At 33.7% G+C, this 967696-nt stretch overlaps 53 protein-coding genes, 5 long non-coding RNA genes and 2 other non-coding genes across 98 annotated transcripts; 23 read left to right on the plus strand and 37 right to left on the minus strand.

Annotated features, from left to right (window-relative positions):
* Nucleotides 1–412: 412 nt before the first annotated feature.
* Nucleotides 413–6558, minus strand: LOC135833220 (RNA-binding protein 39-like). 3 transcript variants are annotated; one of them, XM_065346916.1, is made up of 11 exons: nt 6400–6558; nt 5973–6051; nt 5209–5282; nt 3339–4001; nt 3120–3246; nt 2931–3023; nt 2592–2858; nt 1688–1889; nt 1285–1420; nt 1008–1192; nt 413–916 (listed from the first exon to the last, which is right to left on the minus strand). In XM_065346916.1, the coding sequence occupies exons 2-11, from the start codon at nt 6036–6038 to the stop codon at nt 807–809; spliced, it is 1923 nt and encodes a 640-aa protein (XP_065202988.1). In that variant the 5' UTR covers nt 6039–6051; nt 6400–6558; the 3' UTR covers nt 413–806. The 3 variants fall into 3 exon arrangements, with proteins under 3 accessions (XP_065202988.1, XP_065202987.1, XP_065202985.1); XM_065346915.1 differs by lacking the exon at nt 6400–6558 and adding an exon at nt 6154–6298 and having other exon boundaries at nt 3339–3998; XM_065346913.1 differs by lacking the exon at nt 6400–6558 and adding an exon at nt 6154–6298.
* Nucleotides 6559–6941: 383 nt separating this feature from the next.
* On the plus strand, nt 6942–8600 carry LOC135833221 (mitochondrial ornithine transporter 1). Its single transcript, XM_065346917.1, has one exon. The coding sequence runs from the start codon at nt 7160–7162 to the stop codon at nt 8072–8074; it is 915 nt and encodes a 304-aa protein (XP_065202989.1). The 5' UTR covers nt 6942–7159; the 3' UTR covers nt 8075–8600.
* A 1240-nt stretch (nt 8601–9840) lies between these two features.
* Nucleotides 9841–22456, plus strand: LOC135833219 (juvenile hormone esterase-like). Of its 2 annotated transcripts, XM_065346911.1 has the most exons (12): nt 9841–10457; nt 10558–10719; nt 10986–11138; nt 15471–15624; nt 15730–15918; nt 16036–16226; nt 16368–16554; nt 18946–19059; nt 19282–19385; nt 20690–20840; nt 20940–21063; nt 21161–22456. In XM_065346911.1, the coding sequence occupies exons 1-12, from the start codon at nt 10185–10187 to the stop codon at nt 21387–21389; spliced, it is 2031 nt and encodes a 676-aa protein (XP_065202983.1). In that variant the 5' UTR covers nt 9841–10184; the 3' UTR covers nt 21390–22456. The 2 variants fall into 2 exon arrangements, with proteins under 2 accessions (XP_065202983.1, XP_065202984.1); XM_065346912.1 differs by lacking the exon at nt 10986–11138 and having other exon boundaries at nt 9845–10457.
* On the plus strand, nt 22292–22364 carry TRNAR-UCG (transfer RNA arginine (anticodon UCG)). Its single transcript has one exon. It is a non-coding gene; the product is annotated as a tRNA-Arg (tRNA).
* Nucleotides 22457–22641: 185 nt separating the features above from the next.
* Nucleotides 22642–22714, minus strand: TRNAR-UCG (transfer RNA arginine (anticodon UCG)). The gene has a single exon. It is a non-coding gene; the product is annotated as a tRNA-Arg (tRNA).
* A 4770-nt stretch (nt 22715–27484) lies between these two features.
* Nucleotides 27485–31127, plus strand: LOC135833222 (vesicle-fusing ATPase 1-like). 4 transcript variants are annotated; one of them, XM_065346918.1, is made up of 12 exons: nt 27485–27782; nt 27879–28098; nt 28335–28482; nt 28564–28845; nt 28918–29117; nt 29201–29425; nt 29502–29612; nt 29678–29866; nt 29965–30121; nt 30183–30516; nt 30609–30770; nt 30854–31127. In XM_065346918.1, the coding sequence occupies exons 1-12, from the start codon at nt 27664–27666 to the stop codon at nt 30972–30974; spliced, it is 2268 nt and encodes a 755-aa protein (XP_065202990.1). In that variant the 5' UTR covers nt 27485–27663; the 3' UTR covers nt 30975–31127. The 4 variants fall into 4 exon arrangements, with proteins under 4 accessions (XP_065202990.1, XP_065202992.1, XP_065202991.1 ...); XM_065346920.1 differs by having other exon boundaries at nt 27486–27782; nt 27879–28082; nt 28337–28482; XM_065346919.1 differs by having other exon boundaries at nt 27487–27782; nt 30198–30516.
* Nucleotides 31128–31914: 787 nt separating this feature from the next.
* LOC135833223 (RCC1 and BTB domain-containing protein 1-like) lies at nt 31915–36169 on the minus strand. The gene is made up of 11 exons (XM_065346922.1): nt 35646–36169; nt 35228–35377; nt 34956–35161; nt 34037–34183; nt 33454–33737; nt 33268–33365; nt 32997–33154; nt 32779–32903; nt 32556–32653; nt 32337–32467; nt 31915–32217 (listed from the first exon to the last, which is right to left on the minus strand). The coding sequence occupies exons 1-11, from the start codon at nt 35761–35763 to the stop codon at nt 32077–32079; spliced, it is 1656 nt and encodes a 551-aa protein (XP_065202994.1). The 5' UTR covers nt 35764–36169; the 3' UTR covers nt 31915–32076.
* Nucleotides 36170–39200: 3031 nt separating this feature from the next.
* LOC135833226 (RCC1 and BTB domain-containing protein 1-like) lies at nt 39201–41219 on the minus strand. The gene is made up of 5 exons (XM_065346924.1): nt 41066–41219; nt 40841–40965; nt 39973–40070; nt 39742–39872; nt 39201–39655 (listed from the first exon to the last, which is right to left on the minus strand). The coding sequence occupies exons 2-5, from the start codon at nt 40963–40965 to the stop codon at nt 39530–39532; spliced, it is 480 nt and encodes a 159-aa protein (XP_065202996.1). The 5' UTR covers nt 41066–41219; the 3' UTR covers nt 39201–39529.
* Nucleotides 41220–41282: 63 nt separating this feature from the next.
* LOC135833225 (RCC1 and BTB domain-containing protein 1-like) lies at nt 41283–43283 on the minus strand. The gene is made up of 5 exons (XM_065346923.1): nt 42918–43283; nt 42309–42744; nt 41906–42052; nt 41500–41783; nt 41283–41427 (listed from the first exon to the last, which is right to left on the minus strand). Exons 2-5 carry the CDS (start codon nt 42486–42488, stop codon nt 41313–41315), a joined length of 726 nt encoding a protein of 241 aa, XP_065202995.1. The 5' UTR covers nt 42489–42744; nt 42918–43283; the 3' UTR covers nt 41283–41312.
* A 611-nt stretch (nt 43284–43894) lies between these two features.
* On the minus strand, nt 43895–47171 carry LOC135833227 (RCC1 and BTB domain-containing protein 1-like). Of its 2 annotated transcripts, none has more exons than XM_065346925.1 (11): nt 46880–47171; nt 46536–46685; nt 46228–46433; nt 45979–46125; nt 45574–45857; nt 45307–45404; nt 45050–45207; nt 44801–44949; nt 44636–44733; nt 44409–44539; nt 43895–44312 (listed from the first exon to the last, which is right to left on the minus strand). In XM_065346925.1, exons 1-11 carry the CDS (start codon nt 46995–46997, stop codon nt 44169–44171), a joined length of 1683 nt encoding a protein of 560 aa, XP_065202997.1. In that variant the 5' UTR covers nt 46998–47171; the 3' UTR covers nt 43895–44168. The 2 variants fall into 2 exon arrangements, with proteins under 2 accessions (XP_065202997.1, XP_065202998.1); XM_065346926.1 differs by having other exon boundaries at nt 44825–44949; nt 46880–47170.
* Nucleotides 47172–49777: 2606 nt separating this feature from the next.
* Nucleotides 49778–51881, plus strand: LOC135833228 (uncharacterized). The gene is made up of 4 exons (XM_065346928.1): nt 49778–50736; nt 51050–51149; nt 51253–51357; nt 51438–51881. Exons 1-4 carry the CDS (start codon nt 49904–49906, stop codon nt 51642–51644), a joined length of 1245 nt encoding a protein of 414 aa, XP_065203000.1. The 5' UTR covers nt 49778–49903; the 3' UTR covers nt 51645–51881.
* A 1134-nt stretch (nt 51882–53015) lies between these two features.
* LOC135833229 (vesicular glutamate transporter 3-like) lies at nt 53016–56650 on the minus strand. Of its 5 annotated transcripts, none has more exons than XM_065346930.1 (12): nt 56494–56650; nt 56311–56420; nt 55952–56232; nt 55683–55875; nt 54739–54969; nt 54476–54650; nt 54256–54386; nt 54058–54178; nt 53831–53964; nt 53545–53687; nt 53253–53373; nt 53016–53184 (listed from the first exon to the last, which is right to left on the minus strand). In XM_065346930.1, the coding sequence occupies exons 3-12, from the start codon at nt 56110–56112 to the stop codon at nt 53017–53019; spliced, it is 1578 nt and encodes a 525-aa protein (XP_065203002.1). In that variant the 5' UTR covers nt 56113–56232; nt 56311–56420; nt 56494–56650; the 3' UTR covers nt 53016. The 5 variants fall into 5 exon arrangements, with proteins under 5 accessions (XP_065203002.1, XP_065203003.1, XP_065203001.1 ...); XM_065346931.1 differs by having other exon boundaries at nt 56311–56389; nt 56494–56621; XM_065346929.1 differs by having other exon boundaries at nt 56311–56614.
* Nucleotides 56651–56975: 325 nt separating this feature from the next.
* On the plus strand, nt 56976–60962 carry LOC135833230 (UDP-N-acetylmuramoyl-tripeptide--D-alanyl-D-alanine ligase-like). 2 transcript variants are annotated; one of them, XR_010556424.1, is made up of 3 exons: nt 56976–57117; nt 57219–59956; nt 60034–60962. XR_010556424.1 is itself a non-coding variant. In XM_065346934.1 (2 exons), the coding sequence occupies exons 1-2, from the start codon at nt 57078–57080 to the stop codon at nt 58688–58690; spliced, it is 1512 nt and encodes a 503-aa protein (XP_065203006.1). In that variant the 5' UTR covers nt 56976–57077; the 3' UTR covers nt 58691–60962. The 2 variants fall into 2 exon arrangements, 1 of the variants encoding a protein (XP_065203006.1); XM_065346934.1 differs by having other exon boundaries at nt 57219–60962.
* Nucleotides 60963–63225: 2263 nt separating this feature from the next.
* On the plus strand, nt 63226–65215 carry LOC135833231 (odorant receptor Or2-like). Its single transcript, XM_065346936.1, has 4 exons — nt 63226–64144; nt 64260–64359; nt 64438–64542; nt 64660–65215. Exons 1-4 carry the CDS (start codon nt 63321–63323, stop codon nt 64867–64869), a joined length of 1239 nt encoding a protein of 412 aa, XP_065203008.1. The 5' UTR covers nt 63226–63320; the 3' UTR covers nt 64870–65215.
* A 12538-nt stretch (nt 65216–77753) lies between these two features.
* LOC135833232 (uncharacterized) lies at nt 77754–82090 on the plus strand. The gene is made up of 4 exons (XR_010556425.1): nt 77754–78677; nt 78755–78854; nt 78941–79045; nt 79115–82090. It is a non-coding gene; the product is annotated as an uncharacterized LOC135833232 (long non-coding RNA).
* Nucleotides 82091–83986: 1896 nt separating this feature from the next.
* Nucleotides 83987–85876, plus strand: LOC135842405 (odorant receptor 4-like). The gene is made up of 4 exons (XM_065359856.1): nt 83987–84946; nt 85024–85123; nt 85204–85308; nt 85387–85876. Exons 1-4 carry the CDS (start codon nt 84117–84119, stop codon nt 85591–85593), a joined length of 1242 nt encoding a protein of 413 aa, XP_065215928.1. The 5' UTR covers nt 83987–84116; the 3' UTR covers nt 85594–85876.
* Nucleotides 85877–98696: 12820 nt separating this feature from the next.
* LOC135833233 (uncharacterized) lies at nt 98697–105501 on the plus strand. 2 transcript variants are annotated; one of them, XM_065346938.1, is made up of 7 exons: nt 98697–99725; nt 99849–99948; nt 100103–100207; nt 100305–102222; nt 102337–102436; nt 103266–103370; nt 103478–105501. In XM_065346938.1, exons 1-4 carry the CDS (start codon nt 98902–98904, stop codon nt 100512–100514), a joined length of 1239 nt encoding a protein of 412 aa, XP_065203010.1. In that variant the 5' UTR covers nt 98697–98901; the 3' UTR covers nt 100515–102222; nt 102337–102436; nt 103266–103370; nt 103478–105501. The 2 variants fall into 2 exon arrangements, with proteins under 2 accessions (XP_065203010.1, XP_065203009.1); XM_065346937.1 differs by lacking the exons at nt 98697–99725; nt 99849–99948; nt 100103–100207 and having other exon boundaries at nt 100511–102222.
* Nucleotides 105502–122435: 16934 nt separating this feature from the next.
* On the minus strand, nt 122436–133413 carry LOC135833234 (uncharacterized). Its single transcript, XM_065346939.1, has 9 exons — nt 133173–133413; nt 128801–128937; nt 128559–128658; nt 128364–128434; nt 128233–128268; nt 127636–127762; nt 123135–123220; nt 122994–123021; nt 122436–122901 (listed from the first exon to the last, which is right to left on the minus strand). Exons 1-9 carry the CDS (start codon nt 133243–133245, stop codon nt 122837–122839), a joined length of 723 nt encoding a protein of 240 aa, XP_065203011.1. The 5' UTR covers nt 133246–133413; the 3' UTR covers nt 122436–122836.
* Nucleotides 133414–157276: 23863 nt separating this feature from the next.
* Nucleotides 157277–160123, plus strand: LOC135842415 (uncharacterized). Of its 2 annotated transcripts, none has more exons than XR_010558126.1 (5): nt 157277–157426; nt 157985–158155; nt 158256–158441; nt 158551–158652; nt 159674–160123. It is a non-coding gene; the product is annotated as an uncharacterized LOC135842415 (long non-coding RNA). The 2 variants fall into 2 exon arrangements; XR_010558125.1 differs by lacking the exon at nt 157277–157426 and adding an exon at nt 157445–157627.
* A 17956-nt stretch (nt 160124–178079) lies between these two features.
* LOC135833236 (speckle-type POZ protein B-like) lies at nt 178080–180594 on the minus strand. The gene is made up of 2 exons (XM_065346940.1): nt 180377–180594; nt 178080–180046 (listed from the first exon to the last, which is right to left on the minus strand). The coding sequence occupies exons 1-2, from the start codon at nt 180431–180433 to the stop codon at nt 178982–178984; spliced, it is 1122 nt and encodes a 373-aa protein (XP_065203012.1). The 5' UTR covers nt 180434–180594; the 3' UTR covers nt 178080–178981.
* Nucleotides 180595–195946: 15352 nt separating this feature from the next.
* On the plus strand, nt 195947–775700 carry LOC135833255 (leucine-rich repeat neuronal protein 1-like). Of its 8 annotated transcripts, none has more exons than XM_065346965.1 (8): nt 195948–196412; nt 317497–317563; nt 377514–377531; nt 503792–503856; nt 590512–590569; nt 600362–600379; nt 658809–658876; nt 767947–775700. In XM_065346965.1, exon 8 carries the CDS (start codon nt 767953–767955, stop codon nt 769492–769494), a length of 1542 nt encoding a protein of 513 aa, XP_065203037.1. In that variant the 5' UTR covers nt 195948–196412; nt 317497–317563; nt 377514–377531; nt 503792–503856; nt 590512–590569; nt 600362–600379; nt 658809–658876; nt 767947–767952; the 3' UTR covers nt 769495–775700. The 8 variants fall into 8 exon arrangements, with proteins under 8 accessions (XP_065203035.1, XP_065203037.1, XP_065203036.1 ...); XM_065346964.1 differs by lacking the exon at nt 658809–658876 and adding an exon at nt 720832–720900; XM_065346963.1 differs by lacking the exon at nt 658809–658876 and having other exon boundaries at nt 195947–196412.
* Nucleotides 300576–302590, minus strand: LOC135833237 (putative odorant-binding protein A5). The gene is made up of 6 exons (XM_065346941.1): nt 302380–302590; nt 302206–302295; nt 302015–302135; nt 301656–301853; nt 301500–301584; nt 300576–301422 (listed from the first exon to the last, which is right to left on the minus strand). Exons 1-6 carry the CDS (start codon nt 302422–302424, stop codon nt 301170–301172), a joined length of 792 nt encoding a protein of 263 aa, XP_065203013.1. The 5' UTR covers nt 302425–302590; the 3' UTR covers nt 300576–301169.
* Nucleotides 302795–304191, minus strand: LOC135833238 (putative odorant-binding protein A5). Its single transcript, XM_065346942.1, has 6 exons — nt 304053–304191; nt 303865–303978; nt 303660–303780; nt 303411–303584; nt 303248–303323; nt 302795–303172 (listed from the first exon to the last, which is right to left on the minus strand). Exons 1-6 carry the CDS (start codon nt 304107–304109, stop codon nt 302896–302898), a joined length of 819 nt encoding a protein of 272 aa, XP_065203014.1. The 5' UTR covers nt 304110–304191; the 3' UTR covers nt 302795–302895.
* Nucleotides 305006–306584, minus strand: LOC135833240 (protein D3-like). Of its 2 annotated transcripts, none has more exons than XM_065346946.1 (7): nt 306445–306584; nt 306299–306371; nt 306073–306177; nt 305860–305992; nt 305599–305775; nt 305428–305521; nt 305006–305323 (listed from the first exon to the last, which is right to left on the minus strand). In XM_065346946.1, exons 2-7 carry the CDS (start codon nt 306350–306352, stop codon nt 305203–305205), a joined length of 684 nt encoding a protein of 227 aa, XP_065203018.1. In that variant the 5' UTR covers nt 306353–306371; nt 306445–306584; the 3' UTR covers nt 305006–305202. The 2 variants fall into 2 exon arrangements, with proteins under 2 accessions (XP_065203018.1, XP_065203017.1); XM_065346945.1 differs by having other exon boundaries at nt 306299–306375.
* Nucleotides 306701–309555, minus strand: LOC135833241 (putative odorant-binding protein A5). Of its 2 annotated transcripts, XR_010556426.1 has the most exons (11): nt 309413–309555; nt 309235–309336; nt 309011–309143; nt 308773–308943; nt 308596–308677; nt 307926–308427; nt 307763–307852; nt 307566–307698; nt 307287–307472; nt 307153–307216; nt 306701–307066 (listed from the first exon to the last, which is right to left on the minus strand). XR_010556426.1 is itself a non-coding variant. In XM_065346947.1 (6 exons), exons 1-6 carry the CDS (start codon nt 307968–307970, stop codon nt 306970–306972), a joined length of 615 nt encoding a protein of 204 aa, XP_065203019.1. In that variant the 5' UTR covers nt 307971–308068; the 3' UTR covers nt 306701–306969. The 2 variants fall into 2 exon arrangements, 1 of the variants encoding a protein (XP_065203019.1); XM_065346947.1 differs by lacking the exons at nt 308596–308677; nt 308773–308943; nt 309011–309143; nt 309235–309336; nt 309413–309555 and having other exon boundaries at nt 307926–308068.
* Nucleotides 309731–310467, minus strand: LOC135835492 (protein D2-like). The gene is made up of 4 exons (XM_065349763.1): nt 310359–310467; nt 310078–310254; nt 309918–309999; nt 309731–309839 (listed from the first exon to the last, which is right to left on the minus strand). Exons 1-4 carry the CDS (start codon nt 310465–310467, stop codon nt 309731–309733), a joined length of 477 nt encoding a protein of 158 aa, XP_065205835.1.
* LOC135833239 (phosphatidylethanolamine-binding protein 2-like) lies at nt 311296–312587 on the minus strand. Its single transcript, XM_065346944.1, has 6 exons — nt 312406–312587; nt 312209–312316; nt 312003–312138; nt 311715–311915; nt 311529–311616; nt 311296–311440 (listed from the first exon to the last, which is right to left on the minus strand). The coding sequence occupies exons 1-6, from the start codon at nt 312451–312453 to the stop codon at nt 311311–311313; spliced, it is 711 nt and encodes a 236-aa protein (XP_065203016.1). The 5' UTR covers nt 312454–312587; the 3' UTR covers nt 311296–311310.
* On the minus strand, nt 312798–316005 carry LOC135833242 (phosphatidylethanolamine-binding protein homolog F40A3.3-like). 2 transcript variants are annotated; one of them, XM_065346949.1, is made up of 10 exons: nt 315839–316005; nt 315665–315754; nt 315479–315599; nt 315208–315390; nt 315029–315110; nt 314138–314922; nt 313878–313982; nt 313676–313802; nt 313457–313591; nt 313286–313376 (listed from the first exon to the last, which is right to left on the minus strand). In XM_065346949.1, exons 1-6 carry the CDS (start codon nt 315890–315892, stop codon nt 314832–314834), a joined length of 621 nt encoding a protein of 206 aa, XP_065203021.1. In that variant the 5' UTR covers nt 315893–316005; the 3' UTR covers nt 313286–313376; nt 313457–313591; nt 313676–313802; nt 313878–313982; nt 314138–314831. The 2 variants fall into 2 exon arrangements, with proteins under 2 accessions (XP_065203020.1, XP_065203021.1); XM_065346948.1 differs by lacking the exons at nt 315029–315110; nt 315208–315390; nt 315479–315599; nt 315665–315754; nt 315839–316005 and adding an exon at nt 312798–313191 and having other exon boundaries at nt 314138–314294.
* On the minus strand, nt 378909–408988 carry LOC135833258 (odorant receptor 10a-like). 8 transcript variants are annotated; one of them, XR_010556430.1, is made up of 12 exons: nt 394532–395413; nt 393079–394437; nt 390325–392995; nt 389671–389770; nt 389463–389567; nt 386599–389381; nt 386403–386520; nt 386189–386293; nt 380110–386099; nt 379918–380017; nt 379698–379802; nt 378909–379615 (listed from the first exon to the last, which is right to left on the minus strand). XR_010556430.1 is itself a non-coding variant. In XM_065346974.1 (12 exons), the coding sequence occupies exons 1-3, from the start codon at nt 395359–395361 to the stop codon at nt 394055–394057; spliced, it is 1011 nt and encodes a 336-aa protein (XP_065203046.1). In that variant the 5' UTR covers nt 395362–395413; the 3' UTR covers nt 378909–379615; nt 379698–379802; nt 379918–380017; nt 380110–386099; nt 386189–386293; nt 386403–386520; nt 386599–389381; nt 389463–389567; nt 389671–392995; nt 393079–394054. The 8 variants fall into 8 exon arrangements, 5 of the variants coding, with proteins under 5 accessions (XP_065203046.1, XP_065203045.1, XP_065203042.1 ...); XR_010556432.1 differs by having other exon boundaries at nt 380110–385744; nt 385830–386099; nt 389671–392995; XR_010556431.1 differs by having other exon boundaries at nt 380110–385756; nt 385830–386099; nt 389671–392995.
* Nucleotides 439284–441353, plus strand: LOC135833243 (uncharacterized). The gene is made up of 4 exons (XR_010556427.1): nt 439284–440201; nt 440291–440390; nt 440497–440601; nt 440719–441353. It is a non-coding gene; the product is annotated as an uncharacterized LOC135833243 (long non-coding RNA).
* Nucleotides 461291–465335, minus strand: LOC135842422 (low-density lipoprotein receptor-related protein 8-like). Its single transcript, XM_065359879.1, has 10 exons — nt 464871–465335; nt 464558–464722; nt 464165–464243; nt 463539–463691; nt 463384–463434; nt 463031–463319; nt 462740–462896; nt 462407–462623; nt 462102–462284; nt 461291–461988 (listed from the first exon to the last, which is right to left on the minus strand). The coding sequence occupies exons 1-6, from the start codon at nt 464904–464906 to the stop codon at nt 463147–463149; spliced, it is 657 nt and encodes a 218-aa protein (XP_065215951.1). The 5' UTR covers nt 464907–465335; the 3' UTR covers nt 461291–461988; nt 462102–462284; nt 462407–462623; nt 462740–462896; nt 463031–463146.
* Nucleotides 601526–603650, minus strand: LOC135833256 (uncharacterized). Its single transcript, XM_065346969.1, has 4 exons — nt 602723–603650; nt 602531–602630; nt 602316–602420; nt 601526–602229 (listed from the first exon to the last, which is right to left on the minus strand). The coding sequence occupies exons 1-4, from the start codon at nt 603550–603552 to the stop codon at nt 602020–602022; spliced, it is 1245 nt and encodes a 414-aa protein (XP_065203041.1). The 5' UTR covers nt 603553–603650; the 3' UTR covers nt 601526–602019.
* A 12327-nt stretch (nt 775701–788027) lies between the features above and the next one.
* On the plus strand, nt 788028–789404 carry LOC135833245 (mitochondrial fission 1 protein-like). Its single transcript, XM_065346950.1, has 4 exons — nt 788028–788184; nt 788257–788472; nt 788579–788684; nt 788791–789404. Exons 1-4 carry the CDS (start codon nt 788137–788139, stop codon nt 788880–788882), a joined length of 462 nt encoding a protein of 153 aa, XP_065203022.1. The 5' UTR covers nt 788028–788136; the 3' UTR covers nt 788883–789404.
* A 2226-nt stretch (nt 789405–791630) lies between these two features.
* LOC135833246 (mitochondrial fission 1 protein-like) lies at nt 791631–792784 on the plus strand. Its single transcript, XM_065346951.1, has 4 exons — nt 791631–791807; nt 791978–792196; nt 792297–792402; nt 792481–792784. The coding sequence occupies exons 1-4, from the start codon at nt 791760–791762 to the stop codon at nt 792573–792575; spliced, it is 468 nt and encodes a 155-aa protein (XP_065203023.1). The 5' UTR covers nt 791631–791759; the 3' UTR covers nt 792576–792784.
* A 256-nt stretch (nt 792785–793040) lies between these two features.
* Nucleotides 793041–796862, plus strand: LOC135833247 (RNA polymerase II-associated protein 1). The gene is made up of 8 exons (XM_065346952.1): nt 793041–793263; nt 793339–793552; nt 793621–793769; nt 793835–794013; nt 794091–794252; nt 794322–794491; nt 794562–796429; nt 796502–796862. The coding sequence occupies exons 1-8, from the start codon at nt 793149–793151 to the stop codon at nt 796663–796665; spliced, it is 3021 nt and encodes a 1006-aa protein (XP_065203024.1). The 5' UTR covers nt 793041–793148; the 3' UTR covers nt 796666–796862.
* A 2150-nt stretch (nt 796863–799012) lies between these two features.
* On the minus strand, nt 799013–801415 carry LOC135833251 (protein FAM210B, mitochondrial-like). 3 transcript variants are annotated; one of them, XM_065346959.1, is made up of 5 exons: nt 801258–801415; nt 801114–801179; nt 800968–801039; nt 800699–800900; nt 799013–799330 (listed from the first exon to the last, which is right to left on the minus strand). In XM_065346959.1, exons 3-5 carry the CDS (start codon nt 801032–801034, stop codon nt 799117–799119), a joined length of 483 nt encoding a protein of 160 aa, XP_065203031.1. In that variant the 5' UTR covers nt 801035–801039; nt 801114–801179; nt 801258–801415; the 3' UTR covers nt 799013–799116. The 3 variants fall into 3 exon arrangements, with proteins under 3 accessions (XP_065203031.1, XP_065203030.1, XP_065203029.1); XM_065346958.1 differs by lacking the exons at nt 800968–801039; nt 801114–801179; nt 801258–801415 and adding an exon at nt 799934–800552 and having other exon boundaries at nt 799166–799330; nt 800699–800838; XM_065346957.1 differs by lacking the exons at nt 799013–799330; nt 800968–801039; nt 801114–801179; nt 801258–801415 and adding an exon at nt 799557–800552 and having other exon boundaries at nt 800699–800838.
* Nucleotides 801416–801597: 182 nt separating this feature from the next.
* LOC135833248 (zinc finger protein 91-like) lies at nt 801598–804618 on the plus strand. Its single transcript, XM_065346954.1, has 2 exons — nt 801598–801758; nt 801858–804618. The coding sequence occupies exon 2, from the start codon at nt 801867–801869 to the stop codon at nt 804537–804539; it is 2673 nt and encodes an 890-aa protein (XP_065203026.1). The 5' UTR covers nt 801598–801758; nt 801858–801866; the 3' UTR covers nt 804540–804618.
* An 876-nt stretch (nt 804619–805494) lies between these two features.
* On the minus strand, nt 805495–807617 carry LOC135833249 (kinetochore protein Nuf2-like). Its single transcript, XM_065346955.1, has 8 exons — nt 807265–807617; nt 807050–807194; nt 806769–806977; nt 806561–806707; nt 806255–806490; nt 805982–806173; nt 805745–805907; nt 805495–805671 (listed from the first exon to the last, which is right to left on the minus strand). Exons 1-8 carry the CDS (start codon nt 807445–807447, stop codon nt 805588–805590), a joined length of 1359 nt encoding a protein of 452 aa, XP_065203027.1. The 5' UTR covers nt 807448–807617; the 3' UTR covers nt 805495–805587.
* A 136-nt stretch (nt 807618–807753) lies between these two features.
* On the plus strand, nt 807754–810174 carry Nfs1 (Nfs1 cysteine desulfurase). The gene is made up of 10 exons (XM_065346956.1): nt 807754–808009; nt 808087–808190; nt 808264–808380; nt 808450–808587; nt 808671–808863; nt 808932–809066; nt 809157–809314; nt 809393–809664; nt 809752–809841; nt 809938–810174. The coding sequence occupies exons 1-10, from the start codon at nt 807925–807927 to the stop codon at nt 809999–810001; spliced, it is 1356 nt and encodes a 451-aa protein (XP_065203028.1). The 5' UTR covers nt 807754–807924; the 3' UTR covers nt 810002–810174.
* Nucleotides 810175–813254: 3080 nt separating this feature from the next.
* Nucleotides 813255–814829, minus strand: LOC135833252 (uncharacterized). Its single transcript, XM_065346960.1, has 7 exons — nt 814476–814829; nt 814289–814376; nt 814120–814172; nt 814005–814040; nt 813788–813905; nt 813604–813686; nt 813255–813510 (listed from the first exon to the last, which is right to left on the minus strand). Exons 1-7 carry the CDS (start codon nt 814527–814529, stop codon nt 813490–813492), a joined length of 453 nt encoding a protein of 150 aa, XP_065203032.1. The 5' UTR covers nt 814530–814829; the 3' UTR covers nt 813255–813489.
* Nucleotides 814830–815467: 638 nt separating this feature from the next.
* Nucleotides 815468–816779, minus strand: LOC135833253 (uncharacterized). Its single transcript, XR_010556428.1, has 4 exons — nt 816382–816779; nt 816231–816284; nt 815765–816099; nt 815468–815684 (listed from the first exon to the last, which is right to left on the minus strand). It is a non-coding gene; the product is annotated as an uncharacterized LOC135833253 (long non-coding RNA).
* Nucleotides 816780–838310: 21531 nt separating this feature from the next.
* On the minus strand, nt 838311–839952 carry LOC135833262 (uncharacterized). The gene is made up of 6 exons (XM_065346980.1): nt 839714–839952; nt 839541–839628; nt 839035–839087; nt 838897–838932; nt 838612–838729; nt 838311–838520 (listed from the first exon to the last, which is right to left on the minus strand). The coding sequence occupies exons 1-6, from the start codon at nt 839765–839767 to the stop codon at nt 838435–838437; spliced, it is 435 nt and encodes a 144-aa protein (XP_065203052.1). The 5' UTR covers nt 839768–839952; the 3' UTR covers nt 838311–838434.
* A 646-nt stretch (nt 839953–840598) lies between these two features.
* On the minus strand, nt 840599–843815 carry LOC135833261 (uncharacterized). Its single transcript, XM_065346979.1, has 7 exons — nt 843503–843815; nt 843329–843404; nt 843078–843130; nt 842963–842998; nt 842723–842840; nt 840930–841009; nt 840599–840787 (listed from the first exon to the last, which is right to left on the minus strand). Exons 1-7 carry the CDS (start codon nt 843554–843556, stop codon nt 840749–840751), a joined length of 456 nt encoding a protein of 151 aa, XP_065203051.1. The 5' UTR covers nt 843557–843815; the 3' UTR covers nt 840599–840748.
* A 912-nt stretch (nt 843816–844727) lies between these two features.
* Nucleotides 844728–849870, minus strand: LOC135833264 (uncharacterized). 2 transcript variants are annotated; one of them, XM_065346984.1, is made up of 11 exons: nt 849706–849870; nt 849484–849536; nt 849342–849380; nt 848964–849081; nt 848764–848853; nt 846136–848647; nt 845936–846012; nt 845788–845826; nt 845563–845683; nt 845373–845469; nt 844728–845148 (listed from the first exon to the last, which is right to left on the minus strand). In XM_065346984.1, the coding sequence occupies exons 1-6, from the start codon at nt 849788–849790 to the stop codon at nt 848607–848609; spliced, it is 426 nt and encodes a 141-aa protein (XP_065203056.1). In that variant the 5' UTR covers nt 849791–849870; the 3' UTR covers nt 844728–845148; nt 845373–845469; nt 845563–845683; nt 845788–845826; nt 845936–846012; nt 846136–848606. The 2 variants fall into 2 exon arrangements, with proteins under 2 accessions (XP_065203056.1, XP_065203055.1); XM_065346983.1 differs by lacking the exons at nt 848764–848853; nt 848964–849081; nt 849342–849380; nt 849484–849536; nt 849706–849870 and having other exon boundaries at nt 846136–846334.
* A 2244-nt stretch (nt 849871–852114) lies between these two features.
* LOC135833263 (uncharacterized) lies at nt 852115–853714 on the minus strand. The gene is made up of 7 exons (XM_065346981.1): nt 853515–853714; nt 853347–853425; nt 853115–853170; nt 852956–852991; nt 852734–852851; nt 852523–852600; nt 852115–852403 (listed from the first exon to the last, which is right to left on the minus strand). The coding sequence occupies exons 1-6, from the start codon at nt 853575–853577 to the stop codon at nt 852524–852526; spliced, it is 429 nt and encodes a 142-aa protein (XP_065203053.1). The 5' UTR covers nt 853578–853714; the 3' UTR covers nt 852115–852403; nt 852523.
* A 431-nt stretch (nt 853715–854145) lies between these two features.
* LOC135833260 (general odorant-binding protein 19d-like) lies at nt 854146–856326 on the minus strand. The gene is made up of 7 exons (XM_065346978.1): nt 856102–856326; nt 855941–856010; nt 855781–855833; nt 855637–855672; nt 854599–854716; nt 854437–854510; nt 854146–854339 (listed from the first exon to the last, which is right to left on the minus strand). Exons 1-7 carry the CDS (start codon nt 856156–856158, stop codon nt 854286–854288), a joined length of 462 nt encoding a protein of 153 aa, XP_065203050.1. The 5' UTR covers nt 856159–856326; the 3' UTR covers nt 854146–854285.
* Nucleotides 856327–856968: 642 nt separating this feature from the next.
* Nucleotides 856969–862602, minus strand: LOC135833259 (uncharacterized). Of its 3 annotated transcripts, XR_010556434.1 has the most exons (12): nt 862115–862602; nt 861924–861996; nt 860374–860426; nt 860217–860252; nt 859989–860130; nt 858628–859893; nt 858427–858496; nt 858177–858316; nt 857833–857885; nt 857692–857727; nt 857409–857544; nt 856969–857325 (listed from the first exon to the last, which is right to left on the minus strand). XR_010556434.1 is itself a non-coding variant. In XM_065346976.1 (6 exons), exons 1-6 carry the CDS (start codon nt 858694–858696, stop codon nt 857249–857251), a joined length of 441 nt encoding a protein of 146 aa, XP_065203048.1. In that variant the 5' UTR covers nt 858697–858946; the 3' UTR covers nt 856969–857248. The 3 variants fall into 3 exon arrangements, 1 of the variants encoding a protein (XP_065203048.1); XR_010556433.1 differs by lacking the exon at nt 858177–858316; XM_065346976.1 differs by lacking the exons at nt 858177–858316; nt 859989–860130; nt 860217–860252; ... (1 more) ...; nt 861924–861996; nt 862115–862602 and having other exon boundaries at nt 858628–858946.
* Nucleotides 862603–862875: 273 nt separating this feature from the next.
* Nucleotides 862876–869751, minus strand: LOC135833265 (uncharacterized). 2 transcript variants are annotated; one of them, XM_065346986.1, is made up of 11 exons: nt 869527–869751; nt 869329–869398; nt 867606–867658; nt 867448–867483; nt 867186–867327; nt 864684–866787; nt 864506–864578; nt 863675–863727; nt 863528–863563; nt 863281–863422; nt 862876–863153 (listed from the first exon to the last, which is right to left on the minus strand). In XM_065346986.1, exons 6-11 carry the CDS (start codon nt 864753–864755, stop codon nt 863068–863070), a joined length of 462 nt encoding a protein of 153 aa, XP_065203058.1. In that variant the 5' UTR covers nt 864756–866787; nt 867186–867327; nt 867448–867483; nt 867606–867658; nt 869329–869398; nt 869527–869751; the 3' UTR covers nt 862876–863067. The 2 variants fall into 2 exon arrangements, with proteins under 2 accessions (XP_065203058.1, XP_065203057.1); XM_065346985.1 differs by lacking the exons at nt 862876–863153; nt 863281–863422; nt 863528–863563; nt 863675–863727; nt 864506–864578 and having other exon boundaries at nt 865324–866787; nt 869527–869721.
* Nucleotides 869752–871415: 1664 nt separating this feature from the next.
* On the minus strand, nt 871416–873034 carry LOC135842432 (uncharacterized). The gene is made up of 6 exons (XM_065359892.1): nt 872726–873034; nt 872543–872615; nt 872357–872409; nt 872205–872240; nt 871812–871959; nt 871416–871738 (listed from the first exon to the last, which is right to left on the minus strand). Exons 1-6 carry the CDS (start codon nt 872810–872812, stop codon nt 871632–871634), a joined length of 504 nt encoding a protein of 167 aa, XP_065215964.1. The 5' UTR covers nt 872813–873034; the 3' UTR covers nt 871416–871631.
* Nucleotides 873035–874726: 1692 nt separating this feature from the next.
* On the plus strand, nt 874727–880103 carry LOC135833266 (uncharacterized). The gene is made up of 4 exons (XR_010556435.1): nt 874727–874934; nt 875254–875353; nt 875446–875623; nt 875701–880103. It is a non-coding gene; the product is annotated as an uncharacterized LOC135833266 (long non-coding RNA).
* Nucleotides 880104–882196: 2093 nt separating this feature from the next.
* LOC135833267 (uncharacterized) lies at nt 882197–890890 on the minus strand. 2 transcript variants are annotated; one of them, XM_065346988.1, is made up of 11 exons: nt 890666–890890; nt 886743–886815; nt 886589–886638; nt 886449–886484; nt 886162–886300; nt 883427–886071; nt 883264–883336; nt 883105–883157; nt 882946–882981; nt 882661–882799; nt 882197–882567 (listed from the first exon to the last, which is right to left on the minus strand). In XM_065346988.1, the coding sequence occupies exons 6-11, from the start codon at nt 883499–883501 to the stop codon at nt 882455–882457; spliced, it is 489 nt and encodes a 162-aa protein (XP_065203060.1). In that variant the 5' UTR covers nt 883502–886071; nt 886162–886300; nt 886449–886484; nt 886589–886638; nt 886743–886815; nt 890666–890890; the 3' UTR covers nt 882197–882454. The 2 variants fall into 2 exon arrangements, with proteins under 2 accessions (XP_065203060.1, XP_065203059.1); XM_065346987.1 differs by lacking the exons at nt 882197–882567; nt 882661–882799; nt 882946–882981; nt 883105–883157; nt 883264–883336 and having other exon boundaries at nt 883789–886071.
* A 5877-nt stretch (nt 890891–896767) lies between these two features.
* LOC135833268 (uncharacterized) lies at nt 896768–898844 on the minus strand. The gene is made up of 6 exons (XM_065346989.1): nt 898552–898844; nt 897864–897936; nt 897693–897745; nt 897543–897578; nt 897280–897418; nt 896768–897154 (listed from the first exon to the last, which is right to left on the minus strand). Exons 1-6 carry the CDS (start codon nt 898630–898632, stop codon nt 897030–897032), a joined length of 507 nt encoding a protein of 168 aa, XP_065203061.1. The 5' UTR covers nt 898633–898844; the 3' UTR covers nt 896768–897029.
* A 4992-nt stretch (nt 898845–903836) lies between these two features.
* On the minus strand, nt 903837–905257 carry LOC135833270 (uncharacterized). The gene is made up of 6 exons (XM_065346990.1): nt 905107–905257; nt 904931–905021; nt 904750–904802; nt 904598–904633; nt 904358–904496; nt 903837–904247 (listed from the first exon to the last, which is right to left on the minus strand). The coding sequence occupies exons 1-6, from the start codon at nt 905254–905256 to the stop codon at nt 904150–904152; spliced, it is 567 nt and encodes a 188-aa protein (XP_065203062.1). The 5' UTR covers nt 905257; the 3' UTR covers nt 903837–904149.
* Nucleotides 905258–908808: 3551 nt separating this feature from the next.
* LOC135842439 (uncharacterized) lies at nt 908809–910413 on the minus strand. The gene is made up of 6 exons (XM_065359906.1): nt 910233–910413; nt 910079–910157; nt 909604–909656; nt 909457–909492; nt 909216–909351; nt 908809–909097 (listed from the first exon to the last, which is right to left on the minus strand). Exons 1-6 carry the CDS (start codon nt 910356–910358, stop codon nt 908991–908993), a joined length of 537 nt encoding a protein of 178 aa, XP_065215978.1. The 5' UTR covers nt 910359–910413; the 3' UTR covers nt 908809–908990.
* A 12204-nt stretch (nt 910414–922617) lies between these two features.
* On the minus strand, nt 922618–924648 carry LOC135833271 (uncharacterized). The gene is made up of 6 exons (XM_065346991.1): nt 924382–924648; nt 924216–924285; nt 923399–923451; nt 923276–923311; nt 923059–923191; nt 922618–922936 (listed from the first exon to the last, which is right to left on the minus strand). The coding sequence occupies exons 1-6, from the start codon at nt 924532–924534 to the stop codon at nt 922830–922832; spliced, it is 552 nt and encodes a 183-aa protein (XP_065203063.1). The 5' UTR covers nt 924535–924648; the 3' UTR covers nt 922618–922829.
* Nucleotides 924649–927081: 2433 nt separating this feature from the next.
* On the minus strand, nt 927082–928964 carry LOC135833272 (uncharacterized). The gene is made up of 6 exons (XM_065346992.1): nt 928704–928964; nt 928521–928590; nt 928088–928140; nt 927891–927926; nt 927601–927733; nt 927082–927482 (listed from the first exon to the last, which is right to left on the minus strand). Exons 1-6 carry the CDS (start codon nt 928830–928832, stop codon nt 927370–927372), a joined length of 534 nt encoding a protein of 177 aa, XP_065203064.1. The 5' UTR covers nt 928833–928964; the 3' UTR covers nt 927082–927369.
* A 2671-nt stretch (nt 928965–931635) lies between these two features.
* On the plus strand, nt 931636–933073 carry LOC135833273 (uncharacterized). Its single transcript, XM_065346994.1, has 7 exons — nt 931636–931811; nt 931933–932002; nt 932092–932144; nt 932268–932303; nt 932427–932544; nt 932677–932747; nt 932841–933073. Exons 1-7 carry the CDS (start codon nt 931743–931745, stop codon nt 932901–932903), a joined length of 480 nt encoding a protein of 159 aa, XP_065203066.1. The 5' UTR covers nt 931636–931742; the 3' UTR covers nt 932904–933073.
* A 9035-nt stretch (nt 933074–942108) lies between these two features.
* On the plus strand, nt 942109–947921 carry LOC135833274 (vitellogenin receptor-like). The gene is made up of 6 exons (XM_065346995.1): nt 942109–942320; nt 942420–942504; nt 942604–942696; nt 942857–942973; nt 943085–943278; nt 943358–947921. The coding sequence occupies exons 1-6, from the start codon at nt 942261–942263 to the stop codon at nt 943481–943483; spliced, it is 675 nt and encodes a 224-aa protein (XP_065203067.1). The 5' UTR covers nt 942109–942260; the 3' UTR covers nt 943484–947921.
* A 3048-nt stretch (nt 947922–950969) lies between these two features.
* Nucleotides 950970–956544, plus strand: LOC135833275 (basement membrane proteoglycan-like). Its single transcript, XM_065346996.1, has 8 exons — nt 950970–951211; nt 951575–951647; nt 952887–952979; nt 953371–953496; nt 955232–955422; nt 955522–955756; nt 955838–956034; nt 956120–956544. The coding sequence occupies exons 1-8, from the start codon at nt 951134–951136 to the stop codon at nt 956240–956242; spliced, it is 1116 nt and encodes a 371-aa protein (XP_065203068.1). The 5' UTR covers nt 950970–951133; the 3' UTR covers nt 956243–956544.
* A 786-nt stretch (nt 956545–957330) lies between these two features.
* LOC135833276 (uncharacterized) lies at nt 957331–959491 on the plus strand. Its single transcript, XM_065346997.1, has 5 exons — nt 957331–957585; nt 957727–957934; nt 958090–958197; nt 958310–958509; nt 958602–959491. Exons 1-5 carry the CDS (start codon nt 957526–957528, stop codon nt 958689–958691), a joined length of 666 nt encoding a protein of 221 aa, XP_065203069.1. The 5' UTR covers nt 957331–957525; the 3' UTR covers nt 958692–959491.
* Nucleotides 959492–967696: the final 8205 nt, after the last annotated feature.

Genomic DNA, 967696 nt, shown 5'->3' on the forward strand with positions numbered 1-967696 from the left:
ACCTCTACCTACTCATTTTGTTTCATTTATGAAGACTGAATTATTTTAGGAGATATGCTCAAGTCGAAGCTCTTCATCAAGTATTCCATTACTTCACACAAACTGATTAACAATTTTGAGTAGGTATCACTAAAGGTCTCTTGTTTAGCAGAGCATTATGATTAATCCAACATAATTTCAAAACAAAAAAAATCCTAAAAAATCGTTCAGTCTTACACCATTGAATAAGAACTATGCACGATCACATCAAAACTTCCATAAAATTTATGTAAGATTCAGTCCATCTTCTCGTATCTCAACACAAATCATACTCGTAAAAATATCCGTCATATTATATTGCCTTTAAATAAATTTTAAATAAATACAAAGACATTTCGGTACATTCTGCACCAATGAAAAAAAAAAAAAAAAATTAGGTACACAACACTTTTATATAATATAAACACATCGTAGAATAATTTTTACATACATATTCTTATCGTAAATCCCGACGCAAGGTTACCAATATCAGTCCTATAGTATCCGTACTCATCTCTAACTCGACACCGTTAAAATTCTCAAAAACACAATACAGTGAATGACAAAGGGAAAAAAATAGTAAAACAACTTAAGCCCCAAAAAACGAATACAAACGTACAATTTCATTATCAATTTTCAATTACTTCCACTAATCAAAGATAGAAATGGGAAAAAGCTAATCGTTCGATTAAAGGTAATAATAAAAGTGCGTTCAAAAAGACGTAAATATCCAGTTTTATTTTGGAATGCACTCCATGAATTTGACTCAGTGTCGCCGAATATATACATCACACCGCTGCTTTCTTCGATTGCGCTAATAAAGTTGACGCTGTAATCGTTTCGGGGAATAAATTATGGTAATTTATAACAGGAACGTAGGCTGCTGTAATCACTCGACCTGTGATCAGAAATATTAACAAATTAATACAAATCTGATACACAAAAAGTGCATTATATTTTTTGAAGAAAATCTCGCTTAATCTACGTACCTCCGAACCAACGTCCATGAAGCGAATTGACCGCAGCTACGGCTGTCGTGATTGTTGGACATTTCACGTAAACGTTACCTTGTGGAGATGCTTTATCGACGAACACGTGTACGCATCCACCGTGCCTATTGCATTCTTCGATAACGTCATCTCTTATTTCAATATCCCAATTCTCTGCTGATTCGCTGTAAAATTAACAAGTTGTAAATTAACATTAAATATTGTCAAACGATACCACACCAGAAGTGTAAACTAAGGTAGGAAATTGAAAACTTACGCGTTCGGGTCGAACATATTTGCTAATAAAAAGCATTGTGTAGCTATCGGTGGGGCGGTTTGTTGAATAACCGGTGCAGGTTGAGGGTTCAAATTTAAAGCGCTTGCAGCCGCTGCCGGAATCTGCATACCAGTTCCTGGAAAAGTTATAACAACGATAAATAAACCATTTTCGAGGACAAATCTACGAGTACTACTTTATTTGAACCAAGTTTAATGTATTTTGAGTAATAATGTCTACGATCAAATCACGATACATCGACTAATCTTGCTCAATTACGCAAATTTTAATATAGCATTCTTTTCCGTCCCGAAAATGAATTAAACCATTATCGGGATACTTACAAATGCTTTCAACCACTTTATATTTACACTGAAGTTGAGATCAGAATGAGAAAATTTACCTTCAGCTAATTTATACATTAATTGCAGTCTTCCAGTAGCTCCTAAATCGATACCAGCTCGTTCATCCGTTTCGTCAATACCAGGCCCAGTTTGTACGAATTCGTGTCTGTCTGTAACATTATTTACTTTCATAGGTCTACCGGCTAATTCGAAACCGTTCATCTGTTCCAAAGCTTTTTTAGCATCCTCGGAATTATGATACTGTAAACAGAAAAAAAAAAAACGAAACGTAGAATCGAAAAGCAAGTACATACATTACAACTAAAAAAGGAACTTCACGAGTGTCAAGATAAACTTTAGGTTATTTGAACCACAAAATATGTAGCTGCCCAATCGCAAAGCTACGCATCCCACAAAGCTTCCTCAGGGGTCCAAAGATCTCAAAATTTCGATTTTTGGGCAATTCCGTCAATAAAAATATGAAAACATGTGCTTAAAATAGTGAAATGGCGATCCCCAAGGCATATCAAGCGTCAAAAATTCCTAGGGTCTATTTACTGTATTTCTTAGGGTCCTAAATTTTCAAAAAATTATTTAAAAATGTGATTGAGCAGCAACAAATTTGGGAATCGTTTTTCCTATCCATAAGTCTTCTTTCCTTTCCTGAAGTTTGGACGCAATTTTGAATCAACGCATCCGAAAAAATATTTTTTGGGCTCAAAATTTTCAAAAATTGCCCCAAAAAAATTCCCAAGACCAAAGTAAAAACTCGACCCACGAATACAAAAATTGATAAATGATATTGTCAATTACCAGTTCGTAGAAAAACAAACTATTCGTAAGCTTGCATTCAAAAATACCGTAATCATTTGCTTTGGCATTACTTTCCCACCGATATGCATATAATAATTTGCATATTGGCTTTACTGAATGCGGAAATTGTAAACATCTAGAGCAACTCACCGTTACAAAGCCATATCCTTTAGACCGTCCAGTTTCTGGATCACACATTAACATGATACTGTCAATTTTGCCGAATGGTTCGAATATGCCTCGTAACATGTCTTCTGTGATATTATAATGCAAAGAGCCAACATAGAGTCGTACAGGTCCAGGATGCGTTCGTGGCATCAGATTTGGCATCGTGTTTCCGATTCTATTCTTTTCTGCTTGAGTGGGTTGTACTATAATCGGAATACCTAATAATTTCTGGTTGTTTAGTCCTAAAGCCTGTGGAATAATGTTCAATTATTATACACGTAATACCAGAAATTGAGGAGATGAGAAGATTGAGGTACTTACCAAAGCAACAGATTCTGGATCTTTGAATTCGATATATGCTATGCCTTTAAACCGGCGGGTTTTATTACATGTAATTAATCTAACGTCTCTTACCTGTGGAAAAAACAAAATATTAGTCAAAATCGAACACATTCGCAGTTTCATATCGAAAATGGAAACGTAAAAACAGCTAAAGAATGTCGAGCTTACTTTGCCAACTGATGAGAAGAACTCTTCTAAATCTTTGGCTCGGATTTTTTGTGACAGTTGCATACAAAATATAGTCCTAGCATCTCTTTCCTCCGGTGTCAAATCGTCAGACATGGGAGGTGGTCTCCTACAATACACAAGAACATAATCCAATCATTAAGTCTCGATCAAGTTTACAATTTTCGAATAAATATTCATCTAGATGCAAAACAATACTACCTTGGATAAGGAGGATAAGGATCGCGTCTACCGGGTAACGAGATAGGAGTCAATGATTTCTTCCTTCGACGACGATCTCGGCTACGTGATCGCGATCGATGTTTGAAATTATGACGGTCACGATCTCTATCTCGATCAATACCTACAGGGGGACGTGGTGACCTGCTCCTATGACGAGATCTGCTACGTTTTGTACGGCTGAGATGACGAGGTGATTTGCTGCGATTCCTAGGAGATTTACTCCGCTTTTTAGGTGATTTGCTGCGATTCCTAGGAGATTTACTTCGCTTTTTAGGTGATTTGCTGCGATTCCTAGGAGATTTACTCCGCTTTTTAGGTGATTTGCTGCGATTCCTAGGAGATTTACTCCGCTTTTTAGGTGATTTGCTGCGATTCCTAGGAGATTTACTTCGCTTTTTAGGCGATTTACTCTTAAGGCGAGATGATTTGCTACGGTGACGGGATCGACTACGTTTTTTCGAACGACTTCGGTGTCTCGGTGATTTGCTACGATGACGAGATCTACTCCGGTGTCTGGTTTTGCTGCCGCGTCTTTCACGATCGCGATCGCGTGATCTATCTCGATGTTTACTTTTGCCACTACCGCCAGTGCTTCCATTGGCATCGCCTCCGGCACTGCCACCGCTACTGACTCCATTACTGCTGAAAAATTACGATTAGAATTAATAACTCGTATAACGAGACTTCATCGTCTGTTCTTCACTTCGTATCTAAGTTTTTGTACATTTGAAAGACGAAAAATTCGTCAAATCGAGTAACTAATTATCTATCTAACGATTAAAACAGAAGAAAAATGATGCAGATGGTTTAAGTTTTTTTTTCAACTGAGCACAATCATGTCGATGAACACCTGTAACGAAAAACACCTGAAAATACAACTAACATGGAACGTTGAGCGTATTCGACTTCGATTATCGGTTTCGCGAAACTCTCCTCAATTGTACCCTGCAAAAAGACTACTTGGCTGTTGAATGCTCTCTTTACACCAACTCAGTCCACAAATACTGCATTTCTTTGATAAGTACAACGAATATTCCTCTCACTCAGAGATACTATCAACATTTTCTCTTCATTACTCGACTCAAAGGACCAATATGTCAAATATGAGGCGAGCACGATGGCGAAAAGAATGAAGGGAACGAAACTTGGTAACAGGACTTCCGGAGAGAATGGAACAGAAAACATTCGAAAGATATTCGCTCCAATCTACGGTTAAAATCTTCAGTATCCCTCCAAACACTCTAATTTTTGCATCTCTCTCGCCAAATTTTTTTTCCACATCATTCAACAGCTCAAGCAACAGAAAATAAAAATCATAAAATCTTCTACGCGAACTCGGCTCATTAATCCAGCATCTAAAAAAAAAAGATAAAATCGTATCCTAACGTATGACCGATCGAAATCCTGCAAAACCACTGATTCGGGCCAAGAAGAGCGATCTGCAATATAAACGAAAAATTCAACGGATGACGCAATCACTTGTGCTCTCACTTACCTAAATTATTAGGTAAACCATCATGTTATTATTAGCTTCTTGGTGACTTTTCAGAAGGATTAATAACATTGAGGTAGAAAGGAAACCTATAATAAATAAAAAAATTTAATAACGGGGTTTTTTGGTTTTGGTTTTACATTACGACTGAACGCTGTCTCGAGCTGCGAATGCAGAACCCACTGCAATTACTTAACCTCGGTTAAAGCATGAATCTGTGCATACGAAAGGAACCATTAGAGAAGTTATAACGGAAGGTATTTTTTTTTTAAATTTCATTTATTGTCGAAGATATTCTCATTAACCGAATTCATTCTACTGAAAGAAAATAAAACCACGATATGCTCGTATTCTTACCTGAATTTATTATCTTCTGATTTATCGCCGTTTCTCTCTTCATCGTTAAAAGTAGGTTCAGATGGCGGCTGATGCTGTGTGACAAAAAAACAGCACCGAAAAAGAAAAAAAACATAGATTAGTGATCGATGAATAAATAAAATACTCAGAAATAATTAATTAACTTAATATAAACGAGACAGCCGATCCTTAATATGACGCGAGCGATCGGCAGTAACTTACCTTTTCGTAAATAATTAAAGTTAACTTCCACAAATGTCATAATAACACAGAACTTGTAACGTCTCAATACATTTATAGATAACGGATATGCTCTGCAAAGAGACACTAATATGTAATTCTAGTCAAAAACGTTTATACGTAATTGTATTACAATCCTATACACGCTGCTCGTACCATCCAAAAAATCAAGCCAGACTAATGATAATTTTGGAAAACATTTGTTACGCGAAAAATGATAAATTAACGCTTTTTTTCTCGTAAAATTGATTTTAAATAGCTAAAAAAATTAAGCAAATATATTTGTCTCCTTTCAGCGAAGCGAACCTACAACGAACTGATTCTTCGTATTCCTTTGACATCAATATGTCACGGAAGATCCAACGGAATTAAAAAGTATAGCATTATCTATAAAACCCAAATAGCACGATGTAAGAAACTTTGTACTCTAATTCACTAAAATAATCATGACTTTAGTACTTAAGATAGCCTGTTAGACATATTTTAGTAACATGCACATAATGTAACAGAATCACTGTAATTACCTCGCCGTTTACTTCTTTCTTGAAGGGAGCTTCTAGTAAAGCCTCGATATCGAAATCGTCGGCCATGTTTTCCACAATCCTGAAATATATAAAAACGATTTTAATGAACAGAATACACATTTATGTCATACGTTGAGATAAGCAAAGCTGTCGCAATATCACGACACTTCCCATAACATACATGAAATCGAATGTAATGAGCAATACTGTTCACTCTACCACGAAATTCTAGAGTAGAATTCGCGATGGTCAACTTCAATTATGATTCAATAAAACATCAAGCAGTGTATTAATTAATATTACAGAAGAAAATCATTTTTGCCCGACATCGCAGAAAATAAACAAATGCACATTTCCTGTGACGACGGACAGAACGATATCAATTATGTAATCGACCATGCAAACTCGCCTATCATTAAAAACGTACCTTAATGGATCGTAATGGGAATAAGCTCTTCTTTTAATTATTAAAACTAAATTAATGAGCTAACAATTCAAACATTTTTGTATAAAAAATAGAAAAAGTCTTCAATTTCCTCGTACAAAACATGGAGATGTACGATTATCTTGAAATAACCTTGAATTGTAAATAAACACGTATTTCTGAGTAATTTGATGAACAATTGTTTCATTTTTGACCAATGGGGTGCTGGCATTTGATCACGTGGCTGGGAAGTGAATTTTGTTTAAGAAGTGCTGTAAAAATGTCAATTTTCATTTTTATACCAATTAGCTGAATGGAAATTAATATAAATGTATTATAAATTCAGTTTATTTCATTTTAATTGATAAATTAACATCTAATGAGCTTTATTTTGTGCGTTTTCTTCAAAAATTCGATTCGCATAAGACAAATAAATGCCTTCGTAGTTCCTAGTACGAGGATATCGTCATAAAAAATGCCCGAACCAATAAAAATAGGTAAAAATGAATTTGACCTACTTGATCAGAATTTCTTATCTATCCTTGATAAAATGAAAAAAAATCTCGAAAAGGTGATGAAATGAAATGAAAATTTCACGTGCAATTAGCTTATCGTCTGCGCCAGTCTATCAAAAGATTAATTCATCTGAACATGAATTTAAAAGCGAACGTATCGAGTTTCAGATCATTCATAGTAAACAGTTCGTTGACGTGTGTTGTGTAATTTTCTTCACGTGAGCTTTTTAAACTTTAGTGTTATCACAATGGCAGAAAACGTTCGACGGTCAAAGTTTGTCGAAGGATTGATCGATTTCGCGGGTGGATCCCTCGGAGGAGTTGCTACGGTCTACGTCGGTCAACCTTTGGATACTGTAAAGGTGAAAATGCAAACATTTCCAAAGGTTTACAACGGTATGTTAGACTGTTTCGTAAAGACATACAGAAGCGAAGGCTTCATCAGAGGACTGTACGCCGGAACTGGTCCAGCCATAACGGCGAACGTTGCTGAAAATTCAGTATTATTTGCTTGCTACGGAGTTTGCCAAAAATTCATCGCTACCATTACCAATACGCCCGATGTGTCTCAACTTGGTACTTTATCAAATGCCACTGCCGGTTCACTGGCTTCCTTTTTCTCTGCATTTTCACTTTGCCCGACTGAACTCATCAAGGTGAAATTACAGTGTGCTCGTGAGGTTGCTACCATATCCGGTAACAAGATCGAAGTAACAGCTTCCAAATTGATTCGAGAGATCGTTCGACGGAATGGATTCTTCGGTCTGTTTCAAGGGTTACAATCTACGATCGTTAGAGAAATGCCCGGATATTTTGTATTTTTCGGCGCCTACGAAGGATGTCGAGAACTTCTCAAACCAGTCGGTAAAACCAAAGAAGATTGTAGTACTTTTTCTACGATCGTGGCCGGTGCAGCGAGCGGTATAGCTTTATGGTCGGTTATTTATCCCATTGATGTGGTGAAATCCAGAATTCAAGTTACCCACGAAGTTGGAAATACTAATTTATGGATGCATCTATTGAACATATCGCGCAAAGAAGGATTCATGTTTTTGTACAGTGGTCTGCAACCGACTTTGATTCGTACGATTCCAGCGTCTGCGGCTCTCTTTCTCACGTACGAGTGGACCAAGAAAATATTAAGCGAAATAATTCCATGTTGAACTCCAGTTATATTGTAGTTCCTACGTAGTAGTATCGTATTCGTAACTATCTTATGATCGCATGACAATATTAAGCAAACCGAAATTCGCTGGAAATAGTATGTGTCCATTTTAATTATCTCGAAGCCGCTGATTTTGACGAAATTGTACTCGACATTTTTCGTGTAATGGTACTCGATTATTTCTCGTACGTTTTAAATTTTTTTTTCGAAAAACCGTACGAGAATGAAGGGTCAATTTGAAATCTCTGTAGTATTTTTCGTTTTGATTTCTGCGTTGCTAGTCGTTGGGTTATGTTTTTGTGCAATTAATCAAATTTTAACTTCAAATCACCTTTTTTTTTTACAAACGGATATCAAATATGAATTTACTAAAATGATGTTCAGAATTTTTTATTTTTTCATATTTAAGTACCTTGTGTTTTGTTATTAATTTTTCTATGTTAATTATTATTCCGTGAATTGCGGATTTTATTAATTTAAAAAAAATCTGTGTTATTATGACTTAATACACATTTTATCAATTATTTTGCTCTTCTTGATTCTGATTCGTGTCGGTATTTGCATTTTAAATCGAGCTAGAACATTTTGATGTTTTGAGAGGAATGTGTGAACTAAGATTTCTCGTCTTGTTATCAATTGAAAGCTTTCAGACGATCGTCTGAGTTGTAAATCAATTCAATGAAGTACGACGTAGGGTTCTAATGAGAATAGAATGTGAGAATTGCAAGCATCCTTGGTACGTAATTACAAAAAAGGATGAGTATTTCAGGCAAACAAAAGCGACTGTCAACTTGATCCGATAGACGTAATAAATTCTTTCGAAAATCACTAACTACTTGAGTACCTATTTCAAAATTTTACATTTGATGTTACGTGCATGAGTTATTACTTATGCTATTGAATGTTATAATAATCGTCAATCTACGTTTTAGAATTTTCCAAGTCGAAAGTGATGAAAAATGATTTCACCAAATCTTAGAAGTCTATCGATGAAAAAATACAGAATTGAAATTTTAATTAAAATCACGTTTATGGTTTGGTGCCATCAAAATGAAAAATTTGTTGATTTTTTTTTTCATGTAGTAAGCACATATTTACCAAATATTGGGAAATTCCATTCCCTTTTCATCTTCCAAAATTTTGCCCTATGGTCATCGGTTGATATCGTAGTATAGTTCATCGTGTATATTTGTGTGACTATCATTAAAAATAAGGCAAAATTAGCATATTTGGCGCATTTCCAAACTACATATTTTTATACATTTTGCATCAAAATTTAGTTCCATCTTGCTTGGATGAGTAACCTTCGGGAAATTCTGAACAAACACACTGTCCTAACTATTCTGAAGTATTGTTAGGTACTTGAGGATATGCACAAAAATCTATGCATTTTTTTTTTTTTTTTTCATTTTTTTTTATTTCAGAACTGTTTGAAACTCAACTACCTAAATATAATACGAGTAGTTAAGATCAATCATCAAATAAGTCACAAGTTGAAGTAAATTATAACAAAACTAATCGCAGAAGTCAGAACCGAGCAACTTGAGAAATTTAATGAAAATTAATGGATGCTACTTCCTAGATACGTAATATTCAATCCTACCCGCATCATTCATTCATTTTTCTGTCTACACCTACAGGTAGGTGTATCACAAATAGATCATTATCTCTGTTACCAGACGTGTTTATCTTTCAAATTCTTAACTTCATAACTCGGTAATTCATCCTAAAAATAAATTCCCATGCAACATACGAGATTTATTTCATTACCTAATCTATACACGGTGTTGATATCGTTCAGTTTGTACAATTATGTACCTACGCCAATAATTAAGGTTTCATTCATTGGAAATTTGTCAAGTAATTACGAATGCTAATAGTGTATTTGTTTCTGGTGATTTAGACGTTGGTCTTATAACGCTATCCTGCTCGCATCTCGCATCTGTTCATGGTACCAAGGTTATTGATACGTATACGTATATCTTCTGTCCTTTCTCGACGGATTTTAATTCGACTTGCAAATCGAATAATAGAACTCACGGTTAATGATTTAAATAGTATTCTAAAAGCAACTATTCTAGTTCGGTTGTGATTTCCGCGTGATTGTGATGTACTTCGCGGCGAAGGCGACGGTCAAGTTGAATTACCTACGTCTAAGGTGGTTGTGTTATCTTGTGATTGTGTTGAACATCCCTCATCTAAATGGCTATATCAGTACTTGTGAACCTGTCATTTCTATGGATTCAGCACCGGTCGTACGAATCCCCGGAGGAGTTTCTTTTCGAGGTTCAGCTACGGTATCGTATTTGAAAAAACGTACCATATATCAGTACCTGGGTATACCTTATGCTCTACCTCCGATGGGTCCTTTAAGGTTCAAGGTAGTATTTTTTATTATTCGATACCTAAATGTATATGGGCTTAAAAGGGACCTGAAAACGTAATAGGTACTGAATGAAATATTCTATTTGCATAATATAGCCACCGGTGCCATTGAAAGAGTACGTTAAGGGTACCGAATACGATAATAAATATTTTAAACCGAAATGCCCTCAAATTGTTACCAGTGAAGATGACGATTACCTACAAAAACATTCTGACCAAGCTGAGGATTGTTTGTATCTCAATGTGTTTACTACCGCTGTAAGTATTTTATTATACCTACCTACTAGAATTCTGAGATCTTTAAAGCAATAGGTTTCACTCTTGCATATGTATAGAATGTTAAGCAGGTAGAAAGGACTGCTGTTTAATTCACCTTTAGGTACCTATCTACAAAAAATAAACTATATAAGAGATTAGATATATACACATTGAGTAGGTAAATGAAACGTGTTAAAAGCTGAAACGTGTTTACAGTGTTTACAAAAGGTGTACCTACATCAACATTATTTTTTTCTTCTTGTCAGGTACTCAGACATCCATCGTACAAACCACAATGTAGGTATGATGGTGAATTTTCAAATATTCTTCCACCGTCTGAATGTCAGGGATGCCTTACGGGGTGGCCCTCTGACTCGTTTCAAAATTTTGAATTCTGTGAAGGACACCCTACCTTGTCTGTAAGTTATTTCTTTTCACGACGGAATGTTTCCCAGTTTTACTTCCAAGACAATCTATAAACATGGGAAGAATCCTGTGCATGGAAATTTTACGATGGGTCGTCGATTTTTTTTTATTTTGCGTGATTGTAATTACATATATGTAAATCATTTAAACTTAACAAAAGACGTTAACCGATGAGGTGATGGCTTCTGTATGTGTAAACTTCCTGATCCCCGGGCCTTACAGACTGGCATGGATCTGTATACCCACCTGTTAAAATTTAAAAAAATACAAAATTTAATAATGTTTTTAAAAATTACCTATTGGGTTAAAACTAAATAAAAATTACCCTCAAAGCCCAAAAAATTCAGAAAACTGCGTTTATCGAAAATTCGCTGGATTCGGGAAGATCATATCAACGGATTCTTGGAACCAGTGAACACAGTTTTTTGTATGCTTTTCATCTTTTACTTTTCTTAGGCTCGAAGAGTTAACTAGGTACCTACCAAGAAATAAAAAGTTTGGATGTGTGAAATCTTAGACACGTTTACTTTAGATCAAATGTATTTGTTATTTTTTACCTACGTATCTGAAAAACCCTGTGAAATTCAAACTTCAGTTGGTATAAATACTTAATTGTACTTGATATTTTGTTTCATCCTGATTAAAATGAGTGGCTGGAACACTGTTTTGAGAGTCGTGTAAAACATGCTGGTCAGTTTTACAGATCACATCTTCAGGTGGTTCCTTTTCATTATACCTACCTACTTATTTTATACCAGCCCTGACTCTGAACAACTGCGCTTGGTTTCTTACTTGGGCCAGTACTCGTTATAATGTATACTTAGGTAGACCTTTTTCAAAATGATAGGTACATTTACTCTTCATCTTATAGAAATCCAATGTTTCACTATATGGCTTATTGCATAGGTAGGAAGTAAAAAAAAAAAAAAAAAAAAAATACGTTTTGAATTTGCAACACTGCAACAGAACTGCTGAACAAAGAATTAGGTGTGTCAGCACTTCGTGTTAAAATTAATATCCGTTACAATTTCGACAAATTTTACGTCACAGTCAGTAGTAGGTACCTAATTAACTTCCTCGAGTTATTTTTTTAAAATTATAGCCTCCCTTAATTAAGAGGAAACGGAAAAAAAAATGAATAGAAAATTAGGTATTGATTTCCTAATGTGATTTGATTCTATGAAAAAAATTTTGCTCAAGATTAATCTAGCTTCTTTTTCGAAAAATTACTCATGTTCAGAAATTACTTATCTGTGACGTCAGATATGTTAATCACGAATTTATTTACTACATACAAACTCGTACAGTAAGGTAGTTTAAAAAATTGCTGTTTGCTTTTTTTTTACCAATTCCTGCAAATTTTTATAGATGAGAGACGAGTTTGAATTTCTCAAAAAAATAATCCTTAAGTATCTGGTTATTTCATTTCTTTCTTTCTTTCTTTCTTAAAAAAGAAACTCTGCTTAAAAAATAATTGATCGATTTTATTCCAATTTTTCACCTGTATCTCGAGCAGTCATTTTAAAGGGTGGAGAGGAATCCCATTCCAAATGATAAAAGTTGTGTATAAAATTTGAAAGCAGTTGGTTAGGATTTGTAATAAATTTCAGGGATGAAAATCTAGCTAAAAGTTAGAAGTTGAAAGCTGAAAGCCAAGAAAATTGGAACTCTAAGCCTTAAAGCTAAAAGTTTTCATGTCTGAATAATGCATAGAAAAAAGCTTCGTTTTCTACAGCTCTTCTGTCAAGTTTTTTTTTTAAATTTAAGCTCAGAATAATTAACAAGATACCTAACATCAATTTGAAAAACTAATAAAATCTTAATTTTATTTTTCAATTTTCAACTTCCACTTTATATGTATGTAGATTTAAACTTAGTCATTGTGGTGCCCGTTTTAAGTATACGTAGTCATTGTGGTGCCCGGTTTTGCGCTTGTGGCGCCCAAATCGGGCACCACAAGGTCTTTTTATATAAAACGATGTAGAATTTGATGAAATGCACTCCAAGGTGAAAAAAAAATTTTTGAGGCAAGCACCACAAGTACCAAGTTTATATAACGGGCACCACTATGACTAAAAACTCCAAAAAAAAATAAACTGCTCCAAAACACCTTTATCATACATATATATATGATCCTCTATGTACGCGGGCACCACAATTACCATAAAAGACCCGGGCACCACAAGGTACTAGGTACGTGTATTCATATTCAACAATTTTCTCTTTTTTCGTGATTAAAAATCCTTTTCCTTTTCCAAGTTTTGAGTTAAAAAATCGTAGCCATAAGGTTAAATTTTTAAACCTGAAAGCTTAAAAGTATACGAGTAGGTACTTACTTTTACTTAGCTCGTAAAAGCAAAAAGTTACGAAGAACCCCATAAGCTGATTAGCTGAAGCTTTAGGTACCTACTCAAAAGTTGGACGTAAAAATCAAATAAGTTAAAATCCAAAATCAAAAGTCAACATTTTGGAAAATTTCACCTCTCCCTTCGAAAGTTTAGTTTCAAAATTCGAAAACAATTTTTTTGGATGAAGAAGGATAAGTTGCATGAAAAATTCAATGTTTTACGGATAAGAAAATCTATTTGAAACACTTTCAATATTTATGGATAGAATATAGAATTTTTCAGCTTTTACAGCGTCTATTTTTGAATTTTATTTTAATTTTAATATCCTTTCTTCCTTTTGACGTTTTTTAAGACCTTGTTGTAGATTTTATAGATAGGTGACTATGGAGGGGAGAGGGAACGGTTAATACAGGATAGGATTGAAAAGTTCACATTTATATTGCATAGTGCATGGTGCATTACTGAATTCATTTCTCAAAAAATCCCTCCTTCTCTTCCATCATCAGCAAAACACATGTTTGTTTGAGTCATTTTGAAAGAGTTTTTCCAAAATTGTGAAACGTGAATTCAGAAAATAGCTAGAAGCGCTTCAGAGAGGCTCGAATCTGCCTCGATCAGTTTAGAAATTCTGAAATATGGATACGAATTTCAAACATTAATAGGTAGCTTAGATTTGAATGTTCGAAATTTACTCAAATTAAAAAAAATAATGAAACTCAGCCTTTGTAATTTAGCACTGTGATGGTGCTTCATCGAAAAACTTTAAATTTTCGAATTTTTATTCATAAAAGAACTGTCAAAAGAAGTTATCGGATGATGCTCGAAATTTTTAGTAGGTACCATATTTTTATTAACGATGCAATTTTTTAAAGAACTCGCATCGATCATTTAAAAATGAGAAAGTGATGATAAAAATCACTCTTGACGACCTTCTAAATTTCTTTTGCATTTTTCTTTCAATGTCTGGCAATTTTATTCGAAACTTCTTAAGGCATTAAAAATTGAAAAAATTCTGATATCTGATGATTTTTTTTGGGGGGGAGGGGGACACGGCAATTAAAAATTTCATTCTGCCAAAGATCTTAGAAATGATAATTTTTATAGACCTTTTTTTCATTGTTTGTAAGTATCCAATCTCACGAGGGAATAAAATCTAGCGGAAAAATTAGTCTTCTTCTAACGAATTTCGCAAAATGAAAATGAAAACCTAGATTCAATTGTAGCAATAAACTCCAAAAATTGTGAATGATCTTTTTGAAGAAGCAAAATTTTGACAAATACATACCTACCTATCGTATAATACTCAGTGAGCCAAAAATTTCTGAAAAAACAATACTTACCTATGGTATAAAATTATCAATAGGTATTTTATCCAATGTTGTGTAGGTATTCGATTCTGTATGATTCATTGATTATTGATAGAGAAGCTCTGCATCAAACAAATATTTCGTATCTCATCGGAAAAAAATAAGATCTTAGGTTTTGATTGGATCTGTGTAGGTATGTTTCCCTTTCATGTAGGTAGATACCTATTTTCTATTTCCCTTGTATTGCATGATGTTCTGCGTAACTTCCTTCAGAACTACGAAGTGCACTGTGTAGTAAATAGTTTGTTTGTTAATAAGTAAATTCATCCTAAGAAAATACCTACGTAGACGAATTTCTTTATCATCACACCATACAATAGATTGAAGTTCAAATTAATCTCTATAAGTAAATGATTCGCGAGACGTATTAAATGATTCTATAATACATTTTACCTCGTTCAAAATACCTCTAAACCTTCATAGTCATTCCACTAAAACACGTCATTGTGCGATAATCGTTTAAATAACGATATCGTTATAAGTGCAATATTTATAACATAATCTTTATCTGGGTAACTGTCAAGTAGGTATTACATTAAATTAAAAACCCAAGTACATTTATCCACCCAAACCTCTTGAATAGTACAAATGATTAAAAAAAAACTTTCAGGAAAATGGCACCGAGCAAAAACCTCTTCTACCTGTCTTGATATACATACACGGTGGCGGATATTACCAGGGATCAGCTTTAGAATTCTGCCCAAATTATCTTTTAGATCATGATATAGTTTTGGTGACAGTACAATACAGATTGGGGCCCCTTGGTAGGTATAGGTAGGTAAGAGTCATTCGTCTCTTTGATGCTGATGTTAATTAGGGAATAAAAAATTTAAAAATAAACCATCGATTTTTTTTTATTTTTGTTGTAGGTTTTTTGAGTTTTGAAGATGAAAACGTCTCTGGAAATATGGGCTTGCTAGATCAACTCGAAGCTATCCAATGGGTCAATGAGAATATCAAATATTTCGGCGGCGATAACCAACGTGTTACGTTATCGGGTCAATCTAGCGGTGGCACATCAGTCTCGTTGATGTTATTCAGTCCTCTTGTACGACCAGGTATATTCGACATTCGTCGACACTACAAATATTATCTTTTCGATAAAATTGAGCTGGTCGATTTCGAATCACGAGCTGTAAAATGTAAACGTCTTAAGTAACATCCATGCGATATAGGTTTATTTCAACAGGTGATCATTCAAAGTGGCAACTTCTTCGGCGAATGGTCGATGGATTACAGCCCTAAAAATCACGCCATCGCGTACGCCAAATACGTGAATTGCACAGATACCGATACCAATAAGTTACTGGAATGTTTAATCAGTGTGCCGGCGTATCAGTTAATTAGAGCTAATTTGAAATATATGGTTAGATTTACACGAATATCTAATTAGAAAATTTTAATTAATTCGTCCGATCGCACGCCTATAACATACCCTCGTTTATTAAACGCGTGTTTAATCATGCGACGCTTACTTAAATACGTTTATTAATTTTTTAATACGTAGGGAGATCGGGTAACTTCTAAGCAGCAAGTCGTCAGAGAGATTGGTATCAATCATGCTACCATTCAACGAAACGGTTCCAGAATTTTTCTCAATGCTGATCCGCAATATCTTATGAAAAAAGGAAGATTTCAAAAATTACCTATTTTAACTGGGTTTACTAAAGATGAAGGATCTATGATAATACAAGGTACATTTATTCGAAAATTATAAGGATAATTGAATTTTTTAACTCGTTTTAAATGCTGTAAATAGGAAAAGAAAATTTGAAACTTCAAAAAAAAAAAACTCAAATGAAAAAAAAACTGAATTCAGTAGCTAGGTAGACAGTCTCTGACAACCAAACAAATTTGATCATCAATGAAAATTTCTAATAATTCTTTTCAAAATTGACAGAAATTGATCGTTTGAGAGAAATAGGTACCTACCTATTTCAATTGTCAGAACATTGTTAAATTAAAGGGGTCACAATAATCTTGAATACAAATTCAACTCGACTTGGTGAGTGCTAAGAAATCTTATCATGAGCCATTCCAAATTCTAATGGAATTTTTTTTTAACAGTCAAAGAATTCAAAAATCCACTTGAAGGTTTCAAAACGACTCGAAATCTTCACCATCAATTTAGGAGGCCGAAAAATAGGATGCAATCAGAACTCTATTTTACGACTCGTGTTGGTGTGTTTTAATTGGATTGAATTTTGATATTCTCTGATTCCATCTCTAATGAAACATTCAATTTTTCAATGTATCAATATTTTGAGGATGCCATTTTTTATGAATTTTAAAATGATTTCCCAACAATTGAAAAAATGTCTGAAAAATAATCTCACCTACCAATTTCAATTTTCAAAATTTTTGATTATTGTTAAAACTTTAAAATCCTCTAGAGTGAGTTCCAATTTTAAAAAATGAAAGAAAATCCAATGGATTTTGGCAGATTTAAAATTCACGATAATCTGCTAGGATAGTAGCTTTTGAAAATGGATTTTGGATTTTACACTTGAAGAGAGAAGGCTTCTGATGTTTTGAACGTTTGTAGTGGGGATCTAAAAAGTGTTTAAAAAAGATATTCAAAAAACGCCCAAAAACCAGATTTTCGAGAATCCGTGTAAAAAAAACAAATTTAACATGTACTTACATTGGACAATTGAAAAATTTGCAATCTTCTTGATTTTGATTCTATCCATATTTTTGAAAAAAAAATGTTTTTCATTTCATGCATTAAAATACTTTTTAGAACGCAGAAATTCTCTTTTTAATCCAATTTTTCAATTTGTAGACATCCCAATTTTTTAGTTTTGCAGGTGGTCTCCCCCCCCCCAAAAAAAAGCTAATGTAAAAAATATTACAAAATAAAATTATATTTTTTCATTCAATTTTCGGACAATTTCCTGTATGAATCGAAATCAAAAAATTGAAGACCATTGGCTTTTAGGTACCTAACAATTTTTTGATTTTATAGACCTCGCTTCCTCTCTTTTTATGAAAAATTAGTCACATTTTTTTGTTAAAAAATGAGGAAAATCCATTCAATCCTTTTTGTATATGTTATTAAATTTTGAAACATTTTCTGAATCGAAACTTTACCAGCAAAATCAAAAATATTGAACTTTTGTTATCCTCAACTTCTCAGTTTCTTGAATCTGGCAAATTTTGAAAATTGCAATTCGGTTCATGAATGATTGGTATTAAAGTGGGATCCATTCGAGGTATAAAAGTGATGCTTGAATGAATTAGCAACCCATTTTCGACTTTTTTGAGCTTTCGTAAATTCTGCAGTGGATTTTTAAATTCATCATTTTGCAGAAAAATCTCTTTAGAATAGCCCGAATGAGAAAACCTTATGAAGTACTTCCCCTTCTAAGGATTTCGATTAAAAGTGGTCTCAGTGGTAATTGTATCTGAGCCCCACACTTATGCTACCAAAATGTTAGCTGCCAGTTTTGAGTTCTATAAGCCTGCTATAAAATGCCTTACGTAAGTTAGAAATTTTAGAATTCAAATTCAAAAATTTCTACTTTTAGAGACTCTAAAAAAAAAAAAAAAAAAAAAAAAAAAAAACATAATAAACGCACTATTGTATTTCTTGAGTCAAAACATAAAATTGAAATAGCTAAAATGTACATATTCATTTTATTAACAGTCATTGTAATGCCAAAATTTGCATCTCTTATGTTCAAATTTGATTTATGAAAAATATTTTTTAAATTAATCCTTGGCCATTAAGCGCACATGTGGAACAGGATCTTCATTTTTGGGGGAAAAAACTACATTTATTACAAATTTGAAAATGAAAACATTTCGTGTTGCTCCTTTCATTTTTATGATAGGCGAAAAGTTGATTTTATTATGTTCATAAAAGTCATAAGTTCTCGGTTGGTCATTTTTGAAAATGACACGATTCTCTAAATGCATCACTTCTCAAATTTTTTAATCAAGGTATACTTATTCTATGATCATTTGCAGCAAATAAAAATGGGCTAGATAATATTTTGTACAAAACACATTTTGCGTGTTTTTTTTTTTTTTTTTTTTTTTCAATTTAAACATAATATTGAAATTTTATTTTCATTTTACAGCATTCGTCGAAAGAGTATTTGAATACAAATTTGGTCCAAAACTTGATCTCGTAACCGACGGCTTGATTCAGTACTTGAAGAATAATCTTTTCTACGACTATATTAAATTCATCGGTAAGTTAATATACTCGATGGTACCTTATTAACTTCTGCCATCGTTATCACCTTAATGAAAATTTCAATAAGTTCACCGCAAATTAAATCATCCTGAGGGATCAATCACGCATCGAACACTTTACAATTCATTCAAAATTATTAATCAATTTTCTCAACTTATTACTTATGCCTACTTAATTAAAATTTTCTCTATCTGAACTATTTCCTTGTATGTTACAGGCATAGAAGAAGATGATTATAGCCAATTTGAACTGGCAGAAGATACATATATACCGGACAATACCCGAAATCATTTCAACGATACAGTGCCAGGTTTAGTAGATGTAAGTTTTTTTCTCCAGCTTTCTCTTCCTCTCACTTCCCCAAAGTACAAATGAATAAAATATAAAATAAAATACAAAGTATACGTAGTTGCAAAATTTCGCCATTAGGTGTTTGGAAAAGGTAAACCAAAAGAAATTCCTCGCCCTGAGGTATCGTAGATAGAATAAAGTTTCATCAAAAATAAAAATTGTCCAGGTGTACGAGCGACCTTTATTATCACATTTGAGACTATTAAGTATGTTACTCGTATAATTAATTCAAGCGATATCCTGGGGTTAAAGTTGGTACAAAATTCATACTTGTAAGTACTCGTAAGTTATAAAAAGTGCAATTAAACGGAAGATTAAACCGTTGCTATGAAACGATAATAAACACAGAGGATTATCGCCTAAAATTAATAAGTAGATTTAACCGCATACGATTCGTGTAAGGTTAACGTGCTTTTTAACTTTGACTGATAAGAATCGCGCCATCATTGTTACATAACAAGATTTATAATCATCAGCTCATTGCCAAATTGCGGTTGGGAATAATTATGAAAGGCAAATTGAAGCTCTCATTGTTTTGGCTAAATAAATATACTTTGTGGCCAAAAGTTGAAAAAGTTTTTCGAACGTGATGTAGGTATATCTTTCTTTGTAATTAGAAACATATAGATTAGAACATGTACTTACTTCATTATTGGTATTTTTTTTTTTTATTCGTATCATTGTATCAATGATTAACGTTTTTATCTTTGTTGTTACCTACGTAGAGATATTGTCATTTCATTACTTGATTGAAAAGTGATGTTGATCTGAATAATTTTGTTTACTTAACATCAGCATTTACGCATTACCTACAGACAAAAATTAGCTCGAGTGGAAAGTTATAATCTAAAATTCTTTGGATATTTTTTTCATTCCAAGTATTTCTTCCGCTTATTTTTATATTAAAATTTCGACATGCTTTCGACAAGTGAAATTCTTAATTAATATACTAAATCATCAATCACACGAATCATGCATGGAACATTTTATTAGATTCAAAACAAATCATGCCGAAGCGTAATATGTATTAATATCAATCAAATAAGCGCAGTAATTAATTCTTCAATTTAAGATCTAATCGCGTGCCTATTTTTTAAATTAAATTCAAACATGATTTATCGGTTCAAAAAATATGAAAAATAATAATAAACAATCAATTAAATATTTTTGAAATCAAAACAAATAAATTAACAACACAAATGATGTTTCATTATAGACAACATCAGCTATACCTACATATATGTAAGTATGTACTAAAATGCTTATTTTTTCAGCTCGGAGGAGCAGCAGTAATGAAATCAATTACTTTGAAATTTGCTCGTTATGCGTATCAATATGCTCCAGTTTATTTGTACTCTTTCAATTATAGAGGTACCCAAACCAAATTAGGATATGGTATAACACCTAAACATATTTACTTCCATGGTATGTGAATGTGAAATTTAAAAAAAAAATACTTACTCGTACTTGTGGATGTCTCCAATTTTAATTCTAATGTTGTTCTATGTATTTGTTGATGAGCAGGAGTAGCACATTCAGATGACTTGATTTATCTATTTCCGGTCAAAAATCATATTCTAAATCATCATGAACAGAAAGTAGTAGATCATATGACTTCATTATGGGCTAGTTTTGTCATCAATGGAGGGTAATTTCTTTCTTTTTCTTCTTTTTTTTCCTTCAATAAATAATAAGTGAGTAAGTTGTATTAAATTTTATTCGTGCATTTTTTTTTTCTTCTTCAGAAAACTCGTCTCGACTCCTAGTTTGGATAAATGGCCAATCATGTCAACTTATACAGGACCATATTTACAAATAACAGAAGGTTTGAACGTACACGAGAATTTCTTGAGAGAATACAGAAATCATGTGAATGATCCTAAGTCAAGTGCAACATTATTAAAAGCAATCACCATTTATTTATATATTTTTTATTCAATTTGTTTTAGAATAGGAGAAAGATATATTTTCTAAGTTCAATTTTACTTTAAAATGTAATACGTATGTACAATTGTACGTAACAATAACTACCATTTCATCATTTTGTATCGAATAATTTCTTAAAAATTTAATTAAGTATTCATTTTGTTTGACGTCACTGCGAAATTGCAAGATAAAATCTTCGTTTCTAGACAAAATTAAAAATGTGAAAGTATTAAAAAATTGATTTTAAAAAATCACCACAAACTTTAGTGATCTCGTTAATTGGAAATTTCTAAGTATATCTGATTTTAATTATTTTTACTAGTTTTAATCATTATGATTTTTGTAATTTCAAGATTTGATTAATAAATTCGTGTTAATTTTGTTTGATGGGCGTATGAATATTTGATTTTGACTATACTCAAACTATAGGCTTAAATACATAAGTGGAATGTGATTTTTTTTAAAAATAATTTTAATTTGAAGGGTGCTAGTCTTACCAAAATATTATATATTTTTTCAACTGAGAAATATTTTAGAATTTTATTTACACACTAAAACGTTGTTCTTGTGCATGAAAAAAAGTTGTTAGGCATTCTTTGTTTAAAAATCTGGGCTTATTTTATTATTTTAAAATAATAAAACCAATAATTTGAAAATCCAATAACTCTACCAAGTGGCATATGGACAATTCCACCTTCATTAAACTGTTTAGAGTGTTTACATATATCTTACCCCTTTAAAAAATTTCAGTAACTTGATGAATACTAAAATTTTAATTCGATTGAACTACAAAAAAATTCTATAAAATAAAAAATCATTTATTCGTTTCAAATCAACGAAAATTATTCGAAAAATATACGTAATATTCCGTAGAACTGCTGTACTATTCAACAAGTAAGATACAAGCGCCTTTCAGTTTATAGCTAAGCAACCCGCTGTACTCGGTCGTTGACCATGTGGCCTAACGGATAAGGCGTCGGACTTCGAATCCGAAGATTGCAGGTTCGAATCCTGTCATGGTCGTTAAATTTTATATATTAATTTTATTTACAACGTTTACTTTATTATGATTCTATATTACTAGCCAACTTGTAAAATAAATCAATACAACGCAACCCCCTTATTTCTTCATATTATTTTACTTCGCAACGTAGGCGAATTCTACATTTAATCGACTTTATATTGAGACAATATCCATTTTGAGTGTTTCAAAAATTATTTTTCTAAAGGGATTAACATTTTGGGCGATATTAAATTATAATTTTCAAAAAAAAATATATAAAAAAAAATAAAAATTTATCGACCGTGACAGGACTCGAACCTGCAATCTTCGGATCCGAAGTCCGACGCCTTATCCGTTAGGCCACACGGTCTGATATACTAGGAGGTGGATTTCTGTCTACTTTACCGACTTGTTTGTTATGTAACAATGTAACGTTACTTTACATTGTTTCTTTCTTTACGTAATGTATATTTTTGCGCAAAATTTGATTATTCTTATATTATTTAGAACAATTGATCTGATTGATTTGCTCTCAATTCCTAAAAACGAGTTTAAAAAAAGATATTATTGAAAACAAAATCGACCTATGTTCGTGTTATTGAAATGTAGGTATGCAGATGCTTATTTCCAATATGATTGGTCATTCAGTTAGTACTTTACTTACTCGTGTGTTATTTTTCAGTGGTATTAAATATGTTGCACAATTTGTTCTTAGGCCTATTGGATATCAATTTTTATTACGATAGGTAGTTTTTTTCAATGTTTAAATAGGTACATCATTTTTTATCCTTAAAGATATTTTAAAAAACCTACCAAAAATTTTAAAAATGAAAAAAAAATTTTCAATTTGAGTAGGTACTTATTTGTTCAAAATATGTACTAAAAACAAATGATTGCATCCCCCCCCCAAGAAAAGCATACCTACCTAAGCGAAGAAAAAATGAGATTCTTAGTAGGTATGAACAATCAAAGTTGAATTATGAAAGTAAAAAAGAATTTTTAAAGATATACACTATATGGGTTTCAAGTTTTACATAATCCCCCCCCCCCTTTTTCAACATAAAACACTCAAAATTGCAATAAAAAACTTAAGCATTAAAAAAAATGTACCTATACGTAGTCATAGGTACATTAGATTGAAGCTGTTAAAGAGCCTTTCAGGGTAAGATAGTGAAATCCGCACGTCCTCCGATTTGGTTGAAGCTCGTCCAAAATGTTAGTTTGGATGTAAAACCATCTCAAAAAAAATTTTGAGCCGACCCCCCACCCCCACCCGAGAAATGTGCCCATACGTGCTCAAAATTCAAAATTCCCGTTCTCTGGAGGGGGTGGTCCAAATACTTTGAAACTTTCACAGAAAATAGTCACTAAGGAGGTGCGTGTGTTGAATTTTTTTCAAGAAGAAATTTCATATTTTAGGAGGTTTTTTTTGGGGGGGGGGTCAACATTTCAAAAATTCGTAGGAAAAAAATGGGGAGGGGGGTCTCTGCGAAATTTTCTCAGAAATTCAGTTACACCCTAAGGTATAACATATAATTTTCCCAAGGTTCCAAAGGGGGTGCAACATGGTCAAAAAAAATAAAGTTTGAAAAAAACATGTATCTCCAGTAATACCGCGCGTTTTGTCAACATTGTTCCACGACACCACCGTGGGAAAACTTCACCTATCGCGCGCTCTCAAAGAAAACTCTATTGAATTACCATATAGTTGCCATCAAAGGTTTTTTTGGTGAACATTTTCTAGAGTGGTGTGGTGAACAACAGAGCTATACTCACAAGGATTTTCAACCCCCTCCCTTCGTATTTACCCTTCAAAATTGTATTTTTCAACTAATTTTATACTTTTTACGTTTTTACAACAATGAAAATTGCGTGGTACAATATTTAAAACACGTTTTTTGGATGTATTTTTGACCCCTGAGTATATGTAATATTTTTTTCAAAATTTTTGTTTTGGTGCATCATGCTGAAAAATTGAAAAAATGTGCCATAGCGGAGGTATAAAATGATAATTTTGGAGGAATCAAATATGTATTAATGAATGTGGTGTCGTTTCTGCATGATTCGATACTGCTGAGCACCAATTATGACGTCAGATTTTCTGCTACACTAATCTAGCTCCTCCAGAGCATTTAGCCCCCCCCCCATCTCAATTTTTACTACATATTTTATGGCCTCCAGAGCGTCAGCCCCTTACGGAGAGGCTGGGTATGAGCAAAACGAAATCAGATGTCTGAATTTGGGTTTAGGTCTCTTGGAGACGACGCCAATTTTGTGAAAGTAACTCCGTTTCAAAAATAGTGGAAATTGAGGAAGGGGCTGAGGCTATGGAGGGGCCGGGTGAGTGTAAAACAAAATCAGACGCAATAATTTTGTGCTTGAGAGGTTCGAACCATATAAAAATGACACCAATATCATCAAAGTAGGTAACTTTATTTCAAAAATTTGTAGTAAAAATTGTGGTGGGGGCTGAAGGCTGTGGAGGGGCTAGATTAGCAGAAAACCTGACGAATCATGCAGAAACGACACATATTGTACCTCGCAATTTTCATTGTTAGAAAAAGCATAAAATCATTTGAAAAACACAATTTTGAAGGGTAAATACGAAGGGAGGGGGTTGAAAATTCTTGTAAGTATAGCTCTGTTGTTCACCACTCCACTCTAAAAAATATTCACCAAAACAACCTTTGATGGCAACTATGATATTTCAATAGAGTTTTAAAAAAAAATCCATGTTTGAGAGCGCGCGATAGGTGATGTTTTCCCACGGTGGTGTCGTGGAACAATGTTGACAAAACACGCGGCATTACTAGAGATACATGTTTTTTTTTCAAATTTTATTTTTTTTGACCATGTTGCACCCCCCTTTAGGACCTTGGGAAAATTATGTGTTTTACCTTAGGGTGTAACTGAATTTCTGAGAAAATTTCGCAGAGATCCCCCTCCCCATTTTTTTCTACAAATTTTTGAAATGTTGAATCCCCCCAAAAACCTCCTAAAATATGAAATTTTTTTTTGAAAAAAATTCCACACACGCACCTCCCTAGTGACTATTTTCTGTGAAAGTTTTAAAGTATTTGGACCACCCCCTCCAGAGAACGAGAATTTTGAATTTTGAGCACGTATGGGCACATTTCTCGGGTGGGGGTGGGGGAGGGTCGGCTCAAAAATTTTTTGGGATGGTTTAAAATCCAAACTAACATTTTGGGTGAGTTTCAACCAAATCGGAGAAAGTGCGGATTTCACTATCTTATCCTGAAGGCTCTTTCTATATTATAGGTTCTTCAGGTTCTTTTGGTTTAAAAGATTTTGAAAACATAGATCGAGGAACGGGGAATTTCTTTAATTCACAAACCTCGTCAAACCTTAGTAGGTACCTAGGTACTATCTACCAAACACTGTTCTGAAAGAGAACACAAACCTCAAATCGATGATTTAAAATACCAGTTTTTTACAATTCAATGTGAACTAATTTTATTAATTGAAACGACAATTTATTACTTCTACTCAAAACTCGAAAACATACTTAGGTACGACGACGTATAGGTAAGTGATACTATATTTACCCACCTATGATTTGAAAATTTCATTTCTCAGAAGAAAGGAGAAGATTACTGATAATTTTCTAGCGAAAACAAAAATGAAATGCAACCAATCTCATCTCATCGTACAATTAGGTGCCTACCTACGAGATACAGAAAATATTAGTTTTACTAAAAAAATACTAACAGTTTCAACCGGATGGAGGAGACAAAACATATTGCGATGTTTATCATGTAAAGACTAAACTTTGACAAAAGTCGGAGTAGCTTCGCTTCATTTTTCACATTTAACTAAAGGCCCATTAAATTTTTTCTATGGCACTTACGAACTCCAAATGCTTAATATTCTTACACTTTCGACCATCTCCAATGAGATATCGTCATTAGGTCGTTTTTTATCGCGTTTACAGACATCTCAAAATTTCTCAAGACAAACTTGTGTGAAGTCGAAATTCAAATCCGAGTGCAAATTCCAAAGTTCATTTTCCGGCCGAAAACAATACTTTCCTATACTTCGCTTCGTGCTCTTCGGAGATTAAAATAGTAAAAATAGGTAGGTAAATACCATAAATAAATAAAATATTTGCTGATCAAACAAGTTTTAGATTTTGAAAACCGAATTATGAGAGATAGAGATTCGTCGTAGCTTAAGAATTTCTTGCACAGTCGCCAGATTTACCGAATTGAGCAAAATCTTCAGACACAACTACGTTTGCCAATAAATTCATTCATCATTATGAATTCCATGCAGAATGTTTTTCAATCATGAAAATATATATATTTAAAGATAATTCATCTCAAATAGAAGTGCATAATATTATGAAGATACGTAGGTATAGCCTAATAAAATGATATACCTGTACCATATGGTTACCTTACTTTAAAATAGACGCAAAACTGGTGTTAGTCTTAATGGTGTTTGGTCTGAAACGTTTAATTAATTACTTAAATAAAATAATTAAGGTATCTTATACTCGTGCCGTATTAAAAATATTTTAATTCGAAAATATGGCTGAGAGATCGAGATTCCTGATGCTGAATTATACAGCAAAAGCTTGCATCTATTCCGATTTTCACATTTCAAAAAGTTTTAGTTTTTTGTAAAAAAAAAAAAAAATAATAATAATAAAAATAATAAAAAACTAGGCCTAAGCATTCTAGAAAAAAACTAATGATATTACGACAATTGGAAATTCAATCTTCTACAATTTTTCTCGACTTAATTTTCTTTAGTTTTTTTTTTCTATATGTACCTACCTATAGATATGATGCTTAGTTTTCGATTTTTTTATAAAAATAAATTAAAAGTTTTTGAAATGTGAAAATCGGAATACTAACTTTTGCGTCACTCACGTAGATGTAAGTAATTTATAGCTTAGCCTATTTAGTTTTAGAAAATTTAAGTCACTTTCGTTATTCTCGATTTTGGTTTCATTTCAGTTTCATAGGTAAGATTTCGATTTTTGAAAATAAAAATACAAAATCAGCAAATCTGTAGGTAGGTTAGAAACGAACACTGACAATTTGGCAACATTGTGTGTGTGTGTGCGTGTACTGTGTACGTGTCAAATGTGTAGTTGTGTAGCATGCGTACCCTGTACCCTACCGATCACAATGATCACATGAATAGTATAGAATTGCATCATGCAACTGATGCAACAGCTGAACAGCTGGGCTTGAGCTGGTTTGCTTTGATTTGATCAACTCACAAAAATGTATCCGTAGAAATTTAGTACTTATCTGTTTGTTAATTGTTTGGCATTTTAATTTAAATTTAATGATGAGTACTTCCGATTCATGTATTCGCACCATGAAAGTTGCACTCTGTCCATCTAATCCCTTATCGTTTACCAACATAGCAGCAGTAAATGAAAATGATTTCAATAGCAATGTCAAGTAAGTACTACTATAATCAGATACATGATGAAAGTTGAAATAGCTTATTGTAAGTGTTCTTACATATATTCACTTTTATATTTTGTTTCCTACTAGGTACATAAAAGTCAAAACGAATTCCGGTCCTCACTACGTTTTCACGGTTTGCGTGGATAAAAATGTTGTCAGAGGAACGATTGGCTTTTCTGAACCGCAAAGACAATGGGCTAAATTATCGATCACTCAGGATATTAAAGTAGAACCATGCAATGTATCAGAATGCTTATGTCTCATAGTAGTGGAAGCAGATTTTTACAAATTGTATGAAAAAATACCTACACCTATAATTTCGATGTGTGCTCAGTGTGCTCCTACAAAGTGACCCAAGCAAAAAAAAACTTTCGGTCTTATTTGTTGGTGCTATCGGGCGGGGATAGCGTTGAAGTATAAGACGAACGTTTTTTTTTCACCTAGGTCACTTTGCAGGTGCACTCCTCGTCAATTTATTATGATACTCGTATTATATTTAGGTACCTATATGTAATTATATTGAATGTTTTGTTTAATTTTCGCAGAACTACTATGGAGGCATATGATACCGATCAGATGGCGAAGGAATTTCTCGTGCAATTTTCTCGTATGGCATTCTCATGTGGACAACGATTTGTTTTTCAGTTCCAGAATAAAAAACTTCTATGGCTGACCGTGAAAAGTTTAGAAGGTATACCTATTACCTACATACCTGTCGAATTATCTTTTGTGCTGATGGTTGAATTTTATACTAATTGAATATTGATACTAGCTGCCGATCTGAATGCAATAAAAGCGGGCGAAGAATCCAAGCCTCGTCCTGTGGAGTTAGGATGCTGTCTCGCCAATACCATTATCCAGTTTGAAAAAGCAGAACGTTCTGGTATCAATTTGATAGGAAAATCGAAAGGCAAAGCTCTGCAGCAGTCCATCATTAGTCCAGATTGGGATTTCAATAAAATTGGAATCGGTGGTTTAGATAAAGAATTCAACGCTATTTTTAGGAGAGCTTTTGCATCCAGAATTTTTTCTCCCGAACTGATGGAACAGATAGGTAAAATACCTAGACCTCTTTTATAATGCTAAAAAAGTCTAAACCATCATATTTCATTCACGATATTTATAGGATGTAAACACGTCAAGGGTATATTGCTACATGGACCTCCAGGAAATGGTAAAACATTGATGGCTCGTCAAATTGGTAAAATGTTGAATGCTCGAGAACCAAAAATCGTGAATGGTCCTCAAATATTAGATAAATATGTTGGAGAATCTGAAGCAAATATTCGTCGATTGTTTGCGGACGCTGAAGAGGAAGAAAAAAGGGTAATTAATTAATTAATATTTTCGCCTCTTTATTTTCTTTTTTCTGGATAGAATTTTAACTAATAGACGCATTTCCATTTCAGGCTGGTCTCAATAGCGGTTTGCACATTATTATTTTCGATGAAATTGATGCTATCTGCAAAGCAAGAGGCTCTGTCGGTGGAAATACCGGTGTTCACGATACTGTTGTCAATCAATTATTGGCTAAGATCGATGGCATCGAGCAGCTTAATAATATTTTGATCATTGGAATGACAAACAGAAAAGATATGATTGACGAAGCTCTTCTTCGACCTGGTAGACTTGAAGTCTGTGCAATTTTGTATTACCTATGTTTTTCACCGCAATTCTAGATTTTACCTAATAAATTTTTGCGTAACTTAGGTTCAAATGGAAATCGGTTTACCTGATGAAAAAGGTCGCTATCAAATTTTACAAATTCATTCCGCCCTAATGTACGAGAATGAAAAAATTTCGGCCGATGTCAATTTGGAGGTCAGTTTGACATTATAATGATGAACGTTGTGTTTCGATGAATCATTTTAAACCATCGGTTTCAGGAATTAGCAGCCTTGACTAAAAATTTCAGCGGTGCTGAAATCGAAGGTTTAGTACGAGCTGCTCAATCAACTGCCATGAATCGTTTGATTAAAGCTTCTAATAAAGTCGAAGTCGATCCTGAAGCTACGAAAAAGTTGATAATTAAAAAAGATGATTTCTTACACGCATTAGAACATGACATCAAGCCTGTAAGGATGAATTCGTCTTCAATTTTTTCAAAAAATTTTAAACTAATGCAGTTGCGTTATGAATTGTGTAACACGATAAATATTCATGTGTTTTATAGGCTTTTGGTGCTGCTGCCGAGCAACTAGAACATTGTCTTGCTGGCGGAATTATTGTTTGGGGCAAACCTATAAGCTCAATCTTGACTGATGGAGATTTATTAATCAAACAGACTGAAGCTGCTGAAACATCTGGATTAGTTTCTGTTCTCATAGAAGGTATTTCAGTTTTGCGAGAAATTGATTTTTTCAAAGCGAGACTTAACTAAGCATAACACAGTTGTTTTTTTTTTAGGACCTCCAAATTCCGGGAAAACAGCATTGGCTGCGGAATTGGCCAAAAGATCGAATTTTCCATTTGTCAAAGTTTGTAGTTCGGAAGATATGGTCGGGTTTTCTGAATCGGCCAAATGTCTAAATATTCGTAAAGTTTTTGATGACGCCTATAAATCTCAATTAAGTTGCATATTAGTAGATGATATCGAAAGGTTACTTGATTACGGTCCTATAGGACCTCGTTACTCCAATTTAACTCTTCAGGCATTATTAGTTCTCTTGAAAAAACAACCTCCCAAAGGGAAAAAATTATTGGTTTTGTGTACGAGCAGTAGAAGGTAATTATTTATTATTTAGTTATGCCCAAAACCGTTTCTATTCGTGACAATAATCGACCTTGCATTAACTTTATTCTTTTCCTTATTCGCAGGCAAGTGTTGGAAGATATGGAAATGTTATCCGTTTTCTCATCTGTTTTGCATGTTCCTAATCTAAGTGATGCTGAGCATGTGAAAAAAGTACTTGAGCAGTCACATGTGTTCAATAAAAATGAAGTGACCCACATTATTAGGAATGAATTATGCAATCGAAAGTACGTTAAATTATAATAAAATACATCTTCCATAGTGCCCCATAATTATTAAAAAAGTATTTTATGCCATTTTTTCATTTCAGAATATTTGTGGGAATCAAAAAATTGTTATCGTTGATCGATATGGCTAGACAAGTAGTTGATGATGATTACAGAGTTCCCACATTCTTGACAAAATTAAAAGAAGCTGAAGCAGTACTTTAATCTTTAAAGTTGTTTTTTTTTTCATGCAATCTTACGTGTCCAAGCTGCAAAAAAGTTTTTTATAGTGCTTTTTTTTCTTGTTAGTTCAACATTCCTAATTATTAGTTTGATATTTTTTTTACCATTTTAATATATGTAGTACCATTATCGTTACTTTTTTTCAATTTTAATTGTAATAGGTAGGCTACATTATTTAACTAGAAAAATAATCTCATTTTTGACGAATTTTAAGGTTTATTTCTCGAGTAAAGCGATGGAAGTAAATCAATATGGTTGAAAATCGTTTGTTTTACTAGTTAAATAATACCTACATACACCTACAATCTAAATTTTATCTTATCTAATTTGTGGAAAGAAAACGCGTATTTTGATTACTCGAGAAAAGCATACCTACCTATATAAGCGAAAGAAAAATGAGCTTGTGAGTATGAACAATCTAAGCTGAATTTTGAAGGGAAAAAAATTTTTAAAGACATTATGGATTAAAGTTTTTTATATTATTCCCCCATCCACGGTTTTCAACATAAAACACTCAAAGTTTCAGTGAAAGTAAGCATTAAAAAAAAAAATGTAAGCATAGAATTAAATCTACTAGATAGTTGAAGTTGATGTTAAATTTCTGTTTGAAGGACCTTGGTTTAAAAAAATTCAAATTCGAGGTACGAAGAATTTTTTAAATTCACAAACCTTTGCAAAATCCAAATTGATGATTTAAAATGTCAGTTTTTCACAATTGAACGTGAACTACCTACTCGTAATTATGTTCATTGAAATGACAATTTTTCATTTCTAGGTACTCATAACTTGAAAACATATACTCAGGTGAGTATATGTTTACCCATTCGTGATTTTAAAATTTCATTTCTCACGAGAAAGGAGAAAATTTCTAGTCACTTACCTACTTACGAAAACAAAAATGAAAGTAACAATTATCGCCATCTTAATAGATAAATCCAGTTTTACTGAAAAAAAAAAAACTCGAACATTCAATAATTTCAACAAGATAGACATGACATCAAAAAACAAAAATAATACACTTCAAAAAATAAGTAGATAAGACCATAATAATACTGTAAATAAAATAGTCGCCATCAACCAAGTTTTAGGTTTTGAAAATGGAATTACGAGATGCTTCCTTTAAAATTTCTTGCACAGTTGCCAGATTTAATTGAGCGAAATCTTCAGACAAAACGACGTTCGCAAAATTATTCATTATGAATTCCATGCAGAATGTCTTTAAATCCTAAACATAGAAAGGTACATAGATTTAAAGATAACATCTCAAATAGAAGTGCATGGGCCTAAAATACATATGAAGCCACGTAGCATAATAAAATGATAAAAAATTATGTAGTTAGTTACTTCGAATCGCGATATTTTTGAAGTCGCATAGGATGATGATACGTTATCAACGTTGATGTTATTTCTTATCACTTTTTCACACATCTCTTCTAATTCTTCTTCGCAATAAACTCGAGCCAAATCGAACAATTCTGCAAATTAAAATAAGCACCTATGCAATCACCAATGCTGATATCAAATACCTACTTAAATACAAACCATATCTAAGAAAAAAATTACCAAAGGCAAAACAGAATGGCACATTTAAACTATCAGTGTAAAAATACTCAAGCAATGCTTTGTAAGCGACGTAGGTGCTTTCTTTAATTTCTAAAATCCTGCAGAGAAAAAATAAAATTGCGTGAGTATGGTACTCAGATATATGTTTATGTATTAGATAGGTAGGCAATAGGCATTGTACGTAGGTATTAATCATTAATTAAACGTAATAATTTTGGCTCACTTTTCTTCGTTTTCTTTCCATCCTTCTTTCAACATGCTTCTGAAATAATTACTGCGAATCCGTAACACAGCCTTATGCACTTTGATTTCTTTTCCTTCGACTAAAACAGTCAGATCGGACGTAATCTAGGAAGTAACATCATAATTTTAACTTCAATTAAACCACGTTACCTACCTAATTTTTTCCAGTTGAATTTAATGCATAAAAAAAATACCTACTTCATCTTCAAAAGAATGTCTAATATTTTCATAAATCTCAGATTTCTTTAAATTTTTCGAAGTTATGGGTCGAAAAGTGGCCACGTGGTTGCTGAAATGAACGAATACTTCATGTGGAGAGGTGAAATCAGTTACAAGCGGGGAAGAAATAAACTGTTCTGAAATTATATATACATACAGCATGAACTTTTAGAATAATATTTAAAAAAACGTGATTATCTAAAGGTTAATAAATTGTTGATATGCACTTATTGATATACTCATTACATACCTTTACATTCACCCCACATGAATATTCTGCAGTTTTCATCCATAGCGACTGATGTAGAACAAAAGACTGTTGCGAAGATATCGATCACTTTGTTGGTGCTAATATTTAAAAAATATTGGAACATAAAATTCAGATGAGCGAGCAAATAAAAAAAATTTACAAAAAATACTTCGAATAGGTACCTACCAAGCACTTCCATCATCTTCCAGAAATATAACTTCTTCGGGAGCGGGGGCAAAATAATCAAAATCGGCTCCACCAAGACCCAACTGCCCACAATCATTGTTTCCCCATGAATAAACTATACCAGCGTCACTCAGAACTAGAACATGATCACGTCCCGTAACAATTTTCTTGATGAAAACTCCGGTTAAATTTTGTACTTTTGAAGGGTCGTTATCGTCCACGTTCCCGCTTTCATTGGGGTTTCTCGCCAATATTCCATCAATGTTCACGCCCCAAGAATATACCTATCACAGAAACAAATTAAATGTAGGTAGAGATAAGTCCTAAGTAAGTAAAGTACCATTTTAAGTCTAGGTACAGTACAATGTTACAAAAATTAAGACGTCGGGTATTATTTTTTATTTACCCTAGGATGGTTAATTATTAAAAAAAAAAAATGACTTTATGTAAGGCTACATATTATGAGAAAATCACACTTTATCTAATTTTATCATTAATACATAATACCTACCTAACTAATTCTGTAATTTCATTAAATTCATCAAATAGACTTATACCTTTAGCAAACCAAATTTGTACTCACAGAGCCACTGCTTGTTAAAGCAAACGAAGCGTATTTTGAACAGGCTACCGAAATGATCTCTTCTCCTTTCAATTCACCTTCCACCACTGATTCTACACCCGGATTTGGTCGATTGTCCTCTGATGATCGTTTACCCCATTCGCAAACCTACGAAAATTTAAAACATAATTTGAATGATCGATAAAAATTAGGATAAAAGCTAGGTATGCATAATTCTTAGACTTTTTCCTGCTTCAAAAAATAGGTAGGTAGCTGGGACTAACTATAGGAAGATTAATAATTTATTATAATAGGTTGTCTATCACGTGAGTTGAATGAATTGATGGCTCATAAAACTGGAAATTTCGTAATTTTGAAAATTCACCAATTCATTTAAAAAGTTTGGATCATTCAAATGATGCCCCTCCTACCATGCTTAGTACTCGATAGGACGAAGAAAAAACGTAATCATGATAAATGACCCAATTATCTTCAAAATTGAAGAGGACGTAATCATGATGAATGACCCAATTATCTTCAAAATTGAAGAGGTGAACTTAGACCAGCATAGGCAAAGCACTTTCACAACGGAAAAGTCATCACCACGACAGAATCGTGAATTTCCGACAGTTAAAGTCGAGCTTACCCAGACAAAAAAAAAATTCATCGAAAATAATAAAAAGAATCTAAATAATTTTTGAAAGATGTACCTACCTAATATGAAAAATTTTGTTGAAAGGGAAAATAAAACAGCGAAAAAATGCTTGTCGTGATGATGCCCTTTTTTGTCGTACAAAAAATTACTCAACATTATTCAAAATAAGAGAATTTCCTGTTTATCGGAACACATAGGTATAACTCCTTCAATTAGTAAGATAAGGCAAGTACATATATATAGGTTTTACCTATCTAATAAACTGTACATACAGTGCTAGCTTACTTGATAGTTATCACACAGTACGACATTATAGGAATTACTACAGGCAATCTCGATAACTTTTCTATTAAATAAACTTCCAACAATCGAAGGACCATCGATATCATTAGGGTTCTTCGTGCCCAATTGGGAGAGTTCATCTTCGCCCCAATTGTAAACGACTCCTTCTTCAGTTAAAGCCATAATATGCCGTTCTCCGCAACTAAAATCTAAATTTGAAAATGCTACACGTAAGAATTGAATCAAAACAACGATTACTTGCATCGCATGCTTACATTTTACTTTTTTTCCACACAGTTGTTCCACTTTCCTAGGTTTGAAATCATATACCCATTCTGAATTACCCAACATATTACAGTTATTACTTCCGATGGCAAATACTTCGTCATTTTTAGTTACGTATATTGCTGACTGTCCTCGGTTACCTACACATAACACATATTAAGTATTTTGAATTTTTTAATTCCAAAAATCATGATAAGTATTGGCAATACCGTCATATATTTTGACACCTTTCTACGATAGGTATAGTAAGAACATAATTTTAGAACAGTAGGTAAATAAGAGAGTGAGAGGTGATTTTCATAACATTGAACATAACGAATAGATAGGTTTAGGTACCTGTCTTATCATACCGATCTACGTAAGGAAATTCGTTCTTATTCAAATGTAAGTATATGTCTAGCCACTTACCAAAAACTACCGCAACATGAATATTTTCAACGTCTTTTCTGCTAACAAAATGGAATACCGGCCACATTCTAACATCAACTTTATCTTTTCTACTAAACAATCGGGAATTCACTTCCATATCGAACTCTAATGCTCAATTTTTACGCGTATAAATTAAAATCTCGAACTTATCACTAATAAGTGAAATAACCAAGGCGTCAGTTAATTATTCACGTGAATCGACAGAATAGTAAAAAAGATGTACGTGTATACGTATGTTTAACACGGCGAACGATTAAAATAAAGGACATGAGTTCAACTACACATGACAGTCGCGAAACACGAATAAGTTCAACCAATATATAAGCACTTCAATATTTAAAACAACTTGGTACCTCTACCTACCTAGTACCTACCTATATTCATCTTACTTTCCACTTGCAAAGCGAAATCTGTAGATATCAGAGATATCGAAGACTCATTATTATCTACCCAATGCAATGAAAACACTATAAGTATTTTCATGTCTGAAACATTCGCAGATGGGTATAAAAGTAGTCACAAGATAGGCCAGTCAATGAATGCAAAAGTATATCTAGAGGTGAAGTTGATATAGCCGCACCTGATAATTCCTGAATGTTATTGTACATCTACTCATAGCTACCGATATAGGTTTCTTTTTTCAAACAATGCTTATGATTTTGTGACCTTTTCAGAAGAAAAGTGAAAAATCGAATATTCAAAATATCTTCCGGTGTGTACAGAACCTTCCTCCCACCCTCTCCATCATATAAAAAACCATGCAGTGATAATGCGTGACATTACTGCACCCTCCAATGATTTTATTTAAAATCAATGGGAAAGAGTCAAAGATTCACTTCTGTATTGTCATGCTTGGAATCCCGCAGTAATCACTAAAAACTGTCGAGAAGGCGCCCAATACGCACCAATCAATGTTCCAGTTCACATTTTTGACGCCTCCAGAACAATGTGAAATTACAAGATAAAATTGAAAACTTTCTAGAGGCTCTGAAATAGTGAAATTGGCAGTTTTTAAAGAGAGGGTGGAGGGTTGAATTGAAATAATTATCCACACTAGCTTGTTAATTTTTTTTTTCAAGATGTTTCGTTCAAGTTGAACGGTACTAAAGTAGTTCAAAAGAAAGTTTTCTATCTAGTACAGTCATTTTAGCAACATTTTTAGTCGAACCTCGGAAAAATTGGGGGAAAGCTGAATTTCACATTATTTGTTCAGATAGGTCTCTAAAACAACCCATCAAAAGTTGCACCCAGCAACTTGGCCGCTACCCCCGCAAGAGGTCATTAACCTTTGTCAATACAGGTTTTTCGGCTGTATCGCCTAAATTAAGGACCCAAGAGGAAAAATGTTCAAATAAAAATTGTTCTACGCTAAATTTCTTATCAGCATGACTAGTTCCTCTTTTCCCAAAATGGCGATTTCACCCTTATTGAGGAGGGGGTAAAGTTGTCAATTTTATGAAAATTGAAAAAAAAATGAAAATCGACAATGTAAAACGTGAACTTGATTCACAGTAGACTCGAAAATATTCTGACCAAAGTTGCACTCTGCAACTTGTCTGCGATCCCTGCAAGAGGTCATTAACCTTTGTCAATCTACGTTTTTCGGCTATATCGCCGAAATGAAGGGTCGGAGGGGAAAAAGTGATTGAACTGGAATTATTCTACGCCAAATTTCCTATGAACATGACCAATTCAGTTGAAATATATTTTTCAATTTTTGATGAATTTTTTAAAAATCAAATTTTGGCCAAAAATGAAGAAAAAAATCAAAATTTTATCAAATTGACGTAGATGGATGAAATTTAGGATATATCCTATTTTCGATCTGCCAAATCGATTAGAAACTATTTCAAACCATTTTGAGAAATTCTGGAGCCTCCAGCAGATTTTTGAACCGTGAAATTTCCACAAAATTTCATCAAAAGCAGCTGGAAAGCTGAAATTTATTCTGTAAACTAATTTCAATAGGCTAGGGAGTCGACTGCAAGTCGATTTAAAGTCGTGCTGGAGCCTCCAGCGACTTTTTGGAAATCACTGGAGTCTCCAGCAGATATTTCAATGCTTAAAATTTCCGTAAAATTTTACCAAACAGAGACACCCCATTTTTGACGTTATTCTGAGGTGGATCGCAGGCAGTTCTTTTGGAGCCTCCAGCATATTTTTAGAAACTTCTGTTTTTCTGAAAATGCCACGAAACCTGTCCGAATTAACTTTCGGCTTTCCAACTCCATTTGATGAAATTTTGTAGAAATTGCAATTTTCAGAAATGTAAAGAAGGCTCCAGTAATTTCCAAAAACTCACTGAAGGTTACAAAACGACTTGAAATCTACTTACAGTCGACTTCATAGTGTATTAAAATTAGTTTACAGAATGAATTTCGGCTTTTCAACTCCATTTGATGAAATTTTAAGTTTCAAAAATCTACTGGAGGCTCCAAGAATTTTCAAAAAGTTGCTGATAGTCACAAAATGGCTCAAACCTACCAGCAGTCGACTTGATAGCGTGTTTAAGTTGGATTGCAGCCAGTGGCGTAGCCAGGATTTTCTCAAGGAGGGGGCAAAGCCAGATTTTTAGGCATGAAAAATCGAAATGAGGGGTAATTTTCTGGAAATCTATTTGTGATGTGTGGTAATTTTATGAAAATGAAGGCAAAATTACTGCTCGAGCGAAGCGAGAGCGAAAATTTTTAGAAAAAATGGGTCCAAACAACGAAAAAACGTCCATTTTTGCATATTTTCTTTCAAATTTTTGCTCGCAAGGGGGGGCATGGCCCCCTTCGCCCCCCCCTTGGCTACGCCACTGATTGCAGCGTAAATTTCTTCTTTCCAACTTCATTTGATGACATATTGTGGGATATTTCAAGTTTCAAAAATGTGCTGGAGGCTCCAGAACTGCTCAAAACGGTTTGAAATAGTTTCCAATCGATTTGGCTGGTTGAAAATGGGGTATATCCCAAATTTCAGCTTTATTGCTCAATTTGGTATGATTTCGATTTTTTTCTCATTTTTGGCCTATAGGTAGATTTTCAAAAATTCACCGAAAATTAAAAAATATATTTCAACTGAACTGGTCATATGTACTTATAGGAAATTTAGCGTAGAACAATTTTTGTTTGAACATTTTTTTCTCTCGGGCCCTTCATTTCGGCGATACAGCCGAAAACCTGTATCGGCAAAGGTTAATGACCTCTTGAGGGGGTAGCGGTCAAGTTGCGGGGTGCAACTTTTGATGGGTTGTTTTATAGACCAACCTGAACAAATAATGTAAAATTCAGCTTTCCCCCAATTTTTCCGAGGTTCGACTAAAAATTTTGCTAAAATGACTGGACTAATATCTAAGAACTCAGCTTTTTTCTACCAACCAATCCTAGTTTCGCTACATCCGAGAGTTGTTTTCAAGTATGGAAAATTGAAAATCTGCAGCCTATTTATTTTTCGACGACTTTGTGTTTCTTTGAACAAGAAAAATAATACACTCAATAAGACAGTACGTTCAACACGAATTAATCTTGTTCGTTGAATAATGACAATTTATATCAATTCTACTCAATACTCAAAAATACATATGATTATCTGCCAAGTACCTATGTACAGTGACACAATAGGTACGTTAACGTTTATCTATGATTCAAGAATTTTATTTTTCAAGAAAAAACTTGGGATCACTTTTTTACGAAAACAAAAATGAGAAGTAGGTATAGGTACAGAAAAAAGTAAATTACTCAATATCTATGTCTGGTTTCAACATGATATACCATTAAAAACAGAAGTAAAATTTAAAACATAAATAAGTACTCCAAAAAAATGAGTACTGAAACAAATACAATATCCACTCAATGAAGTCTTAGGTTTTGAAAACCGAATTACGAGATGCGTGCTTCCTTTAGAATTTCTTGCACCGTTGTCAGATTTAATTGACCGAAATCTTCAGCCACAACAACGCTTGAAAAATTATTCTTTATGAATCCCATACAGAAAGTTTTTAAATCCTAAACATACATTCAAAAAGAAAAAACTCAAATAAAAGATGTACCTACATGATTATGAGAACACGTAATAAAATTATGTATCGTACTTCGAATCGCAACATTTTTGAAGTCGCATACGACGAGGATACGTTATCAACATTGATGTTATTTTTTATAACTTTCTCACACATCTCTTGCAATTCTTCTTCGCAATGCACTCGAGCCAAGTCGAGCAATTCTGTCATTTAAAAAAACATACAATATACAAAATTCTGGTTTTAAATAGGTACTTACTTATCATAAATAAGTAGGTACTAGGTGCTAAAAAAAAAAATTACCAAAGGCTGAACAAAATGGCACATTTAAAGTGTTAGTGTAAAAATATTCAACCAACGCTTTGTAAGCAACGTAGGTGCTTTCTTTAATTTCCAAAGTCCTGTAGGAGAAAGAAAAATGACAAAATTACGTGGTACCTATCTATATGTAAAATATGCTTACTTCGTAGTTCGTACCCACAGTGCCACCGACAAGAGCTCAAAAAGTCTGAGTAGGTATTTCAAAAGCATTTTGTGAACTTCATTTTTTAAAGAAAAAATTCAATCGCCAATTTTGAAATTTAAATGAAAAATTCATTTTTGAACAGAAAATGAAAACTAGATTTCGTTTTTGAAGAAAGTATGCAGGCTTTATTTTTGTGGAAAAATGCAACCTTCATCACCGAAGAAGAATAAATAAAAACTTCATTTTTGAACAGTAAATACATATAAGTAAGTGTAGGTACCTACTTACACAATCTTAATTAATTTTTGTAGAAAAACTGAAAAATTGTTTTTTTTTGGAGGGAAAAATACCTCATGAAATAAAAGCTATCAACTTTTTTTTCAAAGTTTCTTGTGAAACACATTAATTGAAAAAAAAACTTCTCTGCAAGAGCAAAAACCTTTCTCCAAAAATTATTTGTTGCAAAAAAAAAAAATTGTTTTTGAACTGAACTTTCAGAAATGGAGGAAATCTTCTTAGAGAATACTTGAAGAAAAATTCTGTTTTGTAAACTATTAATTTTCGATTTCATTTTTCGAAAAAAAGTATAGTTGTTTTGAAGGTGGGAGGGGGGAGCGTGAAATGGCCCTCGGCGGTATTACATGAACATGACTATTGACTACGTAAATATAATTCTTAATTAAAGATGTTACTTAATTGGCTCACTTTTCTTCGTTTTCTTTCCATCTTTCTGTCAACAAGCTTCTGAAATAATTACTACGAATCCGTAACACAGCCTTATGTACTTTGATTTCTTTTCCTTCGACTAAAATAGTGAGATCAGACGTCATCTGTAAAGTGACATTACATTTTGAATTTCAACAGTAGGTACAATTTTTTCTGCCAACTGATTTGAATACATCGCCTATTAGGTAAATAACTACTACCTACTTCATCTTCGAATGAATTTTTTATATAATCATACGTGTCCGTTTCTTTCAAATTTCTTGACGTTATGGGTTGAAAAGTGCCCCTACATTTGCTAAAATGAGCAAATATTTCATGAGGAGATGTAAAATCCGTAGCAATCGGGGACCAAATTCTCTCATCTGAAATCACAACATCAAATTTTAATTTTGAAAAACGTTATTTTTTAGTGGCCTATTGCCCATTATGCGCGTATCTATCAGTATACTCATCACATCTCACACATGCCTTTACAATCACCCCACATGAATATTTGGCAATTCTCATCCATCGCAACTGACGTAGAACACACGGGAACTGCGGCGATGTCGATCACTTTTTTGGTACTAAAAATATACATAGATCTAAGTCGAGATAAACGAGTCAATCAAGGAAAAAATCTCACTTCAAACACTTACCTAATTCTACCATCATCTCTCAAAAATTTCACATCTTTAGGAATGCTAGTAAAATACCCATCATCTAGTATACCATGACCCAAGTGCCCACATTCATTGCTTCCCCATGAATAGACCATACCATCGTGACTCAAAACTAGAACATGATCACGTCCCGTAACAATTTTCTTGATGAAAACTCCGGTTAAATTTTGTACTTCTGAAGGATCGTTATTGTCCACGTTGCCGTTTTCACTGTGGTTTCTCCCCAATATTCCACACCAGTTTGCGCCCCAAGAATAGACCTATCATAATAATAGACAAGTAGGTATAGGTAAGTAAGTGAACAACGTCTCAATCAGGGAGGTAATACCATTAAGAGTTGAACTCAATTGTAAGTATAGCTTATTTATACATTTTTACTCACACAGCCATTGCTTGTTAAAGCAAATGAAGCGTCCAATGAACAGGCTACCGAAATGACCTCTTTTCCTTTCAATTTTCCTTCCACCAATGATTCTACATTCGGATGCGGCCGACTGTCATTTCTTGATCGCTTACCCCATTCGTAAATCTACAAAAATTTAAAACAAATTTGAAAGATTAGACCCATGCATACTTAATTCTGGGATTTTTTCTGCTTCAAAACATAGGCAAATAATTATGCATTAGGTACATACATCAAGTCATTGACTGCAGGGACTTGGTCAATGGGTAAAGATGATGAGAATTTACAATTGGCATAAATTCATCAACTGTGTCCTATGAATACCTACCTCTACCTAATATCTACATATGTACCTATACATTTATCTAATGAGTGAACTTACTTGATGGTTATCACACAGTACGACATTATAGGAAGAACTACAGGCAATCTCGATAACTTTCCTATTGAATAAATTTCCAACAATCGAAGGACCAACAATGTTTTCAGTGGTCTTGGTACCCAATTGACCTAAATAATTACGGCCCCAATTGTAAACAATTCCTTCTTCCGTAAGAGCCATAATATGCTCATCTCCGTAACTAAAATCTAAATTTGAAAATGCTATAAAGTAAGAACTGAATCAATGTAACGATTTACCTACTTTTGCATTGCATGCTTAAATTTTATTTTTTTTCCACACAATTGTTCCACTTTTTGAGGTTTAAAATCATATTTCCAGTGTGAATTCCCAATACCAAACAATCTAAAACGATCATTGCCGATGGCAAATACTTCGTCTTTTGTAGTCACATATAATGCGTACTGCCCTTCGTCACCTATAGTATGTAATTACGTAAACAAATTTCAAATTACTAAAACATAAATAAATAAAAGAATGTAGCCTAAAGGACGATTGTCATCAAAATAAATAGAAAAATATGAATAAGTAGGTACTATGTACATATATGCACGTAGATGTGAATGAATTGAAGATACTGTACTCACTTACCATAAACTACCGCAACATGAATATTTCCAACATCTTCTCTGCTTAGAAAATGGAATACCGGCCAGATTTTAATATCAATTTTATCTTTTTTACTAAATAATCGTAAATTTGATTCCATGCTGAATACTCAGTCGCGATTTTCGAATATAGTCCACGAATAAATTATGTTGAACTTGGCACTAGTAAAATAACTGCCAGTTATCTGGTCAATCCACAGAACAGTACGAATACAATGTAAATGTTCAACATAAACGAGAAAATAAAGGACGTACAAAGTAACATAAGTACTGAACTGATAGTAATAACAGTTGCAGAACACGAATAGAACAACCCATTGAACGCTTAAATATTAAGAGACAACTGTGTCTGTCTACTGTCTACTGTCTACTAGGTACCTAACCTATCTTACTTTCAGCAGGAAAAGCAGAAATATGCAGATGCCGAGTACCTTAATCATCTCGTAATGTGTATGTAGGTAATATACATAATAAAAAAACACTTGGAATTTTCATGCCTGAAACATGCATGAATAGATTTTAGGTAAGTTGATGAACGTATACGTTGGAGTTGACAGCCGACAGATAATAATTCTTGATTGTTATTATGTGCAATATCAGTCAATGGATAGTTCGATGTTACCTACTCACCTTATTTTTCCACACACAATTTTTTGTACTTTACCGGTACTCTTAGTACCTTACCTGCCTCATAACCAGTGTAGAAAAAAATTCAAAAGCTAAAGTTCATATTTTTTTAATTTTTGGAAACTTCTTGAATTTAAAAAAAAAAAACTGTTTTTGTGGCGATTTGTCAACTATTTCATACACAATTTTTTTCAAACAAAATGAATCCGCATGAACTAATCACTCCCATTCAATCCCCTCTCCTACACGCACAAACTACATGGTTTAATAAGCAATGGAAGTGAGGTCTCGAACACCGTAAGAGAGTAACCTAACCAATAATAATACAACTCATATGATTGAAAATTTATCGTAATTTTCCTTTTTAAAAAGATAAAAAATAATGGTAATTTTACAATGAATCACACGATGAAGTTTTTTTTTTGAAGAAATAAGTACTAATTTTATTTCAACTACTTACCTAAACTAATATTAGGTACGTAAGTATAGGTACCTACCTACCTAAGTTGTAAAAAAAACGTAAAAATTAACACGATAATTAACTAAACGAAATAAACGCATTGTTATAAAAATAAAATGAAGTAAAAAAAATCACGTAAAGAACTCTTTAGGTTTTAAAAACTGGATAGGAACGAGATGCTGCATTCAGAATTTCTCGAACAGTGAGAAGATTCAATCGAGCAAAATCTTCAGATATGACAACGTTGGAAAAATTATTCATCATGAATTCCATACAGAACGTCTTCAAATCCTAAACAATGTTAATTCAAGAGTAAAATTTCGAATCGAATTAAAAATAAGCTCATATACATTATATAAATGAGAGTAAATAATAGAATTATCTTACATCAACTCTCATTGATTTCGCGGTAGCATACGATGAGGCCACGTTATCAATACTGATGTTATTTTTTATAACTTTTTCGCACATTTCTCGCAATTCTTCTTCACAATAGACACGAGCCAAGTCCAGTAATTCTAAAATGTTGATGAGTTAAGCGATGAGTGGCTTGAAATGGCTCATAAAATCATTAAAATTATGGTTAACTCAAAAAAAACTACTATGTAATTTACCGAAAGCAAAACTAAATGGCACATTCAAATCATCTGTGTAGAAATATTCGATCAGGGCTTTATAGGCGATGTAAGTGCTTTCTTTAATTTCCAAAACCCTGCGGAAAAAAAAGATATTGAAAATCAAGGTAAATATAAATATGAAAATCAATATGTTCTATCAACTTAGGGTATAAGTTTGCAGCGCACTCGTCTTCGTTTTCCTTCCATCCTTGTTTCAACATATTTTTGAAGTAATTACTGCGAATTCGCAATACAGCTTTATGCACTTTGATTTCTTTCCCTTCCACGAGAATAGTCAGATCCGATGTTGCCTAGAAAATAGCAAACAATTAGTACATAGGCAGGTACCTCACCTACCATTTTTTCTCACGTGAGTTCAATCGGAACTACATAGGTAGTAGGTATACTAACTTCATCTTCAAAAGCATTTTTGATATGTTTGTAAATCTTCGCCTTAGTTAAATTTTTCGAAGTAATAGGACGAAAAGTTCCGGTGTAATGGCTGAGGTTAACGAATATTTCCTGCAGAGAATTAAAATCAGTCGCGAGTGGAGAACAAATATTCTGACCTGAAATGATTGGAACAAATAACAAATTTCAAAATAATTTTGAAACAATATGAAAATGTCTATCCTTAATTATTCATTTGAACATTACACGTTTCATACCTTTGCATTGGCCCCAAATAAACAGCTGACAATTTTCATCCATTGCAACTGATGAACTGCAGAAGTGAGTAGCTGCGATATCGATGATTTTTCTGGTGCTACGAAACATAAGTAAATAACGTAAAATCTGATATCACTCGAGTGTGAGTAGATATAGGTAGGTAAGGTACATCGCATACGACATTCCCTACGCTTATTGTAGTAATTGTATCTTCTCACTAGCGAATTCAGAGAAAAACGTGTAATATCTACTTCAAAAATGCATACCTGACACTTCCATCACTTCGTAAAAATTCAATTTCTTCCGGAACAGAAGAAAAAACATCGCTCTTTATTTCTCCGTAGCCCAACTGCCCGCAATCATTTTTACCCCACGAATACACCACACCAGCATTACTCAAAACAAGAATGTGTTCTTGACCGGCTACAATTTTCTTGATGAAAACTCCTGTTAAGTTTGAGATCTTGGATGGATTGTTTTTCCCTTCATTGGTGCTTTCGTTGCAGTTTCGTCCCAATATTCCATGACTATCCAGACCCCATGAATACACCTATTACACAAATAAGTAGGTAAGCAAACAATACCGCAAAAATAGGACATTTGGCATCAATACGCATTTAAATTAATGTAGGTAAGTAGCTATTGTTTTCACTAGCAAAATATTTACTCACACAGCCATGACTTGATAAAGCAAATGAAGCGACTTTTGAACAAGCAACCGAAACAATTTCTTCGCCTTTCAGTTTACCTTCAACCAATGTTTCTACACTTGTATTTGAGCGATAGTCTTCCGTCGATCGTTTGCCCCATTCGTAAACCTAAGAAAATTTAGGTATATCAATCATAAATTATTACGATGATATCTATTTGTAAGGTACTTATGTAGGTAAGAGGTAGGTAGCTAGGTACCAACAACTTACCTGATAATTATCACACAATACAATGTTGTAGGAAGAACTACAGGCGATCTCGATAACTTTCTTATCGAATAAAGTTCCAACAACCGAAGGACCAATGGTATCATTAGGGTTCTTGGTACCCAACTGAGAAAAATCATTATTGCCCCAATTGTAAACGATTCCTTCTTCAGTTAGAGCCATAACATGATTATCACCGACAGTAAAATCTATCATACGTTCAAAAATCAATTAAACGAATAAAAATTGGAAATAAGTATTACATAAGGTAAATCAATGCAAAATTTTTCAATACATATCTAGTTACTCACATTTTATTTTTTTGCCGCATAGTGGTTCAACTTTTCGAGGTTTTAAATCGTCTTTCCATTCTGAATTTCCTAACATATGATACTCATTGGAACCCATGCCAAATACTTCGTCTTTCTGCGTTACATAGACTGCTGATCCTCCTCGATTTCCTGTGTACAATAATTCAATAAATTATCAGATTAGAAGCACATTCCACTTTTCGCAGGAAGAAGATAAAAATACGAGTACATATAAGTACATAAAATATGGAATACGGATCCGGCGACTTCAAATCAACTCGTCAAAAAAATCAAATCAGCACCTACTTAGGTACATAAACATAAAAATGTTTTCTGAATCTTACCGAACACCACTGCAACTTTGATATTTTCAATATCTTTTTTGCTAAAAAAGTGAAAAATCGGCCACATTTGAATGTCACTTTTATCAAGTCTGTAGAATAAATTTGGATTCGGCTCCATTTATAAACGTTTAGAACTTGAACTTAATATGTTTCAGAACCTAAATCACGATTCAATATTTCCTAATTTCCAACATTAAAACGCGGTTAATTAAAACACTTGAAGTACACAGTAACTATTCACTACTGCTGACACTGCACTGCTGTAGTTGTGAACTACCTTCTCCTTACGTCAAGTTCGTAGAAGAAAAAATACATCTATCTATTTATCGCTCTCGCATTTTTATTTTAAAAACGTGCTTGCGACGCATTTCTGTTATGTTATCGCCTTATCGCAAAAAAAAAAAAAACCGAGGTTCCAGGCATGCAGGAATCAATCAAACACACACATCGCAAAACGCTACACACCTTCGCGTCGGTATTTTATTTCAGCTACATACGTAGGAAGTTGTTTTAATTCTTGGAGGGCAAGCGATTAGTTTTCCATGATTTGCGTAGTCGCTATGCAAAGAGAAAAATAATTCTATAAAAAATTCTTCATCAGTGTTTTGAATCTACTGCATCTTTAGCATTTTTGAGAAAAAAACTACCCATGTCAAAATTTGGGGCCAAAATTTTTGAAAAAATAGGTAACGACGTAACAACTTTAAAATTGAAAATGAGATTGACTGCGCCTGCAGGAATAAGCTGGGATCTTCTAATCTGGTCATATTCTAATATTTTATATTGGTAGTTAGGTAGTAGGTAAGGTAGAGTACTTACAAATGGGAACCTCTCGAGGTGTTCGCCTCCTATTTGAACGAAATTATTGATTTTTAAAAAGAGCATTATCGAAAACCCTCATAAATTTTTCGAGTTTTGGTGAATTATTGAAAATTCAAGATTGACCATTTCCAGTGATTTATATGCTTTTAAAAAAATATATCATTGATATAATTATAATAAATGGCGGAAATCATGGTAGTGTGATGGGCGTAATTCTGAAATTTCAACTCTTCGGAACCAAATCTCTCTACTTTGAGCCATTCTAGAGTCTGCAATTCTGCATGTGCGAATTTCGACTTCTCCAAAATTTTAAAATTTATCTAGAAAATGTCGAAATTGATTTGGACAGCTTAAAATTGAGTTAGGGCTTATTCTCGATCCGTGCATGGAAAAGATTTATCCACATTTCAGCGAATTTACAGGAGGACACTCCAAGTGTGTGTGTGTGTGTGTTTTTTTTACGAAAATACATATTATATCAAGTGCCAATTGTAAATTGTACCAGAAAAATTTTTGAACCGATGAATGGAAGGGAATTAAAAAGACGTCCCCAAAACACACCACCAGTAAGAATTTTAAGATCTGAAATTCACGTTCAGATTTTCGTAGAGTTTTCATAAATTCAAATTTTGGTCTCATTTTTCTCATTAAAAAAAAATCAAAACCTTAGATTTCTACGTTAATTTCATTTGTAAATTTCAATTTTCTATTTTTCTCATAAGAAATGAGCCAAATTTGAATTTTCAAAAATTCACCAAAAATCGAAAAATAAATATCAGCGTTAGCTCTTGAAGTTTTTGTTGGTGTTGTAGGTGTGGGGCCCTCTTTAAATTCCTCTTTATCCGATTAAAAAAGTTTTGTGCCAGTTGGAATATTTCCGTTTGCAAGGAAAAAATTCATAAAATCAAAAATTCTCCGTTCTTAAGGAAATGCTTAACATTTGTTCGAGTGGCTGCGTCTTGTTTGTGACCAACTCTCCAATACGAATTTCACAATTTCGCGCATTGTAGAACCTTCAGTGCGATTTTCGATTTCTCCGGAATTTCAAAACTTGATATAAACATCAAGCTCACTCAGAAGTCAGGTCAGGACGGTCTGAATTAATGGTACCTACCTATCTACATTAATCAACCTTGTGTGTGCCCTCTTTTCGTAGGTAGGTACATACGTAGTACCTAAGTGTAATATTGATTTATGTGCCTACTTTAAAAAACTACTTATGTACATAGGTACTTGAGTAACACAAATTCAAATACATGTGTATTCTAGGCTCATGCAATGATTTTTTTATTAGGTAGATATAGGTACACTAAAAAATTTAATAAGGGTAAAAGTATAATTAGATACTTACAGGGGGCACAGAAAGTATTAGCACACCTCACAAAAATCGCAATTTTTCAAGCTGACATTATGAGCTCAAATTCTGAGATAGCTGAAAAAATGAGACTACCTATTTTATGGTACAAATTACTATCTATCTTTAACCGAATGAGATGACATTCAAAAAAATTCAAAAATAAAATTAGAGTTTTCCTTTTTTTTTCAAGCTTGCTCATCTTTTTTAGAGGATACCTACCGCGTTTCTAAGTATCAAAATTTTCCAATTTTGTAGTGAATTTGAATTTCATGAAAGTAATAACTGGAAATATATCACTTAACATCCCACAAAAACAACGCTCGAGGCATAATAGAAAAAAAACCAAGAGATACGAAAGTTACGAGTTGAAAAGTCACTCTTTTCGAGAAAAAATCAAGCAAAAACCAAAAAATGTTGATGAGAATCGTTCATTAAGATGACATCATGAAAAATAATTTTCACACTCTAAATAGTTAATACGGTAGAAATTTTCTTCCTTTTGTCTCAGATTAGGTTTCGACTCATTTCTCTCCTCTCCTCTATTTTTGAAAGACCATTTTTATTTCAAATAATCGATTTTTTTCAAAATCCAAATGGACTATATTTTTTCACTCCTCATTGTAAATTAAATTCGACCCTGAACTCATTTTTTTAAATTTTCCACTCATCTGGTTCTTTCCGTGTATTGTTCATAATTGATGCTAACAAACTAACCTCTACGCTTATTGGTTGCCTATTTCTATAATAAACCTGGGAAATAAATCGTATTCTAAAAATCATTCGTTGAATTGGTGGCGTTCTCGGTCTCTCAATACTGTTCAATTTTCTATACCTACCTAATCATCATGAATGTGCTGAACGATCTCGTGAAAATCGTGAACCAAATTCGTGGCAAAGAAAATCTTTTCGGATATCAGTCAACAACGGCGAACCAATTCCATCTAACTTTTTGTTTCATGGGAGAAATCTATCGAAGTCCTGTCTTTCATAAACATACCAAACTTGTCTGGTTTGTATGGCAACTTTGTGGACTAATTGTGGCTGTTTCTCAGATGGTGCTGTGTTTGATATACCGAGATAAAAAGGATGCTGCCGCGTTGTTATACAGCATGTTTGCTTTCATGTATGTTTTATATACACACATTGTAATGCCTTACATCTCAGTAATTCGACACAGCAGCAATTTACACGATGTGATTCGAATAGCCGATCGTATTATCACGAAAAGAAAAGTAAGAACACACGAACCAAGCAAAAAAATGAATTTAGGAAAACTACTAGTGCTTATTTTTTTATTCAATTTAGTTACTCTTTCGTTTTATATTGTACTTAGTTCACTGAGTGTGATACTATTTTATGAAGAGGAAAAAGTAAAAAACTATATCTACTACGACGTTTTTATTCCTAAACTAGATAAATATGGATCTTTGTCATTTTTTCTTATTTCTAATAACGTTATAAATTTAATTGCTATTTCTGTATTAGTATGCACTCCCATGGCACCATTTATTTTCGTATTTCTGTCTGTTATATTTCGTAATGAAATGCAACAAATTATCAATGACCTCAACTCACTTAGTGCAAATACTGACATGACTATTGAAACTTATAAAAATGTTGAACCGAAATTCAAACACATTCTTACAAAGTGTACACGCGACTTCCAGGTTGTTTGCAAGTAAGTTTGATGTTTTGCATACAGGGTGTTTCCTTCCACCGGGTAAGTAGGCAACTCATGTCGAGCACAACTATGTAGTATGTAGTATGTATGTTTGCCTGCCTTTTGGATTGAAGGAGCGAACGTATGCTCTCTTAAAATGAAATTTTTTCGGTGTTGGTTGGAAATTTCAATCTTGTTTAGTTGCTTAAGTCGAGAATCATGGTAACTGATAACTTACTCGGAGGAAGAAGGTGGGTCACCTATGAAACACCCTATGCTTTCATCGGCAATAAAATTCATCGAGATTGGTATAAATTCATCGTGTTTTCAGAATGTTTGAATGTTTTCGAGGTTTCTATGAAGATATGGCTGCTATCATATTACCAACTGTGCTTTACGTTGGGGTCACACATGCTTTTCTCTTTGTATCGGTGAGTGTTCATTCATAACAGTGTAAGTATACCTTTGAACTTTATTACGAGTGTGCAATATTCACTTATTTAGCTGATTTCTTTTTTCAATCATTTCGTACAGCCCGGTACCTCAACCACGGTCAGGCTGAGAGAAATAACTGTGTTCTTTGCAACTGTTCAACTGGTGTACATGTTATGTTGGACAGGAGAAATGGTGACTGAATCGGTACGTAGTGAAACTTCTCGTTTAAAAATAAAAACATGAAATTTTCTATTGAGGTGTTATAACTTTTTTCCACGATATAGGCACAAGCGGTATCTTTTGCTGTGTATTCTACTCCATGGTATTGGTCAACATCATTCCGTAAAGATGTTTACATACTTCTGTGCCAAACTCAAAGACCGATTACTGTAGTAGCACTAGGAACTTATCCTCTTTCATTGGCGACCTTCTTGCGTTTTATGAATATTATACAATCATCTGTGAATGTTTTAAGACAGATCACCTCATAATGAAATATCGTGCCTAAATATGTAGAATTTAGTGACATGATTTTGTGTAAGTATCTGCATAATGTTTAAGCTTTAGTTCAATGTACACATTATATGTATTAGGCCTATTAGATTAGCTGTTTTCATTTTTAAAATCAAGTAAGTATTATGATTATGAGAAATAGGTATGTAGGCACCTAGGAATGCAAATTTTATGTTACTTACCTACGTACCTAAATAAAATGTTAAGAAATGTCATTGTTGTATAAGATAAATACGAAGAAAACCAAACGTTTCAATCGGTGAATGGAAGAGACCAAATTGAAAAGAAACTAATGAATTACCTACTAGACTTTTGTAATAGGTACTTTTCCTCGAAAGAAAACAACAATAGGTAACAAGAACAAAATTTTATCAAGTTGGGCAAAAGTGTTCCATTCTCGACTCTCGAAATCGATCGATGGCGATCATCAGCCCTTTTGGGGCCCTCGGTGGTTTTTTTTGATGTTATGGTTTTCGCAAGAAGTTCCATGAGAAGGGCTAACTGACGCTCAGCATTTACAAAATTGAATCTACCCTTCTTTTTACCTCCATGGATTGATTTAGGTATGAATTTTTGAAAACAGTTTTTGCCAATCCAAATTAATTTAGGTTTACCGATACCCTGTAGTGTTTTTTTTTTTTTTTGAAAACAAGAAAGTCTAAAAACACGCTGCAGGCTCCAAAAATAAAATGAGCCGAAACTACCACAATTCGATTCGTGGTGAGCCAAAAACGAAGTAAACCACATTTCCATGTTCGATCACAATAATTGAGGAGCAATATTCCAAGACTCCCCTACGTCCACTTTTTGAAATTTTCCCTTAATCTGGTAAATTGGCTATTTAGGCGAGTGTAACACTTTATTTGGGCGGATTTATGATGTAGGAGTGTAGCTATTAGTTCATCCACCAGATACCGCTAAAAAAAATTCAATAAAAATGGACAAAGTGCGTTTTGGAACATTATTTTTTTTTAAATGCGATTTGAAAAAAATGGACTGAGAGCACTTTGGAATATCGCTCCTCAATTTAATAAATTTTCATGTTATTTTTCAATTTAAAAAAAATAAAATAAAATTCATCTTCAAAATTTAGTTGAATGATTTATTTTTAAATGCTCTTTCGATTTCTTAAGGTCATTTTAAACATTTTTTGAACCTATTTTGGACATTTCAAAGCCTTATGAGACCATACATTTGTTACTGAATTTTTTTTGAGGACCACCTCACGTTAAGTATAAGTCTTTATGCTAAAAAAAAAGGTAAGTACCTAGTTACCTACCTGATAGGTTCTTATTCGATTTTTAAAAATCTCTGTGTGCTAGAAACGCGGGTTGTAAGTGAATTTTAAAATCATTTTAAAAGTTGTTTATTTTGATTGCGTAAATTCACATTCGCTTCTTGAGGAACATTCACGGACCATGATTGCGGTTCGCTCGAACCGAATATTATATACACCGATGCAACGAATACTAAAATCCCTGATGACCACAGGAAACAAACGTACCATTCCTTCACGATCTGAAATAAAAGCAAAAGTTATACTTGTGAGTTAAACTTGACTTATGTCTTATAGATTAGATACTCACGTGGTTCTGAACCATGTATCCCACGAAGTTTTGCACCATTATGATACCGAAGGTTTGCCCGAATAGAACCATTCCAGAAATTAGACTCGTGTGATGAGGAGCCATGCTGACTTTGATTAATCTTTGTTATGAACATTAAAAATATATTATTTTTTTAACAAGGTACGTATATGGTGATGTCTTACTCTCTTAAGTCCTAATTGGATAAATGTATGATACCTATAGGTTTGTATAAATAGGTTAAGTATTGAACAAAATAAAGCTTGCTTTACACTCAACTGAATGAACTTACTCGCAAAGAATACGACTATATGAAATCATTCCATTGATCAATACAAGGCAAATCATTGATAAGACAAAATTATTTGCGATCACAATTAATGTGAAAAGAGTCGAAGAAATTAGAAACCCGACGCAAAGAATTATTTTGTGAATCTAAAACAATATATTTTCTTTTTAATTTTGTTTTTCGAGAGAAATTGTGGGTATAGGTACCTATTATCTAAAAACCACAGGACAACATATCAAATGTCTAATTTGAGAAAATTTAGGTATAGGTTAGGTAGGTAGGTAGTTACCTGAGAATCTCTTAATTTGCTCTTCTTTTGCCAATGACTCATTAATATTCCTGCGAGTGGTATTGTAAAAATGTTGGCTAAATTAGGAATCGATGAAATATACCCTACTAAATTCACATCCATTTGCACTGCATCTAAGTACATACATAAGAAATTAATTGAACACTTTGGTGTTTCATTTTTTAGTTCATCAGAATCACCAAAAATATGTACTCATCTTTACCTACCTTTAATGAATGAAGGGCTGTACCCTACCGTGAATGCGTTAGTCCAACCATAAGCGAAATTGCATAAGGTCAATGCCCAGAATGAAGATGTGAGTAAAATTGCTTTATATGGATTGCCGGTCTAAATTACAAGAATCAAGAGAATCAAATAGAAAAATAGATTGGCACAATTTAAAAATTGGTCGAATATTTACCCACATTTGAGGGAGAAACGTTCCCAGTTTCTTTTTTTATGTACAAGAGTTCTCTACGAGATATTCTTTTATCGTCGGCTGGATCATTTGGAACGAATATCAACCAAAGCAGGGACCAAATAAAACATAGGGTACCTGTTTGATGTGAATAAAATATATTTCAAGTGGAGCTGAGATTATTGAAAAAATAAATCAAAATCATAATTATACTTATGTACTCGTACCTGTGCTATAGAAAGCCATCGACCATCCCCAGCGATGCATGAGATAACCACATGAAATAAAGGTCAAGCCATTTCCAATATAGAAACCATTCATAACCAACGACACGCACGTGGATCTTTCTGGTTTTGGGATCCAATTAGCGAAAATTGTGGCACAGCTGGCGATGCTGAAACCCTGAAAATTCACGAAGAAATTTTTGGCGACTACCATTAAGATTGCATTTTAGATGATGTATTTTTAGGTAATGTTTGTAATATTGAACCTGAAAAAATCCCAGCAATCCTCGAAGTGCCAAGAAAACGTAAAAATTAACATAGAGACTGTATGGTGAAAAAATCAGTGCCACTCCACTCAGCATCATTGTTACACCTAACGTTGTCGAGCCTCCAAATTTTTGCGATATGATTCCGCCTAATGGAATGAATAAAGAACCATATGCGAACATATTTAGAACCAGACTAACGGTCATCGAGTTCCATTGGTATCTTGGGGGCTTGAGTGAAAAACAATTGGAAATAAGATATACTCACCTCGTATGTCAAGTCTTTAAATTACTAAATTCATTTTCTGATTTTTTAAAATGTTAATTAGGAAAGAGTTGAAAAATAACACCCATTTTGATTCAAAATTTTAGGAGGTAGAGTGCATTTCCGAATTTTTGTTGAATTCTTGAAAATCTAGGGGCCAAAAATCAAAATTTCACCGAACTGACAATATAAAGCTGAAATTATTGGTATGAACCCAATTATTTCCAACGGTTTCAACTCGTTTTGAGCAGTTTATTTGGAGTCTTCCAGCGAAATTTTTTAAAGTTGAAATTCTCACAAAATTTCACTTAACGAAGTTGAAAAGTCAATATTCACTTTTATATTTTGATTTCAACAGGCTGAGTCGATTACCTACTGGTGGTTTCCAGCTCTTCTGAACCTGAACCCCTCGATCCTTTTTGGAAATTCTAGACGTTCAAAAAGTGCCATAAAAACTGTACAATTAACATTAATTGGTTGAGGTACTCTACACATAAACACATAATCAGTTTGAATTTCCAATGGTAATCTGTGGAAATATTTTGGAATTTTTTTCGAACGTACCTAACTATCTTCGTAGTAAAATGCCCATTTTAGTTTTTCAACGGTACTTGGTAACTTCCTTCAGAGGTGCAATCACAAATAATTATGTGGGGATTAAATTCTTATCACATCTTACCTGTACGTCTTGTGATATGAAATTATTCGAATCATTAGTCGAATGCGAGTTCTTCGATACCATCTCAATTATCGCTATATTGGTTACTTGGCCCACTACTGCCATCATAATGTGACCAAAAAATAGTAAAATCAGTATGAAGAATCGTTTGGAGAACCATACAGAAGGTGCATCTAAAGTTTCTGGAGATTTCCTGGTGTGGGGACATGATTAAGTTAGGTAGGTGTTGTATTGTAGGTATACCTACCAATTGCAGATGAAAGTCTCACCTTTGAAGTTGCGATGACGTGAGGGGCGTTTCCTCTTGTAAATTACTCGTAGTATCTTCTTTGCTTTTGGGAGTAATCTTCAACAACGTCGTGTCTTCAGCTGCTGTGAGCTGCTTCATTAGAATGTGTTGTTGGCACATTGTATCAATTTCAACATTCATAATACATTTTTTTCGATAACTTTTGAACTACTGGTGATGAATAGAACGAAGCAACTGCAGAATTCTTGCTCTAACTTATGTATTAGGTACTATGTATCTATCTGTCTGTATTCTCTTGATCTATTTAGAAAAGAAGAATTTCGGTCAAGATGTGGTCAAATTTTGAATTTTTGAAGAAGATTTTACAGGATAACTTACCTAATACCTACTGCCAATGGAGTAAATTTTTTGTTAAGGTTCTGTCACCATTCTTTTGGTGGAAAAAGTTGATTCTTCTCTGTCGTGTTAACATTACACGAAAATGAAGGCTATGACATTATGACAAAACTACTCAAGGGCAAGTAAATCATAATTTATCTGCATATTTAGGTACATACTTACCTATTGAAATTTACAAGTTGTCGCCTTTAATGATGTAATATTTTATCACATTCGAGTACAAATTAAATATTCAACTTTGAATCCAAACGTAAGGCTTTTACTTTTATCGATTACGTCATCTCGTATGAAGGCAATTAAATTCGTATAAAATTATCAGCTTCCTTCTCAATGTTGCCACTCTTCAAATTCATATTCATCTTATTTACAATTGTGTTATGCTATTCGAGTAGGTACCTATTTCTGTCGATCATTCTTCACCCATGTTGATCGGCGCTTTTAAGGGAAGTAGTCAAAAATAATTTGAAAGTGGGAATAATTTTGTATGTAACTTGACGATGATTCCAATGACGGTAATTTTTAGAGTAGAAGATGGGATGGTGAAAAAAATGGGAAATTAGATTTCCCAAAAAATCAAAGTTGGTAAATAGATAGGTATTAGATATCGAAAATTTGTTTAAATAATTTTGTATCTACTCGTAGTAGGTATGAAATAATGTATCATCAAGATACGTATACCTATAGGTGACGATTTTATGTACCTATGTTTAGTTTTCTAATTTCACGAATACGAATCATTGACTCACATGTCTTCACAATTTCATTTCGTTGTTTGCATTTCATTAGGTACGTAAGAAATTAGAATTTTCAAACCAACTTTATTTTTTCATAGATTAGGCATTATTGACCAGTAAAGTACATTGTTCCTAAAATTTAACATCTTTCAGTTGCTGCACCGATACATGGATTCGTAAAGTCCTTGGAAAATGATTATCAAAAGACCAAAGAAAATAACCCAAGCAAAGTAGAAGCTTTGCACAGCCCAGCTACGTTTCAATGGAACGAAAAACATGCTGAAATCGCCACAAATGGTACAAAGACAGGCAACTGGAGCAGTACAAGAATTTCAATAGATTCCAAAAACATAAAAAAAGGTGATTTATTCGTAGCCCTCAAAGGAAGACATTTCGATGGTCATGATTTTTTAAACGAAGCATTCGCCAAAGGAGCTGTCGCCGCTATAGTCAGTGAACCCAAGAACACAAATTATCCTCTAGTTATTGTGGAAGACACACTACAAGCCTTACAGCATATGGCATCTTTCTGTATCAAACATATTCTCCTCGATACTAAAATTATCGCAGTTACTGGCAGTGTAGGAAAAACGACGACGAAAGATATGCTCCATTCAACATTATCACAATTCGGCGTATCTCATACAAATCGAGGTAATTTTAATAATCATATAGGATTACCTCTCACAATCCTTTCAGCTCCACGAAATTGCCAATACTTGGTTCTCGAGATGGGAATGAGTGAAAAAGGTGAAATACAAAGATTATCTGATATCAGCAAACCAGATATTGCAGTTATCACAAATATTGAACATGCTCATTCCGCAAATTTTCATTCATTATTTGATATAGCGAGAGCAAAATTGGAAATACTGTATGGTATAAAACCTAACGGTACCATCATATTAAATAAAGACAACCAATACTACGATTATTTATCCTCGCAATCCTATAAAAGTGGATTCAACGTAATGAGCTTCGGTAAACATCAAAATACCTGCACCATTCAGTTGCTAAATACAACAAGAAATGGTACCGGATTAAATTTCAAAGTGAAGTTACCCAATAATAAAATTACAAATTTATATCTCAAAGTTTTTGGAGAGCATTTTGTGTACTCTGCATTGGCCACTATTGCAGTTTTAGAAGCTTTGAAACTCGAATTACCTCAAAACGTATTTGAGGCTTTCAAGATACCAAATGGAAGAGGAAATATGCACAGCATTCAGTACGGAGATGAACATATTTTGCTGATTGATGATTCTTATAATGCGAATCCTGCCTCGATGAAAGCTGCTATAAAATCTTTAGACATGCATTCTGATGGAAGAAAAGTTGCAATACTTGGTGACATGTTGGAATTGGGCAATGAAAGAGTAAAGTTTCATACAGAGTTATATGACTGTGTAACGAAGACTAATGTGGATAAAGTTCATACAGTCGGCGAACTGATGTTGGAGCTACATAATTTATTACCAGAGGCAAAGAAAGGCTCGCATTTCAATAGTTCTCATCAAGTAGTGAGTAATTTGAGCGACATTATTCAAAATAATGACATAATTCTAGTCAAAGGTTCTCGAGGAATGAAAATGGAGCTCATAGTGAAGGCAATTTTATCTGTATGAGTAGTTTTTCAGGTAAGAATGTGCCACATTAAAATATGTACTTGGCTATAAATTTTTTGGGATGTAGATATCGATTATGATGATATTTTTCACTGATTTTTGACAAATTTTTGGAAATTCAAAAACTCGTTTTGCATGAGAAAAAAACAACAACAATAAACTTGGAATAAAATTTTATCAAGTTGGAGCCAGAAATGAAGTTAAGCACTGACAAAATTTAATTTACTATTCTTTACTTACCTTCTTGGATTGATTTAAGCCCAAATATTTTTTTGAAATCAGTTTTTGCCAATCCAAATTAATTCAGGTGCATCACATTGTAGTGGTAAGTAGTTTAAAGATTTTCACGTAGAAACACCCTTCAAACCAAATTTTTGCTGATGAGAAGTTTGACGCAAGGAAACTCCCTCCCCCCCCCCATCGAAAAGTGAAAAAAAGTTCGACATTTCTCTGAGAACTTCGCATTAGCTTCAACATGAGAAAACGTAGGTGGGATTGAAATTGATGTACAAAGAACAGAGACGAACTGGGGGAAAGTTTTTTTCTGGAGAAATCGAAAATCGTGCCGAAGGCTCTAGAAGATCCTGAAATAGTGAAATTCGAATTTTAGAGGGTAGATTTAAAAATCGTTGACTCAGCCAAATTTAAAAAAAAAATCCAATTAACAGAAAATTTGCGTTTTTAAAATTTTTTTCTGTTAGGTAAATATGTTGGTCAAAATACATAGGTATACTCGAAGTGTCTATCTGAAAATCGGTCTAAATGTGAATAAACTCGTGAATTGGTCGAGAATGAACCCTACGCCTCAATCATTTTTTTAAATTGTCACCTCCATTCCATTTCACTTTGATTTTTTCTCGACTCTGTCCAACGATTAGAGCTGTAAGTAGATTACTTTTTAAATTAAGTGAGCACCTACTTGATATAGTAAGATAAAATCTGCTTTCAGCTCGTTATCAAATATTTTTCTCTCTTCGATCTTTCCCTCCACCACAAATTACATTTCATAATTCCGTTTCATACCCACAAGTTCTCGTACTTGCACGATGATTGGAGTTGTAAATCAAGTACCTATATCTTCGGAATAGCAACGATAAAAATGTTCCACTAGACTGAACATGAGATACCTATTCATATGCTTTGGGTACCTATCTTTAATAAATTGAAATTTTGGTACCTAATTGAGTACCTAGATATGTAAGACATTGACAGATTGTTAGTAACTTTAAGTCAGTTTCATAGTAGTGACCAACGGCTATATCTATAGTATGTACCTATCTACGTCTTTTTATACCTATCTACAGAAAAGCTCACGTTTTCTACTTTAAATCTACTTTAAATAGGTATGAATTTTCATGCGGTCGTCATATTCTATTTCGGACTACAAACATATTTCGTGCATTTGCTGATTCCATTTCTCACCCTCTGTCATCAAGCTCATCCTATGAAGAAAAGATAGCTATAAATGTTGCACTGTGCAAAAAACCATCGTCATTCAATAAAATTTTTTGAATCCTTCGTGCCAATAGCATACTGTGAAGGTTACAGAAACCATTTTTATGTTCAGGTAAAAAACGAATCGTTTTATAAATTTCATCTACAGGGATGCAAAATCCTCCAATTACTCGTAAGCATGGAGAAAAAGGCTATAGCAAACTCACTCCGATTGAAAACACGACTGCATGAAACATTGCATCGTGAAGTAAAAATCGACTCGTAAGGAGAAAATAAATGGTATTCATTTTCAAGACGGATCGCATATTCTGACGAATATCTACAGGAAGATCTTACACAGCAACCTCATACAGAGATTAGAAATGCTTGCTAAACAATTAAGAAGTTAGGTACCTACATAAAACCACAGACTGATGACAAATACCCTCCAGTGGCTGATATGTTTGCCTAATCCATCCTAAAATATTGGAAAAAGATCACCTGCGTAGTTAAAACCGACCACACAGTCAACCTATAGCAAATCTGTATTACAACATTCCACCAAATGTCTTTGCGACTACAGATGACCTTGAGAAATTTGTGGGTTTGTACTAGACTCGATCGTAAGGAAAGTTCCACTGACCATTGGCGAAAAAAAAAAAACTAAAAGATTGAGTAAATCTTTCAGATCTGTATTCCTTGGATTGAAGTCAAGCAGAGGAGTAGTTTAGTATTACCTACCTATCTTACGCACTATTCAATTTCTAAAATCAGTATTAAATTAGTTCATTGTTTTTCGTTGTCGATTATTGAATAAAATAGATGTGTCTGATCATTCTTCCCTTTTTTGTTCTTGTGAAATGAGCATTCTTTAGGTTTAGGTAAGTTATTTATAGGCATTGCAGGATCACTTTTTGATTTTTTAATGTTTCATTGGTTTATTTTCTACATGAATTTTCCTTAGACTTTCCAGTTGTTGGAAAAACTGTCAAAGAAACGGAGAAAATGAGATTCCGCATTTTTCAAGTCAGAAAAAAATCCAAAAATCTGCTGGAAGATCTAAAACAGCTTGAAAGCCCCGTCAATTGATTTGAAAGGTCACAAATAAGATAGGTAATTAGGTATCTTACAAGGGACGTTTCCTAAACCCAAAGGATACAAACATTTTTGAACCGGACAAAAAAATCTGTATAAGTAGGTACTTGAGTACTTCAAACTATACCAAAATTTCAGGTGCTCAAATTAATTTTTCGAATTTTGGCGAATTTAAAAAAAAATAAATTTGAGCCAAAAATGCAAAAAATCAAAATTTTACCAAATTGACCTAAAATGCTTAAATTTGATTTTTACTCTTATTTTCAAATTCTCAAGGTAATTGGTGATGGTTTCAAACCGCTCTGAAGTCTCCAACGGAATTTTCGATCCTCTAGTTTTTGTAAAAAGGTGTCCAGTAGGGTGAAAATGAAATTCAGCACCATAGTATGGTAACTTGGATTTACATACCATCTTTGCCACCCATTCGGTCGATTTACCTAGGCAAATACTTTAATAAATCTCGTTGTGTCGTTTCGAATTCAAAGTTTTGTGAAAGGGTTATTTTAAAAAAAAAAAACCATTGCTTGCCAAAGTGCGAAAGAAAAAATCTGAAAGGTTAGTACCTTATTCTCGACATCTCAAATTAATTAGTGATGGTTTCGAACCGTTCTGAAACTTTCTGTAGTGGATTTAGATTTTTTCATATTTTCAAAAATAATCCCCGAAGAAAATATTGGATTTGAACTTGCACAAAAAGATTTTGAAAATATGTGCCTCAATCTATCGAAAGGGGCTACAAAAACGTTAAGTTGGTATATTGGTCGGAGTTTCAATTTTGTCGAAAAGTCGATGGTGAGTAAAAATGTTTTCGAATGAAAAAGGTTCGACTTCACTTATACGACACATATTTTCTCATCTATGTAATACATAATCCTGCAAAAAAGATGCATCTGTTATATTGTCATTCGTGCTAATAAAATTGCATAACCGGTTTGCCGCGTAAAACAATATCAGGTGGTGAATGAATTTCATTTCAAGCGTTTTTTTCGAAAACTGGCGAATACAAAAATCCGCTATGCCTATACAGCTCATATAAACGGTTCGCAACTATACCTAAGTAATGTAGATCAACTCAAGAGGTCGAAAATGGAGTTTCAAACCAATTTTCAGATTTCTTGGTCAATGAGGTGAAATTTTGATTTTTTTTTACAAATTTTGGTCGAACTTGAACTTTTACAAATTTTCCAAAAATTGAAAAATGATTTCAGCTCCTGAAATTTTGGCTGATGGTGTATTCTGGGGTCCTCTGGTAATACTAAATGTAAAATTGGACAAATATGATCTTGAGTAGATTTTTTTTTAAGTCCGTTAAAATCCATCTTTGATATATTCCTAAGGACCCGCGCTTGTGAATCAAAAATTTTTGTTCCACAGCTGGAATTTTTATGATCTGAGTTTGATTTCCTTTTGTGTTATTTACATAATAATACGTAAATGCTACGAATTTTCCCTGCTACATAATGTCACGTCCTTGCTACCCAGGAGTTTTACATGCTATTAATTTTCACGCTATGAATTTTCCTAGACCCTTCCATGCTTGTTGGTCAACATTTTTCAACCTTTTTAAATTTTTTTCGCGATCCATCTACATCCGAGTTAAATACTTAGATAAATTATTTGTTCACGTTGTTGTGTTTTTATTTCATCTTTTTTGCATTGATTTGACTTGAGTAAGTAGGTACTTATTATGTATTTGCGTTGTAAAGGCTACTATAGATTTCATGAATAACTGAGTAGGTACCTACATAGGTAGGTAATTATGTTCAATATCAAGGCCTCCACTTATTCTAGGTAAATATCGTAGATACGTTATGCTTACTCCAAGTAATTAAGTAGGTAGGTAGATATTTGAAAAGTGTACCTACTATTAATGTATCTATGTACTAAATTTGAATATTTGATGCTTTTTTTCTCGGCGTTTAAAATTTATAATCCGGAAAAGTAGGTACTTGTCCATACGCAAATTATGTGCAATACCCATAAATTAGGTCATTGTTGGTATTGCAAGCACCACAATAGCATAATAACCATTCCTAAAAACACTCATCAGTAGTCATTCGTTCGGTTTACTAGAAGTTTTTTGATCTACGTAATTAAAATTATGAACGTGGTGAACGATCTTGTAAAAATTATGAATCAAATTCGCGGCAAAGAGAATATCTTCGGGTACAAGTCGACCATAGCAAATCAATTCTATTTGGCCTACTGCTTCATGGGAGGAATCTACGTTAGCAAGAAATTTCACCGACATACCAAACTTGTTTGGTTTTCATGGACGCTTTCTATGGTTTTACTGTGTCTTTTTCAATTTGTATCCTATTTTTTGTACGGTGATAAGAAAGATATTGCGGCTCTGTTGTACGCTGTATTTGTATTCGTTGTCACTTTTTTCGCATGTTTTTTAGTACCTTATATCTCGGTGTTTCATTTTGACAAAAACTTACACGATGTGATCCAAATAGCCGATTATATTATTATTAAACATAATATTCACAAAAAGAGCACGGAATTATTAAAAAAACTGCTTCTGTATATTATTCTGTACGAGTGTTTAACTGCTTTCATATATTATTCGAGTTGTTTTCTGAGTGTAATATTTTTTTATGAAGAAGAAAAGGTTAAAAACCACAACTATTACTTTGTCTACGCACCAAAACTTGACCAATACGGATCTCCTCAACTTTTCGTAATTTATAATACCATCGCAGCTTTATGTTCTTTATCGATAGGTGTGAGTTATCCCATGATTTCATTTATGCTTATATTTTGCACAGTTATATTTCAAAATGGAATGCAACAAATTATAATTGACCTGAACTCACTGGATTCAAATAATGTTATGACCGTCGAAACTTATAATATCGTTGAGCCAAAATTCAAAAGCGCTATTATGAAATGTATACGCGATTTTCAAGTTGCTTGCAAGTAAGTTGACTATTTTGTATGGTACGTAGGTCTAGGTATTTAGGTACTTACCTACATAGGTACTTAAAACAAAGAGCGGTGTAATCTTGACATGAATTCATATCTACGTTTTCAGAATGATCGAATGTTTCAAAGGCTTTTATGAGAAATTGGCTGCAATTATGTTACCAACTGTGCTTTTATTTGAGATCACACATGCCTTTATCTTTCTATTGGTGAGTGAGACATTCATTCATTCATTCATTCATTCATTCCTTTGATCTATTGTTTTGTTTTTTAATTTTCAAAATCAGCCGGGTATCTCAACAGCAGTCAGACTACAGGAAATATTTATATTTTTTCCAACTATCCAACCGGTATTCCTGTTATGTTGGACAGGAGAAATTCTGGAAGAATCAGTAAGCGTTTAATAATTGGAGAGGGGGAGGGGGAGTTAATGTACGATGATAGAAACATGTAATGAAGTGTCACATTATTTTGTAATTTTAGAAAATTTTAATGATTTTTTTCAACAGGTACAGAAGTTATCTTTTGCTGTATACTCTACTCCATGGTATTGGTCGACATCGCTCCGCAAAGATGTTTATATATTTCTGTGCCAAACTCAAAGACCAATGACTGTAACAGCGCTAGGGGCATATCCACTTCGCTTGGCAACGTTTTTACGTTTTATGAATGTGATACAGTCGTCAGTCAACGTTTTACGAGCGATTATTTCGAAATGAAACATTGATACAGCGAGAGAAGTATAGGTATACCTCAACTGTTAGTCGCCAATCTGTTCGAGGGAAGGAAATACAAAAAAAGGCCTGCCTATGCCTCTACCGATTCTGTTTTTACCAATTCAGAAATTTTTGTTCCGGTTGGGATACTTTTCTTGTTAGGCTAAATCAAACATCACCGTTTTATGTTGATTTTTTCACTTAAATTTTCCATGGAAAGTCAAGTTGAACAAAATAAGAATAAAAAAAAAATGATCCAATGCGGAAATGAATATTATGTCAAAAAATAAACGAATTTTGTTACGATCATTTTTTTTCTTACTCTAAAATTTTATCATATAAATTGGTATTTTATAAGTTCCAAAATATGTTTAAATTGCAGAGTAAGAAAAAAAATGATCATATAACGAAATTTGTTCATTTTTTAACGTAGTACCTATTCATTTCCGGATGTATTTTTTTCATCGTGATTTTTTGAAATTCAAAATCATCGGTAGCCCTTTCAATTTGCAAGTTAGGCGAAAAGTCATGATAGGTAATTTTGTTCATTTTTTCAAAATACTACCGACCCCCATGGTCAAAATTGGATTTTGGCTCTTAGATTTTTAAAAAGTATTTCACCCCTTCAATTTTTAATATAGGCCACACCTCCACGTAACTTTTTTTCTTAGTCGTACCCGGATGTATCCAAATCTGAAATTTGTACCATCACTTCTCAAACACCCTGTAGGGAACTTACAACCAGAACATTCTGTATGAGCTCACTTTGTAGCATACAGAGTGTCTTAATTTTGAATTCGTCATTTTGCCCTCAACATGTTGTTTTCCTTTAAGAAATTCAACTTTGCTTCAGGGACCAAAATTTCTCTTTTTCCTAGACAATGTAAAAAAGTTAAATCACAATTTTTCAGATTTTTCGCGTACAGATATTTTTGTTTGATGATTTTTCAGGGAAAGTACACACCGTGTATGCAAGTTGATTCATTCGCATATGAAAGCTCTCTAAAAAAAAGTTTGGTGGCTCTAGCTACATTTCCATAGCTCGATTTGCCTGATTCTGCCTAAAATGCAAGAAACATTTGCCCTACATACCTACAGGGTGTCCCAAAAATCATGACACACGATTTTTCTTGAGAAATATAAGTGGAAAGGGTGCACTCTCGATTTATGATTGAACTGAAAACTTTAAAACGGATCCAATATGGGTAATTCACTTTTTAAACTGGTTTCCAAAGTTTTACATCTCAATTTTCCCCTGCCAGATGCACGATAAAAGTACATATATCTGGGTAATTCTCAAAAAAAAGGTCAATTTTGATATGCATAATTTTGAAAAACAAAAATCATTTTTTTTGGAAAATTTCAAGTGGGAATCATTTGTATAGGTGTCCCAGATCCCTTTTCTAGTGTTGGCCTCAATTCAATCTCTCCCACTGTGGGCCCTGACCCCCTTAAAACGGCGATAATGAGGATTCGACCCTCAGAGATGTGTAATATGTCGATTAATATGTTTTCGAGGCCACAGAGTTCGAATCCGGACTTACCTATTTTTTTGGTAGGGGTGGAGATGAGGCGTGGGGAGGGAGAAAATGTCAAATTTTGCTTGTATTATCGTGTAATATGTCGACTAGCGCGATAAAAGTACAGCTGTCTGAAATTTGGCCAAGTCGAAGGACAAATGAGCGCTAGACAAGCCGAAGGACAATCTCAACATTTTTTCGTTTCTAGCCTTACTTATGTACTAGACATTATTTGATTTTTAATACGTAATAAATGTTCACTTATCATGTACAATAACTTCCCTTTCTCAATTATCGTTTTTGGCGGGTTCATCAGGGTAGGTAAATAAGAACGCAAGCCGAAGGACACATTTTTTTCCACACATCAAAACTTTACGGATTAATACGATCAGAACGAACAGTTACGTAAGTTTTTAAAAAAACTATGCGGGATAACATTTCTATGGGAATAGTGAACCAGTGCAGCCATTCACCAGAAAAAAATGTTGGATTGGGAAGTCGGCAAAAATAATTATAAAAAACTGTGAGACAGTTTTCAAATGTGAAATGTGAGCTTCCTATGGACTTATTGGGATTGCAATTTGCACAATAATATACCTTAGTGTTCTATGATGATGAGAATGTGTCAATTTTTTCAACAAAAAAAAAGGATTTCATAACACTATAACTATATGTAACAGTTATTTTCGAAAACATGGGGCGAGACAGGCAAGTCGAAGGACATTTGGGGTATAAAATGGAATGTACACCAATGAAGGGGGGGGGCTGAACAGCTCAATACCAAGTGTAAAATGTGAGAGAAGTGAGGCTTGTATGGACCAAAAAAATGTATATATAAAATAAAACTAAAACCATTGAGAAATTTGCTGTGAACACAAAATTTACCACTTTTTGAGAATTACCCATCTATACTAAACAATAAAGCCCGAAAGCGGAGAAAAGCAAATATTTTGCGTCATAGGTACCTATCTACCTATCTGATTTTTTTTTTGAATTTTTACCCATTCAAAGAAAAACATTGAGAAAAAATTCGGAAAGTAATCAATTTGAAATTTCGACAAATTCTTCCCAATTTTTGTTTTAATTGGCAATAATGACAACGAATTTGGCACCTTCCCAAAACAGATTGGGTCTGGCTAGAGCAAAGAAACCATAATTTTCTGGAAAATGCCCCCTATTTGAGAATCAATCTCCCCCCCCCCTCCAGGAGCACTACCGGTACTGAACTCAAAATAAAGGTCTCCACTGAATTCGGTCAAAATTCTCCGACATTTTTTCCGCGATCCATTCTGATGCAAGTGCATAAGAATCGAATCCTTGCATATTGGGTTTAAAAGCCTTTTGAGATTATCGACATTTTTTCTTCGAATTTAATTTCTCTATAATTTAGTTAGTTAGGCAACCAAAGTAGGTACATAGGTACGAGTATTTCTAACCTCGTTCAGAAATACTCATTTTTAGAAAAGCATTACCGCTTTATTCCACGCGAAACGTGCTAAATGGATACGTCTGTTTATGAAAATTCAAAATATCCCCGAAAAAATACTTTTAAAAAGCAAAAAACCCGCCAAGTAAGAAAAAAAACTGCAAAAGTTGGTCATTGAAAAAAAAAACTAATAAGTTGGTAAAAATGTACCTCAAAAAAAAAAAAAAAAAAACAGAAACCTTCTGCTGAAAAAATAATGTGATATCAAACTACCGCCAAGCAATCATTTGTTTTAAAAAATCAATTTTTTCTGTCTGGGCTTTGAAAAATTTTAGGCGCATCAGTTTCAAAGATGTACTTTACAAAATCATATCAAAGTAAAAAGTGCTTTTAAATCATTGTAGGATAGAAACACTCAAATCCATCAGGTATTGAAAATGAATTTGAAAACCGGGCCGAAAAGTACCCGCCAAGCTTGGCCCGGTTTTCAGATTCATTTTCAATACCTGATGGATTTGAGTGTTTCTATCCTACAATGATTTAAAAGCACTTTTTACTTTGATATGATTTTGTAAAGTACATCTTTGAAACTGATGCGCCTAAAATTTTTCAAAGCCCAGACAGAAAAAATTGATTTTTTAAAACAAATGATTGCTTGGCGGTAGTTTGATATCACATTATTTTTTCAGCAGAAGGTTTCTGTTTTTTTTTTTTTTTTTTTGAGGTACATTTTTACCAACTTATTAGTTTTTTTTTTCAATGACCAACTTTTGCAGTTTTTTTTCTTACTTGGCGGGTTTTTTGCTTTTTAAAAGTATTTTTTCGGGGATATCAGTCGTTTTTTTTAAAAATTATATTTGCCTACCGATTTTTATTCAAAGATAGCAACTTTTGCAGTAATTTTTTTAGCTCGGTAGGTTTTTCGATTCTTAGAAGTATTATTTCTGAAGGATAAGTTATCAGTTGTTTTTTTTTTCCAAATGAATAAAAATATATTTTAAAAAAGCAAGAATAATTTCTGCATGATAGGGTATCTGTCATCTGTACACTGGTGAGTGGTGAATGGTACTTGTACAAGTAATCAGTGATGAAAAACTGAAACTGAAATGAAGAAATTGAAACAAAAACTGAAAACTGAAGTTGAAAGATGCAAAACTAAAATGGTTCTGCATAAATTGAACCCTTAAAACTATAATGATCATAAATTAAGAGGTAGGCCTATCATTCGTTATATTTACCTTTTGCGTGCCTTAATCGAAAATAAAATGGAGAATATCAAATTATTAAAAATGTTGACCTCTGCAAAGAAAAATTTATTCTCTCGCCAAATAGTTATAATGAAATAGTTATCAAAGTTGCAGAAGTAATCAATTTTAAAGTACCTAAGTTAGGAAGAGTTAACTTGAAGAATAAAAACAATTCATATTAACTAGATGATTAATCCCTTCAAAATTTACGAAATTTCAAAGAATTTATTTCCTAAACTTCGGCCACATCAAAGCAGAGTTGGGGCGATTCAGAATCTCTGAAATGAATCGTGAGGAATCGCAAGGGTCGAGATTCTGAATCCGATTCTGAATCCGATTCTTTTTGAAAAAGAATCGCATTTGAAAAGAATCGGATTCTTTTATTTTTCGCGAATCGCAATTTTAGAGGCTCTCGATTCTTTTCCAATTTGCGATTCTTTATATTTTTTTTTTCATTAAAAAGTGGTAGCCGGGGAGCCCACATAAGGATAAATTGCACCCCCCCCGTCGATCCTCTGGGACAACTTTTTTCTTAAAGGGGGAGTCCTAAGGAACATTTCTTGCCCTTGTACTCAAAAAAAAAAGTGGCCCTACTTACAAAATGGTGGCCATTTTGATTGACAGGTCAGCCGAAATCGCAGATTTTGCGTTCCAACATAGAGCTTGCTCAACATTTTTCAAACTGTACAAAGGCAGATCGAAAGATCAAGCAAAAATTTATCACCTATCAAAATTTCAAGTGCCAAAGTGCGTTTTTCGATTTTTGTTGAATTTTTGAAAATCAAATTTAGGCCAAAAATGTGGGAAAAAATCAAAATTTTACCAAATTGACCAAGAAAGCTGAAATTTGGGATATACCATATTTTCGACATGCCAAATCGATTGGAAACTGTTTCAAACCGTTTTGAGCAGTTCTGGAGCCTCCAGTAGATTTTTGAAACTCGTAATTCCCACAAAATTTCACCAAAATGGAGTTGGAAAGCTGAAATTTATTCTGCAAACTAATTTCAATACGCTACGAAGTCAACTGCAGGGAAATTTCAAGTGGTTTTGGAGCGTCCAGCGATTTTTTGAAAATTACTGGAGCCTCCAGTAGATTTTTGAAACTTTAAATGTTCACAAAATTTCATGAAATGGAGATGGAAAGCTGAAATTTACTCTGCGCTCCAATTTTAACACCCTCTGAAGACGACTTCAGGTAGGTTCAAATCATTTTGGAGCCTCCAGCGCCTTTTTGAAAATTACTGGAGCGTCCAGTAGATTTTGGAAACTTGAAATTCCCGCAACATTTTACCAAATGAAGTTGGCAAGCTAAAATTTACTTCGCAAACTAATTTCAATACGATATGAAGTCGACTACATGGTGGTTTCAAATGGTTTTTAATGGTTTTGAAGCTTTCAGCTACTTCTTGGAAATTTCAATTTTCCAAAAAACACCATAAGACCTCTCGAAAAGTGACTGGAAGCTCCAAAACGACTTGAAATCCACCAGCAGACGAGTTCGTAGCGTAGTAAAATTAGTTTGCAGAATGAATTTTGATTTTCTAGTTTCTACCTGCGTTTGATAAAATTTTTAGGAAATTTTAAAGTTTCAAAAATCTACTGGAGGCTCCAGTAATTTTCAAAAAATCGCTGGAGGCTCCAAAACCACTTGAAATTTCCCTGCAGTTGACTTCGTAGCGTATTGAAATTAGTTTGCAGAATAAATTTCAGCTTTCCAACTCCATTTTGGTGAAATTTTGTGGGAATTACGAGTTTCAAAAATCTACTGGAGGCTCCAGAACTGCTCAAAACGGTTTGAAACAGTTTCCAATCGATTTGGCATGTCGAAAATATGGTATATCCCAAATTTCAGCTTTCTTGGTCAATTTGGTAAAATTTTGATTTTTTCCCACATTTTTGGCCTAAATTTGATTTTCAAAAATTCAACAAAAATCGAAAAACGCACTTTGGCACTTAAAATTTTGGCAGGTGATAAATTTTTGCTTGATCTTTCGATCTACCTTTGTACAGTTTGAAAAATTCGCGTGTAGTTTATAGCACCTTTTTCGCACATTATCGTAAAAGGTGTTTTTTTTGATAACAGTTTGAAAAATGTTGAGCAAGTCCTATGTTGGAACGCAAAATCTGCGATTTCGGCTGAAGTAGGGCCACTTTTCTTTTGAGTACAAGGGCTAGAAATGTTCCTTAGGACTCCCCCTTTAAGAAAAAAGTTGTCCCGGAGGATCAACGGGGGGGGGGTGCAATTTATCCTTAAGTGGGCTCCCCGACTATGGGGGTGAGGCTGAAAAAAAGTCGCGGTATGTCACGATTTTTGAATCTCAAATTTTGGTAGACACCCTGAATTTGATTTTTTTTAAAGCCGATTTTCTTTCTTCAAAAGGTGTGAAAGAAAATTAAATTCTTTTGAATTTTTTTTTTGTAATTTTTCAAGTATTTTAATTTTTTTTCTTTGGTCTAGGTCTATGTTTGACTTTGTTTGACCTCTTAGTTTTAGTTTGGACTTCGGTTTCAAGTTTTATTTCTTGGTTTGGCACTTGGCAGTTGTGTTAACTCATAACTGTTAGTTCTTTCTTTGCTGTTTAAACTTGTAATGTATTATGATGTACTGTGCTAACTGCACTAAATAAAAATGAAAAATTTGATTCAATTTAAATGAAAGGGAACATACATAGAACACGGACCGTTTTATATTTATTTTATTTATTTACTGACGGAGTACTTAGTAAAATAAAACAGCGATAAAAGAATCGCAAAAAGAATCGCAATTCTCGCGATTCAGAATCGCGATTCCCACGATTCTGAATCGCGATTCTTGTACAAAAAGAATTGAAATTCTCAGAATCGGATTCTTTTTTCAGAAGAATCGCGGGCAAAAGAGTTCGATTCGATAAATCAAAGAATCGCCCCAGCTCTGCATCAAAGAGAGGAGTAACACTTCTGTGAAGTACAGGGTGGACAGAAATATCGGGTACCCCTAAAAAAGTTTTCTGCTAAATACTTTGGTTGGTCACAGTGAATGATAATAATGGTAGCACATGATTGGTTGTTAGACTGGAGAGATAACATTTCACCAATCATATGCATCTATTTCACGTTGCCAACCTATATTTTTAATGAAAAACTTTCTTAGGGGTACCCGATATTTCTGTCCACCCTGTATAGTGATTATAGGTATTACTATAGGCTCTATTGAAAACTACTCGTAGTTCGGTAAATTATTGGAAGAAATCAATAAGTGACTAGAAACGCACAAGATCATGTATTACAGTAACTGTACATAGAATAACGGAATGAGTCTGAAAATGAACAACTCAACTTTTACTTGTAATTTTTAAAAAAAGTTGACAAAAAATTAAAATCGCGGAAAAGCACAACATAAAAATGGGAAATAACAATGCGGGTACAACGATTACTCGTATCCAGGGCCGGCGGAAGTCCATGTGCAAGCGGGCGCTTGCACTGGGCGAAGATTTTCACCCGGTGCAACGCACCGGGCGAAGATTTCAAAACATGATCCTTTTTTTTGTATACAAATTTCAAAACAAATCAAAATCCCTCAAATTTAAAAAATATTTCAATTTAAAAAAAAAATAAATAGGCACAACATTTCCAAAAATAACCCTATTTCTTGCATACAAATTTCAAAACAAATCAAAATTCACTCCTCAAATTGAAATTATTTCAATTTTTAAAAAAAGTGAAAGTTTCATTTCTGTTGCATAAATTGCATAGCTGACCACTCTGTCATGTAAAGAAGGAGTAGGTAAAAAGAAAAGTAATATCCTGAATTTTGACAAAAAATTCGCGACGAAATTTACGGAGTGGGAGATTACTCAGAAAATGATGTCCCTTGTGTAAAAAAATACACAAGTTTTTATACAAACCCCCTCCCCCAAAAAAAGTCCAAAAACTGATACTTTTTTGATTATGTAATTAAATGCCCCTGTGTTTTCAAAAATTTGTTTTTTCTCAAAAATAATAAAATTTTAAACATTTTGGCGCTTTTAAACTGATGGCGAGAGAAAATAGATCACAATATTTTTTCAGAGTTCCAGTTTTCATCATTCTCTTCTTTTAAAAATCATTCAATTCTTGTTGAAAATTGACCCTGAGTTCCTGCCTATTGAATTTTTTCAAACTTGGAAAACCCTATTGAATGAAATCTAATCTATTGTGTAATTTTTTATATTTTTGCAACGTGCCTCATGCATACTTGAGAAAGTTGTGAAAAAATTGGACTGATCTCAAAAACCAATTTTGGAAGACGGGGAGTTTGAAGCTATATTTTGTATTAAATAATTCCAAAGTGGAAAAAAGTACAAAAAAATACAAAAAAACAGTGTTGATTAATGATCCAGAATCTGTATGGATTATGTTTCCAAACCAAAAACCTGATCATTTTCAGATCTTTTTCGAAAATTTATTAAAAATTGAGGGATCAATCGATTTTTTTCAGCTCAAAAATTCTGAAGTTCAATTCGAAATTTTGTTCAATCTACATCACAATTTGAAAAATCAAAACAATTGAAACATTTTCCGTTTTCTTTCCATGCTAGCTGTGTTTGTATAAAAAACGCCGTGGTACTGCTGCAATCTCACTTATTTTCCTTTCATCATAGCTAATTCAAGATTTTTTGTGCTTTTTGTTTACCCCCCCCCCCCCCACAAAGTGATTCACACTTTTCACCAAATTATGAACATTTAGATCTTGCACCGGGCGGGAAAATGAAAAAGTGCCGGCCCTGCTCGTATCTACATAATATTATGACTCGATCAACGATGAGACAACTCAATAAGCACATCAGAAATCTAGCTATTCTAACACGATGCTAATTTGATTCGTAATAAAGGATTAATAGATTAACACAGTTGGATATACCAAGTGATGAATTATTTTCTTCTTTGTCATCGACTACGTTAGAACGTTACGTTTTATGCTACTGCCTCTACTGAGGGCATTTTCTTTCAGTTTACTTTGCTCTTCAGCTTTTTGTAACATGAGCTGAGTCAATTCTAACTTCTAAGATAAGAATAATTCTTCTATACTATAGTTCACTTTTGCTGACATGAGTGATGATGTTTTGAGCCAACTTGTTTGGCGTAGGTATCTAGAACAATACAAATAGAATTGAACATAGTCGAATAAGAACACAGGTAAATGTGAAGCTGAGGTCTGAAGTTTACTTACTACTACTGTTAAGCTAATTCTAAAGGTACAGTTCTATCATTATTGAGATCAGTTCTATTGCCAACGATAACTATTAGGGCATTTAGACCAAAGTAACCCTTAGATTACTCACCGAATCAAGGCTATTTTGTTGTTAGTTAGATTTAACAAAATGACATGTTTCATACCAGCCTGAAAATAGAAGAAATAACGAAGGGTTAGAATGTGTTAGGGATTGGGACACTTCAAAACACAGTTACATAATAGATTTCAAGTTTCAGTGATCTTTACAATCCAGACTTGAAGAACTGATATATAGGAGTATTCCATAAGGTGGAATACAAGAATTTGACAAAATGATCGATAAAATAATTAACACTTACGGTTTCTTTTAGAGCTATTTCTTTCAATCCGCACGAACTGAGGTTTAGCTCTCTGTTCTTCAGTCTGTCCTTCAAATTATCAGCAACCATTTTTAATACTTTTAAGTATGATTATTAAACTGAAATCACGATTCACCAGATTCACAAAGGAATACTTCTTATCACTGTTTACTATTTCTGTTTGTTGGGGGGGGACTTCGTCCCCCCCACACCCCCCCTTGGGCTTCGCCCAACGCTTTCTCCTCCTTATCATTTCTCTCTACCGTACTGCCGTAAAATAACCACCGGAACTTTCCGTTGACAAGGCTACAGCCTCTTCAAATGAACGGATTTACCTGAAATTTTGTATAGTGGTAGTGTAAGTCATGTAGATGACCCTTTTTTATACTTCAACTAAAAATTTTTATTTTGTTTCTCGTTTTCCACTACTTTCTCATTTCTGTCACTGAAAAATCATGAAGGTAATTTCCGTTGTCAGGGCTACAGCCTCTCCTAATGAACCGATTTGCTTGAAATTTTGCACATTGATAGTGAATATGATGTAGATGATGCTTTTCTACGGTTTCACGAAAAATTTTCATTTTGGGGGTGTTTTTGGGGGGAGAGAAATTTTCAAATTGAGAAAAAGTGGGTCAAAAATAATTTTTTTTAAAATTTAACGTTGTATTTAGAAATAACTCGTTAATTTACACCAGTGTACAAAATTTGACTTGAATTGGTTCAGTAGTTTTTTGTTGACACGAAGATTTGTGATTTCAAAAATTACCCCAAAATGCTAACTTTGGGTACTCCAATCTACATATATTTTTACCGTAGAAAGTTTGTAAATATACCAAATTAAAGCTCTCGTTGATGTCAACAACATATCAAAAAATCAGAATCGTACGTTTTTTTATTCGCGAGAAATTGAACATCGAAAATACGCTTAGTTGTTCAGAGAATATAAGCAGTAAGTGGCCGGACTGTCATCACGTTTGGTATTATCGTTTTTTGTTTTTTTTTGTGTTCGTTTTTTTTTTCTTGCTTGGCGGGGCAGTCCGACCGGACTGCTTGATACCCACCACGTAGGCCTCGTAGCTTACAGAATGGACAATTGCACATGAATTGCAAACTTCATCTCATCTGTCTGCAACGAAATGCAACACACTTCACGTTTGAATTTTTTTTTCCAACTGGCATTGTTTAAAACTGACAGGCGTATACTATGTATATTACACGAATACACGAATATGTTTTTTTTTCTTTCTAAAATAAATAATTTGTACCATTAAACGAACGCAAGCGTTGCATGTTGGATACATTTCGCGAGCATGCATGGTAAGTATGCTTTTGAGTAATCTGTGTGTATAGATGCGCTATTTTAGAGAGATATCCTCGGGGATTATACGACATTTGTATATGGTACACGAGAAACACGAAAGTGTGTTGTCATTTATCATACGAAACCGTTTAAATCGTTTTATGATCTACAACTAAGCGGTCGTAAAGCTTATCACAAAAGTTGTTCTAGCAATACGAGCAGATTATTTTACAAATATTGTTCAAATATGCTGGAGGTTTTGTTTTATACCGCTAACGATCGAAGTACTGCAATTGCGAGGGTGAAGCGTAACAAGAGAGCCCAATAAAAATGCACACTACCTACCCTCAATATATCATATACTACATACGTAGACACAGCGTAAATATGTTTTACATTCTCGTATAATAAGAAAGAGGGAGAAACATTGAGAAGTGAAGGATTATCAAATTATAAATAGGATGTGGAAATTGACGCAATGTCGTCGATACTTCAATTCGATTAGAGAACGCAGTTGAATGAAAATATTTCAGAAGTTGACAAAACAGGAAAAATACACAAGAAAAGACGACAACGATATAAAAGTTGTCATTTTGGTGCTTTTGTATAAATGTATTGTTTGGTTAGATGGCCAAAAGGCTGAAAACGAGCCGAATGATGATAGGACCTCATTGCGCTTCAAGCCGACAAGTAACTTTTGAAACATTAGACACATTAACCGAACACATTAAAACGATTATATTCGAAATTCTCCTGGGAAATATTTATAATAAACTTTCGGTAAAAGGGTAACAGCGAATAAATAATTTATGAGATGTTAATGAAAGAATTTTTAATAACTTTCTTAGTCATTAATTTTAATAGTCGCGACTTTGTAGGTACTTTGAAAGTATGCTCTTATATTGGATAGCGTCAGGTGTTATCGCAGGGGTCAGACTATACGCTTAAATGTTCAAGTAAAACGTTATTCTCTTTGTGTATCATGGAGACCTGAACTACGCCTCCTGTTCCTCTTTCTTACCCACATCACTCGGGTAATTTTTAATCGGCGCGGTTTCAGGGCTAAGATGAAGGCTACGCTATAAATTTTACCTTATAACGCGGACACGACGAGGGTTCTTATTTCAGGTATTTGCACCTGCCCATTGCTCCGATCAATTTTTCGGTGGAAAAATTTCCCCGAAATTGCGTTGCGAATATTACAAGGTGAAATTCATTATTTAGTAAGATACAGATTCGAGCATTTCTGCAAATGAGTATAGGCGATAGCCGGTGGTATATTTTCAGTCTCTGAGGATTTGGAATCATATACTTACGTATTATTCGAAATTATACTTACCTACTTAATCGAATTTTTAGAAATCACAAAGATGAAAAAGTGCTGTTTTACTTCTTGAATCACCTATTATGAATTTTCAAAAGCTTTTCCCCTCGCTTTGACCTGGTCAATTTGTTACTTGCGGTCTTGAAAATTCAAATTTTTAAATAGTAAATAGGTAAACCCAAAAAAATCAAATAATTTTTTTTCTGTTTCTTGGAGCTTAAATTTTACAAAGCTTGAGAGCCAGTTGGGAATTTCAAAATTTCAAACCTCCCTCTCTTTGAGATAGTTCTTCGCAGCAACCTTGGCATGTAAGTAACCCAACTGTTCTGAATACACAATCACCATCCACAAATCAATGTACCTATTACCTAACCATAAAGCTACCATATTCTCCTAAATTTGAATATTTTATGATACCTATTAACGTAGGTAGGTACCATTAAAAATTTAAAATACTGTACCTAACTGCACTTTAATAAATGCATTTTAAATAATAGGCGCGTACTACCACAAAGTATCCACCAGTACTGAGAACAGCCATACCTACCTAAAAAAAAACAGCTAGTATTCATTTGGATTTACTACTATACTTCGACGATTGAAAATCATGAATGTGTTGAACGATATCGTGAAAATTGTGAATCAAATTCGTGGCAAAGAGAATATTTTTGGTTACAAATCTACAACGGCGAATCAGTTCTATTTAGTGTACTGTTTCTTGGGAGAAATCTATTTAAGCCCTAAGTTTCACAAGCACACAAAATTATTTTGGTTTTCATGGCAGTTATTTGGTATTTTAATTGGTATTTTTCAACTAATATCTTATTTATTGTGCGGTGATAAGAAAGATGTTGGAGCTCTGTTATACACTGTATTTACATTCCTGATTGTTTTCTCAGTATACTTACATTATAGTACCATATATCTCAGTGATTCGGTACCGCAAAAATATACACGAAGTGATCCAAATGGCAGATCGTTTAATTATGAAGAGAAAATCATCTATCCATAAACCAAGCAAAGAATTAAATTTGAAGAAATTGCTCTACTATCTTTCTGTATTCTATATATTTACTGGATTGATATTTGGTTTAATATGTAATTTGAACGTAGTATTTTTTTATGAAAAGGAAAAAGTTCAAAATTATAGTTACTACCTCGTCTATGTGCCAAAACTTGAACTATACGGATCTTTGCCATTTTTTCTCATCTTCAACGCCATAGTAGGCATAGCTGCGATTTCTGTTTTCACATGTTCTCTCATGATATCATTCATATTTATATTTTATACAGTCATATTTCACAATGAAATACTACAGATTGTCGCCGACTTGAACTTGATGAGCTCGAATACTTTGACAATGGAAACCTACAAACACATCGAATCAGAATTCAAAAACACCATTATTAAATGTGCAAAGAACTACCAAAACGCCATCAAGTAAGTAGGTATAATTATTTACGTGTTTGGTCGGTCAACAGAAATCTCAACTGATGATAAATTCATCTTGTTTTCAGAATGGTTGAATGTTTTCGAGGATTTTACGAAACGTTAGCAGCCCTTGTATTACCAGGTGCACTTTACCTTGAGATCACACACGCCTTTCTTTTCGTTTCAGTGAGTGTATCTAAGGCCTTTGTATTGTTTTGCATTTTTTTTTTCAAATAAATTTGTGCCTAAGATGTTTTTTTTTTAATTCATAGCCCAGCATCTCAAGCATAGTAAGACTGCGGGAACTATCTATTTTTCTCACATCAATTCAAGTAGTGTACGCGTTATGTTGGACAGGAGAAGTACTGAATGAATCGGTGATAAGAAATTGAAAGAAATACGTATACCTATTATATAAATAGTTTAAAAATATGGATTTTCAACAGGCGGAGGCATTATCCTTTGCTGTATATTCTACACCTTGGTATTGGTCCACATCACTTCGCAAAGATGTTTACATACTCCTGTGTCAAACTCAAAGACCAATTACTTCAACAACACTGGGAGCATATCCGCTTTGCTTGGCAACTTTTCTACGTTTCATGAATGTCATACAATCGTCCGTCAATGTTTTACGAACGATTAGCTCTGAATAATAAGATAAAGTAATCGTGGATTTAGTTCGTTCTACACATACCTAGGTTGTTATAAAAAGTATTATACATAGGTCAATTATTGGTTGTAAAATGTGAATTTTATAATTAACTTATATCGAACAATATGCACACTCTAGGAACACATTAATTTAATTTAGACTAGTATTGAAAGTGGTCGAACGAGCACTTTCTAATTTAATATTGGTAATCAAATAATCTGAATATTTTATGCATCTGCACATTTTCGAGTTTCACAAACGTCACTTGGGCCTATTTAAGTAATATGCAGAAGGAGCGCTAGGGTGCAATTTTATGTTTAGGTAAGCATTATGTATTGTATAGCATCATTAGGTATGAGTATAATAAGTACATACATATGTAGTTGAATCGGTGAGAACAGAAAGGGGCTAAGTCCCTTTTCGCAGTTTTCAGGAATAACAAAAAACTGATTTATTCGAAAATCTAAAATTTTTGGTAAACATGCTTCAGGTCATTGAAAGAGAACCCCAAGACACAATTTTTAGCACAGTTTCGAAAAAAAAAATATTCACGTGCGCCGGCGCTGTTGCTGCCTAAACAAATGGGACTTAGACCGTTTCTGCACTCAATCGCCAAAATTTCTCTTTAAGTTGCTCGGGCACGAATGGGGCTTGATTCTACATCTAAGTACAACACTTAGACTGCTATCTTGTTTAAATTGACCAAAAATCCCTCGAGGTGTAAAACTTTTTGCCAAGTTGTTAATTTTTGCGTATTTTTTCAGTACAGAGATGAACTTGAATTTCAAAAAATGGTCTTCTCGAAAATGTTTATTTTTCAAGGAATTCAAAAAATTTAACAAAAAAGTCATCACTGCAGATCCGCCCTTTTTATGCGCCCAAATACCACTTTCCCGACAGTTTTGCGGAAATCTGACATCACCAGTCGATCCGTCCTACTTTGAAACCCCTATATCCGTGAACATTTTTTTCCAAAAATGTGACTTGGTCCCTTTCTGTTCTCACTGATTCATTTATGGACAGATTTTCTTGTAATTTTGATAGGAACGCGTGAAATTACGCCTAGACAAATCTTTGCTATGAAAAGCTCAACTTGATTGTTCCAAAAAGCTACAATCCACAAAAAAATCTTTGGGAAAGAATTCTAACCCCCTGCCCTCCCTCTAAGGAAAGTTATTACAACTATGAAAATAGAGGTTGGAATTGAAAAATTATTTTAAATCTAGGTCGCTCCGCGACCTCAACGCCCTGCTCGCGCACTCGCTTCGCTCGTGCTGCTCGCCCTGGCCCTCGCTCCGCTCAGGCTTCTCACCCCTTCGGGGCTCGCTTTTTTGACAACTCAACTCATGCCCCTGCTCCTATATGCAAATCAGTTAAAATGTGTCAATAGCAAATTCTACTCTGGTTCTTAAGTACAATTTTTTAAAAATCAAATTTTTCAAGAAAAAAATTCTAGTTTGAACAATATTTTTAGGTATGAATTTCTAAAATGAATTAACGACATTTTTCCCCCTCAAAAAACGTACGTCTATATCCCAAGTATATAGAAACCCTACCAGTGGTGGCGTAGCTAAGAGAGGGACGTGACTTGAGCCATTACCCCCCCTCCCGCGTGTGAAAATTAGAAATATTGCATGCAATAATGAACCCTTTTCTTGTTTTTTGGGTACATTTCTTTCAAAAAATTTCCGCTGTTACTTCACTTGAGCAGTAATTGCACCTTCATTTCCATTAAATTTTTATACATTACGAAGGGTTTTCATAAAATTACCTCCAATTTCGATTTTTCATGCCTAAAAATCTGTTTTTGCTCTCCCCCCCCCCATTGAGGAAATTCTGGCTACACTGTATTGAACACTTCGCCTATCTTTACTTTTGACTTTTTCACAAACAATGTTCTACTAAACATTTCAATTTGTGTTGTTAGAATAAAATTCCAACCCCAAGTGCAGAACCTCCTCTCCTCATTATTTTAACAGACACTACATTCCAGTTAAAAAAAATTCTACTCTCCGCAGCCTCAACCCTCGGATCACGCCTTGGTATTGGTAAACATGATGCATTATATTTTACGGACCATCACAGCTCGCGCCCCGCAAACAAATGAAAATATTTCTTATAAAAATTCAAACGTCTTAATAAGGAACGTTAAAAAAAAAAGGTTGAAATCAGTTCAATAGAAAAGGCCAAGCTGGCGAACTATTTCAAGGTTTTTTTTCCCTCAAGAAATTGAAGGAACATTTTTGTTCCTTACATATACAACCCTGAAATGAAACCAGTTAGTGTAGTAGCTCCGCCCACAACGAAGCAATCGTAACAACGCGTTCAGTTGAAATGCTATTTTTATATCGTTTTTTTGACTTTTTGGACCTTTAATTTCAAAATTTTGTTTTCAAAATATTATTTGACATATCTACAGGGAAAAAGGAATCGATTAAAAAAAAAATCACGAAAAAAGGTTCATTGGGAGAGGCTGGGCGATTGGAAGTATGTTTTTTTCCAAAGATCTTTTAATATAGATAGATTAATAATAACATGCAGTATTAAAATTTATTGATATACCTAAATAGAGTAAATCCCCGCCATTCAATACATTACTCAATAATTTTAAGAATGAATGTACATTTTGAAAATGTGGTTCAGTTAAAAAAACAATTTGTAAAAATGATGCATTAACTGTCAATAGAGATAAGAAATAAAAAATTATTGAAAAAAATAATGATAATTAAAGTAACAAAATTTAATGATATATCTAGATAGAGTAAATCCCCGCCATTCAAATCATTACTCGAAAATTTGAGTATGAACTAAGATTTTTGAAAATGAAGTTTGACGAAAATGAAATATTTTATATAATTTAACTGAGAAATGTATACCTATGATTGAAAATGGTAATGTTTTAAGAAATTTGCAGTACCTAATATTGTACTGTCAAAAAAAAAAAGGGCGGACAAAACCACAAATTTCTTAAATTATAATTCATAATGAAAGGGAAATGATTTATTATGATGATTTAAAAAAAATTAGAAAAAGGTTTCATGAAGTTTTCTTCTCCTTCTAATTACTTATTAATTTTTGTTTGAAATGTTTTAAGGGTTTGTATTTGTTATCATTCACGTAAACTATGAGCCTATGAGGACGGCATATTAAATCATTCCTGTTAATAAAGTTTTTAAACAAAACAATGAGTGGCCATATTAGTTTCAAAACTCTCAAAACTGATTTCTCAGTTCAAAAGGCATTACATTTTGAACTTTTCAAGTGTTTTGAAATTTTCAAAAGTTTAAAAGTGAACTTTCAAATTGACAGTTTCAATTTCAAAATGGCTCTATAAGTGGAAGCTACCATTTATAATTCTGAAAAAATTTCCATAGCTGTACTTTTTGATGCTTTTTTGAAAAATACAATTTTCGAGATGGGATCTTTTAATGGAAAGGGAGCACCTCCTCCCCCAAATTTGGGGGAGACGTTTAGAAGAAAATCTGGGGCATGTGATACATCGAATTGTATGTTTTTGGTTACGCTGAACCCGAATATGATGTCAGATTTTTGATTAGATCCCATCCACGGCCCCAACATTTTTTTTTTTTAATTTTACCGGATTCAACGTCACCAAAAACATAAAATCATTCGATATATCACATGCCCCAGCTGTCTCCTGGATTTCAGGTTTGAGATGATTCCAAAATATCGATTTCATAACAGTAAAATACCAATTTAAAAATGAAAATTTGGAATAAAATATCCCATATATCGAAAAATGAAATGAATATTTCGAAAAAGCATCAAAAGGTACATCTATGGAAATTTTTCCAGAATTTTAAATGGTAGCTCCCACTTGCAGCGCCATTTTGAAATTTAAACTGTCAATTTAAAAGTTCAACTTTCAACTTTTGAAAATTTTAAAATACTTGAAAAGTTCAAAATGCAATGCCCTTTCGAACTGTGAAATCAGTTTTGATCAAAGTATCATATCTTTGGAGGCATGCGATGCTGAAGTTCAGTACCTCGAGACAATGTAAAAATTAATGAAGCCCCCCAGGCCACCCACCCCCTCCAAGGGGCTGAGATCAAACTGATCGTGGATTTCATACTTATTGGGTGGGTAGACATTGTAAAAAAAATGAGCGAAATCGATAGGCATGACTTTCAAAATTGCATTTTTTTGGTTGAGTTCGCATGAAATGACCCTAAAATATTATAGAGAATCGAAACATGCAGCCTGATTTTTTCTAAGATTATAGCATGAAGCTTTCATCGATAGTTTCATGCTTAAATAACGTTGGGATCCACCACAGAACTTTGGAAGTTTTTTTTCGATTTTTTTTTTGGATGTTGAAAAAGAAATGAGAACAGGCCTAAGTTGAAGGCGAAGAGGCATCGAGGTAATATTTTTGTCGTTTCGCACCGTAATAGTTGATGACCCGTCCTTCGGACGGGTAATATTTGCTTGTTACTAAATAAATGCATAATATGAATACGTAGATTAGATATCTACCCACATTAACCAACCTTTTCTGACTACACAATCACCACCCACAAATCAATGTACCTATTACCTAACCATAAAGTTACCATATTATTCTCCTTTTGAATATTTGATGATATTAACGTAGGTAGGTACCATTAAAAATTTAAAATCCTGTACCTAACTGCACATTAATAAATGCATTACAAATAATAGGCGGGTATTACCACAAAGTACCCACCAGTACTGAGAATCAGCCATACCTACTATCCAAAAAAAAAGCAGTATTCATTCGGATTTACTACTGATTCGACGATTGAAAATCATGAATGTGTTAAAAGATATCGTGAAAATTGTGAATCAAATTCGTGGCAAAGAGAATATTTTTGGTTACAAATCTACAACGGCGAATCAGTTCTATTTAGTGTACTGTTTCTTGGGAGAAATCTATTTTAGCCCTAAGTATCACAAGCACACAAAATTATTTTGTTTTTTATGGCAGTTTCTTGGTATTTTAATTGGTATTTTTCAACTAATATCTTATTTACTATACGGTGATAAGAAAGATGTTGCAGGTCTGTTATATACTGCATTTTCATTCATGATTATTTTCTTAGTATACATTATAGTACCATACATCTCAGTGATTCGCTATCGCAAAAATATACACGAAGTGATCCAAATGGCAGATCGTTTAATTATGAAGAGAAAATCATCTATCCATAAACCAAGCAATGAATTAAGTTTGAAGAAATTGCTCTACTATCTTTCTGTATTCTATGGATTTACCGGATTGATATTTGGTTTAATATGTAATTTGAACTTAGTACTTTTTTATGAAAAAGAAAAAGTTCAAAATTATAGTTACTACCTAGTATATGTGCCAAAACTTGACCTATACGGATCTTTGCCATTTTTTCTCATCTTCAACGCCATAGCAGGCATGGCTGCGATTTTTGTTTTCACATGTGCTCTCATGATGGCTTTCATATGTATATTTTACACCGTCATATTTCACAATGAAGTACAACAGATTGTCGCCGACTTGAACTTGATGAGCTCGAATACTTTGACAATGAAAACCTACAAACACATCGAATCAGAATTTAAAAACACCATTATTAAATGTGCAAAGAACTACCAAAACGCCATCAAGTAAGTAGGTATAATTATTTACGTGTTTGATCGGTCAACAGAAATCTCAACTGATGATAAATTCATCATGTTTTCAGAATGGTTGAATGTTTTCGAGGATTTTACGAAACGTTAGCAGCCCTTGTATTACCAGCTGCACTTTACCTTGAGATCACACACGCCTTTCTTTTCGTTTCAGTGAGTGTGTTTGTATGCTTTGCATTTTTTTTTTCTTCATAAGTTTGTGCCTAAAATGTTTTTTTTTTCATTCAATTTAGCCCAGAATCTCAAGTATAGTAAGATTACGGGAACTATCTGTTTTTCTCACATCAATTCTAGTAGTTTACGCGTTATGTTGGGCAGGAGAAGTACTGAATGAATCGGTGAGGTGATAAGAAATTGAAAGAAATACGTACCTATACCTATCAAATAAATATTTAAAAAATATGGATTTTCAACAGGCGGCGGCATTATCCTTTGCTGTATATTCTACACCTTGGTATTGGTCCACATCACTTCGCAAAGATGTTTATATACTCCTATGTCAAACTCAAAGACCAATTACTGCAAAAACACTGGGAGCATATCCGCTTTGCTTGGCAACTTTTCTACGTTTCATGAATATCATACAATCAGCCGTCAATGTTCTACGAAAGATTACCTCGTAATAAGAATAATAACTAATAAGATAACGTAGGTAATCGTGGATTCAATGCGTTCTACACATACCTGTAGGTTGTTATAAAAATTATAGGCCTATTATATGGCTGCAAAAAGTGAATTTTATAATGAAAACTTGGAATATCGGAAAACAAAACAGTGTAAAACCTAAAGTGAATGCACATTGATTGATAATAACAATTGTATTTAATTAATATGCACATTCTAGGAACACATTACCTAATTTAATTTAGCCTAATACAAATACATATTATACAGTAAATGGTCGAACGAGCACTTTCTAATTTAACATACTTAGTCAAATAGGTAATCTGAATATTTTATGTACCTATCACATTTTCGAGTTTCACAAACGTCCTACTGAGCAACTGAAAATTTGCAAATCGTTTATTTTTGGGTTACTTGGTGTTTCGAAAATATTTTCTTTGCAAATGTTTCACATTAATGACGACAATAAAATATTGAAATACCTATATCATTTTTGAAACTGACAATGAGGAAATCTTTTGGAACGCACTGATGCCAATAATTTGGATTTCGAAAAAATAGAGAAAAATCGTCAAAAATTTAGGAAATTTTGGCGATTTTTCGAAGTTGGCTATAATGAACAAAAAATGGCACCGCGCGTCTAAAAATATTTTTTCAGTTTTAGGAATGATATCTTTCAATATAAATGTACTTGGCATCATTTATGCGAAATGTTTGCGAAGAATCCCACTGAACACGAATATGAAGTTATATTTATACCTACAGTTGAACTCTTCTAAAGGCCACATTCGAGGCATTAGGTTCCCCAAAAATTGAATATCTTGTGAAAAATGCTTCATCATAGCCTGATAATGGCATGAATAGTGCTACAATGAAGCATTTTTCACCAATGACTCAATTTTTGGGCATCCCCCCCAATGTGACCCTTAGGAGGATCCAACTTCAAATCTAACTTCGTATTCATGTTCGGCGAGTTCGATTCATATGATGATGATACCCATATTGTAAATCTTCTTTCGAACCAAAATTGAGAGGAGGGGGTGCCTATGCATCCAAAATTGGAGTTTCAAGAAGGTTGTTTGGTTTTTTATTGTTTTTGGAGGCTCGCATACAAAATTGCAAAGTTATATTTATCACTAGCACGGTCATTCCGCATAAAGTGAGAAAATTCGATCTAAAATTTTTCAAATTTTGAAATTATTTTTTGGAAAATTTCTTTGCCAAAATTGTTAATGTTGGGTTGGTGGAGACCATTGAGCATGTTTCCAGAGCAGGAGCTCCACTATTAGGGGCGAGGGGCACTTTTTTCTACACGACGATGGACATGATTCACACGATGGTGGACATGTTTGACACTTTTTCAAATTATTTTTTGGAAAATGTTTTTGCCAAAATTGTTAATGTTGGGTTGGTGGAGACCATTGAGCATGTTTCCAGAGCAGGAGCTCCACTATTAGGGGCGAGGGGACTCTTTTTTTACACGACGACGACAGACGATGGACATGCTTGACACGACGAGAGCCATGTGATAGCAGATAAAACAAGCAATCTACGTCATGCGAATACTGGATGACTGTCAAGGTCAAAAATGTCTGTTGTTGTGTCAATCGGTCTTTTGTTGTGCCTAATTGCTTATTTAAAAAGCAGAAACGCAACGATGGACAAAAAATGTTGGCCATGCCTATGGACAAAATTTCTCTTTTTCAGTAATTAAGGGAGGGGATTTATTTTTTTTTCAAAAGTTGATAGCTTATTCAACTTGGTGTACTTGAATACACTTTTGGTATAAGTTATCAAAATTTTCTAATTGAGGAAGAAGGGTTAAAAATTACACATGACGAAGGAGGAAGGACATTTAGGTTCGGAATTTCTGGTTTTAGAGAAATTTATTGTTGTGGCGCGAGTCCCTCTCCCAATGACATTAAAAAAATACCTAGATCATGTAGCTATGATGAAAGGTAATCAGGATTGCCATATTAGAACTTCAAAAATGTGTATTAAATACACCGCATGGCCAAAACAAAATCGAGCATGACGATGGACAAATTAAGATAAAAACCATGCGACAGTTCTCTTAATTGGTTTTACTCACACTGAGGAACCTCAAAAAAATTTAAGATTCATTAAGTGAATATTCAACTTATATCTAATAGAATATTTCATTCATTTAAGTTGAACTTCAAATTAGTGGTCCAAAAACTGATAACATAGCAACTGAAACATGACCTGGGACACACAAGACGATGGACATTTCAGCTATATTTTTGATTGGAATGGAAAATGACCCACCCCCTCACGTGCCCAATCTGTACTAAAATGTAGGGGACAACGTCCCCTAATCATAGACCCCAAAAAAATTATTGTCACCCTTACAGTTGTGGAGCTATCCCATCTGGACACGATATTCTCACTTTACGCGGAATGACCCAGCAGTATCGCTTTTTTTGGTGATGTTGTGACACAAAATACACAATTTCAAGTGTTTTTCAAGTTCTTGAAAATAGCCCACCTGGATAACAAATTTTTTCAATGTCAATCAAGTACCTAAAGGATTCGTGCAGATATATTTTTGAAAGGAAAAAAATCCGTGTGCTTGAATTAGTTTGAATTTGCTTCTGTCAATAATTCAATATCTCCCTCCGCGGTGGCCAAAAAATGTTGAAAAAATTCACGTTGCTAGACTCATGTCTCCTCCATATATTTTGGGAGAATTCAAAATTTTTTATTCCAAACTCGTTAAATCATGGTTTTTTCCCCGAAAAAGGCGTTTTTTCCGCTACTGTGGGCAAGGTGCTGGGGTGGGGGAAATTTTTTTGGCTGCATCATTTTTTTCAAAAGAATATCGTTGGAAACAAATGGACAATGACGCATCAGTTCTATTTGGTATACTAACTGTTTCTTGGAAGAAATCTAGGTATTTTAGCCCAAGTTTCACGAGCTTACAAAATTATTTTGGTTTTTATGGCAGTTTTCTGGAATTTTAATTAGTAGGCTATTTTTCAACTAGGTGATATCTTATTTTATTACACGGCGATAAGAAAGATAGGTACATTTTTTCATTCACTTGTTTAACCTTTAAATTTTTGGTTTAATTTGTACCTACGTTGTAATTCGAGTGTAATACTTCTTCATGAAGAAGTAAAAGTAAAAAACTACAATTACTTACTACCTACCTGACCTGATTCATACGCCAGGACTCGATTTGAGGGGTGAAGAAGTAAATTTTTCGCGGTATTTAGAGAGGTCTAGACATATTTCACAGCCCTCATCTTCTTTCCTGTTTCAAAAAAATAAAAAAAAACTAGGACCAGGTACTTACAATTTTATGATACCCCTCAGCCCTAATTAACCACGAGAGAAATTGGTTCACCAAAAAAGCATATAACTCGATCGAGTGTTGTAATTCTTTTAAAAGTTCAACTCCCATTCGGCGTTTGAAAAGTTTAAGCAGCGATTTTCGGTGCCATAAAGCACACGGCTAAAGCTGCATAAGGTACGCCAGTCACACGTCCTTCTGGCACAAATGACTCAATTAACATATACAAACAAACGGTTTAACGGTTCGTTAAACGTAATCTCTTGCAGTGGTTTGTACACTACACATTTGTTGATTTTCGAAGCAGTTTGAATACGAAATTGCATTTGCAACGTTCAAAAATGAAATATTTCTTTGCATTAACCGAAACGAGCATAAATTTAATCAACGTTAAATTCGTTAACAGTAGCGCGACGTTTTGTACGAGTATGTTGTGAAAAATGTAACTACCGATATTTCGATGATAAATTTAATTACTGACCTTAATACTTTCGACGACGAGTTTCTCGTGTATTTGTTCTCTTTCTAGTCATCTTCGTCGTCTACAGGATAGGGGTTGAATTTATACGAGAGTTTTTTTTCTTCTTCTTTCCTCATCTTATATAGCGACCTTGTCGAATCATTGGAAATATTTCGACTTGGTCGTATTCGCCGCAAAATCCAAAGTACCAAATTAATAGCATCATTTCCTCAACTCTCACCATACATAAGAACTAGAACGATCTCGAAGACATATTCAAAATGATCCGTTATAAACGTTAAAAAACAATATAAGCTCGCAAAAGTCCAAAAAATAGTTGCAAAACAAAATTTCGGCCTAGTAAAAGTTTTTCGCCAACTTGTGTGCTGCTACTATTCGTAAAAAGCGGATGCGTTACATAACAAAAATGGCGTCTTAAAACTTTTACGTCTTCATTACTTCCTCCCGCAACGTTCGAGTTATTTTTTTCAATTTCCTAGCTTTTAATACACGACGACAACGGACGCGAGACGAGGACGTATAGATATTACCTCTCGCTCTGTTTCCGTGGCTTTGGTACTGATTAAAGATTTCATTTTAAATGCCCCTCATCGTCGACACTCGACGGCGACGACGTCTTATCGTCGTTGTCGCGTGAAAAATGACATCGAATGAAAAATTTCATATGCCTATAGCTGCCCTATAGGCCTACGCTAGGCGCGATACAAGTCATTAAAAAAATCTTGATTTATTGTCGTTTTTAATAAAAAGCGGATAAAGTTACCGAAAAGCCCGCGCAACAAAATGACATTGAAAAAATTTATGCAAATTTCCTCAACGGTGTATGGAAATTTCACCGTTAACACTTGAAAATTTTGCATAATGATACCGGTATTAAGTTCGTCTATTTTATGACAAAAGTTTACATTAATAAAAGCATATGTCGCCTATAATGGCACTTACAGGGATGAATAAAGCGAAAGTGCTATAGGGGTCGTGCCTCCCTTTTTTTTTATTTACTTACCTGGATGATGACGTTGGTAATTTCACCAGCTATTAAATCAAATTAGAGAGAGTGTCGTAATTCTTTATCGATGAAATAAGAAAATTTACGTTCTAACGAAGTACTAAATTGAATGATGGTACCTATAGGTATTTTGTATAATTTTTAATATGTAAGTACCTTCGTAATCAACAAAAAATTATGACGTATGAATGTTTGATAAAATTGTCAGAAAGATTTGATTCAAGTACTAAATTAAATTAAGACTCCAAACAAACTTATTTTTACAACTTCTCTCCCTTCTCTCTTAAAAAAACTCAGGAGATTGCAACCAGCAGAATATTTTTTTTAGTTTTAACAAAAAAATCTATAGGATCACACAAAATACATCTCATAGGTAGGTACTTATTTTAGTAAAATTTCAAGTGCCAGAATTTTTTTTACATTTTTTTATACTGGGCGTGTATAATTGCCAGGATTTTTACGCCCATGCAGTTTCGAGGGGTTAGTTAGATTTGGTTCGAAAGATTGATTTCTTTGATGAATTTAAGAATGTTTTCCATCTGTTTAAAGTTGTCAGGAATTGTAAGGTCAAGGTCTGAAATGTTTAAGGATTGGCGTTTTGTTTTGAGGGAGGGGCAATAGAATAGAAGGTGTTGAGAGGAGATTATCTTCAGAGTTACAGAATTGATAGGTGGGTGTAGGTGCCTTGGTGTGCAAATGGTTATGGGTTAATTTGGTGTGACCAATTCTGAGGCGGGTGATTATAATTTCTGCTGGTCTATTTAAGTATAGGTGATGAAGGTGTTTCCAAGGAAGGATTGATTTTTTGTGGGTAAATAGTTGTTTTTGAGTTCCATAGGTTTTGCCAGTTGGAGTTTTGGATGATTTTTAGAATATTCATAACGTCATCATTGGTTACAGAGAAAATTTTAGAGGGGGTAACAGTTGTTTTAGCTGACTCACCATCTACTGCCTGATTTCCTTCGATACCTACATGACTTGGGACAAACATAAATTTAATAATTTTATCAGTAGTCTGAAGTTTATAAATGATTTGATGGATCTTATGAACAAGTTGATGTTCTGAAAATTTGTTTTGGATTGATAGAAGAGCAGAGAGCGAGTCTGATTGAATTAAGGATTTTTTGTAAGGGCTGTTGGAGGTAGAGATCTTTTGTAGGCAGTGGAGTATGGCAGCAAGTTCTAAATTGAAAATTGAAGAATATTTATAAGCTGTGAAGTTGGTTATTCTACCATCAATAGAAAAAGCATAGCCTACATATTCAAACTCTTTTTTAGAGCCATTCTGTGAAGCATAAAATGAATTCATGATATTCTATTATGATCTTAATACATATTATTTTTATTTGATGAAACCAGATGGATACTCATTTTTTTGTATTGGGATAAGAATAGATTGAATTCTGGTAAAATTAATTCCCAGGGAGGAAATTTATTGTATTTGGAAGTGAGGTCTAATAGATTTACATGGTAATTTCTTAAAGAATTTTGGAGAATACAGGAGTGATTATCAGAATGGTTTGAAATACAGTAAAAGTCGCTTAATGTTATAACATTTGTCCCAGCCCAGTTTAATAACATTAACTGATTTATAACACAAACCGATTGAACAAAAAAGTGATTTTTTGCCAAAAATTGTTATATGGTCAATTTTTTACTAAATATGTAGTCATTGTACTAACATTTCCCAAAAATTTGCGAGAAAAAGTGTTAAAAAGATTTTAACCCGCCTCCCCCAACATTCAAAAATGGCATTGACAAACAAATTTTCCTGCGCCAGAACAAAATATGGTATGTCATTGGGATATCCAGAGAGGGTATGTAGAGGTTGCACCAATAATTTCCCATGTTGAGCATTTTGCCTACTTTTTTATTTTAAGGGGCAAACATTTTTTTAAAAATTTGGAATTTCCACATTTATCAATTTTTTATTTTTTTCAAATTAAAAAAAAAATTAAAAACAGGTGGAATCATTCTGACTCCTCACTGATAATTGTGTGCCCATGTCCAACATTGCTCGTGCACAGCAATTTATCTATCCTTTTAATTCAACTTATTAAAGGTGCAAAAAATTTCGAGCTTCTGGCCTGTACAAAAATTTTTCAAAAATTTCTGCCCCTTAAAATAAAAAAGTAGGCAACCTTCTCCACACGGCAAATGAACGGCAGAGCATACACGCATGTGTACCAGGAGCCGTTACTATCCTATCACTCATTTCTGCGGAGCAATCACACGAAGAAACCGGTTTGTGACATTTTTAACAATGTTGTGGTCGGTGGGTTAATATTACATAAAAATGGAAAAAACACTTAAAAATTATAACATTATCCGATGCTCTAATTACAATAACCGATGGAATTTCAATGTAATGAGATATAAAAGATCGGGACTGAACAGTTTTAATAACATAAAGCGATTTATAACATTAACTGTTATAATAATAAGCGACTTTTACTGTATTTTGAATTTGTTTTTTTATTAAAGTTCTGACTGGGTTTGTTGGATTTGTTGTTGCTGATGCAATGAATTTATTAGTAATATAGAAATTCCTGAAGTTTGGAGGGGGTTCACTAGCTTCACAGTAGATGCTATCTACAGGAGAGGATGGTAATGCTCCAATACATATAGGCGTAAGGCAGCATTTTGTATTACTTTAAGGATTGATAGGTTTTTATCTGATGTACTGATACATATGCTGGACAGCCATATTCTATTTTGCTTCTAATTAGAGATCTATATAACTGAAGTAAAAGGAATTTTGACTGGTTATATTTTGGATTTTTAATCACTTTCAATAGATTTACTGGGATTTTCATTAAGTTCTGTTTAGTGGATAAAAAGTGAGGTGTCCATTTGAGCTTACAGTCAAAAATCAATCCAAGGAATTTTGTAAGTATTTGATTTGAATTCAAGTTTTTTACCTTTGAAGGTTAGGGAAGGAAGATCGATTTTGTTCTGTCTAAAAAAAAAATGCAATGGGTTTTGATTTTCAATTTTTTTTTGGAAATTTTAAAAATTCATACGTAGGTACTATGGAAAAATTCAGAATGTGATAAAATTTACATAGAACGATGATGTTTGATTTAGCCTTACAAGAGAAGTATCCTAACCGGAACAAAAAATTTTAAACCAGTAAAACGAGAATTTATGGGGACAAAACAAGATTTGTATGCAAGAAAAATCGAAATTGGAGGTAATTTTTTGAAAATCTTTCATGATGTGTGATGATTTTATGAAAATGAAGGTTAAATTACTGCTCGAGCGGAGTGAGAACGAAAATTTTAAGAAAAAATGGTTCCAAAAAACGAAAAAACGTTAATTTTTGCATGTTTTATTTTAAAATTTCGTTCACAAGGGGAGGAGGGGGCGATGGCCCCCTTCATTACATTACTGATCTACGAGATGCAGCTAATATTTAATACAAAACATATAAATTTAAAAAAACGAAAAAAAGAATTGGAGAACAGTTCTTCAGCTTCAAAGTGGTGTGCTCACATTTCCACATAAGCCCATAGCCCTCTCAGCTTCACTCAACACTCAGAAATTGGCGAGTGTTTTCATGAAGAAATTTCCAGGTTTAATCCCCATCTACGAATGAGTCAAATGTACCCTCAATGGAGGAATAGATCAAAATGTTGAGTAAATATAGGCAGCATCTTGCCATCGTTAATGAATTGTAGCACGTTCAATAAAAATTCTAGAAATTGAAATCAACCAGCATCGCGACCTTGATTCATCCTACACTGTTTACGGTAGGTAGGTAATTATAGTTGAAAAAAGACGAAAAATCTCATCTTAAAGTAATTCAAGCTGAAAAAGCTAATTTCACGAAAATCGTTTCGATAATATGCTGGAGAAAAAGTAAAAAGAGAAGAAGCGAAAAAAAAAACACCAAAAATCGTCTCCTTAAAAAGTCTTTAACGCTGAATAATAGTAATTCGAAACTGTTTCTTTTATGGTGGACCGTTTTGGCGAAGAAGAAAAAAAAAGGATTCACCAACTTAATGACTAAAATTTACGGAAAAAACTAATTTCTGTAGATAAAAAAGAGCTATTTGGCTTTTAACTTTTAATTATTATTTCTTTTCGATTTAACGAACCACTTTTCTTCTAAATGATAAAAAAGCCGCAAAACTATTTTAATCTATTTTGATAAGAAATGGCCTCCGTAATGGAATAGAGAAAGCCATTTATAAATCAAAAGAAGAAATTGGATTTCCAACTGTCTACCTGATTCGTAAGCTGATTACAAACACAATTTACGACCTTGTTTTCGGGCAAGTGCCGCGTATTTTTTACACGTTTTAATTGCTTTATATCCCCGGTATTCGATAAATTGTTTTCTTATACTGTACCGAAACGTGTAAATGTTTCAATCTCTGGAGAAAAATGTAAATTTCCTATTTTTAGGTCAAACTTATTTTCCCTCCCTCGCAAAGTACATATACCTACTCGTGTCGCTTGCTTTGATTAATGTTTCCATGTTCGACAAAACAAATGCATGTTGAACGACCAACTCCAGCAAGCAATAAATATACCTCGATAAGTTTTTAATTTTTATCGTCAACTTTACGCAGAAAAATACCTTTCGTAATTTACCCTCGATGAAAAAAAAAAAAAAAATGAGCAGGAAAAATACGCAGAATTAACTCTACTGTAGCTAAAAATCAACCATATAGGTGGGTAGGAAAGGAACGAGGAAGTACTTCATCGATGCGAGTTTCCTTTTACCAGCACATATTACTAATTTTCTAAATGAAACAATAACCAACGTGTTAAACTTGGTAGGTACCTAGGTACCTACATAAAATTCATACTCGAGTTTGCTAAAACGTTAGAGTATTTTGTCACGTATTTGAAAATATCACGCCTTTGTTAATGTGGACATGGAACAAGTTTTGAGAAAATTTTTTAAAATTATACATTTACGTCACGTGAAATCTAAGTAACGATCTTCATATTATTTTTGTTTCACATGTTTCCAATCCTCTAAGCAATTGTTTCGAAAAAAAGTAGATGGCACTTTTGAAAGTAAAAAGATATTACCTTTGCTGTAATATCGTCGTATATACTTTACTACACTCTTGACGATTATTTTTACTTTTTTTTTCTTGTTCAGTTTATATTTTTTGCAACATTTTCTTCGGTCTTTCACGTGTACACCGAAGAATATCGAATTTTGCTCAAAAACAGAGAATCACTTTTACTCGATACCTAGTTACCTTCCTACTATTATTTTTTTCGAAGAGATATAATTTTAAATCTGTAACATAATTTTATTTTCGATTGAAGTAAGGTACCTATGCTTTGGTTGAGTTTCAGAAAGTATAAAATAGTCAAGTGAGTGGCTAAATTTTGTAAAAATGTAGTAAAATGTTCATTAATTCTTTCAATGAGGAGGTTACCCCCGAGAGAAGTGCCACGAAATGTTGCTGTCTTCCTCTCTCCAATAGAACCGATTTCATTTTTATAAAAAAAAAAGAAATTTACTAACCTGTATTATTAATTAAATATCCAAGTCAAACCTATCTCCAATATCAACATTACTAAATTTCTTTTTATCAATTCACCAATTAAAAAATTAATCCGAACTTGACCTCCAAGATCCAAAATGTTCCCTACCTATATATAAATTCGAATTCGATAAATTTCAAAAATAGAATTTTTTCCGCACTAAAAAAATCGATAACGAAGCAAAAAAAATACGACATTGCGAGCGATATCTCGTAAATAACTTAATACGACAAATATTTTCACTGCGATTTATTTATAGCTTCGCTTTTGCGTGTCTTATCTTTTAAAAAAGTTTCAATTTCACCAAAAAAGTAACCTATCCAAAAATCAAGCCACAATCTCCTTACACTCAATGCAGCTAGTATAAGGAAGCAAAGGAAAAAAATTAATGCCACCATAACCCGAATGGAAATACAGAGAACATGGTTATAAATACGACGTCAAAAGTTATCCCAAGAAAATACTATACTTTTTTATACCATTTGCCCAATTTATATTCAAACTACAATAAATCCCATCGCGATTCATTGAAAAATGATGTGCCACATTTAGCCGGAAATTTCGTTCTCGGAGGTTTTAATTTAAAATAATTGTTGTTTAATTATAACAAACACTGTTGGGAATAAGAACCGATACTTTGGTCGAGAAAATTAAACCAATAAAAGACAATATTCCAAGAGGTTATAGTTCATCTCGTTAAATTCAACACGTTTTAATAATAAGTATCATAACTTTACCGGAACGTTGATGAATCTACGATAAATTAATAAGAATTACTTCTGGGAATGTCGAGTGCTAAAGGTACCTACTCATTAAGGTCAGAATCGAAATTCGTATCCGCGAATGTATTTGTAGCTTAACGCTAGACGCCAAGTTGAAATTAATCTTATTCCAGCGCACAGATGATATCTTCCAAGAGTGTACAAAACACCCAAAAATAGGCGATCTGCAAATTTTTTATCATTCAGAAGGAGGTAGAGGCATTAAAATGGTCTTGGATTTTGATGGACACGGCCATTGGTTGACTCAGAATTCAAACTGGTGGACTAACTATATCTATTTATTTCAAACTCCATGTTAAAAATAGGAAGCGATTAAATAGAAAAGTTCATGATTTTTTAACAATTCTATTTTATTGAATGTTCTATAGCCTCTCAAGGTCACTAACTAACCTGTCTAGCTTCCCAAGGTCATCTGTGTGGCATGTTAAGGTTGTTGACCCGTCTGTCTGATCTCTTAAGGTCGTCTGTCTTCCTGTTTGGCCTTTAAAGATCATTGTCCCTTCTAAAGTGGCCTCTCAAGGTTGGTTGTCTGTCTATCTGACCTCTTAAGGTCATTGACCCAACTGTATGAAGGAGAAGACATTTATTTTTAAAGTGCTTACAACGCAATAATATTGCTTTCCAAGGTCGTATTTCTGTCTGTCTGACCTCGTAAGGTCATTGACCCAACAGTATGGCTTTCCAAGGTCGTATTTCTGTCTGTCTGTCTGACATGTTAAGGTTATTGACCTTCCTGTCTGGCCTTAAAAGGCCAATGACCGGTTTGAGTGGCCTCTCAAGGTGATAATGTCTGCCTGCTAGGCCTCTCGAGATCTCTGACCCACCTGTATACAACTTCTTCTGAAGGTCATTGACCTATCTGTTCACCTGTCGTACCTTTCGAAGTCACTGACCTACCTACGTGCTTGTCTGGTTGCCCAGAGTCGCCTGTCTGTCTGTCCAGCCTCTTAAGATCATTTACCCGTCTGTCAGGTTTCCCGGGGTCGCTTATCTATGTGTCTGGACTCTCAAGGTCACTATCCCAGCTATCTACTCTCTCAAGGTTGTCTGTCGCATACGGATGTTCTAAACTATGCGATGTTTAAAACAACAGCAAAAATTTATTGAATTTTAAGCAAAAAAATGTACCGATAAAAACAGCCTGTTTAAAACATATTATTTTTCTTACAGCAACTTGTTTTTTTTTTTCAAAATTAATTTTTCAGTCAGTTTTTGTAGGTATGTATTTTTTATTGGAAAAATGGGATTAAAAATAGAACATTTTCAGTGTTTTTCATTTTAAACAACAAAAAAAAAACAAAGAGCTTCTCCCCCGAACTCTGTACTGTTTGTCTGTCTGTCTGGCCTCTGAAAGTTATTGATACATCAGTCTGATTTCTCAGGGTAGTTTGTGTGCCTGTCTGGCCTCTTAGGACATTTGCCCGCATTTTTTTGCTCCTCTCTCAAATTTCGAATAAAGTCATGTATGTACCTGCTTTATAAGTATCAAAAATAGAAAAGGGTAAAACTGAATGTAAAATTGGACAAAATAAGATCCTGAGTTCAAAAAAATTCTAATGAAAAGCATCTTTGATTTATACCTACCTATGAGGACCCACTTGTGTAGCTAAAATTTTTGATCCACAAATGGCACTTTTATGGTCTGATTTTGATGTTTTTTTGTGTTATTTATAAAAATACATAATAAATGCTACAAATTTTCCCTTCTACGAATTTTTCTAGAACTATTTTTTCATGCTGTGGTGTTTTTACCTTTTTTTGCATTGATTTATTTCATGAGTATTAGTACCTACTCGTACCTACTTATATTTGCGTTGTAAAGGTTACTATAGATTTCATGAATAACTGAGCACATTCTCGTATGTTCAATATCAAGACCTCCAATTACTCTAAATATCCTACGTTATGCTCACTCCTTACTCTAAATGACTAGGTAGGTAGGTAGGCACTTTGAGTACCTAATGTATTAAATTTATTGAATATTTGATGTTTTTTTTCTGGGCATTTAAAATTTATAATTCAGAAAAGTACTTGCTAATACGCAAATTATGTGCAATGCCCATAAATTAGGTCATTGTTAGTACATATTGCAAGCATCAGAATTGCATATAACAATTCTTTAAAAAAAAAAACAACAAAAAAAACAGTAGGTAGTCATTGGTTATTATTCGGTTTACTGCAAGTTTTTCGATCTACGAAACTACAATTATGAATGTTGTGAACGATCTTGTAAAAATTATGAATCAAATTCGCGGCAAAGAGAATATCTTCGGGTACAAGTCGACCATAGCAAATCAATTCTATTTGGCCTACTGCTTCATGGGAGGAATCTACGATAGCACAAAGTTTCACCGGCATACCAAAATTGTTTGGTTTTCATGGACGCTTTCTATGGTTTTAATGTGTTCTTTTCAAATGGTATCCTATTTTTTGTTCAGTGATGAGAAAGATATTGTGGCTCTGTTGTACTTTGTATTTGTATTCATAGCTCCTTGTTTCTTATGTGTTGTACTACCTTATATCTCGGTGTTTTACTTTGGCAAAAACTTACACGATGTGATCCAAATAGCGGATTATATTATTATAAAACATAATATCCACAAAAAGAGCACGGAATCATTGAGAAAACTGCTTCTGTATCTTATTCTGTACCATTGTTCAACTCTTTCGATATATTATTCGAGTTGTTTTCTGAGTATAATATTGTTTTATGAAGAAGAAAAGGTTAAAAACTACAACTATTACTTCATCTATGCACCAAAACTTGACCAATACGGTTCTTTGCAATATTTCTTAATTTATAACGGTATGTCAGCTTTAATTTCTTTAGTGGTAGTCATTACGTATCCCATGATATCATTTATGCTTGTATTCTGCACGGTTGTATTTCAAGATGGAATACAACAAATTATAATCGACTTGAACTCACTGGATTCAAATAATGATATGACTGTTGAAACTTACAAAATCGTTGAACCAAAATTCAAATGCACCATCAAAAAATGTGTACGTGATTTTCAAGTTGCTTGCAAGTAAGTTGATTATTCTATATGGTAGGTTTCTAGGTACATAGTACATACTTAGTAGGTACTCATATAGGTACTTGAGAGAAAGGGCAATGTAATCTTGAGATAAATTCATACCTACGTTTTCAGAATGATCCAATGTTTCAGAGGTTTTTATGAAACATTAGCAGCAATTATATTACCAATTGTGCTATTATTTGAGATCACGCATGCCTTCATCTTTGTATTGGTGAGTGTAGGCCTACTTGTAAATAATCATTCATTCATTCATTCATTCATTCATTCATTCCCTTGATGAATTGTTAAATAATCATTCATTCATTCATTCATTCCTTTGATGAATTGTTTAGTTTTTTTTTTTTTTTTTTAATTTTTCATATCAGCCGGGTATCTCAACAGCAGTCAGACTCAGAGAAATAACTATATTTCTTCCAACTATCCAACCTGTATTCGTGTTATGTTGGGCAGGAGAAATTCTGGAAGAATCAGTAAGCTTTAATAATTATGAGCAGTTGACATATGATGTTAGAAACATGTAATGTGATGTCACATAATTTTAAAGAATTTTATTTCTTTTTTCAACAGGTACAGGCGCTATCTTTTGCTGTGTACTCTACTCCATGGTATTGGTCGACATCGTTGCGCAAAGATGTTTATGTATTTCTGTGCCAAACTCAAAGACCAATGACTGTAACAGCGTTAGGAGCGTATCCGCTTTGCTTGGCAACGTTTTTACGTTTTATGAATATGATACAGTCATCTGTCAACGTTTTACGAACGATTATCTCAAAATGAAACAATTCATCGAAGGAAGTACCTCAACGTTAGTCGCCGATCTGTTCGAGGGGTTGCCTAAGATTTATATCCTTAAGGGGTAACACTTGCGCTGTAAAAATCCAACCACAATTTGAAGTCTTCTTTCATAGCATCAAGGCGATTAACCAGTGGAAGGGGATATTCGCCATTTCTAAATCACATGAAGAAAGCAACTAATTGGACTCTGAAGAATGCTCACTTGACTTTTAGATCATCAATGATGACAAAATGAAAATGCACTTTGACGAGGGAGTAACTACGTACCATAAGTAATTAAAAGCATTCTCATTGCCAGTTGTTATGTCGCATATCGCAAAAGACAAATAATACTTATTGAACGAAGCAATAATTCTTTTCACATTAATATACACGGAAATTTCAATATAAATATTTACAACAAATTGCAGGCTATGGCTAATCATAAAGTGAGGTATGATGAAAAGCTAAGATCACGTATTCGTGCTAGCGCACTCTATTTATGTATATTTACATTGTAAAGGTTACTATAGATTTTATCAATATGTAAGAAAATAATTGAGTAGATATGTTCAATGTAAAGACCTCCAATTATGTACTCTTTAATATCAGACGTTATTCGTACCTACCTACTCTAAATTATTAACTAGACACATAAGTTCTTACTTTGAATAGAGTGCACTTACCTAATCTACTAAATTTAAATATTTGATGTTTTTTTTCTTCGAATTTGAAATTTATAATCTGAAAATATACTTCGCTCATAAATTAGGTCATTGTTGGCATCGCAAGCACCAGAATTGCATATAACAATTCCTAAAAACCAGTAGTTATTCAATCGGTTTACCAGAAGTTTTTTGATCTACGTAATTAAAATTATGAACGTGGTGAACGATCTTGTAAAAATTATGAATCAAATTCGCGGCAAAGAGAATATCTTCGGGTACAAGTCGACCATAGCAAATCAATTCTATTTGGCCTACTGCTTCATGGGAGGAATCTACATTAGCAAGGAGTTTCACCGACATACCAAAATTTTTTGGTTTTCATGGACGCTTTCTATGGTTTTACTGTGTCTTTTTCAATTGGTATCCTATCTTTTGTTCAGTGATGAGAAAGATATTGTGACTCTGTTGTACACTGTGTTTGTATTCATGGCTCCTTTTTTCGCTTGTATTGTAGTACCTTACATCTCGGTGTTTCGCTTTGGCAAAAACTTACACGATGTGATCCAAATAGCCGATTATGTTATTATTAATCATAATATCCACAAAAAGAGCACGGAATTATTGAAAAAACTGCTTCTGTATATTATTTTGTATGAGTGTTTAACTGCTTCCATTTTTTATTCGAGTTGTGCTCTGAGTGTAATATTTTTTTATGAAGAAGAAAAGGTTAAGAACTACAACTATTACTTTATCTATGCACCAAAACTTGACCAATATGGATCTCCGCAACTTTTCGTAATTTATAATACCATAGCAGCTTTATGTTCTTTATCGGTAGTAATTACGTATCCCATGATATCATTTCTGCTTGTATTTTGCACGGTGGTATTTCAAAACGGAATACAACAAATTATAATTGACTTGAACTCACTGGATTCAAATAATGATATGACCCTCGAAACTTACAAAATCGTTGAACAAAAATTCAAAAGAACCATCATAACCATCATAAAATGTGTACGTGATTTTCAAGTTGCTTGCAAGTAAGTTGATTATTCTGTACGGTAGGTCTCTATAGGTATACCTACGTACCAGATCTACTTAAAAGAAAAAACAATGTAATCCTGAGATAAATTCACACCTACTTACGTTTTCAGAATGATCGAATGTTTCAGAGGTTTTTATGAAACATTAGCTGCAATTATATTACCAACTGTGCTCTTCTTTGAGATCACTCATGCCTTCATCTTTGTATTGGTAAGTGTATAGGCCTACTTGTAATTGAGGAGTCGGCCTGCAAAGTGACCTAACTGCAAAAAATTGATTTTGAGATAAATGAGGAAAACGTGTCCTAGGAAATTGAAGTCACATTTTCGAAATCTGTTTTCGGGAATCGAAAGGGTCAACCTTCACTCACCTAATCACCTTTTCGTTTCTGAAAAATATGTACATGGGTTCGCTACAGGGTGCAACAAAAATGAAAAATGCTGCAGTTAGGTCACTTTACAGGCCACACATACGTGTTTTTTTTGTTTTTTAGAGATATGTATGCAATTTTCTCCGGTTTTTCATGGCGTATGTTATTCTTTATGAAAGCAAAGATTTATTCATTCATTCAAGATTTTTTTATGTACAGGAAGCTGGGTAGCTAAAACTAGAGTTGTGGCTTATTCTCAACTTACGATTTTACCATTTCGAATCACTCTGGAGCCTCCAGTGCGATTTTCGATGACTCCAAAATTTTTGAATTTCTTCAGAAGGGGTTAAAATTGATTTTGATTTCAACAAACAGTACCGTATGAAACACGTTTTCGGAAAATCGTAAAAATAAGGTCACTTTGCAGGCCACAGATTTAATTTCATCATTTTCTAGGGGTGGGGAAGAGGTGTTACGAGTGAAAATGGATGAAGGTGATATATTCCTTTTGTAGGGCATGTCCTAGACTATCAGATAGCGTTGCTATCTCAAAAATCATTTTTTTGCAGTTAGGTCACATTGCAGGCCGACTCCTCAATTGATCATTCATTCACTCCTTTGATGTTTTGTTCTTTTTTGTTTTTGTTTTTGTTTTTTTTTTCAAACCAGCCAGGTATCTCAACAGCAGTCAGACTAAGAGAAATATCTATATTTCTTCCAACTATTCAACCTGTATTCCTGTTATGTTGGACAGGAGAAATTCTGGAAGAATCGGTAAGCTTTTAATTATTGGAGAGGGGGAGGAACAGTTGACACATGATGTTAGAAACATGCATTGTGGTGTCACATAATTTTAGAGAATTTTATTGTTTTTTCAACAGGTACAGGCGCTATCTTTCGCTGTGTACTCTACTCCATGGTATTGGTCGACATCGTTGCGCAAAGATGTTTACATATTTCTGTGCCAAACGCAAAGACCAATGACTGTAACCGCGCTAGGAGCATATCCGCTTTGCTTGGCAACATTTTTACGTTTTACGAATGTGATACAGTCATCTGTCAACGTTTTACGAACGATTGCCTCAAAATGAAACAATACATCGAGGGAAGTACCTCAACTATTAGTCGCCAATCTGTTCTAGCGGTTGCGTACATCCGTATTTGGCTGGTTTGTCATAAGCCTGGTCCGGAAATTGAAAGTGCTACGGTGTAGGTAGGTGCACATTTTGGAAGAACCCAGTTTTGTCCATGGTTTCAGGTCCAAATTTTCAAGAAAAACAAAAAAGGTTTCTCTCACAAAATAGCCTATCTCTGAAACTGAAGGCTCTACATGCAAATCAATTTTCAAAGATTCCCAAGATTTTTACAAACTAAGTATGTAGATACTGTTTCCAGCTTTTTCTATTTCAAAGTTGTACAATCACGAAATGATATTTTTTGCTCATCTTGAATTGTTACACAGGTATTTACCTTAAAATTGACAGAAATTCAACTTTTGAAAATTTTTGAGAGAATAACCACAAAAAATTTATTCTATTCACAAAATATAGTTGCCCGTTTTGCCTTCAGTTTTAAAGATAAGCAATTTTGTCGAAGAATCTTTTTTGTTCGTCTCAAAAAATTATACCAGAATCCTATGGTCAAGAATTGGATTTTCGAAAATCCATACTTAGTCGCGGAGCCCGCATTAGGATCTATTGCCCCCCCCCCCCAAGATCAGGAAAAAATCTATCACCTGTCAAAATTTCGATTACCAAAGTGCTTTTTTCGATTCTTGGTGAATTTTTGAAAATCAAAAGGCCAAAAATGAGGGAAAAAGTCAACATTTTACCAAATTGACCAAGAAAGCTAAAATTTGGTATATACCCTATGTTTGACACGCCAAATCGATTGGAAACTGTTTCCAACCATTTTGAGCAATTCTGGAGCCTCTAGCAGATTTTTGAAAATCGAAATTCCCACAAAATTTCATCAAATGGAGTTGGAAAGCCGAAATTCATTCTGCAAACTAATGTCAATACACTATGAAGTCAACTGCGGGTGGATTTCAAGTCGCTTTTGAGCATCCAACGACTTTTTAAAAATTACAACTCCATTTGATGAAATCTGTGGGAATTTCAAGTTTTAAAAATCATCTGGAGGCTCCAGAACTGCTCAAAACGGTTGGAAACAGTTTCCAATCGATTTGGCGTATCAAAAATAGGGTACATCCCAAATTTTAGCTTTCTTGGTCAATTTGGTAAAATTTTGATTTTTTCCCTTATTTTTGGCTTAAAGATTTTCAGAAATTCACCAAAAATCGAAAAAAGCACTTTAGCACTTGAAATTTTTACAAGTGATAAATTTTTGTCTGATCTTTCGATCTACCTTTGAACGGTTTGAAGAATTTCGTACAAGTATTATGTTGGAACAGAAAATTTGCGATTTCGGCTGACCTGTCAATCAAAACGGCCGCCATTTTGTTAGTAGGGCCACCTTTTTTTTTTAGGACAAGGGCTAGCAATGTTCCTTAGGACTCCTCCATTAAGAAAAAATATGTCCTGGAGGATCGACCGGGGGGGGGGTGCAATAGATCATTATGCGATCCGACTAACTCCCCTGCCCCTTCAATTTCCACATTAGATTCATGTCAGAAAACCCGAATGTCTACTGCAAAATGCTTTTCCATGTGCATATAATAGGTTTAGGTACGTAGGCAAATTTTTGTGCTGATCGACGACTAGTTGAGGTACTTCCTCGTAATGATCAGTTGGAGCAAGTACATTAATTGGGAATTTCTATTTTTAAAAATGACATGCTATTTTGAAACTTTTTTAACGACACCTCTGTTAAAATGAAAACTTTAGGGCTGAAATATTTATTGTGTATCAACAAATATATCTTGTATACCTATCTAAGATCATAAGATGACTGTTTGTTTTCAATTTTTTGCTCATATTTTCTCAACATATTATTCAGTTTGTTTCAAATAATAGGTACCTACATATTTTCAAAACGCATACCTATTTACGGCATTCTGGATAGGCAACTTATTTCACTACATTTTTTTCAGACTTCACAAATTCCAAATCTAGCAAAATTATACCAAGATGACAACACTACCATACCTACTCACTTACACGATCTTTACTTATGTATTACGTCTAACTCAAGTTGGTATAATTTTATCGAAATATGCAAACGACGCTGCGCGCCGAGTCGCCTTCGTAATTGAATTTACCTTGCGGTATTACCAATTCGTGAAATATACCACGTTAAGGTACCTTTATAATTAAAGAAGGTTATTCGCTGGCAAAACAAACGATACGCGAAATATCAATGCTCACATACGCATTATCTGTTGTAATTAAAATGTGTAAAAGGGTTAAGTGGACTAACTTGGAAAGCGGATTAGCGAAAAGCGAAACGAAAGAGGCATGAAGCGAATGTTAAGCAGTAAAAGTAGCCGCAACAATAACCTAATAGCAAAAGAGGAAGGCTGACCGTAAAAGCAGTAGAAAAGCGTGACCCTTACGTAGTCCCAAAAGGCCTGTTTAGATATTTCTTGTATTCGCATATATATATACTCGTATAAGGGTTGGGTTGGGTTGCGCGGCCACTACAGTGACAAAGCTTGTTTTGAATAATTAAAGTCGGAGAACGGTAATTAAAGAGATTATTCCACGAAAGCAAAGGAGACCGGTATAGAGGCATCGGTTTCCCATGTTGGATGATAAGTTGCCGTGGATAACTTTACCTACGAGTAGAATGATATTCGCATCGGATCACGCCAAAATAGTGTAAACTCCATGTGTGTATCGTGTATGTGTGTCCTATACCTATTTATAAGCTGTTGTTTGCCGAATTAACTTAATTCTCTGGTGCCCTTCGCACGCGAGTGTGTTCATCGTCAAGTTATTCTTACCAGTGACTGAAACGGTGTTTTTAATGATTGAGGTGCTTGTTGCAAAAAAATGTCCGGTTTGTTTCTCAGCCCCAAGATGTATTGATTTGACGATCATTTGGTCTAAGCATTCAAGGAGAGGATGGTGGGGAGAAAATATGGTAAACTGAAGTATAAAAATAGTCTACAATGCTTAATAGTCCGGCATATGACAATAGGAGTAATTGCACGCCTCCCCGCCGATCCTCCGGGACAACTTTTTTCTTAAAGGGGACATCCTAAGGAACATTTTAAAGCAAACTTGCCAAAAAAAAAAGTTGGCCTTACTTACAAAATGGCGGCCGTTGTGATTGACAGGTCAGCCAAAATCGCAGATTTTGCGTTTTAACATAAGACTTGCACGAACTTTTTCAAACTTTACAAAGGTAGATCGAAAGATCATGCAAAAATTTATCACCTGTCAAAATTTCAATGCTAAAGTGGGTTTTTCGATTTTTGGTGAATTTTTGAAAATCGATTTTAGGCCAAAAAATATGAGGGAAAAAATTAAAATTTTACCAAATTGACCAAGAAAGCTGAAATTTGGGATATACCCTATTTTCGAAATGCCAAATCATTTGGAAACGGTTTAAACTCGTTTTGAGCAGTTCTGGAGCCTCCAGCAGATTTTTGAATCTCGAAATTCCCACAAAATTCCATCAAATTGGAGTTGTAAAGTTAAAATTTATTCTAAAAACTAATTTCAATACGCTACGAAGTACTGCAGGTGAATTTCAAGTCGTTTTGGATCCTCCAGCAGATTTTTGAAACTTTAAATTTTCACAAAATTTCATCAAATGGAGATGGAAAGCTGAAATTTACTCTACACTCCAATTTTAACGCCCTCTGAAAACGACTTCTGGTAAATTTCAAGTCATTTTAGAGCCTCCAATTATTTCTTGAAAATTACTGGAGCCTCCAGTAGATTTTTGAAACTTGAAATTTCCCCAAAATTTCATCAAACTAAGATGGAGAGTCAAAATTCATTCTGCAAACTAATTTCAATACGCTACGAAGTTGACTGCTGGTGAATTTCAAGTCGTTTTGGAGCCTCCAGCACCTTTTTGAAAGGTTGTATGACGTTTTTTTTGGAAAATTGAAATTTCCTATAAAAGTAGCTGGTAGCTTCAAAACCATATTTTGAAACCACCATGTAGTCTGCGAAGTAAATTTCAGCTTGCCAAACTCCATTTGATAAATTAATGTTGGGGTTCAAAAATCTACTGGAGGCTCCAGTAATTTTAAAAAAAAAAGTCTCTGGAGGTCCTAAAATGACTTGAACCCACCTAAAGTCGTCTTCAGAGAGTGTTAAAATTGGAGTGTATGAGTAAATTTCAGCTTTTCATCTCCATTTGATGAAATTTTGTGAAAATTTATAGATTCAAAAATCTGCTGGAGCCTCCAGTAATTTTCAAAAAAAGTCGCTGGAGGCCCTAAAATGACTAGAACCTACCTGAAGTCGTCTTCAGAGGGTGTTAAAATTGGAGTGTAGAGTAAATTTCAGCTTTCCATCTCCATTTGATGACATTTTGTGAAAATTTAAGGATTCAAAAATCCGCTGGAGCCATCAGTAATTTTCAAAGAAACTCGCTGGAGGCCCTAAAATTACTTGAACCCACCTGAAGTCGTCTTCAGAGGGTGTTAAAATTGGAGTGTAGAGTTAATTCCAGCTTTCCATCTGCATTTGATGAAATTTTGTGAAAATTTAAAGTTTCAAAAATCTGCTGGAGGATCCAAAACGACTTGAAATTCACCTGCAGTACTTCGTAGCGTATTGAAATTAGTTTTTAGAATAAATTTTAGCTTTACAACTCCAATTTGATGGAATCTTGTGGGAATTTCGAGATTCAAAAATCTGCTGGAGGCTCCAGAACTGCTCAAAACGGGTTGAAACCGTTTCCAATCGATTTGGCATGTCGAAAATAGGGTATATCTCAAATTTCAGCTTTCTTGGTCAATTTGGTAAAATTTTGATTTTTTCCCTCATTTTTGGCCTAAAATCGATTTTCAAAAATTCACCAAAAATCAAAAAACCCACTTTACCACTTGAAATTTTGACAGGTGATAAATTTTTGCATGATCTTTCGATCTACCTTTGTAAAGTTTGAAAAAGTTCGTGCAAGTCTTATGTTAAAACGCAAAATCTGCGATTTTGGCTGACCTGTCAAACACAACGGCCGCCATTTTGTAAGTAAGGCCAACTTTTTTTTTTGGCAAGTTTGCTTTAAAATGTTCCTTAGGATGTCCCCTTTAAGAAAAAAGTTGTCCCGGAGGATCGGCGGGGGGGGGGTGCAATTACTCCTATTGTCATATGCCGGACTATAAGTGACAAAAAGTGTTCAGTTGTTTGGCATTTTCGCAGCCCACAAAGATTCAGTTGATTATTTGTCGGCATGGGTCTTAGATCTATGTTTACAAGCAGCCAGTTGAATTTTTTGAACTGCGGAAATTCCAAACAGGTTCGATTTTAACTGTTTTTTTGCCTGATTTTTTTTTTCTTTTTTGGTTTTATTTTCTCATCAAAATCTGGAGCTGTAACTCAACTATTGCGAAATGCGAATCTTGGATAATTCAATTCAAAACTCCCGGTAGCTGGCAATGGTGTGAAATTAATGTGCATAATTCTTATATAGTTGATATAATTAAAGTCAGTAGCTATATGCAAAAAGTTCAAAAGGAATTTTATATAGTAGTACAAGTATAAAATAAAGAGCCGAATTAGATTTCGACAACGACGCTTTCAAATTTACACAAACGTCAACTTGTAAACTTTACTCGATACAAAATCCATTAAAAATTATCTCATACCTACCTACAAAGCGAGACGAAGAGAAGATAAAGAGCGAAATACAGGCTGGGAAATAGTGGAAGGGAAAAGGAACACAAAAACATTAAAAACGTTACCGTAGAAGGCAAATCATTACGAAGCTATATAGTTAGCGCGAGGCTTTTTAAAATCCTTGTTTTTTTTTTTTTTTTGAAAACCCCGTTCTAACTAAAATTAAGTCGTCTAAAAAAAAAAAAAAGACTCCACCAATGACGGCGACGACGAGAAAACAGAATGAAACAAGACGAGAAAGAACAAAGCGATGAAAACGATTCAAAAATCTAATAAAGCCGAAGAATAGTTAACGTTAAAAGTGGTCGATAAAAATGAAGATATGAATGGGTAGCGGTTTGAAAAATTGAAGGCGATATTTTAGTCGAAAGGGGAAAAAAGTAAGTAAATCGCGCGAATGTTTTTTGAGATAAAACGTTGAAAATTAAAGGTATCGGACACGTAAACGGTGGTACACGAAGAGTCGGAGAGAGCCTCGGTATCGTTTCTTGATATTCTTTAAAAAGCACTGATATCTACACTTGTGCATCAAAACGTAAACTTGTCCTTGGGGATTTATGGCAAGGTTCGGCTTGCAAACTACAAAAGTATCATCTTACTTTCACTTAGAATTTACTTTACGCTTCGTAAATATTGCTTTTATTTCTAATTTGTATCTTTCGTTGTAACTTACAATTTAGTTTGAAAGTTAAAAGCCAGCAGTACTTTGAAGCAGTTTTTAGTTTTTGTTCCTCTTTTTTGATAGCGGCGATGGAGCGGCGTGGGCGGCTGTGCTTTCATGGTAATTTTTTCATGTTCGTTGTGTTGTGTAATACGATATGTTCGAGTTTAATCTGAAAACCGAGATGAAAAATAGAGAGCAGGAATATAGCAGAGGAAAAAATAGGTACGAGGAATACTTAAGAGAATCAATATTATATACATAGGTACCTAAACCTATCTACGAGTCGACTGTCATGTTCAAAATGTCATAAGTTTCGCACAACATTGGTATTGTAGTTGAACCCGCTTTAGAAATCAGTTTAAAACTTTAATAATAATTCGTCGATTTGAGAATTCGATGTTAATGTCAGACTAAAATCATATCTGCTGAACGATACCAGACCTACTTATAGCATAGCATCATTGTATACATGGTGTCCAACAAAATGCCTGTCCTAATTTTGATACAGGTAGGCAAATATTTTATATTTAAGCTACAGAGTCATCGTTTTCTGATTTTTGTGCATTGCATCTCATTAGAATTACTGCAGAGGTCATAAATAGATAAGAATGGGCAAATTTTTTCCCAAGAGCTTAAGATCCCTGCCTCCCGGTTTTGGAGATACATTTATGCTCTTTTTTCTAAAATTAGACAGATATTATAAAAAAAATCTCAGCTCTATGAGAACCAGTTTCTTCTACTTTTCAGTAAATACGATGAGAGCCATCTTCATTAAATTTCACCCTCCCTCCCAAAATTTCCCATCTCAAAGTGTTGTTTATCCACTTTATTTATTTTTTTGTGGTCAGAGGCGTGACTAAGTGAAGTGATGTGTCAGGGGGAAGGGCGAAATTTTCACTACTTTTTTGCCATATTTACTCAACATTTTACCACAGACCCACCTTCGACCACACTAGCGCACTCTGACGGATCGGGGACTTGCCAATTGCTGTTTGGATTTTCAAATGTGAACTTCTGTTGATTACGGCTTCATCACTCCATTCTATTATAGTGTTTTCAATATTAATGTTTCTGGTAGAATTGCAGTGGTGTCTCAGCGTGAAGATTTTTGTAAGGTGCACTGGGGGAAGTTGGAATTCGGGGTAAGTTAGAAAACTTGCTCTAGCGTCTAGAGGTTTATATCTGGCGAAGTGCCACTAAAGGTGACTTGAGGGTACTACCCCTACTTCATCACGGCATAAAAATTTTCGCGATTCAGTTTCATTTTAGATGTCTTTGGTTCAATTGGATTTTGTTGTTGTTTTGAACTTATTTTGAATTTGGTCTAAAATACAGACTTTCTATTTCTTAGTTTTTCGCATATAGCGGACGAACCGTGCGTCCTAGTGAAAATTTGATGAGAGTGATCTCAAAGAGAATTAAATTCTCTACAATTTTGTCTATGTGCAATTTTTCTAGGACGCTCGGTTTGTTATCTACGCCTCTGCAAAGTTTAGCCTTTTCTGACTTCCCCCAATTGGGGTAAGTCAGGACAGTTTATATTTTATTCCACTGAGCGAAAGCTACTGTGTCAATCGCGCTCAAATTTTTACCATAGGTTAAGAACCCTTATGGGAACCTACATAATAAATTTGATCCATATTGGTTCATTAGAAGGAGAGTAACAGCTGGTCAAAGTTGAAATTGCAAAAAATCATTCTGACTTGCCCCGGTGCATCTTAACTGTTTTGTTTGGATTGAGTTCAAGTTTCCAGGATTTTAGCCAGAAGTTGCTGGTGTTGATACTTTGTTTGAGTTTGTCGATTGCACTGGAGTATAGACACTGGACCTGCGTATAAGACAACCAACTGGCAGCCATCTTGGCAAAATATCCTGAGTAACGCCAATTTATCCCACTGGGTGCTCTTGGCTGCGCTGTTGTCGAAATTCTTGAACAAAATACATGCAAAATATACAGCGCAGCCAAGAGCATCCAGCGGGAGAAATTGGCACTACACAAAATATCACCACCCTCCCTTTTCCCCATTGCCTGCAGATTGATGTACAGCGCAGCCAAGAGCACCCAGCGGGATAGATTGGCATTACTCAATTTTTCTTTACCGTTTCAGTTCCCCTCGGCCTGCAGTTGGTAGTCTTATTCCGCAGGTCCAGTGTCTATACACTGGAAAGATTATTACTTTGGGTGCATAAGCAGGTATCATCTGCAAATTGAAGAATTGAAGTTGTGATGTCGTTGCAGTAGATGTTGAAAAGTGTAGGGCTTAGAACCAGTGTTGTCAGCTTAAAACAGCACCATATGTTTAAAACGTTTCAAACAGTGTTTTAAACGTCGAGAAAAAAACAGACAGTGTTTAAAACAAAATTCTGTTTAAAATGTTTTTTTTGTTTTAAACAAGTTTTTTTTTCAACTCCAATCTCCTAAAAAAAACACGTTTTTTTTCAATTTCTCATTGAAAAAGTAGTAAAATTGAAGAAACTGAATTTTTAGATTTTTGTTCTTCTTCCTATGCTTTTTTTAAAGGCAAATTTTTAGGTTTTGATTTCAATTTTTGAATATTTATTGAGCCTTATAGCTATTTTATGACATCACATCTTAAAAGTTGATGACTGGATAACATATATATGAAAAACTGAATCCAAAACAAATGAATTTGTGTTAAAAATGTGTTTAAAACACATTTTAAACATGTTTAAAACACATTTAAAACGCATGAGAGTCCAACAGTTTAAAACCATGTTTTAAACAAAAAAAAAACCGTTTGTTTTGTCTTTAAAAAAAAAAAAAACGTTTTTTTCCAACACTGCTTAGAACAGCTCCTTGAGGTACGCCTCTGAAGATAGGTTTAGGGTCCAAAAGTGAATCGTTTATGCGAGTCTGGAAGTAGCGGTCTGATAAGAACAATGTGATGATATCAAATAAGTAACGAGGTACTTGAGTATTCTCCAATTTTTGTAGCAGACTGGAATGCCATATGAATCGCTGTGGCAGTGTATTATTTATTTTCAAAACCGAGGTTGATAATTTCGGTAAGACAATGGAGTTGGTGTGTTGTTGCTGTATGATTTCAAAAGCCAAACTGAAACTGTGGCAATATTTCATGTCTGTTGGTGTGATCAGTTAAGCGCTTCAAAATGATACGTTCTAGTAATTTTGAAAGTGAAGTCAATAGGCTGATTGGTCTATAGCTAGCAGGAGAAGTTGGATCAGGACTTTTTTTTGGGATTAAAACGATGATCGCTTTTTTCCATTCTTGTGGGAAATAGCCTTGTTTTAGACAAGCGTTGAAGATATCCCGGATTATTTGAATACAGCAGATTGACATGTTCTTGAGAAGTTGATTATTTATGTTATCCAGGCCAGGTGATTTTTTAGTTTTAAGTTTTTTAATTCGAAACTTGAGTTCAGAGATGTTGGTGAATTTGTAACGCAAACGCTGTGATGTTGCAGGTTGGATCACATAGTTGATGTGTTGAGTATGAGGTTTAAAGCAGTTTTCAAAATAGTCAGAAAATAGTTTGCATTTATCGCTGCCCCTATTTTTAAAAATATGAATGTGGCTCGAGGGGGGCGAGGCAAAAGCTCTTGAAAATTCACAATTCTTTATTTTTTCAGGACTTTAAGTATGTACCTAACTCTTATATGTACTTACAAAAAACAACCAATTTTGACAAAAATTACTGAAAATTTTGACTGGAATGCATTGGAGACACTTTTTTTTTGGAAAATTTCAACTAAAACAACAATCTATTTTAATGTCAGGAAGTCAATTTTTCTACTCTCTGATTTCAGTGAGAGAAACGAAATGAAAAATTATTTAAGGTGCACCGGGGGAAGTTGGAATTCGGGATAAGTTAGAAAGCTTGCTCTAGCGCCTAGAGGTTTATATCTGGTGAAGTGCCACTAAAGGTGACTTTAGGGTACTACCCCTACTTCATCACGGCATAAAAATTTTCGCGATTCAGTTTCATTTTAGATCTCTTTGGTTCAATTGTATTTTGTTGTTGTTTTAAACTTGTTTTGAATTTGGTCTAAAATACAGACTTTCTATTTCTTAGTTTTTCGCATATAGCGGACGAACCGTGCGTCCTAGTGAAAATTTGATGAGAGTGATCTCAAAGAGAATTAAATTCTCTACAATTTTGTTTTCATGCAATGTTTCTAGGACGCTCCGTTTGTGATCTACGCCTCTGCAAAGTTTAGCTTGTTCTGACTTCCCCCAATTGGGGGAAGTCAGAACAGTTTATATTTTATTCCACTGAGCGAAAGCTACTGTGTCAAACGCGCTCAAATTTTCACCATAGGTTAAGAACCCTTATGGGAACCTACATAATAAATCTGATCCATATTGGTTCATTAGAAGGGGAGTAACAGCTGGTCAAAGTTATGAAAAATCATTCTGACTTGCCCCGGTGCACCTTAAGCAAAACCCTATGATTTTTGGTAATTCTTTTATTTTCCCTGCTTACGCAATTTCTTCATAACTTTCTCAAATTTCCCAACTGGGTGATGATTCTTTGGGTGGGGGGAGGTGTTGAGAACCCTCCACGCCCTCCATTTTTTAGAACAAGCGTTTCTACATGTGTTTTCGACTCATAAAAAATATCAATCCAAAAAAAAATTAGGGTGGGCCGTATTCGAAAATTGAAAAAATGCGAGGGGTCAATTACTTTTGTAACAAAGTTTTCTATTTATGATGATAGGTAACTCACGTAATTTCAACTTATTGATGTATTTTGTATCGCATACAAATGATAATATAAAGGAAAAAATCATTCAAATTATTTCTACCCTTCTAAAAATCACCCTGGAGCTGTGCCTGACAATGAGTAAAATTCACTTTTGAATTTTTGGTTTAATTTAAAAAAAGAGGCAGCTATTCGAAAGAAAAAACATTTTTTATGATATAACCCCTCGATAAAAAACCACATCGAGTGGAATACAAACGATTTTTAAAAAAACGACACGATAGTAAACCATCTTTAAACTACTCGAACGACGTTTTATACTTATATTATTTACGGCGAACCAGCTATGCAATTCCTTCAACACCTTTCGATGCTTGTAGAGTAATGGAATACTGTATACATATAGCAAGTTGGTCGTCACCATCGCAGTCGTACGACTCGGTGCAATCGTTGTTAAAACGATATGATAGTTGAAGTCTAGGCACGTGACTTTCACCCAGGGCATAACAAAAGTATACTCGCAAACAAGGGGGAAAATATACGAATTCATTGCTTATGCTTACCCTCCAAAAACACATATGTACCTTATTCCTATACCATCACCTCGCACAAATTATAATATTGTATAAAAAGGGAGATGCGAATGGTGCGAGGCTCTTTCAGCAACATCGTTGGTACATCGTATTGTACTCGAGAATGGGTAGATACATTTATTGGTTAATTTTTGAAAATTTGCGGTCTGGTTAAACAGAACTCACCCTATACGTAAATTTTATACTCAGCTTGGATTATAAAAGGCAGAATTTTCATTTCGTGTAATAATGATTTGTACGTACAACGACGTTATTCCTCGATGTGGCTTTTTTCACTCTGCCTCTCTGGCGTATCTTACTCATACTTTATCATATATACGATTTACGAAGATGTATAACCGAACAACGAACATGCCCTGAAACGAGAAACTGACATAAACACTATAAATTTTGCGAATTACCAAAAATTCTTGTCTACTTTGGAAAACACTGTCAAACTACGGCAATGAGTACGTTACACGATACGGTAACTACGTGATCCGAACTACCAAAAACTGTTCAACGCCTTTAGGCGTAGTACCAGATAACACGGATCTTGTTTCAACGTTTACTGAACACACTATTTTACTCGAATCTTACGTTTTCTTCTTTTTGGGCTCGTGTTTTTTTACTTCTTCGATATTCGTTCATCAAGTTTTATATACTCGTACCTATACTATACTCGCTACGGTATAGGTATTATTATGGATAACATATCATAGGCAGAATTTGCCATGAATAAAAATGAAACACGTTCGTGTATTTTCCATCTCGCACCGCACCGTAGTCTTAATTTTTAACGTTTGTTTCTTTGTTATTTTCATTAGATCGTCGAGTCTACGCTACGTTGTTTGGAAATTTGCGACGAAGACGACGACGTAACGTTCGCGAATGCGGCAAACCATGCTATACCGTGTGTCATACATATATAGGTTGGTTATTATAACGAGTAAGTATTTTCAACAGTGTGAATACGTGCGAATTTTTTGCCATTAGGTACGTTTTTATATAATTTTATCGCGAGTATAGTTTTCGTGACAAAACGAAAGACGTCGTTTGTACTAATGAATAGTGGCACAGTTGAATCAAGTCGAAACGATGAGATTTTTTCGCAGACTTCGATGATTTGACTTTTTTTCACGAGCTTTATTCATCATTTTATATCAAGATAATACATACAATTTGAAGGGATGGGTCAACTTTATCGACACAATCACTGAAAGTTTGACAATACATAATGTATTTTGAGTTCAAGGGTGTACTTTAATGTGACTAATTAAAATGAAATAAAATTTCGTGATGTTCAAATATCTGACAAAAATATTTTTGAACCATTTTTGAAGGATTCTGAACGCAAAATTGAGTCATGATTTTTGACGTTTCTGAAAAAATGTCATACAACCTGCAGAAATGGGTTGAAGTTGGCAAAATATCAAAAATTACTATCAAAACTTTTTTTGAGCACTCCTGAAAAATTTTGAGCCAGTGACGAAACTTTACTTTTTGCTTGAGGGAAGGAGGGGGTGGAGGCCACAAAGTTGCCGACTCAATGTCCCCAAATCTTTCGACTTGATTTCCCCAAATTCCTCATTTGTTCCCAATTTTATTAAAACTTGCTGTGGTGGATTTAAGGGTTAGGGCACAGGTGGCAAATCGGAGAGAAATGCCCAAAATTGGGGAAAAAGTCCCATCGTAAAATTGTTCATGTGACACATCGTTTTTCAGGTTTTCTCGGGGGGGGGGGGGTACACAAATGCACCCCATTTTTACCAAAAATCCCCTTCATCTCTCTTAATGAGCTAAAACATTTATGGAAATCTTGAAAACGCTGGTACCTACCTACGTTGATTTAAGCAAGGTTTTGGAAGTTTTCTTTGTGATTGTTGTACAAGGAAATTTTAATCAGCCTGAGCGAAAGAATGGTGAAAGTGGGAAATTTTCTAATCCAAGAGACAAAAAAAAGTTATCTTTTGATATATGAACTTGGATTTTTCTGGATTTAAAATTTTATATTTCAGATTTGTATTGAAACTTTTCAAAATTTTCAATTTTGAAAATGAAAGGGTATGATTTATCGTTACGACAAAAAAGGGGGAAAGCACGACAAAAATAAGGAGTCTTAAGTGACAGAAAAAAATGAATTGCAAAATAACATTGATTTCATGGCCTCAAAAATTTATAACAAAATACCACAGGAGCTAAAAAATATAGTATCCAAAAAAATTTTTTTAAATAAACTCAAATATTGGCTACAGAGATATGCGTTCTACAGTGTTGAAGAAATGTTGCAGCTAGATTATTAAGTTGTTTTCCTACTGTAATTTTTATAATCTCTTGTTATTTAAACTTTTTTTTTTGTGTGCTATTTTATTTTAAACTTTCTATTGTTCTCACAAAAGAGTATTTCACTGTTTTTTCATGAGCTGTATCTCATAATATGTTTTTTTTGGTTTTGTGTTAATTTTCCCCTTTTTTTTCTCATTTTAAACTTATTTTCTCACAAAAGAGTATTTCTTAATATCTTGTATAATTTAATTACTTATCTGTATTTTTGATTCCCCCCCCCCCCCAGCAGTACCTACTGTGTTAATATTGTAATTAATACTATTGACATTGTAAATACAGCAAAAGCTGTCCACTGCAATAAACGATTTGATTTGATTTGAATACCATGGCCCAGAAAAACACGACAAAAAATTACTTCAATGACAGGCATTCTACATATATTGCATGGTAAAAAAATACCTTCAACGACCAATAATTTACACGACAACCGGATAAGCGAAATTCACAACACAATAATATCTAGGAACGACTAATTTTATGATTAAAAAAACTGTACAGGGTGCCCAGAAATATCGAGTATCCCTAAAAAAGTTTTCTACTAAAATACTTTGGTTGGTCACAGTGAATGATAATAATGATAGCGCATGATTGGTTGTTGGACTGGAGAGATAACATTCCACCAATCATATGCATCTATTTCATGTAGCCAACCTATATTTTTAATGAAAAACTTTCTTAGGGGTACTCGATATTTCTGGGCACCCTGTAATTCATACCTACCTACAATTAAAAAGAGACTACACCAACTGCACGTTTGAAATTGATGGAAAAAAAATTCCATCGCACCAATAACGCGCTTTTGTATTTAGCTGGCCTCCCAAGCTTGCGTTTTTGTTTGAAGGGAATGGATTTTGCCTGGGAGGGAGCCTGAACAAATTTCTGACAAATTTGCATTCCAAGTAAGTACAAACATGTTTACATGTTGTTTTTTTTCATGAAATAAGGGCATGCTGTCTTATCTATTTAGTTTACCTACCTATTAGAAATTCCACGGTAAATCTCCTTAAAATCCCTTTGTAAAACCCCATTTCTAAAACCTATACCACAGAGCGAATCAAGGGCAGATCTTCTGATAACTTTTCCAATCCAAGAGATTAAAAAACCTTATTTTTGACATGAGAAATTGATTTTTCTGGTTTTAAATGCTTTTCAGACATTTTAAATCCAAGCACAGTGAAAGCAAAAGCTTTTGAAACTTCATAGGTAGTTTATAGAAAGTAAAACAACATTTTTGAAGCGAGACTAAATAATTGAAACTTTACCGACTTTTTGCAAAATTGACAACTTGGAAGGGTCCATCGCCCACCTCCCAGTACCCTTCAAGTTTTGCTCCTGTTTTGAGCTCAAAATTTGGTCATGATTACTATAGGGATAGGATTTTTTATGTAAATGCATATTTTTTCTCGTTATACTTACTAGGTAGATAGCGCATATCCAAGTTATGTTTGAGATTCGTGAAATGCTGAATCCATACCTTAATGTATTTTCAAAGTTTAATTTTTTCGCAAAAAATTCGTAAAATCTTGAAAAATTTAAACGCATACGTACGAGACATCTGCAAATCTGAGGATATTTCACTTTACATTCGTCGTCGAAAAAAATGCAAATTATACCTACAATAAAACGTTATAGGTACTTAAATAGTCCAGTAAAAGAAACCGATTTAACGTCGATCAGCCTCGATAAAATTCCAAGGCAGTTTTCCGATACCTACGTACACCCTTTGGTTGCGAGAAATCAATATTTTTTAGAGAGCCTCGCACTTCACAAATGTTTGGTCATCATAGAGGTATCGTAAATTCATCCAGCGTATCTTTACTTTTTATCTCACAGTGGCGTAAAAAAAGGCTACGCATCGGTTTTCGTACGACAACGAGGACGATACGATGGGCCAAATGCAACAAAAAATCTTCAATTTAGCAGGTATCTACGTTATCTTTGACGCTGGGAGATTTGTCACCGGGGGAAAACGTATATATAACCCTATGGAAAAAGAGGTACCTAGGGAGTTTCACAAAACTCATGTCACATATTTCACACTCACACGAGGTTGTATGATACTCCATCACATACTGGAACTATAGTTTCAGAGAGGTGAGGTTAACGAAAGAAACTTTTCAACGTTATTTCTATTTAACAAAAGGCAATTTAAAAGTAATTAGAAAGCGCGGGCCGAGCCATAATTTAAATGAGATTTGAAACAAATGTGGCGTGGATACAACTGCGCTTCATCGGCGAGTTAAGCGTTTTCCTGTAGTTATGTGTCCCTATTAAAATGTACTTACTAACTCTCACTTTGCTTGTTGTTGCCTCTTTATTACGTCATTAACAGCACGACCAAAGTATACGTAATCTTTTCTAACCTTAAAAGTCACGTGCATCGCGACTCCATAAACACTTTATCAGCGCGGTAGAATTTTTCACTTGAAAAAAGATAAACATTTATTTGAAAAGTTTCGAAGTGCCACAAATCATCGGTTATGGTAATAATTTATTCAATGAGGATGAAGTTTATATTGTTTTCGAACTCGGTAGGTTATTAGGGGAGCTTTTGATCACTGAATGGTCAGTGATCGATTTCACTCATGTTTTTACAAAGACACGAGGACCCATTGGGATGCGCCATGAAAAATTTCCACTGCATTTCTGGTACCTAATTAAGATGAATCACGAAAAATAGTTGCAGGATTGTGTCTAAATTCAATACAAACCAGAAATTTTCATTTTGAGTTGGAAATCACCCAGAAAAACTTTTAGCTTCGAATGCAACCCAGGAAAGGAGATATTGGGTCCTCAGAGATTGTCTCGGATTTTCGATCCAACTGCCCTAATCGCTTCCGAGTGTCGAGGATTGAATTCTTGGCTGCTGAGGTTAATTACAACGCCTTCTGAAGCAATTTGAAATTGCTGGAGAAAAGCCAACTCTTGCTGGAAGCTTCAGATCGTCTCAAAAGTAGCCGCAATCGATTCAAGGGATCGAATTCAAAATATAAACCTATTCTTAGATTTTTGTTTTTGCATGTATTTACAATTTTTATAGGAAATTTGTACGTAGGTACCATAGGCTGTTTTCACTACCTATCTTCAAAAATTCGTGTAAAATCGAAATCAATTTCGACAGCTCAACTTTTGATTATGAAGTCTAGTTGGCTGATGATATGCTCTTTCAGTCATTTAATTTTTAGCTCAATCACCCAATCCAGTGTTGACGAATTGTAAAAGTCCCCATTGTAAGAAAGATCACTAGAATAAGTTACCAGGAAACCACAGCTGACTGCTTGCCAAGCATTCCTTGACAAAAATCCACCCAGTTAGCAAACAAAAGAATTCAACTAATGTTTCTCACGTCGTTGTTGTAAAATACAAACAGTATAGGTACCTATGTACCTACTTCGCCTTCAGCATTGTCACTACTAAAATTCATACACACAAGCTGGATGGAATGTCGAAAGAATTCGCAACTTCGACGTAAAACGCATAGTTTTCATTACCTCAAAGTTGTAGAAATAAAGTCTTCTCATCTTCGACGTTACATCTGCATCACGTACCGGTTAATTAGATCGTTTGTATCGCAAAAATTCATCGACGAAATCGCGATAATTACTTTAATTTTCAATTTCAGTCTCACAAACCTTCGATACAGCCCACTGCAACTTTGTTGATATCGTGTCGAAAACTTTTTTTTCTCCGATAACCCGCACCTATCTCTTACCCTCGAGCGTGAGGGTTCGAAAATAACGAAATTTTTCTCCTTTGTAAACCCACCAACGCGTACAATCACGTTCGTTTCTTTTTCGCACTAGTTTCCGCTAATTCCGACGCAAAGTTTTTTCCAAAACGTTATTTCGAAGCCGCTAAAACTTTTACACCGAATTGCCGGGGTTCGTTTTAATAAGAATTTGTTGATTTTACAGCATATTTTCGACGTGCAACTGTAGCTACGTAGATTTTAGGGTGTCGCGTGATCAACTTGATGAACAATGTTGGAAAAATGAAGAAATTTTCATCAACTGAGTTCTCACACGTGATTCATTTCTTATCGTGATTGAAGTTACAGATGACGAATTTGTGATTTTTTTTCTTTAGTATTTGTTTCGTTTTCCAAAAAATTGAGATTTTTCTTGAAAAAAAAAATATATATGTAATTATATATTTACAATTTATTATGACTCGAGGAAAATGAACATAAAAATGAATCAAAACAATAAATTATACTTGAATTGAAAAACAAAAGAAACTCGTGAAAGTTTTCGGACACATTAACCTATTAGAAACAAGTAAGTTCGTTATCTGCTTACATTTTAATGTACAAACTACTACGACCAATCTACCCAAATTCGAGTTGCAACCTCCGCCACCGTCGCTGCCATTTACTCTCCAACACCATCGACGAATGACCGAAACGTAACAGTACGAAGGAAGGTGCATACTCGTACATCCCCAAGTATTATTATTCAGATGGTCACTATCATGAGAAATTTAACGAACCGGAATTATTAACCCCTTTTGAACAGACATACTAACTAACTCTACACGTCGCGTCGCCGTCTACTTCGCCAGTTTTTCTAGCTTACCCTTTCATAATTTTGAAAATTTCCACCATCGGTTATAATTTCATTTGGAAATCACCTCGTACAAAGCTACTAGGTACTCGTATTTTATTCGTGTAAAATGAACGCGCTCTCTCGCGTCTTTCTACGTTAATTAATGTCGTAGTAACATGACAATAAAAACCTGTATCAGAAAGTAATATTACGAATAAGGAAATACCTACTAAAATCAGATAAAAACAAACACAACAAAGTGTAGGTACAAGTGTATAACAATGCCTTTATTGTGCACATAAACCAAACAACAACAAAAAGATACCAAATTTACTTCAATTTTTTTAATTAAAATTGTTGTATTGTTTGAGTTTCTTTGTTTTATAAAACATCAAACTTTTCGAAATAAGTATATTTGGAATGGTCCTCACTTCATCGTTGTTTTTCTGTTTTACGTAGGTTCCTATATCTACCTACAGACCGAATTACATTATGTTGCAATTTTCATAATTTACCCTTCGAAAGAAAAACTTTCAACCAAGATCTATATTTTTCTTACAACTTTTAATAAATATACAAAAAAACAAAAATAATAAATAAGGTAATTTTAAAAAATACAAACAGCGGCTTAAAAATAATTTCGTAAATCTAAAACAAAAAATCTAATTTATACTTTTCTTTTAGTCGCGTATTGTTGTTTCAAATTATTACGTAATTTGTTACATTTTTTACCTGTGAAAAAAATAATAAAGAGATGAATTAATTTTTTCGACTTGGAAAATCTCCTCAACCTATTTGATTCTATTTAAATTAAGAATACTTACTGTCTTTTTGTTCATTTTTTGGGCAGTTCTGCAAAAAAAAAAAAAAAAAAAAAATGAAAATGGATAAGTAAGTAATTTTAAGTAAATATAAGTATAGAAATGTAAATATCAGCGAATAGAACTGAAATAGTAAATATTTACCAGTTCGAATTCTCTCCATAGGCAATGTTGAAATTGAACTGCTATTGGATTGCATATAATTCCAGGCTCACTTTGCGGCCATTCAACTGTAAAAAATTTTTTTCGTAAATGTTATTAGTAGGTACCTAATTGACAATTTTCTGTTCAGGTATTAGAACTGTAGATATAATTGTAAATACTGCGTACTGAAATAAATTTCATGATTTCAAAAAATGAAAAAAATGAAAAAGTGGCCAAATAACAATTTTAAAATACCATTTGACTAAAAAAAGACAAAATTCATTAGATAAATGAATTAATTCGAAGGGTCAATTTAAACTTGTAAGCAGATGGTACTATCTTAGAATAGAAGAAGATGATTGAATCTGATTAAGTCTGGCCAGATCTGGTCAGATCCAATCAGGTCTGTGTCTTATCTCCGTTGTGTAGCTGCGGCAAAGATGAGAATGAGACAGCCGCTCATGTTTTACTAGTTTGTACACGATTCAAAGATGGACGTCCAGATCCTCCAATCGATGTCAGTGACACTGCTCACATCCACTATTGTCGTAAAGTAGTCCGATCACTGTGGACTCTTGAACGTAATCGATCTCATGTAATACCTCCTCCTAGATTATGATTAATTAAATATTGTCCCCTTGTTTATTCCCCATTGTATTATTTTTTTTTCTCGCCCTCCCCCTCCTGACCTAGATATAATTTTCGCTTCTTCATCATATTATTATCTATTTTATTGTAGTTAATGCGAATTCTTTACTATTTCTTGTTTGTTGTGTAGTTTGGTATGGTTTATGATAAGAACCAATAGGTATTCGTAAGTTGTTCCTTATATTGCACAATAAATTTCTCCCACCCCCTCGTGGGGAATGGGGACACTTTAAAAAAAAAAAAAAAGATCCAATCAGGTCTCTCCTAGTGGATCTGTTTGGCCTGAACAGATCTATTCGATCGAAACCTTGATTTGACTCGTCTGATAAGATCATAGTTAGGTTAAAGTGGATCCATAGAATGCCCAAAGCTAATCGCGTATTATGATCATTGATCTCTTTTTGTTATTTACCCATTTTTTTATTTTATTTTTTTCTAAAATGACTGACAGAAAGTTCGAAAAATCTAGGACCTGTCCCATTAAAGCCTTTTAGAATTCCATGATTGAAATCGAACAGACTTCCAGCCAACAACAGTAACTTATTCAAAATAATTTAAATTATCGAAGATGATGACGATATCGTAATGTCGTAAAATTTATTTTAAAACAATAAGTCAATAAATTTTGAAATTCTATAAAATTAGAGTTGGTCTTGTGAATGTTATCACAAAATCGCCCTCAAAACATCGTACGTAGTAATAATCAAAATGTTTAAAAACTGCTTAAAATTTTGTAAAAAATATTCTAATGCTGACTGAATTCAAATTCTAATGAAAAATTGTTTAAAATCTTCAAATTGAACCCTACAAAATTAATCAACGAAGTACATTTCTTTCAATTTATTATTTTTCTAGTTTTTGCATCAATTTAAGAAAATTTTGCATAATTTATTTGCAACTTTAGCCATTTTAAACAGCATTTTCTACTATTTTTGTGTCATGCAAAGGCAACTATGACGCTTTCAAAATAAACGTCGTGGAATTTACGATTTTTTTGACAGGATTTGATGGACCTATATCGAAAAAGTAAGTTGAAATTCAGAATCACCGTTTCTAAAAATCCAATAAACCACAGGTCACGTGAATTTCTCAATTTTTCTGATATTTGAGGTCCATTTTAAGGTATAGAGGCTTCGTGTCAAAAAAAATAAGTGAAAAATTGAAATTTGCGTTATATAACAAAGGATTTATACCACATCATTTTCATTCCCTCCCCAAATCGACCAAGTTTTTTTGATGGGGAGGAGGGGGCATTGGGGTGTGTTTTATTAGGGTATCAAAATCCTGGAATTGAACATCATATTTAATATGAAAAGACGTAGGCACATAGACCTGCCAAATTTTTCCAAGGGTAACCTCAAAAATTGAAAGTTGAGCTTTTGTAAAAAAAAATACTGCAACTTTGAATTCTCAAAATTCTCAAAGAACAATTTTGAACTTTTTTCCAATGCCTTTCAATACTATATAAACAGATTTACTCCAATTCCAACTGATTTCTATGCAAAGGACTCTCAATATCGATATTAAAGTGAAAAGTTGGAGCTGCAGAGTGAAAAATTATGGGATCCCATTCCACGTTCTCTCCACTCTCCGAGGGGTACAGGAAAAAATGATTGATTTTTTAATTTATCCAATGGGAAGAACTCATGAAAAATTTCGAACAAAATCTGAAAACCAAGGACAAAAATTCTAATATGAAATAGACGCGGAATAGCTTTTTAACGTTTTTACGGCAAACTGGTTATGCAATTTTATTAACACGAATGATACGAGTGCAGGAATTTAAGGAAAAACTTCGTTCCAAAACTATATTTTTCACCCATTACTGAACCCTGTTCAGGAGAACAATCTCAACCAACACTTCTCAATTTTCACCCCTCGAGGGAGGTGGAGAAGAGAGGGTAAAATAATCACGGTTCTACTCAGCAAGAGAAATTCATTTCAAATACATATTTTGCGCAAAATTGGAAGACTGAGACTGAAGCTAGAGAAGATTTTTTTTGAATAGTGGAATCAACAACGAAGCTTCCCAGGAGCAATTTGGTAAGAACTTTTTGAAGCTAAAATTTCAACGGCCCTAATTTTTTTTTAATTTTTTGAAAATTGCTAAAAGTCAACATTTTTTATTACAAATTGCCGATTTTTTTTTTTTGAAAATAATGTCGTATCCATTTTCTTATTTCCCAAATGTCTTTATTTGACTTTTTTAAAGAAGTACATATAATTTGTGGAGAGCAATTTTGTTGAAACAGATAAAAAGCATTCGAATTGGTTGAAATGGAAATTTTTAGGATTCGGTTTTCAGGAGAAGGCCGAAATTGATGAAATCAAGTTAAGCGATGATGAAAGAACATGAACCTATGTTTTTTTTTGTTTATTTAGACCAAAAATAATGACTTATTTGAAAAAAGTCTTCATTTCAGAATTTTTTTTGAGTCATACGTACTTCAGAACGATCCAAAACAATCAACATTGCTCGTCTACATGGGGTAGAAAAAAGCATTAAAATTTCATTTGATCCAGTTTTGGTGATTTTTGCAATTTTGAAAAAATGAAGGTTCTTGCGCGTTTATACCAAGATGTCAATTGATTGGAATATTTTTTTTAATTTTAATATTCTCCAGGAAAGGCAACTTTTAAACTCATCCTAAATGGGCAAGAATGCTCGGTAGTCAAATTTTTTCCAACTCAACAGGATAAAAAAACCTACAGGACTGTTTGTATGAATTTTTTTCAATTAAAAAAAATTAAAAATACTTCTTGTGAATATGACACTCCTAATTTCCGTGTCAAGGTTTTGAAGAAATTAAACAGTCTTCCAATTTTTGTTAGAAGAAATTTCTTTGATTTTAACATAATTTTGATGTGAATTCCAAAATGAGTAGGTATTCGCATTTTACTACTTGAATCGTGCACCTGCAGATGGATTTACCTACATACATCAGTGCAATACAAGTTGCTGTCTCTTTAGAACGAAGGATCCCGTAATCTATTAAAATACAGCATTAGGCAGTTGAGATAACATCGAACTTATGCTTTCCTCAATTAAAAAGCCGTAACCCCGAATAAAAAATTATTTTAATTACGATTTACGAGTATATTTAATGAATTATACAATCCCTGGCAACTTTTTGGGGGGTTTGTTTTCTCCGACTCTTACAGGTAAGTATATCAAAGATCGTCTTCATATCTCCCCCTAGCTCTGTACAACCTTTTTTTACCCATATATTTCCACCGTAAAGTGGAGTCTCCCTTTTGGAAAAATACCCTCCTTAACAATAATTCGTATACCACGAAAAAATAAATAAAACAAGAGCTTATCGCGTCCAGCGTCTCCAGTCGCATCACACCGTGTACTTTCTCAAACAACCAAGACCATCGAATGCAGAAATTCATACGAAAAGAAGAGAAAGTAAAAAGCACCGTCGTCATATAACGAAAAAAAAAAGGAGGCAGAAAGCAGATAGAGAAAAGGAAGCGTATAAGGTAACCCTTTTTCTTTGGCTTTTAAAGGGGGTGCATGGCTATACAGTATACACTGTCATAGGTTTTATTTTCTTATAAAAGTGCAGCTCGCTCTATTCTTTCACAACATTCAGTCAATTTTCCTGTGTGCTTTTTGCTTTTATTATTTTTTCTATTAGATGTTGTGACGTTTCCCCCAGTTTTCTTTGGCTATTATGCTTGATTGCTCGCCATTGTGAGGCTACGTTTCTACTTGTCGAGTTTAATAAAATCCACTGGCAAATGGACAGTAATACAAACGGCCCACTTACGTATTTTGCCATCGCGCTCGGCTCGCAGTCGTTACCAGTTAATACGAAAAATTTAGCTGAGAAAAAAAAATACTTACGATATTTTTCACTCAAACATTTCGGTACGGCTTTTTGGGCTAATTCTTTTTGCCAGTCTTCTTTGAATAAATCGTTATTCAAGTAGATTTTCATTTCGTTGACATTTAGATCACCGTCTGATGTTAGCTGTACGACAATAGAGGTTTTCATTAAAGTGGATATTCTATGTGGGTGACATTTTTTCTTTCGCATACAGGGTGTCCCAGAAATACGTACATAAGGTGGAGGTGGTGTAAAACTTGGATACAACTGAATGGCAGTATCGAAGTTAAGGAAGGAATTATTTGAACAGTCGGGCTTCATTTTGAACAAGATGAAGACTTGTGAACAAAATTTTACGAGTAAAAGTTCATTTTTTGAGAATTTTTTAAATTGAAAAAAAAAAACGATCTACTTATTGTGACAAATTTTCAAGTTTTCCTCAATTTTTTTCCGACGAAATGAGTCAATGGGAATAAATATTTGTACTTCATTTTAAGACTCAAACTCAAAAACAACATTTTTTGGCATTTTAGATCCCAAAGCAAATATTTAATATTTTCCTAGGACACCCTGTACAACTAAAGTGAAAATCGTCAAAAAAAATATTCGCTTACTATTTTACGTTTCTTTCCAACACATTCATACACGCACTGTAAACAAAAAAAAAACGTTCGTCAGAATATACCTACGTAGTGAAATCCTAAACCAGAAACCGAAACCCGAAAATACATCTTTTGCAACTTACATATTGTAATTTCTTCATCATTTTGTATTTCTCGCACGAGAATAAATTCGGCGCCTCTTGTAAAGGAAGATCTACACATATATGGAAAAAAAAGAAAGCAAAGGGGATAGAAAAAAATCAAATTCTATTCGTGTAGAATTTTAATGCAAAAAATACGCGAATTTGCTAGAAAAAAATATGTAGGGTATATCTTACCTTGTTTCAAACGTTCTGACACTTCTTCGTAACATGTTTTACCCAACGTTTTATTCTGATCTCCGAAATTCTTGAATAAATTAGTTTTACCGCAACATGACTGCAAATGCAAAAAAAACAACATAAAATGGTCGTTATTTAATCGTTTCAGTTTACCTATAGCATGTCACGTATTTTAATTGTCATATCTTCATTAGATTAAGGTATAGGTACTGTCTTATAAGATACCTAGGTATACGTACTTTTCTAGAATGCTGCTTGCATTTGAAATGTTCATCGTTTACAATTTCATTATCATCAAGAGGACTCCTTCTAGGCCTCATCAGAGGCCTATCTTTTTCTGACAAGTATTCATCTATCTCGGATTGGAGATGTTTAGCTATAATAAACAATACCAGATTCTTTACATATGAAAGTAGGTACGTATATCTATATAATATACCTATTAGTTACTCGTACATGCAAATCGTCTAAGCTTATTTTTATTTTCGTTTTTTATAGACTATTAAATGAATATTAACACGTATTGTAAACTTGAACGGATTTTGTTTTGTGTTTTCCTTATTTTTTTTTTTTTTTTTTTTTTCAGTGTAAAACTGGAATTACGTTCAAGTACAAAGATATTCGAATACGATATACCGTTACTTGAAATTATTACCGCTGTAAATCCGTGCCGTCCGATTTCACTCAACAGATAATACCACATGTTACCGCACCTTGACTTTAAAAAAACACTCGTTCCAGTTATTCCTCTCTTGTTTGTGCATCATACGAGTACAAAACAATCTGTATATTTAACGCGACTTTTAAGGTAATTTAGTCGTTTTAACGGATGATTTCCAATTCGTCGGAAATTATTTAAATTTTTACATTTTTGAATGTCTGTAGGTATATACCTACTTAGAGAGTTAGTCATCTTCTCATGAGTATACCTACTTAAGTTATTGAGCAAATAGAATTGAGTTTTGAAAAACGATTGGAATTTTTTATTTTTTTTTTTAAATTTGAGATTCTTTCGAACAAAATTGAATTATTACAACCTTATTAATCCTCTAAACTTCCATTGAAATTTCAAACCATCTAAAAAATAATTCAAAAAAGAATCCTACAAAAAAAAACTATTTCAAATTTTTTCAACAGTTAATTTAAAATTATGGATAAAATTGATATTCTTGTTTAAAAATTACGTCTGGTACTTGAGTCTCAGAAGATGAATGAATCGATAAAAGTAATTGATTTTTATTTTTAAATTTGTTTAGGTCAAAGTCATTAAGCCACAGTACGATAATTCCTCTTATCGTTCATTGAACATCTCAATAAAAATCATGAACGTAGGTCTAGGTACGTCACATCTTTTCATCGGAATTTACGATTTTAATTAATTAAAGTAAAGCTTTTCAATACTTTTGTAACGAACAATTGAAAATGGCAATATTGATAAGCAATTAAATAGGTATTAGGTAGGTACTGCGATGGAAAAAAGGCCTTGGTCAGTTTTTATTAAAATTTCAAAAAAGTTTCAATGTCGCCTATGCCACAGGAGATGACCGACCTTCATCATCGCGACAGTTGAATTAGGTAGGTACCTAACTTATAGTTTAGAAAAATATGCTTCAAGAACCTTCTCAATCAAAATTTCTAGCTGTCTTGATTAATTTTTCATTTTTTGGTAATTTTTCGAGAAAAATCAAGAATTTTTATCAAGTAAATGAATATTTTTTTCAAAAATATAATATTAGTTTTACCAATCTGAAGCCTCAAAATTTAGATAGAGGAAACAACAAATTTAATTTCTGCCCATTTTCAAGAATCTCCCTCTCCATCTTCCATCTCAGTGAATTTCATTCGAACACTCCTTGATTTGATTATTAAATCACCTTTTTTCAGCTCCTCATATTTTTGAGGAAATTTCCAAAACTCAGACATTTTTGTGAAACATCTGAATGTGTTTCAACTAATTAATTACAATAGTGGAGAAAATTTTGCCATCTATCTCAGCAGGCAATTAGTCAGTTTGACGATTGATTCTGATTATTATTCGTTTAAAAAATTACGCTTGAGATGCTTCACTAGAATTAGTTGCAACGATAAATTTTCAAGCTGAGGACTTCAAAATTATGTAGAAATTAGTGTTCCAACCCTCAAATCAATTTTTATGTCTCTGAAAATAGGAATGTTGAAAAGTGGGGAAAATCACAGGCTAATTTCGCTGAAGATTCATGACAGTCTGAAATGAAAACGATTACCTAATTTCGAGTTTGGAGAATTGATCTGAATAACCGAATTAGGTTGTTGAAGTTTTTGTCACAGAAGTTCTGAAACACCTTTCCAATAAATTTTCTTTTTAATTGAGGAATACTCCTCAAAATGCTCAGCTAGATTGGGCAAGAAATTAATTAGAATTCAAGATGCAATAAGAATAAGAATAGGTAAATGAAAAACAATGTTTTAAAAAAAACAGTGAAAATTGAAAATGTTTTCGTTCAAGAGAATAAAATGAAGTATAAGGAAGAAAAAATGGCTCAAATCAAAATTCCAGTACCTATTTCAATACCTAATTCTTAATGACACTTACATATTTGAAATGTCTAGGTACCTACGTACCTGTGTGAAAAAATATTCGAAGTTTTAGTTTGAGCAAAAGGAGTGTCCACATTGTCCAATTATAAGCCCCTGGGAAATCAGCAACTTCATTATCAAATTTGATGCTCGAATTTTCCAAAATTTTGATATTTTTAGAGTATTTGAAGGACTGGAAGATTTTGGTTTGAGGTAATTTACCCAATCGTAAATAAAATTTTAAAATTTGTCACTTAATATGCCTAAGCAAAAAACTCCTCAAGTGGTACTCTATATTTTGAACGAAACACAGCCTGGTCAAAAAAACATGTTTTGAAACCTAGAAAACTTTCTAAAATTTTGAAGTGCTGTTTTTACGACGATTTTTTAAAATTTTTACATCGTTTTTTTTTAAAATATAAACAAAGTGAACCAGTGAGAATACTTGGTTCAATGCCTTTCTCTCTTCTTTAAAAATCATCGATTTTAGGCCACTCTGAAACCTCCAGCGAGATTTAAAATTACCTACTCTAAAAGAGCCAAAATTGAATTTCATCACTTTGGTTAGTGCTTATTGGTAACCATCTCAAGAGCTTCGGATGGTCTCTGAAAATTCCAGGGGTTTCAGTTCAAAAGTGAATTTTTAAGTAGGTAAGTAAGTACCTAGCCATTTTTAAATTTCAGAAAAGGTTGAAAAAAAAAATCAAATTCTCAAAAGCTGTAGGGGATTTGGAATTTCTCGTGAAACTATAACGGTATCTCAATGAAAAAAATTTTTTCTCTGAAATTTCGAGATAACGACATGAAATGTTTGAGAGGTTGATTGAAACGCCAATCAAAGTTATGGATGGTACAGTCCATTTTTGGTCCCTCCAGGGAAATTTAAAAATAATTCTGGAGAAAACTAAAAGCTCGTTGAAGGCTACAAAATGACCTGAAATTGGCAGTTTTTGAAGTACCTAAACAGTGGTTGAATTGGAGTAATTATTTAACACTGGTTCATTTTGTTTTAAAAAAATGATAAATTTCATTAAAAAGTTTACCAATTGCCATAAAAACACAATAATTTATAAAAATTTACCAAGAGTTCAAAAATTGGTTTTAGCATCTAAAACTTTGAAATTTTTCTTCCAAAGAATTCCTAAAAACCCATAAATTCTCATTAGAAAAAAAAAAAAAAAAAAAAAAACATGACACCAAATTTGTTTGATTTGAAACCATCAAAATTGGCCAATATTTTTCTAGTAAATTGAAAATCAACCGGCAAGATTTCATTTCAATAAAATACTGATAGATCTTCATCACTCTATCTCCTTATAACTCTTCGAGCGATGCTCGTATCCGTAATTCTTAAAAAAGAAAACCAATCCTCGATGGTTGATAAAAAAATTTCAATATTCCTCCCTTTCACATCAAAAACTCCAGGTAAACTGCGGTAACCGAATCCCAATAATGGATTTGAAATTGCCACAAAAGCCACAAAACTGCACCAGCACCATGCACATCGACCAGCGATTGTTTCATTCAACCCTTCATAGAATATAAATTAATAACCGCGTTTTCGAAGCCGGCTAATTGTGAGCTTTTCAACGAGGTATCACTTAATATCACATCGTGGAGCGTAAAAGTGCCTCCATTTCGCCATATTTCACAGGGACGCCGGTACCAGGCGGTATCTGTAGAGTATGCTGCATTATACGAATGAAAAATGAACGTGCATTTTTACACAGGGAAAACTGATAATAGGTGTACGCGGTATTCTAAAGGGTTGCTTTTTTACAAAGCATAAATCTAAATTTTGAGAATTTATCGAAACTATGCGCAAAGACCAGAAGAGGGAAATACGCGTAGAAAGATTTATTCATGATTTTAAAAAATGAAAATTTCACCACGTTGAAAATATCATGTAGGTAGCATAAGAACTTGCCACAATGTGCATTATCGATAATAAACAATCGTCGCATAGAGTGAAACACACTGACACGAATTTAACATAGTTACGAGATTAGATGGTTGAAAAAAAATAGGAAAAGGTATGAATAATAATCAACTCACTAAATTCGGTATCTTCGAAACAATAGCTTAACGGAATACAAACTAATAACGCGGCTAAAAATAAACGCATCATTAAATTGTTTATACTTGCTACACTAAATACTCAACAGGTACGACTGAAGTGCGACGAACTCTTTCATTCTGTTATATACGAGCACAACACGGTCGTCATAACAAGCATCGAAGAAGGTATAAGGTTAGTTAGGTCACAAAATGCTTGTCTCATGACTTGGAGTAATAAAGTACAACAAATCGTTACACAGATTCGTACACACCGCAAATCCAGACCAGACCAATGTCGTCATCATTATTGTAATTATATTTATCACTCGGTTACACGCGTTTTGTGCAACCAAATCATCGTGTCTCGTCACAACTCTATAACTGTCCACTGGGTACTGGGTAGGTAGGTATTCTTCCGCCGGATCATGGTAGGATTGTAACGATGAGCATGTGTTTCTGTAGTTTTGGAATCATTGCGAGATAGACGATGCTCGTATATGTTAATAAATTCTCTCGTATCGCTGTGAAATGGTCACACCGTTACTCCAGCAGTAATATTGCATTATTTACAAATGCATACATGATCACAATGCAACTGCATACAAATAGGTATACTATAATGCCTACAGCTTGATTGGATTGCCGGAGTTTCGACCTAGATGTACATTTACATTCTGAAGATGTTCTCAAAGGGCTCGTGTTTGCCAATATTTTCAAATTGCTACCCTGTAAAACTATTAACATAATATCGTATGCTGTGGTTAGCTGTATATCGAGTCGACATTTGGCATGGAAAATATATCGCTGACCAGAATTTAATAAAAAATGTACGCGTTTGTGATATTCATCGAACACGAAAAAAATTTAGACATATGCAGATTGCAGGTATTGGTGTGATGCTTGAATTTTGCAGTAGATGGGGGTGGATAATGCATCATGTACAGTTGTACATGTACACTAATTAAGAAACTACCTACCTCAACAGTAAAAAAATCAAATTAAGCGGTCACATTTTTTTTGAGATCATTTTAATACCTATCCATGAAAGGTCTAAAAGATTGAATTTGAAAACTTTTTGTGCTGGTCTTCTTGAAATTAGGGTGGAGGAATCAACATAACATCGAAATTACACCGCCATAAAAACATTCCTGTTTGGTAATGTACTTAAAAAAAAAAAAATTTGGACACCTTTAAAATCAAATTTAAAATAGGTATAGCCTAAAAAACAAATTTCCTGAAAAAATGAAAATTTTATCGAATTAAGAAGGAAAACAGAAATTTGACTCCCACCACATTTTCAAACTTATGCAACTCCATTAGTGATGATTTTGTCTGGCTTCTTAAGCTCATTGAGGGTCACCAGTATGACTTCTCAAGGTCATTTGACAGACTGTCTGGACTCCCAAGGTCACTGACCCACCTGTCTAGCCTACCAAGGTTGTCGGTCTGTCGGTCTGTCTGTCTGTCTGTCTGTCTAGCATATGAAGGTCATTGACCCATCTGGCTGGCTACTCAAGGTCGTCTGCGCGTTTGTCCAACCTCTTAAGGTTATTGACCCGTCTGTCTGGTCTCTCAGCAATTATTAATTTCGTTTCAAGTTCTTATGAAGTCAGATTTGATGCTGCCAACTGCCCTAATTTCGGACACTAACAATTTTTTCAATTTTGCTTGATAGGAAATAATGCATAAAATAGTAGAGATACCATGTCAGTCTATCGTTTCAAAATCGCAAAAGAGTGGGACCGGAAAGATATACAATTTTTGCGATATTGAGAAATTAGATGTAGAACAGCATTCGTTCTCACCATTTTTGAGCTAGACTCAATACTTTTCGATATATTGGTCAAAAACCGATTTGGGGAGGGCTCAGATCCACAAAGGGGGAGAAGTGGACACAACATGCTAAAACTGGTTTTTGAAACTCGTATCAACATTCCATTCGACAATTTTACATTTTTTTAGTGCATTTCAATTCATCTCACGTGCGTATATAGGCAAATAACTGAATAGTGAAGGGGGAGGAGGGGCGGGGTGACATTGTGCTCCGCTCTGTACCTCAGAAAAACAAAGAAAATCGCCCCCCCTCGGTACCATTTTGGAACGATTGAAGGTATTACAATCAATATTAACCATCAACATTATGGCGTTATTCAATACCTCCTAGTCCTAATGTTCGAAGCACCGTAGGTCCACCCCCTCCCCCTTGGGGCTAGAAAATCGATCGATGGCTCATGTGATGGAAAATTTGATGTAGAAGAACATTAGTTTCAACCATTTTTGCGCTACAGTCAATATTTTTCGAAATTTTGGTCGAAACCCGATTTTGGGGGGCTAAGATCCACAATTTAGGGGAAAGCTCACCCCGGACAGTAGGGGACTCCTCGGTTTCGTTTTCAGGACATCAAAATGGACCAGTATACCAAAAATCAGCTTGCCACCTACATATTCACGATACCCCCTATTTTTTTGCTAAAGTTACTGGACTATTGTTACATCACGTTTTGTGACGTTCCAACCCCCTCAACTCGGCCCCTATCAATGCTAAGAAAAAAATGGCACATTTTTGAAATCGTCGTAAAATTTCGCAACTTTTTATCAGGACTTTTTTGATTTCTAAATTTATTTACTGACAATATTCGTTTAAATGCGTGACTTTAAAAATTTGGAATACAAAAGTTCAACTTTGGGAACTACTGAAATGTGGGGGTATCACTAAATGAGAACGGTCATGGGTATATATTTCAAGAGTGATCCAATACGAGTTATTTGAGACCACAAGCACGCCCCTACCCCTCTTTGGTTGGGATGTGTTGGCCAAAACAGATGACAACGTAGGTGCTCAATTTTCACAAATTTGGAAACCCCTGGATCGGTTTTGCAATTTGATCTCAAAAATGTAATGGTGGTTTCGGGGTCAGGAAATGATCCTCTTTCGAGGAAATATCGCGAAAATTGTATATCTTTCCGGTCCCATTGTTTTGATAATTTTCACTTTGGTACCCCTACTAAAAGTAAAAAAAGCAAATTACAATCATTGCATAATTTTTTTTTATTTTTATTTTTTTTGTAAAAAAAGAAAGTGCCCGAAAGTAGGGTGTCCAAAGGAGTTCATATCGGACATTTTCTGATTCGCAAAAAATTGACAAGATCACTAAAGATGTTTACAACTTGATACTGAAAAACGGTTCTCCTTTTGATATTCTGTTAGAATATGAATTGCTTACTTTGAAGCCACTTTTGAAAAACATCAAAAAAATGTCCGAAATAAGGACAGTTGGCAGTATCTGAAAGTCCATTTCAGTACGTGTTAAAATTTCAAAGTTTAGTCATTTTTTTAAATCAAATAAATTATACTTACTTACTATATATCTATTTTTTTTTCAAATTTTCAAAAGTCAGCGTGATAAAAATTTTGGACAGACCCCCCCCCCCCTCGGCCAAAAAACATATCCATGTCAAAATGTGGATTCAAGTCGACAGAAACGAATGTTGAAAATTCATGCTTAAATTAATCAAAAGTTGAGCTCTAAGTAGTTCGTACTGAGTTGGATTTTTATTTGAGTCCTTATGGAATTTTCTGAGAAAGAGCTCAAACACCAAAAATCCATTGGAGACTCCCGAACTGCTTAAAATTGTAATAGATTCCTAAAATTATACTTAGCAATCTGTAATCGACGACTTAGGAAAGCTAGAAAGACGGGTTAATGACCGAAAGAGGCCAGCGAAGATGACAGACAACCTTGAGACGCCAGAAAGACGGTCCAATGACCTTAAACGTCTGGACATGCAGTTAGGCGACCTTGAAAAGCCAGACAGATGGGCCAATGAATGGCCTCAAGCGGGCAGACAGATAGACGGTTTTGAGAAGCCAGACAGATGGGCCAATGTGACTTCAAGAGGCTAGACATGCAGTCAGGCTGTCAGATTGCCTTGAAAAGCCAGACAGACGGACCAATGACCTTAATAGGCCAGACAGACAGACAGACAGACAGACAGACAACCTTGAAAAGCCAGTCAGACAGGTCAATGACCTCAAGAGGTGGACATTTAGTCATTCGAGCTTGAAAATCTGATCCGACACGCCAATAACCTCAAGAGGCCGGACAATCAGGCAGATAGGCACTTACCTTGGAAAACCTGGCAGACTGGTCAATGACCTCAAGAGGCTGGGCAGGCAGATAGATGACTTTAAAAAGCCAGACAGATGGGTCAATGACCTCAAGAGGCTTTACAAGCAGCCAGACGACTTTGAGAAACCAGACAGATGGGTCAGTGACCCCAATAGGCCAGACAAGCAGACTGACAATTTTGAGAAGCCAAACAAACGGGTCGATGAGCTCGAGAGGCCAGATAGGCAGACAGAGGACCATGGAAAGCCTGAATGATCTCAAGAAGCTATTTTGAAAAATAATTCCATAAAATAATTATACTTCTAATGCAAATTAGTATATGTATTGTATTTATGCTTAAAAGCGGCGTCAAGGCTCAAATTTCTAAAATTTCAAGCGAACTCGTTATTTTTTCTCCGTCGTGTGGTACACACAATCTTAGATTCACTACAAAAATTCTTATCATTCGATCCTGATAGGTCAAATTTTGAAATTTTTTCCCAACTTAAGCTCTACCAAACCTTCTGGTCCTGTGAGGTTTCTGAACATGCCTACTAAAGAAACTGAAATCAACATAATAAATACGTAGTAAAATCATTGTAAAATCCTACAATACGCTTTTTACCAAAAAAATACATCGATCTGCTACCAAAAAGAGTAAAAAAAAAAAAATGCCTCGGAAAAGTTTAACGATAAACCATAATGACAAATGATGTAATAATGTCAGCTTAAGAACGGCTAATTTCGTTCAAATCAACTGGAGCGTTTGTTGTAAGAAAGAAAAAAAATTAATGACCAAACTTACTTAGCATAGTGGGTTAAATTTGGCGGTTTTCACAAACAACTTTTGGGCGATTTTTGCGACTATTTATGAGACTTATTAATGCAAATGAATAAATTATAATAAATGGATGCTTTTATCAAACTCAACTCGGTCATTTGGTTACTGGAGAAATTTTCTTATAACGGAAGAATTACCAGAGAAAGAGAAGAAAATACCATACGGATGTTGTACGAGTATCTTTGATTAATTATATGAGACTTGGTGAAACGATAAGTGTGGACTGAAGGACGCCCACAATGATGACACATTTTTTCATTTTTTTTTTTTTTTGCATGAAAAATAGGAATAAAAAAAGAACACGCGAGTTTTAATTAAAAATATCAGAATAAAAAAAAGGAAGCGAGATATGTGAACTAATGAATGAACAAATACGTATGGTGAGATGATAATAAAATCGAAACAGCTTTTTCTATCCAAGTTAATGACAACGTCGTGAACAGATATTACAATAAAGAATAAAAGTCGTGCGATTTTTCAAACAACTTTACCGATGATGAGAAAATTCTAAAAATATCGCAAACAGCATTCGGAAAATACGTAGAAAAACATCGATGTTGCTAACATAAACGTGGATGCTGGAAATACAAGCAAGCATGAAATTCGTTCGGGGCGAAATGTCAACTGCAACATATACCGTTTGCCTTGTACACAGAATCACAACACCACTGCCTACTACATCTTCTTCATAAGTTGGCTCTTTTGAGCGCGCAAGTGGTGTACCATTTATTCGTTGATTTTCTGGTTGCTTGAGTTCAGAAAATACTTGGGCGACGTCACATTTTTAACTTCGAATCAGCGGTTTTACAAATTGTAAATATCTTAGCCGACGCGTGAGTATTTCTCAGCGTTAAAAGTTTACCGAGAATTACTCGAACGTGATGTTTCGCAGGGTGCAAATTTTTTCCAAAACAAGCACTATATTTTTCGAGTCTGGGAGATTTGATTTTCCTCCGAACGTTCGCATTATTCAAGTACTTAGTAAGTGTAGGTAGTGCACATGTGTGCGTCTTGTTACCTATATTATTCGGATGGATTTCACGTATTAATTGATATCAATTATTATAATACCAATACCATTTGTATAAGTAGAATCTGCGATGATTAATTTGTTTATGGAAGTAACCGATAAATGTCGCTAATTAGGTTGAAGATTTTCTCTCGCTGCGGTTTTGTCGATTGGCCGCATTGTTAGTTAATGAGTCTTTAATATTCGCGTAGTACATATTTCCTTTCGCAGATACACTCTGTGTCGGACCGAAAAATATTGAGGAAAGTAGGTGTACGCGCAATACTTATTTGACAGTTTATTTATGCTGTAAGGTTATACTCGAGTAAGCCCGATTGCTTCAAGGAGACAGTTATATTTATTTGATCTTTGTATGACAAAAAGAAAAGAAAAAAAAGAAAAGAAAAAAAAAGAAAAGAAAAAAAAAGAAAAGAAAAGAAAGGATCAATGAGATCAACCTGCTATTTTAAATTTTGAAAATAAGGAATAGGTACCACTTCTTGAACAATCATAATGAGCTATTCTTTCTGAGTAGGTTTTTTTTTTTTTGGTGTAGACTTAATTATGAGTTTTTTAAAATAAAATATTTTAAGCCATTCAAGGGAAGACGGTTGTCTACGAGTAATATGAGATTTTGTAACTTGATTTGAAATATGACAAAAATAAAAAAAAATCAACATTTTCCGAAACCAAAACATCTTTCGTTCCCTTTTTTCCCAAAAAATTATTATCAAAATTTGAGAGGAAAGCCATAAACCTCTATAATTACCTAGATCCGATTAAGTTTGAATAGATCTACCTCGCTCAAAACCTTGATCTGATTATGTCTGATCAGTTTGAATTGGATCCGGAGAACGCTGAAGCGGATCAGACCAGAACAAATATGTACAATCCGATCAAAACCATGATCTGATTACAGGTAGATTGTCAGATCAACAAATCAAATCCGATCAAAAACCGGATCTGATCAAATCTAGTCGGAAACCAAAAATGCCCGGATCTAATCATCACACTCAATCAGGTCCCCCCTATTGCCCACACAACAATTGTCGACGTCGACATTTGCATTGACCATGTTTTTTCCAATATAATGATAGAATAGTGATCAATTAGTTATTTAGTAGAAATTTTCTGTCTGTAAAATAAGCCAGGTTAGCAAACATTTTTGAAATTTTCTCATTATTTCTGATACCTCGACATGTTGATGCAAAATTTTATGCTCAAAATTTAGGTACATGCACAACATATGTCGACCAATTTTTCAAAATTAAAATTTTGTTTTAGTGTTTAAAAGTTTACTAAACATTTTAAAATATCATCTTGTTCGAAGAGAAAAACAAATTTTTGATGGCATTTACAAAATTATTCATTTTTTCATAGTTTGTAGTTGTCGATGATATGTCAATGTGAAAGTTGATGGTCGACAAATACATCAACACCAACCTCGATTAAATAGACGATTTCAATGAAACGTCACAGTGACGTCACTTGACGGACAGCTGTGCTGTGATTGGTCGGTTTCATTATCAACAAACAAATTTGGCCCTCGATTAGTATTACGTTAAATGGGGAATTTAAAATCTATAAAGAAATATGGAAAACGCTTGTTAAATTCGGATTCTGCGTTGAAAAAGACCTTAATATCATATAACCTTTCTCCTAATTTCTTTATAGATTTTAAATTTCCCATTTAACGTAATGTTAATCGAGGGCCAAAAACGTTGTCAAAAGTGCTTTCGAACAATTGTCGTCACACCATTAGCCAATCACGTTGCAGCTGTCCGTCAAGTGACGTCATTGTGACGTTTCATTGAAATCGTCTATTTTCAAAGATTTCTCAAATTTTGAAAATGACGTTGATATTGTGGATGTACCTATTTGTTGATGTCAAATTTCACATTGACATGTTGGTCAATGCTGCTTTCAGCACGAGCAATGGCCACCTTTAAGAAGATCAGTTTTGGAAAAAAAATCCAATTTTTGAAATTAATTTTTCAACTCTTTCTTAGCAGGATATTGAAGAACAAATGTTGATCCATCCAGGCATCCACATACGTCACATTTGGATCCCACATGTTGATGCACATTTTGACCCTATGTTGGACCAATTGTCAACATGAATGTTGATCAACATTGGTCAACAATTACATCAACAATTGGATAGAAATAGGGTTGAAATTCACATCAACATGTGATGATGGCTTGGTTTAAATAGTACATAAGCCCAAAATTGTAAATTTTTCAGGAGAGCAAAAACACGTTTAAAACATATAGATGTTGTTATTTGCAGTTTTAAATTGCATTACAGTAAAAGCTCATTATAACACTTTCGGATATAACGCTGATTTCATTATAACACTGATTCCGTCCAGTCCCTTGTCATCCCCATTTAAACCAATGTAAAATTAATCACGATATAACGCTCATGAGCGATTATAATTCGCGTTTTAACGCTCTAAAATTCAGGAAAAATCACATTTTTTTCATAATTTTAGCAACAAAAACCCAATTTTTTGCAAAAAAAAAAGCTTACTCACGTGTAAAAAATCATCACTTTCTGAAAATTTTGGCCGCAACAACAGTTTTTTTTGCAATTTTTGTAGTATTGATTTTTAAAAAAGCAAAAAAAACTTTTATGGCAAAATTTTGCCAAAAATAATTTATATTATTATAGCAGACCTCAAAATCAAAGTAAAATTTCAGATTTTTCTATTTCCACCTGGAACAGTTGTTCAAATTCAAAATAAAGTTCTTGTTTCCACTTACTTTATACCACTTTTTTCACTTTAAAACGAGAATTTGCGGTATAACGCTAATCAGTGTTAAAATGAGACTTTTGGTTATAATGCGCTTTGGCTTATAACGCTCTTTTTTTCCGGTCCCTTGAAGAGCGTTATAACGAACTTTTACTGTATTATATTTTAGGGGTCTTAATGGTATGGCCTGATACTTTATAGGTTGATCAGTTATAAGTAGTTAATTACGTGCTTTTAAAGGACATATGTATAGGAGGTTTCTAAGCAAATTAAACGATAAATTAACCAAAAAAAAGTAACCTTGACCAAAAAAAATTTTGTAAGCATCACTAACTGTAGCCATAACCATAACCGTTTTCTGAGATCAAAATAAACTGTAACCATCTGGAAAAAATGGTTGAAAATCAAAAAAAAAATTGAAATTTCTATTTTTTTATTTCTCTTTATTTGCGGCTTTTTTCAATGTGATTTGAAATTCTAATTTACAAAATAATAAACAGATGAAATAAAAAAACGTGAATAGAACGTTCAATAAATTTGAAACTGGTTGCACCATACTCATTAAACTATTAAAGCTCAATCATAAATGATATTTTAGTGATAAGAGGTAATAAAGAATTGTTTCTTGAAAAGATTGTTGAATTTTGAATATAAATTTTGATAGAATAAAATTTATTTTCTTTAAGAAGTATCCACGTTTTTTAAAATTGTTTTTAAGTTGCTCTTATATGTATAGTAGGGCACGGGCAGGTCAAAAAAAAACGTAGGTCTCGGAATTTTCTGAAATTCACATATGTGGTTTCTTTTGAGTTGAAACCGCCCCAAAAAAATTTTTAGCCCCCTGTGGCACCATGGGGCTGAGCCACGTGGCCTCAAAGTGGGGCCATTTCAGCTAAAAATTCACGTTTTTCAGGTTTAAAGCTCCAAAACCGATTTTTAAAATTTACGGCTAGCACTCAATTTGTAGTGTTTGAGATGCTGAATCTCCCTGTGGAGTTCGTTTTTTTGTTTGGTGGTCCCTTACGTCGGCAACTTTTCGTTGAAAGTACAAAAATAGCTGATTTTAAGGTGTCAGGAAAACGTTTCCGCGAATTTATGCCAAAATGGTGTTTTATAGGGGGACATATCGATGTAGTAAGTTGTGTATGTAGTCGAGGGGTTAAATTTAGAATCATCAATATGCCCTCAGATCGCTGACAGGGCACATGATTCAAGTTTTATACAAGATTTTAGGATTTCATCAATTTGAAAATTTCATCAGATTGCTTCTATGTACCTACTTTTTTTCATGTTTTCAAAAAAAATTTCATTTCATTTTTAAAAAATTCAATTTTGAATGACATATGTATCTTGGAAGTAGACAAAACCTTTTTTGAAAAATGTGAAAATCATTCAAAAATATCAAAAAATGATGGTCCATCAAAAAACAACAAAAATTTGAGAAAATGTCTCATTCGCGTAAAATTTTGCACTGACTGCTTGGATTATTGAAGAGTACATACCTACCAAGAATTAATTGGAAATTCTCAAAATTGAATGATGATTTGTCAAAACTGCAGAAAGTGTCACAATACTTGTCAAAATTGAGCCAAAAACAGTTTTAATTTCCAAAATTCAAAAACAGAAAAAATGGAAAAAAACAATCAAAGGCCACAAAAATCCTTTTTCGATTCCACTTTAGGCATCGCGTTGATGCTTCTCAATTTATTTTTGATTTTTGTCGTTTTTTAATGGACCATCATTTTTTGATATTTTTGAATGATTTGCACATTTTTCAAAAAAGGTTTTGTCTACTTCCAAGATACATATGTCATTCAAAATTGAATTTTTTAAAAATGAAATGAAATTTTTTTTGAAAACATGAAAAAAAGTAGGTACATAGAAGCAATCTGATGAAATTTTCAAATTGATGAAATCCTAAAATCTTGTATAAAACTTGAATCATGTGCCCTGTCAGCGATCTGAGGGCATATTGATGATTCTAAATTTAACCCCTCGACTACATACACAACTTACTACATCGATATGTCCCCCTATAAAACACCATTTTGGCATAAATTCGCGGAAACGTTTTCCTGACACCTTAAAATCAGCTATTTTTGTACTTTCAACGAAAAGTTGCCGACGTAAGGGACCACCAAACAAAAAAACGAACTCCACAGGGAGATTCAGCATCTCAAACACTACAAATTGAGTGCTAGCCGTAAATTTTAAAAATCGGTTTTGGAGCTTTAAACCTGAAAAACGTGAATTTTTAGCTGAAATGGCCCCACTTTGAGGCCACGTGGCTCAGCCCCATGGTGCCACAGGGGGCTAAAAATTTTTTTGGGGCGGTTTCAACTCAAAAGAAACCACATAGTATGTGAATTTCAGAAAATTCCGAGACCTACGTTTTTTTTTCGACCCGCCCTAATGTATAGGCCTACTTAGGTAGTGTTGATGCAGTAATTTTTTACAATTTGAGAAATTTCTATCAAATTTAGCAAATAATTGTCTGTTCTGTGTCTGTCCGCAACTTTTTTACTCATATATTTTAGAAATACCTTTGAAAATGCAAGTAGGTACTTACTTTGGCCTATAATGTAAAGTAGGTAAGCGTGCTATGGATCGTAGGCTAATTACCTACAGATGCGTAAAGAATCAAGTTCTTTAGTTTGTTTATACGAGCTTAAAAGCTACCGTAAGGTAAGATATTTATTGAAAATCTGAATTTTAAATATAGGCTCAAGTATAAAAAGTTACGTTGACAAGATTTTAAAAATTGCAATGTCTAGTTTATAGATTTCATTCAACGTAAGCCGATGACTTGTTGTAAAATGAAATGAATGTGTTTTTTAAATACGAGTAGATGACGTATAATCAATCATTGTCACTTTTTTTCTTGATAGGTACTTCCGTTGAAGAGTTTTGAAAGAATTAAAAATTTTCTTTTAATAAATCTGCTCGCGAAAGGGTTAAAACAAAAGAATACGGCGTAGCGAACTTATATCGGATGACTTTATGAGATTGATGCGATTTTAAAAGTGCGTAATTTTTTCCAGTCTTGTTTTATTTTTGTAGCAGGCAAATGCAACGGCTGGTTTTTATGCAGTCCTATATCCGCAAAATGTTCCCGATGTCCGAGTGGTGATACTCGTGTTTAATATCGGTGTTGCGCAAACTATTAAAATGATGAATAACTTCAATATCATTGACCTTTTTTTTACGTGATGGCGGACCGTGCACTAGCGTTAGGATATTTGTTTGGAGAGTTTTTAAAAATGTGCGCGATTTAATTAACTTTGGTATATACAGTGTAGTTCCATTAAATGAGAAATACTTCTTTAACAGACTTTTTTTATTACCTTTCATAATAAGAAAGCTTTATAAACAATTAAGCTTATTAAAAACGAACCCTCGAGAAATTAAGAAGTGAACGTAAATGGAATAATTTATGGATATTTTTGTACGGACTTTGTTGTTTTAAAATTGAATTATTAGTTTTAAAGTCGGCTTTATTAAAGCTATTTAATTTTGTTTACAAACCAAAAACTCGGCGAAAATGGAAAGCACGGATATTATGTAGATTTATCAACTCACGGTTTTAAATAATTATTCGGAAACTGTGCTGAGAAATGGTTGTTGAACTCGTAATTTGTATTTGATGCTGCGGAGGTTTCCGATAACCATATATAAGTCGACAGTTGTCGAGATTCCTGCAGTTTTTGCCAAGATTTTCTTCGTGTTCGTTTTCATGGGTACCAACTTGCGTGAAATTATTTCACATAATTGCTGTATAATTTTTTTCATCCGACGATTTTAAATTGTTTGCTAAGCGTTTTGAGAAGGTAGGTAAATTTAATGAGAAAAGCTCTAAATTATTGCTCTGGTAAATTGTTGGAATTTTATTGGAATTCGCACCATTTCAGAAGAAGTGATATGATATTATTTTTGATCTGAAAGGTCAATTTGTAACCGTTGATAATTCTAAGTCTGAAAAACATTTTTCAAGTAGTGTGATCAAAAATTTGAAAAATACTCTTGCACGAGTGATACGACAGTGAGGCTGCCTATCATTTTTATAAGCCATGTAAAACCCCAGGAAAGGTGAAAAAAATCAAAAACGATTTTCTTGTATACTTCTAAATGTGTATAATAATATGATCAATTATTATCAATCATTACCAGAAAAAAAGTTTTTCAGCTTCCTGCAGGTTTTTGAGTCCCCCCCCCCCACTTCTAATCGAATGCCCCTCCAATTGACCAGAAAAGGTCAAGCTGGACCACCCTAGTATGTAGAACACCATATTTGACCCCCCCTCCTCCTCCACTCATCAACGTAGTCCAGTTTCCAAAAAGTTGAAAATGATCATGGCTCGTTGTTAATGAAGTATTTGAGATCACCGGATCAAATATGTACTTATCCATTCATTTTTTGAGGACATTTTCTCAAACCATTCTATTTTTTCAAGTTGAAAAAAAAAATGAAAATTCTGAAAATAATGATGTCATGTCGATTTTCCCTAATTCAACAGCTCTGAGTTCGAATATCTAGGTATATAGTCCGGCATATGACAATAGGAGTAATTGCACCCCCCCCCCGCCTATCCTCCGGGACAACTTTTTTCTTAAAGGGGACATCCTAAAGAACATTTTAAAGCAAACTTGCCAAAAAAAAAGTTGGCCTTACTTACAAAATGGCGGCCATTTTAATTGACAGGTCAGCCGAAATCGCAGATTTTGCGTTTTAACATGGGACTTGCACGAACTTTTTCAAACTTTACAAAGGTAGATAGAAAGATCATGCAAAAATTTATCACCTGTCAAAGATTTCGAGTGCTAAAGTGCGTTTTTCAATTTTTGGTAAATTTTTGAAAATCTAATCTAGAATAATGGAGATGGAACGCTGAAAATTACTCTATACTCCAATTTTAACACCTTCTGAAGACGATTTCTGGTGGATTTCAAGTCATTTTAGAGCCTCCAACGACTTTTTTGAAAATTACTGGAGCCTCCAGTAGATTTTTGAAACTTGAAATTTCCCCAAAATTTCATCAAACTAATATGGAGAATCGGAATTCATTCTGCAAACTAATTTTAATACGCTACGAAGTTGACTGCTGGTGAATTTCAAGTCGTTTTGGAGCCTCTAGCAACTTTTTGAAAAGTTGTACGGCGTTTTTTTGGAAAATTGAAATTTCCTAAAAGTAGCTGGAAGCTTCAAAACCATTTGAAACCACCATGTAGTGTGCTAAGTAAATTTCAGCTTGCCAATCTCCATTTGATAAATTAATGTTGGGGAAATTTCAAGTTTCAAAAATCTATTGGAGGCTCCAGTCATTTTCAAAAAAGTCGCTGGAGGCCCTAAAATGACTTGAACCCACCTGAAGTCATCTTCAGAGGGTGTTAAAATTGGAGTGTAGAGTAAATTTCAGCTTTCCATCTCCATTTGATGACATTTTGTGAAAATTTAAGGATTCAAAAATCTGCTGGAGCCACCAGTAATTTTCAAAGAAACTCGCTGGAGGCCCTAAAATTACTTGAACCCACCTAAAGTCGTCTTCAGAGGGTGTTAAAATTGGAGTGTAGAGTAAATTTCAGCTTTCCATCTCCATTTGATGAAATTTTGTGAAAATTTAAAGTTTCAAAAATCTGCTGAGTCGCTGGAGGCTTCAAAACGACTTGAAATTCACCTACAGTACTTCTTAGCGTACTGAAATTAGTTTTTAGAATAAATTTTAGCTTTACAACTCCAATTTGATGGAATTTTGTGTGAATTTCGAGATTCAAAAATCTTCTGGAGGCTCCAGAACTGCTCAAAACAGGTTGAAACCGTTTCCAATCGATTTGGCATGTCGAAAATAGGGTATATCCCAAATTTTAGCTTTCTTGGTCAATTTGGTAAAATTTTGATTTTTTCCCTCATTTTTGGCCTAAATTTGATTTTCAAAAATTCACCAAAAATCGAAAAACGCACTTTAGCACTTGAAATTTTGACAGGTGATAAATTTTTGCATGATCTTTCTATCTACCTTTGTAAAGTTTGAAAAAGTTCGTGCAAGTCCTATGTTAAAACGCAAAACCTGCGATTTCAGCTGACCTGTCAATCAAAATGGCCGCCATTTTGTAAGTAAGGCCAACTTTTTTTTTGGCAAGTTTGCTTTAAAATGTTCCTTAGGATGCCCCCTTTAAGAAAAAAGTTGTCCTGGAGGATCGGCGGGGGGGGGTGCAATTACTCCTATTGTCATATTCCGGACTAATATTTTTTTTCTCATTCGACCCTACGGTGTCCCTAGCCTTCTGTGTTGGACAAAGTGAGCGGGAGGGATACCTTTCTAGGCCTGAATATCACAAACAGTGTGCTCATTACTAAAAAAAACTTCTTTTAAAATGATGAAAAATCAATTTTTTAGCTGCACACATAAGAAGTGTATTCTGCATTCCATTATTCAAGTCGGCTCTCTTAAGATCCTACTCTCTGTTCGGAGACCTGAGGTGCAAATACACCTGTATTTGTGTTATGATTATAAGTATACTTTGTTAAATAAGCCTGACGTGCCTTTCAGTAGGTACATTACATACATAAACTCCAGTCGGTATGATACCTACTTCATAGCCTACCTATATATATGTACATAAGGAGACCGACATTTCACCGATTCGTCTCTGCTGCATGTCTGTACGGTTCATTAAAAAATGTAGGTTCCATGTGTTTATTATTCGGAGTAATTTTAATTAGTGTAAAATCGAATAAAAGAAACAGTTTTTGCGCTTTGCGCGTATTGTTAAAAGGGTCAGATTTCACTTCCATCAATGAACCATCGTTCCGAATGAATGATCGCGCGAGTGATGTAATATATACGTCAACGTTGTCGTCGCTCCCACCGTCGTCGTCGTCGTCGTCGCCGTCTAATAATATTAATTAACTGTTTCCGATAAAGATTTACTTGTGTCTTTAATTACCTCAAGTGAGCAGGTGCTTTGGTGTATGAGAAATTCGGTGATCGTGAACGACAAACGTTTCGTAAAAAAGGATTTACGTTTGCGAGCATTTTTTTATTACAGGTTCCAGCGTAAAATATTTCGGATTTACTCGTAGGTACAAGTAGCTAATTTGCAGACTCGAGAAGTTCTTATGACATAACCGCGAGCTCTCGTCAGTCACCTGCTACTTACTATGAGAACGAGTACAAATATCTTGGTTACGTTGAGCTTGACCAAAAGTCATCGTAAATCATATTCTGTCTTCTTTTTTTTTTTTTACCCCGGATTATGATGTAAATTATGTCAGCATGTGTACCTACTGGAATACGACCGACCGCGGTTAACTTGAACCGAAGCCAAACAAGATCAACAAACCTGAACTTGAGTACACATCGTGATGGTTTCATTGACATTGAAACAATACCGAACACCTGAACGTCACGCGATATAAACATAATGGGTGTGGTGGTTCTACAGAGAATTATCAAAAATACTCGTCGTCGTAGACGTACTTTTGTGGTATACCTGTAACTGTATAGGTTTGGCTCGAATAGAGACACATGGCGTTATAAATATCGATGATAATTTGGCCGTTAGTACGAGTACCACTGAAAAGTGGGCCAGGTCGTCGGGCTTAGGTTTCTTTAGAATTGAAAAAAAAAAAAACAGAAGAGGAAAAAAACCAAGTGTAAAAGCTATTTACCAACCTTGACAGGCCTGGAATGTTATTCACGATTAATTATTTTTAATTAGGTTTTTAAAAAATTTTTGCGCTCAGAGCTCAGATACTATGCTTTTTTTGCTAATTTGTATATACTTTTAACGTATAAAAAGATAGTTTTTAATTTTACTTTTTACGATATTATAAGCGAGTGAATTTTCATGCGCGTTAATTAGACGGATTACTCAGACGTAAAAATGTAGTCTGCACTTCTATCTACTCGAAACGCGAGCGAATTTTCCAAATAAAAAGAGTGGATTTTTTGAACGAATTATAAAGCTTTCTTCGGATTTAATTACATCGAAATGAGTGCAGCAAAAGTAGATCATAAATTTGTATAAGTACATTACATTATGTATAATGCAATGTCATTCGCCAGACTCAAGACAGCTCAAAAGAATTATTGATCGTTTGCCTTTTACATTCTTCTGTACCCTCCTACAGCCGACGTACCTAATACTTTTCTTGTTGGAACACGCGTTTTGTTTTTTGTAGGCATAAATTACAGCTAATGCAAGACTCACTGACGTAAATATTTAATTGCTCGGTGAGATTTTCAAATGTTTTTCAAAATAATTGCTCGAAATTTAGTCTAATATACAACCTAGGTTTTTTTTTCGTTTTCGAAAATTAAAAATGTGTGAAATTCTACGCACTTGATGCTTGTTGAAAGTTCATTTTTGTTGTCAAATTATTTAAATATCTCGCCAAACGTGTTCATGCTCGAACAAACGTATAAGTATGGAAATTGCTCGTTTTAAATATCGCTGAGTAATTCTTATTAATTTTTTTTTTCAACCAACTCTGTATGTTTTAACAGATGAACGATTGTGGCTGACTGAGAAAAGGAGGGCTTCTCGTTTCATTCATTATATAAATTTCAAGCTTGAGTGATATTGTGGCCAGCTATGAATTGTTATGCGAATTACAGTATTTACGATTCTTACGACTCGTTACCAATGTTCAGGGTTATGAAACGAGGTACCTACATTATCGGATAAAAGTAAACAATTTTTTGCAATTTTTTTCATTCGAATGGAATTGAGGTAGGTAGATGAGAGTAAGCTTTTTAGATGGTTTAGCCGGTTTAGGAATTTTAAAAGGTACCGAGCTCAGGTTCAGATTGCATAATCCGCCACGGTACAAAATACATACGATTGAAGTATGAATTTTAAAATTAGGCACAAATATTTTGGTTTTTGTGTTTCTTTCTTTCTTTCTTATTTTATTTTTTTCAACTCTTCCCATTCCAAATGATGTACTTGAATAATAAAATTTTGTTTGTAGCTGCAGAGGGACAAATATGGGTAAATCCCCTCTTCTAGGAGATGAAAACGTAACTTAGGTAAAAGGAAACTTCTTTGACTCTAGAATCTCTGTTTGGAATGAAACTGGATATTCCGATAGAGGACCTCTCCCCTCTCCCCCCCCAAGAAACAATTTTCAGCTACTGAAATCAATTTTTCAATTTTTGGCGAATTTTTGAAGTTTTTGTTCTACAAACAATGTTGTCTTTCATTTGTAGGGTCGAAACCGGCTATGTCCCAGGTCAACGCAGAATCTTAAAAATTTACCATTTTTTGGAACAGGACGAATTTCATCAAAACAGATCAGGTACCTAGGTGCTAAAGTAAAAAAAAAAAAAAAAAACATTTAAAAAATCCTCCTTTTCGAGGACCCATATACTGTACGTATCTCCGTTCCAAGGACACCTCTACAGCTAACAATTTTTCTACATAACTTTCAATTTCAATTCGTATTCAACAATTTTTAGATACTTCCATTTTTTTTCAAAAAATGTTCACTCGTGCCATTAAAAAAAAAAATTGGAAAAATTACGTTAAAAACAAAGTTTTAGGGAAAAGAAAACTAAAAGTAAAAACCAAACTGAAACTGAGAAAAATTGTTTTAACAAGTTGGTACCTATGCCTGAAAGTCAAACCAAAAATGAAAATGAAAAACTCTAAACACAACATCAGAATTGAAAAAAAAGTTTTTGAAATTCTGTCGTCAAAGACGTCGCTGAAGCTTTTGCCAAAACCTTCGCCAAAGCTTTCGCCAAAGCTTTCGCTAAAACCTTCGCTAAAACCAACGTCGAAGCCTTCGCCAAAGCCAAGGTCAGAATCTTCGCTAAATCCAACGCCGAAGCCGTCGCAAATTGAGAGTTGGGTTTTTTTGGTGTCCCTGAAAATATTGACTTCGTTTTCTTTTTTTGAATGAAAAATTCAAAAAATGCTAATTAAAATTTATTCTTCAAAATAAAAAAAAATACCTACTAATTTTTTTTGACAAGTTTGAAAATTTAAAAAAATGCGAAGTAGGTAATTACCTAGCTATGTAAGTAGGTACTTACATATACTAAATTTATTTTTTAAATTTTCAAAACTTAATTTGTACATACAATTATTTTTGAAAAACAGTACTTATTGGCTCAACACTTCAACTCTTCTTTTGACCAAGCAGTGACCATGTGCGTTGTGTAATCGATTTTCTACTTGGTGACTTTTAGTGAATCTGTTGTAGCAGTATCGAGCAATCAAACTCCAGAGCTGGGCCACTTTTGAAAATAAAACCACACTTCATCTGCCCCAAGAAAAGTTGGAGGGACAATGATGGAGACTTTACGTATCTCCAAATGTGAGGAGCCTACAAACAAAAATGTTGAACAGACTTTGAAGACCCAAATCCGAAACCAGGCTGAGGTATATTCGCTTTCAGCTCGTGTACTCTTTGAATTTTTTCTGCGAAAGTTCAACATTGAACTTTTCAAGAGTTTAATAGTAAGATTGAATTTTAAATTTATGTTATTCAAAACCGTGTAAAATTACATATTTCCTTCGAGTTCAATCAGACAGATCAGGCTTGAGATAAAGGATTCAAAATTTGAGCTCCCCTTTCCTTCAGAGATGGACATTTTGGTTGTAAACACAGCTCGAGCAAAATCGGAAAATTTTTTCGTCTTTTTTGGTTCCACTTGATGCAGAATAGATCCCATCAGTTTCAAATATGCCTATAATTTGTTTTAAAAAATTACATATCTGTATCAAGTATAAGTATTTGGGCAATTGAACGTATTAAAGCAATGTCTTCTCCTTAGGTAAGTATATATTTCCAAATGAACCACGTTTTGTGATCTTAAGGACACTCAATAAATGACCCAAAAATCTTCACAATCAAGATTGAACCAGGTACCTATCGGCTATCTATCAAAAAAAAGGTAAGTAACACTTTTAGACCCATTTTATAGTATCTTGATCTTAGACCTCACCTAAAAGTAAAAATTGAAAGACACTGATCAGGACTTAACAAACATTGTATACGTAAACTTAATACCTATATTCGAGGAAGTATTTTCAATGGGTACATGTCACCGTTGAGTCAGCTCATCAGCTCTTACATTTCACACCGAAACTGTACATTGTTCCGTACTCTGATACCTGCTAAGCTAGGTCACCTATACGTTCCATATTTACACTTGAACATAAAATAATAGACTTTAATACGAGACAATATAGCAAATAGGATACAACAACGCAGTCACGAACTCGGTATCTATCCGTATAATAATAATTTACCATCCATTCATCAGAATCGCAGAGCGCCTTTTACGTTGAAAAATTATACCCGTACGACTTCGTGCCCCCTCTCGGAGAAAAATTTTCCATCGGATACTTATTGTAGACAAAGCGCAACATTTTTCCACTTTCTTCGTAAAATTAAATAAAACGAACACGATTCACGGAGACCATATTACTCCTATATACGACGACGTTCTGCATTAAAATCATTAACCGAGACCCCTATTGTTAGACAGCTGTCATAATAGTTACAATCAAAATTTGAATTTCTCTTTCAGATAATAGAACAAAAATTACTCCGCTAGTTTTGTTTCAGCTGTTATATTTGTTTAATGTGTTTCAAACTTTATTCATAATGGAAGTTTGTAAATTTAATTAACATGATGTAATAATTGCACTATCTCGAATCGTTCGTCGCTCGGCGTATATACGAGTACGTTGTGCGAAATGTTTACCAAACAGTATTGATAAAAGCCAGACTTTCGAACCGATTCTAACCAGAGGTCTATACTTAAGGTTGTCCAAATAAAAACTTTCGTCGGAACTTGCTAAGATAAAATTTTATATACGTTTTAAGATCCTTCGTCTCTACTCTCGTTCTTTCCTTATTCCGTAACTTTGGTCTACATCGCTGTCGTCAACTTTAACGCGCGCATAAACGTACTCTCGTCTATATGAAAAGGTTATATACGAACGAATGAGATTTGTCTTTGGAAACTTTATACTTATGTACAATAAGCGGATACAAAGCATATCGTGCGTATTGGTATTCCAATGCTAACTGCAAGAAGAAACACACTTATACGAAATTATTTACAGAGATGATCAGGGTACCCCATATAGTTGGTATATGGCACTGGGAATTATGAAACATAGGCTATAATTTTATAGTACGTACGAGCACAAATTTATAAGGAAAATTTCGACGAAACTAGGAATTTTCCTTGACTAAGTTTCTCGTATACTTGTGGCATTTCGAGTGAAATTGGAAATTTTTACTATGAATATGAAAAACAACCATTAAAACGCAAGCAGGAAGTGTTTCGTCCACATTTGCAAAAGTAGGTAAATTCAACCAAAACTGAATTTACCAAGATTCAAGTCGAAAGTTGTGGAAAAGTAAATTCTCCAACAATCAATTCCACTTTATTAATGCATGCATGCATATTACATAGTTTGCCAACTCTGGAAAAGAAGGGATAAAGTCGTGAGATATTTATCTTGAGTTGATGCTTAAGGTGAGTGATCATTGCGGTAGTTATGATCAGCCAGAGTTTCGCAAAGTGAAATATCTAAATAAATGCTCAAAACGTGATAACTTTCAAAATTTTTCCTAAAAATTCCAAAAAAATACAATTTTTTTGGAATATTGAGGAAGGGGTTCAAAAAAAAGACAGATGAAGAAATTCCTTTTAAAAAATTTCAATTTACCAAAAATTACCTGCAACTCATACAAAATTACCAGTAATTTACCAAAGATTACCGATAATCTACCACAGATTACCGGTAATTTACCAAAGATTACCGGTAATTTACCAAAGATTACATGGTAACTTACCAAAAATAACCAGTTATTTACCAAACATTACCAGTAATTTACCACACATTACCAGTAATTTACCAAACATTACCAGCAATTCAACCGAAATTACCAATAATTGAACAAAAATTACCAGCGAGTTATCGAATATTACTAGTAATTTAGGTATCCAAAATTACCAATAATTCACCAAATATTACCAATAATTTCGTCTCAATTCACTGAGACAAACCCAATCATGCCAAAAAGAAGTTTTAAAAAAAGTCACATAGGCCTACGAGTACGAGGTATTAAACTCGCCATTGACGACATGAAATTAAAGTTTTTTCAAAAAAGGTCATTCTCTGTAAATTTCCAACTGATAATTGTTGGTAAATTGGAGATACTTACTGACAATTTTAGGTGAATTATACGAAATTGTCGGTAAATTATTGATAACTGTGTCATAATCATAGAAACCTACTGGTCATTTTTGGAAAACTACTGGCAATATTTGGAAAATTACTGGTGATATTTGGTAAATTTCTGGTAACTTTTGGTAATATACTGCCAATTTTGGGTAACTTTGGGTAAGCTACTGGTAATTTTTGGTAAATTAAATTACTGATCATTTTTTGTAAATTACTGGTAATTTTTTGTAAATTACTGGTAATTTTTGGTGAATAACTGGTAATTTTTGATGAATAACTGGTAATTTTTGGTAAATTACGGGTAATTTTTGGTAAATTGCTGGTAATTTTTAGTAAATTATTGGTAATTTTTGGTAAATTACTGTTAATTTTTGGTAAATTAAATTACTGGTAATTTTTGGTAAATTAAATTAAGGTAAAGTGGGGTAATTCCGATGGCAAAATTCAAAATTTCAGCTATTTCTCATTTTTTGGATTTCCTGTACATTTTGGGGCAAAAATGATGTAACAACTTTATTCCTACATCCTTCAGCTACACATTGACTACATTGAAGAATGATTTGTGCGGAGGCTTCATACATATAATTGAAAAAACATTTGGGAAGGTCAAGTTATCGGAATTACCCCATTTTTGGGGTAATTCCGATAACGAGTTTTATAAGGAAAGTAATTCTCCCGGGGTAATTCCGAGACAGTAATGTTGAAATATACCATTTATTGCATACTTAGGTTTTTATTTCATGTAAATTGAATCATTAGAACAAAAATTGAAAATTTTTTACAAATATGGATTTTTGAGGCATAATTTTTGAAAACTAGACCAACTAGAGAAAAATGCCCCGTTTTGAGGATTTTCGTTGATAATTTCGACCCCTCAAAACTATACTACATCAAAACAGAGAAAAAAACATTGCAGGGCAATTTTGCTGGGGCTATCGGAATTACCCCGCGGCATGAAAAATGATCGAAATGTTTAATAATTCAACACCACCAAAAAAATAATTATAAAAGCAAAATCAAAGGAGGTACTGACACTTCAACACCTATCCATCAAATTTCAACTTCTAAACAGAATTTTTCAACAAGTTTTGAATGGTAAAAACGAGTTTCAAAAATGCACTGTTTTTTGCGGCAAAGGTTTTGGGCATTCAGATTTTGAACACTGCACAGACTTGACAAAACGGAGCAGATGGACCATCTGACCATTAATGGGTGTAGGTTAGCACTATTACTACCTACTTTCTTCATCATTTGGGCCAAAATGTGTTTTGCAACAAAGCTAGGACTTGCTATCGGAATTACCCCATATCGGAATTACCCCACTTTACCTTACTGGTAATTTTTGGGAAATTAAATTACTGGTAATTTTTGGTAAATAACTGGTAATTTTTGTTAAATTACTGGTAATTTTTGGTAAATTACTGGTAATTTTTGGTAAATTACAATAATTTTGGCTCTCTCTTCTCCTCCAGCCTACCACTCTCGACATGGTGACAAATGTCACAAACCAGTTTCTTCCTGCAATCACTCCGCAGGCGATCGCTCCGCAGGAACGAGGGATAGGGTAATAACGACTCCTAGTACATGTGTGTATGTTTTGCCTTCTATTTGCGATGTTGAGAAGGTTGCCTACTTTTTTATTTTTAAACAATTTTTGTACAGGTCAGAAGCTTGAAATTTTTTGCTCCTCACATTGAAACGATTGGCAAATTGCTGTGCACAAGCAAGTTGGGCATGAACACACAATTGTCAGTGAGGAGTGAATTTGATTCAACCTGTTTTCAACTTTACAATAATAAAAGATCAATAAATGTGGAAATTACAATTTTTTTTCTAAAATGCTTGCCCCTTAAAATAAAAAAGTAGGCAAAATGCCCAACATGAAAAGTTAATGGTTCAACCTCTACGCATCCCCTCTAGATACCGCAATGCCATACCATAACTTATTTTGTTCTGGCACAGGAAAATTTATAAGTCGATGACATTTTTCATTTTGAATGTCGAGGGGGGTGGGCCAGCAACTGATAGAAATAATACATTGGTAACTTTCGTTTAAGATGTTAAGTGAGTCTTCCAGTAAACGTTTAAAGGAAACGATCTACGTATGTTTAAATGGTGATAACGAGAAGCCACAGTGCTTTAAACTGATAAATAAATTATTCACATCCTCTGTAGGTACCTATCATTAAACGTTCGGAATTCAGACCAAGTAATGACGAGCTGGAACATAAATGCGATAAAAATTTCAAAACAGCACAATGATCAAGTTACACAATTGAATACGAGGAAAAAATTGATGCTTTGTGATTCAGTGGGTATTTTGGGTAAGTAAGCATCAACTTATTAATTTTTTTATTCGAACTGATGTTGTGGTGTAATATGTATGATATGATAGGTATAAACGTGTGGTACATAATGGCATGCTCTACGTAAATGTTAACGTCGTATTTTGTAAATTTTTCGTCAAAATTTCACGTATCATTCGGGCATGTTGCTTTTTAGAGGATTTATCTGATGTAGAATAGGTATGTATAAGTCAAATTCAATCAAAGTTGTTGGATTTTTTTAAAGTGTTACATTAGGTATTTATATTAGAAACCGGAAATTTTTCCATTTATGGAATTTTCTCCTTTTTTATAGTAGGAATATTACGTATTTTAATGAGTTATTTTTTCTCTTCTTTACTTAGGTACCTATCTATCGAAAATTTTAAATGTGAGATATACAGTAGGCAAATGTGTTGATTTTAAAGTGAAAATTGGCATTTAATTAAGTAATTGCAGTAAACTTGAGTATATCAAGCGCTATATCCATTAGCAAAAAAAATACACCTTCCCTTAATTTTATTGTGGAATTTTACTAACCTATAAATTCATTTCTAGCACTTGTTTACAATACTCAAGCTAAGAATGAACACCTCTGGTGCTTCCGTACCTCCCCGTGGCCATATCGCCACAACTACATCAAGCACTAGAATGCAGATAAACCCGAAAATACATTTTGATTGCAATTATTTTTCAAAAATAGACGGTCAACTTAAATTTTTTGAAATAGTAAGTTGATAAAATGAAATTGTATTACGTATTTTTGCTCATTATTCATCTCTCAGGACATCAGTATATTACTCGCATACCTATTTGGTCATGTTTCCAGTTACTCAGTTGCGTAGTTTTATTTGTCATGACACAGACATACCCACGCGTATACGCGAGCGAAGGGTATGGATATGAAACATTGAGAGATCTGTGTGACTTTGTTATACTATGGAATACAATTTTCATTATTTTATACATGTTTCACGTTACTGAAAAGTTTCTTCAAATACCTTGGTTTATAATCGTAAGTGCCTAAATAATTTGTTTTGTGGCTTACCATTGTGGTGTCATAATAAAATTTAAAATTTCAGCAATACCTATCGCTTTTTATTGGATTTCAATTGTTTTTGCAGGAGCTTGTGAGTGCCGCATTTTTTGGAGTCTTGTATTTTCTTTGTGGACTGTTGTTTATCTCATATATGATGTATAGGCATTCTGGCAACACTGTGTTGTTGGTAAGTAATGTTTGTTCATATGTACATCAGATAAGATGTAAAGATTTAAAACGCGAAGCTCAATTAGGATTTTGACCAAATTCTTCACTTTGAGTTGGAAGTGAATCAGAAAAAATGTAAGCTTTGGAGGTGTCCTTGGAGGGAAGGTCGAGGTACTCACAGGAGAGGCATTTTCATAAAAATCGTGGTTTCTTCACTTTATCCTCTACCCAGCCTGTTTTAGGAGAAGTAACCCAATTCTAAAGTATTTGAGATTCTACGTCGACCAAGGCCATTGCCATCATTTAGGGTTCTATTGAACAGTTGAAAAATTGCAAATTTATTAGCCTATTTTTGAGTAAATTCGTGTTTTGAAAATAGTACATATTTCCTTCGTAAATATTTCGCATTAAGTAATTGTTCCAAAACCAAAACATCGAAATATTAGTATGTCATTTCTGAAATTGAGGAAGTATTTCGGATTGCATAATGTCAACTTCTTGATGATTATTGCCTTTTTAAAAAAAAAAAATCTAGAAAAATTGCCAAAAAATTAAGTACAGTAGGTGAGTGTCAATTTTTTTGATTTTTTGTAATTTTCGATAGTGACTAAAAAATTGGCACTACTGCTCTCCAAAATATTTTCACAGTTTCAGAAATTATATTCTACCATGTTAAGGTGCAATTAAAGCGTTATAATTTGGGCTAGAAATACATATTTTCAAAATATGAATTTACTCAGAAATAAGCGATTTGCAAATCACCTTCAGTAGAGCCCAACTAGTGGTTTTGGAACTACGTTTTGGAACTGGGCCATTTTTCCCCAAAAGAGGTTGGTAGGTGATGAAACGAAAAAACCAAAAGTGCCTCCACACTGAGGACACATAATCACCTCTCTAAGAGCACCACCGGAGCTTCAATTTTTTCTAAATGAATTTCAACTCAAAATGAAGGTCTCCATTGGTGAGAATCCTCCCACATTTTTTCCCCTATTCGCCTCGTGGAACATAATATTATTTTTGTCTAAAATTTTCAATTTCAGTTCATGACTGTTGTGCTGGCATCCATATTTATTTACGACGCTTACATAAAATTCCGATATGTGCAAGGAGGACAAATTTCGCTCGGCCGAATCTTCATTGAAAGTGCAGAGATTCATCAATCAGGATCTTGGTATTGAATGTTCTTTTTGGTTGCTCAACCACATCCGTAATTATTATTTTAATGGTACATACTAATGAAATATTTGTCTTCTGCAATCCATTCAAGTTTTTGTTTTGTTGTTTTACATTTTTTTTTAGTACGCAATTAGTTCGTATTAAAATCCTAAAATTTTCAAAAATGCTTCATTGTTTACTTCACGCAAAAAAAACAACTAAACTAAATGAATATTTTTTACCTTTGTGAGGTATTAAATTTATTTTTAAGTGAATAACTACTCACCTAATTTGATATTTTTACGTTTCATAAATCAAATTATACATAATTTTTATTCGGTATTTTTCTGCTCCAGTTTTTGTAACTTCATTTTTTAGTTTGTAACAATAATTGACCACTAATTTGATCTTCTATGTTCTAATTTTTCGAGAGTAAGATTTTATCGAATGAGTTTTTGATCACATTGTTTATTTTTTGTCATACTTAAAATTCATCTTCACCTGATTTTTTTCTTCGGAGCCTTTTCTCAGTCTCTTCAACTTAATAATTAGGCAAAAACTCACCAAACTTGCTCACGAAATCTCAAACCTCTTCATTATTTTAACAATGAAAACTAAATAATCCCCATTCTAAATGGAAAAAGCTCATAGCACCCACACTCACATAAAATTTCTATCATGTGTTCGCATACTCGTACTCGTCACAGATACAACTCGCAATAAAACCGTAAAAAAAAAAAATTCAAAACATGAAAAAACTCCGTGAACGGTGAAATAACATCTCAGCAACGACGACGTTAAAACGTGCGACTATATTTTTAAAAAATTCAACAAGCGAGTTGTAAAAATGATGCGTCACGTCGTTAAAAAAAATGCACTAAATCAAAGTTTTTATATTTTCAACGTAGGTAGAGTAAAGATAGCAGGCTATGTATATAAGTACGACGAATGAAAATTCTAAAGGAGAGAAAAAAAGTAGTAGTAGAAAAGACAACTCAAGTTTGTTTTCATTTTTATTGACGTTTTTAAAAATAAAAAGACTCTTTAGAAAACTTAAAAACCAGTCGAAATTAATGGGAAAAATTTCGTAAAAGTGCGAAATGGTGTAGGCAAAAAGGACGTGAAGAGTAACCCTTAACCGTATAATTAAATTGCGGTGGAAGATATTGGACGAGTGCCATTGGCACGTGTTCTCTTGGTACTTCGACAACAGAATGAAACCTCCGTCAATAGGAGAGATATCTCTTTACCATTTCACCGGCTAACTTAAATACTTTAATTGATTTGTGGACTGTTTTATTGAATTTTAATATTACGTTTCGCTTGTCAGCTTTTTCCAAAAGACTTACGTGTTCGATACAAATGCCACGAGTGTGTTTTGAAAACAAGGTGTAGGGTAAAGTTAGCGGTTTACATTGTATCGAAGCATTTAAGCGTTAATAAATCCTCGTCATATTATAACATCTTACTAGATAGGTACATGGTGTACATGAATGCGTTGAAATTTCAACCATACTAGTATGGAAAGCGTTTTAGAAACTTGGGTGCTGTACATAGTTTGCTTATATAACGCACCAAAACAACATCAGGTTGTTCATAAACGAGAGAATATTATATATTTACATGTGATATAGCTTATACCTATGTACTTCATAAACTAAACATATGTCTCACCCATTCAATGTCAACGTCTGAAAAATTTCGCACACTGGGTCTTTTTTCAAGTCATGGGTAATGAGTATGTTTCGTTACTCATTAACACGTTCATACATCTTTGCTTAAATACATTCATTCCACAGAGTATCCCACCTTAAGAGTATCTGCATTCTCCTTTCACCAGCGATGTAGGCAACCTATTTTTAGTTCGTGTATGCATATTTGCTTTTAGAAGAAATTGATATCCTTAAGTGACAAAATGCTGACGATCTTGACGTTCAATTAAGTGCAAAAAACTAATATTTGTACAATTAATACTCTGATTACCATTACCACACTTTTCGCGATAATGTTGGTCGAATTTTTCGAATTCACTTTTTATTGGGATTGAATTGAATTGTCCTAAATATTCAATCAAGCCTATTTCCGCAACAATTCATCTTACACGAAGAGTGATGAGAACTTTTTTGTCACCAATTTTATGTACATAAAACAATTTTTGTAATTACTATTTTTCTGGTGTGTGTCCGCACTTATTTCCAAATAAAAATATGAGAAACTGATTTTTGGGAAGGTTTTACCCCCTCCAAATCGGCCTCCCCCCACTATTCAAGAAAGTATTCCCTACATTTAAAAAAAAAAAGTCTCAGTTGTTAGGATTTTTTTGGTCAATCATGAAAAAGTTGTCTAGATTAACTAAACGAACATTAAAATGTCTAAAACGATCAAAACTTGATGACATATTTGTAGAGAAGGAAAACTGTCCCTATCGACTTGTTAACTGGGTCACCAGATAACCAGTTGATAGGTAAAATGAGGTGGTTTCGTTTTGAAGAGTGTGTGATACATTGTAAGTATTTGATTAATAAATCGTTTCTATATGCTTGATGACGAGTACATGTACTTACATAGTTTTATCGTTCGCGTATGTATGTACTTTCCTATTTTCAGTATGATAACATGACTGTGGATTTTTCATGTAGGTAAACTTTATTTTTTCGGAAATAGGCTATTGAATTTTTGTAATATTATTTCGTAAATATTCGATAATAATGGCGTTAGTTCTTTTTGGTACTCCTTTTTGAGGGTATGGTGTTGGTGGTATGGGTTATTTAGGTCTAATTAGGTGAGCTAGAAAAGAAGTAAACTTGATATATTTTCTGGCTATCCGAAGTTGGATCATGGATCCATATTTTGGTCTTTTTGGCTTGGGCCAGATTTGGACTACATACGTAGGTATAATAACTCAAAATTTGTGTAAAATCTTGCAAAAGTAACGTAAAACAAACAAATTCTTAAAACTGCATGAAAATGTTTCAAAATTCGGAAGAGTACAATATGCATATGTATTGTAAAAATTTGCTAAACTGATTTCTTAGTTAGGTACCTGAAAATTATCATAAATCGATGAAAAATCAACATTAAGTAATTTGGGAAAACTGTCAAAACATTTTGTTACACGAATAAAATTGTTGAATTCGCGATGAAATACCTCAAAATTTGAGCGAAATATCGCAGAAACCTCAATTGCATGAAGTACTCGTATCATGAAACAAAAGCAAAATCGACACAAAAATTGTGAAAAATCATCAAAAATCAATTAAATTTTGACAAAATTTGCAAAAATTACATATTATAACAAATTGAAAATGATCAAAAATTCATGAAAAATCTTGCGGAAATTGCATAAATTATTTAAAAAGAACCAAAGATTGACAAAATATCACCAAAATTTGAATAAAATTTGGCAAAACTTGAATTAAAGACCTTAAAATTACTTGAAAAATCATTTTGAAGTTGATATAGATAGATGTTTCAAAGTTCGAGTAAAATGGTAAAATGTGGCACAAATCAAAAATAATGTCATCTACTTAATGATAAAACCGACGGGAAAAAATGATTTTCGAATCAAAACTTCAAAAAAAGATCTGAATCCCGGATCCAATCACATTTTTCTACCAAATCATGATCTGAATCAAAAGAGCATGTCTTAAATCCCACAATACCCAACCAAAATTTCTAGTAGCCTAAGGTACTGAACTTTACTCTTGGATTTTTAGCAAATTTTTGAAAGTTCAAAAAAAAAAGAAGAAAACTATTGTAAGGGTAATTTTGAAAAATGTTCGTGAAATAAAAATTTTGGTGAGCAAAGCGAACCAATGTGAACGCTGAACGATTCTTTCTACTTTCAATTCTTCAACTCTAACGGTTTAGAAGTGAATCTTTACCAATTTTTAAACATCAGAAAAATTGAAAAAGGGGGGAGGGAGAAGGCCAAAAGCTCTCAAAAATTTTTGTTTTAAGAAGTAAAAAACCGGGTTTTTTCATCACAGGCCCTTCTTTTCCCGGGCCTTCCAGAAAACGCAGGCCTGCAGCTGGGCAAACTGTCCCCTTTGCTCTCCCTCGACGACTCTAATTTTTTTTTTTTTTGAAGAATTTGCTTTTTTCGATTTCTTTCTTGGGGAAATGTTTGTCTACCTAACAAAGTTTATTTTTTTCTGAAAACTGTTTTTAGTGAAATTTTTTCTCCAGAAACTTTTTCTCTGAAAACTCTTTGTTGGCGAATTTTTTCCTCGAAAACTTTTCTTTGGCGACTTTTTATCCAAATGAGATTTTTCTCCACACTGTTTACCTGACGATTTTTTTTCAATATTCCTCTGGTAACTTTTCCTCTAAAAAATTCTAGCAATATTTCTTCTAAAGAATTTTTTTAAAATGTATTTTCAAAAGAAGTTTCCTTCAGTGATTTTTTCTTCGGAAACTTACTGTTCCTCTTTAAATTTTTCTCTTTAGATTTTTCTGACGGAAAACTGGGAAAATTTATCCATGGGAATTTTTTTCCTGGAAAGTATTTCACTGTTGAATTGAGAAGTATTTTCAGTCGAATTTTTTTTTCTACAGACTTGAATTCCTCTCCTTGAAATTGTCAAATTTTACCGATTTCAAAATTGAAGTGAAATTTTTTAAAGTGCGTAACGACAACGATTACAAAACAACAAACTATTTTTCAGTACATCAGGCACTTGAATGTAAATTTGAAATTACATACCTATTTCCCTAAAATAATAGTTTCCAATCTATTCATTCATTTTCCATCATTGTTGCTAATTTTATAAAAATGCGGCGGGAAAAGCATCATTAGCTTACGTCATTTTTTCCTACAAGTTATACCAATTTAGATGATTTTTTTCACAAACACGGAACAATCACACCACTATACTAGTTGAAAATTTAATTTTGGAATACGTTATGTCTCCCGCATATCATATTTTTCCACTATAGAAAACTAATTGAAAATTTAATGAAGCAGTCGTGATCGAAAGCGTAGAGGTGAGCTCACATTTTCAGACAACTTAACGAGCCTAATGCAAAAATTTTCCATTAAAGATGAAAACTGTGTAGCTGGTTACCTGATGAGGAAATTTTTAGACAGCAAGAAATGTATACCATGATAGATGTAGTTTAATGTTAATGGAGCGGAAACGGTTAAGAACGCTAATGGTTAAACCAACGTTGAGTTTTTTCCAGTATGCTTTTTGTTTGTGTATATATTTTTTTAACCCAGACTTTATATTTATTTTTTTTAATATATATTTTTGTACACGGTATACGCTTCTTGGCGCAAAGAATTCTGGTCAGCAAAAATTACGTTAACTTGGTTTTCGTGTACATGCTGATTTATTAGAATTTTCCTTTTAATTTGTGCACTGTGGTGTATAACAGCTGAAAAAATATAACAGCTACGAGGTAACTAGAGGAGAAAACGTTACACTTTTTTTTTTAAACGATAAAATGGAATTTTAATGCTCCAGAAATTATATTTGTAATAAGTAATCTCTCCTACACAACGACGATGGTAATGATTTCCCCTTTCCTTCTTCTTCATCCTCTTTGAATCGAACCTTTGCAACGCGATTCCTCGCGGTAATCGGTTTATTTGTAATTTCAACATGTTTACAGTTCCATCATCGATAAAAAGAAATGTAAGTACTTAGTACTTACACATCTTGCTTATTCCCACGGCCATCAAAATGAAATAATAACGCTGCAGAGGGTAAAAGACGCCAATAATTTTTAGCCCTTCTTGGGAAGCTTTTTTCAACTTACATGTCATCGAAATATATTAATGGATTGCACTCCGAAGACATAGTTTGTGTAAGTTTAAGGGATGCGATTCTGTTAATGATGACTCCTTTGGGAATTGCTTACTCGTCGTATACGCAGCATCAGCTTTCCAGCCATGTTAAGAAGTTGAGGGTGCAGTTGTATGATGGTTTGTGAAAGTTTGGTGCGTACATCCAACTCCAGCAACAAGGTTCTTCGGCTAGGAATTAATTTATATAACGGGTTATTGCGACAGAAATAATCAAGTTTTTTTTCTTCCAACGCCTTTGGGAACATACGCATATTTACTCAGCATTTTCCATTAGGTAGGTACCCAAGAAGCAGTTTTCATAATGGATATATTAATTAAATGTTTGATTAATGTTTATTATAATATTTTTGAAACGGTTTTGTTTCTCCTTTGGGAGCAGGGGTGAGAGAAAAAATTGATATTAGCGACCTCTGTCTAAATAAAATACATTTTAAGCATTAGTTCACACGTGAAGTGAAATTTTTGCAGTATGTTATTTTGGTATTTTGATAACTTCTAACGTAAGAGAAAATGCGTCAGCTTGCGTTCTAAAAGGTCACATCCGTCATACAATGTGCTTTTTTTCGAGTAATTCTTTCCCATTGTCGGATCCGAACAATCGAAGGGAGGAGTGCGTGAGAGAGACAGAGAAAAAGAAAATTTCGCGTAATAGGGAACACTTTCCAAAATGTTATGATAAAAGACACTAGGACAGAAGTATAAACGACCTTTTTCTTCGAAATGTTGTTTAAAACGATATCGATTTTGAAAAAAGTATAAATCGACCAGTTTGTTTATTTTTCTTTTGAGTTTTTTCTTTCTTCTTTTTTTTTTTGGCGCTTTGTTTTTTAATAAAAACGAAAAGAAGTCTTTTAATAATGCTTACAGACTTCTTGATATGGTATTGTGTGGCTTGAAGATATTACATTCCACGTGTTGGTGCTTTTCTGCTCCTTTTCTCCATTTCTCCCTTTTTATCTGTTTCTTGGAGTGTTGTTTTCGAATTCATCGTAAGTTCAATCGAGAACGTATGTTTGTAGCATGTTGTTTGCGTCTTGAGAGATTTTTCCCAGCATTTTAGCTTTCAGATTCGAACGAGTATACAGTGAATGAATGAGTGACGCGGTCGATGACCGTGTTTTTTTTATTTGGGTGTGGATTCCATCGAGTGGAAAATTGTGGAAATATTTATTTTAAGAAATGCTTTCTTAAAAATGGTTATTTTTATTAATAAATTTCATAAATTCTTGAAACATCGTAAAGATAAACTGATTGAAATACCTACGAATGAAATTCCTCTCATGGTGTGACATGATGACCAGCTTTCCCCTGCCTCCTTCCTTCCTCTCAAAATCACGAAAATTAGGAATGTTTTAAAAATTGGGCTAGATAATCAGAGTTATCTAAAAGTAAATCGAAGGTATCTACTCGTTGCATGTACATACATTACTCGCCCTTTTAACCTTTCAAATGGCGACCAAAAGTACGTCCTTCGTGCGAATTATTTCATTTTATTAGCTACTTCACGGTGAATTTTTTTCCTCGTGGCAAAGTTTGAGGAAACTGCAACGCAATTGTATCTCTTCGGTGATTTAAATCGTCAGACGAGCATTTTCCAAAGTTTGGTGAAAAGTACCCTCCGCCTTATATACCACCATATACTTAGTATAAGCGGACAATTGGGGAAAAGAGTATGAAATATGTGTAAACAAGTAATAAGACTGTGGACGTATATACGAGTACTTTACTTACCTTCAAGTTACGAACCTTTTTCATTTTAAATTTTGTAGCTCTGTGCGATAAATTTTTTTCATTACATCAATTCATTCGTCGAGGCGAGTTTGTGTACTACGCGGTGGCAAAGTGTAGCTCGTTATGAGTACTTTTTACGACTAGATGAAAATCGTCGCTCATAAATCTCACCGAAAGTGAACTTCATTTGGGACGGTATTTCTTAAAAGATGAGATTAAAGGCGAGTGTATAGTATTAGAAAACAGGTCAATTATAGGTCGGTAAAAGAAAAGAGACTTCTTCTTATTTGAGTGAGATGGTGAAAAAAATAGCCTAGGACAATGTACGAGTACTATACGTACGCAATCTTATAGTTAATCCTTCGATACAACAAGAGGTTTTGATGAATTTTGTAGTATGGACGCGTAAAGCACACCATGTAGTGTAGTAAAATCCGCTATATATATTTTGTTCGAGCTGTTTTGAACGACGGTAATTTTTTTTCATGTGTTGGGTCAACGACGGTATAACTTGATAGAAGCTGGAGGAAAATAGTTAAATAAATTTTCGTTTGAGGGAAATAACTCTGAAAGATGGATAAGGGCGAGTTTGTCAAATTAAGCAAAAGTTGGGAAAAAAGTCATTTTATGACTAGATTACCGCACAAGAGAGGCAACCTTTTTTGAGTTCATTTTCTAACAAAACTTGAAGATCATTTAAAAACAAAAATTTTTTGTCAATGTAATTTTTTTCGTGTGGGCTCATGAAGATGAGTTATGGTAATTGAAAAAAAAAAATTTAAAAAGCTCCCACCAACACTAAAAAGTTGAAAAATCAGTTGAATCAACTTCCATAGGGAGTGGGGACAGTCTTTTTGAATATTAATCGTAAATAGCACGTAGAATGAGAAAAACTCACAGCTCACCTAGATCGACAATCACAAAGAGAAAATGGAATTTTTCAACTAAAAATTGCGATTCTCTCCAATTATACATACCTAACACCTTTACATCAGGAAATTTGTGAAAAAAATTTGGAAATCTGTAAGTTGTAGAACATTTTTTCTCAAACGATTAGATAGTGGAGAGGCGTGAAGTCAAAATGTCATTAGAAAATGTCTCATAATTTCGGTATAAATGATGCGAAATCAATTTATTTGAGCGTTGTTACATGAACTTTTGATCATTAATCAAGCGTTTTAAGATAAAATATCGCACAGATAATTGATCCCAGGTCCAAATGCCATTTTTTCTTTTTTTTTTATTAGACCCTCCTACTCCTTATTACAGCCATCCCCAGTTTTCCAAAAAACGGAAAAGGATCGAAAATATTGTTCGACATTTTTATTGTTTGTATGTGCTTCTCGGCTACAAAATATAAAATTCAAATTATTTTTTAATTACCTAATGTTTTTCTGTAAAAAATGGCTTTCATTTCAAAAAAAGTAAACATTGAAACGAAACTTTGATTTTATGAGCAATTGCTGGGTGTTGTGAGAAAATTGTGTGCGAACAAAATTTTGCATCGTTAAATTTGCCATCTGGGTCATTCCACGTCAGTTAGACCAAGAAGTGGTAGGGGGGGGGGGGTTCTGCGACTTTTTTGAAAATTTCTGTGGAAAGATCTTCCGAAGAGATGACCAATGGCGCAAATCGCAGCTCCCTCTAGCCCATTATGCTGAATAACATACAAATGAATGAGATAGCATTATTCTGTAAAGTTGATTTTTAAAAATTGAAAGTTTGCGAAAAAATGTGGTTTTTTGATTTGAACCATAAAAAAAAGTTTTGACTGGTGAAGTTGACCCATTTGACCACTATTTTTACATATCCGTTGAAAAAGTTGAAAAAACCCTTTCACTCAATGAAATGAACTCATCACAAAAAAATTAAAATTCGAAAAAATTGAATTTCCAATTCAAACATCAAAAAATGTTTAAATTTATTCAGTTGTCTTATTTTGACCTCTTTCCGACGTATTTCATGAAAAAGTTGATAAAAATTACACTCACAATAAAAAAATAAAAATTCGTTTATTTTTTGGATCTTTTCGAATTTTAATTTTTTTGTGATGAGTTCATTTTCATCGAGTGATAGGGTTTTTTCAACTTTTTCAACAGATACGTAAAAATAGGTGTCAAATGGGTCAACATCACCTATCAAAACTTTTTTTCATGTTTTAAATCAAAAAATCGCATTTTTTCGCAAACTTACAATTTTTTTAAATCAACTTCGCGACATCGTGCCATCCCAATCTTTTAATATGTTGTTCAGCATGAAAACTTGTCCGTAATATATTTTTTTCAAAATTTTTGAAAGTCGTAACGATATGAAAACTACGTTTCGAAACTTTTTGAGCTAATTTTTTGTACGAAAAAAAGTGACAACACTGACTTTTATGATATCACCAAACCCTCATAGAAAATCACTACTAGCGACTTCAAAAAATTACTAGCGTTTCTGAAAAAGTTACTAGTGATACCGAAAACGTTACTAACGCCTGTACTGACACTACTAGCGACCAATTCGACACTACTAGCGACCAGCTCAACACTACTAGCGACCAGCTCGACGCTACTAGCGATCAGCTCGACACTACTAGCGACCAGCTTGACGCTACCTAGCGACTGACTCGGCGCTACTAGCGATCAGCTTGGCGCTACTAGCGACTGTCTCAACATTACTAGTGAATGATTTAACGCTACTAATGACCAAGCCGACACTAGTAACGATTAAACTGACGCTACTAACAGCTATGGCAGGTACCTACAATTAGTGAAAAATGAAAATTAAAGAATTCCCAAAAACCATGTTTTTTTGCAAAATTGACTTCTCACATCACAAATAATGCGATTTTTTTACTTGAATTTTTTTTAAGAAGGGTCCTCTGCTGCATTTCAGTCAAACTACCAGAAATTCTCAATCTAAAACTCCCTTTTTTTCACCAAATATCTGGAAACAATCATTTAACATTTCAATTTTTTGCATATAGAAATAATTATATCCTGAAAAAATGAAGAATTGTCAATTGTCAAGAGCTTTTGTCATGGCTTGCTCAGTTGCTCGGGCCCCATTTATATTTTTAAAATTCGGAAAAGGAGGGGAGGGGAGAGGAACGGAAAAAAGTCCATGATTTTTGCAAATAAAGTCTAAATTCCAGTCGAAAAATGAAAAAAAAATCTAGGTACCAGCCCCCTCGGAGGGGGAGAGGAGGGGAGAGGAACGGAAAAAAGTCCATTTTTGCGAATAAAGCCTAAATTCCAGTCAAAAAATGAAAAAAAAAATTTCGAGGTACCAGCCCCCTCGGGGGGGACGAGGGTAAGGGGACGAGGAAGGGTCCATTTTCGCAAAGAAATATCGAATACGAGTGTATGATATCCATTTAATTTTTATCTAGAAATATCAACACGACACCAAAAACTCAGTTTTAATTTTGTAAAAAATCATCAAACTTGAAATTTTTTAAAGTCCAGAGTGCTAAAAAGTGCATATAAATGTTTCAAACACTTCATCTTCTAACTTCCCCAGTGGCCTAGTTGGTTAGGCAGGTGACTAGAGAGTTAGAGATTGCAGGTTCGAACCCCACCCCAGGCATGGATTTCTTTTTGATTTTCAAAATTTTTTTGGGGAGAATTCGTTGTTCTACATAGGAGGGTCTACGAGTAAATAGCTGCCATTAACATGATTTTGCCATGATTTTCAGTGCAAAATGCGCAAATTTGCGCGTGTCACTACTATTGACAAACGTTACTAGTCATTAGTAACGTCTGTCAGTAGTAGTGACACTACTTGCCGAAAAAGTTACTAGTGTTTTTTTTTAGTAATGACGCTAGTAGTGATTTTCTATGAGGGAAAAGCCTTTTAAAACCCCTATCTATGGGAAAGTGTTTCATTTTGGTAGGTATCGCGGTTATCGAGTAATCCACTGCTGAAATGGATGATATTTTAGGTTCACTGAAAACTTTGACACCCCTTGGCTGCCTTTAAAAATGGGCTAAAGGGCTGTGATTTGCGCCATTGGTCATCTCTTCGGAAGGTCTTTCCACAGGAAAAATTTCAAAAATATCGCCGAACCCCCTACCATTTCTTGGTCTAATTGCCGTGGAATGACCCATCTGTAATGTTTGTAAATATTTCATTCCTTCAATTCAACTCTCACACATTAGCTACTAGGTATAGGCACTAGTTTTGAGCCATTCTGAATTTCCTGGAGCTTCCAGCGATTTTTCAATGTTTTCCAGAAACTTGAAATCACTCTGGATACATATTATTTTGATTATTTCCCCTCATTTTTGACCCTAGTAAGTACCTATGTACTTACCTACTTATGTAGTTTGATTTTAAAAAATTCATCAAAAATTAAAGAAAGTGATGTTAAAACACGTCCCTTGTAAGTTGATACTCTAGATATTATTACCTAACCAGCAATGCCAATATGAAGGATCTACACCACTTCACTCCCTCTCAAAGTTTTGATCCAAAATAATTTCTAAAATGGATCAATCATTATCATCAAAAGTTTATTTTATGACGTCCGCATCTTGGCCTTCAACGTCAACAATCCAACAACAAAAATTTAATACACCTAATGATTTTAAAAAGACTTATTTGTCCTTCTTCTCTTCCCAACTGTAGACTAAAGTAAGTAAAATTCAATTTATGACTCTGAAAAAAGCCTCGAATGTGTGTTATGTGTATTATGACATGCAGTACGAGTACTTACGTTAGTTTCAATACCTTGACTTTCTCCAACTTTTTTCAAACCCAGAAAAGTGAATTTTCTTTAGTTCTCAGTTCAAGATTACAATTCAGAAATATTAACGAAATGAATTTAATCGAACGAGTTTTTGTAGTTTAAATTTTTAAAGATATTCACCATATCAACGTAAGTATTAATTTATTAAGCTGCGTGGCCTTTAATATGTTCGTTTATCGGAATTTGTTCTGAATTTTTATAGAGACACCAAATATGTGACCAGTTTGACGTCACGTGCTCATTTATCTCGTTCCAATGTCGTATCACTCCCAAAGGAATTAAGTTATACTTCATTAGCTGCTTCTCTGCTCCTCTTTACTCGCTAATAAAATATGTCAAGTTATCTATGTGTATGTACCTAATTAGCAAAATTTTAAAATTGTGTCAACTTATCTAATGAAATCTCAAGATTATAAGGCATGTCTTTTGATAGGACTTTTTTTTTTATTTCTATCCACATGGCCAAGTATTCGTAAGAGAGCTGACAAAGAAATTCCACATGTTTTGAGAGACAAATGAGAACTTAAATTTAGGATCAGAACAAGCACTCCACACGAAAATGGTAAAAAGACAGTCATAAAAAATGGTGATGTGTTAATAGAGGTACGGAGAGAGGGGGGATTCGAAAAAACATGAGTACAAGAAAATGAAAAAATTGAATGATAATTTGTTTACTTAAGGGAATGTCATGAAGTGTCCCCCGGGAATTTGGATGGAAAGTGGTCTCAGTATCAGCCCTTGGCCTATGTGCAACACCATTAAAATTTAGTTGCCAGTTTTAAGTTTGGCTCCCACAGTAATAATTAATTTAAATTTTCAAATTTTCAAAAATCGCTACCCCGACGCTTGGGTTTTTTCCACGGTGTTGTCGTGGGAAAATTCTGACTCACGCGCTTGCACAAGAGACTTCTTTCATTTTCCCATTCAACTAAATTTTTCATATTACATCTGTCAAGGATTATTCAAATTTTCACCGAAAAGAAAGAATTTGAATATTTTCGAAAAATATAATACAAAAAATTTACTTGAAATGGAAAATAAAACATGCTTCTTGGTCAAGCGCCTGAGTCAAAATTTTCCCACGAAAACACCGTGGGAAAAACCTGAGGGTCGGGGTATCAGTATTTGAAAATGTTTAAAATCAACATTTTACTGTGGGGGCTAAACTCAAAATTGGCAACTAAAATTTCAATGTATGTTACTTGGTGCAAGTGGTACCACTAAGCCCACTTCCCATCCAAATTCTTGGGGTACACTTTATGAGGTTCCTAGTCAGGTACTCGCATTTGTCACAGTTTGATTTTCAGAGCTGCAATTTCATAAACCATGATGCACTACATTTTCTCGGTCGATGCCTACTGAGATAGAATTAATTTGAACTTGAAACCACATTCCTGAACTTTTTTGAAAATCCTCAATGAAAGTATGAGTGGTTTATTGAAAATTAGCCTCAAAAGTGTTACTGAAGATGCACTTTCCAGTTTCCACAGTCGTAATCCTAAAAACTTTATAACTACAATATTATGATGTCCATTTTTTTGTGATTCTGAAACGATTAAACGGGCCAGCGATACCCTAACCCTCAAAATCCATCGACCCCATCTCGTCTATCCACCTACCTTCTGCGATCTCCAGGGACCCTACGTTGACAACTGATTTTACTCTATGAAACATGAAAGATGAATCGACGAAACACACACTCTCGAGTGATAACTATAATGAAAGAAAAATCGCGTGTATTACACGTCTACAAACACGTCTGTCAGACGGCTGGGGCTGGCAAACAATCAGCTGACGATGAGCAATAGCAGCAGCAAAATAGCGAGAGAGGGTGGTCGAGTCGCTCAATCAGCGGATAATGCAGCAGAGTGCAGTAACTCGTACACGATAAAAATGTTGCTACGACTGCGAGATTCCCCCAAGTATGGTATTAATTCTATAAAGGCGAAAATATCAGGTGGTGTCGGAAAACTCGGCTGTATGTACGTCCTACGTCAAAATGAAGAAGGCCATTGTCGGGAAACATGTTTACATTTCGTCTATCCTTTAGGGGATCGAGCCGCGGAGAGAGTAATTCGTAGGAAAAATACAAATACACGACGTGAAAGCGAAAAGCAACGTCTTTCTGACGTTAATTTGGCCGCAGCGTCGGGCTAGGGTGCCGGCAGGTTTTTTGTTCGGCGATAATTTTCATTATTCGGCGGTATATGGCTATCGTGGTATTATAGAAAAATGTTACTTTTCAAGCTGCATATATCAAATGGCGTTTAATTTAATAAAAAAAGGTTACCGTGTAAAAAATTATAATATCGTTTTAACCTAGCTGCCAGCTGGACGGACGGATTTGGCGTAAATACGTGCTTTAAATATATATTTTGTTTTTAATACCGCCACCGTTGTATACTTGGTCGCCCATCGTTCTGTATAGAAAGCTGTTGAAAATTATCTGTAAGCTGATTAATAAAATAACGATTTGCGATTATATGGTTTTCACGTTTTACCATCACTTCGTGTGTAACCAAAAACATACAACTGCAGCTATTCATTACGATTCGTTATAAGGTATATAGGTACTTTTTACTCGTATAAATTATGTATTTTCGGCACGAATCGTTTTCAAAAGTGATGAAGTCTCGCCCGAGCTTATTCGCGTTCTTCTTTTTCTTTTGTGAAGAAATATATTTCAAAAGAACTAGGTAGCTATCGTAATTTTTATCATTTACCAGTGTTTTTCCGCATTGGTAAAAGCTATTACCTGATAAAACACGCTATTTAAAAAGTCACGCGAAAGCGCCATCAAACAAAACAATGTGTCTGGGTAAACGCCCAAATTATACTCATTTAAAAAATTTTGCCCGCGCTTTTCTTCTTTTAATGTGACATTGCTTCTTCGCCCATGACAAATAAAAATAAATTAGCGAATTGCGAGCGAGTCTTGGAATTTACTATGTTTGTGTAGTACGATTGTACGTGTGGTGTTTTTCTCCTCATTGGAGTATGTTCGTATTTTTATTGAGAAAATTTTCTTAAGGAAGAATGTACCTAGGTTAATTTATTTAAAGAGACTGTAATGGCAAAGATGAAGTGTAGGTACTTATTGTTTAATTTTTACATAAAGAACTACGTTTTCGTATGTTTGTAAGGTACAGAATGTTAGTTCATCTCCAAGCTGTATATTGTGGTCGATTTTGATTTTCAAGAACTCGCCAAAAACCCAAAAATCAATTAGGGTAGCTGAAATTCCGATTATATGAATTTCAGACCATGATCTTTCCGAAAATGACAATTCCATCCTTAAAAATAATTTGGAAGATTTCAACACTTCGTTGACGGCTAAAATCTCAAAACTTTGGTTTTCATAACATTTGAGAAGAGAAATTGCAACAATATTAAAAAAAATAAATGTTGGCACAATCGGATGAAAATTTTAAGGCCGCATGGAAGAAGGAGGCAAAATGTCGTCTTTTTTATGGAGAATTGTTGGTGAAAAAATCACGAGAATGCTCTCATGGCACAATTGAAAATTTTTTAGAAGGTCTGGTGATCCTTGGCGTGGTGACTTCATGTGACAGATTCACCAGAGGTCACCAAGTGGAAATATCATCCTTTTTCCAGGTGAATTTATGATGAAGAAATCACCAGAATGTCCTCATGACCCTAGAAATTTATTTTGAATTTCTGTGGACTCTTTGGTGAATTCTGACGACTTCATGGTGGCAGATTCACCAGAAGTCATCAATGTTTTTTTTCTTTTTTATGGCAAATTGTTGATGAAGAAATCATCAGAATGTGCTCATGACCCTAGAAGTTTCTTTTGAATGTCTGATGACTCCTTGGTGAATTCTCGTGACTTCTTGGTGACAGATTCACCAGAAGTCACCAAGTAGTCACCAGAAATTCACCAAATGAGTTAATCGTAATTTTCAATGAGGAATTGTTGGTGAAAAAATCACTAAAATGACGACGTCTGGTGATCCTTGGTGAATTCTGGTGACTTCTTGGTGACGGATTTACCAGTGGATTTTTTGACTTTTTTTAGTTGGATTTATTATGAAAAAATCACCAGAATGTCCACATGACTGTAGGATTTTTTTAAAATGTCTGGTGGGTCTTTGGTTAATTCTGGTGACTTCATGGTGACGAATTCACCAGAAGTCCCCAAGGGTTTTTCTCCCTTTTTTATGGGGGAATTGTTGATGAAGAAATCGTCAGCATGTCCTCATGACCCTAGGAATTTTTTTTGAATGTCTGGTAACTCTTTGGTGAATTCTGGTGACTTCTTGATGACAGATTCTCCAGAAGTCACCAACCGGTTTTTCATCTTGCTTATTGCGAACTGTTGATGAAGAAATCATCAGAGTGTTCTCATGACCCTAGACATTTCTTTTGAATGTATGGTGACTCCTTAGTGAATGTCTGGTGACTTCTTGTTGTCAGATTCACCAGAAGTCACCAAATAGTCACCAAAAATTCACCAAGTGGGTTAATCGTCTTTTTCAATGGGGAATCGTTGGTGAAAAAATCACTAAAATGACCTCATGCCCTTTGAACATTTTTTAGAATGTCTGATGATCCTTGGTGAATTCTGGTGACTTCTTGGTGACAGATTCACCAGAAGTCATCAATTGATTTTTGACTTTTTTTAGGTGGATTTATTATGAAAAGATCACCAGAATGTCTTCATGACCCTAGGATTTTTTTTTGAATGTCAGGTGACTCTTTAGTGAATTCTTGTGACTTCATGGTGACGAATTCACCAGAAATAACGGAGTGAGTTTTTAACTTTTTTGTGGCGAATTTATGATGAAAAAATCACCATAATGTCCTCATGACCCTAGAAATTATTGTCGAAAGTCTGGTGACTCATTGGTGAGTTCTGGCGACTTCCTGGTGACAGATTCACCAGAAGTCACCAACTGAGTATTCAACTTTTTTTAATGTGAATTTATTATGAAAAAATCACCAGAATGTCCTCATGACCCTACAAATTTTTGTCGAAAGTCTGGTGAATCCTTCGTGAGTTCTGGTGAATTCTTGGTGACAGATTTATCAGAATACACCACGTGGTTTTTTTGTCATTTTTGAGGCGAATTGTTGGTGAAAAAACCACCAGAACGTCATCACTGCCCTAGAAAATTTTTTTGAATGGCTGGTGATTCCTTGGTGAATTCTGGTGACTTTTTGGTGATAGATTCATCATGAGTCACCAACTGGATTCATCGTCTTTTTCATGGCGAATTGTTGGTGAAAAAATCACGGGAATGACTTCATAGCCTTTGAAAAAAATTTTTAAATGTGTGGTGAGCCTTGATGAATTCTGGTGACTTCTTGGTGACTGATTCACCAGAAGTCACCAATTGAATTTTTGACTTTTTTTTAGGTGGATTTATTATGAAAAAATCATCAGAATGTCCTCATGACCCTAGGATTTTTTTTTGAATGTCAAGTGACTATTTGGTGAATTCTTGTGACTTCATGGTGACGAATTCACCAGAAGTAACGGAGTGAGTTTTTGACTTTTTTTCAGGTGAATTTATTATGAAAAAATCTCCAGAATATCCTCATGACGTCATGACCCTAGAACTTTTTTTTGAACGTCTGGTGACTCCTTGGTGAATTCTGGCGACTTCCTGATGACAGATTCGCCAGAATACACCACATGGTTTTTTTGTCATTTTTATGGCGAATTGTTGGTAAAAAAAAACACCCAAATGTCCTCACGGCCTTTGAAAACTTTTTAGAATGTCAGGTGACTTCTTGGTGAATGGAATGCTCTTCATTCATGGTTTCAAAATTTCCACATTGATTGGTAATAGTGAATTGCCGAATCAAATCAAATGAATTTATTTTTTGTGTCCCGCTTTCCCATTCGATCATCGAATGAAATAGGAAGTAGGCAAGATTACAAGTGATATCTTCATACCTAGATACAAAATTAGGTATGTTGAGTTAACCTTTGGCATGAAATACTTGGTGATTAGAAGAAAAAAATTAACAGAAATAACGTCAAATATTAAGTACCCGCCAGTCATCAAAAATATATTCATAAAAAAACACACGCAAAATTACAAGTATACGTATAATACAACTTACAAATAATGACGTATTTAGAAGGTCAGAAAATGAGAAAAAACTGACCAAGCTTGGAAAATTAAATAACCAATTGATAAACTAGGTCTTCAAAGATGAGGTAGGTAGAAATATTCGAGTCGAATTCTTGAATGATAACGAAAATCTTATAAATGAAAAAAGCACAAAAATTACTTATCTATTAAATGAGAGTATGTACATTACCTATATACATAGGGAACTTATGATTTTATGTGCTTAAATAGGTACATCAACAAATAAGCAATAAAGTACACTTATGTACACATATTTACGCCAATTCACAGGTAGCCTACTAAAAACTATACATTGGGTATGTTATCGCTATACGGTGCAAGGACACATCATAAAAATTCAATTGCATTGCTATAGCAAATGGCCAAATACTGCAAATAGAAAATTAATTCATCTCCATACATTACCAAAAAGATACATCAAATTAAAATTTCGCTCAACTGATTCATTTTCGAGGCTAGGATTTTTATGTCTTTAAAAGTACCTAGATAAAGTGGGATATTTATTTCTTTTCTTTTAAAAAAATCTCCTATTACTTCAAAACTGTCCTTGAGTTCTGCGAAAAAAGAATCTGAATTTTGATATGTACCCACAACGAATGTCTTTTAGAAAAATATTCTGGCCATTTTCACAACATATTACCAACGCATGTTTCGCATTTTTCAAGACATAAAAATGCCAGCCACTTTGCAATGGGAAGGGTGGAAGAGGGGGGAAGGAGATGTTGAAACATGACAAAGACAAACTTGAAAAATGATATAAATAAATATTACTCGGTGATTAACACTGATTTCATGACGAATTTTGATTGGTGGCGATTTCTTGACATACTTCGTGCACTAAATGAGGACTCGAGTTTATAACAGTTTTCCAACCATCTGTATTCGATATTTCGGTATATCTGGAAGCGACAAATCTGACGGTTTTAGCTTTCAATTCAGCTACGTTCCAATTATCGGCGAATATCAATATCTCCGAAACATTGTCGACAGTCAAAGCTTGAGACAAAGCCTGCACGCAAATTCTCTTCAAGCCTTCCAACTCGTATTTACACGCGGCGACTAATAACTCCTTGGCTAGCCTTTCCAAGTTTTGGCATTCTCCGACATAAATATATCTTAACATTTCGTTAACAACTTCTTCTTTCAGATCTCGAATAATAATGCGATGTTTGTGTTCGGGAGTTCTCTCAGTAGCTTGCAACATGCCGGCGAGAATGTTACTACGAACAGCTAAAATAGCCTTATGAGCAGGGAAGGATTTATCGTTCACCAAAACTACCACATCCGAGTAAGTATAATTTTTCAATAAGTACCCCAAGTCTCTTTTGAGTTCAGAGGGCGCGTTGAATTGATCGAAAAGTGCATTGTGTTCGTGTTTCACCAACGTGGCATTGGGTTCCGAAAACGTGATATTACACTGGATTTTTAATACATTGCAGAGCAAATTCATCTTGCGAATTTTCCTGTGAATACATATCCAACCTTTGCGAAAGTCGGTCGTGAGTGAATCTTGGAAAGGACCCAATTCTTTTTCACCGCAGCATATAACGTTGCCATCGTCATCTAGCATGGCAACTCTGGCTTTGGCCAATACTGTTTTTTCTTCGCATTCCGAAACCATATGCAATTGCAAATCGAAATCTTTGGGGCGAGGTGTAAATCGTAGCAACCATTTGATTTTAGGATTTGTTGGAGAAGAGAATTTAGGCGAATCTACTACATTTTCTCCGCCGACTTTGAGAAAATCCATATTCGTAATTGTCCAAACGAAGTGTACTTTATGAACAAGCACCGTACTATTACAATGAACTTTATTCGCAGTTATGTCATCTGATCGTGTCCATTCACAAAAACACTGTAGGAAGTAGAAAGAAAAAGTCAGATGGAATTATTAATTAATCGAAAACAAATTCTTATCTATCAAAAATTTAAAGAAATAGTCCATGCTGAGGAAATTTTCCATTCCGATCTTAATTATTTTTCGTAAATTTCCAACATTCAGTCTGCTTCATTTAGCATTTTTGGCATTTTTTCCTCCAAATTAAATCACGAAATTTTCTCATTTATTGCAAATATTTTTGCCTGTTATAGGCTTCAAAATGCCACGAATCGAGCTTCCACGTGTATTAATAGAAATATCAAGTAGGAAAAAAAATTAAAAATAGATATACCACATGTTACTTACTTTGCTTAAATCGAAGATAAAAATTAAAAATACCGTCCATAAATTGACAGAATTCATTATTCTAAAAAAATTTAAAACGAAATAATACTCAATAGAAACTAAACCGGACGTAATACCAGTAAAATGAGAACTATGAAAATTAAATGCCAGCCACACTACATTATACCCACAGCATTTGAACTTTAATTGCTTCCGATGATGAACTCGACAAATACTAATTGCGGTACTCTTAACTAAGTATCAAGTATAATTTGATATAATTTGATGTATCGATTGATTGCGAAAAGAATTTCCTAGATATACTACCTTGTTGCTTAAGAAAAAATGCTGAACAGATAGGAAACGCGTGATTAGGTATTAATTCGAAAGATAAAGGTTACGTATCAGACCCGGATCAGATTTTATCAATATTTTATAAAAAATCTTTCAGCTTCGAGGAAGGGAAATTTGCATGGCTATTTTGAGGGGAAAATTCAATGAATAATTTTTCGAATGTGTAGCTTCCGGGTTCACAAAAATTCACTAGGAAAAGACACATTCGGATTAAATTTAGCTGAATGATCAAATTACCTATTGAAAAGAATTCTAGGGATATTTGGATCTGTCAAATTACGTAGAACTATTTATAATTACCGATAAATCACTGAATCAATGGTAATCTACTATCTAGAAGGAAAAATTTTTTCGCGATTTTTATGTTATCTATTCCTACGTTTAGTGGTTAGTAGTACTGATAATGATACTTTGTATAAGCGGAAATTCGATTGAAAAATATCTATAAACAGGATGACTACGAATAGATTAATTTGAATGTTTGTAATTCCTAAAATTAGTTTGAATGGAAAATTTCGGTATTTTTTTTACCTGTGGGTCATTTTTCATCAAGCCATATGTTTTAATATTTTTGTCACATTTTCTCATTTTTTTTCGGCTTGGAATGGAGTTTTTTTTAGAAATTGTTTTTTTTTTTTGAAATTAAACTCACGTCACTATGTTTAGGGCTATAAAAAGTGGAACTAAATCAAGTACCTAAATTTTAAGATTACCGCACTTACAAAGTCATTTAAAAAAAATCAATTTCATTCGTGCTAAAATTCGATTTAGATTCTAAAAAATAAGAAAAAAAATCCAGAAAATCTGCGTTTACCTACTTGAAAGTTTCATAAATTAGGTTTGTGTTTTGTAAGTATTCTTCAAACAATTTCAACTCGTGAATTGATCGGTTAAATGAAAACTACACAATTGGGCATTCCGAAATTAAAAATCACTTTTAGGTAGATAAATTTCAAGAAAACCAACAACAACAATAATATAAAGCAGAAATGTCGTTCAATTCAACGAACACTCATACCAAATTACGTACATTGAGCCATTAAAACTAAACAAATTATTATTTCAAATTGAATGACGTCTTTTGATTAATATCACTGCCGTTGGCATGTTAATCTTTACTCAAATCTTGATTTCAGAAAAAACAAATTTTTGATAGTTAATCTCACATAATATGATTTCATTTGAAGAAAAATATAGATGAGAATAAATGGTATTTATACTTAATTTGAGTAACGGATTTCTCAATAAGCTCTCGTTTAAAGAACATGAGTTTACAGAATAATTTCATTGCTGACGATTAATTTGACAAACATTAAAAAAACATATTTCCGAAGTTCTTCTTAATTCACTATTATAACGATAAATTAATGCGTTGCAAAAAAAAATTAAATCAAGATGGCAGGTACCTAAAAGATCTTCGAATGAGTAGTCATAAGTTATCAATGAAGGTCAAAATCTATACCCTACACCTGATTTTGAAAATTCAATTTTTGAGACTGTTCTGAAAAATTCAAATTTTATTTCAGTGACTAGTAAAACCCTTAATTTTTCGTTTGGGCTGCTGAATTTTTTTTTTTCAGAAATGTTCTGTATCTATGGATCTCCTTGCACTGATTAAACCATTAAAAAATTCGAAATTCGAAAAAAATTCATGATCAAAAATTCAAATCTATAGATAGGTATGCTTTTGTCACTGAAATTACAAAAAAAAATTAGAGATTGCCACGACTTCAGACTTGAATACTTTGCTGTGTACAAATACAAAAACAGAAAGTTCACTTTGAGTGGAAGACTCCGAAAAATTTTGAGCCCACTTAGCCTAGGATTGGGTGAAGAGTTTTTATCTTGACGCCAATTCAGAGTTAGCATTTAGTCAATTCCAACCCCAAATTTGAAGATGCAGACAGAAACAAAACGCTATAAGTAGATGGACATTTACTACGAAATTTTATCATCTGAAAATTTTTCCAATATCCTCCTCCTTTTTAGGACTCCAAAGGAAAAACTCATCTACGCTGCAACTCGTAAAGAAAAATTTTTACATGACAACAAAAATGGAATGGAATGAGGTCAAATATAGCAAGGTTTTTAATTTTGAAAATTTTCATTTTTGGAATTTTTAAAATTCAAAAAAAAATATGGAAAAAATGAAATTTTTGACAATTTTTGTTTTTGATTTAGGAAAAATTCCATTTTTGACAAAATAAGCGCGAAAATTTTGAAAATTTGTCGAATTTTTAGTTTAGAATTTGAAGGGGAAATGAGATGTAAGCACCTCATATGTATTTGTTTAGAAGCACTTTTACACTGAATATTTCAAAATGAAATTTCATCTCTAAAGGCTGTTTTCTGACCAAATACCTACTCAAACATGCATCTCATATTCATGGTGAGAAGGCTGCCACCCTCTCAAATTTTCAAAACCATATTTTGTTTACGTAGGTTTTTGTCTTTTCTATTTTTCTTTAATTTTGCGATATTTATAACCATTATAATCAATTTTGTTGCAAGATGTACGTTTTTTAATCGATTCTTGCATAATTGAGGTCAATTTTTCGGGTATCTTATCAATTTTCAGTAACATTCGCATTTCCTGCTCTGGTTTTAAAATTATTCAACTTACCTACTTAGATTCGTTCAATAATGAGCACTTTTTCATGGTTCAAGTTAGGTACTACTGTATCATCCAATGAAATGAAACTGACAATTTCCAAACTGTCATTCTAATGTTTTTTTCAATCAATTTTTTCCTCACCCATAAAAAGAATTCCGAAGTAAGTAATTATCTACTCTAAAATTAATTTCACGTCGTTCCGTCAAACGAGTGTAAAGCAAAAAGAAGAAGAAAAACGCAAAAACATTCCAATTTCAAACGACAAGCCCGATGACAAGTGAAAATTTGTCGCCAAGTAATTTTAATTAATTTCAATCGACATTTCGTTTCCATAACGCGATTAATTGCGTTATATTACGATTTATTATATTTGGCGAATTATGACGTGTTCATATTCGTTGTGCTAAATATTACCGTTGTTAAAGTTAAATTGAAATTGATGGTTTTGCCAAAATTTCCATCGGAATTTCACATAAAAGGGATAAATTATTTCGCCAATTCAACTATAGGAAACATGGATCAAAAGAGATAGAGGTAATAACATCTCGTATAGGTGTAGGTACCTCTACCTATACAGTATATACGTTTGTGATAGGAATATTCTTGTATGTGGGAGTATTTCTTTAACATTTTACGCGATAGAATTGCATTCCTAACTATAGCGGAAGTGTTTGAGCGGATGATATGACTTGAAAAGATGTTATACCAATGTAAAATATATACACCTATTACCTATGTAGATATACTATGAGCTGTGTTATAGTAAATTCAGCTGTTGGAAAAAACCTCTGGCTGCAGTATAAGCTTTTTCATACACCAGTGCGAGTATAGGTAGGTATCTATATTTAAATATGGGTACTACAAAAGCACGTGCAATCTAAACAAGCCTAAGTGTATTCTACAACCGTCTGAACTAAAGTTTGCACGAGAAGATGTTCGAAAAGAAATACAACCTGTGATGGTAGCTCTTTCATAGATGCTCTCCGCTCTCGACGATTCTCTTCAACAACGATGGGATTTGGTTGAAGACGTTATTAAAAATTTAGTCTTAGAAAAAAAAACCTCATTCATGAGACTGTATACTTGAGTAGTGCTTTCTGGGTGTTCTTTTCAGAAACGTTAGTATATTATGGTATGATGGATTCGTTAACGTAGGTAATTTTCAACTGCGAGTAAGATCGTATGTAGGTATATACGAGTACATTATACATACTTGTATGTTTTGTGTAAAAATTTGTAAGGTGTATCAGGATGAGTTGGAATTTCCAATCTTTGGCTTAAAATTAAAATCGCGAAAAAAAATAATTACAAAGTACTGTGTATTCTATGTTTCAGGACTGTATGAAGTGTTTTTCCCAGTAATACAGCTACCTACCTATTAACCATACGTGGATGTAAGTAAAGTTGCAGAAGTTGCAGACCCTATTGAACTATTTTCAAAATTGAAGGAGCTATGATTGATTAAAAGGTTCAAAGTGCTTTAGCTCCTTCAATTTCGAACATAAAGATGACTTTTTTGGTGAAGCATTGAAAATCGTACAAGTTGAGTTGTATTTATTTTTTGCCCAAACTGAAAATTCAAGGAATTAGAGCATTTTAAAAAAACACTCACCAAATTTTTATGAACAAATTGAGTCACTTTTTTAGAACATTTTGTATAGCAATTGATCTGTTTATACAATCGAATCGAATCATTTACGAACGATTGGTGATTAAATAAATTGATTGATTTCTTGGTGAATCATTCGCAAACGGATCAATTAATTTACGATTGATTCGGTTTTTGTGAAACTATTGTATAGTTGATCTGTTTTCCAGCGAAGTGAATCGAATCAAATCATTCACAACCGATTGACGATTGAATAAATTGATTGATTTCTAGACGAATCACTCGCGAACAAATTGATTAATAGTTGGTAAATCATTCGCGAACGAATTGATTAATAGTTGGCGAATCATTCGCGAACGAGTTGAATAATTTTTAGTGAATCATTCGCGAACGAACTGATTTGTAAACCCAAGTGACTCGTTCGTGAACGAATCGATTCGTATAAGTGACTCATTCACGAACGATTCGATTCATTTACTCAACTTTTGGCGAATCATTCACGAACGAATTGAATAATTTTTGGTGAATCATTCGCGAACGAATTGATTCGTATAAGTGACTCGTTCGCGAACGAATCGATTCATTTCCTTAATTTTTTGTGAATCATTCACGAACAAATTTAACAATTTTTGCTGGTGAATCATTCGCGAACGAATCGATTCATTTCCTTAATTTTTTGTGAATCATTCACGAACAAATTTAACAATTTTTGCTGGTGAATCATTCGCGAACGAATTGATTTGTAGGCCATAAGTCACTCGTTCGCGAACGAATTGATTAATTGTAAACCTAAGTGGCTCGTTCGTGAACGAATCGATTCGTATCAAGTGACTCGTTCGCGAAAGAATCGATTCATTTACTCAAATTTTGGTGAATCATTCACAAACAAATTGAATAACTTTTGGTGAATCATTTGCGAACGAATTGATTCGTATAAGTGACTCGTTCGCGAACGAATCGATTCATTTACCTAATTTTTTGTGAATCATTCACGAACAAATTTAATAATTTTTGGTGAATCATTCGCGAACGAATTGAATGATTTTTGGTGAATCATTTGCGAACGAATTGATTCCTAAATTGAAGAATTGATCAATTCGTTCGCGAACAGTTAGATCCACTTGTTAATAAACAATTCGTTAGGAATTGGTGGAGGATTTGTGAGATTTCAAGTTCCATCGAAATCGGTTCAGCCAAAATTTCCATAAATCAATGCCCATATTAATGGAAAAAATAACCAAAAACAAAACAAAAACCATTCACGTTTTAAAAACCGAGAAAAAAGAAACTCATTCGAGGATAAAATTCAACAAGTGTAATGAAAGTTGTCGAATTTGTTGATTGGCGATTGTAAATGTGATAAACGGTTTCAGAAAAGTAGGTTTGCAGAAACCCAGCGAGGGAGGAATTGTTACGAACGAGTAAAACAAAGTTGCTAAAAATATCGTTACATCCCCGAAGGAAAATGAAAATTGGCGCTACTTCAATAAACTTGGCCAATGTCTTTCGTCTATCCGGGTCAATAAACTCTCTTGTCCAGTATACACCTACCTTAAACCAAACCAAACTTTGGAGCTCTTCTTGACGTTAAATTACGCAACGGGTGCGTAATTTATACGTGTGCCATAAGCGATGGTCTTTTTTCTGCTTCCTTTCGCTTCTCCTCGCATCCAGTCCCGAGATAGAAAAAAAATTACAACGGTGTGTAAGGGTAATTACGACGAGAAAATTTCACGCTCGCAGGAGTCAGTCGAGGAAAGAGAGAAAAACATAGCGAGGCTTGTAATTTAGTATTCTTGGGAAATAAATGATGGATTATTCGTATGTCTGGTTAACGATGGATTTTCAACGTTTGAAGCGCTACGAGTATGCGGCTATGCTGTACTATATAGGTGCGTGTTTAACGCTCGTTAAGGTTCGGCGGCGAGAGTAACACGAGGATCGGCCAGGAGAGGAGTGCGAAGCTATCTAAAACTAAATAGACTTCGCCGTCGTTCGCCCCTTGGTATACGTTTAGATAAGTTAGAGATAACCGGGCGTATCCATCTACTTAGCTTCGGTAAAGTTGTAAATTATAACCCGATAAAAAGCTCTGTCTTAGCTTTTGAAACTTCATTCATCTTCATCGCTCAAAAGACTTCATCCTTTGATCGTATCTGCTGCGTCTGTATTCTTTCCAAGACACCGATGGCTTACACTGCGATCTTCGTATCAACCCCACATTCCCACTTCTGATCCCCTTTTATACATATTATATTGGTAGTTAAAAATCAAACGCTTTAGTATTCAATAAATCTATTATGTTCGGTTTTAATTATTTTCAAACGTGGTGGCGAGAAATTACCCGCAAAGTATTCGAATTAAGATTATCAAAGCGATGAGAATATCCAACTATCGACTCGATTTTCTGAAACGTTCGAGTTTGCTCGAATAAGGTAAGTGATTATGAAAAGGTGTCGAGTAAAGGGTAGGTAGGTAATTAAGAGCTGAATTTTTACATTCGCGTTGAATTGATTTAAAACTCTTGGAATATTCTATATCAACTTGAACCAAAAATGAAGTCTGGTCAAACAATTTCCTTTGCTTTTTTTTTACCAGTTTCATTTGATGATTTACTAAAACTTCCTCCATTTTTTACGTGAATACTTGATAGCGAGAGAAGGAGCTTGTAATTTTTACACCTGTGGGTCATTCCACGTCAATTCAACCAAGAAGTAGTAAGGGGGTCGGCGATTTTTTTTTTTTGAAATTTTTCCTGCGGAAAGAATTTTTAAAGGGATGACCAATGGCGCAAATCGCTGCCCTCTAGCACTTTTTTAAAGGCTGCTAGGGGGGTGTCAAAGTTTACAGTGAACTTGAAGTATCATCCATTTTAGCAGTGGATTACTCGATAACCGCGATACCAACCAAAATGGAACTTTTTCTAATAGTTATGGGTTTTGAAAAGTTTTTTTGTGATATCATAAAAATCTGCAGTGTCGGCACTTGTTTTTGTACAAAAAATTAAAAATTAGTTTGAAAAGTTTCAAAACGTAGTTTTCATATCGTTTCGACTTTCAAAAATTATGAAAAAAAATATATTATGGACAACTTTTTATGCTGAATAACATATTTAAAAATTGGGATGGCGTTATTTTGTAAAGTCTGATAAGTATGAGGAAATATGCCTTCATCGCCTTAAAGATGGTTAAATGAATATATCCCTATGTACTGGAAGTAGGGTAACGTGAGAATTCTATTTATAGATCCGCGGCTCGTAGCTTGAAGGCTCCTGCATCAGATATCTAACCAGCAGCTTTACTTAGTTTTGGCTACTTGCAATGGCTGGTTGGTTCTCTGTCAACTTATAGATGCATAGGCAGGCAGCGGAGCTTTTCCCCTCCACCCCTCTTTCCTGTCTTAGCCCACTTCATTAAGTGGATAATTTGTGCTGACAACGTGATTTTATTCAAATTATGTCTAATTATCGCGGTACATTGCATATTCTGCAATCTTGCCAGCCATTGGAGAATATGTCTTGTAGAAAAGGTACTTCATGTAAGTAATACATTTCTGTCGATGTTGTCTATCATTGGGGATATCCACGAAAGAGGCAAAAAAAAACATACAGTGTCATTAGTAAGTATAATTAATTCCATTTCCATTAACATAATATTACTTCATCACTAATTAATAATTAATAAGCCTGCACTTATCATTATTATTAAGATCATTCTAGTTGGTAATGTGAGTCGTACAATAGAAGCCAGAGCTTGTATCTATTATAAAATAGTCTCGTAATTATTTTATATTTATTATCCCTTAAAGTGTACCTACTTTCTAATTGTTCTTTAATATCAATAAATCACATAACTAACACTTGTGTCGAATATGTGTATTGATTTGGTACTTTGGAATGATTTATGTGTAAAGTAGAAGGTATTTATTGAAACCTCTCCTATTATCTGAGTTATCCTTGGCAAGGTAATTATTCATTCCCTAAGTGCATGTAACATCTTTTACATGTTAAGCTCCGAGCACCAGAACAGCTGAGGCAACAGAAAGGCACGCAATCTGTTGCTGGTATCAAAAAGCTGTAACTGGTTGAGCAACTATAGGTAGCACTCATAGCAGTGATTACAGAACTCAGGGTTGTAAGAACCCGGCTAGCGATGTATGAGTTACTTTGTACATAGCATAGAAAGCAACGGGAAACTACTACGAGGAAGCTCAAAGCAATGGGAAACTACTACGAGGAAGCTCAAAACAACGTCGATTCCCCAGAATAATCGCAGTGGCAATAGGCATTCGCCTCACCCTGTTAGGGTACCACAAAAGTGCGTTTTCCAATGTCCTGTAAAGCACAAGGAACCACAACGACAAAGGAATAATTATTGGCTTATACACGTAAGTATGAATTAAAATAATTTCCCTCAGTCCCAATAATACCCCTCTCACTCTATCAAGTCAATTTAAAAAAATTGAAAGTTTGAGAAAAATTGTGATTTTTTGATTTAAACTTGAAAAAAATTTGACTGGTGAAGTTGACCCATTTGACCCCTATTTTTACATATACGCTGAAAAAGTTGAAAAAACTCATTTCACTCCATGAAATGTGTGATCTGTCACGAGAAAACCAACTTAGTGTCCAAAAAATCAATATCTTTTTTATGGTGGATATTAGTAGTACTTAGGGTGCTGAATCCGACTGTGGGGGTTGAAACGTTCGCGAACGATTCTCTTGACCCTAAATCTGAGGTCAAAAAAATAGAGCAACTACAGTAAAAATTGAAAAAAAAATTTTTTTGATTTTCTTGAAAGGTATGTTCTGGGGAGTCGAAATGCAAATTTTTGCTACAATCGGCTCACATTTGGAGGATTTGTGCCATATTTTGAAATTTGAGTAAGGCTTGAGTTGGAAAAATCAACTCTTCTCACCTTGAACAAATTTGTTAAGAAACGTGATAAATTTAATAATAATAACTTATTCTTCATTAAATAATTCATACTCGAGTAGTTTTTGCAACATTTTTGGCAAAAAATTCAAAAAAATCGAAAAAATTGATTTTAAGAAAATTTGGATTATTGGACTTGGCAACCTTAAATCTGATAATTCTGAAAAAAAAAAAATCGGGTAATGTTGGCAGTCATGGGGGCCAAAAGTGGTCCAAGTTTCATGGACCTACAGGACCTACAAATTTTAGATCGCCTAATACATAGACTCAAAACTTCAAATGCCCTTCCTGTAAAATGTACGTTTTGGACACTAGGTTGGTTTTCTCGTGACAGATCACAAATGAACTCATCACAAAAAATTCAAAATTTGAATAAAAATGTAAAAAATGAACGAATTTTAATTTTTTTTGCTATGAGTGTGATTTATATCATTTTATTCATGAAATACATCAGAAAGAGGTCAAAATAAGACAACTAAATAAATTTAAACTTTTTTTGATGCTTGGAATTGAAAATAGAATTTTTTCAAATTTTGATTTTGTGCCTGGACCCTGGAAAATATATTTTTCAGACCAACACCAAACGCACTCTATTACTCCATTTACTTGAAAAAATTTAAAAAAAAATTAAGCAACACTGCTTATTGAACGCACGCGACGTTTAATTTTATTTTACATCATCAAAACTGTGATAAATTTAGCGTTAAAAACTGCCCTCTCCTCCCTTCCAAGATCAATATCTTGTTTGAGACTGTTTAAGAGAAATAATAGGTACCTACTGGGGATAGGTTTACCTACCTTATCAGCCATCCTGCTGTATAGGTCGGTATATTTTACATCAATTATCCTATATAAAGAAAACAACGAGGTGATAAATTACACTTTAGGCGTGTCATTGACACCCTGTAATTATCATGCAGAATGAAATCCGCGTCCGCCAACTCGACGGAACGTTTGCAAAAACTAAACCATACCGAGCACCGCATCGTACTCTAGAGCGAATATAGGTATAGGTAAGCCGAATATCGAAAAAGCCAAATTACAGAATAAATACCAAACAAAAACTTTGGTAATTAGTAAATACGCTGGGATAATGATAAATGGCCGACGAAGCTAAGCAGGTGCTTAACGAAACGGTCGCGCGTTTTCAAATTACCTTTTCTCAAACTTATTCTTCGCCCGGGTTAGCCGGATTGTCATCGTGTAAAGAAGTATAAGAACTTTGCGGACTCGTGAATTTACCGGCAATTTATTTTTAATGACGTGTAGTTTTATTGTTTTAGCAGAGAATAACGACCGGTAGTTAGGTAAAGTTTGGTGAAACTCTTAAGAGTTGCCCTTCCGACGAGATGAGTCGAAAGAATCAAGAATTTTAGTGGCTAGTTCTTGATGATGGTGTTGCTGGGGGTGCTGGTGCATGGAATGCAAACGTGTGCAAGTGAGACGGTGAGGTGAAGGCCGAAGGGCAAGGTTGTTGGTTGTTTTGACTGGTGTATTTTTGGAGATGGTGAATTTTTATTTGGGTGTAGAGGGAGTTTTTAGAGGAAATGTTTGATAATGAATCAGAAGGAAATAAATGAGGGAAGAGTGAGAGGTTAAATTGGAAAAGAAAATAGTTATTCGACCTTTGGCAATGACCTTGAATTGGTGAAAATCAACATGTTACATCTCATTTTTATAATTTTTAAAATTTATTTTCAAAATAATTATGTAGTCTAGAATAGGTTACGAGGGAGGGAGGAGGATATTAGCATGACACATGTTTTATTCGTTGTGATTCTTTGGGACAGAAATCGTAAAAAAAGAAGAGGAAAAAGCTCCCATCCCTTGTCAAAAAAATATGAAATGATGACTATTTTACTATGTTTAATAATTTCAAAAAATCAATTCTTGAGCAATGAACTTGAAAAAATAACGTAATAAAAATGAATTTCACATTCAACTCGGTCTCCAACAGACGTTCGAGAACGAGTGTCAAAAAAAAATTAAATTAAATCAAATCTCTATTCAACTCTCCCTTTTTTTCACCAGCCCCTCTACAACTTGATCATTTTTAATATCAATCGTTTTACGAAACAAATTAAAAACCTACTTGAGCGCACCGATATAGCCACACCCCTGAATACTTGTGCGCGAGTAATTCACATTACGAAACATTTTACGAAAAATAATCCATCATAATACCACCGCATCGAATAAATCAAACATAAAATTCGCTCATCATAGGCGATATTTTAAGCTAACTACGACAAAATAAAATTCCAACAAGCCTTTCTACGTTAATGGCTCTCATTGCGGATCCAGCCGTTAATTGCGTTCCGCTGCATAGGCACACAGTGCGAAAATTGCATTGCTTCGAATGACCACCACCGTATTCGCCAAAGCAGGGATACCTTTCATTACTTTTTATTGTTCACAAAACGCTCGTTCATCCAGAACGCCCCTGGCTTGTTTCAAAAACTATACACCAACGTACATCAATTCTTAATCCATCCTATAATGCTTGTGTATTTATTCGTTTCATGAATCCGAATACATTCATAGTGATACTTATGCACTTGTAAATAATTCGCAGACAGTGTTTAATTTCACGTGTACCTATACATAGATATTATGTAGGTTTTTCATCCATCAAGCTTGCTGCATTTATACGTTTAGATATTCTTCTTCTACGAAATCCTATTCTACATCTGTCACTTAGGAAAATACATTTTTATAAATTCAGCATTGTATTCGAGAAAAAAATCTTCTCGAAATGAAATATAGTGTGTAGCTTTGTACCTACCTACAACTAATCCTATACGTATACTCGTAAATGTGTACCTCATCTCGACCTGCAGCTCATCTTCATTTTCGCGTTCTTTTTAACGTTTCCTAAATATATTCATGTGTACCTACAGCATCAACAGCTCCTTTTCACAACGACGTGAATTTCCTCGAAAATATTACATCTATACGCTAGACTTATATTCAAATACATAGAACACATATTCGGCGGCCAAATGCAACGTAAACAGATGCGTGATTGTATACGCAGTGGGCTGCCTCTTTTGCTAATTAAATATTTCTACGAAAAATTACTCGAATGTTTACGTTAGCTTTTTAATCAGTTCCAAGTATACAAATATGAAATTCATTATTTTGATTAGCCAAGGGTTGGCCTTCGCCTTCCTTCACTCAGCACCGTTCAATTACTCAAATGGAAATGCTGCAAAAGGGTCTGTAACGAAAATTCGATTCCAAATGTAGCCTATTCGACAAAATCATAGCTTCAAATTTCATATATGTATTACGTAAGGCGATGCTTCCCTTATAGGTACGAGCTTTGTTCGCTGTTTCCTCCATCTTCTTACGTCGTTCTGCTGGCTCGTAATTTTAATTTTTGTGTCGAGTAAGTTGTGAACATTTTTATGCGATTCGAATTTATGTAAAAATATGAAGCTAGATGTACCTATCTAGAGAAATTTCAGCCCCATAGTCTTTCAAAGATCTGACAATGAGTCTAGAGTCCTCAAAACTAGGTCATTCTTGAAGGGGGAAAACGTGTTTCTGACACCTGTGCAGAACTCCGAACTCCCCCCCCCCCCCGGCCGAAAAAAGAATACGTATAAGATTTGAATTTCTGAACCTTCCTGACATATTGACTTCGAATTCATCGTCACTTTAGTACTCTGCATTGAACGACGTACATACGTAGAATGGTGGATCGAAAACATTTCTATTTCTTGGCCAATTTCATGACACTTTTCACCAAAAAATACGTTTATCGAGGTGTTTTAGCCTCCTGACATTGAATCTAAATAGTACTGCTTTCTCGAAAAAAGAATTTTTGATGGTGAAAACAGTATTAATTTGATGAGAAATCGAAGTATTTGCAATTCACATGTGTATATCTTCAAGCTGCTCGTAGAAAACTAAAAGTGGAGCCGAATTTCAAAGCCAAAGGGTCGCAGAGTTTGAGAAAATCAAATCGCACCTCTTCAGGTGGATGATCAGGGTTCTACTCTGATAATAATACCCAAAAAGGAAAAATGACAAAAACACTTTTTTTTTACAGAAATAATCTTACATTTCGCCGGCACTACCAGTTTCAAAAAGGGAAGGAGGGCTCTTGAAGTGATGGAGAATCGTTGGAGCAAATTAGAGCATACAGTCCGAACGTTAGAGCAGCCCTCATTCTCCATTAAAAAAAAATTGGTTGGGCTGGCGAAATGATAGCCTTACCTATGCAGCTGAAATGAGCAAAAATTGTGTTAAAGAATGGAAGGTCGATAGAGCTGTTAAATAGCACTCAGTGTCGACGTTAAAGCACTTCCCTCTCCCCCCACTCAATTTTTAAACAAATCTTCGGGTAGGGCTAGTGAAATGGTAGCCCTACCAATACAGCCAAAATCTGAAATCTGTGAAAATAATCTTGAAGGATGCAGCGTGTCGGGACTCTTAAGGTCACTGACCTACCTCGCTAGCTTCCCAAGGTCGTCTGTCTAACTGTCTTTGAAATTTCGTAATTTAGAAGCCTTGCGAACTCCAAAAATTGATTTGATTTCATTCTTTGGAGACCATGGAATCTCCAAAAATTTCCATATGAATTCCGAAAAATTATTTCTATGTACTTTAGTGATTTGAAAGTCACGATAGATTCAAAAATTGATTGAAAATTCGGAAATTTGGAGGTCATACTAACTCCAAAAATCAGAATGGAATCTCGTGATTTGGAGGATTTTATTTCAAAAATGCACCAGAAATCAAATTACAAAAATTTGGCTAAAAATGAACTTTGGCATCTGGAATTTTGGTTATTCATTTTTTTGGGGGGGGGGGGCATTTGAGCTGGTAAATTTTTCACTACAATCTGTTACATGAAACGTCCATGTTGTTTTACTTTTCAAATTCATACCACCATTTGACTTTCAAAACTTTTAAATCCATCTAGGTGCATTTTTTCCCTTTCACGTCCAGAAAAGCTCACTGAATTGACAAGTACGGTTTGTTAAAATATATTCGTACATTGAATTTTATTGCAGTATCGAAGAATTCGGACAAGTAAAAGAATTAAGCAAGCTACCTATTTGAATTTTGATATAAGAATGTCTTGAACGTTCTATTGACACTGTTGAATTTGAAATTCTACTCAGTCCGTCTACAATCACACTACACTGCAATCTGGGTTGCAGCATCATCGAGGGAAAGGTAATGAACTACATAGACGTTCGATTGAAGTCTGAAACACCCTGCAAATAAACTATAAAAACATCATAGGAAAAAAAAACAAAAAAAACGTTCGATTTCCCGTAAACCAAAAATTCAAAAGCTAACAAAAAATAAAAAATTGTAAATACCGCAAGACCCTTGGTGGAAATTCTCGCTCATGAAAATTACCACGAAACCACGTCGATTTACCAGTTGGGAAATTGTATAGATGAGAAAAAATTCCACAACACTTTACCACATCGTAAAAGACTCGATGTATTTATTTAGCATTTCGTGTTGCAAAATCGTCACCTACCCTTCGAAGTAATTTAAACTTTTCATTCTATAATTCATTAAGTTCTCCGCGACCTCCGAGCACAGAAATCACATTAACTCTCTGATATCAAAAAACAGCTTTGCTACTTGTAAAAAAAAACGTCCCCATGCCATATCGAGTCCTTCACACTCGCACCCATACCAACCAAACGTGCAATCGTAACTTAATAGCTTTTTAATAGCGGTTAAAATTCAATATAAAATCATACGGCTGAATTTACTCGTTTTATTGCAATCGTAAAGGGTGAATCGTCATCTGTTCCTCAATTAAACTTATATTAATCGTTGCATGTTTTCCGAACACTTTGGTCTAATAAAAAGTTCCTACTCATTTTACGATAACTATATCGGTACATGATTTTTTTTTTGCTGAAATTTCCATTCCAATGCATCTTCGTCACATTCCCGTGAAAAAAATTTCTCGTAAAAAAACACAACGAGGATACCTTAATTGAAATTCCGACGCCTGCGCCATTCTAAATTTTCTTTTCGCAATCTTTGAATTCGGAAACAGAAGCTGAGCTTTCCCGTTTTCATCCCTACGAGTTAAATGTTAACTTGACGATTTTAGTACTGTTTATATGCACTGCTGCTCTCGAACGTGTATTCGCCGGCTCGAAAACATCGCGCCAAATTTCGTTTTTACGTAATTTTCTAAATCAACGAGGTAATTGTATGTACAATATTCGCGTTTACGAATTTAATTGGTCATGGTATAATTTGGCTAATACCACGTAGGTACGAGTGCGTTGTTTATTTTGTACCTATAATAATTTCATCGCGTACGTTATGTTGGTAGTATTTTTCAACTGAATCAAAACATTTTTTTTCCCTGTAATATTCACGTGTCAAATATGTTTGAATTTTTTTAAATCCATTATTAAATTGATACTTTTGATGAATAATCGATTTCTTATTCGAGTGAACTTTAAAAACTTTATTTGTATTGTAAATAAACATTGTGTTCGGTTCGTTCACTAAGCATCGCTGGACGTTTGGAAATTCGCTGTGAAATTGAAGGTAAGTGAGAAAATGTTTAATAATTTTAATCTGGAATGGGTGAAATTTTCATTAATATTAAGTCGAAAATTGTTAGAAAGAAAGGAAAAGACCTGTAAGCAAGAGTGTTGAACGAAATGTTTACATTCGCGTGACAACAGCTGATTGCCGGCTTATCAGCTGTAACAGGTTAGAACGTGAAAGATTCGGCAGGGTAGATAGAGATACTACAATTCATACGTCAAAAGGGTACAATTTATATTTACCATGAACTGATTTCACAATTGATAGGTGTATCAGTACCAACGAGTATCTATTATACCTATGTTATTTTTATCAATATTTTGATAATCATTTCTATATTTTTCAATTCGTCTCAAAAAGGCAATCTTAATCAAAAAGTAGGTATCGAAGTAGGGTCACTAGGTATATCTAATATGAATATGTGAGCTCAAAGATGAAATTTTTCAGCTGAAGCAAGTAATATTGTAAGGAAAGTGATAGAATTTTGAAATGTAAACTTTATGTGTATCTTGCTTGAAATATTTTTCAAAGAAATGTGATTGAAATAGAAAGTATGGAACATTGAAGAAAGTGTTATTAAATACATACATTGCCAGTGGTGAAAGAATCAGTAAATTTTCCCTCTATCTATTCATAGAAATTTCGGAGAAATCTTTAAAATAGGAATAAACAAATTTTTATTATAAAAAGTCTGGAAACTGCTGATGAAAATTAAAATACTAAAGGAGATGCGCCAAATTTTTATTGAACAATTTGGAAAGCTGAACATGCACTCATTTTTTCAGGGAACTGGAAGAAACTGAAAAATCAGCAGGCGTAAAAGATTTTAAAAAACAAAAAATTAAGAAAAATTAAAAAATGTATCAAACACTAGTATAGAATTTTTCATCAAAAAGTGATGAAATTGCAGTAAAAAAGAGTCAAATATTCAAAGAACAAAGTATCCCTTAAATTTTAAAAGTTCAATAAAATTCGTTATGATTCCAATAAAGTACGAGTAAGACATCGTTGAATCTCGTCAAAATTCATGAAACATAAATCTTTAAAATTATATGTAGGTGCTTCAGATCTTGTGTTTAGGTAATTAGCTTATTTTAAAATCATAAAAAGTGATAAGCGGTCGTAAAATCTAAAAGTCACTCAATAATTGAATTTTCAAAAAAAAAAAATTTTAAAAAAAGAAATTTAACTTGAATAAAATTTTTAAAAAATACTCCAAAAATTGATTGAAGTATTAGAAAACCGTTGAAAAACATGGAAAAATTCATTAAAAAGATGAAAAAGCTATGAAAATTACGTTAAAATTTAGAAGAAAGCTATAAAAGTAGAATAAAATTAGGTAAGTAAATTTTTTTTCAAAATGCAGAAGGAATTTATCAAGTTTCCGGAAAAACAATTGAAATCAAAATATAGAAATAAAACGCGATGAGAACGTAAAAATTTCAATAAATGTCCAGAAAAAATTGAAATTTTGAATTTTTTACCATAAAAGCCCTACCTACTTTATTTTTATTCTTTTGAGATCTTCAAAGAAAAATTGGAAGAAGTGGAAAAATGGTACCAGCAAAAAGCTGTTGAGCGTTTTTAGATGAATTTTTTAATTCAAAAAAATTCAATTCAATAAAAGAGTAGAAAAATGATATTGAAAAAAAAAGGTAGATAATTGAAACAAAAACTGACAGAGTTGGTTTTTCTCATTCGAAATATTGATAGAAATGATGATAAAAATGAGCACAATATTTTGAAATTTAAAAGGCTTTTATGAAGTTTATTTTGAAAAATTACCAATAGAGCGATCCTGTAATTATAAACATCCCCCCCCCCCAGGAAAAAAAACCATTTTACAAGTTCGAAAAAGTGGGGATGAGAATCTAATTACACGTAGCAACACATCATTGAATTTCGTAAAAATTCATGAAATATATCTCAAAAATTACGCATTTCAGATCAATTAATTAATCAATTTCAAAATGATAAAATTTGCAAAGACATAAAAATTGACGAAGAGTAGTAAAGATTATAAAAAATTGTTTGAAATTTGGTATAAAAAAAATGAAAAAAGCTGATAATTTCATGTTCCCAATTGAAATTCAACTTGAGGAAAAAATTGAAAAAATATGTAGCTCAAAAGTCGATTTGAAATGTGAAAAACTTCGCTGAGTTAACTTGAACAATATTGAAGATATTGTGAAAATTCATAACATATCTGCACAATCAAAGAAAGTAAAACGAAAAAATTTTGAAGTGAGAGAAAAATTTGTTAAAACGACGAAAAACTGTTGAAAATAACATAGAATTTGTAGAAAGGTCGCGAAAATGGAATAAAATACAAAATTGAATAAAGATGAACATCACAAAAACATGTTCAAAATATTGCAAAAATTTGCTGTAGGTTTGAAAAGTAACCGAAACTGCAACAAAAATCATTTTGAATGCAAGAAAACCTTTTAAATTGGCATAAAAATAGTTTTTGAAAAATATAAAATTAAATATTCAAAATGTGCAGGAGTCGTTGAGAGCCCATTCGAGCCCAGTGAAAATTTCATTTTGCACCCCTCTAAAATGAATCAATTTATGAAAAAATTGTTAAACATAAATTGATGAATTTTGAAAGTCAAATACCTCCACGACCCGACCTCTTCTTTGCTTCCCTTCTCGATAGCTCTGAAAATACTCGAAGAATTCTTCAAATTGATATAAAAATTATTAAAATGATGATTTTTATTGTTGACATGAAATTGAATGGAAATTGTAACAATTGCTTTTCATTACAGATAGTTTTTTTGAATGATTTTTTTTAAATGTCAAAAATTCTACAATTTAATGAGAAAAAAAGAACATTATAATGTGAAAATAAGCTTTTAGGAAGAAGCTTGTAGGTCCCTATCTGAATTACTTATTTGTTAAGTTATGTTACTATATTTTCTATCAATTTTTTTCTTAAAATGACAAATTCAATGATTTTCCTAATTGTTGACTAAGGACATTGATGAAAAATAAAACGTACCTTTCTAATTTTTTTAAAAGTAGGTACCAAATTCAAGTTGAATAAAATATGTATGAATACCAGTTAATCAACATGGAAAACTTTCAAATAGCCAAATAAATGTCTCAACTTGGTGGGTATCCTCCAAAACGACAAACTTTCGATAATTCACTAAGAATTGTTTTGTCCCCCTCCAAACTCTGTAATTCTCTTATTCAGACTTTTCATCATTTAAACATCCCTAAAACACAGACACCTCGTTAAAATGCCGAAAAAAATTCACGGTCACGAAGCTTTGAAAAACTTGTGCATTCGCGACTAAAATACCTAAATAAATTCGTGTAGGTATATAATGAAATTTAATGAGATTTACCATAATTTGGACAAAAAAACTTATCCATGGTCGAAGTTGGACTCGGGGAAAAATCATCAACAAACCTCGTAAACATTTCAACCAAAAAAAAAAGTTTGTCTAATTAAATTATGCAAATAAATACGCAAAAGCACCCAAAAAAATCCTCAGGGACCAGTTTTCTTATTACGTTCACTTTTTAATAGCGTTCATTAAAGGGGAGTTGATTTACATAATACACAGCGAGCATTTTTATACGCAAGTTATAATTATATCGTGGACGAATCTGTATCTCTATTTTGAAAAAAGAAAAGAAAAGAAAAGGGAGAATAAGCAAGAAAACTCAGGTGACCGAATAACTAATTTGCAAGGTAAACAGATTTAAAAGCAAGGTATAAATTCAAGTCACATGTATCGCAGCTTCGCCCGCACAACGGAAACGTGTTCATTGCTTTATCTAAACTAGAAGCTCGTTAATAACAAATTGATTTCACGATTATATGCAGATTCGGCTAAAGTAAATTATTCGAGTAACCGAGGTAAAATTCGAAGCCATTAACATGCACGCGAATCAGTTGTGTTTTGTATATGAACCCTTAAAGATATTCTCATCGTAATTTACGTTTCTCGACAACGAATATGGGTGATTAACGATCGTCCAATTACTAAAGTAAGACCTTCGAGGGTGTTGGAAAAATATACCGAAATGCTCCAGGATTTACCAGTAGGTAAGTATTCAAAACGTGTGTATAAAATCCTAAGGGCAAAAAGTTCCATTATCGTGTACCTATAAACTATACTCGTATGGGTATGGAGAATATTCAAAATTAGCCTGGGAATGAAAAGGAAAAAAAACACAGTACGATGGTTCAGAGTGCAAAAAACTATAGAGAATTTATTTTCGTTATAGGCGATTCGTCGATTCGGGATCATAATATACGAACTATTTTCAACTTTCGATTTAGATACAATACAAGGGAGTCGAGTCGAGGCTGCGAAATGCACACGTAGAATATATGAATACTTATGTATTATACGTATATGTATCCTTTGAGATCAATTTTTGGAAAACAACCAAAATTTCAACCCTTCCGGCATACAGCTTCCATTATTAAAACCCCTGTCAATAAATTTTCACGTTTTTTCCATTTTATAACGCCTTCTCGCATTATATTTTTTTGTTCTAACAAGTCAACTATGTATTTATGCAACGTGCTATAACTTTTCACTGGTAATACATATTTTACCATTTTTAACTTTTTAATAATAATTTTAGCCTGGTTTGATACGATGGTGTACCCATCCTTCTTGTGTGAAATTTTTCCTATTAAAAATTCTCCGAAGTAACGTCTCTCGTCTCGTCGTCTTATACGAATATATTTTCAGAAGGATGAATAAGGTGTGATAAAACAGTCTACGTAGTTGATGGGAAAATACTTTTGAAAAACTTGGAGCAGATTTCAAATTCTTGACTGAATAAAACTTTTTTTTTCGAATACACTGAATTTTATAGCCTTCAATTAAGTTAGGTATAAATATTTTGAAAAAAATAAAACTTTGTTGGATACAGAAGCTGTGAAGTTTAATTATATTGTTTGGCAGGCAGAGAAAAAAGAACTGCCTATAAAGACTTCTTTTTATATCCATCCTCATTAATGTTATTACTTTCCTTTCTTTTTTTTCTTTTTTTTTCGATAAGTGTGTCTATCTCGACGTAATCGTATTTGGGAGAAAAAAAGTTGTACAAGGATGTTGAAGCAGATGATTATATTTTAGTGGATCTATCGTTAGTCTGAAATGTTTCAGTTATTCACGATTAACTTGATGATTATTGGATGGTTAACTCAATGTTTTATGTATAAAATGGGTCCTGAAAGTACGAGGAGATATCTCGATGGCATCTAAAAATTAAATTTTTATCAGAAGAGCATGTAAAAATATTTAACTATTTCAAGCAGGATATCCTTGTGACCAATCAAAATTTAGTGCTCAACTCAAAAATATCGATAATTTTTTCCGTTAGTCTGGGAACAAAAATTTTTATTCTAAAAAATGGTGATCGTTTTTATGTATTTTTGAAATTCTGATAAAACATATTCACGCATTTGATCTAGCTTAAGATTGCTTCTAAAACTCAAAAATAAGGGCATTTCCAACTTCGACTTCAAAACTGAAATGATCCCACTCAAAAATTTGGAGTTTTTTGGTGAATTTTTGGGATTTCAACAGAACAAAGTATCCTTACGACCTGCGAAAAAATCATTGCCATTTTTTAGCTCATGCAAAATTTCAATGCATTTCAATACTTAGATGGTTTACAAGCATAGTTTCTATCCAAATCGCGGAAATTTTCGAAAAAATGCCATAAATTTTCAGGAACCCCAATTTGAAAAAAAACACGAATGGTGCATTTGAGGACCCGTTTAACCCATCTCAATACCCCTTTTTCAAAAAATTTCCCATTTTTAGCTCACAAATCAGTTGAATAAAATTTCGATTTAATTCACTTTTGCCCTAAAATTTAATTCTCTAAAATTCGGGAAACTGCTCAAGCACTAAAAATTAGAGCTACGAGCTAGTGTGGTATTTTATTGATTTGTGCAGCTGAACATTAGATTTTTATTCTTTTCGAGATGATCAACCTTGAAATCTTTCATTTCAGAAAATTCTAGTTGGATACCTTCAGGAAGTGTAATTCTCTGACGAAATTTAAAATTTAAAAATGCTATAAATGAGGGGTTCCATGGAAAAGAGGCCTTGGTCATTTTTTTCTGTTTTTCTGATTTTTACAATTCTGAATGTATTTAAAATTATTTTTTTAAATTAAGCCTAATTATTCCAACATATTCAGTGATATTGAAGTGTTCTTCAATGGAAAAAAAATATCAATTTACACAGATTCGCGATCACATTTTAAAAACTTGAGAAAAAATTAAAATCTGGTAAAAAATTTCAAGTTACCAAACGAGAAATTCTTAAAATCGTATTTTTGAGATCAATTTAAGTACTTTTGTGAGGAACTACCCAGAAAAATGTGGAGCCCTTTAACAAAGCTGAACCAAGGGTCCTAAAAATAGGGTCATTTTTGAAAAAAGTTGGTTCTTATTGCCATTTTTGGGTACTGTCACTTGTGCAGAACCTCGATCCCTCTTCCCTGAAAAGGTACGATTTGAATTTCCGAACTTCTTTGACCATGTGACTTTGAAATTAAATATCATTTTAACCCCCCCCCCCCCTCCATCTACATGAAGGTTCAGAGATCGAAAAGTTGTCGATTCCTCGCAACTTTCATGGCAGTTTTCAACCATTGAATTTATATTTTGGGAAACCCTAATGCTAGAATCGTGCTCAGCAAGTCAAAATATCCCCATAAACGCATTTTTACAATCATTCTGATGAAATGTTCAAAATTTAAGTATGATTATTTTTCATCTAATTTTAGTGGGTACATATTTTTGAAAAAATCAAACCAAAAAAATGAATTTGGATCATTTGAACGAAATGTAAAATCTGGATATTTCAACTTACAAGATGCAAACGCTGCATTAGCCTCCCTCCTCCCCCCCCTCTTAATGGCTGAGAAACACCATGAAATTGGTAAGAAATCGACTTTTCGTGATCCAACGTCTTGAAGGCTCTTTTAGAAGACTTCAGTGGTATTGCATTTTAAAGCCATGCAACGAATCAGGGAGGTTCGGATAATCAAATTACATTTTTTGAGGGTGGGGTGACCAGTCACTTTGTTTTTTTTTTTTTCTATCAAAAATAAACTCTACTTTGAGGAGGCCTGGAACTGCTCTGTGTCAGCTAGGGTGATCAACATTTTTTAGGGTAGTCATTTTTTCACTCCAACGCACCCCAATGCTACATTACACTTTCACTGAAAATGATGGATATTTTTCGTTTGAAAATGTGACTTTTAAATTTTCAAAATATTGTAAAAAATTAAAAAATTGACTAATTATTTGTAATTGGTTTGGTCATAGAGGCCAAGCCAGGAATATTAAAATATATACATATACCTACTTTTTAATTTGACTGGCTGTATATCTGGCACCAAGCAGTTCAAGAATCTCGCATATTAACAAGTAGGTACAGGAAAGAAAAGAAATTAAAGACTAAGAACAAGAATACATCGAATTCGTAAAAAAAATACACACCCACATCAAAAATTCAATCCATAAAATGTAAATGCTTTTTGTAGATAAGTACCTGCCATTTAGGTTCAATACAAAAAAAAAACAAATAGGTAGGTATGTCCATCGTTCTACATAATGCAGATTAACATTTTAAACGCATACAAATAAAGGTGTTAATTCGCTCTGATAATTTTTTATCGATTCATGCAGCCTACAGCCGGCTGAAAAAATTTCGCCCAGATTGCTGGTTAATTCGAAATACAAAAATGGCGTTTGTTTTGCTATTCTCGGATGTATTTTGAGTGCTCCTAAGTCGAAAGTCGCTTGTAAAAAGGGTAAATGGTGTCGATGTGTGTATATAGCAAGGCTGTGTGTTATAAAAGGAACCATAGATGCGTAAGCGAAAAGGAAATAACGTAGGAGTGGAGAGGTTGGGAAGGGCGAAAGTGTGGAATATTTTGAATTGTGATACCGACGATGATTCGAGAAACAGGGTGAGAATGACGATTGCTGCGTGTTATACTATTTCAAAATCCAATTCTCAGTACTGTAATAACGGAGGTACTCGTACAAGTATATGCAGTAAAAACGCACACGGCAGCCATGTCTTATGAGACTCGGCTTCTTTTTACTTTTATTCCAACGATAATGTAGGTGAATGAAAATTCTCGACTATAATAAAAACACTTCGTCTGTATCGAGACCTATTTCTACGTCGATTTGCAAACTAAATCGAGATGTTTGCTTTAGTAAAGATACCAGATTTCTCGTGTTGTGCAATAGTGAAGAAGAAAAATACTTGTGTGTGATCTCGAGTGCACGACTTACTGACTCGCGTTGTCTGTCTGAGAATACGCCCAGGAAATACGACGACCAAGACGATGAGGCGAGGTAAAGGGTATAGGGGAAGGGAAGCGAATATAAAAAAAATTATAATCCGCGTCGAAACTTTTAAACATGAGAAACAATTGGAAATTCTGCGAGAAGGCTTAAAATCAAACTTGAACTCAACTTTTTACAAGTAACAAACGGATTATCTGACGGAAGTGATACTGTATATACCGCAGTAGACTTATATCGATGTTGAACACGTGATAAGTTGTGCGTATAGCCTTAGCCTATCTCGGTGTGTTTGTATTTTTACTCTATCTGGTATGTTCTCTGGACAGTGGAAAATCGCTTGGTCGCAGTTTGTTTCAATTTCAGATTATTCTTTGTTAACTTTTTGCTTGGCCAGAAATTGAAAGTCCATTCTGTTTAAAACTTTTTTCTCCCTACTCAAATCCGTCAGATTTAACTTTGTTTTTTTTCTCCTGCCTGTTCGACGGTTTGTTGTTGATAACTTAATTCTTGCTCCTTCTATTGATTGCCTTGTAATTAAAGCGTTAAAAACTTTTTCATTAGATCTTGTTTTCAATTAGTTTCTATCAAACTTTAATACCGGCAAGGTAGTCTCTCTCTCTGTGCTCTTTTTTGTGTGCAGCGAAAAAAAAGCACAAACGTTGCTTTAAGGATCGTTCAATTTACCAACTTTTGATATTTTTTTAGTGTTTTTTTTAAAAATTTAATTCGAGATGAAAGTTACATTTTTTAGAAGAATTTTTGCTCAAATGTTGGATGTATTTTTTTATTTGACTGTAGGCTTATGTACAGTTGTACACGTTTGTTATATTTTTTCTCTTTCGTAAAAGGTATCATTATGTTCTGTTCTGTGTATAACATTTACCTACAAACTTGCCAAGTTTATTTTTGGAACGAATTGTATGCTGAAGATGAAGAGATATGGGAACAACATTTTCGAAATAAAAAATATTCTGAAGAATTATTAATATCTCGTGTTTTATAGGTAACATATACAGCTCAAGATTCGGTATTGGTACAAAATTGATTTTATATCCAAATCACTGATATGTACCTTGAAACAAAATTTAACGCCACATTTACAATCAGATGATTACAGTTTAGTCAGTTTAGTGTATTCTTGACACCATTTCGAAGCTTTTGATCAATATAAAATTGCGTAAGTTCACATTGAGCAGGCAGTATAATTATCAAAACATACGCTAATTTAATTACACTTATAGCCCATGCCCATGAACCTAATCACTCATTTGATTTAAGAAGGTTACTAGAATATCCAAAAGTTTTTCAGTTACTTATCAATTCGACAAGTGTAGTGGTTTACGAGTACCTACGCAGTGATTTTTAATAAAACATCGTAGGTAATTTAAAAAGTTGAAACCTAAAGTAACTTGATTCAAATTTTACAATCATGTTGATCCGTTCAGCGATCGTTTTAATGGTGATGATAATTCAATGCAATGCAGAAGATGACAAGATCGACCACACCAACAACTTTAAAAAATACAAGATCGGACACTTCAAGCTTTACAACTACTGGCATGAAGATTTCATGGTGGATAAAGTATCTCATCTGCTTAATAACGATGACTTAAATGGACACGGAACGACAGTGTACAATATTCCACTCAAATCTCATGACTCGTCTCCTGTTTACACATTCGACTACGAAACTGGATTAATGGCTGATCACGACTATTGGTATATTCGAGTATCGCATAATGGTTCCTATTGGCACACGAAAGAAAACTTCGTTTGTAATATTACCAAAGACGATGGTAACGGGACTACATCGTTGATTGTGGAAATGAATTTCAAAAGATTAGTAGTCGTACCTCCAAAATCTTCGGCATGTGTGACTCGGTTGTCGTAATTTGTATGTATTTTGCAAATATTTGTATGACATTAAATATTTACTTAGGTACTTCGAAGATTTTTTATTTCAAAAAGTGATTGTTTTAGTAAAAATTTGAAGTTTTTTTGATCAGTAAAATGAATTTCTGAAATCACAATTTTTACATTGCTCGATGTTCATAATAAGTATACATATGAGTATTTGCTTCGTTTTGATAAAATACGTTAGAATGCAAGATTAAAAGTATGTAGAGGTAAGCAATAAGCTTTGTAAAATATGAAACAGATTTATTTTCAGTTGATGTTCAACTCTCAAGCTCCTCATGCCGTAAAAGGGTTGAAAATTTCTTGAATCGCACTACGAAAAAACAGTAATGCATTTTGTAACAACTCCTACCTATTTATTTTTTTTTGTTTTTGTTTTAAACAACTTGAATAGATACGTAAAACACAAATAAAAATGTATAAAAATTTTAAAAATAAAAAAAATGAAAGTGAAATAAAGTATTTCAAAAATTAAGGTTTGAGATACTTGTAGAAAAGAAAAAAAGTATCAAATACATAGTAGGTAAGCCTACTGTTTTCATCCCACGTACGCATTTGAAAAAAATTGGTGCTCAAAAGGAAGTACCTCAACTGGCATATAAATTGTTGAACCTGAGAAAGCTAAATCGAAAGAGCGTACAAAAATACATCAACAGCCAACGTTTCATATGGTAAGGTGCATTTTTTTATTTTTGGTGAATTTTTAATAATCTATAGATCAGAAATAGGAAAACATGACTTGAGTAAATTGATCTAAAAAATTGAAATTTAGTATCTGCCCCCCCCCCCCCTCGAATCGTTTGAAATCGGGTCTGAACTGTTTTAAGCATGAGTAATTCTAAAGCTTCCAAAAGATTTTTGAAAATTGAAATTTCTACACAATTTTACCAAATGAAATGTGATGCTGAAATTTACTTCATGTGTGCTCTAATTTCAACATTTATTGAGTCGATTAAAGGTAATTTCGAGCAGTTCTAGAGCCTCCAGAAATAAAAATTATATTTTTTCTAAAAATATCAAAAAATCTTTTGGAATAAACTTTAGCATTTTTTTACACTTTTTGAAAAACTGAAATTTCCAAAATACGGCCAGTAGACTTTTCAGAACGATTTAAAACTACCTACTCCAAATCTACTCTTATAATGTTGAAATTAGGGTACGAGTACAAACAAGATTTCAGTTTTCCAACTTTATTGGATCCGTTTTATGGGAATTTTAACTTTTAAAAATCTGCTGAAGGCTCCATGAACTACTCAAAACAGCTCGAAACTGTCACCAATCGATGGAGGTGTGGTCGAAAATGAGGCATATGCCAAATTTCAGCTTTCCACGTGAATTTGATGAAATTTTGAAGTTTTCCCATTTTTGGTACAAATGTACTTACTTTCAAAATTCACCAAAAATCGAAAAACGTACTTTGGCATCTAAAATTTTGGCTGGTGATGTATTTACATGCTCTTTCGATTAATATTTTTTCAATTCAGAATTCTCGCAGAGAAAACTTCATGTACTTTTTTTTGCTTATTGCATTTTTATTTTTTCAAAAGAATCCAAGTTTGAATCTAAATACTGTAATTTTGCAAGTCATTTTTCTAGTCAGAATTTCTGATTATGTTGGTGCAAAATAATTACTAATTATTTTATCAATTATCAAACTACATATTTTGAACAATTTTATTCATACTCGTAGGTACAGGTACCTAATTTAAAAGACCATCATATAACTACTTATTTATTTAGAGGCTTACTCTAAATAAAAACAAAAAAAAATCTATGAATATTGAAAGAAGTGCGTTAAGCGAGAGGGTAAGTAATTATTCCAATTTATTCGTAAAGGTACTTCTACTTACCTACCAACACGAATCAATTTTTTTTTAGTTCAAAGCATTCCTCTCTAAATCACGTAGGTACCTACTTATTTCTAGGTTATACTCAAGTCTCGTAATCATGTTAATAAATTTGCATAACCAGTTTGCCGTAAATACGCACCTCTCTACCTACAGCAAGATTCGTAAGATATCTACATATGTACAATACTACAAATTGACTTGAACGTATACTTATGGTGCCAGATCCTCCTATTCAACTGAAAAAATTATAATCCCTTTTTGAGTTTACCAATAAGATAGGTACGTAACTAAGGTACCTACATTTTCTTACTGAGCTCGAGGGAAGTTATGGAGAGGTTTCAAAATTTTCCAACATTAATTGTGATTTGCCTATTGTAAAATTGTCAAATTCCAAAAGCTTATACTATTTCACAACTGCGGCTGGAGTAGGTACATTTATTTGTGAGATATTATTACATTGAAAAATTTGAAATAAGTAGTCAAATTTAAAAAACTCGAAGTTAAACGTTCAATCTGAAGGCTCAACTTTTCATGACAAACCCAATAGATAGGTAGTTGAAATCCACTGTTTGGGCGTTCAAAAAAATTACATAAAGTAGGTACCCACTATACATTTTTTTAGCCGTTTTTTAACAAACTAATTCTTACCTAGGAATTTCAGTATTCTTGGTGGGGGGGGGGGCACATTAATCTTTAGTTTTGATCAAAAATAAAAATAAAATGATGAAAACGAAATTACACATTATTTTTGCTAATGAATTAAAGACACCGAGTTCGACAATTTTCTTATTTTTCGATTCGATCCATCATATGTACTTATCCTCTTTGAATACCTATTCAATCGAAATTTGTTCTAAATTAATTTTTCAGCCAGCGTGCGTACGTCAATCGTGAATAGATATGAACTACATACATCTCAAGCCAAACGTATAATCTAGGATAAAAGTTCAATACTTTTTTGAAACATTTCCTCAATTTACTTGTGTAATTTTACACTTTAAGCAGTACACGGTACGAGTACCTAATTATCTAGTGATACGCTACATTAAAATTTACCAATCGCCTATGCACGCATCTATGTATAATTGTTCAATTCATTAAAAATGATATTTAAAGCTCGTAATATGTGCTTGAGTAGTAATTACGAAAATACCCAGAAATTCATCGGTTACTTATCAGTTCAAAGTGTAATGATTTTCACAACCTTTTTTATTAAAACGCCGAAATTAAAAACATTCGACACGTGTATCAAAAATAACTTTACCTGAATTTCACAATAATGTTGATCCATTTTGCTATCGTTTTGATTGTCGTGATAAATCAAGGCAATACAGAAGATCATGGAGTGGATTACACTTCCTGTAGATATCAAGTTGGACCCTCACAGTTTGTCAGCAACTAGCACGAAGATTTCATCGTGGCTAAATTTACTCATCTGCTTAACAATGATGCGAGAGATGGACATAGTAGAATAACATATTTTGTTTGATATTCCAGTAAGAGCCCAAATGCTGCAGCTGTTTTTGAATTTGACTACGAAACTGGGTATCTGGCTGCTTTTGATAATTGATACATTCGAGTATCACATAATGAAACTAGTTGGGATACGAAAGGAAACTTCATTTGCGATGTTGCTTAAGAGGATCGTAATGGCACTGTTTCGTTAATTGTGAATATATGGATTTCAAAGAAGTGGAAGTTGTATCACCTAAAGAATTTCGACTCTTTTCAAGTCTAATTAGTAATTACAATTACCTACTCATATTTTTTTTAAATTATTATTTTTTTTTAAATCGAAGACTGAATTATTTCAATGACTGAGTTTCTACATGGTTTTCAAAATCTTTTATACGTAGGTACCTACATCGTAATTTTCTATTATTTTTATAATTACCAAATATTCAAGCCATTTTTATGTTATTTGGAACAATTACTTATGTAACAGATTGCTTAAAATAAATTATCTATCTCTTTATTATTCATACTCATACCTAAAAAGTATAGATATTCGAAAAGATCGATCGTCTTTATTGTGATTCGTCGCTCGTCCGACTGCTTCTTTCATTAAAATAAAGTGCGCTATTTTAAATTCTATAGCAATTAATACTCAAACCAGGTTATAAAATAACAAAAATCGTCCTCTTAGATCGATTAATCACACTAAACTCATAAGTGCAACGTAAAGTCTATGAAGAATTTCCACAAAGGCTTCGACTAATAACCTTAATTTCAAATATCTACTTATTCAAAAACAATAAATTTCAGAATTTAAACAAATAAATTTTTCAACCAATTAAAGTGCATAAGCACGTTCGTTGAAAAAAGATTTCAAGCCAGACTCATAATCATATGGTAAAAGTTCAATGCCTTCTTGAAACATTTCCCGAATTTATTGAAATTAAAATTACGCATCTTTACACGTGTAGGAAGTGTAATATTATCAAACGATACGCTGCATTAAAATCACATCAAGCGCATTATGTAGGTACCTATCTATCTAATTGTTCGATTCATTAAGGAATACAGGCATTTATAAAAATCTTATAAAAATAAAGAGAATTCATAGACGTTTGTCATTTACTAAGTAATCAGTTCGAAGTTTAGTGACTTTTACTTTCACACTGTCTACCTACTTACATATTTTACTAGGTAGTGAAACACTAAAATTGAAAACATTCGAGTGTAAAAGTAACGTTATCAGATTCTGAATTTTATAATCATGTTGATCCGTTTCGGTTTCGCAATCGTTTTGATCGTCGCGTTGATTCAATGCAATGCAGATGAAGCTACAACCGAGAAAATGCCAATCAAATCCGGATTTAAGACTGGACACTTCCAGATTTTCAACAACTGGACCGAAGATTTAATAGTGGAAAGAGTTTCTCATTTTCCCAACGCCGATACAAGAAATGTCCATGGAACTTCATTGTTCGATATTCCAGTCAAAGCGCGTGGTTATTCTTCTATTTACGATTTCAACTACCAATTTGGATTGAACGCTTATGGTGATTATTGGTATATCCGAGTAGTGCATAATGGATCCATTTGCGATACAGATGTCGTCTATTGTAATATTTCCGACGATATTGATAACTCTACGGTTATGTTGAATTTGAATCTATCTCCGCAACAACTGCAAGTCGTTCTGCCGAATTCTCTGTCATGTAGCACTCAATTCCCAACATCGCCGCCATCGTGGTGAATTGTACATACCTATTACTTACCTGATTATTTTGCGAGTATGTGACTTAGATACGTATAATTTTATAAATTTATTTGCTTAACTTTGAAATTTTTTTATTTGAACTAAGTAATTTGAACGAGGATTTTTGTTTTAATCGAACAGTAAGATGATAGTTATTATAAATTTATTTGCTTGACTGTGAAGTTTTTTTATTTGAACTAATTTGAACGAGAATTTTTGTTTTAATCAAACAGATAAGATGATAGTTATTTTCGTTTATGTTTCCCCTCTTATCGGTTCTTTCAGAGGGAACTTGAACTTGAAAATTCATAAAATTTTTGACAAACGAAAAAACTCGTTTCAGAATTTCGATTTTTTTAAATTCTAAAATTGACTCATTAAACATGTACCTACTTCGGTAGACATCTACTTTGAAAAATTTGTTCGTAACTTTTTTTTTGCTTTTCTTTTTTTCAAATTTTTTTCAATTATGGTGGAAAAGATCGAAATTTTAATTCCTATGATATAAATTTCTTCACTTTTTATAAATCAAAAGTGATACACTTTCGAACCCATAGATTTAAAAGAGTCGTTCAAAGAAGAATAAAATCATCATTTCAAATCCAATTTTAATCTAGCAGAAATTTTCTTAACTCGACGTTTTCAAAATTTTTATCTTGCATGGAGCTAATTTACAATAAGCTTTTGCTAGACAGCTAGCCCAATTAAAATTTTAACACAATATAAAAATCAGAAAATCAGTTGAACTTGGATATTGAACATGTCTTGATGTGTTTTCATTTGATCAAAAGCTCATTTCAAGAATTTCCAAAACAAAACCTCAGGCAAAACTGCACACTCGAACCAAAAATTTAAAAAAGTGAGCTTTTTTGGAATTATTTGTAGAATTTTAATCAGAAGTATGTAATAATAAAATTTTGATCGAAGTGGAAAAGTGTACGATTTTGAAAATAACAATTTCTACGTTGGTATTAGTATTGCACATACGTAATACTTACTTCGTTTTACCATGATAAGTACGGTAAGAAATTAACAAAGGAATTTGTTGATCCTTCAATCATCGATTTTGCTCTGTTTTTCTACTAAAACGTGGAAACCTACAAAGTAAGTACCTCTCATTAAAATGTTAACTGCTTATACAAAAAATTAAAAATTTTACAGGGTTTTAAAATTTCCAAAATTATTTAAAAATGGCATGAACAGAACAAAAATTGAATGACTAGATTATTATCCTAAAAATGTCAACTTCTTGGTCACATTTAAATTACAATCATATTTAAAGGCTCTATTTTTACGTCAGTGAAGATAATAGGTAGATATTAGGTATTTTTTTATGGCAAAAAATTATTCAAAAAAATTATAAAAATGTCGAAAAATACTACTAATTTTTAGATCATGTTAAATATGGTCTTCAAAATTCGATAATAGAGAGAATATGATTGTAACAGCTCAAGTGATCAATTGGATAAGTATTTCGAAATTTTAGGATTTTTTTTTTTGGAAAAAAATCAGGTTAAAAAATACACCTTTTCTCATTCACGTCGAAAGTGGCTCCAAAAATGCGTCGATAATTGGAATATGGGTTGAATATACGATTTTCAGAGTTGTAGTGTTGTTCAATCGCACATTTCGAGAGTTTATGTCATTTTTGTTGTTGTTGAAAAGTGCCATTATTCTTGCCTTTGTCAAAATTGAACCTCCTAAATCTGATTGAAATTCAAAATTGTGGTCAGAAATACTTATGTTTTTTAGAATAACAGTAACTAGATAGTTACTTCATTTGTCATTAATTTATGAAGTAAGTAATTTTTGAACCATTTTGAAAAATTTGAATCTCTGTAAGATCTCAATTTTTCATTTAGGCAGCTGCTCTATGGGTACCCACTACCCAGGCTCTTGTAAACAGATGAGTGAATTTTAGAACTCGCTAAAATTCATCATTTTTTTTTCAAAGTCACGATTTACAAAAATAGTTGAACATTCTGTCTGATAAGAAGAGTAGCTACGAGTTGAGCATCAAAACATTCATCATAGAATCGATTACGATAGGAGAATTCATTTTCATAAAATAGGTTCTTTATCGTAATCGATTCTATGATGAATGTATTGATGCTCACTTATCAGACAGAAGATTTTTTGACAATTTTTTTAAATCACGACTTTGAAAAAAAAGTGATGGTCGATGGGTTTGAGCGGAAATATTAATACCTATCAACTATTGAGGTTCGAAGTTTACTTGAAATCTGTTTTTTAAGGAATTTGTACCCAAACTTACTCAAGTAATCTACTGATAAAAGTACAGGGTTTTTCTACGAAACATTTCTTGGTCATTTTAAAATTGAAACTGCGGAAGTTCAGGAGGGTAAGGTACTTAAGCATCAAGGTAACGTGCTAAATTTTTTATAAAAATAAAGACAAGATAAGGAATTTCGTCAGTTAGATTGTACTAATTCGAAGTCTAGTGTTGTTCTTCGGTGAAATACCGAAATAAAAAAATTTCACATCTTGAAATAAGTACTCATAGGTACCTACCTACCTAATTCAAATTTTATACCTATTTACGAGTATGTCGATTCGCGTAGCTATTGTTTTGTTGATCATTGCGGTAATTCAATATAATGCAAAAGGCGACGACGACGATTGCAGAATGAAGACCGCATACTTTCAGATTTTCAACAAATGGAATAACGATTTGATCGTGGATAAAGTTTCCCATCTGATTAACAACGATCCGACAAAATCATCCGCACTGGTATTGTACAATATTTCAATCAAAGCGCATGGGTTTTCTCCAGTTTACCAATTCGACTACGAAGTTGGATTGACCACCGACGACGATGAAGATTATTGGTATATTCAGGTGTCGCATAATGGATCCTCTTGGGATACGAATAAAACATTTGAGTGCAGTATCAGTGAAGATGATACTGACTTCACGATTGTATTATTCGTAGATATGGATTCCAAAAAATTAGTCGTTTCACCGACTATGACTTGGGCATGTTCTACTGAATTGTCTTAGGTAGATGATCTGTATTTTGCAACGTTCGATTATTACTTAGTATAAATTTATATCCTTCCTTAGAAGTTCAAACTTTTATTTCAACAAGTCTTTTAATCGGACAAATAGGTGAAATGTTCAATCAACTTTCTTTTTAAGCAATTCTATTGGATAAGTCATTGTTCTCCATTTAAGTTGTCGAAAATATGATGATACATGATGACAAAAAACAATTGTAAGTAAAATTACGTAGATACCTAGTTCAGAAAAATTCTTCTACGAAATTTGAAACTCACATTTCAAATTGACTAAAGCTGTGGGTCTCCAAAGTAGAATTTCGGGGGGGGGGCTGCATCGTACCAGTGTAGTTAACCCATGTTACGTGGAAAATAGAACACCCTCCTAAAAAGATGCGGTTTGTGTTTCTGTACCTCTCTCATGTAGGTAAAAAGATCCAAACCCTATTTCCTTTGCAAAGTTAGGTATGGTTTGTGTAATAAATCGGTGCTTTTGTTTCATAAGTGACTCCAACTTTGGAGATCCTAACACCTTCCACCTTCAATCTAGGGCTTTCAAATTTCGTATGAACGATTTCAAACTCAAGGTTAGCTACTTACTTTGTGGATTATTTGAGCCAAATCTAAGGCATAAGTATGTTTTTTTCAATCCATTCTAATATTCGTGTTGCAAATTGCATTTTTATGGTACCATTTTTTCTTCAAATTTTCAATCCACTTGTGGAATTTTCCACAATACATCGAATAATTCCAATTATTATCATTTCCAAATTATTTTTATCAAATCATTTTCGATAATAGCTTTTTTTCAAGCTATATTCGGAACAATACGTATAGTGACTAGAATCTGATTTTAGGTCAAACTTGTAATTTATGATGAAGGTTCAGTGCCTTTTTGAAACATTTCTTGAATTAGTTGAAATTAAAATTTCACAACTGTTCACGTGTAGATAGAATAATAAGTAGGCCATCGATACCATCCATGTGTGTCCCATTAAAATTACACCTATAACCTGTATGGCTCATTGTCTTTTCGATTGAAAGAGGTAATTAAGTCGCATATAAAAAATCACGAGAATACCCCAAAACTCACCAGTTCGATGTGAATGTACTGAACATTGAAGTTTTGTGATTCGCACAGTAACTCTTTTCTATAGTGATATCGAAATTTAGAAAATCTCGAGTCTAACGTATAAATTCATTCAAATCACACATTCTCAATCATGTCACTCGGTTTCGGATTACCAATCATTCTAATCGTCGCGATAATTCAGTGCAACGTAAAAGTTGAAGCAGATGAAGCAGCACCGTATAAAACTGGATACTTTCAGATTTACAACTACGAGGATTTTCCTATCTACGTAAACAAAGTATCTCATCTGATCCGTAATGATCAATCCAATACGCACGGAACAACCTTGTACGATATTCCAGTCAAAAGTGGAAGCTATTCTGACGTTTTCAAATTCGAATACCAAGTTCAACCAAGTGGATGGCAATGGGACTCCAGCTTCGATTACTGGTTCATAAGATTATCGTTGTACAACAGTGGATCCGTTTGGGAAACCAAAACCGATTTCTGGTGTAATATTCAGGAAGAAGACTACAAAACGGGCAACGGAACTGTAACTTTGTTCGTGAAATTGAATCCGGAAAAGAGATTAGCAGTCATACCACCGAAATCGGAAAGATGCTTGGCTTGGTTGTACGGGTACTGATTCGTTTGCAAGTACATTTTTTCATATGAGAATCACTTTTTCGCGTTTAATTTCGTAAAATTAATTTTTTTATCAATAATATATTATATATTAGTCGATGTTTTTGTAAAAATATCAGGAAAATTCTAAATGTTTACTAGCTTAAATTTTGAATCTTCAATATAATTTCAATATTTTTCTGTGTGAGTTTTCAATATTTCTTAGAAAAGTATCTACCTACCTAAATAAATACTTACTTAGATTATTCAATATTCATGTATACTGATATCAATATCTAATCTAAAATTAACTCATTAAATACTTATTCTTTGGTAAATATTTTGAAATATTTGTTCGTAATTTTTGTTTTTTTTTCTTTTTTTCAAATTTCTTCAATTATGGTGGAAAAGATCGAAATTTCAATTTCTATGATATAAATTTCTTCAAAAGTGATGCACTATTGAACCCACAGATTTAAAAAATTCGTTCAAAGAAGAATGAAATTATCATTTGAAATCCTATTTTAATCTTGCAGAAATTCTCTAAACTCGACGTTTTCAAATTTTCATCACCATGGAGCTAATTTACAATGAGCTTTTATTTGAATTGGGCTACAATATAAAAATCAGTTGAACTTGGATATTGAACAAGTCTTGATGAGTTTTGATTTGATCAAAAGCTCGTTTCAAGAATTTCCAAAACAAAACTCAGCCAAAACTGTACACACGAAACAAAAAATTAAAAAAGTGAGATTTTCTGGAATTATTTTTAGAATGTTAATCAAAAGCAATAATAAACTTTCGATCGAAGCGGAAAAGTGTACGACTTTGAAAACAACAAATTCTACGTCGGTATTAGTATTGCACATACCTATAGTAACTATAGGTACCTATCTGACTAGGGTAGTTTGTTTTGCCATGGTAAGTACGGTAAGAAATTAACAAAGAAATTTTTTGGTCTTTTAAACATCGATTTTGCTCTGTTTTTATACTAAAACGTAGAAACCTACAAAGTTAGTACCTCTCATTAAAATGGCAACTGCTTATACGAAGAATTTAAAGTTTTACAGGATTTTAAAATTTCCAAACTTATTAGAAAATGGCATGAACATAAATAAAAATCGAATGACCATATTATCATAAAAATGTTAACTTCTTGGTCATATTTGAATTACAATCAGATTTGAAGGCTCTATTTTTACGTAAGTGAAAAAAAAGTGGATAGTTAGTAAATATTTTTCGATGGCAAAAAATGTTTCAAAAAAACTAAAAATTTCGAAGAATACTATCAATTCTTAAATCACGTTAAAAATGGCTTTCAAAATTCGATAGTAGGGAAAAAGACTCATAATCTATGATAAAAGTTCAATGCCTTCTTGAAACATTTCCCGAATTTATTGAATTTAAAATTACGCAACTTCACACGTGTAGGAAGTGTAATTATCAAACGATACGCTGCATTAAAATTACATCAAGCGCATTATGTAGGTACCTATCTATCTAATTGTTCGATTCATTGAGGAATACAGGCATTTAAAAATCTTATAAAAATAAAGAGCATACGTAGACGTTTGTCATTTACTAAGTAATCAGTTCGAAGTTTAGAGACTTTTATTTTCACACTGTCTACCTACTTATTTTACTAGTAAAACACTAAAATTGAAAACATTCGAGTCAGGGTTGTTGTGATCCGGATCATTACGTGATCCGGATCATGATCCGGATCACATTTGAGTGATCTGTATCCGTGATCCGGATCATTTTCTGCAGTAGGAATCGTGATCCGTGATCCGGATCATTATTCCACAAGGATTCGTGATCTATGATCCGATTCAAAATTTTCCGCAGTCATTTTTTCACGGATCCTTTTTTTTCACCAGTAATGCTGCATTGCTGCATGTTTTTGCTTTGAAAATTCGATTTTATTAAAAATTAATGGAGTTGAACTCAATTTGTTGGATATTGATGTAGGTAAAATCGACGTAATGTCATTGGTTTTTCGCTAGGATGCCTAGTTTTTGATTTTTTGACAAAAAACCGCAAGTAAAACTTTTTGAAAATTATTTTTTGAAAAATTTGCACACTGTGTTTCATAAAAGTCAATCTGGAGGCGAAAGGAAGCGTCCTACGAAAAAATTACACATGACCAAAATTGTAGAGAATTAAATTTCCAATCGACATGATCTCATTAGTTTTTCTCTAGGATGCTTAGTTTTTGGTTTATTGACAAAAAACTAAAAATTTTTGAAATGTAAAAATTTCAGTTTTCAATTTCTGCAAATTTTCAAGCTGAGGCTGACTTTTTCCCACCCCTGTATAATGTGTTATTGCAAATTTTTTGAAAATAAAACGGAGACTATTCACGTTTTTGTTCAATCTTCAATTTAAAAAAACCAATTTAGTACCTAGTACAATTTCCTTGAAATGATCCGAAAAACGATCCGTGAAATTTGATCCGGATCACTTTTTTCTGGAGTGATTCGTGATTCGTGATCCGGATCACAATTTCCCGAAAGATCTTTGATCCGTGATCCGGATCACAAATTTCTCAATGATTCGTGATCCGTGATTCGGATCAAATTTCCGTGATCCGCAACAACCCTGATTCGAGTGTAAAGTAACGTAATCAGATTCTGAATTTTATAATCATGTTGATCCGTTTCGGTTTCGCAATCGTTTTGATCGTCGCGTTGATTCAATGCAATGCAAATGAAGCTACAACCGAGAAAATAATAAACTCCAGATTCAAGATTGGACACTTCCAAATTTTCAACAACTTCACCGTAGATTTAATAGTGGAAAGAGTTGATCATATTATGATCGGTGATGTAGCCCGAGCCCATGAAACGACATTGTACAATATTTCAGTCAAAGCGCGTAGTTTTTCTTCTATTTACGAATTCAAATACCGGTATGGAGCTGATGATGATTTTTGGTATATTCGAGTATCGCGTAATGAAACCAGATTCGATATACAACACATCAATTGTAAAATTTCCGACGATATTGGTAACTCTACGGTTATGTTAAATTTGAAAGAATATGTACGAGGATCACCGTTCCCTCGATGGAGTGAAATACTGGAAATCGTTCCGCCGAAATCTCCGTCATGTAAGGTTCCAATTCGATTTTTCTGATCGTGGTGAATTGTACATACCTATTGCCTACCTGATTATTTTACGAGTATGTGACTTAGATAAGTACGTACAATATTATAAATTTATTTGCTTGACTTTGAAGTTTTTTTATTTGAACTAATTTGAACGAGGATTTCTGTTTTAATCAAACAGATAAGGTGATAGTTATTTTCGTTTATTTTTCCCCTCTTATCGGTTCTTTCAGATGGAACTTGAACTTGAAAATTCAGAAGTTTTTGACAAATAAAAAAACGCGTTTCAGAATTTCGATTCTTTTTAAATTCTAAAATTAACTCATTAAATATGTACCTACTTCGGTAGACATCTACTTTAAAAAATTTGTTCGTAACTTTTTTTTTGCTTTTCTTTTTTTCAAAATTCTTCGATTATATGGTGGAAAAGATCGAAATTTTAATTCCTATGATATAAATTTCTTCACTTTTTATAAATTAAAAGTGATGCACTTTCGAACCCATAGATTTAAAAGAATCGTTCAAAGAAGAATAAAATCATCATTTCAAATCCAATTTTAATCTAGTTATCTTGCATGGAGCTAATTTACAATAAGCTTTTGCTAGACAACTAGCCCAATTAAAATTTTAACACAATATAGAAATTCGGAAAATCAGTTGAACTTGGATATATTGAACACGTCTTGATATGTTTTCATTGATCAAAAGCTCATTTCAAGAACTTCCAAAACAAAACCTCAGGCAAAACTGCACACTCGAAACAAAAATTTAAAAAAGTGAGATTTTTTGGAATGACTCGTATTTTTAGAATGTTAATCAGAAGTAATAATAAACTTTCGATCGAAGTGGAAAAGTGTACGAATTTGAAAACAAAAAATTCTACGTCGGTATTAGTATTCCACATACCTATAGTAACTATAGGTACCTACCTAACTAGGGTATGTATATTAAGTAGGGTAGGAAATTAACAAAGGAATTTTTTGGTCCTTCAAACATCGATTTTGCTCTGTTTTTCTACTAAAACGTAGAAACCTTCAAAGTAAGTACCTCTCATTAAAATGTCATACTGCTTATACGAAAAATTTAAAGTTTTACAAGGTTTTAAAATTTCTAAAATTATTGAAAATGGCATAAACATAAAAAAATCGAATTACCATTATTATGCTAAAATTTTTAACTTCTTGGTCACATTTGAATTACAATCAGATTTAAAGGCTCTATTTTTACGTAAGTGAAAATAATACGTGGATAGTAAGTATTTTTTGGTGGAAAAAAATGTTTCAAAAAAACTAAAAATGTCGAAGAATACTACTAATTTTTAAATTACGTTAAAAATGGCTTTCAAAATTCGATAATAGGGAGAATATGGTTGTAGCAGCTCAAGTGATCAATTAGATGAGTACTTTGAAATTTTAGAACTTTTTTTTGTAAAAAATTCAGGTAGAAAAAATACACTTTTTCTGATTTGTGTCGAAAGTGGCTCCCAAAATGCGTCGATAATTGGTATATGGGTTGAATGTAAGATTTTCAGACTTATAGTCGTTCAATCGCCTATTTTGAAATTTTATTTCATTTTTTTGTGGTTGTTAAAAGAATGTCATTATTTTCTACTTCGTAAAAAGTGAGCCTCTAAATCCGATTAAAATTCAAAATGTGGTCTTTAGCGGAAATATTAATATCAACTAATTGAGGTTCGAAGTTAACATGAAATCCATTTTTCAAGCAATTTGTACCCAAACTTACTCACGTAATCTACCTACTGATAAAAGTACAGGGTTTTTCTTCGAAACATTTCCTGGTCATTTTAAAATTGAAACTGCGGAAGTTCAGGAGGGTGAGGTAAGCATCAAGGCAACGTGCTAAAATTTTTATAAAAATAAAGACAAGATAAGGAATTTCGTTAGTTAGATTGTAATTCGAAGTGTGGTGTTGTTCTTTGGTTGAATACCGAAATTGAAAAATCTCACATTTTGAAGTGTGGTAGGTACTTTTTACGTATACTCAACTATGTCGATCCGCGTAGCTATTGTTTTGTTGATCATTGCGGTTATTCAATATAATGCAAAAGGCGACGACTGCAAAATGAAGACCGCATACTTTCAGATTTTCAACGACTGGAATAAGGATTTGGTAGTGGATAAAGTTTCTCATCTGCTTAACAATGATCCAACAAGGTCACACACATTGGTATTGTACAATATTTCAATCAACGCGCATGGTTATTCTCCTGTTTACCAATTTGACTACTAAGTTGGATTGACCTCTGATTACGATTATTGGTACATTCATGTGTCACATAATAGATGCTCTTGGAATACGAAAAAAAAGTTTTTGGTGCAATATCAGCGAAGATGATACTGAACTCACGACTACATTAATCGTAGATATGAATTCCAAAAAATTCGTAATTGCACCGCCCAAGTCTTCGGCATGTGCGACTAAATTGTCTTAGGCAGATAATTCGTATTTTGCTACATATATTCGTGATTATTACTTAGTACAAATTTATATTCTTCTTCAGAAGTTCTAGCTTTTATTTCAACGAGTAGATATTCGCCTTTTAATCAGACAGATAGGTGAAATGTTCATTCAACTTTCTTTTTAACCAGTTCCATTAGGCAAGCCATTGTTCCGTGTAAATTGTCGAAAATATGGCGAGGCACGATGAAAAAAAATAGTTGTAGGTGAAATTACGTAGGTACTTCAGAAAAATTCTTCTACGAAATTTGAAACTCATACTTCAAATTGTCTTAAGCTATGGTTCTCCATAGTAGAGCCTTTGGGGGGGGGGATGCATCTTAACAGTCTAGTAAACTCACAAAATTATTTTGGTTGAATCATTTTCAATAATAGCTGTTTTCAAGCAGTTCGGAATTATACGAGATTATTCATGATAAAAGTTCAGTGCCCTTTTTGAAACATTTCTCGAATTAGTTAAAATTAAAATTTCACAACTGTACATGTGCAGTTGGAATAATATAATTACGCCATCAATGCTATCTCGGTATACTCCATTAAACTTACATCTATAGCCTATATGGCTCTTTGTCTTGTCGATTGAAAGAGGTAATCAAGTCGCATATAAAAAATCACGAGAATACCCCAAAACTCACCAGTTCAATGTGAATGTACTGAACATTGAAGTGTAGTGATTCGCACAGTAACTCTTTTCTATAGTGATATTGAAACTTAGAAAATCTCGAGTCAAACGTAAATTCATTCAAATCACACATTCTTAATCATGTTACTCGGTTTCGGATTACCAATCATTCTAATCGTCGCGTTAATTCAGTGCAACGCAAAAGTTATTGAAGCAGACCATGCAGCACCATATATTACTGGATACTTTCAGATTTACAACTCCGAGGATTTTCCTATCTACGTAAACAAAGTATCTCATCTGATCCGTAATAATCAATCGAATACGCACGGAACGACCTTGTACGATATTCCAGTCAAAGCTGAAAGCTATTCTAACGTTTTCAAATTCGAATACCAAATTGAACTAAATGGGAGTGAATGGGCGGACGCCGGCTTCGATTATTGGTTCATAAGATTATCGTTATACAGTGGAACCGTTTGGGAAACCAGAACCGATTTCTGGTGTAATCTTGGAGATGAAGACTACAAAACGGACAACGGAACTGTAACATTATTGGTGAAATTGAAACCGGAAAAGAGATTCGTAGTTATACCGCCGAAATCAGAAAAATGCTTGGCTTGGTTGCACATTTTCTGATTTGTAGTTTGCAAGTATATTTTTTTTCACGTGATAACCATTTTTTCGCGTTTAATTTCGTAAAATCCTTTTTTTTTAAAAATAAATGATGTGTATATTTTATTAGTCGATTTTTTTTGTAAAAATATCAGGAAAATTCTAAAAGTTTACCTGCTAGTTTGAATTTTGATTTAATCTTCAAAACAATTTCAATTTTATTCCGTGAAAGTTTTCAATATTTCTTAGAAAACTGAAAAGAAGCTACCTACCTAACTAAATACTTATTTAGATTATTCATGTAAGTATACTGAATTACTGATGTCAATATCTAATCTACTGATTACACTCCTGGAAAAAGTAATTTCGTCTTGTTATTTTGTATTTTATTGCATTAAATTCTTTCGATCAAAAATTTTAATAAGGTTCTTGGAAGTGCAACAAATCCTCATCAGCCTTGATGTTTTGTTTTCAAAAATATAAAAAATTAAAGATTTTGAAACTAATGATCTGATCTTAAGAAAACATGGTTTAGAATTGACTTGACAAAGTACCCTATGTGTCCAATTGTCATGAGGATTAAAGGAAGTATTCAAAACATAATAAAAATTACGAGAATGTATTGAATGTTTATCAGTTTTATCACTATCAGTCGCTTATCAGTTCTACACGAGAAGAGTTGCGATTCACACTGTATTTTTTTATTTTTGAGTTCGATTCAAAAATCATGTTGTTAAGTTTGAGTTTACCAATAGTTTTGTTTTTTACAATCATTCAAAGCAATGCAGAAGATTACGAGGTCGATCACTCCAGCTACGGATACAAAACTGGATATTTTCAGATTTTCAATTACTGGCACGCAGATTTAATCGTGGATAAAGTATCTCATCTGGTTGGTAATGAAGCATTAAATGGACAAGGAACGACGTTATATGGTATTCCAATCAAAGCTCATGATTATTCTTCTGTTTACAAATTCTATTACAAAAGTGGATTGCTGGCTGGGTTTGATTATTGGTACATTAAAGTGTCGCAGGGAAGATCTACGTGGGATACGAAAAATAATTTTTGGTGTAATATTGATAAAGAAGATGGTAATGGAACTGTTTCGTTGATTATTAATATGGAGTCGAAAAAACTGGAAGTTGTGCCGCCAAAATCTTCACCTTGTAAGGTTCGGTTATCCTGATGATTTGTAAACTCAAGTTCATACTCTAATATTATACAATTTGTATAACTAAATTATTTACTTGGAAATTCGTTTATTTCAACGAGCATTTGCTTTTTCAATCAGACGTATAAAATATATGTTCATTCAACGTTTCTTTTTTATGTAGGTAAGGTAAGTACTTAATTAATTGGCACTTAGCAATTGAGTAGATTCAAATGAGAAATAGTATATTACACAACGAGGGCCGAAAAATCACTTTTTCTCCGAGTTTAATGAAGTAATTTTTCCTGAACGAGGGTGGAAAGTACTTATTTTTACATCCGAGCGATTCTCGCGAGGTTGAAAAAGTAGTACTTTTCACCCCTAGATAGGAAAAGTACTTTTCTTCCAAAATTAAAAAAAAACATAGGCAAAAAAAACGAAATTATTTTTAAGTTTACTTATGTACCTACTCAAGATCTAGAATTTTTTGGTCGATTACGCATTTTAATCTTTCTTGTTTCTGATGAAATATGTTGTTAAATTTAAATTTTTTTCAACTTCTCTAAAAGGAAACATTATTTTGTTATAGGTTCAAATTCTGAGATAACTGAAAAAAATAAACTATCTACAGGAAATTCAATTTTCAAAACACATTTCATCATCCAGATGTGTTTTTATTATTTTTTTCTAGTTTTGTTTTGTTTTTTTTTTTCAAATTAGTTTAGCTCGTTTAGTTTTGAAAATAACTCAAAATGTGCAGAACACTTTTTTCTTGAGAAACTTAATTTCCTACAAAGAATGATTCCTTGCACATTTGAGGCAACTATCTTCAAAACTGAAGGAAATAAGCAAGCTCGAAAAAAAAATCTCCAATAGCTTATTTTATCTTGATATTTTTGAAGTTGCCCACCTACCTCATACATACAATAAACTTGTTTTGGAGAACATAATTTCTTTCTTTTTTTTCAAAAAGTCGATCCAGGGTTTTCTGACAATAGAGGTAGAAATAACTCTTCAAAAAAATTCAACATAGAGCCCCATCTCAAATCTCAACAGTTTTTACATTTGAAAGATGGTGATTTTTAGTTGCTGGAGCCATTAGAGTGGCTTCATCAATCGGAAAACCAGCCTGATTCGCCAAAAACATGCCACTAGATACGTTACATTCTCATTTTCCCGCAAAATGTTGATATCAATGGTGATAAGATGCTCTCAAATGAACGTGTTGAAAGCTTTAGACTTCTAAACCTGCTCATGGTCAAAGTGGAACGTGTTTTTAAAAAAAAAATTTATTCTCAAAATGAACTTGTTTTATTCACCATTAATTTTCCATCCTCATTTTCAGTTTCAAAAATGTTGAAAATTTTGATCAAAGGTTAGTGTGTCTATCAGACAGATAAGTTCTTATCATATTTCGTTGAAAAATTTTTTATTGTCAGATACCTAACTATACTCGTACATGAGTCTATTCACTTTCGTCTATGCCTGAGTGAGTTTGAGAATTGAGAAATATCTCATTATTATAGATAATTTAATCATACAATCCCATTTTACGAGCCTGGTCGTTAAAATAATATTTTCTTCATCTTACCTATTTGGGTTTATCGACCCATACCTACACATACCTACACGTGTACCTTAAAAACGAAGATTGAATGATCAACGAATAATTTCTTATTTATTTAGAGCTCGTAAAAAATGAAATGATAAAAAATCCAACTCGTATCACTATAGCATGTTAAAGTTTCACGTGTAGGTATATTCGTTCCGAATTGGAAAATAGAATTACATTTGTGTTCAAACGTATATAGCGACATTAGACTACGATAATCGAAACACGTGGAAAACATGTTGGCATAAAAGACAAGACAAACCATACGAGCTGAAAAATTTGCCACAGGCTTCAACATACCATGTACGAAAGCTTCGAGCCAGAAAACCAAACCTCATATTTAGCTTTTTTTCACCACTTACGTATTCTACCAACGTTTTGGAATTTGCTTAAATAAAAAAAGCAGGAAATACGTACATAGACGCATTGTAAGAAAATCTCGTTCAAAAAATATACCATATTAATATTCGTTGAAAACAATTCCGAACCCTCAACGATGAGACAAAACCATGTTACAGAAAGAAGATTTGAATTACTCGGTTCGAATCTCAATCCTGATAAAAAATACTCGTATATTGCGGAGCTAATAAAGCTTGTAATTCGAGTCTGCCAGCCAAGGTGTAGAGGGTGAAGTGGAGTCGCAAACATGCAGAAAAACAAAGAAAACAGAAACTGTTAAAGCTTATTGAGCTTTTCTCTCTTGTTATGTGTGTAATGTACGATCTATGAATAACGCTGCAGTTTGCGATGGAATTTTTTTCTTTTTATTCTTACAGTTCGTATTTGCGGTTTGTTTATTCAGATTGCAACGTAGGATACGAGTATCGTTAGTGTACTACACGAAGAACATCGAACATTGTGTTTTTGCTCGAAATGTGGTTACAAAATATATAAACAAAGCTTAAAATGTTAATTGTTTCGTATCTTGTATATTATACAAAAGATAAGGGATCTTGGTTTTAAAAAATAACCCAATTCGAATCCGAATGATTTGATCGAATTGGTCAACACTACGGATATAAAACAATCGAATAACTTTACTATCGTACATGCTTTGTAATAAACACTTGTCCGAAAAATATGATACGAATTTCCCAGTACGTAGTAGGTACCTACATACCTACAACGTGGCGATATTTGTACACGTACGAGGCGACATTATAGTGTAAAAATAATGTTATTTATTACTACGTTTGACATATATGGCTTGTTACAAAGTAAAACTCCGTTGTATGGTAACATCTGCGTGTAAAAAGTACATTTTATTAAGGTACACAGTTCGTAAACGACTCGACACAAATTCGAAACTTCTTAAAGTTGTTTTTCAAATTTTCGTTGCATTGAAGAAAAAGTTTCGTTTCGAATAAGTAAAGCAAAAAAAAAAAAAAAAAGTGAGAAAGAGGATAAAACCTGCATTATGTCTTTTCTTGTTTTTTTTTTCTTCTAACAAAACTTAACACTTCGTGAAAGAACTCTCGCTTCGAACGTGCTCTTTAATAACGGTTTATTGCAATTTGGTCAAAATTTATAAGTGCTATTTGAGTAAATTTGCTGTTTGATTTAATACACGCTGAAACGAGCTTCTGGTGTGTGTCGGTGGCAAATGCAAAGTTCCTGTTGTTAGGGCTGGGGATTTTAACGCGTGCTAAATTTTACGAATGAGTTAAAATCGTCAACTTTTTTTTTCAGCATCGTGTAATGGCCTTTGAGATGGTGAAAATTTTAAATAGCGATCGTTTTCGAGCAGTTTAATACCTACGTTCCTTTTTTTGGCTTCATTTTTGCGTACGTAGAAAGAAAGAGGAATCTTCGTAGATAGGTACGTTTTTATCGTGGTATTTGTATCTTCTATCAATAAAGATTTTGGAGATGTGAATCAGTTTTTGACAATTTGATAGTATCCAAAAAGGGCGTTTAGTGGGAGGGAAAGATTTTCCTTCTCTATTTTCAAAAGTTGAATATCAGTGCAAGGATTTAAAAAAATTCTAGTGATATTTACCTCCCGGTTGGCAAAACGGCATTTTTTAGACAGTGCATCTGAATAGGGATCTGACTACATATCAGTCAGAATGTATTTTCTGACTGCCAAAACGGCAATATCTGACTGTGGTTCTGAGTGTGGATCTGACTAGTCAGATCCACGCTCAGATCTCCACTCAGTCTTCTGACGAGTCACCGCCATCTTGGAATTTCAAAAAAATACTTGTTTCTGATTGGTTGATTGTAGTCAGACTGCGAATCTGACTGTCAAAACGGCAATTTCTGACTGCAGAAATGATTAGTCAGACATCACCAGAAATGTGCCAATCGGGCTAGATTTTATGGTCAATATTTCATCCTCCCCTTTCCTTTTGTAGCTTCAAATTATTTTTTAAAATGTTTCCAGAAAGCTTGAAAAACTCACTTTTGGATTCCTCCCCCCTCGTCTTCCCTCTGCATTGATTTCTCATGTAACTCTTCCAAAAAAAAAAAATGACACTCCTATTATTTGAATCGTAACATGGCTAATATTGAGCTTGAATTTTCACAACTTTTAATTACACAATAGGCCATTGAATTCTGAAAAATCACTCGTAAAACCTTTTTTTTTAAGTTATTTTCTTTCAAAATTACGAAAAAAAAATCATTAAAAAATGTTGATAATTTTTTAGGGGGAAAATTTTTAAAAAAATATACATATTTGACAAAATTTCGATGAAAATAAACGTAACTGTTTCAATTATTTTTTACGTTATCTTACTTTCGTCAAATGTTGGACTTGTCTAAGACTTGGAGCATTTGCAAGATCTATTAGAGATCATGTTTTTGCAGAATTTTCCTGCATGAAGAGAAGGTGCAAAAATTACATGAGATAGGACTGAAAATCACATGCAAAAAATCACTTTGAAATTCAATGAAGAAATAAAATTGAAAACGATTTTTGTTTTCTGAAAAGTATGATTTTTTTGCCAAACCCTTAAAAGTAAACAAGTTCTCTTAAACCACGAATTCTCAAAAAAAAAAAAAAAAAAAACTGAAAAACCAAGATTAGTCAAACCAAAAATTTTTCTCCATAATGTTCAGAAATTTCAGTGCTTGAACTCTAGCATTCCGCAATTTTATAAAGAACCCAAACTAGATTGAAAAAGGTTTTTTAAAATTTCTGTTACCAGAAATTTAGGAGCTAAAGTTCATTCTTAAATTTTAGGAATCTTTTTTAAATTCAACTATTCAAAAATGGCGCTTTTCTGGCTTTTGTACAGTTCTGGAACCTCCATAACGTTTTCAATGCTCTCCAGAGATTTCAAATTGCTCCGAAGGGGCCAAAAATGAACTTAAGCACAAGTGGAACATTCGTTAATACTTACGTTGGAAAACCTCTCGTAACCGAACCCGAACCCGAACCCGAACCATTACCCTGAGATTTCAAGTTTGCGAGTAAAAAAGTAAATTTTCGACAGCAAAAATATTTCTATAAAAAATATCTAAGTACGTACGAATACGAAAAATTGAAATTTTATAGAAAAAAAGGACTATACCATCAGCAGCTTATTCTTTTATACATAGTTATCGTCTGTTGGCTCTATACATCCACCAGACTGAAATAGCAGTCAATTTTAGGCAAATCAGGAGCCTACAACGAAATTTAATTTTCACCAGCAACCTTAACCATTGTTCTGGAGGTGTTAAAAATTAATTTCCGCGCGTATTGTCGATGATTATTGGGCAGATACGTTGGCTTAAAAGAAATTTTCTTGATTTAAAAATTATTCAATTCAATGAGCAGCAGCACAAATCAAAGTTATGGGCGATAAAATTGATTTTTTGCCCTTCCAGAGCACCTAATTTGAATTTATTTTAAAAAAGTTAAAATAAATAGGTAGGTACCTACTTATCTGAAATTTCAAATTTAAAAAAATTCAATTAATATCCAAAGATGACTTTTAGCGTCCAAAATATTGGTTACAGAACTTTTAAAACATGTTTTTTTTTAAAATCTAGCTTGGTCTCGTTGAAATCAGAGCGTGTCAGTTTGAGAAATTCCAACATCAAAAATGGTGTCAATTTTTTAAAAAAAAAGTATTTTAAGTACTTGATTTTTGAACGTTTTAATAATTCAAAGCTTCTAGACATACTTCTGGCATTATTATATATTCACATATGAGACGACTTTTGAAAGGAAAAGCGCAAAATCACTCTGTTTTCATTGGGCTCAATGTCTCTGGCTCCATTCATTAAAAAAGATTTGGGCTGATGTTTCAAAATTCCAGACTTACGTCTCCAGTTCAATATCAGGTCATTCGTACAATCAATAATTTAATTTTAACTTTAAATTAATGAGCCGAAAAGAAGCCACCAGCAAGTATTTCATGTTTATGTATACTATATAGTTGAAACGCCTAGGGAATTATGAACTTTATGCACTAACTTCGAATATCGAATAGGTAGGTAAGCTTATTATTATTGTATTTACCACACAATCTATGAGATTAGGTTAGGAATAAGCTACAAGATGGGTCTAATTGTACTTTTTCTTCAAGATTTGGTGAAATTTAATGAATAAAATTGATGTGAAATGATCTTTAAAAAGCAGTGATAAAAATTAGAATCTTTCAAATGAATAATTATTCAAATAGGTACTTGTAGCTCCTCGTCTCTTTCGGAGAAGAATCTCTGTTTCAAAATATAGAAATAAAAATTGTAAAAAAATTCTAAGCGTAAAAATCGTTTTTTTTTTAAATTCGCGATCAGGTATGCTAATATTTTTTTATTATTATTTATTTATTTACCTACTTTAAATAGGTACCTATAAAGGACAGGTAGGTATGAAAAATGCCATATTTTACCCAGTTTGTATGTACGTAAGTATGTGTTTTTTTCAGATTGATTCTAAAAAAAATGTCGTGTTATCCAAACTAAAAAAAAGGTACTTTTTAATGAACGTTTCTCGCAAAAAAAAAAAAGAGGCAAAAGTAAGGATCATTCCAAAAAAACTAAAATCGATGAAAATACGTATCCATAACACTGAGTCTACTTTTAAAAATATGTATTTTTCAAAATTTCAAAAATAGAACAAAACGATTAAACTGAGAACAAAAATGACAGATCTTCCTTATAGCTTCTGTTACCTAAATTTAGAAGAAGTTAAAAATCGACCTATGCTATGAATGAATTTATTCCTCATTAAAATTATTAGAAAGCTGTATTATCTGAACGAGGAATGCAACAACAACGTACACTCTCAGCATAGAATTCGTGGTGATAACTTACAAATTAAAAATATTACGAAATCATCTACTTAATCGGTTTTTTAATGGTAAATATATTCTCTTTATTATCGAAAAAAATAATAGCCCATTCAAGATATCGAATCGTTTCGTCATAATTCCAATAATATCTCAAAATAGACCCTATTCCAATTCCAATTTCTTCCCAAAATAAACGATGAAACAATGCCCAATATCATAGAGGAGAGGAGATAGAGAAGTAAATAAGCAAAAGAGATGAATTTGAGTACTGGATCAATTTTATACTTTACATTTATACAACACACATCGCACCTCGGAGATCTAATACACACTACACAGCTGTATACTTATTAGGTAAGCATTGGCTCAGAAACGAAACCCATCTCATAAAGCAGCATTCTACACTGGAACTTATTCGATCGCAAAATTGAACTTTTACAAAAGCCTTTTTGCAATTTCTTTGATTCTCGAACTCGAAACGGCATCACCCTCTTATTACAATTGGACCGGGTCAACGACCGGCCAAAATGGCTAGTTTTATACTTTCAAGTACGTTGAAAAGGTTTTCTTACACAAAGGTTCACAAACGCGAATACGAACCAGAACATACGTTCGAGGTTATAAATTTCTCAAGTGTTGGTAAAAAATTTTACATTTCACGCATTCCATTGATTGCGATTAGGTCAGACAGCTGGAAATAAATCATAAACGCGTGTCAAAAGTCGCAAAAAGCTGGTAAAGCGAGGAGGACGGGTACGGTGGGCGGGGCGGCTCTCCAAAGGTAAATCAGCATAAGAAACCTTAGATATTACCAACAAATGAACCCACCACGTATACGTTTTGGAATTTTCCAAAGAATGCGTATAAGTACGTTTTAAAGCAGGAAATAATACAATTCTGCAAGGTTTCATCGCGAAATAATGTACAGCATTTCAGTTTTTAGTTGTAATATAAATTTATGACTGCGATAAATTATAAGAAGGACTCTTTACGCTTATGGTTTCGCAGCTTTGCAACGGCGCTTCCAACTTGGCCGCTTTAAAGCTTACCTAATGGTGTGCCCATCCTTATAAATCCGAAAAGTGTAGGGTGTTACGAAAGTGTTAAAAATTATACTGAAAATAAATAGTACGTTTTATGGTAGCGGAAAAATTGTTGAAATTGATTGAACCCGGTAATTTGTTCAACGCCGGAATTGTTTTTATCGCCATTCATTTCCTTTCTATGATAATATTATCGCGCGTGAATAATATTCTTACTGTGTTGTAATATACGATGAACGTATTTCCACCAAAAATAGTTCAAATATCAAGATAACACTTTGACTCGAAAAGTAATGTACCAAAATTAAAAAACACGTGAGAGATCATTCATCTGGAAATTTTTTTCACCAAACGCGTACACATAATTATTCTCCCCCTAGATATATTTTTTTTCAACGTTATTATCAGTACAATAATGAAGAAAAAATTAACCAATCTCGAGCATACGATATTATTACTCTCAGGCAAACACATATCATACGCAAGAATAATAATCAAAAAATAATGAACCATAAAGAAGCAGATGACGACGAATTTAGTGTATAACGAGAGAGTTCTTTCGTCGACAAAAAACTTCAAGTGTGTACTTCATTTCACCGCAATATTATGAACTTGGATGAGAAGAAGAAATACGAAACACGACGACGAAGACTTTCGAGAATCCTGAAGGAGGAAAAAATTGCACAATTTTCAACTCGTTGAGTACCTACCTACTTTTAACCTTAAACTTCACATAACCTTTGTGAAATTTTATTGACCATTACATAACTCGAGAAAATTAAATCAAGAAATAATTTTTTCCTTTGTATAGTCGAGTAAATGGAAAACACAGCAGAAGACATTTCACCCTATGGGCATTTTTCTAGTGAAAATACGAGTGTAACCAACCAACCGAAAATACGAGAAAAAACTCACTGTATAACGAAGTGGTGAAGTGTTGTTCTGAAATGGGTACGACGAAACATCGTCGTTGATTTTCCAACAACAATCACCGGTAGAAAACTCGCCTTTAATCGCGAATTAAACGCGTCTAGTAAAATATTAAAAGCTATCTTTGTCATCTTGACATTGACGCTTATTGTTTTCTATTTTTCGATCCAAATGTCGTAATGTGGACTGAAGTCTATTGTTTACTCTTCTGGTGTTTTTTTCTCTTCCTTTTTTTTTTTATTTTCAACGACAATTCAACAACTCGAAAAACGACTAGTACACAAAAAATTTAATGACTTGGTTCTGTTGGACGGTCTCGTGTATTTTTAGTGTGCGTAGCACACTATTGGTTTCGTTCCGAAAGTTGAAAAATTCTTTGGCTCGAATGTTCTCTTAGAGGAATGGGCCGATTTTTTTGAATCTTTCGTAGGTAGGTGAGGCATAACTTGAGGGAGGGAATGTCGTAATTATAATTGCAATTACTCAATTAGCTTCTTGAGTAATTGCAATTAATTACGAAAATTTGTACCAAAAAAAGAATAAAAAAGGGAAAAGGGCCATATCAAAAGGGAAGCCGACAAAAGCGAAGCCGACTTTAAATTTTCAAAATTGAACAATGAGAAAGGTATCAAAAGCGGCGCCGACAGTCAGTTAAATTTCTAAATTTATGTAACTCCACAGGGGTGATTTTTCGGAAATTAAACAAAGGGAAATGTTCTTACAACCCCATGCGGTGTTACATAAATTTGGAAATTTAACTGACTGTCGGCGCCGCTTTTGATACCTTTCTCATTGTTCAATTTTGAAAATTTAAAGTCGGCTTCGCTTTTGTCGGCTTCCCTTTTGATATGGCCTTTCCCTTTGTGTTCGCTTATCTGCCGGTTTTTATTGAATTGAGCGAACACAACGGGTGGTAAAAATTTAATTTTGAAGAGCATGTTGCGGCTCCACGTGGAGCTAAACTTTAAATTTTCAAAATTGAACAATGAGAAAGGTATCAAAAGGGAAGCCGACATCGGTTTTAAAATGTAACACTGCAGGGGTCCTAAAATATTCTTATCTACAGTGTTATCTTTCCCATTGTTCAATTTTAGACTAGATGCCGAAAGCAGGTGGTTACCCTTTCGGAATGAAAACCCACCAGTCATTTGTGAAACACCTGCAGGTGTTTCATTTACACACGTAGATGCTGAAAGCAGGTGGTTACCCTTTCAGAATCAAAACCTCCAGTCATTTGTGATTTTGCTGTGCTCCCAAGAGGTTCTCTCAATCTCTCAGTACTGCAGTGCTTATGCTTTCCTGATATATCGCGTTGTGCTCCGGAGCTTTCAGAATAGAATAGCATAGCATAGTGTATTCGGAATCGCGTTGTGCTTTTTTTTTCAAAATCGTGTTGTGCTTTTTTTTGAAATCGCGTTGTGCTTTTTTTTCAAAATCGAGTTTTTTTTAAAATCACGTTGTGCTTTTTTTTCAAAGTTCGCGTTGCGCTTCTTTTTTAAAATCGCGTTGTGCTTTTTTTTTCAAAATCGAGTTGTTTTTTTTAAAAATCACATTGTGCTTTTTTTTCAAAGTTCACGTTGCGCTTCTTTTTTAAAATCGCGTTGTGCTTTTTTTTAAAAATTGTGTTGTGCTTTTTTTTCGAAATCTAGTGCTTTTCAATTCCTAAAATTTGCATTGTGCTTTTTTTCTAAAATTCGCGTTGTTTTTTTATTTTGAAGTTCGCGTTGTGCTTTTTTTTCAAAATCGCGTTGTGCTTTTTTTTCGAAATTGTGTGGTGCTTTTTTTCGAAATTGCGTTGTGATTCTTTTTGAAGTTCACGTTGTGCTTTTTTTTTCAAAATCGCGTTGTGCTTTTTTTTAAAATCTCGTTGTGTTTTTTTTTCAAAATCGCGTTATGCTTTTTTTCCAAAATGGTGTGGTGCTTTTTTTCAAAATTTTGTTGTGCCTTGATTTTTGAAGTTCGCGTTGTGCTTTTTTTTCAAAGTTCGCGTTGCGCTTTTTTTTAAAAATCACGTTGTGCTTTTTTTTCAAAATTTGCGTTGTGTTTTTTTTTAAAAATCGCGTTGTGCTTTTTTTTTAAATCTCGTGGTGCTTTTTTTTTCAAAATTGCGTTATGCTTTTTTTCCAAAATGGTGTGGTGCTTTTTTTTCAAAATTTTGTTGTGCCTTTTTTTTGAAGTTCGCGTTGTGCTTTTTTTTCAAAGTTTGCGTTGGGCTTTTTTTTTAAAAATCACATTGTGCTTTTTTCCAAAATTCCCGTTGTGCTTTTTTTAAAAAAAAAATCGCGTTGTGCTTTTTTTCTAAAATTTGCGTTGTGCTTTTTTTCCTAAAATTTGCGTTGTGTTCTTTTTTTTGAAGTTCGCGTTGTGCTTTTTTTTCAAAATCGCGTTGTGCTTTGTTTTTAAAAAATCTCGTTGTGCTTTTTTTCCAAAATGGTGTGGTGCTTTTTTTCAAAATTTTGTTGTGCCTTTTTTTTCAAAGTTCGCGTTGCGCTTTTTTTTTAAAATCACGTGCTTTTTTTCCAAAATTTGCGTTGTTTTTTTTAAAAAAAAATCGCGTTGTGCTTTTTTTCTAAAATTCGCGTTGTGCTTTTTTTTTAAATCTCGTTGTGCTTTTTTTTTCAAAATCGCGTTATGCTTTTTTTCCAAAATCACGTGATGCTTTTTTTCCAAAATGGTGTGGTGCTTTTTTTCAAAATTTTGTTGTGCTTTTTTTTTCAAAGTTCGCGTTGCGCTTTTTTTTTAAATCACCTGCTTTTTTTCCAAAATTTGCGTTAGTTTTTTTTTAAAAAAAAAATCGCGTTGTGCTTTTTTTCTAAAATTCGCGTTGTGCTTTTTTTCCTAAAATTCGCGTTGTGTTCTTATTTTTTGAAGTTCTCGTCGTGCTTTTTTTTAAAAATCGCGTTGTGCTTCTTTTTCTGAAATTGCGTGATGCTTTTTTTTAAAATCGCGTTGTGCTTTTTTTTCAAAATCGCGTTGTGCGTTTTTTTTCAAAATCGCGCTGTGCTTTTTTTCCAAAATTTGCTTTGTGCTTTTTTTCAAAGTTCGCGTTGTGCTTTTTAAAATGAAAATCGCGTTGTTTTTTTTTTGAAATCGCATTGTGTTTTTTTCCAACGTTCGAGTTGTTTTTTTTCAACGTTCACATTGTGCTTTTTTTTCTGAAATTGTATTGTACTTTTTTTTCCAAAATTGCGTGGTGTTTTTTTTTCAAAATCGCGTTCAAAATCTCGTTGTGCTTTTTTTTTGAAATAGCGTTGTGCTTTTTTTCGAAATCTCGGTGTTTTTTTTTTTCCAAAAACCGCATTGTGCTTTTTTTTAAAAGTTGGCCTTGTGCTTTTTTCAGAATTCACGTTGAGCTTTTTTCAAAGTTTGCATTGTGCTTTTTTTTCAAAATCGCGTTGTGCTTTTTTTTCGAAGTCCTCATTGTGCTTTTTTTTGAAGTTCACGTTGTGCTTTTTTTCGAAAATCGTGTTGTGCTTTTTTTTTGAAATCGCGTTGTGCTCTTTTTCAAAGTTCGCTTTTTTTTCAAAATCGCGTTGTGCTTTTTTCCGAAATTGTGTTGTGCTTTTTTTCCAAAATTGCGTGGTGCTTTTTTTTCAAAATCGCGTTCAAAATCGCGTTGTGCTTTTTTTTTGAAGTTCGCGTTCTGTTTTTTTTTCAACATTTGCGTTGTGCTTTTTTTTCCGAAGTCGCATTGTGCTTTTTTTCAAAGTTGGCCTTGTGCTTTTTTGAGAATTCGCGTTGATCTTTTTTCAAAGTTCGCACTGTGCTTTTTTTCAAAATTGTGTTGTGCTTTTTTTTTCAAAATTGTGTTGTGCTTTTTTTTTCGAAATCGCGCTGTGCTTTTTTTAAACTAAAATTCGCGTTGTGCCTTTTTTCAAAATCGCGTTGTGCTTTTTTTAAATCATCATTGCGTTCTGCTTTCAAAATCCCAATTGCTTTTTTCCAAAGTTGCTTTGTGCTTTTTTTGAAAATCGTATTGTGCTTTTTTTCTCGAAATCACGTTGTGCGTTTTTTTTAAAATCATGATTGCGTTCTGCTTTCAAAATCCCAATCGCTTTTTTTCAAAGTTGCATTGTGCTTTTTTTGAAAATCGTGATGTGCTTTTTTTTCATAATCGTATTGTGATTTTTTTTAAAATCATGATTGCGTTCTGCTTTCAAAATTCCAATTGTTTTTTTTAAAAGTTGCGTTATGCTTTTTTTTCAAAATCGTATTTTGATTTTTTTCGGAATCTTGTTCTATTTTTGAAATTTGCGTTGTGATTTTTTTCTAAATCGCATTGTGCTTATTATTTTGAAGTCGCATTGTGCTTTTTTCGAAGTTGCGCCTTTTTTTGAAATTTTGTTATGCTTCTTTTCCAAAATTGCGTTGCGCTTTCCAAACTAAAGAAGCTACGCACACTGTTACAGCTGCGCTTGGCGCAGCTGTCTAGTTTTGTTTCAATTTCGCCCTTCTCTATGCGTCAGAAAGAATACTCCCACAGCGGAAAAGAAAACGTTCTTTAGAAATTTTACTCAAGCTGTGAGATATTTGGTATTTATTTTTTCAATTCGTTGATTAAACAAAAAAAAAAAAAATACAGAGAATTAGTGTCAGAAGTGTTATCTGTTATCAGGTTTCGTGATAAATCACTAACCTATTAATGGCATGATAAATCAAGACCAGCGTTTAATGTTTTTTTAATGTGGATCGCAATGCTGAGGGTTGGTTTATTTTCTACAAAATTTTGTATAGTCTTAATTAGGTAAATGAAAATTAACCAATACTTATTCATAATAAAAGCGGATACTATGCAGTAATGAGCTGGATTAATAGATAAACGATGAATAAGAATATTTTATTCAGCGAAATTTAAAATTAACGTTCTAGTTGACGTAGGTACTTATAACTAAAAGGCTGCATTATAGTATCAATAGATGTCAACATCCTCTATTCATGTTAATGGTTTACTCTCTGGGCTTAAGTAGGTAAGTATTGATTTTCATTTTTTTTTTTTTGGTAAATCGAGTAGATGCAGAATATATTTTTCAACTTCGAAAGAGTTTTTTGAAAAATTAGGGACAATGAAACCTACTGATTTTTTAATTTAACGAGTAGGTGCCTATTTAATAAGCTTTGATACAAATGAAAAGTTTAATATAGACTAGGTACTTACATTATGAATTCAATAGGTATCAATCAAATTGACAGTGAAACTTGAGAAATCGGAAATGGAATTGAGATTTGATGCAAGATGAACTGACCAAACTACACTAGTATCAATACCTCCTAAACCGGTCGCGTTATCGAAAAATTTTTTTCTCTGCTCTTTTTTTCATTCAACATTGTTTGTTTCTATGAAAATCAAAAATGAGGGATTGCATCAATGTCTTCATTAAAGAGAATAAAATTAAGTAGGTACCTGTTCAAAATTTTTTAATCCCTATTTTCTTTCTAAGAAGATAGGTAGTAGGTACCTCATGAACATCATAGAAAAAACTTCAAATGAAGGTAGGAATGAATAAAAATTGAAAAATTGACCAAGTGATGAATTTAATATTATGCTTTGCATACGTACCTAGATATTGAACGAACAGAATTTCATTTTAAAAAATAAAACATAAATTGAAAAAATAGTAAAAATTGGAAAATTTATTTCAATTTTAGGTATACCATGTTCGATACATTTTTCATGTTTTGTGAACGAAATCTTCCTTAGATTACGTTCTCATAATTGTACATTTTTAAATTACTTATGCTATTTTTCCAAAACTTATTGAGTAGAGGTAAGAATAAAAAAATCACGAGTTTTTCGAAAATATTCCCACATTGAGGCCTCATCTTATATGCATTAACATTCCATCCATGGATGCCTGTTAATCAACATTTTTGAACGTCTACCTACATCAAATGTGTCCAAAATCTTCTAATATTTTTTTTCGTCTCAATCTGGCTATTTATAGGTACCTACCTATGTACTAAAATATGATTCAAACTTGATTAAAAATCGAGGTTAAAAATTCGTTAAAAAATAATATTTTTCCAAGAAATTTGAACACTTTGAAACCATATTTATTTGATGTAAAATATACCATCTGTGACAGTAGGTAATTATGGGTGTCTTATTGGTGAATTTCCATTGAGCCTCAATTAAAATCAACAATGTAATAGCTTACACGTTCAAGTGCTTATCTGTAAAGCTACCTTACATAAAAACTGTGCCTAGGTGCACGTGCAATGTGAGATGATTATAATTTTCTAATTAATTGAATTAGGTTATTCAACTCCATCAACTCGTATAAAAGTAGAAATTTCAAAGAGTATTCGATATTGTACTTATCTAAGAACTCAAGATTAGTTCGACGTGAGTATTAACTATACCTAAATCGAAGAGTTGTAATTCACGCGATAATTGTTTTTGCGGTAAATCGAAATCGTAAGATATCCGAGTGCGAAATAATTTTTATCGAATTTTAAAATGATGTCCATGTCGATGTCGATTGTCTTTTGGATCGTGTTGATTATTCAGATGGTCCATCTCAATTCACAAAATCTCAGCGCCGTTTATATGCAGAGCAACTTGGGCATTCTCAACCCCTGGCCGAATCCGAATACGACTGAGTTCAATTTGTCGGATGTTATTGGATCCTATAGGATTTACAACAACTGGACTACTGATTTATTTGTGTTTGAAGTATCGCATCATTGTCATCTGCTTAGTGATGATTCCGTATATTATAATTCGACTGAGAAATATATAGTAATCAAACCCAACGATTATTCTGAAGAGTTCCAATTCCATTTACGGCCCAATAAGGACACTATGCGGGATTATTGGCATATTCGAGTTCGGTCACAAGATGGACGCGTGTTGGAGTCAAATGAATACTTTTGGTGTAACATTAATCCAGAGGATGAAGCTAGCCGTACTATATTACAGGTGACCTTAGATAATTTGTATGGTTATTTTGAAGTTATACCAACTAATTCTGATCGATGCAGACTTCAATTGAAATGAATTCTTTATACCATTGTTAATTTGCTATAGAGTTTTTTAAATGATGTCGTAAGATACTTTTTTTCTGTCAAAATTATTTGTAAATTATTACCGTCGTTTTAACGTACCTACCTATCTTACTCTTATAGTTCTAAGTGATTTTTTTTTCTGTTTTTGAACTTGAAAATTGTTTTAAACGCTCAATTCCTTTTTATAGAAAAATGTTTGCCGTTCAGAAGTAATTTTTGTCTTTTTATTAAAGAACAAAACTGTATTGTCTGGTTCTTTGGTTATAACATTTATGAATTGGTGAACAAAAATTTTACGTAAATACGTACATATTATATTTTTAACGTACTCAGTTCTAATTTTTCGTGTTTTTGATCTTGAAAACCTAGCTTGAATTTTAATTTTATCTTTAAGATTTTTTTGAATGTTTTTATTTTATTTTATTCGGTAATATTATTACGAGTGTTATTTTTTGTATGATGATTCTGTAATTCAACTTATCCATATTTTTATTAATAATACATATATTATATTTCTGAAAAAAGAAATTTCGTTTTTTGTTGTTTTTATCGTGGTAGAATTTCTTCATAAAGGGATTTCTTCATTAAGAGAATAGACTCGAATGGTGAACTTATTTTTTGGGATATTTCAAGTGAAAATGTGTAACAATTTGCATCGCGTGGATGTTACCTCAAAGGAATAAAAATTAGGCAACTTATTGAACACTCGATGAATAACTTCATCTGAAGAGTGATATTCCAAAACTCGCTTTGTCCATTTTTATCGAAGAGCGTTTTTCAGCGGTACCTGGTAGATGAAGTACTAACTTACATTCCTACATCATCAACCTACCAAAATGAGGTGTTAAACTCATCTAAATAGCCAATTCACTAAAAATGTTTAAAAAAATAATGTTCCAAAACGTGCTTTGTCCATTTTTATTGAAATTTTTTCAGCAGTATTTAGTGGATGAAGTGTATACCTACACTCCTACATCATAAATCCACCTAAATAAAGTGCTAAACTCACCTAAAAAACCAATTTACCCGTTTAAAGGGAAAGTGTTTTTCCTCTTTCCTGAAAAGTTGTGAAAATGGACAAAGCGAGTTTTGGAATATCACTCTTCATTCACCTTTGGATGAGTCAAGAATACGAATAGATTTCGTTTTAATTTTTTTCATTCAACGTCCTCGTCTTTTAGAAAAATTAAAGCTGTGTTACATGATTAAATAATGTTGCTCGAATTTGAGTTTTGTTGATATGGTGCCGTGGAACATTTGGTGTTACGAAAACGATGTAAACCAAAACCAAAAAAGTCAACTGTGATTAAAAACCTGAGAAACAAAAACAAAAACCAAAAACCAGCCCCTCCCTGTTCTTATTTTTACCACAATAATTTGAGGGAAAATACTATCATTTTGTGGTTTTTTTCATTTTTTTTTTTCAAGAACATCTGTAGGTTTTCACTCAGCAGTAACAAAAAGTCCGTGGTTTCCAAAGCTTGCTTTTATTCTATACAAGTACGTACTTGGGAATGAGAAAAGTAAGGTGAATAGTAATTTTATTTGAACATTTTTTATAATGTAAGTAGGTACTTACTTTTTAGAGGAAGGTATCCAAAATTTTGAGCAAATATTTGAGATATGATATTCCACAATGGCCTATGGGACATTTTTTCCCACTTCATTGACCTCTTTGTGGTTTTAAATACTCCAAAATCGTTTTTCATTCCCCTGAAAAAGTTAGAAAAATGGGCAGAGACCGTTTTGGAATATCGTGCCTCATTTAAATATTCAAAGGCCCATTTTCTATGCTAAAAAAATCTTCTATTTTTTTAAAAGTGAAAAATTGGTTTGTTTTTTACCTCCTGACGAGTCAATTGGAGACAATTTTAAGACCTTCTGAAGCCTCCAGTTGATGTTTAGGTTTCCCAATTTTGAGAAATTTCTTATTTAAAAAAAGACAAAACAGAATTCAACATTTTTTCAAAATTAGAACATTCTATAATCTTCATGAGGCTGTCGTAGGTACGGCTCGAAACTACCACCAACCAATCAATTGAAAACAAGATACAGACTAAATTTCAGCTTTCTACATTGATGCATTTTTGTACGACAAACTGCAAATTATTCATTGTTTAAAAAAAAAATCACAGGAGAAAATTTTAGATTTGGTGCACAGAAAGTTTGTGTCTAAATTGATCGAAAAAAAATTAAAAAATGTTCAATTTTACTTATTTTTTATAGAAGCAAAATTTCATTTTTGCCCTTTTTATTTTTAAAATTTTTCCAATTTGAAAATTTCAAGAAATCCTCTGGAGGAGGTTTCAAAATTAATTTGGGAAATTGAAAATAAGATAAAAGTAAATTAAAATTACAGCCTCCTATCTCAATTCTACTTGATAAATTGGCTTATATTTGAATTTTTAACAATTCAGGGTAGTCTACTGAAAAACTAAAAATGAAATTCAGCATCTAGAGTTTGGTTTAGGTGTAATTTTTGGAATTCTCAGTTTTCTTTTTTTAATATCCAAGAATTTTCCTGCTGTTTGAGACACCTGTCTCAGTGGGTAAATTTATATGTAACCTGTTGCCATAATTCCAACGATTTCTCTAAAAGTGGGAGGGGGAGAACTCACCTGTAGAGGATAATGCCTATACTTACTCAGGTACTTGGAAAGAGCCTCGTGATTGTGTCGCAACGTACTTTTTTTTCAGATGGACAGTTTCCAACTTTTTTCATCATTCTTTTATTTACTCAGCCAAAAAATGCGTTATTTTCAAATTTTTTCCAACTTTCTTTGATTTTACTAATTTTTTTATTTGTCTAAGAAATTTTAAAATCCTAGGTGATGAAAAGTGAAAATTGATTATGGGAGCCAACAATTAAAGAAAAAGGAAAAATACATACCACAAAAGTAATAAATTGAACACTGCTAAGATCTGATGGAAAGAGAAAAGTAAAAATTTTTAATTTTAAGCCTATTAAAGTCACATTAAAAATTACATTTCACTCTTTCAAAACACAAATTTTCTAAAACTCCATTTTTCACTAGCCTTACGTATTTGTACCTATCTGATTTCACCTCCACCTCCACAATTTTCATACTCCTCTCAACTACCTCAACTGAATTTTCAAAACATCCTCCTCCACATCCTAAAAACTTCACAGGTATTATAAAGCAAATATTCAAAGATCGCACAGTAACGATGATTTTTCACCCCTTCTTCGACGACGTCGTCGTTTCACTTTCGAAACATATTATGGCGTTAGGCGAAACACTGTATCGTCGTTATTTTTGCCTATGAAATTTTATATCGTTCCGCAGACCGCATCTGCTCCGGGAGTTTTAATTTATCGAGTAGTTTTGTGTGTGTATATAGAAGAACAGGATGAAGAGAGAAGGAGAACGCACGATGGCGTTAACTTTTTGCCAACTTCATGTTTCGCGCAAGAAATAAACAAACTTCGTAACAAATATTTACTATTCCAATAAAATTACCTCGAAAAACGCATTAAATTTTCAGCCGAAAATTTGCCAATTAAAGTGGCAACTTTCTTATCGGTCGACTTTGTTACATAATTACAAGTTTTGCCAACGAGCTTTTCACGTAGACTATACACCGTACCTACGATGAACAAAACCGGTGAAATAACTCGATAATGTTTTAAATAATATTATGGCCACGCGAAAGGCACGAGTTGAATTTTTTTTCGCTCGTTTTTCAAGATGAGATTTCTTAATCGCGCAGATGGACGACGAAAACGGATTTAATAATTTTCTCATTGTGCTACGCTACATTGTGTGCAATAAAGATATCAACGAAGATCTTTTCTCCAGAAGAATACCGTTTTAATAGACCAGATAACTACATACAAGTCTCGGACGATGTCAAATAAAAATAACTTTTTATTAGGTATCTTTTTTTCTCTTTCATTTTTTTTCTTCTTTCATTTAATACACTGTTCTTAAATCGTTATCCTTCGCTGTTAACTTTCACGATAAAAGAAAAGAAACATTATGAATATTCTGAAAACAAAATATACTCGTTAAAAAAGGGCTACGCTGAAATGATTTTCCTCGATACTAGACGAATGAGTTATTTCAAACACTACAAAGCTACTTGAAAGCTCGATAAAAAAATACCCGCGCCAAGAAAACCGACTATGATAATTTTTCATACACCTACGAGGAAAAAAGTAGCCTAATGGTTATAAAACACGAAAGATTTATAGAGCAACATATTCCACGTATACTTTTACCACGACGATCAAATAAATTAAAATATATTTGTTTTGTCAACTCGCAACAGGGTAGATTTTTCATCAAATTACTCGCCCTCCTACATTTTTCGCGTCCGCCAACGCCGCCGTTCAAATTATACGTCCAGTTCTCAACATATTAGCGAGGGTATTTTCTCCTGCTTCTTTTTTTTTATGACTTGAACGTACGTACGTAATACTCGATGTACAATATTTACTTAGGACATTGAAACCGTTACTTATACGATGAAATGTCAATTTCAAGTAAGCTATGATATGATTCGTTATCCATTTCGAGAAAAAAATCTGGTTTTTTGCAAAAAGAAATAATATGAACGACATTTTTGGACTTAGTAGCAGAAAGTACTTAACTTTTATTACTGCTCGATGAGATGTTGATTACTCGAAGAAGATTTTTTTTATCTCCATTTCAATGTAAAATATGCTTAAGGTTACTCACTTTTTCGTTATAATATTAAGGAAAAGAAGAAGAAGAAAAGTACCGGGAAGATTTTTACGCGCGATGACATTCGCAAAAAACAACAAAAATAACATTTAATGCGCCGCATTTTTTGATTAAATATCTCGCGAAGAAAGTTACACCAGCGAGAACTTCTTATTTTTCGCAAGTTTCTAACTTGTAAGTCGAGTTTTTATTGTTTCATTTTAATATTTTTTCACGAAATTAATAAGCTTACTGGGATTAGGATTCTGATTTTTTTGATGGAAACCTAGATTAGGATGGTTCTTATTTTGAAGATTTGTTTTTGTGTGTTCCCATTCCTTGAAGTTATTGAAATTGTTCAAAAAAATAATTCTCTACAGTGTTTTGATTTTTCGAGCAAAAACAATTGTGGCATGAACACTCCCCCCTCCCCCTCCTCGTTTAAAACATGAAAAAAATCCAAATCATTCTAAAAAATCATTTTTGCGCCAGATTTCTCCAGAAAACAATCTCCTGTCCAAAAATATCCTCCATGAATTTTTCCAAGTTAAGAAGGTTCCACACAGGGAAAGCAATGCTGATGAAGCCCCGAGGGAAGTTTCTTACAAAAAGAGAGTGATTCAAAAGACTTGGGACTCCTAAGTTTCCAAAAAAAAGAAAAAAAAAAGAAAAGTAAAACGTCTAAAAATACTCATGACTTTTCTCACTCATTGCAAGAAAATTTTCCAGTTTTGAAAAATTTTAAAGCACACTTTTTTTACACTTGGGTCCAAAGTGCCTATGAAAAATGTGTTGATAATCATAAAAATACCTAAGATGACGAATTTCGAAGATGTTTTGGACTTTTTAAAAAAGAAATGTGGGTTCTCTGTCCCCTCACTCATGTCAAAAGTGGTCCTCAAAATGAGTTGATTGTCATGCCTATTGCCTAGAAAGAGAATTTCCAAAGTTGTGTAGCTGCCTAAATAGCACATTTTTCGATTTTGAGGCTTTTATTGAAAAAATTTAGTTTCAGAAATATTGAACTTTTTTTCACTCATGCCAAAAGTGGCCCAGTAAAAACGAAGGAATATTTTCAGAGTTGTTGCTGTTCAATCGAACAATCGAGGTTTTTTAATAAATATTTGGGCTCATAAAATGGCATTCTCATGACGACAAAAGTGGGTGTAATACTCAAAACATGCTAAAATATCACCTAGAAAGAAAGTTTCCAAAATTTTAGCTGCCCATAAAAAGCATTAGGTATTCCAAAATTTTGAGTGTTTTTTTTTTTGAAAAAATCTTAGCTCAGAAATTATACATGTTTTTTCACCTATGTCGAAAGTGGTTCTCAAAACACGTCAACAACTGAAAAGTATGACCCAAAAGGAAGGTGTCCAGAGCTGTACATTGAGATTCGGTTAACTTATTGGAAAAAATTTGGTCCCTAAAATACACTTTTTCTGATTTATGTGCAATGTGATCCGCATAACGAGTTGGTAGTTTTGGAACATGCGGTTGAAATGCGATTCACAAAGTTTTATGTAACCAATTTTGAAAATTTCAAAAAAATTGAGCTTTCAAATGACTGTTTATGAATTCCTGAATCTCGAAACATATCATCAAGAAGGAAAATCTCACAGAAACAATATCTGAATTTACGCCCTTCTAATCCTGATTCTCCATTTTTCAAAATTGTAATTATTGATTTTTTTTAAATGAGCGAGAAAAAATCAAGAGGTAATGATTAGAATGAGTTGGATAAAAAAATTGGAATTTTAATGAAAAATAGGTAGGTATCCCTTGGCCCCACTTTTTTTTTGGAAATTCATATTTTAAATCAAATAAAGAAAATTATAAAAATCTTTCAAATCCGATAGAGGTAAAATTCACTACAACAAAATTTGAGATAAATCTTCTCACACATTAGATAGCCAAGCACTGACACAATCTCTACGTATTCGTAATAATTTAAAGTTACTGCTAAAATTAAATTTGAAAACAAAAAATGTTCTCTTTTAAAAATTCAATTACGTAACTAATTTCAATCCAAACATTCCCAACTTCGGTTCAGCATCATTCTGAATTCCTAATCCCCAAAGCTCAAAATTAAAGGCTAAATTCTCGTTAAAAAATTATAAATATTATTTAGCTAGACCGAAATACGAGATAAATGGCTACATAATTCAAAGGCCTGCTTCCTATACCGCGACTACAGCCACGCTTACATATACACGATGAGCCAAAAGTATACGTATAGAACAACATACGCTGCGCTGCTACTGCTAGCATTATTTTTTGTTCGTTTTTAATTTTGAAAATATATAAAAGATTATAAAAACAAGATCTAAATTAAACACTGTATCATGAAAACGAGACAGTTTTTTTCGCCATTCTAAACGGTCATTCTTCGCAACATTCTACGGTATTATTTTCGTTTCACTTTTGTAAATTGTTTCGCAATTGTTTTTAGCCGACGGGGCCAAGCATAAATTTAAAATAAAATTTACGATGCGTACAGCTATACGATTAAAATACCTCCCCCTCCAAACCCCAGCCCCCATGACCGGCGAATCGAAAAATGTTACAAAAGTTCCAAATCCTATAGGAAAATTCTTGCTACGGAATTAATATTTTCTCTAAATTATCCGACGAAATATTAACTAGCTATAGTCCTATAGTCCTACAGGATGTTCGATAAATTTCTATTTGACGAGGAAACGCGAATAATAATTCGCGGTTACATTTTTAAAATTTTTTATATTCATTTTAAGCCGAAGTATTTTTGCATGACTAAGGGGTTTTTAAAGACTTAACATTCGTTAAACATTATTATCTTTAATTTTCTGTTTTGTTTACTCGGTCACGCACACAAAACCTTGTTGGCTCGTTTAACCCTTTCGACTAAATTATGCCACGAGATTTACACCGCTCTGACACTGAATAAATCGAATAGATTTGCGAAATGGGACTTCTCTTTGAAAACCTACTCTATTCTACGACCTTGAAAATACGTAGAGTCTACAAAAAACAATACGAAACTTAAATTACTTTTCGTAACAGCTCAACGACCTTATTTGATGTTAAGGACAATTTCTTTTCTTCGAGCAAGCTCGTGTGGGAGAAGGTACGTAATTTTTTCCACATTCTGAATTTATATTTTGGAAAAAAATATCCCATCGATTTGAAAAAATAAGAAGCGAGGATTGCAATTATTTCAATTATTTGTTAGCAACGCAGCAACCTAAATAATGCAAGTGTATTGCTTTGCCTACCTTAGAATTTGAAGGAACAAAGTTGTAGGGTAGATTAAGGGTAGACTAACCTTTTGATGAAATTGATTTTAAAAAAATTAGGTAAGTAGGTAGCCTACATGTACTTACCAAATTCAAATGATTCGACTACTCGTACAAATTTTTTTCCGAGATTAAATCTGAAACAAAAAAGAAACAAAATGGATTTTTTTTTAAAAACAACCAAATGAACAAAAAATACATCTTAATAATGGTAGATATTTTTCGCATTTCTGAAAATTTTAATTTTGGAAAAAACCTACACTTTTCAATCTTTAGCTAAAGGTTATCTCTAAAACGAAATAATCTTGCCAGACAAATTACATCAGCAGCGAGATGAAAGATTAAAATTTTAAATGGTTCGGAGTTCCAGTGCAATTAAGAGTTTGATTCAAAAAAAACAGAAAATTTTTTGCTACAGATTTAAAGAAATTAAAAATCTGTTTCGGTATAAAATTTTTCAATTTACATTCGCTTAATAGAATTCGTCTTCAGATAATTTAAATTCTTTCGCGAGATGTTCCGAGTTGAAAAAAAATTCTATTAGTGAACATAGATTGGTATATTTTCACAAGCTTTTTGTTGTACATTAAAATTGAAACGAATCTTTTTGTAGAAAGATAGAAAAAATCATCAAATATTTTAACGATTCTCGAGTATGGAATATTCGCGAATTTCGCGATGATGAAATTCTTACGAGAGCATTGGCTCAAAAAATAGTAAGTGATTATTCATTACACGTTGTACGTACAATTATTTTTATAAAATATTCAGTCGGAATCATATATGCAAATGTTTCGAGTAGAAATTCTGCATGGAATAATTCGGAGAACACCAATTTCAAATACTATACGTAAGTATTATGAGGCAGGCAGAAGGCACTTTAATAAACGTACCTAAGATAACTTTTGCTATATCACTTTATTCATACAATTTCTCGATATATAATATGGTCTTTCTGCTTTCATACATTAGCTTTAATTCCATCTAACAGGCTAGAGAACTTTTACCTTTCATATAAGTAGCGTACGAAAGCCTAAAAGCCAAATTAATGGGTACACACAGCACCTCTCTTACCTACATAGTATCTTCATGTAACCTTGAAGAAATAAAGCAATTAGAATGTAGGTAGACCTGTTTTAATAGCATTCAAAGATCCGTAGATTTTCTTCTTTTTCCTTCCACTCGAATTTCATCAGTTTGCTTTTTGTAAAATTTTTACGTTCGGTTATCAGTACATTTAAATAAGTGTACCTCATTTTACGCACGTGTAAGCTGTTATAGCGAAAGCGAAACCGCTGAGGCTAAATTCTGTAGACTAGGTATAGTGTCTCTTTTTCGCCCTCTCGCATCTCTTCTTTAACTTTTATTAATACAGGTGGTATAATTCGCTGTAAAGTCAACAGGGAATTCTAGATTATAACAAAGGCTGTTAAAATGGAATTTGTGTTCGTTTAATATTGTACCAGAATGGAGGAGTTGAAATGTTTCGCGAGTGCTGTTTTTCAGAAATGGAAGCACTTTTCAATTATGAAATCATTTTTATGCTTAAATTTTTGGATTGATTTTTTTTCATAAAAATATTTAGAATTTGATTTTTATTATTCATGATTATGAATACTCGTATGGTGAAATTTACGAAGATTTTGACAGTTTAGAAAATTAAATTATTTTCGTGAACCTGCTCCCTTTTCTTTCTTAGGAAAAAATTCGATCTCAATCAAAACACCTTTTAGCAAGATGAAACGGGACCTTGGTTGAGATGGGTGAATAATCTCTCTATTCAGTGTTCAGATTTTGAAAATATTCGTACAAGAGAGATATCCCAAGCTAGACCGGAAGAACATGAAAAAATATCCCACCAGCCAAAATTTCAGTAGACAAAATTCTGAACCTTTCCTTCTCCCCCCACCATTTATTTTGAGCGGTTTTGGAGCTTCAAGTAAATTTTTGGAAATTGAAATTTTTACAAAATTTTACCCAATAAACTTGGAAATCTAATGTTTGGGTACTGAATTATAATTTTACAAAAAAAATCCAATGTCAGCCTGCTGAAAATATGGCTTGAATTAAATTCCAATTTTCCAATTCAGATGGGTGAAATTTTATGAAAATTCCAATTTCAAGATTTTCTGAAAGCTTCAAGAACTGCTCCAAATAACTCGAAGCAGATCCCACTTCACGAACAAGCCCCTTAAAGGCTGAAGTGCCTTTTTCGACTTTTGGTGTCGAATTTTTGAAAATCAAATTCTAGTCAAATAAGCAAAAAAATTAAAATTTCTTCAAATTTACCTAAAAAGTTTGGTATTATTGATCATTCGAATCGATTGAAAACAATAATTTTGAACCGTTTATTGAGCAGTTTTGGAGCTTTCTGCAGAGTTTTGAAAGTTCAAAGAAAAATATTCGAACTAATAATGAATGAAACAGTAAATTATTAATTGAAATTAACTAATCTGTATTGTATTTTTTCGTTTGTTTCAGGTGAGTAGGAAATTTCCATTTTCATCGTCAGAATAAGCACTCTAAAAATTTGTGTTTTCGTATGAGAATTGGTAAGTCATTTTGTGATTTTTATCTTTTATTCGATGAAGTTGGAATGCTAAAATATAATTCAAGCTCTAATTTCAAATTGCTGAGTTGATTGGAGATGGTTTCAAGCCGTTTTGGGGTCTCCGGCCATATTCTTGAAATTCTAGATTTTTAAAAAGTGTCATAAAAACCGCGCGATTTGTGCATGTTGGTGATCCACTTGATCGAGTACACACTATTTTCCTAGAGTGGGTTTCTGCCAGTTCGAAACCGCATATTTTCCCAACGATTTCATGATCGAAAATTTGAAAAATTTACTGTACATACCAGAAAAAAATATGAAATTCAATCATTGCCCTATTTTCAACCTGCTGAGTCGACTGGAGATGATATTAGCACATTTTGGAGCCTCCAGCAACTTTTTGGAAATGTAGCCTTAAAATCTGTTCAAATTAACTTTGTGAGTTACCTACTTGGCTTGGCCGATTATTCGCCACTTTTCAAGGACAGTTTTTATGATACTTTTTAAAAAAAATGAAATTCTAAACATATGACTGGAGACTCCAGAACGGCTTGAAACCACTTTCAGTTGGCTCATCATGTGGAAATTGTAGCAAAAACCGTATTCATTGAGTAACATTTTTCGAAAATTTCAAGTTACGAAAATCTACTCGAAGCTCTAGAACTGCTAAATGCCAAATTTCAGCTTTCACAGTCAATTTGATAAAAGTTGGATTCTTTGGCTTTTTCAATCCAAATTAATCGATTTTCAAAAATTCACCAAAAATCGAAAAAAGGAATTCCCTGAAATTGTCATTGGTGGTGTATTTCTGTACGTGTGTTTGATGTAGTTTTTTAGATGATTTACATTTTTTGCCAGATTGGAATACATACTTACCTCCCTTGTTGGATTTTTTAATTTTTCTATTTTCTTAACCATTTGATTTTAAAAAATTTCTCCAAAGCTTTAAAAATGAACTTGAATTTAGCACCAAGGTGAATAAATAACTTTGTAGCGAGAAGTGGTTTAATTTAGAATGAAAAACTCTTTCTTCTCAGGTAATTATTTATTAGTGCAAAGCTTTTCAAACAACAAGTGTTCATCATCAACAGGTTCTTGTTCTAAATTTAGCACCTAAAATATCTTTTTCTAGTAAGTACTTATTGATCGCGCTATCCAATCCGTTCATATAAATCTCAAGGAATTAAACAATGCTATCGCAAAAATCCTCGAAAACATCAGATGCGATTTAAACTAAATCGATACGTATCATATTATGTACTTGACAACTAACTTTTTCTCAGAATAGATGGGTTACCTGCATTACCATCATAAATAATCGCACCTACATGTGTATGCGCATAATCCATAAGCTCATCTATCACAAACATGCAGTTAAAAATAACTTTTATGATTGAACGTCATTGTAGGACGACTTCGTGAGTGCACTTCAGCCAAATAAAGTCTTAATCAGCCAGATTAACCAAATAATTTATAAAGAATCGCTCCAAAAAATGTACCTCAATGTTCATCTTCAGTCGATGAAAGTAATTTGAATTTCGGTCAGGTACACGTAGTGAAAAAACAAAAAAAAAAAAAAAACATTTTAAAATGTTGACAAAGTTTGCGTTCTTGTTGTTGTTTTGTGGCGCGTTAATCAATGCCAAAACTTTAGTGCAGCGAAAACCGTATCTTTCGGCGTCTGGAGGAGAACAAATTAAGCAAGAGACTGTGGATAGTTTTCCAGATTTATTTCAAGAATTGGAAAATGACAAACTACAGCCTAATGAATACGGGCCAGCAGATCAAAATCCAATTCCAACAGCTCCAATAAATCCACCGGATCTAACAACTCCAAATACTCCAGCATCTCCAAATGCTCCAAAAGCTGCAACAGCTCCAACATCTCCAGCATATCCAACATCTCCAGCATATCCAACATCTCCAACATCTCCAACATCTCCAACATCTCCAAATGCTCCAACACCTCCCGGACTGATTGCTGGTGCTAGAATTTTTCCACCACGTCCAACACGTTTTTACTAAAACGGATGTATTCAAAGTATGTACCTACACAACACTTTGTTGAATTAGCTCCTCGTTTCCACGAATAAATCTAACTACTTATCTATTTTTAAGCAATTAGTAAACATGAATTTGTAGAAATTATTTTCCAGACTCCCAATTGTCATTTAATAGTACCTACTACCTAGATATTGTAAAATATATTCAATGAGAGAATTGGCGTATAAGTATGTACAAGTACAATGTAGTAAATATATCCATACCTTCTTAGGCATAGGTAAGTACTTATCAGGAGTGGGATACAATATTTGACGAACCATTTTTACTCACACTGGTGTTAATATTTTTCTTTTCTTTTTTTCTGTCATTGATTTCGAATAGGCAACTAAACAATTTTTTACTTAATCAAAATTAACGGTGGGAAAAAACAAAGGATAAACAAAAGCAGCGATATAAAAAATAAATTAAAATTCTATCTACGATTTCCAAGTAAAATTTAAAAAAAAAACAAGAATTTTAAAATCATTTTATTGAAAAAAAAAAAATTAATCCAATAAAACACGAAATTGTTGATATGTTTGAAACGTGAATTACGAAACATCGCTATATTTTGAAGATTCGAATCATTTCTAATCATTAAATTCCAAAACTCTTGAAAAAATTATTCGAATCATAAATCGCAAATAAAAATAAACGATTCAAATCACACTCACTCTTGCTAATTATCTACCAATTTCGTATATTTTATCAAGTTTTATTACGCACCTAGACCTCCGTTCAAGAGGTACCCGGTTCAAACCCAGCTACAGAGGCAAGCTTGTGCGTGTAATTAAAAAATCGTTCGTGCAATTATCAACATTACACGCCAAGTACCGGGAGACTACCAGTTTAGCCGAGCTAACAGATAATGCACGCCATCTGTTAGCAGAATCAAAAAGCTGAAACTGGTTCGAGCGTCTATAGAGGTCAACACTGAGGAGCTCAGGGTCTCTAAACTACCCGGCTAGCTCCAAGGTGCTTGTGTAGATGTCACTAGAAAGCAACGGGAAACTACTAGTGGAAGCTCGAAACAACGTCGATTCCCCAGAATAATCGCAATGGCAATAGGCATTCGCCTCACCCTGTAAGGGTACCACAAAAATGCGATTTCCAATGTCCTGTAAAGGACAAGGAACCACGACGACGACGAGATAATTAAAAGTTACTCGTTGGTGTTTTAAATTTAATAAATATATCTATTTGCATTGAAAATATGAGAGAAACATGCACTTTTTTGTAGAGACGTACCTACAACATTTTCTACTAAGTATATCGTCGAGAATAAAGAAAATTCACAATCAGCCGAGTGTAGGTGCTGAGAAATTTCAATGCTAAGATTTCTAATCGAGTTATCTAAAGTTGGATAAGGCCAAGACGAGGTAGATTTAATTTTGTTAGAAAGCTTTGATTGGCTTTGCGACGACGACCGAACAGTGTGGCATGTCGGAGGCGTGCGTGTGTCGCGTCGTGTGCGGCACACATATGAAATGAATTTCGTTCTAATAAAAAGGAAATTCTCGAATGGGATATGGTATTAGAAGAAAGTCGTATTTAAGCTGCGAGCGTGATATTTTGCACACAATAAGCCAAAGTTGTAACTGCCGATTCCGATATTCCTTTTATTCGCTATAAACCGTCGTCGTCACCACCGCCGTTGTCGTCGTCGTTCACCGACGACGAAAGGATACAATTTAAAATAGGGCAATTCTTTCGTATATATACTTCTTAATCCTAAAAGCCAAGTATCATATTGCAAAATGCCAGCCGACTTTTTCGGACTATTGCAAAAATGGGTTTTCACAATGATATGCGTATCTCGATCGTTGATATACACATTTTACTATGCTCGTATATCGAAACATTACGTTTACGTATAAAGATGTCAATTTACCTAGATGTCGTTTATCGTTTTCGATGTAATCAAGTTTTATGAAATTGCACTGCCAACGACAGTTGTCGCCCGACACTTTACGCTTTTCGTGCAGAATAGCGTCGTTAATTTCCGCGCGTAAATGCAATCATCGTCACCGTACCCGACAAAACACGTTAGAACAAATTTTTAATTCCCTCGTGATAACGATACGCAGCAACCAGCAACCCGTTTTCTCCTTTCCATAAAAGCAGACGGTCAGCGTCAGGATACGCTTGCATTCGAGCGAATTTCCCTCCGATGAATTGCCAACTTAATGGTATAATCAGCGCGCTATTGTTTTCAATTCTGTTTTCGTTTGCATCGTTTCGCATGAGCTAGCAGTGCATCGTCGTCTAGCATGATATGTACGTGAGTTTTGTGGGGAAAAAATTCTGTTTTATTTTTCAAAGTACACCTTTATTATCCTGGGCATATGATGGAATTTATTTGTGAGTAGAATGTTGAGCTGTTTGAGGAGACTGGCTTACATGTTGGCGAAAAAATTTTCCTTGCAAATGGTTTCAGATACAGAGTTACAATAATCTGATTTTTAAAAAAAAAAAACTTCTCCATTATAATTCCTATGAATTAGTCTTTATTCCTCCCATGCAGCAAAGAAATTTTAAAATTTGTTGCCAAATTTGCTATGAATGTGAATTTTTTTTTACGAAAATTGGTTTTTTGGCATAGGGAGTGAGGGGTGGCAGTAAACGAAATGTTTTATTCAGCTTCAAAATTTTCTTTGGTTCACCAAGGACACCTTATATGAAAGATTTATCAACAGACTGAAAAATTTTCCCATGGGCCAAAATTATATCGAAAGAGCAAGCAAAAATACCTCACTATAGACAAAATTTTAGAGACTAAAATGAATTTTTCGATTTTTGTTGAATTTTTAAAAATAAAAGTTGAGATAAAACTGCGAAAAAATCAAATTTTACACAAATGCTATTTGATTTTTACACTAAGGTGGATCGCAAAAAAGAAATGTCGGAGATTCTGACCAAATTCAATTGATACCTTACTTTCATTTTAATTTTCAAGTCGTTCAAAAAATTTTTAGCTCCAGAGATGTCCCAGGAGGAGGGGGGGGTATGAGTCCTAAAACAAGGGTATTTTCGAAAAAATCGTGATATTTTGCATTGGTTCTCACACAATTTGTTTTGGGAAAGGGCTTTGTTCCGAAAGTAGTATTTTGAAATTCTAGGCCATTTTGGTCAAAATACAAGACCACTTTTGGGGTTCTACTGAGCGGTTAAAAATTTGCAAATCTCTTATTTCAGGGTAAATTTGTCTTCAGAAAAAAATGTTTCCTTAAATATTTCGCATTGATTATGAATGATCGAAGAGAATAATTTGATAAAGGGGGACATTTTGGAATACAGTGATTCGCTAAAAATTGAAAAATAGAATTAACAGGTATGTGAACGTTTTCTAGTGATGTATTTCTGTATGCTCTTTAGATTTTTCTGCATACGGTACGAAAAATGCTCTGCTAGTTGGAGTAACAAAGTGCCAAAGCGGGTCGTTTTTCCTTTTTTTTCTATTTGATGAAGCCCAGCGAAAAATCATGACCAAGTATATACTCGTAGGAACAATTCTAAATTTTTAGATCGATGTTTAACGCCCTCGTCAAAAGCTCAAAGATTTTGAAATTTAAAAATTTTCACATACGGAAATCAGTTTTATTTTATTAAATTTTTTTGTTCAAATTGTCTCTTGATATCTTAAGTACGAGTACTTTCGTATCATCACATTTAAACCACTAGAAAAGCTCAAAGTTCATTTCTGTCAAGGTCAGGAGTTCTCAAAATAGTTCTTTCTTATTTCCTTCGAAATAAATGTGATTATTTACCTGAACCCCTTAAAATCCCCCCCCCCGGAACATATGAAGATTTTTCAAATATTTCAAAGTTTGACTTTTTGCCAAGAGGATTCATTGGCCTAAAAACCTGAGGTCATTTGATCTAGGTATAATTTTTTGCAACGTGTAATACAACCAATTCTTAGATTACCAGCATGTAGTAATTGAATAATTATGCTGGCGATGAAATCTGCCCGATGTAAATTTTTAAAAAATGACGATTGAATTTTTATTCACTTTTAGCCTTTTGATTCGTTATTTAAAAATACCTTTGAGATATCAAAAAAATTTACAGTTGAAAAATTTGATTCCCTTTCTTTACCTTGCTACTTCTTATTTGTTGGAAAAATCATGATTTTCGCGCAGAAAATTCATAATTTATTACCAAGATAATCTTAAATTTTGAGATTAGTGTGTTGTACATACATAGAACAAAAATAAAGACCAACTTATGGAATTTTTTTCAATTTTTTTTTACGCTGCATTGCACTAAAAAGCTCTCTAAAAAATTTCAATTTCTGTTCACTTTGGACCTTCAGCATTTTGTTGAATTTTCCCCCCAAAATGTTGACCTTATAAGCGTTTCTAGTTTCTATTTGTATTTTTAGTAGCTAGCCTATTTTTTAAAAAAATTTTAGTCTCCAGCGTGATTTTCGATTTCTCTAAAATTTTTGAATTCCTAGCTCTGGTAGGTGGGCAAATTAATATACGAGTACACTTCTAAAAATTCAGTTGTGACACATTTCCAACCTGTCTAATGAGTTTATTCACATTCGAGCCGATTTCCAGAAGCATATCTCACTTGAAAAGTCTACTCAAATGTGGATTAACTCCTTAAACAACTCGATAATAAGCCACAGTCTCAATTTTTAACCACACAAATTGATTTCCACGGCTTTTGGAGAAATCCAGAAATCCTAGAGAAGCCAAAACTCATGCTAGGGGTTCCCAAATGGCCGTAACAATCCGATTCAGCATTTTTCATATTTTTTCTAGCTCAATTTGAAAAGATTTGATAGTATTGTGAAAGTGTAGGTGTACAGTTGTAGTAGGTACTAGGTAGTACTCTGCAGAACAACCGAGCTTTTTATTTTTATAAAAATAAAAATAGTTCTCTGGTTTAATCGAGGTTTCGATTACTTTTAATATCGACCATAGGAAATGTATTGAAAAGGAGAAAAAATATTCGAAGCTATTTTCTCTGATTACTGAACGATAAAGCAGCAAATGCTGGCGTACGGCGGGGCGAGAGAGAGAGGGGTTAAAAGACATGAAAATAATACGGATCCGGCAGCGGTAGAAAAGTGTTGAGTTCCAGCACGTTTTTTGAGAGATTTTTAATTTTCTTTATGTAGGTCGAATAACGAAAGAGTTCATCGATTTCACAGTTGAATAAATACTCGCACGTACAAATGAAGTAAAAGTTAAAGAAGCTGGAATTTCAATATTAAATTGTTTTTAACGTTAAATTAGAAATTTTCACGTTGATGTATCGGCGCGAAGAGCATGGGTTCAATGGATATACCTACTCGTATCATAGTGATTGAAATTTTTCATATGCCATAATTTTTTCCCCTCTTGTGTAATTTGGTGGAAGAGAGGGGAAAAACACAGAAATGAAGATGTGGTAAAAATAACATACAGGTATGTACTTTTGAAGTACTTTACACAAGCAGTATAGGTATTAGATGTACTATAAATAGAAAGCCCAGATTTAGAGCAGATTTACGCCTTTAGATAAGTTGGTTCTCTGGTATTATAACAGCGTATGTATACGTTCTAATTATGAAATTAAATCAAATTTATACTCGTTATACTTTGTTTCATATATACACGCGTGCTTAAAGGATGCTTATAATTTCTCAAGGGTCTTTTTATTATTACGCCAACGTGGAGCTTTTCAATCTTACACAACAACACTTAACAAATGAAAATAATCCTAATATACACATTCGTTAACGTTGGTAAAAGTACATACATATACGTATAGTGCTCTCTCTCTCACACACTCTTCACACTTGCACACCTTTATATGTATACGACCATCTGCATAAAGTACACCTTCATTCGCGAACAAAATAGGTACCTATGTGAAAAATTTTTACACGTGGAGTATCGTTATACCACACCGAAGAGAGAAGCTTGAACTTGAGATGATTTTCGCCTACTGGGTAGGTACATAGGTACCTATGTGTGGTATATCTATATAGATGGAGTGTGTGTACTGTACATGTACGTCGCTCGTATGGTACATGGTTATACGAGCTGCGAATGAAGCTCATTTGTACTCGTTACGTAAATCCGCCATTGACATAATGATTTACATGCTCGTATATACAGAACGGCGACGATGAAAGAAATCAATTTCCAACCCCTGTTCGATGAGAACGAGTTCAAGGTGTTGGTGGATTGATGAAGCAAAGTGAGCAGGGATGGTTCACGTGTAAAAGCGACAATGCGGCTCCTTCCCTAGGCTTTTGATTAGCGGATATTTTGTGGTCAGCTATCGCTTTGATTCACCCAAGTAGACTTTAAATTGCGGATGGTGAAACAATACGTAAAATACCGGGTGATGATGAAGGAGGTTTTGTTGAATTATCCCATTGACGAATAGTATGGCAATGGTGAGGAAACCCCATCGGTGTGAATTAGGTGATTTCTTTGTGCAGCATTTTCAATTTAGACAAGGTCCAATTCGACACTTGAAGGAATCATATGTACATAGAAGTAGGATGCTTTTGAGGGGCCAAATGTTTCAAAAAAATTTCCTAAGATCTCGAAATGTGTGATTGAACAGTAACAACTTTGAAAATCTCATCGTTTTTTTAATATGTACCACTTTTGACTCGAACAAGAAAAAGTGTAGGCTATTTTTTGACATTTAAGTTTTTCGAAAAATTTAGGCACCCAAAAAATACTGGATACCACTCATGCAAAAGTGACATGTGACTCAAAAAGGATGTTCAGGGTTATAACTGGTCATTCGATTTGTCATAAATTTACATACCTACCTCTGCCAATTTTCGACCATATTTGCAGAAAAATTTAAAATCCCAAATAAACCCCAAAACTTCTGTTTGGACATTTGAAAAATGGCGCCATTTTCCACCACCGAAACAATTAGGCAAGAATCCCCTCACCAATGATAAGCTTATTTTTAGTTCAAAACATCTCTCTAGGAACACTTTATCGTTCAAATTAGTTGAAAATAGGTGGCTTCCTAAGCCAATTGAAGATAGTAAAGACAAATTCAGCGGTGGGAGGGGGGGGGGTTACCAACCTATTTTTGAGATCTGGTCAACATTTTTGTGACGATTCCCTTCGATCAACTTTATTCTCGTAAAAAAAAACTGAAAACACGTTCATAATTGACAGGTTTTTCAGAAATATTACTACTAACGAGTGTAGGTACTTATTTTCTTGTTTTTCGTGTTGGGTCATTCCATGTCAATTCGACCAATGTTTTTGAGTCATGTCTTTCGATTTCGCTCAAATTTTTTTTACAACATCTACCCACCTAGGAAGTAAGAAACCCGCAATCAGTTTGGTCCCAGTCCCCTCAGAGGGCGAGTGGGGGCTCCATTATTTTCACATTGTCTCGAGGTACTCAACTTCAGCAGCGCATTCCTCCAAAACTATGATACTTTGATCAAAACTGATTTCACAGTTCGAAAGGGTACTGAATTTTGAACTTTTCAAGTGCATATTTTGAAATTTTAAAAATTTGAGAGTTGAACTTTCAAAGTGGAAGTTCAAAATTCAAAATAGCGCTGTAAGTGGGAGCTAACATTTAAAATTCTGAAAAAATTTCCATAGATGTACCTTTTGATGTTTTTTTGAAATATTTAAGTTTCGAGATGGGATCTCTTAATGGAGGGGGAGCACCCCACCACCAATTTGGGGCAAAACTTTCAAAAAAAAATCTGGGGCATGTGATGTATTGAATTGTATGTTTTTGGTAACGCTGAACACGAATATGTCGTTAGATTTTTGATTGGACCCCATCCACGGCCTCCAGCACCTCCCCAAATGGGGTAAAAGTTCAAAATGGGGTTTTTTCGTGCGACACATCAAATAATATGTTTTTGGTGACGCTGAACACAAATATGACATCAAATTTTTGGTTGGACCCATTCAGGACCCCCAGCACCTCCCCAATGGGGGTAACCTAAAAAAAAAATGGTTTCAATTGTGTGACACATGAAATAGTATGTTTTCGACATCGCTGAACACGAATATAGCAGTAGTTTTTCAAATTGACCTCACCCATGGCTCCCAGAACCTCCCTCAATTGGTAAAAGTCCAAAAAATTTGTTGGAGGCCAACGATGGGGTCCAACCAAAAATTTGATGTCATATTTGTGTTCAGCGTCACCAAAAACATACTATTTGATGTGTCGCACGAAAAACCCCTATTTTGAACTTTTACCCCATTTGGGGAGGTGCTAGGGGCCGTGGATGGGGTCCAATCAAAAATCTAACGACATATTCGTGTTCAGCGTTACCAAAAACATGCAATTCAATACATCACATGCCCCAATTTTTTTTCGAAAGTTTTGCCCCAAATTGTGGGTGGGGGTGCTCCCCTTACATTAAGAGATCCCATCCCGAAACTTAAATATTTCAAAAAAGCATCAAAAGGTATGTACATCTATGGAAATTTTTTCAGTATTTTAAATGATAGCTCCCTTGAAAGTTCAACTTTCAAATTTTTAAAATTTCAAAATATGTACTGGAAAAGTTCAAAATTCAATACCCTTTCGAACTGTGAAATCAGTTTTGATCAAAGTATCATAGTTTTGGAGGAATGCGCTGCTGAAGTTGAGTACCTCGAGACAATGTGAAAATAATGGAAGCCCCCCCCCCATCCGATTCCTGAGAGGGCTGGGACCAAACTGATTGCAGATTTCTTACTTCCTGGGTGGGTAGACATTGTAAAAAAAAATTGAGCGAAATCGAAAGATATGACTTTCAAAATTGCCTTTTTTTGGTCGAATTGACATTGAATGACCCTGTTATTAATTTAAAATGAGTGTGAAGTGTGAGGATGTTACAAGAAGCATAAATACTCTCATGACTCCTACATATCTAATATTTTTAATTAAATAGATCACTTTTCCATTTTCTTCAAAATTTCTAAAACATTTTAAAATTCTGCAACCTTTTTAAGAGACTTCATAATATTGAGTCAGAAATTCGACCCACATAAGTATAAAGCAATACAAACAACAAGATCATCACAAGATAATCAACACAAAAAATGCAGCGTTCAAACGTAGGTATACGTAATCCACCCATCGAGATTATTTTCATCATCATCTCAGCACTGCCTTTTTCACGTCCCTTACCCTCTAGACATTTTAATTCAATAATATGAAAAATTTTCGCGCTCCGTGCAACTCAACCCAATTACTCGGGTACCGTGAAACGAAGCAGTGTAAACAACAGTAAACAGAAAATAAATCGTACGCGAGTATTTCACATTTTAAACTTCTGCACTTCACAACTGCTTCATTTGTTTTGTTAGTCTTTCCGGCAACACTCGGTGGAGGCGGGCAAGAGCGCGAGACAAAAAAGTCTCAGATGTTTTGTAAAGACAACGAGCGCCGCGTAAAAGAAAAATGATAATCTCTAAAAGAGATATGAAATACAGTTAAATCCCCAAAGGCTATTATAAAGTAAAACGAGAAAAACTTGGCTTTAATACATTCCTTTTGCGAGAGACGTTCGAGCGACTATCCTCGCGTTACTTTTTTTTACACTTTTTTCCTAATTTTTTTTCTCCCTTTTTTTCTGGTAGAAATAAACAAAAATTACTCATACCGAATACAAGTTGAATATACGAGTACTTGAACGAACAAAAATGAAACCGAATGAATACGTCGGACATTTATCGTTTGAATAGAGAACAGATATATATATAAGCGAATACAAAACCAACTACATAAATACGTACTACCATCATCACCGCAGCGAGCGTTCTTTTTTGAAATTAAAAATAAAAAGAGAAGAAAAAAAATTGTAATTATTTGCAAAACACCGTATACAGTATACACAACTGGGAAAAAAATACTCATTGGGAAACCTCATCATCTGGTATACAAATATGATTCGTATGGTTTGTGTATCTTCATTGAAATCATTTTACACACTTGGAAAAAATTTCTTTCGGATGCAAGTTCATCTCTCTAGATCTTTTCATTACGATGATGCTAAATTAAAACCACCCTATCTCTTAATTATCGCGCGAAAAAAATACTCCCCACCTTGGTACCGAAGAAACGACATTATAAGCTTGAAAAATTTATTAAATTAGTAACGCTAAAATAAGTTTTGCAATTTGCGCCAAATCTCGTATATCGCCTTTCTGACCTACCAACTCCGTACATTTATCAATTTAATCATTGTTCATTAGACTGTAAGAATTAGGTACCTACGTCGAAACCTACACTAAAGTGTTAGGATGCCAACGGCGAAAATTTTTTCGCTGAAAAATAAGCACGTAACTTCAACAAGTTTAGGCGAAATTTCAAATTTTAATCTCGTATCTACAAGATGAAATTTCTTACGAGTAAGAAATGCCTAGCGAAGGTAAAAAGTTCACAGATGATAGATATCCAATTCAATGTTCGTCTTCACACACGTAGGTGGGTAATTAAAATAAAAGTTATGTGAATGTTTCAAAGCATTGAATTATGTACCTGCCTATTTACTTCTTTTCTGATTCTTTGTTTTCCAACCACTGTACCTACTAAGTTGATTTTCGAATAAAACATGCAATTTTTAATGTTTCGTTTTCGAATTCAACATCTCAGCTAGTTTATTTTTTATCGAAAAGAATATCGTATACTCAAGTAACATTTCGTTATCCTTATAACATGCGTGTTTTTTTCAAAAACATACGAGTACAATCAAAAAAATATCTTCTCAAATACAGCTACAAAAATCTTCAGACGAACTGTGTTCCTCTTAACTATATCAATTACCAATGAAAAATATTCTCATGTACAAATAGAAAAAAATAAATAAATAAACAAAAACAGGAAAAGAGAAAAATTTACATCACCGATGAAAAAAATTATAACTCACGCACTCAATCTTCGAATCCCACGCGATAAAAAATATTGAAGTTATTTGCAATACCTACTAACTACGTACTTACTTACTATGTCAGCAGAATTTTTCAAATATCGAGCTCATTTTCGAATTACAATTTTTTTCCACATTCGTTGGGTACCTAGTTGAATTTTTAATTTTGATTCTTCTGCATTTTTAGATGAGGCGGTGAAAGAATTCAAAGAACTTTGTAACCCAGTTAAATTAAAGAAAATATCACTGTAAACGTGAATTTAAGTGAAATGAAAATAAAAACTAATAATTTATTTCAATCGCAGATATCTAATCAGGTACCTGCTTAAATACATAGGTATTAGGAAAAAAAAAATATTAAAAACGAACTTGAAAAATATATAAAAAATAAGATTACTTGACATACTGAAGTTTGTATAATGATTAAGAAAATCTTTTTTAAAAAATTAAAAATATTTCGTAACAATCATCTACCAAGAAAAAATACCAAAATAATTAAAAAAAAAAAATTATGAAAAAGTTTTAAAAATACCTATGTTTAAAAAATAAATTACTAAACAAACTTAAAATAATTCCAAATGAATAGGTAGGTAGGTATTCATACCATTTATGAGGATAAAAATCAAATCAAATATTTTTTAAATCTGAATTTCAATTATTTTTACATCAAGTAAGGTATCCATTTATTAGGTACCAAAAAACAAATTCATTATTTAATGGATTCAATAATTTTCTGCTGGGTATTCTCAAATATTAACGAACAAAATTTCAAAAATGAGACTAAAAACTCGATACGTGATAACGTTAAAAACATTTGAAAAATTATTAACATTGTGCTGATTATGATGAGGTTCAAGTCAAACTTGAAGCAACAAAGACATTTGAGTGCCCTCAAATATTTCAATAAGAAACATAAAATCTCAAACAAATATTATACGAATCGATGAAAAAAATACATTTTCAATATTAGGTACCAAAGTAAGAATAATTATTACAAAATGGGGGAAAAAATAGTTCATGAAACCAATCATACGATGAAAATAATTTTTTAAAAGGTAAAAATTTTCAAATTATGAATACGTATTTGGCACGAGCCTTGTAATTATAAAAGATCAGATAATGTTGCAATAAAACTTCGTCTGATATTTCAACATCATCATTAACAAGGTGACCAGTCTTGTATCTCCGCTAAAATAAATCGTCTCATTACGAGAAATTTTTTGATTACAAAATTGAAGTAAGTAGGCACTCCAATTACATTTAGAAACTGAAATATTTTGAGACAAACTGAGAGGAAGGGGAGTTAAATGCTCTGAAAATTTTGAAAATGATAATTTCAGCAACTTATTTTGGACATTTTGGAGTTGTATCAACTTTATTGAATCAACAACCAGAAAAAAAATACAAAGAAAGCAAATTTCAGAGAATAATTTTAACTCACGGAATCCATTGAAGGCTTCATGAGGTTCAAAATTTTTGAAAACAGTAAAAATTTGTCTGATCGGACAATTTTTAGCTAGAAAATTGAAATAGATAATTATTTGAGAGCCACGTTAAATTGAGAGAGAAGGAGAGGGATTTGAAATGTCCCCAGAATTTGAAAAATCAGAACTTACTTCGTTCATTTCCAAAAGTTTTGCTATCACGTTGACTTTTCAGAAACGTTGAAAAAACATTGGGAGCATTAATTAAATCTCTTCCCAGTTTCACGTATTGCAAATCAAAGTATTTATTCAAAGTCAATTTATAAGTACTTAATTAAATCAAATCAAAGACTCTTGAATCCAGCAAATTTTCGTAGTTTTCAAAAATTTTAGGACGCAACCATACATTCAAGGAATGGATAAGTCAACATGGCAACAAAATGTTTAAACTAAACATCAATTTTAAAAATTATGGACCCTCTCGTCTTTAAGTTTAATTCATTCTAAGCCAAACAATTTTTAAGCCGGTATTTGCTTTAATTTTTCAGCAAACATTTTTAGATATCCTACTTAGAGAAATGTTTGCTACCTATTTTCAAAAATTTCAAAGCACGTAAAAATTTTATTTTTCAGCCAAAATTAACCGATTTATTAATAATCAATCAATTAAGTAGTGATCAAACGACCGAAATTTTCTGACTTTTCTCAGTTTTCCATAGACTAAGCATTTTATTGTTGAAAGATTCTCAATCCAGAATATTTATTAAAAAATGTCTGTCATTTTGAAAACGATTAGATAACCTAGTTTCTAGTGAATGAATTCTCAGCTGATCTTAAAAAAAGAAACACAAAGTGAACTTGTCGAACCTAATATTAATTACGACGACGCAATTGCCAATTCCACAACCAAGCAAAACATGACGATGATTTCGGCGGTTTAACCTCCAATTCTCCTGGATTCATTTTCACTACTAATGTAACAGTGCCGTTACTATCCTCTGGAGCTATATTACACCAAAAATTGTCTTTCGTATACCAAGTCTTTCCATCATAGGTTACTTTAATATACCAGTAATCGAAGCCAGCTTGCCATAGCCATCCATTTTGATAGTGGAATTGAAAAGTAGTGGAAACCTTACGTCCTGGGATTGCGAATTCGCCTAATGACGTACTGTGTTTATTTGATCGATCGTTACGGATCAGATGAGCTACTTCTTTAATTAATATAGGTTCATCGTTGTAGTTGACGATCTGAAAGTGTCCAATCTTGTACTCGGAACCAGCTGACACGACTCCATCATCTCTTACAGCGCATTGAATTACTATCGTGACAATCAACACGATTGGTAAGCTGAACAACATTATTTCGATGATTTGAAGAAATTACTTTACAGTTCACACTCGAGTTATTAAAAAAAAAAAAAAAAATCCGGTAAAATTACTGCGTATAAATCACAACACCTGTGTATCGTAAGTACAAGCGATACTCGCATCGAACTAAATGAGGCAACTGATAAACTTCGGTGTTCTCGTATAATTCGTTACATCAAATGTGATTTTTTTCATCAATCGACAAGACAAACATATAAATAAGGCTAATGAGTGTAATTATTTTAATTTAGCATACCATTAGATAATTAGTCTACCTAAATGTGAACGTATAAACTTGCGCAATTCTAATTTTAATCAGGTGAATGAAAGTTCCAAGAAGGTACGAGTATCACTATCAAATTGTTATCAGTTTGGTGTGAAAGCATACAGATTGGCTAAAAAATTGAACTTTTTTTGTTGCAGGAGGGAAAGATAAAATATTGACTGAAATAAATATTTGTATTTCATCCCAAAAAATCATTCTCAATTCATTTTCACTTTTTTGCAGGTGTAGGAAAAAATATACCTACCTACCAAGTACTTGCCCTACTAACCTACCTATCTATTTCCATTTTTTTCCCCTTCAAATTTTAAAAATACATATCTATATTCTTAATTATAATAAAACATGGATTTTTTTACGTGTAAAATTATTTACGCCACAACCACGCCAAACAATAACCAGATATTGGCGGATGAACCGTCAGTTTATCCTGATTTACGACTAATGCAACTGCAGACCCGGTATCATCCTTTGAAGCAATATTACACCAGAAATTGTTTTTTGATCTCCAAGTGGTTCCATTACACGTTATTTCGATATACCAGTAATCGAACCCAGCTTCCCAAACATATCCATTTTGGTACTGGAATTCGTAAACACGAGAACCACTATGAGATTTGAGTAGAACGTCGTTTATTACCGTGCCATGTCCATTCGTTGGATCATTACGAATCAGATGAGATACTCTATTAATGAATATATCATAATCTTCGTAGTTGAAAATTTGAAAGTATCCGGTTTTATATGGTGACTCGGTCCCTCCAACTTCTCCACTGCACTGAATTATCACAATAATTAAACCAATTGGTAGGCTGATCAACATGATTATTACGATTCGGATAAATTCACTTCACACTCTTAATGTTTCTTTTGATAAAAAAAAATACAGTGTAAATCACAACACTTTTGGGTACTCGCGTTGAACTGATATTCTCGTATATGACATAATCAGACAAACCATATGATGAACGTGAAATTCTTCTTCAATGTAAGATTAGATAATTATACTGCCCGCATGTATAAAATTACGCATTTCAATTTGAATCAATTCAGGAAATGTTTCAAGAAACCGTTAAAACTACATATTATCGTAGATTACAAGTTTGGTGTGTAATATATTTTCAGAGCATTCAGATTGGTTAAAAAATTTCGATTGATTTCTGAATGTTTAAAATCGAGGTTTATTGTTCAAAAATTCCTTTGGGTAAATAGTTCAATAACTGAGATAATGTAAAAAAAGATCTGACAACGTCATCGTATTGAATTTAGATCAAGTTACTCGTAAGTTGAAAAGTAAGAGGGTATATTGTTCAGATTAGGTGGTTAATTTAGAGAAGTGTTCTTCTCATTAAAGATCAATAGAAATAAAACAATTGAGAAAAAAACGATTTTTTTGAAACGAAAAGCCCTTTGGAATGAGGTAAATGATAACTTTGTAGTTCTACATATAACTTGGAACGTGATATATGCCTAACTGTCCTCTTCCTACATTACGTTGGATTGCGAGGAAAAATTTTTGGGGCAATTTGATCAAGCTCGGTGGAGACCTGCATTTTGAGTAGAAAGTCACTCAGAAAAAAGGAGGTGACCTTACATTGAAGATAAGTATGAGACCTCAAAAATGTACTGTTTTAGGAAAAATAGTCCAGTTCCAAAAGATGGTATGGTCATTACCATCAAAATCTAAGAGCACTTTTAGGGTTCTACTGAGTTGTTGAGAATTTGCAAATCGGTTATTGTTGGTTAAATTCGGAGTTTGGAAATTTTTCATTTTCAAATATTTCGCATTAATCAAGCCAAAACATCGAAAGATACATATTATCTTTTTTGAAACTGGGGGAATATTTTTGAACGCAGTGGTGTCAATTTTTTGGTCATTATTGCCAATTTTAAAAATGCAAAAAAATTGGAAAATTTCTAACTAATTTTCTCAATTTCTTTAAATTAGCAATAATGATCAAAAAATTGGCACCACTATACCTACTCCAAAAATTTCCCAGGATTCAGAAAGGATATCTTTTGATGTTTTAGCATAACTAAGTATACTAAATTGGAGTGAAATATTTGAAAAAAAAATTCAAAATACGAAATCATCAAAAAATAAGACATTTTAAATTTTCAAACACTCAGTAGAACCCTCCTAAAAGTGGTTCTGGATTTCGATGGCAATCGTCTAGGACGACGTAAAAATATATCAAATATCAACTATTTTTGGAAATTGGGCCATTTTTCGTTTTCCCAAAACAGTTATGGTAACAGCGAGAGCAAAAAACCCACGAGGCCGCAATTTTTTCTAAAATTTCATTTTTTTGAAGACTCGTGTCTTTCCTCCAAGGACCTCTGGAGCTAATTTTTCTGACTAACTTTCAACTTAAAATGAAGGTCTTCACTGATTTTGATCAAATTTCTCCAATATTTTTTTTATGATCCACCACAAACTTCATACTCATTCAAAGTAAAAAAGAACGATTCAAAATAGCTCAAAAAAGATTACTAGCCCCTACTCACAGAATTGTTCGATTTGGAAGAAATTGCAAAATTCTTCCGATGACAAAAAAATACACAAATTGAAAAATAAAGAACAAAAATTGAAAAAAAAAATTAAAGTCATATCATCCTATTATTAAAAACATGAATTACGTTTACAAAAATATAGATGAAATTGTAAACATAATTCCATTTAAGTAAGAGTACAGTACCTCTGCTTACCTAACAAACACTTGGAAAATAGGTATCTTACAATTTTAATTGAAAAGATTTTTTATAAAGCAATCAAAAACTTGATGAAAAAATAGTCATTTTTTTGGAAGTAAGTAATCTATGGAGAACATTTAGAAAAGTAAGATAAGTTAACCTATATGGAAACATTGTGAGATGCTGATACATACAAATTGAAGCCAACAAAATTGAAAAAATAAATAAGTTTTTGAAAATGAATTACGTAATGGAAAAAAATTGAAGAGCAAGAGCGACAAAATGATTCTTTTCAAGTGTATAAAAATATCAAGTTGAGGATTTTTTTAAAGAACGATAAAAAAATAGAAATTTAAACAAAAAATCGGAATTATAACATCATTATAGGTATAGTTATTATTATTTATTACCTATTCTGGGGCTAAAAGTGCAGGCTACCTTTTGCTTCCAAAAAATTTGTCAATGTGTTATAAAAAATATGATACAGTCATCCGATTCTTAAGGTCCTCAGTAACCAAATACTCTTCTTATTAAAAAACATAGATCCACAATCCGAAGATCCTTTTAGTCTAACTACAAGATCTTCGATTCTCAAGAATATCCTAATATGTGCGTCGTCCGATGCTCCAATATTACACCAGAAGCTGCTGCTTGTTAACAAGTTTTGTCCATTAACCGTTATATCAGCATACCAATAATCGAACCCAGCATTCCATCCGTTTTGGTACGATATTTCGTAAGCACCTGAAGCCGTATTGGATTTGATTGAAACATTCTGTATTTCCGTTCCGTGGCCATTTTTTGGATCATTAGCTACCAGATGAGTTAATTTATTCACGTAGATATCGTAGTCGTTGTAGTTAAAAATCTGAATGAACGCACGTTCATACGCTGAATCTGCTAATCCAATCATCATAACAATCACAACGACAGGTATGCGGATCAACATGATTATTGAATGGAAATAAACTAACTTCGCACCCAGGACACCCAGGTTTTCAAAATTTTGATTTACTAAAGTATTATTTATTACAAGTAAACCGAGTGAATCACGACACTTTCAACTTTTAAGTAGGAACATCTACATACACAACGTAAGTGTTCACGTTCAACTAACCGTATTCGATAAACTTCGAGAATAGGAATATTTCTCGTTATTTTTATATGAGAATGTTGAGAAATAGATCAATCTATAAGACAATTAGGCACATGGCCGCAGTTTCAATTTCTAATGTACCGTAGCTAATTACACTGACTACATTTGTAACCCAAAAACTGGCACAATTTTTATTTTTATTGCCTTAAGAATTGTTTCAAAAGGGCACTAAGCTATTACCACACGATACAGATATGTTTCACGTGGATTCTGATTTCAAAGTACATTTGTATTTGATTATTTGGGAGAAAGATTTTTTGAGCAAAGGATCAATCAAGTAATACCTACGAGTATCATCCATTGAACGTCTGACATCAATGACATCATACCGAATGCAAGTTCAGTGAGAAAGGGGAAAACTGCGAAACGAGGAAAAATATGTAATTAGGTTTGTAGATAATTTGATTACCTATATCGACAAAATTTTTCACATTTTTCTATTTTTAAAAAAAAGTCAAAACTAGCAAAATCATGTTAGGTAAATCACAGAAATCATTTCCAAATATTTAATTGAAAGATAGGTATCAAAAAATATGAACTATCTTTCGAAACTGGATCATTTTTAGTTTTCCCAAAACAGTTAGGATAACAGTGAGAGCAGCCACTATTTTTTAAATTTAAATTACTCTGTTTTGAAGACCTATTTCTTCCCTCCAAAGACACCTCTGGAGCTAAATTTTTCTGAGTAAGCAACTTTCAACTTGAAATGAAGATCTCCGCTGAATTCGATCTTTCTCCAAGATTTTTTTCATGATTCACTCCAAATTACTATCTCACTCAAAGTAAAAAAGAAACGATTCAAAAGAGGCTCAAAAAAAGATTACTAACTCCTACTTATAGATTTGTTCGATTTGGAAGAAATTTAAGTACCTATTCTTCCGATGACAAAAAAGAAATATACAAATTAAAAAATGAAGCACGAAAATTGAAAAAAATTATAGGTCATACATATAATATTATTTTAAAAAATGAATTGGGTTTACAAAAATACATATAAGTAGATGAAATTGTAAATATAATTAACAAAATCTTTCACTTTTATCTAACTTAGATTATAAGATTAAAAATGATGAAAGTTCAAACACTTAAAAAAATATGTTAAAATTTTAAATGAAAAGATTTTTTATAGAGCAAATAAAAACTTGATGAAAAATGAGTCATTTTTTAAAGAAAAGTTTTATCATAAATTGAATCATAGGAAAGTACATGATATGTTAATTTGCGAAAATATAAACCAAAAAAATTAATGTATGGAAAAACAAGTAAGATTCTGAAATACATAAATTGAAAAGATAAATAAGTTGTTGATACTGAATTACGTGATGGAAAAAAATTGAAAAGCCTGAGCAACAAAATGATTTTTTTCAAGTGCATAAAAATATTTAAGTTGAGGATTTTTTAATGAACGATGAAAAAGTTGAAATGTAAAGAAAATACCGGAATTACAAAATCATTATACGTACCTATTATTACGAGTATTTATTACCTATACTGCGGCTAAAGGTTCGATGGGCTACCTTTTGCTTCCGAAAAATTTGTCAATGTGTCATAAAAAAATAAGATACAGTCATCCAAAACTTAAATTTACAGTCTCCAGAAGCCAACTGTCCTTCTTATAAAACGCAGATCCACAAGACGAACCTCCATTAGGACCAACTTCAAGTTCTTTCTCGCTCAATTTTACCAGAATATGCGCATTGTCTTTTGCTCCAATATTACACCAGAAATGGTTTTGCGTTGCCAAGTGTACTCCTTTGATCGTTACTTCAGCATACCAGTAATCGTACCCAACATTCAAATCCCATCCGTTATGCTGGTACGACATTTCGTAAGCACCTGAAGCCGTATTGGATCTGACTGTAATATTCTTTATTTCCGTTTTGTGGCCATTCGATGGATCATTAGCTACCAGATGAGTTAATTTATGCACGTAGATATCGTAATCCTGCACGTTCATAATCTGAATAAATGCACGTTCATACGCCGAATCTGCTAATTGAATCATCATAATAATCACAACGACAGGTACGCGGATCAACATGATTAAAGAATTGGAATAAAATAAGTTCGCACTCGAGTTTTTTAAATTTCGAAGTACCAATGTATTATTTATTACTTTCAAAACAAACCGAGTTAATCACGACACTTTTAAGTAAGTATACAACGTAAAGTGCTCACATTCAACTAACACGTACTCGATAAACTTCGAGAATCGAATAATTTCTCGTTATTTTTATATGAGAATATTGACTCTCGTGGATCAATCTACAAATAAGACAATTCTAGGAACACAGATCGTAGTTTTAATTTTTAATGAACCGTACCTAATTGCACTGCCTACATTTGTAACTCAAAAACTGATACAATTTTAATTTTTATTACCTTAAGAATCGTTTCAAAAGGGCACTGAACTATTATCATACGTTATGAGTTTCACGTGGACTCTGATTTCAAAGTATGCATTTGATTAAAATTTAGGAGAAAGCTTTTCTGAGCAAAGGATCAATTAAATAATATCATCCATTGAACGTCTGACTTTCTGACATCATATCGAATGCAAGTTCAATGGGAAAGGGGAAAGCTGTGAACCGTGGAAGAATAAGTATTGGGGGAGACTGGTATGGTACACACTGAGGCGGGAAAGTTTATTTTGGGTCTAAGAATGATGGAAACTACTGAAGCAATTTTTTTCATGAATACACGATTGGAAAGAGAATTTTTTTCACTATCTTTGTGTATTTTTTTCGAATTTTTATTTTTTTTATTGTGATGTGTGGAAGCAAACGAAAAAAAAAAAATGTCTGACGAAAGTTTTACATACGAATTAACTCAAATAAAATGGCTACAAATCAGCACAATCATTTATTATAAAAACATTAATTGATTAAAATGACAAAATAGGAAAAAAATGCCAAAACAAAATTTTAAATCGCGAAAATTTCCATTTTAAAACTTAACGAACACCAAAATCTCAAAAATCATGGGAACCTTATGTAGCCAGCTAATCGTTTTGACTTTATGACCTCACAAGGTGGTAGAATCAAGAAATATCTTTTATATTGACTTTTTTTTTGGGGGGGGTGTTTATAATTATGTACAAGATTATTACACCCGTAAGGGGGGGGGGGTTAGATTTGGTTTGTGAGGTTGATGTTTTTTATTAGGGAGATGAATTTTTGTATTTCTGAGGATTCGTCAGGGATAGTAGGTGGGTTTTCTTTTATCTGTAGTGTAAGTCTGTTTTGTTTTAGTTGGGGACAGTTGGAAAGTATGTGTTGGATGGATGTGGGTTCGTTTCTGCAAAATTGGCATGAGGGTTTTGGTTCTTTTTGGTATAAGTGGTTGTGAGTAATTTTTGTGTGGCCTATTCTTAGTCTAGTAATCAGGATTTCTTCTTTTCTGTTCAGGTGGCCTAGATTTTTCCAGGGGAGAGTAGTTTTTTTATGTTGGAAGAGTTTGTTTGAAGTTTGTTGTGACCAAAAGTTCTGCCAGTTAGTAAATGTGTTGTGAGTGATTAGAGATTTAATGTCATCAGGAGTGAGAGTGGTAAGAGGGGAGGGGGTAGCGGCTGTTTTTGCTAATCTATCAACAGTTTCGTTTCCAGTGATACCTATGTGGCTGGGAACATACATGAAGCTAATTGAGTAATCATAATATTGGAGGTTAAAAAGGGACTTATGTATGTCTTGGACTATGGGATAGTCAGAAAAAATGTTTTGAATGGATAGCAGTGAACTTAGTGAGTCGCTTTGGATTAAGAATTTTTTATTTTCTGATTGAATGGAAATTATATCTATTAGGCAATGTTTTATGGCAGTGAGTTCAGCAGTAAAAATTGAGGCACAGTTGTGAATTTTGAAACTGAGAACTTTGTCATTAATTGAGTAAGCATAACCAGTATGAATATTAGAAATTTTTGAACCATCTGTGAAGCATAAGTTATACTCAGTATAGTTTGATAACAGTTCTAAGTAATGACTTGATTAATAATGGGGAGTGATCATGTTTTGGGTAGTTTCTTAAGTAAAATTCCATCTGTATAGGTTTGAACGACCAAGGGGGATAAGATATTGGTTGATGTATTTTTTTTCTTACAAACCATTTGAAAAATTATTCATTTCAGCATTGAAATGAGTGTCTCACTGTGTACTTTCATAGAATTTTTTTTCAAAATGGCCAAAAAAATTGAAAACTTTATGTATTGTGGATTTTTTTAAAAGGATATGAAAATAGATGCTTAGTAGGTACTTACTTTTAATCCACTTTTCAAAATTTCCGGATATTTTTTTCACCTAAAAAATATGAGTCAAAACCTATGAAAAAATTACTTTTGGTAAAAAAATCTCTCGATTATTTTTTCACCAAGGTTCCCATCACCCAAGGAGGTTCGTATTTGGCTCGATTATGGAGGTTCATTTTACAGTATTTTGAGTGTAATTACTTTGGAAAAAAAGAAAAAATCCCTTCGAGTTTTTTGCACTGACTCAATGTGTACCAGTCTCCCCCAATTAGGTTTGTAGATAATTTGATCATCGACAAAATCTTTCATTTTTTTCATCATTAAAAAAAACGTCAAAACTAGTAAAAACACATTAAACACAGAAATCATTTTCAAATTTTTAATTGAAAAGGTTTTCTAAAAATGTGATGAACAAGTAGGAAGTAAAATTATACAGATTACTTAATAGGTATACGTAAGTGTGCGTTCATAAAATGATCTGTAGAAGCATCTTAAAAATATTAAAAACATTCAGAAAAAATATTAAAAATTGAAACAAGAATTCAGTTAAAATTCAAACGATGAATAAACATTTGAAAATGAAAAAAAGATTATTCTAGAAATCAATTCACTTAAGTACGTCTAAAAATGGGGAAAAAATGTAATTAGTTTGTATAATTATAACAATAAAAATAATTCTTTTAAAGGGTGAAACCGTAAGTACATATATCTGAATGAAGTGTTTTTTTTTTTCATTTTATAAAGACTACGAAATATTAGAGTGATATTATTAGCTTTCAAAAAAACAATTAACTTTACTTAGACAGGTAGGTATCTAGGTATAATAAGTACACATGATATTATCTATTATTCATACATATTATATTAAATAGCGAAATGTCAGAAATTTATGCTTCGAAGGAGTCTATTTTCAACTTTTTGAAAAATTTGACGGAGCTTAAATTACCTTTCAGAAATATTGTGAAATTTTGGTCCACATTTCATTTCTTTTCCCTCTCTCAATAATATGGTTGTTCAAATGTGCTAAAATTCTGAAGAGAAAAACGACAATTTTGAAACATTTAGTGTTCTTGTTGTATAGGAGAGAGAGGTTAAATATTAATCAAAAAATTATTTTCAGCTCTTTTTTACTTTTTTATTGGATGTAAGTATAGGTAAAAAATATTAAAAATTTTGAAACTCTCAAGTAGGTATTTTCCAAAAACAAGAGGCTTTGAACAATTGAACACATTATACCTACTGATTTTTTTAAAAATTCAAATTTTTAGGATTATTTTTAAAATACCTATTCAACTGCAAGTTTTTCATAATGCTCCTTCAAATTTTAAGGAAAAATTGAACATCGACTCACCTACGGTGTCTGATGAATAAAATCTCTTCAGCTGTAGAATATCGACCGATGAGAAGAGAAAGTACTCTTGAGGATGAAAAACATATCATCTTATTTGATAGAAGTATCTATCTTGCCACAACCATACCAAGCAATACCCAGAGTGTGGTGGATAAACGACCATTTTACCCTTATTCACGCGTAATGCAACGGTTCCATTGTCATCGTTTTCCTCCATATTGCACCAAAAGTTGTTTTTTGATTTCATCGTATTCACGTAATCCGGGGTTTCATTATACGTAATTTTCACGAACCAATAATCGAAACCAGCTTGCCAAAACCATCCATTTTGAAACTGGAAATCGTAAGCAGGAGACGAAGATTTTGCTTTGAGCAGAATATTCTTTATTACCGTGCCATGTTCATTCCGTGGATCATTTCGAATCAGATGAGATACTTTATCTATATGAATATCGAAATCCTCGGCGTTGTCAATTCGAAACTTTCCTGTTTTATAAGGTGCTTCGGGCCAATTCCAGGGCCATGCTTCGGTACTGGCGCAATGAACTGCCGCAACAATCAAAATTATTCGTAAATTGATCAACATGATGCTGGAATTTGAGTAAAATTACAGCTTTTTTGATCCCGATGAAAGTTTTACAAGGAAAAAAACACTGAGTGAATCACAACACTTCTGTATAGGTACTTTTTATATTAAACGTCGATCTGATGAGTATGTAACTGACGAACTTCCGGAATGGCTAAGTTTTCATAGTTTTATTTATACCTACTTATGAGATTTAATTGCATTTATCATGCATCTATCAATCTATATACTGTACACGAGATAATTAGACACAAAGGCTGTACGTGTACGTGAAATTTTAATGTAGGTATCGTAATTTTAGGTAATTACTCGTACATTTGTCTTACAATATTTCAGGAAATTAGGAAAAACATTTGATTCATTTACTAGATAAGCACACGATAGGGAATAAATGAATTTAAAAAATTGTGATTGAGAGTTCAACGTCTTTTTAAAACATTTTCAAAGTTCGATTAGGTATTATTGAAGAATTACACAATGTTTTAGAACACGTGTAGGCACTAGGGAGATAATCTGATTACACTTGAGGAGTCGGCCTGCAAAGTGACCTAACTGCAAAAAAATGATTTTTGAGATAGCAACGCTATCTGATAGTTTAGGACATGCCCTACAAAAGGAATATATCACCTTCATCCAGTTTCACTCGTAACACCCCTTTTGCCCCCCTTGAAAATGATGAAATTAAAAGCATGGCCTGCAAAGTGACCTTATTTTTACGATTTTCCGAAAATGTGTTTCATAGGGTACTGTTTGTTGAAATCAAAATTAATTTTAACCCCTTCTGAAGAAATTCAAAAATTTTGGAGACATCGAAAATCGCACTGGAGGCTCCAGAGTGATTCGAAATGGTAAAATCGTAAGTTGAGAATAAGCCACAACTCCAGTTTTAGCTACCCAGCTTCCTGTACGTAAAAAAATCTTGAATGAATGAATAAATCTTTGCTTTCATAAAAAATAACATACGCAATGAAAAACCAGAGAAAATTGCGTACATATCACTAAAAAACTAAAAAAAAAACGTATGTGCGGCCTGCAAAGTGACCTAACTGCAGCATTTTTCATTTTTGTTGCACCCTGTAGCGAACCCGTGTTCATATTTTTCAGAAACGAAAAGGTGATTAAGTGAGTGAGGGTTGACCCTTTCGATTCCCGAAAACAGATTTCGAAAATGTGACTTCATTTTCCTAGGACACGTTTTTCCCATTTATCTCGAAATCAATTTTTTGCAGTTAGGTCACTTTGCAGGCCGACTCCTCACTTCATTCCATTCAAATTACTCCGACAGCCTATGTAATTGTCTTTTCCTCTTCTCAATTGAAAAAGATGGGAAATGAAATAGCGTAAGTATAAAAATTACGAGAATATTTCGAAAACTATGAGTTACCTACTTATTACTGATTGTGAGTTCGACGTGAGTAACTATAACTGCATTTTATTCTGAAGAGTTGTAATCTACACAGTAATTTTTTCAGTTGAACTTACACTAGAATTTAAAAAAATATTTCGTGAGATCGTACGTGTGAAGTAATTCTTTTCGAATTCTATATAATCATGTTGAAATTGTGGATCAGCCTACCAATCGTTTTGACCATTTTGATGTTAATTCGATGCGATGTGTACTATTATGATTTCGATACGATTGTATCCGCAGCTCCCGAATTATTCAAGACACGACACTTTCAGATTTTAAACTTCGAAAGAAATGATCCTGTCTTCATAAACAAAGTATCTCATCTTCATTTGGTTAGTAATGATTAGAGTGCGGATTTTTATGCACGAAAAATCTCAAATTATGCACATAATTTATGCATTGTAAAAGCTTGAAATATGTCATTTTTATGCATTTAAATGTTGAAAAATGCAAAATATGCACAATTGATATGGGTGTTGTTGGAAAGCATTTTCCAATCTGAGTACAATGGTAGGACTCATTTTTTGCATTTTCCAATTAAATTCTATAAAACACACAAAAAAAGGAAAAAAAAAATACAAACAGCATGTATTGAAAATCGTCATAAATTTGAAAAATCACAAAATTAGTTGTAAAAAATTTTCATTTTCATTTTTTTTTGTTTTGGCAGTCATTTCGATTCAAAAAAAAACTTGTAAAATGAAAATTTTAGTCGAAATTTTTAAAATATGCTGAAAATGGCCAAAATATGTCGTTTTATGCACATTTAATGCTAGAATTATGACGTTTTATGCATTTACAGCCAAAATATGCAAAATATGCACAATCAAATTGGGCTCATTTTACTCAAAATGTTCCGAATCACAAAGATCAATGCGATATGCGCAATTATCTCGTGCATATCAAAATATGCAAAAAATAAAAATCCGCACTCTAGTAATGATACATCAATGGCGCTAGAAACGACAATATGCAATGTTTCAATCGACGCCAACAGTGACTCTCCTGTTTACAATTTCAAATACCAAACTGAATGGGTAGGATTCGATTATTGGTATATGCAAATATCGTTTAATGGATCCATTTGGGATACGAAACATGATTTACACTGTGATATCGGTGCGATGGATGAAAATAATTCTATTGTTCCATTGATCATAAAAATGAATCCAGGAACGTGGGGTACGTTGACACTTATTCCGCCAGAATCTCCACCGTGTTTCACTTGGTTGTACTAATTTAAGGTACACCTACCTAATTACCTACCTACTTCACAAATAGTAATCTATAAATTTGAGTTATTTTACATTTTTTATACTCGATCAACTTTATACTTAATGTCCATTACACATTCACATAATTATTTAAATTGAATTTCTTTTATTTCATTCAACTTTTTTTCGTACCTACATAAAAATCTTCTCTTGACTGTTTTTTTTTTCTTCAAAATTTTCATTTTCGGATTGATTTAGGGTATATTTATAAACGATCTTCGAGATAATACTGAATTTCAATTTGGTCTTTTTCAATGGAAATTTTTTCGAAACTATAAAATTCAAAAAACCGCCTAAGGCTCTAGAATAGTCCAAAACCCACCAATTGATTTGAATTCGAGGGGCAAAAACAAGAGATAAACGAACTTTAAGCCTTTCCTTTGTCAATTTGATCAGATTTTGCGTTTTTTTTAATGGAAAATAATTCTTTAAATTTCTTGAAGACTGATCAAAAATCAAAAAATGAAATCCAACTTCTAAAATTTAGCCTGATGAGTGATGATGTACCTATTTTTGGAAGATTTTTTGATTTTTTTGCATCTGTTAAAAAAAAGTCCAATATCGATAGCTGGACATGAAGAAGTTCGCCGACATGGTCTTGAAAATAACACCGAAAATATTTTCACCTATGATTGTTGCTTTCTGGTTTAAAAAAAAAAAAAAAAAAAAAAAAAAAAACAGAAGGGGTTCCCTAAAAAAAAAAACGACCTATATGAATGTATAATGCTCGATAATGGTAACATGGGTATCGAATTATCATCGATTTTTGAAAATGCTGATTTCAATTGCATCAACCATTTTGCTTCTTTTGCCAAAAATAACCTCTTACAGGAGGTTCCAAAATTCAAAATTTTTCTAAAATGCAATATGGGAATCGAATTGTAGATTTTTGAGAACGCTGATTTTAATTTCATTAGCCATTGCCTCTCAGACCAAAAATGCCATCAAGGCGAGGAAAGAAGATACAGAATTCAAAAAATTGAAAATTCTAAATGCAATATAGTATAGGCACAGGTAAGTATTGAATTATACGAATTCTTCACCCTTAAAAATCTGGATTCAGATGTTCAAATTGTAATTTTTGAAAATTTTCAATAGGTATCGTAGTTCCCGCTTTGAAGCCCATTGTGAGGTTTGGGATCGAATGGTCTTCAAAATGAATTCTTTATTCTTAAAAATCTATAGGTAGGTATTTTCATTCCTACACAGTAATCATTAAAAATTTTCAATTTTGCACCTCCATTTTGGGGCTCATTTACAAAATGGTTTTCGAAAATAAAATCGGCATCATTAAGAACCCCCACATTAAAAGTTCTTGATTTCTTATGCGCAAAATGTTGAGTTTGTCCAGCTAAATTTTGCATCTGGATTACAATGATGGCATTGATGGCGTTATCTGGTGCAGTAGATCGTTCCAAAAGACATCGAGATAAACTTCATGCAACTGGAAATGTAATTCCAAGTCGAACAGAGCAAATGAACTGCCCATTTCTGTAGCAGATCACTCGAAACTTCCACAACTCTGTAAAGAAAAGAACTCTCAAAGCGGCTGTGACCATTTTTGAGCTTATTTGAAGCCACCAGTCAAATTGACTATTGTGATTTTCAAATGTAGAGCAATTATTTTAGCATGCTGCATGGTCGGCTGCGGTCTCTAAATGGGTACGAAGAAAGTAAAAATCGATTCATAGAGTCGACTATACACTACAGTGAGGTAATAGGTATATAGATTCTCATTTTTTCAAATTTCAATATTTTTCTCAACATTTTTTCGATGAATGAAGGAAAAATTTTGAAAATGTAAATAATGGGGATTTTTTATCATTTTTTTTCCACTTGAGGAGGTCAGAGGTCGAACATTTTTTCAACATGCAACTATTTCAAGACAACGAATACTCCAGATCCTGAATTTGAATCCTCAATTACTCTTCAGACTATACCCAGCAAGCTTCAACTCGTAATGCAATAAAGAGTTCATTGTTTTCTTTCAACATTTTCGAAGCCCAATTAAAATTGAAATTGCGTATATTTACAAGTGTACAAAGTGGAATTATCAGAAGTTACGCTACATTAAAATAACACTCGATATAGATAGGTAATAGCCTCTATAAGTATAGGTATCTGATTTTCTCTTCCATTGAAAACGATGATTAAATTTCTAGTAAAAATTACGAGAATACATCGAAATCGATAAGTTACTTGCTACTGAGTTCGACGTGTGTAATACATACGTGAAGTGTCGTGATTTTAAACACTACGTAATTTTTCCACGTTATACACCCGAGTCGAAAAAAAACTTGCGCGTGAAATCGTATTCGAATTCGATAATCATGTTGATCAGCTTACCAATCATTTTGATCTTATCGGTATTCGCCCAGCAATGCAAAGCAGAAGACAGATACTCGACTGGACAGTTCCAGATTCTCAACGATCGTAAATTTGATATCTTTGTGAATAAAGTATCTCATTTAGTCGACAATGATCCGTCAAATGGGCATGGAGCCATAATATCGAACATTACGATCAAAGGCAACGATGTTTCTCCTACTTACAAATTCGATTACCGAAGTATATGCCCAGACCAAGGAGGAACCGATTATTGGTATATTCAAGCGTCTTATAATGGATCGACCAGGAGCACGAGGGAAGATTTATATTGCAATATTGGTTCGATGGATGAAAACTCTACCGTTACGTTAAAATTGATTCTAAATCTAGGTAATATGGCTGTACTATCAATTCATCCGCCAAAATCTGTACCATGTTTTACCGTATTGTTCTGATTTGTAAATTGTGTATTTCGCAAACTCATGCATAACATTACACATCTAAGAATATTATTTGAAGTTATTTTTATTTCAATTAATAATAATATTTTGAATTAGACAATCATTCGGCATCTTTCTTACCCTTCACGAACTTCGAGTCAAATTTAAATCTACCTACCCATTTCAAGTTCATTCTTTTATCTGTAGACGAAAAAAAAATGCTAAATTTAAAAGCAACGTAAAAAGTAGCTCTATTATATAGATAAGAAATGATACCGATGGCATTTCAAGATCCATAAAATAGACTCTATGCAATGCTGCGTGCACATCTGCTAAAACTCGATACATTTTCCAACGCTGAGTCGAGAAACTCGCGGTAAAATAAAATGAAAAACCAAAACCGCCATATGCAAACGGTATAACAACTTTGAAGAGAAAAACTACTCGCGGGAAATTTTCCATAAAAATAAAATCACAAAGTCGTGAAAAATTCGCTCATCTCGGTTGCAAAAAAATACTATAATATGGAATAAAAATTTTCAAATTTTTATTTCAACATTATAATGAGATACGTGACTTTGGGACAATTCTTAAACACGTTTTATTTGCAACTTTGCTAATAAATAAACTCGTAAAATAACCGAAAGTTTTTCTTATTCGGTTTTATCGCGTTTACGCGCTAATTTACGATGTTTTTTTTTTCTTTTTTGTCTTCGATATTGAAATATGCATGCGAATGAACGCGGATGGTATATTAGTGTAACATGATGCCAATACAACTCGAGATAACATTTTACCCTCGTTTTCGGGTAACTTGATTCATTAATGTGTAGGGGTTGGGAAGAAATTCGCGATATGTAAGGTAGGTACGAGTATAATATATCTTTGACGTTGTAATTAGCATTTCAATTCCCATCAATGTAGCCTACCAACCCAGTGCCAAGCGTAATATTTGTGATAAGGCGTTCAACGTTTAATCATTCAGCTCGATTTCTAAACAAGTGCTACCCACGTGAACGAGTTGACTGGAATTTATAGGACCCCTGTGATAATTGAAATACCGCGAACTGAGTAGAATAAAATTTCAGCTAAGACGAGACGAAACGTCTGCGTGTTGTATTCTTAATTCTTCCAGATCGCGATAATTTTTCTTCAATTTCAGCAAGTTTATGGAAGCTGAACTTGGAAAGTCGTGGGCTGCGTTGGTGTTTGCTTTCGTCGTCGTCATCGACTCGTCATCGTGTAAAGTTATATTAAATTTTCGCTCGAATGGAGAACACGTTCGAATTTGAGAATTGCGAATAAATTGACATCTCGAGACGAGCTTTTTAATTGCATCAATGAAATTAGCGATTTGACTGAAATACTTTGTGATGGTGTAATGCACCACAATGTGTCGTGTAGTAGCAACATTGTTGAATTTTTGGTCACCGAAATCATTCTAATTGTTTAAATTCTTCCAAGATACGTTACGTATTTGTTTGTTTATACGTACGTTTAAAAACGGAAGTAGATATAAAGCAGTATGTTTCTTTGTCTCGTGCTCGTTTATTACAAATTAAGGTCTGTGCATTGTGCGGTGTAACTATATAGCGTCGAAAACGAGCCTCTAGTCAATTTACACCCCATGAGCCAAACAAGCCATTCGCATCTGTTTAATCATATATCATAAACCTTATATGTAGTACAACGTTTGCGTAGCAAAATTTAGGGGTGAATTTAATGTGTGACAGGGTTTGTCAATCTGCGGTTAAGTGCTAATGTTTGAAGGCTTTAAACTTTAAATTAACCTCGTTCACGGTTACGCCGAAATTAGCCGAGCGTCGTTTTAAATTTGTCTACGAGTAAAAAAATCCGAGCCCGAGCCTGCCGTCGTCTGCGTTACACGCTGTTGATTCGTACAAAAGTAAATAACTTGGCAGACGTGCCGGCAGCTTTTGTATGGAAAATTTTTCATGCATAGGAAAATATTTTTTTGTATTCGAGCCTTATTTTCCTTTCGCTCTTAACGTTTCGGTAATACAAACAGATACCTCTTCACAGTATACGAGAATAGAGCGCCGAAAAAAAAATTTTCACGGTTCATAATAAGGTCTTTTATCTTGCCTACCGTTATATTTCCGACTCGTTTTGTTGTAAAAATAAAATTATGCACAACTTATCGCCAGCTTCTTTTTTTCCTTTTTTTTTTATCAAGGTTTCGCAAATTTGCGCGATACCGCGTCGAGTTATATACTTTTCTCTTTCAAATGCCACGTCGTATTCCAATTTAATGATCGTCTATCAAACTTTGCGTTGAAAATTTATCGGCGAAAGAATTAACTTATTTTTGTCGCAGGCCTACGTAATATTTCTTCTAAAGAACATAATTTGTCGAGAAACGAAGAAAAGACATGCCTATCTGATCACTTTCAAGGCCCAATTATCCCATCGACGAGAGCTTTTGCCGTCAAATTTTCAAATTTCTCGTCAACTCGAATCAATTACATATAATCGATTTTTTTTCACCAAAATTAGCGGAAATTGATTCCAACAGATATTCGTCATGTTTACAGCATTTTTCCTGGTGTTTTTAATTCTTCCAGGAATTCCGATTTTCATCTAAAAAAACTTACACAATTGTAAAATGATATCCTCCCTTATGTTTTTGGGGTCGCAAAATACGAATTTGACAATATTTTTTTTTGGTAGGGGTACGGGGTAGGGGTGAGGGGGGTCAAAAATTCAAAATTTGGCCATAATGACGTGTGATATGTCGAAATGTTTGTTTTCGAGGGTGTAGATCACGAATCTGAAAATATTTTTTTCGTAGGGGTGAATGGTGGGGGATGAAGGGGGGTAGAACCGGTGAAAAATTCAAAATTCGATTATAATGATGTGTGATATGTCGAAATGTATACATAGTATGAATAATTCAACTGAAAGTAAGTACTTTCCATCAATTTACTGGATTTTAGTTTTTATACAGTAATTATAGAGATAAAACTCATCTTAAAACCCCGTTTTTCTCCTACTCGGCTGCATACATTGGAATAGAGCAAATTTTTGCACGTAGATGCTTGGGAAATTCCAGTGGCTGGTAATACTTGAGACAGTGTATTTCAAGATGTCAATTGCCATTTTTGACCGAAAGTGACCCAACGACCACCACAGTCGATTGTAGTGAAAAAGCATAGTGAATTTTGTTAAAAAGTTACAAATTTTTTCTTAATGGGACTTTAACGGCTCCCCAATAGAAAATTCTTCATCCTCCACCCTTCACCCCTTCTACACCCTCAAAAACGTACATTTTGACATATCACACATCATTATAGTCAACTTTTGAATTTTTCGCCGTTTTCACCCCTTCATCCCCCACCTTTCACATCTACGAAAAAAATATTGTCAGATTCGTGATCTACACCCTCGAAAACATACATTTCGACATATCACACATTATTATGGTCAAATTTTGAATTTTCCACCCTCTCCATCCCCCACCATTCACCCCTACGAAAAAATTGTTGTCAGATTCGTGATCTACACCCTCGAAAACATACATTTCGATATATCACACGTCATTATAATCGAATTTTCAATTGTTCACCGTTTTCACCCCCCCCCCCCCCTCTTCATCCCCCACCATTCACCCCTACGAAAAAAAATATTGTCAGATTCGTGATCTACACCCTCGAAAGCATACATTTTGACATATCACACGTCATTATGGTCAAATTTTGAATTTTTGACCCCCCACCCCCTCCCACCCCATACCCCTACAAAAAAATATTGTCAAATTCGTATTCTGCGACCCCAAAAACATAAGGAGGATATCATTTTACAATTGTTTTTGGGTTTATTGTAAGTTTTTGAATTACGCCCGTTTTGAGGGTGCTCACAGCCCACTGTGCTGCGTTCAGATCAGGGCTCGTAATCAATTCTTTTGAAAAAAATAACTTTAGGAAATGAAAAAGCTCGACAAACTAACCAAACAAGAGACAAAACACGAGATAAACATATTGAAGTAGAGAAAAAAAAAAAAAAACAGTTCCGGATTTATAAACAACTAAGCCTGGTAGAAAAGCAAAACTTTGGCAATTTTAGAAGAAGGACAGACCATTTAGCAGTTTTTGGCAAAAAGCATATGTAGGTAAGGTTACATTAAATCTTAAGAATTTTAATAAGACAATTGAGTATTGGCGAAAAATAATACTTTTTTGCAATTATTTCTGTTGAAAAAGTGACACTTTTAGACAATTTCCAGGAAATAGTAATCAAACTTTTTTGAATTTTCTGCAAAAAAAATTTGAGCAATTCTGCAGAAAAACAAAAATCTTTTTTTTCAATTTGCGAAAAAGCGATTTTTTTTTGACAATTATTGTTTGGAAAAAAGCAAGAATTGGACAATTTTTGTAAAAAACGAGAGTTCTTAGAAAATTATTGACGAAAAAAATCGGTATACTACTAAGTACTTTCTGGAAACTTCTGGCAAAAAGGAACTTTTGAGAAGTTATATGATAGGTAATATATAGGTATTTGACAATTTAAGCAAAAAGCAAGTCTTTTTGGTGATCATTGGCAATAAAATGATATTTTTCCCGAATAATTGTCGAAGGAAACAAGTGAAATTTTGAGAAATATTTTCAACTAAAAAAAAACGACAATTTGCAACTAGGTAACTATAGTTGCTGAAAAAACAAATTTTTGTCAAAATAAAATTTCGGCAATTTTACGCAGCAAAAAGCAGACTTTTTAGCGAAATTCTGATTTTTTTCATTTTTGGCTCAAGTTGGGATACCTGCCCCCCCCCTCCTCGTACCTAAGTAATAATTTAACATTAGAGGTGATTTCAAGTTCAAGTATGGGACATTGAGACACATTACGAGTTGAAGTGAGTTCAATATACAAGTATGACATTTATTTTCAATACGAAGGCATAATAAAAATAAAAATTTATACGATACGATTCCCTCGCCATATAAAAATTTATCGTCTACTTATAACTTTTTAATAGACCAGGATGGACTTACAAGGTTTCAACGAATAAAAAAAAGAACCGAGCTAATGGCAATCTTTCAATACGAATTATAACTGAATATAGCATCAACGAGATTCGCAAAGTGGACTTGTACATCTAATTTTATAAGATCGATTCTGCTAAAGTAGGTAATGGGAGTAGAACTTATGTCATTATAAAGTTTCAACTTCCATTACTCCATTTCTATAGGAACAATATTCTCTAAATTAGTAGTTTCGCTTAATTTTCGTTAATAAACTCTGCTTTAATATTGTAATAAGCGTCCCTAGAGAAGTACTTGGGATTCACTCAAGGAACAAGCTGTCGAATCTTCAACTATACGGAAATACGTATGGTTCGAAAGCAGAATAACTATAGGTACGTTTACGTCGTATCCATTTACGTAATATTTTTAAAAAAATTATTTTTCATCGATATTCGAGATGGGATTATTGTTTTTCGAAATACCATAACGAAAAATTTACAGCTGGTGAGCTGGATGTGAATCTAACCTTCAAAGTAATCGACCCTTATTTAATTTCGCAACTTCGTTTCCGATTTAAACAACGTAGGTAACGAGTAACGACAAATGGAAAATTTAACCGCGAACGTGGAATTCACGTATAGTTAAATCACATCTGGGCTGATTTCTAGAGTCTTGTTGACGAGTATTGTTTATTTTGTCGCAGCCTCGCAGCCTCTGGTAATGGTAATTGATTAAAATAGCGCACTAGACGGTTTAAATAAAGCAATCAATTCTGCATGGGAATAAAAATCAGCAACTTGAAAAAGGGTGCGATGTATTCGGCGGTGTGTATCTTTTAGCTGGACGATATATTATTTAGAATATCTACAAACTATATGTATGTAGGTGATAGGTGGTGGGTCTAGAGATATCCCCATGTAGTAGTATAAAATTTATACAATTTTAATAAGCAAACCTGACTACAAACCCTTACATGAATCGCGTACAGTTATTCTCTACGGAATTATACCGGATCATCGATCGTACTCGACGACGAAACGTAAATCAATTGTACACAAGGGAAACATATCGTACGGTGATAAATTCAACCCAACGAGTTAAAATTCCTGCTTGTTTTCTGCTGTTAAATCGAAAGCAAATCGCTACAAACTGAAAGGATACGATACGGTCATGAGTTATATTATTAGTGCAGTCTCGTAGGGAAATTCCGTACAATTTGAAGGTTAAAAACGATTTTATGATTGAATTGTAATCTAGGACGTATTTAGAACAAAATAAACCGGTATGCCATTTTTTTAAGGCTCCCCCTTCCAGAGGGTCCACCTTCCTTTCCGAAAAATTGTATCATCTTTGCACCTATATGGACTCTATCGAAAATTTTTTTAAAACGAAATTTGTACGTCTGAGTCTTGCTAACATTTCATTTGCTCTTATACAAAATCAAGTTAGGTCCGAATAAAACCCCAGAACTCAGTTCTTCGTGATTTTCAGCAAAACTACACCAAATAGAATTTCTTCCCTTCCCATTTTCCGAGAGTTACGATTGTTACGATTCAATCATAAAATCGCTTTTAACCTTCAAATCGCACGAAGCTTCTTTTTTTCCTTTTACGACTAACTACACTGTAGGTATATCAAGTTGCTACTCGATCAAATTGATGTTAAAATTAAATTTCACTTGGGAAAGCACATATTAAATGTTGCATTAAAGCTATAAAATTGATATCGATGTAATATTCGAATGAATTGATTATAGGTATGTGATTCATGCAGAAATAATCCCAATCAAAACAACGTAACGTACACATAGGTTTCGTAAATGAAAACACTTTCTATTAAAATTATTATTTTGTATCGTAGGTAACTCACCCTATAAAACAAAATCTTCCTTCTTCGGTATTATTTCATCGTATTTATGCAACTAATTACGTAGAACACGTATAGTATCCACTATTGTCATTTCACCTCCAACACGATGTTTTTCCATTTGACAGCTCTTGATAAGACAATTGACGACAATACAACATTTTTCCCGATTTCCATTTAAACACCGGTGCGGTGGTTTGCTGAAATGAAGATATACAGACGTTGTATTATATGATTCGATTTCCTATCATCAACTGCCCAACAAACACAATGTAATATATGCGAATGTTCGTCATTTAAAATGCATGAAATGTATCTCTCGCATCTTTTCAATCATATATTCTCATAATTTTAGTTAATCCGATGTCGACAGAGAAGGAAAAACTGTCAAAATCCCAATTACAATGAAATGAGACATCTGTCGATATCGCCATCAATAAATTCGAAACTACCCTAACAAAATGAGCTGCTTTGCTCAATAATTCATTCGCAATTAGTATTCCGCTAACACCCTTTTGTGGAAATGGGTTAAAATAACCAACCTCTCGACTTTTTCATTCGTCGCAGATCGCAGAATACTTACTAGGTTCTTTTTCCTCTTTTGCAGGGGCGGATGGGGCACTTCAAAGTTACCGGGATTTGGCGCCGGTACTGATGCGACGCAAGTTTTTTTGAGCTGATGATTGAAGGGGGGGGGGTTGATTCAGTTGATTGTGATGAAGCAATAAAATCATGTGCTCTTTTTTTGATTTTTTTTTACCTTGAATATATCTATTTTATCCAATGTTGTCATTTTGAGGGGGGGGGGAAACTCAAAAAGTTGCTGATTCTTTTTAAAATTTGAACAATTTGATTTTGACAAAATTGAAATGGGTGTAATAAGTATTAGATTTTATTTATTGAATTGAATTAGAATTTATATGCTCAATTAAGTCAACCTAAATAATACATATGTATTTGTAAAAGGATAAACAAAATTTTGAAAAATTCAAATAAGTTGAATAAAATAGGTATGAAACTGTGAACATTTTGCCAGAGCGGAGTGAGGGCGAAAATTTTGGAAAATCCAAACTTGAGAGGTGTAAACAATGTTATTTTTGTTACTGAACGTGCAAATTTTGTAGCAGATATAATCTTGGGTCTCATTTTCGAAATATAAACAAATTGGCCCGAGCGAAGCGAGGGCGAAAGCTTTTAAAATTCTCATTTCGAGATTCCTAAAAACGAAGTTTTTTAAATGCAAGGAGTTTGTTTTTTGGTTTTTTAAATTTTAGAATTAGAATGATTTTTTTTAGGAAGTTAATTTTGAAAAAGAAAAGAGAACAAGCTCGAGCGAGGGCGAAAGCTTTTGCAAATTCGTATTTCGAGGAGAGGCATAAAAACGATGATATTTTAATGTAAGGATGAAAAGTTTATTTTTCGGCTTCAAAACTCAAATTTTTTTTTTAAATTTTCATTTTGACTTTGAAAAAGAAAATAAAATAAGCCCGAGCGAAGCGAGGGCAAAAGCTTTAGAAAATGTATATGTTTCAAGAAGTAAAAAATAATGTTTTTCTTCTATCAGAGCTACACTTTCGGCGCTGCTGAGGCGCCGAATTCAAGTCGAAATCAGCGTCAAAATTGGCGCCGAAATCCAATTTTTACCGGGATTTTTCCCGGTTCCCCTTATGGCCCATCCGCCCCTGCTCTTTTGGTTTCGAATGTTGACTAGAAGGGTTGGAGTTATTATGAATTGGATTTGATTTGATCTGAAGTAGGAGACATCATTCATCATTGCGAACTGATATCCACTTTCCACTCACATCGTGAGTAAACACATTGAGTATACTCTTCAATAAGCCATCATATTTTCAATTTCGTTTAGAGATTCTCTGCAAAGTGAAATAAGAGTATGTTATTAACTGTTGAAAAAGTGAAGAATTTAATTCCATTTCTAGTTCAAAAGTTATACTTACACACATGATAAACATCCAAATTCCAAACCCATGCTGATAATTATTTCTAGATAGTAGATAGGTGACTGGATTTCCGGTGAGTCCGAATAAGTCCGGCTCCGGATCATGAATCAGAATCAGATTGAAAATCAGTTATCACGTGATCCCAATTTGACGTTAATGCTCTTTATTCTCAAAACAAATTAGATCAGAATCAGAATTGGAATTTTCAATTTTTTGCATTTAATCAGAAATTAACCAAACTTCAAAATTTTGTCGATGCCTAAATGACACTAAAAATGACACCACTGGCTAATAACAGTGTTACAATTTTCAAAATATCAAACTTACCCTGCAAAGTTCATTATCATGAAGAAACTATGAAGAAACTTTGATTGATTTGTTCGATTAATTAAGGCCAATTAATACGATAACAATAACAATATCATTACTAAGTTTCAGTAGTGAACAGATTATGAGAAAAATCAGAAAGCTCGATTTGAAGAACTAGCTGCAGCTGTAGGAAACATATTAACAATTAACGAACAATTAATAACGTTTATTATAAAAAAAATAACAAGGAATATAATTATTACATCTTAACGCTTCGAATATCATAACAAGAATACTCGTACATCACGTACACACGAGGAGAGAGACACAACGAGCGTAATTACCGGGAATTACCCGTGAGGTTTACCACACTCGGCCATTCTGCAGTATGTGTTGTCCTCAACACACCGATTCACGCACTTTTTACGAAATTTCGGCGAACGCAACTCCGGGGAAATGGTACAATTTTCCTCCGAAAAACAAAAACGACAATTATCGCGCTTATCACTAACAATAAACGATTTTTCCAGAACTGGTTTTCGCTTCCTTTTCCGATTACGAACACGAATTTCACTCTTTTCAGCAATTTTGCCGGCGTTTTCGACTCGAACGAAGTTGACAGACGTTTCAACGATGTTACACGGCGATTTTTCGGCACTAAACACGACACTATTTTCGTTTAACGACACACGATTCGCCTGTGTGATGATAAATTGATCTTTCCACTTGATCATCGCAACATTCGGGTTTTCGATCCAAGAACAGCCAATGACGAGAGGAACAGGTAACGCATTATCACGGAGGATTAGAATTTCCGTTTCGGGTACTGCCACACCATCGACTGAGACCGTACCTACGATTTTACCAAGTACTTCCGATCCGTTTTCCAAATTACCAACGCCGAAAATTCTCGTATTCGAAGGGGGTTGAATAGTTTCGCACAGGGTGACTGCAGTTGACGCTCGCATCACACATACGCTACTACCATTATCGATCAACGCTCCCGAAATCGTTTTTCCGTTGATAACAGCCGTTTTCACATATTTTTCACGATCAACACCTAACGCTGTATTGACCAGAAGGACGGATTCGGACTTTTTCGTTTCAGGATCAGGAACAACCGGTTTTTCGTTTTCACTTTCAGCAACGTCAGGTTTCGATTTACTAGATTCAAATTCACGAAGTCGTTTGCTCCAATCGGCAGCTTTCGAATAATCGTAAATACGTAGATAATTCGCCATATCTTCGGACTTAAACCCAGCACAAACAGCATTTTTCGATTCTGCAACGGATGCACCAACATCTTTAGCTAAACGCAGCTTATCGAAGATGTATTCGATTGATGATTCGTTATCTTGTTGACATCGCGCGGAGAAACGTTCCCACTTGTCAACCACGTTTCCATCATCTTCGCCAATAAACGTTTCCCAAAAACAACTTCGAAAATCGGACCACGATTTGATATCGTCCGCATTGAGTAGATACCAACTTTTGGCTGCTTTCGTAAGTAATCGCTTCGCAGTTTCCAGCTTTTGTAGGTTATTCCAACCACCGATCAGGCCTTGATTTTCGACGCTTTTCAACCATTCTTTTGCTTCAGTAGCAGACACCTCACCCGTAAACTTCGATATTTCCGGCAGTAGCACTGCGCTGCTAGCTGCTTGGACGATTTCGCTAACGGTATTCATTGAGAGGTCCACTTTCGATGGAGAAAAAGGTGGCGATTGATTTCGTTTCGTTTTGACCATGCTTTCGGCAGAAATCGCGAACAACACACAAAAACACACTTTCAATTATTCAAAATCAAAACACTTCGTTGACGCACATTCGACCACTTCTGAAATATGTAGGAAACATATTAACAATTAACGAACAATTAATAACGTTTATTATAAAAAAAATAACAAGGAATATAATTATTACATCTTAACGCTTCGAATATCATAACAAGAATACTCGTACATCACGTACACACGAGGAGAGAGACACAACGAGCGTAATTACCGGGAATTACCCGTGAGGTTTACCACAGCAGCTTCCGTTTCAAATTACATTTTCATTCTCAAAGATAGTCAACAATGAATCGTAATCACTTTTACTTTTTTTTTTTTTTTTTTTTTTTTCAGATGTAAAACAACTACTAGTAAACAGAGTTAACTGCGCGTGTTTATCTAAACTAAATTATCAATTAATTAGACTAATTATTAATTAATTAGTGTTTCGCGACTTGTGTTTTTCATTCGATAACTATGTGGTGCGATGTCAACGAGATTATGATGTTACAGAATTCGAAGTCTTGGGGAAAAGCCATCAGTACGGAACCAGTAAGTTGAGTAAGTGAATTGAAATGAAAATCATCATTCTAGCATGAAAATTTACTAAACGAGTAAAATAATATGTACAATAATTTCATTTCTGCGAACATTTCACTGTCCAATCCGCAGAGTCAGTTCACTAATTTCGAAGCATATCTACAATTCAAACAAAGTTGAAATCTCTCCATCGGTGTATGAGTTTGCAATTGTCATATTATTGTTGATGAAACCGAAGTGCGGTCGCCCTTAATGGTAATCTATTTAGCGTAGGTTAAATTATCTCTCGGGGATTACACATAACATACCTATAAGCATGAGAATAAATTTCGCCGATTCTTTCCACTTCTTGTGAAACGATGAAATGAAAATTGAAATTCTTATTACTGAAAATGTTGCAACAAATAAACGATCAGCAATGTAAGGAAATTGGTTTATCTGCTTTTCCGGCGAACACAATACAATGCTTTTTGTATATCTAAGTGGCATTCACTGTAAATTTATTTTTATGCAATGAGTAAAAAGCATCATTTAGTTTTTTGCTAATGCAAATTCGCAAAACCTTTCTACATCGTGGAGTTTGTTTTTGTTTCTGTAATGTATTGTAAAAATGGATTCTGATCGTCATTCGCGAATTCTCTCATGGAAAATTTGCTGTATCCGTCGCCATCAATTTGTATTCTGTACACAGACGTAGAGTTTATGAAGTTTTTCCCAATAAGTGTAATTCAGATCGCAGTTTGAATTGTAATTTTGTTAATTATCCCATGCAAAAAAATACGGTTGTACTAATAATACTTGAAATGTTCAAATTAATACTACCGGAAATAGTACCTCCTTCCAGTAGTATTAATTTGAGGATTTCAAGTACTATTTGTACTATTTTTTTGCATGGGTATGAAATTATCTTTACCAAATAACAGATTCGTTGGATTATTTTGACCAAGTACTTTTGCAAAATTAGATTTGAAATGTGGAATGAGATGTAATTCTAATTCTATTTAGGTAACCGATTGATGAGGGTTCCATCTTACCCTGCAGTTGCAGTGCTGAGATATGAAAGTATGAAAGGTGTTTGCATAAGACTCGACCTTAGTTCCTGGAAGTAGAATGACTAAGTTTCAAATTTAAGTGTGGATGTATTATACGATCAATTGGTATCATTTCGCACTTCCAATTCCAAGTCTGATGTTTGAGTTTGAGATACTCCAGATGTTGAATGTTGATGTTGAATCGAATGGGTACCTAAGATTTGAAGGAATTTTTCTCTTAGTTGAACGAACATTAAACAATAATGCGAACTATCAGCTTTTGTATTAATTTTTTTCTAGAAGATCTTCTGAAAAATATAGCTGTTACTTATTATCGCTGTAGTTGGTAAAACAATAAAAGTACGTTATGGCGAGCTGATTATTTGTGAATGCATCCCGTTACTGTTATCTTTTGTGTGATCATTCATTTGCATGCGAACAAGCGATAAAACAAAAGATGGACATTCTGCTTTTTCAGCCAAGTGAATTGTGAATTGATGGTATACGCCTGGAATTTGCAAACAGATTTCTTTAAATTTTTCTATTGTTGTATGAGGCTCTGTAGAATGTCTTCATCCATGAACCGGATTTTTTTTTGTTGGCAGTAGAACATTCCTTTTGAAAATAGCATGTACGTTCTGTAGATGAATATCTCATTTCCGCGGTGGATATGTGAACCACTCTTTAAGATAGTTTCGTCGGTATTATTGCCATGGACGATTTTTCAGGACATGCTTTTTCGTCTTCCAAGTGTTTTTTTCATCGATACTTTTCGTTTTATTTTTCTTCAAGGGAGCTAGTTCTTTTAAATTTTTTCAATTTATACCTACAACATTGAAACCAGCAAAAAAAGAAATTAGGTAGGTAGAGTTAAAAATACCTAGTGAAATGAATCATCTAATGCTATCATTATGATTGTATTAGTTGAGTCTTTTAATTACCTCAAATACCTCCCGAAATTATCAGTTTATCACTGGAGTGGTGCAATAAAACTTTTTTTTTTTCGGTATAAATATTCGTAGTATAAAATCAACATACCTTTAGATGAAATCAGGGTTGCTTCTAATACAGGGATGGAAATAAACGAAGACTGAATCTTTGGTCATGTATGTGATGTATTTTAGTTTACGTGGCTGTTGTTATTGATCTGAGATTCCATTAAAATTATATTATGAAATTTAAAATGGAATGCGGATATCGAATATTCGATATTAAAAATACCTACCTATATTATCAATTTCATGTTCGGCACGAATTTGAAGTTGCGAAGAAAAGTCGAAATATTTGTAACATTTAGCTTTCTAATCAAAAGAATGAATTAAGATGAAATCAAAAATCATGATTGATGAAAATTTTTTTTCAAGTTCAAAAATGTACAAATATGTAGTGTGACATATCAATTACCTCTAATTAAAGATCTCTGACAAGGGAACCCCTCGAGAAATTTGCCTTTGATTTCAACGGGACCGCAATTTATGAATAAAGTGTGGTCTGAAACTCCAATAACCAAAACTTCAGTTTGCCAAAATTTATGAGTTGATTTAATTTGATTTTGTAAAAATTCAAAATCGACATGTTTAGTTTTAGTTATTTTAACATTATTTGGGATAAAAATTCAAAAAAATTGTGATTAAATAATATTTTTATTGCGTGATTTTGATTGGATTTATTTTTCAAACTAGACTTCGTAAATCCTATCCCCTCTGTTCTCCCTATCCATATCAACCCACAGGAATTCTAAAAGAATTAAAGAATAGTCTGATTCATCATATGTATATCTTTAATTTCGATAGAATTTATCTGAAATATAAATTCATTTTATCGAACCAACCCTTCCCTTATCCTCTTCTGGCCTATAAATTGAGAAAAAAAATACAGAATTCGAGAAATTCTTCGCTGTACAATTTACAAATGAAATTGTCGTACGGAATGCTCTCAATAGAGAGACCAACACCTATACTATAGAAAACTACCTCGACGCCTTTGATCCGTTCTTTGTTGCTTTTTAATATAAAGGCTTTCGAGTGTTCTCGGTAACATTAAACCACCCTAATATTACACGATATAGGCTTTAAGTGGGCACTTGAGAAAGATTTTTCAAACGATATTGTCACTGAAATCACTTTTATAAGCTTTAGCAAGTTGTTTAAAAAGTATCACCTTTTAACAAACGTCTCTAAAGGAAATACGTAAAACTACTAACTATAGTTCGACTACCAAAGTATAGTAAATGCCTGTGGAAAATTTTATAGATTTTTTTTCCTTTCCAGAATCTAGTTACTCGGTTGAAATGAAATCCATTTCGAATTAGTAACGTTTCTGCGAATTGATCGACGACAACTACGACAACGTCGAGTCGACGAATAATTATGTAATCCGAAATTACGTGTTCGTGTTTGATAGAAACAGAACGTCTGGTTTTGTTTGCTCGTGGAACATGAATAGTTGTAGGTTGCCCATGAGAGTAGATTTTAAAAAGAGGAAAATTTGTGTAAATATTTCGAGCTTGATTTCAATTTAGTTTTTTTTTTGCTTTAGTTAACTCTGACAAAGGTTTTTTTGTTTTTTTCACTGGGATTGCATGCGACATTTACACAATATTCTCGTAGTATCTGTTTGAGTTTTAAACAATCTTCTTCGTAGGATGTTTTTAAAAATTCGCTACAGTTTTTATCGTTATCAGAAAATAGGCGGGTTAATCGAAAAAAAAAGAGAAAAATTGTACGCGAAAGCGAAAAAAATTCACCAAGCTGGCAGAAAAATCCTTCGCTAATCTTACATTCGGGTGTAAAATTTTAGTCTATGATACGCGGCGCGGCGCGTTTTATTACCCGAGTGGCTGAGAGAAGCCGTTAATGAAAAACAGAATCGAATTTAAATGGAACAGATAGCATGTTCTGGTTAACATAAAGAGCAGGATGTAGCTGCCATATATCAAAATACTAACGATAGGAGGGCATTTTATACCGTAAGGGGAAATTGCTAGCTTCTGCACTCAACACTTTCGCTTTTATACACCCTAATCGCGCCCTTGCAATCATTTCACTTACCCGCTCGCTGCCCTTTTCTTTCTTCATATCCGTTTTTATCACCTTCGCCCTTGTTTGATTATATTTTCATTCATTGTGCGAACGAGCGAGCGACGTGCGACCAAAACCGAACGATGAATTTTTACTTTGGATAGGTATTGCCGCGAAAGATACCATAGTTTTGGTTTTTCCGACAGATAAGACGAAAGACAATAAAAATTAACGGGTTCAAAGGGCGTATGGAAATGGAAAAATTTGCCGTGATTTTGTTATCTCGCTCCAAGGCTGGGTGTTTTTTTTTCACGTTTAAGAATTCGTCTGGGAATGTTTGGAATGAGATGGAAATTTCCAAGGTTTTTTTATACGTACTTATACTTCTTTCGAAAGAATCCGTAGGGTTGGAGATGTCGTCTGTCGTCGTATACACGAGCTCATCGACTTGATCATTATTTAATGAATCGTTCTGTTGAGCTGCGAATGTTTTCGGAATAGAAAATGTCGAATTATTTAGGAATAAGTGTTTATTTTAGAGCTTTGGAAAATAAAGAAGATGAGTAGGTATTGTTTTTTCAGATTTGTTTATGGCATTTCGCGAAAATCGAAGAGGAATTTTTGCGAACGTATTTGACTGACTCGTATTCGTATTATGCTTGATCTAAAAATTGGCAAGAAATTTCATTTCACTAGTGTATTGAATTATAAATGCTCACTAGATCTTCATCTGTGAAAAAATGAATTGCTTTAGGACGATGTTTTGTTTCATTCTTATAAGTTGTAAGATGCTGCTTTAGTTCGTTTAGTTTTGAAATAATTCAATTGTGTTGAGGTGGTCAAGATCGTATTCCAGAGCAAACCCGTGTATTCAATGTCAATTTTTCATATTTGAGGTCAATGACCGCCAACCTTTAATTAACCAGACTCTTTTTTCCCTTTTTTGGGAGAGGGGGGGGGTTGACCCTATTGTGGAATAACTTTTTGGATATTTTACTATCTGATTTCTCGTAAACTGTTTTTTTTTTACGGTGAATCAGAAGTACATACAATATAATCCGAAGCTAAAAACGGTGAATGACGAGATGATTAATTTATTCTGTAAAATCTAAGAAGCAAATTCGGATCCCGTTTTTGAAATAAAATTGATTATTACTCGGTCTTTTATCTAGTAACCCTGGTGGGCTGTACGCACAAAGTGTATCGCCTTCGTGTATCCTGCTTCTGGGAATATTTATGACTACCCATTGCTTCCAGTCTATTACCGTACCCTTTATTCGAATTTCGTTGTAGGTTGTGTGGTGTATTTCGATGTCGATGATGGCGGAATCACCTTACTCCCTTTTGCAAACCCTGAAAGAGAATTGAAAGATGTAGCATGTAAGGATAAGGAAGTCTGATGGATTCTTAATGCATTTTTATCGTTATTCAACCCATAGTTTAACCATAATAGTCTGGTAAATAAAGGAACAATATAGAAACAAATTCCATTTCTAATTTTTCACTTTTATTTTCGGATATGTACGATTGGTCTGGTGTTTTTTTTGTTGTTTTTTTTGGTAACTTATTTTGAAACTTGATGTAGCGTTGAAATTTCAATTTCAAGATGAGCTTTTGTTCAAATAAAAAACTTAATTTTTTATGCTGGCTCTTTTTGAAATTACTGCGAAAATCTTTTTAAGTAGCAAAGTTATGCTCAAAATAGAAAAGGTTCTGCATTTTCGGTTCTAAATTTCTTCATTATTTTTCCAATTCAAAAGAAAATTGAATGTGGTGCTAAGATAACTATGAAAGAACTTAATTTTTGAGAATGCCTTTTCATTTGTGGAGAGGGGAAAGGGGGCTCTGAGAAATATTCTCAAATATAAAGTATAGCTTTGATGAAAACTGCAAGGATTTGATTGGAAATTTATGTACTTTATTTTATTTTATTTTTATTTTTTGTACCTAAACTTAGTTTTGTTTTCGTCCAAAGCTCATGTTAGAATGTGCAACATATTTTCAGCTCATTTTTTATACCCTTTCAATTCAAGATTCAAAAAAGTAGTCAAGTACTTGTATCAAGTAATCTGGGGTCTGAGTTATGCACTTAGTATGTACTTAACCTGTCATATGAAAAGTCTAGCGGCGAGCTTTATCTGTTTTTCTTCCAACATACGTAAGGCTAATGTTGGCTTATTTCTGGTTAAAATATTTCATAACTGATTAATCACCCTGATTCAGAATATTTGTCCTAAATTCTATCGGGGAAGTAAAGTAACAAAAATAATACCGAAATGTTGAATTTATCATCTTTCTTTCTTTCAGCTGGGTATTAAATTTCAATCATCTCAAATGAGTCTAGACTTGAACAACATTCATGTTTAGGAAAAAATAGTACATATCAGCTTTGGGCAAATTTCTTGTCTGAAAAACTATTTTTCTATTTCTGTATGAGCAGAATTTCTCTGGAAGTAAAAATTTCATAGACGATAAAACGAAGTTCAAGTTGGTAAATGGAAATACGAATTTTCAGAGAAAAGATGATACCATATTTTCTCCGATTTGTCCTCTGAAGAAATAATCTGCTTCTTTAATATTGCAGTAAATCTTATGGGGAAAAAAATGTAAGTAAGTTAAGCTTACATTTACAAGGTGCAATTATTCGATAGGTACATTATCGCGAAAAAATCCGTAAATTTGGAACTCGTACTCTGTATTTTTAACCAATAATATTTTGTAGTACAGAGCTGTGCCAAATGTTGATATTTACGATGGCTGTGAATTAGTCTTTGAACTAAATTCACAATCATTGTTTTAGAAAAATGTGTACTTACTTATAGAAAAAGATATTCAGTTAAAATTATTTTTTAATGGTAGGTATGATTTTTTAAATACCTGCGAAAATGGTTCAATTCGAATAAAAAATAATAAGAACTGTTTATTAGGTACCTATTTTTACATTATTCACTTTAATCCTCGTAAAGTAGGTAGATTAGATACATGTGTGAAAGTGTGTAATTTTAGGATTTTATGCTTTACAATGCGAGTAGGTAATTAGGTTGGGTGGTTTTTTGGATTGTTTTATGATCAACGTTGATCATTACTTCCAAAGGCTTTAAAGTTCAGCTCGTAGACCTGTTGAATTTAATGAGCTGAAAAGCATTTTAGTCTACGTGTTTATACGATCTTAGCTTTGTCGAAATGATACTTTTATGTTTATGATTCTTTGATTAAAATTTTCATTACATGTCACACTTAATTGCATGAAACATTAAGCGATAGTACGTAAAAGAAAAAAATCGAGCAAATTACGATGACTTTTGTAAAACGAAGGGGTAAAATTATTTTTCAAGTACAACCTTCAATTGTCTGATTTTTTTACCGAACGTTTGGGTCATCTCACAAAATTTGGTAGGTAGGTATGCAATGCATTCTTAAAAGATCTTCATTTTCGTTCATTTTTAAGATGTCGTTCATAATTTCCTATGGCAAATTGTCACGAAGAAAACTTATTTCAAACTATAGGATTCAGCGTGATAAGTGTGACTCTTTCTAGCGAATCTTCTACTTTTTTTGTTGATTTCGGTTTCGGAGATCTTTTCAAATTGTTGATCACTTCGTAATCGGCGCTATTAAATTGAGAATCTTCTCTCACGTTGATTTCTCTATCAAAATAACTTGCAGCCAATGGATTTTCATCTTCAAAATAATAATCCAGCAAGTACGTCACCGTATTTATGAATATTGTATTTAAATCAGTCGAATTTCTGGAAAAATGACTTCAATAAATAAAATGAAAGTTCTTGAACTGAAGTTAATCTATCTGGGAAATTTGTAGACTTACTTATTTTTCAATAGTTTTGGATGAGGTTCGTCAAAATTACACTTTCCTTTTTCTTTGAAAACTAACAATATAAATCTTTCAGAACCTGCAAAACAATGTTTCTTTTATTGGCAGACATTGGAAAATTTCATATCGAAGTATTAAAAAAATGATTACACGTTGATTCCAGAATATGAATGGAAGGATTATAAACTTGTTTCGTATGCCCTTTATCTAAATTATTTCCTGGGATGTTTACTACCAACCAATGAAGCGATTTTCGAATTTTCGGTGGCTCGATGGTGGCCTCAGCCAGGGCAATGTGAGGTAAATATGGTCTTCTTATGTGTACCTCTTGCTTCCATGGTGTTACTCCTGTGTACACATTTGAAATTAGGTGATCAATTAATTCTTATTGAGAATGAATGAAAAAGTGACATGGCATATGTACAATATTTCTTCTTCTCTATATTTTTTGAGTCAATGAACTTCCTGTGATTAGGTGAATGTTCTTGAAACTGGATAAAGATTCTTACCTATCATCATAACTGTGTAGTAAGAATCCTTTTCAGAGGTCCAGTTCAATTTAGGTTGTTTGATGCATTGTCTTCCTGTTAGAGTTACACCTGGATCAATGTCTCCATGAGGAAAAGTTACCTAAACGAGAAGATGTAGTTACGATCTTCAGAATTTTACATTCATTGGATGTGGAGATAACTGAAAGTACCTGTAATAATTCTCTAGGGGGGCCACGTATTATATCTGGAATGACTTTTTGTTCTATCATTATTTCTGATATGTTTTTCGTACTATTAACCTATGACATAGTATTTACATCAATATTTTTGCTCAAGTTTTTACTATTGGAAAATCTCAAATTCATAATTCATAATTTACTTACTAATCTTCCTATAATCAACAACACGATCGTGATATAACGTAACATACTGAACTATTCTATCTGATATCTATTCAACTTGGAAAAAATTTAACCTAGGTATATTTTGATCGTATCTTTTCATCTTCTGTTGCATGAAGATGACGAAAAGAATTACTTACTCGTTTGAAAATCATCATTATCATGAGTTTTTTTTTTCGGAGTAAGAGACTACTCGACCAGAACTTGATTTAATTCGAAATTTTTTGATAGATAAAATATGAATTGTCTTCCCCTTCTCCTCTCATAGTGGAAAGTATGATTCTTTATGATTCTTTAACATGGTTTGAACTTTGAGGTAATTTTATAGCCCAAAATCTTCATTTAGGTTTATCTCGTTCAATGTGCAATTCGTCAACTATTTTAAATAATTCAGGCGTAATATCTAATTTTTATTTATTTTTTAAAAATCATACATTTTTAAATACTTTTGATAGTTATCATTTTTACAAATGTCGATTTCATAAGCATACAAATTTCTTATTCGAGTTGATCTGGGGAAAGGGTATAATTTTCCCAGCCAAATTTTTTTACTATTTTTTTATAATCTATTTCTGGTAAACCAGATAAATTAAAATAAGGCATGGTCGGTCTGGTGCTGCCATTGTACATAACATCATGCTCCCATCGCATAGAGCTCATCGTATGCCTAAAAGAGTCATCCCATTCTGTATGAAAACAGTTGACAGCCACGAGTTCAGTCAATTTGTACATCTTGACGAAATTTCTGAATGTGATTTCTTCTGGAAACGCTTTACTAGATATAAAAATAAAACATAAATTAGTGTTTTTCGTATAGGTACTCCACATAGAGTACTGAAAATAAACGTACTCTAAATGATCTCTTAATACATGGTACTTGTACTTGTACGGTTGTTTGTATACAAAGAACGTAAATTTTTCTCTCACTGTAAAAGACAAAATGCATGTGATTACTATTTATGCCTAATTTTGTGAAATTAACTTGCTCACATAAATGAAAAAAAAATACCCACTGTTATCCCTTATTGGATATCCTGGGTAAATGTAATCAGCCAGAGTATCTCCTGCTGAAACGTTACATCCTGGGACATTTATCATAACCCAGTTCTCCCATTCGATATCTTTCGGGTAAAGACGTTCTTCCAGGGGCATTATCGTTGGATGAAAAGGCAACCAGCGAGTCATACCTGAAATGAATTCGATTAAAATTTTTCTTTCAAATTTAGGCTATACCTAACCTATTTGAGAATGAATAAACTCACCACTCATGTATATTAAATAGTACGAATTATTATCTGCTGGCCATGTCATATTTGGCGGATGTGTAGTTAGATTACCGCGTAAAAGCTGTCCCGGAATTATGGTCTGATTTTCGTAAACCACCTATTGTATCGGAACATAATGATATCGAGTCAATTAAAGTGTAATGAACTTTGATGGGTTGAAAATGAAACACGATCTGCTTACTTTGCAAATTTCATCGGTAGATATATCGTCGACGAGCAACGGTATGGTTTCTTCATCTTTTAATACTTGTCGGATATCCACTTGTGATGGTTGACTAGATGATAGGTGTTTTCCCTGTTGGTAAATAAGTACGGTTATCGGATTGTTGAAGTGCAAGAGAGTTTTTCTTTAAAAAGTGAAATTCTTACCTTGCAATAAATTATGCAAAAAAAGAAAACACAATTGAAAATACTGATTTTAAGCATGTTTTGAGATGGTGGTGTATTACATCATTCATCTATTCAGAGTGTAATGAATTTCAGTCTTTCATTAGCGCTTAAATTAAAAAATTGATAGCACTATCAGCGAAATTAAATTAATTTATCGATAGAATGAATTTTTGCCTTGAGATTTTAATTCTCCTAAATTAAAAAGTCAGGAGTTGAAGAAATTTTTCCTGAATCCATTTCAGAAAATACAGTTTTTTCAACCTCCCCAACATCCAGAACTTGGATCATTATGGGTAATCAAAAACAAAAGTGGAAGTATCGGAAGAAAAATTGAGAGAATCGATGCGAGCATGAATTATTAAAAATCTGAAGCATAACCAACTTTCCATGTATGAGACAGGATTTAAAAAAATAATATGTTGCTTCCAGCCTGATTTTCCAATAAGTGCATTGCTTTTTATTAATTTTCACGCCAGGTGGTTCAAGCTAGATTCTTCCTTGCTTCCCTCGGATGGTCCCCTCACCTCATTTAGATAATTTGCTCCTTCCAGGGGAGACAGGTGAGTAGAAGTCAAAAAGTTGAAACTTCCTAAAAATTCATTTAAGGCACCCTCCAGATGTACATGCCAAATTTTAGCCTCCTAGGTTAATTTGGAGGGATGGGGAGCATGGCATGAATTTTAAAGGTCAAAAAAACAAGAAAATAACTGCGGTTTTCTCCCTTCCAAATTGCCTTAGGAGGCTGATAGTACCTTTGATTTCCTATCGATTGATTACTATTTTGACTTATTTGACCTATTTCCTCCTAGAAATTTGGGCATTAACGATTTTTGAGTCAATATGATTTCCACTCAAGCTTCTTCAATCCAACGCTAAACCAAGCCGAAATACCATAATGCTTCATGAAACAAAATAAATAATTATTGCGACAGTAAAAATATTTTATACAATTTATTGTTGATCTATGAAATCTTGAAAGTCATGTATTCGAGGTCTTCTTTTTTTCATTACATTATTACCTATTTTTATTTCTACGTTTAAAAGAAACTAATAAAAAAATATTTAATTTGCGATGAGTGTTTTTTTTGTGTTGCAAAACTGTTTAATTCGTTATTAGTAAATCAGGGTATTAGTTACTGATATTTTCTGGAACTGGCCCTGGCCCGTTTACGAGGAAAAAACTACCAGCCCAAGGATCGGTTTGTCGTTGCGTTTCAGCAAAATATCTTGCCAACTCAATCGAATGATAACTAGAAAAAAAAATTAATGATTTAAATTACCTGAGAACATGGGCATTGCAACTTGCAAGTGGGCCTACTTTCAAGTTTAATTTTAGTTATAATTTTATCCTTACTCGTCTTCACCCGAAGTATTGGTCATCATGAGATCTTGAAATTTCTCAAATTTCTCCGTTTGTTCGTAGATAAGAAATATGTAACAATCCGTCGCTAAAACAAAGTTTTTCAGTCTTGAGTCAGTCAGTTCGACGAATCATATTCAATTATTCAAAAAATTATTCTACTACCATTTTCCAGTGGTAAAGGTAGAGGTTCGTAAGCTGCTAGTTCATTGCCTTCATTGATATGTAAACCTGGTATATTGATCACGAGCCATTGTTCCCATTGTTGCATTAGCGGTCTTTCCGAAGTTTCAGCTTGAGATGAACCAGAAAACTCAACGTCTAAGTCATTCGGCGTCATACCTGTAAATTAGATATGGGAATTGCTTGATGTACTATAGGCTGATGATATTGAGAGAATCAAAAGATTAAATTACGTCTACAAACCAATCATGCAAAGTGTGTAATACGTTTTCTCACGGAATGACCAAGTCAGCTCGGGTTGTTTTTGTACAAAGTATTCGTCGAGGATGTCTCCTGCATTAATTTTCGTAAATACTCCTTCGATTGGGTAATAAATCTGTGAAATTAGTTATACCTACTTTGTATTCTTTGTTCTGAAATGATTGGGGTGTTTTATTATGTAGTATACGTACGTACGTCTATTTCATGTTTTGGAGCTCTAGGAGTAATCAGAGGGATGATTTGAGCTTCGGTCATTCTTTGTATGAAATCGCTGTCTGAGCATGTTGTTTTGAAATTGATCTACAAATATCAAAAATAATAGGTACCTACTGAATTTATTACCAAGAGATGAGGAAGCACGTTAAGTATTTGAATTAATTTGTAGAAAATAATTAAAAGGAATGAAAAAATGAAAATTTACCAGTATTGAGAAAATTATACAAATACGTCGAAAATGGCAATGGAACATCAACATGATAAAATATGTACTCTTCCTATCTTGAACAAATTAAGCCGAAATGAAATTTTTTAACCACGTAAACGAATTCTATTGAGAAATATTCTTACTAGTTTTTTTGATCCATTTGATTTTCGGTTTTTTGAGTCAAATGTTGATACTCTTGGTTTGTTTTTTGTCAAATCACAAGAAAAATTGGTCATTCAGGAATCATGCTGCACATTATTTTTATCGAGTTTATACAGTGAAGATTAATTAACGAATCAATTTCGAATCTAGATCAGAAGATGTGATAGTTTTTCGAATGATATCTACCTATTGCGTCGATTTTTCATGCTGAAAGAAAGTAAACATTTTCAGGAGTGATCCTCTTAACAAATTATGTATTGAATTTGACATGAAACGTTGAAAACTACATAAAGAAAATCCTTTCATTTGCTTCAAAATTTTGGTAACACTTATCAATAATTAACAAATAAATATTCAAAGTCAGTTTGGCATAGTCTTGAAAATTCGAGAAAAAAATGTCTCGTGAATGAGATGAACTCCTCTCCAATCCTTCAAAATGTCTAATATTCCAAATATTCGTCGGTGTATTCGTCCAATTAATCCAATCTGCCTCTAAAAATTCATTTTCAAGTATTCACGATGAAAAAATTTCCAGCCCAGGCATTACCCAAACGATATTTCTGCGTCAGTTCTTTTACACTGGGACTCCTCGGATATCGTTCTCTATTTTGGTATGAAAAATTAATTTGATAAGAGATTTTACTGGTTACTGCTTAATTTACAAATTATTCGAAATCGAAAAAACTAACTTTGGCTCCATTCTGTGATATTTTCGAGTTTGGTTGTATACAAGGAAGATCAGGTACTCGGTAACTGAGAAATTGTCAAAATTAGGAATGCGAGAATGATTGAAAACGAATCTGGTGTACCTTGATTTTCTAACCATTAAACATATCAATCAATACTGGTTTGTAAGCGAATAGTTCTTCTCCCAATTTGATATTATTTCCAGGTATGTTGATCACAGTCCAACATTCTTTATGGCGAGTGAGTATAGGTTCGGTAATCTCTATATTTGCCAATTCCTCGAACTCCTGTTGAAATCTTTTACGATCTACGAACGATATGCCTGCGAGTACAATACAAATCCAAATCTCAAAAAGAATGAAAAACTCTTGTATGAATGTAAAATTTGTAAAAATTTGTGAGCTTTTTTTCTTACCAGTCATGTACAGAGTGTAAAAAGTATCTTCTGAAGCAGGCCATTTCAATTTTGGTCGATATTTCAGATCGGTATAAAGAAGTGATTCGCCGCTTTTGATTTCTTTCCATGATTTACCAATATAATAAGCAAACTATAAATATCAATAAAATAGATGAAACTGGTTTTAATTAATTTTTAAACGAATAATTGCTTACTCGGCACAACTGACTCGGAGGAACTGGAATAATATCGGGGATGATCTTCAATTCTTCCAGTTTTTCGGTATAGTTACAAAGACAATAATGCTGAAAAATTGCGTAATTGTTAATTTTTAGAATTTATGGGAGAATGGTTGAATTTTCATAAGAAAATACCCACTGAAGCGCAGAAAAAAATTATGCAATTTGAAGTGATTCCAAACATTATGAAATGTTTTGACTAAATGCATCATGTGCCATCGCTGTCGTTATCATTCTGGTTGAAAAATAAAGATGATGTCCTTGATAATAGATGAAATTTATTGATATGTGTATGAATGATAGAAATGATTAATTTCATCTTTAATCGGTAAATTAGGTAACCCGAATCCTATATCACTGAAATGAATTAGGTTTCTCTCAAAAGGTACATTCTTATGAATTTTTGTCAAAAATGTCATGGGAAATTGGGTGTTTGAAAAATTTGTAATTTACTTGAATTTTATTTGAAAATTTATGAATACGGTTAATATCTAATAACTTTACAAATAATATATGATATCTGTAGATGAACATTTTTTCAAATAGCACATCTTAAATAGAAGAAATCGCCAGCCCATGGAGTTCCCAATTGAAACTGATTCATGAATGTGCGGATCAGTTGCGTATTTCCATATTCACTTCTGTTTAAAAAAAAAAAATCATTAATAAATCTTATAAAAATTTACTGATTTTTGTCTAGAACTATTCAATTTTTTGCTCATATGTACTTAGTTTTGCATTTTTTAGGTACTCAATTTTATTACCAATAATGTTATTATTTATAATACATGTATATTGTATATTCTTACCTCGATCCCATATTTTTGTCATACCTAATCGATTCATGGTATTCTGACTGCTCCCAAACGAAAAACATTACAAGATCTTGAGCTGTGAATTCATTTAAATCAAGAATTAGATAGGTAATTTACTTTGGCTATGTTTACTGTATCAATGAATGAAAATTCATGTTGAAAGCTGCTCACTTTTTGGAACAGGTGTTATCAAAGGTCGATAAGGTAGAAGCTCAGATCCGTTTAAAATTTTGATTCCAGGTATATTAACAACGATCCAATTTTCCCATTGAACGTGAGTTTGATTTCCCAACGAAGGCTTAAATTCTCTTTCACGTTCGACTAAGTAAATTGGCGCTCGAACTATGAAATAAATATGTTTGCCTATGTGAATGAGAAATGAAAAATTCCCGAAGCAAACAGTACATACCACTCATGAATAAAGTATACCATGTATTTTCTCGAATTGGCCATACTAATTGAGGTTCATGTTCAGTTTCGGTGTGTAAAAGGCTTTGGCCCGTTCTGACTTCTTGGACAGTTTTGTTGATTGGATATAAAATCTAATAAGTGTTGAGATGTTCTCAGAAAAGTTACTGAGGAATGAGGATCTTACGGAATTGTAATTGATTGAATACGATTTTTGCTACGTACTTGCAACTTATTTAAAGGTGCTTCTGAAATGAGATCTGGTATAATTTTGTGGTTGATCATTCTCTGCTTCAGATCTAGTGCATCGGTATGCAAAATAGTGTGCTGAAAAATTAGTTAGGTATATTTTCTATGAATTTGAATTCTTTCAAGAGTGATTTGATTACTGCTACTTACGTACCAAAATAATTAAAAGCTTTAAGGCACATGTTGATTTGAGTTCAAACATGACAAAATAATTGTTTTTTATGCTCTCGAGATTATTACTTACATCGAAATGAATATGCAAAGCTTATCAGATTTGCTTTGATAAATATCTACTTCGAGGTATTGATGAATTTCGTTGATAAAATTTTTATAATTTTTCAAGTATTTTTTGTAATGGCATCTTGGTAGGTATCCTTAATATTCAACATTGAAATGGTCTACAATAAATATTCAAGAACGTAGTTTATAGAAAAAAAAATTATGTACAATTTATTACATTTTCTAAAATGGACTACGATTGTGGAAATGGAGACAGAACGAAAAAATCTCCTGCCCATGGGTCGCCAAGTCGAAATTGCTTGGTGAATGTTTGAATCATATACCTGTCCCCGAATCGATTCCTGTAAATTGATTTGAACCATTAATACGAGATGAATCAATTTTAGATTCGTTTCCATTTTTCGAGAATTTCTACGTACCTATTTTCGATACCTCTGTCGTACTTGGGGTTCTCAAACTTTTCAGGCTGTTCCCAAATCCAAAATGATATACGATCGGTGGCTAAACAAATTATTCAAATTACAATCCAAGAAACACAATAAAATTGTAATGACGGATGAAATTTATCCTTATCCTTACTGTTTTTATATGGCACTGGTAAATGATAGTAAGATACTAGTTCCTCTCCAAAATCGACTTTACGACCGCTTCCAGGTATATTTACAACGACCCAGTTTTCCCATTGTTGATCTACTTGATCACCGAGTGACTCATCCCAACCTCTTTCCCAAGCGAGATCATAAATAGGAGCTAGACCTACGTACAAGATGATCAAAAATTAGGAAATTACAACTCATTTGGATCTTCGCCATTGCCTTGTTTCGTCCCGAGAGGAAAATAAAATTAATATACATACTTACCACCCATAAACAAAGCGTAAAATTTACCCTCACGAACTGGCCACTTTACAACTGGTTCTTTTTTGGTTACATTCGCGTAGACTGTTTCGCCGGTCTTGATTTCTATCATTTCACCCTCAACTGGGTAAAAAATCTAATGTCAAATGATTACTGAAAATGCTATAAAAAGTTTACTGGACTGAACTTGAAATAGAAATTATTGCTTACTCGACATTTGTGTTCTGGAGCCACTGGAACTATTCGAGGAACTATACCAAAATCTTTCATTTTTTGTTTGAAATCATCGCAGAGACCATTGTGGAGCTGAATGAATAATTTTATTTGGGTTTATGAAAATAGATATTTGTAAAGTTTTTCGATAAGTGATTAATACTTACAAAAAATGCTATAAAAATTAAGATTCTTCGTAAACTAGTCCAAAACATGATGGAAATCGTTACCTATTTTATTTACGCAGCACCGCAGGAGAAATGAGTATGTTTCTATCCGATTTTAAAATGTGAAGTTCATTGGGTAATTAATGATGTTCGATAATAAATTCTATTTTTTGGCTTCTCATTCTTCGGATATTAATTTCTCGTACGTTGGTTGAATCGAATTTAGTGCGCCTACTACCTATCTTTTTACCTATTTGTTTTGATTTTGCGACGTGGGAGTCTTTCAGTAAAAGTTATTGCTCTGTGATGATTTTTGAAGTCAAAAGTTCCCAATTCCCCCTTTCACCTCATTCTTTGAGTCATAGATGAATTGCTAATTTTTTTATGAAGAAATTTATCAGACTTCTTCCATAAGAGGATCTTCCAAAAATCCCAACTTGAGTAGAATTTCCATTCCCATTTTTTATAAAAATAATTTATGAAAATTCGATGCTCTGAAGATGTCATTTTTACATAATTATTATACATACCTAACAATAGTGTCAATTGAGAAATAAGAATAAAAAACAAATTATTTATTTACAATCATCTCTAAATTTGAAAAAGTTGACCTTCGCTGTGGTGAAGAAATCTGCTGCCCATGGATCACCTAAATTATACTTCTTGGCGAATTTTTCTATCGTATGAAATGGTCCAAAATCGTACCTATTTTCCACATAGAACATGAATTACATACATGTGTAAAAAAATTCCTTTTTTTCGACTATGCAGAAAATATTATTAAAATACTTACCCAGGATCGTCTTTTATTTCATCTGAGGCGAATTTCATCTTCTTTCGTCCTGGTTGACGGAAAACAACTATTGGGAAATATTCAGTGACTGCAACATAAAAATATCATTATTAAATGTATTTTATCTGCATAAATTGGTGTTGGTGAAATATTCAGCATACTAGATATTTTGGTGGATTTCCCTACCATTTTTTGGCGCTTTGCCAGGATGAATGTAATCGAACATGATGTTGCCACCATACACGTAATTTCTCTTCACGTTGATTACAATCCAATGCTCGATTTGCTGAATAGCGGGCGGTTCATCGGTTGTAGGAATGGGGTAATCAGGTGGTAACGTATCGCCATAAAAATCAAACTCTCGTTCAGGAACAGGTTCATGGACAGCTAAACATAGAACATGGGTTTTTTTGGAATAAGATTTTGCATAATTATTTGGAATAAATATGTTCAAACAGAAAAATCAGAACTCACAGCCCATATAAACAGTGTAATATTTTGTTGCGTTATCCCTGGGAAAGTCTAATCGAGGTTGATCTACAATTTCCCATCTTCTCAATGGTTCTCCGGTGATAACTTCTCGTTCTCGAGGTCCAATAGGGTAATAAATCTATCATTGAAATAAACTTTGAATCCTCATGAATCATATACTTAGATTCATAGATCCAACTTTTACGTACTTTTAATTTATGCTTTGGAGGCACTGGAATAAAATGTGGTATGATTTTGGCATCGATCATTTTCTGAGTCAATTCGGTTAAATCTTCTTCGCAAAAGCATATCTTCAACTGTAACAAGAGATATTATCATTTCACATGAAGGTTTATTTATTTGAGATTATTTTTTTTAAATTTTATATCCATTTACGAATACTTACAAACGTTACGAAAAATATCCAAAACTGTCGCCTGCAATTTCTCAACATCGTACAGGTGAATATTGTACACAAATAACACGTCTCAAACACATTTGTATGGTGTAGTGTCTTTCATGAATCAACTTAGAACCAAAATTTTACGTAGGTATTTTATTAATGAACGTAGTAGATAAAAAATGCCCATCACTCATCGTTGAATTTTTTGCACCGAATTTCATATCTCGTTTCCATTTTGATAATTTTAATGATTTTACTGACAAGTTTTATTAAGGAATTCATCCGTCAAGGTGATGCCAGCTTGAAATTTTCTTTTTTAAAGTTTCGGAAAAATACAAAATATTGAAATTTTTTCAATTTAAATGCATCGTTAGGGTATTAAGAAAGTAAATAAATTATTTGTTGGGGGTTCTTTTTAATATTTATTACTTTACAATGATGGATCATTCATGTTAAGTATATACAAAATTATGAAAAATAAAAATAAAATAGTTTGAACTTTCGCTTGCTGATAGGTACCTATTTCCAGATTGATCATCATTTTCAGAGAGTTTTCTGTCAACTATATGAGCAATTTTAAATGATGGTGAAAATTTATTCTTGAAATCGACGTGGAAATATTTTTATTTTTTTTATTCTGATGTTTCAACATAATATCGATTCTCGTTCTCCACTTTATGTTCTCATTCCCAGGTATTATTCACCCAAAAGAAATTCGCCTCGACTGCGGTCAATTTGTAATCCCTCGCGTAATTGGCCAGCTGCCAATAATCTTGGTGTTTGTATTTTCTGCAAATGTATTCAACATTTTAGAATAATACCAATTCGTTAAACCAGTACATATACAGCTTAATAATAAATCAATAAATATTTATCGTCTTACAGCTGGTGATAATCTTTCATCCTTTCAATATTAAGGAACGTGTGTTGTTTAAAAAGCCAAAAAGTATAACGATCGATGGTTCCATTTTTGGCTACAAGAATGAATACGTTTTGTTATATTTATGACGACAATATTGTATAAAATTTTCGAGAATATCAAGTGAAAATTTACGTCGGACTCTTTTTCCATATTCTGGTTGGTTCCATTTATAAACTACCGTTCCTTGGTCATACCTGTTGCCTGGTATATCGTAAATAAACCACGCTTCGGTCTCTAAACTGGCGCCCCAACTCCAATAAACGATACCTGCATTTGAGAGATTCGGAGGGAGTTTTTAGTAGGTGTTTTGAGAACTATAAATTCGTGCGAAGTATAAAAGATAATGATTACCTTGTACGAATAGAGTATAAAAAGTCCTATCACTTTCAGGTTCCCATTTTAATATCGGTATCGTGTCGTTGAATTGTTCGAATTTTAATTCATCGCCTGGGGTGAGTTCTCCATGAGGGAAGATGACCTATTTGAGATTAGTGGTTCATTTCATTTATTATAGCATCAAGTGTAGATAAATTTAATAATGAATCGAACATACTTTTAGAGTTTTTTTCGGAGCATAAGGAAAGAAATCCGGAACTATTTTAAATTCTCTGAGCTTCGTTTCTAAAAAATTGTCATCTTGAGGTAAACATCCCTGGAACTAAATTAGGGCATTTTAAGAGCTATGATGATCACATAAACATATGAATAAATTTTTCGAAATCGGATCTGTATTGTTTACTAATTTACTTGGACTGACTAAATTACAAATATTTTTGTTAACAAATGAAAAAAAATTGATCATGAAATACTTACACAACTTAAAACAAACAGCAAAGCTAAATTCTGGATGGTTTTAATATTCATAGCTGCTATTTTCATCTATGAAACGTATCATTTTTTTGAACTTATCTTTTGATCAACTTGAAATGAATGAAAAAAATCGACCAGTAGTATCAGTGAAGTTTTCTCAAATACCTGAAGAGATTATTCGCATATCTTTCTTTTAGGTCAATTAATTTTTTCAGAGGTGCATTTTTTAACATCAAAGTATTCTACAGAGTATGAGTAGGTCTAACTTTTAATTCAATATTTGTTCTATAATTTTTTTTTCTAATTTTTATTTTAATTTATACAATTAATTAGTTAAGGCATGTTTCGAATAAGTATCCAGGGGTTTTTGATCCAATCTCCCAGTTTTATTTAATTATTTTATGAACTAGAAAAGTATTCTATTCGTCATTCTGATTCTCAATTAATAAACATTGATAGGTACAGAATTGTCTTGATTTATTAAAATAACAATTGGAATATTGTGAACATTTGTTAAGTATTGTTGAAAAATTATAACACATTTTATATTCATTACAACAAGCTGAGTTTTTTCTTGAATATTCCAATGGCCTTTCTGATCCAGGTTCCGAACTTGAATTAATTTTAGTATGTTTCGATTTTACGTTTTTATATTTTACCGAACATTTAAAACAGTCATTTTGAAAAATATGATTTTTCAGATGTAAAAGAAATTTCCAAACAGAGGTTTACCTAAATTATACTCATCTTCAAATCTTGTCAAATTGTCTAAATCTGGAACATTATATCTGAAAAAATGTAATCACATAAATCGAGTGCCCAATTACGAGTATATTTCATTGCAGAAAAGATCCTAATTTAGATGTTCAAGTACTATGGCATCATTTTACTTACCCAGCCTCCTTCCATTCCACTTCTTTTACAGTGATATTACTCGTCGGTTGCTTATACAATAAAAATACAATTCTCTCTTTAGCTGCAACAATATCAATAACCATTAAATAACAGTTTAAATGACCTCAGCAATTAAATTTACACCTATAAGTTGATTGGAAAACAATCGAAATTAGTACCATTTTCGCCTAAAGGAGGTCCGGGAATTAAATACCAAACGATGGTGTTTCCTTTCGCTAAATCGTTTCCTGGGATATTAGTTACGACCCACATTTCGCCAGTGTTTGTTGGTGGTTCAGGTACAGTGACTGGATGTTTGGTATAAGGGTAAAGTAAAGTATCAGGATCGTATCTGTTTACACCTGTTGAAATTATCCCAGTACAAATTACCCAATAATACTTCGATTTTGATGAGTTTTTCGTAAAAATGGAATGAGAAAAAGTACATACTCGCCATGTATAAACAGTAGTGGGTATTTGGTTCCGCATCCCAGTGTACGGATGGAGCTTCTGATGTTTCATTTGACCACCAATAACTACCCGGTGTTACTTCTCCTTTCGGATATACAACCTGTTCAGTAATTAAGGCACATTTTAAAAAGGGTTGAGTGATTTTATAGGAAACTGTGAACTTACTTTTAGTAATTTTGCCGGTGGATAACGAATTAGCTCGGGGACGATGTTCTCTTGAATGAATAATTTGGCAATATCCACATCCTCGTTTGCCTTATTTTATTAGTAAAACGAAAAGTTACAAAGTAAATTAATTGATCTAATAGATGATTATAATGGTGGAAAGGATTAACTTACCACACTTATAAGAAGGTGAGAAACAATCAGACAGCATAAAAGTTTTGTGGACATTTTTAGCTTTTCATTTACCCATAGGTAGATTCATGATCTACGAATGTGAAAATCAGTGATAATCATCATCTTGATAATATGTACAGCGCTGCTTACGATTAATTCGCTCGTCACTTCGTGGTACTGATAAATTGTTAAGTACAATTTTTTCGTGGTGAATATTTCATACTGAAAATTTTGTGTAGCTGTATCGAAAACAGCTGATGAATTTTTAATTAAAATAGTAGAACTAAAAATTTTGTTCTTGCTTCAATATGCTCATTTTAAAACTCCTAAAAAAATTGTTGCTTAATTCCACCTCAAGGTGACTCGTTTGCAAGTCAAATGTACCTACATAACACAAATCAGCTAATGAACAAAATAATTAATTTCTTTGGAAAAAATTTCAATTTTTTCGTCAACTTTTTGCAAAAATGTACATATAGAATTTTATAACGCATTTCCTGCATGCATTCGAAAATCTATACTTAACAAAAGGAAAAACTTTTAAGACTCGAATATTATTATGCACATATTCGCGAAGAGAAATTCGCGTAGTCTGGGATTTCACTAAAGTCAATAAACTTGCCAGGCGCAGCTAGTGTGTGTTTACCGAAACGAATTATTATCAAGAGTAAAGTGCATCGCGAAATACTAGAATACGAATGAAAATTGTATTAAAATGCTTTTCACGTGAATTCCGTTAATGATCGAAGACGTACTTTCAAAAAATAAACACGAATTCGCGAACATCGAGTTTTACGAGTGTCGTACGCTGAAAGTTTCTCTCAAGTATTGAATTCGACGAATGACGGCAAAAAAAATCAACCCCGTAGACGAAATTTGATAACTAAATAACGGCAACAGAAATTAAATTCAATTCCAACGACGATATTAGCTCATAGGTACAAGCTGGCGGGTCCCATTTACTCCCCCTTTTTGCGCTGGTTCTTACTCGTATAACAATGTGTTTCGTTAAATGGGTCGTAAATGAGAAAAGTGCCACAGTATCAGTTTCATCAAATTAAACTTATTTTGTCGATGAAAGATGAAAAAATTAATCGAACCGATATTGTAATTTTTAAGTTAGCTTTTAGAGTGATGAAAAGTACCTGTTTAAAGAGTCTTTCTTCGAAACGAGGGCAAAGACGCGAGTGAATTTATAGTATCTCGGAAATCATGAAGTGAAAAAAAAGCACCGTTAAACTCGTTCGTGTTAGAGCGGAATTTCTTCTTTCTTGGCTGGTATTTTTAAAATTACAAGTTAAAAATTCGCGTTACCGACGAGTATAGAAGCAAAGAGAAAAATATAAGTTTCTATACTAAACTATAATCTACTCGTACGGATATTATATTTCTCTCAGAAGTTTTCGAATGCCAGTTAAAACTTTTAGGAGCCATTTTATTTAAAGTTCGAAAACAACTGACATATATCATTTATAGTGAGCTTTTCACACGTAAAAAGCACATGTGAAAAGTGTATATAATGGGTTTCGTCATTGCCTTTTATAAAATATTTTAAAATTGTGAAAAAATTTGTACTCGTTTTAATTTGCGCGAATTTTTACACCTTTAAAGTTTTGCAGAGAAAAAAAAACTTAAACAAGTTTCTTCTTGTGTTGCAGATTCGCACGTCGTTAACACGAACGCCACAGGAGCTGATGGTGGAATTTTACATCTAAGATTCTCAAAGTAAGTTTTAATGTTTACTTATGACTTGTTCTACAGTTTTACTCTTGGCGTGATTTTATTTGTCTTGTTGTCAAATTTTAATAAAGTTGGTTCGTTAAATTAAAACGAATCGGAGTGTTTCGAGTCTTTGTAAGTAACTTTTTTCATGGCCAACGACTGATTGCTAATTTATGAACTCATTTTCATGCTGCTGGTTTCTCATATGGTTTTGTTAGGGGTGGGGGGGGGGGGGTGTAATGGCGGTGTTTTCATGTTTTAAGATTTTCTGTTTGAATTTGTTGTGCAGTTGTGGTGATTGGACGTGTTTAGTTGTTTTTCTTTCAAATTTTGTAAATTTTCTCTTGTTGGTGACCAACTCGAGCTTACTTTTGAAAATTGCTTCTGAAGTAGGTATAAATTGAGTTGAACTTGAAAATATGCTTAATTCATTGACAGTATTTTTTTAAATGTTAACCTTAAAAGTTATCCCTACATATTTATATTATTTTGTGTCCTATAATACACCGTATGTCAATAAGATTTGTTCAAATGAAGTGGGGTAAATTTGGCTCAGAGCCTGATTTCTTGGAAATTAAACTATGATTGGCTTCTGATCATCATTCAAAGTTGAATTTTTTTATAACTAGAACATTTTTCCCCAAGAGAAGTTGATCTTCATTTGCGCAAAAAAATACATATGAAAGAGAAAATGCGGAAACTATGTTGGATTGTTGGTTCATGGGGCCGAAATTGAGGCTAAGTCTTGAGAATGAATGTCTTTTATACCTGCCTGGGGGACCACCAGTTATTACTCGAGCTAACAGATCATGCAATTGCACGCTACTATCTGTTTGCAGAATCAAAAAGCTAAAACTGGTTCGAGCGTCTATAGAGGTCAACACTTAGGAGCTCAGGGTCTCTAAACCAGAGCTGTGGGACCGAAACGATCCCGAAACCGGAACCGATTAAATCCCGATTCAAATCCGATCCCGAAACCAATCCCGAAACCGAAATCATTATTTTTCTTGATCCCAAAACCGAAAAAATCCCGAAACCGATATAATTTTGAACCCGAAACAATCCCGGAACCGAAACAAAATCATTTCGGTTTCGGGATTTCAATTTTCGCCTTTTTTCCGCGATTTTACTATGAAAAATGACCATTTTACATCATTTATCGTAAATTATTCAGATTACAATAAAAATTACTCGACGAATTCAGCAAAATATGCACTTAAAATGTTAAAATAATCACTCAATTAGATTTTTCACGTCAAAACCTGCCATTTTTTGGCCCCCTGCAAGGTCCATTAGTGAATTTGGGCTTAAAATTGGTTGAAATGAAAATCCCAAAACCGAAACCGATTCAACCCGGAACCGAAACAAATTTTTCAATCCCAAAACGAATCCTGAAACCGAAATAAAAATTTGAATAACAAATCCCGAAACGAATTCAAACCCGAAATGAAAAAATTTCAATCCCGAAACCGAAATCCAATCCCGAAATCGTTTTGGTCCCACAGCTCTGCTCTAAACAACCCGGCTAGCTCCAATGTGCTTATGTAGATGTCACTAGTAAGCAATTGGGAAACTACTAGTGGAAGCTCAAAAATAAATTTTCATGAAATATGTAATCAATGTGATAGAGGTAACACCAACATAAAGGATGTTAGCCCAAATACCCAATTCGGCATAATGGTACGCGTTGATTTGTACGTGATACCATCAAGCGGTTATACAACTTGATGATGATGATAGTCGAACCAATCTGGCTTTACAGTATTGCTCTTTGGGGCTGTGCCTCAAAATCAAATATTTTGATGATTCAAAGGTGCCAGAATATAATCATATGAACAATGGCTGGAGCACCCTGGTACAAACGACATGTTGATTTTCATGAGGATCTGAAAATCAGTTTTTTCAAGGAGATCAGCAGGCATGCCGAGTGGCACCAGAACAGTCTTCACAATCACTGAAACCTCAGCTCTATCCAACTTTTGGACAATTCGAACAATACAAGTAGGCTGAAGAGATTTAAGCCGTCCAACCTTCCAGCAAGAAGAATCATGTGATAAATTAAGCAGTTGAGCAGAGGTGGAATTATCGTTAGACGCTCTCAGCTGGACCTGGTGATTTAGTGATAAACGCCGATGGATGCCCAATGTGGCAGGGATCATGGGATTTGAAAAAAAAAGAGTTACTTTTGATGATGAAAGTGTCAATTACATTTCAGTGCATTGATCCAAAGTGTTGATAGGCATTTTTTATTTTAGAAAAGTTTTAGGGCATGAAAATAGATGTAAGTAAATTGCAAACTCATCAAAACTGATAAGAATTTTTAATTTTTTAAAAAGTATATTTGACATATGAGCGCCTCTATGGGAGGACTGTAGAGAAAAAATACTATTTCTAGAGACTCTGAAAAAAGAAACTCCTCAAAAAACTTTGTCAATTGATTAAAGTATTGTACGAGACAGAAGCTCAAATGCAAAAAATTCTGAATCGAATAAATAAAGCAGGACTGAAATATAGAATGAAAATAAATTCAGGCAAAACAAAAGTTATCAAGTTCACAAAGAATGATGACAAAATAGTGGCAATCAAGATGTGGTCACAAGAAATGGAAAATGTGAACAAATTTCAGACAGAGATCTTAATGAAATCAAGGCACAAGTATGGCTAGAACTGCAATCAACAACTTACACAAGAGTGTTTGGAAATTCATCAATGGACGGACCTGTGCCTCTGAAAGTGGATTATGCCTTGTTATGTATGGACAGTTTCAATGCATTCTTATGATACACGGACCATGAGTGCAGAATATCAAAAGAAAATTGCAGCTTTTCAAAAGATGGTGTTACTGAAGGCTACCAAAGATCTCCTGGAAAGACTTTGTGACCAACAAAACAGTCCTAACAAGAATAGAAGAAGAACAAGAAGTCATGAGAAAATGGTTAACATATTTTCATGCCAGTGGTATAGAGAAAGACACAGAGGAAAATGACAAGAAGAAAACATTTGTAGATAATGACCACCAACTCACCAGAAAACTCACCCTGCAACACCCTGAAAAACATTATCGTATGCTAGAAACCGAGTAATTTAGGCAAATTTATGATGCATGCAATTTCCTATTGAGGAGAGGTGACACCAGTTACAATGATGAAAATAATAAATTCTGAGATGAAAATCTGAATTTTTGATGAAATGAAGAACCGACTAGGTACTGATCCAGTTGTAGAAATGACCAATCAATATTCAAGCGATACGATTTGATTTACTTGATCTTCGCAGTTGGGGACTTTTTGAAAATCTAGAGTCTCCAAAGGATACCAGAATATTGAAATTAGGATGTACAGCAAATTTTGACTGTTCAACTTCACTGGGTGAAATTTTGTAAAAATATCAACATTCAAACATTTGCTTCAGGCTCCTGTTTTCAAACATTTCAAGGGGGTTCGAAAATATGTATGTACTAAATTTCATATTTCCAGATTAATGTGGTTTAGTTTTGATTTTTCCCCATTTTTGACCCAAATTATTGATATTCAAAAAATCATAAAATATTGAAAAATGCTCTTGAGCCGTTGAAATTTTTGTTGGTTATGTATTTGTGCATGTTCTTTCGATTTATGTAGCTTCATCGAGAGCAGAAATTTTGGAACAGTATGGGCGGAGGTGAAGGAGGAATGTGTTTCTTATTAAAAGTATTTTCCTGATTTTTATGCCTTGAAGTACCTAACATCAACACAATGTAAATATGATCAAGAGATATCCGCTGCTTTTTATCAAGTGAGAAAATAGGGCTCAGATTTAAAGACATTAATAACAGAAAAGATCGGTTTAAAGTTAACGGCGGCGTAAATATATATTACAATTGCCATTTTTGGGGCATTATACGAAGCAAAAAGGGTGTATAATTTAGGAGGCGATTCTTTATACGATTCGAGCAGCAGTAGGTACTTTCACGTTAGCTGTGATCCATCATCGCCGGAGTCTATAATTTGGGGTTTTTCTTTCTGCACGACCCTCGAAATGCAGCTTTTCGACTGGCTGAAAACCGAAAACGACTTGGGGCTCGTATAAACAACACAATAGAATGTAGCTGTAAAATGAAAATTGTAAAACGCCGAAAACAATAAAACTAAAAAGTGAAATACGTTGCAAGTTGTACGTAGAAGAGTAGGCAAAGGTACTCTCGTATAACACTATATGTAGGTAGTTATGGCAGAGAGAAGTTGAATTCCTTGCCATTCTACGGTGGTGTACATGGATGGAAACGATGTACGCACCTGCTCAAATAAATTACGCGATTGCTACGGGGATGTTTGTGTAAAACAGCGCATGTAAAGGTTATTCTAAAAGTGCACTTTGTGCTCTTGCATGAATATTCATCCGCGGCCTCGACAAGGCAAAACGCATATACACCAACTCGTTCTCGTTATATTTTACTGCACAAATCCGTCACGACTATACGACGAGCTGTATACCCAAGAGAGAGTAAGTGGAAATTTTCGCAGGAGTGCTGTTGAAGGTTTACTAAAATATGATTTTTCCTGACGCCGCAACGTGTCTGCGTGCAGATTTGTACCGCAGCCAGCAAAGTTACCAAACTATAATATTTCAAAGAGTTTGTACGATTATAAAGATGTGTATATCTAGCAATGGACGAATTTTTGGTAAATTTATCTGGTAATTACGCGGTTTTTATGCGCCATTTGGATTCGCTGCTGGCGCTGGTCGTTTCGATTACAACGCCGAAAATAAGCTGCGAAAAATTCGGCGAGGATAATTTTTCCATAAAGTACACGTGACACTCGATAAACCGGCGAAGAAAAATTTTTCAAATTATTTCTCGCCGGATTGCCAACTTTTGACGTAAGCCAGATGTTTTAATACGGCCCTATTTCTCCGGTTGTTGATTTTTTCCCACTAAATGATGAAATGAGGAAATCAAAACTGGCTTCGTGCCATTGTGGCGGGATTTTTTGCTCGAATTCGTTTTTCATATATGGCTGTACCTACTCGTATATATTTTGAAACGCGACACGATGTTTTTTTTCTCCATAAATGACGCAAGTCGAGCTTGATTATTGCTATTGTTTTTTAAGCGTGTGCGATTTTTGACGAAAACGTTTATCGTTTCGTCGATTCTTTTTTCCTGCTCCCTTGTTGAGCCAGAATGTATACGACAAGATGCATTTTATGGTACTTTTTTTAGTAGGTATTTTTTTTAGGCGAAGTTGAAGCTTTTTAATCACTCGTTCTATTTGTTTTAACGATTCGAGTGTTCTTGAAAGAGTTATTTTACGATTCAATACCTATCTGTCGAGCTATTGTCGGGTAATTTTAATACCTCGTGGACGGTGGAGTTTTTCAGAACGTCCGCTGGTTGAGAAATTTCAATTTTAATGTGAATCCTGTATGATCAATGGATCATTAGTGTTGTTAAGTGTGTTTCTGATATTTGATCAAGATAATATCCAGATCAAAATGAATCTAGAGTAACCAAATTTTGCGAGTTTGATCTAATGTGGCCAATTTTTTTTTAAAGTTTTAATAAAATACATATAATGTGTGTAAAATCAGCTTAGGTTAAATTTTACATTTTCCCCCTCTCTGGTTTAATCTTTCAAAATGATCTTTCATTTCCATATTTTACTGAGTATTGCTTGTTTTCAGATACTATTGCAACATGAAAACATTTTAAAAATAAAATAATAACAACAAAAAGCTGATAAAATGTTGACAAAATCTAATGAAATTTAGTGAAAGCTGCGCAAATCATCGTTGAAAAATGCTAAAAACAATAATCGATAAAATTACAGCGAATTGTCAAAATCGTATCAACATTTGCATAAGTATTGTTAAATCATGTTAGAAATTATGAAAAATCAATTTAAAAAAAGACATTAAAACCCTTTAAAAAATTATCAAAATCTGCTAAAATTAGCCCATTTGCAAGATTTGCATAAAATTCTGTTTAAATGACATAGGCATAAAAACGTTTTAAAAAACACTAAAATTACTGAAATCTACCAATAATTGGTAAAATTTAACAGAATTATTGTCAAAATTCAAAATGTTATGAAATTTAGCCAAATTTAGCAAAAATTGCTCAAAATGTTGTAGAAATGCGCTTTAAATAACATAAAATCAGCTGAAAAGCACTAAAATCATGAAACTTACGAATAATACTTAGATGAAATTAAAACAAAATTAATTGTACCTTTGTAAAAATTTACAGAAACATACATAGAGCTTCATCAAAACATACATACTAAATAGTATTGAAAATATCTTAAAAGAATTCAAATCATTAAAAATTACGATGAACTGATGAAATTTTAACAAATTTTCTATAGAACATGAAAAATTACCTATTGAATAATATTCTAAAAAATTGCATTAAAATTATTGAAAATTGCCAAATACGTATCAATATGACGTAATTAAACAGAAGCAATACTCCATTGAATGTTCAACTGATATTATCGGTATTGATGTTTAACAAAAATTCAAATATTAAAAAAAAATTATATAAGTAAGTAGGTAAATTGAAAAATTATCGTAATCAAGTTTAAATGAGTACATTTTTTTGCTTTTATTTTTATGTAGGTATTTTTTATCTTTCAATGAATACGAGTAAAAGCAGAAATCTGCTTTGAACAAAAATGTCGATTACCCTATACAGTGGTCAAATATGTAATAAACAAAATTTAAAAATTAATGAGAAAAACAATGTAAAGTGGGGGTAATAAGAGTAAAACAATATTGCAATTATTATTTAGTTTATTTTTTAATTAATCCTTTGATTTTTTTAGTTCAGTTGTGCACTTGAGTTAAAATAATTGGGTGTTGGAATTGACGAATTTACACGGAATTTCCACTAAATAAGATTGGATTTGATTGAGCCTTCTTGCTGATCAATTCCATAGTATGGTATAATCGCACAAATTGCACCTGTCTATCAATCGGATCATTAATTCATTTGTGTTGATAGATGAAGGATGGAATTGATAAGTACAGGAAAGAATATTTTAGGATAAGAACGAAATGATCTCTCCCTACCGAACATGTGTCTTGAATCGCTTCAAAGTTCAGATTGGTCTATTCATATCAACGATTGAACATTAGTAAACCACTTGTACAACATTGACGGTTGTAAACGACTCTGTGTTGAGTTTTATGTGAATTCCATCTACGAGACGGTTGTTTTTGTAATGATCTCTCCATGGGTTAAATTGAATTGAAACCCATATTTTTCAATAGTAAAATACTCTTCTATGGCGCTTCGATTATCACGTAAAATCTTCCATTTCAATCATTGGCTCAGGATACACTCTTGTGATGAAAATTGATTCATTTTTATGCACTTTTTAGCTTTGGTATTCAGCTAAAATACTTATTCTGTTTTGTGAACTGGTTGACATTTTGTTCATCGTTGGTACTTCTCAGCGGATATAGAATTTTTCCATGAAGAATTTCGATGCTTCATTGATATTGACACTGTTGGAATAGTAATTGAATTGAATTTGAATTCTTATTGGTTCATAGGCATTTCGATAGACGGAAAACTCAATTGAGATGAATCATTCGCATAGAAACAGATTTACTAACGAGGTGTTCTATGTATTGAAAGGAGTGATTTTAGAAAACATACGAAGTATTTGGACTTGATTGACTTGAGCAGAATAGGTTGGAGCTGGATTATGCAAAGAATTAGCTATATCGTTGAATTTAAATTATCATCATATTGACTGTGATATTGTTAGATTTTTACTCCATTGAATTTACTTCATTGTCGAGATCGATTGATTCAAATGGGATTAAATTCGAATTTTTAAAATATGCAATCTGTAGTTTAATCTTGATGAATCTGAAGCGTTGATGGTTTCAGATGAACTATTGATTGATTACCATCAAACTCCTAATAGTGGTGAATATCTCTTGCTCGATTGAATTTTCATTGGCGTGAAACAGTTAACGATGGGTTGATGATAGTGTATTAGCAGTATAGGCTTACTGGATGGGTGCTCGTAAATATCAGTAGAAACAATCTGATTTATCGTATTAAAGTACATAACATGTCATGGAAATGTTTTCTGACCAATTATTAAATTATATGTTCTAAGTAGGTACCTAGTTCTAATTGTAACCAAATTAATTTTATGTGTATTAGTTCTAATTCTTACGATACATATGTACCTTATACGTACATAGGTTGCAATAATACCTATCCATGTTGATTTACAAAATAAATAATCAGAAAGACGAGATTTAAATAGATGGGTTTGGGCACACTCAACAGATGTAAAAAAATGACCAAAACGTAGCAAAAAAATAAATAAACGATAGAATCCTTGAATACCTACTCGTAAAGATAAAAGCATCAACCTATAATTTTCAAGGGATTAACCTCGTAGGTATTAGGTATATACGAATTTTACATCAACTTCAACAAATATTCAATCTCAAGTCTGAATCGTATACCTTTTGTTATATCTATCTACTATTCTCGGTATATAAAAGTATACAACACGTGTGCGTCAATTTTTTATCATCTCGGAGCGTTAATTTAGGAAAAGAAATGTGGATAAATGTGTAGGAGCATGTTCGATGCACGCGAATACCGAACTATCGTAAGATGTCAATCCTGGTAAATGTAATTTTTGACTTTATAAAGAACATAAGCCTCTTTGTTTTTAGGATTTCCATAAAATTACCATGTTGAATAAAATTTTATAGGACAATAACTCGAGTCGTGTGTTTCACATTGCTGAAGAAAAAAAGCGAAAAAAATTTCGCCTTCGCCGGTTAACTTTCGAATGATATTAACAGTTTGAGTCAGAAACGATAACAGTTTAACGCGCGTGTGGGTATTCAACTGGTGGTGGGACTGTAACCTCTACAGTATCGTAGTACTTTGAGCTTCGAAGGAAAGAAAAAATAATAATAAATGAAGTTTGTCGTCTAAATGGCGGCGAATGTTTTCTGTGCATGAAATATTTGTTATTTTGTGGTCAGGCTATTTATAAAGCTTTACACTTGCGGATTAAATTTTGGCCAATTTGTATAAAACATTTTCACCGGCGTGGTGATTCGATTCGCAAAGGCGAACTGGGTAGGTAGGTCTCTAGCTAGAGTAGTGTAAAAAATACTCACTCGTACGAAGTCTTCAAGGTAATATATTTCAGGCTGAATTATAGGACTCGGGTGTATCCTTTTGGATGTATGGTGAAATCAAGTATATTATATAATTCTCGTACATATGGGTTCCCCTTTAAGTATACATGTACGATGTGTACCTTAGCATAGGGTAGAGACAGAGAGAGAGTGAGAGAGACTTTTCACATTTACTAAGTAAGATTCGTTTACCGGATTCTCGATTCGTTCAGGGATTTAGTCCACTGGGAGATTGTATATCATGTTAAAAGAGCTCGTGACGTAACGAATGTACATGCATCGGTAATTAGTTTATGTGTACGTTGTGTTAAACTCGCATATTGCTAGTTTCGTCGTGTCAAATTAACAGTTTTGCCGATAAATTTGCATAATTCACATGTCAGAACAAAAATCAGCTCGGAGGCATATGGTACACTACATGGTTTGGTTTACAGTCCACTGTATGGATATGTTTTGGTTACCTAGTCTATGTATTTGTAGTTGAATGGATTTTCATTATATCGCCAATAAATAATTCAAAGCTTTAGGTACCTACTCGTATACCTAGCTGGTACGATATTTTCAAAATGTTCTTTTTGATACGCGAATATTACGACGATGAAAATACTTATTATTATGGTGTCTCTTCGAGTAGTACTTTGCTTGATTACAGCGTATTCGAGGTATCTGAAAGACTATAATGCATAATGTTAGAAAAGGGGAGATTTGCTGAAATTTGTTGTCAAAGGGTCCCATCAAGTTTATCTTAATTTATTACTCGTATTTAGGGGTTGCTAGGGATAAGTGATTAAGTGCCTGTGAATTTTTTCTTAGTGGTGGATCATTACAATTTATTTTTTTTATCGCTGTGTGATTATATAGAAGAGGTTCAATTAAGCTGCATTTCAAGATGCAAAATTGTGTTGTAGAGTAAAGTATCGAACTCGGTCGTTTTCGTCTTTTTTTTTCAGTAAAATTATTCAATGTTTAAAGGATGATTAATATTTTCCCATGAAGTACTATTGGACGTACGAGTATTTTTGTTTGTTTGTTCGTTTTATAAAATCAAATGAGAGCTGGCTCGACAACTGTTCCTTTCGTACCCAAATTACGTGAACGCGAATCTCTTTCTTTGAACCAATATATACCCTGAACTCTTGCCTATGAAATGGCGGTTCATCAAGAAATTTGGTCAAAAAGAACCGCCACAATTTGAATTTTTCTAAAGCCATAGCCCATAAGTATTTTTTTTTCGGACGTGATTAATGATCCGTGACTCGAATCATTTTTTTAGACGTGATTCGCGATTCGTGATTCAAAACAGTTATTAATTTGTGAATCATTTTTCTTGCTCCTCGTTTTCTTCATTAGACGACTACGTACTTTTGACTTTTGCAGACTTTTGCAACAATTTTGAAATACTTACTTTATCAATTGTAAATTGGATATGTTCAAAGCAACTGTTGCTAAGTTGACTTCAATCTTTTTTAAAATTTCGTTATTTTTGGGCTTTTTAGTTATTTTTACGCTCATTTGACAGTTTTTATATTTTACGTAATTTTTACCAAATTGTATTCTACTGTGATAATATTCCATCAATTTCATTAGTCAAGTCAATGTTTTATAATTTACACAATTTCCAAGAAGTTTTCGAAAATTGTGTGATATTTTTTAAAAATTTCTGGTGATTTTGAATTGTTTTTGTGTTATTTCTTAATGCATTTAGACATAATAATGTGTTTATCGTTTGTCAGAAGTTCGATTTCGTAGATTTTTTAAAATTATTTTTAACAATTTTTAACGTCATGTGTATGAAATTTTTGCTGCCGGTAAATTTGAAGATTTCAGCAATTTTTATGCCAGTTGTACAGTTTTTCTGTGATATTTTGTTTTTGCACCAGTTTTTGAAATGTTGGTAGTATTTGATCAATTTTTTGTTATTATGTACCTATAATAATTCGTTAGATACATATTTTGGCATTTTTGGTATATTTTACTGAAATTTCAAGATGTATCATCAAACTAATCAAACTTCAGTGATTTACAACTATTTTCATGAGATCGTCAGAAATTTTCGAGTCATTTTTGTCAAGTCTGCTTAATTGTGCTGATTTTTCATTATAATTCATCACAATATTTTCGAATAACTTAATGTGAATTAATTTGACTCAAATTCCACAATATTGACAAATTTTCATCATTTTGATAGTAAGTAGGTATTTCATGAATTTTTAGTAATTTTATACCAATTTTTTTTTTATATTTGAGAATTATTGCGATGTTCAATCAATCTTCAATTCATTTCAGTCACTTACTTTTATGACATTTTAACGAATTTTTATGCAATTTTTGCAAAACGTTACTCAATTATGCTGATTTTTTGAATAAAGATAAAACCTTGATTTCTCAAATTGAAAGTTCATCTTTTTATTTCTCATTTTTTCAATTAATGAACTATTCTTTTCAATTTTGGAATTTTTTTATCTCATTGGCTTGGATTCAATCCAGCAGCATTGTCATCCTGCAGCTCTCTCCTTTGAAATAAGCGAGTAACTTTTGGCGTTTTTTGAGGAGTCAGATCCCAAAAAATGAATTATTTATATTCAAAATCCGCGAACCTAAATTAGTAAAAATTAAAACGTCACACGATATTTTGACAATTTTTTCAGAATTGGAGGAGCTGGAAGCGTTTTGTTTTACTTGATTGGTAAATCTTGTTAAATGTTCATGCATTAGGGGGGAGGGGGTCTATGTGTTCAAATCTAATGAATATTAGGATATTCGAACTCAAGTGCCTTCGAAAATCTAACAATAGATGATGCACCTCTCGCCATTTTTAGTGGAAATGGAACAGGGAAATTCAGGATGTTCGAATTTGAAAAAAGAAGTCAGTGAGTTTTGGTGAAAATTGTGAGCTGTTTCTGCCTTTTAAAATACTGAAGATTTGAGTTTGAAATTTTCTGAGATCGTAATCAATACGATGCTAATATGATCAAAAATTTCTAAATACTAGCTGTTTTTCAAAATTTTCAAAGTAGTTCTCAGTTTGTCTCAACTTTTCAGAAAATCTTGACACCTAATACCCTGAGGCTTGAGTACTGCCTCAGTACCCCCACCTCCTGCTTTATCCAGTCATTGAAACTGGTTTCAGCGTTTTCCGATCTTAAGGAAGTGTTCTTTTCATCAAATTCAAAAGCAAACAAAGTTACGTAGTCTTTATCGAGTTTTCACATAACCACCGCCGAAATATCGCTTTAAAAAAGTACCAGATAAAAATACGCTCGAATAGCGAATTTTCTTTTTCAGCCAGGGCTATATTTCGTATACGTTTTTTTCTCCCTTCTCTCATGATTGTTCTTAATCCTAAAGTTTTTAATACCAAGAGAAAAAGAAAGATATATGGAAGTGAAACGTGTGTTAAGAATCCAACGCAAGCAAAGATAACACCGGTGAAATGTGTCAGCCGAGTTAGATTGTCCGCTGTAATGATAAATTACATAAGAGATCTGCGGGCACTGGCAAAATATCCCGAAGATAAGGTAAAAACCTTCGTATTTCGGCGATGATGTATACTGTCCGTGTCCCATCGGACACGACGAGCTCGACTCGAGCTGCACCTTTGAAAAATAAATATTAACAGGGCCTATTCTAAGGTTTTTTTGGAGCTACACAATACCGACTGAAATTTTTTGAGATTCGTTTTAAAGGATATCTTCTCCCCCCCCCCCTCCCAAAAAAAAGAAAAAAAATCAATGCAAATTTTTCATATTTTTTTGAAAAAGAAAACTTTTTACTTTAAAAAATACGTGATGTTGTTTTATTTCGAAAAATTATTAAATTTTCGAAATCTTTTGCCCTAGCTTCGCTCGGGCCTTCAGACCTTTGTTTCTATTTTTGAAATTACCTACACATTATAATTTCCTGAAAACTATTGTTAAAATTTTTAAATGTTGAAGCTATGAAAATCAACTATTTGCATCAGCCATTTCACTTTTTAAATTTGTCAATTTTTTAAATTATTCTATTGTATGTACAATGTTTTAAAAATTTTCAACAATGAAACATTACCTTCAGAAATTTAATAGACATAACCCAATCAATACAGGGTTGGTACGGGTGCAAAATAACGAAACAGCAAAAAATTATTCTATGTAACTAAGAATAGCGAAAAAAAATGAGAGGATTCATTTGAAATTATACCAAAAAGTTTGAAATTTAACGTTGAAACTTTTATATTGAAAATCATTATTTGATAGGTTAAGTACTTCACAAATTGTGAGTTTTCTTAGTAAATCTTTTACCCTCACTTCGCAAAAATTATGTTCTGTCCTCTTTTTAAATTTTGTTTTCACAGGCCAAAAGCTGAAGAAAATCCACAAAAAGTATTTGAAAAATTTAAATTATTCAACATTTTTGCTTCCAACTCCTGGCTAAATAGCTTGAGAAATCCGGGGAAGGGGGGTACCTGGGGTAAAAATTTGAGAAAATCTGGCAAAAGAATAAGTTGAAAATATTTCAGTCTTACCCCCTCTCCCTGGAGCCATGTAACTAAAATTAACTCCCATGAACTAACTTTTGTAATTTCTAGCCATTTAGCCATTCTGAAACTTTCAGCGCAATTTTTGTTCCCCCCAGAAATATAATTTCAAAATTTCTCTTAATACGAAATATGTGGAAATCAATTTGGGAAGCTAAAAATTGTGGTCCATTTTCGGGTCTATTCAACAAGTTTGTCCACATTTAATTTCATTTTCAGGCAAGCACATCAAGGACGTTTTTTTCAACCAGTATTCTCCACTAATCAATTATTTAAAAAAAGGTTGGTTAAAAAAACGTACTGTGTGTGACTGTCTGAAATTCAGCTCAAATTTGGATAAACTCCTTTAATATGTAGATCAAAAATAAGCTGGTTTTTAGCTATTCAGCTCTTCAAATTTAAAAAAAAATGATGGATCGACATTATTGTAAAACTTGAAATAGGTCTAGACATACCTTTCCCCAAGACTCCTTCAAAAAAGCCTCAAAAGTTTTTTTTCTCCACAGAAATAGCTCATTAACAGTAGGAAGAGCGTTACAAAATTGTCTTTGGATTTGTTTTTTTATCATTAGAAGTGAAAAGAACTGGCCCATAAAAAAATTTCACATAACTCATGGCAATCACTAGGCTTTTTCTGAAAAAAATGGGGGTCCCCCTGAAAAATTTTTGGAACCCTCAAAGATTCTGCAATACCACATTTCCATCCTCTGGGTGGCACTGCTACTTAGTAATTTTTTCTACTACATTTATGTATCTATCTTTTACCTGATTATTTGTTTGATATCATTGTGCAGTTTATATGAAGTTACATGGGTCCCAAATTCGTTTTTTTTGCATTTGATGATTGATAACCGTTGTTGTTCATTATTTTATTATCTAGTAAATTTTTTTTTAAATTTGGATTCTGAATAATTTTTTTTTCAACTGCACAATTTTTTTTCCAACTGCACATCAATTTTTTGGAGCTACACAATATTGTTGGAACTACACGTTAGAATAGGCACTGTAAATATATACAGCCTAAGAAAAATACATCGCTACACTGGCCAAATGAAATAACTTTATATACGAGTATAGGTAGGTGTAGGTAACTACGCTCGGATTCGTTCATTTATGTGCTTCATACTTGTAAAAAATGAGCGAAAAATGAACAAACTCATCGCACATGGATCCGTAGGTATATCTACACGTATTAATACGACCATAAGAAAATACATCTTTACAATATCTGTGTATAACGGTTGTTAAAATAACAAAGTGAACCTCGAAGCCACCGCTATCCTGTTTTTGAATGGACTGTGTTAAGGTAATAGGAAAATAGTCAAATTTTCAAGTTACATGTAAATTTTTTGCACTCAAAAACATCAGTGGTGTCGTCGTATATTTTGAACGACAGAATCGATTCGTTGAATAAAAGTAAATGAAAAAAAAATTAGCGTAAAAATTCATTCATTATCTCACGTTGCATTTTAGCTGTGAGCATTTTTACAGCATGAAATTATTCTCTTCGTTGCTCACCTCACTCGTACTTTACGGAGCGCCAATCACCGACAGATTTTTCAATTTACATATAAAAAGGCAACCAAAAAAAAAAAAAAAAAAAAAAAAGAGGAAAAAGGAAACTAACGTGGCCCGTTCATAGCGAATTGAAAGAAGGGGGATGGTAGGGGACGTTGATACAGAAAACGCGTGCATTTTGGCAATATTCAAAGTAATCATTTTTTAAATTACAAATGTAAAATTCTTTCGTTCTTTCTTGAGCAACGACATCGTGTAAAGATGCAAATTTCATTTCCACAAATTGCAATAAGTATCTGCGAAAATGTTAACCAAAGTAAAATAAAAAATTCTAATACGAAATTCTTCTTACATAATCCGACGAATCGAATGTAAAGTATTACAATATAAAATATATTTATAAACGTACGCCGATATAAAACGTGACTGTTGTTGAATTTACATACTGCGCTTATACTTATACTATGTAGACGCGTATATATATGTATTTTTTTACTATATTACAATTTACAATAGCAAAAATCCCTTTATCTGTATGTGAAATATTTTATAAAATTGCTGACGAGGTATTTCGTTATGGAGACATTATTTTTTCACGAAAATTTAGTCTACCCGTGGAAAAAATATTCGATTGATATTCAACTTTATTTTAGTGTAGTGTAGAACCAGCTTCGGTTTGAGAATAAAAACGTGTGTAATGCATGTGTGGGTTTGTCATGGAGGATGTAGTTTTTTATTTTTTATTTAATCTAGAATTCGTCTTAAAATTAAATTTATTTTAATTCGTAGTTTCGATGGCATTACATTGAAATCAACAACAGAAGATTGAAAAGAGCAGTGACGTTGATCAATTTAGAAATTTGATGCGGTCCCTATCTTTTTTCAGATGAAATATTGCAAAAAAATACTTCATTTTAACCATTCCAACTTAAAATCAACCTCCTTTGTGCCATTTTAGAGTTTTGGGTAAGTTTTTTATTTTCTACAAGAGGTCAAAAATTAATTTTAGCTCTTGAAACATTGATTGGTGCATATCGGGGCCTTATCGATGGTTCTAGGATGTAAGGTTATCGCAAAATTGAAAGGTTTTCGGTTCAAAAGTGAATTTTTAGGTGATTTATTAGTGTAGGTGCTGGGCAAAATCTCATTTTTGAACTGGCACTTTTAGGATTTTGTGGTAACGTCTTAAAATGATCAACAGGATCTTCAATGAGCTTTATAACCAATGTTATTGATTCTCAAGTTCGTTTTTGATGCATCCAGAGCCGAAAATTCAAAACTTGTTGAAGGGTTCAGGAGGGTGCAGAAATTATGGTTTTTGGGTCTGATAGTCCCACTAATGCGACAGAAGATATCCAAACCAACGAGAATTCGAAATTCTTAGGGAAAATTGAAAACTCGTCAAGACTTTAAAATGGCCTAAAATCGGTTATTTTTGAGTTGGAAGGGTTGGAATACGAGGGTCATTTCAAAAATAATACACAGTGCACCCTGGAGGAGACCCTAATTCACATAATAATTCCAGTGAGTACTCATTTTGTAGCCTGAAGTCTCAGGAACACGATGGTGTATTCAGTTTTTTGATTCGACTTGAAGAAAAAAAATTGAACGCATGCAAAGTGGCTGAGAAATACCCTTCGGGTCACGTATGCAACAAGTCAAGCAACGTAGCGTTGTACAAAGAACGTTCTACTGCAAGATTTACACTCACCATTGCGTCGCATATGTGCTCAGTTTATGGTAAAAAGTCTCAGGAACACAATGGTGTGCTTACTTTTTCGGTACGACGCATGGAAAAAATTTTAAAGGAATTTGAATGGGCCAATGGAAATTTTTCAGTTCATGCTGGATGGACTAATGCACTTCGTGCTCTAGAGGCGAGACCAATTCTTGTATCGAGCAGCGTGTATGCTCATTTTGTAGTCTGAAGTCCCAGGAACACGGTGGTTAGGGTGCGGCCCAAAACAAAAGTTTGAAAAAATAAATTGGACTACCCGTAATTTTGTTCAATTCTGTATAAAAAAAATACCATTTGAACAGTTTTTCGAAAAATTGATATTTAGAGGTCGCTCAAAGCCCAGTTGTGCGGAACGAGGGTCGCGCGCGCGAGCACACTGCGTTCCACCACAGTACCGTGGACAACGCGACGTATCCTCTCGCGCTCAATGTTACGAACTTCTCTCAACAAGATTACCTAAGTACTGAAGGAAATATTTACGCATCATGTATATTTTTCAATTTTCTAAGCACAATATGAATTTCTGACACTTTGTGAAGAATAAATTATCGCCAGGAATTTTTATAACCGTTTTTTGTTTTCTGCGGATTTGAGGTATAAGATACTTACACAGAATAGTACCTAACTTGTAGGATATGTGCAACTTAATACTTTATTGGAAGAATGACACCATATACAATGTACATTAAAACTTGTAGCATCAAAATCACTAAGCATAAACGAAATTGGGGAAAAAAAGAACACCAAAATTTCGTTTAAAAGTTATTTAAAACGCGTTTTGAATACGTTTCATTTTTAACGGGTAAAAACGTTTCAAACAATTTTTTTCTTTTTAAAATATTTTTTTGTACAACCCTGACGTTAGGAAAAGATGAGCTAACGTATCATTCGTTGTGTAAAGTTATTGAAACGAGTTGTAACATTGAGCGCGACTGCGTGAGGCAGAACACGTCGCGTTGTCCACGGTACTATGGTGGAAATGTTGTAGGCTCGGGCGCGCGACCCTCGTTCCTCACAAATGGGCATTGAGCGACCTCTAAATATTCGTGGAAATCGCTCAAATTTTGGATTCTGTATTTTTACCATCTAAGGAAACTTTTTTGAGGTAGTGCCGTTGAAAATTTAAAAACAATTATTTTTTCATACAATTGGGCCGCACCCTAACGGTGGTGTATTTAGTTTTTCTGTACAACATGTTTGAAAAATTTTAGAGGAATTCGAAGTGACTGAGGCGTTTTTTTTATTGAAAATTCAACTTCACCAAGCTACACCACAATCATTTTGAGTTCGTTAAAAAAATGTTCACGCATCAAATAACAAAATTGAATACACCATCGTGTTCCTGAGACTTCAGACTACAAAATGAGCGCTCACGCAGCTCGGTACAAGAATTAGTCTTGCTACAAGACCGCAGTATACGGCACTCTACCCACCCTGACCCGAGACATTTTTCCCAGACACTTTGCATGCGTTCAACTTTTTTTCTTCAAGTCGAATCAAAAAACTGAATACACCATCGTGTTTCTGAGACTTCAGGCTACAAAATGAGTACTCTCTGGAATTATTATGTGAACTAGGGTTTCCTCCAGGGCGCACTGTGCATTATTTTTGAAATGACCCTCGTAATGTAATTATTCGCACTTGTTCGCTTAGTTTGAAAAATAAATAATTTGGGTATAAAAACTAAAAAATTAAATATTCGTCACTTTTTCAGCTTTTTAAAAATTGTTAAAAAATTTGACAAAAACTCAAAAATGAATTTGATTTTGTAAAGTTTTGCTTTGAAAATTTTAAAAACATGCAATTTCGATCTAGCTTACGTTCTAGTTTTGTAGAAATGGTCCCTTTAATGATTTTTCTGGGGAAAGGGGTCGTTTGTGAAGACAAGTGCAAATGAATGAGTTTTTTTTCTCATTCCTCAAAAAATGTTGAAAAATGGAAGCTGGAAAATGAAATGTCTGAGTAAAGCAAGGGTTGAAGAAAACGTTTTCAATTTGCACCTAATAATCGCCATTTTTCAAATTTTTAATTTAAAAAAGCTTGTCGTAAGAAAAAGATTTTCATTTTTTCTACTTTTTGCTCTAAAAAAATTCTAATTACATATTCAAGGTATCTAACAGGTAGTGAAAGTAGTGAATTTAGTCAAAAAGGTAGTGAAAAAATGAACAAATTCACTAATGCGATCATTTGTATCGTTTTTGTTTTTATAATAGGGATTTAACAAGACAACTGTCGCGCTCTAGGAAATTGTAGTAAAAAACACAGGAACTAACGAAATGTCCCGTTGTTATCAGCAATTTTCAACAATTTTCCTTCAATTTTCACAACAATACATTCCAATGTTTATTCGGGGACCTTTCATCAGCCAATCAGAAACAAGGCGACACTAGCGCGGCGCACCTCTGTCAAGTTCCTATTATTGACTGAATAATTTACAAAATACTCTATATACAAATTATCTTACAATTTCAATTTTTTTGAAAAAATTTACTTCGTTAAGTATCAATTTTTTTGTGTGTGGGAAGAGGGGGGGTCGAGTTGAGAGCTTTGTGAAAATTTGGTTAAAAAAAAAAAGGTACCTAGTGAAAATAGTAGTGATATAAAAAAAAAATCCGATAGATACCATGATCAAATTCTAGTAATTTTCAGTTTTTTTGGGAGGGGGAGGGGGGTCAATTTGACAAATTTTATGACACTTTTTGCAGTTTTGCCAAATTATTATTCAATTTTGAAAATTTAAGATTTAATTCTTGGTATGCAAAATTTAACCCAAACGAGAAATTTTCTCAAATTTTGATCGTTTGCTGATGGTTCATCAACTTTTGATATTTTTGAGTGATTTTTTACAATTGAAGCATGTGTTTCCAAAACGCACTAAGTCCAAAAAAATATTGATAAGAAATTCGTGGTACTTAGTACAATTTGAAAACCTAGAAATGGCCCGAATTGGCTGATTTTTTGATATGTTGTAGACAAGACCCTTGGGCATAACATATCAAAAAATCAGCCATTTTGGGCCGCAACTTTATGCTAGATGGCCTTGCAATCTCAGAATCTTTGAAAATGGACTTAGTGCGTTTTGGAAACACATGCTTCAATTTATAATGTTTTCTTTGTGAATGTGAATATTCATTACTGGCTCTTTATTAAACGTCGAGATCGTCAGAATTTTTACTTCATTGGCCTTCGACCATTATTATTTTATATATTATCTGTTAATTGAGCAATAATTTTATAACCGCAACTAATCCACCTCAATTTTTCTTTGTTTCAGGTGAGTACAAATTTCCTTCCAAAAAAGATACGTAGAATATGAGCTCGCGTATGAGATTAAGTGAGTAATTTTATAATTCTTATGAGAAAAGTTACTTAAGCCACTTCTACACCTGTGACCTTTTATTTTCAATGGCAAATCAAAAAAATAATTTCTAATCTCGGAATTTGAAAATCAGCTGAAATAATTGTCCATAAGGTTTTAATTAGGTGATCTGATTTTCAGAATACTGACTTGGAAATAGTAGATCAAATTTTTGAGTTCGCAAACGATTTTTATTTTTGAAAAATCAAACTTGGGTCGAAAATGAAAAAAATCAAAATTTTACCAAATAGACCAAGAGAGCTGAAATTTAATATTTGATTTCTGGTAAGAAACTAATCCTCAGTTCTAAAGGCGAAATCATCATCATCCATTGCAAATATGAAAATACAGTCAAGATTTTACGAATAACAATACGAATATCATCAACTCGTTAATCTTACCCCTGCAGAGCTCTCGGTACATGAAAACGTAGTCGTATAACTATGTACACTAAAACAGGAAAACGAATACAATGCGCCAGAAATGGTCGAAAAAAAAAGATAAAAGTTGGACTTAATCCTTTTAAAAAGTAGGGTGTTTCTTAACGTACAGCGTACAGTACACGTTTCCTCTTTCAAATAATACATTCATTCTTGTTTGGACAAATATTTACTTTTTGGAAATGCGTGTGCAGACTTGAGGGGCCACGATTTGCAATCTCCGGATATAGAAAAAGCTACAGATTATTTTAAATGAGAGAACTATTTAGGGGCGTTACTATACTCGCCAAGATGCCGAGTCAAACGTATATTTGAGCGCTAAAAACGTACACACAGTGGTGAAAAAAAGCGACATTTGCTGTCGTTGTTAATCACCGAAAAAAAGTTCGCCACGGTGTTACATTCGGTGTACGCCTTTGCTGTGTGCTTTCTAACCAGGGTGTATTTTTATTTCCAAAGTTGGCGGCTTTTTGCGTGAAACGTTTTACTCGTAGAGATATCTACGTGTACAATTTTGTCACTAAAGTCTTGACCTTGGCTCGGATTCGATGACGTTGAAATGTATCCCGGAAAACTCTACCAAGTTTTAAACGACGCGACGATGCATCGTTTCTTAATTTATAGTGATTATATAAGTCTTTTATTCGTATTTTCTGTTATTGCATGGTAGTCTACTTGTATTTCTGACCTAATTTTTTCATTTCCGTTGAAATAAAAGAGAGCAGTTCATTTGGTCGAAAGTTTTGGAACATTTTTTAAACCTTATACGATTAATGCGTATACGGAGAATTTTCAACAATTTTTTATACTCTGGTTAGACCGTTAAATTTTCTAGTTCGCTTTAATTTTAGGTGAAAATACAATTTTGTCGTGGAATGAAAATTTGTTGATGGTAACTTTTGGTCATAGATTTAAAGTTTTTGTCTTTGACAATTTTTTTACCTTATTTTTTGACGCAGGTTGGCTGTTAAGGGCTAAAACAGAGAATGTATTAACTTTTAGATTTGAAGAGTGATATTCCAAAACTCGCTTTGTCCATTTTCACAACTTTTCAGGAGAGAGGAAAAACAGTTTCCCTTTAAACGGGTAAATTGGCTTTTTAGGCGAGTTTAGCACCTTATTTGGGTGGATTTATGATGTAGGAGTGTAGGTATACATTTCATCCACTAAATACTGCTGAAAAAAATTTCAATAAAAATGGACAAAACGCGTTTTGGAACGTCATTTTTTTAAAATTTTTTAGTGAATTGGCTATTTAGGTGAATTTAACACCTCATTTTGGTAAGTTGATGATGTAGGAATGTGAGTTAATACTTCATCTACCAAGTACCACTGAAAACCCAACTTTGATAAAAATGGACAAAGCGAGTTTTGGAATATCACTCTTCATTTACTTTTTCATTTTTTTTTTTTTTTTTTTTTGGTTAGTTAAATCTCAGAATTTTTTTAAAAGAATAAATTAGGTAGGTAAGTTAATATTTAATGACAATATCAATGATAAATTTGATGAGAAAAATGTACCTATTTTTTGAAAAAAAATGCAACCAACCATTCAATCGAATCGATATAAAAAACAAGATAATAATATTGATTTTCACCCAAAAGCATATTCAGGATTTACAAGCTTTCCCCTCTTATAGGGAAAACTTTGTTCAATTTTCTTTATAATTTTTTCTTTTTTTTTTTAAAGGAAGAATTCGAGGTGAAATTTCATTTATACTGCACCACGTATTTTGGTACGAAAGTACATATAAAGTACACGCAGGCAACTGCGTATAAACATCGTTTAATCTTGTCCAAGGTGTAATTACACGTAGAAACACTTGGGAAGGCGAAATTCTTTCATATTAAAAATCATTTATCATTTTTACAGCGCATAAAAGCTATTCATCAAATACTAGTGAGAGTACGTTTCCTGGTTGGCAAGTATTTGCGAAAAACGAATTTAATGAAAGAATAATATTAAAAACGTTGAAAAAAAAAACTTATACACGTTTCTTGGGTAAAACGTAGACTAAAAAAGAGGGTGGAAAAGAGAAGGAAAAAGATTATTATATGGCCGGCGAAAACGAATTAATCCTCTTGCGCTTTTTTCTTTCCCTCAAATATTAGCAATTAAAATTGCTTTTTATGCATTATTCATTTACTTAAAAATGAAAGATGCTAATTATAAGTTCCAGTCGAGTTGAATTTTAAGATTGTTTTAACTGACGTCCATTTGGGTCGATTAAAAGTTTCACGACAGTTTATTTATTGTTAATGATGAATGTTGAAGAAGTAGGCGCATTAACCGGTGTGAAAGCAGTGGAGTTTTAAAGCCTTAGATAGACGAGGCTGCGTGAGGTTAGCCGAGTAAAGAAATCCTGTGAATTTAATGGGGATTTGAATACACACGAGATTGATGGTTTGAGGTTTTATGAAATTAAAAAGACTGGAAGTACAAAAGGAGAGAGCTTGAGGTTTTTGAAATTGGTGTTTCGAAGTCTAGAGCTTTTTAGGTATTGCTGTTCCAAAAGAAATATCCCTATTCTGATCGGAGGCTGGCATTAAGAGGGGTTTCCTCGTCAGAGTACATTTTTTTGGCGGGTTTGAAAGGTGCAGAACTGCTGATTGAAGATGCGAGAATATTACATTTATTATTGAGGAGCTCGAAATCGAAATACTCGTATCAAGGTGAGAGCTGAAGTTTTCAGAATGAAAAAATTGCTGACATTTTTTTTGTTACCTACCTATAAAGTATTTATAATGTAGGTACCTGCCTACTCATTCCACGAAATATAATTTTAAAAACAGAATCTTATCATTCCTGAGTGACATCAGCACCTTTAATTTTCATCGATATTTTAAAGAATCTTGAATGTAACGTTACAAATTGATTACTACTAATTTGAATGTATGGAAACCAATTCCGGAAGTCTAATTTGTAATTAATGATGGCAATTAGGATGTACTTTTTATATATTTTCATCGAACTGTGATTAAAATGAACTTGCGCATTACACAAGGCTAAGTACATGTACAAGTGCGTATCAAAAAAAGGTGAATTACCCATGAAAAATATACCTACACGTGTACTGCAATTAAAACTTTAATTTTCTAATCAATTGAAGTACCTACGTACTTAGATTCTCAAGTTCATATAAAAGTGCATCAGTTTCTTATTAATTGATTATTTAGTTCGCTGCGAGTAAATATATACTAAGGTGTTGTGATTTGCGTGTCCTTTCTTTCGTGAATATTTAGTCGAACAAGTGAGGAGTAATTTTATTCGAATATTAAAATGATATCGATTCTCTTCAAGACTGTTTTGATCGTTGCTGCGATGTTTCAACCCAATGCGGAAGCTTTCAATTGGAAGTTTTGGGAAAAGGAAGACCACATCAATGCAACCCTCAAGATCCACAACAACTGCGACGAAGATATATTCGTGGAGAAATTTTCTCATATACTTAGTAATGAAAAATACTCGACAACCAAAGAGAATTTTTCTGTCACAGCTCGCTCTGATTCCCAAGTGTTCAACTATCGTTACCAAACCGGACTCTTCGCAATGTGGGATTATTGGTACATTCAAGCGGTATTCAATGGAAGCGTTTACAAGACCAGAAGCAAGATTGGTTGTAATATTGGGTCAAAGGACTACGAAGGCACCACTGTGTTGAAGGTGACTATACAACCGGAAGATGTCCATTTTCAAGTTGTACCCCCTAAATCATCAGAATGTACCTTTAATTTATACCCGGATTCCAACGAACAGTGGGAAATTACTATGTATTCCATTCGAGCCTACAACAACGTTTTGTTCAGTTTGAAAAGAATGTTTCAATGGACCAAGACAGGATCTTTCATGATTCACAACAACTGCGGTACTGATTTATTCGTATCTGAAGTATCTCATCATTCTCATCGGCTGAGTGATGATTCCGTCTATGATGAAACGATTGAAAGAAATGTTACAATCAAAGCCTATGAATATTCCAAAAACTATAGTTTCGTTTTCCGAACTAATGAAGATTTGATGAGGGATTATTGGCATATTCGAGTTCGAGACCAAGATGGAAGTATGCTCCAGCTGCATCCAGATTTTTGGTGTAATGTTACTTCGAGCGAAGATGGTGACAGCACTACTGTATTACAGGTGACCTTGACTAATTATACTAAGGAATTTAGAGTTGTTCCGCCGTCTGATGCTGACCGATGCATCTCGAGATTAATTCGTAAACGTATTCATTTCAATGATTAATCATCTTTCGATATTTTCTTTCTTTTATCGCTCATCTAAATGCAGGTGTAGACATTTTGCGCGAGTTAAATATTCATTTGATTTGAAAATTATACAAAATATTATCATTTTGAGGTTTTTATTTCAACTTTTTTTTTCATTCGGTATTATCTACCTATTTAATTGTCTTTTTGTGTTTAAATATGTATTCGGAAAATTCTATTTTACCCGCGTAGCTAGAATTTTAATTCATGTTCGAAATTATTTTGAAGATCTTTTTGATTGTTTTTATTAATTTTATAGTTTCTGCGTCATGATCTGAAAACTGTTCATTATTTGTATAGGTATTTATGATTACTGATTTTTCGTATTTAATTACAAAAATAATTTTTAAATTTAATATATTATGTGTGTACCTAATTGATTTTTGTCATTCCTCCTCAAAATAATTTAAAGACCATTCTGAGTGTTTTTTATTTATGTTCATTATTATGACGACTAATTTTTCGAATTTAATTACAGAAATCCTTTTTCAATTTAATATTATCTGTCTTGTTGACTTTTGTCAAAATATTCAACAAAGTCTGATTTTTTCATAGGTAGCTTAAATTGTAATTCGGTCTTCGAAATTTTAAGATTTTTCTGAATGTTTTTATTTTTTAGAGGGGGGATAGTATGTATTTACTCTGTAAATTAGCTAATGTATATTGTTAATGCATGATAATAATCTACCTATTATATTTCTGAAAAAAGTGATTTCGTTTTATTTTTTTTTATTTGTGTGTTTTCATCGTATTTTTTGAAAATCCTTTCAATTAAACTTCGATTATTCTTTGAGATGGAACGAACTCTTCATCATTCATGCTTGCAGTTTTGGTATTGAAAAAAAATGAAAGATTTTGTTAGGAATTAAACTTTTTTTTTCGAATTAAAGTGTAAGTGGATATTTTCTAAAATTTGTACTGATTGTGAGTGTCAAACGAATGAGGAAATGAGGCAATTTCTCCTTGAACTCAAAGGTATAGAAATTAGGCAACTTATTAGACACTCGATAAAAAACTTCATCTTTATTTCTTGCAGTGCCCATGATGATATGCATACGTAGGTAGAGGTAGGTACGTACGCAGTACGGGTGACTCAAAAATACGAATAGATTACCCAATCACTCATAATCATTTTCTCGACATCTTCGTTTTTCATTTTTTATTTTTTCCATTCACGTTTTTCAGCAAGACTAAAACTGTGTGACATACTATATTTATGTTGTTTTAATTGTGATGAAAAATTTTGAATGACGAAAACGGTATATTTTGTGGTGGCGAATGGGAAAATAGGAATATGATTTTGTTTTTTCGATTCAGAGAACTCCTACGGAATTGGAAACCTCCTCCTCTTTCTGAATTTAAACAACGATTTCTGATGAAAAATGAAAAATGAGCGATATATTGATGAACATGTATGTATTTGAATGCGTACGTTATTACACTAGGATGCGTTTCGAAGAAAAATAATACCAAAAGATATTAGCCAAATTTGGTGAAGAGCTTCATTCCAAGTTGAAAGTACCTTCCCCCGAGAATATTTTAGGTTCAGATGTGTACCTAGAAGGGAGATTACGTCTACTCAGAGCAAAGCATTTTCTAAAAATTGTGTTTTTTTGTTTCGCTTTTGCATCAGTTCTGAAAAAATAGCCGATGTTTCAAGAGATGTTACCTATTCGTGATCCTGTGTAGATCTAGCAAAATTCATGACCACTTACAACATTCTACTGAGTGGTTAAACATTTGCCAATTTTTTTATTGGTTGGTAAATTCGTGTTTTAAAAATACTTTCTCCGAGAATATTACCCATTGAATTATACCGAATCATCAAATAATGACATTTTGAAGTTGATGAAATATTTTGGATACTAATGATACGTATTTTTTAATTCCCTATTCATAACTTGAAAAACTTGAAAAATTTCATACTTTTTATTGAGTGTTTCTAATTACTGGATTATTGCACCTTTGGTGAGGAGGTTTGTATAGACTTTGCTAGGTTATCCCTTATAGAAAAATTCTCAAAAATATAGTTATAGGCAGTATTAGCCTACTTGCATTTTTCAGTTTTACAACGAGATGATAAATTTCGAGAAATTTCTATTTTGGAAACTTGCGGAAACTTTTCAGAAAGTTTCTGAAAATTTTTACTTCTTCAAAATATGTGGTAGTAGTCTACAGTCCAAACACCAAAAAGTGCTCTAGAAACCGAAAAGAGTTGGCTTCTCTGAGGGACAAAAAAAAGAGTAGGCTTTTCATTAGTATAGTATTAGCATTCAAGAAAATGGACATTTCGGATTTTTTGGCCGGCACAATAGGGAGCTGGGGCCTCAAAACCCCCATTTTTCGAAGTTGGCCGGGGACAAAAATTTTTTTTTTAATTCGGTAGAGGACACTCTCCCGAGTATGGATATATATTTTTTTTGAGTGGGCGCCGGCACAATTGCGTTCCAGAGCCGTATAAAGGCAATTTTTTGCCAAATTTGGCACTTTTTCACTCAAAAACGACTCTGTGGAAGCAATATGGCCTTAGGGACAAAAAATACGCACCTACATGATTGCATCCACTTATCCCACGCTGATAGAGACCAACTTCGTGAAAAACGGTCGGCACAATGACTCGCAGTGAATTTTCAAAGTTACGCATCCGGGCCATTTCATCAAAAAAAATGGATGTATGACATTTTGACAACTTGACCGTGCGACCTATCAAAGTGGGTTAAAATTTCGCGAGAAACCCGAAAATCCCAAGGAAAATTTTTTTTGAGCATCTCATGAAAATTTTGAGCCAAAAAATTGTATGAATCATTTCTCAAGTGGGTACTTTCAGTCTGTTGTTACATGTGACCTATACGAAATGGTCAAAATTTTACGATATAACCGAAAATTTCAATGAAAATTTTTTTGAGTGTCTCATGAAAATTTTGAGCTAAAAAAAAGCATGGATCATTTTTCAAATATACATACTATCAGTCTGCTGTAACATGCGACCTATCAAAGTGGGTTAAAATTTTGCGAGAAAACCGAAAATCTCAATGAAAATTTTTTTTGAGCATCTCATGAAAATTTTGAGCTAAAAAATTGTATGAATCATTTCTCAAGTGGGTACTTTCAGTCTGTTGTAACATGTGACCTATACAAAATGCTTAAAATTTTGCGAGAAAATCGAAAATGTCAATGAAAATTTTTTTCGAGTGTCTCATGAAAATTTTGAGCTAAAAAAAGCATGGATCATTTTTCAAATATACATACTATCAGTCTGCTATAACATGCGACCTATCAATGTGGGTTAAAATTTTGCGAGAAAACCGAAAATCTCAATGAAAATTTTTTTTGTGCATCTCATGAAAATTTTGAGCCAAAAAATTGTATGAATCATTTTTCAAAGTAAGTACTATCAGTCTGTTGTAACAATAACATGCGACCTATGCAAATGGGTTAAAATTTTGCAAGATAATCAAAAATCTTGGTAAAAAATTTCTTGAGCCGTTCATGAAAATTTTGCGGTAAAAAAATTGTATGAATCATTTCTCAAGTTTTTTCAGTCTGTTGTAACATGCGACCTATGTGAAAGGGTTGAAATTTTGGGTAAAGTATAAGTAAAGATTTGGATAGATTTTTTTAAAAGGCTTATCTCAACAATCTTGAGCCTCAAAAATCTTATAAATTGTTCAGTATTTTCAATGAAATACTCTCAAGATCGTTTCAGTTTGGTAAACCCAACACAAAACAGACACAATCATTCTCACTACTTATGTAATCATGATAGGTACAAAACTAATGAAAAATTTACCAAAAAAAAAGAAAATCATATAGAAATTAATCATATTTTCCTTCTTATTCAATGCCATCCTCATCTTCGGCACAATCGTCGATGGCATTGACATCTTCATAATGCGACTCATGGGGCTCAACAACATTGTTGAGCCGTGCTTTCTATATAAATGAAAAAAAGAACTGTCCAAATCTTTGTATTTCACACGCAATTTTAACCCTTTCATATACCTACTTAAATCGTTACAACAGTTTGAAAGTACTTCAGAAATGATTCATATAATTTTTTTAGCTCAAAATTTTCATGAGACACTCAAAAAAAATTTTCATTGGCATTTTCGATTTTCTCGCAAAATTTTAAGCATTTTGTATAGGTCACATGTTACAACAGACTGAAAGTACCCACTTGAGAAATGATTCATACAATTTTTTAGCTCAAAATTTTCATGAGATGCTCAAAAAAAATTTTCATTGAGATTTTCGGTTTTCTCGCAAAATTTTAACCCACTTTGATAGGTCGCATGTTACAGCAGACTGATAGTATGTATATTTGAAAAATGATCCATGCTTTTTTTTAGCTCAAAATTTTCATGAGACACTCAAAAAAATTTTCATTGAAATTTTCGGTTATATCGTAAAATTTTGACCATTTTGTATAGGTCACATGTAACAACAGACTGAAAGTACCCACTTGAGAAATGATTCATACAATTTTTTGGCTCAAAATTTTCATGAGATGCTCAAAAAAAATTTTCCTTGGGATTTTCGGGTTTCTCGCGAAATTTTAACCCACTTTGATAGGTCGCACGGTCAAGTTGTCAAAATGTCATACATCCATTTTTTTTGATGAAATGGCCCGGATGCGTAACTTTGAAAATTCACTGCGAGTCATTGTGCCGACCGTTTTTCACGAAGTTGGTCTCTATCAGCGTGGGATAAGTGGATGCAATCATGTAGGTGCGTATTTTTTGTCCCTAAGGCCATATTGCTTCCACAGAGTCGTTTTTGAGTGAAAAAGTGCCAAATTTGGCAAAAAATTGCCTTTATACGGCTCTGGAACGCAATTGTGCCGGCGCCCACTCAAAAAAAATATATATCCATACTCGGGAGAGTGTCCTCTACCGAATTAAAAAAAAAAATTTTGTCCCCGGCCAACTTCGAAAAATGGGGGTTTTGTGGCCCCAGCTCCCTATTGTGCCGGCCAAAAAATCCGAAATGTCCATTTTCTTGAATGCTAATACTATACTAACGAAAAGCCTACTCTTTTTTCTGTCCCTAAAAATGGCCCACTCAAATGACACTTTTTCGCGCTTGGACTGTAGACTATAGGCCATACCTATTTTGGAGAAGTGTCAGTTTGAAAAGTCATTTATCAACTACAAAATTTATTATTGAGGAGCTCAAAATCGAAAAAGCTCAAGTTTTTAGAATGAAATAATTGCAGCCATTTTTTTTTGTTACCTACCTCCCAAGTATTTATAACGTAGGTATCTACCTACTCATTCCACGGAATGTAATTTTAAAAACAGAATCTTATCATCCCCGAGTGACATCAGAACCTTTAATTTTCATCGATAGGTACATATTTTGAAGAATCTCAAATGTAACGTTGCAAATTGATTACTACTAATTTAAATGTACGGAAACCAATTCCGGAAGTTTAATTTGTAATTAATGATGGCAATTAGCATGTATGTACTTTTTATGTATTTTCATCGAACTGTGATTTAAATGAACTTGTGCATTACGCAAAGCTAAGTACATATTGTACAAGTGCGTATCCAAAAAAGGTGAATTACCTATGAAAAATATACCTACACGTGTACTGCAATTAAAACTTTCATTTTCTAATCAATTGAAGTACCTAACCTATGTACTTTCACTGCGAGTAGTTGTGATTTGTGTGGCCTTTTCTTCGCGAATACTTAATCGTAAATCGTAATCGAAAGTAACGTTCGAGTGTGAAATAGAAATAATTTTATTCGAATTTTAAAATGATATCGGTTCTCTTCAAGACTGTTTTGATCGTTACTGCGATATTCCTACCCAAAGCGGAAGCTTTCGATTGGCAGTTTTGGGAATGGGATTATGAGCCCGTGAAGTTTTGGGAATGGGATTATGAGCCCGTGAAGTTTTGGAAAAACGAAGACTACTTCAAAGCAACCCTCCAGATCCACAACAACTGCGACAAAGACATATTCGTGGAAAGATTTTCTCATACTCTTAGTAATGAAAAATACTCGACGACCAAAGAGAATTTTACTGTCGAAGCTCACTCATATTCCCAAGTGTTCGACTTCTGGTACCAAATGGGACTCTTCGGCAGCTGGGACTATTGGTACATTCAAGTGGTTATCAATGGAACCGTTTACAAGGTCAGAAGCAATATTCGTTGTGATATTGGGTCAGAGGACATCAAAGGCATCACTCTATTGAGAGTGACTTTAGAAAAGGAAGATGCCCATTTTCAAGTTGTGCCGCCAGAAACCTCACAATGTACCTTCAATTTATACCCGGATTCCAGCACACGGTGGGAAATTGCTATGTATTCCAGTCGAGCCTTGAACAACGCTGTGTTCAGTTTGGCAACCTGGAAATCGCCCAAGAAGGGATTTTTCAGAATTCACAATAACTGCGATACTGATTTATTCGTGTCTGAAGTATCTCATCATTCTCATAGGGTGAGTGATGATTCCGTCTATAGTAATATAGGTGGAAGAAATGTTCCTATAATCAAAGCTCACGAATATTCCGAAAAGTACGAGTTCACTTACCGATTTGATGAAGATTTGATGAGAGATTATTGGTATATTCGAGTGCTAGACCTAGATGGAAGTATGCTCCAAGTGGGTCCAAATTTTTGGTGTAATGTTACTCGGAATGAAGATGCTGACAGCACTACTGTATTACAGGTGACCTTAACTAATTATACTAAGGAATTTAAAGTTATTCCGCCGTCTGAAGCTGAGTGCAGCACTACCCTTAGCAGCCACGAAAAATAATTTCCTGTGGATTCTACGATTTTTACACAATTCGACCAATAATAATTTTATTTTGAGAGGTTTTCACACCAATAATTCTTTAACGAATTCATTTCAAAGATTATTCATTTTTCGATATTTTCTTTCTTTCATCGCTCATCTACATAAATGCACCTGTAGAAATTTTGTGAGAATTAAATATTCATTTGATTTGAAAATTGTAAAAAATATTATTATTTTGAGGTTTTTATTTCTAATTTTTTTATTCGGTATAATTATTCACTTGTTTAATTGTCTTCTAATTTTTTTATTCGGTATAATTATCTACTTGTTTAATTGTCTCTTTGTGCTCAAATATTCGGAAAATTATATTTTACCTGTAGCTCGAATTTTAATACATGTACGAAATTAATTTAAAGATCTTTTTGAGTGTTTTTATTTATGTATTTTATACGTAGTTTCTGCATCATAATCTGAGAACTGTTCATTATTATATCTATGGTTACTAATTTTTTGAATTTAATTACAAAAATAATTTTTTGATTTAATTATTATGTATCTACCCTATCTAGTTTATTTTTGTCAAAATACTATTGAAAAAATTCTGATTTTCTCGTAGCTTGAATTTTAATTCATCTTCGAAATAAGTAATTTAAAGATTTTTTGAGTGTCTTTTTTTTATTCATCTTCATTATTATGATAACTAATTTTTTGAATTTAATTACAGAAATCATTTTTTAATTTAATATTATCTATCTAGTTGACTTTTGTCAAAATATTACCACAAATTCTGTTTTTTTTTTCGTAGCTTTTGAATTGTAATTCGGTCTTTGAACTTCTATAAATTAACTAATGTATATGGTTAATGATAATCTACCTATTATATTTCTGAAAAAAATTATTTCGTTTTATTTTATTTATTTTTTTTTTCATTTATGTGTTTTCGTCGTATTTTTGAAAATCCTTTCGGATATTCTTCGAGATAGAACGAGAACTCTCATCATTCACGCTTGCAATTTTGGTGAGAAAAATGAAAAAAAAAATGAAAGATTTTGTTAGGAATTGAGTTTTTTTTTTTTTTTTGCAATGAAGTTTAAGTGGTTGTTTAGTAGAATTTGTACAAATTGTGAGCGTCAAACGAATGAGGAAATGAAGCAATTTCTCCTTAAAGAGTAATGAATTTCTTTTTCGATTACTCGAGTGAAAGTACGAGTACGTAACAATTTGCATCATGTGGATATTATCTCAAAGGTATAAAAACTGGGCAACTTATTAGACACTCGATGGAAAACTTCATCTTTACCTCTACCTCTTCCAGTGTCCATAATAATATAGGTACATACGTACGCAATGGGTGACTCGAAAATACGAATAGATTACTTAATCACCCATAATCATCTTCTCGACATTTTCATTTTTGATTTTTTCTATCCAAAAAATCTCGTTTTTCACCAAGACTAAAAATAGTGTGACATATACTATGTTGTTTTAATTGTGTTTCGTTGGTCTTATGTGAAATTTTGTATTGCGCAGACGATGTATTTCGAGGTGGTAAATGGGAAAATAGAAATATGATTTTGTTTTTTCGATTCAGCGAAACTTTTAAGGAATTGGTAACCTCCTCCTCTTTCTGAATTTAAATAACGATTTCCGATGAAAAATGGGAAATGAACGATATTATTGATGAACATGTATTTGAATACGTACATTACTATCTACATTAGAATGAGTTTCGAAGAAAAATATCAAAAGATATTGGCCAAATTTGGTGGAGAGCTTCATTTTGAGTTGAAAGTACCTTCCCCCGAGAATATTTTAGCTTCAGATGTGTACCTAGAAAGGAGATATGGCCCCTCAGAAAGAAGCATTTTCCAAAAAATGTGTTTTTTTTTCGTTTTTGCATCTGTTTTGGAAAAATAGTCGATGTTTCAAAAGATGTTACCTATTCGTGATCCTGTGTGTCGATCTAACAAAATTCAAAACCAGTTCCAAGATTCTACTGAGGCGTTAAAAATTTGCTAATCGCTCATTGTTTGGTAAATTCGTGTTTTAAAAATACTTTCTCCGAGAATATTACCCATTGAATTATACCAAATCATCAAATAATGACATTTTGAAGTATTTTGGATAGCAATGATACGTATTTTTCAATTCACTATTTCTAACTTGAAAAACTTGAAAAAATTTTTATTGGGTTTGCTAGGTTATCCCTTATTGAAAAATACTCAAAATACAGTTATAGCCAATATTATTTGAAATTTTTCAGTTTTACAAAGAGATGATAAATTTCCAGAAGTTTATATTTTGGAAACTTTCACGATAACTTTTCAGAAACTTTCTGAAAATTTTCAATTCTTCAAAATATGAGGTAGCCGTACTTATTTTGAAAAAATGTCAGTTTAAAAAGTCATTTATCAACTACAACTTGTAAATTTTCAATTAAGTATTTTCAAATTTTTGAAATTTCCCTTCATTTTAAATAACTTTGTTTCTTGATTAAGGTGATGAGGTTTTTTTTATTTTGGAGGGGTTGTCTGGAATGAAGGGAGAGCTTTCGTCTCTTCGTAGAGATGATCGATTTAATTTATTCAGAAATGAATCTTTCTGATGTTTTGCCATAATTCACTCGTAATATCCTACCAGGAAATGTTTTCAAACTGTGAATTTTAAACTGCATGTAGTAGAACACTAAAAGTAGTTTTGAAATTCTGAAAGCAATTGGGCTTAGTCGACGCAGAATCTTAAATAGGTATACTTAAGCATTAGTACTATGTACATTTTTAAATTACTCAAGCTATTTTTCCAAAACTTATTGAGCAGAGGCAAGAGTAAAAAATTACGAGTTTTTCGAAAATATTCCCACATTGAGGCCCATATGTATGCAACAACATTCCATCCATGGATGACTGTTATTCAAAATTTTTGAACGTCAACCTACATCAAATTTGTCTAAAATCTTCTAATATTTTTTTTTTCATCTCAATATAGCTATTTATAGGTACCTACCTACTAAAATATGATTCAAACTTGATTAAAAATCGAGGTTAAAAATTTGTTAAAAAATAATATTTTTCCAAGAAATTTGAACACTTTGAAACCATATTTATTTGATGTAAAATATACCATCTGTGACAGTAGGTAATTATGGGTGTCTTATTGGTGAATTTCCATTGAGCCTCAGTTAAAATCAACAATGTAATAGCTTACACGCTCAAGTGCTTATCTGTAAAGCTACCTTACGTAAAAACTGTGCCTAGGTACACGTGCAATGTGAGATGATTATAATTTTCTAATTAATTGAATTAGGTTATTCAACTCCATCAACTCGTATAAAAGTAGAAATTTCAAAGAGTATTTGATATTGTATCTAATAACTCAAGATTAGTTCGACGTGAGTGTTAACTATACCTAAATCGAAGAGTTGTAATTCACGCGATAATTGTTTTTGCGGTAAATCGAAATCGTAAGATATCCGAGTGCGAAATAATTTTATTCGTATTTTGAAATGTCGTCGATGTCGATGTCGATCGTCTTTTGGATCGTGTTGATTATTCAGATGGTCCATCTCAATTCACAAAATCTCAGCGCCGTTTATATGCAGAGCAACTTGGGCATTCTCCGCCCCCGGCCGATACCGATTACGACCGAGAAACCTCGTTCCGATTTGTCGGATGTTATTGGATCCTATAGGATTTACAACAACTGGACTACTGATTTATTTGTGTTTGAAGTATCGCATCATTCTCATCTGCTTAGTAATGATTCCGCATATTATTATTCGACTGAGAAATATATAGAAATCAAACCCAATTGTTATTCTGAAGAGTTCCAATTCCGTTTACGGCCCAATAAGGACACTATGCGGGATTATTGGCATATTCGAGTTCGGTCACAAGAAGGACGCGTGTTGGAGTCAGATATAGACTTTTGGTGTAACATTAATCCAGAGGATGAAGCTAGCCGTACTCTATTAAAGGTGACCCTAGATAATTTGTATAATAATTTTGAAGTTATACCAACTAAGTCTGATCGATGCATAAATCAATTGAAATGAATTCTTTGTAATACCATTGTTAATTTGCTGTAGAGTTTTTTAAATGATTCCGTAAGATAGGTATTTCTTTTCTGTCAAAATTATTCGTAAATACCTATCGTCTTTTTAACTTACCTACTTATGTAGTTCTAAGTAATTTTTTTCTGTTTTTGAACTTGAAAATTTCCTTAAACGTTCAACTCCTTTAGTCCTTTTTATGGAAAAATTTTTGGCATTCAGAAGTAATTTTCGTCTTTTTATTAAAGAACAAAACTGTATTGTATGGTTCTTTGGTTATAACATTTATGAATTGGTGAACAAAAATTTTACGTAAATACGTACATATATATTTTTACCGTACTCAGTTCTAATTTTTCGTGTTTTTGATTTTGAAAACCTTGTTGAACGCTCCCACATTTTTCGAAAAAATTTGTAGAATTCAAGAGTAATTTTATTTGTTTATTAAGTACTGTCTGATTCGTTGATTAACTTTTCTGAATTGGTGAACAAGTAATATTATACCTACTCATGAATTTTATTCCCTAAAAAATTTGTATTTCATCTTTCAAAATCTGAAAAACTTTTAATTTTGGTCGTTTATATTGATTATCGTATTTTTAAATCACATTCATCTTATAATAACTACTTTTTCGTCTACTATTTAATCAAACAAGTAAAAATTCATTTTTTTTTTCAATTACTTTTATTTAGTTGGTGAACTTTTTTTTTAATATCGGAGAAGTTCAAATTTTTCCATAGCTTAAATTTTAATTTTATCTTTGAAATAATTTTAAGATTTTTTGAATGTTTTTATGTATTTTATTTTATTTGGTAATATTATTACGAGTGTTGTTTTTTGTATGGTGATTCTGTAATTCAACTTATCCATATTTTTATTAATAATACATAAATATTATATTTCTGAAAAAAGAAATTTCGTTTTTTGTTGATTTTATCGAGGTATAGAATTTCTTCATAAAGGGATTTCTTTATTAAGAGAATAGACTCGAGTGGTGAACTTCTTTTTTGGGGTATTTCAAGTGAAAATGTGTAACAATTTGCATCGCGTGGATGTTACCTCAAAGGCATAAAAATTAGGCAGCTTATTGAACACTCGATGAATAATTTCATCTTCACCTTTGGATGAGTCAAGAATACGAATAGATTTCGTTTTAATTTTTTTCATTCAACGTCCTCGTCTTTTAGAAAAATTAAAGCTGTGTTACATGATTAAATAATGTTGCTCGAATTTGAGTTTTGTTGGTATGGTGTCGTGGAGCATTTGGTGTTACGAAAACGATGTAGTTGAAGGTGGAAAATAGGAATATGGTTTTGTTTTTTCGATTGAGCCAAATCCCAAGTCTCTGGTAATCACCTCGTTTAGATCACAATTTCTAAGGAAAAAGAGCGATAATTTTATTGATTTGGATAGATTATGAAAAAAAAAATTGGGTGGATTTTGAGAAAATTCAGTGGAGACTGGAGACCTTTATTTTGAGTGGAAAGTTGCTAAAAAAATCTTAGCTCTGGTACTATCTCTGGAGAAGAGATATGGATTCTTCAGAAAAAGACATTCTTGAAAAAATCGTGGTATTTTTCGTTGTATCCCCTTCCAAATCTGCTTTGGAAAAATTGACCTCGTTCCAACAGATATTTTATTCGATATCATGCGTTGATTTAGATTGTTTCCGTCAAAATCCGAGACCATTTTTAGGATTCTACTGAGCAGTTGAAAATTTTAAAATCGCATATTTTCAGGTTAAGTCGTAATTTGAAAATATTTTCTTGTCGAATAGTACACGTTAGGCAATAATTATGTCAAAATATTGAAGGATATTTTTTCTCAAACTTGGAGAATATATTGGAATACAGAAGTATCAATTTTTTGAGCGTTCTTGCCAGTTTAAAAAAATCGAAAAATAGCCAAAAACTTATCAACTTATTTCGGTTTTTCGAAATTGACAATAATCACCAAAAAATAACTCAAAAAGGAGAGTTTTACTGTGGTTTTTTTTCTGATTCACTTTCAACTCAAAGAAATCGTCTGGTATTTTTTTGATTCTCAGTTTAGCCATTTTGCTTGGTACCTAAAATCGTTTCTATTGATTCATGATTTAAACTTAACAAAAAATCGAGGTTGAAAATTGGCCAAAAAGAGCAGTTCTTTAACCAATTTTGATGCTTTGGAACCATATTCATTCAACGTCAAACGTACAAGTCAATCCATGGTGGTAATTAGGCGTCTTATTGGTGAATTTCCATTGAACTTCGATTAAAATTATCATTGCACTAGCTTACACGATACACGCTCAGATGCTTATCTATAAAGCTACCTTACATAAAAACTATGTGACTACGTACACGTGCAATGTGAAATGAGAATGATTTTCTAATTAATTGAAGCAAGTTATTCAACTCATATGAAAGTACAAATACAAAGAGTATTCGATATTGTATCTAATTACTCGAGATACGAGTAAGTAAATTAGACGATGTAAGTTGTTATTGAAATGCCTTACAATGTGCATCGCGTGGATGTTACCTCAAAGGCATAAAAATTAGGCAACTTATCGAACACTCGATAAATAACTTCATTCTTATCTTCATCTTTGGATGAGTCAAGAATATGAATAGATTTCGTTTTCATTTTTTTCATCAGCAAGATTAGAGCTGTGTGACATGATAACAATAATGTTGATTGAATTTGTGTTTCGTTGATCTCGCAGGAATTTGGTGTTACAAAAATGATGTATTTGGAAGTGGTAAATAGAAAATAGGAATATGATTTTGTTTTTTCGATTAAGCCAACTCTTAAGGCCCTGATATAGGTAACCATGCACCTGTTCTTTTCTGAATTTAGTTCAAAATTTCCAACGAAAAATAGAGAATGTGCGATGGTGGACATATTTTTGAATGTACTAAACATAAATATGACTCAATTTTTTTGATTGAGTTGGATTCAAGGTCTCTCATAATTTTCCCCTCTCCATTTGGGTAAAAAAATCTCCGCATGAGACATGTGATGTATCGAGTGACGTGTTTTTGGAGGTGCTTAACACGAATACGATTTTAGTTTTTCAATTGAACCGATTCCATGGCACCCAACAATGTTTTAGACAATGTACGAGTATACGAATTACTGAATAATAAGCTCATTTTTATCAAGAGAAAAATTCGTGCGTAAATAGATCAATTATCCACCCATTCCTATTTCTTGCACTCCTCATTTCAGTGGAGCTGTTAACCTATTTTTGGTTCGATTACACGATAATTTGATTTGAACGTTGTGGAAAATATTTTTATTATCTGATAAGACGTTCTTTTTTCTGAGTTGATGTAATCTAACAGTATTAGCAATGTGTAAATTAGTTATGGGTGATCTCAGTTCAACTCAAAAATTCACCCAATTTTTTTTATAATACTTATTTTTCAAATGAATTATATATTTTTGACTGAAAGCCTTCAAAGGGTAGAGAATTTATTCGAAGATGATCAAGACTTCTCGTGAACTCCTCCTAGTATGACAACCAGGTATTTGAATACTTCAAAGTTTTTTTCAAAAAAACTGTTCCATTTCGTACCTGGCGCAGGCCAAAGCTCATAGAACTAAGTTAGTAAGTTATTATTTCATCGTCTCTAAAAGCAATGTATTTATGTGAGATTTTTCGAAGGGTGAAAAAAAAAATACCAACAAAAGATCCATTTTCGTCGGTTAAAGTATGAATTAAACCGAGTAAAGCGTATTTACGAAGCATGAGGGGGCAAAATAGGTGCAGCGAGTAGTGCAAATTCAAACGTACTAGTACGTGAAAAGCGAATTGCAAAACTGATTCTAAATAATGTTGAACGTTAACAAGTTCGAATGTTTTCAATAATTGTGAGACGTGTATGAAGAAGTTATTACAAAGGATATGCAAATAATATCGCACGTAAAAGCATAATTTCGTCATAATTCCGCGTATCGGTCTGGCTGTAATAACGCGATAAAACCTGCTTAAATGTTACACTCACCCTAGTGTTTATTCTATTCGCCAAAGTAGTACATCCTTGACTGGGTTTTATTAAATTTTTTCCTCATTTTAATATAATCAACGTTATTTCCAATGGAAATAAGGCGATATTTGCTAAATTCTAGTAATCTTTTCACATGATGTTCCTGGAAGTTCGACTTCACCTTACGTTTCCATTTCTGTTGGTAAAGCGTCTGCCTTATACTTATTATTGACCAAGCAAATTCATTTCTACTCGATCTAAAAGTTTTCCCATTGAAGAAAATACATTGTCGATGGAGTATTGTATATTTTGTATTGTTATGAATTTTCAAAATTTATCATCAAGGTTTTTACAGCTCGAAGCTAAGTGTAACCTACGTATTGTATTTATACAGATCGTGATGCTGGATACGTATTACGTAAGTATATAAAAATGACTTCGCCACAGTTTGTAAACACATACAAGGAACAATTCCCCAAGGTGCAAGTGGTAAATTGATTGTGAATAAGTTCACATAGACGTGTTTATTTTTTTCTTTTCTTATACATATCTCTGTGTAACCTACCCGAAGTTACAACGAGTAAAAAAACACATGTTCGATGAAAGATACGTAGATGTACATACGTGTGTTCACAATGTTCACATCATCAGCTCTTCGATATACAGTCAAAAGGATGTATTGTTAAAAATCAACCCAAAAGTTATCTTTCTTCGATTGTGAATTTTATCATTTTTTTATTTAAAAGTCAATGGGAAAAATTTTCGTTTTTGAATGCGACGTTAAACTCGTTCTTATCTGAACTAAAAATGTCACTCGAATTGGGTCATTTTTTATCATTTTTATTGTTGGGTTTTAAAGTTTGGGAAAGATAAGGCGATATATTCGAATGTGTGATGAGGTGATTTAAAGGGAATACTATGTACCATAATTAATTTGTTTTGTTGGAAATGAACGATTTGAGCTTTTTCAAAACTTCAATTTTCCGACATGATTCTTCTTTGAAAGCTCAACTTTTTTGTGATTTGGTCAAGTAGACAGGGTACCCTATTACACCCATTAAAGCAACTTGTTTTCATAACATGGGAACCTAGAGCACCTCCAAAGGACTAGTGGAGAAAAATGTGCTTTTACATGAAAATCCTAGCCCTGCTGAGTAGACTCGAATTTCATTTTATTCCAATATCATCTATGAATCGAAGCTCAAAACCACGTGAATATGCCTCCATCAAGTTAAATTTTTGTCACGAACTTATGGCTCGTTGGTGAGCCAATTTTGAAAATGAAATTGACCCAATTATTGTCCATTTGGCGGTTTTTTATTTCCCTCAAACTTAATCTTGCATGTTTACGACTACAGAAATCCTATTTTACACACAAGCAAGTTTCATAAAAAATTTCCCTTTCTTGGGAATTTTTTCCCTCTTGAAAAATCTATTCACGTTCGGTGAAAGCTTCAAAATATCTCATAATTAACATGCGGTAAAAGGTTGAATGAACTTGGAAAATATTAGGTACAACACTTTTTTTCTCCTAGAGAAAGAAAAGAAGGGGAAAAACTAGCAAAAATAAGAAATTTCTAAAAGAAGGCAAAAACTCATTAAAATGTATAATTGCGTTTAGAATAACCTTCCGCTGGGGTTGTATTGTTTATCAAAAAGTTGCTCCATTGTAGTTTTTTTTATTATTTTTGGAGTCTAATCAAAAGTTTATTTACTTATTATTAATATTTTTTTTTGGGTGAGGCATCAAAAACTTTTCGCATTTACGAGTATCTACCTACCTATTTCCTTATGCGACTCCTTTCTACTGTACTCATTCCAGGTACTCAGGCCACCTACACCTTTAATTTTTTATTGTCCTCATACAACGATTTATACCTACATAATGGGATAGTTAACGACCATAAATTCAAATTGAGTACCTTCCATCACTCTAGTACCGTGCTCAAGTGAGAAGGTGAAAACAAAACTTTGTAATAAAAGTATTTCAATTTACTTATATAAAATTTCAGAGGACGCATGGATATTTCGCTTTTACATATTTATTTTGTCCTTCAATGTTCATTGTTCATTTTCTATAAACATGAATTTTTGTAAACTTTTGCCCTCGCTTTGCTCGAGTGTGTTTGCTTTTCATTTCTTTTAAAATTAAAATTTTTAATTACGAACCCAATACTCAAATTCTAACATCATCATTAACAAACATCATTTTCGTCCCTCAAAATGGGAATTTTTGAAAGTTTTTGCCTTTCATTCGTTTAGGGCCCTGTGTTTTTTTTCAAATTCAACTTTTAAAAAAATATATCTACCTATCATTCAAATTTTAAGAAAGTTTGAGCCAAAAAACATACTTTTCACCAGAAAAAACTTTACTTCCCAAAACAAGCTTCTGCCCTCGCTTCTTTTCATTTTTAAAATTGAAGTTTTTAAAAACACATCATTTAAATTCTGAAATTCTGGATCAAAAGAAATAAAGAAATTGTTTTTCACCTATCCAAACCAGAATTTTCGAAAGCTTTTGCCTTCGCTTTACTCGAGCCAACCAAAAAAATCCCAGTTTGAAACTTCGATAAATTCAAAAATGAAAATAACAATTATTTTTTAATGAAACTAACCTAATGAGACTTGAGAGTATTACATACCGTACAGTATATCAATTGGCAAAATGGTCATTATGAAAAATTGGTATTTTTTCTCACATCAGTCAACACCTCCCCCCCCCTCCCACCAAAAACCTCCAGTTTTTTTCTTGTTAGGTTGGCTTATTTTTGTAAAATGGTGTAGTGGGAGAAAATTACGCCAGTGGGAGAAAAATATTATTTTCTGTCGCTTATGCTGGGAGAAAATTATTTCTCCAAAGTTCAGTCGCCGTAAGTGGGAGAAAAATATTCTGTCGCTTTAGTGATAGAATTTTTCTCAGTCGCCTAGGTAGGAACGTATTTTTCTGTCCCCTTGGTGACAGATTTTAGTGACCAATTATGAAGTAAACGACCATGCCGAGACTATTTTCCATCTCTACATTACAATTGACCAATTATATTCGAGAATTAATCGAATATTGCTGATCTTACGCGATTACAACTTCGTACTTCTGGTGGTGGCACCTAGTTTCCCACCACTTCCGCATCGGTGACCAATAGAAAACCAGTTTTACACGAATAACGCCGAATACGCACGGATATGACGTAATATTAGCGCCAGCCGCGTACCTTAGCGCCACCGGAAGTGTACGACGCGTGCGCTACTTATCCCACCCATTTCCGACCTGATTTTCGTCTAAACACGACTATAAAACGCCATGTAATGAGACAGATCGCCACTTCTCTCGACTTTGGTTGCGGAGAAATCATTGGTTCCTGTCTACCTGATCAACAGCTCTAGCCAATGCAGTCGTCAATGATGCCGCCGTTGCTGCCACTTGGGTCATCACTGGATGTGTTTTCAACTTTAACCGGAAGAGGTACACATCCGACCCAATGGAAGAAACTGGATTCAGCTCATGGGATAAAAGTTCCGGTGCATTGTTACTTCCATTCCTGTAAATACATGGCTAAATGGAAAAGGGATTAACGACTCCCCTATTATCGTCGCCATGGACGATAATTTAGACAATTTTGAGTCCTTTTTAGGAAATGATGGTAAATCTGGCGTCTGTCTCAGACTACCATCCAAACATGGCATAAATAAGCATTTTGATCCGCTTTTTATTTTCCTTTGTTTCCTAAATTTCTCATTATTGCATAAGTTACTTATTGGATAAGTCAAACAAAAAATTATTGGATAAGTAAACCCCAGCGATGCACATTCTGCCATTATTGGATAAGTTATTGGATAGGTCAAACACAAAAAAACACAAAAAGTCCACAAGACAACAATGAAAATTCTCAATTTTCCTCTATTTCCTATTTATTTCGTGTTACGAGTTTCTTTTATTTATTGACTTTTGTCTTATTGACTCATGGTAAGTAATAATATCAACAAGTAAATATTTTACCTCAATTCACCACCAAGTACCTAAGTAAATAATTACGTCATAAAAGGTTAATAATTCCATCATTAACCGAGGTAATTCAGCAACATCAAGGATTCGATCATTCAACTTTAACTTCATTTTTAACCATTAAAGATTGATAATCTCATCTGTAACCGAACGAATGTCCCAATTCAAGTGCATATTTGCACTTGAATGAACTCAAGTGTGTGTGTTTTCAGCTAGGTTCGACGCATATCTTTTACTATGTTGTGTCCCCACGTAAATATAAATAAATTTAAACTTCAGGAGGGAAACCCCCAACGTCCGCGATTCAATACGATCTTGAGATTGCTCTGAGCTAAGTCAACGAATCGCGAGTGATATTAATTACATCCACTCCAACCGCATCATTATTATTATTATTATTGAACCCAGAACCAGGAGAGTGCATGATAGGATATCCAGTAAGGCAAAGTAGATATAGGCCCATTAGTTTCAGCAGGTCGTGGATCGTCAGATCCTATATTTATCAAAAGAATTCAGAAAGATCAAAAATCTATTGGAGATTTTTGAAAGAGGCAATGAAAAAAATTATTTTTCCGCTTATGGTAGTTTTTGAATTTTTCCTGAAATTTATCCCCTCCGCAATGGAATAACTTACAAAATTAAAAAGAACAATTATTTTACAACTCGCGTTTGAGTATTTGAACCAGAGAAAAACAGCAGGAGAAAGATTCTATGGGAGGGAGGGGGAGGATAAAATTATGAGGGCCCCATTCGGTGCATACACCAGGCAATAACATGTACTAAAATAGTTATCCAGGATAGTTAGCAAAAACTGACCCATTTTTCTCTGAAAATGAGCAAAAACAAAAGGTACAGTATAGTGAAACGTCCTAAGCAATTTACGAATACAACTGTCTTCAAGAATAATGAACAAATGAATTATTTTCATCAACTGATGAAAGCTTTTTCGATTCGAACCAAAATCTAATTTTTTGAAAATAATACCTCTAAAATTTGGGACATTTTTTGGATTTTGTCAATTTTAGAACGATTAACTTTTGATTGAAGTAAAAAGTATTCTCAACTATTTTCGATTTAGCCGATTTTTTTGAATAAAAAAATCTAACATTAATTTCATTATTTTTTACTTGATTTTTAATAAAAGTTTGTGGACACTCTCTCCCCCGTACCCAACTTAATAATTCAAGTACCTAGAAATATTATTAATAAGAAAATGTATCTACTATCTACTTAGTACTTACTACTTACATCCAGATTTTAACAGTTATTTTAAATCGCGAACGAACAGTCTCCAAAACTTCGATAAGATAAGTACACAACACATTCAACTGTAACCAGTTTTATCATATTATGGAGCCTCGAACAGCATCGAATCAGAGGAAAGATCGAACTTTTTCGGGATTTCTCGATAAGGCTCGGAAATGTTCATCGCAGAGAAATGTAATTTTTTCGGGATTTCTCGGTATGACTCGGGAATTTAGACGTTGACTGGCCAATTCAGTAGATTTTCTACCGTTTTGCAGTAAAAAACTACTGCTTTTGAAAAGTCAAAATGTCGTGACTGCTAAGGAGTGAATTTTCACTGTTTCAAATTTAGAGAGAAAGAAGAAGTTTAGATGGTTAAATTATAGTGATTTTTTAATCCACCAACCAAGGGGAACTCATAAATGAATTTTCAATAAAGTCCTTCTTGATGTAAGTACTCTCTAAATTTGAAAGAGTGAAATTTCACTGCTTAGCAGTCACATTTTGCTTTTTTAAAAGCAGTAGTTTTTTACTGCAAAACAGTGAAAAATCTACTGAATTGGTCAGTAAAAATCATTTTGATTGATCATTTCAGTAGATTTTCTATTGTTTTGCAGTAAAAAACTACTGCTTTTAAAAAGGCAAAATGTCGTGACTGCTGAGTGCTAAGCAGTGAAATTTCACTGTTTCAAATTTAGAGAGTACATAGAATCACTCAGCTCCCATTTTATTGGCAAAAGATCACCAAAAAGAAACGTTATTTCACTCCTTTAATTGTATTGGCTTGAAACTGGTGTGATTTTACATAAAATAAGTCTTCTATATACTACTTTTTTCCAAATATTAATTCATTTCAGATTCACGTTGCGTATTCGACATTGTGCTTCTTAAATTATACCCACCGTCGTTATTTTTTTATCGACTTGATAAATCGAAGAAAATTATTCGTTCAAAAAAGCTGAAACTGCTTAATGCGGAGCATTTCGATGATAAGCTATATTTTTATAGAGTTGTTGTTTTTTTCGATCATCAGTTTATGGCGGGCTTTTTTTATTACTTCTTCGATACGCTCCCTTCGAAGATATTGTGAATATTGCTACAGGTCAAGGTACTAAAGTCATCGTTTTCGGACAATGCTTGCGATGCAACTGCCAAAAAGAATCATAAAGTACCCCACTCACCACCGTCGTCGTACGTGTGAGATTCTAAAAAGTAATAACATTTTCGTGCCATCATCGCCTATCTTGGCATTCCACTCAACGCATTTTTGGGGTGAAAGAAGCTAGAGCGATGGCGAAAGAAAAAAAAAACGAGCGAAATAAATGAAAAATGTCCGAAAAAAAAACAGCCTCCGTCGTCGTCGAGCATTGTATTATTTAAAAAGCTTCGAAAAAAACCTCACCATCATGCTAGAGAAGTAGTACAAAGTGCAACAGTAATAAAACTAAACGTTCGCAGTGAAAAGCATCAGCTTGCCATTTTCGTTATATTTTCGTAAAATTTATCACCTTTTTGCTGTGTTTAGTATTTCTGAAATATTACTCGCCCTTAATATCTTCCGCTCGCTGCTAGTTATGAAGTTTAAATAATGACTACAATATACATCATCGTCAACAGCTTTTTCAGTCTACTTTCATTGCCGAATATTTTTTACGATGAAAGTTTTAGTTTTGTAAGATTTGATGCTTTAAAAGTTTCGTATACTAGCTGGATATAGAGGTGGAGGAGGGGGGAGGGGAGGATTTTCGACGCAGTTGAGAAACTTTCAACGTTCTGCTATATCGGTATTATATTAGGTGAGGAGGAAATTAAAAATGGTCCGAGTTACGTGAGAAATTGTTTATCGAGCTGAAATTTGTTAGGCGCTTCGACGCGATTTAATTTCAACTTTATTTGACCTGCACATTTTGCCAGGGCAACTTTAGGCTTAAGTTATAGAAATTGACCCCTTTTCATAATTCCACACCAAGTTAATATAAAACAGACGCGGATACTGAGTTTCGCTCCCAGATGCAAGTTTATTCCACTTTTGTTATATCGATAATTAATTTCCAAACTTGCAACCGCTGCTGTAGATATGAAAGATTTCACCCTTGTTTCGAGCTCGAATTTCAAATGAACGACGACCGACGACGGGCGTTAATGTTTTTATCATTATGCCCAAGTATATCGTTGTATGTATCAAAAAAAAGCATCGTTGCGAGCTGCAGTACCTATTACCTAATTTTACACTATTTTGCCTGACTTTAAGAACTGAAAAACATGCCAATTTCTGACATTCAAGTAGACTTTAAGATCTTAATTCTCAGTCTCAAAAATTTGAAGAAAAAAAAAACGATGAATTGCTGAAATGATGTAAAATTTTTTAAGGACGACTTTCTAAAATTTCACCCAATTTCTTAAAACGCGGAGAATACTCATTCAAATGATTTTTAATTGAATCGAAATTTCTACATAAAATGGGTGTGAAGTCTCCTCTTCTAAGAATCATATAGGTATGTTTATTGCTCAAGTTGTCTTGCTCAAAATTTCAAATTTAAAAAGTGTCTGACGAAACGACTATTAGAAAGTCATTTCTGAAAGTTTGGTAGGTCTGAGTAACCTTACTTATAATAATTTCAGTAATTCATGTGTATTGTCAGAAAATCAATAGGTAAGCTTTTTTCTTACAAGTTTTTAAAGATCTGACATAATAGCCGAAAGTCGACAGGATTTTCCTCCCGAATTTTCAAAGATCTCTGATATATTGTCAAAAAGTCGAGAGTTCTTTTCCACCAGGTTTTCAAAAGCATCAGCTTTGTTCCAAGTTTTCAATAGTCAGCGTCTCTAAAATTTGATCGATTAATGTCGGAAAGTCAACTGAATTTTTCCCCAAGTTTTACGAAATATCATGGATCAGCGTCTTGCAGATTATGATCTTGAAAATTTTGGACCCCCCCCCCCCCCCGCCAACAAACATATCCATGTCAAAAATGGATTTGACCAAAACTAACAAAATCACTGTTTTCAATCTGATCAGTACCTAGAGACGATCGTGAAAAAAAATATGGGAGAATTTCGACCAAGTAAAGACTTTCAGTTGAAGGTTAGTTACTTGGAAAAATTTTTAGCTCCCGAAATGCCCCTGGAGGAAAAGTATTGGTCCTCAAAGTTGAGGCATTTTCAAATAAATTGTTTTTTTTTCTTCATTTTTTTGGTTCCTATATAACTAATTTTAAAAACTAAAAAAAAACAACCGACCCCAAAACTCACCAAATTTTTTCAGATTTTTGAAATTGGCAATGATGACTAAAAAAATTGGCACCACTGCATTCCAAAACATTCCTCCAGTTTCATAAATGATATCTTTCAGTATTTTGGCATAAGTGGTGTGAAATATTTGAGAAGAAAAAATTTTCAAAACGTGCCCGAATTCACTAAGCGATTTGCAAATTTTTAATTGCTTAGTAGAACTCTAAAAGTGGTCTTGGATTTTGATGACAAGGGTTTAGGTCGACGCAGAATCCCAAACACATCTTTCGAAACTGAGCCATTTTTTCCAAAATTGGTTGAGCTGAGGCTAGAGTGAAAAAATCACGATTTTTTCGAAAATGGTTTTTTTTTGAAAACTGTTATTTTTCCTTCAGAAGCTTCTCGGACATTAACATTTTTTTCTGAGTAACTTTCAACTCAGAATGAAGGTCTCTACTGAATTTGGTCGAAATTCTCCGAATTTTTTTTTTCGGTGTCCACTCGTTGAATCAGTTTTGATGCAATTCCACAAAGTTATATCAATTTTTAATCAGATTTGATCAAATTATTTTCTCATAGAACAGGATTGCGCATTTTAAAAAAAACTAAAAATAAAGACTGTATCAGTTATCCATTTAACGAAAAAATTTAATGACTATGTAGTTTAATACCTACCTATTATCATTATCAAAACCGGTCTAATTAGACCCAATTAGTGAAGGCATTTTACAGATGAAATTAGATCATGTATTTTTTTTGGATAATTTTCTTCTTGGACTTGGAACCTTCTATTTTTCGTTTAAGCAACTGAATATTTTTGGTATCTATCTCATTATGTAGATTCTTTTATTTTTATAAAACACAGGAAAAATAATGAGAAACCTCGTTCTGTTGCGAGCAAGTGTACCTAAAAATTATTTTGAGATATTATTCTGTATTGAAGGGTGATGAAATTTAGTTTTTGTAAGCTAAGAAAATCATATGCGAGAACAGCAGCTGGTCACAAGGCACTCTTATGACGATTAGCTCAGCTTCCTCGTACGCTCTTTCCATATTTATGAATCAGCTCATACGCAATATTGTACATGGGCTTCGAATTCGGGAATTTTCCCTTTAGCAAAAAAAAAAAAAAAATGATAATTACAAACGCTGAAAGGGTCGTGTAAATTGAGCTAGCAAAGGAGGAAAGTAGTAAAAAAAAACTCGGAACAGTTTATGAAGGGAAAAAATTCGGATAATTTTGTGTTTGTATTTGGTCGACCATAAATAAAAGTTTTCGTTTGTTGTACTGGTCGAGTGAGTGAGTATGGCAGGAGGAAGATAAGGGAGTGAAAAAAATTACATTTCGATAATTTCCTAGTCTGGGAATCACGCGCGATAACCTCGCTGCGACGAATTTGCTTCTTAAAATTAAAACGAGAACAGAATAAATAAACATTAGGTTCAACTAATTCATATAACGATATAGAATAGTGAAGCTGAAATTATAATTTCATTCTGGCGCCTTTGTTTCATTTTGTTTACGTTGGCGGCAATTATTTTCCAAACATAAAGCTGACAAAAAGTAGTTCGCGGTAATAACTGCAATTTATCGTTCGCTTTTGTCGTGCAAAATTATATATTTTTGCCTTTTTATTATGCTCATCATACCTAGAATCTGGGCTCGCTTATAATTTTATTTCGCCAGAAATAAGATTGTATTTATATCATAGCTGTTTCCGTTTCTTTCTCCTTTTTTTTTCGCTTTTTTTTATTCCTTTAACTATGTGGCTTCCATGTTTTAAAACTTTTCGAAGAAAATATTACCGGAATTGTCAGGAAAGAGGAACAGCTTTTACATAATGTTATCTTTTAAAGTTTACAATTTCATTAAGATAAACAGACTTTTTCGCGGTTTTTTATTTTTAAAAATGTTGCTGTTTTTTTTTCTCTGTAGGTATGTACAATGTTCACGAATCGACATTTCGTTAACTGATGTCGGTGTCTTTTTAGTGTTATAGAGTGCGAATTTCAGCCGGTAAATTTGTAATACGGATGTGAAACATACAAAAGCACTTTAAAATTTTCAAATAAATCAACTGTTTCGAATAGCAAATCTTCTTTTACTTTTCTTTGGCGCGTAATTCGTTCTATGTTTGGAGTTTGGTTCTGCGGTATGGTGGTTTTTCACGACACGAAACTAGTCTGCTTTTTGCTGCTGCCTTTTTCACTCATTTGTATATAGAGGTAGGTGGTTCTTTGTCTGAGATAGAGCTTGGACGAGAGACGACGATCTGTTTTAATTTAGCTAAGCTACACACACACCCCTGCTGCAGCCTTTTTTGTACAAAAAGTTTTTGCGAAATGGTAAAACGGGGTGATTTTAATTTACACGTGTCCAGTGGTCGTCTTCGGTGCCAGCGTATTGTTCGGTTTAATTCGAGCTGTCACTTGGCACGGGTTTACGAACGTTGTCCAAATGACCCTTTACAATCTCAGGTATTTTTTGATAGCCAATTTAGCTATGTTTTTGTTTGGGTTTGGGTTTGCTTTGAATTGTAAGACGTTTGTGTGAAGGCGTTGGTTAGCGAAATTTGAACGGAATTCGAGTTTGTGGTGAAACTGAAGCGATGGTTGGATTAGTGTTTGGATTTTATAAAATACGAGGTGATTCAGTTACAGGGTTGAGAGTCGTCCTATCTTAAATGCAGAGACATGTGGGAGGCAGGGCTGATATGTTTTTTTCTGACGTAGATTGAAAGTGATTCTTGAAAATGAAACGTGTTGGCAGTTGAATTATGAATCGAAATTTCGGAATTTTGAGCTGAAAAAAATGGGCTCCTAAAAGTGCCATTTAGTCGGAGGGCCCACATAAGTATCTACTGCACCACCCCCTCGGCAGGATCCTCCAGGACAACTTTTTTCTTAAAGGAGGAGTCCTGAGGAACATTTCTAGCCCTTGTCCTAAAAAAAAAGTGACCCTACTTACAAAATTACGGCCATTTTGATTGATAGGTCAGCCGAAATCGCAGATTTTGCGTTCCAACATTGGACTGGCATGAGATTTTTTAAACCGTGCAAAAGTAGATCGAAAGAGCAGGCAAATATTCATCACCTGTCAAACTTTCAAGTGCTAAAGTGCCTTTTTCGATTTTTGGTGAATTTTCAAAAATTAAGTTTTGGCCAAAAATGTGGGAAAAATCAAAATTTCACCAAATTGACCTAGAAAGCAGAAATTTGGGATATGCCCTATTTTCGACCTGCCAAATCGATTGAAAACTGTTTCAATCCGTTTTGAGCAGTTCTGGAGCCTCCAGCAGATTTTTGAGACTCGAAATTCCCGTAAAATTTCATCAAAATGGAGTTGGAAAGCCGAAATTTATTCAGCGAACTAATTTCAATACGCTACGAAGTCGACTGCAAGTGGATTTCAAGTCGTTTTGGAGCCTCCAGCGACTTTTGAAAATTACTGGAGCCTCCAGAAGATTTTTGAAACTTGAAATTTCCCCAAAATTTCATTAAATGGAGATAGAAAGCCGAAATTTACTTTTCACTCCAATTTTAACACCCTTTCTTTCGACTTGCGTGTGCAATTTCATGGTGATTTTGAAAAAATCAAATCTCCATAAAACCTTTAATTTTTGTTTGAGTTTGTTTGGGTGACTGAAATTTATCTGAGAAGCTTCCCTATGGGTTCTATGATTTGGTAAAAAAATTATCTAAATCGACGATTGAATGATTGAGAGACTCCCTTGCCCCATTTTGGGATCTATGTATTCACTTTGTGGTATTCTTTTCAACATTATGCATAAAATGTTATTTTGCTGGCTTGCATTTTCGTCTTATTCCTTCTCTTCTACAATAATCCAACCAAGAAAGTGAAACCAAGATGAAACGATTTTTTATTTTTACCCGCATGTCAAATACTCGTCGGATCGTAAAAATTTCATAGCCGGACGACAGTATCGGCGTAAATTTTAATCTCGACCTTCTTCAAACATAACGATAAAATGAAACGAAGAAAGAAAAAGACAAAGGAAAAAAATCCGTCCAGCCGTACTCTCGAGATTCACAAATAACTCGTTTAATGAATCCGTCGAGCGGTAAATTTTCAACACAAAAAATACATTTTGCGTAACTGAAATTTCAGTTTATATCTTTTCGGCGATATTTTCTCGTTTCGACGCGCAAGTGCGATGATAGTATTTTGTAAAAGTATATGAAAAATGAAACGATAAAAGAAGAAAATAAAGAGAAAAAAATTCCGAAGGTTTTGCAGTCGAATTTATTGAAAATACATGTGAATTCGGAATAACAAAACGCATCTAAATCAATTCGACGATACGTTTGGTAGTTCGTATACAGTCGTCGTACAAAAGCAGGCCTTTTTTCTTTCGTAGTTGAAATTCGTCTCGTTAACGATGAATCAAAAAACTGTAATCAAATTTGAAAACTCTGCAAATATGATGCCTTAAATCTAGAAATACATTTCGCTTTCTTTGTCGATATCGACGAACAATACCTATACTGGCAAGAGTAGGAGTAGAAACAAAGAAAACGAGTTTAACTTCCACTTGGAAAATTACCCTTTTAAGTTTTTCAAAAGCCAATACATAAAACTAAAGCGTACAAGATACGAAAACAGTTTGCAAAGTATATTTTGACACTAATGAGGTAAGTTTTCGCAATAGTTTATTTTTTTCGTTTTTGGTAATTTTTGTATATGTACAAGATGTTCAGCAAATTGTACCTACCTACGTATATAGCCTGTTCAGTCTCGGATGAGATTTTCTACTGGCAAAACGATTGATTTTTTTTCCACTCTAGTCAATGCTGGAATACCAATTTAAATATAGAAGTTTGTAGGATGAATAATGCAGATTTACGTTTTCAAGATGTTTTTACAAATAAATGAATATTCAAGTAGGACCGAAGAGTGGTACGTTTGGTTGTGAATTACAGAAGATATTTTACGACTACCCTATGACTAATCTGAAACAAACCCTTTTTATTAATTTTCTCGTCGTTAAGAAAACTAAAACCGGAAAAAAGCAGATAACTAAGAAGGAAATGGTTCAGGATGTCGGGGGTTAAGTGGAAATGTAATTTTGGCTTTTGCTAAAGTCGAGGCGAGGCGTTGCGCTGGTTGTGTTAGAAAATATAACCAAACTGCAACCGCTACTCAACGGTTATTAATATTTTAGACTGTACCGAAGGACGTGACCACCTTAAAAATGTACATGTTTGCAAGCATCCAAGATGAAGACAAAACTATCGAGAGAGAGAACGCAATTCCCAGCGTCTCGACTTGCGCTTGGCAACGATGTTTCGGGGGAGAAAAAAAGGAAGCCAACGGAGTCTGATCCTTTAGACTTTCGCACGGCTTGTATTTCACGCGAAAATAAGAATTCCGCTCAAGGGTACGATAAATAATGCAAATAACATTGGCCTAAATAACTAGCATGTTTTTACCAGACGAGTGATATGTTGTCCGTATAGCTTAACTCTGATCCCTGTGGTACAACCGTAGTTCAACGTTTACGAGAAATTTAGCGCTGAATTCGAGCGTTTCTTGTCGATACCGAACAAAAATAAATTTTATTACTCGCCAAAGTGTCAGGAAATTTATGTGAAATTTGAATGCTTCCGCGCTTTAAACGATATCTTCTTTTTGCAGAGTAAATATTCGCTGTTTTTATTGCGATTGCGAATAAGTGAACTTTGTTATATACGGATTAGCTATAGATCTAGGTGTATGGATTTCCCTCGAGTGATTACCTTACCTACAGACTCGTTCGTTTTATTCGTTCACACGTGAAAAACTATGCGATTTAATTAAGATGAGGGATTTTCTTATACAGGATGGTTTTCGTTGTTTTCGCGCGATATTTCGTCAATTGGTAGAACTGGCTGAGGAAAACTACGTTAAGGCTGTATTTAGTGCTCAGAAATGATTATCTGATGATCTCATTAGATTTGATCTTTCAGTGTATCCTTAGTTCTCTCCTCGCCCATTTTGAAAACATTTGGGAATTGAGGGACGTGGGAGATGAGTCATCTCCTCCATTTTTATACCAGGTTTTCCAATACCAGTGTGGAATGAGTTGAGTTATCGACTCTAAAATCTGAAGGTGCAAGATTAAGCTATTTCATCATTCTTATTGAATCTTTAAGGTTGCATAATTCCCAAACATACCTCTATTGCAGAAGAATTGAATGTTATGACGTTTTACCTATTGCAAAGTGGGCGTAGAGTCTTCTCTCCGAGGAAGGTTTTTAATCATGGATATGTTTTCTGCTTTGACTTACTTGAATTTTTTTAAAAGTTAGTTTTAGGTACCTACATGAACAAAAATCGTGAAAATTTCAGTGGGACTCCTTCCAACATTTCTAAATTTTTAAAAAATCTGACATACTTAATGTCAGAAAATCAGTGAATTTTTCCCCTAAATTTTCAAAAATTTCGCCGATTTTCTTCCAAAGTTTTTAGAACCTGTCATATAAAGTCGGCTAATTTTTTTTGTCAATTTTACAAAAGTTAGCATGACGAAGTTCTCAAGACACTAAATCAGAAAACCGATGAATTTTTTTCCCAAATTTTCAAAAAAATCGGCTCTTCTTCCACAGCTTCAAATTTATGTGTCACACGAATGAAACCATTTTTTTGACTTTTAGTGCCTTTGGGGAGGTACTGACTGCTGAAGGCCGTAGATGGGGCGCAATCAAAAAACTGATGTCATATTCGGTGAGAATAGGTATACTAATACTGAGCCATGAATCACACCGTTATGTTGGAATACCATTAGGATGCATTACCCATTTGTAAACCCTTACATCATTTGCCTATTTTTCCTTCACACCAATCACATTAAACATATTCGTTGGAAAATGATTTTACCTCGATACAGCAAGTCTCACGAATAAAGTCCGTAGAGCGAACGCCTGTAAATTTACTTACGAAATCGAAGTCTTAATGACAAGCAGAATTTTACATTAAGCCGTCAAAAAAATTATTATAAAAACGCTATGATATATTACTTGTATTTTCATAACCAGGTAACAAATACTCGATTATTATAAAATTGATTGCTTCTATATATTTTCAATTCGAGCAGAAAAGTAATTTTCCTGTTTGCTCACCTTAAACGTTGTTCCGCCTGTTCCTATGCTTTCGTCCTTTCTGAAATTCAAAATACGTCTGTGATTAATGACGAATTTCTCGACGAAATGTAATCGTTGCCATCGTTCAAAGGAATTCCCTCCTTCGAGTGAAAGTTTAAATGGAATTTCAAATGAAAATATGGGCTTTTCTTTCTCTCTTTTGCCACCTTCTATAACGAGTGCTGTTTGCAGGAAGGGGATACCTGTGATTTTGGTAGGAATATTTTAATTTATCGCTAGACAAGCAAAATTACCCGCCCTTCGGGCAGGCAATAGAATTTAATACGTGTATGTACTGAAGTAACCTTCAAATTTTTATGAAGATACTATGTGGTATATACCTACTGATGAAAGAAAATCTCGCAAAATACCATATACTCGTAGTTGCTGAGAAATTATAAAAAATTGATAATTTTTCACACTTTTTGGCTACATTGTAAAATTTGAGATTTCATCCTAAGGTCCATTTCTCTTGGACGAATTCCGGTTGACATTTGTGAAAATGAAGAGTGATATTCCAAAACTCGCTTTGTCCATTTTTATCCAAGTGGGTTTTTCAGCAGTACTTGGTAGATGAAGTAGTAACTCACATTCCTACATCATCAACCTACCAAAATGAGCTGTTAAACTCACCTAAATGGTCAATTCACTAAAATTTTAAAAAAAAATAATCTTCCAAAACGCGCTTTATCCATTTTTATTGAAATTTTTTTCAGCAGTATTTAGTGTATGAAGTGTAGGTATACCTACACTCCTACATCGTGAATCAACCCAAATAAAGTGCTAAACTCGCCTAAAAAGCCAATTTACCCGTTTAAAGGGAAACTGTTTTTCCTCTCTCCTGAAAAGTTGTGAAAATGGACAAAGCGAGTTTTGGAATATCACTCTTCAAATCCAAAGTCCAATCATCAGTCAAATTTTTGTGAACAAAATTCTTTTGGAATGCTCAAAAAAAGTTGTGCATTAGTAAATGTATCTGCGTGATTTTATTTTGAAATTTAAATTTTAACCCATTTTAATAGGTCCCTTGGAGATTTTTCAAAAATCTTGACACAATTTTGGGTCCAAAGTTCTTCAGAAACGCTTAAAAATATTTTCGTTGAATTTTTTATTTTCTTGTTTTCATCAAGATGTCTCACATGACACTGCTCAAAAAATCCCAAAAATCATGAACCTTTTCAACTTATTGATAGGTAAATCCTTCAAAAATGCTCCAAAAATATTTTGAATTTTTCGAGAAATTTCAAATTTTTCATTTCAACATTACATAGGAACTCATGCACAAATTAATGACACCCCTATGCCTGGGCGAGCGGTTGCCATTTTTTTTTTTTAATCCCAAAAAGTCCAGTGGACCATATCTATACCTTCCAACTTGAGTCTATGGTCAATCTTTCCAATCGGTGGGTTCAAGTCATTTTGTAGCCTCCATCGATTTTTAAAAAAAATTGTAGATCCTTCAGCAGATTTTTGAAATTTGAAATTTCCACAAAATTTCATCAAACGGATTTAGAAAGCCAAAATTCAATCTGCAAACTAATTTAAATACCCTGTGAAATCTAGTGCAAGTGCTTTCAACTCGTTTTTAAGCTTTTAGTTACTTTTTAGTCATTCAAGGTCAACATGAACGAAACAATAGGGGAAGTTCCAAATTTGTTAAATCTTGAAAATGTTTTGCCAGACTCGACAAAGTCGTTAAGTTTTGTAAATTTTTAGTCTCAATAAAGGGATTTATTTAGCAGAAAAAAATGTTTTTTTACTTCTCGAAATACAAAATTTTGAGAGCTTTTGCCCGAAATTTGATTGGGTCTTTTTGCTTAACTTATGTTTTTTTAAACTGAAATTTCTACAAAAAATCAGTCAAATTTGTAAGTCAAAAAATCGAATTCTTCCCATAATAAAAAAAAACATCGTTCTCTCAATCTCAACCATCAAAATGAAAATTTTCAAAAGTTTTTGGCCTCGCTATTCCTGGCTCAATTTGTTTGATGATTATATTTTTTGTACTTACAAAATGAAAATCAAAATTTTTTATAAGTCATAATAGGCTATGAATGTAACCTAATTACCCACATAGATATATCAAATTTTTAGTCTTAATAAAAGGATTAAATTGCCGACTTTTTTTGAATTTAAAGCACATTTTTGGCTCAGGCCTGTTCATTTTTTTGTTTTTTGTTTTTTTTTTCAAAATCAAACTTCGTAAAAATCTATTATTCATTCGAATTCAAGAAAATAGATAAATAAACTTCTCACATAGAAAATTTTTTTACAATTCTGAGAGCATTTGCCCTCATTTTGTTTGGGTCTTTTTGCTTTCGTTTTTTAAAACTGACTTTTCTATAATGAATCACTCAAATTTTGAAATTTTTTAGCCAAAAAAATGAAATTCTTCCCATAACAAAAACATTGTTCTTTCCATTATCAAAATTAAAATTTCCAAATTCCATCTTCCTATATGGGTAATTCTCAAAAAAAGGTAAAAATCGTGTACATGGCAAATTTCTCAAAGGTTTTAGCATGAAATTTTTTATTTTTTTTTTGGTCCATTCAAGGATCATCCCCCACACGTTTCACATATGGTATTGAGCTTTTTAGCCCCTCCTTTCATTGGTGTACATTCGATTTTATACCCCAAATGTCCTTCGACTTGGCTGTCACATGCCATGTTTTTGAAAATGAATGTTATAAAGTGTCATGAACTTCATTTTTTGGGGGGAAAATTGACACATTCTCATTATTATAGAACACGAAGGTCCATTATTGTGCAAATTGCAATTGGAATAAGTCCATAGGAAGCTCACATTTTACATTTGCAAACTGTCACACACTTTTTGCGCAAATTTTAGAGCAATTTTCAATTATTTTTGGTAGCTTCCCAATCCAACATTTTTTTCTGGCGAGTGGCTGCACTGGTTCACTGTCCTCATAAAAATGTTACCCCGCAATGTTATTTTCAAAACCTACGCAATGGCTCGTTCTGATTGTACTTGTCTCTGAAAATATGATATTTCGCAAAATCGGTGTCCTTCGGCTTGCCTTTTTATTTACCCTGATGAACCCGCCAAAAACGATAATTGAGAAAGGGAAGTTATTCTACATAATAAGTACACATTTATTACGTGTTAAAAATCGAATAATGTCCAGTAGGTAAGGCTAGAAACGAAAAAACGTCGAGATTGTCCTTCGACTTGTCCAGCGCCCATTTGTCCTTCGACTTGGCCAAATTTCAGACAGCTGTACTTTTATCGCGCTAGTCAACATATTACACGATAATACAAGCAATTTGACATTTTCTCCCTCCCCACACTTCACCTCTACCCCTACCAAAAAAATAAGTCCAGATTCGAACTCTGCGGCCTGAAAAACATAAATCGACATATTACACGATAATATAAGCAAAATTTGGCATTTTCTCCCTCCCCACACCTCCCCCTCCTCCTCTACAAAAAAAGTAACTCCAGATTCGAATTCTACGACCTCGAAAACATATCAATTGACATATTACACATCGATGAGGGTCGAATCCTAATTATCACAGTTTTAGGGGGGCTAGGGCCCACAGTGGGGGGATTGAATTGAGGCCAACACTAGAAAAGGGATCTGGGACACCTATACCAATGATTCCCACTTGAAATTTTCCAAAAAAATTATTTTTGTTTTTCAAAATTATGCACATCAAAATTGACCCTTTTTTTGAGAATTACCCATATACATGAGATGAGAGCAAGATTAGCATTTTATCTAGATCAAGGCAATTTGGCAATTTTTAATTCAAAATTCCCTTGATTTAAACTAATTTTATACTGGACATTCAAAAAAGTTAGACTATTCTGGATGTATTTATCAAATTTCTTGTAGAATGTTGTATATTTAAACTGATTTTATGCAAGGTGTAAAAATTTTAATGACAATCAAAAAAAAAATTAACATCGGGACATAATTATCAAATTTCATGTTTTGAAACTGATTTTTATGCAAGGAGTAAAAATTCCAAATTGACTAAGTGAAAAAAAAATTGGAGTTGAAGAAAAAAAAGATATAATTGGCCAATGAGTTCACCCCTACTTTTCGAATTTCTTCAGGAATAGATCCACCTTCAATCTCCTATTCGCAAAGTACCTATGTTAAAAATTGAAGCTTTGATGATTTTGTAAAATGCTTAGCAAATCGGAAATATTCGGCAGCGAAATGAAAGCTCAATGATATTCGTGACGTCATCAAAACTTTGAACCTTAATTACAGCTTTTTAAGGCCTATAATCGCGAAAAAAATTTCAGTGCAACCATCTACGCATCACGCTGAACATTTTGAGTATTTTTTCACAATTTTCCGTCCAGCCGTTTTGCAGTGATGGCGTTACAAAGAAAACACCACTTCAATTTATTAAGTAGATGTATTCTTAATAGTACTTACAATTTTTCTTATCGGTGTTATTATTAGCACTGTTTTCTCCCATATCGTGTTGTAGTTGTAATGTTGTACAGTATCGAGCTTTCGATATTATTTATCATTTAGACAGGCTCATTAATGACGATGTACTTATCTGTTACAGGGGTCCGATGTTGCCATGGTAAGCTTGTACTTTATTTCTGTTAATTATTTGGAATTTTCGACGTGTGGGTACGTGTGCAGGGGTAAGCTGATATCATTGTACTTATGAAATTAGTGTGTGAAAAAAATGTATAGATACCTACTTATCTTGAATTTAGATAAAAATTCCTGGCAAGGAAAGTTACTCTGTATTATGACGTGTGAGAAACAATATTTAAAAATTTCAAGCTTCTTTACTGTACAGTTAGCTGAGCTAGTAGCCTTTAAATGGGAGTCATTTTAGAAAAAATTGGGGTTGTATCTCGGTCACCCCTCTAAGATACCACTTTCAGCCCTCTATCAATGACTTGAAAATGAGTGAAATATAAAAATTGTAAAGTTGAACTACCTAAATTTACTACACTACCTACTTGAAATCAGGGTGGCATGAATCCGGTAGTAGACGTACAGAGTGTTACACTCGAATTACAAATTGAACCAAATCTCTTTATCACGAATTTGATTCGTAATTCTCACGATATTGTCCCATACATTCATAATTTTCAATCAAATCAAAACAATAAGCTCCGAGCTAATGAATCTGAATGAAAACTGATTCTAAAAGTATGATTTTTTTCTATTTTATAAGTAATATCTAAGTACATACATACTTACAATGGCCTTATTTATTTGAAATGAATTTGTTATCACGCAGTTATCCGGATTTAAAATTTTTAATATTACGTCAAGATCATCAAATATTTTAATTTAGGAGAATAATTCATTAGGAGTAATAGTAGGTACATATGTACATGAATATATTGATTTGTATCTGATGATTAACTAAAAAGTGTACTTTTTTTTATAGTCAATTGAAAACAATCTGAAATCTTCAATTTCTGCAACAAATTACTCAATACCTTTATTACACCCTGAAGTCGACCCTTCGAATCGATTGCCACTATTTTTCAGCCGATCTGGAACCTTCAGCAAAATTTGACTTCTCTCTAGCTACAAATTTCAAATCGCTCTGGAAAGTGATGTAATCGATTTCCCTTGTTAGTTAGCTTGTATGTAGATTACTTAGGCTACGGACATGACATGAGCGTTGAGCGTCAGCGTGAGCGTTTTCAAATTTTCAAAGTTCGTTTGACGCTCTCGCTGATGCTCAAATATCAAAATTTTTTGATATTTCTGAGCGTTGAGTGTCATCGCTCAGAAATATTCTCGTCAAAATCGTCTAACGTTAAAATTACGTTTTTTAAATTTTCGCCAACGCTCTCGCTAACGCTCAACGCTCATGTCGTGTCCGCAGCCTTACATCTGCTATTGTTCAATTTTTGGTCACGTTGAAAACAATATGATGAATGAATTCATCATCAGTTGAATGTTTTTCATGAAGTATCAAACAGATGAATACCTTGGCGTGTCGATAATGCTTAACACGATCGTTTATATGATGCATATGTTTCAAACAAATTTCGTCTTTATAAAATGTATTATGTGTTAAGTATACTTATAGGTACATAATGTTGCTACAACACATAATGCTTACGTAAGCATAATTTTGCGTCCTGGTGCTCCTTCTGCACATTATTTATTATAGCCCATGTGACGTTTGTGAAACTCGAAAATGTGATACAAAAAATACATATCGTATCCAGATTATTTCATTAGGTTAAATTAGAAAGTGCTCGTTCGACCATTAAATTGATGTGTTCCTACTTCCTAGAGCAAGCTTATTGTTAGATACTTAAAAGTTGATACCTATCAATCACTTTTTTGTTTTCGAGTACCAATTCTGAGTTTTCATCATAAAATTCACATTCTGCACTTTGCAGCCATACAGGCCTATAATTTATGTATTTATAATAACCTATGTGTAGAACGAACTGAGTCCATGATGACTTTATCTTATTTTGAAGTAATCGTTCGTAGAATATTAACGGACGATTGTATAACATTCATGAACCGTAAGAATGTTATCAAGCAAAGAGGATAAACTCCCAGCGCTCTTGCAGAGATTGGTCTTTGAGTTTGACACAGGAGTATGTAAACATCTTTACGCATTGATGTGCACCAATACCACGGTGTAGAATATACAGCAAAACTCAATGCCGCTGCCTGTTGGAAAATGAATTTTTGAAATGTCATTACATTACTGCGTATGTACTCACATACCTACTATTATAGGTACCTAACCTACCGAGTCGTCTATTATGTCTCCCGTCCAACATAGCACAAATACCCATTGAATCGTGCTAAGAAACACAGATAGTTCTCTCATTCTCACTGTGATTGAGATATTGGGCTAAAAAACATTTTGAATTAGTACATACGAGTACATTAAAAATAGAAATCAAATATGTAAATAATATTTATGTAATAGTACATAGGTAGATAAGATACTCTATGAGTACACTCACTGATATGAAGAAAAAAGCATGAGCGACCTGAATATAAAGCATACATGGCAATATAAAATCTGCTAATGCTTCATAAAATCCACGAAAACGTTCAATCATTCTGAAAGCGTAATGAATTCTTCATTAATTAAAATAATTTTCATTATTCTATGGAACAGTAAAGGTAATACATAAATACATAACCTTACATACTTGATAGCGCGTTGATAATCCTTGTCACATTTGATGATAGCGTTTTTGAATTTGGGTTGCATGCTTTTGTATGATTCAATTGTGATGGGATCTGAGCTCAGCGAATTTAGGTCTTCGATGATTTTTTGTATTTCATTGTGAAATAGAATACCGCAAAATGTAAAAATGAATGAGATCATGGGAAGGATTAAGTATAATAAAATAGAAGCTAAATTTGTCCCAATGCTAAAGATCAGGAAAAATGACAACGATCCGTATTGCTCGATTCTCGGTGGGTGAACGTGGTAGTAAATATGGTTTTTAACCTTTTCCTCTTCATAAAAAAGCAATACACTCACACAACAAATTAAACTATATACTGCAATAGTTAAACAGTTGTGTAGAACAATAAGCTTGATCCCTTTTCCCAAATTCAATTCCTTTTCCGTTTTATGGTCATCCAGTTTCCTTTTCATAATAATATGATCCGCTATTTGGATCGCATCGAGTAAATCACTGCGGTAGCGAATCACTGAGGTGTATGGTACTAGAACGTAGCAAAAGACAATAATCATGATTATGAATATCGTATATATGAACGCAGCTGCATCTTCGTTACCACCATAAAATAAATAGGATACTGGTTGAATACAGCCTGCCAAAAATCCAGAAATTTGCCATGAAAACAAAAATATTTTGGTGTGCCGGTGAAACGTAGTGCTGAAGTATACTTCTCCCAAGAAACAATACACCAAATAGAACTGATTCGCGATCGTCGATTTGTATCCGAAGATATTCTCTTTGCCACGAACTTGGTTCAAAATTTTCACGATATCTTTCAACACATTCATAATTTTCAATCGTCGGATTAGTATGTACCTATAGGTTGTAAATTTGAATGAATACTGATTTTTGTTAGGGATGACCCTTCTCAGTACCTTCCAGGGGGTAGATACTTTGTAAGTTACACGCACCTATTATTATTGTAATGTCTTTTTTAACATGCAATTACAGGATTTTAAATTTTTAATAATAGGTATACCTATGTTAAAGTCATCAATATTCAAACTTTACAAGTATATGGAGTAACTATGATAAAATATTATTATTACGTAGGAGGTATACTCGATAAGCAGGTTGGCAATTATTAGGTACTTATCCCAGCTAATTACATTTCACTTATACGATACCAGTATTACCCACGACAATCAATAATAAATTAACAAAGAGAGAACACAATTACATGTAAACAAATGTATTAAAAGGTTATATCACACAGATACAATAATCACTCGAAAATGCACAATTAATCGATAAATCTACACCACATACTCGAGCTCAAAAAGGGACACATAATACATGTTAAAAAATAAGCAAAATTCGCGTAAATATTGTTATCGTTTATTTTTGTCGTAATTACCTGTAAGGTAGAGTGGGGTAATTGCAAAAACGGGGTAATTGTAAAATTGTGACCTCATGCTAACAAATATCAATTTTCTGGTTGTGCCAACTAGGGGGTGTCGAAGCAACAACCTTTATCGACATATTCACCTGGTCACAACTCGCGGGGTTCAACTTGAAGTTCTGTAGCAAACACTTTTATCAAAACATGTTGAAACCACTCATAAGTAAAGTGAGAGGTGTTTTTTTTAAAAAATGCATGTGAAATAGAAAAAACTGTCGATTTATCTGGAATTTTCACGATTTAGGGTCATGAAGGATTGAAGTTTAAGAAAAAAAAAACACAAACGTGATTTTTTGGAAATTATTGGCAATTTTGTAAAATACTTACTTAACGAGAATTTAAGTCAAAAAGCAGCACTTTGAAAACTTTAGCAAAAATTATCTCATTTTATAAAAAGTAATCATGTGCCAAAAAACAACTTTTTCCCGCAATCTCTGATGATGTCCAAAATTTTTTGGAATTTTCTACAAAAAAAAAACCAACACTTTGTAGCCATTTCGCTGAAAAACGAAAATTTTGTTCATTTTTGAAAAAGCAAAACTTAGACAAATTTTTGTGAAGAGCAGGCATAAGGAGGGGTTCTTGGCCCAATTTCTGGTAAAACAGTGAAACATTTGTGTAATTCTTTAAAAAAAAGTCAAACTTTTCAAAGTTGAAAAAAAAATGAAATTTTCAATGAATTGAGCTAAAAAAGCGAGAGTTTTTGACAATTTCAGCCAAAAACTGGAAATAATGGTAGATATTATACTAATATTGGCAAAAAAATATATAGGTAATGCATTAATTTGTAAAATTTTTACTCCAGAAAATGGCAGAAAACGCGATTTTTGAATTTTTTAGGCTTACATAATACATGGCCCCGGTTAAAGCGAGGACAAAAGCTTTTGAAAATGTTGAATAGATAATTTAAGAAGCAAAACAGCACTTTTTTTTATACAATAACAATTTTGTTCGAGCGAAGGGCAGTTGAAATATTTTCATTTGTGTATAATGGGAGCATCGATCTGAAATTTTTCTGGACGACTTTTAATTTGAAATGAAGATCTCCGCACTGAATCTCGTAATAATTTTTTCTCTTTATTTTGATCATTTGAATTTATAAAAATAGATTACACGTAAATAACTTTAAATACGCACGGAGATTCTAAAAATTAAAAAGATAAGTTTTTTGATCATTTTCAAAAAGTGGTCGCTCTTCATTTTACCAGAATTTTTTCGTTCGAAAATTTCAAATGCCGAAGAAAACAAGAAAATGTTAACTAAAAATGAAGAAAAAAATAATTTTTTTCATCGTTTGAAAAGTGTAGGTACTTAGATACCCACTTTTTTTATCGCAAATTTTTGAAAAATTCCGAAGTCATCAACTTTTGCTATAAATTACTCATAACTTTCACTAAACCCTGACCACTATTTTTTAGCCCATCTGGTGCCTTCAGCAGAAGTTGACTTCTCTCCAGTAATTTCAAATCGTCCCTGAACGCGTTGTAATCAACTTCAATAGCTTGGAATTTATCTTACAATAATTTCGGCATTCCAAATCCATTAGAGCCGGTGAATCGCAAATCTGAGGTGACGAGTTGAAAAGTGTAATAAATAAGTTACTCGATGGCGCGGGTGTTTCGATAGTGCTTAACACATTATTATTAATAGTTTCATACAATTTCGTCTTTATGAATAGATATGTACCTAGGTGTTGTATTTAATTGCTACTAGGTACTCATAACACTGTAAGTACAGGTTTGCATACTGGTGCTTCTTCTGCATATTACTCGTAAGTCGTACTAGGTATACCTATTATAGGTAATAAAAGTGAAGTTTTTGAAACGTGAAAATGGTATTTAAAAAAATACTAAAATGACTGAATCTGAATATTTTAAGATAAAAAGTGCTCATATTATTATTCTTATGGCTAGATATACATACAAGTTATAGGTACTGTACAATCATTCAATCAAAGCACATTCACTATAGGTTTTACGCTTTTTGTTTTAAAATATCCCAAGTTTTTATAAAATACAAATTTTACAGCCATACCTATCATATGTATTATGAAGCAAAAAGGATAAGCTCCCAACTCTACAAACGAAGCTTAAAATATACAATTTCGTTTTTACTTTGTATTAACTTTTTTATCGCAAATTTTTAAAAAATTCCGAAATCATCAACTTTTGCTATAAATTACTCAAAACTTTCACTAAATCCTGAAGTCGACTCTTTGAATCGATTTCCATCATTTTTTAGCCAATCTGGAGCCTTCAACAAAAGTTGACGTCTCTCCAGTAATTTCAAATCGCCCCTGAACCCGTAGTAATCGCAATTTCAATACGAGGGTAATTCTCAAAAAAAAAGGTCAATTTTGATGTGCATAATTTTGAAAAATAAAAATCATTTTTTTGGAAAATTTCAAGTTGGAATCATTTGTATAGGTGCCCCAGATCCCTGTTCTAGTATTGGCCTCAATTCAATCCCCCCCCCCACTGTGGACCCCGGCCCCCCAAAACAGCGATAATTAGGATTCGACCCTCATCGATGTGTAATATGTCGATTGATATATTTTCGAGGTCGTAGAATTCGAATCTGGAGTTATTTTTTATGTAGAGGTGGAGGGTGAGGCGTGGGGAGGGGGAAATGTCAAATTTTGCTTATATCGTGTAATATGTCGATTCATGTTTTTCAGGCCGCAAAGTTCGAATCTGGACTTATTTTTTTGGTAGGGGTAGAGATGAGGTGTGGGGAGGGAGAAAATGCCAAATTTTGCTCGTATTATCGTATAATATGTCGACTAGCGCGATAAAAGTACAGCTGTCTGAAATTTGGGCAAGTCGAAGGACAAATGGGCGCTGGACAAGCCGAAGGACAATCTCAACGTTTTTTCGTTTCTAGCCTTACCTAATGGACATTATTCGAGTTTTAACACGTAATAAACGTGTACTTATCATGTAGAATAACTTCCCTTTCTTAATTATCGTTTTTGGCGGGCTCATCAGGGTAAATAAAAAGGCAAGCCGAAGGACACCGATTTTGCGAAATATCATATTTTCAGAGACAAGTACGATCAGAACGAGCCATTGCGTAGGTTTTGAAAATAACATTGCGGGGTAACGTTTTTATGAGGACAGTGAACCAGTGTAGCCACTCGCCAGAAAAAAATGTTGGATTGGGAAGCTATCAAAAATAATTGAAAATTGCTCTAAAATTTGCGCAAAAAGTGTGTGACAGTTTTCAAATGTGAAATGTGAGCGTCCTATGGACTTATTCCAATTGCAATTTGCACAATAATGGACCTTCGTGTTCTATGATAATGAGAATGTGTCAATTTTTCCCCAAAAAAATGAAGTTCATGACACTTTATAACATTCATTTTCAAAAACATGGCGTGTGACAGCCAAGTCGAAGGACATTTGGGGTATAAAATCGAATGTACACCAATGAAAGGAGGGGCTAAAAATCTGAATACCATATGTGAAATGTGTGGGAGATGATCCTTGAATGTACCAAAAAAATAAAATAAAAAATTTCATGCTAAAACCTTTGAGAAATTTGCCATGTACACGATTTTTACCTTTTTTTGAGAATTACCCACGAGTAGCTTGGAATTTAATCCTACAATAATTTTGGTATTTCAAATCCATTAGAGCCGGTGAATCGCAAATCTGAGGTGACGAGTTGATAAGTGTGAATAAATAACCGTACTCGATTGCGTTTCGATAGTGCTTAACACATTATTATTAATAGTTTCATACAATTTTGTCTGTATGAATAGATATCTAGGTATTGTACCTAATTGCTACTAGGTAGGTTCCTACTCATAACGTTGTAAATGCAGGTTTGTATATCTATTGGTGCTTTTTCTGCATATTATACCTACATATCTAATATCTATTATAACGAAAGTGACGTACAAACCTATTTGAACGTGGAAATGATATTCAAAAAATACTAAAATGACCTGATTTGAATATTTTAAGATAAAAAGGTGCTCATTTTACCATTCATAATAAGTTGTAGGTATACATCAACGTTATTTTGGAGTATTCATAATGACTAGATGCAAGTTATATAGGTACAATCATTCAATCAAAGCGCATTCACTGAAGGTTTTATGCTATTTGTCTTGAAATCTTTCGAGTTTTTATAAAATACAAATGCAGCCATATAATGTTGTCAAGCAAACAGGATAAGCTCCCAATTCTACAAATGAAACTTAAAATATACAATTTCATTTTTACTTTAAATTTAAAAATTACTATATTTATGCTAAACATAAATGATATACCTATTCCTCGAGTGTGCTGGCAAACGATAGTCAATATGCGATGTGCGTGCATTCATAGTATTATTTTGAAGTAATCTTTCGTAAAACATTGACGGACGATTGTATAACATTCATGAACTGTAAGAATGTTGCCAAGCAAAGAGGATAAACTCCCAGCGCTCTTGCAGAGATTGGTCTTTGAGTTTGACGCAGGAGTATGTAAACATCTTTACGCAACAATGTGGACCAGTACCACGGTGTAGAATATACAGCAAAACTCAATGCCTCTGCCTGTTGGAAAATGCATTTTTGAAATGTCATTACATTACTGCGTATGTACTCACATACCTACTATTATAGGTACCCTAAACCCTACCCACCGAGTCATCCAGCAAGCTTCCCGTCCAACATAGCACAAATACCCATTGAATCGTGCTAAGAAACACAGATAGTTCTCTCATTCTCACTGTGATTGAGATATTGGGCTAAAAAACATTTTAAATTAATACATACGAGTACATTAAATAGAAATCAAATAAATAATATTTATCTAATAGTACATAGGTAGATAAGATACTCTACGAGTACACTCACTGATACGAAGAAAAAAGCATGAGCGACCTGAATATAAAGCATACATGGCAATATAAAAGCTGCTAATGATTCATAAAATCCACGAAAACATTCAATCATTCTGAAAGCGTAAAGAATTCTTCATTAATTGAAATAATTTTCATTATTCTATGGAACAGTAAAGATAATATGTACATAAATACATAACCTCACATACTTGATAGCGCGTTGATAATCCTTGACACATTTGATGATAGCGTTTTTGAATTTGGGTTGCATGCTTTTGTATGACTCAATTGTGATGGGATCTGAGCTCAGCGAATTTAGGTCTTCGATGATTTTTTGTATTTCATTGTGAAATACAATACCGCAAAATGCAAAAATGAATGAGATCATGGGAAGGATTAAGAATAAAGAAGTAGCAGCTAAATTTGTCACAATGCTAAAGATCAGGAAAAATGACAACGATCCGTATTGCTCGATTCTTGGTGGGTGAACGTGGTAGTAAATATGGTTTTTAACCTTTTCCTCTTCATAAAAAAGCGATACACTCACACAACAAATTAAACTATATACTGAAATAGTTAAACAGTTGTATAGAACAATGTGCTTGATCCATTTTCCCAAATTCAATTCCTTTTCCGTTTTATGGCCATCCAGTTCCCTTTTCATAATAATATGATTCGCTATTTGGATCGCATCGAGTAAATCACTGCGGTAGCGAATCACTGAGGTGTATGGTACTAGAACGTAGCAAAATACAATAATCATGATTACGAATATCGTGTATAAGAACGCAGCTGCATCTTCGTTACCACCATAAAATAAATAAGATACTGGTTGAATACAGCCTGCCAAAAATCCAGAAATTTGCCACGAAAACAAAAATATTTTGGTGTGCCGATGAAACGTAGTGCTGAAGTATATTTCTCCTAAGAAACAATACACCAAATAGAACTGATTCGCGATCGTCGATTTGTATTCAAAGATATTCTGTTTGCCACGAATTTGGTTCACAATTTTCACGATATCATTCAACACATTCATAATTTTCAGTCTTATCGAAAAATTATATGTTCTGAGTAAGAGAATCCGAACAGATACTAGTTTGTAAGGTGCTTATGGTTGTTTCCAGTACTAGCAGTACTTTGGCCTTGTTTATGTGTAATGCATTTGTTAATGCGCAGTTATCAGGATTTTAAATGTTTAATTGTAAGTAAAAATCATGAAATATTTAAATTTAGGAGAATAATTTATTAAAAGTGGTATATTATATGTTGTATAGGTAGACTGGTAGAGGTACCTATTCAAGTATTCATATGCATTTATCTTGCTATATTCGAGGGCTACAGTTGCAAAAAAATATGTAGATATAGGAAGTGGGTCTGCATATATTACAATAAGTACCTTGGTGTAATAATTAATGTTACTATTAAGTTTATTAGCATTGATACATGATGGATTCCTGTCGTAATTATGTTGGTTATGCATCTAAGGATAAACGTGGTTATTCATGGCTCTAATCGCGAGAAAAAATTTTCATGGCTAGAGAAATTAGATTACAATCTAAGCTATCCGCATCTAAAATTTTCAAATTAATTCCAATTTTTAAAATTTCAAAATGCTCATATCTCAGGCAAAAAAAAATGCAAATCATCCATTTCCTCTACCTACCTAAAAAATGAACGGAAACATAAAACGATGACACAGACACATCCTTCAATTTTTGTTAGATTTGACATGAAATTTTCTAGTAAAAAAGCTATTTTTATGTTCCTTCAATTAACATTTTTAGGTACTTTTTTCGTATGTGGTTATTCAAGAACAATGATACTATGTACTATGTAGGTACATAATAAAAATTATGAAAAACTTGCCTAAGAGAGACGTAATGCAATTGGTAAAAACAATAGTGAACACTGCAAAGCTAAATCGAAAGACTATGCAAAAATATACTATGTACGTATCTACCAGTCAAAATTTGACGTTTGGTGAATTTTTGAAATTCATGTAAGTACATAGGAAATAAGAAATTAAAATTTTTATCAAATTGACCGAGAAAGCTAAAATTTGCACTGGTATTTCCAATTTTAGACTCGCTGAATCGATTAGAAATGGTTTCAAACCTTTTTGAGAAATTTTGTTGCCATCAGCAGATTTTTGAAAGTTGAAATTTTTTCCAAATCAAGTTAATTATCTACTCTAATTTCAACATGCTGAGTCGACCGGAGGTGGTTTCAAGCCTTTCTGGATTCTCGAATGACATTTTGGAAATTTTAGTGTGTGGTTTCAACCTAGCACATCTGATTTGAGAAATATGGTGGGTAATCTGTAATGTGGGTCACTGACAAGCCCAATCAAGAGCATATCGAGTTAAAGTCGATTTGGAAAGAATTTATGGCGTTTTTTTTTTTTTTGGAAAACTGGGATTTTCCAAAAATCGCTAAAGCCCCCAAAACGACTATAAACTACCGTCAATCGACTCTAAATGTAAGAAAAAAAGTGTTTAACAAGACCTAATCACGAGCCTGCATGCTTAAAGCTAATTTAAACCAATTTTAAGGCGTTTTTTGTAAAACTGGAATTTATAAAATGTTACTGGAGGCTGTTGAACGGCTTAGAATCACTTTCAATCGACTCAGACAACTCTACAAATTAAACTAGGTACCTACTTCAAATTTAAAAATGACTATTTATACTAAATAATGAATATGTTTCGTTAATGTGTTGGCAAACGATGATCAATGTGCATTCGCTTTCAGTAGTTTCAGTGTTTCGTGCTCGTGGGTATTATTTTGAAGTAATCGTTCGTAAAACATTGACGGATGATTGCACAACATTCATGAAACGTAAGAAAGTTGCCAAGCAAAGAGGATAAGCTCCCAGCGTTTCTGCGGAGATTGGTTTTTGAGTTTGACACATGAGTATGTAAACATCTTTGCGAAGTGAGGTGGACCAATACCAAGGTGCAGAATATACTGCAAAAGATAACGCCTCCGCCTGTTGAAAAGCAAACGAATCATGATTTTTATCCCAGTTTCAAAAAAACTCTTTATAGCTAGTTAGCAACCTAGTACCTACCGATTCATCAAGCATATCTCCCATCCAACACATCATGAATACCGGTTGTATTGTTGTGAGAAACGCTGATAATTCTCTTAGTCTTACTGTGATTGAGATGTTAGGCTATGAGTTGAATTTTTGGGAAAGAAAATTCATTAAATAGGTGTTGTTCACTTATGCAACACAAATGTGCAAAATATCGTATAGGTAAGTTAAGTACACTCACTGATACGAAGAGAAAGGCATGAGTGATCTCGAAGTAAAGTAGAGTTGGTAACAGAAAAGCTGCCAATGTTTCATAAAATCCTCGAAAACATTCGATCATTCTGAAAACGTGAAGAATTTTCGTCAGTTTAGTGTAGTCGATAAATTACTTGATAGCTTTCTAAAAGTCTAAATTTTGGTATGATGTTTTTGAATTTTCAATTCAGATCTCACAAATTTAAATGTGTAGGGGTATCTGTGGTCGCATCGGACAACGCGAGATGACTTTGTATTACGTTTGACTCTACCTAACGGCATTCCAGGTAGCTAAAAGCGGTTCTCGCGAGTACGATGCATTCACATCCACCCTCTACATACTATAGTGATACGTATATATTTAAAAATCGCTTTTTTTGTATATGTATCACGAAGTAGTACTGTAGTGAAGAATACTAGCCAATATACCTAAAATGAACCTTTTTTCTTATACAGTTTTCTGTAATGTGATTGGTTGAACAATCTACATTACAAAACAACGTTATCGAAAAAAGGTTACAGGCTAGCTTCTTTTCTATTGGTTAATAGAATTAAGGGTTTTTATATAAATATAAGCTGTATTCAGCTTAGAAACTAGTCTTGTAAATACCTACAACCAAATAACATCTCTCTTGTTAACCTGGTGTTTGTGTTGCTTTCTTGACTCGCATTCTCTCTCTCTCTTGCCTATTAAGGGACTGCTCAGCTCGTGGTTTTCATCACGTGGCGTGCAGAATAGCTCGTGGTTATCATCACGTGGCGTGCACGGGGTTTTCATTCCGGGCATAGTCTTTTAGGGCAATAGATCGGGGTTTTCATTCCGGTCCGCTCGGGGTACGTATTCTGGGCGTAACTAGGGAACCATTTGAGGAGTTAGGTTCGCGATAGTTCGCAGAAAAAGCGCGGACATAACGGACGACTCTCCGCGTTACAATTTAAGACCACATAGGTCGACCAGGGCCTCGGTAGGCATACCATTACCGAGAAAAGTAGTACTGTTACCGAGAAATGGTTAATGAATTGTTGTAGACTTGTATTTCATTTTGGAAAGCAACAGTGCAAAACATAAACATAAAAGACATTGCAATAAGCACCTACTTGATAGCGGTTTGATATTCTCTGGTACACTTAATTATGGTGTTCTTGAATTGATTGTGCATGTGTTTGTGAGACTCAGTAGTCATATTATTGGAGCTGAGCAAGTTGAGATCGTCGATGATTTGTTGGACTTCATTGTAGAATACAACAGTGCAAAATACCAACATATACAGCATCATTAGCCAGCTTATGAATAAAAAAGTAGATATTAAACGTGTTGCATTACTAAAGATGAAAAAAAATGGCAGCGATCCGTATTGTTCAAGTTTCGGCGCTGTAATGAGGTAGTACACATAGTTTTTAACTTTTTCCTCTTCGTAAAAAAATATCACACTGAAATCACAAATGAAACAATATGCTGAAAGGGTTAAAAAAGTGGATAAAAAAGTGTACTTGATCCATTTCCCCAAATTTAATTCGTCGCTTGGTTCACGGTTAGCTGATTTTCTGTTCATAACTATGCAATCAGCTGTTTGAATCGCATCGCGTAAATTTCCGCGGTAGCAAATCACTGATATGTATGGTATCAGGAAACACATTAGGAAGGCCATCGTAGACACTAATATAGTGTATATAAGTGCCAGTACATCGTTCTTATAGTCCAGTAAATAAGATACCAGTTGAACAATACCTCCTGAAAGTCCAAGAATCTGCCACAAAAACCAAATTATTTTAGTATGCCGGTGAAACTTGGTGCTGAAGTAGATTTCTCCCAAGAAGCAGTACACTAAATAGAATTGATTCGCGATCGTCGATTCGTATCCGAAGATATTCTCTATGCCACGAATTTGATTCGCAATTTTCACGATATCGTTGAACACATTCATAATTTTCAGTCGTATCGAAAAAATATGTTCCGACTCCGAGTAAATTGAACTGAATGAATATTTATTTTTGAGGTGTGGTTTTTTCGATACCTACTACATGGTACTTTGTGGGTAATATGTACTTACCTTCCTACGATAGCTTCATTTCGATGCATTTTTTAATGCGCAGTTATCTGGTTTTGAAATTTTAAATGATACGTCAATTTCATCAAAAGTCATCAAATATTTAAATTTAGGAAAATGCGCTTTCTTGAAATATTGGTAATACAGTGGCGTCGCGATAAGTGAAACCTCGATATGTGAAAAAACTCAATAAGTGAAATAAAAACCTCCTTCCCTTCACCTTGGACCAATTTTATGTGTAAATCAACCTCAATAAGTGAAAAAGCGCTACCTCGTTAACTGAAACTAGGATTTATCCCAAAATTATCGAGTTTACCTCTACAAGTGAAATGTTGTCTGCGTTTTACCTCTATAAGTGAAAATACCTCTTTAACTGAAAGGTACTGACTCGTTCAGCCTCTATAAGAAAAAAAAGAGCCTCAATGTTTTGCTAAAGTTAAATCGTTTCCAATGGATTATGTGTCAAACAAGAAGGTAAGGATGACCTGTGAGCTGTTTAAAGACTGACTGATCAAACTAAATTCAAAATTGATCACTGAAAATCGGAAAATTTTATTGTTCAATTCATGTTTTTCGTTTTTTTTATCCGAACTTCGATAAGTGAAAATTAACCAAAAAAAAAACTCCCTAACTGAAACCTTTGTATGTGAAAAACTCGATAAGTGAAACAAAAATTTTCTTCCCTTGAATTTTCACTTATCGCGACGCCACTGTAATAATAAAATTATATTTTCGACATCCGCTTGCTTGAAAGAATTCTTAAGATGTTTGAAGACATCAGAAAAGCGAAAAATTTGAATAAGAAACGTCAAGAGAAGTCTAAAATAATGCTCAAGCAGAACGAGGGCTAAATTTTTTTTGAGAAATTACGTTTAAAAAATAGAATAGTGGTTTTTTTTACAATTTTAGACATGATTTAAAAATTTTAGAAATGCCCAGAGGAGTAGAACCCCCATGCTCCCCTGGTCGCTTTGCTCCGGCTTATAAAAAGTTACATGTTAGTTGACTGTGTTGACAAAAAAATAATCCATTTGAGCGTTCATTTTCAGTTTATTATTTTGAAGCAATTGTTCGTAAAACATTGACGGACGATTGTACAACATTCATGAGTCGTAAAAAAGTTGCCAAGCAAAGAGGATAAACTCCAAGTGCTTTTCCAGAGACTGGTGTTTGAGTTTGACACAGAAATATATAAACATCTTTACGAAGTGACGTGGACCAATACCAAGGTGTGGAATAGACTGCAAAAGATACCGCATTTGCCTGTTGAAGAAAGCACCCCTTAAGTTCTCATTTTCTGCATCATGCTGTAGTACAAATATTGTTTTTAATTTATAGTTACCTACCGATTCATTTAGCATTTCTCCCGTCCAACATAATATGTATAGTACAGGGTGTTCCAGAATAACCTTTCACATTTGTTTTTTTTATTACTCTGAGAGAAAAATGTTTACAAAAATTCTTTTACAACCAAAATGAAGTAGAAATATGCCGTTTTTAGACCGTATATTTGAGTTTTCATTAAAAATGAAGTTTTAAAAATTTTTCCATCGAGATATTTTCCTTCATTTTTGACACATTCAACCAAACATTTTTTCAAATTATTGAACACTTCTCTTCCAATCAGTTGCGACTCATGAACCTAGAAGCTGTTTCAGAGTCCTAGATTTATCTCGATACACTTTTGACTTGGAATAACTCCATAAAAAAAAATCGCAGGCTGAAAAGTCAGGGGATCAAGGTGGCCATTAAATTTCTGGTTCAACACGTCGACCATAACAAAATTATTTGATGACCGAAGTGCTCACGCGCTAAACATATGTGTACATCCCTGGTAGTTCCAACATGTTGGAAGGAAGTAAGTAACTCTATTACATCGCGTCTGTCTTTTAGTTTGGAACAAGAAACTCGTTTAACATTTTGCCTTACCCCTCACCGTTACTGTTTCGTTAAACACACATGGTCCCACTATACCGAATTTAGCCACGCCCAACCAAACAGTCAACTTGGCGGAGGTTTAGATGTTTCTCAAGTATTATCAACTGATTCTTTGTACACTAGAAGCGCACATTCCAATTATTCACTTCACCATTTAGATAAAAATGAGCTTCGTTACTGATGAGTAAGGAGTAAAGAGTTACAGGAACCTTTATTTTTAAAAAAGGCCTTCACAGTAAAAGCACACTGTACAGCCATCTACTTCTCCAGGGCAAAAAATAACTATTGAAACATAATTCGGCATGCTTTGGCTACCTAGAACCGCCTTTACCATTCCCCTAGCTCCACTTGAACACAGATCAGTGGTTACCAAAATGTGAAAGGTTATTCTGGAACACCCTGTACTTGCATTGTTGTGAGAAGAACAGATAGTTCTCGAAGTCGTACTGTGTTTGAGATGTCAGGCTATGTAAAACGATATTTTAAAAACAAAAATCATTAAATGAGTAGCAGTAGATGGAAGGTAATGTCTATGTAAGGTAGAAATTATTCTAAGATGTCAATTCTATTCCCAAATAAACAATTTAAAAAAAAAAAAAAAAAAGGTATGTGCCTTCCGGGTAGGTATATTTCAAGTATATCTATGTACGTACTGCAGTACACTTACCGACACGAAAAGAAAAGCGCTTGTTATCTCAATGTTAAGTGCAGTTGGTAATATAAGGGCAGATAACGTTTCATAAAATCCTCGAAAACATTCGATCATTCTGAAAACGTGAATCATTTTTTATAAATAGAAATTATTTTTATTTCTGACACAGATTTAATATTCTATGAACCGGCGCAGTTGCGATAACTTACTTGATTGCGTTCTGAAAGTCTCTTGTACATTTAATTATAGTGTCTTTGAATTTTGGTTGAATAAGCTTGTAAGATTCAATAGTCATGGACTCGGAGCTTAGAAAATTTAAGTTTTCGGTGATTCGAAGCATTTCATTGTAAAATATAACAGTGCAGAACACCAATATAAATATCATCATGAGCCAGCCTGCGTACACAGCAAAAGCAGCAAAACCTACTACGGTGTTGAAGATTAGAAAAAATGGCAAAGATCCGTATAGGTCAAGTCTTGGCACATAGACGAGGTAGTAAACATGATTTTGAACTTTTTCTTCTTCGTAAAAAAGTACTATATTCAAATTACAAATCAAACAAAATATCAATCCAGTAAAGATATGGAATGCGGAGGTATATTTGAGCAATTTTCCAACATTTAATTCATCTTTTGGTTTATGGATTGGTGATTTTTTTCTCATTATTATGCGATCTGCTATTTGGATCGCGTTTTGTAAATCGCTGCGATAACGAATTACTGAGAAGTATGGTATTATAATGTGTGTTGCGAAAACAGTCAGAGTTATAAATGTTGTGTATAACAGAGCTGCGAAATCTTTCTTATCACCGTAAAATATGTAAGATACTTGTTGAAAAATAGCAACTAAAAGCCCAGAGATCTGCCACGAAAACATAAAAAATTTGGTGTGCCGATGAAACTTGGTGCTGAAGTAGATTTCTCCCATGAAGCAGTACACTAAATAAAATTGATTCGCGATCGTCGATTTGTATCCGAAGATATTCTCTTTGCCACGAATTTGATTCACAATTTTCACGATATCGTTAAACACATTCATAATCTTTCAGTCGTATCAAAAAATATGTTTCTAGTGAATGAATTGAATTCGAGTGAATAAATAGGCAGGTACTTATGTTTTAGGTATGCCCTTTTTTCAGTTCCAGCAGATGACCTTGTTTATTTGTACCCATTACATTTGTTAATGCGCAGTTGGGTATCTGGATTTTAAATTCGCAATGATAACTATGCTAAAATCATCAAAAATGATCAATTATTCAAATTTAGGAGAATATGAACGTTATGAGGTACCTAATACGTATTTGTATTGATTGGAAGGTAATGATTAAGTAGGTATGTATTCAGAAAATGTTGGGTAATACTCGTATCTACTAAAGTAGGTAGACGTACATATTTACATTTTACATGAATTTCCTTGGTAATATTTTAACAAGGTGATAAAGGTTTTTTCGATACAAGTAGGTACCTACTTTGTGAATGACATCTTACTACGATAGTCTCATTTATTTGTGATGCATGAGTATCTGTTAATGCGCAGAAATCTAGATTTTAAATTTTCAATGATGCGTCAAAATCATCAAAAATCATGAAATATTTAAATTCAGAAGAACACGCTTTCTCAAAATTTATAACGATATACTTATTTCCTAAAATATTGATTTAAAGGGAATGGCGATATATTTATAAGTGTATAATTCTCAAATTGAACCATTTTCTTGAGAATTGTATACCTCATACCCATCACAAATCAATTTTTGTAGCTTTTCATTACGTTTCCTGAACATTTTTCATGTTATATACCGAATTCCCACTCACGTAGGCTATTTTTATCTTCGAAATGGCAATATTAGTGCTGAATTGCACAATAAGTTGCATACGACTAGCATCGCAGGCGATTTATGCATACTGTTCTGGAGATCATGAAATGGTACCTAGATACTTATCTGAAATATCACTTTTGAAAATTTCAAAGCTGAAATTTGAACTGTTTAAAAAATATTCAACTTTTGTAAATAATCAAAATTCCATGCCTACATAGACGTACGTAGACGTACCTATACCAACTTTGAAAATTTGTAGCTGAAACCTTTCGAACTTGAATTTTTTATTTTTGTCAAACTTTTTGTGAAATAAGTACTTAGTATGTACATGTAGATAAATGTCTTCTGCTATAGGATACTGAAACGGAAGAAGAAGAAGAAGGAAAAGGGGGGGAGAGAGCTCCGAATACCTACATCAAAACTGTGGTCAATAAACAGAACATCCTTGACAAAAATGTCAAGTGATGTTGCATATATTGCATGTTTCTTGGCTCTGTTTCAATTAATAAGCGTACCTTTTTTTTTTTTTTTTTTTGATGGAAAAATGGAAGGAGTGACGAGGGGCGTTTTCTTTCATATTCTCAGGTTCTCATTACAGCTCTATTTGAATATTTTATTGAATTTTCGATGAAATCCGTTTGTGTTTAAAACTTATTTCAAGGAAAATGAAAAAGATTGTGGCTTTTCACAGAAGTTTTATAAATTAATACATTATACGCATCTATCTCATTAGAGTGGATCGCGAAACGAAAAGTTGTAAGACTGACCGAATCCAGTGAAAACCTTCATTTTGAGTTGAAAGCCACCCAGAAAGAATTCTGGCTATGGAGGTTACCGTGTGGAGGGGAGATATGGGTCTTCAGAAAGGGGACAGTTTCATGTTTTTAGAATTTTTTTATTATCAAATATTTCACATTAATAAAGCCAAAATGTGCAAAGATGTCATTTTTGAAACTGGAGAAATTAAAGGTGAAATATTTTGGAAAGCAGTGGTACCCATTTTTCCATCGTTATTGTCAATTTTAAAAAACTGAAAAAAAAACCATTTAGGTACTTACACTTACCTACTTCTCTTATTTTTTTGGTGAGTTTTCTCGAAATTTCGAATTTGGCTACAATGGCTAAAAAATTGACACCATTGTGTTTTTAAAAATATTTCTTTATTTTTAGAAATTCTATCTTTCTATGTTTTGAGAAAAAATTTTCAAACCACGATTTTACCCAAAAATAAGCGATTTGTAAATTTTCAACCGCTCAGATAGAATCCTAAAAGCTTGGATTTTGATGACGATGGCTTTGGTCGACGCAGAATCTCAAACTCTATCTTTTGGGACTGGTCCATTTTTCCTGAAATAGGTTAAGTAGGTAGGGGTTAGAGTGAGAAAAAAGTGACATTTTTTTTCTAAAATAAGGCCACTTAATACGTTGTAAAAATATTTTCCGAGTGACTTTCAACTCAAAATGAAGTTCTCCATTGAATTTTTCAAAATACTCCAAAATTGTACATATTTTTTGCGATCCACTCTAATATCGCATTTCTCTACCTATTCATCAATCATCACGAAACCAAATCAAGTGTGAGGATTGATTTAAGTGAAAATGGAATTTTGCAAAATCAACATGTAGTGATCTCTTCTTTTACCTCTCAACTAGAGAACTGAAGTTCTCTAAATTCGATTTTTAATTTTTGGTAAATTTTTGAACTAGCTTTTAAAAAAAAATTAAAATTGAAATTATTACTCTTGAGAAGAGCGTGACATTTTTGAAATGAAAATGTTCTTTGATGTCAAATTGATGAAAATACATTCTACTAATATCGTGCTCTCATGATTCGAACAAATTAGTTTTATCGTCTAGGGGGAGTTTGGTTCTGTAACTATTCAATTTTTTTTTCAAAATTTTCAGATCTAATGAAAAAACTTACCTTATTGAAGTGAAGGTTCGTGGAAAAACCAAAGTTTCAGCTGTGCAGATTAATTTTTCCATTCGATTTTCTCACAACTGAAGTGTCATGCACTTCATTTTTTCCCCATGTATTTCAAATGAAAGAAGTTATTGACTTCTTCACTTTAATGAACAATTAATATTACATATTATGCTTCTTGAAGAGTAATCAGTCGTTTTAAATACATATCTTCCTATACGAGTATGTTGCAATAATTCGAAGTTCAGTTATTCAATTCAATTCGAAGAGTCTTTATTGTGTAAAGTACATATATTTAGGTACATAATATACAAAAAATAAGATTACTATTACTTATATGCAACACTGTTTACATATTGGGGTCCTTATAAATGGACGAAGGCTTTACCCAGTTTTCCCCATTTCAGCCTGTCTTGCGCGACCCTATGAAAGATGTTATTCCTCAACAGGTTTGAGATATGTAGATGTACTATTCCTTCATCGCAACCGTTGCTTTCCCGCTCTTCATTCCCTAAAAGGTTGCTTAAGGTCAATTTTTTGCCCAGTTTTATCACTGTTTCCTTTCCAAATGTCCCGCCCAATCACATTTCAACTTTTTTATTACTTTGATTTCATCCAAATTTGACTTTTTAAATGAATTTTTTATGATTGAAGATTTTATTTTATCTATTCTTTTGATATTCAAAATTGAGCGTTCCATCAAATTTGTTTTCGTGTTTTCTTGTAATTGACCAAGTTTGCATAGCATTGCACAGCATTGCACACCATAGGTGACCGCAGAAGGTTCATTTATAGTGGCGGTAAGCTAGCAATAGAAAATTTCTACAGAAAATCGTGGAATTTTTTCAAACTCAATTTTAAGCACTTTTGAACCTTTAAACTTGTAAAATAATAACATTTCTTATAAATTCTGATGATTATTCACTTTAATAAAAAGTTTTCAATCTTCATCTCATTCATCACTTTTCTATGGAAAAGTTAAAAAATTTTGACTTTTCCATAGAAACGTAAAGAAATTCCACAGCCACTATAGGTAAATGCTTCCATAGGAACAAAGTGGTTTAACTTTTCTGTGGAAAAATTCCACGGCCACTATAAATGAACCTAGAGGCATTGAAAATTTCGTTCTTTGATTTTAAAAAAAAAATTATTATTATGTACTTATTTTGAGGTTATCTTTCTTAAAACATTGACAGATGACTGTATGACATTCATAAAACGTAAGAAAGTTGCCAAGCAAAGGGGATAAGCTCCTAGTGTTTCTGCTGCGATTGGTCTTTGAGTTTGACACATGAGTATGTAAACATTTTTGCGAAGTGATGTGCACCAATACCAAGGAGTAGAATATACTGCAAAAGATAACGCCTCCGCCTGTTGAAAAGCACACACGAGTCATGATTTTTATCCTAGTTACCTACCAAAAAAACATCATAGCTACCTACCGATTCATTAAGCATATCTCCCATCCAACACATCACAAATACCAGTTGAATTATTGCGAGAAATACAAGTAGCTCTCTTAGTCTTACAGTGATTGAAATGTTGGGCTGAAGTTGAATGATTAAGGAAGAAAAATCATAAGTTATCGGTGTTGATCACTCTTGGAACACAAATGTGCACAATATCGTACAAGTACACTCACCGATACGAAGAGAAAAGCATGCGTGATCTCAAAGTAAAGCAGAGTGGGTAATAGAAAAGCTGCCAATGTTTCATAAAATCCTCGAAAATTTCCGATCATTCTGAAAACGTAAAGAATATTAATTGTTACCCAATTGAAACTATCTTTGACAGATTTATACATCATAAAACAGTGTAGTCAATAAGGTTATGTACTTAATAGCTTTCTCTGAAAGTATCTTGTACTGATATTTTTAATTATGGTGTTTTTGAATTTTAAATTTAGGTCTTTGGCCTCACAAATTTAAATGGTTCTGTTGCATAATTTCATTTCATTTTGGAATATAACAGTGCAAAATTAGAACACAAAAGGCATTGCAATATTATATGTTTCCATACTAAACTTACTTTATAACGGTTTTGTAATCTCTGGCACATTTAATTATGGTGTTCTTGAATTGAGTTTGGATGTATTCGTAAGACTCGGCAGTAATATTATTCAAGCTGAGCAAGCTGAGGTCGTCAATGATTTGTTGAACTTCGTTGCAGAATACAACAGTGCAAAATACCAACATATATATGATCATGAGCCAGCTAATGTATAAAAAGGTACATACTAAACGTGTTACATTGCTAAAGATGAAAAAAAATGGCAGCGATCCGTATTTTTCAAGTTTTGGCGGAGTAACGAGGTAGTAAACATAGTTTTTAACTTTTTCCTCTTCATAAAAAAATATCACACTCAAGTCACAAATGAAATTATATGCTGCAAGAGTTGAAAATGTGAATAAAAAAATGTACTTGATCCATTTCCCCAAATTTAATTCGTCGCTTGGTTCACGATTTGCTGATTTTCTGTTCATAACTATGCGATCAGCTGTATGAATCGTATCGAGTAAATTTTCGCGATACCAAATTACTGATATGTACGGTGTTAAAAAACACATTAAGAAGGTCAACGTACACACGAGTATAGTGTATAAAAGTGCAAGCGCATCTTTCTTATAGTCCAATAAATAAGAAACCAGTTGAAGAATACCCATTGAAAGTCCACAAATCTGCCACAAAAACCAAATTATTTTGGTGTGCCGGTGAAACGTGGTGCTGAAGTAGATTTCTCCCAAGAAGCAGTACACTAAATACCTAGAACTGATTCGCGATCGTCGATTTGTATCCGAAGATATTCTCTTTGCCACGAATTTGATTCGCAATTTTCACGATATCGTTAAACACGTTCATAATTTTCAGTCGTCTCAATATGTTCCGAGTAAGTTGAACCGAATGAATACTTATTTTTAAGGTGTTGTTTTTTCGATACTAGTCCTTCGTGAGTAATACCTATTAGGTACCTTTCTATAGTAGCTTCGTTTAATTATTATGCATTTGTTAGTGCGCAGTTATCTGGATTTTAAATTTTTAATGATTCGTCAAGTCATAAAAAATCAACAAATATTTACCTAAAAATGTAGGAGAATAGCCTACGCTCTCTTGAAATATTGGTCATAGATTGAAAGGTAATGCGAGTACATTGGTCTGAGCCTCTGAGGGAAATGATTATGTACCTATTCAGGAAATGTTACATACTCGTATTATTATAGAATGTAAGTACAAGAACTTACGTGCGCATACTTTACATGGTCAGGGGGTCCATCTGAACACATTCCCGAAGAAAAAATTGATGTGCCAATTTTTTCCTTTTAGCCCCTGCTTTTTTGCGTTAATGACCGAATGATGAAGGCCGCACAAGATAAACATTTTGGCATGAAGGAGACAGCTCATGATCCAAAGCTATTATGAAACCTGTTATAAATAGGTACATATATGAGCAGCTGCCTGAATCGCGTCGAGTAAATCTCGGCGGTAGCAAATCACTGATAAGTATGGTATTAGAAAACACACTAAGAAGATCATTGTTGACTTGTACGTATAGAATAAAAGTACCTGTACATCTTCCCTATAGTCCAGTAAATAACATGCCAGTTGAAGAATGCCCAATGAAAGTCTACCAATCTGCCACAAAAACCAAATTATTTTGGTGTGCCGGTGAAACTTACAAGGGAGGTGCCTCGGGTGACATTCACTGATTCAACGATTCTTGCATCATTGGATAGAGGACATCAAACATAGTCTAACCCCAAATTTTCAGCTGCTGAAGATTTCACCATAGGCTAGTCTCATCATATGTACTGAAATGCCAAAATAATATGAGAGGTTTCAGTGTGCGACCTGCGCCGACTATTTTTGGCCAATTTTTCAAAATTGCCACGTGAAAATCGAAAAATCGCCCTGGAAGACTGAAATATGTATCAACTTCAGCAGCTGACAGATTTTGAGCCTACCTCTTTGAACCCCGCTAAAAAGCTTTTTACAGTTTATTATTATTAGTATCTGAAAGACCGCCATCCTACTAAATTTTGAGCTCAATAAAATTTTGCGCTGGTACTCAAAAATCCAATTTTTCAATTTTTCGTAATTTCGATATTTTGGGAACCCTTGAAAAACTAGAAAACTGCGATTTGCGCCAAACGTAACGGTTTGAGGTATCTATTTCACTATCTAGATGAAAAAGTTTAATAGGGCTTCCTGTATATTCGTTATTTTGAACCCTTTTTTTTAGAGCCCCCACTTTAGGCACCCCTAAAAAGGGTGTTTTATGCATATTTTTTCAAATAAATTGAAGAATTTACATTTGAAACAGTTGAGCATGAGCTATTTTGGGTAAAATTCTGAAATGTTACTCTTCGAAGAAACTTTTAAAATCGCGTTTTCACGATTTCAACGAAGTAGGTAAAATCTCGAAATTTGACCCAAAATAGCTCGTGCACAAATTGAAAACTATGTAGCCTTTTAAATAAATCTAGATTAAAATTATTATTTTATTTTCGAAATGAAAATGTTTTTTGATGTTAAATTGATCAAAATGTATTCTTTAAACTGATATCATACTCTCATAATTCAAAATAATTTGTTTTAGCGTCCAGGTAGGGAATTTGGTTAGTATCACTATTTTCAATTTTTTTCAAAATTTTCAGATCTAATGAAAAAAATTACCTACCTTATTGAAGTGAAGGTTCGTGGAAAACCAAACCTTCAGCTGTACAGATTAAATTTTCCACTCGATTCTCTCCCAACCAAAGTGTCATGTATTTCTTCTTTATTCAATTTCAAAATTAAGACGTGTTGAAAGAAGTTATTAACTTCTTTACCTTCAAGAACAATTATTATGTATGTATTATGCTTCTTGAGGAATAACGAGTCGTTTTAAATATCTACTTACCCGCCAAATTTTGAGACCTGCCAGTATCTTATTTACATGATCCTCGATAATTTTAAGGATCCTTTGAGTAGAAATATTTACAGGGCCTCCTACGATATTGAGCATAGCTGGTCGAGAATTTTCGTGCTGAAATGTAGGTTGGTGAGAGAAGAAAAGATGGAAAAGTTTCCCTCATGAAAGGAAAAAAATACATGATTCGCAGTTGTTAGGTATTCAGCTGCCTACTGTCTTAGCTATCTAGGAAGGTAACCTATTTTGTATGAATATGAAAAAAAATTGATTCTTGTTTCTTACCCTTCGCAAATTCTGATCTCGAGTGTTGCTCGTTAAAAAAGTTGGCTCGACGGTGGCATTGCTGCCTTTTGGAAGCCTTCCACGATATCTTGTTAGATGGGATATAAAATATATACCTAGTACATACATACGAGTGAGTATACCTGTATCAAGGCCACGATATACATACACATACGTGTGTCGTATATGTGTACGTAGCTTTTGCGGAAATCGAACTACGTAAGCATTTTAAAGTGCGCCTTTGCAACATCAGGTCTCAGCAGTGATTAAACTAGATAACAATAATTAGACTCGAGAGTCTCACATACCGTATACCTACCTACGTATACCTACGTATACCTACGTACACTTTAATTATAACTGGTAAAGCTCGCGATATACTCGTTGAGCGTGGAAAAAAAATCATATACAAAGTGGAACTTTATCAATAGGGTAATTTATCGTTGGAACTTTATTCAGAACATACGTTAACTCTGCAGGCTATAAACGCTAAGTTGACTAATTATAAGTTGATTGTACAGATATCGAATGAAATTAACGTTCTTATGGTATACATTAAGTATGAGAAATCGTATTGTATACGATAAAAGTTGGGGAGTAGGTAAGTATATACGAGAATAAATACGTCAAATTTATCACAACTCTGGAAGAGTTTAAGTTTATACGAGGGTGTTTTTTTTTTTAATATTTCGGTTGCAGCGATGGTTTGTAGAAGTGTTTATCTGGAAATTAAACGCGTTTACGTGATCTTGACGGTGGAATTTGGCGAAGCATGGTTTATTATAGGTGTATTTGTAGTACGACGTGCGATGCGGTTATATTTACGATAACGAAGCTCTTTCGAGGTAGTTAAAAATTTGGGAATCACCATTGTGTTCTTTTAAATTGAACTTCTTTCAAAGTACGGTAATAGGATACGGCATTAATGGATCCCACGAGTATTTACAATAATTGTTTTGCATTATATGAAAAGCGCGCTGCGCTGCGCGAAGCACCCCTGGTCCCCTGCCACCGTTGCTATCAATTTTGCATTTGTATTCAACGATCAACGTGACCTTTTCAGATGCGACATCACTGCGCTCCAGTGATTCTGGCGTTACTATTGCTATATCTGCTGCCTTTGCTATTGCTCTACGCTATGTAGTACGATTCCCCGTTTAATACTAATTCAGATGCGATGCATAAATTCGGCCAAATGTTAATTGTATAAAATGCGCGAACGAGTTAGCGATAGATATGGTGTTGCGAGTCGCTGATGCTCATCTTTTATCCTGTTCTAGCCAAATTACACGTTTATTTTACGTACATACATATACACACAAGTTCACCATTTCGTGGTTAAACTTGAAACTTTTAGTTTCTTTGTTAAGTTCATTTCTAATTTATAAAAGCTACCGTTCGACTAGACGCTCGTGCGAATCATGCGATAATTTAACAAAGTTTACACGTAGTATTTTGTATTGTACGTCTGCGTATGAATTTTCATTCTATGGTAGGTGATCATTTTATAACCTCTTTTTTAAAAAACCAGACTGATGCTTGATTTTGAAATGTACCTATACACTTTTGGGAACAATTGACACTTTCGGCTATAGATGCATTTTTTTATTTAAAAAATGTATGTACTTATTCAATAAAATATGAACATTTTCTGAATAATTCGAAAAAAGTGAAAAATTTTTGTTAAAAACGCAAGAAACAATGCATTTCTTGAAAATTCTGAATTGGATTTACGACCCAATATTAGTTCCTACAACTTGCAAGTTCTACGAGAAACATTTCAAAAAAAGGGCTTCCTTGAGAAATTTTTTAATCCTTCCTTCCTTCTTCATTGATATGTACTGTACTTATTTATCTATGTACTAAAGAGTGATACTGATCCTTATACCTAGTTGTACTTTATTAAGTAGATATCAGAAAATAATTCCCTGTTTTTTATTCTCCCTCAAGTCCATGAAAAGGTGGTCCGGGAGACCCCTAAAGTTGAAAAAAGATTGAAAACATGTAATGAATTATATTTATATAGAAAAATTACAATTTCCGCTATTGAACTCTTTCAAATAACCCCTTCTTCAAAAAAACCTCTCATGGTTTTCCAAGTAGTGTTGATCCTCGTATGAAAAAGAAAAGTCGACGCACGAATTTTAACATGAAAAGTTGTTCAACAAACAGAACAACATCTTAAATTTTCTTTGGATGGAAGGGGTAGAGGTTCAATATTATTAGTATCAATTTTTTCACCATTTTGAGAAAACATTTCGATTTTTGTTTTTTCAATTCAAATTTTGTTTGTACTCGTATCTTTTGCCCCAAATTTATCATCCCTTGAGAGAAAATTTTTAGAAATTTAAATTCCCAAAATAAGGGAAGAATAAATGGAAAATTTAAAAGTGTTCGATTTAAAATATGGAAAAACAAGACACTTTCCCAAGAATATCGCAATATTTTTCAGAAGAGGAAGTCTCGAAATTTTTGTTCCAAGATTTAAAAATCCGGGAAAAGGTAGTAGAAAGTGTCATCCACGGGATATTATGAAAAAAAAAGAAGAGAAAAGAGCAATCATTTATGTAGTGGTTTCACACAAATTTCGTGCTTATAAATACATACATATATAATTACATAAATAGGTAAGTATGTATTACCTATGTATTACACTCTTACCTAATATTGCTACAACTCGTAATGTTTATCTGAGCACAATTTTGCACCCGGGTGCTCCTTGTGCATATTACCTACTTACAAGTATAGCCTAAGTGACGTTTGTGAAACTTGAAAATGTGACAAAAAAATCAGGCTTCGTAACCGGTTTTTGACCATTAGGTAACTGTAACCTCAAATTAGCAGGTAAATTGACCGAAACATTAACCTTCCCTAAAAAATGTTTTTTGGAAATATCACCAACTAAAACCGTAATCTTTACTGTTTTCTGTGATCATAATGAACCGTAACCATAACCATAATCGAAAAAGTGCTGTTTTTCTTTTACTTTTCATCTGCAGTTGTAAGTGATTTGAAATTTTATTCGATAAAATGATTAAAAGATAAATTGAGAAAACGTGAATAGAAATTTCAAAAAATTTGAAACTAGCATAGCACTCATTACCTTATTAAAACTCAATCTTAACTGATATTTTATAGTAATAAGAGGTACCTAATAAAGAATTGTTTTTAGAAAACATTGGTTAAATTTTGAATTTAACGTTTACTAGTGTTTAAATTATTTTAACCTTGGCATTCAACTGAAAAAAATAATAATAATAATAATTTGCCGGATTTTTTTTGGTCAACAGGCCTGCAAAAATATCCAGCAGATTATTTGACTACCTATGTTAAATTAGAATGTTCATTTTCCCACTCTTATAATATTAAATTAATGTGTTCCTGAAGTATTCTTATTGGTAGATACAAGTTATCTTCAATCAATGTGTATTCACTTTAGGTTTTAGACTGTTTTGTTTTTAGATCATTCAAGTTTTCATGGTAAAATCCACAATTTGCAGTCATACCTACTTAGAATAATTTTTAAGGAACTGAGTCCATGATGACTTTATCTTATTTTGAAGTAATCGTTCGTAGAATATTAACCGACGATTGTATAACATTCATGAAACGTAAGAATGTTGCCAAGCGAAGAGGATAAACTCCCAGCGCTGTTGCAGAGATTGGTCTTTGAGTTTGACACAGGAGTATGTAAACATCTTTTCGCAACAATGTAGACCAGTACCAGGGTGTAGAATATACAGCAAAACTCAATGCCTCTACCTAGTGGAAAATGCATTATTAAAATTTCATTTAAAGTTACAACTTACTATTTGTACCGTTTCATAGATTTTTTTTTTTAGTCTTTTACGTTATATGTATTACATGTAGATAGGTACCTACCGAGTCATCTAGCATGCCTCCTGTCCAACATAGCACAAATACCCATTGAATTGTGGCAAGAAACACGGATAGTTCTCTCATTCTCACTGTGATTGAGATATTGGGCTAAAAAAAAAAAATGTTGAATAGGTATTACATAGATATGGAATGCAAGTAAACATCTATCTACTAGCTACTAGGTATGTATATAGATACGTATTACTCGAGTACACTCACTGATACAAAGAGAAAAGCATGAGTGATCTCAATAAAAAGTATACATGGTAATAAAAAAGCTGCTAATGTTTCATAAAATCCCCGAAAACATTCGATCATTCTGAAAACATAAAGAATTTTTCATTAATTAAAACTATTTCTATGTAATATTCTACGGAACAGTAAGAGTACCTATATAGTAGGTAAATGAATAATCCTACTTGATAGCGCTTTGATAATCCTTGACACATTTGATGATAGCGTTTTTGAATTTTGGTTGCATACATTTGTAAGATTCAATTGTGATGGGATCTGAGCTAAGCGAATTCAGGTCTTTGACGATTTCTTGTGTTTCATCATGAAATACAATACCGCAAAATACAAAAATGAATGAGATCATGGGAGCGATTAAGAATAAAGAAGAAGCAGCTGTAAGTGTTACAGTGCTAAAGATCAGGAAAAATGGCAACGATCCGTATTGCTCGATTTTTGGTGGGTGAACGTGATAGTAAATATGGTTTTTAACTTTTTCCTCTTCATAAAAAAGCAATACACTCACAAAACAAATTAAACAATATACTGAAAGCGTTAAACAGTTGTATAGAAAAATGTGTTTGATCCATTTTCCCAAATTCAATTCCTTTTCCGTTTTATGGCCATCCAGTTCCCTTTTCATAATAATATGATCCGCTATTTGGATCGCATCGAGTAAATCACTGCGGTAGCGAATCACTGAGGTGTATGGTACTAGAACGTAGCAAAAGACAATAATCATGATTACGAATATCGTGTATAAGAACGCAGATGCATCTTCGTTATCACCATAAAATAAATAAGATACTGGTTGAATACTGCCTGCCAAAAATCCAGAAATTTGCCATGAAAACAAAAATATTTTGGTGTGCCGGTGAAACGTAGTGCTGAAGTATATTTCCCCCAAGAAACAGTACACCAAATAGAACTGATTCGCGATCGTCGATTTGTATCCAAAGATATTCTCTTTGCCACGAATTTGATTCACAATTTTTACGATATCGTTCAACACATTCATAATTTTCCGTCTTTTCAAAAAATTAATAAGTTCCAAGTGAGAGAATCCGAATAGATACTGGTTTTTTAGGTGCCTATGGTTTTTTTCAGTACGAGCAGCTACAGTGGCCTTCGTAAATACATATCACCAAGAATCATGAAATATTTAAATTTAGGAAAATTACTTATAAGGAGGACATAATATATTAACCTTATGGATTTGTAGGTGATGCTTACGTGTTCAAAAAATGTTGGCTAGTACTCGAATACATAATTATTTATAGTATGTAGGTTTAGATACCTATTCCAATATTCATATGCATTTATTCGGCGATACATATTCACACGTCATAGTTACAATAAAATAAATACCTGTACCTTAAATCTAGGTAGTGGGTCTGTATACTTACAATAAGTCGGTATAATCGATATAACTATAAAGTTTTCCATCGTAAATTTTCAGACACAGATTTTTCTCTTCTCCGATTTCATCAAGAGTGCCCTAATCATGAAAATTTTGAATTGTATCACGAATCACGCAAAAACTCGCAAATGGTTTGCATTAAAGTAGAAGAAGTTGCCTATAGCGCTTCGGAGTGTAGGCAGAGTCGCGGACTGTGATGAACTTGTTTTCAGTGTGAGGACGAGAAGGTATTAGTGGGTGTGGCGTTATATCTTCAAAATTCTTTTATAAGAGAGTTTGAATTCTCTGATTTCCCAAACTAATTTTTAGAAAATAGTAAAACTCAAACTCCGAGTTTCTTTTTCAATTTTGGCAACAAATTTTAGGTTGGAGTTGCTTTTCTTAATTGAGAGTTCCCATTTTGAGCAAGTACTTTAAAAAAAAAAAGTTCCTTCAATGACAATTTTTATGTAGTTTTAAATTATTACCTACCTGATTCGCATTATAATAACATGTTTTAAAAGGTCAACAAGTTATCAATTTTTTAAAACTTCGATGGGAGCTTTGAAATTAAATTTTAACGCTATAAATAATTTTCGAAGTCGCAAGAAGGAAATTATTCGAGCTGTCTATTACCATCGATTTTAAACTGGGGTACAACTTTTGCGAGAAGAATGGTCTGTATCTGTAACCACTCAACCAAAATTGCAGATGCTTTAATTGATTTTTCAATTTTTGAACATGCAAAAATCGTGGTTTTCCAAACTTTTGATCTCTATTAGGTATTCTTAATGTATGTACTTTTTCAGCAAAAATTTAAAAAATCAATTCTGGAGCTCATATCGACTCCTCCAAACTGAATTCCTCCATTTCCCGTCATTCTGAAGCCTCGAGCGCGATTTTCGATTTCTCCAAATTGGAAATGAATTTTGACTGCTGCAAAATAGAGTTCCGGAAAAATGAAAATCAAAATTTTGCGTTCGTGGAGGAATTTTTGAAACTCGCAGGAATAACTGTCCTAACCAAATCAACCATTTCTCCCTGTCTCAGATCCAAATTTTTTCAGTAGCAATGCAAGACTTGAGAATTTTTGGCAATTTCTAGCGAAAAAAAAAAACAAAAAAAACCTAGACTTTGACAATATTTGGGAATTTTTGATAAAAGAAAAGCGAACCTTTTAGGCAATTATTGGAAAAAATTGAGATTTTTTCGTAATTATTTGCAAAAAACCATTACCTCGAAGCCTTCCTCGATTTTGATTTAACTAGATATTTTTGAGTTCGAGTGTGTGTGTGTGTTTTTTTTAGCTAGCAATTTTTGATTATTATACGCATTAACCCATTTTTCACAAAGGAAGTATGGCCAATAAAACACAAAATTCGATTGGAGGGGGAAGGAGCGGACCTCTACGTGCATGATTCTTTTGGTGCCAAAATACCAATTTTATACGTACATAATCATCTACAACATCTTCCCATTCGACTTTCAAAAATAAGGAGATTTCGAGAATTTGTGCCCTTGAGGATGAAGTTGAAAAAAATCGTATTTAAATTTGAATCGGTGGGTGCAGAAAGGGAACAAGTCCATTTTCGCACTTTTCAGGAATAACAAAAAAATGATTTATTTGAAAATCAAAAATTGTTGGTAAACATGCTTAAGGTCATTGAAAGAGGACCCCAAGACACAATTTTTAGCACTGTTTAGAAAAAAAAATATTCACGTGCGCCGGCGCTGTTGCTGCCTAAACAAATGGGACTTAGACCCTTTCTGCACCCAATCGACAACATTTTTTTTGAAATTGCTCGGGCACGAATGGGGCTTGATTCTACATCCTAAGTACATCATTTAGACTGCTATCTCGTTTAAATTGACCAAAAACCCCTTGAGTTCTAAGACTTTTTGCCGAAGTTGTTAATTTTTTCATCATTTTTCAGTTCAGAGATTAACTTAAATTTCAAAAAATGGTCTTCTCAAAAATGTTAGTTATGTTTCAAGGAATTTAAAAAATTTTACAAAAAAGTCATAAATGCGGATCCGCCCTTTTTCTGCGCCCAAATGCCACTTTCCCGGCAGTTTTGCGGAAATCTGACATCACCAGTCGATCCGCCGTACTTTGAAACCCCTATATCCGTGAAAAAAAAATTCCAAAAATGTGACTTGTTCCCTTTCTGCACCCACCGATTCATTTATGATTTACGTGTTTATATTTTCATGATCGAAGGCACCTTTTAACATTATTTTTAGCTCGAAAATTCAAAAATAAGAAATACTTGATCCATCTCGCTCGTAGCCAGTGTAATTTACCGGGTGTTCATAAGAAAGAGAAAGATTATTTATGAACGCTTGATTTGAGCCTCTTTTCTTCCTCTACATGAATGGCGCTATTCGCACTATACACATTGCATGCGACCTTCAAGTACTACCATCTTGTGCACTATTTGTATCCTACTGCGGATAATTTTTTGGACTATTAAACTCATTAGAACAGGATGTTTGGTTGCTTTTAATAGGTTTTTAAACCGTTGTTGTTTACGACTGCGCGTATATCTTGTTCGCTGTATACGATGTCGATTGGAAAATATTGATGTCCGCGCAATTGCCGCGCACTTAAAATGTATCCTATACTATCAGATCCATGGAGTGCATTTGTGCATAAGTATTTTACTTTTGTATTTATTAAAGCGTGTCAGAGAATGATACCTAATTTTGTGTAATAGGTAAATCGTCATTGTAGGTTATTTTCAATTTCGATTCGCTCGCTCAACCGCACACTTGAAGTTGTTGTTGGATAATGGGATTCGATTCTCTCTCTGTCTCTATTCTTTTTTTATTTTATTTATCGCTGAATTTTCAAATCGAAGCGTTTTGTAAAGAGATAGTGATGATTTGTAGCGTTTGTACGCTATTTTTACGCTCATACAGACGCCACGTTGAAGAAGCAATGAATAATTGAATGCATTATTGCGCAATTTGGATGCTGCTTAGGATCCATTCTGTGTGGTAACCAACAATAAAAGATATTTTACTGCGGTTCGTCGTTCGTGAAATTATCGAAATTTTTACGTATGGAGTGCACGTTGTCATTGATACTTACGATATCGTCGTTGTCGAATGGTTTGTGATATTTTTACGTTTTATTAGCGGTGTAATTTATCGATATTTTGAATGTATTTTTAAAGTGAAATGATCTTTATGAAGTATACAGTATTTTTTGTGACGGGAGGGGGAGGGGTTGAACGATGATTTTTTTTATTAATGAGTTTTGTAAATTGAAGTTTTCATCTACTCTTTCCAAGTCGTTCTTCAGAAAAATTGAGAGTACTCGTAGGTAACAGGGTGTCCACAAGACTGGAAAACCTGGAAAACCTGGAAAAGTCAGGGAATTTGATCGGTCTGGAAAAGTCAGGGAAAAGTCAGGGAATTTCGTAACTTTCACGCAAAATCCCTGGAATTTTGAAAAAACGATCAATTTCAAATTTTGGATAAGGAGGACCTGTGATGAAAGAAAAACGTTATTTTCTACTTCTCGAAAGACACATTTTCAAAAGCTTTTGCCCTCACTTCGCTCGGGCTTGTTTTCTTTTCTTTTTCGAAGGCAAGGTGAACATTTCTAGATAATAAAAATCAAGTTTTTAAACCAAAAAATGAACTCACAAAAAAAAACTTTTTATGCATCTCGAAATACAAATTTACAAGAGCTTTCGCCCTCGCTTGGGCCTGTTCTGTTTTCTTTGTCAAACTCAACTTCCTTCGAAAGAAACATCATTCAAATTCTAAAATTTTAAAAGCCAAAAAAAACTACTTGTCCTCACATGAAAAAACCTCGTTTTTAGGCATCTCGAAACGAAAATTTTCAGAAGCTTTCGCTAGAGCCTGTTCTCTTTTCTTTTTCCAAAGTAACTTCTTTAAAAAAAAACATCATCCCAATATTAATTCAAGAAACTAAAAACTCTTTGCATTAAAAAAATCTAGTTTTTAGACATCTTGAAATAAAATTTTTTTAAAGTTCTAGCCCTCGCTTCGCTCGGGCCAATTTGTTTCTCATTTTCAAATAAACAAATTTCATATTTTCAGGCCTTCAAAAATCCAAAAAACAAAAGAAAAATTTTTATAAGTCATAATTATAAATATTGTATAAATTGGTCAAAATTGATGCATATTTTATTCATTTTTAATTAAAAAAGTTAATAATCGAAGTTTAGCTGATTTTTATATGTAGGTATCTGAAAAAGTATCCAGTTCGAAGAGAAGCTTATGAAATAAAATATGAAATTGCACCCCCCCCCCCCAATTCCTCTTTAATTAAAGTGTAGGGTAAGCATAGAAAATAAAAAAAAATTGTCTGGAAAAATGAAAAAATTGGTCTGGAAAACCTGGAAAAGTCAGGGAAAATCATTACCAAAAATGAGTGGACACCCTGGTAATTTTTGATAACTGTGTTCTAATTGAAAGAATCCATTTTTTTTTTTTTTTTGAAAAGTTGAGAAGAGATTTCGTCAGTACTTTGAGTAAACTGATCTGATCAACACAGCAAACGCTTCCGGAAAGGGACGAGAAAATTGAAAATTTCCCCAACATTGTGTTTTGAAATTAAAATATTGACAAGAAATGAATTTTTACGCAGCAAAAGTACCCCTCACCGTGGGGTAAATTTAATAGGTAGCAATTTAAATAAATTTACGAACCCTTAGACAGAACTATAGCCTATACACTGCTATGTCTATGATCAATCGAAACCACCCCCGGAGTACCTTCGTATAAAGCGGTAACTTTGATACTTATAACGACAGACAGCTTCGAGATAAAAGCCAGAGATAACCCCATATCGCGCGACGATGATGGCGAATAAATTGATAGACGAAATATCCGACCATGGTCCCTGGTGTCTGCGAATGCAAATTCACCCTTCTGCGTTATTAGCCGCGTCTATTAAAAATTTAATGTGTCCGTTTCATAATTTCTTTTAATTATTCTGCGAGCTTGTTCAAACAATTAAGAGAATCCAGCTCTATTGTTTTCTTTCATTTTTAATGTCTTTTTGGCATTTTTTAGAAGGCAATTAATGCCTACAACATCGGAGTAGTTGGCGCGTAAAAATAAAGAGAGAAAAAAAAAGGGAAAGTATACGCAGAAATAATATGTAATGGATTTTATATACGGGGCGAAAGTGACGATGGCGTCGTACTAATCTGCTATCGTCTAAGGGTGCAAAACGATGATAATTTTGGTACTTTATAATTATCTAGATATACGTATAGCATAGCTACTTTTGATATTTCAATTTTCGTTAAATATCGTTCGAGTTAAAAACCTCGTAGAATGATTTTCTCGCAGGTATACGAGTACAATACAATGTTGTAATAAACCAATCACGCGTTGGAATTTTCCAACTCACCAAATACCAGGCGCGCAAATAAAGCACATTTTTTCGATAAGAACCTCTTACCCTGCCCTCCTTCCATACGTATAAATACCACGCACCTAACACTCAATTGCTCAATTTTTCAATTCAACGAAACGTGAATTGAAATTATAACCTTTTTTTTCATCTTTTGGCATTTGAACGGCGAATTTTCGCGGCTCGAGTCAAAACCATCTTTTTCGAACGATTCGGCGAAATATTCCGCTATTTTATTTACACTTTGTTTACCCCGTTTTATCATTAATATATCTCGGAAGCGAACTCTTCGCTGAAAAGAATTACAAATTTTGACGAAAATTATAGAGATTCTCTTCCTTTAACGTAGTAATTGCACGGAAAGGTTTTTTCGCTCCTTCTTCGCCCGGCGAGAAAGAGATACAGAGAGAAAGTATAGAGAAAAGAAGAAACTCGTTAGTGGTGCTGCTTTGTCATTATAGCTGAATTTTACCTCCCCGCTTGGTCTATACGCAGAAACAGATATAGCGGTTTTTTCCTAATACTTTGTATTTTTTTACGCGATAAAAGAAGAAATTATTTTTTAAAATATCGCAAAATATAACAACTTTTGGGAAAGTAAAAGTTTTGTGAATCTTTTTCATTCCACTGTGTTGTGTAATATAATGCGTAAGTACGTAATTCTAAACAGAAATTTATACCGGGGACGTTTTGAAAAAATTTTCTACTTTTTTTCTCATCGTGCTTAATTTTGAATAAAATTCGAGCCTTTGAAAAAAATTGTTTCGGCGTTTCCTTCTGTTTTTATTGTGTTTTTTCCCTTATTTTTCTTGCGAATTTAGCGTTCTAAATGAGAATTTTTTCGACTTTATCTTTTGTTTCGAAATGTATTATTTTTTTTTTGAGAACAATTTTTGCATCGTAGTTGTGAAATGTAATGTGCTTCTATCTGTTAATGTTTTCCACCGTATTTTTATCCATTTGATCCGGTTACGACTCAGTACATAAAATAATAAAAATAGCTATTAATACCCTTACAGTATTACACATTTTAAAAAGTGTTTGTAGGTTCATACTTATCAAAAAATTGAAAACATTTTTTCCTTGTGAAAAAGTTATCACATCAGTTTTACCATCTCAAATTTTTTCCTATGCTAGATAAAGCAGGGTATCTAACAGGTAGCGATAATAGTGATTTGGTCAATCAGGTAGTGAAAAACTGAAAAAATTCATCAGCTCAATGCCTTCATTTGTGTTGATTTATTAAATAATTTTTGATTGAAATTAAAAAATACTTTATAAAAAATTCCGTTAATAGATACCGTGATCAACTGCTGTAAATTTTCAATTATTTGGTGGGTGGAGGGGGGCCAATTTGACAAATTTTACTTCAATTTTGAGAATTTCCTATTAATTCTTGTTATTTTTCAATAATCTGAGCACTTGAGCAGTCTGAGCAAAATTTGACCCAAATGAGGTATTTTCTCAAATTTTGGTCGTTTTCTGATGGTTTGTCAATTTTTGATATTTTTGAGTGATTTTGACTATCAATTTTACAATTTTTATGATAGGTACCTACTTTCTTTGTGAATATTCATTTCTGGCTTTTTATTAAATGTCGAGATCGTCAGAATTTTTGCTTTGGCCTTCGACCATTATTATATCATTTATACTTATCTGTTGATTGATGAATAATTTTATAACTATAACTAATTCACCTTAATTTTTCTTTGTTTCAGGTGAGTACAAATTTCCTTCCAAAAATGATAGAATAAGTACGAACTCACGTATGAGAATAAGTAAGTAATTTTAGAATCCTTATGAGAAAAGTTGCATAAGTCACTTTTACACCTGTGTCTTTTTATTTTCAATGGCAAATCAATAAAAAAATCTAATTTCACGGAATTTGAAAATCAGCTGAAATAATCGTCCATCAGGTTTGAATTGAGGTGATCTGATTTCTCGAATACGAATTTGGAAACGGTAGATCAAATTGTTGAGTTCATAAACGATTTTGATTTTTTATGAATTTTCAAAATATATTAGTTAAACTTGGGTCAAAAATGGGAAAAATCAAAAATTTTACCAAATAGACCAATAAAGCTGAAATTTGGTGTGTGCTCTGTTTTTGACCCTCCAAATCGATTGAAAACGGGTTCGAACCATTTTGAGTGGTAGTTCTGGGGCAACCCAGCGGATTCTTGAAAATTGAAATTTTCACAACATCTTACCCAATTGAATTGTTGAAATGAAGTTCACTTAGCACCCCATTTTTAATATGCTGATTCGATTGGAGGAGGTTTCAAGCTGTTCTGGGGCCTTCGGATATGTTTTGGAAATTTCAGATTTTCTAAAAAGTGGTCTAAAAACCATCCAAATTAACTTTTGCGTCATTTTTGTTCAAAATACAGGGTATCTAACAGGTGGTGGTCATTTTTTTTGCGTGTGGGGAGGGGGAGGGGTCGAGCGGAGAACTGTCTAAAAAAATTTGGTTGAAGAAAGGTAGTGAAAAAGTAGTGATTTTTTCAAGAAAAAATTCTGTTAGTTATCATGCAAAGAGGAAAAGTATACGCTAAATTATGCTAGAAAGCAAAAAAGAAACATGATTTTATTTTACTAAATTTCTAAAGCTGTCTTAAGCAGCCTGAGTTAGTTTTCAAATTTTTTGATAATTTTTTGAGAGATCTGGTCAGATTTGGACATTCTATAGTTAAATCTAATCAAACTTTGGATCGGATTAGATCTGTTCAGACTAGATCAAGTCCAATAGGGGAACCCTGATTGGACGGATCGATTTTGATCTGACCAGATCTATTCAGATCAGCGTTTCAATTGGTATTGGATCTGAATGAAATTCAGCGTGATCCTTTTGATAATTTTGTGCACCAAACACTGGATTGATTTGTGAGTCAAAAATACGGGTTGTTGAACCAAAAATTAGGCTTATAGCAAGGTTAGATGGGTCTGTCTGAGCTTTACTGAATTTTTCAATTTTTTTGAAATTTGGTTTATTTGCGAGTAAGACTCCTGGTGTTTGGATTTAGTAATTGAAATCACGTTGATTTTTTCTTAAACCCTGAAATATGAATTTTTTATGAAAGATCTAATCGAAAATGAAAAAGTGAGCTGAATGATTGTAAAAAGTAAGTTATGCTCACTTCAAAGCTCTGTTTGGCTCGCTGAATGAGTTCGAGATTTCCAGTACGATTTTCTGAAAAGAACAGTTGATGAATTTTTCAATAAGTTATTTGATTTTTAGGCGACGTTTTTCATGAAAGATTTCAGATTTCAGAGGAGTGAAAAAAGAATTCTTCAAATTCAGCTAAATAATCGTGAAAAAGAATGAGAATCGAGGTACCTGATTTGATTCGTTGAACTCTAACATTCCATGAAGATTTTTTCGATCGAACGAGACAGTTCTTATAGAGCGGAAAGTGGTGTGTGAAACTCGGTTTTTTCATCATTTAGGTAGTTTTCGTTTTGAAAAATACTTAGTGCAACAGCGATAAATATCTTTAAAAATGTTTGCCAGAGCATATCAGGGAGCGTGAGAACTCATTTATAAAATTTAAAGGTCAATTTTGGTGACCAAAAAAACTATAAAAAACACTTTCAAAAAATTTGGAAACTTTTATACTGAGATTCTTCGATTAGATACCTGTCAAATTTCATACCATTTGATGAGACAATGTTCAAGATAGAGAAAAAAATATGAAAATTCTATTTTAGGTCACCCTTTTTTCCCGAGTGTTGTAGGTTTGTGACAATGGGCTCTAAAATTATCCCTTTTCCACCGTAAATAAAGAGCTGTAAAAAAAAAGTGAAAAAATTGACTTGTACCAATTCACTTTGGGAATTTTGGGTTTGAACGAGCAAAAACAGTTTTGAAAATTGGTGTCCAAGTAAATCGAAATGATCACAATCTTTTGTGACAATTTTTCAAAAATTTGCTAGGTACTCCTGATCGGCTTGATAGTTGAAGCTACCACCAATCAATTTGAAAGGTCGAAAATGGGACACAAAACTAATTTAATATCTCTATCTTTACCTATTTTATAATTTTTTCATTGTTTGTAGGTCACATTTTGAGTTTTTAAAAATTATCTAAAATTTAATAGAGGAAATTCAGCTCCTGAAATTTGGTCTGGTGGTACCCTATATTTCAAAATGATTTTTCGATTTGTCTTTGTTAGGTCCAAATATTTTTCTTGATTACTTGGTCAGCATACTCCCTCCTCTTTTTTGAAATTTGCTGTAGGTAGGAAAAACCCAGTTTCTCCGAGAAAAAAAATTGGTGAAAATTGACAAAAAATAGTATTCTTACACAATGATTTCAAGGAAGTGAGAAAAACTGTCTTTCAAGTGAGTCAATTGAGATTTATAATAAACAATTTGATTTTCTGCCCCAGAATCAAGGGTTCGTGTAGGTATGTTTGTAAGTTTCGGACACTTCATCCTTACTTTTAGCTACTTGTGGTCAACTTTTTGAATTATCTACACTACCAGTATTTCATTCAATTTTTCTTTTCTGGTGAAAACATTTTTCTCAATTAAAAAACAACAACTTTTATTTTTTTTCTGCAAACATATTTTACTAGCATTTTTCCTAGACTTTGAGGCAACATTGCTCCATATTATAAAACTACCCAGCACCTACTATTTTTTTCCAGCTTTTTCATAAGATACAAAAGTTTTCACATAGATTTTCTTTTCTCCCTCTCACTCGCTCAGCACACGAGCGAGGCAATTTAACAAAACATGCGAAAAAAAATGATAAGTTCATCAAACTCGATTTAAAACCTTGAGGAAAAGTTACACATACGATTTTTCTGTTCCGTATACATATAGCTGATTTATGACGAAAAGAAAAAAATTTAATCCGTCGAGAAAATTGAAATCGAGTAGGCTTTTTAGTTGCAAGGTTTTTTGTTATATTGAAAAGATTCGTGCCACCGAACGAACGCTCGCTTCCATAAATGAATGAACGCTGCTTAAATGAAATGTAAATTTATACAATAGTTTATGACGGTAAGAATGGTGCCGACCGATTTGTACATTATGTTGTGTATATATTAAAAGGCAGGGGGCCAATGCGACTTGTGTCAACGCCGTATGTTCAACAAAATATTAAGTTTTGCTTAACTGAAAACGCTTGTTTTTGTCGTTTACGCGTATACACAGAATATACGTAGGTAGCCTTATGGAAGAATTTTCGCCAGATACTCAGACTTTCGGATGAAATTTTCTGCATTTGGGTTTTCTTGTTTTAAACTTGACTCCTTGGACTGGCACTAAATCGAATTAAACGAAAAGAAAATTAAGGCTTATTTATTTATTTTTTTTTTGAAAAAGATGACTCGAACTTCACCAAGACTGCAGGAGTATAAAGTCAACCAAACTGGATAACTTTTGATCGAACAGGGGACTTTTGGGTTTGATGATGCGAATAAATAAGGAAAACTTATCGAAATGGAAAAACATAATGAAACAAATGTGACGTACTGATGGGTTAATTTTTCAAATTGCGGATTTTATGAAAAATTCCAGCTGCGGCTCGATGTAAAATCCAGCCGAATTGAAACAAACGCCAAATTTCCTATATCAGTTCAGTATAGTATACGAGTACCCTTGTAATGAGCTCATTAGCTGTGAATTTTCGCGCTACATATTTAACTGGATATTTGGTAAGCTATCGCGCTATCGGTTCATTCGTAAACGGATCAGCACGACGAGCAGGAAAAAATATAAGGTTAAATGATGTAGAAAAGCCTTTTTAAAGCTCAAAATTCCACTCTCTTAATGTAATATACTTGTACCTAGGGAAAAAAAGTCCTTGAATAGTTCGGCGAAGGAGTGACAAAGGGAAAAGAACAATGGAAATGGAAAAGTTCGAATGTGATGTACGAATTTGGGTGTAATAACAGCCTGCGGTCGAAAGCTGCAAACCGAATAGGCGCCTCAAGTATCGCCATTCTCATTCGTTTACTTTCGACCGCGTTATTCGTTTGAAAAGTTTCATTCCAAACAGCTGTACTTTCTCCGAAATAACCGCATAGAAAAGCAGTGGTTATTAAATTTTCATAAATATGTATTCAGAATTGCTTCTTGATCGTGTGTAGAGGGTGTGGTGTGCCGTGATCGTGCTTTAGTATAAGGAAAACTTGACCAAGAGAAGAACTCTAATGAAATAGAAACCCAATGCAACCCTCTATCAATTTACTTGTTATAGGTACGTGAAAAACATTCTAAAACAATTCGCATGTAGACACCAGACAGGTATAAGTAACGAAGTTATACGAAAAACCTCGCACGACAAAAGTCAAAAGACATTTAGTTATATTTTTATAGAATTGTTCCACCTCAAATGGTAAAAATTGTTCATTAAAATAGGAACGAAAGAACGCACACGATGCATAATTATTACGAAAAAGGTTTCGTTTTAAAGAACGATTCGCTAAAGTTGGCCAAGTACGAAATAAACTTTTCAACTGTGTGCAGTTTTCAGTCTCGCCTTCGAAATAAACTTTCATATTTGAAATTTTTCGCAAGAATGTTTAGAAAATGTTTTGTCATACTGTCTATTTCCATATTTAGTTCTCGCTTGCAAGCCGCCATCTCTCTTCCCTCCCCCCTTTTTTTTAGTAGGTACTTTTTATTTAGTAACGACAAAAGCATTCTTTGTGACGCTATTTGACGTTATTATTAAAATTGAAAGACTACGATTGCACCAGATATCTATACACTGTCTTTTTTCCTGCTTCGATGCAGTAAGATTTTTTTTCTTTGCTCAAAACGTAAAAAAATGCTGTCATTTTTTGAGAAATTGTCAAAGAAATTGATTTTCGAACAGTATATAGAGGTACCTAATCATGTCACTGGTTTAGAAAATGAAGTTCACTGCATTGTAAATACTCTTTTAACATGAATTATGGTTCGCTGTGAGGTTTTCTTTCGATGATGGGGGTATTTTAAATTTTTAATGCTGCCTTGTTGTCCTTGTTCGTGTGAAAAGAGAATATCAAGGGGTTTCCCCATTTTCTCCCCCCCCCCTCTAAATGTTTGAGGAACGTAGAAAATAGAAAAGTAGTTTCCGAGCTCAGAAACAGAGCCTGTGACAAAAACAAATTGATTCGAAGAATGCAGGCTTTGATTGAATCGTCTCAAAAATCAGGTAGGCTAAACAAAAACTTTGAAAAAAAAAATCTGAAAAGAAACAGGATACGTGCCAATTTTTTTAAATTTCAGTAGATTTCAGACCCTTTCCCTTCTTCCTCACAACTAACTTTGGATCTCAGATGTACCTCCTGGCTACTGTCTCGAGATTATTCATTTCAATTGTCAAGTAAATTGAACGAAATTTCACAGGTTTCCAAAATTTTGACGCCAATAAATCATTTGAATGGGTTCTGTGAAGTCAACATTACTCTCTGAGGTTTGCTTTCTTTGTATTTTTCTGATTTTGGGTCGAAAAAGTTGATAAATTTTTAAAATTTTTAGTACATTTACCCTCTCTCTACTTTTTCAATTTGTTTCAAGATCCTAAGACTCCAAAATAATAGATGTAGATACCTATTAATTTTTCAGTCAAAATAAATCTTGAAATGAAATGGTTTGGCTATCAGGAGAGATGAAATTCAAACTTTCAAAATAAGAGCCACCCTCATTCTTCTCTCTTGATCCCAGCTTCGTAAAACGCCCGACAAAACTTTTTGGAATAATGTGATAGAAATTGCTGCTGATGACTTCGAACAAAAATACCGCCCTTCCGCCCTCGTGTGTTGATGATATTTGAAAGAACCAGAAAATGAGAAAAATTGGACTGGAAAAGTGAGGATGGGCAGGGCTGAAACTTGGCTACATATAAACGAGTGCAAAGTGTGTGTAGTCACAACTGAAAATGAAATAAAAAAATAAAAAATAAAACAAAATCAAAAAAATAAGATAGATAACTAAAAAAAATTGACATTTCTGAAAGCAAAATCAGAAAATGAAATCAAAAACTGATAATGTTGAAAATGAAATCGAAAAATGTGAAAATGGAGCAAAAAACATTAAAGTACATATACATATTTAATTGAGAACTCTATTAAGATGTACACAGTATAGTCAGAAAGTTCCCGCAGTGAACCCATTACTCGAGAACTAATTGAGGTATCTTCAAAATTTTTTTTTATTATTCAACATAATACCCATTCTTTAAAATACACTCGCGAGATCATTCCAATAAACTTTGAATTACCCTCTGGAACGACAAATGTGAGATGCTGTTGAGTTGACGCGTCATCCCAACTTGGGTATCCAAAATTGAGGAAAATCTGGTGCCTTTCATAGTTAATTTCAACTTAGGGAGTAAAAAAAAGTTGCCCGGAGCCAGATTTGGTGAATAAAGCGGATGATCGATGGAGTTGACCTCCCTTTTAGCCAAATATTGACAAACGCAAAGGTGTACACGAGAGGGTGCATTATTGCGCGCAGCAAGAACCAATTGCCCAATTCCAGTAATTACGGTCTTATGCGACGAATTAAACAGTTTACATCGTAATTATAGAATTCCCCATTCACTGTCATATTCACAGGAACAAATTTATCATGAATAATGCCTTTATAATTGAAAAAAGAAATAAGCATTGTCTTTGTTTTTGATTTCACAACCTTCACTTTTTAATTTTTTTTTTGAAATTGATTGTACCAGCCATACACAGTCCTCTCTGACAAATTATCATCTCCATTCGCTTTTCTAACCAGCTTGACGGTTTCTGTATGAGTTTTGCGAAGTCGGACACAAAAATCAAAAGCAGAGCGCCATTCAAACTTTGTGGAACCTGTTTACATGAAAAATTACGATGACATGGAATAAAAACTTCACTCAGTAAAATCATCAGAAATGTTATTAAATATGCTCCGATTTTGAAAATTTTTTTTTCCTTGGATAGAGGAGACTTCAAGCTATTTAATACAACTTTTCCCTGATAGATAGCGTTGTTCATTCCCGAGTAATGGGTTCACTGCGGGAACTTTCTGACTATACTGTGTATCTGCCCAATTTCAAATTGAAAATTGAACACGAAAATTCCGGGGAAAAAATTTAAAAACTGAAAAGGAAAATGAAAATTCTGAGCATTAAAATAAAATTGAGAACTCATGATAAAAAAAATTAAAAACTAAAAATTATTCTGAACATGAAATTCAAAGATTTGGCGCATCAAATCAAAAGAAAAATTGAAAAATCTAAAACAAAAACATGTCGAAAGTGAAACGTAAAACTATGAAAATTGAGCGACAGTATTTCTCAAAATATAATTGAAAAATAAAAGTGAAAAAACCAAAATAATGATAAAAAACGATTATTGAAATCAAATAAACATCAAAGTGAAATTAAAAACTCTGAAAATGGAATAAAAAATTGAAAGTAAATCCGAAAATTCTGGAAATAAAATTAGAAACTAAATATTCTGGGAAAAAATCATCCAGAATCCAGATAAAAAATAATTGCTACAGCTCGTATGTACAATTGCAAACAGAATAGAAAAATTTATAAATTTTCTTCAAAGCGAGGTATTCTTTTCAGACGTACTGCTTATATGTACTTGATTCTCACGAAATAAATTTCTCAACAAATATCTCATACATCAGAATATCTCTATGTATTTTTGAAGCATTAAAATCATTCAAACCACTGATTGCCGTTAGAAACTAATTTTTCACAAAGAAGGGATGAGACGACGAGAAAAAAAATCGAATAAATTACGGATTTTTTTCGCACTTGTTTATAATTCAACATTAACCGTATCTCGTTGGATTCAGCGTTCGACCTATAATTTAGAATACATTTTATCGTTGGTCGTTGCGAGATTTAATTTTTAATGTTCGAAAAATGGTGAAACTCGCTTTTGAAAATTTTATTGCAATTCACATAGCTATGCTACCGAAAAGAAGGTTTAAGATTTTATTACGTCGACGGTTGGTGTTATTTTACAATAATTTTATTCATGGTTTGGGAATACAAAATATAGACTAGCATGTCAAATTTATAACGCCAAGCTGTAAAAATTATGAGATGATTGCTAAAACTAAAGAGATTTTTAAGTTGTTAAAAACTTGTGAAAAAAAATTTCCGTCGACATGTCAACATTTTGCTTATTTTTTTTTCTTCTTATTTTTATACTTATATAAAAAGAACCTAGTTTTTCTTACAATGGTTATTAAGAAGAAAAAACTTGGTTGAAATTTTCACGCTATATTCACTTACAGAAAATTAACTTGGGCGCATTGAAGCCTTTTAAGATACTAAATACTTTAATGAAATACGAGGAAATAAATTTTAATTACAAATTGAAGAAAAAAGACCGAAACTATTAATTATAAAAAGAGCAGTCGCCAAAGAAATGAACGAAGACAAAAGAACTTCGCGCAGATTCGGATTATTTAAACTTTTTTCCCAAAGTTTTCAAAGTAAGAAAACTTCTCTTTTTATTTTTTTGTTCGAAACCAATTTTCCATTACGATTAAAGTAATTTACTTCGAAGTAAATGAATTCATTAAAATATGTCCAATTATAATTTATTCGCTTTTTTCCCAAGACTTAAATCGCCATAGTATCAATTAAATTAACATTTTCAAATACCTATACTCTCGACAAATCAAATCGCAAGTAGGTAGTTCATCTTTTATACGTCCAAGTACCAGCTAAATTTCTAAATACAAAATTGGCAATAAGGGAAATTTTTGCAAGTTTGAAATTACTCTGCGCAGAATTCATAAGCATAATTTTAAATAAATTGGCAGATATTTTCACGTATTAGGTACTTCCATACGATATGCATATTTTAAAGTCTTTTTAAATTGGCAATTGGCGTATAGCGAAAAAGTTGTTAAAACAATGCACCCTAAAATGCTTTATAAGGGTGGCTGATTTCAAATTCCCTACTCTGTGGGAAACTTGAGCGTGAAAATAGTTTTTAAAAGATTAACGTAAAGGACGTTCTGGTTTTTTTTTCTCGTTGCTCCTTCTCCGCGTCCGATCAGCCTATGAAACGAGTTGGCAGCGTTTCTGTCAAAATTGACTCGCACGCAAGGATGCTTAACAAATGTCGCGCCAAACGGTCCGGCGACTTTTTATTTAACTTGATGGATATATCCCCTTTGAGTTGAACTTTTAAACGACTCAGCTGGGACGAAGTTTAGCGAGTGAAAACAAAACTGAAACCTTTGCAGGATATCCATACACACACTATAAGCAGTATACGTAGAATGGAGATGGAGGCTTCGGAGCAGTGTCCAATAGAAAATAACTTTTTCAAAGTCGATACAACACCCGACGGTCGATTAAAAACTTTTTATTTGATGAATTAGAATTCTTTTTGTTGGGTGTCACTCAGAAGTATACAGAAAACTTTACCGTCTTAAATTAGCTGCCAAATAAATCGCAGCAGCGAAAACAATTGGACTGTTCGTCGCGTTGAATTACGTTCTCTTAAAGTCGACTCGATAAAAATTTATCGCTTGAAAATAATTGATACAGATTCGCGGTGGAATTACTTTTAATTGAATATAGCGTCAAAGCCTCAGGTAAAAGGATACGCATGTCAGCTTCACACACGTACAATAATAAATTCGTTAATATTAATACACAAAACATATAGCCGTCAAACCGCCGATAAAGAATTATCCCATTGTGTTATACTCTAGTTTCATTTCCAAGTATATACACACCTTTGAAAGCTGAAGGAAAAAAACTACTGTCTGTGTATGTATCTTTACTTCATTCAGACATTTTGATGAACAGAAACACCCGTCAATTCTACTCCACAATATCGCGAAATAGGATTAAAAACCTTGGTTAACCTTGTGAAAATCGCGCGTATCTACTTAATGTAATATGAACATTATTATCCTACCAAGAATATTTCTCGCGTCATCCTTTGTTCCTTTTGCTTCATCTTGTATAAGGAAGCAAAGAAAAAAGATACACATAAAATAAGATAGCAAGTGCCAAAAACACGCAATAAGAAAAACATCTGGTTTGAGTGAGGGTTTCTTTTTTTACTATTATTATTATATCAAAGCAGCTTATTTTCTTTATATATTAGGTATGTTTCAATGAAGTCTATAAAATGCTCCTTGTGAAAAAATTAAAAGCTCCCAGACGGTACAGAGTATGTTTTTAGCGTTCGCTGGAATGTGAATGAAAGAGCCAAGAGGTTTCAGCATAATATGAAGCTGCATCGAACATTCAAGTATCAACATATCTTGTCAATCTTCGAGAAGGGAAGAAGGAAAGGGAAAATCATATAAAAACGTGTGTTGGTATTTTTGTCAATGGGAGATTGTTTCTTTAGAAAATTTTTAATTGTTTTCAAAAAATTAGTCACAGATTGTTTCAAAGGACCTTAAATTGTTTACATTCAATTTATTTCTCATTTTTTCATATCTGAGGTATTTAGAGTATTCGCACTACAATGACGTTTCATTGGCCATTTTTGACATGAGTGAGAAACAAAGTAAGTACATAGTCCATTTTTCAATATTTCAGGGCCATAAAAAACAATTTTCCTAATATTCCAGTCAAATGAGCTGAATTTTTGACCTAAAACCGTTCAAAAAATGGTAGTTGGTGATTTGCTTACTGAACAACATACTAACAGCTCTGCTCGCAGAAGGTGAGCTCCCTCCCCCCCACCCCAAAAAAAGTGGGCATTTCGCTCGTAACTTCACAAGAGTACATTGTACAAAAAAATGGTTATTTTCAAAAATGTTTCTGATTGAATTTTCTACTTGGGAGGTTCAATATTTTTTCAAAAAAACAAAAAAAAGGAAATTGAGCGATTTAAAGAAAAATATGAAATGAACAGTTTTTGTAATTTTTCAGAGTAAGGAGAAATGATTGGATATGGTCAAGTTTGAACAGATCAAATCCGATCAAAACTCTGATATGATTAGATCTGGTCAAATTTACTTATATCCAGAAAATGACCGAGTATGATGAGGTCTGATCAGATCTACTCGTAGCTCCAATCAGGTCTACCTTACTGGATCTGATTGGTCTGAAAAAGTTTAATTTGATCAAATTTTGATCTAATACTAGATCTGATTTAGCAAATCTAGCCTGGTTAAATTAGATCCATATAATGTCCAGATCTGATCAAATGCAATCATTTTCCGTTGAACTATTGCCTTTTTTTTCATCTGCATGATTTATTTTCAGAATTTTCGGTTTCATTTTCAGTTTTTGATTTGAAGCTTAGTTTTTCATTTCATCCATCAGAGACACACTCACTTGGTTTTCAAAATTTATGATTTGATTTGATTTTTAAAGTTTTTGATTTTATTTTTAGGTTTTCATTTAATTTTCAGAACTTTCATTTTTACTTTTAGTTTTTGATTTTATGTACTTTACAAAGAATAATATGATTTTAATTGTTTTCAACTACATACATTTTTCAGTTATCGATTTCATTTTCAGAATAATTGTCAGTTTGTAATTTTTTTATGATGAGTTCGCGATTTTATTTTATGTTTATTTTATGTTTCCATTCAATGTTCATTTGTTCATGTTAATTTTTTATAGCAAGTTTACGGTTTTATTTTTAACAGGTATTATGATTTTATTTCTTATTTTCATTTTTTTTTTAAATTTCATGATCAGAATTTCTGATTTCATTTTCATGTTTAATTTTTTGTTATGAGCTCTCAATTTTATACATAGATATATACTTGAAGTTTTCAATTTAATGCTCAGAATTTTAATTTTCCTTTTCATTTTTCAAATTTTATTTCCGGAGTTTTCGGTTCTATTTTCAATTTGAAATTACGTCTTTAGAGTTTACAATTAGATACGAGTACCTTTATGTGTTCTACTTCATTTTCAGATTTTATTGTTTCTCCATTTCATTCATCAGAGTTTTTGAATTGTTATTCAAATTTCAGATTTTGTCTTCATTTTTAAAGATTTTTGTTTCATCTTCAATTTGCAATTTCATTTTAAAAGTTTTTGATTTAAGTTTTAGTTTTTAATTTCACATGCAGAAATTTTGATTTCATTTTCAGGTTTCTATATTTTTGATTCGAAAGTTTCTGGATTCACTTGCACTTTTGTTTTTATTTTTGTATTTCAGAGATTTCGGTTTTCATTTTCGTTTTAAATTTTGAGAATTTTCAATTTCATTTTGGTTTTAATCTGTGCTCAGGTGATTTTATTTTAGAGTTTTCAATTTGATAGTGTTATTCTATTTGTAAGGTTTCTGGTTCAATTTTCAGAATTTTCAATTTCATTGCCAGCTTTTAATTTTAATTACTGATTCATTTTCTCATTTCACGATTTTTGTTTCGGTTTTTAGATGCATTTTTATAGAATTTGAACGACCTTGAGAGCACAGACAGGAAGACAAACGACCTTGAGAGGTCAAACAGACAGGTCGTGACCTTGAGTGGCAAAACAGACGAGCCAATTAAGTGCATTTGCACTCTTAAGGTCACTGACCTACCTGTCTAGCTTCATAAAGGGTATGTCTGGCGTCTAAGGTCAATGACCCGTATGTCCGAACTCAAAAGGTCGCTGACCCACATATCTAGCCACTCATGCTCGTCTGTCCGCCTGTCTGGCTTTTCAAGGTCATCTGTCTGTTTATCTGTCCTCTTCAGGTTATTGACCCGTCAGTCTGGCTTCCTAAGGCCGTATATGCGTCCGTCTGTCTGGCCTCTTAAGGTCATTAACCCGAGTGTCTGGACTATCACGATCACTGACCTACCTGTCTAGCCTCCTAAGGTCGTCTGTCTGCATGTTGAGGTCATTGACTCGCCAGTATGACTTCTTAAGGCCGTCTGTCCTGTTTAGGTCATTAGCCCGTTTAGTTTTTGGCGAATTTATCTATGTGCCATTTCACCCCGAACAAGTTATCTGTTTTCGAACGAATCATTAACCTATAAATTGATTCATTTTTCAGTGAATTGTTTGTGAGAGTATCAATTCATGTTAGAGAATCATTCATGAACGAATTGATAAATTTTTTTTAAAAAATCATTCGCGAATGAATAAATTTATTTTTAGTGAATGAATTCGTATTCATTTCGTTTGCGAATGATTCACAAAAAATTAATCAATTCGTTCGCTAATGATTCGCCAAAAATGAACTAATTCGTTCAGTGAATGGTTCACTAAAAATTAATTAATCCGTTCGCGAATGATTCACCCAGAAATCAATCGATTTGTTCAATAATCAATCGTTCGTAAATGATTCGATTCCCTTCGCTTGAAAACAGATCAATTCCTTTCCTACAAAAGTTTCCCAGATAGTGTATCAATTATTCGTTCGTAAAAAACCAAATCAATTCGTTCACGGATGATTCACTGGAAAACTTCATCAATTCGTCGAAGAAATTTTTCTAAAATGAAAACGGCTTCTATCAGCTAGTAAAAAAATTAATTCCAATAATGAGTGAAAAGGTATTATTTAAATGTAGGACTCTTCCTTTAGGCACTTCAAAACACACGTTGGTGCTTTTTTTGCAATTGAACCTACTGATAAATCCGATCGCGACTTTTTCTCCACGATTGAATTCAAAAAATCTGACCGAATAACAATTTCACGACAATAAATTCACTCTCTAATGATCTCTCTTGCTCTGTATGTACTTACATTGCTTGTTGAGAATTCTTATGCGCACGTTGCATTTACATTAAAGAAATTATTCCGTCTTCGCTGTAGAGACGAGAGATAGCTGATCGGCGATCGGCAATACTTGACTTACCTATAAATGCCACACCCGGACTTAATCGATGATCGATAAGGAACTTCAATCACAATATATCACGGTTTCGTAGTCATGTAAATAACGTAAAAAGCTGTACATTTTATCGTAACATGGCCATGCTAATCGACATAGTGTGTAACTTGCCAACGGTGATTATCATCGTCGTAACAACAATTTAACCCCTTTACCATTGTTAATCGTGTACATGTAAGACTTAGTTAAGAGTAAGAAAACATATACGCCGATACACTATCTTATTTTTAGATCACAATAAAATAAGTGTATATCTATCTGTACGTGAGCTCGTGGTATAAATTACGGATGCAAATATTTTACATCGTATTACAATATACGATATTGACCAAAAGGTACAAGGTGAATTTCAGAGAGCCTGAAAAGCTCTATAGGTAAATCGATTGATGAATTAAATACACCGCGATACCGATACGCGATGAAAATGAGAATAAAAAACGTGCTTTTTGAAACTCGTCGCGGTTTAATGGAGTGAAAACGTAATGTTTGAAATTTTGATACATGCGATGTTTTCAATAAACCAGTAAATATATCGATGATGGGAGAAATTACCCGGCTTATTCGACGAGCTTTCAACAAATAAAAGAACCTGGCGCGTAAATATAAAGATACGTTGGTATATATACGATGGCTGAATGACATGTATAGGCTGTAAATTTTCCAGGCACTTTTACCCAGCGGGAAAAACTTCCATCAAGTTTTTTTTTTATTTTTATTTTTTTACTTTTTCAACCGAGTGAAAATTTTTCCAAAGTTACACCGTGTGAATTTTTTGTTGCACTCTTTATCCAAATAACCCTTCTGGCAATCTGTTCCTAATTTTTAAAAAATTTCTCGCTATAGAGTTTGCTGCGGTATGCCGGAGTACATTTTATGGTGTTTTTCCTTTCTTTCTTTCTTTTTTTTTTTTGGTATTGTGTGTTTTTTTCCGGCTTTAAACTAGTACTCCAGTTACTTATAATACTATTTTTTACCATCCATTTTCATGGTATTTTTTTTCTCTCTGAAGTTTTCCAAAAAAAATGATGAAAGTTTAATTATTTAGTGACGTTTTAAAGCGTCGAACATTTGAAAAATTATCTTACTTTTTGCGGTAAGCCGAAGTAATTGACGAAGATAAAAATTTTTCCTTTTATAACAAAGTTCACGGCTACCCCGAGTCTCGAATTACGATCACGTACCAGGGTCGATTTTTCGTTCCACAATTAAAAACGAATAGACAAGTTGAACGAGGATTATGTCGCCTTGTGTTGTCACACGACTTTTATCGAGTTTTTTTCCTCGAGTTAACGTCTTCGTAGGGGTTTTGAATTCTACCAGCAGCATTTATACAATCGACTTTTTCGCGATCAAAATTTCAAGTATGAGGTTTGAAGGAGGGTTTTTCGAAATTTCAAATTGGGAATTTTTTCAAATGGACAAGAGTTTGTTTTTTTTCTCTGGAAAATTTTGCTTTGATAATTTTGTTTTTTAAAAATAATTTTTGTAATAAAATTTTTTTCCATAGCTTAAAAATACGGAGTTTTTGGTGCCGGGAGAGAGGGGAGACTTGCTAGAGATCTGTTCCTTTCATTTTTTGAATTATGAAGTTATACATTTCATCCCTTCCCCCATCATTTCATTAGAATATAATTTCGACCTCAATCTGCTCCAATTCTATTTTTAAAAAAGGTGCAAAATAATAAATACGCCGGCCAATTGCTTCTGCTTTGAACAGAAAAAACCAGTGCCAAGCAAAAAAACACGCTCCAGCAGTCGCATACTCGTACGAAAGTACTTACCACATCCTTAGAAGGAGAAAAAAATTACAAGTATATGGTATCGTATTGTTTGAAAATCCACAACGCATCGAAACAATCCTATTAGGTGTTATTGTTTTACGAAGGTATTAAAGCCTAAGTTGGTATTAAGTTGGTATCCATTAAGTCTATTGTGAAAACATTTGCCCTCGATTTGGACTCGCAGAATTTCTAAAGTGACTGTGGCCTTTTTTTGTGCAGCTTAAACTTTTACCACGTCTTTTATAAACTTTCCGCTCGACGTATTGTAATTTCCTCGCTATATAGCTGAAAAGCTCTTCCTTTTTTCTACGTCATTATTTCATTAGAACGTCATAGCGGGAATAAATTCGTCACGTGACTATTTCCTGCGTTGCGTTTCTTCCAATTTCGATAGATATCTTTTGACGTAAATTCGAGAAACACCGAAGGGAGCGAAAGAGACTGCGTCGAGCTGTCACCGAACGACGTTTATATGTCAAAAAACAAATTAACAGGAAATGTAGACAAATTTAAGGATACTTTGCTACCTTCTGGTGCAAAAGTATAGTACGAGTACTGTAGAGTTTTTGTTGTGGTACAATAATACGGCGCGGGTGCGGCTGTAACTAATTTATACGTCTCTTTTGATCTGTGTGCTATATAATAAACGCTTTCTACGTACACACGCTATTTTTATGGTTATAATTCCGCTTTGATTTATCATCGTGTGTGGAGGAAATGACTGTGGAATTGGAATCGCGATTGAGATTAAATTGAATGTTTCGTGTAAAAGTGCATATGTACAAAGGGTGTGCTGAAAGTGCTCTAAGTTGACCTCGTCCTCGTATAAGCTCTCTGAACCTTTGAGCAACAAAACGATACGATTTATTGAAATTTTATGTTTTTTCTTCTGAATTTTTATGGAATCAGACGATCAAAGATTTGTTTTTGAGTGATTTTTTTTTCTCTAGAAAACCTCTTAATCACTCAGTTACCGAAACTATAATATGTACATTGTACGAGGTAAGTACTTGCAAACAGAAAATTAATGGCTTGACGAGGTTTAATACCTATTTTGCAAAATGGCCCACTTCATCAAAAGATCCCATCTCTAAAATTGAATATTTCGAAAAAGCATCAAAAGGTACATGTATGGAAATTTTTTCAAAATTTTAAATGATAGTTCCCACTTACTGCGCCATTTTGAAATTTAAACTTTCAATTTAAAAATTTAACTTTCAACTTTTGAAAATTTAAAAATACTTGAAAAGTTTAAAATGTAATGCCCTTTCGAACTGTGAAATCAGTTTCGATCAAAGTATCATAGCTTTGAAGGTATGCACTGCTGAAGTTGAGTACCTCGAGACAATGTGAAAATAATTGAAGCTCCCCCCACCCACCCCCTGAGGGGACTGGGACCGAACTGATTGCGAGTTTCTTACCTATTTGGTGGGTAGACATTGCAAAAAAAAATTTTAGCGACATCGAAGGACATGATTCAAAAACGTTGGTCGAATTGAGGTGGAATGATCCTTCACGACTGCCATATTGACAAGTTTTTCGTCTGTTTTAGAGGGGTGGGGGGTTGAGATTTTCAAGCACACTTTTCAATTTATCGGTCTGTTTCGAAATCGTGATTCATTTTGTATGAATTCATTTTAATGTTGAGCTTATGGCAGGATCAAAATTTCCTATCTAGGGGTGAAAAGTACTACTTTTCCAACCTCGCGAGAATCGCTCGGATGTAAAAATAAGTACTTTACACCCTCGTTCAGGAAAAATTACTTCACTAAACTCGGAGAAAAAGTGATTTTGAACTCGTGTGAGTTGTTCCCCTCACTTCGTTCGGGTCACAAACCTCACCCTCGTCCAAAATCACTTTTTCGGCCCTCGTTGTGTAATATACTATTTCAACTGTAGAGGTTATGCGTTCTGTAGAGTGATTTGAAATGGCTGAAGAAGATTATATTTTTGCTGGAAAATCCGGATCGGTTCGTAGATAGTTGTAATCGATTTCCCTGGTCGATTTTCGTATACATGAACCGATTTTTAAATTATTTTCTCTAGATTTACTGTGGAAAATTTTTGTCGTTTAAAAATTCGTCTAAAAATCGAAAAATAAGCTTTGATAGCTCAGGATATGAGGTGTGAGTGGCATTCTCTTTCCGTGAACCAAACAGATGACTCAGAGTTGATGTGTCTAATTTAAATATTTGATGACTTTTTATGATTTTGACGTCGCATTGAAAGTTTAAAATCCTGATAACTGCGCATTTACAAATGCATTTCAAATAAACAAGGTCATTTTAAGTGCTACTAGTACTTAAAAGAACTATAGGTACCATAAAAACCAGTATTTATTCGAATTCTTTTACTCGGAAGTTGTTAAGTTTTCGATAAGACTGAAAATTATGAATGTATTGAAGGATGCCGTGAAAATTGTGAATCAAATTCGTGGCAAAGAGAATATCTTTGGATACAAATCGACGACCGCGAATCAGTTCTATTTGGTGTATTGTTTCTTGGGAGAAATTTACTACAGCACTACCTTTCACTGGCACACCAAACTATTTTGGTTTTTGTGGCAAAGTCTTGGAGTTGTGACTGGTTTTGTTCAACCAGTATCTTATATACTCGCATTTAACGATGGTAACCGAGATGCAGCTACCTTCTTATACACAATATTCGTCACTATCGTAATCATCTTTGTCAGCATTCAAATACCATACACCACATTGATTCGCTGGCGCAATGATGTACTCGATGCGATCCAAACAGCGGATCTTATTATTGTGAAAAGGGAATATGATGACCATAAAACGGAAAACGAATTGAATTTGGGAAACTGGATCATGAACATTTTTCTATACAACTGTTTCACTCTTTCAATTTTTTGTTTTGTTTGTTATGCGAGTGTATTGCTTTTTTATGAAGATGACAAAGTTAAAGCCCCTACTTACTACATCATTCATCCGCCAAAAATCGAGCAATACGGATCGTTGCCATTTTTCCTGATTTTTAGCAGTGTAGTAGCGTTATCTGCATCTTCTTTATTCTTATGCGTTCCCATAATTTCATTCGTTTTTGCAATTTGTGGTATTGTATATCACAATGAAATACAAAAGATTATTAATGACCTAAATTTGGTGAGTTCAGATGACATTACAATTGAATCTCACCAAAGCATTCAGCCGAAATTCAAAAACGCTATTATCAAATGTGTCAAAGATTATCAACGCGCTACCAAGTAAGTTATGTACCTAACTACCTTCACTGTTCCATAGAATATTTAAAAAAATTTCAATTAATGAAAAATTCTTCACATTTTTAGAATGATTGAAGCTTTTCGGGGATTTTATGAAACATTAGCCGCTTTCATATTGCCACGTACACTTTGTACTGAGATCACTCATGCTTTTCTCTTTGTATCAGTGAGTGTACTTGCATAATACACATATGTATATATGTAATAACTAGATAGATATTAATTTACATTCCTTATGTACCTATGTATTCCTATTTGAAATTGTTGTTTAGCCCGATACCTTAAACACAGTGAGAGTAAGAGAACTATCCGTGTTTCTCGTCGCTATTCAATTGGTATTTATGTTATGTTGGATGGGAGAAATGCTTGATGACTCGGTAGGTACCTACTTACCTAATATTTATAAAAGTCTGAAAAAAGTCTATGGTACGATACAAAAAATAAGGATGTAACCTTACACACGACATTTAAGAAATGCATTTTCCAACAGGTAGAGGCGTTGAGTTTTGCTGTATATTCTACACCCTGGTACTCGTTCACATTGTTGCGTAAAGATGTTTACATACTCATGTGTCATACTCAAAGACCAATCACCGCAAGCGCCCTGGGAGCGTATCCTCTTTGTTTGGCAGCATTTTTACGTTTCATGAATATTGTACAATCGTCCGTCAATATTCTACGAACTGTTACTTCAAAATAAGATATAAAGTCATCATGGATTCAGTTCCTGTATAATAAGTGTCAGTGGCGTTGCTAGACAATCTGAACAGGTGTGCCAATTTTCAAAACTATGAAACTAAGTTGTAAAATTTCCACCCCCCCCCCCTCAATTCTCATTCTGACCCAACAATGTTTTAAAAATTAAAGTAAGAAAAAGGATGTTGATGCATCAAGAAATGAAATTGAAATTATATCCACCCAAGAATAATTTTTGGTTCGAAATAAAATATTTTTTGTGAAGGAATGTAGGTAACTTTATAAGTAGACTACATAATTAAAGGAACAAGAAAACAGAAGAAAACTACAATTTACAACTTCGAATTTGATTAGCCTAGATTAATTTGTAAAAGTACTTTTTTTGGCAAATGAACAGGTGTGCCCATGCACACTGGGCACACAGGTTAGCGACGCCAGTGAATTTCATCATGAAAACTTGGAAATGCGTTAAAACAAAATGGTCTAAAAGTTAAAACCCAAAGTGGTTGCACATTGATTGATGATAATTCATAACTTTTATCTGACAATAAGAACACTCTAGGAACACATCAATTTGTACATATTATGAATGGTCAAATGAGCACTTTCTAATTTAACATAGTCAAATAATCTTGATATTTTTTGAATCGTAGTTTCGAGTATCAGAAATTATGTAGTCAAATAATCTGGAAACCTATATTTTTAAATCATATTTTCGAGTTTCACAAATGAGTGATATGCAAAAGGAGCACCAGGATGCAAAATTATGCGTATATAGGTAAACATCATGTGAAGGGCGGTTTTCCAAAAAGCAATAAGTTTTTTTTTTTTTTTTCTGGTATTCTTCGCAGCCACTGCCAGCTAGGCGGCATCTATCTGCGTCTCTGACTGGTAACGGGGTTGACGTTGTGCTAGGGCTCACTCCCGATGGAGTGAGGCCCTAGTGATGAATGATTCTGGATCATCTATAGTTGGCGAACTGGCAAATCTGCTGGTTTATCAAAAATTATTATTTCGAGATAAATGACGTTTTTAGTGCCCATTCCAAGGCGTGTGATGCACTTGGAGCATGCCACCTATCCTGCATGTTGTATTGGACCTACCTCAACACGTATGTGTTGGTTCAGGGGGGTTGGTTTCGTGGTGTAACTCAATTTTGCAGCGCTTCTGCGGCAGAAAAAGTAAACTGACTTATCGCCTTTTCGAAAAACGATTTTTCATGTTTTCATTTATATGATAGAATCAGTGTTGCAAATCGATGTAAGTCAACTCTAATTCACAATACAAAAGTATATGACCAAAAAAATCGATCACAAAAAATTTATCTGTATTTTTAACAAAAATTAAGTATTATAATACTATCAATTGAAAAAAAATCTTACCACTACTTTGGCAATAAAATAACCAAAAAAATTTTTGATTGAAAAAACATTTTTTACCTCCATTTTGGCAATAAAATAAAAATTAAGCATTACAGTACTATCGTTTGAAAAAAAAAGATTCTTGATTAAAACAAAAAGTCTTACCACTATTTTGGCAACAAAATTTCAAAAAAAAAAATTTACTGACCTTCATTTCAGTGATAAAATTGACAAAAATTAAGTATTTATCTACAGCACTATCATTAAAAAAAAATTTATCTGTATTTTGGCAATACAGGGTGCTCAGAAATATCGAGCATCCCTAAAAAAGTTTTCTACCAAAATACTTTGGTTGGTCACAGTGAATGATAATAATGATAGCACATGATTGGTTGTTGGACAGGAGAGATAACATTCCACCAATCATATGCATCTACATATTTCACGTTGCCAACCTATATTTTTAATGAAAAACTTTCTTAGGGGTGCTCGATATTTCTGGGCACCCTGTAAAATAAAAACAAAAATTAAGTAGGTACATATTACAGTACTATCTATTAAAAAAACAATGTTCATAGCTCTACTTTGGCTATAAAAGTAACGAAAACGAAGTAATCACGACTTATTGCGTTTTGGAAAAACGATTGCAATCCGCAACTTACAGAAAAGCTGGATTGCACGTAAATAAATAGGTATTTTGGGTACGTTAGGCATTAAATAGGTGAGATACAACCTATAGAACACGATGGCGTGAAAAACTCATTTTTCAAGAAAATTGACTTATTACCTTTACATAATAAGTACATGCATATTTTATAAATACAAAATTTGTAAGAAAACTATTATAAAATTGATTACATGTTAAGCACTATCGACACTCTATAATGAGTATGTAAGTTATTTATTTGTTTGATCTGTTGTTAAAAGTATTCAACTGATGACTGCTGACACCCACATACGTATTATTCGATACTTTTACATTACTTCACGACTGTCACATTGGCAAGTCTATTGACAAGTTTTTTGCCTGTTTTAGAGGAGGTAGGAAGGGGTTGAGATTTTCAAGTGTACTTTTCAATTTATCAGGAAATTGTGATTCTTTTGTCATTTGTCAGAATTAATTTGAATGTAGACTGTAGAGCTTATGACAGGATCCAATTTTCAACTGCAGAAGTTATGCCTTCTGTAGATCAATTTGATAGCTGGAGCGGGACTTATTCTAAAAATGTTTTGCAGTTACTCCAAGTATTTACTTAGGTCTAAAAATTATTGTGCCCACACCCCCTCTCCACTCTAAAAATCATAATCTGCTCGATAGAAAATTGAAAATACATATTATGTCATTCTTTTGAAAAATCAAAGTACAAATACTTTGTATCGATTTTATTAAAAATCTGTTTTCTTCCCTCCTCCCCCCTCCAAACTCCGAACCAGTCTTCAAACAATTTTTTGTATACGTGGAGGTAACCTTTCATTTACCTGAAACGTGCCTATTCGAAAAAGAAACAAAAAAGGTTCATTTGCAAAAATAGCCCCACTTTAAAATTGAAGTTGTTGAAAAGCAATTTTACTACATTTTTGAAAAAAAAATCCTCCAGGCTCCAGTTCATCTAAATTTTTGAAAAATGAAATTTTGACTTCGAAGGCAAATTCATGAGTAAATTTTTGAGTGATACAAAAAATGTTACTTTGAGAAATTGTCCATTTTTGACGTTGAAGGGGCTATTTTGGGGTGGTAAATTGCACAAATTTGGAGGTGCCTTGAAATATTCATTTCTGGAAGTACATAAAACTTTTTGAGAATGCTACTTCATAAGTTTAAGCATGCGTAGTTGCGAAAATGAAAGTGAAGAAGTGAGAAATCTGGCTAAGAATTGATGATAGCGAACTTTAAACGTGGTTATTCACATTAATTATAACCATTTATTGTAAGTATGCAGACCAACTACCTAGTTATGTACATCTATACATATATTTTTTCATAGCTATGGCCCTTGAATATCGCGAAATATACCTACTTAATGCATACAAATTACAAATACTCGAATAGGTACCTATAATACGTATTAATACGAGTACTAACCGATATTTTTTGAACACGTAATCATCACCTACAAATTAATTACTCCTAAGAAATAATTCTCCCAACTTAAATATTTGATGACTTTTTATGATTTCGACGTCGCTCGCATTAAAAATTTAAAATCTTGAAAACTGCGCTTTAACATGCATTTCAAATAAACAAGGTCATTGGAAGTGTTGCTAGTACTTAAAAGATCCATTGTTACCTTACAATCCAGTATCTATTTAATTCGCATTCTCTTACTCTTAAGTTATTAATTTTTCGATAGGACTGAAAATTATGAACGTGTTGAAGGATATCGTGAAAATTGCGAATCAAATTCGTGGCAAAGAGAATATCTTCGGATACAGATCGACTATCGCGAATCAGTTCTACTTGGTGTATTGTTTCTTGGGAGAAATATACTTCTGCACTGCGTTTCACTGGCACACTAAACTGCTTTGGTTTTCGTGGCAAATGGCTGGACTTCTGACAAATTGTATTCAACCAGTATCATATATATTTTTCGGTGGTAACAAAGGTGCAACTGCCTTCATATACACGATATTTATAATTATTGCAATTATCTTTGTCTTCATTCAACTACCATACATTACATTGATTCGCTGGCGCAATGATGTACTCGATGTGATCCAAACAGCGGATCTTATTATTGTGAAAAGGGAACTGGATGACCATAAAGCGGAAAACGAATTTAATTTGGGAAAATGGATCAAGCACATTTCTCTATACAACTTCTTAACTCTTTCAATTTTTTTTTTTTGGTTGTTACGTGAGTGTATTGTTTTTTTATGAAGAGGAAAAAGTTAAAAACCTTACTTACTACATCATTCAGCCGCCAAAAATCGAGCAATACGGATCGTTGTCATTTTTCCTGATTTATAGCAGTGTAGTAAATTTCACTATTTCTCCTCTTCTCTTATGCGTTCCCATAATTTCACTAATTTTTGCATATTGCGGCATTGTATTTCACAATGAAATACAAAAAATTATCGCAGACCTAAATTTGCTTAGTTCAGATTCCATGACAATTGAATCTTATCAAAGTGTTCAACCAAAATTCAAAAACACTATCCACAAATGTGTGAAATATTACCAACGCGCTACCCAGTAAGTTATGTACCTCTGCCTACTACCTTCACTGTTCCATAGAATATTAGAAATAACCTCAATTAATGAAAAATCTTTCACGTTTTTAGAATGATTGATGGTTTCCGCGGATTTTATCAAACATTAGCAGCTTTTATATTGCCACGCACACTTTATACTGAGATCACTCATGCTTTTCTCTTTGTATCAGTGAGTGTACTTGTATAATATGTACTTAGCGTGTACATAGTGCTAGATAAATATTTATTTATATTCCATATGTATGTACCTATTCCTATTTAAAATGGTTTTTCAGCCCGATATCTCATTCATGGTGAGAGTAAGAGAACTATCCGTGTTTCTCGTCGCAATTCAATTGGTATTTATGTTGTGTTGGATGGGAGACATGCTTGATGACTCGGTAGGTACATACTTATACCTATTTGTATTTATAGAAGACTGAAAAAATGCTATGTCCAATACAAACAATAAGGATGTAACCTTACACACGACATTAAAGAAATGCATTTTCCAACAGGTAGAGGCGTTGAGTTTTGCTGTATATTCTACACCTTGGTATTGGTCCACATCACTTCGCAAAGATGTCTACATACTCCTGTGTCAAACTCAAAAATTAATCTCTTCTAGCGCGCTCGGGGCTTATCCTCTTTGCTTGGCAACGTTCTTACGTTTCATGAATACTGTACACTCGTCCGTCAATATTCTACGAACGATTACTTCAAAATAAAATGAACTGATGAAGTAATCGTGGATTTAGTAGCTTAAAAATTGTAATTACTTGCAAAATGCGAATTTCATCAGGAAAACTTGAAAGACTTCAAAACAAAAGAGTCTAAAACCTAAAGTGAATGCACAATTGCACATTGATTAATGATAATAAATTAATAATTGGTAACTTGTTTCTACAATACTTAAGAACACTCTAAGGAACGCATTAATTTATATGTATTATGAATGGTCAAATGAGCACTTTCTAATTTAACATAGTCAAATAATCTTGATATTTTTTCTATCATATTTTCGAGTGTCACCAATGCTAGTGTAAGGTTAGGTAGCAGGATGCAAAATTATGCGTAGGTATAGGTGAACATTATGTGTTGCAGCAATATTAGGTACGAGAATAATAATAATACATATTTTATAAAGACAAAATTTGTATCAAAACTATCATTTAAAATAATTGTGTTAAGCACTATCGACAATTCAATGAGTAAGTGAGTTATTTATTTGTTTGATCTGTCGTGAAAAATATTCAACTGATGAAGAATTCATCATGTTTTCAAGGTGAAGAAAAGTTGAACAATACCTATTTTTCGAACTCTTGAAAAAAAAATACAATTTTCAACCCGTCGATTCTGGTACAATTCCCCAAATCCATTATCCCGACCGGACATTTACTCGAATACACTCATTTCCCTGAATCCCATTCTCTCGAAACCCATTTCCCCAATCCCACTTCCCTGAGTACGATGCCCCGAATCCCATTTACTCGAATCCGATCCCCCGAATTAAAATTACCCGAACGCCTCGTCTCCCGAATGATTTTTTTTTTCAATTCGTATAAATATTGACAAGCACTTCGTATTTTACTTATGTAGTCATAGCTTTTCCCTTCAAAATAAGTTCTTAAAAACTCCGGGTGCTTGATCCAAAAACTTGGACATTTTTCAAAAGTATGAGTGGGTTAAGAACCTATGCTATACTTTTTAGGTGAACGCATACAAATTGTTTCCATTGTTTTTTGATGTGTTTTTAGTACCTAGTTTTCCAGGTGTTGAGAATATCAAAAATTTTTCAAAAAAGGGCGTGAAGCCATGGCTTAATTTTTCCCTCATAATTTTTTTGGACCTTTTAAAATGAGCCTGTGTGGTTTTGTTTTTATCCTTTTTTTCAGAGTTATGGGAGAAAAATTTTGATCTGACAAGGGAACCTCTTGAGGTGTCACACTCCGATTTGAACGGGACCGCGATTTTTGGAAAGAGCATAGTCCAAAACCCCCAAAACCAAATTTTCAGCTGCCTAAGTTCATTTTTCAATTTTTGGCGAATTTTTGAAAATTCAAAATTGACTGTTTTTGGCGATTTATGCTTTTTAAAAAAAAATACGTACTTGATCAGTAAAAATGGTCAAAATAAGTCCCAAAACTAATATTAATTACCCAAATACAAATTTTACCATTTCCAACCATTCTGGTGCCTCCAGCGCGATTTTTCAATTTCTCCAGAATTTTGAATATGCTCCAGAAGGCGTGAATATGAAGTTGGACAGCTAAAAATCGAGTTGTAGGTATATTACACTCGACCTGTTTAACGAGTTTATCCACATTTGAGCCAATTTTGGAACTGACACCTCAAGAGTGGTTTTTTGACCAGCTTTTTTCAAAATTTAAAAATCAAAAAAATCAAAATATAACCGTTTGTGAGGAAGTTCTTGAAATTTTTGCGAATCGCTGTATTTATTGTTCAAGAACTAACCCCCCCCCCCCGGAGCGCAAATTTTACCATTTCCAGCCGTTTTGGAGCGAGAGTGACACCTCAAAAAGTACTCTTGAGGTGTCACTCTCAAAATCGGCTCAAATGTGGATAAACTCGTTAAACAGGTCGAGTGTAATATACAACTCGATTTTTTCTGATTTGGAGGGTGATTCACTGGTGAATTAGATGCGTTATTCACATTTATTCACCACGTACATAGCGAGGAAAAATAGCAATATTAAAAATTGTGTGCCTTATGCGGTTGGACGCAAATTTTGTGGAGGAGATATTTTAAAACTCACATAAAGATGTGACAAAATGTGTTAATCGCTTGAGTAAGTAATTATGTCAAAAAATAGCTGAAAGAATGCAGTTTCTGAAAATATATTAGTTTTTCACTTTATCTGATTTCTTCATTGAGAAAAAAAAGGGATCTTTACTTTTCTATGTACCAACCTTCAAACTCTTTTGTAAAAACTTTAGATACTTATCTGCCTTTTTTGTAAGAATTGTAATCAAGCTTCTATTGAAGTTCAATAAGGTTATCAAGAAATCTTGCTTTATTGGCCAAAATTGAAAATAATTTTACTTGCTTGTATGAACTGAAACTGTTGAAAGTTTAAAAACAAATTTTTTGGCAAAATTTTGGCATAAACGTTTTTTTTTTACTTTTTTCAAAATCATAACTGCAAAAATTGCAAAAAAAAACTTGTTGTTGAGGCCAAAATTTTCAGAAAGTGAGAACTTTTTATATGAAAGTAAGCTTTTTTGTCGCAAAAATTGGTTTTTTGGTGTCAAAATTATTAAAAAAATGTAATCTTTCCTAAATTTTAGAGTGGTAAAACGCGATTTATAATCGGTCATGAGCGGTATATCGCGATTAATTTTACATTGGTTTAACTAGAGGAAATCAGAGTTACAACAAAATCATGCGTTATAACCAAAAGCATTATAACGCGCTTTTACTATGTAATGAAATGTAGGTTTTTGAGAATGCTGGTTTTGAAAATGCTATCGATGTTTCATTGATGAATTGCCAACATGGAAAAATGAACTCAATAAGACTGTTCAAACGTATAGAATGCAACAGATGCTCTCATAATAAAGTAAATATCAGACTTTATGGCATTTTTTGAAAAACAGAAGTTTCTGAAAAACCGCTGGAGGTTTCAAAACGGCTTGAAATTGCCTGCAGTCGACTTTATAGCGCGGTGTATTGAAATTAGTTTGTAGAGTTAATTTTGGCTTATTAACTTCATTTGATAAAATTTTGTGGAAATTTCAAGATTAAAAATCTGCTGAAGGCGCCATCCACATGAATTTTCAAAAATTCGCTGGAGGCTCCAAAATGACTTGAACCCACCAGCAATCGACTTAGTACCACAAGCACACTTGGGTTTACAGCAGGGTTGTAGTGACAATTTTAGAGTGTTGTTAGTTGAAGAATTGGGTGCAGGTGTCTAACAGTGAGAATAAGTTAACTCTTCTGTAAACAAACTCGAATCAAGTTGAAGTGACGCGATGACGTATCAATACGAATTTTGGTATGCTAAAAAAATGGCCAACAATTTTTAATCACATTTAAACCGTGTTTAAGTTAAACTGAATTTAATCCCAACTACAGGCCCTTAATATGTAGTGTATTGAAATTAGTTTACAGAATGAATTTACGCTTCCCAACTACGTCTGATGAAATTTTTGGTAATTTCAAGTTTAAAAAATCTGCTGGAGACTCCCGATCTAAGGTGCACCGGGGAAGTTGGAATTTGGGGTAAGTTAGAAAACTTGCTCTAGCGCCTAGAGGTTTATATCTGGCGAAGTGCCACTAAAGGTGACTTGAGGGTACTACCCCTACTTCATCACGGCATAAAAATTTTCGCGATTCAGTTTCATTTTAGATGTCTTTGGTTCAATCGTATTTTGTTGTTGTTTTGAACTTGTTTTGAATTTGTTCTAAAATACAGACTTTCTATTTCTTAGTTTTTCGCATATAGCGGACGAACCGTGCGTCCTAGTGAAAATCTGATGAGAGTGATCTCAAAGAAAATTAAATTCTCTACAATTTTGTAGTTATGCAATTTTTCTAGGACGCTCCGTTTGTGATCTACGCCTCTGCAAAGTTTAGCCTGTTCTGACTTCCCCCAATTGGGGGAAGTCAGAACAGTTTATATTTTATTCCACTGAGCAAAAGCTACTGTGTCAATCGCGCTCAAATTTTCACCATGGGTCAAGAACCCTTATGGGAACCTACATAATAAATTTGATCCATATTGGTTCATTAGAAGGGGAGTAACAGCTGGTCAAAGTTGAAATTGCGAAAAATCATTCTGACTTGCCCCGGTGCACCTTACTTAAAACGGTTTTAAAGCCGTTTCCAATCCGTTTGGCTGGTCGAAAATAGGGTATAGGTATCTCAAATTTTAGCTTTCCAGGTCAAAACGGTGAAATTTTGATTTTTTTTTCATTTTTTGGATCTGCATTTGATTTTTGAAAATTCGCCAAAAATCGAAAAATGCACTTTAGCACTTGAAACTTTGGCTGGTGTTGAATTTGAGCAAATGAGCATGCTCTTTCGATCTAGCTTTGTACAGCTCAAAAAATTTCGTGCGAGTCATGTGTTGGAAACAAAAAACAAAATCTGTGATTTTGGCTGGCCAGCCAATGAAAATGGCCGCCATTTTGTTGGCTGCCGGACTAGATAGTTGAATTGTACCTAAATTTTAGAGAAGAAAAATCAATTTCGAAGATTTCATGTTTCTTCATCTCTAACCTGAGATTTCGATGATTGAATGAGGCTCGTACGAGTATACAAAACCAATCAGCGATATTTTTGGGACACCCTTTATACGTATGTATAGGCAGGCTGGGCGCCGCTGACTCGTTCATGCTTTCAATCTGACCCGGCCGCAACAGTGTAGAAAAATGAAAAAAAAAACTATGTAATCCACCCCTGCGGAGTACACCGTGAAAAATGTGATTTTAATTGGTATCGTCGAGAAGACGACGACGACCATGACTCGTTAATTTTTGGAACGAGCGAAAACTGCAACACGGAAATTAACGGTAAAATGGCACCCTCCGCCTACGCCTGCGCCCGTGCTCGTCAAGTGTGTATAAGAAACACAGATGTTGTTGCATTGTTTTATTAATAGGATAGCGCCCGAGCCGAAAAACGAGTAGGTACCATGTGGTGCAATTTTCTTTTTCCGCATACACATACTATAGATGACGACTGTATATGCTCTTACATGAGTATGCACGAAGCGTACAACGTACCTTGAAAGTGGATTCTTTTTGAAAAGACGTTCGCGATGGAGAAGGTAAAAGTAGAAGAGGAGGAGAGATAGAAGTAATTTCCATAGGTAAGATTTTTTCAAATGAATCGACGCAATTATTTGGCATTTTAGAGATGGATCGGTTCGTTAAAAACACATCGCGTAAATGTTTCAACTTCATTCGTTACAAATGGATGCCAATAATGGCGAAGATTTAAGAAAGAGAAAATGCCAAATTGGAAACGTGAATATACCGAAGTGCTTTCCCATTTACGCGAACGACCGACGACTGCGCTGGGAAGCGCAAAGAAGCGAAGCGGTGCGGACGCGGACGGGTTCGGAAAAATGAAATGCGAATTCAGACGGAAGGCCATAAAAAGGGATAAAAGAAAATGAAAATGTTTTCCCGAACTAGGTGACTCACAACGAGAAGCAGATAAGCGATAATGAAAGCTAAGTAAAGCTGAACAGGATATGATGTCACGGATTGAAGCTTCGACGACGACGACGGACGTAACGCGCTGAAGTGGGTGCCGAAGCGCGGCCCGAATAAAAGCATCGGTCCTTTTTTCCGGAACTGCGGGTATTTTCGTACACTTGGCAGAGAGATCGCGTGCATTTATTTTGATTTTAACGAGACCCCTATTCCGATAGATTTATCAATGATCCTTTTTTATTTATTTTCATCCAGGCTGAAGGCGTCTCGCGGAGACCATCGTACGCACGTGACCCCTGCGTCTAAAACGGCCGGAATTGCGCCCCTAATTGTTACATTGACAGAGCGTCTCGTCTCGCTTTACCTACCCTAGCTGTATAGTTTTTTTAACGCTTATTGTGTCTGAGGCTTATGCCACGCTGATTATAATACTCGTACAAGCCCGAGTGAAATTTGTTTTTCTACGTATATCTTCCTCCCTCCCCTCCTCCTCCTCCACCGGCCGACGACGCGACGTCGTAAATGCAAAGACGCGTGTTTTTAATAGGTTTATATTTCCCCTTGGGGTGTAAATAAATACATATCTTTGCTGTGGGGGATTTTCCTGATTGGTGTAAATGTGTAATCGAAGTCGGAGTTTTTTTACACTCCCTCAGACACTATACGCGTTATACATGTCGATGTAATTCTAAATGAGAGCCAATTTCATGCCGCTAATTGATACGTGAAATTCTCGTTCATGAGAGGAGAAGATTGTTGTTTGTTCGAAGTAGAAATAATTCGATGAATTTGTAATTGCGAGTGTTTTGAAATCAGTCGTTTCATTGTTGGGTGGAATCATCAAGGCGTGGTTGTGGAAAAATCTAAGAGTTGTCTCTAGTGCAAAGAAATCATCTAAAAATGATTGAAGAGAAATAAAATGGACACAAAAGAATAGAATTATGAATTTCATCACATTATAGTTCCTTCTGCATCAATGAAATATCTACGGGGGCTTAACTTATAAGGGAACTTTCACAACACATTAGTTTGGAGGTGGACGAGAAGAGTCCTTTAAATGTCCAAAAAAATACGAAATGTTTTTGACTTCATAGCGTATTGAAATTAATTTAAAGAATGAAGAATTTTGGCTTTCCATCGACATTTGGTGAAATGCGTGAATTAATTCAAGTTTAAAAAATCTAGTGCAGACTGTAGAACTGCTCGATTTGATAGGTCGAAGATAGGGTATATCCCAAATTTCAGCTTTCTCGATCAATTTGATAAAATTTCAATTTTTTTCTCATTTTTGGCCTAAATATTTTCAAAAACTCGCCAAAAATCGAAAAATGTACCTACTGAAGGACCTGAAATTTTGAATTTCGTACGAGTCATATGTTGAAAAGCGTCAACTACTTTTTTTTGGGCAATTTTGCTTTAAAATGTTCATTTGGATGTCCCTTTTAGAAAAAAGTTGTCTCAGCGGATCGGTGGGGGAGGGGTACAATATGATGTACCTTATATTATTATATACGTATGGTGGATTTTTTTTTTGTTTTTTCCCACTCCCGTCCCCTAAAGTTGTTACTTCAGAAGAGAAAATCACGCTATGAAATTTTCAGCCCCCTCGGTAAAAAAATAAGACGTGGTGCCGGTAGGCCCTCCAATTTTGTGTCAGACAACATTTTTAAAATTGCAAACTTTCCAGTTGATACCACTTGTAGCTCCTTATCTCCACCCAAGACTAACCTGTGAATTAGAGGGGAACAGGGGAGAGCTCTTATTTATACCTACATACTGGTGAAAAAATATTTGATGACGCGTGACGCCCTAATGTTGTCGGATTTCATGAGAAAATTTCTTCAATCACGTTAGTAAAAATAAGTCGTGCAAGGGAGCACCCCCCCCCCCCATCATATAATATAGTATAAGAAATCAGAAACATTGATATATTTCTACATTTTATTTATTTTTTTTACATTATAATCCTTAGATTTAGTCTATTTTCATTAGAAACATTTTGAATATTTTATGACCTCTCTAAATGATAAAAAAAAAAGGTGGAACTTGCCTCCTTCCTCGAAAGTTGAAAAAAGATGAATATTATTATCTACATTTTTTTCTTCCATATTTTTATCCTTGGATTTGGTCGATCTTCAGACTTCTAAGAACTTGTAGAAAAAGGACCAATTTCTGACATTTTGACTTTGAGAAACATTGAAGTGGACGTTTAGATCTTAAGTCTGACTTTCAAGAGCTTTTAATAAAATTATGTCAAATTTTCACAGAAGACTTATTGACGTTTTGACATCTTGTTAGTAATGTAAGACTTTTGAACACTTGGAAATAATCGTCAAGAATCCCTATCAATGAAATTCCATTTTTAGGTTTGAAGCAAAAAAATGTATCCATGACTTGAAACTATCTTTGCAGAGGAGACTTTACCTCCATTAAACATTTTTTTCAACTTTGGAGGTCTCTATATAGCTGGTTGGCATTATGGAGGGCGGGATGAGAAAAGGTTTTTCTGGAAAGAAGAATTACGAGTATCTAGAAGCATTTTGCTCACTTGCTCAGAGATGAAAAATTTTCAAATCATGTGTAGGTACCTATAGATATCAATTTTCATCTTTCTCAATATTTTTCAATTTTAGGGCCGTCTCATAAGAGGGGACCACTTTCGTTTGGAGGACCAAAGAGTGTTTTTCTTGAAAAAGTGGTTATTTAAAAGTAGGTACTCTGCTCAGAAATGAAACATTTTCAAAACATTTATACAGATATGGATTTTTCATTTTTTTGGTTGATTTTTCGACTTTGAGGGACTTTATAGGAAACCAACATGATTTGGGACACCGGGGAGGGGGGAGTTTTTCTTGAAAAAGTGCTTACCTATTCAGAAAGATTCTGAACAGAAATTGAGAATTTTCCAGAAAGGAGGAGTATCGATAAGGCCATTTTTTGGGCCCGCACAGTTATCGACTCGACCACTCTTAAAATGTTGTAATAAATATACCAAATACGAATCCGTGGTTAGTTGACCCAAAATGACCACTTTTTGGGCTCCAGGGGTTCCCAAAGTTGCGAATAAAGAGATAATTTTATAGGAACCACTGAGTATTATTTTTTAAAACTTTTTTAGCGTAATATATCTGTTTGAACCTAATAAACGTCATGCGAGATGATTTTTCTATTTTTGACCCTCGGGGGCAGAAATCGGGAGGTTTTGATTTTTTGAAAATTTTGGAACCACAATTTTGGACCTACCCCTTTGAGCCCCTCTAAAAAGCTTTTTACAATTGATTAGTATCTGAAAGACGTCCATCTTACCAAATTTTGAGCTCAATAAAATTTTGCGCTGGTACTCAAAAATCCAATTTTCCGATTTTTCGTGATTTGGATATTTTAGGAACCCCTGGAAAACTAGAAACCTGTGATTTGCGCCAAACGTAACGTTTTGAGGTATATATTTAATTATCCAAATGAAAAAGTTTAATTAAGCTCCCCGCATATTCGTAATTTTGAACCCTTATTTTAGAGTCCCCCACTTTACGCACCCCTAAGAAAAGGCGTTAATGCATATTTTTTCAAATAATTTGAAGAATTTACATTTGAAACACACTAGCAAGTACTCGATAATTTTTCATTTGATTTTTCCTGTAACTTTCAAAATTGAGCTATTTGTGGTCAAATTCTGACATTTTGACTTCGTTGAAATTGTGAAAACGTTATTTTCACGTCTTTTTGAAGAGTTAAATCTCAGAATTTGACCCAAAATAGCTCAATTTTGAATATTACAGGAAAAATCATATGAAAAACTATCGAGCACTTGCTACTGTGTTTCAAAAATAAATTCTTCAATTTATTTGAAAAAATGTACATAAACGCCTTTTTTAGGGGTGCCTAAAGTGGGGGGCTCTAAAAAAGGGGTTCAAAATTACGAATATACAGGGAGCCTAATTTAACTTTTTCATCGAGATTATCGAATATATAGCTTAAAGCGTTACGTTTGGCGCAAATCGCAGGTTTCTAGTTTTCCAGGGGTTCCCAAAATATCGAAATTACGAAAACTTGGAAAATTGGATTTTTTAGTACCAATGCAAAATTTTATTGAGCTCAAAATTTGGTAAGATGGACGTCTTTCGGATACTAATTAACTGTAGAAAGCTTTTTAGCGGGGCTCAAAGGGGTAGGTCCAAAATGGTGGTTCCAAAATTTTCAAAAAATTGAAACCCCCCAATTTTTGCCCCCGAGGGTCGAAAATGGAAAAATCACTTCGTACATATGACGTTTATCAGGTTCAAACAGATATATTATGCTGAAAAAGTTTTTGACAATAATACTCAGTGGTTCCTAAAATTCTTTACTTATTCCCAACTTTGGGAACCCCTGGAGCCCAAAAAGTGGTCATTTTGGGTCAACAAACCACGGATTCGTATTTGGGACATTTATTACAACATTTTAAGAGTAGTTGAGTCGATAACTGTCCGGGCCCAAAAAATGGCCTTATCGATACTCCTCCTTTCTACAGACGTCAATTTTTTATATTTTTTCTAAATTTGGGGGGGGGAGCTATGCAAGAGAGCCAACATTATTTGGGGGTCCAGCAATGATTTTTTCTTAAAAAGGGGGGTTTGCTGAACAATTCTAATATGGAAATGAGATATTTTATACATACGAATTTTTCCTAATTTTGATTTATGATCATTTTTTGTGATTTTTTTTTCAACTTTGAGGGGCTCCTTACTAGCGGGCCAATATGGTTTGAAGGGCAGGGGAAAGTTTTGTCTTGAAAAGAGGATTATTTGGAAAAATTCTGGCGCAGAAACACAAAATTTTCATGAATTGAACTTTTTTTGATTTTTTTTTGATTTTGTTTCAACTTAGGGAGCTACCGGCACTACTTTTTTACAAATAGGAGGAAAATTAAAATTAAAAAATGGGGAATTATTTTCTCACCCAAGGTAACAACTTGGGGGAGGGAGTGGAAAATTTTAACCTTACAAAATAAGGTACACCCTAAGGTGTAATTATTCCTTTTGTCATGGGTATGTCGAACTATAATCCTTTTGATTTTTGAGGGGTGAGAAGGTTGCAAAGGTGGTAAAATTTAAATGCTCCACATATTAAAGCTCATCTGAGCTCTTGAAGAGTTTAATTTCTTATCCTACCGTTCTGAGTTCACTATACAGCATTTTTTTGGACGAATTGAATCGAATATTCCTGTAAATGTATAGGTGGCTTTCCAGATCTTGAAAAGCTTTTGAAAAAAGTTACCATACGTTTTAGCTCAATAACTTATGACTAAAATTTGTACACAACCACCAGCCGTTGCTCACTATTCATCAAACTGAGTTAGAAATAATTTTTTTCAAATCGCACTTATCTTTCATTGCGTACATTCAGAGGTCGAAGGACACGCCGAATATAAACCTTTGTGAATACCGAAGACTTGAAAGTTTCGCGTCGTCGTAAATAAACGCCATTCGACGTACACGAGAATGAAAAAAAATCCGATAATATATGACGGTTTGAGGGTATATGACAAGAAGGATAAACAACTCGGGGGTAACTGAAATTGAAATTTCATTGGTTTTAAAAAATTTTTCAAACATACTCGTATCAATAAATCTCGGTTCGGGGTGTTGCTTTACAAATACGCATTCTTTTTAAAACAATGACACGATCGATTTAGCCGCAATCATTTTCCATTATATTCTTTAATCATATCATGATTTATGTTTAACAACGGTTCAAGGCACGCCAGCGCCATACCACCCTTTGCAAAAATACTATTAAAAAAATCGACCCCGACGCGAGATTTACCGTTTAATTTTGACGGCTGGTTTTTTTCCTGCAACGTTCGATTCGCGGCGGATCCAATCCAGTTTTCGGATACTTTACGAGTACATCGGTCTCGTCTCGGTTAAAAAGTCGGTTCTTAATTAGCGCGGTTAAAAATGTACCACCTACTGATTTCGCCATTTTACCGAAAACGAAAATATTACCTAAGAACGAATACCGTTACCGTCAGACTGTACAAAGGAGTAAAAAAAAGGGTCGTTCGCCGAGTGACAGATTTTTCCCCTACACAGTTTCGGTGATGGCTAAGGCATATATACGATCTTTGGCGTCAATCTGTGAAATGGCTCGAACGCGAAAGCGTTCTCATTTGATTTAGTTTATTGCAGCAGCATCTTGCAAACTTCTTAGCAGCTATTTTGTATTTTTACATTATAAAAAATTGACTACCATGCCGGCGATGTACATAAATTACCTATACCTACCTATCATTCTTCGCTAGATTATATTGATAAAAATGTAAAAAGCTTTTGATTAATTAGATGTCCTTTTCTTCCTGCTCTTTTTACATCCCTTTTCCTGTATCTTCTACGTGATGTAGTTTTACAAGACATCTAGCATCTCTTTACCCGTAATGGAAATCACATGGTGGAATATTGCTTGATCAGTGAATTTTTTTGCTTCCTTTTGAAGATATGATCTTTTGGCATCTCGCATCTCCCTTTCTATAATTTTAAGCGAGATAATTAATTTCGCGTCGTCGTTCTCAGTAACTTATTCCCTCGTGTACTGTGCTTCGTATGTAGGTAAAAGCAAAGAAAAGATGGTGGCAATTTTTTTCTATTTTAGAATATCGATGTTTATGTGACTTTCCAAGGTGCTAGATTGCCCTACCTATCCTATTATTGATTTGAAATAATCTAATTTGGCTGGAATTTTTTCGGCTCAGAAACTTTAGTTAGCTTTCTGTAGATGTTGGTCTGAAATATCAGAAACTGCGTACCTAATTTGTGTCATGTGACCTATCAAAATGAGCTATTTTTTCGCGAGAAATTCATAGTATATTACACAACGAGGGCCGAAAAAGTGATTTTTGACGAGGGTGAGGTTTGTGACCCGAACGAAGTGAGGGGAACAACTCACACGAGTTCAAAATCACTTTTTCTCCGAGTTTAATGAAGTAATTTTTCCTGAACGAGGGTGGAAAGTACTTATTTTTACATCCGAGCGATCCTCGCGAGGTTGGAAAAGTAGTACTTTTCAGCCCTAGATAGGAAAAATATTTTGATGAAAATGTTTTTTGAATATTTGAGAATTTTTAGTCTAAAATTGGGTCATGATTTTCGAGAGTTGAAAAATGGGCCAAGCATGCAAGCTACCTATTGAAATGAGTTACAATTTTAGGGAGTATTTTTAGAAAATGAAACATTTCCATAATATGAAGGGGAGCGAAAAAATAAGCAGGGGGTTCTAAAACCATTCCAAAGATGGAGACAAACTTGAAAATAATTGATAGATGATGGAAAAAACTTCATGAGGAATTACTTTCTTTCGATAGAAATTTTTGATTTTTTCCTGAAACTGGCCCATTGCGGTAGGTTGAAAAATCATGAACTAAGTTTGGTCATAAAATTCTTCGAAAGTACATACTCAAAAAAGGCTCTGCTTACAAATTCTGATTCTTTGTCAAAATTTGAGGTTGCTCGAAAAACAGTTTCGTGAAAATATTTGAATTTTGTTTGAAATTTTATCCCATTTTTATGAGTCACATGACACTTTTTTGAAAATTTCAAAATTTTGGGCTCATAATTCTTTGACGTATTTTTATAGGTCATTATATGTAGTACCTACTTTTTCAAAAATTCCAAAAATCGTGAGCTAATTTTCAGTTCAACACACTGTGATAAGACGCATGGCACTTTTTCGAAATTTTCAAAAATCATAATCAATTTTTTATACTCGCAAATTTAACAAATTTTTCTCAGTTTGTTTATGGATGATTTTGGTGAATCCGTCTTCATACTTTGACACAGTCTTCTTCATCGCTCAACACTCATAATTTTTGAAATCAAATAAATTCTTGCCAATTTGAAATTTTCCAACGATTTTCATAATAAGTATTTCTATCAGCCTATGCGATTCTTATTCCTATTACGTTGTCAGGGTAACTTCACTTCTCGGAAGCATATTTACACTTATTGCATGTAAATCTCACTTTTTGCCACTCCTTGTTGCTCAGATCGCCTGAGGTATGCCAGCTCTTCATTTCCTTTCGTTATCACGCCATCGAGGCGACTTAAATAAATGTTTATAATCCTTTTCGAGGAAATATCTTACAGTATACGTTGAATTAAAACACAACTAGGGGAGAAAATTTTTCACGAATGAAATTTACATACATGATGATCATCGTCATCGTATATTCTACCCCTAGTCTTATCAATCTAAGTTATACTTCCGTTCAACTAATAGACTATGCACGCAACACAGGGGAACAAATATTCTATTTCCTTTGTAAATTGAAAAATAATTTCGTCGTATTATGCAAAGTTGAAAAAAAAACGAGAGCTTTTTCCGAAAGAAAAATATTTACTCGCATAATTATTTTTGATATCGCATTGTTCAAACACACCTTGGCGGATTAAGTGAAAGATGGCGATAATACGATAGGATAGGGTGAATTAGAGTGAAAAAAAACTGCAGAAGAGGATAAAAATTAGCCACGTATAGGAAAACACGATGGAAAGACTATACGAGTTAAGGTAGTATATAATAAAGATATGACGATGCAATTTTCGTGAGCTTTAAATTAAAGCGACTGTGTATTTGAATATTTAATGATTCGATTAATTTTTTTTTTACTCTTGTTTGGCTATAGGTTGTCGTGGTATGGCCTAGTTTTATGTACATAGCACATAGCGACGATTTTATTTGCACTCGTCGACGACATATAAAGTGCACAATTTCCAAAACGATATGATAGATGCGAAATTTTTCATACGCTTATAGCGAAAAATATACCATCTATCCACTCAGCGACATAGTGTTTTACACTATATGTATACTTATTCGAAACAATATCAGTTCATTTGTCTATGCGGAATAATACGCTTTTTATATGCTGATGAAAATTCTCGTCACTTCCGTTTTCTCGCGTGTTGATTATGCTGTAGACGAAGAAGCCGGGATATGAATGTGAAATAAAGATATTCGCCAGGTTTTCAAAGCCAGCAAAACGTTGGTAAATTTCATTTTATAATATAAAACACGAGAGCCTTTTATTAAAACCGTATCTGGTAAAAGATAACGTAGCATATCTGCATACACCATATATACTTACTCGAGATGTGTACGTCTGGAAAATATCTCAGGTCCGACGTTATTTAATTAAATCATCTCACTACACGGCGTAAAATTTTAATTAAACATTTTTTAAAACTGTTGCTCGCGTAATTTCCCATCGTTTGAATGTCTTTTGATAATCAAAGAATTCAAACGAGGGTGATGGAGATTGGGAAGGGGAGGCAGACACATTCATGCAGATTAAGCAAAAGAGTTGAATTCTGTTCAAAACTGGTATGAGTCTGTACATGTAGCAACTCAAGACACCCGCGCTACCTAGAGTCCTTTATCGAAGAGAAATGCATCTAAAAATCACTCTTAATTTAATCACGTACTTACACATTTCGAAAAATTCTCAACTGGTTCCAATCTAACTTTAAATTCCAAATATGAATGAGTGATTGACCAGAAAGTTTCATTATCACAATTTCGTTCCAAAATTTTCTCTGTGAGATGAATTTATAAATTCGAAACATTTATTGTGAAGAAAATTTCACACAACTACGATGGCACTTCTTCAAAATCACAATTGATAATGAATTGGTGTCGCTCCATTCTTCTTGGAGTTGACATTTTGAGGGGAGGGGAGGGGGGATGATATTGATGAAAAAATAAATAAACAAACAAACAAACAAACAAGAAAAATTTTCAATCCACAAACTATTTTTAGAACAATTTTGAAAGTCACATCATCAAGACAAATAATGTTTGATATTTATAGAAAATGCTAAAAAATTGAGAAGGGTTTTAATGCTGAAAAAAAACCAGGAAAAATAAAATTTAGAAAAAATGTTTACTATTATTACTGTTAGAATGTTCCTTCTTTCATATTCTACATAAATTGGCAAATCGAATAAGATGATCAATTGAAATTATAACTAATCAGTATTTGTACCTTTTTTTTGTTTCAGGTGAGTACGAATTTTTGCTGTATACGAGCTAAGAATACCTAATCTATAAACTTATAATCGGTAAGTCATTTTTTGAGTTATGAAAGTATAGTTTTGAATGCTGCGATGAAAAAATTTAAGATTTTTGAAGCATTAATAAGATGAATAAATATTATCTAACAATACCTAAAAAGAGACCATTGTCAACTCGCCATCTCCGATTTGGCTGAAATTGAGCTCACTAACTTTTGCTGGAGGCTTCAGATCAAGTCGAAAATTATTGCAATCGATTTAGGATGCCAATTTCTAGATATGGTCGAAGTTTCGAACAGTTCTATCAAGAAATAGCTGCGGGGTACTGGAATTTTAAAAAGAATTTAGAATATTCAACTGTTTAAAAAATACACGTGTGAACTCGTCACCTCGAATGGATCCTTTGCCATAATTTTCATAGATTTTGGTTGCATTGGTAGAGCCACCATTTCACCAGCCTGAACCAAAGGTTTTTTAACCCACCCACCCCTGTCCACCTGAAAGTGGTAGGACTGGAGAAATTTATCTAGATAAAACCTTGCGTACCTATTTTGAGTATTCCTATTCCTGCAAATATTTTTAATATCTGAGACTCTGCCATCAACTATAACCGCAAATTAACCGGTAAATTAACCCAAAAAAATTAACCTTGACCAAAAAAATTTTTTTGGAAATATCACCAACTGTAAACGTAACCTTGACTGTTTTCTGAGATCAAAATGAACCGTAACCGTAACCATAACCGATTTTTTTTCTTTTTTGAAAAAAAAGGTTAAAAATCAAAAAAAATTGAGAAGTCCTGTTTTTCTTTTTCTTTTTATCTGAAATTTTAATCGAAAGATAAGATGAAAAAACGTGAATCGTAGAAAGTTTGAAAAATTTGAAATTGGTTGCATCGTACTCATTAAACTATTAGAGCTTGATCTTGAGGTAATGAAGAATTGTTTTGTTTCTTGAAAAGATCGTTGAATTTTGAATTCAAATTTTACTAGAATTTCAATTTTTAAACTGCAAGTGTAAGTTGAATGTACATATGTATTTGGTATCATTTTAGAGCTAAAATCCCCTCCCCCTCTCCTCTAAAAAAGAACCTCTCTTAGCTTAGCTTGCAATCTGATATTGTTCAAAATTGACTAAATTCTTTCGGAAATCTGACATTTTTTTCGGTTTTCAATTATTTCTACTTAATATAGTTTTTTCAATTATTTAAAATGACTTTTTTCCCTTTAATTTTCATTGAATTTTTTTGGGATTCTGGAAAAGTCCAGTTTCAGTTGATTTATTCTGAAAAAAATCGTTTTTCTCTGGTTTTGGAAAATAGGAAATTCAATTTTGAGAATATTTTGAATAAGTATTCAATGCTGTTTTTTTCAACTATTTTTTTGTTATGACTGACAGACATACAGGCATCTGAATATGTCATATTTCAACGTATGTTTTGGTCGTAGTTTTTTTTTATTCTGAAATTTTTTAAAAAATTAAACCGTGAACACCCAAAAATCTCTTCCTTCTCTTTGTTTTGGAAGATTGCAGAACGTTGTTGATTTTCCACTGAAAAAAACGATGCAAAAGCATCTGGATTTAAATGAATGGCATATTTGTAACAAAAACACCACAAAACGGACAGAAATCACTCCCTTCCACTCTTACCTCGTCACCTATAAGAAACGAGACTTTGGTAAACATCCCTATTCCTAATTGCTCGCTCGTACCTTGGTACATTCGTACGCAAGGCTCGAGACAAATGAAAGACACGTGATTACCAGACATTTACGCTCATTAAAGGTGAAATGGAATCGAAAAAAACACATGTCTGTGTCAGTGCCTTTGCCTTTTCCAAAGCATATGTTTTTTTCATCAGCACCCATACTACACCGACATAGCACGCAAACAAAGTAACCAAATTGTCATGGTTATACGCGTGAAATTCTCCACATTAATGCTGGATCATTGAGGAATGACGGCTGAGAAGTTATACTAAAAGAGTACTACACATACATACCTACATCTATAGGTCTATGATATAAATAAATACTTACACAAGAATAACCCCTGCCCACCTCTGTCGTCTCTGACACTCGTGCAAGGTATTTATTTGTAAGTTTATAATTCGGCGGCGGCTATATGCGGATATTTTCTATGACTAAGCTTCGTAATGAGTTACAAATTAGATTTGCATTCGCATAGAAATTTCATTTCCATGCGAAAAGAACCGCAGTCCGCAACTGACAAAATTGGCTTACTCTTTTGTTAACCGTATACATCTATGGATGCGATTGCAATTTTAACTTCCAGCAAACCATAGTTGTATAGCGTATAGCCCCCTGCTTGTCTTTTCTCATTACGTCCTGCCTTTTTACTTTAGGGGACGTTTAATTTCATCAAAAGCGCTTCTAGGTTTTTTTTCCTCTCTTAGTAGTATACACTCTTTCTCTTGTGGTCAGATCTTGGTGGTTTTATATTTCAAGGGTTGTTACGAGTACAGGGTGTTGGAAAAAAAAACCTCTCCTAGTTCGATTGGGGGAATTGCTACGCCGCGGGCCGCGCTGGTGCGGCCGAGTCGTTAATTTAATTTCGTATTTAAGGGCCGTTATAGTAAAGCCTTTTTTTTGGCTTTTGCATTTTTTCACATCATATTTTCGTGAAGAGCGTTGTGACGCGAATTTCAAGTTTGGCACGTGCCTTTCGACCAAGTTTCTTTTCTCCCGTTGCGTTGTTGTTGGTTTTCTGCAATTATATCTATTGCTATACTTGATGGTCTTCTGATTTTGCCAGCATTCGAATCAACGAGCTGTTCGAGTGCTATATAAATGACAAAAAAAGATACGGGATGGAAGGGTGTTGTGAAAAGATGCTATATTGTGAATTGCTTTTTATTTATCTGGAGAAGAGATATAATGGTGGGTTCTTCATTAGGCATACTTAATATCTTTTGATCTGGTGTGACTTCTGTTGGGTTGAATAAAGTGATCGTTCAATTGGTAGGTACTTTATCATTGGTCAGCGGAGGGTCACTTATTTGGACAACTTATGCGTTCTGGAAAATCAGGAAAAGTTTAGGAATTCTTGATTTCTTTTTTCAGTGGAGCTATTTTTTTCAATGCGAATTAGATTTATTTCATCAATTTCATAAAAGTACACCTTACGAGGAGGGGGGGGGATTTCGACTGGCAGAAAATTCTTGGACCGGACAAAGCTGAATCAAAAGAGCACCCAGAAAAACATCACAAGTCAAAATTCCAGATGTCAAAAAATATTTTCTAATTTTTAGTTTTCAAAATCAAACTTGATCTAAAAATTGGGAAAAATTAAAATTTTATCAAATTGACTTATAAGTTAGATAGCTTAAATACCCATTTTATTCGATCCTATAAGTCGATTGAAAGCAGTTTCGAATCGTTTTCAGTAGATCTGCAGCCTCCAGCAAATTTTTGTAAGTTGAAATTTCCATAAAATTTTATCGAATCCAGTTGGAAAATTAAAATTCATTTTACACCCTAATTTCAACATGTTGAGTTGATTGGAGATGGTTTGAAGCCGTTCTGGAGCCTCCAGCCATATTTTGGGAGTTTCAGATTTTCAAAAAGGGCCATAAAAACCGTTCAAATTAACACACATTTGTACTCGCAAGTAAAAACAGAAAACACCTAAAAAAAAAAACAAAAACAAAACTAAAAACATGATCTGTTGAAGTGGAAAATGTTGGAAATCGCATGAATAATCCAACATTCTTCTCAATCTGAATTTTATCTTGGAATTATTCAACATTTCTAGAAGAAAATTTTGCAAAAAAAACCTCGGAAAATGTGTGTTTTTTAAAAAAATATTTTGAACAAATCCTATTTCTATGGCCAAAATTCAGCAACCTTATTGTTACGAGACGAGTATTTAGAGGTGTCGCGTGTTTTTTTTGTTGGAGCCAGAAATGCGTGAAACTACATACCTACAGTCAACTCAATATATTGAAATTTGAATATAAAAAAAAATTTCAGCTTTCCAATTTCACTTGGTAAAATTTTAGATATTTCAAGTTGCAAAAATTTACAGTAAGTTCCAGATCAGCTCAGAATCATTGAAGATGCATTCACTCAATTTATGTAAGAAAAATCATTTAAAACTTGAGCGTAATGCTAACCTAAATTGTATAATAAATCCAACCATAAACCGTCGTCTTCGACCCAGACTTTTCCAAGATATTCAGGTTTAAAATCCTGCCCCTTTAATTTTCATCTTTAATAATTATACCTGTTATCTTTTTGTGATAAAGTTGTAAAAACTGAGCCAAATAAATGAAATTGATTGATTGTTTTCAATGGACTCTGAAGGTCAAAAATATAACACATGCCAAATTTCAGTTTCCCAAGTCGGTTCAGTAAAATTTCAATTTTTCCCTCGTTTCTTGTCCAAAATTGAGTTTTTAAAAATTCACCAGAAGTAATTGAAAAATGTACTTACTTTAGCAATTGAAATTTGGTCTAACGATGTTTTTTGTATGCGTTTTAACTTTATACCCAGTTCAAAAATTTTTCTGTTGGTTAGATACTTTCCTGTTTCTAGAGATTTTTTCTGGACTGAAAAAATTCCAATTCCAAAATTGTAATAATTTAAAAAGACAAATCAAACGAAAATTTTCAAAATTTCAAAATCACAACATTTTTTAAATGTAAGAAGTGGGCTCTCTTAACGATTAGGTATTGGAGCTGTCATTTAAGTTGCATATATCCAACGCCTGATTTACCATTATGTTCCAAACTTATTTTCACACGCATATTTTTTCCTTCGACTAATCGTTAGATATGCAATGTAACTTATTCAATTACTGAACTTTAAAGAATACTTCAAATAATTTCAAAAATTTGTTGACAAAATTAAAAAATATAATTTTATTTTATTAGAAATTAGTCGAAACTATTACAACGAATTTCTAAGCTAAAAACATGTTTGCTTAAAATTTTTAAAAACGTAAGGAAAAAATCTTAATGACTGTAGGTCTACTGCCATGAATAATTTTCAGACGTAGGAGAGGAGCGGTTGAGATATAGTATCTTAGAGTTACACAACAAAACGCTTAAAAATTAATAAAAAATTCTTTGAATGTACAACTTGAGTTACTTTTTGTACTGAAAATAGTCCAACGATAATGTCCTGTACAATGAATAAAAACCAGGTTGCACGAACTCCTTTGCTATGCATTTCTCTGTCGGATCAAGGTCTCCAAAATAGGGTTTTGCCTCCTCTCTCAAATACAAATAGGTATAATTTTAATATTCGAAAAGTTCAATTAAAATTCACTTACATTTTAGTACTCTTATGGTCGATTACGAGGTCGATTGAACGATACCTTCGTTTGAAATATTTAACTATAAATATAACAAAGATAAAAATAGCGTATAGAACGATGAGTATCAACCCTAGTATGGTTGCAGTTTCTTCACGCTTTTCCATTGAAATTTCTTCATAATTTGTATGGTTCAAACACGTATGATTCAAGATACCTCTGGACGAAGAAGGCCGAGTTAAACATAATCCAGTGCATGATAACATGCAAGGATTTCGGACCTGAGCAAGAATACAAAAAAAAATATATAATAATTTTTTGTTGTTGTTGTTGCAACATGTACAAAAAATAACTTAATGAATTGATTATAGATAGGTATCTGTAGATCTGTTACCTTAGTACGATATAGGAGTGGGTTATACACGACTAATTTATTTATAGCATCGTTCGACTTTATTGTTGAAGTTCTAGTTGTGTTTTCGATTCTTGAAATTTTTCTCTGTTGTTCATTTATGAAGAAAATATCTTCTTTGAAAATTGTGGCCGCATGAATGGGTGAATAAAATGACCAGTAAACCTGTAAAAATGATTTGTTGTTGTATTTTATGTTTCCTGCTTATTTCGATACCTTCTAATATTGCTATTGCTATATTCTTATGGTACATGAAGATAGATTGGTATAAGGAATTGGAAAATCACCTCTTGTTCATCTCCGTCAAAAGTTGCAGTTTTAATTTGTTGGCTGCCTTTGCAGTAAAAGTATAATTTTTCATTCAACTCGTCAACACTGATCAGTTCCAAGCTTTCACCATAAGAACGGATTAAACGTTTTTCATTCGATCCGTCCATCGAAGATTTCATCAAGTAGTGGTCGTAAGATTCTCCTACTTGTTGAGAAGAAATCCAAAACATCAACCTGTATCAATACAATATCTTGTTAGTTTTTTTCCCTCAAAAAATCCATGTGAGAAATAAAAAATCACGTGTGGATTACAAGTAGGTCTATGGTTGGTAGTGAAGTTCAAAACTTACCCCGATCTTGGAGCTAAACGAACCGAATTTATCGAGTCATGAGATTTCAATTGCTGACAAAGTCTACCGCAATTTGAACAAACCGATAAAGATGACGATGTCGTGAAGTAAACATTATTTGTGATATAATCGATGGAGATGGAAGTTATTTCGTCGTCTAAAAAAGATTAAAAGTGTGTGTAAAATGCTCGTAATACATAAATAGGTATTTAATATGTACATAAATCTAGGTTGAATGTGAAGTGCAAGGTTGGAGGATTGAAAAAAATTGAGGGAAAACCTTTAAATTACCTGATTTTATGATTTTGAACGTTTCATGCGAAATTAGCGAAAATCTGGAAATATATTTACGTGTCCTGATAGCGTCATCGCATTCGTGGTAGTCGTCGAATTCGTGGCCGCCGATGTCAAAAAACGTGTCCCATATATGTACTTTCATCAGTAGCGTAATAGACATAATCCCCAGCTGCAGTCAACGCTGTACAGTCATCGGCTATTTCTTTTATTATGAATTCTTCATTGGTGGAAATATGCATCGTTTTGATGGCTCTTTTTTCGATCGAATAAAACAGCTGGGTCACTGCGAAAAAATAAAAATTAGATTCTAGATGCATTGAAACAATTTGCGAATATATTTTCTGTACCTGCCGAATCAGATGCATTAAAACTATTTTCTGTATCTGCTAAATCTTCGTCTGCAAAAATTTACCATCGTTGTTTTGAAAACTCAATAATTAAACATACTCGAGTATGTACATAGAAAGTAAATTTTACTAAACGGTAGGTATAGGTACTTTACCTGAATTTAAGCAATTGTTGTCTTCATCAGAACAGTCGAAACAGTTACAAAAACCATCGCATTTGTTAATTTGATCGAGGCATCTTGAGTTATCGTGACATAGAAATTTTCCTTTGTCCGATGAACACTCTTCTATGTTATTAACTTCGTACCCTATGATCAAGAAATGAAAAAAATTGATGAATGGTGTCAAAATAATTACAAAAATATGAGTATTGGTCACTCAGTCACAGATTATGTTAAATTTTTTTTCTACCAGAACATAGAAAAAACCCATAGGATATTTTTTCAAAAAAAAAAATTAGCGACCCGAACCAAAAATTTTGTGTTTAGTAAGGTTTTAAATTTCCCAAAATTGTACAAAAAAATTGCGAATTCAATTGAAATGTGACCAGAAATGTGTTTTTCCCGTTTTCCGAGATGATAACTGATCATTTGATTCTTTTCAACGATTTAAGTGTGTAACTTTTGAACTGTTTTTGAAAATTTAAATTCTCGTAAGATCTTCATAATTATTTTTGATTGAACAGCTGAGTAAAATTTTTTTGGAGCTACCTTGTGGCTTCTCATGTTATGAAAAATGATCGTATCTATTATGACAATCATCAATGTATAATACTACTCACCAGTGTTACGAGGCTTTGAATCTTCACATTTTCCCCAAAAACCTCTTACTCGATGACGTTTGTGAGTCCACATATCTTTCTGTTGGGAAACAATAAAATTCAATGTTTGGACAAAAGCTATAAATATACAATACGAACATAGAGAAACAAAAGATGAGCTACAAAAAAAAAACACGCACTTTTCTTTCCAAATTCTCTCAAAAAGTTCAAACCTTTCAATTCAGTTAATATGCCAACTCGAACACACTCAAATCTTCACTTTAAAATACATATCTATATTTTTTAAACTTGAGGAAAAAAGTAAATGTAAGCAGTCTACTCATAGGGTATAAAAGCAAAAATTTTAGTACCTATTATTTCAGGTATCAAAGTCTAACTTTTATTAATAATTACCTGATTCCGGTTACATCCAGCAAATTTTTCATCATATCCTTCGGAGCAATCTTCGTTTCCATCGCATACTAATCGATCGCTGATGTAGGTTCCATCAGGGCAACGGAAAGTTCTGAAGGGATCATCATTGACGCAATGCACATCGATACAATGCACGTAGTACACCTGTGTGCAGATTCATTTATTATAATAGTTGATATCGATTAAATGACAAAGCTCAATCATGACATTAAAATCGATTCCCAGAGATGAGATCCATGCAGAATTAATAAATTATGTACTCGTACATTACAATGTCAAACTCAAAACTTACCCCTGTCAAAAATAAAAAAAGCAATTTCATATTCATATTGTACAGAACAATGCGTATATAATAAAAACTAATACACAAAGGCCTATGATACTTAAACCGGTCCAGAAAAATAACACTTCTTCACTGGGCATTTGAAAAATTTTAAACGAACAATAAATCGCATAAAACCGCGCACGGAAAAGTAGGTAGAAACTATTGAAGAAATCAAGTCAATCGTCAATCGATTACAACTTCAGCATGAAGAATAGCACTACGACCTGAATGAATCAACAACACAAAAACTAACATAGAACCCATAAAGATGAAATCACTACGGGGACTGGGCCTGGGGCACTGGATAAGTCGATGAAAATATCCAATCCAAATGGCTATTTAAAATGGTCGATGACGATGTCGATGATGTAATTTTATGATTATTGTGCTCTGGCTTCAGAATAATTATTGAAAGCTGATTGTGTTTTGTCTACGTTAGCGGGTTTTCGTTTGACTTCACCGTGCGATAAGAAATAAAAATAGCTTTTTAGGATCCGGTGTTCTTGTTGTTGTTGAATACCCTTGTAAGAGTATCAGTGATAGATGAAAAATAGAAAGAGAAAACGGAAACGATGACTTGATAAAAATCATCTGGTGCGAGTCCATATGTATGATTATTTATAATTCTGCATTAGGTATGCAGAAAATTGTCTAGACCAGACCTTCTAATGATAAGAAAGCCACGAGCAAGCAGATTGGAGTGCAGCAATAACTCAACAAGTGGTTGAAAACGAAGTAAAAGAAAACCGATAACTAATTACGTACACAGATGCCTTAAAATAGGAAAACTGAACTGGCCTGGCATCAGGGTTGGTTCTCTACGTGTAGACTATCTTTGTCTACATAGTCTAAGTTTGTCGCGTAATCTATGTAAACTTCATATAAAGTAGACTTCCTGTAGACTACGTGTAATGTATGTCAACTTCGAAGTTGTGTACTCCCAAATAATCTCTCTTCTTGCTAAAAATTGTCCTTTTTTGCAAAAAATTACCCTCACTTATTAATAAAAAATTGAAGAAAAAAAATCTTGTATTTTTGACAAAGATTGTGAAAAAGTATAATTTTTCTTACTAATAATTTACGATATCTACTTCTGCTAAAATTGTCAGTTTTGTTTTTTTCAAGTTTTCTTCTTTCCAAAAGTTGTCAAAAATAAAGTACTTACTTGCTTTTTTTTTTCAAAAATTGATGAAAATTCTTGTTTTTTCAGCCAAATTGCTAAAAATTTTCATTTTTTGCAAAAACTTTAAAAAGCTGTACTTACTTTTGTTAAAAATTGTTCAAAAGTTACATTTTTTTACCCATGAAATGCACAAAAATCTCGTTTTTCGAGAAAAATTAGGAAAATGCTGTGTTTTGCTAAAATTGTCAACTTTTGCTTTGTGAGAGATTCAAATTCTCGCTTTTCAGCTCGACAATATTGCTAAAGATTTTTGCTTTGTTTTCAAGAATTACCTATCCAGAAGTCATTTTTCTGCCAAAAATTGTCAAAAACTGAAAAGTATTGCTTTTTTGCCAAGTAGGGTAGGTATGTTTTTTTTACATAGATTCTCAAAAGTTAGTTTTTGGACATTTTTTGAATCTCGTTTTTGAACAATTTTTGGATTTTAACCACAAATTTTTAAAATCTTCTGCCAAAATCCATGTAAAAAAGGCTTTATTCTAAAACAGAAAACAGTCTTACTTCGTAGTTTACATAGTTTACATAGTCTACAATGTCTACGTGTAAACTATCATTGTCTACAGTAACATTGTTTACGCGTAGACAAAGCGTGTAAAGTAGACTATATAGTCTACTTGCCAACCCTGCCTGGCATACATTGATGTACCATAATGAATTTTTAAAGCCATTACTGCCATTAGATTCATTTTCACTTTTATGAGGAGGGAAGAGAGATCATGAGAAAATGTGATCTTCCGGCAAAAGAACATTTTACAACTCGTCCACTCTAATTTATTTGAAATTTTGTTCACTAATAACAGCATGTCGCACAGATCTTACTGTTAGAACCAAATTTTGAGCTGCTGAAGTTGATTTTTCGATTTATGGCGAATTTCTGAAAATGACAAGAATAGCTTATTGGTAGGTAGGTAGGTAGGTAGGTAACATAGGTGTATTTTCATTTTCTACAAAAAGAGTGAATATGAAGATGAAAACCTGGAAGTGATTTTTTCGAATCAATTTGAAGCCTCTAGCAAAAGTTGATTTCTCTCCGCAATTTCAAATCGCTTTAGAAGGTACCTATTGTAATCAGCTTTGACGGCTGATAATTTATTACTGTTGATTTCTGTCATGAGTTCAACATTCTGAATCGATTAGAGCAGACAAATATCAAATCCTACGTTACGTGTTAAAGAGTGTAAGCCTGCCTATTTTTTTTTTTTTTTTCATCAAGCTGAAAATCTCAAATTTAAAAAATATATTGCTGGAGAGAAATCAACTTTTGCTGGAAGTTTCAAATTGGCTCAAAAATAATGTCAATCGAATTGATGATTTTGAATTTTTTTTCAAATGAAAAAATTTACTTTTCAGCCTCGAATTTGCAATTTAATACGTGCCTTAGTCAAATCAAATTGTCGAATTTATGTCAGGATCAAATTTTTAGCCACCGAAGTTGGTTACAACGTCTCTTGGAGCGATTTGAAGTTGCTAGAGAGAAATACATTTTCGCTGGAGGCTCCAGATTGGCTCGAACATATGTCCTTTTTGAGACGAATCCATATGTGTACGTGCATCTAATAAGGTCCCACATTGTCGGTATGGAGTTATGGGCAGGGTGGTATATTAGACAAAATTTCTGATCGAATGAGACCTCACGGAGCCTTCCAAGTTCAAATCTCGCTGATTTATGCGGCTTTGAAGTTGAAATTTCAAAAAACATCGTTTTGAGAAAAATGCGTTTAAAGTTTTTGCAAAAATTTTCCTCTTTTAGATCGTTTTTTACCATTTTAACAGGAAAAACGCAACAATATAGCATCGATCATAATAAACAGCTCCAACCGGTCATGTTTCAAGGCAACGTAGTGCAAAGTGAAGCTAGAGTGGTAACACTGGCGCCTGCGCGAGTATCAGACTGGCTGCGCGACGGCAGGAAGGGAGTGTACAGTGTTCGCATTTCGTTTCATGGAATACGAACGGAAGGTCGAAGCGACTTGCGGTTTGCGGCATTTGAAAGAGCAGGGTTGACTCTATCAGAAACGTTGAAAATCCCAGAAACGTACAGTTTGACTTTCCTACGTAAAATCTACTATAACTCCGAAACTAAAACCGACAAAGTGGGACCTTCTTAGATGCACGTACACATATTGTTATTCTTCAGACCTTCCTCTATCATATGAGACCACCCTCACCTCACAAAGTCGAAAAATCAGTGAGATATCGCAATTTTAAAACTGCAAAGTCGATTAAAAATTTACTTTTTCAGAGATAATGGATTACTCATGGTCAATTTTGTGTTGTCAACCATTATTTACCTGGTTTAAATCCAAAAATTTGCTCAAAAACATTTTTAAATCAATAAAAAAAAATGGCCAAAAAAACTTGTCTTTTTTGTTTTTTTTTTGTTTACTCAACATGGCGATATTTTTTTTAGAGATAATGGGTTACTCATGGTCGATTTTGTGTTATCAACCATTATTTACCTGGTTTAAATCCAAAAATTTGCTCAAAAACATTTTTAAATCAAAAAAAAAAAGCTGGCCAATTTTTCGATTCAAAAAGGACATATAATTCGAAATGTTTGAGCGCTTACCTCTAACACATAGTTTCCTCCAGACTGACGGTGCATAGCATTTCATATATGCAGTTAGATAGTGGGAAAATAAGATAACATCGTCACCATGTTCAAATATGCACATTTCTAAACTTCACAAGCACTCAAACTTTCAAACAGTTTTTTCTCAAAATACAACTTTCACACATATGTCCTTCTTGCTATGACGTCTTCAATTTCGAGTGATTTTTTTGCGAAACCGGACGATTTTTTTCGACCGTTTTTTACTACGGTGGCAATCAAATTGCAGAGTCGTTTTTAGTGTAGAAATCGATTTTTAGATTTCTATCTTCATATTCACTCTGTTTCTTTGAAAATTAATAAGCCACTTTCACCATTTTTAAGAATTGCCCAAAAATGTATAAATCGACTTGGGCAGCTCAAAATTTGGTTCTAAGGTCTGAGTGACATAAGACATGTTCTTTCAGTGAGCCAAAGTTTAGCTCAATCGGAGTTGACCGGTTGTAAAGGCTAATAAGTTGGGTTTAACGTTTTTCGTGCCCCTCTCTCCCAAAAAGAATTAAAGAATATCCATATTTTGAATCAATTTTTATATGATGATGTATTTTCCAAAAGAAACATTTTGAGATTCGAGGTTTTTTAGGGGGGGGGGGGGATCCACTCGAAGAGCCAATATATTTTAGTATCGTGTCTTTTCGATTTCCTTTTATTACACATTTCTCGTTAAAAGGTGGCTGAAATTTTGCAAAAAAGTTGATAATGTGCTCGTCGATCTATTGTGATGTTCCAATTTTTTGGAAATTTTATAAACACTCAGTCTAAAGTTGATTTTTTATATGTACATTCCGATTTGTATTTGGAAAAAAATCGAAGCTCTTGTGATAAATTTATGCTAAAAATGCAGCACATTGATTTCATCTGGTCGATGGAAACGATTACAATTAAACAAAGCAAATACCGACCGCATCAATGACTCTGCAATCTAGCCACAAATACCTATTCGCCGTTACCTTTGACGGGATAAAATGTTGATTACTGGAAAGCTTTTATACACGACAGAGAAAATTTCGCGGCTTAATATCGTCGAGCACGCGTTCGGCTTTCGGGTCAAAGATGGCAGTGGGTATAGAAAGGACAAACGAAACGAACTCGACTCGAGTGCCGTATATTGCTTCCTTTTTTTGTTGATTCACCTCGTCTAGAATTTCACTAGACGTACAATTCAATTACAAAACTGTAGAAAAAGTTGGCGAAACTATTGTCATTAGGTGGAATGTATTTCTTAAATGTTTTCTATACGACGCCCGGGCCCAGGCAAAAGAACAGGAAGAATTCGTTGCTCGTAAAGATTTCAGCCCCCAGAGTAGATTTTTTTTTGCTCTCTACTCGAGTGTATCGGGTAAGACGTACGCGGAGAACGGCAAACTAAATAAAATAATACGGGTCCGGAAGTGAGAGAATGAAACGAAAGAAAAGAAATATTTTCACAATGGATGACAGACGACTTGTCAAACAAAATGTTAAACCGAAATACGCTTACCGTTTATAGTATAATGTAAGGGAGGTATACTGTGTATATGTACAGGGTGGATATAAAATCAAGTTAATCAGAACACAGTCGATGTTTTTAGTGCCATGTCAAAAAATTTGATCGATCGAGCTTCATTGCTCGTATCCCTTTATCGTATGTACGAGTAAGTACATATTTTTTAAACAACGAGTTTAGATTTAATCTAAATTGTACGTGGTACGTGATATGAAAAAACCCAATTGCACCTCCATCTCCCGTGAGAGGGTAAAAGAAGCTGAATTTTAATTCATCGACATGGTCGCGTTGTTCGATAATGCATAATGAATTATCCGGCGAAAAAAGAAGCAAACTTACTAGCACATCGAACACTATGCTCTCTAGGATTTTTACAATGCAGTTTGTTTTCACCCTCTTTACACTCGACTGTGGTTGCATCAGACAGGTACTTTGTCCTGGCACCATGCAAATCCCAAATCACGCCCATCAGCTGGTTACATTGTGGTTTCTCCTTTTTATTACGCTTATTCATCGACCTTTTCGTTGTATATACGATTTTCGCCGAAAACCCAACGATTGTTATTTTCACTATGGTCAACGGAGATATGTGTATAGTATACGCGGTATTCGATGTAAATTGTAAGAATTCGTGATCGTAAAATATGTACCTACTATGTATGTACGTTTGAGGAAGTGACCAATTATAATGAAATTTGATAATTTTTCTCTTTCTGTGGAGGATAACAAAGCCCACGTTGACATATGTCATCAATTCGTGGAACCAACTTTTTGTTCTCCTGTTTCGATTATTGCTGTTAAATGGTTTGAACTTCCTTTGCTGTGATAAGTTTGAGTAATATGGGTAAACCTCCAAATACACGTAACTGAGATTTTTCTCGTTTCATATGAAGTAATAGTGCTTCTTGTGGTTTCGTGTACCTATTGTGGTTAAATTTGAATTTTGTAAGTAAAATGTTGTGAAGGAACATAGTAAAGGAGATGAAAAGACCATTAGTGAATGTTGATGTTGCAAGTTCGAATGAAGGATATAGACTACGAGTCTAAAATGAAATAATGGTGTGATAAAAATTAAAAAATAATACCTATGTATATATTTGGGTGAATGGTAAAAAACAATAGGATGGATCACGAAAAAAAAATGTCGGAAGATTTTGACCAAATTCAGTAAGGGGATCTTTATTTTATACTGAAAGTCATCCAAAAAAAAATTGAGCTCAAGAGGTATCCCTGGAGAGAAGATTATGAGTTCTCCAAGATGGTATATTTTCGAAAAAATTATGCAATGGCGCATTGGGGGGGGGATATTTTGTATTTTGTAATTTGAAATATCGTTTTAATAAATATTGATTGATTGATTGACTGATTTTCGATCTAGTCCCAAGCCCAACCTGTTTAGAGAATAATGGCTGAATTTGAAGAGATCGTAAATATTTGAGATTCTACGTGATCGACCTCGAGTTTTCGACAGCTAAATTAAGGACCACTTTTATTGGCGCTCTACTGAGCGATTGAAAATTTGCAAATCGCTTACTTTTGGATAAATTCGTATTTCGAAATTTTTTTTTCTCAGATATTTGATACTAATTATGCCAAAATATCGAAAGATACCGTTCCTGAAACTAGGAAAATATTTTAGAACGCATCCAGTGGTGGCAATTTTTCGGTCATTATTGCCAAATTTTAAAACCCCGAAAAAATTGGGTGAGTTTTTGGCTACCTATTTTCTTGATTTTATGAAATTGGCAATAATGTGCCAAAACAATCATTTCTGAAATTGCAGGAATATTTTGAAATTCAGTGGTACCATTTTTAGTCACCATATTGCTAATTTCAAGAAATTAAGAAAAATGACCAAAAACAGAACTTATCAATTTTTTTCAAGTTTTTGAAATTGATAACAGTGACCATAAAATTGGCGTTAGCGTATTTCAAAACATTCCTTCAATTTCAGAAGTGATATTTTTCAATGTTTTAACAATATATTACCTAGGTATGGTACCTTCTTGATTAATGCGTAATATTCGACGAAAAAATATATTCAAAATACAAATTTATCCAAAAAGGCCAAAAATAATGATTTGTAAATTTTCAGTCACTCAGAAGAACCTAAAAAGTGGTCTTGGATTTTGATAGCAATGGCCTAGATCGGCGCAAAACCTCAAAAAGCATATTCCGAAACTGAACCATGCCCCCCCCCCAAAAAAAAAACGAGAAGGAGCTAGAGCGAAAACATCCCGATTCTTCTGAAAATTCTTTCTCTTTGGGGATCCTTATCTCTTCTCCAGAAACACCTTCAGGGCTTATATTTTTTCTTGCTGATTTTCAAACAAAAATTTATGTCTTTAGTGAATTTGGTCGAAATTCTGTGGCATTTTTTTTTCGTGGTTCATCTAAGTAAGTATGCATGCTCGATGATGATCCATTTTTTATTTAAAGTAAAAAAATTTTGAATGTTGAATGATTAAATAATTCTGTTTTTTTCTTATATCTTGAATTTTGATAATTTGGGCGAGGCGAACATTGATGAATAATTTGCGGGGGGGGGGTCACATTTTTTCGGTATGGTTTCTTTAATAGTGAAAATTTGCTTTATCTATTCAAAAAAATTTTGACTAAAAAACTGAAAAGAGAAAAGCAATCACGTTTGAGAAATGAGAGATTATGAATCTTGGCCTCTGTGGGACTGAATGAAGGAATAGACTGGAAGAAAATATCTAAGTCTATTGTAGCCATTATTGCATTTTGTCATTGTATGGGCTGCTTTGACTCTGTCTAGAAAATACACACATGAAAGAAATCTTAGAGAATGATTTTGACCTTGTAAGAATTCACTGAAGGAGGGGAAGGGAAGTTATGTCTTCTACAATTTTGGAAAACAGTGCAAATTTGTCTTATTGAAGAAATCTGTTTGCTGAGAATGAGAAAGGATGACAAAGAGACGAATGGGGCAGAAGGGAACTGCTGTGAATTGAAAAAAAAGAAGTTGAATACCTACTCCAAAATTTTTGAAAACTAAAAATTTGTCTTATTGAAGAGATTTTTTTTACTGAAAATATAAATTAATAACTTGGAAATAAAATAAATGAGGATTCGGGAACCTACAATACGTTGAAGGGAGGGGGGGGGGGAATTGAATGGTTGAAAATTTGGAAAATTGTTATTTTGTTCGTTTTAAAATTCAAACCAGAGATGAAAAAAAATTCAGAAAATACAAGATCAAAGAATGTAAATATGATCACAAAGTGTGCAAAAAGGGATGAAAACCCCTTCACGCCTCAAAATATGTATCTTTAATTAGAGAGTAGGTATGGTATTAATTTTAATTAAGTAACAACTCATTCAAAATAAAGGAATCTTCAATCAGGCGAATTTTCCTTGTTTTCAATATTTTTGAAGCTTACTATTCCCTCCCATAGCCCTTTTTGGAGCCGAAATTATTCTACGGAGCTTATTTCTTGCGACAGCAAAATATTTATAATCCAATGAAATACTGATTTTTAAAATTTTTGAAAAGTTCAATTCTGTTTTCCTCGCTTTCTCCGGAGTCCAGATCATTTATTGAAATTTCTTTGTGCAAAAAGCATGAATAGGTCTCCATACTCTCCATATTGATTTTTAAACTTTTTGAAGTCATTTTACCGCTACCTCAATCCATCGTTTCACATCTTTGATACCTCTCATATGTTTGGGCTCATTTCAAGTGACCACAACATAATCAAAAATGTGTAAAAATTAATAACTAATAAGGTACTGTTTTTTTGAACATTAAGACGTTTCAACTTACTCCTCTCCCTCCCTTCACGAAATCATCGCAAGTCCCTGGTGCTCCTCTCCCTCCCTTCACGAAATCATCGCATGTCCCTGGTGTTCCCACTACTTCTAGATTTTAAGTCTATTTTTTTAAAACGATTAAGTTCTTGAATTTCGCAATTTTGAATTTACGATTGAATATATTTTGAAACACGTAACTGCTCTTCTCAATGAATCCTTATGAATTGGCTCAGTTGGCTCGAAATTTTTCCTCGAATTTTTACGTTTTACAAGTCAACAAAATCGGAATTCATTCTTTTTTCAATTTTAATTTCAATTTTGAGGGGCTCTAAGCAGCACCCAGCCCAGATAACAAACCCCCTTCTGATTCAAAATACACCGTGATGGAGCAAGTGTGCTGTATTCGAGGTTTTCATCAGAGCATACTAATTCAATATTCTAATCTGAAATTTTCAGCATTCTATTTTTCAGCTAAACTGCATCAGTTTAACTATATTGGTTCAATTTTTTGAAATTCTTTCACCCTTCTTGAAATTTCTTTAACCTTGGCTGCCGGAAAATCCTCACTAAAGGCCCGAAGAATTATTATGAAAAAAAGTTTAAAATAAATTCAGTAGAAAGTCACGAAAATTTTGGCAAAACAAACAAAATATTCTGCGTAGGTAGGCAGTTAACTATTTCAAATAACTTGAGCATTTGTAAACAAATCAAGGATCGACGAACTTTCAAAAAACAACAGATTTACTATACCGTCATTTCGTGCCTGTTTTTCTTAAAAGTATTTTATAATTTCATCAAATTCCAACGCCAAATTCTAAAATAGGCAAATTTTCCATTATGTCGAAGTCCACGTGCGTCGTAATTGTGGGAAATACGATGATCGCAGATCTTGTCGTTTAAATTAGGCAATCCTTCGAATATATTTCATCGTCGGTTGAAATAACTTTTTTTTTTCTCCGTCTCAAAGGTGACACGACATAAGTACCAGTGAAGGTTTTGAAATTGAAATTAAATCCACGCGTATCCTCGTGCCAGCTTGAATAAATGTAAAATTCTACATTAGGCGTTCGTCAATGCGAAGAAATTCATTTTCTATCCTCGTGTCAAGTTCCCATCGAGTAGAAATAAGAAAACTTTCGATTTGTTGAAGATTTCATCCTTCGATACCTGCAAAATAAGAAAAAGCATTAAGTATGCATGAAAACAGATCATTGTACGTAAATTCGTTATACGCTACCTGTACAAATAAAGCTACGATTTGGATAATTTACGATCTGGATGGAATAAAAAAAAAAAATTAGAGGGTATAACTTATTGTTAAGTTGTATAATATCAAAATTAGATGGAAACTGGCTGCAGTGTAGGGGCTAAAATATGTTGAAAATGTGTCCTTCAGTATCAATTTTATGGAGAGAAAAAAAAAGAGTAATAAATTTTTTTAACAAAAGGAGATTCCTTTACGCAATATCGTTATTTTTATAGTCGAATAAAAATTCAAGAAAAAGAACGAGGTTTACCATTGAACATGGAAAAAACTCGCATTTCTTTAGCGTTAATTTTGAAATTTTAATACAGCTTGATTTTAGGATTAGCTTCGGAGCCAGTTGTGGGAATTTTCCGAATATCAGAACAATGTAATCGTAATAAGGTGGTAGATGCCCTTTTTTTTTTTGGTTCCGGTGTGTTTTGAAAAAAAAATAAAACATTTTTATCCGCGAATATTTGCATGTAAAATACGGCCGAATTTTCATCGAGTAATAAATAACAATAATAAAAAAAAGTTGGATATTTAAAAAAAAAACTGCTGCTCATATCCGGCATATATTTTTCTGTTCGGTACACTAACGTTATTAACGCCATTTTTGCCTGTTTTCTGTACTTGCAGCAGAGAAAAAAACCTTCATAGATCTTTATAATTTCAAACGGATAGAGTTCTTTTCCTTTTTACTCGTTAAATTCAGATAGATAATCTTCGCAGGATAATTTATCGTCCGTCTAATGAGGTGGATAAAACGTTACCCCCGTATTTTGCTGTGTTTATGTGAGTTATGGATATAAGTTGGGTATCTTTCTTTCTTAATCTCCCGATGTCCTTTTGTTTTATCCGTATTTTATTTTAGTCTTCTTTTTGTACTGTCTTCTTCTTCTATATACTATTTTTACCCTATATCAAGTTTAATATTAAGCTCAATTTCCTACTGGTGTTCCGTTTTTCGTAATTTATATAGCGATATAAAATGCTGCTGTATGGCGTGTGTAGCGTGAAAAACAACAGTTTTGAAATTACGAGCATTTATCAAGAAAATTTCTGTTCGACTTTTCTCCTGCTGTAGGTGCGAATTGCTCGGCTGCTGAGTTATCATTTTGGAGATGCTCAATTAGAAAAATCGGTTCGTTGACGCGTTGCATGTCGATCTGTGTTGTCATTTCATTGTAAATTGGTATATTGGATTTTTCTTTTCTCGTATATTTCGAGACTCGAGACTCGAGACGTGGCGTCGTTTATTAAAAAGCTTTTTTCGCTTTTCTTATATCACTATTGTATGTTATACTGGGGTAATTGATTGAGGTGTCTGGCAGTCCGCACGTGTTGCCCAAAAACCGATGCCTAGTCAATGGAAATTAAATTGTGCTTTTGTGTTGGCCTCAACAGCTATGGCAGCGTACTCATGTATAAGTACGTGGTAAATAAAAATTACGCGATATTTTTACCCTCTCGTACTTGTCGAAATCTCGTCGTATGAAAATAATGTTCTTAAGGGTTCGATGTGGTACTGACTGAGAGATTGTCGTCATGACAAAATGTAAATTTCTTTCCCACGTTCGACCCCGCAGATATATAAATAATGGCCTTGAGTTTTCTCCTCTTTTAAACTACCTACTTAGAAGAACTGATTTATCGTATAAACAATTGCGGAAAGTATAGTCGTATATCGTTCAATTTGACCAATGAGATTTTCCTGCAACTGTTCGAAAGGGAATTAAAAATACTCCGAGGTTTAATCTACTTACTCTTCTTTCTCGTGTAAATCCTCTTTCTTATAAGTTGAGATTGTTGTCTCGAGAATTCCAGTCGCCTAAATGTTCGATAATGTGTTATTAAGAGAAAATCTTCGCAAAGGATGGGGGAGAAAAGTCGATTCGAGCATTTGTCTGATGCCTTTCATAGACATATACCTACTTATTCGCGAATAAAACAGTAATAGAGATTCGTCGCTCTTTCATGAATTATTAAAGGGAAAATGGAGGAAGAAAAGGAAAGCAAAACGACGATTTTTTTTCTATTCTTTTTTCTACTTTTTTTTTACAGCAATGTAGAAGGTAGGTAAGTTGGTAGGTACCTATGTGGTGAATAGAAATTTCTTATTTTTTCCACTTCTTGGCGCCCTCTTTTTATATAAGGCGTATTTTTTGATTACATTATGCGCATCGACGGATTCAAATTAGGCAATATTAATGGTATCGACGTTTCGATTAAAACCTATTCCCAATGTTATTGAATTATGTATGTTTTTCTTGGTTCGCATTTAGAGTAATGAAGCTTTTCTTCGTTTTTTTTTCGCTTAAAATTGAGCGAGAAAAGATGGAACATGTGGTTGTGTTTTTTTATGCCAGATTTCTGTGAGTACTGTGTGGAAATTGTAATATTTACTGATGAAGGTGTTTTTACAGGAGTGCAGGTATTGTGGACAGAGCTGTGAAGAGAGAGGCAAAGGGTGTAATCTGTTTGAGAACCAGATTTCGTGGGAGGTCTTGAAAATTAAAAGGATTGAGATAAAGATTAAATTAAGTACGACTATCAATCTTTCAATTTATTGAATTTTCAAAATTCAATTTGATTTTTTTTGGGGGGGGAGGGGGGGTAAAAAAATGATCAAAGAATTTTTTTAATTTTGTTATCTTCTTTCAATAGGAATTTTTTTACAAGTTGATATTTGATGAGATGGAAGAAAAATAGAACAACGTGACATTTGTTTTTGGTTCGGTTCAGCTTTTCAGAACCACTTGAAAGTGCCAGGTTCTATTTCAATGAAATTTTCGGGCATCTAACAAAAATTGCTATATGGTTATTTTTTAATCAAAAACTGACTAAAATTCAAGTTGGCAAAAATTTACTGAATGTACATACATCTTTAGCATTTCATATCATACATTGCAAATTCAGATCTTTTGGCTCAATTTTGGTGAGCTGCAGAGTGTTCTAAATGCCTCTTTGGTCAATTTGGGGTGACTGAAGAGTCAAGGAAGAAAATGAGTTTCTTCTACCTTGAATGGGGCAGGAATGATTTGTTATGGTAAAAATTGGATATGTTGGTCACAATGAAGGTACTTACGAGTAAGTAATATTCAATTTCATGGTTACATTTTTGACCATTTTTATCGATTTGGGTGTTTATTATCAAGCAGCTCCTTGACTTCTACTTCAAGAATACAAATAATCAAAATGTATTGAACATCTTACTCAGTGATCTTCAAAAGCTTGACATTGATTCAATTATACTAATACCAGAAATCATCGATGTGGAACTGCGTGACATAGGTACATGATTGACTTGAAAATCAAATTTGATGAAGTCGCCAGAAATTTATTAGCACACTCCGGAGCAGACGATAACATTGAAGATACTGGATCCAACTTCAATGCAGTATATCGAAATATAAGAAACTTGCTAATTCTGAAAAAACATGGCCATCTTCAAGATTTAAAATTACCAAAACTCAATATACCCGAATGCAACGGCGATGATAAAGATTGGCTAAATTTTCAAAATGTCTACGTGAAGAACATCCACAATAATACCAAGATTCCACCTGAGAGAAAACACAGTTATTTGTCAACTCTATTAAAAGAAGGAGCTCTTGATTCAATCAGAAATTTAACCATCTCCGAATTAAATTACAAAAAGGAGTGGAACATCATCTTGTCACATTACAATGATCCAAAAAAGCAGTTTTCGACACATTTGAAATACATTCGCCATTGGATCAAAAAAAAAAATTATGCAAATTATGCATAAATCAATCATAAAATCGTTCAGAAATCAATTTTAAATGTGTATAAAATGGAATACTTTTATTATTGAGTCATTTAAAATCACCAGATAATCCCTTAAAATTCAAAAAAATCTATCATACAAAGTTTTTTTCATGAAATTCTTGCCTCGAATCAAATACCTCCCTCACCCCCCCCCCTACCACCCTAAAATTCTTTCCGTAGGAAAATTGTTACATGTAGAAGTAGGTATATGGAATTGTTCTTTGGAAAACTTTTTCCCTTAAAAAATATTTCCTCTATAAAATTTATTCCAAAAAAACCTATGTTGAGGTGACATTGTGGGTAACCCTGGCCCTCAAAAGAAGAAGAGGACAGATGGTATGAGCATCAAATTTCTAAGGCAGTGATTGACATTCTCAAAACTGTAAGTTTTGATGTTGGGATGAAACAGATTTCAGAATCAGAATCAGGTTCTTCGAAAAAATTAATTTGACATTCTATTTACGTTTTTTTAATAGGCATTTTGAATTTTTTTCACCACTTCTTCATCTCTTCATGAACCAACTTTTAAAAAATATTCTAGTAATGTAAATTGTGAAAAGTTGGTTCGTGATGAAATTTGCAATTGACTAATTCGTGTTTTTTTGTTTGTTTTTTTCAGGTGAGTATTTATTTTACTCAGTAAGAATAAGGCACGACAGAAATGAGTAAGTAATTTTTAAAATTTCTCAAATTACTGTTTCATTGATCGATGCATTTTAACGTTTTGTTATCTGGCTAACCTGACGTAAAAATGCCAAAGAAATAGGAAAATTCAATGCCTAGTTGGTATCAACTTTTTGTTGAAATATCAGTGAAACTGAAATCTTTCTCGGTCAATGATTTAAATTTTTTGGGGCATTGAAACTTTGCTAAACTTCTAAAAATCAGTTACAAAAACGCTAATCAGAATTTCCACCAGGACGAATTTTAATTTATCCATCTGTTCAGAAATCAGAAAAGATTATCTTAAAATTCTGAAAAGATCCATTATGAAATCGTTTTCTTCAGAAAGCCACTTGAAACTGTAAAATCATTTTTCCATTACCTATCAAGACATTCATCACTGTCACCGTTCAGAATTTTATGAGAATCTGCTAAAAATTTGAAAATTATTCAACTATTGGGCAGAAATCCTGCTGCACTTTATTTCCTGCATTCCACTCCACAATACGAGTACATATTTTCGTTAGCATCATTTTAAGATACTTTTCACCAGTTTCCTTTTTCATCTACTTTTCTTCATTTTGCTCATCATTCATTTAAAAAGCTCGAAGAAACAACCTCTGGTGAACTTTTTAATGCTTAAGTATGTGGTTAGAAAACATTTAAAGGTCATGAACTGCGAATTTTATACTTATAGCCGAAAAAGTACCCGCCAAAAGATGCCATTTGTTTTAAAATTTTTCATCAAACTAGCGAGTAAAGAACACATTCGCGCGAAACATTAGGAAACTTCGCACTTGTGTTCGTTTTCCCTCATCTGCTTCCTTTTTGGGGTTGTTGTGTAATCTCGACTAGTAAAATATACGAGCTTTGGCGTACTCTCTGGTTAAACGTTGGTAGATAAATTTCACGCTACTACGATGGTCGATGGAGCTGTCGCAGTGTCTGTCGGGTGTTGAAAATACGCTACATAAATGCGCGACACTTGACGGTAAAACTACCTCAAAATTACTTGCGCGAAGTAATTACAAAACAGTATTCAAATTAAGTGGCGAAACGACAACATAATCGCGCATTTATTAAGTCTTAAACGCAATACGGGAATTGGTTTAAAAAGTATTACCATAATATAAGTCGAAGCACGAGCTCGACGCTTTGAGGTGCGGTGCGGTGCGAAAAAGCGCGCAAACGTATACATAAGTTGCTAAAATCGTGAAAATGATGGAAAAATTTAAAACAAATACGCCGTTGGGAGACATGAAAAAGTAAATACAGTAAAAAGCACACGGGTTAACGTTTTTTTTTCTCTATACTCGTACGATGGAATACGAGCAGATATACTCGTACCTGTGCTTTTGGGCGCTACACCATATAAGAAGAATAAATTACATCGTGTAAGAAGCGATGGTCATTTTAGCTTTACTAGGTAGTAGGTTGCTAGGTACACTATATAAACTAGGTAGTAGGTACGTTATATGTATGGTTATACTGTGTGTATCACATATTATAGACGACATACGCTAGGTAATAGTTCCCTTAGGTAATATTCGACTCATTCGACTCTATTTCAAATAGAATTAGCGCATTATATATAAGGGTTTCTCAAAACTTATAAATTTTCAGATTTCGCGCCCGTGGTTTCCAAAATGTGATTTATTCGACGTGTATGTTTTTCCTTATGTGTGCCTGGTCCATTTATTTAGCATGTGTCCGGTGTTTGTATGTACTTGGCGTATACAAGGTGTCCTTTTTTTTGACCAGTGAGTTACACAGGGTGGCAAAAAGTACTCGAAAATTGTAAGTATGGAGACGTTTTTAAACTATTTATTTACAAATTTGAAGGGGCAACATTTTCAAAAATTTTTTTAGGTATAAGTATAATGGTATTTGCGGAAGATGCGCTCAAGGAAGCCAAGAAACGAGTCTATTACCCCTACCAGCGTACCAAATGGCCAAACAATTCTAAAGTTATTATTTGGTTAATTTAAAAAAAATATATTTTCAACGTTGCTCAAAAAAGCCAAGTTTTTTGCTAATATTTCAAAAAAGTTCTGTGTTTTCTATTCTGCTAACTTTGCCAATAAATCTGACTCTGTTTTACAAAAATCGTCATAAAAACACATAAGTCTTGCTTTTTTGGCGAAATTTCAAGAAAAAAACCAATTTTTCTACCAAAACAGCACAAAGGCCCCTTTTTTTGCCAAAACTGCGAGAAAATTGGTCCATGTTTTGTCAAAAATACACATTTGTTGAAATTGGCAAAAAGCAAGACTTTTTAGCAAAGTTCATAAAAAAGTTTCGCAACTTTGACCGAAGTAGATTTTTTTGAAATTTTGACCAAAATGTGAAATTTTTTTCAAATTTTTTTGAAATAATACAATATTATTAGGTATTGGATATTTTAGCTAGAAAAGCAGTTTTTGTGCTAAAATCGCGAAAAATGCGTGATCAATCGTTATATTATGCTTTATTGCGAAAATTAAAAAAATTTGTGCCTCATTTTGCTTAAGTTGTCAAAAGTCTGATTTTTTTGCCAAAACTGCAATAAAGAGTAACATTATGTACTTTTTGACAATGTTACAAAAAAAATTCTACGTTTTTGTCACAATTGCAAAAAATTGCTTTCTTTGGCTCAACAGCTGTCAAAAATTGTGTTAGTTTTTTTTTTGCCAAAATTACTTGAAAAATTGTTTTTTTTTTTTTGCAAAAATTTGCTAATACATATCTACTTAATCATGCTTTTTTATAAAAATTACAAGAAATGTTGCTTCATTCGGGTGAAATTGCCAAAAAATCTTTCTTTTTTTTCAAATCAAAATTTGAACAAAAAAATTTTGCAAAAAAAGTTCTACGTTTTTGTGAAAATTGCAAAAAAATTGCTTTCTCTGGCTCAACAGCTGTCAACAAGTTTGTTAATTTTTTTTTTTTGTTGCTAAAATTACCAAAAAAATTTTTTTTGGATAAAATTGCTTATACTTGGTCATGATTTTTTATATTAATTACAAGAAATGTGGCCTCATTCGGATCAAAAAATAGGCCCAAAAATCTTTCTTTTTCTCAAATCAAGATTTCAACAAAAAATTTTTGTCGAAATTTCAAAAAAAAAAGTTATACTTTTTTGCCAAAATTTCAATTAAAAAAGTCGTGCTTTTTTCTGAAAAATTACGAAAAAATATCTCTCTGCTTTTTACCTTACTTATTTGTGAAAAAAAATCTACTTTGTTTTGTAAAATTTACTAAAAATTCTAGGTAGGTATTTTCTAAAACGTTGATAAAAAGTTGTTTTTTTTGTAGGCAAAAATTGGATACAAATGCCCTGTTTTTTCTAAAATTGTCAGTAATCACTTTTTTGAACAAAAATTGCAAAGAATCTTGCCTTATTTTTACCAAAATTGTCAAAATTGAAGAAAAAAACCGTCACAAACTTGCTCAAATTTTGCTTTTTTGAAAAATTTAAAAAAAGTTCTGCTTTTTTGTGAAAATTGCAAGGGAGGTCTGCTGTTCTTCTTCCCTTTCAATAAAACATGGAGATTTTTCCATTTGAGAGTAAGAGTATTCGTATTTTTGTCAAAATTTTGGATTTTTTGTTAATTTTCTTCAAGTATTTTTATTTTTTTGTTTTTTTTTTTAAATTAAAAATACGTTGACCTCTGTTTTCCATTTCTGACTTTAAAACGTTCAAAATTTTTTGGTAATGATTCCTACCATTTTACAAAAATTACTAGAAAATATGTAGGTATGCCCACTTCTTTTTGGACAATGTTTCGGAGAATTGCTTCATTATTTCATTTTTACCAAACAATCCTTGGAATTTTCCATTTTTATTCTACCTTTTTAAAAAAAAAAAACATTCAAAGTCCTTTCCATTTTTTTCAAGTTTTTCATTTTTTTTTTTTTTTACAAAGTCCAGCTATCTAATAATTCACAATAACGTTTCCAAAGGCTCAATACCACCTCAGGAGGAAAACTGTGGGAGGAGGGGTAAATCGGAGTGTTCAATTTCAACGGTTAATGCCTTTCTAACAGTCATACACATGATCGAAACGAATTCTATTTCATAATTTGGAAAATTATTGAATGCAGATTTTTAAAAATTCAAAAAATTTTGAAATTTGAAAGTTGTTTTTTTTTTAATTAAGTATCTATAGAAAGTTAAAGCGTGAAAATTTGGCTATGATTGAAAATTTTTGGGACAAAAATGAAAAAAACAGTAAACTTCTAAGTTGGTTCAAAACACCGTATTTTCTTGAATAGAATGAGGAACTCTTTTGTAATTTTTCAAAAATCGAAACATCAACGTACCTAGGTAGTAGGTACCTAGATGACAAAAATATTGTATTGTTTTTTTTTTGCATATTTTTGGTTTCAATTTTAGTCTCAATTTTTAAACTAATTTTTGAGTATTTTGAAATTAAGCTACGTAAAGGAGGGGGGGGGTTGGAGCTCAGAAGTTCTCTGTTGTAGTTTTTCGAGAAATACCAAATTAGTCTCAAATCCTGCAATTTCGAAGATAGTCTATTTATTCGTATAATTTTTTCATCTTTATTGTGTTTCGTTTTATCAACTTACCAAACCAAACACGAACAAGGACACCTTGTATGCTCTAGGTCATTTGAAAAATTCGTTTGCGACGAGAATAAGTAAAGGAAAAAAAAGGTCGTATTTTCATTACCGCGCGTAGCCAAGTCAGCTATTAGATGTAGGCTTATGGTTTGACACGATGTGGTTTTTTTCATCTATTTTGCCGGATAAAGGAGGTGGGGGGGGGGGTGGGATAAAAACTCAATTAAATTAACATATTAAATAAAGCGACATTTTTCATTAAAATTTCGGCTTCGGCGTTACGTTTTCATCAGCAGCAAGATAACCGTATAGAAATCTGCGGTCGTGGGAGAGAAAAAAAATTAAATTTTACAAATGCCAAAACCAAGTATACCCATTAGCTTCGCGAGTAAATATTTAATTCGTGTAGTTGCGAGCTTACGTTGCACCAGCTCCCCTCCCCGCACACCCATGGCCAAAAAAACCGCGATGCTGGTACGATTGTAAAGTACTATGTAGAATGCGCATTTAAATAAGATTACGGTGGCCGACACCGCTACTACCATCATCACTACCGTAGCCTTATAGTAGACGAGAATAAGTACTTTGAAAATTACCGCATCGCGAGCTGAAATATAAATAAAATTGTATACGCTGCATTGTCGAGTAGGTAAAGGTATAGGTAATAGTGTTACAAGTGCTGAAAGAATGCATCGAATACATTTAAAATTTATCTTAATGGAAAATTCTCGTAACAGTAAATACCACGTTCTTAGGCATTTCACCTATGAGCTTGGAATTTACATGTCTACTTACCAGGCCATTTATTTGATCGGATTCCGTAACCTAAACACATAATGGTGTTAGCCGCGTGTCATCGATTCTTGAACGAAAAATACACATACGTCGAGACTCGACTACATCGTCAGCTTCGCCGGAGTATGAAAATTATTAATGAACTCGAGGCGCGTGTTTTCTTTCTATTTTTTTTCGCCATTTCTTTCACGCCATGAATATCAATTTAATTACTCGAATGAAAATATTTGTCAATTCAAATTACGTCATCAATTCGGCGATCCGCCCTTTATTTATACTTATACGCCGGAGAATAAATCAGTCAACGACAATGAGCAATTTTATAAAACGCGAGTTCTCCTTCGGGGCTTTTATGACATTTTAATAAGAGGGTTGCATCTTAGTTTTGTATTTCAACCGATGCGATGCGATCGAAACAAAAAGACCGAAAAGAGAAAAAAAACAACCTATACAAGTAGTTTTTCCTACATTTTCAAATGGGGTCGTTCCACGTTCCGTGAAATCTAGCTGGTGCAATAATTGTGCGAAGAAAGAAGAGCTTGATCAGAACATTTTCTTTTACGATTCGCATTTTATAAATACCTCTTATGAAAACGCTTAATCGCGATGGGCGTTACGCTGAGCGTTTCGGTTTCTATCGCTGGATACAGGGTGTTCGGTAAAGGTGTTGGAAGTGTGTGGTTTTTTCGAAAAGAGGCTTTTGAAACTGAAAGCAAGTGTGTGGTGTGATAAGGGATGGGTGATTTTTGACATGGAAATGAGTGAAAGTGGTGGGTTTTCAACCGAATGGGTGATTAACTGAGGAGGTGGAAGGCAAAGCAGAATGAGTCCAACTTTCCTTTTTTGTGGAAAAACGCGAAAAACTGCTGTGAAGCTCTGGGTCAACCAAATTCTCAAACTTGGTCTTAAATTAAAGTGCAGACTCAAAGTAATTAATCCCCCATATTTTGCACTTCGAAAAATTTGATGGAGAGGGTGCCATCAGGGGCAATTTTGTATCAACTTATCCTACTTTGCTTCAGTTCGATAGGTAATTTGTTTACGGATTTTCACCGGTTTAAAACTTACTACTTGGTGTTCTGAAACCTACACCACTGGATTCCTCGTTGAATAATTTTACTATATTTAACGTAAATCCATTTTCTATTATGGTCGAGGAATTATTTTACAGGTTAGATAAAAATAAACATAAAAGTAGCAAAAAAGGTGGACTTATTGCGTTATGACGCCAAATGACTTGGACTTGACTGCAATATGTCGCCGTTTCAATAGATGCTAACTCAAAAACGAAAAAAATGTACTTATCCTGCTTTGCTTTCCACCTCCTCAACTTCTGTGAGCTAAAGCTAAACTTGAGCAGGTGCCAGGTTCTTGATAAAAAAAAAATGAAAAATTATCATTTTTGTGTATTTTTACGTACGTTGATTGAAATTTCATTTTTTCCAAAAATTTTAACTTTGAAAGTCCAAACACGGCAAAGAATGACGAAAGAACATGTTTTTTTTGCAAGATTTTGATTTTTTTGTTCTCCAATTTTTGAACCACAAAAAATATACGAGTATGTTATACTTTAGAGTTCAACTAAATTTCTGAGAAAATTTCGCAAAGGGTACCCTCCTCGTTTTTTTTTTTTTACAAATCTTCACAAAATTTTGACCACCCCCTCTAAAAAAATCATAAGAAAAAAATTTCACACACGCATCTACATAATGGCCATTTTCTGTGAAAGTTTCAAAATTTTTGGAACCCCCACCTCGGAGAGCGGGAATTTTGAATTTTGAGCATGTATGTGCACATTTCTCGGGTTGGGGTTGGGATTAGTGTTGGGATGGGGGGTCGGCTCAACAATTTTTTGGTTTTTGGTATGGTTTTACATCCAAACTAACATTTTGGGGAGTTTCGACCAAATTGGAGATCGTGCTGATTTCATTATTTTATCCTGGAAGACTCTTTCAAAGGTTTGCAAAACCTATCTATACATTTTAAAAGACCAAATATGCAGTAAAATATTGTTTCAGACTTTGAAGAAAAAAAAATCTGTTGCAAAAATCAAAAGTAGATTCCTATACAGTCGTCTAATGAACAGAACGCGAAGCAAAAAAAAGGACTCGTGAACGTGATTTATGGCTCATAGGTAAGTTATGAATCACAAAATCTCGGCTGAAAAAAAATTATTCGAACACAAATCAGATCACAACATTTTTGATCCGAATTATGATAGTCAAATTCCCCAGTTTGCTTGTGCAAACCTAACCAAATTTTTAAGCATGACAAAATTTAATCAAGTTCTATTGTTTTGCCAATCCTTACAAAATTTTAAGTTTGACCAAACCTAATTTAAATTTGTTTCATTTGCAAATCTAGCTAAATTTTTGAGTTAAAACCTTGGTAAATTTGATCAAATTTTCAAGTTGAGTCAATCCTAGTCAAAATTTTATCATTTTATTTGCTCATTCTAACCAAATTTCCTAGTTCATCGCACCGAAACCGAATTTAAAGTTTCTACTTTTGCAAATCTCGTCACATTTACATTTTTTCAACTGGCCAAAATTTCCAAATTTTTTGCTTTTCAGTCAAACCTTATCCAACTTTTTTGCAATTGCAAACCTGAGGGAATTTTTGTGCTCAACTTTTCACATTTGCAAACCTGACCAATTTTTGATGTATGCCAAAACTCATTTGAATTTTTTGCTTTGAAACTCAACCAATTTTTGATCTTTTCCAAATCTCGTTTTTTTTTGCTTTTGCAAATTACCTACTTGATCAAATTTACGAATTGCTTGCTTTGTCAAACGTTACTAAATTTTCAGGTTAAACCAAAACTAATCTACATTTTTCCATAATTATTTAAGAAAAGTACGCTTCAGTAGGACCAATTTCAGAAATTATGATTCAATCTCTCTCCCCCTCCGAGTTTTCATATCAAAAATTGGAATCCTAATTTATTTAGGAAAATTGACCAGAGTGAAACGAAAGCAAAAGTTTTTAAAAATTGATATAGTTTAAGAAATATTACTTATATTTTTTTGAAGTGAAAAGCCTATTTGTGTGACCTTGACTCAAATTTAAAAGATTTGAACAGTAATTTTCTGAAAATTCCAATTTTGGAAATTATAGGTAAGCGAATTGGTTCGAACGAAGTGAAGACATCAACTCCACTCTTACTTGGACTGATCACATAGACTATTTAGCTGGGAAGCTATCATCAATAAATTATCTCCTTTGGCAATTAAAAGGTGTCACCAATGTGCAAACATTAAAAATGGCATATTATGGAATGTTCCAGTCTAATATGTCATATGGCTTAGTGTTTTGGGGCGGTAATGTCAGTCTTATGCAGAGAATTTTTGTAATACAAAAACGAGCAATAAGAATCATCTATCGAATGCAAGTCACAGAATCATGCAAGACTATCTTTCTTTCAAATGAAATTTTAACCCTACCCTGCTTATACATATATCTGATATCCCAAATTGTGAAGAAAGGCATAGTGAAATTACATACCCCTCAACACAGTCATTATACTAGAAATAGCCAACAACTACATAGCACACAATTCAGAACTAAATTTCACCAAGTTAGTATAGACTTCATGGCTGCAAAAATTTATAACAAAATCCCAACTGAAATTAAAATTATCAATTGCACAAAATTATTTTCTAAAACTCTGAAAAAATGGCTACTAAAAAAAGCATTTTACATTATTCAATAGATGAGTATATGGACACTGTTACATAACTGAGTACATTAGCAACTGAACTTTCAGCAACTACTTGTAATTTTGATTTATCATCTAGCGTCATTGTTTCTTTTTTTATTTTTATGTATAACCGATAATTTTTGGATGTTATGTGGTAAATAATTCTAAGAATCTTTATAAATGTACATGAAATCTCACTTTTTTTTTATAATGTATTGTTTTCTGATTCATGTAATTATGTTGTTTTTTTTCTTTTTTCTTTATTTCTTATTTGGTTCTATTATTTTCATTGAATGCGTCTATTTGGATATCTGTGCTGATCCTATGCCTGTAGGTGCTGTACATGGCGCATTTATTTCATTTTATTTCATGTTATTTAATTTCATTATTCATTCTTTTATGTATTGATTATTTCCTACACTGTTAGTACATAAGTCGACTTTGTAAATGCAGCAACGCTGTCTATTGCAAAAAATAAAGTTGAAAAAAAAAAAAGAACGAAAATGTGCGATTCGAGGAATTTAACTAGGTACCAACTTTATTTTTTATGCAAAAAGTTCATTTTTCTTACCTTGATTAAAAGTTTGAAAAAATGTCTCCCAAATGCATGATTAGTAATTTAAAAGAGAGAAAATCTATTTTGAAAATTCAAAAATGAAAAAATATCTATCAAATTTTGATTTAAGATTTTGATTTTGTTGGTCTCTTCAAAATCCAAATTTTATGAGTAACTTTTGTAGAAAACTTTTTAAAATGATGTAAATCGAGAAATAAAATTATGGATATTACCTACTTTTTTTTTATCAAAAAAGTTAATTTTGGTACTAGGTACTGGAATTTTTAAAAGTTTGAACATTGAACAATTAAACATCATTTTTTTAAAACTAGATGTCTACAGCAATTCATATGAAAGAAAATAATTTGGCCCAAATGAAGCAATAAGGCTCCGGTTTTTTGAAAAAGTTTCATTTTCTGGTAATTTTTATCACTCCTTTAGCATACCTGTTATTATGTTCACGCACCAAAAAAAAAAAAAAAAAAAAACAGACTCGTAATTCCTTTCACCTGCATCACGATACCGAATCTTGGCACCTTGTTAGCAATATATAGGTCTAACCTTTTTTGCGTTAATTTGTAACCTGTTATGGTATACTAGTACCTGCATCTGAAAGGTTTGTAAAGAAGAAGAAGACTGACGTATCTGCTTTAACTCTATGACTTTTCGTTGAAGTTGATTCTTTAATTGGAAAACACTTTGTGAAGTTTTCATCCTATTCCGGTATAGGATGTGCTCGCACACTTGAATGACGTGTTGAAAATTTAATAACGAAATTTTTAAAATCAGAGATAACGAGATATCGATTTTTGCATCCGTTTTAGAAACTAGGTTTGCAGATTAGAACACTGCGAAGGTTACTTACTGAAATATCTACCAAAGTGCAATTTTTTTTCATTCATTAAATTTTGACGAAAGATGAGTTTATAAAATTAAAAAGGGAATTCTAAATGTTTACACTAGATACGTACCTACTGTTAAAGCTAAATTTTTGTAAAAAGTCTGCTTTAAAGGTCTGCCTTTTCAAATTGCATTTTTTTTCTTCAAAATTTAATCCTTAGTCTGTTTAAAAGTTGTACAAAAACTCATCTAGAGTCACCTTCGTGGCCAAAAATTAATTTCGTAGCCTATTTTTTTCCCTCGCACGTGTTTTTATCTCGAATTTTATTCATTCGAAGGTTCTTTTAAAAGTCATTCAATCCCCAGACACCCTATCTAGTTTCAAATCACCAACGATGTTTTCATCTACGTTGAAAAATTGATTTTCAAAAAATTCCTCGAAAGATTCCCAATCGCAAGCAAACGAGAGAAAAAAAAGGTGAAGAACCCCAGACAAAACCCGAGTTAATAAAGTAAACTGCAACATCCCTTGGTTTTCTTGAATGTTTGTATGCCCAGAGGAGACCATACGCGACTTCCATAATTTATGCTGGTTTCCTTTAGGCTGTTAATTTTGCTAACATGCAGCCTTGCCAGTGTACCCTAATGCAGTGACACATAATAAATAAATTAACTACAGCGAGCAACTTGGCCGAATATTAAAACCACAACGGTGAAATACTCAAACATGTAAACTTTTGTTCATGCTATCGTATGCTCTTATATGTTACAACCGAGGAGAAAAAAAAATATCCGAAACAAAAGCGTCACGTAAAAATTCTCGGCTCGAAAATTAAATTTGTGTTCGGACCAGAGTACGACGATGAGGCGAATTCCAGGCAAAAAAAATTCTTTTACCGGCACCCTATTTGATACACTTTTGAAAACATTTAAAGCTCGAGAAGGGCGTGCAAGTGGATACAGTTACGGAAAATATATATACTTTTACTTTTACCGATGCTTTCAAACTATCAGACTTCAAACAATAGCTTAATGCATTGTTTTCTTAAAACACACGCCGTATTCTGTACTATTCATGCGTTGCTGCTGAAATTGTTGGATTTTCAAAACGATTTGTTTTTTACTTTAGTCGTTATATAATATGCTGCTTTGGGTAGTAAACGTGCATAGTACGAGCGTTTATAAAAAAAAAACCTGCAGCCTTTGTGTACTATGTAAAAGATCAAAAGCAATTTCATAACGTCAGCATGTCAGAAATTTCCTTCATCAAGTTTATCATAAGCGCTATTACTCGAATTAAATCAAAATTCTCGGTTTATGATTTTTTAAAGCGTCAAAATAATTTATGATCGAAGATGAGAGATGGTTTTAGGTGTACGGTGTACAACTTATACATGTTTGTAAAACGTGAGAATTGTTATAGGTACGTATACCTAATAAACGTTAAAAGTTGAAAATATAATCACTATATACACATACCGGGATATAAATTATTCATCCGACTAAATTACTTCAATTCGAGTAACCTGCCTGGGTATACCACGCGCGGTAATAAATTCATCGGTGATTTTTTTTCCTATAAGGTGGAAGGACGCGAGCGATGTCAGACAGCGCCACGTCTTTGTCTTGGTATTTTTGATGATTAAAAAATAAATTCCCAAATAACTTATAGGTATGTGGAAGGAAAATGGCAGCTTGGAGACCACCTACTTGAAAATGGACATGTAATCGTTTGTAAAATAATACGAGTGAGAATATACTTAAGTGATCTAAATTTTAATGAGTGTGAATTTTTCAACACCTTGAGTATCGCTGATGAGTAATATTTGGGTAAAAAAAGTCGCTGGAAGCTCCAAAACTACTTGAAATCCACCTGTAGTAATCTTCAACAGCATTAAAATTAGTTTTTGCAGAATAAAGCTCGGCCTTTCATTTGCATTTGATGAAATTTCATGGAAATTCAAGTTTCAAAAATCTGCCGGAGACTCCAGGAATTTTCAAAAAGTCGCTGGAAACTCCAAAATGGCTTGAACCCACCTGAAGTCGTCTTGAGAGTGCTAAAATCTCCATTTGATGAAATTTTGTGAAAATTTCAAGTTTCAAAAATCGACTGGAGGCTCCAGTAATTTTCAAAAAAACGCTGGAGGCTCCAAAACTACTTGAAATCCACTAGCAGTCGACTTCGTAGCGTATTGAAATTAGTTTGCAGAAAAAATTTCGGCTTTCCAACTCCATTTTGATGAAATTTCGTGGAAATTCAAGTTTCAAAAATCTGCTGGAGACTCCAGGAATTTTCAAAAAGTTGCTGGAAGCTCCAAAATGGCTTGAACCCACCTGAAGTCATTTTGAGAGAGTGCTAAAATCTCCATTTGATAAAATTTCAAGTTTCAAAAATCTACTGGAGGCTCCAGTAATTTTCAAAAAAACGCTGGATACTCGAAAACGACTTGAAATCTACCAGCAGTTGACTTCGTAGCGTATTGAAATTAGTTTGCAGAAAACATTTCGGCTTTCCAACTCCATTTTGATGAAATTTTGTGAAAATTTCAAGTTTCAAAAATCTGCTGGAGGCTCCAGAACTACTCTAAACGGTCTGAAACAGGTGTCAATCGATTAGGAAAATCGAAAATAGAGTATATCCCAAATTTCAGCTTTCTAGATCAATTTGGTAAGATTTTGATTTTTTCCCCTCATTTTTGGCCTAAATTTTTTTTTTTTTTTGACATTTTTTTATACTGGGCGTGTATAATTGCCAGGATTTTTACGCCCAGTTTCGAGGGGTTAGTCTAGATTTGGTTTGAAAGATTGATTTCTTTGATGTATTTAAGAATGTTTTCCATCTGTTTGATGTTGTCAGGAATTGTAGGGTTGAGGTCTGAAATGTTTAAGGATTGGCGTTTTGTTTTGAGGGAGGGACAGTAGAATAGAAGGTGTTGAGTGGAGATTATTTCAGAATTACAGAATTGACAGGTGGGTTTAGGAGCTTTGGTGTGATTTTCAAAAATTCTCCAAAAAATCGAAAAATGCACTTTAGCACTTGGAATTTTGACAGGTGATAAATTTTTGCCTGCACTTTCGATCTACCTTTGTACGGTTTAAAAAATTTCCGGAACGCAAAATCTGCGATTCCGGCTAACCTGTCAATCAAAATGGCCGCCATTTTGTGAGAAGGGTCATGTTTTTTTTAGGACAATGGGCTAGAAATGTTCCTTAGGACTCCCCCTTTAAGAAAAAAGATGTCTCGGAGGATCGGCAGGGGGTGCAATAGATCTTTATGCGCCCCCCCCCAACTGATTAAAACTTGTTCGGATGTTCAAAACATTTTTTTAAAAATTGACCAATTCTAACCAACCTCACATTACCTACTCCAGATTTAAACTATTTGAAGTTTATAATAGATAAAAGTTGACATAAAATTCACCAGGAAATCGTACAAAAAACTGCGAAAAATGATCCTGCATCAGCAGCGAACCTCTTCTCATAATATTTAATCGTTCAATCAAACAGAGAGTGCCCATACCCGACGACGAATTTTTCGGTAAACTGATGGTAAAAGGACGTTTTGATATAATATCGTCATTTTCTCTCCTCGAACTGGGCTATATCACATTTTGAAACTTTTAAGTAACCTTACCTAATACCTACGCTGAAACATTTAAGCTAAAAGGGTACACGAAAGTTTAGCCAAACATTACATAGTAAATTTATACCTGTTACGATATGCTTTTTATGCTCGGAAATTTTTGCTTATAATTTTCAACGATACAGCCAACAACAAGATAAAAATGGTAAAGTTTTCATCCACTGCATATAAAGATCAGCAAACCATCATAAAATCTGTTTAAGTACTCATAAAATCAATCATTACCAGGTTGTAATAACTACACCTATTTTCAACGTTTTACAACAATTCCATTTCCCCCCTTTAAACGTGGCACCCTTTCTTTTTGTTTATTACTTTATAACATCTTGGACGAAATTACTACAAGTTCAATAAACGATCATTTCGGAAATAAGCGCGAGTTTTTCAATTTAAGATGAATTTTTTTTCTTCACATATCGTCTCGTCCATATAGGTAGGTATAGGTATGTTGAGGTAATTACACATTCGACTTTTCTCGCAGGTATACCTTGAGTTAGTCTTTGGGTACACTTCGCATGGGCATAGAGATACGATAATAAAAATAATAAAAACCTGTTCTCCAACTTACCCAACGCAGGGTGAGAAGTCACGCATTTTGAAGTTTTTTTTTCCTCGTCTACTTTTTTATTTTTTAGGATACATGCGTGTAATAAAATAATTCGCTAATTTTAAGTACATTTATTTGGTAAATTTTTTCCTCGAGAACGCGATAGCAGGAAGTGATTGTGTTTTTTTCTCATTTTTTATACCGGGTCCCAAGCGTGTAGCTGAATTAGTATCTGCTATCTACAACATAGATATTTGGCATATTATGTTTTCTGGTCTACCGACGAAGGCAGATTAAGTGGAGGTGGTTGTGCACAAAATGGAGTAAACCAAGTAAACCGTAAAATAAAAGTTATAAAGAGGAGGGAACCATAGGTATTTAAATGAAAGCGAAACCATTTTGAATAAATTATCGTATATTATGCATACTTAAAAATGATGATATCTCGCAATTGTTTCCGACTATCTTTTACTATTTTTGGCGTTTAAAAAACAATTGAGCCTTGGTTGCGAGCTCGGGTGAAATTAGGTTCGAGGTTTTATCGATAATCTCTCATTATACGAAATTGTTTTAGGCCTGTGTATGGATAGGCGATTCTACTATATACTAACTGGATGGAATTCGTGCTGGCTAAATTTAGAAAATGATTGCCCTCAGCTTTTTTTTTAGCTGTGGCGGAATAGTGAGAGTAAAAGTTAACGATCGAATGAGGAGTTGTTTTTTTGTGATAGATTTATCTACTTAGTGTATTTATTTTATTTTTCTATTCGCAATCTTTCTAGATTCCTAGTTCCTTCCCTTTTTGCTTTCCTACTTTATCGATTGCTTGGGTGCCTAACGATGAATTTCGCTTAAAAACATCGATTAAAATTTAATCATAAAATTATTAAATGGATGCAAAACATTTTGAAAAAGGAAAAAAGCAACTTGTTACCCAAATAAAAAATTTAAAACAGTTTTTGGTTCAAAATTTCAAGCTTTTAAGAAAAATTTGCATTTTAAAAACAAACAAACATTTACACCAATGAAAAAATTGATATTTCAAGACAAAAAATTTTACATTTTAAAATCGCTGTATAGTAATAATATGAAAAAAGTCAACGGGTACTGGAAAAAAAACGTAAAAAATGAATGAAATTCAGGAGTAAAGGTAAGAAAAATTCATCAATATTTTCTTAAAGCATGGGGAAGAATCTTGAATGCTAGAACATTTTTCAATCCGAACAAAACTGAATCGAAAGAGGAAGTAAAAATACTTACATTATCTATCTGGGCCACAATTTCAGTTGCTAAAGTACGTACATTTTTCAATTTTTGATGAATTTTTGAAAACCAAATTTGGCCCAAAGATAAGAAAACTTGCAAATGTCGTCTGTCTGCTTGTCTAGCACCTTTTAAGGTACTTTACCCTTCTTTCCAGTTTTTCAAGGTCCTCTGTCTGCCTTTTGGGCCTCCCAAGGTTAATGATATTTGTGTCTAGCCCCTCAAGGTTATCTGCGTGCCCGTCTATATAGCTTCCCCAAGGGTTTCTGTCTGCTTGTTTGACCCCTCAAGGTCATTGATCCAGCTGTCTAGCCTCTCAAAGTCGTCGTCTGTCTGCCTGTCTGGCCTCTTAAGGTTATTAACCCGTCTCTCTGGCCTTTAAATGGCCTCTGTCTACTTGACGATCCTATCGAGGTCAATGACCTATCTGTCCAGCCTCTCAAGGTAGTCTGTCTGCCTATCTGACCTCTTAAGGTCATTGACCCGTCTGTCTGACTTCCCGGGATCGTCTGTCTGCCAGTTGGCCTTTCGAGGTCACTGACCTACCTGTCCAGCCTTTTATGGTCATTGACCTGTTTGTGTGGTCTTACAGGGTCAGGCCTCCCAAGGCTGCCTGCCCACTTGTCATGGCTACCTAAAGCTCCAAAATGCAAATTGAAAATTTTTAATTTAAAGGCCATGCAAGCTCCAAAAATAAATTTGAAATTTCGTAACTTGGAAGTATACATGCAAACCCAAATAATTGATCTGAAATTTAGTTATTTGAGAGCCACGTTAGCTCCAAGATTCGAATTGAGATTTCGTAAAGTTAGAGGCCATGGAAGCTCCAAAAATTGATTCGATTTTTTACAGTTTGGAGGCCACAGAGCTCCAAAATACAAATAATAAAATTTTTTAAACTGAAAGCCAATCTATGTCCCAAAAATCAATGTTAAACTCTGCAATTTAAAGGTAATGCAAACTTCGCAAAAATATTTGCTTTTTCATAGTGTAAAGGCCATGCAAGCTCCAATTCCAACTCAATTTTGAAAAATTGGCACTTTTTGCTTCCAGGTGACATTCACCGATTTCAACGATTCTTTCATCATTGGATAGAGGACATTGAACATAGCCTAACCCCAAATTTTCAGCTGCTGAAATATCAACTTCATCGGCTGAAAATTTCACCATGGGTTAGTCTCATCATATTTATTGAAATGCCGAAATAATATGAGAGGTTTCGGTATGCGACCTCCGCCGACTATTTTTGCCCAATTTTTCAAAATTGCCATGTGAAAATCGAAAAATCGCCCTGGAAGGCTGAAATATCAACTTCAGCAGCTGAAAATTTTGTGGTGGGCTATGTTCGATGCCCTCTATCCAATGGTGCAAGAATCATTGAAATCGGTGCATGTCACCTGGGGCGCTTCCCTTGTTAGTTGGGTTTTTAATCATTTATTGGTAGTGATAAAATTTTAAATTATTATACTCGTAGTAACAGAAAGAACCTGAATCTTCTACATGCATAGTTCTAGTAAAAAATAGATTTTTTAAAAATTATTGAAATTGAAAAATTGCTTGCTTGGCAGTTGAAGAGCTGAATTTTTTCACTAGCAAAGACATTTTGTTGATTTAAAGATAATTAAACTTTTTTTTGAATTCTTTTTTTGTAATTTTGAACACTTTTTGGATTTTTTTCTCACATCACTCGATAAATGGTCAAATTTTATGCCATTTTGAAGTATTCTCCAAAGAAATTATGGTTCTGATTTTAAAACAGGTATTTGCAGCCAGTAAAACTTACTTCAAAAAATTCATTCATTTTTGATCGACTTCGCATTTTTTTGGCGAAAATATTAAAGAACAAAAAACTGATAAAGAACAGATAGAAAATGAAATTTTTCGCGTTTTTGTTCTCGTTCTTTAAAAATTGATTTCGTGTTCTTTTCCTTTTGAAAATTGGTTTCACGTTTTCGTTTTTGTTCTTCAAAAAATGCCCCGTTCTTTTAAATTTTGTTCCGTTCTTTTAACACTGCTCAAAATGAAGATCCACCCAAAATTTGGTTAAAATCATCATGCATTTTAAAAACATGTTTACACTTATATTTTGAAAGCTTATCATTTTCAAAAATTTTTTCTTATTTTCAGCTAAGTTTGTTACTCGTTCAATTTTGAAAATATGGACAATTTTGGAGGAGAAACCCATTCACACTACATACTTATTTATATTTTTGAATTAATATTTTGTTTAGAAATTTCTATAAGAATTTGCGTTTCTAACTCATATTCATTTTAATGTTGATTACCAATTTTTAAACGGAAAAAAATTATAACACCGTGTCACCCGCATAATATTTTTAGCACAACACAGTCGAATAAATGAACCGTCTTAGTGACCACTGTAGGAGGAGGCATACGAACAGGAACGAAGAGAGGAAGAGAGAAAGATGTTGGCATAAAGGACGAGAATTGAAAAACAAAAAATGAATTATGTAGTTTTTCGGGCGAAATGAGATGTTAGTAAATGGCCCATGAAATAAGCCCGCGTCAACGTTTACAAAAGCAAGCAGTAAGCAGCAGCATTTCGCTTGGTTATGTTGGGAGGGTTCGGGTTGACAAGTTGGAGAAATTTGTTTGTCCGTATACAAGGTGGCGTCCACTAGACGTATACTCGGGGGCTACTTCAACAAATAGTTTTCCTGCCTTTGCTTAACATTCCGCGACAAAACAATTTATTGTTTTGTAAAATAATCTCCAGTTTCGCGTTTTGTTTTATTGTGTAACGTTTATTCGGCGGTATTTTCGTGTATCCTGATATTTTAACAGAATATTGCCAAAGAAGAAACGAAGAGAGAGAGAGTTAAATCTGTAAGGCGCGGTTATTTATAGAATAAACTTCCTTCTTCTCGAGTCCTTTTAATTTATACGACGTGTCCGAACGCCAAACCAGGAGATGGTGATGGCGGCGAGATGCGGAGAAATATGAATGAAACTTTAAAGTCTACATAGGTCGGCACGCGGCACGCAGCACGCAGCACGCGGCCTGCTGCGAGCTGCGATGCTTTTGCCTTTTATAATACTCGCGTATCTAACCGTGACTAACTCTAATGGTGTAAATTTTTTAACTAAAATTTAATCTTTCGACTCGGTGATAAAAACTTGGCGTCTATGTACGATGTACTACGAGCACGAGTACTTTACCTACCTCACGTGTAGCTAAATGTATACTTATACTATACGTATAAAGCTTGATAATTTATTTACGATTAATGTTGCTTATTACATTTACGTGCTTTGGCGAATTGTGTACATCTTTAACTGATTACCTTTACGTGATCATAACGACATTGTACGTAGAACGAATTACAAATCGGAGTCGGACTAAGTAATGTTGCCCAACTTGTAGGTATAATATTCTGTCACATCGTCTCCTAAATTCGATATATACCTCTAGACACCTGCTGAACCTACGCACAAGGCGATAATGACCCATTACACGTTCAACTTGCACTGAAATTTATACAGATTTAAAATTTCAGATTACGTGAAACATCTTGCCGAGGATTATGTTACCGTAATTACGTCCAAATACTTTAACGACCAGATAATGGCTGGTCTGATCGGTCGTACGCGCGAGTCTACAAAATAAAAAATATATAGAAAAAATCACCTGCGTTTCTTCCACAGCTCTTTTCACCTGCAGTCTCGTGTTCATAGAGATGGAGCAGGAGACCACATAAACTGAAACTTACTGAAGGGAAATTAATTACAAAATCGGTACGCTCGGTTTGTCTACATTAGAAAACGTTTTTTCCCCATCTCCCTTTACCTGGTCCTTAGTATGTTATCAACTTAATTATCCCTTAGAAAATCGAATGTTTTAAATATACACAGGTTTGTCCTCGTCCGCCTCCGCCCAACCCCTCCACGTGACTCTATTCTTATGGAAATTACATCCTAACGTGGATTACCCCTATTATACGGAATATTTTTCATCAATCAATCGCGAAATTACTATCTAATTTAATCGTCGTCGGTTTGTATTACCTGAAAACTCATCGTCCATTATGCGTAATTTTTTATTCAATAGAAATTACTCAATCTGGTAGATAAATGCTACGATACAGTATCCTTATTTAATGCAAAATAGATTACCTAGGTTGTAACTATAGCATAGTGTAGGTTTTTTTTTTTAGATAGGTAATCATGAGGTTTTCGTAGTCCATCTACATGTATTGCTCGTTGAATCACCTCCCTCGCCTTCTTTCCTGGCCCTTGTGTGAGTTGCGCTTCTTGGCAATATAGGAAATTAACACGGTTGTTTAAATATTTAATGTACGTAGTAGCATCGAATAGTTATACCTGCCATTATCTTATGCGTGAGAAAAATGCTAAAAATTTAATTATCAGCTTGATAAATGAACTATTTGCAATTAGGTATCATAAAAATAAAAAAACATTGAATTTCTTCGAATAAATTTCAATTTACCTAATGCAAGAATTATCGTAATTCGTACGAGTAATTTAGCTTCCATGTAGGTGTAGCTAGGTGATGAAAATTTAATAATACCTACTCGTAAATGTTTTTGTTCTACTGTCGTGACTTTTAACCTTGGCGAAGAAATTGAATGGTTTGAGAATTACGTGCAGATTGGCAGTTGGCGTTGGATGGCGCCATGATCAGTGATCTTGAAAAAAAAATTCGTTATATTCGTTTTGATGACTTTTTTAGTGTTTGGTAGAAAAATATGAGTAGAATGCAAGCAGATTTAATGAGGATGATTCGTTTTTGCTGTGAGTAATTTTTTTCGTTCATCAAATAGTATTTTGCACTTTTGGAATACGTACATAATTAACATTGAGTACACCTTAAAAAAAAGAAATTTTTCTTGAAAGGAAAATATTTCAATTGAGAAATTGAGGTTTGAGTTGCTCTATTTTATTCAAATGGATTTGGAGATGAAATGTTGCATTCTTCGGGGAAAATGTATGTTTAAAGTCAAAGTTATAGATGATGAAATTTCCAACAACTGAGGAATGATCCATTCGTTTACAGAGTGCTTGTTTGGTTTTTGAGTTATTCACAAAAAATAAAAATTTTTTCTCTTCCATTTTTCTGAACAATGTTCAATTTTTGCGTTAAAAAAATACATAAGGTTGGCTGCAAAATAAGTAAATTAATTGTTTCAATTTTGTTTTTGTTTTGGGGGGGGTGGGTTTATTTGTTACATTTGGCAATTCTAATTATTCGACAAATGAAAAATATTCAGCCTTTGGTACAGCAGAATAAAAGTTTGAATTTTACAAATAGGTACCTATCTAAAAATTACGACATTTTGATTTTTTTGTTCGAGTTGAACATTTGGTTTTTTTGTTTTGTTTCTCATGTTCAACAATACTGAAAAAGAGCAGGGGAGGGGACAAAGTTGACATTCGAACTCTCATCGAATGAATAAGTAATGATCGATGTGCCATTATTCTTTAACATGTTTTTTTTTTGAGTTTTGATGTTGAGATCTTATTTTGAAAATTATTTTGTTTGTTGATGAGAAAATACCGAAAGCTTAATTTTAGATCTCTTTGTCATTCTACTTGAAATCCTGCGAATAAATTCAGATGAAAATGAAATTTTGGTTATTTTATAAGATCGCTGGAAAGATTACTAAAAATAATTGGGATGAAATCGAAAGTGATGTGGATTGTGGGATGGGTTATCAAAATTATAAGAAATGACATAGACATAGAAATTTATTTTGAAAGTGCTTACAAACTACAATTTTGGTTTTATAAATCACTTATAATATTTTTGGAAAATTAAATAATCAGATGGAGTAATTTTGCTAGAATAATTTATTTGTTGGGATGGTAGAAAAAATGATTGAAAACTGTGATGGTAAAATATTGCTAAAATTGCATAATATCAATTTATCATGAAAATTACTCGAAGTTCGAAGAAAACTCATTGAGAATCTATATAGGAATCGTGAAGAGTGGCGGAAGAGCTCAGGTATGAATTGTAAGTTTTTTGAAAACCTCAACTCTTCAGAAAACTCAAAGCTGTACTCTATTACAAAATGAGTTTGAAAAATTCAGAGTCTTAGATTTTTTTTTCAAAAGTTTTCTAAAGAGTTCAAAAACTTTTTCACGTGAATTTTACTTACTTCATCTGGCCATTTCTTCAAGCAAAGTAGCTCGAGTAGCTGAAATGGTGCTCTTCAAAACTTAAAAAAATGTTGAAAAATTCTCAAGATGTAAATGGATGATAATATGCTTGTTTTAACCTTGTCCTTGACCTTGAAATGTCTCCCCTAAAAAACTATGGAAGGGAGGAAAGGCAAGAGTTGTTGTAATCTCTTTTCAAGCGAGAAGAGTCGAGAAAAAGTTTCGATTTTTTAAAAAGAAGAATTGAATTCAGAGTTCTACTTTTTTAATAAAGACGTGACGAGTTGGAAAATGGGCCATCTATAATTTTGTTGAAGAGTCTGCTCATCCCTAGAAGAGTCTTTCAAAATCATAAAAATTTATTTGAAAATTCGGTTAAAAGTTTTGATGTTTGGAATGATTGTTTTGGCCTCATTTCTGAGGATGACATTTTTTTTCGGTTTTATTATTGAAGCTGTGACAGCAACGTTTTAAGAACTTCTGTGCTGTTTTGTCAATTTTTTAAAAGCTTTTGTTAATTCTTCCAAAATTTGATGACGATTTTCACAAAGTTTTGAAAATTTTAATTACAATGACTGATGGGATACTTTTTTTTGTAAAATCCAATCTTTTCATTGACTTTTGACCCTATCGAATCACAAACAATTTCATTAAGAATTTGAGGAAGAAGAAGGGATTGAAATGCAGTTGTTTTTATTTTCGGACTTTGTGAAATGAGAGGGGATGATGCTTTTTGAAATATTTTCCAGTTCAAATAATACATACGCAATCATATTAAATCATCAAACTCCTTCATTGCGGAAAAATATGATTTTTTTTTGGGGGGGGGGAGGAAAGAAACAAAATATTTGATGAATAATTGAAATACATAGGAATAGGTACTTCGTATACTTTTGCCATAATTTGAGATTGAATTTTTTCAAAAATATTTTTTCCCATCAACATGAAAATGTGAAAAAGTAGGTATTTTTCGTTTATCACTGAAATGGGAGAAAAGGGAGCGTTGAAAAATTACCTCAATACATTTTTTTTGTGTATGATCTTTCTCACCTACTTGATATTAATGATTTTTTTTCAATGAAGGTGATTTCAAAAATCCTGAATACTGAAATTGAAATAATACCTATAATGTGAAATCAGGATAGAGATTCAGACAGGCTTGCGTTTTTATCTAATAGGACAGAAATGGACTGACTCCAATAAATATTTGATTTCTGTTTCTGAGAAAAAATCCAAAGATGCATTTTAATTACCATGCCTGAGAGAACTGCATCGTGCAAATAATTGAATTCAGATAAATGCAAATAGAAATAGGTACCTAATTCTGCAAAAAAAAAACTATAATATAAAAAATTTCAAATGAAGTCTATAGTTGTCGACGATGAAGCGTTGAAAGTACTAGCTTTAGCTAAATGATTAAATAAGAAAATCCAAAAAATACATCTTGATGCTATGCTAAAAAGCACGATATCTGTCTTCAGAGTTTCCTCGCTGTTGTTGGAATTGATTTTCATGTAACGACAAAAACAGTCTTATAGTACCTACTCTCGTATACAAAAATGGCGAAAAATTTAAATTTTAAATTCAGACGTTCGCTCAAGATGAAGACGGATTCGTATAAATCCGAAGGCGATAAGTATATACTCAAGGTGGAAATGCGAATGACCTTTTCCTTAACGTTATCGTCGTCCTACAGCTAGAGAGCTACGCATTACACGGAAGTCAGCCGATGGAATAATAAGCTGGTACCTTTTCTAGTATAGGTACCTAATGAAAATATAAGCCCAAACAAAGCCTAAAATTGTAATTACCAATTATCTAAATGCTTTACAATAGATTTGTGTTTTGAAGCCTACGCTTTATTCGTATACAGTATAAAGAGCCTAGATAACCACATCGCTCATATACGAGTATATATATTTGAGATGAAATAACGGAGGCGATAACAATGCCACCAGAGTCGCTGAGCATTTAAATCGACATACCTGAGCCTTATGTACGATAAAATCAATATAACAATTGCGCCACGTTCATAAATAAAAACACCACCGTACTAATGAATACGTATATATTTTCGTTTCACAGGATGAAATGGTCTTCATGAATACATCAAAGTGAGCCAGACTCAAAAAACCGGTCACCATTATCGAGTAAGTTTGAAATTTCAATTTAGAAGCACGCTTCTTCTCTTTTTTTTTTGTACCTGGTATCAAGAGAGGCGTGTTAATGTTACTTTTGATCGATAATACTGGTAATTCGTTAGATTATTCGTGGTAAAGCCATAAACGACGTAAAAAAAATCGAGTAATAGGAAAGAAAAAAAAAAAAAATCGAAAATGTCATTCCTATATCAAATATTGACTTGTGGGAATTGAAAGTTTTGATTTGTAAATTTAGGGTCATGAAGGTACCTACGTATTTTTTTCTTTTTCTCTTTTTTTTACTACAAATGAACCCTTCATTAGCATTTGAAATCTTGTGTGTGCTGCTTACTCAAGTGTGATATCTTTTGGCTGCTTCATTTGAACAGACAAAGCTTTTGGATTTTCGTTATATTCTTGGTTTTTTCCTTTTCTATCTCTCTCGACTTTTTTTTCGTGCAGTTCTGTTATTTTCATTTTTCAAAAAAAATAAAAAAATAATGATAAATAAAAGGAAAAACTGGAATAATTTTACTTTTTACTGAATTCGAAAGTATTACGTCAAACAGCGTCGGTGAAATTTGCCTTTTAGATTTTTGTTACTTTTTAAAATTTACAACGCTTGTTTAACTTTTGCAAAACAAAATAGTAGTTTTTTTCTTCTTCTTCTCTTTTGAAGACGGAGCAAAGGAGAGAGGTTGTTAAATTGGCGAAATATGTTTCACGAATGCGTAAAGCTGAGTTAATTAATGAACCTTCAGAGCTATAAATTTTTCATCTTTTCAACACGATGGCGGTTTTCACACGTTCGAGCGGAAGAAGTGAAATTATGGTATTTTTCACATAGATGGCAACAGAGAGAAGAAAGAACGCGAGACGCGCATCCTTAGAAACCTATCATTTTACAATTCTAATTATTCGCCCGGTAAAACAAGAACCTCCTTTCGAATGTAATTATAATTTGGCCTTTGTCGCTGTTCAAAATCTCTGTCGCCACATCACATAATAAATGACTACGTCTAATGGAGCTGCTCCCCCGATCTCCCCCTCCTGACTATTCACTCTTCATACAACTGTCGTACGTCAACGCGTGTTCATACATATACGCATGCAACTAATTTTTTAAAAATATATCTCGGAATCATCTTTCATGTTTTGTGGACAAGCCATCTATAAAAACTCCGGATGTGTGTGTCATCTTCGAAGGAGTTAATTGCCTAATGCCTATTAGGTTATAGGCATAGGTATCTAGTTCAGGGTGCGAAATGTTACCTTTTTTCTTCAACATCTTATTAGATTATTTAATACATCGCATCAGCTTTAATTACGAGAAAGAAAAAGCATACGAAGATGCGTACTAGAATTTGATTGTAAAGCTTTTCATTTTATTTATTTTTTTCCTTTAATTAATACCAAGAGCGAAAAACTTTCCCGAGTCGTAATTTTTTTCTGCTTTTATTTTTGTTGCGAAGTTGAACGTTGTTTTCCTTTTTTCTCACCTGAAATCCTATTACGTCAACTAAATAAAGCCGTAAACTTTTCATTTCTTTTTCAATTTAAATTTTTTCAAGTATTTTTCAAAATGCTTACCTTCGTATCGCGTGCACTTTTTCCCTTTTTTATCCACTCGCTATGAAATATTTTCCTGCAAATGTTTACTTTGCTGTAATTTTGTTTCAGTTTCCTGGATACTTACATATCTTTCTGTTTGCTCTGGTTTAGCTACCTACCTTCGTAAAATATGTATATTGAGTGTTTTTTTCCAACGTAGGTTTGTAAAAGAGACTTTGACTTTTTTGAAAAATTCTACAAGAATGTCTAGACACGGAGAAAAGTAAAAAAGAGGGTTAATTTCAATTTTTTTTTCAGCGTTTTTTTGCTGAGAAAGACTGCACGAGGCAAAATTTTAGTATTTTGTGATGGTGGATTTTATCTGAGGTGATGTTTAATTTTTTATATGAATTATAGAAGGTGCAAGTCGGGAAGGGGAAGGGAAGAGAAAGGAAATGAATATGGTGGTTAAAGTTGATGATTTGTTTGGGAAGAGATTTATTTTGTAGTGTGGATGTGAAAGAGGAAGCTGTTTGAGGAAGAGGTAGAATGTATTTTTTATGAGATTATGCTTGGAAACGTTTCGAGAAGTATCTCTTAACATACGAGTATGTAATTCTCAATTAGTTCATTATGATTTATTTTTCTAAAAAATCGAATTGATTTTATAAATTTTTTAAACATGAGAACTGAACGCGAATCGGAACAAAAACATTCAGGGCTCCAAACTGAAACCGAAACCCATATCATTTGGTGCAGCAGCCCTGAAAACATTACAGAAAAATTTTACTAAATGGATGTGAAAAAATTCAAACAATGTGATAGGCAGTCATTTCAGAATATTTCAAGAGTAACTTAATACAAAAAATACCTATCAAATTTTGAGGCTCAATAAAATTTTCCGCTGGTACTCAAAAATCCAATTTTCCAATTTTTCGTATTTTCGATATTTTGGGAATCCCTGGAAAACTGGAAACCTGCCATTTGCGCCAAACGTAACGTTTTGAAGTTCAATTATCTATATGAAAAAGTTCAATTAAGCTCTCTCCTTATGTTCGTAATTTTGAACTCTTCTTTTAGAGCCTCCCACTTTAGGAACCCCTAAACAAGGCGTTTATGCATATTTTTTCAAATAAATAATTGAAGAATTTACATGTGAAACACACTAGCAAGTGCTCGATAATTTTTCATTTGATTTTTCCTGTAATTTTCAAAATTGAGTTATTTTCGGTAAAATTCTGAGATTAAGTATAGGACTCTTCGAAAAAATGTTAGAGTCACGTTTTCACAATTCCAACGAAGTAAAATCTCAGAATTTCACCCAAAATAACTCAATTTGAAAGTTACTGAAAAAATTAAGTGAAAAATTATCGAGCACTTGCTAGTGCGTTTCAAATGTTAATTCTTCAATTTATTTGAAAAAATATGCATTAACGCTTTTTTAGGGGTGCCTAAAGTGGAGAAAGCTTAAAAAAAAGGGTTAAAATTTGTAAACCATGAAGGAAGATTGAAATTAAAATAAATTTAGGGAAATCGGATTTTTTTGTCCTCACAAATAATAAAATTTTCACTATAGCTTTAGGCCCTCGCTTCGCTCAAACAACAAAATGTCATCTTCTATTTTCGAATTCAATTTAGGTGTAATTATTTTTCAAAAGCCATGGAAAAAAGTTGTGAAAACATTGAATGTTTTTAGCATCTGAAAAAATTCCAAGTGGAAAAATGCTTTGATATGGAATTTTTTTCTGACAATCTCAAAAGTTATGGCAAAAGATGTGCACAAACCCTTTTGGCAATCTGTTTAAATGGAGAAGAAAGTACAGAATTATGATATCAATTTGCTCAATCACCAATTTTCTCGCTATTTCTTCTCGATAATTCTCTAAACTCGTATCCATTTTGAAGTAAAGTACTGTACATATAAGTCTTGAATGAAATTCGTATTTTGACGATTTCTTGAACTACCTTCTGTGTACCTACATTTAATAAATTTCATTTCCTTTTTTTCACGTCAATTTTGTAAAAACCTCCATAATTCCAGCTTGAATTCTAGGAAAAGGTTCAAGTTGTGTAGAGGCAGGGCATGGCATGGCAGGTCTTTTCGAAAATTAAAGCATCTTTTTTTACAGTAAAAATAAATCATTTTGAAATATCCTAGCACATTTTGTTCATTTCACTTATGTAATGTAGGTATATATACGAAGGCTTCTCAGGGTTTCGGTCGGATCAAGGTGTACCATTACACGGTTACATATGACGATCCACATATTCTGGGTACGTATAGAGCTGTCGAGGTACGGTGTGCAATGTTAAACCCTTTGAAATACTCCATTTGTAGGTAAGGTAGGTAACTCTACCTAACCTAAGTTGGAATATATACTTACGAAAGCGAGACGAACTAAGTAATTACGAACACACTACACTCGTATAGTATACTCGTATAGTATATAGCACAGTCTATTGCGCCAATAAAGAATACGCCGGCGAAAAATTCTCACTGTGGCTTAAATTTTCCACACCTCAGTCGTTGGAGGAATTCTGGGTATAGCAATAATTTTATGTAAAGAGCTGATACAGTAGTACACGTCCGGATAACTTAATGCCTTTTTTATCCAGTGCAATTTACGTTCGTATAATGGTTGGAAGTGTATAAGAGAGTGCGTGCCTTATACGCCGCCTCACTGTTATACGGGTTTTGACTGTCTTTGCTTCGCGTTTAATCCTGATTTATTTTCCGTACAATAAAGCAGTTGTGGATTGCGCTGAACCACGGTATTTCTTAAAACGATACCATCTTTGTTACGACTTCAATTTTGCTGACTCGTGCTAATCTGTTAGCTTTTATTTAAGCTCCTTTGAAAGTATAATTAATTAACATCTTTGCCTGCGAGTTATTTGTTTTAAATTTACCGTTTCGTAATTTAAAACTATTTTACACGTCGGTCGGACTCGAGCTTGAGGCTTTCCGATGAGCTATGCTAATGTCTTCAGTTCTTCACGTAGTACGCATGCGGTCGACGGTTGCGGGAAATTTTCCGACCGAAGGTTCTTCGTGTGATGATGTTTAAAATTTTGGATGAATTTTTTTCGTGCGGTGGTCAGGGCGTTGAATTAAAAAAAAAAGTTTTTTCGCTTCATTTTCTATGTACAAATGTTTCGTCTTTTTTTAAAACTTTTAGAGTCTTGTCTTGAGAACACTTCCTTGATCAGATTTTTTTAAAAATAATTCCTGGAACAACATTTTGATATGTTTTTGTTAGGGTAGGCATGTTATTCTAATTCTTGACCAATTTCTTAACCAATTTTTTGATTCCAAGTATCTTTAATTTTTATTGGTCACAGATATCGTATGTATTTCAATGCAAAATTATATTTTGTTGGAATGTAATTTTTCAACTTTCATCTATGGTGGGTGGAAGGGGTGAATGCTCAACACAGGAATGCATATTAGGGCGGGTCGAAAAAAAACGTAGGTCTCGGAATTTTCTGAAATTCACATATGTGGTTTCTTTTGAGTTGAAACCGCCCCAAAAAATTTTTTAGCCCCCCGCGGCACCATGGGGCTGAGCCACGTGGCCTCAAAGTGGGGCCATTTTAGCTAAAAATTCACGTTTTTCAGGTTTAAAGCTCCAAAACCGATTTTTAAAATTTACGGCTAGCACTCAATTTGTAGTGTTTGAGATGCTGAATCTCCCTGTGGAGTTCGTTTTTTTGTTCGGTGGTCCCTTACGTCGGCAACTTTTCGTTGAAAGTACAAAAATTGCTGATTTTAAGGTGTCACGAAAACGTTTTCGCGAATTTATGCCCAAATGGTGTTTTATAGGGGGACATATCGATGTAGTAAGTTGTGTATGTAGTCGAGGGGTTAAATTTAGAATCATCAATATGCCCTCAGATCGCTGACAGGGCACATGATTCAAGTTTTATACAAGATTTTAGGATTTCATCAATTCGAAAATTTCATCAGATTGCTTCTACCTACTTTTTTTCATGTTTTCAAAAAAAAAATCATTTCATTTTTAAAAAATTCAATTTTGAATGACATATGTATCTTGGAAATACCTACACAAGACCTTTTTTTGTAAAATGTGAAAATCATTCGAAAATATCGAAAAATGGTGGACCATTAAAAAACGACAAAAATCGAAAATGAATTGAGAAGCATCAACGCGATGCCTAAAGTGGAATCAAAAAAGGATTTTTGTGGTCTTTGATTGTTTTTTTTTTTTTCATTTTTTATGTTAATTTGTACTTTGAATTTTGGAAATTAAAACTGTTTTTTTGGCTCAATTTTGACAAGTATTGTCACACTTTCTGCAATTTTGACAAATCATCATTCAATTTTGAGAATTTCCAATTAATTCTTGGTAGGTATGTACTTTTCAATAATCTAAGCAGTCTGTGCAAGATTTTACCCAAATGAGACATTTTCTCAAATTTTTGTCGCTTTTTGATGGTCCACCATTTTTCGATATTTTCGAATGATTTTCACATTTTACAAAAAAAGGTCTTGTGTAGGTATTTCCAAGATACATATGTCATTCAAAATTGAATTTTTTAAAAATGAAATGATTTTTTTTTTGAAAACATGAAAAAAAGTAGGTAGAAGCAATCTGATGAAATTTTCGAATTGATGAAATCCTAAAATCTTGTATAAAACTTGAATCATGTGCCCTGTCAGCGATCTGAGGGCATATTGATGATTCTAAATTTAACCCCTCGACTACATACACAACTTACTACATCGATATGTCCCCCTATAAAACACCATTTGGGCATAAATTCGCGAAAACGTTTTCGTGACACCTTAAAATCAGCAATTTTTGTACTTTCAACGAAAAGTTGCCGACGTAAGGGACCACCGAACAAAAAAACGAACTCCACAGGGAGATTCAGCATCTCAAACACTACAAATTGAGTGCTAGCCGTAAATTTTAAAAATCGGTTTTGGAGCTTTAAACCTGAAAAACGTGAATTTTTAGCTAAAATGGCCCCACTTTGAGGCCACGTGGCTCAGCCCCATGGTGCCGCGGGGGGCTAAAAATTTTTTTGGGGCGGTTTCAACTCAAAAGAAACCACATATGTGAATTTCAGAAAATTCTGAGACCTACGTTTTTTTTCGACCCGCCCTAATGCATATTCAACTGCGCATTGATATCTTAACGAAATATCAAAATTGAGTACCTTAGAGTCAAACCCAGAATTCTCCACTTTTCACTATTTTGAGAAAAACGCAAAAAACTGATGGAAGGTGGGTATCAGTAGTAACAGGTTTCTGATCTCGTCTATATATGTGACGCAACGCGACAAAATCGACCTTCGAGCCGAAAACAAGTTTTTGAGTTATGGGGGGTTAAAGTTTTCAGTCCAGTTCTGCTCGTTTAGCGGAAGTGCTTGCGTTCTAATCAGGTTCTCCGGCTAAACTGAGCTAAACATAGTCTTGGATAACGTTTCTTGCCTGTTTTGTGTGAATATCACTGGGTAAAATGGTTATTTACATTGATACAGGGGGCTCAGTCGTGATTGCGCTCATTTTTTCAATTTTTCATTTTATTTTTTCATTATTTCAATTTTGAAATCGATCTGGAGGCGAAACAAAGCGTTCTACGAGAAAAATACATCGAGCAAAGTTGTAGAGAATTAAATTTCCAAAAACCTACAAGAGGTTTATTTTTCTCCTAAATGCATAGTTTTTCTGTTTTTCTCAAAAAACAGAAATTTTATGGTAATCATCATGAGGTTTTTGTTTTTTGAGAAAAACAGAAAAACTATGCATTTAGGAGAAAAATAAACCTCTTATAGGTTTTTGGAAATTTAATTCTCTACAACTTTGATCGATGTATTTTTCTCGTAGAACGCTTTGTTTCGCCTCCAGATCGATTTAAAAGTTGAAATAATGAAAAAATCAAAAAAAAATCAAAAAAATCAAAAAAATGAGCACACTTTTGACTGGATTACCATGTATTTGGAGCTATGCAAATCATAGGGACTTCTGGGTGGTTTTAAATGATTTTTGAATGTCCGAGTACCAAAAATCCGTCAAAAAGTGAAAAATAATTTTTTAGGTCCGAAGGTCGATTTTGTCCCGTTGCGTCACATATAGTGCTTCGGGTAACAATCGAATTGAAATTTTTTTTTTTTCAAGTCTTTCCATAGCAGTAATTCACGATACCATTTTGGAGAATTCTGGTTTTGACTCCAAGTTCGTAAAAAATGTCGAAAATACATGAAAATGCATGTTAAAATGAGGGATAATTCCAGATTCAAGTCTGTCGAAAGTATCTCAAGGTTGTTTACAGTCGACTGGAATGAAAACAAATTTTTTTTTGAAGTATTTTTTTCAAAGTTTGATTTGAACGGGGTACTTTGGACCCCCTAACCATCATGGTATCGGATGGGGTAAAATGTAGAATGGCAACTGATGCGTAACTACTAACTGTACCCAAAACGACCATAATCTCATTTTTGAAAATTTTGGACATTTTTCGGAGTTCGACTCGGACCCGGTACTTTGGACCCCCCCTGACTGCGTCATTGTGTCAGATAGGTAAAAACGGAGAATGGAAATCGATGCGTACCTACTAACTGTACCAAGAACAATCATAACCTCATTTTTGAAAAATTTGGAGAATTCTGAGTTTGACTCTAAGGTACTCAATTGTCGTACCCACTTTTATTTTATCAGGTGTTGTTACCTACTTCAATTTCCACTCATCCCCTCATTAAAAAAATTATATATAATACTCTAAAGTGGGGAAGGGGGAACTGAATCTAAATTTTTAATTACCCAAGTTCCTTTTAAGCACATAAAAAATATTTTTACCGAAAGTTTTTAAAATTGAGTCATTTTCAAGGTGACTTACTCAAAACTCCCTCCTCCATACTTTACAAAAAAAGACTACAATCCAATCCTCTTTTCAACGTTTTTTTGATATTCCAGAAATTATATCAATTTTTTTTCTCGTGAGGGACTTTCTTCGCATTTTGATAGGTTTTTGGAAATTCTGATTCTGATTTTAAAAACCGTTTGACCCCAAAGTTAAAAATGAGCCCTTTAGAGGGACGAGCTTGAAGTCTACAATTTTGAAAAATGGATTATGGTGTCAAAGTATAGGTTTTTGGGAAAATCAAACTCTCAGAAGAAGGGTTGGGGGCCAAAAATTTTGAAAAATGCGCAATATCTCCGGGTATTAAGATTCCTCCGGAGAGTCTGCGGGTTTGATTTTGAAGCCAATAAGCTGTTTTCACTGTCAAAATCAGCACCTTTGAAGATGACGATTTATACTTAATTCAACACCCATTTACTCGTAGTTCATTCAATGTTTGAAGTTTTTCTTTTTCTTTTGTGGGCCAATTTTTTTTTTTACAAAATAAAAAAGCAAAATATGTTTACAGAACCCTAAAAGTACATACTTTTTTGGAGTAGCGTATACAAATCATTTTTTTGCTTCACATTTTATTCCAGTTTGATGACATTTGATTAATTTTATTGGTAAACTTTGATAATCTACGCAATTTTCACAACATGTTGCTCAAATTCTGAGATATTTTAGTAAATTTTTTTAAATTTTCAATTGTTTTTATATCATTTTCAACAAATTTTAACGTTGTTTTGTGCAATGTTTGTCACATTTAGTTCAATATTACTGAAATTTCATCATTTTTTGTGAATTTTCAATAATATGAGTACAATTTTATGCAATAATTTTTGCTTAATTCAAGTAGGATTTATTACTGTTTGATGATTTTGATAGCATTAAATGCTGTTTTTGTGTGTTTTCATGTCATTTTTAACATATTTTCACAGTATTTTATGCAGATTTTGCTACATTTTACTAAAATTTCATCAATTTTTTGAACGGTTTTTGATATTTTGACATTGTTCTTTCATCATTTGAACGGGTTTTTTGTTATGTTTTCTGCAGTTTTTGTAGAATTTTGCTTGAATTTTACTGATTATTGGCAAGTTTAGATGATTTTAGTACTTTTTATTTGTTTTTACAATTTTAAACACATTTTGACAAAATCTTATGATTTTTGCCAAATTTTATCAAATTTTATCAGTTTTTGGTTATTTTTATAATGATTTTAATGCTCTATTCTTTTTCGTTTTCATGTCATTTTTTCATGTTTTTTACAATGCATTTATGCATATTTGGTTAGATTTTGATCAATTTTGCTGAAATTTCATCATTTTTGGTTCTTTAAAATTTTATGCAATTTTTACTAAACTTTTCAAATTTTTCCAAGATTTTATCAGGTTTTGGTAAGTTTTAATGATGCCATTTTTACATGTTGTAACAACGTTCCACTCAATGTTGTGTGAATTCTGTCAAATTTTGATGAAATTTCATCAGTTTTTGTCAATTTTCAATGTTTTAAAGGATATTTTCGTGCTTTTATATTTTAAGGGATTTTTTTCAAAACAATGTTTCATATGATTTTTGTCAAATTTCCCCTAATTTTACCAAAAGTTTATCAGTTTTTGGTGATTTGAAATTATTTCAATGTTTTTTGAAAATTTTTTTATGTCATTTGTACTTAACATGTTTTTTATAACTTTTTATGCATTTTTCTCCGACTTCCGCCAAATTTTGCTGTAATGTGTAGCTGCGTATCTACCAATATTTTTTCTGTTATTTTTAAGATTTTTTGTTTCTTCTGTTAAATGCATTTTTCTGTTTGAACTGAAATTCTCGGAGAAAATTTAAATCTTCAGAAATCTCATGTTGAAAAAAGTCCAGAAATTCTTTACCGTACTAAACAAGAATTTCTGTCCTTTTTATAGCTTCATCATTTTTTCATTTTTTCATAAATTTTTCGATATTTATCTAAACTTGCAAAAATTAACTAAAAATTGAGAAATCAATTCTTGAGCGGTTGAAAATTTATACATATGTTCTTCCTGAAGACTTAATATTTAGTCAATTTAAATGGAAGAGGGAGCCAAGAGGATTTGTGTACGTTTCTTTTAAAATAGATTCTTAACGATTATTAGACGAATTTTTCACTTTGGTACCAGGTACTAGGAATAGGTCCGTAATAGCTAGAAAGAGCAACAACACCACTTATTAAATTGATACCATCCTTGTATGTTTTTTTTTCGCATAACGTACCCTTTGATATTCGCAGTAACTTATTTTACTTACTATAGGAGCCTTTTGTAAATTTGGAATTTCAATACACACGATATGGTACACGATGAAAGTACCTACTCGATATTATGTATCATACGGTTGATCGAACCAAGAACCTATACTGCTCTTGTTAACTTTCTACGGTCTCGACATTCCGATCATATTGTGTATTAGCTTTCGTTTTCGATTAAGTACTTATACTCTAGGAAATTCATCTGTTTCGCTTTCTAATCTCGAGTGTAGAATTTTTCCTTCCTATTTGGCTAAAATTTAGACGGTATTTTGGTATCCAATAACGTCGGCTATCTAATTAAATTAACGACAGTTAGAAAAGACCAATTTCACAGCTAAAATTTTACACAAACGTAAACCATTTATCGATAATAGGTACCTACTCTTCCTTATAAGCCTATATTGTGTAATGTACACGCGAGATATATATGTATAAAAGTTCTCACTATAAAAACGTTTAAAGGCGGGTAATAATGAAGCAGCTTTTAGTGTTGTTCTAATTTTCTCAAATATTGCGCATCTTTGAGCGCGAGAAAAGTTACCAAAGGGAAGAAAAAACCCTATAGTAGTCAATAGAGGCTATTTAAAGTACCCCTTACGGTGTGGCTATTCCCTTTAGTGCGGTGTTGAGACTGGATGTTTCGATGATGGTTTTTAAGTAAATGGAAATAGCGGTCATCAAAATAATTTATTTTCCAACGATAAACAACCCCACTGCCCCGGATTGATAATGAAAAACAAGCCGGAAGAATGAAACGCGCCGAAGAAAGGTTGAAAGAAAAATAAAATTTTACAATGGAATCGAACACCGTTAGTTTAATCTGTTCGTAAAATATTTATGTATTTTAGTTTGTATATTGAACCGAGAGAGAGGTCTAGAAGAAAAACCAATATAAATACAAAATTTAACGTTTATATAGCCGCTCGCAATGAATTTAAAGCGAAAATTTTTTCAACGGGGGTTCTTCCGGTGATGAGCTTTGTTGTTTAGTACTTTGGAGGTTCGCTAGGTTTCCGTGTTGGGGGAGCAAATTATGTTGAAGACCGTAATAAGGTATCCAGCACAGTGGACCAAATCACAAAAAAGTTGGGATTTCAACGAATGGTCGTTTTGGACAATAAAAATTTTGAAAAAGCTCAAATCCAATTTTTTTCAAAAATAATTTAACAACATGAGTAAAAAATATTACTCAAAACCACTCTTTGAAAATATTTTTTAAAAATTAATAAGAAAAAAAAAGTCGTTATAACGATAGTAAAAAAGGTCATTTGGCATTTCTCAAGTTGAGCAAAACAAAAATTTAGGTGAGAACATTTTTCATCAAGTCATTATTTCTCTCTATTTATTATTTGAGAATTGTGGAAATTTTTCCTCATTTCCCCCTCCTTTATCGGGTTGTTTTCATTTTTTTTAATCCAGTTCGCCAGTAAAAATCATAAAATTATTTTTATTTCATCGAAATGAAAATAAAAATAAATAAAATGTACAAAATTGGCTCGATAATAACGTAAATTAAGTTGGGAAAATTGCATCTGTCAAAAATGCACATCTGGAAAACATCTCTATTTGCAGTATCGTGGATCACTGCACACGAATGATAATCATTGCGTTATTCCGCACCACTTTGCGATGGTTAGATTTACAGTAATAACCTTATAAAGGTCGTGTTTCAATGAAATAATAGAACAATAATGATGTTTCAATGTCTGCACAAAATTCTATGCTCCTATCACACAATAGTAATTACATTAACGAGTGAAATAGTAGCCTAAACGATTCATAATGTAATTTGGAATTTAACTCGAAGCGTAGCTGGTTTTAAAACATCCCACCGTATTTGGTACCATAGCCTAATGTTGTCGGCTCGAAAAATATACACTTTCAAAAAACGTCTCTTTATCCTTACGCATATAAGTCTAAAACCACTGTATAGCACTACCATCTTCACATCACTCCAAAGCTCCACATTCTACACATACACACCGAGTATGAAATGAGTATACGCAACCTAAAAAGAACAGATACTATAAAGTCTTACATGGAAAAACAGGGAGGAAAAAAAATACACCAATTCACTTTAATTCATCCCGTTAGCATTAGTCGTTCGAGTTTACTCGAGTGCTATTACTTGAACGGTGTATAGTGTGTAGCAAAAGATAGAAAAGTACTCAAGTAAAATAGAAATTATTATAGATAACAAATGCTGTAGCACAATATTTCGTAACGCGCGCGTAATAAAAACGAGTAATTACAAAAGGAATTTTATTAAATTGACGTGTTTTTTTTTTCGCTTTCGCATACAGACGACAATAAATTTACTATCTTTTCAAAAATAAATGAGTTGTAATAATTTAATGAAAAAACTTTAAAATATTACGTTACTTTACGGGTGTATAGTTTGGAGAAGGTTGACTGAGGGCAGGGGTGTAAAAAAGCTTTGTAAACGATGTTTCCATTATTTTTATTTTCTCCGTATTACACAGAGAAAAGAAATATAAATTAATTATTTGCAAAAACTTCTCATATTTATATATTTGACAGCTTGTTTCAATTACTGTTATGTCTTTGTGTGGATATACAGGGTGTCCTGTTAAATGTCCATCATGATCCAGATTCAGGTGTAATTAACAACAAACCGCTCGTGGATATTGAAATGCCTGCCCTTTTAGGCTTTTTGGAAGATTTGATTTTTTTCACTTTTTCTAGAATTCACAAAACTGCATGTCAAAAATTTACTTTTGAACTAGCACTTCTGGAATTTGAGGGTAACCACAAAAAAGGATCGAGATAGTGTCCATGTCCAATATGCAGCAACCATATTACTCTAACGGACGAAGGTCAAAATTGAGAATACGCGTTAATAGTCGGGGAGCCCGCTTAAGGATAAATTGCACTCCCCCCGTCGATCCCCCGGGACAACTTTTTTCTTAAAGGGGGAGTACTAATGGTAAGGAACATTGCTAGCCCTTGTACTCAACAAAAAAAGTGGCCCTATTTACAAAATGGCGGCCATTTTGATTGATAGGTCAGCCGAAATCGCAGATTTTGCGTTCCAACATAGGACTTGCACAACATTTTTTAAACTGTACAAAGGTAGATCGAAAGATCAAGCAAACATTTATCATCTGTCAAAATTTCAAGTGCTAAAGTGCGTTTTTCGATTTTTGGTGAATTTTTGAAAATCCAATTTTGGCCAAAAATGAGGGAAAAAATCAAAATTTTACCAAATTGATCAAGAAACGTGAAATTTGGGATATAACCTATTTTCGACATGCCAAATCGATTGGAAATAGTTTCAAACCGTTTTGAGCAGTTCTGGAGCCTCCAGCTGTTTTTTGGAACTCGAAATTTCCACAAAATTTCATCAAAATGGAGTTGGAAAGCTGAAATTTATTCTTCAAACTGATTTCAATACGCTACGAGGTCGACTGCAGGTGTATTTCAAGTCGTTTTGGAGCCTCCAGTGACCTTTTGAAAATTACTGGAGTCTCCAGTAGATTTTTGAGATCAGAAATTTCCCAAAATCCGAAATTCATTCTGCAAACTAATTTCAATACGTTACAAAGTCGACAGCAGGTGGATTTAAAATCGGTTTGGAGCCTCCGTCGACTTTTTGAAAATTACTGGAGCCTCCAGTAGATTTTTGAAACTGGAAATTTCCCAAAATTTCATCAAATGGAGATAGAAAGTCAAAATTCATTCTGCAAACTAATTTTAATACGCTACGAAGTCGTCTGCTGGTGGATTTCAAGTCGTTTTGGAGCCTTCATCCACTTTTTAAGAGGTCGTATGGTGTTTTTTGGAAAATTGAAATTCCCAAGAAGTAGCTGGAAGCTTCAAAACCATTTGAAACCATTTGAAACCACCATGTAGTAGACTTCATATCGTATTGAAATTAGTTTGCGAAGTAAATTTCAGTTTGCCAACTCCATTTGGTAAAATTTTTCGGGAATTTCAAGTTTTAAAAATCTGCTAGAGGCTCCAGTAATTTTAAAAAAGTCGATGGAGGCTCCAAAATGATTTGAACCCACCTGAAGTCGTCTTCAGAGGGTGTTAAAATTGGAGCGTAGAGTAAATTTCAGCTTTCCATCTCCATTTGATGAAATTTTGTGAAAATTTAAAGTTTCAAAAATCTGATGGAAGCTCCAGTAATTTTCAAAAAATCGATGGATGCTCCAAAACGACTTGAACCCCCCCCCCTGATGCTGACTTCTTAGCGTATTGAAATTAGGGTGCAGAATTAATTTCGGCTTTCCAACTCCATTTGATGAAATTTTGTGGGAATTTCGAGTTTCAAAAATCTGCTGGAGGCTCTAGAACTGCTCAAAATGGTTTTAAACAGTTTCCAATCGATTTGGCATGTCGAAAATAGGTTATATCCCAATTTTCAGCTTTCTTGGTCAATTTGATGAAATTTTGATTTTTTCCCCCTCATTTTGGCCTAAATTTGATTTTCAAAAATTCACCAAAAATCGAAAAAAGCACTTTAGCACTTGAAATTTTGACTAATGACAGATGTTTGCCTGATCTTTCAATCTACCTTTGTACGGTTTAAAAAAATTTCGTGCAAGTATTATGTTGGAACGCAAAATTTGCGATTTCGGCTTACCTGTCAATCAAAATGACCACCATTTTGTAATTAGGGCCACTTTTTTTTAGGACAAGGGCTAGCAATGTTCCTTAGGACTCCCCCTTTAAGAAAAAAGTTGTCCCGAAGGATCGACGGGGGGGGGGAGCAATTTATCCTTAAGTGGGTTCCCCGACTATAATTTTTCGCTTTTCCGCACGCAGTCTCTGGACATACGTTTTTCAAATACTTGAAGATTTTTTTTTTATAAGAGATGCAAGATTAGAATTTCACACGTCAATGTTTTGGTTTGCCAAAGTCTTCGAACATTCTTATATTATTTCTGAGGGAGGGGTCGGTCAATTTTTCGTTTTAAACAATTCAAAAATTCTTTCGAGCATATAAAATATGAGTATTTGTTAAATACACCAGTAAGTACAATCCAATTTTTTATTTTAGTCGTTCACTTCCAGGACACCCTGTACCTACATTCTTGTACTTAGATCATGAGGAAAAAATCATCATTGCAAATTAAATCTTGATATTATATAATTTCACTGACTTCATTATTTTCACTGTTTCATTTATAGGTAGGTATATTCTTTCAAATCTTACAAATGTTTCTTCGATACAAAAATTAAATCATCGTTAAACAAATCTCAATTAATTTTCATTCAGTTACGTAATAATCAAGTTCTGGTAGCAATATCTGTCCAATAAATTGAACCATTTCGACGAATAAATAATCAGAAAAGCCACAATACATCTGCGATGCCCTTCGGCCTCGCATATTATCCTTCTAATATTGATTCTAAACTGTATAATTGAATGAAAAAGAAGTAAAAAAATATATCAATTATTCAAATATGCTCGCTCGTTATAGCCACCTACTGCTACCACCTAGGCAAAAGTTGTTGGCATCGGTTAAGAACGATCGAATAAGAAAACAGGCACATGAGGCGCAGAAAAAGAGGAAAAAAAGACCAACACGTGAAAACGAACCACTAATTTTCAAGCCATCATTACTTACTCCTACCGCGATAAAACGCTCCCATTTAATTGACATGACCCGAAGGAACGTTTACAAGAAATCTGATTACCAACTCGATTACCTCTACGTTGATTGACCGGCGGCCAGAGTACCCGATTCATTTCATTGTTTCAACATGATCGACGAAAACATGCGCCCATTAAGGAAGATGTAGTTATCGCAGAAATCTCAGTGAGTGTCTCGCTTAATCCATCCGCGAGCTACCAAATTAACTCCCACTCGATGTATTAAGCATGTGTTTTTTTCAATACTTAAACTGGCTTGTTTCCCATTTCTTCCGAACAACGTTGCTTTAATTAAGATAATTAATAGGGAATGACACGGGCATGGGCATTTCGTACAGCGAGTAATTTTTACTACTCTCGAATGTCTCACAAGCCTATACATACATACTATAAACGACCGCAGCAGGTAGGTATTAAGGGAGGTAGAAATTTGGAAATTTGCTCTTAAATAAAACGACGTCGTCGTGTTTCTTATTGCTAAGGAAGGTCCTCTATATAGACGTGGCTGTATAATTACATAGGTACCAACTTACCGAGCCAATGATAAATCGAAGTCGTTTTTGAACTAGCGTATAAAAAGACACTTGCCGCCAAATACTGGCGACGAATTCTTGCGAGATATGTATGTGTGGTTTTAAACCGAATGTACTGTACGTTCGTACTTCGTAGTATATATAACGAGTATATTAATCTGACGGTGAGATGAGCTTAAGCATAGTCAATTTCGTTAACCTAATTTAAACTTGGATTATTATTCTGCGCTGGTAGTTTAAAAGGGAAAATTTATACAGTACTAAGTTAGCCCGAAAGTTTAAGTTACCAATGCGTTTGACAGTAACAATTTCAAATTTTCAACTTAGTCGATGTGACGAAGTCAAGTAGTTTTGCTAATGACATCAAACACACGGTAAACCAAAAGTAAACATTAATCTTGTCAATACTAATACGCCGACTTTACGCAAAAATTATCACCCCCGAGGCCCTAGGCCAACTTATCAAATTATCGTACTTGTTCGACTATTTTTTTCAAACATTTGCGTGATACCTACTTATTTTACGGAGAGAGCTGTCCTTTTCAAAAACCCTCACATTTTGAGTAGGTAAAATATCAGAAAATTACTCATGGTACATATTAAAAAAATAAATAAATAAATTTTTAACATTTTAACGAGGTTTTTTTGCCAGAAGAGCTTTCAAAAATAAGCCTCAGGCCGCGCCGTACTTCCTTCTGGTGCTGAATTCAATTTTTCAATTTTTGGAGAATTTCTGAAAATTTAAATTTGATTCATCTTCTATAGAAAATCAGGATTTTATCAAATTGGGGTAGGAAGCTGAATGGTTGTACTCACCCTTTTAAATTTTCAACTTACTTACTTGAAAAAATACCTACGTCTTTGTGAACCTTCCGATTAATTCATAGAAACGAACTGATCAAATCCAAAATCATTCAGCAACAATTTTCAGAAAGGAAAAATAATCGAATAGGTACACAAAGGCTAATATGATATCATCATCTGATATTGTCTGGATAACTTCTCGACTTGATAATTCCCACTTTTGTGATATTTTGAAGTTGAAAAGCAATTATTGAAATTCTTGGAAAAAATTGAAAATTTTCTGGAGATTCAGGAATGACCTAAAACTGCAAGTAATTTTCAAGGTGAGGGGGTGGGAAGATGGTTGGGTTGAAGTTGATTTATGAATTGTCTGTGTTGTAAAAAGTTGAGAGACCCAGACGTATGCTGAGGTGAACATTAAAGAATAGTTTTTTTTTTCGTAGAGCCCCAGGCCGCCGAGAGCCTATATAATTTAGTCCCATTTAGGTTTTTTGAGAGGGGGAAAGGGGATTTGAAAATTTACCGACTGATATTGGGGGAAAATACCAATTTTTCCAATTGATATCATATTCATATGACTCATAAAAATTTTCATTCTCGGATTTTCGGAAGCCCAATTGTGAATTTTTTAAATTTTAAAACAAGAAACAAATTGGCCCTTGCAAAACTTTTGAAAATTTGTATTTTAAGAAAACTAAAAACAATGTTTTTTTATGCAAGTAAGTAGGTACATAATAAGGATTTTTTGGATTGTAAAATTTTATAATTTGAAAGATTTTTTTTTTATGATATTTATTTTGAAAAAGTAAAGAGAACAGGCCCAAGTGAGGACGAGAGCTCTTGAAAATTTGTATTTCGAGATGCATAAAAACGATACGTTTTATACGAGAATGTTCATTTTTTCGCTTTGCAACTTCAAAAAAGATAAATGATATTTTTTTAGAAATTTCAATTTTGAAAAAGAAAAAAAAACATGTTTGAATGAAGCGAGGGCAAAAGCTTTTGAAAAATTGTGTTTTGGGAAGTAAAATAACATTTTTCTCTTTCATCACAGGCCCTTCTTTTCTGCCCACTTTGCCCCCCCCCCTCTTGATGGCCGTGGTAGAGCTCCATCTTGAGAGGAGGTTATGTGCTCCAAACAATTTTAATACAGCCAGCTTTGACATTCGTTTCATTAGAGAATTTAGTTGACTATAAAATTAGAGTAAATGAGTACTTCAATAATAATAAACGAACTAGAAGAGAAGGGAAAAGAAGAGAAAGGGAAGAGAATGTTCCAATTGTTTTAAACCCTTAAAATTGGACGGATCAAAAGTATTAAAAATGCCATAAAACAATTTTTTAAGTTTTCAAATACTTTACTTACAAAAACCTAAAAATGAATTCTATACCATCTAAAATTATGGATGTTTTCGGACATTCTCTTTCGATCTAACTTGCGGTTTAATTCAAGTTGGAGTGTGTTAGTTCAAATATGTAATTTCCTCGTGAGGTTCTAACAAAATTTAACAATGATGATGAAAATGATTCCGTTCCCCTCCCCTCCCTACCAATTTAGTGTAACTAGATTTGAAAAAAAATCGAGAAAATTCGAAGAAATCATTTCTCTGAAAGGCAAGATGTCCTGAGTGGATTAAAGTCATGTACTCGTAGCTTCGATGTACTCGAATCCATTACAGATTCACGTGCAAATGTTACAATTTTCTATTTGGTTTGTCGTTACTCGTTACCTACTGATATAGAAAAATAACACATGGAGGGATGAAAGTACGAGTACTCATACGTGCAAGAAACACAGGAGAAGAATTTTTTGCAACTTTTTTGCTGGGCGAAATCATAGAATTTAAGCTTCAATTGCAATAAAATTAGTAAATTGTTTGGAATTCTGGAACGCGCTGAACTTTGTATGGTTTCTGGCGAAGGAGAGAAAAGTACAAGACACAGAAGAAGTAGTCTACGTTACCTAGCAGAAATTGAAAGCGATGTACCGTAAAGTTAAGAAAACGAGATACCAGAAAACACTAAAGGCGAAATTCAACGGAGCTACTCAACCGATTTCACAGACACTTACCAGCTCTCTTCCAATACCAAAATGTATACGCCACAAACTTTTTTATTTTCCTCATTTTGTGCTTTTTTCTTTTCGAGGTTTTTTCGTTTTTCGTTCTTTATCCTTTTATCTTTTGGAATCGCTATTTCAGACAATTCCTTCGTTATGCTGGTCCGTTTTTCGTGCGATTATTCGCTCGTTTTTCTCTTTCTCTATCTTTCTCTGTCTTTTGCTCTCCTCTCATCTTTTATTTTATTTTTTTTTTCATACATTTATAAAGAATCTCGTTCTTTTTAACGAAACCGTCGAAACGGATAATTTGTTGTGACGTCGAGTGTTATATTTTAAAATAGATTATATCATGTACAAGTGCGCCGAGCGTTATATTATACACAACGTATATCTCAATTTCATCAACACTTGAACTTCACCAGTTCTTTAGCTACTTAGGTACTAGGTAGGTATAGTGTACTCTCGTACATCTGTGCCTTTCTGTTATCCATCGTGCAAGATACCGTTGCTCATGAATGTAACATTATTCTATATGGTATACGTTTTTATTCGTCAAAATTACAAATTATCTACATCTTGCGAATTATTCTCGAGGATTTTTCTGAAATTTTCGAGAAAAAAAACTCATTGAATGCATATGCGAAGGCGAGCTCCAATCCACGTGTCCCCTTTTCGTCTCTTCTGATGTCCATTATCTGTTCGCCGAATCAAACCTATAGCATGTGCTCGTCAACGTCTACTAGGAATTTTGGATTTTACGACAAACCGTGTAAAGAGAACCGAACCCAAGGACTATAAAAAAAAAACACAGGAAACGCTCCTGCGAGATAACGATTATCAACATTCGAAAATAAAGATGAGAAAAAAGGGATGAAGAGGATGTAATGGTTCACAATAGCCGAAACGAAAGACTTGATAAATTTGATATCCAACGTGTAGTATTGCGGAAAAAAATAGAGAGAGAGAAAAAGTACAAATACAAGTACCTGAGGTAATATTTGATATGCTATTTGGTCGATATCAATTCTCTGACTGGTTGGAAAATACGAAGTAAGGCGATGAAAAGAGAAATTCAACCATTACCATAAACTTACCCGAAGATTGAGAATTTTTATGTCGAAATGAAAAAAGAAACGAAAGAAGAGCAAAGAAACATGCTAGTTCAATTTGTAATGTTAATGAAGACGAAAAGTGATTTTTATTTCGAGACTGGACCGAAATAATATAAGCTTTTTTCAGGTATGATTTCGATAGCTCGAGGGTGAATTATTTCTTAAGATATCTTTTTCTGTTCTGTATTCTGTAAAATTTTCGAAACCATTTTTACGTCGGAATTTTCATTCGTGACAGGGTAGGTAACGAAGTGAAGAGTGTTCTTTCTATTTCTTTCGTTGTAAAACTGAACGTTGAAACTGTAATTTTTACGAATACGAGTTTTACCTACAAGTTTTTTTTCTTATGACGAATGTTTTTTTGACGTCTTTCCCCTTCTTTCTCTTTTTGGATGTTTAAGTTGGTTTCGATCAGCTATGTCAATTTTGTTTGTATTTTTTAGGCTACTGTGATGACTAATGAGCTCTTATGATGAAATGTTCTGTTTTTTGATCGTACACGATTTTGGACATTGGCACCATCTGCAATCTGCAAGTGCATCATTTGTATTTGTAAAATTTTATGTAGGTGATAATATTGATATCCAATCGTTTTTGCATAAATTTCTGGCTTGTACAATCTGGAAATGTTTTGAATAAACATCTCACGTTTTGCTCAATATTTTTTGTAAGTTAAAGTTTTTCATAAAAATTGAAAAAAATACTTTTTTTTCAAAAAATGTTCAACTTATGACTTCAAAAATGATATGTAAATATAGTAGATTCTAAGTCGATTTTCAGGTAAGGTTCAGAAATCGTGCATTTTAACGTTGAAAAGACATATTTTTAAAATCTAGCTTGGTTTCGTTCAAATCACTGGGTATCAGTCAACTTTTTGTGTGTAGGGGGAGGGATCGAGAGGAGAGCTTTTTGAAAATATAGTTGGAAAAGGTAGTGAAAAAGTAGTGACTTTTTCAACAACAAAAAATCTCTCACTAGATATGAGATACCATGATCAACTGGTGGGGGAGGGGGGGGGGTGTCAATTTTACAAATTTTATAACACATTCTGCAGTTTTGACAAATCATCATTCAATTTTGAGAATTTCCGATTAATTCTTGGTATTTTTCAATAATCTAAGCACTTACCTACGCAATCTGTGCAAAATTTTACCCAAATGGGACATTTTTTCCAATTTTTGTCGGTTTTTGATGGTCATGGTCTATCAAGTATTGATGTTTTTGGGTGATTCTCACAGTCAAATTTACAATTTTTATGATACTTTATTTGTGAATATTCATTTCTGGCTCTTTATTAAACATGGAGATCGTCAGAATTTTTACTTTGGCCTTCGACCATTATTATTTCATGTACTTATCATCTGTTGATTGACGAATAATTTTATAACAATAAACTAATCCACCATAATTTTTCTTTGTTTCAGGTAAGTACAAATTTTCTTCCAAAAATGATAGAAAACGAACTCGCGTATGAGAATAAGTAAGTAATTTTAGAATCCTTATGAATGAGAAAAATTACGTAAGTCACTTCTACACCTGTGAACTTTTATTTTCAATGGCAAATCAAAAAATATGTATATAATATCACGGAATTTGAAAATCTGCTGAAATAATTGTCCATCCGGTTTGAATCGAGGTGATCTGTTTTTCTGAATACGAATTTGGAAACAGTAGATCCAATTTTTGAGTTCACAAATGATTTTAATTCCTAATGAATTTTCAAAATATTAAATTTGGGTCAAAAATGGAAAAAATCAAAAATTTTACCAAATAGACCAAGAAAGCTGAAATTTGGCGTGTGCCCTGTTTTCGACCCCTCAAATCGATTGGAAACGGTTTCGAACCATTTTGAGTGGTAGTACTGGAGCACCTTAGCGGATTTTTGAAAATTAAAATTTACACAACATTTTACCTAATTGAGGTGTTGGGTGTTGAAAAGAAAATCGCTTAGTACCTACCCCATTTTTAATATGGCTGTTCCAGGGCCTTCGGATATGTCTTAGAAATTTCAGATTTTCTAAAAAGTGGTCTAAAAACCATCCAAATTGACTTGAGTGTCATTTTTTTCAAAATAAATACCTATGTACAATATGTATCTAACAAGTAGTGAAAATGTAGGGATTTTAAAAATGGGTAGTGAGAGTTGTGAAAAAGTTGTGAAGTTAGTTAAAAAGGTGTTGAAAAAATGGAAAAATTCAAACGGGCAACAAAAACCTTCAAATTATTGGAAAAATTGATTGAAATTAAGAAATTATAGTATCTACACATTTTCTTTCAGTTTCAATTTTTTTGAAAATTTGATTTTGTTAATTTCGCGTGTGTGTGTGTCAGAAGGGGAAGGAGGAGTGGAGAGCTTTCTAAAACTTTGATTGAAGATAGGTATATGGTATAGTGAAAAAAGTAGTGATATTTTCAACAAAAAATCTATTAGATACCATGTATAAGAATCATTGAATAGTTATACCTATCTGATTTATAAAATTCTGTACTTACTTTAAAACAAAAGAAATGAAAGTCCATTTTTATTTATTTTGAGATTTCTACATCATAGAAAAGATCTTAAAAACCTCTTTCTAATGATGTAAAAATCTCAAAATCTCAAAAAATGAACTTTCGTCCCTTTTGCTCTGGAGTACAGAATTCTTTCTGCAAAAATTTGATTAGAGGTACAAAACACTTCTCATTTGGAGGATTCTATGACGTCCCTCTTCTCTTTAATTCTCCTTTAGTGCAATAATTATGAGCCATGAATTGATTCTGGTCTCCTTCAGGCTTCAATCTTCCTTGTAACCTTACTTATCAAACTGAAGATCTATTTTTCTACTGCACTAATCCACGCACTGATCAGAAAATTTATTGAAAAATCTTCCAATTTTTGTACATTATTCAGGTCTGACTGCGTATAAAATATTTAGGTACACTTGTATAGAGTATTGTATGTACACAAGTGCAAATTTCATATTCCACTCGAGTGCCACAAACTCGTATCCTATCGCGCAATTTTCATCAACGATGCGAAACTTTTGCATTTAATGTTTGATTTTGAATTCATGTCTGAAAACAATTCGCCATTAATTGCTAGCGAATTACAATGAAGCTTCGGGTCGCGTATTCGATACAAAATGCATTTAAGTATATGTAACGCTCGAAAAGCTCGAATCGAATTTCTCTTAGGTACACTAATTGTACGCGATTAATTATTTTAAAGTAACAGCAAAAAGTATAATATTGTACTGGATAGACGACGGTCGTTCAATTAAAACTTTTAATAAAATAGCATGTGTATAATCGATCAACTACAAATATAACGAAGATCAAGCGCTTACGGGATATTAATTTATGCATCGAAATTAAGTACCATACTTTAACGATAAATCAATTCGCGGCGATAAATTAATATTTTGGTAAATTTTGGTAGTCATATTTGAATTAGATGTTGTACCTATATGCAGTTGGTTAGATATTTTAATAATGAATCGTCTACACGGCGTACACTCGTACAAGTAAATTGAACCCATCTACCTCTACCTTACCTATACAATAATTATTGTGGTAGGTAGCGAAATAGTCCCTAGACCACACACGTGTCGGTCGTTGAATTTACCATCTCGATGGAAAAAAATTATTTTTCGCTGGCTTCGTTGTGTTCGTATAATTATTCAACTCGATTCGATTCAAATTTGCGCAAACTTTTGTCTCGCAGGTACTTCTACATTGTTACCAGTCTATTTACTTTTTTATTGTTATTTACCTTACATACGTCAAATCTAGTATACCTATAGGTACTATGGAAGCTCGTGTCATTGGTTTTTGCTGCTGTATCGAAGGAAACCTTTTAAGCATATACGAAAAAGGATAACGTCGTATCTTTTTGCTATAGGACGTTTCATTTACATGGCATCCTTCAAAATTTAAACCGAATAATGCTCCGGTGAAGGAGAAAAAAAACACATTATGGCCGAATCGGTCTACCAAAATCGCATTTATATAGGATATGTTTGAGCGTTATCACGCGTTTTTTTTTCTAGTCTTCTTTTACCAACCACGTTGAAAGGGTAAAACAAAGTTCATAGAGATGCCCTCAGGCTAAAACAAAACTTATTTCAGAGAACCCCCATCAGTAATCCTTTGGGAAATAACGTCGAAACGTATTATTCACCCGATGTAATGAAGCTTCGTTTCAATCCAATTCTGCAACTATTTTTTCTGTATACTCATCTTTTTGTCGAATACTTTCGGTCGTATTTTTAAGCATGATCTCATTTTGAGGAAACATTGTCGAAAAACGAGTTTAAACGAAAGGAAATCTTCATTGAGAATTTTTTTCACATCAGTACGAATAGGTTCGAAATTTCGAACACAATTTCTGTATTTTTTCGTGGTTTTTGATGCATTTTCCAAAATCTTCCCTCCCCAGCAAAGTCTTGGAGGAAAGCTTTCTCTCGCTTCACCCTTCTCAGTTTCAAATCCTCGATGAAGTGGCAGACCTATAGATGAACAGAAACGGGAAAAATTACATTTAAATTGAGAAATGAAGTCAAATTTTTCATAATCTCTAATCCTTTTGCTTACTTAGGTTTGTTTTTTATTTTGAAAATAACTGCGCTGTAGTTCCGTTGAAGTGGAAATTCTCACACACGCGGCAAGTAGGTAGGTAGTAGGTACCTATATTAATTCGGAAAAGTGGAACATATGCAGTGGCAGTGTGTACCTACCAATCTCCAAATACGAGTAAGAGTTTCCTTCATCATACAAATATCTGAATACAGAGATTCACTATTGTAATATGTATTATCTAAGCACGTCGAACGTACTACAATTTCCTCAAACGAGAATTCTCACCACCATCTCACCGTCTCCTTAGTCCTTCTACACCCTGAACTGTGTCATTCGAAGTAAACAATTACTTACCTACCTAAATTTCAACACGTTTCAAATTATATAGTTTGGGTATTCGGTAAACAATTCGAACATCTAATTTGTCGTTAGGTAATAGTAAAGGACGCGCGCCATAAACGAGTGAAATTTTGTATACAAATTGATTAAAATAAAGATAAACATAAAGCGTCAATGTCTTTGTATGCGAGGAAATGCGATTCAACAATGTTTGCCCGCTTATACACACGAATTTACATCTGGAGCGCAATTACACGACAGTCAACATCAATTAAAACCTTCCGCATGAGCACGTAGTTTCGCTAATAATTAAGACATGGTATATTAATTCCTTATTTCCAAAGAAAGAAGAGCACAACTGTACAATCTCCCAGTTAAAGAGCAAACATCGTGCAACCACGTCTTGTTCAAGTCATTCGGGGTTCGTGTTGCAGAATTTCGAGGAAAAAATATCTCTTGCAATCTTCATCTTATTGTTAGTATATTGAAAGAATCCTGAGAAAAGCTTGTCTCGCCAGCCCTGGTTCTCTTGACTGATTTTGCTTAAATTTAAAAAAAAAGTTCCTTATAACATGTAGATATGTTATGAAAGATTAGGAATTCAAAATTTTTTAGTTTCTGCCTAAAAAATTAAAAATGCATTATTTTGAACTATCGTAACTTTGAGCTTTCATTTCGAGGCCGAATATTTCCCATCAGCTAAGAATTTTATTTATCATCAAATATGGAACAAATTGGTGACTTTTGGTGAGTCAGTCATCAAGAAATCACCAAAACATAGAAAATTCCTATTTGACTGTCTGGTGACTTTTTGGTGACAGGTTCATCAAGTAGGTAGTGACCATATGTGATCGATTTTGTACTTGGTGACTTTTAGTGAGTTAGTCACCAAGAAGTCACCAACACAGAAAATTCCTATTTGACTGTCTGGAGTGTCTGGTGACTTTTTGGAGACAGGTTCGGCAAGCAGTGATCATGTGATCTATTTTGTATTTGCTGACTATTGGTGAATCCTGGTGACTTTTGGTGAGCCATGTCACCAAAGAAGTCGCCAAAAAGTATGAAAATTGTTGCTTGACAGTCTGGCGACTTCTTGGTGAGTTGGTGTCACCAAGCAGTGATCAGTACTTTCTATCCACTCTTTTTTTTTTTATCAATCTTGTGTCGTGCTTATGAAAAACGACCCTAAATCTTCAGAAAATCACTGTTCATATTTATTGCAAATATGTGAATTGATATTTAAAATGATTTGATGGGAGAATCCCTGCACCTAGACTCCCCCAAGACTCAAAAATGGGTCAAGATGACCCCTTGGAAATGAAGCCAAATGTTACGTATAACATATTTTCACATTAACATTTTTTGAAAAACTAATTAAGTATAAATGTACTTTTTGCTGCACACTTATCTGCGAGTAGTACCTAAATTGATGTCAGTGATGAGTAATCGTTCAATCGATGTCTATTTTTTTTTTTATCAATTTTTGTTTTAATTCACTACTTCTGTGCAATAAATAAACCCAAAAATTTTATATTTTTAAGAAAAAAGTTGATGAATATTTTGTGTCAAGTTTTGACTAGGTATTCTCATTTCAACAAAAAATTGATTAAAATTTTTAAATTCAAAAAATCTATTGATTACAACAACACAAATACATACCTATACAACAATTTTGAATCAATTTTTACACCATTTTCTAATAATCGGCTTGAAATCAACTTCAACTTTTATGTGCTGAATTTATGTCTATTTTCAAGGCAAAATCAATATGTAAATATTTCACATCAAGATTTCACGTTTCCATCATTTTGACAAAAAAAAATCAATGAAGAGTAGATCAAACTTCTAATTTAAAAATTTATATTTTGCAACAATTTTGAATCAATTTTTGAAATTTTCATTTGAAAAAAAAATTGGCAAAAATTTGAATTATGACTTTTGGTAAAAATCAACCTTTGACCTATAGTTGACTTTAACTTCTGTATGCACAATTCATGTCTATCGTCGTCGTCGTCGTAGTCGCGCTCCTTTACAGGAGATAGCATAGACTTCCATCTATATCAGCCGGTTTCTAGCGTATCTGATAGTTTCTTTCAGGGTCTTACAGGGAGAGTTGGCCGGTGAGTTTGTTGTTAACATCTCCGATCGTTTCCTCCCTCTTGTAGTTCTTCCTTGAATTTTCCCCTGTACCTCTAGCATGAAAATACCGTTTTCTCGTATTTTATGAGCTAGATACTTTAGCTTTCTATTCTTTATATCTTCTACTACGACTTTCCGTTCCTCTCCTATTCTTGCTAATACTTCCTGGTTGGTAATGAAGTCCTTCCATGAGATCCGTAGTAACCTTCGATAGCACCACATCTTAAAAGCAGATATTTTCTTCTCGCATTCTGCACTCATGGTCCATGTTTCACAGGAATACTTCAGAACTGTCCATACGTAGCATCGCATAATTCTCTTCCTCAGAGCTAGACTCATAGTTCGATTTCCCAGCACATTGGCTAGGTTGTTGAAGGCGCTTTTTGCCATTCCAATCCGTGATTTAATTTCTTTATAATCTCTTCCATCATTATTTATCAGCGCTCCAAGGTATCTGAATTGATTTACATTTTCAATTTCTTGAGTTCCAATGTTGATTTTGACCTCCTTGAAGTCTCCTTTGGTAAATCTCATCACCTTGGTCTTGCCTGCATTTATTTTCATTCCATATTTTAATCCAGCACTGTTGATTTGGTCGATCATTTTCTGCATCTGCGCCTCTGTTTCAGCAAGGATCACTTTGTCGTCTGCGTAACTTATTTCATTTATTCTCTTGCCGTTGATCTTGAATCCCATTTTTTTGATTCGCGCTTCTATCATTATTTCTTCTGCGTACACGTTGAACAGCCCAGGTGAGAGGGGGCATCCTTGTCTCACACCTCTCTTTATACCACATCCATTCTCCTAGTACTCAGATCCAAACTTAATGTTTGCGCTCTGCTCCCAGTACAAGTTCTTGATTATCTGCAGGTCTTTGTCATCGATATTGTATTTCTTCAGGATCTCTCCAGCATCTTCTCATGGTTGACACGATCAAATGCTTTTTCATAATCGACGAAGCAAGCAATAATTTCCCTGTTTGCATTCAGTGCTCTTTGGATGATCACTTTCAGCAGGGCGATTGCGTCTCTCGTCCCTTTTTTTGCTACAAAGCCATATTGTGTTTCGCTTAAATTTTCATCTATCTTCTTTTCAATTCTGGCATTTATGATGGATAGTAGTAGCTTTAGAGCATGGCTCATTAATGCGATGGTTCTATATTCAGAGCATTTTTGCGAGTTGTTTTTCTTTGGTATTGGTACAAAATGTACTGCTTTGAAGTCCCTAGGCAGCGTGCCTTCATTGTGTATCTCATTTATAATCTTCAGCAGCTCCTTTTTGTACTCAGGTGTTAGATGTTTAATCAAGTCTACTGGTATGAGATCTTCCCCCACTGCTTTGTGGTTTCTGGCTCTCTTCACCGCATTTCTCAGCTCCCACATTTTGATTTGTGGTGCCTCCTCTGTGGATGAAAATTCCATTTGAGCCGGACGTGTGTCATCTCCATACAGTTCCTGTATGTAGCTGATCCAGACCGCTTCTGTTTCTTGATTGTTAACACAATACTTTCCATATTTTCTTCGCATGTATGCTATTCCACTAGGTTGTTGTCGCTAGAGGTAGTCTCTAGGTAGTAGCTCGGATCATCAAGAGGAGCCAGTCCCCGAGGACAGATGAGAAGGCGAAGACAACACCAGGGGTATTCTGCGCGACCACGTCATGTCTATAGAGAAAGAAAAATCAACGAACATTTGCAGTCAAGTTTCAGCTTTCAGCGAGAAATCGACCTAAAATCGATTTGAATTTTCATCATGAAATCGTTACCGATTGAAGTACCTACTATAATGTTGGAAGATTTAGAATCAAGTTTCCATCAATCTTGCATTTCGTTTAAAATTGTTGAAAACTATCAGTCGATTATTTTGAATATTTTGATACTTTTTGTCGATTCTCAAAATCGTCAAAAAAATGATCGAAAGTATCAGCCGATTTCTACTCGATCAAAACCCGACCTCGAACTGAAAGTCAAGTTAGTTTGTCGGATATGTGATCGATTTTGTACTTGGTGACTTTTGGACAGTGGTAAAAGGCGAGCAGCCCGAGCGAAGCGAGCGTGAGAGCCGAGGGTTGGTTGCTGCGGAGCAGCCTAGGGAGCAGAGCTCCCAAGTACCTATTTCTTGAAATTTAAAATAACATTTCAAATTTATGGATGTAAGATTTGAGTTTAAAAATTGATATTCTGAATACCAGAAAACAATTCGGAATCTTAACGAGATTCTTTATTATTTATTCCATTTCAAGGGTTATCGTAAACGCAGGTTTATGTGCGACTGAGAACTACAAAAAATATATTCAAGCAACATTGTAGAGTATGAAATTTCCCAGTTGGAAGCTTCTGTTCTTGATACACTAATTTTGAGTCAGAGTCAGGCATTTGCTATGAAGAATTTGATTTTTTTGATTATTTACTCTGGCGAAAATGAAAAATAACTATATTTTATCGGAAACATTAAGGATCTTATTCAATCTGTGAAGCATGAAATTCCCCATCATTCTGTATAATTAATCAAGTCTACTTTTGCCTATAAATATTTCGAGCAACGAGACTTAGGTACATAGTTCAAAAGCTCAGCTTTTATCCAAAAATATTTTTCTTTAATTTTTGTGACTTTTAAATTAATTTTTCATTTACGATTTCGAAACGAAAACTGCTGTGTTTTTATATGTAAGTATAACTACTTCAAGGAATAGGTAGATATTATTCCACGTTGGAAAATACTCGTAAATGGATTTCTGTTCGATCTTTTACAATGTACCATATTTTGCTCTTGGGGAAAATGATAGTCGAGTATTTTTTTCAACAAATGAAACACATTATGCTAGATGTCAATATTATACTTACGATGAGTTACGTATTGCATAAAATTTTATACATATACCTAAACTGCATGCCATATAAAATTCCATTTAGTTGACGCGACGACGTATGCATCTTATACATATAAATAGTATACGGAATATACACTGAAAAATATTTCGCAGCGCTGAATTTAATAATACTTGCAACGCGTAACTCGAGTTTTTTTTCCCAAAGCAACAAAAAAAAAATGTGAACAACGAGGGGTGTAAATAAAGAGAGTAAAAAAATGTATATCTTTTTTTAAACAGGGAGAAAAGAAAAGTCACTAAAAATCAATAAAAACTTATATCGCGAACCAAAAAGTAGTATACTGCGGAGCTCGCAAGTTATTTGAAACAACCAAGTTGGCGTTTCATAAGCACCCCACGAGTATGTAAGAATTTACCACTCTGATAATATGAAGTTTTGAAATTTTTTTAATATTCGCACCATTTAATTCGGTTTAGTAGGCGAAATTGAAATATACAAAACGTGCCGAAGTGTCAAACTTGTAAAAAAAATCTTTACGCGTGATTTTTTTCTTCTTCCCTCTCACTCACTATTTTCCAAAGTCTTTGGACAAATATACGACGACTCGACGACGTAAGATATTTGTACGAGTATGAGAGATGTCGATTATATTTGTATGATTCCGATATCGGTGTTGGCAAAATATTCGCTATAAGCCTAAAGTACTTACTCGTATTTCGCGATAAAAACGAAAATAATACGTGCCAAATTGTCAAATGATTTTTGGGGTTTTCCATTTTTCTTAAATTGTACGCTGCGCTTGCGAGGTATACCTATACTAATGCGACTAAAATGCGATTACGATGTGGACTAAAAAAAAAATCATTGCGAATGTAAATACGGTGGGAATTTTTTTATTATATATCAACGTATTGGCATGTGTTGTTTCGGTGTCGAGATTTTTTTTCATATTGGACTTGGAGGGTTATCTGTTGAAGTTCATTGACTTGGTGTAAATCTGAGCTTTATGCTGGCGTTATTCTATATGGTGAATATTAGTATTCAGATGTTTAGGCGGACAGTACTGTGTGCTAGCTTCTTGGATTTGGCAATTTCCCTTTATTAAATTCTCGATCGGATTTGCTATGTAATGTGTATGCATAATACATATATGTATGTAAGGAGAAGAAAATACGAGTACTCTATGAGTTTTTCGTTACCACAAAATATATCGGATTGTTGGCATTAAATTCTTTATTCGAGCATGAAGCGTATATAAAATTTATATCCGACCATAAATCCGTTTATTTTCGAGCGTTTTTATTAATATAATTCAAATGACGAGCGACGAGAAGTTTTTTGACATTTGTCGCGTGTTTTTCACCAGAGTTATTCGGGGTTCGAATGTATTGAGATTTTTTCAATGTGTTGATACTCGTCGAGTGCTTTCGAAACGAGTCGATTCTAAATTGAAAATGTATAAATTTTCTTCGAGTTTTTATTATCATTGTTATGCAATTTTTTATAATTTTCTAAATCCCGTTGGGAGGGAGGTTATTCTAAGTAGTTTCTTGAAAATTTCAAAATTTGATAATAAATCAAAATATCCGAACTGAAATAGGAGATGATGATAGGACTACCCTTGTTAAAAAGTGCCCACCCAAATTTCCGATTTGTATATGCTGATGATCTTTCTAAGAAGTGCAACCATAATGAATTCATTTCAACAGGGGTTCTCAGACACCGTAAAGGCAAAAGGTACCTTGAAATACGTGTCACTTACAGAGTGTCGCAGTCCTGCTTCCCCTACTTTTCTACTGCTTTTTTCGTGTGTCCTGCTATACTGCTTGTGACCTAATATTCCTTAAAATTGTCGAGAAAGTGTTGCTTTTTTGCCAAATTCAAAAGGTCTCATTTTTTGCTACCATTGCCTAGAAAGTCCAGTCTGTTGCCAAAAAGTTCTGTTTTTATTTTTGACGAAATTGATGAAAATTTGTACCCATTGCCCACATTTTCTGCAACAAGTTACCAAGAAAGTTTTAAAAGTCCTAATTTTTGTCACAGCTGTCAAAAAAAAAGTTTTTATATTCGCCAAAATTGCTCAATTAAGTCTCGTTTTTTGCCAAAACTACCTAGAAGTGCTTTTTTTTGGCGAGAATTGATAAAAAGCTGCACTCTTTTGTCAAAATTTCCGGGAAAACCCTGTTTTTATTTGACGAAATTGCTAAACAAAGTCGTGTTTTTCAAAACTAGATTGAATTAAGAAGTAGGTACCTACTATTTTTTAACAGGTACTGTTTTTGTCAAGATTGTCAAAATAAAGTCCTGCTTTTTTTTGCCAAAATTCCTTCAGAAGCTCTATTTTGACCAAGTTTGCCAGAAAAAAATAACCATTTTACCAAGTTTGTCAAGTCCAGTTGTTTTTCAAGACTGCTTGAAAAAAAACCTTTTTTTTTGTTGGAAAAATCGCCCCCCCCCAGATCTGTTTTTGCAAAAGTTGCCAAAAAGTCCCGTTTTTGCCAAGATTAATGAAAAAGTAATTTTTTTTAAGATTGTGTCAAAATTTCTTCAAAAGCTCTCTTTGACCAAGTTTGCCAGAAAAAATACTGTTTTGCCAAGTTTGTCAAGTCCTGTTCTTTTGCCAAGATTGCTTGAAAGAAAATCCTTTTTTTGGGAGAAATCGCATCCAAAGATCTGCTTTTGCCAAAGTTGTCAAAAAGTCGCGTTTCTGCCAAGATTAACAATTAATAAGATATATATTTTTTTAAAAGAATTGTCAAGATGAAGTAAGTTGTCACTAAATTTGTCCGGAAAATATCATTTTGCCATGTTTGTCAAATCCTGTTTTTTGGCAGGATTGCTCGAAGAAAATGATATTTTTTTTGTTGAAAAAATCCCGTCCAAAAGTCTGCTTTTGCCAAAATTATTAAAAAGTCCAGTTTTTGCCAAGATTAACAAAAAAGACATTTTTTTTCATGATTGTCAAAATGAAGTCCTGTTTTTTCTGCCAAAATTTCTTCGAATACTCTCTTTTGACCAAGTTTGCTAAAAAATACCATTTTGCCAAGTTTGTCAAGTCCTGTTTTTTTGCCAGGATTGCTTGAAAAAAATCCTTTTAAAAAAAATTCCCTCCGAAGTTCTGCTTTTGGCAAAGTTGTCAAAAAGTCCTGTTTTTACCAAGATTACCAAAACAAATCATTTTTTTTCAAGATTGTCAAAATAAAGTTCTGTTTTTTTTTTCAAAATTTCTTAAAAAGCTCTGTTTTGACCAAGTTTGTCGGAAAAATACCGGTTTTCCAAGTTTGTCAAATCCTGTTCTTCTGCCAAGATTGCTTGAAAAAATTCTTTTTTTTGTTTGTTGAGAAAGTCGTGTCCAAAAGTCTGCTTTTGTCAGTCCAGTTTTTGCCAAAATTAACTTAAAAGTCATTTTTTTCAAGATTGTCAAAATGAAGTCCTGTTTTCTTTGCCAAAATTTCTTCGAAAGCTCTGTTTTGACCAAGTTTGTCGGAAAAAATGCCTTTTTGCCAAGATTGCTTGAAAAAAACTTGTTATTTTTGGAAAAATTGCATCCAAAGGCCTGTTTTTGCTATGACTATCAAAAAGTTTCGTTTTTGCAAAATTAACAACAAAAGTAATTTTTTTAAGATCGTCAAAAAAGATACGTTTTTTTATCAAATTTACCAACCTACTACTTATTTTTTTGTCTCATGGTTTTTTTTTTAGTAAAACATTCAAGAAGCCCTAATTTTTGTCCTTTTTACTAGTTTCTTGCCAAAATTGTCGAAACTTTCCCAAAATTATCCGGGTCTTTCTTTTTAGCCAGAATTATCAAAAAAGTCTTTATTTTCTGTCAATGCAAAAATGTATCTACAAAAATGTTAATTTTTGCTTAAATTTCTGAAAAACGTCGTAGGTATTTTTTTTTTTTGAAAATCGAGAGTGAAGTTCAGTTTTTTGTTTTTTTTTTCATTTTTTCAATCAAACTTTGTAATTTTCCATTTTTTTTTTCTTTTATATTTTCAAAAATTTTCCCTATTTTTCCTAGTTTTTGTTAAAAATGGAAAAATGTTGACCTGAAATAATTCCGGCTTGAATAGGGAGTGTTTTTGAGTTGACAAAGTGAAAGGTGAAAACTGAAAAAAAAAATTAAAAATAATAAGGATCGTATCTTGCTTATATGTATTACAGAATATCTTTATTTCATACCAAACATATAGAATCAAACTTTTCTCAATAAATACAACTTAACGGCCGAAACGTTTACAAATACACGAGTGAAAAATACGATAAAAGCCTATTTGCTTTGTTTACCAATTATCATATCACATCGTACGCGCGCAACTTACTCGAATACAAAAGGAAAAAAAATGAAGGAAAATTTAATAACGATGTCGCCAATACACGTATATAAGCGTATTAAATAGAGAAAACTCGACGAAGAAATTTTTTAAAAGGGTTCAGAATCCAAATAAAAACGAAAACGATTCCGCACAAACGTATATATTTTGAAAATTTCTTCATTCGAGCGAAATATATCCCCTTTTTTAAATATTTCAGAATAGGAAAAAAAAAGAAAAAAGGAGAAAAAGCATTGATAAAGAACCTCCGTATGTTTACACAAAGCGAAAGCATCGCTGGCAAAAGAATATATTGAGATTTACGACTCGACGAATGCCCTTTCTACATACCTTATTTTCACTCTACACCACAAGTCGTATACTTTTTCATATTGATATAGTCGTGTATAGTCAAATGCGTAATCTATACCTTTATACTGCCACGTACAATGCCATCTTGTCCATTTTATAATAGAGAAGTTACAGAACATAAAAAATAAGCTAAGGGTGGTTTTACGTACCTACTGTATAATTACGTCAATGTTTTTGTACCTAGTCAAAGAAAAAAGTGCATTGGACGAAAGTTGTAATAAAATATTTACATCAGGCGTTACTACCTATACCTAACTGTATTTACTTGACAGTATAAGAAAAAAAATGAAGTTTATGTAGTAGGTCTGTAATGCAAGATTTATGACAATTAACAACGCATGCCTGAGCTTTTATGGTTAAAGTTGCATGTTTGCGAGAAAGGGGAATACCGAATGCAATTTTTGGTAGAGTTTTATTTACTCTTTTTTTTCAAAACATTGATTTTTTTCCCTCAAGAAACATTTCATCATGTCGGTAGGTAAGGTGAGTGTGCGTATATACCATACGAATGACGATCGTCTTCAATGTTCCCTTAATTGCATACAAAAACAACAAACCTCAGGAGAGTAGGATGAATTACATTCCCTCTTAATTTACGGGTAAAATAAACACATACCGTAATTTCCTGCTTGTTTAGACACGTTTCATAATTTCACTGCAGGCGGATCTGTGTCTCGACAATACATAACTGTAACTGCTGTTCGCTGTTTTCTGTGGAATATGTTCCATTGGTAGGTTTCATCGTTGTTTGTGAAAAATCGAGGTCTGAAAATTTAATTGAAATTATTTAGAGGGTTTTAACCATTGAACGAGCTGATTTCAATCCTACCTCTGGTTGAGGGGTAGAGAAAAGCAGGAATGAAATTCAGACCTGATTAGTGATTTAGAGTAAAATAACGCCGGGGTTTTCGATTTTTATCGAATTTCAATAAACTAGGTTGATATTCAGCTTAGAAAATTATACGAAAACCTTCACTCCATGTTAAATAAAGGGAATAAAATTGCATTGTGAGATGACAAATCGAAGATTATAATTGACAATTTTCTGCTTTGGTTTTGGTCGATCTAATGCTCATCTTTTTAATACTTATCCTTACGAGTGCAGAAAAACTGCAACCTCGAAAGTAGTAAACTTTTAATCATTGTTGCTGAAAGATCAAACAATAATTGATTAAATTTCTTACATAGTCTTTCATTTAATTACGCGTACTTTGAACTATAAAAATATACGCGAGTAAGTAAATAACGTAATAATTTCTTAGATCGTCTGAAGCATTTTCGTTTAATTTGATCTTTGTTCTTTGTGTGTGACGGCGCATCAGAAACTAAAAGAGAAAGAAAACGCTGCACTGTACCCCTTGAAAATGAAATTTTTTCGCCAACTTTCCGACTTCTTGGTATAATATAGTTACGTCTTACGTCCTGCCTGAGCTATATTGCAAAAAGCTGCCACACTGTACGCGGTCGACTTAATTAAACGTTTCGAATACTCGACTTCATTTACAAAAGCAAAATAAGTTTGCAAATATCGCTACGCGTGCGGCAAACTTTTCAAATCTGACATTTTAGAAAAGCGTCAATGAAATACCGCTCGCTTGTTTCCCAAAATCAAACATTTAATTGCGGTAAACCATCAACGCTTAACGCACGTGCTTGAATTTTATTTTACGTGACTTACATACCGTCCGTTTTATTCTCCAACGAACAGCTCTGGCTTCTCTCGTATTCCTCGACTTAACGCGAATACGAGGTATATAAGGCAGAAGGCGAGGCGCGAAACTTTCAAGAAAAACCCAACAATCCAACAGATTATTAAAGTCACGACGATACTTTACACGGCAGGGTAAATGCGTCTTTTACAAAATCTACAAGAATACAATACATATAGAACCTTAAACTCAATAGCAAACTGCTCCCGAGACAATTTTCAAACTACATTATATATTTCGCAACTTAAATTTTCAATTCTATTGGGTAATCAAAAATAAATGACGTTACTGCGCTCTTTCTTCCATTCGTTGCGTCTTAAAAGATTTTTATTATCAGTCTTCTAATTAACTGATAAACTGCTTATGTAATAATTCATCAATTGGGAAAACTCGCGACAAACAGCGAATATTTACTAGAACAATAATCAAAATAAGATTTCAACTCGTATATTTTTCAGGAAAGGGCATTCTTTTCTCGTTTTTTTCACTGTTCTTCCTGTGTTTAAAATTGTTCTAGGGAATTTTTAAATTTACATTTTATAAGTGTTCTCAACTCGTCATATTTTTCGTACTTTTTTTAAAACAGGAAAATGACTGGAGAAAGGGGAAAATCTCACTGATTTTTGGTATTCTGAAAATTTCACGAGGGTGTATTGAAAATATGAGTATTCTGGTTTTTGCTCGAGTCAAACTTTAATTCTCATGCGAGAAGATATCAGTGGAGGGGAGATATGAGTACTCAAAGAGGAAGCATTTTCGAAAGAATCTTGTTTTTTTTTTTGCTCTAGCCCTATATCTAACCTGTTCTGGGAAAAATTACAAATTTTCAACTGCCTAGTAAAATCTTAAAAGTGGTCTTGGATTTTGATGGGAATGATCTAGGTTGCTGTAGAATCTCAAATAGGTAGATATCTATGTACTATCTTTTGAAACACTTGACCATTTTCCCCAGAAACAGATTAGGGCTAGAGTGTAAAAACCAAGATTTTTTTGAAAATTTTCCTTCTTTGAGGACCCATATCTCCTGTCCAGGCACACCTCCGTTGCTTAACTTTTTTCTGAGTCACTGTCAACTCAAAATGAAGGTCTCTACTGAATTTGGTCAAAATCTTTTGACTTTTTCCCCCTCGCGATCCACCTTAATGATCCTAATAGTACTTGATCGGAGAAGCACGTTCAAGACAACACATCTCCAAAATTGATGAAAATTATGGATTTTTGATGTAGCCTTCAGGTTCACTTTGAGTATCTTTGAATTCGAGTGATTACTCATTTTGGAAATTGTGAATTTTTCTCGATTTTCTCCGAAGGATTATGTTGATTTCCAAAGCCAAATTTGCATATACAGGCGGAAACAAAAAGCCAAGTTGATAGTTTGCTGTAAAATTTTATCAGCGGAAAATGTTTTCGGTTGTTTTTTTTTTTCAATTTCTTCAAAAAACTCGCAAAGGAAAAATCGAATGCTTCAAAACACAAACTTTCAATCCATTTTTTCAACTACTTCGGCAGCTCACAATAAACATTTTTTACATCGCAACAAAATTGGAATAAAATGTGTTAAAATAATTCCGAGGTTTTCAGCATTGATTAACTTTAATTTTGGAATTTTAATTTAATAAGTTTCTGGGTTGATTGAAATAGAATTTTGTGTCAAGAGAAAAAACGCAAAGATTTTAAAAATTACTTAATTGAAATTTCGTTTTGGAATGTGAAAGAGAAATTGAGACGTTTCTTATTTCAATGTAAGAATTGAGAAAAACAATTAATTCCAAGAAGAAAATTATAAATAAAATTGAAAATTCAAATTCAAATTGTATTTCTCATTCAAGTTTAGGATTCTTTCTGAACTGAAAATTTTTTCAGATGAAAAATTCTGATGCTGCAACGAAACAACATCAGTTTTTATACTATTACTCGTATTACAGCTGAATTGATCACAATTCCAAAACGAAATTCGATAAAAATCGAGAACTCTGGCGTTATTTTGGGTCTCATAAAAAAAATTGAGAGAAACAATTGAAAAAATTTCTACTTGTAAAATTTTACTGCAAATTTCTATCAACTTGGCTTTTTGTTTCCCTCTGCATCTGTAAATTTGGCTTTGGAAGTCAACGTAATCTTTTGAAAAAAAATTGAGATTTTCCAAAATGAGTGATCACTATTAAAATTGAAGACGTCATAGCAAAAAGGACATATGTGTGAAAGTTGTATTTTGAGAAAAAACTGTTTGAAAGTTTGAGTGCTTGTGAAGTTTAGAAATGTGCATTTATTTGAACATGGTGACGATTTTATCTCATTTTCCCACTATCTAACTATATGAAATGCTATGCACCATCAGTCTGGAGGAAACTGTGTGTTAGCGGTAAGCGCTCAAACATTTCGAATTATATGTCCTTTTTGAAGCGAAAAATTGGCCAATTTTTTTTTTTGATTTAAAAATGTTTTTGAGCAAATTTTTGGATTTAAAACAGGTAAATAATGGTTGATAACACAAAATCGACCATGAGTAATCCATTATCTCTGAAAAAAGATCGCTATGTTGAGTAAAAAAAAAAAACAAAAAAGACAAGTTTTTTTGGCCAATTTTTTTTTATTGATTTAAAAATGTTTTTGAGCAAATTTTTGGATTTAAACCAGGTAAATAATGGTTGACAACACAAAATCGACCATGAGTAACCCATTATCTCTGAAAAAGTAAATTTTTAATCGACTTCACAGTTTTAAAATGGCGATATCTCACTGGTTTTTCGACTTTGTGAAGTGGGGGTGGTCTCATATGATAGAGGAAGGTCTGAAGAATAACAATATGGATTCGTCTCAAAAAGGACATATGTGTCATATATACCCCTTTTTGTTATGACGTCTTCAATTTATTTTTTTTTTCAAATATTAAGTATGATTTTTTTTCACAAAAAAAAATTCTTCAGATCAACTTCTCGCATGAAAATTCTTGAAATTTTTTAGTTGAACTTCTTCCAGTCTTAAAAGGAATAAAGCTGGAGAGTTGATTTTTTTTAAATCGAAAGTTCTCAACGAGTACTTTACAGGAAAAATATACCAAAGGCCCAATTTTGAGTTAAAGGGCTCCAAATTTCGGGTAGGGTAGTTCCAAGATTGACAGAAAAATTAGTTTTATCGTCTACCATTAGGTAGTTATGGTACACAAATTGCAGAAGTGGCAAAAAAGGGTGATTGAGAAAGCAGATTTTTATTAATTTTGAAAAATTCATCAAGAATGGTAATTTAATCAAAGAAGGAAAAACCCTTCCTATAGGAGTCAAAAATTTACTTTTTTGACATGATAATCTCAAATGTGTGACATTTCAGTGATTTTACTAAACTCTTTAAAAATTTTTGGTATTCCTCTTCTGTAGACAAATCTTGGGTTTTTGAGTCTATTAATGATCCTCAAAAACCAAATCTGCTCTTTTGAAAATCTCGTAGACCAAAGTCTTAGCTTCAATATTCCATTCTGAGTTTTTCTGGCCATAGGTGAGGTACATCTTATTTTTTATTTGGACCACAATTTGGCATCTAGGTACTGAAAAGGGCAGGTACCATGTACCTTGCATTACGTCTCAAATTGAAAACCATTTTTTTTTTGTGGAAGGGATGTAGTTGAAGCAAGCTTCAAGCAAGTGACCCTGGCAAATATAAGATACCTACTAAGATCTCTCACCAAACATTGCACTCCCCACCCCCACACACACCTCTCTGAAAAAAACCATTCACACCACCACTACAAGTTCCACTTGACACGTCCCTGGCAGATTAATACATTTCCACATTCATTTTTTTTTAAAACAAATATAAAACATACCTACAATCTTAAACTAGGACGGAAAGGAGCCTTTCATGAATCCTGATCAGGTTTGCAGCAGAGACAGTCAGGAGCAGGGGCCCCACTCAGTGGCTACCAACCAGGGGTGTCTTGCCTCCAGGCAGAGTTTGTTGGTAGGTACTGCTACAAAGGACACCATTGCACAATATTACCTAGAAAAGAGTATATGAAACACTTTGACATGTATTAGTTTCAGGCATGGTAGATATACAACTTAAATAGTAATATAGCACAACAATATTTATGTAGCACAAGGTGGATTCACAGGCTTTGGTTAGGCAAGGCACTCTTGTATGTATTTGAGGAGCTTGTAGTCGAACCATACATTATCCAAAATCCACTTTTTTCAGGAAACGCAAAAAACTAGGGACTGGTTCCATAAGGTTCCATTGCAACACTCCACTTTGAACACCTTTTTTCTCCCTGAAGGAGGTATTCTGGATCCGAGATGATGTGTTGTTTTAATAGCCCATGACAAATACTACCCAAAACGATATTTATCTCATTTTTTGCAAAAATGGATAATGTACGGTTCGACTCCAAGCTCCTCATTTGTCCTAGTCTGCCTTGCATCAATGAGTTGTCAAAAATGAGATAGAATAGATGGACGGTGAGTTCCAGCACCCTGTATCTGTAGGCCTCTGTTGCAGATCAGCCGCTAATTTGGCACAAGGATACACATGTCCCACGAGTAAAAGCAACACTTGTAGGCATGAATGCCTATCAATGTGTAGTCCAAACAGCCAGAGTATAACAGCAGCAGCACCAAACACTGCCCAGATAACAAAGATGATAAGGAAGGATGTAAACCCCACTATGACATCACGGTTGTAGTATGTGTGACAGCGCACATCAAAATCGAGCCGCATCACGAAGCTAACCTCTCATCTGATCTCACCCTCATCTTCCCAATCATAAAACATACCGCAGTCTAACTCTAATGAGGTTGATATTTCGAAATATATAACTTTCAAGGATAAATCCTAGCAGAACTTTTGAAGAAAGTCAAAAAAGGTTTTCTACCAGATTACTCCATCTCAATGATCAGTTCAACATGAATTTTGAAATTTCAAACTTTCAAACATTTATTTTATTTTATCATGATTTTGAGTTTTAATTCCAGTATTTTTAGAACGTGAACGAAGAGTTCTGTTGAAAAATAATCCATCTTCAAAATTACCAAAGTTAAAGGCAAAAAAGTAGGCAACTGGAACTTGTGGCTCACTTAAAAATTCAAGCTTATGGCTCCTTCAATTTCGTAAATAGGCCAAGTGTATTTCTGAATATATTTACTCATCGATGTGAAATACCTATCTCACACATCTTGAAATATTGTAGTGATCTCAAATTCTATGTATTTCAACCTAACCTCTTCGTTGGTGAAGGAAAAAACTTGAAAAGGCACCTCGCTCGTAAAGGAATTCAACGGTCAAAATCTCGTTGAATTAACATCCAGTGACTATGTTTATAACCAACCTTATCTATTGCAGTAGCAAAATATCTACTAGAAGAATGCGAAAAATCTCCAATAATTATCACACATACCTTGTTTCGCTTCTCGTTGACAAACTAACAATGTAGAATAGGATTAATTGCGGTTGTAATTGGTTGTTTTTTTCTTTTTTTCTTCATTTATAATTAGGATTAGAACGATAAACACCATTTATAATGGGTTATTTATACCATTTACCGGCGATGGCTGGCGGGTTCAGTATGGTAGTATATGGTTCACAACAACTCGTGGAGACTTTTTTTTCTTACAATATACTGTGAAACGACAAATTATATAAATGTTAAAAAACAAAGTGGGTACCAGTGTACAGTAAGTACAATATACTTATAAGTACACGTACGTGGTTAATTTATAGCATTTTGTAGAGAGTGTACTTCGGGTCTATAAACGAATTTAATTACATATTCCACGAACATTAGCGGTGGAAAAAAGGAAGTACTGGTACATAGTATTTGGAAAGTGAAATATTGGTATTTTTATCTTTTGGAATCGTTGATGTGGTATATCCCAGCTATTTTTGTATTTTGTGGGGTGCTAATTAAGATGTTGAATTTTTAGTGTTCCTACGAGGCATATTTAACATCACCATCTCGACTGGTTTTTTGTGGTTATTACCAAAGAGCACGCGATCATGCATGGTAAAAATAAAGCTATCAAAAATTCGCTCAACCGTTACCTGTTTTATGCGAGGCGAAAGCAATTAACGCAAACGTGATTAGATTGGTAATCTTAGGTGTATTGTTGCTGGTGCCAAACAGCCCTGCTAATGCTAATTTCAGCACAACGCTTTCGCCTCAAAAACTAATAACGAGAGCTTTATTAAATAGCCAACTTATTAAGCTAATCCGTATTACGGGGTTTTATTTGGAAACCGTAGTCGTTCCTCTACTTACCACTGCTTCTATAATATGGTGTATAGATTCGTTCGTGTATGTAGTTGTTGTAGTTAAACAAGCCCAAGTATAGGTATCCGGGTCCCTATAATTCCGCGAGAGTCCTGGGTCCAAAATTAAACATATAGTTTAACATGTTCCACGTTGGAGAAAAATAAAAAAAATACACGTTAGACCGAAAAGAAAGTACCTACTTCAAAAGATTTTTGAAATGTGAAATGTTGTACGAGCTATAATATATTTATACTTTCCGCTTTTGATACGAATGTATATAGGCTTTCTTTAATGTTATTCAGATTTTTGTAAAAAGAGAGCTGAAAAAAGCATTTTTTTTTTTTTTAATACGTCTCTACGTTAAAAAGGTTTTTTATGTTTCCATATTGGTGAAGTGCGTAGTGAAAAATTTTTCCACTGTAGTAAAAATAAGCGAAGGGAATACAGCTCTTCGTGTTCTGCAGTTGAGTATGTGAAAAAACTAATTTCTTTTACTAGCATCCAGAGCCAGTCGACGTAGTGTGAAAAAAAACTATATTTTATCATAACTCTGCTTATATTGTTGGATGTTGGTGTATCTTCATCTCTTGTGTTGATTGAGCTTGCAGATACCTGGCGTTATTTTCCTATCTATACATATAGAAAAAATGGTGCATATGAAAATACTGACGCCTGCCTTTTAAAAAGACGTTTGCTTTAAATTAGAATTAAACGCTATAAAGAAGCATGTAGCATTTATGATAATATGTTAATATCGGCGCTTATATCTACGTACTGTACAATGTGCATACATTTATACATACGCGAGTGAATTTAAAATGAATTGATGTTTCGATGAAACGTGCGCCAAAATGAAACACGATAACGAAACTCATTCAGTTTTGCCTTCTCTATTTTGCTATACCTACTATTCGTATTGATATAAAATTGCACTTATAGTGTAGATATATGTACTCGTATGTGCTGTGAGCACTGAGAAGTGAGGTAGGATAAACGAGGTATACCTATACTTATACTTACATATAAGGTACGTGAGGTTTAAAGGAATTATACATAAGGGAACAACAACAACAACGTTAGCAGGGTGTTTCACTTTTCATTTTTACTCTGTTATGCTGTTTGCCTATACATATTTTGCACCGATGCGATGCGAATACTGCCACGATATTCGGATCGTATCGTGTTACTTTATCAGCTGCAGAATGCATTGCCGATACGTGATCTCATTGCTTATGACGCGATTACTAGGTCACTAACTTTTGCTATATTACGGTATTAGCTACTATATTTAAAGCTTAAGTGTCTGATGCGAACCAGCCGGAGCGTGTGTTGGTTTAAAATTACACGAAATCGTTTGTTAATAAGAATAATTTCAGCGAGAGGGAGGAGCAGAGTAGGAGTGTAGGGGTGATTATAGTGGATATTGTCTGAGGGCAAGTTTTGCTCATATTTTCAAAAGTACTCGTATGGTGTGTGTAGTATTATAGGTACGTGATGTAGTATCATCGGAAAGTTGTGTATTTGGAAGATTGTTGAGAATATAATTTGAAGTGGAAGGAGATTGCACAAATTGTGTGGATGAGATAGGAAGTAATTTTGTGAAACAATTGAAGCTGCAATTTTAAATTAGGACGAACAAACTGAAATTTAGTACCTACTGTTATGTATAGGTTTTATTCTGAAGGAAGTTTTCAAACCGTCAAACGATTTTTTTTTTGACCGAAACAATTCGCAAGAAAAAGTATGCAAAATACCTAATGAAGCAGAGATTCAAGCCTTGAATTTCTTTTTTTGATTTTTGATGAATTTTTGAAAATTGTGGGTCAGTTTTTTATCCAGAAAAACAATTGATTGCTGGAGGCATATACCTAATTTTTAACTACTTACTTTTATAGATTTCAGAGAATTTTTGGAGTTTTTAATTCTCGAAAAATTCAACGAGAAGAGATCAAATAAAATTCAACGCTTTTAAACTCAAACTAATCATTCTGACGCCCACTTCAATTACAAGCGAATAAACTATTCAAAATTTCGTTTTTTCAGTTCAAATCCATGTTCTGATTGCATTTTAAATAACTAAAAATACATTAAAACTGCTCCAGAATGGTTAGAAACTATTTTAAAGAACTACAAATACATTAAAACGGCTCCAGAATGGTAAGAAACTGAGCACTGCCAATCGATTTAGAAGTGCTGAAATTGGAAAGACACTACCTAATTTTCAATTAAGCTTACCTGCCTCAATTTAATCCCATTTTGATTTTTGTGTGATGCAAAATCTGCCAAAATTGAATTGAATAATTTTCAATTTCCTACCTCAAATTTAAATCCCATTTTGATTTTTGTATCATACGAAGTCCGCAATGATTGAATTAATTTTTTTTTTAATTTGCAAAAAACCCAAAAAATTGAATTTAGCTGCTCATACTCGTATTTTTGCCTTGTAATGTATGTAGGTATCTTGAAATCCATTTTGAAAAGGTTTTCAAGCTCTCCCCTTTGACAAGGCTGGCCGAGATATGTATAACTTTTTGGCGGTTCTTACCCTTCTCCCCTCCCTTCCTACCTAGAGAAGAAATATAGGTGCCAACTAGAAGACATTTTTTGATCAGACAAAAATAATCTGGAGAACATGCAAAAATATAAAGCCACTAAGGGTCAGTATGAGCTTGTGGCTAAAATAGGAGCCTACTAAAAATGTTCACATTCAATCATCCCTCCCTCCTTTAAAGCAAGTTCTCTTTTTCCAAAAATTGAGGTCGAAAATGAAATGTTACAAAACAGAATTTTTCACAAGTTTTCTCTGAGAAGAAGTACGCCTCCTCCCAAAAAAAAAAAACAAAAATGAATTCTTCAACCCTTCAAAGTTGAGAACAAGAACAAATTTTGGTGGGGCTAGATGGACCTTTTGTGATACCAACAAAATGACCTCTTGAAATATCTGGCTTTTCTGGTGACTATTTCAGCAACAATCAACACCTGGTCAAATCAAATCAAATCAAATTTATTATTGTAAGGTACCACAAGCGGCATTTACATGGTCATTTACATCAATAGAGCCTACAGAGCAACTTTACAATGATTAACAATACAATAAAATGAAATGAATGATACATATAAAACAAAACAAAACAAAATGAAATGAAATAATAAATAAAGTAATAAATATAAAAAATAAAATAATTCAATAGAGGGTTATAGTTTGCCCAGGAACTCATCTACACAATAAAATGCCTCCTTAATTAGCCATTTTTGAAGGAATTTTTTAAATAACTTAGTATTATGGACATCTCTGATTTGAGGAGGGAGACAATTAAAGATTTTGACTGCCATAGTATCTATTCCTTCCCTGTTGACTTTAGTCCTCATCTGATCTGCAAAGATTGAGTTTATCCCTCGGGTATTATAGTTATGGGTCAGTACTAAAGGCTGAATAATATTCTTTTTTATCATTATTGATACCTGCAGTATATATAGGGATGGTGTTGTAATAATTTTTTCATCAATGAAGGTTTGTTTATAGGATTGGGTGGGGGCTAAGTTGAACATTGTCCTAATTATTCTCTTTTGGATAAGGAATATCCTATCTAGAAGGGTTTTATTTCCTCCCCAGAATGCAAGTCCATATGACATATTAGAGTAAAACAACCCATAGTAAACTACTTTTAGTGTAGCAATTGATGCTGTTTTTTTCAATTGATAGAGAAGGTAGTTGTAAGATGATAGTTTTTTTGTAAGCTTATCTACATGGCTAGTCCACTTCAAGTTAGTTTCTACAGTAATGCCCAAAAATTTTGCAGTTTCCCTGAATTCTGGTAAAGAGGAATTTCTAGGATTGTCCAAAGTGTGCTGTATGCCAGAGGTGAAGGGGACTACTACAGTTTTCTTTAGGTTCAGGGCCATTTTATTCATTTCAAACCATGAGGTGAGATCTAGTGATGGCAACGATCGATAGTTTTCACTATCGATAGTGTTTTCGAGTGAAAATTTCAATAGTTTTTACTATCGATAGTTTTTTCGGTAGTAACAAAATAAACTATTGATACTATCGATAGTTTTTTTGATAGTTTTCAATTTTCATTAAAAACTGATAATGGATGTGATGTGATTCCACGAGTTTGGAGGTTCATTATTACGTTTTTTATCTGAAAAAATCAAGGGACATCATTTTGAGAGAGAAAAAAAGAAACAATACTTTTTTTTATTGAAAAAATGAACAATAGCGATCCTTTTTTACAAAAATTTGGTTAAAAATTCAATAAAACATTGGATTTTCGATAGTTCGATAGCATCCAAAAACTATCGATAGTTTTTTCAATACTTTTAAAAAAAACTATCGGTCAAACTATCGATAGTTAAAAAAAACTATCGATACTATTGAAAAACTATCGATAGTTTGCCATCACTAGTGAGATCATTTAGTGCCTCTTTAAGGATAGAGAGTTGGTTATTTTTATCTACTTTCAGGAGAACAGTAGAATCATCTGCAAATAATGTTGAAGGGTAAGAGATACAATTGGGAAGATCGTTTATGTACGTTATAAAAAAGAATGGACCTAATATCGTTCCTTGGGGAACACCTTGTTTTGTTTCCAACTCATCTGAAAAAACAACTCCACTATCATCATTAATTTCAACTATTTGTAACCTATTGGCCAAGAAAGATTCAATCCATGAGAGTGCTACTCCCCTAATGCCATACCTCTCCAGTTTACCAATTAGGATATCATGAACTACACGATCAAAAGCTTTAGATAAGTCACAAAAGAGGGCCATTATCTGCTCATGATTATTGATTGAATGCAATACTTGATGAATTACATTATAAATGGCATCCATAGTATTCATATGTTTTCTGAAACCATATTGAGATGAATTAAAAATGTTGTTTTTTTCAAAGAATTCTAGCAACCTAGAGTACATGAGTTTCTCAAATATTTTAGAAAATACAGGTGAAATAGAGATTGGACGGTAATTACTAGGATTAAGGGAATCTCCACTCTTAAATATTGGTTTTACAAGTGAGATTTTCAATTCCTGAGGGAATATTCCAGTCACAATGGAATCATTGAACAGTTGTGCCAGAGTTGCTGATATAAAAGGGGCAGATAATTTTACCATTGATGGATTAAGCCCATAATAGTCAGCAGAATATGAGTTGAGTTTTTCATTTCCATCATAGTTTTGTACACCTCATATTCATCTGTTGGCCTAGCAAAGAAGGTCTCTTTAGAATTTCCCAATGAATAGAATGGGTGAGGGAATCAACACCTGGTCACTGCTCGGTGAATTTGTTTCCAATAAGTCACTGGACTGTCAAAATTTTTTTCAAGTGGCGAGGAGACATTCTGGTGTTTATTTTCACCAACAATTCGCCAAAAAAATGACAGAAACCTACATATGGTGACTCCCTAGTGATAGCTTCTGCTTCACCACCAAGTCAGAAATCAATTGGACGTGGTCACTGCTTGGTGAATCATCTGTCACCAAGAAATCACCAAACTATCAAAATTAAAATAAGAGTGGTTTCCCTCTAAACTTGACGAAAATTTGATTTATCCACCTACTTTCAAAAGACTCGTCTTTATAAACCATTTATTTTTTTTTGAATATGCAAAGATTTTGCTCAAAACATAAGTTACTTACCTACCTACCCATTTGTACTTTTTCACCCTTTTCTTGAATTATTAAAAATCTGAAATTTCTCAAAAATCAACGAAACTCGCTACATACAATATTTCTTTTTGCTGAAAATGATTGACTATTTTTTATTATCTCTGTTAGTCGATGGCTAATTGGACTTATTTACCTACCTTTCTACTTCTTTAATTTTTTATTTTTGAAAGAATATTATTTGATGTGAATTTGTATGTTTTTTGTTTCAGGTGAGTACAAATTTTCATCATAGAAGAATAATACGAATATGATATTATGTTGTATCCATGACGTATAAGAAGGAGAACAAGTTGGTAAGTCTTTTCATAATTTAAGGGAAAATCGTATCATAATTGACGAGACGAAGCATTATCTTTTGCATCATACTATTTTGTTGATCACACGAGTAGATCGAGTCAAAGCATGCGAGGAATGGGCTGGTGGCGAGCACAAGTTTCTGAATATTTTGTGGAGAAAATGGCGATTTGTTGAACAATTTACCTACATAAATACCTGAGGACAAATTACCTGTAGCGATTCTCAACTTCTCTTTCATTTCCTGGAGGGAGGAACAGAATGAGGAATAGAAGGAAGGAGTGGGTTTCCATGAAATTTTTCTCGGCATGTAAGTGAGTAAATAAAATTAGAGGCTAATTCGAGATTTTGAGTCTCTCTTGAGAAAACAGGGAAACAGTCCAGAATTTTTCGCTCCAAAGCCGCAAAAATACATTATTTTTTTTTAAATACACAAAATCTTTTTACTTCATTATTCCTTCTGTGCTTCTCTCGAACTTATTTTATAGTCAGCCTGATTTTTTTTTTTTTTTTTTTTTTTTTTTAGTTATTATTTATTATTCATTGAATTTTAAATTAATTTTTCTACCTTCTAGCTTCAAAAATATTTTTTTTTTAAATTAAAATTAATCCTTTAGACTATTGGACTAGAATTCACTATTCACTTACTGTTGAATGTATTTTAATATTAACCCCTAGTTTTTCTCTGTTTCAATTCAAGTTTATCCAATTCAAACAATTTTTTTTCTGAAAATTTTAAATCTCGATTGGTTAGAAAGCAGGTTTACGAATTACCAACCTATTCCTAGGTGTGCAATTTTTGCTGAATTCTCTTGACGTAATTTCAACCATGTATTCAAAAAAATAAATTTGAATTATCAAACCACAAGACTTTACACTTGCTACCTCTGATAGAGAATATTCAGAAATGAGAAATCTATGAATGCAGTTAGGTGTTGTTTGTTTTCTCTTGCTTCTAAGCCACAAACTAAAATGCCAAACTTTATGTAGGTAGGTAAGTTCAACAAATACCATAAATAATAAACCATTACAGTGTTTGTCTGGTATCTTGGAAATTGCACTCGTTGGCAAAGATTTTACCCCAAATTGTCAACTCGTTCTTCACCAACATGAATTTTTCAAACGATTAATTGAATAAAACCAACAACATAGAGCGGAATTTCGCCTTTATATGTCTGACTATAGAGCTCGAATGCTTCATCCACCTTTCGCGAGTTCACTTGTATTTTGTTTGCAGAATTGACTGGCGCGAGGTCTTTGAAAGTTAAATGATTTTTGCCAAGACTTGACACAGCTTGGAATTTTTTAACATGTTTTTAATTTATTTGGCTGACGATGTAATTCTCGTACTAAACAACTATCGTTGACTCGACAAACAGAATTAAAGTAAAATTTATCAAGTGTTGGTACAAATTCGAGATTTTAATGGAAAACGCTCGACAAAACGGTACTCGAAAATGTTGTTACCGATGGAAATAAATTAATCAAACAATTTTCCACAATTTCCAAGTATTACGAGTAATGTCGGTTAACTCGATTATACACAGGTATAGAGGTACTATAACCTCAATTATTTTGTTAAATTTTGACATGACCGACAACCTTTTTTAAATGATGGGAAAAAACACCGGTCGTGTTTCGCTATTTTAATTCCTAATTCGTATTAAGAATTATTACCTTTTGGTATTCGTGTGGTTTTTTTTTACGAGTCCATAAACTATTTAAGATTAAAGATCAGAATGAATATTCTTGATTAAGTATTGAACGAACACGCGGGTTAAAATGTTCATTACAATGTGGCATGCGAATATCCGAGTCAAACGTGTTACAATTTAGGTTCATCATTGTACTATCTTCGATCTGTCAAGGTCGATTTTATTTTGTAGAACGCGGTCATTCGATGTAACGGTTTGTTTGCGAATTTAGTTCGAGTTTTATTTTTGTGTACCGGAGGATTCAGTATTCTTTTGATGTAGAATCTGAAAAAAAATACCAAATTTCTCATCCAAAAAGGCCTTTTTAATGTTTTTTTAAAAGGGCCAGTTCTTTCTCAAATTTGACTCAAAATTTCAAAAAAAATTGGGGCTTGTGATATATCGATTGACATGTTTTTGAAGGTGTTAAATACGAATATGGGCTCAGTTTTTCGATTTGGCTCGTTCTAAGGCCTCTAGGACTCCTCTCAAGAGTGGGTGGAAGATCATGAAACAATCATTTGACATTCTGAAATTAGACGCGCACAGCGTTCTTTGATTTAAGCGCAATTATAACGTTGAAAAATTGAGTTATTTATAACATAAGGTATACTAAGGGGTATGCTCGACTAATTGATGATAAATCACGATGCATCTTTATTTACACGAGTAGGTAGGTAATTCAGTAATGCACCATGCATCATATATTCAAGTCGATGATTAAAGGAACTTATAAAGCGCGGTTAAAACGACTCGGAAAATATCTATGCTAATATTTAAACAACTTAATTTGAGTAAAAAAAAAAAAACTAAGAGAAAAAAAATTTACGGATAATTTAAACTTATATAACGAATCAAAAAAACATCAAACGATGAACGAAAAAGGAAGCAGAAATAAGAGAAATACATTAGACCATATTAACCGAAAAGACCTTCATTTGTCTCATTTTAAAGAAGAAGGTAACGGTTGAAAAATTTAGAAAAGCAACGAGAAAAAAGACGAACTACCGACGATTCAAAGTAGCATAAAATAAAGCGCTACCATTTTCGTTAACATTGCCGACTGTTACGGTATAAGCGAATGTTTTACTTTAACACAACCACCAAAATAAGGGGAATGACTTTGACAAACGCTAAGCGTAGTCTTTATTTATAAGAAAAAATCGCAACCATACGATGAGAAAACCAACAACTTATTACATATCAGATTTATTAGACTCGTTTTCTATTAAATTACTTTCTCGGGGATGCAAAGACAAACTGAATCGTTACCCGAAGAAATCGGTTTCCGCGTTTTCCTCCACCAAATGAAAATTATTTAAACGTTGCGCAGACGTTCGTACGAATTTTTACGTGTGTCGTAAATGATAAGTACATTAATCGTACCGATCTACTTAGTAGGTTTTTTTTTCTTATTTTGGTGTACGATAGTTTTTTCTGCTTTTTTTTTTCGTTGCAAGTATTATTCATCTGCGCGTAAAAGATATAAAAACGCTTTCATGAATATAAATGCAAAATACGCCATTTATCAAGAATTTATCTTAAGCGATCGGTCTTAAAGGTTCTAGCATTTATGAAATGTAGTAATATCGTCGGTATTAAAAATTCACTCCAAATAATAGTTTAGGAAATTTCATGCTACATTGATTTCGGATGCGCGTAAACAATCACTTTTGTAACTTTTTATCGAGTTCGTTTCTTTTTACGAGTATAATTCTATTTTTTCCCTTTATCTTTCATTTATTTTTGCTCTGTAAATGAACGAATGAACCAAAATGGCCTTAAAACTCGAATGAATTTGAAATTGAGCATAAATAGGATCTGGTTTGGTGGTAACGCGAAACTTGATAGTCTCTGCTAATTAAAAGTTCATCTGAAATGTGCTTTTATGTTTTTATGTGTGGCAGCTAGAAGGGGATAGATTTTCCTTTGAATGCTGATTGTGATTTTTAAGTTACATTGACACGTTTCAAAAATGGCCAATGTCCGCTGAGAGTCAAAAATTTGTAGGCTCAACTCCAATTGAAACTTGGGACTTGTGTGAACCGTTCCGTTTGATCTGAAGCGCCCCTCTATCGAATCTGTGTGAACGTATTCCGAGAAATAGCCTCAGAGAGAGGTATTCTCCATCAGATTAAATATTTATTCGCCAGGGGTGCGGTGATCCCCCTAGGTCAATGAGTAGTGCCCCCATTAAACTACCATTAGTGCCCCCCCTCATTTGACCCTCCCCTCATTTTTTCAAAATTCAAACCTCAAATTTTCCAATTTTCAGTCTCAATCTCAATATTACAATTTTTTAGGGATGCAAACCGGAATTTATAACCTGAACCGTAACCGGAATTGACCTGAAAATTCCCGGGGAAATAAGGTCAAGTTAGTAGATATAATTTAATTTTTCATTTTCTTTTCAATTTTTAAAATAAAATCAAAATTTTTCGGTATTTTTTTGTGCAAAACTTGAGAAAGTTGATGAATTTTTCATTTAAAGCAATTTTTATTTGGTTCGCATCCCTGCAATTTTTAAAAAAAATCAAAAAAAATGTTCAAATTATCAACAATTTTGAGTTTTTATTGCACAAACATTTTTTCGGTTGCCACACACTCAAATACGCACTGTAGTTCAAAAACATAAAACGTTTTAGCGTACACAAAACAACACGTCGAGATATTCTTACCTATTCAAAAAATAAATATTTTAATTTCATTTTTCGAATTAATCGATTTTTAAGGAAATAGCGAGGATTATTTTGATTGGGTGTAGGGGGGGGGGAGCACTCGTATTTAGGAGGTAGTTCAAATTTAGGGGGGCATTTACAACACTATTGTCTATAAGGAATGGGAGAAGTTGATCATTTTCCCCCTTTTTTAGAAATGTTGAAAAATAGGTAAAATTAGTTGTTATTTTTTGGTACCTAGGTATTATTATCGTTTTTTAAAATAGTTTGAAAATATATAAGTGATAAGGGGGGCTGTGAAGATTAGGGAGGCATCTACCTGTGCCTCATTTAGCAGATTCCTTAAGAGTGAGCTGTTCTTTCAGTAGTTCTTTTTTTCAAATTGTGAAACATTCATGACTTATTATAAAATCTCGTATTCCTTGAAACTGATTTATTTTAAGAAAACAGTGCGTGAGTCAGAAAAATTGAAGTAGGTAATTATTTTTCTGATATTGAACGTAGAAGATATTTTCCAAACTACTTAGAATTCTCAAAACATACCTATATCAATTTCATTTCAGGGACATTTTGAAATCCTGAGACAAAAGCATCTCGGAAGAAAAACCTCAAAAATCTTCAGCAAATACACTTACATGAATAAATCTTGCAATCAATAAATTGAAATCTCAAAACAAAAAAATTTTGAAACTTTGAAACTTTTGAGATGAAAAAAATGTCAAGGCAGAAAAATCATTAAAATACCGAGGAAAAATCGCGATATGAAAAAAATTGAAATCTTGAAATCTCAAGATCAAAGAAATCTTGACAGAAAAACCTTATAATCAACAATTTTTTTTTAATGTCGAATCTTTTTTCTATAAAAAAAAATCTTCAAGTCTCAAAATCAAAAAATTTTGATATCTTGAAACAAAAAAAAACAAAACAAAATCTCAAAATAAAAAAATAATTAGAAATTTTTTTTTTAAATCGATCTTCTGATTACAAAATTAAGACAAAAAAATTTTGGGTTGAAACCTCAAAAAAACCGTTGAGAGAAAATATTAAGGAGAAAAATTCTTGGAATCTTGAACGTTTTTAAGATCAAGCAAAACTTGAAAGAAAGTCAAGAAGAAAAAATTTTGAAATCTGAGTACAAAGGCATAAAAACCGTGAAATAATTTTCAAAAAACTTTAAATTTCAGGAGAGAAAATCTTGTGAGAGAAATTTTTAAACTGAAAAATATTAAAATTGAAAATCATGCGATCACAACCCCCCCTCTCCCCCAGAAAAAAAATGAAAAAATGTGGAATCTCTAGAAGAAAAAAATCTTGAAATCTTGAGATATGAATAAATCTTGATATTTTGAGAAAAAAACCCTAAAGGGCAAAAAATTCTTGAAATCTTGAAAGATTTTGAAATTATGAAAATCTTGGCCCCAAAAAAAATTGAGAGAAAAGTCTCGATATGAAAGAATATCAAAATCTTTGTGAGGCACAAAAACCGTGAAATAATTTTAAAAAACGTAAAATTTCAACATGAAAAAAAATTTTGGAGAAGAAAATCTTAAGATCAAAGATACGAAAAAATCGTACATAAGTATAGAATCTATAAACAAAAAAATCTTGAAACTTTGAAATATGAATATGAGTTTTGTTATCTTGAAAGATTTTAAAGATTTTGAAAATCTTGACCCCAAAAGATTTTGAGTGAAAAGTCGCGATGGAAAATGATCAAAATCTACAGAGACACAAAAATCTTGAAATCATTCAGAAAAAACATGAGATTTCAAAACCAAAAAAAATTCAAAAGAAAAACTCTTGTGTCAAAAATCTTGAGGTCAAGAACTTTAGGATCAGAAAAATGAAGAAAATCTTGCGAACCTCTGGGCAAAAACACACTGAAATTTCGGAAGTGAAAGTGGGAAAGAATGGCAGCGTTTATGAAAAACATTTTTATGAATAAGTGCCCCTGTCACCACATTTTTCACGATCATATCGATCAAACAGTCCAAATTCACTTTTTCCTTGAATTTTTTATATCTATACCTACTAAAATGTGTGAAAAAGTAAAATTTCGAAAATCAAAGTAATTTCGCCTACTAAATACAAATCTAGCCTTATGTTTCTTGTAAAACCTAAACACTCATTTTGAGCCATTTTTTTGTAATCATCTCTGGCGCTGGTGTTTTCAAAGTTCTTTAAAGAAAATAAAAATAAAAGTAGGTACACAAAATTGAGGGAAAATATCAAACATTTTGAAAATTGATGAAAATAGGTTTTTTGGAACTTTGAGACAAATTTTGTATAAGGTCCCCATCGCACCAAAAAATATAAATTTCATTTAGTTTTTTGTTGCGATATTTTAGTCGACGAAAGCGCCTCCTCCCTCCCAAATTCATCTTTTACTCCAGCCAAAAGCATTTCCATTTCGTAACCTTGAAAAATGAACACTCTATTTTTCCACAAAATCAGATTCATTTGAAATTCCATCCCATTCATAGGTTTTGAAATTGCTCGAAGAAATTTGTCGGCAGTGGAAAATATGTAAATGTTTATGGCATACTGCCGCACGTTTATAGATATACAAAAGAAATCTTCATAAAGCCATAAAATCAAGATAACTGGTACGCGGTATTCGTTTAAATGGCTTGATCAGTTGCGTGAATGAGGTTATAATTCGTGCGGCATAAAACGAGTTAGCAGTAGGTGTGATGTTAATAGTTAATAATTTACCGGATTATAATTCAAACGGCGAATAAATAAGTTGAAATAGGCATCATTTGCGATAATACATAATTCTCGTTTAAATAGGTGGCTACGGTTCGAGTAATTAACGCCATTTCGAGGTAGTAATTTTCTACAAACCGACGACGATGTTGGAAGTTTCGTTTCTCGAGTCTTTCAAAGCACTGATAGGCAAATCATATCGGCAACTCGAAGAACCATAAAGCATTATATTTTAAACGTAAAAATCCACCAACGCACGTTTTTTAAAGAAAATTTTTATCTCGATGAGATAGCTAAACTCGCCCAACATCGGCGCGGTGGCGTTTAACGATAGATGAAAATTACCCGGTGTCGAGACGCTCCCTCGCTTGTACACATAATGATGGATTGCGTCTCTCTCTCTTGTTATCGGGTGTTGGTGTTGCGGACGAACGCAAAATGACCAAAATAACATGGCCGATAATGATGGAAATTTGTAAAACGTTTTACACGCTTGTGCGAAAATGAAAAAATAAACGTTTTTGTTACCCTTTCGGTTTCCATTCTTGTGTCATCGTATCTCGTTTCATTCCGGCCAAACGACGTGATTAGAAGGATCCTCGGCTATGCGCCGCAACCATCCACATATTCCATTCTTCCGTCTCGAAATCCGTTTAAAAAACAATTTGAAAATGTCATCTTTATAGCCCTCCTGGTAAATTTCCGACTTTGCATCATTCCGCACTATAAACGTAGGGAAATTGACAGCAGGGTGAAAAAACCTGATGGTGTTCAAATGCCACCACATTTTCGCCGAAAGTTTCCTCCCGATAAGAACCGCACATTGAGCAGAACAGAAGTAAAAATACCTTCGCATAACTGTGGTTTAAAGCTGGTTTTAGATAATGTGTATGCAAAATAAAATGAAACCTTTTTTTCTCAACTAGTTTTTCGAGATAAATCAGACGAGAGCCTGCGTTTTTGTGGAATAAAAATAAACACTTTTTTCTTCTGAAGACTGCGTCATCGTAGCAAAATCTTGAGTACCTACTTACTTGGTGAAAAAAGCGAGAACTTTGTCTGATAAATTTTCCCATATATATGTATGTTTGCAAAGTGTACTCGGGCCAATTCACTAAAACACATTTTCCTCGGTAATGCCACGTCTTTGATACGTATGCAGACATGCTGATGGATTGTAGTCAATTTTTTTTCTAGCTACGTTTGTGATTTTTTTCTCCATTCGTATATACCAGGACATGAAATTCGTTTCGTTTTTTCCATGTACATACCTTAACTACATTCGTATAAAGGTACTCTGTATGTAGGTCTACGTGCAGCCATATCCAGCTGCAAATGTTTCCATGTAGACGTACAGACTCGACGAATAACGACATCAAGCGTCGTTGATTGAGTTAAATTCGACGTGAACGAAGACCGAAGTTCATTAATTCTCTCATCGTGTACTATCTTTCGTTTTGATTGATTTTTTTGCGATGTCATTTCATATGCTCTAAGGATAAATGTGATGGAGTTTTTTTTTGCTGTGCTACATGCTATACGAGATGACAGCTCATTTACTCTCTTCCCGATACATAGGTGAGGTAAAATTTGAATTAAAAAATTGTACTATCGACACGGTTGTTCCTCGACCCATCAGCCATCTGCACCGTGTACAGCTTTTAAATCAAAGTAAAACGATCAACTATTCCTAGGAGATAGTTACGCAGATACTATGAACCACGATGGTTGAATTTTTACTACACAAGTTGTAAATGACATTAGTTCACAGCGGTTAAGCTATCCAAAGTATCCGGCCACGAGCGAGTTTCTCAATAATTCCCCCAACTAGCGGAAAATGTTTGCTAATTATCACATTTCCGAGTTAACGACCTCAAGTTTTGCAGCTTTTTCGTGCTTTTAAAAAATACTTTTACTAGTTCATCTTGTGTCTTTTTTCTTTTTTTTTTATGTTCTGCTGCGAGTTCAGTTTACCTACCTCTGCAGTCTGCACAAATGAACCGAACCTCGCAGCTTCGAGCTCGTTTGGGTTGCATACGGTGCTCTTTTTTTTCTTTTGATCGCGTCGCGTATCCCCTGCCAATTTGTCTGTTTCACCTTACAACTCGGATAGTGGTGCTTTTTTTCGTTTTTTATTTCATTGGTCTGTTTCCTGTTTCTTCATTTCCTGGCGCGAATTTCGGGGGTTTTTATGAGTCTTTTTTTCCTTTTTTGTCCTTTTTTTGGTGGTTTTGATGGTAATCTTTTCGATTGGATCGATATTTTGACTGAAATACTCAAGTGACATTATCGCGAACGTATCTTGCGCGTAATTTTTATTATCGTATGGTAAGACATACGAAGAAATAGTTTTTGAATAAATTGCAGGCAATGGTGAAATTTTTCTTTTTCAATTTGAAGGGGAACCATGAAATCGTAGATTAGGGATGAGCTGTGTGCGTTTCACGATAAAAAGGTTCTCATTTTGAATAAAGGTTGATGTGATCTCGCATTTGACATGAAATCATAAATTTTAAATTCTTTTTTATTCCTTATGGTTACTCAACATTTAGGTAGGTACATATTAGATATTCAATTATTGAGTCCATTTAGCAAAAGGGGAAAAAAACTTAATATTCGTTCTCAATTTAATACCTAACACTTTTGGTCTCATTTCAAGATTTCGAGATTTTTTAAATTATTCTTTCGAGATTTCTTTGTTGTAAAATAATTTCAGGATTTTTTTTATTGCTAAGAATTTTCAGTCTTTGGACTTTTCTTCAAGGTTTCCTAATAATTCTATTTCAAGGTCATTTTTTCGAGGTTTATTTAAATCTCAAGATTTCAATATTGTTGTTGTTTTTTTTTGTCAGAAAATATTTTTTTCCCTCGAGACTTTTTTGATGTAGTAACTTTCCCTTTAAGATTTTTTTATAACAGAATCCTTCGATTTTTCTTTCAAGATATCAAGATTTGCTGCAGGCATCTCGTGAGGTGATCGACAGCGTGAAGGAGTCACTTATACGAATCAATTCGTTCGCGAATGATTCGTCAAAAATGATTCAATTCGCTCGTGAATGATTCACCAAAAATCACGTGAATGAATCAATTCGTAGTCACTTATACAAATCAATTCGTTCGCGAATGATTCGCCAAAAATGATTCAATTCGTTCGTGAATGATTCACCAAAAATCACGTAAATGAATCGATTCGTTCGCGAACGAGTCACTTATACAAATCAATTCGTTCGCGAATGATTTACTAAAAAATTATTCAATTCGTTCGCGAATGATTCACCAACAATTAATCAATTCGTTCGCGAATGATTCACTAAAAAAATTATTCAATTCGTTCGCTAATGATTCACTAAAAAATGATTCAATTCGTTCGTGAATGATTCACCAAAAATCGCGTAAATGAATCGATTAGTTCGCGAATGATTCACTAAAAAAATTATTCAATTCGTTCGCTAATGATTCACTAAAAAATTATTCAATTCGTTCGTGAATGATATTCACCAAAAATCACGTAAATGAATCAATTCGTTCGCGAACGAGTCACTTATACAAATCAATTCGTTCGCGAATGATTCACCAAAAAATAAAAATTATTCAATTCGTTCGCGAATGATTCACCAACAATTAATCAATTCGTTCGCGAATGATTCAACAACAAATTTATCAATTCGTTCGCGAGTGATTCACTAAAAAATTATTCAAATCGTTCGCGAATGATTCATCAACAATTGATCAATTCGTATTTCGTTCGCGAATGATTCACTAAAAGAATATTTAATTCGTTCGCGAATGATTCACTAAAAAAATCTTCAATTCGTTCGCTAATGATTCACTAGAAAATTATTCAAATTGTTCGCGAATGATTCACCAACAATTGATCAATTCGTTCGCGAATGATTCACTAAAAAAATTATTCACTTCGTTCGCGATTGATTCACCAACTATTAATCAATTCGTTCCTGAATGATATACTAAACATTTAATATTTCGTTCGCGAATGATTCACCTATAAATTAATCAATTTGTTCAATTGCCAGTCGGTCTCGGTTGTGAATGATTAGATTTGATTCGATTCATTTGGTTCGAAAACATACCAATTCCTATACATTAGTCTCACAAAAACTGAATCAATCGTAAATTAATTGATCCGTTTGCAAACGATTCGCCAGGAAATCAATCAATTTTTTTGATCAATAGCTATAAAAATGTTTCAAAAAAAGTGAATCAATTTGTTCGTAAAAGATTTTTATTTGAAGAAAAGTCGAGCTTCTCACGCATTTGCTTGAGTGTGGTTTATTACGTACCATACTTCTTTTTTAGGGGAACGCTACAATTCTCGAAAGTTGTAAGTTCATAATTTTTTGCACTCCCTCCCTACCCCAAACATCTAGAAAGAATTGATTTTCGCGATTAAAAATTCCTCTTTTGTTCCAAAATTGCCAAACAAAAGTTCTGTTTTTTGTATAATTCGCTTATAAGGTTCATTTCTTTTTTTTTTGGGGGGGGGGGCTAATTTTTCCAAGTCAAAAAGTGTCAATTTTTGGAAAAGTTGTCCAAAAGTGTCTATTTTTGAAGAAAAAATGTCAAAAAGCGTTACCTTTTATCAAAATAGTCAGACAATTTTCTATTGTGGTTTAACTATAGGAAACAAGAGATCACCTAAAATCATAATATTATGTTGAAGTTGTCATTCAAAAATGAGCAAAAATGATTTTTAAAAAACTATCACCTACAGCATATTGTTTGAAGCCAAAAAATTCGAATTTTTCAACTGAAAATTAAATTAAATGCGTAAAACGACAATTTTTCAGAAAATTAGTGTGGTACTTCAGAACGTTTATACACCCGAATATTTGCAACAGTACCACACCCTTTAGCAGAGGAGAAGGTCAGTCAAGTAGCAAAATCGTATTTAGGTAGGTATAATCAGGCTCGTATCGAACGCACTGTTACAACCTTTCATTAAGTTTTTATCACTGATATCTGCATCAAGTTGATAAAAAAAATTCTACATTACGAGACAACGGTGATGCTGTTTTCTTTTCTCTGTAGCATGGTACGTGCTACGTGCGATGCATCACTGATTTATGGCACAGCGCTTATATAGGCGATTGATGCGTAAACGACATATGAATTTCATCGTGCAGCATCGTTCGCCAACAACGTTTCAGCTTATAATTCATTAATTTTATTTATTTTTGACAGCTTTCTATTAAGCGTTCGTCTTACGAGGAAAAGTACGGCTGTATGAGAAGGGAGTCAGGGGAGTGGTGATTCGATGAGCGAGATCGGAACTATTATTTTCCTCATAATGCACACATACATACCGCAAACACGGACCGCACTCGCCAGGGGGGATGATACGTCTAGCGTTATGCCATTAGCTATATCGTATTACTTCGTTATACACTTCGTCATGATATATTACCATTAACCTATGACCAAGTTTTCCTACACAATATCTCCTACCTGAGAGCGTAATGATCCAGAAAAGGTGATTATAATGTAGCGCTGTGATTTTTTCCCCCCGCGCCGGTCTCTTTTCCTGCAACTCGTAAGTAAATGTACCAGGATGCCGAAAAAAATCCCGTGTTTGATAAATTTATCTAACCGTAAAGGCACGAAATAATATACACATACGTGCGCCAAACATTCGTCTTTTACATTAGAATATTTTTATGTTTGAACGATTGGGCTGGTTATGAGGGGGCTGGGGTTGGTACGAAGTATATTATCATGTATGGGATAGGAATCGAACTGGAACCAAGCCTAGGATATAGGATTGCGTTTAAGAGTGAAATTAATTTGTATTTTTATTCTTTTACGATCGCGTGTGTTGAATGATAAAATTATGTATTTGTCTGGTTATATTGGTAACTAAACGTTTTGGTTTGTAATTTATTCGAAAATTAAATCTAATATCGTGTCATTTTATTAGCACGAGACGTTCATCTTGGAATATCCATTTAAATCAGCCTGTAAAACTTAATTTCACTTCGACGTAGGTGAACTATTATTATCGTCAGATTTCAATTCGATATTTGCTCAATTTATAATAAGAATTAGTTACGTACATTCTTCGTGACTGAAATATTTAATAAACTCGCGCATTTTCGTAAATAACTATTTCTTCTTTATTTATTTGTAATTTTAAAATACGTTCTGAGTAATTTATCGTCTTGTTTCCGGCCTTCTCATATTTGTATTTTGGTTTAAATTACTCGAGAAATTTATTATTAAAGGAACCACCTGCGAGGTAATAATCTTTCAAATTTATTATCACTATGAAAGGCACGGCGAGCCGAGTTTACTCTAAATGTAGGTAGTAATAGGTGCTTCCTGAGGTATAAAATTTCAAACGAGATTAGCCGACTGCGAGGTTTACACGTTGATTTGCATTGACACCGTGTTCAAATTACTGCGACAATGAGGTAAAAAAGCTCCGTCCATCTGGCCACCTGCAGGTATAGGTTATTTATTAGAAATGAACTCCTTAAAAGACACATCAAGATTGCTGATTACACTTATTCTATTCATAAAATTTTACCGCACGTATTTGCAGCTCCGTCTGAATGGGCTTCAAGTATGTTACTAAATATGCATAATAAAAGTTTCGAAGTAAGTACAGCACTAATATTCTAAAATTGTTTTTTTTTTGTTCGTTCAATTTATGTTTTAATTTAAACGTTTTTGTGATTTTTCCCTTTTTAGGGGAAGAGTGGGGGGTTGAAATGCTCGAATTTTTTTGATTGTAAGTCAGCAATAAGTATTATTTTTCAAAGGAGGAGTATTGATAAGGACATTTTTTGGGCCCGCACAGTTATCGACTCGATCACTCTTAAAATGTTGTAATAAATATAGCAAATACGAATCCGTGGTTAGTTGACCCAAAACGACCACTTTTTGGGCTCCAGGGGTTCCCAAAGTTGCGAATAAAGAAATAATTTTAGGAACCACTGAGTATTATTTTCAAAAACTTTTTTAGCGTAATATATCTGTTTGAACCTGATAAACGTCATGCGAGATGATTTTTCTATTTTTGACCCTCGGAAGCAGAAATTGGAGGGTTTTGATTTTTTGAAAATTTTGGAACCACCATTTTGAACATACCCCTTCGAACCTCGCTAAAAAAAACTTTTGACAGTTTATTAGTATCCGAAAGACCTCCATCCTACCAAATTTTGAACTCAATAAAATTTTGCGCGGGTACTCAAAAATCCAATTTTCCGATTTTTTGTAATTTCGATATTTTGAGAACCCCTGGTAAGCTAGAAACCTGCGATTTGCGCCAAACGTAACGTTTTGAGGTACATATTCGATTATCTTGGTAAAAAAGTTTAATTAAGCTTCCTTTATATTCGAAATTTCGAACCCTTTTTTTGAAGCCCCCCACTTTAGGCACCCCTAAAAAAGGCGTTTATGCATATTTTTTCGAATAAATTGAAGAATTTATTTTTGATACACACTAGCAAGTGCTCGATAATTTTTCATATGATTTTTCCTGTAACATTCAAAATTGAGCTATTTGGGGTCAAATTCTGACATTTTTACTTCGTTGAAACGTTATTTTCACGTCTTTTCAAAGAGTTAAATCTCAGAATTTGACCCAAAACAGCTCAATTTTGAATGTTACAGGAAAAAATGGTGGTTCCAAAATTTTCAAAAAATTAACCCCCCCCCCCCCATTTCTGCACCCCAAGGATCGAAAATAGAAAAATCACCTAGCATAACGTTTATCAGGTTCAAACAGATAGGTATATTACGCTGAAAAAGTTTTTGAAAATCATACTCAGTGGTTCCTAAAATTCCTTTTTTATTCACAACTTTGGGAACCCCTGGAGCCCGAAAAAATTGTCATTTTGGGTCAATTAACCACGGATTCGTATTTGGGACATTTCCTACAACATTTTAAGAGTGGTTGAGTCGATAGCAGTCCGGGCCCAAAAATAGCCTCATATCTCCTCCTTTTTTCTGAAAATTTCAACAAGATCGTCTGTCCACCTTTACAGGCTAAGTCAGATTTGGTATTTTAAAGTCCATTGTAATTGTTGCGACCTTTGCAGTTGCAAATTCGCGAATTTTATTTTTAAATAAAAATGAAAATTTCGTTTTGACGTGAATTGTAAGGTAGAAATATTCGGCTGTAAAATTACGATTATTTTAGCGAATACAAGTGTATTTCGCCGATTCTCGCGATAATATTTACTGGCTTTGTCCAGTGTTAAAACATTGTTTTTTTGTCAAGTCATGTACTTGAAAACGAAAGTTCATTCCTTGTTTATTTTTCTGATGCAACGCATACATGTTGCAATTTTTGTAAAATATTTTTTTTGTAAATAAAAACGTAATTATTAACTTGTTAAACGCTTCCACTGCTCAATCCTTAAAATGGTAGCAGCCCGTAGGTTGTGAAAATTACGTTCCGCGCTCATTAATTTTGCGATTTGGTGAAATGTGAGTGAAAAACAATTTTTCGAAATTTTAATTTACGTAGTGTCGGAGGGCTACGCAAAATCGACATGTCTTCCGCGATTTATTCACGCCGCGCCGATTCGCCGATTCTTTTCTGAAAAGAATTTTTCGAAAAACGAAAAACATGTTAAAATTAAATTCCATTCGCGATGCCATTGAAATTGGTTATGATGTGACCAATGATGAAGATGTTGCAGACAATCTCTGTGATTGTCCAAATAGGCAACTTCGAGAGCCCAAAGAAAGGCATTGTAGTGAGCCTATGATTCTAAAAGGGTATATTTGTGAGCCCAGGCATTGTGAGCCTACAATTTTGAATATTACGAGCAACGATAACGAATTAGACTTTAATGATGACACTTTAAAATATAATTTAAAGGAGTCTGATTTATTGTACGATAACGAAGTGAATAAATACGTGTCATGTGATGACACAAGAAAGGAGACAACCTTTGATAAAAAATCAGAAACCAGTAAAGAATCTTTCATAGATTCTCCGACTGCTCCATGTGACAGTCAAAGTGCCTTGTGCAATGATAGAAGCGATAAATGTAACGAAACCGGTGTACTGACTACTCCTTGTGATGGTCGAAGTACTTTGAGTAACAAAGTAAATGCTGCGAGCAACGAAAACAATTTGTACGACGATAAGATGAAGATAACGAGTTCCCAAAGTGGTGATTTTTTAAATTTTTTAAATGGCATCCTCAGTTATGAAACGAATGGCGATTTTTCCGAATGTGATTTTTTAAATGGTAATTTTGACAAGAACGAATTTTACGAAGATGAAATACGACGAGAACGAGATGAAATGTTTAAGCGACGTGTAAGCGATTCCAACTACGAAACAAATGGTACAAATGGTGAATCCAACGAAACCAGCTACGAATATTACGGTGATTTGAAAGACGAAAATGGTCCAATTACGAGCAGCATCAGTGACAGAAATGATCAGAGTCCGAATACGAAAAGTGAAACAAATGCGACTAATACGGTGACGAATGTGGCGATGGTTACAGCTACGGTTAAAAGAGACCCAGACAAGAAACTGAGTACTTTGTGCCAAAATGAAAAGGTATCTGGTTTGCCAACAGGTATCTTAAAACTGAAAAATGAAACGAATGCTCATGGTAAAGTGAACTGTAATTATTTAGTGAATTCGAATCATAATTTATTACGCGATTTTGTATACGATTTAAATTTAGAAAACGGTTTTAAAAATACTCAATTCAAATCAAGTGATTTAAAATTGAATTTATTTAATAATAACGTAAATGTTTGCGAAAATAGAAATGGTTTTGTAGAAAGCTCCAACGTAGGGGCGGCATCAAACGTGAATAATTTTGATAATTGTTTGGTGAACGAAATTTTGAAAATTGACAAAGAACAAGATCATGTGATCAGTGTAGAAAGTGATACGAAAATGAAAAACGATGGTAGTAAAGGTGATCAAAACAGTTTGTTAAATGGTCTTGAATTCGAAATGACCACTGTTAATAATTGTGTAAAAACGAGAAAAGAAAATTGTGATCCAAATAAATTCACAACTGTGAATTATTTGAGTAACAATTCTAATAATTTATTATCAAGTGAGGATAAAATTGAAATGAACGATTCTGTGTATGGTAAAGATGTTGAAAGCTCCATTGAAAGCTCAGTAAATGCTAGAATAATTTTCGGGAATAATTTTGATTCAATTGAATCAAATATTCGCAAGGCGGATGGAAGAAAAATTCATTTGAATTTTTCTTCAATGATAAACGAAAGTAACCTGATGAAAAACGAACAATGTTTTGATGTAATGAATAATGATTTATTCTCAATGTCTTTTAAAATGGTTAGAGATGAATTCTCTCATAATGAGTACTCCTTTGGGGATACTAAAATGATTTTGATGTGTAAAAATACGAGCACAACATGTGCTAATTTTAAAATGCACAATTACATAATTGAACGTGAATTGAAAATTTTGTCAAACGGATTTAAACATGATATTTACGATTTCGCTGAATTAATTGATCAGATGATCATTCTGGTAACTCGGTTTTCATCAAGCTTAGCTTTGAGGAAATTCTCTATACTTATCAATTTTGAAAAAACAAACGATTTGAAAATGTACTCGATTTTCGGTAATGAGCTATCAAATGATACTCATTCATATGTACGAGAATTTGTAAAGAATGAAACGAATTTAGGTACTTACAGAATTTCAAAAGTGATCTGTGTTGATCACTCAATTATTGTTGATTTGATAAATGGTGATTTTGGTAAATGTGATCTAAAAGAGATTGAAATGTTCGTTGCTGTAATGATGATTAGAACCGAAGGAGATACTTGTTCACATGAACAATATCTCATAAAAGATTTATTTTGGAAATTTAAGTTACTTGATTATTCTGTGTTGACGATGAGTAGACTTACAGTAATTGATGTCGATTTTCCTAGTTCATTTGAACTATTCATTGAATGTATAAAACAATGCGATTATTTGGTGAATTTTTCATAACAGTAGTATTCGAAATTGGTTAATAAACGTGTACGTATTTTTAAATGATTTGTATTTTTATTAATTAACGAATTAATGATCAATTGTACGTTTTCGCGATCTTTTTGAGAAATTAGAATACTGATTGTTTATTTATTTACGAATACGTTATCACGCGCCTCTTGTTTAGTTACGATTTTGTGTTGCTAGATTTACATTCATGTGATTGTAAATCTGAGGGGCGGTGTTGCGACCTTTGCAGTTGCAAATTCGCGAATGTTATTTTTAAATAAAATTGAAAATTTCGTTTTGACGTGAATTGTAAGGTAGAAATATTTGGCTGTAAAATTACGATTATTTTAGCGAATACAAGTGTATTTCGCCGATTCTCGCGATAATATTTACTGGCTTTGTCCAGTGTTAAAACATTGTTTTTTTGTCAAGTCATGTACTTGAAAACGAAAGTTCATTCCTTGTTTATTTTTCTGATGCAACGCATACATGTTGCAATTTTTGTAAAATATTTTTTTGTAAATAAAAACGTAATTATTAACTTGTTAAACGCTTCCACTGCTCAATCCTTAAAAGTAATAACAGTAAAAATTTCAAAGATTATATTTTTTCAAGTGTCTTGAAAGTTTAGTATAATGTCTGTATTCTGTAATTGAATTGATTTTTTTCCAAGTTCTTAACAATCAGATCAAATACTGTAAAATTGGATAAATGCTCTAAACATAATAAATTGGTCTTGTTTTCAAGTGTTTCATAGTCTGATATACTTAAAATCAAAACGCCAGAAATTTGTCATTTTTTTTTCAAGTGTAACTTAATTACGAGGATTGTTCTCATATTTTTCCTAAATATTTAATAGTCAGGCATTATGTAGAATTTGACACTTTTTTCAAAATTCTGACCAAAATTAAATTCTGAAAAATGAACCCAAAAAGTTAAAAAATAGAATTTCACTGATTTGGCTTGATAGCATAAGTGTAATTTGTTGGACTTTGGATTTTTTCGGCTCAAAAAATCGTCTGCTGGTTGCGATATCTTATTTTGTTTTTTTGAGCATAGCACAGCAAAAAGATATTCGCTTAGAACGAAAAATATGTAGGTATGTACCTTCATGTCAATTTTCAACGCTTTTTGAGTAGTAAAATACATAGGTATTTTTCTTACCAAGGACGACCCTTTTTCATTTTGGTAGAAATTTTCTGCTGTAGTCAAATTTAGAATAAACGAGCCAGATTAGCCCAATTTTCTCTCTTTTCGCGATGATTCAACTGAATTTCAAATTTCCTTGTTTTGTACCTCAACATCCGAATCTTTTGAGAAAACTTAGATAGGTACTTATCTATAATCAAAACTTGAATTTTGAAAAATTAAGCAAAATACAAAGGTCAGTCAATAAGTTAGTTTTCCGCTCAAAAAAAGTATGAACTACAATGGAAGTCACATTTTTCACTTTTAGATAGGTACCCCCTTTTTCTTCTGTTCCAATGTTTCTCAGAATCACAAAAAAAAAAAACGAAAAAATTCTCGAAATTTTTCAATAATTGTGCAGAATTGGCCCGGTTGGCAAAACGGCATTTTTTAGACAGTGCATCTGAATAGGGATCTGACCACATATCAGTCAGAATGTATTTTCTGACTGCCAAAACGGCAATATCTGACTGTGGTTCTGAGTGTGGATCTGACTAGTCAGATCCACGCTCAGATCTCCACTCAGTCTTCTGACGAGTCACCGCCATCTTGGAATTTCAAAAAAATACTTGTTTCTGATTGGTTGATTGTAGTCAGACTGCGAATCTGACTGTCAAAACGGCAATTTCTGACTGCAGAAATGATTAGTCAGATATCACCAGAAATGCGCCAATCGGGGGTCGTTTTTGAATTAGGTATTCATCAGTGAAATGTGTCAAACTTTGATCATCTTACGTATATCTAAAGTTTTAGTTTTACCTACCTACTTACAATTAGTTAATAATGAATGGAAAGGGGGGAGGGGGGTAGCAAATTAATAATTTTTGTGCCGAGATATGCAAATTTTCCTGATATGGTAGATACACTATCTTTCTACTCCCCCCTCTGCGTCATATCGCCTCCCCAACGCCATTATTTCTGAGTCACACAGCACTGAAAAAAAAAGCCAAATGAGCTTCAGTTTACCCTACGCTAATACGTACTATGATTAGAAATCAATACGAAATCGGGTAAATTATTCTGCGAAGCAACCCTTAAATCCTGTAATGTATCCGCGTTTAGCTTGACCATATCACATCACATACGTAGTACCCCATACAGACTATTATGCATTATGCACATTAGGACAATTAAATGATATATACAGATAAACTAACTCGATATGCAAATCAACAAACATTTTTTGCACAAACGTGGTACAGGGTACAGCGAATGCGAATGGAAAATACGTTCCATCGTGAAAGTTTAATTCGGTACATTTCGAATCAAAAAAAGAGAAAAAGAAAAAAAGCCCTGCCATAAAATTAAAAATTTATCCCCCGATTCCATTAACGAAATGGCGCTGCCTGTTGTCTGATTTATTTACATGCACTGCTTGTTTAATGCGACCGCATATTTCCACGTAAAATATGGTCTTTTAAAAGACTGCCAATATATAGGCATTCGACCGTTGTGCAGATAATTTATTTCATTTAGTGTGATTTTTTTCCCGCAATACGTAAAGACGTATAGTGATTTGAATTTTTTTGATGTCGAAAAATTGATATAGTCTCGGTGGAATATCGTATTTATTAATTCGTCTTGAGCGTAAGTTAACGTATACTTTGGGAAAATGGACTGCGTTTTTTATTCTCTAGTTTTGAAATTTCGTACGAAAGTTGGTGAACTTAATGGATATTTGAGAATAATATAAACAACTTATTCGAGAAATAAGTAGAATATTCGTCGAAGATGGATGGGTTGTTTGGTACTACAAGAGGAAAAATACTCACATTGTAGCTTAGAAAATAATAGCAAATACTGAGATTGGTCTGGATGCGGCGATGGCGCTGGCGGCCGCCAAAAACGTTGATAATACGGCAGCTTTTATTTAATTTTGAGTTCATTTGCATAGAGTGGAAAATTCGCGCGCTATGTTGGAAAAGCATCGCATCTCTCGTTTCATATTGAGCATCCTAAGTACTACAGCCTTTTCGTAAAAGTATTTCCCAAGTCGTCGTCATCATCGTCGACCCAAAGATCTCGTTCTGATTAATATTCCTCGATAAAAAATTTTAATTAAAAGTGAAAAAGAAATTCGTATAGGTACGGTGTGGAGCTGTGGCTGTGGCTGCTGCGGTTGTTGGAGCAAAGTCAATGTAACCGATGCGAACTCTCGCTAACTTAATTACGCCTCGAGCCTTAAACATTGGTGGCATTATGAACAACGCCACCACCCCCTAAGGGGTAGTTTGATTGAAATGTTGCTTCCAATATAAGTGTAATAACTTGTATCAACGTTGGTTTCATAATTTATTTCGCTTTTATCAATTATTAATCCGCAATTTCGCGTACCCTAATCTATACGTTAACTTGTACATACGATAATCACGACAGGACGTCTTATATACAGTAGGTAACTTTTCTCTCACTGTGTACATAATGTTTTTTTTTTCGCTTCTTATTTCTTATTATTACTTATCTAAGAAAACCGCCAAAGGGGTATTTGCGCCTACGCTGCTGTGTTATGTAACAATGTAATAAATTCTCCAAACGTAAACATTGTGTGTACGTTTCGTTTTGAACACCTTGTATTGTTATACGCGCTGGTATACGAGTATCTTCGCAACGAGTATAACGAAATGGTTGCAATCTAAAGCTGTGTGTACTTGTGTCGCTTGCACTTAATGAATATTCAAAAGTTAGCCGTACGGTGCCAAAAGGGATGGCGGTATTTTGTTTCTATTATTTCGATGGTGCTTTTGGCCCTTTCAAGTTTTAACTATATTATATATTACGAATGTAAATTCGTACCGCTTCAAGGGAATCTGCCATAATTACCCACCATTACTGTTTATTGTAGTTATAGTTTCAGATAAAGAAATTCTAGCCCTTCTGCTTCCAACAGACAGGATTAGATAGACGTATAAGTACATATATACTCCTGTGCAGTAATTTTTTCCTCGATCGTATGTGCAAGCCTATGGATTAGTTTGACTTGACGGAAGTGAAGCTTTTTCGCAAATTATTTGTTTTTATCGTTGTCGAACTCTTTGAGGTGTGGGGAGAATTGAATTCTAGGTTGTGAAAAATCATACAAAATTATTTATATTTGTATTTTTTATCTAAAAAAAAAAGATGTCAAGTTTTGAACTGAACAAAGCTAAATCGAAAAAGCATGCAAAAATACTATATCAGCCAAAATTTCAGGAGCTAATAAAATGAATTTTTCGATTTTTGGTGAATTTATAAAAATCAAATCTGGACCAAAAAATGAATTAAAAAAATCAAGATTTCAACAAGTTGACCTAGAAAACGTGAAATTTGGTATGTGCCCTGTATTTGACTCTCCAAATTGAATGGAAACAGTTTCGAACCGTTTTGAACTTTTCTGGAGCCTCAAGCAAATTGCAAAGCTAAAAATTTACTTTATAGGTATACCTACTCTAATTTCAACATGACAAGTAAACTGAAAATGGTTTCTGATTTTTCCACATTTTTGGCTCAAATTTGATTTTTAAAAATAGGTATGCATCTTGAACAGTTTTCAAGATGCAAATCTTTTTGTTGAACATCGTGTAGGTTTGATACGAGGTTTGCGGAGGGGAGAGCGAGATAGACCTTCTTATGCACCTTTTTGGTCGCAAATTATAATGGATTTGCGGCTGTGATGATATGTACCCCTGTGCCTGTGGTGGCTCACTGAAGAGCCGTACAGGCTTCTGCGTCGTGGCTAACTTAATGGCCATAAGCAGGCTGAGGTCCTATCTCCATTGTGGCCAACTAAATGGCTGTACAGACTTCTGTGTGGTGGCCAGCTAAATAGCCAAACACAGGCTGCTTAATGCCTATCTTCTGTGGTGACCAACTGAATGGTCTTATGGACTTCCTTGTAATGGTCAACTAAATGGCCGACAAGGGAGACTGACTGTGAGTCACAAAAGGGACAAGAGTACTACAACAGTGAAATTTATTCCACCAAGTTTCTAACATAGACTAGTTTCTAAGCTGGATACAACTTATATTTATATAAAAACCCTTATTTCTATTGACCAATAAGTAGAGAAGAAGCTAGCCTGAAACCTTTTTTGATAACGTTTTGTAATGTAGATGGTTAAACCAATCACATTACAGAAAACTGTATAAGAAAAAAAGAGCAAGTTCAAAATGCATATGTATCACTGTACAATATGAGGGTGGATGTGGAATGCATCTAACTCCTCAAGAACCGCTTTCAGATACCTGGAGTTCTGTTAGGTCAAGTCAAGCGTAACACAAAAGGCTCTTGCTTGTTGGATGCAATCACACATACCCCTACAATCAAAATGATCCTACGTACAATAAATTATTACGATTTTTCATATCGCTACAGTCCTGCTAGTTCAGTATTACCAAACTTGGGATAAAATCTATGACAACAGAATTTTTTAATACAGTGGAAATTTGCTTATAATGAGATTGGTTAGTACAAGATTTCGGATACAACGAGCAAAATGCTCAGTCCCGAGCATAACGCCATTTAAACATGTACAATATGGTACCTGTTATAGAACGAGCTCATTTATAAATTATAACCAGGAATCCGGGTAGTATGAGCTGAAATTCTTGAAATTTGGTTTGTTTTATTGTTTTTTTTTTCCGCTTATAACAAGTGGTCATGCTGAAAACATTCTTTAAATCCCAAATTTCAGCTTTCATGGGTTAATTTAGTAAAATTTTGTAATTCAGACAGATCTTGTGGCATTTTTTGAAAAACAGAACTTTCTAAAAAGCTGCTGGAGGATCTAGAACTGCTCAAAACGATTCAAAACTGTTTCCAATCGATTTGACAAGTCAAAAATAGTAGTAAAATTGACAAATTTTTTTTGCTACATGTGTTACGAGCGTCATTTACAACGAGAATCTCTTTATATCCGGTTATTACAAGATACTCGTTATAAATACAAAACCTTTTAGTACGAGAGACCGGATACAACAAACAAAATATTGTCCGTCTAACATAGCTTGAGCTGAATTGTGTCAGTCGCATTTTATGGAAGCCAAAAAGGAATAACATAAGGGTTTCCCAAATTGATTTGCTCTTATCTTGATTTTTTTTCAATAAACTTTTTTCAGCCAATCAGCCATAAATAAACATGCAAAAAATACATAGCCAATAATTTTTACTTTCTAAAAAATTTTGAGAACCAAAAAAATTTGGAAAAATTCATGAAAAATTTGTTGGAATTCGGCTTATGCAAATGACACAATTCAGGTCAAGCTATGTTAGATGGACAATACCCGGTCCCTTGAATCTTGTTGTAAACGATTTCCACTGTATTTCAAAAAAGTGATAGGATTTTTATACAAAATTTATGACTTTTAAAGGATTTTTCTTCCTTTTGAAGGAAAATTAATTTCTTTGCGTTTCTAGGTCCAATTTTAACCTTAATAAAAAATAAATGAAAGTCCAAATAAATAAGTAAGTACATATATGACATGACGACGTGGCGCACAGACAATCTCAAGAGGTCAGACAGGCAGACAGGCAGACAGACGACCATGAGAGGCTACACAGGTGGGTCAGCGACCTTAAGAGGTTAGAAAGATAGGTCAGTGACCTTGAGAGGCCAGACCAGCAGATAGACAACCTTAGGAAGCCAGACAGGCTCGTAGACAGAATTGAGAAGCCTCAGACAGGCAGACAGATGCCCATGAGATGCTACACAGGTAGGTCAGTGACCTTAAGAAGCCCAGAAAGACAGGTCAATGATCTTAATGCGTCAGACAGATGGTCAGGTGATCTTTGAAGACCAGACACTTAAGGTAGCTCAGTGACGTTGCAAGTTTGGACACAAAGGTCAATGACCTTAAGAGGCCAGACAGACTTGTCAACAGGCTGAAAACCTTATCCAGATGATCAGACCAGACCAAACTTGATCAGATCAAATTATATAGATAGATGACTAACATCCCTACAGACACTCAGATTTGATCCGGATCAGACTGAAGACCTGGTTCGGATGATCATGTCTTATCGAGAATTGAGTCAACATTACCAAAAAAAAAAAAACAACACATATCCATGATTGAAACGGACTTGTGCTGATGATTGAATTCAAAATTATCGTTTACCACCTCGTGGTGCAAAAAGCAGATTGAAAATTTAAAAAAGAAAAAAATTGTCTTAAACCGATCTCATTAAGATCTCAATTTCTGCTACCCTGTAGTCTTCAGATAAACAGTTGAAATCATCGACTCGAAATAAGTGGTAATACCACGAAAAAAATCACCTTGGTTGCCCTATGCGGGGCCATCATTCATAAAAAAAAAAAAGATAGACAGAGATGAAAAAAGGTATATGAAAAGAAAGCAGACCGAAGACCGCGTGTAACGTGAATGCCAACACAAACTCAAAAGAGAAGAAATTAAACTTGAAAAGGATTCGAAATTAAAAGAAACGAATGCTTGAATAATTAACGTTTCAAGGATTAATTACAGATTGAAGACCTCGACGATTAAAAACTTGACGCTTAAAACGGTTTAATTAAAAACAATGAAATTGCGATAGTTTTTTCTCGTCTCATTCGCTCGGTCGTTTTGGATTTTCATTGCGTGTAGTATAGAAAAAAAATATTAATATGTAAAAAAAAAATCCATTACATTTATACGCAGTGTAACACATACATATACATATAGCGTACCTGTATAACGTATACGTGTCGTATACACCACGTAAAAGTGACAGATGTAGGTTTTATGGGGTCGTCATGCTGAGAAATTTTAATTTTAATAACTCTTCAGCTATACAATATTATGGAGTTGCAGGGAATTGAAAAATACCATACCACTCGCACTCGGAATCACAAAGTTTATCGAATACGGTTATATTAAGCTTGTCTAGGTGTAGTCGATATGCATCATAGACACTGAAATTCGTATTGTTCGCTGCGACATTTGTAAGTTGTTGGGCCACCCCACTAAATATTGCAGTAAGGCTGCTGAAGCCTACATTCCTGAAGATGGAAAATGCCTGGACTGTTCTTGGTATAATAAAGGCATCATTGACAGTAGACTTCCTAGGTACAGACTGCGACCTGACAATCATCCAACTCTTTCTTCCAACTGTGCCACATTCAGAGCCTTACAAAATCGTATTTTGAACTCGTACAAGCGCACAGTTGGAGGAGCTGCGAACAAACCTCAAAATGGTCAATAATTCTCATCGCTCCATCTTGAACAAACTTTTTGTTCTTCAAATTAATGCTAACCACGACTCACTCTGCACATCGCTTATACACAGATATGCTACTCACCATAAAGCCGACGTTGTTTTTATCTCAGACCCATATATATTCAACAACACAATTTCTTTCAATGGTTGGAACGTTTTATTGAAAGATCGCTCTGCGATACTTGTTCAAAGGAATTTACCGTATACACTAATAAATACCAACATGTCCAACATTGTAGCTGCTTCAATTCTCGGTACATTGTTCGTCTCAGTTTACGCTCCACCAGGATCCAAACCTAAAGATATTTCCTACCTTCGAAAAATATTTGATGAAATATCTCATCTAAGAGACAACTTTAACGGTCCCATGATCATCGGTGGGGACTTTAATGTCTACACAAATCGTAACTCTAATTATCGAACCAATGCCAGAGGCACTATTTTCGAAAATTTTATCGATGGTACCGAATTTCAACTCTTCAACGACTTCTCCCCAACGAGATACTGGGTCTATGATGGTAGACATCTAAATTCCGCTCCTGACATTACCTTTGGCAACCCGATCGTTTCAAACTGGCAAGTAAACCCAGACAATTTTTTTTCCGACCACCGTCTGATATCATTCAAGGTCACTGTTCCGTTGTTTAAAAACACTCAACCTGTTAGGCTAAAAATTGATCATGATAAGCTGTTACAACTTCTTGAGGAATTTGATTTTCCTCTCCTTCATAATAATGCATCTAACAATGAAATTGATACTTACTGCCAAAACCTCGCTACTCAACTCGCTGAAGTTACTTCTCGTGCATCTACTATATCAAAAACGGGTCCATTCATTAATTGGTGGACACCTGAGCTGGATGTATTGAAGAAATCCTTTCAACATATCGATCGTTTATGTCGCAGGAAAAACAACTCAGCTGTTGATCAACTTGTCTTCAACTCTTTCAGATGACATATACGCAAATTATATCGCACTGCCATTATCGCTGAAAAACTTCGTGCCTGGAAAGAGTTTATCTCTAACAAAAAGGCCTGGGGTATTGCGTATCGCTGTCTTGTTAAAAATAAACATCGCAAATCAATTGTTTCTGCAGTTGTTCTTGATAGAAAAGCCGAACTACTCGACAGCAAATTCCCTAATGATCCGGACCCTGCCGCCCTGGTCAACACTCCTATTGAAGGATCTTTTGGTCCCCCTCCATATATTTCTCAGGAAAATATTGCCTCCATTTTGAGAAAAACAAACAACCGCAGTTCACCTGGCATTGATGGCATCAATTATAAAACGGTAAAAGCCCTCCATCGATCTAATCCTGATATTCTTACCACGTTATATAATCAGTGTGTTGCCAATGGCCACTTCCCTAAACCGTGGAAAATCGGTAAAATTACATTTATCCCTAAACCAAATAAAGATTTGAACTCGTTTGAAGGATATCGTCCAATTACACTTTTATCTGCATTAGGTAAAACATTTGAACGACTTATCAAAGTCCAACTTGAGTTGTATCTTTCATTACACTATAGGCAATTCGGCTTTCGTGCCGGAAGAAGTTGAGAATTGGCAATACACCAACTTCTTCAACGAATCGACGAACTTAGAAATTTGGACAGTGTCAGACTCATCACACTCATTTCACTGGACATACACGGCGCGTTTGATCACGCAAGGTGGGCCGACATCATTGATGTTTTCAACCACTTAGCAATCCCTCATTTCATTATTGCACTTATTGCCTCCTACTTTTCCGATAGAGAAATCATCTTCGAAAATATACGCAAATGGATCAATCGAGGTTGCCCTCAGGGCTCCTCCTTAGGGCCAACCATGTGGAATGCAGACTTTGATGATATTATGCGTTTGATCCAAGAAATATTTGCTGACACCTTTTGCTACGCAGATGATACGATCAAATTATCGAATTCCTCAACAAGCGTGGACTTACCTTGAACACCACCAAGACTGAATATATTGTTATAGATTACGCTAAGAAGAAGATTAAAGTCAACTCTCCTATTAAACCATTATTCATTGGAAACCAAAAGATTCAACCATCATCGTCCATCAAGTACCTAGGGGTCATGTTGGATCCCACTAGATGCTGGCAGCCACATATAGATTACATAACTGCCAAATCTATGAAATATGTGCCTCTTTTACTGAACATTTGTAAAAACATAATCGGTTATTCAAACAAAGCTAGGCGTATTATGTGGTTCGGTACAGTTATTGCCACACTCAAATACTGTTCATCCCTGTTCTATCACCGTCTTTATTTACACGATAACCAACTGACTTTGCAAAAAATACGCAGAAAAATGGCCATTAACATCGCAAGACTCTATCGAACCAGCAGTGTCGAAGCCGCTGGAGTCATAGCCGGTATACCACCTCTGCATTTACACATAGCTGAGCGCAGCGTATTTTGGCTACTCAAAAATGGCTTGCCTGTGCATAATTTCTGCCATTTCCCTGTAGTGGAGTGGCCCGGAGGTAAAGGCTCTACATTACGTTCTACTCTTAATACTTGTACGAAGAACTCCTGGCAAAATATCTGGAATAAGGCTGAATGCAGTCAGTGGACTCATCATCTAATTTCAAACGTAACCAAAACTGTTCCGCTATCGGAAATCGACTTCTACCTAGGACAGGCCCTTAGTGGCCACGGAACGTTTCGTTATCTCCTCCATAAGTTTGGCCGATCAACTCATCCACATTGCGAATGTGGTGAACTGGAAAAACCTGAACACGTTTTTTTAAACCTGCCCCCTTCACGCTGCAGATCGCCCATACCTTCCGATTAATGTTTTGGATGTAAACCATCTAAAATACCTTCGCCAAACTGTAAAGAAAATGTGGAAAGCTGAAAATTCTCGACAAACAGGCCCAACATCTCAAATAAATCGATTATAACATTCAACTTATTATCTACATACATCATGTCATTAATCTGCTACTAGAATATATTACTGAGAAATCGAATTTATCATCCTATCTTGATTTGTTTATATTGTTCTTATGCTCTTATTCTACCCAAGCTATAATTGTATAAATTGTTACCTGTTCATTTTATTTTATTTTATTTTTCTCAACGTTTTCAATGTTCACGTAAATATGTTTATACATTGTCGAATTTATAAGGTTTTCCACTATGTATTTATCATCACATTTTGTATTTTAAATATGTTAAGCTGTCTATAAAGTAATATAGAGTTTTAACAAGTAGGCCAACTAGCGATGGGGAAATCACTATAACGATAACATTTCGTTTCGTCAACACCTGCAGCGCTAGTGAGTCATTTTACTCATGGTTTTATCACTATGCCATAAGTGTACATACAATTTTACGAGTTATAAATGCAATTTTGACAATTATTCTCGGATTTGGACGAACTTTTAAATGGTCTCAAATTAAAGACGACGAAATTCCGTGTCCATTGATGTTAAATTTATAACATTTCGCGCAAAAATAACGGTTCAATGAATGCTTCTATTTAGTTCTATTACCACTGTTTTCATACTATGTACGTCATCTTTAAACCAAAAATACTCGAAATTTTCATCGAACACATATGTATTTTAATATAGCAAAATGTTCACAACTTTATCATCTTTAAAATGGTTGTTTACCGAAAGCTGTATCTTTCACCATTCAAAAGTTTTCGAAGTTTGAATTTGCGAAAACTAGCTGCAAGAGGTAACTATTTATTGAACTTCAAACTAAAATTACTAAAAATTTTCATCGAACACAAAGGTATTTTAATATAGCAAAATGTTCAGAACTTTATCATTTTTGAAATGGTTGTTTACCGAAAGTTGTATCTGTCACCGTTCAAAAGTTTTCTAAGTTTGAAGTTGCGAAAACAAGCTGCAAGAGGTAAGTATTTATTAAACTTGGAACTAAAATTACTGAAAATTTTGATCGACCACCTAGGTATTTTAATATTGCAAAATGTTCGTAATTTTATCCTCTTTAAAATGATTGTTTACCGAAAGCTCTACATTTTATCGTTCAAAAGTTTTTGAAGATCAAAGTTGCGGGAAGTAGTCTCTGATCAACACTAAATGACATGATAATAACTAGGGCTAGGATTTTTAAGCGCTATCAAACACGTTTTAAGCGCTATAAAAAAGCATTAAAAACGTAAGAAAAAAGCAAAAAAAAGCACTATTGAATCCTACCATGTTACATATCAAAATGAAGGTTTTTTCAAACCCAGCAAGATACCTCCTTTAAATATATGTACAACATGAACCAAAATGAACGAAAAGAAGAAAATGAAAAAAAAAGGAAAAAACTGAAACTAAAAATTAGAAAAAAAATAAAATAAAATAAAAATTGAAAAATGAAAACTGAATCTGTTATTTTTCAGTTTTTTCTCCCTTGTTTTTTTAAACTGATCTTTTTTCATTTTCTTCAAAAATGTGCAAAAGTTGATAAATTTTTGTATTTTGGGAACTAATTTCTTCAATTTTACCAATTTTTACCAAAAATAGCGCTAACGACGAAAAAAAGCCCCAAAAAAGCAAAATTACTGCCTTTTTGGCCCAAAATAAGCATTTTTAAGCATTTACACCCAAAAAAAGCAAAAAAAAGCACTATCAACTTTGACCATTCGCCTCAGAATGGAATGAAACGCAAAGAAAATATATTTATGCCCTATAGGGTGTTGCTACAAAAAAAAAGCATTATCATAAAAATCCTAGCCCTAATAATAACAGTGATTATGATTACACAATTTGACCACTTTCCGCAACTTTGATCTTCGAAAACTTTTGAACGATAAAAGGTAGAGCTTTCGGTAAATAAACACTTCAAAGATGATAAAATTTAAATTACGAACATTTTGCAATATTAAAATAGGTACCTAGGTGTTCGATCAAAATTTTCAGTAATTTTAGTTCAAAGTTCAATAAATACTTACCTCTTGCAGTTGCAGCTTGTTCTCGCAACTTTGATCTTCGAGAAGTTTTGAACGGTGAAAGATACAGCTTTGGTTACACAACCAATTTAAAGATGATAAAGTTCTGAACATTTTGCTATATTAAAATACATATGTGTTCGATGAAAATTTCAAGTATTTTTGGTTTAAAGATGACGTACGTAGGATGAAAACATCGGTAAACAGAAGTATTCACTAATTAATCGTTATTTTTGCGCGAAATGTTATAAATTTAACATCAGTGGATACGGAATTTCATCGTCTTTAATTTGAAACTATATAAAAGTTCGCCCGAATCCGCGAATAATTGTCAAAATTGCATTAATAACACGTAAAATTGTATGTACACTTATGGCATACTGATAAAACCATGAGTAAAATGGCTCACTAGCGCTGCAGGTGTTGCCGAAACGAAATGTTATCGTTATAGACAGTTTTCATTTAAACGCCATAAGTGATGGGCTACTTGTGTCAACTCTATATTACTTTAGCTGTCTAGTTGCTATAAACCCCCCACGGTAAAGTGATTGTTCAGCAAATATTGAATAATATAACATTTTTGAAGGAAAAAAAAAAAAAAAAAAAGGTGTAGTCGATATTATGACGTTATGGCTGATGATTATACGGTGGATGTACCTATATTATTCTCGAAGCACAAATTATACTCTATGTATCTGTAACACTTGACACGCTAATCAATTAGTCATTATGACAAACGCGTCGTACAACTTATTGCCACATACTATATGATTTCTTCCAATAATATCGTGTCTACCGGTGCAATATTTAAGTCCGTGGTAAGCTTATTGACCTTACTTAGCACGAACTTCACCGTTGGGTTTCGCATACTTGTTATCAGCCAGTTAATAAATCTCGCGCAACTTGGTAAGCAATTTTAATGTACATAACACAGGTACGTATAGACGTACTAGAGATACCTACTAGGTACCTAGAGAGAATATCGTATACAACATTTGTTAGCAAAAAACTAACCTTATTGTGCACAGGTGTTTTTTTCCTACTTCTCTATAGTAAGTATCTACCGGCGAAACGTTATGCTAATATCGTTATACATAGGTAGACGATCTGGGTGCATATTTGTGAGACTCGGGTTGAAAATTATGTTTTATCGAGTCTGGATACTTACATATTAACGTCTTCATACGCTCGTTCGCCTATTATACTCGTAGTGCCTACGTACGATGCGTATGCGCTTGAAAAATGTCGCAACATTAATCTTGCTCTTTGAATTGTCCATTAATAATGCCAAATAATCGGCTATATGGAAGGTTCGGTACTTGGAATTGCTTTCGGGGATGGTTAAGATGGTCAGAAATTATGTAAAATGGGCTCTACGAATTTACGTATGTGTTTTCCCTCGATTTCCTGTATACCTGACGAGTAAATTATGATATCGAGGGGGAGGATGTTTTGTATTTTTTTGCCCTCGAGTGACAGAAAATATCACATGAGTCATGCTCGTATTTTTTAAATTAGAGCTATTTGCATTATTTCAGAACGTCGACGGACAAGGAATGAAGCAGAATTTTGGAAAATTGAGGGTATAGAAGTAAAAAGATGAATTTTGTGAGCACTTGGAAGTTTAACTGATTAAGTGGGTGGGAATTGGGCAAAAATGGGCTGGTTCCTCGGGGGGAGGGGGGTAAATGAAGAACTAGAAATTCCCAGCTGAGAATCATGAATTTTTCAAGTGGCTCCTAGTTGGCTAAAAAAAGTTCCCATGTTTTGGGGGAGGCGGGATGAATGAAGGGGAGACCCATCTAAGGTGGCATACTGTCCAAGATGGCATAGTGACAATACTCGAAAACTACATACAAACTGAAAAAAAAAGTTTTTCACTTAGAATGTTGTCAACGCTGTGAACGTTGAATCTCAGTTCGTGACAAATTTTTTAATGGTGAAAGTAGAAAAAAAACGACAAACAATATTTTGGGGGTTGTGATTTTTACATTGCTGCTACTTTGGAATGAGATATTGGTTCGAAAAATATTTTGTTGGAAAAAAGTGGTTGCAAATACAAAAAGTATAAGAAAAAAGGGTTGTAATGAGCTAATAGTTATAATTACATTACCTTATGTGCTTCTAATATCACTCTGAAATTATCAACATGTTTGGCCAAGATGGCATAGCATTTTTTGTCCAAGATACGAGGTCTGGCAATTAAGTTCCGGGAAGTGCTTCTGAGAGGTAGAGATACAACACTGGTGTGCTTGCAAACACATTGTTGTGTAGATTAGACCTTCCTTTAATACTGTTATAAGTTTCAAGTTGATCGGGTGAATTTTGCGGGATCTATAGCTGTTTAAAGTGAACACTGGTTTGTGTAGTCAATTTTGACTTATCCGAGTAAAGTTAACGATGAGTGTTATGGAGATTTCAAGGGGAATGGAGGTTGGTTCGGCTAATAGAGGTTTTCGAGTTGAAGAGTTTCGAGTTATCGAGGTTCCACTGTACCTATTTTTCTTCTTTTTTGAAAATTTTTTATAGGTTTATGCCATCTTATCCATACCCCTGTCCAAGATGGCATATTTGGAACTTTTTTTTAAAATGCAAATTACAGCTGTACTAAAAATGAGTAAAATTTAAAAACCAGGTGAGGAATTTGTAGCCAAATGTTCAAAGTTTCAGATAGTGTATTCATTTTTTCGGATAATTCATTATAGCGCCCTCCAGATTGCAAAATGTCCCCAAAATACCAATTTTGTGTAATAAAACGATGAGTTTTGAAATTGAAATAGGTAGGTAAGAGATTAAGTGACAATTTTTCTCTTCTAAACAGTCACATTTTTCATTTTTTATTTCAAAAAGAAAGCAAACAAGTTTGAGCAAAGCGAGGGCTAAAGCTTTCAAAAATTTGTATTTCGAGGAAAAACTCAATTTTTGTGGGAGGAGTTTGTTTTTTTTTGCTCTAAAATTTTAGAATTTGATTGATTTTTGGAACGGATTTGGTCTCAATAAATCTAATCCGGTCAAAATTTTGATTTGATCAGACCAGATCTGATTACTGATTAGGTATTAGATCCGTGAAATGTCCCTGATCAGATCTGACCAGATTTACTCATTTTCTTCAAAAAAGGACAGAATTTTCGGATTTGACTCCTCATCCTTATGGTTGCTCTCCCTAGTTGTTCACTTTTTTTTCAAAATGAGGAGGTTGGTAGGGGGAGGGGGGGGGCAAGCGAGGCCGAATATAAAAAAATAATAAATATTTGAGTATTCAACGTCATTTTCCTCGAAAATCCAACAAACGACGTGTCACAAGGGCTCTGATGTTGAAGGGAAAAAGGATGAGCCAATATTCGAATCCTGTGTCTGCGATTGCCAATTGATAATAATTTGTACTTGGAGGCTCTTATGACCTCACACGTGTTAAGATCCCATTTTGAAAATTAATTTGTCAAAAAGAAGGTAATGAAAAAGGCATCTACTGTAATTTTTAAAAATTTTTGAATGGCAACTTTAAAATTTTTACTCATTGGGAAAAATTTTCCGCTGTGAAAATTCAATTTTGTTTCCGTATAATTTTGAATCTTGCATCCATATATTTTTTAATTATTGGCACATCCAAGCCCTCTCCCTCTCCATCATCACTTCAGTTTTTTTCCTAGTGAAACTTACCCGGTTTGTATTCCTGGATCCTTGAAATGTGGCAAGTTATTACGCTACACCCTGTAGTTACTGATACCAGTATTGGGTTACCTAAGGTGTAAATTTTTATATCGAAATCCCAATGTAATTAAGGTGTTAGCTCGCACAGATGAAGATGTTTTGCACGCCTTAGGTCAACGTCGTACAATCGAGCGTAATGAAAGCATTGCCATTTGATGAGTTCGACGATCAATAGTTGACTTTGTTAGAGAAATACGCGAGTTGAGATAGGTATATACAGTCTGTATACCTCATCTATAGTACAGTACGTTCAAACGAAATAAATTGTTGCATTTAGAAAGTTTATAGTACTCTGTACTAATGTCTGCATTTTCTAAAGTAATCTTAACAGCGCGAGTGGTCGAACGTGGCAATCTTAATTTATTGTTGGAAACTTTAGCAGTATTCTTAGCATAAATTTACATTTATCGCGGACTATATCGGTTTCTAAATCAAGACGACCACTTCGCTTCTAATTTGCAAAATTAATAAAACATTTGAACAGTTTAATTGCTATATTTGTGAGAGAAGAAATCGTCTGCTTTCCAAGCTGTCCGCGTGTTTGTATCGGACTAGAGAGTAAATTTGCCAGTCTTTTCAATATATTTTTAATACATTTATCGAAGCGTAAAAAAAAGAGCTAAGAGCTCCCTAAATCTACACAGATTTTCATTTCCCGAAAAAAAATTAATTAACGCTTGTTTCCGCACATTTGCCCGTGCAAGGCAATATCCTGTTTCTTTAATTTTCGTCAACTTTCAACTTTTTCCCTCGGTCGCAAATTAAAATTTGTCTGAAATATGCTTTCTCATTTTTAATCGTAATTTCTTTTTCTTTTTTTTTACTCTCTTTCTTTCTGTATTTCGACGTCATTGCGAAAGTTTTATCTTATTTTGATAATTTATTTCGTCTTATCGCTTTACGCTAAATTACATTAACTTTTACACAAGTTGAAAGAAATTAAAAAATTTTATACGACGGTGATTTTTACAGTAATTTTTCCAGATGCCGTAGTAGTCGCGCAAAGGAAATGAAAACTTTGTGTTTTTTAACTTCACAGACGACGGATTCGCGTACAAATATCTGAGGACATTATTTAGTCTTTTTGTATAAAAATGTTTTAAAATAGGTTAAAATTGGGATGAGTTTTTTATTAAGAGTAAATGGACTTGATTTCTTGGCTTATGGTGATCTTTCGAGCATCCCCTTTGCCTTGCACATTAAATCCAAAATTTTTGCATGGGCCAACTATTTAACCCGGATGAGGGAACAGTCAGAAGTGATCATCGCTGATCAGAAAATCACCCATTAATTTACCCTATATTGTCAGATTGGAAGTTGATAATGGTGAATGATGCTGCAATCAGCCTAAATTATCATCAACCTTACTATCCATCTACTTATAATGAAACTTGATAATGTCTACTCCGTCGAAAATATACGAGGATTTGGGCTCTGTGAGCTCAGGAAACTCCAAGTGACACGATTTATCTGCGAATAACAAAATGCTTTGTGCACGCGTCTCACCACAACCGTAGCTCGCAGAATAATAACCTCGAAACAATTTAAAGTCCTGTAATTAATTTTTGAAAGGAGCTATTTATTAGATAAGGATAAGGCAATTGGAGTGAATTTTTCAGTCTCTGGTTCGTCGCTTGTACCAGTAATGTTTCACCAGGCAGCTATTAGGCAACTTGAAAGACGTGCGTGAGATAAGACTTTTCGTTCGCATTTGTAAAGAACGAACGAAACGTTCAACATTACCGTCGTCGTGGTAGAATTAGGGTTGAACAAATGCATCTTTAGATTCCCCCCATTGTCGAAATGGAAAACAGCTATAAAAACAATTAGACGAGCAGTTGCAACCGTAAAATTAATTTCTTTATCTAGATAAATAATCAAATTTAATTTAACCATTCGGCAAACGGTAATCCGCTGTGCATTTGTGTATCTATTGGTTTTACATTTTTTTTTTTGAGGTTTTTGTTTATTATTAATTCATCATTGAAGAGTATAAAAATAAAATGCAAATATTTTAAACTTTTATAATTCCTTGTTATTAATATATCCATTTGCATATTGGAATAATAAATTTTAATTTAATATTTATCACTCTAATACGGACATTCTTCGGTCTGGTCGTTCTCGTTGTCGTTGGACCAAGAAAAATGTACATTTAATGAAATTTTCCGAAAAAATGGAAAATAACGTTTATGTAAATGGGTGAAGAAGTTTTTAGAAATTAAATTATCCGCGCTGAAGACGCGTTATTGCCGGTTTTATTTAATTTTTATGTTTTTATTTTGTTTTTAGGTACAGGACGTGGAGTAAATTTCTTCGCTGGAAATTCCTGTTCAACGATATGATGAAGGTGAGTTGAATTTTTTTCTTTATTTTTTTACGTATTAGAATTTTGAAAGGACACGTTGACTTAGGTAGCAAGATAGCACGAAAATAGTATAAAAATTTCTTCAGAAAGCACGAAAATTTCTAAAAAAATTGGCGTCATTATCAGAACTGTCGTTGTTTCCAATTTTTATTAAATTCCCTCATTTCCACAGTACTTTTTGAATTATAAATTTTCAAAAGCTTTTTTACTCATTTCGCTTGAGCTGCTTTTTTCTTTTTTTCCAAATTATATTTAGACTATTATTTTCTAGAAAACTACATCCTTCAAATTTGAAACATTCAAGTCTAAATAACCGATTCTCGTGTGAGAAATAATGTTTTTTTGAATTATTTTTCGACTAGCGTCCCGTGTAAGCTAAAACTTGAAGCGCTAAAAACTTGGAGAATAAATCTTGTAACCTATTTTGCTTTTGTGTTGAGAAAAAATAATGCAATTAAGTAAAAAACGTACACACGTATTTTGTAACTTGAAAACTTAAAAATTCGATGAGAATAGAATCAAAATCAATTTGTTACGATACCTTATTAAAAATTGAAATTTCTTTTACTATTATGACGCAAAATGTGAAAAAATTATTTATAGGAAAATTTGTGATTTTAAAATTAATGAATTGTGTATCTTTTTCACTACTTATTTTAGCAACCAAGTTTTGAAATTCAACAATTTTTTGCAAATTCAACAGTTGGTTGCTAAATTGTAAAAAAGATGCGCAATTCATCCAAAATTGCAGATTTTCTTCCTCGTTTTCTCAATTTTTTTGCCATAATGGTTCTATTCAAGAAAATACCAAAAAAAAAAATTTCGAATTTCAAGTTTTCTTTTGCCCTTGCTTTACTTGTACCACTTGCCTTTTTTTTCAAATTTTTTGAAAAATGATTGTTCAAAAACAATGAGAAAGTTTTAGTAAATCTTCAGTAAGGAAAGAAATGTACCTAAATTTTTTAGGTCGTTGAGTCTTATAAATTCGAAAAAATAGTTCAAAAATCTCAAAAATGTCTTGATTCCAGATTTTAATGAACTATACGAATTCTTGTTGGAAGTTGCGTGATTTTTTTGACAGTTCTCTCGTTCTTTTGAATTGCAGGGGCGATGGGGCGTGGGGGCGTTTTGTCCCTCGCGCTTTAACAAGTAAAAAGTCGGCAAAATTAAGGAAAATTGAAAACAATTGAGAGAATCGGCAAAAAATCAAAAAAGTTGGCCAAAATTGAAAGAGTCAGCAAAACTTTAAATTAAAAAACTACATTACTGCATAATTTTACAAAAAAAAAAAATGTCTGATTTTGACTCATTCGATTAATATTCAGCCGATTTTAACCTTGCCGACATTGCTGAAATTTGCCAAGTTTGCCATTAATCGACAAAGTCTATAAATTTAGGAAATTTTCGATTTTAATAAAGAGACTTATTTGCCGATTTGCCGACTTTTTTGGCACTTGAATAGCACATTTTTGAGATGTTCAAGGTAGAATACCCAACTTTTAAAAATGTCGAATGTAATAATTACGAAATTGATTTCTTGTAAAAAAAATAATAAATTACATACTTGGTACCTACTTGAATTATAAATTTTCGAAAACTTCTGCTCTCGCTCCGCTCAGGCCTGTGGGTTTTTCTCTTTCAAAATCAAACTTTCAGAATCTACGAGTACTCGTATTATTCAAACTCAAAAAAATGTTTAAATCCAAAAATGAACTCTTCACATCGAAAATTTTTTTTTTTACTTCTCTAAACACGAAATTTTGAGAGCCTTTGCTCTCATTTCGTTCGGATTTTTTTTTTCAGACCTGAAATTCCTATTAAAAAAAGCATTCAAATTCTGAAATTTTGAAGCCAAAACAATCAATTTCCTTCCATAAAAAAACCATTGTTCTTTCACATATCAAAATACGAATTTTCAAAACGCTTTTTCCCTCGCTGTACTCTCGGGCTAATTTGTTGTTTTTTTCGCAAACCGAAAAAATGTCATGTTTGAGGCTTCCAAAAATTGAATTTTTGATAAGTCATTGGAAAAATTGTGTTCTAATCTTTTATTTTGCATTAAAAAACTCAAATTTTTATTTGGCAAAATTGGTATCTTTTTTCTTCAAAATATCAGTCGACAAATTTTCGGTTAGAAACCCCCCCCCCCCCTCCTCCTCGAAAAATGTTTAGTTTCTCCCCTGATGAAATGGGAAAAGAGAGGTGGGAGAAGAGGATGAATCTTAAAATCTTATGCACCTTCGTGGAGAAAAATATCAAAAAAATCTCCTCTTGCAATATTTTAATAATTTGAAGACACCTTGGAGACTTGATTTTTAGGAGGGGGGGTTAAATATGGGCAGATTTGACGATATTGACGTGGTTTGAAATTTCATTTTGGGGGAACGAAAAAAGCACAAAAAAGCTCGAATTTAGTTTACTGAATTTTATTAGACACCCGGAATTCTTATGGTGGATTGTGACAAAAAATGTTGCAGGATTTTGACCAAATTTAGCGGAGACCTTCATTTTGAGTTGAAAGACACTCAGAAAAATTGTTTGACTCCAGAGATGTTCCTGGAGGGGAGATAAAGGTCCTCAAAAAGGGAGACATTTTCATAAAAATCGTATTTTTTCACTCTAGCCCCTACCCAACCTGTTTTGGGAAATTGATTGGTTAAAAATTTGCAAATTGCTTATTTTTGGGTAAATTCTTGTTTTGAAAATGTGTTCTCCTCAAATTCGTATTTTGCATTTTTTCTGAAACTAGGAAAATATTTTGGAACGCAGTGGTGGAAATTTTTTGGCCATTGTAACCAATTTCAAAAAATCTACGAAATAATTGGTAAGTTTTTGGTAATTGTTCTTGATTTTGAAACTCATCAAATATAAATTCATTGCATCACGCTCCCATCGAATAAAATCATATCGAATGCATATGAATTACATCTCTTTCAAAAGTTCCACCCCATCTGCTGAAAAATATCTCTTCCAACACTATCAAGTCATTAACACATCGTAAATTAAAAATTTGTTTAGTCACGTGCTCGCGGCGGGTAATTCTCGACATTTCCGAACGCATCCGACCTAATGAGTAGAAAAGCGGAAAATTCACATTTGTATGACATGGTATGTGAGGCCAAACGTACGAACTACGAAGTACGGCGCTGCGAATGCAAATTAATTCACATCATTCGGCGAAAATTCACGCCTCACGCATCACCAGCACGTTGTGTAACAACATATGGCGGAACAGGCAATCAGGCTTTTCTTCGTTGGCATCTGCTTTCTGCTTTCTGCTATATCAAAGTCTCGACGATACAAAAGCTTCAATGTGCTACATTCAATAAGTCGATCGGTTAACCAAACCAAAACTATAAGGTTTAGATATAGTATTTCGAATTACTGCTTCAATCAGTCGAGTAAATAATATCTACCAAAAAAAAAAGAAAAACAAGCCATCAGCTATTCGCTGATTACAAGAGAGTTTTTGCTGTTTTCAAATTTATTTAAATGGATTTAATCGGAAATTCACAAAACAAAATACTAACTATAGACATCAATACGGTTCAAACTTTAAAATTTTTACACTTCCAATTTTTGTCGATTCATCAACATTTTCTTCTTTGTCGTCAAGTAACTCGTCCTCATCTACCGTTCCAGCCATTATAACATCGTAAATTTTTCGCTTATATGTATACGTTTTCTTTTTGTTGCTAGCATTGCACTGTTCTCGTAAGAATTTAAACATAGCTCCAGTATTTCCATTTTCTATATCCATTTGTTTTATTATGTCTAAGAAAGTGTTGCGCAGCTTCGTTTTTAAAGTAACATCGGTTATCTGGTTGTAATGAGACTTCAACAATTCAAACAGTGGATCGTCGTCACCTGAAAGTGGTTCTTTATGAACCACTGACAATAATTGAGTCATTATTGGCGACTTTTGGGTCTCTTCGACGTCATTTTGGAAAGTGGTTTCCAAAAATTCGAAGAACCCGGCATCAGAATTTTTTGCACATTGCTTAGCATTTTAATAATTAAAATGCTACGACGACGTTGACGACGACGACGACGTTGACGACGACGACGACGACGACGACGTTGACGACTATGAAAAAGTGATTACAATAGAGTTTTTTCGCGCTTCGCGCAAAAACTCTAAAAAGCAAAATTCCACCTTATTAACTACACTTTTAAGGGCACTTCCTTCGATGAATATTGAATATTCGAACAGTCGTCATATGTATTTCAGACATGAAAATTTAAACAACTCGCGTTGACGAAAAGCTCGCCATGCCAGGGTGAAATACGTAAGAAGAAGAATGTAAACAAATACAGCAAAGGATCTCTACAAATTATAATGCTCTGGTTAGTGAAAAAAAAAAGTTGGAAAACTACGTGTTATCAACAATATTAATCAATTCGGTATTATTATACTGGTTAAACGGAGGCGCAACGGTCACCGAGGCGAGAACCGGGTTAAAGGGAGAAGGAAAAAAAGGCTGGAAAAAACACAGTATAGCTTATTAAAGGCTACATGTCAGTGCGTGTAGCTTTTCTTTTATAACAAGCAAATTAAGCGTGTAACATGCAAATTCATGTATAAAACTAGCATGCAAATTCGTGCGCGCGCGTGTAAAATCCAAATGATGGATGTGAAGCGGGATTTTGTCGTGATAGCGTTTTCGTGTTTCGTGCCTAGGGCTTCGAAATTATCGTATTATTTTTATTTTCGTATGTATTTTTAATTCGAATGCTATAGTAGGTAGTAGGTACACACTACACATAGTACAACCAGAGAAAAATAAAAAGAAAGAAAATCGTTGGTATAATTCAAAAATAGGGGTGATTTTTCACAACGATTAAGCAACAGTTTATCGGTATTTCGTAGGTACCTACTACTGCGCTGGCTTGAGTTGAAAAACACAGTCTAGAAATCGAAAAAGAAAACGTCAGGTGTTTAGGTACCTACTGAAATGAGCTGGGAATCTCAATCTGGCGATGTAAGGACTTTTTCTGTATTTTATACCCAATATTATGCTATGCATTAATAAAGATGGTTTTAAAGGGTGTACACCCTCCCCCCTCAATATTGCAAAAATATTGACAATTCATTACTTGTTTTTTTTTTTCAATTTTTGAAGTTGTTAAATGGCTGATAAAATGATTTTTCTCGTGCTTAATTGCATTTTTGTTGAGCTTACTTTTGTTTGTCGTGATTTAAATACAACCCCCCTCTCCCACTTTCCCTTTCAAAAAACGGTGCCAAGTTGCATTTTATCAAATTAATTTTTGTTTGGGCTAATTTTGTTGAGCATAATTTTGTGAGGCTAGATTTTGTTAACAAATGCTCTTTGATTTTAAGAGACACTTGAATTTTTTTAGAAAATAAATTTTACCCTGGGATTTGAAAGCTTTATTTTCGCATTCTTTGAACGATTTTTATTCAACGTATAGACACCTTTTCTTTTCTGTCCTTCCTTGAAGTGCACAAAAAATCGTATCCTTTTCTTCATTCATTTAAATTTCAAATTGATCTCAAGAAAGGTACAAAATCTTTTATTTTGGTTTTCGAGTAAAAATCTATTCTACCGAAAAGATATATTTTCACGAAGTAGAGATAGCTATAAACTTTCGATTCGAGCGAAAGATGTTGCCAAACATGATATCTTAGTTGTAATGTACATAAGTAAGGTTCATATTTCCGGCGATATATTTCAATTATACGGTTTACAAGTCCGAAGCAATTGAAAACGACGATAATTTCCGACTTGAATAATAACATAGCGGTAAAGGTTTTCAATAGAAATACAATTAATCTAACGTGAAGTGAAGCCAATTCGTAAGTGAAATTGAATCAGTGCACTCTGTAGTGTGTCTTACTATTCGTACCTTTTGCCTTTTGGTATGTACTACCTACTCGGTACACGATATACCCGTATCATGGATGTAATTAACCGTTTACCAAATATAATTGCGATAAACTGAAGAACTCGAATGGCTAGCTCAGGTACCTGGACGAGTACCTAACGTACGAGTAATTATGTTGTGTGTAGATATATTGGCAAAATTGTTTTATTGGTTGCTGGGTATTTGGAATATTTATACTATGTACCTCTATAATAATGATAGTTGTGTTATTATCATTACCCTTTACAAGAGATATACACAGGTACGTCATGTAATACTTTTGACGATCTCCGAAAAAAGGAGTATTTGCCAAAATTGGTTGTTTTTGAAAATATAAACATTATGACCTGAAAAAATGAAGAATTTTGAATTTTCGAGAGGTTTTGCCCTCGCCTTGCTCGATGAGCTCCATTTGTATTTTTAAAACGATTATAATTTCCTGAAAACTATTGTTGAAATTTCTAAATATTGAAGCTATGAAAATCAACTTTTGACATCAGTTATTTCTCTTTTCGAATTATCAATTTTTTCAGAGATTTTGCTCTCGCTTTGTTCGGACAAATTTGAATTCAATTGAGCAATTTTTCAAAAATTTTCAACAATGCAAAATTCACTTAAGAAGAAATACAAGAAACCTAATCAAATCAATACTTAGGTACAGGGTTTGTACCAGTGCAACAAACAGCAAAATAACGAAAAAAGTGTGAAATTTTATCCAAAAATGCCAAAAACCACAAAATTTTGGTTTTATATTATTGAAAATGGTTTTTGGTACCTCACAAATTGTTCACTTCGCTCGGATGAAGTCAAAAATATTCTATTTTGTTTTTTTGGAATTTGATTTTCAAAGGCCAAAAAAACACGAAAAAATATCATCACTTTAACCCTCCCCCCCCCCCCCCCAAAAAAAGTCTCTCCAATGTATTCCAGTTAAAACTTCCAGAAAGTTCCAATTTCTGCTATATAGCCTATAATATCGAAAAAAGTTATATGTATTTTTCTATGAAAATTTAGAAACAATAACTTCTAATTTTGAAAATAATGGCGTGAAAAAATTGTTTCTCTCTTGATATTGATATCCAGAATCCATTTTTGACCGTTTTCAGTGATTTTATATTTAAATAATCACGATCTGAGAATAGTCCAGTTGGAAAGAAAACAAAATTCAAATGATTTTTTCCAAGGGAATTCATTTTTTGCAGAGACGGATTAACTGCAGTTCTCGCAATTTATATTCAATTGATTTCAAGCATAGGAATATATTTTTTTCAAAATTTTTTTTCTTATTGTAAGTTGTGATGAGTTTTTTTCAGCGATTAATTTTTGAAAGATGAACAAGAAATACAAATATTTTCACATGGTGGTGACATGTAGAATGACTCAAAACTGTCATCAAAGAATTCAAATACCCAATACAATTTTTACATTTTTTCAGAATATGTGGATGGATCGTTAGAAAAAAATTGGTTGAAAGTTCAAACTGACGGTAACAGATTTTGGAAAAGTGATGCAAACATGATTTTTTGCGGGGGTGGAGAGGGGGATTGGCGAAAATTTTACAAAAAATTAGTAAAATACGGGTAAGAAGAAGAAAAATGATGTGTGTGTGTGGGGGGATGTTGATTTTAAAATTTTTTTTCAATTATCAAGAAAAAGTTAGAACAATAGAGAGGGATCTGAATTGAAACAGAACAAACAGTCAATTATTAGATAGCATCATGCGTGAGTTTTTCAATTTGAATGATGAAATGCTGCCGAATTCTAAAAATTGCTGAACTCGTGTAAAATTGCTAAACATAATTTTTCTCTGTTTTGTTGAAAGGAGTTCGCGCAATATTATTATGATAAATCACCATTCACTGATGAATCTCAAGTGACAGAAAATTTTTGAGCCGGATGTGGACGATTTTTGGTGAATTTTTGAAGATTCAAATGCTATTTATTTTCCACGAAATGCTAAAGATATCACCAAAGGAGGAAGACAGTTAGAATTTGGCTTACTTATGCCCTATTTTCGACTTTCCAAATCGTCCGGTAATAGTGTCGAGGCGTACTGGAGCTTCCAGCAGATTTTTTAATTTTTTAGTTCTTGAAAAAAAAACAATCAAAAAATAGATTTGAATCTGAATTTGAATTTTAGTCGCGATTGAAAGATTCACATAGAAGATGAATCCAGGTTCCAAGGTGCTGGATTTCCTTCCTGCCTTTTTGTGGTAATTTTTCTAAATTTGCAATCTAAAGAAGGTCTGCTGAAGATTTAAAAAATAGCTGAAAACTAGAACTGGTCAATCTTGTGGGTCAAAAAAAACATCGAATTAATTTTTTGTGCCAATGAAATTTTTCATTTTTTCAAAAATGATCACTAGAAAAAATTTTGGATTTGAACCAGCAGGAACGGATCTTGAAACTTTGTGCTTAAATTGATCAGAAGGGTGACAAATGTGATAAATCTGAATGTACATATAAGTACTGAACTTCGTTTCAGTTCTTTTTAATGCCAACTGAAGACGTCATAGCAAAAAGATATGTGTGAAAGTTGTATTTTGAGAAAAACCTGTTTGAAAGTTTGAGTGCTTGTGAAGTTTAGAAATGTGCATATTTGAACATGGTGACGATTTTATCTTATTTTCCCACTATCTATAACTATATGAAATGCTATAGCTCTATCATCCTACGAAATAAGCATTGTGAGAATAGGTATACTAATACTGAGCCATGAATCACACCGTTATGTTGGAATACCATTAGGATGCATTACCCATTTGTAAACCCTTACATCATTTGCCTATTTTTCCTTCACACCAATCACATTTAACATATTCGTTGGAAAATGCTTTTACCTCGATACAGCAAGTCTCATGCCGGTTCCAGACTATGCGCGGTTCGCGTTTCGTGGTTCGCATTTTGAGATTCGTGAAGGATTCGCGATAAAAATGATGAAATACGAAACACCTCGAATTTGCACTCTACACACTATTCGTATTTCGTCGATATATGTACATTTGACAAGAACGAACTTGAAAATTCGTCAACGAATCGCGAATCCCTTTGACGATTCGTCTAAAAACCGCCCGGTCGAGAGATCGGGCGCGAAACGCGAAACGTGAAAAAACTGATTCGTGATGATTGCGAATCACCACGAACAGGTGCGAAATCTGATCTACACACTATTCGCAGTTCGCGATATATTCGCGAATCATGTTTTTTTCGTGGTGATTCGCGCATAGTCTGGAACCGGCATCACGAATAAAGTGCGTAGAGCGAACGCCTATAAATTTACTTACGAAATCGAAGTCTTAATGACAAGCAGAATTTTACATTAATCCGTCAAAAAAATTATTATAAAAACGCTATGATATATTACTTGTATTTTCATAACCAGGTAACAAATACTCGATTATTATAAAATTGATTGCTTCTATATATTTTCAATTCGAGCAGAAAAGTAATTTTCCTGTTTGCTCACCTTAAACGTTGTTCCGCCTGTTCCTATGCTTTCGTCCTTTCTGAAATTCAAAATACGTCTGTGATTAATGACGAATTTCTCGACGAAATGTAATCGTTGCCATCGTTCAAAGGAATTCCCTCCTTCGAGTGAAAGTTTAAATGGAATTTCAAATGAAAATATGGGTTTTTCTTTCTCTCTTTTGCCACCTTCTATAACGAGTGCTGTTTGCAGGAAGGGGATGCCTGTGATTTTGGTAGGAATATTTTAATTTATCGCTAGATGTATTCTTAATAGTACTTACAATTTTTCTTATCGGTGTTATTATTAGCACTGTTTTCTCCCATATCGTGTTGTAGTTGTAATTTTGTACAGTATCGAGCTATCGATATTTATCATTTAGACAGGCTCATTAATGACGATGTACTTATCTGTTACAGGGGTCCAATGTTGCCATGGTAAGCTTGTACTTCATTTCTGTTAATTATTTGGAATTTTCGACGTGTGGGTACGTGTGCAGGGGTAAGCTGATATCATTGTACTTATGAAATTAGTGTGTGAAAAAAATGTATAGATACCTACTTATCTTGAATTTAGATAAAAATTCCTGGCAAGGAAAGTTACTCTGTATTATGACGTGTGAGAAACAATATTTAAAAATTTCAAGCTTCTTTACTGTACAGTTAGCTGAGCTAGTAGCCTTTAAATGGGAGTCATTTTAGAAAAAATTGGGGTTGTATCTCGGTCACCCCTCTAAGATACCACTTTCAGCCCTCTATCAATGACTTGAAAATGAGTGAAATATAAAAATTGTAAAGTTGAACTACCTAAATTTACTACACTACCTACTTGAAATCAGGGTGGCATGAATCCGGTAGTAGACGTACAGAGTGTTACACTCGAATTACAAATTGAACCAAATCTCTTTATCACGAATTTGATTCGTAATTCTCACGATATTGTCCCATACATTCATAATTTTCAATCAAATCAAAACAATAAGCTCCGAGCTAATGAATCTGAATGAAAACTGATTCTAAAAGTATGATTTTTTTCTATTTTATAAGTAATATCTAAGTACATACATACTTACAATGGCCTTATTTATTTGAAATGAATTTGTTATCACGCAGTTATCCGGATTTAAAATTTTTAATATTACGTCAAGATCATCAAATATTTAAATTTAGGAGAATAATTCATTAGGAGTAATAGTAGGTACATATGTACATGAATATATTGATTTGTATCTGATGATTAACTAAAAAGTGTACTTTTTTTATACCTAGTCAATTGAAAAAAATCTGAAATCTTCAATTTTTGCTACAAATTACTCAATACTTTTATTACACCCTGAAGTCGACCCTTCGAATCGATTGCCACTATTTTCCAGACGATCTGGAACCTTCAGCAAAATTTGACTTCTCTCTAGCTACAAATTTCAAATCGCTCTGGAAAGTGATGTAATCGATTTCCCTTGTTAGTTAGCTTGTATGTAGATTACTTACATCTGCTATTGTTCAATTTTTGGTCACGTTGAAAACAATATGATGAATGAATTCATCATCAGTTGAATGTTTTTCATGAAGTATCAAACAGATGAATACCTTGGCGTGTCGATAATGCTTAACACGATCGTTTATATGATGCATATGTTTCAAACAAATTTCGTCTTTATAAAATGTAGTATGTGTTAAGTATACTTATAGGTACATAATGTTGCTACAACACATAATGCTTACGTAAGCATAATTTTGCGTCCTGGTGCTCCTTCTGCACATTATTTATTATAGCCCATGTGACGTTTGTGAAACTCGAAAATGTGATACAAAAAATACATATATCCAGATTATTTCATTAGGTTAAATTAGAAAGTGCTCGTTCGACCATTAAATTGATGTGTTCCTACTTCCTAGAGTAAGCTTATTGTTAGATACTTAAAAGTTGATACCTATCAATCACTTTTTTGTTTTCGAGTACCAATTCTGAGTTTTCATCATAAAATTCACATTCTGCACTTTGCAGCCATACAGGCCTATAATTTATGTATTTATAATAACCTATGTGTAGAACGAACTGAGTCCATGATGACTTTATCTTATTTTGAAGTAATCGTTCGTAGAATATTAACGGACGATTGTATAACATTCATGAACCGTAAGAATGTTATCAAGCAAAGAGGATAAACTCTCAGCGCTCTTGCAGAGATTGGTTTTTGAGTTCGACACAGGAGTATGTAAACATCTTTACGCAACAATGTGGACCAGTACCACGGTGTAGAATATACAGCAATACTCAATGCCTCTGCCTGTTGGAAAATGCATTTTTGAAATGTCATTACATTACTGCGTATATACCTACTCACATACCTACTATTATAGGTACCCTACCCACCGAGTCATCCAGCATGCTTCCCGCCCAACATAGCACAAATACCCATTGAATCGTGCTAAGAAACACAGATAGTTCTCTCATTCTCACTGTGATAGAGATATTGGGCTAAAAAACATTTTAAATTAGTACATACGAGTACATTAAAAATAGAAATCAAATAAATAATTTTATGTAATAGTACATAGGTAGATAAGATACTCTATGAGTACACTCACTGATATGAAGAAAAAAGCATGAGCGACCTGAATATAAAGCAAACATGGCAATATAACATCTGCTAATGATTCATAAAATCCACGAAAACGTTCAATCATTCTGAAAGCGTAAAGAATTCTTCATTAATTAAAATAATTTTCATTTTTCTATGGAACAGTAAAGGTAATACATAAATACATAACCTTACATACTTGATAGCGCAATGATAATCCTTGTCACATTTGATGATAGCGTTTTTGAATTTGGGTTGCATGCTTTTGTATGATTCAAATGTGATGGGATCTGAGCTAAGCGAATTTAGGTCTTCGATGATTTTTTGTATTTCATTGTGAAATAGAATACCGCAAAATCCAAGAATGAATGAGATCGTGGGAAGGGTTAAGTATAATGAAGAACCAGCTACATTTGTCACCATGGTAAAGGCCAGGAAAAATGACAACGATCCGTATTTCTCGACTCTCGGTGGATGAATGTGGTAGTAAATATGGTTTTTAACCTTTTCCTCTTCATAAAAAAGCGATACACTCACACCACAAATTGAAGTATATAGTAAAATAGTTAAACCGTTGTATAGAACAACCTGCATGATCCATTTTTCCAAATTCAATTCCTTTTCCGTTTTATGGTCATCCAGTTTCCTTTTCATAATAATATGATCCGCTATTTGGATCGCATCGAGTAAATCACTGCGGTAGCGAATCACTGAGATGTATGGTACTATAATGTAGCAAAAGACAATAATCATGATTATGAATATCGTATATATGAACGCAGCTGCATCTTCGTTACCACCAAAAAATAAATAAGATACTAGTTGAATACTGGCTACCGAAAATCCAAAAGATTGCCATAAACACAAAAATATTTTGGTGTGCCGGTGAAACATAGTGCTGAAGTATATTTCTCCCAAGAAACAATACACCAAATAGAACTGATTCGCGATCGTCGATTTGTATCCGAAGATATTCTCTTTGCCACGAACTTGGTTCACAATTTTCACGATATCTTTCAACACATTCATAATTTTCAATCGTCGGATTAGTATGTACCTATAGGTTGTAAATTTGAATGAATACTGATTTTTGTTAGGGATGACCCTTCTCAGTACCTTCCAGGGGGTAGATACTTTGTAAGTTACACGCACCTTCGCATGGCTTGTATTTCACGCGAAAATAAGAATTCCGCTCAAGGGTACGATAAATAATGCAAATAACATTGGCCTAAATAACTAGCATGTTTTTACCAGACGAGTGATATCAAATCAAATCAAATCAAATCATTTATTTTTGCAATGGGCAGCTATGCTGCATTTACAAAGTCAGCTTATAATTAAGTGAATGTACAGCATTTCAACTAATTACTCTAACATTTAAATTTAAATAAAATAAAAAAATTAAATAAAATAAAATAAATATAAGTGGATACGGTACGTATGTAAAAGGTAATGATACATGTTGGAGTCATTTACCATAACTTACTCCAGTTGTACCATCTCATCAATGCTGTAGAACGCATATCCCTGCAACCATTTTTTGAGTTTATTTTTGAACAGTTTACCAGATGTCAGAGATTTAAATTCCTGGGGGATTTTATTATATATTTTGGATGCCATAAAATCAACATTATTCTGCATATTTTTTGTTCTTAAATTTTCACTTATTGCCAAATTTCGATGTCTTGCATCATAGGTATGAGAAGGTGTCTTGAGTTCTATTGTTCTATTTTTTATCATAATACACATTTGCAATATGTACTCACATGGGACTGGTTCGTTTTATTCGTTCACTCGTGAAAAACTATGTGATTTAATTAAGATGAGGGATTTTCTTATACAGGATGGTTTTCGTTGTTTTCGCGCGATATTTCGTCAATTGGTAGAACTGGCTGAGGAAAACTACGTTAAGGCTGTATTTAGTGCTCAGAAATGATTATCTGATGATCTCATTAGATTTGATCTTTCAGTGTATCCTTAGTTCTCTCCTCGCCCATTTTGAAAACATTTGGGAATTGAGGGACGTGGGAGATGAATCATCTCCTCCATTTTTATACCAGGTTTTCCAATACCAGTGTGGAATGAGTTGAGTTATCGACTCTAAAATCTGAAGGTGCAAGATTAAGCTATTTCATCATTCTTATTGAATCTTTAAGGTTGCATAATTCCCAAACATACCTCTATTGCAGAAGAATTGAATGTTATGACGTTTTACCTATTGCAAAGTGGGCGTAGAGTCTTCTCTCCGAGGAAGGTTTTTAATCATGGATATGTTTTTTGCTTTGACTTACTTGAATTTTTTTAAAAGTTAGTTTTAGGTACCTACATGAACAAAAATCGTGAAAATTTCAGTGGGACTCCTTCCAACATTTCTAAATTTTTAAAAAATCTGACATACTTAGTGTCAGAAAATCAGTGAATTTTTCCCCTAAATTTTCAAAAATTTGGCCGATTTTCTTCCAAAGTTTTTAGAACCTGTCATATAAAGTCGGCTAATTTTTTTTGTCAATTTTACAAAAGTTAGCATGACGAAGTTCTCAAGACACTGAATCAGAAAACCGATGAATTTTTTCCCCAAATTTTCAAAAAAATCGGCTCTTCTTCCACAGCTTCAAATTTATGTGTCACACGAATGAAATCATTTTTTTGACTTTTAGTGCCTTTGGGGAGGTACTGACTGCTGAGGGCCGTAGATGGGGCGCAATCAAAAAACTGATGTCATATTCGTGTTCAGCGTCACCAAAAACATACAATTTGATATATCACATGCCCCAGATTTTTTTTTGAAAGTTTTGCCCAAATTTGGGGGAGGGGTGCTCCTTCTTCATTAAAAAATCCCATCTCTAAAATTGAATATTTCGAAAAAACATAAAAAGGTACATCTATGGAATTTTTTCAGAATTTTAAATAGTAGCTCCCACTTACAGCGCAATTTTGAAAGAATTTTCAATTTGAATGTTCAATTTTAAATTTTTGAAAATTTCAAAATACTTTAAAAATTTAAAATACAATGCCCTTTCGAATTGTGAAATCAGTTTAGATCAAAGTATCTTAACTTTGAATGCATGCGCTGCTGAAGTTGAGTATCTCGAAACCATGTGAAAATAATTGAAGCCCCCCCCACTTGCTCCCTGAGGGGGCTGGGACCAAACTGATTGCGGGTTTCTTACTTGTTGGATGGATAGACATTGTAAAAAAAAAAATTAAGCGAAATTGGAAGACATGAACATGACTTTCAAAATTTCATTTTTTTTGGTCGAATTGACGTCGAATGACCCTATACTTAGTACATACTTTGTCTCCATATAACTGTGTGTTAGCGGTAAGCGCTCAAACATTTCGAATTATATGTCCTTTTTGAAGCGAAAAATTGGCCGATTTTTTTTTGATTTAAAAATGTTTTTGAGCAAATTTTTGGATTTAAACCAGGTAAATAATGGTATGATAACACAAAATCGACCATGAGTAACCCATTATCTCTGAATCGATATGTTGAGTTTAAAAAAAAAAACAAAAAAGACAAGTTTTTTTGGCCAATTTTTTTTTATTGATTTAAAAATGTTTTTGAGCAAATTTTTGGATTTAAACCAGGTAAATAATGGTTGACAACACAAAATCGACCATGAGTTACCCATTATCTCTGAAAAAGTAAATTTTTAATCGACTTCGCAGTTTTAAAATGGCGATATCTCACTGGTTTTTCAACTTCGTGAAGTGGGGGTGGTCTCATATGATAGAGGAAGGTCTGAAGAATAACAATATGGATTCGTCTCAAAAAGGACATATGTGTCATATATACCCCTTTTTGTTATGACGTCTTCAACTTTTTTTTAACCGGAAAATGTCGAAGTCAGCAGGAGGTCACAGAACAACTCGAAACCATTTCCAATTCATTTTGGTCGTCAAAAATATCTCCAACTGATACAAATAAAATTTCAACTGCGCACCTCTCGTTGATTAAATTTTGAATTTCTCACGGAATCAAGTGAAATTCAGCTGAAACTTTACCTGAAACTATTTATATTTTTGGTTGCTCTTTTCGAAAGTTCAGAATTTTTTCTGTCTGTTGAAATGGATAGATAATCGTAGGAGTGTTTTTTCTCCCCGTCAGTTGGATTTACATTTTAGTTGAAAAATTACCCAAAGTTGAATTTGTAAAAATTATGAAATTTTTTGACAAAAAAGGAATGTCGAAAAACGTAGCACAAGAAAAATCTTCATTTTGAGCAGGAAAAATCCGTCCCCTTGTTCCTACTAAGTAAATGATCTCTTCGATTCTCCTCTTCATGATCATTGAACCTGAACCTGACACCAATCAACTCGAGCTTTGGCTTTCAACATCCCTGTTCTTTAATTTTACATTTTTTTTTCAAGTAAAAAAAATTCAGCCTATAGCCTCTCTCGCTCAAACTCCGCAGCTTATTCACTAGGTCATAAATCTTTGCGTAATTTTGATATAATATAATATTTAACCCGCGGATACACGAAACAATTTCACATACTGCCGCAACTTGTCATGTCCATTGTTTATATTGTAAAAAGAGAGAAAAAAAAGTCGTCGTTTTTATACCACGTGTATCAAAAACACGGAGTAAAAAAATGAGAAAAAAATATGAATAATTTAGCACGCGAAATGGTCGACTAATGCGGCACACATAGACAAAGCAATTCCCCAGATATTTTCCGTGTACTTTTTCATTTACTCTATTCGCAACAATGAATAACTTACTCCGGCTAAATGGACAGTTTCGTGTCGTTTTTTTTATGAATTTCGCCGAATACCGTACCGCGCCTTGGCTATATTTACAATGCTTACTAAGCGTAATTATTTTCCGTATCATTATCGCGTATATGTATGTGGAGGAGACCTACCTGAAAAAAAAATATACTGAAAACCAGCGGGGTGGCTCATTAAATATTTTTACTTTTAAAGCCTCGTTTTACATATAACGAACCGGTTAACGGACTGAATACGAGCGCAGTGTCCAGTGCAGAGCTCAGCGCATTTGCATCGGCCGTTTGATTTATAACGTTCGTACGTACAACTGACTAGGAGAATTTTATCAAGATCGGATAGCTCTGAGTTTCGCCGCGCTTCGCTCCATTTATCAATCAACGAATTACCAATCGGACGCGGTTTTTTTTCAACTTGCCCTTATCACCGCAACCGATCGACTTTAATATCCACGACTGTATACGTTATACAATTCGTGATAACATTTACATTGCCAGCTTCACTTCTGCAATGCTCTCGGATGCGCAAAAATTTTACACATTTTATTCCTTGCGTAGCGCGTATACTCTTATATGCGAGGTTATGGCCGATTTTCATCGAAAATAATTACCGGCTGGACCGATTCCCTTTATACCTTTAGTTTCAGATTGAATTTCGTATTCATGGTGTACTTTTTTTTTTCTTACGCATACTTTGGAGTAGTTGTGGCTAAGTCACGTCTGATGTTTGATCGCAAGTACTCTGTTGCTGCTCTTGCTGGAACATCAACTACATACTCGTACATCGTACATCGTACATAAGTGAAGTGAAGGTACATGAGGTAGAGGCGAGCTAGATGGAGAGCCTGGAGAAGTAAAAAATGCGTAATGAAATTAACGTGAGGTCAACGGATTTAAATCCACGAGGTAATTATCGGTAGACGGTAAATCATTTTGTATAAAAACATCATTACGCATTTACCTCAAACTATGATTCATGCGATAATAATTTCATCGTGCTCTTGTAGTCTTGCTTGATGCCTTATTACTGCCTATAAATAATGCTCACAGGTCACAACTATAGCTGTTACAAGGTGTCCTATCAAACGTTTGTCATAATCATACCTACGAGGAATTTTCAGATGTGGACCTGAATAATTTGAGAGAGCGTAGAAGTGATCTTAAATATCTCTAAAAATGGGGCACGTGATAAATTTTATTCATGTAGAAAAACGCGAAAAATGGCACAAAAATTATGTACATACATATTTGAAATTATATCAAATCGGGGTAAAGTTTTTAACTACCTATTATTAAAATTGATCAAAACGATTCAAAGTCATTTTAAAATATATGTATTCTTAAAAAAACATTCCTCAAACATTTCTTGAAATGTCGTAAAAATCGCTGGGAAATTTATGTCATTCATAATTTAGACTATAATCCATACACGAAAAAGTGCTCTAGAAGTTGATTTTGTATTTTTTTTTCGGGGACCAAAAAAATGCGCTGCCAAAATGAAGGTACTACCTGCCCCATTTGGAAAAGTGCAATTTTGAAATTTTTTCCCCGCACAACGAGGGGGTGGACCCTCAAAAAGGTGATTTTGGGGACATGGTCGGGACCGAAAAAACTCGACGGGGTTGTGTTGGGGGACTTCTCCCGATACCAAATATGTAATTTTTTTCCGTGAAACCCTGCACAACTGCATTCTATGGCACTTTGAATGCGATTTTTATGCATTTTTGGCCATTTTTGATGGTAAAATGGCTCTCATGTCTACGATATGGCTGAGGACCGAACAATTTCTTGGACGTTTGTTAGACGGGGCTATTTGAAGCCCAACTGCGCAAAAACGGTGAAAAAATACTTGCACAACGCGATTTTATGAGCACTAATAGGCTTGTTACCACTCCCCTGCCCCCCGAATTAAATAATGCATTGTGAATTCGATAATATCGATGCGACCCATCAAAATGGTATACAATTTCGCGCCGAACACAAAAATCGCAATCATTTTAAATTCTGACCCCCCGCGGTGGAGTTTTGCCCCCCAAACTGAATATAACGATGATATTGAACAAACTTTGTAATGGGAGAAAATGATCACATTTATGTCACCTATACTGGGAGAAAACTAACTGATTTCTCCCACTTATAGTGACAGAAAGCTGTTAGAAACCAGTCGTCTATACTGGGAGAAAACATTTTATGCCATCTTATACTGGGAGAAAAATATCATTTTTCTTGCGTCTATACTGGGAGAAAAAATCGACCTGAACTATACGTAATTATCGCGATTATTATACCACCTAAGTGGGAGAAATATTACGACATATCCGTCAGCTTATAAATGGGAGAAAAATACCAAGTATTTTTCTCATTTGATCGATGACAATTTTTTCAACCATTGAAATCATGCGACTTTAATGACCACTCATCTATAGATCGACCCGACCTGCCGCCCCGCATACCTACCTAATCGATCTTACCTATTTATTATCGAATATGACGCAACTTCCGGAAATGTTACTTCCGTAGATGATGCAATCGACTAAATATTACGTCATATTCTCGACTTCCTATTCGTTCCTTAATACTTCCGGGGGTAACGCTTAGCCAATCATAATTCATGGCGCGCGCACAACTTACCCTCTCTTTTTCCTAAAAATCACAATTTCCAAAGAAGTGATCCGAGTAACAACTCACTCACCTTTTAACTGTCGTTGAGAGAAATGCTCACCGTTTAACTCTCGTCGGTAAAAGTGTACGTTCTGGTTCGGTTGCTGTGTTAAGTACGAGTTCGATGTTCGTTTATGGGTTTGGGATTTGCTCCCAACCCAGTGGCCGTTCTATTTCAGTTCGTTTCGATGCCGTATTTTTCTAAGTGTCGCCTTTTCGACTTAGAAATATTTTCTATCTCTGGACTAGTAATGTTTCCAGTCTAGGTCAACTTGGCGACCTTTCATCTTATAATCATCTCATATGGACCAGCGAAATAACCCCCAGAACTGCATCGAGTCCGTAATTGAATAATAAAAAAAAAAACAACAATTTCTGCATGATAGGGTATCAATCTGTCATCTGTTCACTGGTGAATGGTACTTGTAATCAGTGATGAAAAACTGAAACTGAAATGAAGAAATTGAAACTAGAACTGAATACTGAGAAAGAAAGATGCAAAACTAAAACTGCAAAAAGCAAAACTAAGAAACCCCCTCCCTCCTCGATTCTCTCACTCCATAGCCTATAAATTATCTAATGATCCAGCAATAACACAGTTTCATCCAGCACTTAATTTTGTTCCTTTTAACTTTCAAGTAATCTCGATATTTAAGTGATTAGATACCTATTATTATTTACTATAGGCTCTGACGTTACACTTATGTTATATGTACTGTATGGATACTGAAAACTCTTTCAATAAATTATTGATAATAATCACGCGATAGTCGATAATTCATCTTCAAACAGACGAATAATTGGTAAAATGATGTAAATTTTGTACCTACTCTATGTGCGATAGTAAATTATACCACACCATCGACGAATATCATTGGTGGAAAAAAGCAATACCTAAGTAACTAGAAACGCACAAGATCATGTATTAGAATAACTGTACATAGAACAGAATGAGTCTGAAAATGAACAACTCGCCTTGTAATTTAAAAAAAAGTTGATGAAAAATTAAAATCGTGCAAAAGAACAACATAACAATAGGAAGTAAAAAAAATGTATTAAAATTGAAACAATGCGCGTACACACGCTCAATTACTGGCAATACGACTCGATCAACAATGAGACAAATCAATACATCACTACATCAGAAATCTAGCTATTCTAACACAATGCAAATTCGATCCTCAGATTCGTAATGAGGCATTTAACAGATTAACACAGTTGAATATGGTAAAGTACATTGATAAATAATAAAACTTACAAAATACTGACAAATTTTGGAATCTATAAATAGGAGAATGATGAATATCAATGCGATGGACTACCACAGCATTTTCTATGCTGTGATAAATTATTTTCTTCCTCATTATCGACTATTAGAACATTACGTGTAGGCTATGCCTCTACTGAGGGAGTTAAACTACTGAACCAATTCAAGTCAAATTTCGTACACCGGTGTAAATTAACGAGTCATTTCTAAATACAACGTCAGTTTTTTAAAAAAATTATTTTTGACCCACTTTTTCTCAATTTGAAAATTTCTCTCCCCCCAAAAACACCCCCAAAATGAAAATTTTTCGTGGTACCGTAGAAAAGCATCATCTACATCATATTCACTATCAATGTGCAAAATTTCAAGCAAATCGGTTCATTAGGAGAGGCTGTAGCCCTAACAACGGAAATTAGCGTCATGATTTTTCAGTGACAGAAATGAGAAAGTAGTGGAAAAGAAGAAACAAAATAAAAATTTTTAGTTGAAGTGTAAAAAAGGGTCATCTACATGACTTACACTACCACTATACAAAATTTCAAGTAAATCCGTTCATTTGAAGAGGCTGTAGCCTTGTCAATGGAAAGTTCCGGTGGTTATTTTACCGATTTACGGCAGTGCCGGTAGTGATAAATGATAAAAGGAGGAGAAAACAGTTTGGGCGAAGCCCAAGGGGGGGTGTGGGGGGGACGAAGTCCCCCCCCAACGAACAGAAACAGTAAACATTGCTGATAATTTAGTGATAAGAAGTATTCCTTCTTGAATCGTGAATTTAGTTGGTCACCGGTGATATATCAAATTGATCAAGAAAACACCCATTTCCATGTTTCCAAACTTTCGAAGCTTTGATTGCTGCTCTGAATCAAGTAAGTGATGAACATTTTTTAGCTTGAAAATTAAATTCTAATCATGTGATGATTTTCAGGCAAAATTCAACGAATAAGAATTGATGCCGATGGATGAAATGCTTGGAGAAAGTGACGATAACAATGAAATTCATCAGTCAAGAGAACTATTTGTACAAAACTACGTCATGGACAGAATATTAATTTTGAAGGTTGTATTACAGAATGTCAAATGGCGCAGTGCTTATGTATGATATTACGGATGAGGATTCTTTTTAAAAAGTAAGGTAATCCTAGTGATAAGCTAATATTTTGAAATCATACATTTGACTCAATTTACTTACGTACCTACAAGTCAAGAACTGGGTTAAAGAGTTGAAGAAAATGTTGGGCTAAGATATCTGCATAGTTATTGTTGGCATTAAAAGTGATCTTGATAAAGGTAGAACTGTAACTTTAGAATTAGCTGGACAGTAACTACAGTAAGTTAACTTCAGACCTCAGCTTCATGTTGAGCTGCATTTTTACTCATCTAATGTTCAATTCTATTTGTTCTAGATCTAGATACGCAAAACAAGTTGGCGCAAAACTTTATCTCATGTCAGCAAAACTAAACTGTGGTATAGAAGAATTCTTACGTTAGAATTGATTCAGCTCATGTTACAGTTACAAGAAGCCGAATAGCAAAGTAAACAGAACTGAGAGAAAACTCCCTCAGTAGAGGCGTAGCCTACACGTAATGTTCTAATAGTCGATAATGAGGAAGAAAATAATTTATCACAGCATAGAAAATGCTGTGGTAGTCCATCGCATTGATATTCATCATTCTCCTATTTATAGATTCCAAAATTTGTCAGTATTTTGTAAGTTTTATTATTTATCAATGTACTTTACCATATTCAACTGTGTTAATCTGTTAAATGCCTCATTACGAATCTGAGGATCGAATTTGCATTGTGTTAGAATAGCTAGATTTCTGATGTAGTGATGTATTGATTTGTCTCATTGTTGATCGAGTCGTATTGCCAGTAATTGAGCGTGTGTACGCGCATTGTTTCAATTTTAATACATTTTTTTTACTTCCTATTGTTATGTTGTTCTTTTGCACGATTTTAATTTTTCATCAACTTTTTTTTAAATTACAAGGCGAGTTGTTCATTTTCAGACTCATTCTGTTCTATGTACAGTTATTCTAATACATGATCTTGTGCGTTTCTAGTTACTTAGGTATTGCTTTTTTCCACCAATGATATTCGTCGATGGTGTGGTATCAGTGTTGCAAGAGTGGAGTAAGAGTAGGAGTAAGGAGTGCAAGGAGTGAGATTTTTTGAGGAGTATATGCTTGGAGTAGGAGCACTCCATGCTGTAGTGTGGAGCCATACTCCTATGCTGGAGTACTCCCACAGTTTCAAAAAGGAGTAGGAGTGGAGTTGGAGTGTTGCCAAATCAAAACTCCTTACTCCTCCTTTTTTTCCCAATTTTGTGACTAATTACATCAAAATGTTGCTGTTACTCGCGTTCGCGTATTTTTAATTCTTTTATTTGTTTATTTTACTTTTTTTCTCATTCGTTATCGCCAATGATACTATTTTATCAATTATTGATATACTTTTACCATCTTACATCTTTAATTCATGGATATAAACAATCACTCAATATCTGTAGAGTCAAAATTCCTGAAAAATAATGAAAAATGATAGGAGTAAGGAGTGGAGTAGGAGTGGAGTAAGAGTGTTGACAGTTCCTTTGGAGTGAGTAAGGAGTGGAGTATAATGAGTAAATTCTAAAACTAGGAGTGGAGAGTGGAGTTTGGAGTATGATGAAAATGCTTGGAGTAAAAACCACTCCTCCGGAGTGCTGAAACCGGCACTCTTGCAACACTGTGTGGTATAATTTACTATCGCACATAGAGTAGGTACAAAATTTACATCATTTTACCAATTATTCGTCTGTTTGAAGATGAATTATCGACTATCGCGTGATTATTATCAATAATTTATTGAAAGAGTTTTCAGTATCATGTTTGAACATGGATTTGAAAACTTGAACATGACCTATCAAAATGGTACAAAATTTCGCGCTGAGCTTGGAAATTGCAGTCATTTTTCACTTTGACCCCCTTGGTGGAGTTTTGCCCCCCTCCCTCCATAAAGTCAGAACATGGATTTGAAAACTTGGACGCAACCTATCAAAATGACATAAAATTTCGCGCTGAGCTCGAAAATTGGAATCAATTTTCATTTTAATCCCCTTCTCTCGCTCCTCATTTTTTTTGTTTGCATTTTTTGTATTTTTCATTTACTTTCTTTTTTTTGGTTTGTTTGTATTTTTTTCTCGTTTTTCATACCTATTTTGTATCTATTGATGTTGTTCCATTTTTCTTGTTTACCTATATTTTTTTCATCTTTCATTTTTTTTTCTTTCATTTTTTTTGCTTGCATTTTTTGTATTTTTCATTTACGTTCCTTTTTTTGGTTTGTTTGTATTTTTTTCTCGTTTTTCATACCTATTTTATATCTATTGATGTTGTTCCATTTTTCTTGTTTACCTATATTTTTTTCATCTTTCATTTTTTTTTTGCTTGCATTTTTTGTATTTTTCATTTACGTTCCAATTTTCTTATTCCTTTGTATTTTTTTTCTCATTCTTATATTTCTAGTTTTTTTTATTCATTTCATTTCGTTTTTTTTCATTTACATTTTTTGTATCTGTCATTGTTGTTCCATTTTTCTTGCTTGTATTATTTTTTCGTATTTCTTTTTTTCTTATTTCATCTGATTTATTTTCATGTATATTTTTTCAAGTTCTTATTTAACTGTTTTTTTTTTCATTTCATCTCCTTTTTTTCATTTACATTTTTTATATCTGTCATTGTTGTTCCATTTTTCTTGTTTTTCTTTTTTTATTATTTCATCTGATTTGTTTTCATTTTTTGTTCCAATTTTCTTATTTCTATTAGGAAAATAGGGTACGTTGAAATAATTCAACTAAGCATTGAGCAGTGGAAGCGTTTAACAAGTTTAATAACACCGTTTTTTTATTTACAAAAAAAAATATTTTACAAAAAATTGCAACATGAATACGTTGCATCAGAAAGACAAACAAGGAATGAACTTTCAGTTGCAAGTTCATGACTTTACAAAAAGGAATCTTTAGAACTGGACACAGCCAGTAAATATCGCGAGAATTTGGCGAAATACACTTGTATTCTCTAAAATAATGTAATTTTTACAGCCAAATATTTTTACCTAAATAATAGCGTCGGATCTAACTTTTATTTTTCTTAAAAATAAATATTTGCGAAATTTGTAACTGCAAAAATCGCAACACCGCCCCTCAGATTTACAATCACTTGAATGTAAAGCTGGCAACACAAAAAAAAATCATATCTAAACAAGAGGCGCGTGATAACATATTGTAAATAAACAAAATCAGTATTCTAAATTCTACAAAAGATTGTGAAAACGTACAATTGATCATTTATTCGTTGATTTGTAAAATATAAATTATTTAGAAATATGTACACGTTTATTAACCAATTTCGAATTCTATTGTTATAAAATATTCACATCGTTTTAATTGTTAAATCGTAATCAGAAAGAAAATTTGCACAAAGCAATTCTTTTCAAAAATACACTTGTAGGTAGGTATTTTGAACAAAAAAACTTTTGATTAGCAGTTCAAATGAACTACAGAAATCAAGAACAACTTCCGTAAGTCTAACTAGGTATCATCACAAACGTCACAAAATGATCGAGTACCTTAAATTTCCAAAATAGATCTTTGATGAGTTTTCGTTCACGTAAGTGAGTATCTCGTTGGGTTTTAATCATTGTAACATCAAACATTTCGATCTCTTTTAGATCGCATTTACCAAAAATACCATTTATCAAAACAAAAATCGAGTGATTAGCATGGATCACTCCTAAAATTCCGTAAGTACCAAAATTCATTTGAATTTTCCTTTTGTCTGTTTTACGAATATTTGATTCAATTGAATCAAAATTATTCACGAAATTTATTCTAGCATTTACCGCTGCTATGGTGGAGCTTTCAACAACTTTACAATACATCGAATCAGTGAATTTATTTGGATCACAATTTTCTTTTCTCGTTTTTACACAATTATCTCTAGTGGTCAGACCATTTAACAAATCGTGTTCATTGTTAACTTTCAAAATTTTGTTCACCAAACAGTAATTATCAAAATTATTCACTTTTGATACCGCCCCTATGTTGGAGCTTTCTACAAAACTATTTCTATTTTCGAGAACATTTACATTACCAAACAGATTCAATTTCAAATCAGATGATTTGAATTGAGTATTTTTGAAACCATTTCCTAAATTTACATTGTTTACATAATCGCGCAATAAATTATGGTTCGAATTCACACAATAAATTAAGTTCACCTTATTGTGACTTGAATCGTTTCCTCATACATCGAACTCTAAAATCTCTTTTCTAACGGAAGCAAAAGCGACATCGAAATCAATATCTTTTTCCCCCTCATCGATGGAGCTTTCATCATAGCTTAATACCACAATAACTACTGTAGTCCAGTAACTTTAGCAAAAAAACAGGGGCTATGGTGAATCTCTAGGTGGCAAGCTGATTTTTGGTATACTGGTCCATTTTGATGTCCTGAAAACGAATCCGAGGAGTCCCCTACTGTGCCGGGTGAGCTTTCCCCCAAATTGTGGATTTTAGCCACCCAAAATCGGTTTTTGGCAAACATCGAAAAATATTTACTCTAGCGCAAAAATGATTGAAGAATGTTGTTCTACGTCAAATTTCCGATCTATTGATATATCAACTGTCTTTCTCCCCCCCAAGGGGGGTGGAACTACAACCATTCAAAAAAGGGGGGTTTCCTGAAAAATACATAAAGGATATAGGCGCCTGAGGGAGGTGAAATGGTCCCCGAAAGCGTTCGAGTTGATATCAGCATGGAAGGTGGGTCCCATCGAGAAACTTCCGCGTGAAAAATTTCAGATCGGCACCACCTCCCCTTTTTGGGGAACCCCCCTTTTCTGTAATTTCAGTACCAATTTTCTCAGCCCCATTTCAACCGATTTTGAAAATTTTTCAGTATGTTATGTATATTCATAGTAGGTATCCTCACAAAAATTTTCAACCCCCCTCCCCTCATATTCACCCTTCAAAATGGTGTGAAAATGTGTCTTGGGGAGGGTTGGGGGTAAAATGGAAATTTCGGGGAAAATAACTAAGTATTAATGAGTAGGGTGTCGTTTTCTTATGATTCGATACCGCTGAGCACGAATATGACGTCAGATTTCTTGCTACACTCATCTAGCCCTCTCCACAGCACATAGCCCCCTCAATTTATACTATTGTTAAGAATAATGAAATGAGTTGAAAAACGCTATTTTGAGGAGTAAATATGAGGGGAGGGGGTTGAAAATTTTTTTGGGGATACCTACTATGAATATACATAACATACTGAAAAATTTTCAAAATCGGTTGAAATGGGGCTGAGAAAATTGGTACTAAAATTACAGAAAAGGGGGGTTCCCCAAAAAGGGGAGGTGGTGCCGATCTGAAATTTTTCACGCGGAAGTTTCTCGATGGGACCCACCTTCCATGCTGATATCAACTCGAACGCTTTCGGGGACCATTTCACCTCCCTCAGGCACCTATATCCTTTATGTATTTTTCAGGAAACCCCCCTTTTTTGAATGGTTGTAGTTCCACCCCCCTTGGGTGGAGAAAGCGAGTTGATATATCAATAGATCGGAAATTTGATGTAGAACAACATTCTTCAATCATTTATGCGCTAGAGTCAATATTTTTCGATATGTTGGTCAAAAACCGATTTTGGGGGGCTAAGATCCACAATTTGGGGGAAAGCTCACCCGGCACAGTAGGGGACTCCTCGGATTCGTTTTCAGGACATCAAAATGAACCGGTATACCAAAAATCAGCTTGCCACCTAGAGATTCACTATTCAATGCTAAAGTTACTGGACTACTGTAAGTTTTACGTAAACGTCTATCAAAATTTTGTCAAGTGATTCAATAATCAAAGTATTTATCCAAATAATATTCTCAAATTTTTTGATCTCAAAATTTAAAATTTTGAAATGGATTATTCCCAGAATTACATCACTGCTAATTCTTTCGACCAAAAAACGTTTTAAACGAGGTATACGATTGAAAACATTCAGTAATAAATTTCCGAAAATCAAAATACATTTTTCACCAACAATTACTTCAAATAAATATTCTAATTTTTTTCTTGTTTTCCAGAAACGATCGACAGGGTTTTTAACAAGATTTAAAATCAACGAAACGTTACTTGGGACCTGAGAAAAACTGTAGTAAACTACCGAAATATCACGAATTTTTGAGAATTCAACAGAATTCAATTCTGCGTTTACATCGCTTTTTCTAACCGTTGAAACCGTTTTTGAATTTTCATCAAATAAATTAATTATAAAATTACGTTTCCAAAATTTACACTTATCATTCGGGGGTAAAAAATCGAAAAATTCACTTTCGTTTTTAGCGTGAAAATTACTGTTACAATCTTGATTAAAATAATTACCGTTCATTTCTTGATTAAAAATTCGAAAATTATCCATATTCACCGTTTTACCACGTATGTTGCCGAAATTATCGTTCAATTTTCTTTTAAAAATTTTTGATTCGTTTAAAATGCAAAAATGATCGTCTGATGTTCGTTTTAAAAAAATATTCGATTTTCGTTTAAAAAGACCAATACCAACATTACCACAATAGTTTTCACTCTTTTCGGGAGGAACAATACTTGCGCCATCAATGAAATCGTCGTAGATTCTCGCGGAATTCGAATTATCATTATTGAAACAATCTTCGCCGTACCAAAAACTAAAATTCTGTCCTTTAGAAGAAAGATTGCCGTTTGTTTTCTCGTCGTTCTGCAAGTTCGAAAAAAGATTGTCGTTCGTTTTCTCACCGTTCTTACAAATGTCACAAAAAACTAACTCAGCGTTACCAATGTTGTCACAAAGACCAAAATCGCCATCACAAAGACTGCTCGAAAAATCACTGTTTTCAGCTGAAGATTCGTCATCGTGAACCGAATCTAAAAAATCGTTTACCACATCGTCGTCGTGAACCGAATTGGCCTTGGCATTGCTGCCGGAAAACTCGTTGATACGTACATCATCAGCATTCATGGCGGGAAACTCAACGTTATGTACGTCATCAGCATTTCTGCTAGAAAACTCATTACTGGTATACACATTGTCATTAGAAACGTTACCAAAATTGTTGAGATCGTCGTCGCTGCGGAAGCTCTCGTTTACTGCCTCACTACTCGTAAAATTGACAGAAAAATCGCGGTATTCATTCAAAAAATCACCTGATTCGCCGAATTCATCGCTCGCGTCGTCTTCATTACGAATTCGCAGTTGACAGTCCCAATAGATAGCGCTGCTACGAGCAATGAAACTAGGATAACATTTTTAATTACATGTATTCTTATGGGAGATTTGCGATTTTCAAAAATTAATTAAAAATCGTGTAATTATTGTAGGAGTGTAATTTTTACTTCAGATGAATGTTTAATTCTTCTACTTTTTGAGAAAATTTATAACAATTTCTTAAACATTGTTGTTCTTGTGAAAAAATTGCTTTGCACTTCCTATGTTTTTCAGCATTTCAGGATACAATAAACAATGCAAATACGTTGTAAATGCGGTGCAATTTTTTTACAAGAAAAACCATGTTTAAGAGATTGTAATAAATTTTCTCAAAAAGTAGAAGAATTAAACATTCATTTGAAGTAAAAATTACACTCCTACAATAATTACACGATTTTTAATTAATTTTTGAAAATCGCAAATCTCCCATAAGAATACATGTAACGAAAAATTATATCCTAGTTTCGTTGTAGTTCTGTTTCGACCGCTAGATGGCGACTACTTTGCTGTCAAGTGCGAATTAACATCGTTGCCTCGTATCCGATTTCCAAGGCTTCATGAACCGAACATACGCTTTTATTTGAAGCGTATTTCAACGCATTTTTCGAATCGCGAATTATTTTCTTGAGACGAGAACGGAGTGGATTACAGAACCACTCTCTGCTACCATATTAGGAAAATAGGGTACGTTGAAATAATTCAACTAAGCATTGAGCAGTGGAAGCGTTTAACAAGTTTAATAACACCGTTTTTTTATTTACAAAAAAAAATATTTTACAAAAAATTGCAACATGAATACGTTGCATCAGAAAGACAAACAAGGAATGAACTTTCAGTTGCAAGTTCATGACTTTGGACACAGCCAGTAAATATCGCGAGAATTTGGCGAAATACACTTGTATTCGCTAAAATAATGTAATTTTTACAGCCAAATATTTTTACCTAAATAATCGCGTCGGATCTAACTTTTATTTTTCTTAAAAATAAATATTCGCGAAATTTGTAACTGCAAAAATCGCAACAATTTCATTGTACATATTTTTTTCTCGTTCTTATTTTTCTGTTTTTTTTTCATTTCATCTCCTTTTTTCTTTTTTATATCTTCCATTTTTTTTGTTTTTTTTTCTTGTTTTTCTCATTTTTCTGTTTTTTCTTTCATTTTTGTATTTTTTTCCACCAATATTTTTTTTTATAAATCCTCATGTACAGACACTAGAGATGTGCACTTTTCAGAAAAGTAATTTTGGTGAAATGAAAAGTGAAAAGTTCATTGAAAAGTGTGAAAAGTTGTGAAAAGTGTGAAAAGTAAATCGTCTGAATCTCATATTAAAGCTCTCTGTAAGAGCTTCGAATTGATGTATTTTTTGACTATCTAAAACACACAAAAAAACAAAATCATTTTTTTCCACCTAATTAATCGAATAGTGGTAGTTTTGAGCCTTTCTAGAGCCTCTGACATTTTTGGGTTTTTCAGTTTTGAAAAAATGTTGTGAAAAATATCAAAAATGGGAACTAAATTGCGAAGGTGGAGGAGTGGAGAGAGTGAAACTTGATATTTGACTTCAGCAATGAGGTTAGTGATCTCTGATGAGTAAATTGATTGGTCACTCGCTTTTTTTTTAAAGTGAAAACTGAAAAGTGTAATGAAAAGTAGGAACTTTTCTTTTCAACTTTTCATTGAAAGAAAAGTACTTTTCACTTTTCACTTTTCACACTGCACATCTCTAACAGACACGTAATGTGCAAAGTGTTCATTTTCGTAGTTAGATTTATGGTCGGAGAGGGGGGCAAAACTCCACCGAGGGAGTGCAAATGAAAAATGAATGCAATTTTCGAGCTCAGCGCGAAATTGTATACCACTTTGATAGGTCATGTTCAAGTTTTCAAATCCATGTTCAAACATAGTCTTGAGAGGGGGGGGGGAGGAGGTGCAGATTGAATGAAAACTTTTGAAGCAAAAATATTCCCAAGCAACGAATATGAGATTCATTCTGATTGCGTACACATAAATCCTCAGTATCGACGTGTAATGTGCAAAGTTTGTTCAATATCATCGTTATATTCAGTTTGGGTGGCAAAACTCCACCGCGGGGGGTCAGAATTTAAAATGATTGCGATTTTTGTGTTCGGCGCGAAATTGTATACCATTTTGATGGGTCGCATCGATATTATCGAATTCACAATGCATTATTTAATTCGGGGGGGGGGGGGGGGCGGGGGAGTGGTAACAAGCCTATTAGTGCTCATAAAATCGCGTTGTGCAAGTATTTTTTCGCCGTTTTTGCGCAGTTGGGCTTCAAATAGCCCCGTCTAACAAACGTCCAAGAAATTGTTCGGTCCTCAGCCATATCGTAGACATGAGAGCCATTTTACCTTCAAAAATGGCCAAAAATGCATAAAAATCGCATTCAAAGTGCCATAGAATGCAGTTGTGCAGGGTTTCACGGAAAAAAAATACATATTTGGTATCGGGAGAAGTCCCCCAACACAACCCCGTCGAGTTTTTTCGGTCCCGACCATGTCCCCAAAATCACCTTTTTGAGGGTCCACTCCCTCGTTGTGCGGGGAAAAAATTTCAAAATTGCACTTTTCCAAATGGGGCAGGTAGTACCTTCATTTTGGCAGCGCATTTTTTTGGTCCCCGAAAAAAAAATACAAAATCAACTTCTAGAGCACTTTTTCGTGTATGGATTATAGTCTAGTAGCAGAAAGTTGGGACTTTCTGGCAGTTTTAACTGAAATGCATTGGGGAGACCTTTTTTTTTGGGTGGATGCAGGAACTTCAGAGAAGTCAATTTTTCTACTCTCCAACTTTGGTCGGAGAAAGGAAAAGGTCAATGATCTGGCCCAAGCTGCGAAAACTTTTGAAAATTCATAATTCAAGAAGTAAAAATCCATGGTTTTTGGTAATTCTTTGATTTTTTTCTGGTTGCACAATTTCTTCCAAACATTCCCGAATTTTTAAATTTTTTCCGACTCACCGAATTTTCCCCAAAAATTATCTGATTTAATTATACGTATGGTATGTAATAAAATTTGATTTTTCGTTTAAAATAAGTTTTTGGACCGAATGAGATTGTAAAATTGTCTTGTGACGTCGCATTTCAGATCCCTATGGTATTTTTAGGGGAAAAACTCTTCAAATGAAACATTTTCCTCCAAAATTTCTCGTGAAGTAAGGTCACACCTGATTCTTTTTTTTTTTTTTTTCGATTAGCCGATTCAAAGCATGGAATGGAAAATCAAAATTCCAACTGCAGCCTTTTTCAGCTGAAAATTTTAAATTTTCAAATTAGCTGAAAAAAGATCATCTCTCGAAGTCCGCAACTTTGTAGAATAAGATAATGAATGAATTTTTTCATCAAACGAGCACCATTTGATCGTACCTAATGTACCGAAGCATTAATGTTTTCCCATTGAATATTAATTCACCTTTTAAGTACGATGCGTTTTAATTTATTCGTACGTTTAATTTATGGTCGATCGGAACAATGCGTTTCTCTGTAGATCAGATTACCATCGTGATGTCTTAATTCATCCCGAGATGGATACGCGTATTACTGCTATAAGGCTGCCGCTGCTTGGCTGCGCGTCGCATCGACGAACCCATCTACCTATACACCCGTCCTTTGGTTTGGTCATTTGAATAATTGAAAGAGAGCGTGAGTTTTGATTTGAAACAGTTTTATTGCGGTATACGCATGTATGAGTATTGAAACAGCCGGTGTTTTTATTTACGACTCGGATACGCGTATGTACGAGTACGTAGTATCCACATTCACCACTATATCCACTATCCAGCATCCACTACACGTAAAATGAACTCCAGGTTTAATGAGAATGGAAACAGTGATTCGTTCGATGCTGCTTGTCGTACCAACAAAACATTTCATGCTGTTCTGTTGGTACTTCATCGCGTTACAGAACACTTTAGATTCGTATAACAATAATGTCATGGCAACTCGCTACAAGTGCTTTATTTCAAACGCAAACGAGTTATCATTTATTTGCAACAGCAAGATATACGTATCCGGTGCCTTTTGATGCACAACTGGATGCTGCTGGTCGATAATTCACTCTCGGAATTTTTTTTTAAAAAAAAACTTCGATTTGTAAAAAAAAAAATGCAACTCTCTAGTGAAAGAGAGAGTGAGTAATGTAGTAGGACAGGAAGACTGAAGAGGGTTTGTGCATTCCATGGCAGGTATTTTATTTGGGTTATAATGCACTTTTTGTGTGAAAAAAAAGAAATTTTTAGATGGATGAAACTTCTTGGCTAAAAAAAAAGAGAAAGACGCCGATGAATTCAAAAGATCAGCGTGATCTCTGTTGGATGTACACGTTTTGCAAATGTCCCGTTAGAATGCACCTGTTAATCTGCGAGTGAAAAGTAGAGTAAAGATGAACGTGAAGTAATTCGCGGTGGTCTAGGTGTGATGTGATTTATGGTTTGTCCTAAAGTCAACTTGAATGACGAAATTTTCCCTATAGGTGGTAAGTCGAAGATTCAGTTCGGTTTTCCAAGTGTTCAAAAGAGTGCAATTTTTTCCTTTTTATACCAATCAGATTCAGTGGCTTTCCCCTTCCCTCTTCTTTCCCTCGCGTTTATCCAGCTCCCTCCATAGATTTTTCCAACATTAACAAATCATTGACTACTCTTTGATACGTATTCGTAATTCAAGATCAAGATCAATGACCCGCACATCATCATATGTGTTTCCCAACATCGATCAAATTAAATCTCAAAGACTTGGGTTAAAATTTCCTCGAATAAGTCGGACGAAAACCTTGTAATTATGACCAAATCGATGTAAGAAAAAAAAACTAGCACTAAATCAACCAAATAGCGGGTGTAATCGTATAAAAATCTCATTTCCTGCCAAAATTCTGGAAAACTTATTACAGCTTGGCCTTTCACTCTAGTTTATGTATAAAGTTGTCAACTTGCGCTGCTGTAGTGGATAATTATCTTAGGAGGAGGCATTTCTTCCTACCTACGTAACCTACGTATGCAATAAGTCCTCTTAGACCGGAAACGAAGGAGGCAATTCGAAGACGAATGAAAAAAAATCCAAACCAGTCATCAACAAGTGACACAGCTCGTAAGCCAAGCTCGCGGTACGAAAACACAAACGACGAATCGAGTTTAATTAAAAAGTAGAGAAATGCACGATACGATACACGCAATGATAGTGAAATTTTTTTGGTCAGTTTAGGTGAAATGAGAATGAGAGCCGAGAGAAAAAGAAATACAGGTATAAAAAAAAAGCGTGCGTGTGTTGAAAAATGAACCACACATATAGGTATAGGGTATAGGTGGACTGGGGGAATCGGAATAAGAGCTATGTGGAAATACGTATAGGGGGCTGAGGGGTGGAAGAAGAAAGGGAAAAAAAGAGAACCGTCGTAAAAGCAAATAGCGTGGTCGATAATACTCTGGGTATACACGTTATCAGGGCTTATTTGAGCGCGATCGTTAAAGGTATACGAGTGTAAGGTACAAAAGGTGATACCCCGCTGACATTTTCTGGTCACCAATAAGCAAGTTCGCGTGCTTTTCGAACTTTGGCGATAAATCTTCGACTTTAGTTTCCCGTGTACTAGCTTTGGTCTAATTTTTAATTATTATTTCGCGCAAATAGCAACAACCTGGAGCCAACGAAATGCGAGGGTGTTGGGGTGAAGTGGGGAGAGGTGGTATGTAACTTTTTAAATCGTGATTTCGTTGATAAACTCGAAATAATAATCTGAAAATCGGTTTCTTTGATGGAGTTCATCTTCCCTCCTCCCCCATTCTCCACGAATTGATTGTGGCCATTTTCGAGACTGATCTGGAATAATATAGACAACAGTTTAATTTTTTCAGTGCTGATTTGGAGTTTCTCTAAAAAGCTAAAAATGCAGCTGAAAGAGGCACTTTTTCAAAACTTGAAATTTCATAGCTATCTCAAAACAATTCCAAAGTCGCTCATTTCGATTAAAAAAAATTCAAAACCACCTCGTACCCTTTCCCTTTTTCTTTATTCGACCACCAAATTCAACTACAACAATGAGGATGTCTTAAGCAAAAATAATTGGGTATGCTACAGAAAAAAAACTTTATCTGGAAGCTTCATATCGGCCGCAAAATGATCGCAATAAATTCGAAGGGTTCACTCTATTACGGTGGAAGTTAGTTATAAACCCACTTGATGACTTCTGGTGATATTTGTCACAAAGAAGTCACCAGAATTCACCAAGGAGTCAACAGTCATTCAAAAAAAACTTCTAGGGTCATGAGCACATTCTGGTGATTTTTTCATCATAAATCCGCCTAAAAAAAGTCAAAAACTCACTAGGTGACTTCAGAATCTGTCACCAAGAAGTCATCAGAATTCGCCGAGGAATCACCAGACACTCGAAAAAAATTTCAAGAGCCATGAGGACATTCTGGTGATTTCTTCATCAACATATCGCCATAAAAAGTACAATGAACCAACTTGCTGACTTCTGGTGAATCTGTCACCAAGAAGTCACCAGAATTCCCCACAGAGTCACCATACATTCAAAAAAAATGTCTAGTGTCATGATGACATTCTGGTGATTTTTTCATCACAGATTCGCCTTAAAAAAAAGTCAAAAAACCACTTGGTGACTTCTAGTGAATTTGTCACCAAAAAGTCACCCAAATTCACCAAGGAATCACCAGGGTTGGAAAAAATTTCAAGGGCCTTGAGGACATTCTTGTGACTTTTTCATCATAGATTCGCCTAAAAAACGTCAAAAAATCACTTGGTGAGTTCTGGTGAATCATGTCACCAAGAAGTCATCAGACATTTGAAAAAAATTTCAAGGGCCATGAGGACATTCTGGTGATTTCTTCGTCAACAATTCGCTATAAAAAAAAATACAAAAAACCCACTTGGTGACTTCTGGTTAATCTGGTGAATCTGTCACCAAGAAGTCACCAGACATTCAAAACAAATTTCTAGGGCCATGAAGACATTCTGGTGATTTTTTCATCACAGATTTAACATTAAAAAAGTCAAAAATCACTTGGTGACTTCTGGAGAATCGGTCACCAAAAAGTCACCAGAATTAACCGAGGAGTCACCAGACATTCGAAAAATAATTCAAAAGTCATGAGGACATTCTCGTAATTTTTTCACCAACAATTCACCATAAAAAAGACAATATTCGAGGACATTCTTGTGATTTTTTCATCATAGATTCACCTTTAAAAAAGTCAAAAAAATCACTTGGTGAGTTCTGGTGAATCGACCACCAAGAAGTCACCAGAATTCACCAAGGAAACACCAGCTATTTAAAAAAAATTTTCAAGGGCTTTTCTTCACCAACATTTTGCTATAAAAAGTAAAATGAACCCACTTGGTCACTTCTGATGAATCTGTCACCAAAAAGTCACCAGAATTCAAAAAGAAATCTGGGGTCATGAGGACATTCTGGTGATTTTTTCATCATAGATTACCCTAATAAAAGTCAAAAAACCACTTGGTGACTTCTGGTGAATGTGTCACCAAGAAGTCACCAGAATTTGTCGAGAAGTCACCAGACATTCGAAAAATTTTCATAGGCCATGAAGACATTCTCGTGATTTTTTCACCAACAATTCACCATAAAAAAGACAATATTCGAAGAATTTTGTTGCTTTTAAGCTGACCATGAGATACGGGATTTACTTGCTGTAATGGACCCACCAATTTTCGACAAAAGTCAGTTTTTGTTGAAAGTTGCAGATCGGATCTAAAATGATAGCAATCGATTTCAGGAATCTACATTTTTTCTTCCTCCTTTCCCATTCGTCTAGATTTTGGTGGCGCAGAACTTAGCAGATAGATGAAAAAACTGCAGTACTAAATCAAAAAGCACCCTGTTCAGAAGCTATCTCATCTACACGTTAGCATTTTGCTACCTGGGCATTTCCACAATCGACCCGAATAAAACACCGGTACAGCCAATCAAGCCCGCCAAACAAGGTTAGGCTAATACAACACACATTTTTAAAAAAAATCTCAACTCATAAATATCCTCGAATAGGTACAGTTATGTTTAACACCAACCTAAACGTGTATTGAAAAAATAAAAATCATTGTTATTTGGTTCACGATGAGTAATAAATCCTGTCAAGATTTACACTTTGATTGAGATTTCTATCTAAATTGATACTTGAAGACATCTCACCCCGTTCGAGTATTTCTTTTTCTTTTTTTTAATAGCTGTCTATCACGCATTGGTCCCGAGTCCGGGTATAGATCCATTATAAAAGAGTAGGTACACCTTCACAAATGTACACAAATATACCCCTGGTCCCTGGTTGTAATACTATACTCGTCTATACGTCTACACACACGTCCTAAAATACCAAAAACACGAAACGAAACATTTGTCGACATTGGTTGTTGAATTTCGATCAGAATTTTAGAGAGAGAGAATGAGAGAGAGAACGAGATGAACGAGGAGCACGACAACGAGAACCGTTGCGTTGTCATTCACCGAATACACAAAACTTTCGGACAGGTGGCGTCTAAAAAATTAGTAAGCCATACGATACTTTTGGCTTTGGTAGTTTTGTGATGTTTTTGGTTACACATTCAACATGTTTACGTATTCAGATAAAATACGGTTCTCGTCAAACTGTTCCATATTCATGGTCGATATAGTAATGTTAAACGTTTCAATGTACGAGCTGCGAAGTGAAGTTTTTGCCTCGTGCTTTTTTCCATCTCTTTCTCTCCGCTTCTAGCTCCTCTCCGATGTACCTACTCGTACATGGATTCTTTCACAGCACAAAGTGCAAATGTGTCGCAGGATTTGTTCGATACATATATTTTGCCGAAAGAAACCATGCTCCAAGTCGAAGAACACCGTACCTACGCAATTTTGCGACGCGAGAAGATTCCCCGAGAGAATTATCAACGGTTCGGAATTATGGGAATTGGGGTAAGAAAAACGTGATGTTTATCTTTGTTAGCTGTGTTTCGCTCTTCTCGCGCGACTCTCTTTTTTCTGCGCTTCTCGAATATAAAGGAATTATTCAACGAGTACCGTATACGAGTAAGCGAATTGTATGTGATTTGTGTGGTAAAAATGGATATGGTGGCTTTATACGGGATAATGAGCGATACATCGAGAGTCATTGACGATTCAATGGATATTCGCCAAACACGAAGGGAATTTTTTACCGCCACATAATTATTGGGTATAGCCAGTCCGAAGGACGCTGGAGAGAAAAAAAATGACTGCTGCATCTCTCGCACTCGCTCGCAAACGGATTTTATTTACGGGTTTGAAATACGTCCAAGTTGGACAATTTCCGGCCCTAATCGAAGTGTTTCAATGTAAATAGCATTTGCGGCTTTTAGCCGGACCAGCGCGGGCTCCGCAGCTTTTATACTTGTTTCAAAATGTTATATTGTCACGTCGAGCCTTTGGTCATTTAAAAGCCAAACACGTGCTTGGTTGGTTTCTCGGCGTAGAAAGAAGCATCCGCGTGCAGAGGTGAAATGTAATTAGAATGCACGTGCCAATGGTCCGACCGGAGAGAACGAAAGAATTTTCTCAAAACGAGAGCAAAATTTTCCGCAAGCACGTTTGTAATTAAAAAATAACAAATTTTATTATTTCGCAGCTTCGTGGCTGCAAAACAGCTCTGCTAAAATCTTCCGTCGACAATCTCCAAGGTAAGAGCGGTCGTCTAGATGCGAGATTTCAAACGATACTCTTGTGCGCGGCGGTTCATGTTTCGCGTATTTGCGAATAAACATGTCAACGTTACCAGAAAACGTGCTCGCAATAAATTCGCTCAATTAATGCGCAAGCTACTTTTGGTTATCTAATTGACGAAGTAAAATTACCTTGTGCTGTGCCGTGTATATATGTACGTACAATGGTGTTGTTTTGAGCAACGTGTACCACCGACGTTGTATTGCTCAAAGCATGTACTAATGGGCAGTATCATCCAATTTTCAGCTAGGGTACAGCTCCAAAGAGGGTCCAATCTCAAGTAAAAATCAACACCAACCGTTGTAAAACTCATTCAAAAATGACCTTGCGACGTATAAAAATGAAATGAAATATTTCGCGGAAATCAAATATTTCGATGGATATGTATTTTGGACATTTCTGTAGAATTTTGAGCTCAAAATTGAGTCTTGATTTTCTTAATTTTTGAAAAAGGGTCACGCGACCTATCAAAATGGGTTAAAATTAAGCGAGAAATTCAAATATTGTATTTGAAATGTTTTTTAAGTAGGTAGCTATACTTGGGTAGAAAAAAATTCTAGCTCAAAATTGAGTCGCGATTTTCGAAATTTAAAAAAAATTGTCGTGTAATTTGTCAAAATTGGTTGAAATTTTGCGAGAAATTCAAATATTTCCATCAAAAATTCATTTTGTATTTTTGAAGAAATTCCAAGTGTCAAGTAATTCATCAAAATCGGCCACGTAAAGTGAAAATTCAATGTTGTAATATATATTATCTTAAAAATTTCAAATGTCTGGAAGCAAAACAAACTCGTATCCGTATCCTTTTTTTCTATTTTCAGTTCAACTTGAAAAATTTACTCAGTTCTGAGTTCAAAATTCTTTTTAAAAAAACTTGATAGAAATTTCTGATTTTCTCCCGAAATTTCAACCCATTTTAATGAGTTGTAAGTCCTATGATATTTTTTCAAAAATTTCAGTAATCGAAAAACCAATTTTGAGATCAATTTTTTTTAATTCTAAAAAAAAAAAACGTACCTACTTTCTCACATTTTAGTCTTGTATATTTTCGAGAAACCAACTGAATTTTCGGCAACACTGAAATTCGGTTGGTATGTACTTTTCCAGTAAAGCATATACGAAAGTCTGTTTTCAGTATAACATCGACTATAAAAACCAAATTTCCCCATTTTTAGCTGATCTAGAATATTCCGTACATATAAGATCTTAATTTTTAGCCATTATTTTCAATTTTTTTTTTTTTTTTTTGAAGGCTTAAAAATGGATCAGACCTCCAGCGATTTTTCAATTTTCTCGAGAAATTCCAAATCGTTCTGGAGGAGTTAGAAATGAACTGATCAGACCAGATCAAATCCAATCATTTTCCTCTGGGTTTCCAAAAATTTTCGGTAATTTTTGCATCATTTTACACATTTTTTTATAACTTTTTTTTTCGAATTTCTCAACGACTGTTTCAAAGCAGTTTGCCAATATTCTGAACGAATTTCGTGAAAATAAGCTTGTCACGAATTCTTTCCCAGTTTTCATGACGAATCGTGACCTAAAATTCATTATCGACAGTTATTGATTCGGTCGCAAAAGATTCCCTCATAAACGACGAATCCTTTGAAAACAACTGAATAACTTGAAAATCAAATCATAGGTACGTATAATATGCAACACGACAATACAAAACGAAGCATAATTTAAGCTTCCAAGTGCCAATGAAAATTATGAATGATTCGTTCCTGAACGATTTTTCTCCTGCGAGCAAATCGTTCACGAACAAATGAATCTCTGAAAAAATCAAATTGTGAGTAGATGGAATGACGAAACTCGACAATTTTTATCTGATCATTAAAAACTCAATTCAATTCGTTCGCGAACGATTTTTCTGCTGTGAGCAAATCGTTCGCGAACGAATGAATCATTGAAAAATCAAATTGTGAATTGTGTGTAGATGACATGATAAAAGTTGACAATTTCAACCTCAACATAAAAAACTTGATTCAATTCGTTTGCGAACGATTTTTCTCCTCTGATCAAATCGTTCGCGAACGAATGAATCACTCTAAAATCAATTTTGTTGATCAGATGACGAACCTTGACAATTTTTATCCCATCATCAAAAACTGGATTCAATTCGTTCGCGAACGATTTTTTTTCTCCGAGCAAGTCGTTCGCGAACGAATGAATCGCTGAAAAATCAATGTAAACGACATGATGAAACTCAATCAAATCGGATGAAAGAATAGGTACCATGAAACATGACAAGTTGACAGTATACTAATCTACTTGTATGGACAAAAATAAGCTCATTTGGTATTGATTCGGTTGCGAACGATTTGCTCAGAGAAAGTAAATCGTTCGCGAACCAATGAATCACTAAAACATCGAAATTCGAATTTTAGTTAGATATAAGGGACGTTCCGAAAATTGGACGGTTTTTTCTCATAATCAAAAACTGGACTCAATTCGTTCGCGAACGATTTGTTCAGAATCTACGAATCATTCGAAAACAACTGAGTTATGACTAAATTAAATTCAGTGAAAGGGAACGTGGCAACATTTGCCTTTTTTGGGTGCAATTGCATCAATAAATTCCTGTTCGAATGACGGGATGAACACTGCTAGTTCTTTTTATAAAATTGTCCTACAATACATATGCATATACTGTAGGTACTTACCTACAAGAGATGAGATTGTTTAAAAATTTCATTTAAAAGTTTCTTTTTGAAACAAAATTAAAAAAGAAACGCTGAAGCCTGAATTCATCATCTCAAAACTCTTCTCCAAAAAAAAAACAACAACAACAACAACAACAACCTCGCGAATAAACAAATTAAAACGAAATATATCTTATATCTAAAGCTCACTAAGAAGAGGATGTTAATTCTTGCATAGGGAAATCCGCCTTTTCAATTACCTAGGTACGTACAAGTTCAAGTGCATCGTTTAATTAACGTTTAATTAAAATAATGAAACAGAATGATAAGAATTAAGAATAGTATATTGTACTAGGTGTATAATTCTTAATAAAAATGAAAAATAATCCGTTAGCCGGTTTAATCTTTCTAATGTGAGATTCTATTATTCAACTCGGTTAATGCTGCGAGAATAATCGAAGGAGAAGCTCGAATGCATTGTTCTAGGGAGCGAGTATATTTCTCAATGCTTTACTTTCTAAATAGGAATTAATTTAAAATTGATAATAGATTGTGACATTGTGTCATTGTATAGGCACGAGTGATGCAAAAAGCACCTATTTGATTTTTGGAAACCCTGTATAGCGAGGTAGATAAATCTGAGCATAATAACTTGCGATATTGTATTGGTAGAGGAGTGTAGAAATTCAAGGCGATCGTTGTCACCGTAGGCGACTATGGCAATCTTTCGTATTCTTTTATTAGACTTTTTTTTTCTGCCTCTCTTTCATTTCTACATTTTATTAAGCCATTCTTACGCCAAATAGATACACAAAAGCCAGTCTAAGGATGAAAATAACCATAATAAGTAAACTTTGGTTCATTTTTGATCTTTTAGGTCCCCTTTTTGCATAGTACTCTGGTCTGGCGCATCGGTTAAATCTGCCGGCCGTAGGCCGCAGGCGGCCGCGACTCGAAGGTACACATAATAAAATATGTCGTAGACGTCCGATCTGCTTTATATCAGCAGCAAGCAGCGTGCACCGTTTCGACATACACACGCGTTTCCCTCTCTATAGAGAGCTATACAACATTCGCTATTGTCAAAGGAAAGCAAGCGCAGGTAAAAACCATTGTTCGATTCAGGTCTGCCTGTGCCTATATGTATCTACCTCCGCATACTAATAGAGGTTTAACTACACGTTAACCGAACACCTGCCCGACTCGCATATGAGGTAGCTTTTTCACAAAATCGTATCGTAAAATCTACCTACACTTCCGAAATAAAGAGAAGAAAAAAACAACGAAAAAAAAAATAAAAGGAAAACGATTCGATTTCTAACCGCGATAACTGACTTTTTCCTCGTCGTAAGGTGTCACGAATTCGTATACACTTTAGATAGGTACCTAAGCTACGTATAGCGATTGCAAAATATAAAATTTCAAATTAGGTACACTAAGCGCCAGGAAATTACGATATAAATACTCCGGATAAAATGTAATTTAGATTTTCGTTTAGATAATCTAACTCGCTGCTAGTAATTTTCAAGCTCGACTCAAATCGCGACTAAATTTGCGACAAATTGTCATGTAAATTTAATCAGCGACTGGCATACTAAAAAACAACAAGGTGAATTAGTCTGCCAGACTTACTAATAATTTGTACCTCAATTTCGAGTACAAACCTTAAGTATGGTACCTTAACTCAAGGACTCTTGTATAGAAATTACAAATTGGGTAGAAAATTATTCGTACTCGGTGGTATAATAACCTCAGGATCAGCCTTGGAAAAAAGTACATTTAGAAGTGGAATATTTACGATATCAATTTCATACGAGTAAAATCTTTCTTTCGCTAAAAAGTTGGCATTCAGGTACAAATGGAATAGAAGTGTTTTTTGGCGAGGTGAAAATTCGAGAGGACGAGGTAGAGGGTAAAAATTAGCATAAAATTGATTGTTGACGAAAATTACAAAATTACAAAGTAATCTGGGTATTTATGGAACTTTTGGGTATAAGAGAAAATGAGACAAATTAAGAAAACTGGTGAATTCATCCAAAAAAAACCTTTACTGTATTTTGGTTTTTAAATAAAATCATCCTAATCTAGCTGTATTCATGCCCGCCCTCACATTGGCTGACCTACCAAAAAAATTCAAAAAGAAAAAAAATTTTAAAATCTATTGTAAAAAAAAATTAATTCTTTTGAAACATTTTTCATTTTTGAAAACAAAAACCAGCAAAAAATCGTCATTTGGTTGATCAAAATTTTCGATAAGTAATTTACCTTGAAATTTAAATCTCTGAAGTAAATTCTATTCAAAACAGAAACCTCATGAAAAAATTTCTATAGTTTGAAAAAAAATTGAACTTGGACCAACGAAATTTTATTAACTGAATGTATTTCACAAATTTTCTGCCTTCTCCTCCTTCTGTGTCTTCTTAGCCTCTGATTTAAAAAAAAAAAAATAATAAAAAAATAAGAATTACAAAAGTACATAAAAATAACTTATTCGAACTCAGCAACCTTGAATTAATTTGAAATCCTATGCCACATCTTAATCAATTAAGTACCTGACTATCTACCCTGTCTAATGTAGATCTCATTATTCGAAAAATGGGAGGAACATTCAAAAACATGTTGATACTTGACATTTTCAATTCTGAATTTCAGTTTTCAAATTTTGACAATTTTAAAAAAAAATAAATTCGGCTAATGAAAAAATGTGCATAATTTGATCGAAATAAAAAGCTGAAATTTAGTTCATCACAAATAACCGAAATTTCATGTATAAAACTTGGACACTGACGAAAAATAGAAAGTCCATTCCTTTTTTTTCAAATTTTGCCAATTAGATTGAATTTTGAACGATTGGGTGAGAACTCAGTTCAAATTTCTGAGTTTTATTCAGAAGTGAAAACAGTGTATAAAAAATACTCAATTTTCAAATTTTCAACAAAAGAATTTTAATTTTTAATAATCGATAATTTAAAAATGTTCAAAATGTACAAAATTTCAAAACAATTAATTTTTCAAATTGTCAAGTGATTGATGAAAATTATTGAAATTTTTCTTACTGCCTAATTCAATTCACTAAGGTAAGGTGGGGTAATTCCGATGGCAAAATTAAAAATTTTAGCAATTTCTCATTTTTTGGATTTCCTGTACATTTTGGGGCAAAAATGATGTAACAACTTTATTCCTACGTCCTTCAGCTACACATTGACTATATTGAAGAGTGATTTGTGTGAAGGCTTCATACATATAATTGAAAAAACATTTTGGAAGATTGAGTTATCAGAATTACCCTAAAAATGGGGTAATTCCGATAACGAGTTTTATAAGGAAAGTAATTCTCCCAGGGTAATTCCGAGCCAGTAATGTTGAAATATACCATTTATTGCATATTTAGGTTTTTATTTCATGTAAATTGAATCATTAGAACAAAAATTAAATTTTTTTTACAAATATGCATTTTCAAGGCATAATTTTTGAAAACTAGACCAATTAGAGAAAAATGCCCTGTTTTGAAGATTTTCTTTGATAATTTTGACCCCCTAAAACTATAATACATTAAAACAGAGAAAAAAACATTGCAGGATAATTTTGCTGGGGCTATCGGAATTACCCCGCGGCATGAAAAATGATCGACATGTTTAATAATTCAATGCCACCAAACAAATAATTATAAAAGCAAAATCAAAAGAGGTACTGACACTTTAACACGTATTCATCAAATATCAGCTTCTAAATAGAATTTTTCAACAAGTTTTGAACGTTAAAAACAAGTTTCAAAAGTGCACTGTTTTTTGCGGCAAAGGATTTGGGCATTCAGATTTTTAACACTGCACAGACTTGACAAAACAGAGCAGATGAACCATCTGATCATTAATGGGTGTAGGTTAGCACTAAAACTACCTATTTTCTTCATCACTTGTGCCAAAATGTGTTTTGCAACAAAGCTAGGGCTTGCTATCGGAATTACCCCATATCGGAATTACCCCACTTTACCTTACCTAATTGAATTCAATTTCTGAAATTTTCAGCCCTTCTGAAGCACTCAAAACAATTTTGCTTTTCTTCAAGAGCTTTCAAAAATTTCCAAAATTAATGAAAACCAATTTTGGGAATGAAAATTGTAACTGTAGTGCTTATAGTGCTCTTAATATCGATGTACCCACCTATTAAATTCATTTTTTGCAATATTTTTAATGATATGTATTATAGAAAATATAAATTTCTGGAGATCAACTTGAGCCTGTAGCTCTAGAACACTTTGAAATTCTGAAACTTGAATCTTGATTTTCCAGTTTAATACATATTACGTACTTAATACTTATACTGATTGAAATGTCATAAAATTCGATGTACCTACGTATAATTCAAAGTAGATATGGTATATTCCAAGTTTTTCTCAGAAGGTGTAACAATCCCCCTCCTCCCAAATTCGTTACAAAATTTCGGAAAAATCATTGAAAAATCACTATTATTTTTGGTCACTATATGTGTAGTAAACTTTTACAAACGTTCGTAATTTTAAATTCTTAATCCAGAAGTTTTGAAATCATATGGTCTCAATGAGAGAAATTTTATTTAAAAAATCAGGATTTAAAGTTCAAATCTTGTTGAAGCTAAAGAAGATTATTTGTAAAATATTTTGATTTTGAGACAGGAATCACTAAAAATCACGATCTGTAAAAATTAAAAAAAAGAATATAACAAATTTAAAAGTCACAAATTTCACGAGTATGTGGCTCTTCTTTTTTTTTGCAGGAGTTTTGGCTAAAAATCTTAATTAATCACATCCTTTTGTATTTCATTTTATTGATTCACAAGTTTAGTAAATTTAATGTCGATTTTTCATTAAAAACTTGAAGTTCTTCAATTCAAACCAAGGCATGTGTTTCTAAATTTTTTTTTTTTTTGGGGTGTTTATAATTACAAGATTATTACACCCGTAAGGGGGGGGGTTGTTTTTTGTCAATTTAACAATCTAGATGAAAAGATTGTAAAAAGAGGAAAATAAGATCTTTCAAAAATTTTTTTTTTGAAAATTCCTTTTGCTGTGTTGATTTGAAAACCACCCATATCTCCTCCCTTTGAGGGATTGAGGCAGAATATTTTTCAAGTTTTTTCAAATCTTCAGTTTTTCATTTCAATGAGTTAGAAATTCAATATTTGGCATTTTTTTCTCATTGAATAAATATACATTTAATGTTTCGTTTTAAAATTTTTGACACCTTGACTCAAGGGATACAACCCTTCTCCCCCCCCCCATCTTGCAATCTTAGTCAAATTCTGAAAAAAAAGTTTAAAATCCTTTGGGATACCGTTTTTTACATTTCCAATAGCTCTTATTCCGAATTTTTGCTTTTTATAAAAATACAGGCCACTTTAGCCTCCATAAATAAGTCCCGAACTACATTACATTTAAAAAATGAAAAATTCGTGTTACCCATTATTTTTTTAACCGTTATGAAGCTTTTCAAAATAATTATGTATTTTGTAAATTTACAAATTGTGATCTGTTGATCTCATTTTAATTAAAAAAAATAATTTTGCAATACACTAGGTGAATATTAGGTATTTTTTTTAGAAAAATAAAAAATGTGTGTGAGTTATGAGATGTACTGGCTATGGGCCTCCTTTCTCCCTCTTTTTTTGAGGGGGGGGGTCATTTGAAAGTTCTTTTTACATTTTTTTGTTCCTCGTTCATGCATTTTTAGGTCGTCTTCTTTAATCCATTCGTGTGTGAAAAAAAAATGGTGAGACTGAGATGTATCGAATTTTTACGAGTCAAGTTTAATCTCACACTATAAAAAATATTATTACAGATACATACTTTATCTTACTTAATGAAAAAAATCCAAGTTGAGTAAATATAAAAATCCCAATTCAGAAAAAAAATCTCGACACATCCAAATACATAATATACTTGCATAGATATATGTAGGTATAGGTAGTAACATACGAAGAGAACATCCGTATGAACAATAATAGAAAATAACATCATAAAAACGACAACACAGCAACATCTTTTCGTTGATAATCGGATTATTACACCGATGATGAAAAAAAAAAAATGAAAAATAAAATAAACACATCGTCGAATTTAATAAACATCTCGAAAAAAAAAACATTTATCTGGGATAATTAATCGACTTAGAAACCCTTTCGGGGGTATAAATTTTGACGGCACAGCGTCATACGACACGAGAGAAATATGATCTTGAGAAAAAGCATCCGACGATATTAATGGCGCTGTGGCGCTTGGCCTTCGGGGGTAGTTCTCGATTGAGAATCACTGACGGTTGCAAAGCAGAGACCGGTGTTTAAAAAGTCCGCGTTCGTCTGCTCGTAGCTATATCTCGTACTGTACGAGTATAAGGAGAATACGAATCACAATTCACAATGGCATTGTTATAGGTATAAACTTGCAATCAGAAATAAAATCCTCCCTTATTCAGAAATTTTCCAGCATGGCAAACATTTTGAAGAAAAGAAGTTAATTCTTTTGTCAGTTTTCGTTGCGTATTTCGCAGCTTCCAACTCTAACCAAATCTATCAATCTTCCACACCGTTTGACTTTGTAAAAACTATATCGCGATATAAATACTATTTTATTGAGTGTCGCTTTCGATAATAGAGTCAACGCGTTTGCTTAAATGATCACAAATGCTTTCGCGTTTTTATCGTTCACCTTATATACTTACACCTTTTACTACCTCTCTATAGCTACCTACTTTATATAGGTAGCTCTCTGCGAGTCGAATCATTCGTCTAGAATAATTTCACCAATTGAGATTTTATTACACGCCGTGGTGCCCGATTAATTACACGAGGTGGCGAACTGGAAACATCTGCTGGACTTGTAAAATGTAAAAGAGTACCTACGTCCTACCTATTCGTATAAAATCAACATATTTTTTAATCATTTATAGTCTACGGCAGTTTTTAAGTGAAATTGTTATTATACGTGTTATTAACCTCGTATAATATGTACAAAGGAATGCGTAATTCGTATCATAACAACAAATTATAACCTACCGAAGACTTGTACTCTAATGTTGAATTTTCTCAGTACTCGCAAAGAATAAACTAAACGTTCGACATTTAATATTAAAATAGGTAGAAATTACTCGTATTATACGCTTCGAATCAAATTAATACCAAAGTTTATGAAAGTAAGCTTATCAGGTATCAAGTTTGGCAGCTAAGGTATAATTTGTGATGGCTTAGACCGAACAAGGATTATAGTTTTAAGTACAATCTTTATAAAATCCTCTAATTGAACCGATAATTCGATATTTAATAGTGAATTTTTTCCTATAAAAACTTGATCTGTTCTGTAGGTATATAAATCTCCTCGTACAATGTTAACTTACTCATCGTATATTTTTATCCCATTTTCCAAGCATCTATTCTCATCATCTCAACAAAATCTATGTAGGTAATTAGCAGAGTGAAAAAAATAATATCAAAGATGACCTACATTAAAATTATTATACAAAGTTACGAGATCAGTGTCGTGAAATACTGCCTTATATTTGATAAAATATCAAGTTCGATTTTCACAACGTTGCTGAAGAGTGAGTGAAACTCAATGATCTATTGAAATAAAAAACATAATGAAATATGAGATTTCAGATATGGAAAACATGACAGAGAAAATTAACGTGATGACATAGACGTTCAGCAGTTTTTTCTTATATTTTGTACCATGCGAGTATATGAAATGGAGATGATACGAGAGATTATAATAAATTCAAGCAACCGATATTATCTCGAATACAAATCGAATAAAAATAAATAAAAAATCAAATTCGAATGATGAATATGTTCTTACTTCTTATATAAAAAAAAAGATCTAGACAAACGATACAAAAAAAAAAAAAAAAAAAAAAAAAAAGGGTATTCGAATTAGGTGTAATTTTTACGAGTTCATTTAGGTACAAAGTATCGCTGTTATAATGAGGTCTTTTTTTATTTCCATCATTTAAATGCGCGGTGTTTACTAGATGTGTAAAAAATTTGGCACAAGTTCAGGTGATAAGACGTGATATATTGATCGTAGATATCGTTTAATTTACACTAATTCGTTTGTAGTTCTTATTTAAATTAGTGTTACGTGCGTTGATGTGTCATGATTTTTATTTAATTTGTCTTCGAAGAAATTACTACACGAGTGCATAATTATTGAAATTTGTGTTAATTATTTGCGATTTTTTTTTGATTTAATTATATCTACTATTTTTCCCTCTTGATGGATTGTAAATCTATAAGACGAAGAATCAAGTTCACTGCTATCAAAGTTGTTATTATGTCGGTATTATTGAACGATGCGGTAACTGTTTAATTATACAAGTGCAAGTGTGTAAGTTAGGTAAATCGATAATTAACACCTTTTTTTCTCTTTATCGATTTATTAAAAGAATTCTTATTCTATTTGTAGCTGTAAAACATGAAAATTAATCGACAATCTTGTCGTATGTAAAAACTGGTTGTATGCTGTGTTAAGATCATCTAAGAAGAAATTATGTAACGACATTGTTACATTATTCAATTACAGAGATTTTCTTGTTGTAGAGACTGATAAAGAAATAATCAGTTTCGAATAAATGTCATTATTATACGTACTTATTTGTGTATGTTATGTGCATTGATAACTTGTATGTATACCTACCTGCTTAGATATGAGAAAAAAAAGTCGTGTGGGTATGTTTGTGTGGTTACACAAAGACAATCGTTTGACCACTTGGTTAATTGTTTATTGCGAAGTATGGGAAATGGAAATTCTTATTACTTACTAGTTGAAAACAAAAAAATGTGTGCAGCGGTGGTATATTTTAATTCCTGTAACAGAGGGGATGAAAACTTTCTTAATGGTTTCTTTTTTTCGTGATGTAAAATTATTTATTACCTTAAATTAAGAAAATAATTACCTCTGTTGCCATAATATCATATTATTTATTGCTTTGGGATTGGGAATCCCGTCGATGGGGGAGTACGAAAAATTGGTTTGAAGGAGAAAATGCATCTTTGTTTTGAGGGAAGTTGCAAAAAAAAAGTTGGTTTCGTGTAGGAGCTGTACGTAGGTAATGCACATTTCCCTGTTATCCTTTAATAAAAAAAAAAAAAAAAAAAAAAAAAAAAAAAAAAAAAAAAAAAACTAAACTTATTTCAATAACTGTTTTTTTTTTTTTTGGTGATTTGTGTTGTGTTCCCTACTTGAATGTTTTTTTTTTTTTTTTTTTTTTCAGAGCTTGTCATCCCAGAAAGCTTTTATCACCTTTTTCTAAACATAGGTACATATAAAAAAATTAGGCCTACTGAAAAAATTGTCGGTCGATTGAGAGCTCTTTCATGCACTTTTTCTTGTGAGAATAATTTCGTAAATTTTCTAGGTGTTCTTGTAATTTCCCCTTTCTCTCCAAGAGATAGGTAGTTCTGAAACTGAAAGAGACTAAAAAGTATAGTCGACACATATTTTTCGTGTTTTTAATTCGAAGCTGCGATCACTGTTCTGTTATCTCTATCTCTTATGCTTGTATTTGGTTATGACTTATGACTGATCTGATAAATTGAATTTTCTGTTACAGGTGAGTAAATACAAACAAGATTTCAATCTTTAAAGGTGGATTTTTTTCTGCATGTTACAAACTTCATGCGATGGCGTACATAGGCCTTTATTACAGGTAAAATTGCACTCATTTTATGAACTACCTATGTACTTATTCACGAACGAGAAAGAGGTTTAGAATTAAATGATTCAGATGAAACCTCTGTTAAAAGTGGTCTCTTCCCTGGTTGACGAGATTTACGAAGATAATTTTTTTTTAAGGAAAAAAAATACGATCAATTTTTTATAATTTTTTCATATCTCAATTTTTGTGGTGGGACGGAGGAGGGTGTAAAATGTAATTTATTTTAAGCTCGTTTTGACCCCTGATGGCTTTTTTTACACTTGTGAGGGTTCTTTACAGTGATTGTCTTTCAAGGCTCTCTGATATTTTTTTGCTATTGATAGGTACATTTGAGGAATTAAAATGGAAAAAATTGAATAAAATTTTCTGCAAAAAGTACAATTTTTATTTATAAAAGTAAAAAATTAAACAACTTTTTGCAAAAAAATTGTTTCTTTATTTTTACAATGTATTTTTTGTAGGCCCATACCTGTTTTCAAGTCACGATTTCATAGACGATTAACAATTTCCATTTTGAGAAAACCATGACCATCTGATATAAATGAAAATGGAGTGTATCAAAGAACTATTGCAAGATAGGGTCGAAGTGCAGAAATTGCCAAATTCCAACTAAGCTTGTGTTTAATAAAAATTGAAGTGGATTTTACATTATTTTCCTGACGAATTTGCAACTGACCAGTCAGATCAGTGGCTCCTAAAATTTCCAGAAAAAGTGTTGAAAACAAATTTCGTTGATATGAATCCATCTTTTCATCCTTGACTTGAAAAAATATTATTTTGTTCAGAAAAAATTTCAAAAAAAGGAAAAGTCTTGCATGTTCTATTCAGAATTTATATTTTTTTAAAAATATTTCTTTCTCCAAATGAAGTATCATCTCTGTTGCTTCATTTGTCAAGTTTTTTTTTTTCGAGAAATAAAATCTGATTTCTTGAAAATAATTTTAGGTGTTAAATTTTTTTTAATCACAAAAAAATTCATTAAATTTTACACAATGTCTTGTTTTCTGTAAAAAGTGGCCAAAAATCTGTCCTTTTACTAAAATTGCCAAAAAGTTTCGCTTCTTGCTAAAATTACTGCAAATTGTCGCTTTTTTGCAAAAAATTTCAAAAAGTTACAATTATTTTATTTCCAAAATTACCCAAAAATACTGTTTTTTTTTTGCCAGAAAATGTCGAAAAGGCATGCATTTTTACCAAAAAAATTAAAAAACGTAGTTTTTTCAACAAAAATTGCGAATAAATAGATTTTTAATTTTTTGTAAATATACATATATTAAGTAAGTACTTACTTACGTACTTCATGAAAATTTTGCTCTCATAAAAATTATAGCTTTTTAACAAAATGGACAAAAAGTCTCACTTTTTTAAGAAATGGCCCAAAAGTCTCGGGTTTTTGTCAGAAATGACCAAAAAGTGTCACATTGTACCGATACCTCTTTTTTTAAAAGTACTGATTTCTTGCTGAAAGAATCAAAGTCTTGCTTTTTGCCAAAAAAAAAAACTTGAAAATTTACAAAATAATTTGCTTATTAGGAAACTTGCTAAAAATTGTTTTTTTTTTTGCAAAAAATCCCAAAAAGTCTCGTCACATTTTTACTCAAAATTTGCAGAATACAAAGTCCAAACGTTTCAAAATTGAAAACCAGATCATTTCGAATGTTCTGTTTTGATCTGGTAATTTTCAATTTTGAAAAGTTGGAATATTTTGAAAATTTTGGGTAAAAACCGACGAGACTTTTTGGAATTTCTTGCAAAGAAACAATTTTAAACAAGTTATAGCTAAAAAGTAAAAATGTTTGTAAATTTATGAAAAAAGCAAGACTTTGATTCTTTTAGCAAAAAATCAGGATTTAAAAAAAAATATTGACAGAATGTGACACTTTATAGCCATTTCTGGCAAAAAAAAAAATAAGACTGGGGTCATTTTTGAAAAAAGTGAGACTTTTTAGCCATTTTGTTTTTAAAAAAAATGTTCTGTTTTTTTTTGGTAATTTTTTTCTACGTTAAAGTGATTTGCTAACATTTTCTCATTGTTTAGGTTACTTTCAATATATTTAGCTCAGGCTCTGTTAAATTCTGAAAAAATTTCTCTTATTCTTTGGTTTTGATCTTGATAAAACTCACCAAAAAAATCAAACTTGTTCAAGAAATGGAAAAAATGTTGTTGAAATCTCATTGAAATGACCCAAAATGTGTTGTTAAATTGATTTAATAGAACGACAATTACGTTACGCTCAAATTTGAAGTGGATCTGGGCTATTAGCTATTACGTACCTAATTCTTAAATTTTCAACTCACTCATTGGCAATTAATTTTTTCCACCTACAATTCCTACACTCTACACGATTCCTATTTCTACATCATCCCATCGAAGTAGCTATAATCTACAGGCTACTGTTCGACCTCATCTCATGTGCCTCTGAAATTAACTAGACCTTATCAAAACCATTCCGAATTAATACGGATGATAAACTCGGATTAATTGATTAAACTTGATAACTTCTTGGAAATTACGACTCGTCATCATCCTTATCGTTAAATCCACACTAAAAAAAAACCTGCGATGGAATTAATGAGGAAATTCGCATCAACGTGACATTTATGACTCATTGTTCAACGTCAACACTAGCAGTAGCATCCGAATCCGAATCCGAATCAAAATTCAAACACTGGAAGTGCAGAAAGAGTGTTAGATGAGACGCTTGTGTTGTGTCTCACATCTCGCTGCAATATTCACAATATTATTCGAACACGTAGTGTAGTGTAAAAAATTTTTCTTATTCAACTTCACCTGAACAGAATCCAGCACGTGCTTTTTATCGCATCGCGCGACAAACGAAAACGAAAAGGGTGAAGGAGTTACGGAACACCTCGTACTCCAAGACAATAGTAACCGGCGGCGTGATTTCAACGTCGTAGAGAGCGCCACGCGGCGCAGGAAAGCTGCGCCTTACCCCGCCACCTCGTCCCGCGCCCTACTATCGAGTTTTTATTTTACAATTTAGGTCTAGTAGCGAACGAGAACGCCGAGCTCGAAGATAAGTTGTCTGTACGGCGTCTTTGTCGGTTCACGTTTTGTGTACGAGAGTTTGTGCTTGTTATTTTCGTACGTAAAATATTCTAAAAAATATTTTTCGTAGTATCATTTTGTGTTATTTAATCTAGTTTTCGTCGAAGAAAAATAATTTTGCGAGTTTTTTCTCTCTTTTGTCGAGAAGCTAATTGCTTAATTTTCGAGTGTTACTTCGGTGATTCGATTCGTGTTGTGGTGTAAAGTGTTATCTTTGTTGTGCGAATATACCTCCGAAAGGTATATAAAATATTGCTCAAGTTTGATATTTTTTTACTCGAGTGTGTATGTTAAAATAGTGCTGATTCAGTGATTAGTTCTACGAGGCGATTAATGAATCGCCATTTTCCATGATTGAACGCAATGGGTGTCGGTTTTTTACACACAATTTCGCGGAATATTTATATGTAAGTATTTGGTATTCGATTTACTCTTTTTCTCGTCAGCTTCGTAAGAATCAGTCGAAAAATTCGTCTGAATGATGAATGAATTACTCGATACTCGTATTCGATGCGATGGTGGTGTAATTTTTAAACACACGAGCTCTTGAACTCGAATCCAACCGAATGTGTATATATCGTAGATTCGTCGAAAATCTAACTCTTATGATGAGCCAGCTACGCGGAAAATAACGCGGTTCGTGAAACAAGATCAAAAGTATTTTTTAACATCTGATTAGAGAAGTTGGGTTGCTTTTTCAGCAACGAAATGTAATTGAAATATTACGTTACGATGTAATTATTTTCGATGTAATCGTTTGAAGTTGGCTGTAATCCTTTTTTAACTCGATGAGAACAGAGAAAAGAGATGGTTTCTTTATTAGTAAAGTTTTCACCCCATTTTGCTATTTAGAGAGTTGTTTAGTAGGTAAGGTACATTGGCTTCTCGTGTACCTACTCTTGTATAGTACGAATAAGTTCATGTTACACATCTCAGCACGAATCTCCTCACAATAAAGTCTGCAGGTAGGCAAAATCTATGCGAACCAAAAAAGTCAAAGCTGAGAGCCAACGGCAAGTCGAATCATGAACGATCCAGCCGAGTTTTTATGTTGTATTTTATTCTCTAAAAAATGTACCTACTCTTGTACATTACATTACGAGATTACTCTTCTTATATAGTAGATAGGTACCTTCTGTATTAAGTATTAAAAAAGCGAGGTTACTCTTGTGTGGGCTTACTGTACGAAGTACGATGTCCCAGGTGCTGGGAAGCGCGATCGTCATCTCGTTGTACATTTCAGAATCATGTAGCTGGGTTTTATTTCGTGACAAAAGTTCAACAAAAGGTGTACTAGCTACCTGAGAATAAACATTGTTTATAAAAAAAGTGGTACTCGCCGGTACATCGTCCATTCTGCTGAGTCGTGGCTCTGGTTATTGCTCCTTAGTTCTTATAATAATGAATAATTTAAAAGATTCTTTGTTATCTTGGCGAATAAACGCCTATATGGGTAGTTTGTTTACATGCGTACCTGACTACGAGTATATTGGATTCGTTGTTGCTGTTGGGTTTTGTGTGGTTGAAATTCTTTACCGATGATTAGAGTATTAGTATTGAGGTGATGTTTGGTTATCTTGACACTTGACTCTTGACAGATAGGTGATATTATTGTGTAGTTGTGAATGTACTCGTAAAGATATCGGAGGCTTTCTTTCGCTATTGTTCGAGGTGGTCGTAATCTCGTTCAGGTTTTTTTCGTAGATTACTCAGGTGCTTTTAGAACTTGATTCGTTTGATAAAAATACCTACTTACTGCTTGTGTGAGTGAAATTCTACATTGTGCAAATCGTTAGGAATTTATTACTTGTATGAGATTATGACTATTTTTATCGACTATCGTTGTATAGAAATGTGTGATTTGAAGTCGAGAATGTTCGTTCAGTGGTACCCAGGTTCCCAATCCCATGCGACGAATGAAACGATATGTTGTGTAAAAAGACTGATTGAATTTTTTCTCTAATATTCTCTCTTGTTATAAAGTTTGAGCATTAAAAAAAACTCCATTTCATGCTCTCTGTACAACTTTCTTTTTTTCATCAGTTTATTATTATTGAAATGATTTCAGTACAGGATATTATTCTGAATAAAATTTGATCGAAGTAAACAGAAATAATCGGGTCATTCCTCGTCAATCCAACCAAGAAGTGGAAAGAGGGTTGGCGATTTTTTGAAATTTTTCCTATGGAAAGACCTTCTAAAGGGATGACCAATGGCGCAAATCGCAGCCCTCTAGACCTTTTTTGAAGGCTGCTAGGGGGTGTCAAAGTTTTCAGTGAACTTGAAATATCATCCATTTCAGCAGTGGATTACTCGATAACCGAGATACACCTACCAAAATGGAACTATTTCCAATAGTTAGAGGGTTTGAAAGGATTTTTGGTGATATCATAAAAATCAGTGTTGCCACTTTTTTCCGTATGAAAAATTAGCTCAAAAAGTTTCAAAATATAGTTTTCATATTGTTCTGACTCAAAAATTCTGAAAAAAATATATTATGGACATTGGACAACTTTTCATGTTATTGAACAACATATTAAAAAATTGGGATTACGTTATTCTGTAAAGTCGTTTTTAAAAAATGATTTAAAACATGAAAAAAAGTTTTGATTGGTGAAGTTGACTCATTTGACCCTTATTTTTACGTATCCGTTGAAATTCACTCAATGAAATGAACTCATCACAAAAAAATCAAAATTCGAAAAAATTCAATTTTCAGTTTCAAACATTAAAAGAAGTTTGAATTTATTCAGTTGCCTTATTTTGACCTCTTTCTGACGTATTTCATGAAACACTAATGAGTTTCCAATTATTTACAAATTTTTGAAATTTTCCTTCATTTCAATTTTATTAACAAGAATTTTTCAAAAATTGAACGATTTTCCTAAGATAATTTTCCCAATTTCCTCACCGTTTACAGTGACTTAAATTTCCTGGGTTTATGCTTTATGGATTTGAATGTTACCAGAAATTTTTCTCATCAATTTCCAGAAACTTTTCGTGGGAAATTTCTTATCATCTCTAGACTGAATTAACGTAGCAGTATGAATGAAAAAGTAAAGGCCGCTGCTACCGTCATATCTTGTTTCAAAGTTTGTCAAAGGAAGAAATGGGAAGAAAATATTTATGAATTGCTGTCTCTCAAACACTTACTAGGTAGGATAATGTTGATGATTTGAAAATGAATGATGCATAGGTAGTTGATTCTGTTTGAAGTGATTTCAAGCAATAAACAACATATTACTCGAAGAATTAATTCTTGTTATTGTTGAGACATTTTTCTATTTTATTTTTCAATCATTGATTTTTATTTCGTCTTAGAACATTTTGTGAATTTTTTTGTATCGCAAATATTCGAAATTCTGACATTAAGTTATAGGTATGTATATTAGCTGAAAAGTGTAATTCAAGTACAAAATTGTCATAACTTTTCAAATAATTTCAGATTGAAATTATCGTGATTTCTGAACAATAATTTTACAAGAAAGCTAAAAAAGTAAGCTTTTTTGAAAGAAATGAAAAATCATCAAAATTTTTAAATGTAAAATATTAAAGCTGTTTGTTATTGAAAATTCGGTATACTTATTGCGTTGCAAAAATGTCTACAAAAAGAGAAAAAAATTTAGTTGAAATTGAGAACCTTGTTTTTTGAATTTTTTAAAAACTTTTGTGATGCTTTTTTTCAATTTTCAACTTTTTGTCGATGAATTTTCAAATTGGTGGGTTTTTGAAATTTTTTTGATCTTTCTCGAATAAGAATTATGAGAAATAAATCAAGAAATCTGGCATACATTTTTGGAGCAACTCAGTGAAGATTTTGGCATAATATAGCATTTTAAATGAGTGGAAAAAGCTCAATCTTTTTTGTTAGACAGTCGAAAATTTTCAAAACCAACATAAGTTGGAGAAGATAGCAACGAAAATGTTAGCATAGAAAAATTTGGCATATTTTTTTGTATAATCTAGCATACTTTTTTCTTCAATAAAAAATTTTGAGATGCCATTGTGGAACGAAGTGCTTGAGAGAAAATGAAATTGCAGTTTAAAAATACAGATATTGCTCGATTTCGGCTTATTTTTCAGTAGACTGAAACCAGAATTTTGAATTTTATATAATTTTATGTATTCAAGAAAATTTGAAAAACTTCCACTTTGCTCGAATGACAAAGTATAATCTTAAATATTTATAATTTATAACCTGAAAAAAATACGAAAAAACATCACCTCGATTTTTTGGCATGTTAATCTTGAAAAGTTGTCCTTGGGGTAAATTTTTCAGAAGTTTTGAACATGAACACGATTATGAAAATACCCAAGTTTTGGTTTTTAGAAAGATGGCAACTCTGATCTTCAACTGCATATTTCCAAAAATCCCTTCTATAAGCTCAAAAATTGAAAAAATTCCAAATTTGAACCTTGTGGTTTTCAAGTTACTCAAAGGTAACCAAAAAGAACTGCTCCTAAAAGATTGGACTGACTACTTGAATTTTTTAGAGTGGGCTGGACTGGGAAATTTTCAGAAATAATTTTCTTCTTTACGTCATCCTTCTGTTTTATGAGTCTAAAAAATTACTAGGTATAGCAAAAGGTCTTTTTTAAAAAAAATTTGTACTCTACAATTTTTGTTCCAACTTTTATGTCATATCAGTGCAATTTGAAAAGTTATTTTCAAAAAACGAAAATACGGATATACTGGCCTTAAAGGGACTCTCAAAAGTGAAATACGTAAGATATGATTTTAGGGTAGTTTGAGAATTTTAATTTCACACGATGAAATTATGATTTGAACCAAGAATGACTTTAGATTAATTTACCCTCCCCTTCACTTCTCTCATTAAAGCACTAAGTATCCTTCTACAGCTTATTTAAAATCCATTTTCTCTCATGTTATTTCTGCTGTGAAAAAAAAACTCATTCGAATTGTGTACTCATCAACATCACCAAGTGAGCGATAAAAAGCGATTATTAAACGCTGCCTCGACGCGAGCCACAGTTCGAGTCGAAACCACCCCTTATAAAAACATCTCATCCGCAACAGAAAAGACCATCTAACGACATAACTTACGATCTGCAGAATCGGACTTGCGACGACCCAACTCTCGAAACATCTTTAATCAATCTGAACAGCTATTTCCGCATTTTCAGCGAACCGGATATTTACAAAAGGAAAAGCTCGATGGCGCGAATGGAAGGACGAACGTTGGAATTCATTTCGTTCGGTGGCAATATCTTGGCAGCATTTTCGTATCTACATATTTGAGACGACGAATCTGATTAAAAGTAAACACTAAACGCCGATCAACAGCCATTATGTTAATACTTTGAGCGTAGAATTTCGCCGTATAGTATGGTAAATACAGGGTATATGTATACGAGTAATCGAGTATATGTATAGCCATAAAAGCTAATCGAGAGGTCGTCTCGATGCAGAGTAGGAAAAAAAATCAAAGCTCACGTGCTCGTCTTAAAATCACTACTACAATTGCGTCATTACACGAATACGCGCGCGCTTTTACGCGGCAAACTTTTTAAACGAAAATTATACATTATTCATGGAGAGTGATTAACACAAAAGAGAACCGTAGAGTGTTGAAGTGAGATCGAGTAAAAAGAGAGAAAAAAAGATACAAACTTTAAAGTACCATTAGAAAAGTCATTAACGGTAGGGTTCCTTAAGTAGTTTCATTAAAAAGAGAAAAGCAACGAGGAATTTTTCGATGATACGAGTAAAGACTACATCGGGACAGACAGAGAGAGCGAGAGCCTTCATAACACACGTAATACCAACCAACTACCAAGGCAGCACATCTCCAGCACACAGGCCAAACTTTCGAGTATTAATAAATGTCGTCGTACGAATGAAATATTTATGTAATAAATTATCATCATTTTGTCCACCCGGCTTCTCCGGGGGTACTTATGTATCGAGATTCCGGGGGTCGAGTCGAGGAAAAAAATCGTATCATTTTTTTCAACACTTAGTATTCATTTTCATCTCTTCACTTTACCAAACACGATGTATTCCGAAGATATAATAGTTTACTCGTATACCACAATTTTTAATGCTTTTTTTTTCCTTCCTTAATTTCGGTCGTATTACGATATATCATTCGTCCGAGACAAAAATATTAAATGAAAATATCAACATTCGAAATGTAGTTTTGTCAGGCTCACAGCCAAATAATATTTCAGGTAAGGGCTGTAATAATAATTCTACGGCTTGACTTTACAAACTGGTAGGCCAAGGAAAGGGAAGTTAATAATTAATATGTACTTTTAAGGGAACTATTCGAACCGGAATTCGTATGGATTGTAATAGGATCAGAATACACCTTAATTTGTTACCTACTTACACTGAAACGATAGAGTTGATTTTTCGAGGTTTTTTGAGGATGGATAAGGGGGAGATTTTTGAATGCATGAAAAAAAATTGAGTGATGAATTTGCAGGCAAAGGAAACTAGATTTTTTGAAAAAGGTGTTGCAGGTTAAGATGATCGAATCGACCTATGGTGGGTTTTCAAACAAAACTGCACTTAAAAGGTCGACTGCGATGATAAATACAGGTCGATTCGATCAATTGAGGTGAAAAGTTCGTGTTTTCTTTTGGAAACATGTTCCTAATTTTGAAGATAGGGGAACCCATCTAATTTTTTCGTTTTTTCAAAATGATTTTTTGCTTACTTACAGAATTTCGAAATTTTTAAGCGCCCATTTTGTAATAAAGTATCAGAGGTACGGTCACTATTTTTCCGCAAAATATTTGTAATATCTTGAAAACCTTCCCCCGGGTTGAAAATATTACATAGAATGAAAGAATAGAATATCTATCTGGGTTCTGGGCCTTCATTTCAAAAAAAGGTGGGGTGGAGCAGGCAATTTCGACCGGAATTCAAAATAATTGATATGCCGTGTGACGTATCGATTGTTTGAGTTTTGGGAGTGCTGAGTCTGAATTTCATCTTGATTTTTTGATCTGGCCCTCCAAACGCCCCCTCCCTCTATGCACCTCAGTTTGGTTCGAAAACGAGAAAAATGAGAATGCTGTGTGTGTCATATTGCCTATTGTTTTTTTTAAAGGGGCTGATGCTAAGTCCGAACTGAGAGTACCAGATCGAAAAACTAGCTACAAATTGATATTTGAAGCTCTAGTTTGAATTATGTTCACGCAAATACATCGATTGCAATGTCTACTCTTCGTGGTTGAAAAATTGCATCCAAGTTATTCAAAAGAGTGCAGTCATACTTTCTTCATAGATTTCAAAAATTTTAAAAGCATGTAGAATTGATAGTGAGAAGCACAAACAGGGTGTCTTATCAGGTCGTGAAAGTCGCGAAAAAGTCGCAATTTTGAAAATAGGTCGCGAAAGTTGAGAAAAAGGTTGCGATTTTGAAAACAGATCGCGAAAGACGCGAAAAAAGTCGCGATTTTTTCCAAAAAAAATATCAAAAAGGTCGCTAAAAATCGTTCTGAATTAGATGAAGTTTCAATTTTTTTTTCATATTTCTTTAGTACGGATCATTTTTTCGTTGAAAAGGGGGGAGGGTGCTGGAATAAAGTTGCAAAAAAATGTCGCGAAAAGTTGCGATTTTTGGATTTGGTAGACACCTGGAAAAAGTGATAAGAGTCAAAGCTCATAAAATTCTAATATGTACTTTTTCCTTGGAGCATGCGATGCTTGAACAAAACGTGCTAATTTGGTATCAAGTATGAAGTTTAATTGTAAAAATATGATGCATGAAACTATGTACGCGTAATTTCTAGAATAGAGGAAGCAGATTGGGGAGAGAGATCATACATCACGCAAGGGAATCGCGCATCAACGACACAGGAATGTGAATGGTCAACTAAATACACACATAAAATTCGCATATGTCAAGGCAAGATGTTAAAAAAAAATCGGTCATATAGAGTGAAAATTTGCAGAGCTCTTTTACGTCTAGTACATATATTTCGGAGTGTATTTTAATCTATACAGCGAAGTGTATTAGTACGAACATTCGTACCTAAAACAGCGATATTTCGCACGCATAATAAAATTTTCGTTCATCGAACCATATTCTCTCCGGCTGGCAAATAGCTATCGGACGAAATAAAACATTAACGATGTCGAAACAAAGGCCAGAGGAGGTCTCGGGTCGTTGAAAATTTAGCCAAGTATTCGTCATCATGGTATTGGTATGTGTACATTTATATGAGGTAAAGGTAAACCTTGTACACATAGTAGTATACTAAAGTATACGATAATATACCTACCTACATACGAGTACACATATCGTATATAGGTATATCGAGAGATTTATAGGTTTATTTTTTTCGTAGGCTTTTAATAACAACACGCAGAGTAAAAAAACTCGCTGGCGCGTTCACACGAACGTGATTTATACGAACGAAACGAAAACATTTTTTTAACGTTTTTACAGTTGGTTATGTTTGCTTTTTTTTTATTTTTACTATTCTCGCTCTAGTCAAATTTCTAGTTTTGAGAAAATACGAACGAGAGTAATCTGTAGTATTGGTCATCGGATGTGCTTGTGTTTACCTGGTAAATCTATAGGTACGTGTCTAGTGGCCATGTAAAAATACTAAAATAATATCGAATTTGTAACGAAACGACCAGTTATCGAAGCGTGTGGAATTAACAACCTTGGCCAGAAAAATAAAAGGAAGCTGCAAGCTCGAGTTTGTATGTTGTATCCACGATATATATAACAAGACATCAAGCTTGGCTGGATATGGTCGCATTTATCTCTTATGCTCGGTGTGTGAGAAAATCTATACAGCTTTTTAGTTTGCTCTGCTCTGCCTTCTCTTCGTAGAGAAAAAACAACTCGGATACCTTAGATTTTGCTCATTTTCACGAGGAAAGTTTGTTTCGAGTTGGAAGTGTTCCATATAAATTGTTAGTACCTTGGTTGAAATGAAAATCAAGCTTGGAATCAAAAAACTGACCGCGGATTCGAACTCAGCATTCTCAAAAACGTACAGATTGATATGTCGCACGATATTCGTGATTTTTGGATTTTTTGCCTCTCCTCCCTCTTCGTTGTAGGCCATTTAGAGTGATTTTCTCATCTTCAAGACAGGAATAACCATACTTGCACAAAAACTTGCAGTAGGGTTGCTCAAAAAATACTCAAACGTATTTTAAATAGAGTTGTAAAATTTGGATTATTTTTCTTTCGAAAATAATCCCATTTTGAGAACCCACAACTTCACCTCACTTTGCCGAAATAAAATTATGTAAATTTCTAAGAAAGAATCTCATTTCAAAACGTACATCTGCGTGGAAAATGGTCAAAATCTACGATATTTTTCTTTCAACTTCACATAAAGATATTTTACTCGACGAACGTTAACGATATTCGTCATTTTTTAAAGCGTTCTCAGGTGGATCGAGGAAGGTTTGTTAATTACGGATGTTTGTGACAATGTAGAATGTAAATAGTGCCTACGTAACGTGCATGTGTACTTAAGCTCGTCTTATAGTGACGAGAAAGATGATGAAAAAGTTGTGCAAAATTTTCTAGGCCGTTTTTTGTTCGCTCGTGAATGTGTTGGTGAATTCCTGCGTTGTACAATGGGTTTAAAGATGGCGTTTTTACTTGGAAAATACTACGAGTACTAATACTGGTTCGTCGAGATGTGGAAATTACGGCGGCTTTGTTACTCGTAGGTATTCGGTGGCATATTCTCGTGGTATTTTTTCACGTAACTATCGCGACATATCTACGTGATAAAAATAACGGATAAGGATAAGCGTGTAGACGTCTTCGAAGTAGAGTAGAAGAGGACAGACGTGTCGTATAATTGCAATAATGAGCTGCCATTTATGTAGTGTTTTGAGTAGAAGTTGACGAACGACAGAGTTGATACGGAGACTGCAGATGGAAAGGAGCAGAGCTGGGGGTAGGGGTAGAATTAAATCAGGTATAATATGATATGAAATTAATATCTGCAGCACGTCAGTGTCGTATTAGTTTGGCCATAAACATCGTCGAACGGCGCTTATTGTAGGATTACCTATTACAAAGTATATACCTGTACGTGTAAGTTGACCCGTATGAGAGATTTGATTTTGATGGATGACGTATACCAAGGTGTGGTACAAGTTGGGTGATTGACGTTTATAATGAAGCTTTTCGGCGCATCTTATCGAGGTATACAGGGTGTCCTGTGGAAAGTTGAACGACTTTGTGAGTTGGAAATTTTTTTGTTAATTAGCTGTGTAATTTTGTTAAAGAGGAGGGAGGTGGGATTTCACGCGAATTTTTCAAAATTTAGGAAAGAAGAGCTGTTTTGTTATAAAATTCTGTGTTAATTTAGGTAAACAAATGATTTTCGAAAGTTTCATGTCTTTGAGTGAAAAGCAAAATGGAAGGACAAAAGGAAATTTTAGAAATTCTGCCTGAAACTGTGAAACATGAAAGTTCATCCTGTATAAAGGAAAATTTTCATTACATTTTGAAAAAAAAATGGCCAGAATATCCCAATATCTTGGTTGTTCTCAAAAAATGTTGGCTCTCCGGACGGTAAGAATCAAGTTATACCCAAAAATCCCAAAAGTTGGTTAAAAATATTTCCCGATTGTAGAAGGGAGGAATTAAAGTCTGGAAAATATTTCCAAATCTCGAGAATGGATTTTTTGAAATTGGGTAGGGTCCTGAAAAATTCTCAAAAAGTCGTGCAAAAAAACTTCATTTTACTTTGGAGATTTTTTTAGAAGCCTGTTGTTGAAAAAACAGAATATAATTGATGATGAAATTTGAACAATTTTTTTCTTATGGAAGGCCATGAAGGGAAAAGAAAAGTGAATTTTTATGAATTTCAGTCCAATTTTTATTCACGAATGATGAATAAAAATTCCAAAAAAAGTTGAATAGGGTTGGAAAGTGAACGTAACTTCAATTCTACCCTAACAAAGCATAAATTTCAAACGGCAAAGTATATTTTTCAATTTTTGAAGAATTTTTAAAAATTGAATCGAGCCAAAAATTCCAAAAAGTTGATAGTTTGCAGAATCGTTTTGAGAAGTTCTGGAGCCGTCAGCAGATTTTTGAAAGTTGGAAATTTCTACAAAATTTCCCTCAATGAAGTTGGATTGTGGAAAAGAGCATTTTTTAAGAACTGAAATTCCTCAAATAATACTGGAGGCTCCAGAATGACTTGAAACCCTCCTCCAATCAACTGAACGTGGTGAAATTAGGGTATAAAGAGGTTAGGTTAAATTTTGTAAGAATTATTTCAACTTTCAGAAATACTGGAGGCTCTAAAACTGTTCAAAACAGTTCGAAACTGTTTCCAATCGATTCTGTGGGTCGAAAATGAAATACGTATACTCGTACATGCAAAATTTCAGCTTTCCAGATCACTTTGGTAACATTTTGATTTTTTGACTTTCAGCACAAATTTTATTTTCAAAAATTCACCAAAAATTGAAAAATGCACTTACGAGCACCTTGTTCATTTTAAAAAGTTATGCCAGAAATCGTATACAAAAATTTTATTTTCGAAAATTTCAATCATTTCTTCTTCATTTTCTCAGAATTTTTAATCATATTGTGGAGTGGAGGGGGAGACGTGTGAGTAGCTTCAGAAAAATACCTACCCCATGCAAAACATTTTCGTATCTTCTATCTCGATGAATATTTTTAGCGAGAATTACCATTTTGGAGTAGCAGGTCATGTTGAAAAGCTCAAAAACTCCATGTTTTTCGGGCATTTCGTTGTACAGTTCGTTTTGTTTGCCTTGAAAAGTTACGCCTTATAAAATCGATATTATAAATATTTGGTTTTGTGAAATTTGCAAAACCATGACCTCTTGAAGTTTGAAAATAGTTGGAAATAAAATGTTTGTTTATCTAAAATATTTCCCCAGGACACCCTGTATAATATACGAGTGACTCGAGATACGAAGTATGTATATTATTGACGAAATACTTGTGAAGTTATTACGTGAAACACGTGTTGGATTGGAATGCAGATTAGCATCACGATGAATAAGACGAACATAAAGGTTGCCATGTTTTATGGATTTAAACCAGAGCAAAGTACATATACGATGGCTGGAGTGAAAAAAAAGGGTTGATTGGCAATGTTTACTTTCGAAACGTATATAAACGTTCGAGTTATGATTTCGAGGTACGTGATGGTGGTTGTTTTGTCTACTGCTGCGGCTGGAGCTTATTAAGGGAATTTTTGCCAAAAGAGTGGCCATTAAATGTCTTCAACACCTGTCTGGGTGTATTTGTGTTGTTATGGACGACGACGTGGGGCGATGATGGTATTTTGCTATGACAGATTTCGTTGTTGTTGTTGTTTTTTTTCACCTATAAACATCATCGGCACAGTTGAAGAAACGTATACGAGATATATGTAGTTTTCTGTGCGAGTACGTGTTTGTTGTGTATAAATAGGATTTTTAGCAATGCGTGGGTTTGTTGAGAAAACAAACGCTAAAGCTTATATGGAGTTCTTTTGTGAAAAATATTCTCTCGGGCAGTATATACCTCGTAGAGATATTAAAGTATTGTACCTCGTTCTCTTACTAGAAGAGGCGAACAAACGATTTAAATATCACCGCAGCCGCACACCGGATACAGGCAGCTCTCATTTCTTAAACGACGCTCAGGCTGAGCATTTTTGACACTGGCAGTGGCTGAGGCAATAGTGGTGGTGGCGCGATAACCCCGCATTTATTGCGTTTCATTGTTATCCGAAATACGAGCATTGAAAGAGTGGTTTTTATTGAAGAACAGATTTTTATACCTCGTACGTATTATTTGTCGTCGTACGTACTTGATTCAGCAGCCGGCAAATGTGCTGGTGTACTCTCGATCGAATATCGTACTCCGTACTCGTAAAAATGGGGATGAATGGGGATGGTGGTGGCCGCTGCACCGCGCCCAGAGAACAATGCACGATATAAGGGAAGTTACAAGTTGGGAATTTATAACCGAGTTTTATTTACGATGAAATTTGTATTACTGTAAAGTCGCAATTCTACTTGGCCCGACGCGACCCAGGCTACGTTGTGTATGGTTGGGTGATTTATCGTCGTCGAGTTGTGGTAGGCTGGTTTTATTTAGAAGAGGTGATTCGATCAATGCCCTTAATTAGACGATGCGATTGATACGATTTTTTAATCAACTGCTGTGATAAATACATACAATAAGAATTTAGCAGGGGTTCATCTGACATACGAGTATATGAGGCAGTTATCCGAGAATTGGCATTGTCATGCTTGGTGGACGATTCTAGTAGCTGCAGGTTTTCTTCTTTTTTTTTTTTGTCAAAAAAAAATGACTTGCCAGCTGTTCACTTGGAAAAAAACGTATCAATTTTCACAAAAATGGTAGTCATTTTATCCTCCCTTCGATTAGGTTTTCTTTTTTCCACCTTTTTCGTGAAAAGGTTAGTTTGATTACAATCTACGTATACTTTAAATTTCTCCCGCTGTCAGATAAACTCTCCAACTACTCTAGGATTTACGAAAAAAAAAGTCGGAGAAATGAAAAGGGAACCCTTTATCAAGTTGCAATTATCGCCCTCCTGGTGTCACAAAACGTGATTTTTCACCGAAAAGTGCATCGTATAGGAGAGATACTATTTCTGGCTATTGCCTTTTTATACTGAAGGATGTATCTTAAGTAGCAGGATGACTGTCGATTCAGTCTCTAAAATCGTTTATTGTGCCCGTATCTCCTTAAATACGAGTACGTCTAAATACGTCTTGCTGAAGAAAATGTAACTTATAGTTTCATGTTCAGTTCTAAACGTTTGCAACTTCTCAATGACCGAAAAAGTTTTTAAAATCAGTTCCACTTGAAACAATAATATCTTTCGTTGGAAAACTTTTCGAAAACAGGTGATTCGTCGTAAAAATGAATATTGACGTGTTTTAAGTCTGTGGAATGAAGTATGCGATGGAAGCAATTTTGTGTAGGGGTTCTCAAAAATAGCCATAACTTTATGTGGATATTAAGTAATATCAGTTCCAAAGTCAGACTGTATGAAAAAGTGATCAACTCAGAATATTTTTGTGAATCTTCCTCCCCCTCTCCCTCTCCCTCTCCCTCTCCGAAAAAATAGATACATTCATATTCCATATTTAATTTTGTTCTTCGGTATAATACTCGTATATGAGGAGGTTTTTATGTTTTACACCTTATTTATTGTAATTAGCAATATTAAGTAAAATATTAACAATTGATTTTCATTTTTTGTTTCAGGTGAGTACCGAATTTTCACTGCAAGAATTAAAGAACCCCTGTTACCTAAATATCTATATTCGAAATAAGTGAGTTATTTTTATGATTTCAAGATAACATTTTAGTTTGTCGATGAGAGGTACATACATGGAATTTTTACTCTTTTTTTTCAATTTTTTGCTCTCCTGAACGCTGAAATTGAAAAAAAAACGGTCACTTTTTAGGAAGAAAATGCCACTTTTTTTCTGAATATTGCTATAAAATTTTTTAGAAAAATGTAAATACGATGCCTGATGATTTTATGAAAAATTTTGTGAGAATTATGGTTTCCAAAAATTTGTTGGAAGCTCCCTAACCACACAGAACGATTCAAACCGTTTTCAATAGATTTTTAGGGTTAAAAATCGAGTAAATATGAGCAAAATTTCAGCTTTTTAGCTTCATTGTGTGAAATTTTCCGAGTGTTGTAGTTTTCAAAAAATTTGCTGGAGGCTCCATAACTACTTAGAACGGCTTCCAATCGATTTAGAGGGTCAAAAATACAGTTTTTGTTGAATTTTAGCATTCTGTATAGCTCAATTTAGTAAATATTTTTTGCATTTGGCCGAAATTTTGATTTTTTTTTAAAGGCCTTCAAAATTAGAAAAATAAACTTCAGTACCATGGAATTTTGTCTAGGAGGCTATTTTTGAATGTTTTTGTGTCGGTTTCAGCATTCGTGTTGTCAGAAGAAACTGCAATATTTTTTCGAGGGAGGGAAGGGGAAGATGAAACCAGAAAATTGGAATGAAAAATTATTAAATAATAGTCGAGAAATTCAATTTTGTAAATTCGGTGTAATTCCTGTTCAGTTTCTTGTCATTACAACTCACTTGTCAATTTCGCACTTTTTTCCATAGCATGTTTGGCCAGGCTCTTCATTTTCAAAAAATAAAAATTTTCAAAGACTTTAAAACGTAATAAATAACCAATTTTGAGTACCTTTCGGAGCCTGGTTTTAAAAAAATAGCAAAAGTAGTTAATTTAGTTCAACAGTAATTTTTGTCACTTGGCGTTAATAAAGCTTTAGGAGTTCGTTTCTGCAGAATCTATTTTTTTTCTTTCGTGAGGTTTTTTTAGTCCAGTTTTTGGTGCTATGATACTTATTTTCAAAATTTTTAGGTCACTCAAGTCACCCTCCGCTCTCCCAGCTCGTTTCAATGCCACAATTGGAATTCACCTCAATTTATTAATATAGAAAAATACATCAATTCTAAATGGAATGATTTTGCTACTAGAGACGATAAAATTCAAACTTTCAAGTCGAGAGCTAAGTATATTAACCCCCTCCCCCAACCCTACCTGGCTTTATAAATTCCTACCCAGCGGAAGTTTTTGGATTAGGTAGGTATTTGGCGATTTGAGATGTGGAAAATTGAAAAAATTGCTCTGGAAAAACTAAATAAAATCAACGATAATAATTTCACTCAAAGATTGGACCCTGGAAGAAAAGAAAATTTGTCAAACAGAAGTTCAAAAAAAATCCAAATTCGACCTTTTGAAATGAAAATTTTGAAGCTCGAAATCAGCGTACTTTTCAATTTCAATTTCTGATGAAATTTTCTCCAAATAATTTCCTCATTTTTTATCCTTTTATAGAAAAAAAAAAAAAAAAAATGGAACACTCAGGTGTTTTCCTTTTGTTCCTAATACGTCAGCAGGGTGTTGAAATAAACGAAAAAGAATACGAGAAACACGATAGCGGATAATTTTATACAAACACATTTAAACCCCTGTCACCTTTATAAGCGTTTGACCTTAATGACATTTAAGGTGATCGTTGACCCAACACATCTTAATCCGGAATGCTTACGTGTGACTGAGGCAACGCAGCATAGTGTAAGTACGACTACAACGACGACGACGACGTAAAGTTCATCAAACATCGCTTTTGCTATCGTAGCATATAGAAGTTAATTAGAAAATAACAATTTCGTCGTTGTACAAGCAGCCGATTATCAACAAGCTTTTCGCATAAGGAAGAGTGGCGCTGGCTCGGGCGCGGGTGTCGCGTCAGGACGACGCGAGAGCTTTTACGAATTTATGCAAATCTTCAAATTCCTACCAGCAAACGTAAATAACGACCGTTTTAAGCCTTTAAGTAATGACAAATTACAAAATAAACGTGAACTCTGAACTTGTTAACCTGCTATAGCATTTAACCGTGTACAACTCGTTTTCGAGTATTCTATCATAGGTATAGGCTGGTAGGTATTCTTTTCAGTTTCAGCGAAATCTGTCTACGTATAAAATGCTTTAATAGAAGAAGACGACGACGACGAGGCACCTTTAAAACAATACATACTCTTTCTGCACCGACGACTCGCGACGCGATAAGAATACGTAAAACGTTCGGTAAAAATTTGACTCAGCTCCGGTGCGAGAGCTCTCTCGTATTAAATATTAATCCGCGAATAGTCATTTTCATTTCAAAAGCCATCAGTTGACATTCTCACTCTATATATATACGTACAATACCTGCACGCATCGTTCAAAATTTCAACACCACTGCGCCTATATTACGTACAAATGTTTCCTTTTGCTTGCCTTTCCTGTGTACTCTTGTGCCTTTTTATCTCTAAAGTCTCGAGTCTCTGTATAGCTTGAAGCTCGATGCTCGAGAGCTCGCCTAGATACATAATTCAATTTCCACGCGTATATTGAAATCGAAATATCTTCAGCACCGTGATACCGCCTCCCCCCCTCTTCACCGCCACCACACCCCGCGACGTCAATTAAACAACACGCAAATTTGCTACACTCTTGGGAGTAGTATCTTCGAACATCCTTTAATTACCTTATTTCCGTTACGATTTTCTTCTTATATATATACGTAGTTATACCGATGCCGATGCCATGTACTATTTCAATATCGATCAAAATTATACGTACCCCGCTCCTCTCCTCGAACCCATCTGCCATCTCGGCTTCTGCCTTACGCAGCCTCTAACAAAACTCACGCTCGTAAATTGCCGCTACCCAATCAAGCGATAACTTCGATTCGGCGTAATTTATTACAACGAATAAGTTTAAAAAGCACTCAAAAGAAACCCCCGAGCAAAAGGACTATTTTGTAATTATTCGCATGACCTGTTTTCTTACTACCGCCACGTTATAAGGCCTTTTAATAATGGACCTATTAAATGCGGTTAAGCTGTATGTATACGCGCCTTACACTAGCACACGTAGTACTTGAAGAAGAAGAAAAAAATACCTATAAAATAACCCGAACCCGGCTCGTAGTTGTGGCTAAGTCGTTCGTATAGTAGTACTATAAGGGTACTTTGATATTCTATTTATCGATAACCTTCATTCGGTTACTAAATTTCTCACGTTATATACGTAGTTTTTCTTTCCTTATTTTTTAAACCTTTTTCCTCTTTTTTTAGTTTGAGAAAATATACTAAAAAGGAAGTCCGCTTCTTGAACCAGGAAAGCGAGAGTGAGAAGGGTATAGAATGAACATTTACTCTTCGTTAACCTACTCGTATACGAAATGAGAATATGTGATTGGTACGTTTTATGTGCCACTAAAGCTACAATTTATGATTTGAAAATTCCTACAGTGATGTTTGAAAGTTGAAGGTAAATTCTAAAAGGGGTAGGTTGAAAATGATGCAGAGAATTAGGAGAAAAATTTAAGAGAACCTAATTCAATAATCAATCGTTTGATTGAACTTTTTTTTTGCGGAGAGAAACGAATGCTGAATTTACAATCAAATTATGGAGTTTCACAACATCTCATAAAATTTTGAGCACACATGAATGACTCCTCTCTCCCACTCTCCTCCCTCCCGAACGTTTTAAACTGGCACTCGACGATTTGCGCGAAATGCAGCTAGATCGATAGAGCATGCCCTGAAACCCTCGAAACCTAAATTTTAGACGCTGATTCCCATTTTTGGATTTTTAGCAAATTTTTTCAAATTAAAAAAATTTAAAAGATCTATTTTTGTGCCAGGGATTGTACTCGGTTACTTTCTAAGTAACCAAGTTACTAAAGTTACTAATAGTAACTTTTGGTTACTTTCTAAAAATTTTGGTTACTAAAAGTTACTTTTTCCGAGTTTTTTCACAAATATCCTTTTTTTCTTCAAAATTTTACCCAGAACTCTTTTTCTTTTCATAAAAAATGATGTTGTTTTACCTCTCAGGAATTGTGAATTTTCGAAAGCTTTTGCCCTCACTTCGCTCGGGCTTTTCTTCATATTTCTATAAATATATGCATAATAATTTCCTGAAAAATTAAAAATTTTGAAAGCCAAGAAAATCAACTTTTTACTTACATCATCAGGAATGACGTTGTTTTACGTCTCATATTATCAATTTTCGTAGCTTTCGCCCTCGCTTCGCTCGGGCTTTTACTCATATTTTAAAAATAACAAATAGGTACCTAGGTATATGTAATTTTCTTAAAACTTTTAAAATTTGAAGTTTTTGAAGCCACGAAAATCAACTTCTTGCTTAAAAAATGAGGTTGTTTTATGTTTCGAATCATAAATTTTTCGCAGCTTTCGCCCTCGCTTTGCTCGGGCAGATATAAATTCTGCTGCTACAATTTTCAAACATTTCCTAAAATGGAAAAATCAACTCGACAAATTCCAAAAACATAATCTCATCAATATCTGACCAATTATTTGAAAAAATCTTGTTGTTGGGTGGGGGGGATGTGGTGGTAGAGTAAAAGTTGGGAGAATTTCAGTCTCCCCCCCCCCCCCCTCCAACACATCGCTTCATCACACCTCTGAAAATAAAATGTAGTAGTTTTGTATGGATCAGAGTTTTTCGGTCACTTCACCTCTATTTTTTGCATTGAAAATTTTTTTGGTCACTTTTTTGGTTACTTTTTGGTTACTTTTTCCTTTTTTGGTTACTAAAGTTACTTTTTTTGAGAAAAATTTGAGTACAATCCCTGTTGTGCCAATTTTTTGACGTTTATTTGACCAAGAAGTGGTAAGGGAGGGGAGTCGACGATTTTTTTGAAATTTTTCCTATGGAAAGACCTTCCTAAGGGATGACCAATGACGCAAATCGCAGCCCTCTAGCCCTTTTTTAGAGGCTACGAGGGGGTGTCAAAGTTTTCAGTGAACTTGAAATATCATCCATTTCAGAAGTGGATTACTCGATATCCGCGATACCTACCAAACTGGAATTTTTTCCAATAGTTAAGGGTTTCAAAAGGCTTTTTGGTGGTGTCATAAAAATCAGTGTTGCCACTTTTTTTCGTTGTAGTTTTCGTATCGTTCCAACTCTCAAAAATTCTGAAAAAAATATGGACAACTTTTCATGCTGAATAACATATTGGGATGGCGTTATTTCGTAAAGTCGATTTAAAAAATTGAAAGTTTGCGAAAAAAATTGGTGAAGTTGGCCCATGACCTCAATTTTTACGTATCCGTTGAAAAAGTTGAAAAGCCTATTTCACTCAATGAAATAAACTCATCTAAAAAAACTCAAAATTCGAAAAAATTCAATTTTCAATTCCAAACGTCAAAAAAAGTTTAAATTAATTCAGTTGTCTTATTTTGACCTCTTTCTGACGTATTTCATGAAAATTTGATAAAAATTACACTCATAGCAAAAAAATTAAAATTGGTCTTCTTTCCCTTCTTAAAAAATCATAAATATTCAAAAAATGTACCTACTGGTAAAATCCTGTTTTTTCATTTTGAAATTCTGTTAGACACCTTGCCCCCCCCCAGGCGCGGACTGGCCCTACCGGGATACCGGGAGTTTCCCGGTGGGCCCCTCCAAAAAAATGGGCCCTTCCAAAAAAATGGGCCCTTAGTATAGATGACGGGCCCTTTGGTGAAAGAAAGGCCCTTTCATATTTTGAAATTAGTTTATCTACTTTAAATGTGAGGATCAAAATCACTACTGTCTATAGCGATTAATTTGTAATTTACCTATATCTAAAACAACGCGGCCCGAACGTGTTGACACGCGACCCACTGTGGTTTCGTCGATTTAATATTGTTATGTGACGCTGAGGCCTGAGCGTGCTGACGGTACTAGGGGTGGTTTCGTGATAAACTCGTGGCAGGTGAGAGCGATCTCGGGCCTTTGGGCCCGCGAGAATAATCTCTGGTCCTGGGCCCCATGAGAGTAGCCTCGGGCCTGTACGCTTCGCAAGAGTAATCTCAGGCCCTTGTGCCCTGCGAGAGTAACATCAGTGCTCGGGCCTTTACACCTCGTGAGAGTAATTTCAAGCCCCTGGGCAACGCGAGATTGATCTGGGGTCCTTGGGGCCTGCAACAGTGAGAGGCCCAGAGCGAAAATCTCTATGGGCTCGTTTCAAAAGAAAAATCTTGATGTGCTAATTGTAAGCAGCAATGGGACAATTCGAATCGCGGGGCTGAATCGGGGGAGCGTCGCAATTCACCGATTTTTTTCTCTTTCAGTAGCATTTTTGTGATACATAGATAAGTATAAAATAAATGTTTTCATCAATTTTTCTTACCTCTGTTCCTCTTGAAAATAGAAAACACTAATTTTCAGCTATACTACAGCCATCAAAGTCGACTGCACGTAGATTTCAAGTTCAAGTCGCTTCGTAGCCTCCAGCGACTTTTTGAAAATTGTTAGAGCCTTCAGCAGATTTTTGAAACATGAAATTGGTGCTGAAGAAATTGTAGATCGGTTATGTCAAAACAGTGATGAATTCAGGGACGAAGCGAAGGGGGGCTAGGGAGGCAGCCTGCCCCCCCCCCCCGTGTTCCGCGAAAGTTGGGAAAAGTTGGAAAATTGTGAGAAGTACAAGAAAGTTGGGAAAATATAAAAATTCCGACAATAATTATTTTAGTTTTGGAGTTTTCAAATGTTGAAATTTTTTACAATCATCAAAGTTAAAACGTTCCCAACTTTTGAAGCCAACCCAGTTTCTAAATCTATGATTGTCCCAACTAAAATTCACATTTTTTTCAAAAATGTTTGCCCTCGCTTTGCTCGGGCAAAATTGTTGTGCCTTTTTACGTCAACATTACAATTGTTTTGCTTCTTGAAATTACAAATTTTGAAAATCTTTTACATACCCTCGCTTCGCTCGGGCCAATTTATTTTTTTTTTCAAGCTTGAAAATTTCAAGAAACTATTGATAAATTTCTTAAAAAGTTGAGATCAAAAAAACAGAATTTTTTCATGAAATTTGATATTGCTCTACTTTTTGAATTACAATTTTTCCAAAGCTTTTAGCCTCGATTCTCTCGACCCAATTTGATTCTCTTCTACCTACTAAGTTACAATTTCAAGAAACGTATGATTGAATTTGAAAAATATTGATACCAGAAAAACTGGATTTTTTAAATTAAAATTGATGTTCTACTTTTCCATTTCAAGTCACATATTTTCCAAAACTTTTGCCATTGCTTCACTCGGGCCAATTTAGTTCTTTTTTTCACTCTGAAGAATTTTACAAAACCACTGATAAAATTAAAAGAAAGTTGAGATCAGAAAAACCGAATTCTTACATTAAAATTGATATTATTCTACTTTGCGAACTACAAACTTTTCAAAGCTTTCGGCCTCGCTTCGCTCGGCCCAAATTGGTTCTCATCTGCAAAGTTACAATATTTTAAAAAATCTATGATTGAATTTGAAAAATGTTGAGATTAGAAAAACCGAATTAATTGGTGTTATTCTACTTTTTGAATCATACATTTTCCAAAACTTTTGCCCTCGCTTCGCTCGGGCCATTCAAAATACTGCTTTGAAAAATTTTAAGAAAGGTAGAGTGGGGTAATTGCAAAATTGTGACCTCATGCAAAAAAATATCAATTTTCTGGTTGTGCCAACTAAGGGGCGTCGAAGCAACAACCTTCACCGACCTATTCACCTGGTCACAACTTGCAGGGTTCAACTTGTCGCTCCGTAGCAAACACTATTGTCAAAGCATGTTGAAACCACTCATAAGTAAAGTGAGAGGTGTTTTTTTTAAAAATGCATGTAAAATAGAAAAAACTGTCGATTTATCTGGAATTTTCACGATTAGGGTCATGAAGGATTGAAATTTAAGGTAGGATATCGCAATTTGAAATTTTGTTTTTATTTTGGCCGTAAATCGCGTTTTTGCAATCACCCCCAAAAAAATCGACTCCGGGTAATTGCAAAAACAATTTTTTTTTTCATTTTTGCACTTACCACAAATATTTTTTTGCCCTAAATAACTTGAAAATGGTTCGAAATTACAAAAAAAAATAAACCTCCACGGTCACATGATCAGTTACACGTTAGAGAAATGATTAACAGTTTTACTGAATTTTAAAATTATTGCTCCTTTTTAATGTTTTACTAATATATTTGACGAAAAAGGTATTTCTATGACGAGTTTTTTACATAAAAAACATCAGAAATGATCAATAGTTGATTTTTTGTTCGTTTTAGCGAGTTTAGAAAAAAATAATTTTTCAACATTTTTTCACTCCCCTAAAAATTTGTTTGGGAAGTGGAAAAGTTTTCGAATTTTTTACCGAATCAAGACCACGAATACATCAAAAGTTAGCAAATGACACGTAGAATACACTGAGTGTGTTGAAAATGCAAAAAAATATAAAAATAAAAAAAATATCGCCCACTTTTGCATTTACCCCAACATGGGGTAAATGCAAAAGTCGATTTTCAAATTTTCAAATTGCAATTTTCTCCACGATTTGTGGACTAAATTGTACCAAAATTTTACCATTGATAGAGAAGCCCCTGAAGTATAAGTGGTACAGATTTTAGCTTCATCCATGCAATAAGTCTTCTCACAGCGCCCTCTCAAAGTGTCACTAATCAAAAAGTGCTTTGCAATTATCCCACTCTACCTAATATGAAAATTAAACAGAAAAATTCCGAAGTACTCATAATATTCAAAGCTTATAAAAAATGCAAATTTTTCATTTCTTTCGGAACAGAACCACTTGCTTTTCAAAATTTTTTAATATCAGAGTGTTCACCACGTTAAAATTTTGATTATAGTCGGCAAAGTGACAATTTTTTGGCTACAAAATGTCGTGTTACAATTCCCTCACTACTTGTAACTGAAATACCCTCTTTTTTCATCCAACTTGGGAATTTTCAGTCGAATAAGTTGGGAATTTTCAGTCAAATTAGTTGGGAATCTTAGATCTTTGCCCCCCCCCCAGCAAAACCACTTCGCTACGTCCCTGGATGAATTCGCACGAATTTTAGTATTATAATAATCATAGTACTTACGTTAGTATTGAGTGTTATTCAAATTATTTTATTTTTTATTTTATTTTTTTAAATACCTACAGAACAAACACGTTTTTTGTTGTTATTTTATTATGAAAAGCGCAATTTATCTAGAATCAAATTTTTGACATTTTTTCACCTAATATGTACGTCTACATACGGCCACACAACATTAATTAAAAAAACGGACCCTCAATTCTGGATTGGGCCCTAATTTTCATGATTTCCCGGTAGGCCTTTTTGACCCAGTCCGCGCCTGGCCCCCCCCCCTAAAATAACTAAAAATGAACTTTAGATTTTTATAATTCTCAGTAAAACACAATTTGAAATTTCTGGAGAAAATTGAAAACTCGTTGGAGGCTTCAGGGTGGCCTAAAAGTGCTGGTTTCCAAGTCGGAGATTAAACTGAAGTAATTCTTAAACTAGTTTGCTTTCCTAGGAGAAACTTGCAATTTTTGATACATTTCGTAAAATTTCTACAAAGTGTTGAAATTTTTTTTTGGGGGGGGAGGGGGTCATATTACTTTACCTTTCCAAATTTTCAAAACTTTTTTATGCAATTATTGGAACTTTTAGTATGTTGTTAACGTTTAGTAGACCATTAAGCACCGATATTCGTAAACGAAATCTCAACTGCAGCCATTTTTTCCTGGGTTAGGTCAGAAATCGAGCTTGTTTGATTGGGCTATTGTAAGAAAAATTTAATTTTTTTAAAACTAACCAATTTTCTCAGTAATAAAACGTGACTAACCACTACGGACGTAGCTTGAAATTTGAATCGTGCTACTTTTACGTAAGGTATCAAAATTCAAAATAAAATCCGCACCTCGCAAATTACCACGAAGAAAGAATAAAATTGCAGATAACCTGTTAACGTCGAGTTAGAGAGTATAACGACGATACGATATGCAGACTCGACGCTTGTCATGACCCTGCGCTAGGCGACCAAGATCGGTCGTTTGAAATACGTGATTGATTTGCTGTTTTGCGTAGCTCGCTACATTGACTGTGCAGCTTATTTATACACAATACGAATACATTCGACACTCGCACGTCATTGTGTCGCGGGTGCTATCCATCATTTAGTTGTTGTTTTTTTTTCCTCGATCGGAGAGAATTCTCTTCGGAATAGCTCTATTATTTCGTTCGTACATCCTTTCCACTTTTAATTTCTATGCCGACTTTGATCATAAATCAGTCAAAGAAGCAGTTCATTATAAATATACCAACCCCGATCACGAGTTTTTTCTCCATTTGTATCCCCTTTCCGCCTGATTGTGAAGAAAAAAAACTCACGTAAAGGTGTGCGAGAAAAGGTCACACTGTATACCTAGGCCGGAGAAAGCTATTCGAATGAAAAGAAAACAATTTCAAAAGGGTTAACACATCGCCAGCGTCCATTCTATACGTATACGATCCTGCTGCTTTTTGGAATACTGTCAAAAACGCGATAACTTTATGGTAGTATTTTTTTTCCTTCTCAGCACAAGACCATGTGAATGGAGCGAGTGAGGTGTTGGAGGGTAAAAAAGGAGCGAAGCACGCGAGACCGACGACGAATGAATTTCTACATCCAAACTGTAGCTCTCTGGGTTTTTGGTACGCGTTCGAGTGTTAACCGTCCGCACCGCGCTATTTTAGCGGTTAATAACTGAAATAGCTTTATGGTCGGTTTGTTAATTTATTACACACGAGGCAAATGCGGTCTGTACTCATATCTGACCGGCTCGACCAAAAGCTGAATATTTCGCCCGGTTTGAAAATTGTTACGTCGGTCTTCGGATTGTTGTAGCCGTCTACGTGAATGCGAATTGCGAATATAACAAAAGAAAACTCTCACTTTTGGCATCCGCGCCAACGTCCTTCACCCTCCAATGAAAATCTAAAGGCTATTTTCCGTTTTTCAAATACCTACCATACCGTAGAGATGGGAAAATCGAAGCAAAAAAATATACAGAGCTTGATACGAATCATGTCAAAATATATACGTACACATTACAGGCCGGACGATGTTTGGAAAACGTGACAAAACGAGTTTCAAAAATTTCGCCTTGATTTTCCTATTTTCACCCATATTCTTACGTAGGTATATAATACTTCTTATAAAAATAAACATACTTGTTTTTTCGAACATTTTAAAAATATACTCGTATTGACGGAAAAAGCTCTATCAAGTTTTATTTACCGAAAAATAAATATAAATAAAAGCCTGTATATCCTACATACGCCTACGTAATGACACGTGAATAAATATCCGAAGCCAAAGGTCACAAGGTTGCTAGGTGTGTTGACTGAATAAAATTTTCTTCGTTTGGAAATTCAATATGCGGAAAATTGTGAAATATTTATGAAAGGAAACGCGTATGTAATCCGCCGTTAACGAAAACTTCTTCAGGTCTGTCGCTTTATGACGTATTTTGAAAATTTCGTTTGAAAATCAAAACCTTTTGAACAGAAGCATAGGGGTTTGGAAAATTTTCCATTACGGTTTTTCTTGCTTGGATGTGAACTAACCGAGGATGAGATAAATTTATGAAAATATTGAATCGAGATTAAAGCTTGTAAATTCAATTGCTGGGCTTGATACACTTCTTATTGTCCAGAATTTCTGGGATTTTTTTGTCTGTTCTTCTTTTGCAGTGAAAGAAAATGATTACTCGAACTGCCATTTTTTTGCTCTCAAGATATTTTCTAATGAGACTAAAATCTCCTACGAATGGAAAAATTATTGAGATGATTTTATTACTTGTTACTTGTTTGGAAATTTCGTCATTTTAAATCCTATTAAGTCTTGGTATCTGATAGTGATGCCTTGTGCTGCTTTTTGCCAAAATTTTCTCTTTTTTCCTCCTTTTAGAATTTTGATTTTTACCACTCTCCTCCTCTGTCTTCTAGATTAAAAAACGCCCTGCCAAACTCCTATTTGTGGTGCTGCTTTTTAGTGTTTTGTTTTTTGAAATTTACATTTTTTTTCTGTTCGATAATTATGAGAAAAGTTTTTACATATCTGGTTGAAAAGTCATTCTGAATAAGTTTTAAAAATTTGAGGACTATGAAAAGTGTCCGACTTCAACTTGAACTACACTGCTGTTTTTGGAAAAAGCATGATCTGAAACTCATGATCCAAATTTCTGCTGGTAAAATTATTAAGTTTTTGATTTTTGGCGAATTTTTCAGAAAATTTAAAATTGGCCAATTTTTGAGGTTTCTGGTTTTCTTTTTAAAAACGTTGGTATTCTATTAATAAGAATGATGGAAACCAGTCTTTAAACTCATATTCACTCCGCTAAACTGAATTTCGCCATTTTCGTCAATTCTAGAGCCCCTAACACGATTTTTAATTTTTTCAGTATCTTTGGATTTCTTTAGAAGACGTGGAAATCAAAGAGCTGCTGAAACTCGATTTTTAACTGCCCAAATTAAATTCCCTGTCTGCTGGAGATATCGAGAACTGCGCTGGAGGCTCCAAAATGGCCGAAAATGATGATGCTCGTTTGGGAGAGTTAATAGGGCTGACTTTCATATTTTTTCTAAATGAGTAGGTAGGTCAAAAAATAATACAACAACATTAATAGGAAAAAATTGTTAATTTTTGTCAGCTTAAATTTTGGTTATTGGGAGGGGGGGGGTTCAGATCATATTGTTTTCAAAAATTGCATTCCCATTCAAAGCGAATAAGGGATGCATCTAGAATGGTTCCCTTGTGAATTAAGTTACTACAAAATTAGCGGATCTCTGTTTTTAAATGCAACTAATTTTCTTAAGTGTTTTTTAGGGGGAGGAGGTGACCCATGCTCAGGGGCCTTTTTTGAAATTTTTTGAAAGACCAAATGAGCATTATCACCTCCAAAACCCCCAAAAAATTCCAAATACCTGTCATGTAATGAGTTTTAGAATTTTCGGAGGAAATTAGCTTGTTTTTTTGTTTCCCCCTCCTTTCGCTGTATTAGGTTCCGCTCAGCTATCATTAATCTATTTAATCTGAATATTTTCAACTTGAGAAATTCGATTGGTTTTTTTCTCACGATAACAGGTTGAAAATATTAAAAGTAGAACGACCGATATCAATCAGCGCGGATCGGTTTTTCTTTGCGAAATCAATAAAACACATTATCTTGCAAAAATCTTAATCCAAAAATATATTCGTTATATTTTGAGAAAATTAATAGAATATTTTTGAGATGGCGGTTTATTGCTTTGTTGATATTGATTTCAAATTTTATCAATTATATCTGTATCAATGCGAAGATAATTCTAAAAGATAACCACTTCCTGATTACTCTGCATAACGATGAGAAATGTTACATATATAGGTATAGGTGTACCAAAATACCTATGTATTGGTAATTAATTGGAAAATGCATAAAATTCTCGTAATTGAGGCTGAAGTTTATCATGACGAAATCAGCGAATTGAATTTCGTAAGTTGTAGTGGCAAAGTTAGTGGGTTATCAAAATTCCTAACTTAGAAATGGGCATTAAGATAATAAAAACGATTAAGTGATTGTGGGACACGGCAGTGGCAATGCATGGTACAGTCTTATCGATGACTGTAGCCGCCAAAAACACTCGGTTGGCTAACTGGTTAGGTATGTGTACAATACAAATACACATATAGGTACATTACGTAGACGTACGACGAATTGAACAACTTCGTTACAAGGTAACGATTTAATTTGAAATCATTTCTGAAGTCGTTCTCACCATTTTTCGCTCAGTGGTTTAATTAGCTCGACGCTAATTTAACTCGGTTAAATGGTGAAAGAATTTTAATTGAATGTATTCCAAAGGCACCGAACGAGAAAAGGGTGAAATTGCTATCGCTCTCGAGACATAGGTAATTAACAACGAAATCATATTATTTTTTCAACATTGTGCGCAATAATGATATGTATCGAACCAGTTCATCACACATGTTCAACCTACGTATCGGTTGCATTTTTAAAAACCCCCTCAAATTGGCGAATTTCTTCCAAGTATCGTGCTGCGTTCTCGAGTATATGTTTTTGCATATCAGGAAGAGATCGCGAAATTTTTCAACTTGTTTGACAAGTGAAAAATTTTCCTACTGGGAACACGCTTTGGCGCTTATCATAATTGCGACGACCACGATGAACTGACCTTGATCCAAGGCCGGCCATTTATCTTCTTTTTTTTATTTTGGTCAAATTGTTACTGTTTGAGTACGGTTTTTTCTGGGGAGGAGGGAACTTTTCGTGTACTGTGAGCTTATACTCCTGCCATGCCAGTGCCAAATACGAAACGAATGATTTTATTACCGATATACATTTTGTAATTGCGTAATAACTGATTTTATCTTACGAAGTATTTACGATGATTATATGATATATTTGCCAAATGTATATACTCGTATATGTTATACGACCAACGAGTGCATAAAATGTTAGATAATAATATCCACAAGTATCGTATACTCGCGTGAATTTACCACCTAAGTCCTCTCGTGTCTGTCCATATGTTCTGGTCTATGTTATTCTATCCTACATGTGGCAATACAACCGACCGTATTATCAGTACTCTTCATACTTATACGGATATTGAAATTTATTAATATATTTTTTGCAACTCGTATAAACGCATCGTGATTAGAAAACTGAATCAATTCCGTATCTTCTTCTTCTTCTTTTCTGGGCTGCCGACATAATTCGTGTCACGATTTCCATATTAATGCTCTCAATAAAAGATCTCTATTGTAGAAACTTCACTTCATGTCGACCAGCATAAGAAAATCGATCGGATTGCAATTCGGCCCGTTTGAAGATGAGGTATACAGGTAACCGGTTAGATAAGATTGTGACTGCGCGAGCATAGTTTATGCATAATGCGGTCGGTTTAACCAAATCTGCATTCGAAGGTACACCTGACGCTGACGAACCTTCTCTGAGATCAAGCGATTAATTCAACGAAGAAGACGACGACGACGTTACGGTTCGATGAGCAATGAGCGCTCTTTAAGGTATTTTTCTTTTGATCGATGGATTTAATTGCCCCTAGGTCTCGTCGCCTTTGAGAATTCTCAAGTCAAGTTGTTATCGTCTTGCTAGACCATGGTAATACTCGTACGTCTGTACGAATAATGCGGCTGATTAATTTGGCCAGAAATTAAATTAGTTGGTATGGGAGTGCGGAGTATGTGATATTGTGTGAAGTGTAATTAAGGTTACGTTGAGTCAAATGATTAATGAAAAAGGTCATCGAATAATTTATGATTTGGTTTCTACAATGTTCGAAATTATTGGCGCAGATTGCAAAGATTTTGAGAATGCATAATTTTTTTTTCGGACTGCATAATGCATAAGGTGTAGTTTTTTGTCATATTGGTGGATTGGAAGAAAGACGTGAAATTTATTAGATTATCAGGTTTTTGAGAAGAGGATTTGCCAATTTAGAAATTATGCGGTTATTTTAATTAATTTGTGCAAAATACTTTACCTATTTTTTTCCATTTATTTAAATTCTAATAAAAAATGTGGATCTGAGATGTATCAAAAAGATCAGGGGACTTTTCATCGTCTCGTTTCAAAGTTGATGAAATTAATTCATAATACTTAATCTTTCTTAAAGTGGAAATTGAAGCTAATAAAATTGCTCATTGAAGCAGAAAGTGAGGGAATTTGAACTTAGAATTGGAAAATCAGAATGTTTGTTGCCTGAATAGATTATTTGTCCTGATTTTTACTCGTGTGTTCTGCCATCTTACTTTCGTCTTGATTTTTTCGTCAAAATTGATGAAAAAAGGTCATCATGTTATTTGCCAAGTTTGTAAAGAAATCTGATGTTTGTCAAGAAACTGGTCAAAAAAGTCTTGTTTTTTGTAAAAACTGTCAAATAAGTTCTGCTTTGGTCTTTACTGAAAAAATCCATTTTTGCTAAAATTGTCAAAATAGCCCGTTTTTATGCGAAAAGTTGTCTAAAAATATCGTTTTTTGCCAAAATTGTCAAATAAGTCCTGCTTTGACTGAATTTGTCGAAAATAAGTAAGTCCTAATTATGCCAAAATTGTCAGAAAAATTCAGTCTTTGGCTTTGCTAAAGTTGTCAATTTATGGAGTTTTGTTTCTGTGAAAAATTGTCTAAGGAATCAATTTTTTACCAAAATTGTCAAATACATAAATTTGAGGTTTTCCAAAGTTGTCGATATAAAGTCCCATTCTTTCAAAAAATTGTCAAAAAGTCTTGACTTTTGTCGAAATTATTCAAAAAGGTTCTGCTTGTTCGCCAAAATTATCAAAAAGTTATATTTTTTTTGCGTTGATCAAGCTTTGTAATTTTCCATGTATTTTTTCTGATATTTTTTCTGTTTTTTTCTGGCCTATTTGAAAAAAAACCTCGTGGAAAAATTTTGACTCTAATAAATTTAGATCATCCTCTTCCTGAAATTGAAACAATATCCTGCCAAAATTCCTGCCTCAGGCGACCATTTTGTTTAAATTTTCACTGTTCACTTTTTTTTTACAATTTTGTGTCTGATTTTCAGTGATGAATTGAAAAAAATTCAAGAAAAACATCACGATCGTTTTGAAAAATTTGAAAAGATAAATGGAAAAATGAGCAGGGCTAATAATTACTTTTAAAATTGCTTCGAACGAATGTCCAGTTCAACGTCACTAAACCTTGAGTTAAATTGTCAGACAAAAACCACCCAACTTTCTGCGACAAATTAGTGTATGGGTTCTGCAAAATTATCCAGCCAGATGCGAATTTTTCCCCCAAACGCTCCAAGGTCTGTGTCTGTCTCGTAGTTTCGATTTCATTTTGAATCGAGGGAAGCAAAAAATGTGCAAAAAAATTATCCGCCGAAGCCTTTTAATTTATCAATGCGAGAACGAGACCTAAAAATGGCCTCTAAATATTTTTCCTCGCGTTAAACTACGAAACTCGAATGTTTTATAATTGAAAAATTACTACAGTCGACAGTTTTTACCTTAAACAAGGTGGGCGTAAACATTTACGAAGAGCAATGTTGCTGTACATATGAGTAAAGCTCTGTAATACCTACAATCGCAGATAAATTTCGTCGATTCGTTTGGCAGATTTACATAAATCGAATTCGATTCCATTAAGTATGTTGAGATTATTGTCGATGTTTAAGTATATAGGTAACTAGTAAAGAGAAAAATTAATGAAATAATAATCGTTAGCGAAGGTTTTCCAATTATTCATCCAATAAATGTAGGTAGTTCAAGTTCATACGTACGAGTATAGGTATCTTTAGAAGACTTAATATCTCTGCTGCCTGCTTTGAGGGTTTTCCGTTTTCCTATCTTTTTTTTTTGGTTGCGAAATCCGAAGGCTGTGATGTGTGTGGTGGTTGGATGCCAAAGACTCTGCATGTTTCGCGATTATTACGTATGCTGGATGTAAGATTAATTGATGCCATCTTTATTAGAAATTCTGGCGTAAATATCGGAAGAGAATTTATACCTTGTTTGGGAAAAGAGCAGAAACACGTAAAGCTCTAGCACTTGAGCTGTATACTACGTATTGATCGAAAGAGGCAAACTCATTTGCCAATTTGAACCGACCAGTATGTAATTTATAGCCGTTTAACGATTCTCTCTCTATACAAATGCACTTTAAAAGGTAATCAATGGCGTACGATTCGTGGGTGATAAATCAATTTAGAATAGAAAATACCGGAAGTAACACGTATTCACGGGGCCAAATATATGTACTGTAAAGTGCTTGGCCTGCTTGTCGTCGTGTATGGATTTTCACACTCGCACACTCCTCGAGTCCCAAGTTCGTGTTCGCGCATTTCAAATATGTAATTTAAATCTAGATAACGCGATTCTTATATACACGAAACATTTACCAGCGGTCCTGTTCTCGCAATTGCCTATATGTACGATGATTATAAAGTAATGTACGCGAGTACATTGGCCAATTGTATGGATTGTATAGGCTATAGTAGAGGTACACTACCCTGTCTATGCTGTTGTATAATGGGTACGCGTTTTTTATATATTATTTACGTGTATAGTACCTATACACTGTATGTTATGTACTTGCTGGTGTACGCATATTACGTGCAAATAACAGAGGTAGGAAAAAAACCCTAATTGAATAATTTTATTCCGCGAACTTTAACTATGTGCTTAGATTACAATCGTTGATATTGAAATAATATCCTACACCGGACGAGCCATTAAACCTGCAAAATCGCGTTAATAATTGATAAGAAAAGCAACATTTTAAAATACATTGCTCGGCCGGACGAGCGGGTTTTAATTATACGCAGGCATACTATACCTTTAACTACCCTATGTAAGTATTTAAAGGTGAGAAACACGATCCATTACAATATACCTGGTACTACGAAGTAATTGAGAGAAAAAATTCCTAAAAAAGTTTTTGTGGCTAAAAATTTGCAAAAACTGGTCGTTTAAATTCTATTTCTCGCCCTCTCTTACCCCTAAGGCCATCGGTATGAATTTCATTATAGAGTGTTGTACCCTGAGAGTCGAATAAAGCGTGTGGTGTTCGAAATAAGTTCATATTATATTAAACTTTGTGATTTTATATTTTAATAGAAGTGCAATGAACATTTTAATAATTGATTTTTATGTTTTGTTTCAGGTGAGTATCGAATTTTCATCTTGAGAATCAAAGAATGTCCGTAAGATACGTGAAATAAGTGAGTTATTTTCGTGATTTTATGGGAAAATTTTAGTTTCATGACGAGGAAATGTGTATTCTGGATCCATTGAAAAAATGTTCAGAAATACCTCAGCGAAATTTTATAGTTGCTGAAACCTATTTTCTTAATTTTTGAGAATTTTTGAAAATCAGTAAATTTTCATCAAATGGGAAAAATTGAAAATTTGTACCTGATCGAGCTAAAAAGCAGAAATTCTAGCTTTGGCTTTCGAAAATATCGTTAAAGGTTTCAAAGCTCGACTTGAAATTATCATTCAGATACTGAATTTCAGCTGTGCAGTTTCATTATATTCAGAATTTTGTGCAACTTTTCATTTCCAAAAATTTGCTGGGAAGTCCATAGCTGCTCAAAACGACTCGAAACTTCTTCCAATCGATTTTGGGGGGGGGAGATTAGTTTCGTACTAAATTTCAGCTCTCTAGTTTCATTCAGTAAAATTTTGTAAGAATTGTAATTTCCACAAATTTACTGGAGGCTCCAGAACTGCACAATGGGGGGGGGGTGTCAAAAGTAGGGTAAATTATAAATTTCAGCTCTTTAGCTCATTGAGCAAAATTTCGTGACAATTTTAATTTCCAAAAAAAAAATCTGGAGGCTCCAGAGCTACAAAAAATCACTTAAAACTGCTTCCAATCGGACAATCGCAGCTCTCCAGCTTAATTTGGTAACATTTTGTGAGAATTGTAGTTTTCAAAATGTTGCTGAGGCTTCAAAAGTACACGAAATAACTCAAACCCCGCTTTCAATCATATTTAAAAATAAAAAAATGGGGTTTATGAAATTACATCACTTTAGCATGATTAATCAAAGTTTCAAAGTTTATCAACTTTGGCTCAAATTTGATTTTTAAGAATTCTTCAAAGTTGATGAAATGTGACTCAGTGCCAAAAATTTTGCTTTGTTCCGTAATTTTAAATGCTCTTTTAATTCAGCTTTTTTTTTTGTATCCGAAATTTTTCTGCTAGTTTGGATGTCTCCGTTGTCAAAAAAATACCTGTTGATTGATTTTCCGACACGGGGGGGGGGAGGGCTGATACTGTGTTAACAATAATTTCAAAAATTCACACCTTTACTCCTTCTTCATTTTATGAACTGGAATCTAGTGAATATTTGAGAATTTTTGAGATATTTCTCACATCGCTGAAAGTTTCGAACGGTACGAAGAAGCCACATGCGTTGTACCATGGCTGGAGAATTTTGGAAGCAGTTTATTGGGGTGCATTCGCGAAGTGTGAGGATGTTTGAAAACGCCATCTCAGCTTAATTTGTTCATTATACAGGGTGTTCCAGAATAACCTTTCACATTTTGGTGAGCACTGATCTGCGTTCAAATGGTGTTAGGGGAATGGTAAAAGCGGTTCCAGGTAGCCAACACATGCCGAATTATGTTTCAGTATTAATTTTTTACCATGGAGAAGTGGACGGCTGTGCAGCGCGCTTTTATTGTAAAGGCCTTTTTCAAAAATAATGACTCTTACATTAGTGCAATTCGTGCCTTCCGCAAACATTTTAAACTTACCGGTAAAAGTGAAGTGCCATCGAGGCCAACAGTGAAATTATGGGTAAAAAACTTCGAGAAAACCGCTCATGCTTGTAAAAATAAGCCTACAGGTCGGAAAAGATCAGTAAGAACGCCAGAAACAACGGACCGAGTAAGGCATTCAGTACAGACTACCCCTACCACTTCAATACGTAAACGAGCGTTAAATTTAAAAATCAAACCAACTTCTCTGCAACGAATTTTATCTGAAGACCTCAGTTTCCATCCATATAAGATTTTAATCATTCAAAAGTTACAAAAAACTGATTTTGTGAGAAGAAAATCATTTGCCGAGGATATGCTTACAAGAATTGATACTGGTGAGATTCCATTGAACTCGTTACTCTTTACTGATGAAGCTCATTTTTATCTAAACGGTGATGTGAATAAACAAAATATGCGCTACTGGTCGACAGAGAATCCGATGATAATACACGAGAAACCTCTACACTCCGCTAAGTTGACTGTTTGGATGGGCGTGGCTAAATTCGGTATAGTGGGACCGTATGTGTTTGATGAAACGGTGAACGGTGAGAGGTATCGCAAAATGTTAAACGAGTTTCTCATTCCTGAATTGAAACGCAGACACAAGTATAGAGTTACTTGGTTCCAACAGGATGGCGCTACCTGTCATTCCGCAACGGACACGATTTCTTTATTGCGTGAGCATTTTGGTCATCGAATAATTTCGCTGAACACAGAAATTTCATGGCCACCTCGATCCCCTGATTTTTCAGCATGTGATTTTTTTTTATGGGGTTACCTCAAGTCAAAAGTATATCAAGATGATCCTAGGACTCTGAAACAGCTCCTAGATAATATTATTCGTGAATCAAGACTGATTAGAAGAGAAATGCTCAACAAAGTGTTCAATAATTTTAAAAAACGTTTGGTCGATTGTGTCAAAAATGATGGAAAACATCTTGGTGGAATAATTTTTAAAACTTAATTTATAATGAAAACTCAAATATATGGTCTAAAAACGGCACATTTCTACTTCATTTTGGTTATAAAAAAATTTCCGTAACCATTTTTCTCTCAGAGCTACTAATAAAACAAAAGTGAAAGGTTATTCTGGAACACCCTGTACGTCTTGAATTAGAAATCCAGCTTGAAATTACTTTCAACCCTCTTATCGCGTGAAATTCCTCTTTACGATTTTACGTAAAATCAACCCCTAAGGAAATGCATCGCTATAGTCGGTATAACACAGGTATCTCCACCTACGTATTCGTGGAGGCGAGGTAGACCCGTAGAGGAAGCCAAAACTATCTTAAAAATTACCTCAAACGCCGTCATTTCGTTTTTCGAAGTTTTAATTGAGTTGAATTGCCAATGCTGGTCCCTCAAACAACCCTTTTGAGAAGTAGCATCTTTTTCGTCGCTCGGGCTAATTTTTCAAACGGTATTGTGAGAAATCTACTCGGAAGTAAATGACGAGGAATTTTCGGAGATCTACCTCTTTAAATCCTGGATAAAAGTTTTTTTCGCGTCGAAATTGAGTAGTTTAATTGGTTCGACGACGTAGAGGAGAAGCTCACAGATAGAATACGTATACTCGTCGTACGTAGAATGAAAGTAAGATTACATTGGGTATTTTGCTGCATTTAACGTTGGCAAATTGGTATAAACATTCTTGTAGATGGTGGAATACACACGCGCCAGAGAGTGTTTTCGCCATTCGGATAATTTCTTTTGGCAGATTCTGGGAACAGGCGAATGCTTACATCCCTTTTAATAGGTCCGTAGCGTAAAGACGCCTAAAATGAGCGAGCGAAAGAAAAATTACACGATAAGGGTGATAGTGCACATTCGAGAATGAGGAAGCAAAAATACCAGGCTGTGGCCGCATGTGCCAGAGAGAGAGTATACTAGCTAGATTTAGATGTGGAGCCAAAGCACCTCCACCATCCTCCCATCGTAGTCGTAACAGATGATAAGTTCCAAGGCCGATTTCATTAACGCGCTCCGCGTGTCCGCCCCCTTCTTACCCTTCATCTTCGTGGAAAAAAGCCCCAAAGATATATTATTAGTGCGGTTTTTAGGGATGCGGTTGCCGCCATCAACGGCAGTCGGCTCGGTTCCGAGTTTAATGCAATTATAGCCAAAACATCTTTAAGTTGGCCGAAATGGAAATGGCAATGGCGAGTGCAACGCAGGCTGCCAGGCCGATGCCGAATTGGGGTGATATGCTTTATATAATTTCCACCCAAGACCCAAGGTGTACCACACCGGTATAATAAATAAGAATTAGAAAATAATTTACGTTAAGGTAAACCTATAAGGTACCTTACGTTAGTCGTGCCATACTAGGTCCGGCTCCGGTGCGTTAAATTTAAATTTGCGCAGTCCGAAAGATGGCCGAAGTGAGAGGCTCACGAGCGAGGATAGTAATTAGCAGTATTTATTGTAGATTACCCGCAAGGTTGAAGAGATTAATTTTTAACTGGCTATTTTTCATTGCGGATTTGATGTAGGTACATTTTTTTCCCTTCTCATTTTTACGATCCGAAGCTGAACTGCTATATGGTGGTGGTTGAGGATTTAGCACGATGATGGAACGTGTATCGCACATTGTCTGAATTGTAATCAATCGAGAGTTAGAAAATTACTGCTATATATGAGCACGTTTCCATCTCGATACTTCTGTATTACGATACGAATACATACTGTAGATAATGCTGGTTCTACGAGTTTTTCCACATAACAGCCGAGTACAGTCTAGCAGGAAAAAAACACTGCTTCTCGTCTCGCCGTATAGTAGGTATATTTTGATGATAGAATTTTCATCGTGCGAAATGAGCTCCGCAGTATATCTAGACGAATGTGTGTTAGAGCAGGGTATAAAACTAATGTAATTTAGTATTGTACGACTGGAAAATGATGCGGCTTTTACTATTGTATAGAAAGGATTTTAAACCCGTGATGTTGAAAATAAAAGAAAATGGATTCGCCAGCCAAGTCGAGTTGAGCCTTTTTTCTTCGCGAGCTTCCCGTTCCGCTTTGTTAAACACTGAATTTTATTTCGCGATTGAAATTTTTAATGGATCCGAGTCGCTGTGTATATTCTTCTGTTGGCTGATGCTGGTTTTGTTTGAGAAGTGTTACTACTCGCGAGTGAAAAAACAACGATTAACGAGGCGGCGTCGTTTTCGCAGCTTTTCACTCGTCTGAACGTTGTGAATGTGCTGCGAGTGACTTTGTATTGGCTGTTTTCGGTTTAAACTCGTTTCGAGAGATTTTTTTCCCAGTGATGGGAATTTTTAAGGGGATCGTCACGAATTTTTTTTGAAGATTATAGATTATGGCTCAGGTGCGATTGAATAAAATTCAACGTGTTGGATTTTATCATTTTCGCTTGGAATAAATATCTCAAAAAAAAGTCTGTGGAGGGAGCAATCACTCATTATTTCAAGAGGGAGGAGGATTTCATACATCAAAAGGATATTCCCGGATGAAATAGGTAAAATTCCCCTGTCCTCGGATTTTTTAAATTTTGACGAAACATTTTTGGATGCTTTTATGAAAAATGTTGGTGTCAAACCCCCCCCCCCCTCATTCCCTTGCCCACAATGGCGAAAAACGCCTTTTTTGGGGGAAGGAAATCATATTTTAACGAGTTTTGCATGGAAATTTTGAATTCACTCAAAATGTATTAAAAAGACATGAGTCTGACAACGAGAATTTTTTCAAAATTTTTGCCCCCCCCCCTCGGAGGAGAGATATTTACGAAAGAAAATTTGAAACCGCCGTATCTTCAAACCTATTTCTGGTACACGAATTTTTTTTCTTTCAAAAATATATCTGTAATTGGTATTTTTTCAAATTTTTTCTCGAGGTGAGTCATCTTCAAAAACTCAAAAACACTCAAAATGGTGTTTTTTGTAACAGTACCACCAAAAAAAGCAATATTGCCAGTGACATAATTCTGCAATTCTGCAATTTTGCATTCGAGCCTCCAAAAACAATAGAAAATCAAACAATTTCTGGAAAACCCGATTTTGTGGCCATAGGTACCCCCCTCCCCCATTTTTGGGGCGAAAGAAGATTGACAATATGGGTATCGTTATCTTATGAATCAAACTCGCTGAATACGAATATGAAGTTAGATTTGCAGTTGGACCTTCCCAAGGGTCACATTGGGAGAGGAGATGCCCAAAAATTGAGTTTTTAGTGAAAAATGCTTCATTGTAGCACTATTTATGCCATAATCAGGAAGTTGCATGGCATAAAGTGTAATTTTACTTAATTTAGCAGAAACCGTCATTTTGTGTTGAAAGCTTAGGCTCGGAGATGCGGTGGTTTCAAATTTTCTTTTGTCAATATCTCTCGGGGGGGGGGGGGGTCAAAAAATGTTGAAAAAATTCTCCTTGCTATATACTCATATCTCCTCAATATATTTTGGGTGAATTAAAAATTGTTGATTCAAAACTCGTTGAAAAAAGTTTATTTTGCCATTGTGGGCAAGGAGGTGGGGTGGGGGAAATTATTTGGTTCCAATATTTTTTTAAGGCACCCATGAATGTTTCATCAAAATTTCAAAAATCCGAGGACAGGGGAATTTTACTTAATTTTACCCCTAAATACTCTTTGGTTCCTTTTCTTTTTTTCTTGAGCCATAAGTTTTCTCTCAAAAAAATTTTGTGATGAAAAATTTGAGTTTTTTTACGATTATTTTATAATTTTTGATTTTTTGAGCACCTCTCCCCCTTACTAGATCCGATTGTTATTATGATATTGAACGGTATTAAAGATCATCAACGAAATGAAGGAAAATGCTTTATTTTCGAAATTTCCTCTCTTCCTGTACCATTTTTTGCTGTTGAAATGGTGTTTAAAACATGTTACCATCTATAGCATTCGATTAAGTTTAGGTATAGCAGCGTAGTTCCGCGAAATTAATTGTCTTAGAATGATCGCTGTTCTCGCTGGTGAAGGTATCTCGCAGATGGCTTCGCGATTCTAGGTTATCGGTAGCATTGTAGGTACGTACGCTATTCATAGAGCGAGAAAATTGCTCTATCTTCTGTATAAGGCGTCACCTGAGGCTAAATTACGCTCGGTGTGGTATAGATAGATATAGGAGGATACAGTACACGTACTATACGTACTACATATTTCACAGGCACCGGCATCGTATTGGCACGACAATACACACTACACACCTTTGAATGAAGTTACCGAAAAACCTGCATGAATAATGTATATCGGAAATGACACACACGCGATCTGAAAAACGTATTCGTAAATCGTACTTAACACGCCGCCACCAGGTATGAGTATAAATACTTCTCTGTGGATATACGTACGTGTAATATGAATAATGAGAGGTGAAATTCTTACACATGTTAATGTAAGCGAGACGGGAGACGACGCGACGCCGACGACGGTGCTGTGGTAGCGACGTATTCGCGTAATTACGGAAACGACGACGAAGATTCTCGTTTCGAACAAAGTCGACTTGGGCTCGCGGGCGCGACGACGATTAAATTGTCGTCAACGCGAGCGTGTAGTAAATTAATTAAACGAACACCGTCGCTCATCTACTTAACGTAAAGTTTTCATTGTCATTAGAACATTATCAAGTTTTACTCGTACTACAACGAAATACCGATACACGCAACAATTTAAACGTCAATTGGTGGCCTGGTTTTTTTTTGCACGTGATTTCGTCCCCTGTGCCCGTCCGGTTTCATCCCTTGGGTGTAAGAATTGTACAGGTTGGTTCGATAATCAGCGCGAGAGTTGGGAAGGAGGGTAGCTCGGTGGTTGTACACGTGGATGAATGGGAATATTAATTTTTTAATCGAGCTTCGACAGGTTGTTGTTGTTGTTGCTGTAATTCGATGTGAAAAAGTTTTGAGGGTTTTTTTATTCGACGAGGATTTTTTTTTTTTGGTAGACCGGGAGTCGTTTGAAAGCAAATTATGAAATTGTTTTAGAATAATGAAAAATTTGATTGACGATTTAAACATTAATTTTTTTGTTTTTTGAATTCTCTCGTCTCTCATTTTTTCTGAGATGAGGGCTGGGAAGTTATTTAGGTGTCGAATTCAAGAATCTAGAAAGAGATTCGTTCTGAGCGGCCTCGAATTAACAGAAATGGACTCGTCATCATCACTTTTTACACAATTTTTTGATTTTTTCAACATTATTGGTGAGCTGGAGGAGCACTGAAAGGGCTGTGAGTTAATTAATTGATCGATTAATTTTCTTTTTTATTTCTCTCTCTCGTCAATTTTCACTTTTTTTTAATCATCAGAAAAAATCTACATCCGCCCAAAACGAGATGAATACCACACACGTGAAAAATTAATCACACGTCTTCGAATCTGTTTACAGAATCAGTCAGCTGTAATTCGGACGTCACATCGAACGTAATTTATTATCGTACGCGGAATTCGCTGTCGCGTAAATTTTCGCCCATTGAAACGAGTAAATTTTCAAATTATCATTTCAACCTGTCACCTGCGCAGTCCACGACTGGTTTACATTTTACTACCGGAATTCGTGTAGCATAAAATGAGCTGTTTTAGAATTCAAATTCAGATATCATAACATAATACACACTACATAGTGTACGAATCGAATACCCTTATACGTTAGATTCGCTGCACCTCTTCATTCTACTGTATAGACATATTCTCGATCTCGTTTATGTATATGTGCATTTTATACTCATACATGCGTGAAAAAAACCTCACCAGTGGGTATATAAATAATGGCAATTTGCAATATTCATGAATCAGCACGTACATCGCTATTTGCTGTGTAGTATGGAGCGAGTTGTGCGTACGTATACGTTTTTGCATATCGACAGAGTCGAGAAAAACATACCTACACTGAGTATCATATGAGTGAAATGAGAGGTCAGAAGGGGATACGATGAGAGGGTTTGCATAGCATAAATGTTTAACGTGTAGTATACTTTTAAGTAGAATGTGAATATTGCATTATCATAGCCTGTTTGATACATACTTACTAGAAGAAGACCGATAATTCATGAACGTGAGATTGCATGTTGAATATTAGCCTCGTTTCGCGTCTCGATACCTACTTGTAGCGTTATTTCTCACCTTATCGACCTCTTTTGATAGTGAGAAAAAAATAAAGCAGGGTTTATAGTATAGGTTTATCTTAGAGGAGAAGTTTTTGATCATTTCGTTGATATGTTTTTGGGGTTTAAATTTATGCTGAATGAATTAACGAATCATGAATGAAATAAGTACATACGTTCAAATGAATTAAATTCTTAAAATTAACCTGTAAAATATTTGTTTCTTATGAACCGGAATATACATAATTCAACTGAGGAAAAAATGGAAACTTACAATTTTTATCTCTTCTTAATTTTTATAGCGAAAGTATCGTTATTTTTTCATTTTTTGAAAAATTTGTGATAATGCAGAGGAAAAATAAATTCTTCTCGCCTCTTTCTCTGGGGGTATTCCAGAAATTAAATTCTTGAAATTTCATGTGCGATTCTGATGCTTCCTGGAAAGAAAAGAGAAAAGTTTAAAAATTGCAGTAAATAGGCTAATTACTTTTATCGACGAAAACAGCACTTTTTTAAAAACATTGCATCAAAGCAGATTTTTGAAAAACATCTCTGTCATGAATTTATGTTGAAAAATTAAATTTGTTTTTTTGTATCATTAAAAAAACGCTGAGAGTGAATATTTTTCACTACTAGTCTTTTCCACGAAAGGCATTTTGAGAGACATTTGACCTTTTGTAGAGAAAAATTGGCTACTTTTTGTTGATATTTTATCAGAAAATCGCTTATCTTAATAATGATTTTTGAGCAATTTTGTGTTTTAAACAATTTTTTGCTATTTTCACGTAACTTTAATGATATTTTGCATATTTGTATTTTTTTCTGCAAATTTTCTCCAAATTTTTTCACATTGATTGATGATGATGATTAATTACATAATATTTTGTGCTATTTTTGCGATTTTCACTTTTTTTTTTCAGAACTCTGAAAACATTTAATGAATTTTTGACTTTTTTCAGCACTGTTTCAGTTGGTTTTCACAATCATAAAATTTTTGTATAATTTTTCAAACAATATTTTGCAAATTTTTACGTAATTTTAATTACCTTTTTTTCTATTTTCTAAACTTGATTCTCTACTTTTTTCACTGAATTTTAAATTTGTTTTTGCTGATATAAAATTTTTTTGTGATATTTTCAGTTTTCTTTAGCTCAAAAATATCAACGATATTTTATCCAATTTTTAGGTGATTTTTAGAGCTTTTTTTGCCCATTTCAACAATTTTTTTCAGAACTATTGTCAAGTTATTTCAAGTTACTACATAGCTCGAATTTCTTGTTTGCACTTCTTTTTAAAATGCTAATAATTTTTTCAGTCACTTTTTACTTGATTTTCAACGTAAATTTCCAGCTGGAAAAATTTGAGTAGTCACAATTTTTTTTTTTTTTTTGAAGACTTTTTTATCAAGTTTTTTATTTTTTACTTGGAAAATCATAGTTTTAGTCTGGTATGGTTTGAAAAAAAAATCGCTATTTGGAGATTAGAAAAATTAGTGGCAGTTGGTTTTATTTTAATGGAGAATGATTTCTCGAGTTTTTTTTGGGAGGGAGGGGGTGGGGTAGAGGAGGTAGATAATGACATCAGCTCACGATTGCTTTTGGGTTCCTTCTAACTTTCTCAAAAAAGTAAAAAAAAAGTCCAGATCTCTTTAGCTTTTCTTTATAGATTTTTGAGCGAAATTTATATCTTTAATAATCCCCCAGTTTTCGACTTCACTGCTTATGGAAGTTCTCAAGCTACTCATACGAGTAGGTATTTACAATGAAAAACACGACTCAACATTTTCTAAAAGTTTGTGAGTTAGGTACTTTTTAAATCGTTTTATAGAAATTTTCGAAATCGAAACGAGTAATTTATTCGTTCTTTTTTATCAATGAATTGAACCACTGGTCTACTTATTGAAGGAAAATCAATAATGTCGAATGTCTATCTCAATTTCCTTTTCGGCATCGACTTCATCGACCATTTGGTCTGCAAAGGCCTCTCAAAAGTACCGACGAAGACTTTGGTGAAAACCTTCGATCACTTTTTTTTGATCTTTCCGTTCGAACACGTTTCAGCAAATGTTATATTGCATCTTTGTTGTGCCGGTATTAATGTGTATCTTTATAATTAAACATCGGCGCGAACCACGTTTGCCAACGATTTCTACACATTAATTTTCTACCCTGATAAGAATCTGCCTAGCCACAGGTATTTTCGCCTAATCTGCCACCTAAATCAAATTATAACAGAACGTCGGCGGCGATGGCCAGATCGGTTGGTCGATCCCCCCTACCCTTTCGCCATCCATCGCAATGAAATTGATTCCATCTCCCGAAAGGTTACTTCCACTTCCTTCAAAAGAAACAACAAAAATTAAACTTATCGCGTACCAACTGGCCAGCATCCAAGGAAATTTGTACATACTAGATCGGTGTACAATACCGAGCCATTTATTACATCACCTACACTGACCATAGCAAATAGCTGAGATAGAAACAGAGCTCGTTCGGCGCTCACCTCTCTCGTTCTCGTTTCCGACAAAGAAGCGGATCGAAAACAAAGGCTAATACAATGAACAAAATGCACCTTATATACAGCTTGAATGCGTTTTAAACGGTCACGTTCGACTTAAGATGAAATCTTTTTAAAACGAAATTCCCAAACAAAAGTCCACAATACAGGTTACCTTTTCTTTTTAAATGACTGTACGCGAATGGAGAGAAAAAAATAACACAACGAACGAATTGGAACGAAATCCATATAAAAGAGGTGTAAACCTGGTAGGTTATAGATGACTTCTATTACTTTTCAATACATCTGTTTGTAAAGGTAGGTGGTGAAATTAAAAGGGTAGAAAAAGCTACATTTTATATGTCGTCTAAAGGGATCGGTTTAAGTGATACGCGACGCTGAGGTGATTTTTTTCTCACATAAATGTCGAGAATAAAAGTCCACTGGAAAAATTTCATCGAGGGTGAAATTTTAAGGATTGAATTTTGTATGTTTTGCTACGTCGTCGTTGCTGATTTCAATGGCTGTGGTGATTATTTTATGCAATATTTTAAAGCTTGAACTACCTCGTGTAATTTTTTGGATTAATTTTGAGATTTTTTTGAATTTAATATTGTACGAAAGGTATGGAATTTTGAACATTTTGACGAAGTCGTAACTTATTTCCATTTTGCTGGCCGTGTCAAAGTGAAAAGTTGATTAAAAACATTCTTTATTCGCAGTTTATCGACTAATGTAAAAAGTAGGATACTAACTCCGTTCATTTTCACGTTTTATGTTCCTTATAATGACCCATTTTTTTTTCAAAAAAAAAAAACAACGTAAAAAAAGTACAATCACACGTTGTTATAGTAATAGTACATACAAAGATTTCGGAAAAAAGCTTAATTTCACCATTGGCACTCGTCAGATTTATTTGCACCCCGCTTTATGACATTTTTTTATGAACATGTTGTTCAAAAAAGGTATCTCGTTTGGTTTTAACAATTTTTAACACGATGAGAAATGAAATACTCCGTCAACTTTCAAACACCATGCGACATGATGGGTGAGAAATAGTCCGCGAGGGAGCAGGGGAGACAAAAAACACCGAAACAGTACGCTTCGATACGTTTTCATGTTAATTAAATCCCTTTACACTATTTTATTATGTTTTCTCTTTTATTACCTTTCACACCGCCAATTGCTAAATGCACGTTTGCATCTCTATTAAACCCTCTATTTAAATCACATTAATTAAATGATTTTTGAATTTGAAAAGAGCTTTATGTATTTATTTTGCTGTATAGATACTCGTAGATAGGTTTCTCTTTTTTTCTGTTTTTTTTTCTTTCTTTTTTTTTACAACACCGTATTGTTCACAAAACATACTGTTGAATTCATCCCGTCGTAGTTCAATAATCGTAAATTTTTTTTCTATTTCTATATCTTTCTTGGGTTCTCGCTTTAGGTTTCCTTTTTTTATAGGAATACTCTCGCACGTGTAAATTTTCGATACACGACGGACGTATTGTGTTCGAAGTATTTGTACTCTTTTTATCACAACTCTATACCTAGGTAGATTGGAGGTTGTTTAGGTCGGAAGACGATCTGAAAAGCAATATTGTTAACTCGTATTATTACAACAGTGTTGTAAAACCAGACAAAAAGTTTCGACTATTGGACCCATTGTATAGTGTACTTTGGATTTGGATTTTTTTCCATGTCGTGAGCTCGTCTATATTATATGGCAGTCAAGCCTCCTCTCCTCGACCTCTTCGTTCAGCTTGTGGCATTTATTTTGATGACACCTGATGGCTGATTCTAAACGATGAATTTTTCATAAATACGTATTTATTTGAAATTTAATACGACCAAGACGAGTTCCCTTCACAGAGCTGTCAATTAAAGATTTAATTGATACCTATTTCGAATACTGTAATATGTGGCTTTGAATGTGCTCACACGCGAAAATATACTTATAGTGTTAGCCAGCAACGTATCAGTATTCTAATTATATTGCCGCTTCGATTAATTATTTATTTATTGAATCGCCGATTACCGTTTGATACGTATTCTCTTTGAAGAACAATCGGAATTACATATTATGAAGAGTACAACAGGCGAATATTTGCATTTGAGAGAGCTCATGAATGGGTAAATTTTGACGTGATTTCTGACTATATTGATGAACGAAAGTGCCTGAATCGAAGGAAAATTCTGTAAAGAGTATTGAGATGTGAAAATTTTACGAAAAATTTAGCATGTTTTGTTCGTCTATGTTCAGAGGCAAATATTTCAAGTAATGAAGTCAGTTTTTTTGTCTTGATATCAATTCTGATTAGTTATGATGAGTTGAATTGTGAAAAGTTTAATTATAATTAACTAATCATTCATAAATTTTATTTTTTTGTTCCAGGTGAGTACGAATTTTCACTGTAAGAGTCATTGAATATGTAATCAAAAGTGAGAAACTTTATCAGTAAGTCATTTCAAAACATACTTTTTTTCTTGGAGGTTTATACCATACCAACCTCTCTTTTAACCCTCCTCCCCCAACTTACGAAAATGTCATTGACAAATAAATTTTCCTGCTCCAGAACGAAATATGGTATGGCATTGGGATACTCAGAGGGGGTGCGTAGAGGTTGCACCATTAATTTCTCATGTTGAGCATTTTGCCTACTTTTTTATTTTAAGGGGCAAACATTTTTTTTTAAATTTGTATTTTCTACATTTATCCATTCTTTATTTTTTTTAAATTAAAAAAAAATTAAAAACAGGTGGAATCATTTTGACTCCTCACTGACAATTGTGTGTACATGTCCAACTTGCTCGTGCACAGCAATTTGCCTATCCTTTTAATGTAACTTATTTAAGGGGGAAAAAATTTCGAGCTTCTGGCCTGTACAAAATTTAAAAAAAAAATTCTGCCCCTTAAAATAAAAAAGTAGGCAACCATCTCCACATGGCAAATGAACGGCAGAGTGTACGCACATGTGTACCAGGAGTCGTTACTACCCTATCCCTCGTTCCTGCGGAGCGATCGCAGGAAGAAACTGGTTTGTGACAATTGTCACCATGTTGGGGTCGGCGGGGAGGGGGGACACTGCCAAGCTGAATTTTTGATAAGAATCTTACGACTTTTTTTTTGTGATTCAACTATTCGATAATGCAGAATTTTTTCATGTTTGACAAAACTGCAAAAAAATTCCACTTTTTACGTGAGAATTGCAAAATTTGGACTGGAGTAAATTTTCAGTTTCAAAATAGGTTATCCAACTTCATGCTTAATTTTTCCTTTCCTAATTAAAAAATTGTATTTTCTGGTTCTGCTCTAATAATTTTTAAATTTTTTGAGATCTTCCAATTTTGACTGAAAAAAATTAAAATTTTGAGAGTTCATATTTTGAAAAAAATACTTGTTGTATAGTTCATATGGACGAAGTGGTTCTGAAGTTCAAGGTCAAATTCAAAAATTTTGCTGATTTTCTCACCAAATTGAGTCGTTGTAAAAATTAAGCCTTCAAAACTGAGTGAGGGCATTTTTCAGAGTAGTGATCCTATAATATCTACTAGATACGTTAAAATTGGAATTTTTGAGATGATGTGGAAGGGGAAGAGCTCTAAATTTTTTGGCCGAGCACCCATCAAGGGTTTCTTTTTGCTGTTAGTACGTAGAAAAATAGGTCAAACCCCGAATATAGCCGAGTTTCTCGATCTTATAGCTTGTTTCAAGGAGAACGCCATCTTTCCAAAAATCCAGTTAAGTATTTCCGGTGCGGAAAAAATTAGCTGAGTATTACTCGCGACACTTTTCGCGTTAAATTCTTTACGAAAAGCTTTCAACTTTACATCTTATACATAGGACGGGTCAGCGAGCCGAGTAATAACTCGCTTTTCGCTACAAAAGCACCTACGTAATATCAGCTAATAAAATTAACGAGCTTTTAAAAATTAATTATTTTCAAAGAAGCTATGCTTCTTACAACATTCTTTAATTTGAAGACTGTAATTCATCTCTAATAATATTTACTTTTGAGAAGAATTGAAAATTCGCCATTTACTCTTTGGCAGTGGTGAGGGCAGGGTCGACGGTGACGACGATAACGACGTCGCGTTTAACGTTGAATTAAATTTCTCTTTATTTCTGGAAGGAGCGTGGAAAAACGAATCATAATCGTAAGCGCCTTTTACACTTTGAAAATTACATTCAACATATACTCGCGTTGGAATTTCAACTTTATTAATTGTGTCTCGGGGTGACGTCGAGAAGAAACTATACACGATGGGGTGAGAAAGGGCTGGCAGGGAATCGCTAATACGTACATGGGGTATTACTACACATAATACTTACACATACTAAGTATATAAGAGTAATACGAGCGACGTAGTTATTTACTTAGTATGTGAATTTGTACATTTGCTGTGCCCGAAGGCTCAGCTCCACCAAATACACGGCCATGATACAAGGAGCTTTCTTATAAGTAAATGAAAAATTTAAAACGTTATCGTCTCTGATCCTGGCCCTTTTGTTGGTAAAACTCGAACCCTATACTTTGGCTAATTTATACAAACACACCCTCGTTTGGGAAAATTTTTCGCGCAGCCGGAGTTTTATCGCGTCGATGACCTCATCGTGTGTTCGTGTGTGTTGTTTTAATCATACCTATACGTGTACTTACGTGTACGTAGTACGTTGCATTGCATACACGTAAATAAATACTCAGGTCTGTGTTGCTGTGTTTGTGGCTATACTTAGTCTCGAGAGCTAGTTTATGCACGTAGTATATTAATTATCCGCAAAAATGATATCTGTCCGGGAAGTGATGGTGTGAAAAGATAACAATATGGGTGATTATTTTTACCACATGAGTGATATGTATAGGTTTAGTCATGAACAAGGGGTGAATTAAATGGGAGGAGGCAACCAAGTGGAAAATGAAAGCTGAGACGTACATTCGTTTAATGAATATGTGCTGAGCTTACTGTAGTCGGTGCTGATCATCGATATCGACTTGATTTTTTGAGCAGACCTTTCCCTAAATTGATTCAAAAATTTCTAAAAAACAATTTTTTTACGAGACACAGCGTTTGGAAAGAACTAATTCGTGAAAACTTTCCAGTTTCTCACCATAATTTTTAAAAAAATACATGAAATCAAATCGACTTTTGAGTCAAGTTGAAATTTATTCTCAACGTCCCTGAAAACCCAAGTAATCTGTTGTAATTTTTTTTTGTTTCCAGATCAAATTATAGGGTGCCTCAGGTGAGGATTGGGAGGGTCAGATCGAAAAACTAAGGCGATATTCGTATTCAGGTCCCGGAAAACTAACAAAAGATGTATCAATCGAGATGATTTACTGTTTTGTATTCTTCAAAAATACTGGAAAATCCTGTAACACTGGAAAAGTGAAAACTCAAGGTGTGAAATTTTGACCACTCTCCTCCTTCTTCAAAAAAAGTCGTGAAGTGTTTGCAGAATGTTTCGCTCATGAAATATTGAAATTGAGAAGGTATTTTTTTTGACACCACCTCGCTTTGAAAAAATGTTGAACTTCCCTCCCTCCTTCACCATGAAAAAGTCGTACAGTGCAGTCATCCTGCCAAAAGTCCTGCTTTTTCATTTTGAAATTTTGTTAAGCATACTTATTGAAAAAAATTCTAGAATGACTCTTTGGCTTCTCTACAATCTTCATTTTTCGATGATCTAAAATTTTTGTTTGGAAATTTTTTCTTAACTGCGTAATTTTAAAAGCCATGACCAAGAAACCAAAATTCGAACCCTTTTGAGTTCTCTAAAAGTTGGATTTAAAGAAAGGGAAAAAATGTTTTTTTTTTTTTGTAATTTTGACTGAAAAGCCTGTGCTAGAAATGAGAAAAGCACGCCTCTTTGTCAAATTTTTCAATTTTTTCTTTTCTTTTTTTGTTGCGGGGGGAGGGATGTCAAAATTTATGAAGGTCAAAAAATTGTCTTTTCTGAAGGACAGCTAGAAAAAAATATAAAAAAACTAAAAATTCTAGAAGAAGAAATGAATGAAATGGCCATTTCAAAGTTAGACTTGAACAAAGTAGGACTTTTACTTCTGAAGAAAAACAGAACTTTGAACAGGAATTTTTTCAATGTTTCAATTTGGGAGGGGGTACGAGGGAGAGCTCAAAAATTTTATGTTTTCAGCGAAGATTTGAAAAAATAAAAAGCATACATTTTTTGAAGATTTTGAGGCCTATCCTCCAGAGACTGGAAAAATATGTATTTTGTCATTATTATTTTCATGTTTTTTTTTCAATTCCTGGATTTTTTTATGGCTTGAAGTAAAAAGTCGAACTTTTTTTTCCAATCAAGAATAATTTGAAAAATGTCAATCAAATAGGGTTATTGTGTGATTGAAAATGTCATTTTTCAGAATTTTGCTCTCATTTCGTTTCTTTAGATTTTAGAGCCTTTGCTAAGCTTAAATAATTTTATTTTCACCTTCCAGTATTTCTGTTTAATTTTCTCTGGTTTTTACACCATAGAGAAAGTTTTCCACGAACTCATAATTATCGATGCAAAAGAGGTTTCAGAAGGTGGGCGTCATAAAGTGAAACGTGTATGAAATCTATTGAAAATTTCGCGAACTGGATTAACGGCGATAAAATTTTATAGCTTGTTAGAATTAAAAAACGAGGGCGTTTCAAAGTCCTGACTAGCATTTTTTTTTGTTGAAATTTTTCAATTTTTTTTTACCACGCTATATTTTTAATTACAACGTAACGTACGTATATTTCTCGCTTTGAACCCCCGAGTGAGTAAAAAGGGTAGAGGTACATAGCTTAACGTCATAATTGAAAAATTTTTCCATCTAGTTGTGAACCCATGTTGAACCTAACGATTTTAGGAAAAAATTTTAATATTACCTCTCCACCGTATATTTTTGCAGATTTACGTTAAACGAGGGAATTTTTAAACCGAAAAAAAAAATACATGTACTTGTATACCGGGTGAGAATCCGCATTGAAAAAAAAACATAGGAACGTATTTACGACGTAAAAGAAATCCATTATGAATGTATATTTTCGCACTTTGTTGGGATAAAAACGTATTTAAATATTATTACGAAATACCTAGCTGGTTGTTGTTTTTTTTTTTTACTACCATTCATTAACGAATATGACATACGAGCTGTAACTGTATGATGAGATATACTCGATGTATACGGTGTACTGCGAAGTACCAAGTATGGCGGTGTAGAGTGGTTAAAATGAGAAAATTTTAAACAGTTCATCGTGCTGGAACATTATGATATTTCAGCTGCCTGCATGGTGCTTGGTTTTGGTAGGTACATGGACTACGAGTATAGGTATATCTAGACACGAGTGGTAATAAGTTGCATAGAGAGCTGTAAAGAGCATTTTTATGTCACCGTAAGGTTTTAGAATTTTTTCTAATTTTCTTTCGTATGACATAAACCATCTAGGTAGGATAATTAACTTTACGCGACGAGCAGCTCTCGCTGTATAGGAGTAAATTAGTTAGATAAGTTATAAAATGGCCAAATACGCGTAAATTTCTCAAACTCTGGTACGAAATAAATTATTAAACGCGAATAGTTATAATATACGTAGGTAATTACGCTTACGTGGTGCCTACTGCAATATTTCCAATGAATTTAGTGCCACGGTTGGTGTTCATTTGGCGCGCTAATATGAGTAGTTGTGCCGCGGAGCGAAAAAAATATAGATATTAAGAGTGGATGGCGCGGTTAAGAATTATGTGCGCGAGATTTTCTTTTGGTTTTCGAAGAAAAATGAAATGAATTGGTCGGCTGTTTGTGCTGTTATTGCTGTATATGAAGGCAAATACTGTTTGTGGGACCGGTTTCCCCTGGACACTGGGAGACAGAGGCGTGTGTAATGGTTTAAGTGGAGTTTCATGTAAATTAGTTGTGCGCGTAGACCCTGCTCCGCCTGCCACCTCTTTTTACGATGTGCAGTATAATTTAACGTATATAGTATTATATTTCAATATAATAAGCTTTTGCATGTAAATTACTCATTACGTATGCGGCAGCATTTAAAAACGAATTAACTTAGTGGACGTGGTGGCAATGGCGGTGGATGGTGGCTGCAGCCGGCTGTTCTGCTGCAGTGTTTCGACGATTTGAAAATTTAATCAAATCGAATCAATCAAGTTGGCGCGATAATTAGGAATATGGTGTGCGATACGACGCCCTCGCTGAAATGGTCATTTTCGGCGGATTCGTCTACGTTATTGTACCTACAGTTAGTGCCGAAAATATTCGGTTTGAATTTAGCGTCATTGTTTTTCGTTGCCTGCTCGCGTAATTATAACGATCGGTCAAAAGTAATTAGTGATTCTGAAAGCTCAAATCTTCCTCTTTCAGAATCACTATTCACTTTTGCCCGTTTGTGCTTTTAACCGGGAGAAAAATGAATATTCGTAAAACAAGTCAAAAATAGGCGTTCCAAAAATATTCGGTTTCAATAAAAAAACAAAACAAATAATGATACGCTCCGGGAAAAAGTACAATGCGTCGGCAAAGGTCAAGTCGGAGATATTCAAAATACAAATACAGCGCATCTTTACGAACATTTCAAGACAAACCGTGCCCAAAAATGTTGAAAATTGCCGAATTTATTCAACTTAGAAGTTGAAGTATTGAAAAAGTTCATTTCGACATGAAATGACATGTTATCCGGGGTAATTTTTCGCGTAGAATTCGATGCTGCAGTCCAAATTTTTGTAAAACCAACTTGAGTACGCTTATTTTTGAAAAATTGTCTAAAATCTCACCGAAATAAACATGAGAAAATTTTCAGTCTTTTAGTTTTTCGCATATACAGGACGAACTGCACGTCCTACCAAAAATCTGTTACAGTGATCTGAAAGAGAATTAAATTTTCTACAATTTCGTTCATGAAATTTTTTGCTAGGATGCTTTGTTTCAAAACTGTAGATCTTTGAAGTTGGAGCAACTTTAAAAGCTCACCGAAATTGACATGAGAAAATTTTCAGTCTTTTAGTTTTTCGCATATGCCGGACGAACTGTGCGTACCAGCAAAAAGCTGTTACGGTGATCTGAAAGAGAATTGAATTTTCTACAATTTCGTTCATGAAATTTTTTGCTAGGACGCTTCCTTTCATAACTGTAGATCTTTGAAGTTGGAGTAACGAAAAATTGATCTTAAAGTTGATCTTTGTATGAGACCAACTTTTCGTTACTCCAACTTCAAAGATCTACAGTTTTGAAACAAAGCATCCTAGCAAAAAATTTCATGAACGAAATTGTAGAAAATTCAATTCTCTTTCAGATCACCGTAACAGATTTTTGCTGGTACGTACAGTTCGTCCGGCATATGCGAAAAACTAAAAGACTGAAAATTTTATCATGTTCATTTCGGTGAGCTTTTATACAATTTTTCGAGAATAAACGTACTCAAGTTGGTTTTACAAAAACTTAGACTGCAGCATCGAATTCTACGCGAAAAATTACCCCGGGAAACGTGTCATTTCATGTCGAAATGAACTATTTCAACACTTCAACATCAAAGTTGAATAAATTCGGTAATTTTCAACATTTCTGAGCACGGTTTGTCTTGAAATGTGCGTAATGTGTGCCGTATTTGTAGTGTGAATATCTCCGACTTGACCTTTACCGACGTATTGTACTTTTTCCCGGAGCGTATCATTATTTGTTTTGTTTTTTTATTGAAACCGAATATTTTTGGAACGCCTATTTTTGACTTGTTTTACGAATATTCATTTTTCTCCCAGTTAAAAGCACAAACGGGCAAAAGTGAATAGTGATTCTGAAAGAGGAAGATTTGAGCTTTCAGAATCACTAATTACTTTTGACCGATCGTTATAATTACGCGAGCAGGCAACGAAAAACAATGACGCTAAATTCAAACCGAATATTTTCGGCACTAACTGTATATAATGGCACGTTAGGGTGTGTGTGTGTAATGTGTGTAGATGTAGGACGTCATAGACTGAATGGATTAGATAGAAATTTCGACTGTGTGGATTTTTTTTGTAACCCTAAGGGCTATATTTGTGTAGTTTCATGGGGGCATTGAATTGATATTTGATATTAGTAAGGTTGAAGCGAATGAGAAGGAAGGATTTTACTCTCTTTGCGATTATTCCAGTAAATCTTGATGATTTCTTTTTCACTCTGAATCCTGCAATTTTTCATGAAAAAATCTAGCCAAAAAACAAATTTTTAAAAATTGAGCCGATAATTTTGATAAGTGGGTTTGAAGGTAGTTTAACTCGTTAAAAATTAGTCCTGGATAAAGTCAAATTTTTGGACAGAAAACGAAAAGTTTCTCAATAATTTTTTGATTTTGATTTCCAAGTCAACAAGTTCGATTTGTAATTTCATCTTTTTCAAAATTGTAAGCTATTGTTTATTTCAATGCTTGTAACTTCTAGTTTTTTTCGTAAATTTTTGTTTTTTTCAAGTTTTTTTTTTGGTTGAAAATGTTTGTACTTGTATCATTTTTGGTTTTCGTAGTCCTCGAGTTCATTGTTTTTTTTTTTAATTTTTTAGTTTATTGGTCGAGTTTCAGTGCAATTTTTTTTGGGGGGGGGGGAGGCTGATTGGCTTTTAAGACTGAAGAAAATGGGAAAATTAAACGAAAAATTTCATTTTATTAAATTATACTTCTTGAATATTTTTCGTCAGTTTTGTTTTGTTGAATAAGTACCCGGAAGAAAAACTCTGTCATCTTGCCATGTTTTTTCGTTCAATTTTCTCTTTCTAATGAAATTGGAAACCAAAAAAAAAAAAAATGTTTCATCTGCTCGAATTGTTGGTTAAAAAAAAAGGTATGTTCCAAATTTACTTTTTTGTGGTGGTGAGGGAAAAGAGGTTGCAGGGTAAGGTTGAAGCAAGTGAGAAGGAGAGATTTTACTCTCTTTGAGACAATTCAAGTAAATCTCAATAGTCTCTTTTTCATTCTGAATCCTGCAGTTTTTCATAAAAGATCTAGACAAAAAATAAATTTTGAAAAATTGTGCCAGATAATTGTGAAAAGTGGGTTTGAAGGTTGTTTAATTCACTAAAAATTAGTTCTGGATTCATAAAATTGAATTTTTAGACAGAAAATGAAAAGTTTCGCAATAATTTTTGATTTTGGTTTCAAAGTTTACAATTTTGATTTTTAATTTCATCTTTTTCAATTGTAAACTATTGTTTATTTCAATTTCTGTAACTTCAAGTTTTCATAAATTTTCACTTTTTTTGTTTTTATTCGTGGTTGAAAATTTTTGTGTGTATGTAGGTACATTGTACTTGTATCATTTTTGGTTTTCGTAGTCCTCGAGTTTTTGGATTTTTTAATTTTTTAGTTTATTGGCCGAGTTTTAAGTTCCAATTTGGGGGGGGGGCTGGTTGACTTTTGAGAATGAATTGAATGGGGGGGGGTTCACGAAGAATTTCATTTGATTAAAAATAATACTTTTTGGATATTTTTCGTCAGTTTTGTTTTGTTGAATACGTGGAAGAAAAAGAATTCTGCCATCTTGCCATATTTTTTCGTTCAATTTATTTCTCTTTCTGATGAAGATCGGAAAAAATGGAAAATAAACTAAAAAAATAAATTTTCATGAGCTCGAATTGTTGGTTTTTAAAAAAATTAAAAATTTACAACTTTTGCAGAATTCAATTTTCGGTTTCCATTTTTTGATGGTTTTGTGGTGTGGAATGGGGGGGGGGGGGGGTTACAGGGTTGCTGCACTGCACTACTGGAAGCTATGAAAATGAAAAAAAAAATTCAATTAGGTTTAAAAAAAAAACTGTATGTAGAGGTACTGAAGTTGTTGTCGTTTTGATTATTTTTTTTCTCGATTTGTTGTTCAAGTTCAAGTAGCTAAGTACTTTCGAAATCCAAATATTCCTGCTCAATTTTAGGTTTTTAGATGAAAATTTTTGATTTTGCTGTTCATTTTTTCTTATTTGAATTTTAAATTTTGATTGCTGAAAAATAAAAGAAATGAGACTATAATGAAATCCTCAGGAACGAAACATGATTTTCAGGTTCTTTTTCTCTTGTACATTAGAACGCGATGGCAGTAAAAAAAGCTTGAGATGTGAAAAATATCATTCCAATTGCTTAAAATAATCTGATGAGGAATTGCAGAGTCTCAGTACGATTAGGAGGCAGGTGTGGTGAGGAGGGGGGAGGGGGGAATAAATTCCAGATAATTTCAGCATGAATTTCAACATCTCAAATTCAGTGCAAAAATTAAAAAAGGGTCATAAATTTTGGAACTATTTCAATCATTTCGGAGTTATTCGCTTGAAGATGTACATAATATTTCCAAATTTTTGATTTAGTTAGGTATGCATATTTTTCAACTTTTCTCACAAAAAATATAAATTTTTGGTTGCGAGTAGAAAGATACCTAATTAAGACCGAGCAGAGTTCTGCGTCAAAAGGCCCCTGAGAAAACGATGATATGAAATACCAATTCTGTCTTTGCGAAGCCATCATCGAAAATCTGCTTTTGATTTGAAAAGTTATTAGAAGAGGGATTTTGATTTTGAATTCTGCTTTGCAATTTCATCATATCGCTATTTTACTGTTTCTTTTTTCATCGCGAGACTTTGAAACAAAAGCTTGAATGGCGGTGATTTTCATATAATATGTGTATAGGTATGAGAGCTTATGTACATACATATCACTGGTATACTCGTACTGTGTATTATAATAGAGATACACAGAGCATACAAATACGAGTATCGACTGTCATGAAAATGAATGGCAGTGTAGAGGGACAGGGAATGAAACAGCTGAGAGAGTGTATCGGGATTCGGGGAGAAAATTATTATAGATCGAGTAAAAAAACCACCACCAGCACCACGATACGACCAGGACCAGATTATACCGAACACGACGACGACGACGTTTGTATCCCTCGGGATGATTTTATCCGTCGGTTGGAATAATTATACGCGCGGTATACCGACGTAGTGGATTTTAATTAATGGCCCGTATATATCGTCTTATTTGGTAAATTGTTTATGACAGTTAAATTACTCGAAGCGTGTAGATTTGGAGTAGAATCTGGCGTAATAATATTTCCAAGCACCTGGTGGACACGTTTTTGAGATTCCCAAAGTATACGAATATACGAGTACACGCGGCGATGAGGAGATTTCCAACGACGACGACGTTTAAATGTAAATTAATGATGACGCGAGAGGAATCGCGAGAGTGTTATCGGTGGTGCCAAGTGTAGGTACCTTATCTTGTATAAATTTACGAAATTTCTCCACTCTGTGGCGAGAGATAACCAACGCCATTTGTGTGTATTGTAATTTTTTCGATGCATGACGACGCCAATATGGGTGAAATGAAGAGCATTAGCGAAGCGAGATTGTAATCGATAATCTAATTATTTGGATTAGCGCGTTTATTTTCAATAATTAATGAAAATAAAATACCGATAAAAGAACCCGCTTGAGTCTGATATCGGTTAATTAAGTATTATACGCGGTGTTTGGTAATATACATTGTTTTATGTACTAACTTGCAGTGGACTTAGAAACTGTGGCAGGTTAATGACGCGTATATTTTTCCATTTGGCGATCGACGGTGGCACGTGAAATGTCCTGGTAATAATTGTTTGCATTCGTTATCTGGTTCGATTCTAATTTTATTTCAGTGTGTTTTCTTCGAGTGGTGGTTCTTGATCTCACGATATAATATTCGGAGAACTGATCTGGGAAGTGGATTCTTTGGATATTTTTTGGGACAGAAAATTTTTGTTGGATTTCGATCATGAGAACACTAGAAAAATTATGATTGTATTAATCCCAGGATGGAAATCAGAGGGGAGGGATCTGAAACCCCCATTTTTTTTGAATTTGGTTGAATGGTATGGGCAAAAAAAATTAAGCTGGGTTTTGAGGGAAAGGGCTGTATGACTTTATTTGGCAATTCTTCGATGAAAAATTCAGTTCAACCATTTGAAATGAATATAACATGATTGTGACCTATCAAAATAGGTTAAAATTCAACGCTAAATTTGAAAATGACGTTTATTTTGAGAATTTTGGTGATTTGATGAAACATAGAAATGTATCAGGCGTGTTTGACGGAGCACCCTGCAGTATTCGATTGTATTTAATTTTCTTCCTGGCTAGTTGTTCATTCTTATGGTCTGACGAGAGTTCGATTACATAAAACTTGGAGCAGACTTAATTAAATCGTTTGCACCGTCTGCCTCTGCTTCGAGACAGAGGCTGTGACCAGTTGATTTGTGTATGCTGGTGCACAGAGAGAGAGAGAGAGAGAGAGAGAGAGAGAGAGAGAGAGAGAGAGAGAGAGAGAGAGAGAGAGAGAGAGAGCTCAGTGCCCTTTGTGACCGTATATAAGATGAGGACCGTAGAAGACGAAGACCACGAAGAGGCGGGTTAATCGATATTGAAATTTCCATTTAAAGGTCATGAGCGCAAAATTGATATGTTCGAATGTTGGCGTTCAAGTTGCAGTACACACACATAGACGGGCAAGATTGTGATTAAACCTCGGTTATGTTTACATGTATAATTATATGGTTGCGGTAAATGCTGCATACACATAAGCTGACCAGTCGATAGAGTAGATGCCTATTTCTATAACGTTGTACACGTCGTCGTTGTCGATACCCATTACCCAACCGTACACGCGGTTTTACATAGTTTATTTTTCTTATCATCGCGTAGGTTGATGCAGCTGCGTTTACATAAGAAATTTTTTCGCTGGCTGAAGCTGACTCTCTGTGTTTAATCGCCAGCTTTGTGCGGAGTTGGCGAATGATCGATAAATGCGCATCATGGTAAACTAATTACGCCATTGGGTTTCCTAGAATGCCGAATAGTGGTATGCTTTTTGTATCTGTATACGTGATCGACACGCTGGCACCTCTTTTTCACCATGTGTTTTGGGGCGACATTTTGATGACCGGAACGTGCGAAAAGACCCCTAGCAGTGGGCTAAGCTAAGCTCCATGTATGAGGTGAGACAGGAAAATATTTCCAGCTTGGAGAAAATTATTGCGGAACTGGAGGAAGCTGGAATGATAAGTTGGGTGGTTTTTCACGCACACGAAACGATGATAGAATGAAAACAGACTGCAACAAAGTTGTGAAGAAGAAGAAGGCAAGAACGAAAATACGTATACGATGAAGGAGAAAAAATTATATGAATTATGAAAAAATGCCTTTGGGAGAGAGGTTGCTGGAGTATACGAGATTATCTAGAAATAATGCGTTTTTAAATGGGATATCGTCTCGTTTCGTTGTTAAGAAAATAAAACGGATTTCCCCGGAGGTTGTGAAAAGTCTCGCAAAATCAACAAACCATTTCTTTATATTTACGAACGAAAGAGAAGTTTTCGTTTTTCCATAAGTCTGTTATCTTTTCACATGTGTCCCTTTTTTTTCTAGCATTTTTTTTTCTTTCGCTCTGAAAATCAACCGAGCCTGCCTTCTCTTATAGTTCGACTTTTCAGCTCTTTTTCACGTTACCCCTTTGAGAAAAAAAGGGGTTTGTTGATTTTGATACCTACAGATGGCGCCGCGTATAATTTCATCGTATTTTCGTCGCGGCTAAACTAAACGAGGGGTAAAAAATTTCATCGGATGGATCTCGTTGATATTAAAAGTTAGGTAGACGGTGTGTTGAAATTACCCGGCGTATTTCGATATTGCCAACAAAATTCGAATAAATTTTCTATTACGGTGTGTTTTTTACCGTATATGAAGCTTGTTATTAACCGAGCCGGATTGTTTTTTAAATTTGCATATTTTTTGCCGGTGTAGTTATTCCTTCCTAAATCCGTATGGAAAATGGTAGTTTTGAGCGGAGGCGTGCACCGTGCATAGAGGCTTCTGTGACAGTTTAAAAGGTCGCCTCTTTGGAGGATCGGAATGCACTGTACGGTGTACAGTTTGTTTATTGTTGATTAACGGAAACGAGATTGGAATATTTGCGGCGTCTGTTCCAATTATTCGTATTGTGTTGGCGAATTTTGCGCGAATTGTGTTCGCGACCTAATTGTTTTTAGGTTGAGGTGGTCTTGCGGTTTGGCCGTTTGTCCCGCCATGAAATGCGAATTATTTCATTGTGCTGGGAAACTGGCCAAGGTGTTGATAGGGGTTACGTTTAGGTGTTTTGATTGGTGTATTGGTCGAGAAAATGTGGTGGATTTTGGATCGGTTTTTTTGAAGTGAATTAGAGCTCTCTGTCCGGACGTTGGATCATTTTGCCTTCTCCCCCTTAAAAAAACGAAGAAACTCTTTCCTCCCTCACCCCATTTAGTCATTTGTCTGCCTGTGTCTTTGTGACCTCTCAAGGTCACTAATCTACCTGTTTAGTCTCTCAAGGTTGTCAGTTCGCTTGTCTGGCCTCCTAAGGTCATTGATCTATCTGTCTGGTTTCCCAAGGTCGTCGTCTGTCTGGCCTCAAGAGGTCATTGACCCGTCTGTGTGACTTCCCAAGTCGTATTTCTGCCTGTCTGTCCTCTTCGGGTCATTGACCTATCAGTATACCTTTCCGGTCACTAACCCGTCTGTCTGACTTCGTGAGGTTGACTGAGTACATGTCCTCTTAAGTTTCACTGTCATTTCACCAACCAGCCCTACGTAAAGAGATGTTTTCAAAAAATGTGGCGAGGAGGGAAGGAAAGTGCTCTAACGTTAAGACTGAGTGCTCTAAACAGCTATATAGATGCTTTATTCTTTAACATAATTTTTGCTAATTTTCACCTCATAGGTGGGGATGTAGTTTTGCAAGCCCTATAAGTACCAAAGGCTTTTTTTTTATAAAAAGGGGGAGGAAAGGGAAGCTGCCCTAATGTCCAGACTGAGTGCTTTAACTTGCTTCAAAAATGCTCCATCTCTTCAAGGATGTTCTCTCTTCCCCTCCTTTCATTGGTAGGGTCGGCGAAATGGAAATATATCTCTTATTGAACATGTACGAGTACATCATTCCTCGCTGGAAGCACATTGTAAAATTTTCTGATAAAAATTACATCTTTTGTAAAAACTTTTTTTTTCAAAAAAAAAAATAGTGATTTGAAATATAAAGTCGTATTTTTTTATTCGTATCAATCTGTGGAAGTCGTTCTAACGAAAAATTGGATTTTTCTAAAAACACACCCACGCCTCGAGTTATCGTACAAGAAAAAAAAAGTAATTAAAAAGGTGGATTTTTACGACCAAAGGCATCGTAATGGTTAATGGAAATTTTCCTACGAGTATACTATATTACAGAATTCAAAGCAACGCGAATCGATAGCGTCGCGGCGCCGTCGTCAAATTTCGTCGAATTTCTTACATAATGTAAATTTAGGCCAAAATACGACCCAAAAATAACGCGAAGAAAAAAATCTTTTTACTTTGTTCAAAGGGGTCGAATGCTTCTGGAAAAGAAAATATTATAAAAAGGTTGACGGACGATGAAACCGAAATGTTCGGCGTTCACCTCTCGTTTTCATGCCACCTCTTTTTACTCGGAAAAAGAAACACTGTTGAGTGAAGGAGGGGTAGAGAAAGGTGGAAAATGACGAAGAACATTAAGTTGCCAACAGAGACAATGAAATGGCCCCCCTCTTTCGTCGCTCTTCCGGTATCGTTATCTTTCAAGTTGGAATCAATATTAAAGGAAATAAGTTATTTCATTGAATTTCCGCTCGTTTAAGCAAACAATACGCGGACTGCTTGTCACCTGTATAAGATAAATTACAGCTTAATTAATTATTTGACGTTTGGGTACGAGTAAAAGCGAGTAAAAAGATGGGCTGACTCTTGCAATGAAAATTTTTTTCATTCGGTGGGTTGTTTTCAGTGTGTTTATGAGTTAATGATCAATGAATTTGTGCTGGCGATTTTTTCGCTTTAAGTTATAAGATGTTTGTGGCGTTAGATAGTTTGCGAAATATTCGAGTAATTTTAATTTGTTTGTTTTTTTTTTCTGTTTGTTTCAGGTAAGTTGAAGAAGCCTTTTTTTGGCGAAACGATTTCTCTCGTAAAATTCAACAATTGCAGTAGGCTCAGAATCGAATGATATGATTATTTCGAAGTATCTGAATGCACAGTTTTCTGTAATACTGTTCAATTTTTACATAGATTATTATTTATTAATTTTATAAGCCATTTACAGCAGTTAGATCATGGCAATATTAAAAATAAAAATAGTTTGAATCTGGGCCATTCCACGTCAATTCGACAAAAAAGTGGTAAGGGGGGGGGGTCGGCGATTTTTTTGAACTTTTTCTAGTGGAAAGGTCTTTTGAAGGGATGACCAATGACGCAAATCGCAGCCCTCTAGCTCTTTTTCAAAGGCTGCCAGGGGGTGTCAAAGTTTTCAGTGAACTTGAGCAGTGGATTACTCGATATCCGCGATATTTACCAAACTGGAACTTTTTCCAAAAGTTAGGGGTTTTAAAGGGCTTTTTGGCGATATCATAAAAATCAGTGTTGCCACTTTTTTTCGTACGAAAAATAAGCTCGAAAAGTTTCAAACCGTAGTTTTAATATCGTTCCGACTCTAAAAAATTCAGAAAAAATATATTGTAGACAACTTTTCATGCTGATCAACATTATTAAAAAATTGGGATGGCATTATTTCGTAAAGTTGATTTTTAAAAAATTGAAAGTTTGCGAAAAAAATGCGATTTTTTGATTTAAAACATGAAAAAAAGTTTTGATTGGTGAAGTTGACCCATTTGATCTCAATTCTTACGTATTCGTTGAAAAAGTTGAGAAACCCCTTGCACTCGATGAAATGAACTCATCTCATAAAAAATCAAAATTCGAAAAAATTCAATTTTAAATTTCGAACATCAAAAAAAGTTTAAATTTATTCAGTTGTCTTATTAAATTACGCTCATACTTAGCCAATCATTTTAAAATCACATGCCTTACAGAGAGAGAAAATAGCTGAAATCACGCCGTCATAACGAACGAAAGTACACTACGTACCATTTTATACCTCCCCCCCGCCCACCATTCATCAATCCTCGATGGAGTAATGCGATTAACTAAAAATGAAGAAAAGATTTCGAATTTAACGTAAGCTAGGTGTCTTGCTCGGTTTTTTCAACTCAGAAGATCTTTGCTTACGTCGTTGTGATATTTTCGGTGTGTAGGACGCAACTATAAGAGCGGGAAATACAAAGTATAGTACTTGAAAAAAAAGTATAATATAGAAAAGAAAACTTCCTCCAATAATATGCCGCGCTCCAATAACGTGGTTCTTTTTTTTCTTCGTTCGCTGTTCGCGACACGATGTGAAATAAGACGAGCAAAATATACATTTGGCTTTATTTTTTAATGCTCTTCGACCGAAATAAGAACAATAAAAATTTTTATTTCGGATAAGAGCGGAAAAAGTATAAGTTGCGAAAAGCTCGAAATCGAAAAACGCGGTTCGTCGTCTCGTCGCGATACCACAACGAAGCGAATTTATTTTCGAAACTTATTAGAAATTTGCAGCTGTTTGACGTTGCTGTTCGCGAACAAGCGTGTGTTGTCGGTGGTATTGGTATAAGAAAAAGGAACTAGGAAGCGTTCGCCCGCGACGTGTTTTTTCCCCTCTATTTTACGATAACAACGGCAAGAATTTTAATTTTTTTTCTCGCTCCGTTCCGTTCGGGCGGCGCGAACGAAGTACGCGTTATCGAAAATTCGAATATTTTTACGAGCAATTTTTAAATTATTTCCGCCAATAAATGGAACTTACGCGAGTAGAAATTTTCGATTATCTCAATAAGGAAAAACGCGCCAGAAGATCAATTTAAATAACGAAAACCTTGTATTAGCGTTACGTGCCCAGCTGTTTTGTAAAATTAAACAGCAACATGAATATTTAGGGAGGAATGTTATTTCGAATTTATTTTACCGACTGTATCGGAATATTGGAGCTTTTTTCTCCCTTTTTCCTTCCTTCCTTGGCCCCCCTTTTTTTTCGACTAACCTGGTGTAGTAGCTGCGTATTTACTATATTAAGTGGCGGAGTTCTATCGCATGTAAGCGTTTTCGTTTTTCCTACCGAAAACCAATCCAATTTCCTTATTAGCTTGTTGCCTGCGAAATTGTTTGATTGCATTGAATGTATTTTGTACCTTAGTTCGAGTCGTGCTCGTGGTTGACTTTTTTTTGGTCCTACGATACCGATGCAAGAAGAAGGAGATTTTTTCGACGGAATGGTTCGAGTCTTCTTAGTAAAAGAGTCGATGTATTTTTGTTTTAAGCGGTTGTAAACGAAAAAAAAATGAATTTGAGAAAATGGAAATTTACCATGAAAATTATTCAAAACAATAAGAAAACTTTTTAAATCAGTGTAAAAGCTGATAAGCTATCATTAAAAATTGAAAATTATTTGAAAACCTATCGAAAAATTCTTCTGAATATCAGGTTTGTTCGATTTAAAAAAAAAAAAAAAAAATGGTAGAACATTCAAAATTGGTGATCAAAATTAAAATTTAAAAATCTCAAAATTGAACTTTAAAATAGAAAGTCTCAGCTCAACTTTTCATGATGAATATGGACGTGAGTTGAAAGCTACCATTTAAATTTGAATTTCGGAAAATTCTGGAGACCATTAGGTAGAAACAATTTGTGGAGACTAAATCAGAAGAATATGTTTATATCCCTATTCACAGTCAGTGCTCCCAAAATCGTTATAAACTAACTTACGTGTCACATGATTTTTTGAAAATTTGGGATGAGGTGTCTTTTGATATTTGAAATTTTTTTTCACATTTTGACCAACATTTTAGGGGCTCGTGTCTCGCATTGTTTTTCAAATCTCATCATGAAAAGTTCATAGTTGTAATCATTGTAAAAATTCATGCTTTCACGATTTTTTTTTCAAGTCATTGCTGCTCTAAAATTTGGAAATTCTTTGAAAACTAAGCCTTCAGAAAAGCTCAACTTTGAAGTTTTGACATTTTTGGCAAATATTTTTGAAAAATTTGGAAATTCATTGAAAACTGAGCCTTCAGAAAAGCTCAACTTTGAACTTTTGACATTTTTGGCGAATATTTTTGAAACTACATACATAGGTAGGTACTTTTAATTACTCAAGCCATATTAAAAGATTGCAAATGTTTCTAGCTATTGAATTCTAAATTCGATTGGGTGCATTATGTCGAGAAATTTCAACTGCTGAAGCCCCCCCCCCAACCTGCCCTAAGAGGGATTGTGGCTAGGAGCCAATCATTGTGATTTTTTTTTCTTTCCTGATGTGAAGAACTTTTTTAAAAAAATTTAGCAAAATCTGAGGGCGTAAAAATCCAAAACTGGTTCAACTTGACATGAAAGGACCCTGTGGAAAGGACTCACTTTTATTTGACATTCTTGGGCCCTTCAGGAATGTTGAGATTTTGTTTTGAAAATTGGTTGGTTGAGAAAAAAGTAGAGAAGAGTCTGCCTCTGCTGTATATTTTTTTCAAATTTTTAAATAGCACATCTCAACTTTCGTATTTATGGTGAAAAGCTGAGCTTTCACCCAGAAACGTTAATTTTAGCTTTTCGAATTTTAATTCATTATTTTGAACCTCCTACTAGGTCTCTTTAAAATTCAGCAAGCTTCGAGTTGAATCAATCTTGAGATTTGAGCTTTTAAAGTTACACTGTTTCACAAGAAATCACGAATTAGTGAAAATCTGGAGTCCCTCTCCCACCCCCACCCCCACCTCTTGGAAACCAGGATGTAAATAATTATAATTGGTGATTATCATTCAAAATGATTTTGTTAATTCCTTTTTACAAATTTGTTTGGTATTTTATCAACTGCCCAATAATGCTCATTTGCTTTTCCATGCAGGGGAAGGATTAGGACACCCTGTATATACTATAAAAACCGTGCAACTTTGGAGCGTAATTCATCGTAAACGTAAAACAATTTAGAAAAATCGCTCGTATGTATAAGATACGTTAGGAGCTTTTTCAAAAGGGCACTAGAAAGACCAACGCGACGAAGAGGGAAAAATAAGCGGAAAAATCACCTTTAAAAAGGCATCTCGGCGGCTATAACGAGCATTGTAAATCGCGTTTTTAAAAACGGTAAGGTTCGTAAATCTCGCGAAAATGTGACGAGTTTCGAGAGAGTGAGGGGGGAGGGAGGATCGCTGTGGGGGTGGGCACACGCGGAAATTCTTTTACCGCAACGACATCGCACTGTTAAGGGCAGGCACGAATTTTACATTTTATTGGCGAGGGTTAGTTTTCGTCTATAAATCATAATAAAAAGGGCTACACGATCGATGAAGACGTTATATGGTATATACAGAAGCTATTAGGTACATACCTCCAGCATTCGTAACCTTCGCTCTTCCTATACTTACGTACATATACGCTGCATATGCGACTTTACAATATACACCATAGATAGAGAAAAGAATAAGAAAAGAACAACTCGACTACGAAAAGAATAACGCTGTACGATTTCTTATGTCAATATATCGTCCTTTTTTTCCTTCTCTCAGCCGAGTCTGCCTCATCGGCAAGTACGTACAAAATACGCGGTAGATATGTAGTATTTTTCCTACACTAACGTCGACGCCTTTAATCATGTTGAAAGTGCTTTTTAAAAAAAGGTACAATAAAAAGGAAACGATTAAATTTGCATTTTGTTCGCGAACCAGTCGAATAAAAGAGTGAAAAAATTTCAAACTCTACGTTACAAAAATAGAACGACCTCGAATCCAAAAATCGAGCACTATGAAGAAAAGTACTCGTACCTCAGCCGCGATAATTTTTGCATTTATTTTTTTTCCTTCGTTACGTCGCTACTTGTGTTTGGCTTTCTATAAAGACCATCTCGTATACCGGATACTAATACATTTACATATCGAAAAATTCCAACTCATTCGATTGCAAGGTTAAGTTAGGTACTTTTTTTATGCAACCTTTGAAAACCTCGTTTAGCTCTTACAGGGCATTCTGTATAGCTGTAGCTGTATATTTTGCAGTAGTTATTGAATTTCTCAACATTTGCCACTTTCGAGCTGTCTATTCTATATACAAGTATTAATCACTTGGCACGCGACATTTTAGCTATGCATGTAAATAAGAGCACCACGTCCCCTCTGGCGCTTCTCGCGAGCGCGGAATTACACAAAATTGTAACCTTTTTCTTACCCTAGCTCTTCGTTTTGTTTGACTAAATCCTCGACAAATCCTCAACTCGTCCGTCTCGTTGCCTTTCCTCTATCAATCACCACGAAGGGATGAGGTTCGGGGTGTCTTTTTTTTTAGCATTAGACTTAACAAGACGATGACGACGAATTACTTCACATACTGTAGTAATATACTTTACTTTTACTCATGCTAACCCTTGTATCTCTCTACTTCTACATCTTCTATTATTAATTTTCTCGCCTTTCTTTCTCACACCCTCATCATCCGCCCACCTATCCATTCACTGGCGGTAATAATCCGCAGATTAAACCGCTTGCATCTGCATCTATAAATACGATTAATTCATCAACACCCCCGATGCGTGAGTTTGTCTCCGGGGTCGGGTCTTTTTATCGTGTTTGGACCGATTCGTATAAGTACGTTAATGCGTTTTTTTTCTCGCAGCTAGGTTCTTTTCGTCGTCGTCGTGTTCCCGCCTTCTGTAAGCTCAGCCGGTCGACATACACTACGACTTTAATCTGAATGTATAATTATGCCCGAACAGAGAAAGGCAGAGTTCACTTCGGATCGGTTCCGCTGACTGTGAGACATTCGAATGGTACAAGGATTTTAAAAGGATCAGCCAAAGGCTGCTACGAAGAGGGTCTGAATTCGTTTTTAGTTTGTAATTAATCGACTTTACGTATATACGTTTTACGACCATCTCGTTCACATCAGTTTGTACACTACTGCGTAGATTTTGTATTTCGATTCGTCTTCGAATTCTAATTCTAATGTGTCATGTTCGCGTATAACGAATAAATTACTCGATAACGGTTCGATCAGCTCCTAGGAGGCTTTTGTTTGAAGTGGATGAGGCTGATTATGGAGAAAAAAGTCGGAAGATTCTGACTTAATTTCATGTGGAGATATTTATTTTGAGTTGACGAGTGCAGCGAATTTTTCAAATGAATTTCTCCTTTTTTGAAAATTTTACCCGAAATTGAAAATTTACTTTGCCATTTTAAAATTTGACTGATGATGTATTTTTGCATGCTGCTGCGATGTAGTTGAAAAGTCATGAGAAAGTCATGAATTTTGCTCGAAACACACTTGACAATTTTTTAAAAGGTTCATAAAATGAAAAAAAATCAAAAATTTGTTCAAAAAAATCAGAAAAATGAAAAAACTTCTATATTTCTAAAAAAAAATTCATCGCAGTTTCAAGTCATTCAATTTTGGGGGGGGGGGGATTTCATGCGGTAAAAATGTAAATACTGGTTGAATTCCATGTTATATGTAATTCAAATAAAACAAACAATTTCCACCCCTTTTTTCCAAAAAAATTTATTTTAATGAAAATTTGATCCAACTCTTCCCTCCTCGTCCCCCTCCAACGCCCTTGTTACAAGTGGCATGCCTCATTCGTGATAAAATTCAATTTTTTCGTGTTTGTTTTCGTGCGAAATTCAAAATCGTGTGAATTAGTATTAAAATCCAATAAAAAAAAATACAATCATACAAAAAAATCAAAAAACATGGGTTTTTTAAATCAAACTAGAAAAAAATTGAAAACCCATTTTGATCATGTTTTTTTTCGAGTTTTCAGCAAATTTTTGGACTTTTAGGATTTTGAAAAATCTCCACTTTCATCACTCAAATTTGAGAACAGTTTTCTAAAATTGTTCAAAGATGATTCAACTCCACATAAACCTCCTCACGAAGGGTGTAATAATCTAGTAATTGAAAACACCCTAAAAAACTGTATTTTTTTTCTTACAAATATGTATAGGTAACTTTTTTTTAAAACAGGAAAAAATTTTTAAATTTTTTTCCAAATCTAAATAGCTGTTTTACAAGACTATAAAGTTTCTTCTTTTTTCTGTATTCCTCCCCCCCCCCTCATGCCACCTCTTCCAGTCGTTAGTTTTTTTCAATTCATCTTTCTAAAATTGGGACAGAATTCAGATTTGAAGAATTTTCCTGTCAATTTATTGAATTTGAAAATTCGGCTGATTTTTTGTTAGGGAGTTTCCTCGAGCTGCTGCTTCGACTATCCATTCCGGGACACCCTGTATACAGATTACAGATTCCATATATAGACATTACGAAACATACCAAAGGGTGCTTTTTTTTCTCCCGAGACCTTATCAAGCTAAAAAATTATTCGTAGACGCCGCAATGCCGGACCAGTACCCAGATTATGGAATATTTTCGACAATTCTGTCTACTGGACGGGGACCGAGGACAGCGGCGGCGAAGAAAAAAAATAGGGGATCGGTGAAAGGAACCGTATACTCGTATATGAAAAACGCTCCGAGGGAGAAAGATCTGGTCACATAGAAGAGAATCAGTTAACGCTCGCTTGCTACGATTATTGAATAAACTTTGTGAAACCCATGCACGAATAATAGCGTAAAGATTACGTATTCGAAAAGATCTCATCGTCGTGTATGTGTGTTGAGTTTGCGTTTGTCGTCGTTGCTTCTTTGTATAATATACGTAAACGTAGGTATATGTACGAGTACGAGTATATAGGTAAGGTACCTACACTATACACACACGGTTATGTAGAATGTTTTATCCTAAGCTATTCACCTCGAGGTGGAATTCAAATAGCATTCGCCACTGGAAACAATACGCGCATACGTTCAAGCGAACCGGAATAATTTCCAATTCTACCGACTGCGACATCGTCCACTGACCGAGTAATTTAAAAAACAAAATTTTCGTTATTTCATTCGAATTTATTCGCGTGAAAAATTTTCCACGTGTGGGTCAACCTCTCTATTTCTCTATACTCGTTCGAGTATAGGTACTACGAGTACCTATGCGGATTAATGAAATTTATACGTATAGTTCGAGGAGCAAAAAAGGATCTCGGAATGAACGTACGTTTGTTGTTTAATCGCAAGGGTTAGCGAGAGGATCTTTGTAGTGCCTCTTTATTACTTGGAACGCAGCGTGCTGGTGCATTTAAAGATGCAAATCGGCCAGTATGGTAATTTGCGAGTTAATTAAACCGAGTTGCGAAGTGCCAAGAGGGTCAAGTTGTGGAAATTATCGCCTAAGAAATGGCATGATGAACGAGATCCCTTTTGTTCTTGGTGAATATCCAAAGTTTTATAAGAAAATTTCACTTTAGTGAAGTTCTGTGTATAGTGCATCTTAAGAAGGGACTAAGGGTCAGAATCGTATCAATATGTGCATGGAAATGTACCCTTGTCTTGATTAAATTGTAAAGATTACTCGAGGGAAGTGAATTTTGACGAATTTTCTCCCAGCAAAACTTTGTTGTGGCAACACTGCGTGATTTTTTGATTTTTGTAAGTCAAGAGGGTAGAATTGTTTACCCCCTTGAAATCGACTATACTCCACATATGATTGCTGTTTCGATGAAATATCAGATAGTATAACAAAAATGGAATAGAAGTAAACAGCGAACACTAAGTAAACACACGGCAAGTAACAAAAGTGAAATTGATCCAACACCGAGTTTAAGCGAGCACCCTTCTAATTTCAAAAGCAATCCGGAGGTATTTTGCTTCGTGACCATAAATGGGGAAAAACGTTTAATAAAATCGCATGATTCGGTGTATTTTATTTTGAAAAAAAAAAGGAGAAAAATCTCGCCCTCGCTGGTGGAAGGCAAAGCATTGTCAAATATGACAATATGTGTATAGGGTGCGTCGTCGACGATGCTGGTATTCGTCGGCTATGATAATAAAAATTTATACTTAAAAATATCGTGAAGCTCGCGACAACCAAAGTTAACGAAAAATATCCCCTTTAAGGGGTTTTTTCATATTAATTTCCCTGAAAAGCGGGGGTGGTGGCGACAGCGTAATACTCTGGATGTATAAACGCGATAATACACGAAACATCGATTATTAACGACGTCGAGAAATACGCTGATAGCGCGGATTGAAAAGAGTAGGTGTCCATTTGCATGTATAGGAAGCTATAGGAAAACTCTATTGCAAAGGCCATGAACACGATGGTACGATGATGGCCTCACTTTTTTCAGGAAAAAAAAGAACGTATAAACGGGCCTTTGATAGGGAGCTGGCTCGATGGAATTGAGATTTAAGAAAAGTAGATACCTCTTTATATGTATACAACAAAATATAGGAAGAACCGAGCGAGGTTCGGGTTCGCCGTTTTGTATTTTGTAATAAAGTTTAATGCGCTTTCGTGTATACGCACATGTGTTTGCCCTGTACCGATATTTAAAGCGGCGCGGCGCGAAAGATATACAAAATTTTGCTGCTTTTTCGCTATATAACCTTTTCTACTAGTACTATGTTATGTATAAAGTCTACGTGTTATAGAACTATACATGGTATACGGTGTGTTTGAAAACGCGTCGATGTATGGCGTGTGTTTAAAGTTGAATGCGTATGAGAAGCTCTCGTGTTTCTCGTTCGTTCTATCTTATCCTTTAGATTCGCTATTAATTCGGTAAATAAATGAGCCGCATCGCGTCGCGGTTTCAGCCAGCTGTAGGTGTTTGTACGTATAATTAAAATTTTATATCGAAATGAAGAATATTCGCGGTATCGAAGAGCGACGAGCGAAAACCGCCGACGCCGAAATTGCCTTGGCATCGTGTCGTCGTCTGCGTTTTCATCTTAGCTCTTCGTTGGGCTGCACCTTATGGTGAAAATAATGCAGTATGGGGCGAGGCTTCAGTCTGCGCGTAGATAGTTTATTTGTATCAGGTTTGGTTCATTTTTTATCTTGAATTAGGGTGGGTTTTTCCTGAGAAGCTGATTTTCCAATGTGAAAAAATACAACTTATTGAAATCAACGTGAAAGCTATGCCAAAGTGACCATCTCGAGAGGCCAGACAGGCAAGCAGAAGACCATGAGAGGCCAAATAGGTAGGTCAGATGACCTTGAAAGGGCAGACTGATGGGACAATGGTCTTAATAGAGTAACCAGACAGACAGACGACTTTGAGAAGCCATATTGATGAGTCAATGACCTTGAAAAACAAAATAGGAAGACATACGACCTTGGGAAGCTGTATCTATATGTAGGTCATTGACCTTGAGAGGTCAGAGAGTCAAACGACTTTGAGAAGCTATGCGGTTCGACATACGACCTTGGAAAGCCAGACAGATAGGTCAATGACCTTGAGATGTCAAAGGGAAGACATACGACCTTGGAAAGCTGTACATGTAGGTCATTGACTTTGAAAGTCCATATACACAGGTCAATGACCATGAGAAGTGAGTGAGCCAGACGACTTTGAGAAATCAGATAGGCGGTTCAATGACCTTGAGAGGCCAGAAAAGCAGGCAGACGACCTTGAAAAGCCAGACAGATAGGTCAATGACCTTGAGATGTCAAAAAAGGAAGGCAGACGACCTTGGGAAGCTGTACAAGTAGGTAATTGATCTTGAAAGTCCATACACACAGGTTAATGACGTTGAGAAGTCAGTGAGCCAGACGACTTTGATAGTCAGACAGGCGGTTCAATGACCTTGAGAGGTCAGACAGGCAGGCAGACGACCTTGAAAAGCCAGACAGATAGGTCAATGACCTTGAGATGTCAAAAAAGGAAGGCATACGATTTTGGGAAGCTGTACAGGTAGGTAATTGATCTTGAAAGTCCATACACACAGGTTAATGACCTTGAGAAGTTAGTGAGCCAGACGACTTTGATAGTCAGACAGGCGGTTCAATGACCTTGAGAGGCCAGACAGGCACGCAGACGACCTTGGGAAGCCAGACAACAGGTCAATGACCTTGAGATGTCAAACAGGAAGGCAGACGACCTTGGGAAGCTGTACAGATAGGTAAATTGTCTTTGAAAGTCCATACACACAGGTTAATGACCTTGAGAAGTCAGTGAGCCAGACGACTTTGAGAGTCAGACAGGCGGTTTAATGACCTTGAGAGGCCAGACAGGCAGGCAGACGACCTTGGAAAGCCAGACAACAGGTTAATGACCTTGAGATGTCAAACAGGAAAGCATACGACTTTGGGAAGCTGTACAGATAGGTAAATTGTCTTTGAAAGTCCATACACACAGGTTAATGACCTTGAGAAGTCAGTGAGCCAGACGACTTTGAGAGTCAGATAGGCGGTTCAATGACCTTGAGAGGCCAGACAGGCAGGTGGATGACCTTGGAAAGCCAGACAGATAGATAAGTCAATGACTTTGAGATGTCAAACTGGAGGACAGACGACCTTCAGAAGTCTGATAGAATGGCCAGTGACTTAAGAGGACAGACAAGTAGACTAGGCAGATGGGTCGATCAGGTTAAGAAGCCAGACAGACAGACAGACAGACAGACAAGTACATATTAGTAGATTGAAAAGGATACCGAACACTGAGGAAATTCGGCTAAAATCTGTGCGAAGCTATTTGCCTGATATGAAGTTACATCATTATTACTATTACTATGATATCGTCGCTTCGAGGGATCGCGTTAGGGTGTTTTTTTTTTCTGGTAAAAAGTTTTTCTTGACTTATAAGGGTGTAAAAACAATTGACAATAACGGTAAAGGCTGTCGAGTAGATTAGGTATTCTCATCTCGTTTACGAAAACCGCGTATAAACCTCGCCTTGTGCGAAGGCGAATTTAGTAAAATCTTTTTTCGTCGGCTGTGCGGTGGCATCCGCGTTGTTGTTGGTTTGAAGAAAATAATTCTATACGAAGACGACGAGAAGGTGATGAAGAAGCCGAAGAAGAAAATACTCGTCGCATAGGGGGGCGACGGGCAAGACAGCGAGAGGGCTTATTCGCATATACTGAGAAAGCTCTTCAAATACGGATAAAAAAGAGGAAGGCAAGTAACCGTTATGAAAAGCCAACAACTATGATAATATTTTCATGCCGTATACCTAACTATAGTTGGTTGACTGGCGCACGCAGTTGCCTTCTCCATGTACGTATACTACTTATACGTAGCTCGAAAATGGGATATTCTTCGAGATACTCTCGCAGCTTTTGTGTGCACTGTGTTGGAGTATATTTTGGAGCGCGCGTCTGGTGCTGCCGGAGCCAGATGGCAGCGGTGAGAAAATTATGGATTTATTTGCCGCTATATACGGCGAAATGTGCGCCTTGCGGTATCGCCGCAGCCGCCAAACCGAGAGTACTTTTTAATGAAAATGTCGAGTAGACCGTCGTTTTGGGAATTTTTTGGCCGAATGATGTGATTTAAAGGATTTAACGAGTTTGCAAACCGCCACCGTCGTCGCCAGAGTTGGGATGCTGCGCGATGCCGACGCCGACGCCAACGCTAACGCTAACGTAGCCTCTGCTTGTGCGGACTCGGTTTCATCATTAAGGGTTGGAAATTTTCTCGATTATAGGTAAATGGGTTAGTAAGTCTTGTGAAGAAGTTTAGGTGTAGCAAGTGTTAATAATGATACCGAAATGGGTCAGTTTTTATCGCGACCCAGTATAACTTTCAATGTGTGTACGCACCGAGACGCGATATACTCGTATTTCAAACGTAAAGTTTGCAACTTACGGGAATTTCGCTATGGAAAGTAATTCGCCGTGGTCGTGGGCGTCGCGTCGGCGTTCTTTTTTGGAAATTTCGGCTATCTGATGCGTGGTATGTGGTTGCGGTATGTAATGAGCATTTGTTTTATACTCGTTATGTCGGAAATTTTCTACACAAGTTGTTTTCGAGGACGTTCGAAAAAGGGTCCAGGTCAAGGAGGAAAGCAAAAATGAGGGGAGGGAGAACGCACCGAACTGGGCTGGAAATTCCTCTTCGTGTCAAAAATAAAACTTTTCGAACTCAGAAACGCCTACGAGATCGTATAGGTAGCCTTGTACTTCAATTTTGTCGTATTTTGAGTATTTTTTCCCGAGAGTCTTCACTTCATACTTTTCCTTTCGTTGCGTTGATCTTAAAAAAATGGAAGGACGAAGACCTAAAACAATTTTCATGGATTAAGGTTTCGCTTCTCATAGCTTCATCGTAGCTTGCGCGAAGCATCAGGGGAGTTCCGGTTAAAATTCGCTAGATTCGTTCGCGAATGATTCAATTAAAGGTGAAAAAAGTCGATCGCGAATGAATGAATCATCAATGAATCAAACCAGGTAAAATATGTATGTACCATAAAATTTGACGTCACAAATCTACCAGAAAAAAATTTGAGTTGATTCGTTCGCGAACGATCGCTCAGGCACGATGAATCATTCGAGAACGACTGAATCACTTGAGAATGAAATCAGAAAATATACGATAAGACAAACGAAACATTCATTAATCTATCAATAAAAATTGTGAATTTTTCGTTCGCGAACGATTTGCTCAGAAAAAAAGTTCGTTCGTGAACGAACGAATCACTGAAAAATTTAAATAGTTGAAAATTAAGTACTTGACGAAACAACGAAACTTGACTGTTTTATAATCCTATCACTAAAAATGGACTGAATTCGTTCGCGAATGATTTGTACAGAATCAAAAAATCATTCGAGAACGATTGAATTTTTGTTCCTAAATCAAATTGAGTGAATTAAGTTAAGATAAAACATAATTTGAATGTTTCAAATCTATAAATAACAATTTTAGCTGGTTTGTTCGTTAATTATTCACTTGGAGGTGAAAAAATCGTTCGTGAGAAATAAAAATGACTCAATTTGCGCATGTCCAATCAAATTATTCACATGAGATGAATAATAAATGAAAAAAAAAAACAAAAAAGAACACGAAAGCTTGGAAGGAGGTGGAAGGAAAAAACTGATGAAAAATAATCATGTTTTTATGATTAGTAAATAAGTCAGAGTGAAAATTTTAGTTGAAAAGCCCACCCAGATGCTAACAGCTGCGATTTTTATTCACTTACTTACATCGAAAGACCATATATGTATTTTTGTTATTAAAATTATACGAATAAAACGTTAAAGAGTAATTCAACTGTCGCCATATTTTATTAATAATGAAATTCTCTTTTTGTTGCAGGTGAGTACCAAGTCATTGTGAATCCAATTGAGCTACTACTATTAAGATATCTACAATACATACAAATGAGTAAGTCTAATAAAATCATTGTGCACTAAATTCTAAATGGGAATGTATTTGCATTTCTATCGAGCCCAGCAATTCAGCCAATTACCTACTGCATCTGTTGCTCAGATATTATCAGAGCAAATTATTAATTTTGAGAAAAGTGATTTGTGATTTTGGTTGCTTGAGATGGATAGGTTCTTTTTTAAATTTTACTGTAGGGAGCTCTGCTCCCTGGGCTGCTCCGCAGCCATTAATTAAATTTCCCCCTCCTTCGTCGCTGTACTTTCCCACAAAAATCTGAATAAAATTTTCATTCATTCTACGCAGTTTGGGTGCACTGAAATATTGGTAATTACTTTAGGAGAAAAAAAAAAGAACTCGATAGAGAGAAAGACCGAAGTGAAAAAAAAATGTATTATAAATCATCCATTATCCGTCGAACTATAATATAGAAAAAAAAATCGTTTGATAAAAATATGATTTTCATGACTCACTAATACACGATGTTTATACGATATGGAGCTACGGCTATATGCATTCCAAGGCCGCCATTACTCGTGTATTGAGCATTCATCAAGCGTGAAAATGTACCCAATGACGCGGTAATTTCGAAAAGCCCGCCGTCCAAGTCTGAATATACCACATAGAAATAAACTCAACATAGGTAATACCTTTTTCAAGGTACATACCTAATAATGATGAACCTCCCCGAATATACAGGTTTGAGTCTGCATGAAAAGAGTTACTCGTAGACCTACCAGAGCTTCAGCGTGTAATATGGTTCAGGCGTATAAGGAAAACCTCGCTTGGAAACTGGGTAAAACAAAAAGCCATATAGAAATTTGTACTATCCTATCAAACGATGAAAAACATTTTATGGTAACATTTGGACGGTCGTTAGGTACCTAATAATGCCGCCTACGTCAATATTGCTAATGAAAGAGGAGCAAATTTACATCTTCATTCGAACTGAAAAGAAGATCTTTTCGTTATACATTTATGAAAACGCTTCTCCTCCCCGAACGTAGTGAATTGAAACGCCAAAAAAAACCGCCAATTATCGCAGCAACGCCGCTGCCTTCACGGTTGTTGGTTTAATTACGAAATGAGAGAGTATGAAAAAATCCTAAATGAATTACTTCCGATACGATCGCGATAGTGTTTTGAAAATTTCTACGTAAAAGAAAGTCAATAAGATACCCAATGAAAGAAAACTGTTTGAGTGTGGAGAAACTTGCCTCGGAGTCGATTGTTTTGTTCGCATATCTGATGCTGGAGTCTGATTTTTTCTTACGTAGTTTCGGTCTTCTGTTAGAAGTGTGAAGAAATATTTGAAAACTAGAATTAGAAATGGAAGATTTTTCTGTGTTTGACTTTTGAGCTCAAAAATGGAATCGATATTTGAAACTTTTTTATCGAAATTTTCGTATTTTATGTCAACATTTTGAGCCATTTTTATACATGAGAGGTTGGTTTATTGAGAACTTTTCGAAATTAATGTGATTTTAGGGCCTAAATTGATTTGAAATGCTTTTGAAGAATTTTCGTTAGTATTTTCGGGTTTCTCGTAAAATTTTAATCTATTTTGATAGGTCACAAGGTTATTTTAAAATGTAGGTTTATGGAACTCAATTTTTTGATGAGATAAATATAGATGCCCAACATCGAAAATTTCAATATGGCTTCTGAACCAGAATCCATTTGAGGATTTGACATTAGGGTGTTGAGACAAATTTCAATTCATTAAATCCGCATTTAAGTCTCCTCACAAATAATAATGGGAGGTTTGATTTTTTTTTGTTGAAAATACCATAAATTTTGAAATGTAAATCACCAACTATGGACAAAAAATTAATGAAATAAGCCCAACGAACAATTGAATGAGAAAAAAATTGCCCTCAGCCATCCTGGGAAAATAGGGAATGAGACTTTAGCTTCCTATTATACCATATCCCCTTCTATTTTTTTTTGGACTCTGGGGACCATGGGTGATTCTTGACCCTATCCGTCACGACAACAGCGTCAAATAGGTCACACACGTAGCTCCCTGCTGCTTGTAAAAAAAAGTATCGCGTTTCGAATTGGGCTCGGGCATTTGTAGGAGCAGATTTTTTCGAAAGCTGCGACCTGCGACATCGGAGACGCGACGATTTAAATATGAAAAGGCGCCGATACGCTCCAAAGAACTGGTAGCAATAGGTAATGAATAAGTCAAATATACAATATCGCCAGATATACATAACGTTTAGGTAACTGTCAGCCTGGCCAATGATTTATTTGACAAATGGTCGCGTTGGTGCTGCTGGTGCGTTTTTAAAAACTCCTTGCCAGATTTTTTTTGTATAGGTCTCGATGCGTATGGGTTTTTGGTTACCTACCCGGTTCCTAGGACTACCGCTATGCCACTGTATTGTTAAATAAAACGTTCGATTTTTCACCATTTTATACATATGTATGTAGATGGTGTACAATGTACACAACGTGTAATCGGTTACGTTAATGAGAATTCCACCTCAGTGTGAATGACTTATGCTGGCAGTATGGCGAATCATCTGGTCGAACGACGGTAGCCGGTGAAATCGGTACAATGTAAATGCAATCAGTGTGATTTATGGTTTAAACGTTGTTTCGTTCGTTCGTATTCTTTGCAACTGTGCTCGAAAATTATTACATTTCAATTTTTTTTTCTTTTTCGAAACGCCCACCTTATGGACCATATGTGTTTGTGATGTACTGTGTACATATACGAAAGTAGGAAAAGTTGTCTGGTTTAGAATAGTAATAGGTATCGTATCTGTAGTCTCAATTGTGTGTGTGGTGTATGTGATATTATGATGAATACGATTGTGAAACCGCAATACCACAAGCGAGCTGACAGGTGGAAGATGGTAGAAGAGGGATTTTTTTTTGTATAATTTGGTAGTAAATCTTGACGATGTCGAAATTGTTTTAAAAAAATTGTGATTTTTGCAGAAAATGGGATTCAATGGGTTAAATTAGCTAAATTTAACAAAAATTGAAGGGTCTACTTCTTCAGTTGATATCTTGGTTCTGAGATGTGAGTGATATGCTCTCACAGTGATCTAAATTTCAGCTCGATCTTGCTCGATTTTCTCTAAACATAGTAGCTGTTGCGGTTTGAGCCATTCTCTAACATGAAAAAAAAATCTAAAATCGTTCAAAATATCTCGTAATTTTGATTTTCGCATGAAATACTTCGCCTATCTTTATGGCTCTTTTACTCTCATCGAGATGAAGGCCTAACTCGTAAAAATTCACTAACTTGAAATACGAGTAAAATCTATGTACTACCTACTCAAACACACACGTAAAAAAAAAAATAGAGTATTTTTTCGTCAACTTTTCGCGTGGTAGTTTTAGCTGTTTTTTTCCTACTCCTGCCTGCCTTACTTCCGTAATAAATAAATGTCAGATATAATATTTCAAAAGACTGAAAATTACAGCGTATAAATCTTCAGTTGGCAAGGCAGCGGTGTTGCCAAATTAGGTAGCTTTTTCACGTCACCTTGAACTTAGAAAGACAGCCTGGGTATTTGGTACACGATGAATGAATATGTAGGCTATACGAACGCTCGGATACGTATCATTTTTGACTAGAGAAATTACCCTTTTTCGTATCAAAAAAAAAAAAAAAAAAAACGATGACACTGATGAAAAAATATTCATTCGTTGGAGAATAAAAAAAAAAAAAACGCAAACGCGAACGACCAGAAAAATTGCGGAAATTACGGAACACGAGGGATACTTGTAGTATATCGGAGGTGGAAGTACAAATCAGCCACAGCGTTTTAACGTCGTCTAGCGAGTAATTTTAATTGGAAAAACTGATGCGATAAAAAATGTGTTAGTGTTGGAAACTTTATCTGAGTTGACATCTTTGTGCATTTTTTAATTAAAAGCTTTCGTTAACAAAGCACGCCTTATTAGGTGTAGGATTTTTTTTTTGTGTTGTACGTAGTATTTTTAATACTATGTACGATAACCAAACATCAGTTGAAATTGTGTCAAGTTACGTGTTAGCGTAAAAAAGTCAAACGCTCGCGCAACTTGCAATTTAACCGTGTTTTTTTTCATCATCGTCGTTCGAATAAGCGATTTTTTTTCTCTGTGCATGGGCTTATTTTTGTGTTTTGAAGTGAGCGAGGAAAATTAATCAAGTGGCGGTAAAAATTAGCCGGTTGATGTGTTTTTTTTCTCGCTTCGTGTATTTTGTGACGATGAAATGACGTCGATGACTGCATTTTTAAAATATTGCGCTTTTCTGGTGTTGTTGTTGTTTTTTTTTTGAGTTTTTTCAAGGTGATAATACGAGTACTGCAAGTGCAAAGTGCCTTAGCATTGTCCCTGTTCTTGCTTGAAAATCCCGTTCATCACCTTAATACTCCCAAAATCATAAAAAAAACAGCTCACAGCTTGAAATTTTTTGAGCTACTACTGTGTTTTGTGTGCTTTAAATTTAAAAAACTATTGACTAAAATCAATTGAATTTGAAAATGGCTGCGAAATTCGGCGAAATTCAGTGATAGTAGCACAAAACATTGTGAAAACATGTTAAAAATCACATTAAAACGCTTGAAAAAAATTAAAGTCACTCAAAATTTCTAAAAACTGAAAAAATCTCAAAATCCAACAAAATTTTAGCAGAATTTTCATAAAAAATTGGGAAATTAGATTTTTCAAGTGGTCTAAAAACACCGAAAAAATTGTATTAAAACCATGGAAAATGACTAAAAATCGATGAAATTTCAGAAAAACGCAATTCAAAAATGATTTAGGAAAATTTCTCTAAAACATCGTAAAAATTTAGTGACATTAAAACACGTAAAAAACATTAAAACCTCTCAAAATGATTGAAAACTGATAAAATTTAAGCAAAATTTGTTAGAATTAGCAACATTTTTGTGAAATTTCGTAAAAACATTTTTAAAATGACATAAAAACGCTGCAGAAAAAATCATCAAAATCATGGAAAAATATCGAAGTGATAAAAATAAACTCTGAGGAAAAAGTACATATTAAAAACAAGAAAAATTATTAAAAACATTTCCTGGTGAAATTTCAGAAAAAGTTGTCAAAATGCTCCAAAATTTGTTGAAACATCGTCAAAACTTGTGGAAAATAACATTCAAAAGAAAAACCTCTCATGACTAATAATTGATAAAATTTCAGCTAAAGCCAAAACTTAACAATAGTTTTGAAAAACATGTGAAGATAATATGTTCAAAATTACATAAAAACATTGAAAAAAAATTAAATTATGGAAAAATGTCAAAATTTGGTGTTTGTTCCATCCATTCCAATTTTTGATAATTTTCATGATCTGAATATTTACGCTTTAAAAAGAATTGTGCAATTTCTAATGTGTCTTTACGATGTTTTATTTAAATTTTAAACAAATTTGGACGAATTTTGCTGAAATTTTTTTGTTTTTAGTAGTTTTGAATGATTTTAATACCTACTTTGAGTTTTTAAATACCATTTTCAACTTGTTTTATCAGTGTTTTGTGTAGTTTTCGCTAAATTTTATTTGTTTTTATTTGTTTTAACCGTTTTTAAAGTTAGTTTAAATTTTCTTTTTTGGTGAGTTTTGCTAAAGTTGACAAAATTTTATTTTAAGATGCTTTGAAGACGTTCCCATGTAATTTTATGCTTTTCATGGAAAATCATAACTTTTTGGTTGTTTTCAATAATTTTAATGATAATAATTTTTTCATTTTCATGTCCCATTTTAATCGCTTTTTTCACCATGCTTTTACTAATTTTTGTCAAATTTTATCAAATTTTACCGGACTTTTGTCAATTTACGGTTGCTTGAAATGATTTTATTACATGCTTTTAAAAGTTTTTTTTAATGCCATTTTAAACCTCTTTTAATGGTGTTTTATGTAATTTCAATTTTATTTCCCCAAACTTTGCTAAAATTTTATCATTTTTCGCAGTCCTAGTAGCTCGCATTGTACAAATTATCTATCAAAAATTTTCCATTCTTTTTAAGAAATCGTGGCTGAATTCTTTGCTTGGCTGACTAGTTTTGATTTTTCCCTGAATGGATGTGCGAGGGATTGTCTCTTTTTCTTGATATTGCCCATTTTTAAAACCAATAATTTAAAAAAAGTGATTGTTTACATTTTTTCAGAATTTTGAATCACAGTCCTGAGCTTGAGTTCAGTTCCCAAGGTTGTACTCTAAAGAAATTCAACTTTAAACCTTTCAAAATTCGTGAAAGTTTTTGAAATCACCATTTTAATGACCCTCCAAAGACGTTGAATTTCAGAATTGAAATGAACAATGCCTCCTGCTCCTCCCATCCTCCTCATTAAAGATCTGAGAATCCAATTGTTGAACGATTGGATTTGGTAAAGAAAAAATAGTAGAATTGAAGGCGTGCTCAAGTTAAAAGTTACATTTTTTAGTCAAGTTGGTGTGGGACGACCAATCAAACTTTCGTCAAACACTGTGATAATATCAAGAAAAAAATTTTTAAAACTTTTCTTCGACTTTTAGAAAGATATCTAGTCTGTTTTACTGGATTCGATTGAAATCAAAAATTCGAAGAAAGGTTACGTAAGGAAGAGAGGCAGGGAGGACGAGTTGATGGACTTGAAAAAACAGCCCTGCCAAAAACTTCATTCAACTCGTGGGTATTTTTTTATATTTCGCTTTCATTCGGACTCCTTAATTACCTACGTATGGTATCGAGAAAAAAATCCAAGTTCTTTGAAAGTTTCCCCTACGGGATCCGCGTCTTTGGAATTTATCTCTCAAGAAGGGGCGAATTAAAGCCAAGAAGGCGAGCAATTATGTACAGATGTTGTTAACGTGTCAAAATTAGAAGATACCTTTCTCGTCCTATGAAACGATTAGACGCCAGAGTAAAGTTTTAGACGCATCGTAAGGTAAAATTTCGGATACAAGGTGGATGGCGCTTTACTCGTAGAAAGAGAAAACGAGGTATGGATAGAGAACCTCTGTACCGCTCGTCTTACTATCATGACAACGACGACGACGGCGACGCGACAAACGCAGCAGAAATCAAAGAAGGTAGGTAACGAAAGTTAAGCACGTTTTAGATTTCAAAGCTCGCCTGATTGATATAATTTAATGACTTACCAATTCCCACCGCACGTTCCTTTGGCATTTCGTGAGCTGTAATTTCTACCCCCTCGACGTTGTAGTTGCCGAAGTTTACCTGGCTTTGTGATGACTTTAGGCTGCGTGAAGTGAACTTTTCAGCACAGGGTACTCCTGTGTAGTATCGTCGATTTTCCGAGCTATAGATAGATAGGTATATAATACATATATAAAGTACCTGTTGGCAATACTCGTATTTCCATCGCTTCGGTATATTTTATCAAGTTATTTGGTAGGTATAGTTTTGATGCTGATGACGAAGACTGCGAAGGAGCGAGATATATGATTAAATAATCGAGATATGCGGATGGGCTTATGATACGTGTGTCATTTTGTAATGTACCTTAGTATGCCCGTCTGTGATCGTGTAAAAAAAGAAAGGTAAAGAGAGGTTGAGAATGATTCATCCTGGAGCTTTACCCGCCTTCTTGAAAATGATGTGTTTGGGAAAGAAATTCATGATGTGGATGTGTAAGGTATCTATATTAATATGCGATAGACTTGGCATAAGGGTACTGGTGCTGGAAGATGTGAGGGTACACGCGTATGTAAAACTGTCACGATTGTATTAACATTATAGAGACTGCGGATTTAAGAATGTTACCGTTGATTTTAGACAACAATATAATAATACACGGGGATAAACCCTGGCAGCGAAGGTTGACGTGTTCGCCGCCGCAGTCGTGGAATATTATACCATAGGACAGATATGCACGACGTAAGTAAGATTGGAGGTACACCTGAGGCTGATTGTGATATAGGAATGTGCTACACCGCCTTCCTAAGGCTCATACTCATGTACGAAGAGATTGGTAGACAGCTAGACGAGGCTAGAGAGAGGAGAAGCTGGTACGAAAATTTCCCAAACCGTCAGTCATAATTGTTTTACCGTGTGGCTTATTTATTACATACGCCTAGTTATAATAAACCCTGCCTGCTTTAATTTCATCTAAATTTATTAGTATCCGCGTGAGAAGGAAAAGCAACACGAGTAGGTATATAAGAAAACATACCAAACATTTCGTTCGAACGTCGTCGTCGTCTCATCGAGCCTTCTATATTTGTTCGTTGTGGATAGAGTGTGAGGTATTTTCAAATAGTGAAACGAGTAGTATAATGATGATACCAGCACCATCGAAAAGGCGGGCTTTTTGGATGTCTTATAATGTCCCATGAGGAATTACGACACGTGGATTGAGTTTACAAGGACTTAGTACATACGATACCTATGTACTCGGTATAAGGTGTACCTTATCTATCTACACCAAGTTGAGCTTTTATTAAAAACGTTTGCGTAGTGTCGAATTTTCGTTATGGCTGTTACGTCACCACAGCTCTTCCTCGGCGTCATTTTCACCTATTCTGGAATACCTACAAGAGTGCGAAAGAGGGTAGAAGATGGTAGGTTATGAAGAAAAGGGTATTCGTATGAATAAGTAAATTCTCCAGTGACGAGAGAAAGAGAGAAAGATGATGGATGTTTGCAGTACGTGAACAAGTAGGTGTATAATATTTCGTTTTTGATGAACGCGCTATAGGTATAGTTTGGGTGAATTTTTAATGGAAACAAATTGCCTCCGTATTGGCAAAACAGAGTAAGAAAGGTTGGTTGTGGCCTCAAAAGCCCACGCTGCATGATTAGGATATTGCTCTTATCTTTTGGGATTGAGATTTATGAATTATGATACCGTTTTTGTTTTTTTGTAAAAAGCGTGAAAATAGAGGTACTATGTGTGGGAAGCTTAAAGGTCAATAACGTATCTTGAAATTATCAGGTTACCTATTTCTTGACTTGAAAAAAAGGAATCACTTTCGAAAATTGAAATTATATCCTGAGTATTTGACATTGAAATTTAAGACGTTGAAAAAATATTGTTTTCAAATTTTTAGCCTTGGTCATTTGTTTGTTTCTGGCAAATTTTTGGAAAATTTAAAATTGTAATGCATTTGAAATAGAACACCAAAGTACATAATTTTATAAATTTCGTAATTATTAAGTCTACATGTCATTCCACATTTTCGTAATTTATGAAGTTTTTTTTTGAAAATCAATGATGGGCCAAGAGAAGGATCACCTAACAAGGGAGATATCCCAACCGGATAAAGAAAATTTGAACCACTTGAAGTTGAACCGTAAGAGATTGCAAAATTTGTTATCACCAACCTAAATTTAAAATGATGAAATATTTTTGAATTTTTGGTGAATTTTTGAGAATTGAAAGATTAAATAAGTTGAAAATGGGAAAAATCCAAATTTTCCAAATTGATCTAGAAATCTTTAATTTCGTATACACCCTTTTTTCCTCATCCCGAATCGATTGGAAACAGTTTTGAATCATTTTTAGCAGTCCTGGAGTCTCCAGCAGATTTTTGAAAATTGGAATTTTCTGCGAAGTTTTATTTACCTGAAAAAGTTATGAAGCAAAAACTTATGTTTTATGAGCGTTTCGGTCACATAGCACCGCCTCTTAATGAAATTATCAGTCTTGCTTTCCGCCAAAAATGACAAAAAAAACCCAGCTTCTGTCAAAATTGCCAAAAAATGGACGCTTTTTCGCCAAAAATTTCAAAAATTACTCAAAACTATCGCTTTTGCCAAAAATTGTCAAAAATTCTGGAATTATTGACAAAATAATTGCGAAAAAATAATTTTTTTGTGAATGATGGTCATTGGTGGTCAATAAGTTCTGTTTTCTGTCAAAATTGTCAAGGTCTTGCTTTTTGACAAAAACTGACAAAATTCTTGTATTTTTTTCGCAAAATTGCTAAAAAGTTTCACACCACTCCTGAATATATTAGATATTACTTGCTGAAAAGTGTCGCTTTTGTGCTAAAATTGTCGGAAATTCTCGCTTCTTCAAAATTGACAAAAATTTTTGGTGTTTAGCAAAATTGATTAAAATTGTCGTTTTTTTAAATTAAATATTCCAGAAATTCCTGCTTTTTGCCGGAAATTATCTAAAAATCTCGTCAGCAAAATTGCCAAAAGATTCTACTTTTTTCAAAACATTTCAATCTTTTTTTTTTGAGAATTGCTCAAAAGCCTTGCTTTTTTTGCCAAAAATTGGCAAAAAGCTCTTCTTTTAGTTAGTATTGTCAAAATTTCTTTTTTTTTTGGCCAAAAAATTACCCTTTTTGTTGAATTGTGTAGGTACAAAAATTCTCACTTTGAAGTTGAAAATCACCAAAAACAATCTCGTTTTGTTACCAAGAAAAAGCTCACTTTCATTTTTTTTCCAAAATTATGTCGAAAAGTTCTGATTTTCTTTTTGTCAAAAATCATCAAAATTTTCGAAAATTCACAAAAAATTTCTTTCTAAAGTATGGTTGAAGGTTCTGAACTGCTTGAAATCACCTCCAATGGGCTCGTCAGCATGTTAAAATTACGATATAAAATAAATTTTAGATTTCCAACTGTATTGGATAAAATTTTTGAGGGAATTTCAACTTTCAAAAATAGATTCACTGAAAATCTAAAATGCTCTTCGGCACCTACAATTTTGTCTGCGGTGATGTCTTTTTGCATGCTCTTTCGATTTAGCTTCGTGTGTTTCAAAAATTTTTCTACCGGATGGGACCTGTCCATCTTTCATTTTGGAAACAAAAAAAAGTAAACCATAAGTACGGTTATTTTCAAAGATGGATCCTAACTTAGGTATCCTAATAGAGATGATTGGAAAGTTACACATGCGGGTTCTGTACATAATGCGTTTTTTTTTCAACCAATAAATTTGACGTTTATAAAATAAACAGCAGGATGCGGCTAACGCAAGAGCTCTGTAGCCGGTTCCAATAGGCAATATGTGAAAGAATTACATTTTACATAGGATTTGTTTTATCGTTAATTACTGCCGGGGACCGGCTATAATATCGCGTTAGGTAAGTACGAGTATTTCAAGATGAGGAAAATGGAAAGAGAAAAATTACATCTGGAGAGAAATAGACACTTGGAACACCTTCGTGGTCTTGACATACTTCGGAAATACGCGTAAAATTAGTTTCTATGTGTACTGCTGGTACATAAATTAGACGTTGTTTTCTGTCTTAAAGCGTCCGTTTGTGTTTGTCTCCTATTTATAAATACTTATGTGTTTCTTATAATACTTATACTAACTTATATATTCGTATTCGTAATATGGCCGTTCTATAGGATGAGGTGGTGTACTATGTAGAGGTACCTTACCTATGTCCTTTACATACCTGTATTGTTTCCAAGACGATATTTCTTTGTAATACACACCTTTATGTAAACATTATGTTAAACGATGACTCTTATATACTTACTCGTATACTCGGACCGTCAATGTGCCTAGATTGTATGTATCTATCTACGGAGGCTGTAGGTATATTCGGTACTGTTCTCGGGGTATTTATTGTCTTCGAATGTACGTACTTTCGCAATACATAGATAGTATACGAATGATGACGGTGACAAAGTAGCCGTTGTGTCAACGTGTAGGTGTGCACTGTGCAGCTAGCTTATTGTACCCATAGGTAAAAGTGCTGGATACAGTGAGAGGGTTTGGTTTGATTTGTTTCGAACATGGTGCAAAGGTGTGGAATTACGTTGAATTTAAACCAGGGTAATGGATAATGCAGCGTTTTCGATAAATGACGGGTAATTTGTGATAAAATTATCGATCGATCGATCACTGATAAGAAAGTGACGAACGATGTTGCTCAAATTGGGGCGATTTTTTATTCCGTATGTAAAACACGATGGCAATAATGTAGCAGTGTGGTCAAATTATCAAGAGCAATAAATCTCCAGCATTGAGCGGAGGTTTCATTTATATTTCTTCGTACATGTGAGATATTGAAATGGGTACTCGAAGAAGTGGTATTTTCGAAAAAATCTGAGTTTTTTCGCGCTAGTCCTTGCACAACCTGTTTTGGGAAAAATGGTCCAGTTCTAAAATATAGTACATATTTGAGATTTTGAGTCGACCAAGGTCATTGCCATGGAAATCCAAGACCCCTTTTTGGATTCTATTGAGTGGTTGAAAATTAATTTGAAAATCACGTATTTTTGGGTAAATTCATGTTTTGAAAATATTTTCTTCCCAAATATTTTTCATCAATTATGCTAAAATATCAGAAGATATCATTTTTAAAACCGGGAAAAAATATTGCCAATTTTGAAAGATTGAAAAAATTTGGTCAGTTTTTTAGATTGAAAAAATTTGGTCAGTTTTTTTTACCAAGTATTTTGCTTGATTTTTTTTAAATTGGCCACGATGACCAAAAAATTAGCACCACTGTATTCCAGAATTTTTTCAGAGTTGTTCCTTTGAAGCTTTTAAAAATAAAAACAAAATCAGAAAAATTGGGTCGAAAAAAATTAATTTTTAAAATTTCAACACAAAATTTGGGTGATGATCCTGTTGGACTTTTTGAACAAAAACATGAAAATTACGATTCTTGTAACGTTAGCAATAGGAAGGTTTTCAGTAACCTTCAATTGTGCTGAAAAATTCCTGAAATGGCATCTAAGATTCCTAGTGTTGTATTTTGGAATTTTAGTTCTGGTCATAGTTTTGAAAAATTTGAGATAGGAGGTCTGCGCCAGGAGCTATAAAAATTTTTAAAACAATTTTCAAAAAAAAGAGTGAAAATTGTACCTAATAAGTAATAAATTATTTAAGAATATTCCCATTCAATTTAGCGATGAACTAGGTTCCATTCCAACCTCCCTCCTCTCCTTACTTCTAATTTTAATATGTAACACGAACCTAAAAGTTTTTTTGGACACAATTATCTATAACTTCCTCAGATTAAAAACTAATTTCACGATGAAAAATAATGCATTTGTAATATCCGGATTACGTACTCCCAAGTGAAGAATCGGTCAAAATATGAGGGCGGTAGTAAGGCTGATTTTAAGCAGCTCCCGAACCATTACATCTTTATACGAGTAATTAATGGGCATTGAAAAACGATCTGGGTTGAGGTAGAACAGGTACAGGAATAGTGGAACAGGTAGAGATTGAAGTTAATTTATCTCAGAATAACCGAGATGAATTTCTTAACCGTTAAACAGGATATGAAAGACACGCACACACGCGAAATCAACCGTACTTAATCAGTTTGACTTTTAATTAACAAGTCGTCGCGGCGATAATCTGATTTTAGAATCTATTATCCCCTCGTCTCCTTGCAGCCCTTCTTCGGGTAATAATACCGCGCGCCTATATTAATTGATAATGATAACGTATCTAGGTTCTAGGTAGGTATTAGTGGTCTCATATCCGAGTAGGTAGGTATACATACGTAGGTATTACGTATACGAGTATATGAGCGATGACATTACGAATACAATCGTACGTGTATATATTTCGATTAATTTTTGCGGTTTTTCATTTTGACGAACCTAGAACGGAAACCTGCATCGTGATGCCAATGTGTATTATACCTACGTTGTTTTTGCTGCTGCCGACGAACATAATTTAATTAAAAAATTGCGGTAAACGTTCTCTATAGTTCGTGTCTGATACGTATGTGGCGTGTTTTTAGTAATTTTTTTTTACTTTTTTGCGTTTTTCTCATTCAACTATATCGTGTTTTTCTATTGGGTACTGACGTGTTTACTTGTAGACACGTCGAAACTGAGGATATAATCGAGTTACTCGTTAATTGTGCTTTTTTATGCGAACCGTGTTTAGAAGGGGAAAAAAGAAATAAGCGTGCTAAATTTTTCAAATGGATGGATTATAATGAGTCATGTAGTTCCTCGAAGTTCCTAATACTACTTGAATAGGTGCAAAACGTACTTACTAGTGATGAGAGCAATGACTGATGCGTGCCGGGCGGAATTTTCGTATGGGAAGATACCCGAAGGTTGAAGAGTTTTGACACAAGTGGTCGTGAATCTCTAGACTGATTAATAGGTAGTTGAATTTACTCGAAAAGTATTCTAGATGAATTTAAATGATCAAAGCATGAAATAATCACCTCAGGGATGGCCTCAGAGCCACAAAAATCGAAAATTTTGAAAGAATATTTGGTGTCTCACTTGCTAACCAATTTGACTTGTTTTAGGAAGAGAAATTCTTAATTCTCGACGACTCAGTCACGAATTCTGATTTTTTCACCAGAGCACGATGACCCATCTCAGTTGACATAAGAGAAGCTATAAATTAAAATTTCAACTAATCAAATCGAAAATTAAGGGTTGTTTAAACTTTTGAATTTTCTAAAATACATAGTTCAAAGAATGACTGTATCCCTGTCAATTTGAATTGAAAAAAATTTCTTCAAGAATAAAAAAAGTAATTTTTAAATAAATTGATCAAATTGCCTTAGAATTTGGAAAGGTATAATTTTCGGCAACTTTTTTCGAAAATAATATCTGAGAAATTTGGGGGTGTGATGATAATGATGGGTCGAATTTAATTTTTTTTTAATTTTGGTAATTTTTGAAAATTTTTAAAAATGATGCAGGGCTCGTACTCGGTTATTTTTTAAGTATATTAACCAAAGTTATTAAAAAGAGCCTCCCTTTATAACCGAAAAATTGGACAAAAAAGTCTCATTTTCGACAAAGATTGCAAAACAGTTCTATTTTTTTGCGAATTCGCCAAAAATTCATTGATTTTTGCTCAATTGTCATTCATGCCTCTTGCCAAAAATTTTCCTTGTGTTGTGGTTTTTTTTTCAAAAATACTGGGTTTTTAGCAATTGAAAAGTTTCACCTTTTTACCTGAAATTGCAAAAAATTACAAAGAAAAAGTCTCACTTTTTGAAAAAAATTTGTGAAAAAATTTAATTTTTTTACCCAAAATTCCCAAAATTTGCTAATTTTTGCTTTTAATTTTTTTTTGTTTTTTTAAATTATTCAAAAATGCTTTGCTTAGGTAATAGGTACATATATTTTTGACAAAAATTGTCATAACGTATTACTTTTTTCCCAATAATTCGAGAAAAAGTTCCGTTTTTTGCTAAAATTGTTGCAATCTTGCTTTTTGCGAAAATTTTTTAAAAATTCTCACTCTCAACAGAATTTTAAAAATTAGTTGTTGTTTTTCAAAAACAAATTCAAAGTCTTAGGTAGGTACTTTTTTCAAAAATGTTATCCGAAAGTCTCACTTTTTGCCAGAAATTGTCAGAAAACCATTCTTTTTGTTTGAATTGCCAATTTTGTTTTCATTTTGCCAAAAATTGCCTTTTCTATAGCCAGATATCGGGAAAATCCTTACTTTTTGCCAAAAACTGTCTAAAGTCACGTTTTTTTGCATTATTATGTTTTATTGCTCGTATTTTGTCACTTTTTTGGTTACTTTTTCAAACGGTTTCGGTTTCCAAAGTTTTTTTTGTTGAAAAAATTGACTGCGTGCTCTTATTGCCTGTAGGGACATAAATTTATCTCCGATTTTCAGGTGATTACTTTTTTTTGATATTGAAGAAATGGTCTTTGCAGCTCAAAAACGTATCCATTCCATGTGAAAATGTCTGAGAAAAAGCTTCGCTAACGCCTAACGGTTTGTTATCGGTCTCAGTAGGGCGTTAAGAGAAGGCGTTTTATGGATCGCTCAATACTGCACCGAGGTGAAGAAGAAGACGAAAGATACGTTTACGTACGTACGTGTAAAGCATCGTATTGTTATTCAACAATGGCTCGCATATAAAGATGAGAAGACGTAGGTAAGGTACAGACAGTGAGTATGAGAGAACCGAAGAGAAGACGAACGCAGCAATCGACCATAGTAGTAAATTACATAGTGTTGAGGGACGGCCAGGCTGGCCGGAGTTGAGAGTCGGTGTCGGATCGCACACTTCGTCCAACCTACATTTATCTGCTTCGAAAATGAACGTCGAACTACGGGGTGACAATACAAACCTTAATGAAAGATATCATTACCGCCATATACAATACGATATTTCAACTCAGAACATAGCAAATTACCCGAAACTTCTTTTTATCCACGCCACGTACTCGTACTTGTACAGCATCACTGAGCATTGAGCACTGATCCGAGTACATTCCTTCGTCTTGTTTGGGTGTTGGGGGTCTGAATATTGGCAGGCAAAATACGCCCTTGTATAGTTTTGTCGTGTTGTGTTTTGCTAATTCTCGTTTGTCTTGTACCTACACATCACATCTCCCTAATTCAGTAGCCCTGGAGATTGTTATCCCTCTGTATAAAAGTGTGTTTTTGGACACCTGTGATATCTGAAGACTCGAATGTCTCCATTGATAATACACTATAACCACCCGCATACAACTCGATCCATTAATTTCCCTTCGAGGATTCTTTTACTTTAGCTTTCCATTCAACATCCCCTTGCTCATGAGCCATGGGAAGGAACTACCTTTGTGATGTGTTTTCTTCAACGAATACGGAGTACGAGTACGTACTACAATGACGTTCACAATATTTTAATTCATTTTTAATGGCGTATTTAATTAAAGAATCGTTTAGAAATAGATTTACCGAGAGTGTGTTTCGAGTTTGTAGAGATCACGTTCGAATCTGTGCTGAGCGTATCTTTGGTGGTTCGTGTCCCATCCGCGACCAATTGTATAATGGTTTATTTTGGAAATTTATGGAACTAGTTTCGAGTATATGGTAAGAATTTTCGAGGCTTTGAAACCGCAGCTGGAGATCGCATCGATGATTCTATTTAATAAAAATGAGTATTTTTGTGTATTACGTTTATATAGCATAACATCTCATGCTATAGCAACATCACGTTGGATATTATTTTTGAGTTATTCGACTCCGCATTCGTGCTTGAGTATATCGGTTTAGTTGACAATAAATAACAACTATTTCACCATCACGCAGAGCAGAAGATTAAAATTGTTTCGTAGCCATAGGTAGAAGTAGAAGATATGTTGTTAAATTTGTATGTTGTATACAAAGTCAAGTCACTGGAAACCATACTCTCATCTTTTAACCTCTTAATCTTAATTCCACGTTGGTGGGTTGATGAGAGTTTGGCTGGTAAATTAAACGTTTTAAAGATGCCTGGTATCGATAAAAATTGCCAATTTGAGAACGGCGCTTTATTCCTAGATGAGTCGAGGGTGTTCGACTGATACGAGTACTCGTATTTTGGCTTTATCTTGAAAATTGTCTTCCTTCTGTTCATTGTTGGGAGCTCGAGCCGCGTAGTACGTTGTTTAATGTCGGAGATGAGAAGAAATCTGAACCCGAGTTACACGGTTATGAAGTTTATACACTTACGAAACGACATTAACCGAAAGCTGTTGGCAAACAAACGTTAAATCTGGAAAAGCTTTTTACTCGTACTCTACTGGCTGCTTTTGCTCCTGCTCCAGCTCTCGTGTACTCGTATTATCCATTCTCTATGTGTCTTACCCCCTTATATACTGTGAGTTGGAGTTCTGTGTTTATAATGCGAAAACGTACACTGTATCTCGGTCTTCGTCACGCTATATTTCAGACAGCCATAGCTCGCGGCTTCAATTACATAACGAAATGCTACTGGTTGATGGGCCCATGGATGGTTTCGGATTTTTTTCTGCTGCCTTTATCGCGAAGCCCTGGAGGCGATTTTTTTTTGAGCCGATGTTGCAATTTTTTTGATGTGGTTGGAATTTTTTCTTATTTTGGAGTAATACGATGTGGTAGGGTGTATTGTGTATTAGGCCTGTGGTGGAAATAAACGATTCAGTGGAGAGAGAAGGGTGTTCCTTGAGGAAGTACGAGTCTATGGAATTGGGTGAAATACCCTGAGTCAGCTTATTAGAGGCTATAAATGGGAAATTCAAAAAAAAAAAAAAAACGAATAACTAGTCGAGTTTGAAATCATGGCCGAAGATTTTGTAAACAGCTGCCATTTTAAAAAATTAAATAATTCGATGCTTGTAGGAGGCAACTCTCCCACTTTTTCTTTCGTAATCGATTTAAATACCTCTATAAATTTTGATATCAGCGAAAAAATGTAGACGAATTCGCACCGGTAGGTAGGTACGTGATCAATTGAATCGTTAATATTTTTTAGACCATCCCAAAAAATTCAAATGATATGCGAAGCGAACTTGTCTTGATATCTCCACGTGAAAGATATTGGCGAAAGGTAGTATGCTGAGATGGGCGTGGAAGCACATGGTCTAAAGTAAATGTTGAGAAGTTGCGTGAGTTTGAGTTGAATCGAGTTCCTATTTTCGGTGGGATTTGGACTCGAAAGGAAATCTCTCGAAGCTCTGCCTCTGATTTCAACGGAACTGCTGTTTTTGGAAAAAGCATGGTTTGAAATTTTATTTTTACAAACGAAAAGCAGTTCAAATCCCAAATTAATTTTTTCGATTTTAGAGGAATTTTTGAAAATTCAAAATTGACTATTCTAAAAAATTAATCTTGGAAAAAAAACATGGCAAACAGAAAAATATTTTATTTATTAATTGAATCGGTGGGTGCAGAAAGGGACCAAGTCACATTTTTAGAATTTTTTTTTTCACGGATATAGGGGTTTCAAAGTACGGCGAATCGACTGGTGATGTCAGATTTCCGCAAAACTGCCGGGAAAGTGGTACTTGGACGCAGAAAAAGGGCGGATCCGCATTTATGACTTTTTTGTAACATTTTTTAAATTCCTTGAAAAATAACTATGTAACATTTTTGAGAAGACCATTTTTTGAAATTTAAGTTAATCTCTGAACTGAAAAATGATGAAAAAATTAACAACTTCGACAAAAAGTCTTAGAACTCAAGGGGTTTTTGACCAATTCAAACGAGATAGCAGTCTAAATGATGTACTTAGATGTAGAATCAAGCCCCATTCGTGCCCGAGCAATTTCAAAAGAAATTTTGTCGATTGGGTGCAGAAAGGGTCTAAGTCCCATTTGTTTAGGCAGCAACAGCGCCGGCGCACGTGAATATTTTTTTTTCTAAACAGCGCTAAAAATTGTGTCTCGGGGTCCTCTTTCAATGACCTTAAGCATGTTTACCAAAAATTTTTAATTTTCAAATAAATCAGTTTTTTGTTATTCATGAAAAGTGCGAAAATGGACTTAGCCCCTTTCTGCACCCACCGATTCAATTAAAAATTATAAAAACTGATCCTGAAAATGATATCAACTTTCTCAAACCAAACTTCACCATCTTCGATCATTCTGCAGCCTTCGGCGTGATTATTTTCCAAAAAATTTTCGAAGGCTTATTAACGATCTCTATTTACAGGGAGGGGGAGGGGGTCAGAAAATCGAAAATTTTCTGCTTGTCCAAATTTTTGAAATTTGCACGAATGGCTGTATCTTGTTTGAAACCGACTCCTCATATCCCCTCTTGGATCTAGATTTCACTGTTTCCAGCCACCATTCTGGATCCTCCAGCGTGAATTTCCAATTTTGAATGAATTTCTTTTCAGTTTTGAGATAGTGTATGAATAATTTAGATTTTTCAGTTTTGAATGAATTTCAGATCCTTCGTTGGGTCCTCAGAAACGCGGATTTTAGCTTTCAAATCCGTTTTTTGAATTTCATTTACCTATACTTTTGTCATAAATTATTTTTTGGGAGGGTTTTGAGGCGAGTCAAGTCAAAAAATGAATTCAAAATTTGAAATCAGCTTCTTTGAAAATTCAATACGCAATCGATTCATAGCTTTTGATGAATTTGAGGTTGCTGAACTCGAAAATGAATTGAAAACTAAACGCTGATTCGTGATTTTTAAAATGATTGTCGTTTATAGGCAGGAGAAAGAACGAGTTCCACACCCAAAAATGAATATCGAATTTTGACTCTGCCAGACTGAAAACACTTTCGTCTCAAGTTTTTTGGTATTTTTTTAAAAAGAAAACCTTTTTTGTTCGTGAATTGAGTTGAATTTTCGACTAGGAGGGGAAGGGGTTCGGTTCCGTGAATGGTGAGCCTTTCATCATCGAAATGGGTTAATTTTTGATCCAAAATTAGATCGTGTTTTTTTTTTGCAAAAATTGATTTCCGCGTCGTTTTTTTAGCTGATTTAAGATCACTAAGAAAATGAGCTCAAAATTGAGAACTGGCTTGTCGTATTTGAGAATATCGATTTTTTCTGAAAAATTGTCTTTTTTCGAGAAGAAATAACAGTGAAAGACGCCTCCATTCTCCCTCAGCCTTGAGAGAGGTCAAAGATGAAATAAAGCTGATAGAAAAAGGAACTCATTAAATTATTTTAAGCCAAATTAGAATGAGTTCATATTGATATGGAACGACTCACTCACTTGTTGGGGAGGGTTCCCTGCAAACGTAAAATTGATGACCATTTTATCGTAATATGTGAGAAGTTTAGGAACCAAAATTGGTTGAAATATTGCAGAAATTATCAAAATTGCATAATGTGAATTGTTGAAGAGGAAGTTGCCTTGAGTTTATAAGTACAATTTTTGATGTCACTATTGATGCAGACCCTCTTGTCTTGTCTTCCTTGGAATTTCGTTTGCTTCAATTGGAAGTGTTTTTAACTACGAATTGGCGAGGTGAAAGGGGGAGGATCTCGATTTGCAAACCCCAAGCTCATTTTTCTTCTCAAGTGTACTGATATCAACTTTTAATTCGACGATTGCTTCTAGTCGTTTATTTTTTCCATTGAAACTCTATCGAGAGTTTAGAGGGAATAAACGAGGATAATGAAGACGACGACGACGACGTCACGTGCAAAAATCTCCTAGGCTGAGAAATTTTTCCATCCTCCTGCGATGGAATTTGTGTGCCATGTTCACTCGAGGGGTGAAAAAAAATCACCCAATACTCTTAATTGAATACCGAAACATGTGTAGGTTTTTCGGTAATAATTTCCAAAGAAGCATGACGCCACCGCCTTGAGCTGTAGGTTTGGGTTTGGGCTTGGGCAGCCAGCAAAGGCCAGGGCAAAAAAATAACAACAACGTTCCATCACTTATGTACGGACTAATTATCGGTACAAGCCTGTTATGGTTTTCTGCCCCCAAAACGTAGGTACCGTACGAGTATACGCAGGAGTCGGTCTAACGATGAAAATTGACCGGACAAGCGGCTAACACCAACACCGCCGACCCATGGACATATACGAAGGTAATTTCAAAACAGTGAACCCCCTGGACCCCGTACCAGCCTCAGTTACACCGTCTGTACTCCGTAGGGAGATTAAACAAGCCATTTATCACTGGTTTTTCTGACGTGTTCCGTCTACCATGCCAGTATATTTTACCATTTTTACTCTTTTTTTCGTTGTCCATCTTTCTCTTTCTCTGCGCGCTTTTCTGTGTACACCTCGTTCGGCCTTCCACACAGTGCGTTGTGTTTATATCTTCATCGTGTGTTTCGGAATACTCTTGATTAGATATCGTGTTCTCGTTTTTGTTTTATGTTTAGAAGAGGTATACACGGTACACACTAGGTTTTTTTTCGCCCAGCGCCGAAGACTATAGGGGGTGCGGTGGAGGTGGCGCTGGCGGTATTTTCTCTCTAACACGAGCTTGTAAATCACCGTATAGCCGAGTGACACGCATTGATCGAGGATGAGGGACAGCGTGCAGTAACAAGGAAATCCAGCAGCACAGCACAGCAGCGGCCAAAGCGAAACCAAAACAATATACTCGTACATGAAATTTCGGCCGAAAATCTCGTGCCAAGTGAACACGGGCGAGCGGTATCTGTTTTTTGTAAAGTAATGTCTAAATTATTCCGTTTACCGAGCGTCTTTGTTTCGGTAAACGGTCACGAAACGGCCGCTGTGTGCTCAGGATCTGGTAGTAATTAACTTTTCTAATCGTTTTTGAACGTTGGAAAAAAACATACACTATACGAGGTATTTTTCTCTTCGTTAATTTCTCTCTCTCTCCCTCTCTGTATTCTTTCTTTCGGAGTCGAAATTATTTGGTTGGTTTTTATAAATGGCCTTTTTTTTCTATACAGCTTTCTCTGTCTATTTGGTTGGTTGTCTTTGTCTATTCTTTGGTGTAATTGAGTAAACCAGTTTGACCGAATGATTTTTACGTATAAATATATTTGGAAATATAGCAACATGTCTCGATATCTATAGGAATACGTGCTAGTATTATGACGCGAGGAGTCCTGGGTGACCGCGTGTTTTAAATATTTTATCGGTAAGGTCGAGATCCGTCTTTGAATTACTCGAATTAGCATTCAAATTGAGTAATTTTTGTCTCCTTAATCGTTATATTATTACGCTCGAATTTCGTCGTATCTGATAATGATTGCGTTTGGCCCACCAAAGAGGTTGTCTATTAGACGTTTTTATTACGAATTTAATACTCGTACGATGGTACAATGTATGGAAAATAAGTCGTGATTCAATTAAAAGTAAATTCCAGTTTCTGGAATGGCGTAGACAGGAAAACGTACGTTATACGTAGATATGTGAGGAATTTTTTAACGTGAAAATCTGATGTGAGAACGTCGTTTATTAGGAGTAATTGCTGTTTACTCCATTCCTAGGGGTTTTTCGGAATTTTTCATCAAAAAAATATCTTTGTAGATTTTGAAAACATTTTGAAATATTGGAATGAAAATGAGATGAGCACAGTCTCAGCACAGGAAGGGCAAATACTTGAAAATTTATCTGTTCAAATACAGTTTTGTGGGATTCGAGGGTAGAATTATAACAATTTGAACTTGAAAATCCACTGAAAAAGGCAAAAAAATTGGAAAAATTGGTGAAAGGCAAGGTGGGAGGGAGAAGGAGGTAAAATTGTAATTTTCCTTCGGCAAATTTATGGTTGAAAATTTTTTTTATGGGCTCCTTTGGTGAAGAAATAAAAGCCTTGTGTGTGGTAAAACAAGAAGAGGGAGGGGAGCGGGGGTTGAAAATAGAGCCCAGCGGTATAAAGAGAATGGTGTAATATTTCAAAGCGAGTGCAATAAAACGTCGAACAATTTCGTCGAAAAAAAAATTCCTAATGAATGGCTTCCACCTCCTATAATTTTTCCATTCGTATTGAAGGCCTAACTTTGTAATGGATTTTCATTTTGCTCGTTGCGTTTCTCGTGCAAAAATTTGATCCGGCTTGTCCCATCGAACGAAACGCCAAAATAAACACGAGGAAACCTTGCGCTGTGTCGCTGTCGTCGTATTAAACTCTCGTCCGAAAACAATTCAGCGTCGAATATTCTCGACATTTGGCAAATATGGATGGAATATGTATACCTACGTGGAGACGAATCGAAGTATTGGATTCGGATTTGTACACATTATATGCCTCGTAGTAGTACGATGCGTATAGATAGCTGCAGATGGGTTGTAGGTGGTAGGTGGTAGGTTTGGTAGGCGATATCCCTACGAGTTATTTCTTTTTCGAGATAGAAAAAAAAACGAAATGTGCTCTGGTTTGTTTTTCGCGTAAAAGGGAGAAGGTATATTATGAGCTCCTATTTCACAAGATTTTCAAATATGAATTTATGGTTCCATTATAGAGCGAGTTGAAAGCATTGTGAAGAGTTGCACTGTAGGTGTTATTACTTTCAATCCGAGGTTTTTCCTTTTCAACGCAGAAGATGCGTTGTACGTATACGATATTGACGTAATCGTCGCGTTATTTGATTTTTGTTTCTTTGGTTTTGATGCAGCATTTTTTTTACCGGAGATATCGACGATTTGAGAGGTGGAGTGGGGACATGGAGGAGGGGATTTTTACACGTAGGTTTGTTGTTTATACTTTCTGCAATTGACAGAAATGTGAGATTTTTTCTGGAAGAGAGGTTTTGTTTCCTAATATCACCGATTTGCCTTGTAAACCTGAGTGATTTCATCCCCTCCCTATCCATATACCATCAGCATTTTTCAATGTTTCGTTTAGTTTAGTTTATTGATAATTACATTGTTATTTATATTTTTTATTAGGAGGTGATGAAATTTGAAATGAGTATGTGGTTGTATAAAGATCAATAATTTGTTCTAATAATTTTTGTTTCATTTTGTGTTTTAGGTGAGTATCAAAATATGGAAAATTGAATACAGCGATTTTTAAGAGCATGAATAATTAAATAAGTGAGTCTATAAATAATCTTAATGCTTCTAAAATACTGAATAAATACGTAACATATTTGAACTAATTTCCTGAGAGAATAATTTAAATCACACATGCACTTAAGAATGCATGATTTGATTAAATAGATAGATGAATTGAAAACACTTTGAAATTTGGAATGTCAGAGTCAATTTTTTTCATATGAGAGGAAAATAGGTATAGAAATAATAGGTATGGATTGTTATTAAAAATTTTCACTGTTTAAGGGTCATTTAGTCTTGAACAAAAGTTACATTTTCTGATTCATCATCCAAAAGTTCTCTCCAAAAAAATCAATTTTTTATAAGTTCTAAAAGTATCTGAAAAAAATCATCGAAGAGTGATATTTAAAATTTTAATATCATGAATTTTACCAAAATAAAAACGATTTTTTGATAACTGAACACGAGAAATTTTTTCCCCCAAAAATCCAAAATTTGAAAAGAATTGTTTTTTTTTCGGTTATATTTTTGCAACTTTTTTAAATTATAAGTTACTTTTTGAGGAGAATTACAAATTCGTCACTTGTATCTACTGATTTTTTATTACAGTATTTCGAAAAAGTTTTTAAAAAAAATTGCCTACTATAAGGGTCTTTTTTCTCTTTTTCCAATCAAATTTTGAATTTTTCAATTCTTATCTCTTTACTTGTAAAATTTTGAAAGCATTTCATTTGCAAAATTCTCCATTTTTCCAATTCGCGCGTCTAAATTCAAAATACCAACTTTTCGAAACTTCCTATTTTGCAAATAGGCACGTAGAAAATTGCAATTGACCCCCCCCCCTCCCCCTACTTCTTCCCAGCAACAAAAAAAAAGAGAAAAAATAATATGTTTGGAAATACCCCTTGAAGTATGTAGGTATTCTTTCAATGATGATTTTATTTTGTTTTGAGAGAATTTGAAAAATTCCGATCTAATTTCACTGACTTTCAAGCCGTTTGATTTAGGTAGGTACATAGTACATACATACTTTCATCGCAATTTTCGCGCAGTTTTTCACCAACTTTTGCCTGTTTTGTCCTTTCTCGCCCAGAAACATTATGATTCCGTTTCTGTGTTTCTCCAAGGTGTCATCGTCATTCGTTTTAGTTTCTCATCCATTGTTTTTTGAGAAAATTTCGTTTTCGAATAAAACTAGATTGGGAGAGCTTACAAAAATACCCCATAATTCCAAAATTTTGGATACTTGAGTAAATTTTTCGTTTTTGGAGAACCTAAAAAAATTAAATTCGAGTCTGATGTTGAAAAAAATCAAAATTCTACCTAGTTGAGGTAAAAACCTAGAATACGGTATTCGCCCCTTTCGGCCCCCTCCCCATCCATCTCGTCAGTGATGGCGGTTTCGAACCGTTTTGAGCAGTTTTGACATCCCATCAATTTTTTTGGAGATAACACACTATTTTCACAAATTTTCGCCTATAATACTTACCTAATTGATCAAAGGTTGAAAATTCTGTATTTAAAAAATTTGAGATGAATTTTGTTGCAATTTCTAAAAATTTTATAATTTTTTCAGCTTTATCTGAATTGAGGGAAAAGTCAAAAAAATCAAAAATTGTATCTTTTTGAGATTCGGTGTTGAATATTTTCTGAAAAAAAAATAAAAATACAAATTGCTTTTTGATTTTTTTTTAAGCAAATAAGGTGAAATGGCCTTCTTTTGTAAGAGATATAAGTCCGAAAACTGGAAACCGTTCCCACAAAAATTTTTCAAATTTGAAATTCATATTGGCGAATTACCTCTCAAACATAATTTTTATTCGAATTTTGACATTTTTCACGCGTAAGAAATATTGTCCCCTGTCGTAGAGAGAGTAAAATTTCCACCAAGTTGTTTCAGTTTTTTTAAACTCCGTTCTCTAACTAATTTTTTGAGAGAAAAAAAGATGGAAAAAAATTCAACCCATTTTCAAGGTTTATATCTTCTTTACAAAACACCTATCACTAACCCAAATTCACACCCGGCTGACTTTATATCGTACACAGACACACTACACATACATCTCACAGGCGAACATCTCCGCCATAATTTTCCGATGTTTTTTTCCTCTACGTACGCATTCCACCTAAATCTAATCCAGAAAGCAAAAACACTATAAAAATGAAAACGAAGCCCGTAAGCGAAAGGTTTTTTACCCCATTTGAAATTTTTTATTCACCTCGAAGAAAAAAACGAGGAAACAGCATCGACGGATAGGTAAATTTAACATAAAATATAGAACCACACATCGTACACATATCTACCTATAAACGATAGGGAAGGAAAAACATTATTTACATATTCAATTTACAAACACGCTATGCCATTTACTTACTGGAAGATCGAGAGTCAGTCGAGCTACTCACTCGTGCTGCAAAAGGACGCTTTGAGCGGGAAATTTTTCAAGATTACTAGTTTCACCTTTTTTAAATACTCGAGATCGAATTAGGTAATTACAGGATGAGTTAAGTATTTGGTGAATGAGTGAGTGAGAGAGAGATGCGAAGAAAGTGATAATACGAGTATGTACATTGTACGTGTATTTGAATCGATTAGATAGAGTGAGATGGATGCATTAAGGTGCTTGATATTGGCCAGAAATGCAGTACCTATTAGGTATGTATGGAGAGTACCCATCATAGGTACACGAAGAGCTGTTATATTGTTTATTGTGAAGCGATTTTTCATCTTCTTTACTCAAGTGTGTGTGTATGGCTACGGGGCGAATTCGCCGTGATTTTAATGTAATAGCCTAGAGTTATGGTCACGGTGAATTGCGTTTTGTTTTCGTTATGCTTACGTTAGATGTAATGCGTAGAGAGAGGTTATTTTTTTCTCTCTCTCTGTTGCTCTTTGTTTCTGTATAGCCTAAGCGTTGGTCGTCGTCGTCGTGTGTAGCATATTCTACATTGTTAGAAAGTGTTATCGACTTTCAGTCAATTTGAATTGGGTTAAACTATGGCAAAGTATACCTATAATTAACGAGTAGGACGTTATACAGGCAGCTATAATTATCACGAATCTCGTTGTCTAGATGCGTATTTATAAATTCGAATCGGGCAAAGTGAGACCGAAGGCGAAGAGGGGACACACAAACCACCTAAACAAAACAAAAATGGTAAAAAGGTAGGAAAAGAACGTGTTTTTAAATACTCGTGGTAGTTATTATAGGATGGAATGGGACGCGACGTGTATACGTAAAATTTATGGTTACATAATGAGCCACCATCAAGAGCAGAAGAAGGTACAGCAGTGTAGAGAATTGGTGAATTGAAGAGAAGGAGAGTATTAAGATGACGAGATGTACGTCGAGATAACGTTATAACGGGGGCTGCATGTCGTTAAAAAGTCTACTGCCATGTCACATTTCCCAAGCTGGGGGAAATTATCGCGTCGTAAAAATTAATTTTTTTTCGACGTTATTGAAAGGTTAACGAGCTCTGCGGACTAGAATGGATCTAGAAATAAAAAATAATTGCCGTAAAGACATCGTATTCGAGTTGGAAATCGTTGTCGAATGAATCGGCTACTGAAACCGATACGATGAACTGTGCTGCAAGTCTCGCGGGTACGAAGTTACGATTACGAACTACAAAACATCTATACCTATCCGTCTGTTTTTCTATGTGTATCTCGTACGTGTCCGAATCGCACCGATGGCTACGCGATCCATGACGAATGATGCGAGTATAATTGATCGCTCTATGCGAAGGCCTTGTACGCGATCGCGGTGGCAAATCTATACCTACGTACTCGTAGGTACCTCGCATCATCATCATCATCGTCGTCGTCGTCTTCGTCGTTCAAAAAGTAATAATACGCTGTCAAGAATCGGATCTTTAAATGGAAATCTATCCTATGGGTTAACTAATTACACAGGTCGTTGTGAATTTCAAGAGCATGTGAAAAATTGCATCCGAATGTGGTCCGACTCATTCTCGGTCTCAGATCTTACGTTAGCCAAGAGTACAGCTCTACCTACGTAGGAGTTACTGGTCGACACATCACGAAAAACTCCTCATCCGCCCTGTATCGTGAGTTATTACATCATAGAAAGAAGAAAAAAAATGGAGAAATATGTACCTATGCGTATCGCACTGGTACTTCCGATTTGTGAGGGTATTTTTTTGGGGCCAGCCCACCTACAAAGAATGCCACAGGCTGAATCAGTTCGCGTTATGCATCTCGCGGTCGTAAAATAGGCAAGAAACGGTATTCTCTTCCTCAATATAAATCTCGATACAATGTACTTAGTATACAGGGTGTCCTATTGAATGTGTGCCATGCTTTGGAATTTGGTGTAACGAGGTCAGAGATCATTACGGATTTGTTTCTGAAAAGTTCAAAAATTTTTAAATGGACTCTGAAGGGTGTAATATATTATGGAGGTAAAATATGTACTGTGATCTGCTTGGAATTTTAGTTCTTTCAAAATGAAAAAGTAGGTAAAAACTGTACATGCCATCATCTCCTGGCCTTGCCTTTTGATCATTTTTATTTGTCATTGGAGAAAATTTCATATTAAATTTGGGCGGTACATTTCATTTTGAATTTCTTTTTTTCTCAGCCAGTCAGCCTCAGCGTCATTCAATTTGAAAATACAGAACGTCATTGCAGAAGAATTTTCGTTGGATTGAAGTAGTCGATCAAAATTAAAATATTGTTTTTATTCAAAATTCTCAATATGTATCTTCAAACACCAGAGACAACGTTGAATAACAAGTTTAAGTAAATTTTAGCACATTTTTACTAGTCTATTTTTCAGTTTTTTGTTTTTGAAAAAAGGAGTTTTTTATGTGATTCAATTACTTAATTTGAAACACTTGTCAGATGATCACAGTCTTACCCTTCATTCCTTCTTAGTTCTCAACACAGCACTTGAGTAAGAAGTAGGTCTGATTAAACGTTATTTTTTTGCTGAAGATGGTGGAAAAGGAGGAGAGGAAAAAAATAATCTTTCAAATTAATGGGTTTTGCCACTTTTGTCATTTTGTGTGCTGTTTGTTTGTCCTATCTAATTTTCTAAAATAGGAAGTGCACCCCCTCTCTCCCTAATTTCTTTTCTTCCCTCCTTCCCTCCCTCCCTCCCAAAAAAGAAATGACCAATAATGTACCAAAAATTACAGATAATTTATCAAAAAACAGCAGATGTTTAAAGAAAAATACCGGCAATAGTGTAATTGAATAAAAATTACTATAGTCTAGTTATTTATCAAAAATTTCTAGTGACAAAAATTTTATTACCTATTACTTGAAATTTACAAAAAGAATTATGTACTTGGTAGTAATTTCTGATAACTTTCATAGTTTTCTGCATGCCTGTCTGAGTTTCCAAGGTCGTCTGACTGACTGACTGACTGGCCTCTCGAGTCACTACCTCCTGCCTGTCTGACCTCAAAAGGGTATCTGTCCGACCTCTTGAGGTCGTTGACTGTGTGTCTGGACTCTCAAGGTCGCTGATCTTACCCGTCTTGCCTTTTGAGGTCATTGGTCCATGTGTCTGGACTCTGGCGGTCACTACCTCCTACCTGTCTTGCATCAAAAGGGTGTCTGTCCGACCTCTTGAGGTCGTTGACTGGGTGTCTGGACTCTCAAAGTCGCCGACCTCAACTGTCTTGCATTTTGAGGCCATTAACCCGTGTGTCTGGACTCTGGCTGTCACTACCTCCTACCTGTCTAGCCTCAAAAGGCCGTCTGTCTGGTCTCTTGAGGTCGTTGACCCATGTGTCTGGACTCTCAAGGTCGCTGATCTTACCCGCCTTGTCTTTTGAGGTCATTGGCCCGTGTGTCTGGACTCTGGTGGTCACTACCTCCTACCTGTCTTGTTTCAAAAGGTTGTCTGTCTTGCCTCTTAAGGTCACTGACCTACCTGTCTGGCCTCTTGAGGTCATTGACCCATCAGTATGGCTTCCCAAGGGTGTATGTCTGCCTGTCTGGTCTCTTACGGTCATTGACTCGTTTTCTTGACTTACCAAAAATCGTCTGTCTGACCTCTTGAGGTCAATGACCCGTATGCCTAGGCTCTTAAGGTCACTGACCTACTTGTCTAACCTTCCAAGGTCGCCTGTCTGGCCTCTTGAGCCAGCTGAGGTTTTAAAAACATCTTTTTGTTCACAAAAATTAAAGAAGAAATCTCGAAATCCTAAAAAAAAATATTTTACAATAATATGGCTGTGTCATTGATTTTTTGCCGTATTGGTACGGAAATCTTCTTCATTTTGAAGCCTTCATAAAATTTCGAAGATGGCGTGCGGGAGAGGGGGCATCTTTGGGTACCCATATCAAATCTGAATTATGGCAAATGTTTTTTTTTTTTTTTTTTTTTTGGACACTCTTTATGTACCACTACACGATGAGTACATTGGTAAACGGCTAGTCGCATGTAAATTAAGATAAAAGCATTTCAACACGCTTCAAATCGGTCGTAAATCGTTCGCTCCTCTGGTTTTTGTCGTCGTTTCGCGTCTCTGACTCTCTGCTGCATCTTCCTATGTAGTTTCAAGTCCATACGACTGTAGAGTATAGAATAGATGCTTACTTTTTTTTCTCTTCTCTTTTGATACCTACGTGCTACGTTGTAATTCGCCTATGCATGAGGTCTTATTCGCCATATACCTGCTTATGGCAGATCATTTATGCTAAGTTGGATATGTAGTATGTGTACTCGTTCGTCTACATGTATGCAAAGTACATACGAGGTATTTAGATGTTGGTTTTTCTAACGCTGTGGTGTTTTCATTCGCCCAGCCCCAGCAATCTCCACAATCCACATCTTCGTAAATATGTTTTTCTCTTCTTTTTCGCGTACGTGTATGTATATTCATCTCAATTCAGCTCGCACACAAGTTATACTAACTACCTACACATAGACAATGGTATATTTACACAGTGCAGTTTTATGTGTATACTTCAAAGTGACTCGAGAACGATAATTTATTCTATAGAGGTAGACTAGAAACGTCGAAAATGTGAATATTAATTAAGTTAGAGGTTTTTTTCCCCTCTACTCCCTTCTTTACTCCTTTAACTTCGGAGTATTTGCCATTCTCATGTAACCGAGTGGTCTCATTTGGAAAAAGGTTGGTATTTTTTTTTCTCGAATGAATGCTCTGTTTCTCTCTGTCGTCTGTCTCTTAATTTGCTCTCAACAACGTTCTCTTCTTTGGGCATCTTTTAAAGAGACTTGTTATACAGGCGAGGTTGTTGAAATTGCTATGAAGAAAAATAGCGAGTTCGAAGTGCTAATTTTTTTTTACAAAGAATAGACTTGCGAAAAAGTCTCTAGTTTTGAGTGTTCGAGTGGAGAAGATGAGTGCAATTGGGTTTTTTTGTTCGGATAAATAGTTGGACTTTGGAGGCTTGTTTTGGATATGAATCTGAGGATTTGATTGTAGGTAACTATTGGAGGTCATGAGTTTTAATGTTTCTGTTCTGAATTTCCTCTCCTTCCTTCGACCCAAATTCATAATTTTTCATATTATCAAATCATTTAAACTGTATTTGATATGACAGATCAAGATAGCCGTATCCCGTATCCATCAAATTGATAAAGAAATCAATTTACATCTCGACAGATGAATTTTTCGCGATGTTTTCGTTACCACAGCATCTAAGTATAAATTTATTCCAATTCTTTCCAAACTCGGAGACAAAACCATGGAAAACAACAACTGTCGATAGAATTTTTCCCAATTCTCAATTACGACTTCTTGATAAAAACATGGGAAAAAAAATTAATAAAAATTTCTCAACAGCCTGCTCTCGATAAAAAAACATCTTCATTGGTGAGATTTTTTTCAATTAAATTATCTGCCTCTAGATACGTACGTATAATTTCGAAACTCGACTCGAAAAATAAAAACTGTTCCGAAGGTCGTTCGTCGTGTCATAAATTCAAAATTGCGTCGAAAGAGTACGAAAAGTCGACATTTTTCGTCGCACAGGCAGGCACATTTCTGCTGGTAAATTTTATAACAATCTCGACAAATTTTTTTCTCTTAATTTCTCACCCAGCGGGATGCTTCGAGTCTCAGGCAAAAAATTTCAATTCGCATTTTTTATTCGTTGGAGAATTTAAAACAAAAATTTCGCAACTCTTTATTGCCATATTTTCCGGCGAATTTCTTCCTGTTATGAGATAAAATTTGTTCGCGAAAATTCATCTCGTTTGAATTTTTTTTTTCGAGACGAAGTTTTCAAAGTCATTTTCACTTGGTAATACCTATATAGACCTACACATTTTCTTTATTCGTGTTTATCCTTCGGCGTGTCGTTATGAAAATTTCGTGATAAATTGAAATTCTGATGGGTGTTTTATAAAACGAGTCATTTTTTTGGCGAAAAGTTTCTGTAATGGGTGAATTTTGAGAGGCATTTTATTTTAGCATGTGTTTCAGCATTTTTCATTTTGATACTTGTGCGATGTGTATGGTTCTTTTTTGGAACCTAGGGAAGATTTTTAGGTCTTTAGGGAGATTAGACGAGAAAATTCATCTTGATATGTACGTATGGAAAGTTGTTTATGTTCGTACGTATAATGTTTAATGAACGTAAGGAGTTTTGCTCCCTGAAGGATGAAAATTCTGAAACTGTTTGGTCTGTCGAATGTATTTTTGTTAGTGGAAAAAATACTCGTGTTGTTTATTGGTAAAAATTACGTGAAAAATTCAATTTAAATCACCCTCTCGTTTGAAAATCACTTTTCAACAGGCACATTGAAATACGAGTTTACTTTTAAATCACTCCCTGCGGAGTAATTCTTGCCTATTTCTTGACTGTCGTGCGTATTTTTCAACGCTGATTACGCCTTCCGCCTTGGTATTCGAGTTGTGTTTTTTTTGTACGTATATCGAAATCACACTCGCTTTATGTACGTAAATCTCGTCTACCCTTTCGATTTTTTTCACTCTATAGCAGCAGGAGAGAGGATGGAAAAAACCGACGCTAATTGTTATTTAATATTTACTCGAACACGTGTACCTCTACCTATAAATGTGTACGTAAACGTATGGTGTGGTTCGATTTTTGTTTGGTGTGGGGAGCAGAGTTTCTCACTTTTCTATATTATAAGGGTAGGTAAAAAAAAAAAAAAAAAAAAAAAAACGTAGGTGAACCAACTACCTGGATTCGAGAGGAGAGAAATTGTAGCGAATCCGTTGAAATTCCATACGACGACGTCGAATTAAAACCCTTGCTCGGTTCGTCGTTGGTATTTAGTGTATTTGCGGGCGCACGTTACACGACACAAAAAACCTCTGTTCTCTTAAAGGTAACTCGGCTCTCTTAGCTTATTACGTATAACAAGGACAATGCGGTTACGAGCTTAACTTCTCTCGCTAAGCTTTACGATATTAATAAGGGTAAATAGGCAATTCCTTTCCTTTAGTGGTCTTTATTTTCGCTGTCACGGGCTCGAATTACAACAATCCACCTCGCAACCTTACTTACAGCTCCACCCTCCAGCCCCAGCCACCCTTGTCTCGACTGAAATCAAACAACGTTGCGAAGTTCTCGTCGTTGTCGTAAAACCATGTCTCGCGTCTAAATAACCTCGGCCATCAAACTTTTGCCCACTACGGTAACAAAGTCGATTGATAATTTTGTATTTTACTCTCGTATCTGCATACTTCGTTATGTATAACACTACAAGTAGGTACAAGCTTTTGGTAAAGTTTAATTGAAAAAAAAAAGGTTCGAGGTTGCGACACTTTGGTCGAATTTTAACGTTTTTGTCGTCAAAGAGAAAGGTGGCGTTGAAATTCGCGTTTGAGCGAAGGGTGGAGGAGAAATGATTGGAGGTGGAATCTTGGGGATGCAAATTTCAACTTTGAATTATGAATTGAAATAAGTACTCTGATTTGGGGCGTGAGAGACTTGGAACAGGTTGGAGAACGGAATACCGATTTTTCAAATTTTATGGGTGCTTTGGAACCGTTCCCCTTCCCCTCAAAACTCACCGTAGATTCCATCCATTGTCCATACGTCTTACTGTGTCCATATTATCCATTTAAATTTTTTGTACAGAAAATTGTCGAATTAGGCAAAATGTTCACTGTTTTTTTAAAATTTTGGTGGAAAAAATACTCTCAAATGAGCTCTGTGAGACCACAATTATTATTCTCTGATTGGTAAAAGAATCTTATGAACTCAGAAGAGCATGTCCTAAAACCTCGTTATCAACATTTTTAGATGCCGAAGTTCATTTCTAGGTTTTTGGCGAATTTTTGAAATTTAAAAAAATTTATGAAGTTATTTTTTCAAACAAAATGAATCAATGCGAATAATTACTTCAATTCGTACCCCCCCTCCCCTCCCTACCCATGGACACGAATTTTGAAACCAGTTTCCGGTCATTTTGGAGACTCTGGCGGATTTTCGATTTTCTCTAGAAATTTTAAATTGTTCTGGAAGAGGCAAAAATGAACTTCAACACCTGTAACTGTGATTGGTCGAACTTTTCTTGGGTACCTTCTTGACCGTTTCCAGTCATTACCGCGAAATTCCAGAAGGGCTGATTCTAAAGTAAATTTTTTTGATCGTGGCCTTTTTTATGGCAATTTTTCCAAAACTGTGAAACTCTAAAATTCATTGAAGCTTCTACGACTACGTAGAACGAACTCGGAACAGTATACAATCTATTCGGGAGGTTTGTATAAGATATGGTATGATCTGAATTTTTGATTTCTATATCAATCTTATCAAATTTCAAGCTTTTCCGGAAAAATTATCTAACCAAAGAATTTTTTTTAATTCGTCAGAAATCGAACAATAAAAAATTTGGCGTGGTGGTGAATTTTTATGAATTTTTTTGTGCTGACTGCAAAACAAAGGCTATAGATGGATGAGCACCTTCCGTCAGAAAAGTTTCAGACTCCCAGACCCCCCCCCCCCGTTTTTGAGAAACCCTCCCTTTTCTGAAATTACAATATAAATTTTTTTCTCAGCCCCATGTGAACCAATTTTTTTAATTTTTTAGTATGTTGTGAACATCTATAAGAGGTATCCCCACAAAAATTTTCACCCCCATATTTTCCCTCAAAATGGAATTTTTTTAGCTTAAGTGTGTTTCTGACCCCTAAAAAACATATACCTATTTTTTTCAAAAAAAAAAATTTTGATGGGTCGTGGTCAGAAAATGAAAAAACTTACAGAGGGGGTAAAAATGGATTCTGGTGTGAATTATTGTTTTTGGTAAACGAGATGTCGTTTCCATATGAATCGAACCCCCCGAACACGAATATGACGTCCAATGTTATATTACCCTCGTCCACACCCCTCCAGTGCCTCTGCCCCCACTTCAATTTTTATTATTTTATAAGTTGAGCTATTTTCATAATGTTGGTGTCATTTTCATATGACTCAGACACCCCGAACTTGAATATAAAGTCCAATTTTGTTCCAACCTCATCCACATCCCTCCAGTGCCTCTGCCCCCACTTCAGTTTTCACTATATTGAAAGTTGAGATATTTTCATAATGCTGGTGTAGTTTCCATATGAATCAAACACCCCGAAAACGAAATCACTTCATTTAACTATTCGAAATGGAGAAAAAGGAAACAATCAATTGCATAAAAATGGTGTAAGTTACGTGTTCGTGGTAGAATAGTTTACAACATAATTAAAACGCACATGAGCGAGAATCCAGCATTCGTCATTCAGTTTAAAGCCATTCGAGCTTTGTTGATTTTAATGACACGTTACAAATTACCTATTGTGAATTGTTATACCTAATTTGATAAGCGTAATTAATCGATCGAGTGTATAAATTTTCGTAACCGCAGTAATCAAAACTCAACAGCTCTGCTCTGCTAAAGGTCATCAAAAAAAAATCCTTCATCGGTTTTCATTCTTAATTTCAACTATAGAGGACTCATAGTCATAGGTTTAGGTTTGTCGCACCCGTCAGAGAAACCAGTTCTGAGTATCGGGCGCCGCCGCCGTCTATAACCTTCTACATATGGCCAAACGTCTCTCGAGCCCCGAGGAGAAAAATGTCTTGGAAGACAACGAAAGTAACTACTCGTACGGTTTAATTAACAGGAAAATTATGTCCATATTATATGGAAGATGACAAATTCAAGACATTATATCCTGTAGCAAGTAAAACGCTTCGCAGGGGTAATTCGCTTTTCTCCATCCGGTCGTAACCGGAAGCTTTTTACGTTTTTGTGATATGTAATGTGTTAACATGACGATGACGATGACGACGACGACGTCGACGACGTAAACGAAAAAAGTAAAAACGCGTCCCTGGTTCGAATACGTATATAGTTAAAAATAAGGGAAAATGTAGTCGTCGATTAGAGAGATGTAAAAACCTCGCTGAACGATATTTATTACCCTTTTTTTTCCTCCTCTCGTTTTTCTCGTCGTCGAGTCGAATTCCAGCACCATTAACAGCGCTAAGTGCAAGAGAGCCGGAGAGATGTTGGGTGCTGACACCGGGTGAGGTCGAGGGATTACTCTTACCGTACGTACCTTATGTGCGCGTGTTAAGGTAATTACTTAACGTAAAAACGACCATCATTTATCATTGGGGGTTTGTCAAAGACAACGCGCGGTGATTGCAGCACGATTCCCCTCTTTTCGATAGGTGACGATTGTTACATGATAAAAATATGAAAAGAATCCATTTAGTATTCATCGAATAACATCGAAATTCCATAAGGCTACCAAGTTTTTCAGTTAATCATACTTCGTGTCTAGGCTCAGTCAGATTTATGCCACGATACCTACTTTTTTTTATTTTACCTCTTTTTTACATCGTATCGTCGTAGGATGAAAAAATTTTGTCGAGTTTTTTCCCAGTTAAATTGGTTTTTTTGTGGAAAGAGAAAAGTACTAGTTTTACGGAGTCAGGGGCCTATTTTTGTCTACTTTGATGCGTTGACTTTTATGAGGAATCTTTTTAGTGAACCTTGGAAAATTATAGAACAAAATGGAAAATTGAATGCGAGAGTAGTAAAATAATTCTTCAGGATGTCCACCTACTCCTTCGAGGAAATGATTTTTTTTGGAAACTAAGAGAGAATTTTGCAATTTCTAGCAAAAAAAGCCAATTTTTGGCAAAAAGTGAAACTTGGACAATTTTAGTAAAAATTAGGACTCTGACAATTTCTGGCAAAAAAGGGAGATTTTCTGGTAATTTTTGGGAAAAAAGGGAAATCTTCAACAAAATTAATTTTTTGCAAATTACAATTTTGATCAAAAAGCAAGCAGTTGACCGTTGTCGAAAAAAATTAAATTTTTTGCAAATTATTTTGAAAAAATCCAGACTTTTGAGCAATTTTTGAAAAAAATGAGATTTTTTGGCAATTTTAGCCTACTAAAAAATGAGAATTTTTGTTTTGCAAGGTAACAATTTTTGCGAATTATTGACAAAAAAATTATATTTTTCCCAATTTTGACCGAAAAGCGAGCAGTTGTTATTTCAAAGCTTGTTCCTGGTTACTTTTTTAGTAACCTAGTTAGGTACCTACCAAAGTTACTATCTAAAGCTATTTTTGTTTACCTTCTCTACAATTTTGGCTACTCAAGTTGCTTTTGAAAAAAAATTCAAACAAAAAATTATTTTTTTGTCAAGAATTCTTAAAAATTGCTAGTACATACTTGCTTTATAATTCCCCAAACAAAGTCGGGTATTTTACCAAAAAATTTATAAAATTCTCACTTTTTAAGAAAATATCCAAAAATACTAGTTTTTTTTTGCAGAAAAATTACGAAGTCTTGCACTTTTTAAAAATTGTTTAAAAGTCTCGCTTCTTTGCCAAAAATTGCAAAAATTCTTACTTTTTTACGAAAAATTATCAAAAAGCCTCGCATTTTCATCAAAAAGTTTCAAAATGAGTAGTTGAATTTTTAAAAATTGAAAACCAGAACATTTTAAGGCCTTTTTATAATGAACGTAACGTTTTACGTTTTTTTCTACGGCAAAAGTTAATTTCATGTATTACAACGGAGGCATTTATAGTGGTAAAAAATTTCAAAGTGCTATTTTTGCGGAAAAGTAAAATTAATTTTACTTTGCCGTAAAAAAAGCACTTTGAAAATTTTCAAATTTTCGCCGTAGAAAAAAACGTAGCATTATAAAAAGGCCTTTAATTTGTAATATTCTGGTTTTTTTTGTGTTTTTTTCCTACATTCAAATGTTTTGCTCGCGTTTTGACACTTTTTTGGTTGCTAAAGTATAGGTACCTTTTTTTGATTGTATGGTTTTTTTTTTGGAAAAACTGAGTGTACGCCGTGTTATTTTGAAAGTCCCAGTTTCTGCATCTCCTCCGAAGGCGAAATTGCCTCGTTTATTATGATAGATTGGAGGAAGGTGTGAAATGCCCTTAAAATTTTTTCAAAAAGTATTTCAGCTGTTTTTGGACATTTCGGGAACATCCTGACCAAAAAATGCATAAAAATTGAACCTCACGAGGAGAATTTTCAGAATTGAAATGTCCAATTGAACAAAACTAAGCTAGATTGAAAGAGGGTGCCCTATAACCAAAATTTTATACAATCAAGTTCATTTTTAGATTTTTGGCGATTTTTTGAAAATTGGAAAAATTTAAAAAGCTGTTTTTTTTAGATATTTTCGAACTTTTCACGCAACTTTTTTTGGAAATGATTATATCTCACTCGTTCATTTTATCTGAGGAGGAAAAAAATAAAAATTTGAAAAATTATCTCAAAAACAGTTTTTTTTGAATTTTTAAAATTTTTAAAAATTCTTCAAAAATCCAAAAATGAAGTCGAGCATTTTGAAATTTTGATTGCAGAGGTTTTAATTGATGCTCTCCTGATCTAGCTTGGTTTCGTCCAAATTAAAGGCAGCAGTTGTAAAGGTTCCGTTAACAGAGAATAATTTTACGATATCTACTCTGAAATAATTCCATATACCCTACGCTTAGGTATGAAAGTACCTCCCAACTCGTAAAAATATGCATTATTTTTAAACATAAGAGCATATTCACATATCTACAATACACGTGTCCGCACGCTCGAGTGAGACGTGAAGTACACAGAAGGTGTTTTTTTCGAAGAAAAATGATTTAAGCACCTTATGCAGTACGCGAGATGCGATATTGCACTTATTAAATATTATACGATCTATCCTCCATATTAATACAGTCGGTCGCATGCAAAAATAATAAAATAAATTACCCGCGTAAAGCTTCGTTATTATGCAACAATAAAAAAAAAAGTCAGTTTTTACGACACCAGTCTGTCTATATGGCGACGAAGCTTGAAGTAGGTATCTCGAGCTTCGAGCACCAGTGACTGACACCGGTGTCTGTAAGAGTATTTTTCCTCCCTCTTTGTTCGTGGTGGGTTTAATTAAGGATGGAAACAAAAAGAAAAGAAGGATTTCTCACCGTTTGTTAATTACCTGCTGCACACGTTGTAGAAGACGTATAGGGATACTTACTACATAAAATGAGTTGAAAATAAACTCGTAAAAAATGCACCGATTTCTTGTCGTAGGTAGAGGTATTGATTAACGTCGAAAAAATTTTTACGACTTGTTTTTTTCTTCCTTTTTTACCCAAAGATTGAAAAATGTTTATTAGATTTTTTTTCGTGGTGCGATAATAACGTTTCACGCTGCAAAGTTCGCTTTAATTATGACTACATATATCGCCCTCTTTCTATGAACTGTCTGTATAAATTTATTGACGTTAATTATTAAGTGGGTTATTTCGACATTTATGCTAATTTTGTACGGATGCGACGTGTGCATGCTTATCAACTCGTATACTCGTATTATGTGTTTCCCAAAGCTCGAACGATTAATAAACGATCATTTTAACTCAGAGATTGTCTTCGGTTATAGGTTTTCTCTTTCTATCGTACCAAAGGTGTAATTTGATATAGTACGGCTGCGGTGGGTGATAAGTTTATACGTACATGGTGGAATTTTGCGGCAACTAATTGCATCAGTTCATCCAAAACAAGGTCTAGTGTCTCGTAGATTTTCTTTCCGGTTATTAAAACGACGAATTACGAGCGGTAAGTTGACTGGAAACGGACAATGTTCGTAATTCGTATCTCGGGTACCTTGAAAGTTTTTGGTCCAGTTCAATTGTGCACAAGTCTAGGTACGAGTATATCTAATCGTAAAAAGAAATAAGAGAACGAGAAAAGTCGCTTTTACAAAAATTGTTTTCAAGTTTTTTCTTCTGTATATACTTTGATGCCAGGGTGAGAAGGGGGAGAGGGAGGTAGGGTGTGAGGACGAAGACGGTTCGTTTTTGTGTAGCCTATATATAAATGCTTTCGTAGAGGAAATGATGTATTCCCCGGTGGCTCGTAAAGTGTGAAGCTATTATTTTTCTTTAAAGATAAATACACGCGAATAAAGAAGGAAAAACCGAGAGGCCTATTCTTCGCATATACAGCTCGAGGAGAGCGTACAAAGCATCGTGGAAGAGCTGCGAGCTGCGCGTCGAATGAGTGAAAGTCGAAAAAGACTGTTACTTGGCAATTTTGACGTGTAATCCGGATAGAGGAACGAACGTCTTTGGTAATGAGTTTCGTCTCCCTGTGCTACACCCGTTCGCCTTCGCCCTGTGTACTCGTCTCTGGGTCGTTTTGTTATCAGCGTACTATATCGAGGGATTTCACTTTCGGCTAAAAAGGGATGTTTTTACGAGGACTGCCGAGCTTGGGGTGTGTTGGTGTTTAAATTTTATGATTTATCGTCGCTACTCGTCGTACTCGGACAGATATCGTACTTTATGGAATTAGTTTTTGCCATGGCTCAGTCGAGTCGCCGATTTCCGGGCGAGATTTTGCCTGCGCTTCGGATTGCTGCGGTGTGGTGTGAAAGGTACTGTGTAAGGTATCGGGTTTGAGATTTGATTTATTCGTGGAAAAAAATTGAATCCTCTTAATTTTGAGTTTTTCATCACAGGTTTTAATTTTCACCAGTCAGCACGAAAATAGTAGGTACGTACCTCTATAGAAAGGGTATTCCCAGGTAAGAAGTGATTCCAAAAATAGCCAAATGATAAATTATTCAATTCATATTTTTCAATGGAAATTGCAAACCATGATAAAATTGACCAACTTGATCCAAATTTGGCTTGGCAATGAGAGGAAAAAATTTTCGGCCAAAATAGATCCATCAAGAGGGACAAATCGTTTGAAAAATCAATTTTTTAGCATTTTTGAAGGTCATTTATTTTTTGAATATTTCGTCAAAAAATGTAGAACTTGCATTTAATTTTGACAAAAAGTAGGTGTTTTGAAAATTTTGGCTAAAAGCAGAAATTTTTTTTTACAATAATTTATTTAATTTGGCAAGAAAACAGGTTTTTTTCTTTTGATAACTACGAAAAAAATCAATTTTGTCAATGATTTGGCAAAAAACAGGACTTTTTAGGACAATTTTGGCAAAAGCAAGAATTTTTGCCAATTTTGGCAACAGGATTTTTTGAACATTTTGGCAAAAAGCAGGAGTTTTTTTTGGAAATTTTTACTAAAATTAGGAGTTTTTTATAATTTTGTGGTGGGAGAAAGTAATTAAGTGCATCTTAACCCTCTTCTATGGTTACACTCGGAAAATGCACTTGTCCTCGTCTGCTATGTGGGGGGGGAGGGGGTCACATCTCATAATTGAACACATTACTTTTGTTGATTCTCAATATAATTGCATTTCTTTGCATAAATACAATTATCCGCCAACATTATGACCCATGACTCTTTCCTAAGGAGCCTCGTGAACCGTGAACCGATAGTAATTCACGATTTAACGGGGATCTTGATTTCTTGAAGCGCAAAGTCATAAAATAATAGAATGTGTCATAAACTGGTCAGGTAGGAAGCCCTGGTGATAAATATCTCAGGTAAAAATTGTATCAGGAAATTATGACATCAATTAGCCAAATAATAAAAATTCATGTAGTGATAACGTAAACGCGTAATATCACAGGTTGCTCAAATCAGATACATGAATGAGTCTTCTAAAATTAAATAATAATTATAATAACTTCTAGTCAAATGCGTAATTAATGGAATGCTTAATATGGTGGCAGGCTTTCAACGTTTTCAGTTGCAAAGTGAGCTCAAAGCCGAAAAGCTCATTTACAACCCCCTGTTGGGGTCTTGGTTAAGGACATCGCGTTCTCTGGATTGCTGTGTCTACTGACAATGCTTATAACCCCGACACCCGAGTGCTAGTTACATTCCACGGTTCCTCATTTATGATCCTTCGTAACTTATATCCCATGATACTGTGGAGATATAAGAACACGTAAAGCGTGACTCGGTATGTTGGTCTGCGAAGGATGGGATAAGTTCCAAGCATCCTCGAAAAGAATATCCGCAGCATAAATTCAAACTCATAATCTAGACCACCTCGGTCTTTCACTGGGCAGCTAGAAATCGAGAGCGGAAGGAGGAATGTGTACAACAACTGGAACAGCTTATGTGGTGAGTTGTTGGAACTAACAACTGAGGAAAAAACGCTTGTGCAGTAGCTTTTATAGATGAAAGTTCAACATAAAAGCGGCAGGGATGACGGATATTTGGCATAAAAGTAGGGACATGATGGTGCACGTCGCTACAAAAACAGTGTTTTTTTGACAATTTTGACAAAAGTTGAGATTTTTTTATTATTTTGACAAAAACGAGACTTTTTTGATAATTTTGGCAAAAGCAGGAATTTTTGGCAAGTTTGTAGTAGCGATTTTTCGCCCCATACTATTTAGTGACATGACCTATGTAACAATTATCAGAAAGTGCAGGTGCCATAATTACCTCATCTCATGACTCAGCTGCAAAGTTCAACCTTTTTTGTTCTATACATTTTTCGCATATTTCGCTCAATTTTTGCAAAAAATACCTCGGAAAACGCGTATTTTTCAGGGTTTTTTGCAAATATGTGCCTTTCGCAGACAAATTTTCAATTTTATGGATTGTTAAGAAGAAAGCACTGGTAAAAAGACATATTTTGGCGAAAACAGTTCTAGTGCCCAACCCTTCAATCCGAAGCTGTGGCAGTTCAAGGTTTTTTGTTGTCAATTTTACCCCCATCACCATGATGAAAAATTGTGAAAAACCCCGTATTGAAAGGTACCAGAATTTTCTCCCCACTACAAAATGGATGCAGAATTTTTCTCGCAAAAAACGCGTTTTTTTGGCTATACTGTCCAAAGGTGGTGGGATGGGGGGGGGCGAGATTTCCGCTCGAAATTTTTTTTGCAGGTACCCAACAATAATCCATCATGAATATCGGCGTCACGAGCGTTTTTTTAGACAAGGAACTGTGACTTTCCAAGAACGAAATTTCGAGCCAAGATCATCCAACGACTTGATTGTAAATTTACTTAAATTGAAAAAAGAGGAAAAACTACTCTGTAAACGGAAAAGTCTAGCTTTCACGATACGGGATGGTAAGAAAAATCCCGCTTAATACAGAAAGTAGAATAAACACCGTAAGAAAATCTGCTTTTAGCTAATGTAAGTTATGAATACCGCTGTAATTTCTTTACCTCGGTTATTTATTTTTTTGTTTCATTATTCAACGCCACAAATTTAATTACGTCGAGTCGAAAGGTTAGAAGAAAAAAATTCACGCTTTTGTAAGCGGAAACGCCTGGTGGTGGTATTTTTCTTCCACCATCGAGCGTATACGTCTACGTACAGTATATACAGCGCAGATTGTACAAGTTGGATAGTTTTTTTTCCTCCTAACGCAACGAGAAGGAAAAAAAAAGTATAAAAATAAAGTTATAAAGTTGGTTTATTGGGGGAGGACGTACTAGTATAAGTGTGGCAGTTATTACGTCGACGTAAAGTTTAACGGCTGCCATAAGGAGAATTTGCACTTCGGGATCAGTATGCTGTTTACGCGCTGGTGTGACGAACTGAACAGTGAACCGTGAACATTGAAACAAGGGGCAATGGTGATACCGATAGGATGGGAAGGAGCGGAATTTCTAATTATTGGAATATTTTTCGCGAAGAATTCACGCTATTTGACGAGATTGATTTTCAAAAGTCTCTTGGAACGAGTACAATGGTGAGGAGGAGTGGGTGAAGGATGAATTTGAAGGTGGTCTACGTTGCCGACAATCGCATTTCATTTCTTCAATGTCTGATTAATGTCACCGTAAGAATTTCTACTTGCAGAAAAAGAATGAATGAAAAAATCTGCGCTGGTATAATATCTACGGTACGGATGCAATGTGATGCCCGTCCAGTGCGCAGAACAGACCGCAGTACCGCCGCGTCTTTCAAATATGAAAAATTCTAGTCTGACTTGTTCGACGGTTAAGAGAACCGGTTAATAGGAAGTTGGAATTGAAACACATTTTTAATTAAGCCGGAATGTTTTTTACTATTTTTTCCTTTTTTTTTTCTTTTTCGTAATCGTCGTTTCATCGATACCGTAAAACTACATATCAAGATGATATTAAAGTATGTGGATTAATTCGAGTGCTTTTTTTCTTCTCAACGGGCCATTTTTTCCTGGTAATTAGTCACAGTGTGGTGTTGTCTGAAAAAGATAGTAAGTTTCGGTGTTTTTAGAGGCTCGCTTCGTCTTCTTTTTCCTCATTCGATGGAGTCGTGGTATGTATTTTTATCGGAATTGATTCAACCGTTTGGGAACGTGATGAAGATTTTGTGAGATTTTACATCGCGTTGGTTTGAAATTATCGTGGTGATGTTGATCGAGTAAAGGTTGATGAAGTGTTTGAAGTAATCAAAATTCAATTTTAGATTGCTCTAAGCTTCACCCTTCACGGCGCGGTGGCAAACTTTTTAAAAAAAATTACCTGATGAGAAGGATGTGACCTTACATCCCAAACAATTTATGAAACTGGAAGGGAGCTATTGGGAAGTACATTACTTCCAAACTTGAAATGGATATTGAATATTCAGACTCAGTGCCCTCAAAAACCTAGAAATTTTTTTTTTCATACGACATACTTATCAAATTTTTCGATTTAAAGAAGGGGAGGGTAATTTGGAGGAGTCAAATGGAAAGAATAGTCAATCTTCAATGTTAAAGTAAAATAGGATCTTGATTCTTACCAATAACTGACTTGATGAGGCTATCTTGTAAATTAGCCCAGTCAAAATGCAATTTGACCCAAACATTATTGCGATCAAAGGTTTTTTTGGTGAATATTGTCTAGGATGGTATGCTGAACAACATACTAAAACTCCCTGCCCCTACCCCACGAGCTAACCCCCCCCCACATAGGATCAAAGCCCCCAAAAATCAGTTTTTCGTCAAGAACTCCTGAAATATTGAATTTTGAGTAAAATGAGCTCAGTGATCATTTCATCTCCTCTCCAATACCTATCAAATGAGCTATCGACCAACTCCCTAGCCTCAAGGGGGGTGGCGCTAGACCCCTCAAAGTGACGTGATTTTAATAATTTTACATTTTATGACTTGGGACTTGTAACCTGTTCTAATTGATAAAATGAAGTCAAACTTGGGGAATGTGATGCTTTTGGGAGCCAGAGTTGACCTCTGGAGTGGGGAGGGTCAAAGTTGAAAATAACAGAAAGGTCATTTTTTGGAGGGGCATAACATGACCCCAAATGGATGAAAATGGTCCAAAATTATATCATTGGTCAGTACTCCCATTGTGATCAACATATCCAAATTTCAGCTTTCTAGGTCATCCCCACTCCTTTAATGATAGAAAAAACCAAAAATAGTGGCAAAATAAGGGGATTTTCAAAATTTCTGAAATTTTCATACCGGTTAAACATTTACTTCAAGAATTGAAAACTTCTAGTGGAGTCTTCGAAATGGCTTGAAAGCAAAACTGGTTGCTTTCAAAATAGATTGTTGAGGGAGGGAGGGAGGGAGGGAGGGAGGTGGTGTTGAAATAATCACGCTACGCTGGTTTGAAAAAATTGAAAAATTTCCATAGTTTTTTTTATTTTTAAAAATTGGCCAAAAATTTGAAATCCAAAAATTAACTTTGGCTCTTAGAATTTTAGTTAGGTGTGTGGATTTTGGAATATACTTTTTCGATCTAGCATGGTTATTGGTTATGTTCAAATGTTAAAAAGGTTCTCTTGTCAGATTAATAAAAATCAGTAATTTTTTTTTTGAATTTTGATCAAAATTGGAGGCGTCTGTGTCTCAAGGGTACTGAGATTCCATTTTGAAGATCGGTTTGTTGAGTTGAATGAGCGGTAAAAAAAAGGTCTTTATTATAGGATGATTTTTCGTTTTTTCAAATGGCAGCTTTCAACCTTTGAAAAGTTGAACTTTTCAGTAACTCTAGTTACTGATTGTGATTTACTATACATATGTACCTATAGGTACCTTAATATTGAAAAAAAAAAAATCCTGGCGAACAAATTTACCTATTGCAAGTTCAAACGGGGGAGGGAATAAAATTTTCGTTTTTTGAGTACTTTGAAACAGTATTTTCTTCAATGTCCAACTATAAAAGTGGACAGTTCAAGAAAAACTCGAATATGGGGCACGTTTTACCAGTTTCAGTTCATAAAACGGACAGAGTACTTAATCCTCCTTTAGGAGCAATAAAGGAAACTTTCCTATACCTTGTCAGCCAATTCATTATTGCACATCTCTATAAGTATTATGTTGGATGACAATAATTCACGATTCTTGGTGGGAACCTTTCGAGTGATCCAACGTCGATAATGATCCTACGAAGTGCTCCATTAATGGTGACAAAACATACTGGATTACGTTCGTTGTAACATCCCCTGTAATTTGAGTACCCACATGGTCGCACTTTAAACGAATAAAAAAAAAACACCAACTTAATATTTATAGACAAACTCGAGTACTCCATTATGTACTTCGTCTATTAATAATAGTAGAATTAGAACTGCAGTTTATAATAAAGAATAAAAATAGGCATTAGATATATGTACCTATGTTTTTCTAGTATAATTACACTTTACTCGTCTACGTGCAAAGTGCATCATTCGAGTACCTACATCATTTACCTCGATCTAATCCATGTTTTTCTTTTCGTTCTGTTCACAGGAGAACATGTTTCAAACGGCGATTATAGTTATAGTGACAACGCTGGCGATCGTCCCGATGAGCGAGGAAACCGGGGTGAACACGGTGTGCCCGCCGAACTGCGCTTGTAACGAGGACACGTTGGTGGTAATTTGCAAAGAGAACACTCTGAACGAGGTTCCCATCACGTTGAATCCGGCCATCGAACGTCTCATACTCGGACACAATAAAATCAAAACGGTGGACGCGGCTGCCTTCCAGTTCTACTCGATGCTGAAGCATATCGATTTCTCAAACAATCAGCTAGTCAGGATACCGAACCAGGCGTTCGGAACGCAAGCCAAGTTGATCGAATTGCACCTGAATCAAAATCGACTATCGAACATTACCGATAAAACATTCCACGGTTTGAAGTCGCTGACTGTGCTGAATCTTCGAGGGAATTTCCTGGAGGATTTGCCGAATAAGATATTCAATCATTTGAGCCGGTTGACCGAGTTGGATTTGGGTCATAATCGTATCCAGCGTATCGATCCGGAGACTTTTGAAGGTCTGCCATCTTTGAAGATTCTGCATCTGGATGATAATCAGTTGACCAAGGTACCGACTCATTCGTTTCAGTATTTAAGCGGATTGGCAGAATTGCACATAGGTCTAAATTCGTTTCGGTCTCTGGGCAATGATAGTTTCGCTCGGCTCAATAGTTTGACGAAATTGGATTTAGCCGGAGCTGGTCTAGTCAATATCAGTGATTTCGCGTTCAGAGGTCTGGACAATAATCTGCGTTCGTTGATCTTGAGTGATAACGAATTGGTTACCATTCCGACCAAACAGCTGTCCAAATTGTCCAGATTGGAAGAGCTGTCGATAGGGCAGAATCCGTTCAGCACGTTGCCCAAAGATTGCTTCAAAGGTTTGGTGAATTTGAGGCATTTGGTTGTGAGTGGTGCGCCGAATTTGGTAGCCATTGATACCGGTGCGTTTGCTGAGAATTTGAATCTAGAGATTATCACGTTCACCGATAACAAGCAATTGAAGTACATCGGCGATCAGGCGCTGACCGGGTTACCAAATTTGAAAGATGCCATATTACGAGACAACGGTTTCGTCTCGTTCAAAGAATCGTTAGTTCCTTGGCCTTTGCTGCGTACGTTCGACGTATCTGGTAATCCTATCGACTGCGAGTGTTCGTTATCGTGGATGCGTGATTTACTGCTGCAACGAAACACCACTCACGTGCTATGCTCGGTACCTCAGTCATTGAAAGATAAACCACTGAGGCATCTGACAGCCGAAGATCTCGGATGCTCAACGTACGTCAGCACCCACCAAACCATCATCGGTGCTATTTGCGGGATTGTGGTTGCCTTGGTCGCTCTGCTACTCATATTACTCTACAGATACCGACACAAAATCCACGACTTATTCAAAAACTACAAATGGAAGAAGCAGACCAAGGTGAATAAAAATAAACAAGCCGAGTACCAGAAGACATTCAACGATGACGAATTCATCATCCGTACCGCTCAACACCAAACCCTTAAACCAATACCGGTGACGGAACTATAGCTAGAACTTTTCGCCTCCAACTTGGCCAACTCCGCGGCTTCAGATATTTACTACCTACCCAACGAATCTGAAGCACGAGTTGCCGGTTCCTGTCAAGGGAGGCGATACAAAACTTTCAATCCTAAGGGCACCACCAACGATACCGGATTCTCGTACATACCTGGCGAGGGTTCGTCGCCCAGCAATCATACCTACGCTGTGCCCTACCATAAGGAGAAAATGTGCCCTCATACGTTAAAATATCCGTCACAATTCCATAAGTATAAAACGTCTTATACACATAGTATGAATGGACGTTCGTTACCGTATTACGAACGTTAAACTATCCGCGTATGTTTTTTTTTCTCCTTTTTTTATACTCTATGATTAAGTTAAGTTTATATAGAATTTTTAAAAACCGACGTGGTTAGTTTTTATTCTTTCTTTTCTTTTTTTTTCTCTTTCTTTCTTTCGTGTGCTCTTTTTCGCTGTATACTTTTACGTTCTCTCTTATTTCTTTTCTTTTTTTTTCCTTCTTTATTTTATGTGCGTTTTTCTCTTTCTTTTTCTCGACCGGTTGTTTAAATTTAAGGGTAAAGCGAAACAAAAAATTTTCCAAGCGATGCTATATAGCCGAAATTGGTGTTTGAAATTTGCCAATATAGGCGTTAAATTTTAAATTGCATTTGTAGTGGTATTGATGGTGAAAATCGATGTACCTGAGAAGAAATTACCAGAGCAGTGAACTCGTAACTTTGACCAGCCTTGTGAAGGCAGGCTCAAGAGAAGAGAGTAATGAACTGATGAAAAAGTTTTGAAAAATTTTCTTTTTTTTCTCTATTGCTCATTTCGTGTAGATGAGTGAAAAAAAGCTTCCTGAGCTAAAAAAGAGTTCAAAATTTGAAATTTCACTTATTTTGTAGCAGATTTTTTTTTAAACTTCGCAAAAAAATCTATTTGGTCTGTTTTTTTTTTTTATTTTGTAAAAATGTTACTTCAAAAATTTGACTAAAATTTTTAATTCGGACTGATTTCTTTTTGGAATTGTTTTGGTATATGTATTCAAATTTAATTAATTTTCAAAGTTACCCAAAGAAAAAAATACGTATCTTTTTCGAGTCATTTGCGTTTTGTAAGAAGTGGGGGGGGGGTCCAGAAAATATCGAATATTGACAAAAAAATGTGAAATGGAATTGTAGAAGGGGGTTGGGGGGTGAGATAGACAGGATAGGAAGGAATAGATGTTCTTTATGAACGAAGTAAAAACTGGAAAAATTTTCAAATTGATTCAAAAAATTGCGGGTAAATTCTCAAAAATCAGTTTGGTAAAATTAACTGTATTTCTAGGACTTTTTTGGAAAATTACTAATGCAAAGAATTTTACTCAAAATTGTAGGTCCTGTTAATTTACTGGGAATTCTCCTAATTTTTCATTCAAAATTCTTGGTAATTTACTGGAAATTCTGTGTAATTGTCTGGAAAATGTCGGTAAAAAAATAATGTTCGACAACTTCTGGAGAATTTTCAGGAAATTACTGATATTTTACAGGCAGGTAATTACCAAGAATTTCCAATAAAGCAGCGAGAATTTTTAGCATCTCCCTCCTCGTCGAAAGTTTCCAGTAAGTTACTGAGAAAGTGAGAATTTCCAGTTGACTGTCAAAAAATTTGTGTTATGAGTAATTAGAAGGGATTTTTGGTAAATTGGTAATTACCAAGAATTGACGGAGATTGTTATTAAATTACTAAAAAGTGGAAATTCTTAATATTTCATTGGAAGTTCTTGGTACCTGATTAAGTGAAAATCCTAATAAATGTAATGGAAATTTTCTGTAGCAATTTCTACGTTACAAAAATATTGATAAATTTTCAGTAAATTACTGACATTTTTCAGATCACGTATTTCTGGTAAATTACCAAAAATTTCTAGAAAATTACCAAGAATTCTTTGTAAATTACACTAGGCAACGGCATGCTTGTGTTCGGGTTGAAAATGGGCTTAATCGATAGTTTAGACCCTAAAACAAAAAACAGAGTGGGATTTTTCAATTTGAATTGTTTTTGTGGTCAGGAGAGATGATCAAAGTTTCAAAAATGGCCGTTTTTGCCCTATTTCACGAGTTTCTGGCGACACCAGTATTGTTTTTCGAAAAAAACCAAGGTCATATTCGGATTCTACGCACTTTTTTAAGTAAACATCTTTCCCGGATTTTTGATTTTCGAACATTCAAGCTCATTACGGAAGATTTTCGTTTGTAACACGAAATTTTTACTGCACGAGAACCTCGCCCGCGCGAACACGGTTCCGCGCCACGATTACATCGTGGAGTAACGCCAGCGTCGCGCGCTCCGAGTTTTAAAATATGTTACAAACAAAAATCGTCCGTATGCGCTTGAAACTTCGAAAATCGAAAATCCGGGAAAGATGTTTACTTAAAAAAGTGCGTAGAATCCGAATATGACCTTGGTTTTTTTCGAAAAACAATACTGGTGTCACCAGAAACTCGTGAAATAGGGCAAAAACGGCCAATTTTGAAACTTTGATCATCTCTCCTGACCACAAAAACAATTCAAATTGAAAAATCCCACTCTGTTTTTTGTTTTAGGGTCTAAACTATCGATTAAGCCCATTTTCAACCCGAACACACGAAAAAAGTCAAAAATTGTTGCCTAGTGTTATCGATAATTTACAGTAAAACAACATAATTCGGTATTATTTGAGGTAAATTTTCAATAATTTCCAGTATTTTTGTGACATTTGCCAGGTGCCTAATTTCATGAGAAAATTCAGTTGACTATTGAAAAAATTATGGGCAATAATTACCAAGAATTTTCAATAAATTACCGAGCATTTTTGGTGAATTTTCAAGAAAAAGCAAAAATTGAGTTTATTAAAATTTTATTTGAAGTTCTTCAAATAATTATCTAAAAATCCTGGAAAATTTACTGAAAATTCCCAGTAATTGCTTGAAAAACGTCAGTTATTTCTGTTATGAATTATCAAAATTTTTCAGTAAATTACTGACATTTTCCAGGTAATTATCGTAAATTTTTAGTAAATTACCGAGAATCTACAGTAAGTCGTCAAGTTGGTAAATTACCAGAAAATTGAGTAAATTTTCGAGAATTTCCAGCAAATTACTAATCATTTGTGGTAAATTCTCGATAATTTTCAGGTCAATTAATTACTGAAAACTTCCAGTTGACTATCAATAAAAAAATTGTGGGTAATTATACCAAGAAGTTTTTGGAAAATTACCAAAAATTTCTGGTAAATTACCAAGAATTGAGCAAAAAATATTGTTAATCTACTGGAGTCTGGAATTACTGTAAACGTTCAAAATTTTATTTAAAAAAAAAATGTTCGTAATTTACTGGAAATTCTCGGAAATTTAGAAAAAATAGTTTTCGTTATTTACTGGAAATTCTCGGAAATTTAGTGGAAATCTGTGGTAAATTATGCGAAACTCTCAATAGGTGAAGGTGATTGATTGGAAATGGAAAATCAACAATTCCAGTAATTTATCTCAAAATAGTTTTCAATAAATTCTAGAGAATTTTTGGTAAATTAATGATATTTTCCAAGTAATTACCGAGAATTATTTTTTTAAAAATTACCAAAAAATATCATTACCTACCTAAAATGTTTCCCGATTCTATTGAGCACCCTGTAGTTTGTTTTCACAATATTTTCTGGTCGAAAAAAATGAACATTATAAGATTGGTGTAATTTCGTCTTCATTCACAGTTTGGAAGTGTTGGGCAAAATCGTTCAATTTCGAATTTTTCAAAACACTTGCTTTTTGAGTTCGCAGCTTTGGTGATTGATTCGAGTATTGGGTCTCGAATTCGACTAAACTCTGAAGGAAGTACGTCAAGGAGCGCTACAAAATGTAACTGATTACGCGATCACCCTTGTTGGATTAGATTGCTAAAAAATCGACATTAGCGCTCCAATACCTATTCGAGTCCCAATCTTAGATCACAAAATTTTGTTGAAATGTCTCTTTTGCTCGTTATTTCGAGTACATACCTACTTCACCTTGACTATATTTTTCGACAATCTACGGAGACATTTCAGTAATTTCTGTGGTGCTCGAAATTTTTCGGTCATCGTGTCATTTGCATTTTAATTTTTTGGAGTTTTTCCCGTCAAAAAATGGGACTTTGAAATGATTTTTTTCTACATCGATTCTTGAAATTTCGAGATCCACATTTCTCTATAAACCTTATTGTCGTAAATCGATATCTCGATTTCGTCGAGTTCTTTTTTCACTGTGAAAAAATTCTAGTCATGTTTAATTTCATTACGATGCATCGAAACACGACAAAAAGGTTTTAAACTCGGTAGTTCTAGTCAGAGAGATTCTTGTTTATAATAAATAAAAAACCGCCACAAGTTTGCGTGTATAATGCATCGACTTAGGGATAGTTTTTTGCTTCGCTTGAACAGTTTCGCCTTCGCCATCGACGATGAGAAGAAGGCACTGGCAGCAGGTTTTAAATACCTGAGACCTGCCGACCGCGAATACTCTTATGATCTATAAAATGCCAACCCGTCTCTAATTTAACAATTTCAAATGCTTTTAAAATATTAATCAAGTCGATTGCGGATTTATAATTATGACACGTGTGACATTTTTCGGTCGCTTTTATCCTACCTATTCGTATAATTTTAAACTCGTGTAGGTATTGTCGTAATTTTATACCTACCTATAATAATGAAATTTCAAAGCAATAAAAAAAAAACCTTTGTTGTGTATTCTCAGATCGAACACGTCGAGTTGTGTTCGCGTCTTATGTTTATAATATTTTAATGCGACTGAATTTTATTCCAAAGAACGTATTGGTTTGGTTTTTTTTACGTACGTACGAAGGATAGAAGTACCCTTGATACGTATCAAATTGAGGTAAAAGGTTTTTCTCGTGTTTGAAATGAATATTCGTGTCAAAATTTATTATTCTGTTCTTAATTAGATTTAATTTTTAATTCGAAAAAAAAAATATGATAAAATTCACCATTCCAAGTTTATTAATTAACTCGACAGTCGATTAAATAATAAATTATGTATTCGATCAATCCACCAATACGAACATCTATATATTATTTGAATGGCATTAAAATAATGACGGGTGATAAACGATTTGTGTTTAAGTTTTGTTGTTTTATTATATTATTATATTTTTTAATAGGTTGATCTCTTTTTATTTAGCATTTATAATTTGAATTTTTATCAATTTTAAGTTGTTAAGTAAAAAATTTTTTTTGTTTCTTTGACTTTTTTTTTCTCGTCCTCGTGTAAATTTATAACGAATCTATGATAAATTCGGAATATATTGTATTTTGTAAATTGCATTTTTATTCCCAGTTTACGCGAATTTTTACTCCATTATTTACGTATACAGATGGTGTAACGATTTTCGAAACTGATAAAACGTATAAATGCCATAAACGTGTAATTTTTTTTTGTATCGTGTATAAATTTGTATAATACGAAGATTTTTAAAAATAATACAAATGTTACCTGATAAGTATTTTGTTTGTGATTTGTATATATTTCTTAACTATATTCTATTGTACTACGTAATACGTACGAATAGCGAGAAAATACATTTTCAGGCCATTCCCCCTCTCTGGTCTTTTTGAACCCAAACATCGAGGAAAAATTTTGCAGGGATGGTGGTATAATTATACTTGTTTTATTACTCGCTGATTTTTTCCTCGTGTTAGCTCCGTACGATGGTATACTCGGAAGGTGAAATAAAAATATACTCGAAAATTCGGAGAAATTCGTGCTTTAATTTAAAAATAATGGCTGTGAATTATATTAAAATCCACAAGATAAGGAATACATTAGACGAATATTTCCGAGTATATTGTCGAGGAGTGGGGAAAGAATGACGAAAAAATTGATATCATGCTGGAAAAAAATATCAGTTGAATTTTTTTTTTTTTTGAAGTTAATTTTTAAGTACTGCTTTTTTTTATTATGTACTTATTTATTTTCTTTTTTGTTGAAAAAGTTTTTTTTTCGATTATATAAGGATAATTTATATACGCTCACTTATGTATCAAATATTCATAATTATATTTATACGTATTTGAAAAAACGCTCCGCGTAGATTCGTTGTATAAGAGGAAATAATTAGACACGTGTAAATTATTGTTAATTCACTTTAACTACTATGTAGAGGTATAATAAAATTTATGATTCATACTGAAAAAATTGATTGATTTTTTTTCGAATTTGTATACTTGTAGTTGCGTTGTGTGTAATTTAGGAGAGAATGTTTGTGGTACTCGGCCTATTATCGTAGTAATTGGTAATAAAAATATGATCAATCAAATGACAAGTAGAACAGAATTTTGTCAATTATACAAATAGAGAGACTGGTTGATTGTCGTCGATATTGTTGAAATTACCAATTGAATTGAAACGCATTTCATCGAGCAGAGGTTTTTTTTCATGTTATGAATGTGTTGGTGAAGCTTTCTATAAGTTCTCGAATCGTATTCAATCAATTCATTCATTCGGATTCGGTGGTATTTCAGTATTTGAATGGCGTGCAATTTGTATTTTGTATGGCGAGACAAGTGTAGAGTATAGAAAATGGTAGTGAAATGATTGAGTTTTTTTCACATTAGCGCCGTACATATCGAGTTTATGCAATCTAAACATCTTGTATGTGAGATAAATGGTGTGTTGGTTGGAAATAGGTAAGGAATTCTGAGGAGATATTTCAAGGTTATTTTTTTGAATTTATTCGGTGGGTAAGTATAGTTTCACGTTATCGGTGTATTTGGAAAAAAAGGGTATGGTTTATGGTAGCAGAGCGTGGTTATTTTCTTTGAAAAATTTTGTGCTGAAGGATTTTATTTGTGAACGGTTGAAATTGTTGTTTGTAAAAGTAAATTTGCAAATTAAAGGTGTGGCAAGTGCATTTTTTTTTTTTAACCATGAAGTGCAATTTATAAGTGGATGTAATTTCGAAAAGAAAAATCAGCGCTTTGATGTTGTAATTGCATTAATTAGACTTCTCACTAGAAATTTAGAAAAAAAAAAAAATGTACAAGTTTCATTTAAAATATGAATAAAAATCTGATCATGATATCAATAACTCTTTCCTCGTGCCATTTCATTCAAGTTCAGTGTCTCCAATTTTTCACATAGCCTTTGTAAATTTTGTTCAAATCAGTGTTTTTTGCTCTGAACAATTCAAAATTGCTGAATTATTGCCAATTGATTCGAAAATTGGTTCTTGAGAATAAGTAAAATATTGTAAAACGTGGGTCTTCATTTTTGAAAACAATAGATTTATTTTAAGAAAAAAAAACCTTTTGAATTAATTGGCACTCTTCCATTTCAAAGAAACCAACCTAGATCAAAAAAGTATAGCTTAAAACCTCGGCGAGAAAAATTTCAGATGCTAAAACTCATTTCTAAATTTTCGAAAAGTGCTTGAAAAATTTTAAAAATTCAAAAAAACTCGTTTTGATAGCGATTTTTAGGTTTTTTCATAAGAAACAACTTTTACTAGTAAGGGCATTCTGAAACGTCCGGCGATTTTTCAAATTTCTCCAGAAATTTCAATTCGCTCTAGAAAGGTCAAAAATGAACTTTATCACCTACAGGGAGCCCAGAAACGAGTACCCCAAAGAAAGTTTTTCATTAAAAATATAGGTTGGCAACGTGAAATAGATGCATATGATTGGTGGAATGTTATCTCTCCGGTCCAACAACCAATCATGTGCTATCATTATTATCATTCACTGTGACCAACCGAAGTATTTTAGTAGAGAACTTTTTTAGGGGTTCTCGATATTTCTGGGCACCCTGTACGTGTAGAACCTACATAGTTACCTACGTACAACTTCAATCGATGCTCATTGGGCACCCTCTCGAATGTTATAGGTGGTTACAGCGAAATTCCAGAGGTGCGAGTTCAAAAGAAAATTTTTAGCCACTTTGTAAATTTCAGAAGAAGTGAGGAAAAAATTTAATTTTCAATGAAGGTGAGTAGGTATGTACTTGAAGAGCCATTTATTTCAGCAAGATGTTGCCTCGTGTGTCTATACACAATCACTCGAATCGAAAACAATCTAAATTTTGATCTTCCCTAGAGACAATATGGAGAGTTTCTTTTTGAGTGCTTTCAAAAATTTTAAATATCAAAACAATTGTTCAATGAGCGAAATCACTTGAAATAATGTTGAATGAGCCCCTGACTTGGATTTTTGAAACCACACTTATGCATAGGAACATTTTATAAAGATTTGATATTTGGCATCTTTTTTGCCCGCAGGTATCAAAATAATAGGTAAACAATACAAAGTACATACACACATACATTTTTTCAACGTGTAATTAAATTCACTAGATAGTAAATGGTCACACACAGAAGGTAGGGGGTGTTTATTATCTTATCCCTCCTGCACTGAGGTAAATTATTACTTCGTCCGTTATCATCAACAAGGCGCTCCAGGTCCATTTCCTGCAGGTCAATGTCCCCCTGGTGGATTTCCTCCTGGTGAATTTCCTCCCGGTGAATTTCCTCCCGGTGAATTTCCTCCCGGTGGATTTCCTCCCGGTGAATTTCCTCCTGGTGGATTTCCTCCTGATGGATTTCCTCCATCACCACATGCAGGGCACTGGTGATTATCATTTTTTAGTTGTTTACAAATTTCTGATTTCAAATCATCGATAGATGCCCTGTCTGCTTTTTCATTTTTTTTCTGTAAAATTAAATTCATCGAAGAGACAATGCAATGACATAAAAATTACCCCAATCTTTCATCCGAGTAAAATAATTTCTAAATATTACTCAAGAAACTTACAAAGTTATACATTATTCCTGGTATCAAGCATTCACCCAATTGATTCAGTTGCTTCCACCTGTTATCGCAGTATGTCCAAGCATCCTTTGATGGCTTACATTTCTCCAATATGCCCCAATCCATTCCAGCATTTTTAGCACACTGTGGATGATACAGGTAGAAAAAAGTTGTAAAATATGTGTTACCTGAATATTGCATTATGTACTCGTAGGAGGTGGTAAAAACCACTGGGTTATGAGAGGTCACTATTATCAAAGCTATTGTGGGTACCACTCAAAGATAGCCGATAGGGACACAATACAAAACAAAGGGGACTGGGGGTAGCCTGCTCCCCACCAGTGTTCTGCGAAAGTTGGGAAAAGTTGGGAAAATACAAAATTACCGACAATATTTCAGTTTTAGAGTTTTCAAAAATTGAAATTTTTAACAATCATCATCGTTGAACTTTAACCTGGCGAGCTGTTCAGCCCAACTGGGAAACTGTAGAAGAGTTGCTCGCCGATGTGTCATCAAGTTTTTTCTTCAGTCTTGCTCTGCTCCTCCTGCCAGTTGGAGTGTATTCTTTTACTTTTCGAGGGGGCCATTTGTCAGGCATTCTATCAACGTGTCTTTGCCATTTCTTTCTGTTGTCTTTCATCCATCTAATGATTGGCTTTGCTCCTAGCTCCTTTAGGATATCTTCATTCCTTTTCCTATCTTGTCTCGTGTATCCCGCCATGGCTCGTATGAATCTCATTTCTGCTGAGGTTACTCTGCTTTTTATATCCTTTCTCATTGTCAATGTTTCACTTCCGGCCATGCAGCAGCTTTGGTCTTGCCAGCGTATTGTAGATTCTTATTTGAGTTTGGACTCAGGAATTTGTTGATCTCAAGCTGTGCATGTTTTCAGCCATTCTTTAATCATGTTGTCGAAGTAGATGTTGAACAGGCTACACGACATTGGGCATCCCTGCCTAATTCAAAGTTTATTTATCTGGGAAATCACTTATCAACAACTTTCCAAACTTTTGAAGCCAAATCTGTTTTTGAATGTATTATGAAACTTAAACAGAAAAATTCCAGGAATGTACTCATCACATAATATTCAAAGCATATGTATTATAAATGCAAATTTTTCATTTCTTTCTGAACAGAACCAGCTTTTCAAATTTTTTTGATACCACTGTTTTCAGCACGTTAAAATTTTTTATTATAGTCGGCAAAGTTACAATTTTTTGGCTTCAAAATGTCGTGATACAATCCCCTCACCACTTGTAACTTAAATACCCTCTTTTTTCACTCAACTTGGGAATTTTCAGTCGAATAAGTTGGGAATTTTGGGGTTTTTGCCCCCCTCCCATAATCTCTTTGCTACGTCCCTTGGGACATATATGTAGATTAAAGTTTAGGAGTCCCTTGACCCCTCTATCAAATTCAAAAAGGTGACCGTTTATGTAGGTATGTACTTACATTCTCTCCTTGAGCGTATTGACTTTTGTTTGTCATCATGCATATGAAAAAATTTCCCAATTTTTCTTGTTCATTACCGTAAAAGTGAGCTGCACATGCGTGAAGCACGTTGATTTTGCATTCTTTGGGTCCATCATAGCAGCGTAGAACTTCGTCTACAATCTATAAACAATACAAAATAAATTTAGAGTTGAAACTTGAAAGGCCAGTTGTTTTACTTACTTACATAGACCTCAAAGTTAAACTTATAATAAAAAAGCTCAACATTTTTATAACGAATACAAAGTCGAAGCGTACCATTTAAATATTTGAAATTATTACAGCCCTAATAGACGCTTTTTAATTCTCTTTTCAACAAACCAATTTTCAGAATGGAATATGAAGACACCTCAAAGGTGTGAAGTGGGACTCAATGTTTACAAATTTGATCGAAATTCAAAAAATATTTACTCCATATGTAGTTCGAAGATGTTGCGCATGAATTCGATTTATTTAGTTTTTCAATTCAACCCCATTGAGCCACCTCACTAGTGCCCCAGAAACGATCAACCTCCAAAAAAAAAAATTTAAAAATAAATGAAGTGCAACTCATCGTTTGAAATGTTTTTCAGTGTGTCAAGTTCAAATAGTACCTCCTTGGCTGTTCCTCCCCAATTTTTAATTTTCTAAAGGTGATGAGTTCGTGCATCAATCAATTTTTTCCGAAAAACCATCAAATTATAATAATGAACAACGTATAGAAACTAAAAAGTTCAACACGAGGGCTACTTACATGCGACGATGAACAAGGTATGAACTCCCAGTTTACACATGGGCTGAAATCTTTAAAAACTTTTTGTACTTGACAAGTAAAAAAATCAATACAATTTTGGTCCAGGCTGTCGAAAGAAATTACTACCGTGGTCTGCAAAAATACGAGAAGAAAATTAAGTTAGATAGGATATTATACAGTTACCTACTTGAATTAAAATTGTAGATGTACTTACAAGAATAATTGATCGTGAAAAAAAATGTGGACGATTTTGGCTTAATTCAGTGGAGATTCCATGCAAATATCAATCCGAAAGCTCAGTGGGGGCCACGTCATTTCACCCCTCTTAAGTAGGTACCTATATGGCCTTTGTAAGTTTTTGGCAATTTTTTTCGATTATTTGAAATTAGCAATAATGATCAAAAAGTTTGCACCCCTGCGTTCCAAAATATTTCTCCACTTTCAAAAATAATATCTTTCCATGTTTGGGCTTGATTAATGTGAACCATCTAACTAGTACTTATTTGAGGAAAAAAATATTCAAAGCATGAATTTACTGGAAAATAAGCGATATCTATTGGCAAATTTTCAATCACGCAGTAGAACCCTAAAAAAGATATTGGATTTTAATAGCAATAGCCTAAGTTTAGATCAACGCAGAATCTCAAAATACTTACTGTATTTTGGAACTGTGCATTTTTCTTCGAAGACCCACATCTACTCTCCATGGCCACTTATTCACGTGCCAAAATTTTTTCTGAGTGACTTTCAACTCAAAATGAAAAACACCACTGAATTTTATCAAAATCCTCTCACACGTTTTATCCACCCTGTATGTAGCTATACAATTTTTTTCCAGATACAAAATACAGTATGACACAAAAGTAGTGCCCGGTGGCTTTTATTTCCAAGTGGAAAGAGCTAGAGAGATGAATGAAGCGGCGTGGATAGGGAAAAATGTGGGCTTTCAAAAGAGACCTTGAAAATTTCAGGCCCATGCACACTGTACAGGGTGTCCACAAATTGAAAAACCGGTTTGGTCAAAAAAATTCAAACTGGTTTTTATTGGCGCAATGTATTCTGCACATTAGGGCGACAAAAACGTGATATGAATTTTTTGAAACCGATTCATTAATTTGCAACCAGTTGACAAAAAATACCCAAAAATTGTAGATAGACAAAAAGCTTGAAACAAAAGTTGTAGAGCGTGAAAAATTCAATCATTTTCGCTGTTCTTATTTTGAAACCGGTTCATTAATTTGCAACCAGTTATATCAAAAATTACCTAAAAGTTGGAGATGGAGAAAAAAGCATGAAACAAAAGTCGTGGGGCATGAAAAATTACACGAGTTTGTTTAATCACATTTTGAAACCGGTTCATTGGTTTGCGTTTAGCAACCAGTTTTTAACTATCACCTAAAAACTAAGGATAAAGAAAAAAGCTTGAAATAAAAGTTGTAGAGCGTGAAAAATTGAACCATTTTTGTGTATCGGATTTTGAAAATGGCTAATCAACTTGTAACTAAGTAACTTTTGATGACTTGCTGCGAATTAATGAACCGGTTTCAAAATGTGATTGAACAAAAGTGGGTAATTTTTCATGCCCCACAACTTTTGTTTCAAGTTTTTTTCTCTATCTATAATTTTTTGGTATTTTTTGTTAACTGATTGCAAATTAATGAACCGGTTTCAAAAAATTCGTATCACGTTTTTGTCACCTCAATGTGTAGAATACATTGCGCCAATAAAAACCGGTTTGCATTTTTTGACCAAACCGGTTTTTCAATTTGTGAACACCCTGTGCATGGGCCTGAAATTTTCAAGGTCGCTTTTGAAAGCCCTTATTTTTCCCTACTCAACGACACTTCATTCATCTCTCTAGCTCTTTCCACTTAGAAATAAAAGCCACCGGGCACTACTTTTGTGTCATACTGTATAAGTGTGCTTCATTTTTACAGGTATGGAATAATCGCGTGAGATAAGCAGGTAAGTAAATGAGTGAGCTAGAAAAATGGTTATTTACTTTGCCGTTGGGATTAATCATGCTGTGGTGATCACCTGGCTTACCGGTGGGCTCACCAGTAGGAGGCTTATTAGTTGGATTACCGCTAGGCTGACCATTAGGAGGCTCATTACTTGGATTACCGCTAGGCTGACCATTAGGAGGCGGCTTATTACTTGGATTACCAGGAGAAGTAGGAGGACAATCTGGTTCTTCGCATGAAGGAACCACATTGGGATCATTACAACCGCAATGCAATATGAGAGTAAAAAAAAAACACAACGCGATTGAACACCGAACAATCATTTTGATGGAAATCGAGCACAATTTCATAAAACGATAGGTACCTCACAAAAAAACGAAGAATTAGATACTAGAGAGATCGTGAATATTTTTTCGTTTTTATAAAAAAATACGTACTCGTTTGAAATGTCCCCGGAGTGAATTATATCAAAAAAATGAGGCGATATTTTGTTAAAAAATGCGTTGAAAATCGCATTCACAAGTTTGTTGAAAGTTGAAAATCCGATTTAAAAAAATTAATTGCTCTAAACAAAACAAACTTGATGCCTTTAGGTCATCAACGATTGATGGAAATGGACGAATATTTCATATTTCGTTAAAAAATGCGTTGAAAATCGCATTCACAATTTTGTTGAAAGTTGAAAATCCGATTTGAAAAAATTAATTGCTCTAAACAAAACAAACTTGATGGCTTTAGGTCATCAACGATTGATGGGAATGGACGAAAATTTCGCGTGATTTGTTTTTTACGACTTCGACGCATGTGGTTTCATTTCACACAGCCGGTACTTGAATGTGCTTAGCTGCTTACACATCAATTTTTCAAAAAATTGCGCAAAATTTTGAAAAATACAATGAGAGATTTCTAGACAATGATCAATGTTTGTGGCCTACGAAATGACGTCAATATTCAATCATTTCGATTTGTTTGTGTAATTATTGACGTCCAAGTAAATGCAGTCCTATCTAATCTGCTGACTTGTAAACTACAAAGTAAAAAGAAAATAGATACAGCAATAACACTATAAAGGTATAAGTATGAAAATCTGGTAGGTATACCATTTCTAAGAATTTCATCGGAATTCGGAACTGATGAGTGATGATAATGGAGCATTATTTTTACGAGCACCGTATCGTAAATTATGGGTGCAAATTCAATTAAGTGGTACGTTGCCTCGAATAAAACTTGAAAGCGATAAAACGCAGACATAATCTCATAAGAAATTGCATATGAATAACAGGTAATGTCTTTACTCTTTACTTTATTGAAGTTCGAATGACCTGAGTTGATAAGTGATAACCCATAACATGATAGTGGTAAGTAATCGTCAAAGTCATAGCGTTAATTAACGAAAAAAAAAATGCTAAACGCATGATTTATGATAAAAAGAAACATTGTGATTATGAATTTGGCCAACTAGAAGGGTTAAGAACACAGAAGAAGTGTAGGTAGGTACTAGGTAGGTAGGTATCTCTTGCAGATATTTTTTTTGAAAAATAAATTCGTAGGTAGGTATATTTACTGGGCAGACTGTGATATATTATTACTAAAATTGACAGCTTTTTGTTTGCCTTTGCCATGATTAAAAATCAGAATAAAAATTGAAAAATTGAAATCAAAATTTATCAGTTTTGAGTTCAAATCACATAGGTACAGAGTTGGCGCGATTCCAGGAGCTTGAGAATCGGATTCCAAATGGTGTGATTCCACAAAATTTTGAGTCCCGATTCCGCTTATCAGATTCGCCAGATATAGGAATCCGAATCCGAATCGTAATTTTCGATTCCGATTCCTTTCGCGACTCCGATTCAGATTCCACTCACGACTCATCTTAGGATCCTCTCACAACTCCAACCAGATTCCTCTCACGACTCCAGCCAGATTCCCATCACAACTCCTTAAATTTCATAAAAATGAAGCATTGAAGATGAAATGAACATTCTAACAAACATTAGTAAATAAATATAAAGGCTCGCCGGTGTTATTTTTTTGTAGGAGTGGGGGGTGAGGCGTGGGGAGGGGGCAATTCTAAATTTTTCGTACATTATTGTGTAATATGTCGAATAATATGTTTTCGAAATCGTAGAATCCGAATTTGGAGTAATTTTTTTTGTAGGAGTGGAGGGTGAGGCGTGGGGAAAGGGAAAATTTCAAATTTCTCCTACATTATCCTTATCGTGTTATATGTCGAATAATATATTTTCGAGGTCGTAGAATTCGAATCCAGAGTCATTTTTTATGGTGAAGGTGGAAGGTGAGTCGTAGGTTCGCATGGGTGGGGCCCTCTCCCCAAACGGTGATACTTGAATAGCACTCGACCCTAAAAACTAGCTCAAGATTCGAATTCTGCGACCTTGAACACATATCAACCAACATGTTACACTTACACAATATTATAGGCAAAATTTGAAATTTCTCCTCTCCTCTTGCCTCGCCTCATACCCCTGCGAAAAAATAACCCCAGATTCGAATTGTACGACCTCAAAAACATATCAATCGACATATTACACATTAATATAGGCAAAATTTGTAATTTACTCTCTCTCCCCTTGACTCACCTCCCACCCCTACAAAAAAAAAATATCTCCAGATTCGAGTTCTACGACCTAGAAAATATATTATTCGACATATAACACGATAATGTAGGAGAAATTTGAAATTTTCCCTTTCCCCACGCCTCACCGTCCACTCCTACAAAAAAAATTACTCCAAATTCGGATTCTACGATTTCGAAAACATATTATTCGACATATTACACAATAATGTAGGAAAAATTCAAAATTTTCCCTCTCCCCACGCCTCACTCCCTACTCCTACAAAAAAAATAACTGCAGATTCAGATTCTACGACCTTGAAAACATATCAATCGACATATTACACAATAATGTACGAAAAATTTAGAATTGCCCCCTCCCCATGCCTCACCCCCCACTCCTACAAAAAAAATAACTCCAGATTTGGATTCTACGACCTCGAAAACATGTTATTCGACATATTGCGCATCGATCAGGGTCGAATCCTAATAATACCAATTAATTTGTAGATTTTCTGACTTACCCCAAAGTGGGGTAAGTCAGAACAAGTTACATTTTATTCGATTGTGCGAAAGCTACTGCGACAATCGCGCTGAAATTTTCACCATAGGTTAAGAACCCTTATGGGAACCTACATACCAAATTTCAGCCATATTGGTTCATTAGTACGAGAGTAACAGCTGATCAAAGTTGAAATTGTGAAAAAACGTTCTGACTTCCCCCGGTGCACCTTATGTAAAATTTTCAACTCACCATGTTATTAGTAAAACAATGATAAATTCTAAATTCATCATTCAGATTCACTTTCACAACCACTTTTCAGCGCCAACCGGCAAAAATTAGATAAAAGAATATTTATGAAAATTACACTTTTTTGTATTTGTGCTTTTCAATTGAATTTGGGTGATTTCGTTCATTGTGAGAGTCTAGAGAATCGTAATGATGAGGAGTCGTGAGAATCGTAATGACTAATGAGGAGTCGCGAGAATTGTAATATCGGAGTCGAGAGAATCGAAATATCGGAGTCGCGAGAATCAAATTACCGGAATCGCGAATCATATTACATTTGCGATTCCTGCTTGAAAAGAGTCAGATTTCACATTTTTCGATTCATCTGTCAGGTGAATCGAAAATGGAATCCGATTCCGGAATCGGATTCATGCGATTCTCACGACTCCTTAAAAAAATCGGAATCGCGCCATCTCTGCATAGGTACTACAACCTGCAGCACTCAAAATTTCATAAAAATCCCCTCAAACAGCTGTATTCGTGCTCTTTTGGGTGTCTTTAGAAGCAAATCTCAGGAAAAAATCAATACCACCTATAGTAAAAGGCCTGAGCGCTGTTTTGTGACGTCATCACTAATAGATAGTATGTACTCCGATAACACTATAGAAATGAATGAAATATTAATGCACTAGAACGAAATAAATACTGAGAACATTTTATTTTGCGTTTTGAATCACATTCTGATACTTAATAATCAATTTGAGATCAAGAGGGAATGATTTGAATGGAAAAATAAGTAAATATAAGCTCATAATCAACACTGTTTTTATCATTAAAGATGAGAACTACACTCGTTTATGATCTAATTTCTAAAAGAATATCAAGAAAAACTCTGGAGGATGACAGCTGACAATGAGGAATATAGCAAAGAAGTACAACACATACAAATTATTGTAAATATTACCGAATATACGCGAACATAATCTCCAACTCAAAGACTAAGGTATATGAAACGATCACCAAACATTGCATACATGACGGAGATTTCTCTCGAAATTCTTTGCAAACATTGTATTTATGCCTGTTGAAATCCATCCTAAGTATTTTGGAATTTAAAGCTGCTTCAATTGGTTTGAGATACTGATGATTTCTAGTTTAATATCCATTATCCATCATAGCAGCTTTAGCATGGCTGGTCTAAGAAGTAGATTTGAAAATTAAAATGTATTGTAGATTTTTCTCCAACTTGATGCGATTGCATTGTTCACTAACTACTTATTTCATTACAACATCATTCCGGTACAACACACTAGTACACATTAATTTTCATTTTAATCTACAGTTTACATCACTATTCACTATTCATTCAAATTACACAACACAAACGAGTCGCAAAAAATTCATTTTTGTACACAAATCAAATAAACCAACACCATCTGTAATTGAAAACATCAGTACCACATTACTAGAACACATTTTATGACAAATATTAATTGAATTTCATAATTTAATTAACTTTTTTAACGAAAGTTTTACTCAATTTCACGAATTCGCCATTTAAACATACGTTAAAATTCAAATGGTAAACACAATCGAGTCATCTACTTGTGGTGACGTCAGAGCTGATAAGGATTCAGCGCTCAGGCCTTTTACTATTGAGGCTGCAACCCATGGTGCAGCGCTAGTGTCGCTATTAGTGATAACAGTTGAAATAGGGGTCTGATGTATTGGATTATATGGGAAAATTTCGAATTATTGCATTATTTTATAACTGAAAGAAGTAAAGACTTATTTAAATGTAAGCATCTTTAGTAGAATTTCACGCTCTTTCATAAAATGTCAACAGAAAAATTCTACGTGCAATAATTTCGGAGATATTTAATTTCAAAGAGTGTTGAAATTCTATTTCTTCGTCATGTGATTACTCAGTAATCACTGTATCACAAACTTTGAAATTCAATATCTCCGAAATTATTGCACGTAGAATTTTTCTGTTGACATTTTATGAAAGAGCGTGAAATTCTACTAAAGATACTTACATTTAAAAAAGTCTTTACTTCTTTCAGTTATAAAAAAATGCAATAATTCGACATTTTCCCATATAATCCAATGCATTAGACCCCTATTTCAGTTGTTATCACTCTTATCAGTATTTTTAGTTCCAAAAGTTGCAACCTCAATAGGTGGTATTGAAAAAATGTATTATCATTTCACTGGTAACACTGCGATCATACGATTTGTTGTGTTTTGGTTGCTGTGTTTTTTTCAGTATCAGTTGTTATTTCATCTTTCGACTTGTTTGTACGTCTAGTATTTGTTTAATTCGTAAAAATCGTTATGGATAATGAGATATTAAATAGGACTATTCGAATAGACGTTTTGAAGGTAACGAGTATAATTTATTACTATATAATACAATACGATTAATTTACCTGAGATTTAATTTTTTTTGTACAGGAATTCGAGAATCGTTATTTTAGAGAATTGTCAAAAAGTAACGTACAAAGTGCAACCGTTTTCAACTATGCTTCCTGTCTTGTTCAAAGTTCTTATGCCGCCGATATTCATAAAGGAATTTCATTATTTATGCAATTAATCGAATCATCGCAAAGTAGAGATTTCAGTATAATGGATTGTGCTTACTTTATCGCATTGGGGAAGGCTCGAATCAAGGTAAAGGTTTTGCAACGTGTTTTTTTTTCTATACTAAAAAAACACGATGCAATTATCGAAAACACATTGAATATGAATATGTCTAAATGTTTGTTTTATTTTACAGGATTACACCTCAGCACTTCATTACACGGGTGTTATTTTGAAAATTGAGCCCAATAATTTATTAGTATCGAATTTACAAGATAATATCAAGAAGAATAAGAAAAAAGGTATAAATATACTCGTGTACCTACTTGTATAATTTTCACATAGAGTACGTATTTTACTTGGCAATATATTTCAAATTTTATTTATATCTATATTCTGTTGCAATAGATGAGTTGAAAAAAGTAGCTGTAAGTGGCGGATTAGCGGTCACAATTGGCGGAATTTTTGGTCTCGGATTGACTCTGGCAAGAATGCTTTAATGAATCGATGTTGTGATGAATTGGATCATCTTCCTTTTAAAGGCACAATCACTGAATAGAAAATATAAAATGGATATAGACGTAATATTGTACCTATTATCAAATTTTGTAGTTTTTTTTGCAGCGTTATAGCCTTTAAATTTGCAAGAGAATTTATTTTTTAATGTCTTATACATATGTACGTTGTGTTTTAATGAATTTGTAATATCATTTGTATGTGATGTAATTTTCAATTTTGTTATTTTAATGTGTTTTTATTTAAATTGTTGTTACGCTTATTATTTTTATCACTCATTAGAAAGTCTCTCTTAATATAAGTAAGTAAATCAAAGTTATTTTTAGTTATTTTTATTTGTTGGAAAATAATGTCACGTACTCGAGTTGTAATATCTAGCTACTTTATCTCATTCTTGTAATGTTTAAATTTCCAAATTACATAGGTATTAGAAAAAACGATTGCTCAGTTTATCAAGTAAATATAAATAAATAATGATCATGTTTTGTGTATCCTTCCTTAATAAACCTTATTAATTTTGTTCGAAATGAAAAATGTCGATTTGTTTGGAACCAACGCAACAACAGTAAAGAGTTCCAAAATGCTAAATTTTTGAATAAAAATTAAAAAAAACTAGTGCTTTAAATCTACTTATTGTAGGCAATTCAATTAGCATCAAAATTGAATCAAACTCAATTTTTTCAGATCATTGAGAGCTACAATTTAGCTAAAAATGAATTGCAAATTCGGGTTCAGTAACCTCGAATCAAACACCCGCCAAAGCGAATGATTTTGTAGGATCAAATTTGATCAAAAATCAATATTTTTAATGCGAAATAAATTTTTAATTCATCAAAAATTTCAATCAGTTCGTGAATATTAATTTTGCAAAAAAAAACAAAACAAATAGCACCGAATTCTGCGGGTCAAGAAACCCCTATTTCGACCCTTTACTCGATTCATTTGGCTTTAAGAACAATATTTATAATCATTAATTCAATTAGTTTTTTCCCGTAACACTGATTTTGGCAAATTATTAGAGAATCTGGATTTGGACAGATTTGAAATCCGCTAAAAACTGCTCGGGAAGCAGATTTAAAAAAAATCAGATTTTCGGGAATCTGCGTTCAAAAAACGTACTTAAATTTATGCTGAAATGCTGAAAATGAGAATTGAATCATAATAATACTAGTGCCCTCTCTCGAAATCTAAATGGAACTAAACAACAAACCGCCTAATTAAAGAGAAAAATTTCTAATCATAATAACGACTCACAAACACTTCTTGCTCGTGAGTAGTGTGCAAAAAATCCCATCATTTGCGCCTTGTGAGTAGGCAACTTCTTAGACAGTTGAAAGAATTTGGCGTTTTTTCTAATTCTATGCACGCCCTTGAAAGTGATTTTAGACTAAATCGAGACTGCTGAAGGCTGAAGTGCTGAGTTCAATTTTACGGTTTATTCTACTCAGTGATGACAACTTACCGTTCACAGTCTAAGAAATCTTTGCTTGAAATATCATTCGAAGTTTCTATTTTTTTTTTTTTTTCAAAAAGCGCAGGGATAGAATAATTATGGAATTCTATCGCCATCAGTGACCAGTGACCTCAACTTGACTGAAACCGGCGTGAATATTACACAAATAAACTGATATTTAAAAAAAACCGCCGTGTTTTGTGTATTTTTTGCGCCTTGTGAAGTTGTGAGTAGGCAACTTCTTCGACAGTTGAAAGAATTTCGTGTTTTTCTCATGGTTTTTCTCCATTTCTAAGCCTTTACCGTGTCTGTGTTAGTCTGTGCATCTCAAATAGTATATTACACAACGAGGACCGAAAAATCACTTTTTCTCCGAGTTTAGTGAAGTAATTTTTCCTGAACGAGGGTGGAAAGTACTTATTTTTACATCCGAGCGATTCTCGCGAGGTTGGAAAAGTAGTACTTTTCACCCCTAGATAGGAAAATTTATATTCTGTAGGTAGTTCATTGTTCGTTAAAAAATATAAAAAGTGATACTTGAAAAATGTAAACAATAATTTAAAATTCCAAAAAATTTCAATTAATTCTGTTTTAGGAAAAAAAAGAACTGTTGAGTCTGTTGAATTCAAATATTTTGAAAAAAGCCAATTTGTGCAAACTGCAAACTGTCTCAAAGAATTTGTATCTCAAATTTCAGTCAATTTCATTTTCAGTCTGTGATTCTGAGAGCTACTGAGCTTTGAGTTTGAGCTAGAACTAGAGCCAGAGGATTAAGCAAATCGATAAAATAAAATCCCCATAAGACCAATGTAAATTCAAGTTCTCTGCCAGTCTGCTAGCAATGTTAGAAACTAGCAAGTAGCTAATTGCAAATTAGGCAAAAAAATATCCAGAAATTCGGAATCTGCCCTTAAAATGTGTTTTTTTTACTTTTTTTTTTATTTTCATATTTTCTTTTTGAGTTATTTTTTTTTCAACAGAACATAAAATTATTATTTATTAAATATGATTTTATTTTACTTCAATTTTTCATCAAAAATTCAAAATTGCAATTTTGACCCCCGAAAGGCAAAAACTCATCAACTCAAAAAGCCCTGCCCTGAACATCTTGATCTCCCATCTTGCTCTTGGTTTTTACTTTTTACTTTTTTAAAAAAAATTTTCAACCATGTTCGATCAATGTTCGCTAACACTTCTATCGTTTAAATTTGTAAACAAAATTCCACTCCAATGATAAGCTGGGTCACGCTGATTGGTTGATTTCTATATCAATTTTTTCCTTCATCAGTCTTCGTTTTCGTCGCACAACAGCTGTGCATAATCAAGTAATCTTTTTATACGAAAATTTGAGTGAGTAAATGGAAGAAAACTACTAAAGTTTTATGGTTAAAGTTTAATTTGCGTCAACATGGAAGACGATATACTAAACGAAACAGTTTCATCGGAAGATCTCAAAGTAAGAAAGTTCTCATATCGCTACTATTAATACTTCAATCTAGCAGCTTGCATCTGTATAATGATGTGTAATATTCGTAAAAATTAACTCACCATTACCAGTTGACGTCATGATTTGTTTACCTTCAAATTTGACTAATTACTCGTTGTTTTATGATTTAATTTCTACAGAAATTCGAGAGAGCTTATCATACGGAGTTGACAGAAGCCCGAGTAACCCGAGAAACTCAGTTCAATTATGCTTGGTGTTTAGTACGAAGTCGTTACTCTGCTGATATTCGAAAAGGTATCATGTTATTGGAAGAATTATTCAAAACCGAAGAAAGCGGAGATGATAGTGCTAAACGAGATTATTTATATTACTTGGCGATGGGAAACGCTAGAATTAAGGTATCATCGTCGTATCAACATTCCGTACTGAATTAAAACAGCTACGTTTTGTAGTACTGAACCTCTTCTAATTAAATGAGAAACTATGTCCCAATTTCAGGAGTATTCTACAGCTTTACAATACACACGATCTTTTCTTCAAGTAGAGCCCGGTAACCAGCAAGTTGCAACCTTGGAAGCGTTAATTAAAAAGAAAATGGAAATAGGTAATGAGCAGTCTAGAATACTTGGTAATTTAATTACGTTGATATTTTATGAATTTTAATGAATTTATTATCTTATAGAGGGGCTGAAAGGTATGGCTCTTGCTGGAGGTGTTGCCATTGCTATTGGAGGCATTCTTGGATTGGGATTTGCTCTAGCCAAAGGCAAACGTTGATACTCCTTCTTCGTCACTACTTCCTATTTCATATTCCATTTCGTCTTTGTACATTTTATATTTTAGGAGTTATATATTTTTTTGTTTTATTTAAAATTTGTTTTTGCTTCCTGTGTGAACTGTGAACATATTCTTTTTCTGGAAATTGAGAACTTTTGAGAAGTATTCAATTAGGTATTTTAAAATAAATACACGTATTTTGAATTTTACTTTCGTGTAATGTACTATTATTTCGTCTGTTTTTTTTTACGATAGATTTTGTTCACGTTTTCTGTGAAACGTATGAACATGATTACATCATTACAGTGCAAGTTCAGATATTTGGGATATGAAAGAATATTCATTTTGATTTCTAAATACGTTCCTATGATCGCGATCATTGATCAATGATCATCAAATTCGTTCAGAGTTAGTTGCTATACTCCTGGAACGCTTAGCTCTTTAAACCGAGGCAACACTGCTCAACAATTATTTGTAAACAGTCGCGAGGGCAGAGTGGAGAGGAGGAAATGAGAATCTTCTTTCTTATCTATCGCTCAAAAATTGTGAAAAGTTTTAAAATCTCTCTCAAAAATGTCTGCACCTCGTAAACCGAGTTTATTTGCGTTGAAGATGCAAAAATTACGCGAGACTGAGAACAATCTAAAGCAGCCTCAAGCTCCCTGTCCTCCTCCAGGAACAATTTTCGGTAAGTGTTAAAATACCATGAAAATACCTCGACATTATTCCGGCACATTTGATTTCAAATCATTTGATTCAATAGGTGATCGCAGTTACATTGTCGGTGGCCCCGAAGCATCGGAAATCCACTCCGAAAATGTTAATAAATTATCATCGATGTCTCCAGAAGAAATACTCAAAGCACGTGAAGAACTGCTTCAGGTTTTGAATCCCTCACACGTAGAATTCTTGAAGAAAATACGAACAGAATCACAGACTGGATTAGAATCACCGATGAATGATTTATCCATAGAAACGTTAGTACAGTTAATCTTTTCAAAGCAATTTCTGCTCCTGTTAGCTCATAATTGTGTTTTTCCCACAGACCCTCGTTAAATGTCGATCTGGAGTTGAAAAATAAAGGCGTTCATATGGATAAAGTAGAACCGGAGAAACTGAAATGGATGGAAGATGTTCCCGAGATCAAAGAGCCGCTTCCAGAAACCTTTTACAGCGCTAGATTTGATTTCGAAGGTAATCATCGTTATTTTTAATGTGTGTTCTCTTTATTCCACATTTTAATGGTTATTTTTGTACAGGTAATTTGTTACCTTTTATCGAAAAGAACCAAAGTACATGTGAAAAAGGTTTATATCATCATGGAGACGAACCTCACAGACCTGGTTACACGATAGAAGAATTATATCAACTGTCCAGAAGCTCGATTATTAGACAGAGAATTGTCGCTCTGAATACACTGGCAGCTATTTTGGAAAAAGTAACGAAATTTTTTTCAGTGTTCCAAGTTTGGATTCGTATCCTTGACTGTTGTTTAATTAACGATTTGTTGTGCAGGAATATATTTTAGCTGATTATCTCGCAACACCTTTGTTAAAACAACTCGTGGAATCGCAAATTTTTCTTATACTACGGTTCTCTCTCGATGAACGTTTAAGAACCGTGTACTTGGCAGCATTACGAGCTATCAGTGCTTTACTTTGGAGAGCTCTAGATATGGTAACATTTTTTCATCGAATGATTTTCAAAATCAATCACCCAGAAATAATGCGAATATTCTCGTTTCAGCATTACTTATCCGATATGGTTGGGCTATTTGGTGATTTGAAATTACCTACTTTTGAAGTGGTTGAGAAAGAAGTCACGCAAGAAAACATAGAAGAAATGCAAGATGTCGAGATACTAAAACTAGACCTCATCAAAGGTGCTTTACGTACCGATCTTGTATTAAGACTGAAGTAAATTACCATCCTCATAATTCTCAGCAAATTCTATTCATTATCTAATTCATTCCTGTATTTATTTCAGATACATAATCGAAGACCCTCTAATCGAAGTGGATAATTTACTCTGTGTGATCAAATGCTTGACAAGAATATCTTACCATTCCTTTGAAGCCACAGTAGCAATTTTAAATACGCCGAATTTACTAGAGATATTATTCTTCAACTGCGAATTATCTCTGAATAATGAAAAAATGTACACAGCCAAGTTGATGATCCTGTTTCGAGTGATCGCATCTCGTTCCCCCGAATTCGCCTCGGTACTGAACAAAAGATTAAACCTGATACCATTTTTATTGAAAAATATCGGCGATACGGTCACCAAGACGTCGACGGTGAGCCAATGTGTATATCTATGGCAAGTTCTTCTCCAGCATCACATCGGTGCAGAATCCGTATCCGAAATAGTACCTGTATTTTACACCATTATCAATCAACTACACGCCATAAACGCGGATAATGTTCAAAACAGCGTTATATTATTCGCCACATCTTTACTCACGCTGTTGGTATTTTTATTCGAACAGTTCTACGAAACGGTACGTTTCCTTATACCGGTCTTGGAAGAACTGTGTTGTCGTTGGATCAACGTATTCGCTACTGAGAAAAAAGTCTCTAGAGAGTTCGTCAAAATGTTATCGAACAGTATATTCTTAATGAATAATATCCAAACGAAGAATTCCTTGAATTTGGTCACCTATAATATCAAAATGAAAGTCTTGACCAATGCGAACATTTACGCAAAGATCACTCGAGACTTGGCGAAAAGCTCATTTTTATTAAATGCTAACGAAGAAGGCTTCATCGAATGTTTACCATCGTTATGTGTCCCTAAAGAAATTCTCACCACGAATAATAATCTCGTAATAGTTCATAGCTTGGTGAAATACGGTTTACAAAATGGCAGCCACGCTTTCGTACGTAATGTGTTCAATAACGACCTATGGCGTTACATAGATCAAATTCTCAAATTGGATAATTCCAATAAAATATCCTCTTTGTGGTGTGCTCGATTTGAAATAACCTTTTTATGCGATTTACTCAAATTATGCTCGAAATGGGACGTATTTCTGGACAGAAAACTGCTCGAATTGGCATTCACTTTGGTTCGTATGGTTCACAGCGATGATATACACATGGTCAACGATATCTTCAACGATATTTTATTCAATGGGAAAATCTACCAGCAAATGATAACCATCGACGATAATAATTTTGCCAACGCTCTGAGTGATCTAGATAATATGAAAGTTTATTTCGTGAAAGAATTAGGACTATCGAAAGGTTCTCCGAGCGGACTAATTTCGTCGAAATGTGGAACCGAAAGTGTCCTCAGTACCGACTGGCATTACTTACCGATACTGAAGATTAGCAACAATAAAGAAACCGAGATTAAAGTATCTGTTGAATCAATAACACCAGTTTTGAAATGGATCTACTTGTTGGAATATTTCTCCGAATACATCAAGATAGATATTCCTTTGGTTGCTCGATATTGTCGAATATCTTGTGTATTCTTTTGCGGTGACGTGTTCCTAGATGTAGCCGATATACTGCACGCTATTCTGAAGCAATTACTCAAACATAACGATCGACTCGATTTCAGCAGCGAGATCGCTGGTATATCATCGTTTTACGATTTCTATCGTGAACTCTGCGAACAATTTGTTAGTTCTTCGTATTGTAATCCTATATTTGGAATGTATGTACTTGTACCATTGCAACAGAAACACGATTCGAGGTTACGTAAATACGTTTGGATGGAGCAGGCAATCATGTTAAGGTTCTTGAATCTACCCGAAGACCAGTTACCTATACCGATGCAGTGTTTTCTCGAACCTATTGAAGAAGATGTCAGATTGATTGAAACCTATCTGCGAATCGTTGCTACAGGTTTGTATTTCAAATTCCGATTCGTCGAGTAACCGTAATGGTTTGTATTTTGATGATTTGTTTTTTCAATAGGAAAAGTTACTCCGAGAATGAGTCCTATTTGTTATCGAATTGCGGTTCATCATATTACATCTTTTATTCGTCAACGTAAAGATGAAGCGGTGGCGATCAGGTTACAACAAATGATTCAGAAAATTGGCGATCCTGCATTACAGAAAGTGTTATCGAGTGAATGAACATCGTTGATTGGCATTTATGGTTACTTTTTGAATTAACGAGATAAAGTGGCTAACAGTTGGAAAATTTTTGAAGAGACTCGTGATAAAGGATTTTAATATTTCTGAAGGCTGTGAAAATTCATATATTTTTTAAGGCATGGCCTATAATAAATGATGATTTATACTGCTGAGTTGATCTAGACTCTGCTCGTTTACATTTATGTACTTATTCATTACTCGACGTTGCGTTTCTCTGTGAGCCAAATTTCTGCTCGATCGACGTTCGTTAATAGGCACTCAAAGCAAAAATGGTTTAACAAGGGAACCTCTTGAGGTGTCCGCCTCCGATTTAAACGGGACCGCGATTTTTGGAAAGAGCATGTTCTAAAACCCCCAAATCCAAATTTTCAGTTGCCCAAGTTCATTTTTCGATTTTTGGCGAATTTGTGAAAATCCAAAATTGACTATTTTGGTGATTTATGCTTTTTTTTAAAAGTACGTACTTGATCAGTAAAAATGTTCAAAATAAGTCCTAAAACTGGTATTAACCCCCCAAATCCAAATTTCGCCATTTCCAGCCATTCTGGAGCCTCCAGCGCTATTTTTCAATTTCTCCAGAATTTTGAATTTGCTCCAGAAGGCGTGAATATGAAGTTGGGCAGCTAAAAATCGAGTTGTGTATTATACTCGATCTGTTTAACGAGTTTATCCACATTTGAGTCGGTTTTGGGAGGGACACCTCAAGAGTGGTTTTTTGACCAGCTTTTTTCATAATAAAAAATCCAAAAAAATCAAAATTTTACCGTTGGGGAGGAAATTTTTTAAATTTGCGCGAATCGCTGTATTTCGAACACAACAAATCCCCTGAGGCCGAATTCCGCCATTTCCAGCCATTCTGCAGCCTCCAGCGCTGTTTTTCAATTTCTCCAGAATTTTGAATTTTCTCCAGAAGGCGTGAATATGAAGTTGGGCAGCTAAAAATCGAGTTGTGTGTTATACTCAATCTGTTTAACAAGTTTATCCACTTTTGAGTTGGTTTTAGGAGGGACACCTCAAGGTGGTTTTTTGACCAGTTTTTTTCAAATCAAAAATCAAAAAAAATCAAAATTTTACCGCTTGCGAGAAAATTTTTGAAATTTGCGCGAATCGCTGTATTTCGAACATAACAAACCCCCGGAGGCCGAATTCCGCCATTTCCAGCCATTCTGGAGCCTCCAGCGCAATTTTTAAATTTCTCCAGAACTTTGAATTTGCTCCAGAAGGCGTGAATATGAAATTGGGTAGCCAAAAATCGAGTTGTGTGTTATACTTGGCCTGTTTAACAAATGTATCCACATGTGAGCCGATTCTGGAGGGGACACCTCAAGAGTGGGTTTTTGACCAGCTTTTTTTCAAAATGAAATTATTCAAAAATCAAAAATTTTCCGTTTGCCAGAAAATTTTTGAAATTTGCGCGAATCGCAGTATTATGTCATGAACTAACCCCACGAGGGCTAATTTCGCCATTTCCTGCCATTTTGGAGGCTCCAGCGCTATTTTTCAATTTCTCCAGAATTTTCAATTTGCTTCAGAAGGCGTGAATATGAAGTTAGGCAGCTAAAAATCGAGTTGTGTGTTATACTCGATCTGTTTAACGAATTCATCGACATTTCAGCCGATTCTGGAGGGGACACCTCAAGAGTGGTTTTTTGACCAGCTTTTTTTCAATATAAAAATATTCAAAAATCAAAAATTTGCAGTTTGCGAAAAAATTTTTGAAATTTGCGCGAATTGCAGTATTTTATCATGAACTAACCCCACGATGACGAATTTCGCCATTTCCAGCCTTTCTGGGGCCTCCCTTCAATTTTTGGATATTTTTATTATGAAAAAGGCAGGTCAAAAAACCAGTCTCGAGGTGGCTCCTGCAGAATCGGCTCAAATATGGATAAACTCGTTGAACAGGTCGAGCATTACACACAACTCGATTTTTAGCTGCCCAACTTCATATTAACGTCTTCTGGAGCAAATTAAAAATTCTGGAGATATTGAGAAATCGCGCTGGAGGCTCCAGAATGGCTGCAAATGGCGAAATTTGGATTTGGAAAATTAATATCAGTTTTAGGATTTATTTTGATCATTTTTACTATTTTACTGATCATGTACGTACTTTTTTGAAAAAAGTATAAATCACCAAAAACAGTCAATTTTGAATTTTTAAACGTTCGCCAAATATCGAGATATGAAGTTGGGCATCTGAAAATTTGGTTTAAGGGGTTTTAGACCATGCTCTTTCAAAAAATCGCGGTTCCGTTCAAATCGAAGACGGACACCTCAAGAGGTTCCCTTGTAAGCTATTTCGTAATTTGCAAATAAAAAACACAACTAAACAAAAACACCTTTATTCGTTACATTTTTAATATTATTATACATAAAGTACCGAAACCATGTGCGCCGGCTTAATCACATTTTCATAGAACTTTTAAGCTTTCATTTTTTAAGCGGAGCTTTCAGAATTCCGATTCTTCTCAGGTACCTGACGACGAACGGAACGCTTACCAAAGTAACGCTGATTCGAACTGGAGCAAATACCTTGTGGATAGCATACGCTATGACAAACGTACTAGCTCTGCCGGCCACGAGCGAAGATTGATCATTTAAAGTGATACCAATGCTTTTCAGTATGTTCACCAAGTCCAGGCCACTGGAATGGTTATAAAATTACTTTAGTACTCGTAATACATAATGAATAGGTACTCGATAAGAATACGCTTTCTTCTTCTGATATTGGTTTATCCCTATTGTTTGAAAACCGATAGGGACTTTTTTTTATGGTACGATTTCACTCTGTGAGAAATTAATCTACTTCGTGAATCAGAAAATTGAAATTCAAAAATTCGAACATCGATAGAGAAAAAAAACAAGACAGAAAAATAAAAAAAAAATATAATACATATTTACAATTTTTTTTAAAAAAATGAGTTAAAAGTTGCAAATCGAATAAATAACATCATATAACAACTAAAATTTAACGTGTTTTTGCTCAGTTTAAACAGTTTTCCAACAAACTTCGAATAGTTCAACAAAAATTTACATTATTTTTTTTCACTTATAAAACGCCTACTCGAACGGTGAATATAAAAGCCTAACATAAATAGTAAAAGCGAATAAAATTTCGTTAAAAAATCGCATTAAAAAAATACAGGTATAAATCTGTATATAAATTACACACAAAAATGAATAAATAGGGGAAACTGGCGGTGATAGAAAAAAAGTTATCTGCGTTCTGCGCGAGTTCTAGTATTACCAGTATTATTGGAGTCATCGGTTTGTTGACCATTTCGCGAACTATTCCTCGTCATATCGTATCTGGATGTACTAGATGAGGTATGCGGCGGAACAACGTGACTATTGGCAGGAGTAGGATTACGCGAAGAGTAGCTAGACGTATTCGCATTATTAGTAGTATTGCCGTTGGGGGGATTTGCCGGCGGAGGTTGTTGGATAATTTCGCTCATATTTAATTGATCGTTAAACACCATACAAAATTCGCCGATTTTTTCGACGGTTCCTGCCTTAGCGGTGTATAGCGTCAAAGAGTTACGCCAAAGCGCCGCGTACACTTTGGTCAAACGTAAAATATCACTAGCATTTATGTAATGTCCGGTATCATCCCACACCGCTAAATTAATACAAGCCGTAGCATCGGCCACTTTAACCGTTCTCACTTCGCGATTATCTTTCAACGCTACCGCTGGACCGACTTCTAATACTATGCATGTCAAAGTTAGATTTTTCATGCCGACATGAATATCTTTTATATAAACAGGCTCCATTCTGTTCTCTGTCGTCCTGGCGTCTAATTTTTTCTCGTTACTATTAATCATAAAAGACGACTAAAAAGTAAAGTACGAGCTGCCAAAAAGCTGAAACAAAAACATGATACTCGTTTTACGAATACGGTCTGGTTTCGTGGTACCGGTCACACTGTTTTTACATTCACATTCGGACCAATGAATCCATATATCAGAAGAAGATCGAGATATATTTTGAAATCAATATTATCACTTACCTGTAAACTGCTAAGTAGAAACCTCCTAACGATATCAACGATATAGTTATATGAAATACTAACACAGTGCTACCGTAATCTTTGACTGCGTTTTGTAGTTTTTGCCTAGCTGTTAGGTTTTTGTTTTCGTTATTAGATGTGCTCGAGTATCGAACAATATTCAACGTTGGTATCGTCGTTCGGTATATCGGCTTGTTCAAAACTGTAAATAAAACTATATTAGAATTCTGATACTAAACCATTTCCATATATAGGTTATAAATACTCACGATGAAATGGTTTCGGCGAACACAGAATTAGATTAGATTTGCTCAACAAGCAACGAGTGAAAAACATGCTTCCTGTGAAAGTAAACAGAATATCGTGTCAAATGATGTACATTATAGAGCAATGTTAATCAACTTCTGTATCTCACCAAAACTATTGGAATTTTAATTCATTTCCGATGTGATTACCCTGCAGAAGGCCGTCACAATTTTATCTGAAACAGAGAAACACATTCAATCGATTATGACGGAGATATTTAGCTATGGAAAAATACAAAATTGAGCAACATTACCAGGAGGAATGATTTATGAAGATAGAAAGAACTTCCTTTTATTGAATAATTAACGAGATATGAATTGATATCGCGAATGACTTCGTGATTTTTGTTCACAATAAAAATTACAAGATTGAGGAAAACTCAGGAATTCAGGAAAAATGTTTTATCATTTTTTTAATTTTCTTTTTCGACTATGTTTCAATTCGAATGATTGACAGAGTAGCATAGAGTCGATCGAAGCTGTGATTGGTTGGATTGGTCGATCAAGCGACCTCTCGTGGTCAAATGTGAAACTAAAAAAACAAAAATTCGAAAAATCAAAACTTGGCATGTTTTTTTTTATCAAAATTTGATTAATTTATGCTCTGTACTGCAATTTTTTTAATTTAAAATTTGTTTAAAAAATATTTTATTGGATCAGATTTTTGTATTTAATTTGTTAAATAAGTCATTGTTTGGTAATCATATGTCTTCGGGTGTTGTTCTACTCAAAATTTGCATTAGATTACTGAATACGTAAGTGTGATAAATGCATTATAACTTTAATCCCTTCGCTAGCATCAGATGATTCAAATTCGAAAATCATCTAACGAATTGTCTTCTTTTGATTTACAGCTCTTCAAGATGACAACTGTGATGAGCAACAACGTTATTAAAATATCCACGAGTAAATCGCCAGCTAAAAATATAGTCATCAATTCGGAATCTCGATACCCAAAAACTTGTGATTACTGTCGCGACATATTCAACTCTGAATATTCGTACAAGCGACATAAAGAAACAGGCAAATGTTTTCGATTCTGTAGGTTACGTGAAGAAAAACGTCTGCAGCGGGCAAAAACACCCAAAACGTCGATTTACCCGCGTCGATGCAACAAATGCTCGAAAGTTTACAAAAACAAGCATTCTTATTATAAACACAAACGTCGATGCGTTGGAGGCAGCTTTGATGACGACGATGTGAATAACGATGATGAATTCAGCAACGCTGCTGATGATGATGATGATGAACTTGTCAGTGTTGATGTCGATGTCGTCGAAGTAGACGGTAACAGTATTGAGAATATACCTGTCACCGATAATAAAGAGAATATCGACGATATTACTTCGAATTTCATTCTAACTTTGGACGTGGATAAGAATTTCAGCGATGACAGTAGCCTGTACCCGAGAATCTGCGAACTTTGCCATAAAGTGTTCAAAACGCAGGATCAATTCGAGATGCATAAAGCGAACACAAAATGTTCTGGAATCGAAGTGAGAAAAAAACCACCGCAGCCTATAATGAAAGTGAATTCTACTTCGATACATTATCGTCGTTGTGGTAATTGTAACAAAGTCATTAATCATAAACAACTCTACAATAATCACATCAAGAGATGTGGCAAAGTATTGTCAACTGTTGCTGTTTTAAAACAAGCTTTCGATTTTGTACCAGTTGCTCAACCTACGTTACCGCCACCAACGTCAGATTCTCGTACATCGCCAGAGACCAACACGCAGTCATCGTATTCTAAATTATGTAACGCATGTGGAGTGATTTTCGGTACAAAAAGAAGCCTAAGTCAGCACTCCTGTCCGGCTAAAAGTAATTCACCAGAAACTGATGCTACCAACGGCATGTATCCTAGAACTTGCGATCATTGCAACTTGTCTTTCCGCTCTAAATGGCAATTTTATCGCCATAAAGCTAAATGTGCCGGCTACCAAGACAGCGCGTTAGATAAAGCAGACGATTCGTACGTTAGTTGTGATTATTGTCTGAGAAAATTCCAGACGTATTTGCTATACACCGAACATGTGAAAACTTCTCATCCCGAAGTAAAAGTTATACAAATGCCGGTGAAACAAAAGTACAAGTATCCTAGAAAATGTTTGAGATGCTTCGTCGTCTACTCGACTGCTCAAACGTTTTGCAATCATAAAAAAAAATGTGCTCTCAGAGACCCGCGTTCATTCGACGGCGAATTCTCACAAGACCCAAATGCGGAAATAGGTCCTGAATCGAGAACTTGCAAAGAATGTTTTCACACGTACTCGAATCGTCAGTCATTTTGTAACCATAGAGCGAGAGGACTTTGCCAAAAGTTTGCTGCGAATAAAATGTATCCAAGACGATGCGAATTTTGCTCCAATATATATTCTAGTAAGCAAACTTATCACCATCATAAAATCAGATGCCCGAATTTTGGCAAAGAAGAAGCTCGTAGAGTTCGAACGCCAATGTATCCTCGCACTTGTAACCGATGCAATCGTACCTTCGCGTATAAACAGGTCTACTATAAACACCAGAAAGCTTGTGAAAATCAACACAATACAACATCGGTAGAAGACGAAATCGACGACTCGAGTGTAGATCATACCGATCTTGATTACGAACCTCTGCCTACATCGAGTTCCTATACTCCCAAAATGTATCCGAGAATGTGCGAATTCTGTCGTAAAACGTACGCTAATCGTCATTCATTCAGTAAACATAAACCACGCTGTGTTCCAGTTTCACCAGTCGTCAATATCACCGAAGATGCGGATACTTCCGCGCAGATTTCAGAATCATCGTTTTATCCGCGAGAATGCGAAAACTGTCTGGGAACTTTTCAAAACGCAGCAACTTTCAACGCCCATAAAATACGATGCGATTTCTTCGAAACCAAAGTAAACGAATCGGATTTTAGATCTTACATAAAGTCGAGCTGCGAACATTGTCGTAACATAGTGAATCAGTACAGACGTATTTTCCATCAGCATTTGGAGCAGTGCACAGATCCGATTATTGTGACTCCATATCCGCCCTTGATTACTCAACGCGAACCCCAACCTCAACCTAAACGGGTATCGAATATTTTGGACGAAAGTAGTATTTGCGACTGTTGCGGTTTGTTTTTCGAAACTAGGGAAGAAATCGAATTGCACAAAAAATCATTCCGGGTGCCCGAAGATACTGCGGTTCTCGAATGCGGCGTTTGCATGGAAACATTCGATTCGAAAGAAGAGGCGGAAGTTCATAAAGCGAGATGTATATTGAACGTGAGCAACAAAACGTATCCTAGGTTTTGCGAATGCTGTAGGAAAATTTATAAAACCAAACAAACGTTCTACAATCATAAGAAAAATTGCCACGTGCATTGTTTGAAGTATTTCGTGTTGAAAGACTGCGATAATTGCAAGTTACCTTTTAAATGCGAAAAAATGTACATGGAACATGTGCAAAAATGTGTGCCACTTGGCGATGCAGATATTGCAGCCGAATGCGAAGTTTCTGTCGAACCAATGGATGAACAGATCCTTGGCGCGTGAATTTCTCAATGATTATTTTAGTGTTGTATAGTGTTATGATTATGACCATTTTTTTAAAAAATATAATTCATTATTCGTACGTGGAAAATTATTTTATTATTGTCAAAAACATCATACTTTTCCAGTAAGAATTGTTAAAAAATTCACGTGCTTTTTTGGCCAAAATTGTTGGTTGAAAAAGCATCTATCAGAATTATGAAAAAATCCTGGTTTTTTGCCAACATTGTTGAAACTTCGAAAATCCGATTTTTTGCTATAGAATCATCAGAAAAATCTCTGCTCTTTTGTTAATATTTATTGCTAAACAGGTCTCGTATTTTTTTTGTCAGAATGGTTGAAAAAATATACTTTTTTTTAAGTCAGAATTTTCAAAAAATCCTGTTTTTTCCCAAAATTGTTGGAAAATATATTTTTTTGTCTTTATTGTCAAAAAATCTTCCTCTTGAAAATCAAAATGACCAAAAAATTCTGCTTTCATTTGCCTATAAATATCTAGAAATACTGCTTTGTAACGAAAATTTCAAACAAATGAGTGATTTTTTGCTAAAAACGCAGAGTCTAAATCATATCCTGGTTCATTTTGTTCAGTTCTCTTCGAAAATGAAAACTTCGAACCTGATATAAAATTCTAACTCGAACAAATTTTAACGCTTCTTCAAAAATGGTTCTAAAAAGTTTTCTAAAGCATCGAGTCTGTTTCTGGTTTTGATTTATTTATTGAAATATTCCTCTCTTTAGAGGGTTGACACCAGCACGAAAAAAAAATTAAAAATGTGACATGACAGTTTTTTTGAATTTTTCAAACATACAAAAATTCGCCAAAAACCCAAAATGGAATTCGAAAATTTGAAATTTCAGCCCTACTAGGGTTGGATATACATACTTATTTGCCCTTACAATTAAGATCTACTCGCAGTTTGATTTCGTTCTAATTTACCCTCGATGATAGAAAAACTGAAGGAGTAAAAATTTAATATTAGGAAAACTAAATTTACGAGTATATAAAATTACATTTTAAAAAACTATACAAATAAATATCTTCATGGTTTCATAAATCTTCCTCCACCATCATGTGATTTCTCTGGCTAGCAGAATCTAATATCTTATCGAAACGATTCATGATTTCTTTTTCCTGTAAAATCATTAAATTATGAAATACAATAAATTCGAAAAAAGCTCTTTAGTTCACAAAAACCGAAGCTTACTTGAGAACATAAACTGTTATATTGTCTCATCAAGTACTCGTGAAACAGGGTAACGTCGCTTTCAAGCTGTTTGACTTTCAGATTAGCTTCGTCGATAGCCTGATGCAATTTATTTTCGTATTCTGATTTATCTTGGCATTTTTTCACCCATTCTTGATACTCCCTGAAAACATTCGAGGAAAAATTACGATGGAAGGTCGAACAAAATACTATGAACTGTAAAAAAAATTTCATTACTTTTCGGATGTTTCCAATGCTTCCTTGTTTTCAGCATCTTGCTTCAGTTTACGAGCTTTCAATTCTTCGTAACTATTTTTAAGACTTTTCAGAGTTTGAAGCCAGTTCGTGTTCTTCAATTTGAGTTCATCTATTTCTTCAGCCAACTCGGAATGTTTCTTCTTTATCGAATCCAAACGATTATTCATCTCTCTGTAAAAAAAAAAACCGTAGTCGAAACCGTCATGTTTCTGAAAAAATTCATCTTCGTTGAAAATATTATGAAAACCGTACTCGATGGATTTTTCCATTTCTAGCAATTCGTTTAGTTTCTGTATACGTCCTTCTTGTTCAGCACATTCGTTAACGATCAGATTATTCAATTTCTTCTTTTCTTCAATCTGTTCTTGTAAAGATTTAACTGTGCTGACGAATTCTTCCTTTTTATCTTCCAGCGTTTGCCATTCGCTTTTCAATTTATTCGGAGATTTAACAATCATGTCTCCTAATTTCTCGTTCTCTTCTTTCAACTGAAATCAAGCAGAGTGAGCTATGAAAAAAATTACGAATTCATTGAAAAGCATATTGAAGAATACTCACACCAGAGATGGTCTTCACGTACTCCAATTCTTTTTGTTCGTCTTGGGCAATAAGTCGTTTTATTTCATCCATCGTTTGTTTTTGCGTCTCTTTTTCTTTGAATAGCTCGTCTAATTTTTGTCTATCTTTTTCGATAATTTGCTCCAACTGAAACAAAAATCCGGATTAGAAAAATTTTAAAGAGACGAACGAAGAATAATAATCGTACCTCTTTTATCCTTTCGTTTCTTTTGACGCGATTTGTGGCTCTTTGATTGATATCTTTCTTCAAAGATTCGATTTTCGATAATAGTTCTTCTTTCTTCGACTTTTGAAGTTTCAGTTGCTCTATCGAGTCTTGTATATCGTGAACGGCGCTATCGCAATGTTGCAGAAAAGCCATAATAGCGCTTAATTGAGCTACAGTTCGTTTGGGATCTAGGTTTTTCGCATACGTCATAATAATACAGAACGAATAACAAATAGATGAATTAGGGGATTTTCACGTACTTGGATTCACCAAATCGCTGTAATTGAAATCATTGATGCCGATATTTTTATAGAAGAAATTCACCGCTTCGTACATATTGATATGAGGTATAGTTTGACTGTACATATCGACGTGGGATATAATGGTCATTTGTTTCATTTGGATCTGAAAACAGAAATAATGAAGTACCAAACAACATTTTCAAATTATGATTAGAGATGATTGATTTTCATACCTGTGATAGTTCATTTATATCAGCTCCAAAATCTTCCAAAAATAAGGCGTAGAAATTACCGATGAAGGCTTGAGTTGGGTTTTTAATATCTCTTATATCGACCTCCAGATCAGGGAAAATTAATTTGATGGTGGCGAGTAAATGTTGCTCGTTCATCGTCGGAGCAACGTTGCGAGCCGACATTGTGATTTCTTGAGATGAAAACGACTGTCGAATACCCACACTATCTCTATTCACTGCTAAACACAATTAATTTTCTTTTCTTTCATTAATTTAACACCTTTATTAATTGAAATAATCTACAAACAACAGAAGAACTGAAGGAAAGTTTTGGATAATCATCAGTTTATCACAGAATGGCGGGAATGTAGATGTTTTTTGGATTTCGACCGAAATCATTCATATTTTTGAAAAAAGAGTTGAATTTTCCATTCATTTGGGTTCATTGCAGTTACATTTAAAAATATTCAATTCATTCTTGGCACATGTCACTGATAAGAAATCGGCCCTTTCACTTTCATCTTTCGTCTTTCAGTTGAAAATTTCGTAAGAGAATCTTTCTCTGTCTTGTTCCTGTATCTAGTATTATTTCAAATTTGATTATTATGTCACCATGACTTGATTGATATCATTCAGTATACTTTACCAGGTAACTTCAACATGAAACTCCATACTTTCATTCAGTTGCAAAGAAACTCTCATTTGAGTTTTGCAGTATTGAGGCATTTCCATCGAACCGGAGCAGGTAAATACTACTTAACTCGACTCATACTCACTAAAATGAATATCATTCTTGTTCAACTTCACTTCTACTATTTTCAGATGCTACGGTTTCCGTCGATGTAACATCGAGCTCGAATAAATCGCAAAATGAGAAACTCAGCAGCAGACCGTTGTACATGGATGCTCAAGCTACTACGCCGATGGTAAAAAACAAATCTTTCTTGTATTTTTCTCAATTTCGATCTAGAAATTAATCGTAGCTTATGTTTTCGTTAGGATCCTCGTGTCGTAGATGCCATGTTACCATACATGGTATCGCTGTATGGTAATCCTCATTCTAGAACTCATTCCTATGGTTGGGAGACTGAAGAAGCTGTTGAGAAAGCTCGAAAGGTATAATATTTCAATCTTTATTGCACCGTTTCATATTTCTGTATTGTAACGTCGACTCGTGTGTTTCAGCAAATCGCTGATTTAATCAAATGCGATCCTAAAGAAGTGATATTTACGTCCGGTGCAACTGAATCTAATAATATAGCTATTAAAGGCACTGCTAGATTTTATAATATCAAAAAGAAGCACATTATCACTACTCAAACGGTACTTATACTTCATATAGAACTCATAGAAGGTTATAATGACTGAATTGTGATTTATTTTCTTCACTATTGTCTGTGTTTTAGGAGCACAAGTGTGTATTAGATTCTTGTCGAGCTTTAGAAGGTGAAGGATTCAACATAACGTATTTACCAGTCATGTCTAGCGGTTTAGTAAATTTAAGTGATCTCGAGAGTGCCATCACAGATCAAACATCTCTAGTCTCTGTAATGATGGTGAATAATGAAATCGGCGTGAAACAGCAAATTAAAGAAATAGGTGAGATGTATTTTAATATCAATACCGTTCTTAAGTTACGTTATTCTTACATTAGTGAAATGTTTCAGGTGAAATATGCAGAAAAAAGGACGTCAAGTTTCATACTGACGCTGCCCAAGCAGTTGGTAAAATTCCAATTAATGTTAACGAACAAAATATCGATTTGATGTCCCTTAGTGGACATAAAGTGTACGGTCCCAAAGGTCAGTAAACCATTTCATCAATTCGAGGTTGGTTGGTGTGATTCGTGCACTCGAACTAATATTAAATTCACGATGACAATGTCTCGTTAGGTATTGGAGCTTTATTCGTTAGACGTAAACCTCGAGTGAAAGTTGTCCCTTTGCAAAGTGGAGGTGGTCAAGAACGTGGTATTCGCAGTGGCACCGTTCCAGCCCCCTTAGCCGTAGGTTTCGGAGCAGCTTGTGAAATAGCCATGCGAGAGATGAAGGTATGGTTTCAAAATTAAATTGGCTACAGTTTTTTATAGTACTTGTAGTTTAATGCGGCGAATTTACGTATGTTACAGTACGACCACGAATGGATGGAATTACTTTCCAAACGGTTGCTCGATAAAATAATGAACAAGATACCCGACGTTGTAAGGAATGGAGACCCGGAGCATTCGTATCCCGGATGTATCAATTTATCATTTGCCTACGTCGAGGGAGAATCTTTATTAATGGCTTTGAAAGATATCGCCTTGTCTAGTGGAAGCGCTTGTACGTCGGCTTCGTTAGAACCGTCTTACGTTTTGCGAGCTATTGGTACCGATGAAGATTTAGCGCATTCATCTATCAGGTATTTAACATCGTTACACTTCTAATTGCTCGAATATCTCGACCACCAATCGGTGTTAATATCGTGATATTATTTTGATTGAATTAGATTCGGATTTGGTCGATTTACAACCATCGAAGAAGTTGATTACACTGCTGAAAGGGTCATTAAATACGTTGAGAAATTAAGATCGATGAGGTATGTAATTTCATATGACCTATGTACTATCTTAGTTTTTTTTTTTTTTTTTTTTTTTTTCATTCATTTGGGACTAATTAATTGATTGAATTTCAGTCCATTGTGGGAAATGGTACAAGAAGGGGTAGATATAAAATCTATCAAATGGACGCAGCACTAAAATCAGCGCCTGTTTTTTGCATCAGATTTCATTCTGAGTGCAATTTTTTAGTATCGTTTGATGAACGAAAAAAAGTGCATTGTTGTTGCTTGTAATTGTGATTTTAAAATCGGTTTTGTATTTCGTACGGTATTCCATTGTTGAAGTTGTTGAAAATAAATATTTTATGATGATTAGCGACTATGAAGGTTTTGGTTACCAAATAACGAATCTTTTTTTCAAATTGAAAAGCTAAATAATCTCACAATTGTGCTCCAAACTTTATCGATTCAGTTTCAAAACAGAATAAAAATTTATCGAGGAAAAAAACAAAATTTTCATAATATCTCTATTCTCTAAAATAACACTAATTTACTCGTATTTTTGAGGTGTACATCCAGAGGAAATCTCATTTCATCCCCCTCCTCCTCCTTCTCCTGTCAATATAAAATTACTTGCTTGATCGAATGCTCGTTTAAACAAAACCCTGTACGATCGATAATTCATCAGCCTATTTTTCAGATCTTGATTTCTTTGATCTACCCTCTATAAAGGAAGCCATTTGAAAGTTGGAACTAATAATTGCTCCCTTCGTGCTTATTCTGCTCAATTTTCCACGACACCTTGATACTTATATTTCTTCGAAGAATTTATCTATATATTAATAGTATGACCAGATTCTTATGACACTGAGATCTCAGCAACGGCTGAACCGATTTTGCTCAGTGACCTCTCAAAAAATCGCTTTTGAACTGTAGATGTGCAGGTTTTTATCAAAAGTTCTAAAAGTTGCTCCGTAAAGCTCAAAAAAGCTCAATAATTGATTTTTGCCAATACATAGCGCATTTGATGTATACAGAGAAGTACGTACATTATACCTTGAAAGAGCATCAAAAGAAGTCAAATGTCTAAGAAAAAAGTTTACAAAAAAGTTGCGCCATAAAGCTCAAAAAGCTCAATAATTGATTTTGGCCTATACCTAGCACATTTGATGTATACAGAGAAGTATGTATATTATACCTAGAAAGAGCATCAAAAGAAGTGGAATGTTGAAGAAAAAAGTCAACAAAAATAGTTGTGCTGTAAAGTTCAAAAAAGCTCAATATTCATCAAAAAGCTTATAGCAAGACCAAATTCTTTTGACTCAGAGATCTCAGCAACGGCTGAACCGATTTTGCTCAGTGACCTCTCAAAAAAGTAGCTTTTGAACCGTAGATATGCAGGTTTTTATCAAAAGTTCTAAAAGTTGCACCATAAAGCTCAAAAAAGCTCAATAATTGATTTTCGCCTATACGTAGCTCATTTGATTTGTACAGAGAAGTACGTCAGAGAAGTACGTATATTATACCTTGTCAAAAGTTCTAAAAGTTGCACCATAAAGCTCAAAAAAGCTCAATAATTGATTTTCGCCTATACGTAGCTCATTTGATTTATACAGAGAAGTACGTCAGAGAAGTACGTATATTATACCTTGAAAGAGCACCTAAAGAAGTAAAAAGTCGAAGGAAAAAGTTTACAAAAAAGTTGCGCCGTAAGCTCAAAAAACCTCAATAATTGATTTTAACGTTTAACCTACCTACCATATACACAACGCATTTAGCATGTACAAAGAAGTACGTATATTATATCTTGAAAGAGCATCAAAAGAAGTGGAATGTTGAAAAAAAAAGTTAACAAAAATAGTTGTGCTGTAAAGCTCAAAAAAGCTCAATATTCGTCAAAAAGCTCTCGATTGTATGTATGTATGTATGTAGTTTCAATCATCATTGTAAAAAGCTTATAAAGCTGACGTTGGTACACTTTTTCAACCTTTGAAATTGATCGATTGTAGTTTCATTCGACATGGAACTTCTTTTGTGGGGGGGGGGGGGTGAAAAATTAGGTAACCTTTGAAATCAATTGATTGTAGTTTCATTCGACATGGAACTTTTTTTTTGTAGGGGGGGAGGGTGAAAAATAAGGTAGGTATGATTATTGTAATTCTAAAAAGTATGTAATTTACTGGAACTTTCTTTTTTTTGGAGGGGGGGGGTTGACAAATAAGGAGGGTATGGTTAAAGTTTGAAAACGATCAATTATATGTATTTTCAATATTCGACATGGAACTTTGGGGGGGGCGGGTGATCAATCTCCATTGAAAAAAGCTGATGTTGGTACAATTTTTCAACCTTTGAAATTGATCGACTGAAGTTTCATTCGACATAGAACTTTTTTTTAGTGAGGGGGGGGGGGTGAAAAATAAGGAGGGTATGGTTAAAGTTTGAAATTGATGAATTATATGTATTTCGATTGTAGTTTCATTCCACATGGAACTTTTTTTTTTGGTTAGGGGAGGGTGAAAAATAAGGTAGGTAGCCTATAATTAAAGTAATTTTAAAAAGTATGTAATTTACAACTGTAGTTAAAATAAGGAGGATAGGTACTGTTAAAGTTTGAAATCGATCAATTATATGTATTTTCAATATTCAACATGGAACTTGGGGGGGCGGGTGATCAATCTCCATTGTAAAAAGCTGATGTTGGTACACTTTTTCAACCTTTGAAATCGATCGATTGTAGTTTCATTCGACATAGAACTTTTTTTTGGAGAGGGGGGGGGTGACAAATAAGGAGGGTATGGTTAAAGTTTTAAATTGATCAATTACATATATGTATTTTCAATCTCCATCGTAAAAATCTGACGTTGGTACACTTTTTCAATCTTTGAAATCGATTGATTGTAGTTTCATTTGACATGGAACTTTTTTTGATGGGGAGGGGGAGTGAAAAATAACGTAGGTATGATTAAAGTAATTTTTGGAATAAAATCAACACCTAATCAGTATAGATCAATATTCACAGCAAAACCGCAATAATAAATTCAAATCAGTAAAATGCACACCTATCACCATGGATCGCTGCAAACCTGGCATAAAAAATATCACTTCCTCTCCCTTTTATTCGCAATCCTTTCAAGGTAAAATATTAACTGTCACCAATCATCTCCATACCTACTTATTTTTACATAGTTCCTTCCAATTCTATTTTTCATAATTCTTATGTACTGTCTTCAATTCTTCATAAAACATGTAACATTCAACCTTACAAGATAATATCCAATTATTTTTACTTATGAATCCGTTCAAAGGTAGCGCATTTATGCGCGATCTTACCGAGTGTCTAGTTTAAACAATTTTCCTTTCTATTCAATTTTTTTACTTTTATTTTTATCTTTTTTATTCCTTTACCTACCATTTACCAACCTGTTGATATTTAATTTGAAAGAAAAACGACGTTATTTTAATAGGTTAGCGTTTTATCAATAAATGAGCACAGCTTATTGGCAAAGATAATAAAATATGTAGGTATACTTATTCAATACTTATATCAATAAGTTCATAATGAAAGTTCCATAAAAAAATATTCATCAAAGTATAGGAATCACATCGAACGAATTTTTCTTCAATTCCTCGAGATTCTTGTTCACAGCAGAGTATTCATTTTAAAAATGTCCGAAACAGAGATTGGTATTAACCTGACAAATGTGATTTCTGCGAATTTACAGATAAAAATAAATTAATTACCTACCTACTCATGATTTTGAAATAGGTATCATCTTTTAAAAATATTTAGAATATTCATACCCGAGTTGCTCTTAATTTCCCAACACACGAATGATACGCGTTTGCAACTCCACATTTACCAATCTTTGCATAATTTTTTTCAACTGAAAATAAAATTAAGAAGGAATTAAATTATGATTCACCTACACGTTACCAACGGAATGAAAAAATAATAAAATTTTGGTAATTAAGATGTGTCATTTACCTTCTGCTTGGCACCATCGAGATAAATAGTCTTCCTCTTTGAACAAAGTTTCGTTGTGTTTATTTCTTATATCAGTCACTTTGTTAATTTCATCCTTATTGAGCTTTCCGTCTTTCAACTGTGAATTAAAAGAAAAAATGTTAAAATTATTACAAGAAATATTTTTTTTTAAAGAATTAATTTTATATCCAATGAAACGTATAGTATAGGTACTTACGATTCCTACTTTTTCATAAACACATTGGAAAAGGCACTGCAATAAATATAATAGATAGATAAGATCTAATTAACTGCACAAAATACGAAAATTTATCAATTAAAAATACACGTACGTGTTGGATTTCAGTTTTTGGATCATCTTTAACTTTTAATGCGCTGAAATCCTCTGAAAAATAAAAACAATTCTCAATTAAATAACTACTTATGCCTAGGTATGGTTTTCACTGATTTTTTTTTTATTGAAAAAATCTGATGAAGAGTCGAGTGATGCACAAAACTCACCTTCAGTTGCATTTGGATTTTCCTTTCTGCATTCTTCAACAGCCTTTTTTCTCTTGTCCTTGAGCTTTTGGTGATCTTCCGAAATTGACTACCGGGAAAGAATCGAAAGGATTGTTCAATACCAATGTTCATAAGTATAATTACATATTATTTTAATATTTATAAAATGAAACACGGTTTTACTTACGATGACTACAACTGCTAAACAAGCCGAAACTAGAATCCACAGTAAAATCTTCATTTTTATAATAAAATAAAATGTTTATTATTTAATTAATAATTAATAAGAATACTGATGAACTGTTCAACTATCGAAGCGCGAATTAGTAATGTATGATCACTAGGGTAGCGTTATCTTTTACGGTAACAGAAAGGCAAAATCTCTTTATCGGTACAGAATGCGTGAAATAAAAGAACTTGAATATTTTATCTTAATAAAAGTTCAAAAAAACAAATTCTCTGAAAAATTGCGAGGTAGGTTGAAGCTACGTCATCATGAACATGAGTTCATTTCATTTATCACGTTAAGGTTAAAAATAATATTTTTGTTATCGATGGTACCTGCTGTCTACCTATACCAATTATGCATTGAGGGGTAAAAGGAGGTTATGAGGTTTCCTCATGGGGTTTTTACTCTTCGTCTTGTAAGTCGTAGTCGTATAACTAGTTTGGTAGGTCGATAGTTTTCATCATTTGTATACGGATGTCTAATGTTCGAGATTAGTGTCTGTAAAAACAGTTAATTTATTCATAAAGAACACTGATAGGTACCTACGTAGATTGTGGGTTTTTATTTTTCGAAAAGAAACATAAAAAATTCCAAAACTGCGAAGAAATTTCGTCTGGGTAATTTGCTGAATGAGTGCATAGTTCAATTTATAATTTCTTTTTCACTGGTTAATGGTTTCAATAAAGTGTGTGGAAATTATAAATTTAAAATTACGTTTCTCTCTATTGTTTTTTTTTTCTTTTTCTTAAAAAGTAGACTCCTTGCTCAGTAAGTAGGTATTCAAAATTTATACTAAAAAAATATATACTTCAACTACAAATATATGCAAGAGTCGAGGGTGTACCTTATAGGTAGATAGGTAGAGGTAGGTACCTAATTCAACTCATAAAACCAGATTTGATAACTGCCTAATTGAAATTGAAACTTATGCATAGAAAAATTATCTGAAATATTACAATTTTTTCGAGTAGTTTATTGATAATGAAACAAAATTCAATAAAGGAAATAATCACTTACACTGAGCCTAAATTAATTTGATAAAATATAAAATTATTCGAGTTTACATATTCAACTCCATGGTTGATTGGACCGACCATTTACTCATCACACACTGATGGAACGCATCAGGGACGCCACATTCCTTAATCGAGCCATAATCTCGCTCAACTATTAAATTAAAACGTTATTATTTTTCCTTTTATTTATGTGTGAAAAAAAAATATGAATAAAATGCTCACAATATGTACCTTCTTTTTTGCATAAATCAGATACTTTAAGGACATCTCTGAGCAAAGTCTGATCATGCTCGAACATTATTCGAAACGCTTTCGTAATTTCTTCGTACACAAGTTTGTCATCCTTTACCTGTATTGAAAAAATAAATAAATAAAAAAAATAAATAAATAAAAAAAATAAACAATCAGTATAAGGAGTGAACAGAAAAAAAATGACTATCTTTAATATCAGAGCTTTAGGTAATATTGTAATTAGGTATATCCTGGTTGATATCTATTTTTTTTTTTTACGCAATTCACGTTTCACGTACAATTCCCATTTTCTCATAGACGCATTCCAAAGCACACTGAAATAAAAATAAGTATAGGTAATTAGGTATTAATTTTCATCTGCATATTACTTATGCATGCAATGCAATGCATCGGTGCAGCGTGAACTAAGTATCTCGTTTAATCAAATGAAAGAAAACAAACGTACAAATTGAATTTCATTTTTTGGGAGATTTCTTTGTGCGTACTGCAGCAAAATCCTCTGTAAAATAAAAAAAAATAGTAGGTATTGCGACAAATTTAAAAAAATTTTGTTAGAAATGATTAAAAATAAGTAGAAGGCGAACCAATAAGCTTACAATAAATTTTGAAGTGCTGGAAAGCTTGAAGGAAAAATGTTTTTCAGGAAAATCATAAATTTTGCCAAATTTGCTTTAATTACTGCTGTTGTACTAAGTACAAATACAATACCTATAGATACCACTCTTTATTCGGGTATTCCATCAATTACCGTATTTAACGTAAAAGAAGGCGTTAACGATGTCAGTAGTCGATTGCTAAAAGCAAACGTGGAAATAATTTCATACCACACTAAATCACCTTACTTATGAAGATAGGTATTCGTTAGAGCATGAATGTGAAGGTCGCACCGCAAGAAAAAAATATATCAAAAATTTCCACATTTAACTTGGGTATACCTGCCATAATTCAAGGTTAAACCAAACTTCAAATGAGGGTGAGCGTTGGTAGTGAACTGGCAGGCAATAGATCACACCCCCCCCCCCCCCGCCACTGAAAGATAAAATGTGTTCCACTAGAAAAATTTTCAAAATTAATTAGGTACAACTACAAATTCTTTAAGAGAAATTGGAAACAGTTACGTTACTGACCAAGGAAACCTCAAATTCTCTCTTCATTTTTTTTTTTTTTTAATGATTAAGTATTAGAGCATAGGAACTTGTGGGACAGTGTTAGGGGGAAATACTACGTTTCCTCCGGTGAGGGGTAGATATCCACTGTCTCGCCCCCAAGGGGTACTACGACAATCCCAACAATATACACGGGGACTTATACGTCAATAAACCAATGAAGAGGCATAGCACTGTTCATACAATATTTATTCACATATAAGTAAGTGGTCACCTGGTCATACAGGTGACACGATACAATACGGTGGTACTATTCTGCTGAGCGTTGTACACACGTAGGAGAGACCAGCGTTAAAGCTCTGCTACGTCAAATAGATAATATACAACTGCCCAGAGGCAGGTACCAGCGGCTGTGAGTAGCTCCGGTGGAACCAGTCCACCAGAGGGCGCTAATCCAGTTAGCCTACCCCCAGCCTGGGCATCAAGTTCCCTCCTTAGATGGGTAACTTGGAGTCCCAAGTCCCCACTACAGATGCCCCGGCCAAGTAAATGGGCACAACCAAAGGTCGCGGCTAATTACGAGGCCCACAAAGGACCACGTGCTACGCCAAGTCGTGGACTAGTAGTGGACTGGGACTCCCTTGCCCCGCATCATAAGTTCGATGCGACCTCTGCGGCATTGGCCCTACCTAAAACGCTCAGCAAGTACGTTACAATTTCGCGGCTTAAGAATACACAAGTTACAGTTACGTGACAAAAAATAAATTCACAAATTCAAATAATATTTGACACATAAAAAAGAATACGAAAATACATACAAACTGTGACTGCAACTGTGCTTCATGCTCGCTGAGGTGTTCTTGACTCCAGTATGCTCTGCTCCTTGGACCATGGACCAACAGGAACCCAGCCTAACCTGTGAAAAACTCCGTCACACGACACTACGTCAGTAGCTACGACAAATCTACATCTTTTTCTGATATCAGATGCGACTGCGGCCAACTGACGACAACCAAGGTCATCGACCTTCGACCACGCATCCTCAAGACAGATTTCAGGTACTCGTCATCGTTCTAATTGATGACTAATTCATTCGATTAATCTACCTGTGTCTTATTCACAGGTACCTGAGTACATCATCGTCAGATTACTACGTCATCATGTCTATTACAACGCTTGCACGCTGACCATCAACTGACACGTCATCTAAAATCTGCGACTGCTACTTTGACTGAGTTCATTCAACTCTCACGGGAAGTAATTCTTTTACACTCCTTTCAAGTGTCTAAAGAACACCTTACTTTGTTCTTATTCTTTTCACAGGTCTGCGGCAGTTTTTGTTGAAAATAATGTAAAAATCGCGTATACATTGTAATCGTTCATTTACTTCGTAATTACTCGTAATTCGTCGTATTATCGAGATACAGTGTATAGCTTACATTTCCGAGAAGTCAACAAACATCTCCGATGACTTTTCGATTTTCTATTCGAATTCTCCGCGTTTCTATTCGAGTATTACTACCGTTTTACGTTTTCCGTTCGCATTATGGCGATTTTATTTCGTTTTATTTTATTGTACATTTTGTATTAGTGTAAATATGTTTGAATACATTTTTTTATTTCGAATTGTGCACCGTATTTCAATAGGTTATGGGCTACAGACGCGTTAAACTGTGCCTATTCGAGATAAAACGCTAATCGTGATGTATTTTCGTTCATAACGTTATCTGAATTTGAATTCGAAGGTTCATGTGCGGTTGTATTATTTGAAAATTAGATCGCAGTCGTAAGCTGTTGATATCTAATCGCGCGTTATCATTTGACGTACAGAGTGTGGATCGCAGTTGTGAGCTGTTGATATCCATATTCGCCTAATTGTATCATGGATTATATCAAGGGTATAAAGCCTCTATCCTGTTCCAGTGATTGGCCGTCATGGAAAGATAAAGTGCTCGACATACTCACCTTGTTTAATGCCGTGGACATCGTTGAAGGTAAATCAACCTGCCCTGAAGAACCAAAAACGACCGATACCGCCGCCGACGCCGCCGAAACACGTAAGTTGATTGCAACATGGCAAAAATCTTCTCATCAAGCGAAAATAATCATTTCCCAAACCGTTTCCGAAGAGCTACACAGTCGAATCGCTGGTAGGCTCTCTGCGCGCAAAGCATGGCAAGTGCTTACGAAGGAATTCGATGATAAGGCAGAAGACCAAATATTCCGCGAATGCCTGAATTTCTTCAGTACCGAGTGGAATGATTACGAAGATGCGCCCTCTGTTGTTGCTCGAATCAAAAATCAACACCGCGAATTTCGAGCTGGTCTGGAAAATCGCAAAATCGAGACAGTCGATAAGCTGTTGGAAATTTTATTCGTTTCGAAAGTATTACACATTCTTCCGAGTCGTTTCGAAGCTTTTAAATCGAGCTACCTTCTTCTCAATGCTCAAGCTGATAAGTCACTAAGTAATTTGTCCGATTCGCTTATCATGCACGAGCGCAACGTCACACCAGTACATAGCTCGTCAACATCGTCATCAGAAGCTATGTTCGCTAAATCTGGTCAGAAGAGTGGTTCGAATTTCATCGCGAAAACATCTGGTGATCAATCCGTTCGAAATCATCAGAGAAACGCTCAAGTGTGTAAATACTGTTCTGGGAAAGGGCACTGGCTCAAAAAGTGCTCGCAGTGGATCAACGACGGTAAACCACCCTTTCCTGCTCGAGCTAACGATACTTCAGGTTGTTCGCCTCAAGTAAATGTTTCTGGTTGTTCGCCAAAACTCAACGATATCGATTCAGAACCTAAAAGCGCTCTACTCGCCGATTGTGAGCAACTGAATCTCGTTACATCTTCGTCAGATCAATCTTGGTGGATTGATAACGGTGCTACGAAGCACATTACGTCGAATCGAGAATGGTTTCACACATACGAACCATTTTCAAAACCAAATTACGTCAAAGCTGCTGGCAGTCGCGTCACAGCAGTTGGTCATGGATCGATCGAAGTTGTTAGCTTTGTAAATGGTCAACTTGTCAAGTTCGATTTGACTGATGTATGGCACGTTCCTGGTATTTCGAAGAATTTGTTCTCAGTCGTCGCGGCTCACGATAAAAAGCCAGAGAGCAGATTTTATTCGAATCCAACGTTCTGCAAATTCGAGGCAGATAATCGCGTCATGTTCACCGGTACGAGATCGAAAAATGGTTCTCTTTTCAAAGCGTCATTTGAGACCATTTTGCCGGAACCGCAGGTGAATGCTGTTGAGAGCAGCGAAATCGTGCAACTTTATCACGAACGATGGGGCCATGTAGATAAAAATCACGTTCGAGCTAAACTTGTTGAATTGGGCCTGAAGAAACGATCACAGGAAACTAAAACCAATTCGAGTAATCCCTGTCAGTTCGATAAAGTTCATCGCGAAACGTTCGAAAAACGTTCTTCGACCAGAGCAGTTGGTGAGCTGCTATCTGGTGATATTTGCGGGCCATTCGATTGTTCCTTTGGTGGTCGCAAATATCTCATCGTTATCAAAGATGATTACTCGAATTATCATCATACGTTCGTCGAGAAGGAGAAAACTGCCGCAGTAGTATCTCGTTGCGTTCGAGAGGTACTATTCAAAGCTCGCGCCCTTGGTCATCGAGTGTTAGAATTCCAGTCTAGCAGCCAAGGCGAGTTCGATAACAAAGCAGTACGTTCAGTATTACGAGAGTTCGATGTTCGTCAACGTTTTACGCCACATGCAGCTGTTGAACGCGGTAGCAGTGCAATTGTCGAGTTGGCGCGAACATTGAAATATTCGAATCCAGAGATTACGTATCCGATCGAAATCTGGGCTGAACTCGTTACCACCGCTTCGTATTTGCTGAATCGAGTAGGCAAATCATCGATCGACGGTTCAACTCCTTACGAGATGTGGTTTGGTATACCACCGCGAATAAAACATCTTCGAATTGTTAGTTCGAAATGTTACGTTAACGTTACGATCCAGTCACGTCGAAATCTGGATAAGAAGGTTCTCGAAGGTTACCTCGTCGGATACGATGGTGATGAGCAATATCGAGTTTACGTTCCAGAGAAACGTGACATTGTTATTTCGAAAGATGTCACTTTCTACGAGAAACTTCGAGATTGCGACCAACGAGTTACCATTCCGATCACTCGAGATTTGTTAGATCCGATTGATAACGATACCGATACTGAAATAAGCGATGAGAAGAAAAGTTCACCTTCTATGTCGAAGTCATCGCTTGTTACGCCGAAATCTTCGACCAAATCGACTCCGAAAAGTTCGCCGAAATTGACGCCGAAAAGCTCGCTGAAATCATCGAATAGTTCTTTGCTCGAGAATGACGAATTCGATGACGCTAACGATATTATCAACAACGATCTAGAAGAAACCGAGCTTCTGTCTAGATGGAGAAACTTACGCGATAAAAATCGTTCGAAATCTCAAGACGTCAACGATCACGCTAATTGCGTTGAAATTGAGATTTTCACGGCTGAAATAGAAGCTTCAACGAAATCGTACGCGGAAGCTGTTCGAAGCCAACCTCGTTCCAATTCAAAAGACACTATGGACACCGCGATCTGTTCCATAGCCACTAACGATGCGCCGGATTTACGTTCAAGATCTCCGGGAAAGCGATCAGACATCGATAAGTCTGATATTTGTATTCGATCATCGACCAGCAGCAAACGAGCTGCTGTTACGTCGCCAGAGACACGTCGATATCTCTCTGGAAAATCCTACCACCGAAAACGTCAGCTGTCTACATTACATATTCGCAGACAGCTCTAGAGTTCCAGCTCGCTGGATGTTTGAGTTCGATTCACTCAACATCTGGCGTACCTATTCGATTATGCTGACGCGGCGATTTGTGGATCCAGGTAGCTGATCGAGTTGCTTATCCGAGTTCATCGCCGCTATCAAAGCATCTTTAACATCGACCAAATTCGAGGATACATGATCAACGTTTTTCATGTTCATACGGAGCAGTTTTTTTTATTTTTGCTCGATAATTCTCGAATTAGGGAAAGTGTTGAAAATAATGTAAAAATCGCGTATACATTGTAATCGTTCATTTACTTCGTAATTACTCGTAATTCGTCGTATTATCGAGATACAGTGTATAGCTTACATTTCCGAGAAGTCAACAAACATCTCCGATGACTTTTCGATTTTCTATTCGAATTCTCCGCGTTTCTATTCGAGTATTACTACCGTTTTACGTTTTCCGTTCGCATTATGGCGATTTTATTTCGTTTTATTTTATTGTACATTTTGTATTAGTGTAAATATGTTTGAATACATTTTTTTATTTCGAATTGTGCACCGTATTTCAATAGTTTTCACTGGTCACTCAGTCACTTTCGCTTTGCAGTACACTGGAACACCTATTAACGTGAGTGTAAGTATTTTTAGCATTACGAAAATATCACTATGTGCTTTACAAAAACACACACTTTTCGAAAGCTCACGTCATCACTTTCGCCTCGCCTGATATAAATTAAATCTAAGTGCGGACGAGCTTATGGAGTCGCCACACTGCGAGGAACACTTTATAAAAAAATTTCTGCGCCATAAAACAACGCCTAAAAAACACAATACGATGCATATACTACATCGACCACAAATAAACAAATTCATTGATAAAATAAAATAGAAAATAAAACATAAACTTCCAAGCTACGACATTCATAAAAAACACAATCATCTCTTTTCTACTATCTTGCCCCTGTCCTTCTCAAAGGTTCTTTATTTGTCTGTCAGCAGGTAAACAGAAACTTCGCCTTCACATATACTGACCAACACCTTTGGATGCTATAGGCATTATGTATGAGTGTACATATGACAGTCGTCTGTTCAACGTCTTCATCACTTAGTCACAGTAACACAGGTAAGTATCATGCCAACTTGGTAATTGAGGCATACGTATCGTTATTATTACAGAATCATTTACCTGTAATTACTTTAGCCAATTAACAGCTTTCTCTACGACTGTAGCTCAGGTGACAACTTCGACAAACATGTAACAAAAAATTCAGCACCTTGGAAGTTTACTTATAAATAGGTTAAAATTTATTTCAGTTGCCTGAATAAAATACTGTGACCAAAACATCGATTAAAATATTGATTAAAATAAATAAAACATTAAAACTATGTACAAAAAATTAAAACACCATTACCAATGCAATGGTGGGAATTTCTGCGACTGAAAAACTTAAGTCAGAAAAAACTTTAACGCCACGCCAAATTTGAACAAAAAATGGACTGAAAAGTCAGTCACACTCTTCCGTCACCTCGTCATATTTTTCCACATAGTTTTCGTACATGACAACGAACATAATGCGTTGGTAAGTTACCAATTTTTCCATGGCAATAAAATTGGCTGTTTTTTTCTTACGTCTCTTATCACTAGTGGGAGGTGGACTTTTATCATCGTCAGCTTTTTTAACTGGAATTTTCTTCGTGCGATTTCTTTCTTTATTTTTTTCTTTGGCATCTTTGATCAACTTTTTGCCATCATCAGGCACACCTGTTGACCTAATAATGCACTTTTCAATCTTCTTATTCTCTTTTTCGTCCAAACTGCGTCTGGCATGTTTTTTCAGCCTTTGAAACTCCAGCAGTTTCTTATCTTTATTTTCGACAGCTAACTCTTGCTCTTTTTTACGGAGCTCACGAGCCAACTGCCGAGCTGCTCGCTCAGCAGCTTGATTGGGCACCTCCGGGTCAACTACGTCTACGTCATCTTCGTCTCTGACCTCGTCATTTTCATGCCTTTCGACCAATTTTGGAGTGACTCTCTCTTTTATTTTTTCAATCAGAGGTCTTGTGTCTGATTTAGATTGCAACTTAGGGTCACTTTTCAACTTCTCCTGTTGTTCAAGGCTGAGGTACAACGTCATCTGCCTAGCATTCACTATCTGTTCATCTGCGTCATTTGCGACACTTTTCACACGATAGGCATTGTCACCTACATGTTTCATTACAATGTAGGGCCCAAACCGTTTTGGGAACAATTTTTTAGACATGCCCTTATCGTATGAACTTTGGCGGTGCTCTGTCAGCATGACAAATTCACCTTCCTGATAACAGATAGGATCGCCTTTGAGCTTGTAAAAAGCGACTTCATCTTTTGCACGTTGAATTTTACGCTTCTCGCGTATATAGGAGAGTAATGCCTGCTGGTCAGTCATCTCATCAACCCTAAGGTCAATGAGCTCTTGCGTATAAACTGCCTTACGAGCAAGTTTATCTGCGGCATGGTTATTTCGGTCAAAGCTTCTCGCTGGCGTATGTTTAAGTTCAAAGCTTTCAAATTTCTCCTTGAGCTCCAAAATTTCCTGGAAAATTTCTTTGTGCACTACTGGCTTTCTGCCAGCATTTTTCCAGTTGTTTATTTTCCATTTAGCCACGTTGAAATTTATGGCTGTTGTCAAATAGCAGGAGTCAGAGAAAATTTTGCCTTTTCTAACGCCAATTTTGAGCATCAGTTTCATGGCTGTGCTCAATGCGATCGCCTCCGCGAGGTTGTTAGTATTCCGGTACCTTGGGTGGCTAATCCGCTCAGATATGTTGAAGTCACCTGAGGGAGTCCAAGCCACTCCAATGCCAGCAATGGTGTCACTGGAGCCATTATTGGAGCAAGCTCCATCTACGGCAGCCCAGTGGTAGCCATCTTCGTCCTTGATGAGTTTAGCTAAGTCTATGGGTTTTTCCATAAACTCAGCACTTGTGACAGAATTAGGGTTTTTGTCAAGCTGCTCCTGCTGCAGCTTTTTGAGCAGGAATTGAGGGTTCAATTTAGCAGGCTTGACAGGCAACAGTGCAGCGAATTCGTCTCCGATGCCCCATACGTCATTGGGTTTGACCCCCAACTCCGTAGGGGTGTTGTTAATCTCCGACTCAATTCTTTCGACGTATTTGTGCCACCCATGGTGAGTGTACTCATCGTCTTCTGCGTCATTGTTGAGTTTAACTCTCAACCTGTCGCCAATGATTCTCATAGTACGTTCGACCAGTGATGACTGGGGGTTATAGGTGGTAGTATGACCCACTTTGACATCGTGACTTTTTAACATGTCATTCCAGTCAGCACTTCTGAACTGCGTCCCATTGTCAGTTATTACCTTTCTGACCTTATGACCTGCGGCTTCAATATCAAGCAATACCATTTCCATGGCTTCAACAACTTCGTCAGCTGGAATTTTTTCCAGTGGAAGAATCCACACTTTTCCAGTGAAGACACACTTCGCCACAAAAAGGTACTTAGGCTCACCAGCCTTATTGGCTATAGGACCGCAAAGGTCAGCTGAAATAACATCGGCAATCGTAAAGGCTTCAATTTGAGAGAATTGGAGCCTCTTTTTCTCACTGTAGCCCTTATTCGACCTGCAAGTTATGCACTCACTTGTGATTATTCTCGTGATTTTTGTGATATTTGGCGAATAATAGAACCGTTTGAATACAGCTTCCAGCTTATGAGCGCCAATGTGCCCATACATCTCATGTAGGTACACAATTGTGTCTCTAAAAAGCTCATTTGGCATAACTGGTATTCTGGAGCCATCCATGAACTTTCGATACAAAACTTCGAGACCATTTTCTCTAACTACGGCATACTTCACCATTAATTTCTTCTTAGAATCAAGTTGTTTGGCATTCATATCGAGTTCATTAGCGCACAACTTACGCCTTATCTTGGTACACATTCTATCTTTCTCTTGGAAAATGTCAATGCGCCTAAGGTGTTCTACTATTTCATCTTTGACAAGTTCAACGAATGTGACCTTTTGTGGCACCATATTAGTCCAGCTAGTGTCATACAACGTCAATTCAGGGGCCTGAACGCCATACCACGCACCTCTGACCTTATGCTTAAGGTCATAAATGAGTTCGTAGCAATTCAGCTCCGTGATCCAGCCAGCTGCCTTACGGTGCACTTTGGCTAAAGTGCTGAACTTGTGCACAACTGACTGGAGGTCACACCTGACATGTATACGACTACCGTGTAGCCATAGCTGGAGTTTATCTACGGCACGTACCAGTGAGTACATCTCACGCTCAATCAGAGTATAGTTTTTCTGATGAGGCTTAAAGGAACTACTTGTGAACATAATGACCTTATCTTTGCCATCTACGTTCTGATACAGACAGCCATTCATCGACTCATCTGTGGCAAATGTGTCTAAGTGCAGGTCAACACCTTTGACAGGTGCCATAATTGTGAATTCTCGGGAGAATTCCACTGTCAACTTGTCAACTGCGTCTTCCTGCTCTTTGCCCCAAATAAATGGCACTCCTTTCCTCGTCAAATCATAAAGTGGCTTTACGATATCTTGGTAGCCTTCGATAAAACGGCTATAAATGCCAGTTAATCCAATTAACTGCAATACCTCACGAACATTACCCAGCTTTACTTTGCCAGTACGTGAGTTGGTCTTCTTCTTTATATGCGCCAAGTAGCCATCTATCTTCTTGCTCTGTTTCGCAATGGTACCAGTTGACAAATTGTACCCAAGATGGTCTGTAGACTTGACAAAAAATTTGCACTTGTTCGGATTCAGTCTGAGTCCGTATGTGCGCAGGATGTCAAATATCAGGATGAGCAACCTTAGCATTTCTTGGAAGGTCAGTGACCTCAAGAGCAAATCGTCAACATACTTCGTCACTCCGGCAATGTCAGGTATGATGGTGTTTATCATCTTAACAAATTCAGCTGAGCTGATTTTCAAGCCATATGGCAGCCTAACGAACTGGTAGGTTCTGCCATCAACCTGAAATCCACAATACTTACGTGATTTTTTACTCAACACTAGCTGCCAAAAGGCAGTGACAAAATCTAGTGAAGAGAAAAACTTCGCCAGACCGTCTGTTGTAATAATACGATCCAACAGACCGACAGTGTTGTAATTAGTCTCTAAAAGTGGATTAAGCTCAACAGGATTAAGACACAATCTCACGCTGCCATCTTTTTTCTCATTTGGCACCAACGGGTTGATGTACGTGGTGTCAGATGGCTCTGCGACGCCTAACTCAATCATCTCAAAAAGAGCTCTCCTGATCTTATCAAGCTGCTTGTTCGAGGGACTGTAGTTAGGACCGTGAAATTTGCGAATGTTATCGGGGTCAACGAACTGTAACTCGACCTCCTGACCTGTATACTTGCCAGGATAGCGACTGAAAATGTCACCAAACTCAAGAAGTTCCCTGAGTGCTTCGTCAGATTCAGCTTTGGTAATGCGTCCTTCTCTCACTGCCTCGCCTAAAAACCTTTTGAGATGTTTCTCAAAAATTTCAGCTCCGTCATCTTCAGGGAGCCCTTCTTTACGAAAGAAGTTGGCAAGGTCAGCTCGAGCCACAATTTCAGTACTTTTGGCAGCATCGTCGCCAATTATCTCAGTGTCTTTTGAATACAATTCTTCGTCTTTGTATTCACCTCTTTTGGCAAAAGCTAGTTCTTCAGTCAATTTAGTGCCAGGTGGCTTACAAGTGGCCTTACCTGCATCTACGTCAATCGAAATTTTCAGCTTTTCCAACGACAGTTGCCCCAGTAACATTACTCTATTGTTACCAGGCATAACGAAGAATGGCACCTTCAACTTATGCCTGCCAAATTTCAATGGCAACACAAGCACTTTCTGCCAAGTTCTAACGACACGGTTATCAGCTAAACGACACTGCATAACTTTTTTCAAAAAAATAAAGTCAATCTTATCTCGATAATTCTTTATTAAATTATTTGCGGACACTTCGCTTATAATATTAGGGGTTGCCCCAGAGTCAAGCTGAGTATACAACATAATATCAGCAAATCTTAGAGGAACAATACAGGTCTTAGATTTATCCAAATTCTCAATTTGGCTCCTCAGGAGAGGATCTATTGTCTCTAAGTCAGTCCGCCTTTCGTCAATGATGTCACTTTTCAGCGGATTAGTCGCCTGGTTGACATCTTCGGGTTTCTTGGCATCCAGTTGTGCACTCACTTTCTGTGCATCAGGCTGGGTGCTGTCTGATGACGCTTGATCTACGGCAACAATCACTTCTTCGTCTTTCCGCTCCTCTTGTCTCTTTTTCCACGCCTCGCAGGCGGCTACAGCTTTCTTGTGCCACTCTGGTGTCAGCCTGACATCTAGAGATGCCAATTCTTGGATCACTTTGGCAACAGATTGTGTAGCTGCATCTTCTGGCATCTTGGACTTAGTCATCTCAGTCTCTTTACGATTAGTGACCAAGTAGTGCTCGCCACTTTCTCCGTCAGTGACAACTTCGGCTTCCATGTTTATGGTTTTTATAACACGTACATCATCACGATCAAAGACAGATTTTTTAACTTTGAACACGTGATTATAACATTTTTCGAGTTCAAAAAACAGTTCTTCTTTGCCTTTGTTGTTAGGCACATAACCAACAGCCTTCTTCTTGAATTTGTTGCCACGTGGCACCATGTTGCCATTGCTATCAGGCTGAAATTTCAGCCTTCCATCGTCAATCTTTGCCAATCTGACAAAAACTGCGGCAGGTGACCACCAAAGGGTGACAGAGCGGTTGTTGCACACTTCTTCGAAGATTCTGCGCCAAGCAAAGTAGCGCTTTGCTGAGACCATTTTTTGGCCTTTGGAGCGCGGATAGATCATCGGAAAGAGGAGTTTAATGACCTTTACGCCTTTGCCTCTCAATGCCACAATGACACTTCGAAGCAAACGCCTCAAATGATTGTCACAAAGGTTGCCATGGTTGAGCTCGTAGGTGCCCAAAGACAGCATGACTTTGTCCTTCGTAAACACATGTTTCTTTATGTGTTCGAGCACTGTAGCAATGGTACAGTGACCACTGATTTTTTCGCCATCAAATTTGGGTATTTCATCTTCACCGTCGTGTTTCGGTCGATTTTCTCTGATGTATTGGGCGAAAGCATCGCCAATTATGTCAAATTCGGGGTAGGGGAGCTCCGGGTCAGGGGGAGCTGTGGCGGTTACGCCTGCGTCTGACTGTCGTTTAAAGACTCGTCTGATTCGTAATCGCTTTCAGGCGTATCAGACGCATCAGACATCAAATCATCAGAGTTTATTTCAGCTCCAGGATCTAAGTCAGCGTATTCTCCGTCAGCTTGGTTGACTCTACCGCCATCTTTCCCTCTTTCACGTCTGGAGTCCTTCCTTCGATCATCATCTTTATTCTTGGATCCAGAACCGGAGGCACCTTGATCGTTGTTGCGCTTATCGCGTTTATCGTCGCGATTTCTATCGTCACTGCGCTTATGATCATCTTTCTTTTTACGATCATCATACTTCTTGGGTGCCCCAGTGGCACCGCGATCATCGTTGCTGCGTCTGTCGCGTCGCATGTCAGATGACGCACGTCTGTCGTCATAGGATGCTGACCTACTGTTCTTATTCTTACGAGTATCAGCCTGACGGTTGTCAGACTGGCTACGTTTCTGCGTCGATTGGTAAGACCTTCGTGTGTAGCGATTGTTGAACTCTTCATTTTTCGTAAGTTCAATTAAACGTCTGGCAAACGACAACATGTCGTTACGCTCAGTACTCGTCACACGACACTGGAGCATTTCAAGCAGCCTTTGATAGACTGCATTAATAATGGTCCATTCGGTAGCTTCGACATTAGATAACACTCTGAGCCATCTCAGAGCGATCGACGCCATGTTTACTGAAGAATCAGCAGGAATGGTCAATGACCTCACGTATGCCATGGCATTTTCTTGCCTCTGCTGACTCCAAGTCGTCTGTAAAAATGACTTACGTAATTCGACATAATTCTTAATCGATGTACTGCTCATCAGCCAGGTGGCAGCTGATGGGTGTTTGACTAACTTTCGGAACATACTGCAATAAAGCGACTCCGACGCCTGCATGCTATCCATAGCCTCTTCAAATTGGCGTACGAATAGATGTGGCTCGTATTGCATGCTCTCGTTGTATTCAATACTCAAAGCAGTCAAAGTGGCCATACGCAATGGCGTATATCCGGCAGCATAGTCAATGTTGTCATTCAAAGGTTCGAAAGCCAATCGCATGCCTAGCTCGACATATTGATTCACTTCATGATCAATAGCAACTTGTTGCTGTTGCTCCGGCTGCGGCACACTGCGGCGGGTTGCGTCAGAACTGCGACCTGTCGATGTATTCGCAGCTTGAGACTGTTGTGGTCTCGGCGGCGGTCCTTGTTGCCACCTGTCTGGCACATCATTCCATAAATGGCTGTCTGCGCCAAATCTGCGGCCGTCCGGAGGCGCCGCGCCACTTTCGGGTATGGTACTCATGCCGCGCACCTGAACGTCATCTTGGCGTACTTCGCGCGCACGAGCATTTTCTAAATCAAGTACACGTTGATTCATAAGCTGAATCAACCTTACATCTCGTAATCTGGCTTCTCGCTCGTTACGTAATTCATTAGCGAGGGTGGCCATACCATTCGTCGCTTGAGTGACTCTGGCACCTTGGTCGCGAACAGTAGTAGCCATTTGTTCCATAGACTGGGTGTGTCTGGTAGCCCAAGTCTGCGCCATATCTCGGAGACCATCTGTCAACCTGACACCAGCTTGACGCAATCCATCAGTCAATTCGCGGTATATTCCCTGCACGTCACCCCTCGTAGCTGACAGGTAGGCTTCCACGTTCTCAACTCTATTGCTGACTAGTTCACAATTGTCACGCAAGTGAGGAATACTGTTAGCGACATAATTTTCTATCGACATTTCAGGTTGCCTATCTTGTATGCGTCTTAACTCGTAATCGAGTCCCTGTTGAACAGGCCTGAAATCATAACGACGCGAATTCGATTGCCTACGATTTTCTACGTCAGCAGCTGTCACATTTGACACACTTTCCCAAGAGAATAGGTTTCGTGCGTCGACTTGGGGGCGGGGTGCGGCTGCCTGCGGCTGAGTTCTTACGTCATTCTGCAGCGGAGGAGCTCCAAAGGGTCTAAATCCTTGATTTACGAACCTCTGGAAAGTGTCACCAACTGGCTCCTCCTCCGTTTGCACGAATTGAGGGATAACCCTTGAGTTATCAATTCTCAATTCACGCGCGCGCTGGGTCACGTGACGTATCACTTCCGATTCCAAATCGGTATCTGAGTCATCTTCGAGAATAGGACTATTTCTATTGTTATTCGGCTCGGGGTTCGTATTCGAGCTTCCAACGAATAAAATTGATCTAGGGTCACCTATCATTCGGTCTAGGGCACTAGGTGCACGACTGGGTTGACCGTTTGACAGGCGGCTACTCGTTGACACGTTCAGTCCAGGTTGGTCAACTGGCACCTGGGTGTCAGTCTGACCACGATTCACAACCGTGTTGTTGGCTGAATTAGAGCTTTCAACTCGTCTAAAGCTCATTCCTTGCGTCAAACCATCGTCAATGCTCTGTTGGTTTTGAGCATTTGCATTCGCGTTCGTGTTTGCCAGATTTGACAGAGCTTGCTCTAAGTCTAAATCTGCCTGATGGTCTGCGTCTGACTGCTGCATACTTTGACCTACGTCAGGAGCTGCCTGGTTTCTCAGAGGCTCAGAATTGTTATTCCTGCGTCTCTGAAAGGTATCGTGTAATCTTTGAGTACACTCTACCGCAGCAGATCGCTGTACCCTAGGTATCTGAGATGCTATCGGACTATTTGAACGAGTTGTATTGGCATTGGAACCAATACTGCGTCTGTAGTCAACTAACTGATCTACATTGTTACTGCTGTGTGTTCCAGGTTGCTGACCGCGTCCTGCGGCATGATTCGTGTTTCCACTCATCGTAACTGGAACACTTTCGTCAAATCCAGGTAAGTTAGTGCTGTATAGGGGTCCGTGACCTCCTATACCACTTTTGTTGCAGGTGGGAACCTGCACGCAACTGTCACCTGTGTGCCCGTTGACACACAAGTGAAAAACACTTCTTAAGGTTAATCGATCACATCGCGAGAAACGAACAAATAACGTAATAAAAAACACAATAAAATAACTAAGCACTGACTGACCTGCGTAAACGTGTGGTTTGCTGGAAAAATCAATTTCCAGGAGACCCCAACCGCGTTGGTGCGCCAATGTTAGGGGGAAATACTACGTTTCCTCCGGTGAGGGGTAGATATCCACTGTCTCGCCCCCAAGGGGTACTACGACAATCCCAACAATATACACGGGGACTTATACGTCAATAAACCAATGAAGAGGCATAGCACTGTTCATACAATATTTATTCACATATAAGTAAGTGGTCACCTGGTCATACAGGTGACACGATACAATATGGTGGTACTATTCTGCTGAGCGTTGTACACACGTAGGAGAGACCAGCGTTAAAGCTCTGCTACGTCAAATAGATAATATACAACTGCCCAGAGGCAGGTACCAGCGGCTGTGAGTAGCTCCGGTGGAACCAGTCCACCAGAGGGCGCTAATCCAGTTAGCCTACCCCCAGCCTGGGCATCAAGTTCCCTCCTTAGATGGGTAACTTGGAGTCCCAAGTCCCCACTACAACAGTTCTAAAAAAATCAGCTACCAAATGAAAAATCAAGGATTTTACTAAGGGGTTGAATTTTCCAAAATAGTCCGAGATGGCAGGTAATTGAATTTTTGAAAAATCCTCGATTGAGATGTTATCTTAACTCTGGGAATCAGCTTTTTTGGTGTTATTGCAACTACCGTCGCTTTTTGAAGACCTCTTTTGACATGAGTGCTGAAAATAGGTGTACCTAGCCTTATTCAGGAAATTGTCTTTCTCGGCCATGTTCCAGCTCCACCCCCCCCCCTCCACGTGTTTTTAAGGTCAATTTCAACGTGAGTAAAAAAAATGCACTGAAATCTGGAAACGCACGGTGGTCGGTTGAGCACTTACACCTTGGAAAATCTTGCATTTAGTTGATGACGTTTTTTTGGGAACCACTCTATTGGTTATGAACCAGAAAATAAGTCCTTCTTAATTCAAAGTGATTCCATCAGCTCACGAACTGCTATCCAAAATCTTTTTTCTGATCACCTTCTAACTCAAAATATTCATAAAACTCTATTTGATTTACAAAATTCAAACTTCTTCGCATACAGTTTATGTATGTACCCAGCTACTTTGGAATCTCAGTAAATCAATTGTAGATATAAATGCAAAATCTGCCACCACCCCATCGATATTACACTAAATAGATACACAGCGTATAGAGAGGCGGGTGGGAAATGCAGTGCTCACGAAATTCACAGGGGAAAGGTGAGGTTATTGAGGCGCATCCGTTCGGCGCAAGTGATGCCCATCGAAACGTTTTGCAAGGGGGAAGAGGCGATCAACTTCAAATTTACGCGGATCTACACGGCCACCAAATTTGAATTCAAAATCAAAATTAACCAATCAGATACCATGCGCAGAAAAAAGTCGCATCAATAACCAAATAAGCCCCTAAGCTTCGTCGTTGTTCATTGACGCGGGGTAAATGGACTTGCTGGGTATCCATTTAGTGTAATATCGATGCACCACCCTTTCTCCCCTCACATTTATTACAGCTGACGACCTCAAATCTATCTTCACCCAAGCACACTTAAGAAATGGCAAAACGTTTGGTCCCTCCAAACCTCAAACAAGCTCTTTCAACATAAAAAACCAGTCCATCCTTGGAAAAACCTCTCCCACTTAAACAGACTAGAAGAAATCATTACAACCAGATTGAGAATTGGCCACACAAAAATCCCCCACAATCACCTCTATGAAAAGGCCCCAAAACCAACATGCCAGTTCTGTCTGTCCAACACCCAACACTTACTATTTCACTGTCCCTCCTTACATCAGCACAGACTATCCCTACAAATAGATGAAAGATCCCTATTCATACCAGAAGACCCTTTCGAAATTAAAAAATTCTTAGACCTAATTAAAAAACTTGACCTTATCAACCTTGGATTTTGAAATTAAACAGCGAAAGTTGTTCCCTATGGTTCAAAACCATCGTAATACAATTTTTAAACCATCAAAACACTTCCAACCCCTTCAAATGGGTGAAATTGAATATTCAAGTTGAAAATTTCCTACTTCGGCAATTATCACCTGATTTTTTTTCAAACTCGCAAACATGTTAAACACTTCCCAAGGGCTATTTAGGGATATTTTTTGAAATTTCTTATAGCATACTTATCTTTTGGGGGAAACACGTCTTTTCAGTTTTTAAATAGCACTTTAGGTCATTGAAAAAAATGTATAGATTTTTTCAAAATTTTTTCATATCGGTGAAAGATTATCAAAAATGCAAAAAAACTGTCATTTTTCAAGATTTTTGCCACCATGGCTGAAAAGTTACCTGTTGCAAGAAAAACAAAATTGGCAAAAACTGACCAATTCAGGTGGCAAAAATCATGAGTCATGACCATGAGAAAGGGTGTTTTTTGAATTTTTGAAGGTTTTCAACTTGCATAAAAAATTCTGGCATAGATATTTTTTCATAATTGGACCTCTGAAAGAAGTGACTAAAAAAGTGGGTTCCACAGGGGTCCAAAGGTCTCAGAATTTTATTTTTTCATCAATTCCACCAATTAGAAATAAAAAAATGTGCCCGAAACGGTAAATAGAAATTCCCAGGATACATCAAGCGTCAAAACGTCTAGGGCGCTGTTGGTACTTAATTTTTGGGCCCTAAATATTCAAAAAGTTGTCCGAAAATGGTCGAAAAATGCGATCTGGCTGCTACAACTTTTAGAGTCGTATTTTTTAGTCAAAAGTTGGGTTTCAGACGATTCCTAAAGTTGTAGCCTCCCATAGTGGCGGTGCCAGGATTTTTTTTTGGAGGAGGATAATTGGGTCCAAATCAAGTAATTTTGTCATCCCATTTTTTTGGACGGGGAGGGGGTAAAATCAATTTGAGGGGCAGAAACTGAATAAATATGCCATTTGCTCATTTCTCTTTTTAAAAAAGAGAAGCTTCAGCGAGTAGAATTTGTTTGGAAGGTAGTATTTCAATTATGTAGGTACCTAAATTGTGTACGAATTTACCAATAATGTAGGCTTAAGAAGAAGGAAAAAGTCATTTCTTCTCAAAAAAGATGAAAAAATGAAGTGACATGTGCTCTAATGTGCTCAAGTGAAGGAAAGACGAAAAATGTTGAAGAATTTCCAAGTTTTTTTTTTTACTTAAGAATAAAGCTAAACATGGGCGTGTACTCGGCAGACGGCATCTGTCCCAGTAAAACCAGACAAGAGCGCAAAAATGTTTGAAAAATTACCACCTTTTACCATTAATTTTTTTTCAAAAAAAACTGGATTCTTGGGGTGAGTAGGGGGATTATTATCTAAATCCCCTTTTATTTAAACCAGCACTGTAGCCTCCCAATCGCATTTTCAGGCCATTTTTTATTGGACAATTTTTTGAAAATTTTAAGCCCGAAATTACCCTTTTGGATACGTACGTACACTCAGAATTGTGTCCGCGAACTCCTGGAAATTCGATCTGTGACCAGAAGAGATAATTCCCACACTTGTGGCCACCCGATCGCATTTTCAACCATTTTGGACAATTTTTCAAATATTTGAGCCCCCAAAAAATACCATGATTCCCCCATTCAGTATAAATATAGAACTCAAAAGAAAAATTTGCGAAATTAGCTGTTTAGGAATGAATTGGAATGGTAGAAGAACTGCTTAATCAGCACTTTATCAGAATCACGCTGGAATTTTTTAATTTTTCAAAAAGTTGAAAAAAGTTGAAAAAAGAAAAAAAAGAAAGAAAACATAAAAGTTTAATAGAAGTAGGTAACGTACCATCGCTCACTTCTGGATTTTCTTCTCTACATTCTTCTATCGCTTGCTTCCTTCTGTTTTTTAGTTTTTGGTGTTCTTCGGTAATACACTATATAAAAAGCGCATGAAAGTAGGTATCAACCTATCCCATATATTCGATATAACGTACGTAGTAGTAAAGATAAAAGCATTGCAGAATTACAAGCACTTACCGTCGTTGTAATTACCAAACAAACAGAAATCATTATCCATAATAAAGTCTTCATTTTTATTCAACTCAATAAATTTTCACTCTTACCAAGATCACTGATTGGTGATTAACTATGCCGTTTGTATCCGACAAATCTTCAATTTTTAAGACATTTACTCACTGAAAAATAATACTGGCATAGCTAACACGCGGTTCTTCGAATTTATTTTGTTGGAAAATTACTTACTCAGGTACCTACCTATAAATTTGATTCATCTATCGTGTCGAGTAGATTTTTTTTTTCATCTATAAGCAATGCGACAAATACAAATACGAATGCAGGTAGGGAGATAAGTATAGGCTAATATTTCCCATTGAATAATTGTCTCATTACTCGGACTGTTATTATGAAATAAATTGGTGGACTCAGTTTTTTAAACTGATTGTACATATGTATTTAAGGTGGGCCTAGGTATATTTCAATATTTCACTACTTGTTAAGCACCCAGGTAAATATTGCAGTCGAATCTAGTGGAAAAATTCGTTAAGTGGATTGATTAAAATTTATTTTCCTTGCATTTCCTGTCGTGATCTAAACGTGTACAAAAATTATGCAATCTACATTTTGATGGATTTTTTTCGAACTAATGGAGCCTCTGTGGGTAAATGAAATGCCTTCTTCGTTGTGCTTCTATTTGAATGAAATTTCTCCCCATCTTACTTCTACTTATAATTTAAAGCTTCATCATACCGCATTTATATTAGTGAAAAATTTCGAGAATAAGTAAGTAAGTGTAACTCAAAAAGAAGAAATCGATTCGATTTAAAATTTTTACAGGCATATTAAAAATCAAGAAAAAAAAACTAAAGATTTCTATGATTGGTATTCTTATTTTTCAACTTCTCAGAAATTTAAGAATTTAATTTCGCATTATCGAAACAAACAAAACATGAACAAACAAATCTTACAACACGAAAAAAAATGATTGACTTGTTTAAAAATTTGACAAGTTGATTGCGTAAATGAATAAATTCGTTCGAAAAAGTCGGTAGAGGTAGGTACCTTACGTGTTTCATGAAGAAGTTTACGCAGTCACATTACCTCCGGATGATCAAAATCCAATGATAAGAAGTTTAAAAAAACATCAACTCCAAATTGTTACGTATTTTGCTCACGTAAATAATTTTTTTTTAAATCTCAAACATGATTTGTGCACATAAGTAGATGTAATTGTAAGCTACAAGGTGAGCTAAACTTGAGTTTTGGGTTTTGATTTTGATAACAAGAGCATTCTACGTATGCATAGGTCTGTTTAACTTTTCTCCGTAACATTTTAAAATTAGGTAGGTATACCTACCGAATAAATGATGGAACTTTATGTTGGATACAGGTAACTTTTTGTTCATCTCACTCGATGCGTAAAATAATTTCTTGTGCTCGTATTGCACGAAACTTTTGTCTTGGACCTTGGTGAAACGTGTTTTGATCGAAAGAGAGATCATCAGATAAAATAGGTAATTGTATTCATGAGAAGGTATTTATGTAGGTATATACATAGTAGGTACATACATTCATGAAAATGTGCGAGACGAAAATACAGAGAGAAAGAAGTAGAAATAGCGATAAATTAGATACCAATTTTCCACGCAGAAATCTGTACCTTGAAGGAATTTTTGGAAGAAATTGAAATTTACTTTTCTACTTTTTGATGTAGGTAATTTTCAAGAGGTTTTTTTTTGGAATTTTTTGGAGTCGAAATTCTTGGATGAATTACAAAAAACTATAAAAGGACAACAAATTTCTTTCGAGTCTTATTTTTTATTCATGTCATCAAAAAAATAGGTTTCATCATTGTTTGCGATTGCAATTAAAAAAGACTCCAAAAATACTCTTTGGTTACTCCCCCCTCACCACGTATGAAAAGTGGTCCTTAAAATGCCATGAAAAACAGAATATCTATAGGTACTTACTCTCAGAAAAGACAATATTTTGTAAAGTTGCAAATTCGTTGTCTACCTACTGCAATATTCCATAATTTTTTCAAAAAATGGGCCCCAAAAATTATTTTTTTATTAGGTAGGTACCTACTTCTATGGAGAGAGTAAGAGCACTTTTGCTATGCGATTGAACTTGTTTGTGAATTGAGGGTCTTATTGGGTTTAAAATTTTTCAAAGTAGATACTTGGCCCAAAAATTACTCGAAGGCTATTACTGAGTAATGTGTAGGTCAATCACCAATCACCTTACTTACCTACCTAATTAGATTTCTTCGAGATTTTTAACGGTCTATAATGTTTTGAGGGGATAAAAATAATTTTTCACACTTTTAGATCCATCTTGGCCATATTTTCGTCAAAATAGCGTACCTACGAAATTTTATATGTTAGAAAAGGTTTCTGCAGTAAAGGCCCCCAAATTACCTAATTCTATTTATATTTTTCGCTGCTAATTCGATTCATTAAGATTGTTCACAGGCAGATAGATTTAATAATAGAGTAAAATCAAAACAAAAATTGTATTTTATAAAATTACTTAAAAAATTATTTTCATTTTTTCTTCTTTTCAGTTTCGTGTAATGTGACAAAACGCAACCATAATACCTATAGCTCATTTTCACATTTCATTGGCCGTTCTTTTTTCTCCCCATACACGAATGGAAAGCATCTGAAACTCCACATTTTGGAATTGAGCCATATTTTTGTTCAACTACAACATAATATAAAACAATTGAGTTATTATTCAAACATTTTTTCGTGAAACTGAAAGAATTGAAATACAAAATACTTATATAGCTTACCTTCATTTTTGCACTCTTCGCCGAAATTGCTCACAAAAGACAACATAGCCGGATCATGCCCTAACATTGCTTGAAATGATTTTGAAATTTCTTCGTAAACGAGTTTCCCATTCTTTACCTGTTGATGCATATTGTAAAAAAACAAAATGAATAAATAAAAAACAATAGGCTTCAATATTACAACCATAACGTATTGTAATTAGGTGTCATCGTCGTTGATAATTTTTCGCAATTAATGTAGGTACTTAATAATGTTCTACGAAGATAAAGTAGATAGGTACGTACCATTCCCATTTTTTCATAGACACATTCTATAACACACTGAAATAAAAATACGTGCTTATTAATACTTGACCCAAGCATGATACGAAACATCAGTCAGTACCTATTTTAATATTAATGAATAATATGAATAAAACGTACGTGTTGAATTTCATTTTTTGGCGATTCTTTTCTGTATACTGAGGCAAAATCATCTGTAAAATAAAATCAAAAAATTGAAGTTTATCAAGAAACGGTCAGCATAATATTAATAAAATAGTTTATCGCGTTTGTATCTACGCCTCTGACAGAATTTTTAAATTTGAATTGTACACACATTTATGCAGAAAGGTCGAAAATCCCCGAAAATCCCCGAAAATCCCGCAATCAAAGGGTGCAGATTGGCAATATAATTACGTATGGTAAAATAAGGTTCAGCGAATTAATTTTACTTCAGGAACAAAGTTTCATCCAATTTACAGCAAAATAATACTACTAAAAAATGTCGTATTTTTTTTTTAATTTCTAAAGATTTGATAAGAATTGAGATGAAACTGACAAATTTTATTCTAGTGAAAAAAATTTAAAATGTAAAAAACGAACTTATTGGCGCTATTTTTGGTAAAAAAAAAAAAAAACTTGAAATAAAAGCAAAGCAACATACTCACCATCGCTCACTTCTGGTTTTTCTTTTCTACATTCTTCCACAGCTTTCTTTCTACTGTCTCTGAGTTTTTGGTGTTCTTCCGAAATACACTATAAAAATCTCACAAAAAAGTTACTTTTATCGTTCAATGAGATTTGATTGTGAAAGCTTGAAATTCAGAACAGTTCTACTCACCGTGACTGTTATTATCAAGCAAACAGAAATCGAAATCCTTAATAAAGTCTTCATTCTTATTTCAAAAAGTTCCACTTTACTAATCACTAATAATTATACAAAGCATTTACTTATTCGATGTTAATCTCTTAATTTTTTGAAAAAAGAAACACCTTACGACCAACTTGGAAGTATCCACGAATGAATGAAAACGACGTTATTCTTTGAAAAATTTTTATTGTTAAATTACCTGTAAATTTGATGCCATCGTCTATCGTGTCAAATTATAATTTTTTTTTATCTAAGACACGACGAATCTGAAGGGAGGTGGGAAGATTGACATAGGCTAATATTTCCTGTTAATTAAATGTCTCGTCAACAGGGCTGTTATTATAAAACCACTAAAGCCAGTTTTTTTCAAATTGATTGTAGGTGTTTAAAGAATTAAGGTGAGTCCATTTCAATATCATATTGTCATTATTTGCACCTGAAATTTTAATTCAATTATTCTCGTAATCACGTGACAATAACAAACATTATAAAAAAAATAAACAAATTTTGCAGTATAAAAAAATTGTGAAATGGATATCTAGGTACTATTTATAGTTTGAAAATGCTGATTAGGTTCTTGAAAAAAATGCAGACAAGTTTTTTGCACAGTCTTAAGGTGGATCCCAAAATTAATTGATTTTTTTGCGGTGTCTTTCCGAAATTCATATCCTTTCATAAGAAATTAATTTGAAAAAAAAAATATGTCGAATTTGGCAATTGAGAATTGTATTAAAATCCGTGGGAAAAAATGGCAGTTCTTTGATTTGGCTCAAACTTTGTTGTAGAAGCAAATGGCTTATATTTAAGTTGTTCCAAAAGGATGCTCAGGAGAGCTGTAAAGGTTTCTCAAAATAATGAGGATCAACGATTACTTTTTATTGAAACCAGAGCTAAAATAATTAATTAAATATTAACAAACAAAACGAATTCAAACTTATAAAATTCTTTGAATTACAAAAACAAATTAATACTCAAGTTTATTGGCGAAATTAAAATACAAAAATTTTAAAAATGATTTCCAGGATGGTCACGATGATCGTGTTTCTGAAACAGAAAATGCGAGGTTTTTTTTAATGGCGATGGTTTTCTGTAGGTAGGTAAAGGTAATTAATTTCAATTTGATATGATTTATACAAATATGAATCAAACAATACATATTAATTATTATATAGTTCCTTATACTTACGTCTCGGAAAAAATCTATAACACAACCTCTCATAGCTTTTGCAGCGCCACATTTTTCGCCACTAGTAGAAGCACTCGCCACTGAAAACAAAAATAATAAAATACCTAGTATAATTCAGGTAAATAGGTCGTACCTATCCTAACCTAACTTATTGAACGAAGAGTAAATAAAACATTCACAAGTTTAAATTTCATTTTCAGGACTTTTTAAAAATAAATTGTGATGAATTTTCGAAAAATTAAGTATACACTTTTCTCAGTCTCTTTTTCGAAATATTATAGTTTTTCAATCCCAATTTACAAAAAAATCTATGATTAGGTGTATTTTGTTACGAATGCGAAGATGTGGAAATGTTTGAAAAAATCATTCTTATGCCACGAGTTTATAGCTATTACGATTGAAATCGATACTTTTGATAATCCGGTTCAATGACCTTAAAATTAACGTTAATTGAACTTCATTCAACGTCTAAAATATGCGGAACATAAAATGATAAGAATCTCATTGTATTTTGTGTGCTAAAACAGGGTGTCTAACAGGTACTGCAGGTACTGCAAGTACTGTAAAAGTACTGCATTGAAATCCTCGGTACTGCAAGTACTGCAAAGTACTGCATTTTGCCTGAAAAGTACTGTATTTTTTCTCAGAATCATCAATTTAAAATTTTTTAAAAACCTAAAAATGAATTAATTGGTGAAAATTAAAAAAAAAAATTATTTTCATTTTGTACCTCAAAAGATGGCAACACTTGTTAAATTATACTTGTAAAAAATTTATCGACAAATTCCAACCGGTTCAAAAATATTTTTTTTCTGAGGGGGGGGGGGTCGGTGTAAGCTAGATAAAAAAAAAATAAGGTAATGCAAAAGGTACTGTAAAAGTACTGCATTTCTTCGGAGAAATTGTGTTAGACACCCTGTAAAAAGAATAGGAAAAATGAATGTGTTGAATAGGTTGCCTATGAAGGCACTCGTGCAGGGGTTCTTCAAATTTTATTTTTCATGCAGAGAGGCTGTTAATTACAATATAATTATGGGTAATTTTCGATCTAACAATTAAGAAAACCTTCTGAATTGAAACTCTGTAATTTAAAAGATTGAAAATTTAAAAAATTCAAAAAATTTGTGAGCTGTTTTAATATATATGAGAGTGATTTTGAAACTGTTTATTAAATGTCGTTCTTAAATTTAAAAAAATAAAAAATTTGAGTAAAAAGAACCATTGTGAATAATTTCCTCAATTTAACTTCCAAAGTTATTTTTAAATTAATTTGTAAATTCAAGAAAATGTGAAATATAATATAATCTTCATAGAAGGCCTTCAGCTTTGGTCTACGTTATTTAAAAAAATATATATTTCATAAAAAAATTTAAAAATCACCCTTGAAAACATCTTTTTAAAAATTTTTAAATTTTCAAAAATTGAAAAAAAATCTAAAAACGAATTTCATAGGACTTATTAATTTTGACGTATTTTTTCTTCGAAATGATTTTATGTAGGTAGTAGGTACCTATACTAGTTAGTTGAGTAGGTATATTCTTGTTACCATCCTTTCTTTCATATGATTTGAATCTTTTTTTCGGTCAATTCCGACAAACTCATCTCCTTTCCTCCTGATCTCAATCAAATCTATGTAGGTAAATTTTTGAAGCGTCTTGCTTCAAATTTAAGAAATTTTCTCCCAATATATCGTCGAAGGGGGAGGGACCTGAGCCTCTGCCTATATGCTTGCGAATGTACTATACATAGTTCCTAAATACGTATCTATTTTACTGAAAATACTCGTATGTTACCTATTGGTTCACATGATATGAATAATTGCTCCGCTTTATTCAGTTCTTTTTGGTCTTCTCCAAATCTAACTTTGATCGATTTTATAAACCCGCTGTAATCCAGTTTTCCATTTTTGAACTATTCAATAAAACAAAGGTACGTATTTCAATTAAATCAGTCTTACACGAATCACTTCAGGTTTGAGATAGGTACATCAGTTCACAAATTAATGAAATCATGATTAAAAAAAAAAAACTCACCAATTCCAGTTTATTGCAAAGACATTCCAAGAAGCACTGCAAATTAATCATTTACATTAGCAACAGGATAGTGAACGTTTCTGAAAATTTTCAAATACGTAGTAACATAACTTACACTTTGTGCTTCATTTGCTGGCAGTTCTTTTCTGTACATTATTTCGTAATCATCTAAAAAAAAAAAGTAAAAAAAAAGTATTTGATTACCTACCTATTTATTTAGTTTTTATAATAAAATTTAACTGCTTCGAATACATTGCATTGTACGGTGTATGACTTCAATTTTCAATTGAGGTTAGTAAGTAAAATAATGCAAAAAAACAAAATAAATGAATGAATAAAATTTTTAAAAAAAAGTAGATAACTTACCTTTGCTTACGTTTAATTCTTTTTGACATTTCTCAGCAGCAGCGATCCTTTCTTTTCGCGCTGTCTCTAAATCAGCCTAAAAAAAAAAACAAAAAAAAACGGTAAGTACCAAAATTAAGTCAGGTAGGTATTTAAAATTTTTTTAAAAAAAGGTAAATTATTAGATATGATTACCGTTGCCATGCTAATCACACCAACAAAAATTAAAAATAGTATCAGATAATTCATTTTTATTAATCGATATGCAAATAAAAAGCTAAACCACGCGATAAAATTATTAGGTAACAAAAGTGCACTTAAAACTTGAATTGTCAAAGTATGTATCGATTTCTTTTGATATACACAGTTCGGTTTGTAATTAATCACGTCTCAAGGTGAAGTGAGATGAACTTCTTATCGATGAATACAAAGAAAAATAACCCACTACCGTGAAATTTGTTTACTTCATTAACAAGTAGTCGGTAAAAGAAAGTGATTCTCGTTCACCCAGTCATAAAGTCGATTTAAAAATTAATGAAATGAACGAAGTAAAATACCTACATATTCTCTTTAGGGAGATGAACGTTTGAACGTTATTATAATTGCCTATGTATGATCTTGTAGGAAATTTTTCATTGGGTGCAAAATGCACGGTTTTTGAAACTTTCTCTTTCATGTCAATTTTTTTCAAGTTGTTCACTTGTGAGAAATGACCCCTTTTTTACATTTTCACTTATTGTGAAAGTTGAACTAAAAATATAAAAAAATAAAAATTAAATTAAATCGTAATTTTTTTATTTCAAAATAAATTCAAAATATAATACGTTGAGATTGGATTTCAAAATTATGCGAAATGTCGCGAGTTAATATCCTTCTGGGGCATTGATGCCAAATAAGCAACTTACTAATGTAGGTATGTAGATGTACGTAATTTAATCAGTGTAACAATTCAAATTTTTTTAAATGACATTATTATAATGATTCGCGGTTGTGTTCAAATTAGAAGAACGAATTTTATTAACAATACTGATTCTAAAATGGACTTTCAGTTTCAGAATATTAATTGTGAAGAGTTGAACGTTCACGTTTTTGTAATTTTTATTGCTGTAGAGAAATCTTTAGAAGGATGTTTATTTCAAATTTAGGAAACTTTGACGTTTTATTTCTTTAAAAAATCATAAAAAATACATTTTTGATTACGACTAGGTAAATGGAAGTTGGATGATATTTCCAAAGACCAAAAACTTGAAAATATTTAAAAACTGAAGAATTTATCAAATCATAAGTACCTAAATACCTTAATTTTATGATTCTAATTTCTAACCTCTTACTCCATTAATGAATAATGACTGAAAATATTTCGATTCCTCCGATAAGAAGCTACCTTTCATTTAGCTGAGGTGAGATTTTCAAAGAAAAATAGGTATCTGAATTTTTATATTTTTGCATTACACATCCATAACTGACACAAAAAGTATCAAACTACTTACTTAAGAAATAAAGTCACATTCTCATTACTACCTATGTATTAGAAACACACAACATAGGTACCTACGTTGATATCATTTATTAGATTTTTTTGCATTTTATTTTCATATTTTTATGTAAGTATATTGAACAGTTCTTCTACAAAATGTTTCAAAACTACACAAGTACATAATTATGAGTCTATACTTAAGTACATCATGAAATTAAATTAAAATCATAACCGTAGATTGAGTAAAATTGAGATCTTGGCTCAGGTTACATCAAATTATCCAGCTTATCCATCGTATAGTGGGTCCCAAAGGTAGATTCAAACGGTTCCGTTGCCAGTTGGCATTTACAAATTGCCATTAACTCTGGTAAACAAAAAATTAAGTTTTTATAAATTTATTCGGCGGCGTTGAAAAAAACGAACACGAGCAAATTGCGTTTAATGATTGATTGTATTGGTGAATTTTTTTTAAATTCCAATTTTGAATTATTGATTTTTTAAAAAAATAAAAAAATATAGCTCTGACCTCTGACTTTTTAAAAAAATAATTCGACTATACCTGATTACATAATACGAGTATCAACTTACTTGAACTTGGCAAGTTTCATATCAGCGCACGTATTCAGCAACTCGAATCCGGCTCGATATCTTTTGCATTTTGAGTAATTAACAAGTTTTCTGTTGACTGAAATCAAATCATTTATGAGTTGATTATCAAACTGCGAGAAATTTACACAAAGCAAATAAGGCAATATAGAATTGTAGATAAAAATCTTACCATCAGGTACACATTTTGCTAAATTTTTTTTCGCTGTGTCGAATGCCGCAGTATCGTACGAGGAAAAAATTTCAGTTATGGTTATCCATCCATCCTCGATCACGAAACCTTCATCGTCATACTATAGTTACCAATAAATTGAAATAAAACGTTAGATATGATTAAGCGAATTCAAGTAATTAAGAATCTAAATAAAACCCATAATAAAATTTTTTTTCAACTCACCAATTTGAGAGTTTTCGTCAAACATCCCAAAGCTTCGCACTAGAATAAACATTATAATTTATTTTAATTTTTAATCATTGAAACTCATTTTGCTTTTAAATAGTTACACATGATAGATGTTTTACTATCGATGAATTCAAAATCTTACGTCGAAATCAAAAGTATTGGAGTCCAGAGGGAAAAGAGCCTGAATAGTAGTATCGTTTAAATGCCGAGCTGCCTCTTCTGAAAATAAAAAATTCAGAAAGTAGGTACTTAGGTATTAATTATACGAGAATACGTCGAGACAACCCTAAAAGAAATATTGGAAAACAATAATGCAAAAAAATAAATGGTAAATTAACTCACTTTTTATAGCTGTGTTAAATCCGCAATAAAAAGCAGCGCTGATGTATAATAAAATATAAGCCAATACTCCATTCATGATGAATTTTTTTATAAAACAAAAATTGTTAACTTATGAACTGAGTTGATGGAAATTTAATTTTTTCTCAACTGTGCACTTTCAAGTTACGTCTTTCAAGTTTATATAGACTCTAAAGTACTTTATCAAATCAAAAAGAAGAAAAAAAGAAAGTAAATTATAATTTAAATCAACGTAAAAATAATATCACGAATACATGCATTTCAAAATATTACAGGTCACGGTCATATGGACAATTTAGTAAATTATTATTATCAGTTTTCGTTTAATTAAACATTATTTTAAAATGAAATAAACAAGTACTTAGTACCTACTTACGTATCAAGCAATTTTCACTATCATCATAGGTACGTACGTACCTACCTAGAAGCAGCAGGATTAATGATTTTGAAAGATGTGGAAAGTGAAAATTCGGAAATGACGTTCGAAGTTTGGTTTTCAGGAATTAAATTCTAAATACATACGTAGAAATACGAGTAGGTAGGTATCTTCAATTTTTATTCACTGTGATTTCAATTTAATTTGCTTTTTTAAAGTTGGGGAAAATAAACAGAAGAAGGATTCGCAATGTTTGAGGTACCTAGACTAATGCTCGAAGGGAATACAAAAGATTAAAATTGCAGGTACCTAGATACCTACCTATTTCATTTCAGTGTGGATCAATTTCATTTTTTTTTTTTTTTGATTGCTCAAAATTTGGAACTTTTAATTGGTAGTTTTCTGATAAGTAGCCTGTTTCAACAAAATGTGATAATTGTTAGGTACATATGTAATTATAATTACATCGATTTCAGTTTTTTTTCCAAATTAAAGAAAAATATCAGATTCTGGTTTATTAGTTTAGGTAGATACTTGGAAAAATTTTCTAATCGACTTTGTGCTTATAAGATTGAGACTAATTAAAATTGGGTAGATAGGTAGGTAGATATATTTTATTGTAGAATCAAAAAATATCTACTTTAATTCAATAATATTTCAATAAACAAAGTAGATAAGTGAAGGAGAGAGGATCTATTATAATTTAATCAATTTTAACATTTTTTCTCAAAATAACAATTATTTGTTTCGAGTGCATTAGGCAAATTCATTCACTAAAAAAAACACATTTTTGCTTTCTCCAAGATTTTTTTTTTTTCAATTCAAACAACATTAATGATGAAAAACTGACCGATGACTTCTTTATTTTCCTCGAATAAAGATAAATGCATTTTACTTAATTGCCATTAATCAAATGGTTACGATAAGATTGTTCAAAAACAATTTGAGTGTTTGAAAACGTAATTGGGTACCTGCCTAATAAACTGGGAAGACTGCTCTGGATGAATCATGCCTACGTAGCACGTACGAGAATCTAAATTGTCACGAAAGTAAACTTCGTACTACTTACCTGTGATTTTGATTAGAGTAATTTTACATCTTCTTTCATCGATAGCTAAAGCTGAGAAGTAATCATTTTTATTTAATTGAGAATGATTTTTTCTCCAAGTTTAAGATTGTTCTCTGGTGAATTCAGTTACCTACTAAAGTTGTCTCAATTTTCTCTAGAGCAAAAGTGCACACTTAATTTGATGAATTTTTCACCAATTACTCTAATCTTAATTGAAAAGTGCGTAGGCAATTCTTATAAAACGTTGCTGGAACCGACTAAAAAAATTGAACTTGAATTGTTAACTAAATCAGAATGATTTCATTTTTGTTTTCGCATCAGGAGTCACGTCGAGTCATTTATTTCATGTCAGTTGCTTAGAGTTTTTGTCCTTAATTGTAAGATAGATAAGCTTCGGATGGAGACATTTATAAATATTTCTTATGACAATAGACTTTGATGAGAAATGACGATGACGAATTGACACGTTTTCTTCTTCTTCTTCTTCTTCTTCTTATAAAACAACTCAAACACAACTGATATTCTATACTCATTTCTCCTGAACACTAACCTCACTAGCTAGAGTTTGTTTTATAAGTGTATATATTTCATATTTGGAGGAAAGTTTCGAGAGAAATAGAGATACTTAAATTTTTTTAAATTGTGTATTAATTCGAGCCTTGGTGTATATTCTAGAATCACGTCAATAGAAAATGAAATTGAAATTTGACAGTTTATTAAGTATAGGTGATGTACAAGTCATATTCATCGATTAAGTAGGTATAATAAATTGTAAAAATATTCATTTTAGAAGTTGATCAAAGTTCAAATGAAACAGGATTCGATGATAAATACAATATCTACCTAATGCAATAAAAAAAAAAAAAAAAAAAAAAAAAAGGAAAAACTATAGGTACGTCAATAATTGTACATAATATTGAGAACATTCAATTCCGAGAAGTCATCTAAATCTTGCTGGGTACTTATCTATACTTAATGGAGCTGTTGAGCAAAATTCCTAAATCTCATTCATTGGAAACCACTGAGTTTACTACGAGTATAATGAGAATCTGAAAAACAAAGAATAAATGTAAATATAGGTACGTAAACACAACGAACGCAAATTTGATTAATAAATGCTTGACTTGAATCCCTTCATGAACTAAAAATAGACACGTAAACTTACTTAAGGTATTCTTATCAACGCAAGCTTCCAGTAACTTGGCTCCAGTATTAACTTTACTACATTTTGGAATACTGTTCAACTTTTGATTGACTATAAAATTCAAAAACGAAAATATTAAATAAACGCTGTCTTCAAAATGAAAAAAAAAAAAAAAAAAAAAAAAATGCAGTATGTATACATAAGTAAAATTAGATCTTTACCTTCGGGTATACATCTGCGCAACTCTTTTTTCACAGCTTCTATTGCATTACTATCGAATTCGCTAAAAACTGCTGCTACAACTAACCATCCATCTTCGATTATTTGATCATTTTCGAACTAAACATAAAAAGTCAAATTGTCAAATTACAGTATAGATAGGCTCTATCGCCCACCTGAAGTGTTCTGAATTAATATTATAATTCCATAAATAGGTAAGCATACCTATAGGAATTTAAACGATAAAAAAAAATAGATTTTTGCAAAAAGTTTTATAATAGGTAGGTAAGTATGTGCTCAATGTACGTAAGTAAGGTACCTACAAGTATAACATAACATAACATAACATAACATAACATTACATTACATAACATACGTACAAATCTCGCTGTTTTGCCAACACATTGTAGAAAATCGCACTGAAAAAATACATTTAATTTAATAAATTAGTTTTAAATTAAACTGGTGTGTTTATTTTGATTAAATTAGAAAAAAAATACCTATAAAAAATTGTCACCTTACCTCGAAATTTGAAAAGCCATTCGAAATTGTAGAATTATGTTTGGCCAGTTCCTCTATAAAAAGATAATTACGATAGGTAAGTAAGTAAGTAAAAAGTGCGGATAAGTATTGAAAAAATTGCATAAAAGTCCACAGGTAGATTAAATAACGATGGTTTAAAAGTCTCGAATTTATAATATATAAGACAAAATATGTACTTAATAAATGGAAAATCAAACTTACCTTTGACAGCTGAATCAAATCCGCAATAAAATGCAGCACTTATGTACATTAAAATATAAGTGAACCCTGGATGCACCGCCAGCATCTTGAATAAATTACAATTAATAAAACGTAGGTAAGTATCGAATCGGAAATTATGTTTTGAGATGATACAATTTTCAAGTAAAGCTTTTATACTTTTGTAGTCGTGAATTATCACTGCAACGTAGCTTTTATCAGTTTAGAAAATTCCAAGAAAAGAGATGAAATTTACTCGATTTATGTGAAAATAAGTTTATTCGAAAGCAATTATCTAAGTACAGACATTGCTTTCGTAATCTCGTAACACCTGCAGGTCACGGTCGTGGAATTCATTAACGAATTGTATCTGAATATTATAATATGATTTTTCGTTGCTGCTGTGAGTAAGTATTATGATTGTGAAAAGAACACGGATGTATTTTAAGTAGCCTATACTAATTTTTTGAAGGGGTAATCGTATTCTTCGTGAAAAAAAATGCCAAATATACATAAGAAAAGTACATGTTGTACCTATGTTACGATATGACAAAATATCTAACATCAAATATGTATGTACCTAATGAAAATACAACACAATTTGAAATCAATCACTCTCGGACAACTCCAAAGTCTCCAGCAAGTTTACAATTTTATTCCAGTAACTTCAAAATGCTGTGGAAGAGCTACAAACAATCTCGGCTGGTTCTGCATAACTGCTTTTGAGCCAGTCAAGAGTAATTTGAGATTCTTGAAGAAAACTGAATATTCACTGGAGGCTCCGGAATGGTCCAAAAGTGGTTGTTTTCTTTGAATTGAAGTAATTACGTATTCAAACAACTGGTTTGTTTTGTTTTGAAGGGGAGATATAGAGTTGAAATTGGTCTTTCAAGACGACCATTTTCAATTTTTTCAATTTTTCGAATATTTGTCAAAAATTTAAAAATGAACTTCAACACCTAAGCTTTTAGTGACTTTCAGCAGCTCTAGTCTATTTTTTAAATTCAAAGAATTTTTTTTAAATCAGAGAACCAAAGTTGGGAAAAATAAAATGTTACCAAATAAGGTAGAAATATTAGATTTAATATAAGTACCTACTCTCTAGCTTTTTTTGCTCCTCGCTCTCCTAAAAAAAAAGAAAATGATTCGAAGCAGGTTGAAGTAGTTTTGTGCAGCTCTGGAGCCTCCATAAAATTTTTGGAGGTATTAAAAATTCTTCTTAATTTTTAAATGCTGAATCAAACTATAGAAAGCTGAAACATGATATGCACCAGATTTTCAACCTGGAAAATAAATTAGAGTCAGTTCTGAGTTGTTCTGGAGTCTGTGGCTCATTTTTGTAGGTGTTAGAAATTAGATTACCTGCATAATTTTCACCAAAAAAAAACTTGATTAAAAAATTGTAACTTGGAAAATAGGCATCCGAATTTTCAAAAACCAAATTTATGAACCAAATGTTTCTGACGAAACCTTCTTATAAAACAAAAGATAAAACAATTATCATACAAAACTGCCTATTACCTAATCTGTAAAATTGAAGACATTATGACCTTTTAAAATTTCAGTGTAGCTTCCTTAAAATGTATAAACTTTTAATTTGCTTCTTACTCTTTCAATTTCAAAGACAGGCATTTACAAGTAGGTACCCACTCACAAGATACCCGAGACTTCATCCTTCAAAATCATCGAAAATTCAACTTTCAACAATTTGGAGGAATAAGTAAAAATTACAAAAAAAGTTTTCTTTTCAACATTCTTATTAGGTAACTTCGTTTGTTTTAGAGATAGGCCATATTATGAGAGAACATTTTTTGTGCATCTGAAAAAATTAGGCATGCCCAAAACAATCATCAGGAATTGAAATTTATTTTTCCAAAATTCGTTTCTGTGACTTAAGGTTTGGAAGCGTGTTTATGATTAAAAATCTGGAACAGACACGGTTTTGAACCAGTAGAAACCGATTTTGGAATTTTGACAGATTTTATGAGTTTTTTGCGAAGCTAGGATTTCCAAAAGTTTGTTGGAGGCTCTAGAATGGCTTAAAGCTACCGCAGATCGACTCACACATGTTGAAATCAGAGTGTAAATAATCTTTTGCATGAAGATTGATTGCAAATTTCTAAACAGGTACCTACTATATATACCTACCTACTTTTTCATATTCATCTGAAAATTTATCAGAAGTACCAAAAATGCAAATAAGTTGAAGGTTCGAGTAAAAATATGAAAATTTTGTTCAATTTGAATACATTTTTCAACGATTTTTCTATATTTTTTTCATTTTTGAGACTTGAAACTGGTTGTAACTTACTCCATCTAATTTACTCTTTTTCAGAGAGCATAGATTTCTATTAAATATTTTCATCGCCTGCTAATATTAGTCTCAACTCAAGCAAAAATATATACACGAAATTGAAAATTGAAAACAGTTGTATAATTTTGTTTTACCTAATATTACGTTACAATTGAAAATAAATATCTATTGAATTTAAAATTTAAACAAATCAAGTTTTCGATCAAAATTTTTATCAAACACTAATAAATTCAAAACATTTAAAAATAAATCGGTAAATAAGCTATTGAAATGCATAAAAAATATCACTGCGGAAAATATCACAAAATCATCATTCATCTCGTCGGGAACACATTTGATAACAATTCGAAGCAATTAGAAAATTCTCAAATAGACGCCAGTTTGATTCTGAAAAAAAAAAGATGTCAAATAAATTGAAATACCTATAGGTAACATCTAGTCGACTATTTTCGTTTAAAATGAAATAAGATTAAGTAAATGGATCGAATGCAAAACAGCAAACTTACATTAAAGATGGAAGAAATCGATCAGACAAGATCTCATGGCATAACCAGCTCCACATTTTTCGTTAGCTTTCTTCTCAACTGTAAAACAAAACAATAATTAAATGGGTGGGTATAAATTCGAACATGAAAAAATAAAATAGACGATTGAGTAGGTAGGTACAGGTAGATCTAAACAACACAAGAAATAAACAAGAAAGTTAAAATTAGGTACCTTCGGGTTGGCACTTTTGAAAGAATTGTTCAGCTTCGTCTAATTTTGACTTATTATCAGCGTACCTAATTTTGTTGTAATTGATGAAACCATCGTGATCCAATTTTCCATCCTTGATCTGTAGAAGTATTGAAAAGTGTTATAGAACAAAAAGGATATTGTTATTTTAATATTCACAGTTTATAGATTTATATTAAAATGAATCAACTGATTACAACGTACCTCTCCCAGTTTCTTGCCAACGCATTCGATTAAACACTGAAAACAAATTCAAATATAAGTAAATAATTTAGCAACAATGTACATGAAGGCTGGAAAAAAGAAAGGAAAAAATGCTACACAATTTCAACAAGATTATAAGAAAAATAAAGAAAAATTTACTTTCTGAGCTTCATTTGCTGGCAATTGATTTTTGTTTTCGAGGATCTTATAATCGTCTGTGAAATAAATAAAATAAAACTTAAATTAAGAACTAATTACGAATTTGCACTTTCTACAAATTACATATACATAATTCATTCACCTTACAATTAGTTTAAAAAAAAAAAAAAAAAATAGAATTAATATTTAATAATCATCTATTATTTCTGAGAAGGAATAAATAAGTACTCACTATCGCTAGGATTAAGTTCCGTTTTACATTGTTGGACAGCATCATCGATGGATTTTTTAGCAGCAGCTTCGTTTTCAGTCTACAGCAAACATCAAACACACGTATTGAAAAATTAAAAAATTCATCAGTAAGTATCGAATAAAGAATTTGAAAATTTAAAAAGCATACCGCAGGTGCAGCAAAGGCACAAGCCAAAACAGCGAAAACCGACAATACGAGTAACTTATTCATTTTATTGATTTTTCAAATATGAAAATAATTCAATTTTTTCAAATTTCTCAATTTAATCTGACGCTTACCAATAACTCTGAATACCTCAACTTTTGCTTTCAGTATACCAAATGATACCTAACCCTGCCACTTGGTGGTTTATATAGAGATACCCGTCAGATGTACTAACCTTAGGTTATGGGTATAGCAATAAGGGAAAATTCTCGAATCTTAATTACTGCGAAAAATTCCACCTCCTGTGATTAAAAAGCTACCAAGCAATTTTTTTTATCAACTTTTTAGATTATGTAAGTAATTGAGCTTTAATTGTCGATGCCAATCGAGAAAAATATGAAGAAAAAATCGTTAAAATGTAGGTAGTTTTTAATTGGAACCTTTTCTCTTAATTAATCGGAAACCTATCAGAACTAATGACTCATATCAAGTGTCAATGTTTTGCTTGAACGGCATTTTGAATTAACTACCATATCAGTGTGTTTGAACATTAGATATATCGATTGCAAAAGGTGAAAAATGATATGTAAACACGATTTACCTACTTAGTTATCTGTTCAGATAAAACAAGAAATTAATAATTTCAACTTATTTATTAAGATAAATTAGAAAACGGTAACAAAAATACATCGAGATGAACACCTCAAAAAATATTAAATTCATAAGTCCGGATTATGAATAAATTATTTTAAAATAAATTCAAGCGCTTGAGTTTTAAGATTGGGGAGCTTTAGGCTTCGAATGCTGCGGTTTCAACAAATTTTCATACTGTAAAAAAATAAAAGCAGTAATTAATACTCAAGAAAGTGCAATAAGAAAGCGTATCTTATACTCTAAATTCGAACAAGTAACAAATTTAAATCACCTGTTTAAAATTAGTTCCTACGCAGGACCTCAAGTTTTTTCCAATGCTGCATTTTTCACCGGTGTTTTTGAAAGCTGAAAGTGCACAATTCACCGTTTTAAATTCTCATTTGTTTCCAAATGAATGGAAATAAAATTAAAGAAATTAATATAGGTACCATACCTTCTTGCGAGCATTTCTCGTATATTTCGTCCATTTTCGATAATTTTTCTTTATCTTCTCCATAAATTGCCTTGGCTATGGTCGTATGCACGTCTTTGTCTAATTTTCCATCTTTAACCTGCGTTGAAAAATTATGAATGGTAAGAATTTGGCTATTAAAATACAAATATGTATCAAAAATTAAAAATTCGTCCAAGTTGCAGGAAAAGAAGTTTCATTTTCTTCTAAATTCTAATTTATTCGGTACTTACTACCTACTTTACATACAATTAGAAAAATTCATGAAATTGTTTTTGCATAATTATAATTTTATTCTCTCTAAAACAGTGTGTTAACGTAAACAAGACGAAAAAAAGATAATTCTTAAGAAGAAAAAAAAAAAAAAAAAAAAAAAGGCTCATATACCCACCATTTAAGTCTAGGTCTATGTATGAGGGAGGAACACTTTCATTTAGAGTTTTTTTTACATCTCACAAGTCATAATTGATCGTAATTAACACGAATTTTACGCTGTTTTAAATCCAAAATAATTTTTTTTTAAATTTAAACTTGGAAGCTTAAAATTTAATTTTTTTTATGAAAGTTAAATTTTTCGAATAAACGATAATAATAATAAAATAAAGGTTAATAAAATTGATTGAAAATTTAAAATGGCATTTTACAAAAACTATTCAAATGATTGAGCATTCAAAATTTTTTTCATGAAATAAAAATAATGTAGGTTGGTATTTAAACTATATACCTAGATACTTTAGACGATTTTAATTTATCTATTCATGTATATAATTTCAAATCATGATTTATTACAATTAAGGAAATTTAATTGGTGCCTAATTATTGTTGATATTAGTTTCCAAAAGCAATATTATTAAGCCTACTTATCTTCCTACTTTGATCATTTTCACTTTCAATCGCTTGGTGCACTTTCCAATAAATAGGAATGAAGTGAGATATTTTGGTACCTACTCATTGTATTTACCTATTAAGCAACTAGACATACGATAAGCTAATGAATAATACTTAATGAAGATTTCTTACCAATCCTAATTTTTTGTAGAGACATTCCAAAAGGCACTGCAAATGAAATCATAGTAAGGATTAATCGTAACAATCAATGCCTTTACGTCAAAATGGATTATTATTCATAAATAAGCGTATTTTTTACACTACATAGGTACTTACACTTTGGGCATCATTTTTAGGCGCATCCCTCGATTTCAAAATAGCAAAATCCTCTATACATTAAAATTAAATCGAACATTTTATTAGAGCATATTCTTTTACAAAATGAGTGTACCTAAATAGATTCATTTTCATGAAGATGCATAATTTATAAGCTCACCATCTGTAACGTTCAATTCTTTCTTGCATTCCTCAGCGTATGCGTTTCTTTGTTGTCTGCTATATTCAGCCTATACAATATCATACATCAGTATTAGAATTTTACTCAAGTTTGAGATTTTTCCCTATTTTAGATCACTAAAATAAAAATCCAACACTTACCGAAGCCACTGAAAATGTCAAACAGGCGAAAATCAACACTTTTACTAAAATATTCATTTTTAATCGTATTAGGCTATCTCAATTTCAAACGAATAAACAAGAGAGCACAGTTCTGAGTTCAACGTTCTATTAGGTAATTCGATATAACAATGCTTGATTCTTTGTGCTTTTAATTTATTTAAAAATGGTATCTACCTATCCAGGATGCTGAGAATTGGTTCAATATGAGTGGGGAATATTTATATTGTATTTCTTATCTATTCGAGCTTTTGCATTTACGTAAGTCATTAGTGATGAGTTACTACAGAACGAAGTGCTAAGAAATACCTACGTCAATTCTCAAGCTTGCACTTTGATTAGGTGAATAGTTTATTTTGGAAAATAAAACAAAAGTATTCCTATGGTTTTGCCATATTTTATCATCTCTCCGTTCTTTGAAACTGTAACGAATGATTGATAAGATACCTCTACATATGTAATTTATTAAAATATATACCTCGTTATCGAATTTTCACGTAATTGTCGAAATAAAATTGATAAGATGATGATGTTTTAAAAATAATTCTCGAATTTGTGTTCTCGTGATATTTCAGTTATGTTAATTAGGAAAATAATTTGCTGTTAACGAGACTTCCAATTTATTCGACTAATATAACGATGGTTATCCAAATTTTGGTGAGTTTGGTGTAGACTGTATACAGTCTACACCAAATCTAACCTATGTGTATGTATCTGTCTACCTTCTGCCAATTTTAATAAAAATGATTCGAAACCTTCAGCATTCATAAAGAATAATGTGGTTAGAAAATTATCTCTCAATTAATTAATGATCAGTTTCAACTCAACGAAAATTAAGTACACGTCCTATACTAGATTCAATTCAAAAATTATATTGCACAATATTCAATAAAATTGTTTGTGCGTTTTACAAATTAAAAAAATACAAACATAAACTGAAAGTTACACCCAACATTAAGTCAACTCAAAAAAGTCAAAATAGCAAAACAACTCTGTACAAAATCTTACACTTGTTTAAAAACAAAAAAAAACAATGCAACAACATTTTCGAAAACAAAACAAAAAAAATCACCTCTAAATAGGAAAAAATCTTGATTCGAGCAACATCTGGATCATCGAGCATGAATTCCTAGTAGTACAATTCCATATACAGGCAAAATCTCAATTCATAAATCAGATAACACTTCTCAAGCGTCAAGTCTGAAACTGAAAAATGAAAACAAAAATGTTTTTATTCCCTTCTTTGAAAACTAAGAAACATTTACCAAAGAAAAGTAAATCTCTCGTACCAAATTTCATGCAATGATTTACTGCTTTAGCCTGTCCCTTCGTCATATTTTTGAATCCAGGTCCATAAATAGAGTCTTCTAAAGGTGGAGGTGCGAACATGTATTGGACAAAAGTTGGATGGATTTTCTCAACGATCTATTTAAATAAAAAAGCAAAGACATCATGCGTTAGAAAATTTTTTTTCGAGTTACAATCTTCTAGGTACAAAGAGTGCAAGTAAGTATAGGTAACTACGAGGTTATAGGTATGTGGGTGAATTTCAAATTGAAGAATAACACGTACCTGACCCCGTTTGAAAAAGTAGCAATCTGTGATGCACTGTAAAAAAAAATGATTAGAATGATTAATCGGTCCCTAGTTTATTTTATTGTGTGATATTATCTTCCTATTTTACTTTCGTTGATAAATAATTGTAATGCTTACAGCTTCTGCTATGCTTTTTGGTACTATGCTAGCGTTCAACATCTCCAAAGTGTCTAAGAAAAATACAAACATGGTTATTGCTATTGAGAAATACCTAATCATTTCGAAAAAGATCGATGGCACGAAATAAAAACAAAATCTCAAAAAGTCGAATTTTGGAACTCGATTGATCAAAATTTGATCATGATCAATTTTCGAACTGTTTTCAAGACTAGAATTGATTTTTTTATTTCGAACATAAATCGATCCTATGAATTTAAAAAATCGATTTTTAAAATTCGATTCATCGATTTTTATTTTTGGGAAGTTTTTATTCTTATGTGAACATTAAATTGAATACCTACTTCTCTCCACCTCAATAAATCATCATTAAATTTTACAAATTTTGACCTTTTGAAGAAGTAGACGATTAAGTTGAAGAACTATGAATATTAACCCAATTTTTTTCGTTCATTTCACAACTTCTACAGCTCGTCTAAATAATCTGAGAGTGAGTATGCAAAAAAACAATAAAGAAAGTTGTAATCCTATTTCGGCATCTATCAACGACGTACACAAGTTAGGTAGGTACTCTACCTACATATGTTTACTTACAGGGGAAATCGCTAAAGTTTTGTTCCAAATTACATTCTTCAACATATCGAACATCTTGCGAATCAGTCTCCTAACAAAAAAATTGAAAATTCATGAAATCATAGTAGGCATATGATAATGATGATGTTCAAATAAGTAATATCAATGTACAGGTACTCAATGGAATAATAAAATTGAATGTAAATCTAATCGTTATCTCACCTCTGCCGGGACAACCAAAGCCAAGGTCACGAGATACGCAGAAATCAAAATAACCGAAACCGAATGCATATTTACTGTTCTACCATCGAACACAAAAGCGCATGTATTAAAGTGAAAATACACGAGAACAGTGAGGTTTAGATAAAAACAACAAATCGCCAAGTCTTACGAGAGATAGTAAGGTATTTTCGCAGACAGATGAATCTACTGTTTGAGTCTTGTTTTAAGAACCGACGACGCCAACGAAAAGTAATAAGTAATTACTCACCTAGCTATTTGCTATAGATTTTGGCCGAAGAGATCATTTATCCAACTTATTATCGCAAAATAAGTGATAAAAATCGTAAAAAGAAGAAGAAAAAGCAAAAATACGAAACGGATGCGTCAGTTTTTATCTTAATTGTCCATAAATTTCAGTCTGTTTTTAGATTATCTATTTCAAATGCTTTTCTAATAAAGGACACATAAATGTAGTATTTCCGTATACTAATGAACTGATAATTTCATGGGCACTACCTACTTACTTGCTGCTAAAAATAGATTCGTAATCCACTTTTTCCATTCATCAGAACATTATAATTTACTATTGAGATTCTCTAATCTTGTTTTAAATTGGTATGTACCTATACCTATCATGTAAGTGTTTAAGGCCTTCTATTACTTTTCTCACCCTCGAGTTAAAAAATACATGAAAAACTATGTAGATAGAGATACCTATGTAGCTGATTATTTATTTATTAAAATTACTTATACCTACCTACCGAATTTCAAAACAAAGAATCGAAATTTTGATAATTAAACTACCTGTTTGGATCTTGAATATTTGCATTTTTATTTTTGTCTCGCATAAACATTACTCTATTTACTATACTCGATAAAAAAAATTATCCATCAAACTAGAATAATTAAAGGTGCCTAGATAAGTATTAAAATCATGCTTTTCAAAAAAAGAAAAAGAAGAATGAACTAATGAGCTATTAAACATTTCGTTAAACTTTATTAATTGACTATTACAGGTATACCTTTAATTCGAAATTCTTATTTTACCCTATGTTTACCCAAAATATGAAAGCATCTCGTTAAACAACACAGATGAAATGTTATCGAGCATTTTAATGACTTGAATCGACTTCCTTCGACTCCAACGCTAGCGACGAACTACATGTCCAGGCTTATTTTGATCCATTGCGTTATAAAGTAATTCCAAATTAAGGCAATATCTAAGATCATACATTAGCCAACATTTCTCAACGTGCATCCCTAAAACTGAAAAAAAAATGGGTAATTATTTTTTTTTTACTCTCAACTGAGAATACATCACTGATGATTGAAGTCAATTACACGACTACAAGACTGCTTACCATATTTCACACAATAATTTATAACGTTTCGGTGTCGATTTGACGTACTCGTATTTCTGAACGAAGGCCCATAAACAGCTTCTTCCAAAGGTTCCGCATTGAAAGTGTATTCGATAAATTGAGGATTTTTAACCTGCTTGATCTGCCAAAAGAAAAAAACATTGTATGAGTATTTTTTCCCCATGTAGGTACGTGTGTGGATCAAGATGAAAAATTAGCTTGTAATACCTGGCCCCGTTTGCGATAGTAGCAATCAAATATGCACTGCGAACATAAATAATTATGTATAATTGCAATAATTTGCCTCATAGTGACTGGTATTGTTAGCTAAGTAGGTACTTATTTTATTTTCACTAATTTAAATAGGTAAAAAAAAGTTACTTACACCTTGATATTTATCTTTCGGTACATTGGTAGCATTCAACTCCTCAAAAGTGTCTAACAAGAAGGGAAAAAAAGCATTTAAATACGTATCAATTGTGCTTATTAGGCATACGTATTATGTAAATAGGTATGAAAAGTTTACAAAGTGTCTGAGGAGTGGGAATGAATCGCTAAAATTAAAAATTCTGCAGATGTAATCGAGCTCTCTATGAAAAAAAAAACTCGGGGCGAACATGTTGCCTATTTCGAAAATTGAAGGGACGAATAGAGTCTATCTTCGATATTTTCCGGTGAATTGGTGTGATATTCGTCAAATACGAGTACCCACAGCCCCCACAGGATAACTAAGTTAGTAAGTAAGTAAAAGATTTCCAGAATAAATTGCTATCAATTTTGTCACCTCTTTTGACACCTCTCCAATCGATTTTGAAATTTTAACAATAAGTAACCATGCGTCCAGTTATTTGACAAAAGTTCAAATTTTTTGAAAACATTCCGAATTTCAAAGAATTTACTTTCTCGCTCAGAATTTCATACAATTATAGGTTACCTGAATTTTTTCAAAATTTGATTTTTTGGTCAACAGTGAAGGTATACTTAACTTATCCCAACTGGCAAAAGAATTCTTGAATTAGATACAAAGCTAAATACAGAAGAGTAGGAAAAAATATTTGTAGGTACGTCACCAAGCGAAAATATCAAGAGGGCGAAGGTATTTTTATTGATTTTTGACGATTTTTTCAAAACCAAATTTGGGCTTAAAAATTGAAAAAAAATCTAAATTTTACCAAATTACCCTATACAAAGCTAAAATTTGGCATTTACCCAATTGTCTACTTCCCAAATCGATTAGAAATGGTTTAAAATCGTTTCGGGCAGTTTTAAAGTCTCCATAAAATTTTCGAAAAATGAAATTTTCGCAATATTTTACACAATGAAGTTGGAATGCTAATCAATAATTTGAGAGGTCGAAAATGCAATGGAAAAGAATTCTCATCGAACGTTATTTTCAAAATATCAGAACCGATTTTGAAGATTGAAATGACTGTGGAAAAAAAATGATTTTTGGAGACATTTTATTGAGAACATGTTTACTCACATGCCATATCGCCAAATTTCATGCATAGTATTTTAATTTAAAAATTCCCAAAATAAAGCGATTAAAAAAATGCGAAAATCCAATGTTTTGTGGCCACATTCGCAAAATTTGAAAATTTTAAAAATGTTGTATAAATTAAATTTTAATTTTATTGGAAAATTGTTGAAGCTCCTGGAGAATTTGCATATGTATTATGCTGTTCAGTTTTGCTCAATCATTTTGAAAGTCTTATCAGATCATTTTATATTCCAATTATTGATCATCTACCCATTTTTGGGAACACTAAGGAAGTAAATAAGTAATCAAAGCCAAAACTACAAAAAAAAAAAAAAAAAAAACATCAAAAATTGGATGGAATGACAAATTTTTTGATTTCTCATAGTTTTTCGAAAATTTTGAAGGCTTCCCAACACCATAAACAAATATGCATTGGCTAAAAGTTATTTACTTACAACGTAAATCACTAAAATTTTCTTCCAAATTACACTCTTCAACATATCGATGGTCTTGCGAATCGTTTGTTTCCTAACATGAAAGTTAAAAAATCAAATCGATGATTTTCAATTAAAATTAGCTCGTAAAATATTCTGATGCATACATATTCGATGAATTGCAAGTAGGTTCATAAGATATATTTACTCACCGAAGTCACGACCACCAAACACGCAGAAATCAGAAAAACCATAACGAAATTCATTTTTTTTATACGTAGATATTTACTTTGTGTATCTTAAAACCGAAGACAAAAATGAAAGAAACAAAATAGAAACAATTGAAAGCGATGTGAACAAATGAGTCTCGCATGGAAAATATCTTAGACTATACTTATAAGACCAATGGACCGCTCAAGTCTCATTTCAAGTACCTATAAATTGTATTCCCGGAGAAACAGCTAATGATTTCCTGTATTGGTTAAACTTTGGCTGTAGAAAAAAACTATCGGATTCACTATCATACTATTATAAATTCATAAACAATAAAAGTTCTGAGTAAAGGTAAGTAAAGTTAAAATACCTATTAAGAAGCAGATGAGGTAATTTTTATCTCAATTACCTACCATATCCATAAATTTTGGTTTGATTTTTAATCGTTATTTCAAATGCTCATAATAAGGAAGTACCTATAGACTCTTATTTTGTTCATCAAGTGATAATTTCATGGTCACTTCACCTATTAAACTTATTGCTGAAAATAGACTCGTTTTAATTTTTTCAATTCAGAATATTTCGTAGTCGAGATTCTTTGATTCTCCATTTTGGAAAACGAATGCCATGTGCAAAATTACAGAATTTCCTGTAGGTAATCATCGTAAACCTAACATCTTGGTAAAACTCATCACGTAAATATTCATTGGATAAACTCGAAAAAAAAATAAGTCTCAGGAAATAAAAATAAATATGTAGATTCGTTAAATGATTCGAGAATATATTAAAATAATATGTCACAGTTTAGACAATAAATTCTTAAAATTAGATTACAAATTCAATAATTAAACATTTTATATATCAAAAATAAAGATCGTTTACGTGATTCAACTCCATCCTTGATATTTGCTCCGACTCCACATTCGAGAAATATTGATAATGAATTTTGAAATTAATTTCTTGTTTGATTCAGTTCCAAGTGAAGGCATAGCCTGAGTTTATAAACTAGCGAACACTGTGTGACTCGAAACATTGAAACTGAAAAAAAAAAACAAATAAGTATTACCCATCGTAATCATTTTCAAAAAAGCGAAATATTCATCACAAAAAATCATCTAAGCACATATATCCGAAAAATAAATAAATACAAATAAATCGCACGTACCAAATCTTATACAACTGTTCACCGCATTGGTCTGCTTCGTTGTCATATTGTCGAATCCAGGCCCATAAAGAGAGTTATCTAGGGGTGCAGTGGCAAATCCGTATTCGTCAGTCTTGTTACCGATAATGTGTTTCAATACCAGCTATCAAGTAAAAAAGTATTAGGTTAGATGCATTTTGAAGATTTTTTTCTTACAAAAACTAATATTATAGCAAGTATGAATTTCAAAATGAAGAATAGCACGTACCTGACCTTGTTTGAAAAAATAGCAATCTAGGACGCACTGTGAATTAAAATATAGGTATTATTGTAAACAAAACTTAATCGATGAAATTTGCATTTAATATTTTACATTTACTAATACACATCAAGTAATACATATATATGTACTTACAGATTCCTCTTGATTTTTTGGAAGTGCGATACTTTCTAATTCCTCCATGGTATCTATGATAAGAAAATAAAAATTTATTAGGTGACTCAATTTTGAAAATTGATTTTTCAAGAACAATTACGAATTTCAGGGAGAAAAAATTGCAATGTCGCTGATTCACAGGGAAAAGAATAAAAATTGGGGTAATTTGACTGACTGATTTTGAATACGGTGATAAAAAACAGTTTTGATGGAAATAGACTGTTTTGAATGACGAAAAGTCAGTAACGTCAACTTTTCAGTCACTATATAGCCAATTTCAAAAAATTGTAGGTAGTATGAAAACCGCCTAACTACAGCACCATCAACTTGAATTTTGATTAAATTCGTCAATTTTTTCCCTAGGTAGCTATTTTATAATTTTCATTTTAAAAAAAACGAATCTTGCCATTTTGGGAACTCCTGACCTCCTTTTCGGATGACTTATTAAAAGCTAAAACTCATGTCTAGACTAATATCAACTCAAAATGCATATTGTATTGCATTTTCAGCAACATAAAAAATCGCCTACTTTTTTCCTTAGGTAAGTATACCTAGGCCTACCTACCTACTTATATGGTGAGTGCATTTTTTCAAATATGAAAATAATCGTACCTATCTGACGAAAATTTGTAAGAATATTTCGAATTTCAGAACCCAGAGTATCATATCATATTTCTGTAGGTACCTACCTACTCTATTTTCGCACTCTCTAATCCAACTATTTGTAAATATTAAAAGCAAAAAAATTGAATCTGAGTGATCTATTTTAGCATTTATGTTAGTATACATAATCGTGTTGAATTTACTTACAACCAAAAACGTCAAGATCATATTTCTGATTACATTCGTCGAGATATTGATTTGCTAGAGTATCATTCATCGGCTAATAAAGAAACAGATAATTTTCAATTGAACACCTATTACAATAATACTTTAGATCTAGGTACTAAAAGAGTTACCTATATATATGTACAATTAAAATACTCACCGGCGCTAACTGAACAACGGAAATCATAGCCACAGAACACGCAGCAATCAAAAGAATCCAAACAAAATTCATATTTAATTTTTTTTTTTGCAGCTAAAAACAAAACTATCGAAAAAAAATATCTACGCGAGAATAGTATGTAAATTATTAATATAAATTTTAAGACAAATGTCTGCGACTGTGTTTCTAGATCAATGGAACAAGTTAAGTCTCACCTTGAGTACTTATATCCTCTGAGAAATAATTACTTTTCGTGGACTTTGGCTGAAGTCGACATTTACCGCTTTCACTATCGTAAATAATGCGAAAATTCTAGGTGAGAATGAGGAAGGTAAAAATACGAAATGGTTGAGTTGATTTTTATCTTAATTGTCCATAAGTCTCGGCGTGTTTTTAGATTAGGCACCTATTGCAAAGGCCTGATTAAGGAAGTAGTGTCTTTCTACTAATGAGATACTGATAATATTTCATGGTCATTATATATTTTTATGGCTTAAAATACATACAAACATAGACTCGTTTTTCACTTTCTCAAATCGAAATATTTCACGGTTGAGATTCTCTGATTTCCCAATTTGGAATGTTTCATGGTCAAAAATTTATTGGTGATTATTTAGAGGTAAGTAAATGTTGAAACACATCGGTTTAGCTATTTTTTTTATTTTTTTTTTGTAGAGATTGGACAGTAAAATAGATTATGTAAAGAATACAGAAAAGTACAAGGTACACTTCGATTAATAAAATGGTTATCCATTCAATTAAATATTTTGAAATAAAAATGACTACCTACGTCCTACATGTTTAATGTATCGAATCAAAGTATCCATTTATCATGATTCTACTTCATTACTCAATATAGGTACTTAATAATAGAGTTTTAAACTAAATTTCAATTTTTCAACAATTGGATACATTTTTTGCGAAAATTTCCATTTTTAAAAATCCTCTGAAAGATCCAGAGCTACTTTAAACAACTTAAAAATAGAGCTCATACAAATTAAATTTTAGCATACAGATTTGAAATTCCCAAAAAGTTGCTGGAGGCTTAAAAACTGTCTAAAATCAAGTCATCTTCAGTCAACTCGTCATATTGAAATAATAGTACCTACATGTATAAAGCAAATTCCAGCCCTTCAACTTCATTCGGTAACATTTTGTAAAAATTTCAACTTTCACAAATCTTCTAAGGTTCCAAAACTGCAGTTTTAGGTATTGAAGCAGTTTCTAATTGATTCGAGAGTAGAGGACAAGTTAAAAATAGAGTGGATGCACCAAATTTCAACTTTCTTGGCCAAATTTGATGAAAGTTTAATTTCTTCGCATTTTTGGTCCAAATTTTATTTTTAAAAATTCATCAAAAATATAAAAATAAATTCAGCATTGGAAATTCGACCCAGTAAACTCAGGCTCGAAAATTAAAATTCATTCGAAAAGGTGACAAAGCTGGTAAATGTGAGTTTATTAGTGATAAAATACTTCATTTTTACTTTTTTAGTCGATTTACAGCATTTTCCCAAAAATTGGAGAATCCAAAAATCCGTTGGAGGCTTCAGAAAGTTCGAAACTATCAACAATTTGACTCAGGAGGTCAAAAATATATGAAACAAACCAATTAATTTTTTTTTCATGAGAAATAAGCCAACTTCAACAGCTGAAAAAAATTCGAATGCTATATAATTATTAATATTAGAACACCTTAATTCAGGTATTTTATGGTAAATACTCGAGATCACTAGAGAAAGATAACAAACATTGAAACTGATGAATTATACTTAGATAGATATAATTTGAGTATCTAGTCTAGGTACTCGTATACAAAAATATAATCTTATTACAGTACACTAATTGAAATTACCTATATTGCTGTACTCGTAATTTAATTTAAAATTTCTGATGTAAAAAAACACTGTTTATAAATACTCGTAGACTAAACTAACAAATCCAGATTTGATAAATTTAGGTATTTACATACTTATAATGTATTTGAAGATAAAATGACCTTAATAATCAATTTCCGAGGAAACATCTGATGGATTCATTTCCAAGAAAAGGCAATATCTGAGTTTGTACATTAACGTACACTGCTCTACTTGTAAGCTTGAAACTGAAAAAAAAAAAAATAGGTATTTGATTAATTTTCTGAAAATTTATAAATAATACCTAAATAAATACATAAATAAATATAAATTGAAGAATTAAAATTGTTTATTTAAAGAAAAAAAAGTAATTTAGATTTGAATTATGAGTTCAAGAGCTTCTTTAGCTTATTTTTTCTTTTTTAGAATTTTTATAAAAGAGAAATTTTTATCAATGAAATAATTAAATTTAATAAAAAAAAGAAGATTTAAAAATAAATAAAGTTTTAATTGAAAAAAAATACCTATTTATACCTATTACTTTTTTTATTTATGAAAATATATATTATCAAAGTATGTACTATAAATGCATATTGTGATATATAGGTGGGTACTTATGTGATAAATATAAGACAATTGAACGTACGGAATCTCAAGCAACGACTCACGGCTTGAGTCTGTTGAGTTGACAATACTTGATTGTCGAATAGTGGCCCGTAGACAGAGTTATCTAAACGACGACGAGGGGCAAGTCGGACAAAGCCTACTCTGGATCTTGACGATAGGATCTACGAAAATACAAATTAAAAAAAGTATTTAATTATACGTAACTTAAGTATTTAAAGTATTTGAAGTTTTTTCCTTCACAAACATGGTAGGTACTGAGTAGATGAATGTTTAACACTTACCTGGCCTGTTTTGAGAAAAAAACAATCCAACACGCACTGTAAATTAAAATATCATTTTAATATAAAATTATTCATGAGTTTACTTTGGTGCTTGGTGCTAATCAAGGACTGATATTATAAATATACTTTCACCATAACATGAGATGAGCGATACTTACACCTTCCTGGTGATCTATTGGTATAACGATAGCTCTTACATCCTCCAAAGTGTCTAACAAAAACAGATTGAAAAATTAGTCGGGCGTGCTCATGTGCATTGCGGTCTATGAAAATTATGTTAGGTCTAAGTGTCTAAGGGGGGGGGGGGGGGTGATAATAATTGAACTAAAAATTGATATTCAGTGGAGTTTCCTCTTCCCCTTCAGCCAAAATTCAGATATACGTGTGCCCAGCTGTAGAAGTATAGGTACTTAAACTAATAAAAATATTTTTTATTCAAATTTGTGCCAAAATCGTTGGAAAGGATCTCAAAGAAAGCAAAATTCCAGTTAATTGGTGCTAAATTCACTCAATTCCAACTTTTCTAGGGTACATTTTCCAAACATGAAACAAAAACTGGAAATCCAAGAATTCACCAGAAGCTACAGAACGATTCAAATCTTCATTAACCTATTTAAGAGAGATCAAAAATAACTAAGATAGGTTGAAACCGAATTTCAGCATATCTACCCTCAATTTGATCGAATTCTAATTTTTTTTTTCATATAGGTAGCTAAAATAATTCTTTGAATTTTCAAGGATTCGCCAAAAAAATATGGTAACATTAAAATTATCGCAATCGCCATCAGCAGAACCTAAAATTTGATCTGATTGTGCATTTTTGGATGTTATTTTAATTTTTTTATGCAACTCAAAAATTTTTCCATCCTAGAAGAAATAAGAAAAGTTGTACAATTTTCAAAAACGACACACCAAATAGTCGTCTCTGTTGACTCTATTTAATACGAGTACATCGATCTTACCCAAAAAGAATTATTTTCAGACCATTTCCAAGCTTCTAGATAAGTTTCAATTTTTTCACCAGAACTTGGAAACATTTTTGTCATGCTGGGTTAGAAAAAAAATCACGAAATTTTAGCCTGGAAATCGCTTGAAATGAGGACTAGCTTACTGAAAATGTTGAGAATAAGCCACAACTCGATTTTTGCAGCAAAAAAATTCATTTTTGCACATTCTGAAGAGATTCAAAAATCACGCTGTAGGCTCCAGAATAGTTGAAAATTGTGAAATTGGCATTTGAGAGTTTGGATTTACACAATAAACCGAGAGGTATACAGCAATTTGCGTAAATTTCGAAAATTATTCCCTACGTAGAGAAAAAAATTATTCCCTACGAAGAGAAAACTTTTGATTTTTTTGGTCTTATAAATAAGCTTAAACTGATTTTAAAAAATCGAGATTTTCCTGGAAATCCGCTAAAATGTCAATAAAAACTACAATTTGATTTTTAGCAGGCCATCAAATTATCTAATTTCTGTGCTTACAAGAAAAAAATCAAAAATTCTTGAGAAATTGAAAAACGCACTGGAGGCTTCACGAATAGCCATTTATGATAAAGTTCGGTTTGAGGGAGTTGACGACATTGATTTCAGAATGAATTTCCATCATTTTTACTAAAAAATAATTTTTTTTTTTTGAAAAAAAATTGCCGAAAATGGTAAATTTTGAATTTTTAACGATTTACTTGAAGTCGAAAAGTCAATGTGGGAAGCTGAAATTTTGGTTTTGTGGGTTCCACACCATACTCTTTCTGAAAACCTTGGTCCTGTTCAAATAAGAGGTAGATATCTCAAGGCCTATTTTAAGTACCTATTACTTAAGAAAAATGCAATAAACCTAAGCCTATTCTGGAGACTGACATAAGAAATTGAGCATACTTACAAGTGATAATGTTAAGGTTCTCTTCCGTATTACATTCTTCGACAAATTGAATTTTTATATCTTCAACCTCCTAGGTAATGAACAAATTTGAAGAATTCCACAGATGATTTTCAATAAACATAACACCCAATTATGAACCTAAGTATTATTACGAAGTATCTAGGTAATCAAATAGGTACTAGTACAAATTGTACTCACATCAGCCAGAACCACCGAAAGTAATATGCTCACTGAATAAGTAGAAATCAAAAGAATCGAAACGAAATTCATATTTAAATAGGTACTTTTTCTATTAGAGCAAAAAAAAATCACGAGAACAGTAAGTATGTTTTAGGTAGTTATAAACTATCAATTAAATCATTGATACATATCTGCAATTATTTATATAGGTAGGTTTGTGGATCACTGAAGATTCATTTTGAGCGTATCGTCGGAGAAATAATTATTCTTTGTATAAACTTTAGCTCCAGTTACTTAATATTACCTATCATTCGTAATCGCAAATAAATAAAAATTCTGGGTAAAGGTGAGGAAATGGAAATACAAAAATACGAAATTGATGAGTAAATTTTTAATATTTATTGTTCAATAGAGGAAGTACATAGTATATTTTTTTACTGATAAACTCTGTATTTATAGGTGATCTCACGGTCACCTTCACTCTTAACTGAAAATGGACTTGGTTTTAATTTTTTTCAATTCACTTCAGATTTGAGATTCTACGTAGGTACCAATTTTTTCCCTATTAAAATGTTCCAATGTACCAGATTCCATTCAGACGAATGTTACAAAATTAGGATTAATACATAACATCTCCATCTCTATTCTCGAGTTTGTGATTCAGGACTTCGCAGGTATACCTACTGTTTATGTGAGGTTTAATTCGTTCTCGAAGTCCTCAATGCATTGAAGGTTCCATCGCCCCCCCCAAGAACCCTACTCCCTGTCCTACCCAATAAGAAATTAAAAAAAAATCCAAGTAAGTATGTAGGCGAATAGGTACCTGAAAACCATGATCATGAAGTATTGAAGAGATAAATACGCGACAATATTATGTAACGTGGTTTAGGTACCTACGTATAATTTGTGAAACATGTGTGTATCGTTGACTATCTGTAGGCCTACTGGAAGTACTCAAATCCTGCATCAGACCTTGAAAAATTGATTGCTTCCTGTGAACTTTGGCTACTGTGTAAACATTGACCTCATTTTTACCACACGTAATAAAAATAATACCTACTGAATGTGAGAAAAGTAAAAACACAGTGTAGATGACTCACTTAATTCTCAATTTGATAATACCTACATCAGTTCTGGCATATTTTTTAATTGTTCAAATACCTGGAAATCGTCTATGAGTCTAGTCTATTGATTAAATTATTTTTATTTTCCTAACTGTCTATTTTTTTTCTTCTCTACACGAAAATCATTCAAAGTGACACAGCCTGATTTTAATAAAACTAATCGTGATCGAAAGATAGTGTGTTGAAACATTCGTGACTCAATTTTTGAAAACTAAAAAAATCCTAAAAAGATGCTGTTATGGTAAATTTTCAACTTTTTTATACATTAAAAAAAAAAAAAAAAAACTCAACCTCTCAGTTCGAGAACACCACTTTTGGGTCCTTCTATATAGAGTCTTCAGCTGTAAGTTTTCAATATACTTCAGGAATTTTAAATCGCTCTGTGTAACATCCAAAAAAGGACTTCAGCTCCTATATTAATTTGGGTCGTATTCATTGAGAAATATTTCGCGACAGTTTCAACTTATTAGTCATTATCGTGAAATTCCTTGGAGCATCAGTTCAAAAGTGAATTTTTAAAACTTGGAGAAATGAGAGAAGAAAGCCAATTGAGCAAAAAAAATGTTCGAAAAACTCAGCATCGAAAAAAATACATTACACCACGATCGAGGTGAAATTTCATGTGCTAAATATGAGTTTCATTTTCTAGTTTTCAAAAAATTTTAGTTCAAAATGAATTTCAGCACCTCTGAGTTCAGCATTTACATATTTTGCTAAAAAGCTTTAATTTGACTACGTACTTCTAATAAACGTTTTAAAAATAAAACAAAAATGAAATACGTATTCAAAGGAAATAGAAATAATCGTTTAATTAAATTTACAAAAAGATGAAGCCCAAACATCAAAACACAGTTCTAAAAATTCTAAAATTTAAACACCTCATATGGAAAAAATTACCTAAGCTAAAACATTAAAAAATACTAACAAAATAACCTAACTCCAAATAAGGAGACATCTCGCAAACAAAATACATTAATCCATGAATAAAGTACAATGATCTCAATCTTCAATCAGTTTTGGGGGAATCTGCGTCCCATTCATCACTTTAGAAACGCAATATCTGTGCTGATAAATCAGGTTACATTCCTCAATATGATGACCCGTGACTGTCAAACAAAAAATCAGTATTATTTTTCCATCCTGTAACTGCAACAATTGAAATTTATTTATAATACGTACGATAGTCTGCGCACTTTGCTGCTGCTTCGGCTTCTCTTTTCAGAAAACTTCCAGATTTCCACTCCGAATCGTTTTCTACAGATCCTGCTTTTGGGGGTAAACCAATGAATTTATGTTCAATGAAACTTGTCTGATTCTTCTTTTTAATCTGTAGAATAATTTCAAATTAATTTTAAATTAAAAATTTAATAATAATAAAAAAAATAAGCTAAAGAAGTTTTTAAGCTCGTAATTCAAGAATACATTTTTTTTTTATTAAATTTACAATTTACCATCGTTAAATAATTGCTTTATTCGTTGAGATTTTTTTCAATAACTATTTCAGTATGAGTATACGTAGGGATGTGAATAATAAATTTTTAGGCAAAATAATAGTAGTAAAGTACCACGTACCTTTCCCATTTTAAAATAGTAACAATCTAGAATGCACTGTAAACAAAAATTTCATTTCAATAATTAAAAGTGTTCGATACTCATTAACGGCAACATAAGTAGGTAGGTAGGTAGGTACCTACAAGTACATATAATACATTTATCATACTTACACCTTGTTCCAGAGTGGTTGGTATACCAATGGTTTTCAAATCTGTCACTGTAACTGATTGAAACACAAAAATTAGTCTTCTAAGCACATACGTTCCTGTTTTTTTTTCAACTATTGGATCTAAAAAACTACATATCTAGCTAATCCATAACATAGGCTATGCATTTATTTTGTGTAAGTTACTTACAGTGGTAGTTGGTAAGGTTCAGTTCTTCCTTGCACTCCTTGATGTATCGGAGGTCCCACATCTTCCCAACATTCTAACAAGACATTTTAAAAGTTACACAATGGTTCTTAATAGTATGAAGAGGTACCTAACTTCATCATCATAAAAAATCGTAAAATTATATCTAAACTGTAAGATACTCACCTTACCCTCGACCAGAATAATCGAAATCGTGATCACTAAACATGCACTAAGCAATAAACGAACCAAAACGGAATTCATCTTTACCATCGAACGAAAACGAAATATACCAAAGATTCGAAGAAAAAATGCACAAAAATAGGTGTGTAACGTGAAGATAATAATATGAACTAATAGTGAATAAACAAGATGTGTTCTGTGAGTGACGATGTATTTTAGACTAACGTAAGTATTTATAAGCCCATGAAACACCCGAATCCCTTCGAGGAAATGGTTACCTACTTAGGTACTTATTTGTTGTAAACTGTGGCTGTGTAAAGCACTGACCTTATTTATTATCTCAGGAAATTAAAATAATAGGTGAAGTAGGTAAAGGTGAGAAAAGTATAAAAATATAAATTAGAAAGGTTTGTTGTTATCTTAATTGCTCATCGGTTTCGGCATATTCGTCGATTACCTATATCAAATGCCTAATTTTTGTAGGAATGTAGGTCAATAGTAGAACTAGGTACTTAATTATGAAAAAAAAAACATTTTTGGTGCCCATTCGGTGCCTTCGGCGAATTTTATATCGATAACTTTGGTTTGTGTTAATGGGGGGCCCTTTCGAATTTGACCATTTTAGACTCTAATAAATAATTATCAACTTGAAATCCGTTGAAATGGCTTGAAAACATTTTGCCCAGATAAATCAAATCAATCAGAAAAGTACCTAATTAAAGTATTGTAAGGGCCGAATTTATAAACGTTTCTAATTCTCAAGTAAGTAATAAGTATAATAGTCATTGCTCAAATTACAATGAAAAAAATCACGTTTTAGCGCTATCAATGGGTTACAACAACATAATCTGAATTCATAGTCAATTCTTGATTCCTACGTAAGTATTGAGTATTACTTACCAAAGAGAAAGATGCTGTATAGTACCTATTACATAATTTCATATTTTTGATGCTGTAAAATTCTATTTTTCTTCAAATTTCCAACGTTTTGTTGATCAGCGACACCATGAAAATTTTTTGTTACCTGATACAGAAGAACTTAGCAGCTGAAATCCTGTAGATACTAGCATATTTTCAATTGGGTAAGTAATACTCAGTACTTGGATTGGCTATGAATGGGAATTTAGTGAGTATACTAGCGAGTTGAAGTTCATTTATAATTATTTTGACCTGGGAAAATTGAAGTAATACTTGATACTTGAATAAGTAATACTTGATACTAATTACTTGGGTGGGAAACGTTTATAAATTCGGCCCTAAATCTCAAAATCTGAGTTCATTGTAGTTGAACTTTACTTCAAACTTTTTATGCAGAGTTGAACAAAGCTGAAAATTTTAAAAATCTGCTGGAGGCTCTATGAATGTCACGAAACCACAACTGTTTATCAATTATGATCATTGATCATCTGAAGATCGATAATGAGATTTTGAAATTTGAATACGAAAGGCCTGTATAAATAACCGGTATTACGGTAAAATACGCGGTTTGCAGTTTGCACACTGTGGGCTGTGGACTGCTGTGGATAGGGCACTACACAACATGGGTATACTCATCCACCATTTTGTTCCTGGTTTGACGAACCAATGCATTGCTGCATATGGGAATTCAGCAACATTAATTAACCGCGTTTATCTTCAAAACCGTGGACTTTTACAACTTTTTTGTAAGAACGTCTTTGAAAGAGAATTGAAAGAGCTTTCCAATGATATGCAACATATTATGCCAATAGAAGACCATTTAATTTTTTTTTAATTTTAGGTTTTTTTCAACATGTATTTTCAAGTTGAAAATTGTCTGAAATTGGTTTAAATTCAAAGCAAGTGCCGTTATTTAACCATTTCTGTCATTCACTTCCAGAAATTCGATCATAAAAACTATATATCGCAAAAAAACCAATTTTTTAACTAGGAACAAAATGGTGGATGAGTATACCGATGTTGTGTAGTGCCCTACTGTGGACTGGCTTACCACGAAGAGGGCGCTAGTGAGCATGGTCGGCTTTTCTATCAAAATAATTAGGTGTACAACGGTGAACAATGACCCTGTGTAGTGTGTACATTATTTGATAATTATGATTATTGATTATCATATCATTGCATATTATTATGATGATTGAATCATATTAACTCGTGAAACCAACGTTTTGGTAAAATACGATTGATATACTCGATGGAAGTTCCTAGTCATGACCTGGGCGTAGACCTAAACAACGTAAGTACCTATTTTCTTTTTCTTAACCTTTCTACTTTCTAAATTCTAAAATATTCCAAAGTGATCTACGAAAACGTCACCCAATTGGTTTCAATTACACTTATCATGTATTTTTCACACCTTTAGCAAATCGGCTGCTTGTAAAAGAAACAGTTCTACTCATACTTACATCTCACTGATCTCACCTTCTTTCCGTAGAATTGAATTTCATCATTGTATTATTTTCTATTCAGTTGGTGATGTTGGAACACCTAGTGGAACTAGAGAACACGTAGAACTGCCGATGTATTCAATTGCATTTGTTTTCCTTTGCTTTCAGAATAGTTCATAGACGAAACTTAATTCCATTGTGGTACCTTCCCTATTATAGTTAAATTAAAATGTTGGATAAACTATGTTACACGATCATCGCTGCCAAAGTAAGTATTCTGTGATTAGTACGATTCGATAATGAGACATTTCGAAGTTTCATTATATTTCGTATTTTGTAATGCATCGCTTTGTAATTCAGCAAATGGGAAGATCCGGAAATGGTGACGAAAATACGCGATTAGATTGTCCCTAAATATGTAGTACGCTATCTTGGTTGCTTCATCACTGAATCGGACGTTTGGATTTGCATGGAACTCGTGGCTATACGTGTGTTTCGATACCAGAAGATATATTAGGAAAAGTTACATTGGCTGTAGGTAGGTACAGGTAACCTATGAGAATATTACTTTTCTTGATAAGTTTTTCAATGCCTTTGATTATTTCAATGTTATAGACTGTGAAAGCTCTTCATTATTTAAAAAGAATCCCATGGCGTCATTCACAGAGATGTTAAACCATCGAATATCCTGTTAGATGAGAAAGGCAGTGATTTTGGCTTCTCTAGAAGTCTGGTAGATTCTAAAGCGAAAACCAAAAATGCTGGATGCGCCACTTGTATGGCTGTAAGTGACCAATCTGTTGCTTTCTTTTAAAATGTGTAATTCTTTAAATATTATCCAACACTGCAATGATTTGTGCAGCCGAAAAGAATCGAGCCACCTGATCCTAAAAAGCTCGATTATGATATAAGAGCTGACGTATGGAGTTAGGTATCATGTTGGTTGAATTAGTCACCGGCGTTTTCCCTTAATATTTTTCTCTCTTTTCTTTTTTTATAAATCCGAATGAATAGGTACTCATGCAGGCGTTTAACGTAGGCCTGTACAAAAAACCGTGTATCAAACACTTTTTTTCTATTTTATCGAGGTTAATGTCTATAAAAGTTGATTTGTTGATTTTCTGACTGGTATGGCAAAAGATTGACTAGGAATGTGTAGATAATATTACTATAGGTACATCATTAACGCGAATGATTCGATTTTGTCAAATTTATAATAAATTTGACACGCACTGTAATACAAACTTACATATGAACCCAACTATTAGTATTTCTGTTGAGGAACGAAAAAAAGGAAAATGTAACCAAAGTAACCCGGTCTGATTATCGAAAGGACATAATGTTAGATTATGTCCCATTAGCCCATTACACTCGTACACAGGACCAATCAAAACTTGAATTTTTTTTCTTCCAATTGACGAAAGCATAGACTTCGAGGTCGATAGAAAATTACCACCGTTTGCGTTGAATAACTCGACCAAGTAGGTAATTACCTTTGACCATCGTTTGCGTCGAATCGTGTGCCCAAATATCGCGGTTACATGACATGAGTACCCTGCTCAAAAATTTTAAAAATCTAAAAAAAAATATTTTTGAGACAAAAGTTCAAAAATTGGTTCGGATGTTCAAGTCGATTTATAAAAGCTATCGAGATCACCTTCGAATTGATCTGAAGCTTTGCACGAAAAGTTGACATTTCTCCAGCGATTTGAAATTGCTCCGGAAGACGTTTCAATTATACTTGATTTTGCGTAAGTAAGCTCTTGATCGGCTTTTGTCTAATTTTAAAATTGAAAGGACTAGAAAATATATTTTAAAAGAAAAAAATTGAGAAAAACGTACTTATTTTTAACCTTGGGAATGGGTAGGTAATACTTTGGAAAATACACAAATTTTGTCATTGTGAAATTTTGCCTAACTTTGAAATTGAAGGGGCCAGAAATATTTGTTTCTTTTAAAATATTTCTAGCTGCCAGAACTTCAAAATTTTGTTTTATGATCAAATGGCCCAAAATCAGGAAATGAATGAAAAATTGTGCTCAAAATTTTCGAAAAGTGCAAAATTGAAAATTCAATTCAATTATGTATTTACTTATTGTCTGGTACATATCATCAAAAAATAATTGCGTTTTCCTCCACAAATGAAAATGTTCAAAAGCTTTCACCCTCACTTCTCTCGGGCATTTATGTCTACTTTATCTTTTTTTCTGAAACAAGATGAAAAATGAAATGCGAAATTTTGGATCGGCTCAGGGCTCAGCTGTCGACGCAAATTTTTTACTGTGCAGCGGATACCATCGACATGAACCAAATGGGAAAAAACACAAGAGGCATTGGGTTAATATTTAAAAATAAAATATTACTTAATCTCTCTTTGAAAATGAATAATGTTCAATTTAAGACAACTGCGACACACGTTTGTCTAATTGTAAGACTGGTACCTTTCAGGTCTTACTTTCAATTTTGGAGGGAGGGGGGGCTCGATGGGTACACTTTTCCATCCCTACTTCTTTTGATACCACTTGCGCTTGTTGAAAACTCATTTCAGGGGTTCCCACTTTATATATTTATGAACCATTTCAAGTACTTTTTCGCGTGACATTATTATGGCCCATGACAGCGTGAAATAAAAGTCTGTACATATAATGACACATTTACGCATAGCATCATGAGTAGTAAGATTATTGCTCATCTTTGTAACAATAAAATGACAATTTATACCATGCCGTTTTCAATTAGCCAATTGGAAGAATTTTGTACATCAACTATAAACCTTGCTACAATGCTACATGTTGTATGTCTCAAAGAGTTAGCCTTCTAAAAATCATCCCATTCCATCACATCTTAGTAGTGTGCTACCAGCCTAAAATGGCACATTTTACATATTAAACAGTTGGTTGATAATTACATTCTAACATTTTTTTTTTTAGTTCAAGAAGTAGAACCAAGACTTGAAAAAATTGAATTTTTCATTAAAATCGTTTTAAAAAAAAAAAAACTTAGTAACCACAATTTTGAAAAAGTAACCAATACTTAGTCACTTTTAGTGATTGTAGTAACTTGGATACTTATTCTTATTGTGAAAATTATGTCATAAACCTGTCTTTATTTTGAGTGAGGAAGCTCAATGGTACTTTTATGGTTTAAAGGCAGAAATTGAGAATGCTTTGAATGTCTATCTAGAGATTAAACAACGTGTTATACGAGTAAAGTTTTTTATATGTACATATCTATACTGATATAGTGAGACTGTAATTTGCAGGCGCTGTGATACAGCAGTATAAAATTGATGAGAAACCTTTCTTCAAACCAAGTATGTAGTTTTGTATCTTGTGTTTTGAAACCATGTGAATGGAATTATTCTATAATGAGAGCTCTGGGCAGTTGCAGTGTTACTTCTTAAAAATTACGTATCAGGTAAGGTGCACTGGGGTAAGTCAGAAACCCTGCTCTAGCGCTTAGAGGTTTATATCTGCCGAAGTGCTTACCTAAAGGTTACTTGAGGTGCTACCTCTACTTCATCATGGCATAAAAATTTTTGCGATCCCGTTTCATTTTACAATGCCTCTGGTAGAAAATGCTAAAGATGAACGAGCTACATAATATGTTTGACAGTGAGCTAGATCTGTGTAAGTATAAAAATAATGACGATGTTTGGAGAATTTATACCCCATATGTATAGCTTGCAAAAGTCATTGGTTAGGCATCACCTTCACAATATTATGGTCATGTTGACGGAAGAAGTTGTCAGTAATCATTCACAGATTTTTTTGATTAGCATAATATCACCATCTAGGTATTTAATTTGGGTAATCAATGCATGTCTTGTCAACTGCTCACAGAACTTTTTCTAAAACTTATCTGGTCTGTTGAATTCTTCAGTAATTACTAGGTTCAACTTTGGATCTTTATGGCCAATTGATAACACTAGGCAACAATTTTTGACCTTTTTTTTGTTTTCGGGTTGAAAATTGGCTTAATCGATAGTTTAGACCCTAAAACAAAAAACAGAGTGGGGTTTTTCAATTTGAGTTGTTTTTGTGGTCAGGAGAGATGATCAAAGTTGCAAAAATGGCGGTTTTTGCCCTATTTCACGAGTCTGTGGCGACATCAGTATCATGTTTCAAAAAAAACCAAGGTCATATTCGGATTCTACGCACTTTTTTAAGTAAACATCTTTACCGGATTTTTGATTTTCGAACATTCAAGCGCATACGGAAGATTTTTGTTTGTAACATATTTTAAAACTCAGAGCGCGCGACGCTGGCGTTACTCCACGATGTAATCGTGGCGCGGAACCGTGTTCGCGCGGGCGAGGTTCTCGTGCAGTAAAAATTTCGTGTTACAAACGAAAATCTTCCGTATGCGCTTGAATGTTCGAAAATCAAAAATCCGGTAAAGATGTTTACTTAAAAAAGTGCGTAGAATCCGAATATGACCTTGTTTTTTTTTGAAACATGATACTGATGTCGCCACAGACTCGTGAAATAGGGCAAAAACCGCCATTTTTGCAACTTTGATCATCTCTCCTGACTACAAAAACAACTCAAATTGAAAAACCTCACTCTGTTTTTTGTTTTAGGGTCTAAACTATCGATTAAGCCCATTTTCGACCCGAAAACAAATATGCCGTTGCCTAGTGTAATGGGTAGAGTTGGTGTGAATATGATCTTGGTGATTGAAGATGAATTTACCAAATTCAAAATTTATTCTTTTAATTTTCTTTCTTAACTTTTTCTAAATCTCTTTTTGATTGTTGAGATTTTCTACTTTTTATATATAAGTATTTCTTATCATTTCTATAATTTTTTTGTCAAACTTTTTTTATTTGTCTCTGTTTTCATTCAGTTTCATTTTAATTTTTTCAGTTATTAACTTTGTATTTTTCATGCTTTTCCTGTAAAATACTGTTTCAGTTGCTTATATGTACCACTATTGTTGTCTTGCTACCTTTTTCTCCAATGTAAATTTTTGTGATGTAGGTATGTGGTTCGAATTAAACAGTATGTGAATATTGATTTCGTTCTGGTTATATTCAAGTTGTTAGGTATGGGTTGATTTAATATCAAAATGAACACTCAAAACTGATGTCTTTGGGAATTTTTTCAACGTAAAAAATTGCAAATTGTAGCTTAAATTACTATGATGGACATGTGTGAAGTAATTTGATGCTGACCTGTTTGTGAATAAGTACCTCATCAAGGTAAATAAATAGGTATCTTTGACTAAGTATATGAAAATGGCATACCTACCTATCTTTTATAAGGTTAATGGTTATTTTCAAGTGATATGTTTAAAACGATATTGATTTTGATTTTTGGTCACAAAATTACACTTAAATTCTAACTAAATTGGGATTAGTTATGTTTCCTTTGCTGGGTACAAATTGACTTTATTTTGGGTAAGCTTGGGATAAATTTTTCTCTGTTTGACTTAACTGGTAATATTTTTAAGAAGTGGTTGAATAAACTGGAATTTATAATAATGAAAAATCGTTTTTAAGAAGTATGGTGCAACTTAAACAAGGAGGTTCGACCCTATGTTATTTTTATATGCACTCCAAGACTACCTAACCTACTGTTGTAGGAATGTATCCTTAGTAGGTAAGTGCTTTAGGATGTATTATTTCGAAATCTTTTTTGAAGCTTGGGTGGTTGGACTACATTCTAACCAGAAAAAAAAACCGATTCTGTGACTCGAATTCAAGAAGTGAAATGTTACGAGAGTAAATTGGTGTTATTGAAAATAACCCATCCAGCACCAAAATAGCAGGGAAACATTTTCTAAAATAATTTTCTTGAATAAGGAAGTTATTGATGAGTAATTTATCAAAAGACCAACTTGGCAAACATACAGCGACAAAAATGTGCTTTTTTGTCTCGCTCGCATCCTTCAGATTTTTTAAAATTATTTGGCAAAAGTTGAGTACGCAAGGAGAAATTTTGTAATTGATGTATTATACCTACCGATCCGCTGAAAAATTAGTGGGATTTTTATCAATTTTTTTATAATGATTGAAAATAAATTTGTTGATTATTTTCTAAAAAACTTACTACAAAAAAATAATGTATTCTGTCCGCAAAATATGATTGCCCGTAACGCTTCTGTTTTAGAGATAAGCAATTGTCTCAAAAAATATGACAGGATTCATAGTCAAAAATAGGATTTTTGAAAATCCATAAACACCTACCACTTCAGTTTCCAGATTAGGCTCATTCGCAGTAAAAGTAAATATCAGCTGCAAGTTGCTTTTCCATGTACAGCGCGCAGTCGAAACTTCGTTCTGATCGACTACCTTACTTATCATTTCCGTCTCTTACCTCGTCAGGCTTGAATTGATATGTAAAATACATACCTAGAATACACCTCGCTATCAATGTTCTCTACGAAATTCAAATTTCTCTAAAACAGCAAAAAATGGACCTACAGCACCTATAACTTGGTTTGTGTTTATTGGGGATCCTTTGGAGTTTGGCCATTTTACACTATACCTTCTATAACATATCAACTTGGAATCCGTTGAAATGGTTTCCAAAAAATTGTGTCTGGATTGTAAATCTGAGTTCATTAGAGCTGAATTTTATTTCCACTTTTTAATGCAGAGCTTAACAAGCTAAAGTACTCGTAAGTATTTAAAAGACAGCTGGAGGCTCTAGAATGTCACGAAACTACCACTGTTTATCAATTCTGAAGGTCGACAATCAGATAAAAACCAACTTTCAATTTTTTACGATAAAGTTTTTTTTAGAAATAATTAATCGTCGAAGAAAATGTTACATTCACACCAGCAGACGAGAATTTTTGAAAATTTGACCTAAAAGTGGACCAAAAATATCGCAAATAATATAATGTAGGTATTTGAGTAATACATAATTTCATTTTGGATCATTTCATGCCAGTTTTTTTGAAACTGTAAATAAAATTCAAGAATCTGCCAAAGACTTCAGAAAGGCTCACCACCAACAGTCTACAGATCATGACTGAGTTTATCATGAAAAATTACTTTTGAACTTGAAAAACAATTGAACTGGTGAATTTTCAAGTTGAGCTTTAATGGAGTAGAGTTGCTTTAAAAGTGCATTTAAATCCATTTTGAGCAAAATCGAATAGGTCTATGATAATAATATTTTTATTACTAGGAATTCGTAGATTGTTGACAATCAACTTACAGAAAATTTATAAACGAAGTGTAACTAGGTATTTCAAATCCTTATAGGTAACACCTTAACAGCAAAGCAGATTCATTCAAAATTCTAAAATTAACATTGTTTAGTACAGCTAACAAAAAAATAGATGAAATAGAAATAACAAAGCTGCTTTAAATACAGAAAAATCTCGCAATAAACAGCCCAAAAATGAACGCAGATTTTTATTCTTCGTCGTCAGATAGTTTTTCGGGAATCTGCGTCCCATTCAACACCTTTGAAACACAATGTCTGTGCTGATAAACCAAGTGACACTCTTCAATATGATGACGCGTAACTGAAAAGCAAAAAATTGGTATTATTTTTCCTTTAAAATAATATCCACCCGTAACCATGCAAACTGCAATAAATGAAATTTATTTATACGTACGATAGTCCGCGCACGCTGCTTCTGCATCAGCCACTTTTTTCACAAAAGTTGTACTTTTCCTCGTCAAATCGGTTCCTGATTTTGGAGGCTGGGCAACGAATACATGCTCGATGAAGCTTGTCTGGTTCTTCTTTTTAATCTAAATAAAAAAGCATACCTAGTTTATTCTTTTATTTAATGATTTTTTTTCACGTAAATAGGTATAAGTAAGATTAGTAGTATGTAAGAGTACCTATTATGTACTCGTATTAAAATTAGATAAACAAGACGAAAAATACCACGTACCTGGCCCAGTTTAAAATGAAAACAATCTAGCAAGCACTATAAAAATTAAAATTTTATTGAAATGATTAATACTTTATTACATTTGCATTGGCACTTACTCGTATTTGAAACAGTAATGGATAGGTAGAGGTACGTTATTATACAGTAGATAAAACTTACACCTTGTTCTAGAGTGGTTGGTATACCGATGGATTTGAGATCTGCTATAGTAACTGACCAAAAATACAAAAATTAGTTCTCCTAATGTATCTTTTTATTCAGTTAGAATTATAAACTACATCTATGTTACACCTACAATAAGCATATTTGTTTACTTACAACGGTAGTTGGTAAGGTTTAGTTCGTCCTTGCACTCCTTGATGAATCGTTGATCCCTTATCTTTCCGTTGTCCTAACAAGAAATTTAAAAAGTCACGTAGTAATTCTCAATAGTATGAGGATCTTGAAAGCACGTAAAATTACATCTAAACTTTGCACTCACCTTAGCCTCGACCAGAATAATCGAAACCGTGATCACTAAACTAACGTTAAGCAAAAAAACTAAAATGGAATTCATCTTTTTCGAACGAATACAAAATATGGTATGTAGATAGAGATACCGAAGAATCGAAGAAAAAATTCACGAAAATGTATAGGTAACGCGACCGTGTTTTAGATAGGTAAAAACAATCAATGTTTCCAGTAACGACGTTTCTCAGACAATTTATACGTCTATGAAACACTCTTATCCCGTCATAAACCTTTGAAAAAATGATAGTTGACCCTTGAATTTTTTGTAAACTTTAGCTAGCAATCACCTCATTTATCATCTCAAATACCTAATACGGTAATAAAAATTATAGGTTAAGTTGAAAAAAGTGTAATCTGTGTAATAATACAATTTAGATGAATTTGTGATTATCTTAATTGCCATTTGGTCGAATCTTTGTATGTTCTTTGATTAGGCATTTCAAATGAGTGCCTATACTAAAAACATATTATGGTTTCTCATGCAGTCTATTAATGAACTTGAACCAAGAGAGTTATCATTTTTAGGTTACCTAATTCAAAAATAAATTGTATTCAAACTCAGCAACTTCGAATTATCTATTAGGATTGATAACATATGTATGACTTGTCATATCAAGAATCTACCTATATCTATCATCGTGAAAATTTTCAAAGAAAATTTGATTTCAATATCAAGTGTGAATTATTCATAAAAATAGCTGGAGTTTTTTTGGAAAGGAGTGAGAGTTTATTTAAAATAAAGGGAATCGTACACACAATGAGCATAGACTTCGATGTGTTATTCAAGATAGGGTTGGAAAACTTGGAAATTTTTTTTTCAAGGTACAAACCATGGATTCCTTCAACTTTTTTAAAAGTTCTGGAGAAAATTGATAAGTCGTGAGTGGCTTCAGAATTACCCTAAACTGCAGGTACCTACATACAAGTAGTATGCAGAGGAAGAGGAGCTGAAATGAAGTAATTAATTCATAATGGTTCATTTTATTTGGAAAATATGTAGGTCGCATAGATAGATATTTCATAAATAAAAGGTGAAAAATTGTCATAAAAATAATTTTTTCAAAATGGTTTGGTTTTCAAAAGTTTGCTAAAAAGGCACACTCAGTGTTCAAAAAATACGATTAACCAAAATGTAGAAAATTTACGACAAATTCAGTTTTTTTTTTTAGTTTTTACGATTTTTTTGTTTTTTTGTAAACTGAAGGAAGATTTTGATAAATTATTAACTGATTTTTGTTTGGGGGGGGGGGCTAAAAATATCAAGCGACGTAATTTTTTTAAATTTTGAAGCTACAGATTGTAGCTTTCTTGAGATGTTTAAAATTTTCGACCTGGAACGAATTCTATTTCAAAGTCCTCTCAGATAAAAATGAATTTTTTCAATTTGAGAATACCTAATTTTCTTGATGAAATTTGATAAAATTTGTTTCCAATAATCTGACTTCAACTTTTACAAATATGTACCTTACTTATAATTATTATTTTCACCTGGTCCATTTTAATTTTTCAGCAAGACCTCGATTACCTACCTTCCTATTCTAGTTTTTTCTAAACCCAAAGAGACAATTTTGAAAAATTAAAAAATTATTTTATCGATAAAATTCGTGAATGTTTCCACTTTCCAATTCGACTTTCCTCTCAACACCAAACTAAATGTCGTCATTCCTATGGTAGGTAGAGCTTTGAATTCGCACTCGAGTCTATAATAATGAACTTGAAAATGAGATGATCGTCATATCACGAAAAAAATGAAAAATTCACAGGGTTTCAGCCATCCGAGCACTTTTTAAAATATTTCTCACATGATTTTTTGAAAACTTTGGACTCTCAATAATGGTATTCTATACATATAAGACCTCGATACTTGAATGCAATTAAAATGGGACCAGATTCAACTTTTTTTTAGAAAAATGATCGGTTACCTATTTTATTACCTAGTTTTCTCTTATTGGGCTCCAAATACTTAACCTAACGAAAGATGTGTGGTGCCACTTTGCAGCAAAATTTAAGAAATAACTTAGCATCAAAAAATACATCTCGAGGCCAAAATTTCACGAGCTGACATGATATTTAGTTCCCAGCTTTTGAACAATTTTAGAAAATTTAAATTTGATTCAGTTTTGAAACATACATAGGCACCATTGCTACTTATCAAAAGGTCAATAAAATAAAATGAAATTCAGCATATCTGAGTTTAGATCACTTTTTCATCTGTTTTGCTGTATAATCCTCCGAAGAAATTAAAATTTTTTAAAATTAAAGCTTCAATTTGATAACTATTTCCAAAAAACTTATTTAAAAAATGAAATTACGTCGTCAAAGGTAACAGAAATAATAGTTTAAGTAATCAAATTTGCGAAAAGATGAAGTCCAGGCATTGAAAAAGTTCAACGAAAAATCCTAAAATTTACATTTCTACAAAACACTGGAAAAAATTAGGCTAAAACGTTAAAGAATGCTAATAATATTACTGCTTCAAATAAAGAGAAATCTAGTAAAACGCATCATCACTGGTATTACAAGTTAAATTTTTGGGCTTGTTCCAATTCAACACTTTATAAACGCAACATCTGTGCTGAGAAACCAAGTAGCATTCCTTAACACGGAAAGTTGATACTGAAAAACAAAAACAAAAAAACAGTATTATTTTTCCCTTTCAAAAAAATAAGGTAATGAAATGAAATTCATTGAAGCTATAATACGTACGAAAGTTTGCACAATTTACTTCTGTTTCTACCACTTTCTTCACGTAAATTGCAGATTTCTTCGTCAAATCGGTTCCTGATTTTGGTGGCTGACCAACGAATTTTAGTTCGGTCCGATTTGTAATTTTTATCTTTTGAATCTGTTAAATACAAGGGTACCGGTCTATCGTTTACTTATTGCATTTATTCGAAGATTACATACCTATTTTTTTCAGTACGTAGGTAACTATTTTAGTCATACGAGTAGGAATGCGAACAAATAAAGCGAAATAGTAAAATATCACGTACCTTTCCAATTTTGAAATTGAAGCAATCCAAGATGCACTATGGTAATCAAAATTCCATTACAATAATTAAAGGTGTTTGATACAGTAAGATAACATATAGGTAATTAGGTAGGTAAGTACCGACAAGAACGTCATACTTACACCTTCTTCTAGAGTGGTTGGTATAATGGATTTTACATCTGCCACAGTAACTGACCGAAAACACAAAAATTAGTTCTCCATAGTTTTTTTTCTCGAAAGTTGAAACCAAAACCTATCTAGCGAACCGTTACTTAAGCATAGTTTGTTTACTTACAGCGGTGGTTGGTAAGGTTTAGTTCATCCTTGCACTCTTTGATGTATCTTTGGTCCCACATCTTCCCAGTACTCTAATGAGAGATTTAAAAAGTCACATACTGGTTTTCAATAGTGTGAGAAGGTACCTGAGGGTCATTCGACGTCAATTCGACCAAGAAGTAGTAAGGGGGGGGGTCGACGATTTTTTTGAAATTTTTCCTGTGGAAAGACCTTTTGAAGGGTTAACCAATGGTGCAAATCGCAGGCCTCTTTTTTTCAAATTTTTCAACGGATACGTAAAAATAAGGGTCAAATGGTTCAACTTCACCAGTCAAAAACTTTTTTTCTTGTTTTAAATCAAGAAATCGCATTTTTTCGCAAACTTTCAATTTTTTTAAATCGACTTTACGACATAATAGTCGGGGAGCCCACTTAAGGATAAATTGCACCCCCCCCCGTCGATCCTCCGGGACAACTTTTTTCTTAAAGGGGGAGTCCTAAGGAACATTTCTAGCCCTTGTACTCAAAAAAAAAAGTGGCCCTACTTACAAAATGGCGGCCACTTTGATTGACAGGTCAGCTGAAATCGCAGATTTTGCGTTCCAACATAGGACTTGCACAACATTTTTCAAACTGTACAAAGGTAGATCGAAAGATCAAGCAAAAATTGATCACCTGTCAAAATTTCAAGTGCTGAAGTGCGTTTTTCGATCATTTGGTGAATTTTTGAAAATCAAATTTAGGCTTAAACTGAGGGAAAAAATCAAAATGTTACCAAATTGACCAAGAAAGCTGTGATTTGGGATACACCCTATTTTCGACATGCCAAATCGATTGGAAACTGTTTCAAACCGTTTTGAGCAGTTCTGGAGCCTCCAGCAGATTTTTGAAACTCGAAATTCCCACAAAATTTCACCAAAATGAAGTTGGAAAGCTGAAATTTATTCTGCAAACTAATTTCAATACGCTACGAAGTCAACTGCAGGGGAATTTCAAGTCGATTTGGAGCATCCAGCGATTTTTCGAAAATTACTGGAGCCTCCAGCAGATTTTTGAAACTTTGAATTTTCACAAAATTTCATGAAATGGAGATGGAAAGCTGAAATTTACTTTACACTTCGATTTTAACACCCTCTGAAGACGACTTCAGGTGGGTTCAAGTCATTTTGGAGCCTCCAGCGACTTTTTGAAAATTACTGGAGTCTCTAGTAGATTTTTGAAACTTGAAATTCCTGGAACATTTTACCAAATGGTGTTGGCAAGCTGAAATTTACTTCGCAAACTTATTTCAATTTGATATGAAGCCGACTACGTGGTGGTTTCAAATGGTTTCAAATGGTTTCAAATGGTTTTGAAGTTTCCAGCTGCTTCTTGGAAATTTCAATTTTCCAAAAAACACCATAGGGTAAACTGCCCAGTGGTTGACACTTGTGTAATTCCTTCGTTCAGTTTGATTTTTTGGCAACACTGATACTAGCATGATGTAATTTATACCTTGCTTGTACATCACCATGACTTTCAAACCTTTTGCTCATTTCAATGTAGCGTCATTCGAGTTATAAATTTTTATAAAAAATTTGTGAAATTTCAGCATCATAATTGATGTGAAAGTATTTTACAATAAATTTCATAAATCAAAAAGTTTATTCTTTTTCTGAAAACTAATGAGATATCCTGAAAGGTATTGAAATGTAGATGACGTTGGTCATCTAGATATACTTCATTCTTACTTTTTGATCTGAAATAAGCCGGTTGTCAATCACTGGATATCAAAATGCATAATTTTCCAGTGGTTGACATAGTGTAAAAAATGTGAATTTTGTAATCATAATTCTTTAAAATTTCATGTATAGGTAAAAAATGACATTATCAAAGCCAAATAAAAGGAAGGGAGTAAACTTAATTACAAAATTCACATTGTTTAGGTAGACTATGTCAACCACTGGACAATTATGCATTTCGATATCCAGTGATTGACAACTGGCTTATTTCTGATAAAAAAGCAAAAATTATGTACATTGAGATGATAAATGTCACTACAGTAGTTTTTGAAGTAGGTGTAGGTACATGGTACATGTTTTCCTGCATATTTCAGTATGTCTCAATCACTGGGGTGTCAATTACTGGACATGTCAATCACTGGGTTGTCAATCACTAGTTGTTGGTTGTCAATTACTGGGCAAAAAAGTTGTCATTTTCAAAAAATAATTTGAAGGTCACAGTAGTGTCCTTTTTTGATGAAATATAAGTCAAAATGACGGCAAGGAGTGGGGACATATCTTATACCAACTTATTTTCAAAAAAAAACATATGCATAGGAGAAAAAAATTTTTTAAGTGAAAAAGTGTCCTGAGATGTGTCAACCACTGGCGATTTACCCTACGACCTCTCAAAAAGTGGCTGGAGGCTCCAAAACAACTTGACATCACAGCAGACGACTTCGTAGCGTATTAAAATTAGCTTGCAGAATGAATTTTGACTTTCCATCTCCGTTTGATGAAATTTTGTGAAAATTTAAAAGTTCAAAAATCCACTGGAGGCTCCAGTAATTTTCAAAAAATCGCTGGATGCTCCAAAACAACTTGAAATTCCCCTGCGGTTGACTTCGTAGCGTATTGAAATTAGTTTGCAGAATAAACTTCAGCTTTCCAACTCCATTTTGGTGAAATTTTGTGGGAATTTCGAATTTCAAAAATCTGCTGGAGGCTCCAGAACTGCTCAAAACGGTTTGAAACAGTTTCCAATCGATTTGGCATGTCTTGGTTTGATGAAATTTTGGGGAAATTTCAAGTTTCAAAAATGTACTGGATGCTCCAGTAATTTTCAAAAAAAGTCGTTGGAGGCTCTAAAATGACTTGAAACCCACCAGAAGTCGTTTTCAGAGGGTGTTAAAATTGGAGTGTAGAGTAAATTTCAGCGTTCCATCTCCATTTGATGAAATTTTGTGAAAATTTAAAGTTTCAAAAATCTGCTGGAGGCATCAGGAATTTTTAAAAAGTCGCTGGAGGCTTCAAAACGACTTGAAATTCACCTGCAGTACTTCGTAGCGTATTGAAATTAGTTTTTAGAATAAATTTTAGCTTTACAGCTCCAATTTGATGGAATTTTATGGGAATTTCGAGTTTCAAAAATCTGCTGGAGGCTCCAGAACTGCTCTAAACGGGTTGAAACCGTTTCCAATCGATTTGGCATGTCGAAAATAGGGTATATCCCAAATTTCAGCTTTCTTAGTCAATTTGGTAACATTTTGATTTTTTCCCTCATTTTTGGCCTAAATTCGATTTTTAAAAATTCACCAAAAATCGAAAAACGCACTTCAGCACTTGAAATTTTGACAGGTGATAAATTTTTGCATGATCTTTCGATCTACCTTTGTACAGTTTGAAAAATGTTGTGCAAGTCCTATGTTGGAACGCAAAATCTGCGATTTCAGCTGACCTGTCAATCAAAGTGGCCGCCATTTTGTAAGTAGGGCCACTTTTTTTTTTGAGTACAAGGGCTAGAAATGTTCCTTAGGACTCCCCCTTTAAGAAAAAAGTTGTCCCGGAGGATCGACGGGGGGGGTGCAATTTATCCTTAAGTGGGCTCCCCGACTATAAAGCCATCCTAATTTTTTAATATGTTGTTCAGCATGAAAAGTTGTCCACAATTTTTCGTACGAAAAAAAAGTGGCAAAGCTATAATTTTTATGATATGACCAAAAAACCTTTCAGATTCCCTGAATATTGGAAAAAGTTTCATAAATGGATGATATTTCAAGTTCACTGAATACTTTGACACACCGTAGCAGCCTTTAAAAAAGGGTTATGGACGGCTGCGATTTGCGCCATTGGTCATCGCTTCAAAAGGTCTTTCCACAGGAAACTTGGTCGAATTGATGTGGAATGACCCCTGATTTTATTATAAAAATGCGTAAAATTTTACATGTAGGTACCTACTCACCTTACCCTCGACCAGAATAATCGATACTGTGATCACTAAACTTGCACTTAGCAAAAGAGCTAAAACGGAATTCATCTTTATTACCTACCGAATGAAAACAAAACAGATGCGTAGTTACCTACTTAATTACGCGTAGTATCTGCACCAAAGAATCAACGAAAAAAGTGCACGAAAATATGGAACACGTTTTACGATATAAACTATCAAGTGTGCTCCATGACGATATATTTTAGACTGACACTCAAATCTTTTCGAGGAAATGATCACTTAAGTACCAATTTGTTGTCAAACGTGGCTGTGCAAAGCACCGACCTCATTTATTTATATTAGGAAATGAAAATAATAAGTAAAAAGGTGCGACTAGTATAAAATACAAATTAGATAGGTTTGTCGTTACCTATCATAATGGCCCATCGGTTTTGGCATATTCTTCAACCATTTCAAATGTCTAATTACAGCAAAGGTATGGTCTCAAAATATTTATAATTTAGGTCTAATCTAAAAAAAAAAATCTGAATGCCAACTTAGCGACCTCGAATTGATGAGAATTGATATGGTAAGCCACATTAAAATGTCTATCTAACGTATGTACCTGGCGAAAAAATAAAAAAATAACCACCAGACTATGTTTTGACGAAACAATTAGTTGGTGTAAAATATTAAAAAGTTTGATTCGTGTGTTTTTCACCATTTCTGGAAGAGATTTAAACATTTTGATATTTTGATTTTTGATTCTCGAAATAAAAATTTATCAGAAGATGTTAGATGAATTCCTCTCATTGAAAAAATTATATTATTCAATTTTTGAATCATTATGGTGATATTGGTGATACAGTGTAGCCTGAACTGATCTATGTACGTACTTATTTGAGTCATTTTTCAGACATTCAGTTTTTACGAACTTGTATCTGTGGCTTCAAAATTTCAAATAAATGGGTCACTTTGTATTATAATTTTTTCAATTAGGAAAAAAAAGAAAGGTTGAAATATTATTTTGAACGAGAGATATACGAGTAGTTAGATAGTGAAGCACATTTTTCCGTCTATCAAAAGTTATACTTGCGAAAAAATAATTTCGAAATTCATCTTGGGGAAATCATGTCTAAACTAACCTGTAGCATTTAGAAAAATAAAAACGACCGAAGAATTTCTAAAAACTACATTCAGTCGTTCCAAAAATACGTACATATTATCTACAATAAATTTTCAATTGAATGGAAGACATTTTTTATGAGTTTTCGATTCGAATACTCGTATTTGTGGTTTTAAAATGTTAAAAGAAATGAAAAGATTAAAAGTCTGAAATTTTTCGCAAGTTTATTCAAGTTCATTCGTTCACTATTGAGATTCCTAATTTTCCAAAATTTATTATTTCGAAACACTTTTATGTATGTACTTGGCCGAAAAGCTTCAACTATCCTTTAATTTCGATTTTTAAAAACATTCTTTCGACGAAATTTGTGAAAATTTGCTTCCAAAATACAACATTAACCTCTGTACAGCAATAATGTCAGTATAGCGTACATGCTCGTATATGTAATATTCATTTGACATAATAAAATACCTGGAAATCTATTCTAAACAAAACTGAACAGATCTAAGTATAATCATCGGGATTTATTTAAAAAAATTATGAGATTGACAATTAATTACCTATACTTACAAAATTCATTAATTAAGTGAATCAATTGAAATCCTACAAATAACAAAGCAGCTTTACAAAAAATTTAAAAAAAATCATTTCTACAATAAATCATTGGAAAACGTTTATCTAGTTGGCGTAATATTTCAATTCTTCTTCATCAGTAATATCATCATATTTTAAGCGCAGCCGGTATCCGCGCATAACCTGTGAAACGCAATATCTATGTTGGAAAACTAGTTGGCACTCCTCAGGATGCAAAGTTGTGACTGAAAAACAAAAAAATTTTTATTACTTTTGCCTCCTACAAAAGAAAATAAATCTATTCGTAACGATACAATAAATGAAATTTATTTATAATGAGTGTAAGTAATACTTACGAAATTTGCCACAATCACGTTCGGCGTCAGCTAGTTTCTGCAGGTCAGAATCCGATTTGTTCGTCAAATCGAATCCTGATTTTGGAGGTTGACCAACAAATGCATGTTCTGTGTAATCTGGCTGTTTCTTCTTTTGAATCTATTAAATAAAAAAACATATTATTTTATTCTTTTATTGCAAGATTTTTTCCCTGTGGATAAATAAAGTATAATTAAACACATATTAGTTATGTACTAAATTAAGCTACGAGACAAAACATACCACGTACCAGACCCATTTTGAAAAAATAACAATCCAACAAGCACTGCAAATAAAAATTTCATTACAATAATTAATCAGAACAATTCTCATTGGTACCTATTTCATTCAGTATAGGCTACCTAATGATGCATTTTTAAAGGTGGATGATATACTTACACCTTCGTCTAATGTTTTTGGTATACCGATGGATTTCAGGTCTGCCACAGTGACTGATCAAAAATATGAAAAATAAGTCAATTCCTCTATAAATAGTGATTTAAAATTTGAAACCTACGTAGCTTAATACCTACCTACACCTACGTCATACACAAGCATATTTGTTTACTTTACTCACAATTGTATTTGGTAAGGTTCAGTTCCTTCGTACACTCTTTGATAAATTTGAGATCGTACATCAATTCAAAATCCTGTCAAGAAATAATTTAAAATGTCACTCGACGGATTTACATATAACTGTCACATATGTATACCTATGCAGAGGTAGGTAGAGGTACCTATAGCTAAGTACGAGTATATCAAGGGTACCTAGTTACCTACATACAGGGTGGGTCATAATTAACGCAACCCTGTTATCAAAACTTCACCTTTATTCGACGTAAATGGCACAAATACAAAAGAAAATTAAAGGAAATATAGGAAATAACCTCTTTCAGCCATAAAACATGTGCACGAGTGCGAACAATCATGTTTCGGAAGACTTTTGTTGATTTTAGTGAAATTTTGATTTTTTTACTCATTTTTGGCCCAAAGATTGAAAAAAAATAGTTATAGTCGATTTAATCAGCGCAGTAACATTCTTGAATCTCCTCTGAAATATTCCTACACTGTTTTGAATGATTTTGTTCCAAAATAATCCTGAAAATTGAAAATAAGCTGCATACGCAACGTTTATGTTCAAAAATGAAATACGTACGCTCGGTAAACAAGTCGACACCGCTCAGCTGTAAATGGTTGGATTTCAAATCCAACGGTTTCAGGCAGTTCTAAACATACCAAGGTAACCACTTGTTCAAAAAAAAAATGTTCGGAGTCAAATGAGTTGCCGTAGGAACGCCTTAAAGTTAGGGTTGCGTTAATTATGACCCACCCTGTATATGAAATTGATAAGTTAACTTACCTTTTCCTCGACCACATGATACGAAACCGAAACTGTGATCACCAAACTCGTACTAAACAAAACGATCAGAACGGAATTCATCTTTTCTACCTACAACGAATTACAAAATAGGTACCAAATAGGTAATCGAAAAAAAAACACGAAAATATAAGTTAGAAGTGTTTCTGACATAAACAGTCATAAAAGTGTTTCTCATGACGATGTATCTTGGGGTCCGTTTGTATAAGCCTATAAAGCTTTCAAATCCCACTTCAAAACCTTCAAAAAAATTATTTCATTGGTGTAGTACACTTTGACATGTGCAAAGCTTTCCCCTCATTTATTAATCTCAGGAAATGAAAATAATATAGTGAAGTTGAGAAAAGTATAAACTTACAGCTGGATGAATTTCCATAAATGGTTATGAAGGTTAAAACCAAACAAAAAAATCATTGTCTAATTCAACGACCTCAAATTATTAAGAAGAATTGATATGATGCGCTATACCTACATAAATCCTTATACTTGGTGAAAAAAATTAGACAGGAAGTGTTTCTTTTAAAAAATAAAATGTTGATTTCAAAAAAAATATTTAATTATTCAAAAGGATAATAATAATAATTTATAGTGCTTATTTGGGAGAAAAAGATATAGGGTCATTCCACGTCAATTCGACCAAGAAGTGCAGATAGGGGGATTCGGCGATTTTTTTGAAATTTTTCCCGTGGAAAGACCTTCCGAAGGGATGACCAATGGCGCAAATCGCAGCACTCTAGCCCATTTTTAAAGGCAGCCAGGGGGTGTCAAAGTTTTCAGTGAACCAAAAATATCATCCATTACAGCAGTGGATTATTACTCGATAACCGCGATACCTACCAAAATTGAAACTCCTCACAAAAAAATCAAAATTCGAAAAAATTCAATTTTCAATTTCAAACATTAAAAAACGCTTAAATTTATTCAGTCGTCTTACTGTGACCTCTTTCTGACGTATTTCATGAAAAAGTTGATAAAAATTACTCTCACAACAAAAAAATTAAAATTCGTTCATTTTTTGAATTTTTTCAAATTTTGATTTTTTTGTGAGGAGTTTATTTTATCGAATGAAAGGAGTTTTTCAACTTTTTCAACAGATACGTAAAAATAGGGGTCAAATGGGTCAACTTCACCTATCAAAACTTTTTTTCATGTTTTAAATCAAAAAATCGCATTTTTTCGCAAACTTTAAATTTTTTAAAACAACTTTGCAACATGTTACCATCCCAATTTTTTAATATGTTGTTCAGCATGAAAAGTTGCTCATAATATATTTTTTTCAGAATTTTTGAGAGTCGGAACGATGTAAAAACTACGTTTCGAAACTTTTTGAGCTAATTTTTTGTACGAAAAAAAGTGGTAACACTGATTTTTATGATACATATCACCAAAAAGCTTTTCAAAACCGCTAACTATGGGAAAATGTTCAATTTTGGTAGGTATCGCGGTTATCGAGTAATCCACTGCTAAAATGTATGATATTTTTGGTTCACTGAAAACTTTGACACCCCCTGGCTGCCTTTAAAAATGGGCTAGAGGGCTGCGATTTGCGCCATTGGTCATCCCTTCGGAAGGTGTTTGACCCTATAGAGAAATCAGTATAAAGTATGTTTCATTGAACTACCTCCCCCCCCCCCAATGCTGAAAGAAGAGTAAAAAGGAACATGATAACTACTGCTGATTTTTTATTTGCTTTTAATTCATCGTTCCAACGAATTTTAATCGAATAGGTACCTAAATCAAATGAAATTTTCAAAATATGATTTCTAATTTTATGATAAAAATGATAGATTTGACTACCTCCAAATTTGCTATTTTCAAACAATTTGGAGCTTTCAGTAAGATCTAAAATGAGATAGGTATGTATATGGCCGGCTCAAATTCATTGAAATAGGTAAGTTGAAAGCATATCGCATTAGATGCAAATCAAATTTCCAGGTCTGGGTTCTCAAATGTATTCCCAAACCTTCGCAATAAAAATCGAAAATGAGTAAGGCACTTCATATACAACGCCTATTAAATTTCAAATAAATGGGTCACTTTGGATATTGATTTTTTCAATTAGGAAAAAAAGGAAGGTTGAAATTATTTGGGTTAAAAATGAATTATTTTTGAACGAGAGATATACGAGTAGGTAGGTAGAGGTACCTATCAAAATTTACTCGTTAAAAAATAATTTCGAAATTCATCTTTGGGAAATCATGTCTCAACTACCCTGTAGCATTTAGAAAAATAAAAATGGTCGATAGATTAGATCTAAGTAAAGTAAATTTTCGATTGTATGGAAGACAATTTTTATGAGTTTTCGTTTCCAATACCTGTATAATAGCAGTTTTGAAATATTGAAAAAAATGAAAGCATCGAGTGGCCAATTTTTTCAAATTTGAAATCTGTAGAAGTGTAGAACCGACCTTCTTCAAAAATTAGAAGTCTTAAATTTTTCGCAAGTTTATTTAACCTCATTTGGTCGCTATTGATATTCCTAATTTTCCAAAATTTATATATTTTCGAAACGCATTACTTACTTGGCCGAAGTTTTTACTATCCAAATTTAGTTTTTCGATTTTTGAAAAGATCTAAAAACTTGAAAATTATCTATTCTGTCGACGAAATTTGCGATTTGCTTGGAATCCAATATTAACCTCTAAACACCACTGGAAATCTATTCTGAACAAAATTAAGTAAATAGACCATAATTATCAGGATTTTTATTGCAAGAAAGTAGTTTCCTAAGCTAAAAGATTGACAATTGATTACACTGACAAAATTCATTAATAAAGAAAGTAAATTAACTCAAATTCTATAAAATAGCAAAGCAGCTTTACAAAAAATTCTAAAATTTACGAAACATAACAGCAACAAAAATGGAACATCTCATTTTAAAAAAATCACTTCTACAATCCATTGGAAAACATTTCAGATAGGTAGCTAACAAAATAAAGATACGTCTAATCTTCTTCAAAAACGCCTATATCATCTATTAGTAAAGGCAGTCGCGTGCCGTTCATCACTTTTGCAACGCAATATCTATACTGAGAAACTAGAAGGCACTCCTCAAAACGAAACATTTTGACTGAAAAACAAAAAAAAAATTAAAAAAATGCTATTATTTTTGCCTTATAGGTACAAAAGAAAATGAATCCATTCGTAACGATACAATAAATGAAATTCGTGTATAATGGGTACTTAAGTACTTACGAAACTTGCCACAGTCTGTCTCTGCTTTAGCCACTTTCTCTTTATAAGTTTGTGTTTTATTCGTCAAATCGGTTCCTGATTTTGGAGGCTGACCAACGAATTTATGTTCCATGTAGGTCAACAGTTGTTTCTTTTTAATCTATTAAATAAAAAAGCATATTATTTTATTCCTTTATTGCAAGATTTTTCCCCTGTGGATAAATAAAGTAATTAAACGCATATTTGTTAGGTACTAAATTAGGCTGACAAAAAATGCCACGTACCTGACCCATTTTGAAAAAATAACAATCCAACAAGCACTGCAAATAAAAATTTTATTAGAATAATAAATCAGAATGATTCTTATTGGTACCTATTTCATGCAGTAGGCTACCTAATACATGGATTTATTCACAGATAGATAATATACTTACACCTTCGTCTAAACTGTTTGGTAAACCGATGGATCTCAAGTATGCCACAGTAACTATAATCAAAAATATGAAAAATAACTGAATAAGTTAGTCCCTCATAATGATTAGGTAAAAACATAACACCTACTCGTACGTAGCTTAATTCCTACACAAGCATATTTGTTTACTCACAATTGTATTTGGTAAGGTTTAGTTCTTTCGAACACTCTTTGAGAAATTTTAAATCATTCATCGATTCGAAATCCTGTCAAGAAATAAATTTAAATGTCACTCAACGGATTTACAGAGGTAGGTACCTAGACCTACCGCTAAGTTTATCAAGGGTAGGTACAGTCGGCCCCGCTTATTATGGTCGCATTTGTCCGAGGCAAATTGATTTTATTAAGTAAAAAAACACAATTTTCACATAAAAAAATTTACTACAACTTCACAATGTACATGCATACTAAAAAGATGGATTAAAATTACGATAGGTACTCCAAATTCGCGATTTAGGTACATAACATATCTATTTTTCAAATTTTCAAATGTTTAGACCTTTTTCCCTTTATCATCACTAGAGAGAAAGTTGTTAGAAATCAAAATTTAAAAATAAGAGAATAATAAGTGAAAAATTCCAAAATTTTTGATTTAAAGTATGAAAAAACAAGCCATTTTCCCAAAAATACCTCAATATTTTCACAAAATGATTCTGCTAAGCGGGGAGTTTGATTACATTAAACGAGTGATTTTCTGTGTAATTAGGTACAAAAAATCGGGACCAAGCCATTTGATTGCATTAAACGGGTGATTTTATTAAGCGGATCCATAATAGGTAAGCGGGGCCGACTGTATATGAAATCGATAAGTTATAACTCACTTGTTTCTCGACCACATGATAGGAAAGCGAAACTGTGATCATCAAACTTGCAGCAAACAAAATAATCAGAACGGAATTCATCTTTTCTACCTAATAACGAATACAAAATACCGAATAATTGAAAAAAAAACACACGAAAATATATGTGAACACTGAACAGTCATATAATTGTTTCATGACGATGTATCTTGGGGTCCGTTTGTATAAGCCTATAAAGCTTTCAAATCCCACTTCAAGACCTTCGAAAACATTATTACATTGGTTGGTACTTAGTAAACTTTGACACGTGCAAAGCTTTTTCCTCATTTGTTAAAAGTACACATATAAATACAAATTAGATGAGTTGAGTGTTAGCTTAATTGTCCATTTAGGTACCTATATTTCAATTAATGCTGCATAGAGGAAGTATGTTTCTCCATTCATTGATATAAACTTGTACATCGAAACAAGTTTTCATAAATGGTTATGATGAAGGTTAAAACCAAACCAAAAAAATCATAGACCAATTCAACGACTTCGAATTATTCAGAAGAAGAATTTGATACCTACGATGAGCTATTGTACATATTTGTAAAGTGAAATATCGAATACATTATCCTTATATGTATGTACTTATTACTTGGTGAAAACAATTGGGAAATTTTTCTTTTCAAAAATCAAATTTCGATTTCAAAAAAAGTGTTGAATTATTTAAAAGAAAAAAGTGTTTATTTGGGAGAGAAAAATTACAGTATGACAAAAACACCATTTCGAAATTATGTAGTACCTTATGTTTGATTGAACTACCCTCCTCCCTCCAGACGAGAGGCGAGAGGAGAGAGAACAACTTTGAAAATATCCATATTCAGTGATGGTCTCAAAAATAAATGCAAAACAAATTTCCGATGAATCAAATTCTTTTGAGCTTTTGCATTGATCAGTGAGATTTCGATCTTTCTTCAACATTCGAATTTTTTTCAAAGCAGTATATAAAAATATGATTATAGCGTATGATGCTGCTGAAAATTTGATTTTTTTTGTGAAAATTCAACGAATTTTCAGTCGAATACTTGAGCTAATGAAATTTGCAAAATCTGATTTATTCTTATTTTATCATAAAAATGGTGGAATTGACTACTTCTAAATTATTTGCTATTTTCAACCAATCTGGAGCGGCTCTCAATAAGATCTCAAATCTGTCAGAGATTTCGATTACGAGTAGAATAGCTTAAAATTTGATTCTCTCCTCCTAAACAATTCTACTCAAAGAGGTGAAATGCTCTGATTTAATCAGGATCAAAATCAGCACCGATATTTCATTTTTCATCTTCAATTAGCTTAATTTCTAGTAAACGCTCCTGAGGATTTGCAGTTGACGAGATATTGATATTCTCTATTACAGTCAACTCCGAAATTAGGGCAGTTGACAGTTATTATGAGAAAATTGTGAAAATCTGAAACAAAAAAAAAATTTAACTTAAGTACGTACATACAATGCTCGTTAAGGTTTAGATCCACCTTGCACTCATCGATCCAACGTTGATCTTGGAAAAGAAGAACCCAGTTGTCCTAAAAATGAAATTAGATGGAAAAATCATACAAACGATTTCCAGTTTGGTAGTCTAAGTAGATAGCAGGTATGAGGTACCTAAAAAAGAAACCCTTCATTTATAATTGCACATCATTTTATTTATTTATTTTTTCAATATGGACCCGCAGTATTTTTTCCTCTCGTAAAAAAATCGGCCCTTCAAACGTGAATGTTCTTGCTTTAATATTATGGCTTGAAACAACGTTTCCTGGAGTAACAATGAGCCATTAAATTTCTTTATCAATCTATGCAATTTTTCGTTTGTTTTTTTTTGAAATTTTAGAATTTCACGAGATCCTAAATTTGTTTTATGAGTTGGTAAATTTTTTTTAGAAGTTACTCTATGGGTTACACTGTTCTGATGAAAAATAAGCAAGATTTGTAACTGAATGAATGAGAGAACCCCTTGTTACCAATTTATAATAAAATTAAACCTGCACATATGCACAATATCCTTATCTCAACTGTCTATCCAGTTCGGCGTGTATTTTGATAATTTCTGATTCTGATAAAGAATAACTACCTACGAGTACGTAATGGATTATTTCTTTTACTGTTCATTTATTGACAAAAAATATTTCGAAAAATGTGAGTAAACCTCGTTTTCGGTGTGATTTTGGGTTACTAGTTAATTTAATTCAAGCTCAGGTCAGTCCATTGTTCCATGCCTATTCAAACTCAGCAACTTCGAATTATCTATTAGGATTGATATACATAGGTATGACTTGCCATATCAAGAATCTACCTAACCTACCTATCATCGTGAAAATTTTCAAAAAAAAATTGATTTCAGTATTAAGTGTGAATTATTCATAAAAATATCTGAAGTTTTTTTTCTTTTTTTTTGTTTTTTTGTTTTTTTTTGGAAAGGAGTGAGAGCTTATTTAAAATAAAGGGAATCGTACATATATGAGCATAGACTTCGATGTGTTATTCAAGATAAGGTTGGAAAACTTGGGAAAACTTTTTTCAAGGTACCAACCATGGATTCCTTCAACTTTTTTAAAAGTTCTGGAGAAAATTGATAAGTCGTGAGTGGCTCCAGAATTACCCTAAACTGCAGGTACCTACATAGTATGCAGGGGAAGAGGAGCTGAAATGAAGTAATTAATTCATAATGGTTCTTTTTATTTGGAAAATATGTAGATCGCATAGATAGGTATTTCATAAATAAAAGGTGAAAAATTGCCATAAAAACAATTTTTTTCAAAACGGTTTGGTTTTCAAAAATTTTCTAAAAAAGCACACTCAGTGAACAAAAAAATACGATTAACCAAAATGTAGAAAATTTACGCCGAATTCAGTTTTTTTTTTTTTAGTTTTTACAATTTTTTTGTTGTTAAACTGAAGGAAGATTTTGATAAATTATTGACTAATTTTTTGGGGGGAGGGGGGCTGAAAAAATCAAGTGACGTAACTTTTTCAAATTTTGAAGCTACAGATTGTATCTATCTTTCTTGAGATGTTTAAAATTTTCGACGAGCTCATTCTTTCCCATTATCGGTTGCCATTGAGATCTTTGACTTTTTTTTTTAAAAAAAAGACGTTCTAAAAAATCTGCATTTCTGGAACGAATTCTATTTCAAAGTCCTCTCAGATAAAAAAGAATTTTTTCAATTTGAAAATACCTAATTTTCTTGATGAAATTTGATAAAGTTTGTTTCCAATAATCTGACTTCAACTTTTACAAATATGTACTTTTAATTATTTTCACCTGGTCCATTTTCATTTTTCAGCAAGTCCTCGATTTTTCCACAATATGTAGGTACCTACCTTCCTATTCTAGTTTTTTCCAAACCCAAAGAGACAATTTTGAAAAAGTTAAAAATTATTTTATCGATAAAATTCGTGAATTTTTCCACTTTCCAATTCGATTTTCCTCGCAACAGCAAACTAAACGTCGTCATTCCTATGGTAGGTAGATCTGTGAATTCGCACTCGAGTCTATAATGAACTTAAAAATGAGATGATCGTCATAGCACAAAAAAAATGGAAAATTCTCAGGGTTTCAGCCATCCGAGCTTTTTTTAAAATATTTCTTACCTACATGATTTTTTTTAAAACTTTGGACTCTCAATAATGGTATTTTATAGTAGACCTCGATACTTGAATGCAATTAAAATGGGACCAGATCCAACATTCTTTTAGAAAAATGATCGGTTACCTATTTTATTACCTAGTTTTCTCTGATTGAGCTCCAAATAACCCAACGAAAGAGGTGTGCCACTTGGCAACAAAATTTAAACTGAGAAAAAGAATAGGTAATCGAAATAACTTATAGCATCCAAAAATACATCACGAGGCCAAAATTTCATGACCGGACATGATATTTATAGTTCACAGCTTTTGAACAATTTTTGAAAATTTAAATTTGATTCAGTTTTGAAACAAACATAGGTAACATTGTTACTTATCAAAAGGTCAAAAAAATTGAAAATAAAATGAAATTCAGCACATCTGAGTTTAGATTATTTTTTCATCTGTTTTGCTGTAAAATCCTCCAAAGAAATTAAAATTTTTTAAAATAAAAGCTTCAATTTGATAACTATTTCCAATAAACTTATTAAAAAATGAAATTACGCCGTCAAAGGTAACAGAAATAATAGTTTAAGTAATCAAATCGGTTTCGACGTATTTTTCAACTATTTTAAATGTGTATTTATAGCAAGGTATAGGTCTACATAATATGTAATTTAGGTCTAATTTTTTTTCAATTCTGGATGCTATTTGTATGTACCTATGTACAATACCTATCAAATGTAGGTTAATTATTTGGTGTACAATTTTTAGAAGTTTGATTTTTCATACTATCGAGAAAGTGTTCAATACCTAAACAGCTACCGGCATGATACATGTAGGTATTATTATAGAACTAGGTAAAATATGCAACTGCATATTTTTTCATGATGGATTTTTTTGACATGTTCCACTGTTCGTCTACACATCGATAAAATATCTCAAAAATGCAAAAATTTTCATTTTTTCAGGTTTCTGATGGTATTTTTGCAATAAGTGCCAAACTTGTAATTTTTTTCTCGGAAATGGAAAAAAAATGGCCATCCAACTTTTTGATATAATATATTGTATTATTCTACATAAAATGGACTAAAACTGAGAATTTTTTCAGAATTGTAACTCGTGGACAATACAGCTACGTGGGTGGCCCGAACTAGCCTTTAGAAAACTAAAAATAGTCGAAGAACTTCTAAAAACTAAATTCAATCGTACCAAAAATACCTACATAGGTACTTACATAGTTCTACAGCAAATTTTCGATTGAATATGGAAGAAAATTTTCATGAGTTTTCGATTCGAATATCCACCTGTGTTATTGTGGTTTTAAAATATTGAAAAAAATGAAAGTATCGAGTGGCCTAATTTTTTTCAATTTGAAAATGGTAAATCCAACCTTCTTCAGAGGTTAAAAGTCTGAAATTTTTCGCAAGTTTATTTAAGCTCATTTGGTCGTTATTGAGATTCCTAATTTTCAAAAATTTATATTTCGAAACACTTTTACTTGGCCAAAGTTACAACTAGGTAAGTATCCAATTTTTGTTTTCGATTTTTAATAACATTTAAAAACTTGAAGATTATTCTCTCGACGAATTGTGCGATTTGCTTGGAATCCAACATTAATAACCTCTAAACACCAATGTCAAAGTATTACATATATATTCATTTGACATAAAATACCTCAAAATCTAAAGTACGAGTATAATTATCAGAATTTTTATTACAAAACGTTAACATATTGACAATTGATTATACAAAATTCATAAATTAATCAAGTGAATCAATTAAAATCCTACAAATAACAAAGCAGCTTCACAAAAAATTCTAAAATTTACGAAACATACAGCAACAATAACAAAAATGAAACATCTCATTAAAACAAAATTATTTCTACAAACCATTGGAAAAAGTTTAAGAATAATTATTGTTAACAATTATTGTGCTCCAAATAAAGAGACATCTAGTACGACTACGAATAACACAAATCATCAGTACCTAGGTTGTCATATCATCAATCAGTGTAATAATTGCAGTCTTGTACCGTTTAGAACTTTCGCAACACAATACCTGTGTTGAAAAACCAGGTGGCACTCCTTAATAACCATAGTTGTGACTGAAAAAGAAAAAAAAATTGCTATTATTTTCACTTTCTACAAAAGCAAATATATGTAAATCTGTAACGATACAATAAATGAAATTCGTGTATAATGGGTAAGTACTTACGAAACTTGCCACAATCTGCCTCAGCTTCAGCCACTTTCTTAATATAACTTTGTGTTTTATTCGTCAAATCGATTCCTGATTTTGGAGGCTGACCAATGAATCTGTATTCCATGAAGTCTGGCTGTTTCCTCTTTCTGATCTATTAAATTAAAAAAAAAAAAACATGGATAAATATGTAGGTAATTATAAATACAAATATTAGTTTCAAAATTAGGCTACGAGACAAAAAATACCACGTACCTGGCCCATTTTAAAATGGTAACAATCTAGTAAGCACTGTAAATAAAAATTTTATTGCAAGAATTAATCAGGATGATTCTCATCGGTACATATTTCATTTAGTATAGACTATACCTAATAGATGCATTCTAACAGGTAGATAATATACTTACACCTTCATCTAATGTTTTTGGTATACCGATGGATTTTAGGTCTGCTACAGTAACTGGTCAAAGATATGAAAAATAAGTCAGTTCTTTTATATAAATAGTGATTTAAAACTTGAAATCTACGTAAGTAGCTTAATACCTACAAATACACAAGCATAGGTAGAGGTACGTATTGTTTACTCACAATTATAGTTACTCGTATTGAGGCTCAGTTCCAGGTTCAATTCGTTTGTACACTCTTTGACGAAGCGAAGATCGTACATCAATTCGAAATCCTGTCAAGAAATTATTTAAAATGATACATATAATACTACAGCTAAGTTTATCAAAGCTATAGGTATTATTGATAAATTAGCTCACCGTTTTCTCGACCACATGGTATGACACTGAAACCGTGATCACCAAACTCGTACTAACCAGAACCATCAGCACGAAATTCATCTTTTTTATAACGAATTCAAAATAGGTTCGGAAAGAATGAACACTCAAAAGTCTTTCATGATGGTCCATCTTGGGACCCGTTTATATACGCTTACACAGCTTTAAAATCCCACTTCAAGACCTTCGAAAAAATTATTAGATTGGTGGTAAACTTTGACACGTGCAAAGCTTTTTCCTCATTTATTAATCTCAGGAAATGAAAATAATAAAAGTACAAATATAAAAATACAAATTATGTAGATGAGGTGGGTGTTATCTTAATTGTCCATTAGTTGCGGCACATTATTCTTTCGATTACCTATATTTCAAATGCTGCATAGAGGAAGTAGTTTCTCCATTCATTGATATAAACTTACAGCAAGATAAGTTTTCATAAATGGTTATGAAGGTCAAGATTAAGACCAAACAAAAAAATCAGTCCAATTCAACGACCTCGAATTATTAAGAAGAATTAATACGATGCGCTACCTACATAAAGTAAAATTTCAAATACCTATCCTTATACTTGGTGAAAAAAATTAAGCAGGAAATTTTTCTTTTTAAAAATAAAATTTTGATTTCAAAAAAAGTTTTGAATTATTCAAAAGGATATAGTGTTTCTTTGGGAGAGAAAGATTAGTGTATGACAAAAACAGCATTTCGAAATTTGTATTGAGAAATTAGTATAAGTAAGTATAATGTTTGATTGAAACCCTCCCATGCTGAGAGAAGAGTAAAAAAGCGCAGAAAAACTTCATCTTCATGTACAGTGATCTCAAAAATATGCAAAGCAAATTCCCGATGAATCCAATTAGGTATTTTAAGCTTTTGTATCAGGTCGCTTTCTCCAACATTCGAATGTTTCTCAAAGCAGCAAAAATATACATATGTATTATGATTAGCGCATGATGCTGCTGAAAACTTGATTTTTTTTTAATTCTCCGTTCCAACGAATTTCAGTCGAATGAATCAAATGAAATTTTCAAAATATGATTTCTAATTTTATGATAAAAATGATGGATTTGACTACCTGCAAATTTGCTATTTTCAAACGATTTAGAGCTTTCAATAATATCTGAAATGAGGTAGGTATATGGCCGGCTCAAATTCATTGAGATAGGTAGGTTGAAAGCATATCGAATTAGATACAAATTAAGTTTCTATTAGGTCTGGACGCTCAAATGTATTCCCAAACTTTCTCAAAAAAAAAAAAAATCGAAAATGATTGTAAAAAGTTTAAGTTTTTTCAAAAGCTCATCATTAATTATCTTGATTTCTCGTAAACGCTCCCAAGAATCTGCAGTTGTCGAGATTTTTTCGGAACTTGGCTCAGATTATTCATATTTCGACTTTTTAATCTCGATCACAAGGTAAATTTTTGTATACCTACTCATTTGATCAGTATAAAAAAGTTTCCTTTCTCAGAAATCCACGATGAAAAAAATTGAATACCTATAGGTCTAACAATAGTTGAAATTTTAATCAAGTAGGTATAAGTAATTGAAAGGATGACAAAATATAGAAAATTTCATGAACTGTGCAATTTCAAATGCTAAACAGGCAGCTTGATAATAAGTATTGAATGATATGGAATATAGTAAGTACACAAATAAACGTTGATTTAATTGAGGTTAAAGGGCAATTCTGTGCCATTCTTAACTTTCTCAATACATTCTCGGTATTGATAAATCAAGTCACATCTCTCAATCAATATGCTGCTTTGCAACTGAAGAATGAATAATTTTTCTACTTTTAAAAAGAGAACCGTTCACTTGCAATTGACCAACAAATAAAATTATAAATAATCATACGCACAGTGTTGCTTGCAAAGTGCTATTGCTTGATACCAATCTCTCATGAATGAGTTTGGCTCGTACTCATAAAACGAGAAGTCTGCCGGTCTGGCTAATGCATATTCTACAATCTAATAAAAAATGAGCAAGATTTGTAACTGAATGAATGAGAGGACCTCTTGTTACCAATTTATAATGAAATTAAGCCTGCACATTATTATGCACAATTGCACATAGGTACTTTATTGATTTCGACCCCGAACAACAGTTGCAATGAACATCAAACTCGCACCAATCAGAAGAACCAAAACAGAATTCACAGCGTTGTTATGTAGGTCTAGGTACCTATGTATTGGTTATATTATTACGACCAAAACTCATGTGAAAACCTACATCTTCGGCTATTTTAGGAACCCATGGATCACTCGAATCTCATTTCAGACCTTCGAAAATTTACGTAATTATTTTGTATAAACTTTGAATACGGAAAAAACTAACCTCAATTACCCTTACTCTATCGCAGGTAATGCGGTAGCTAGGTGATTAATGAGGCGAAAAAATGAAAATACAAAGTGTAGACGAGTTTGTTTTCAATCCTTATCTTAACTGTCTATCCAGTTCGGCCTGTATTTTGATCATTTCTGATAAAGAATAGGTATTACCTCACCTATATGGATTATTTCTTATGTTGTTTATTTATTGGCAAATAATATTTCTAAAAATGTGAGTTAACCACGTTTTCGGTGCGATTTTGGGTTGGTTAATTCAAGCTCACGTCAGTCCATTTTTCTTCTTCGTCTTATAGTATTTAATTTTGAATACCTACCTAATGAACTTGTGTATGAGATACCTATAACTTTGATAAGCTTCACTTTACGAGGGTAAAATTTGGCCCGGCACCAAAATATACGAGGAATTTTTTTTTTTTTTTTTTTTTAGAAAATAATTTTCTTGAGTAAGGAAGTCATTGACGAGTAGATAATTCATCGATAGATCAACTTGGCAAATATTATAGAAGGACAAAAATGACTTGCTTTTTTTGTCTCACTCCTCCAGATTTTTTTTTGGTTTGAATAAAGTTACGCAAGGAGAAATTTTGTGATTAATGTACCAGTTTATTATACCTACCCGTTGAAACATTGGCGAGAATCAGCTCGAAAGATCAAAAATACAGGTAGATAATTATACAAACCCAATTTCAGCTTTCTAGATTAATTTTGTGAAATTGTGGCTCCAATACATACATCTTTGAGAAAAATTATATCTCAGGTAAGTAAATACCCACCAAAAGTTCCAGTTTTGGCAGAAAACATTATCATTTGGTGTTTAGAATAATAAATTTTCACATTTTCAAAATTTACCATGTTATTATTATGTTCAGAGCTGCCCAAATTATTTGCAAATGATGAAATGACCTAGAAATTGCCTCTTGTAAAGATAACTACTTCATACTCTGACTTAACCAGGATTAAAATCATCACCAAAATATTATTTTCGAAGAAATTATCTCGAGTCATTCTTTTTTCATCCGTGAGTTAGCAACCATTTTTTTTAAATAGGTAGTCAACTTGATTTTTCAATACTTTTATAGGTAAGCCTAGTGCTAGTTCACAAGTTCGAAACAGGACCAAAAATTAGCGTCTATAAAAATTTTACTTTTACCACGATCCTTAATTCTCATCTAGCAAGAACCTACCACAGATGATTTTCAATTGATGAAATTTTATCTAGCCTCATCGTTTCGGATTATCCACCTTCTTTACAATTTCATAAATTTCAATACCAATACTCAACAGGTACATAATTGATACATAGGTATAAAAAGTTTAGAAATGAACTCTCCACCAAATCGCATATTATTAAAATTTTTATTGCATAGAAACATGGATTTATTTAACAAAAACAGAATAACATTTTACCCACTATTTTACACCTACTTACATGTAGGTAACAGTTATAAATACAAACCTATTCACAAGTTACTTAAAACACACATTCTAACCTTATCTATGAGATAACAATGATTTAAAATTAAAAATTACCGAACATGGCCTCATAATCCTCCGCCTCCATACGTTTTATAATACAACGTCTGTAATGATACATGAAATGACATCTCTCGTACCTTTGACTTTCGACTGAAAAAAAAGAGAGTAGGGTAATATTTTATTGCACATTCTAAAAGAAAAACCCATTTGGGATCTTAGGTACATTATGTAACTAATAATCCATGAACAAAAATTTAATCGAACTTACGAATTAGTCTGCAGAGATTGATTGATTGATACAATTTGAATGTATAGGGATCTGATATGTTTTTCTTGTAATAATCGAAATTTGGCGAGCTTACTAACGCATACTCCACCATCGCTGAATTATTCTTCTGGAAAAGCTGTAATAATGAAAAGTATTGTTATAGATTCCTTTCGTTTTTCGCAGTTAATTTCAATAAGCTGAAATTGTTAGATATAAATAATTATGTTCTCGTAGCACATACCACGCCAAGCTTGTGGTAGTAGCAATCAACAAGACACTGCGAATAAAAATTTTGTTGCATTAGTTGATTAGTTTACGTAATAATGTTTAGCCTAATACGTATTAATCAAGAATAATGGTGATATGGGGACAAAAGTGTAATACTTACGCTACACGAATTATAATACGGTAACCAGAGCATTTTATGGTCTTTACACTCCACTGAAAAAAAATATGCAAGAATTACTCTTCCTCACGTTTTTAGCCGTTGTACGAAAATGCCTACTGAATATAGCACGCTAAATTAGGTATTTATTAGTATATATAGGTATTAGGTATCTGACAAAGGAACCTTTTAAGCAGATAATCTTCGATTAGAACAAAACCAAGCTAGAACGAAAAAGCAATTCGTAGACCCTAGCAACCTAAATATTCGTAGTATTATCAGGTTCCTTCTAAAGTTTATTTCTTGATTTTTGAAGAATCTTCAAAAATTTAGAAAATTCAAAAAGATCAACAACTATTATTTTTGAGAAATTCTGGAATACTTATTCAATAAATGTACAGCTAAAGCGAATAAAATTAGGCCTAATTTCTTCTACCTACATATGAGCATTCAACAATAAGGTGTACTTTCAACTTACGGTAAGTGAGATTCAATTCGTTCTTCAATACTTCCTTGCACTCTTTGACGTATTCTCGGTTTGGAAGAAGCTGATCGTCCTAAAAAGAAATTTAAAACGGTTACCTAACGATAAAATTAAATGCGCACGTTACGCGTAAATGCCTGCTTATTACCTTTGGTCGCTCATCTTCGATCTCCGGTGGCACTATCCTCGGTGGTTCGCCGTCTCCTAGATTGACACTGGTAGCCATTATGATTGCCACATTACTCCAAAATAAAAGAGCCAATAAAGAGTTCATCTTTTTTCAATTATCACCAAATATGCTGAAAAATAAACAAAATTAACGAGTTCAATTATCAACACTCAAATGTGTTTAATGAAGAGTAATCTTCGCATATTTATAGGTGCATGAAGTATTGAAATCCCATCTCAGACCTTCGAAAAAAGGATCATTTGTTGAAAACTTTGACTGCGGAAAACCTTGACTAAATTTATTATCGCAGGTAATGAAATATAGATATGTAGGTATAGGTGAAAGTAAGAAAAATAAAAACATCAATTAGAAGAATTGGTTCTTAATCTTATCTTAATTACTCAACTAGGTACCGTATTCAGTTTCTTCGGCCTATTTTTAGGTACCTCTTTCAAATGCCCAATAAAGAATGTAGGTATACCATAACCTTGCTCTCGGTCCATTGATAAATTTACAACTTCCTAAATAATTTGTTAATTCGTCTGGCATTTAATTTAGTAAGCAAAAGGTCAGCTGATTAAGTTTCTAGTCGAGCGAACTTTTGAGAAATCAATCGCAGTTTCCATGAAAACATCAAACAATCGGACTAAAAACAAGATTTCCCCACAATTTCATCCTACTTTGTATTTGGATTTAAACAATCAATTAGGTATGTACCTAGCAACCTACTACGCAGATTAAAAATCATTGTTTTCTTCTACAAGTCAATTATTCATTGGATTCATTAAGTGTTGTGGAGTTGAGTTGAATTGAGAATATTTGTTGCAATTTTACGAATCCTTTTTTTTTCAAAATTATCCCAACTTTGGTTTTATTTTTATTCAAAACGTTTTAGTCTACAGAACGGTTTGAAATCGTCAACAATTGACTCGAAAGGTCCTAAGTTGGTTAACTATGCAAAGCGAATTTCAGCATAGGTCAGTTTGGTGAAATTGTGAGTTTTCCCCGTTTATTGGGTCGAAATTTGAATTTTCAAAAATTCGCCAAAAATGAAAAATGAATTTTAACTCTTGAAATTTTGGCTCGAGGTGTATCTTGGCGTTTTCTATCGAGTTTTCTTTGTTCAGTTCAAACATTTTTGAGCCAGTTGGATTTCGTCGAAAATCTCAACTTTTAAATTTTGAAAATTTTCGAATCACAATTTGAATTTCCTTTTTAATTACACTAGCAGATTTACTCTACGTTTAAGAAATTCAAGCTAAGGTGAAGTAGGTACCTACTAACCCAAACGTGGCGACTTTTAGGTTTTTTTATTAGATAAATGCAACCATAGCAAGTCATAGATCACGTTTACAATCATATCAATCGAAAGTAGATAAAATTTTGCGCCTAGAGGTATCATTGAACACCTCATTTTCGAAAAATGAATCGCAGACAACATTTATTCTTGAAAATTGTGCCTATTTTTTTGCCCAAATGCGGTAATTTTAGAATTACGAAAATCCAAAAGTTGCTACAAGTACAAAGAAGTGCTCGAAAAGTGGTAATTTGAAAAATAAGGAATACAATTTTCATAAAATTGACCTAGACATCTAAATTTTGGTATGTAGGTAACTTACCCTATTTTCGAACTGTTGAATAAGTATGTGTAAAAATATATGTAATAAAAAAAACAAAGAAGAGTTATTTCAATTTGAACATTTTAATCTCGCTTAGCAACATTCCTAAGAAAACGAAATTTTTGAAATTTAAACTTGGGAGAAATGAGAGAGGTTCGAAAAAAAATCAAAATATTGTAGCATCCAAAAATACAGTAGGTACGATCGAGCTGAAACTTCATGTGCTGACCATGAGTTTCATTTTTCAGGTTTTGGAAAATTTTTAAAAATTCAAATTTTTGACTCATTTTTAAACAAAAAATTACATCAAAAGATGAAATTGAAATTCAGCAGCTCTGAGACGAGTTTATTTTTTAAATAAACGCTTCAAGTTGACTACTTCCAGTATAAGATTTTTGCAAATTAGAAAGAAAACTGAAATTGTGTACGTCTTCAATGAAAATACGTAGAAATTGTTTAATTAAATTTGCAGAAAGATGATATCCATGCATCAAAACAGTTCTACAAAAAACTCCAATTTACATTTAGTACTTAGATTTAGGTACCTATAATATGGAAAAATTATGGTGTGCTAAAACGCTGAAAAATACCAACAATGTTGCTCCAAATAATGATACATCTACATATAGTACGTTTTAAAAAAATCACGAATAATAATGACGCAGATTATTTTAAAATGTTCATAATCATCAATCAGTTTTTCAACTCAGCAACCTCGAATTAATGAGAATTGATGTGATACACCACATCAAACACAATTACGAGTATAGGTATGCCAATTGAATACCTGCCTACTGGACGAAAAGTTTGGAAATTTTGATTTTCAATCACCAGACGATGCCCAGACGAAAAAAAAACCTATTCATGATATGCAATTTTTAGAAGTTATATCTGTTCATGTGGTCGAACGGGTGTCCAAAAAGCACCAACCAAATTTATAAGCGTCAATGTTCCTTTTTGCCATGTACGTGACTGCAGTTTGGAATTTTTAAGGAAACCTGGATTTTTTTAGCATTGTAGGTACTGTAGATATTGGAAAATATTTTTCCAGCTTCAGAATTCAGTAAACATTTTCGAAATGCAAATTAACCCAAAAATAAAAGTTTTGTAAATTTTTAACCGTTCGGTAGAACCCTAGAAGTGGCCTTGGATTTTGATGACAATGGCATAAGTTGACGAACCATCTCAAATACTACTTAATTTTTGGAACTGGCCCAATTTTCCCAAAGCGGGTTGTGTATAGGCTAGAGTAAAAAACGAAAATTCTACCTCTTTGAGGACCCATATCTCTCCAGGTACCTCCGATGCTATGTAACATTTTTTCTCCATAACTTTTAACTCAAAATGAAGGTTTTTGTCGAATTCGATTGAAATTTTCCGACATTTTTTTTTCACGATCCGGTATACCTACCTATAAGCATCTACTTACCTGCTGTAGATACGTATACATATACCTATATATATTTTATGAAAATGGTAACAACTCTTCATAAAACAGCTTTTCTGAAATTTTCAAATTTTCAAAAATTCACCAAAAAATTTAAGAATGAACTTTAACACCGGAAGTTTTAGTGACGGGAGTTTTTGGGGATGAATACTTTGACATACGAGTATCTATAAGTGCCCATACATTTGTTGCACCCATTAATTTATTACATATATATAAATACACAATCGACAGAAAAAGTTTGGAAATGAACTATTCACAAAATTGCAAAACTATTGATTAATTTGTATTGTAAAAAAGGATTCATGTAACAGAAACAGAATGACATAATATTAAAAGAAATTTAATCACTAGTATAGGTACTATCTCAAACCTACACATACACACAAGTAAAGGTTAAAAATGCAGAGATAAACAAACCAATTTACTTAAATCAACTCACAAATTCTACCTATTCATGGCAAAAAATATTATTTATAGAAAAAGTTACAAAGCTGCTCCAAAATATTAACAAACACCTCGTAAAAATATAAATATCCAATAGCAAACGTTGGTTTAACCAAGCCTGGTGCCAAGGAGCTCAACGTCGTCTCTATTTCTCTGATGGCTGTCAACGCAATGTCTATATTGATACATAAGATTGCACCTCTCTATACGATGATTCAAAACTGAAAAAAAAGAGCGAGTATTATTCTATTGAAATTCAGTTTCTAAAAGAAAATCCCATTTAATAATGCAACTGTCTAAGATACCATACACGTATGGTACCATCGCTGTAGGTACATACTTACGTAATTGTTTGCAACGTAAATAACGATGAGTAATAATACACGAATAAACGTTGATTTAATTGAGGTTATAGGACAATTCTGTCCCATTCTTAACTTTCTCGATACATTCTCGATATTGATAAATCAAGTCACATCTCTCAATATGCTGCTTTGCAACTAGAAAATGAAAAAAAACTACTTTTAAAAAAAGAACCGTTCACTTGCAATTCAGCAATAATTGACCAACAAGTAAAATATTATGGTAGACTTATCAAAGTAATCATACGTACGATGTTGCTTGCAAAGTGCTATTGCTTGATACCAATCTCTCATGAATGAGTCTGGCTCGTATTCATAAAACGAGAAGTCCGCCGGTCTGGCTAATGCATATTCTACAACACGTGTGTTATTCTTCCGAATGATCTGTGAAATAAAAATACATTGTTTTGTTATTGTCCAACTATGCCTACTAATATTTAAGTAGGCCATCTACTTGAAAGTTGAAAGTTTAGATTACCTAATTTCAAAGTAAAAAATAATACGTACCTCACCCTGTTTATAGAAGTAACAATCTAATAGGCACTGATAATCAAAATTTTATTGCATTAATTAATATCTATCTATACGAGTAAAGTATCAGTTTGTACAGAAATCATAATGCTCTATTTACAATTAGGTATTACTTACACCATGATTTCTAGTTATTGGTACACCGCTGTATTTTACATCCGATAGAACAACTGGCAAATAACGAAAAAATTAGTTAGGTAGGTAGGTAGGTAGGTACCTTTGAAACTAGTAAGTACCTATATTCAATGAAAACAATTCTCCTAAATAATTCAATGATATTCTCTATTACAGTCAACTCCGAAATTAGAGCAATTGACAGTTATTATGAGAAAATTGTGAAAATCCGAAACAAAAAAAATTTCAGAATTCCCTAGTACGTAATATTTTTGCTAGATCAAGAATTTATCCTATTTTTAATAATGTTATTCGACCGGTTTTTTGACTCTTCCAAAACAACAGTAAAAAACGTTCAAATTTTAGCTTAATTTTGCACCAATATACCTATAAGCATATTACGAGTACATTCAACTGACTTACAATGCTCGCTAAGGTTTAGTTCCACCTTACACTCATCGATCCAACGTTGATCTTGGAAAAGAAGAACCCAATTGTCCTAAAAATGAAATGAAATTGAAAAATCACACAAACGATTTCCATTTTGGTAGTCTAAGTACTAGATAGTATAGAGCAAGATTTATAACTGAATGAATGAGAGGACCCTTTGTTACAAATTTATAATAAAATTAAACCTGTACGTTATTAATTATCCAAAATCTCACATACCTTATGATGTCGACCCCGAGCAACAGTTGCCATGACTAGCAAACTTACGCCAATCATAAGAATCACAACAGAATTCATAGCGTATGTATTGTATGTATTGGTTTTATTAATGCGACCAAAACTCAAATGTGTTTTTCAGAAAAATACACGAAAATCGAACTGTCGATGCAGTACAAGTGACTACCTAGTTACCTAATTATAACATTAAATGAGCCATGTGAGGGCCCATGGATCACTCAAATCTCATTTCAGACCTTCGAAAAATTACGTAATCGTAATTATTTTTTGTAAACTTTGAATGCGGAAAAAACTGACTTCAATTACCCTTACTCTATCGCAGGTAATGAAAGTATGCGGTAGCTAGGTGATTAATGAGGCGAAAAAAGTGAAAATACGAAGTGTAGGTGAGTTTGTTTTTAATCCTTATCTTAAGTGTCTATCCAGTTCGGCGTGTATTTTGATATTTATTTCTGATTCTGATAAAGAATAACTACCTACATATCTAATGGATTATTTCTTTTGCTGTTCATTTATTGACAAAAAATATTTCGAAAAATGTGAGTAAACCACGTTTTCGGTTGTTCCCTACGAAATCCAAATTTCTCTGAAACAGCAAAAAATGGAATTACAAAACATTCAACTTTGGTTTGTGTTTATTGGCTACCCTTTGGAGTTTGACCATTTTAGACTACAATAAATAACTTGAAATTCGTTGAAATGGGTTTTAAAAAAATGTTTCTGGGCAAATGAAAGTACACCAACTAAAATAAGTGTAAATCCAAGTTCGTTGGAGCTGAATTTTATTTCAACTTTTTAATAGGTACAGATTTTAACAGAGCTGGAAAATTTAAAAATCTGTTGGAGATTCTAGAATGGCACGAAACTACATTCCACTGTTTATCAATTCTGAAGGTCGACAATGAGATGAAAACCAAACTTCAATTTTTTACGATAGTGTTTTTGTAAACAATTTTTTTTTTTTTAGAAATACTTGATCGTCGAAAAAAATTTTAAATTCGCTTCAGCAGGCGAGAATGTTTGAAAATTTGTCCTAAAAATGGACTGGAAAATATCGCAAATAGGTAGGTATGATATACCACTATTCAAGTAATAGGTTGTACTGGTTGTAATTTCATTTTGGATCATTTTCAGGCCATTTTTTTTGAAACTATTAATAAAATTCAAGAAGCTACCAAAGGCTTCAGAAAGGCATCACCACTACCACGTCTATTAGATGATAAATAACTTTTGAACTTAAAAAAAAATTGTTCCTTATTGGTGAATTTTAAAGTTGAGCTCTATAGAGTACCTAGGTTTTGAGTTGCTTTAAAATTGAATTTTTTCGCTTTTTTTGTGAGAAATTTTATTAAATAAACGCTTCAATTGGACTACACTTCCAATAAACTTCTTAGAAAGAAAAATGAAATTGTGTACGTCGTCAAAGGAAATAGAAATACCTAATTGTTTAATTAAATTTGCAAAAAAATGAAATTCGTATTCCATTAAAACAGTTCTACGAAAAACTCTACCTAATTTACATACATATTTACCCACAATATGAAAAAAATATGCTAAAATGTTCAAAAACACTAACAACGCTACTCCAAAAAAGGAGACATCTTGTAAAGAAGATAATTCATAAACTAGGTACAGTAATCACAATCTTCAATGATTTTTGGGGGCAACTCTAATGTTCCATCCATAACTTTGGAAACGCAATTTCTGTGCTGAGCAACCAGTTGGCACTCGTCAAAATGAATACCCTTGACTGAAAAACAATAAACCGGCAGATATTTATTACTTTTCCCTTCTAAAAAAAAAATAGGCGCAATAAGTAAAATTCATTTATAATACGTACAATAGTCGACACAATCTGCTTCTGTTTTAGCTACTTTTTTCACGAAAGCTTCCGATTTCCCCGTCAAATCGATTCCTGATTTTAGAGGCTGGCCAATGAATATATGCTCGATGAAGCTTGTTTGGTTCTTCTTTTCTATCTGTTGATTAAATGCATCGTTAAACATTGTTTTGTCCGAAGGTATTTTTTCCTGTATAAGTACCTAGGTACCTATTTTAGTGAGAGTAGATAATTATGTGAATAGGTAATCAATGCAACATAAAGTACCACACGTACCTTTCCAATTTTATAATAGTAACAATCCAACATGCACTGGTGGGAATCAAAATTTTATTGCGGAAATTAAAGGTGTTTGATATAGTAGGTAACGATAACATGGTACGTAGTAGGTTCCTACGAGAACTTCATACTTACACCTTCTTTTAGAGTGGTTGGTACCATGGATTCTAAGTCTGCTACAGTAACTGACCAAAAATACAAAAATCAGGACCAGCGTTGCCAATTTAGCGATTTTCCCGCCATTCCTAGCGATTTTGAACATAGAAAACCGCCAAAAATTGTTGATCTAGCGGCTAGCGGGAAGTCTAGCGTTTTTGACTTCATGGCCACTTTTACCATTTTAATTCACAAATTCAGCATTTCAGCTAAAAAATATTGAATTTTTGAAAAAAAAAATCAATGAAATTCAATTTTTGTAAAAGCCATCCACTCAATTTCATCAATTCTTTGGTAATTTTTGAATGATTTCACTGTTTTTTAATTTTTAGTTATTTTTGAACAGTTTTAAAATTTCAACAAATTGAATCTTCATCAGTTTTGTATTTTTTACATGACTTGAGGTTTTAAAAAAATGATGAAAATCTAGCGGGAAGTCTAGCGATTTTGCTATAGGGAATTTAGCGGTTTTTAGCGGTTTTTTAGGATCAATCTGGCGGGATTTTTCAATATGGCATTGGCAACACTGATCAGGACCCTGGTTTTTTTTTACTTTTAAATCCAAAATTTACTAATCTAGGTAACCGTTACACTTGAGAATTTTTTGTTTACTTACAGTGGTGATCGGTAAGGTTTAGTTTCTCCTTGCACTCTTTGATGTATCGAAGGTCCCACATCTTCCCGTAACTCTTAACAAGAAATTTATAAGATTACGTACCCATCGGTTTTGGAGGTAAATACGTACATTACCTACCTTCTAGCTAATCATAAAAATGGTTTTTTATACCTACCTATGTAATTAAGTATCTAAACTTTACACTCACCTTACCCTCGACCTGCAGAATAATCGAAAAAGTGATCACCAAACTTACACTAAGCAAAAGAACCAAAATGGAATTCATCTTTACCTACAACCGAACGAAAAAAAATATGGCAAAGAATCGAAGAAAAAATGCACGAATACCCACGAGTATACACTTGTATACAGGTACCTACCTCTTCCTAATGTACCTATTTTAGGATTCATGAACAATCAAATGCGAATTGTATAACGATGTATGTTAGACTATTTACTACCTACCTATTTAGTATTTATAAGCCCATCAAACACTCGAATCTCTTCGAGGAAATGCATGATTACATATTTGTGGTAAATTTTAGCTATGCAAAGCATCGACCTCATTTAGTACCTATTTCAGGAAATGAAAATAATATGTAACGGTGAGATAAGCATAAAAATAGGCCCACAAATTAGATTGGTTTGTTATTATCTTAATTTCCTATCAGTTCCAACATATTCTTTGACAATTTAAAATGCTTAATTAAGCAAGGCAGGTCTATACATGATATATAATTTAGAATCTGTACCTATTCCAACTCAGCGACCTCGAATTGATGAGAATTGACGTGACATACCACATCAAATACAATTACGTGATTGAATACCAACCTACTGGGGCGAGAAAATAGAAAATTTTCATTTTCAACCATTAGACGATGTCTTGACGAAAAAAACTATCTACTCATGATGTTCAATTTTTGGAAGTTCTATTTTTTTCATGCGGATACGTGTACATAGTTTAGTTTTGTTCAAATTAAAAGATACCTACCTATAAGTTTGAAAGGTTTTCCTTGTAAGATTTTTGGGGTGAAAAAAATTGAAAAATCACTCAATTATTGATGATGTTTCTACAATATTTTTCGGTTTTACCCTCCTGCCTTTCCCTTCACTGACTATAATAAAATATACGTACCTATGTAATTCAATTTAAAACACAAAATTAATACGTAAGTAGGTAGTAGGTACATAATACATCCTTACGCTTTAGAATTTTTTTGCATTTTTAATCAAATGAACTTGCTGAAAATTTCAGACACTCAGTCATTTAGTTCTTAGTTAGGAACTTGAATGTGCAGCTTCAAAATTTCAAATATGTACTCAATTACTCATGATACTTAGCTACGCAATTTTTGGAAGTTTGGCATGTGGCTGTTTGGAGAATTTCTCAGGAAAACTGATTTTTTTGGCATTATCGCAAAATGTTTTTCCAGCTTCAAAAGGAGGAGTATCGATAAGGCCATTTTTTGACACGTACCACACAGTTATCGACTGAAACACCCTTAAAATGTTGTAATAAATGCCTCAAATACGAATCCGTAGTTAGTTAACCCAAAAGGGCCATTTTTTGAGCTCCAGGGGTCCCCAAAGTGGTGAATAAAAAAATAATTTTTGGAACCACTGAGTATTATTTTCAAAAACTTTTTTGGCGTAAAATATCTGTTTGAACCTGATAAACTTTATACGAGGCAATTTTTCTATTTTCGGCCCTCGGGGGTAAAAATTGGGGGGTTCTAATTTTTGGAAAATTTTGGAACCAACTTCTTTGAACCCCGCCAAAAAGCTTTTTACAGTTTATTAGTATTCAAAAGACCTCCATCCTACCAAATTTTGAGCTCAACAAAATTTTGCGATGGTACTCAAAAATCCAATTTTCCGATTTTTCGTAATTTGGATATTTTGGGTTTTGGGAACCCTTGGAAAACTGGAAACCTTCGATTTGCGCCAAACGTAACGTTTTGAGACATATATTTAATTATCAAGGTGAAAAAGTTTGATTAAGCTCCCTGTATATTCGTAATTTTGAACCCTTTGTTTAGAGCCCCCCACTTTGGGCACCCCTAAAAAGACGTTTAGGTATGCATATTTTTTCAAATAAATTGAAGAATTTACATTTAAAACACACTAGAAAGTGCCTGATAATTTTTGAATTGATTTTTCCTGTAACTTTCATATGTATTTGAGCCATTTTGTGGCGAATTCTGAGATTTTTACTCTTCCAAAAAACGTTAAAGTCACGTTTTCACGATTTCAATGAAGTAAGTACGTAAAATCTCAGAATTTGACCCAAAAAACCCCAATTATGAAAGTTACAGGAAAAATTGAATGAAAAATTATCGAGCACTTGCTAGTGTATTTCAAATGAAAATTCTTCAATTTATTTGAAAAAATATGAATAAACGCCTTCTTTAGGGGTGCCCAAAGTGGGGGGCTCTGAACAAAGGGTTCAAAATTACGAATATACAGAGAGCTTAATCAAACTTTTTCATCTAAATAATTTATATACCTTAAAACGTTACGTTTGGCGCAAATCGCAGGTTTCTAGTTTTTCAGGGGTTTCCAAAATATCGAAATTACGAAAAATTGGAAATTTGGATTTTTGAGTACCCGCGAAAATTTTTACTGAGCTCAAAATTTTGTAGGATGGAGGTCTTTCAGATACTAATAAACTGTTAAAAGCTTTTTAGCGGGGTTCGAAGGGGTAGGTCCAAAATGGTGGTTCCAAAATTTTCAAAAAATTGAACCCCCCCCCCCCATTTTTGCCTCCAAGGGTCGAAAATATAAAAATTTCCTCGCATAACGTTTATCGGGTTCAAACCGATATTTTACGCTAAAAAAGTTTTTAAAAATAATTCTCAGTGGCTCCTAAAATTATTTTGTTATTCACAAATTTGGGAACCCCTGGAGCCCAAAAAATGGTAATTTTTAGTTAACCAACCACGGATTCGTATTTGGGACATTTAGTACAACATTTTAAAAGTGGTTGAGTCGATAAGTAGCTGGTGCCAAAAAACGGTCTTATCGCAAACCTCCTCCTTTTCAAAAATTTTCCACAAAAAACACTCGGTGTTTTGAAATATAGATATCATATTATGTACGATACGTAGACGTACCTATAAGATACTCAAATAAAGAAAAATGTTAATGAATGCACTTTTCTGGAGTTTTTGAACCGTGTAAGTATTTCGAAAAATTGACCTAGGTACCTACCTACGTAACTTTTTGACATTTTGATCCCACAAATCGTGGATTTCCTATCATACTGAAGGATTATGAAGTCTGAAATATCTAGCGAGCTTATTCAAACCCAATGGGTCGTCATGGGAACCCTCGATTTTGAATATTAAAAAAAGAATGTTTGAAAATAAGTATTAGTAATGGCACCTACCTATGCAAAACCTACTTAGTACTTACCTACCGTATTCAAATACCGAAGTATACTTACGTAATGCTAAATAGGTATACCTGTATAGGTAAGGAAATCAACAAAAATATAGTTCCCATTTTAACCGAAAGTCACACTTTTGGAACGAAGTTTATTTCGAAACACTCTTACTTAGGTATGTACCTATCTACTTGACTAAAATTTCAGCTAGCTACCCAATTTTTTCAATTTTAAAAAAAGTGTTGAAAATTTGAGAATAATTTTCTTGATGAAATTTGATAAGTACAACATACAATTAATTTGTTTCCAATCTAGCATTATCCTCAAAAAAGTGTCATCATTTTTACTTGCTCAATTTTAGACCTTCAGTGAGATCTCCATTTTTTCCACAATGTTAATTTTCTCCAAAGAGACAATTTTGGAAATTTAATTAAAATCATTTTCTCGATGAAATTTGTAAATGTTTTCAATTCGACTTAACTCAGCTATCAACGACAAACGTCACTATTCCCATTTGTTCGATTTGCGAATCCTTCAGTGAAATCTCTCGATTTTTCTTCGTAGTACCTATTCGAATCTCTCTTAAAAATGACAAACATTAATCAGCGCTGATTATTTGTTTTTTGTTTTTTTTTCAAGTTGAAGAGAATAAAATGTTCAATTTTTGGTACTTCAGTTTACGAGATTTCATGCACAGTCGTATCAGATTATCTATTTTTTACAATTTTATACCCACCAATTTACGTAAGTAGGTAATTAGGGATGTACCTACTCGATTGATAGAAAAAGTTTAAAAATGAATTCTTCACAAAATTGCGTAGGTAATTATTAAACTTTTTATTGTAAGGAAATTCATTTATGTACGTACACTGTTTCAAACATATAAATATGTACCTACACACTACAAATAAAAATGCACAAATATAGGTAATCAAACTATTCAAATCAAAACACATTCTATAACCTTATTTTTATGACAACAAATTTAAATTACCAAATTATGTATTTTTATAGAAAAAGTACCTAACAAAGCTGTTCCAAAATATAAAAACATCTCGCGAAGGATTAAATACCGCTAATAGACGTAGATTCAACCAATGTTTAAGGAAATTGCCTCATATTTATCGTCCATATGACTGTCAATGCATAATCGGTATCGATACATCAAATAACACCTCGGTGTAGGATGGGACATAACTGAAAAAAAGAGAGTAGGTACAATTATTAATTTATTTCATTTTCTAAAAGAAACCCCCAGCATTTACGTAGGTATACTTATGTAACTGCCCAATACAACAAAATTTAATCTGAGTACTTACGATGTTCTTTACAAAGATTCATCACTTGATACAGCTTTATCGCGTACGCAGACGTCTCATTCTGATATGATTCAGAATCTGGCGGTTTGGCAAACGCGTATTCTTCAGAATGCGTATTATTTTTACGAACGAGCTAAGGAATGAAAAGGTATTGTTAATTCACAGATTTAAATTGTTTCGTTTGTGATTAAATAATTTCAAACTAAAATAGACGTACCACACCAAGTTTACCATAGTAACAATCGAGCAGGCACTAAAAAATAAAAATTTATTGTAATTTCATCATAGTTTACATGTTACAGTAACGGTACGTAGTATGAGAACAAAAGTTAATACTTACGACGTCCCTTTTACGTCTCGGAATCCAGCTTATTCTTACAGCATCTAAATTGACTGAAAAACACGCAAGAATTAGTCATCACCGCGTTTTAGAGTTGTCTGTTGTGCGGAAAGGTACCTACCTATACTTCGAATAGCATACCTATTTAATTAAGTAAGTATTTAGCATTTATCTAACAAAGGAAGATTTTAAACTGCTGGTCTTGGATGTAAACGAAATCAAAATAGATCGAAAGATCATGTTCTAAGACCCTGTATATCAATTCCTGAAGTTCATTTTTGAACTTTTAGAAAATCTTCGAGAGTTTAAAAAATTTTTAAAAGTTGCTTCAAGAACGATTTTCAAATTTTTCCATGAAATAAAATCGACAGCTATCTAGTGTACCTAATTGAAAATAATACTTATGACTGAGAAGAAGTTTTCAAAATTCAAGAACTGGCATTTCATTTTTAGTAAATTTTTTCAGTCAATTGTCAAAACTACCTGCATAAAATTTAAGAAGTTTTAAATTTCACGAGATGAGAATGCCATTTTTAAATATGCCCAACCCAATTCAGAAAAAAACTTGAATTCATGCCTTCACTTCTTCGCATCATAACAAAAAACGGGTAAATAGAATAATTATTTCACTACGTAAGTATCAAGTAGGTATCTACTCACGAGAAATAAAATTAAAATGAGCAGGAAAACTATCCCTATTCGATTTTTTAAATGTATCCTTTCGAATGACTTCAATTTCAAAATTAAAAGTAGAAAAGAAATACATATTAGGATTACAATCATGATCCTGAATACGCACAAATGAACTTCTACTTACAAGGTTTAGTGTAATTCAATTCATCCTTGCACTCTTGAATAAACTGCTTGTTCGGCAAATACTGAAACTCCTAAAAAAAAAATCGAAGTGGCTATCTAAGTAATTGGTTAAATTTATGATCAAATTAAACACACGCGTTACGGGTAAGTAGGTATAGGTACCTTACCTTAGGACGTTCTTCTTCGAGCTCTGGTGTCAGTGGCGTCATCATCGGTGGTTCGACATCCCAGTCATCCTGTGTTTTATTTTTTTCTGCGATTACAAAAGAAACCATGATCGCTGCGTTCGCGCAAATTAAAAGGACTAAAAAGGAATTCATATTTTTCTAATTACCACGAAAAATACACGAAAATTATAGCGCGGTACAAGTATCAATCGTCAAATGTATCCGATTGAGAATTTATTTGATTATTTATATAGGCTCAAAGGAGTAGGAAATTCCATTTCAGACCTTCAAAAAAAAAATGATCATTCGTTGTAAACTTTGACTGCGGAAAACATTGACCGAATTTACTATCACAGGTAATAAAATTAATACAGGTACCTAAAGGCGTGAAAAATAAAAACACGAAATAGAAGAATTGCTTCTTATCTTAATTACCTACCTATTCAGTTTCATCCTGTTTTTAGGTAGTTCAAATGCCTCATGAATAATGTGTGAATAACCTTACTCTCTGTTCATTGATAAATTTACTACTTCCTACATAATTTGTTGATTCGTCTGGCATTCAATGAGGTAAGTAAAAGGTCAACTGATTAAGTTTCTACAGAAGAGCGATCTTTTGAGAAACCAATAATTGCGGTTTCCATGAAAACATCAAAGATTTTCCCCCAATTTCCTATTCCTATTTTGGATCTAAACAATCAATCACTATCGAGAATAAATATCATTGTTTTCCCCTACAAGTCAATAAGTATTCAAATGTTGTGGACATGTGGAGTTGAATTGAATTGAAACCATTTGTTGCAATTTTACTTTTTTTTTTGGAATTTGCGAATCCTTTTTTAAAAAATGATCCCAATCTTAGTCGACTCGAAAGGTCGAAAATACGAGCATAGGCCACTGAAATTGTGATTTTTCTCCATTTTTTGGACCCGAATTTGAATTTTTAAAAATTCGCCAAAAACGAAAACTGAATTTCAACCCTTGATATCAGGTTCGAAAATTTCAGTGCTAGTTGAAATACCTACCTTGTGAGAGCTTTTTTGCCAAAAAATCTCAACTTTTGCTGAATTCCGGATTTGTACCCAAGTACCTTTTTTTCAACCAGCTGAAACCGTTCTGAGTAGTTCTGGAGCCTCCAGCAGATTTTTAAAGCTGCAATTCTCACAAAATTTTACCAAAGGAAGCTGCATGGAGTGCTAAAATTCACTTTAAACTCCAATTTAAAAATGTTGAGTTGACTCAAAGTGGTTTCCAACCATTTTGAAATCGCCAATGTCATTTTAGAAATTCTAGATTTTTTTAATAGGTATGTAAAGTGCCACTAAAGTGCATACTTGATGTAAATTTTAGCTTTCCAGCTTCAATCTATTTGGAGGGTCAAAAATAGGGTACCTATATACATCAACATTCAGCTTTCTATAAGTCAATTTGATAAGATTTTGTATTTTACTTTCTAAGAGCTAGGCCACTTTTGGGCAAACTGGGGGCGACCAAAATCATTTGGTATGGTCTAAACGTCATAATTTCGATAATAATGTAGGTAATAGTACGTCATCTAAAAATACGAGTATACCTATCATAATGATAATGAAAAACCAACTTCCTGCAATTTACCTTGCAGTGATCGCTATAGGTACTTGAATATACGAGTAGATAATTCCAATTTGAACTCCAGGAAAATGAATTTTTTGAAGTTTCTCAGCTTAAAATTTAATGTAGGTACCTTAATGTAAAATTAACTTGCTTGAAAATTTTTAGGAGTGCAACTATTGTCGGTGAGTGCAGAAATGTTGAACCTTTCCCTACAAATAATCCAACATATACCTACTTGAAATCCCTACTTCACAATAAAAACGAAAACTTCAATTAGATTAATAGGTACCTAGTTACCTAGACCTACTGGATAGTTTCAGTTTAGCTGGAAACATTGGCATTTGATTTTGGTAGACTGATAGATTCAGTTACTTGTATCCGGACTTAGCGCGCGGAGTGGCTGAACTCTGGTGACAAAATTGAAAAGGTGCGAAAAGGTGAACAACAAACCCTCCGCCATCCTCTCTGCCATCCTCAAGAACAAACGGAACCATATATTTCTCAATAGTCAATGAACGGAACAATGTTATGATTGGTTGTCGACGTTTGTTGTTCACCTTTTCGTTACCTACTCAACAATATGTACACTAGCGCTCCATACCTATTCTATGTCCGAATAGGTAGTAAACAAAAAATGTTCGCAAGTGCCCAAGAAACAGTCAGCCTATTTTCCATCAGTGGAACGTCCAATGAATATAATTATTAGTCAATGTGATTGTTGATAGGTACTTACTCCTGCGGTAGATAAGCAATGTTTTCACAATTGCTCTTATCAAATCAAGACCAAACTTAGCGTCAAAATTTTATTTTTACCACGGTCATTTCCAGTCAATCTTACGACTAGTCCCATTTACCATGACCCAACCTAGATGATTTTTTTTTATCGGTTGGTGAGATTTTATTTAAACTCGTATCAGTCAGAAAAGGTTTGTTAATGAAATATTTACAAAATTGCATAATTAATAATATATAATTTGTATTGTAAACAAAGATTTATGTAACAGAAACAGAATGATATACATTTAATTATAAAGAGATTTAATTATACCAATATACTATCTCAAACCTATAAATTCATACATATCTATGAGTGTTAAAAATGCAGAGATAAACAATAAACCAATTTAAATCAAATCACAAATTCTCAGTATAGTAGATACGTATTTAAAAAGAAAAAAAAATTATTCAAGTATTACATAAGTAGGTAGTATGGTAAGTATACCTTAGTCTAACGAACAAAACTGTGTCACATAAAATTCTAAAATTTATGTTACCATACCTATTCATGACAAAATATATTAAAATTTATAGAAAAAGTTACAAAGCTGCTCCAAAATACATATAAACAAACGCCTCGTAAAAATATAAATATCCAATAGCAAACGTACGATAGGTTCAACCAAGTCTGGTGCCAAGGAGCTCGACGTCGTCTCTATTTCTTTGATGGCTGTCAACGCAATGTCTGTATTGATACATAAAAGTGCACCTCTCTATACGATGATTCAAAACTGAAAAAAAGAGTGAGTATTATTCTATTGAAATTCAGTTTCTAAAAGAAAATCCCATTTAATAATGTAACAGGTACACAATGAGTACACGTATGGTATCATCGCTGTTGATACTTACGAAATTGTTTGCAAAGGTTGATCGATTCATACATTTTTTTCATAATTGCAGACGTCTCGTTCTGATAGAAATCGAAATCAGGCGGGTCGACAAACGCATATTCGACAAATTCTGTATTATTTTTCTGATAGAGCTATGTAAAGTGAAAAGATATTGTTAATTTGGAAATTTCTTATCGTTTCTCGTAAGTACGAGTATATCTAGGTAGTTAAATTTCAAACTATAAGTGTATCGGTACGTGAGTAATAAGTATACATATGTGAATAATATAATAAAAAAATATTATTTACCTTTCCCAGTTTAAAATAGTAACAATCTAGGAGGCACTGTAAATAAAAATTTAATTGTAATAATTAATCACCATTTTTTACAGTGTTTGATTAGTACTCAATATGTACTCATCTGACATATGTAATTACGTATGTGTATCTATATAGGTAACTACTTACAGTAATGATAATATAGGAAAAAAAGGTATAATACTTACGACATGCGTTCTTTTTGTTGGAACCCAGTTGACACGCAAAGCTTTAATATTATCTGAAAAACAAAATTATGATACGTAAATGAGGTTGAAATTTCGTTACAAAATCGCCGAGAAATTTTTCTCAAAATACAATTAAGAAAATTGTAACAAATCAATTTAGGTGAAACAATTTTTTATTCAAGTTTTAAAAAATTCACTCGCTCGTGAACACGATTAAATTTTTGAAATGAAGAATATTATGACTTTAGGATAGGAAAGCCTTCAAAATTCAAGAACTGTCGCGTTTAAATTTTATCAAATTTTCTCAGTCGATTTTCAAAACTAAATTAAGAATAAAATTTTCAAATTGAACAAATAAGTGCGAAAAACAGTTGAATCTAAGCCTAACTTAGCATTCTAAATAAGCAAAGTAGGTAGAGGTACTTTTACGTACAACGTCGAGTAATGTTAAGTTCATCCTGGCAATCTTGAAGAAATTTTTCGTCTCGCAGAGTCACCCAATGCTAGAATGAAATTTTAAACAGTAATGTATCAGCTAGTACATCTACATACTTACCTAAGCAAGCAGCCAAAATTATGATAGGTAAAATTAAACGCAAACGTTACATGTACTCACCTTGGGTTTTTCAGTTACATCGTCAAAGGCCAGCGGCTCACCATCGTGTACTTTCAACTCCTGTCCCAGAACAAGGGATACCATGATCGCCACATTCGCGCAAATTAAAAGAGCTAAGAAAGAATTCATTATTAATTAATTATCACCAAATGCCGAAAAATACGCGGAAATAATACGGTTCGAGTATTAACTATCGAATGTATCTAATGGAGAATCGTTTTGACTATTTATATAGGCTCAATGGAGTATTAAAATTACACTTTCAGACCTTCGAAGAAAATGGTCATTTGGTGTAGATAAACTTTGAATAAGGAAAACATTGACCGAATTTACTATCGGAGGTAATGAAATTAATAGGTAAAGGTGAGAAAAAATAAAAGTTCGAAGTAGTAGAGATTATACTTCTTATCTTAATTGCCTATTCAGTTTCGGCCTATTTTTAGATAATTCAAATGCCTCGTATAGAATGAGTAACCTTATTCTCTCTGTCCATTGATAAATTTACAGCTTTCTACATAATTTGGTAATTTATCTAGCATTTAATTTGGTCAAAAATGGGTCAGCTGATTCAGTTCCATGGACCATTTGGGGCCAAAAAAACTAAATTTTTTTCCTCGTATTTTTCGTCTCAAAATCCAATCAATCAATCAACGTGGAAATTGAAAATATTTTTTTTTTCAATTCAACTTTTAATTCGATTCAATGGAATTGAATTGAGAATATTTGTTGTAATTTTAGGTACTTTTTATTTGATATTCGCGAATCCTTTCTATAAATAAATGAGCACAATTTTAGCTTTATTTTCATTCAAAACATCTGATTTGAAAATGCTCACCCACTGAATTTTTTAATACTTAGATAGAAAATACAAACTACCTACCAAAAGAATCAATTCCTTAAACTTGATCTTTTTCTATTTTTTTTTTTTTTTTTTTTTTGGATTGATAAATTTTTACGTTTTTGATTCTGATTAAAGTGATGTAACTTTAGACTGATATTATACGTATGTATGTACCTTGAATTTCATGTTGATAAAAATAGTAAGAATCTGAAATTCTGCTTCCGGGTTTTCCGGTAAAATCAACTTATGGACCTCATGGCGACTAAAGTTGGTGCAAATTTAGACCCAACATCATCATAGAAGGTGCTCATGAATTACGATTCCTCATTCCTCAACTGAATTTTATTACGAACGAGATGAATATTTCAGTGTCTCTGCGAGACAGCACAAGGTGTCACAATTCAGAATTTTGTTCTTTAACTGAGCGGTTCATGGTTGAGTGGCATTTAGATATAGAAAGATGGCGCCAGGGTGTAGTAAATGAATACCCAGAAATACTGCAACCACCTGAACCACCTCATTGAATTATTGTTGTTATAACATTTATTTTTTTGAGTTTCTTTTGGTGTATTTGGGCAAGGGCAGCTAAAAAAAAACCTGTTTTCTTGACCCTTTCCTATCTTTATTCAATTCTTAATCTCCAAGTTTTCACCTGGTTGAATTTTTTTTAATAAAATAAAAAAAATACATCACTTTTTTTTTAAATTGATTTTTTCATTGATTTACAATACTTACATACTACCTACGTAATGTGTAAATCAGCTATTCAATCGAGGAGATTGCTTTAAAACTCACTTTGAAAGTAATGAAAATTGAATGCTAAAAAGAATGAGATGGAACAAAAAAATTGAAAAATCGAAATATTTTTAAAGATTGAAAACTTCAACAAAAATGAAATCAAAACAAGAAATAATTTTGATCATCATTTTTAATTTTTTAAAATTTTTTCAACATGGCAATTTTGAAAGCAGATTAAAGAATTCAATGTTGTGAGCGAGTTTCAAACAAAACATTGGAAATAGGTACCTACGATTAGGTAAGACTAAATATCGACATTTCATCTTCTTTTTATAATTTCAATACTCAAGTACTCACGTGATAATAATGATGGATTTTTTTTTTTAAATTGAAACAATTTTTTTCAATTTATTTTTTCAGTTTTTATTTAAATACACACTTTTTCATGTTCTTCTTAAAGGGAAGGAGGGGAGGAGTTTCCTCCTAAATTTTTTTCAATTTATTTTACTAGGTGCTTCTACAAAAAAAAGGTATTTGCGTTTTATCTTATTTTCGATCGCCGAAGTTCATTCAAATGTTGGTTTAATCAACAATTTTTCGTTGTGTCAGAATAATGCCCAACTCTCTATTTTTTGATAGGTATTTTGACGAAAAAATATTTGATACCTACCTTAATCAAATTTAAACATCCACCTAACCATTAAAATTTAATTTATTTCTTCAATTATGCAATTTCAGATAAGGCTGTTCTTATTTACCTAATGTTGATTCTTATCTTATGTGATGTGTGACCAGAATATGAGTACCTACATAATACGAAAGAGAATGAAATATTTGAAAGTTTTCAATTTTTTTCAGTCTTTTCGCGACCAATTTTCCAATTAAAAAAACGAAAGAGTTTCTAAAGACACACATTGAACATAATTTTAGACATAGAATTTAATGTTCTGATTTTGGGTGAATTATTGGAAAATCAGATACATTCTACGAAAAAAAAAAAATCAAAATTTGATCTAATTCATGAGAGAGAAAGCTGTGCTGTAATTTACGATTTTTCAAAAAAATACGTTTAGGTATATGTATTGGAATCAGTAGACGTGGATTTTGGATAACTGCTGTCCCTAAAATCGTAAGAATTACGACGAAATCAAACAAATTCTCACAAAATCCCATGCAATGTTTGAAAAATAAGAAAATTTTTTCACATTTAGCAGTCTTGTAATTGGCAATTTACGTACATCGAAGCAAGTACACTTCAAATGCATAAAAACAAGATAATTATATTCCCCACTTTCTGTACCTACCTACTTCATTCTCCAACTTATCTCAAGAAATAATTACCAAATGAAAAGTAAAAAGTACAAAGCTTACAACACTCGTAATAGTCGTAATTAAATCATATTCGTCGCGGATTGTGTTTTTACTTGAATTGAAAAACATTACTGCTGCCTACCTATACGATGGATTTTTTACTAAAAGTTTTATTGATTTCAGGTTATTTGGCTACTTTAACGGTTTCATCACCATTGGTAAGCGTGGTTTTTTATTTTACCTACTAGTATAGGTTAGTAGTTCGATAAAATTTATAGAATAGTCGTACGATGATCGAAACATTAATGAGTAAACACGTTATCTTCAATACCTATTTAGAACGAATACAGTCCAGAGCTAAAAAATACCTACGCCGAAGAATGTAAAAAAGAGCTAAATGCGAGTAAAGGTGAACTAATTTTTTCACTAGGAAGTATAATATGTATTTTCAATTATATAAATTTAGCCTTCAATGAATTCTATTACTTTTACTTACAGAGGATTTCCTTATTTTAAATTCCGAGAAAGTGCCCAAAAACGAAGTTCAAAGTGTAAGTATACATCTTCCTACTTAATTACGTTTATAAACATTTAAATGAAGCGTAGGTAAATCAAAGTGAAACATTATGGCCCATCAAAAACGATGAACATTGATCCTTATTAATTTTTTACAGTGCCTGGTGGATTGCCTTTACACCAAATTAGGAGCGGTATGAAATTTTTTATCAATTAATATTCGTTCCAAATACGAGTAGATAAGTAATTTTTAAAATAATACAAGGTAGATACGCCACATTAATGAATTTTTCTCTCCGTAAAATCATTATTAACAGATCAAAGGTGAGAAATGGGATGAAGATGCGCATATACGCATAATCAAAACAAAATATGCCAACGAGAAAGAGAAATTTTCCGAAGTTAAGAAGAAAATTAAGAAATGTGCTGCAGAAGGTAATATTACGAGTATCTATCTACTTAATTCTACTTCTTCACAAAATTTACCTAAATTATAAAATATTTGTATCTTGTTAGGGAAAAACTACCTATCAACTACTAGATAAAATATTCTGTATTTGTTTGCAGCTAAAAAATCTCCCAATGAAACTTGTGGCATAGGAAAAAATTTGAGAACCTGCTTGGATGTTCTTAAAAAAGTAACTTGAAATTTTCTCCTACCTATTTATAAAATAATAATATGAATCGATAATTATAGTGCATAAGTATTAATATTTCTTCATTTAATACAGAACAAAAATACATCGAAGTCGACGAATGCCAAGAATAAAGATAACGAAACCTCGCAATCGTAGAAATATGATAGATGATATCATTATCTGAGTTTTCGCAAATCTTTGCCCAGCCCAGATTGATTCTCAAATAAGTGCTTAGGTATCGAGTTCATAGACCTAACCAATTTTTAATACTTATCATGCTATGTTGAATAATTCATGTAACTTGATAATTATATTTACATTAGGTACTTATGTTTTTTTTTCGGTAAAGAAATTGATTATTTTTTATTCAATGAAACAAAGTGAAAATCACATCGATAATCGAAGCCTTAATTTTTTATTTTTGAAACTAGAATAACACAATTTTCAACAAAGGTGGCTGTGAAAATAGATGCAAAAGAAATGTTGGACAAAATTTGCAGAGGATCAAAACTTCAAAAATGTTTGGTGTTTTCTTAGTACAATTTTTTTTTTTTTTTTTTAAATTAAAAGGCAAAAATGAACTAAGCCTACAGCTTGAGGAACTGGAATGATAAAATTAAAAACTTTGACGTTCTTTGAACAAGTTCAATGCTATTAGTATGTATTATTCTCACTGCACCAAAAATGAAAAAATTTATTTAAAAAAATTCTAAAATTGAAATCCCCTCAACTGACACAATACAGGCCACGTTTATATAGGCGCAAATATCACCTCTTCATTAACATCTCGCTGATTCTGGTGGTTTAATTAATTCTTCACACGTTAAGTGGTATTCATACGATTATCAGTATGAAAATCAGCTATATCAACTGTCAAGTTGAAAACCACCAACGCCATTGACGAGGGTTTATCCGCACATTTTTTTCATAAGTGTAGAAAGAATATACACTATATATAAAGGGGAGCAGAGACAGAAAAAAAAAGAAAAACATTCGTGATTGCGGTAATAGGTTGTTTTGAACGGTGTAAGCGGAAGAGGCATAGAAGATGTCCGCTCGATAAACACAATACTCGTTGCTAATATTACGACGGAAGAAAAGCCTCTACAAGTTGATGTGTTTGACAGGTTAGTCGGTTAATAATCACTGCTTCTGATCTGAAAATTGGACTTGACAGAAACACACCCCAACTTTTTAACGAGTACCGGCTCCTCTCGTTTTCTTTATTTTTCTTTTCGAGTACTATGAAAAGCAACTGACGCGCGGATTTATGTCGATAAAAAAAATGAAATGAAAAACTGAGAATGAGGCGTTGATTTTTTAGCAACTGAGACTACACATACGTGATGAAATTTTTGGATTTTTTTCATGGGAAAAAATATTTTGCACTGGAGGTGATCAAAATTATGTTGTGAAATAAAAATTCATAATTTAAAAATTAGATTAGGTATTTCGATAAAAAATGAGCATAGAAGAAAACCAAACCACTTCTAGAAACAAAAAATTGCCTCAATTTCTCGCATAGGTAAAAAATATTTCGTATTCAAACATGCTAATTTTTCATTAACTTATTCTCCTCATCAAAATGAAGTTAATTCACATCAGTATATACCAACCAATAACAAACATCACCTTTTCTTCGAAATAAAAATACACCACGGCGACAATCCTTCGTCAAAGTTTCCTTTCATTTTAAATTTAACACTCGGCGCGGCGTTTATTTTCATTCCAAGTATTAAAAAACGATTCATAAAAACTTGATTCTTTAACGAAGAAGGAAGAAAAAATAACGCACAAAGCGTAATTTCACGGATATTACCTTATTTTAATTAGTATTTCCAAACAGGTGTAAAATTACCTCAATATTAGAAAACGAAAAGAAAAGTAGGCTTTTTTTTATATTAAGCGCGCAAATAATAACGACTACAATTTGTCCTTTTATAACGTCAAGTATAAAAGGATAATCCTTATTAAATGCGAAACTCTTTTGTTAACTACTTCCCCATTTTTATAATTCGAAATACATAATTCTCCCTTCTCGAGGAGTGATTTTTTTTTTCTACTTCTTTAACAATGCGTCATTTTATGACGTGAATTTTTCTTTCTTTTTTCTTTGATTTTTTTTTTTTATTATTATTCGTGATGATGTTTGTCGATGTGATGGATGGTTTTTTTCCTTTTCGAATCGTGTAAATTATTACCTAGTTGACGGATATCCTGATTTGATAGCTGTTGGGAATATTTTAATGCTAAATGTCTTCGCTGAAAATAAACTTTGGGCGAAAGTTCAAGTGGCCAGGTTAATATTCTGCATAAAGTAGGCCTGAATTGGTCTCGTTGAAAGTTGAAAATGAGTTTCAAGAAGTCAAGAAAGAGTCACCGAGTAAGAAAAATTGCCTATACAAAAGAACCTTTGGTCTCTCAATTACTGAGTTTTCTCTTTGTTTCACCAGAAAATGAGAACTCATAAAATGAGCTATTGAAAAAAATTATTTACAAAAAACAAATGACATAAATTGAAGACAAAAATCAGATGAGCATTTTATTATTCTAAAAAAATAAATTTCTCGTTACATTTTAATAACATTACAATCAGTTGTTGGGTACCTGATTTTTCCAATTCCAAAGAAAGAAAAAAAAAGGTTCCAAAACTCCAAAATACCGAGAATATTCTTTCTAGGTCATATTCCACAAGCAACTAGAGTGTTTTCAAGATCGTATATTTTTGGGCCTTATTAAAAACAAAAAATATCTTGCAATCTCGAAATTTTAAATTAGGCAGCTCCAACTCTAGGAATCATGTTTTTATGTGATTATGATGTGATATTTTAAGAAAAAATGTTTTTTTTTCGATCACTATTTTTTTTTTTTTTTTTTTTTTTAAGGTGACTTAAAACCTTGAAATACGTATGTGATTGGGCGATTGGGCACCTTCAACTCTAAGAGACTGTTCTACCAACCAACGTGTTTTGAAAGACATTATTTTACATTAGATAAATGATTATATATAAATTGAGTATATTAAATACTTATTAGTAGTCTAGATTAAATTGAATAAAATTGACACATATTACCCAATCTGAATTGAATTGAATATCTTAAATAAAATAAGGATAAAATGCTTAATTACACTAAATTACCTTTTAAAAAAAGAATTAAATTGAGTAAATTATTGAATGGAATAATAAATTGAGTAAATTGAATATTAAATTAAAATGAGATAATTTTTGATTTAATCCGATTTAATATTTAATTCAACTTAATTCAATATGATTTGATTAAATTTAATACTTACAGTTAGTTACCTATTGAATTTAATATTTACCTGTACTGATTTATTAATTTAATTTATTTTTATGCCTGTGAGTATTAAAAGTTTAGTTTATTTCAATGCAATTTATTGATGTGCCTAATTAGATACCTACCGATCTAATTCAATGTGAGTTAAATTTAGTTTACTGTTTAATATTTTAATTTAATATTCAATATTTAATTTACTTACTCAATTTAAAATAGATGATTTAATATTGAAATTATTAGAATACGAGGAAAAAGTTCAATTCATTAAATTTCGGCAATTTATTTTAATATTTTAATCAATTTAATAATTCAATTTCTTAAAATGATTCAACAATGCGGTACCTATATTTTAATTTAATTTAAATCCATGTTTTTATTCATTTTTTCAGGGTAGAGAGTGCTCCCCTTTCTTTTTTTCAAGAATTGAATGATGGAAAGTTTGATTTTTACTTTTTTTGCATATTTTGAGCAAAAATGAGAAAGCTCATAATAAGTAGAATAAAATTCAAAAACGTAAAAGTGAAAAATATGTGATCGTGGGGAGGTGAAATTTTAGTTACTGTGGTTTCCATTTCCAATAATACGCTCTTTTGAAGAATTCAATTTTTATTTACCTACTTAATTCAAAACCAAGTTCATCAAAGGATTTTCCTGAAACCATATAATATTTTCTTTCCCAAAAAAATAGATACTTTAAAACTAATTATTCTTCAGTGGTACTAATTGACGAAAATCATGAAAACAGGCTGCAAAAGCTTGGAAAATTAAACCAAATAATTTTTCCCTCGAGAATGAGCTAGGCAACTTCAATTACACCACAGATAATTTAGTAGGTATTAACGAGCTATATTCAACTTCAACAATTTTATGCCATCACCTATGATAGTAATAATATTGTAATTAATCTTCAGAAGAGAAATAAGTATGCATTGGAAGTGGAGGAAGGATTTGTTTGCCAATTTGGAATTTTATGAATTGTAAAAATTGGATTAGAATAAATCGATCAGAATTCGAATAAAATCAAAGAAAAATCAAGATTTTTAATTTTGCAATTTTTTTAATGAAAAATAACTTGCCCACCAATATTTATTATTCACTCATTGTTAATTTTTTTAGGAATTAATTTCAAAGGCGGTCATCATTTTAAAAAAATGATCAAAAAGAAACAGAGAAGAACGTGAGAAAAAAACAGAAAATTATTTCTGAAAAGTTATTCACTTATTTTACTTTTGAAATTACAATAATTTTGTAGATTCATTCAATTCAAATGAAACAAGATCATCATATTCATAAATTTTCACCTTGTTACCAAATTTTTCTCAAATCAAGTATCAATTTGAACAACTTTGAGAGAAAAGAAGTTATATCCTCGTCTTCGACGGCCTGCCATGAAAAATACACTAGCTAATTTATGAATTTTTCCTTCGAAATGAACTACAAAATCCACAAAACCCACATCAAATCACATAGGAAAAAAATCGTCGAAAAAATCACATAAACCATCGACCATTTTCATCGTTTCAAATTCACAGTAAGTGAAGGAGAGTAGAAGGGGATTTCACTCTATTCACTCCGTCGAAATAACGTATTTTATAATTCGTCTCAAACAAGACAAGACGAAGACGACGAAAGACGTAAATGAGGAATTTTACGACACATAGTAACATTAGAGCGACGAATTCACATCTCATTTTTACGACCAGTTTGATAATAGGACCGTTGGTTGGATTATATAAACAACTAATTCACTAATGGATAAATAACACCGGTAATAAAATTGTACCGATATGGTGGTACTTTGTTACCATTGGTTCATTTGCATTTAGTATCCGCACGCCTTCGTTTTATTCGAACATTCGCACCGAGTGAAATTTCGTCAGTTGGCTGTGTTTATAGCACGTTCGAAGAGGAAAAAACGTCAAACGAGAGTTCGCGATGAAAATTTGGATTAATTCGGAGCCCCTGAAGTGTACGAGTGCGAGATCACTTCACCTTTCGACAATGTTTAACCGCAGAGCGCGATGACAAATCTACAGCGTAATCGAAAGGGTGAAAAAAAAATTTAAATCAACGTCATCGATATTAAATTTGAGAGTTTTATGAACGTTGTAAAAATAACGAAAGAAAAAGAAGAAGAAAGAAAGAAAGAAATAAGGGTAGATAAGTGGTGAAAATAAAATCTTATTTATACTACACTACGAATTCCCCAAGGTTCAAACCCCTTTAATAGTTTTTATTCAAAATTCCTTAAACACTCTCTATTTAAAATTATTGTGGTTTCTCTGACTTTGAAGTTTCACGCCCCTATATTTTGATGGCTTCATTCAACGATTTTAATTCTTTTTTTACCCTTCCGTTCGGTCGTTTGTCGACGTTTATTTTTATACACCGGCGTAGGTTTTTTTATTCTCTCTCTCTCTCTCTGCACCGCCGTCGTCGTCGTCAGTCGCTCATCCTATAGCATATAGCGGGTTTTTCCCATTTATTCCTTTATTGAAATTAAAGCTCGTTTTATTTCCACGTAGGTATATATACTTATCAAGGTACCTATAGACTCCGGCGAAACAAGCAGACATGTATATGGTTTTATGTATACCTACACAAAATTACTTTAATTGGTTTATTTTCTCTAATTAAATTTATACGTTTGGCTTCCCTTCAAATGATACTTGTTTCATTAATTTACTTCTTCTTTATTCTCTCTCTTTTTTTTCAATTCACTCTACCAAAGAAATAAAAGCTATTTTAAAAGAGTTATTTTCAATTGGTAGGTTAGGTACCTACTAGGTACTTACTCGTACAACGTGCATCAGATGAAATGCTATACAGGGAGTTGTAAGTGTTGCATTTAACAGTATCAGTCTCCTTTATACGTATTCATACAGCATGTTTGTTCACTTTTGTAAGGATTCATACGTCGGAGGAGTAACTATTATTTTGAGCAAATTGCAAAATATTCTTAGCTCTTTCAAAATCTACTACACTATGGATCTGTAAAACTTGTAAAAGTACTAGATATTTTTGAGTGAACTTTTTTGTATTATTAGGTTCATTAAACGTTATTTTACAGTAAGTAATTTCGACCTGAAATCGATGGAAATGATGAAAAGCTGAAATCAAAAAAGAAGACAAAATGAAAGAGAATTTAAAAATGCACTTGTAGATAAAATTTTAGGCACTGGATTTCATTTTTCAGTTTCTGGCGAATTTTTGGAAAATCCATTAGGTAGGTACCTACCTACCTATTTGACTTATTCCCCAATAAAAAATCGAAATATAATTAAATTGAGGCAGAGAGCAAAAATTTGATTTAGGACTTCATTTTCAACCCTCTGAATTGGTTGGTGAGATATTATGAGGCCTTCAGCGGATTTCGGATTTTCTAGTTTTGAAAAAAAAGTTCTATTTTCGTCGTCTTGAATCCATTGGTGATTGTTTTGAATGGTTCCGGAGCCTCCAGCAGATGTGATTTTTGAAAATTTTGGCCAAAATCGATCATAGAGTAACGACAATAATAAATAGGTACCTATACAAATCCAAGGTTAGAAAACTGGTACATTCCAAAATCATTTAGGGGGTCTAGAATGACTCGAAACCATTGCCAATTAATTCGAGGGGTCAAAAATAGGACATATTTTAACCTCTAGACCGTTACAAGTGGTTATTGTGAAATTCCAAGAATGCTAGTTCAAAAGTAAATTTTTGATTACCTAATCCAGAAATTTGAAAATTCGCTGGAGGCTCCAAAAAGATCAAATCGAGATTGTTTTCGAATACGAAGATCGTGCAGACACTCCAACTGTATATCTTTCCAAAAAAAAACACTCATTGCATCCCATCTTCAAAAATTTCATTTTTTGGGGGAATTTCACGAATTAGTCGAAAATATACTTTTGAACTGACACTCTTCGTATTTTGCTGTACGTAACTAGGTACCTAAAACTGTCGAGAGAGTGTCTTATAAGTATTGACTATCATTATATATTATGGGCCTCAAAGTTCATTTTTTGTCGCTCCAGAGCGATTTGAAGTTTTTAGAGGAAATTGAAAAATCGCTGGAGGCTCCAGAATGATCCCAAAATTAGTAAGTACTTGTTGATGAATGGGAGCTGAATTGAAGAAATTATTCTTATTAACTACCTAGTTCACTGTTCACTTTCCTCAAAGAAGATTATATTTAATGAAAAGTTTTAAAAAAACTGCCCTTCAATAGCTTTTTAGAATTTTTTAAATTCTAAAAAATTCGCCAAAAATGTAAAAATTAACTCAAGCAGCTGACGAAATTTTGGTTAAGGAAGTTTTACAACATGCTCTTTTGATCAATTAACTTGAATTTTTCGCTGCAGCAAAGAAATCGAAGTTTGAAAATATAAGGCCTATTTTTTAATTCAGAAAATTGTCTTTAATCCTGATTTGTATTCAGCGAGCTGAATTGCCAGAAAATGCACTTTTTTGCAATTTTACTACTTCACTCAATTCTTTAAAGTTACATTTAAAAAAAAAAAAACAACTCTAGATTTTTTGATGAAAAAAGAGAACGTTTTAGGGTAAGTATTAATTATTAGAGCTGGGATCTTTATGCTTTGCATATAGTTTTCTATGGAGTAGAAAACGTGCATATTATTTGATCACATCTTCACGAATCATGAAATTTCCTGACGAATGAGCCCAATATCATTTTGCATATTTTGCATAAATTTCAGACAAAATTGCATAGTTTAGCATGTTTTAGTATATATTTGAGCATTCCTTGGTATTTTTATTTTGCATTTTTACGAAAATTTTGCAAAAATTGATATTTTTAAGAATTTGTTGTTCAAAAAATCGCAACACTGCTAAATGTAAAATGTCATCATGAATTTTTTTCCTGAAATAGTTAATTTACGAATCTGTAAATAATTTGTCTTGCCTATTTTTTAAAAAGAACCGTACCCATTCTTTAATCTTTGGGTTCATTTTGTTTTGAATTAAAAGTTTTCATGTTTTTTAGCTTGAAAAATTCATTTTAGGGTTACGTCACTCAAACTGAAATTTTTGCATATTTTGCGTAAAAAAATTGCATAAAATATTGCATATTATTTTGATCATATTTCTACATAAAAATCTCAGCTCTAGTAATTATTTTTAATGGATGGATTAATCTTACTCAAAGCATGTCGAGTCGATAAATGTGAAGAAAAACATTCCATGCAAACAATTGGAAAATTTGAGAATCGTGCTGGAGGCTTCAGAACGGCTTGAAATGGCAGAATCTTGCAACAATGAAGTAGTTTTACTAAAAAAGTACATTTAAAAAGAATTGGAATTTTGGTTTTTGAAAGTTTCAGGCCATGCTCTTTAAAATTCGCACTCTCCTTCAAATCGTAGGTGAATAAGTACCTTGAGTGGTTCTGGTTCTTTTATTATAGGTATATACTTAGAAGATAATTCTGTACAACTTTTCTATTGATTATTGATAGTTAAGAAAAGCTTTTGTCCAAAACTGATCTTTTAATTTACACATGAAATACCAGTCCATTACGTGGTGAAAAACAAGAATTATTCCGGCATATATACCTACATAATAAAGTAGATAATTCGATATCTTTTTGTGATAAAGTTGTAAAACTGAACCAAATAAATAAAATTGATTGATTGGTTTTTCGTTCATAATACCTAATTGGTCATAAAATTGTTATTTCTCGTACTTATGTTTCATACCATATCAAATTCTCATATGCTAGGAAAAAATCGCCTCTTTGCCCTCCTTGGTCACCGACAGACTGTCTAAATGTTCACAATCTATTCCAGATGCGATTACTCATGGTAATGTTTTTTCGAAATGGAAAAAGTAGGTATCACTATAAACACGAATTGTTATCGAAGTTCAAGGAGAAAGAAAAATTCTCATTTGCATCATAGTGTTATCAGTAAAACGTGAAAAAATCTACAAATTTACCTGGTAAATCGTTCGTTTTCACCATCGCGTGATTCGAGATTTCCTGTAAATGAAAAAACCACGTCATAAAATATTTTTACTTAGTATCAATTTGCAAAAACAGATTAAAAATAGGTATTTCATCTTCCCCTGTGCACTTTATTGCAACTCGAGTATGTAGGTAATCATTTGATCGCGAATCCATCGTTGGTATAGTACAGAATTATAGTAGGTTGCAAATTTGATTTCAATAATAATTTCGATAGATTTTAATTTGCATTAGCATACAAACAAAAATGATTAAAGTAAAGTATTGTTGTAGAAGTTGTACGACGATCTTCGTGGTTGTTCTTTCGGTAAGTTTAGATATTAAATACTACATTTTTATTTAAAAAAAAAACAAAAAAAAAATTATTTGGAAACATAAATTGGAGTTTTATTTTTTTACTATATAGGTCTTTCATATGCAATCTTGCCTAGTTATAACGACAGAGAATGCAGGTTCTTTGGACATTATTGTAAAGACTGACAATGAGACAAGTACGTAGATATACTTAAATTACCATAAGGAAAAATTTTTCTGCAGAATTCGGCTACCTATTTTAATACCTTCGTTAAACGATTGAATTTTTGTCCAAGGATTCACGTGTAATAATGGCACTTCTATTCGCGAAAGTCAGACGTGCGATGGAATAACAGACTGCCCTGATAACGAAGATGAAGGAGATTGTGGTGAGAATAACATGCCTTATAATAAATTCCTAACCTAGGTACCAGGTACCTTTAATCATTTGGCCACCTTAGCTTAGGTGTACCTACTTTTTGTGCAATTATTTTGCTGAATATGTGGATGTTTTATATTTTGTATACTTACCTCCTTGTCTTCAAATAGTTTATTCAGCACCATCTTGTCGACCTGGTGAATTCAAATGCCGAGACTGTATTCCTGGAATATTATTATGCGATCGAGAAGTCGACTGTTACGATGGGAATGATGAAGCTGATTGCTGTAAGTATATATTAGCTGGCTGATATTCTCTAGGAACTAAGAACCACCCTAGGTATAGAGAAAAAATTGCGAATATTTTGCTACATCCGAATTTCGATATTCGTTCTTCAGTTTGCAACGTTATTGGGGGAATTTTTACCAAAGACGAAAGTTTAAATGAAGGCGATACTTTTAACACGACTTGCATCGTTTATGGTGAACCTATCCCAGAAATAGCATGGTATCGAAATGGGGAACCTGTTCCTAGTAAATGTACATCGACCAGAGACCACAGAACTGGAGTATTGACTTGTCCAAATATCGAAGTACGTAGCCTATAAACAAGAGTTTCTCACGATGCGATGCAAGTTTCAATTACCTAATCTAATTTAATTGTCCTTATAGCTGGCAGATGAAGGTGTTTACAGTTGCAAAGGAATCGAACGAGAAAAATTCACCGTCCGTGCTCGTTCCATTACTTCTGATCTACGGTTAAAGGTCGATCAAAAGAAACCTGAAAAAGGGGAATAAGAAAAAAAAATCGTTCATCGTCAATATAAGTTTGTGATAATAGGTAATATAAGATCATATTAATTTTACAGTAGGTTGGTAGATCATAATCACCACCAGGTACCTGCTCACCTAATAATTAGCATAGGTAGGTACTTATTCGTTATTCATATTAGTAGCTGTAATTATTTGCATTAAGCAGCTTAGGTACCAATGTAATGTCAATGTCCAACACAAAATATATTTTCGTCTATTTTAAAAAATACAATTCTGTTCAAAAAAGACTTTCCCTCAGAACACGTTTAGAACGATTTAGAAAAGAGGGAATTGTTTTGAACATCTCGTAGGTATGCTAAGAAGGGAACCTCTTGAGGTGTCACACTCCGATTTGAACGGGACTGCGATTTTTGGAAAGAGCATAGTCTAAAACCCCCAAAACCACATTTTCAGCTGCCCAAGTTCATTTTTCGATTTTTGGCGAATTTTTGAAAATTCAAAATTGACTACCTAGCTGTTTTTGGCGATTTATGCTTTTTTTAAAAAAAGTACGTACTTGATCAATAAAGATGGTCAAAATAAGTCCCAAAACTAATATTAATTACCCAAATCCCAATTTCACCATTTCCAGCCATTCTGGAGCCTCAAGCCGAATTTTTCAATTTCTCCAGAATTTTGAATTTGCTCCAGAAGGCGTAAATATGAAGTTGGGCAGCTAAAAATCGAGTTGTATATTACACTCGATCTGTTTAACGAGTTTATCCACATTTGAGCCGATTTTGAGAATGACACCTCAAAAGTGGTTTTTGACCAGCTTTTTTCAAATTAAAAAATCCAAAAAATCAAAAGATAACCGTTTGTGTGGAAATTTTCGAAATTCACGGGAATCGCTGTATTTTGTCCAAAACTAACCTCCGGAGCGCAAATTCTACCATTTCCAGCGGTTTTGGAGCGAGAGTGACACCTCAAAAAACCACTCTTGAGGTGCGTGCCACTCTCAAAATCAGCTCAAATGTAGATAAACTCGTTAAACAGGTCGAGTATAATACACAACTGGATTTTTAGCTGCCCAACTGCATATTCACGCCTTCTGGAGCAAATTCAAAATTCTGGAGAAACTGAAAAATCGCACTGGAGGCTCCAGAATGGCGGGAAATTGTGAAATTTGGATTGGGGGGGGGGGGGTTAGTTACGGACAAAATACAGCGATTCGCGTGAATTTCAAAAATTTCCACACAAACGGGAAACTTTTGATTTTTTTGATTTTTTAATTTTGAAAAAAGCTGGTCAAAAAACCACTCTTGAGGTGTCACTCCCAAAACCGGCTCAAATGTAGATAACCTCATTAAACAGGTAGAGTATAATACACAACTTGATTTTTAGCTACCCAACTTCATATTCACGCCTTCTGGAGCAATTCAAAAATCTGGAGAAATTGAAAATTGCGCTGGAGGCTCCAGAAGGACTGGAAATTGTAAAATTTTAATTTAGGGGGTTAGTTATGGACAAAATACAGCGATTCGCGCAAATTTCAAAAATTTTCTCACAAACGGTTATCTTTTGGTTTTTTGGTTTTTTTAATTTTGAAAAGAGCTGGTCAAAAAAAACACGTTTGAGGTGTCACTCTCAAAATCGGCTCATCGGCTCAAATGTAGATAAACTCGTTTAACAGGTCGAGTGTAATATATAACTCGATTTTCAGCTGCCCAACTTCATATTTACGCCTTCTGGAGCAAATTCGAAATTCTGGAGAAATTGAAAAATTCCGCTTGAGGCTCCAGAATGGCTGGAAATGGTGAAATATGGATTTGGGTAATTAATATTAGTTTCGGGACTTACTTATTGTCATTTTTACTGATCAAGTTCGTACTTGAAAAAAAAGCAGAAATCGCCAAAAACAGTAGGTACTCAATTTTGAATTTTCAAAAATTCGCCAAAAATCGAAAAATGAACTTGGGCAGCTGAAAATTTGGTTTTGGGGGTTTTAGACTATGTTCTTTCCAAAAATTGCGGCCCCGTTCAAATCGGAGTGTGACACCTCAAGAAGTATAACTTAGGTCTCGTTTTTTTTTCAAATTTTTTGCTGCCTTCTATTTACTTAATACGTAGATCTCAAGTTGAACTTATAATCTAGGATAAAAGTTCAGTGCCCCTTTTTGAAACATTTCCTCAATTTACTCGTGTAATTTTACACGTGTAAGCAGTGTACGAGTAATTATCTATAAGGTGATACGCTGCATTAAAATCATCAATCGCCTATATGTACGCATCTATAATCGTTCGGTTCATTAAAAGCGATATTTAAAGCTCATAATGTACTACGAGTATATAAGTTAGTAGGAATTACGAAAATACTCAGAAATCCATCGGTTACTAATTAGTTCGAAGTGTAGTGTTTTTCACAACGTATTTTTTTAATAAAACGCCGAAATTATAAACGTTCGACACGTGTAATATCAAAAGTTTAACTTTGCCTAAATTTTATAAAAATGTTGATCCATTTCGCTATCGTTTTGATTGTCGCGATAATTCAATGCAATACGGAAGATCATGGAGTCGATGAAACTCCCACCTACTTATATAAAGTTGGACACTTCCAGTTTGTCAACAATGGGCACAAAGATATCATCGTAGTCAAATTTACTCATCTGCTTAACAACGATGGGAAAGATGGACAAGGAACAACATTGTTTGATATCCGAGTTGGAGCCCATAATACTTCAGCTGTTTACGAATTCGATTACGAACTTGGGCATCTGGCTTGTCTCGATTATTGGTACCTTCAAGTATCGCATAATGGAACTATTAATGATTGGAAATCGAAAACTTGGAATACGAAAGAAGACTTCTTTTGTAATATTACCAAAGAGGATCGTAAAAGTAATGGCACTGTTTCGATAATTGTGAACATGGATTCCAAAGAAGTGCAAATTGTGCCGCCAAAATCTAAGTCGTGTAAGACCGGGTTGTCCTTGTAAGAACTGTACCTACCTACGACTTCAGCAGATTCGTTTTGAAAATCGAGCGAAAAAAAGATATTTCCTTAGTAAGAACTTCTACCCTTTTTAAGTCTAATACATACTCATATTATGTTTTTTTCTATTATTATTTTTTAAAATTATTTTTATTAATACCTACATATTAATTTTTTATCATTTTGATACCTGCTAAATATTCGAACCATTTTCAAGTTATATTTTGAACAATTTAATTTATTCATACTCATACGTAGGATATACCCTAAAAGATCGATCATCTCTACCGTAACTCATCGCTCCGATTTCTCCTAGCTTTTAATTTTTAAATTCTACATATGTAGTAATCAAGACTCAAACGAGGTTATAAAATAGCAAAAATTGTCCTCTTAGATCAGATTAATCCATAAAGGCTTCGACTAAATCCCCATTTTAAATACAAATATCTACTTAGGTAGGTATTCAAAAACAACCTCAGTTCAACATTTAAACAAAATAAATTTTTTAACCAATCAAAGTAGATGCATAAGTAGGTTAGGTACGATTCATTAAAACAAGATTTCGAGCCAAACTCACAATCTATGATAAAAGTTCAGTGCCTTCTTGAAAGATTTCCCAAATTTATTGAAATTAAAAATTACGCAACTTTACACGTGTAGGAAGAGTACCTAATTATCAAACGATACGCTACATTAAAAATACATCAAGCGTTTCAAAATGTTCGAATCATTAAATAATAGGTACAGGCATTTAAAAATCTTATAAAAATAAAGAAAATACGAAGAGGTTTGTCATTTACCAAGTAATCAGTTCGAAGTTTAGTGACTTTTACTTTCACACTGTCTATACCTACCTATTTTACTAGTAAAATACTAAAATTTAAAACATTCGAGTGCAAAGTAACTTTATAATCGTATTCTGAAATTTTACAATCATGTTGATCCGTTTCGGTTTCGCAATCGTTTTGATCGTCGTCACGTTGATTCAATGCAAAGCAGAAGATGGTGAAGTCGATCACCCCAACTACATACGTATACAGAACTGGACACTTCCAAATTTTCAACTACTGGCTCAAAGATATATTAGTGGAAAAAGTTTCTCATCTGCTCAACAACGATGCAACAAATGGACGTGGAACGACATTGTACAATATTCCGGTCAAATCGCGTGATTTTTCTCCGATTTACGAATTCAACTACCGAAATGGAACACAGACTGCGGATGATTATTGGTTTATTCGAGTATCGCATAATGGAACCAGTTGGGATACGACAGAAATCTTCTGGTGTAATATTCCCGATGATATTGGTAACTCTACGGTTTTGTTGAATTTGCATATATTTCCGCAACAACTGGAAGTCGTTCCGCCGAAATCTCCGTCGTGTAGGACTCGATTGTCTTGAATTGTACATAGGTACCTATCTAATTATTTTGCGAGTATGTTACACTTATGATATTTACGTAATATTATAAATTTATTTGCTTGATTTGAAGTTTTTTTATTTTAACGAGGACTCCTGTTTCTATCAAACAGATGGGTAATGATAATAGTTATTTTAGCTTATTTTTTCCCTCTTGTTCTTTCGAATTTTAGTATTTTTTTTTTTTGTAACATGAAGGAATTTGAACTTGAAAATTCAGATATTTTTGGTCAATATTGAACTCGTCTCCTTCGAGGAAAAAACTCATTTCAGAATTTCGATTCTATTTAAATTCTAAAATTGACTCATTAAATATTACTCGCTTATTCTTCGGTACATTTTGAAAAATTCGTTCATAATTTTTGTTTTTTGCTGTTCTTTTTTTTCAAACTTCAATTAAGTATAGTGGAAAAGGTCGAAATTTCAATTTCTAAGATACGAATTTCCTCACTTTTTATCAATTAAAAATCATGCATTTTTGAACCCACACATTCAAAAAAGTATAATGAAAAAAAGAATAAAATTATCATTTCAAATCCAATTTTAAGCTTGCAGAAATTTTCTAAGCTCGAACGTTTTCAAATTTTTATCACGCATGGATCTAATTTAAGTACAATAAATTTTTGCTAGACAGTTGGCGCAATTCAAATTCTAAAACGGTACTTATAAAAGACGTCAAATCAGTTGAACTTGGATATTGAACGAGCCTTCATATGTTTTGATTTGATTAAAAGCTCATTTTGAGAATTTCCAAAACCGCACACACTGGAAACAAAAATTTAAAAAATTGATTTTTTTTTGGAATAATTTTTAGAATGTTAATCAAGAGTAGGTAATATAATAAACTTTTGATCGAAAAGGGAAAAGTGTACGACTTTGAAAATACCAATTTCTACATACGTAAGCATAAGTTATTAGGTAAGTATAGTACATCTCCTTCGTTTTATCACGGTATAAGTAAGTATACGGTAAGAAAATAACAAAGGAATCTTTTGGTCCTTCAATTATCGATTTTGCTCAGTATTTCTACTAAAACGTGGAAGCCCACAAAAGTAAGTACCTACCTTTCATTAAAATGTCAGTTGCTTAGGTAATTCAAACTTTTGCAAAGTTTTAAAATTTCCAAAATTATTTGAAAATGGCGTGAACATAAAAAATCGAATGACCTTATGGTATGCGTATTATCCTAAAAATTTCAACTTCTTGGTTACATTTGAATTACCTACTTACAATCAGATTTAAAGGTTCTATTTTTACGTAAGTGAAGAAAATAGGTGGATAAGTAGGAGGTATCTTTTGGTAGAGGATAATGTTTCAAAAAATTGTAAAAATGTCGAAGAATACTAATTTTTAGATCTTGTTGAAAATGGCTTTCAAAATTCGATAATAGAGAGAATATGGTTGTAGGGTTGTAGCAGCTCAAGTGATCAATTGGGTTTAGTAATTTCGAAATTTTTTTTTGGAAAACATTGAAGTTAAAAAAATACACTTTTTCTCATTCATGTCGAAAGTGGTTCGCAAAATGCGTAGATAATCGGAATACAAGTTGTAGTTGTTCAATCGCACATTTCGAAATTTTATGACATTTTTTTGTTGTTGAAAAAATGTCATTATTCTCGCCTATGTCAAAATTGAGTCTCTTAAATCTGATTGAAATTCAAAAATGTGACGATAAATACTTACTTAGGTATTGAAAGTTTCAAAAATGTCACAGTTTGCAAAAAATCAAAATTTTAGCCATTTTTTGGGGTAAGACTAATGATTTGAGATAGCAGTTTAGAATTGAATTGACAAAATACCTACTTACGTACAATCTACATGTGTCCAAATTGTCTCATGGATTAAAGAAAGTATTTAAAATATAAAAATTACGAGAATGTATTGAAGTTTATCACTATTATAGTCATTAGTCGCTAATCAGTTCAACACGAGAAGTGTTGGGAATCACACTGTAGGCATTTTTTTGAGTTTAATTTAAAAATCATGTTGTTGAGTTTAAGTTTACCTCAATCGTTTTGATTTTTGAAATAATTCAGAGCAATGCAGAAGATTACGAGGTCGATCACACCAGTTACGCGTTGGTACAAGACACTGGACAGGACATTTTCAAATTTTCAATTACTGGCACTAAGATTTATTCGTGGATCGTGGATAAAGTAGATAGGTAGGGTACCTATCTCATCTGGTTGGTAATGAATAATGATGCATTAAATGGACAAGGAATGACATTGTATGATATTCCAATCAGAGTCCACGATTATTTTTCTGTTTACAAATTCTATTACAAAAACGGATTACTAGCTGGGTTTGATTATTGGTAGGTATATTACCCTAAAGTGTAGCAGAGAAGACCCACCTGGGATACGAAAAGAAACTTTTGGTGCAATACTTTATAACGAAATCGAGTGCATCAGCGTACCTACACCTCACTGTAAAACTCAGAAATTAATTTTGAGCAATTGAAATTAGGGTTTTAGAGGTTGGAAAATTTCAGACCATGCCCTTTCTTAACATCGAATTCCCTCTGAAATCGAAAGCGGACACCTCAGTGGTTTCCTGAAAGCCTGTTTTTTTCGGTAATTCACTCCTAAATTCTTAAAATATCATAATAACAGTACTTAATCCAGTAATTATTTCTTAATAATTTTTCATTTTTTGAAAAAAAAATCTGAATAGGTAAGTATGTTTTGGCATTTTTCCGTAGTGGCGCTTTTTTGAAAAAAAAAAACGATAAAATTTCGAAAATCTTACCAAAATGTTGAAAAAATGCTGCTTAAAAATGCTAAGATATGCGCTTGAAAGATTGAAAATGTAACATTTTATACATTTATGACAAAAATATGCAACAACAAAATGTGGCTTGATCGACTCCAAATCGTATGAAACGCAAAGATCCAAGTGATATGCGCAATCATCTTTGTGGATAAAAACATGTAATAAAATCCATTCTCTAATTATCAGAATCAAATGATTCACGATTTCCTGTAGGTACATAATTGAAAAAACAACGTCATAGCGTCATAAAGTACATAATACTTTTATGCATGTATGGGTAATTTGCAATTTGCATCACGAGATTAAAAATAGATATCTCATCTTTCCTGTGATTTCTGTTACAACTCAGTATACCATATCTAATCATTTACATGCGAGTCCGTATAGAGCGATGCATTAGAAGAATTACGAACTTTCAGTTCGGATTCCTATAAAATTTTAATAAGTAATAAAGTTCAGTAAATTGAAAATATTTGATTGTCATTGGTGTACTACGAATAAAAATGCTTAAAGTGAAGTATTGTCGTACTTGGTGTTCGTTATTGAAAAACGGTACGGAGATCTTCGTGGTTGCACTATTGGTAAGTTAATCAATATTATTATTTTTTTTTTTGAGGCACGTTTTTTGATCTCTCTATGGTTCGCAACACTACAAAATCGGCCAATATGTAGTCAAATAGAGGCGAAATCAATTGTCAAAGAAGATGCTTTATTAGTGATAGGTAAAGTCATCGGAATTAAGTTAAACGCGCATGACCAGATTTTTTCATTCCCCAAAAAACTTTGAAAAATAGACAGAAGCCATTTTGGAAAATCGTGCCACGTAGGTATTTATAAATATGATCAAGCGCGAGTTTCATTTTGTTGTATAGGTAGGTATCTACTTCAATTATTTTGATCGTCATTTTTGTAATAATACTACATAGAATAATTTTTCATTTAAGGTCTTTTGCATGCAGTTTTATCAAGTTCTGACTACAGCGGATGAAGGACCTTTGGTCATGTTTGTAGAATCAAGTATGTCTACCTATGTTATTTACCTATGTACATGCCTAGGTATTGGAAGATTATAGAACTCAGTTAAGCAAGTGCGGTCTCTTTTTCAGTATCTACCCAACTGAAATACAAAAGGGTTATTCCATGTCAATTCGACCAACGTTTTTGAGTCATGTTTTATGATTTCGCTCAATTTTTTTTTACAATATCTACCCACCCAGTAAGTAAGAAACCCGCAATCAGTTTGGTCCCAGCTCCCCCAGGGGGTGAGTGGGGGGCTTCCATTATTTCCCAAGGGGGGGGGGGGAGTAACCTAAAAAAAAATGGTTTCAATCGTGTGCCACATAAAGTAGTATGTTTTCAATATCGCTGAACACGAACATAGCCTTAGTTTTTCAAATTGACCTCACCCATGGCACCCAGAACCTCCCACAATTAGTAAAAGTCCAAAAAATTTGTTGGAGGCCGTGGATGGGATACAACCAAAAATCTGACGTCATATTCGTATCCAGCGTCCCCAAAAACATACTACATATTTGATGTGTCGCACGAAAAAACCCCTATTTTGAACTTTTACCCCCTTTGAGGAGGTGCTGGGGGCCGTGGATGGGGTCCAATCAAAAGTCTAACGTCATATTCGTATTCAGCGTTACCAAAAACATACAATTCGATATATCACATGCCCCAGATTTTTTTTCGAAAGTTTTTGCCCAAAATTGCGGGGGTTGGGGTGCTCCCTCGCCATTCAGAGATCTCATCTCGAAACTTGAATATTTCGAAAGAGCATCAAAAGGTACATCTATGGAAATTTTTTTAGAATTTTAAATGGTAGTTCCCACTTATAGCGTCATTTTGAAATTTGAACTTTCAATTTGAAAGCTCAACATTTAAATTATGAAAATTTCAAAATGCTTAAAAAGTTCAAAATTCAGTACCCTTTCGAACTGTGAAATTAGTTTTGATCAAAATATTATAGTTTTGGAGGCATGCGCTCTCGAGGCAATGTGAAAATAATATTAGCCCCCCCCCCACCCACCCGCCCCTGGGACCAAACTGATTGCGGGTTTCTTACTTACTGGGTGGGTAGATATTGTAAAAAAAATTGAGCGAAATCCAAAGACATGACTTTCAAAATACATAGCATTTTGTTGGTCGAATTGACATGGAATGACCCAAAACTGGGTTCCGGAGTTCTAGAAAAAAAGGAACAGATTTTTTTGTACTATTTGGCGGTCTAAACAATTTGTATTTTTGTTCTAGAGTTTACATGTGAAAATGGCACTTCTATTAGCGGACGTCAAGTATGTGATAGGATAGGCGATTGCCCTAATGACGAAGATGAACTTGGTTGCGGTGAGAATTATAAAATACCTAGCGTAGCCTACCTATAATATCCCTGATCTTATTTCTAACCTACCTGCCTCATACAGGGTGCCCAGAAATATCGAGTACCCCTGAAAAAGTCTTCTACTGAAATACTTTGGTTGGTCACAGTGAATGATAATAATGAAAGCACATGATTGGTTGTTGGACTGGAGAGATAACATTCCACCAATCACATGCCTCTATTTCACGTTGCCAACCTATATTTTTAATGAAAAACTTTCTCAGGGGTACTCGATATGTAGATAGTTCACCTTTATACCTACTTGTACCGACCTACCTCCGAACATTTTTTTTTTTTTTTTTTTTGAGTAAGGTATACAATAGAGCCACACATTTGATCACGATTTTAATTATTCAGGACACCCTTGTGGACCTCGTGAATTCCAATGCAGCGGTCATGGAACAAAAGCATGTATTCCCAAAGAATTCCATTGCGATGGAAAAATCGACTGCTACGATAAAACGGATGAAGTTGGTTGTCTTGGTAAGTATTCAATAAGTACCTAATCACTGGCTGATATTTTGTAAAGGAACTGGAAGCCATCCTACAAAATTATTCATAAGTAGGTACACTGAAAGAAATAAACAGCAATAGTTACATTAAAACGATGCACTCAGTGCATTAAAACGCGGTAATTTTGGTATAGGAATGAAACGCATTAATCAGTACACATTTAGAGAAGTAACTATTACACAGAAGTGCAGTAACCATTCCATCGTTTTTATGCAACAGTATTTAAAAAGTGGGTTTAGATATTTTTTTTTTTTATCAATTTCAAGTTTCTCCGCCCAACTACCTGCACTTAACGACATGGCCGCGAGTAGAATATTTGATTCAGGCCCTCGAAGTATTCATAAGTTTTTCACTGTTTGGGAATGTTTACCACTGACGATGTACTCAGTACATCGTTTACTGTATTCAGTAAATCACTACATGGTTCTCAGCCATGTTTAAGGAATGTAATCATTGCTTACTATACGATGTAACTATTACCCACCAAATGATGTTCTGAATAAGGGTAGAGGCACCAAATATGGACCACTTTTTTTTGGAGGATTGCCACTTGAAAACTATAGGAGGTAGAAACCTCCACAAAGGCTTAAAATGAAGTTCCATCCTTCCACCAACACTGTACAAAACTTCAGGGGTGAAGGTCAACTTTAAGTATGTTTTTTTTATTGTTGAGTGATGAGTGTCAAAATGACAGTTCGAAATTTTGGACGCCTAATATGGACCACCTATAAAATTTCAAAATAAACATACTTTCACATTTTTCAAAAGGTCATATTTATTTGTAGAAATGAATAAAAAAACTTATTCTCAGCAGTTCAGGTTAATTTTGAATAATTTTTTTCAAATTGTTGAATGACGAGTGTCAAAATGACAGTTCAAAATTTTGGACACCTAATATCCACCACCTAAAGAATAATTTCAAAATAAACATATTTTTACGTTTCAAAACATCATATTTATTAGTAGAAATGAACAAAAAAAAGTATTTCAAGCATTCCCCTTTTCAGTGGCTGGAAAAAATGAGTAAAAAATTCAATATCACAGGTGGTCCATATTAGCGCACCCCATAAAAAAAAACTTTGCACCAAAAATTTCTGTACATACTCTCATTTTTAGCAAAAACTGATCACTCCAGCAGAAACTACATCCTTTTTTGATATCATAAACATCATTGACATTTAGAAAATTACACCACATATATATTTTAATAAAAGTTGAAAAACACACTAAAAAAAGTTTTCAGTGTCTCAAAACAGTTTTTTGTAAATTTCTCAGCGAGTTTTGAGTTTACAGTTGTAATTTTTATCTCATTCGTTTTTTTGATGAAAAATACATCAGAATACATTTTTTCCTGGCCGATTGCGCCAATTACCAACGAGAACGGGCGCTGGTCCATATTGCGGACTGGTCCATAATTGGTGCCCTTACCCTTACCATGTCTGCAGGACTGAGTCCCCAAAGAAATGTAATGAGAACATAGAAATTAATTTTGGAAGGTGATGCAATAAATCCATCCTGGCGATGTACTCATTCCATTATTTGATGCATTCTCTGATTTGAACTATGTAATCATTACATCAAAATGAGGTAATTTGAAAATTACTGTACTGTGCAGTAACCATTGCATCAATTTCAGGACTGAATACAGCGTTTTGAAAATCATTTCTTTCAGTGTAGAGGTACCTAAGTGCGATGTTCATTTCAGTGGTACGCGGCAAAGGCGCGGGCTTAAGCGTCGAAGAAAAACACGAAGGCGAGAGTTTTCAAGTTTCTTGTTTAGTTTATGGTGAACCTATCCCGGAGATAGTATGGTATCGGAATGAGGGACCTGTATCTAGCAGATGTACATCGACCAGGATCAAAAGGAAAGGAGTATTGACTTGTCGGAATATAAAAGTAGGTAAACTAATTACTTATATGACCTGACCTTCGGCTTCAGAATTTTTCTCGATGTAAGTTTCATTCAATCTAATTTACGTACATATTTGTACTCAGCTGGAAGATAGTGGTGCTTACACCTGTGAAGGTATCAACCCGAAAAAATTCACTGTGTATGCCCGTGCTGTTCGTCCTATACATACTGTAGTGGTCCGTCCAAATAAACATGAAGTATCTTGTCGATCCGATGAATTCCAATGCAACGGTGATGAAACTAAAGCATGTATTCCAAAACAATTCCGCTGCGACGGAGTAATCGACTGTTACGATAAAACGGATGAAGTTGATTGTTGTAAGTATTTCGTTAATCAATAAACTATACAGAAGCCATCTTAGGAAAAAAAACTTGTACATGCGATATATCCTTGTTCAGCACCTAACATCCATGCTGTGAAGAAAGAGGAACGTGCCATAATCATGGATGAAGGTGGAACTTTTGAGATTAAGTGTTTCTTTTATGGTGAACCTATCCCAGAGATAATGTGGTATTGGAATGGTGGTCCTGTTCCCACAAAATGTTCATCAACCAGAGTCCACAAAACTGGAGTATTGACTTGTCCGAATATCAAAGTATGTAAACAATACTGTCACTTTCAAGTTCTCTCGTGATGTGCTTAACTGTGAGTTTCAATCAATCTAATTTATTTCCTCTCAGCCATCAGATGAAGGTGTTTACAGTTGCAAAGGTATCGATTCGAAAAAATTCACTGTATATGCTCGTACGTTAGATTCCGATTATTCGTTGAAGGTTCATCAAAAGGAACCAGAAGAAACATGAAGATTCATGCAGGATTCTCAATTAAAACACACACATAATACCTATACTTGAATTTCTAGCATTTAGATTCTGCATAAGTATTATTATCAATCAAGTCTATCTATCTATTCATTAATTTTCTTTATCATTATAAGTAACTATAGGTAACTTACTGTAAATTATAATTCATCCTCCCCCCTCATCCATTTTCCACCCCACTGTAAACCCTCAGGCCCTCAGGTGTGTGTAAGGGGTAAGTGGAGAGATTATTTGTTATTCTCATATTAATCATCAAATACACTTTTATTTCATTTTTTTTAAAAGTGTCTATTTATCTAATAAATATCTACTTTAAGTAGGTATTCAAATTGGTAATTATTCGCATAGTGTCCAATTCCAAATACCTACCAACATTCAAAATGGTAAATAGAGTTGAATCACCGATTTTAATATCTAACAATTCCTAGATGAAGTGGGACTCCATACTCCATAATCGTAATTAGATTCGATATTTTCAAGGAAATTTCTACGTAATTCACACAAAACAATTTTTCTGGTCTTTCCTTCTCAAAGGGATATGATTTTACTTTACTCACGAAATGCCAGCCCATTACGAGGTGAAAAACAAAAATTATTCCTGGAATGCATAATAAAGTAAGTACAAATAGGTACCTAATTATCTATTCGATTTTTCGAACCATACCTAATTGGTCATAAAAACGTTTGTTTTCGATTACTTATACAATATGTTTCATGTTTACCAAATTCTCATCCGCTAGGAAAAAATCGTCTCTTTGTCCTCCTTGGTCACGTACGAGACTGTCTGAATGTTCGCAATCCTTTTTAAATGCAATACCTAATTACCTACCTTTGGTGATGGTTTTTCGATATGGAAAAAATAGGTATCACTAAACACGAATTGTTATTAAAGTTCAAGGAAAAAATTTTTTCATTTGCTTCATACTCAGTTATCAGTAAAACGTGCAAAAATCTATAAATTTACCTACAGTAAATTGTCCGTTTTCGGCATCGCGCGTGATTCAAGATTTTCTGTAAGTAAGTAAATGGAAACAAAAACGACGTCATAAAACATTTTTACCTAGTACTATCAATTTGCATATATAAAAGATTGAAAATAAGTATTCTACCTGCGCACTTTATTGCAACTCGAGTACCTATAATCATTTGATCGCGAGTCCGTCGTCGGTTCTCTGCAGAATTAGGAGGTTGCAAATTGTATTTTTCAATAATAATTTCGATAGATTTTAATTTGCATTAGCATATACGAGTACATAGAACTAAAAATGCTTAAAGTGAAGTATTGTTGTAGAAGCTGTACGGCGATCTTCGTGGTTATTCTTTCGGTAAGTTTATTAAATACATTTACTAAAAATAAAAACAAAAAAATTGTTCGGAAACATAATCAGAGTAATTTTTAAAAAAAATACTATTTTAATACCTAGGTACATATAATCACTTTTAATGAAAACATTTTTTTACCAAAGGTTTTTCATATGCAATCTTGCCAAGTTATAACGACAGAGAATACTGGTTCTTTGGACATAGACAATATTACAAAGACTGACAACGAGACTTTGGACACTGGCATTATTACAAAGACTGACAACGAGACTTTGGACATTGACAGTATTACAAAGACTGACAACGAGACTTTGGACATTGACAGTGTTACAAAGACTGACAACGAGACAAGTATGTAGATAGAAATTACCAAGGGTCCAAGGCTACCTATTTTCATAACCTGGTTAATTTTTTCAACTTAGCTATGTACTTTTTGTTCCTGTATTTTTCTGAATACCTACCTATGTGGATTGTTTTTATTTGTATATACTTGTACGTTTATTCAGCACCATCTTGTAAAACTGGTAAATTCCAATGCCGAAACTGCGTTCTTAGAAAATTGTTATGCGATGGAAAAGCCGACTGTTACGATGGAAAAGATAAAGCCGATTGCTGTAAGTACATATTAGCTGGCTGATATTCTCTAGAAATTGAGGACCATCCCATAGAGAAACATTTGCGAATATTTTGCTATTATTCGAATTTTGATACCTATTTGTTATTCAGGGTGCAATGCCTTTTGGGAAATTCTTACCAAAGACCAAATTTCGAATGCAGGCGATACTTTTAATATGACTTGCTTGGTTTATGGTGCTGGTGAACCTATCCCAGAAATAGAATGGAATCAAAATGAGGAACTTGTCCCTAGGAACTGTACATCGACCGGAGATCACGGAACTGGAGTAATGACTTGTCCAAGTATCGAAGTACGTAGCCTAAATGAATAATAACGTGACTTTCAGAGTCTCTCACGATGTAAAAGTTTTAATTAATCTAATTTATACTTATGTCCTTGTAGTCGGCAGTTGGACACTATGCAGGTGTTTACAGCAGTGTTGCGAAAAGAATGTATTCTTGTTCTCTTTCCTGGGTCTGTTTGTTCCATTAACATCATAAGCTGCAAGGTCGATGGGTTATTCCTATATGAATCAAATGTTTCGTTCTTTCGTTCGTCTCTGTTCGTCCTCGTCCTCGTCCTCGTTTTCGTCTTTCGTTCTTCATATAAAAAGTATCTAATTGAAAAAACATTCAAAATTGAGAAATTTTTTTCTCATTAAGCCAACAACCTTGAAAAAGTTACGAACGTTCGAAGATCAGAAAAACAATTTTTTTTTCATTTTACGCCGAATATTGCAATTTAACAGTGTTTTTCAATAGGTATAAAAGATGAAAAATATTTTTAAAAATTATTGATGTGATGTGTGCCTGGTTGGAATTGCCAACGAGAACAAATAACCTAAACAAACGCAGGGAACGAGCCTTCTTGTTCTTTTGCTCTTCCTGGTCCAAAAAAATTATAATTTGTTCTTTCGTTCTCGGTTCATTAATTTTTATATATGTATTTGTTCGTTCGTTCGTTCGTTCGTTCTCAAAATTTGTTGTTCTTCTGTTATATTCTTTCGTTCTCGTTCTTCGTTCGTTCTCGCAACATTAGTTTAACAGTTGCAAAGGAATCGACCAAGAAACATTCACTATCCACGCCCGTTCCATCAGTTCTAATCTCTGGTTACAGATCGGTCAAAAAAAAAACTGAAAAAGGGAAAGAAGGAAAAAAATCGTTGCAGCTTTTCAATCGACATCAACAGATGAAATCATTCATTCACTAAGTTTTTGATAATAAGTACCTAAGTAATGTAAGATTATATTAATTAGAGGTTACTCAACAAATATCTACCTATACTATACTTATTCATATTGGTAATTATTTGCATAATGTCCAAATCAAAATAGGTACTTGAAGTGATAGGTAGAGTTTAATCACCGATTTTACTAACAATTCTCAAGCAAAGTGAGTGAAACGAAACAATGTTGCCTTAAAAGTTGAAAGTGCTACTGTTGGGGCTCCAACTGAAATGAGGTATGATAATTATTACGTTCAAGAAAATTGCTACTAAATTCATAGCCTACCGGTGCCTACACACCATGATTTTTTTGGTCGTTCCTTTTCAAAGGGATAAGTTGATAACAAAAATTTGCTCACAAAGGAACCCCCTGAGATATCAGGCTCTGATTTGAAGGGGACCGCGATTTTTGGCTGACACTCTCAAAACCAAAATTTCAGCTGCCCAAATTGATTTTTTTTATTTTTGGTCAATTTTTCAATAGGTAATCCAATATTGACAATTTTCGGCGATTAATGCTTAATAAATAAGATATAGGTACCTACCTATATCTTTATTTTTGTTCGGTGAAAATACTAGGTGAAAACTTGTCCTAAAATTAATACCAAGTCTATCAAACTGAATTTCACCATTTCTGGTGATTTTGGAGTCTCCAACGCGATTTTCGATTTCTCCGTGAATTTTAATGACGATCACACGACCCTCAATTTTTGGTGAATCATAGTCAAAGGAGCTAGGTTGTTATAAAATAGCAAAAATTGTCCTCTTAGATCAGATTAATCCATAAAGGCTTCGACTAAATCTCCATTTTAAATACAAATATCTACTTAGGTAGGTACCTATTCAAAAACAACCTCAGTTCAACATTTAAACAAAATACATTTTTGAACCAATCAAAGTAGATGCATAAGTAGGCTAGGTACTTTCATTAAAACAATATTTCGAGCCAGGCTCATAATCTATGATAAAAGTTCAATGCCTTCTTGAAAGATTTCCCGAATTTATTGAAATTAAAAATTACGCAACTTTACACGTGTAGGAAGAGTAAGTACCTAATTATCAAACGATACGCTACATTAAAATACACCAAGCGTTTATGTAAGTATCTACCTATACACTATCTAGTTGTTCGACGTTTTTTTAAAATAAAACGCCGAAATTATAAACGTTCGACACGTGTAGTATCAAAAGTTTAACTTTGCCTAAATTTTATAAAAATGTTGATCCATTTCGCTATCGTTTTGATTGTCGCGATGATTCAATGCAATACAGAAGATCATGGAGTCGATGAAACTGCCTCCTACTTATATAAAGTTGGACATATCCAGATTGTCAACAATGGGCACAAAGATATCATTCGTAGTCAAATTCACTCATCTGCTTAACAACGATGGGATAGATGGACAAGGAACAACATTGTTTGATATCCGAGTTGGAGCCCATAATACTTCAGCTGTTTACGAATTCGATTACGAACTTTCGATTATTGGTACCTTCAAGTATCGCATAATGGAACTATTCATATAGGATATACCCTCAAAGATCGATCATCTCTACCGTAACTCATCGCTCCGATTTCTCCTAGCTTTCAATTTTTAGATTCTTTGTAGCAATCAAGACTCAAATAACGAGGTTATAAAATAGCAAAAATTGTCCTCTTAGATCAGATTAATCCATAAAGGCTTCGACTAAATCTCCATTTTAAATACAAATATCTACATAGGTAGGTACCTATTCAAAAACAACCCCAGTTCAACATTTAAACAAAATAAATTTTTTAACCAATCAAAATAGATGCATAAGTAGGGTAGGTACGTTGATTAAAACAAAATTTCGAGCCAGGCTCATAATCTATGATAAAAGTTCAATGGCTTCTTGAAAGATTTCCCAAATTTATTGAAATTAAAATTACGCAACTTTACACGTGTAGGAAGAGTACCTAATTATCAAACGATACGCTACATTAAAAATACACCAAGCGTTTATGTATCTACCCATACACTATCTAATTGTTCGATTCATTAAGTAATAGTTACAGGCATTTGAAAATCTTATAAAAATAAAGAGAATACGAAGATGTTTGTCATTTACCAAATAATCGGTTCGAAGTTTAGTGACTTTTACTTTCACACTGTCTATACCTATTTTACTATAGTAAAACACTAAAATTAAAAACATTCGAGTGTAAAGTATCGTAATTGTATTCTGAATTTTACAATCATGTTGATCCGTTTCGGTTTCGCAATCGTTTTGATCGTCAACGTCGCGTTGATTCAATGCAAAGCAGAAGATGGTGAAGTCGATCACCCCAACTACGTATACAGAACTGGACACTTCCAAATTTTCAACTACTGGCTCAAAGATATATTAGTGGAAAAAGTTTCTCATCTGCTCAACAACGATGCAACAAATGGACGTGGAACGACATTGTACGATATTCCGGTCAAATCGCGTGATTTTTCTCCGATTTACGAATTCAACTACCGAAATGGAACACAGACTGCGGATGATTATTGGTTTATTCGAGTATCGCATAATGGAACCAGTTGGGATACGACAGAAATCTTCTGGTGTAATATTCCCGATGATATTGGTAACTCTACGGTTTTGTTGAATTTGCATATATTTCCGCAACTACTGGAAGTCGTTCCGCCGAAATCTCCGTCGTGTAGGACTCGATTGTCTTGAATTGTACATAGGTACCTATACCTAATTGTTTTGCGAGTATGTTACTTATGATATTTACGTAATATTATAAATTTATTTGCTTGATTTGAAGTTTTTTATTTGAACTAATTTGAACGAGGATTCCTGTTTCGATCAAATAGATAAGTAAGATAGGTAATACTTACTCTAGTTATTTCGTTTTTCCCCGCTTATTTTTCTCGAATTTCAGTGTTGTTGTTTTTTGATCTTGAAAATTCAGATAGGTATTTTTGGTCAATATTGAACTCTTCTCGTTTGAGGAAAAAAACTCGTTTCAGAATTTCGATTCTTTTTAAATAATTGTAATTAAATCGACTCATTAAATATACCTACCAACTTATTTTTCGATACATACTTAGAAAACTGTGTTCCTAATTTTTTTTTACTTTTATTTTTTTCAAATTTCTTGAGTTATGGTGGAAAAGGTCAAAATTTCAATTCCTATGATATGAATTTACTCGCTTTTTATAAATAAAAAGTGATGCAGAAATTTTCTAAACTTGAGCTTTTTCAAATTTTTATTACCCAACTATGGGGCTAATTTACAATGTACAATATTGTAGGTACATACTTCGATTCATCACGGTAAGTAAAGTACAGTAAGAAAATAACAAAGGGATCTTTTTTAGGTCCTTCAATCACCGATGTTGCTTAGCTTTTGTACTAAAACGTGCATGGAAACTCATAAAGTAAGTATAAATGTCAGTTGCTTATACGAAAAATTCAAAGTTTTACAGGGTTTTAAAATTTTCAGAATTATTTGAAAATGGGATGAACAGAAAAAAAATCGAATGACCATTTATTACGTATTATCCTAAAAATATTTCAACTTCTTGCTCACATTTAAATTACAATCAGATTTTAAGGCTCTATTTTTACGTAAGTATCTAAGTGAAGAAAATAGGTGAATAATAGTCGGTATTTTTTGGCAGCAAAAAATGTTTCAAAAAAATTGTAAAAATGTCGAAGAATACTACTAATTTTTAAATCCTGTTATAAATGGCCTTCAAAATCCAATAATAGAGAGAATATGATTGTAGCAGCTAAATTGATCGATTGGGTAAGTAGGTACATATTTCGAGGAAAAAATTCAGGTTAAAAAATTCACTTTTTCTCATTCGTGTAAGTGGCTTCCAAAATGTGTCGATACCTAATTGGAATATGGGTTGAATATAAGATTTTCAGAGTTGTAGTTGTTCAACGCACATTTTGAAATTCTGTGCCTAATTTTGTTGTTGTAGTTGAAAAATGCCATTATTCTCCCCTTTGTCAAAATTGAGCTTCCAAATTTGATTAAAATTCAAAATGTGGCTATAGAAATACTCATGTTTTTTAGAATAAATTCTCATTAGCCTTGATGTTTTGTTGAAAAAACAAAAAAATAAGAGATTTTCTTTGGTATAGGTAAGTACAGGTAGCTATACTAGCTGGGTACCTATGAATTAATTTTGAAAAATACTTGAAGTTACATATTTAATTCTTTTTTTGGTTTCCAGTGAAGAAATGTAATCTATATGCACTTATGCAGGTAGTAGGTAGTTATGGTATTATCTACTTGACGTAAGGTAATAAAAATTGAAAGTTTCAATCTCACAGTTTACAAAAAATCAAAATGTCAGCGTGTCAGCTATTTTTGAGGTAAGCTGAAACTAAATTCGTTGTAAACTAACGATCTGAGACAGCAATTTAGAATACAATGATTTAACCGTGGCAAAAAAAGGGGATTGCTAGCAGGGTTTAATTATTGGTACCTACATCAAAGTGTCGCAGGGAAGATCCACCTGGGATACGAAAAGAAACTTTTGGTGCAATTCTTTATCATGAAATCGAGTCCACCAAATGGTGAAAAACAATCTACCTACCTAATTATTCTTGATAGGTAATATACCCGTTCGTATGAAAAGTAAAATTCCAATTTGCATCACATCAAAATCCGGAAATTATCATAAAAAGTGAAAAAATAATCACTCCATTTATACTTGATAAATCGTCTGTTATCAGCATCAAGTGATTCATAATTTCCTGTAATTGTAAAAATAGCGACATGGCTCATAAAGTAGATATGTATACTTAGTACATATTTAGGCATGTACAAGTATAGTTTGCAATTTGTATCAAGAGATTAAAATATTTCCTGTGTTTTCTATGGCAACCATCAGACTCAGTAGGCTAGATAATAGATATCATACCTAATCATTTACATGAATTACGACCTTTCAGATTAGATTTTAATAAATAAAAATTTATCTAACAATACAGTTTGGTAAATTTAAAATATTTGATGATTTGTGTTGGTAATACTTTCTACTAAAAATGCTTAAAGTGAAGTATTATTATACTTGGTATTCGTTAACAAGAAACGGTACGCCGATTTTCGTGGTTGCACTATTGGTAGGTATGTTCATTACAGTATACTGGAAGTAGTACTGGTATTGTACTTTAGTAATACTGCAGTAGTACTTTAATACTACTTATTCTCTAGGAGTACTGAAGTTCAGTAGTTTAGTAGTACTGTAGTAATACTGCACAGTACTAGTGCAGTACTACTTGAAAAGTTCAAATTGTTACTACAGGCAGTACTACTATTTTTTTGCATGGGATAAGTATATATTTTTTTGAGGTACTTACGTTTTTTGATCTCTCCCTGGTCCGCAACTTCCAAAATCGGTCAATAAGTTGTCAATAAGTGACAAGATCATGTTTTGTTTTAGTGATAGGTTAAGTCACCGGAATTATCAATTTCTGTACTTATGGTAAACGCGCATGTACCGGATTTTTTCCTTCTCTCGAAAAACTTTGGAAAATGGACAGGGGCCGTTTTGGAGTGCCTCATATTCATTATATAAATATGATCAGGCGCAAGTTTAATTTTATTTTTATATTTTAATTACCTATTTTGATCATCAATTTTACCTATACCTAATATAGAATAATTTTTCATTCAAGGTCTTTTGCCTACAGTTTTGTCAAGTTATGACGACAGCGAATGAAGGATCATTGGTCATGTTTGTAGAAACAAGTATGCATAATATTTACAAAATACATGCATAGGTATCTGTAGGTAGAAAATTATATAGGACTCACGATCAATTAACAAAGTGATCTCTTTATAATTTTATTTTTGTCCAAGGGTTTACATGTGAAAATGGCACTTCTATTCGCGGACGTCATGTATGTAATGGAATAGGAGACTGCCCAAATGACGAAGATGAACTAGGTTGCGGTGAGAATCACAACATACGTACCCATCTCTGATCTTTTTTCAAACCTACCTGCTTTTTTATCTGTACTTACTTACCTATCTGTATTTGCTGAACTTCTAGATAGTTCACTTTCATATGTACTTCTACCGACCTACCTACTTGATACGTTTTTTTTTTTTTTTTTTAGTAAGTTATACATAATAGAGCCACACATTTGATCACAATTTTGATTATTCAGGACACCCTTGTGGACCTGGTGAATTCCAATGCAGCGGTCATGGAACCAAAGCATGCATTCCCAAAAAATTCCATTGCGATGGAACAATCGACTGTTACGATAAAACGGATGAAGTTGATTGTCCTGGTAAGTATTCAATAGGTACCTATTCACTGGCTAATATATTAAGTACAAAGGAAGCCATCCTAGTTCCTAGAGAATTATTCATTAGTAGTCTAAGAGTAGGTACCTAACTACAGGGTGCCCAGAAATATTGAGTACCCCTAAGAAAGTTTTTCATTAAAAATATAGGTTGGCAACGTGAAATAGATGCATATGATTGGTGGAATGTTATCTCTCCAGTCCAACAACCGATCATGTGCTATCATTATTATCATTCACTGTGACCAACCGAAGAATTTTAGTAGAAAACTTTTTTAGGGGTACTCGATATTTCTGGGCACCCTGTACCTATACCCACCTAGTACCTAGTACCTACCTAAGTGCGATTTTCGTTTAAGGGGGTGTCAATGCAGGCAGTCCTACGGGTATCATAAATATGAATGAAAGTGAGACTTATAATACGTCATGTTTCGTTTATGGTGACCCTATCCCGGAGATAGTATGGAATCGGGGTGGGGTACCTGTTCCTAGTAAATGCACATCAACCAGGATCAAAAGGGAAGGAATATTGAGTTGTCCAAATCTCGAAGTACGCAAACTAATAAGATGACTTTCAGAATTTTTAACTAAATACCTATGTGAGTTTCACTCAATCTAATTTGTATACCTATTTGCTAATATACCTATTTGCACTCAGATGGCAGATGCAGGTGTTTACAAGTGTGAAGGTATCAACGCGAAAAAATTCACTGTGTATGCCCGTGCTGAACATCCTTATGTTTCGTTGTACGTTCGTCCAAAGAAACATGAAGTATCTTGTCGACCTGATGAATTCCAATGCACCAGTAATGGAGCGTGTATTCCTGAAGAATTCCGGTGCGATGGAAAATTCAACTGTGACGACAAAACTGATGAAGATGGTTGTCCCGAGAAATAACTTTTTCCCATGTAGGTGCTTTACCAATGTTACCATAATGAGTCTTTCGTTCGTTCTCAAATGTTTACAATCGCCAATCTTGTGATTACAATCGTCAATGGGAACTTGTAATTATTTTTCAATATTTTTAAACTTCGTTTTTTCAAATTCATAATGTAAGCTAATTATTTATTTGATTGATATATTTTTATTTTATTAATATTTTCTGAACTCAGAGTTGTTCAATGATTGGCAATCGAATTATGAAACTATACAACATGTACTTTCATGCGAATTCGCCTCTTTGGAAATACATAATACTTATCACTGATAGGTAGCTTATCTTTAAATTACTTACCTATTCATTAATTTTATTTTTATCATTATTTATAAGTAGTTGTCTAAATCTTATTCATTAATTTTACTCATCATTATCAAATCAACTACCTAACCGTAAAGTGTAATTCATCCTCCCCCTCCCTCCATCCAGCCTCCTCCTCACTGTAACCCCTCAGGTATGTGTGAGTGGGGAGTGGTGAGATTATATTTGTGATCCACATATTACGAGTAAATACTAAAGTACATGTTTATTTCATCAAAAAAAGGTACCTATCTATATCTATCAAATATATGTGTTAGTACTTCCAATCTTCCATACCTATACCTTCCTATTGGTAATTATGTATTTGTATAATGTCCGACTCAAAATACCCACATTCGAAGTAATAGATACTTAGAGTTGAATCGCCGATTTTATAATAACAACTCCCAGGTGAAGTGAGTGAAACTCTAATTGTAATTACTATAAGAAGGTAGGTATAGTTTCAAGAAACTCGCTACGAAATTCAATTTTTTTGGTCTTTCCTTTTCAAAGGGATGCCAAAAATATGCTTACGAGGGAACCTCTCGAGATGTCGGGCTCTGATTTGAAGAAGATCGCGGTTTTTACAAAGTGCATGATCTGACCCCATGACACCGCCAAAAATCAAAATTTCAGCTGTCTAAATTGATTTTTTTAAATTTTTGGTCATTTTTCAATAATCCAAATTTAAAAAATATAGTGCAGTAAAAATGAAGGAAATTACTTTGTTCTTTTGCAAAAAGTTT

The sequence above is a fragment of the Planococcus citri genome, chromosome 1, assembly GCF_950023065.1.
Source record: "Planococcus citri chromosome 1, ihPlaCitr1.1, whole genome shotgun sequence".
Classification (NCBI taxonomy): Eukaryota; Metazoa; Arthropoda; class Insecta; order Hemiptera; family Pseudococcidae; genus Planococcus; species Planococcus citri.

Bases quoted from the DNA above. Each gene is read 5' to 3' on its own strand.
- LOC135833251 (XM_065346957.1), bottom strand. From the start codon at position 800,513: ATGATTAATAGTAACGAGAAAAAATTAGACGCCAGGACGACAGAGAAC.
- LOC135833255 (XM_065346961.1), top strand. From the start codon at position 644,928: ATGATTGAACGCAATGGGTGTCGGTTTTTTACACACAATTTCGCGGAA. The intron at 644,985-767,946 runs GTAAGTATTTGG...TTCTGTTCACAG, and splicing joins ATTTCGCGGAATATTTATAT to GAGAACATGTTTCAAACGGC.
- LOC135833259 (XM_065346976.1), bottom strand. From the start codon at position 858,696: ATGCATTCGGTTTCGGTTATTTTGATTTCTGCGTATCTCGTGACCTTG. The intron at 857,886-858,426 runs GTAAGTAAACAT...TATTTTTCTTAG, and splicing joins AAACTTTAGCGATTTCCCCT to ACACTTTGGAGATGTTGAAC. The intron at 857,326-857,408 runs GTACGAGAGATT...TTCATTTTTCAG, and splicing joins AAATCATTGCATGAAATTTG to TTTCAGACTTGACGCTTGAG.
- LOC135842405 (XM_065359856.1), top strand. From the start codon at position 84,117: ATGAATGTGTTAAAAGATATCGTGAAAATTGTGAATCAAATTCGTGGC. The intron at 84,947-85,023 runs GTAAGTAGGTAT...TCATGTTTTCAG, and splicing joins AACTACCAAAACGCCATCAA to AATGGTTGAATGTTTTCGAG. The intron at 85,124-85,203 runs GTGAGTGTGTTT...CATTCAATTTAG, and splicing joins ACGCCTTTCTTTTCGTTTCA to CCCAGAATCTCAAGTATAGT.
- LOC135833239 (XM_065346944.1), bottom strand. From the start codon at position 312,453: ATGTTGAGAAATTGCAGGCGACAGTTTTGGATATTTTTCGTAACGTTT. The intron at 311,617-311,714 runs GTAGGGAAATCC...TTTATGTTGCAG, and splicing joins TGGCAAAGCGCCAAAAAATG to TCACTGAATATTTCCCAATA. The intron at 311,441-311,528 runs GTAAGTATTTTA...TGTGGAAAATAG, and splicing joins GAAATAAAAGACGATCCTGG to GTACGATTTTGGACCATTTC.
- LOC135833219 (XM_065346911.1), top strand. From the start codon at position 10,185: ATGTACTTCGCGGCGAAGGCGACGGTCAAGTTGAATTACCTACGTCTA. The intron at 15,919-16,035 runs GTATATTCGACA...CATGCGATATAG, and splicing joins CAGTCCTCTTGTACGACCAG to GTTTATTTCAACAGGTGATC. The intron at 20,841-20,939 runs GTATGTGAATGT...GTTGATGAGCAG, and splicing joins TAAACATATTTACTTCCATG to GAGTAGCACATTCAGATGAC.
- LOC135833245 (XM_065346950.1), top strand. From the start codon at position 788,137: ATGGATAATGAGATATTAAATAGGACTATTCGAATAGACGTTTTGAAG. The intron at 788,185-788,256 runs GTAACGAGTATA...TTTTTTGTACAG, and splicing joins TTCGAATAGACGTTTTGAAG to GAATTCGAGAATCGTTATTT. The intron at 788,473-788,578 runs GTAAAGGTTTTG...TTTATTTTACAG, and splicing joins TGGGGAAGGCTCGAATCAAG to GATTACACCTCAGCACTTCA.
- LOC135842422 (XM_065359879.1), bottom strand. From the start codon at position 464,906: ATGAATATGAAATTGCTTTTTTTATTTTTGACAGGG. The intron at 464,244-464,557 runs GTAATTATTAAT...GTTTCCCAACAG, and splicing joins CTGGATGTAACCGGAATCAG to AAAGATATGTGGACTCACAA. The intron at 463,692-464,164 runs GTGAGTAGTATT...TCTTGATCATAG, and splicing joins TTCAAAGCCTCGTAACACTG to GGTACGAAGTTAATAACATA.
- LOC135833247 (XM_065346952.1), top strand. From the start codon at position 793,149: ATGTCTGCACCTCGTAAACCGAGTTTATTTGCGTTGAAGATGCAAAAA. The intron at 794,253-794,321 runs GTAACATTTTTT...TTCTCGTTTCAG, and splicing joins TTTGGAGAGCTCTAGATATG to CATTACTTATCCGATATGGT. The intron at 796,430-796,501 runs GTTTGTATTTCA...TTTTTTCAATAG, and splicing joins TCTGCGAATCGTTGCTACAG to GAAAAGTTACTCCGAGAATG.
- LOC135835492 (XM_065349763.1), bottom strand. From the start codon at position 310,467: ATGATAGAAATCAAGACCGGCGAAACAGTCTACGCGAATGTAACCAAA. The intron at 310,255-310,358 runs GTAAGTATGTAT...TCTTGTACGTAG, and splicing joins TTACGCTTTGTTTATGGGTG to GTCTAGCTCCTATTTATGAT. The intron at 310,000-310,077 runs GTAAGGATAAGG...TAATTTGTTTAG, and splicing joins ACCAGTGCCATATAAAAACA to CCACCGATCGTATATCATTT.
- LOC135833246 (XM_065346951.1), top strand. From the start codon at position 791,760: ATGGAAGACGATATACTAAACGAAACAGTTTCATCGGAAGATCTCAAA. The intron at 792,197-792,296 runs GTATCATCGTCG...TCCCAATTTCAG, and splicing joins TGGGAAACGCTAGAATTAAG to GAGTATTCTACAGCTTTACA. The intron at 792,403-792,480 runs GTAATGAGCAGT...ATTATCTTATAG, and splicing joins TAAAAAGAAAATGGAAATAG to AGGGGCTGAAAGGTATGGCT.
- Nfs1 (XM_065346956.1), top strand. From the start codon at position 807,925: ATGAAACTCCATACTTTCATTCAGTTGCAAAGAAACTCTCATTTGAGT. The intron at 808,381-808,449 runs GTATAATATTTC...CGTGTGTTTCAG, and splicing joins CTGTTGAGAAAGCTCGAAAG to CAAATCGCTGATTTAATCAA. The intron at 809,315-809,392 runs GTATGGTTTCAA...CGTATGTTACAG, and splicing joins TAGCCATGCGAGAGATGAAG to TACGACCACGAATGGATGGA.
- LOC135833252 (XM_065346960.1), bottom strand. From the start codon at position 814,529: ATGAAGATTTTACTGTGGATTCTAGTTTCGGCTTGTTTAGCAGTTGTA. The intron at 814,173-814,288 runs GTGAGTTTTGTG...TTTATTTTTCAG, and splicing joins AAATCCAAATGCAACTGAAG to AGGATTTCAGCGCATTAAAA. The intron at 813,906-814,004 runs GTAAGTACCTAT...TTTAATTCACAG, and splicing joins TTTATGAAAAAGTAGGAATC to TTGAAAGACGGAAAGCTCAA.
- LOC135833221 (XM_065346917.1), top strand. From the start codon at position 7,160: ATGGCAGAAAACGTTCGACGGTCAAAGTTTGTCGAAGGATTGATCGAT.
- LOC135833222 (XM_065346918.1), top strand. From the start codon at position 27,664: ATGATGAGTACTTCCGATTCATGTATTCGCACCATGAAAGTTGCACTC. The intron at 30,122-30,182 runs GTATTTCAGTTT...AGCATAACACAG, and splicing joins AGTTTCTGTTCTCATAGAAG to TTGTTTTTTTTTTAGGACCT. The intron at 30,771-30,853 runs GTACGTTAAATT...TTTTCATTTCAG, and splicing joins AATGAATTATGCAATCGAAA to AATATTTGTGGGAATCAAAA.
- LOC135833256 (XM_065346969.1), bottom strand. From the start codon at position 603,552: ATGAATGTGTTGAAAGATATCGTGAAAATTGTGAACCAAGTTCGTGGC. The intron at 602,421-602,530 runs GTGAGTGTACTC...AATGTTTTTTAG, and splicing joins ATGCTTTTTTCTTCATATCA to CCCAATATCTCTATCACAGT. The intron at 602,230-602,315 runs GTGGGTAGGGTA...ATTTTCCAACAG, and splicing joins GAAGCATGCTGGATGACTCG to GCAGAGGCATTGAGTATTGC.
- LOC135833227 (XM_065346925.1), bottom strand. From the start codon at position 46,997: ATGGAGCCGAATCCAAATTTATTCTACAGACTTGATAAAAGTGACATT. The intron at 45,405-45,573 runs GTATGCATTTTT...TATGTTTCGTAG, and splicing joins CGAAGTGATGGAAGTGTCAG to CACCAGAAAAATCATCGATA. The intron at 45,208-45,306 runs GTATGAAACGTG...CAATCATTTCAG, and splicing joins TATTTGGGGCCAATGCAAAG to GTCAGAATATTTGTTCTCCA.
- LOC135833260 (XM_065346978.1), bottom strand. From the start codon at position 856,158: ATGAATATTTTAGTAAAAGTGTTGATTTTCGCCTGTTTGACATTTTCA. The intron at 855,673-855,780 runs GTAAGTACCTAT...TTTCATTTGCAG, and splicing joins CTAAAAATGATGCCCAAAGT to TGCCTTTTGGAATGTCTCTA. The intron at 854,340-854,436 runs GTGATTTAAATT...ATTTTTTTACAG, and splicing joins TAGGAACTAATTTTAAACAG to TATGAAAATTTGTTGAAACC.
- LOC135833240 (XM_065346946.1), bottom strand. From the start codon at position 306,352: ATGTTGATGTTCCATTGCCATTTTCGACGTATTTGTATAATTTTCTCA. The intron at 305,776-305,859 runs GTTTGTAGACGT...TCTAATTTACAG, and splicing joins TTACACACTTTGCATGATTG to GTATGACGCCGAATGACTTA. The intron at 305,522-305,598 runs GTAGTAGAATAA...ACTTTGTTTTAG, and splicing joins ACCTTTACCACTGGAAAATG to CGACGGATTGTTACATATTT.
- LOC135833233 (XM_065346937.1), top strand. From the start codon at position 101,390: ATGAACGTGGTGAACGATCTTGTAAAAATTATGAATCAAATTCGCGGC. The intron at 102,223-102,336 runs GTAAGTTGATTA...TTACGTTTTCAG, and splicing joins GATTTTCAAGTTGCTTGCAA to AATGATCGAATGTTTCAGAG. The intron at 102,437-103,265 runs GTAAGTGTATAG...TTTTCAAACCAG, and splicing joins ATGCCTTCATCTTTGTATTG to CCAGGTATCTCAACAGCAGT.
- LOC135833267 (XM_065346987.1), bottom strand. From the start codon at position 890,740: ATGAATTCCGTTTTAGCTCTTTTGCTAAGTGCAAGTTTAGTGATCACA. The intron at 886,639-886,742 runs GTAAGTAAACAA...GTTTTCGGTCAG, and splicing joins AAACCTTACCAACCACCGCT to TTACTGTGGCAGATGTAAAA. The intron at 886,301-886,448 runs GTACGTGATATT...TGTATTTAACAG, and splicing joins TCAATTTCAAAATTGGAAAG to ATTCAAAAGATAAAAATTAC.
- LOC135833271 (XM_065346991.1), bottom strand. From the start codon at position 924,534: ATGAATTCCTTTTTAGTCCTTTTAATTTGCGCGAACGCAGCGATCATG. The intron at 924,286-924,381 runs GTAAGGTACCTA...TTTTTTTTTTAG, and splicing joins TCGAAGAAGAACGTCCTAAG to GAGTTTCAGTATTTGCCGAA. The intron at 922,937-923,058 runs GTAAGTACTCAG...TCTTTTTTTCAG, and splicing joins GAATCTTTGTAAAGAACATC to TTATGTCCCATCCTACACCG.
- LOC135833261 (XM_065346979.1), bottom strand. From the start codon at position 843,556: ATGAATTATCTGATACTATTTTTAATTTTTGTTGGTGTGATTAGCATG. The intron at 843,131-843,328 runs GTAAGTTATCTA...TTTTTTTTTTAG, and splicing joins AGAATTAAACGTAAGCAAAG to ATGATTACGAAATAATGTAC. The intron at 840,788-840,929 runs GTAAGTATAAGG...TTTCTGTTTCAG, and splicing joins TTATAGATTTTTTCCGAGAC to AAACACGATCATCGTGACCA.
- LOC135833231 (XM_065346936.1), top strand. From the start codon at position 63,321: ATGAACGTGGTGAACGATCTTGTAAAAATTATGAATCAAATTCGCGGC. The intron at 64,145-64,259 runs GTAAGTTGACTA...CTACGTTTTCAG, and splicing joins GATTTTCAAGTTGCTTGCAA to AATGATCGAATGTTTCAAAG. The intron at 64,360-64,437 runs GTGAGTGAGACA...TTTCAAAATCAG, and splicing joins ATGCCTTTATCTTTCTATTG to CCGGGTATCTCAACAGCAGT.
- LOC135833262 (XM_065346980.1), bottom strand. From the start codon at position 839,767: ATGAAGACTTTATTAAGGATTTCGATTTCTGTTTGCTTGATAATAACA. The intron at 839,088-839,540 runs GTGAGTATGTTG...TTTATTTTACAG, and splicing joins AAAACCAGAAGTGAGCGATG to ATGATTTTGCCTCAGTATAC. The intron at 838,730-838,896 runs GTACGTACCTAT...ATGCATCAACAG, and splicing joins TCTATGAAAAAATGGGAATG to GTAAAGAATGGGAAACTCGT.
- LOC135833276 (XM_065346997.1), top strand. From the start codon at position 957,526: ATGCTTAAAGTGAAGTATTGTTGTAGAAGCTGTACGGCGATCTTCGTG. The intron at 957,586-957,726 runs GTAAGTTTATTA...TTTTTACCAAAG, and splicing joins TCTTCGTGGTTATTCTTTCG to GTTTTTCATATGCAATCTTG. The intron at 958,198-958,309 runs GTAAGTACATAT...TTTGTTATTCAG, and splicing joins AAAAGATAAAGCCGATTGCT to GGTGCAATGCCTTTTGGGAA.
- LOC135833249 (XM_065346955.1), bottom strand. From the start codon at position 807,447: ATGTCGGCTCGCAACGTTGCTCCGACGATGAACGAGCAACATTTACTC. The intron at 807,195-807,264 runs GTATGAAAATCA...TTCTGTTTTCAG, and splicing joins ATATAAATGAACTATCACAG to ATCCAAATGAAACAAATGAC. The intron at 805,672-805,744 runs GTAAGCTTCGGT...ATGATTTTACAG, and splicing joins ATAACAGTTTATGTTCTCAA to GAAAAAGAAATCATGAATCG.
- LOC135833225 (XM_065346923.1), bottom strand. From the start codon at position 42,488: ATGGCTCTTACGGAAGAAGGAATTGTTTACAATTGGGGCCGTAATTAT. The intron at 41,784-41,905 runs GTGAGTAAAAAT...TTATTATGATAG, and splicing joins CTTTAACAAGCAATGGCTGT to GTCTATTCTTGGGGCGCAAA. The intron at 41,428-41,499 runs GTAAGTGTTTGA...GTATATTTTTAG, and splicing joins AGAGATGATGGTAGAATTAG to TACCAAAAAAGTGATCGACA.
- LOC135833238 (XM_065346942.1), bottom strand. From the start codon at position 304,109: ATGCTTAAAATCAGTATTTTCAATTGTGTTTTCTTTTTTTGCATAATT. The intron at 303,585-303,659 runs GTGAGTTTATTC...AATTCATTTCAG, and splicing joins CTATTTAATATACATGAGTG to GTATGACTCGCTGGTTGCCT. The intron at 303,324-303,410 runs GTGGGTATTTTT...TGTCTTTTACAG, and splicing joins ATATCCAATAAGGGATAACA to TGAGAGAAAAATTTACGTTC.
- LOC135833263 (XM_065346981.1), bottom strand. From the start codon at position 853,577: ATGAATAAGTTACTCGTATTGTCGGTTTTCGCTGTTTTGGCTTGTGCC. The intron at 853,426-853,514 runs GTATGCTTTTTA...TGTTTGCTGTAG, and splicing joins GTGCCTTTGCTGCACCTGCG to ACTGAAAACGAAGCTGCTGC. The intron at 852,852-852,955 runs GTACGTTGTAAT...ATACTTCTACAG, and splicing joins TTGGCAAGAAACTGGGAGAG to ATCAAGGATGGAAAATTGGA.
- LOC135833272 (XM_065346992.1), bottom strand. From the start codon at position 928,832: ATGAATTCTTTCTTAGCTCTTTTAATTTGCGCGAATGTGGCGATCATG. The intron at 928,141-928,520 runs GTACGTAAAAGT...TTTGTTTTTCAG, and splicing joins ACTTAACATTACTCGACGTT to ATAATATTAAAGCTTTGCGT. The intron at 927,483-927,600 runs GTAAGTATCAAC...TCTTTTTTTCAG, and splicing joins CAACCTTTGCAAACAATTTC to TTTTGAATCATCGTATAGAG.
- LOC135833270 (XM_065346990.1), bottom strand. From the start codon at position 905,256: ATGGACCATCATGAAAGACTTTTGAGTGTTCATTCTTTCCGAACCTAT. The intron at 904,634-904,749 runs GTAAGTATATTA...TTTTATTTACAG, and splicing joins CAAAAACATTAGATGAAGGT to TGCTTACTAGATTGTTACCA. The intron at 904,248-904,357 runs GTAAGTACTTAC...TTTCTTTTTCAG, and splicing joins GGCAGATTGTGGCAAGTTTC to TCACAACTATGGTTATTAAG.
- LOC135833264 (XM_065346983.1), bottom strand. From the start codon at position 846,211: ATGAATGGAGTATTGGCTTATATTTTATTATACATCAGCGCTGCTTTT. The intron at 846,013-846,135 runs GTGAGTTAATTT...TTTTATTTTCAG, and splicing joins ATTTAACACAGCTATAAAAA to AAGAGGCAGCTCGGCATTTA. The intron at 845,684-845,787 runs GTGAGTTGAAAA...TGGTAACTATAG, and splicing joins TGACGAAAACTCTCAAATTG to TATGACGATGAAGGTTTCGT.
- LOC135833275 (XM_065346996.1), top strand. From the start codon at position 951,134: ATGCTTAAAGTGAAGTATTGTCGTACTTGGTGTTCGTTATTGAAAAAC. The intron at 952,980-953,370 runs GTGAGAATTATA...TTAATTATTCAG, and splicing joins CGAAGATGAACTTGGTTGCG to GACACCCTTGTGGACCTCGT. The intron at 956,035-956,119 runs GTATGTAAACAA...ATTTCCTCTCAG, and splicing joins TGACTTGTCCGAATATCAAA to CCATCAGATGAAGGTGTTTA.
- LOC135833236 (XM_065346940.1), bottom strand. From the start codon at position 180,433: ATGAATTCTGTCAATTTATGGACGGTATTTTTAATTTTTATCTTCGAT. The intron at 180,047-180,376 runs GTAAGTAACATG...TACTTCCTACAG, and splicing joins TTATCTTCGATTTAAGCAAA to TGTTTTTGTGAATGGACACG.
- LOC135833268 (XM_065346989.1), bottom strand. From the start codon at position 898,632: ATGAATTCCGTTCTGATTATTTTGTTTGCTGCAAGTTTGATGATCACA. The intron at 897,746-897,863 runs GTGAGTAAACAA...TTTTGATTATAG, and splicing joins AAACCTTACCAAATACAATT to TTACTGTGGCATACTTGAGA. The intron at 897,419-897,542 runs GTACGTGGCATT...TTTATTTAATAG, and splicing joins ATTTTTTCAAAATGGGTCAG to ATTAAAAAGAAACAACTGTT.
- LOC135833241 (XM_065346947.1), bottom strand. From the start codon at position 307,970: ATGTTTGGAATCACTTCAAATTGCATAATTTTTTTCTGCGCTTCA. The intron at 307,473-307,565 runs GTAAGAAAAAAA...TTGTACTCGCAG, and splicing joins TTACACTCTGTACATGACTG to GCATATCGTTCGTAGATCGT. The intron at 307,217-307,286 runs GTTAGAAAATCA...ACAATTTCTCAG, and splicing joins ATTGATTGATATGTTTAATG to TTACCGAGTACCTGATCTTC.
- LOC135842432 (XM_065359892.1), bottom strand. From the start codon at position 872,812: ATGGTAAAGATGAATTCCGTTTTGGTTCGTTTATTGCTTAGTGCATGT. The intron at 872,410-872,542 runs GTAAGTAACTTA...TGTTTCAATCAG, and splicing joins GAACCTTACCAACTACCACT to TTACAGTGACAGATTTGAAA. The intron at 871,960-872,204 runs GTACGTGGTACT...ATTATTCTACAG, and splicing joins ACTATTTTAAAATGGGAAAG to ATTAAAAAGAAGAATCAGAC.
- LOC135833234 (XM_065346939.1), bottom strand. From the start codon at position 133,245: ATGATGCGTTTATTTTTAGCCGCGTTATTAGTTTGTATTCCGTTAAGC. The intron at 128,659-128,800 runs GTACGTATACCT...TTGCATTTGCAG, and splicing joins GCAAGCAGCATTCTAGAAAA to TCATGTTGCGGTAAAACTAA. The intron at 122,902-122,993 runs GTAAGTATTCTT...TTTTTTTCACAG, and splicing joins AAAAAATGAACAAAAAGACA to GTAAAAAATGTAACAAATTA.
- LOC135833230 (XM_065346934.1), top strand. From the start codon at position 57,078: ATGTCTTCACAATTTCATTTCGTTGTTTGCATTTCATTAG. The intron at 57,118-57,218 runs GTACGTAAGAAA...AACATCTTTCAG, and splicing joins CGTTGTTTGCATTTCATTAG to TTGCTGCACCGATACATGGA.
- LOC135833274 (XM_065346995.1), top strand. From the start codon at position 942,261: ATGATTAAAGTAAAGTATTGTTGTAGAAGTTGTACGACGATCTTCGTG. The intron at 942,321-942,419 runs GTAAGTTTAGAT...TTTACTATATAG, and splicing joins TCTTCGTGGTTGTTCTTTCG to GTCTTTCATATGCAATCTTG. The intron at 942,697-942,856 runs GTGAGAATAACA...GTCTTCAAATAG, and splicing joins CGAAGATGAAGGAGATTGTG to TTTATTCAGCACCATCTTGT.
- LOC135842439 (XM_065359906.1), bottom strand. From the start codon at position 910,358: ATGAACTCTTTATTGGCTCTTTTATTTTGGAGTAATGTGGCAATCATA. The intron at 910,158-910,232 runs GTAATAAGCAGG...ATTTCTTTTTAG, and splicing joins TCGAAGATGAGCGACCAAAG to GACGATCAGCTTCTTCCAAA. The intron at 909,657-910,078 runs GTAAGTTGAAAG...ATTTTTTTTCAG, and splicing joins CGAATTGAATCTCACTTACC to TGGAGTGTAAAGACCATAAA.
- LOC135833237 (XM_065346941.1), bottom strand. From the start codon at position 302,424: ATGTTACGTTATATCACGATCGTGTTGTTGATTATAGGAAGATTA. The intron at 302,296-302,379 runs GTAAGTAAATTA...ACTATGTCATAG, and splicing joins TGTTGATTATAGGAAGATTA to GTTAATAGTACGAAAAACAT. The intron at 301,423-301,499 runs GTAAGTCTACAA...TCATTTTTCCAG, and splicing joins CCAAAACTATTGAAAAATAA to AAATTCGACTGATTTAAATA.
- LOC135833248 (XM_065346954.1), top strand. From the start codon at position 801,867: ATGACAACTGTGATGAGCAACAACGTTATTAAAATATCCACGAGTAAA.
- LOC135833258 (XM_065346972.1), bottom strand. From the start codon at position 408,385: ATGAATGTGTTGAACGATATCGTAAAAATTGTGAATCAAATTCGTGGC. The intron at 407,456-407,555 runs GTAGGATTATTC...TTATGTTTTCAG, and splicing joins GATTATCAAAGCGCTATCAA to AATGATCGAATGTTTTCGGG. The intron at 386,100-386,188 runs GTGGGTAGGGTT...ATTTTCCAACAG, and splicing joins GAAGCTTGCTGGATGACTCG to GCAGAGGCATTGAGTTTTGC.
- LOC135833273 (XM_065346994.1), top strand. From the start codon at position 931,743: ATGGATTTTTTACTAAAAGTTTTATTGATTTCAGGTTATTTGGCTACT. The intron at 932,003-932,091 runs GTGAACTAATTT...TTTTACTTACAG, and splicing joins AGAGCTAAATGCGAGTAAAG to AGGATTTCCTTATTTTAAAT. The intron at 932,748-932,840 runs GTAACTTGAAAT...CATTTAATACAG, and splicing joins GCTTGGATGTTCTTAAAAAA to AACAAAAATACATCGAAGTC.
- LOC135833226 (XM_065346924.1), bottom strand. From the start codon at position 40,965: ATGACGTCTGATCTCACTATTTTAGTCGAAGGAAAAGAAATCAAAGTA. The intron at 40,071-40,840 runs GTGAGCCAATTA...TTTCTCCTACAG, and splicing joins TGGAAAGAAAACGAAGAAAA to GACTTTGGAAATTAAAGAAA. The intron at 39,873-39,972 runs GTAATTTTTTTT...TTTAAATGACAG, and splicing joins GCCATTTTGTTCAGCCTTTG to AATTGCTCGACTTGGCTCGA.
- LOC135833220 (XM_065346913.1), bottom strand. The intron at 1,421-1,687 runs GTAAATTTTCTC...TAACTTTTCCAG, and splicing joins AATGTATAAATTAGCTGAAG to GAACTGGTATGCAGATTCCG. The intron at 917-1,007 runs GTACGTAGATTA...TTCTGATCACAG, and splicing joins TCATGGACGTTGGTTCGGAG to GTCGAGTGATTACAGCAGCC.
- LOC135833223 (XM_065346922.1), bottom strand. From the start codon at position 35,763: ATGGAAGTGAATTCCCGATTGTTTAGTAGAAAAGATAAAGTTGATGTT. The intron at 33,738-34,036 runs GTGAGTACAAAT...TTTCTGTGATAG, and splicing joins CTTTAACAAGCAGTGGCTCT to GTATATTCTTGGGGCGTGAA. The intron at 32,468-32,555 runs GTAATTTTTTTC...TTTAATTTGCAG, and splicing joins GCCATTCTGTTTTGCCTTTG to AATTGTTCGATTTGGCTCGA.
- LOC135833229 (XM_065346930.1), bottom strand. From the start codon at position 56,112: ATGAATGTTGAAATTGATACAATGTGCCAACAACACATTCTAATGAAG. The intron at 53,965-54,057 runs GTAGGTAAAGAT...GTATGTACTTAG, and splicing joins CAGCCCTTCATTCATTAAAG to ATGCAGTGCAAATGGATGTG. The intron at 53,688-53,830 runs GTAACTACCTAC...ATATTGTTTTAG, and splicing joins GCAAATTAAGAGATTCTCAG to ATTCACAAAATAATTCTTTG.
- LOC135833242 (XM_065346948.1), bottom strand. From the start codon at position 314,203: ATGAAAATAGCAGCTATGAATATTAAAACCATCCAGAATTTAGCTTTG. The intron at 313,983-314,137 runs GTAAGTATTTCA...GCCCTAATTTAG, and splicing joins TGCTGTTTGTTTTAAGTTGT to TTCCAGGGATGTTTACCTCA. The intron at 313,592-313,675 runs GTAATCATTATC...TCTCAAATGCAG, and splicing joins TTATACTCTATTCGTACAAG to GTATCGTTTATTGGAGTTGG.
- LOC135833265 (XM_065346985.1), bottom strand. From the start codon at position 869,598: ATGAATTTCGTTTCGATTCTTTTGATTTCTACTTATTCAGTGAGCATA. The intron at 869,399-869,526 runs GTGAGTACAATT...TTCATTACCTAG, and splicing joins TTTCGGTGGTTCTGGCTGAT to GAGGTTGAAGATATAAAAAT. The intron at 866,788-867,185 runs GTACGTTCAATT...TTTTTTTTTCAG, and splicing joins GAGTCGTTGCTTGAGATTCC to TTTCAAGCTTACAAGTAGAG.
- LOC135833228 (XM_065346928.1), top strand. From the start codon at position 49,904: ATGAATGTGCTGAACGATCTCGTGAAAATCGTGAACCAAATTCGTGGC. The intron at 50,737-51,049 runs GTAAGTTTGATG...TCGTGTTTTCAG, and splicing joins GACTTCCAGGTTGTTTGCAA to AATGTTTGAATGTTTTCGAG. The intron at 51,150-51,252 runs GTGAGTGTTCAT...CATTTCGTACAG, and splicing joins ATGCTTTTCTCTTTGTATCG to CCCGGTACCTCAACCACGGT.